Source organism: Mus musculus, chromosome 18, assembly GCF_000001635.26.
Source record: "Mus musculus strain C57BL/6J chromosome 18, GRCm38.p6 C57BL/6J".
Taxonomy (NCBI): Eukaryota; Metazoa; Chordata; class Mammalia; order Rodentia; family Muridae; genus Mus; species Mus musculus.
The window spans coordinates 87,221,484-88,374,916 of NC_000084.6; the positions used below are offsets into that span (position 1 = coordinate 87,221,484).

Here is a 1,153,433-nt window from a genome sequence, read left to right on the forward strand (position 1 = left end):
CTTATGCAAATGGATGGAACTAGAAATTATCACTCTGAGCCCAATCACAAAAGAACATACATGGTATGCACTTACTGATAAGTAGACATTAACCCAAACCTCAGAATACCGAAGAGAAAATTCACAGACCTCATAAAGCTCAAGAAGAAGGAAGATCAAAGGGTGAATGTTTCAGTCCTTCTTAGAAGGGGGAACAAATTATTTATGGGAAGAAAAATGGAGACAAAATGGGGAGTAGAGACTGAATAAATGACCATCCAGGGACTGCCTCACTTGGGGACTGATCACATATACAGTCACCAAATCCAGACACTATTTTGGATGCTAAAAAGTGCTTGATGACAGGAGCCTGATATACCTGTCTCCTGAGATGCCCTGCCAGAGCCTGATAAATACAGAGACAGATGCTCACATCCCACCATTGGAATGAGCACTGGCTCCGTAGTGGAGGAGTTAGAGAAAGGATGGGAAGAGCTGAAGGGTTGCAACCCCATAGGAAGAACAATAATATCAACCAACAAGATACCTAAGAACTCCAAGGAACTAAACCACCTATAAAAGAGCCATCAACTCATGGCTCCAGTCTGCCTATGTAACAGAGGATAGCCTTATTGGGCATCAATGGGAGGAGAGGCTCTTGGTTCTGTGAAGGCTCAATGCCCCAGTGTAGGGTATTGCCAGGACAGGGAGGCAGGACTGTGTGGGTGGGTTGGGTAACACCCTCATAGAAGTAGGGGAAGGGGAGATGGGATAGGGAGGTTTCAGATGGGAAATAAGGAATGAGGATACTATTTGAATTGTAAATTAAAAATTATCAATGTAAGCCTTCCCCAAATAAATGTTGTTTTTATAAGACTTGCCTTGGTCATGGTGTCTGTTCACAGCAGTAAAACCCTAACTAAGACAGAAGTTTGTACCAGGAGTGGGGTATTGATGTGATAGGCCTGACCATGCTTTTATTTAAAAGAATATGGATTTGGGGACTTTGGATATGGAAAGCAGTGGAATGCTTTAAATGGGGCATAATGGGTCATCCTAGTAGGAATTTGAAAGATTTTGTTGCTGGGAGTAATTTGAACTGAGTTGACCTGGCCCAAGATATTCCAAAGGAGAAAAATTTCAGAATGTGGCATACAGACTGTTTTTGTGTTATTTTGGTGAAGAATGTGGCTACTTTTTGCCCTTGTCTGAAAAGTCTGCCTGAGGCTAAGGTGAAGACACTCAGATTAATTGCATTGACAAAGGAAGTTTCAAAAAAGCCCAGCAGAGACTTTGTTCTCTGGTTAAGTCTTATGAAGTTTGAACAAGTGTAGCAAGCTTAGAAAGGAAAAATATAAAATATATGGTTTGAGTATTAAAGGGGTACCAGGAAGTGAAACGGGGCAAAATAGTGTGTTCTAGGAGATAACAGATTAAGGGAGTGGGACCTTGGGGCAATATCCTACCCAGCTAAATTTAGATTCAGGCATGGTGGTACATACCTTTAATCTCAGGAGACAAGCATGCTGATCTCTGTTTTTAAAGTCAATCTACAGAGCATGATCCAGGATAGCCAAGCTTAGGCAGTGAAGGATTTATAAAACAGAAATCCAGTGACAATGTAATAGTACAAGCAGGTGCTCTAGAGTTAAGAATGGAAGGAACTACTGGGAAGATTGATGCTGGTTAGCTGAAGCTAAGAAATTAGCAGTGATTATGAAGATACCAGCATCACTGAGGTGAAATCTTCTGGGAAGTGTTTTCTGGGAGCACAGACTATGCCATACCTTGTGCTGTGACTGGACTTGGTAATGTATAAGAATCATCCACTGTGGTACTGGTTTTGAAGGCATGAAGGTGTCATGAAGAACAGCTGAGGCTTGGCACTGTGAGAGGTCATGGAAGGCCATTGGGGAAGGTATAGCCTCAGCTGTATTTGATGACCCAGGATTGAAGGGGTCATGCAAAGGATTTGAGGCTTGGCACCTAGAAGAGAGCTTATAAGAGGCAATTGGTAAAGCCTAGTTGGAGTGGAACACCCCAGTGTATTGGAGATGTTAGTACCATGGGATGATCACCAAGAACAGCAGCTGTAGTAGAGTGGATCAACCTGAGCTTAGAGTGTTGCAGAGGGCATAGCTGGAGAAATGATGCCAGCCCTTAGGAGGAGTCCAAAAGATCAAGTGGAATCCAAGACAATGAAACAAGAAGCTAAAACATTGAAATTGCCTTGGAGATTCAAAGATGTTAAAGATGCCAGAGCCATGGGATACATGCTTAGGAAAGCTGCTAACAGGGAGTGGAACCAGCCCAGGAGAAAGCAGTTTGTTGCAGTCAACAAAGATGAAAAATGAGTGGAGATCTGAAGACTGCTTTGACATCGGCCATGGAGATGCAGAGTTTGGAGTTTTCCCAGCTGGTTTCCTGTCTTTCTTTGGGGATTACAGTTAAGTGATTGGATGAATCTCAGAAGAGACCTTGAACTGGGATTTCTAACATTGTTAATACTGCTATAGACTATGAGGAATTTAAAAGTTGGACTAAATGTATTTTGCATTATGCTATGGTTTTGATTTTTTTGTTTGTTTGGTTTGGTTTGGTTTGGTTTGGTTTCTTTGTTGTTGTTGTTGTTGTTGTTTTTGTTTTTCAAGACAGGGTTTCTCTTTATAGCTCTTGCTGTCCTGGAACTCACTTTGGAGACCAGGCTGGCCTCGAACTCAGAAATCTGCCTGCCTCTACCTCCCAAGTGCAGGGATTAAAGGCCACCACACCCTGCACATTATGCTATGGTCCCCCATAGACTCATGTGTTTGAATAAGTTTATGGCTAGGGAGTGGAGTGTGATGGTTTATATATTCTTGGGCCAGGGAATCCCACCCTTTGGAGGTGTAGACTTGTTGGAATAGGTGTGACATGGTTGGAATAGGTGTGTCACTGTGGGTTAAGATCCTCACCCTAATTGCCTGGAAGTCAGTCTTCCACTGGCAGCCTTTTGATGAAGATATAGGACTCCCAGCTCTGCCTGAGCCATGGCTGTCTGGATACTGCCATGCTCCCACCTTGATGATAATGGACTGAACCTTTGAACCAGCAAGCCAGCCCTAATTAAATGTTTATATATATAAATTAGTAAGAGTAAAAAGAAAGAAAGAAAAAGAGCTGAGCACTCAATAAACATTATGAGCACCTTTAGTAGACACAAATCTCTAGATTGACCACAGTTTTTGCAATAAAATTTTCTGGGCAGCGTGTAGCATGTATGTATGAGCATGGGAACACATATTTGGAATTCAGTTTGAAACCACATCTTAGTTAAAAACTCAAGACCTCTTTAGTCATGAAGTAATTTTAGTGTACTTCTTCGTGTAATATTTTATTGATTTTTGAAATAATTTAATGCACAGATTATTTTTACTAGGTTTACAAAACTAAGCATGAATCATATAATACTAGGTGCTTCGTTCCAGGCCTGTTGGCGTTATACTGTTAACAATAAACAATATTACGGAGGACTTTCCTCCCTGGCAACCTGTATTCCACCTTCAGTCCTAAGAAAGTTAACCAATTGGGAGGAACTTTCCAGCTCTGCTCTGATTCATATCCCTAAATCTTCTATGGCCTCTTTAGTAGTAGCGTTATTTCGACTGGTTCTTGTGGTCAACCAAGAGGAACAGCAAAAGCTTGTATTACTTTAGGACCCTCTGAGCCGCCATGACAATAATGATTAAGGAAGTATCTCATATCTGACATTGGGATTTTTGCATGAAATCCCATGAACTTAAGATATAGCATTATCTTCTCATTAATATCTCTCATCTAACTATCCAAAAGTATTTTTAATTGACTTAAAATAGTAGATTTCCAAATGGATATTTCTGACCAATTTGAAGTAGAAACTTAAGGGTTCTTTGGAAAGTCAGTTGGATGGTGTTTTGCTGGGTCAATCAAGTGAAGGAAGGTTTCATTAATGTGGACACAGTTGTAAAAGGCTAAGATAGACTTGTAAAGGAACATTTCACTGAAGCAGACACAGGAAAGAGGATATTCCGCTAAAGCAAGCATGTGAAAGGACATGTGATGAAGGATTCTTTGCTATCAACAGGCATGTATTGATCCACCTTACACTGTGTAGTTGAGCTACATTTGTCTAGACTCCATAGAGAGAAATGTATCAAAAAAAAAAAAAAAAACCTTCTGGTTGTGTCCAGCAGTTTGTTGCCACTTCTGAGGACATGGGGTGAGGCAAAACCCATGCTGAGGCAAGGTATGAGGAGGACATGTGATATTTGGGGGGTATAAATAGGACTTCATGGAGTGACAGAGACAGAGCTAGACTTGCTGGTACAGCTACATATGTAAAGCTCGTGGGTCTCAATCTTTGCTGATCTTTGCTTCCTTGAGAGAGGCACAACTACATGCCTCAGGTCTCCCTCAGGGTCCCTCCTGCAGGCTCAAGCTGAGGCCGAGGCTTGGATGTCTCTACTAGGTCATATCACTGCAGTTACTAAGCCAATTCTACCAAACTGGACTGCTAGTTTATCTGTGAAGTGTTTGCAAGTGGATTGAACTGCCTCTGCCTGCTAACCTGTGAACTAAACTTCCAATTTCCAGACAACACAGACAGAAGTTGCTCCAAAGAACTTTTCTAATCACATCAACTTCCCCTATATCCTCTCTTTTCCACTACCTCTGGTGGCCTACAAGGGTGGTTAAATTGTTTAAGAATCATCATTAAAAATAGGGTTTGAAAAAAAAATTAAAGTTACACCACTTTTATTTGGTTTAACGTTCTCCAGTCCAATCATGCTTCCATCCTCTTGTCCATTACTCGAACTATTAGATAGTATCACATATGTTTTACTATCTGCCAGCTCCCTTAAGGTAATATTTGTCTCAATCATTCTGTTCTGATTTCCTAGCTTCTATATGTATGTCTAAGTTAGGGTTTCATTGCTACAAGAGGAGACATTATGACCAAGGTAACTCATACAGGACAATATTTAATTTGGGCTGGCTTTCAGTTTCAGAATTCCAGTCTAGTATCATTATGGTGGGAAGCATGGCAGCAGGCAGGTAGATGTGGTGCTAGAGAAGGAGCTGAGAGTTCTACATCTTAATCTAAAGGCTACATGGGAGGAGACTGTCCTCTGCAGGCAGCCAGGAGAAGGGTCTCTTTTACACTGGGCAGAGTTTGAGGATTAAGAGCCTTCTTACACAGTGACACACTTCCTCCAACAAGGCCACATCAGTTCCAACAAGCCTTACAGCTATTTACCTGCAAATTTTATATTTTCATTTTCTTCACAACTAAATACAAGTCCCCTGTGTTTGTGTATCAAATATTCATTATCCATTCAGTAAATGAGCAAGAAATCCATTTCTATTTTCTAGCTATTGTGTGTAGTACAGCCATGAACATGGATGAACAAGTGCCTCTATTGCAAGAAAAAGAGACTTTGGAAATATGCTCAGGAATTTCACAACTTAGTAAACTTGTACTTCTATTAATGTATTGAGAAACACCACAGCATAGAAGAAGCACCAACTTTTACTCCCACCAATAGTGAACAGGGCTTCTGTTTCCCAAAATTTTCACCAGCATTTATTGCCTTTTAATTTCTTTATAATAGCCATTCTGACCAGCTAGGATGAGATGGAGTCTCAAAATAATTTTAATTTTCATTTCGTTGGTAGCTAAAGATGTCAAATACTTTTCAACATATGGTTTTCTAGCCTCTTGAGAACACTGTTTAGTTCAACATCTAGAAGTCAGGTTGATTTCGTTTTGTTTTGTTTTAAATGTTTGCTTTTTTAAATTCCTTTACAAGTTAGATATTAACCCTCTGCTGCATCTATAGCTGTTAAAAATGTTTTCTCAACTTGTAGCCTGCTTCTTTGTCCAACTGACTATCCTGCATTGTAAAGAAGCTTTCTATTTTCAAACACTACCAATTGTCCATTGGGAACTTATTTCTGAGTAACTTCAACCTGATTTAGCAAGTTTTACCTATGCCTGCATTTTGTATCATACTCCCTACCTTTTCTTGTAAGCTTTAGTTTTGTGCTGGGTAGCTTATACTCTTAGAATTGGTTTTGTGTAGGAATTGTAAGAGACAGAATCTAGTTTTACTGCTTATAAATATCCATTTTCTAGAGTACCTTAGATGAAGATGGTATCTTTTTCAAGTGTGCATTTTCTTAATATAAAAGACAAAATCTGGCTGTACTAACTAGCTTGTCTATACTTGTGTTTTTACTTTATTTGGAAATATTTTTTTTGAAACTGAGTTCAGTCTTGATGAATGAGTATTAGTTCAAGAGCTCTGCACTTAAGCTCTCTATGATACCAAAGCTGGAGAGCTTCAGGGATGCTATTATTACAAGAGAAGCCACTGTAAACAAAACAATAACAGCACTGTGTATAAATATGAGTAAGAGAGAAGCTAAACACGATCAGTCTCACTGCTGCTTCCCCTGCAGTGTGTTGGTAGCAGAGGTCTGGGGTTCCTGCTGCTTTGCAGAAACCTATTCCTTCAGTATGAACTTGCTTTTGCATGAGAAATTCCTAGGGCTTACTTCAAATTTAATTTGTGAGAGTAAGTAAAAAGGCAAAGAAAAAATCCAAATGTTAACAGAACAATAAATGAAAAATGGGCAGTAGTGAAATTATGGGAAGAGGAATAGTGAAAATTGATCAGACACATTCTTATTCACAGGAAATAGAGTAGGGAGCATTTACCACAATATATATTAGATTTAAGACTTAAGCAAAGCTGTATTTGTGGCTTTGATTTATGTTTTGCATATTTTAACATTAATTAAATGAGCCAAACTTTTAAAATCTTTTGATAATTGGTTATGCTTACCTTTAAAAAAATGGCAAATCCTTGATTAAAATAGCTCTGTGGTACCCCCTGTAAAGGTTGAAAGAGGTTAATTATAGATCAACATAACAAAGAATTGAAAGATAGTGACTCAGAATACAATTTCCATTATCTTTCATGATTTGGTGTGGAATTATCAGTTTTTGTTATTGTACTTTAATTACAATATTTCTCCCTTCCCTTTCCTCCATTGAAGTCCTTTCATATATCCATCTCCACTCTCCTTCAAACCCATGATCTCATTCTTCATCCATTATAATTACATGTGTATATGTATTTGTTTGTACATATATAGTGATTTATCTTTTGTGATGTATAATAACAGTCACAGGGTATAAAACAGTGGTTCTCAGCCTCCCTAATGTTGGAACCCTTTAATACAATTCTGTATATTGTACTGACTCTAACCATAAAATTATTTTTGTTGCTTCTCCATAACTGTACTTTTACTGCAGTTATGAATCACCATGTAAATATTTGAGTTTTCAACAGGGTTCAAGTTCTACAGGTTGAGAATGGCTGGTCTAAAACTCTCCTGGGCATATATATATGAATAAATACCTCAGTGTATGTCATGTTCGCTGGTATGTGAGTTTTGAGACTTTTAATATGTGTGTAACAGGTGGTGTAGTTTGATGTGTTCCACAACTCCACATTGCTATATACATGGTATTAGTAAAACATTTATTGAGTGTAATTATTTCTTCACAGTAATAATTTATCTCAAAGTATGAAAGAATTAAACCTAGGTTTAGAAAACAAGAATGGAAAAAACAACAACAACAAAAACCTAAATGGAGTTAGAGGGCTGTGGAAAGGGTAATGCAAGAGAAAAAAATCAGAGGAAAGAAAGTTAAGAAGAAGGAGAATGAGAAGTGGTTAGCATGAAGAACCACGGAGAAACAGGAGAGGAGGCAAGTTCTTTCTGTCCATGGGTTTGTGCTGGAGCAGGAAAGAGAAATGATGAGGACTGACCATCTCACTGAGGCAGGGAAAGCACCACAGACATCTTAGCAACAGCATCCTGTGACTATGAGAAACTCTGGGGAATGGCGAAAACCCAGCAATGATAAGCAATGATACAAGCAATGGTACGCTGGTAGAGATAAAGTCTTGTTTTTCTGTTTCTCTATGAGATGGTTATTCAATAACTGACCAGCAGCAAGGAGATCACCCGGGAGCTTGTTTAAAACATGTAAGTTCATGCCCTATTCCAGACCCACTGAATCAGCATTTGCATTTTAACAAGATCTCATTTGATTTGTATGCACACTGTAGTTTGAGAAATACTGTGCCATCCTTTATGGATCCCTGGGGCAACGTTAGCATTGCTTTACATGCAGATAATGAAGAGCCTGGCACTGAGGGTGCCATAAAAGCTGCACGATGTCTAAGTCAAGTGACTCCCAGGGCAGGTGGTAATTCTTGACAATTCCCTAAGAAACGGGGGTTGGGGGGAGCTTATTTTAGTGAATACACTCATGGGGTTGCATTAGTTGGAAAACTAAATGCTTGTTTTTGGAAATGATAGTGAAAATTTATCATCAGTGGTATGAGTATTTATATATCTTATCTGTACAGTAGTGTTTATGTGATTTTATTAGCTATTTTCATTTTTAATAAAATACCTTTGTTTAGCAAGAATATGATTTGTATAAGGCTTGAAGAGATGTCAGGCTATCAGCTTGGGAATTAGAACAGCACTGCAACCCAGTTAACATTGGTGGTGGAACAGAGTATTTTCTTGTGAACATTTATGATAACTTTCTGTGGTAGTGGGGCTGGAGATTTTCATTACTATGACAACACATATAACAACTGAGTATACAGTTTCTCAAAGTATAGTCATCTTATATTTATGTTATTAAATAAAAGAAATCTCAATTCTACCAAACACTAACTATTCCATATTAAAGAGTAAAATCAAACTCCAAGTTTCTTGATGTCATAATAATTATATATTTAGAATTTAGAATAGGCGAATTATTCTCTTTCATTATCTAGTAATTCCTTATTCAAATGCCATTTTATAATTCATTCGTGCATTATTTTAATTAGACCATTAAGTGATCCAGTAGCATGTGAAGAAACATGACAAATATTCTTCTTCCTTAGAAATACATAGTCAGTATAGTACTAAACCCCACTGTTAGCATTTAACACATCTATTTCTCAAACGTAAAGAAGGCCATATTTTAGGTAATCAACTGAATCAAAATATTCATTATCACTTAGCAGTAAGTGAAGTGAGGATTTTAGATTTAGGTGGGAAAAATAAATTTTATTCTCAAAATATGTTATCATTGCTGACTGTAGCCAGAGCATCATGTGTCACAGGGTACAACTAGACCTGGCAAGCTATGAGGTGACATAGGATTGTTCAGGCATTAATTTATTTTCCTATCATTTTCATTGACTGTGTAGATTAGAAACTTGCTTTTAGAGTCAGCATGATTATTTTCCACCATCCTGCCTTGTTTGGTCATTTCTTACCTAAAACCACCACCTCCATTGGTGTTTTTGCAGTATTTCTAGATGCTAATGCTCATTCATTTTTGTGCATTATTTCATAAGGCTCAGAAATAATAGATTTAACAAAATTACCTCAACAACATATAATGTTTTCATGTCATGTAATTTTTAAGGAAAGACATGACTAATGCCTATTAATATGAAATAAGGAACTTGTGAATTTGGACATTTTGAAGTATAAATAAAATTATGCAGCATAATATGAGCACAAGAACAAACAGAATTCAGTATTAATAACATATAACAAAAGAATCAAGAACATGAGTGATATGTGAAATATATGTGTATACACACACACACACATAATCTTGAAGGAAGCATTGGCATCAGAAGTCTAGATATTATATTAGATTGTGTTTTTTTTATTAGATCCTTAGTTGTCACTTTAGACTGTATTTAGTAAACCCATGTTTCAACAATTAACTTAGAAACCTTCCATATGATCATATGATTGATCTTATCTTGAGTAACATTTGGTGGCTCAGTCCTTGAGGTATGTTGCAGGTTCATACTTTGAAATCATTTGCTTGCTAAATAGTTGCTGAGCTCCTGTATTCTCCCATTGTCCTTTTGCATGCACCTAGGTTCATAGTTTGAATTCCTTCTTTTGCGTCACTAGTAGTGGTACATTTGTAATGTGTTTGAGATGTAATTCAATATTTAGTACTGAAACTAGCCCACAGCAGAGATTTTGTCACCTTAGTTGCAAAGATGTGCTAAAAATGATCTTCACTTTTTCTATTGAAATACAATCTTGGGATATATATTGCTCTGATAAATTTGTCATTTAAACAAATTACCGGCATAAATTAATAACATTAATTTATGGACAATAATATTTTTATGTGTAAAATGGAAGATATCAGAAAAAAAAAGGCAACAGGTCTTACTTGCCTTTATAAGTTATAGTGCATATATTCGCCTGTGGAGATGAGAAGTGCTCACATTAGAGCAGGGCTTTTCATCACTTGTGGTAGTTTTCCTTCTGTTCTTTTGTCAGACTTAAAGATGGAAATGAGAGACCAGTTGCAGGTACCCGAAACCACGTCCAAGATGATGCCCACACCATTTATCCTATTGAAAGAGGTTACTGATAACGTCTAAGGCATCCTTCAGCTCATGAGTGACATCAGAGCCTGCCAAGTGATTGCTGAGAAAGAAAGAATCACCCTGGGGCGCCATGGCATGGAAAAACTTACTGTGGATGGCCCAGGCATAGCAACAAATTCCAATGATGGGGCCACAGTTCTGAAACTCCTTGATGTTGTCCATCTTGCAACAAAGACTTTTGTGGACATTTCTAAATCCCAAGATGCTGAGGTTGGAGATGGCAACACCTCAATGACCCTGCTGGTTGTGGAGTTCCTGAAGCAGGTGGAGGAAGGTTTGCATCCTCAGACCATCATCTGAGTTTTCTGCACAGCCACCCAGTTGACTGTTAACAGAATCAGAGAGATAGCTGTGACCGTGAAGAAGCAAAATAAAATAGGACAAAAGAGGATGCTAGAGAAGTGTGCAATGACAACCCTGAGCTCCAAGCTGATCTCCCGGCAAAAGGCCTTCTTTGCCAAGATGGCATTTGATGCTGTGGCAATGTTTGATGCACTGCTGCAGCCTAAATACCCGGGCGTGGTGGCACAGGCCTTTTAATACCAGCACTCGGGAGGCAGAAACAGGCGGATTTCTGAGTTCAAGGCCAGCCTGGTCTACAGAGCGAGTTCCAGGACAGCCAGAGCTATACAGAGAAACCCTGTCTCGAAAACCAAAAAAAAAAAAAACCAAAAAAAAAAAAAAAAAAAAAAAAAAACCGATTGGCATTAAGAAGGTGCAGGGTGGAGCCCTAGAGGAATCTCAGCTGGTGGTTGGAGTTGTGCTCAAGAAGACTCTCTCCAGTGCTAGGTTTGACATGCAGCCTATAAGAACCCGAGCATTGCCAGCATTGCCCTCTTAAATGTTGAGCTTGAACTGAAACCAGAAAAAGATAATGCTGAAATCAGAGTTCACACAGTGGAAGGTTACCAGGCAATTGATGGTGCCAAATGGAACATTCTCTATTACAAGTTAGAGAAGTTGGCTCCATCCATCTGGAGCCAAAGTTATCTTGTCTAAACTCCTTATTGGGGATGTAGCCATCCAGTACTTTGCTGATAGGAACAAGTTCTGTGCTGTCGGTGTGCCTGAGGAGGATCTGAAGAGGATGATGAAGGCTTGTGGAGGTTCAATTCAGATCATTGTGGATGCTCTGATTCCACAGGTGCTGGGCTGCTGCCTGGTGTTTGAAGAGATCCAAATTGAAGGAGAGAGGTACAATTTCTTCACCACCGGCCCTAAAGACAAAACACGTACCATCATCTTCTGTGGTGGCGCTGAGCAGTTTATGGAGGAGACAAAGAGGTCCATGATGCCATCATGATTGTGAGAAGGGTCATCAAGAATGACTCTGTGGTGGCTGTGGTGGAGCCATAGAAATGGAGCTGTCCAAAGTCCTGCGGGATTACTCAAGGACAATTCCAGGGTAACACCAGCTGTTGATTGGGGCATATGCCAAGGCCCTGGAGATTATTCCACAACAGCAATGTGACAACGCTGGGTTTAATTTCACAAACAACCTCAACAAGCTGCCGGCTCGACATTCACAGGAGACTTGGGTTTGATGCCACAAACTTCAATAAGCTTCTGGCTCAACATGCACAGGGGGCATGTGGTATAGGGTGGACATCAACAATGAGGACATCGCAGGCAACTTCCAGGTATTTGTGAGGGAGCCAGCCATGGTGCATATCAATGCTCTGACAACAGCTTTTGAGGCTGCATGCCTTATTGTGTCCATGGATGAGACTATCTAGAATCCCCTATCCAATATGGATGCTCCAGCTCCAGCAGCTGGCCAGGGAAGAGGCCAGGGCAGTCTGTAAACCTCCTTGTGAGGTGAATGGGGGCAGATGAGAAAATGGCTGTGTTCTCACTGAAAGTTATTTAAATAAAACTTAAGGTTATTTGGTCAGAAAACAAACAAACAAACAAACAAAAATAGGTAGAAATGGAGTGTAAGGTTCATACTGTAGTTAAAATATGAAATATATCCAGAAGGTTAGCGAATATGAAGATTAATTCACATACAGCAGTGCTCATAGTTTGGACTTATAGAAAGTGAACAGATCTAGAGATAATCTGATTCATATATAAAATTTATAGATTTTTGTACTCCCTGGTTTTTCTGCTTGGGCATCCCCACTTACAGAGTTATAGTTTTCCGTGACCTTGCCGGAAAATGCACTGAGCAGAGCTTAAGTCCTCAAAGACAACAAGTACTCCTGTGGAATTTGGGTATGCTCACAAAACTTCAAGCCACTCCAGTATGCTTGTACATTGTCAGCATCTCCATACTTTCCCTGCAAAAGTTACTTTCATGGGATTTAGGAGAGATGGTGAAGAATTTAAGAGGTAGGGTCTTGCTAGAATTATCATCCTGGGATATTTCAGGAACAATTCTCTTTTCTGTGGCCCCTTCTTCCTTTGCTATGCAATCTTCCTGACCACTATGAGGTGAGCAGATTTTATTTTCTATGTTGGGCCTTTTTACCAGGATCTTTCTGCTTTATGATAGATCTCAAGCAATGGAGCTAACTGTGCATGTCTTACTCTATGTTATATTCCTACGAAGAGACACAATGACCACAACAGCTAAGTATTTACTTGAGAAATTGCTACCAGTTCTACATCCAAGAATGATGGCAGTAGGAAGAGAGAGAGCTGCTGGGGCTGGATTGGGTTTCTAAAACTCAAAGTCCACCTGCAGTGATACACTTCCTCCAACAAGGCTCTACCTACCTCAACAAGACCTTACCTCCTGGTTTTCCCAAGTATTGACACTCTCTGATGACTAAGCATCCAGTGCCTATAGCGGCATTCTGATTCAAACCATACTAGTAATATTTAACCAAAAATTGGCTGATGGATTTACTAGTTATTAAAAATAAATATGGTGAAATAATCAACATCCTTAGAGACAATTAAAATACAAATCAAAGCTCTTCATCTAACTCTAGAAATGATGTCTCCTATCAAGAAAATGAATGGCAGATATTGATGGGAATATAGGGGACATAGGTCCATATGAAACCCTAATTGGAATGTAAGTCAGTGCAAGCATTATGGAAGTTAGTATGGGGTGTTTTCAAAGATTAAAGGTACAAATTTAATATGGTGGTGATATACTCTGGAATACATAGATGAAGTCACTTAATTCAGCATGCCTTGGAAATAGTTGGATACACTTGTCTATTGCAGAAATTTTAACAATGAAAATTTACCAGCCTACATGTTTCCCGAGAAATCAAGACATAAAGAGAGTTAGCTACATATGGATAATGAAGTTTTATCTATAAGAACAATGTTATCACTATTATCACTTGTCAAAAAAAATGGATAGAATTTGAATCCTGCTAATCAAAGTGCACTGAAAGTAGAAAGAATATTGTAGATTATAAAGGGTTACAAGGGGGGAGGAGAAACAACTAGGTTAGTTAGTGGGTATGAATAGGATCAAACTTAATGAAAAATAAAAAATTGGTAATGATACCTATCATTATGAATATTGATAAAAAAATTCAAAAAGAGAACACAGGAAACACTGTGTATTAGAAGCACTGCCTCCTTAGTCTGTGTTCCTCACTGGGTCTGTGTTGGAATCTGCTTCATATACAGGGCTGTAAGCCGTCTATGAACTGGCAAGGAAGTGTTTAGAATTGTCCATTAAAATATTTTATACTGAAAAAAAGTTCAAAATAAAGAAAATAAATGTATATTAACAACACTACATATACATGTGGGCCTAAGATATGTTTTAATGTTAAAAATCTTGACATAGTAAACACATAATTGCTAAGAAAATAAAAGCTATATTCACAAGATACAAATGACCAATTTAACACATTTCTTTCAAGGTCAAACAAATCATATTTTTTTTGATAGAGACTCAAAGGCAGATAGAGTGGACAGATCTATAGTAGGTACTATAATATAACTGAGTGTTGAGATTCAAAATCCTGGACATGATAAGTCCTGAAGCAGTTAGATGAGAATATGATCTTCTGTACTGTCTTATTTATGGTTTCTATTGCTGTGAAGAAACACTATTATCACAGCAACTCTTATGAATAAAGAACTTCATTGAGGCTAGCCATCATGGCAGGGTGCATGGCAGCACACAGACAAGGACACAGTTCCTACAAGAACATCCCTACCAACAAGGTGGTATACACCTCCTAATAGTGTAAATCCATATGTGCCTATAGAGACCAATTTTGTACCACCACATTCTATTCCACAAAACTCATAGGTTTGTAGCCTTACCATAATACAGACACACCTTTAGGGTAATTTCAAAAGTCCCCATAGCATAGTCTGTCAGTCTAAAACCTGCTTAAAACTCTATAGTCTCTTTGAAGAGTCATATAATCTCTTAACTGTCACCCCCATAAAATCAAAATAAAACAAGATAAAAAATAATAAATAAATAAATAAATAAATACATACATAAATAAAACAAGATTACATTCTTCCAACATATACATATATATATATGCTCCATATATATATATATGTTTCATATATATATATGATCCGTATATATATATATATATATATATATATGTATATATATATATATATATATATTCAATATATATATATATATATATATATATATATATTCCATATATATATGTATTCCAAAAGGAAGGAAAGGGATGATAGCTAGTAAATACTGGACCGAAGCAAGACTGCCAACCTGTTGGGCTAACTCCAAACTCTCCATCTTCTTGTCTGATATCAAAATCCTCAGATCTCTAAGTCTTTTCAGCCTTGTTCATCAAACATACTTCTTTCTCTCAGGCTGGTTCCACTTTGTGTTGTCAGCATTCCATGACATCCCATGGCTCCAGTATCTCCAACATCTTGGAGCCTCAAAGCCAACCTAGGCTTCACCATCAAAGCATACAGTGGTCTCTCTAGGCTTTCATGTAGGGACACCTCAGACACAATCTTCAACAACTTTCTTTAATCAAGAAAGGAGATTTCTTAACCTCTTTCGAGTATACTTGACTCTATAGTCAGAACCATGTAATCTTTAGCTGTCAAGTTCTGCTGTTTTCTGGCCATGGAAAATGGCCCCCTCAGTCAGTTACATCTCTACTTGCTTATTATTTTCAATGGTTTCCTTCATTGCCTAAGCTTGACTGTACTGGAACTTGTTCCATAGAGTAGGGTGACGTAGTATTCAGAGATTCATCAGTCTCTGCCTTCTGAGTGATGTGTTTGAAGTTGTTCCTTTTTACTGTAGATCTGCATAATCATGACCACGAATAACTACAGGATACAGTCCACATTAAGCTGTTTTGAAATCTTTTCTGCAAGTGTAATTAATCTAAACCTTTTCAATTTAGCCTCAAACAGATTTAGCTTTGGACAAGAGGAGAAAACAGCCACATTTTTCACCAAAATGTCGCAAAGAAAAGTCTTTAGGTCACATATTAAAATTCTTCTCTTCTGAAATCTCCCCCACATTTTAAATCATGCTAATCACTGCTGTCTTCTATGCCTAAAGTGGGCATTTTTAAACTACCACATGTAGTTAGTTTGTTGCTATTGGCTGAGGGTTTGTAGTTTATAGAGCTAGATATTGGCACAAGTTAGAGAAACTGTGTTATTACTTAAATTCTTACATTACTAGAGTGATTGCTGTAGAAATTGGATGTTACTTATCTGTTACTCTATATGGTATACCATTATCCATTTATGTATTCAGTTTAAAGTTTATATATTTTTATATATTATATTCATGACAGTCTTATAGAACTGAAAAAAGTGTGTGCATATACTTGCATATCCCTCTTTCTAACAGCATGAAAGATTTTATTTTATCTTTCTATGTTTCTCTAAGTAATCTTCCATAAAATCTGCATGAAGTTCCTTTGCATTAATATAAATAATGTAAATGACCAGCTTCCAAATTGGGCTTCCCTCTGACTTTTACTATGTAAATGAGTTTGCTCATGTATGCTTTCCTGAGCTACTTATCAAATTGTTATACATCTCCCCACACTTTCTCAGGAATGGATTTTGAGGAAAATATAGCCTTAAAGTTTCATCACTAAATATTAATCAATGCTTATCCTTCAGGATGGTGAGGGACATTTTTGACCATAAAAAAAGAAAATTGAAGAAAATTCTCTTGGAAAGGAAATACTCAAATTGTTATACTTCTTTCAAATATTCATGCCTGTTTTTTAAAGAGTGTACTTATAAAAGTTTAGCATGGGCTATATTTTCAAAAACTCATGTTATGAGCTTAATATGTTTTATTTTGGAGATAATGACTTCTTAAAAAGAAAATTAAAGCCTGTAATGAAATGATTCAAGAGAACCACAATGTATTTTTACAACTTTGACCTTCTAAATGGTACATACCTTAATTTCCTATTTGTACCCATAAACTTGTTCTGTCATCTTAGGTCCCTGTTCACAGATTATTTTGATGTTTCCATTTAAATACTAGAGATGCTTATTCATTCTCACAGGCCCAGAAACTGGCTAAAAAGTGGTCGCTGGACAGTGGCCAATAAATATCTATTAAACAAATGAATAGTTGTATAACTTTGCAAAACCCAAATTGTTATTATTTCTTTAGGAAACCCAGTTTAATTTTTACTCTCAACATACTCTCCCAAAACAGAAGAACATCTGTATTTTTCTATATATCTAATTTACATTGCTCTTGCATTTGTAACAGACAGACATGTGTATATATGTGTGTGATGTGCGTGAATGTAGATATCACAGGGGGGTATTAAGTGTTCTTCTCTATCACTCTTATTGACTTAGGACATTTTCTTTCCTTTTTAATACCTTTCACTGAAGATTATTCTTTTCTCACATAATTTATTCTAATTATGGTTTCCAGTCCTTTACTTCCTTCCCAGTTTTCCCTGATAAACTTCATTTCTGGCTCAACGCCACAATAACAGGCATCAGAAATAGCAATAGACTCAATTCCCTAATAAAAAACCTGAAGCTAACACAATGGATGTGAAAGGATATGATCATTCTGCTGCATAAAAGAAATATACCTGAAGAACAAAGGTAGATATTAACTCAGAGTAAAAGGCTAGCAAAAAAAAAAAAAAAAAAAAAAAATCCAAATAAACAAACTCAAAAAGAAAGCTTGGAAGCTAACCTAATCTAATAAATAGACTGCTTACCAAAAATTGATTAAAAGAGATGAAAAAGGAGACTTCATACTCATCAAAGGAAAAATCCATCAAGATGACATCTTGATTCTGAATATTTTGCCCAAAATGCAAGGGCACCTACATTTTTAAAAGGAACAGTATTACTAAAACTTCAGTCACACACTGGCATCCACATATTAATAATGGAAAATTTCAATACCCACTATCACAAATGGACAGGTCATTGAGATAAAAAAAAAAAAACAGAGAAATAATGAAGCTGAAAGATGTTATGAATCAAATGGACCTAACAAATATCTTCACAACATTTTATTCAAACAAAAAAGCATATAACTTTTTTTCATCACATTTCAGAACATTCTCCAAAATTGACCATATACACCTTCACAAAGGAAGTTGTAAGAGATAAAAATAAAATAAAATAATTTAAAAAATCACAATAGCCCCTTGGATCTTAATAGACCTGTATAGACCCCGAGCTGGAGTTCAACAAAACAAAAACAAGGGAAAGTCTATAAACTCGTGGAACATGAACAGCTCTCTACTCAATGATCACTGAGTCCGGGAAAAAAGAAAGAAAGAAATTAAAGATTTTTTAGAATTCAATGAAAATGAAGACAAAACATATACAAACTTATGGGACACAATGTAAGCTGTGTAAGAGGAAAGTTCATAGCATTAAAGAATTTCTTTCCAAAAGTAATTGGAGAGAAGTCAAAGTAACAATATAAAAGCACACATAAACGCTCTAGAACAAAAAGAAGCAAACACACCAAAAAGGAATAAATGGCAAGAAATAATCAAACTCTGGACAGAAATCAATTAGACACAAAGAGAACAATGTTAAGAATCAATGAAACCAAGAGATAGTTCTTTGACAAAATCAATATTAGAGATAAACTCTTAGCCAAACAAACTAAAAGGCAGAGAGACAATATCCAAATTAACAAAACCAGAAATGAAAAGAGGATGTAACAGACACTGAAAACCCCCCCAAAAAAATCTTAAAAGGCCTGTACTCGACAAAAATGGGAAAATATAAATGAAATGAACGATTTTCTTGATAGATATATTCCACTTTCGAAAGTTAAATCAAACCCAGGTAAATAATTTAAATAATTCTATAACGCCTAAGGAAATAGAAACAGCCATAAAAAGTCTTCCAACAAAAACAATAACCAAGGGCTAGATGATTTTAGTGGAGATTTCTACTGGACTTTCAACGAAGTGGTAATGCCCATACCATTTCAAACTATTACTCAAAATAGGAGCAGAGGGAACATTAGAGCACTCATTATATGAGGCCTCAGTAATTTGCATACCTAAGTCACACAAAGACCCAACAAAGAAAAAAAAATTTCAGATCAACTCCCTTTACAAACTTTCATACAAAAAATACTCAATAAAATACTCGAAAACTAAATTAAAGAACACATCAAAAAAATTACCCACCCTGATCAAGTAGGCTTCATCCCAGGGATAAAGGGGATTTAATATACAAAAATCTATCAACATCATTCACCATATAGACAAACTGAAAGAAAAAGAAACTATATGATCATCTCAGTAGATGCAGAAAAAGCTTTGACAAAATCCAATGACCTTCATGTTAAATTTCTTGGGGAGATTATTGATATAGGGCCCATACATAAAGACAATAAAAGCAATATACCAATAGCCAACATCAAATTAAACGGAGAGAAACTTAAAGTAATTCTACTAAAATCACAGACAAGACAAGGCTGCCGACTCTGTATCTCTTCAATATTGTACTTGAATGCTCTTTCTAGAGCATTAAGATAACTAGAGGAGATCAAGGGGATAAAAACTGTAAAGGAAGAACTAAAAGTATCTCCACTTTCAGATGGTGTGATAGTATCCATAAGTGACCTCAAAAATTCAACCTATGAGCACCTACAGCTGATAAACACATTCAGTAATATGACTGGATACAAAATTACCTTTAAAAGCTCAATAGCTGTCTTTTTTTGTTTGTTTTGTTTTGTTTCTGTTTTGTTTTTCTTTTTTTTTTTTGTTGTTGTTGTTGTTGTTGTTCTTTGAGACAGGGTTTTTCTGTATAACCCTGGCTGTCCTGGAACTCACTTTGTAGACCAGGCTGGCCTCGAACTCAGAAATCTGCCTGACTCTGCCTCCCAAGTGCTGGGATTAAAGGTGTGTGCCACCACACCCGGATTGTCCTTTCTACAAACAAAATAACAGGCTGAGAAAAAAAAATACAGAAAAACACCCTTCATAATAGTCACAAATAATATAAAATAACTCTAACCAAGGAAGAAAATGACATTTATTGTAAGAATTTCAATTCTCTGAAGAAAAAAAATTGAGGAAGATATCAGACAATTCAAAGATCTCCCATAATCATGTAATTATTGGGATTATTACAGAAAAAAATGGCCATCTTACCAAAAGTAATCTACCAGTTCTGTGGAATTCCCATGAAAATTCTAACACAATTCTTTATAGGCTTTGAAATACCAATTTTCAATTTCACATGAAAAAATAATTTAAAAAAAAAAGCCAAACAAAACAAAACAAAACAAAACAAAACAGAATACACCAGTCAGAATGGCTAAGATCAAAAATTAAGGTGACAGCAGATGCTGGCGTGGATGTGGAGAAAGAGGAAAACTCCTCCATTGTTGGTGGGATTGCAAGCTTGTACAACCACTCTGGAAATCAGTCTGGCGGTTCCTTAGAAAATTGGACATAGTACTACCGGAGGATCCAGCAATACCTCTCCTGGGCATATATCCAGAAGATGTCCCAAACGGTAAGAAGGACACACGCTCCACTATGTTCATAGCAGCCTTATTTATAATAGCCAGAAGCTGGAAAGAACCCAGATGCCCCTCAACAGAGGAATGGATACAGAAAATATGGTACATTTACACAATGGAGTACTACTCAGCTTTTAAAAAGAATGAATTTATGACATTCCTAGCCAAATGGATGGACCTGGAGGGCATCATGCTGAGTGAGTTAACACAATCACATAGGAACTCACACAATATGTATTCACTGATAAGTGGATATTAGCCCAAAACTAAGGATACCCAAGATATAAGATACAATTTGCTAAACGCATGAAACTCAAGAAGAATGAAGACCAAAGTGTGCCCCTTCTTAGAATTAGGAACAAAACATCCATGGAAGGAGTTACAGAGACAGAGTTTGGAGCTGTGACAAAAGGATGGACCATCTAGAGACTGCCATATCCAGGGATCCACCCCATAATCAGCTTCCAAACGCTGACACCATTGCATACACTAGCAAGATTTTGCTGAAATGACCCAGATATAGCTGTCTCTTGTGAGACTATACCGGGGCCTAGCAAACACAGAAGTGGATGCTCACAGTCAGCTATTGGATAGATCACAGGGCTCCCAATGGAAGAGCTAGAGAAAGTACCCAAGGAGCTAAAGGGATCTGTAACCCTATAGGTGGAACAACATTGTGAACTAACCAGTACCCCGGAGCTCTTGACTCTAGCTGCATATGTATCAAAAGATGGCCTGGTCAGCCATCACTGGAAAGAGAGACCCATGGACACACAAACTTTATATGCCCCAGTACAGGGGAATTCCAGGGCCAAAAAAATGGGAATGGGTGGGTAGGGAAGTGGGGGGAGGGTATGGGGGGCTTTTGGGATAGCATTGGAAATGTAATTGAGGAAAATACGTAATAAAAAATATTAAAATTAAAAAAAAATAGAAAACAATCCTATAGAATAAAAGAACATCTGGATGCATCACCATCCCTTAGTTATAGAAAAACTGAGTTGTATTGGCATACAAACAGACAGTTTGGCAAATGGAATCAAACTGATGACCATGAAATAAAATGCTACACCTATGAACACTTGATTTTTGACAAAGAAGCCAACGCCATACAATAGAAGGAAAACAAAAACAAAAACAAAACATTTTCAACAAAATGGTGCTGGACTAACTGAATACCTGCATGTAGAATAGTGTAAATAGACTCACATTTATTCACATTGCACAAAACTCAAATCCAAGTGGATCAAAAACCTTTACATGACACCAGATACACTGAATCTAGTAGAAGAGAATTTAGGGAATGACCTTGACTGCCTTGGTATAGGAGACAACTTCCTGAACAGAGCACTGATAGCTCAGGCACTAAGATCAACAATTAATAAATAGGAACTCATGTTATTAAAAATCTTCTGTAAGGCAAAGGATTCTGCCAAAAGAACAAAACTGCAGCCTACAGGATGGGAAAAGTTCTTCACCAACTCTATAGCCACAGCAGGTCTAATATCCAAATATTTAAAAAGCTCAAGATAGTAAATACCAATATACCAGATAATACAGAGGTAGATGCTCATAGCCAACCATTGAACTGAGCATGGGGTCCCCAACGGAAGAGTTACAGAAAGGTCTGAAGGAGCTGAAAAGGTGTGCAAACCCATAGGAAAAACAATATCAAGGAACCAGACTTCCTCCCAGAGCTCCCAGGACTAAGCTGCAAACCAAAGAGTACACATGGAAGGACCCATGGCTCTAGCCTCATATGTTGCAGAGGATGGCCTTGTGGGGCATCAATGGAAGGAGAGGCCTTTGGTCCTGTGAAGGGTTGATGCCCAAGTATAGAGGAATGCCAGGACAAGGTGATAGGAGTGGGTGGGTGGGTGAGGGAACACCCTTATAGAAGTAGGGGGAGGGGGGATGGGATTGGGGGTTTCCAGAGGGGAAACTGGAAAAATGGATAACATTTGGAATGTAAATAAATACAATATCCAATAAAAAATAAATAGAATAGAATAGAATAAAATAAAATAAAATAAAATAAAACAAAATAAAATAAAATAAATGGGGCAAGGAACTAAATAGAGAATTCTCAACAGAGGAATCTCAAATGGCCAAGAAGCATTTAAAATGTTCAATGTCCTTGTTCATCAGGGGAAATGCAAACCAAAGCAACTCAGAGATTCCATCTTATACCTTTTAGAATGGCTAAAACGAAAACCTGAAGTGGCAGCACTTGCTGGTAAGGATGTAGAGCAAGGGAAACACTCTTCCATTGCTGATGATGTACAAACTTATACAACCACTCTGGAAATCTGTCTGGTCATTTCTCAGAAAATTGGGAATAGTTCTACGTCAAGACCCATCTTTACCATTTGTGGGCATATTCTCAAAAAGATGTTCCACCATACCACAAGAATATATGTTCAACTGGGTACATAGCAGCTTTATTCATAATAGCCAGAAATTGGAAACAACCTAGATGTCCAAAGAATATCCAAAGAATGGATACAGAAAATGTGGTACATTTACACAAAGTAATGCTACTCAGCTACTTAAAATGAGGACATCATGAAATTTGCAAGCAAACAGATGGAACTAGTAAATATTCTAAGTGAGGAAACCCAAAGCCAGAAAGACAGGCATGGTTTGTTAAAAGTGAATAGTAAAAAGTGGATATTAGGTATAAAGGACAGATTACCAGGCTACAATCCACTGACCCAAAGAAGCTAAGTAATAAAGAGGGTCCAAGAAAGGATTCCCGAATCTCACACAGAAGGGGAAATGAAATACACATTGCATATAAATGGAAAAAGGGACCTAGGAGTAAGAGGGTGTGAGGATGGGAATTCGGGTGGCGATCAGGTGTGGTGGGTTGCAGTGGTGGGAGGAATGAGAGGTCTGGGAGAGAGAAATCAGTTGGAACATCTCTGGGAAAAGCCTGAGACTGGGATGCGGGAGGCTCCTGGGAGGATGTGGGTGTGAATCTAGCTGAGATTCCTAGCGCTTCCACACAGAAGCTATGCTATAGCTTAAAAAGCTAATGATGTCTACTTTCTGTTTTTGAGCATGATGCTTACTTCTACAGACTCGTACTTCTTGCCCCTTGAAGAGACTGTATGAAGAGTCCTGGAAAGAAAGGGGGCTTATTCCAAGTGTACTAGTGAAACCACTGATCATGTATATGAAGCTGCCCTGAACTCTCCAGATCAGAAACCAGGAAAATGACACTGAGATGATAGCTTGATGCTCTGAGGAGCAGAAAATCTCCCAGCTGAGACCCACCCAAGTTCCTGACACTGAAAAGGTCAGTTTAGGAACTTTGGGAAGGTCGTGATACACCTGCCCCTCTGGAAGGGCTAGGCTAATCAACCTGTGGATGGGAACACATTTCGAAGGATGGACCTTTGCCCACCTTCAGACACTGGAAGTCCTAGTCACCTCATTCCCTAAAGACCAATCAGTTTTAAGGGTGCACTGTTCTGCCAATCATATTGTGTCTTGTTGCTGATGTTCTATTCTGCCCCTGGAAACCATATAAAAACTCGCTGACTGGGTACTGGGCATTGCCTCTCCTTTGGGTCTGGGATGACCCCAGTGCATTGGAACAATAAATTCCTCTTGATTTTTGCACTGATCCCTGCTCCACATGGTTCACTCAGGGGATCACCAGTAAGCTGAGGCTCCCCAGGTTCTTACAACACATGATGCCACGACATGTATCTAACTGCAGCTGTATTTAAGTACTAAAATCTGAGGCAACAATGGATACCTAGAATGGCTCCTCCTCCTTCTTTTTCTTTTTCCGTTTCCTTTTTGCCTACAATACAATTTACATGAAATGAGCAAACTACACACAAGCCTTCGCTTGGATAGCTATTGTTGAGGTTCTGGATAAAACAGTGGTAGAGTACTTGCCTAGCAAGCATTAGGATTTGGACTCAGTCCTGAAGTCTGAGAAATTAAAAAAAAAAAAAACCCACTATTCATAACCTTAACTATGGCCTTGTGGCTTTAGGTAGCACTGCTCCTATCACTAATGACTCCAACACCAAAGCTGCCTTTGCCTCAGGATACCCAGCACTCATCAAAATCTCCCCCAGGTAATGCCAAGAGAGATGCTTCCTTTCAATGCCTTGTGATTTGTGTGCTCCTCTCTGCAGCTGGACAGGTAATCCAGGCACATATAAAGGGTAATTTCAAATTTTACTGTGAGCTAAATCTTTCAGAATATCTAACCACTCTGCTGTAAGACAATGAGGGAGGTCCTGGGAGCACAGGAAACGGAAGAGGCGATTTCTCTCAACTGCCCCTGAGTTGCTGTGGGCAGGTTTCGGATCTTCCTACCTTCAACATTAGGGATTAAACAAAATTTTTATTGGATATTTTATTTATTTGTATTTCAAATGTTATCCTCTTTCCCAGCTTCTCCTCTGGAAACCCCCCCATCACATCACCCCTCCCCCTCCTTTTATGAGGGTACTCTCCCACCCAACTACCCACTTCTGCCTCCCTGACCTGGCATTCCCTGACACTGGGGCATCAAGCCTTCACAGGACCAACAACCTCTCTTTCCTTTTATGTCCAGCAAGGCCATCCTCTGCTACAGGAGACTGGAGCCATGGGTCCCTCCATGTGTACTCCTTAGTTTACAGTTTAGTCCCTGGGAGCTCTAGGGAGTCCGGTTGGTTGATGATGTTCTTCCTGTGGGGTTGCAAACCTCTTCAGCTCCTTCAGTCCTTTCTCTAGCTCCTCCTTTGTGCACCCCATGCTCAGTCCATTGGTTGGTTGCAAGCATCTGCCTCTGTGTTGGTCAGGCTCTGGCAGAGCCTCTCAGGAGAGGGCTATAACAGGCTCCTGTCACCAAGCACTTCTTGGCATTCACAATAGTGTCTATGTTTATATACAAGATGAATCCCCATGTGGGGCAGACTCTGGCTTGCCTTTCCTTCAATCTCTGCTCTGTAATTTGTCTCTATATTTCCTCCAGTGAGTATTTTGTTCCCCCTTCTAAGAAGAATTGAAGCATCCACAATTTTGTCTTCCTTCTTCTTGAGTTTCATATGTTCTGTGAATTGTGTCTTGGATATTCTGAAAATATGGGCTAATGTCCACTTATCAATGAGTGCATACCATGTATGTTCTTTTCTGACTTGGTCACTGTCTTAGTTAGGGTTTTACTGCTGTGAACAGACACCATGTCCAAGGCAAGTCTTAATAAAACAACATTTAATTGGGGCTGGCTTACAGATTCAGAGGTTCAGTCCATTATCATCAAGGTGGAAGCATGGCAGAATCCAGGCAGGCATGGCACAGGTAGAGCTGAGAATTCTATGTCTTCATTCAAAGACTGCTAGTGGAAGACTGACTTCCAGGCAACTAGGGTGAGAATCTTATACCCACACCCACAGTGACACACCCATTCCAACCAGGTCACACCTATTCCAACAAGGCCACACCTTCAGATGGTTCCACTCCCTGGTCCAAGGATATACAAACCATCACATTCCACTCCCTGGTCCCCATAGACTTGATCAAAAACACGAGTCTATGGTGGCCATACTTAAACATAGCATAATGCAAAATGCATTTAGTCCAACTTTCAAAGTCCTCATAGTCTATAGCAGTCGCAACAATGTTCAAAGTCCAAAGTTCAAGGACTCTTCTGAGATTCATTCAACTTAATTAACTGTAATCCCCAAAGTAAGGCAGGAAACCAGCTAGGCAAACTCCAAACTCTGCATCTCCATGGCTGATGTCAAAGCAGTCTTCAGATCTCCACTCATTTTTCATCTTTGTTGACTGCAACAAACTGCTTTCTCCTGGGCTGGTTCCACTCCCTGTTAGCAGCTTTCCTCAGCATGTATCCCATGGCTCTGGCATCTTTAACATCTTTGAGTCTCCAAGGCAATTTCAATGTTACAGCTTCTTGTTTCAGTGTCTGGGATTCCACTTGATCTTTTGGACTCCTCCTAAGGGCTGGCATCACTTCTCCATCTCTGTCCTCTGTAGCACTCTATGTTCAGGTTGATCCAGTCTACTATGGCTGCTGTTCGTGGTGATCATCCCATGGTACTGACATCTCCAATACACTGGGGTGTTCCACTCCAACTAGGCTTCACCAATAGCCTCTCATAGGCTCTCTTCAGGGTGCTAAGCCTCAAATCCTTTGCATGACCCCTTTAGTCCTGGGCCATCAACTACAGCTGAGACTTCACCTTCTCCAATGGCCTTCCCTGGCCTCTCACAGTGCTAAGCCTCAGCTTCTCTCCATCATCCCTTCATTCCTTCACTAGCAGTTCCACCTGAGTGACTCTTACACATTACCAAGTCCAGCCGCAGCATGAGGTACAACCTTGGGTATATCTGGAACACAGCTTCTTTGTGCTCCCAGAAAACACTTTCCAGAAGATTTCACCTCGGTGATGCTGGTCTCTTTTTAATCACTGCTAATTCCTTAGCTCCAGCTAACCAGCATCTATTTTCCCAGTAGTTCCTTCCATTCTTAACTCTAGAACCAGAGCCACATGGCTGAAGCTGCTGAGTTCTGCTGCTTACAGGAACTAGAACATGATCCCCTTGTACTATAACATTATCACTAGCTTTATGTTTTCTAAATCCTTCACTGCCTAAGCTTGGCTATCCTGGTTCTTGCTCTGTAGATTGACCTTAAATGCAGAGATCAGAATGCCTGTCTCATGGGATTAAAGGTGTGTACCACCATGCCTGGTTCTAAATTCAGCTTGGTAGGGTCTTGCCCCAAGGTTCCACTCCCTTAATCTAGAACACAGGATTTTGCTTCATTTCACTTCCTGGTATGCCTTTAATACTTGAACCATATACTTTATATTTTGCCTTTCTAAGCTTGCTATGCTTGTTCAAACTTCTCTTTGTGAGACTTAACCAGAGAACAAAGTCTCTGCTGGGCTTTTTTGAAACTTCCTTTGTCAATGCAGTTAATGCAATTAATCCAAGTCTCTTCACCTTAGCCTCAGGTAGACTTTTCAGACAAGGGCAAAAAGTAGCCACATTCTTCACCAAAATACCACAAAAACAGTCTTTATGCCACATACTGAAATTCTTCTCCTTTGAAATCTCTTGGGCCAGGTCAACACAGTTCAAATTACTCCCAGCAACAAAGTCTTCCATATTCTAACTGGGATGACCCATTAAGCTCCATTTAAAGCATTCCACTGAGTTCCAAATCCAAAGTCCAAAATCCACACTCTTTCAAATAAAAGCATGGTCAGGCCTATCACAGCAATACCCCACTCCCAGTACTAACTTCTGTCTTATGGTTTTACTGCTGTGAACAAACACCATGACCAAGGCAAATTTTTTTTTTTTTTTTTTAGGGTTTCAGTGGTTTTATTGAAATTATCATTTTGATCCATTATCTTGATTTACACAGTCTCAGACAAAATAGAACTCTGTTCTGTCTTACAATGAGTTAATCTTATATAATATTGTTCTATCAAGCTTATTGATAGATGCACTGTCTGCCTTGGAAATTGCTTTGAAGGGGCCGTGTGTCTCTCACCACTATGCTGACAGTCCTCTCTCAAATTTCTTATGATCTATAAAACAACATTTAATTGGGGCTGGCTTACAGATTCAGAGGTTCAGTCCATTATCATCAAGGTGGGAGCATGGCAGAATCTAGGCAGGCATGGCACAGGTAGAGCTGAGAGTTCTATGTCTTCATCCAAAGGCTGCTAGTGGAAGACTGACTTCCAGGCAACTAGGGTGAGAATCTTATACCCACACCCACAGTGACACACCCATTCCAACCAGGTCACACCTATTCCAACAAGGCCATACCTTCAGATGGTTCCACTCCCTGGTCCAAGGATATACAAACTATCACATTCACCTTACTCAGGATTATATTTTCTAGTTCCATCTATTTGCCTAAGATGTCATTGTTTTTAATAGGTGAGTAGTACTCGATTATATAAATGTAACACATTTTCTGTATCCATTCTTCTGTTGAACATCTGCGTTCTTTCCAGCTTCTGGCTATTATTAATAAGGCTACTATGAGCACAGTGGAGCATGTGTCCTTGTTATATATTGGAACATCTTCTGTGTATATGCCTAGGAGAGGTATTGCTGGATCTTCCAGTAGTACAATGTCTAACTTTCTGAGGAACTGTCAGATTGATTTCCAGAATGGTTGTACCAGCTTGCAATCCCACCAGCAATAGAGGAGTGTTCCTCTTTCTCCACATCCTGGCCAGCATCTGCTGTCACATGAGTTTTTGATATTGACCATTTTGACTGGTGTGAGGATCTCATATAGATGTTCCTTGCTCCTTATCTACCAATGTTTTGGGCAGATGTTGCAATGTAAAGAAATATGCTTTCATTTATCTCCAATGTCATATCAGAATTTCTAGTGCATGTATTAGTCAGATTTTTATTACCTAATTATATCTATTTATATCTATACCTCTGTCTATCTATCCATCTATCTATCTATCTATCTATCTATCTATCTATCTATCTATCTATCTATCTATCTATCCATCTATCATCTATCATCTATCTATGTGTGTGTGATTATAAAAAATATATGTATATGATTATATACGATTATGTGTGTGTGTGTAGAAAAATAACAAAATAAAATCAGGTAAAATTAAAAAAAAACAAATAACAATGGATAGAATGAAGCAGCATAAGGAAGCCTAGAAGCCATAATATATACTTGAATGGTCTGATAAAGACCCTTGAAAGCCCTGTGCATTGTGCCTCAATCTTTGTGACTTCATATGAGCTTTTATCATGTTGACTTAGAAGACATTGTTTACTTGGTGTCCTCCAACCCCTCTGACTCTTACATTTTTGTGCCTCCTCTCCCACAGTGTGCCCTGAGCCCTTATGGAGAGATTAGATAGAGACATTGTTTAGGGCTGAGATCTTTTACTCTGGATGATGTCTGGCTGTGGGTCTCTGTACTTGCTTTCATCTGTTGCAAGAGGAAGTTTCTCTGATGATGGCTGAGCAAGCTAAAAATCTCAGTATAATTTATTATCATTGTATCCTTTTATTGCTAACACTAGACTTTGACTTTACCCTAGGTGTCTGGAAATTCTAAGCTCATATTCTAGGTCACACAGGCAATGATAGGTATGGCTTCTATCTTAAAACAGGTTGGCTGGTTACTCTCAGAAACTTTGTGCCACCATTGTACTAGCTTATTTTGTAGGCAGGATATCATTGGAGATTTGTAACTATTTTGGTAGCTTGCAGAGAATCTTTCTCTATCAAAGGCATTAGAACAAAGGCTCATTGTAGGAACCAGCCTGACTTCTCCATGTTCAATGAGTAGTGTAGGTGTTGCCTTCAGCAATGGGGCATTCCTGTCAGATTCTGGAGAGCAATCAATAGTGTTGAGAACAGCTTAGGTTGCTTGGAGATTCACATGGGATCCCTTTGACTAACAACTGAATTTGATGTAACCCAATCCTGATAATAGAAATTTCATTTGGTGCAAGAAATATCCAGTTGGGCTCTGCCATTATTTGGCACCATTATTTGGTGATTCTATTGAGATCACATACATACATGTATGTACTTTGGGAAGCTTGCACTGTACTTGTTTTCCAAACTACCCCTCAAAGGACCCTTAATTTTAGTTGTCATTCCTGACATTCTCTTCTTATCCTTCTTCATACCCCTCCTGACTTGGTCCTCATTTTCCAGTTTCACCCTATCCATCAATATCCATTATTCAATTTCCTTTTCCTCTCTGCCCCTCTCTCAGTCCCTTACTCTATGCCTAACCTCTTTTGTTCTATAGACTGTAACTAGCTTATCATTGACTTAGCATCTAACATTCACATATAAGCAAATGCATACTATATTGGTCTTTCAGGGTCTAAGATAACTCATTCAAGTTGATTTTTGTTGTTGTTATTCATTTACCTTCAAATTTCAGGACTTAATTTTTCAGTAGTTGGGTAATACTTCGTTTTTGTAAATATGGCACATTTTCTTTATCCATTCTTCTATTGGGAGATATATGGCCTGTTCCATTTTCTGGCTATCATGAATAGAGCAGCAATGATATGATTGAGCAAGTGTCCTTTGAATAAATGGCAAGCATCATTTGAATAAATGGCAAGGCATGATATAGCTAGACTATGGAGAAGATCAATTTCTATATTTTTGAGGGACAGCTATACTGCTTTCCATAGCAACTATACAAGTTGGCACTCCCATCAGCAATGAATGAGTGTTCATATCTTGGCCAGCATGCACTCTAACATATTGATTTTAGTCATTTTGACAGGTGTTAGATGGAATTTAATAGTAGTTTTTAGTTGCGTTTCTCGAATGGGTAAAGATGTTGAACATTTGTTTAAGTGTTTCTCAGCCTTTTGAGTTCTTCTCTTGAGAATGCTTTATTTAGACCTGTACCCCATTTTTAGTTGGCTTATTTGTGTATGTCTGATATATCAAATATATATATGTTCTATTTTTATTTTTGAAACTATCCCTCTATCATATGTTCAATTGGTAAATTCCTTTCCAACTTTTTAGACTACTTTTTGCCCAAATGAAAGTGTCCTTTGCTATACAGAGAATTATAAGTTTCATGAGATCTAATTTTGACTTCATTGTTTTTGCTATCATTGTTCAGAAGCATGTTTGTTGGCCAACAAAATTGACCAAACCAGATCAGCCAGTCAATGAATTCTCCAAGGAGGAAATGAGGATTAATAAAAAAAAAAAAAAAAAGACAGACAACACTGGCATGAACCCCCCCAGTTCTGAGACTAAAGCATTTTTTTGTTGTTGTTTGTTTGTTTTTTGTTTTTGTTTTTCCAAATATGTTTGTACACCACTTTAAGAGCATACAAATAATATGACAAGGCAGTAAACACAAATAATCAGGGAACAAGGAAGGCAATAAGCAAAATCCCATAACCATCTTTTCTAGAGGCTAATCATGATGACCAAGACGAAAAGGAATGCCACAAATTCCTCAGCTGAGCCCATTCTGAGCTTAAATTGATTAGCTCAAATGTAAATATTCTTAATCGGAACCTATTTCTTGAGTCCTAGCCTAAAGTCAGATTCCTGCCTTAGCTTATCCTGACCTGATGTCAGATTCCTGCCAAGTTTCTAGAAGTGTCCCCAAAATCTCTCCACATGAAATCAAGATTACTATACACTTCCTCTTCTATCAAGTTCAGTGTATCTACTTTTATGTTAAAATCCATTTTATCTTTAGTATTTGGATTCTGCTACATGCAGGCATCAACTTTACCAGTACCATTTGTTGAAATTGTTGTCTTTTATACAGTGTGTATTTCTGGACTTTTATTGAAAACTAGGTGTCCATGGGTATGTAGATATAATTCTAGGTTTTCAATTTAATTCTATTCATCAACGTGTCTGTTTTGTGCCAATACCATGCTGTTTTTAGTACTACATTCCCATAGTACAGCTTGAAATTTGAAATGGTGAAACGTTCAGCAGCTCTTTTATTGTTCAGGATTGTTTTACCTACCCTAGGTTTTGGGTTTTTGTTTTGTTTTTGGTTTTTTTGTTTTTGTTTTTTCCATATGAATTTGAGAATTGTCCTTTTCCAAATCTGTGAAGAGGTGTGTTGGGGATTTGATGGGAATTGCACTAACTCTGTAGATTGCTTTTGGTAGAATGGCCATTTTTATTGTGATAATGCTACAGATCCATGAGCCTGGGTGATCTTTCCATCTTCTGATATATTTTTGTATTTATTAATTTAGTGTCTTAAAGTTTTTATCACACAACTTTTTCAATTTCTAGGTTAGGGTTACATAAAGATATTTGATAAATAATTCTAAGGCTATTTTCTAAGGTGTTTGCCTGATTTCTTTCTCAGTCTATTTGCCATTCTTTGTTTGTTTGTTTGTTTGTTTTGGGGGTTTTTCAAGACAGGGTTTCTCTGTATAGCCCTGGCTGTCCTGGAACTCACTTTGTAGACCAGGCTGGCCTTGAACTCAGAAATTTGCCTGCCTCTGCCTCCCAAGTGCTGGGATTAAAGGCGTATGCCACCATGCCTGGTTCTATTTGCCATTCTTACATAGGAGGGCTACTGCATTTTATGATTTAATTTTGTACCCAGCTGTCTTGCTGAAAGTGTTTAGCAGTTGTAGGAGTTTCCGTGTATACATTTTCAGATCAGTTACTTACAACATCTGTAAATAAAAATACTTTGACTTATACTTTTCTGGTTTATATCCCTCGCTCTAGATAAGACTTAAGAACTACACTGAATAGTTATAGAGAAGGTGGGCAACCTTGTCTTGTCCCTGATGTGATTGGACTTGTTTTAAGTTTCTTTCAGCTGAAGTTGAGGTTGGCTATTGGCTTGCTGTAGGTTGACTTTCTCATGTTGAGGTATGTTCCTTGTCTACCTTATCTCTCTGGAACTTTTATCAAGAACTGATCTTGGAGTTTTTAAAAGGCCCTTTTTGCATCTAGTGAGATCGTCATGTGGTTTTGTCTTTTACATTTTTATGATGGTAGAATACATTTATATACATACATACATACATACGTACATATATGCATACATATATACGTTTAAAAATCATCCCTCTGCCTCTGGGAAGGACTCTACTTGATCATGACTGATGACATTTTTTATGTGTTATTAGATTCAGTTTAAAAGTATTTTTTGGCAATGTTTGCATTTATGTTCATAATTGATATTTGCCTTTAATTTTTTGCTGAATCTTTATGTTATCTGGGTATAAATAAAACAAATTGGACACTGTTCCCTCTGTTACTATTTTGTGGAATAATTTGAGGATTATTGTCATTAACTCTTATTTGAAAATTTTGTAGTATTCTGGGCTAAAACTATCTTGATCTGAGCTTTTAAATATTATTATTATTATTATTATTATTATTATTATTTAACCAACCTTAATGACTTACTAGGGATTTTGGATCTCTTCAAATTGCTTATCTAAACTTGATTTAACTTTGGTAAATTCTATACATCAAGAAAATATACATTTTGTTTTATATTTTCCAATATGGTAGAGTATAGATTTTTAAATTATGTCCTTATGATTCTCTGTTTTCTTTGTTTCTGTTGTGATGACTTTTTTTTCATCTCTCTCTTTCTCCTCCCCCCCCTGTGTCTCTCTTTTTGTCTTCTTTTAATTTGGATTTTTTTTCTCTGCCTTTTAGTTAATTTGGTTGAAAGTTTTCAATCTTATTGATTTTCTCCAAAAAACCTTACTCTTTGACTGTTTTTTTAATTGCATTTAATTTGATTTAATTTAATTTATTTTAGTTCTGACATAGATTCTTTCCCTGTATTCCTTTTGGGTGTTCTTTCTTTTTTATTTATAGAGCTTTCAGGTGTGCTATTAAATTACCAGTATGAAATATCTCAATTTTTTAAAAGTGGCTACTTATTGCCATCAAATTGCCTATTAGATCTGCCTTCATTTTTTTCATTATAAGTCTAAGTATGTTGTATATTCATTTGCATTCAGTTCTTGAAAGTCTTTAATGTTTTTCTTAATTTCTGTCCTGACAAATATTCTTTCAGTAGTAAGTTCTTTGATGTTCATGTGCTTTTAAGCTTTCTGTTGTTTCTGTTGTTCGTATCCAGTTTTAGTTGAGGAGGACAGATAGGATTTAAGACGTAATTTCAATTATTTTATTCTTTTTTACATAATATGTCCTGATTGTTGTTTCTCTCCCTTCCTTATATTCTCTCTGGATATACTTTCTTCTCAGGAATACAATCAAATCACTAAACTGAATACCATGGTTTATATGCAGAAGACCTGGTGAAAACCAGTGCAGGCATACTGTCAATACTGTGTCAGTCTCTGTGAATTCATGAGTTTTTCTTATGCTAATTTAGAAGGCCTTGTTTTCTTGGCTTCCTAGATCTCCTCTGGCTCTTGGACTCTTTCTGCTCCCTCTTCTACAGGTTTTCCTGAGCTCTTATGAAGGGATTTGATGGAGCCATCTTCCATTTAGGACTGGGTGTTCCAAAGTCTCTAAGTTGCTGCTTAACGCCTACTGTGGGTTTCTGTGTTTGTTCCCATCTGGGGTCCCTGCAGATGTGAATGCATGTTTTGCTACATGCATTATTCACATCTGTATTGGTCAGGCCCTGGTAGAGCCTCTCAGGGGACAGCCATAGCAGAATTCTGTCAGCAAGAGCTTCTTGGCATCAGCAATATTGTCTGGGTTTGATATCTGCTGATGGGATGGTTCCCTAGGTGGGGCAGTCTCTAAATGGCCTTTCCTTCAGTCTCTGATCCACTCTTTGTCCCTAGCATTTTCTTAAACTTGGCTCTTGAAACTTTTTGGCTATGCTGTCTAGCTAGTTATTCCTAGCAATTTTCCCATCTCAGCCTTTTTCCAGGTTCAGTTTACAAGAACATATTGTGTTACAGTGTTTGAGCTGACACACACTGCGATACAGCACCAACGGTTTACGTTTTTTGTTTTTTTTTTCATTTTTTATTAGGTATTTAGCTCATTTACATTTCCAATGCTATACCAAAAGTCCCCCATACCCACCCACCCCCACTCCCCTACCCACCCACTCCCCCTTTTTGGCCCTGGCGTTCGCGTTCCCCTGTACTGGGGCATATAAAGTTTGCAAGTCCAATGGGCCTCTCTTTGCAGTGATGGCCGACTAGGCCATCTTTTGATACATATGCAGCTAGAGACAAGAGCTCCGGGGTACTGCTTAGTTCATATTGTTGTTCCACCTATAGGGTTGCAGTTCCCTTTAGTTCCTTGGGTGCTTTCTCTAGTTCCTCCATTGGGGGCCCTGTGGTCCATTCAATAATGATAGATCTTTAACCCAATTATTCTAAACATTTGATAACACCACGTTGGCCTCCACTCTGGTTCTCTCTCTCCTTAAACCACTCTCTCTGTCTCTTCAATTCTTTGCTCTGCCTCCCGTCTCCTGTCCAATCACAAGCCTCCCACTACCCTAATGTTATTGGACAGGAAAAACCCTGCAACAAATATATTGTTACCCCAACTTGGGGGGTGGGGGGAATGTAAAGCAACCTAACCATTTATAAGAAATATTCATGGGCAAATTACATGTTGTGTGCCTTGTACAGGTAGAATGAACATATGTGATATTTATCTTTTAATCTTTCCTCATTATTCTTTCCTATTTGTGAATAAATATGTTGGAAATTTTAGAAATCAATTCAAAAGTTTTCAACTAAGAACATCTTCAGACTATTGAGAAGTTATTTATGAAACATACAAATAAGGATTTTGTCAACTTAAAAGAAGGGTTCATCAGAATTTACAAGCACAAATATGAATCACAATTTTATAAGTCATTTAAAGGGAGGAGAGTTACTAAGTATAACAATTTTAAAACTATGTTACAAATTTACTGATGAGAAAACATTGATCTAAAAAATTATATAGTTACTACTGCTTCTCTGTTTCTCTGTTTCTCTGTCTTTCTGTTTCTCTCTGTCTCTCCCTACACACACACACACACACACACACAAACACACACACACACACAGAAGTGCACATGCATTTTTCTGACTATTGTCTTGTCTAATAGAATTATAGACATGAGCAAAAGATAAAGCATAAGGAGACAATAAATTTAGAAGCTGTAAAGTACCCACACTTAGATGGCTTCAAAACGTAAACCGTGTTTTTGTTTTTTTTTTTTTTTGTTTGTTTGTTTGTTTTCCGAGACAGGGTTTCTCTGTGTAGCTCTGGATGTCCTGGAACTCACTCTGTATACCAGGCTGGCCTCGAACTCAGAAATCCGCCTGCCTCTGCTTCCCAAGTGCTGGGATTAAAGTCATGCGCCACCACGCCCAGCTAATTAAGCGTTAAGAGTCTTGACTTTACTGGATAGTTAGGTGTTCAGATGGCTAACCAGGGGTATGTGGGTGAGAGGAACTGGGGGCTGGGAATGAGAGATGGCCTGGTGGGAGCCATGGGGCCTCACAGGGCTGGCCAGTTGGTGGACCAAGATACCAAGCAAGTGAGATCACCTGGCCCATGGGGTAGCTCTAGAAAGTTGTTGGCGGTGGCAGGAGTGCGGGAACATGGCCTTGCCCCACTGACAGTTGGCAGGGTCATTTTTCAATATTTCCAGCAATATATATTGACTGAATTTCATTAAAATTCAGAGAATGTCAATCATTCTGTTAGGAATTTGTTAGTTATTGCTATTTCTAAACTTAGTTCTTAGCACTGCATGACAGCCATGAACCTGCATTAATAACATAAAAAATACATTAAAAGTATAAACAAGCCCATTGCAACATTAGTCAATTCAATTGGGGTAAAACCATTTCATTTGTTTTATGTTTTGTTGCCTTAATTTTTACAAAACATTATAAATTGTGTTGTGAGTGGATGTTTCATAATTATATACTTGGAAGAGTTCTCTTGGTGATTTTGGAGGATCTCCTAACTTTTTGTCTTTCTTTCTCTCATCTGCCTACCACTCAATTATCTATGTATCTACTCTTCTGTGTGTATCTATCTATCATCTATCTATCTATCTATCTATCTATCTATCTATCTATCTATCTATCTATCTATCATCTATCATCAATCTGTCAGTCTGTCTGTCTCTATGTCTGCCTATCCTCCAACCCATCCATTCATCTACTCATGCCCACTCTATTGTCTATTCTCATTCCTGTCTGCATATCTGTTGCATTAGTTGTATTTTAAGAAAATATGTTTTAGTGTTTTAGTAATAGGCACCAGAAATAGATCTAACCACAACTTTAAAAAAAAATCAAAAAAAAAAAACACCTAGTATTTTGGGGCTGGGCAAATGGCTAAGGCAGTTAAAAATGCTTGTTGTAGTTAACCTGAATTTGTTTCCCAGCATGAACTTCAAGTGGCTTACAACTTCCAGCTTTAGGGAATATAACACCATTTTTCACACTCTGGGAACACTGACATACATATGGTGTACACAAACACACAAACACATACACACTAAAGTAAGTAAATAAGTAAACAACCACAGTAAGTAAATAAATAACCACAGTAACAAACAAAACATGATATTTTAGTCTTCTGTCCTTCATGGTATTGAAATTTTGACTATCTTTTCTTGTAAACTAGTATTGTTTATTAAGGATCATCTGAAGGAAGAAGAAAGCACAGTGAACTTCTGTAGAACTATTCCATTCTTTGCTCAGCTTTCTATTTTCAATATAAAAATTATTTATTTTTATATGTATGGGAGGTTTCCCTCTCCCATGTCTGGCTTTTGGGGAGACCAGAAAACTGAGTCAGATCCCTGGACCTGGAAGCACAGAAGATTGTGAGCCACAGTGATGTTGAGAGACCAAATCTTTTGGGTTCAGACTCTATCTTGAATAACCTGACCTAACTCAAGCTAACTAACAGGCTGGTACCAAGCACCAGTTTCCAAGCTATCCAGCAAGACCTGAGTCTAACACCAGTTTTCAGGTTACCCCTCAACAAGACTTGCCTCTAGCAAAAGTTTTCAGGTTACTCCCCAAAAATCTCCATGTCCAGGTTACAAGCCTGCCTCTGATACTTTACTTTCTAAAAACCACCAATCAGGAGGATACCAGAAGTTAAGTTTATGGTTTGGCTTCCTGCACCATCAAATTATGTTAAAGGCCATAATGGTACCCCACAGATTTGTACCAGGCTAGGTACCTCCTTCTTGCCTTTATAAATGCTTGTCTGAAAGTGGGCTAGGGACCCCTTTCCATTCTCCTGCATCAGAAATGGTGGTGTGTCCCACAGTCGAGCTTCACAAAGAGACCCTGATGTGAGTGTATCAGATTCAGCTCTTAGGTGGTACGTTGGGGGTTCACAAACATTTCCTGGCACAACAATGTGGGTTCTGGGAACATAATCAGAAGAGAATCTGCTGAGCATTAATGTGCATACTCATTGAGCCATCTCCCCATCTCCTCATTTTTTTTTTCTAAAATAGTTTCTCTTTGCCCTTCCTATAGTGTGATAGAACACAGGCATTTTACCTGTTAGGCATAGATCTACCACTAGCTAAGCTACATATTCCCCAAACACTATTTTGTTTGCATATTTTATCTCAAATTCTGGAGAAAAGAAACAAAACAAACAAGTAACAAACAAACAAACAAACAAACAAACAAAGCTCCAACCTCTCAGGAGGAAGGGAGAGGAGAAAAATGTGACAGATGACATTTTTGTAGTTTTGACAGTGCTGGCATTTACATGGGACAGGTTGTGAACATCTGCAGGCATGTCTATCATTCTGCACTTTTCTAATGATAGTTTGCTCTTTTCTCTAAGGCTAACTTGCAACGATAAGCACATTTTTAAAAGAACTTTGTAGTGAGGGTAAAAGCATTTCACCAAACAATGAATGTACTGACTGGGATGATTCTCCTAGCTGTCATCTGACAGCTGGAACTTTTATATCTGGCACGATCCATACATGCAACACTGATAGCCACATGTCCTCATGGGCAAGTGACAATCTGACAGCATGGAAGCCACATGCTGTCCCTGAGAGCCATACCCAAACCTAAGCCTATGAGGGGATAGCACCACAGTATGGTTGATGGTGACTTGAACAAGCTGACAGGAGCCAGTAGTCACCCTTGCTAAAAGTTTATTAGGGCCTCTCCTGTGCTGCCGTTAACCCATGTATTTAAGGCAGAATAAGAGTTTACGAGACAGAAAAGATGTCTCCATATAAATAACACACAAGATTTTATGATCCATTTTATACCACAAATTAAATATTCACTAAAAGAGGGCCATGCTTCACATTGATGGCAGGAGAATTTGACTTTTTAATTTATCATTTTATTGATTCTCTTCCTACAAAACACACAAAAAATGAAGCCACATTTATATACATGTAATATGAGAAAAAACACTCTTCATTTTGTTTATTCAAAATGAGTGGAAATGAGATATTAAAGAGAAAATTCACCTGAAAATAATTTTGCCTTAGTTAATTGAATTTTCTAGCAGCAAAATATCTGGTCCATATGCATGCTGATAATTCATGAAAGTATGAAAACAAAATGAAAGAAGTTCCATATTTTTCAAGAATGGGTTTGGTGGTATCAGTATGACCATCTATTTATGCTTGTTTTTCAGTGTCCCCAGCTCTCAGTTGGCAGCGTCTCTTGGTAATATTATCTTGTTCTTACATTACTGGCACCCTGAAGTGATAGCTCTACCCATGATTGTTCACCTCTGCTTGTATGACTCTTCAGGTCTGTAGTAGGGCCATATCATCTGCCAGAATGTTGGCCTTCTCTCACTCTTCAGTCTCTCTAGGCATTTCAGACTCTTACCTACTTATAATTTTGTCTAATCCTATTCACTTTTCACATTGATGCTTTTTAATGATATTTTTGCCTCAAGTCTCAGTCTTCAATGAAGCTTACAGAATGAGTACCAGGAAATCACATGAAGGAAGCCAAGAACACCCACCTGGGAACTAATTCTAAGCAATCTGAAATACCCAGATAAGATGTGTAGATGTTCAGTTTAGAATCTAATCAAAGATTATCTTATGAATAAAATAGAATGACTGAATTTCTCAGTGCTTAAAAATGTGGTAGAAGTATAAATATTTCATAGCTGACATATTAAGTTATTGAATTGCTTTCTATTGTGTGAAGATAGGACTGGTATCAAAATGGTTTTGAAAGGTGCAGGTCTGTAACCAGCTCTGAGGATTTTTTCTACAGAAAATCCAGACTGGAGAATCACACACTTAAAACATCACTGAGGCTATCCAGATCTCCAAGGTTTTAACAAACTAATGAAGAAAACATAAGTTTCATAAGATTCATACATGTAATTCAAGCACTTTAGAATCAGATGCCTCCAAATATCCGAGATGTCAGATTCAGTATTATCCTTAGCTACTTATGGAGTTACAGTCTATGAACTATGGATTTCAGTGACACATGAGGGTCTCTATCAACAAATAATAAAAAATAAGTATGGTTATCAAAGTTTTGGCCTTATACAGCAGAGGCTTAAAGCCTTATAATAGTTAAATTATAATATCGAAAATAAACCAGAAAAGTTCATGATACCCAATTTAGAACAGTTCAATAGCACCAACATTTTTACCTTAAAATAAATCAGCTAGCATATAGTTGAAAGATAATTCTTATAAATATTTTTATGAATTGCAAAGTTATTAGCAGAGTAGCTATGATATCTTCTATGTGTAGGCTTATAGTACACAGTTATTTGTAAAACATTTTTTTAAAAAAGTTAATGTCAGGATACATAGTTTCTCAACTCCTACTGCAAGCAGTTAATTGTTTCTATAACCAATTTCTGAGGATTTGGAATGTTACAGATAGCAATATTCTAATGATAATGGAGTTAGTAATTGACAGATGCAAGGGGAAAAATGGTAATGAAAAACATAATGAAAAACTTTAAATTTTCTATTTTAAAATGTAAAGATAAATAGTAAAATAACAAGTGCAGTTTTACTTTTATTTACTTATAGTTAGGCACAGGCACACACACTCAAACCACACACACGGACACACACACACACACACACACACACACACACATATATGTGTGTGTATGGTTTATATATGAATATATATATATGCACATATATATATATATTACACTAATATTTACGTGAAATTTGCAAAACATGTTCATTTGACATACAATTTCATACATGTGAAATAAATAATACATACTAAGCAATGGTTGATAGTTAAGAGTTAATGATAACAAAATTGTTTCATGGATACTTCCTATTGGAAATTCCCTGTATTTCCATATGAAATATTCCCATGTACAATAATAAATGTTATTTGTGTGTGTGTGTATTTGACCAGTGTTCAATCTGCCCAACATCTGGGGACATTTAATATAGATGATAAATTATATTCACGAATGAATTAGTATTCTTAATGCTGAGAGAGAAAAAAATCAAATGTCAAAAACTATGAGGTATAAAATGGTAACTATAAGATAAATGAGCCATTCTTTTTTATTTAATTAAATATATCCATGACAAAAGCCAATACTGCAGTATTGACTGAATAATTTAATCTTATCATCTTATGGAGTAGGTTTCAAAATAATAGATTGTTCAAGCTGAGGAAGTTATTGAATACTTTCAGACTCACGAGAATTGTGGGTTTAGCGCTGCCTCCTTCTACTTCATTCCTCAGTGTTGACAGATATTAGAACATTCATAATAAACCTGCCATTAGGTGAATTCAACTCTTCTTTTTTTATTTCCCTGACAGAAAAAATATCCACTTTTGCCTGAAATATTTTCTTTTTAAAGGCCTAATTTATGAGGACCAAAATAACTCATCCCAAATGGTCTATTCAGACTTTATTTATTGGAAAATATTTTGACATTTGTGATATGTTTAAGATGCTAATAACTAACATAATTATGATGAGTGAGTGCTAACTTAGGATGGATTATAACATTGATTAAAAAGCAAGAGTGCAGTTAAATGACTCAGCAGACACAGGGTAGGGTCTTAAACATAGTTTGTTTAGTTAAACTCATGATCATAACATTAACATGCTTGCATGAGACTTTGAATTCTATGAATGGCCATGCCCTTCAAACAGAGAAAGCACAGTTTGTGCTTCATTTGAAGCAGGGATGGAAAAAAATGATTAATCAAAGGAATAGACGGGAAAGAAGCACCTACTTCTATGGTTTCCAGTACTTTACATTTTTTAATTTCCTGGACTTTCCCAGATATTCTCTGGTGCATCAGGAGCATTTAAGAGCAAATTTCAGCATAGGTAAATGGAGGTCTGGAAGTCTGTACTCTAGCAGTTCCTATATGAGGAACATTGATCCTGGCCACTGTTTTAGTTGTTCCGCACAAAGGTATGACCTGAATGTGTTTCCCTCTGTTCAAGATTAGTTGGTAATCTGTGGTTTAGAGTGCATGGCTAGCAATCAAATATTCTGCTTAATATGACCTGAACAAGCAGTGTATGAATAGCTATGCAAAATGTAATGGGAGAAAGCCCACAAGGCTTCAACCCTCTACAAAGAACTATAGTCAACTAAGGAATCATCCTCCCATGGAAGAGTACAATAACAGGCTATCCCACACTTAAAGGTCAGCCATGAAAACATGCATTCAAGTAACATTGTGTGTGTGTGCACGCATTTCAGGAACATATCAATTATATATATGAAGTGTGTGTGTGTGTGTGTGTGTGTGTGTGTGTGTGTGTGTGTGTGTGTGTTTATGTGTCTGTATAAGAGCAATTAGTGAAAGAGAAGCCATGAGTTTGAGGAAGAACTAAGAGTCTATGGGAGAATGTTGAAGCAGGAGATGGAATGGAGAAGTGATGTAATTATATTACAGTCTCAGAAAGAAAACAACAACAAAATGAACAGCTATCTCATCTATTTCTTGGGATGTATTACTAGTCTAATATTGCTAGTCAAGGAAAAATATTTACTTCAGTGGTATATCCACAAGTAGGGTACATATACTGCTGTCAAAAAATACTCAACTGTGTTCCTATAAGCAACAGAATGAGACATCAGGTCACAAATATACAGATGAAAAGAGAAGGGCAACTGCTTGAGAAGAGGAGGGCATCAACCATGACACGAGGGTACAAAAGAGGCCAACAGGTCCGAACATAATTAGCAATAAATTCTGTAGATGGAAGAAATATCACAATAAAAACATTTTCAGTGCATAATAAATATATAACAAAATATTTAAAATTTGAAAAATAGTGCAAAAAACAAATGTTGGTAAATTGAAATATTAAAGATCTGTCGGGGGAGGACCTTGCTTACTGCCTCATCTTCTGCTCCATTCTGTCTTTCTAATCCAAGCTATGGGTTGTCTTCTGCTTTATGCTGAGTACCTTTTGCTATAGTGAAGCTTTCTTTCTTTTTATTTTATGTAACCCTATCTGCTGATACTTCTACCAGGTTCCTGAGTCACTACAGTTCTGTTCAGAAAGTCCATGCATACTCCAGTGGCTTGAAGAGCATCCACCATGTCTTCCCCTAGCATTTTTTTTTGCATTAACTAAGATCTTTGATCCATTTTTAATTGAGTTTTATACAAGGTAAAAGATACAGGTTGTCTTTGTTATAATTATTATTGCTGTGATAAAATATCATGACCAAAAGCAAGTTTGGGAGGAAAGAGTTTCCAACATCAAAAGCAATGAGGACAGGAAATCACACAGGGCAGGTCCCAGGAAGCAGGAGCAGATGCAGAAGCATGAAGGGGTGAGGCTTACTGGCACCACTGTCTTCTACACTCCTGTTAGCATGGCCCATTAAGTCATACTTGAAACATTCAGCTGCTTTCCTAATATAAAGTCCCAAAAAACATATTCTGTCAAGAAGAAACAGGATCAGTCCTGTCACAGCAATCTCAATATCCCACTCCTGGTCTTAGTTAATGTTTCATTGCTGTGCAGAGATATCATGGCCATGGCAACTCTCATAAAGAAAAACATTTAATTGGTGACTGTCTACAGTTCAGAAGTTTATTCCATTATCAGTATGATGGGAAGCATGGCAGCATGCAGGCAATCATGGTGCTGGAGTAGCTGAGAGTACTACATCTGGATCCATAAGCAGCAAAAGGAAAAAATTGGAAACCAGTGTGTATACTTTGGGTTTCTGAAACCTCAAAAACCACCAATAGTGACATATTTCCCCCAACAAGGCCACATCTCCTAATCCCTCTCAAGGGACTGAGATTGTGTCTTTCCTTAATGACCAACCAGCCTATGCAGGTCATTTTTTTGTCAACCAGCATGAGTATCTAACTTATTCTTCTGTAAGTTTTGTAATCACCATTTTTTGAAATTATAATATCAAATTACTGATGAAAACTCAGAAAGAAAAAATTACAACAGATGTTATCTATCAAATGCTGATACAGGCTCATAATGAATAAATGTAATGTATGTAAGCTAGTGTAAGTGTGGGTATACTATAACTTGTATAAAGGAGACTGAGAAATTAATTCAGATGATGGGGAAGGAAAAAATGATGAAAAGGGCCACATGAATCATTGAAGATGAACTAAGACTATTTTTTTCTAATTTCAACTCTGTTATAATTGTTTCTTTTTAACTTTCTTTTCCATGGTTGGTATGTGACTATATACATAGAATAGGTGATAGTTAAAGTACAAAACTCTAAGAAAAATGTTTATTGATTTATGAGCTAGCTGAGTATAGACAGCAAATGCTAACGCAGTTGTCTTAGTCAGGGTTTCTATTCCTGCACAAACATCATGACCAAGAAGCAGTTGGGGCGGAAAGGGTTTATTCAGCTTACACTTCCATGCTGCTGTTTATAACCAAAGGAAGTCAGGACCGCAATTCAAGCTGGTCAGAAAGCAGGAGCTGATGCAGAGGCCATGGAGGGATGTTCTTTTCTGGCTTACCTCACCTGGCTTGCTAAGCCTGCTCTCTTATAGAACCAAGACTACCAGCCCATAGAGGGTCCCACCCATAAGGGGCCTTTCACCCTTGATCACTATCCTTTCTCTATGATAACTCCAGCTGTGTCAAGTTGACACAAAACTAGTCAGTACAGCAGTCTAGCTGAGTTTGATTCTAGGAACCTTCATGGAGAATAGGGAGAAACACAGACATACACAGACACACACATACACTCACTCACTCTCTCTCTCTCTCTCTCTCTCTCTCTCTCTCTCTCTCTCACACACACACACACACAAACACACAAACACACACACACACACACACACACACACACACAGAGAAGAGAGAAAGTAAATGTAAAAACATATTATTGTTTTCTATATTTTACTAAGCTTCAAACCAGGTATCACTAGCACAGTGCCACAGTGAGTAGCTTCAGAACCTTAGTCATTTTCTGTTTATTCTCATTTCCTTCTGCATTCCCCATAACCATCACTGCTGACTTGTGTTATGAGTACCTAGCTTTCCTTTTTCTTTTTTTTTTCTTTTTCTTTTCACTACGTTACATTTTGTGTCTTTGGGTTCTCTTTTCTTCATTTAGCAATACCGATTATATTATCCTTACACACTGTGAATCAATAAAGCACCGTTAATTCCAGGGAAGGATTTCAGTGGATGATATCACAGTTTATCCATTCACTAACCAAAGCACTTCTGGAATATTACTATGTTTTTTTTTATAATTGATTATAAGTAGAATTACAATGAATGCTTCTTCTTTCTTATTCCTCACGTATTTGTTAAACACATTATTCAAAAATTAGTTTTGATAAATAAATCATTATCTTATTAGAGAGCCCAGACTATGGTTCACAACCTAAGGTTACTGTGGGTGGTTCCATCCTCAGACATGGTGTTCTACGTTCTGTAAGAAAGCAGCTGAGCAAGCATAGAGTGTAACCCAGCAAAGAGTATCCTTTATAGTTTCTGCTTCAGTTCCTATCAACAGGTTTCTGCTTTGAATAACCTGCCCTGAATTCCACTCATAATGGAATATAAGTTGCCATCTGGAAAAAATTCTTTCCTCCACAAAATAATTTTTTCCACAGAATTTTATTACAGCAATAAAATAGCAAATCAAAACTTGTGTGTTTGTCTATATGTATATGCATGTGTGATTGTCTTCCCAGATATGCGCATGGTTTTACTGTGCATTCCTATTAATGTAGTTTTATTTATTATAAAAGATGAATAACAAGTATTAGTAATATATGTGTACTTTAAAATCATCTTCTTGGAAGATGTGTGATGATAAGATGCTAAAACAATGTGAATTAAACAATACAATCATTTTGCTGTGATATTATGTAAAATGTATTTGAATAAAACTGTTGATTGTCGAGTTAGCCGTGGACAAATACATTAACATAGATAGACTATGTAAAGTAGTATCAGCCTTCATGAAATGGTAGATTTTGGTTCAGAAGACATTGCTAGGAAAAAAAATGTTGTTAAAACACAGGGAATGTACCTAAATAGGAGAAGGGGCCTAATAAAATACTGAAGCCAGCCTTTATTTATAATCATTCGATCCTGAAAGGACACAGCTGTTTTTGCTTTCTTTGTGGTATTGTTTTTATATTTTCTGGATGTTCAGTTCATTGTGCATTTCAGGGAATTATCTGGACAATCCAAAAATGACCACCAGTCCATGCATTAGAGCTGATATGAGTAGTGAGCACACACTGTTGGCACTGGGCCAAAGACCCTTTAACATTTAAGGCTGAAAGATACCAGGATGGCACAAAATTTAAGTTTTGCTACTCAAATGTTGCATAACTCAAAACTCATGAAATATTTCTTAAAATTTCCTTTTAGTATTTTCCCAGTAATAGTCAACTATAGTAATGAAAATCACGATAAACAAAACTCCAGAGGAATAGAAACTTTTCTATTACTTCTTTGTCCCTGGGTAGAGAAAAATTATTCCAGACACTTCTCACAAGAACAGTGACTGCATTATGAGGACCCTTTACCCAGATAAACTTCTATAAACTAGATTACCTTCCAAAGGTCCTATCACCAGTGTCATTTCACTGCTGAGTTGAATTTCAATACTGCAAAACACAGACATTCATTCTAAAGTAGATAAATTCTTTTATATACATTTAGTTTGAGCACCTAACGGAGCTGGTGCTCTAATGTTGACTGAAAGAGTAAATCAGCTGTGAGTAGCCGCAGGATGCAGGCAGTGCAAACTCTAATGAGAAAGCTTACATAAGATTAGACTCTTCAAGAGAATCTCGAATGAAATGCATAGCCAACTAATTGCATTTCACCTGTAAATTATTTATATTGAACAAAGAACAAATATAAATTGCTATATTTAAATGGTCTGACAAATGGGCCTCTACACCAATGGTTTTATTATCAATGTGATAAATGTTTTAACTTCATTGCATTTCATAATTCTCTCTGTAACTTTCAGCAATTCACAGGCTCATTTGCATTCAACTTCATTATCATATTCTACATCATGTGGGTAACTAACTTGGCTCTCACCATTTCATCTGAAATTAATAGAACTATTTCGTTTTCTTAAAACATTGTTCTTAATATATTTTAAAAAGCCTATGTGTATGTGGGGGAGTACATTAGAGCATGTGTATTAATGTTTGTGACTGTGTGTACAAATGTATGCATATACATGATCAGTTAAAAATAAATCTAATTACGAGGGGCTGGGTTACAGAATCACCTAAGTATGATTTTTCAGTTATTAAATGAGTGAGATTGGCTTGATACAACATGGACCAATAATTGCCCCAACATTTTACTTCTAAGTAAGGCACAAGGATATCTGTTTTTATACAACCCTGAAAAAATTCTTTTATTGTTATAAAATGTTAAGGGCTCTATGGTTTATATATAAGGGCTATAATCTCATCTGCTAAATATAGATAATCTTTAAGTTTGAGATTTTTTTCAAATATATATTAGTTTCAACACAAAACTTACCCTTAACTCATACACTGCATCCTTTTTAATCATAAGCTCTCAAACCATCATAAAGATCTACTACATTAAAAAAGTTACTCCTGGGGGTTGGAGAGTTGGCTCCGTGGTTTAGAGCATTGACTGATCTTCCAAAGGTCCTGAGTTAAAATCCCAGCAACCACATGGTGGCTCACAACCATCTTTAATAAGATCTGATGCTCTCTTCTGGAGTGTCTTACATATCTACAGTGTACTTACATATAATAAATAAATTAAAAAAAAAAAAAAACATGTACTCCTACCACTTGTACCTCCATGGTAAAATATTTAACTCTGGGATGATAAATTAGTTTTGATAATCCTTGTATTTATTTAAATGGGATGATATACAATGAAGTCTTTTGAGGTACATAATAAGTTTTAGATTCTGTAAGCTTTTAGTTTATGATACACAAATAGTTTAAAATATTTATTCACTACTTAAAAGCTATATAAAATGATAAGACCACAACAAACTGGCAAAAAGTTTCCTTGGAAAAATAGAAACACATATGTACAAACTAGAACAAAACTAAATATTTACCGATTCTTTTTAAAAATTTATTATTATTACCATTTTACAGTCCCTCCACAGCTTACCATCCTCCCTCTTCTCCCACTCCCCCCACCACACCAGTGCTTTGCCCACCCCATCACCTCTTACTCTGTTTCTTTCAGCTGATATCCAGCCTCCCATGGATATCAACCAAACATGGCATACATAGCAAGCTGCAGTAAGACTAAGCATCTCCATTCATATTAAGGCAGGACAAGGTCACCCAGAGTGAGGAAAGAAGTCCCAAAACCTGGTAAAAGAGTCACAGACTGCTCCTGTTCCCACTGTTACGAGTCCCACACATTTGGTAACAGTTCACTTTTGTATATTCCAAAAATGGCAAGACCCACGGCTATTCGTAAAGGTAAGCAGATGAGAATCCTTCTGTAACAAAAAACAGGCAGAATCCTGTAAAGGCCTTTGCATTCTGAATGGCCTTCTTTTGTTGTTGTTTCTTTCTGTTTTCTTTTAATTCTTCTCTCCTAGAATCATCCAGACCACAGTTTCCCCTTCCTCCACTCACCCAGTCCCCCCTGCATCTCTGCTCTCCCTCAGATCTCTGCTAATCCACTTACCCTCAGAAAAGTCCATTAGTTTTCCCATTTTGCTATGAACTTCAAGTTTTTTATGTATTGTGGATATTAGCTCTTGTCGGATAAAGGGTTTACAGAATTTTTGAGGTTGTGTGCTATCTCAGCTCTGTTAATTTTTTGTCTTTAGGTAGTTAAAGGAGAGTTCACAGTATGCTCACTACAAAGGAATGACAACCGTTTAAAATAGTGCATATAATAGTTACCTCAAATTAGTCAATACCTAAGATATAAATACATCAAAACCTCTCATTAGACCTCATAAGTATGAATACATGTTCTGTCAATTAAAATTTATCAAGCTACTTAATGTAGCTTTTGTTTGTATGTCGTCCTGAATTGGATAAAAAAGAAAATATAAAAATTCAAGGACAGACTTGGGTCTATAATTAGTTCAAAATCGTCCCCAAGTACACAGTGAGCCACTGCCTTAAAATTATATCTCACAAAAATAAAATTTTAAAAAACTAGAATGCAAAGCAATAGTGACAGTTTAATACAAAGAAGTTTAGTGTGGTTCAATTGTTAGAACATAACAACATTGATGAATCATTCAATTGCAAGTTCTTAAGTCAGAGAAGCCAGTCATCAAACACACATTTGGTAACAGTTCACTTTTGTATATTCCAAAAATGGCAAGACCAACGGCTATTCGTAAAGGTAAGCAGATGAGAATCCTTCTGGAACAAAAAACAGGCAGAATCCTGTAAAGGCCTTTGCATTCTGAATGGCTGTCTTTTGTTGTTGTTTCTTTTTGTTTTCTTGTTTAAAAAGTGGTGAAAAACTTACTGATATTGACATGGGATTCGTACAGTTATTCCTCTTCTTTCAATATTAGTGAACCCAAGGAAAAAACTGTCAAAGGCACAGATAGAAATTCAAAGGATCTCTATAGGCAACAAAGGTCAGAAATGAAAATGTAGCTATAACCCAAACAAACAAAATAAAATAAAAGGTGCGGATGTTTGGTTTGAACACTGAAAGCCTATATTTTTGATTTAAAGACCCACACAAGTATTGTTTAATTCGGTTATACAGTAAATTTCATAACTACCAGTTAGAACACAGTTTTGTTTCACAATAATTAATCATAGGATGAGAACTATCATAGTCTCTCATCCAATTTCTGAATGCCAAATAAAAAAGAGGCAAGAATACACTTCAGAAGTGAAAAAAAAATGCAAGTGTTTTGTAAAGAGTCAATTGATGGTCGCCCGACACCCGCAAGGGCCCACACAGGACACCCCACGGGATCCTAAGACCTCTGGTGAGTGGAACACAGCACCTGCCCCAATCCAATCGCGCGGAACCTGAGACTGCAGTAAATAGGGAAGCAGACTACCTGGGCCTGACCTGGGGCACAAGTCCCTTCCGCTCCACTTGAGCACCAGAGTACCTTGCAAGCTGAGTCACCTGACACCCGCAAGGGCCCACACAGGATTCCCCACGGGATCCTAAGACCTCTGGTGAGAGAAAGACAGCATCTGCCAGGAGTCCAGTTCGAACACCAGATATCTGGGTACCTTCCCTGCAAGAAGAGATCTTGCCTGCAGAGAAAACTCTGCCCACTGAAACTAAGGAGAGTGCTACCCTCCCAGGTCTGCTTATAGAGGCTAACAGAGTCACCTGAAGAACAAGCTCTTAACAGAGACAACTATAACAGCTAGTTTCAGAGATTACCAGATGGCGAAAGGCAAACGTAAGAATCCTACTAACAGAAATCAAGACCACTCACCATCATCAGAACGCAGTACTCCCACCCCACCTAGTCCTGGGCACCCCAATCTAGACCCAGATTTAAAAACATATCTCATGATGATGATAGAGGACATCAAGAAGGACTTTCATAAGTCACTTAAAGAATTACAGGAGAGCACTGCTAAAGAGTTACAGGCCCTTAAAGAAAAGCAGGAAAACACAACCAAACAGGTAGAAGTCCTTAAAGAAAAACAGGAAAACACATCCAAACAGGTGATGGAAATGAACAAAACCATACTAGAACTAAAAAGGGAGGTAGACACAATAAAGAAAACCCAAAGCGAGGCAACGCTGGAGATAGAAACCCTAGGAAAGAGATCTGGAACCATAGATGCGAGCATCAGCAACAGAATACAAGAAATGGAAGAGAGAATCTCAGGTGCAGAAGATTCCATAGAGAACATTGGCACAACAATCAAAGATAATACAAAATTCAAAAGGATCCTAACTCAAAACATCCAGGAAATCCAGGACACAATGAGAAGATCAAACCTACGGATAATAGGAATTGATGAGAATGAAGATTTTCAACTTAAAGGGCCAGCTAATATCTTCAACAAAATAAGAGAAGAAAACTTCCCAAACATAAAGAAAGAGATGCCCATGATTATACAAGAAGCCTACAGAACTCCAAATAGACTGGACCAGAAAAGAAATTCCTCCCGACACATAATAATCAGAACAACAAATGCACTAAATAAAGATAGAATATTAAAAGCAGTAAGGGAGAAAGGTCAAGTAACATATAAAGGCGGGCCTATCAGAATTGCACCAGACTTTTCAGCAGAGACTATGAAAGCCAGAAGAGCCTGGACAGATAGATGTTATACAGACACTAAGAGAACACAAATACCAGCCCAGGCTACTATACCCGGCCAAACTCTCAATTACCATAGATGGAGAAACCAAAGTATTCCACGACAAAACCAAATTCACACAATATCTTTCCACGAATCCAGCCCTTCAAAGGATAATAACAGAAAAGAAGCAATACAAGGACGGAAATCACGCCCTAGAACAAGCAAGAAAGTAATTCCTCAACAAACCAAAAAGAAGTCAGCCACAAGAACAGAATGCCAACCCTAACAACAAAAATAAAAAGAAGCATCAATTACTTTTCCTTAGTATCTCTTAATATCAATGGACTCAATTCCCCAATAAAAAGACATAGACTAACAGACTGGCTACACAAACACGACCCAACATTCTGCTGCTTACAGGAAACCCATCTCAGGGAAAAAGACAGACACTACCTCAGAGTGAAAAGCTGGAAAACAATTTTCCAAGCAAATGGTCTGAAGAAACAAGCTGGCGTAGCCATTCTAATATCGGATAAAATCAACTTCTAACCCAAAGTTATCAAAAATGCAAGGAAGGACACTTCATACTCATCAAAGGTAAAATCCTCCAAGAGGAACTCTCAATTCTGAATATCTACACTCCAAATGCAAGGGCAGCCACCTTCATTAAAGACACTTTAGTAAAGCTCCAAGCACACATTGCACCTCACACAATAATAGTGGGAGACTTCAACACACCACTTTCATCAATGGACAGATCATGGAAACAGAAACTGAACAGGGACACAGTGAAACTAACAGAAGTTGTGAAACAAATGGACCTGACAGATATCTACAGAACATTTTATCCTAAAACAAAAGGATATACCTTCTTCTCAGCACCTCACAGGACCTTCTCCAAAATTGACCATATAATTGGTCACAAAACAGGCCTCAACAGATACAAAAATATTGAAATTGTCCCATGTATCCTATCAGACCACCATGGCCTAAGACTGATCTTCAATAACAACATAAATAATGGAAAGCCAACATTCACATGGAAACTGAACAACACTCTTCTCAATGATACCTTGGTCAAGAAAGGAATAAAGAAAGAAATTAAGGACTTCTTAGAGTTCAATGAAAATGAAGCCACTTCATACCCAAACTTATGGGACACAATGAATGCATTTCTAAGCGGAAAACTCATAGCTCTGAGTGCCTCCAAAAAGAAACTAGAGAGAGCATACATTAGCAGTTTGACAACACACCTAAAAGCTCTAGAACAAAAGGAAGCAAATTCACCCAAAAGGAGTAGACAGCAGGAAATATTCTAACTCAGGGGTGAAATCAACCAAGTGGAAACAAGAAGAACTATTCAGAGAATCAACCAAAGGAGGAGCTGATTCTTTGAGAAAATCAACAATATAGGCAAACCCTTAGCCAGACTCACTAAAGAGCACAGGGACAAAATCCTAATTAACAAATTCAGAAATGAATAGGGAGACATAACAACAGATCCTGAAGAAATCCAAAACACCATCAGATCCTTCTACAAAAGGCTATACTCAACAAACTGGAAAACCTGGACGAAACGGACAAATTTCTGGACAGATATCAGGTAACAAAGTTGAATCAGGATCAAGTTGACCATCTAAACAGTCCCATATCCCCTAAAGAAATAGAAGCAGTTATTAATAGTCTCCCAGGCAAAAAAAGCCCAGGACCAGACGGGTTTATTGCAGAGTTCTATCAGACCTTCAAAGAAGATCTAATTCCAGTTCTGCACAAACTATTTCACAAAATAGAAGTAGAAGGTACTCTACCCAACTCATTTTATGAAGCCACTATTACTCTGATACCTAAACCACAGAAAGATCCAACAAAGATAGAGAACTTCAGACCAATTTCTCTTATGAATTTCGATGCAAAAATCCTCAATAAAATTCTCGCTAACCGAATCCAAGAACACATTAAAGCAATCATCCATCCTGACCAAGTAGGTTTTATTCCAGGGATGCAGGGATGATTTAATATACGAAAATCCATCAATGTAATACATTATATAAACAAACTCAAAGACAAAAACCACATGATCATCTCGTTAGATGCAGAAAAAGCATTTGACAAGATCCAACACCCATTCATGATAAAAGTTTTGGAAAGATCAGGAATTCAAGGCCCATACCTAAACATGATAAAAGCAATCTACAGCAAACCAGTAGCCAACATCAAAGTAAATGTAGAGAAGCTGGAAGCAATCCCACTAAAATCAGGGATGGACAAGGCTGCCTACTTTCTCCCTACCTTTTCAACATAGTACTTGAAGTATTAGCCAGAGCAATTCGACAACAAAAGGAGATCAAGGGGATACAAATTGGAAAAGAGGAAGTCAAAATATCACTTTTTGCAGATGATATGATAGTATATATCAGTGACCCTAAAAATTCCACCAGAGAACTCCTAAACCTGATAAACAGCTTCGGTGAAGTAGCTGGATATAAAATAAACTCAAACAAGTCAATGGCCTTTCTCTATACAAAGAATAAACAGGCTGAGAAAGAAATTAGGGAAACAACACCATTCTCAATAGTCACAAATAATATAAAATATCTTGGCGTGACTCTAACTAAGGAAGTGAATGATCTGTATGATAAAAACTTCAAGTCCCTGAAGAAAGAAATTAAGAAGATCTCAGAAGATGGAAAGATCTCCCATGCTCATGGATTGGCAGGATCAAAATTGTAAAAGTGGCTATATTGCCAAAAGCAATCTACAGATTCAATGCAATCCCCATCAAAATTCCAACTCAATTCTTCATTGAATTAGAAGGAGCAAATTGCAAATTCATCTGGAATAACAAAAAACCTAGGATAGCAAAAACTCTTCTCAAGGATAAAAGAACCTGTGGTGGAATCACCATGCCTGACCTAAAGCTTTACTACAGAGCAATTGTGATAAAAACTGTGTGGTACTGGTATAGAGACAGACAAGTAGACCAATGGAATAGAATTGAAGACCCAGAAATGAACCCACATATCTATGGCTACTTGATCTTTGACAAGGGAGCTAAAACCATCCAGTGGAAGAAAGACAGCATTTTCAACAATTGGTGCTGTCACAACTGGTTGTTATCATGTAGAAGCATGTGAATCAATCCATACTTATCTCCTTGTACTAAGGTCAAATCTAATTGGATCAAGGTACTTCACATAAAACCAGAGACACTGAAACTTATAGAGGAGAAAGTGGGGAAAAGCCTTGAAGATATGGGCACAGGGAAAAATTCCTGAACAGAACAACAACGGCTTGTGCTTTAAGATCGAGAATTGACAAATGGGACCTAATGAAACTCCCAAGTTTCTGCAAGGCAAAAGACACCGTCAATAAGACAAAAAGACCACCAACAGATTGGGAAAGGATCTTTACCTATCCTAAATCAGATAGGGGACTAATATCCAACATATATAAAGAACTCAAGAAGGTGGACTTCAGAAAATCAAATAACCCCATTAAAAAATGGGGCACAGAACTGAACAAAGAATTCTCACCTGAGGAATACCGAATGGCAGAGAAGCACCTGAAAAAATGTTCAACATCCTTAATCATTAGGGAAATGCAAATCAAAACAACCCTGAGATTCCACCTCACACCAGTCAGAATGGCTAAGATCAAAAATTCAGGTGACAGCAGATGCTGGCGTGGATATGGAGAGAGAGGAACACTCCTCCATTGTTGGTGGGATTGCAGGCTTGTACAACCACTCTGGAAATCAGTCTGGCGGTTCCTCAGAAAATTGGACATAGTACTACCGGAGGATCCAGCAATACCTCTCCTGGGCATATATCCAGAAGATGCCCCAACGGGTAAGAAGGACACATGCTCCACTATGTTCATAGCAGCCTTATTTATAATAGCCAGAAGCTGGAAAGAACCCAGATGCCCCTCAACAGAGGAATGGATACAGAAAATGTGGTACATCTACACAATGGAGTACTACTCAGCTATTAAAAAGAATGAATTTATGAAATTCCTAGCCAAATGGATGGACCTGGAAGGCATCATCCTGAGTGAGGTAACACATTCACAAAGGAACTCACAGAATATGTACTCACTGATAAGTGGATATTAGTCCAAAACCTAGGATACCCAAGATATAAGATACAATTTCCTAAACACATGAAACTCAAGAAAAATGAAGACTGAATTGTGGACAGTATGCCCCTCCTTAGAAGTGGGAACAAAACACCCATGGAAGGTGTTACAGAGACAAAGTTTGGAGCTGAGATGAAAGGATGGACCATGTAGAGACTGCCATATCCAGGGATCCACCCCATAATCAGCATCCAAACGCTGACACCATTGCATACACTAGCAAGATTTTATCGAAAGGACCCAGATGTAGCTGTCTCTTGTGAGACTATGCTGGGGCCTAGCAAACACAGAAGTGGATACTCACAGTCAGCTAATGGATGGATCACGGGGCTCCCAATGGAGGAGCTAGAGAAAGTACCCAAGGAGCTATAGGGATCTGCAACCCTATAAGTGGAACAACATTATGAACTAACCAGTACCCTGGAGCTCTTGACTCTAGCTGCATATGTATCAAAAGATGGCCTAGTCGGCCATCACTGGAAAGAGAGGCCCATTGGACTTGCAAACTTTATATGCCCCAGTACAGGGGAACGCCAGGGCCAAAATTGGGGAGTGGGTGGGTAGGTGAGTGGGGGTGGGTGGGTATGGGGGACTTTTGGTATAGCATTGGAAATGTAAATGAGCTAAATACCTAGTAAAAAATGGAAAAAAATTAGAAAGAACAAAAAAAAAAAATGAAACTAGATTCCTACCTCTTACCCTGTGCAAAACAGCTCAGAATAGATCACAATTTTTATGAATAAATATATTTTATTTACAGCACAAAAAAAAGTGTCAATTGATAATGGTTCCTGTATTAGTAGCAAGTGAGCTGCTGTAAAGTCTACTTCCCAGTGATGTAAGAGTGACATTGTCTGATAAATTACATTGTTATTCGTTATTCTCACAGATAAGAGATCAATGTTCAATGATTTCAGACACTCCAGATGTGATCTTTACTTCAACTATAAACTCAGAGAATACTTGCAATGTCACTCTGTTTGTACATATTTAAAAAAAAAATCTTGCTTCTTCCATGATTTCACTCGAGTGAATGCCAGTTCAATTTCATTTCATCTAAGCCAATGTTCAACTTGTTCTCATTCACCCATACTGGAATGTAGCTTTTGGAATCATGTTCCCCTTTTCATATTCTTCAATGATTCCACCTACATAAGGTTCTCTCTGAGATTCAAGCTGTTTTTCTTACTGCACTGAAGTGGTATGAATTCTCCTAACACACCACACCACACCACACACACACACACACACACACACACACACACACACACACACACACACACATACACACACACAAAACTAGATCAGTATATCTTTAAAGACAAGGGTGTAATTTTTAACAACAGTGAAATTTCAGAAAATATTAAATTGAATGATATGAAGCAGGTACAGAAAGACAAAAAAAAAAATCCATGTGATTTCACTAATAACAGAAACTTAAATCATGCTCATAGGAACACAAGGTAGAAGCGTACTTGTCAATGGCTGGGTATGGGGCAGTGAGGAGATACTATTCAACAGTGAAGTGTAGAGATGAGATTACCCAATTGTGAGTATCAGTCATAGGAATGGAATCAATAATTGCTATTTTGATCTTAATTTTTCTTTACACACATACACATACACACACATACATGCACACACACAGTGAGAATGAAGAAAGCAGGAGGTGCTAGCGTGGTAAAAACTTACATATTGATCACATCATGATGCACATGAATAACATCAAGCTATGCACTTCAATCAACATTTTATTCAATTACAACAGTTTAACTGTTAAAGAAGCCAAATGTCTAAGACCATTTTTAAAAAAACTAAGCAGAAAAAAAAATCATCTCTTGAATATAAGAGAAAGAGAACCTTTTTGCTGCATAATCTGGGAGATTTTAGTATTTGAACACGAACAGATTTTCATGAATTGTGAGATTAGAACTGAAGACTCTTTCCTCCTTTTGGTATTAGCAGGAATAATGTCTCAGATTGAGAAAACACTTCTCCTTTCACTATGTTGAGAAATGGAATAAGCACTACAACTCTTTGAACATTTATCTCAATGTGCTTTTTGTGTCATGTTTATATATGCAATAAAAATAGTTTCATAAAAAAACAGTGAAAAAACACACAGCATTTTTTTTCAGCCAAGCTCTTGTTCATTTTGTGAAAACCTATCAAACTATTACTATCACTGACATTCCACTATTTCTAATAGTTGTCAATAACTGATAATGTTAATACTGTAGCTTATCCTGTAGTTTACATTGTATCAACTCTTGTAAGTGGCCATCCTACTGACTTAGCCACAACTTTCATTCTCTTATTTATTCTGACTTTCATTTGTTTAATTTCTGGTCTGTGGCCATCAGATATTTATTCTAAAGTAATCTAGGATTATTTGTCATAAGATTTAGGACATTAGTTAATAACAAATGGATAGATTGTGACATGTTGTTATAATTGAAATCTCCAATAGGAGATACCAGACTATATTCGGACAACAAAGGTAAGCCAGTTCAATTAGGAAGTGTGAGAAAACATTATGTGTTGACATAAAATTTTCTTCTAAGTGTTTCTTTGTGGCTTGCAATATCATTTTTTCATAAATGTATTTATTTATTCACTTTACATCCTGATCACAGGCCCCCTCTCTCCCTGGTCGCCCCTTAAATAGCCCCTTCCCCATACCCTCTCCCTTTCTCCTCTGAGTAGGTGTAGCCCCACCCCAGGTATGAACCCTCCCTGACATATCAGATGTGGGTTAAGTCAAAGAGATGTTAATTAGCCTTCACTATAAATGTGAATAAAGCAAGAACAAAGCAGGATAGATTTAAAGGATTTATCAGGAGCAATATTAGAAACACCAAATATTAATGAACAGAAAATTCAATAAGAATGCAAGGAGCAAAACTGAGAGTAACAGAATAAATAAGAGATTAATAATAATATTGTATGAACTCAGAGAAATGTGTATCATGGCACCATCAGTAGCAACAATACAGACAAGAAGAAAGGCACCTAGAGTGCTGGACACTTTGGAACTTAAATAGCAATTATGGGCAAGATTTAAGTTAATAGGAAGAACCAGAGAAGAGGTCAGAACTGAGGGAAGTTGTTAGCATATAAAGGGCACAGGCATTGTCAGTTCTTTGTTAAGACCAGAAACAATCCGGAAGGCACACTTTCTACTTCTCACATGTGGGACAGAGTTCATTGATAAAATAGCTGATGTCATATATCAACATTCAGTGGGTGAAATACACAGTAGTGACCACCATCCAGGCTATAAAGTAGCGTGACACCAACCAAAGCTCATGACAATGCTAGATGTATGCCAATTATATCAGATGTTGAAAACATTCTTTTTGGCCCAGTGAAATGAAAACATGGTAGAACAACCCCCTCCCCCCAAAATGCTTTTAGCAACAGTATAGTTTGTGATTTATACAATAGCTAGGTTCAAGGGCTTTTGTTCCAGGTATGTGCATTCCGTCACCAGGGAAAACACAAGGATGAATTTTAAGGCAGTATTTATCCACATATTCCAAATGGCATAATTACTGTTTTTCTAGAAATAACTTGGTAACAAGACCAACCTTAAACCTTTCCACCTCGGCAGCAAATTGTCTCATAGTATCTACAGAGCTTGATGGGAATAGATTCGCAGATCTTGTGAGCACTTAGGACCACACTTTCTCATGACATCACTTTATGTATTACTTGTAATTAATGAAAATTCCAGCTAATTAAAATGCTACCTTCATGTGATTATTGTGAATGTTGGAGAGAAGCTAGTATATTAAAACTCTGTTGGTTATTATGATTTCATTCTATAAGAAGTTTCTACTGTTACTGTTTTACCTTATTAAAATTATCAATTATTTTATTAATAAAAATGTACAATACAAAATCGTTCAAAGAACTATGAACTTTATACTTAAATGTTTCAGTATATCAATTAATAAACACTAATTTGACCTTTATTTTGATGATTTACTTTATTTTAATGATAATTATCTTAGTAGTCCAACTGTTATACTGCTGGTAAATGAAATAGAATGTTTGGCTAATAAGTTTTAATAACAATTAAATAGTTGTCGAGCATGATGAGTGAATTGGTAAACGAAGAGTATAGATTTATAAGTGTCCTGATCTCCGGCATTTGAAACAGCTTATATCACAAGCACCCAGCCCTCTCCAGGGAGTTAACTTGCAAATACTAATAGTTGGCAGAGTTTCACTATTTCAATGGCTCTCAGAAGAATTTAAATTACTGCTTTAAATCAGATCCCAAACATTCATTTCATTGTCCTACTTGAGAAATACATTTCCTTTCAGCAAGTAGTTCTATAAGTTTTTTTTTTTTTGAAATGTTTCACAACTATGGAAATACTGCACTATAACAGAATAAAAAGAGTCAATATATTTAAAATACTGATATCCTCAATGCTTGTAAATGCTGTAAAACTACTCAAAATAAAATCAGTATCTGTGGGATTCATGTTTCTGTTACAATGACTGAGTGGTTCTTCAAAAGAGGCAGATCTCAGATATCCAATCTCTTATATAAGCATTTTAAATGTAATTTTCATTAATGGTCAAAAAAAATCATAGCTAAACATAAAGGACAATTAGCTTACAGCTAAGGACTTTCCATTAGATTAAAAACAAGTCTAATTTTTATCATGATTTGGAAGAATGTACAGTAGATAGAGAGGTCTGCTCTGTAATCAGCTTAACTAACATCTCTAAAGTCAAAGTGTAAGATGACACAATAAGTTCAAAGGAGCTCTGGGGGTACTGGTTAGTTCATATTGATGTTCCTCCTATGGGGCTTCAAACCCCTTCAACTCTTTGGGTACTTTCTCTAGCTCCTTCATTAGGAACCTGTGCTCCGTCTAATGGATGATTGTGAACATCCACTTCTGTATTTGCCAGGCACTGGCAGAGCCTCTCAGGAGACTGCTATAACAGGCTCCTGTCAGCAAGCTCTTGTTGGCATCTGCCATGAAGGTTCTATGCCCCTTCAGTATAGGGGAATGTCAGGACTAGGAATGGGAGTGGGTGGGTTGGGGAGCAAGGGGAGGTGGGAGGGGATAGGGGATTTTCAGAAGGGAAACTAGGAAAGAGAATAACATTTGAAATGTAAATAAAGAAATTTCTAATAAAAATTTTAGAAAAAGATGACACAATTAAAAGTTATATGAGGTGTACATAAAGCATAAACTAGAAATGTGTCACTGTGACTATTAATGCTAGGGACATGACAAGTTACTTGTGATGCAATTACTCAGCTGTACTTGGAACAGGATAGAGTTCATGAGGAGCCATAGAGAGATTGTAATGCAACTTTGTCATTCTCGGATAAGTTTATCCCTTTCATGTAGAAAGTGTGCACACCTTGCACACAGACTGAAGAACAACAGTAAAGCAATAGAATAGAGTACAGCATAGAGGTGGCCAGCTCACTATTTGGGATTCAGGAGAACTAACCACAGACCAGATATCCAGATTACATCCTGATGTGCAAGTACAGCATCCCAATTCAGTAGGTGCTCACAATATATTTAGAGCTTATAGAGGAGTAGACATTATTAAAATACAGAATAACAAATCAAGATGGGTCTTAAACCATGAAAGTTTTTTGATAATCAGTCATTACGATTTCAGAGTACCTACTATCACATAAACAATATAGATTCATGATCCTAGATTCAAGATGATAATTTTCTTTGTCCTGCATATAATCAAAGGTTTTAAATTATTAGATAAGTATGTCATAGGTAAATTGATATTAGAACTTTGGGTATAAAAAAACCCTAAAATTATCTTATCAATAGTTTAATTGTATTCCACCATCATAGATTTTGTTTCCAATGAAGACTTCACAATCAAGACTACTAAACTACTGAATGGTATTCTAATTACCATAAAGAATTATAGTTTAATTTTCATTTTTTAATTAAAAAGTAGATTTTTCTCACATAATTTATCCTGAAAACATTTTTCACTCACTCTAATGCTACCAGTTCTTTACCATCTGACCTCCTATCCAGTTCCACCCACTTTTGGTCTTTCATTAGAAAATGTACTAAATGATTCTAATGTATAAAAGTAATATAAAATAAATTATGATATAACAAAAACAAATGCACCAAAAAAGTCAGAAGTAAATGAGACTAAGAAAAGGCAAGAGAAAAACTATAAGAAACCCACTCATGTTTACACTCAGGAATTCCATAAAAATACTGAAAAAGGAAGGTGTAAACTGTGTATACAAAGGACCTGTAGGGTAAAAAGATAGAAGAATATATGAATTTATGCACAACATAAAATTGAGTAAAATAAGTAATAATAATAATAATAATTGTAAATGAATGTTAGGCATGTTTTGTCAGTTTTTCAGAAAGGTGGACACTATGCTTTTGAAAACATTCCGGCAGTCTGTATCATTTTACTGGAGAAATGAGGCCACAGATTTTAAGAGATATCAATGAATTTTTTTTATTATTGTTATGGTCATGGTAGTAGTCCCTGTGTGTGTGTGTGTGTGTGTGTGTGTGTGTGTGTGTGTGTGTGTGTCTGTGTTCTCTTTTATTTTGATGGTCGGGGATTATTTATTCCTTGTGTTTTCATGGGTGTGGTTAAACATTTTGGTTGGAGCTTGTAACCTCAGGAGGTAGGAGGTTGGAGACCCTCCAGAATGTACCAGAAACCTGGAAGGTGAGAGACTCTCAGGACTCAAAGGGGGGATCTTAGATGAAATGCCCTATAGTGGGCAGAGGGAACTTGTAAAGCCCACATTTAGCCGAAAGACAGGGCATCAAGTGAAGGATGAGGTTGCCATCCCATAGTAAAAACCCTGATCCATAATTGTTTCTGTCTGAAAGAACTACAGGGATTGAAATGGAGAGGAGCCTGAGAAAAAGAAGGTTCAGCAACAAAGTGGGACGCAGCTCGATGGGAGGCCCCAAGACTGACCCTATTACTGAGGCTATGGAGTGCTCACAAAAAGGAACCTATCATGACTGCCCTTTGAAAGACCCAACAAGCAGCTGAAAGAGTCAAAGACAGATATTTGCACCCAACCAATGAACAGAAGCAGCTGACCCCTGTGGTTGAATTAGGAAAAGGCTGAAAGAAGCCGAGGAGAAGGGTAACCCTGTAATAGGACCAGCAGTCTCAATTAACCTGGACCCCCGAGATTTCTCAGACACTGGACCACCAACCAGGCAGCATACACAATCTGATATGAAGCTCCCAATACTTATATAAGCTGAGGACTGCCTTGTCTGGGTTTAGTCACAGAAAATGCACCTAACCCTCAAGAGACTGGAGGCACCAGGGAGTTGAGAGGTCTGGTGGGGCATGCGATATGGAGTGGGGACATCCTCGTGAATACAGGGGGTTGGGGAGGAGGTATGCGATGTGGAGCAGTTGGAGGGTGGACCAGGAGGGAAATAAAATCTGGAGTTTAAAATAAATAAATGAATAAATAATAAAAAATTACAAATATTTATCTGTTTTATTCATTTTTTCCACTGAGTGTTTACGTATGTGGGGAGTTGGAGGCAGGGAGCTGTGTTTAAAACAAATCTTTATTACTGATCTTCAGCATTTACCAAATATAGACCCTTTCTTTCTAAATCTGACATCACTTAGAATGTCATTTCACAAAACTCATGAGGATTTACTAAATTTACATGATTTTGTGGATATTCAATTTTAGAAGGGACAAAGTTGTATGCTAGATTCATAACATGTTTTTAGCATTCTATGTAGATAGCTGGTAGGTAGCAAGTGGAAAGTGATAAACTCATATAACATATTTCAGATACATTTTATGAGTATAATTTCTATGTCATTTCTCAGAAGGCATCAAGGAAGTGTGTATAGCAGATGGCCCTTTAAGATCACAGAACATAGCATGTGCCTACATTTGAGGCTTGAAAAATAATAGCTGAGGCATATTGTCCTTCAGGACAGAGATGATTAATGACACCAGAAACAATAAGACAGTTATCTAAAATAAGATCTTTCAGTCTACCAAAGAGAGAAAAGTGTTACAGAAAACTCTTATAGCCTTCACAAAACTATATACTCAATGGCTACTTGGCCAGAGAAGAAATAAATTAGGAAATTAAAGACTTTCTAGAATTCAATGAAGATGAAGGCATAATATATTCAAACTTACAGGATACAAAGAAAGCAGCTGTAAGAAGAAAGTTCACAGTACAAAGTGCCTTCATAAAGAAATCGGAGAGATCTAACACTAGCAATTTAAAAGCATTTTAAAAAAGCTCTATAACATTAAAATACTCACCAACAAAGTACAAGAACTCATTAAAAACACCTACCACAATCAAATAGGTGTCATCCCAGGGATTCAGGGGTCGTTCAATATATTAAAATTAATCAATATATCTCCCCATAAACAAACTGAAGAAAAAAATCACATAATCATTTCATTAGATGCTGAAAATCCTTTGACAAAATCCAATAACTCTTTATGTTGGAGAGATCAGGAATACTAGGTGCATAAATAACATAAAAAAGGCAATATACAACAAGCCAACACCAAATTAAATGATGAGAAACTTAAAGCAATTCCACTAAAGTTAGGAACAAGGCAAGCCCCACCTCCCCATCATAGTACTTGAAGAGATCAAGGGGTTACAAATTGGAAAAGAAAAAGTGAAATTATTACTATTTGCAGATCACATGATAATGTACATAAACGACCTCAAAAATTCTATCAGAGAACTCCTACAGCTGATAAACAACTTCAGCAAAGTGGCTGGATATAAAAATAACTCAAACAAATCAGTAGCCCTCTTTTATACAAATTATAATTGTCTGAGAAATAAATTAGTAAAACAACACTCTTCACAGTAGCCACAAGTAATATAAAATATCTTGGTGTAACTCTAAACAAGCAAGTGGAAGATCTATATGACAAGAATTTCAAGTCTCTGAAGAATGAAATTGAGAAAGATAACAGAGGATGGAAAGATCTCCCATGTTCATGTATCAGTAGTATTCACATAATAAAAACAGTCATATTACTAAAAGCAATTTACAGGCTCAATACAATTACAATCAAATTTTCAACACAATTCTTTACAGACCGTAAAAGAACAATTTCAACTTCATATGGAAAAACAAAAAGCTCAGGACATCTAAAACAATCCTGTGCAATAAACACTTATGGAGGTATCACCATTCCAGATTTCAAATTATACAACAGAGCAATAGTAATAAAATCCACATGGTATTGATATAGATAATCAGTGGAATCAATTGAAGACACAGAAATACACTCACACACTTTCAGACACTTGATATTTGACAAAGAGTCAAAACCATACAATGGAAAAAAGAAAGCATCCCTAAGAAATTGTATTGGTCTTGAACTCATTGACAAAGGAGACAAATTCTAAAGGACCCTAATAGCTCAGGCATAAAAATCAACCATTAATAAATAGGACTTCATGAAACTGAAAAGCTTTTGCCAGGCTAAGAACAACATTCATAGCACATAATGAGAAAGGATTTTTTACCCACTCTGCATGTAACATAGGACTAGTATCACAATACTAGTGAAGAACTCTAGAAAAACTCAATAAATTAGACACCAAGAAACCAAGTAACACAATTAAAAATATGGTATAGAGCTAAACAGAATTCTCAACAGCGGAATCTCTTAAAGAAATGTTTAACATCCTTAGTCGGCAGGGAAATTAAAATCAAAATAATTCTGAGGTTCCACCTTATGCCATCAGAATGGCTAAGATCAAAACTCAAGTGCCAGCATGTGCTGGAGAGGATGTGGAGCAAGCAGAACACTCCTCCATATCTGGTGGGAGTGAAAAATTCTACAACCACTTTGACAATCAATTTGCCAGTTTCTCAGAAAATTGGTAATAGTTCTATCCCATACCACAAAACTGAGTTATACCACTCCTGGGCATATGTCCTAAAGATACCCCACTGTCACACAAGAGAACTTGGTCAACTATATTCATAGATGCTTTATTCGTAATAACTGGAAATTGGCAACAACCTACATGTCCCTCAATTGAAGAATGGACAAAGAACATGTGGTGCATCTATGCAATGGAATACCACTCAGTTATTAAAAACAAATACAACAGGAACTGTGCAGGCAAATGAATGAAACTAAAAAATATCATCCCGAGGGAGGTAACCCAAACTCAGAAAGATACACATGGTATGTACTCACTCAGAAGAGGAAACGAAATAGTCATGGGAGGTAGATGGAGGGATGGAACTACATGGAAGAGGGGGTGAGGGGGGCAATAAGGATGGAGATCAGGTGTGGGGAGAAGGCTAAGAGTGACAACACCAGTCAATCGGGGAACAGAGCACCTTTGGGTATATCTGGACACCTGGAAATGGTTATGTCTATTGCACTGACTCCTAGCAGTAGGAGATATGGAGACTGAAGTGGCCATCTCCTGTAGCCAGGTGAGACTTCCAATGGAGGTAGGGGGACATCAACCTACCCACAAAACCTTCATCCCAAAATTTTTCCTGCCTACAAAAAGGGCAGAGACAAAGAGGAAGCAAGATTGAGAGATGAGCCAATCAATGACTGACCCAAATTGAAACACATTCCAAGTATGATAGCTCATCCCTGACACTGTTAATGATACTCTGCTATCCTTGCAGACAGTAGCCTAGCATAATTGTCTACAGAGAGGTTTCATCCAGCAGCTGATGGAGACAGATGCAGATACCCATAGCCAAACATCAGGCAGTGCTCAGGGAGTCTTGTGGAACAGTGAGGGTTAGAATTGAGTGAGGTGGAGGGGTCAAGAAGACTACTCAAAGACATACTGAGTCTACTATCCTAGGCCCCTGGTGGCAGCCTGCAACTCAATCATCAACCAAAGAGCATGCAGGTTCTAAATCTATGCCACTGACACATTTGTAGCAGATGTGCAGCCTGATCTTCATGTGAACTTCTAACAGTTGAAGCTGAGGCTGTCTCTGATTTGACTGCCTGCCATTGGATCTCCTTCCTGGACTACCTAGTTGGGCCTCAGTGAGAGAGGATACTTTTAGGCCTACTGCAACTGTATGTTCCAGGGAGAGGTGGTACAGAAGGAGGACAGCCCTTTCTCTGAGAAAAGGAAGGGTTAATGTGGGGAAGGATTTGTAAGGGTGGGACTAGTTGGTGAGGAAGACCTGGGTGGGGGAAGGAAGGTAGTATCAGGATACAAAGTTGTAGGGAATTGCAGGCTGGTCTCCTGTCAAGCTGAGGTCTGAACCCCGATGTTCATAATTCAGCTACATGACATGGTAGGCGTTCCCTCATGCTCCTGGAACTCCGGCCCCTGCCTAAGGTACCACCTCCCACAGCCCCCACAAGAGAAGCATGGTCAGTAGTCACTTAAGCAATGGCCCTAGTTTCTGACCTTTAGGCTAAACTCCTCCCCAGTTACCTAGCAACAGTGAAGACCATAAAAAGGGCTGCTCAGCCTGCACCTATCTCACTTCTCTCTCTCTCTCTCTCTCTCTCTCTCTCTCTCTCTCTCTCTCTCTCTCTCTCTCTCTCTCTCTCTCTCTCTCCCTCTCTCTCTCTCCCTCTCTCTCTCTCTCTCTCTCTCTCTCTCTTTCTCTCTCCATCCTTTCTACCTTCTCTCTTTCCCCTGCGTTTCTATAATAAAGCTCTAAAACCATAGTCTCTGCTCTGTTCCTTCAAGTTCCGCTGTGCACTCTGGTAAGTGTTGGGAACTTCTTCCCTCTTCCCTCTCTCTCACAACCCTGGTGGCTTTAGCAAAGTAGCTCCGGGGGAGGGGGGGGTCCCCAGGCAGGGCTGCCCCTTGACCACCCCCTGAAGAGTGGGATAAAGGAATGCCCACCCAGGGATGAGTGGATAGGGTAGATAGCAGCCCTCCCATGCCTGACTGACCAGAGAATAGGGAAACTCTGGTGGGGTGTGGGCATATTTTTCCTTCAGTTCTTCCCCAGGGCCCCTCAGACCCCCTTTTTTTTTTTATTTTGTTCACAGCATAAAGTGAAAAAAAAAGTTTTCTGAAAAGGAAAGATGTCCTGAACCACAAGTAAGTAAACTTGGTTAATGTGTGATTGCTGCCAAGTGATCTCTGCCAGACTGCCTCAGATTCTGGGATAGGATGGAGAGGGATAATCATTGAGAACTATATTTGGCAGACCCAAGTCTTTAGTGGACCCAGACCACAAAGCTCTTGTAAGCAGTGCCTAGAGATCCTGAACTGCCATAATGAGAAGAGGTCTGCTATGTTCTTTACCTACTAGCCTCTCCAATCATTGACAAAAACATCTCTTCAGGCGCCTTAAAGAATAAAAAGTATGGGATTTGTTTTTAAGTTTCACTTTCCATGACTGTAGCAGTGCTTTCCTTTGCATGTTCTCCCTGTATCTAGGGTATAATTTTTCAGCACATAAAATTGAATTCTCTGCATTAAATTTAATTGACTTAATTTCACAGATACTAAATTCCTTTAGTAATTGCAAAGTGCTTCAGTCCCATTCTGAATTTCTGAGCTCTCCTCCATTTGTTCTCTGGGGTTCAGCAATAAAATGGACTGCTAAGTGGTTTTCACAGAATCTACCTAAACAGGAGATTTTGAAAATTCATGTGCCTCAAAGTGCAGTTGGTGTTCCACTTGTAGAACTCTGAATCATGATTAAAGCCACCATCTGATTGATATCATTAATGTCCTGTTGATTAGGGGATTTGACAATTTAAAGGATATTTGGCCTATGTGATGGCAGTAAGCTGAAATGTTTCACTAACTTAATTCCTATAAAATTGGTCTACTTTTTCTAAACACCATTAACAATGTAAGTTTAGCTGGAATAGTACATATTTCAAGTCCTGAATATGTTCAACTATGAAAAATGTAATATAACCTACATTTTTTTGAAGAAAAGCTGCTAAAATATATCATATGTGTTTGGTATGTGTGAGTGTGTGTCTGTGTCTGTGTGTGTCTGTGTCTCTCTGTGTATCTGTATGTCCGTGTGTGTGTGTGTGTCTGTGTGTTTGCAGTGTGTAATGTGTATAACTGTGCATGTATATGAGTATATACACACATGTCAAGACATATGTATGAAGGTCAAAGGAAAACTTATGACATCATTCTTGATCTTACAGCTTAACTAAGAAAAGATCTTTTTGTTTTTGCTTGTATTCTGTGATGATCTCCCTCCAGGCTAACTTAACCTTGGATGTAAGGAAATTCTCCTGTTTCTGTCTCCTATTTCCTTGTAAGAGTATAAGTATTATATATCTGTACTACGATTCAAGGTTTTATTTGGGTTCTGAGCATCTGAAGTCAGGTCCCAGTGGTTGCACGTCAAATGTTTTAACTTCTGAAACATTTCTTCATTCCTTACTTAGTCTTATGTAATTCCATCACATTTGCTTTAATTCTAGATAGGCAACTTAATATTTCTAAAGCTGGCAATGCTTTAGAATATATCAAGATTAATTTATGAGTATTCTTATTCCTGTTAATTAATTAATACATGTCACAAGAGTCTGTTCTATATTTATTTAAAAAATCATTACTTAAAAAATGAAAAATTTATTAGTAATCATGAATATGTGAATATAACTTCAAAACTCTAGGAAAACTAATATCAAAATAACATTGGCTAGTCTTATATCAACTTGACATAAACTAGAGTCATTTAAGAAAAGAAACACTTAATTGAGAAAAATACCTCTACCAGATTGGCCTTGAATTGAGTGTGTATGATTCACAAAATTATGATCAATGATTGATATAAAAAAAACCCTGCCCAGTGGTGGTATTGTCACACTGGGCCAGGTAGTCCTAAGTTGTATAAAAAAGTAGGCTGATGGAGTAATGGGAATAAGCCAGTAAGCAAAATTCTTCTCTAGTCTCTGCTTACATTTATGCCTCTTAGTTCATGTCCTGAGTTCTTCCCCTGACTTGACTCGGTTTTTGAGAGTAATCTGAGAGTTGAAAGTGAAAGACCCACAACGTGAGGACTTCCCCACGTTCTGACTCAGGAGAGGTGACACCCCAAATCACTCATGAGAAATGGTTTTGATGCAAACTGCAAGAGAACTTTTATTCCAAGAGCTCTCTAGGACTCACAGTCGTACACCACTCAGGGTAGAGGACCCTGTAGCTGGGACAGGGGGTATTTAAAGGAACAAACCGCACAACTCAAGGGGGTGGGGAGAGCGTTGTTAGTAAATACCAAAAATACCAGTTAAGAGTCTCAAGGGATTGGGAGTCAAGACAGTTTCTATGAGTCTCTAACAATAGCACATTTGCATAGCGGGTTCCAGGAGCAGTCAGGGTGCATCAGGGTGACTTTCTTTGAATGAACACTACCTGAACCCAGGAAGCAGGTGGGTGGAGGAATGTTACTATCTGTTTTATGATTAGCATGCCTTGGAGCATTGAGTCACAAAGGTCACTTTCTCAGGCCTGGGCCTATAGGCCTAGAATTTTTAGTTTTTTATGTTTCACTTTTTCAAAAGGAGAAATGAAGCATTTCCTCCTCAAATAGAATTTTATTACAGTAGTATAAGCCATGAGACAATAATCTCATTAAAGAATATATTTTAATATTATAAAAGTATACACAATAAAGAAAATTCTAAATATATGAACAGCAGGGCTCCATGAGAAGACAAGCTGTACTTTCCCACTGTTGCATAGATGTTATATATTAATACAATAATTGAAATATTGACAAGAATTACACCTATATAAACATAGTCATCAGCTCTGGAATTGGTATGCTCTTGGGTTTATTTACCTAAACTTTAGTTTAGATAGAGAGACAAGCATGGAGAAAGAGACTGGGGGACAGTGAAAAGGAAAATAAGAATGATAAAGGAACAAGAGAAGAAGACAGAAACACAGTGTGTGTGACTGACTATAATGTTCCAGAAGACAAAAACACATAACATGTAAATGACACATTTAATAGAAATCAGAAATAAGAATAGTTCACATTAAATATCCATAAATACCGATACAATCATGCTTTAGAAATTATAGCTTGTGTTATGAATTGAAGGTTTTAAGATTTGAAACATTGTTAAAATATAGTAATAATACATAACATAATTTAAAAACTACCAAGGTAAATACATATTAGAGATTTGCTTGTCATTTTTTTTTTTTTTTTGCAAAGATGAATCCAGAGTGTGAGATCATCAATACACAGTAAATTCTGCAACTGTGGTGCTAGACACCAATAAAATCCATTAAGGAACAACTCTTTCTGGTCAAGAGAAGAGAACTCAGTCCAGATTGAAGATCTAATGTTTGGTTTATGTAGATCAATAATCTTACCAGTAGATTGCCTGTTAGGAAGGTCAAACTATCTCTAGGAAGATCCTTGTACCTTAAGCTATCTAAAGCAATAAGTATAACAATTATCCCTTTAATCTGATACTGTATTTTTTTTTCTTGTACCTCTAGTGTGCCCTTCCCCTGGCCCAGAGCAGTCTAATCAGACCTTAATTGTTTGCTACAGTCAGTCTTCTGCCTGTCCTGGGTAGAGTCTTCCTGCCTTGTCCACCCGCTGAGCTGCTTGGCTAGTTTTGCAACAGAATCCAGCTGAAATAAAGCAACAGAACTCAGCTGAAACAAAGGATGGGTTTTTTGGTTTCCTCTATATATGCAGAGCTAAAAATTAAACTTTGAGCCATGATTGGAAATCTTTGTCTTGGCTTCATTCCTCTCTCAACTGCCCTTCCTTCTTCATTCCCAGCCTCCTTTTCAGGTGTACCCAGTTCTCCATGGCTGCTGGACAGCTACATTCTAGCATAATTTTCCCTTTATATTTCCACAAATTGTATGCTTCTATTTGGAAAAATTCCCTCAATTAGGCCCAATTCCATAATCATGTCCCTATGTAGCCAGCACCCGAACAAATAAAAAAATCATGAAAATAAAACAGACAAAAGTAAACAAAAAATGCTTTTAAAGAGAAACACACACACACAAAGTAAAGAAAAGTAAAGGAAAGAAGATGGCAGAACAGACATGGAGTATGTTTTGTTTACAAAACAAAACGTCTACAAAATATGTCTGTGCCTGCTACCACACCCACATTCTCTTTGAGTGAATATGTGTATTAGTTATATAGTGTCTAGAAGACACTGTTTTCTGGTAATTATCCTTCATCTCTGGCTATTATGACCTTTCCAATTCCTCTTCCACATGTATCATCTTGAGAGGAGAGTATGATGAAGACATCCCATCTAGATGTGAGTAGTCCCAAGAGCCTCATTCTCTGGACATTGTCCAGTCCTAGGGCTCTTTGCTAGTTATCATTTACTGAAAAAAATGATACTTCTTTGATGGGTACTGTATGGTTCTCTGCTCAGTGGGTGCAATGAAGTATGATTAGGAGTCATTGAAGTACTCTGTTCCTTTAGCAGAATTATAGTAGTCTTCTTTCCTGAGTACAATAGCAGTCACTTGGCCATTTGAGCAATGTCAGACATGAGTTCCATTTCCTGCAGTAGGCCATCATACCTGAATGGAAATTGTACTACAGAGCTACAGCAGTAAAATCAGTATGCTATTGGTACAAACAGACTCATTGGTGAATGAAGTTGATTTGAAGACCCAGATATAAACTACGAACATAATGGAGAGTTTAAGTTTATTATAAAGAAGCAAAAAAAAAAAAAAAAAAAAAAACACCAGGGAAAAGATAACATCTTCAAAAAATGGTGGTGGTCAAACTAGAAGACTGCATGAAGAGGAATCCCTGTGGATGCACTTATCGCTACACAAAAATGAACTCCAAATGAATCAAAAACATCAAAATAAAGCCAGATACACTAAATCTGATAGAAGAGAATGTGAGGAATATTCTTAAGCTTATTGGCAAGAAGAATAATTTCTGAGCAGAAAACCAATAGCACAGAAAGAACAACAATTAATGAATGTGACTGCATGAAGCCATAAAGCTTCTGTAAGGCAAATGAAATGATGATTCTGACAAAGGTCTAGTCCATAAAATGAGTTTGTTTTTAAATCAATACTGCATCTGATAAAGAGCTAATATCAAAATTTATAAAGACCTGAAATTCTGGATTTAAAAAAAATTAAAAATGGGATACACAACTAAACAGAGAATTCTCAAAACATGAAACACAAATAAATGGCTGAACAAATTAACTAATGTCCACAGACATAGTAATCATGGTTATGTAAATCAAAGCCATTCTGAGATTTCATTTTATACAATAAGAGTGGCCAAAATCAACAAAACAAATGGTGTCTCATTCTAATGAAGATTTGGATAAAGTAAACACTTATCCACTGCAACTGGGAAGGAAATTCACACATCCACTATGGAAGTCAGCGTGACTGTTCCTCAGGAAGCTAAATGTAGGTATATTTTAAGATCCAGCTATACCCTTCTTGGGCATTTACCCAAAGACTCTGTATCCAATTACAGGGTTACTTGTTCTACAATGTTCCTGGATCTTCTGTTCATAATAGCCAGAAAATGGAAACAGTCTATATCACAGTCTACTGAAAAAAAATTAAAAATGTAGTACATTTACTTAGTGAATACTCTACTTATTAATAAATCAGTGTAGCAATAAAGAAGTTATCCTGTGTGAGGTAACCCGGGCCAAAAAAGAAATATGATATGTCTTGACTTATATGTGTAATCTGGTAAATCTGTGATAAGCTGACTGCAATCCATTTAATGCCAGGACCATATAGAAAGCAAGGGACTTGAGAAAGAGAAGGAGCTCCCTAGTATGGTGAAACAGAACACAACAGTTTGGACAGAGGATGATATGACTGAAACCTTTAGGATTACAAGGGGAAGGGGAGGAAGGAGTGACTGGGGAGGGGACTACAGGAGGCATACCTAAAACTAAGGGTCATTTGAGGAGTCATATGGAAACCAAATAGAGTAGAAGCTTAGATGAAAAAAATCTAAATGGAATTACCATATAATGTTGGAGACAAAGTCTCAGCTAGACATCTCTCACCCCCAAATAAAGCCTCAGGTTCCAGGATAGGGTTATACTTAATCTAGTTTTTGGCTAAAAGGGAACATAGAAACCCCAAATAACCCAGGATGTTGCCAACACTATTGGATGCTCTCTACACACTGTTGGAAAAGCCCTAACTCTGGGGAAAACACATAACTCACTGAGCATAGAGAAGCCCAGCAGATGCCTACCTAAAGCCTTCATCCCTCCTAAATCGTATTTATGGTGCTGGAAGATACTCTGCATACCAGGAGAGGAGAATAGTAAACGTCAGCCCAGCTACAAACCCTGATATCTATAGTGGTGACTTGCCTGCAACATATGCCCTGAAGTGTATAGGTACACCAAAAACATCAACTGACCTGGACCTGTGACATTCTCAGAGACTGAACCACCAACCAAAGTGCATACATGGGTTGGAACTAGGCCACTCCACAATTATGTAGCAGATTTGCAGCTTCTTCTTCATGTTCATCCAGAATATATGCAGAGAAGGCTATCTCAAAAGCTGTGCCTTTCCATGAGATATGTTCTAGGTGTGCTGCCTTGTCTGACCTCAATGGCAGTAGATGTGCCTAACCCTGTAGACTTGATGTGTCGGGGGGGGGGGGAATACACAGGGGAGGGATTTGGGGAAGGATTGTGGGAGGGGGTGCCAGCGGTGTGTAAAATGAATGCATTAAGAAAAAATAATAAATAAATAAATGTTGGTGCAGTAGTGGCAGAAACATCATGGGAATAATCAAACACTATCTGGTTGGAATTAAGTCAGACATTGTTAACACCATCTCTAATGTTTATCAAACACTGCAGGAGAGGAGGCAGAAAGAATGTAAGAGAATACAAATAAGGCAAAGGGCTGTGAAATGCCCTCATCTAGACAGGACAGGACCATTGTTGCAATCTTCAGCCAATTGCAACTTTGTTTACTTGCTTTAGGTCTGCACAAGACTGCACAAGAATGCTACTCAATAGTTCCTGCAGAACTATTGGCAGCAGATGACCTCTGGGAGAGTCTATCCTGTTATGTGTTTACTCACAGGTGTACACCAGTATTCAGTGTACACCAGTATTCAGTGACTATTTCCAAATTCATGGTCATATAGATGACCCTGGCTAGTAGATCACAGTCAAACTAAATGATATCAAAGTAGGAATTTTATAGGGAAGAGAGAAGCCTAGTAAGTGTTTAAGGAACATAGAATAGGTTGAGAGGTTAGAGTAATTAGAATGCATTATTATACATATATAAACTTGTCAAAAAATAAAATTTTTGAAATTATTCACATACAGATATTTTAATACATGTAAAACATGTCTTCTATGCATGATGTATAATATTTCATGGACAATCATATTATGTATATAGTATTTAACTACATTATATTAAATGAAGTATCGATTATTGAGATTGCTGTTAACTTAGTGGAGAATTTGATGTACATTAGTTGCTATCTATATTATTACTTTCTTTGCTAGATATCTTGGTTTTAACATTTTGCTCATGGTTGCAGATTACTGAGATGTCTTATAGGCAAATATTACATCCAAGTTTTAGTTTGGAGTCACATATGCTGCAATAGTAAAAAAAAAATACGTGCATTTCTATGAAAACTCTAATCCAACATAAAAACACATAAGTAGGTTATAGTAGCATGTTGTACAGATACAGTTTCCTCACCAGGGTAAACTCCACTTTTGTTGTCATGTTAATATTCTTTTACTGTGTCCTCAAGTAAATGATGGGCCTTTATAAACACTAACATTTTAAAATGATTCATTAGATTTTTATAAAATTTATAAGCCACCTTCTCCTCTGTTACGGTTTATAATCTATGCCCAAACTGAGTCTGGACAACACTGATTTAAAATTCTTTGACTGTTCTTAAGCAGCAGCATACTTAGATTTGGTCATGCAAGTAGCCATGGCAACCGTAGACCTCAAAGGCTGCCTGTGGAAAAGTCCAGCTGTTAGAAGTTCGTGGGCAGTGCACTGCCTGCCTGTCCTGCTTACACCTGCTGTGGAGAGGAGGAGACATCAAACACAACCCCCAGTGAGGAAGAGATTGGAGGCTTTGGCTGTCTTCTTGCAGATACAGGAATCCCCATGCTTTGCTGAGACATAAACCTAGCATATAGTAAATTATGTGAATTGTACAGCAAATAAACAAACCAAACCTAAGCAACATATTTAACAAGATAAAAACAATGGAAATGAGAAATTGATGAGTATAAGAAAGAAAATTAATTGAAAAGAAGTTCAAGTAGTTCTCCTAGATCAAGAAGATCCATTAGATAATTTTCTGAATGATTCCAAGAATGTGGGCAATTATGGAAAGACATTTCCAGTATCTCAACAAGTTTAGATCTAGCATATAATAAAAAGCAATAATTTGGGTAAAACCTGATCTGTTATGATAACTATGAAGGTAAATCCTATAGTGAAGGTAATTATTTTGTTTTGTTTTGTTTGTGACAATGTCTCTCTGTGCAGTCCTGGCTGTCTTGGAACTCTGTATAGACTAGGCTTGCCTCAAGCTCACAGAGACCTGCCTGCCTTTGCCTTCCGATTAAAACCATGCACCACTGTGCCCATCAGTGAAGAGAGCATTTTCTTTCTTATACAGCTGCATCACCCACAGGACCCTTATCTCAGTGCCTCTTAGGTCAATGTTTTAGGCACTGGTGGCTGCTGACCTGATCGCCACATGCCTAGGGTTAGCTTATCTACAATGTCTTTAAATGACAACATTGTTTTTACCTAGTAGATACATTTGAAGTTAATCTGTGTTGCTTCCTGGGTCAGTCCTTCCATGTTTATGCCTCCTACATCTCCTTCAGTTAGGAGCCTTGACTGGTTTGTTAGTGGATACCAAGGTTGTTTCTATTCTGTGGTCATGCATCAAATGTCATATGCCGCTCTGTGAGAGCTACATTTTCAACTTGGGAAATAACATCTGAGGCTTGAACATTCACCACTTCTTTTTCATCATTTGTTCTCTGGGTACATTTGTTCTCTCTTTGACTGGCTGAGGACAATTTCAGTTTAGTGGTTAAGTGGTTAGTGTAATGTGGGTTTTCCTGACGAGCACTGATGCAGAACAACTTTCTGATTGCCTGCACCATCCAAATGATTTCTTCAATAACATAACTTTGTATAGTTTAATGTTATGTTTACAGTTTCTTTAGTTGAAAATACAACTCTTAATAGCTATCTGGTTGCAAATATTTCTCTTAGTATTTTTTTCTCATGAAATTTTTCATTTAAAAGTATAAGGCTTACATGCATATGAACCCCACAGCACATCTTTAGAGGCATACTTCTTATACATAATCAATAAAATTTTGCTTATCCTAGATCATTGGCTACTGGCTATGTATACTGACAAGCCCAATCTGCATACACTAACATTTGGGAAATTTTCCTATTAAAATGATATATTGTACCTTTTAAAACTTTCCAAATGACCCATCTATTTTTGCTGTAATATATTCCAGAGTTGGATTCATGTATTGTGGGTTTTTTTTTAATTATTATATTAAGAAAACAATTTCAGAATGTCATTTGTCGATAACATTTAAGCTGCTTGTGCTGACAGATGTTTTCCAAGTAGAGGAATTCCTTTTATTTGTTGTCAAAGTATGAAGTAAATCTACAGTCTGTGTTGCTGTAATGGCCAAATTATAACCACTTATTCAATGTGAATTTTAAAATGCGTTGTGGTAACAATATCATAAATTTAAAAATATTAGCACTTGGAATGATTAATTAAATACCAAAGTAGCCTAGAACTCTAAAAACCAAGTTACCAATCTAGCAAAACTCTATAATCAACCATCATCTACCATGGTTTAAATTGAATAATGTACTTAAGTGTGACTTTACACACAAAGACCTTGATTTTCTGTCTTAATACCCTTTTCATAATATACTATTTGTAGCTATGAGAATGAAATCTTGGATAATAAATAGAAGATAATTTTTAAACAATTTGTAGCCTGTTTATTTTCAAAGAGAAGGGAAAACGACTGCATCCTTCTGGCTCTTGCTGATCTTTAAACACGGCGAAGTCTCCAGCACAGTTTGGTGCTCCAGATTTAATCTGTACAAAGTACAATGAAAACAATTTGGGAGACATTGGGGGCCACTTACTTTATTTTCTAAATTAATTTTCTCCTAACCAGGGCAGAATAAAAAGAAAACTGAAATGCACAATACAAATAAATCCTATTAAAAATATATCTTCATAAAACCTTAAAGTTGTTCTCTGGGGGCCTTTTCAGGATTACCAAGTATGATATTAAGGCAGGAACCTTCTTTTCATCAAAATTTTAATTTAAAAAGTTCAAGCAACGACCAATAGACAAATAAACAAGTAAGCCCTGAGGGGAACACAGCATAATTACCACTGAGGAGAGCCTGTGAGCAGAGGCTGCACACTGCCTCTGCACTCCCCAGGGGTAGTTTTCACACCTGCTTAGTCAAATAAATGCCCATGATGTGTTATTTTCTCTGGGCTCCTTTGCACTAAATCATAAGCATTCTTCCTGAGAGTGTTTTTCATTTAATAGAGTATTCGTTTTAAACTTAACCTCTTGTCAGCATGGCTAAGAGTAATTGCAAGATACTTAAAAACATTTATAAACATATGTTTCTCAGGATCTTGATTGTTGTAAGTGGCAGTTGCTTTTTAGGTAAATGTGAATATTCCTAAAGCTCGCTGCTCACTCTCTGTCTCTGTCTCTGTCTCTGTCTCTGTCTCTGTCTCTGTCTCTCTCCTTCTCTCACTTTCCTTCATTTGTCTTTTTAAATTTCTGTTTCATAAGTTCATAATCCACCCCATGCAATTTATAGACAAATATAGTTCAAGATGATACTTATATGAATCAGTAATCACAAATAATAATAATTATTATTATTAATAATAATAAAACACAGTAATCTCCCTGGGCTTCTGAAGAACTTCAGTAGCAGCACAGTGTCACTTAAGTTATGGTTAAAGCCAATGTCATTTGAAATGTAAATAAATAAAATACCCAATGAAAAGAAAGAAAAGAAACACACACACACACACACACACACACAAAGAAATGTCAGCAAGTACTTAGTTTTTTGAAGTTTTACAGTTGGAGCCATGTTATGTAGCATGAAGTTTGTTAACCCTGTGCTGAGGAAAAAAAAAAAAAAGTCAACAGTTAACACATATTTTTAGAGGCTAGTTAGATGTTTCAGTCCTCAACAGTGTGCAGGTGGCTCCTAACTGCCAATGTTAACATTCGACTGGATCTGGCATCGTCTTCTGGAGGCCAGGGACATCATTTCACATGTAGGTGCACAGGCACACACACACATCCACCCTAACATAACGAAAATATAAATTAAAAACCATATTCATCTTTGCTTGTAACTGTATTACACTCTGCTTCAATCTGTATTATTTTAACCTCAATTAAGAAAAAAAAAAAAGAAACAAAGAAAATAAATGTTTAAAATGTGATGTTGAGCATAGGAAAATATTATGGTGTTATAAACCAAGATCGAAGAAAAGAAAAGAGGCACAAATTCCAAATTTCAAGGTGTTGTTTAGTAATATGTTCTCGACTTGTCAAAATTGTTTCCATCTACTTCTTAAAATATTATTTTTTGCTTCTAACTAGTAAATGTATCTTTTTATTAAAGTTGTACTTTATTGTGATTTCTTTATTGCTACTGTTTATAAAATAATTTTCAAAGTGAAATTTTCAAATGTTTTATGACTAGATTTTTACATATTACTGAAGAAATATTAAAATGAGCAATTATAGAGTTTCTTTTTCCAATTTCAGCACTAATGTTTAGGATATTAAGGGCTAATGTTTTCCTGTACTAAGATCAAAGTTGGCCACATCTTAGCACCTAAGTTATCAGAGCGTAAGAATGCTAACATGTCTATTAAATTCTTTCTTCTACAATTCCAGGCACCTCTCATTGCTTTACTTTAAAAATGCTCAGACACATTGCATTTTGTCTTCAAATATCTCCATATCATCTTTCTATTATTTCCTTTACTTTTCAGATTATAATAATTACATCATTACCCTGTCTCTTTCTTTAATTCAAACTCTTCCATAATACACATCCTTGCTCCCTTTCAAATTTATGGCCCCAATTTTTATTGATTGAAATAATGTGCTTATATGTACATGGATATACATACATATTCCTAAACCTAATGAATATTATGCTGCTTGATTTCTGTGCATTCTGACATGTTTCTGAATTTGCTTGTCATTTCTAGAAATTTGCTGGTAGAATATTTTAATAGCATTTGTTGATAAGGATAGAATTATTTCTCCTTTTCCAATTTGTATCCTTTTGATATCTTTCCCTTTCTTTATTGCTCCAGTGAGGTTCTTTTTTTTTCTTTTTTTTTCTTTTTAATCACAATAGTGAAGAGGGGCGAGGATAATTACCATGACTGTCTCATTTCTTTCTTTTTTTATTATTATTATTAGGTATTTTCTTCGTTCACATTTCCAATGCTATCCCAAAAGTCCCCCATGACCCTCCCCCCACTTCCCTACCCACCCACTCCCACTTCTTGGCCCTGGCGTTTCCCTGTACTGAGGCATATAAAGTTTGCAAGACCAATGGGCCTCTCTTTCCACTGATGGCTAACTAGGCCATCTTCTGATACATATGCAGCTAGAAACACGAGAAAGAGTGACAGAGACAAAGTTTGAAGCTGAGACGAAAGGATGGACCATCTAGAGACTGCCATACCAGGGGATTCATCCCATAATCAGCTTCCAAACGCTGACACCATGGCATACACTAGCAAGATTTTGCTGAAAGGACTGATATAGCTGTCTCTTGTGAGGCTCTGCCGGGGCCTGGCAAACACAGAAGTGGATGCTCACAGTCAGCTATTGGATGGACTGTCTCATTTCTAACTTCAGTGGTATTGATTCAAACTGTTCTCCGTGTAGGATGATGTTAGCTTCTAGTTTCTCACCACTCCTCATGTGCAACCGATCAGAAAATTGCCAAACACCACCTAGCCTGAGCCAACTTCACTGGCCGCCAATCCGGAGGTACAGAAGCTGCCCCACCACGTAGCTTGATCTAAGTATATATAGTTAATCAGCAAATTTCCTCCAAAATCCCCCAGACCCTTAACCAGTTACAAAGGTTCCCATACCCCTTCAGATAAGCCAACTAATCAAGGAAAACAAAGATAAAAGTCATCTGCTCCTACCCTAACATGCTTTAAATTGATCTTGCAAAATCTATACCTCTGTCTTCCATTCTGATGTATTGTGGACCCCTGCATGTGGGTTCTCTCAGAATAAATGCTCTTTGCTGTTGCATACTATTTGAGTCTGGGGTATCGTTCTTTGTGAATCACAGACCCTTACAATACTATACTGGAATCCTCTATTTAGGACTCTGGCTAGATGGATCCAGAAAGAAGAATGTGTGGCTTGTGGCTGAGTTGAAGGGTTGAATACGCTGTAAAAGAAACGTGTTGTTGGTAGTAGGTAGAATGGGTCTTAAGATGCAGAGGTTCAGGAAGAGTCAACAGGCTCGACCCCAGAAAATAATATGGGAAATCTAATTGGATGGGCAAATTTGATGGTGTTTTGCAGGTTGTACTTGTGGGTAGAGACAGGAAGGATATGCCCTAGTAGGCTAAAGTTTTAATGAGTCACATGCAGAAGATACCAATGCCAGAGCACTGGATATGGGGCCTGGGGTAGATCTAAATGTTTGGGGTCTATGTGGATATGTTGAATGCAGCACAAAAGGGACCAATGTGTAATGGTAGGCCGTTTTAAATAGTATTAAATAAATGTGGATTTTGAGAGCCAATTCTGTAGAGAAAAAAGAATACTGCCTCAGTCAATTATTTTTCACCTTAAGTCAGTGTCAGGGGAGAATAAATCAAAGATTGCGTCATCCGTTTTCCACATAGAAGGAAGTTTGCTGAAGCCACAGGTTTATTAGCTTAACTTGAAAATACTTACACTTATGGTTTTGTCAGTGTTCCCCAATAGATGTAGAACTAACCGCTCTGGAAATCAGTTGGCGGTTCCTCAGAAAATTGGAGATCGTACTACCGGAGAATCCAACAATACCACTCCTGGGCATATACACAAAAGATGCTCTAACATGTAATAAGGACCATGTAATGTGCCACTATGTTCATACCAGCCTTATTTATAATAGCCAGAAGCTGGAAAGAACCCAGATGTCCCTCAACATAGGAATGGATACAGAAAATGTGATACATTTACACAATGGAGTACTACTACATTATTTAAAAAAAACAAACAAAAAAAAAACAAACAAAAAAAAAAGATTTCATAAAATTTTTAGGCAAATGGATAGAACTAGAAAATATCATACTAAGTGAGGTAACCCAGTCACAAAAGAAAACACATGGTATGTACTCACTGATATACCCATGGAAGGAGTTGCAGAGACAAAGTGTGGAACATAGACTGAAGGAGGGACCATCCAGAGACTGCCCCGCCTGGGGATGCATCCTATATACAACCACCAAACCCAGATACTTTTGTGGATGCCAACAAGTGCTTGCTGACAGGAGCCTGATAGAGCTGTCTCCTGTGAGGCTCTGCCAGTGCCTGACAAATACAGAAGTGGATGCTCACAGCCATCTATTGAACAAAGCACAGGGTCCCCAGTGAAGGAGCTAGAGAAAAGACTCAAGGAGCTGAAAGGGTTTGCAACCCCATAGGAGGAACAATATGAACTAACCAGTACTTCCAGAGCTTCCTGGGACTAAACCATCAACCAAAGAAAACACATATTGGGACTCATGGCTTTAGCTGCATATGTAGCAGAGGATGGCCTAGTTGGTCATCAATGGGAGGAGAGGCCTTTGGTCCTGTGAAGGTTCTATGCCCCAGTGTAGGGGAATGTCAGAGCCAGGAAACAGGAGTGGGTGGATGATGAGCAGGGAGAGGGGGAAAACGAAAGGGGGTTTTTGGAGGGAAAAACAGGAAAGGGATAACATTTGAAATGTAAATAAAGGAAATATCTAATAAAGAAAAGAAAAACAAAACAAAAAGAAAAGACACTACAGTCCTGAAATTACAAAGAAAAAGTTAACGCAAAGTATCTAATTTGTAAATATTGATAACTCTATGCCTTTTTTCAAATGTTATTAATATTGTTTTCTTCATCATTAAAATTTTTTATCAATATCTTATTTTGAATATGCAACAAAATAAATACTAATACTATTAATGCACTTCAATTTGTCAGAACTGTTTTAAATAAATGAAAATATTAATAATACTTAGCATTTGGAAGATTTCAGATTGAAGAACTTTGTTGTCTGTTTCTTGTCATGTATCAATCAATAAATAAAATTTCATTTTCAGATTAAATTTTCTGAGTAAATGTCATTTCTATCAGACCAGTGTAATATAAGTTTCAATACTTCCTTTATCATTTCTTCTTAACTTGGTTGGATTATTTTAGTGGTAAAATTTTTTAGAGTTCTTTATGTTTTCTAAAATCTATTATTTCATTATCTTGTTTCAAATATTTTTGTTCAGTGTATAGTTTACTATGTGGCTATGGATGTACAAAAGTCTCAGAAATTTGAAAGTTTTATTTCTATCAGAATCTATGTCATAAATTGTTCAGACATATTTTGATGACTCTTGAATGGACCTATGTATCTAACATCTCTAAAAGTTGATTTGATTTCTTTGGTGATATAAAAACTTTGCTGATTTGAAAACAGATTGATTCCCCCTTTGCATTGAACCATGGTGTTATCATGGTTAATAATGACACTTTAATCATGCAAACAGTCATAATTATAGTGACACACACACACACATACACACACACACACACACACACACACACACACACATATATATATATGAATGATAATGCTTAGGACAGGTTGTTCAGTATTGATCAGGTTGACCTGAAACTCACTGTGCAGGATGGGCTGACTTACCTGATGACAATTTGTCTGCTTCAGTCTTCTGAAGTTCCAGACAACAGTCATGACTTACAGGGCTGGCATACATAGAACAGCTTATAAATACCATAAGCAGTTTTAGGATTCTGTAACAGCTTCTGACATGGGATCTGTATCCTGAAAGTGATAGACTACAATTTAAAGCCCATTTCTATTCTCCCCTTCTTAGGTGTTCAGAATGAATTGCAAATTCAATGAACAGTCATAGAAATGGAATAATGTCTTGGTTGAGGTTTCTATTGTTGTAATGAAACACCATTACTGAAATCAACTCAGGGAGAGGAGAATTAATTTTTTCTCACAGGCTGAAGCCTATCCTCCTAGGAGTGTCAGGTCAGAAGCTCAGTGTCAGAACCTAGAGGCAGGCATTTGTGCACATGTTATGCTTTTACATGTACACATATGCACATGTTATGCTAGCTTTCACAGATCCATACCGCATATCTGTTTGCTTTCCAAGGTTTGCTCTCACCCTCCCTACTAAACATCCTAGGACCCTGTTTCCAGTGGTATTGCCAACCACAATGGTCTGTACTCTACCACATAAATCATCAGTCAAGGAAATGACCTAAATGCTTGCCTACAGGCCAATAATATGGGGAACTTTTTCTCAATAGAGGTCCTCTTTTCCCAAATGACTCTACCTTATGTGTAGTTGATAAAAATGTATAGAAATAAAACCGAATCTGCACAGATAATTTTATGCTTTTACATATGACCTGTAGAATGTAAATGATGTGAACAAACCTCTATGATGATAGAATTTGAAGCATATTCCAGACTGTCTAGCTACATTTAGACGTTTTCCCCAATGAATCTACCTTAATATAAAGTCATAAATAATTTCAGAAAGGTTGCATTAATTGTCTTCTTGAAAATAATCCAGAGAGTTCCAGCCTTTGATTTGTAATTAAACTTGAGCTCTGAAAAGCCATTTCTAGCAGATTTAGAATCTCATTTCTTTTTTCAGTATAATAAACATGTGACAGTGTGCTCTTTGTTCCAATTTTCTGTCACTGTTTCAACCAATACTTCACAATTTACTATCATCCAAATTTGCTGGGCAGGCTTTTTGTAGTCTTTATGAACTTCAAGTGAACCTGTGGCTACCTAAATGCATGAAGCTACGGTTCAATACGTGTACATTGACATATTGATGTACAGAAGGCAGGGGCACTATGGATCCTTTCTGCTTTTATTGTTTAAGTCATATTCACAATTCAAACTAGTTTTCCTGCAAAAGTAATGTGCTCAAGTTGACGCCAGAAAAAAATAAAGAAAAGTGAAAGCCATCATAAATCTTATAATCGTGTGTGAGACTTCTAGCAATGTGAGCTTCCAAATAAAAGGTTTCTGTCCTGTGTTAAAGGCATTGTTTACAGATTGACAAATTGCAGCTGTGCTTGAAACCATTTTTGGATGGTTGTATGCAAAATTAGCATTCAGCAATAAAGTAGATTTCAGTATCACCACAAAACCTCACATAGGAAACAGGAAATAGCACTTTTGCTTGCAGTCTCGGGTCTCTTATAAGCAGATTACACTTTTACCTTGTCCTAAATATTGAAATGATTGCACAGACTCAAACTAGTCAGAGAGATTCAATAAACAAGTGATGAATGAATTGCTACTGTAGTAGTCTTATTTATCAATTGAAAGAATAAATAAAATTTAGTTTCTTGCCTATACATTGAGCTTTGTATATGACATTACTATGAACTTCAAGTTGATCTATGACGTCTAAAAATAATAAATATTGAGTCTTTTTCACAGATCATTGGAAAAACAATATGGCATTAACAAAACATTTAAAAAATTTCCCAAAAGGATGTATGCAGCCATGAACTCAGAGGTGACTTTAAGAGACTGTAGAAAGTACTAGGTCTTGACACAGGAAATATTTGGTGGTGTATTTGATACAAATTTTCTTGTTTATCAAATGGCCAGGATTAGTGGTCAGCATTGACTATTGTGTAGCCCTTAGGCTGAATGGCTTGTGATTCGAAAAGATCAACATAATTTACACGTGTTTAAGGGAACTACAATGAAGAGAAAAAGATACTCTGTGGTCTGTGTTTGTGTGTGTGTGTGGGGGGGGGGGTGTGTTGTATGGTGTGGTATGTGAGGTATAGTGTGGTGTGGTGTGCTGTAGTATGGTGTCCTTTGGTATATGGGGAATGGTGTGGTGTACTGTGGCTCAGCATGTATGGTGTGTTTTGGAGTCGTGTGGTTAGTTTGTGGTGTGGATAAAGCATCCTCTGTGCAGGATGGTTATCAGCAAAGGCATTGACTCGAGCTGGGTTCCTTAGGCAAGGGCAGAGATACAGGTTTTCAAACAAAAGAAAAACATAAATAGCAGTGCTATGCTGACTACTTAACCAGCCAGTAACTGAGGTCAATACTGGCCCAAACATAGCTCAGGTCTGCCATCTACCAAGTACACATGACAGCCCAGAGACTGCCACCTACCAAGTACAGCCCAGAGACATACCAGCCACAGAAACGCAGGGGTGTTCTCCCTAAAATAGAACAATGTTCCTCATGTGCATTCACCTTCCTTCCCATGATGCTCTGAAAAATGTCTATATCTCACCAAAGCTCTGCATCCCTATATACTGACAAGGAATTAGACATAACATTAGTTCTGGTGTAAAGTTTCATCTTACAGAAATGGCATGTACCCTCATCTTAGAAGTGTGTATTAGACCACTCCCTGTTTGCCTGTACTCCAGTAGATGTCATCCCACCTGTGCCCATATGTGCAGTTCTCAGATGACTTAGTGTTTGTCTTTAAAATTAAGTCAAAGAAAGGAGGAGAACGAGGAAAGGCGGGGGAAAGAACAAAGGCTATGACATGAAGTTGGGAGATGGGGATGTAGGGCAGGACTTGGGGGCATTTCAATTGGAAATGGAAGATAGATATGATTATATTTCAATGTATATGTTTATGATTTTTCCCACAGAATTTAAGAAATAATGTTTCTGAACATAAATTCCCATTATAATTTGGAGGGGGAATTATCATGCCTTTAATCCCAGCACTTGGGAGGCAGATGCAGGCAGATTTCTGAATTCGAAGCCAGCCTGGTCTACAAAGTGAGTTCCAGGACTTCCAGGGCTATACAGAGAAACCCTGTCTCAAAAAAAAATATCTTCTATAAGAAAGAAAATATGCATCTTAGTCCTGAGAGAATCCACTTTGGAATGCTTGAATTTTAGTAAGTCCTAATTTTTTTTTTTTATTAGTTTGGGTCTTTGCAGTTATAGACATTTACAAAGACAATTAAATATTATATTTGTAGTCATTTTAAACAACTCAATGCCATTATCTCTGCTCAAGTAGCTGTTTGTGTCCCTACCCTCGCCCTCGCCCTCGCCCCCTTTTTTCTCTCCTCCAAGTCCTGGACTGGTACATTCTGTTTTCATTTAAGGCATTTCATTTAAGGTACATTGCAGCTGCTGTAATTTTGCACAAAGGTATGAATTCTGCCTTAACAACTACCACAGGTTTAGAAAGCCAGCACTTGACATAGTATTTATTCAGTTTTGTACTGTCAGTTGCTGTCACAATATCTAAGGTTTTTAAATGTTATTTAACTAATGAATGAACTAAAAAATAGAAACAGTGAAAGGTTTTACCCTAGATCTCTGGGCTATCTCTCTCTGGTTTTTGATCACCTGAGTTGTGTCAAATACGTGTTCCATCTCATAGAGTGAGCTTTTATTCAAATGAGGCATCAGTTGGTTGCTTCTATAAGGTTTGTACACCATTGCCATAGCACATTTGCAGGTAGGACAGATTGTAGGTCAAAGGTTTTGTGGTTATTTTGGTATTTGCATTTCCCTTTTGATAGCCTGCAGAGAAATTTGTGTTGTTATAGACACTAGATCCTGGGAAAGAAGGTTCTATGTAGGCAACAGTTTGGTCTCTCTATGTTCAATGAGTTGTATGGGTGTTTTCTTTAGCATTAGGTTCTTGTTGTCAGTTTGTGACTCACAATCTATTGTCTTGGCCACCATCCTGGGTTTCACTGGATTTCCAATGAACCCTTTCAGTCTGCAGCTGAATTGGCTGAAACCCAGTTCAAGTTTTAGAAGTTTTGCTTGGTGACATTAATTCGGGATTTCATCTTCCTCACAATTGGAAGACTTCATTAGGATCACTTTTACATATTATAGGAAGTTTCTACTTCCATAGGTTTCCACATGACCCATAAATGTCCTCCAATTCTAGCTCTCTCTCTCCAAACATTTCCTCCCTCAATCCTATATCCCCTACTCCTCTCTATATGATCCTCCCATTCTCCTGCTCCACCCCTGAACACTTCAAAACATCCATTAAAACTATTCTATTTTCACTTCTTAGTAAGATCCATGTTTCCTCCCCTAATCTCTTCCTTTATGACTAATTATGGCAGAAGATTGTAGAATGGATAATTATTAAATGGCTAATAGCCACGTATAAATTAATAGATACTATATATTTTTCTTGGTATGGTCACCTCACTCAGGATAATTTTTTTTTCCTGAGTAAGAAACATGTTTTAGCAAACATCCTTCTTGTGAGATCAAACACCCTTTGGTATACGCCCAAGAGCGGTACAGCTGGATCTTGATGTAGACCAATTCCAATCTTCCTGAGGAATAGCAACATTAATTTCCATATTGGCCATAGAAGTTTGCACTGCCACCAGCAATGGAGGAGTGTTCCCCTTGCTCCACACCATTGCCAGAATGAGCTGCCACATGTGGCTTTGATCTTAGCTGTTCTGATGGATGGAAGATGAGATCTCAGAGTAGTTCTGGTTGGAATTTTCTTGATTGCTAAAGCTGTTAAATATTTCTTTAAATGCTTTCCAGCCACTTGAGTTTCCTCTATTTAGAATTATTTACTGAGAGCTGTAACACATTTTTCTTTTTTTTTCTTTTTTTTTCTTTCTTTTTCTTTTCTTTTCTTTTCTTTTCTTTTTTTTTTTTTTTTTTATCAAGCTTGATTCTTCATACATTTTGGAAATTAGTCCACTAGTAGATGTGGATTTGGTAAAAATACTTTTTCCATTCGTTAGGCTGTTGTTTTGTATGAATGATGATGTCATTTACAATGCAGAAGCCTTTCAGTTTTATAAATTCCTCTTTACTAATTATTGATTTTAGTCCCTGGGTGTGGGGAGCCGCCCTCACATTTGCCATTACAAGATGGCGCTGACAGCTGTGTTCTAAGTGGTAAACATAATCTGCACACGTGCAGGGGCAGTTTTCCCGCCATGTGTTCTGCCTTTCTCGTGATGACAACTGGGCCGATGGGCTGCAGCCAATCAGGGAGTAATACGTCCTAGGCGGAGGATAATTCTCCTTAAAAGGGACAGGGTTTTGCCATTCTTTCTCTTGCTTTCTTGTTCTTTTTCTTGCTTTCTTGCTCTTGCTCTTGCTCTCTGGCTCCTGAAGATGTAAGCAATAAAGCTTTTGCCGCAGAAGATTCCGGTTTGTTGCGTCTTTCCTGGCCGGTCGCGAGAACACGTGTAAGACCTGGGCTGTTGGTGTTGTGGTCAGAAAGTCTTCTCTTGTGCCAATGAGTTGAAGGGTTTTCCCCACTTTCTTTTCTATAAGATTCAATATACCTGTTTTGTTGAGATCTGTGATTTATTATTTATACTTAAGTTTTGTGCATGGTGATAGGTATGGATATATTTGCATTCATTTACATGCAGCAATCCAGTTTGAGCAGCACCATTTATTGAAGATGCTATCTCCCCCAACCCAACCCCCAGTATGTATTTCTGGCTTTGTTACTGGAAGCCAGGTGTCCACGATTTGTGGATTTAGTTCCTGGTTTCCAATTTGATTCCATTGACCAGCATGCCTATTTCAGATGAACCTCAAATCCACACAGTTGCAACAAAAAATGGCTATTTTGACAAAGCCCCACAATTTGACAGTTTCTAGAGAGTGTTAGTAATATTGTATTTCACTTTTCACTCCATTATACTATATGGTAACTTGCCTATTATAGGGAGTTCCATGTTGTAATGTCCCTGGGCTTATATGCTAGCTGACTTTAAATCCTTTCATGTGGACAATGTTGACAATCACATTCTGTTGCAGAAGGGCATGTAAAGGCCAATCTGAGTTATATGAAACCATACCTCAATATCAATAAATAGATAATGAAATTACAGAAAATAAGTAATTATGTGTCAACTAAAACATACTCAGTTTTAAAGCAATAACTACATAAATCACGCTTTTTAAATACTTTTAAATATTGGCACAAATATAATTTTAAAATTTATCATGATAAAAATTTTAGCTACCCTCAAATATGAAACAAGCAAATTAGAATCACATTTCAGCTAATTATTGATCATCGGGTCTAAAGAAAACATTTGTAATATTTATTTTCAATACAGATAATATTAGATATCAAGACTACATTGCTGGCTTAATAAATATCAAACGCTAGAAAACCAAGATTGTCACATAATCTTTGCTTATGAAAAACAATTCTACTGAGTCTTGTGATTTATAATAACAGGAAATATATGATCTTATGTTTTTGGAGAGTAAAAAATCAAGATCACGTTGTCTGTGCTTGATGAGGGTCTAATGGTGGCCACATCCTGTGAGGAAGTAAAAAGGGTAAGATGTGATTACTCCCCAAAGGTCTTGTTGGAAGGCCTGAAGCCCACTAATGAGGATAGATTTCTTGGGTCTTACTCCCTCCTGGAAGATGTTGCCTTCTGATCTGTTACCATGGCAACAGAATTTAAGCATGAGTAAGAGGGGAAAAGCAGAGTGTTGATACAATGGAATGATATCACATGTTTAAACAATTGAGGACAATGAAAATTTAATTACCAGTCATAACTTTTAAATGGCATGAATTTAAAACTGAAAACAAAAAACAAAAAAAATGGAGAGTATCAGATAACCTCAAATATTACTCAGTGTTATACTGTTTTGATCTCAATGCTACATTACTTTTTGTAAAGTACATACTTTATGAACCACAGACCACTATTAGTTCATACAAATGCTGAATGTGTACACATGTGTGCATGTATATTTGCACGTGTGTTTTTATGTAACATACAAAATAATTCTATGGAACTGTTAAGTAACATGCTAAGAGAGGTAAACTTTTTCGATATTTTTGTAGTTATAATTTAGCTTTTGATTGTTGGAAGGTAAATATATCATTTATACAAAATTAAAGTATTAATTATGGATTTGATAAATCCAATAACTTTTTTTTTCTTTTTAGAACAGCAGATTCTATTACAATGAATTTTACACTTTCTTTAGACTATTTTTTATTCCAAAGCAAGTCTTGCCCTGCCTATACAAGTAATTCAAATGCTGCAACAAAAAGTCTACTGCTGTACCAATTATGCACAAATAGTAATTACTGAAACTGACACAAATTATTGATTTGTAGGTGACTGTGTTTCTCTAATGGATCTTGTTAATGGAATTGAATCCTATCTAGGAATGTTATTTAATGTGCAACCACTTTATACTATGCTTAATTACTACCTACCATAAAACAGGAAAAAGCGTCTGTTGAGTCATACATTAATCAAAACTATTCTGTAAACTTTTTGATTTGTGATTTAATATACGTTGAAGAAAATAAAATCTGAAGTAAATGGAGGGCATCTGTGTATTTTGGCAAGCATGTAGACAGATTGCTGTATGCCAGAAATTAAACTGTAAATCTAAAAACATCTTCATCCTAACAAACACTTGAATTAAAACTGAGTAGCTCATACTCTGTGGGTTTGGTTATCTTCTATCTGAAAAGTGTGTTTCCCATTGTAGTTACCGAAGTATAGTAGATTCATACACTTCCATATTTTCTTTCCAATAGATATTTAATTTTTATACTCAAATATATGACTATCCTTTTGAAAACTAAAGGAAATGTGTAAATCTGAAAAACGTCAGCCTGTTATTATTTCAACAATTCATGTAAGGATTGATCTATACTAAAGGGAGCTGTAGAGACAGCACAGTAGTTAGTAGCATCGGCTGTTCTTGCAGAGACCTAGGTTCTATTCACTACACGGTAGCCCATAAACATGTATAGTAGTTGATTTTCTGGCCACCCAGGACATGAAACACACAAGTGATGCATATATGTAGATACAGGCAAATACTTATATGCATAAATTTTAAAAAGCACCAGAGTTTCTATTTATTTTTACTTTTTCAAATTAAAATTTAATTACATTGTATACTCCCTTCATTTTCTCCTTCCAACCATTCCCATGTCTCCCATCAAATTCATGTGCTCTCTCTCAGTTGCTCTTTCTGTTGAGCTCTCTCTCTTTCTCTTTCCTCCCCATCGCTCACACTCACATACATTATATATATGACACACACATATGTGTTTATTAAAATATATAAATATAACCTGCTGACTCCATTTAATGTTGCTTTTATGTACATAATTTTACTGCTGACCACTTACTTGGTAATATATATCAAATTAAGGTCGCAACCCTGGGGAAGACTAGCTCTCACAATTATAGCATTCCTTAATTTCCTGTAGTTCTTTGCTTGAGGTGGAGACACATTAGATTTCCCCTTCCATATTAGCATATCTGTTGGTGTTATTCTATTTCAATCTGGTCTAAGCAGCTTTGCATTGAGGCATCACAGATGATGCTTCCATTTCCTTTCTAGGGGGCAACATATTAGTAGATTTTCTGGACCCCTGATCCTGAAAATCTGTCTGCCTCTCTTCTGTAATGGTCTCTGAGCCTTACTTGCAGAAGTAGTGTTCTGGATGTCCCCACTAGGGATACACACCCAAGGATCACTTGCACTTCACATTTTAACCAGGTTTGGTTTCCATTGTGGTTTCTGTCTCTTGTAATTAGAAATTTCTTTTTTTTTCTTTTTTTTTCCATTTTTTATTAGGTATTTAGCTCATTTACATTTCCAATGCTATACCAAAAAGTCCCCCATACCCACCCACCCCCACTCCCCTACCCACCCACTCCCCCCTTTTGGCCCTGGCGTTCCCCTGTACTGGGGCATACAAAGTTTGCGTGTCCAATGGGACTCTCTTTCCAGTGATGGCCGACTAGGCCATCTTTTGATACATATGCAGCTAGAGTCAAGAGCTCCGGGGTACTGGTTAGTGACAGGATAGAGATACACTTAGTCTACGAGTAAAAGGGTCAATGTTTAGAATATAGTTAGAAATTATAGTGGTTACATAAGCGGCCATAGTAGGTTCTTCTTTATAATCTCTGATCTCATTAGACCAAGGTACTTAGCTAGGTTTCCAGTGTCAGAAACCACAATGGAAACCGAAAACTGGTTAAAATGTGTAATTTTGTTCATGTTGAGCTTGCCTTAAGTACGGTAAGAGTTGTTTGTTATTGTCAAATTTTGAGCACCTCAATTGTACCTTTATGCAGATATTTGGATAGTTTTACACTATAGATATATAAGTAACACTGTTGACCTAATATTAATTATGATGCCAGCTTTGGTTTTGTACTTGCTGTATGCTGCATACATACTCTAGTTATCTATCACATATGTGCTCTAGGTTCTTTAGGTTTTATTGTTCAAAAGTACTAATGTTGTCCTATAAACTCATTGTTTTATATTCACTTACATAGACTTTTAAGAGTTCTTTATATTTTTACCCACAAGATATGCAAATTATTGGTATATTTGCATATCTAGACTCTTTTTTTTCTACTGAATTACCTCATCCAGCCTTAATATGAGGGGAGGTACCTAGTCTTATTGCAACGTGATATGCCATGTTTCGCATCTTTTTTATCCCTGGGATGCCTGCCCTTTTATGAAGGTAAATGAAAGAAGACAGAGGGAGGAGGCACTGGGAGGGGTGCCTGGGCTTTATAAATTTCGGATTATTGTTCATACTCTTTGATAACCTCCACAATGTGACTTTAAGACCCTGTTGCAGAGGATCCTATATATTTGAGTCATAGAACAGAAAGAAATCAAGTTGGTACCGGCATGGAAACTTTATCCTCACTGTGTTTCATAGTGTCAGAAGGTGTTATAATCAGCAATCTTACAATCTTGCGAACAATAATTATTGCGTGATAAAACATGCCCAGCAGTACAATAGTGACACAAATATTATTAGAAACCAACCACTTAGTGATTGAATTTGATGACCACTGTACCATGAACCTGAGACTAGATAGATCATCACACCTATGAAAAAACTTGTTAATATCATTCTGAAAAAAATAAAAACACTGTTAAAATGAGTCCTAATGACTTACTGGTATAGCACTTCTCATCCCAGAAGCTTTTTGTCATAGATACTTATTAACCCAGAGATTATCAAATAAGTGGTTATTGTGCAAGGTGTAGAAGACCATGGAATACACAACTCTAAAAAAGACATCCATATCACATCTCTCACTCAAAGACTTAATGTAGTTTATGGAAGAGTTAGGGAAGTGAAAGACTGTAGGAGCCAGAGATAATGGATGATGACAACAGTATTTTCCAAATACAGCATGGTAGTTGCACATCTGAACTCAGAGAGATTATCGCAGCATACATAAGAATTGCAAAATTTCAACTATTACAAAATTTGAGCATGCAGGTTGGGAGGTGACAATGAAGTCACAACTCTATTGAAGAAATATTGGCATTTGATATTTGTTAAAAAAAAGAGAGAGACAGCTTTCTTTAGGAACATAGTCCCTGGTAGGTTGATTCTAGCACACACCCACACTCAAGGCACAAACTGGACTCAATGGAATTAAAAAAGAAGGATATGAAGAACTTGATTAGGATGGTATGGGTAGGGAGGAGAAAGTAGAATTTGGAAAAGTTAAAGGAAAGATTTAATATGCTCAAAATGCATTGTATAAAAGTCTCTTATAATAATAATACTTTTTAAAGCATTGAATTAATTTTACATGAGTTGTATGACAGAATGTCCAGTAATTTTTGATAGGGATCTAAACATGCTTTTGCCATTTTATACAGATTGTTCTCAACAGTGATTATTACAAAGTCAAAATGTTTATCAACTCAAAAATCTTTAAAGATAGTCTATGTCCCGCATTGTCAAATATTCAGCTATGATTAAATTTTTATGTGAAATTAAACAAGCACAATCATCTATCCAATTAGTATGCAAGGCTTTTTTATCTTTAATAAATGATAAAACTATACAGGTGCATATATCAGTGAATTTTGTTAAATTGCTTTGCAATATATTATGTTAATGGTTTATTCATTCACCTAATTTTATGTACTTACATTCTTGAGCTCATGTAAAACTTTTAAAAGTAAAACGGGTTCACGAATGTGAAAATTTTAAACAGTCTTGCCCTGTATAGAATTGCATATTTTCTAATATGTAGTATTTGAATACTTAATGTTATCTAAATGCTACCATTTTCAAAGATTAAATTATTAAATTTATTTGCTTGTTTTACTTAAAGTAAAATGTATAAGCCAAAATTTGCTTATATTACTAGATGAGAAAAAGGTACCATTTGCAACATTCAGACAGTAATACCTTCTCAGAGAGTGACTGGGCAATTCACTGAACAATGAGATGTACCTCACTTGTGACACTGGGTAATGTTAACTGTATTGTCATAACTACAATTAGCTTCTGTTGTTGGTACCTCCCATAACTACACAAGGTTAGGAACATCTTAAAAGTTATATTTCCTACACGTAATTTATTATCTTAAAGTTCTTCTTTTGAAATAAAATCACTTCAATCAATACTAGCAAGATTGAGATTGACTTTCTGAATTCAACAAAGTCCTTAGCTTCACTAGTTAGAGGAAACATGTGACAAGACATGTATATCTTATTCTACCATCAAGCATGACATAAAAATTACAATGCCTGTTTTTAAAGAGAAAAATAATGTTTAGTTAACATCTTGTTTAGCTTTTATTTCCTTGGTGACATAATTTTCAATTGCGTTCCAACTTGTTGCTTAGTACTAGCTGGTTTTCTGTCAACTTGACACAAGCTGGAGTTATCACAGAGAAAGGAGCTTCAGGTGAGGAAGTGCCTCCAGGAGATCCAGTTGTAAGGCATTTTCTCAAATTCCTCTTGATCACAAGAGGAAAGGGACTATTGTGGGTGGTGCCATCCCTAGGATGGTGGTCTTGGGTTCTATAAGAAAGCAAGCTGAGCAAGCCAGTAAGAAACATCCCTCCATGGCCTCTGCATCATCTCCTGCTTCCTGACCTACTTGTGTTCCTGTCTTGACTTCCTTTGGTGATGAACAGCAGTGTGCAAGTAGAAGCTGAATAAACCTTTTCCTCCACATCTTGCTTCTTGGTCATAATGTTTTCTTCAGGAATAGAAACACTGAGAAAGACATTAAGTAAACCTTTAATCTGATAGTGCACATTGTTGGAAAATTGAAACAAATACTAATAAATACATATATTTTTTTAAATTTTTTATTAGGTATTTAGCTCATTTACATTTCCAATGCTATACCAAAAGTCCCCCATACCCACCCACCCCCACTCCCCTACCCACCCACTCCCCCTTTTTGGCCCTGGCGTTCCCCTGTACTGGGGCATATAAATTTTGCGTGTCCAATGGGCCTCTCTTTCCAGTGATGGCCGACTAGGCCATCTTTTGATACATATGCAGCTAGAGTCAAGAGCTCCGGGGTACTGGTTAGTTCATAATGTTGTTCCACCTATAGGGTTGCAGATCCCTTTAGCTCCTTGGGTACTTTCTCTAGCTCCTCCATTGGGAGCCCTGTGATCCATCCATTAGCTGACTGTGAGCATCCACTTCTGTGTTTGCCAGATGTAGCTGTCTCCTGTGAGACTATATTTTTGAATGATCCAGATTATTATCTATAATAAATGTATTCATGAACTAAAATAAAGATAACTAATGACATCTACATTATATATCTTAATAAAATAATTGTATTTAATGTATCATATAATACATATGTAAACAAGATAGAGAACAGATACTGATGAAAATGTTTATTCAAATTCAGGGCATAATAATTTATAAGTAATTCATTCTCATGAAGGAACATTTCAATTTAATTTAATTCAGTTGTGGTGGTTTGAATATGCTTTGTCCAGGGAGTAACACTATTAGGAAGTATGGCCTTGATGGAAGAAGTGTGTCACTGTGGGGTTGGGTTTTAAGAGAACTTCCTTGTAGTTGCCTGAGGATTTGAGTCTTCTCCTAGTTGCCTTTGGACAAGAGGTAGAAATCTCAGTTCCTCCAGCACCATGCCTGCATGGATGATGTCATGCTTCCCACCATATTGAAAATGGACTGAACATCTGACCTATAAGCCAGCCCCAATTAAATGTTTTCCATTATAAAAGTTGCCTTGGTTGTGGTGTCTCTTCACAGCAATGAAACCGTAACTAAAACATCAACTTTTAATTTATTTTAATACATGTGTGCCTGGGTATATTATGTACACCACATGCCTGAAGGAACCTCAAGAGTTCAGAAGGGTCGTAGAATCAACAAAAACTAGAATTACAGATGGTTGTGACCCACCATTTGTGTACTCAGAGTAAACACAGATCCTCTAAAAGCAGTGAGTGCCCTTAATTACTAAGTGATCTCTCCAGTTGTACACTGTATTTTCATAATATTTGTGGTTAAATGCTCCATATTCAGATAATTATATTCTCATTGATTTTTTAAAAACAGAGTATAAATACTCATACTTTTTGTGTATTATATCTATAAAAATATTACTTATTTATGGATATATTGCTATTATGAAAATATTTATTAGATAACTGTTTTGCTTTCTATATTCTGAATTTTTTAGATTAATGTTTTCTCCTTGAACACAATATAAATAAAATTTTTTGTTTAGTGTTTTTTTCTTTTGTTGTACATGTAATAAAGTGTTATAACTATTTTGAGATAGACACTTAATTGCTTATATTATTGTTTGTACCTGAATAGTCAACCAATAATTTTTCTTCAAGCTTTTGTATAAATTTCTACACTATAAACAGAGTGAGTGAACATCCTTACAAATGAGATGGTAATAGTTGCATTTAAAATGTCCTTGGATATTTTAAAGTTTATTTCTCATGATTATAAAGATTTTCTCATCTCAAAGATACAAACATATTTCAGAGGAAAAAATAATATACATCTGATGTTTCCCTTTTAACTACTTATCTACAGAAATACACAACTCTCTCTTTTCTTTTTATACTCTTTCCACATGTGTATACTACTACTGAAATATATACATCACATAGCCTAATGTCTATATTTTCTTTCTCCTTTTCTTTTTCCTGATTCCCTTTTAATTATGAGTATGAAGCCAATAGTAAGTAAGTAAGGAACTTGGAAGGTATCTTTCCAATCCTATGAGTGTAAAATATCAGGTTTTGCAATTGCATCAGAGGGCAGAATGAGCTCTTTCACTCATGGAAGCACTACTATAATAGTTGCATTAAACACTTTGTCTCTGTATTTCCTCCAATAGGTATTTTGTTCCCCCTTCTAAGAAGGACTGCGGCATCCACACTTTGCTTTTCCATCTTGACCTTCATGTGGTCTATGAATTGTATCTTAGTTATCCCGAACTTTTAGGCTAATATCCACTTATCAGTGAGTGCATACCATGTTTGTTCTTGTGGGACTGGGTTACCTAACTCAGGATGATATTTTATAATTCCGTATATTTGCCTAAGAATTTCATGAAGTCATTGTTTTTAAAAGCTGAGTAGTACTCCATTGTGTAAATGTACCACATTTTCTGTATCCATTCCTCTGTTGAGGGACATCTGGGTTCTTTTCAGCTTCTGGCTATTATTAATAAGGCTGCTATGAACATAGTGGAGCATGTGTCTTTATTACATGTTGGAGCATCTTATGGGTATATGCCCAGGTGTGGTATAGCTGGGTCCTCAGATAGTACTATGTCTAATTTTGTGAAGAACTGCCAGACTGATTTCCAGAGTGGTTGTATATGATTGCAATGCCACCAATAACGGAGGAGTGTCCCTCTTTCTTCAGATTCTCGCCAGCATCTGCTGTCACATGAGGTTTTTAATGACACCCTTCTCAATAGTCACAAATAATATAAAAATACCTTGGTATGACTCTAATAAAACACATGAAAGATCTATATGACAAGAACTTAAAGTCTCTGAAAAAAGAAATCAAAGAAGATCTCAGAAGATGGAAAGATCTCACATGCTCATGGATTGGCAGAATCAATATAGTAAAAATGGTCATCTTGTCAAAAGCAATCTTCAGATTCAATGCAATCACCATCAAAATTCAAACTCATTTTTTCAGAGTTAGAAAGAGCAATTTTGAAATTTGTTTGGAATAACGAAAAACCCAGGAGAGTGAAAACTATTCTCAACAATAAAAGACCTTCTTGAGGAATCAGCATCCCAGACCTCAAGCTGTATTATAGAGCAATAATGATAATAACTGAATGGTATTGGTAGAGAGACAGGCAGGTAGTAGATCAATGGAACAGAATTGAAGACCCAGAAATGAACCCATGCTACTATGGTCACTTGGTCTTTGATAAAGAAGCTAAAACCATCCAGTGGAAAAAAGACAGCATTTTCAACAAATGCTACTGGTTCAACTGGCAGTCAGAATGTAGAAGAATACAAATCAATCTCATTGAACAAAGCTCAAGTCCAAGTGGATCAAGGGCCTCCACATAATACCAGATACACTGAAACTAATAGAAAAGAAAGTGGGGAAGAGCCTCGGACACATAAGCACAGGGGAACTTTTCCTGAACAGAACACTAATGGCTTATGCTGTAAGACCAAAAATCAACAAATGGGACCTCATAAAATTGCAAAGCAATTTTAAATTGTAAAGCAATTGTAAAGCAAAGGACACTGTCAACAGGACAAACTGGCAACCAACAGATTGGGAAAAAGATCTTTACCAATTCTACATCTGATAGAGAGAGGGCTAATATCCAATATATACAAAGAACTTAAGAAGTTAGACTCTAGAGAACCAAATAACCCTATTAGAAATGGGGTACAGAGCTAAACAAACAATTCTCAACTGAAGAATACTAAATTGCTGAGAAGCACCTAAGGAAATATTCAACATCCTTAGTCATCAGGGAAATGCAAATCAAAACAACCCTGAGATTCCCCCTCACACCAGTCAGAATGGCTAAGAACAGCATAGCTTTATATATAACTTTAAGACATATTTTTGCACTTATATTTAAAAGTCTTTATTTCTATAAAAGTCTTTATTTCTACTTGCAATTAGATGGAAAACTTGTGTTCATTTTATTAATAGAGATTGATATTGAAATCTACCTGGGCTGCCATTCTCTTGAGGTGAAGAAGGTTATTTTAATACTTAGATGACCAAGAGAGAGAAATATGGAATATTAAGATCTTTAGCTTCAAAACAGAGAGACACTCGACTCTACAACTCATTCTGTGGGTATCTTTAAGCATAGTCATCTTGTATCTTTCAGACACAATTAATATAAATTAAGCCTTTGTACTCTACTGTACCTTCTTCAAAAAAAGCTGTAAAATATGAATGGTTATATTCCAGTGCAGAAAATAATTTGTTTCATATAACTTCCGCTCTTTGCTGGCAGGTCCAGGTGAGAGGAGAGAACCTGGTACAGCTGGGTCTGTCCTGGGCTGAGCAGATGGCAACTGTTGACTGTGGACAGCCTAAAAGAAACACACACATCTTGTCAAAGTAGGAATGGCATAGGAGGCAGGGAAGAGTGGTGGAGGTTATGGGGTAATTGACAGGGCCAATGAAGTTACTCAACATCAGCGGTAGCTAGACAAAGGCAGGCTTAAGCAGGTCCTGCTGAGTCACTCTAGTATGGAAGTAAGTGAGGCAGGTTCCTGTACTTGGACTCAAGCCAGGCTCAGGACTTTCCATTAGGCTGTAGATTCTTGTCCAATTAGGCCCAATAAAATAATAAATCTTTCCTTTACCATACCAAACCCTGAACTAATGTTTTAAAGTTCAGTGCCAAGATGCTTCAGGTATAATGCACAGTGGTAGCTAAGGATTCTACATTTTTCCTCTGGACTTTACAAAACAGTAAAACCCTGTTTTGAGATGAATTTTATTAAGATTTTAAATGATTTGAAATAGGTATTTTTGATGGATTTTTGTTGCAGGATCATACAAAACCATACGAAAGACATTTAGCTAAATTTGCTGAAACTAAAAATATTAAACAACTGTAGACAAAACTATTTTCAGAAAAAATTATATAATTTGAGAAAATGCTGTAGGCAGGAAATCTTACACTAAATAATTTTGTTTGGTTTTCTCCGGTTGTGAGAATGATAAATATTTTGTCCATTGATGGTTAATAATTGATGTTGAAAGAACACTATGCAAGTATCCTTGTAAGAAATGCCAGGTAAGGATAGGTGTGAGGATGATATCCTATCCCTTATAAGCCAAGTTGAACTACTGAAAAGAAATATTTATTTATTGCTACCTCAGCGGCTCTGTGCTTCCGCCTGTCCCAGAAGCTGTCCGGTTCTCTGGCGCACCCTCTAACCTGTTCAGACTAATTTCCTAAGTTCTGCTGAGTCCCGGAACCAAGATGGCGACCGCTGCTGCTGAGGCTGAGGCTGCCTCCCAAGCCAGGCAGACACCTGTCCTCTGGTCCGGACGGTGGCCAGCTGTCTGCGGCCCGCCAAGGGTGCTGCCTCAGCGGCTCTGTGCTTCCGCCTGTCCCAGAAGCTGTCCGGTTCTCTGGCGCACCCTCTCACCTGTTCAGACTAATTTCCTCTTTTATTAATATATAAATGAAAATGAATCATTATGACATTGGCACAATTCAGTACACAGAGCATTCTATTGAGGTATACAACAAATGGTGCTGACATTTCTAAAATAATTATGAAGACCTAGCATAAAAGAATAAATAAACAAGCATCATTCAAACCATTATACATGTTCTTTAAAAAAATTATATCCTGTTCTTTATATTTTAATGTAATTAAATGCTAACTGATACATAAGCTATAAACTGTGGTTTTTCAATATTCTGTACACATTAATGTCTCAACTAGGCTAACATACACAAAACACTTATTTATGTGTGTATATACAAAAGGGTAGTTTCTCATATCTTTTAGAAGTACCCTGTGTATTATTATTTTTACCTGAAATCCTGATACTGTGCAGTGGTACATCACAGTTCTCTTCTAGTTAGAACTTACTACCTCTTTATAGTGTAATTAGCTAGAGATACATACTTTTATAAGAGTATCTCCCAAGGAAATAGTCCAGTGGGTAAACATTTAACAACATTGGCAGGTGGTAAATATCTAGTTCAGTTTGTGAAATAAGAATATTTCCAGCCGGGCGGTGGTGGTGCACGCCTTTAATCCCAGCACCTGGGAGGCAGAGACAGGCGGATTTCTGAGTTTGAGGCCAGCCTGGTCTACAGAGTGAGTTCCAGGACAGCCAGGGCTACACAGAGAAACCCTGTCTCAAAAAACAAAACAAAACAAAAAACAAAAACAAAAAAAAAAAAAACCCAAAAACCAAAAACCAAACCAAACCAAAACAAAAAAAGAATATTTCCAGCAAACATGAAACATAGGTGCTATTTATAGAGATGAGTGGCTATAAGATTTTTCTTCAATGTATTCAATGAATATATTTGAGGGAAAGATTTTGTATGTTTTTATGTTTCATTAATTATAAGAATGTATGGGGAAATAAAGAACGTCTTGATTATTTTAAAGTTTCTCAGACACTTAACATTAAATTCTCAATTTAGGAACAATGATTTTACAGCTTGAATAGATTTTATAAAATGTATATGATGAAAATTCGATTTTGAAATAATTTACATCTTAGAGTTTTTCAAATAATAAATTAATGAGATTACCAGCAAGGAAGATGCAGATTAGGACCAAGGGTAAGGAGAAGAAGAGAAGGAGAAGGGGTTACAAGGATGAGAACTCAGGCAAGGAAGAGAGGAGAGGGGGAAGGAAGCACAAAGAGTAGAACTCAGGCAAGGGTCCAATGAGAAGGGAAAGGAGGGGGATGGAGCAGAGTGGGTGAACCAGAAAGAAGCAAACAGGGAAGGGAAGGGAGAAGGTGAAAAGGGGAGAAGAAGTGGGGAAAGACAGAGAAGGAGAACAAGATAGGAAATGTATAATTGCACATTAATTTCTGCCCCATTGAGACATAAATCTTCTCCTGCTCTCTCCCCTGATTTCTGCTCTAGGTGGTCTGAGGTGTTTCTTTGTTGTTGTTGTTTCACTTTTGATTTTGTTATGGTTTTGTTTGTTTGTTTTCAGACAATGGAGTCCAGTACTGTGAACAAGAAACCTTTTTTTGAATGGTTGGTCAAGAGTGTAGAAGTCACTCCCTAAATAACTAGAGTATTGATGCATCATTTTTTCTGCATTTCAGTGGTTATGCATGAGCCCCAATTGCTAAAAATACTAGCACTGAGAATACAGGACTCACATAATTTGCTGCTTTATCTAACCTGGAAGTGTGCATCATGCAGTGGAGCCTTCCTGTTGCCAGAAATTAAAAGTCCTACCTCGTTGTAATATCTATGAACCATGATGACACACATATCAAGATATCTGTAAATATACTATAGCTGACATACATATGTCAATAGCAACCAACAGCTCACTAATTAGAATGATGGCCCACATGACGAGAAGGAAATGATGTCTAATACTGGAACTTAGCTTAATGTCACTCTCAGAATTCTGTTGGGATTGAAGACCAATTATAGTCTCATAGTAAACCTAAGCTGTTTAATATTGAAAAAGATGATATAGATTTGAGAGGATGGTTTTCAGATAGTATATCAGCTAAACCAGAACATAACAGGTGAGGAATTTTAAGCCTTTTCAAGTTAGGATAGATGACAGAGTGCTTTATTTAACTGATAAAAATGATGGACTGGGTGTTAGGTGTATCTTAAACTTTAAAAATTACAGAATAGTAATGGTTGTGCTCAATTTACATTTGAGAAGAAAGATCCTTTTAATTGGACAAAAGAAGGAGAATGTGGATTGCTGTCTATATGCAGTTGAGGACAGATGAAAGATAAGGAGAGAACCTGCACAGTTGAAAAGGAAGGCAGATTGAGAGTTTTAGAGACAGGACGAAGAGAGACAGAGAGACAGAGAGAAGACAGGGATGAGAGAAGACAGAGGAAGAAGACTAACTGGATCCACGCAGCTTGAAATAGCCACAGGTAGCTATGACTGCCATATAAGAACACTAGAATAATGGAGAACAATTTGCCAATTTGCCCCATCTAGGAATAGAGCTGCTATGAAACATATTTTCCTGAAAATGGCTGCATAATTAATACTAGAACAATGGTAATCACAATGGAAATGATAATTTGGAAGGGAGAAAATTTCCCTGGATTCTAGACAAAGAACTTAAAGCAACTGACTGATGACATCTAGGAAGAGAATTAGTACCTCTTAGGAATGAGTTCCCTTATTCATTATTAAATAAAAAGCTTCCAAGCCTTAAACTGTATACACACAATCAATGAAAATCGATTCTGAAGGTTGTATTTATATACTTACACACACATATATGTGTATATGTAATATTACTACTAATAATAACAACAATAATAATGATAGTCAAAGAAAAGGAAGTATCAACTTAAACAGGTCAAGGACCTGAGAGAAGCTGGAGACACTTGGAGGGTGTTGAGGGAAGAAATAGATAGGGATGATAATTTAATTTATTTTCAATTAAAGTCTATTTTAAAATTGCAAACATAATTACTTAAAAACAAGCAAATAAATAAAGGACTTGCAAGCCATCCTTGAATTGTACTCATCAGACATAGGAGGCTGAAATCGAGTACCTCATATTGGAGAATGAATTCATAAGAAAAACTATACAGACATAAACACATTGTGACCTAAACACAGTGATTAATTCACTTCATATCTTCTCACATATTTTAAATCATTTTATTTTTGTATTTGGAGACAGAGGCACAAAATATTGTGCCCACAGGTGTTGACCTGAGTGTGCTCCTGCATCCCCTTCCCGAAGGCTGAGACTTCAGTCTTGTACCACCACACCAGCTCTCTAATACCGTTCACTGGATTTCTCAAGAACCCTCCTATTGGGTTCATGCTATCTCCTCTATACTAATAATTTTGGATAAACACTTATATGTGTATATAATATTTCAAGCAATACTTTTCCTGTACTTTATATAAGTCCACACAAGTACATCAGTCATCTCTAACATCAGGCAACATAGCAGGCATGTAATTATGGTTCTTTGAACCAAAAATACTGTAAGAAGCTAATACACATAAACACATGGACTATATGTGTGTGTGTACATACAGTCCATATATACACATAGGCCATATATACATTTATTTGTATATATATATATATATATATATATATATATATATATGTATGTATATATATATATGTGTGTGTGTGTGTGTGTGTGTGTGTGTGTGTATACATATATACATATACATATAGTGCATGTATATGTATTATTATTATTGGATGTAATTTTGTCTTGCGCTGATCACTTGGTATTAGATAATCAATTTGTGTGGTCTTTCCTGGAAAATACTTCCCCACCCTCTCCTTTCTAGGTTAACATGCCTACTACTTGTTCAATTAATATTTAGAAATCCATATTGTACCCATGAATCATCACCAACATGGATGCCTAAACAATTCTGATTTTAGTAACATGTCTGACAAAGCTTAAAAAGCATTATCACTAAAATTTAAAGGAATTACAATCTTGTGAAAATATTACTAGAATATTATTATGACTAATACACATTGCAATACATATTTTCAAATTTATTAATGATGAAATATAAATGAAAAACACATCATTTATGACATTTTTAATTAGAGAAGTGTATAAAATTCAAAGAGAAATAACTTGTAAGTCTGAGGTTGTCTGTCTAGTGGCAGATGAAAATGCTTACAAAGGAGACAAGCAAATTTTTCTTACAAGGATCATTTGACTTTTCAAATTGTTAGTTTATAATAATAACATTAATGATTGTGCTAATAGCTTTCAAAGCTTCTAAGTATAATCTTAGTGTATAAATATTGCAGAATTTATTTCCATAATTTATAAATAGCAAGATTATCTCCTAGATTATTTGCTCAGACAAATAAAACAATTACAAAAATGGTTTATATCTATCAATTTTAAAGGGCTTTTTAAATAGTATGAATTTTTAGGGGCTAGAATGGATGGCACAGCATTAATAAGTACTTGTTGCTCTTGCAAAGGACCCAGGCTACTTTCCAGAATTCACATAGTGGCTCATATCCACCTGTAATTCCAGCTACAGAGGCTCTGACAACATTGTCTGGCCTCCACACAAAGCAGACACACCTATGGTACACATTCATATGTATGATAAAACACTCTTACACATAAAACTAAACTAAGTGTTTAAATACTATATTGTTTTAGAAACACAGCATATTTTTAATTAATAGGCAAACTGCTAAGATAATTTATATTTAAAAAATTAAGATACAGTATCTTCAACTGTAACTAGATTTTAAATGAGCAGCTTAGTATCTATTTTTTCTTTGGGTTTGGTTTCTTAGTGAAAGCTGATATTTCCATCTAATCAGCACATAAAGATCTATTTACATAGACTGTCATATTTATTGAAAATGAAGACAATCATCATTCAAACTCATGTATACTCAGAAAATAAAATTTTACGAATATGTTAAAATATATCTGATAACACATAGAGTTAATTAATATTTTAAAACTATACTGAACTTGATACTTCATTCCTCCTTAGAATGGGGAAAAATACCCATGGAAGGAGTTACAGAGACAAAGTTTGGAGCTGAGATGAAAGGATGGACCATCCAGAAACTGCCCTACCCAGGGATCCATCCATAATCAGCCACAAAATGCAGACACTATTGCATATGCCAGCAATATTTTGATGAAAGGACCCTGATATAGCTGTCTCTTGTGAGGCTATGCCAGTGCCTGGCAAATACAGAAGTTGATGTTCACAGTCATCTATTGGATGGAACACAGGGCCCCCAAAGGAGGAGCTAGAGAAAGTATCGAAGGAGCTGAAGGAGTCTGTAACCCTATAGATGGAACAACAGTATGAACTAACCAGTACCCCCAGAGCTCATGTCTCTAGCTACATATGTAGCAGAAGATGGCCTAGTCGACCATCATTGGGAAGAGAGGCCCCTTGGTCTTGCAAAGTTTATATGCCCCAGTACAGGGGAACTCCAGGGCCAAGAAGTGGGTGTGAGTGGGTAGGAGAGCAGGGCAGGGGGAGGGTATAGGGGACTTTGGGGATAGCATTTGAAATGTAAATGAAGAAAATATCTAATAAAAATTGAAAAAATATGTCTGACATGTCATATTACTTTAGTTTTATGTGTGAGAGTGTTTTATTATACATATGAATGTATATCATATATATGTCTGCTTTGTGTGGAGGCCAGACAATGTTTTGAGAGCCTCTGTAACTGGAATTACAGGTGGATATGAGCCACTATGTGAACACTAAATATCCATAGAGATTGTACATAATAAAAATTAGTAAAAACAGAAAGATAAATATTAGGTTAGTATGTTGTATACATTCCATAACACTTACTTTTAAATATTTGAACTACCCTAGAATTATGTTCTGAGTTTTGATTTGAAAACGTTAGACTAGCTTACGTCAACTCTGATTTTTCTCATGAATTTTCTAAGAAAGTGGAATAAACTGCATTCAAAGTCTCGGGTGCTAGTAGGGCATGTTGTACAACATGCTGGTCATTTAGGTAATATTTGAATGAATCTTGTATCATTTAATTGCAAGGTCTTGATATAAGATAGGGAAACCTGTTCTATAATAGTTCAATCTTAGAGTTTGTTGGGAGCTTAGCACAAAAGACCTTGGGCCTGAAGATCTCCAGAGAAACCAGAAATATTAAGCATGTATGATTGTCTTTGCAATCTGAAAAAACTGTACACAACAACAACAACAAAACAAACAAACAAAACATATTGACATCCACCCAGAAAGCTGTGAACTAAAACTGATCAATAACCAGGTGATTTGTGCTATTTGTTGGGCCAGGCCACTTCAAGCTCCTACAGCCAGGACCAGAGATGGATAGTAATCAAAATGGCCCTTATAGACAGGGCTCCCTAAGTTCCAACAAACAGAACCAAATAGTCTAAATGACCCTCATAGTCAGAGGATCTTCCCACTGCCCAGAACCAGGACCAAGGTCATTAATAGCTCAAATAATCTCTACACTAACTGTGTGATGGATAAGAGACCAGAGCCTTTCCTAGTCCCTTAAGTCTCTAGAATTCACCTTCTTCAATGAAATGACAAGAACCCCAAATCAAGTTTCAATGCAATTACACTACTTAGTGAGACAAGGATGGTATAACATCATAATATTTTTCAAAATGTACTGTGTTTAATTTTGTGGGGGAATGAATTAACTGATATCAGACACTTTACAATTGTTGATACAGGTTGATGAAATCAATCTGAGCAGTGTTTTCTTTTCATCTCTTCACCTTTTGTTTCCCTGCCTGGACACCTGCAGGGTCCCCCTCAAGTGTTAGTCAAGAAGTTTTATTATAATTTAAAATAATAGTTATGTTAAAAATAGCTAGTTCACTATCATCTGGTTCAACGGAGTAACAAGAACAGCAACATGAAGTGAGAGATCATTTATGTGATAGCCACCCAGAAGGCTTGTCCCCAGGCCCTTCTCCTCCCATCTCGATGCTTCCGACAACACACACACAGAGTTCTGTTCCTCCTTTCTGACAGGGGTCAACACAGTAGCAACAGACTTTGATGTAAACTTTTTAATTACCTCCATGAGGAGATACATTCGGTTATTTCTAATATTAATATCTTATGATTATAATAGGAAAATATTTTTTTCTTTTCCTGGATAGTTTCTACTTATTAGAAAGTATCTTTTATATGACAATATGCAATAAGGTATTACATTTTATATGGTAATATATAAGATGCTACAGTTCACTGTTTTCCATGATTTTTTTAAAGGTGATTTCTTTTTTTTTAATTAGGTATTTTCCTCATTTACATTTCCAATACTATCCAAAAAGTCCTCAGTACACTCCCCCCCCACTCCCCTACCCACCCACTCCCACTTTTTGGCCCTGGCGTTCCCCTGTACTGGGACGTATAAAGTTTGCAAGTCCAATGGGCCTCTCTTTGCAGTGATGGCCGACTAGGCCATCTTTTGATATATATGCAGCTAGAGTCAAGAGCTCAGGGGTACTGGTTAGTTCATAATGTTGTTCCACCTATAGGGTTGCAGATGCCTTTAGCTCCTTGGGTGCTTTCTCTAGCTCCTCCATTGGGGGCCCTGTGATCCATCCAATAGCTGACTGTGAGCATCCACTTCTGTGTTTGCTAGGCCCCGGCATTGTCTCACAAGAGACAGCTATATCTGGGTCCTTTCAGCAAAATCTTGCTAGTGTATGCAATGGTGTCAGCGTTTGGAAGCTGATTATGGGATGGATCCCTGGATATAAAGGTGATTTCTATACTGTAATTCTAACTGGTTCTTAGTAGTTTCATGTAGTAAGACAATTTGAGATGTTATTTACTTGACTTTTTATTTATATTTTACTTTGGTACATAATACTTTCTGCTTAATATCAGTGTAATTTTCAGAAATCTACTTTTTAATATTGATATTTGTTATAGATATTAAATATTTAATTTGACACTTATTCTTCTTTATAAATGAGATTCAAGCATTCTTGCTTGTGCTTTCCTACCTGTTTAGATTCTTTGGCTCTGTGGAGTGTAGGAAGAGTTTCCTGTATTATGGCTAATAGCCACTTATAAGTGACTACATGACATACATATCCTTTTGGGACTAGGTTACATCACTCAGACTGATGTTCTCAAGTACCATCTATTTGTCCGCAAATTTCATGATGTCTTTGTTTTTAATAGCTGCATAGTATTCTATTGTGTAGATGTACTTCATTTTCTTTATCCATTCTTCAGTTGAAGGACATCTAGGTTGTTTCTAGTTCCTGGCTACTATGATAAAGCTGCTATAAACATAGTTGAGCAAGTGTTTTTGTGAGATGGTGGAGCAACTTTTACCATATGCCCAGGGGTGGTATAGCTATGTATTGAGGTAGAATTATTTCAGTTTTCTGACAAATTGCCAAATGGATTTATAAAGTTTGTACACATTTGCATACCCACCAGCAATGAAAGAGTATTCCCCCTTACTCCACATCCTCACCAGCATGTAAAAAACTGATGTATTTATCTTAGCTTTTCTGGTGGATGTAAAATGGAACTTCAGAGTTGTTTTGATTTGCATTTTCCTGATGACTAAAGACTTTGAACATTTCTTTAAGTACTTCTTGGCAATTCCAGATTCCTCTGTTAAGAATTCTCTGTTTAGCTCTGTACTCCATTTTTAAATTGTGTTATTTGGATTTTTGGTGTCTAACTTCTTTAGTTTTTTATAAATTTTGGATATTTGTCCTCTATCAGATGTATGGTTGGTAAAGAGCCTTTCCTAGTCTGTAGGCTGTCATTTTGCACTATTGACTGTGTCCCTTACCTTATAGAAGCTAAGAGGCAGATGGAGGGAGGGACCTGTGTGGGAAAGAGGTTTGGGAGTGGAATCAGAGGGGTTAAGGATCAGGTGGTAGGACAGGAGACATGGTAAGATGGTGATGACAATGAATGAAAATCTGCAACTGACAGTGGCGGTTAAGTTGGGAGCATCTCTAGGAAGAGACTGAAACCTGGAATATGGGAAGCCCCCAAGAATCAATTGGGGTGACCTTAGCTGTTATTCACAGCATTGGGGATATGGAACCTGAACAGGCCACCTCCTGAATCCAGGCAGGAACTATAGTGGAGCAATAGGGACACCAACGTACCCACAAAACTTTTAACCCAAAATTTATCATGTCTACAAAAAATTCAAAGACAGGGAATTGTGCAGAAACTAAGGTAATGGCCAACCAACTTGAGACCCATACCATGGGTATTCACCAATCCCTGACACTATTAATGATACTTTGTTATGCTTGAAGACAGGTGTATAGCATCGCTGTCCTCTGACAGGCTCCATCTAGCAGCTGACTCAGATGGACAAAGACATCCACAGCCAAACAGTGGATGGAGCTGGAGAAGTCTTATAGAAGAGTTGGAATAAAGATTGCAGCCCCTAAGGGGAGATGAATTCCATGGAAAGACCAATAGAGTTAACTAACCTGGACAGTCTGGGCCCTCAGAACCTGAACCATCAACCAAAAGGCATACACGGACTGGACCTAGGCCTCCCTGCACACAAGTAGCAGATATGCAGCTTGGCCTTTATGTCGATATTAAACAACTGGAGCTAAGTCTATCCCAAAAACTGTTACTTGTATGTGGGATGTGTTCTTATAGTTGGGCTGCCTTGTCTGACTTCAGTGAAAGAGGATGGGCCTAACCTCATAGAGACTTGATATACCAGGGTGGGGAGATACCCATGAGGTCCCCACCGGCTTCCCTCTTGGAAGAGAAGGGATGGGGGTAGGAAGGATTGTGAAAGATCATGACCAGGATGGGGGTAGTTAGTGGGATATAAAGTTATTAAGTAAATATATATGGCATAAAATATTTTTAAAATAAAATTATATTTAAATACATAATGCAGTTTTCCAAAGTATTCATAACAAAGTATATATATATATATATATATGTATATGTATATGTATATGTATATGTATATGTATATATATACACATATATATATATATATGTATATATGTATATATGTATGTATATTAGATGAAACTTAAAATGTTCCAATAAACCTGGTTTTGCAAGTTTTACTACAATCTCTTGTCTAAGTGTTTACTTTTCTTGCTTCTATCCTTAACAGTCTTCGGTGGCATTTTCTTCTTAACCCACCAGTGAAGCAGCAGTACTGGCCTGTCATGATTCAAACATCATCCACATCTGCCTGGTTTTAAGTGATGCACTGTTGCTATTGTGTTTAGGTAACTGCTTTGGGCTGTTTGAAGAACTATCTAAATTCTGTGCCACAATCTCCAGTTCAGTATTTGATGATTCCTCAATGAATGTATTGTTTTGAGGGTATTAACTTTTTTTTCCATTTTTTATTAGGTATTTAGCTCATTTACATTTCCAATGCTATACCAAAAGTCCCCCATAGCCACCCACCTCCACTCCCCTACCCACCCACTCCCCTTTTTTGGCCCTGGCGTTCCCCTGTACTGGGGCATATAAAGTTTGCGTGTCCAATGGGCCTATCTTTCCAGTGATGGCCGCCTAGCCAATCTTTTGATACATATGCAGCTAGAGTCAAGAGCTCCGGGGTACTGGTTAGTTCATAATGTTGTTCCACCTATAGGGTTGCAGATCCCTTTAGCTTCTTGGGTACTTTCTCTAGCTCCTTCATTGGGGGCCATGTGATCCATCCAATAGCCGACTGTGAGCATCCACTTCTATGTTTGCTAGGCCCAGGCATACTCTGACAAGAGACAGCTATATCAGGGTCCTTTCAGCATAATCTTGCTAGTGTATGCAATGGTGTCAGCATTTGGAAGCTGATTATGGGTTGGATCCCCGGATATGGCAGTCTCTACATGGTCCATCTTTTTCTCTCAGCTCCAAACTTTGTCTCTGTACCTCCTTCCAAGGGTGTTTTGTTCCCACTTCTAAGGAGGGGCATAGTGTCCACACTTCAGTCTTCATTTTTCTTGAGTTTCATGTGTTTAGGAAATTGTATCTTATATCTTGGATATCCTAGGTTTTGGGCTAATATCCACTTATCAGTGAGTACATATTGTGTGAATTCCTTTGTGAATGTGTTACCTCACTCAGGATGATGCCCTCCAGGTCCATCCATTTGGCTAGGAATTTCATAAATTCATTCTTTTTAATAGCTGAGTAGTACTCCATTGTGTAGATGTACTACGTTTTCTGTATCCATTCCTCTGTTGAGGGGCATCTGGGTTCCTTCCAGCTTCTGGCTATTGAAGACCCAGAAATGAACCCACACACCTATGGTCACTTGATCTTCGACAAGGGAGCTAAAACCATCCAGTGGAAGAAAGACAGCATTTTCAACAATTGGTGCTGGCACAACTGGTTGTTATCGTATAGAAGAATGCGAATTGATCCATACTTATCTCCTTGTACTAAGGTCAAATCTAAGTGGATCAAGGAACTTCACATAAAACCAGAGACACTGAAACTTATAGAGGAGAAAGTGGGGAAAAGCCTTGAAGATATGGGCACAGGGGAAAAATTCCTGAACAGAACATCAATGGCTTGTGCTGTAAGATTGAGAATTGACAAATGGGACCTAATGAAACTCCAAAGTTTCTGCGAGGCAAAAGACACCATCAATAAGACAAAAAGACCACCAACAGATTGGGAAAGGATCTTTACCTATCCTAAATCAGATAGGGGACTAATATCCAACATATATAAAGAACTCAAGAAGGTGGACTTCAGAAAATCAAATAACCCCATTAAAAAATGGGGCTCAGAACTGAACAAAGAATTCTCACCTGAGGAATACCGAATGGCAGAGAAACACCTGAAAAAATGTTCAACATCCTTAATCATCAGGGAAATGCAAATCAAAACAACCCTGAGATTCCACCTCACACCAGTCAGAATGGCTAAGATCAAAAATTCAGGTGACAGCAGATGCTGGCGTGGATGTGGAGAAAGAGGAACACTCCTCCATTGTTGGTGGGATTGCAGGCTTGTACAACCACTCTGGAAATCAGTCTGGTGGTTCCTCAGAAAATTGGACATAGTACTACCCGAGGATCCAGCAATACCTCTCCTGGGCATATATCCAGAAGATGCCCCAACTGGTAAGAAGGACACATGCTCTACTATGTTCATAGCAGCCTTATTTATAATAGCCAGAAGCTGGAAGGTATTAACTTTTTGAGAACATACACCTAAGCAATATATAAGAAGATAGGGAAGATTTCTAGCATTATCTTTGAAAGTGACTATGGACCTGGAGCTGGCACGGAGAGAAAGACAGATGTGTTAGAACTGAATTGGCATCTTTGTTAAACTTCTGTCTTACTAAAAAGCAAGTTTAGATCAATGTTATCACGACTCAGAACTAGAATAAATGTATGATTATTGAATTCCTGAAAGTGTACATTAGGAAAATATTTCAACAGAAGCAAGCAGCTAAGCAGGTCACAGTTACTCCTTCTGAGGATGCTAGGCACACAAGTCATTATTCTGAGAGTATAACATTCCATCCATGTATCTCTGACTTGATTGTTTATTTCTACCTAGAGAGCTTTTGATTTTGTGATCCAGGGTAATACTTCTCCCAGAGGTGGAGTTCAGTTGTGCCTTATTATAGTCAGTGATTTTCTAACTCAGCTCTAGACTGGTAATTACCACTGTTTGCTACATAGCATTCATTTAAAGAAAAAAATATCCCATCGTTTTTTCTGAATATAATGCTCTTTAACTGCCCCTATGGGAAAGGAGATACTGGTAGGTTCCCTTCTGTATTCTTTCCTTACAACAGTAAAAAAAAAAAAATCATCAGCTCAAATAGCTTCAACTTGTAGTTTTACAGTATTAAAATTTAGGAATTTGTTCTGTTCTCGAACAAATAGCCCTCTAAATTCATCTGCTTGTTTCTGTTCTAATTTTTAAAAGCCACTAATGTAAATGTAATGTAAATATTTTAAACTCTAGAAATAAATATGATGTGAATTATTTCACTTTAAAAACTGTAGCAAAATAAATATTCACTGGGATAATCATTCATGCCATATCACTTTTAGTAAAGGTTCAGAAAACACCAATATAATTTTGTTCTGTATTGGATTTAGATAAGACAGTGAAAAACTCACTTATTGGATCACAGAGCTTAGAGCACAAAAAAACACATGTGGGCATCAGAAGTCAGACAGAGGACTATTTTAAAGTGCTTGATAACAACAATGAGAACAAATAGAAAGGTTACCAAAAAAAAAAAAAAAAACTATTACAATTTCCAAAATACGTATTAGCTAATGTGGACTATGAAGAGAAAGTCTGGGATTAAATTAAGGAAATTTATTTTTTACAACTACTCCAAACCTACAAATAAATACATTAAGGATTGGCAAAAAAAAATGTAGTTTCCACCACGTGATATCTATGAGGTTATTTAAAAATGGACAAGTTACAGAAGTCTTTTGGAAACATAAACCACAGTACAAAACTACAGCAAGACAGTACTGCTTTTACTGCTTTGATGCTTTGATGACAAAAGTCCTGAGAGTGTCCATCCATAAGAGCTGGTGTGTACCAAGAACTTACCAGGATCTAGGCACAAGGTCACACTTTTTAATACTTTCCATACAGTCCCATCAACAAGAGATCCAATACTATTAATTGTGAAGAAGTGGAAAATAAAAATACATTGTAGTGGTTTGAATAAAAATGCCACCATAGGTTTATTGTTTGAATACTTGACCTCCAACCTTGTTAAAGGAGGAATGTTAAAGGAGGGTAGGCTTTAAGGTTTTACCTGGTCCTTTCTTAGAATGCTTTTCCTTGCCCCTTACTTGTGGATGAAGAGATGAGCTCTCATCTATGACAGCCACAAACCTATGCTCCACTATGCCATTTTTCTACCAACATGGACACTACACTGTGAAATTTTAAGTCCAACTAAATGCTTGTTTTATGTACTGCATTGGGCAGTCTGTTTTGTCACAGCAATAGAAAGACTCAAAGACAGAAATTGGTACCAGGGTTGGTGTATTATTGTGATACTTTATCATGTGTTTTTGCTTTGTTTTGTTTTTTAAGAACATAGAAGACCTTTGTGATTTAGACTAAGAAAGCAGGTAGATAAAGAGGAGCATATCAGCATAATTTAGTAGGTTTTAAAGAACCTGAGTGTTGAGTTATGTGTATCTCTCATGCATTATGATTATTAATATTAAACATAATTTGATGTGGATGTGCAATAATCAAAATTTTTGTGAAGTAGTTGATGGAAATTGAAATTTGTGGATCCTCAGAAGAAGTAAAGTAAAATACCATTCCAACCTGATTGGGTAATTCTAATTCCATGGACGCAAGAAGATTAAGTGAGGAGCCTCAAGGAGACATTTGTATATTTCACTAATAATAGAATTAACTACATGTAGTAATACAGTAATAATATACAGCAAGAAAAACATTTCAAACTAACCAACAACAGAAGAATAGATAAGCTAAGTGAAATCTTAATAGTCCCCAGTACTTCTAGGTGATAGAAATATTTAAGTAAATTGGACATAGAACAACTTGCTAAAGGAAAAATTATTAGAGAGAACCAACACCCTGATGGTTATAAAAAGAAAGTTAAAAATCCAAACAATAAAAATACATGGAATTCTGAATATTCTGTGAAATTGATAAATGTATAGGATGCTATGAAATATGAAACAATATTTTAATTTAAAATATATTCTTATCTCATACATTATATTCTGATTATAATTCTCCTCCCTCCACTATTCCAAGTTCCTCCCCACTGCTACTTCCCTCCAGATCAATTCTCTTTTTGTGTCTCATTAGAAAAGAACAGGCTTCTAAGAGATAACCGCCAAACATGACAAATTAAAACATAATAAGATGAAGTAAGAATTTTTATATTGAAGTTGAACACGGCAATCTGTCAGTAGGAAAGAGTCCTAAGAACATGCACAAGAAGCAAGACCGATTTATTCTCATAGTTAGGAATCCTGTAAATATGCTAAGCTATTAGCTGTAATCTATATGCAAAGGATCTGGTTCAGACCCATGTAGACCCTGTGCTTGCTGCTTATGTCCCTATGAACTCATATGTGCCTGTTCTCCTGATGTCCTTCATCCCCTCTGACTATTAGAATATTCCTGCCTCCTCTTCCACTGGATTCCTTGAGCTATGAGAGTGTGATTTGATGGAGACCTCTAATTTTGACTTTGATGCATAACATCTGGCCATAAGGGTTTCTGCCTCTGTCTTCATCTGCTGCCAGAAGAAGCCTCTTAGTAAGACTCTGATCTATGAGTATAGCAGAATATTATTAGTGGTCATTTGTGTGTGTGTGTGTGTGTGTGTGTGTGTGTGTGTGTGTGTGTATGTGTGGCAATGTGACCTGTCTTCTTTGGTTTTAACCTAGGTCTTTGGGCTATCTATCTTCTAGTTTTTAATTACCCAGAAGTGTCAAGTATGGGTTTCTTCTCATGGAGTGTGCTGTGAGTCAAATCAGACAGCAGTTGGATAATACCACAAGTTCTGAGCCACCATTGACCTAGCTAGCATATTTTTCAAGTAGGACAGATAGTATGTACAAAGTTTTGTGGCTTGCTTAGTGTATAGAGTAAAGAGATGAGAATATAGGAAAGAATGCTCCATATAGGCACCAGCTCCACTTCCCCATTTCAATAAGTTGTATGGATGTTGTGCTCTGCAACAGAATCTAGATTTAAGTTTGCAATAGTGTTGTATTCTGTAATAAAGACAAATGAAAACATAACATTTACTTGAAATTATTGCAATCTGAGTTTATATTAAGTGAAATAAGCCATGCTTTATATCATTTGTTGATCTTATATTTGTATAGATAAGCAAATCAACACACACACACACACACACACACACACACACACACACACACACACATATATATATATATATATATGTATTCAAAAAAAGTCAATTAAATCAAGTTACTGTGTGAGTAAAATATCAACCAGCCAGACCCCACAGAGCTCCCAGGGATCAAAGAATCCACATAGAGGGATCCATGGTTCCAGCCACATATGTAACAGAGGATAACCTTGTCAGGCATCAATGGGAGGAGAGGTGCTTGTCCTTGTGAAGGCTCAATGCCCCAGTGAAGAATGCCAGGACAGGGAGGCAAGAGTGGGTGGGTGGGTGGGGGAACACCCTCATAGAAGCAGGGAGAGGGGAATGGGTTATGGGGTTTCTGGGGGGCGATAACATGTGAAATGAAAAAAAAAAAAAAAACTTGACCAGGACAATTCCAATACAACTTATTTCAAAGAAAACAAAGCAACAAGAGCTACAATAAAATGTGCTGGGACAAGGCTCAGTTTTATGGCATTTGCCTATTATATGCAAGGCCTATAGTTCAGTTCTCAGCACAGTGAATAAAAGTCAGTTGGACTAAAAGTCAAGTTGTCTAGGCATCTGTTTTTGATAGTTGGCAACATTACTAATGAGAAAAGATAGGTTGTTGCAGTTTCATTTTCCATTGTTCAAATTATAAATCTCATGCTTGCACTCACATCTGTAGAAAACTTGTAGGAAACGGTGTGTTCATACAGTTTCTCTACTTGTCCATCCTTATGAGATTTGCTATCGAGGGTAAGTTTTAATGTGTCACCAATAAATTTCATGTAAATTAGTCATTATAAATTGCTACTAATTATTCACTATATAGTAAATTTGTAGTGTTATTTCAGCATCACCAAAACAGTCTATTAATCATGTCTAATAAATGTAGTTTTACAATCAGAAATGCTTTTCCTAACATAAGAGTAATAGAAACGACTATAGCTTTCTACACTTTTACAGTCACTTTCCTTTTGAAAATTTATGTAATGCTGCCAAATTTATTTTACTAATACTTTTATTAAATTCTCTATAAAATATTCTTCCTAGGATATATTTTGATATAGGGTATATTCTGTCCCTTAGGATGCAATTATCTTCTCTATTGTAATACAGGCACGTGGGGACTATTCCAAATAAGCAGTATATTATTGGACAAGATCGCTTTTAAAAAAATTTTTATGTTATTATGGAAATTCCTGAGTGTTGTGTAAAAACATAAAAATAATAAGGACAAGTAAAAATAAAAATTCTGTGATAATTCTTTTTGTTAAGAACAAGAAATTTCCCATTGGAATTAAAAAGATAGCTGAGCACAGATGTGGTAATGTTCTTTTCTGCTCCCTGCCAACAAAGAAATACAAAAGGGGCAAAAATTCTGGTAACTGCTGAGCAGGATGCTACACACCTCTTTTCCTATTTGCAGCAGTGGTAGGTAGAGGTGACTTATTTTACACCACTTACTATGTGGCAGACACTATTCAAAGCAGTTTCTTTCCAGTTCACAAGTAAAATATGTAACATCCACAGGCAGATGGAAATCTTAGATATAGGGAACTTATTTTCTCAAAATTACTAAGTAAATTTATATAGAAGAACAGAGATGGAAATCCACCTTGAAACCCACACATCATCTATACCCTAAGCTTAAAAGAGTGACTTATGTCAGCCTTCAGCCTTTATTTTTTCCTGTTTGACTTACTTAAACATTTTCAAGACTTCATTGAATTTTTCCTCATTTATATTTAAAGCATATGTGGGTATACCTTCAGTAGTTTTTCTACAATTTAGAATATGTGCTGTCTTAGTCAGGGTTTCTATTCCTGCACAAACATCATGACCAAGAAGCAAGATCAGAGGAAAAGGTTTATTCAGCTTACACTTCCACATTGCTGTTCATCCCTAAAGGAAGTCAGGACTGGAACTCAAGCTGGTCAGGAAGCAGGAGCTGATACAGAGGCCATGGAGGGAAGTTTCCTACTGGCGTGCTTCCCCTGGCTTGCACAGCTTGCTTTCTTATACAACCCAAGACGACCAGCCTAGGAATGGTATCACCCACAATGGATTCTGCCCCCTTGATCACTAATTGAGAAAATGCCTATAGCTGGATCTCATGGAGGCATTTTGTCAAGGGAGGCTCCCTTCTCTGTGATGACTCCAGCTTGTGTCAAGTTGGCACACAAAATCAGCTAGTACATGTGCCATGTATGTATACTTCTATTTTACTAATGGCCACATTTCATCTCTTCAAGAGTACTAATTAACATGTTTCTCTCATGTTGTTAAGCTGTGGTGGTTTGAATATGCTTGGTCCATAGAGAGTTGTATTGTTAGGAGGTGTGGCCTTGTTGGAGGAAATGTGTTGCTGTGGGGGTAGGCTTTCGAAGTCTCCTCCTATGCTCAGCTACCCATGGCAGAAGAGAGCTTTCTCCTAGCTTCCCGAGGAAACCACTATTCTGGCTGCCTTCAGATCAAGAAGTAGAATTCTCTGCTCCTCCAGCATCATGTGACATTAATAAGCAATTGAATAAGCAATTGAATTTTTTTTCAGCAATGAAGAGGGTGAAATTTTGCTGTTTGTAGGAAAATAGATGCAACTGGAAACAATCACAAGAAACAAAGACATCTTCGTAATAAATATTCATAATAAAGAGAACAATTTTATGTTTTGTCTCACTTAAAGATTTACACACACACACACACACACACAGAGAGAGAGAGAAATAGAAAGAGAGAGAGAGAGAGAGAGAGAGAGAGAGAGAGAGAGAGAGAGAGAGAGAGAAATGAGTAGAAAAAGATAAATGGTTACAGAAATTTAGGGGGGAATAGCCTCAGCATATGTTACATATTTGTGGGGATATTTTATTCATTTCTTTAAACTCACACTGATCACGTTGGCTTTGTTTAAATGATGAAGAAATTGTTCAACATATTTACATCAATGAATGGATATTTCTTAGGAAGAATCATGTTGCTAAGGCCATGTTTTCTGTCTCAATAGACTCACAAGAGAAATTGTAGGTTTCTTCTTTGTTGATTGTCAAACTTGAGTTTTCCAACATGACTAAACCACATCTCCTGCATCAATATACAATAGGTATGGAAATGTAAAACATGCATATACATGCAGATTGTTAGAATAACAAAGTAGAATTATTACTTTAGGTTTATACAGTAAATAATACTTAATTTTTAAAAATAATAGCCCAGACTTTTATTTTATTTAACTCACATTTCATAAGTAACATTTATATTACAGGGAATGCACTAAATATATTAACATATGAATGGACATGGCCTAAGATAATGATTTAAAGATTAAAGTCATTGCATAGATTTGCTATCTAATAACAATATTTTAAATTAACATTTCTACAATTGACATGCTCTGTAGAGCATGTTTTGAGTTAACCTTTTCCTAAAGATGATGAAGTTTCTACTAAGGAAAAGCTGAGCTAATTGAAAACAACTTTTAATATTTCCATACTGTAAAGTAATAAAACTTTTCTTTAATTTATTTTGATTTTTTTTTACTTATCACCTTCTGGTCACCCCTCACTATTCTTTCCTCTTCTGCTCCTCTTCTCCTCTAGGCCAACCTGGGTATGCGCCCCACCTCCAGTCCAGACCCTGGTACTTCAAGTCTCCTTGAGGCTAGGTGCTTCCTCTTCCACTGAGGCCAGATAAGACAGCCCAGCGAATAGAACATATTCCTTGTGCAAGCAACAGCATTTTGGGATATCCCCACTCCAGTTATTCAGGACCCACATTAAGGTCAAGCTGTACATTTGTCTCTGAGGTTAGACCCAGGAATATATTTCCCATATGGTAGACAGAACACAATCTAACAACTTGGTGAAATTTTAGGCTAAGGCTATGTTCTCAAACTTCATGATAAGTTTACTCTTCTTAGTTTTGTACATAGATCACTTAGGATGAGAACAGTGTTCCACACCCAGATATTGACACAAGCTATGCTATAGCCCTGTTAGCCCCAGTTCTATCTTGGGGGAATGCTGACATTGACTATGTCTTATACTCACCTAGATATTCCATACATAGGAAGAGGTGTGGTGTCTAAAGCCTGATTTGAATAGTATTTCCCAACTTCATGTCAGGAATTATCTTTAAAAAAATTTGCTCCTAAGACATATTAATTTTCACTTAAAACTTAAAATACTTATAACTCAGTACATTATAACACCTCATAAGCCTACATAACCCACCCCTCCCCTTAGGGTGTTTGTTGGTTGGTTGTTTTTTTGTTTGTTTGTTTGTTTGTTTTGTTTTGTTTTGTTTTTGTTTTTGTTTTAAAGCCATTATTTTGAGTCCCAGCTCTCCATTCTCTTCAAATACAAATTACATGTGAGCAATGAATCTTTTGTTTGTTTGTTTGTTTGTTTTTTAGTTGCATTGAGTTTCTGGCCAGCTTAAGGGAAGATTTTCAAGTTTACTTAACACAATCTTCCCTCCTCAACTGTAATGAGAATGAGTGGAAGCTGAGGTTGAAAAATGAATCCATAGGTGAAAGACAGTTACTATAGTCTATGCAATAAAGCATGAAAGGTTGGGAGGTATTATTTGCTACTACCTGGAAGAAACTTCTCCTCCTCCTCCTCCTCCTCCTCCTCCTCCTCCTCCTCCTCCTCCTCCTCCTTCTTCTCCTTCTTCTTCTTCTTCTTCTTCTTCTTCTTCTTCTTCTTCTTCTTCTTCTTCTTCTTCTTCACTTGGCTAAACCTAATGCCCTATTGATAATTTCCACTCACATTAAAGGAAATAAATTTTGCTGTACAATGGCAAAAATTCCACTAAAAGTATTTATTAATACATTTATGCATTTATTTAGTTTTCCATTAATTAATTTATTCATTTTAAATCTTGATTGCTGGTTTCCTCCAAGCCCCTCTCATACAGACTTTCCCTCTACCTTCACTCCTATTCTGATCTGAGAAGTTGGGAGCCTCCCTGGGTATCCCCTGACCCAGATGCATCAATTTTCTGCTGAGTTAGACACATCCTCTCCCACTAAGGCGAGACAAGGAAGCCCAGTTAGGGGAATAGATTCCACAGACAGGCAACAGCTTTATGGACAGCCTCTGCTCCAGTTGTTGGTGGACCCACGTGAAGGCTGAGTTTCACATCTGCTGCATATGTGTTAGAGATCTAGGTCCAGTCTATGTATGCTCTTTGGTTGATGGCTCAGTCAGTGAGAGCTCCCAGGGGTCCAGGTAGTTGACTCTGTTGGTCTTCCTGTGGAGTTCTTATACCCTGAATAGTCTTTTAACTGGCATCTTGTGCTGCCTTAAAATTGCCTATTTTCATAAGTGTTTCCTGAGAAAGTGCAAAACATTTGTAAGAGAAGGAAACAGTTTTCACTTAGCCTTTTCATGAAGGCAGTTTGTTGGACTGTTGGAAAAAGTCAGTAGCATGCCTCTTCAGTTCAGTCTCTTAATGTGTTTGTGGGTGGGTATAAAGAGATGTAAAGAGAAACAAGATGTTAAGGGTTATTTAGTGTGTGTGTGTGTGTGTGTGTGTGTGTGTGTTTGTGCACACACACGTGTGTGGGTGAGTGATGAAGGAAATCATATCAAAAAAGGAAGTCAGATGATAGACTGATGCATAGGCTTTGCAGCAGGACTCCTTTCTAGAGAACTAACAATCCAGCAATTCCCTTACTCATTCTGAGAAAACATTAGAAATAATTTACTCATTTATTTAATGTTGTGACACAAGAAAATGGAAAGCAAATGTGTTCATGTGTTTCCATATAAAAATCTCATTTTATCTTGTAATACAGCCTGGTAAAACTATAACAGGGCATTTCTGTAAGATATGAAACGACTGATCTTTGCATATTTAGAAATGAACAATTGATTTGGGAGAGAAGAGGCATGTTATAAGCACTGTAGACATATTCAATTCTTAAACAGATTACTGAAATCATTTATTATCTTTGAAGAAATTAAAATTCAATTTCTCATTTTTCATTTTTTTGTTTTTAATTTTTTAATTGAAAAAATTGCATTAAATATGTTCTCATAAAACTTAGTTCTCGACTTGAGCCCCGGGCTACCTTGCCAGCAGAGTCTTGCCCAACACCCGCAAGGGTCCACACGGGACTCCCCACGGGACCCTAAGACCTCTGGTGAGTGGATCACAGTGCCTGCCCCAATCCAATCGCACGGAACTTGAGACTGCGGTACATAGGGAAGCAGGCTACCCGGGCCTGATCTGGGGCACAAGTCCCTTCCGCTCGACTCGAGACTCGAGCCCCGGGCTACCTTGCCAGCAGAGTCTTGCCCAACACCCGCAAGGGTCCACACAGGACTCCCCACGGGACCCTAAGACCTCTGGTGAGTGGATCACAGTGCCTGCCCCAATCCAATCGCGCGGAACTCGAGACTGCAGTACATAGGGAAGCAGGCTACCCGGGCTTGATCTGGGGCACAAACCCCTTCCACTCCACTCGAGCCCCGGCTACCTTGCCAGCTGAGTCGCCTGACACCCGCAAGGGCCCACACAGGATTCCACACGTGATCCTAAGACCTCTAGTGAGTGGAACACAACTTCTGCCAGGAGTCTGGTTCGAACACCAGATATCTGGGTACCTGCCTTGCAAGAAGAGAGCTTGCCTGCAGAGAATACTCTGCCCACTAAACTAAGGAGAGTGCTACCCTCCAGGTCTGCTCATAGAGGCTAACAGAGTCACCTGAAGAACAAGCTCTTAACAGTGACAACTAAAACAGCTAGCTTCAGAGATTACCAGATGGCGAAAGGCAAACGTAAGAATCCTACTAACAGAAATCAAGACCACTCACCATCATCAGAACGCAGCACTCCCACCCCACCTAGTCCTGGGCACCCCAACACAACCGAAAATCTAGACCCAGATTTAAAAACATTTCTCATGATGATGATAGAGGACATCAAGAAGGACTTTCATAAGTCACTTAAAGATTTACAGGAGAGCACTGCTAAAGAGTTACAGGCTCTTAAAGAAAAGCAGGAAAACACAGCCAAACAGGTGATGGAAATGAACAAAACCATACTAGAACTAAAAGGGGAAGTAGACACAATAAAGAAAACCCAAAGCGAGGCAACGCTGGAGATAGAAACCCTAGGAAAGAGATCTGGAACCATAGATGCGAGCATCAGCAACAGAATACAAGAAATGGAAGAGAGAATCTCAGGTGCAGAAGATTCCATAGAGAACATCGACACAACAGTCATAGAAAATACAAAATGCAAAAGGATCCTAACTCAAAACATCCAGGTAATCCAGGACACAATGAGAAGACCAAACCTACGGATAATAGGAATTGATGAGAATGAAGATTTTCAACTTAAAGGGCCAGCTAATATCTTCAACAAAATAATAGAAGAAAACTTCCCAAACATAAAAAAAGAGATGCCCATGATCATACAAGAAGCATACAGAACTCCAAATAGACTGGACCAGAAAAGAAATTCCTCCCGACACATAATAATCAGAACAACAAATGCACTAAATAAAGATAGAATATTAAAAGCAGTAAGGGAGAAAGGTCAAGTAACATATAAAGGAAGGCCTATCAGAATTACACCAGACTTTTCACCAGAGACTATGAAAGCCAGAAGAGCCTGGACAGATGTTATACAGACACTAAGAGAACACAAATGCCAGCCCAGGCTACTATACCCGGCCAAACTCTCAATTACTATAGATGGAGAAACCAAAGTATTCCACGACAAAACCAAGTTCACACAATATCTTTCCACGAATCCAGCCCTTCAAAGGATAATAACAGAAAAGAAGCAATACAAGGACGGAAATCACGCCCTAGAACAACCAAGAAAGTAATCATTCAACAAACCAAAAAGAAGACAGCCACAAGAACAGAATGCCAACTCTAACAACAAAAATAAAAGGGAGCAACAATTACTTTTCCTTAATATCTCTTAATATCAATGGACTCAATTCCCCAATAAAAAGACATAGACTAACAGACTGGCTACACAAACAGGACCCAACATTCTGCTGCTTACAGGAAACCCATCTCAGGGAAAAAGACAGACACTACCTCAGAGTGAAAGGCTGGAAAACAATTTTCCAAGCAAATGGACTGAAGAAACAAGCTGGAGTAGCCATTTTAATATCGGATAAAATCAACTTCCAACCCAAAGTTATCAAAAAAGACAAGGAGGGACACTTCATACTCATCAAAGGTAAAATCCTCCAAGAGGAACTCTCAATTCTGAATATCTACGCTCCAAATGCAAGGGCAGCCACATTCATTAGAGACACTTTAGTAAAGCTCAAAGCATACATTGCACCTCACACAATAATAGTGGGAGACTTCAACACACCACTTTCTTCAAGGACAGATCGTGGAAACAGAAACTAAACAGGGACACAGTGAAACTAACAGAAGTTATGAAACAAATGGACCTGATAGATATCTACAGAACATTTTATCCTAAAACAAAAGGATATACCTTCTTCTCAGCACCTCACGGGACCTTCTCCAAAATTGACCATATAATTGGTCACAAAACAGGCCTCAATAGATACAAAAATATTGAAATTGTCCCATGTATCCTATCAGACCACCATGGCCTAAGACTGATCTTCAATAACAACATAAATAATGGAAAGCCAACATTCACGTGGAAACTGAATAACACTCTTCTCAATGATACCTTGGTCAAGGAAGGAATAAAGAAAGAAATTAAAGACTTTTTAGAGTTTAATGAAAATGAAGCCACAACGTACCCAAACCTATGGGACACAATGAAAGCATTTCTAAGAGGGAAACTCATAGCGCTGAGTGCCTCCAAGAAGAAACGGGAGACAGCACATACTAGCAGCTTGACAACACATCTAAAAGCCCTAGAAAAAAAGGAAGCAAATTCACCCAAGAGGAGTAGACGGCAGGAAATAATCAAACTCAGGGGTGAAATCAACCAAGTGGAAACAAGAAGAACTATTCAAAGAATTAACCAAACGAGGAGTTGGTTCTTTGAGAAAATCAACAAGATAGATAAACCCTTAGCTAGACTCACTAAAGGGCACAGGGACAAAATCCTAATTAACAAAATCAGAAATGAAAAGGGAGACATAACAACAGATCCTGAAGAAATCCAAAACACCATCAGATCCTTCTACAAAAGGCTATACTCAACAAAACTGGAAAACCTGGACGAAATGGACAAATTTCTGGACAGATACCAGGTACCAAAGTTGAATCAGGATCAAGTTGACCATCTAAACAGTCCCATATCACCTAAAGAAATAGAAGCAGTTATTAATAGTCTCCCAACCAAAAAAAGCCCAGGACCAGATGGGTTTAGTGCAGAGTTCTATCAGACCTTCAAAGAAGATCTAATTCCAATTCTGCACAAACTATTTCACAAAATAGATGTAGAAGGTACTCTACCCAACTCATTTTATGAAGCCACTATTACTCTGATACCTAAACCACAGAAAGATCCAACAAAGATAGAGAACTTCAGACCAATTTCTCTTATGAATATCGATGCAAAAATCCTCAATAAAATTCTCGCTAACCGAATCCAAGAACACATTAAAGCAATCATCCATCCTGACCAAGTAGGTTTTATTCCAGGGATGCAGGGATGGTTTAATATACGAAAATCCATCAATGTAATCCATTATATAAACAAACTCAAAGACAAAAACCACATGATCATCTCGTTAGATGCAGAAAAAGCATTTGACAAGATCCAACACCCATTCATGATAAAAGTTTTGGAAAGATCAGGAATTCAAGGCCCATACCTAAACATGATAAAAGCAATCTACAGCAAACCAGTAGCCAACATCAAAGTAAATGGAGAGAAGCTGGAAGCAATCCCACTAAAATCAGGGACTAGACAAGGCTGCCCACTTTCTCCCTACCTTTTCAACATAGTACTTGAAGTATTAGCCAGAGCAATTCGACAACAAAAGGAGATCAAGGGGATACAAATTGGAAAGGAGGAAGTCAAAATATCACTTTTTGCAGATGATATGATAGTATATATAAGTGACCCTAAAAATTCTACCAGAGAACTCCTAAACCTGATAAACAGCTTCGGTGAAGTAGCTGGATATAAAATAAACTCAAACAAGTCAATGGCCTTTCTCTATACAAAGAATAAACAGGCTGAGAAAGAAATTAGGGAAACAACACCCTTCTCAATAGTCACAAATAATATAAAATATCTTGGCGTGACTCTAACTAAGGAGGTGAAAGATCTGTATGATAAAAACTTCAAATCTCTGAAGAAAGAAATTAAAGAAGATCTCAGAAGATGGAAAGATCTCCCATGCTCATGGATTGGCAGGATCAACATTGTAAAAATGGCTATCTTGCCAAAAGCAATCTACAGATTCAATGCAATCCCCATCAAAATTCCAACTCAATTCTTCAACGAATTGGAAGGAGCAATTTGCAAATTTGTCTGGAATAACAAAAAACCTAGGATAGCAAAAAGTCTTCTCAAGGATAAAAGAACTTCTGGCGGAATCACCATGCCAGACCTAAAGCTTTACTACAGAGCAATTGTGATAAAAACTGCATGGTACTGGTATAGAGACAGACAAGTAGACCAATGGAATAGAATTGAAGATCCAGAAATGAACCCACACACCTATGGTCACTTGATCTTCGACAAGGGAGCTAAAACCATCCAGTGGAAGAAAGACAGCATTTTTAACAATTGGTGCTGGCACAACTGGTTGTTATCGTGTAGAAGAATGCGAATCGATCCATACTTATCTCCTTGTACTAAGGTCAAATCTAAGTGGATCAAGGAACTTCACATAAAACCAGAGACACTGAAACTTATAGAGGAGAAAGTGGGGAAAAGCCTTGAAGATATGGGCACAGGGGAAAAATTCCTGAACAGAACATCAATGGCTTGTGCTGTAAGATCGAGAATCGACAAATGGGACCTAATGAAACTCCAAAGTTTCTGCAAGGCACAAGACACCGTCAATAAGACAAAAAGACCACCAACAGATTGGGAAAGGATCTTTACCTATCCTAAATCAGATAGGGGACTAATATCCAACATATATAAAGAACTCAAGAAGGTGGACTTCAGAAAATCAAATAACCCCATTAAAAAATGGGGCTCAGAACTGAACAAAGAATTCTCACCTGAGGAATACCGAATGGCAGAGAAGCACTTGAAAAAATGTTCAACATCCTTAATCATCAGGGAAATGCAAATCAAAACAACCCTGAGATTCCACCTCACACCAGCCAGAATGGCTAAGATCAAAAATTCAGGTGACAGCAGATGCTGGCGAGGATGTGGAGAAAGAGGAACACTCCTCCATTGTTGGTGGGATTGCAGGCTTGTACAACCACTCTGGAAATCAGTCTGGCGGTTCCTCAGAAAACTGGACATAGTACTACCGGAGGATCCAGCAATACCTCTCCTGGGCATATATCCAGAAGATGCCCCAACAGGTAAGAAGGACACATGCTCCACTATGTTCATAGCAGCCTTATTTATAATAGCCAGAAGCTGGAAAGAACCTAGATGCCCCTCAACAGAGGAATGGATACAGAAAATGTGGTACATCTACACAATGGAGTACTACTCAGCTATTAAAAAGAATGAATTTATGAAATTCCTAGCCAAATGGTTGGACCTGGAGGGCATCATCCTGAGTGAGGTAACACATTCACAAAGAAACTCACACAATGTGTATTCACTGATAAGTGGATATTAGCCCCAAACCTAGGATACCCAAGATATAAGATATAATTTGCTAAACACATGAAACTCAAGGAGAATGAAGACTGAAGTGTGGACACTATGCCCCTCCTTAGATTTGGGAACAAAACACCCATGGAAGGAGTTACAGAGACGGAGTTTGGAGCTGAGATGAAAGGATGGACCATGTAGAGACTGCCATAGCCAGGGATCCACCCCATAATCAGCATCCAAACGCTGACACCATTGCATACACTAGCAAGATTTTATTGAAAGGACGCAGATGTAGCTGTCTCTTGTGAGACTATGCCGGGGCCCAGCAAACACAGAAGTGGATGCTCACAGTCAGCTAATGGATGTATCATAGGGCTCCCAATGGAGGAGCTAGAGAAAGTAGCCAAGGAGCTAAAGGGATCTGCAACCCTATAGGTGGAACAACATTATGAGCTAACCAGTACCCCGGAGCTCTTGACTCTAGCTGCATATATATCAAAAGATGGCCTAGTCGGCCATCACTGGAAAGAGAGGCCCATTGGACTTGCAAACTTTATATGCCCCAGTACAGGGGAATACCAGGGCCAAAAAGGGGGAGTGGGTGGGCAGGGGAGTGGGGGTGGGTGGATATGGGGGACTTTTGGTATAGCATTGGAAATGTAAATGAGTTAAATACCTAATAAAAAATGGAAAAAAAAAAAAAAAAACTTAGTTCTCTCTCAGCTCCACCAAGGTCCTTCCAAATTCCCCATCAACTAAATTACTTTCTTTCCTTTTTTCTCCCTCTCTCTGCAGAAAACAGACAATTGAACAAACAGGAATCAGAATTATATATATACATATATGTGTGTGTGTGTATGTGTGTGTAATTTTTAGAATTGCATTATACATATTACTAGTAACTCATATTTATTTATTTTTATTTATGTTGATGTAGCTTTCTTTCTAATATTTATTTTTATATTTATGTGCATTGGTTCTTTGCCTGCATTGGGTGTCAGATTCTAGTTGCAGACAGTTGTGATCTCCCATGTTCTGGGAATTGAACCCAGGTCTTCTGGAAGAACAGCCACTGCTCCTAGCTGCTAAGCCATCTCTCCAGCCCCATCATGCAGTTTTTCAAAAATCCAAAAGTGAAAAGAAAAATATGAAAAGGGTGAGTGTTCCTATAATTGATGCTATGCTGTAATTACAGATAGGAGCCTATCGTGGCAACAAACATCTGACTAAGACAGACACAGATACACACAACTATTGGACTGAAGTTGGGGACACCTGTGGTTGAACTAGGGAAAAGCTGGAAGAACTTGAGGAGGAGGGCAACCTCATTGGAAGACCAGCCATCTCAACCAACTGGGCCCCTGAGATCTCTCAGACACTGAGCCACTAATAAGGCAGCTTACACAAGTTGGTCCATGGTCCCTGAAACAAATACATCAGAAGACTGACTGACTGGCCTCAGTGAGAGAAGATGCACCTAACCCTTGAGAGACTTGAGGCCCCAGGGAGTGGGGATGCCTGGCAGGATGTGGGGGATGTGAGGGTATGCAGGAGGTGGGGACATCCTTTTGGGGATGGGTAAGGAGGATTAGAATGCAGAAACTGTCAGAGTTCAGAACAGGAAGAGCCTAACAACTGGACTGTAAAAAAAAAGGATTAAAGATAAAAATTTTTATATGTATTGCTTAAGTTTATTATTTTATTTATTTTTGGATATTTTATTTATTTACATTTCAAATGTTATCCCCTTTCTCGGTTCTCCCTCTAGAACCCCCTATCCCATCCCCTTTAATGCAGCTTCTCATGTTGTGGTGATCCCAACCATAAAATTATTTTCATTGCTACTTCATAACTGTATTTTTGCTACTATATAAATCATAATGAAAAATAGCTGATATAATATCCCCAGTGGGCTCACTACCCACAGACTGAGAACCACTGTTCTACACTATCATATTTTTATCAAATAGACATAATGATAGTGAGCCTAAGCATTTTTGAAACATAGAAAAATAGTAAAAAATATTTTCTTCAATTTATACGGTGGTTATGAAAATATGATTGACTATTTCTTTAACGATGGTTTCTTTATTCTAAGAGCCATGTGATGCTGATAAATCAAGGATTTATTGAGAATGATGGTCAGTCTTTGCATAATATGTTGTTCTCTACGTGGCTCCACATAACAACTTATAATACTATAAGGAGTGAAAAACACACTATAGGAAATATAGTGAGAATACCTTTTGTTTTTTAAAAATGATTGAATGAGACTATGATAATCAATAAAGACAGCGACCAAGGCAAAGAAAATTATCATATTTTATAAAAGAATACTTTTTGTCTTACTCATTTAACTTTGATCTGTGGAAACAACTTTTCTTTGGATAATTACAAAATGTTGTTCCTAATTTAATAAGATAATTTAGATTTCTTAAGGTGGAGCAACAGTATGAACTAACCAGTACCCACCCTGGAGCTCGTGACTCTAACTGCATATGTATCAGAAAATGGCCTAGTTGGCCATCAGTGGAAAGAGAGGCCCATTGGTAATGCAAACTTTATATGTCCCAGTACAGGGGAACGCCAGGGCCAAGAAGTGGGAGTGGGTGGGTAAGGGAATGAGTGGGGGAGGGTGTGGGGGACTTTTGGGATAGCATTAGAAATGTAAATGAAATAAATACCTAATTGAAAAAAAAATTTAAAAAATAAAAAGAAAAAAGTAGAAGTTGACATTCACATACTTCATTTTTCTTTGTTAAATTTATTTATATTTATTTCAATTTTGAGGTAACAATATAGTTAATATCTTATCCCCATTCCCTTTCCTCCTTCCAAACCTGTCCAGATGATCCTCCTTGCACTTCTTCAAATTCTCCGCTGACTTTTTCTTCAGTTACAATTTTAAAGTTAGATAAAATGTTAAAAGAAACATACTCCAATTTATTTTGCATAAAATGAGGTCATATTAAAATTAAAAATAATGTGAAAATATTCTTGATGCATATAAAACTTACTTATAAATGCTTATCTGTACCATATGGTTCTAGTATTCTTGGCGTAATCAGACCTACTGGTTATCATGCACTCAGACAAACTGAACATTTGCCTTTTGAATTTTAAGAAAATAGTTTTGTGTCTGGTTATTGGTTAAAGTGATTGTTCTGCAAGCCCATGGACCTAAGCTTGTATTCCCATACTTATGCAAATGCACATCTTTGTGGTGCAGGTTTGAACTATATGTGCCTAGATTGGCAGCAGAAGTATAAGGACCATGAGACTCACTGACCAGTCCAGCCAATGGTAACCTCCAAGGTCATTGATTGAGGAAAACACTTATTCATTATCCACCTCTCACAGACCACTGCAAGTACATGTTCCCAATCACAAATACACCTACACATACCCATGTACACACACACACACACACACACACACACACTATTTATACCAATTTTAATAAATTGTAGCACATTAGCTATATTTTCATACTTTGTGCTGTTACTAATTTTATATTTGATTATATAATGCAATTATTTTTCTTGTGTTTTTACCCTTATCTATCCCTTATTTAAAGCCAAACCATTTAAATTGTGCTTACTTAATAAAAATGTAGCAAAAATAAAATCATTATGATCATATTACACATTTATAATCATAAGACACTCACTAAGATATGACGTGAAGAGTATGAAGTCTACCATGACACTTCCTCTGCCTTGCTATACATTATATTTTTTCTTTTTAAAAAAGTAATGGATTTAAACATAATCCCACTCACTAGTTAGGATATGGTGCTTCAGTGTTTTAAAAATATGTTCAGAAACAGCCTATTTTACAGTTTCCTTGACTTATGGAATTAAGTGTTTGATCTCTGTGAGGGTTGAATCATGGGTAAGGCATATCAAATCGCATGCAACTTTAAAGACTTTGAAGCAAGCTTCCCATATTCTTCAAACACTCAGTGTTTCAAGAGCAAATCCTCTCATCTATTCAATTCTTCCTTATCATGCATTTATTCAACCTGAACTGTTTAAGAATCCACTGGTCAAAGTGCTCTGCCTAAGGACCAGAGAAGAAAATGATGAAAAATTCAAAGGCTGCCCTCCTACAGACAGCAATCTAGGTGAGATGATTGAAAAATGTACAAAAGTAAGTGTAAGATTGATTGTGATGTGTGACACAGGGAAGCCAAAGTGATAAGAGAATTCAGCAGCATGAACAGCCACCCCTAACTTGCACATTCGTGTTTGGAGCTGCTCTCTGACCATGCTTCTTTCTCTGAAGTATTGATCAGCTATGGCAGGAAGGCACGTAGATCCTGACTGAGGGGGTCTGAGCACAGGCGGCAGGTGTATCTCAGCTCCATCTCTTTCTCTCTTTTATACAGTCATTAGTATTTCAGAGACTCCATTCCGTTTCTACACTCAAACAGCTTATTAACGTTAAACTCATTTGTTGTGCCTTAGGTAATGTTGCTACTAGTCATAGCAGTCGACAATTAATGAAAAAAAGTCCAGAGATTTGAAAAAGAGCAAGTAGCAGTATATACTAGCGTTTGGAAGGAGGTTTGGAGGAAATGATGTAAAATATTGTAATCTAAAAGAAATAACAATAAAAACATTTTCTTTCAAATATCTGGGTTTAGTTTTTACTATCAAATTAAGCTTATCTGTGAAATAACGTCAAATAACAAGGTTATAATTTACTTTAATACACGTAAAGCCATAATAAATATTTTTCAATCCCACGCTTCAGTGTTATAGATGTTAGTGATACTGAGGAGCTCTAGAATATAGAAAACATTGCAGTGAAAGAATAAAAAACATCTAATAGTTACTAATCTCCTACATTTGCTTCCCCTCTGAAATTGTTGTTAAGTATATACTCCCACTATAATAAGGCCTGCTCTCATAGGAAACAAGAGTGTATATAACACCTCAGATGCAAGAATCTCTCTTGCCTGTTACAAAGTCCAAAATTTCTTTGCTAGTTCTTGGATAATCTCTTTCAAGTAGAGTGCCCTAAGATCTATACTTGGTCTATATTAACATTAAAAATGGCAAAGGACTCACAATTTTACTTACATTGTTGTACATCATTTTCAATATCCTAGTACAGTGTTCGGCATCATTTGGGATTTTACAGTAAAACATTAAGCATTATTCACAATTTTTTCTGGAAAAATTTTGTCATATTTCCTTATGATAATTTAAGAATTTTTTCCTTAATGTCAAATAAAGCTATTATGTAAGTGCATCATAGTGGCATGATGGGACATTTGCTATCTTCATGCTCATTCTCATATGTTAATATGTGCAACATTTTACTCATTCATGAAGATTAAAGATGTTTATTAAATTGTTGCCTGGCAAGATACCACATCCTGAAATTCCTGTATTTGTATAACAAGGAAAAGCTGGAATACATAGGAAGACTCTATCAGAGAAATGGGGAGGGAGTCATCTGTGTGTGTGTGTGTGTGTGTGTGTGTGTGTGTGTGTGTGAATGTGTGTGTATATATGTATGCACATACAAGTATATTCAAGTATAACAATGCTATATACACTTATATACACATATATGCATACATTCATATAAGTAATATTTTACTTGTATTTATTTTTTAGAGATAACCATTTGGTATGGACAATCAATCAGTTTATGCTCTTGCTTCACTAAGGCCACCTCTCAGGCTCTCAATATTACCTCAGTTGCCTACAGTTCTTTACAAATTTCGTGATCTTTCCTAATCCAGTTTGGTGTGTCCATTAGTGTAATCTGTGTTTAGCCCATATTTATGTCAGTATTGTTGAGACACCAGAGCTATAATAACTAAGCTCAATGCTATCTTCATGAAGACTAGCTTTCATGGTACTAGGAAGGCATTAACAGAAGAGGGAGGCAATTAATAACGCAACACAGCTATTGACCAGCATGGCACAGTAATACTAAAGATGCAATATTGGCCAAACATTTTGGAGTAACCAACAAATCTCTAATTGGACTTAGGACCTGCTCAACCAGAGGAAAATTATGCCCATTAGTGGAAACCTACTTAACTACTCGGTACTAGTGCAATCATGATGATTGGAAGAGAATCTTGAAAATGTATTTGACTAAACAATCATAACCTTGACAATAACTTATAAATATCTGTCTTTATACTCATAGATAAGAAGAGACATACTTTATAAACAATGATAACCTTAACAACAACTCATAAATATCTGTCTTTATACTCATAGATAAGAACAGACATACTTTATACTCACAGATAAATACTTTACCCCTCATCAAGTAAACATTTCCTAACAGATACAAACTACTACAGAAAACCACCACTAATCAACATGCACAGTTGTATGGCCCAGTTCCACTGGATACAAATACAAAACATTCTTGCAACTATGCATCAGGGAACATTGTGGGAGAGGGTATATAATCTTATTATTATTATAAGTTATTAACCATATATTATTATATTATATAGTATTACTATAATGTTATTATAATTGTAATAAGACTACTTATAATGGTTGGTTGATCACCTTCTCAAATAGCTGAAATTTTGTAATTCTAAATAGAATTCCAACCTTATATAGAAAACAATTTTTCTGTGGATTACATAAAGGAAAAATCAATGCTTTTACACAATTTTAAATATCCTATATTTTTCTTAGGAATTCTATTCCTCAGAATATATCTTCAAAAATGTTGGCATATGTATTTTAAATATCAACCGTTTGACACCAGAATCCTTACTAAACAAAATAAATGAGTTGTTTCAACATTTGTCCTCTACCAAATCATGTTGTCTGAACTTTAATTTTTTGTTTGTTTGTTTGTTTGTTTGTTTTTTTAGCCTTGAACTGCATTTTATTAGGTCATCAACACTGAACAGTATCTGAATTAAAAATCCTCTTCTCAATTGTTTGTGAGCTGTGCTGCTAATTTTAGTCTTTATTTCAAATACAATGTTTCTTTATCCTGCTATATTAGAAATATTCGTGGGTTGAAGATATAACTAACCAGAAAAGAATGATCATTACCACTGGGTGTGGTGGCGCACGCCTTTAATCCCAGCACTTGGGAGGCAGAGGAAGGTGAATTTCTGAGTTCGAGGCCAGCCTGGTCTTCAAAATGAGTTCCAGGGCAGCCAGAGAAACCCTGTCAAAACACACACACACACACACACACACACACACACACACACACAAACAAAACAAAACAAAAAACACAAAACAAAACAAAAAACAAAAAGAAAAGAAAGAATGATCATTACACAGTAATGAAGACCTGAGTCAAATCCCAGGAGCCCATTGCAAACACTGGATGTGGTCTTGTGCTCCTCGTAATCCTTGTTCTCCTGGAGAACACATCTAGCTCCATGTTCACTGAGAACCCCTTTCTCACGAAGTAATCCAGAAAGTTGTAGAACAGAAAATCCAACAACCTCTGTGGGAGTCTGCATATTATGAAGTCACACATTTGCATACACAACACAAAAATGCAGAGAGAAAAGGAAAGAGGGAAATGTTCTTTATTCCATGTTGTGGCTTGCATGGGAAATGTCCACCAATGGCTTAGACATTTGAACACCTGAGACCTGGTTCATGGCACTGTTGGAAAGGTGGAAGGTGGGGTAGGCTTTGAAGTTTGATTGCTCTGCCCTGCTCCCAATTTGTTCGTTAATTGTTTGTGCATGTAGCTGAAATTTTAATCTTATAGTTTATTTTCCTGCTATCTGTTGCCATGCTTTCTCTTTAGTATGGATTCCCCTCCTGTAACTTTAGATTAAAATAAATGAAAGATTTGCTGAAAAACTCTTCTGTCCACACAGTCCAACTCTAACCATCAGACCCATATAATAACCATAGTTTCTCTTGCAACAAGTAAACATTTTTACTCATTTAACTATGTTTCCATAGCCAATTAAATCGGATTTTCTAGACTTTTTATTCCTGTCACCAAATATTTTAATCCACCCACTATTATTCCTAATTGTTTCATGACTGTGATCAGAGAAGAAGACTTTATTTTATAGTTGAGGGGAAAAGAATAAAAATTAAATGAACCAATAATAATAATAATAATAATAATAATAATAATAATAATAATAACTAATTGAACCACACTATGTTGCAAAAATGCTTCATTTTTACATGAGGATGGGCTGACAGGCAGAGAGCTCCAGCCTAAATTCCTTAAAGCAGGAGTGCAGCTTTCCTAAACCTCAGCAGTGATGATTCTCCGAGCTTGCTAATTTTTTTAGGTATGAAATGAAGTCCCTATCTACCACCCATAAAATGCATACCACCAGGTATGATGGACAAGGTGTCTCCTCACATTTCTTCATGTTGTCCGAGAATAAAACCATGCCCAGATAAAAACTACTGGTCTTGAGGAATTGAATAACTGTATATGCCACTGCTTCTTTCTTCACCTGCAAGGTTAACAGTGTAGCTGCCTGATTTTCTTATACTCTTGTAGGTTTAGATCTTATTTTTTTTCTTTTGTAGAATTTTGGTTAATATTAATATACCATGTTGAATTTTTTGACAAAATGTAAAAACATAAAATAGAGAAACAATATATTTCTTTTGTATCATTTCATTTTTATAACAGTTTTGTTGCTATTTTTAAGTAATAAAGTCAAGTAATTATTCCACTTAATCAAAAATGATAGCATTTATCTATTGAACTTGAAAGAATTAATTTATTCATACTAGCAATGTAATTTATTAATGAATTATATGTTGTCATATTATATACTTGCCTTAGTCTGCTTTGAAAAATGAAAATTTAATGACATCACCCCTTACTTTTAAGCTTAAAAAAAATTAGTCAATTAAATTGTGAATGGTGATATTAAAACATAAATTATGAGCACTTTATTGAAGGAAAAGTCCCGTTGGTTATTTAAGTGAATAAATACAGCTTGTTTTGCATTGGTTATGTGGCTTTGTTTGTGACGTTGACAGGGCTGCTTAGAATTTCATATTCCAGAGAAGAAAAGAATACAAGAGTTCTAATTCAGAACATCAATCACTGAAAATGAACATAACCTAATGTCAGTGCTGAGTCAGGCCATCAATTTACTGCTTTGTAAAAGCAATCAGCAAGCTATCAAGCAATAAAGTGCAGGAGATAAGTGCTTCTTTTGAGACAGCGCTGCCATTGACAGTGATATACTGAGGGGGAACAGCAACTATCTGCCAGCACATTGTACCTATTACTTGTTAAAAGCTCTGCACTGTGCAACAGATGTGAAATATGTTTCTTATTATTATGAACCAATCTGGTTTGTTTAATAGCTTTGTGTGCCACTTAGACTCGCTGTCTTACTTAATGAGGTTGTATTTGAACTCCTCTGCTTTCTTGGTGACTTTATGTAGAGAAGTGTAGCTGTGAACTGCTTTTCAGTCAATTTCCCCCCCAGACAGAGAGGGAACTCACTAGCATCTTTTACAGTTCCATATTACAGAAAGAGGAAGGTGTCTGGAGCAAATTGTGGTACTATTAAAATTTTGTCACCTCTGACTAAAAGACAAAATATTTTATATTATCTTAAGCAAATATGATTGGTTGCTCATATCCAGGCAATAGATGATTGCGTGCTGGCTTCTGGAATGTTTGCCTCTGATAAACATGGAAGTGAGGAGGAAACACGGTAGAATAGCATATGGAGTGTGCTCCCCTCTTCCATGTGTGCAGAAGATAGACTTTACTTAATAATGCAATGACCATAGTGACTATCATATATAACTTCCGGTAAATGTTACAGTGATATTTTCAGAGGTCTTTTTCAGAGGTCCAGAGCTACAGAAATCAGAAGTAACAGTAGAATATTGAATAAAGGCTGCTGTTTTAAATGTTAGATTATATCTGTTCTTTGAGAATGTTGTATATGCATAACATATTTGATTCATATTGATACACCACTACCGCTCCCTCCAACTCTTCCCATATTCTAAACTTCCTACTCCAAAAGTGTCATTAGCTGTTCCTGGGAAGGCATCAGTTATACCACAGCACACAGGTGGCATTCATACAAATAACATTTTTTTTAAATCTTCAACAAGGAATATGCTTGCTGACTTTTGAAAATTTAGATTCAATTTTCATAATTTACTTTAATGATGACAAAATAATAGTTTAAAGATACAAAGGATTCTTCCTTATACAGCAAGAATAAAACTAATTCTTGATGACCATGCAATCATTGTGCAGTAGTTGATTTTATTCAACTGAATGGCATTTGTATTTTCTTCTGTATATTAAGCTAGTCATAACTTAAGTTGATATCATTATTGCTTATGTATTGCTATCTTTTTATATTTGACTCAACTCTCTCAAAACTTAATGTAAAATGTCTATAAACACATGTGAATAAATAATAAGATGACAGGTATCTATAGATCAGAAATCATACTTTGAAAACCTTTTGATTAAGGTAAATTTTTTTCTTAATGAGTAGAATACAAGGCTTATACCAAACTTTTATTTTAATCATCATAAAGGATATACATCCTCCACATTTTGCAAAAGTATCTTCCATAAAAGTACTTGTGTGCATCTTATGTGTGTTTGTGTGTGTGTGTGTGTGTGTGTGTGTGTGTGTGTGTGTGTGTGCACAGTACATACAGAGGCCAGAGCTGCTTCCTTGGTCGCTTTTCTGTTGAGTTTCTGAAACGGGTTCTCCTGTTGACCTGGGGCTTACTGACAAAGCCAAGATGGCAGGCCAGCGAACCCCGGGGATCTGGTTATCTTCGTCTCCCCAGTTCTGGGGTTACAATTGTGTGTCACTGTGACTTTTTTGTTTGTAGGATCTGAATATCCTTAAACTGTTTTTATTTAATTGGTGCATTAATAATAATTTAATTATCATTAATTAATCACAATAACCTTTTTTATACTTTCTTGAACCATAGAGTACATAATTATGTAATTATCTATGATAATTTCCTGTGCAATAAATAACATAAGTTAATCCATATTTATTTATTTATTTATTTATTTACATATTTATTTATTTTGTTTCTAATGTGTTGGCACCTATAAAAACTGTAACACATGTGGAAGAGGAAAGGCCAGATTGTGGGAACTGATTCTATTCATCTGTCATGTGAGCACTAGAGATCAGTCTTAGGTATTCACACTTGGCAGCCACCCTCTTCACCTTCGGAGCTACCTCACCAGCCCTGTTTCTCCTTTAAAACTCCACCTAGGTATCTACTGTCTACCTTTACCTCATCTCTTTCTCTGATCCAAGCCTCTCACTTGTCTCTGATAAGATCTCTTTTATAATTGAGTTTTTCTTTTTTTACTTAGAAACATTACTTTAACACTTCATATATTTTATCTTTCTACTAATATTTTAGTTGCTTTATATGATAATATTTAAGATATCCATACACATATACAGTGTACATATATTACAAATATATAGTGACTAAATCAGTGTAGTTCTTGTGTATTTTTCCATTAATTTATTCATTTTACATCCGAAATCTGCTCCCTTCTTCTCCCAGTCCTCCTTCCCTCAATTCCTCTACCTATTCCTCTGGCCCCTCCTCCTTTGACAAGGGAGAGAAACCCTCAGGTACCATTCTACACTGACACACAAAGAGGATGCAGGATGAGGAGCATCCTCTCCCACTGAGGCCAGACAGAACATCCCAGTTAGGGAAACAGGATCCACAGGCAGGCAACAAATTCAGGGGCAGCTCTTGCTGCAGTTGTTGAGGATCTCCAAGAAGACCAAGCTGCATATGTGCAGAAGGCCTACGTCTATCCCATGCCCACTCTTTGGTTGGTGGTTCATTCTCTGGAAGCCCTCAAGGGTCCAGGGGAGTTGACTCTGTTGGTCTTCTTGTGGAGTCTCTGTCCTCTGTTCTCTTAGTCCTTCCCCAAGCTCTTTCACAAGACTCCTTGAGCTCCATCTAATGTTTGGTTTTGGGTCTCTGCATCTGTTCCCACTATCTGGTGGGTGGGACCCATCAGAGGACATTTAGTTTAGGATCATGTCTACAAGCATAACAGAATATTATTAATAGTGTTAGGGTTGGTTTTGGCATGAGATTTGTCTCAATTTGGGCCACTTCTCCTTAAAGGATATTTGATCTCATTCTTCACTTGCTCCTTCAAACATCACATGCCATTTCAGTCCATTTTATCTTCATATAAAATACACATATTATTGGGCACTGTATATTATTGACATGTTTATTTTCCCATTTTAAAAAATTCAGGAATTGCTTATTACTTTTCTGTACCAACCACGACTTATGTTCACAGTGCCAAAACAGCATCTGGCCTTTGACCCTGTGCTAATCATCTTTGCCAAAAGACCAACCTATTCCTTGGATATTTTTTGCTTCAAGAGTGTTCATTTTAAAATCACCTCATTCAAATGGATACATTGCTATCATTTTTATACTTACAATTTATTTTAGTTTTTAAGCAGCCTTTCAATTTGTACAGTATATCTGGATATTTTTCCTTTGCAGACAATATAGATCATGTTTTTAAGCTGACAATAACACATTTATGGTTTTCATTCTGTCATTTGTGCTACACTCTGAATGTTGGATGCCAAAGAGCCACTCTTCGGTTAAGGCTCTGTATAGCCCAGCAATGGGTGATGAGGTAATAGTTTCAGGGCAGTGCCCTTAATTTCTTCATCATTTGTTACAAGCAGTACAATTCTGCTTCAGCAGCCAGCTACTATCAATATCAATTGTGTTTCCAATTTTGGCTTGCACTTCTGTAAGTGATGAGCAAGCGTCAGAAGCAGATGCTGTCCATCCAGCAGCTACACATATAAATGTCTGGAGGTTTCTTTTTATTTTACTGTTGCCTGAATGTCATAGCAGTGGATTGTCTGTGCTAATTTTGTTCTTTCTTTCACTTTCTTTTTCTTTCAATAACTAGATCTCAATAGTAGTTGCAGCTGTATATTGGATTGGATGGGAAAGCACTTGGAAAGAGGGTATGTGTCACATGTCTCCACTTCATCTTCAGATCACCCTGCTAGTGATCAATTAAATTAACTCCACACTCTTTTAGAAGTGAGAATTCAGTACTGCACAATATTATTCAAGGTGTGAATTATATGGCTGAAAGTGTTCAGGTGTGGGGAGCCACCCTCACATTCGCCATTACAAGATGGCGCTGACATCCTGTGTTCTAAGTGGTAAACAAATAATCTGTGCATGTGCCAAGGGTAGTTCTCCACTCTATGTGCTCTGCTTTCCCCTTGACGACAACTCAGCCAATGGGCTGCAGCCAATCAGGGAGCAACACGTCCTAGGTGGAGGATAATTCTCCTTAAAAGGGACGGGGTTTTGCCATTTTCTCTCTTGCTCCTGAAGATGTAAGCAATAAAGCTTTTGCCGCAGAAGATTCAGGTTTGTTGCGTCTTTCCTGGCCGGTCGAGCGTGGGTAATATTCAGGGTAGATATGAGGTACTAATAATAGATAATAGACGTATCCATGTGTGACACCTACTTTGGTAAGGTTCTGTGTGTTATGGAAAATCTGATAATTCTCTCATGTATGTCCACTCAAATAGCTAATAATACTGCTAATTTTATTTATGTTGGAACAATGAACCACATTTTCATATTTGTTTTATCATTTATAACTTTACTAAAACTTTATCATAAAGAAGGTGCAAATAAAACAATGACATGTTAATTTAACTAGATCTATTGTTTATGCATCTCAATGAATTTTGGTCCATTTTGCATAGCCATTCTAAAGCTCAGAGCTTCACATGGATTTCACAATTCACTATCAAATATATTTTTACGATTATTCTACCACCAAAAATCATTTCCAGAGTTAAATCTAGATAAAAACTAACAATATGCCCTCTTTCAATGAGATCAAGTGTCTACTACTTGCATTCAGTCCTTCTTCATCCTCTAATTTTCCCTCATCTTACTATGCTTTCTAGATATTGTACCCACATGAATACGTTTAGTGTATGTGTGTGTATGTGTGTGTGTGTGTGTGTGTGTGTGTGTGTAGAGTTAACTCGAATTAGCATTTAGGGGACAGCATGCTCCTTTCCATTCTTTCTAGGATTGTGTGGCCTTGCATAATTATATATCTAAATTCATCTGTTTTTCTGCAGATTTTATGACTTTATTTATCTGTAAGTTTGAATAATATTCCATGTCATATTTTGTACCAGATTTTCAACTATTTTAAGATACTACTTCATCCCAGTCAGAATAGCAGCCATCAATAATTCTGGCAACAAATGTTGGAGAATATTATTCCCTGTTGGTAAGGGTCCAAACTTATACAATAGTTTGGAGATTCCTCGGACCTTGTGACATAGCTATTTCTCTCCTGAACATGTAGGCACTAAATAACATAGAGATATTTGCACCTCCCCTCCCCCTTTTTGGTGTGTATGCATGGCTATGTATATGCACATGTTTATGTGCATTCAAGTCTAGAAGTGAACATCTGATCTCCTGTATCTGGAATTGCAGGTCGCTTTGAGTAACGTGACATGAGTCTTAAGAACTAAAATCACATCCTCTGCAAGATCAACGGTTACTTATTTCTTGCGCGCGCAGGACTGGCCAGCAGTAACGACGCTGCAACAGGATCCTTCTGCACACGTTTATTGGGAGAGCTTGATTGTAGAGGCGAAGAGACCTGGAGCCCAGAACTGGTGCTGCTTATATAGGCCTAGGAGAGGCGTGTCTCACACCCGGATTGGTTATGCACTACGCCTCATTTGCATGTTCCTCATCTGATTGGCTACTCTCTCTGTGTACCTCACAGAGCCTTATTATCGTACCTCATTTGCATGTCTCACATCTGATTGGTTATACTCTCAAAGCCTCATTATCATGCCCAGGCCAGGCAGTATCTTTGCAAAAAACTTTACTGCATATGTACACATTGGTTGTTTGTCCAAACTTATGCGTGGTGGCCAGCAGTAGTCAGTGCCACTCTGCAATGGCACATGTGGCTTCCCACACTTATTCACCCGAAGGCCATCACTCTAGCTCCCAATTTTTAAATGTCTTCCAATAACTGTACAAGAACTGCTGTTCTTCTTTGGCGTTTGATCATAACTTTACCAAAGTAACATATTTTACTTCACCTACTTCAAAATCTGCTCATTTGCTCATTTTTCACTATTTTAGTAGTGGGTTTTCTCAGCCTAGATAGCGAACAAGAAATATTGACTTCGAGGTGAGAGAAGCAGACAGATGCTTCCACTTCAGAAGTTAGTTTGGAATTGAGGGCTCTAGATATGGCTCAGTGAACAGAAAAGAAGAATAGTGTGATGTGCTTGGCATCAGACCACATGCTTATCATACAATGAAAATGGTGAGTATTGTCAAATGAGAAAAAAAATTGGGAGGAGGGGGGTTGAGACACGGTTTCTCTGTATAGCCCTGGCAGTCCTAGATCTCACTTTTGTAGACCAGACTGGCCTCGAACTCAGAAATCTGCCTGCCTCTGCCTCCCAAGTGCTGGGATTAAAGGCGTGCACCACCACTGCCCGACTTCCTTTACTAGTTCTATGCCCAAAGAGTTTGCATACCCCTGAGATCCTTGGATCTTCTATCTCTCAAATTTCTTGTCTTTTAAAGGATTGCTACTAAATGAATAAGCAAACTCCTCACTAGACTGTAGTAAGGCTGCTCAGGTATTAGAGCAAAGCTTGATTAAATAAGTCTTTGTCTCTCTGTCATTACTGGTAATTAGCTAGGCTAGAGAAAACAGCCTCTTTATTAATATTTGCTGTATTCATTTACAGTAAAAATTACCATTACACTTGTTTTTGTGTGAGAGTGGGAAATAAAATGGTGAGATCTTGATGAACATGTACATTTCACATTGAAATCTCCTTATATAAATATTTTTAATTCTTCTTTTATTTTTGCATTTTGGTAGTGATTTTGGTTAGTGTTGGCCACAGCATATATGCAGAGAAGAGAGTACAACTTACTAAAGTTAGTTCTTTTCTTCTATAATGTAGAACTGTATCTTTGGTCATTAAATTTAGAGAGAAGTGACTTTACCCCCTTAGCTCAATAGGATTTGTCCTTAATTTTAATATAGTATTTCTTAGTAATTATTTATTCATACATTAATAAAGAAGTTGCATTTTACATAGATATCTAAATTTCCTAGAGTTAGTTAGGCATGTGAAAATGGCATTAACATGTTGAGCCATGAAAATGTAATGATCATATAACTAATAAAATCCAACCATAATCTAAAGCTTTCAGTTCTCATATTGCTAATTAGCCAAATAGTTTCTTAAGCATTGTGTTCCACAAATAAATATTAGTAATTTATTTTAGAGGTATTTTCATCCAGCCACATGGCTGTTCTGGCAAGGGATCACATCCAAACATATGATCTGGCTGGAATGCAAACATGCCCTTTAAACCCTAACAATAAAAGTAAGGTTAGTTAGTCGAAGAAAGCAGCCATGATTGAAAGTGACATCTAACTGAGGAGCTGACAAAGTTATGAGTCAGAGAATTATTTGCAGTAATGAGTTAGAGATATGATATGCCCAACTTACATGAGAACAGCAGAGGAAAGGAGGCTACTTATAAGCCTTGAGAAGCAAAAAAGAGCAGGTGTGTGGTATGTGGAGTGACATGACTTTCTCCTTGATTGATTTTTCCCTTTGATGAAGTTTCCTTCCCAATCTTGTTTGACAAATTTTGGTTGAAAATCTGTTTTATTGGATATTAGAATGGCAACTCCTGCTTGTTTTGGGGAGCATTCGCTTGGAAGAATATATTACAGTCTTTTACTCTGAGACAGTGTCTGTCTTTGTCATTGAGGTGTGCTTCTTATATGTTGCAAAATAGATCTTGCTTGCCTATCTAGTCTGTTAGAGTATTTTGGTTTCGTTGGTTTTTTTAAGGAATTGAGTCTGTTGATATTGAGAGATATTAAAGACAGGAGATTGTTAGTTTTTGTTACATTTGTTGTTGGGAGGAAGTAGTAGTTTTGTGTGTGTGTTTGTGTGTGTGTGTATGTGTGTGAGTGAGTGTGTTGTATGATTCTCTCCTTTTGGGGTTATTGTGAGATGATTAATTTCTTGTGTTTCCTTTGATGTAGATGTCCTCTTTGTGTTGGAGTTTTCCTTCTAGAACCCTCAGTAGTGTTGGATTGATAGATTAATATTGTTTAAAGTTGCTTTTATCATAGATTATTTTCTCCATCTATTTTCATAGAATTTCATAGAATTTTACATAGAGTAGTTTCTGCATCTATAATGATTGTGAGTTTTTTTCTGGGTATACTAGCATAGGCTGGCATTTATTGCCTCTTTTGGTGTGTGTGACATTTGTCTTCTGGTTTTTAAAGTCTTTATTGAGAAGTCTTGTTATTCCTGATTAGTCTGCCTTTATATATTACTTGGTCTTTTTCCCTTACAGCTTTTAATATTCTTCCTTTGTTCTGTGTATTTAGTGCTTTGATTATCATATGATGAGAGGATTTTCTTTTCTAGTTCATTTTCCATGATTTTGTGGAAGATGTCTTCTGGTCCCTTGAACTAGGAATCTTCCCTCTACTATTTCTATTAGGATTGTATACTACCACCTACATTAAGAACAAATCTAGGCCAGAGAACCTGAGGGAGCTGTCTTGGTTCCCGGATCCCTCCTAGACTAGTCTGCTCAGATGAGAGTGTGGACAACAGAAGCTAACAGCTTCTGGGACAGGCTGAAGTGACAAAGCTTCTGAGGCAGACCCCATTTCAGGCTCCAGACATCTGGGCACCTTCCCTGCCAGAGGAGAGCCAGCCAATGTCTTCAACAAAATTATAGAAGAAAACTTCCCAAACCTAAAGAAAGAGATGCCCATGAACATACAAGAAGCCTACAGAACTCCAAAGAGACTGGACCAGAAAAGAAATTCCTCCCAACACATAATAATCAGAACAACAAATGCACTAAATAAAGATAGAATATTAAAAGCAGTAAGGGCCAGAGCACCTGGGGGAGCCATCTTGGTTCCCGGACCCACTCAGAGACTAGTCTGCTCAGGTGAGAGTGTGGACTACAGAAGCTAACAGCTTCTGGGACAGGCAGAAGAGACACAGTCTGGGACAGGCCCATTTTCGGGCCTGCATTTTCTGCCAGGAGTCAGGTATGAACAGCAGATGTCTGTGCATCTTCCCTGCAAGAGGAGAGCTTGCCTGCAGAGAGTACTCTGACCACTGAAACTCAGGAGAGACCTAGTTCCCAGGTCTCCTGATAGAGGCTACAGAATCACGGGAGGAACAAGCTCTATCCAGAGACAACTATAACAACTAACTCCAGAGATTACCAGATGGCACAAGGCAAATGTAAAAATCTTACTAACAAAAACCAAGACCACTCACCATCATCAGAACCCAGCACTCCCACCTCATGTCCTCAAGTCCTGGATGCCCCAACACACCCGAAAAGCTAGACCTGAATTTAAAACAAGTAGAAGTTAAAACAAAACAAAACAAAACAAACAAACAAACAGGAAAACACAACCAAACAGGTATGGAATTTAACAAAACCATACTAGACCAAAAAAGGGAAGTAGACACAATAAAGAAAACCCAAATTGAGGCAACACTGGAGATAGAAACCCTAGGAAAGGAATCAGGAACCATAGATGCAAGCATCAGCAATAGAATACAAGAGATTGTAGAGAGGATCTCAGGTGCAGAAGATTCCATAGAGAACATGGGCACAACAATCAAAGAAAATACAAAATGCAAAAAGATCCTGTCAAAACATCCAGGAAATCCAGAACACAATGAGAAGACCACACCTACGGATAATAGGAGTAGATGAGAATGAAGATTTTCAACTCAAAGGACCGGCAAATATCTTCAACAAAATTATAGAAGAAAACTTCCCAAACCTAAAGAAAGAGATGCCCATGAACATACAAGAAGCCTACAGAACTCCAAAGAGACTGGACCAGAAAAGACATTCCTCCCGACACATAATAATCAGAACAACAATGCACTAAATAAAGATAGAATATTAAAAGCAGTAAGGGAAAATGGTCAAGTAACATATAAAGGCAGGCCTACTACAATTACACCAGACTTCTCAACAGAGAGTATGAAAGCAAGAAGATCCTGGACAGAAGTTATACAGACACTAAGAGAAAACAAATGCAAGCCCAGGCTACTATATCCAGGCAAACTTTCAATTACCATAGAGGGAGAAATCAAAGTATTCCATGACAAAATAAAATTCACACAATATCTTTCCATGAATCCAGCCCTTCAAAGGATAATAACAGAAAAAACCAATACAAGGACTGAAACTATGCCCTAGAAAAAGAAAAAAAAATAATCCTTCAACAAACCTAAAAGAAGAGAGCCACAAGAACAGAATGCCAACTCCAACAACAAAAATAATAGGAAGCAACAACTACTTTTCCTTAATATCTCTTAATATCAATGGACTCAATTCCCCAATAAAAAGACATAGACCAACAGACTGGCTACACAAACAGGACCAAACATTCTGCTGCTTACAAGAAATCCATCTCAGGGAAAAAGACAGACACTACCTCAGAGTGAAAGGCTGGAAAACAATTTTTCAAGCAAATGGTCTGAAGAAACAAGCTGGATCAGGCATTCTAATATCGATTAAAATTGACTTCTAACCCAAAATAATCAAAAAAGACAAGGAGGGGCACTTCATACTCATCAAAGTAAAAATCCTCCAAGAGGAACTCTCAATTCTGAATATTTATGCTCCAAATCCAAGGGCAGCCACATTCATTAAAGAAACTTTAGTAAGCTCAAAGCACACATTGTACCTCACACAATAATAGTCGTAGACTTCAACACCCCACTTTCATCAATTGACAGATAGTGGAAACAGAAACTAAACAGGAACACAGTGAAACTAACAGAAGTTATGAAACAAAGGGCTTCAACAGATATCTACAACACATTTTATCCTAAAATGAATGGATATACCTTCTTCACAGCACCTCATGGTACCTTCTCCAAAATTGACCATATAATTGGTCACAAAACAGGCCTCAACAGATACAAAAATATTGAAATTTTCCCATGCATCCTATCAGATCACCATGGACTAAGGATGATCTTCAATGACAACACAAATAATATAAAACCAACATCCAAGTAGAAAATGTACAACACTCTACTCAATGATATCTTGGTCAAGGAAGGAATAAAGAAAGAAATTAAAGACATTTTAGAGTTTAATGAAAATAAAGCCACATATACCAAAACTTATGGGACACAATGAAAGCATTTCTAAGAGGAAAACTTATAGCTCTAAGTGCCTCCAAAAAGAAACTAGAGAAAGCACACACTAGCAGCTTGACAACACACCTAAAATCTCTAGAACAAAAGGAACCAAATACACTCAAGAGGAGTAGACAGCAGCAAAAATTCAAACTCAGGGGCGAAATCAACCAAGTGGAAACAAGAAGAACTATTTAAAGAATCAACCAAAAGAGGAGCTGGTTCTTTGAGAAAATCAACAAGATAGATAAACCCTTAGCCAGACTCACTAGAGGGCACAGGGACAGCATCCTAATTAACAAAATCAGAAAGTAAAAGGGAGACATAACAACAGATCCTGAAGAAATCCAAAACACCATCAGATCCTTCTACAAAAGGCTATACTAAACAAAACTGGAGAACCTGGATGAAATGGACAAATTTCTAGACAGATACCAGGTACCAAAGTTAAATCAGGATCAGGTTAATGATCTAAACAGTCCTATATCCCCTAAAGAAATAGAAGCAGTCATTAATAGTCTCCCAAACAAAAAAGCCCAGGACTATATGGGTTTAGTGCAGAGTTCTATCAGACCTTAAAAGATCTTATTCCAGTTCTTCACAAACCATTCCACAAAATAGAAGCAAAAGGTACTCTAACCAATTCATTCTATGAAGCCACAATTACTCTGATTCCTAAACCACAGAAAGATCCAACAAAGATAGAGAACTTCAGACCAATTTCCCTTTTGAATATCGATGCAAAAAGACTCAATAAAATTCTCGCTAACTGATTCCAAGAACAAATTAAAACAGTCATCCATCCTGACATAGTAGGTTTCATTCCAGGGATGCAGGGAAGATTTAATATCCAGAATTCCATCAACATAATCCACTATATAAACAAACTCAAAGACAAAATCACATGATCATCTCATTAGATGTGGAGAAAGCATTTAACAAAATCCAACACCCATTCATGATAAAAGTCTTGGAAAGAGCACAAATTCAAGGCCCATACCTAACAATGATAAAAGCAATCTACAGCAAACCAGTAGCCAACATCAAAGTAAATGGTGAGAATCTGGAAGCAATCCCACTAAAATCAGGGACTAGACAAGGCTGCTCACTTTCTCCCTACCTATTCAACATTGTACTTGAAGTCCTAGCCAGAGCAATTGGACAACAAAAGGCAATCAAGGGTATAAAATTTGGAAAGGAAGAAGTCAAAATATCACTTTTTGCAGATGATATGATAGTATATATAAGTGACCCTAAAAGTTCCACCAGAGAACTCCTAAACCTGATAAACAGCTACAATGAAGTAGCTGGATATAAAATTAACTCAAGTCAATGGCCTTTCTCAACACAAAGGATATACAGGCTGAGAAAGAAATTAGGGAAACAACACCCATCATAATAGTCACAAATAATATAAAATACCTTGCTGTGACTCTAACTAAGGAAGTGAAAGATCTGTATGATAAAAATTTCAAGCCTCTGAAGAAAAAAATTAAAGAATTTCTGAGGATATGGAAAGATCTCCCATGCTCATGCATTGGCAGGATCAATACAGTAAAAATGGTTATCTTGCCAAAAACATCTACAGATTCAATACAATCCCCATCAAAATTCCAACTGAATTCTTCAAGGAATTAGAAAGAGCCATTTGCATATTCATATGGAATAACAAAAAACCTAGGACAGCAAAAACTCTTCTCAAGGATAAAAGAACCTATGGTGAAATCACCATGCCTGACCTAAAGCTGTACTATAGAGCAATTGTGATAAAAACTGCATGGTACTGGTATAGCGACAGACAAGTAGACCAATGCAATAGAATTGAAGACCCAGAAATGAACCCACACACCTATGGTCACTTGATTTTCGACAAGGGAGCTAAAACCATCCAGTGGAAAAAGGACAGCTTTTTCAACAAATGGTGCTGGCATAACTGGCAGGTAGCTTGTAGAAGAATGTGAATTGATCCATTCCTATCTCCTTGTAGTAAGGTCAAAATTAAGTGGATCAAGGAACTCCACATAAAACCAAAGACAGTGAAACTTATAGAGGAGAAATTGGGGAAAAGCCTCGAAGATATGGGCACAGGGGAAAAATTCCTGAATAGAACAGCAATGGCTTGTGCTGTAAGATCTAAAATCAACAAATGGGACCTCATAAAATTTCAAAACTTCTGTTATTCAAAAGACACCGTCAATAAGACAAAAAGGCCACCAACAGATTGGAAAAGGATCTTTACCAATCCTAAATCAGATAGGGGACTACTATTCAATGTATATAAAGAACTCAAGAAGGTGGGATCCAGAAAATCAAATAACCCCATTTAAAAAATGAGACTCCAAGCTAAATAAAGAATTCTCACTTGAGGAATACAGAATGGCTTAGAAGCACCTGACAAAATGTTCAGCATCCTTAATCATCAAGGAAATGCAAATCAAAACAACCCCGAGATTACACCTCACACCAGTTGGAATGTCTAAGATCAAAAATTCAGGTGACAGCAGATGCTGGCGAGGATGTGGAGAAAGAGGAACACTCCTCCGTTGTTGGTGGGATTGCAAGCTTGTACAACCACTCTGAAAATCAGTCTGGCAGTTCCTCAGAAAATTGGACATAGTACTACTTGAGGATCCAGCAATACCTTTCCTAGGCATATATCCAGAAGATGTTCCAACTGGGAAGAACAACACATACTCCACTATGTTCATATCAGCCTTATTTATAATAGCCAGAAGGTGGAAAGAACCCAGATGCCCCTCAACAGAGGAATGGATACAGAAAATGTGGTATATTTACACAATGGAATACTACTCAGCTATTAAAAAGAATGAATTTATGAAATTCCTAGGCAAATGAATGGACCTGGAGGGTATCATCCTGAGTGAGGTAACCCAATCACAAAAGAACACACATGATATGTACTCAATGATGAGTGGATATTAGCTCAAAAATTTAGAATACCCAAAATACAAGATACAATTTGCAAAACACACAAAACTCAAGAACAAAGACCAAAAAGTGGACACTTTTCACCTTTTTAGAATTGGGAACAAAACATCCATGGAAGGAGTTACAGAGAGAAAATTTGGAGTTGAGACGAAAAGATGGACCATCTAGAGAATGCCATACCCTGGGATCCATCCCATAATCAGCCTCCAAATGTTCACATCATTGCACACACCAGCAAGATTTTCTGAAAGGTCCATGATATAGCTGTCTCTTGTGAGGCTATGAAGGAGCCTAGCAAACACAGAAGTGAATGCTCACAGTCAGCTATTGGATGGATCACAGGGCCCCCAATGGAGAAGCTAGAGAAAGTACCCAAGGAGCTAATAGGTTCTGCAACCCTATAGGTGAAACAACAATATGAACTAACCAGTACCCCCCCCGGAGCTCTTGTCTCAAGCTGCATATGTATTAGAAGATGCACTCTCTCATTGGAAAGAGAGGCCACTTGGTCTTGCAATCTTTATATGCCTCAGTACAGGGGAAAGCCAGGGCCAAGAAGTAATTAGTGGGTGGGTAGGGGAGTGGGGGTGAGAGGGTCTGGGGTACTTTTGGGATAGCATTGAAAATGTAGATGAAGAAAATACCTAATAAATATTTAAAAAAGAACAAATCTAAACCTTCTCAAGTCACTGACTTCTTATTCAGTTGCATTGGCAGACACCCTCACAAATACACTGAAATCTGCATCTAGCCAAAGTGCCATGGCTTCAAATGTTTCTTTATACTTAATTTGACTATGCATAGAAAATTGAAGCTAAAACTTTTTTTCTCTTTTCCATCTTTAAATTTAATTTTTAATAGAAAAATATTCTCCATACAATAAATTCTAATAGTTTCTCCTAATCCAATTGCTCTCAGATCTTCCTTGTTTTCCCACCTACCAAAATCCACCTCTTTTCATTTCCTTCTAATTAGAAAAATAGTAATATAAAACAATATTTATAATTAATAAGCATGAGTAATGATAAATATAACATAAAATAAGCTTAAAGAAGATAAAACACAGAAAAAAGAGAAAAGGAAAAGCACAAGAAACACATGAAAATTATGATACACACACACACACACACACACACACACACACACACACACACACACACTCACATGCTTGCACACATAGAAATCCCATAAAATACAGTACTGTAATAGCATGCAAAGATCTATATAAGGTTAAAAAGTTTCAATATGCCAGGCAGTGGTGGCACACGCCTTTAATCCCAGCACTTGGGAGGCAGAGGCAGGTAGATTTCTGAGCTCAAGGACAGCATGGTCTACAGAGTGAGTTCCAGGACAGTCAGGCTAGACAGAGAAACTATGTCTCAGAAAAAAAAAAATAAGTTTCAATATTTTTTAAGCAAGGCACTATAAGTCAAAAATCCTCAAAAACTACTATTGAGTTCACTTTGTGTTGGCAATCTGCTGGCATTTATGTAACAGTGGCGTTTACTATATGTAGAGTTTAGGACTGGAAAACAAATGTGAGGTAAAAGTAAAAATCTTTCTAGGTTTTGATTCTTTTTTTTTTCAACCTAACAGAAGGTAATCGTTTTAGATGATGAGCAGACAAATAATAGGAAAACTGTCCTCAGCCACTGTTGGCATACGTATGGACTTGGAATTCTTTTCACAAATCTACAGCTTTCTGCAATTATAATTACTCATTAGTAACCCATTTAAAAAAAATAAGTATTAAAGATATTTCCATATTTGTCCTTATAGCTGAATATACAAAAATAAATTTTACAAGAATTCCCTCTAATCCTAGATTGTAAAAATTTGCAGCCCACTCAATGATCATATTTTTAATTTTATAGGCCTCTGTAACATTATCCATACTTCTGTTTTATTTTGTTTTTTTCTGGTGATAAAGCTTTTCAACATTTGTTCTTAAGTGAGCAATTATACAACACAGTTTTAAAAACAAAAATAGATAATATTCCTTCATATTGATTCCTAATTGTTACTACTCAGACTAATGGGTAATATGTGTAGATTTTTACTAAAAACAATGCTAACCATTTAAAGCATTTTTATGTTTTGAAAGGATTACAAAAGAACTTGGAAATTTTTTTCCCTACACTCACTTCTTGCAGGTTTAAAGTAAATTAATTAATAATGAAAGGAGAGGATCCACTACCACCCCCTTCCTGCATTTCACTGTGCTCCGGTGCTGTTAAATGTCCTCCTACACTGGCACAGAGTCTAATCTGAACAGTTAAAATTTTTGAGTCTTAAAAGGTGTCACCACACAGAGATGTGGAGGACTAAGCAATCACTCTTGAGGCAAGTTTAGCTAGGTCATCAGTAGGAGACAGAGATAATACTTTATTTATTGAGGCTGTATCCTTAGATAAAAGGCAAGAGAAACACAAAATCCAATTCATTTTCTCCCTTAATTGCTCTATAGCTAACTCAACAAATTGATTCCATCATATAAGGCAATTTAACTTTTTTTTGATTTTTAATTGATTTTAATATTGCCAACATTTTAGCTCTCTCACAGCTCCCAGTGGCATTACAGAGCTATATCTCAATGAGGACTGTTACTATATTAAATCAGTATATCAATACACCTTGCATTAAGAAGCAAGGGCCTTAGAGAATCTATGAATCAAAGAAGAAAGAAAAACGGTTGTTGAACTAAAGCACTCCTAAAACAAACACATTAATGGGAAAACATCATAAAAGTTTCCTCTGTGCTGAGGGATACATAAAACAAAAGTGCACAGCATGGTAGTCTTCCCCTTCCATATATTGATAGAAAGCACTAAAATGTTTTCTCTTGGGCAGGATATTCAACTGGTTACTTCCAAATAATGCATAAGATATGTGGATTAAAAAAGTGACCTTGTTTATGGCGATCATTTTTTCCAATGTAACTGAAGAAAGTATCTACATTCCCTAGACTAGCTTAGAAGGACAAAGACAGTTCTGATATATGAGCTCAAATAGGAAGATATAAAAATTCACACAGGCTTGGCTGTACAAAATGTTCATGATAAAGTGTGAGATGTATATGGAGAGAATGTGCAGGGAGAGAAAAAGAACAAAGGAGATAGTGGTAGATGGATAAGAACACCAAAAGGAAAGAACAGTAGGCTGTGTGAGGAAGTATTACCAACTCACCCACTGAAACAGTGGTACCAGTAATGCAATATAGTCCAGCTATTTTCAGACACTGTAATTTTCTTTTGTATGTTTCCAAACTCATAGTGTCTGGTTATGTGTGCATTCTTTTTTTCTGTTCACAAGAAACTAAAAGATGAGATAGATAATGTTCTCAGGAATGATGGAATGGTGTCTTTCTATCATTACACTTTATTAATTGGCTTAGCTGTGCAAAGGAGTGATTGACTTACTTCCATAATCTTAATGAAAATGTAGCTTAGAGGGGATTCAGAAGGGTGTTCAGCAGAAAGGTCTGGTTCTAGGATATGCTAGCATACTGCTGATGACTGACATGGGATTTAAAGTGGGAGTGGTCACTCTGAGCATTTTTCTCAACAATTGGTATATAAAGAATGTACTGTCTACATATTTTTTAGCATTGGTAAATTTTTTACTTCATATATAGAAAAGATAAATGCTTATCATTGGGCTCTTAAAACACACACACACACACACACACACACACACACACACACACACATGTATATGTATACATCTTCTAAAATAGTCCAGCAGTTTCCCCAAGCCGGACTACTTTATCCTAGAAAAAGACTCTCATGTCAATATTCAGGAATATGGGAGAAGAATCATTAAAACAACAGCAATACACAACAAGAAATTCAGGAAGTCTCTGAAACTTTCCAGATTTACAAGTCTCTCACGTGTGCCATACACACTTGCATACATACCCAAGGATATATAGGCAATAGGACTGCTGAGGATGAAAGACTCTGAGCATGCGTGTGCCTTACATACTACAACAATTCAGGATTGCAGCTTTTCCTTATTGGCACTCAGACAAAGGAAGGTTTTGTGGTCATGCAACACTAGTTGCACTTGTCCAGGTCCTGTAAGAATCTCCAATAAACTCATTCGAAATGAGTAGGGATTTTGTGGATCCATTTCCTTGCCCTCTTGCCATTATTCTGCCTACTGTAGGCAGAAGTTTGCTTACATAATCCACACCATGCATTTCTTGACTTTTCATGTATGTTTGAAAGTAGTTAATTTCTATTTTTATGTAAACTTGAAATGAATGACCTGACTGTCCTCTGAGAGCCCTTACCATTAGTTGACTGAGACAGATGCAGATACTTAGACCCAACCATTGGACTAAAGTCTGGAACCTGTATGGTTGAATAAGGGGAAGGATTTAAGAAGCTGAAGGAGAGGATGACCCTATAGGAAGACCAGCAGTCTCAACTAACCCAGACCCACAGAGAGCTCCCAGAGACTGAGTCACCAACTTGGAGCATACACAGGCCAGTTCAGGCCCCTGGTCTGGCCTCAATGGGAGAAGATGTGCTTAATCCTGGAGAGACATTGAGGCCCCAGGGAAGGGAAGCCTGGTGGGGGTTGGAGCACCATCGTGGAAGCAAGGGGGAGAAGGAATGGGATGAAGAAATATGGGAGGGGAAACTGGGAGACCAGCAGTGACTGGAATGTAAATAAATAAAATAAGTTTTAAAAATTCAACTCTAAACTTGAAAATACTAATTTTAATATATCTTTTAGTTTTGAAATTATAATATAATTGGACTGTTTCCTTTTCCCTCCTCTATTCAAAAAGAAAAGAACTGAAGTTCACACACACACATGCAGGCACGCACACATCCTTGCTCTTTTCAACTAAATGTGTATGTACCCAAGTCTTAACAAATACATCCACAACGCAACTCACACACCTAAGGCTTAGTGTTTATTTTGGAATTGAGGGTTGAAGGACTGTAAAAGCCAGAGAAACAGGGAGTTTGTTATGAGATTGAGTCTTCTAGGAATGTTGGAAGCTACACTCATAGAGTCTCACCAACAAGGCTCCTTTAGCTGAACAAGGACTAGAGACATAATAAAGGAGGTGGTGGGAAAGACAATATGTGTATGTGTGTGTGTGTGTATATATATATATATATATATATATATATATATATATATATATATATATATATATGACCCTACACTAAAAGCTATATGTATCCAAGGAATGCTGTGAGTGGGAGAAATAGTCTTTCTGAGGGAAGAATACAACAATTGGTTATCCAACATTCAAGTGTTATTCCTGAAAGCATGCATATAAATAATTCTATTTTAATTAGCAATTTCAAAAATTCTTAAAATCGACTCAGAAATGTACTCACATTTATAGACTCCAATTTTAACTGGGAAATGAATGAACTATATATATCACATGATATATGCTTCTTCATTATTAGTAGATCTTGTTTAGTATTTCTCGTTAGTTTTTTTTTACTATATACCCAAAGTCCATGAATTTAAGCCACCTTTTAAAATATAATGTCTTCATATATTTAGATACCTCCATTATTATTTTTTGTTTTATAAAGGTTTTATAAGTTATATATTATTTGAATTGTTTTAATTTTTGAAGTATTAATAGCAGCGTATCTCCCTTTAATTTCTTCTTTCCAAATTACCTCATATGCCATTCCTACTGTCCTCAGTGGCTTCTTTTCCCAGTAATCTGTAACATATAAACACATGTGTGTGTATGTACATATACATACATACCTGGTCTCTTTCCACCATGTATATGTGTATGTATATGTGTATATATGTGTATGTGTGTGTGTGTCTGTACATACATCTTCCTAAATATAACCCATTTACTGAATATAATGGAAAATGTACACATATTTTCAGAGCTGAGTGTCACTAGAGAACCAGTTGATATGTTCTTCCCTGAGGAAGACTGTCTTCTGTTTGCAGGTTCCTTCAGTTGTCTACATTTCTTTGTGCAGCTAAAAGGGTGTAGTTAAGACATATTAATACTCCTCTTTCCACTTTGTCATGTCCAAATGCCATCTCTGTTTACCTCATGTTCGGGCCATCATGTTGTTGAGAGTTTATGGGTGTAGTTTTTGATGTTACTGGGAGGTACAATTTCACATCAAACCCTCACAATCATCAGGTTCTTACAGAATGTTTCCCTTTCTCCCACAATGTTCTCTGAGCCGCCGTGCCTAGCATCCACAACTGCAGTTTGATTGGATGTGACTTTCTGTAATTGTCTGTATATGTTTACTTGTTTTGCTTCAACACATGTGTGTGTGTGCACATCTGTACTTGTCAGAATTAAAGCTCAGACTCTATGTGATGTTGAATATTCTGGGATACAGTTATCAATGAATGAATTAGGGTTCATGATTTTAGGAGATTCCGGAGTTTAGAAAATGTTAAAAATGAATCAAAATTGATTTGTGAATAACCTTGAAAAGTTCCTGAATGAAGTATAGATGAAAGATGACCATAGGGATCTGGGGTTTTCCCTAGGTCTGCTGACACCTGGAGTACTTAAGTCAACAGACTGAATTGATTGCTTTATTGAACACAGCATCAGCTTTTTTTGTGTCAGTGAAGTTGACAAGAATAGCTTTGTCATATTAACTTCTGGAAAAAGCATATAAGGATGTGTGTGTGTGTGTGTGTGTGTGTGTGTGTGTGTGTGTGTGTGTGTGTTTATTATGTCTACTGTTGTTTATTTGGGTCAACACATTAAGCACTCAAAAGGCTACATGTCTGTTTACTGCATTTTCTCAACTAAACACTATTGTCATGAGTGGATTTTGTATAAGTGGAGATAAGAAAAACAATTATCTCTAATTTCTGTCTGTATTTATTTATTCCATTTCCATTTGCTTTTGTGAATTATAAGTTGGACACTGAGAATTTTAGTAAAGGGACATTTCTGTCACCCTTGAAGGAAATTATTATAAGCTAGAAAATAAACAGTGGGTTTTTTGTTTTTGTTTTTGTTTGTTTTGTTTTGTTTAGTTTTGGTCTGGATTCAGAAATTGGAAGTTGGGCATTCTTCTCTGCTTTCACCACAACCTAACATCGTCTCTGTCTTTGTATGTTCAACTAAAAGATGCTTTCATACCTACTAAAGAGAAATAATTTTGAAAAAATTAAAAAGCAACTGTGTAATCTTTAAACATAAAACAATGGTAATTCCACTGTAGGTCAGACCACAGTATAGAAATATTTTCAATAGAAATTTCTGATATTATGTATAATGTCAATAAATGCATTAATGAAATAACAAAATTAACATTTATTTTGGAAGTTACTCAAGACAGTTCACAAATAATACAGAATGGAATTGTGTTTACCAAGATATATTTTAAGGTAACTGAAGTGTTTCTATATACTAAGTCAAGGAGAATGTTAATCAAACAACTTCCTTTCAAATATAACAGTGAAAGACATGGCTTTCCTAATCATCATTGCATGCTAAGTGATATATAAAGAGAATTGTGTACCACGTTTTAGAGCCAAGACAAAAATGGAATAAAGATAAATTATTAGACATCCACACATTGATTTCATTTACACACTTCATTTCTAATGAAAATGGTTGAACATTCCACAAATACTGGTGCGTTCAATATAGGTTCCCTTAATGGCGCTGCCCTAGAGAGAAGTTTTTGGATGAGCTTCCATGGAGGGTTGCAAGCTCATCCGAATGAGGGACTCTGAGGCCTCTATCTCATTTTTTTCTCTCTTTTGCTTTTTCGCTCAGGACATGTAATGTGTAGTATCTTGTGATGCCATTGAAGATTATCTTCTTTAAAAATCCATATTGTCTTGGATTAGAACACCCAGAAGCATCAGATAAAACAAGGTTTTGATTCTTAATTTAATTGGTTTATATATTTCTTTATTATAGTTTTTATAATAGTAATTACATGCTGATTAGGTCAGTACATTATCATATATATGCCTCGTTCTTTCAGATTAAAGATTAATTAACTAAGGCTCACAACTAAAAGCAGAAGACAAAGTCATATCTCCACTGCATGTTCTTTTGCTCTACTGGGAAAATTTTCTCAGTGGCAAAGGAAAAAAATTTGCACAAACTGAAATATATCTTAAGATCTATGCAGTGTTAAAATGAGTGAGTTCTACTCCACAATGCCTCTTCCAATTTGAGCATCAGGTGTTACTTACTGGCACACACATGAGAAAGAGAGAGAGAGAGAGAGGGAGAGAGAGAGAGAGAGAGAGAGAGAGAGAGAGAGAGAGAGAGAGATTCATGCATAACAGGAAAGCATCTCTCTTTGTCAGATTTTCTTGTCAAGGACATCAGGTTTTCCTCTCTGTGAGAGTCTGGCATATACCTTTCACTTTCATATACATGAAAACAACATTGTCTTTTGAGTCCCCAACAAAAACCAAGTAATAAAACAAAACTAAGTTCCTTACTGAAAATAGAATCCATTATGCATTAGTGTAGAGAGGATTCTGTGAACAGAATGCAGGGGTTTGGATAGATGACTTAATGGATAATAGTATTTGCTTTTCTTGAAGAGGAACCAAAGGTTTTGTTCCCATCACTCACACCTGGGAATGCATAGCCACCTGTACGACAGCTCTAAGGGATTATACACCGTGTTCTGCCCTCTATTGTCACCAGTATGCGCAAGATAAACATATATACATACATGAACACAAATATAGACATGAAACAAAATAAATACTTTTATATAAACTATAGATGAGCTGGAGAGATTGTTCCTTGTTTAAGAGTAATTGCTATTATTCAAGAGGACTGGATTTGATGCACAACATCTACAGTGGGTGACACACAAAAGCTGCGATTCCAATAGTAGGGGTACAACCATTGTCCTCATTGGACTTTGGAGACACACTCACACATGTGACACTCAATCACACACACACACACACACACACACACACACACACACACACACATCAGAGAAAAAGAGAAACACACACACACCAGAGAAAGAGAGAAACAGTCGGACAGAGACAGAGACAGAGGCATAGATACAGAGAGAGACAGAGACACAAGCAAGGAGAGAAAGACAGAATGAGACAGACACAGAGGAAGATGTATTCATATTCTTTCAAAAAAATTTATTGCTTTTTATAACTGTTCAATATTGAATTTGATAATGAAATAAGTGATAACCAATAATAAAAATGTAATTGAAAGATTGTTCTTACACCAATATGATTCAAGTTCTCACAGGAAGAAACTTAACACAATATTCTGTGCCTGAGAGGTAGAGTTATTTACATTGATTTTGAAATGAGAGGAGAATGTTACTAAATATAAACAAAGACAAAATAGGCACAAAGGATTAACCTTGAAGAGATGAAAACAAACCAAAAGACCATGATCTAAAGGACATAATAAAACTTAGAAAATTGCAGAGATCATTGTCATGGACCCTCCAAAAAGATAATTCACAACTTCAGTGGTTTTGTATTTGTTTTACTACCAACCACAATTGCTCTATCCACCAAAGTTATCTTTCTAATTGATGAGGAATATAGACCTTCCACAGTAAAAACAAACTAAATCCTTTAATGATCACTAATGAACATTAAGGAATATGTCAAAAGGAACACTCAAAATGGGAACAAAAACAGACAGTTACAAATACAAGATTTCAGAAATAATGTTTGTGAGAAGATTAGATAAAGTAATAAAGAACAAGAAAGAAAAATGAATGCCAAACTTTGTCAGCAAGTAGCTGGGTGGCGCACGCCTTTAATCCCAGCACTTGGGAGGCAGAGGCAGGCAGATTTCTAAGTTAGAGCCCAGCCTGGTCTACAGAGTGAGTTCCAGGACAGCCAGGGCTACACAGAGAAATCCTGTCTCAAAAAACAAAACAAAACAAAACAAAACAAAAATTTGTCAACTAGTAAACTTACAAACTGAGTGAGGGACAGAAAAAGGAAGAATATTTAAATTACTAACAATTATTGCAATCAGCAAATACTTCTCAGTCTTGACCTCAGATTGAAAGATGTTCTCATTAAAAGATGCACACAGCTAGTTGTATTAAAAACATTATCTAGTCTATACTATATGCAAGAAAAATAATTTGTTGACAAAGCACACCAGAAATTGAAAGGATATAAGCATTTACCAAATAGGTAAGAATTTTAGGCAACAGAAGCAGTCATATTTATACCCGATGAAATAGATTACAATCAAAATTTACTCAAAAAAATAGGATAGTACATATCTATTAAAGTAAAAAACATATCAGTAATACATAATTGTTTAGCAACTCATATGCTATATATTTGCATATTTAATTTCATAAACAATTGTTAATGCTCACAAGGAAGGAATGGAGATCAATAATTGCTGAAACCAATACCAAACTATTATTTAGAAATTTGATCACCCAGAAAAAGCATTCAATAAAGAAACTTTGCAGTTAAACTTTTATACAAAACCAAGGAATAACCTGGTATGGAATCAAAAGCTCAGAATTCTAGCACTTAGGCATCTCAAACAGAAAAGCTACCATGGCTTTCTCTATGGTGAGTAGCAGGCCAGTCTAACACCAACAGAAAAAGAATGAATTATCTTAAAAGACAGCTAGAGAATATTCTACCCAACAGATCCAAAGTATGTTTTCCACTCAGATGTCTGTGAACAATTCTATGAAGTAAGTCACATTTTAAACAATGAAGGGGTTAACAAAGTAAACTATCACAATATTTTCATGTATTTTAATGAATCAAAATGATTAGAAATAATGTGTAACAAACTGTAGTAAAATTGTTGAGAACTTCGAATCATCTGGAGATTGAACAAGGACCCATTGACTGTTCAGTGAACTATTGACAAAATCCAGGGGATTCTTTTTTTTTTTAAATCTAGTAGCCACACAAAAAATGAAATACAATTTGCCAAAATCATTGATCTTTGACAAGCACATTTATGAGAAGAACAGTTAGAGCTGTATCTATTTAAATGTATCTGACACAATCCAGTAAAAATTAATAAGGGCACACAGCCTGTCTGCCAAGCCAGCTCCTTCACAGCTTGCACCAGAGGCTAGCTTAGTGAGTCTGCCTGATTCTTTGTTCCATGCACTATCTCTAATCCCCAGGTATAGCACAGATCCCAGTCAGTGCCCAATTCTAGCCTAGCCAAACCTGATCGTGCCACTCACAGTTTCCAGGCATTGACTAGGATTTGCATCCTGCATCACTGTGCAGCCTCAATATGTCCTATCTTTTAGACCTCTCCAGGCCTGTACATCTTTTCCTCTGTTCCAGACTCTTGTGTCTATATAAGACCCAAAATTAACAAAAGAAGTCCACATGACCAAATATCTTAGTTAGGGTTTCCATTGCTGTGAAGAGACGCCATGACCAAGGCAACTCTTATAAAGGACAACATTTAATTGGGGCTGGTTTATGAATTAAGAGAGAGGTTCAGTATGTTATCATCCAGATGTAAAGCATGGTAGGATTCAGGAAGATATGGTGCTAGAGAAGGAGCTAAGAGTTCTACATCTTCATCCAAAAGCAACCAGTAGACTGGGATCCTCAGGCAGCTTTCAGGAAGCTCTTTTCCACAGTGGGCTGGGCAAGAGCCTAGAAGGAGACCTCCAAATCCACCCTAACAGTGACACACTGCAATGGCCACATTTACTAATAATAACATCCTAATGGGCCAAGCATATTCAAACCACCACACTAGGTATAGCAAAAATACAAACAATAAGAAAAATCATCATAATATCCCCCTGCTGTAATGCACTTGTTCTAATGTTCTCCAGTGAGCATATGCTAGATGAACCCCAAGACAAATAATTTAAAATAACAATCTCAATTTATTCAAATAACTCAAAAAATTATACAAGACACAAAGAACAAGCTTAATTAGATTAAAGAAACTGGATTCATAGAGAAAACTGTAGGTGATGTTCAAGAAAACACAAGCACATAACTTAATGAGATTTTTAAAACAATCTAGAATTTGAAAATCAAATTCAATAAAATGATAAACTTATTGAAGAAAATTCAAGCTGAAATGTTAAGGCAAAACATCTGGTGAAGCAACACCCGTGGTGGACATATGATTTCTGGAGGGATTATAAATAGTATAAAATGGACAATGGCAGGGACTTGGCTTGCTTGCATATGTCCACTTTGCTGAGAGAGGTTCTGCACAGATCTTCTGGCATCCCTCCTGGTCCTGGTCACCTCCTGCTGATTTGGCTGAGGCCTGGCTGTTCCTGCTAGGTCATGCCACCGTTGCTGCTATCATGACACTAATGAACTGGACTGCTGGTGTATTCATGAAGTGTTTGTGAGTGAATTGAGCTGCTCCTGCTAACCTATGAACTGAATACTGCTGATTTCCTGAGAATGCAGATAGGATTTGCACCAAAGAACCATATCCAAACAGGTCCAGTTTCCCTGTATCATAATAACTTTTCTTTTTCACTTTCTCCAGTTGGTGGTGGGCTAGAAGGAACATTAAAGCATGTAAGAGCTGTTATTAAATTTTGGGCTGAGAAAAAATTAAGACTACAAAGAACTGATTGTAGTATAGATGCTTAACCCTATACATCTACAACAAATGCAACAACTATATCTAAGGCTGCAAAGGTGTGAATACTGTAAGACCCAAAGGACCAGAAGTCTACTGAGAGAGAGAGAGAGAGAGAGAGAGAGAGAGAGAGAGAGAGAGAGAGAGGAAGAAGGGGAAGGAGAAGAAAGAAGAAGAAGAAAGAGGAGGAGGAGGAGGGGGGCAGGGGGGAGGGGGGAGGAGAAGGGGGAGGGGGGAGGGAGAGGGGGAGGGGGAGAGCTTCTGCTCCAGATGTAACAAGACCAAGATGCACATCTGCTCTGTGTGTGTGTGTATGTATGTGTATGTGTATGTGTGTGTGTGTGTGTGTGTGTGTGTGTGTGTGTGTATGTGTATGTGTGTGTGTGTGTGTGTCTGTGTGTGTCTGTGTGTGTCTGTGTGTGTCTGTGTGTGTCTGTGTGTGTGTTGGGGGTGGGTAGGTTGTGCTTATGCTTTGACTCTTTGGTTAGTGGCCCAGTCTCTGGAAGCCCTTAAGGGTCCAGGTTAGTTGACTCTATTAGTCTTCCTGGCTGCTGGGTGGAACATCTCCATGACAATTAGGCTAGACTCTTGTCTGCAATCAACAGAATATCAGGGATTGGTTCTTGCCCATGGAATGGGTCTCAGGTTGGGCTAATCATTGAATGATTGGCCGTTTCCTCCATCTGTGCTTCATCTTTGTTCCTGCACCTCCTGTAGGCAGGATACGTTTTGTGGGTAGGCTGATATCTTTACCCCTCAAGTGAAAGTCCTATCTGGCTACAGAAATTGGCCACTTCAGACTCAGTATCTCCCAGTGCTAGAAGTCCCAGCTAGAGTCACTGCTATAGACTCCCTGGGTCCTCCTCTTCCCCACAGATCCCTAAAGATGTCCCACCCCACCACTATTCTCAGTACCTCACCCACCCTCCCTACATCTGACCCCTGAACCCCATTCTAATGTCCAATCCCACTCTTGCCCATTTCCCTCCCTCCCTTCCTCCACATCCAGTGTCTATTTTATTTCCTGTATGAGTCAGTATTTTTGAGGTTTCAAAAAATAGTGGACTATCAGGTGAATATTGAAAAGCTAGTAGCTTTTCTGTGGACCAATAACAGACTTTCCAAAAGAAGAAATCCTGTCCATAATAGTCAGAAAATCAAGGACATAGAACAAAACACCTAGGAGATGAAAGATCTCTGAATACCGTGAAGAAAAAAAAATTGAAGTCACATGGCAGACTTCCTGTTTGTAAGGATGTAACACAACTTAAAAAGTTAAAATGTAGATATAACAAATAGTGGCTTCCATATTCAATGCAACAACTAAATTTCAATGACATTATTCGTAATTATGGGGGAAAAATAACTAAAGATGTATACAGAAGTACAAAAACCAAAATAACAAAAACAGCCTCAGTATATAGAGGAAACCTGGAGGAATCCTACAGCCTGATTTCCAGACATCCTCAGGTTAAAATAATAAAACAGTTTGGTTCTGGCCCAGAACAGTCACAGAGACTTATGTCATTGAACATAGTCTCTGAAACAAGCCCCAGCTGGTTTTCTTTTTACATAGTTACCAAAACAAAAAACAAAAAACAAAACAACAACAAAAAAACCAACCAAACAAACAAAAAGACCAAAATAAAACAAACACACAAACAAACAAAAACAGATATTAGACAAAGAGACAGCCTCTTTGAGATAAAAAATAGGGAAAAGTGGTCTGCATATGTAATAATGAAACTACACTACTGTATCTTTTTCTAAACAAACAACAATTTAAAGTAAATAAAAACTTTAATATAAAACGTGTAATGAATCGAATTAGGAAACCATTAATGCTTAAGCACGGGCATGTTACTTTCACAAAATGGCTCTGATATGTTAGGGAATAAAACAAGACTTGTCAAGTGAGTATGCTAAGAAGCTTTTACCCACAGCAAACTACTGAACACTGTATGACATCAATTACAGGAAATAGGAGAATAATCAATACAAGTCAATAGTGAAATAAGTAAAACAGGTGGTTTATGAGGCAGAGAGTTTGGGAAATTAACTAGAATGGACACAAACTTTAACAATATTAATTTCTTCTCTATAATTTGTGTGTCGAAGGTTTAATTTTTACCAATAATGTACCTTTGTATTGGTGATTTTCAATATAATTTATAAACAGTTTTCAATTTGGCAATTATATATATATATATATGTATGTATATATATATATATATATATATATATATATATATATTTCAATTATATATTTTAAATTCAAGATGTTAAATTAGTTTCCTTGAGAGTTTGTATATCCAATAGTATAATACAAAGTGTAAACTAAATATAATAATAAATAAATACATACTGGGATAGACAGATGATTAGCTGTTAAAGGCCCCTTCAGCCCTCAGTTCATACCCAGCACTAAAGTATGAAAGAATACTATAGCCGTTGACTATAGCTACAGGAAACTCAACATCTTTGGACTCTGTGGATACTGGCACTCACTTGTACAAATACATACACAGACACAAACACGCAAAATATTAAAAAATAATATAAATATTAAACAACTATACAAATACACTTTCCTAAATCTAATATTAATGGAAATATAATGCTTTTTAAAATTAGTGTATTTATTTTGTGTGCATGACTGTGCAGGGCACATATATCCATGGTTCATTGTTGACATCATTAGGATAACTTACAGAATAAGGTGTCCCCATTCAGCATGTGGGTTCAGGGATCTAACTCAAACCATCAGGCTTGGTGGCAAGCACCTATACCTACTGAGGCATTTCAGCTGCCAAGGCTGGTTAACTTTAGTATTTTTAATTATACCTATGTCTGTGAGTATGAGTATATGAGTACCCACAAAGGCCATAGGCATTGGAAATCCATGAAGCTGGAGAAACAGGTGCTTGTGAGCAACTAAACAAAGTAGGAATGGAACTCAGGAACAAGCAGTGCACACTGAATTGCTGAATCATCTTTCTGGCCCATTAAGGTTATTTTCAATGTTCAACTTGTGGCTGCTTTTATAGTACTGTAAATGTAAAGTCATCTTATGTTATTTTACTTCTAAAAGAATATTCCTCATAAACAATACTACATAGTATTGGACCCATAAATAATTTAATTTCCAAAATCAAGGTTGGTATCCATATTTGTTCATGCTTGGTTAACATTATATGTTATTTACCATAGGTAATGTATTTTTAAAACTGGATCTCACTGTATAGCCCTGGAGCTTGTTATGCAGATCTATCTAGTTCTGCCACCCCTGTGGCAGAATTTAAGTTTGGTGACCTGGGATTTTTAATGACTGATTTCTGATGACATTTTGTGTACATAGTCCATATTTGCCTTCTGTAAGTATTTTGTTTCTTCTCTGGTTTCTCTTGAGAATCTCCATGTCTTTTGTTTCACTGAGCTGTTTTTGTTGTTGCTGTTGTTTTGGTTGGTTGGTTGGTTTTGTTTTGGTTTGTTTTTGACGTCTATGCGTGGTGTGTGGTATACATGGTAGGCTTATTCTAGCCTATTATTTCTTGTCAGCTCTTACTCTCAAGTTTTCCATCCTGAATTTCTAGTCTTTCAAATACATTTCAGTTACATAAGAGGACTTTCACAGTAGTTTTTCTTGCTCTCTCTGGGTTCTTCTACAGCATATAGCTTCAACTGTCCTCTTTTCAAGATAATTCCTATTTTCTGAGCATATTTGATGAATCCATTGCAGTTTTTCCATTGTATTTGTTATGCTTTTCATTGCATTCCCTTTTATTCTAGTAATTCATCTCATGCTAGCAAAATCACCCATTTCCCTGCTCAGTGTGTCCAGCCTAGACATTAAGATGTTGGTAATAGTTATTTTATATTTTTAATCATCCCGTACTTTTGTTATGGCTCGATCTGATTCTATTGCTTGTTTCATTTTCTTCACAAATGTTTTATGCATGCCTATTTTATAGGCCATTCATATCTTTATTGAAGGTTAAGGATATAGAGAGCAGACTTGACAGAGAATAACCCTTATGCCCAGAAGTCCCTGACCCTTGTTGTGTTTGTTGCCAGTGTGTGCCTATGAGATTTACTGATCCTATATTCTAAGTGTAGTAACACACTTAGACCTTGATAAATCATTGTCTGTTTGAGGTATATTCTTACAAGCTAGATGAGCTACTTAAGATCTCTTCTACCTCCCATGTTTATTAGGAGTTCTTGTTAGAGAGTCTGTCCACATCATTCTCAATGTTTCCGCAGAGCGAAATATTGTTCAACATTACCAGAGATTTTTAGACTGAATTGGGATGGGTCTGCTTATTCTGTGTTTTTCTTCTTATTTTTTCAAATAGTATATCAACTTTCTATGCATTTTCTCAAGTTTTCCATGCAATCTATTTTGAGTGTCATATTTCATGTGGCATTGCTTCTCAGAGTCTCCAGGACTGAGTTTTAGCATTTTCCCTCTTACAAACATGTATTCCTATACTTTGCATATGCCTTTCCCTCCTTCCTTCCTCCTTTCCATCCTTCCATCCTTCTTTTCTCTTTTGCTTCCTTCGTCCTTTCTTTACTCCTTCCTACCTTACCCCTCCCTCTTTCCTTCCATTCTTATTTTCCTATATCAGTCCTCCAGTGAAGTTTTTCCATGTCCCTTTTCTACTATAAACTGCTTGGGGAAAATTGCTTCATTTTTCTTATCACTGTCTCTTAAGGTCTTCCCTCCTCATGGATAAATGTTTGTTTATATTTGTCTATGGGCTTCTATCTTTATACATCTGCTTCATCCTGGTTTCTGAGTGAATTTAGGGAATTGTGCCCCTTTTAATATTTCTTCTCTTTCTGTTTGTTTGTTTGGTTTGAATGTTATGTTTGTTCAGTGGATAACACTCCAAATTTTATGTGGCCTCGTAATTTTCCTATGTTTTTGTATAAGAGCACATCATCTAAATTTATACTTTAAATATAAACACCACATGGTAAAAGAGAGCTCGTGGCTTACCCATGTATCACTGCTGAAATTGTTTACCGAGCTTTAATCTCTTGATGTCTACTGTTTTATTCTCTGACACTGTAACAGGCTTACTTAATGGAATACTCTCAAAGTTATTCAATAGTGCAAATGATAGGATTTCCTTTAGTGAACACATTTTCTTGTCTATAGATAGCATATTTTCAATGTTCTGTCATTCATCAGTGGACAAAATACACACAAAGATCTTGTAGTTAATGTCTCTGTTTCTGTGACCAATATTTTGGTGAACATTCTACCTAACAATTTAGATGATAGATAGATAGATAGATAGATAGATAGATAGATAGATGACATATAGATAGATACATGTACAACCTAAAGTAAATTACACATTAATTCATTAAAAAAATCCCAAATGCCTAAGGAGGCACAAAAGGTGTGGAATAAAGAAAATAGTAATGGTATAATCAAAGAAAGCAAGCATCTCTCACCACACTTGACTTCAAAGCATGCTAAAAAGGATACTTATTAACACATTCTTATATAATATTAATTATACGATTATGATATTAAATATAGGAACATATATGGACATTTATAGATATGGGTATAACACATCTAGTCATAAATATTTTTTGGCTTTTAAAATTTTTTAATTAGGTATTTATTTCATTTACATTTCCAATGCTCTCCCAAAAGTCCCCCACATGCTCCCCCACTCACTCCCCCACCCACCCACTCACACTTCTTGGCCCTGGCGTTCCCCTGTACTGAGGCAGATAAAGTTTGCACGACCAATGGGCCTCTCTTTCCACTGATGGCAGACTAGGCCATTTTCTGATACATATGCAGCTAGAGACACAAGCTCGGGGGGGGGGGGGGTACTGGTTAGTTCATATTGTTGTTCCACCTATAGGGTTGCAGATCCCCCCAGCTCCTTGGGTACTTTCTCTAGCTCCTCCATTGGGGGCCCTGTGATCCATCCAATAGTTGACTGTGAGCATCCACTTCTGTATTTGCTAGGCCCTGGCATAGTCTCACAAGAGACAGCTATATCTGGGTCCTGTCAGCAAAATCTTGCTAGTGTATGCAATGGTGTCAGCGTTGGTCCATCCTTTCGTCTTAATTTAAACTTCCTTTCTCTTCTTTTATTTTGCTACATTCTTATATAATTAAAGTTATATAATAATTTAAAATGTTTATAAGCTGCTTGCAGATACCCTCCGTCTTCCCTTCTTCCATTCCCTGGTACTCCACCAGAATCTTAGTGCTGACTCAGCTTTGCTCCTTCCTGTGGAATCCCTCAGCATTCTTTTCTAGTCCATTTCCATTCCTTTGTGTCAGACCACGATACCTGAGACCCCAGGATCCACACTGAGTTGGAACTCAGGTAGGAGATTTTCACTCTCCTTATTATCTATTATTGTCTTTCCATTCTCACCCTTAGATCTGTTTTAAACTGCTTACAGGAGCCCTTCCTCCTACCTCAACTCTGTTCACTGGAGAGTCCAAATGTCGGTAGAGACCCAAAACCACATAGCTCTTTAATTACTTTCTCTCTATATTATTCTTTGTCTTACTTCAATTTACTTGCTGGAGGCTCTCCCCCAACTACAACTGCAACTCTCTGGTGACCCCATCTCTTGGTATGCATAGGATCCCCTACCATTTTTCCACAAACTGTCAGACATTTTTCCTAATAAATCTCTATTCCTTTTGCTGTCTACATACCTGCAAAATTAGTCTCTACCCAGAAACCCACAACCACTACACTTTGTTGAGATCCAGAGAAGACAACAGAAATCAAGAAGTGAAACACACACAATTAAGATAAGGCAAGTTTAAAACACGGAGAATCACTTCAAACCTAGTCACTCAGATGCCTAGACAACAATATATAACACAAACATTAATAACCAAGAAAATATGCCTACTTCATAACCTGTAACCCTTATAACAGAGATCCTGACAAATGTAACACACCTAAAGTATGAGACAAGAACTTCAAAACAACATGATAATGTTAAAGGCCCTTCAAGAGGAAGGAGCTGATCACATGGCATCCAGTCAGGAAGCTGACAGTGAAGGAAATAGGAAATGGGACCAGACTATAAAGGTGTAATCCTTCTACTTTCTCTCTTTCTCCAGCAAGACTCTACATATTGAAGATTCCAAAAACCTTAAACTGTGTCACAGCTGAGGACTAGTATTCAAACACAGGAGCCTGTAAAGGACAATTTATACTCAAATCAAAACACAGACTGACATAGAAGAACAACACATTTCATAGGTTAGAGAAGTTCTCCTGATTTGTTCTTAATATGTTTGACTCAGACATTGATCTACTGCTCTGGTTAGTTTTATGTCAACTTGACACAAACTAGAGTTTTCTGAAAGGAAATCTATTGAAAAGCTGCCTCCTAACATCAGGCTGTAACACATATTCTTTTTTTTTTCCCTTTAAATTAGATATTTTCGTTATTTACATTTCAAATGTTATCCCCTTTTTTCCCTGTTTCCCCTCTGAAAACCTCCTATCCCATCCCCCCACACTCCTCCCTGCTCACCAACCCACCCACCCCTGCTTCCCTGTCCTGGAATTCCCCTACACTGGGACATCTAGCAGTCACAGGACTAAGGGCCCCACCTCTCATTGATGTCCAACAAGGCCACTCTCTGCTACATATTAGGCTGGAGCCATAGGTCCCTCTGTGTGTACTCTCTGGCTGGTGGTTTAGTTCCTGGAAGCTCTGGATATACTGGTTGGTTCATATTGTGGTCCCTCCTATGGGGCTGCAAACCCCTTCAGCTCTTTGGATCCTTTCTTTAGGTCCTCCATTGGGGACTCTGTGCTCAATCCAATGGTTAGCTGAGAGCATCCACCTCTGTATTTGTCAGGCACTGGCAGAGCCTCTAAAAACACAGCTGTATCAGGCTCTTGTCAGCAAGACACACATTCTTAATTAGGGATTTATGGGTGAGGCCTAGCCCACTGTGTGTTGCAGAGTTCTGGGCTGGAGGTTCTGGGTTGTATAGGAAAGTAGGCTGAACAAGCAATGAGGAACAAGCCAGTCAGCAGCACCCAAGCCAGTCAGCAGCACCCTCCATGACCTCTGCCTCAGCTCCTACCTCTAGGCCTGTATGAGTTCCTGTCCTGACTTCCTTTGATAATGAACAGTGATGTTGAAGTGTGAACCAAGTAAACTGTTTCCTCCCCGACTTACTTTTTGGTCATGGTATTTGACCATAGCAATAGAAACAGTAACTGAGACACTTGGGAAACAAGATCATATTATTTATCTCTATCATACTTAAGAGTAATATAATAATAGTGGTTACTCTGTATTAATATTGAGTTTTATCTAGATGTAAAATTCTCACTCTAGAGAATCTTTCTATCAGGGTTAAAATCTGTTTTGAGATTTAGTATGTTATTTAGAATGCACATAATCATGCAGTTAAAAAAGTACAAACTTACAGAAAACAATAACTACTTGACAGACCCTTGAGAACCTAGCTTTCAAAGCTACATGAAAATTAATTATGATGTTGTGAACTTGAGTACACTTACTCTTTGATTAATTTCAGTGTTAAGTCAGTTATCCTAACAGAAGCCCTCCATAATGTCATCTGAGAGAAACTCCACCCTAGATATTAATTCTCCAAGTGGGCATTTATTATAATGAACTCACTTCATAGTAGTCACTCCTTAAACACTAGAAAAAAATCATTGTATAGAATGAAAAACTTACTGCAATTATGGTGCCTGTGTTCTGTTATGGAAGCAGACAGTTTGGGAACAATTAAAATAATTTATGTAAAATACATTAGTCTATAGTAACAGTTTATGATTCATAAAATGTAAGAAACACACACATAGCAAGAAAAAGAAATCAAAAGAAAAGGAAACTAAGATGTAAGAAGGTGTGGGAACTGGCTGGAAACTATATTTTGTTTATTTGCAATATGTGACTGAATGCAGGTTGTGTGAGCGAGGCTAATGTCATTTACTTCCATTAATTCATCTTTGTGGCAGGCCAGAAATCACAACAGATTTCAATGATGGCTCATCGTCCCTGTATTTGTGTGTGACATATGTCTCTTTCCTTTAAGTCCAGTGTTCTATGAAGACCTCTGAACCAAGTGGGTGACAAGAAACAGTTTGAAGTCACAGGAAACTCCGAAGAATCTGGAGAAAATGAGGGAAAAGCACACGAGAGACTGAGAGTCATACAGACAATTCGTCAACGTAGTAGAGTAGTAATATTAAATTTTGTGGTAAGGCAAAAACAAAATAAATAAAACAATAAAATAAAATAAATGAAGAAACAAGTGAACTGAGGCATACCACAATTTTTTATTGCTATGCTAAATATTCAGTGGATAACTTAGCTCTGTCCTACCAGAAAACATAGACCTCTGTGAAGACTTATATCCAGGAAAAGGGGAAGTATCTGGGTCTTGCACAAAAGATCTTAAAGCAGAAAGCACAGCACAGAACTCAGGAAAAAAAATCACAGAAAATAAAGGAAGCATGAATAGGGGACATGTGCAGGGCAGAGGAATCGGTGCAGCTGGAGGAGGCTTCTCTACACAACATAGGAATCTGACTTTACTGTTAGTGAGGTACAGGAGAGCCTTGCAATTTTCTTTTCAGAATGGGGACAGGAGCAGCAGCTGGCTTCCAGTGGTTAGACCTGTGTGCTCTGTAAATAATCTATAACTGTCAAGTGCCAGCAAAGTAAACAGTCTGGAGCATATAATTTGCAACTGGTACAGAAATTATACCAGACTGGAGTTCAGCCATATCAGAAAAAATGTGACTGGACATGCATTATTATGTGGGTAGGTTATATTAATACAGGAAGGATGGAAAGATATGAAGAAAATTTAGCATTGAAGAGAATAAATTACCCTTTAAGTGAGATTAGACCTAGGAGTAGCAGTGTCAATAAGATTAAAGTTCAGATGAAGAGCTTTATGTAATAAAATATAGAGAAGGATAATACACATATAATGCATATGTGTCTATATTTTGCATACAAATGAATATATTTTATTTTTCAGCAAAATTTTTGTTGAAAAAGATGCAGCCACCGGAACTATAGTGTTCACAATATTCTATAATATATGTTTGTCCTTCAAGAATATATTCAGTTAAACTGAAATCTGTTAAATAATATTCAACAGGAACATTAATACAAAGAGCATTAGTAGTACTCTCAATAGTGGTTTTGTTTATTTAGTTCTTGGGTAAAATGCCATCAGAAAAATAGAGTTCTCAAATTAAAGTGCATACAAAGATTGCTTATTCTGGACCCCAAAATAAGTAACCATGACCAGAAATTCCCAAAAATTTTTGCTTTAACATGAAGACATTTTCATGTTATACAACTAGAACAAAATCATAAATCAAGACACTTCAAATACACAGTTGGAACAGTGACCAGCAGAGAACAAATCTTAGTAATAGGCCTCAGATGCTATGTGGTGGCATCTTCAGTTCTGGGGTTGGTGTAAGATACTTTTCTCCTAAGTTAATACATCGCAAAATGTTTACATCTCTTAGACATAGGATGCAGGATGCAGGATGCAGGGAATGGGTATTTATGGGACTAAAGCTAGCCCAAGAGAGATTATAACTTAACTAATCTCAATATCTACAACATCCCAAAATCTCTATATGACAATAGTTCAAACTACCAGTCACACACACACACACACACACACACACACACACACACACACATATATATATATATAATTGCTTCAGGAATTCTCATTCACAGTGTCAAAAGCTCACACCTAGCTCCTGAAAGTGACTAGGTAGGCACCTAATTTATAAGGGGAAAAATGAAAGTGCAATCACCAGATGCATCTCCCAGGTTGAAAAATCTGAGCATCTAAGTGAAAAAGAAACTTCAGGATAGGAATAATATCAATTGCCAACTCTTATGGACACCAATAGAAGATAACTGTCATGCTCTAAAATAACCCAACTTGTAACTTGTTTGTTACAGCAGTTAGCAGTGCACTATCTACTTGATAAATCTTTTTCCTTAAATATGAGAGAGAGAGAGAGAGAGAGAGAGAGAGAGAGAGAGGAAGGAAGGAAGGAAGGAAGGAAGGAAGGAAGGAAGGAAGAATGAAAAGAAGAAAAGTAAGGACTGGCAAAAATGGATAGAACAAGAGAAGATCTTCATTCTTGCTATTGGTCTCTATGTATTTCTACAGTTTCTATACTAACTTAACAATTATTATGAATGTTCTGAAATGTTAACTGAGAAGTACTTTATTACCCCACACTACCATCACTCAACACACCCCGCATAAACATGAAAACACTCTCATATTTGTCACAGTGTTGGTCATACTGACAGAAATATAAATACAATCTATGAGTGAGTAGAGGCTGCCCCCAACTTGAACAAGGAATCGCTCCTGTCCTTTTGTTTTTTTTTTTTTGTTTGTTTGTTTTTTTTTTGTTTTTTTTTTTTTTTTTTTGGTTTTACACAAGAGAAGGTAGCTGCAACAGGGTAGGTAAAATAAACCAAAAACAGAGAGAAAAATACTGTGCAATGTTTTTGAGCTATGGAGTCTAAAACACATTGTATGCACAGAAACAGAAACTAAAGATTCAAGAGAGGGTCACGATCCAGGTAGGAATTCAAACTTAGGATCAAAAGGACAAAATTGCAGTTTTGTAGGGTAAACAAGAATGAAGAACTGATGGCCAAATGAGGAATATGATTTAAAAAATTAGAATGTGAGAAAAGATCGGAAATTTAAAAATAGGAATATTTCTAAGAGAATATTTTAGATATTTTTACCAAACACACACATGCATGCTTATAGATAAAAATTTTGTACATCTCACCATACACATATCTTACACAAATTCATACTTACACAATACACAAACATATATACTCTCACACATAGATACATACAGTCACACAAATAAACATATATGTGTACATATACTTACAGACACATACATAAACATACACATATATAATCACATACACATACACTCAGAAGCATACATATGTATACCTGCACTCTCACACACAGATATGTAAATATGTACTCTTTCACATACAGGTACATAAACATTTTCATTTGCAAACATAAACAGATTCACATACGTTAAAACTCCCACACAGATATACACACATTCTCAGGCAAAGAAACTGTGAGATGCTCTAATTTTTAGATTGTCTGATATAGTTATATAAACAAGAAACACAAACATAGTATTTTAGATGTATATTATATAACATAATATGTATTACATACACATCACATATTAATGTCATGTATTATGTATAAAATATATATTACAATGTAGAGTATATTTTATGTTTTGTATAGCATAAATATGTTAATATATACAATTAAGATAATAGTGAAGGACTGCATATCTCTATAGTCCTTATCTATATGGCAAAATTGCCTTAAATCTTGAAAAGGGCTTTGCTTTGTTTATTTGACTGTTTGTATATGGAAAACAATGTCACAATTAGCTCATGATGGTCTCTAATTTTTTTCTATCTAATATAAACATTAACACTTGATCATCCTGCCTCTACCATCCAAGTGCTACTATAACACTGTATGTCACCACACACAGCAAAAACAAAAAAGCAGCCCTGCCTTTAAATTAACAGTATCTTTCTAGATATATCTTATAAGCAATAAAACCTGATATAAGATTTAGTACAACATTCTTTATTCATATTTTCATACAAGCCCCTAAGTATTAAAAATACCTAATAATATAAGATTTAAAAACTAGACAAAGGAATAACTGTTTACATTTTATTCTGAAGTATTTTTTATAAAAATATATTTTGCAAATATTGTTGTAATTGTTTAATTTGAATCAACTCTCTTTAGGTAAAAAATTGTCAATTGTTTTTGAGTGTTTTGTTTCATCTATGGAAACCAAAGTTCTTAGACTCACACACACTTAAAATTCAAATATGTCAAAATAGAAAAATTAGAGGTTCATCCAGGAATTATTTACAGGAATGTGTAAAATTTTAAGTTTTCGGCTAGTTGATTGTGCATCCTGTGCTTGTGCCATTAATTATACCCAATTGATTCACTTGTATGTATGTGAGAGTTTTCTAGTGGCTAGCCGATGTTCCTGAAGCACATTGTCGTTGATGCTTGTGTTATTTAACACTAGAAGCGTGCTCTGACATTCTAGACACTGGGCCTCACTCCTGTCATTTCAGGGGGTAAAGTGCAATGATTTTCCATTTCCAGTGAGATCACTCTTCCCTAATTGCCCCCTGAGGAGCCAAGTGTCAGTGAGGATTTCCACCAAATCTTGCATAATGATTAAAAATGGAGAAACCAAGGCATCTAAAGAAAAGGTCACAGTATAATCGCCTCTTACTGAAACAAATAGAAGTAATGGAAGCACTCTATCTTCTTCATGCACTTCAGTGAGTTTCCTCAGTCCAGAAGAAAGCGTTGCACTGAGTTAAACTTTATGATAATGAGCTTTCGTTTTTCAAAGGAAATTAAGTTGAAGCCGTTAATTTTACTTTTTTTCTTCCTTGGAAATACTTTTGTAATGAGATTTCTTTTCGGCTGTCTTTATCAAAAACTTGAGAAATACATATTTTCAAATAAATGGTCTCTCTTTCTTTCTGTGCATGTGTGTGTGTATCTATGTGTGTGTGAAAATTGATTTCAAGAAGGAAGTCTCTATTTTCCTTTGATCTCAAGCCAGAAGTCTCCATTTGTCCTTTTAATATCAATATCTAGGAAATGATTCTCTTGTAAGTAATATAATTAACAATGTATCCTAGATTAGTATAGATTAAGACACCAAGTGTTCTTCATTAAAAAATAATTATTTACATATGAGATTTCATACCATTAACTGATTGCAAATAGTCATTTGCAATGAGAGTTATTGTGGCCAGTACAACATGATTATCAAGCAACCTATTGATGATAGCTATCTTCTTTCCAGTGTGATAAACTCTGTATTTTTTAGAGAATTGTACTGCAACAGCTTTGATGCATGTTTACAAGGAAATTCCTAGTTTAGAAAGAGAACAATAATACTTATCACTGTTAAATATTTTTTTTTCAAATTTCACAGTAGAATGGCAGATACCCAAGAAAATATTTCAGATAACTAAATAAAAACAGAGAAATTGAAAACTATGAAAAAATGTAAAGTATTAGAAAGGGAATATATTGTCCTAATTAAGTAGTCATCTGCGGACATGTTTCATGTGTGTCACTATAAATTTGTATTAAATTGACCTTGTAAAAGGCGCTGCACACTGAAGTAGCAAAGCAAAAGGGAATGGTAATTTTGTCAGTGTATAATATTTTACAAACAGTTCTTTACCTTTAGGCTTATCATGCTTACATTAGAAACAATAAAACTACAGTGTGAATTAGCATGACAAATCTATTTAAATTATTTTCATTCACCAAATTATCAGTGGTTGTTTTTTACAGAAAAAAGTAAGCCCTTATATGGGTTCAGTTAATAATTCCTTGAGGCAGTTTCTTAAGAAAAACATTAATAAATGACCTTGTTAAATGTACATAAAATTTTATTTCCTCAAAGATGTAGAAAGTTTTTTGTACTCAGCAGGCTTCTCTCATGGCCACGGCTGCAAGAGTCCCTGTTTTAAGAGAGGTTCTGGATTGAGAGTGAATTAAACTGGTAGAAAAAAAAAAGGACAAAAAATTGGATGTATTTTAGCTTCTCATATAAATTTTAAATAAAATTAAGTCGATACCTTTCTGAAAAATACATGATCCTTTAGAATATTGTGCCAGTTAAAATTTCAAATGTGTTGCCCAACCCGGTGGGAAAGCCTTTAATCCCAGCACCAGCAAGGTAGAGGCAGGTAGATCTCTGTACAAAACAGGCCAGCTAGGGCTACACAGTGAGATTCTATCTTACAGAACTACAAATCCTGAATGTATAATTCATATAGCAAATTGTATATATGGTGTGTGTGTGTAGACATTACCTACCGTCTTTTAAGATTCAGATATGTTCTTACAACAAGTTTCTAAACATGTATCAAGTATACTATTTTTGCTTCCCATTTAAATTTCTTACATCTTGTTTTGTAATCTTTTAGGAGAGTACACAATATAATAGCTAGAAAATAGGAGTCTCATAGATTCATAGTTGATACTTCTCTCTCACCCTGCCCCACTTACCCTAGTACTTCCTCTCAGTTTTCCAGTCAAAACATTCTGTCTTATTCTCCCTAACCTGCTTAAGATCTTTTCTTTCCTTTCTGTGGTCTTGTTTTTAGGTTTCAAAACTACACAAACCACAGAAAATAAATGAAAATCAAAATATAGATAGATTTCAGACACACACACACACACACACATACACACCTGTTCTATTAAGACTGGCTTGTTTTTCTTAAGATGTTTTCCAGTTGCACTAATTTCCTGAAGATATCATGAGATCATTTTTCTTTGGAGTCAAATAAAATCTGACTGTGTCTACATGGTCACTTTTTCAAAAGTCTATTCACTTGTTTGTGACCTACTGGTTCCTTTTATTAGCTATTATGAGTGTTGCAGCAATAAATATGGATATGCCATTGTGATAGCACTTAGAGTAATTTGGGTATAATCCCAAGGGTGCCATAACTTGGCCATGTATTACTGTTGTGGGTTTTCTTTATTTATTTTACTTTTTATTTGAGAAAATTTCCTATTGATTTTCATAGCATTTGTGGAAGTTTAAGTTCCTATCTGCAGTGAATAAATATTTCTCTCTCCCCCTTAACATTATTGCAGCATTTTAAATTCATTTTAATGTGGGATTTAAGACAGCAATATAATTTCATTCTTCTATATGTAAACATACATGTTTTTTATACATTCATCAAAAACTGGGTGATTTGAAGGCTAGAAAGTTGGCTCAGAGTTTTAAAGCACTTGTTCTAACCGAGGGCCTCAGTTTGACTGCCAGCACCTACATAACGGCTCACAACCACCTGTAACTCCTGTTCTAAGCAATCAGACACCTTCTTCTGGCCTGTACAAGTTCCAAGCATACACAAGGTACACATACCCATTAATGCAAGAAAAACAGTCAAATGTACAACACTAATAAATCTGAAAACATTTTTATATCAGGTAAATTGATATTTTCAGAATTCCAACTCTGCCAATCTATGAATATAGACCCTATTTCTGTCTTACAGTATTTTATTTTTTTTAATTCAGTTTTCTGGGTTATTGATTATAGAGGTTTTTAATGTCCCTGGTTAAGTTTATTACTAGGCATGTTGTTTTCCTATTTTTAAAAGTATTTTATCCATTACTAGATATGCATTATGCATGATGGGGACACTCCACATTGTCATCAGATTGACAACTTTATGGAATATGTAATTAGTTCTTTAGCTCTGCATTTTGATATTTCAGAAGTTGACTCAGGTTATCAGACATTAGGGCCAAGTATAGACAACATTTGGCTTCTTCATTTCCAATTTGCATTCATTTTATTAATTTTTCTTGTTATATTTTTAGAGCTGAAAAATTTGAGACTTATATTTAGCTACAATGGAGAGAATAGTTACCGTTATCTTATTCTAGATTTTAGAGGAAGTTCTATCTATTTCTGTTCAGAATAACACTGTCTATAGATGTGTCATATGTAAACTTTATGTTATCTTCTTTATTTTAGTAGTTTATTCAAAACTAGTAACAAGAAATAATTTTGAGCATTAAAAAATACCTTTTTCTATATGTATGAGGTGTTCATCTGAGGGACTGCCTATATCAGACTGGAATATGGGGAATCATATTGGTTAACTTAATGTAGAAGGGCACAGCTGTTTGTGAGTAGCTGCACCCCTAGACAAATAGTGGTAGAGTATATAATAAAACTAGCTTAGCCTGTGTCTGTAACTCTGTAACTGTTGGCCTTTCCACCTGTGCATAAGTTCCCCAAAATAATAACTCTTAAGACTTAATATATCATAAGGGACCAAGACATGCAGCAGAAGGAGTCTGTTACCACCAAAGGAGAGGTAGACCACCCTGGTCTGGGCTGCCACCCAAGGACATGCTAATGTCTGAGGGATGTACAGAAATAGCCCCAGCCCTTATCTGGTCATCCTGGGAGGTTTGACCCAGGAGATATGAGAACAGGCATGCTGTACTGTCTTAGCAAGCGGCAGTACTAGGAAGAGTGACACACACATTGTGGGAGTTGCAAGTGAGCCAGTCTGAAGATAAAAGTGTATGAGAACTAACCCTAACACTGTCTCCCATGTGGTGGCTTGAATAATGGAGAGACACCCCCTCCTTATTTGTTCCTCACCACCTGAGACAAGAGAGAGACCTGGCCCTGGGATCCTGAGAGCAAAGCAGCTGGTCCTGCTCCCACATGAGCTTCATCACTCAGGAGACTGGGTCCTCCAACTCTTCTGAGCAGCACAGTAGAGCTAAACCTGGTGTCAGGAGTGTGGGTGAGCCAGCCCCAGTGAGCATGGGAGAACCAGCCCTGCCTTTTGTGTGTTAGACGGAGATATCCTATCCCCTCCCTCATCTCTTGATATCTATGGCAGATAGGTAGGACAACTGGCCCAGGGGTCATGAGAGTTGGAGAACTGTCCATGTCCTTCCCCAGCTGCAACAACAATCGGAAGAGTGGGCCCTGCACTTTACCTGGGCAGCAGGATATAGCTATCACTGGTTGCTGGAGATTTCTGGTGAGCCAGCCCAGAGGGCATGAGAGTGGTAGAGCTTGTGGGATGACCAACTCAGATACCTCTCAGTCCCAGATCCAGGACTTGCATTGGTCCACCCTTACACCTACCCCATCAATAAACTGCTGGAGTTATATAGGTTCTACATGATACAGGGCAACCATTGGATATTGGGTATGTGTTCCAATGAGGCTATAGTATTGAAGTCAGAGGCCTCGTATCAGACCAAGTCATTGGAAGGAACATTTGCAAGCAAAGCTGTGTAGACAAAAGTGTATACTGTGGCACACACTATGACACACAACAGCTTCCACAGGGAGATGTTTTTCTTGGTTGGTGGAGAAGGTTGCAATAGTGGAGAACAGATACTGGGGGAGATGAGTAGGACTGGGGTTCATAATGTGAAATTTACAAAAAACCAACAAAGAAGCAAAGAAAAAGAATCAAGTCAATAGAAAACTTTCAGACTAGAGCAAGATAATTGTTCTGCTTAAAATTTACCAAGAATACAACAAAAGCAAGACCTGTCTTATTATTTTTCTCTCTATTTGAGTTTCCTAGTTTAGTAAAACATGTGATTTAGAGAAATGGGGTGACAGAAGAAGGTGATACTCCATCAAAGAAAAAGAGATTTCTCTTCAAGTGCATGTTGCTGGCCTCTCACTAGTAACCAGGGTCATAGTATAGAATTGCCAGCCCCTTCCCAAGTTAGGAGGGCTTATTTATCAAAATTCATGTTTTTCTTGATGTAGTTTCTCCTAGAGAATGATAATTATTGCCTTACATCCTGAGATTGGAGGCTATGTTCCTTCTGCAACAAGGCTATATCTAATTGATTCATTTGTCATCGACACACAAAGTGCAAATATTGCATGGCAGGCACCTTATAAATATTTTGTTGCTGAATAAATAACTACGGCCTTTGCTTTCTTTGTTTATATACTTCAGAAATTCATGAAGACAATCTTTTCTAATGAACCTGCAAACCCATTACTATGATTACTTCTGTAAATAATTCACCTTTCAAGTTCAGGTTCATTGTATACCCATTGAAAATATGTGCTGCTTTAAATCAATTACTTAGAATTGGCTCAGTAATTTAATGTATGGAAGCACATTTTATCACATTTGTTTATACTCATTTATTATCCAACATTCAGCAAATATTTATACACTACATTCTCATCTTGTGGTAAATACCGGCTTATACTTTTATGAAATTATTATACTCTGGCTATCATTTCATTCTATTTTAGATATGAAAGTATCTTTTATCCAAAATATACCTAATACATAACAGTTTTAATATGAGCTTTTTCTGGTGTATTTTCCTTCAGATCTGGAATGCTCAAAAGTGCCCTGTCTTTATGATAAATATATATTTTTATGATCCTGAGGGCCCAAATGGTCTGAAACTTGGACGGGATTCAGTTTTTCATGTTTCATTTCTTTGTTGAGATGGACTAATAATTTCACTCATGATATATAAATATGAGGTAAATTCATAAACAACTTGTTCTGAATCATAGCTGCTGCTAACCACACGTTTCCCACATGTGAATTTGAGGATTTAAGCTGAACGTAAGCCTCTTATGAATGGAGGCAAAGCATACTCTGAACAAAACAGATTCATCTGTGGAATGCTGAGTATTTTCTTTGTAGTCCACCCCAGTGTGGTAACATGACAGGTGAAATACAGCAATAGTAAGCAAGAGAGGGGAATTCACTCATGAAGTGGAAACAAGGTTACCAAGAGTGTACAGAGGCAAGTCAGCAGGATTTGATGAACAATTGACTGGGCATCTCAGCACAGAAAGGGCTCTATGATGTCTTCCAGATTTTATACATTCATTTTACATTTATGCATAGAATTAAATGAATAAATCACATATTACACGATACAATATTATTTGTATCTATTGATGAAACATATCTCTATACTGCAAAGCTATAATGTTAAGTATTGGACATAGATGCACTACACTGTACTAGGAGGGTTAGACATACATTTGATTCAGAGAGCCAATGGGAAGCAGTAGAGGGGTGAGGGGCTCTAGCTTCTTCCAGAGCAAGTCGATCACGTGACAGACACTGACTCAAGATTTACTGGGGACTTCCTACTCTATTTTAGTCCTGAAGATTTGGTGTATAATGCCTACACATAATGGACATTGAGTGGCAGACATATCATATTCCATTTCTAAATTGTGGTCACATAACCTCATCTGTAAACTTAGAAGTCTTGGGAAACACACATATACTTTGAAAGGTCAGATTTTCATTTTCCTCACCTGTGATAAATTAATATGAATATAAATTTAAAATTACACATACACGTTATTATATATCAGTCAGATCAAGGCTGTCTTCACTCATTCTATAATTTCAAACTATCGACTATATGAATGAAAGACAGTGAAACTGAAATGGCAACATGCTAGTATGCAAATCATTGCAAATTCCTCTAAAAGGATGGTAAAACTACTAGATATTTCTAGGAAATACACTGAGAACAACTGTCGTGGAATCTGTTAGATCAGTAAGATTTATTAAGCATCTCTTCCAGCGTATACTTAGGTATTGTGATACTCACATTTTACAAACCTACTGGGTATGCATTCATTGCATATGGTGATATGTTTTATAAATCCATTTCCATAGGAGCATACCCACCCCACACTCTTTTCTGCATACATCAATTATAGGATAAAATTAAATTTATTTAGTAATTTAGGGTTAAAGAAATAAAAATCATCTGACTTAGACAATGTAATCCAGAATATGAAAATGTTTAAAATCATATTAGATATCATCAAAATCTTATTTCCTATTGTGTATTATAATTTTGCCAAATAACAGTGACTCAGTTGCTATTTATAGAGAGATATATTATAACGGTCTTGGGAAAGTGATGCTGACATCATGGACTTTCAAGATTTCATTCATACATTTTTTAAGTGTCTAATGCCAACTGAATTAAAAAATAATAAGTAGATTAATTTTGGTGCTAGCATGCTTTCTCCTTGTACACTTGATTCATTTTATGTTACCAGGCCATGTGATGGTTTTACCAAGCCTTGAGACACATCTTAGCCTAAAAGTCAAAATGGTAAAACATATGAATAGATAGGTAGATTGATATATGATAGATATAGATGATATGTAGATAGATAATAGATATATAATATATAGGTCCATAGATAATAGAGAGATAGATGATAGATTGATGACAGATAGGTAGATAGACAGTCGACAGACAGACAGATAGTAGGAAGATGATAGATTAACATATATGAAGAGTTTGGTTTGTTTATTTGGGTTTTGTATGCTTGTTTGATTGTGTTTTTTAATTTTGTTTTTGAGACACATGGTCCTTTTAGTTCAGGAGGAACTAGAATTCACTATGTATCAGTGGCCAGCCTCAATGATCCTCCTTCTTCTTCTGCCTCCCAATACTTAGATTGTAAAAATGTAACATTATTTCCTTTCAGACATTTTGTAATTGAAATGAAAATTATAAAATTTAATTTAATGGGTTCAACTTGATCTTTAACCTTTTAATAATAGTATCTTAACATTGGAATGCCATTTTCCAGAAGCATATAAATTGTCTTTAAAGCAGCTTTATTTGAAGTGACTTGGCCTACTTTTATTTCCAAAGTATTATTTTATTTTTGCTACAGTTCTTTTTTAAGCAAAATGTTTTAAAATATGTTAAGATTCACATGTGATGGTAACATTCTTTTCACACAAATCCAACCATCTAGGTTTACAATCCAGCTTAGAAGGAGAGTAACTACCCAAGTCCATGTATCGACCTGGATTCAGTGACACTAACAAAATACCAAGGAAATGACCACTTAGATTGAATTGGGTGTCTATGCGATACATGCACTAGTTAAGAACCAAATCTGTATACATTCCACCTGCAGAAACCACCTCCTAGTTAAAGAGACTGACCTTAAGGAAATGATTGAAAAAAAAAAAAAAAAAAGGAAGACTCCTTAGTATTACTGTGGTAATTTGCCCTTAGGCATTGACTCTGAGACTAGAGTCCTATATATCAGTTCTGAGGCTGTGTCTCAGATTTGGCACTTAATCTTGTTTGTCCATATTCACTTTCATTTTGTCCACCTTTCTTTGAAGAATCTGCACTTATATTCTATTGTCTTGGAGCTTTGTCTACCTAGTTATCTAGTTTGCCAAGACATCTATTTGAGATTAAAAGTAGTTAATTGTGGAGTCCTAATATTCATGGTAAGCTGAATAGTATGGATAAAAAATTAGTGATTAAGGAAAACAGGACATTTTATCACAGTTTAGTTTATTGTGTTTTAATAAACAGTTTTTGCTTGTATTTTCCTATTAAAAACTACCATCTGTATGCTATGTTCAAATTTGCATACACACATGGAGGGATTTATATCATATAAATAATGATGTTGTCTTAAAAAATAAAAATTAAACAAAAAATATTTTCAATGATAATGAACCATGAGTAATTAAATGGGACCTTTTGTATATATCTACTAACCTCTCTGTTTAAAACTTATTGAGTTGAAATTTCTTACACGTGGGGAATTTATCATTTTGTGCCCTGGGTTACAATAATAATATTACAAATCACAGCGTATTTTATGTTTAATTAGCTTCACGTGACTTTTTGAATGTTCTATTAACATGGATGCAAAGGCTTTATTATTATGAGAGAAAAAAATGAAGAGAATGCAAACTAGAGGGAGCAATCAATACAAGGAAATAATATGAAGATGAGACATTTTGTGGTGAAGACCAGGAGTTCACCCACAGCAGGGTCATTTAGAGACGATTTCAGAGCATCCATTCCAGATTTCTTTTTCCTGGATATTTTCTTTATTTAAATTTCAAATGTTTTCCCTTTTCCAGGTCTCCCCTTTGGAAGCTCCCATCTTACACCCTTCCCCTGCCTCTATGAGGGTGCTCTCCCTCCCACTCTCTCCTATCCTCCTGTCCTAGCATTCTCCTACACTGGGGCATTGAACACCCTCAAGAAAAAGTATTTACTCATTCATGGGTTCTCATATCACGGGTTGTAACCCTTGTCTTCTCATCTTATCCAACAACAAAATAAAAGACTCAATTCTTGCAAGCAAAATACCAAAAGGAAGAATAGTAACCTGGCAGAAAGTGTGCAGCACACACTGTTACAGCATAAGGGAGGACTTACCAATCATTTTATCAGTCACTGATGGTTGTCATGGAAATGTTGAAGTACACAGAGGTTGTGAAATGTGTACAAGAGATAGGTTTGCTAGAGACCACTTCATTTTACCTTGTAGGGTAAAAGCAAGTTGAATCAAGATAATATGTTCCTTCTGCTGCTTTGTACTTATATGTAAAGAGGGAAAGTATTAACAATCAATGGAAAGATATCTGTACTTTCTGGAGTCCTGCTTTGCTTTACAATTCCCAGCTCAGCTCTTGGTTAGTATAGTATCTCCTGTGTTGGTGCATATACTGGGTTCTTGGTTAAGCTAGAGTGAGACAGATGAAAACTGTTCATCTCATTCTCTGGCATAGCTGTTCAAGGAGCTGTTGTTGACATTTTCAAAATATAAATGGTAATATGTTCATGGAGAAGAGAATGAAAATCATTTGTCCACTTTTAGAAAAATAGTAATTTCTTTTGGTTGTTTCTGAGAGTGAATGGCAGTGTAACTATGCTCTAGCAATCTGACAATGTATGTTCCCCTGAATTTTCTACTTAAACACTAGGACTTAACACATCTATGTTGATTATATATCGAAATTTTCATTATTTTTCTTAAAATTTGAAAAGACTATTATTTTTAAAAGATAATTATTACTGATCTGCCAACGACTTGTGTCAGGAAATTTTACTTTGCATTTATGAAATGAGCATTGTGAGATACACATGTTAAGAGCTAAAAAGCAACAAGAAGGAGAAAAACAGAGATAGATCATTTCCATTTAACATTTTGTTTGTTTATAGCTTTCATGTAAAATGCTTATTCTGCCCATAAAGCTTTCTGCAATGAAACACCTAACGCATCCAATAATTGCAACTCCTTACTGAGGACTCAGCTCAGAGTAAATGCCCGACAATTGAATTAACACTCCCAGTTGAAATAAATACATTTCTCACTATTACAAATACGCATAGATTTAAATGTTTTCTTTAAAAATCTGTTTTGCTACCAGTAAAAATTTCAACTTTTTATTTTCGGTTTATAACATAGTAGGTAGAATTATTTGGTAAATATGCGCTGATTAAAATAATTAACATATAAAACTGAGATACCTTAAGGTCATTATTTAAATTTACTTCATGAAACTAAAAAATAAGGTCAAGTAGTATGTTTAAATAGTTTATGGAGATAAGGATGTAAGGTACTTGCTATGTGTTCTTGCTTTTATTTATTGTATGTTATATACATTAATGATTATAGCAATTATGTGCTTCTTTCCATGTGAATCATGCGTTACTGGAATTCTTTGGGCTCTAAATATAGATGAAATAAAATATTGTCTGATAACATGATATCACAGTTATGTTTTTCAATATTTACATTTCATTTTAGGAAGTATGAAAAGGAATGCCATTTTCAAGTTGACACTCTGCTATGTGAAATTAGATTCGGTGACAGTAATCTCTTTACCGAGTTAGAGACCCACAATTAAACCCCAATATATCTCTAGAGTCTATTAATTATAAACATGATGCTCTAGAGGTCAGTATAGATGGTTGACAAGTGAGCCATACTTGACAACTTGTTTAGGTTGAGGTGACAACATTGAAATTAAAATTTACACTTGAAATGCCATATGACAAAATATCACAGATGTGAGAAACATGTTCTTTAAAATTACCGTAGAGCATCTCTTGCTACACTGGGCAGGAACACTTGCATCATTTCAACAATGTGTTTCTCCAGAGGGAAGAAAATAATATTTCACAGTCCAATTTTTTTATTAATATAATTAGTTTGATTATTGTTCCTCCCTCACAGAGTCTCTTCCCACCACCATCCCCTTTTCCTCTGAGAGGATGCCCTCCCCCATCTCCCCACCCTGGAAAGTCAAGAGATGCTCTGCCTGATTAAGCACACCTCCCACTGAGTCAGAAAAGGCAGCCATGAAGACCAAGCTGCCTGACTGCTACTTACATAATGGTGTCTCTTCCAGCCAGTGTGTGATTCAGAGATTCCTGGGGATCTTGGTTTGTTGACTCTCTTTGTCTTCATGTGGGGTCCCATCTACTCCAGGCCCTTCAATCCTTCTCTCAACTAATCCATAAGTGTCCCTGACCTCTGTCTAATGTTTGGCTGTAAGTATCTGCATCTGTTTCAGTCCTCTGCTGGATAGATCCTCTCAGAGGACAATTGTACTGGACTCCTGTCTGGAAGCATAAAAGAGTATCATTAATAATGTCAGGGATTGGTGGTTATATATAGAATGAGTATCAAGTTGGACTGGTTGTTGGTAGAATTTCTTCCCATCTCTGGTCCATTCCCTCCATTCTTTTGTCTTTTTAAGGATGAAATTTGAAATTCTTTTAGACATTCTTTATGATAAATTTTTGGATCAAAAAATTATATATATATAGGTTGGTGTCCTCATTACTCCACTGGGGGGTCCTCCATAGCTACAGGAGGTAGCCTCTTTAGGTTCCATATCTTCACTGTTAGCTAAAGTCACCTGCCTTAATTTCTGGGAGCCACCCTATCCCAGGTCTCTGAAACTTCTTAGAGATTCTCTCCTACCACTCCTCCTGTAATCTTGTTGAAAATGTTTTCTCTCCCTTTGTACTGGGAATCTTCACCCCTCTATACCTATTATGTTTAGGTTTTAACTTTTCATAGTGTCCGAAATTTCCTGGATATTTTGAGTTAGGAACTTTTTTACATTTGGCATTTTCTACAATCGATGTATCCATTTCATCTATGGTATCTTCTACACCTGAGGTTATCTCTTCTGTCACTTGTATTATGTTGGTGATGCTCATGTCTGTAGTTCCTCTCTTTCTTAGGATTTCTATCTCCAGGATTGCTGCTATTTGTTTTTCCTTTATTTCTTCCATTTCCATTTTTTAAGTCTTAGACTATTTTGTTCATTTCCTTTACCTGTTTGGTTGAATTTTCCTGCATTTCTTTAATGGAATTATTTAAAGACCTCTGTCATCTTTATGCGATGGGATTTAAGGTCAGAGTCTTGCTCTTTAGGTGGGTTAGGATATCCAGGGCTTGCTGTAGTAGGAGGATGTCTTCTGATGGTGTCATATTATATTGGCTTCTGTTGATTATCTTCTTGAGATTGACTTTTGGAATCTAGTTCTTTCTGGTGTTGGTTGGCCTGATGCATTGGAGCAGGCCTCATGGGATACAGTTGGAGCTGTATGACTTCAGTTTGGATAGGCATCCTGTAAGTGTGGAGTTAGAGTTGGCCTCTTAGGATACAGGCAGAGGTGTGGAATGGGGCATGGTGTATGCTGCGCCAGGACCCCTGCTGGTGCAAGCACAGACCAGTAGAAAGTGGATCTCTGACCCTACAGGGCACAGCTAATGGCTCCTATGCTTACTGGGTTTCCTGTTGGCAACTGGGGCAGGTGGTTGGGGATGTCTCACCTGTGCATGTTTGGTTAGAGCCTGCCTCTTGAGAGGCAGTCAGAGCTCTGGGGTGGGGTATTGTGAGCTGCTCCGAGACCACTGATGGTGTAGGTTCAGTTGTAGAGTTATGGTCCAAATTTTATATATATGAAAAGAAAGTGGATGTGTAATTATCAATTAGTCTGATTTGGAGTCTTAAATTAATTATACATTTCTGTACTTTTAAAGGTCATAGAAACTACTTCACAATGATATATTACATAAAATAGTCCATAGAACATAAATATTTTGCTGGGTGAAGTATATCAATGCAGGCAAAGGTTAAGAATTTATAGGCTCACCAATGTCCAGCTCACTATCTCTCTTTCCTAATATTCTAATGAAAAGAGCACAAGGTCCCCAATGAAGAAGCCAGAGAAAGTACCCAGGGAGCTGAAGGGGTCTGATGCCCCATAGGAGGATCATCAATATGAACTAACCAGTACCCCCAGAGCTCCTTGGAACTATACCAGCAATCAAAGAAAACATATGCTGGAATTTGTGGCTCTAGCTACATATGTAGCAGAGGATGGCCTAGTCGTTCATCAATGGGAGAAGAGGCCCTTGGTCCTGTGAAGTCTCTATGCCCCAGTATAGGGGAATGCCAGGGCCAGGAATGGGAGTGGGTGGGTTGGGGAGCAGGGGAAGAGGGAGGGGATAGGGGATTTTCAGAGGGGAAACTAGGAAAGGGGATAACATTTAAAACGTAAATAAAGAAAATATCTTTAAAAAAAAAGTAACCAGCCATTTTTCTGCTCTGACTGCCTTTTACCATGTCTTTTTCACCTTAATCATAGACTCTAGTTATCTGGAACTGTAAGCTAAAATACATTTTCTTCTTTAAGTTAGCTTCCTATAGGCTTAAAATTTTCCAAGCCTACTTTAACAGGGGTTCTTAAATGCTTCAACATCTCTATAATCTCACTGACCAGAGGTAAGTGAGGAAGAGAAGAAGATGGCTCATAGGACAAGGGGAATGTGGAACTGTTTAGAAATAGTTCTTTGCAACCTTTCCAATCTTCATTGTCATCAGTCCAGTCTAGCAAAACACTACAAACAAATCAGCAGCATATATTCAATCCAGAAGTAACTGATGGCACAAGTTTGTGGAATTGGGAAGAAGCAGCCGAAATATCACCAGAAGTTCTTTGGTGTGTTTCTCTCTACACAGTAGCTATGAAGTCATGTCAAGCAAAGATCAGAGAAGAAAGTGTGATGAACCAATGCAAAAGTGTATAGTCTTTGGTGAAGACAACTGTTAGCAAAGCGCAAAGACCAACAAGGTGAACCAAAGACAGAGCATCACCCAGTGTCTGCTGGGTTATACTTATACCCTCTCCAAATATCATGAGCTGTGTCAAGTGTCAAATCCAGCAAAACATCACATGCCCTTTGTACAGGCAGCTTCCAGAAGAACACTGCAGGTCTGTTCTCAGCAAAACATCACCTCACATGTCTGCTTTAGGAAAACATTCTATCATAAGAGAACTTCCAGAAAATCACCACATGACAACCAGAAGTTACCGCTTTAGCTTCTTATCATGGTACTGCACCACATCAACATAAAAGTAACTAATGTAGCCAATTTTTTTTACCAACTATATACATAAGCACTCATACACATGCATGACCCCCAACACATGTACAACCACAAAAAACCACTAAAATATACAGTTTGAGTATAAAACTTAGGTATTTCCCTTTCTGAGTCTCAGATACATTGTTTACTTTTTTATTATTATTTATAAACACATGGTGTTTTATCTGAATATATGCCTGTGTTCAACATGATCAAGAACAGCACCTGGATAGCAAGAAGAGAGTGTCAGCTCCACTGGTACTGGAGGTAGAGTTAGCTTTGAGCAGCCATGAGCCAGGAATTCTACCTAGAGCATCTGGAAGACACTAAGGAGTATAAACTCTGATGCACTAAGCTACTCTCCAGGTATGGCATACTTTAAATACTAATTTCAAGTTCCATCTGTCTTCCTGAAAACATTGTCACATCTTTTTTTTTTTTCCTTATGGCTTTCCACTGTGTAAGGGAAAGCAACAACAACAACAACAAAATGTAACAATAACACACATGAGAGGTGCATATACTTCCTCCCAGAGGAGTACTCAAAGACAGAGAAATTGACAATGGTCATACTAGTGGGATTTTTATCATTTCCCCTCAATTAAATATGAGGAGGCAGGGACATCAATCAGTTTCTGTTATTTCAAATCAGACAGCTTCTGAGGAGAGGAGCCAAACTCACTTACTCCTAACACTACCTTGACAAAGCCCACAGGATTCCTAGTAGACACATATCCATCAACATAGGATGACAACAGAAAAAGTAAACATGTTGGTTAGATTTTTTTTTTTTTGGCCTGAAAAAAGTTCCAAAATTAACCTGTCAATCTTTGTAAGTGTGAGCAATGACCTTGCATTGTCTAGGGAGACACTGGTTTAATTAAAGTGACATACCAACAAGGAAACAGTCCAGTTTTATAATTGATTAATTTGCTGGAGATAAAGATTCACAAAATATTATTGGAACCTACACAACTTGGTAATTATAAGATATTGGGGAAGTAAAAGGCAAAGGTCTCTCAGAGACTAAGAAAATGTTGATTGTTTCATAATAAATTCTGTCATTATTTTTTCAGTCCCTCACCAGTGGGGATTTGTGCATTGATTACAAATAAGGTATTATCAAGACTAGGTTGTACATCTCTTCTTTAAATTAGGAACTTCTCAGAAAAAAAAAAATGTTACCTAAGAGTCATTAGGATCCTAGAGTTGAACAAAGAATACAGAGATTTGTGAGTCAGGCATTTATTTTTCTTGAAAATAAAGGAGGAAGAAGAAGACATTATTTGTTTGTATCTCAACATATAGCATATATCTCTACTGTCCACAGAAATCTTATTTTCTGGGACAGAAGTTAATCTGGTCAATGGCCATGTGACAAAGCTTGGGTAAACAGTAATAACAACAAATAGCAGATATCTTCTGGATACTTCTAGAAACACAATCCTTCCTATGAATAGGCATGATGGGCTAAAAAAATTATACAGATTAAAGCCCACCACATAAATCATTTTAAAAGTCTCTTTTTAATCATTTCTAAATACCTGGAATCAGTTTCTATGCAATGTACTTTCCAGGGAAAGTAGCCCTGTTTGAGAATTTTGACCCCTCATATTTCTTTGGGTATCTTTCTCAAATTATCTAACTACTTCTTTATGATGAAGTCTGCTCTCTGTTTCCTGTTTCAATGGTCTTGAAACTTAGAATGTCTGCCTACATTGCCCATTGTAGTTTGTTCTTTGTAAGGAGAAACCTTTGGATAAGAGAAATATGCAGTGGAGAGCAACTTTCTGAATTTGGTCATCCTGATTAACAATTCTTTCTCTTGTTTGTTTCTTTGATTGATACTGTTTTAATGGGCTAGGATGGAACAGGCCTTGTCCAACATCTTGTCTACAATGTTAAGAGCTCAGGTACTCTAAAGCCAGACATTATATTCTGTCAATTTCTGCCTCCGAATTCCCAGATTCTATTCTACATTATTACTTGATGTACACAGGATGACTGTTATATGACAGCAATGACCACAGCAGGAGAACTATGAGTTTAGTTGGTAATGATGGTGGGCTTGTAGTAATTTGATTAAATGCAAAACAAATCTCTGTACTAGTTTCTATGGAGCCTCTACTGTAGTTGAACCCAATTAATCATAATCAAATCAAACCCAGTGGCGGAGCCACATGTTTCTCTACCTGCCCCAATGTTCTGGGATCCCAAATGAAATACACACAGCCAGCCTTTACACTTTTATATACCTAAATAGCTTAAAGGCTAAGCTACTTCTTAACCTCCACGTGGCTGATGCACCCCTACCCACATATTCCTGAGTTGGTTACTCACTAATCCTATATTCCATCTTTGCTGCCTTAGACCCAAACCTGTGGCCCTCGTTGGCTGCAATCCATGACAGTTACATGACTGCTATTCTGTCTTCTGCAACTCTTAGTTCTCCTGTCTCTTTTCCTTCCTCAGCATAATGGCTCTCCTCCTTCTTGTTCCTTCCTCACTCCCCTGCCTGGGAGTCCTAAAAGTCTCACCTCTGTCTCTCTGACTACCCATTGGCCACAGACATCTTTATTTATCGATCAAAAGCAACTGGCGGCAGGGTTACCTGAGTATCTTATATGCACATTCTCATGCAATTTTGCAGACCGGACTAACATAATACTAGCAGCATTAGCACAAAACCATAGCATTGTACCAGTTAACATCTTATCAGCAGTGAATATCAGTGTATCATCCCAATACATCTTTACTATTAGTTTTTATGATAATAATGTTCACTCTTACCCCAACAGTGGAATTTTAAAGTAATTTTAAGATGCAGTTCTCTGAAGGGCCTCTCTTTCCAGTGATGGCCGACTAGGCCATCTTTTGATACATATGCAGCTAGAGTCAAGAGCTCCGGGGTACTGGTTAGTTCATAATGTTGTTCCACCTATAGGGTTGCAGATCTCTTTAGCTCCTTGGGTACTTTCTCTAGCTCCTCCATTGGGAGCCCTGTGATCCATCCATTAGCTGACTGTGAGCACCCACTTCTGTGTTTGCTAGGCCCCAGCATAGTCTCACAAGAGACAGCTACATCTGGGTCCTTTCGATAAAATCTTGCTAGTATATGCAATGGTGTCAGCGTTTGGATGCTGATTATGGGGTGGATCCCTGGATATGGCAGTCTCTAGATGGTCCATCCTTTTGTCTCAGCTCCAAACTTTGTCTTTGTAACTCCTTCCATGGGTGTTTTGTTCCCAATTCTAAGGAGGGGCATAGTGTCCACACTTCAGTCTTCATTCTTCTTGAGTTTCATGTGTTTAGCAAATTGTATCTTATATCTTGGGTATCCTAGGTTTGGGGCTAATATCCACTTATCAGTGAGTACATATTGTGTGAGTTCCTTTGTGAATGTGTTACCTCACTCAGGATGATGCCCTCCAGGTCCATCCATTTGGCTAGGAATTTCATAAATTCATTCTTTTTAATAGCTGAGTAGTACTCCATTGTGTAGATGTACCACATTTTCTGTATCCATTCCTCTGTTGAGGGGCATCTGGGTTCTTTCCAGCTTCTGGCTATTATAAATAAGGCTGCTATGAACATAGTGGAGCATGTGTCCTTCTTACCAGTTGGGGCATCTTCTGGATATATGCCCAGGAGAGGTATTGCTGGATCCTCCGGTAGTACTATGTTGAATTCTTAATACTCAATCTTTACCTTTCAAGTTCTGAGATTACAGCTGTGTTCTATCATACCAGATTTGTGTCAAATATCTGTTTATTTTTTTATTTCTATTTATATTTAAGTGTCTATTTCATTCATTAGTCGAGTAATTGACTGGAATATTTGTTTTGGTCATTTTTAGGAGAATTGATGTTTTTCAGGTTTCTTTTAAATATATAATCTGGATATTAACCCCTGCATGATATACAATTGCCAAACATTTTTTTTTTCACCATTATAGATGCAGTTTCTTCATTATGGAACTTGTTTTGTTTTGTTTGCTTGTGTTTTTCTGTGCAGATTTTTAATTTCATGTAACTACTTCTGCTAGATTTTAGCATTAAGATAATTTATTGTACCATTGAATTTCTTTTCAGATACCTAGTACTGGCCCACCTTGAAGTGTTTTTCCTAAATTTTCCCTTAGGAATTTCAGCGTTTGAGTCTATACATTAAGATCACTGATCAATTTAAGCTAATCTTTCTGCAGAATGAAAAATGTGGCTCTAATTTCATTCTTTGTATGTGTTCCCAGAATTCCTGTCACTGTTGAAGAAGGTGTCTACATCCCAACAAATGCATTGCTTTCAAACTTGTTTGGCAACATTTAAAATTTATTGTATTGAAGTATTATTTATTCCTTCTCAATAGGTTATTAACTATTAATATCCCAGAGTTCATGATTTTGGTATTTTCCTAAAATCTTGTAATTTGCTTACAAGATGGATGCAGTAATTATGCTGGTTAAAGACTTTGGAATTTGTCATTAGCACTTCGTTTTAATAATAATGAAAAGAAAGAATGATAGGCGTTCAGAGGAAAATGTTGGGATTTGATATAGAAGCAAAGCATACATACTCACAATATTTTACAAACTCCTTAAAAAAAATTTAAGCTTGCCAAAAATTTGCCAAAATATAAAATGAATATTCAGTGCCCATGGTCTAAAGGGGAGGGTAGAGGAATTTCATTTTCTTGAAATTTTCAAGGAATGACTTTATCTGCTTGAGAGAATTACTTCTAAACATGAAGTTGCAAGCAGTTGAGACACTGGTATTTATTCTGATAACTGGGCTTTTAAAAACCAATCTACTTGAAACCTGTGTGAAAAGGAGAAAGCCAGAACTCTTATTTGAATCTGTGATAAGTTCTTTGAGGTATTATTTAGAATCTGATACTCATTTTAGGGAAAATGATCAGAGATAAAACAAAAACAAGCAGGTTTCATATATCAGGCTATTAAGAAAATAAAATACAATGGAGCTGAGTACAGTTGGCCCAAACTGCTGCAGGGCTTCCCATTTGTATTCTACCTCTTTTCTTCAAGGAGTCTTTGTTAGCAGGGGACTGACACAGATTTGCATTTAATTTCATTGGAAGCACAGAAAAGCCTAAACCATCAGTTATGCTAGAGAATAGCGATTGATCAATTAACAATTGAATTCACAGCGACAAGACATAATCTCAGTTCACCGGAATACTTGAGGAAGTGTCACAATATTTTTCCAATTGATTTTTAGAAGTTGTTGCCAGGGATGCACAGTAGGTAGCATAGGGTTTAGGAGGGTTAGCCAGGACTTCATCGGGCAATTGGCTGCATGGACACAACATCTGGAGCAGTAAGTAATCCTCTCCTACCAGAAAATATGAGTGCCCGAAACATATCCACATTAACAAAATAGTTTGATCAGTCAACTAATAATGACAATTGCAAACATAAAATGGTTCAGGAGGATTCGTTACCTACTTTATATGTTAAACTATGGAATATATAACTTAAATAGAATGTGTTTTACAGCTCATGCTTAGCAAGAATATAGAAGTCTCTCATACGCTGGAAATAAGTAGCATATAATTGAAGTACCATAATGTAAATATGTACATTACTGAAAGATATTTGCATTGTGTATCCATTGCTGTTCTTTATGGCCTTTTATGATTTATGTGTTCTCTCAGAGTTTTTGTTTATATTTTCTTTTTCTTTTTTTTTTTTACAGTTTATTTTCTTAATCATTTACTCTCTTAATATTTAAATGTAAGGATTTGGTACTGGTCTGTATAATCACTATTACATTCACAGACTTAGAAACTCTCTCTCTCTCTCTCTCTCTCTCTCTCTCTCTCTCTCTCTCTCTTCTCTCTCTCCTCTCTCTCACTCTCCTAGTACTAAAGTTGGATTTAAACCTTGTGTTTTGATACTTTGACAAAGCAATCACAGTCATGCAATGAGCATCTGATAAGATTTATTCTTCCTGCCAACTTTATTGCAATCTATTCATGGTCATTTTCAAACCCTGTTTAGGAGCATATCATAGGCCTCCATCAAACAAATCGTTCAATAGTAACCATAGTAACCAAAAAATCAAACACAAAGCTTGGCATGTCTTAAAAATGTAATGACCGTTGCGGGGTAGGGGTGGATGTAATCTTAGCAATATTAAGTAGTTGAACTAAAAACATAATATTTCTCAAAAATTTAAATTTTATCTAACTGCCATATATAGTTATTGGAGTCCCAGTATGAAGACTATGTAACACTCTGGAGAGCCTTAGCTTTCTAGGGGACACCATAAGTGAATCACCCAGAGCCAAGAATTGATGCAAAAAGGAAGAGGAATTTATTGTTCCAGTGCATTGGGGTTGGGGTCATCCTACATTTGAAGGAGAGATAGTGACTCCCCATCCCCTTACCCCCTCCCTCCGCCCCCTCCCTCCCTGCAGCCTGTTTGGTCAGTCTTTATACAGTTTTCAGAGCAGCAGCCATTAGGCACAATGTGATTGGCAGAAAAGTGTTACTTTTAAACTGATTGGTCTTTAGCCTGAGGAATGTGCTTATTTGCTCTAGGCCTCTCCTACCTGCAGATGGCAGATGGTCTGTCCATCCTATGAAATGTTAATTAGCCTTCGCCTGCTGGTGGGGAGGGGTGTGGTGGTATTTTTCAAAAGGTCCTGAACTGACCATGGGATACAATATTCCATGGTGTTATGGTGATACTTCATTTGTATTTCTAATAATTTGCATTTAATATATTCTCACAATTTCTGTAGTAAGGAGGCCCAGCCAGGAAGACAGAATTGTAATGCCAGCCTGAGCTACAGAGAGAAAGTTTGTCTCAAAAAAAAATAATTGTTCAAAATAAGAACAAGAAAATACAGTCCATTTTGTGGAATGATTTTGACATCCTGTGATGTCAAGAGAAAACTGTACTCACTAAGTTAGTAGGCCATAAAGACTTGACAGACTAACAACCATGACACCCAAGGTAGGGAAAGTTTAGGCCCTGGTAAGGGTTAAAAGTGGTAGAGCAAGAGGCCTTCAGCTTAGAGAGGTGCAGTGCTATTCTGTTTGCTAATTCCATTTCCCTGTCTGACACTTCTTTTGGCAGGAAAGGAGGTAGGCCCCTTTCTTTTCTGTTGATTCCATTTCAAAGGGGCGGCCTACAGCTCTTACAGAGAGTCTCAGGCTGTAAACCTTAAAAGGTGCTGGGGAAAGATTTACATTTCAAAGATTCAGAGAAAGCTTTCTCAAGTAAGTGCTCTAAGGAAAGCTAAGACCTGGTACTCAAGAGGAAACCCAAATTTAAACAGCAGGGCTCGTGAGGCAACTAAAAAGTTGACTATTCTGGTCGAGGTTTGCAGAGTTCTCATAAAATTCTGCACAAACATCATCTTATTTCATCCCTTTTTGGTCTTTCTTTTCTCTCTTTCCTTCCTTCCTTCCTTCCTTCCTTCCTTCCTTCCTTCCTTCCTTCCCTCCTCCCTCCCTCCCTACCGCCCTCCCTTCCTTCTTTCTCTCATCCTCTCTTCCCTTTTCTATTTTGTTGCATGTCTCCCTATGATGTCCAAGATTCAAGTGGACACTATTGCTTAAATCCAGAATGTGGAGGAAGATTTGGCTAAATTACTATTGCACCAAAGTGATGTTGTTAGTAGTTTTGAACACATGCTTGATTGTGTTTAAAAAAAAAATCCCCCTTTCCTAGAAGTTTTATTTTTACATTCTTTTATTCTTTTAGATTTATTTATTCACTTTTTGTGTATACATCCGTGTTTTGCCTGCAGGTAGGTATGTATAAAACATATGTTCCTCATGTCTGTGACGAGAGAAACCAGGTGTTATATTTACTACTACTGGAGGAAAGGATGATTGCAAGACAACACCATGTAGGTGCTCAAACTGAACACTGGTCCTCTGCAAGAGCAATAAGCACTCTTAATCGCAGAATTATCTCAAATATATTGTTTTGCTAAAATTCACATTTTTCTTTGAAAATTGTCATGAAAATTTAATAATTATACTTGCTGCTTTTGTCCTATTTTTTAAAATAGTAAATTCACATGCATACAAAACAAATATCTGTCTAAACAATGAACACACTTTGTATTGAAAGACCCATAACATGAGGACTTCCTCATGTTCTGACTCAGAATAGGCAACACCCCAAATCACTCAGGAGAAATGGTGGTCCTGCAAACTGCGAGAGGACTTTTATTTCAAGAGTGCTCTCGGGCCCACCTTCATACACCATGCAGAGGTAGAGGACCATGGTGCCCCAAGTAGCTGGGTAAGGGGGTTTAAAGGAAGAAACCACAACTCAAGGAGGTGGGGAGGACTTTGTTGGAAAATACCAAAAATACCAGTTAAGAGTCACAAGGAAGTGGAAAGTCAAGACAGTTTTCTAGGAGAGCCTAACAATAGCACCTTTGCATAGCGGGTTCCAGCAATGGTCAAGGTAGGTCCAGGTGACTTTCTTGGAACAAACACTCCCTGAACCCAGGAAGCAGGGTGCTATGCTCTCTGGTCGAGTCAACTGGACAAGCCGAGAGGCTTAAAAGTCACTCATGAGGCAAAAGAATTTCAAGGAAGCTCTCCTCCTGGAGTCTAGCGTTCCCTACCCATACAGTAATCTTTCATTCCCGCGTTCCATTCCCGCGTTAGTCTAGTGTATGGATCCTCGTGCTCTCTTTCAATATTTTCCTATCATAAGTGCCTTTTAAGATTGAATTCTGACATAGCTAAAGCCGTCCACCAGTGTTCCAACAGTCCTAGTTCGTCCTTAGCAAGACCTTGGGCTTGGAATTCAGTACTGCCCCTGGTATTACACTATCTCTTTGAGTAAAAGTTAGGTCACTGCCCTTCACAGGAATTTACCATCACTAAGGAATAAAGAAGTTTCTGACCGTAGGAGAAACCAGAATAGAATAGAATTATAGCTGAGTTACACCTATATACAGGAATTTACAATGGTTTAGGAAGTAGATCCAGCTGTGGTTTTAGAGTATTGCATTATTCATGAGATGGTTAGCTAGAACGGAACTCCCTAGTTAGAACCATGACTTGGGTGTGAAAGCCCTTGCCCTAGGAGTGAAAAGTTCTCACACCTGGCTTCTAAGACTATAGCTGACCTTAGATAGGGCTGACTCTGTCTCAGTTATTTTATTGCCCAGTTCCTGCCAGTCTTTGCGTTTTCATTTCCTCTGTTCTGTGTAAGAGTCATTAAGCATCCGGTTACCTCATTTGTACCTTGTGGGTATGTCACCCAACTACCTTGTTGTCTTCTGCATAAAAAGTCTGATGTTCAATTTGACAAATTATATTCAGATTCCACACAAACTCTCCTGTGTGTGTGTCTGTCTGTCATTCATCCACACTTTGCCCACCCGCGTCGAGAGACCCCGTTCCACGCAGACACAGGGACCCAGAAGGTCTGCGGCAGCAGGGGGAGTGGGGTGGGTGGGTGGGGGTGGGTGGAGGAATGTCTCTCTGTTTTATGATTAGCACGTCTTGGAGCATTGAGTCACAAAGGTCACATTCTCAAGCATGGGCCTAAAGGCCTAGAATTTTGTTTTTATATTATACCTTTTCAGTATCTTTATGTAGTCTCATCTTTCCATTTCTCACTCACTCTCTCAGCCTTAACATTCTTGTTGATTTGTCTTCTAAGTAGACTTGCTTCCTCTTGGTTCATTGTCATGATAATAACTTGTCTATTCTCAAGCTCAAGTCTAAGCCTCAAATCCAAATTGAGACAATCATTCAATTCTCAAATACTTGTCTACTATTGGGAATCACATGTCTGAATTGTTTATTGATGAATGTATAAAAACAGCAATTTTATATTTCTGTTAACCTTTATATTTATTTAAAACCAGTCAGTACTGTTTTATGTTCAAAGGAGACAAGATGAATCTTAAATTAAATTGATCCTATTGTATATGTTACTTTAATGAGTTAACTTTTCTTCTTTAGTTGAGCCTCCAGTTGTTGGTACTTTGCATAATTAGGAGAAGAGTGCATGTGCACAAAGAGTCAGTAGATGTGTAGTGGAAACTTCAGCATAGTAAAGGAGAAACACAAAGGATGTTGAAATCACAAGGAGGGCATTTTGGTTAAAGAGAGCAGGGTAAAGGATGAGTTTACAAAAAATGTCTCAGGTGTTTTCTGGTATTTTCCCCAGGAAATACCAGATAAGAAAAAATGTCTTTGCTTATCATTTTACACTATATTATTAATATTGACAAACAACATTTTATAAAGAATGAAAACTGATAATTGACACATTACTTTGAAAAGGTCAGCTGGGGAACTTTGGGAAAATCATGGAACACTTGCCCCTCCAGAAGGGAGAGGCTAATTAACATTCCTCAGACCACAGCAGGGGTGGGGGTGGGTGGTGGGTGGGTGGGGACTTTTCCACAGGATGGACCATTGCCCAACTTCAGACAAGGGAAGTCCTTGACACCTCAGTCCCTAAAGACCAATCAGTTAAAAAAAAAAAGTCACACTGTTCTACCAATCATATTGTGTCTGCTACCCTGAAAACTATATAAAAAGCTCACTGAATGAGCTGCTCAGGGTCACTGCTTCTCCTTTGGGTCTTGAACAACCCCAGTGCACTGGGACAATAAATTTCTCTTGCTTTTTGCATCAATTCTGGTTCTGTATAGTTCACTCAGGGGATCCCTGGTAGGCTAAGGTTTACCAGAGTCTTACACTTTCTAATATTAAATTTTAATATTATGGGGGGTCTCTAGATTCAACCGCTGAGACACAGTTTATAGCTAATTGATTGTTTTTATCCCAGCTGCCTGGGACTGCAACACAGGTGTTCAGGACCTAAGTGTAGTCTGATCATTTAGAGCAAGGGTTTTTTTAAAAAAAGTGTCACCCTACAGATTAAGGGAGAGTTTTCGCTCAAGCAGAGAGTTTAATAGAAACTAAGATACATGATTAGTGGGAGGCAAACGTTTGCACAAACAAGTAGTTTAACAGAAGCTGAGTTAAAGAGTTATCTTAAACTTGGATTCCTAGAACAGAGCTGGGTAATTTTCCACAAGATTTTCCATCAAGGAAATCAAATTTTTGTTAACTTGAAATGGTCTCAGCAAACATACAAGATGTAGGAACTATCTTGTCATGTCACATTAAGACAATTTGAAAGGTTCAGTTAGTCATTTGTTTGTCATTTACTTACAAAACATAACTTTTTCGTTTCTGCTATTTATGTCTTTGTTCTAAAAGATATTAAAATTGAATATATAGTGAAATCAAATTATGATTTATTTGTTAGATAGACTCTACTCTAAATTTACAAAGAATTTTATTTATATAGAATTATTACTTCTTTATATAAGGGATTATTCAATTCATAAAAGATGCTAATTCTCCTGGATAGTCTTTTTCAACAAAATCTAACAATGTTAGATGCATGAGAAGCTGTGATTCAGTTTCAAACTTGTCCAGTATGATTAATTACTAGGCAATTAGGCTTACCCAACAGTTCTATTTTTGCAATAACAGATGCATATTATTTTGTTGAATTAGATTGGAACAAAATTGAACTTCAGAGTTTCAACATTCACTTAAGATATGTAAGACACAGGGTAGAGGTATTTTTTCCCGGCATGATCATTTGTTAACATTACAGACATATGGCATCTTGTTCTCATCAGATATTATTTTCTCTATGTGGGATAGTTTTAATCGTGAAAACATTGACTGTAAACTGGAGGTCCTGCATGTGTGAGTGCACCAATGCTTTCAAAGTCTAGGAGTGTATAATAATCATGTGTCTAAGAATTAATTTATACATTGTATTCTTCCATTATAAATGAGCAAGTCTTAACACAGATTTATATAGCTGCATTCTTACTGTTACCCTTTTATTTCTCCTCTTTGCTTTCTTTCAACCTCACTCTGAGTATTTCTCCTCTTTGATTTGCTTTATGGAGAACAGAGAAAAGTTGTTCAAATGACCAGGGAAGTAATGAAAATATTTACTTCATTATGCTCACAAGGTTTCATGTATTATGATTTAGTCCCCACTGGGAGGGGTTAAAATATGAAAAATTAATCCAACTATTATGTTTAAGGAAGGAATCTTTGGAATGGGAGTGGGTCAGGACTTGTGTAACTGAGTTGCAGTGGGTTTGTGTGTTTTGTACTCACACACATAGTATATTCTCTCTCTATTGGTATTTGATGCTCTGTGTTTCTGAATGACTCTTTCAGTTGCATCATCAGTGGATTCATCCTCTTGACATTCAACAGTAAGACTAATGTAGCAAGGAACCCAACATATTTTTGATACATTTATATATTGGATTGTTAAGTGTGTGGATTAGACACATTAGTCACTAACTCAGAGTCATCAATAACTCATAAGTGTCACGTTCAGGAAGAAAGAAAAGCAATTCTCTTTGAAGTCATTTAACCAAGGTCAAGTACAAATTTGAATTCTCTCCTACTTTCTCCTTCTGTCTTTGTTTCACTGTATGTTGTATGAATGTGTACCTTCCTGAAAGCTGTGTTATGATTTTTGTCCCCATAACTTTGTGTGTGACTGTGTCTGTGTCTTTCTGTTGTGTGTCTGTCTCTAACAAAGTGTTCTGTTGACTCTCTTATTGGACAGCATAGAAAAATCTCACGGTGAAGGATTTGGATTCTCTAGAGTGAAATTTAAGTAAAACGTATAAGGAGTAAGTCACTGGCTCTAACAAATTCCTACTGAACAAACTAATAAACATTGTAAACTGATTTCTGTAAATGTTGCTTTCAGCTTTTAAGGATTTTAAAAGGATGGTTCCAACGTCTACTGCTTTCAACAAATGATACATGGTCTTTGTTCTGGGTCAGAGAAGAATAAAGAGTTTATGATTACAGCGATTCAAACTTAGATTGTTGAATTTGATTACATGGAAAACCCAAGGCAACTAAGGTTTATTGTTGCATTGTTCTCTTAAAAGCAGGTTAAATGAACATTCTATATATACAGAACAACAGCAGTCTTAAGTGATCTGAAGGTGTTTTGTTAACTCTAGCTGTTGGGTCTAGCAAAAGTTGCAGTCTCACAGAATGTAAGAGATATTTTAATATTACATCACCACAGTGAAGCAGTTAGATGTTATTAAACCTAGAATTCTGATGAACACCATTTGTATAATCCACGTCTTTAAAATCAAGGATGGGATCTAAATGATGCTCATGCATCCTACAGTGCATTGGAGGTTATTAATAGACAATAAGCTAAGTCTGGTCTATGATGCTTATATCTTACAATATGACAAAAGACAAAACAAACAAACAAACAACAACAACACAACAACAACAACAACAAGCACGGGTAGGTCTTCAACCCCTATTTAAGAGTCAATCCTGGAAGATCTGCAAGTGACCTGGAAAGAAACCACCCTCTCTGTTCTAGAGATCTTACTAAAAGTACAAAACTGCCTAAACTATAGATCTAGCCTAATTCCCTCTCACCTGTCAGGTGGCTTTGCTTTATTATAGTCCTTTTGGCCCTTGTTCCTTCTTAGCACTTGACAGTGTGTTGTTCTCTGCTCTGAAATAATTGCTGCCTGCTCTCAACACATCATTCCCTGTGTCTTGTCTGAATTCTTTTGAATAAATAAAAAAATCATACCAAGATCAATAAATATTAGAGATATGAAGTTGTACTTGTAAATTTGGAGAATTGGTTTAGAGAACAATTGGGAGTTTTATGATATTGAAATGCCATGATAGCCTTCAAACTTCTGAATTAATATAAATAAAATATCAGGTAAAATATCATTCATATTTGGTTACCTTTGGATTACTTTCTATGAAGACATTTTAACTTTAAAACTAGTTTCTGTAAGTAGATATTCATATAACCTGAATAAATATTAGATAAATTGCACAGCAGGGTGATTATTCTCAATAGTAGTATACCATTATATTGTACTAAGGAAATAAATTTTAAATATCTTTTCACTAAGAATGATACGTGATGGTTACACCCATTCATTCAATTTTTATCAGTTAACAATTATCCATATATCACAACATCACAATTCACTCCATTATTGATTACAATTATGAGTTATTAATTAAAATAATGATAATTATGAAAGACAATTATAAGCAGAGAACATATTTGGACTGGAATTGTAGAAAACTCTGTTTCTTTACATTTTTATTTATGTATTCTTTGAGAATTTCATACATGTTTGCAATGCATTGTGATTATATCAGTATCCTGCACTCCCTTGCAATTCTTCAAACCCTGACAAATTCTCCTCTCTAAATAGTATCTCCTCTTTAAGTATTTTTAACTCTCTGAGTTCAAATATTGCCATGTGTACATGAATGTAGGGCCAAGGATTGGATTATGCAAGAGACCACATGCATTAAGGAAAGATTATCCCCCTGCAATCAATAACCAATAGCTTTAAACTCTGTGAGTGTCTCTCTCTCTCTCTCTCTCTGTGTGTGTGTGTGTGTGTGTGTGTGTGTGTGTATGTGTGTGTGTCCTTGTGAGTCTTTCTCTCACCCTTTCCAGCATCTTTTTTTTGTTTGTTTGTTTGTTTGTTTATTTTGTTTTTGTTTTTTGAGACAAGGTTGTATAGCTCTGGTTATCCTGGAACTCACTTTGTAGACCAGGCTGGCCTTGAACTCAGAAATCCTCCTGCCTCTGCCTCCCGAGTGCTGGGATTAAAGGCGTGCACCACCACGCCCGGCTCCTTTCCAGCATCTTGAATGTTTGTTCCTATTTCTAGTTTCCTGTATGCTGAGATTGAAGGCATGCTCAGTGTGTCTGCTGTAAAACATTTTCTCATTTAATAGGTAAGATTGGTTTGTGTAGGGAAGTTTCAGTTATTCCCTCATGTTAGCTGATTCTACTATTTCTTCTTTTATTCTTTCAGTCAATGATCTAGCTTTTAAGAAGGAACTAAGGTATCTCTTTTGCTGGTGATAAATTAAAAGCTGTTTACCTTTGAGAAAAAAAAAGAAGCATTTCATTTCTGTTTGTATGTTTTCAGTTCTGAAATATAGAATGCACAAAGTGTTAGGCAGTTCAAATATCCTCAACACAAAGAGTAGACAGAAAATTGAACCCATTTTTCTTATCTATTTTTTCTATTTTTGTATTTTTTTATCCTTGGTAATTTTATATACAAATTACACATAATCATAACCACCTCCCATTTCCCCCTGCCTACTGCCCTTAATTATTCTCCAACCTGGCCCTCTCACAGTTTACTGTGGCTCTTCTTTATTTCACAACCCATTGCGTCCTATTAGGGCTGCCAGTATGAGTATAAATGGACACGAAGGCATCCATTGGAGCAATAGAACAATTCCAGTGGCCGCGTCCTCATGAACGTAAAGTCTCTCATGGTCAGGAGCTTCTAACTGTCAACAACTCCTCAGTAAGGATGGAGGAGGATGTCCCTGTCCCCATTCATCTGTACCTTACTTTTGGCTTGATTGTGTAGATCTTGTGGAGTGTACCACAACTGGTGTGAGTTTATGGGTGAAATAGCCACATATCTTTCATTCACACTTTGCATTTTATAGTACTCTGTAGTATCACTTGGATCTTAACTTGTTTTTGCTTCCTCCTCTGTGATCTGTCCTGATAGAGGTAGTATTAGTGGTAGTGGTCAGGGGAAGGGAGAGAAACATACAGACATGTTGTAAAAAGAAAAGAGTGTGATTGTTAAAGATAATGTTGATATAAAGGTATAAATGGTATATGTGATCTGCATTCAATATATGGCATCTCAAATCAAGAATGGTTTGACACAACTACATTAAACATCTTGGGTACATCTAGAAACATTTCACTATATTTTAATCATCTTAGAATATTGTTCATATCTGTTGCATAATAAATTGTTGAAATAAGGAGTGGTTTTTATGCGTTGTTTTCATTGTGTATATTTGTATTACTTAGAACTTATGGGTTTTACAGTGATAAGAGATATACGCGTTAATATATTATTTTTCCTTATTTCACTCTTTGTAGGTGATTTGTATCTATTCTTCCTCTCATTAAGTTTATAATATGTTCAGATCAATTTCTGAGGCTTAAGGTATATGTATTCACTCTCTGATTCAAAAACACAAGTCACACCCATGTCCTGTCATATTCCTTGTTTGACACTGATCTGGAGGAAATGTGCACGCAGTTCTCATAGTCTTGAGTCATTTAGTTCTTTATATTTGCATGACGATTGGGCAAGAATAAAAATTCTCTGGAAATCTTCAATAACTCATATAGAAAACCTTTGACGGGGCTACTTTAAATACAATTTAATGAATTTGTTTAATTTTTTTTCTTCAAAAGTTGAGATGCCATTTATTTCCTGTCTTTTCTATTTACATTCATTAGCAGTCAATTTAAAACACATAACTGCTATTGAAAACAGTTCCCATAACTGCTTCCCATAGCATTAACAGTAACTTATTTGTATAATGTACTTAAAATTACTACATTTGACAGTATATTTTTCAATATTTTATTTGATCTTTTCTCTTTAAACATAAGCCATGCGAATATGATTTAGAAAAGTTCTGCTTTGGTACAATATGAATATTTGAATTGCTTTTTTAAAAGTCTGCTAACTCAGCATCTAGAATACAGTGATATTTACACAGAAACAGAGGATATAGTTCATGGATTGTTATTTAAGAAGACAAGAATCATCAACAGCACAGGTACTTCTTGGAAGGCACAGTTTGTAAGTCAGTAGAAATTCAGAGCAAATTAAAGCCAGACATTGAGAGATTATATGTATAATATCTTATTAGAAAAAAATATGTAGAAAAAGAATATTGTTTGCAAAGTTAAATAGATAGAAATCTATTTTGTAATAGCTTGAAGAACCAAAATAAGCAAAGAGTAGGGAATAAAAAGAAGTACATGTGTACAAAATCTTTCTATATATATGCAAAGTCTTCTGATATTTTTCCTATATTAAACAATATTTTTAAGGAACATAGTTGGATGTTTAATATCATTTCCAAGTTACCCATTTTTAGAATATCTAAGAATTATGTGATTATAATTGCAGTCCAAGAGTTTCCTTAGGATTTCATATTAAATAAATGCATTCTTTCTCAGATTTACTAGAGTGGTATTATTATTTCAATGTAATTGATACGATAAGTCCAGCATGGTGTGCACTGTTAATAATTGCTACATTCTTTCCTTTAAATTGAAAAATGTTGAAATCCCAACACTTGGCAAGGTGAACCGTATTTGAAAATAGAGTTTGAGTTAGATGTATTACTTAATTGATTAAAATTAGTTTTAAACCTACTTAACTAGTACCCTAAATGAAAAATGAGACAACACTATACACATGAAGTAAACCTTGAATATAACTATAAACTAGACTTTAAGAGCTGTTTCTACAATCCAACAAATACCGAAGATCATTAGAAAAATTGAAATTAAGAGGCAGACTTGGCACACATTTATTGAGAGGAGTTTCACTAACAAAACAAAACAAAACAAAACAAAACAAAACAAAACGAACAAAAAACATATTGAGGATGACATATTGATTGGCCCAAAATATAATATATACCTAACATTTTAACTAACGAATCAGTAACACTTGGTTATGACAACAATATGAAATTAGAAAAATTTTCATTGACCAACTGCTTATAATTAATATCTAGATATAACTAATATGTTCATAATTAAGGCTTGGTTGAATATTCTCTATCATTCCCTTTTAGTAAACATTATTTTTATAACTTGGCTATATTTTAGTGTCTTGTGTGTTTGAAGATTTTTTAATTTTAGTGCCAAAGATAGACAATTCAGTTGATAATTCTATATAATTAGATAGTATATGTAATTCATTGTCAAAGCTAGTTTTAACATTTTATGTTTATGTGTGATTTGCCTGCATGTACATCTGTTATTAAGGTGCCTTCTTGGTGCCCACAGAGGCCGCAGGAATACACTGGACCCCTCTAGATCTTTAGTTATTGATGGTTATGAGCTCTCATGTAGGGACTTGGAACTGAGCCCAGGTCCTCTAGAAGGGTCATCAGTGCTCTTAACCACTGAGCCATCTTTCCAAGCCAACCTAAAGTATACATAATCTTTTACCCATATCAAATGTTTTAGTAATGAGCTACTCCAATATAATAGTAAATTATTCCTAATGAAATTTTTCTGTAAGTCTTTATCATGTCAACTGTGAGGAAAATATTATTGTACTGAAGTTCTAATTTTATAATCACTATAGAAAGTTAGTTTTATCATATTACAATATTTAATAAAATTTGTTTACAATTAAATAGACTAATTGACATTGGTTATGTTAGTTATAAATAATTAAATACTAATACATGGTTAAACAATAGGAAGTATTTAAACCAACCGCTTCTACAATAGAGAGAAAAATGAATATTGGTATTCAGATACTAGGTTACCCAAACCAACATGAATGTGAGTTGCAAATAGTAAGGTGTCAAATAGGAGCATTTGGGGATGAGAAGACAAAGAAGAGAGATATATGGGAATAGAAATCTTGCATAAGCTAGTGGGTTAGACCAAGCAAGTTGATTAAGATGAACAGCATCTTATATACAAATTTTAGAGGATAAATCTGAGACTGTGAGCAGAAAATTGTCATAAAATGGGACAAAGTGAGTTGGAAGTTAACCATTGGTGTAGATGAGATATCTCGTGTGACTGAGCACATATAGGTCTGATAACTACCACCCCTCAGGGGAGAAGAGTTGGGTTTCCAGGATCCAAAGAGGTAGTTCCCACAAGGCTCTGGCCCCAGCTCATCACTGGCCTTGCCAAGAATACATCATATTTTAGACCAGGGATTAACTTCTTATCCATACATCAATGACATTAGGAAAGCTCTAGAACTGGCTTAATCCTCAACCACAGGAAACTTAAAACAGCTGCTAAATCAATCAAAAGAAAAGATAAATGTCACACCAGATTATATTGGTTATACATATTACTCTTGTGGAAACACCAAATTATGTCAGATAGCTCATTGCCTTCTGTAACCTTAACTCCAGTGAATTTCACATCTCTAACCTCCTTGGCTACCTTACTTCACATTCACAGATGTTTACACATCTACATAATAATAATAATAATAATAATAATAATAGTAATAGTAATAATAATAATAATAAACAAATAAAGAACAAACAAATTAACAAGTAACAATAATAAACCAGAAACTATATAATTTAAATTGAGCTGATTATCTACAATCATGTGAAAACCTTTCCAGGAAGTCTGTTTTCAAGTAAATAGAATGTTATTTATATGTCTACAACTTATGACATAGTACTACACAACGACCCACCTATACCACTCCTGGCCGTATATCCAAAATATGCTCCAAGATACAACAAGGACACATGCTCCACTATGTTCATAGCAGCCTTACTTATAATAGCCAGAAGCTGTAAAGAACCCAGATATCCTTCAAAAGAGAAATGGGTACAGAAAATGTGATACATTTACACAATGGAGTACTACTCAGCTATTAAAACCATTGACTTCATGAAATTCGCAGGCAAATGGATAGAACTTAAAAATATGATCCTCAGTTAGGTAACCCAGTCACAAAAGAACACACATTGTATGTACTCATTGATAAGTGGATATTAGGAAAAGAGCTCTAAATAGCCACGATACAATTTATAGTCCACATGATGTTCAAGAAGAAAGAAGAGCGGATGTTTCAGTCCTACTTAGAAGTGGGAACAAAATAATCACGGGAGGTAGAGGGAGGGAGGACCTTGGGAGGAACAGAGGATGGGGAGAGGGAAAATGGGGACCAGGATTAGGTGTGGGAGGAGACATGGGGGATGTTCAAACAACATGAATAAACAGAGGGTCAAGAACTTGAACAGAGGTGTGTAGTAATGGGGTATGGGGAATTTGGGGTACCCAATAGAAAAATCCCAGACACTAGGAAAGCAAGAGATTCCAAGGACCCAATAGGGATGATATTAGCTGAAATACCCAACAAAGGAGAGAGGATGGGATAGGGGGTTTGTGAAGTAGAAACCAAAAAGGGGGATAACTTTTGAAATATAAACAAAATAATAAATAAAATTAGTTATATACTGTTTAAGGAATAAAGCCCCACTTCAATGTTCTGTTTAAAACTATATAGATGAATTAAATGAGGAAAATACCTAATTAAAAGATATATAAAAACTATATAGACAGAACTAATATCTTATCATGAAACGTAAAATTTTAAGAATAGATTAAAATTGGATGTAATATGAGTGAACAGTCTACAACTTGGTAAATCATTTGAAGGCATTTAAATAAACTAGTAGGTAAAAAATCACAGTATCAGATCAAGTAATCCAAATATGATTTGTACAAATCTCTGTAGTATTAAAAATATATGTATATAAGCAGACAGATTTAACTCTTCTTCTAAAGAGAATAACTTGTGCTTTTGAAATTGCTTGAAGCTTCAGATCTAACAGGAAAATCAGTAATATTCTGACAAAACAAGTCGTCAATATTAGAAGTGGAACAAAGCAGAATGCCTTTCCAGAGGCTGATTGCCACTTTATATAATTTTGTGTCGCACTTTCTACTGAATTCTCTGAAGCAGGAAAACAAAATTTGGCAGAGTCCTTTAACATCCAAGAAGAAAGAGTAATAAAGAACCAAGAAGATTACACTCACTCAGGTGATTGCTATAAGGATTGCACATATTAAAGAATGATAATAGGGAGAATGATAAAAATTACAATTATTAAGAGCAATGCTAATGAAAAAGGGGACAACAAGAGCAACCATAAGGAATACAATGAGAAAATAGCAACTGAAAGTTGTATATTTAATGAATAAATTAAGTTCTATTAAGTGAATTTCAAAAAGTCAGATTACTAATTTAAAATAATTCTAACTTCATAGTGAGCCCAGGGCCATTAGGGGGGAAAAATTCAATTACAAAGTCTCTCTTCGAAGAGCTCCCCCTCTTTAATTAAAATAATTCTCAGAGTTTCAAGAAAGTGTTGGGGATGTTTTTGTTTTTGTTTTTTGTTTTGTTCGTTTGTTTGTTTTTTTGGAGGCCTGTTCTTTTCTGTAGAAAAACTGAAGAGGAGTGGCTCTACAGGTGAGGGTAGATGGGGTTAGGGAGCTGGGACTAGTGGAGGAAGAAACTGTGTCCGGGATGTACACTCTAAAGATCTATTTTTAATGAAAACACACACACACACACACAACAACAACTACAACAATTAAATAAAAAGTGTAAAACTATGTTGAAAGTAGAATATAAGGGAAGAAGAGATGATATGTAATTACCAGTAGACAGAAGAGAAAGATGATCATCATTGGTTAAATATCTATATCAAGGTTAATTTCTAAGTCTTTACAAGCTAATCTCTGGATAGGTTGGAAACAAAGCAAAAGTCCTAAAGCAAAGACTTTACAGAAGCTTATATACCTATAATCTGAACAATCTGAACGAGAATGTCACTACTAAAAAGGCCTGAGTGAAGAAGAGCTTGATATAACATGCAACTGGTAGATCTGAACTGCCTCAGCATCTGTATTTAAATCATTAATAAAGCCAGTCTGAAACTGTAACTATGGAAGTCACACCAACTTTAAATATATATATATATATATATATATATATATATATATATATATATATATATATATATAATTTATTTCATATAGTAGCAAATGTTTCCTAATATGGACATCTGAAATTTAGGAGGCATTCTAAATGTACTTTCCCTAAGAAAGTGCATACAGAATAAGTCCCTTCCTGTCAGCGCCAGCACTAGGTCTACTTGGGCGCTGAGTTGGCAGACACCCCCAAGGTCCCCTAAAGGACTCTCCAGACAATCTTAGGACCACCTGTGAGTGGAACACAACTTCTGTTCCAATACAATCACACAGGACCTGAGATAGCATTAGGAAAGCAGGACATCTGACCTGACCAGGGTCACAAGTCCCATCCAGTTAACACCAGCACCAGGTCACCTTGGGCATGGAGTTGGCAGACATAGAGGACTCTCCACACAATCTTAGGACCACCAGTGAGTGGAAAACAACTTCTGTTCAAATCCAATCACGCGGGATCTGAGACAGCACTAGGAAAGCAGGCAACCTGGCCTGATTAGGGTCACAAGTCCCTTCCAGTCGGTGCCAGGAGTGGGTCACCTGGGCACAGAGTTGGCGGACACCTCCAAGGTTCCACATAGAGGACAGCTTCTGAGACAGACCCCATTTCGGGGGCCAGATGTAAGGGCACCCTCCCTGACAGAGGAGAGGTGTCCGCCCTGCCCGGGAGAGCTTTGCCAGAGCACCTGGGGGAGCCATCTTAGTTCCAGGATCCCTCCGAGACTGGTCTGTTCAGGTGAGAGTGTGGATAACAGAAGCTAACACCTTCTGTGACAGGCCAAAGCAACACAGCTTCTGGGACACATCCTGTTTCAGGCCTTCATCTTTTGCCAGGAGGGAGGTCCAAACTCCGGATATCTCTGCACCTTCCCTGTAAAAGGAGAGCTTACCAGCAGAGAGTGCTCTGACCACTGAAACTCAGAGGAGAGATCTAGTCTCCCAGGCCTGCTGATAGAGGCTAACAGAATCAGGAGAGGAACAATCTCTAACCAGAAACAACTATAACAACTAACTCCAGAGATTACCAGAAGGATGAAAGGCAAACATAAGAATCTTACTAACAGAAACCAAGACCACTCACCATCATCAGAACGCATCACTCCCACCTCGCCCAGTCCTGGGCACCCCAACACACCCGAAAAGCTAGACACAGATTGAAAAGCATATCTCATGATGATGGTAGAAGACATCAAGAAGGACTTTAATAACTCACTTAAAGAAATACAGGAGAACACTGCTAAAGAGGTACAAGTCCTTAAAGAAAAAGAGGAAAACACAACCAAACAGGTGATGGAATTGAACAAAACCATCCAAGACCTAAAAAGGGAAGTAGACACAATAAAGAAAACTCAATGTGAGACAATGCTGGAGATAGAAACCCTAGGAAAGAAATCTGGAAACATAGATGCGAGCATCAGCAACAGAATACAAGAGACAGAAGAGTAAATCTCAGGTGCAGAAGATTCCATAGAGAACATGGGCACAACAATCAAAGAAAATGCAAAATGAAAAAGATCCTAACTAAAAACATCCAGGAAATCCAGGACACAATGAGAAGACCAAACCTACGGATAATAGAAGTAGATAAGAATGAAGAATTTCGACTTAAAGGGCCAGCAAATATCTTCAACAAAATTATAGAAGAAAACTTCCCAAACCTAAAGAAAGAGATGCCCATGAACATACAAGAAGCCTACAGAACTCCAAATAGACTGGACCAGAAAAAAAATTCCTCCCGACACATAATAATCAGAACAACAAATGCACTAAATAAAGATAGAATATTAAAAACAGTAAGGGAAAAAGGTCAAGTAACATATCAAGGCAGGCCTATCAGAATTACACCAGACTTTTCACCAGAGACTATGAAAGCCAGAAGAGCCTGGACAGATGTTATACAGACACTAAGAGAACACAAATGCCAGCCCTGGCTACTATACCAAGCCAAACTTTCAATTACCTTAGATGGAGAAACCAAAGTATTCCATGACAAAACAAAATTCACACAATATCTTTCCACGAATACAGCCCTTCAAAGGATAATAACAGAAAAAGAACCAATACAAGGACAGAAACCATGCCCTAGAAAAAGCAAGAAAGTAATCCTTCAACAAACCTAAAAGAAGACAGCCACAAGAACAGAATGCCAACTCTAACAACAAAAATAATAGGAAGCAACAATTACTTTTCCTTAATATCTCTTAATATCAATGGACTCAGTTCCCCAATAAAAAGACATAGACTAACACACTGGCTGCACTAACAGGACCCAACATTTTGCTGCTTACAGGAAACCCATATTAGGGAAAAAGACAGACGTTACCTCAGACTGAAAGACTGGAAAACAATTTTCCAAGCAAATGGTCTGAAGAAACAAGCTGGAATAGCCATTCTAATATCTAATAAAATCGACTTCCAATCCAAAGTTATCAAAAAAGACAAGGAGGGACACTTCATAATCACCAAAGGTAAAAATCTTCCGAGAGGAAGTCTCAATTCTGAATATCTATGCTCCAAATGCAAGGGCAACCATATTCATTAAAAAACTTTAGTAAAGCTCAAAGCACACATTGCAACTCACACAATAATAGTGGGAGACTTCAACATACCACTTTCACCAATGGACAGATCATGGAAACAGAAACTAAACAGGGACACAGTGAAACTAACAGAAGTTATGAAACAAATGGGCTTAACAGATATCTACAGAACATTTTATCCTAAAACAAAAGGATATACCTTCTCAGCACCTCACGGGACCTTCTCCAAAATTGACCATATAATTGGTCACAAAATAGGCCTCAACAGATACAAAAATATTCAAATTGTCCCATGCATCCTATCAGACCACCATGCGCTAAGGCTGATCTTCAATAACAACATAAATAAGGGAAAGCCAACATTCACGTGGAAACTGAACAACATTCTTCTCAATAATACCTTGGTCAAGGAAGGAATAAAGAAAGAAATTAAAGACTTTTTAGAGTTTAATGAAAATGAAGCCACAACATACTGAAACTTATGGGACACAATGAAAGCATTTCTTGGAGGAAAAAAGAAACTAGAGAGAGCACACACTAGCAGTTTGACAACACACCTAAAAGGTCTAGAACAAAAGGAAGCAAATTCACACAAGAGGAGTAGAGCACAGGGAATAATCAAACTCAGGGGCGAAATCAACCGAATGGAAACAAGAAGAACTATTCAAAGAATCATCGAAAGGAGTAGGTGGTTCTTTGAGAAAATCAACAAGATAGATAAATCCTTAATCAGATTCACGAGAGGGCACAGGGACAGCATCCTAATTAACAAAATCAGAAATGAAAAGGGAGGCATAAAAACAGATCCTGAGGAAATCCAAAACACCATCAGATCCTTCTACAAAAGGCTATACTAAAAAACTGGAGAACCTGGATGAAATGGACAAATTTCTAGACAGATACCAGGTACCAAAGTTAAATCAGGATCAGGTAAATGATCTAAACAGTCCTATATCCTCTAAAGAAATATAAGCAGTCATTCATAGTCTGCCAACCAAAAAAAGCACAGGACCAGATGGGTTTAGTGCAGAGTTCTATCAGACCTTCAAGAAGATCTAATTCCAGTTATTCACAAACTATTCCACAAAATAGAAGCAGAAGGTACTCTACCCAACTCATTCTATGATACCACAATTACTCTGATACCTAAAAGACAGAAAGACCCAACACAGATGGAGAACTTCAGAACAATTTCCTTTATGAATATCGATGTAAAAATACTCAATTAAATTCTTCCTAATCGAATCCAAGAACACATCAAAACATTCATCCATCCTGACCAAGTAGGTTTTATTCCCGGGATGCAGGGATAGTTTAATATAAGGAAATCCATCAATGTAATCCATTATATAAACAAACTCAAAGACAAAAACTACATGATCATCTCGTTAGATGCTGAGAAAGCATTTGAAAAATTCAACACCCATTCATGATAAATGTCTTGGAAAGATCAAGAATTCAAGTCCCATTCCTAAACATGATAAAAGCAATCTACAGCAAACCAGTAGCCAACATCAAAGTAAATGGTGGGAAACTGGAAGCAATCCCACTAATATCAGGGACTAGACAAGGCTGCTCACTTTCTCCCTACCTATTCAACATTGTACTTGAAGTCCTAGCCAGAGCAATTCAACAACAAAAGGAGATGAAGGGGATACAAATTGGAAAGGAAGAAGTCAAAATATCACTTTTTGCAGATGATATGATAATATATATCAGTCACCTTAAAAATTCCATCAGAGAACTCCTAAACCTGATAAACAGGTTCAGTGAAGTAGCTGGATGTAAAATTAAATCAAAAAAGTCAATGACCTTTCTCTACACAAAGGATAAAATGGCTGAGAAAGACAGTAGTGAAACAACAACTTTTGCAATAGTCACAAATAATATAAAATACCTTGGCATGACACTAACAAAAAACTGAAAGATCTATATGATAAGAACTTCAAATCTCCGAAGAAATAAATTAATGAAGATCTCAGAAGACTGAAAGTTCTCCCATGCTCATGGACTGGCAGGAGCAATATAGTAAAAATGGCTATCTTGCCAAAAGCAATCTACAGATTCAATGCAAACCCCATCAAAATTCCAACTCAATTCTTCAACGAATTAGAAAGAGCAATCTGCAATTTCATCTGGAATAACAAAAGACTAGGATAGCAAAAACTATTCTCAAGGAAAAAAGAACCTCTGGTGGAATCACCATGCCTGACCTAAAGCTGTACTACAGAGCAATTGTGATAAAAACTGCATGGTACTGGTATAGCGACAGACAAGTGGACCAATGGAATAGAATTGAAGACCCAGAAATGAACCCACACACCTATGGTCACTTAATCTTTGACAAGGGAGTTAAAACCATCCAGTGGAAAAAAGACAGCATATTCTACAAATGGTGCTGACACAACTGGTGGTTATCATGTAGAAGAATGGGATTTGATCCATTCCTATCTCCTTGTAGTAAGGTCATATCTAAGTGGATCAAGGAGCTCCACATAAAACCAGAGACACTGAAACTTATAGAGGAGAGAGTGGAGAAAAGGCTCGAAGATATGGGTACAGGGGAAAAATTCCTGAATAGAAGAGCAGTGACTTGTGCTTTAAGATCGATAATTGACAAATGGGACCTCATAAAACTGAAAAGCTTCTGTAAGGCAAAAGACACCTTCAATAAGACAAAAAGGCCACCAACAAAATGGGAAAGGATCTTTACCTATGCTAAATCAGATAGGGGACTAATATCCAATATATATAAAGAACTCAATAAGGTGGACTCCAGAATAACAGATAACCCCATTAAAAAATTGGGCTCAGAGCTAAACAAAGAATTCTCAACTGAGGAAAACAGAATGGCTGAGAAGCACCTGAAAAAATGTTCAGCATCCTTAATCATCAGGGAAATGCAAATCAAAACAACCCTGAGATTCCACCTCACACCAGTCAGAATGGCTAAGATCAAAAATTCAGGTGACAGCAGATGCTAGCGAGGATGTGGAGAAAGTAGAGCACTCCTCCACTGCTGGTGGGATTGCAAGCTTGTACAACCACTCTGGAAATCAGTCTGGTGGTTCCTCAGAAAATTGGACATAGTACTACAGGAGGATCCTGCAATACCTCTCCTTCGCAAATATCCAGAAGATGTTCCAACCGGTAAGGACACATGCTCCACTATGTTCATAGCAGCCTCATTTATAATAGCCAGAAGATGGAGAGAACCCAGATTCCCCTCATCAGAGGAATGGATACAGAAAACGTGGTACATTTACAAAATGGAGTACTATTCAGCTATTAAAAAGAATGAATTTATGAATTTCCTAGGCAAATGGATCGTCCTGGAGGGCATCATCCTGAGTGAGGTATCCCTATCACAAAAGAACTCACATGATATGTACTCGCTGATAAGTGGATATTAGCCTAGAAACTTAGAATAACCAAGATATAAGATATAATTTGTGCAACACATGAAACTCAAGAAGAACGAAGACCAAAGTGTGGATACTTTGCCCCTTCTTAGATTTGGGAACAAAATACCCATGGAAGGAGTTACAGAGACAAAGTTTGGAGCTGAGATGAAAGGATGGACCATCTAGAGACTGCCATACCCAGAGATCCATCCCATAATCAGCCTCCAAACCATTGCATACAGTAGCAAGACTTTGCTGAAAGGACCCTGATATAGCTGTCTCTTCTGAGACTATGCTGGGGCCTAGCAAATACCTATGTGGATGCTCATGGTCAGCTATTGGATGGATCACAGGGTCCCCAATGGAGGAGCTAGAGAAAGTACCCAAGGAGCTGGGGGCATTCTGAGTCACAGAAACAAACTGCTTTTTATAGAATTGAATAACACTTTGAAATGAGCCAATAAGTAAAACCTGAGTATATTTTGTGGCTCCAGCTTCATTCATAAAGATTCATGTTACTATTAGCTCCTTGTTTATAGAAGCTGCGTTGTTGCCATGATAGCTAATCTGGAATGACATATTGAGCAGTGGGAAACTCATGGAAAGAGGTGACAGACACCCTTCTGCCTCACTTACTATTGTTACAAATAGACAATCCAAGTATAAACATTGACAGAAACACTGTAACACAGGTCCTGCCTTGTCTATCCAGATGGGTACCAGTGCCCAGCCTGGCACCAGTTCTTTGAGGAAAGGCACCGATGGGGCATAGAGTCAGAGAGAGACCAACAATTTATATCTCTTTGGCAATTCTTCTGTCTATAATTCTGCTATTCTAAGGCCAAAAGCTGTTGGCTTCTGGTAAGAAACGCTTCCTGTTATCATTAGGTTATTAGAAAAAAAAGGAAAGTTTAATTGTTAGTGTTCCCTTCTTTGGCTCAAATTAAGGCTCAGTTCTCTATTATCTGGCTCAAGAACGTCTTGCTGGCTAGCCTTGGTGAACCAGTAAGAAAAAGAAGAAAAGAAAGAAAATCTTTCACATATACAATATGCACAGTCACACATACACTCATTCACACACACATTCTGTTTAGGCCTGACTACCTGTCTCATCAATGCCTCAAGAGTTCATGAATATTTACATTCATACACATATAATTACACATGCATTCATATGCATACATACATAAAGATAAACAGAAATATACATACATGCCAATGAACATGTGCATGTGCAATGAACAATGCAACAGAGCCCCACATACCACGACTTTATTCATTTTCTCTGGCCTTCTTTTACCTTCTTAGATAAATGTTCTTTAGGAAATTACCACATAGATATAATGTTACACAAAAGTGGAGTTAGGAAGTATGTTGATAGTTAAGTTCAAAGTAGTGTTTTACCTTATAAGCTCATTAAAATTTCAAAGCAACAGTGTAACATGGCCTTGCTTTATCATATTATACACCTGTGGCTTCATCCTTGGATCTGACCTAGAATAAATGTTTTTCCATAATCTCAATGTTGTTCCTATCCTATTTTTCATTTTAGTGCAGTTGTGGAAGCTCGTTGTATTCCTTATTATGCAGCTTTTACTTTACTCTGAGGACTGGGTGCATTCTATTCTTGATTCTAATTTTATTTAATCTTTCTGGAGAAACAACTAAACCATCTCCCAAAAACTGTTTTCCTAAAATTATTTGATTCAAAACAGAAATTCAATATAATCTGATTCATCTAAACAGCATTAATTAATGACAGTTCATCTTCATGAAATTTGGTCAATAGGGAGGGTTAAAGCCCAGGAATCATTAGATTATGTAATGGTAACAGGAGAGGTATATCAATAGCAGGAAGAAAACCCGAGATGAAGTCACTTGGGGCCTTGCTAGAATCTCTCCCATCATAGACCATGAAAAACAATGGGTCATCTCTAGGAAACATACTTACATGCCTTTAACCTTTCTTAGATGGTCCCAACAGAGGAGCAATGCATTTCATATGTATCTTTTCCAGTTTCCTTGTTTTGCATCAAAGTAAACACTAAGATATAGTTTTATGATTGAGATATGAACTCTATGACCATTTCTATGATTTTTCTGAACTAGAGAGCTAAAAGTTATTATTTCCCATATCGTTCATTCAAATTATTCGTAAATGAGCTTGAAGATGCAGCAGCTTGCTTGGTACAGTAGAGAAATAAACATGAAGAAAAATCTTGCACAGTTTAATAAATGGGAATTAAAGAGACTCATATGAATAGGTCACAGAATATCTATACCAATGCTTTAACTACTCTTTCTGTTTCATAGACAACTAAAGAAATGCAGCACCTATATATCTGTCTACTTGGCTTCCCATAAGCCTTTCTACTTCTGGTGACTAAACGTGTTTCTTAGTTACCCATAGATTTAGAGAAAAAACCATGAAATATTGATCTCTACTTTGCTATTGGTTTTTTGTATCCTCATCCATGAAAGCAGTGATTGCCTTAGGGAACTTATAAAGCAGAGACAATGAATCTCCATGCTCTTCGATGCTGTTTGCTTGTTTATACCTCAGAACCATTTATTTCCATTAGCTCAGCTTATTAACTTAAGTCTTCTGCCTTTGGTTTGTTCTCTTAATTTAAATCTTATTCTGTTATGACCTAGTGTTCCCTATGAATACCAATCAATATATGACAGAATCTCTCTAGCCCTGAGCTAGTAAACATATCCAATGTTGACTTACCCTAGGTCTGCCTATGTCTTAAGCCTTTCCTGGTATTACATTACTGCATATATCATTTCCTATATAGACCATGGAAAGTAATTTCTTGGTATTCTTCCTACATTTGCTTTTAACTTTAACAAAGATGTATAAAAATGTGCGTGTTTCACAGTATGTGCCATGCCAGACTTCTATAGTGATTTTTCTTTATTTTTTCAAAAATATTTCCATGGTCTGTTCCTGATGATAGCATCTGAATGTTTGTGTCTTCCCAAAATTCTTGTAATAAAGCTTGACTATTAAGATGGTTGGATCAGAAAGGTCTTTGGAAGGTAAACTATAAGAGTAGACCCTCTTTGACCAGAGACTTGGCCCATGAGCCACCATGCTGGATCACCCAAGTTGATGCCCGAATACCTACAACTGTGTAAGAAAGGAACAAATCCCTGCACTTCCTTTTGAGCTCTCCCTGTATAGCATAGTAAATGCCCTTTTCCCACAGAAAATAAAATTGAAAATTTAAACATAAGATAAAAAGGAATGCAGTCTAATATAAATAATACAGATTATTTTTTATTTCTATCTCTTTTTTGAAAATATTTTAGCTATTTTCTTTATTTACATTTTAAATGTTATCCTCTTTCCTACCTTCCCTTCAGAAAGCCCCCTGTCACATCCTCCTCCCCCTGCTTCTATGAGGGTGTTCCCCTACCCATCTACCCACTCCCACCTCTCCATCCTGGCATTCTCCTACACTGGGGCATTGAGTCTTCACAGGATCAAGGGCCTCTTCTCCCATTGATGTCCAACAAGGTCATCCTCTGCTACATATGTGGCTAGAGCCATGAGTCACTCTTTGCTTTCAGAACCTTTATGAAAAAGTGACTAGGAGCTGCCTTGAGCCCTCTACTGTGAGGGGGCACAAAGTGGAGAAACTATCTATGAATCAGAAAAAGAATTCTGACTAAAATATGCATCTTTCAGTGTTTCAATTTTTACATTCTGGGAATAAAAACTGTGAAAGTTAGATTTTTGTTTTCTGTAAGCAGATCAGACTATGTTATTTTGTATAGCAGCATAAATGACCAAAATACTAGGCAACCATTACAACCAGCTTTTATAGGAAATGGGATCAACAAGAACAATCTTAGTGCATTTGTATTTGATGGAAATGGAATAAGGTAGTTTTTATTGTTGTTGTTGTTTTTTTTTTAACAGTATAAATCAGATATTACCATGGTCTTGTTCAGACTCTAAAAATTATCCACAGCCAATTACTCTACTGTTTATCTTACTTGTTTCAAATCAGTTCTTACTGAGTGAAAAGAATGATAATCATTGCTATAGAAATATGAAGCCAAGAATAGATTATCTTGCATTAAACAGAAAACATTTGAGATTATTAATATAATGAAATATTATATCCTATGCTATGATGATAATAATAACAGTTATAGAGTTTTAGACTTTAAAGGATTTAGAAAAGGTATAATATAATTACTTCACATTAGGGATCTAATGTTAATTTTAGGAAGATAGAACTTAGTTTTTAGATTACTGTTATGTATATAGACAACTAAGAAGATGAGCCAAATATTTTCCATGTATCCCATTGATTGATAAGCTCTATGCACACTATAATAAAATACTTGAAGCAGACTATAGGAAAAGTTATATAACTGCTTACTACAGATGTTCAAAATCTGAATCCTGATGGGCTCTGTGAATTTGTCCTCTGTTTATAGTAAAATGATCAATGTATTGTAGCATGTTGGAAAGGGTGATAGAGAAGAAGGCAGAAAGCATAGAAACATATTGTGTTTTGTCATGATTATGGATCTCTGAGCTTGCGTGCAAAGGGTATTCCTGAAGACTTCTAAGATGCCTATTATACAAGACTGGGGAGGTTAGAGAAGCATGGCAACAAACATGCATAGACAAAGCCTTCTTAATAGTTACTCAACATGACTGAGTTGTATCAGTTAATGAGCATTTTCAAACTACATAGATACGCTTTCACTCAATGCCTGGAGATGTTTCAATAGATACTTACTCACTATTTTCCCTTATCACTAGTTTTCTAGCATTTGGACCAAGCTAACCAGCTAGCCAAACCATTTTTCTTGATCATAAATGAAGATAATCTATTTTCTGTTTCTCTCTGTTTTTTTTTTTTTTTTTTTTTCCAGAAGAAAATTGACAGCCTAGGTTCTGGCCATTGGGAGCAATTTTTTTTCCACTGCCTGTCAGAGCCCTGTGAGTTGAACTTCAGAATCAAAAATGTTCACTGTCAGATATTCCCATGTTCTACAATGATATTTCAGATTGAGTTTTATATCTTTCTTGTTTAATAAGCTGCTGTTGGGAACTCTTTTTGAAGAAATTTCATTATATGTGATAAATTTCATTATATATATGATAAAAGAAGATTCCAGAATATTAGTTTCAATTTTTAACTAATTTTATGCTAAAATTTCTGGATATTCAGGATCTCCATTAGCCAAATGTGGTATATGCTATTTTTTAAATAAAATAATAATACATATTATATATTTTTATGTATTACATATATCATTAGATATAATTTAATATATATTATATGATTCATATAATGCTCCTTGACACTACATCACAGTATGCCCTATTTTATTTTGAATACCAAATTTCAGGTAGAATACTACACACTATCATTTGGCTTCCATTCATCAGAGTTCATATAGGTTGTAATAATTTCATTACTCGAAAAGATAAGGTAGAATTTGGTATAAGGACATGCTTGAACACAGGAATTTGAATGAAAAAAGAAGATTTGCATAAGAGAGATCAAACAGGGCACATTCTGTAATAGCAGAGAGGTAAGATGAAGGGAGCTCAAAGCAGCTGCTCGCACTGCAGTTGTATTTGAAAGTTGCTCATCACACTTTCACCTCAGTTCAAGACTCAGCCCAAGAAGTGATGTAACCCACATTTGGGCGACTCTACCAACCATAACTGATCTAACCAGGGAAATTCTTCATAGACATGCCTAGAGTCTTGTTTTCATGTTAATTCTATTTTTTTCAAGTAATATTCAAGATTAGCTTTCAAAACTCTCAAATGATGTATGTAAATCATATGTCTATGAGGCATGTTGTGGTGGAAGTAGATTATCAAGAGTTTCAAAAGCCTTGTCTTGATGACTTTGGTTGCTATCACGTGGGTGAAAACTTCTATCTTCCTGAAGTATGTACTTATATTTAAATATTTACATTTTAATTATCGAGATTATTTAAATACAATAGGAATTATGAATATATCTAAAACTATATAAATATAATTTTCATACTCATTTATAGAATTGGCATATATTCATAGAAAAATGATGTCTGTCATGATGATGTACAACATACACTTAGCTCATGATAAGCTTAATTTATCTTCTTTCACCCTATCCTGCTGATTAATACAACCAGTCTGCCTTCCACTCTAACTTAGGTTCTAAATATGGTAGGCAATGGGCAATATTAAGAAAAACCTGTAGTATAAATACAACACATTTTTGAAAAATCTATTCCTCTATTAATGGACATCTAAGACAGTTTTGTATGTCAGCTATTGTGAGTAGTGCTATAGTATAGGAAATTACCTGCATCATTTTCAAAATTGTATTAGTGATATCAGATGTTTGAAGCTTAAAACTACCAACAATGAATCAAATAGATATAAAGGAAATTTTCTCTTGGTACAAATAAAAGATCAAACCACATAGAAGTGTGGCAAGTAGAAGAGGAAGTAGACAAAAGTTTCCAGCCTTAGACAAGACATGATTCACAATCAATAGCTATTGGGAGTGAAAAATCAGTTTTATTCAATATATTAACCACACTCCAAGGCAAGCCTCATACTCAGGAGCAGTTGGCTAACACAAATTGAATCCCATGCTGTTGCTGTTTAAGTGAGGAAACATAAAGATGGGTACTTAGGGAGATGAAGGGTAAAGAATGTGATTGAATATATTGTGTGAATTTCTAAAAAAATAAAATGATTTTTAAAAACAAATACTTTATATAAAACTATTGTATATGTTCCTGAATAAATTAGTTATAATATTATACTTAAGTTTTTTTATGAAAGTAAATAAAATTTTGTTTCTTGCCTTTTAAGAGAATCGTGCTTATGTGAAAAAAACTCAATTTAGTATCAGTACATTCTTTATGCACTGTGATTATGATTTTTAAAAAGACACATTAAAAATAATCTTGATTGTAAGAATTTAAGAGTTATAGGGAAAGAGCTTAAGAAATAGTATTTGTTTGGTTATTTATAGCCATCCTATTTAAACTTATCTAATCTGACAGTCACAGATTTTAAAAATTATTTCTGATAATTTTTATGAAGTTGTTACTCATTGGTTTATTCTCCTGTGACATGAGAACCTGACTTATGATTTAGCCTCAAGGATGGATGTACACCTAATTGTTCCTAAAGCTACAATTTTCAGTTCCCAAGTGAGAAACTCACTCTCTGTGACCTAGTTACTGGTAAGAAACATGCAATTATTAATGCAGTTGCCAATAGGCATGTTTAAAATATCCCTCTAACATTTACCTTGGGGCTTTTATATGAATGAAAGTATGCAACCAAAACCATGTTTATTTTTATAATCATTTTAATAATTAGAAATAAAATTTCTAATTTTCTAATCTAAATATTAAAAATATAAGATATTATAAAATTTATAATATCTTATATATTATAATTTATTAAAATGTAATTTATATACTTAGAAATAATTTTATGATACTTTTATAAAACGTTAAGGGAATTGTATTTACACTAAGTGTGATTTATAATTATTAGTATAAACATTTAAAAATAAGTATATATATATATGTGTGTGTGTGTGTGTGTGTGTGTGTAGTAAACTTCATTGTAGGATTGGAATTTATAAAATCGTCACTATACTTTATCAGGTTTTACAAATCTCTAGAACATTTCTTTGTAGAGTATCACATTAATTTATTTAACTTTTAAGCTCATTTATAGGATTTGATGCCAAAGATATACTATATAGAACAAACATGTAAAATTTGAAGTCTGGAACATGACCTAGTAGAAATAAATATTCTTAGAAATTTTGCCTTGTCAAATGGAAGTCATAAGGACCTTATTCACTGATAATTATTAATTTCTTTGATGATGAAATAGGGTCCTATTCATAAACACACATGAAAATCCTATCACAGTGTTGCATTTGCATAGAAAATTTCATATCATATACTCCCTTCAATTTCAATCCAAAGAGATGAATATTATAGTCACAATCAATAAGCTATTTGAATAGTCCTTTTATTGAATAGTTTTCCCATTGTTAATAGAAATGTTTCATAAAAAAGCATATTTTCAAAAATTGAAAACCCCTCTACTCAGTTTCTCTATATATTCACAATTTACTTTGGAATGGCTTGCCTAAGTGTTTATTTTTATTTTCACTACATTTAGATATATCATAGTTATTTTAATATCTACATTTTATTTATTATTAAATTAGCATAATACAATATTTAGATATTCATGGAAATATTATTGGTTATTTTTGTATTTTTAAATTGCATGGCTGCAGCAATCCAACTGAATACTTTGATTGACATTCTCCACGAAGAGATTCTGAGAATAATAATTGGATATCTGTACTTTGTTTCTCTAAGAGCAGTTAGCTCTTTTGAATTTTCTCAGCTTGACATTTTGCAAAAGTCCTACTGTCTTCTTGTGCAAGAAGGAACTGAAATTTTTTTGGCACAAGGGCAACTTTTCTGTGAAACCTGCCAATTAAATAAACAACAGAGATCAGAGTGAGCATACTTCATGATATATCATATACTCAGGAGAAACAAGAAACAAGGAGCAATTGTCTCCCAGCTCTAAGAAGGCAACTTATTCTGGGAGACTTAGAATCCCCTTTGTCTAGTCTCTATAGTAAAGTTTGCATTTAATTGTACTTTATATAATAAATTTCTCTATAAGTTTACATATATTGTATGATATTACTGAATTTCAATGACAATAACTGTAATTAGTATAATATAGTTGGTATATGTGCTTAACAAATTGCTATACCAATTTTATGAATATAATTCTGTAATGTATTTCTTTCAGCCTAATATAGCTGTCTCCTGAGAGGCTCTGCCAGTGTCTAGAAAATACAGAATTGGATGCTCACAGCCATCTATTGGACAGAGCACAGGGTTCCCAATGAAGGATCTAGAGAAAGGAATCAAGGAGCTGAAGGGTTTTGCAGCCCCATAGGAGGAACAATATGAACTAAAAACATTACCTCCAGAGCTCCATGGGACTAAACCACCAATCAAAGAAAACACTGGACTCGTGGCTCTAGCTGCATATGTAGCAGAAGATGGCCTAGTCAGTCATCAATGGGAGGAGAGGCCCTTGGTCTTGTCAAGGTTTTATGCCCCAGTATAGGGGAATGCCAGGCCCAGGAAGCAGGTGTTGGTGAGCAGGGCAAGGGGGGAGGGGATAGGGGAGGGGAAACTAGGAAAGGGGATAGCATTTGAAATGTAAATGAAGAAAATATCTAATAAAAAATGTTTTAAAGTGAATGAGCACAAACTGTTTCTGATCATCAATAGGCTAAAAGGGAAAGCATCAAAAGAGTATATCTTCACTAATTTGAAAGGAAATAAACAATTTCTATAGGGAAAAAATAATTTAGCTAAGTATTAGTATCACAGTTCTCTAAGAAAGTTAGTTACTTTGGGAATTATTTAACAGTATTTTATCTCTCTGCCTACAAGACTGATATATATATATATATATATATATATATATATATAAAATAATTCAACATTCCTGAACGTTACCGCCAGCAAAAAACAAAAACAAAAAAAAACAAAAAACAAAAAACAAAAAACAAAAACAAAAAAACATGTTCTTTTGCAAATATTTATGGCTGAAATAAAATACATAATTTAAAACATGTATTGTTTTTCTTATGAATTCATGAGTACTAGTAATTCAATTGCAAAAATATTGAAGGAAATTTTAGATTAAAACAAAGCCAATATATTTGTCATGGCATCAGTGCTGTATCATGATTAAATGTTTACATTTTCTTAGGTCTTATTTAATAATGTCCCTATTTTCACTATAATTATGTCCTCACCGTAACAGAGCATAGATTCTTACCACCTGTTGTGTTTGCTGATTTATTCTTCACATCTGGAAGTGAGAGAATTTGGAAATAGAGGACTATTAGCTTCCATATCACAATCTGTTTTGCTAAGAGATACTACAATTTCCACTGTCTAAATATGTAGGTTTATTTTTATATACCTGATACTCTATGTATCTAAGAATCAAAAGAATTCTCTTCTTTTGTAAATTTCCCTATATCAATTAACTTGGCCTTAAGGAAAACATTTTATAATATATTGATCTATTTCTGTCATAACAAAATACCATAAAGCAAATGATAAATTTTGTATATAAGTCCAATTTTAATACAGCAGGAGGAAAAATGATTTGATGTATGTTTTTATCTTTGAAAAATAAATCTATCTAGTTAAACTGCTCCTTCAAAGAACCATCAAATACCACGTGTAAATGTGGCATTTTGAGTACATATTTGAGATTGCACTGATATCAACCAACTTCTATACACACACATAAGTGAGAATTGAATGTATTTTTCGATGAGTAAACACAATAGATTATTTTTAAACTTAATTTTAACATTCAATGCCCTTGATTAATTTTTAAAATCATTTTTGTTGAGGATGAACTCAAGTCTTGGGTACATGGAAATGTGACTCAGTATCACACAATTCATATTTTTCCTAATATTTTAAAAATTATTTCCACATGAGTTTTTCCTCTACAAATATTTACGAAGTTATTTAAGACCTCATCTGGAGAATTACCTTTACCACTTATGTGGCTAGCTAGGAATTCATTAAATAGTGCTTCTCATTTTATAAATCTGTCTTAATTCAAAGTTAGTATCAACTTTTTATCCTGGCTCAGTCTATGGAGATGCTGACTGACAACACTCTTCGCTGATTGAAGAATCATAGGCAATATCAGAGCACTGATTATTGTGTGTATTGTTTTATTGGATTTGTTAGTGATTTTTTTTCACTTTCTTAACAAAGGCTTCTAGTATCTCGTTGATCTAAGTGAACAAACCCTAGTAGAATATGAGTTTACAGTAAACAATAGAACCATGAGGAGATTCCTAAAGTCTCTGTGTATCCAAGAAGTTCCTCTGTGTTCAAGCTGCCTAATCTGTCAGGAATAAGATCAGAGAGATCATTCTTCATCATGCCAGACATAGAAAAATAGAAAATATAATAAATGAGTGACTCACACCCGCCCCTGAAATATTCCCTTACAATGTGCTGTAAGATTTGACTCTTTTCTCTGCCTGTCTGATCAGTTATCTGAAGTAAAATCTAGGAAGAAAAGATGACATGTCTGTAATTTCTTTTATGGTTTCCTTTATCTAGCATCAAATGCAGTGCTCAGAAACTGTTGTGTGTTGTTAGATGAGCCTTCACATGTATATTACTCTGCTGATTGTGGCCACAGAAAATTATCATGATCCATGTAATTTTGAGAATAATAGAACATAATATGTTTAAGTGTGATGTTTTCTTACACATTGATCGCAATCCTGTTCCAAAAATCTCTCCAGAAATCTCAAATGGCTTCATTTCAGTTGATGATATCACATACATTTTATATCTGAAATAGATTTTGAATTTTCTAATATTTAGAAGGGGTGTGATCAGGTAATTTATCTCATTTTTGCTGACAGATTGTGCAGAACAAAGCATGGATACACTGTCATTTTCTAGAGAATTATTTTAAAATGCTGTGACTTAGAGGCCTTGGGGAAAAAGTATCATTAGTTATGACTTTATGTGTTAATTATCTTCAATGTTCGCTGCATATACTCTTCTCAAAATATATTTAATTTTCTGTCCTTTCTGGTCATTCTTTGTAACAAAGAATGTCTCATGGTGACAAAACTGAAGAGAGTTAAAGCTCAAACTTTGACATTCATGTCTAACTAAGATGAAACTAATTTTGTCATGATTTCTCAATATGGGCATATCTTATGGTTCTCTATTGACTTTCAAGAACTTAATCAGAAGGCCATGGTTTTATAAGTGAAAAAGTTAAAGATTCAGCATTTTGCTGCAGGTTCCTATAAGCAAATTAAGATCCACAACTAAGTACCATGACAGACATAAAAGGAAATTTTACTGTACCTCATAGTGAATTATTTTTAATTCTTCATCATTCTATTAAAAGTAAATTTTTAACTTGGTATGGTAGTTCATGCCTGTAATGCCTGCACTCAAAAGCCTAGACAATATTTCTTATAAGTTTAAGGTCATCTTGGTCCATATAAGGAGTTTTTGGACAGACTAATTTACAAAGAGAAATGCTGTCTCAAAAACAAAAGCAAAAAATGAAAGTGAAGATTTCTATAAGATATATGCTCTCTAAAAGAAAAGCAGCTTTGCCCCTGACTATTCAAGAGTTCACAGTGGAAATGACAGCCCCTCTCATCATTGCTAAATTTCCCTTACAATCACTCAGAATGTCAGTTTGTGCTATTATTTTCTTTTGTTTTCATCTCCTCTACTGAGACAAAGCAAGCAGAAAAATCCAGCATCATTTTCAATCAGAAACTGATGATTCTCTGACAGTTCTTTGGATCTCAGATCACAAAGTGTGCAGTTCCAGGTGTTTTTATTTCACTTCCTGTGGAAGAGAAAATATATTTAAAGTCTAAAAACATTTTCATGTAGCTAAGTCAAAGTTTCATGTCAAAAAATCCCTACCTACTCAGAAGATGTGTGACTCTCAGTTCATCTGGTGTCCTGAGCTGAGAGTTGGACTTTGATCATCTTCTGTGCCTGGGGTTACAGTCAGAATAGGCACAATAAAATTAGAGTTAAATACTCATGGTTTGCTTTAAAACTGAAACAATCTTAATTTTCACTTCAACTCTTGGTTATTTCGTAATAGTCTGATGAAAATGTCCTCAGTCAATAAAACATTATGCAAATTCCTTGTAAAAATTAATATTATTTGAAACACAAATTGTTCAAAAAACATGAAATGTCACTTATGGTTACCACCCAAACATAACATTTGTGGTTATTTTTTTTTTTTTTTTTTTACTATTACTGGGAGATTAGGCACAAATAAAATTCTAGTTGCAGTTCCAGAATATAATTCATCTATGATAGTGAAATTAATTAATTAAAGTCGACAATTCTTTGTTTTATTATTTTAATTGATTATTTTATTCATTTACATTTTAATTTATTTTTATAAGACAATGTTTTAATTTCTACATTGGTAAGAATTGGCCCATTTATTACATATCTGTCATATAGAGAATTTCTTGCCAAAATAAGACCAGAAACTTCACCAACATGTATTTACTTCATGGTTCCCTTTTGTCTGCCATCCACTTCTCAATTTGGGCCTCCACTTTTAGATCAAAGAGATGAACATTTCACCAGTTGAAATCAGTGTGTCAGCAAGCAACCCACCTTTCAGTGTTCCATGCATTGAAGTATGATGTCCAGCCACACTTATATTCCCCTTGCCTGCAGGGATTTCCTCCATGCTCTGTTCATAGAAGGGCAGCTCTAGCTCTGTAATAGTGTGTGGCACCTCTTAGTTGAGGTTTATTTCATTTGAGTTGCAAAATAACTAACATCCCTTCCCCTTTTAAGAGGTGAATTTTTATTTTGCTTTAAAGTGAAATGCCTTATTTACCCATTGAAATTCAATTTGTTCATTTATTTTTGTGTGTACATATGAACAGCCGTGCACAGTAGTAGCCTGAAAGCATATACATGAAAGCATTAAAATAAGCCAGGTACGTGGATGAAAATATTTTTTAAATAATAAGCACAAGGACTAGGAACATGATTGTGATTGTTTATTATATTTGTTCATTTATTTAATTTGATTGTCAAGTATGTATTTCAAAATTTCTGAGTCATATGTATAATTCCAGGGACCTGGTTCTATACAAAGCAATAATTAACATATATGATTCCTTACCTGCAGGATGTTTAGAGTATAATTAGGAGTAGAGGAGAGAAACATATATCATTTGATAAAGCAGCATTTATTAAGTCTGTACAATGTGTCAAAAACTGTTCAGATTTTGTTCATAATTGGCAATTATTAATGCTCAGTAACTTTGTAAAAACACCATCAAGCTGAAGATTTTTATCATGGCCATTATACAAACTAGGAAACTTAGTGACATAAACATTACTGAAGCATCCTAATTTCACACAACTGTGGAGTGTCACAATATCCTTGCCATGTTACTAAGCATAAATGTCATAAGAAATTAAAAACAACTACTCTAAAGGAAGGTATAGAGTTATACTTACATAAGAGGATAACATCTCTCAAGTTCTTGTCTGTACAAATGAACAGTCTTATACAGTAGTAGCATGGAAGTATATACTTGAGCACATGAAAAAAAAGCCATGTATGTGGATCAAGGTATTTTTTCTTAGTAAGTGAAATAACAGTAAAAAGACTGAGAACCATATCCAGGGATCCATCCCATAATTAGCCTCCAAACAATGACACCATTGCATACACTAGCAAGCGTTTGGTGCAAGGACCGTGATATAGCCGTCTCTTGTGAGACTAGGCAGGGTCCTAACAAACACAGAAGTGGATGCTCACAGTCAACTATTGGATGGATCACAGGGCCCCCAATGGAGGAGCTAGAGAAAGTATCCAAGGAGCTAAAGAGATCTGCAACCCTGTAGGTGCAACATTATGAACTAACCAGTACCCTGGAGCTCTTGACTCTAGCTGCATATGTATCAAAAGATGGCCTAGTCGGCCATCACTGGAAAGAGAGGCCCACTGGACAGGCAAACTTTATATGCCTCAGTACAGGGGAACGCCAGGGCCAAAAAATGGGAAAGGGTGGGTAGGGGAGTGGGGGGGTGTACTGGCTAGTTTTGTGTCAACTTGACACAGCTGGAGTTATCATAGAGAAAGGAGCTTCAGTTGAGGAAATGCCTCCATGAGATCCAACTGTAAGGCATTTTCTCAATTAGTGATCGAGGGGGAAGGGCCTCTTGTGGGTGGGACCATCTCTGGGCTGGTAGTCTTGGGTTCTATAAGAGAGCAGGCTGAGCAAGCCAGGTGAGGCAAGCCAGTAAAGAACATCCCTCCATGGCCTCTGCATCAGCTCCTGCTTCCTGACCTGCCTGAGTTCCAGTCCTGACTTCCTTTGGTGATGAACAGCAGCATGGAAGTGTAAGCCGAATAAACCCTTTCCTCCCCAGCTTGCTTCTTGGTCATGATGTTTGTGCAGGAATAGAGACCCTGACTAAGACAAATTGGTACCAGCATAGTGGGGTATTCCTGTGACAACCTGACCATGTTTTGGGGAGGTCTCTGGAAGGACTTTGGAACTTTGGGCTTGAAGATCCATTCGTTGTTAAGAGCTCTGTCAGATGTTTTGTAGGAGCTTGGAAGATAATGTTGAGAACAGTGCAGAAGATGGAGGCCTGGCTTGTGAAATTTCAGAGGGAAAATAAAAGACTCTTTTCAGGGCCATTCCTGTTTTGATTGTGAAGATTCTGTAGTTCTGGTTAGCTGGGGCTGAAGAATCAGCTGTGATTAACAAGATACCAGAACTACTAAAGCAAAAACTTTGCATTACTGGGACTATTGATGCTGGTTAGCTGGAGCTAAGAAATTAGCGGTGATTAAGAAGAGACCAGCATCATTGAGGTGACATCTTCTGGGAAGTGTTTTCTGAGAGCACAGAGGCTGTGTTCCAGAGATAGCCAAGGTTGTACATTGTGCTGTGGCTGGACTTGGTAATGTGTAAGGGTCACCCAAGTGGTACTGGTTTTGAAGGCATGAAGGAGTTGAGCCGAGCAGCTGAGGCTTGGCACTGTGAGAGGCCATGGAAGGCCATTGGTGAAAGTGCAGCCTCAGTTGCAATTGATGGCCCAGGACTGAAGGGGTCATGCAGTGTTTTGGAGATGCCAGTACCATGAGATGACCACCAAGAGCAGCAGCAGCAGTGGAGTACAGGCATCTGGAGCCTAGAGGATGACGTGTGTGCTACAAAGGGCATGGCTGGAGAAGTGACCCAAGCCCTTGGAGGAGCCCAGAAGATCGTGAGTTGGATCCCAGACATTGGACGGTTGGAGATTGACTTTTGCTTTTGATTGTGACTGTGCCCTGATATTTTTCCCTCTTGAAGGAAGAAACTGTTTTAGTGGAGCCCACAGTTAAGAGACTTTTAATTGTAAAAAGACTTTGGATTTTAAAAGAGATGGATATTTTAAAGAGATTGAAAATTTAAGAATATGTAAAGACTGTGGGACTTTTAAAGTTATTTAGATCTTGAGGATGAATAAGATTGTAAGGGTTGAGGCTTACTAGTGATGTTTTTGTGTGTCAAGTTGACAAGGGGTCAATTGTACTGGCTAGTTTTGTGTCAACTTGACACAGCTGGAGTTATCATAGAGAAAGGAGCTTCAGTTGAGGAAATGCCTCCATGAGATCCAACTGTAAGGCATTTTCTCAATTAGTGATCGAGGGGGAAAGGCCTCTTGTGGGTGGGACCATCTCTGGGCTGGTAGTCTTGGGTTCTATAAGAGAGCAGGCTGAGCAAGCCAGGTGAGGCAAGCCAGTAAAGAACATCCCTCCATGGCCTCTGCATCAGCTCCTGCTTCCTGACCTGCCTGAGTTCCAGTCCTGACTTCCTTTGGTGATGAACAGCAGCATGGAAGTGTAAGCCGAATAAACCCTTTCCTCCCCAGCTTGCTTCTTGGTCATGATGTTTGTGCAGGAATAGAGACCCTGACTAAGACAGGGGGTGTGGGGGACTTTTGGGATAGCATTGGAAATGTAATTGAGGAAAATACGTAATAAAAAATATAAAAAAACAAACAAACAAACAAAAAAGACTGAGAAAATGAATCTGATTGTTTATGGTATAAAAGGGTCACAGAGTGGGGGGAAGTAATAGCTGACAATGTGAGAGAGGGAGAGATGTCACCCTGAAGCACCTTGCAATACAAAAATTTAATTTCAGTCTTGTCATCAGACAAGAGTAAGTGTATGTGACTGGACAGATGTTTACTAAGTTTCAAGTGATCATTCTGTAAAAGTAGAACGAACACAATCATGAATAGAATGTTAAAACAGTAGTTAAAGAATTATAGAATGGTAGTTAAAAGATGGTTGCTCTGATCACCAATGTTTTATATCTCAAAATATCTATTCATGTTTTCTTTCAGCTCTCTTCTCATTACTACATTCTCTGAGACATCTGTTTGACTCTACGTTTACCAAAGCACAAATAATAAAGAAATGCTATTGTAATTCGAATATGAATTTTAATCTCTTTGAGCTAATTTTGTAGACACATCTTTTGCATTTGGAAACATAATAGCATTCCATGATAGACAAGGTAGCACAGAGAATGGAAAACCTACACCATAAACCAATAAAATGCAAGTGTGTTTGAGGAAAACAACTCTTTGCTGACTCTACTTTTGAGCCATATTGTGCACAATTAGTTTTGAAGGATTATAGACACATCCCTGGAAGAAAGATCAAGGTCAGATATTCTCATTCAGGATATATAGGGAAAATGTTCCCTAAAGAAAATGTTCTTCTATGCATTAAGCTGTGTTGGTACAACTCTCACTGAGATGTACACACATGATGGTGCTAATGTGGCAGATAAAAGTGATGAGAAAGATAGTTAAAGGTACCTCTAGCTTATAAAATTTGTCTTGCTAGGGTTTGAACAAAGTGACTTTCAGAAGGTATGCAAATATGCTACCAGTGAGATATATCTCAGGTATTAATTTTAGAAATAGCAAATAATACATATAATCATATGTTTATATACACATATATACATGTACATGTACATATATATATACATAACATGTACATATAAATGCATATACACCATATAAATATATGCACATGTATATATGTGTACATTATATACCCATACATACACATGGATGAAATGCTACTTGGGTGGATAATGTTACAACCATAAACTACCTAACAAAAAATTCCAGTGCCAGGAATAGAAAATTTCCCTCCATATTGTTATTCAGGAGGTCTAAATGCCTAACAGAACAATATAAACAGCTGTAATTGCTTTTCATTTTCTCCTAGAATTAGAAGGTAAGATGCTTTTGCTGAAGGCACAATCACCTGACACAGGACTTGGAGGAACTGAAGTAGAACTCATATGACCATTCTTCTTAAGTATTATGATAGTGTTGGAAGTTATTATACAAGCTGCTAAAATGGAGGGAGTAAGTATAGGGTGAAATCACAAGGCTAACCTCTAGATGAAGAGATAAGGTAGTTAATGATTGCTCATTGAGAGAAAATCACCCTGATATTTTATGACATTTCCATGTAATCATATGAGAAATGTTGCTATTAAAACCATCTAAGTGTGCCTCAACATGAGCTGAGAAAGAACAATAACAATAGACAAATCCAACTGGATGATGAAAAGACCATGATCCATCAACAGTACTCAAAGAACTACAGGCAAGTAAGGATTGCTAAGCACAGGAAAAATTGTCTTCCCCAGGGAGGAACATACCAACTCCTCATCCAATGCCAAATGGTCAACCCTGAAAGCATAAACATACAAGTAATGTTAAGCAGAACAAACATGTTGTATTTGGAAATATATGTGCACATGTGCATGCAACAATTAATAAAAGGTAGGCCAATGAGTTTGAAAGAGAGCTAGGTATTTTTGTGCTTTAGTCCTTCTTATAAGGGGGAACAAAATAGTTATGGGAGGCAATATGGATATAAAGTGTGGAGCAGAGACTGAGGAAAACACTACCCAGAGACTGCTCCATCTGGGGATCCATCCCATATAGAGTTACCAAACCCAAACACTACTGTGTATGCCAAGAAGTGCTTGCTGACAGGAGCCTGATATAGCTGTCTCCTGTGAGGCTCTTGCAGAGCCTGACAAACACAGAGGCAGATGATCACAGCCAACCATTGGGTTGAGCATGGGGTACACATTGGAGGAGTTAGAGAAAGGACTGAAGGAGCTGAAGGGATTTCCAACCTCGTAGAAAGAACAATATCAACCAACCAGAATCCCCAACTCCAGAGTTCCCAGAGACAATACCACCAACCAAAGAGTACACATGGCTCCAGCTGCATATGGAGCAGAGGACGGCTTTCTTGGGCATCAATGGAAGGAGAGACCCTTGGTCCTGTGAAGGCTCGATTTCCCAGTGTAGAGGAATGCCAGGATAGGGAGGGAGAGTGGGTGGTTGAGTAGGGGAACAATCTCATAGAAGCAGGGGGAGGGGGCTGTGATAGGGGTTTCGAGGCTAGGAACCTGGGAAGGTGGTAGCATTTGAAACGTAAATAAAAAAAAAAATCCAATAAAAAAGTAAGAGATCTAGGAGGCATATGTGAAAGGATTTGAAGGCAAACAAGTAAAGAGGAAATGGTATGCAATAATTTTATAATCTGGAAGATAAAACAATCAAAAATTTTAAGTGGAATACTTCAAATTTCACTGTAAAGTTGAATAAGTATGGGACCACACTATGAAGGCTGCTTCATACCATTCCCTATCTACATTCAATTCAAATGTAGAAGTCATACTAATAAAGAATATATTTAAGGATGCACCACTTTCAGAGCCATGGATGATGTTGTCAAATTTTTGCAATAGATTTAAAGATGTGAATATTTATATATCCTGTTTGTAGAAAGTGTTTCAATTTTCCATATTTTAAATTTGTACCGGATGTCTTTGTTTTCAGTTTACAAATTATTTTTTTTTCCTTTTCTATTTTGTAATGATTTTCTTTTGGTAATGATTTACTAGATATTACATAAGATATAAAATATTACATTTAAAATTTTCAGATGTCTTAAAACGTATACAAGGGTAAGCCACAAAAACTCATGTATTATAGATACGCATCAGCAAACCATGTTCAGTTGACATCTTTAAATTGTATGAAGGTGTGTGTCTCTGTATTTTTTCCCTTAATTTTTTTATTACATATTTTCCTCAATTACATTTCCAATGCTATCCCAAAAGCCTCCCCCCCCCTCGCCCCCCCCACTCCCCTACCCACCCATTCCCATTTTTTGGTCCTAGCATTCCCCTGTACTGGGACATATAAAGTTTGCCTGTCCAGTGTGCCTCTCTTTCCAGTGATGGCCGACTAGGCCATCTTTTGATACATATGCAGCTAGAGTCAAGAGCTCCGGGGTACTGGTTAGTTCATAATGTTGCACCTACAGGGTTGCAGATCTCTTTAGCTCCTTGGATACTTTCTCTAGCTTCTCCATTGGGGGCCCTGTGATCCATCCAATAGTTGACTGTGAGCATCCACTTCTGTGTTTGTTAGGGCCCTGCCTAGTCTCACAAGAGACGGCTATATCACGGTCCTTGCACCAAACGCTTGCTAGTGTATGCAATGGTGTCATTGTTTGGAGGCTAATTATGGGATGGATCCCTGGATATGGCAGTCTCTTGATGGTCCATCCTTTTGTCTCAGCTCCAAACTTTGTCTCTGTAACTCCTTCCATGGGTGATTGTTTCCAACTCTAAGAAGGGGCAAAGTGTCCACACTTTGGTCTTCGTTCTTCAGTTTCATGTGTTTTGCAAATTGTACCTTATATCTCACTATACTAGTTTCTGGGCTAATATCCACTTATCAGTGAGTACATATTATTTGAGTTCTTTTGTGATTGTGTTACCTCAATCAGGATGATGCCCTCCAGTTCCAACATTTTGCCTAGGAATTTCATAAATTCATTCTTTTTAATAGCTGAGTAGTACTCCATTGTGTAAATGTACCACATTTTTTGTATCCATTCCTCTGTTTAGTGGCATCTGGGTTCTTTCCAGGTTCTGGCTATTATAAATAAGGCTGCTGTGAACATAGTGGAGCATGTGTCCTTCTTACCGGTTGGGACATCTTCTGGATATATGCCCAGGAGAGGTATTGCTGGATCTTCCTGTAGTACTATGTCCAATTTTCTGAGGAACCGCCAGACTGATTTCCAGAGTGGTTGTATAAGCTTGCAATCCCACCAACAATGGAGGAGTGTTCCTCTTTCTCCACATCCTCGCCAGCATCTGCTGTCACCTGAATTTTTGATCTTAGCCATTCTGACTGGTGTGAGGTGGAATCTCAGGGTTGTTTTGATTTGCATTTCCCTGATGATTAAGGTGACAGACAAGTAAACCAATGGAATAGAATTGAAGACCCAGAAATGAACCCACACACCTATGGTCACTTGATCTTGGACAAGGGAGCTAAAACCATCCAGTGGAAGAAAAACAGCATTTTCAACAAATGGTGCTGGCACAACTGGTTGTTATCATGTAGAAGAATTGTGAATTGATCCATTCCTATCTCCTTGTAGTAAGGTCAAATCTAATTGGATCAAGGAACTTCACATAAAACCAGAGACACTGAAATTTATAGAGGAGAAAGTGGGGAAAAGCCTTGAAGATATGGGCACAGGGGAAAAATTCCTGAATAGAACAGCAATGGCTTGTGCTGTAAGATTGAGGATTTACATATGGGACCTCATGAAACTGCAAAGCTTCTGCAAGGCAAAAGACACTGTCAATAAGACAAAAAGACCACCATCAGATTGGGAAAGGATCTTTACCTATCCTAAATCCGATAGAGGACTAATATCCAATATATATAAAGAAGTCAAGAAGGTGGACTCCAGAAAATCAAATAACCCCATTAAAAATGGGGCTCAGAACTGAACAAAGAATTCTCACCTGAGGAATACCGAATGGCAGAGAAGCACCTGAAAAAATGTTCAACATCCTTAATCATCAGGGAAATGCAAGTCTCTGTATTTTCACTTGCTAATTCTGTACCAGAGGAAAACTAAGTGCAGGATTATGATATTGTTATTTCTATGGCCCAGCAATGGGTATTCTACATTGTAAAGGTTTGCCCTTCCACATCTGTCTACAGGCAATCTAAGAGATGCATCAGGTTTTGTCTCACTGCTGATTGGTTTTAATAAATATCTGATAGCCAATAGCTGGGACAAGAAGTATGAGCATGGAACTTCTGAGCAGTTAAGAGTTACTTAGGGAAGGAAAGCAGAAGCTAAGAAATCAAGAGTGGACAGTGAAAGGGACAGACACAGACTAGAGCAGAGAAAGGTATAGAGCTAGTCACAAGTCTATGTTTCTTATTTATACCTCAGGTAGGTCCACAATAATTCCCACAACAAAATGTGATCATCTAATTCTAAATTTGAGATATTTAATCATATCTATCAGGCAATTAGCAAACTTCTACATTTCTTGAGTCTCCTACTTTTTCTATACAGTTTCTTAAAAGATCACAGAAAAATAGGCCTGGCATATATATATAGCAGAATGGCTTGCCATCAGGAGATATAGAACTCAGATTCATGAGGCAGATTCATCTGCCTGCAACACAGCATTTTCAATTCGTTTGAATTACCATGAGCCCTACTAGGACAACTGATATCATTTGTACTTTCTGTTGTTCCACCTTCACATGACTGGACCTCTGCCAGCACCATTGGGAAATACAACAGCAGCTGATCCCTGCTTGTGGAATTCAGTAAGACCATCAGGAGATAAATTAGAGAAACTAATTTAGATTCACTTGGCCTTTTGGAAATGTGCTACTCTAAAAATATAATTATAGGAAATAATAACCGTGCTATATTTAGAAACTATATCACATCTCTGGAGAGGTCTCGAGTCTCTCTACATATTGCAGTAGTGTTCTGAGGTATTTAAACTTAGATCATTCATCTAGTCTCATTTGTAAACCTTATTTAGGATCACTAAAGAAATGAGTTACTGTGTTGAGATGAGACTGAGATGAGAGCAAGGGTTTTGTTTTATACTTCCTAGTGTAGTCAATAAAAATGGTCAAGTTTTGTAATTCTGACCTGCTGTTGCTATTACTGTTGAATCTAAATGTCAAAATATAATGATAAAACTTAAGCAACACTTATTTTTTGTCTCAGAGAGAGTGATTATACCTTCCATGTAGAGCCTCATAAAAAGTTCTCACCGACTCTGAAGGAAAGTTGTTTAAATTTTCGTGGAAAAAAAAAAACAGTGTCAAAGGTTATGCCATTTGCTTGAGGTCTCAGAGATTCAAGACAGTGAGTATTGTCAATTAGTAATGTGAACATATAATCTTTAAGATAGTAAACTTTGCCATTCTTAATAAAGTATTCATTATGTCTCTAACTAGATTTGAGTAAATTTAAAATTCTTTTTGGTACTTTAAATTTCCATGAAATAAAATAATAGCATTTAAATCACTATAACATTTAGAATATCAAAATCATAATTTTGAACTTTTCCAACTATTTCTTATTTAAATAGACAAAATAAGTTATTTTTATTACATTTTTACATATTATAATTGTTATAGTTAATAATCTATGTCAATTTATTTAAGATTTTTAAACAATAGCCTTACTATGAAAATCTGTTTTCTAAGTGCTGTATTAAGGACATGTGCCACTTTAAGAATTTTAAATATAAAATCACTATAAAATATAAATATTGTGATTGTATATTAGTATTACTGGAGGTAAAGTGATGGCTTAGCAGTTATAAGTTCTTGCTGCATTTCTTGGGAACTGAGTTTGCTTCCAGCACACACATCAAGTAGCTGATAATCACCACCTGTAATTCCAGATTCAGGAGATCCATGCCTTCTGGCCTTCATGAATCAGCTTTATTTCTTCATAAAGTAGTCAGCTATTAGAAATAGGGTAATTATGAGATGTGTGTCTCACAATAATAAAGGATAATTTCAGTTAAGGAGAAATTGTCCAAACTAATGAAGAAGCTGTGAATGAATTTACATTCTGAAGTTGTTTGAATTTGGGGTTCAGGAGGGAAAGGCTATCATGAGGGGGGGGTTCGGTTTCAGTTAAGACTATCAGACACAGCCATGCATATTCAATGAAGAATAGACAAAAAGGTGTTTGCCTCTTCACACCAGGACCACACATTCTGGATGAGTATTGATCTTTGCCAATCATAGAGAGCTATGAGTATGAACACTTTCTTCTGAGACTTCTAAGGCACATCTCAGATGTGCTGATGCAGGTTGGCCTCTATAATTGCAGCATATTATTTTACAGTCTTTGGTTTTGTCACCAGGGAAATCAAGGCAGCTTTTTATTTTATTTTATTGGTTATTTTATGTATTTACATTTCAAATGTTATCTATCCCCCTTCCTGGTTTCCCATCCGCAACCACCCTATCCCATTCCTCTTCCCCTGCTTCTATGGGGGTTCTCCCCCACCCTCCAACCTACTTCTGCCTCACCTTCCTAGCATTTCCCTATGCTGGTGCATAGAACCTCCACAGAACCAAGGGCCTCCCCTCCCACTGATGCCAGATAAGGCCATCCTCTGCTACATATGAAGCTGAAACCATGGGTCTCTCCAGGTGTACTGTTTGGTTGGTGGTTTAGTCCCTGACAGCTCTGGAGGAGTCTGGTTGGTTGATTTTGTTCTTCTTCCTATGCAATTGCAAACCCCTTCAGCTTCTTCAGTCCTTCCCCTCCTGCTTCATTGGCGTCCCTGTGCTCAGTCAGATAGCTGGCTGTGAGCATTCACATCTGTATTGTCTAGACATGTTTTAAAAAACTATTTGTTCACCAGTTCTTTTAATTTTCACTAATGTTTATTTATATTTTCACAAACATCTCATCTCTTATATTTTATTAGACATGTGCAGGATTGCATTGCTTTGAAAATTACATGAGGCTGTGTCTTACTTTAGGTAAAGAAACATGAGCAGAAGTAACAGTGTCAAATTCATGAGACCACTAAGAATCCATGTTGATTCACATGTGCTCTTCCCCTTCCTCACACAACCATCAATATGCAAACACATACCAAGTAAGAATCTCTGTGACTCAGATCTCTGACAATCTATAAAGAAAAGAGGTGGGGGTGGGGAAAGAAGAGGAGGAAGAAGAGTGACTGAGAAAAGGAAGCAGGGCAATATGGTCTTCAATATGGTACCACTATTTGTCAGCTTTTGTTTCTGTAGCACAAATAAGTCTAGCCTGATCAAAGTAGCAATACTGTCTATATATATATGGACAGCACACTTACAATATGACTTTACGTCTTTCTCCATGGGCATCAAGAAATAAAAATATTCAAATACCATTTAAACATTAAAATAGATTCAAAATTGTGTATGTATACTTAAAAAAGGTTATTGAGTGAGGATATTTGAAATGGTTTTGAAATAGTTCCCATATAAAATTCATATGTTCTGAATGGCAATATAAGACAACTTACAGACCTGTTTTCTATGTCAAGGGAATATCCCATCAACTTCTAGAGTCTGCTGATGATTACAGAAAACCTAGGCAGACATCAATTTTTGATTTAGTATATGGTACTTTCTGAACAACATTATAGAATGTTTGGCTTTTATGTCAACTTGCCACAAATTATAATCACCTGAGGAAGGAGCCCCTCATGAAGAACTGTCCAAACTGCTTTGATTAATGTGTAAAGACCTTCTGTGTAGGAAACACACACTGGTAGCATTCCAGATATGGAAGAGGAGACTTGTTTACACGTTTTTTCATTTGACTTTCCCCTTGTTTAAGTGGCATTCTCTCTTACTACAGAATTGATTTATGCTGTTGCTAATTCACCTCTTGAGTCCATCAGTGATATCAGAACAAGTATTTCCAGGCTTCCATTTTAACACTAGGTCAACAGCTCTCAAGGAAACTTTAAAGTTCTGAGAACCAGATTGGTACTGTCAAGACATCCATCCTCAAAGACCAAGAAATCACTAGGATGAGTTCTCAACCGATAAGGTATAAGATTAATGTCGTTACAATTTTAATGTATACCTATTTTGTGTGTGCACATGTGCACGCTTGTGTGCACTCAATCTTCGTATTAATTCTATTCTGCTAGATATGCTTGACTAATACAGACTCTTGTGAGTATGCTAAAATAGAGAACTACTTTTGAAATATTTCTCTGTCATATATCACACTAAAGTCATCCATAATTTAATCAAATCACACATGTGATGAATTATAATCCATGTGTAATTCACAATTCTACTATTAACTTTAATTGCTTTTGCTTCAAAACTGATTTAATCTGTATCTTCAAAATATTGTATTTTCTTTTTTAAGTTATTTCCCAAGAAAAGCTAGTACATGAAACTTCAATTACCATTATTTCAGCAAAGCATTTCTCATGGAGCATTGTTGTACAGTACAAGCTCAGAAACCAAGAGAGAAATTTTTTAAGTATCACACGTCAACCAATGTCTATTACTAACTAAATGAAGCATAAAATGAACAGATTCTCTTGAGCCAATTTCCCATATCACCACTTCTAATACAGTAGGCATAATAATGAGCAGTACATGACTGAAATTTAAAACATTAGCCAATAGTGAAAAAGAGAACATGTTTCTTCCAATGATTTATTCACTCAGAGGAACATGAAATCTTAAGAGGACAAATGAAATTTTTTCATATTTTCTGAGATCATTCAAAGACACAAGGGGACATTAATATTGATCCCTTATTTTAAGTTAGAAAATAATTGACATAGTCACTGGTATAAAATAGAAAGGGAACAGAAAGTATTGTCAGTCAATACCTGAATTACTAACTGGGGTGTAGTATTTCTCATTTGATAGCTTCTTTGTTTTAAAAGAACTAGCTGCATATGTATCAGAAGATGGCCTAGTCGGCCATTAGTGGAAAGAGAGGCCCATTGGTCATGCAAACTTTATATACCTCAGTACAGGGGAACAACAGGGCCAAGAAGTGGGAGTGGGTGGGTGGGGGAGTGGGGGAGTGGATTGGTCGGGGAGTGAGTGGGGGAGTGAGTGGGGGAGCGTGTGGGGGACTTTTGTGATAGCATTGGAAATGTAAATGAAATAAATACCTAATAAAAATTTGGGAAAAACTGGAAAAGAAAGAAACAATGTGTAACTTACTCATGCCATAGAAAAATGTCATGGCTTCAGAGTGAATCATTGTCCAAGCTGGGATCCTTTCTGGAAAATGCTTGAGAACTGAGTCATGTACTTTACTACATAGAACATGTATGAAGGCCAAAGGATGTGAGTAGCCAGAAGTAATTGTAAAATATGGAACTAAGAAAAAAAATGTGTAATACATCATTGAACTTAAGAAAGTAAAACAATTAAGGAAATCACTAAACTAGCAACAAATTTCCAAAAAGATCAATGAGTTTAATAATGCCCTACATAATTTCAATAAATATGAAAACAGACAGTCATTAGTAAAGGAAATGAAATTTGGATGGGCCATTTCCAATAACAAGAACATCATAAGATTAATGGTAAATATTGGTGAAATGCTCAAAAATTTTTTGACTGTATATTATTCTTCACACAGTTATCAATATCTGATGTAGGGACATGTGCATATGTATAGCCTTCCAGTTAAGTATATTCATCTAAGTTTCTTTTGTCTATCATCTTTGACACCCATAGCAATGGTACCCAGCAGCAACAATCCAGGATCTTTTGACAAAACAATATGCTACTTGTGTCTAAAACATCTTGTAGTGATAGAGCAAACAAATGCATACAAACACATAAAAGCACATATGTACACACATATATACATGTACATACACAGACACATATATGCAAACACAAGGATACACACAGACTTAACACACACACGCACAATCACAAAGGCATACATACACCACAGATATATATATATATATATATATATATATATATATATATATATATATATATACATGTGCAAACACATAGAATCATATGCATGGATACATACATGCATATAAATATGCACACACATACATGCATACAGAAACAAAGACATAAAAACAAATATATAGACACAAACACAGAGACACAGACACACATAGGCATACACATATAAGCTTGCACATACATATACTTGTATACAGAGAAATAAACAGAGACATAAATGTACACAGTCATATACAGAAACACAGGAGCACATAAAGACACACACACACATACTTGGACACACACATCTGCTATGAGGGCAGTACGTTTAAAAGTGGCATAAAAGACAAGTTGAAGTGTTCTGTTACATTCAATACAATTCAGATAATAAATACAACTATCCTTGCCCTCACTATGGTTTGATGAGATATGCAAAAATTATGACATAAAAGTATGGTAAACTTGAAAACTAGAGTCTGTGAGAACATTTAAGCTAGGTGACCAAGAGCTCTTCCGTGAAGAATAGTGGTTCAAAGTAACATACACAGGGCTTAGTAGATAATGAAAGCAGGTTTCCACTTACTGTAAATTACTTCCCAAAATTACAAGTAAGTATTTTACCGATCTATGGGTTAGAATATATGCCGTGGAGTCTTACTTAGTAGTGGCATTTCCTTGTATCAAGATATCAAAACCCAAGGAAATTATCTTGAGAGAATGGAGAGTGTCCTGGATGGTTGTACCACACAGAAGCATGTTACCACACTCAGCTCACATCTGGATGAAGCAAAAGGACTGAGGGAAAGGTTATTTGGTCCCTTTGGCTGGACTGAGAAAATAAAGCATCAAATACTAAGAAAGAAAGACATTCTTCCAACCATGAGCTTTTGTTCTAACTTGTCCCATAAGAATTGTGGTTATCAGTGACTCACTCTTCCTGTTGCCCTCAGATCAAGATGTAGAACACTCAGCTCCTTTTCCAACACCCTGTCTGACTATGCACGGCCGTGCTTCCCACCATCATGATTATGGACTAAACCTCTGAAACTGTAATCCAGCCCCAATGAAAGGTTTGCCCTTATAAGAGTTGCCTTGGGCCCCCAATGGAGGAGCTAGAGAAAGTACCCAAGGAGCTAAAGGAGTCTGCAACCCTATAGGTGGAACAACATTATGAACTAACCAGTACCTCCCACCACCACCCCCCCCCTCGAGCTCTTGACTCTAGCTGCATATGTAACAAAAGATGGCTTAGTTGGCCATCAATGGAAAGAGAGGCCCATTGGACTTGCAAACTTTATATGCCCCAATACAGGGATACACCAGGGCCAAAAAGTGGGAGTGGGGGAGTAGGGGGTGGGGGTAGGGTATGGGGGACTTTGGGGATAGCATTGGAAATGTAAATGAGGAAAATACCTAATAAAAATATTAAAAAACAGAATTGTGGTTATAGAACCTTTACAAGACCAAGGGCCCTGTGAAGGTTCTATGCCCCAATATAGGAGAATGCCAGGTCCAGGAAATGGGAGTGGGTGGGTTGGTGAGCAGGGGCAGGGGTGAGGGGATATAGGATTTTTGGAGAGGAAACTAGGAAAGGGGATAACATTTGAAATGTAAATAAAGAAAATAGCTAATAAAAAAAGAATTGTGGTTATAAACACCTAGGGCCTAAACTCACTGGATACACAACTCATCTCTTAACAAACTTGAAACTAAAGGGTTTGTAGAAGTGAGCTATTTTCTTTTCCACTACACAATTCAAACTGCCTATGTTAAAACATACATAGAAATACTGCCAAGCATTCCTAATAGTGAAATGTTCTAAGTCCACATATCTTTTTGTATACAATCAGTGTATAACTCCCTTCCCTTCTGAAAAAGTGTTTTTTATCTCATTTAATATTGCATTTGCTTTGCCTAGAAATTTGTCAATAAGAACAAGCTCTCTCTTTCTCTTTCTCTTTCTCTCTCTCTCTCTCTCTCTCTCTCTCTCTCTCTCTCTCTCTCTCCCCTCTCCCTCTTCTCTCTCTTTTTTAATTTTCTCTTTTTTTCAATGTAATCCACACTTTGTAAAATCAGCCTGTCAGTGCCATCAAGAAATTATGAAATTTGTTTATAATATGAAAAGTGTGCATTGCACACAAAACAGACCACACTTAGCCAAGGCAATGAAGAAACAGCATGCTTTCTCAGAAACAGCTGCTAGTGCTCTTATTGCTTATCACACTGGAAAAAAGGACAAACTTGATCTGATGCCAATCAATGTGTTTTGTCTTCTGGTGATGTATGGCATGCATATTATATAGTCTAGCAAGGCCATCCAGTCACAAATATGAAGATGGATAAACACTCCCTTAGCAAGGGTCAAAATTGAGACAGCATGTTGACACTGTAGTACTGACAAGATAATCCTGGGAAGGCACCACCAAAGAAAGTGGGTTGCAGTCATGAACTCAAATCTTACTGTCCTCACAACGCTGCAAAAAGTTGTTTTGAACTAGATGGCCTCAACAACAGAAATTTGTCTTGTCAATGTTGTACAATCTGAAAGCCCAAGATCAAGGTCCTGTCCACACATAGACAGGGTTAGCCCTTTCTTCAGACAGTTCTGGAAAAGCAAGTTTCCTGAGGCATTCATAAGATCTTTCCCTGAGATTTGTAAATGGACCTGAAGTCTGATGAGCAGGCATGTGAGACAGGAAATCTAGCTTTCTGTTCTCCAGACCACCAATCATGCCAGCTTAGATCACTTTTCTGACATGCTGAGCCTCTTTAAAACATGTTTTGCACATGTAGTTACCCTGGGGGAGAGCTAAGTCAATACCTGACTCAAGTATAACAGTTAAGGAAATAAAAGTGTGATGATATTCACCATCTAGATAATATTTATCCAATATTTTCCAAAATGAACACATTAGAAGACTATTCAGTAAAAAACATTACTAAATAACTATTTTAGTTTAGAATTTATAGTAAAAATTGTATTTCTTGTTTTAAATAAAAGTGTCTTCTGCAAGCAATATTAACTAAAAAATACTTATTTTTAAGATTCACTTATTTGTTTTCATAATTTAGGTAAAAATATAATTGCATGACTTCCTTCCTTTGACTATCTTCCTCCACTCTTTCCCAAATCCCCTCCTTCCAACTCCTTACAAGTCTCTCTTCCTCTCAAATTTATGTCCTATTTTATTCAATTTTTATTGGTACATGTATATATACATACACATATGTATAAACAAATAGATACAACTTAACTTTCTGAGTCCATTTTATTTTCTGGTTGTATGTGGCTTCACTGCTGACTTTGTATTGGACAATTAATTAGAAGGCTCACTCTGGGCAAAGCCTAATTCTTCTCTCAGCAGTGATTAAGTTGCCTGCTTACAGTTCTTTGGGCTGGGATTCTATGAGATCACATCAACTTCAGTGTTATCATGTGTAGTGATTTGAGTAAGAATAGTCCTTATATATTTATATATTTGAATTTTAGTCAAAGAAAGTAGCACTATTGTAAAGGATTAGGAAGTGGGGCCTTGTCGGAAGAACTACTACTGGGATTGAGCTTTGAGTTTTCAAAAGTTCATGCAAACCTGGTGTCTGCCTCTCTGCCTACAGATCAAGATATTGCTAAGGTATTGTTCAAAGCCTACATGTTAACATGCTCCCTGCCAAGATGATAATGGACTAAACCTATTAATCTGTGATCAATCCCCAAATTAAATACTTTCTCTTAAGTTAGTTGACTTGGTCATAGTGACTCTTCAGAGCAATAGAACAATGGGTAAACTAGCTCAATAATTAATCTAGCTTTTTTTTTTTCAGATCTTGTTTGTATAAGATCCTGAGATACCGTTTCAGAGTTAACATATTAGTACTCTTCTAGCTCTTAGTATACTATTCTTCCATGGTGTTCCCTGAGCCACAGATGTAAGATTTGTGATGTCAATGTATCCATTGGTGTTTAGCTCTTCAGTAATCTATTTCTATATTGCGGTTTTCCAAGATGGTTTCTACTTTACTGTAAGAGAAGCTTCTTTGATAAATGATGATAGCAACATTTATCTGAGGGTATGAGATATATTTATTTTTATCAGTATGATTCTTTGCCTATATATCATATATGTGTAATAATTATGGAGGCCATAAGAGAGCACTGAATCCATGGAACTGGAGTTAAATAATGATGAGTAATTGTGTGTGTTCTGGGATGTAGTCTTTAATATTCCAGTAGCAGACTCTTTGACCATCTTTAGATGAGCCATCTTTCATGCTCTCATGCAAAACAATAATGATTTTAAACAAAAATTTAAGGAGACATTATTTATTCTGACAATCTTATATTAAAATAAAAAATGTGTAATGCTCATTTGACAAAGGGAAAGCTGTTATCTATTGAAAATTATCAAATTTAGAGTTGGTTATAGAATGAAGTATTTTTTAACAGTTCTTATTTACTTTTTATTCATAATCATAAACTTAACTTTGCAATCCAGCGAGACTTGAAGGGGAATGAGGAAAATATGGAACCCAAAGAACTTCAGTGAGAACAGAGATTACAGGACATTGCGAGCAGATGGGGTAGGGACGCTCTCAGAGCTACAGAAGGAATGGTTTGATGGGTAAAACGCCCGCAAGTCAAAAGAAATTAGAGTTGTCCACAGTCAGAAATGGTGATCTTCTTGCTGGTCTTGCCATTCCTGGACCCAAAACGCTCCATGGCTTCCACAATGTTCATGGCTTCTTTTACCTTCCCAAAGACCACATGCTTGCCATCCAGCCATTCAGTCTTGGCAGTGCAGATAAAAAACTGGGAACCGTTTGTGTTTGGTCCAGCATTTGCCATGGACAAGATGCCAGGATCTGTATGCTTCAGGATGAAGTTCTCATCCTCAGATTTCTCTCCGTAGATGGACCTGCCTCCAGTGCCATTATGGCGAGTAAAGTCACCACCCTGGCACATGAATCCTGGAATAATTCTGTGAAAGGAGGAAATAGCCAAATTCTTTCTCTCCAGTGCTCAGAACTCGAAAGTTTTCTGCGGTCTTTGGAACTTTGTCTGCAAACAGCTCAAAGGAGATGCGGCCCAAGGGCTCGTCATCGGCCGTGATGTCGAAGAACACGGTGGGGTTGACCATGGCTGCAACAAGCGGCGAAAAGCAACAGTGGTGTCTGCATAGCCTAGTATGAAGTATTTTAATTACTGAAACAATATTGTGTATCATTTCAATTAACTGGAACATTTGTGTTATATAAGAGACAGAGGAACATTCGTTTAGGTCATTAAAAAGAATATTAAATATAAACCTAGTGCAAAGAATACCATGAGTCTGACCTATGCACAATCACACAGTGATCACATCACAAGGTCGGTGATGAAAAACTATCAATACCCATTTCCCTATTTCTAGAATGTATTTTTCTGTGTCACAATAATAATCATGTAAAAACTTTGGAGAAATTCCAATTCAGATATGTTCATGAAAGACCTTACTAGAATCAAGACTGTGTCAGCAGAATAACATCTAAGAAGTAACTATCAAAGTGTAAGATGTCTTTTCAAGAATATTGCAGAGCAGGCTGATCCACCCAAAATAGACACTAAGATTTTGTTTGTTTGTTTGTTTGTTTGTTTGTTTTTGTGAAAGTTTTGTTGTGGTATTTTTATCATATTCTTTTTTGTTTGTTTTTGTTTTCTTTTTCTTTATTTTCTTTTAGAGTGAAAAAGAACATCAATTTTGGTGGATAAGGATGTGAGGAAGATCTGGGAGAAATTTTTCTTTCTTTTTTTTTTTTTTTTTTTGTGATTGAAATCCCTTACTGTGTAATTTCTTTTTTTTTTTTAATTAGGTATTTTCCTCGTTTACATTTTCAATGCTATCCCAAAGGTCCCCCATACCCACCCCCCCCCAATCCCCTACCCACCCACTCCCCCTTTTTGGCCCTGGCGTTCCCCTGTACTGGGGCATATAAAGTTTACAAGTCCAATGGGCCTCTCTTTGCAGTGATGGCCGACTAGGCCATCTTTTGATACATATGCAGCTAGAGACAAGAGCTCCGGGGTACTGGTTAGTTCATATTGTTGTTCCACCTATAGGGTTGCAGTTCCCTTTAGCTCCTTGGGTAATTTCTCTAGCTCCTCCATTGGGGGCCGTGTGACCCATCCAATAGCTGACTGTGATCACCCACTTCTGTGTTTGCTAGGCCCCGTATTCTTTATCAAACAATTTCGTGAGAATATGTAAGATTTTCTATGCGAAACATACACTTAAATAAAAAAGAAAATGTATATATTAGAAAAGGGTATCTACATATTTGATTTCAGATAGGTCCTTTAACCCTGAGATGTTGACACTATATGCTGAGTTCTTAGGCCAACTATAAGAAGCAAATTAAAAAGAAATACAGCAACTACCAGGAGATAATCACAGAATTTGGAATACATGGAGCCAGAATGGGGTATTTAGATTCAAAGAGATGTTTAATGCAAACTATTGTACATTTGTTTCCAGATAAAATTCATTTAATGATATTTTGGTTTTCTAATATTTAGCATGTGGTTTTAAGTTACTGAATACTCATATAAAGGGGTTTTCTCGAGGTAGGAGATACTTTAGTATTTCTACTCAATGTTTTATTAAGCTATGGTGTATCACCATGATCCTGATCAAGTGGAAAACCAAATTACATTAGAAGGAGTTGCTTTGATCCACGGAACCATTTACTGAAATATCTGTGAAAAAAAGAAACTGAATAAAGTTTAATAATGGCATTTGAATAACTGTGTTTTAATAGTTTTCAATGATAGAAGTATTCTGAAAGTTCATACTCTCTTAAGTCATTAGTAAAACTCATCAAGAAGTAGATGGAGACTGATAACAATGAAGGGAGTGGGCATCTGCATTAGATGACCCAACACGAACTACAGACAACTCGAAATGCAGAGAGCTGGAGAAATTGTCTTCTTCTGAGAAGAACGTGTCATTTTTGAATAACACGTTATTCAATAAAAAATGGGAAGCCCTGAAGACAAGCATACAAGAAACATTACAGAGACTGAGTAGTTCGTATTTGTGTATTGAGAAGCATATATATAGACATAAAAATATGTTTGCAACATCAATTGATGATAAAAGTAGCTGTGAGATTTAATAGATAACGAGGGATATAAAAATGGCTTTAGAGAGGATATGGTGTAAGAATATTAAAATGTCGGGAAGTAATTTTGAAAATACAATCCCTAAAAAAGAATTTTTCACTTATTCAAAAATCATTATGTGTATACTTCTCAATAGTATGTGCACTAGTTATGGCTAGTCCATTTAAGACTGTTCCAATGTCCATTAGAGTATTAAGGAATGAGTGATGATAGTAGAGACTAATAATTAGGGCATCTCCATCATAGTCTGATGCTCTCTTAGGGAGTTCTAAAAATAAAATTCATATTGGGTACCTACTCAGCATATCATCCAAGATAACAAATGACATTTTATACACAGATACACCGTGGCATATATAATCTCAAAACTTAGGAATACTATTTTTATCTGGAAAAATGGCATTTTCAAAATGATTACTTTAAACAAATAATACTATTTTAAAAATTTTATTTATGTTTATATTTTTCCTTTAAAAGATGCAATTCATATCTAAAACATGATTCTAATTACCAAAGAAAATTCTCACTTATTTTTGGATAGAAAGATTTAAAAATAATATGCCTCATAAACTCTTTTAATCTCTATAGTTTTAGTCATTACACTTTGTGTTTTGTTACCTCTAGTATCTTAATTCCTACAGTTTCAATCATTACATTTAGTGTTGCATTACCACTATCTATACCTGAAAGAAAAATCCAATTCAAGAATATAGTCTTAAAATCTTCCCCAGTATTTTTGCATTTTGACCAGATGTTCAGAAAAAAAAAATGGTCTAAATGAGCATAAAGTGAGACCACAGGGACTTGATTTACCTGCTTTTGCACAAGCCATGTGTCTGATTAAAGAGGAAATGGTTAGAGAGGAAAAAGGAGTTCAAGGAGAAAAGCAGGATATTTCTGTGGTTGCTCCCTACGGCCAGGAAGATGTGAACCCAGGGTCCAAGGAGAAACTTGATCAGTGTCACAGTTGGAAACTCTGAGCTTCAGTTCCATAAACTGTTCATTTTTGTGCAACCTCAGAACAAGCCAATAACACAAATGTGCCCAAAGCGACTATCTCCATAGTGGACACCAGCTGTCTTACTTTGTGATCAGACTTTTCTGAAAGACAAAAATTGAGCTTTATTTTTTAAAATAATAATTTTGGAAATGCCATTTCTTTCTAGATAAAAAGAGAAGTCCTAAGATTTGAGTTTGTAATATGTAATAGTGAAATCGGCGTATAAAATGCCATTTTCTATATTCAAAGAAAGGTATACTGAGTAGGTATCCAATCTGAATTTCATTTTCAGAATTCAATAAAAAAGCATCAGACTATGATGGAGATGCTGGAATATTAGTTTGTACCACCACCACCACCCAGACTGGGTACAATTAGAAGAAATCAAACTCCATCATATCTGTGCTGAGTAAATTTGAAAAAAAATAAAATATTTGAATTTGGAAATAACACAATAGAACATGTATAGCAAGGCCTAATAATTTTATTCATTGCAAATATTAATATGAGTGTCATTTTAAACCACTACAAGATCTATAAAAGAGGAAATCAGTCAAAATTTCATGATAGAAGGGGTTCACCTATAGGTGAGTAGCCATAGGTAGTTGATTGATGCTGGGGTGGGAGAGCAGAATTTCTTAAGAGATGAGATCCTGATAGGTTGACTATGCTCCAGCAGAGGACCCTACACCTTTACACATACCAGCAACAGTGACAGATCTCAGTGAGTTATGAAAAAATTAAAAGTGAAGACAGCATGAGGTTTACCAATGTATGGAGGAAGCAGGGCCAGCTGGATTGTAGTATGAAGGTAGATGTGCTCAAAGTACATTATGCAAGTATGAAATTCAGACAGAATAGATTAAATATATATTTTAATGTCTTTTGGTAACTGTCATACTCAAAGGATTAATAATATCTCCCCATTACTAAATAATATTGTATTTTTGCTTCCATCTTTTCATCAAAATTATTGTCTAAATGTTGACAAATTCTCCCTGTTAGTCCAGGTGAGTAGAAGCAATGAGAATTAGAATTTCTGAGCTTTCCTGGGCAGATGGCCCTGATACTGCCTGTTTCATTCAGCAGAGACATAAAGACAGAAGACAGAATGGGAAGCTGTATGGGGAAGAGAGAGGATAATGTTGATTTGCTCTGCCATTTCATGATGTTTGGGATATATATATATATATATATATATATGTGTGTGTGTGTGTGTGTGTGTGTGTGTGTGTGTGTGTACTGGCTAGTTTTGTGTCAACTTGACACAGCTGGAGTTATCATAGAGAAAGGAGCTTCAGTTGAGGAAATGCCTCCATGAGATCCAACTGTAAGGCATTTTCTCAATTAGTGATCAAGGGGGAAAGGCCCCTTGTGGGTGGGACCATCTCTCGGCTGGTAGTCTTGGGTTCTATAAGAGAGCAGGCTGAGCAAGCCAGGTGAGGTAAGCCAGTAAAGAACATCCCTCCATGGCCTCTGCATCAGCTCCTGCTTCCTGACCTGCTTGAGTTCCAGTCCTGGCTTCCTTGGTGATGAACAGCAGTATGGAAGTGTAAGCCGAATAAACCCTTTCCTCCCAAACTTGTTTCTTGGTCATGATGTTTGTGCAGGAATAGAAACCCTGACTAAGACAATATGTATTTTCTTTTATTACATATTTTCCTCAATTACATTTCCTATGCTATCCCAAAAGACCCCACACCCTCCCCCCCTACTCCCCTGCAGCTAGAGTCAAGAGCTCCGGGGTACTGGTTAATTCATAATGTTGTTGCACTTACAGGGTTGCAGATCTCTTTAGCTCCTTGGATACTTTCTCTAGCTCCTCCATTGGGGGCCCTGTGATCCATCCAATAGCTGACTGTGAGCATCCACTTATGTGTTTGCTAGGCCCCAGCATAATCTCACAAGAGACAGCTATATCACGGACCTTGCAACAAATGCTTGCTAGTGTATGCAATGGTGTCATCATTTGGAGGCTAATTATGGGATGGATCCCTGGATATGGCAGTCTCTAGATGGTCCATCCTTTGGTCTTTGTTCTTCTTCAGTTACATGTGTTTTGCAAATTGTATCTTATATCTTGGGTATACTAAGTTTCTGGGCTAATATCCACTTATCAGTGAGTACATATCATTTGAGTTCTTTTGTGATTGTGTTACCTCACTCAGGATGATGCCCTCCAGGTCCATCCGTTTGCCTAGGAATTTCATAAATTCATTCTTTTTAATAGCTGAGTAGTACTCCATTGTGTAAATGTACCACAATTTTGTATCCATTCCTCTGTTGAGGGGCATCTGGGTTCTTTCCAGCTTCTGGCTATTATAAATAAGGCTGCTATGAACATAGTGGAGCATGTGTCCTTCTTACCGGTTGGGACATCTCTTAGATATATGCCTAGGAGAGGTATTGCGGGATCCTCCGGTAGTATTATGTCCAATTTTCTGAGGAACAGCCAGACAGAGATTCTCTCTTCCATCTCTTGTATTCTGTTGCTGATGCTCACGTCTATGGTTCCAGATTTCTTTCCTAGGGTTTCTATCTCTAGCGTTGCCTCACTTTGGGTTTTCTTTATTGTGTCTACTTCCCTTTTTAGTCTAGTATGGTTTTGTTCATTTCCATCACCTGTTTGGATGTGTTTTCCTGTTTTTCTATAAGGACTTCTACCTGTTTGGTTGTGTTTTCCTGTTTTTCTTTAAGGACTTATAACTCTTTAGCAGTGTTCTCCTGTATTTCTTTAAGTGAGTTATTAAAGTCCTTCTTGATGTCCTCTACCATCATCATGAGATATGCTTTTAAATCTGGGTCTAGATTTTCGGTTGTGTTGGGGTGCCCAGGACTAGGTGGGGTGGGAGTGCTGCGTTCTGATGATGGTGAGTGGTCTTGATTTCTGTTATTAGGATTCTTTCGTTTGCCTTTCGCCATCTGGTATTCTCTGGAGCTAGTTGTTATAGTTGTCTCTGGTTAGAGCTTGTTCCTCAGGTGATTATGTTAGCCTCTATCAGCAGACCTGGGAGACTAGCACTATCCTTAGTTTCAGTGGTCAGAGTACTCTCTGCAGCAAGCTTTCCTCTGGCAGGGAAGGTGCCCAGATATCTGGTGCTTGAACCTGCCTCCTGGCAGAAGTTGTGTTCCACTCACCAGAGGTCTTAGGATCCTGTGGCAGATCCTGTGTGGGTCCTTGCGGGTGTCTGGAGACTCCGCGGGCCAGGGACCCCGGTGCTGCAGTGGGCCGGAAGGGACTTGAGCCCCGGATCAGGCCAGGTTATCTGTGGGATATATTTATTTTTCCTTTACCTTAATCTGTATGTGAAGTGAATGTCCTATAGACAGGACAGAATTGAATCTGGTATTGTATTCAATCAGTCACTATGCATATTTTGATTGGATTATTTTATCCAGTCTGCTTAATGTTATTGTCAGAAGTGAAGGGCTTCTGCTGCCATATTTCCTTTTTTGTTTTTTGTCTAGAGATCATTTTTCCTTTCTCCACCATTTCCCATCTTCCCCCATTGTTCTTACCCATTTTTTTCATTGTTATGGTATGAATTCCAAGGCCCCTGCCTTTGAGTCTGCATAGGTAGGGACATATCTATTATAATGTTTTTGCTTTGTGGTTAACATGATCCTTATAATAAATTACAACTTTGCTAAGACTTATTGCTTTGAAGAGAGAACACACTAAATAATTCCATGGCTTTTCTTTATTCTTTAAATATATGAACCTTAAGAACATATGAAACATGTATATACCTGTCTCAGCTGAATTGCTTTGGTTCAAATAATGATTTGTTTATGCACTTATATTTGAATGATATGTCACCAGGAAGTGGAACTATTTAAAACAATTAGACAAATTCGAAGATGTAACCTTTCTGAGCAAGTGTGTAACTGGGGGTAGGCTTTGAGGCTTCATTAGGCTCCTATGCCAGCCTAATGTCTCTCCCTCTGCTGGCAGATCAGGATGTAGTTCTCTCGACTCTTCCAGTGCTATGCTTGCTACCATGCTCCCTGCCATGGTGATAATAGACTGACCCTCTGAAACTGAAAGCAATCCCTAATTAAAAGTTTTCATTTATAAGAGGTGCCATGTTCATGGTGTCTCTTCAATGCAACAGAACACAGACTCCCATCTTTCCTTTCTCCCACACGGTCCTCAATATTATTTACTCCCAACATCATGTCACCTCTTCCTCCTCCCCCTTCTTCTTCTTCTTCTTCCTCCTCCTCCTCCTCCTCCTCTTTCCCCCACTCCTCCTTCTCATTCTTTAGGGTAATTCACTAAATTCAGTTAAGGCTGTCCACGTTTTCATAGTCTATGACCACTCTCTGTAGCATGGGATCCTACCAGTGAAGAAACTGTCAACTATCAATAGCACTTAAGTAAAGAGTGGGCCATAGCAATCATCTCCCTCTCAATGCTGTGATTTTGGCTGGCTTGATCTTGTGCAGGACTGTCCATTAACCACTGCTTCTATAGTTTATAAGTGTAGTAGATATGTGGTGTTCAGAAAAATATGTTTATAGTGCTATTGCCCATCTTCTGCCTTTTACTTTCTTTCTGCCTTCTTCTTTTGCAACACACTTGAGCCTTGAGCTGGAGTTCATATAGATGTCACACTTTAAACTTAGCAGTTGGTGTCTTAGCACATTAGCAAGGCATACATACCTGCACTAATGACTGACCAATAGAGAAAGAACCCTTTCTGATCCAGTAAGTCCTGTCTATGGGTATACATGTAAATATTTAGATGGCAGTTTGACCATCTGAGTATGTAGCAAATAATTGTAGCCAGTTCTATCTTAGAGACCAGGGCTTTCTTTGTCATGGCATCATCAATAGTAAACTACCAGGTATAAAACTACCTCTGTGAGTTAGGCATCAAATCCAATTAGAAAGAACTTAGTGACCCCATAATAGTCATACTACTATTGCACCATGCCCACTCTCCTCTATTTGGATAGCATTGTAGCATTCAGGGTCTAGTGCTGGGGAAAACCATGGGTGATTGTCCTCCTTGGTAGGTTTCTGTCATTATGGAAGAGAAGCAGTGTGGAAGATCCCTGGTTGGTTTGTGATTTATTTCTCTATGTTCTTCAACCACAGTGTGAGATGTCTTCAGCAGTGCTTTTCCTTATCTTTAATGGAATTTATTAATGATTTACATATTACCATTCCAGTATTGTATTCCACATGTAGCTTGAGATTGTTTTCTTTAGAGTTTCTTATTTTCAGAAAATAGTATCAGTAGTATTCCTTCTTTTTATCCCGAATAACTCTTTAGACACATACACATGTTTGTATGTGATAAACTCTGAAGGATCTTGTTTTCTTTGTTTTTGTTTTCTGTTTGTTTTGTTTTTGAGAAGACTTTATCTCTCCCTTTCTGCATGGGAAATTGTAAGCACATTTCTCTGTTGGCACTTATTTTGCTTTGCTTTTTTGTCACATATTATCCCATTCTCTCCTTGCCTGTAAGATTTCTGATGAAATATCAGTTGCTATGGCTGTGCAATCCTCTTAGAAATTATTGTTCTCTCTCTCGCTAATATCTGAACCTTTTCTTTTCTTTCAAAAACATGACAGTGCTACAAATATTTATCTATAGAATTATTTGATTTTAAAATAATGAGATCATCCACCTTCCTGAACATCTTTGTATTCACATATGTCTACATTTTGCATACATGTAATGTCTTTAGGTTTGATAATTATACTGCTGTTATTTTCTGAAATTTATCTTTTATCCCACTTTTAGCTCCTTGAACTCTGGTAATATGAATGTTGCAGTTAGGACTTTGTCAATAAGTCTTGGACGATTCATTCTTTTTTTCTTTTAATTCACTTGTAGAGCTAGTTTCAAGTCATTTACCTTGAAGATTATAATTTCTTCAAAACAGATATTTCTGCAGATATTTCCAGTTATGGGTTTAATTTTTTCTCACTGTATTTCTTTTTTATTGAGAATAGAATTTTACTCATATAATATACCATAACAATAATTATCCCTTTTCTATTCCTCCCAGTTCCTCAGTACCTCCTCTCCCATTCAGATCTACCACTGTTCTGTCTCTTATCAGAAACGAACAGGTTTCTAAGAGATAATATCAAATAAATATAATACAATAAGATAAAACAAGAATTGAAACATTGGAATTGGTCAAACAAACAGAAGGAAAAGAACCCAAAAGGAGGCAAAAGAAACAGTCATAGACACAGAGTCCCACTGAATCTCATAGCAACACTAAACTGGAAGCCATAATATAATTGATTTAGGACCTATAGGATAAAAACGACAGAAAAATGGTTTGTATATAATTGATATACCATATATGCATATACATATATATAATAAATTAGGATAATATTTTAAGAGTATTTTTTAAAAAGCCTTGCCATGAAAAAGAATCTCGAGAGATGCCCTTGAGTTTGTTTTCTGTTACCTATTTATTGCTGGTCATGCACCCTACCTTTAAGAGTGGTTTCTTTCTCCAGTGAGAATTCCTGGGGAAAAAAAAACTAAATTTTCATTTGTAAGTAGTTTTCAATTAGTGATAGCGTGTGGGTTACTTAAAGGGCCTGAGTCTGCTTCTCCTTCCAGCTCTAAGACTCCATCTGGTCCAGACTCTATCAGGCTCAATGCATGCTGCTTCAGATTCTGTGTGTCATGGTGTATCTAGCAGATTCAGAGGATCTTATTTATTTGATGTCTTCCTTCCACTCTATCTCCTCACTCTCACAAACTCCTCTCCTACAGGGTGCACCGAGACATCTAATTTGGGGCTGTATGTTCTAGGGACTCTCACTCTCTGCTTATTGTCTGGCTGCTGATAACTGTGTTCATTACATCTATTGCAAGAGGATCCTTTTCTATTGATTACTGAGCAAAGCATTCATCTTCCAGGGACTCAGTTCACTAAGAATGATTTTTTAAAGGAATTCATCCATTTCTTTCTTTTGAATTAGCTCATTTTTAATAGCTGAGTAATATCCACCATGTGAATGCAAGTTGGATTTAGAGGAAAGGAGGCAGAGGTCCAATCTGCTGCTTCCCTGGGTGTAGTGGCCTGGAAGTTCCTAGGGAAGTCCTCAAGCAGCTGTAGACTGGATAAAGCAATGAATGGGGAGAAGGAAGGTTTTGGGGGCAGATCTGTGAGATACATTGGAGAAGGGGAAAAGAGGGAATAGGAGGTTTCAGGAGGTGCTCTGTTACAGAGCCAGAGATTAAACCTAGGGGTTTGATTTAGAGAAGAGGAGCAGAAGATGAATATCTGAAGTTGGGTTATATGCTTCCCCAGTTGGAGTAGCCTGAGGGCTCCATAGGGACCCTTGCTGTTTTTGTCAGCTGGGATAAAGAGATGAATTTGAGGAAAGAAGATTGGAAAGGAAGATTTGCTTGATTCACTGGAAATGGGGGTAGTATGTGGGAGGCCAAAGCAGGTGGTCTACTTCATAGCAGGGGTATTGATTTTGGAGAATGGCAGAGAAGATAGGTTAAAGTCTGTAGTTAGCATGGCTGCTACCCTGGCTGACGTGGTAGATGGGCCCCTAGGGTATCATCAGAATTCTTGGTTTCTCTTAACCTGCCTGCAAGATTTCTGATTCTCACAATCCATATTTTCCATGTACTCCCAATTTGTTTCTTCATGTTTTCTATAAGCATGCTAAAACTTTATACATATACATATACATCATATACATCATATACATCATATACATCATATACATCATATACATCATATACATCATATACATCATATACATCATATACATCATATACATCATATACACATACACATACACATATACATATATATACATATATATACATATCTATCTATCTATCTATCATCTATATATCTCTATCATCTCTCTCTCTCTATCTATCTATCTCTACCTCTATCTGTCTATCTATCTATCTGTCTATTTATCTATCTATCTATCTATCTATCTATCTATCTATCTATCTATCTATCTATCTATCTATCTATATCCATGCAATAATTCTGAGAGGAAGATGTGGTGTGGCAGGTCTGCAATCCAACTTAATGTTGAGGCAGAATAATCTCACACAGTTTGTGACACAGTGAGTCAAACAAGATAAAGATAGTATAATTGTAAAGTGATTTGCACACCTTCTTTTCTTTAGTCACTGATGGTTAGCAGTTTACTTTTTTGGGTTGGATAATGTTATGGTTTCTCATTATTCCTGAGTATGCTATATGCCAAGTTAATTTCTATTCAGAGAAATACTTATTCCAGTTTCTAAAGACTGGCTTTATCTGTCATGAACATTAAAAAGTCAGCTTTTGTGGAGATCTGTAGAAGGAAAACATCTGGTGTAGTTCCTACACCAAAGAAATCAGTGGCTCTTGTGACTCCCTGACTCTCTCATTCTGACACTGCAGAAGCTATCACAAAGGTAGGATGGAATCTAGCACCATTGAGTTGGTGATCATCTTGGGGTACACATATCTCACAACTGCTGAAGCCTACCTACTAATATGTCTTGTCCAGACTTAATTCATCTATAGCTGGCTGGCAGCAACATGAACAACAGATTAATTTTACTCAGGGAATCTATTAATTCCTGCCTGGCACCAGGGAGGTTTAGAAACTCAAACTAGTCTTTTCAGGGCTATGTTCTGGTATGACAAGATTTCAGGGTCCCAGATGCACTCCTAATTCATGATTGCTCCAGTCTGAATCTGCCTCTCTGCATGCAGTACTGTCTAATATTCAGGTAATGGTGATATGGATAGCATATATATTGTGTTTCCTGCATTTCTCAAGACATTATAAAGTCCACTGTAGTGGTCTTTTACCTGCTTTCCTTCAACATTGTGAATGCATTTTCATGAGTGGGTAGTGTTCAAATTGATATTACTTTGGAAGGCAATTACTGGAGACTTTCTTTCATATTATTAGTCCATCTTTCATTAAGACATTGTTTCAGCCTCACTATGACTGCCGGTGGAATGCAGGAAGAACCAAATAGGGGGAGCTTTGTGTAGGGTATCATAAATGAAAAGACATTTGTTCTCCTTTGTTCTTTCTGTAGGTGTTTGAAATTTCATTTTATCATTTTAGTTTTGGTTCTCTTAGAAATATACTGAGGCAAAGAGTAAAATACACACACACACACACACACAAAAAAAAACGAGTCAGAAGGTTCTTTAGAGGAGAGCAAAATTGCAGAAAATATTTGCTCTATATAGATATTGGTTTCTCACTGTTATGGGTGAGAGGTAAAGTAGAACCTGTATTGTTTATTAGTCAGTGATTTGACATGATATAAGTTCATGATAGTTAGAGACTCCAGTATTGGGGTTTATGATTATGCACAAGGATAAAGGAAGAAGAATCTATATCTTTCAGCAAGGCCAATATAGCAGCCAGACTTGCAGTTCAAGCTAAATCAAGTTTTATACCACATGCTGAAAAATAACCATGACATTTTGCTATATTGTCTTGGTTTGGCATCTGGATAATAATTACCTCCATTGTCTTAGCCTTAAACTATGTCTCTGGCTCTAGTTAATAAATAATTTTGATGCAAATATTTTGTGTTGTGTTATAGACCCTGGCATATATGAGATCACTACTAAACCACCCCATCAAATGAGATTTTCTAACATAGAAAAGGCAATATGAAACATCCTATACCACCACAGTACTTCTAATACTATCAGACAGTGTAGAAAATTTATGATAAAGTGGTCAAGATCATTACTGACTTAAGCATTTCTATATTACTGTATTAATTCATTTTGTTGCCTGATATATCAAAAAGTCTATTTCTTTTTAATGATTCAAACTCAGCATGCTGGCTAGTTTTATGTCTAATTGACATAAGCTAGAGTCCTAAGAGAGAAGGGAATCTAAATTGAAAAGAATGTTTCCATATCACTGGACAGTAGGAAAGACTAGTGTATTTTATTAATTAGTAATTGATGGGAGAGGGCCCAGCTCGTTGTTGGTGGTGCCATTCTTGGGCTGCTGGACTGCATACTATAAGAAATCAGTCTTGGCAATCTATGGAGAGTAAGCAAGTAAGCAGCACTCCTCATTGACTTCTGTATCAGCTCCTGACTCCATGTTCCTGCCTACTTTGAGTTTCTGACCTGAATACCTTCAAAGATGAAAGCAATGAGGAAGTATAACCCAAATAAACCCTTTCCTTCCCCACGTGTTATTCATCATGGTGTTTCATTATAGCACTATGGACAACCAGCCAATATTTTTGCTGAAATCTTTATAGCTTAATGATTTTTTTCATATTTTTAATTTAAGAATCTCTATAAAATAATTATATATACCTTAGAAATACTTCTCAGTTGCATGTCAAAACTTCTAATATCTGTTCTTTCATCTATGTTATATAAAATTTATTTCAATGTTTATTATATATACATTTTATAATGTTTAACTGTATTATCATGTTTTATAGAATAAGGAAAGTAATTTCTTGTACTTTGATTGACCAAAATAAAAAATAATACTACCTTAGAAGCTTATAATTGATATTTTTAATTAAATTAGCTAATATTTTCATTACAAATAGAAATACTTGAATTATGATAGAGACAAGATAAATATAGAAAAATTGTCAATATAAGAAATATACCAACAGCACATGAGTATAGGAAAAGTACCAGTTAAGATTTTGACTAGTTTACATAATTGGTATATTTTTACATATGGGATACAACCCGAATTGACTCTTTTGCTCCTCTCAAAGATTATTACATTACCAGTTGGATACATTTATTTTGACTTATCACATACAAAACAATTTTATATGTTTTATATTTCATGTAGGCTGTTAACATGAATGTGGAAGGATTAATCAAGAAAACCCTACAATGTAGACAGCCATCTGTGACGCTAGGGTTTTGGCTTCAAAAATAAAACTTTGCTTATAAGTCTTAACTTTTCAAATGAGTTTTTTACTAAGAAGCTTAAAGAAAACTACAGAATAAGGAAAAGACAGTTATTCTAAAGGCAGATATGGATTCTTGGACAAAATTATGAGGATATGAGCTCTTTTGTAGTTTCATATTTATTGTTCATTTCTTATACTGAAAAGCAAATGCTAACTAATTACCAGATTTGTATTTACCTATTGTATTTTTTTTAGAGTTTTAGTGGTACAATATGAAAAGGAAACTGTAATTGTTTTTATTGGGTATTCTCTGAAATCAGTTGTGTTTTTTGGCTTACATTATAAATGTCAGGAGAACAAGGGATGTGTTAATAATTTTCACGCTCTCTGGCACATAGTAGATATTAATAAATATTAGTTTAATGAATCGATTAATCCAGGTGAAGAGAAGGTTTCATCCCTAGGCAAATGTGGCACTTTATATTTTCAAAGTCAATAAATATGCTGCTTAATGTTTCTGACTTGTTTTCTGCTAAAAATTCTTTTTAATCTTGAATATGTAAATGAAACTGTATGTATAATTCAACAAGACAAATCCCATAAGAACAAAGATTTATGTATTTTAAAGAGGTTATGGGGGGAGAAAAACTCATGAATAGTTGTTTAAAAAAACTAATTGTTTTTGTTGAGCAATTCAAAGGGAATCAATCACAAACTGACAGGGAACCATATGTTCATCTTTGTTGAATGTAAGCAGAACATATTATTTTTCTAAACATGAATATGAACAGAAACAAAAATGATAACCCTCCCAACACAGTATTTTCAAAGACCTGCCACAGAAAAGCACACCAGTTAGTAAAATAATTGATTGCAATGAAAAGCCAGAATACTCATTTCTCAAAACATAATGAAAAATACATCTTTTTTTATCTCACACTACATTGTTTGTTTGAAATTGTATGCTTTAAGGAATTACAAAATCTACCAGATATGTACAGTGCTCTCACTGTTAACCTAAGATTGAACAGCATTCAACAACCAAACATTAAAAATAATGTCCTGCATATTAAATCAGACAATTAAATAAAGAAATCTATAGAATCATCTTTTCTTTTCTCTTCTTTTCTTTCTTTCTTTCTTTCTTTCTTTCTTTTCTCTTCTTTTTTTCTTTTTCTCTTTTTTTTTTCTTTTTTTGGTTTTTTGAGTCAGGGTTTCTCTGTGTAGCCTTGGCTGTCCTGGAACTCACTTTGTAGACTAAGTTGCCTGGAACTCAGAAATCCGCTTGTCTCTGCCACCCAAGTGCTGGGATTAAAGGAGTGTGCCACCATGCCTGGCAAAATCATATTTTCTTAATCTCTCCTGAAAAACCTATTCAGAGGATAAGATTCATATTACTTGAAATTTTAGTAAAACTACAAATGAAGATGTTTTCTTTTGTGGTGTGTGTGTGTGTTTGTGTGTGTGTGTGTGTGTGTGTGTGTGTGTGTGTGTGTGCTTGTGCACCTGTATAACTTCTTGTGTGTATCAATGTGTATCAGTGAGAGTAGTTTCACTTTGCAATGTAGTCATCAGTTAAAGTCTACTTATAATATCACTAAACTAAAATGGAAATATGATAACACTAGGAGAGGATTTTTAAAGTATCAATACTACTTTTTAGTTGAAAATAGTTTCTTCTCTCATATAATATATTCTGATCTCAGTTTCCCCTCTCCCTCCACTGCTCCAATCCCCCCACATCCCCTGTCACTCAGATCTACTCTCCCCTCATTTCTCTTTGGAAAATCGTAGGCATACAAGTTACAACAACCATACACAACAAAACAAGGTACAATAAGACAAAGCAAAAACCATCATTGATTGGACTAGGCAACCCAATAGGAGGAAAAGAATGTGTAGCTGCCCAACAATATCAAGTTTGCTTTGCACTACTGCAAAGAAAATAATAAAGAAGACAAGATGGAAGGTTGAGGTGGTAAGGACGAGCAACTTACAGAATAGAGTGCTGCTTCAGAGTGATCCTAGTGAGTGTTCATCTCACTCAGTGTTCCACTCTAACCATTCTCTTAGCTGGGACTCCAGAGCTAGATCTGGTGCCACACACACACAAAGGCACGGCACTTCATCCAGAGGAATAAAATTCAGGTATGGACACAGGTAGCATCCTGAATTAAGACCTAATAGTTGACTGGTATACATTCAATTTGTATAATTACTTTTTATAATCAGTTCTCCACTGTGGAAGATTTGAAACTAGAAGACAGTCAGCATATATAGATGAGGATGAATTTTCAGTAATTATCCATTAACCCCAGTTGTGTATCAAATTCTTATTTGATAAATAGACATTATAAGCAGAATGTTTATATCAGATAACCTACTATACAACTGTGAAATGTATGTTTTCAAGCAGGATTGTCTTTAATGCATAAATATAAAAATAAAAACTATAATATCCATTTAAGTAACAGTTTAAGAATCTATAAATTTTTCTTTTTTAGGGACTTTTTTCATTATTATTCATTAGACAGTGTATCACTCAGACATTGGTTCAGGAGTTTAGGAACTGTCCCCCTGCTTATTTAAAGTAACACATCATTATTGTTTTTACTTATGTGTTATTTTATATGAAGATTTAGAAAACTGTGAAGACAGGATAAAGGATATAACAAGATTTTAAGCAAATATAATATTAATTATACATTTGCATTTATAATTTGTCTCTTAACAAGTCACTTAAAACTTCATAGGTGAAAAGTATCAGGCAAGAGTTTCCCTTATGTTCAGTGCAAAATGGTTACTACTTATCATAAATCATTTTAACTTGTAATGAAGGACCCTTATCTGAAAGTGTGAGAAAACTAATGAGTTTTTATCTTGATTGGTTTTTCTTAATTTTGTCTTCCACAATATCCAGTCTATATGTTGTTTTTATCTTATTTTTGTGTGTCCTTTATTTCTCATTTTTCTATCATCATGTAGATAAATTGGAACCTTCCTGCATCAGTGTCAGAGCCACTAGGATCATGGCGGTTAGTTTGTTCTTCTATTTTCATAGTCCTCAGTGTTATCTGTGAGTCCTCCAGCATTCCACCACCACAAGGAACCTGGGGCAAAAATACTCAATAAATTTTCACTAACCAAATACAAGAACACATCAAAACAATCATCCATCTGACCAAATAGGTTTCAACCTAGAGATGCAGGGATGGTTCAATATACAAAAATCCATCAACGTAAGCCACTATATAAACAAACTCAAAGAGAAAAAACACACAATCATTTCATTAGATGCAGAGAAAGCATTTGACAAAATCCAACACCCATTCATGATAAAAGTCTTGGAAAGATCAGGAATTCAAGGCCCATACCTAAACATGATAAAAGCAATCTACAGCAAACCAGTAGCCAACATCAAAGTAAATGGAGAGAACCTGGAAGCAATCCCACTAAAATCAGGGACTAGACAAGGCTGCCCACTTTCTCCCTACCTATTCAACATTGTACTTGAAGTCCTAGCCAGAGCAATTGGACAACAAAAGGAGATCAAGGGGATACAAATTGGAAAGGAAGAAGTCAAAATATCACTTTTTGCAGATAAGATAGTATATATGAGTGACCCTAAAAATTCCACCAGAGAACGCCTAGGCCTGATAAACAGCTTCAGTGAAGTAGCTGGATATAAAATTAACTCAAACAAGTCAATGGCCTTTCTCTACACAAAGGATACAATGCTTGAGAAAGAAATTAGGAAAACAACACCCTTCTCAATAGTCACAAATAATATAAAATATCTTGGCGTGACTCTAATTAAGGAAGTGAAAGATCTGTATGATAAGAACTTCAAGTCTCTGAAGAAAAAAATTAAAGAAGATCTCAGAAGATGGAAAGATCTCCCATGCTCATGGATTGGCAGGATCAATATAGTAAAAATGGCTATCTTGCCAAAAGCAATCTACAGATTCAATGCAATCCACATCAAAATTCCAACTCAATTCTTCAAGGAATTAGAAAGGGCAATCTGCAAATTCATCTGGAATAACAAAAAACCTAGGATAGCAAAAACTCTTCTCAAGGATAAAAGAACCTCTGGTGGAATCACCATGCCTGATCTAAAGCTGAACTACAGAGCAATTGTGATAAAAACTGCATGGTACTGGTATAGGGACAGACAAGTAGACCAGTGGAATAGAATTGAAGACCCAGAAATGAAGCCACTCACCTATGGTCACTTGATCTTTGACAAGGGAGCAAAAACCATCCAGTGGAAAAAAGACAGCATTTTCAACAAATGGTGCTGGCACAACTGGCAGGTATCATGTAGAAGAATGCGAATTGATCCATTCCTATCTCCTTGTACTAAGGTCAAATCTAAGTGGTTTGAGAAACTCCACATATAACCAGAGACACTGAAACTTATAGAGGAGAAAGTAGGGAAAAGCCTCAAAGATATGGGTACAGGGGAAAAATTCCTGAATAGAACAGCAATGGCTTGTTCTGTAAGATCATGAATGGACAAATGGGACCTCATAAAATTGCAAAGCTTCTGCAAGGCAAAAGACAAAGTCAATAAGACAAAAAGGCCACCAACAGACTGGGAAAGAATCTTTACCTATCCTAAATCAGTTAGGGGACTAATATCCAATATATATAACGAACTCAAGAAGGTGGACCCCAGAAAATCAAAAGGGGCTCAGAGCTAAAACAAGAATTCTCACCTGAGGAATACCAAATGGCTGAGAAGCACCTGAAAACAAGTTCAACATCCTTAATCATCAGGGAAATGCAAACCAAAACAACCCTCAGATTCCACCTCATACCAGTCAGAATGGCTAAGATCAAAAATTCAGGTGACAGCAGATGCTGGCGTGGATGTGGAGAAAGAGGAACACTCCTCCATTTTTGGTGGGATTGCAAGCTTGTACAACCACTCTGGAAATCCCTCTGGCGGTTCCTCAGAAAATTGGAAATAGTACTACTGGAGGATCTCACAATACCTCTCCTGGGCGTATATCCAGATGTTCCAACCGGTAAGAAGGACACATGCTCCACTATGTTCATAGCAGCCTTATTTATAATAGCCAGAAGCCAGAAAGAACCCAGATGCCTCTCAACAGAGGAATGGATACAGAAAATGTGGTATATTTACACAATGGAATACTACTCAGCTATTAAAAAGAATGAATTTATGAAATTCCTAGGCAAATGGATGTACCTGGAGGGTATCATCCTGAGTGAGGTAACCCAATCACAAAAGAACTCACACAATATGTACTCACTGATAAGTGGATATTAGCCCAGAAACTTAGAATACCCAAGATATAACATACAATTTGCTAAACACATGAAACTCAATAAGAACAAAGACTAAAGTGTGGACATTTTGCCCCGTCTTAGAAATGGGAACAAAACACCCAATGTTTTGTTAGGAGTTACAGAGACACAGTTTGTAGCTGAGATGAAAGGATGGACCATCTAGAGACTGCCATATCCGGGGATCCATCCCATAATCATCCCCCAAATGCTGACACCATTGCATGCACTAGCAATATTTTGCTGAAACGACCCAGATATACTTGTCTCTTGTGAGACTATGCTGGGGCCTAGCAAACACAAAAGTGGATGCTCACAGTCAGCTATTGGATGGATCACAGGGCCTCCAATGGAGGAGCTAGAGAAAGTAACCAAGGAGTTATAGGGATCTGCAACCCATAGGTGAAACAACAATAAGAACTACCTAGTACCCCCCAGAGCTCTTGTCTCTAGCTGCATATGTATCAGAAGATGGCCTAGTCGGCCATCAGTGGTAAGAGAGGCCCATTGGTCTTGCAAACTTTATCTGCCTCAGTACAGGGGAATGTCAGGGCCAAGAAGTGGGAGTGGGTGGGTGGGGGAGCAGGTGGGATATTGCTTGGGGAACTTTTGGAATAGCATTGGAAATGTAAATCAAATAAATACCTAATTTAAAAAAAACAAACAAATGTTTGAGTTATTCCTTGTTTTACACATTTTTCAAAAGTGCAAAGTCTCTTTTAAGTATTTCTGTTGAAAGACACTACTATATCCTGCACATGTCACAACCTCAGAATCCTCTTAGTCTAGTGTTCAATGAAATATTAAAACAGTTTTCTTTACTTGGAATTTTCTAGAACATCAAATGTAAGAGAAATTCTGCCACCATCTGCTTCTGCAGGAGCAAGTCTCTATACCAGCCTTCTCTTAGGTTCATTCCATTGCTTCTTTCTTGTATAACTATTCCAATTCAGCAACTTTAAATTGTTCACTAAACATTTACTTTTCTTTTGTTACCATGTCAAAGTATAAAGATTTTTTTTTCATTTGTCTTCTCATTTTACGTGGGATTTTCATTGCAAATAAATGCCTTTAAAAACTCTCTGAAGCTGGGCATGGTGGTACACACCTTTCATCCCAGTACTTGGGAGGCAGAGGCAGGCGAATTTCTGAGTTTGAGGACAGCCAGGACTACCCAGAGAAATACTGTCTAAAACAAACAAACAAACAAAACAAAACAAAACAAAACAAAACAAAACAAAACAAAAAACCCTCTCTGAAATCAGTGTTTCTGGTTAGCATCAAATATTTTTTGTCCAAATAAATGTTGCCTTCACTAATGGCGATTATATATTTAAGCAAATCAATCCTATATATTGGTCTATTAGTGGATCTTACTTATCTCAGGTGTTCTACTGTTTCAAAGCAGGGGATATTTAATTGTTTTACCCAAACGAAATGACAAGGCAATTTTTTTCCATTTTTATTAGGTATTTAGCTCATTTACATTTCCAATGCTATACCAAAAGTCCCCCATACCCCCCCACTCCCCTACCCACCCACTCCCCCTTTTTGGCCCTGGCATTCCCCTGTACTGGGGCATATAAAGTTTGCAAGTCCAATGGGCCTCTCTTTGCAGTGATGGCCAACTAGGCCATCTTTTGATACATATGCAGCTAGAGACAAGAGCTCCGGGGTACTGCTTAGTTTATATTGTTGTTCCACCTATAGGGTTGCAGTTCCCTTTAGTTCCTTGGGTGCTTTCTCTAGTTCCTCCATTGGGGGCCCTATGATCCATCCATTAGCTGACTGTGATCATCCACTTCTGTGTTTGCTAGGCCCTGGCATAGTCTCACAAGAGACAGGTATATCTTGGTCATTTCAGCAAAATCTTGCTAGTGTATGCAATGGTGTCAGCATTTGGAAGCTGATCATGGAATGGATCTCTGGATATGGCAATCACTAGATGGTCCATCCTTTCGTCACACTTCCAAATTTTGTCTCTGTAACTCCTTCCATGGGTGTTTTGTTTCCTATTCTAAGAAGGGGCAAAGTGTCTACACTTTGGTCTTCGTTCTCTTGAGTTTGATGTGTTTAGCATATTGTATCTTATATCTTGGGTATCCTAAGTTTCTAGGCTAATATCTACTAATCAGTGAGTACATATTGTGAGAGTTCCTTTGTGATTGAGTTACCTCACTCAGGATGATGCCCTCCAGGTCCATCCATTTGCCTAGGAATTTCATAAATTCATTCTTTTTAATAGCTGAGTAGTACTCCATTGTGTAAATATACCACATTTTCTGTATCCATTCCTCTGTTGAGGGGCATCTGGGTTCTTTCCAGCTTCTGGCTATTATAAATAGGGCTGCTATGAACATAGTGGAGCATGTGTCCTTCTTACCAGTTGGGGCTTCTTCTGGATATATGCCCAGGAGAGGTATTGCTGGATCCTCCGGTAGTACTATGTCCAATTTTCTGAGGAACCGCCAGACTGATTTCCAGAGTGGTTGTACAAACTTGCAGGCCCACCAACAATGGAGGAGTGTTCCTCTTTCTCCACATCCTCACCAGCATCTGCTGTCACCTGAATTTTTCATCTTAGCCATTCTGACTGGTGTGAGGTGGAATCTCAGGGTTGTTTTGATTTGCATTTCCCTGATGATTAAGGATGTTGAACATTTTTTCAGGTGCTTCTCTGCCATTCGGTATTCCTCGGGTGAGAAATCTTTGTTCAGTTCTGAGCCCCATTTTTTAATGGGGTTACTCCTAAGCCTGATAAACAGCTTCAGTGAAGTAGCTGGATATAAAATTAACTCAAATAAGTCAATGGCCTTTCTCTACACAAAGGACAAACAGGCTGAGAAAGAAATTAGGGAAACAACACCCTTCTCAATAGCCACAAATAATATAAAATACCTAGGAGTGACTCTAAGAAAGTGAAATATCTGTATGACAAGAACTTCATGTCTCTGAAGAAAGAAATTAAAGAAGATCTCAGGAGATGGAAAGATCTCCCATGCTCATGGATCGGCAGGATCAATATAGTAAAAATGGCTATCTTGCCAAAAGCAATCTACAGATTCAATGCAATCCCCATCAAAATTCCAATTCAATTCTTCAACGAATTAGAAAGGGCAACCGGCAGATTCATCTGGAATAACAAAAAACCTAGGATAGCAAAAACTCTTCTCAAGGATAAAAGAACCTCTGGTGGAATCACCATGCCCAACCTAAAGCTGTACTACAGAGCAATTGTTATGAAAACTGCATGGTACTGGTATAGTGACAGACAAGTAGACCAATGGAACAAATTTGAAGACTCAGAGATGAACCCACACACCTATGGTCACTTGATCTTTGACTAGGGAGCTAAAACCATCCAGTGGAAAAAAGACAGCATTTTCAACAAATGGTGCTGGCACAACTGGCTGTTATCATGTAGAAGATTGCGAATTGATCCATTACTATCTCCTTGTACTAAGGTCAAATCTAAGTGGATTAAGGAACTCCACATAAAACCAGAGACACTGAAACTTATAGAGGAGAAAGTAGGGAAAAGCCTTGCAGATATTGGTACAGGGGAAAAATTCCTGAATAGAACAGCAATGGCTTGTGCTGCAAGATCGAGAATCGATAAATGGGACCTCATAAAATTGCAAAGCTTCTGTAAGGCAAAAGACACCATCAATAGACAAAAAGACCACCAACAGATTGTGAAAGGATCTTTACCTCTCCCAAATTGGACAGGGGACTAATATCCAATATATATAAAGAACTCAAGAAGTCAGACAAGGCAATTTTAAATCACATATCTGAAATCATACTCAATGATGTTGATCTCTATTATTCATAGTTGATTTTGCAGCCTGAGATGAAAAGAAATCACACATTCTCAATATATGTGAACATACAAGCAACTATGGTAAAGTTTTCAATTCTCTGTGAAACTTCATGAGATAGGTCTCTATCACTTAAAGCTCACTCAACATTCTTTTCTTCCAAATTCCCACAATATTTGACTTAACTCCAAATACTTATCAGCTTTTATAGCTCTACGTTCTAAACAATCCTCCAGGAAAATAATATGGTTAGGTCCATCACATCTACGTCTACATTTTGTCCTAGTGTTTTTTCTATTACTGAGGCTCAGGGAAAATTCTGAAAGCAGGTGTGGAAAGATTATAAGAACCCAAGGAAATGAGGACAAGAGCAAAGCCATATCTTCTGGGCATAGCAGGATCACTGCACCCATTAGCTTGTCATAGCTGTGGTCGCCTGTACAAGACACACATATGGTGAAGCCACTCAACATTCTAACATGGAGTGGCAAGGGGCTCATGAGCTACAACCATACCTGAGGAACTATGTAACAGTTTGAATATCCTTGGCCTATGGGAAGTGGTACTATTAGGAGGAACAGCCTCATTGGAGTAGATGTGTCCTTGTTGGAGAAGTGTCACTGCGGAGGTAGGGCTTTGTGGTCTCATATATATATACTCAAGTCTGGTCAGTGTGATCCAGACCCCTCCTGCTGGCTGTTACTCCTCATCTAGTAGGCTTCAGATGAAGATTTCTAACTCTTGGCTACTCCAGCACCAAGACTGCTTGCACAGTGCCATGCTTCCAATCATTGTGTTAATAGACTGAACCTCTAAAACTAGAAGCCAACCACAATAAAATGTTTTCCTTTATCAGAGTTACCTTGGTCATGGTGTCTCTTCACAGCAGTGAAACACTAAGACAAGCTACTAGCAGTTGATGTTTTCTGGAGGTTGGAGAATCAGTTTTCTTTAAGGAATGGTAGGTGTACCAACCTTCAGTAGATGGCCCTTCATACTTGAGTGTATGGGATGCAGAAATTGGAGATAATGATTATTAAAAATCAAAAACAAAAATAAAAAACCAAAAATACAAAAGCAAGTTGTGGGGGAATATAGAGGTGTGTTGGATTTGGGAGGAGTTAAGAGGAGGATTTGGAGATGAACATTCGTAAAGAACAATGTATGAGATTCTCCAAATTAATAAAATATTTGACATGGAAGATGTGTCTGCTCTGCCCTGATGTCTTACATCTGCTGCTTTGCTCCTGAGGCTGACTTTATGAGGGAAGTCTGTGAAGAGCAGCATTTTGATCAGGAGTCATCCTTCACTCTGACAAGTTGGAGTTTGGGATGCTCTGCACCACTCTCTGCTGTTTTCTTCTCTGGTGCTCTTCAGGCTCATTTATTTCTGGAGGTCATAAAATTCCTTAAGATTTGTGGTCTGTTCTTGACCTTCTGTCTATGAGCATGTGTGGTGACAAGAAATTTGGTATCTTCAATTTCTTCAAATGTTCCTGAGGTCCACTTGTAACATGAATTTGCCAATTTGCAATTTATCTGTTTGTTAAATATGTCTGTGAATAAAACTGCAATGCCCTAGCAAAAGTATGACCTATAGTTCAAAGTTAAAAGCACAAATCATGAAAAAACTGTCAATTTCATATGTAGTAACTATTTATTAATTTAAATCTCATTATCAACTGTTAGCCTCTTAGAATTACGTTGATTCTCTGGCTATTTAGTTCTAGAACTGTCTTGAAAGAGAACAGTAGGTAGTAGGGTTGAACATGGTGACAAGGTAGGAGATATGTAGATTTTAACATGAAGATTTCAAATTTGAAACCGCGATGCCCTGATGCAGCATTTATCCTTCATTGAGAAGGGAATCAAAAAGTTAATGAGTGGAGAGAAGCAAGGTTTTCAAATTCACTTCATGAATAGCAGATTAGCAGTCAAAACCAAGAGAAAAAGGCTTTAAAAAATACATCTGCTTGCCATTTTATGAGGGAAAGAAAGCCTCTTTTCTAATTATATTTACTTCTTCTGTTACTTAGTTGAATATCACAATAATGAATATTAGTGAACCTCTAGAATAAACATTAAATTTTCCTGACCTAATTTATAATATTAAAAAGCAAAATTATGAAATCCATAGATATACATATATGTGTGCATGTATTCCATTACTGAGCAGCTGAAAATGATAGCACATTTTAAGTTACTTGTAAATACCAAGCAGGTTAACTCATGTGATAGAATAAATTAGAGGTTTCTAAGAAAGAACAAATCAATCAGAAAAATTTTCATCAAAGATAACATTAATCTTTATTTTCATCTTAAAGCATTCCTAGTAGATAAGTTGTATCCATTCAGATTGATTGCTAATTATTTCACAAATAAAATTGTTGTTACAGCCTATGGTCATACTACATAAATTAAGTTATCCATGGCTTTTTTAAAAGTTATTAATGTGTTCTTCTCAGAGTACTTGTTTATTTCCCTCCATTATAAGTGATTTATGTAATTCATTAAATTGTGGTAATTATCATTTAAGACTCATAAGACTTTTGTTTCTATGAGGTTTGGTACTGGTGATGAAGTACACAATGATTCACAAAGCAGGTTTGATAAGCTGCATATATAGGATAATAAAGCCATTCACATTATCTTTAAGCTACAACTAGATGTAATTTATTTTATTACTGGTAAGACCATTCTAAAGAGGAGTTTAAAAGAACAGTTATTACTCAGTGGTTATATTGTGAAGCTAGAAAGAAAAAAAAATCCTGAATATTGGTTCATTTGTCTCCAAGATAAACATATTGCTAGAATAGTTGATTAGTTTGATTTTCTCTCCCTATAACCCACACAAAGGAAGTATATTTTAACTGACATAACCTCTAAGTCTGTGTATAAAATGCTATAGTTAAGGTGTATTTGACTAATAAGACCAGCAAATCAAGAGTTTATGATACATATCATTTGTCGGACTTATGTTATTATTATTATTGAAAATAGTTTTTCCCTAGATAATATTATCCCTAGATATTATTTCCCTAGATAGTAGTATCACTCCTCTCCTTTTACTCTTTCCAGTTTCTCTCCACTTCCTTTCCCATCTATATCCACTCCCTTTCTGTCCCTCATTAGAAAATAAACAGGCTTCTGTTGGATAATAAAAAATACAATATGATATATAAAATAAGAAAAAGACGAAAACTAACAAACAGAAGAATAAAAATGGAAGAGAAGTCACACAAGAATCATAGATTCACTGAGCTAGAAATAGTTAATATATTAAAAGGGACCTGGTGCAGACTCATATGTACCCTGTGCAGGCTGCCTCGGTCTCTGAGCTCATAGGAGCTTTGATCCTGTTAAATAAAAGGCCTTTTGCTGTTGCTGTTGTTGCTGCTGTTGGTGGAGGTGGTGGAGGTGGTTGACCTTTATTCTTTCTGACTTACACTATTTCTGCCTTCTGTGCCTTGGAGTTCTCTGAGCCCTGAGGTGAGGAGTTTGATCCATTTAGGGCTCAGCTCAGTCTTTTAAGGTGTCATGATGACTGGCTTTGAATCTTTGTTTACATCTTTTGCAGGAAAAAAAAAAAACTTTCCTAATGATGGCTGAGCAAGGCACTGATTTAGGAGTATAGCAGATGAGATTAGGAGTAATTTTATTGCTATGGTTTGGTTTTTTAATAAGTGTAGTATTTGGTTTCATATCAGGTCCTTTGACTATCAAGTCTCAGGTCCTTGGTCATGCAGCAATGTTGGAACTATGGGTTCTATCTCATGAAGAGGTCCTTGTACCAAAGCAGATATGTTTTGTGTACTTCCACAAGATTTGGGTCATCATTGCCCTATTATATCTTGCAGGCAGAACACCATTGTAGATCAGAGGTTTTGTAGATAGTTTAGTATTCACATTACTCTTTAGGTTGGGTGCAGAGTAACTTCCTGTATCAAAAATGCAAGAACATAGGAGTGAAGGTTTTATGCTGGCATCTGCTCGCCTTCTCCATGTTCAATGAGCTTTATAACTGTTGTCGTAAGCAATGGGTCCTTGTTTTTAGTTTGTGGGGAATAAACTATAGTCTTGGCAACATCCTGTGTTGTTTGGGGAGTTCCATGGGACTCCTTGGGCCAAAACTCAATTAAGTGTAACCCAATTCCACTATTGGAAGTTTCATTTCCTGAAAAGAGGGCTTTTCCATATTTTGCAACTTGACTTAGATCACCTTCATATATGTACTAATTAGTTCTATGTCCATTTGACACAAGTTTGAGTCATCAGAGAGGAAGGAGATTCAATTAAGAAAATCCCTGCATAGTATTTGGCTGTAGGCAAGCCTGTATGACAATTTCTTAATTAGTGATTAATTGTAGAGGGACAAGCCCATTATTGATGGTGCCATCCCTGGGCTGTTTGTCCTGGGTTTTTATAGGAAAGCAAGCTGAACAAGCCATAATGAGCAGGCCTATAAGCAATATCCCTCCATGGCCTCTGCATCAGCTCTAGTTTCCAGGTTTCTGACATGTTTCAGTTCCTGTCCTGACTTCCTTTGATGAAGAACTGTGATGTGGAAATATAAACTGAACAAACTCTTCCTAAATTTTCTCTGGTCATGATGTTTCATTATAGCAATATTATTAACTTTAAGGAAAGCAATATATGTATATATTTTAGGAATCTTCTACTTTATCTGATTTTGATAGTACCCTTGAAATTGTTCCTAGTTTTAGCTGTCTCTTTCAGAATCCCCTCACTTATGGCCCTCTCTCCTTCTCCCCCTACTGTTCATCATGCCATCCTCAGATCACTATCTACTCTCTTTCCCTTTCCTAATGAGAGATATCTGTGCCTCCAATCATCTTACGTGCATTCGCAACCGGCCAGGAAAGACGCAACAAGCCAGAATCTTCTGCAGCAAAGCTTTATTGCTTACTCAGGAGCAAGAGAGGAAGAGCGCGGCAGAGAGAGGCAGAGAGGAAGAGAGAGAGAGACGCAGAGAGACGCAGAGAGACGCAGAGAGAGAGGCAGAGAGAGAGAGAGAGAGAGGCAGAGAGCAGAGGAAAAGACGAAGAGAAAGAGACGAAGAGACGAAGAAAGGGAGTGCCAGAACCCCGTCCCTTTTAAGGAGAATTATCCTCCGCCTAGGACGTGTCATTCCCTGATTGGCTGCAGCCCATCGGCCCAGTTGTCATCATGAGAAAGGCAGAGCACATGGCGGGAAAACTGCCCCTGCACATGTGCAGATTATTTACTACTTAGAACACAACTGTCAGCGCCATCTTATAATGGCAAATGTGAGTGCGGCTCCCCACACAATCATGTATTCTATAGTTAACCTCTGCGATTCTATGGATTATAGTTTGGTTACTATTGACTTCACTCCTAATATCTACATATAGGTGGATGTGTACCATATCTGAATTTGTGTGTTTGGGATAACTCATTCAGGATGATGTTTTGTAGTTCAATTAATTTATTTGGAAAGTTCATGATTTCTTTTTCTTTTAATAACTGTGTATACTATATTGTGTAAATGCACCCTTCATTTTGTTTACCTATTCTTCAACTGAGGCTCATCTAGGTTGTGTTTCAATTTCTGGCTTCTTTGATAAGAGAAGCAGTTAACATGGTAGAGCAAATGTTTCTGTAACATGAAAAAGTCTAAGAGAGGTATGTGTGCTGGATCTTGGGATAGATTAATTTCCATCTTCATAAAGAAGCATCATCATAATAATAATAAAAAAGAAAATATTTAAAAAAATTGGATGTATATGCAGGATATCATCCTTAGTGAGGTAACCCAATCACAAAAGAAGTCATTAGACATGAACTCACTGATAAGTGAATATTAGCCCAGAAACTTAAAATACCCAATATACAATTTGCAAAACACAAGAAAATCAAGAAGAGGGAAGACCAATGGGTGGATACTTCATTCCTCCCTAGAATAAGGAACAAAATACCCATGAAAGGAGTTACAGAGACCAAGTTTGGAGCTAATATGAAAGGATGGACTATCCAGAGACTACCTCACCAGGGGATCCATCCCATAATCAGCTACCAAACCCAGACACTATTGCATATGCCAGCAAGATTTTGATAAAGGGACACTGATATAGCTGTCTCGTATGAGGCTATGCCAGTTCCTTGGCAAATACAGAAGTGGATGCTCACAGTCATCTATAGGATGGAACACAGGATCCCCAGTGGAGGAGCTAGAGAAATCACCCAAGGAGCTGAAGGGGTCTGCAACCGTATAGTTAGAACAACAATATGAACTAACCAGTACTTCCAGAGCTCGTATCTCTAGCTGCATGTGTAGCAGAAGATGGCCTAGTTGGCCATCACTGGGAAGAGAGGCCCCTTGGTATTGCAAACTTTATATGCCCCAGTACAGGGGAGCCACAGGGCCAAGACGTAGGAGTGGGTGGGTAGGGGAGCAGTGTGAGGGGGAGGGTATAGGGAACTTATGGGATAGCATTTGAAATGCATATAAAGAAAATATATAATAAAAAAGAAAATGTTAAAGAAGCATCATAATGATGTACTAAGATGCTGTGCACATCTGCACTCCCACCAACAATAGATGAGTGTCCTCCTTACTCTCTGTCTTTGCCAACATGAACTGTCATTTGTTTTAATTTATGTTAGCCATTCTGATGGGTAAAAGATGAAACCTCAGAGTAGTTTTTATTTGGATGCCTGATGACTAGAGATGCTAAAGATTTCTAAGTGTTTTTCAGACATTTGCATTTCTTCTTTTGAGAATTCTCTGTTTATATCTGTACCCGATTTTTAATTGTTTTCTCAATATCTATTTGGTGAGCTCTTTATATATTTTGGATATTAACCTTTTGTCATCTTTGCAGTCAGTAAACATTTTCACATTGTGTATACTGTTGTTTTGATTAATGGTATCCTTTGTCATAAAAAAAGCACTTCAATTTCATTAGGTCTCATTTTTTTTCTTTTTCTTTTTTATTAGATATTTCTTTCTTTACATTTCAAATGTTTCACCCTTTCCAGGTCTCCCAATCAGAAACTCTCTATCCCATCTGCCCTCCCCCTGCCTCTATGAGGGTGCTCCCCCACCTACCCACTCACTTCTATCTTCCCTCCCTGGCATTCCCCTAAACTGGTGCATCGAACACCATCAGGCCCAAGGGCCTCTCCTCCCATTGATATCCAACAAGGCCATTCTCTGTACATAAGTGGTCAGAACCATGAGTCTCCATTCATGTGTATCCTTTGGCTAGTGGTCCAGGCCCCAGGAGCTGTTCCCACCATGAGGATGAAAACCCCCTCAGCTCCTTCAGTCCCTTCTCCAACTCCTCCATCAGGGACTGCACACTCAGTCCAATGGCTGGCTGTGAGCATCTGTATCTATATTTGTCAGGCTCAGGCAGAGCCTCTCAGGAGACAGTCATATGAGGCTTCCTTCAGCAAGCACTTCCTGGCATCCACAATAGGGTCTAGGTTTTGTGACTGTATATAGGATGCATCCCAGGTGGGGCAGTCTTGGATGGCCTTTCCTCCACTTTATGGAGCATATTCCATATTTCCTCCTGTGAGTATTTTGTTCACCCTTCTAAGAAGCACTGAAGCATCTACATTTTGGTCTTCCTTCTACCTGGGCTTCATATGGTCTTTGAATTGAATCTTGGGTATTCCAAACTTTTGGGCTAATATCCACTTATTAGTGAATAAATACTGTGTGTGTTCTTTTGTGACTGGGTTACCTCACTCAGGATGATATTTTCCAGTACCATCTGTTTGCCTGTGAATTTCATGAAGTCATTTTATTTATTTATTTATTTATTTATTATTTTTATTATTATTAGTTTTTCAAGACAGGATTTCTCTGTGTAGGCCTGGCTGTCCTGGAACTCATTTTGTAGACCAGGCGGTCCTCGAACTCATAAATCCACTTGCCTCTGCCTCCCAAGTGCTGGGATTAAAAGCATGTGCCACCATGCCTGGCAAAGTCATTGTTTTTAATAGCTGAGTAATATGCCATTGTGTAAATGTACCACATTTTCTATATCCATCCCTCTGTTGACAGACATCTGTGTTGTTTACAGTTTCTGGCTATTATAAACAAAGCTGCTATGAACAAAGTGGAGCATGTGTCCTTATTACATGTTGAAGCATCTTCTGGGTATATGACCAGGAGTGGTATAGTCCAATTTTCTGAGAAACCGCCAGACTGATTTTCAGAGTGGTTGTACCAGCTTGCAATCCCACCAGCAATGGAGGAGTGTTCCTCTTTCTCCACATCCTCCCCAGCATCTGCTCTCACCCGAATTTTTAATCTTAGCCATTATGACTAGGTCCCATTTTTTAATTGATGATTTTAACGATTATGCTATAAGTGTTCTTTTCAGATTTTTTTTTCAATGTTAGTGAGTCCATACCTATTCCCTACTTTCTATTCTATGAGGTTCAGTGTATCTGGCTTTACATTGAGTTTTGTAGAGCATAACTATAGCTCTACTTGAATTTTTCTACATGTAGTCAACCAGTTTGAGCAGCATCATTTGTTGAAGATACTGTATTTTTTCAGTGTGTATTTCTGCTTTTTTAATGAAATATCAGGTTTTCACAAAAGTGTGAATTTATGTCAGTCTTCAGTTTGATTACATTTATCAACATGTGTGTTTTTGTGCCAGTACTAATTTGTTTTTAATACTTTATCTCTCTAGTATAACTTTCAATCAGTGTTTGGGTGTCAATATTTGATTTAATCTGTACTAGTGTTTCTTTTTTTTTTTTTAAACTTGGGTATCCTTATGTCTGCTGTATAAATATTAAGGATTGCAATATCCCCTTCGTGAATTTTTCCTTTGATGAATAGTGTCCTTTTCTAACTCTTCTCATTAGTTTTGTTTTGTTGTCTATTTTTTTTCAGCTATTAAAATTGCTGTATTAGATTGCTTCTTGAGACCACTTCCTTGGAATATCTTTTCCGTACATTCAACTGTGAGATGCTATTTATCCTTGATGGTAAGTCATGTTTCTTAGACGTAGCAAAAGGATAGAGTCTGTTTTCAAATCCATTCTGTTAGTCTGTGTATTTTTATTGAATGTCTTCAGAGCACTGAAGTTGAGAGATATCAAGGAGGAGTGATTGTTGATTTCTGATTTCTGTTTTGTTATTGTTATCATTGATGGTAGTCGTGGTGGTGTATTCATTCTCCCTCTCTCTCTCTCTTTCATTCTCTCTCTCTTTCATTCTCTTTCTCTCTCTCTCCCCTACCCCCTCTGAGTGTGTGTGTGTGTGTGTGTGTGTGTGTGTGTGTGTGCTACCCTTTTGTTGACTTGCTAGTCAGCTCTAGAATTATTTAATACCTATGTGTTCTTGGGTGTATTTAATCTTCTTAGGTTTGAATTTACCATGTAGCCCCTTTTGTAAAGCTTTATTTGACATGGTCCTGGGAAGTTCAAGTCCTTTTAGTGACAATATAACTAAATGCATTGCTTCCTTATTTTCTTCATATTTTATAAGCAGTAAAAACGTATAAAGACAACCTTTTATACCATGAATTGAAATGTTTGGAAACAAAAGCAAACTCTAGAGAAATCATCATCAAAACATATCCCGCTCATATCTAAAAGAAATATACAAAAATATATTTTAAAACCTTTACTTAATGCAAATAGTTATAAAAATTTTAATATATAGACATATATTTGACATGGTCCTGAATTCTTGTTCCTTGATTATTTGCTCTATTCCTTCTTCATAAGATAGTGTTTAATCTGATAGTATAATCTAATAGGAATATTTTCAGTATCTTTTTATATCATAGTATTTGTTTGATTATTGTTATTATCAATAATTGCTTAAAATTATTTTTGGCCTAAAACTATTTGTAACGTCATGTGAAATTTTGGAGACTTTTGTTGTCAAGTACAATAAATTCTGGTCAACTGAAATCAAATTTGGTATATAAATTTATTTTAAAACGTGTCTGCAACATATCATGTAGACTTCAGCTAGGGTATTCAGATATCATCTCTCCTAGTCTTCCTGTCAATTAGCCATGAATAGAGATACAATTTTAAAGCTTGCTGGCAGGTATGAGCCTGTGCCCTATGATGCCACCAACATAAGTAAGAACACTAAGACTAAATAACAATACAGCTACAGAACTACAAACCTATTCCAGTAAATCCAAAGCAAATATATAATCTTTACCTCTTTTAGACACCATCTAAGCGCAGGTGCTTCTACTGACCCAGTCAGAAGAGAATAAACAAGAAACAGAAAAGAAATTCTACATCAAAGATGGTTTTGTTGTTGTTGTTGTTGTTGTAATTGATGATGAGGAAGAGGATGATCTACAAATATACTTGATTTTGTAAAGACCTAATTTAGATTTTTCTGTTGTGACTTTGGATGCAGTCTTAGTAAGGAAGGATTTCCACAGGTTAGTATTTGGTTATAGTTCCTCAACATTTACATTAACATTTTATGGAAATGCTCCCTAGCTAACAAAAGAAAAGTAGATGACATAAGGCTTGGAAAATAATTCTTGTCAACTGGCAGACAGTGCCTGTAACATGTTTATCCAAGGTGATCATGAACTGCATATGCAGAAAATGCTGCAGAGACTCCTTGTTTGAATAAAGTCAGCATTTCTATCATTAGCATATTTGTATATAGAGATCTCTTTCCATGTATCAAGAACACTAGAAAGAAAAGCCAGCTGAATAGATTGTAAAAGCAATCTCCTAATGAATTACTTAGATATTTTTCGAAAATATTTATATTTTATAGAGATTTCAATAAAGTGTTTGGGTGACAATATTTCTATTGTTGAATATGCATAGACATTGCCAATAATAATGATTTTCCTTGCTTGTAAAAAACATAAAACCTGTAAATTACCCCTGATACGTCACTGAATATGATAGGAGAAAATAGATATGCTTCAGTTATATCTTTATGTAACAACTTCTGGTTCATTGCAAGTACAGTAATAATGTACTACTATAAAAATACTAGAAAGAAACATCTGTATAGAAGTTATTAATAGCTAATTTTAATATTTTTATTTATATATATTTTTGGTTTTTCGAGACAGGGTTTTTCTGTATAGCCCTGGCTGTCCTGGAACTCACTCTGTAGACCAGCTGGCCTCGAACTCAGAACTCTGCTTGCCTTTGCCTCCCGAGTGCTGGGATTAAAGGCATGCACCACCACTGCCCGGCTAATTTTAATATTTGAAACTTATATGCCAATAGCATTTATATAAAGAATGACCATAGTTACAAGTTACTTTCTAAAAAATTTCCCCCAGCAAGAGCACAAAGAAAGCTGCAGGTAAATGCTGAAACCAAGTAGTTGTTTAAAACGATTTAGCTCTTTTTACAAGAATTGGCACAACATTAAAAAGTAAAGAGTAGTAGCAATTTAGAGAATATCTTAATGAGATAAGTTTTGTCATGAAAAATAATCAATGTTGATTTTATATATCTTTCACTCTTCCAAAGCGATAATGATGACTTAAAAACAGAAAACAAGATTTTTGGAACACATATGAATTCTGAATTTTCATTTAATCGGTAGTAATTAGATTTATGGTTTAACTGCACTTTCAATAGATTTTACCACAGCATTATATGCCTTACAGTTTCTTGACAAATCTATACAATAGGGATTATTTGACCTCATTTTTGAGAGGCTTGCTACTCCTGTGGAATGTAATTTTCTCCTCTAGAGATATTTTTTATTTCTTCAGTAAATTGTGGAGATAAAAAGGGCATTGTAACTTGAACATCAGTCTTCAGCGAGAATCTTGCTTTTATAATTCAATCTAGTGAGTCCTGTCCTGAACTGACATACTGTCATGTGTAACTGAGAGATAAGGAAGGACATCAAGGATACAGTTTGTGATTCCCTGTATCTAACATGTACTTTGCAGTGCTAACAGACTCTGGTATGTAAATGTTTTTCCAGCCGTGAGTTACAAGATGCCATCAGTCAGAGTCATGCTTCCAATCATTTAAAGCAAGCTGACAATGATTTAGCACCTTTCTGAAGTGCTTATGTCAGAAGATTGTAGAAAACTGAAGAGATGAAGTTACCTGGCATTTATAATGCTGTAAATCTTTCCAAGAAGATCCACATTTATATTACTATATCCCTCTATTCTTTACAGAGTTGTTTCACTTCAGAGTGTCCCTGCTGGGAATCTTCAAACATTGTAAATTTTCAAGTAACTCTGAATATTAAGTGCACATCATATCTTCCTAAATACCCATTGATATCTCTGACAAGCCAATAACCCATCCACATATGACATTGGAACATGAAACAGAAATAAATACCAATGACTAAGTGAGTCTTTCTTTTGGATAATTATTTCAAAAGAAATTAGAGACAAAGCAAAAAGATTGATGGATGAAATTAATGCCAATAAAGCATAACCAGAATTTTATTCCTTCACATATTATTGGAAAAGAGCAAAGTTATTTCATTTTGTAATTCCTGCTGTGAGACAATAAGGTACTCTGGTTATAGTAAGAAGAAATACCAGTAGTCATTACAACAGATTCAGGCTACCATTTGAAATTATCTGGGCCCACAAGATGGCTCATGAAGTAATGAAGATGGTTCCTGATGACCCATGTTCAATGTCCAGGAACCACATAGCAAAAGGAAAGAATTTAGTCTGAAAGCTGTCCTTTGATCTCCACAGGTTAGCAGTGATGCATTACACACACCCCCTTAACAACACACACACACACACACACACACACACACACACACACATAAATGCAATACAATTTTTTTTTGATAGGGGAGGTGTCTGAAGATTTGGCTCTGCAGTGAATACTACAGAATGCTGTTCCAGAGGGTATAGTTACTATTCCTACAACCCACATAGCTGGTCACAACCGTATGTAATTTCATTTCCAGGGGATCCAAAACCATATTCTGGCCTCTGCAGGCAATGCATTCATGTGGTATCCCGACATTCAGAAAAAACACTCTCTCTCTCTCTCTCTCTCTCTCTCCATATATATATATATATATATATGAATACAACTCCACAATAAGCTATCACCTTTTGGCCTCATCAAATCACTACCTAAACATGTTGCTTCAGCTTACACTTCCATTAAGATTAGATGGTAAAATTCGATTTATAAATTTATGAAAACATTTGTAGACTATAACATTTAAAATGGTATAACAGGCTTTTACTTTGCATGTTTCCATGTTAGCTAAAGCATTGTCAATTAGATTATGAACCTGAAATTTGGATTCCATTTGGTATAAGTAGACCATATTTATTTTAGAATCATATTCTAGATCGAACATTATTCAAGAACCCATAAGCAAAACTCATAGGTGGAAAAACTATGCAAATGTCAACTATTAATAATAAAACAATATAAACACTAAGAATCATTTCTAGTTTTCATGTCTGTTTTTTAATAGCTCTTTATCTCAGTGGTGATAGTATCTATTCATACAGAAATGCTTAAACAGCCCAATGTTTTTTAATGGCTGAATAATCCCTGTGACTAAGTTATAAGTAATGGAAGACCACCAGTGTATCATGCAATAACCACTATACAATGGCAATCTAGTGAAGCCACATTTCATTAGTAGTCAGTCTACTATACTATACTATATATATATTGTTAAAGTATCATACATATCAATATATGCTACTCTGTTCAAATCTTGAATTGAATGATTGTAACCTGTGATGTTGGATAATTGATTTACTCCTCTAAATTTTCGAAGCCCTGTTATAACTGAATCTTAATATTGTCATACAAATTAAGAATGCCACTTAGATAATTCTCCACAAATACATGTAGATCTAGAAGGATTTTCAAGTACCCTGAAATTAATCTACATCTTACTGTGTTTTCTTATTAACCGAAAAGCAATTTGATAGTAGTCATGGGATGAATTTTAATGCTAGAATTAAACAACAGCAAATGGCAAAGTAACTATTCATTTTATCAATCTACCCTAATGTTATAGACAGTGTACATTCTATAGAAAATCTCTAAAATGTGCTTTGCCAATTGAATATTTCAGAGTGAACTGGTCATCCAGGGAATTTCTGTTATTCCTGGGAAAATTGGATGAAAATGGACTTTGCATTTCGATTTTCATGAAATGACGATATTAATTTCACGTTATAACTTATGTAGTTTGAATCATTGTTGAGTGTCACCTTAAAAGCTCTTCAAAGTTTGTAGATGACATGGTAATAATCTTCATTGCATTATGTCCACTAGTTTTCCTTAAATAAAATCTATTCAAACTTTTGCATTGAATCAAAAATGTATAATTTTACTTATGTTTGGATATAAGCCAAGGATTCAAATAACTCATGAACTCTTAATTATTTTGAAACATAATTTTATATGAATAGAATGTTAGTGAGAAGAACATCTATGGCATTGCGGGCATTGCAGCCAACCCTTCCTTAACAGCTCTGCATGGCATAGTACTCATGCACGCTATGAGTGGGGCAGAGAAAAAAGAAGATAGGAAATGGTCATGCTGCATATTTCAGGTTTTCTATTCAAGGTGGCTGAACAAAGCCCTGAAGCTACCAGACAATCTGACTCCTCCCTACTAGTAGATAAGGCTAATCCTGCTGTATTCCAAGAAGACCTAGGCCCTTCCAAGGCACTGTTTTCAAGTTGTAAAAGGCAATAGATGAAGACTGTCACAAAATCTCCAACTTGATGCATCTGTGTTTTATTGCAAACAGATGTTTACAGTGAAATCCCAGGTACTGTGAATTGGGTTTAATTTCTGTGAAGCAAGTGAGAAAAAGGGACAGTAGAAATCAAAAATTAAAAGTTCCACCTGTGGGTGGCTACCCTCAGCAACCGATTTACCTGAAACAATGCTGAGAGAATCTTGTGTGCCAGAACTCCAAAACAATGAAGTTTTCATTGATGAAAACTTAGGAGGATGTTATTTTAGTCTCACGTCTGTTGGTAATATGAAAAATCAGAATCTATATAATCGGAAGAATGTAGAATTTACTTAATTTGTGCTTCGGGAGGCTGGGAAGTCCAAGGTCTAAAGACTGTAATTAGTAAGTGATTTCTTGTCTATGTGGATATTCTGTGAAGGCAATGACTCTAAATGGCACAGAGGATCACGTGGAAAATTAGTGAATGAAAGAATGACTGTAACAATCAATTTTATAGTGATATATTATTAACATATTAGGTCAATAATTTTATTTCAAGACAAGCTCCTCAGCATTTAACCGCTAATGGTCAAATATCTTGGGACTTCAAGGTTAAGTTTCATTATTTGGGTAAAGATATTTTCACTATAAAAATCATCCAGAACTTTGTGACATGAATAGCAGCAAGCAAGTCAGAATAGCAGAAAGTATAATGAAGTAAAGCAGTGCAGTAGGCAGAAAGTCAAGGGCTGTCAGAAAAGTGTTGCCAACACTAAATTTTGAAGAGGCAATATTGAATTGTGGGGGATCATGAACTTATGAAGAATGAGGTAAAAATATTTCTGAACCTTCATTCAGGTTAGTTAATAATGAAACTCTCAAAAAATATACACATAGACACAAGCACACACAGACAGAGGCACACACCCACAGAGACAGACACACACACGTGCATACATATACACAGCCCTCAGTTAGTGAATGTCGTAAATATCGTCTATCTTGAATATAATGTTTTACCAGCCAGTGACTTAGTATGGTGTAGATGCAATCCTTATGTAGCCGAAATTTTAATGATATAAAACAAGTAAACAAATTGAGAAAAGTCATTCATACTGTGTAAAAAATAGTCTTTACAGTGGCATTTCAGTCACCTGCCCAGCATATAAAAACAAAGTATTCAAACAACAGTCAAATAGCTGTCACATAAGAAAATTAACCAGTAACCAATTCTCACTGGTTGTATGACAACAACATACATTTTGAAAAAAAAATAAGTGGAAAAATGGCTATGGATGACATATGCACACAGAGAACCATAAGTATGCAGTGGTTTGTAAGCTCGAACAGAAATTAGAAGACACAAACTTTAAAATCAGAACAGTTTGGGACTAGAGAGATGACTCGCTGATGAGGAACATCACTTCACTTACAGAAGACTTGAGTTCACTTCTCTGCACCCACACAGGGCACTGCAAAACTTCCTGAAATTCCACCTTCAGGGCAACTTAGCACATTCTTTGGAATGCATAAGCACCTTCACTCATGTGCACATAACTAAACACAGAAACACACATAGACATATAGTTAAAAATGATAAAAAAATATGTTACTAAGATGCTATGCTTTTAGCCTCTGACATCAATAGACATGTTTAAGTGGACAGGAGAAAGCTCTGTCCAAAGAACTACAGGCAACTGAGAAGTGCCGAGGATCCAAAAAAAAGGTCTTCCCCCAAGAAGAGCACACCAGCTGGTTATTCAATAACAAACGATTAGCCCTGAAAACATATATAAGTATACAAGTAATATTATATAGATTGGGCAAGGGTTACCTTTGTATATACATGTTTGTATGTAATAACAATTAATGAAAAGTAGAGTCAATGAGCTTGAAAGAGAGCAAGAAAGGCCTGAAGAGAAGAATGGGAAGTGGAAAACAGTATAATTATATTCTTTAAAATTTTTGATATAATTTTAAAATAGCAATTTAAAAAAAATAAGCACTGTCAATATATTCTCAAGAATTAAGAAAGTGCTGTATAAATTATTCATCGAAGTCATCAAATAAAGAGTCACCACTGAGACAGAAAAGAACTAAGTGGAAAATCATCATGTCAAGAACTACAGCAATTATAATTCAGCACAGGGAAATGAGCTCACTGTTGTCATGCCATTCAGAAATGGTTTCCCTCTATATGGACCTCCTGTTTGGAAAGATCACATCCACAGTAAACTCTTTATGTGGAAATGCATAGCATCATCACTAATAATTGTTAAAAAGCAGAACTATCTAAATGGTCCTCAGTAAGTAAGTGGGAAAATAATGGAATATTCTTCAATGGGATAGTATTCGGTTTTAAAATCAAGGACTGTCAACAAATTAAAAAAAAAAAACATAGATTTTAATACATGGGGCTGACAAGAAAGAATCAGTGAAAAAAATTAAAAAATTTACCCAAGTCATAGTGTAAAATTTGACATTCTAGAAAAGACAGAGACACACGTGTGTCTCTGTATGATAGGTTCTGAAATACGCTGTGCAGCAGAGGAATAGAACTCGGTGTTAAATGTTAAAGTTAATTGAGGTTGCACTCTGCAGGCTGGACTGGAAGGAGAGTGGATGATTGAAGTGGAGCAAATCAAATAAGAGGCTTTTGCTTAATCCTGGTGAAAGATGATGGTAGATTAGACTGATGTTTGAAGTAAAGCTGCACAGAGTATGAGGTATATGAGAGCGGAAAAACTGTGGAGAAGTGGGGAAGATCTTGTTCACAGGGTATAAACATCAATCAAGGATGACTTACGGCTGCAGCCTGCGTGATTCAGAGCTTTGGAAGTGGTGTCTGGTGAAAAGTAAAATTATTCCACATTAGCACACTGAAGATAGATATTCTTAACCATGTAAAATATTTAAAATGTTGAGCACAAGAGCCAAGTACATCTGACTTTCTGGACATGTTATCTCTTCAAGTGGCTCGTTATTAGATTTAATTTTCCTATAGGCTGTAACATGTTATATGATTTGTTAAATTCCTACTGTTCTATTTTTTGTTTCAGATATTGCTTTTCTGAGTGTTCATTACACAGATTCATATCTCATACCAGCTACAAGCCCTTTATATTTCTAAGAAAAATATTGAATAATATCGTTCTTGGGTGTTAGTATTTTTAGATCACCTAAATTCATTTTATGATTTTGCTAGTTTCACAATATAAATGATGTATTGTTGAGTTTTAAAACGAATAATAAAATTCTACTGATTGTATGTACATACTACTAAGACAATTCAACATATAAATGCTGTATTATTTTCATTTGTCGTTAAAATAGCCATGGGTCACTTGTCTCAATAGTATTTATGAACTAAGCAACTCTATCCTATTTTTTATTTAAATATATATCTAGGATGTTTCTATTTTATGAGAACTTTTAGAGATCTAAGTACATAATATATAATTAACTAAACATATTGAAATTTGTAAAAGCTATAAATTACAGGCAGTGTACAATTCTGTAATTACCACACAGATGTCAAAGGTGAACTTTATATACCATATCTTTATATATAATGATACATATATATGGCATAGTTTGTGTATAGATGTATACAATGTTTACATATATATATATATATATATATATATATATATATATATATATATTTCAAATATCATTTCCTAAACTTTTAACAGATACAAATAGTGACAAAATTGGCGACTGAGTACAGTAGTGCTCACTTGTAATTTCAGTACTCAGAATTCTCAGGCAGAAGTTTGAGATTACAAATTTATCACAGTGAATTTGAGATTAGCCTATGCTACAGAGTGAGGTCCTCTCATGGTACAAAAAACATGACAAAGCTGGAATAATTTTGTAATAAAAGGAATAATATTTGAGGAGCCTGATCATATGCTGATAAGCATAATATTACGTTTTGTTATCTAATCGAAAGTTAGGTAGTTCTAAACTGATATATATATATATATATATATATATATATATATATATATATATATAAAGCAAAGACATGGGTATATTTAAGTTTCTGTAAGGATAAATGAGTTTGAAAATTGAAGTAATGTACGCACATATAATTGAATAGGGCATATGTTTTAATGGAAAAATTGCATATTTTCTGAAGCCACTAAAATTCAATGAATATGAAAGAATTTTGAAACAATCAATTAAAATCATAACAATTCTTCATTTAGAATCTTACAAGGGTGTTCTAATTTCACATTGTTCTCCAATTGAGTCTTTTTCATCCTCTACTTTTCTCTTTTTGGTGTTTGTGCTTGTTGTTGTTTGATTTGTTTTTGTTGTAGTTTCTTTTGTCAAACTGACACAGGCTGGAGCCAATCAGAAAGGGATAAACTCAAATGAAAATGCTGTAAGCATATCAGCGGAGAGTTTCTTGGTTAATGATTGATGTGTGAAAGCCCAGCCCACTGGAATCAAGCCTCCCTGAAGGGTGTTTTGAGTTGTATAAAAGCTGAGTAAACCATGAACAGCAAGTCAGGAAGTAGGATCGCCATGTGACTTCTGCTTCAGCTCCTGACATTCTTACTGCCATGATTGACATTCATGATTAGGCTGTAGTCTATAAAATTAAAAGAACCCCATCCTCCCAAAAGTTGTTCTTGGTAATGCTGTTTATCACATCAACAGAAGGCAAACTAGAACAAAATTTGGTACCAGAATTATAGAACATTGCTGTGACAGACATGGCCATGGTTTTTTGTTTGTTTGTTTGGTTGGTTGGTTTTGTTGTTTTTTTTTTTTTTGTTGTTGTTGTTGTTTTTCATGGGGGGGTGGGAGGAATGATGAACACATTTGAAAAGTCCTGTTATGATCACTGTGTGCACTGAGTTTACTGAGATATTACGGGTGCTTAGAAAATAACAATCTTGAAAGCAAACTTAGGAGCCTAGCTTGTGAAGTTTCAACTGGAAGAGTGAGAGGCCCTGAAGGATTCTTATCAGAGCAGGTCATGCAATATTTCGAATGAAGAACCTGTGTCATTCGGGGCTGAAGAATCAGTTGTGTGTGATTAAGAAGAGACCAGTACCACCAAAGTGAGACATTAGCTTCACTGGAACAATCGATACTGGTTAGCTGAGGCTAAGCAATTAGCTGTAATTAGTAAGAGACAGAATCTGATCTGAAATCGGGGATGTAACTCTTCAGGCAGGGCAAGCAAACAGAAGCAGTGGTATAGAGTTTAAGTGTTAATGCTTTGTCTCAAACTTGAAGGCAAACTTGGTACTGTGTCAGAGTCTCCTATGCAGTGGTAATTTATAGACTTGAAGGGGTCATGAAAAGAATCTTCAGTAGATCAGGGGAGGCCACAGGTGAAAGTACAGCCTCAGTTGCTGGGGAGATTCCAGCATAGTGGAGAAGTCAGGACTATGGAATCACTGGTAGGTATGAACTGGAGTCATCTTACAGTTGTAAGAAAATCTATTTGTTCTGTGGGTTGCAGCAGAGAGGTGAGACTAACCAAGCTCTCTGGAGAACAGGAAACTGTGAGGAGGTCCCAAATGTGAGTAATTGAAAATTTTATATCACTAGATGAAACTACCAGTGTGTTGTGAATGGCAGAGCCTGGGAAGTAGAACTGCCACAAGATCGGAGCATAGAAGGTCAAGATCTGAGTCACAGGCATCAGATGCTGAGCTATGAGAGTTGGTACTACAGCCTGGACTTGGATTTGAGTTTGTTTCATATAGGTCCTCATGCTTACAATTTCATACAAAACTTTCATTTTATCCAGATTTAGTTTTCACTAGAGAGTTTTATGCTTTATGCTTCTTGGACAGATGTATTTCCTATGTACTATAATACAGTGTGAAGGGTTCCTTTGGTGGTTCTGAGTCAGTGTGCATCCCTGAGAAATTAGACAAGCAACATATCTGGTGTAAAAGAGGTTTATTGGGGGAAGGGAGAGGAGTGAGGGCCTGAGTAAGGGGTAGAGGCAGCAAGAGAGGGGTACAGGCAGAGATGTGGGGCAAGAGTGGGAGGGACACCAGAGAAAGAGAGAGAGAGAGAGAGAGAGAGACAGAGACAGAGACAGAGACAGACACAGACACAGACACAGACACAGACACAGACACAGACACAGACACAGACACAGACACAGAGAGACAGGGAGACCTTTTATTGGCTGCACACACCTAGCTCAACTGTCAGCAGTGGCACCAGGTCATAACATAAATAGCTACTAGGTCCCTGAGGGCAAGCCAGTGGAATTGATTGTATACTAACAGTATTTAAAATGTCTTTGTGCCCATCACAGAAAGAACTGTGTATGTTTAAGTTTGTGTGCAAATCTCTCTCTCTCTCTCTCTCTCTCTCTCTCTCTCTGTGTGTGTGTGATAATGTTTAAATGATTGAATAAAGCTCTTATAAAAGTTGGTGCCAGTTTGAGTGTTTTCATTTATTTAATAAAGAAATAATGGTTGGACCTGGAGGGCATCATCCTGAGTGAGGTAACCCAATCACAAAAGAACTCAAATGAAATGTACTCACTGATAAGTGGATATTAACCCAGAAACTTAGTATAGCGAGATATAAGGTACAATATGTAAAACATATGAAACTGAAGAAGAACGAAGACCAAAGTGTGGACACTTTGCTCATTCTTAGAATTGGAAACAATCACCCATGGAAGGAGTTACAGAGACAAAGTTTGGAGCTGAGACAAAAGAATGGTCCATCTAGAGACTGCCATATCCAGGGATCCATCCCATAATTAGCCTCCAAGCGATGACACCATTGCATACACTAACAAGCCTTTGTTGCAAGGACTGTGATATAGCTGTCCCTTGTGAGACTAGGGCAGGGCCTAGCAAACACAGAAGTGGATGCTCACAGTCAACTATTGGATGGATCACAGGGCCCCCAATGGAGGAGCTAGAGAAAGTATCCAAAGAGCTAAAGAGATCCGCAACCCTATCGGAGGAACAACATTATGAACTAACCAGTATCCTAGAGCTCTTGACTCTAGCTGCATATGTATCAAAAGATGACCTAGTCAGCCATCACTGGAAAGAGAGGCCCATTGGTCAGGCAAACGTTATATGCCCCAGTACAGGGGAATGCCAGGGCCAAAAAATGGGAATGGGTGGGTAGGGGAGTGGGGGGGGGGGACTTTTGGGATAGCATTGGAAATGTAATTGAAGAAAATACGTAATAAAAAAAAAAAGAAAAAAAGAAATAAGCTTATCGGTTAGTGCTGCTTACAAACTGGCAAGATTTTTTTTTGCTTAATTTCCAAAAAATGAATATAAAAATAGGAAAATTACACAAATATCACTGCTTCTAAAGCTTTCAAGTACAACAAAGTCTCATTAAGAACACTATCTGCCTTCCAGTTAATTTCTCTTAAGCATGTCATTGATCTGCTACCTTAGTTGAGTGTGACATTTTCTGTCTTACCAGGCCACAGCTCTTGAGTTGACACCACCTCAAAGCACAGAGCGCTATTAGACTGAGTAATACAGCTGCAGGGATCTATCAGAGCTAAGTAATCATTGGTGCACAATAAATATTTTTCTTTCAGTTTGTCACACGCTTCTAGATTGGCACTTGCATTCATCTAGGTTTTATTCTTTCAGTGTCACAAGATCATTAGTAAATAAAACACAAAGCATGCCATTCTCTGGGCAGGGCTAAATGAGGACTGGCTGATATGACTCTTACCATTGTTTCATGATGATGATGTTGCATAAGTCTGAAAATTGGGAATACCTTAAAGCAGATGGCATTGTATAGGGGAAGAGATGGTATGGTGTTTAGAATAAGTAGTCTCTGTTTTTGAGGAAGGAATACATGACCACTGTGAAATATACCTGGTAAGGCAATCTCACCACACCTCCAAACCAGACAGGCAAGAAACAGGACAATGGCCTCTGTCCCTAACACAATGGGGAGCTTTGCTGTTACTCACTGCCTGAGATTCAATATTTTAGTTTATCCAAACTGGCTAATTTAAGGAGCCTTGGGGAAAAGGGCAGTGAGCTGGAGAAGAATGCATAATTAGTTAAATTTAGATGTTTAAGCATTTCAGGAATTCCAGGAAGTTGATTACACTGATCAAACACATTTATCTTATAGAGGACTAACCAAAGGCATTCTTGAGGAAGAAGGTACCAAGAAGGGTAACAGACACATGCCATTAAGCCCACTTTAAAGAAAATAAATGACTGAATTTGTCGTAAGAGGAATACATTTATTCAGATAGATTTGCCAGCAAGCAACCTACATAGTCTGGCTGAAGCACAAATGGCGGCCTTAGCCAAGTCAATGTCCTGTGAGTAGGTTCTAGAAAGGGACCTGAGATAAGCAAAAAGGATCAGTGGGCTCAAATGTATTTCCATTGGGCTTAGAAGCAAGCCCTGGCAATTGACATTAGAGGACTAGGATTGTTGACCAATGAATGACAAAATATAACACACTGCTTAAACACCCGTGCTCTTGAATTTAAGACAGGGCAACTATGAGTAGACAGTAGAAATACTACATTAGTATTTGGCAGCATCAGGGCCAGTATTAATTTTGTACACATACATTTTGAATAAGATCAGTTAGTCAGTAGGTATACTTTCCAGGTGTATTTAGTTGCCTGGAAGTTACCATACATGCATGGAGATTCTTTATCAAAGTGAAGTGAATAAGAGCCAGTATAACGAGTGCTAGACTTCAAAAGCAGTTAAAGAGAAAGAAGGTAGCAAGAGACAGGAGTCCAGCCTCCACCAGATGAATTTATGTTTATTAGTACACGGTGAAAGGCAGCCTCTCTCCAATGGGAAATTGAGGGAACAACCAGGAAAAAGCTCGCGGTGACTCTTTTTTATAGGGGTGGGGTGAGAAGCTTCAGACGGAGGAAAATGTTGCAATCTGAAGGAGCTCTCCTGTTCTTTTTTATTATTATTATTAGATTTTTTTTTCATTTACGTTTCAAATGCTATCCCAAAAGTCTCCTATACACTCCCTTCCTATATACTTCCCTGCTCCCCAACCCACCCACTCCCGGTTCCTTGCTCTGGCATCCCCCTGTACTGGGGCATATGATCTTTGCAATACCAAGGGCCTCTCCTCCCATTGATAGCCGACTAGGCCATCTTATGCTACATATGCAGCTAGAGATATGAGCTCTGGGGGTACTGGTTAGTTCATATTGTCGCTCCACCTGTAGTGTTGCAGACCCCTTCAGCTCCTTGGGTGCTTTCTCTAGCTCCTCCATTGGGGGCCCTGTGTTCCATCCAGTAGATGACTGTGAGCATCCACTTCTGTATTTGCCAGGCACTGGCATAGCCTCATAAGAGACAGCTATATCTGTTTTGTTTTGCTTTGCTTTGCTTTGCTTTGCTTTGCTTTGCTTTGCTTTGTTTTGTTTTGTTTTGTTTTGTTTTGTTTTGTTTTTGTTTTGCCTAGGGGAAACAGGCTGTATTCTCTCTTCAGACATACCTTTTGAGATCAACAAAGAAGCCTCAGGGAGATCATCTATTATCTCATAGGAATTCGGGTATCACAACCGAGGCACTCTGTCAATGAACATATCAACAACTGTGATAGTGCAACTGTCTCAATGGAGTAAATTGTACACATGTAGAATATGTTCCTATATAAGAAATGCATAATATATGGGGAAACTTGTCCTTATTATGATAAGAGAATGACAACAGTATTTCACTGTAATTTGCAAAACTCGGCTAAAGGCAAACTGGCTAATAGCGAGTAGGTTTTTTTTTTGTTTGTTTTTGATATATGTAAACATTTTAATACATTCAATGCATTTTAATACACATTTTAATACATGTAAAACATTATACACTGCATATACAACTTCTCACCCCCTTTATTTTTATTTATTTATTTATTTATTTAATGAAAAATATCCAAATTTAATATACTAGCCACAAAAATAAAACCCTTAACATGATTAGGTTAAAACGTGTAACTATACAATTTGTGAACTTGACACTTTCAACATTAATTATATGGAATATTAATTAACTGCATCCATATTTTCTATTTCAATAGTTGTCTGTATTTTATTTTGCATCTGATTATATTTAGTGAAATAATTAATTTATCTATTCTTTTTACCTAAATTTGCTTTATTACTATGAAAATATTTTACATAAGCTTGCATTCTTAGTATTTTAAATTTAACTGCTATTCTTTGTATATTTATCTATTTATTTATTTATATATTTTTATTAGGTATTTTCCTCATTTACATTTCCAATGCTATCCCAAAAGTCCCCCATACCCTCCCACCCACTCCCCTACCCACCCACTCCCACTTTTTGGCCTTGGCGAGTTGTTTAAGAAATAGTCACTGAAACAATGAAGTATTATTCACATCTGGGGATCTTGATGATGTTTGTTTTACTGCCAGTTAAAGAATTAGAAGTCAGGGAGACAGGTAGCATCTGAGAAGTCTCAGCTGGAGCAAACAGAAGCAGATTGAATCTGAGTTGAAGAAAGATGTTTTTTTTGGGGGGTGCAGATGCAGACATACAACCTGAACATAGAGAGAAAAGGATCCTCTATGATGTGGTTGGGGAAGAGGGTGGACCAGAAACCCAAAAATATCATTTAATTCCTAGAGCTGAGGATTTTAAAGTCTCTGATGAGTCTTCCTTCCCAATAGCATTTTCAATGTGTAGAAAGAACATGTTCCGATTTACTGTGCACCTTGTTGTGTAGTGCCAGGGAAATATTAATGACCCCCCACTCCAAACAGACAGGAGCCAATCTGAGTTAACTCACAGCAGGGTCTTTACTCTATTCTAGCTAGCTAGGGCCCCTCCAAAGCACACTCTCACAGAGGGCAGTTTTGGTGGTGGGGCAAGAATTTATAGTAAGCAGCAAGTGGGGAATAAGTGTGCAAACATCTAATTGGTAGGCTACTGTGGCCTTTAACAAAATTGCCTGGTGCTGGGAATCATTTCATAAACTCAATTTTTGCTCCTCTCTGCATTAATGGTCTTTAGGCAGGTAGTAGGCTTGTAACTTGAGGGTGTGGGTTTGTTGGGGGAGTAACCTGGAGGTGCTGGTTGTTGGAGATTAGCCTAAAGACTGGAACTAGTCTCAGATTTTGTTGGAAGGCAACTTTGAAACTAATGCTATGTACCAGCCTGTTAGTTTACCTGAGTTCAAACTTAGGTTAGGTTCTCTAAAATGGAGTCTTAAACTGAACTTAAAAGGTTTGATTTCTCAGTTGAGCCAGTCCATCAGACAGGAGAAAAAGGATGAAAAGCATGTCAGTTTCAGAGTTCAGATTGTAAATGAATAGTCAATCCCACTAATTGTGTTTTGACAATTAGTGAATTGTGTCATAGAAGACAATTTCTGTGAATTAAATAAATTTTTGTGAACATTTGTTCAGCAATTAATTATTTTTCCTGTTTTTGTGGTATTTGTCTCACTAAGTCCAACCCTTTCCTAATGTCTGCAGTTTGTTTTTTGGACTGAAGACAATTTTAATATGATCATTTATTAATTAAATATTTATAAGTTACAATTAAAGGATGAAGACTCTTCAAGGACTGTTAAAATCTCCAGCTCTTAAGGAGAAACATCTATGTGTTGTGAAGGGTCTTTTTTCTGTGCTAGTTCTATGTGTTTGTTTCCTCACCCCTAATAAAGCCTTTCTTACAGGCTGATTCTATCTGCTCCTGGTGGTTTTATTTGAGAATTTCCCTTCAACTTACAAAGTGATTTTGTCTGAATGCTATGTGTCCCCGTGGTTTTGAAGGGTTAATAACCTAAAAGCCTCAGTTGGGCTGAGAATCTTCAGACATTACTGTTGACTGGACTGATAATGTCTGTGTTCTGTAAGGAGCTGGGAAGGGAGTCCAAAGCCTCATGTGGCCTCTTAAACTGAAGAACCTCTTCTTCCAAGAACAATGCTCCCTAAAGATCAACATATGCTACTCCGTTGGTAATTACCTCTTTGAGACTGCAGGGAAACGTCCCTGAAGGTAGAATCTTCTACCCACAAATTACACTTTTCTTTCCAATAATACCTCAGCAGATGAAAGAGTCGGATGCATATACTTACATCCAACCAATGGACAGAAGCCAGGGGTTGAATTGAGAAAAAGCTGGAGGAAAATGAAAAGGTGGGTGATGCCATAGGAAGACCAGGCCTCTCAACTAACCTGGACCCCCCAAGATCTCTCAGAGGCTGAGCCACCTACCAGGCAGCACACATGAGCTGCTCTGAGCCCCCTGACACATATACAGCAGAGGACTGCCTGGTCTGGTCTCAGTGAAAGATGATGGATGTATTCTTTAAGAGACTTCAGGCCCCAGGGAGTGTAGAGGTCTGGTGGGTTGGGTGTCAGAGTGGGTAAAGAAATCCTTTTGGAGACTGGAAGTGAGGTAGAGGAATGGGATAAGGAACAGTCAGAAAGCAGACCAGGAAGGGGACAATGATGACTGGACTGTAAAAAAAAATAATAGTAATAATAATAATATTAATATTAAATATTAATAAGCCATTCCCATGTGCCACATGCAGCTAGTCTTCACTAACTAGGAAAGACAGGTATCCTCACTTGTTAAAGTCACGTTCTCTTCATGTAGAATTTGGTGTCTCAATTCCTTGATTAAAAAGTCAATTCCATCAGTCATGATTTAACAGGTTCGTATGCATGCCACCATGATGTACATGCACACAGTAGCTACCTTGTCCTAAATTCTCTGCTTTCTACTAATTCATCCCCAAGTATGCCAAATGCTGATCTTTTGAAAGATTGTGCGGTTTTTGTTTTCCATGGTATTTTAGGATTGGAGTAACACTGCATTGATGTCTTTAGTTTGACTTCTTTCATATAGTAACTTGGTTTCTCGATTGAATTGGTTTCTCGTTTGATTTTCCCCAGCCTCATCAGACATTATTTATTGTACTGAAGAACATGCCCTTATGTTGATGAAGTAGAGTACACACATTCATTAGCTAAATGCAAGATATAGAGAGACCCAGAAATCTTGGGAGTAGGTTACAAGACCATAAAATCTGCCATCTGAGGAACAGCCTGGAGATAACTACAGGTTACATGGGTTGGTTTCTGATTGGCTTGTGTCCAGGTGGTAGAGTGGACTTCATTCTTGTGTCATGAATATTAACCACAGGATGAAATACACAAACCATATAAGACTGCCCAGCACAGATTGCTCATCCTGAGATAAGATGAAGTTTTAGAGTGCCTAACCCTAACTAAGCTTCCCTAAGTTCTCTACAAAAAGAATTTTTGCACCTTTGTGTGGGGTCATCTTTGTGATCAATGGCTGACCCCTACATGCTGGCAATTTCTTCAGAATAAATGCTCTTTGCCTTTGGTACTTTTTGAGTCTGGGGTCTTTCTTTCAGAGATTCTTAGGCCCTAACAATATCCTAGATTACTTTTGAATATGTATAAATTTTATGTTGACAGAAGCCACCTGATCCTTTAGATCAATCCCAACATGTATAAATGTATTGGCATTGTAGGTTCATTTTGTTTTGTTCATTTTAGTAGGAAAGTGGGATACTATCTTCTAAAGAGACTGTGCATCTTATACTCCTATCTACCACATCATATTTACTGTCTATTCTTAGTTGGGTCTAAATTTCTAAGTAATTTTAAGTATTCATATTCTAGGCTACTGGGTCCTATAGATTAATATAAATATTTGATTGTAAGTTATGCAATAAAAATGAAGAGATTTGTTTATATGCATCTAAATAAGAACATGCAGAATGTGTTCGGAACTTGAATATCCTTATCTCCATGAAAATGGGAAAAATAAAAATAATTTAAACAAAGTGTTGAGTGGAACATGTGTAGCTGAAACACTTGATTTTCCCTAAAATATCTGAGTAATTACTTGAATTTCCTACTTTATCATTTGTCCATGGACAGCTGGTATCAGGCTATAAAAACAACAATAATTAGAGGCCCAAATAGTTCTTTTAATTACCCTAAAAGTCTGAAATTCACGTTTTTGTTGTCTAGAAGTATTCTAATCATGTTTAACAGCTGATTAGCAATTGGTCCATTTTTATGTTGTAGAAAAGTGAAATGTGAATGGAAAATTGAAGAATAATTCCAAACCAAGGTAAATTATTACTGCTTTTCCCTGCAATTGTTAGTTGAAAGGTGTGATTTGAGATAAGATCATTTACACTTAAAAGTGAATAGAAGAAATATAATAAGAGGGAATAGGCCTGTGAAGTTGTCAAGAATAAATTTTAAAATAAATGCAGCATTTTTTGCATTTATGTCATAGTCTGTTTAAGCAAAAATGGCAATATTTAAGGCTTCATATATGTATATGTATATATCTTATTCTAGAAAGATATGCAAGTATGCTTTTCAAAGATCTTTTGAAAACAAAAAAATATGAACAATTGGATTTTCAAAGTACTTGGAAAGGACAATGGGCATGAATAACCATGGTGTAAGCAATAAATATTGGCTTTCAGTTCCTAACATCACAGAAAACTTCAGGCATACCCACACATGTATATAACTGCAGCATTGTTGAGCAGAGGCCTACGGGTCCAGAAGCCCCATTAGCCAGCCAGCCAGCCAATTTTAAACATGTTTCAAGATTAGTGGGAGACCTTGTCTCAAAAAATAAGATGGAGTACAAGAAAGGAAAAATAGAACTCTCTCTCTCTCTCTCTCTCTCTCTCTCTCTCTCTCTCTCTCTCTCTCAAACACACACACCAGTAATAATATAGTAAAATTAAAATAAAAAGAATTGACAAGCTAGTTTTGCAGTGTGATGACTTTTCAAAGAGCATACTATATATGTATTAAACTAGAAAAAGAACCAATTTTAAAAATTCTGAGTTTGGAAGGTTTTTTTGATCAATGTTTTAAGTAATATGCTAATTTCATTTGCATCCATTTGACTCATCAATGGCTTAAGTCTGGTGTTATATGTCTATGTTTTGCATGTCCAAGTTTCCTTCCAGTTTTGATATACATGTTTCTATTAATTGCATTTTTTATATCTGTGATAAAATACCATGACTATGGTAACTTCGAATAATGAATTCATTTTGACTTATGGTCTTAGAGATTGGAATTCATAACAGAAACACAGCAGGCAACTATTGAGGTGCTTTCAGGGATCCTGCTTGGGATTCAATAATAAGAATGCAAAGCCATATGTTTAGTATAAGGCTGTTATCCTATTTTCTGGAGAAGTTCCTCAGCTACCCTTCTTCTGCTACTCTGCTACTGTGCCTCTGCCCCAGCTCAAGTTGCTTATTTTTTTTTTAAATTTATCAAAGGCTATATTCCTGTCTCATAAAAAAAATAATAATACTAGCATAGTGAGAGATTTTCCACAGCTTGCCCATACTGAGCCAATCAGCAGCAGGGAGGGCAATGTGACCTTCTATGACAACCCCTACTGTGGCTTGCCTTTTAAAAAGAAAATCTCAGAGAATCCTCTTTTGGGGCAGGTGAGGAAGTGACAAACATATACATATCCTTCTATCCAGGGAATGCACAGCTATCAATAATTGGGAATACAGGGACGTATATTTATAGCCAGTTGAGATAATATGTGTGTGGAGGAAGGTCATCCAAAAGGCAGCAGACATGGCAGCAAGGGAAGCTAAGAAGTCACATCTTAAACCAAAAGCCCAAACAAGGCTTTTTACCTGAAAACTTGCTCTCAGTTGTGGTCTTTCTCTAGACCACACCATGGCACAGAAACCTGGAAACCTCCCTAAACAGCACCACCAACTGGGACCCAGTTTTCAAATGCCTGAGACCACTGGTAACATGTATCATTCAAATCACCCCACTGTCTTTGTATTCAGCCAAAGCATATGTTTTTTTTCTTTTTCTTTTTAAATTTGCTACATATGCTCTGTTTTTCAGCATGTGGTACGACTTGGAAGGTGTTTGTTTTCACCTATTAATAAACATTCTACTACTTTTTGGAAAATGCTCAGTCTCTCTTACTTTCATTGTCTAGAGTACTTTGATGGTTTGTATATGCTTGGCCCAGGGAGTGGTGCTTTTAGAAGGTATGGCCTTGTTGGAGTAGGTGTGTCACTGTGGGTGTGAGTTTAAGACCTTCACTCTAGCTGTCTGGAAGTCAGTCTTCCACTAGCAACCTTCATATGAAGATACAGAATTCTCAGCTCCTCCTGCACCATGTCTACCTCGATGTTGCCATGCTCCTTCCTTGATCATGATGGACTGAACCTCTGAACCTGTAAATCAGCCCCAAATATAAGTTGACCTTTATAAGACTTGTATTGGTTATGGTGTTGTTCACAGCACTGAAACCTTAACTAAGACAAGTTTTCTTCAATTTTACTCTTGATTGAATTTTTCTATATATTACAGCCATAACAGTATGCCATTCATTTACTTGTTTGAGTCATATAGACACATAAAACAAAATTAAAATTATTAAGGCATTTTTCCCATTGAAAGCATTGCTTATATATAGTTTATCTCCCAAAGCATTTTATTTATTTGTTTATATAGTCTTCTTTTGTTCAAGGCTCTTTGGGGTCAGTAAGGAAATCATTCTATTCATTTGTTATTCACTCGGGGTGTGTATATATATATATATATATATATATATATATATATACACACACATATATGTATATATATTGCTTTTCATACCAGGCTTACTATAGTATTTAAAGTGTTCATATTACATGTATTCATATTGTTAGTTTCTTTTTTTAAATTTTTCATATTTTTAGTTTATGCTATGATGTTCAGTTGGTTTTCAATAGTATAATGTTCTGTATTCAAAAATATGATATTGTAGTGAACACTGTCACATCTTATGCGTGTTTTCTATAATTCTTGTCTCTAATCTGTCTAAAATTACAGATACTTAATTCTACTTGTAGAAATGTTAGCTTCAAAGAGATCTGCAACCCTGTAGGTGCAACAACATTATGAACTAACCAGTACCCCCGAGCTCTTGACTCTAGCTGCATATCTATTAAAAGATGGCCTAGTTGACCATCACTGGAAAGAGAGGCCCATTGGACATGCAAACTTTATATGCCCCAGTACAGGGGAATGCCAGGGCCAAAAAATGGGAATGGGTGGGTAGGGAACTGGGGGGGGGGGTATGGGGGACTTTTGGGATAGCATTCTAAATGTAATTGAGGAAAATACATAATAATTAAAAATATTTTAAAAAAAGAGAGAGACACTGAAAAAAGAGAAATGTTAGCTTCAGACTATATCACCATTTTAAAAATTATTTCATTTATTGATAAGAACTATAAAGGAACATATGTATTAGTCTAATGTGCAATGGCCTATGTTAAAACGAAAGACAAGGTTGATTTTTTTTTTTTAAAGCAGGCAACAGCCAACTAAAAGCAATGGAAAAATCTAGTAGAAATGAAACACAAGAGTATGAAAATATATGACATCAGGTTTTTGTGTTATTGCCCTGGAATCTGCATGGAAGACATTGAACTGGCAAGCTCTTCCTGTGCCAATGTGTCAAGTCACCTTAGTCTCTGTTCTATTGTGAAGAGGCTTGACGGGAGATTTTCTTCTAAAGAAAATCATGTAACTGGAGACGTGCTTACAAATTCAAAGGGTTAGTTCATGACCGTTATGGTGAGAAGCAGACAGATATAGCACTGGAGTAGTAGCTGAGAGCTTTACCACTACAGGCAGTAAGGAAAGAGAGACCTTTTGAATCCTCAATGCCTACTCTCAATGGTAGACACTCTCCAACAAAGCCATACATACTCTAGCCAGCCATGCCTCCTAATCCTTCCCAAATATTTACACTCCCATGTGAGTAAGCATTCAAATATAGATGCCTTGCATGGTGGGGGTGTGTGGTGTATGTGTGTGTGTGTGTGTGTGTTGGGGGTAGAACGGGGGTAAGATTCTTAGGATTCTTCTGAGAGGAGGGATGTTCAATTAAGGAAGTTCCTCCAGGAAATGGGACTGTAATCAACTCTGTAGGACATTTTCTTATTTGGTCATGGATGGTGAGGAAACAGCTCCTTGTTGGGGGTGATATAGTTAGGCTGGAGACCCTTGGTTCTTTCTATAGGAAGACAGACTGAGCAAGCCATAAGAAGCAGACCAGTATGCAGCACTACTCCATTGGCTCTGCATCAGTTCCTGCCTATAGGTTTTATCCTTGTTTGATTTCTTCTCCTGACTTCCTTTGATGGTGAACAGTGATATCAAAGTGGAAGACTAATAAACATTCTTCTCCCCAGCTTGCTTTTTGTCAGGATTTCATCACAGCAATAGTAACCTCACTAAGATATTTTTGTTTATAATAAATGTATCATTTATTACTCACAAAGTTTAAACCATTATTCCTAATATTAATATTTATTTTCCTTAAACTGTTATCACTTGAAATTTGATTATATTTATGCACATGGTCAAGAGAAAAAAATTCTCCATACTTTTGAATTAATTTCTTAAAAGAAAAGTGTTTTGCAAAATAATGTATAATCTCTTGAAATAGAGGGACATTTTTTCCTTTATCAAATCTTTCATTTTTTATTATTTTTTATTGGATATTTTCTATATTTACATTTCAAATGTTATCCCCTTTCCTGGTCTCCCCTCCAAAAAACACGCTACCCCTATCCCCTCCCCCATTCCCCTGCTCACCAACCCACCCACTCCCACTTTCTGGCCCTGGCATTCCCCTTAATAGTTTTGGTATCACTGTTTCCAAGCTGAGTGCCAAAGACCATCCAAAGGCTGTCCTTGGTGAGTGCTTTCCGTTTTTTGTTTGTTCGTTTTTGTTTTTGTTTTGTTTGTTTGTTTTTAAGGTTGGATTTATTTATTTATTTATTTTTTTTTTTTGAGACAGGGTTTTTCTGTGCAGCCCTGGCTGTCCTGGAATTCACTCTGTAGACCTCAAACTCAGAAATCTGCTTGCCTCTGCCTCCCAAGTGCTGGGATTAAAGGCGTGTGCCACCACTGACCAGCTGGTGAGTGCTTTCTTGAAGCTTGACCTTACTGATCTCTGTGTGGTCTAAACATAGTGTAAAGATGGGATATTTGTATATCATTATTCTATAGTGAAAGGGAGTGTAGGAAGGATGCAAATAAAAGGAGGATCCCAGAATGAGAGAGTTAGATTTCCTTTCCTATGAACAAATAAGAAACAGCCTGACTAATTGTTCAGGGCTGTTTTTATAAAAAGGAAGTAAAAGTGATATGTGTGTCTTTTAAAAAAATCTAAACAAAGAAAAGGAAAAGCCTGCCAGTTTCTTGGCAATAGATACCAATGCTGCTACCAATAATATTGTATATTTCTCATGCCCTAATGAATGAAGCTGTACTTTGTTCATATAATTCCATGAAAAAAATTTATTGAATAAGATTGATAAGTTCCATGAGATATGAATTCAAGTGACTTCTATTTAGCCAGATCAAAATAATATTATTTTTCTCATTCAGCTTTGTTTCCTTTTAAGGATACATTTTAAAATAACATTATTTGAATTTCCGTTTAGTGTATTATTTATGATATCATTATTTTTTTTTTTTTTTTTTTTTTTTTTTTTTTTTAGTGTCAACAAATTTATTTATTTTTTTTTTTTTCATTTTTTTTTTATTAGGTATTTAGCTCATTTACATTTCCAATGCTATACCAAAAGTCCCCCTTACCCACCCACCCCCACTCCCCTACCCACCAACTCCCCCCCTTTGGCCCTGGCGTTCCCCTGTACCGGGGCACACAAAGTCTGCGTGTCCAATGGGCCTCTCTTTCCAGTGATGGCCGACTAGGCCATCTTTTGATACATATGCAGCTAGAGTCAAGAGCTCAGGGGTACTGGTTAGTTCATAATGTTGTTCCACCTATAGGGTTGAAGATCCCTTTAGCTCCTTGGGTACTTTCTCTAGCTCCTCCATTGGGAGCCCTGTGATCCATCCATTAGCTGACTGTGAGCATCCACTTCTGTGTTTGCTAGGCCCCGGCATAGTCTCACAAGAGACAGCTACATCTGGGTCCTTTCAGTAAAATCTTGCTAGTGTATGCAATGGTGTCAGCATTTGGAAGCTGATTATGGGGTGGATCCCTGGATATGGCAGTCTCTACATGGTCCATCCTTTCATCTCAGCTCCATACTTTGTTTCTGTAACTCCTTCCATGGGTGTTTTGTTCCCACTTCTAAGGAGGGGCATAGTGTCCACACTTCAGTCTTCATTTTTCTTGAGTTTCATGTGTTTAGGAAATTGTATCTTATATCGTGGGTATCCTAGGTTTTGGGCTAGTATCCACTTATCAGTGAGTACATATTGTGTGAGTTCCTTTGTGATTGTGTTACCTCACTCAGGATGATGCTCTCCAGGTCCATCCATTTGGCTAGGAATTTCAGAGACACTGAAACTTATAGAGGAGAAAGTGGGGAAAAGCCTTGAAGATATGGGCACAGGGGAAAAATTCCTGAACAGAACAGCAATGGCTTGTGCTGTAAGATCGAGAATTGACAAATGGGACCTAATGAAACTCCAAAGTTTCTGCAAGGCAAAAGACACTGTCTATAAGACAAAAAGACCACCAACAGACTGGGAAAGGATCTTTACCTATCCTAAATCAGATAGGGGACTAATATCCAACATATATAAAGAACTCAAGAAGGTGGACCTCAGAAAATCAAATAACCCCCTTAAAAAATGGGGCTCAGAACTGAACAAAGAATTCTCACCTGAGGAATACCGAATGGCAGAGAAGCACCTGAAAAAATGTTCAACATCCTTAATCATCAGGGAAATGCAAATCAAAACAACCCTGAGATTCCACCTCACACCAGTGAGAATGGCTAAGATCAAAAATTCAGGTGACAGCAGATGCTGGCGAGGATGTGGAGAAAGAGGAACACTCCTCCATTGTTGGTGGGATTGCAGGCTTGTACAACCACTCTGGAAATCAGTCTGGCGGTTCCTCAGAAAATTGGACATAGTACTACCGGAGGATCCAGCAATACCTCTCCTGGGCATATATCCAGAAGAAGCCCCAACTGGTAAGAAGGACACATGCTCCACTATGTTCATAGCAGCCTTATTTATAATAGCCAGAAACTGGAAAGAACCCAGATGCCCCTCAACAGAGGAATGGATACAGAAAATGTGGTACATCTACACAATGGAGTACTACTCAGCTATTAAAAAGAATGAATTTATGAAATTCCTAGCCAAATGATATCATTATTTTAAGTGAATTAATAAGCATTTGATTTGTCTCAGCAATCAACTATGTCTTGGCTCTTAATAATTTTCGCAGGAATCTTTATGGCCTTAAAGGGGGACAAAGGCAGTATGTACTTGAGCTTACTCACCCAGCACTGCTTAGCTTCCAGTATCTTATTTTTATTCTATATTTTTATTAGTTGCTATCTGATAGGACTAAAGGGACTATGCCCTTGTTATTTGTAACCCATGATGTGTCCAAATATTCATTGGCTGCTGCAGAAAGCTTTATACCCTGTACAGTGGACTCCTGACATTACCCATTCCATACACGTGTAGCTTTACATGACTTAAATTTGATCCTTCCTCCTCTCAAAAAACATTCCTATGCTATGATCATATATCAGTTTATAGGACTTCTTTCTCTGAATAGGAGATTGACTCAGGCTGAGAACTGAGTGAAACTCTTCTCAGCATCTGAAGCACGTGTTGTATGTGGTCTTTGCAGGAATCTCATTATCTCCCACAATTTGCTAAAGTTTTTGGTTGATGATGATGAGAAAATTCGGGTGCTTCTCAGCCATTCAGTATTCCTCAGTTGAGAATTCTTTGTTTATCTCTGTATCCCATTTTTAAAGTAGGGTTATTTGATTTTCTGAAGTCCATCTTCTTGAGCTCTCTCTATATATTGGATGTTAGTCCCCTATCTGATTTAAGATTGGTAAAGATCCTTTCCCAATCTGTTGGTGGCCTTTTTGTCTTATTGACAGTGTCTTTTGCATTACAGAAGTTTTGCAATTTAATGAGGTACCATTTATGGATTCTTGATCTTACAGCACAAACCATTGCTGTTCTGTTCAGGAATTTCCCTCCTGTTCCCGTATCTTCGAGGCTTTCCCCCTCTTTCTCCTCTATAAGTTTCAGTGTCTCTGGTTTTATGTGAAGTTCCTTGATCCACTTAGTCTTGACCACATTACAAGGACAAAAGAATGAATCAATTCACATTCTTCTACATGATAACTGCCAGTTGTGTCAGCACCATTTTTTGAAAATGCTGTCTTTTTTCCATTGGATGGTTTTAGCTCCCTGGTCAAAGATCAAGTGACCATCTGATATGAGTTACTCTTTTAAACCTCAATCACTATTCAGTGATTTTTTTCAATATAGTTCTTATTCTCTTAGATATTATTATATTAGCATTTCCCTTCTTCAAGGATATACAGATATACATAAATGAATAAACAAACTGGAAAATTTTTAAAAATCTATATTTTAGTAACAATCTTTCTCAGAGTATAAATTGTGAGATACTTTCTTTAACTTCAAAACAACCATCATTATGTTGGTTGTCTAGATTGTTTATACTTTTAACTGTAATGCATGTAGGATAATAATTCACATATATTAATATAGATTTTTAAAATTTCTACTTCAGGTTGTAACAAAAATGTATAGTTATATGAGTACCAGAAAAATCAAAATGTGGTTGAGTCTGAAATTGTTATATGCTATTTTGGAATCTCAAATTACTACATTTCCAGACCATTAAAATGTTGAACTATTTTCTGACCATAAATTTTTCCCTTTCTCAAAATGTAAATTAAATCCAACAGTAAAATTCTCCGCATGCTCCTAGATTTGCTGTATATTACGTATAAAGTTTATGTGTTTTAACACATAAGTAGCTTGTTATTTTTATGGCTTGCTTATTAGGATTCAGTTATTTTTTTTCCATTCCCAAACTGAAGTATGCTTGATTTGTTTATGATTTAGATGGATTAAACTTGAAGATGTTAATATCATGAAGAACCAATTCTTGTATAAACATTTATCTTAAAATGTCTTCAATATATATCCAAGAGTGCAAATAAGAAATCATGTGGTATATCCATGTTTCAATAATTACAAAACAAAGGATTATTTTCCTGAAGGACATTTTTTAATAAGATATTTATTTATATTTCAAATGTTGTCCCCTTTCCTGGTTTTCCCACTAAAACCCTTCCCCCTTACCCCCTCCCCCTGCCTATCAACCCACCCACTCCCACTTCTTGGCCCTGGCTTTCCCGTATACTGGGGCATAGAGCTTTCACAGGAGGTTGGTGGTTTAGTGCCTGGGAGTTCTGGGGTACTGGTTAATTCATACTGTTGTTCCTCTTTTGGGGCTCCTAACCCCTTCAGCTCCTTGCGTACTTTCTCTAGCTCCTTCATAGGGGACCTTGTGCTCAGTCCAATGGTAGGCTGTGAGGATCCACCTCTGTGTTTGTCAGGCACTGGTGGAGCCTCTCAGGAGACAACTATAACAGACCTCTGTCAGTAAGCAGTTGTTGGCATCCAAGTTTGGTGACTGTATATGGAACACATCCCCAGGTGGGACAGTCTCTGGTTGTTCATTCCTTCAGTCTCTGCTCCACACTTTGTAACTCCATCCATGGGTATTTTGTTCCCCCTTCTAAGAAAGATTGAAGTATCCACAGTTTGATCTTCCCTCTTCTTGAGTTTCATGTGGTTTGTGAATTGTATCTTTGGTATTATGAGCTTCTGTGCTAATATCCACTTATCAGTGAGTGCATATAATGTGTGTTCTTTTGTGATTGGGTTACCTCACTCAGGATGGTATTTTCTTGTTCCACCCAGTTGCCTAAGAATTTCATTAATTCATTGTTTTTAATAGCCGAGTAGTATTCCATTGTGTAAATGCACCACATTTTCTGTATTAATTCCTCTGTTGAGGGACATCTGGGTTCTTTTCAGCTCCTGACTATTATAAATAAGGCTGCTATGAACATAGAGGAGCATTTATCCTTCAGAGCATCTTCTGGGTATATGACCAGGAGTGGTATTGCTGATCCTCAGATAGTATTAAATCCAATTTTCTGAGGAACTGCCAAACTAATTTCTAGAGTGGTTGTACCAGCAATGGATCTAAAGGGCAATTTTAGCCTGTCTTCCTTTGCTTGTACAAAACTTGATAAGAACATTCATTCGTTCCACATTCTAATAAGAATTGTGACGATTAGATTTCCTATTTTTACTGTTTGTGTATATGTATATTGATGCTTACTAATATTTTAATTTAACTTTCTCAATATCTGTTACTGCTTTTAAAAAGAAACCTATCTTTTAAAAATTTTACCTGTGCTAATAATGCTTTTTTTATTATCAAGGTTTAGAAAGAGCTGTGGTAGGTACCTGTTGACATATTTGCAAGAGCTCTGCTCATTAGGAAAATGTCAAACAAAAAGTTCACTATGCATTCCTCAGTTTTAATGGTGAAAATTGTAACTCTTACCTGTAAGAGAAATTTCTAGAGCTTTCTGCTCTTGAATGTAGTTTGCAAAATCATCCATTGCCTTTAAATACTATTTAGTAGCTTTTCATAATGTTACAGATTAATCCCACTAGGTTTGCCCTTTCCCCTCATTAATAAACAAAAGAAGTTATTTTAAAATATTCACCATTATATTATACTATCTAAAACTCAGGACAAGTCAACAGATAGATATTTATTTTATTTTGTCAAATTCATGAAGATGAGAGCAAAATATTCTTTGTCAAGCTATTGGAAGAATATTGGCATGAGTAATAGTTGTATATTCATTTCTGTTAGCTTTAAATACTAAAAGACTCTTTAGGTAGAACAATATTAAACGATCCACATAGATATTATTGTGACTTAGAAGAAGAAAAGTTCTGTATTTAGTAGCTAAATGCAAAGGGGTTTACAATGTCCATCAGCTAAAGTCTCTTGTAGACAAAACTAAAATTAACAATATAGAAGATTGATAGTAAACAGAGAATGAGCCATGGCCATGCATGTATAAAGTTGCTTTACCTATGGATGTATAATCTTTGGAATTAGTGTGAGGATTTTAAAGATAATAAGTAGTGTCAGATTCACTTTAATGTATCCCTTTAATTAAATAGCTATCATGTTCATACCTTTTACAAGTCTATTATATTTTGAAATAAAAATTAGCTTTCTATTTCACTGACATATAAATAATAGAAAACTATTACCACACACTTTAAAGTCTAAAGCAATTTATATGGTAATTTATGACTTCTTAATATCTCAAAGAAAATCATCGTATGGGTTCTATAATAAGATTGCCGTCACTAGTTTACAGGTAATTTAGGTAATCTCAATAGAGCATCCTCCCTTTCTGGAACTGGCTGAGTGAGAAAGAGTGCTTGAGCTTACCTGCATTAAAAAGAAATCTTTTTCACTCACGTACCTTGAGAATTGACAATACAGTCTTTCTAAAACCTGACACTCATGTTTTAACTTACTAGGTATTTTGTTCAAATCTGAAGCTTTTTTTTTCAGACTCTGTTTTTGTATTGTAGCTTTCTTGAATGTCTACCTTGAACTTGATTCTATTCCTTGCTATACCTCAAGTAATTTTTCTCATTTTTTCCCATCCATTTTGGGTACTGCACAATGTTATTTATCTTTATCTATCTGCCTCTGTCTGTCTGTCCGCTGTCTGTATTCTGTCTACAATATAATTAAATGTAACTATATAAAATATGCAAACATCATACACACACATATATGTATATACATATACATATATATATAAATAGGTAATGATAAGAAATCAAAATATATTTTCATTTTTGCTTTGAAAAGTATTCATGAGATCATAGGAAATACTGAGAACAATATCAGCAGATTGCACGTCTCTGAACTTGTCCAATGCAAGGTTAGACAGTGATCTTAGAAGGATGATTGTCAGCAAGGAATGGGAAAGAGAGAAACCGAACACCAGGCATTGTTTTTCTTAGTCATCATGCCTAAAATTACTGTGCATTGATGTTTTTACTCTCTGTGAAAGCTAACCCTTGCTCATAAGTACAGGCACTCAGGAGGCAGTAGTGTGGGGAAAAGATTAATGTCCTCCTCTTTAGATTATCTTAGAAACTTCAAGGAGTACATTTTATTGGATTATTTTGATTTCAAAGTCTATTCATTTGTGTCTGTCAATGTTTAGTTTCCTACTGTACATAATTTTGACAATAAGCCTATATTAGTTGAGTATTCAGAAGGACTGATGGGTATTTATGGCATAGACATCTCCAGCATACTCTTTACTCCCTTTGTACTGTATTTAACAATTTCACAAACTTCAATACTTGTTTTTCAGAGAATACTTTTTTTGAATTATGTCCTTACATATAATATGTACTGTAGTGGTAATTAGTTAAACTGTCTTTTGCTCCCGACAGGTCTTATGTGCACACCCACCCAAGAGCTATCTGAATTTGTGAATGAAACACACACACACAAACACACACACACACACACACACATGCACACGCACACGCACACGCACACGCACACGCACACACACACACACACACCAGTTAATTTTAAATATTCCTGGAATAATTCAACCATTGCACAGTTCTAATCCTCCTCGTTGCTAACACACTTTTACTGCTGTATTTGTGGTTTAAGGCACTCTAATTCTATATTTTATTTTTGTTGCCCTGACTCTTTCTGGAAGGTTCTGTAATCTTTGTAGTCCAAGATACTTCTGAGCAACCCTTCTGGGGGTTGCATTCCTTGTCAACCACATTTCGGGTGCTTTTCATTCTGCAGCTCTAAATTTGGTCCATCTCCCTCTGAATCGTGGCAATTCTCTTCTTCCTCTCTTCCAGTTTCTAGCTCATGCAAATCCCCAAATTCTGCCTAAGTCTACCTGCCCAGCTATTGGTCCTTAGCTCTTTACTGATTGATCAAAAACCAACTTGGGACAAAACCTTCAGTGTTTGGCTATGCAGATTCACCATATTGAGGGCCAGATTAATTCAAAACATTAGAACCATTCCCCAACAATGTACAGTAATTGATGTACATCAAGTCATATTATTGTTTTCTCTGTTAATCATCCCATGAACAATGTTGCTATTTTAGTAAGACTTTTTTTTTTCTACATTGACACACTAGTAGGTTTACTATATTCTATACTGTCCAGAAAGTTTCTGGGTATTGAGGGTGCAGGGATAATCTGTGGATAATCTTCGTGGATGGAGAGGATTAGGGAAGACAGAACACTCTTCTTGGGGAGGGGCTCAGAGGGAGCTGCTGGGCTTTGGGAAAATGGAATAGATAGACTCATTGGTAGCAAGGATTCAGCACTGCCATTTTCAAAAAAAGGATTTAATGGCAAACACAAATACAGAAATAAGTAAAGTAATTTTATCAAGTCTTAGAGTCTTTTTTTGTTTGTTTGTTTTTGTTTTTGTTTTTCAAGACAGGGTTTCTCTGTATAGCCCTGGCTGTCCTGGAACTTACTTTGTAGACCAGGCTGGCCTCGAACTCAAAAATCCACCTGCCTCTGCCTCCCAAGTGCTGGGATTAAAGGCATGTGCCACCAAGCCTGGCTAAGTCTTAGAGTCTTGTTGGTCCACTCAATACTGAATTTTAACTGTCTGAATAAATTCTGAAGCCAGGGGAATTTTAGTAAGTTTAGAAAAGATTCCCAGGCTGGTGTTAATAGACTATAACAGTAAATGCTCAATGTCTTAGAGAAAATAAATTCAGGGTAACATTGTAAAGAACCGTAACATTAAAGGGATAGTTTAGGAATAAGAAGCTACTTAGAAAATATAACAATAATTCAAGAATAAAAATTTAGTAGTTAGTTTTTGACAAGTTAGGGAAAAACAGATGAGACAATTAAACATATAAAGATAAATTAGGTCATTTCTCGGAATTTTTGTGAAGATCAAGGATAATATCTAATTTCTTTCAGCCCAATAAACATATAAAATTCTATCAAAACATTGAATAAATGCTAAGAGGAATTCTAAATAGAAAGGAATTTTTTAATTGTAGTATATTAGTTGAGTATTTTTGCAAAATGAAAGAGAACAATTTTCTTTTTTTTTCCATTTTTTATTAGGTATTTAGCTCATTTACATTTCCAATGCTATACCAAAAGTCCCCCATACTCACTCACCCCGACTTACCTACCCACCCACTCCCCATTTTTGACCCTGGCATTCCCCTGTACTGCGGCATATAAAGTTTGCAAGTCCAATGGGCCTCTCTTTGCAGTGATGGCCAACTAGGCCATCTTTTGATACATATGCAGCTAGAGACAAGAGCTCCGGGGAACTGCTTAGTTCATATTGTTGTTCCACCTATAGGGTTGCAGTTCCCTTTAGTTCCTTGGGTGCTTTCTCTAGTTCCTCCATTGGGGGCCCTGTGGTCCATTCAATAGCTGACTGTGAGCATCCACTTCTGTGTTTGCTAGGCCATGGCATAGTCTCACAAGAGACAGCTATATCTGGGTCCTTTCAGCAAAATCTTGCTAGTGTATGCAATGGTGTCAGTGTATGGAAGCTGATTATGGGATGGATCCCTGGATATGGCAATCACTAGATGGTCTATCCTTTCGTCACACTTCCAAATTTTGTCTCTGTAACTCCTTCCATGGGTGTTTTGTTTCCTATTCTAAGAAGGGGCAAAGTGTCCACACTTTGGTCTTCGTTCTCTTGAGTTTAATGTGTTTAGCAAATTGTATCTTATATCTTGGGTATCCTAAGTTTCTGGGCTAATATCCACTTATCAGTGAGTACATATTGTGAGAGTTCCTTTGTGATTGGGTTACCTCACTCAGGATGATGCCCTCCAGGTCCTTCCATTTGCCTAGGAATTTCATAAATTCATTCTTTTTAATAGCTGAGTAGTACTCCATTTTGTAAATGTACCACATTTTCTGTATCCATTCCTCTGTTGAGGGGCATCTGGGTTCTTTCCAGTTTCTGGAAATAACCAGAATAAATAAGGCTGCTATGAACATAGTGGAGCATGTGTCCTTCTTACTGATTGGGGCATCTTCTGGATATATGCCCAGAAGAGGTATTGCTGGATCTTCCGGTAGTACTATGTCCAATTTTCTGAGGAACCACCAGACTGATTTCCAGAGTGGTTGTACAAGCTTGCAATCCCACCAACAATGGAGGAGCTTTCCTCTTTCTCCACATCCTCGCCAGCATCTGCTGTCACCTGAATTTTTCATCTTAGCCATTCTGACTGGTGTGAGGTGGAATCTCAGGGTTGTTTTGATTTGCATTTTCCTGATGATTAAGGATGTTGAACATTTTTTCAGGTGCTTCTCTGCCATTCGGTATTCCTCGGGTGAGAAATCTTTGTTCAGTTCTGAGCCCCATTTTTTAATGGGGTTATTTGATTTTATGGAGTCTACCTTCTTGAGTTCTTTATATATATTGGATATTATTCCCCTGTCTGATTTGGGATAGGTAAAGATCCTTTCCCAATCTGTTGGTGGTCTTTTTGTCTTATTGACGGTGTCTTTTGCCTTGCAGAATCTTTACAATTTTATGAGGTCCCATTTATTGATTCTCAATCTTACAGCACAAGCCATTGCTGTTCTATTCAGGAATTTTTCCCCTAACCCATATCTTCGAGGCTTTTTCCCTACTTTCTCCTCTATAAGTTTCAGTGTCTCTGGTTTTATGTGGAGTTCCTTAATCCACTTAGATTTGACCTTAGTACAAGGAGATAGTAATGGATCAATTCACAATCTTCTACATGATAACAGCCAGTTGTGCCAGCACCATTTGTTGAAAATGCTCTTTTTCCACTGGATGGTTTTAGCTCCCTTGTCAAAGATCAAGTGACCATAGGTGTGTGGGTTCATCTCTGGGTCTTCAATTCTGTTTCAAAAGCAAAACTAGAAAGACCTTAGGAATAATTCTTGGGACAATTAAAATAGTTATAACATGATAGTTAAGCATTTAGTGAGCACATTTTAGTCAAAATGAATTACAAAATAAAAGTATAATATTAAACTTTATGAGACAAAAATTCCAATATTCAATAAATATGAATGTTTTTTCATGCAAATCAAAGTAATAGCACTAAAGTATAGTAGAAAAGTAACAAGTCAAAAGATAAAATTATTTTTAGACCTGTTCATTTAATACTTACTATCAGACAAATTTATGTCCTTTTGGAGGTTTTTAAGAAATATGTTTATAGTAGCCAAAATATTCCATCTCTCCTCAACTCCAAAAACTTGTTTAAAGCATAATACAAAATATCACAGATATATATTTGAAATATTTTCTTATTATATACTATGGTAAAATAATGTATAACATATATGTAATAATATGAACACACCAAAGAGCTAATAGGTTCCAAAAGTGAATATTTACCTGTTTGTCTCTCTATCTATTTATCGATAATTTATTGTTGATATACCTACCTATATCTCTCTACTTCTAATTAGGTAATTGTTGTTAGTGGATAGATGAACATAACTTTCCTATAGATACATGCATGATCTGAGGGAACATGTCCCCACAAATCATGTAACTATAGTTACATTTTTATAAACAACCTATGTTTCTGATAGTAGAAAATGTAAAAAAAAAAATACAACTTATTTTGTTGTTTTGAGTATTTTAGGTTTTTATTAGTAAATATGATATTTACCAGAAGAAACAAGTTTTGAAGATATTTGCTTATTTTTCTGCATAAGAAACTACTTGCAATTTGGGTTTATTCACACACGAAGGAAAAAAAGTAAGTGTTGTTGTGGAACTTCTATTCAAATATTTTGTCTATAATCACCAGGCCTAAGTTCTATTCAAATCAACTTTTCCATTTTATACCCAGTGAAGACTGTTTGTTGATTTATTGTCATTTGCTGATTTGAATGACTGATGTACTCTTTATTATTACTAAGAATATGTCTTCATTTATAGACACTCAATACAGAAAACTATGTTTAATATATTTTCTACTATATCGTTATTTTTTTCAATAATTTTTAAATCAAACTTTCTTATCCAAATCCTTATACATGCTTAGAAAACTATTCAGACGGTTTAAGATTTTGAAACATTTATGAAGCTTTAATTTATGCATACATATTAAAATATATTTTCACAAAAATAAAAAAAGGTTTGATTAATAAATGAACATATATACTTATATGATCATGTAGCATTTATGTTTATCAAATAAATATTTAATTACTTAGAGTTATTGATATAAATTAAATATTAACATTAAAATACATTTAATAATTATTTGATAACAATGTAATAATTGTTTCATAAATGTTGTTTGATCATATTAATCTTGTAATTGATTAATGCAATGCACCTAATCCTCAAGAGACTGGAGTTTGAAGGTCAGGTGGGGTGGGGAGGAGGTGTGGGATGTCGAGCAGACGGAGGGTAGATGGGGAGGCAGGGAATGGAATATGGAATGTAATTAAAAAAAAAGATGAGGCCATGAATCTGGAAGACAGTGGGAGGGATGCAGGTGAAGTTGCAGAGGCATGAGTGGGCTGGAATAATGCAGATGTAGTTTTTGTATGTAAACTTTTTAAAATAATTAAAAATATACAATAATGAAAGATAAAGCCATATTGAGAATAATTGAAATATAAATTATGTAATTAACTATTTAAATTCTCCTTGTTAGGACCAAAAAGAAAATTAATTAGCAATACAGACACAGACAGAAAATTGCATAGTTAAAAAAAACCCCAAAATTTATGACATGCCTAAGTTTTAAAATGTTCAATTTTTTTACTGATGGATAAATTAAGCAGCTACATCAGTAGTTTCTGTTATCCTTTTGTTGGAGAAACTTAGAAAGCTATGTGCTCTCTATATTTCTGTTGTACCTGGGGAAAAGGGTTTGAATCCACAAGAACCATAATTTGTACATATGGCAATGAACAGAACAATCATGAATAAACATTTAAATGTTAATACTTCTTCATAACAATAATTAACTTTGAGAGATAATAATGGCCATAAAATGCAACAACTTAAACAGAACAGAGGTCTGAGGACCTTGTAGATGTTGACTTGTTCCTGTTCTCATTCAGGCTCTGTTACCACCACCAACATGAACCATGGGACAATGTTCCATTATCAGTTTTAAGTAACTTTTTCTAAGTTGTTAAAATAGTGATTTATCGTTTTTATTTCCATTGGCTAGCATAAAAAATGGATTTCACTCCTAATAGCTTATTGATATACATAGACTAGTGCATCTCTCAGCCTTCATCGGGAAAGCATCTTGTGGTAGAGAACCCTGAACACAGAAACCATAAGTGGCCTACATGCAGAGAACAGGAGTGTGCAAAGTGCTCAGCCCTAAATGGAACATCCGTACCACACTCCCTTTCCTCAAGATTCATAGATGGTTGTGAAAAAGATGACTACAAAAAAACTGTGCTGTACACAGCACAGCAGTGGCATACATGAACACACAACTGTTGTGACACTACACACAAAACCTATACAGGCTCAAATAAGAACATTCCATCATGGGGGGTGGAAATGACATCCTGACCCTGGCTTAGGAAGTATTGGTGATAGTTACTGATGAAGGGAGTCTTCTTTACGGGGATGCCTCAATGGATCAACCAAGATCCACATCAGGCCCCACACCCAAGAATAGTGACAAACTGACCTTGAAGCTGGATGAGTAGGGATGTAAAGGTAGATCAAGAATGAGCTGCAAGAAGGAACAGGATTTTTAAGAATCACATAAAATTTGGAATTAAAAAAAATTGTTGTTTTGGTTTTTTTTTTTAAGAAAACATATTGGAGTAGGAGTTCTACATTCTATTAATAAAGATTCTTTTGTACCTTTGCAAGGTTATTTTTCTTTTTTTTTTCTTTTTTGCTTGAAATTTTCATGCTTGTATTTGTTTTTTTTTGTTTTGTTTTGTTTTGTTTTTTGTTTTGTTTTGTTTTTTTGAGGAAACTTCATGTTGATTCCCACAATGGCTGCAGTTTACAATATAACAGCGATGATAAGGATCCTTCCTCATCCCATCCTTGAGAGTTGGTTGTATTTCCTTGATCACAGTCATTTTGGCTGAAGATAGAAGAGATGTCAAAGCAGAATAGTTTCCTTTGTTATTATTCTTTTGCTCGTTTCTTTCGTCATTGATGGAAGTGTGTCCCCAAGGAACAAGGGGTTAACTTTGACGTTGCATCTCCTAGAAATGCCTTACTCTTAAAAAAAATGATAATGAAAGATAAAATTTTCTAGCCAATATAAATATAATGTATTAACCTCTCCATTGCTAAAGCTTGTGTTGGAGTTTTCAGTACTTACAATACCAAACATGACAAGTAGAGAAGTATAATAGGATTAATTCTAAGATGAATCTAATTTTGGCAATCTGTTGAACATTCCTTCACAATGGCCTCCCATAGACACTTACAAAACCTCATGGAGCGCTTCAGATTTGTGCTTTTGTTTCTTTGAGAGTATTTCTCACATTAAAAGTCAAACTACCTGAACATTCTTACAATATTTTAAAACAAGATAGACCATAGAATTTTTACTTTGGCAAGAATGTAGTTTTAATTAACTTTACATTGAGGGTTCCTTGAAAATTATGTCCAATTAATTGTATAAGATGTGAAAAATATGGAAAACAAATATTTGAGTCAATTTCAATTTTAGCTGGATATGCCCTCTATTAATTCACAATATCTCACTTGTTGATGCTCTGTAGGGCATTGCAAAACATTTTCAAATATAATTTCTCTATAATACTTTAAATTGTATGATATAATCAGTCTACAATTTTAAACTATTAAAACAGTTTAATGATAAGTGATATGCTTTAAACTTTAAATAAGTAACACAGTTTGATATTGTCAGTGTAGGGAAATAACTTAAACAAACATTTTCTAAAGGTACTATGCATAATAATTTTGTAATTGGGACAGAAAACATCATACTTCTTTTAAAGAAAATATTATGACTTGCTTTTGAATGTTTCATTTTCAAAAAAAAATTGAAATATTGCCATCCATGGGAGTTAATACATTTTTTCTAACACCATTAGAGTCAAGTCAAATTCATATGATACATTTAAAAAAGTGCATTATGATAAAACTAGTTTGGGGTCTTCAGGACAAAGGAGCATTCTTAGATCCCTGAACAGTGGAAAAGCTTCCATTGGCTTTCCATATTTGTCCTTTTTTTAGTCTAAGGTGGAATATGATGTAACGTAACAGACTTAGATTATCGCGCACAGCTCAACGACTGAGGCTTTAACGGTCTGGTGTTCTGCTGTGTTACAATATCAATATTTCTAATGAAAGAGATCAAATTTGTCTTGTATTTTGAACAATATATATTATACTATTATAGACTTTAAAATGATTTCATAATGCAATGGATATCAGTTCTAATTTAAAAAACCTGTTCATTAGAGAAATTATTTTTAGTTCCATATGATTCATTAGAGTATGTATTATATAAAAATCCACCTTGATTAACATTCTTATTTTATAAAGTGTAAATATGATAAATACCATTTTGTGTACGTTAGCGTGTGCTTGGATGTGTGGGCACGTGCACACACAGAAGATTTCAGCAGAGAGCATCTTCCTTGACCTCCCAGCTCTAAATGCCTGGCTACACTGACCAGCTAGCTACAGAGGTCATCCTGAAGCTCTCTGACTCCCCAGCCACTAAGATTGCAGACATGTCCCAACAACTGGGTTATTACATAAGTTGTGGAAATCTTAGTTCCTCATACTTCTATAACAAGTACTTTGTGGACTGATTAATTTTTCCAGCACCAGTGTTCTCTTATTTTCTAGGCATTTAGAATTGTGATGTGTAGTCAGAAAACCTTGAACTTCTGGATTGGAAACACACATTGAAGTGAGCTTTGTGGTTGTTATAGAAGTACTTACTGAGGCACTGATGTATAATCCCAAACTGCTTAGATTTAGGGTTTTAAGGATATGATAGTCTCAGTTGTCCTTCATCCTACTCACTGTTTTATCTTTTTAAACCAATAATTGGCAGTCATAAGGAGAGTCTTTTTCATTCAAATAGTAACAAAACAGAGGAGAGAACAATTCCATACTAGATAAAGTGGTATTAGCCAGGGAAGTGAAGACTAAAGTCACTGCCCAAGCCATGCTTAAAATGGCTAACTCCACATAGATACATACTAAGAAGTATGTACCTAAGACTGCTTGAAGGCATGTAGCAGCCCTTGAGCTACCCTTAAGAAGCCAAATCTGTTTAAACAAGGAGATGTGCACAACAGAGTATTTAAAGTACTTACTAGTTATGTAAGGTAGTTTCTCTGCTAGGATTCATTGGGTCCCTGTAGCACTTATTGATGCTATTCTTGTAAGAAAAAACTCATTAGCATTTATTAATTAATTAATAAGTTACTTGGCAAAATTCCTGAAGGTTACCTCCAGGCAGACAAGTGAAGTCACTACTTAAGATAATATAAAGAATGTTAATATACTTACCCATAAGAATTTCAAGGACAAAAAAAAGTTAAAAATGAATAAAAGAAATACCTCATGATGTTTTCATATTAGTTATGCATTGACTACATTAAACCACATTGTACATTATCTACTTGCTTTAAAATGTATTCTAATTATCCTGGAATGTAGTGTCTCTATTATTTTATTTCAAGATATAAAAGGTTGCATTTTAATTCCTAACAGAAAACAAATCTCAGTTCATAGAACAATGAAACATAACTGTATACACACATCCATGCACAAACACACACACACACACACACACACACACACACACACACACACACACACACACACACACAAATACACACACACATACATACATGCATGCATGTGCACAACAAAGAAAAATCTGTTTTATGGTTCTAAAATGATCAAAAAGATACTGATGCTCTGTGATGTTCTGATTGCTCACATAACCAGTTTACTATTGTCCAGATAGGGTTTTTGTTGTTGTTGTTGTTGTTGTTATTTTGTATTCTATTGGAAAATTTGTTTCTCAAATGAAGCATTTGCGTTCCAGGCAAGCCCAATGTTACAAGTAAAAGGAATATTTTAATGTATACAAAGACACATTAAGAGTATCTCAATTTTTTAAAATTTAAAACTAAAATAATTGTGGGTAAATCATTCCTTGTAAGAATATTAATCTAATTGATTTCTCATTAGCATAATTACTTACTTATCATTTTCATGTTTATAAATGTCTATGAGTCATGAATCAGACATGTTGAGTTACAAGCATCTATAATGAAATGTGATATTATTTGTCTTTATCCATTAAAAAAATCACCCCTTAGAAAGTGAGGGTTATATGTAAGATGCACACTTATTACTATTAAATGACCCCAAGAATGTTTAATAATCAATTACAGGTGACATTTTGGAGTTTTCAGTTGAAGAAAGTCTCCAGGAAGTGGCCAAGGAGACAAATAAATTTTAAATGAAAAAGAAGAATCCTTCAAAGGCATTGCATCCAGAGATATTGTTAAATGATGTCTACCACTTCTATGGAAGGTCAGGCACTGGCTTGTGCTGACATTAAAAATAAAAGTGTACTCAATAAGGGATAATTAATCAAAGCAAAATGAATCAAATCAATGGGAAATTTATATCAGAAATTAACATAAAACAATAGAGTAAAATATTAAGTTTATCATCAATTATATTATTTAATGAATAGTCAATAAATCAACATTTATTATAAGATATAAAGAATTTATATGTATTTATATATTTATTTTTATTAGATATTTTCTTTATTTATATTTCAAATGTTATCCCCTTTCCTGGTTTCCCCTCTGAAAATCCCCTATCCCCAACCCCATAGCCCTGCTCACAAACCCACCCACTCCCAATTCCTAAGAATGGAATTCCCCTATAATGGGACATAAAGCCTTCACAGTACCAAGGGCCTCTCCTCCCATTGATGACCAACAAGGCCATCCTCTACTACATATGCACCTGGAACCATGAGTCCCTATATGAGTAATCTTTGGTTGGTGGTTTAGTTCCTGGGAGCTCTGGGGGTACTGATCTGTTCATGTTGTTGTTCCTCCTATGGGACTTCAAACCCCTTCAGATCCTTGGGTAGTTCCTCTACCTCCTCCATTGGGGACGCTGTGCTCAGTCCAATGGTTGGGTGAGAGCATCCACCTCTGTATTTGTAGGTAATGGTATAGCCTTTCAGTAGACAGCTATATCAGGCTTCTGTCAGCAAGCACTTGTTGGCATTCACAAAAGTGTCTGGGTTTGGTGACTGTATATAGGATGGGTCCCCAGATGGGGCAGTCTCTAGTTGGTCATTCCATTAGTCTCTGCTCCACACTTTGTCTCTGTAAATTCTTCCATGGGTATTTTGTTACCCCTTCTAAAAGGGACCAAATTATCTATACTTTGGACTTCTTCTTGAGCTTCATGTGGTCTGTGAATTATATCTTGAGTATTCTGAGCTTCTGTGCTTATATGCACTTACCATTGAGTGCATACCATGTGTGTTCTTTTGTGATTGGGTTACCTCACTCAGGAAGATATTTTCTAGTTCCATCCACTTGCCTAAGAATTTCATGAATTCATTGTTTTTAATGGTTGAGTAATACTCCATTGTGTAAATGTATCACATTTTCTGTATCCATTCCTCTATTGAGGGACATCTGAGTTCTTTCCAGCTTCTGGCTATTATAAATAAGGCTGATATGAACATAGTGTCCTTATTACATGTTGGAGCATCTTCTGGGTATATGCCCAGGAGTGGTATTGCTGGGTACTCCGTAGTACTATGTCCAATTTTCTGAAGAACTGCCAAACTGATTTCTAGAGTGGTTGAACCAGCTTGCAATCCCAGCAGCCATAAAGGAGTGTTCCTCTTTTTCCACATCCTCACCAGCATCTGCTATCACCTGAGTTTTTGATCTTAGCCATTCTGAATGTTGTGAGGTGGAATCTCGGGGTTGTTTTGATTTGCATTTCCCTGATGACTAAGGATGTTGAACATTTCTTTAAGTTATTCTCATCCATGAGCATTCTTAGTTTATCTCTGTACCCCATTTTAATAGGGTTTTAATAGGGTTATATGGTTCTCTGGAAGCTAACTTCTTGAGTTCTTTGTAAATATTGGATATTAGCCCTCTATAGGATGCAGGATTGGTAAAAAATCTTTTCCCAATCTGTTGGTTGCCATTTTGTCCTATTTACAGTGTCCTTTGCCTTACAAAAGCTTTGCAATTTTATGAGGTTTCATTTGTCAATTCTTGATCTTAGAACATAAGATATGGGTGTGTTCTGTTTAGCAAATTTCCCCTGTGTTCATTGTTCAAGGCTCTTTCCTTTTCTTTCTTTTTTCCTTCTCTTCTCTTCTCTTCTCTTCTCTTCTCTTCTCTTCTCTTCTCTTCTCTTCTCTTCTCTTCTCTTCTCTTCTTCTTCTTCTTCTTCTTCTTCTTCTTCTTCTTCTTCTTCTTCTTCTTCTTCTTCTTCTTCCTCGTCTTCCTCTTCCTCTTCCTCTTCCTCTTCCTCTTCCTCTTCCTCTTCCTCTTCCTCTTCCTCTTCCTCTTCCTCTTCCTCTTCCTCTTCTTCTTCTTCTTCTTCTTCTTCTTCTTCTTCTTCTTCTTCTTCTTCTTCTTCTTCTTTTTTAAGACAGGGTTTCTCTGTATCACCCTGGCTGTCCTGGAACTCACTCTGTAGACCAGGCTGGCCTTGAACTCAGAAATCCACCTGCCTCTGCCTCCCATGTTCTAGGATTAAAGGCGTGTGCCACCACACCCAGCTCTTCGAGGCTCCTTTCTTTTAGTTTCAATATATCTAGTTTCAGATATTGAAATCCACTTGGACAAGCTTTTTACAAGAAGATAAAAATGGTCCTTTCTTCTGTCTCAGCTCCAAACTCTGTCTTTGTAACTCCCTCCATGGGTATTTTGTTCCCCATTAAGCAAATGTCTAATTAAAAAGAAGATAAGAAGATAATAATGGTTCAATTTGCATTCTTCTACATGGTAACTACCAGTTGAACCAGCACCATATATTGAAAATGATGTCTTTTTTCTACTGGATGGTTTTAGCTCCTTTGACAAAGATCAAGTGATCATAGGTGTGTGGGTTCATTTCTTGCTCTTCAATTCTATTCCATTGATCTCCCTGCCTGACACTGTAGCAATACCATGCAGTTTCTATCACAATTGCTCTGTAGTAAAGCTTGAAGTCAAGGATGGTGATTGCACCAAAGTTCTTTTATTGTTGTGAATAGTTTTCGCTATCCTAGGTTTTTTGTTATTGCAGATCAATTTGCAAATTGCTCCTTCTAACTCTAGGAAGAATTGAGATGGAATTCTGATGATGATTGGATTGAATCTGTAGATTGTATTCAACAAGATAGCCATTATTACTATATTAATCCTGCTAATCCATCTTCTTAGATCTTCAATTTCTTTCTTTCTTTCTTTCTTTCCTTTCTTCCTTCCTTCCTTCTTTCTTTTCTTCTTTCCTTTCTTCCTTCCTTCCTTCAATCCTTCCTTCCTCCCTCCCTTCCTTCCTCCCTACCTTCCTTCCTCCCTCCCTCCCTTCCTCCCTCCCTTGCTCTCTCTCTCTCTCTTTCTTTCTTACTCTTTCTTTCTCTATTTCTTTCTTTCGTTCTTTCATTCTTATGTTCTTTCTTTTATTCTTTAGTTCTTTCGTTCTTTCTTCTTTCTGGGGGGTATTCAACAATTCAGTGGACTTATTGTTTCTGGGGTGTAGGGTTCAGGAGCTCTTGGTGCAGTAGATCCATTTCCTCTTCACCACGACAGGCTTCTGGCTTCGAAGGATTCTTTCTTAAAAGACTTGAAGTCCCAGTCATACAGATCTTCTACTTGTTTAGAGTCATACCAAGGTGTTTTATATTATTTGTCACTATTGTGAGGATGTTGTTTCCCTAATTTCTTTCTTAGCCTGTGTATCCTTTGAGAAGAGGAAGACAACTGATTTGTTCGAGTTAATTTTATATCCAGCTAGTTTGGTGAAGTTGTTTATCAGGTTGAGTAATTCTCTTGTGGAATTTTGGGGTCACTTAATTATATGATTATATAATCTGATAGTATAAATAGTGATAGTTTAACTTCTTCCTTTTCAATATGTATCCCTTTGACCTACATTTGTTGTCTAATTGCTCTGCCTAGAACTTGGAGTACTTCATTGAATAGGTAGTGAGAGAATGGCCAGCCTAGTCTAGTCCATAATTTTAATATGATATCTTCAAGTTTCTCTCCATTTAGTTTGATGTTGTCTACTGGTTTGCTGTACATTGCTTTTAGTATGTTTAGGTATGGGCCTTGATTTCCTGATTTTTCCAAGACTTTTAACATGAAGGTATGCTGGATTTTGTCAAATGCTTTTTCAGCATCTAATGAGATGATCATCTGTCTTTTTTCTTTGAGTTTCTTTATGTTGTAGATTACATTGATGGATTTCTATATATTTAACCATACTTGCATCCCTGGAATGAAGCCTACTTGATCTTGGTGAATGATCATTTTGATGTGTTCTTAGATTTAGTGGGCAAGAATTTTATTGCATATTTTTGCATCAATGTTCATAAGGGAGACTGATCTGAAATTCTCTTTCTTTGTTTGATCTATGTGTGGTTTAGGTATAAGCATAATTGTGGCTTCATAGAATGAACTGGGTAGTGTTCCTTCTGTTTCTATTTTGTGGAATAGTTTGAATAGTATTGCTATTAGGTCTTCTTTAAAGTTCTGATAGAATTGTCCATTAAACCCATCTTATCCTGGGATTTTTTTTGGGGGGGGAGAATATTAATGACTACTTCCATTTCTTTAGGGGTATGGAACTGTTTAGACTGTTTAGCTAATCCTGTTTTAATTTTGGTACTTAGTATGTGTCTAGAAAATTGTCCATTTCATCCAGTTTTCCCAATTTAGTTGAGTATAAACTTTTGTTGTAGGATCTGATGACTTTTTTTTTATTTCCATGGTTTCTATTGTTATTTTTCCCTTTTCATTTCTGATTTTATTAATTTGGATACTGTCTCTGTGCATTCTTGTTAGTCTGACTAAAGTTTTTTCTATCTTGTTGATTTTCTCGAAGTACCAGCTCCTGGTTTTGTGGTTCAGCCCTGAGTTTGATTATTTCTTGTCTTCTACTCCTCTTGGGTGTATTTGCTTCTTTTTGTTCCAGAGCTTTCAGGTGAGCTGTCAAGCTGCTAATGTAAGCTCTCTCCAGTTTCTTTTGGGCAGCACTCAGAGCTATGAGTTTTCCTCTTATCACTGCTTTCATTGTGTCCCATAGGTTTTGGTATGATGTGTCTTCATTTTCATTAAATTCTAAAAAGTCTTTAATTTCCTTTTTTATTTCGTCCTTGACCAAGTGTTCACTGAATAGAGTGTTGTTGAGCTTCCCGGTGTATGTGGGTTTTCTATTGTTTATGTTGTTATTGAAGACCAGTCAGTCTCTGGTGGTGTGATAAGATGCATGGAATTATTTCAATCTTCTTGTATCTGTTGAGGCCTGTTTTGTGACTGATTATATGGTCGATTTTGGAGAACCTCTCATAAGGTTCTGGGAAGAAGGTATACTCTTTTGTTTTAGGATAAAATGTTCTATAGATATCTGTCAAATCCATTTGGTTCATAACTTCTGTAAGTTTCACTTTGTCTCTGTTACGTTTCTGTTTCCATGATTTGCCCATTGCTGACAATGGGGTGTTGAAGTATCCCACTATTATTGTGTGAGGTACAAAGTGGGCTTTGAGCCGTAGTAAAGTTTCTTTTAAGAATGTGGATTTTGCAAATTGTTTCTTGGGTATTCTGAGCTTCTGGGCTAATATCCACTTATAAGTGAGTGCATATCATGTGTCTTCTTTTGTGATTGGGTTACCTCACTCAAGAAGATATCTTCCAGATCCATCCATTTGTCTAAGAATTTCATAAATTTATTGTTTTCAATAGCTGTGTAGTTCTCTATTGTGTGAATATACCACGTTTTCATGACACTCAAGAAGAAGGAAGACAAAGTGTGGATACTTTAATCCTTCTTAGAAGGGGGGAACCAAATACCCATGGAAGTAGTTACAGAGACAAAGTTCACAGCAGAGATTGAAAGAATAACCATCCAGAGGCTGCCCCACCTGGGGATCCATCCCATAAACGACCACCAAAGCCAGACACTATTGCAGATGCCAACAAAATTTTGCTGACAGCAGCCTGATATAGCTGTCTCCTGAGAGGCTCTGCCAGTGCCTGACAAATAACAAAGTGTATGTTCACAGTCATCCATTGGATGGAGTACAGGGCCCCCAATGAAAGAGATAGAGAAAGTACCCAAGGAGCTGAAGGGGTTTGCAGCTCTATAGGAGGAACAACAATATGATCTAACAGTACCCCCAGCGCTCCCTGGGACTAAACCACCAAAGAAAACACATGGTGGGATTCATGTCTCTGTCTGCATATGTAGCAGAATATAGCCTAGTCAGTCATCAGTGGGAGGAGAGGCCCTTGGTCTTGTTAAGGTTTTATGACCCATTTAAGGGGAATGCCAGTGCCAGGAATCAGGAGTGAGTGGGTTGAGAAGCAGGGGGAGGGAGGAGGGAATAGGGGATTTTTGGAGCAGAAACTAGGAAATGGGATAACATTTGAAATGTAAATAAAGAAAATATTTAATAAAAATTTTTAAAAAATGGGTGCTCTTGCATAGGTAGCATAGATGTTCAGAATTGAGAGTTCATCTTGGTAGATTTTTCCTTTGATGAATATGAAGTGTCATTCCCTATCTCTTTTGATAACTTTAGATTTATTTGATATTAGAATGGCTACTCCAACTTGTTTCTTGGGACCATTTGTTTGGAGAATTGTTTTCCAGCCTTTTACTCTGTGGTAGTGTCTGTCCTTTTCACTGATGTAGGTTTCATATATGCAGCAAAATATTGGGTCCTGTTTATGTATCCAGTCTATTATCCTATGTCTTTTTATTGCGGAAATGAGTCCACTGATATTAAGAGATATTAAGAAAAATGACTGTTGTTTTCTGTTATTTTTGTTGTTAGAGGTAGAATTATGTTTCTGTGGCTATCTTCCTTTTTGTTTGTTTAGAGATTATTTTCTGGATTTTTCTAGGGTGTAGTTTCCCTCCCTGTGTTGGATTTTTCCCTTTATTATCCTTTGAAGGGCTGGATTTGTGGAGGAGTATTGTATAAATTTGTTTTTGTAATGGAATATCTTTATTTCTCCATCTATGGTAATTAAGAGTTTTGCTGGGAATAGTACTCTGGGCAGCATTTGTGTTCTCTTGGGGTCTGTGTGACATCTTCCCAGGATCTTCATAGCCTCTGCTGAGAAGTCTAGTGTAATTCTAATAGTTCTGCCTCTATATGTTACTTGACCTTTGTCCCTTACTTCTTTTAATATTCTTTCTTTGTTTTGTGCATTTCTTGTTCTGATTATCATGTGACAGGAGGAATTTCTTTCCTGGTCCAATCTATTTACTGTTCTTTATGCTTCTTTATGTTCATGGGCATCTCTTTCTTTATGTTAGGGAAGTTTTATTTTTCTATAATTTTGTTGAAGAAATTTACTGGCCCTTTAATTTGGGAATCTGTGCTCTTTTCTATACCTATTATCCTTAGGTTTGATCTTCTCATTGTGTCCTGGATTTCCTGGATGTTTTGGGAACTTTTTGTAATTTGAATTTTTTTGATTGTTGTGTCAATTTTTTTCATGGCATCTTCTGTGCCTAAGATTCTCTCTTCTTCTTTTTGTAGTCTGTTCCTTCACCTGTTTGTTTGTGTTTTCCTGTAATTCTTTAAGGGATTTTTGTGTTTCTTCTTTAAGGCCTTCTACCTGTTTACCTGTGTTTTCCTGTATTTCTTTAAGGGAATTATTTATGTCCTTTTAAAAATCCTCTATCCGCATTATGAGATGTGATTTTAAATGGATATCTTTCTTTTCTGGTTTGTTGGGTTATCCAGGACTTGCTGTGGTGGGAAAACTGGGTTCTGATGATGTTAAGTAGCCTTATTTTCTGTTGGTAAGATTCTTGCATTTGCCTATCTCCATCTGGCTATCTCTGGTGTTAGATGGTCTTGCTGTCTCTGACTGTAGCTTGTCCTTCCTGTGGATCTGTAAGCCTCTGTCAGCACTCTGGGGGGACCAGCTCTCTCCTTGCAGAACTTTTGTAGCGGTCTCTGGAACAGCCCAAGCTCTAGATGCAGATGTTGACTGGAAGGATCCTATCCCAGCCAGTCCACTATTCCTGCACTTTCTGTGCTCCTAGATGCCTCGCTTTAGTCAGCTATTGGAGAGAAAGTGGCTATCTCACCTCCAAGCCTGGGATTGAAATCACTCCAGGGAGAACAGCTCTCTCCTGGTGTGTGGAACATCTTCAGCCCCCTGGTACAGATGGTGGAGTGGAAGGATCCTTTTCCAGCTGCTCCACTGTTCCTGTGTTCCCTTATTATGTATTTTTAACCAGATCTAAAAAGAAAAAGGAATTACCTAATATTCAGACTATCATTTATTTAGTTCTATATTTAACTTATTAATTTGTAGATATTACAGAATTAGATAATTTATATAGCTGTGACTCACATATGTTATCTCAATTTATAATAATAAAACATTATCATAATTAAATTGCAATTAGAACTCCATGTTAATTTCAGGGCAACCTGACAAGGGAGGAAATTTGATAAGTGATAACCCCATTAAATTTGGCTATTCTTTCATTAATAGAAATTTTACTAATATATCATTTATAGATTCAAATACATGAATCTATCTATCTATCTATCTATCTATCTATCTATCTATCTACATATTCTTTGCTGAATAGAATAATGGTTTTGCTTTTCAGATTTAATAAACAATTTAAAGTTTTTTCACCTTATCTGGCCTTAATGGGAGGGGAAGCCCTGGGTCCTGTAGAGACTTGATACCCCAGGGTAGGGGGAAGCTAGGACAGTGAGGCAGGACTGGGTGGGTGAGCCCTCCTGCATAGAGACAAGTGGGAGGAGAATGGGACAGGGAGTTATGGAGGGGAGACTGGGAAGGGAAACATTTGAAATGTAAATAAATAAAATAACCAACAAAAATAAATAAAATATGTGTTTATTTTATTCATATGAATGCTTGCATTATGAATGTAAGGCTACCATATATGGGCCTAATGACCATAATAGTCAGAAGGTAATAATTGCCAGAGCTCCTGGAAGTAGAATTTTGGGTATTGTTAGCCAATATCCTGGTACTAAGAATTGAACCTGAATCCTCTGTAAGAGTAGTAATTGTTCTTTGTCATCCTATTATCTCCCTGGCTCCAGATATTTCTTTAATGTAGTAAACTTATACAATAAAAACTATATTGCTGTGTATACTACTTACTTTGTGCCTTAAATATAAACTCAATGCAACTTCATGGGCAAATAATACCCTGTCTTATAAAAAAAAATTAGCATCCTGAAGAGTTCCAATATTTATTCCAAAGACCTATTTAATTTTATAGGCTAAACAATCTATGATATAAAAGACTATATTGAATTTTATAAGAAAGTCAACTCTGTGTGACTCTGTATATCAAACAGACTTGTTTTTGAGAAAAGAAAATAGAACCAAAATGTTGAAATCAAAGATAAAATATAAAGATCAGTCTAATACTCTTTTATTCCTTTAACATTTAAGAAACACAAACCCAGCTAGCTATGAGAGTAGATTATAGTGCAATGCCATGTTTTATAAAAATATAGCAAGAATAATCATTAGAGTTTGTTGCTTTGCTATGTTGTAGAAAGTATGAACTGAAGAGCAGAGTATCAGGACCCAAGAAACAAAATTTCTTTAATCATTTTATAAAGTGCTTTCTCTGAGTTTGGCTTTCAAAAGAACAGGTCCTTAAATGATCCATAGCTCATCCAAAGTTAAGCCCACAGGTCTATGCACAGTTGAATATGTTAGCCAAAACTAATCTAAAAGGTTACAGAAAATATTCTAAAGTGGTTTTCATCAAGCTGTGATTATCTAACACAATCACTCTTACTAAACCTTAGATGAAATGCCCAACAGCAGGGAGAGGGAACTTGTAGAGCCCACCTTCATCCGGAAGAAAGGGCATCAAGTGAGGGAGGGGGTTGCCATCTCACAGTAAAAACTCTGACCCATAATTGTTCCTGTCTGAAAGAACTGCAGGGATAAAATTGAGAAAAGCCTGAGGAAAAGGAGATAGTGACAGGCCAAAAGTGGGATGCAGCTCAAGGGGAGACCCCAAGGTCTGACACTAATACTGAGACTATGGAGCACTCACAAAAAGGGACCTATCATGACTGCTCTCTGAAAGATCCAACAAGCAGCTGAAAGAGTGAGATGCAGATATTTGCACCCAACCAATGGGCAGAAGCTGCTGACCCCTGTGGTTGAATTAGGGAAAGGATGGAAGAAGTTGAGGAGGACGACGACCATGTAGGAGGACCAGCAGTCTCAATTAACCTGGACCCCCGAGATCTCTCTAACACTGGACCACCAACCAGGTAACATACACCAGATTATTGAGGCCCACAACACATGTGCATAATAGGACTACCAGGTCTTGGAACAGTTAGAGAAGATGCACCTATCCCTCAAGAGACTGGAGGCCCCAGGGATTTTAGAGGTCTGGTTGGGTGAGTGGTGGGTGATGGGGATGTCCCAGTAGAGACAGGGGGATGGGGAGGAGGTACATGATGTGGAACAGTAGAAGGTGAACCAGGGGTGTGCAGAGTAAATCTGGATTTAAAAAAAATGAATAAATAAATAAAAGATTAAAAAATATTAAAAAAGAAACTATAGATGTATCAATTCTGTTTTTTTTGTTCATGTACTTCATCTGATTGACCTCTACTAATATTATATACATAAGGCCTAGATTATTATAATTCAGTAAATTAATATATTGCATATTTATATATGGATCACTGGATATTTAAACATTTCATATTATTTTCTTAGAAAATTTAAAATCCCCTGTTTCACTCCCCAAAAAATTATGGTAGTTTCACTATAATGACCATATTGCACTGTAGAATATTATTGCTATTTCTTTCACACAACTGTATGTTGGTGTTCACTATATATTCTTGACCATATGTGTCCTCTAGTGATTTTTCTACTCTATGCCATTAACATGTTTAACTTAAAACACTTAAAGGTCCTATAAGTGTCTGTTTTGTTTATGATGTATTATTATATACTCAATATTTTACTTTCTAAACATCAGTTCTGTATTATGTATGAAAGAAATGATTTACATGGATTCTCAAATATGTTTTCTATAGTAACTTTATAATTATTATATAAAATGTTGAAGTAGAATTTTACATGGGAATTTAAGTCAATCTTAATGGAGTGTTAGAAATGGGATTTAATTTCAAGTTATTAATTGATCTTTTAATAGTTAGAATGAGAATATAATTACTGTGTGTACAGAATAGGTCTGAGAAGAAGGTTCAGTGTGTAAACTACCTGTGTCACTATTGTGTTTACTCTGGTTTTGAACTTTAGTACCTAGGTAAAAGTAAGGGCATGCATTGTTTTATTTGGTGGTTTTCTTTTGTTTTTGAGGTAAGGCCTCTTTATTATGTAGAATCTAAACATTCCTTCCTGGCTGTCCTTGAATTACTATGTAGACCACGCTAGCCTCCAAATCACAGAAGTCTGCTTACCTCTGCATCCTAATGATAGGATTAAAGGCATGTGCTAACATGCCTAGTTTAGCATTCTCAATAAATGTTGAGTGCTAACTATTGAACAGATTTTACTTATGGAGGAAAATATCATGAATTTAATTTTTATTTTGCATGTAAACATGAGTAAGGAGCAACAAGTGTTTTCAATATCATCCTAAGTTACATACCAGCTACATATTTTGTGAGGATACATAAGAGTATGTATTGTTAACACTGATCTTTTTTTTTTTTTTGGTACTTTTAATGGTGTAGAATAGCAGTTGTGCTGAGTCTCACGTTTTGAGTACTTGGTATCCATCTTGTGGTAAAAATTTGATGGTGGTGAAAGCCTGTAGAAAGGGAACCTTGCCCGTTTCACAGACTACATGAAGCTCAAGAGGAAGGAAGACCAAAGGGTGGATGCTTCAGCCATACTTAGAAGGGGGATCAGATAATCAAGAGAAGTAGAGGGTGGGAGGGACTTGGGAAGAAGAGAAGATGGAAAGAGGAAAATGAGGGGAAGCATCATGTATGGGGGAGATGGAAGAAATGTACATAGGGCCAGGAAATTGAACAGAGTTGTAGAGCAATAGGGGATGGGGAACTGGAGGTAGCAACCAGAACGTCCCAGATGCCAGGAAAGCAAGGGCTTCCCAGGACCCCACAGGAATGACATTTGCTGAAATACCCCACAAAGGGGAGGGAGAACCTACTCCCCATAAAGGGAAGTAGAGACTATATTCAGAAGGATATGGTTGAGGGATGGGGCTATCTACCCATCTCCAAATTTTTAACCCAGAATATCTCCTGTTGAAAGAAAATACAGGGACAAACAGTGGAGCAGAGTCTGAAGGAAAGGCCATTCAGAATCTGCCCCACCTGGGGATCCATCCCACGAGCAGACACCAAACTTAGACACTATTGTGGATGCCAACAAGGGATGACTGACAGGAGCCTAATACAGCTGTCTCCTGAGAGGGTCTGCCAGATCCTGACCAATAGAGTTGCAGAGGCAAGCAGCCAACTATCAGACTGAGTACAAGGACTACAATGGAGGTGTTAGGGGGAGGACTGAAGGGGCCTTACCTAGCATCAATGTGAGGTGAGGCCCTTGGTCCTGTGGAGACTTAATGACCTAATGTAGAAGAATGCTATGGTGGTGAGGCAGGAGTGTGTAGGTGTGTGGGCAAGCACCCTGATAGAAGCAGGGTAAGGGGGACTATAAATGGGAGTTGCAGAGGGAAAATCGGGAAAGGGGATAACATTTGAAGTGTAAATAAATAAAACTTAAAAATAAAATAAAAAGGGAACCTTGCAGTTCACAGAATGCCATTAGGGGTCAGAACTTTCACAGGGATATCCTCACAGGATTCATCCATGTGCTTGCTGCTTCCTGGTGAGCAACCATGTGAAAGCAAGTGACAGGACCTACATCCATGAGCAGTCTCAGTCTTGGTGAACTATAACTCATGAACCTATGAGCCAGATCAACCCACCCTTCCTTAAGTTGTTCTTGCTGGGTATTGTGATCATATCAACAAAGAGATATCTAATTTATTTGTTATTAAACTAGTCTTTTAATGTTTTGAGGTATATACATAATTTTATCTGTTATTAGTTAAAAACGTACAAAAGTGAAGAGTGCTGTTGTATTTTTTGCCTCATGATTAAAAAGAACATATATCTGCTCTCATACTTCTATAATTTAACAAAATCTTAGAGATTTGTGTGCTTATACTTAATGAAGGGTGAGAATGTAATTCAAAGATGCAAAGTAGAGAGACAAGAGTGATGAAGCATAGATAGCTCTTCTAAATGTGTAATTAATGTGGGTGGCTTGTAAATGAGTGAGAATTAAGGCTTTTTGAGTGTTACTGAAACACTGTAGGGTAAGTCCACAATAATGAATAAACTAATAGAGGCTTCATAGAGACACTTTTTATTAATGTCCCAAGAAAACATGTGAAAATAAAGATTCTCAATGTGTTAGTTCAAAAACAGATTTTTAAATGTAATTTATACATGAGCTACTTGACGTTCAACTTTAAAAAAAAATTGAACTTTTACTTCTGAAGTTATTGCTGGGAACATGGAAGTATAGTTTAATTAGGAAAATAAACAAAACAAGAAATAGCCATATGAGCATAGATGTAATTTTCAAGTGTGCTTTTGTGAATTTGTCTTTGTGTGTGTGTGCACAAGTGTGTGTGTGTGTGTGTGTGTGTGTGTGTGTGTGTGTGTGTGTGTGATTTATGCCACCTCATGTGGATACCTGCAGAGGTCAGAAAAGGGCATCTAGTACTTGGATCTGGAGTTATAGGCACTTAATGTTGATGTGGGAGGTGGGAACCCAACTTTATCCCTGTATGAAAACAGCCAAAATTCTTAACTGCTGCATCTCCTATCCAGCCCATATATGAGCTATTACTCCATCTTACCCTGGCAGCGTCTCATAGGGATTATACGGTACTTATTTTACAATAAGAACAGATTTTGTACCAAAATATGATAAGCTAATTTTAGAATCAATTAAAAATTATTCTATAAATATTTTGTTTTCCATTATTTTCATTTTGGACTATTAATAATTTTCATAACTTAGAATACCCAATATATAAGTTACAATTTGCAAAGCACATGAAACTGAAGAAGAACGAAGACCAAAGTGTGGACACTTTGCCCCTTCTTAGAATTGGGAACATATGATTCTATATGATTAGAAACATCCTCTCCCACTGAGGCCAGGTATGTTTTAAATGGCAATAGAATTAAATCACTTTTGCCCCTTCCTTCTCTGCTTGCAGCCACTTCCAATTACCTTCCCTCAAACTTTTCCATGCTCCCCTGGAGTTGATTGCCCTTTTTCTTTGATTACTATTGTTACACACATAGTATGTATGTACAAATGAATATAAACTGTGCATATATGTTTTCTAGGTTCAGCGATCTGCATTGACAAGCTAATATCATAGTTCATCTGTATGACACTCTAATTCTCTTCCTTGCAGTCAACAGTAACCTATAGTTTTCGGTTTGGGGATAAAAACCCACAAAATTTTCTCTCTTCCACAGGAACATCTACATTGAAATTTTCATTGTTTTGGTCTTGTTTTTGTAGCCATTTCTAGAAAATACTGTTTCACAGCAGGTATCCTGGTGTTCTGGCTTTTACAATCTTTCAACCCTCTCTCTCATCTGTGATAGTCACTGATCTAAAGATGGAGAATTGTGATGTAGATGCATTCATTTTGGCTTAGGTGTCACCATCTATTGATCTCTGCATTATGTCCAGTTGTAGTCTTAGATGATTATCTCCATTTGCTAAAAGAAAAGTTTCTTTCATGAGGGCTGGGAGCTACACTTGTATGCAGCTTTAGATGTAGTGAGGAATTATTCTGGGCTAGAATAGTGATGGTAATAGATTTTTTTCCCTAAAGTTCATAATGTCATGTCTTCATTAGGGTTTTACTGCTGTGACTATTCACCATGACCAAGGCAACTCTTATAAAGAACAACATTTAATTGAGGCTGGCTTACAGGTTCAGAGATTCAGTCTATTATTATCAAGGCTGGAACATGGCAGCATCCAGGCTGGTGTGGTGGAGGAGGAGCTGAGAGTTCTATATCTTCATCTGAAGGCTTCTAGAAGAAGACCGACTTCCAGGCAGCTAGGATGAGAGTCTTAAAGCCACACCCACAGTGACACCCTTATTTCAATAGGGCCCCACCTTCTAAAAATGCCACTCCCTAGGCTGAGAATATACAAACCATCACAGGTCACTAACTCCAGGAAGCTTACCAAGCATGATTTCCCATCTGTTGAAAGGCCACAATACCCATTTATACAGCTGTTGGTTGCTATCAGTAAGTGGGTACCATTTATTGCAAAATTGTGAATACATTGTCATACTGGTAATTGTTGTGGTTAATAGGTGTTTCAGCTGTAAAGAAACAGTTAAATACCCCTAAAAAGCTGCATGTATTTTTGCAACACTGACATGTTTCTCCTACAAATTTATCTTTCAGGTATTCTTACACATAAGTGAAATGTCAAAAACAAGAATTATTTGGTGATCCAGTTTATATAATATCATAAGACAATGAAGGGTCAAAAATCTATTATTAGAGAAATACTGCAAACATAGATAAATATTAAATGAGTCATTTTAGTGGATTATAAAAGGAGAAAATAGTGTATGAAACTTTAATAGATATACAGTAAAATAAAGACTTCTGAAACAAATCTAAACATAACAGAACATTTGTAAAGGATTACACACCAGTATAATACTGTTCTTATATAAATATTTGTGGCAAGGCCTGTCAATGCTGCCAGTACACTGTTAAACTACTTTATTTGCAATTAAATATGCATTATACATAGGAATCTAGAGAATTGAGAGCTGAATGTGTTTTTCAGACTTCATCAGTTGCTTAAGCACCCATAGGACAAAGTAGAATTAATCCATTATATTTCTTATTTATGGTTGTTGCTATGCATCTGTCTGGCAAATTTATATCAAGCCAAACTGTAATGGACAGAATTAGATATACATCTCACACCCCCCCCCCCCCCCAAAGTAAAGAAACTTGAGTTCGTTTTACTAGTAAACTGAGCAGTGATGGCTGAGTGTGTTGTTGTCTTCTGGCTTGACCAGTTGTGAGAAAAATATTTTTTCCAGAAAAGCATCAAATGTATTGTGTGATTTTTTTTTCTAAAAACCCCTTTTTGTTTATGATACTTAAAAAAAATCTTAGAGTTTCCCAAGTGGTTGAATTTATTTTTCTCACATGATTTTGACTTGTTCTTATTGTCCAGCAAGGATAATAATTTTTGGCATTCTCATAATGAAAATTACATACTTGAATATTCCTCAACTGAAATGATGTTCATAAATTCATCTTTATGTTGAATATAGGGGAAATTCAGGACAGATACCCAATTCAGTGGGAATTGATAGTGTGAAACAGATGATTATAAAGATGACCAAAGGGCAAGCATGGCACTTTTTCTGAATATAGTCATGGGTAGATGAGCCTATCTCTGTTATCAGTAGATCAAGATTTTGCAGGACAATTTAGTGCCTATGAGAAAGTTAAGGGAGTCTAAACATTCTTCTTTTATCTAGGTCTATAAGCAACTAATGCTCACCAACTATTATACTGTGGGAAGTTTGTAAACAATAAGAAATAACACAACCACCCTTATGGGTGAGCTTAGAAGGCAAGGCATGGAAGACAATGGTGAGTAGATGGAAAGATGCCCTGAAGGTCAGAGAACTTATTGCTCTTGCAGAGAACCAGGGTTCAATTGCTAGCACGCATATGGTGGCTCAGAGTTGCCTGTAACTCCAGCGTTAGGTGTCCTGTGCTCAGTTATAACTCACAGGTACTTCACAAGTACAGCACAAAGACGGTCAAAAATACATATAAAATAAAAATAATCCTATTAATTTGTTTTTTAAAAACTACACTATTTAACATATGTAATATGCACTATACACTTAGAGAACCATTTAAATTTTGTTTTCAATTAAAGATTTGTCATAAAATTCTGATACAGATTCCTAAATAATACAAGGACGGCTTCTTGTTGTTTTGTTTCTCTGTCATAGCACACATTAACAGTGTCATCATTTCTGACAACAGACCTTTTTTTGATCAGTTTTCTCTTAACTACTGCAACAGCGAAAGCATCAATTGGCATCATCAGTGGCATGTGCCTGGCCAGCTGGGTGGATTCAAAGTCCAGCAATGAATGCTTCAGTAGAATGAACCCTTCCCCAAGTGTTATAGCTCAGTAGAAAGACCTACTCTCTGATGATCTTCAGTGAAATGTCTTGTGTGCTTTATCCCATGTGGACAAGGACTATATACAACACTGAGAAGCAGGGTGGAATTTAGAGGTAAGGTGGTTCCTATTGGCTTAGTTTGAGATGTTAGTGATGCTTTATTTGCATGGTGAAGGACTCCAGGAGTTTCCTTACGTGGCTGGCTGGCATGATCATCTCAGTAGGGTGTCATGGTTATGTGTCCCAGAGCAGGTGCAGAAATGAGTAGGGTGGTCCACCTGCTGCACAGATGTGTAGTTTGGATTGATGGAAAGTTTTTGCATATATTTGAAAGCAACATTGGGGAAAATGGTGATGATAAAATCATAAGTTGCCTGGGTACAAGAAAACGTAATAATTCTTTATAACAGTAATTAAAGACACGAGTTGACAGCTGAGAGCGAGAAATCCAGTAAAAATTAGTTATTTGGTAAAAGAAATAATTGAAACATTTTATGATTATATGATAATTCAAAGATATATAAATTGGAAATAGAGAAATAGAAGCTCTGTTTCTTGAACAAGTAGAGGGGTCATTGAGGCATAATAGAAGTGTGGTCCTAAGCTGTATACAAGAAAATTATACTTGAACAAAATGAGGTAAATGGGCTCAGAAGCAGGTATAAGTGGTTACGGTTGTCTTTATATTGCTTCAGACTCTTAATGGAACCAAAGAAACTATTGCTGACTTTCACTAAGATCAGAGAGATATGTAGAAAGTCTAGAGTTATTAAACAATCACCCAGCATTGCATAATCACCTTAATGTCAGGGAATGAGAACCTACGGAAAGTCATTAATCCTGTTTCAAATGTTATTTAGTTGTAGTTGAGAGATGATTTTCTAATTTCTCCTCAATTTCAGTGGGGGGAACATAATATTTGAAAGCTATATTTAAAGGGCCAGTCACTTTTCCAGGAAAACATGGTGAAGTTACAGAGAACAAGAGACTTCAATTTGATTCAAGGCAGAAATTCTCATGAATGCAATGATTCCACTGATGATCCTTATATTTTAAATTTGAGAATTTGGGAGTGCAATGATAAAGAACAATGAAAAGTGTGAAAAATTCATCAGAATTCCTGGTGAAATTGATCATTTGATGAAGGTAAAGCACCAAAAATTTGATGACCTGGGAAAATTAGTAGGTAATGAATAGAGACTATTAGCATTAAAAATTGAAAATAAGATGAAAGAGGAGACCCCGAGTAGTCTGCTATGCTGGAGGAGATAGCAGACTACTCCTGCTGCATTTACTTCACCTCCATCAGACTCATGAGCCATGCAGACAAGAACTTCTTGTCTTCTGAGAGGTTCCAACCAGCAACTTACTCAGACAGGTACAGACACCCACAGCTAAGCAGTGAATGGAGCCTGAAGACTCTTATGGAAGAATAGAAAGAAGGATTGCAGGCCCAAAAGGGGTAAGAAATCCACAGAAAGACCAGCAGTCAACTAACCTGGACCCTTAAGTCTCTCAGAGTCTAAACTACCAGCCAAAGAGAGTACACAGGCTGGATGAGGCCTCCCCACTCATGTGTAGCAGATGGGTAATGTGACCTTCCTGTTGAGTCCTGAACAACTGGAGCAGGGGTAATCCCAAAAGCAGTTGCCTGGATATGGCATATGTACTACTAGCTGAGCTGCTTTGTTTGGCCTCACTGGGAGAGTAAGCCCCTAGCCTAGCAAAGACTTGAAGTGCAGGGGAGGAGAAGAAGGAGATACTCAAGGGAGGGGGGCAGCTGCTCAGAGAAGAGGAGTGGAAAAGGGGAAATGTGAGCAGGTGTGGATAGTGAGTGCGATGTAAAGTAAATGAGTAAAAGAATAAAATTAAATTAAAAAAATAGATGGGTGACACTACTAAAAGCAGTTGAAATCAAAATACTATGAACACTAACATGAACGTGTGAAATGGTATAAAATACAGAAGTAAAGGAGAAACAATACAATGGAAATCTCACTAGGAAAGTTAGGAACTGGAAACAAATGCATGAGCAGAAAGACATTCATCACAGCGCCAAGAACACACCAAGAAACTTAAATTCTGAGTCTATCTATTTGGAATGTTGGTCTAAGTTCAGTTATGCGTCAAAACGTTGCCTCAGCTTGTGTGTGATGATACTCCTCTTTTTTTTTTTTAAACCTAAATCTAACTTTTTTTTTCCATTTTTTATTAGGTTTTTAGCTCATTTACATTTCCAATGCTATACCAAAAGTCCCCCATATCCACCCACCCCCACTCCCTTGCCCACCCACTTCCCCTTTTTGGCCCTGGTGTTCCCCTGTACTGGGGCATATAAAGTTTGCAAGTCCAATGGGCCTCTCTTTCCAGTGATGGCCGACTAGGCCATCTTTTGATATATATGCAGCTAGAGTCAAGAGCTCCGGGGTACTGGTTAGTTCATAATGTTGTTCCACCTATAGGGTTGCAGATCCCTTTAGCTCCTTGGCTACTTTCTCTAGCTCCTCCATTGGGAGCCCTATGATCCATCCATTAGCTGACTGTGAGCATCCACTTCTGTGTTTGCTAGGCCCCGGCATAGTATCACAAGAGACAGCTACATCTGGGTCCTTTCAATAAAATCTTGCTAGTGTATGCAATGGTGTCAGCGTTTGGATGCTGATTATGGGGTGGATCCCTGGATATGGCAGTCTCTACATGGTCCATCCTTTCATCTCAGCTCCAAACTTTGTCTCTGTAACTCCTTCCATGGGTGTTTTGTTCCCAAATCTAAGGAGGGGCATAGTGTCCACACTTCAGTCTTCATTCTTCTTGAGTTTCATGTGTTTAGCAAATTGTATCTTATATCTTGGGTATCCTAGGTTTGGGGCTAATATCCACTTATCAGTGAGTACATATTGTGTGAGTTTCTTTGTGAATGTGTTACCTCACTCAGGATGATGCCCTCCAGGTCCATCCATTTGGCTAGGAATTTCATAAATTCATTCTTTTTAATAGCTGAGTAGTACTCCATTGTGTAGATGTACCACATTTTCTGTATCCATTCCTCTGTTGAGGGGCATCTGTGTTCTTTCCAGCTTCTGGCTATTATAAAAAAAGCTGCTATGAACATAGTGGAGCATGTGTCCTTCTTACCAGTTGGGGCATCTTCTGGATATATGCCCAGGAGAGGTATTGCTGGATCCTCTGGTAGTACTATGTCCAATTTTCTGAGGAACCGCCAGACTGATTTCCAGAGTGGTTGTACAAGCCTGCAATCCCACCAACAATGGAGGAGTGTTCCTCTTTCTCCACATCCACGCCAGTATCTGCTGTCACCTGAATTTTTGATCTTAGCCATTCTGACTGGTGTGAGGTGGAATCTCAGGGTGGTTTTGATTTGCATTTCCCTGATGATTAAGGATGTTGAACATTTTTTCAGGTGCTTCTCTGCCATTCGGTATTCCTCAGGTGAGAATTCTTTGTTCAGTTCTGAGCCCCATTTTTTAATGGGGTTATTTGATTTTCTGAAGTCCACCTTCTTGAGTTCTTTTTATATGTTGGATATTAGTCCCCTATCTGATTTAGGATAGGTAAAGATCCTTTCCCAATCTGTTGGTGGTCTTTTTGTCTTATTGATGGTGTCTTTTGCCTTGCAGAAACTTTGGAGTTTCATTAGGTCCCATTTGTCAATTCTCGATCTTACAGCACAAGCCATTGATGTTCTGTTCAGGAATTTTTCCCCTGTGCCCATATCTTCAAGGCTTTTCCCCACTTTCTCCTCTATAAGTTTCAGTGTCTCTGGTTTTATGTGAAGTTCCTTGATCCACTTAGATTTGACCTTAGTACAAGGAGATAAGTATGGATCGATTCGCATTCTTCTACATGATAACAACCAGTTGTGCCAGCACCAATTGTTTAAAATGCTGTCTTTCTTCCACTGGATGGTTTTAGCTCCCTTGTCGAACATCAAGTGACCATAGGTGTGTGGGTTCATTTCTGGGTCTTCAATTCTATTCCATTGGTCTACTTGTCTGTCTCTATACCAGTACCATGCAGTTTTTATCACAATTGCTCTGTAGTAAAGCTTTAGGTCTGGCATGGTGATTCTGCCAGAAGTTCTTTTATCCTTGAGAAGAGTTTTTGCTATCCTAGTTTTTTTGTTATTCCAGACGAATTTGCAAATTGCTCCTTCCAATTCGTTGAAGAATTGAGTTGGAATTTTGATGGGGATTGCATTGAATCGGTAGATTGCTTTTGGCAAGATAGCCATTTTTACAATGTTGATCCTGCCAATCCATGAGCATGGGAGATCTTTCCATCTTCTGAGATCTTCTTTAATATGTTTCTTCAGAGATTTGAAGTTTTTATCATACAGATCTTTCACTTCCTTAGTTAGAGTCACGCCGAGATATTTTATATTATTTGTGACTATTGAGAAGGGTGTTGTTTCCCTAATTTCTTTCTCAGCCTGTTTATTCTTTGTATAGAGAAAGGCCATTGACTTATTTGAGTTTATTTTATATCCAGCTACTTCACCGAAGCTGTTTTTCAGGCTTAGGAGTTCTCTGGTAGAATTTTTAGGGTCACTTATATATACTATCATATCATCTGCAAAAAGTGATATTTTGACTTCCTCTTTTCCAATTTGTATCCCCTTGATCTCCTTTTGTTGTCGAATTGCTCTGGCTAATACTTCAAGTACTATGTTGAAAACGTAGGGAGATAGTGGGCAGCCTTGTCTAGTCCCTGATTTTAGTGGGATTGCTTCCAGCTTCTCTCCATTTACTTTGATGTTGGCTACTGGTTTGCTGTATATTGCTTTTATCATGTTTAGGTATGGGCCTTGAATTCCTGATCTTTCCAAAACTTTTATCACGAATGGGTGTTGGATCTTGTCAAATGCTTTTTCTGCATCTAACTAGATGATCATGTGGTTTTTGTCTTTGAGTTTGTTTATATAATGGATTACATTGATGGATTTTCGTATATTAAACCATCCCTGCATCCCTGGAATAAAACCTATTTGGTCAGGATGGATGATTGCTTTAATGTGTTCTTGGATTCGGTTAGCGAGAATTTTATTGAGGATTTTTGCATCGATATTCATAAGAGAAATTGGTCTGAAGTTCTCTATCTTTGTTGGGTCTTTCTGTGGTTTAGGTATCAGAGTAATAGTGGCTTCATAAAATGAGTTGGGTAGAGTACATTCTACTTCTATTTTGTGAAATAGTTTGTGCAGAACTGGAATTAGATCTTCTTTGAAGATCTGATAGAACTCTGCACTGAACCCATCTGGTCCTGGGCTTTTTTTGGTTGGGAGATTATTAATAACTGCTTCTATTTCTTTAGGTGATATGGGACTGTTTAGATAGTCAACTTGATCCTGATTCAACTTTGGTACCTGGTATCTGTCCAGAAATTTGTCCATTTCGTCCAGGTTTTCCAGTTTTGTTGAGTATAGCCTTTTGTAGAAGGATCTGATGGAGTTTTGGATTTCTTCAGGATCTGTTGTTATGTCTCCCTTTTCATTTCTGATTTTGTTAATTAGGATTTTGTCCCTGTGCCCTTTAGTGAGTCTAGCTAAGGGTTTATCTATCTTGTTGATTTTCTCAAAGAACCAACTCCTCATTTGCTTAATTCTTTGAATAGTTCTTCTTGTTTCCACTTGGTTGATTTCACCCCTGAGTTTGATTATTTCCTGCCGTCTACTCCTCTTGGGTGAATTTGCTTCCTTTTTTTCTAGGGCTTTTGGATGTGTTGTCAAGCTGCTAGTATGTGCTTTCTCCTGTTTCTTCTTGGAGGCACTCAGAGCTATGAGTTTCCCTCTTAGAAATGCTTTCATTGTGTCCCATAGGTTTGGGTACGTTGTGGCTTCATTTTCATTAAACTCTAAAAAGTCTTTAATTTCTTTCTTTATTCCTTCCTTGACCAAGGTATCATTGAGAAGAGTGTTATTCAGTTTCCACGTGAATGTTGGCTTTCCATTATTTATGTTGTTATTGAAGATCAGTCTTAGGCCATGGTGGTCTGATAGGATACATGGGACAATTTTAATATTTTTGTATCTATTGAGGCCTGTTTTGTGACCAATTATATGGTCAATTTTGGAGAAGGTCCCATGAGGTGCTGAGAAGAAGGTATATCCTTTTGTTTTAGGATAAAATGTTTTGTAGATATCTGTCAGGTCCATTTGTTTCATAACTTCTGTTAGTTTCACTGTGTCCCTGTTTAGTTTCTGTTTCCACGATCTGTCCTTTGAAGAAAGTGGTGTGTTGAAGTCTCCCACTATTATTGTGTGAGGTGCAATGTATGCTTTGAGCTTTACTAAAGTGTCTCTAATGAATGTGGCTGCCCTTGCATTTGGTGCGTAGATATTCAGAATTGAGAGTTCCTCTTGGAGGATTTTACCTTTGATGAGTATGAAGTGTCCCTCCTTGTCTTTTTTGATAACTTTGGGTTGGAAGTCGATTTTATCCGATATTAAAATAGCTACTCCAGCTTGTTTCTTCAGTCCATTTGCTTGGAAAATTGTTTTCCAGCCTTTCACTCTGAGGTAGTGTCTGTCTTTTTCCCTGAGATGGGTTTCCTTTAAGCAGCAGAATGTTGAGTCCTGTTTGTGTAGCCAGTCTGTTAGTGTATGTCTTTTTATTGGGGAATTGAGTCCATTGATATTAAGAGATATTAAGGAAAAGTAATTGTTGCTTCCTTTTATTTTTGTTGTTAGAGTTGGCATTCTGTTCTTGTGGCTGTCTTCTTTTTGGTTTGTTGAATGATTACCTTCTTGGTTGTTCTAGGGCGTGATTTCCGTCCTTGTATTGCTTCTTTTCTGTTATTATCCTTTGAAGGGCTGGATTCGTGGAAAGATATTGTGTGAATTTGGTTTTGTCGTGGAATACTTTGGTTTCTCCATCTATGGTAATTGAGAGTTTGGCCGGGTATAGTAGCCTGGGCTGGCATTTGTGTTCTCTTAGTGTCTGTATAACATCTGTCCAGGCTCTTCTGGCTTTCATAGTCTCTGGTGAAAAGTCTGGTGTAATTCTGATAGGCCTTCCTTTATATGTTACTTGACCTTTCTCCCTTACTGCTTTTAATATTCTATCTTTATTTAGTGCATTTGTTGTTCTGATTATTATGTGTCGGGAGGAATTTCTTTTCTGGTCCAGTCTATTTGGAGTTCTGTAGGCTTCTTGTATGATCATGGGCATCTCTTTTTTTATGTTTGGGAAGTTTTCTTCTATTATTTTGTTGAAGATATTAGCTGGCCCTTTAAGTTGAAAATCTTCATTCTCATCAATTCCTATTATCCGTAGGTTTGGTCTTCTCATTGTGTCCTGGATTACCTGGATGTTTTGAGTTAGGATCCTTTTGCATTTTGTATTTTCTTTGACTGTTGTGTCGATGTTCTCAATGGAATCTTCTGCACCTGAGATTCTCTCTTCCATTTCTTGTATTCTGTTGCTGATGCTCGCATCTATGGTTCCAGATCTCTTTCCTAGGGTTTCTATCTCCAGTGTTGCCTCGCTTTGGGTTTTCTTTATTGTGTCTACTTCCCCTTTTAGTTCTAGTATGGTTTTGTTCATTTCCATCACCTGTTTGGATGTGTTTTCCTGTTTTTCTTTAATGATTTCTACCTGTTTGGCTGTGTTTTCCTGCTTTTCTTTAAGGGCCTGTAACTCTTTAGCAGTGCTCTCCTGTAATTCTTTAAGTGACTTATGAAAGTCCTTCTTGATGTCCTCTATCATCATCATGAGAAATGTTTTTAAATCTGTGTCTAGATTTTTGGTTGTGTTGGGGTGCCCAGGACTAGGTGGGGTGGGAGTGCTGCGTTCTGATGATGGTGAGTGGTCTTGATTTCTGTTAGTAGGATTCTTACGTTTGCCTTTCGCCATCTGGTAATCTCTGAAGCTAGCTGTTTCAGTTGTCACTGTTATGAGCTTGTTCTTCAGGTGACTCTGTTAGCCTCTATAAGCAGACCTGGAGGGTAGCACTCTCCTTAGTTTCAGTGGGCAGAGTATTCTCTGTAGGCAAGCTCTCTTCTTGCAGGGCAGGTACCCAGATATCTGGTGTTCGAAACAGACTCCTGGCAGAAGTTGTGTTCCACTCACTAGAGGTCTTAGGATCCCGTGTGGAATCCTGTGTGGGCCCTTGCGGGTGTCAGGTGACTCCGCTGGCAAGGTAGCCCGGGGCTCGAGTGGAGCGGAAGGGGTTTGTGCCCCAGATCAAGCCCGGGTAGCCTGCTTCCCTATGTACCGCAGTCTCAGGTTCTGAGGGATTGGATTGGGGCAGGCGCTGTGTTCCACTCACCAGAGGTCTTAGGATCCCGTGGGGAGTCCTGTGTGGGCCCTTGCGGGTGTTGGGCAAGACTCTGCTGGCAAGGTAGCCCGGGGCTCGAGTGGAGCGGAAGGGACTTGTGCCCCAGATCAGGCCTGGGTAGCCTGCTTCCCTATGTACTGCAGTCTCAGGTTCCGAGCGATTGGATTGGGGCAGGTGCTGTTTTCCACTCACCAGAGGTCTTAGGATCCCCTGGGGAATCCTGTGTGGGCCCTTGCGGGTGTTGGGCAAGACTCTGGCAGTAATACTCTTATGCTCTATTTCACTTCTATATTTTTACTACCAGCAATCTCTTCTCTGATTAAGAAACACAACAACAGGGTCAAAACAACATATTTTCAATGACAAATACCATACATATTTATATTAAAAATGACACATTTAAAATATTTAAGTAATATCTTGGAAACCATGGTACATTTTTGTTTGCTCCTCTCTCAAAGCCCTACCTCAAAATAGCCAATGAATATCAACTTGTATTAAAACGTACTAAAAAGAAGGTTTTATTTATTTATTTGCCTGTGCATGATGCATGTGTTTTGGCTAATCTTGTTTGGGTTTATTAATTTTAAAATTTTATGCAATACAATTTGTTCATTGGACTAGTGGACTAGCTGTTTTTGTTTTTTGTTTTGTTTTGTTTTTTGATTGTTTGTTTGTTTTTGACACAGGCTAGAGTTATCATAGAGGTAGGAGTCTCTGTTGAGGAAATATATCCTTGAGGCATCTGTAAAGCAATTTCTCCATTAGTGATCAATGCAGGAGAGCCATGCTATTGTGGGTGCTTTTCATCCCTGGGCCAAATTCTATAAGGAGGTAGTAGACCAGCAAGCCAGGATGAGCAAGCCCCACAGCAGCACCCTCCACATGCTCTACATCAACTCCTGCTTCAAGATTCCTGTCCTGCTTGAGTTCCTGTTCTGATTTCCTTTAGTGATGAACAACAATGTGGAAGTGTGAGCTATATAACCCCTTTCTCTTCAATTTGCCTTTGGTTATTTTGTTTCATTCCAGCAATAGAAACACTAAGACAGTTATATATATATATGACTGATAGAATTCATATATATATATATATAATTCATATATATATATGAATTATATAATCATTTTCTTCAGAGGCTTGAATATTTGGAGGTCTGGAGAAAGCAGATATCTCAGTGATTATTTTTGTTTAAAAGAATTTAAATATTTTTGCCAAAGAGAAATGATAAATACTTGAGAAGAATGGCAGGATAGTTATTATGATTTGATAGCTTTATAGTATATGACATTATTAAAGACAATAAAACATATTTCATTAAGCTATATAATTATTCATCTATTTAAACAAGAAATTAAAGTCTCTCCAGAAAAAGAACATGTTTATTGATTAAGCTTACTAGATGAAGCCATTTGATTTTCTTTAATTTGAAACATCTTTTCTGAGAAGTTTTAATTGTCCTGATAGTCAAAGTTGTAGGTTGTAACCTGATTTATTATACAATTGCTAATAAAATGATAAGTTCACCTGCTATGATTACTACAAAACCTGTGGCAATGAATGCAAGTGTTTATTTCATAGAGTGTGATAGACATTAATGCACAAATTCATGAAACTAAATCTGAGAGTAGCTGACATTTGAAGTTTTTATAGATTTGCATATTGTACTCTTCATGATTTTTGTGACTTGCCATTTTTCTTAAAAAATTAACTTGTCAAAATCATTACAAGTCTAAAATGAAACAGTACATATTTTTTGCAATGAATCTCAGATGCATATTAAACAAGTCAGTGTTGCACTTTATGAATAGACACTGATAAAAATATGAGCCAGCCATTTTCAGATACAGTAGTGGGTGTTTTGTGAAATCACAAAAAATATGTGCAAGTATATTTAGATAATTTATTTTTTGTTTTATAAGATTGAAAATGTTTGACTAATATTTCTTAGAAAAATAGCCAACAAATGGCTGAAATAGAATAAGTAGAAGATAATCTTGAATTATTCCCTTTTGTTAGAAAAACTTCTCTCATCATGAACACAAGTTGTATGCAGCCCATGTAGCTTGCTAGGGTAAACAAAAGCTAAGAAGACCTGACTTTAGAGACAGTGTACATAGATGTATCTGAATTTTATGGATAACTTCACCCACTCTATCATCCAAAATATAGAAGACAGCATGCAAGAGGGTAATATGCTTATGATACTGGAGTCAGAAAAAAGAGACTTGCTCGAAATTGCTACTTGGTCCTGCATAGCCATTACTTGGTCCATGGGTTGGGCTCCAAATGTTATAGCATTTGTATTCTGTTTTTAAAAAGATAATAATTAGAATCCTATAAAAATGAGAAGGATATGCTCAATACACTCAAGACCTTGTTGAATGTCGGTCAAGTTTGTCTAAGTATTAGTTTGATAAAGTAAGGAACAGCAGAGCAGTGAGAACCAATTACTTACAGAATGTTGACTACAAAAGGGAGAAAATTTGGAAGGAATACTTGACTTAAAAATTTCTTTGTGACATCCTGAATGCTGTATGAGGCAAAACAGATCAATCAGCACAAAATGCCAGAAAACCTGGTGATGTTTTATTATATAATTATGAAATCATTCTAAAGAATACTTATAGTTTCCACAGGAAGAGAGTTATAACTGTCAATAAAAATGATCAGAAATTATCTTGTTCAGAAAATTTAAATGAGCAAAAGTGGTGGTAAACAGAAGTACATCATGCATAATTAGTGAGATGGCTCAGTCAAAAAAAGTGCATGTTGCCATGTCTCAAGACTTGAGTTTCATCCCCAGGACTCACTTGTTAAAATAAAAGAAAAAACTGTCCCAATCCCCACCCCACATTCATTCAGTCCCTTCCTCTCCATCTAGTCCCCACCCCTGTTTACCATCAAAATCTATTCTATGTCCTTTTCTTGGGGAGATTGCGTAAGTCCTCCCTTGAGACCTCCTTGTTTCTTAGATTCTTTGGATCTGTGGATTTACTTCATGGCTAGTTTCTACTTTTAAGTAAGTATGTACCATGCTTGTCTTTCTGGGCCTGGGTTACCTCACTCAGGAACATATTTTCTAGTCCCATTCATTTGAATACAAATTTCATACTGTCATTGTTTTTAATGGATAATATTCCATTGTTTAAATAGACCTCATTTTATTTATCCATTCTTCAGTTGAGGCACATCTAGGTTATTTTCAGGTTTTGGCCATTATAAATAAAGATTTTATGAAAATAGTTGAGGAACTTTCCTTGTGGCCTATTGGAGCTTCTTTTAGGTATATGCCTAGTAGTGTTTAGCTGGTTTTAAGGTAGATCTAATTCCAATTTTCTTAGAAACCACCAAAGTGATTGTACAAGTTTGCACTCTCACCTGCAATGTCAAGCTCCCTTTGTTCCATATTCTCACCAGCCTGAGCAGTCTTGAGTTTTTGATGTTAGCCATTCTGGCTGGTATAAGATGAACTCTCAGAGTTGTTTTGACTTGCTTTTCCCCTATTACTAAGGATGCTACATATTTCTTCAAGTGCTTCTTGGCCATTAAAGATTCTTACATCAAGACATATTTGTTTAGCCTGGTACCTCATGTATTTAATTGGCTTATTTGGTTAGTTGATGTCTAGTTTCTTGAGTTCTTTATATATTTTGGATATCAGTTCTCTGTCATATGTGTTATGGGTGAAAAACATTTCCCATCTGTATGCTGCCATTTTGTCTGTTTGACAGTGCCCTTTGTCTTACAGAAAATATTCAGTTTAACGAGGTCCCAATTATTCATTATTGATGGGAATGGGAACAAGAGGGATTAGCTTTGGGGAACATTGAGAAAAAGAGTACTGGAATGGACAAATGGAACTTATGCATCTCTGGGATGAGCTAGAAAGCTAGGGTAATGGAAACTCCCAGGAATCTATGAGGTTGACCTTAGCTAAGGCTCTTGGCAATGGATGATGTGGAGCCTGAAACAGATATCTATAACCAGGTAAGATGTTCAAAGGAGGAACTGAGACATCATTCCAGCAATAAGAACCTTTGTCCTACACTCTATCCAGCCTATAATATGTGTAAAAGCAGAGATGGATCAGGAAATGGGGAAATGGCCAATGACTACTCTAAGAACCATACCATTAAAGTGGGCTCACTCTAAGATCAAGAATCAACAAATGGGACCTTATAAAATTGCAAAGCTTCTGTAAGGCAAAGGACACTGTCAATAGGACAAAATGGCAACCAACAGATTGGGAAAAGATCTTTACCAATCCTACATCTGATAGAAAGCTAATATCCAAACTATACAAAGAACTCAAGAATGTAGATTCTAGAGAAACAAATAACCCTATTAAAAATGGGGAACAGAGCTAAACAGAGAATTCTTACCTGAGGAAACTCGAATGGCTAAGAAGTACCTAAAAAAATGTACAACATCCTTAGTCATCAGGGAACTGTAAATCAAAACAACACTAAGAATCCACCTCACATCAGCCAAAATGGCTAAGATAAAAAACTCAGACGGCAGCAGATGCTGGCAAGGATGTGGAGAAAGAGGAACATGCCTCTGGTTGGATTGCAAGCTTGTACAATCACTCTGGAAATCAGTCTGGTGGTTCCTCAGAAAATTGGACATAATACTACCTGAGGAGCTACTAATACTACTCCTGGGCATACACCCCAAAGATGCTCCAACATATAAGGACATATGCTCCACTATGGTCATAGCAAACTTAATAGCCAGAAGCTGAAAAGAACCCAGATGTCCATCAACAGAGGAATGGATACAGAAAATGTGGTACATTTACACAATGAATCAATTAAAAACAATGATTTCATAAAATTCTTAAGCAAATGGATGGAACTAGAAAATATCATCCTGAGTGAGGTAACCCAATCACAAAAGAACACACGTGGTATGCACTCACTGATAAGTGGGTATTAGCCAAAAGCTCAGAATACCCAAAATACAATTCACAGACCACATGAAGCTCAAGAAGGAAGACCAAACTGTGGATTGTGAGGAGAGGCCATTGGTCTTGTGAAGATTAGATGCCCTAGTACAGGGGAATGCCAAGGCCAGGAAGCAGGAGTGGGTGGGTTGGGGAATGGGGGTGGGGGGTGGGGGGGAGGAGGTATAGGGGACTTTTGGGATAGCATTTGAAATGTAAATGAAGAAAATATCTAATAAAAAATAAGAAAATGAAAAGAAATAGAGATTTATCTTACATAGTCATGCCAAAAAAATAAAAATAAAAATAAAATAAAATAAAGAAGAAGGAGCAACAAAATACTCACGGGAAGAAAGATGGAGACCAAGTATGGAGCAGAGATTGATGGAAAGGCTATCCAGAGACTTCCGTACCTTGGTTCCATCCCATATACAGTCACAATACCTAGACCCTATTGTGGATGCCAGGAAGTGCTTGCTGACAGGAGCATGATATAGCTGTCTTCTAAGAGGCTCTTCCAGAGTCTGACAAATACAGAGGCAGATGCTTACAGCCAACCATTGGACTGATCCTAGGGTCCCTGATGGAGGAGTTGGAGGAAGAACTCAAGGACCTCGGGGGTTTGCAGCCTCATGTGGGGAGCAATAATGTCAACGGACAAGACTCCCCTGAGCTCCCAGGGACTGGTCCACCAACCAAAGAGTACACGTAGAGGGACCCATGGTGCTGTCTGCATATGTGGAAGAGGATAGCCTTGCTGGACATCAGTGGAAGGAGAGGCCCTTGGGACTGAGGATGTTTGATGCCCCAGTATAGGAGAATGCCAGGGGAGGAAGACAGGAGGGTGTGGGTGACTGGGAGAGCACCCTCATAGAGGCAGGCTGGGACAGGATAGGGGTTTTCTGAAGGGGAGACCTGGAAAGGGGAAAACATTTGAAATGTAAATAAAGAAAATATCCAAGGAAAAAGGAAAAAGAATTCAAAAAATTATAGAAGAGTTAAATAACTGATCTTTTCCTCTGGCTTACACATGCACCGTGGAATGGGTATCTCTCTTTCTCTCTGTCTCTCTCTTTGTCTTTATCGCTGTCTCTCTCTCTCTGTCTCTCTCTCTCTGTCTCTCTGTCTCTCTGTCTCTCTCACTCTTTCACACATACATACACATTAAATTAAAAAATAAAATAATAGTATGTTATGTGCTTCTAGACAAGATAAAGAAACATTGCTTATGTAAGTAACAGTTGGAATGAACAACCAACTTTAAGATCTAAGAACTTTAAATTATTACTATGACAGTACAAATACTCATCAGAAAGTAATAGGAGTAAGGTTTTGTTTGCCTGATTATCTATTGGTGATAATAATTGATAAATGTTATCATGGTACTATTATTTGATTATATTTTATTTTAATAGTAAACATTCATAAGTTTAGTGGGGCAGAATCATATTTCACACACTGGTCAAGGACTTGTCATATAGCCAGACATCCTATCACCTGACTAATTCCCTAGCATTAGAAATATAGATGTGTGAAGATCATGTGCCCCAGTACATGGGAATGCCAGGGCCAGGAAGCAGGAGTGGGTGGGTTGGGAGCAGGGTGGCGGGAGGGTAGAGGGGACTTTGGGGATAGCATTTGGAATGTAAATGAAGAAAATATCTTATAAAAATGCCTAAAAAAGAAATATAGATGTGCACCATCATACCCAATTTATATGGTGATAGAGATCAAACCCATGCCTTTGTACATGTCAGACAAATAAGGTACTAATGGATTTATATTCACTACCTTTTAAAAATATTTATCTACATACAATTATTTCATTTTATATGAAGTGTTTTTAATGTCAGAAAAATATGATTTTTGGATATCATCATATAATTAAACATTAAGTAATTTTGGACGGTGAGATTATTTTATATTATATGTTAAAATTTCATTTTTTCTTTTATGGATTTCAGCTTTCAGAGTTCCTTACATTTAAAAATATAATTGATGATAATATATGTATATTATTAATGTTTACATAAATTATTTAATTAACCACATGATATATATATATATATATAGCATTTTTTTAATATTTAAGTTTATAGTATGTTACTTTCACATAACTAAACTGAGCAGTATAATAGGAGAACATATTAGGTAATTTGAAAATAAGTCAAGTTTTGGCAGCAAAGAAAAGAAAACTATAAAACTTGTCAGAAATATTTTTGTGAGATTTATAAAAAGTGAAAAGTTTGACATATCCTCTAGAATTTTTGGCAAGGGCATAAAATATTTCTTGAAAGTAAGAATTGCTTTTTGTTCTAGAAGTATAAGTCCTAAAATAGGAGAAGCATTTGAGGCAGGACAAGAATCCTTCTTCCTTTCTCTTTTTTAAAAGTAAATGTCAATTTTCCAAATATCTGTATTGTTGGCAATCTTACCTGTAGGAAATCATCTTATTTTTGTTTCATGTGATTTTGCAGAATGCCCAAATAAACTCCAGGAAATACTATAACATATAAAATACCACAAATTAAAAGTCTTTAACAACCTAAATACCAAGCACGTGGTAACCTTTTAATGAACTAGAGCATTTTATCAAATAATTGTCCTTAAATATTAATCAGCAATAAACTATATTTCACACTTATTCTTTTCTTGCTTTTCCAATCACATTTTCATTCTTTCCTGGGGTAGTGAACTGTCTGAATTAATTTATGGTTTTTAACCTATGAGCGTTTTATCACACTGATTTTAGGCTTTTATTTTTTCTCGTGAATCTTTTAGCCAAGTTCGGGAATTTAAATCATCACTACCTCACCCCCAATACTTAATAGAATTTGATTATGAGAAATATTTACTGATAAATAAATATGTTGTCAAGTCGGTATTATCTTTCACTTGTCATTTTTGATGAAATCTTTTTCTTTTAATTGTTACTGATTGCAGGGGACAGACCTTTGTTTACTCTCTCAGTGGGCTGGCCTGTTAAATGAGTAAGACACAGGTGTTATTTAGTATACATTTTACTAGTGAATCATAGGATACACCTTTTGATCATATCCAGAGCCTATATGTTTCTTTGAAGAGAATTCCATGCAAACATTTTGACTTACAAATAGTGTTTTCTTTCCTCATCCTATGATGTCTGTTTGTCTTAGAGTGCAAGAACATGTCTGAGACAGAAAGTTCTGTGAAAGTCTGAGTATTACTCCAATCTGACACTACGTCTTTCTGTTAATTTATTTGCTTTTATTATTTCATTTTACATTGAACTATATTTTTCCATATTTATGTAAAGGTACCTGGTATGTAATGGTAGTTTAATTCATGCATATAGAGTGTAATGATAAAATGTGGTAACTATTTCCTTTCTCCAATCATTGTTTTTTATACTTCTGTTTACTGTCTTCTGAATATATGTCAATAGTTACTTTAAACAAGAGTCTTTGTATTGCTACTTTTCTGACCCTGACTGAATAATCCATAATGGTCAGCTTAGGAGAAAAAAAGGTTTACTTTGCTTTACAGCACACAAAAAAAGGATGTAACTCATCATGACTGGGAGGCATAGCATTGGAAACAGAACAATAAATGGGACCAGGCTCTCAAATTTCAAGGCCTATATTAGGTGATCATTTGAGCAACACTCCATTTCTTAAGGATTCCACAAATTTATAAAAACACAGAACTAAGTATAGACCAAGTATATCTTCAAACACATGTGGCTGTGGTGTGGAATGCTTTATATTAAAGCCAGGGCAATAATCCTGTATGTTGGTGCAAAACACAAAGACTCCCCAACCCCAACACACACCAGTCTGTGCTACTTTTGGCCTATCATTCTTTCTTCTGTACTGCAGACTCTAATGATCACCATTCTGCTTTTTTTTTTTTTTCTATGTGATTGATGGAAAGTTTTACACTATAAAAAATGAATAAGCACACATGTGTTTTGTGTCTGACTTCTTTCATTTAACATAAATCACGAGTAAGCAAATTTCTAATGTCACTATATATCTAAAGAATACCACTTTGGAGCTAAAGAAATGGCCCAACATTTAATAGCACTAACTGGTCTAGCAGAGGACTATGATTCTTCTCCAGCATGTACATTTTGCCTTATAACCATCTTTGACTCCAGGTCCAGGAATGTAAGGTCCCATTCTGGTCTCTGAGCACACTGTACTCTCATGGTTCACAGATATAACACATTCACATGAAGAATGCCTACACATAAAATAAAATGATAAAACTTTAAAATAACTCATTCAAATATGTTGATGGCATATATTAGCAAGTCATCCTTTATATACCCTTTTCTTCCTAGTTTGTGGGTTTTCGCTATATCTGTAGAATCCTTGTATGTTTAGATTAGTTTTACACGTTGTGTAATCTATCTGAAATTCTTACAAAAGGCCAGTTTGAAGAGTATCCAGTAGGTTTTGGCAATAGCATGAGAAGTGAGAACATATAGATGGTTTTGAGACCTGACCCCATATGCAACTCTACCCTTCCATGCACAGTATCTGGAGGAATCATCTTGTTTCAGTGGCCAAAATTCTGTGTTGTTTATTGAAGAAGTCATTGATGGTATGATACCAAATGTCAGTTATGAATCAGAGAAGGAAGTTTCCTCTTGGATGCTCCCAGGACTGATCTGCACTTCCATGGAGGGTTGTCAGCAACAATTAACAACCCACCACTGAGAAACAAACAAGAGGTACTCTGTTCCCATTGCAACATCTTTTCTCTGTCCTTCAAGCTTAAGACTTACAAAGTCAGGGTTATAATTGGTGCTAGTGCCACTGTTGATATTGCATAACAGAAATGAATGCTCCATTTTAATGATCATTCTCTCATTACTCAAAATAATGTTCTTGAAATTATTTCATAAAGCATTTTCCTTGTTCTGTTACGTTACACTCAGCACTGTGCAAAAATGATCAGCGTCCTACTTCCTGCCAAATATTTTTGTCTCCCTGAGCCTGTCCCCAACTGCGCTACACAATAACACTTCTTTTATAATTAAATATTCTCCTAGAAACATCAGCTAAGAGCATTAATATTTAAACAGTTTGTGTCCTATATTTTGTGTCTTACAGAAGCACTGCATAAGTCCAAGAGATTACTTCTCATTTACAGCAATCTTAAACCAAAGTGCAAAGCTCTCTGATTTTTTTTTTTCTTTTAGCTCAACTAGCCTGTTTTCATTTGCTACAACCTTCTGGATCTTTCAGTATTTTGATCTATGTTAAAATAGTCTTTATTTCACAGATAAAATTTTTAGCAAGTTACATGAAACTGTTTTATTGCTCCCAATTCTCAACCATCTTACCAGTAAACAACTAAACAACTAACTGAACAACTTCTCTTCCTCCCTGTCCCCTACCCCCCAACTCCTTGTCTTCCTAATTTCCTTCCCTTACTGACAAAATCATTCCTTTTCCAGTTGGAACATGGGCTGGTCCTATCTAAATGCACAGCTTACTCTCTCTTTTTTTTTTTTTTTTTTTTTGACTTCTTTTTTTTAAATTAGGTATTTTCCTCATTTACATTTTCAATGCTATCCCAAAGGTCCCCCATACCCACCCACCCCCAATCCCCTACCCACCCACTCCCCCTTTTTGGCCCTGGCGTTCCCCTGTACTGGGGCATATAAAGTTTGCAAGTCCAATGGGCCTCTCTTTGTAGTGATGGCCAACTAGGCCATCTTTTGATACATATGCAGCTAAAGACAAGAGTTCCCGGGTACTGGTTAGTTCATATTGTTGTTCCACCTAATATTCATTTAGCAGCTAAAGAGAATGTTCATGTCTAGGAGGGGAGACTAGTTTCCCTCTTCCTGCAGTATTATCACACTCTAGTGTCCCAGGAAGATGTTCAGAAATGCTGAGTTTATATTTGATAAAACACATAATTACTGGATGGCTACACTGTGCAAAGCATATATCTTTTATATATACTGTATTCATGTGCATACTTGGTATTTGTGGCCTAAGGGGTACACTCAAGTAATTGCATCTAATATATGCAGGCCAGCAAGAGGGATAAGTATGGCTCTGGCATCTAAGAGAATCATTGTTGATTATTACTATAGGTAATTATATTGGATTATAATGTCATGAAGTCTGTACTTCCATCAGTTTAACCTTTTCAGGGAAAGCTAAAAGAAAGGGAAATATACTCACAATATAAGCATATAATTAAAAAACAAAGATTGTTCCCAATATTAGTCAGAAATATCTCATGTTCAGTTTTTATATTTCTGTGTGATTTTCTCTTAATTTTTATAAAATATTGCTCATTTTACAAGGGGGCGAGTTTGAAATGTGCTTTTTGTTAGTACATTCTGCTTACAGTAAAAATAAAATCAGTAACAATAATTATATGGGTTTGTATCCAATTTCTTGGTTCTACACTATTGTGAGTGAGGCAAATTAAAATCTCTAAATTTCTTCAGAGAAAGTCTCCATATTGTTGCCTTTCTGCTTGCTGTGACCAAATACCTTAAAAAAAAAGGGGGGGGGGAATAATCTTCCTAGGGGAAGAACATTCCGGTCATTTTTCCAGTACCCAATCGTAAAGCCCTGAAAACATACAGGTAACGTGTAGGATGTACTGGTTGTATCTACAAATTTAGCAATATATATGCAGAAATATGTAATGACAATTAAAATGAAATGTAGTCATGAATTTGAGAGAGAGCAATAGGGTCTGCATTTGTGGGGTTAGCAAAAGAAAGGGAAGGGGAGAATGATGTAGTTCCTAAAATTAAAACATACACAATTAAAAAAATAAATGGAAGAATTTATTTTGCATTCCAGGTTTAGAAAATATATAATTTGTCATGGCTCAGAAGAAACCTGGCAATAAGAGATACTGGTTAAAGTTCTTTGTAGTCAGAGGCTTGAAGTCAGACAGGAACTATAGCCATCCTATACAATTTTCAGTCCTATCCACATTGACACACTTCTTCTATCAAGGTATTCCTAAAGTTTCCACAGCCTTCCTAAGCAAAGCCTCAAGCTGTGAACCAAGCACTTAAACAGGAACCTATGGAGGAGATGACATATTCGTATCACGGCAGGGCTTTTTAATGTATGTGTATCACTATATTTACACATTTGTAGTGTTACTAAGGGGCTTCTGCTTAGCTTATTTATTTTTAAATAATATGTAGGGACAGATGATTTTCAATAAATTTTATGAAAAAATGTAAATAGAAATTCCAGTTGCTCAAAAACATATATACTTGCAGTTTCTTTTTCCCTTTATGCTACATATTCTGTAGGAAAGTGAAGAAATTCAATTGAGAAAATCAATAAATTTTACATTTAAGCCACTAAAATTAGAGTGTGGTTATATCTATGAAATCAACCCCAAGTAAGAAAATTAAGACCATTTACTTTCAGGCCAACAAGATGGCCCAGCAGATACCAAGCCCTGTTAGTACGACTTGAAATCAATTCTTGGGGCCCATGGTTAGACGAGTGAAGATTGCTTTCTTTCTTTTTTTTTTTTTTTTTTTTTTCTTTTTTATTGGATATTTTTCTTTATTTAGATTTCAAATGGTTTCCCCTTTCCAGGTCTCCCCTTCAGAAATCCCCTACCCCACCCCTCCCCCTGCCTCTATGAAGGTGCTTCCCGACCCAGACCCACCCACCCACTCCCATCTTCCCACCCTGGCATTATTCTACACTGGGGCATTGAACACTCTCAGGCCCAGGGCTGCTCCTCCGACTGATGTCCAACAAGGCCTTCCTCTGCCATATGCAGACAGTGCCATGGGTCCCTCCATGTGTACTCTTTGGTTGGTGGTCCAGTCTCTGGAAGCTCCGGGGGGTTTGGCCTATTGACACTGTTGCTCCCTCCATGGGGCTGCAAACAAATGGATCAAACTTGAAAATATCATCCTCAGTGAGGTAACACAGTCACAAAAGAACACACACAGTATGTACTCACTGATAAGGGTATTAGACCAAAAGTTCGGAATACCCAAGATTCAATTCACAAACCATATAAAGCCTAAGAAAAAGGAAGACCAAAATGTGTATGCTTTAGTGTTTCTTAGAAGTGTGAACAAAATACTCACAGGAGAAAATATGGAGACAAAGTGTGGAGCAGACACTGAAGGAAAGGCCATCCAGAGACTGCCCCACCTGGGGATCCATCCCATATACAGTCACCAAACCTAGACACTATTTTCGATGCTGGGAAGTCTGATATGGCTGCTTCCTGAGAGGCTTTGCCAGAGCCCGACAAATACAGAAGTGGAATGCTCACAGTCAACCATTGGACTGAGTGCAGGGGTCCCTGATGGAGGAGTTGGAGAAAGTTGCTTTCTGATCTCCAGACACATGCAGTGGCATATGTGAACCAGCACTCATGTATCATATGCACACAGACATGAATACATACATACCTTACATAAATTGACTATAGTAGATCCTTTTATTGGGGCCCAGGAGGTTTATGGATTAGCTGTTTTCTCTCCACGACCTCCTTTAAAAACACTCTCGCTTTACCTCTGTGTTGAGCTACTTTGTTTCTGCTTACAGGATACTTGACTATTGAACATAGAAAACATAATTGTTGGCAAAATATAAAAATCCAAATAGATCTCAGACGCTGCTAGGTGCTTCCTGTAGGAATGTCTTTGGATTTGCCTCTAAAATCCTCCATAGGTAAGAATGATAAGAACAGAAAGTTCCTGTCAGTTTTAAGGTAAAGTTGTTTGGGAGAAGTCTTCTGGTCTTTGCTTTAGTACCTGAGGCAAAGTCAGCTGAGTGTCCTTGAGCTGCCCCATGGTAATGGAGAAATTGTTTGGCCCCTACTGACTTGGCTTAGAGCCTCCCTCCCCATCCCCTCCCCCCCCCCCCCCCACACACACACCATGAAGGGGACACGGTTCAGACTGCCAAGGTTGTACTGTAGGAGCTAGACTTCTTTTATATCAGTTGAACTTTTGAGAGCTCTCTTTTGGCTTGGAAGAGCCTTAATGAAGGAGCTCTCAGTAAGAGAAGGGATTTTCTCCTGGCAGAATACAGGTAAAACGGCATTCTGGGAAAAAAGAACTAAGGAGCTCAAGATTTAGTAACAGTTTCTAACATTTTCTCCAGTAAATTATCCATCTTTTGCTTAGTTTACCATATAATTTTATGACTTCCGCTAGGCCTTTTCTGCACATTTTACTAAATGGTGAGTTCTATTCATTTGTGAGCCTTAGCAAAAGCATCATGGAAAGCAATAACGAATTTTTTTAAGGCACAGCAAAAACAAACAAACAAAGAGAACAAAAAACAACAACAACCAAAAATATAAAACAAACAAACAAACAAACAAAAAACCACAACAAAATATAAAAAATACATAAACATTTATTTAGGAATAAATGAGAAAATTCTAAGTCTAATAAAAATACATAACAAGATAAAACGTCAAAGTCAGTGTGATTAACGTTGTTTAAAAAATGAATTAAAGATACTCAGAAATTAAAAGAACAGAAAAAAGCTCATGGAAGCCTCATGATTTTTGTAAGAAATGGGAACAAAAGCAAAAATTCATGCTGTATATCCTTTCAACACAGAACATGGGAGGTGGAGCCAGGAGGGTCTGGAATTCAGAATAACCCTTGGCTGCATAATTTAAAGTCAGCCATGGTTTCCTAAGATATTGTTCAATAAAGGCAACTTAAACATGATTTTTTTTCCTGCTTTATTTCTAGGGACGAGGTGATACATAACCTAAAGTTCCTTTCTTATTCATTTTCAGATTTATTTTGTGTAAAACTTTGGAACTTTAAGATAATAGAGAATATTTTACTAGAAAATTGTCAATGAAAGTTATCTAAAATACAAATTATAGGAAACATTTTAATATGAGAAAATATAACCGGTGAGTAATGAGAAATTCTCATAGTAAGAGAGATTCAATACATACACAACTAAAGTAAGGGACTGAGGGTTGGGCATGATGGGATACACTTACAGTCCCAGAACGAGAGGTGGAAGTAGGGGGTTGCCATGCGATTAAGCTCTCTCTACACTACCAAGTTAGAGACTCTGTCTCAAAGCAGAGGCTTTAACTAAAACAAACAAACAAACAAAAAATAGGCCTGAAAGAGCTCCACAAGCATTTGTGATTGAAGAAAAGCCATGTAAAGAGGCAAAAGCCAGTAACTCTGAGACCTCTACACAATGTTCCTGTCTTCATAGAGAGGTTACTCTGTAAGCCTTATCTCAGCGTGGTCCTGTTAACCATAATCACATTTCACAGAAATTGCTATTTCCAGGGTCCTGATGCATAACGTTACGACTGTATTTTAGCATATTATATTTTACATCCTTTAAAAAGCTTTTATTGTTTATAGAGTACCCCATACTGTACACTGTACATAGTATAGAAATATAATAAATAATTACACATTTAAAAATAGTGAATGTACATTGGCCATATGATCATGAAACTGAGAAAATAATCCTGCACTTGACTGTCAGTAAATTGATGAAAAAAATCATTCAATAAACTTTTAAAATCTATTTATAATCTATGACCTTAATGAATTTAGAATTAGTAATACTTAATTAGAATGTCTATAAATTAAGTATTTTAAAACTAAGAAATAAAATCTATGCAAACATACAATGAAAAAAATTGATTAAAGAATGTCATAGAAGTAGGTAAGGTCACTAGCATAAGAAAGATATATATGTAATTGGTCAGAAGTGTGGTTCCTCGAAAAATTGGACATAGTACTACCGGAAGATGAAGCAATACCTCTCCTGGGCATATACCCAGAAGATGTTCCAACTGGTAATAAGGACACATGCTCCACTACGTTCATAGCAGCCTTATTTATACTAGCCAGGAGCTGGAAAGAGCCCAGATGTCCCTCAACAGAGGAATGGATACAGAAAATGTGGTACATTTACACAATGGAGTACTACTCAACTATTAAAAACAATGAATTTATGAAATTCTTGGGCAAATGGATGGGTCTAGAGGATATCATCCTTAGTGAGGTAACCCAATCACAAAAGAAGTTACTAGATATGCACACAGTGATAAGTGGATATTAGCCCAGAAACTTAGTATACCCACGATACAATTTGCAAAACACATGAAACTCAAGAAGAAGGAAGACCAACGTGTGAATACTTCATTCCTCCTTAGAATAGGGAACAAAATACCCATGGAAGGAGTTACAGAGACAAAGTTTGAAGCTAAGATGAAAGGATGGACCATCCAGAGACTACCCCATCTGGGGGTCCATCCCATAATCAGCCACCAAAGGCAGACACTATTGCATATGCCAGCAAATTTTTGCTGAAAGGACACTGATATAGCTGTGTCATGTGAGGCTATCCTAGTGCCTGGCAAATACAGAAGTGGATGCTAGCAGTCATCTACTGGATGAAACACAGGGCCCCCAATGGAAGAGCTAGACAACGTACCCAAGGAGCTGAAGGAGTCTGCAACCATATAGGTGAAGCAACAATATGAACTAACCAGTACCCCCAGAGCTCGTGTCTCTAGCTGCATATGTAGCAGAAGATGGCCTAGTCATCCATCATTGGAAAGAGAGGCCCCTTGGTCTTGCAAACTTTATATGCCCCAGTACAGGGGAATGCCAGGGCCAAGAAGTGGGAGTAAGTGGGTAGGGTGCAGGGCAGAAGGGAGGGTATAGGGAACTTTTGGGATAGCATTTGAAATATAAGTTAAGAAAATACCTAATAAAGAAAGAAAGATATGTACAAAGGGTAGAAAGCAATGGAGAGGACCTAGCAGAAAGATCAACAAAACAAAGTCCATATAAAATTGTCATAGTTGATCTCATTATTTTGTATGCTTATTTTGGAAACTTGAAAATTAAGATAAAACTCATGACAGACTTACATATCATCTACATTTATGATATATACATTGATGGATAATATAAATGTGTACATAGATGATAAAGACCTAATAAATATCTTAGCCTTTGGGATTCTTATAAAATATTTATATTCTTTTTAAACTATTTTTATATTCAATATAAAAAATTACTTAAAAATCCAAAGTGCAAGAATGTATAAAGATTGTTAGGAGGGTTATGAATTATTAAAACCAAGCACGAAGAGAATACATGAAGCAACATACTAGCTTAAAGATTGATAAAAATCTTTAATCTGTTTAATCTGTGAGGATGCCCAATAGAGATAGTGGTAGATCCCATAGACACACACGAATAATGATGAGAATCTGTCCTGCATGGAACAGAATCAGTGTTTTCTTCTTAATTTTAGCAAGTTATTTTTTTTAACTCATAGTTTTCTTGCCTCAGTATTGAGAATCGGACTGAGCAAAAGCTTTTCTAAGTCCCTGATATAGAATGTAGTTCTTTGTCTAAAACCCAGAATATGCTTGGAGAAATCAGCAATAATCTCAGTCTAGGGCCCTGAGGGAGCTGTGACTTTTAGATTATTTTTTCCATTTTTAAAAAATTATTCCTTAATCTTTTTTTACATTTCAGCTTGTCCCCCTCCCAGTCTACCTTCCGACTATTCCATATCCCACATCTCCAACACCACCACTAAGTCTACAAGAGCATATTCCCACCCGTACCCCACCAGACCTCCCCACTACCTGGGGCCCCAAGTCTCTAGAGGGTTAGGTGCATCTTCTCTGACTGAGTCTAGACCCAGCAGTCCTCTGCTGTATATGTATATGGCCTCATATCAGGTGGTGTATGCTGCCTGGTTGGTGGCTCAGTGTCTGAAAGATCCTGGGGTTCCAGGTTAGTTGAGACTGCTGGTCTTTCTGTAGGGTCACCCTCTCCTTTCAGATCTTAAGACCCCAACTTTTCCCTTGTAATTTTTTAGAATATTCAGTCTGTGAAGCACTTGAGATATCCTGTGTTCCTCCTGTAAAACATCACACACTTAGCATCCTGAATACTTCCTCCTGTGGTATGATGGTTTTTGGATGACTCCATTCCATTTTCTTCTGAAAACTATATATAAGATACAATACTTAATAAATCTGCTTACATTGGCTTGTGTGTAAGCCCCAGGGTTTTATTTGAGCAATACCATATTAAGATGTAATAATCTATTTCAGATAGATTGCTGATATATAATTTTTTGCAAACTTTTTATTGGTTATTTTAATTTTTAAATCTCTGAGTATTTTGTACAATTTATTTGCTCCTGGGCATATTCCTCACCATAATTCTTTTCTGATCCATCTCCACTTCCAAATTTTGCCCTAAACTCAGGTATGGTGACAACTTCCAGTGTATTTACCTACTGGGGCCCATAGCCTTAAAGAAACTTTCTCTCTCTCTCTCCCAATAGCTCCCAATTTACAAGTTTCTTAGCTTATGTGTACTTCATGACCGCCTTACAGCCTCTATGCTGGAACCTTGCTCAGATATTGTGCATATTGTCATAATCGCTGTGAGTTCAGAAGTGCAATGACTCTTCACTCTTCAGCAAACACTGAAGTCATCAGCTATCTCTGGCTATTACAATATCTCCCTTCCTTCTGTTTCAATCCCCAAGCTTTTGACAAAGAAGTGTGATATAGAGGTACAATTCAGGGCTGTGTACTTCACAGCCTCTTATTACTCCTAAAGGAATTACAGGTCTCTACTCCCTACAAATCCCCTCCCCAATGCTAATTACTAATATCTGTACCTGTATGATATTACAAATGAGACACACAGAAGCTATTTAAGAGAAAGTGAGTTGGAGGTTGAGTCAGTTTGGTCAGTCAGTTGGTAGTCAGTGCTCTCAGCATCTGGTGAGAGTTGAGCCTGCCCTATCTCTGATTCATTCTGTCAACTTTTTCTCTGATTCATTGCTTTGCACCTCAATTTGGCACCATTATCTGGGATTGAAGCGTATACTAAGGACATGTGTGCATTTCAGTCAGATCACATAGACCTAGAAGGTCTTTGGATGTGATCTCTTGTCAAAGCAACAACACTGCTGTCTTCCTCTACAGTTTTTGTTATAAATTTATCAGCTGATGGACACTTAAATTTTTATATTTCTGAGGTATTATGGATAGAGCCGCATGAACAAAGATGGACAAGTATCTCAGTGGTTGAAAATAGGGGTTATTACCAATCAAAGAAAACACATGGTGGGACTCGTGGCTCTAGCTGCATAGGGAGCAGAGGATGGCCATCAATGAGTCAGTCATCAATGGTAGGAGAGGCCCTTGATCCTGTGAAGGTGCTATGCCCCATTATAGGGGAATGACAGGGCCAGGAAACTGGAGTGGGTGGGTTGGGAAGCAAGGGGAGGGCAGAGGGGAGTTTCAGAGGGGAAACTAAGAAAGGGGATACCATTTGAAATGTAAGTAAAGAAAATATCTAATAAAAAAGAAAATTAGGGTTGTTGTTATTTATTATTATTATTATTATTATTATTATTACCATTATTATTATTATTACTGACTTATGCCCAACAATGGCATACCTGGAGCATGTGGTTGAGCTACTGTTTGTCAACCTTTACACAGATTCGCATAGGAGTTTCCTTCACAGTTCACTTTCTAAACAGTGAATGAATGTTTTTCTCTTCCCTCACATCCACACAATATATTTTGTCATTTTTGTTTGTTACTTTTGAAATTATCTATTCTCACTAGGATAAGATGAAATATTCAAGTAGTTTTGAATTGTATTTCCCTGAGGACTAATATCTAGAAATTTGTAAAATGTTCTCAACCATTTATATTTTAACTTTTTTGTTTTTGTTTTGTTTTGTTTTGTTTTGTTTTGTTTTGTTTTGTTGTGTTGTGTTGTGTTTTGTTTTGTTTTGTTTTTTGAGACAGGGTTTCTCTGTATATCTCTGGCTCTCCTGGATTTCACTCTGTAGACCAGGCTAGCCTCGAACTCAGAAATACACCTGCCTCTGCCTCCCAAGTGCTGGAATTAAAGGCGTGCACCTCCACTACCCAGTTACATTTTAACTTTTAAAATTTTATCTGTACAAGTCTTTTCCTTAGCTAGATTTAGTCCATTTCATTATAATATAGTTGCAGAATTTTCCAGTCAAATACTTGGAAACTGACTCAAGAACACATGAGTAGGATTAATTTCTGTGATCAAACTGACATCATCCTATCAATGAAGGAATATTACTACATGTAAGAAACAATAAACATAATAAACCACCACATAAATAAACACAAGGAAAGAAACCACATGATCTAGTTGCAGAGAGGGCTATTAAAAATATTTCCATGATAAAAATAAATAAGATTTTATGGATATATTTTCATTTAAAAAAGATTGTATGAAAGAAGTCCATAGATAATATTTTGTTTAAAGCGTAAAAACTCAAACATCTCCAATAAACCTAGGAACAGGACAAGGGAATTTATGTTTTCCATTCCAATTTTCTGTGTTATTATTACTAGATCAATAATACAAGTGGATACAATAGGGATACAAGTAGGTAAGGAAAAAACCAAAGCATCCGTATCTAATCTAATACGTATTTAATCGTAAATAATTTTTTCATAGGAGACCTGAAGGTTCCATCAGATAACTTTACATGATCAACACATTGGGCAAACTAACATAATACAAAATCAATACAAAACACACACACACACACACACACACACACACACACACACACACACACACACACACACACACAAAGCAAGAAAGAAGAGAAATAATTCCCTTCAACTAAATCCTCATAAATTCAGACTCATTTCTTATTTTCATGAATATAGATAAGTTAGATCAGGGTTTCCATACAATGTTTCTTCTCAACATTTGACTTTAGCTTAGTACATTCATCAAAATCAGTCAATCAATAACTATATATTAATATTGAACATAATTGTTCTATATACGGATTTCCTCAGATTTTAGCAGATGTCCTATATATTTCTTTTTCTCCTGAAACCTAATCATTCCTCTTCAGTTTAATTTATTGCAGACCTTGAAAATTTTTAATTATCTCTGTTTTGGTGATTTTTTTGACATTTCTCCATAATAATATCAAGTAATTTTGAGAAATATATTTGGAGAAACATGACATATTTCTCCTGATTAAAATGTAGTTCTTAGGCTTAAAGATGATTATCACTAATGTACAGCATCATTTTGTCTATTGATAATAGAAGACATACAATGGAGATGTCAGTTCAGATTTTATTCTAGCCTTGATAATCTGACAAATTTTGGAAAGATTCTCTCTTATGAGATTCCTCTACCCTCTGTCTCCTGTACCCTTTAGAGAGAAAAACAACTCAGATAGTAGCTTTGAACCCCAGCCTATTGAAGCAAGTCGTAGTACTTGGCATAAAGGATTTAGTCTACACAAGAGGACCAACATAATCAACTAACCTGGACTCTAGGGGCTCTCAGAGAGTAAACAACCAAAAAGCACACACATGCTGGACCGAGGCCCACTGAACATCTGTAGCAGACGTGCAGCTCTTTTTTTTTCATGTGAGTTGAAATGGATGTGTAATATGATGCATTCTTGTGGTGTTTTGCTAAGACAAGACCTGTGAGAGGATATGTGATGTTTACAGATAGTATAAATAAAACTCAAGGACAGCACACATGCACAGTAGCTTTGCAATGCTTTGTTTGTCTCCTGTTTTCATCTTCATTGTTCTTCACTTCTTGAGAGAGAGAGACATAGCAGTGAACTTCTCCCAGCATCCTGGCTGGTACTGCTGGATCCCACTGACTTGTGACAACTCAGCATAAGACTGGAGGTTTCTGTTGGATCATGATACTAAGGCTGATTCATATTTGGTATCCTGACAGTACTGAACCGCACTTCAAGCATCCTGACAAAAAGGCGATTAGAATCGCCCTAAGGAACTACTTATAAGCAGGTCCACATCTCCTTGTCCAACTTTCTGTCTTTTCCCAAAATCTTTGGTGAGCTAGAAGTGGGGGACCAAAACCTTTAGAAACCTTATTTAAAGTAGGTTTTTAAAAAGTTAAGCCTACAGTGGGTCCGGAAAACTAGATCAGGGACTGATTGTAAAACTGGTGCCTCTCTGTGGAATAAATTCCCCTATCTTACATTGTCTGGCCTCAGTAGGAGAAGTACCTAGTCTTACAGAGACTTGAAGTACCAGGGTTGGGGGATACACAGGAGGGTCATCCACTCTCTCAGAGGAGAAGCAGACAGGGAATAGGGAGAAAAACTCAGGGGAGAGGGGGGAGAATGTAAAATGAAGAAGTTAATAAAACAAAACAAAATTAAAATAAAAGAAAACAAACAAACAAACAAAAAACAATGCTGGGTGACCTGGTAACTTTAGGATATGTTATTTGGCATTCTGTTGTTTTTGTAAATGTGAGCACACAAAGAAAGGTTTTTCAGGGCTTTCTCTTTATTCTGTTAGCATTTTTAAAATTAGATATTTACATTATTAGACTTAATTAGATAATTTGCATTTCAAATCCTACCCCAAAAGTTCCCTATACCCTCCTCCTGTCCTGCTCATTTACCCACCCACTCCCACTTCTTGGCCCTGGCTTCCCATATACTGGGGCAAATAAAGTTTGCAAGACCAAGGGGCCTCTCTTCCCAATGATGGATGACTAGGCCATCTTCTGCTACATATGCAGCTAGAAACATGAGCTCTGGGGGGACTAGTTAGTTCATATTGTTGTTCCACCTGTTGGGTTTCAGACCCCTTCAGCTCCTTGGGTAATTTCTCAAGCTCCTCCACTGGAGCCCTGTGTTCTATCCAATAGATGACACTGAGCATCCACTTCTGTATTTGCCAGGCACTGGCATAGCCTCACTCAAGACAGCTATATCAGGGTCCTTTCAGCAAAATCTTGCTGGCATATGCAATGGTGTCTGGGTTTGGTAGCTGATTTTGGGAAGGATCCCCAGGTGGGGTAGTCTCGGGATAGTCCATCCTTTCATCTTAGCTCCAAACTTGGTCTCTGTAACTCCTTCCTTGGGTGTTTTGTTCCCTATTGTAAGGAGGAATGAAATATACACACTTTGGTCTTTGTTCTTCTTGATGTTCTTGTGTTTTGCAAATTGTATCTTGGGTATTCTAACTTTCTGGGCTAATATCCACTTATCAGTGAATGCATATCTAGTGACTTCTTTGTGATTGGATTACCTCACTAAGGATAATATCCTCCAGATCCATCCATTTGCCCAAGAATTTCATAAATTCATTGTTTTTAATAGCTGAATAGTACTCCATTGTGTAAATGTACCACATTTTCTGTATCCATTCCTCTGTTGAGGGACATCTGGGTTCTTTCCAGCTTCTGGCTATTATAAATAAGGCTGCTATGAACATAGTGGAGCATGTGTCCTTATTACCAGTTGGAACATCTTCTGGGTATATGCCCAGGAGAGGTATTACTAGATCTTCCAGTAGTACTGTCTAATTTTCTGAGGAAACACCAGACTGATTTCCAGAGTGGTTGTACAAGCTTGTAATCCCACCAGCAATGGAGGAGTGTTCTTCTTTATCCACACCCTCACAAGCCTCTGCTGTCACCTAATTTTTGATCTTAGCCATTCTGACTAGAGTGAGGTGGAATCTGAAGGTTGTTTTGATTTGCATTTCCCTGATGATTAAGGATGTTGAACATTTTTTTCAGGTGCTTCTCAGCCCTTTGGTGTTCCTCAGTTAATTCTTTGTTTAGCTCTGTACCCCATTTTTTCTTTTTCTTCTTTTTTTTTCTTTTATTTATTTTTTTATGCTCAATATTTTTATTGAAATTGCTTTTAACCTAATGCTCACATATTTTAGTTGTTTTTTAAATTAGGTATTTTCCTCGTTTACATTTCCAGTGCTATCCCAAAAGTCCCCCATACCCACCCCCACAAGCCCCTACCCACCCACTCCCCCTTTCTGGCCCTGGTGTTCCCCTGTACTGGGGCATATAAAGTTTGCAAGTCCAATGGGCCTCTTTTTGCAGTGATGGCCGACTAGGCCATCTTTTGATACATATGCAGCTAGAGACAAGAGCTCCAGGGTACTGGTTAGTTCAAATTGTTTTTCCACCTATAGGGTTGCAGTTCCCTTTAGCTCCTTGGGTACTTTCTCTAGCTCCTCCATTGGGGGCCGTACAACCCATCCAATAGCTGACTGTGATCATCAACTTCTGTGTTTGCTAGGCCCAGCATAGTCTCACAAGAGACAGCTATATCTGGGTTCTTTCAGCAAAATCTTGCTAGTGTATGCAATGGTGTCAGCGTTTGGAAGCTGATTATGGGATGGATCCTTGGATATGGCAATCACCAGATGGTCCATCATTTCGTCACAGCTCCAAATTTTGTCTCTGTAACTCCTTCCATGGGTGTTTTATTCCCATTTCTAAGAAGGGGCAAAGTGTCCACACTTTGGTCTTCGTTCTTGAGTTTCATGCGTTTAGCAATTGTATCTTATATCTTGGGTATCCTAAGTTTTGGGCTAATATCCACTTATCAGTGAGTATATATTGTGTGAGTTCCTTTTTAATGGGGTTATTTGAATTTCTTGAGTTTAGTTTCTTAATTTTTTGTACATATTGGATATTAGTCCCCTATCAGATTTAGGATTGGTAAACATCCTTTCCCAATTTGTTGGTGGCCTTTTTGTCTTATTGACAGTGTCTTTTGCCTTAGAGAAGCTTTGCAATTTCATGAGGTCCCATTTGTCAATTCTTGATCTTGCAGCACAAGGCAATGCTGTTCTGCTTAGGAATTTTTCCCCAGTGCTCATATCTTCAAGGCTTTTCCCCACATTCTCCTCTCTAAATTTCATTGTCTCTGGTTTTAAGTGGAGTTCTTTGATCCACTTAGACTTGAGCTTTATACAAGGAGATAAGAATGGATCAACTTGCACTCTTCTACATGATAACTGCCAGTTGTGCCAGCACCATTTGTTGAAAATGCTGTTGTTTTTTTGTTTTTTTGGTTTTTTTTTTTTTGTTTTTTTGTTTTTTGTTTTCCACTGCATGGTTTTAGCTCCCTTGTCAAAGTTCAAGTGGCCATAGGTATGTAGATTCATTTCTGAGTCTTCAATTCTATTCCATTGATCTACCTGTCTGTCTCTGGACCAGTACCAGGCAGTTTTTAAGCACAATTGCTCTATAGTACAGCTTAATGCCAGGCATGCTGATTCTACCAGAGGTTCTTTTATTGTTGAGAATAGTTTTTCCTATCCTAGGATTTTTATTATTCCACATGAATTTGCAAATTGCCCTTTCTAACCCAGTGAAGAATTGATTCGGGATTTTGATGGGGATTGCATTGAATCTGTAGATTGCTTTCGGCAGGATAGCCATTTTGACTATATTAATCCTGCCAATCCATGAGCATGGGAGATCTTTACATCTTTTGAGATCTTCTTCAATTTCTTTCTTCAGAGACGTGAACAAAAGGATATATCTTCTTCTCAGCACCACATGGTATATCCTCCAAAATTGACCATATAATCGGTCACAAAACAGGCCTCAACAGATACAAAAATATTGAAATTATCACATGCATACTATGAGATCACCACGGACTAAGGCTGATCTTCAATAATAGCATAAATAATAGAAAGCCAACATTCATGTGGAAACTGTTTGCATTTTTTTAATCTGACAAAAAACATATATATTGAATATCATCAAGATTTTTCTTATACTGATTTCTCTGGGCACTTTACAGTTCCTGTTCTTACATTGAATTTTGATTTAATTGTTGTTATGCACTAGGGGTTAGATTATACTTTAAGTTTTGGATACAGGGTATTGATTTTTTCCAATAAATTTGGTGAACAATAAATTAATTCTCCACTGAATTAATTCTTCTTCTTCTTCTTCTTCTTCTTCTTCTTCTTCTTCTTCTTCTTCTTCTTCTTCTTCTTCTTCTTCTTCTTCTTCTTCTTCTTTTTTTGAAAATGTATCAACTGTGCATTCGTGGATCTCATTTGGAGTCTGTATTCCTATAGTGTCCTCCACTTCTTTTATCAATTTAAGATAACCTTTGTTTTTGTGAGGATTGGAGTGAGTTACAAAATTAGATTGCCAGATGTAGATTGACTATTTTATTCATTCTTTTTAAATTATTCTTTTAAATATTTAAATCCACTTCTCAGTTCTGGGGCTTGAATTAGAGCTGCTGTAAGCTTACACGATATACAACCATCTCTGTCTAAACAAGCCTATCTCACATTTATTAGATGTTACTCTGTTCTCTTTAACATTTTGTATTCTTGGCATTCAAGCACTAAAAACAGAAACACTGAGTACATTTCAATTTGTCTTTCATTCTCCTCCCACCAACACATAACCCATGTTATGTGTTAGGTCTGATATCTCTCTTAAGGTGAGCATTCTACCTACCATTGAGCTATACCCATAGTTCCTCACTTAAAGTCATCTAAGCAATTGTACCCAACTATGAAGTCTATAAATTGTGAGGTCGTTTTGAATATTCGTTCCTTGGACTTTCATATTATGAAGTTAATAAATTATTAAAAAAGTGTACCTTGTAAATTTCAAGGACAAGTAGCTCAGATTACATAATGCTTTGAAGAAAAATATACCTAGAGAGGAAACTTACTAATTAAAAAGAAATTATCAACTGTTTACATTTATATTTATATATTAAATATGTTTAAGGCATTAGGCTCAAGTACTAAGGTAGTATGAATGATTGTTATTGATAAGCTGTGTCAACAAATGAATAACAAAAGCAGGTAATTTTAATTTGTAAGGCTGAGTTCTAATTTTAAACATAATGTATTAGTTTTACATCTCTATTTTACTTATAAGCATAGAACAATAAGTGACATAAGCAGTATTTTATATTTTTTTAATATTTGGGGTGTATAAAAATTGCAAATGATACAATTAAAAATACTTCAGTAGGTGATGGTGCGTTTTTGTCTCATATATGTGTCTACACTAATTTTTGCTAACTTTTCACTTAGATTTAGAGTTCACTAGACATTTGATTGAAAACCACTATAAGCCTATAAAATTATAATATAAGTGATAAACTAGAAAGAACATGATAGATATGGACAACTAATAGGTATATTAATGCACTGATGTCTTTTACAAAGCTTGAGGTACTTTGTGGTTAAAAATATATGCAATGGTAATTGGGTTTCTTCCTTTCCACCTATTTTTTTTGTTTTATATAAATAGATCATTTGGGTACTTCCTTTGTTGTCAGTTATACCTTCCAGTTATTTACATTGAGCTTGAATTCCTATTGGTACTGGTTAATACACCCACTAAGTATCCCTCCTTGTTGAAACAGCAAATCTATATATCTTAATTTGCTTGTACTTTGCATATTCATTTTCAGAGCTGTAAATTGCCAATGCCTAAGATGAATAGTGTATCAGATGAAAAAATTATAACAGCTGCGATTCATTGAATATATATCAGAAATTTTCTGAAGGCACTCTTCACTGTGTGAATTATACAAATTAATAAAAAGTCAAATATAATTCAAACCATTCTTTTGTTAACACTAAACTCAGGGAGATGAAGCAACTGCCCAGAAGGTATAGGACTAGCTGCAAACAATGTCTCTCTCTTCAAAGTTCTGCTCCCTCAGCCTGCTGTGCTCATGGTCTAGGCTTCCAGAGGTGAAATTTACATCTTACTAGCAACTACATCCTTGTTGAGAGAGTTGGAATCCGGGAGTGTTCAACTTGAAAAATGATGTTTCCTTTAATGATAATAGACTTTATGAGATTAATTGGTACAAATACAATGCCAGCCATAGTAAAACTAATGGTGGTCAGGACTACGACAAAAAATGCTGCATTTTTGCCCTGATTCTCCTGCTTTTTTATATTCTAATAGATTACACCAATTTTGCTTACTAAGTTTATTCAGTGTGTGTGTGTGTGTATGTGTGTTGTGTGCATGCTCATGCATGTGCGTGTGTGTGTGTGTGTGTGTGTGTGTGTGTGTGTGTGTATGTATGATCATTTGGATCATTCCATTCCTTCTTTCAGATTCTCATTTCTACTTCTTTGGAATAGGTTCATTATTGAAATTAACCATCTTGAAATTAAACCACCCTCAGTTTCTTTCAGTCTAAATTCATCCCTCTGAAGTGTCCGCACATATATTCTATGTATTGAAAGCCTGCTTACAAAGGTGATTTTATTTAAATTTTCACAAAGAGGGATGATGGAGGTATCTTAGAGCACTTCAAAAAAGGACACCTTTTTACTCTTGTTAGCTTTAGATAATTAATAGGCATCTCCCCCTCTTCTGTCTCTTGCTGTCTATCTTAGCCCCTTAGGCCCCATCTCAAGGCTCCCAAACAGAGCACTAAACATCAGAATCTGTTCTCAACATTCATATTAAAAACATGTATCTAGAATTTTTCAGAAAATGTCTTTTCCATCAAAAAAGCTGTGCTTTTATCCCTAAAAAAATAAACCCCATTACAGGATTACATGGCAAAGTAGCTATTCTAACACAGAACATCCGGTAACTTCCCAACAGTTTCCTAGAACTTTCCATGTATTTTCATTTCAGAATAGCTTTATATAAATAGAACTCTTTATAAAGAAAAATATCTAATCAAATTGTCAGCATCATCACCATCATTTTTAGATACTTTCATTAAGCTTTATAAGATTATTAAAAGTCATCACAATTGCTGACTTTAAACAGGAAGTTGATCTTAGCTCTTATCTTATCTTATTTCATTTTATCTTATCTTGTAGTGTTTCACATAGGCAGAATTCCTGGAGTTAGCATACTGTACATTTGAAGATTTTTCCATTGGCCCCTTTGGTATACCTGTATACAACGTAAAAAGGTGACAGAGATCTCACAGTTATTTGATACATTTCTGTAAAAATTTCACTTTAGCTTTAATTATGTGTGGGGTGTGTTCCTATATGTCTATACAGGGTATTGTGAAACATTTGATTATGGGTGCTTGGAACTGAACTTGGGGGCCTCTCCAAGACAAGATTATGTTTTCTTTTGCTGAGCTGTCTCTCTAGCTCTAGAACCTTTCTCAATGAAGGTGACATTCTTTGGGCTATATAAAGCAGGACTAGAATAATTAGAAAGTGTTAATGTTTTCTGGAAGAGCCTCTCATTGAAGAAAAATAAAAGACTGGGTAAATAAAGTGCTGTGGCCTACACCATTTATTAAGCAGAAGTAAACAATGTAGTTCTAACTTTCATTCATTCAGAATTTCACTGGGCAGGGAGGAAGTTGCAATCTCTTTGTCAGAACTTTTGGACACTATTAGATGTACAATTGGGTACAGCTTCCCTAAAAACATTCATTCTTTTAATATTTTTATTTTTATTTCTGTATGGCAATGACATGATAACCAAGTAACATGAGAATTAATGTCAGGTTGACAACTTTCTTTTATTTTATGAAACTACTAAATGTGGCGAGGGCTGTAAGGCTAATACCAAGAGTGACAATGTTTGGTTTAAAATAAAACCGTTTATTGGATGAAAGAAGAATTTAATCTTTGGCCAAGGCCTGTCTATGATGAGACCTGTACAAAGCATAACTCATGTTGATTCTACTATACCACTCTGCAATGGTAGTACATATGCATACCCCTGTAATGAAATTTGTTTATAGGTATCAAACCAGCAAACATTTGTAATTTATTAAGTAGTTTTGTCCTAACTAAAATGTCTCACATGCTTTTTATACCAATTAAAAATTCACCCAGGATGTACACTTCCACCTCTAACGGACCTCTCTATATCATTCAGTCTGCCTCATTTTTCCCATGACAAGGAAAATTGTCTCAAAAGTAAAATGTTCACAGTTCTACCTATTGAATGAGAAATGGTTTTCAAAAAGCACAGCATCAATAGAAAAAGGAACACATTAGTGTGCATTTCAAGGGAGTCTTCTCTTTATGGTAGCACTTAAACTATTGAATTGCAAATGAAATTCTAAGCAAGATGTGATGCCTCCATTTTCATTTAACAAGATTTCTTTAATACTCATGAGAATCATACCAAATCGGATGCTATCTGAACAGCAAGGATTTGTAATAATGGCCCAGGTATTATGAGGATTAGAAGAATCTGAATGAACAATCCCTTAGCTCATAAAGAAAATGATGAAGGATAAAAGGTAGCATTAACTGTTCAGGGATGTGGGATATTCACTGTGTGTATAGCTGTATCAGATTAAAAGTCACTTGCTTGATTAGTCAGCTAAATAAAATATACTTTAACTTATGACTACCAAAATTATTTTTTTAAATCATTAAGATCCTGCTATGTGATCACAGATGAGTAAAGGTTTAAATACAGTCAGGACTATTGCTGATGCCAAGAAGTGCTTTGTGGACAGGAGCCTGGTATAGCTGTCCCCTGAGAAGTTCTGCCAGAGCCTAACCAATACAGATTTGGATGCTTGCAACAAATCACTGCACTGAGCATGAGGGCCTCAATGGAGGAGTTATGGGAAGGACTGAAGGAGCTGAAGGGGTTTGGAACCCAATAACCATATCAATCAACCAGACCCCCCAGAGTTCCCAAGGACTAAAGAACCATAAAAAGAGTATATATCCATCTGCATATGTAGTAGAGGATGGCTTTATCTGTGAGGGGAGGCCTTTGGTCCTGTGAATGCTATGATATGGGGGAATGCTAAGATAATAACGCAGGAGTGGGTAGGTGGGTGAGGAAACACCCTCATAGAAGCAGCAGGGAGGTGGGGTAGGATAGGGGGTTGGTGGAGGTGAAACCAGGAAGGGGGATAACATTTGATATGTAAATAAATAAAATAACTAGAAAGAAAGAAAGAAAGAAAGAGAGAGAGAGAGAGAGAGAGAGAGAGAAAGAAAGAAAGAAAGAAAGAAAGAAAGAAAGAAAGAAAGAAAGAAAGAAAGAAAGAAAAAGAAAGAAAGGAAGGAAGGGAGAGAGAGACAGAGAGAGAGAGAGGAAGGAAGGAAGGAAGGAAGGAAGGAAGGAAGGAAGGAAGGAAGGAAGGAAGGAAGGAAGAAAGGAAGAAAGGAAGAAAGGAAGAAAGGAAGAAAGGAAGAAATGAAGAAAGGAAGGCAGAAAGAGGAATAAAGACTGTCAGGATTTTTACTTAAGACTCAAATGTAATATGGAGTTATTGTTAGCTGATACTTATTGTCGTTAGGAGAGTCATTCTTATGCTAGGACATGGCAAATGGTAGGCTTCCCATACTTTGGTCATACATTTGTTCACACAGTGTGTGTGTGTGTGTGTGTGTGTGTGTGTGTGTGTGTGTGTGTGTGTAACCCAGAGTACTGAAGTTCAAGGCAATTTAGGAATGCTAGAGTATAAGTTATGAGAGCTTCATGGAAATCCACTTCTTTGGCTCCTCACTTTATGATTCCTTCAAGGCCTTTGAAGTCAAATCTTATTCACTCCAGTTTTATTCAGCTAATTGCATTTGCTTTCTGAGTTCAGATTTCTTAGTAATCATAATGCCGTGATTTTAATTTTGATGGCATTTTTTTTTCTACTCCCTTCCACATGGTTGCTTTCAGCCATGATTCAGTTTAATCTCCAATGCCATCTGGCACACACATTCATCATCTTAGTGCTCATGTGCTCCTCATGACCTTACTGCACACAGACTGTTCTGCAATATTTCTGACTCCTTATATCACAGTCAACATAAATCTCCTCCTTACCTTACGTTTCTAACTAGACAGGGAATGAAAAAGACTGCTTTAGTTCTCCTAATTCCCCAAATTTTCCAGAGAATGTAACGTACACTATAGGAATTGAACTGCCAGTGTCTCTGTAGTGGTGGGAAGCTAATTGTATGTAATTATAGTTGCAAAACAGCCTTTTCAAAATCAACTCACTTGTGAACAGTTTTTGTTTTTTCTTCAAGGATCATATGTCTCAAAATAATACCCACACAATAGTCTATTTTGGTTACTTATTGCTACTTTTTAAAACTTTCAATTCCAAACTTTTATTCAACAGAAACTTTGCTATGTTTCTTCTTCTTACAAGAGTGTTTTTCCTTCAATGTGCTTACCTACTTAATTTCATCATTTCTAAACCAAAATAAAATCTCATCCTTTCTGGATGAAAATATGGCTCAGTGGCAGAACACTTGACTTTCATGGACAATATGTTCAGTTTCTACTGTACCGGGATAATAAATTTGATATCCTCTCATTACCTTAAGGAATGGTGTATGAGTCTCTACATTGTGGAATATGACTCCTCTGGTACCTATTGTATTCTATGTTCACTTAACTTTCTTAAGGATAGTTAAATCAGTTCTTGCAACTCAGAAGAAAATATATCTCTAAATCTCTAGCCACTTCTACATGTCTTGCTAATAGTCCCAGCTGTCTTTTTTTTTCCCCAAAACTCTTTTAAAGTTACTTAAACTACCCAATTTAGAGACAGAAATGGAGTCCTCTGTCAATGTAAAGTTCAAGTTTGTCCACAGTCCATGATAATATAGTGTTTACCTATGAGTAAAAGGCAGGGATAATTACTGTCCATAACCACTGCTTGAGGTGCCCTTAGTTCAGGGTTCCTTCTCTCTCTCTCTCTCTCTCTCTCTCTCTCTCTCCCCTCCTCCCTCCCTGCCTCTCTCTCTCTTTCTCTTCTTTCTTTCTTTCTTTCTTTCTTTCTTTCTTTCTTTCTTTCTTTCTTTCTTTCTTTCTTTCTTTCTTTCTTTCTTAAGAATCTGCTGTCACTGAATTTTATATTTTAGCCATTCTGACTGGTGTGAGGTGGAACCTCAAGGTTGTTTTGATTTGCATTTCCCTGATGCCATGCAGGAGAGTGCATAGGCCACAGAAGCAACATAGCTTCTTGGACAAGGTCCCTTTTGGGCCTCTATTTTCAGCCAGGAGGTAGATCTGAGCTCCAGACCTCTGTGCACCTTCCCTGCAAGAGGAGAGCTTGCTTGCAGAGTGCTCTGACCACTGGGACTCAGGAGAGAGTTGGACAGGGTTTCTTTTCTTAAGTATATTCTATTCAATCATGAAATAAACTAGGACCAATACAGAAGGCTTGGAAGACTTGAGACAAAAAGGCATAGTAATAAGTATGCTGTAAGGCTCTTTGCTGTTTCTTGAGTTTAATCTTACAGGTTTGGATCTTTTCAGCAGCTTTTTCATCTCCCATAATCAATGAAAATAGATTTAACTTTTTCACCTTATAAGAAACATAAAATCTTGATGTTCAGTTTTCCTAATTGTTCTTTCCAAATATTGGCTTAGCTGAGAAGTAATACTGCTTAGGTATTTTGGAAGTTTTTCTATTTCCTTGGCCACACAACTGTTGTATATCAGACTTGCCTCCACAAGTGCATGCAATGCTCCAACTAACATGCTTTTGTGTTCTCATTCTTCCTATAGCTACATCACAACTTTTATTTTAAGATTTATGATTTATTGATCATTTATATGTAATGGGAGCATTTTAATGATACATTTCAAATATTACAGTAGGGATTCAGTCTGCTTACTTATACTTGATTTATTAAAGTAGAATTTACACCATTAATATTAATATTTCTTCATTTTTAAATGTGTGCTCACTAAATAACCTGTAATAGCCATTTATTTCTAATCATTGAGGTGTGAGATAAGCATGTGTATAAATATAAAAATGGCAATATTTGTTATTAATCCATGTCTTTTTCCTTGTTTGAGAAAGAGCCTCTCTTTCCCCTGCCATGCATTTTAGGCTAGGGATTCTCTCAGATGTGTGCTTCTATGTCAGGCTTTACAGTATGTTCAAGGACACAAATCAAATCTTCAAACTCATACACATATAGCAAATGTATTTCATACTGAGCCATTTCCCCAGCCATCTTGAACTGGTTTTCCTCCTTTCTTAGCCTGCTGAGTGTTGGGCTTCGCTATCACCAAAGAAGGCACTGTACTCTCTGTGGAAGACCATAGCAACACAAGAATACTTTGAAAATTATAAGAGTGATAGCTTATGCTTAAGCCATTATTTAAAACAAAATACTTCCTTTATTCACATTAATCTTTTTATCCTGCTTTAAAAAAATCTATTTGATACAGGAGAAACTGTAGACACAGTAAGATTAACTATCATTTCACAGTAAGACTACTTCCTTTCTGAGTTGGCTACTGAAGAAAATCTGGAGCTAAGTCTACTGACAGATGGACTCAGCAACCATGCCATGGGATTCAGGATCCAATTCATTCCAAGCATTGCTGAACACAAAGAATGAAAATGAAAATAAATGTCAAAGTTCAGGAGGCAGCTCTGTGAAACGTCTTTTTCATGTGATTTTTTTTTTCTTTTTGGCCTCTGTAGACTTTTTTTAGCTGCAACTATAGATATTAAGCACATATTTGATACATTCCCCAAAGCCAAAAACTGAAAGTTTTTCTAATGGTTATTCAACTTTTGAGATTTCCTACTCATGCATTTCAAATTAGTTGATGTTTAAGCTAACCTCACATTTTAAAAAAAAGTAAATGCACTCTTGGCAGTTAGTCGAAACACTGAGCTTCTGTTTAAACGTCCCTGTTTTTTAGGCAATATAATAAGATATTTTAAAAATCTAATGTTTTCTGAAATGATTTTTAAGTCATGAACCTCAAACCTGCAAAGAAATGGTTCTTAATTTCTTTTCTAAATCATTCCAGTGTAGGTGATAAAGCTATGAACTGGTTTGCTCAGGTATTGGAAGCCAGATAAAGGTGTTGACTGGTAGCACAGAATCCAAATTAAGGTTTGAAGAGGATAATAATTAACTATAAAACCACTTAGGAGAGAATCTTCCCGGCAATAACAAAGTGTTATACAGCAATAGTAGCACATTTGGGGCCAACCTGCAGTCATTAGCATATATTAAAAAGAAGAGTGCTCACTTGCTTTCTTCTTTAATATCAGTTCTCTGTGTAAAACATAAAAGCTAAAAGGTAGGTAAGTGCAGAAAACTTGTACTCTTACAAAATTTCCTGTATTTGTCAGTCTGAAAATAATACGAAGCCTAATGAATCTAGGGATAGAGAAGAAGGAGGTCTACCCCTGTCAGTTTGGGTATGTTGGAAATATCCCCATACTCACCACTACCCCTAGAGCTAATGCACTTGTCTGAGGACCTGCAGGCACAGAGCAGGATAATTCCTTGCTGTCTCACCTTTGCCTTGGCAGTAATATTCAGGCATTCATGGGATAAGCATGCTAGCTTTCAGGACTTTCTATTTACAAAACTTGGTAGATTGTCTCTGAACTATTGCTAGAAAATAACATTTTTAGAATGACATAGCTTTGTTACATGTATTAGAGTGAGAAGAAAGACTCCTGAACTGGTCCCAAGAAGCTTATCCTGTGTTCTGATTTAGAGAAATTCAAGTCTATGTCATTTTTTTCTGAAAAGGGATACAACCTAATCAAAGCAGTGAAAATGTACTAATCCTCCATCCCAAGGTTTTCTGGTTTGTTTTTTTTTAAGTATTTGTTTTAGTGATAATTCAGTCAGAGTTTTAAACAAGCTATGAAAGTTAGTCACATTTTTTCTAATCTGCAGTCTCATAAAAATACATACTGCTCCCAGGGGCCAACTAATCTTAAAACAATCTAGACTTAGCAAGGAGACCATGCATTCAAGAATACAAAGCTAGTAAATACAGAAATGTGGCAATATATTTCTAGGTGCACTGGGCTGTGAAAGATGCACATGTACTTGATCAAAACCAAGTAGCTTTGGCTTTCTACAGTTACCTGGTTGATCCAATCTGTTAAATCCATCTTGTGCAGCAGTTGAGATACAAATCTGAAATCCAATTTGATTTATACTCTGTACTATGAATGTTAATTTCAAACTAAGAGAATTTTCTTTTTACTAGCAGATTAGGTTGTCATTGTTATTGTCCAATATTTCTACTTTGTTGAATAGGAACAAACCTAAATATATCTATGCTTGACAAAACGATAAGAATCATCTCACCTCTTGGTCATAGTTACGATTCTATTTCTATGATAAACTCTATGATCAAAAGCAAGTTGGAGAAGAGAGGGTTTATTTCACCTTATAGTTTATAGTCCATTATGCAGACATATCAGGGTAGGGATTCAAAGCAGGAACTAATGCAGAAGCCATGGAGGAATGCTGTCACTACCTTGCTCATCTCTTACTGAGTCAGCTTTCTTATAGAACTAGAACCACTTTCTCTGAAGTAGAAGTATCTCACATCAATCATCGATCAAGAAAATACCCTGCAGACCTGTCTCCAGACCAACCTGGTGAGGCATTTCCTCAATTCAGATTCTCTCTTCCCACATTACCCAAGCTAGTTTTACATTGTGAAAACATAAACCAGTTCACTCTGCCTTGTGTAATGAGCTTTATTGTAATCTTAAATGTAACATTATATTTTCAGCCTTTGAATTTTCACTCTACTCACAAGTGTTAAATAATACACTTTAATTACTAATCTATATAGCATTATACAGCAGTCAATTAACTTACCTGTCTTTTCTAATCATCCAAGAATAGAGTAATAATCAGTATTTCTTTAATGCCATGATCTAGTAACCGATACTCTTGTTCACACCATTCAATTTGCATTAATATTCAAATGATTGACTCAATAGGTGTATTAATTAGAACTTTAAAGATTTGGACTACTTTTCTTGAAATTTAACTCATTTAAATCAGTTAAACTTTTAGGAAAAAATAATAATCAATGATGTAGAATTTCTAAAACTATGTATAATGTGTTTAGTTTTTAACTTGCAATTATTATGTTAATTTTTAAGAACATACTAGTCAGCAATAAATAATATAAGCAAAACTATGACATGATGTGGTTTAAAACATTTCCCAATAATTGACATAGTAGCTTTAAATTTTAATATTCTAAAAATTAATGTTATATGTAATAAATAAATTGCAATGAAATAAATAGACATTTAATTGGAGTAAAATACAAATTATTAAATATGTAGATTTTAGACAAATAGAAGATGAGATAGTTCAGAGCAGATTCCATTTTATGATAGGAGAAAGTGATCAAAACATCAAGCTTTGCAATAAAGCTCACATTTTTGTAGAAATTTGCAATGAATATTGAAGAAGGAATCATATTAGCCATATTCATTCTATCTTAGCCAATTAGTTGAAGGGAAAATTTTTCTCAGTAGCAAAACTAATATATATTTAATTTGATTATATGCAATTATGAAAATTTAATTTTGAATTAATCTTTCTACTGCTTCACGTTTTAGAAAAACATTTGCATTCATTCATGGTATGTACTTATAGATAAGTAGCAATAAAATCACAAACCACAAAATATCCAACTATTATTGATCTTTCATAATTCAGCTAATAAGAATACAGTACTTTATGTAGAAAAGATTCACAAAGGTAGCACTTAAGTAAACAGTTAATGATTTTAATCAAAATGGATAATTACTATTATTATTATTATTCCTCCCACATTGGTCTATCTTGTTTTCTTTGACTACTCTAAATTTATTTTCTCATTATTTTTCATTTGTTTTTTCCTTTTCTTTTTAATTTTGTGTTTATATGTATGTGTAAGTGAGCTTGGGTACCTTCAGAGACCACAGGAGAGTGCACCATCCTATGAAAATGGAGATACAGGTGATCCTGACCTGTTCAATAAGGATGTTGGTATCTAAGCTTGGATCCTCTGACAAAGCAGCAAATGCTCCCAGTTGAAGAACCATCTTTCCATATCACAGAAATTCCATTTCTTTAAACTTAACAATAGATAGAGATGTTTAATATTTTACAAGTACCTTCAATGTTTATTATTACAAAATCTTCCTGAAGACATCTTAATTTTTGACTCTATCATAGGGGTGGTTTATAAGGGACATGATAGCTTTGTGGTATAGTTTTCATGCTGGACAAGTTGTTTCCATATTCTCTATAGCAACTGGTGGTGACTCATTGTGTAATAAGAGCTGTGAGATGTGAACTTTATAACATGGATATATTTTGGTGCCCAATAATTGAAGTAATAGCTTTTTGCAAAAGTTAGGGAAATGACAAGTCTAGTTACACCTTATATAAACCAGCATTATATGTTTATGACTGACACAGTCCTAGTCTTCACAAAATATTTTGTGTGGATTTTGAGGGCATGCAGTCAAACAAGTATATGCTTAAAATAAGTTTTGTGAGTGGAAAGTAAATGTCTATGCAGCAAGGAGTTTATGTTGGGTATGGGTCTTTCTCCTATTCATACATAGAGCCATCTTCTGTGATTCTCTCAGGGAAATACTTGGTTACCATATTTTTGCCCACCTTTTTTTAGAGGACAATCTGTCCTGCAAGTTGCTATGACCATCTTTACCACCCCCATACACCAATCCATGCTCCAGAAGCCAGGTCACATGGGTGCATACCATTTTTTCCTCCAAATTTTTATTAGGTATTTACTTCATTTACATTTCAAATACTATCCCAAAAGTCCCCTATACCCCCCCCCACTCCCCTCTCCACCCACTCCCAGTTCTTGGCCCTGGTGTTTCCCCTGTACTGGGGCAAATAAAGTTTACAAGACCAAGGGGCCTCTCTTCCCAATGATGGCCAACTAGGCCATCTTCTACTAAAAATGCAGCTAGAGACATGACCTCTCTGGGTACTGGTTAGTTCATATTGTTGTTCCACCTATAGGGTTGTAGACCCCTTCAGCTCCTTGGGTACCTTCTCCAGCTCCTCTATTGGGGGCTTTGTGTTCCATCCAATAGCTGACTGTGAGCATCCACTTCTGTATTTGCCAGGCACTGGCATAGCCTCACAAGAGACAGATATAGGTGGAACAACAATATGAACTAACCAGTACCCTACCAATACAAGGACAGAAACTATGCCCTAGAAAAAGCAAGAAAGTAATCCTTCAACAAACCTAAAAGAAGACAGTCACAAGAACAGAATCCTAACTCTAACGACAAAAATGACAGGAAGCAATAATTACTTTTCCTTAATATCTGTTAATATCAATGGACTCAATTCCCCAATAAACAGACATAGACTAACAGACTGGCTACACAAACAGGGCCCAACATTTGCTGCTTACAGGAAACCCACCTCAGGGAAAAAGACAGACACTACCTCAGAGTGAAAGGCTAGAAAACAAATTTCAAAAAAAAAAAAAAAAAACTCTGAAGAAACAAGCTGGAGTAGCTATTCTAATATCGAATAAAATCAACTTCCAACCCAAAGTTATCAAAAAAGACAAGGAGGTGCACTTCATACTCATCAAAGGAAAAATCTTTCAAGAGGAAGTCTCAATTCTGAATATCTATGCTCCAAATGCAAGGGCAGCCACATTCATTAAAGAAACTTTAGTAAAGCTCAAAGCACACATTGTACCTCCCACAATAATAGTGGGAGAATTCAACACCCCACTCTCATCAATGGACAGATCCTGGAAACAGAAACTAAACAGGGACACAGTGAAACTAACAGAAGTTAAGAAACAAATTGATTTAATAGATATCTACAGAACATTTTATCCTAAAACAAAAGGATATACCTTCTTCTCAGCACCACATGGTACCTTCTCCAAAACTGACCATATAATTGGTCACAAAACAGGCCTCAACAGATACAAAAATATTGAAATTGTCCCATGCATCCTATCAGTTCACCATGGACTAAGGCTGATCTTCAATAACAACATAAATAATACAAAGCCAAAATTCACATGAAAACTGAACAATATTCTCTTCAATGATAACTTGGTCAAGAAGAAATAAAAAAAGAAATTAAACACTTTTTAGAGTTTAATGAAAATGAAGCCACAACAGACCCAAAGTTATGGGACACAATGAAAGCATTCCTGAGAGGAAAACTCATAGCTCTGAGTAGATACCATCTTTATATCTCAAACTTACTGTTTTGCTTCTGAGTTTATTGGTACCTTAGGTTAGACTTGGACACATTCTGATGATGAAAATAACAATGATGGTTGTTACCCTCCATGATGCAGCCATAATATAGAATACAATTTAGGTCCCTCATCAACATGTTCCTTTTCATGTGTATATAATGTGGAAGTTGCAAAACCACATTGTTCAGTATCTTTTTGATGTCCATAGTTTTTTATTTTTCTTTGGATTCTGGAAGAAGCTGATACTAATTGTTTGGGTGTTTTGTTCCTTTTTGTGTTTATCTTGTTTTTGTTTTTTAAGACAGATTTAAAACATACTGTCCAGCCACCATGCACACAAATTAAAAGGCATGCAAACTTTTTAGTGTACAACAAATATCAAGAATATAGTCAGTGTTTAATAAATCACTTAAGAGGCCCAGGATAGTAAAATGGCTCTTGGAATAAAGGCACATGTTGCACATGACCTGGATTTAATTCTTAGAACTCATTGTGGAAGAAGACTGCCAATTGTTGTATGTTGGACTCTTGTTTTAGATGCCTTTCATGACACATGTGCCAAACATTTCCCTCTACCCTTCAGGTAAAAATTCTGAAAGAGGAAATAAACAGTTCTTTGACTGGATTAAATGACTTAACTTAAATCAGGAATTTTTAAACCTGGGTAAATGTTAGGTATAAAAAATAAAATAGAAAATTCTTTTCTAAGTTCTGAAGGAAAATAAATATAGTTAGGAGCAAACAAAGTATCAATAAGAATGTTGTAATTAGTTTGTTTAGACACTAGAACATTTGAGAGAACAATAGAACATGACATTAAGCAATACCACTATAAAAAATATTGTGTCATTAGATTCTAAAAGAATTTGATAGGTAGTATTCTGATTTTAAAAATTAGAAAACTTTAGCCTCAACCAGAAAAGATTCTCGTTACACTGAATGGATGTGATTGCAGAAAACATTGGCTGTTCAAGATGTCAATAAAAATGGAAAGCTTAGTTCTTAGCCATGAATTGGAAATTTATACTATCACATCTAAGGCTCAGGGAATGTCACTAAGGAAGAAAGAGAAGAAAAGATATAAGAGCAGAGAGATAGTGGCAAGGCTGTCCTGGAGTGTATTGAAGATGCTATCTTACAACAAAAGCCCTTTAAAATAAAGTTAGAAATTGTTTAGGTTTAGGAAAGGGAAAATAGAATATTCTTGTCTCAGGACTACAATCTCTCCAGCCACCGCTACTTGTCTAGGTTAAATGTCACAGATGTTTGTTATTCTAAAGATAAATGTATAATTATTGCACTACTGTAGATTATCATGTAGATCCAGTCATTTTTATGGTCTAGAGGTTTAAACACTGAGTAGGACTATGAATTATACCTACTACCCCTTAGCAACTTATACAGCACCATTCTATAAAAATCAGTCCTCTTAGCAATGCTTTCATTGTTTCCCATAGGTCTGGGTATGCTGTGTCTTCCTTTTCTTGAATTGCAGAAAGTCTTTAATTTATTTTTTATTTATTCCCTTGCCAAATTATCATTGAGTAGAGAGTTGTTCATTTTTCATGGCTCTGTGGGTTTTCTGGTATTTTTGTTCTTATTGAAGTATAGTCTTAGTCTGTGGTGATCTGTTAGGATGCATGGGATTATTTCAATCTTCTTGTATCATTTCACATTTGTTTTGTAACTTATTATATGTCAATTTTGGAGAAGGTACCATGAGGTGCTGAGAAAAAGGCATATTCTTTTGTTTTAGGATGAAATGTTCTGCTGATATCTGTTAAACCCATTTGGTTCATAACCTCTATTAGTTTCAGTGTGTCTCTGTTCAGTTTCTGTTTCAATGTCCTGTCCATTAGTAAGAGTGGGATGTTGAAGTCTCCCAATATTATTGTGTGGGATTCAATGTGTGTTTCAAGTTATAGTAAAGTTTCTTTTATGAAAGTTGGTACAGTAATGATGAAAAAGAGCAAAGCACTGGTACAGAGACAGACACTGATCAATGGAATAGAATTGAAGGCCCAGAAATAAAACCACACACTTATAGACACTTGATCTTTGACAAATAAGCCAAAAATATACAATGGAAAAAGAAAGCATCTTCAATAAATGGTGCTGGTATGACAGATGTGTACAAAATATAAATAGATAATATTTGTCGCCTTGCACAAAGCTCAGATCCAAGGGGATCAAGGGCCTCAACATAGAGCCAGATACACTGAATCTGATAGAAGAGAAAGTGGGAAAGAGCCTCAAATTCATTGGCACAGGTGGAAATTTCCTAAATAGAACTCCATTGGCTCAGGCTCTAGGATCAAGAATTGATAAATGGGACCTAATAAAAAATGGAAAGCTTCTGTAAGTCAATAGAACAAACCAATAACCTACAGATTAGGAAAAAAATCTTTACTAAGCCCACATCCAATAAAGGGCTAATATCCAAAATGTATAAAGAACTCAAGAAAGTAACCACCAAAACAAAACAAAACAAAACAAAACAACAACAACAACAAAAACTCAATCATGACTGCCCTCCCCAAAGGCCCAACAAGTAGCTGAATGAATCAGATGAAGATATTTACACCCAATCAATGGACAGAAGCTGCTGACTCCTGTGGTTGAGATAGGGAAAAGCTAGATGAATCTGAGGAGGGGGACAAATTTGTAGGAAGATCAGTAGTTTCAACTAACCTCGATCTCCGAGACCTCTCAAACACTGGATCACCCAACAGACAGCATACACCAGGTGATATGAGGCTCCCAACACACATACAGTAGAGGACTGCCAGGTCTGTGTTCAATCAGAGAAGATGCACATAAACCTCTAAAGACTTACTGTGAAGGTCCGGAGTAGCAACATCCTCTTGGAACCAGGGCCAGTGAGGAGGTGTGGGGTATGGAACACACAGAAGGTGGACTGGGAGGGAGATAAAGACTGGACTCTAAAAAGATCAAATAATAAAAAAATCTGGGATATAGAACTAAACAGAGAATTCACAACAGAGGAATCTTGAAGGGCTGAGAAGCACTCAAAGAAATGTTCAAAGTCCTTATTTATCAGGAATAATTAAAAACAACCCTGAGATTCCACCTTATAGCAGTAATCAGAATGTCTAAAATAAAAACAAAACAAAACAAAAAACCAAAAAACAAAACAAAACAAAACAAACAACAACAACAAAAAAAACTCAGGTGACATCACTTGTTGGAGAAGATGTGGAGTTAGAGGAACACTCCTCCATTGTTGGTGGGATTGCAAACTGGTAAAGCCTCTCTGGAAATTAATCTGGAGATTCCTCAGAAAATTGAAAATAAATCTACCTGAAGACCCAGATACACCACTCAGGTATATATCCAGTAGATGCCCACCATGCCACAGAGGCATGTATTCTACTGTGCTCCTAGTGACCTTTCTTGTGATAGCCAGAAGCTGGAAACAACCCAGATTTCCCATAATGAAAGAATGGATACAGAAAATGTTCTTCATTTAAAACAATGATATATTACTCATCTATTAAAAAGGAGGACATCATGAGTTTTCCAGGCAAGTGAATAGAGCTAGAAAATGTCATCCTAAGTGAGGTAACTCAGACCTAAAATGGTATGCATTGTATGTACTAATTAATAAGTCAGTATTAGCCAAAACCATAGAGAATACACAGGACATAACCCACAGGTCTCAATAAAGTTTCATGTTGAAGGACCCAAGTGAGGATGCCTGTGTCCCACTTGGGAGTGAGATGAAAACAAACACGAGTTGGGGGAGGGAGGGATCTAGGTGGGAGAGAGGACAGAGACATGAAGAGGGAAACATAATCTTGTATTGGTTGTGGGGGAAAGACTGAAGCCCTGAGGGCCAGCAGAATGAATGGAAACAGGCAACCTTGGGAGGTAGCACTACCAGAGACCTGGGAGGTGAGAACCTCTCAGGACTCAAGTGCTCAGAGGACCTTAGGATAAAATGCCCTACAGTGGGGATTGGGCACTTGTAGAGTCCATCTCCAGTGGAAGGATAGAACATCAAGTGGAGGAATGGTTTTTCCACCCCACAGTCAAAACTCTGACCCAGAATTGTTACTGTCTGAAGGAACTGCAGGGACAAAAATTGAGAAGATTATAAGAGAAAGGAGGCCCAGTGACTGACCCAAATTTAGATACACCTCAAGGGGAGGCCTGGGCCCTGAGAATGTTGCTGATACTGTGGTGTGCTTGCAGACAGGAGCCTAGCATGGTTGTATTCTGTGAGGCCCAACAAGCAGCTTAATGAGTCAGATGCAGATACTAGAACCCAACCAATGGACAGAAGCCGGGGACCTGTGTGGTTGAATTGGGGAAAAGCTGAAAGAAGCTGAACAGGAGAGCAGCCCCAATGACAGACCAGCAGTCTCAACTGACCTAGACCCCCAAGATCTCTCAGACACTGAGACACCAACCAGGCAGCATACACCAGCTGAAATGAGGCTATGAACACATATAAAGCAAAGGACTATCTGTTCAGGCCTCGTGAGAGAAGATGCACCTAACCTTAAAGAAATGTAAGGCCCCAGGGATTGGGGAAATATTGTGGGGTGGAGGTGAGGGGTGGGAACATCCTCTTGGAGATGAAGGTGGAGGAGGTTTGGGATGGGGACTGAGGATCCGGGCAGACCAGGAAGTTGGGGTGAAGTCTGGACTGTGTAAAAGAATTTAATAATGATAGTAATAATAATAATAAAATAATAATAATAATAATAATAATAATAATAATAATAATAATAATAATAAAATCAGTCCTAAAAGAGGAAAATTCAGGTCAATTCCAGGTTAATTTTTTCAAGTTGTGTGTCTGAGTATGTGGTACCTTCAGAAGTGTGATTTTCAAGTTCTGGAAGGCTACCAGAGGTAATGACAATAAGTAATTTTGTTTAGGAAATGCCATCTGGGTTTCTTGAGCAATAATTTTGAAGAGAGGTTTCCTATACTGGCACTGGGGTATGTGTTAGATAGGCTATGGCTCTTGAGCAGAGTATTGTTATCCCAAGTAACATAACATCATTTAAATTATTTGCATATGTATATGTATGCCCTTAAATATATTATACATGCATGTTTAAGCAAACATAGAATAATGTTTTCATGTGACTATTTCAGTCACCCTTGGTGTTTATTATCCCTTCTCTCTCCCTTTCCCTTGGTGTTCCTTTCAAATTCCCAAATAAAGGAGCCCCTATCTTGCTTTTGTAACATAATGTGTCCTATTATCCTCCTTTCTGCTTATGCTTCTCTCTCTTCTTATGCGATATCTATTTATTGTACATGTTTGTGAAATTATTCTAAGCTATATATTCACATGTAAAGATCTGTATCTAGGGTCCCAAAATAGGAGAAAACAGGTGCCAAGTGTCTTGTGGGATCTTGGTTACCTCATTTAGTACAATACATTTAACTACATCTATTTACCTGAAATTTTCATGATTTCATATTCTCTACAATAAAATAGAATGTATCCATTGTGGATATGTAAATGTTCACTATATATTCATCAGTTGGAGGATATTTAGGTTGTTTTTATTTTTCCTAGGTATTGTGAAAAGAACAGCAATGATATGACTGAGTAGAATCTATGCTGTAATATGTCACATCTGTCTTGCATATAGCAAGGGATGGTATTGCTGCATCGTAACATAAATGTACTTTTGACTGTGTAAGTTACTTTCAGTATGAAATATTCAGCTGACTGTACCAAGTTACAATTCCACCAATGGTTACTAAGCATCCTCTTTTACCTACATCATTTCTAGCATTGGTTGTTAATTGTTTTGTTAATTTTAGCCATTTTTATTGGGGTAAGTGGAAATCTCAAAGTAGGTTTTATTTATATACGTATATGTGTATACACACACACACACACACACACACACACACACACACACATATATATATATATATATATATATATATATATAATTTTCTTAACTGCTAAGTATGTAGAACATTATATAAACATAAATTATATATATTACATATATATAATATGTATATATTATCTTTCTTCTTTATAATCAGAAGCTATAGAAAATAACATTCTTCACATCCAAAAGAGGCTCAGATCTGAAACAATGGTAAACTGCACTCTATACCCTGTCCTTCATTTCCCTACACATCTCTGCCTGTTTTTCCAGTGGCCTGCCTGCACCAGGGACACCAGAACCCCTCCCCAACCCAAACTTCTGACTTTCAACTAGCCTGAAATCTCACCCAACAAAAATAAATTGTACTCTATACCCTGTGGTACATTGCCCTCCTCACAACTCTGCTGGCTTTCCCAGAAGCTTCTCTACACAGGAATACCAGGTAAGTCCCTCTCCAGAGCCCTTGCCTTCCAACTCCCCTGAAAGTTCACCTGACTGTCATAAACTTCACCCTGAACTCTGTGTTCCATGTACCAACCCACAACTCTGCCTGCTTTAACATAGGTCTGCAGGCATCAGGAACAACAGGTAAAACCTCTTCCAAGCTCTAGGCTGTAAACTCACCTGAAAGCACACCCAGTAATGTTAAAGTGCACTTTATTCCCTGAACTCCATTTTCCAGCCTACAACCCACCTACTTTCTTGATGGCTGTCAGCACCAGGGAACCCAATAAACACTGGTGCTAGGGATCAAGATCAAGATTAGCCACACAAACCCTAGAAGCCTTGCAGGCCACAAAATCCCTAAGGGAGAAAACCTACTGAAACTGAAGATTATATAGTCACCAGAATCTCAGGCCAATCAGGGCAGTAGAAAGAAAGAAACAGAAATCAAGAGAAATATCACCCAAAATAATGCCTATTCAACAAAGACAAACTCAGAAATCAGCATCTAAATTTATAATAACTGCAAATCCAGATGCGTAAAGGTCATAATTTAAAAACACAAAATAACAACAGCCAGGGCAATATGGAACCAACAGAGCTCAACACTCCTACTAGAGAGAGTCATGGACACACTAACATGGCTGAACCACAAGAAAATATACTTAAATTCAAGGACACTGTCAATAGGCTAAAATGGCAGCCTACAGAATGAGAAAAGATCTCTACCAACTCTACATCTGATAGAGGATTAATATTTAAAATATATAAAGAACTCTAGACAGTAGACATCAACAAACCAAATAACCAAATTTAAAAATGGGTAAAGAGCTAAGCAGAGAATTCTTAACAGGGGAATCTCAAATGGAAGAGAAGCACTTAAAGAAATGTTCAACATTTTTAGTCATTTAGTAAATGCAAATCAAAACAACTCTGAGATTCTATCTTACACCAATCAGAATAGCTAAGATTAAAACTCAAGTGACAGCACATGCTGTCAAGTATGTGAAGCAAGGGGAACACTCCTTCCTTTCTAGTGGGAATAAAACCACTTTGGAGATTGGTTTGGCAGTTTCTCAAAAAATTAGGAATAGTTCTATGTCTAGAGCCAGCTATACTACTCTTGGGCAATACACAAAAGATGCTCCACCATACCACAAGAAGACTTGGGAAATCCTGTGGAAGAGGAGGAGAAAGATTGAGGGATTCAGAGAGGTCAAGGACACCTCAAGAAAACCTACAGAATCAACTAACCTGAGCCCTTAGGGGCCTATGGAGACTGAAACACCAGTAGAGAACACACATGGGACAAACATAGGCCCTTGGCACATATGTAACATTTGTGCAGCCCAGTCTTCTTGTGGAAGTCTTAGCAGCAGGAACAGGGCTCTGTTGCTTGAATTTGGATCCCTTTTTCCCAACTGGGCTAACTTGCCTTGCCACAGTAGGAGATGTGCCTAGTCCTACTGCAACTAGATATGCCTAGGTGCCTTGATAACCATGGGATGCTTCCTCTTTTCTGAGGAGAAAGGGGAAATTGGAGGAGGAAGGGGAGGGGAGGGGAGGGGAAGGGAGGGGAGGGAAGGGAAGGACTGAGAGCAATGAGAGAAGATGCAATAGGGATATAAAGGAATATTTAAAATTATTAATTTTGAAAAAAACATAAAAATCAAATAAATATTCTAAGAAAAAACATTCATAAAAGGTCTCAGACTTGTTTAGTCTGTATCCAAACTTGTATAATGTAATCACACAAAATAACCATATTTCTCCTCGTCACAGCATCAAATGTTCTTATTATATTCATTTTTTTCTACTTTCTTTCATTCTTTTCCCTTTTTCATTATTTTTTCTTTCTTTCTTTTTTCTTCTTTCTCCTCCCTTCCTTCTTTTCTTCCTTCCTTCCTTCCTTCCTTCCTTCCTTCCTTCCTTTCTTTCTTTCTTTCTTTCTTTCTTTCTTTCTTTCTTTCTTTCTTTCTTTCTTTTTTTCTCTCTCTCTTTCTTACTTTGCTGGTGTTTCACTATGTATCTCTGGCTGTCCTGGAATTCTCTAAGTGGATGATCCTGACCTTGAACTCATAGAGATCACAGGCATGTACCACCACCATCCAGAAGCTTTCTACTTTCTTATATGTATAATAATTTGATAAATTTTATAACAACTTCATTTTATTGTTGCTTCTTTCTTTTTCAATTTCATATGCTTAAAGTTCTACATAGCTAAGATATTTTTCTATTTTATTCAGTTTTGAAAAGACTGACACAAAGAATTGACTTGGTATAAATACATCAACTGAAAGGTCAATTAACCTGATTTGAATCCTTATGCAGTAGAACAAATTAGTTGACTCACAGCAGTTCCTGTAGGAAAGTCATGACATTTGTTTTTGTACAGCATAGATGTCTATTGAATAGCAATTAAATATAAGTTAGAAAACTATCACTTAAGACTTTCAACAGATCCTTTTTCTTAAATAACTGAACATTTAAGGCATTAACAGTTCTCTGACTAGATTTTTGGATCATTTAAGTAAGCCTTTCATAACTTTTCTAAGGAGCTAATGAAGTCAACTGCCTGAGCTGGTGCTGATATTCTGGAATAGTATGTAATTTAATCTTAATATTTTTCTTCTTTTCGCTTCTTTCCTTTGTTTAATTCCATGAGTTACATTCCCATACAGGTGACTTCCTGTAACTATAGCCTCATAAAATCTATGAACTCACCAACCTCAATTGTCTCCAAAATGTAGTGCTTAAAAACTTGGGCAAATGAGCCTGGCTCTGGGTGTTTTTTATTTGGTTTGTTGTAAAAATCCATGGCAGGAAAAAGAAAAATCTACTGTGCAAAGGAAAACAGAAGAAATAAAAAAGGTGAAATTCTCACTTGTATCATAAGAGATGTACAGTGAGGAGGTAATTCACAACTGAAATATATCCTAAGAGAATTCTATGTACTTTGACATTTAATTGTGAGAGTAACACACTTCTTCCCATTTGGTATCACCTATGTACATCAGTAGATAGAATGCCACAATAGTTCTCTAATAAATCACAACAGTTTAAGATAAAATGGCAACAGTGGTCAGATTTACTCCTGTTTTTCTTTTATGCTTTTATCTCCACATACAATAGCCAAGGTCACCATAAGAAACAAGTCTATTTCAGACGCTGAAATGTGGCCATTTAAGCACCAAATTGCTTGGCAGTGCTAGAGAAAAATGTGGGAACCTAGAGAAAGTGAACCATTCCATAGATAAAGTAGAATGGGCAACTTAAGCAGTGTAGTGTAAAAATAAAGGAGATAACACCATATCCCATAGATATATCACCAAGGAAGCCAGGGAGAACTGCACTTTACAATGTACAGAGTGGGACATTACAAAGAAAGAATTGTTATGAAAGGGAAGAATTATAAGTGAATCAAGATGATGAACATTTTAGAGCATCACTAATTATCAATGAACCCACAACAACTCAAATGATGAACATGAAAAAGTAAAGTGGTGTGTACTTGGAAGGCTGAGACAAAGACCTGTGGATTCAAGTCCCTGTAAAATTCAGGATGAGACCTTTTCAGAGGAAAAGAAAAAAAGGCAGAAGGAAAGAGAAAAACCATGAATGAAGAGGGAGAGAGAGGAGGCAAGGAGAGATAATGAGAGACAGACAGACAAACAGACAGACAGAAAGACAGAGAGACACAGACAGACAGACAGATACACACACACACACACGAGAGAGAGAGAGAGAGAGAGAGAGAGAGAGAGAGAGAGGGAGAGAGGGAGAGAGAGAGAATATCTATGTGATCAGAAGAAAACCAAAACCATACTGGTAAACATAGATAGGTATAATTATTTTTGAAAGCCTATGGATATTTTTAAAACAATTAAAAGTTACATTATTATCATATAATTTATAAAAATTCCAAATAAAAATATCACCATACAAATGTAATTTTGTTTATTGATGGTGGATGGATATAGAGAATATGGTTTATGTAATGTTTGATATAGACAAAATCATTCATAATCCCACTTCTATATGAGTTTAAAACCTGAGGATATAAAAAAAAATGTATTAGAATAGCAGTGACAATAGTCAAAGGGATGAAGGAAAGATGAATCCTGGGTAAAGAGAAAGCTTCATAGTTCAAATGAATGAACTTTTCTTTGAGTTTGTGGAGCTAAAACAATCCACTGGAAAAAAGACAGCATTTTCAACAAATGGTGCTGGCTCAACTGGCAGTTAGCATGTAGAAGAATACAAGTAGATCCATTCTTATCTTCTGTACAAAGCTCCATTACAAGTGAATCAAGGACCTTCACATAAAACCAGAGACACTGAATCTAATAGAGGAGAAATTGGGAAAGAGCCTCAGACATATGGACATAGGGGAAAAAATTCCTAAACAGAACAACAATATCTTGTGCTGTAAGATCAATTATTAACAAATGGGACCTCATAAAATGGCAAAGTGTCTGGAAGGCAAAAGACACTGTCAATAAGATTAAAAATCAACCTACATATTGGGAAAAGATATTTTCCAATCCTACATCTGATAGCGGGCACAAACTCAAAGTAAAAAACAAACAAACAAACAAACAATAAAACACACACACACACACACACACACACACACACACATGATCATCTCATTAGATGCTGAGAAACATTTGACAAAATCCAACACCACTTCATGATAAAAGTCTTGGAAAGATAAAGAATTCAAGGCCCATACCTTGTGGGGACACACACACACACACACACACACACATATATATATATATATATATGTATGTATATATATACACACATAAATACACATATATGCCCAAGTGTATGCACATACACTCACACATTTTTTCTGACTTTCTACTTATTGATTGATTGGTTTACTAATAGATTGATTTGGTTGATGTTTTTAAAATGTATTCTTTCTTCATGTATTACATCCCAACTGCAGTTTCTCCTTCTTTGTCTCCTCCCAGACCATTCCTTCGCAACTTCCTCTCTCCCCGACCACCATGCACTTCTCCATTTCTCTTCAGAAATATGCAGACCTTCTATGAATATCAACGAAACATACCAGACAAATCAAGTTGTTATAAGACTAGGCAACTCACCTCATTAAGGGTGGGCCAGGCAGTATCTAATACATGTTATTTTATCAATATATTAGTTTTATGCATATTGGAGCTAATATCTTAATATAATATATTTTAATACCCTCAAAGAATTTCAAAATGTTCGATACATGAGCAAATTATGCAGTATTTTATTGTGCATTTTAAAAATTAGGTTTATATGTACTTATAGAAAATTGTAAAATCTGAATATTACCAGGCAGTGTTACACTCTAACTGAGCTGTTGTTCTTAATCTCAGGGAGGACGTTTTTATTTGTAATCTTAGTTGACCCACACGATCTTTCTCAATGGCCTTAAGAAAAACAGAGGGCTGGATATTCCCCATGAAATTTAAGATGCCATTTTGCAGCAAATGTTATGGAATTGTATTTCTATCACGAAAAGATCATAGAACCATATCTAATCACTTGATGTTCAGCCTATCATGAGGGTACAGAAAAGCTGGATCATTACTTTTCTAAGGAAAGCTTGCATACCTGATGAGTGAAAAGAATAAATGCTTGGGCATCCCCCTCGGTGGCTCTCTTCTATTAATGCTTGGTCGTCATTTGCCCACAGTGAAGCTTCTTTTTCCCCTGCACAGACTGTATGCTTCTTGAGGGAACCTGTGTATTACAAAGAAGTGATTTTAGCACTGGGTTCAAAGTTCTAAATGTATAAATCCTTGTTGTTTCCTCATTATCACTATTATTTCCTCTACCACAAAGTAAGCTGTTGTAGATCTTTACCAAGTATTAGTCTCTTTCTATTAGCCTAAACATCCTCTTTTAACTACAAGGAAAATCCCATATTAATAAGCAAAACAATAAATTACCTTAATTATACCTTACAAATTATTTTAGAATGAGTTAGAAAGATATCTACAAACTCATTGTCAAAAAAATAAACAAAACCACTTCTATTTTTTTCTACTTTCATACAATTAGTGTATATAGTTCACTATTCACACCTGGGAGCCAGTTTCATGGCTACCTCATTACAAACTACAAATATTGAAATTAGGGAATATGCTGTAATTCAGTGGAATAATGCTTGTTTTGTATGACCAAGAATAGAAAGGGTCACACACAAATACTTAAAAACATGAATGGACATTCACACAACAACATAAAACACACACACACACATTTAAAAATAACAGATAAACAGAAACTCACAGACACACGGAGATCTCAAACACACAGATACACAGAAACACTGACATTCACAGATCACAGACACACAGAGAGACATGCGCATGACACACCCATTCCATATTGTAACTCTTCATTTGGATTTCTTGAAACCAGATTGTCCTTCCTGATAAATTTTGATTTCTTATCTCAAAAATATTTCATTATATCTTTTCACATAAAGCCACAGGCCTCTAGTTTTATCAGTTTTTCCAGCTTTCACTACACTTGTGCTTGCTAGGTTTTCCAACAGAGAACAAATTTTGACAATGAGTCTCTCCTGTTTTATCCCCGGAGCTGGATTTTAATGTCCTACATGGTAAATAGACAAGAACAACAAACAGACCCTGAGAAGATAAATGCATGACCTGCTTTTTTTTCTCCTTGGGTAGAAACATTTCTCCTTATATGAGATTTTGGGTAGGAAATGTCATTAACCCTTAGAGTAAATTATCAAGCTCATGCTTTTGGTGCCTCCGTGGAAATACCTTCAGAATGCTAAAAATAACAAAATCATAATGTTCCCTCATAGATTTCCTTAGAGTCTCAATGGATATTTCTGAGTTTCTTATTACATTTTGGACCATAAAAGATTTACAAGCTGCAAGTAATGTACTTGAAACCTTGCTCGTATTAACTGTGCCATTCAGGATGATCTTGGATGGTTATATGTTGAGAAGTTTATGGTATTGCATTGTATTGTAATGACGACAGACAATAATGCTAATGCAACTTGATGAATGGACACTAAACTTTCCATATTATATTAAGGTTGGGCTAAGACAACATTGATAAGATATGATGGATGAGATCCATATTATTAGAAACATATTTGTGTAAAAGAAAGATTCTGTACATTCATACTAAACTGGATATATTGCATATCAGCACCGTTATCATAATTTACTGTCCATATGCATGACATTTTAATGTTCACTGCATTTATTTATGTATATATATATTCATCTGTATGTATGTATGTATGTATATGTATGTATGCATTTCATAGTGTATGTGTAGAATTCAGAGGATCACTTGCACTAGTTGATTGTCCCCCTTTTGCTGCCCTAATCTCTTGCACTAATTTTTTAGTGCTTTTCTTGTTGCACGAGAAAGGATCTTACTAAATATCTAGGGCCCACCTCAAATTAGATATCATCCTGCTCCAGTCTCCTTAATGCCAGGATTCCAGGCTTATATCTCAATGCCCAACCTACACTAAACTTTGCATGTGTTTTTGCTATAAAGTACTGTGGGATTTTCATGTGGCAGTCTTTATTTACTGACCATGTTGGAAATTAACTTCATGCCCCCCAAATCAGCATCCTGTACTAAACAGTGCCACTGTCTTGATTTTCAAATCTTTTACTTAATTAATAAGTCATAGATTTTTCTTTTTTTTTTGTTGTTTTGTGTGGTATCTCCTATTTTTCAAAACATTTGACATTTAAATGTCTCTCTGTGAGATGCTACTTGTCCTACAAGATTCACTTAACCAACTATTTCCTTCTTTCCTTCATATGTAGGATAAAAATCATATTAGTATTTCTTCTACTTTCTATTGTTTATCTTGGCCTGTTTTATATTCTACATTTTTTTCATAATGGTGCTGATGGTATTTTCAGTCACTAAATTACAAAAATTAATGAATGGATTATATTGAAAACTGGTGTGAATTTCATCTCATAATGAGGTTAAGTATGAGAGTTGCTATGGGATTTTCTTAGTATAAAATTCTATTACTATAGTTATACTAATATCATATATGAAATTTTGTGGATTTTTTGCATACATAATATTTTAGTACAAAGATATTAACGCTTCATGAAGAAGCAGTCTTGAAGAAATGGCTACATATGTCTTCCTCCATTAGTATAACATGTTCTATGAAAAATTGGAGTACTATTATCAACAAAATATTTAGGCTTGTATCCATAATATTTTATGTGTGGACTCTAGTTTTTCTCATCCAGTCGCATATTTATGAAAAATAATACTTCAATATTTCTGTTTATCTCAATAAATATTAGTTAGAGAACTGCAAGATTCTTCATTGTCCCTTGATAAATGTGTCCTTATGGTTCCTTTTGCAATCTAGAAGGCAACTTGTTAAATGTTTATGATGATCCACATATACTTAAGTGTCTGAATTTGTCAACAAAAAAAAGCAAACAAAGCAAGTGAATAGCTTAGTGTGCAAAGATGCTACTGCCCAAGTCTGATGCCTTGGGTATCATCTCCAGAACTTATGATGGAAGAGTAGAACTGACTCCCACAAATCCACTAACCTCCACAAGCTCACATGGAATACATAGACACATATTCACTCAAAAACACAATATTAATCAAATACATTGAAAAGCTCAAAATTATAAAAATAACATCCAAAGCACTATTACAGAAAGGCAAATCTTTTATAAAACCCTGTTTTGAAATCTACTGATAGTGGGAGAATATCCTTTTTCTTATGAATTGTTGGTGAACATACAAAATAATATGACATATCCATCCTAAATTCGGGTTATATCCATTAGAATTCAAAAATTAATGTAATAACACATTATATGTAATCATGAATTCATGTAATAATGCTTCATATAAAGATGCTTACATTTTTAGAAAGCATAAAGATAGTAAGAATGCTACTTATTTATAAAATGTTTACACATTTCCACATAGCACTTGAAAGTAAAATTTCTATTTGTTCATAAATATAGAGTTTAGCTTCCATTTAACAAGCTCCTTCCATTTAACAAATAAATTAGCTATGTATTAGATGTAATATTGTATATTATTATATTTTTAACATAATAGCTATATTTAATAGAAATAGCATTTACTATATTAATGTGTAATATATATTATAAAATATATCTTAACTCTGGGATATGAATTACAGAAGAGTATCAGTTACTGAATTTTATTTTTCAAAGAGTAGCCAACTTAATATTTTCTTTCATGTTCTCTCTTCTCTGATATAATTATTGTAATACCCATGAAGTGTCTTTTGGGCTAAATATCTGAAAACTCTATGGTGTTATCAGTGTTGGAGTATATGCTTTAAAAGAGAATATTTTCTCACTTTTGATCCATGTACTGTAAAGAAAGTGTAAATATTTTAGTGATGCTCCCTCAGTTGAGGTAAAAGCATACTGGTACGAATCTTAAAGGGTAACTAGCCAGCACATCATGTGAATGGGTGAACGGTGAGCTAACACTTTCCTGTTTCTGGTGTTGTTGCTGGTGTTGTTATTCTGCTACTCTTTGAAGCCATTGTCACTTGTGACTTGACTGATGGTTCCAAGAGACAAACACATTAAGGGTGTTATGTGAATTAAGAAAATCAAGGCTCAAAGACAAATTTTACTTTGTCAGAAACAAGAATCATACTCTCACCTTATGGTGGAGTTTTTCAAACCATGAGATAAAATCTTGATTCTTTTATCTTTGGTGAAGATATGAGGTTGGCCATTTTGTCATCTTCTTCCTTCCTTCATTCCTCAGAATGAGTTCTAGGACGATGGCCATGAATTCTAATAAATTGCTATAATCAGCCTCTCTCTGTAAATATCTTTTAAATAACCCTAACAATCTATTCACTGATGTACTGAGTGTGATGGAGTTTTCTTCATTCTCCTAATAGCAGTGTCTCTTATTACAGAACTTTTTTTCATCTATTTTTTAATTAGGTATTTTCTTCATTTACATTTCAAATGCTATCCTCCATTGTTGGTGGGATTGCAAACTTGTACAACCACTCTGGAAATCAGTCTGGAGGTTCCTCAGAAAATTGGGCATAGTACTACTGGAGGATCCCGCAATACCTCTCCTGGGCATATATCCAGAAGATGTTCCAATTGGTAAGGAGGACACATGCTCCACTATGTTCATAGCAGCCTTATTTATAATAGCCAGAACTTTTACTGAATACATTCCCATCAAGAAGAATATTTAATCTTGAACAACTACTCATTTAATTGTGCAGAGAATAAATTGGCAGTGAATGTATTTGAGAAATGACACCTTAAGCTCTTCAGCTACTGTGGGAACAATCCACTAACACACAGTGTCACAGCCAGCCAGTGTGTTTAGATGTGAATGTCAGCATCACTCGATGCTTATACTTCCCAGTGTCACATCTTGGAAGAGAATTGTTCAATTATATTTCCATCAAATATACTAGGCTTTCAAATTAAGCTGCATATTTTGTATATATCTAATTTAAGGATGCAATAGATATAAGCTCATATTCACGTAACAGCTGCCTTATTCTTTCTACTATTTTGTATGTCATTTGTATTCAAATTTGTATTCCTTATATTCAAGCTTTACCTATATGGTTGGGGAATTTTATCATTTAAAAAATCAAAATTTATAAAATATCAAACCAAATAAAATTATGGTTTATATATAAGAACTATTTCTTAAAGATTCAAACCAGTTCCACTCAAATATACCCATAATCCTCCCTCCCGTGAATAAAAAATATTTTAACTCCCCCACCTTTTTCCCCTTAAGGAATGACAAAATTATTTACCATGAAACAACTGTCAAGGGAAATTTTCCCAGAGTTCTAACTGCATAATTTCCATTTCACCCCACTGCAATGAAACACTTGACAGTCAGGTTCAGTTAATTGGCAGTGACACTGTACATATGAATTCATTGTCTCAACTGAGCTCTTTGTCTTCAGCTAAAAAGTCAGATAGAAACATAGTCACAGCTTCTCTCCTTTTTCCTCTTCCTTCTGGTCTTCTGTCCGTCACAGTAGGAGAAGAAGACTGAGGAGAGAAATAACAAAATTGATCCTTCATGAGGATCTGACTCTACATAGAACGAGGCGATATTTTCAAAGGCATTACAAAATAGTAAATAAAAATATATTTCTATTAAGTAAAACATAAGTAAATAGCAATTACTTAAATTATAAACTATAGTTAATTTTAAGTTATTGCTCATTACTTGTCATTTTAGAAAAGCAGACGAGGTCTTTGCAATTAGAAAACAAAACATTCAGTATCCTATGGTTTTTATGTGGAGTAAAAGTAGAAGGGAAGAAGCTCTATTTATCTCCTAGAAGAACAGTGGCCAGCATTTATCTCAGGAAATGCATATGCTTAACTGGAAATTCAGCTTTAACTAGCTCTGGAGCATGATGCAGGCAAGCACTCCAATGAAAAGTTTGTGAGACAGGAGGAAAGCAACTGAGAAGGTAAGAAGTGGAAAGGAAAGGAGATGTCAGCTATCTTCATCCATCCCTTATAGTACTTGATATTTTATAAAAATTCATAACAACAATGAAGATACAGTGGCTTATGTCACAAGTTAATTAAAAAACATTTATGTGTAAAGTGATAATTAATGAAAAAGAGTCCCTGAATTTTAAAGAAAGCATGGAATGGTATATGTGAGATTTTGCAGTGAGAAAAGGGGTGGAATAAATATAATTATAACCTCACAAATAAAAGAAAAACAGAAACAAACAAAAACAAACTGTTTTCTTTTTAAAACAGTAATTCAAAGAACATTTGTCTAGGAAAAAAACATTTTACTTTAAATATGCTTTTCACAATTCACATACCACATGAAGCTCAAGAAGAAGGAAGACCCAAGTATGTATGCTACAGTCCTTCTTTGAAAGGGGAACAAAATACTCAAGGGAGGAAACATGTAGACAAGGTATGAAGAGAATGAAGGAAAGGCCATCCAGAGACTGACCTACCCAGGGATCCATCCCATACACCAAACCCAGACACTATTGCAGTTGCCAAGAAGTGCTTGCTGAAAGGAGCCTGATACATATGTCTACTGAGAGGCTCTACCAGAGCCTGACAAAAACAGGGGCAGATGCTCTCAGCCAACAACTGGACTGAGCACAGGTTCTCCAGTGCAGGAGTTAGAGAAAGGACTGAAGGAGTTGAAGGGGTTTGCAATTCAAAGGAGGAACAATATCAACCAACCAGACCCCTAGAGCTCTGAGGGACTAAATCGCCAACCAAAGAGTACTCATGAAGGAATCCATGGCTCCGGCCTCATATGTAACAGAGGATGGCCTGGTTCCTCCCTTTGAGTCCTGAGAGTCTCTCACCTCAGATCTCTGGTACATTCTGGAGGGTGCTCCCAACTTTCTACCTGCCAAGGTTGCCCATTTCCATTCTTTCTGCTGGCCCTTAGGGATTCAGTCCTTTTCCCCCACCCAATACCAGATCACTTTCCCCACTCTCCCCTTCTCCCAGTCTCCTTTCACTTCCAGGTTCCTCCCCAGTTTGCTTTCTTCTCCCTCCCAAGTGGGACTGAGGCATCCTTCTTGGGCACTTCAGCTTGTTGACATTTTTGAGTTATGTGGACTGTATCTTGGGTGTTCTAGTACTTCCTTCCTTCCTTCCTTCCTTCCTTCCTTCCTTCCTTCCTTCCTTCCTTCCTTCCTTTCTTTCTTTCTTTCTTTCTTTCTTTCTTTCTTTCTTTCTTTCTTTCTTTCTTTCTTTTCTTTCTTTTTTTCCTCCCTCCCCAGTTGTGATTGCTTTCTTCTCCCTCCCAAGTGTGACTGAGGCATCCTTCTTGCGTACTTCAGCTTGTTGACATTTTTGAGTTATGTGGATTGTATCTTGGGTATTCTAGTTCTTTCTTTCTTTCTTTCTTTCTTTCTTTCTTTCTTTCTTTTTCTTTTTCTTTTTCTTTTTTTTTCCCTAATATCCACTTATTAGTGAGTACATTCCATGCATGCCCTTTTGGGTCTGAGTTTCCTCACTCAGGATGATATTTTCTAGTTCCATCTATTTGCCTGCAGAAATCAGGATGTCCTCATTCTTAATAGCTAAGTAGTATTACATTGTGTAAATGAACAGCATTTTCTGTATCCATTCTTCTGCCTTGGGACATCTGGGTTGTTTCCGGCTTCTGGCTATCACAAACAAGGCCACTATGAACATAGTGGAACACGTGCCCCTGTGGCATGGGGGGCATCTTTTGGGTATATTCTCGAGTTATATTGATGGGTCTTCAGGTAGATCTATTTTCAATTTTCTGAGAGGTCTCCAGATTGATTTCCAGAGTTGTTGTACCAGTTTGTACTCTCACCAGCAATGGAGGAGTGTTCTTCTTTCTCCACATCCTCTTCCAACATGTGTTGTTGCCTGAGGTTTTGATCTTAACCATTCTGATTGGTGTAAGATCTCAGGGTCGTTTTGATTTGCTTTTCTCTGATCATTCTGGACTTTGAACATTTCCTTAGGTTCTTCACAGTCATTTGAGATTCCTCAATTTTGAATTCTCGGTTTAGTTCTATTCCCTATTTTTGATTGGGTTGTTTGATTTTTTGGTGTTTGGCTTCTTGAGTCTTTATATATTTTGGATATTAGCTCTCTATCAGATGTGGGGTTAGTGAAGATTGTTTACCCATCTGTAGGTTGCTGTTTTTTCCTATTGACAGTGTATTTTGCCTTACATAAGCTTTCCAGTTTCATGAGATCTCATTTATCAATCTTAGATCATGAATCATTGGAGTTCCGTTTAGGCAATTTCCTCCTGTGCCAATGAGTTTACGGTTTTTACCCCCCACCCCCCTTTCTCTTTTATTAAACTGAATTTATTTGGTTTTATGTTGAGGTCCTTGATCCACTTGGACATAAAAATGTCTTTTTTTATATTATTATTAGTTTTTGTTTGGTTTTCTTAGACCTTAAACTAGCTTTGTCTGCTTACTTCTAGCTTCCATTTGCTTGGGATATCTCTTTTTATTCTTTCTTCTCTAAATTGATGTTTATCATTGTTTTTGATGTTTATATTTTCCTGTAATTGACAAAAAGATCTATCATTCATTCTGATCCAGACTTTTAGTCTGCGTCTCTTCACTGGGGAATTAAAACCATTAACATTTTGTCATAACTGAATATTTCATATTTATTCCCATAATTTTTAGCTATTTTGACCTTTGTGTGTGTTATACAACTTTTTCAATTTAGTATTCTGTTATTATTTGTTCCTTGCATCTCCTTGGGCATGTTTACACTTCTACTCAGTTCTATATATCTTTTCCTCTATCCTCTGCAAATCTGGATTAATGATCATAAATTTTATAACCCTGTTTAAGGCACAGAATGATATGTTTTCCCTTTGAATGACTGAGCATTTTGATGGGTATAATAGTCTGGGATGGCACGTTGGGTCTTACATATCTTGGAGAACATTGGACAAATCCCTTTCAGATTTCATGTTCTCCACTGAAAAATCAGATGTTATTTTGATGCCCTTACTTTTGTATGTGGCTTCACCTTCTTTCTCTCTTACCACTATTAATATTCTTTCTTTATTCTATATATTTACTGTTTCGAATCTCATGTGACATGGGAGTTTCTTTAGGGAACTATCTTTTTGGTTTTATATATGCCTTTTGAAACTTATTAGGTGTGCCTTTCCTTAGAGTTGGAAAGTTTTATTTCATAATTAATTTTTCCTGTGCCTTTGATCTGTCTTTTTATCCTTCTATAATACATAGAATTATATGAGAAGCTATGCAAAGGCAAACTTAGAAAACTTCTCAATTATATGTTAAACAAACATTCATACCCACATATATATGAATAAGTATAAAACATTCAAAAATTGAATAACATTAAAGTCAGAATTTCCATGAACATAATACATTAAGATATTAAATTCTCAAGAGGAGATATTTTGATCCCTATACATTTAAATACAGACAATATATGTAGAAGAGTTTTAAGTCAAAAATGAAAAACAGGAGGTGAAATAAAATGCATAAAAAATAAAAGCTGTTTTAAGCAAGGAAAGTTTATGAATAGCCAATAAGCCTTTAGAAAACATTTCTGGTGAATTAGATACACTAACACAGTTGCTGAAACTATAAAAATTTACAATAACAACTGTTTTTAAAAGTTGAACATGGCTTAGGAGTATGTATACCAGTGGTAAGCCCAAGGGACACAAATCCACAGCACAGAACGCATATCTAGAGCAACTGGAACTCATATATCATTGTCATTTAGTAAATAAAGTCATTTAAAAATTCTTTCATTATCTAATACTTTTAATTCTAAAAAACAGTAATAACTACCAAATCTAATTCACTTAGAGAATATATTAAGAATTCATTATACATTTGCATAAATTATACTACGCAGTTGTAAAACAGCAAGCCATAGATAGGTGCAATAATGGAAATACATGTCCTATTCATTATACTGAGTAAGCATAATGAGATGACATCCTATATATTGTATGACTACATTTGTGTCAGTTTCAAATATAGGAGAATTAAAGTGTCTTTCACACTATGAGTTGTAATCCAGAAGGAAAGCATGAGGCTTTCAGGAACATAATATCTTTATTCCTGTATAGGTTAATTGAACATAAATGGTATTAAAATCATTAATGTAGGGCTAAGACTTAAATGCTAAATTATATATCTAACTTCTGTGAAAGAAAATAAATTTGGAGAATGAATTTTGAAATCGAGAGGGGGAAAGTAGAATTGGCTTTAGGAAACCTAGACTCTATAGATTTGCTCACTTATTTTTTTGGTGTTTTTCAACTGTAGGCATAAACTATTCAATATTTCTAAGACTTCTATGAGGACATGATAAGCATGTGGATAATGATACTTATGAACATGCATATGGATGTGTCATGATCATTAGAACTGACAGTTTCTTCTCAGTTTTTATCAGAGTTTGCCAGGCACAGGTAATATCATGCACTGCATTATAGGTCAGCATCTAATTAAAAACTCAGGGCATTTTCAGAGAAGGCAAAACATTCTCATTATTGTCAGGCTTTAGCTATCCCTAGAAGAGTGGTCACTGGTATTTAAGCCTCAGAGACAATCTCTTCATTGGAGTTGCTTTTGAAAGCCATACTGACAATAATATCTTAACTAAGACACATGCTCCAGTATGTTCACAGCAGCCTTATTTATAATAGCCAGAAGCTGGAAAGAACCTAGATACCCCTCAACAGAGAAATAGATACAGAATATGTGGTACATTTACACAATGGATAGTACTCAGCTATTAAAAACAATGAATTTATGAAATTCTTAGACAAATGGATGGATCTGGAGAATATCATTCTAAGTGAGGTAACAAAATCACAAAAGAACACACATGATATGCACTCACTGATAAGTGGATATTAGTCCAGAAGCTCAGAATACACAAGATACAATTTACAAAACATATGAAACTCAAGAAAAAGGAAGATCAAAGTATGGATACTTCGATTCTTCTTAGAAGGGGGAACAAAATTTCCATGGAATGAGTTAGGGAGACAAAGTGTGAGGCAGAGACAGAAGGAATGACCATTCATAGACTGTACCACCTGAGGATCCATCCCATTAAAAAAACACAAAACCCAGACACTATTGCAGATGCCAACAAGAGCTTGCTGACAGGAGCCTGATATAGCTGTCTCCTGACAGGCTCTGCCAGTGCCTGGCAAATACAGAAATGGATGCTTACAACCATCCAGTGGATGGAGCACAGGATCCCCAATGAAGGTGCTAGAGAAAGGACCCAAGGTGCTGAAGGGGTTTGCAGCCCCATAGGAGGGACAACAATATGAATTAACCAGTACCCCTCCCCAGAGCTCTCTGGGACTAAGCCACTAATCACAGAAAACACATGGTGGGACTCATGGCACTAGCTGCATATGTAGCAGAGGATGGCATAATCAGTCATCAATGGGAGGAGAGGCCCTTGTTCCTGCAAAGGTTCTATGCCCCAGTATAGGAGAATGCCAGGGCCAGGAAGTGGGTGGGTAGGGGAGCAGGAGAAGGAGTGGGGAATAGAAGGAAACGGGATAATATTAGCAATGTAAATAAAGAAAATATCTAATAAAAAGTGAAAAAAAAAAAAAAAAGCCGGGCATGGTGGCCCACGCCTTTAATCCCAGCCACTTGGGAGGCAGAGGCAGGTGAATTTCTGAGTTTGAGGCCAGCCTGATCTACAGAGTGAGTTCCAGGACAGCTAAGGCTACACAGAGAAACCCTGTCTGAAAAACAAAACAAAAACAAAAAACCAACAAACAAACAAACAAAAAACCCAAACCAAAACAAAAAACCCTAAGGGATTAAAACAGCTTGATGTGCTGGTGGGGGAGGTCAGGGTGGGGGTGAAGAAGTAGTGTGTGCTGGGGTGATAAGGGTAGAATGGGGAAAAGATCTTCATGAGGGGCACTGGGAGGAGGGGGGCTGACATAAAAAGAGAATAAATAAATTTAGCACCCTCGTGCAAACAGGGTGAGGGGAGATGGGATGGGGGTTTGAGAAGGGAAAGCGAAAGGGGGATCACGTTTGGAATGTAAATAAATAAAGTACCCAATAAAAGTAATAATAAAAAATTTAAAAGAACGATATAAGGGAGTCATGTACATGATCCTATGTGAACATTCAAATCTAATATCACCAATTTATCAGTGCATCAAAATATAGACAAAGAAAGCCTCAGACAATAGCAGTTTTGATATTTACTGGAAGACATAGGAGAGGAAGATCATCAGATCATGTGATTATTTTATGCCTGATTTTCAAATTAATTTTCAATATGTAACATTGTGCTTTGTGTCTAATCATTTGTAACACTGGACAATAATATTCAGACAAATCAGCTAAAATTACTATTTCTCTTTTACATTCATAGTTTAAAAAAATCAAGAACTTCAGGTGATCAGCACTGAAAATTTTCAGTGACTGTTTTAGACACTCATATGAAGATCTCACTTCCTAGCACTAAGTTCCATTCACAAGGTGAAACGGTTACAACATTTAACAGATGTTTCTAGTTGTTTGTATTCATAAGCGTTTTGTTAATCCACTTCCATAGAATGGCATTATCCCTAATCATATCACTGAGCACCTGAGAGCAAACCAGCAAAATCATCCCCCTCTTGGTAAAAGCAAACAGGGGTCCCTGTGCGACATTCCCTGTTGCAGGCAAGTCAGGTGCACAGCTCTCATTGCTAGATCAGAAAAGTGCAAACAGATGGTTCTTCTTTCTTCTGAAGTGTGCTCCCATGGCTGTCAAAGATCTAGGGAAAGCTTAATTAGATTTCTTTTCAATTTCCTTTTCACTGGAAGAAAAAAGGAAAATGATTAAAAGTCAAAAAATCAAGTTGTTTGTTTTGATGAAAACATAATGATTCCTGAGAACATTTTATTCTTTTCTTTTTTTTCCTGTAGTGTATTACAAAGACGTGAGAGAGGATTAACAACATTCCAGAATGACTTATGTGCATAATTTTCTACATATGAACATTTCTCTATCAAACAAGAAAAATAACGATTGTGCTTTTTTTAATTGATAAAAAGCATCATCAAGGTATATCATAAGTCTTCAGGATTCTTGGAAAGGCATTATTGTATAGAGTGTAGAAATATGCCGCAATGCAGCCCTGACTCAGAGACTCTCATTAATAAAAAGGGAACAGAAGTGAGCACTGTGGCTCACATGAACAAGCAATACTACCATATGAAAAACGAGGCAAGAAAATTATGATAAGTCTCTGGTCAGACTGGGCCACACAGTGAGATTCGTTTTCAAACAAACAAACAAACAAAAACAGAAAAACAAGATAACAAGATAAACTCTTTAAATGTCCACAGGAGAAATGAGTATATAAATGACACTAATTTCTACTAAGAAAAAAATATATAATATGTACATGCAGGAACACATATATATATGTATACTTTTAAATTTAGCAAAAACATTGGAATTATTAAACTTCATTTCATTTATATAATCAATAAGTCAGCTTAATATGTAGTATTTATATTACTATGATTTTGGAACAGAAATTTTAAGTTAGATATGCATTTAACTATTTTTGAGAGACCACTTGATAGTATATAAATAGCAGTAAGAACATGGTGTATGTTTGTGTAGAAAATGTGAATCCCTGGGTATCATCTACATAACCACACACACACACACACACATAAGCATACACACACACACACACACATAAGCATACACACACACACACACACACACACACCCATGCCCACACAAACATAAATAAACACAAAGCACACACAGTTTACAGTGATAAAATTACAACTTCTGGATGCATTTGGTGATTTTAAAAAAAAAAGGATAACAATTAAAACATTGTCATTGTTTCCAAATACTTCTATAAAACTGTTTTAAGGTCAAAAAACATGTAGACAAATTGTAATCATTTAAAGCATGATTACTACCATTGTAATAAAGATACCTTTTACAAAAATTAATAGAGTTTTGAGGTCAATTGTGTAATTTTAACTATATTTAATAAATTTTAATATGATAGTACATTTTAATTTCATTTCTATAACTACATCATTTTAAATATGAGTATCCTGGCTAGTTTGCTGTTGACTTGACACAGAATAGATCCTCTTGAGAAGAATTCACACTTGAGAAAATGCCTCCATAAAATTTTCATGTAAGAAACTCTGAAGTATAGTTCCTTAACTAGTAATTAATGTAAGAGGACCCAGTCCACTGTGCATAGGCAGGTAGTCCTGGCTGTAAAAGAAAGCAGGCTGATCAGGATAAGCCACCAGGGTGCAAGTCATTAATCAGCACTCCCCTATAACCACTGTACTGTTCTTACATCTAGGTTCCTTGCTTACTTGAGTTCCCTCACTGATTTCTATGGATGATGGAAGATTATATAAACCTTTTCCTCTCCAAGTTGCTGTTATTTTCCCCTTCAACAATACAAAACTTGATTTTCTTGTGTTTTGCAAATTGTATCTTGGGTATTCTAGGTTTTGGGGCTAATATCCACTTATCAGTGAGTGCATATCAAGTGATTTCTTTTGTGATTGGGTTACCTCACTCAGGATGATATCCTCCAGATACAACCATTTGCCCAAGAATTTCATAAATTCATTGTTTTTAGGGAACAAAATACACGTGGAAGGAGTTACAGAGACAATGTTTCAAGCTAAGACAAAAGGATGGACCTTCCAGAGACTACCCCACCCCCCACCTGGGGGTCCATCCCATAATCAGCCACCAAACACAGACACTAGTGCATATGCCAGCAAGATTTTGCTGAAGGGACCCTGATAGCTGTCTCTTGTGAGGCTATGCCAGTGCCTGGCAAACACAGAAGTAGATGCTCACATTCAGCTATTGCATGGAACACAGGTCCCACAATGGAGGAGCTAGAAAAAGAACCCAAGGAGCTAAAGGGGTCTGTAACCCTATAGGTGGAACAACAATATGAACTAATCAATACCCCCAAGAGCTTGTGTCTCTAGCTGCATATGTAGCAGAAGATGGCCTAGTCGGCCATCAATGGGAAGAGAGGCCCCCTTGATCTTGCAAACTTTATATGCCCCAGTACAAAGGAATGCTAGAGCCAAGAAGTGGGAGTGAGTGGGTAGGGGAGCAGGGCAGGGGGGGGGGAGGGTGTAGGGGACTTTTGGGATAGCATTTGAAATGAAAATGAAGAAAATATCTAATAAAAATTAAATATATATATATATATATATATATATAAATCTTAACAACACAGAAATTATTTTAATTAACATAGCATTGTGGAGTATTGTGTGACTGACCTGATCATTGGTTTATTGGGAGGATTGTAGAAGGGATGGGTCCTGGGTCCTGGGTCCTGGGTCCTGGGTCCTGGGTCCTGGGTCCTGGGTCCTGGGTCCTGGGTCCTGGGTCCTGGGTCCTGGGCATATACCCAAAGATGCTCTCCCATACCATAAAGACACATGTTTCACTATATTCATAGCAGCCTTATTTGTAGCATTGAGAAGCTGAAAACAACCCAGATGTCCCTCAACTGAATAATGGAAATAGAAAATGTGATTCATTTACACAGTGGAATACAATTCAGCTGTTAAATACAAGGCCATTATGAATTTTGCAGGCAAAATGGTTAGAACAAGAAAATACCATCCTCAGTGAGGTAACCAAGCTCCAAATGAATATGCATGGCATGTACTCACTGATAATTGGATATTAGTCAGTATGTTCAGAATAGCCATGCTACAACTCAGACTGTATGAAGCTTATCAATAAGTAAGGCCCATGTGTGGAAGTTTCAATCCTCTTAGAAAGGGGAACAAAATCATGGGAGGCAGAAGAAGAGAGGGAACTAGTTGGGAGAGGGGAGGGGAAGGGAAAGGAGGATGAGGATCAGGTATGGAGGAAGACAGAGCCCAGAGGGCCAAGAGAATGAAATATGGAAGAATGTAGGTTGAAGGGGAGGGGGAACTTCTAGAAAGTCCCAGAGACCTGGGATGTGAGAGACTTCCAGGACTCAATGGGGAAGACCTTAACCAGTATGCCCATCACTGGGGAGACAGAACCTGAAGAGATCACCTCTAGTAGATAGATATGGTCCCCAAGTAAGTTATGGGGCCTCCCAACCATCTTCGAGATTTTGACCCAGAATTTTTCCTGTCCAAAGAAAATGCAGGGACAAAAGTTGAGAAGAGACTGAAGGAAAGGCCATCCAGTGACCAACCCAGCTTGGGATCCACCCCATGCATAGGGGCCAAATCCTGATAATATTATTGATGCCATGTTATACTTGCAAACAGGAGCCTACCATGGCTGTCCTTTTATCAGCAGCTGACTGAGATAAATGCAGATAATTAAAGCCAACCATTATACTGAGATTGGGGACTCCTATGGAAGAGTTAGGGGGATGACTGAAGAAGCTGAAGTGGGTTGTAATGCCATAGGAAGACCAATAGTATAGGCTAACCTAGACCTCTCAGAGCTCCAAGAGACTAAGCCACCAACAAAAGTGCATACCCAAGTTGGCCTGTGGCCCCAGGCACATATGTAGGAGAAGACTGCCTTGGCTGGCCTCAGTGGGAGAGGTTGTATTTGATGCTCCAGGGAAGGGTGATGTTTGTGAGGGTGAGGTGGAGGTAGGTGGCTGGGTGGGAGAAGCACCATCTCAGAAGCAATGGGGAGGGTGTATGTGAATAACCCAGGGAAAGGGGACCAAGAAAGAGGGCAAATACTACGTCTACTGCTACTACTACTACTACTACTACTACTACTACCCTGTGCACCCCAAAAACAAAGACTATAAAAGCTTTTGTTTTATGTTTTCTGTTAAGAATCTTCAGTGTCAGCAGGTGAAGATTGTGGGGAGGGATAAGTGAGAGGGGGTCAGTGAGTGGGATGTAAAGTAAATATACATTTTTTTAAAACGAATCTACATTGGTGAACAGGAGCTGAAGAGGCCACTGATTAACAGTGAGGATATCACTGAAATCAAACCTTTAGAATTACAATTAATATTGGTTAGCTAGAGCTGAAAAATCCCTGGTAATTAAGAAGCCAGCATCACTGAAATGAAATATTTTTGTTAAGAGCACCTGTGGTTCAGAAGGGCTGAAACTGTACCTAACGCTGGCAGCCAAATTTGTAATATGTAAGCATCTCCCAGGCCATACTGGTTTGGAAGACATAAAGGAGTCATGAAGAACAATTTAGGTTTAGCACCATGAGAATATGGAAGAAGCTATTCAGGAATGTGAAGCCTCAGTTAAAGTAAAATGCTCAAGAAGACAGGATCATGGAGAGGAGTTGCAACTTTGTACCATGATGCAGGGTCAGAGTTTCTGAAAGGGTCCAAGAGAGGCTGTTGGTGAAAGTCCAGCCAGTTTCAGCAGTCAAACACAGCATTTTAGTGATGCCAGTGCCATGATACTACCACTAAGAGCAGCGACTGTAGAGTATAGCCATCCAGAGACTACAGGGTATGGTGTGTGTCCCACATATATCACTCAGAAAATTGAGAACCTCCCTAAGCCCTTTGTCACTCAGATTATGTGTGATCTCACACGTTGGATTGTAAGTTACTTATACTGTGGTCGTTTGGGTTTGCTTTGTTCAGATTGTGAATCCATCTTGATGTTTTCTCTTGTTAGTGAGAAAATATTTAATTTTGATTGTACAAGTTCCTACTTCAAGTTGGAAAGACCTTAGCGTTTTAGAGAGAATGGATAAGTTAAGAGAGATTGAACTTCCAAACTATTTGAATGTTTATTTTATTTTTTATTAGGTATTTTCCTCGTTTACATTTTCAATGCTATCCCAAAGGTCCCCCATATCCACCCCCCCCCAATCCCCTACCCACCCACTCCCAATTTTTGGCCCTGGCGTTCCCCTGTACTGGGGCATATAAAGTTTGCAAGTTCAATGGGCCTCTCTTTGCAGTGATGGCCGACTAGGCCATCTTTTGATATATATGCAGCTAAAGACAAGAGCTTGAATGTTTAGAGACAGAGGGAATTTTAAAGGATATAATCTTGTAAAGGTTTAAAAGTGTTGTTTCTGTGTTAAAGTTAAAAGGGGTCAATTGTAATTGTTATTTTAATGTCAGCTTGACAGAAACTAGAGTCATTTTGGGAGAAGTGAATCTCAAGCTCTGATTGACACATGGTTAAGGCTGTTGTATATTTTCTTGATTGATGATTAATGTAGGGGGAACCATATTACTGTGTAGAGTGCCTCTCCTGAGTGTGGTAGTCATGAGTGCTGTAAGAAAACAGAATGGAAGCCATGATTGAGCAAGAAAGTATGTCTTGCTCTTTCATGGTATCTACTTCAATCCCTGCTTCCAAGTTCCTGCTCTGGCTTAAAGCAGTGATGGACATATAAACTATAAGGCAAAATAAATTGTTTTCTACCAAAGTTGCTTTTGGTCATGGAATTATATAACAATAATAGAAATTGATAAATTTGTATATGTTAAACCTTCCTAAATGTCAAGGATAAAGGCAGCATCAAAGTGGTGAAAGACCTTTGTGATATCTGTCTACATTATCATTCTGGATTATTAAAATACATTTAATAAGCTACAAAATGGACTGAAAGACAAAAATCTCCTGATCATCTCAACACATCCAAACAGCCACCTGGGACAATTCCCACATTACTTCATAATAAACACCCTAGAGAATGTAGGCCTATAGGTAACTATGTTGTTTCGAATAGGTATGCACCACCTCCCACCCATGTATTCATGTGTTTGAATACTTGGCCATAGAGAGTGACACTATTAGGAGATATATCCTTGCTGGCATATATGTGCCCTTTTGGGAGGAAGTGTTATTGTGAAGGCAGCCTTTGAGGTCATATATGCTCAATTCACATTCAGTGTTGCACAGTCTCCTTCTGCTGCCTGCAGATCAAGATATAGAACTCTTAGCTCCTCCAGCACTATGTCTGCCTGAACAGTGCCATGATGCTAATGGACTGAATCTCTGAAATTTTTAGCCGGCCCCATTAAATGTGTTCCTTTATAAGAGTTACCACAATCATTGTTTCTCTTCATAGCTATAAATCCAAACTAATACAGTAACTTACCTCAATATAACAAAAATATATATGATATTCACAAGTAACATTGTCCTAAATGAGAAAAACATGAGTAAATCCTACACCAAGAAAATATTTAGAGGTATCATGGACATACTCCCATTCATAATAACCGCAAAGGAAATAAAATACGTAGGAATAAATTCTAACCAAGGAAATGATGGGCATGTACCACAAAACTATTTGTGAGTAAACTTAACTTCAGCTGACAAATCTTTTACAAAGATGCCAAAAAATAAGCTGGAAGAGAGAAAGAATTTACAAAAAAAAAAAAAAAAAGTTGCTTTTAAACAGGATGACCACATGCAGAAGAATAATGTTAGCCCCTAATCTAATATGCCACACATAAAGTAACTCCAAATGTATCTAAGACCTAATGTGAAGCCTGAAATACTAAAACTAGTTGAAAAAAATCTAGGCAGCTCCCTACATGATATAGGTGTAGGAAAGGATTTTTATGAATAGGATGCTATTTGCCAACAATTGTCAAGTGGAACTTCACAAATCTAAAAAGCTTCAATGCAGCTGAAGCATTATTCACCTTGGTGAGTAGAAACCCACAGAATGGAATAGAAGCTTCTCTGCTATGCATCCGACAGAGGATTAATATCCAGAATATATAAAGTACTCAAATCCAAAGAATCAAAACAACAAAAGACACATTTAAAAATGGGCATTTGAACTAAACAGAGAGCTTTCAAACAAAGAAACATGGATAAGAATGTAGCCTCATGAAAACCTCCAAACTACAGAAGGCTTTTACCAAGGCTTTGATACATTATACAACCTGATGCTAAGTCCCTATGAAGACAACAAATACTTATGCCATTGAACACAGGAAAGTTGATCCAGTGTTTAACTTCGAGTTTCTCCCCCACTGAGTAGTATTCATGGTACTGGGAGGTACTCAGCACGCTGGAGGAAAAACATATGCATCAATTACACCTACCTATAACCATTGTGACCTACAACTGTGACCTACTTTTGGGATATACTAGTGCAATACTGGCACAAATATTATGTGAGTAACCATTTTATTTTGCTAAAGGGATACAAACTTCAAATAGAGTAGTGTTATAACAATATATCAGTGCCTTTCTCAGGCTTCCCCAGAGAAACATCATCTTACAGTAATTGGAAATTATCGGAGACCCAAAACAGGATGAGTGCAGAGAGTGAGAGAGTTTGGCTCAAAACACATTCAAATACATTCCCTCAAAGTTCAGTGATCTATGCAGAAAAGAGTACAGAGCGATTTTAAGAGATAGAGGTGACTGGTGACTGGAAGAAGTCATTGACATCCAGACACAACAAGAATGATGCACATATAAGCTCACAGAGTTTGTGATCAGAGTTTCTAAGACAAACAGATTCAATCCAGATGGGATACCAGCAGAGAGAAGGGGAAATGGACACAGGATCTACCATTAACCAAGAAGCTAAGTGAAGTTGATACTCCCTGGCAAAGGGACAATCAGTTTACCTGAATCTCACTCACTGTGTATATTAACCACATCATAGGGCATACTCCATGCCTAGGAAGAGTTGGCCCATACAAAATGAACACAAAAGTATTTTTCCCATGTTTTTTGTTTAATTTTGTTTTGTATTTTTGCCAGTTTCATTTTCAGTGTTTGTTTTGCTCATTTATTTTATTCTTTGAGGTGCCATATAGACTTCAAACAGAGGGTAGAAACAAACAGTCCTAGTCTGTTTGTGAATCACAATACCACGACATGATAATACTCAGGGTATAGTAGGAGCAAGCATACCCAGCTAGTAATGAACAGCTTTCTAAATGAACTTAGGATTCACTAAACAACCATGCCTGATATTGGGCACCTAACCAACTACCCAGGGCTGGGAAAATCAGGGATATTAGAGAACCTGCAACCACTAATTTACTAACTGCTGCTAGTCCTTGCTACACTTTGTCCTTACATGTTTATCCTTATACACACAGAGATAACTGTACTGCCTGCCCCCTCAGGAAGGAACTTTTCTTAGAAATAGAAGAAAATGATTCCAGAAAACTACAAACAATTAAAATGCAGAGTTATGGATCCTAATTCCAATGAGTACATCTACAAAATAACTCCTATATTTAAGGCTCAGAGGCTATTGCAGAAAGGGGTTCATAAAATTGTAAGAACCAGAGGATTAGGGAGGATATGAAGTTGTGTCTCCTAGTAATGTAATATCAGAAGCTAAACCCCAAATGTCTCACCAACATGGCTGCATAAACATGAGCTGAACAAGGACAATGGGTATGTTAAAGTGGTTGTGAGAAAGTCAATCAGATCAACCCTACACAAGGACCTATAGGCAGCCATAAATAGCTCAGGGTGGGAGAGATAATATTCCTCCTGGAAGAGCACACCAATTGGTTATCCAGTAAAGACTGTTCATCCCTGAAAAGCATACATGTAAGTATCATTACACAGATTGACCAGGTTATATTTAGAAATACATATGTATATACATATGGGTATGTACATAGGGCAATCACTTAAAAAAATTAAGGCCCTTGAATATGGAAGAGAACAAAGAGTGATGATATGGCAGTGTTTTCAAGGAGAAAATAGAAGGTAAAAATGATGTGACTATATCATAATCTCAAAAGCAGAAACGTATATCAATTATTATCTTGCAGAGAGTTCTGATAGTATCTGTCAGTATACTGGTACAACTGTTCACACGATAGAACAAAGGAATAGTAAGAGATTTGACTTCTAACCGTATGGGCTTTTCTGAATATGAATATGGTTTTTCAGGTTTCAGCATCTTGATTCTTCATAACTGAGACAAAAACACTACCAACAGAAGATAGGTCAGCAGAACACTTTTACAATCTAACCTGGGCCCCTTAATCCTTTATCAAGTGTATGTATTGTAGTACATTCTCTAATTAGTAAATCTGGTGTTTGTTGGTTTGCTTGTTTGTTTTTTCTTATTCTTGAGGTCAAAATCAACATGTTTACCTTATGGAAGGAAGGATATGTATATGCACTCAGGAAAAAAAAAACTTCAACAAGAAATACATGGACTTGAGTCTCTGAGCAAGTTGTTTAAAAGTTGTAATTCAAAATTGAAGGGTGTAATGTGAAGGGTGAGATTAAATCTTATGTCAACACTTTCGTGTGATAGTAAAAGGATATATGAACAGGAACTGAAGAGATAAGTGCTTAAAAACAAAAGCTAATATCAGAATGATGACTTATCTATACTTTAACTTTAATTTGGGGCATTTTTATATATTTAAAAATTATATAATTCAGTGTTTCATGAACATGTTAATAAAAAATACAGCAACAACAAAAAAGAAAAACAAACAAATGAACAATAAAACAAAACAAGGCAAAAGGGCTTCCTAAATTCTAGGAATGTAGCAGCCCCTAACAGTCTCAGTGTAATAAGAAAATGAAAAATGTGCAAAGGGTGGACTGCCAGGCAGGTAAGGGCAATGTCTAAAATCAATAAGTACTTGCCACATTCTAACAAGGATACTATATTGATTTTTCAAACTTCACTCTGTTTCCATTTGGAAATTTTCCATATAACATGTATCTGCAAGCATATATTGATGCATACATATGTACATATATATATATAAAATATTAAATTGACCATTTATCAATTAAATGATATAAAAATGTGACAAAACATTCCAAGCCTATGCTCTATAAAGCTGTCTATCTTTTAGATATTTGCTGTTATTTTCATATTACAGTGTATTTTTCATCAGTAATTTTTCAGAATTTTATAACTTGAATATTTTACTTTGAAGGAAAGTTTGTTAATTATTACAAATGATTATACAGTATGTCATTAAATTATTTGCTAGCTTATTTTCTTATTAATAGTTAAATAGGATATTTGACAGGTAGGTTGAGTTAGTAAAGTGCTTACTACACATGCAAAAGAAGCAGCGTTTTTATTTTCATCCACCATGTAGCAGGAGGGCTCAGGTCATGTTCCTGGATCCTCTGCCCAGGAGGAGTTGCATGTAGAGACATGAAGATTCCTCCACCTTCTTGTAAAGTTAGTTTAATTGAATCAATGAGCTTGATCAAACAGGTTAAATAAGAGATCCTTTGGGGAGTGGGTGTGGCAGCAGTCACAAGAATGCGCCCGGGACTGCAGCCAAGTCTTATGACTTGTACCTGACTTCCTCATACACCTGAAAAATAAGCCACGACCATCTTTAGAACTGCGCAGGTGCACCATGATGCCTGATCAGACCATATGATGAGTGATGACTCTGGCCAATTGACTGCTGTTACGTGAACTGGGCTGATGGGGCATGGTTGAGAGGTTATATAAGGGGTTGTGATTGGGGGCAGAGGGATATACACAAGGGACACATACACAAGACTATTCCTAGAGAGAGATTCATGCATGCATGTTGAAAGGTTCCTGAATAAACTGCTTTGAGAAGAACGCTTCCTTTCTGCTGGTCGGAATAGGAGGTGACAGATCCTGTCTCAAGAAAATGTGGATGGCCATTAAATAGGATGACAGGTCACAACTACATGCAAACATATACACAAGTCTGCTGCACACAGAGAATTATAGGTATATTGAACCACTATCTAAACCACTATCTAAAATTATATTCTCTACTTGATTTGGAAGTCAGTTTTACAGAGACAGCTTAAAATTGAGAGATAACCATCTAAAAAGAATTAGGAAGTGAAATATGAGAATAGCATAACAGATTAAACAGAGAAATACTAATAGCCTGATGAAACAATGGACATGTGCCCCTGATAGTGAGGAAATAGGGATCCCCTTTTTCTTTGAGTGGCTCCATTTGACCTTTTCTTTTAGCTCATCTCTAATCCTTTGTGATTCCCTTAACTGCAGAACCCCTGGGATTCAAGTAGCAGAACTTTGTCTTTCTTCCCTTGTCTCCATTCCAGGCTTTTCAAATTTATCCACAGTCAACTTGTAGCCTTCCTGCCCTTGGTCATTACCTAGTAAATTCCATTACTTTGGGACTTGGTCTTAAGGTGAAGGAAGTTTACTCTAGTTCTTTGTCATCACCCATCTAAGCCTTTCCTTCTAGCCTATCTTCATTTCTTTTTGACTCTCTAATCACCTTCAGAACTGTCATCTAACAGGCACTTCACACATAAAGCACTTGGATGGGACCCAGAACTCCTCTTTGCCAGGGACCTCAGTGCTACTATACTTGGCTGGAACTTAGGGACTCTACATCTGCAAAACTTAGTTATGATACAGAGCAGGCAATATCAGACAAAGAAGGCAACACTTTTTTGTTTGTTTGTTTGTTTGTTTGTTTTTGGTTTGTTTGTTTTCTTTTGGAATTTCTTTATTTTATTTTTTTTTAATTAGGTATTTTCCTCGTTTACATTTCCAATGCTATCCCAAAAGTCCCCCACACCCACCCCCAAACCCCTTCCCACCCACTCCCCCTTTTTGGCCCTGGCATTCCCCTGTACTGAGACATATAAAGTTTGCAAGTCCAAAGGGCCTCTCTTTCCAGTGATGGCTGACTAGGCCATCTTTTGATACCTACGCAGCTAGAGACAAGAGCTCCAGGGTACTGGTTAGTTCATATTTTTGTTCCACCTATAGGGTTGCAGATCCCTTTAGCTCCTTGGGTACTTTGTCTAGCTCCTCCATTGGGGGCCGTGTGACCCATCCAATAGCTGACTGTGATCATCCACTTCTGTGTTTGCTAGGCCCCGGCCTAGTCTCACAAGAGACAGCTATATCTGGGTCCTTTCAGCAAAATCTTGCTAGTGTATGCAATGGTGTCAGCGTTTGGAAGCTGATTATGGGGTGGATCCCTGGATATGGCAATCACTAGATGGTCCATCCTTTTGTCACAGCTCCAAATTTTGTCTCTGTAACTCCTTCCATGGGTGTTTTGTTCCCATTTCTAAGAAGGGACAAAGTGTCCAGCAAAACGAAGACCCTACATTTTCACCAAGAAACACAGGACAAAAGTCAAAGTTTCAGATAATATGTCTTCTCCAGAAGCCAGAAATCCTATTTCATTTGGTCCAAGAAAAGGCAATTTATACAAAACACTAGAAAATAACTTCAAATAAGAATAATGAATAGGGTTAAACACCTTATGAATAAATTCCTTAATGAGGACCATGAAAACACAAGTATCAGAATGAAATTTTAAAAACTCAAGGCATGGAGTAGAATATTAAAAAGGAATAAAATAAATAAATAAAACCAAATTAAAATGAATCTTGAAAAGAAAAAAAAATCTCAGAGTATCAACAACAACAACAACAAGAAAACCTCAGAGGTATAAATAACTTTGTAAGAGATTAAAAGTTTGGGAAAATAAACATTGGTATTCCCCAGCTGCAAACATTGTGCCATGCAACATGGACATTACTTTGCAACTTGTCCTGATACAAGACTGCTTCAGGTTTTATGGGTGTAACCAACCACTCTCTGATTGGATTTAAGCATGAGTCCATAAGAAGGAAACCATACATAACACTGCCTACATGTCCAAGATCCTGAGACTCGATAGTTCTTAGGCCTATTAGAAAACCTACTACCATATTCTGCTATAGGAACATGACAATAAAATGTCGCCCAGCGATAAATTGTTATAACCATAAAGTAGATTAACATTTAAGTTGTACCAGACAAGCATTGTGATATATATAATAATTTATAATGAGATGGAAAATGTGCTGAGAATAAAAGACTTTGGACCATTTAGCCATAAATAAGATGTCTTTGTCATAATAATACGTTCAAGGTTCAAGAATCTATGTGGAAGAGGAGGTGGAGAGATTGTAAGAGCCAGAAGAGGTAGATAAAGCCATAAACATTCTTCCATGTACAATGTGAAATCACAGAGACGGTGAAAGCATGCCCATGACAGGATCTAATTGCTGAAGAAAAACAAATGGAAATGATGCTGGCAACAAAAACATGCAGTAAGTCAAAACATAACAGCTTAGTGGAAAGTCACACTAATAGACTTCTTCAGATAAGAAACAGGTGATCTCATTTAGAAGACAAAGAAAAAGAATGGAATCATGAAAAAATTCAATAATACATACATACACATTATATATAATACATATATAATATACACATTAACACACATAGAATGTGTATATATACACATATATAATCACACACACACACACACACACACACACACACACAAACACACACACACACACACACATATATATATATATATATATATATACATATATATATATATATATATATATATATATATAAAATCTACAGACATGTAATGTGTGTGTGTGTGTGTGTGCATGTGTGTGAATGGAATATGACTGAGGTGAGCTCTATGAGTTCATAGTACACAGTAATTTCAAGTCACAGTCATAGAAGAAAATAATTTACCAAATGCAAATAAAATAATTTCAATAAAATAATCATATCTAGAGAAAGTCATACCTATTTGATTTTAATAAACCAACAAAACATCAAATAGACTAGATGAGAAAAGACACTCCACAATATTTTATAGTTAAATACTGAAACCACAGATGAAACAAAGAGTATTGAAAGTTTTCCTCACAACAGTCACAATATTGATCTACTTAAAAATCACAGCATAGATGGGTAGATGATCTCCAGGCCCACTCAATGGCCACTGGTGAATTTACCATGTTCCACAGTATTGGTTTATACCCATACACATGTGGACAGTAATAACTGGATGTAGAATTTACAAAAGAATGTGTTGTGAATAGAAAGTATAACAGGATCATGTTGGGGAGATCTCTGGGACATTGAGGAGGTATATGGGGACATGTTTTGCTGCATACATGTATGATATTCTTGAGAATAAAGAAGAGTTAATATTAAGTATTAAACTTCTTATCAAAATGGAGGAGATAGACTTCTTATCAAAATAGGACAAGAATTTAAATAAAATTTAGCTTTTATATAGATTTGTGATTATGACGTTTTCTCAAAATATATATAGTCTGTTCTGTGGTCCCATACCAAAAACATTGTTTTGTTGATATATCCCACTCATATTTCAGTATGTAACACTACAACTTTAAAGAATCCATCGTCTTTAACAACTAGGTTTTTATAATAGAACAGATATAAATCTCAACATGATTAACCACATTAATTTTATGGTATCATAAAATTAATAAGATTGTATACATTATTATGTATCTCAATATATCTGTGAGTTAGAACATTATTTAATCTATATAAATTGTTATGAGTTAATATAAGTACAAAATTAACATTAAAGAATGTCTGCTGTGTGATAGCATATTCTTCATATAACATGGACGCTGACTATAAAAGATGTTAACAATATGACTACATAAACAAGACATGAAAAATGACACCAGCAATTGACATGCCGTATGGATGTAAAAAATACCACAAGTTCCCACTCTTAGATGAAGTGCTACAGGACCATATTTACTAAAATTAATTTAGCATATTTGTAAATAAAATGAAATTCTTTTTATTGTATTTTGAGTACACATTATTTTTTTTAGAAACAGTTGGTTTTGGCATTTGTCTCCAGAGTTATTGGCAGTAAGACAGAATTACAATGACTTAAAAGATGAATACCACACAGTTTTTCTCCTCATTTATTGATTATCCTTCAGCCTTTAAAGAGCTTGTAAGGTTAAAGCATTTAAAGATTCATCATGAACAGTGATCTAATTTTTGCAACGTTGAAAGAAAGTTAATATAAATCTGGCTCAGGCAAATACAAAGTGGCCACTACTGCTAGAATACTAGATTTTTAGCAATTTCTGGGATTTTTCTTTAGAAACAAGATGTACAGTTTGCAAGCTTGTAACATAGATTTAATGCTTATATTATTATCTAAATTATTGCTTTCTTATCTATGATTGATTCAACTGAAATTAACCATATGACTCAAATATATGGAATAGTACTTTGATTATGGTTAAATTTGTTTAAATAAGTCTAATTCCCTAAATCCCTGGATAGGAAATATTATATGAAGCTATTGAACATAGTATCATCTATCTGGGCCTTTGTCTCTATATTTAATCTCCATCTCCTGTGTTTATGTGTGGTGAATACATAGGTGTTTATTTATGTTAAATATGTGAATACTTCTGTTTTCTTCTATCTTTCCTGAATCACTATTCCAATGTAATTTCTCATTAAACATATATGTATGAATGTCATATCACAATACATAGGAATCTATGCACACATCTACATATACTACATACTGAATTACATGCATATTACAAATATTTTATGCACTAAATCTTATGATTTATGTTACACATATTTTGTAAAATTAACTTAAATATATTTTTCTTGCTTTGCTAGATTGTGATTTTATGTGATGTATAGAGGAAAGCATGGTTAATATCAAATAGTGTCAAGATTGTTAAAACATTATAGTCACAGATTTTGTTTAGAGATAAATTGTTAAGCCAATTATTTTTTATAAATATAGCACCCTTCAATATTCTGAAGGAATACATTATAAATCATCTTCTTCTGGAAATAGTTAAATTAGATGCTTCACAATGAATTAACTGGGTGAAACCTATTAGCTAATTCATTAAGTAGAGTGAAGAAAGGATATATGTACATTTGCAAATTGTATACCAAGTTGAGAACTGTGAGGACATCATGCTAGAAGCATATACCTTCTTAAATCTCTAAGCCTACAAGTACATAAGAGACGTCTTATTTGTGCTTCCCTGTGAATCAAGTATAAGTCGTAATTTAAGCAGCAACCTATCCCTCAACACATATTCATTATAGTCCCTTTCTGTGCCATACATTATCTGTTATTTCTGTATCAGTGTGAACATGACCTGCTGGCATTGACAAACGTTGAAATGTAAACCACAGGCGCATTTGAAATAATATCTTTTGATTGTGAGGGCCTGGAATGCTGTATACAAATAATCTAATTTCAACACAGTATCAAACTGTCTGGAATGTATCAAGTTCTACCCCACATGAGATACTTAACTAAAATTAAAATAGGAGGTCCTATTGTTTTTAAGAGTACATTAAAATGAAAATAGAAATAATTTGCATTAAATAATATAATGGATTTAAGAGTAAATGAGTAAAGTCACACATATATTAGCATATAAACATATATAACATATCAACTTTCTCAGACTGGTTGAATCCACATGCACCTTTGTAACCTCCTTCTACCATGAACATTTTCAAGTTGCATTTTCTTACTCTGCATCATTTTTCAAATTGTCAATAGCAAAGGTCTCTTATGTTTTGATAACTTTTGGATAAATTCTTTTCTGTATCTGTACTGATAAAAGACATCACTGAAGAGAAAAAAAAAAAAAAAAACACTAGGTTGCTGACTAGACTCAGGCAGAGAGAGCTGTAACTATTGGCATATTAGCAGTATAAGCTAGGAACACTAGATACGCTGGAGTTTCTCACCTGTTTTTAAATGATTGCTTGACTGCTATTTCTACTATCCATGATAAAATATAAAAATAGACAGTATAAAATATAAAATAAATTTGTAGGTATGAATATGATATATAAATTTACATATAAAAACCTCAAATTGATCACAATATTTTTTAAAACTTCAAGATATCAAGTACATAGTTTATTTAAAGTAAATATTTTGTAAACTGTTGAATATTAGTTTACGATAGAGTGATCAAATTCTGCTTATGTTAGTATGAATTATTCTTAGGTTACAGGATTAAGATAAAAGTTAACCAAAGTTTGAAAATATCTTTCATAAATTCTTAAACAGTAATTATACAATTTCTGACATCATTTATATTATATATGAATTAGGGTTTATATATATTATAAATATTCAAAATATTAAGGGGTCCATAGTCTGGGAAATCTGATTTTTCTACTCATTCAGGATGCACAGTTGATCATTAGTAATCCTGGCCATTATGTAATAAAATTCTTCTGATATTCATTGAACTCCTTACTCTAAAGCATTAATTACTTTCCTTTAGTGCTCAAATTATTTTATTATACCAAAATCTATTTTATTACATATTAATTTCTAAGGCACTTTAGTATGTGTGTTCACAGTTTTTGATGCTGAGCAATTTTAATCTCATTCCTTAAAAAGATGAGCGTTCCTGCTTTATCACTTACTCAACATAAATCAGTGTCATAAGCTCATATCAATGGAACACAATTTAAAAAGGAAATCAGAAAGTTAATCCATTTATTTTTCCATTAATTAATGTATTTATTTATTCACTTTATGTCTCAGCCCTTTTCTTCCTCGCCTCCCAGTTTCACACTCACAAACCCCTCTCCCCATTACTTCTTCCACTTCTCCAAGTAGAAGGGGAAGTCCCTCATGGGTACTCACCCTCCTTGGCACATCAAATCACAGGAAGACTAAGCATCTTTTCCCACTGAGGCCACACAAGGCATCCCAAATAGGGGAACAGGATCCAAAGGGAGACAAAAGAGCCTGGGTAAGGCCCCACTCTAATTTTCAGGAGATCCACTCATAAACCAAGCTAGACATCCTCTACAAATATGTCGAGGGCCTAAATCCAGCCCATGCATGCTCTTTGGTTGACAGATTAGCATTTGGGAGCTTCCATGGACCCAGGTTAGTTGATTCGTGTGTCTTTGCCTATTATCTCTCTGACTCCTTTAATTCTTTCCCTTCCACAATAATTCCAGAGCTCTGCCTATTGTTTGGCTGTGATTTGCTGCATCTGTTTTTATTTTTTTTTTTATTTTTTTTTAATTTTTTTTTCCATTTTTATTAGGTATTTAACTCATTTACATTTCCAATGCTATACCAAAAGTCCCCCATATCCACCCACCCCCACTCCCCTGCCCACCCACTCCCCCTTTTTGGCCCTGGTATTCCCCTGTATTGGGGCATATAAAGTTTGCAAGTCCAATGGGCCTCTCTTTCCAGTGATGGCCGACTAGGCCATCTTTTGATATATATGCAGCTAGAGTCAAGAGCTCCGGGGTACTGGTTAGCTCATAATGTTGTTCCACCTATAGGGTTGCAGTTTTTATTAGCTGCTCAATGAAGCCTCTTAGAAGGCTATCATGTTAGGTTTTTGACTGCATGCAGAGCAGAGTATCATTAATCTTGTCAGGCATTGGCTCTCTCCCATAGGATGTGTTTCAAGATGAGCCAGTCATTGGTTGGCCATTCCCTCATATTTTTTCACATATTTCCCACATTTTTCCTTGCATATCTTGTAGGGATGACAAATTTTGGGAGGAAGGTTTTGTGGATGGGTTGGTGTCTCCCTCCCACCACTGGAAGTCCCACATGGCTACAAAAGATGGCCACTTCAGGCTCCATATCCCCAGCTGCTAGGAGTCTCAACTGGAATCACCCATAGATTGCAAAGTCAGTACACAAAAAATGTATTATAATTCAAGGGACAATGCATACTTTCTTTTTCAGTGCAGGATACTCTGATGAAAAATATTTCATAAATTAATTAAGAAACAAGGAGTTGTGTTTTATAGTTTCTCCTTTCACTAAATCAGCAACCCCCCTCATAAAATATGAGGATTAAGCACTATTTGTATGCACACAAGTTGTGTGTGTTAACTTGCTTTGCTTTGCAATAAGATTACACAGAAACGTGATCAGTACATCATAGAGAAATTTATTGTTTTCAATATCCATTCAAACATTATTTCCTACACTTCCTGTTTTCTGAAGAATTTCTACTCAAAAAAGGATTGTATTTAAAACAATATGCATTACTTCCATTGGATTTTGGTACCTTCGCAGAAAAGCATTTTAACTATTATTCCCAAGTATTTAATCTATATTTTTGCATTTTCCCTTTGTGCTAAAAAGTCAAAATTAATATTACTTAGAGAGAATTTATGATTTTTTTCTTTTACTTATGATATACATTGAAAAAATTTTTTCTGTGTATGTTGATAACTCTCTCTCTGTCTCTGTCTCTCTGTCTCTGTCTCTCTCTCTCTCTCTCTCTGTGTATGTATTAGAACTCAATTCTGTTATGGGTAGTTATTACTTTCTTCTTTGCTCTTGAGTGATTCTGTAGGTATGTGTTTGTAGGCACATAATGTGTACATAGTGCAGTGTCCAAAGGTCATTGTTGAGTTTTTACACAATTGATCTCGTATAACTTTTGACAGTTTCTTTCCCTAATCCTGCCTCTCACTCATTCTGGTAAGATATATTGTGCCCCGGTACAGGGGAACGCCAGGGCCAAAGGGGGGGAGTGGGTGGGTAGGGGAGTGGGGGTGGGTGGGTAAGGGGGACTTTTGGTATAGCATTGGAAATGTAAATGAGCTAAATACCTAATAAAAAAAAAAGAAAAAAAAAAAAAGAAAAAAACAAACAAACAAACAAAAAAAAAGATATATTGCAAATAAAATCATGAAATCTGCCTATCACTATCTCACTATAGAACTAGGAATTTAGGTGTATGCCACTGAACTGAGTTTTTATATGTGGTACGTGGAAATCCAAACTCACATTCTTAGTCTTACTTTGGAACCATCTCTCCAGTCCCTTGAGGGGTAGATTACTAAAATACATAGTAAGTATTTTCTGTTCATTCAAATATTTCCTACTGCATGGCTTCTTCTTGAGGTAAATGTTAAAATATTCATATGTCAAAGGCTTTATAATCAATGCTTTAGTGTATAATCACTGTGGTATCTAGTTGTATTGTGAAATTGACACAATCTAGAATCCCCTGGGAATAGAGATTCAGTGAGGGATTTTCTAAATCAGGTTAATATGTGGGATGTTTGTGAGGACTAACTTGAATGTATTAACTGAGGAAGGAAAATCTTCCAACTGTGACTGACAACATTCCCTAGGCACAGGTGGCTGAACTAAATGATACTGGAGAAATCTAGCTAAATGAAAACATGTTTTTACTATTCTGTTTCATTATTCTGTATAGGATATCAGCTCTGGACCCTGAAGACCAAATTCTCAGGACAAAGGAGGTTTATTTGAGGAGAGGGACAAAAGTCATGGTATGAGAGAAATATTTAGGAGATAAAAGACAAGAAGGGGAAGAAATTTATGGGGAAAGTAGAGGAGTATTTATTGTGGAGGAGCAACAAAGGAGTGCCTCTGCATAGAGAAGGAACAGAAATGGCACATTGGAAAATGGTGGTTTGCAAAGGTAAAGGGGTAAACCCTGTGTTAGGATGAGTTGTTTAATTTTAATTGGCCATGTTAATAAGGGCATTGAAAGTGGGAATTTTGATTGATAGACTTGAATATTTTGATAAGTGGACCTTGGTAGTTAGCCTCACGAGGAGGAAATGGACAAATATGAGAATAAACCTTACCTTGGTGGATAGCTTTCATGGTTTTTAGCAAAGACAGAGAGAATGAGAGAGAACAGAAAGGCCAGTCAGACACATGTTTTCCATGCTCAAGCTGGCTAGTTTTCCTTCACTTATCTCTTTCTTGACACTTTCTTGACAATATGGCCACCTGTCCCAAATTCTTGCTGCTGGGAATTACCTTCATTGACTTATGTAGCCTGGGATTGAGAGCTAAAACAAATACCTTCTTCCTTGAATTGCTTGTGGAACAGAAATGAAATCAAAGTTAAATAGATAATGTAAGTAGGGACATGGCTGTGGTAGTCCTGAGCATGTGGCCTTTAGAATTTTGTAAATGTTTTGTAGGAGAAAGTGGAAGAGTTTGGAAATTTGCTGTAGGAATGTTATTCAATACTGGAAGCAGAGCTTAGTGCAACAGTTGTAGAGGCCATTCATGTGCTATTTCTGGCAAGAAAAAGGCTTCACTCTTCTTGTGTATTGAAAACTTGAGTGATGTCAAGTTTGAGAGTGATAGACAGGATTGTTTGTCAGAGGAAATTTCAAGGCAAATGGTGTACAAGCTGGGCTGAAGAAACAGCTGTAGTTGATACATAGGTTAGTGATATTGTAGAGAAAACTCCTGTAGTAGGATAATAAAAATTAAACAAGGATCCCTAGGTCAAAATCCTATCCCTCAGGGCAGGCTCAATTCTAGGAAAACCAAAATTTATTTAAAGGAAAAGTGTCTCTGAAGAAGGGTTTCCCGCCCCTCATAAATGTCAATAATAATTGAAACTAGGAACTGTGTGCTACAATAAATACTTCTTCACTGAAGTCGTTTTGTTAGAATTTTTATTATGACAATAGAAATTAAGCTGAGACAATCACCACATTTAAATCTCAGTCACCATAATGAATGGCTATTAGGATGATTTATCAATTCTAATACTAATACTACAGGAAATGACACTTCCTTTGTAATCTCCAAGTGTATAATTCACTACATTCTTTTGCAGAATGTCTAAATATCAAAAGTTATACATACTAGGAACCAAAAAAGATAAAGAGCACCATTATCATTTGCTGTTGCTTCATCACCACATATTAATCCATGGTGCATTGGTCATAAATGTAGGAAAATCTATACTGGAGAAATATGATCCAGCAATATTTGTCGTTAAATGCACTCTTCTATCATAGTCTATACCATGGAAATCAATTTTTTTCTTTCAATGGATTACTCCTCTAGACCATTGTGATTGTGATTGGAGAGAAAAGCTCTGAATAGAGAATTTTAAAGATTTCATTCCTTCTGAGAAACTTCATAATGTTTCAGTTCCATGGATTTAAGCACCATGTTACTTCGCAACAACTTTGGAAAACTAGGCAACTTCTGTATAATGTGTCCTGCCTTAAATGTATATAGCATTCCAAGGCAGGGTGGGTGTTCCTGTGAAGACATGAAGTTCTCTTCTTTTGCCCACATGGTGCAGTGCATTGAAATATATCTGAGTCTGAAAGATTTAGCCATTATCAAGGGCATTTTGTACAATCAACAACAGGAGAAATGTCATGCTGTTTTGTGTATGCCCCACTTCTTAAAAAGCTTCCACCATATTTGAAGATGCATTACATGTTCTTATAAATAATCTGTCCAGTACTTGCATTACAATAAAATTATTTGAAGTGCCACTCAGAAATTTAAGAGTATTAAAACAAAAATTTATTCTGAAAGTAACCCTCCACTCCATTAATCATACTAGTTGCTACGCACTAAAATTCTTTCTCCAAAAAATTTGGAAGAAATACAGGGATGACAACATTATTAGCAACCATTTTAATTTGTTGGTGTAATTGGGACAGGATTTCACTATGTAGCTTAGCCTAATTTGAAACTCACCAGTTTGTCTTCACTACATTTGAAATGTTGTTCTTTCAATGTATCCCTCCCACATCCTCTGAACTTAGTTCTGGGAATCAGTCAAGAAATTGCTCAGAACTGCATGAGTTCTAAGGGGTTTAACTGTGAATACTTACAAGTATGTAGCTTGAAAAGTCAATGAAATGATTTAACAAGATAATGAATGTTATTTTGAGAAGAATAATTTACTCATAGAAAGTATTATGGAATCAAAATGTATATTGAAATCTTTTACATGAGCTGTGGATAAGAAGTAAGGGATGTTCTTTGAAAATCTATGGCAACATAGTGTTTTCTAAATTTCTCAAATATATACACTGAAACAGCTTATAGAAAATACAATTAATTTATTTTTCACTGTTTTTTCATTGTACCACTGATTTTTTTTCCTGGAAATTTGGAGAAAACAAGAATATAAATTTATGTAAAACTACACATTTTAGATTTTTTTTAGAAGTACAACTTTGTTAAAAAATTCTTAATTTTCATTAATACTATTCAGAAGAGACAGATAAACTGCATAATTTATCTTACAGAATTTTTCTCTTTGCTGATCAAGGTTCTAAAGTTGAATGTTTATGCTCTGAAATTCCACAGAGTATCCATTTGCCATGGAATGTAAAAAGAAGCTGTGTTCATTTCCATTGTTATTTTCAAATGAATAACACTGCTTTTTAATGTTAATGTTTTAATAATGTATGACCTTCTGAGACATATTTTATAATGAACATATTATATTTAATAAAACTAATTGTAAGTTATTTACTCTCATTCTTAGTCTATATACTGATGCTAGGCCATTTATGGATGGCTGTCCATGAACACATACTGTTACTGTTTGAGAACTTTGTGTGTGTGTGTGTGTGTGTGTGTGTGTGTGTGTGTGTATGTGCATGTGTGTGTGTGTGTGTGTGTGTGTATGTGTGTGTGTGTGTGTGTGTTTGAGATATGTTGATCCCACACTTGGATATGAAGAGGCTAGGAGAGAACATCAAGTGTCTTGCTATATCACTCTCTGTCTTATTCACTTGAGATAATTTCTTGTGAACCTGAAGCCCATGGACAACAAGCTTTTGTGATCTCTGGCCATTACATTATTGGTAATACCCAGTATTCCTAGTACTTGGAGTGCATGGCCATACCCGGATTCTAGCATAGACGGTAAGTACAAGGATTCAAATTCAGGTCTTGATGCTTGTAGACCAAGTACTCTTACTCATTAAGCAATCTCCCCAAATACCCTTGGATCCTCCATTATCTTGGATCCAGAAAAGAATGTCATGTCTAATGGGAAAAAAATCAGTTTATCCTATAGATCTCAGGATATAGTAACTTGAACCAAACAGACCTTGGATCTGTCTAAAACTAATGTGATTGCTGAACACTGGTGGATAGATAGATACTACAGTCATCTTGTCCCACAGAGAAGTAACTTTGGTCTCAGAATTTCTGTTCTCAGCACTTCTCAAAAATTTCAGGAGGCAATCTGAACATCTATGTTGGTACACTGTTTCACTACATGCTGTTTTTAAATACATAGTTTTTAAATCCCTTCCTTGCCACTGTCAAAAGGTGCCTGCCATGCTACAAAGTTCATTGATATGCTTGGTGCCAATGTTGGGGACATGAAACTAAGACCTATGTGTCTTCTTCATTTCAGCTTCTTTAATTCATTATTCTCCATTGGTATTCTTGTGTGGAGCTACTCCTGGGGAGACAGATACAAGCATCTACTTTTTCTACATTTGGAACTGGCAACAAGACAGTTCCGTACATGTAACCCCGAAGTCCAATTTGGTGAACGAAAGAATTTAATGGGAATTACCAACACAAATGTAGATGAGGGGTTACTTACAGGGAAGAAATGACCCAAAGACATCTATATCACCAAAGTCCACCCCAACATGATTGGCAGCTCATGACAGTTGGAAATTTACAGCTCACTGAAAACCTGCAGAAAGACTACCATCTTGGAAATTGTCCTGTCAGCAAGTTATTGAGTTGGTTACAGCCTGAGTTTAATGAACTTCCCTGCAAACAGAATATTTACGCCCCCTTAGAACATCCTGTTGTTTTACATTAAAACACCTGTCTTAATTAAATCTCTTCTGAAATGGCAGTTTTAGTCTTAGAGGAAACTACTATACACATTTCACAGAACACTTTCTTAGGACACACATGAATTTAGAATTTTATTGCCCTCCTCAATGCATTGAAACTCACAGGATCTTTCTTTCTCCTCTTTTTCTAGTCATAAAAGTGCCTCCAGATACCTGGATATCTTCCATCAAATGATCCCATTCTTACACAGTACAAATATAGGTTGACTTCAGACATACACCTAATGTATTAAATGAGTACCTTGTATGTATATAACACTATCTAAAATATATAACTTACATATATTTTCTGTATCAATAACATACTTGCAATATTATAACAATTACATACACATATGTCTATAGCTATAGGTACATGAAGTATGTATGTGAGTGTCTCTTTCTATATATATTTAAATATATAATCTTACAGTTATGTATATTTACTTTTAGCAACATATCTAACTTATATTAATTTAATTTATCTAGCTCTTCAAAATTGTTTAACTTAATTTAAAACATAACTATGAATTTTTATTTGAATTTATGATTATTAGGGCATATTTACTTCAAAAATTGGAGTAAACAAAACTTACAAAAGTTAAAGGGGTTATTTCATGTAATTTGAAACATTTAATATATATTGATAAAATTTATGAAACTATTCATTATCTGTATATGATTATACTTGACATCAATTTATAAAATAAAATATTATTAGTGTTATTTAATGCACATATTTTCTGTAGAAAACTATATTTAATTTATTTGACAAATAAATATTGCATAAAATAACTCAATAGTTTCATAAAGTATGTGCTTCTTTATAATTTTATAACCTAAGCTGATAAATTAATATATTTAAATCATTTTATCTTTGTTGCCTCAGCTTTAAACATGTGCCCCTTGTTGTTTTTATAGTTTTAGATAGGATCTCATTGTATAGCGCTAGCTGGCCTGGATAATGCTAATAGAACCCAGCAACCAGCCTTTCTGTGCCATATGAGTACTGGGATTACAGGTATGCACCACCAAGAGTGGCAGTATAAGCTTCTTATTACTTGAGTTAAAACAAACAAAACTGTTAATTGTTTTGGCAAAAAATGCAATTTCACCAAAAATGTTAATTTTTTAATATGTTCGGTGGAACATATTAGAATCATTTTGAGGTTTTTCAGTTTTATTTGAGTCTTTTATCCAAGAGTTTTTTAAAATAATTTTTTCAAACAATATAATTTGATGATTGTCTTAGTCAGGGTTTCTATTCCTGCACAAACATCATGAAGAAGAAGCAAGTTGGGGAGGAAAGGGTTTATTCACCTTACATTTCCACATTGCTGTTCATCACTGAAAGAAGTTAGGACTGGAACTCAAGCAGGTCAGGGAGCAGGAACTGATGCAGAGGCCATGGAGGGATATTCTTTACTGGCTTGCTTCTCCTGGATTGCTCAGCCTGCCCTCTTATTGAACCAAGACTACCAGCCCAGAGATGGTCCCACCCACAAGGGGCCTTTCCCCTTGATCACTAATTGAGAAAATGCCTTACAGCTGGATCTCATGGAGGCATTTCCTCAACTGAAGCTCTTTTCTCTGTGGTAACTCCAGCTGTGTCAAGTTGACACAAAACTAGCCAGGACAATGATATTCTTCCCCTTTCTCAATCCCTTCCAGATCTTCCCTGCCTGCCTCCCTACATACTGAACTCTCTCTCTCTCTCTCTCTCTCTCTCTCTCTCTCTCTCTCTCTCTCTCTCTCTCTCTCTCTCTCTCTCTCTCTCTCAAAACCCTACAAATTATACAAAAAATAAAAGGTAACAGCCAATTAAAAAAAGTAGTACTCAGAATCTGTTTTGTTTGCCAATTAGTCCTGAGCATGGGGCCTTCTCTGAAGTGAACTTATCCTTTTACAAGCAAGTATCAAATGCAAATAGCTTCTTCATCAGGGATGGAACTTTGGGTCCCCTCCTCAGGGTTGGGATTTTGTTTGGTCTTCTGAAAAATGGCACAGTCTGTATGAGTTCATACATGTGCAAGTGCTGCTGTGTTTGGAAGACAGTTTCCTTGGGATCACTCACCACATCTGTTATTATACTATCTTTTTACCTTCTCTTCTAAATACATTCTTGAGCCTAGAGAGGAGGGGGTCAACAAATATTTATGGTTGAGCACTCCAAAATCTCATATTCTCTGCACACTTTCTAGTTGTAGCTCTTAGTCACCATCGACTGCACAAAGAAGGTTAAGTAACAATGTCATCTGTGGGCACAGCCATATGTCACTCGTAGTTTTTATTTTCACATTTATTCAGTATATTAGTAATACTAGGCCTTCCTCTGGGCCCATGACCCATCTATTTCAGTTTCCTTGCCATTTTAGCAGTATCAGTGGGTCTAAAATCCAGCGAGAAAGTAGCTGGTTACAACCATATATTTGTACTATTTTTGTCCAAGTATAGATTTCAAGAAAGACTGCAATTGTAGGTCACAGACTTTTGAATCTGTTACTGGTGATCACTTTTCCCCTCTGGTAATATGAAAGTCTCCTTCTGGTGCTATGAGTGCTAGTCAGTGGGAGTGAAGCTTCTGGGACAGTATGAGCTTGGTGTCTCCACATTCACTAAAACAAGTAGATTGTATCTTCAACATGAGGGCTTTAACATCAGGTTATGCAAAGTAATCAATAGCTTTCACAGTTGTACATGATATTTGGGGACAAGTCTATGAGACTCCTTTGACTCATAATAAGTTGTAACTAATTTTGGCATTGAAGGATTTACTTGGTGGTGTAAGGTGTCTACTGGGGTAACCCCTCCCCATTTTATAGTTAACTCCATTTTATTTCCTATCATAAATGCATATATATTTCAGAAAGTTATACATAATTAGGAATCTGTTTGGCTCCTAAAAAGGATTTTAGTGGCATTTTTCTCCCCTTTCTTACCATATCTTCCTCCTTAACATTTTTGTTCTAGTTCCCCTTTTGCTCTTTATAACACTGCATTCTATCTGTTTACTTGGAAGATTCCCAAGGTTTTATTACCTGGATAGAACCCAGATTGTGTAACAACAATCAAAGAAACACACACACATACACAGACACACAATATACAACAATATATTTTATAAGAAAGGAAATATATATACACAACTTTTATTACAGTACATTATTATGCTTTGCTATATTTTACTTTTGGGAATACGTGTGCATGTGTGTGTACGTGTGTGTATGCAAAGGCATTCATTCCCATAGCATGTGTACACGTAGAGATCAGAGGATAACTTCGAGGGTTTGTTCTCTTTCAACTAAGTGAACCTTGAGAATCAAGCAGATATTGTCAGTGCTTGGCAAGTTCCTTTACCCACTGAGCACTCTTCTCTTTTATTTTCTTACTAGATATGGTTATATATGTTTAATATTTTTTCTGTGTCCAGCATCTCTATCTGTGGGATGCCCGACTTGCCAGCAAGTAAGATGCCACAAAAGGATCCTTCTGCAACATGTTTATTGGGAGAGCATGGACTGCGTAGGTGAAAGACCCCGAGCCCCAGAATTGGCACTGCTTATATAGGCCTAGGAGTGACATGTCCATACCTGATTGGTTATGCTACCAGTACCTCATTAATATGCCTCGGGGCAGGCAGTGACTCGGCAAAAAACTCTTATGCACATGCGCACATTGGTTGTTTACCCATATTCATGGGTGTTGGCTTATAGAAACCAGCGCCATCTTGTAATGGTGTTTGCGGCTTCCCACATCTATCCATATGTTGTATGCTAGAAATAAGCAGTTACAAGCAGGCAGCAGCAAGAACTGCTGTGGAAATCACCTGTTTTCTCTACCACTGCCCTCCAGTTACACCTGTGAGAACAGTTTGCATGGTACACACCTAGATTACTTGCTTTATGTGCTGCTAAGGCTTTTCCCACTGCCTGGAATGCTCTGTCACTTAACAAACACAAATCTTGACATTTTGTTTCATTTATAGTCCTGGTCAAATGTCACTCTATTTAATAGACCTCATGGAGTCACTCTATAAATAACTGACATCCAGACTCCCTCGCCTTTCTGTTCTCACTGCTGTCCTCTTGTAACTGTTTTTCTACACTATTTTGCTTTCACCTTGATGTCTGTTTTCCCATCCTAGAAGCAAGTGTAAGAGAGACAAGTGTGCTTTCTGTCAGGTCCCCAGAAGATACTGCAATAGCTAGTGTAAATTATTTATTTACGTGTTTTGAAACAATGGGTTGATGCATTAGTTGATTATTAGTTCTTCCTGGCACCTAAGGATTCTTTAATTATCTGCACATCCTTTGTTGACTGTATAGCATTGTTCCATTTCAGGCTCTTAATAAACCTCCTTCTTCGCCAGAGTATATCATTCAATTGTCTATGCCTTCCTTTTTCTTATGTAATTCTAAACCCTGTTTTCTGTCTTATTAAATAATATTCTCATTTATTATTCTCTCCCTTATTCCCCCTCCCTTTCTCCTTTAAGAGGGTAGAGTCAGCCCCTAACCCTCCAGAGTATCACCCTACCCTGGCACTTCAAGTCTTTGAAGGACTAGGTTCACCCTCAACATCTGAGGACATACAAGGTGGCCCACTTAGTGGAATGGCTTCCACAGATTCTGGTACACCCTCACCTCCATTTGTTAGGAAACTTGCATAACAGAGTTTCAATAATAGTGTTCTGGTTTGGCTCATGCCCATGGGATGCCAATGGGTATCACATTTTGCTAGTCATTGTTGGCCATTCCTTCTATTCTGCTCAATCTTTGTCCCTGCATATCTTGCAACCAGGACACATTTGTTTTGATCATATTCATTCTTCCTTCCCTCAAAGCTGCCACCTCTTGCCAGACTTCCCTACCCAACTTACTTCATATTTTCTCTCTCTCTCTCTCTCTCTCTCTCTCTCTCTCTCTCTCTCTCTCGTTGTGTTTTTCTTCACATGGCAGCTCATCTGTGTTCAAGAGAGAAAGATGATAAAGTGGCAAAATGTAGGTTTTCCAGATGTATATCACAAAGGCCGTGGGGGACTTGATGCACAGGATTGACATGGTAGTTACCCGCCGTTGGGAAACTAGTGAGCTTGATGGATAGAATGTGTAGTTCTGAGTCAGTCTCCATGAGATAAAAACAGGTCTACCATTGCCAGCCAGTGAATGGCTGGCCAGGCCCCTGGGGCCCCTGGGGCACAAGTTGGGGGTGAGGGGGAACAAGCCAGTTTATTTTATTTTATTTTTAAATATTTCATATAACACTGGGTCCTTCTTGAAATTCTATTTGTTCACTCTGTCTAATTTAAGACTATCAGTTCTTTCCTAAATTGTATACTATACCACACATAGCCACACACCACATACCATAAATTTTCTGTCTCTCATCTGATGATTATAAACATGAGTCCAATGTTGTATTAATACTATTGATATTTCCTCATAATTTGTTGTATAATGCCCATTCTAGAATGGAGACCTTTTTCATTTCAAGTCTTAAAAGCTAAATTTATTACCATCACATTTAGTTGTATTAATTGTAGGATGATAGAACTGATACAGTACTTTTAATTATTATAACCATGTTCAGTATTTTAAATATGTAATTTTGCATTATTTTCATCTAAATAATAATGATGTATAACACAGATAAAAGTTTCTCCAAATTGCTCTCATTTTAAGTGCACCCTAACGTTCTTGCAGTTGTAAAATATTTCATTTTAACTTAGTTTTTAAGAATGGAGGCTCAGGTGCTAACACTAAATATTTTATCCCCAGGGGAAAAAAAAAGTACAAAGTATAAGCTTCCCTTGATTCTACAGAAATCATTTTCAGGAAACCTTTTGACATCAATATCCTCTTAGACATCTTTCAGTGTTTAACAGTTTACAATCTTTTGGATCTTGAGATACTAATAGAAAATCAATAATTAAATGACTTCAAAGAAAAACATGATTAATCTATAAGTTAAACAATTAAAGTTTGTCTTATAATACTTTAAGATGTTAAAAACTTTACAATATTATTTCAATTTAGAATAAGAATCAGACTTTTATCTTAAAAATAAATCTTATAATTTTTGTATTATTGATGTTTTATTGTTTACATATGTTTCCATTGAACTTTTTAATAGACAGCTCTTATATTTTAATAATAAGTAGATGAACTGTTTATTTTTATTGTTATATAACTTTAACATAGCTTTCAATCCACAGGAAAAAATAGAATGTCTTTCCATATCTGTCCATAGGTAGGCTAATCTTTAATCCAATAAAATCTTCCACAATATTCTTAAATTCATGTGTGGGATAATATATTTACTTTGACCTAAGTGTATCAAAAAAATTGCAAGTGTAAGAAGCACATATGAGACAAATTGCAATCAATATTGGGATTCTGAGATAACTTTCTTATGCCCTTAGATATTGGTAAATTCTAAATAAAATCCATGGATTTATGTTACTCCTGTGTCTCTTTTAGACTGAATTTATACATACAAAATCAGTAATATTCCTGAATAATGAATATATGTGAGCATATAAGCTCAAAACTGTTAACAGGCTGAGTTTGATACTAGAATTCAACATGAAAAAAACAAGAATAAACTTGTATTTAAGTCTCAGGTTCTCAAATATACCAAGAACTTTCACTGACTGCCATATACTCAATATCTTTCTAAAGCAGAAATACAATCATCCCATATTAATTTTGGACCTCAAAACAACAAAGACCCAAACCACTCAATAGTATCCATCATGCTCCAAATAAAATGTAAAGCTTTGAAACATAAACATTCCAGAGTTCTTTCAGGCAATCCAGTGAAAATGGATCATTACTGCCCATGGACCGAACCTGTTCTTTATCAAATAAAACTGATCAATGAGTGAGTAGGTGGGCAGCAGGATTCTGACATTTTCTAAAGGAAGAAGAGAGAACTACTGTCCCAGATTCACAGAAAGTGTTTCCCTTAGTGTGGTTTTCTTGCTGCGAAGTGCATGAATAATCCATCTTTGTCTTGGGAAATCATGAACTTCTCTTAACCTGGACAAGCTCACCTTTCCTATCTCCACCATTTTGAAAAATTTCCTCCTACATTCAACAATGCAGTTCTTATGTCAGGGCTCATATCTGGATCTTTGTTTAGTCCTAGATACAAACAGCCTCTCTGTGCTCTTCTAATGTCCTTTATAGACTGGACTTAATACATATGTCATAAACATGATACAGTTTATCCTTCACTGTAATAAACGTTAGTTAAGGTTCTTTGAGGGTAGTGAACCTTTGTCTTACTCAGTTTAGGAACCAGTCTCAAAAATAAATTTGCCACTTGAGGGTATGTTTTGATGTGAGAAAAAAAAGGCTATAAGGATTTTAATGTTAAATAAAATTAATTCATTGAATGGGTGAATTTATCATGGTTTTAACTTTCTAGTAATATATATCATTTACTATCACTAAGTCATAAATTTAAGCCTCATATTTACACTCAAATAAAGATGCCCAACATTATTATATTATAAATTATATTATATTATAAATTATATTATAATTTATAAACCTATATATATATAAAACATGCATCATTGACAAGAGAGAAATGCCATCCACTTGAGACCATTACCGTATTTTGTTTGCAAGTTCATAGGAAATAATCACTAAGTTGAGCAATTTTCTGTATCTTCCTCAAACTTCTGGGCCTGGAGTGATTTTTCTTGAGGTGTATTTCTTAGTAGAGTGTATGTTTACGGCCAGATGATCCTATGCAAAACAGAAACATACACTGAAATTCTGATATATAATATTTCTAATTAGGTCAAAATTAAAATATTTAGGTTTTTTTTTTGAGACATAGGTGCATAAACCAAGAGACTGAAAATGTCTTTTAGCGTAAAAAGTAAATTCTCAGTGATCTGAAACTCAAAAATAAAATCCATTCCTGTCTATTTTTTCCAATGTTGAATTTTCCTGGAAAGTGTTACAGGAGTGATTAAATGAAGAATATAGAAGCCCTTTTTAATATATACATGTCAGATACTCTGTCTGCTAACCCCTGCAGAACCATCCAATCTGTTGTTTCCTACAAACCATTTCTATTTCACTGAAATGGCAATAAATACTGAAGGGAAACTATCTTCTCCTCAAGCCATTGTGTGCTTTTCATGATTTATGATCAACCTGAAGCCAACCAAAGAAATGAAGATAATAAAATCCTAGGCCTGTATGATAGGCCTGCCCTGGTAGACTCCATGCAGGGCCAGGGGACTTTTAGACTTGCTTGTTATGATGCCCACTGAGAATTTTCTTCAAGTGTCATGGTTCTCCAAGTGTCTCAAATATTTACAATTATAGAGCCATTTGTTTAAAGTATTTGTCTCCAGTCTGCTTTTATGGGAAGTTCCTGAGATAATTTAAATACTTAGTATGGATCTTTCAAATATCTGGACAATAAAAGAAATTAGTGTTCTGTACCTTATTCTGTCTGCTGCCTGATATTGTAAAGCTACGTTTCTGAGTCTTCCTAATTCAGGTACCTTCATAGACATTCCACATAATGCACATTTTTGATAAAATATGGACAAAACATGTTCTTTAAACATTTTAAAAACATATACTGTTCTTCATGTACAAACTAACAAACATGCATATTTGTAAATTGTTTGCATTGTGCTATAGTCTTCTTACTTGAGACCTTATCCTGACAACATAATTGAAGCAGAGTTACGATTACTATTGAAACTCATTAATTAGGTGTCCATGGCCTGCAGTTAACAAGATGAACATATGAACTGTTTCCCCTTTGTGAATTCTTCCAATTTTCACAGATGCAGATATGCTAGCATACTGTTATACCACAAGCCATCAGTCTCTATTAAGCACAATGGGTGACACTAATACCACACTGATGTTCTAGTAGCTGGGTTTTACAATGTCTCTGCTCACACATAAAACCTTTAAATGCTGCTTTTTGTTTTTACCAGCTCAATTAGTTTTCTTTGTTCCTTAGGGATGGTATTCCCAATAACACAAAAATAGTTTTTACTTCTCACATTCAGTAAAAGAAAGCTTTCTACAGAAGGAATAGAACAGTGCTTTAAGTGATATAGAACAAGCATTTCTTTCTCCATCTAGTTCATGGCATAGAATTTCGCACTGAAAATAACAGTTGCTAAAAATGTTTGGGCATGGAGCCATTAATATGTTTGGTGTGTGTGTGTGTGTGTGTGTGTGTGTGTGTGTGTGTGTGTGTGTGTGTGTTTATCTCTGTGTGTGTCTGTATCTGTAAAGAATAGAGGGATTTTCCATTTTTAAGGCTTATAAGGAGAAAAGTATGCTGTATTCTCAGCTTAGAATATAATAAAACTACTTTTACAACCACTTATCCAAAAACTAAAATCAACATATTTGTTATAGTCTTGAATCTAAAGAAAATTATCATGTTCTTTTGAAAACAAAAAACAAAAAACAAAAAGAAATAAACAAAAACCAAGGAAAGTTACTGGTGTGCTTTCTATTACTGTACTCAGTATCCTAATTCAAAGATGCTTAGGGGATGAAAGAAAGTATTAGGCCTACAGGTTCCTGTCCAACCTGGAGGAAAAAACAAAGCAAGAAACCAATACAGGAGACAGGAGGAAGTGAAGCAGAGACTTTGGAGGAATGCTGCCTACTAGCTTACTTCCCTTGGCTTACTCAACTTACTTTCATACATAATCCAGGACCACCTGACAAAGGTTGACACTTCCCACAGTGTTTATGAGTTAGTCATTAATCAAGAAAACAACAGTGAGATCTACTCACTCACTGACAATCAATGGAGTCAATTCCTCAAATGATGATTTTTCTTTCCAGGTGACTCTAATGTATGTAAAGTTGACAAAAACTAACCAACACAACTGACTGATAAATGCATGATACAAACTCACCACAGGCCACAGTGTAATGAGATCAAAGAAAAAAAAAAAAAAACAAATAGTGCAATGCCTGGAACTAGCTAATAGTATTCTGAGCTCCAAAGAACCTGAGCCACTGGGCCCCACATCTCTGGCCCTGCCCACACTCGACATACTGGTCTTTTTGTACCCACAGGCTGAATGTACTCACTGTTCTGGTATTTCTCAAATCTCCACTGCAACAGAGCATGTGTCTTTACCTATGGCCACCACTGCCCCCTCCTTGGAAACTCTAAAACTTGCTACATGGTATCAAGCCTCAGATTTTCTTCTTGACTCATGTAGTCCTACAGAGTCTATGACACTACTATTACATGAAACTTACCCATTATCAATATCAGCTGTCAGCTTGACATGCAATCACAATCCCTTCTAGACTATGAATTGGGTGTTCTACTCCAAGGAGAAAATATCCTGGAGATTTAACATTATATGTTAAATGATGCTGATATTTGTCAGTCATCCATAAATCTTCATCCCCGTTTGATCTGTATGGAATATCATAATAAAAATGTTTCATTTCACATTTAACAGAGACTACAATTACTTTGAAAGAGATAATTCTTCACTTGAGGGATTGACTCCATCAGATTGGCCCATGGGAATATTTGTGAGACATTTCTTGATTAATGAACAAGGGTGCCATTGCACTGTAGGCAGTGTTAGTCCTGGTCAGGTGATCCTTGTTTGTAGGAGAAAGCAAGCCAGTAAATATCGTTCTTCCTTGTCTATGCTTCATTTCCTGCCTCAATGAAGAACTCTCAATGAAGAACTTTAACTTGTAAGATGAACTAAACTTGTTCCTCTCCAAGTTGATTTTGGTCATGTTGTTTCAGTAACAGGAAATTAAAGAATACACAGCTCTATAGCTCATATCGCATCCTGATTTAATTATAAATAAGAAAACAAAGGGCATCAGAAGTCAATTTGGAACCTTTTAAAATAATCTATTGAAAATAATACATATTTTACAATAAATATCAGGCAAAATATGAGTCTTGTAAATAAATTTGATAAGAGAAACATTACAGTCAAAACCTCATTCTTCAGATATACCACAAAACATATACATAATGTTATTTGTTTTACTAAGGAATCAAATAGCTCTTAATCCTACCCCTGGTACATCAAGATTTGTGTTCAATTTATAAGGCTTAATTTTGTAAGTATTTCTACACTAATATTCCAACATTTTCATTTTGTGATTATGTTTTAGTCTCTTTATGTAAAAATTTCAATATCATTATGTTGTTTGAAAACATTTCCATAGTGATCATCTTAAAATATCTTTGTGTTAGTATTTATGGACATATATGTACAATTGATATTTATTAGACATTCATCATTGTTTTGTGGTTGTTGTGAGATTATTACATGTTTAATGATTTTAATAGCCTTTTGAACTGCTTATCACAGTATTGTTCCTTTCTTATAAATCAGAATAAATTAATACATGAGAATCTGGGCCAGAAACTCCAATAGCAAATGCTATGATGGATCTCAAGTTCAGTAAATTTTATCTCAAACACCCAGACTACTATGATATATTTGCAACACACATCAATACCTACTCCTGAGTTAACCCAATCAATATGAACTGATGAGATATGTATGTCGAATTTCAATATTTATTTAAAATAGGTGGCCTAATACCAAATAGCTTAGTAGCAGCAACATCTCACAATCTGCGTCAATGCAAAGGAATTTTAAATCATCCAAACCAAATCTGCCCCCCTTGACTTTTTACTACATAACACTTAAATGCTCTCAATAATGTCACTACTTATATAAGCTTAGGTTTCTTTGTAAAGGAAAAGTAATTTCTGTGTCACAGGATTATATGAATTAAATGAGCTAATATGCAGTAAAATCTTTGCAAAACTCCACACGTGAAGATAAAAGGAAAGGGTAGTCGATAGTATGGAGAGTTCCCATGCCTCAGTTTCATTTATGGTTAATATTTAATATATAATATAACAAATTTATTATTCATACTATATCTCTGTCAAAATATTGCTATTACAAATAATCTATACTTATTCAAGTTTTCTCGATATATTTTCAAAGCCTACTGTCAATCATCATTTCAGGATCCCAGAGAAGACACCATGCTATACTAAATTGATCTCCGGAGATTGAAACATTTTCTCAAATGTTTCCTGTCTCCTAGTATTTTTCTTTTTTGAGATGCAGTACCAAATAATTCACAGAATTTCTCAATTAGAACGTCTCACATATTTGTATCAGAACTGGATTTAAATTTTGACATTTGAAGATGGCCAGAACACCTCCTCTCCATATTGTGCCCAAAGCATTATTGGGTGTGACAGGACTTGTGCTGTCACAGTGATCTTACATTGAATGGTGCTTGCCTGCCTTTTCTCTCAGATCACATGCCAGCCAAGCTCTAATACCCTACTCTTTGGAAGGAGGTACAACCTATGGAGTGAGATTCAATGACCTCTTGTGTCTCTAAGGGCATTCTCATGCACGTGTCATTCAACCTCACAACCACAAGGACATAAACATAAATATATACACATATATGTGTGTGTGTGTGTGCAGATACAGACTATGACTTATTTCATCAATTAATTTATCATTTACAAGTATTCCTTTTCTCATAATGTGAAAGCTTTTAGTAGCCTCTTTTATCCTTATGACATTCTCCTATTTGAATCAGACTTACATTGGAATAATCTGTTTAATTCAATAAATAAGTAAAGACTGTTGTAACATATTATTGCTGGTATGGACTGTTTTCCTACTGATAACATTCTTAAAGGACTTAATACTTTCTACAAAGCCTTGGGTAAAATGTTTACTTATATTTCTAATTTCATATTTATCTATTCTAGTCAAAATATTGAATAAGAACCAAATTATTATTTTATTTAATGTTGTAAAATTATTCTATACAAAATATCTGAATTATTATGTGAAAGGCAGTGAGCAAAAATTCCAGTACGAATGTGTAATACCTCAGAAAATATTATAGAAAACACAGACAAAATTTATATGCATTATACTACATCTTCCCCTTAATATCATCAACACTTAGTACTTTTTTATAGTAGGCTATTTTAACTGAGGTTAAACTTAATGTTGAGTGAATTTTTCTTAAATTGATAAGAAAGGAAACAGAGAGATGATCCAGGAGTTAAAAGTGATTGTTGCACAAACATGAGAACCTGAGTCTGCACAGAACCTCTACCAGATAAGGAGGCCAGACATAGGACACACTCCTATGGCTGCAGTCCTAGGGTAGGGTCAGGATTACCAGGTCCTCAGTGCTACCTGGCAAGCCATTAATGAGCACCACGTTCAGAAACAAACAGACAAACAAAGAAACAAACAAACAAGCTTTTTCAAAAATTAACAAACAAAAAAGAGGGACTATAGAGAGAGACATTCTGACTTTGCCTTCTGGCTTCCACAGACGTGTGACTGGGCTAGTGAAGCCGGAAAAGCATATGCACGTATGTGTACACATATACACACCACATAGGTGTAAAACCAGAAACAAGTAGGGTAGAAGACAATTGAGAACGATGCTTATTGCCAACCTCTGGCCTCCACACATGTACCTCCAGATTTCCACACGCATCTTGACAGTTTTACCACCACCACCCATGTCCCTGTCCCCATGCACACATGTAGGAAAAAAAAAGATGTAATCATCATGAATTATCAAATATAAAAATAAGCTGAATTCTATATCTATCTGTATATAATGAATATCATAGGCTTATTCTGGTAAAAAGAGAAGACTGATTTTATGAGAATAATTAAGGTTGTTGCACATGCTTCTAACACTTCTTTATAATAAGCATGCTTCCAGAAAGAGAGAGTACTGAAGTGTATGTAAAAACCTTTCCTATTTCATGATACAGAATTTAACAATACAGGCTAGACATAAAGTGCTAATTATAAGTTCAACAACCTCACTTTTGTCATTTTAATTCTTAATTTTCTTTTACATTTTATGTTGTTATTTTAATATTGACCAATTTTGTAAAGTTTGTTTGCATAACCACATATTGATCTGTAAGCAGAGTGAACGTTGTAGCTTGTTGGTGAGTGCTGTTGGTTGATTCACTGTAATTTTGGATTCTGTACACCTCGTGCTGAGCACTGAGGTATTTGGTACACTTATCATACCTGTTGGATGCAGCTTCGTCTATGAGGCTTGATCTTTACAACTGTTAAAAAAAAAAAGGATGCTAATGTCATAATGAATGACACCACAAAAGAGCAAAACTGAAAGTGAAATGTATGACTCTGGAGTTCATATTAAGTTGTGAATTTTATATTCAGTCAACTCTTCACAATGGTCTGATCCATCCCCTGCAATATGTACTATAGAGAAAAATGTATCTTGGTATGGCATTGGAAGTCATTTTTTAAAGAATTTCTGGTACTTATTATTATTTTTTTAAATTCCACTGATTACCTTGTGTTGTTAATTTCTCCCTGTAACCTTTTTTTTTTTTTTTTGTGAATGCCTGCAGATTTTTCCTGGTTTAAATTTAGAATATAGTCATGAAATTATTGTCACGGAAATTAATTATAGTTCCTGGATCTGTGGCTTAAGATTTTTTTTCAAATCATATTTAAGACACCCCATTGTATTTAATGGCTATTCTTGATAGTCCTACTGAAAACTGTCAATCTTGCTTTTATTTCACCTGGAAATACTTGAAACCTACAGACATTATGTAGGAGGTAACTCTTTGGGGACTTGCTGCTTACATTTTTGATGTCATAAGATCATCTTTGAAATTCTCACATCACATGACTTTTTACTGCCTTTTAAGCATGATCCTGCTTTAGATATGATAGTTTATATTATCTTAAAACTATATTAAAGGAACTGGAGTAATGCTTCATTGGTTAACCATGAATGCCGCTCTTCCAAGGAATCTGAAATCAGTTACCAGCACTCATGTTACAAGGGCCCACAACTACCCATAACTGCAATTTCAGGAGATCTGATGCCCTCTTATAGCCTGCAAGGCAGGATATACACTTATTAACACACACACACACACACACACACACACACACACACACACACACACACACATAAAGTAAACATTAAAAATGATACACTAAAGCTATCTTGTTTTTTCTGTTATGCTTTTCTGTTTTAGTAGTCACATATTATATAACACCAATGCATCTTATGACCTGGCTATACATACATTTGTTAAATACATGAGCTTTGTTTTCAGGATTGACCATTTAGAATTGAGTAACCTAAATAGACTAACCTAATTGGCTTGTTCTTTCTTGGGAAAGTCTATTTCTATTGCTCTCAGCATCATTCATGGCTTGTAGATCTATGGGTAGAGTTGAGGCCCATGTCTATTGTTATTGTCTTTTCTCATCTCATATGTAGATAGCCATACATATATGTAACATCATAAAGGCTGAGGAGGTTGTATTAATGTGTTAAGAGATACATAGGCATGCACATACATGTATGTATGCAACAACAATTAATGAACAAAGAGAGCATGAACTTAAAATATATCGAGTATAGGGCTTGTAGGTTGAAAAGGGAAGGAGAAAATGATGCAATTATATTAGTCTTTAAAAAAAATGAGTTTTCCTCTTAACTTTGCACTTTATGTCCTAGAGGTACATATTTTTATTTATTTATTTTATGTATTTACATTCCAAATGTTGCCCCCTTTCCCAGTCTCCCCTCCGAGAGTTCTTTACCCTATCTTCTCTCCACTTTGCCTCTGAGAGTATGGTCCCACACTGACCCACCACCCTGCTTCTGACCCAACCATCCATCCCCCTCAGAAAGAAGATTTGGTTTTTATTTTATGTATTTAAGAAAGCATTCCTATTTTATTTGCCTAGACTTAGTTAAATTTTAGCTTTAAAATCTGCATGTTTCCTTAATATTTGTGTGTGTATGTGTGTGTGCAGTCCACCAGCCTAAGTTCATGAAGCCAGATAAAATAGTATTCAGGAGTTAGAGGATCTTTATTTTTCTACATCGTACTCACAGCTAATATTTATCAGCAATAATGTTAGCTCCAGAAAAATCTTTATAAAGTTCAATAGTTCCTTCTATTCCCAGTCTATTGTCTCCATAAGGAAAGATAGTTTCTTTCTGAAATGAATGGATGCAAGATTACATAAAAAATGTCTACTGTTTGTGATCATATGATTTTTTCAGCTTTATTAACAAGATAGGTTATATTTGTTGATTTTTGAAGGCATGAATGTAAGCTTTGAATACTTTTACTGATTCTTTTTTATGCTGCTAGGCAGCTTTTGCATTTCTATATTGGATTGTTACTGCATTAGAGGAGGGTTTTTTTATCTATTTTATGGGAATTATTAGCCTGCAATTTTCCCTTTTATGATAACTTTAAATTAACTGAAATTAGGGTTATATTGTTTTCCTAGCATGAGGGAGGTCATGTTTCTACAGCTAACAATTACTATAAGAGAAACAGACCTCAGATTATTGGTGTCCTTTCTCCCTGAAGTGTTTGATATAATGTAATAAAGCACGGGCTTCCTGCTGCTTCTCTTCTTGTATCTTTCTTTTCTTCAGTTTGGCTAAATAGAATCACATTCATTTCCTGCATCACTTTACTTCATTTGTGCATACTTTGTACTCTTTATAGAGATGATATTGAGAATATTTCTTTTCTCTTTCTTCTTTCTTTTTTGTTTGTTTCTTTCTTTATCTTTCTTTCTTTCTTTTCTTTTCTTTCTTCTTTTATTGGCTTCTTTTGTTTGTTTGTTTGCTTGCTTGCTTATTTGAAAGTAGACTCTTGTCTCATATAACACATCCCGACCACAATTTTTACTCCCTTCACTCTTCTCAGATCCTCCAACAGCTCTCATCTCCCACAAATCCATCCCTCTGTTCCCTTCAAAAACAAAAACAAAATCATGCCTCCAAGAGACAGCAACCAAACACAACAAAGCAAGACACAATAAGGAAAAGAAAAAAAAGTGCTTATATCTAGGTTGAAAAGACAATCCAATAGGAGGAAAGGAGTCACAAGAGCAGGCAAGAGTCAGAGACACATCTACTCTCACTGTTAGAATTCCCACAAAAACAAGCTATATAACCATAACATATACATAGAGACCCTGGTACACACCCTTGCATGTCCCATCTTTTTCTTTCTCTTTTTTTTTTAATTAGGTATTTTCCTCATTTACATTTCCAGTGCTAGTTGGTATACAAGCTAAAAATTTTCATCATTTTTTTTATACTTATGTCCTGTTATACTTTGTTTTAATTAGTTCTTTTTTCACTGTCCTTTTATAAATTAACTTTTATCTAGTGTAAATTATATAATTTATCTCATTTGTACATATTTTATATTTTAATTCCTTGATAATAGGTAAAATCTATTTTTATCAACTTTATAATTCCCATCTTCTCTGGGTCTTGTCTCTATCTTCTTCCATCTTTTCTTTTAAGTCCCTTTGGTTGCATGCTTTCTGTGTTTCCTAATCTTTAATTGTGTACTCACAACTGAGTTTAAAAACAGTAGGACACTATTGTGTCACACTGTACCTACCTAAGGAATTATTTCTTCCTCTTTTGGGACCTAAGTTTCAGTGAGTATGTCTACAGCCCAGAATCTAGTGAGCCCCTGAGGGCAGCAAGACTCTTCAATGTCCTGTTACACCAGACCTTTGGTATGATTTCATGTTCTTTCATTAAAATCTGACGCGGTTTCTTTTCTTCTGTCACAAAACCCTTCCAGTAATTTTGTATTTTTTTCAAAGCTTTCTGAAGTCTCCTCTCTCATCACAAAGTTCTGGCCCTGTGCTCAGCCGTCATGCATGAAATACATTTGACTGTGGCCTCCTTGTTTTTGTTTGTTTTGTTGTTTGCATCTTTGGTTTTTGTCATTTTATACTAATTTTTAAGCACTAAAACAATCACCAAATCAAAGTTTGGATCAAGATATAAAAAAAAAAAATAAGGTCTGCTTTTTCATCTTCCCTAAACATCATAATTTTGGAAGAAGTTATCAATTGTGATGAGAAGACCTTCCATTTTAAAATCTACCACACATCCCTGCATGATTATCAGGAAGATCACTTTAGATTTTATCCCACAGTGGCAGATATCCACAACAGAATGATTTTTTTTTTTTTTTGGTACCAGAATTCATAAATCATTGTGTTGCAGCACAAGCAACTCTTTCCATTTGCCTAGAGTTCTCTACAATCCTACAATATAATCCTATAATCCTGTTGCAAATATCTTCAATATTCTTTTCAGTTCACTGTGTGTTATAATGATGATACTGACTTCTGCATAACTTTAAAATTCTGATATTTTAATTGTTAATACACTCAGGGCAAATTTTCATTATTTATGAGTATTAGAATTTTACATTTATACTGATTTTATGTCATTGCCTCATTGTTGTGATGGTGATTCTGTTAAAAATAAGAAAAGATCCGATTTTCCCTTTTGTTTTGTTTTGTTTTGTTTGTTTTTGTTTTTGTTTTGTTTTGTTTTGTTTTTTGTTTGTTTGCGTGTTTGTTTTTCCAAGACAGGGTTTCTCTGTGTAGCCCTGGCTGTTCTGGAACTCACTCTGTAGACCAGACTGGCCTCGAACTTAGAATCAATTTCCCTCTTTTGTAATGTGTTTTAACTTAATAAACAAAGAATTATAGAAAGCAATCAATAGCCATAGCCTTGGGGCTGATTTGTTAAATTTCATATATCATCTATGAGTTAACTTTGAATACGTTTTTCTGTTAATATGGTACAATCTCACACATTTACTCAGATTTTACGGGTTACATGTAGAAAATTGAACAAAACTTATTTGTGAAGTTCCCCACCCACCTGCTCTCATTTTCATATCGCTTCTCTGGTCACTGTTGAGACCATCAAGGTCTGACTCTGCAGACTTTGCTAGGCCAACATTGCTTTTGTTCTTTTAATAGCTGTTTGTTAGGCCTTTAATTCTTGCACTGTGTTTTTGTATTTTCCTAACTGCTTTGTGAAATTCTGTCTTGCAGCTGATGTGTTTAGCTTCATGAGAAATGCAGACCATCATTGTCATAAGCATAGCCAACATTCTCAATGAAAGACATTCTTGTTGGATATCCATTGGCTTGACAGAGGTTTGTGATTCCTTTACTTCCAAATTACTTAACAGCTTTTGAAAAGACAACATGAAAGTTCTCATATCTCTGGCTATTTAATTTTTTTTCTTTAACTGGATTTTATCAAATATTTATATCATGTTTAGTTTCTTTATTTCTGATTCATCATTGGGGTAGCTTGAATAATAATAACCCCCACAGACTCATATATTTGAATACTTGATCCCCAGTTGCTCAAACTGTTTGGGAAGGATTAGGAGATATAGCTTTGTTGAAGGAGGTGTATCATGGGGCTGTGAGATTTCCAGAAGCCCAAGCAATTTCCAGTGCATCAATCTTCTCGGTATTGTGTCTCAGGTGTGAGAGCCCAGGTGGTGCACTAGTGCCATGTTTGCTTGTTTGATTCCTACCGTGATGGCCATGGACTCTAAGCTTCTGAACCTGAAAGCCTCAAATAAGTTTTTTTTTTTCTATGAATTACCTAGATCATGGTTTCTTTTTTAAATTTTTATTGCTTTATTTTTTTTTACATTTCAAATGGTATCCCCTTCCTGGTTTCCCCTCTGCAAACCCTCTATCCTACCCCTCCCTAACCCCTGTTTCTAAGAGGGTTCTCCACCACCCAACCAAACACTCCCATCCTATCATTATCCTCAGCTGGGACTTTCACAGGACCAAGGGTCTCCCCTCCCATTGATGCCAGATAAAATTATCCTCTGCCACATATGCAGCTGGAGCTATGGGTCCCGCCATGTGTATTCTTGTGTTGGTGGTTTAGTCCTTGGGAGCTCTGGTTTCTTACAACAGTTATAGGAAATGAACTTTGACAATAAGTTTATTCTAACCCACAGCTTAGCTGTGTGATAATTTGCAAAGGTGTAAAATCTTACATTGCGTTTATTGAATCACCACTGTTTAAGATTAGTACAATTAAAACGTGTGAATTTGTGTTTCTTTTTTTTTTTTTCTTTCCTTCCTCATCTTTTAGTTTAAATTCTGTTTGGAGAACTGGATTAGTGGCTCAATTCCAGATCATAAGAACATAAAACTCATTTCTTTCTATTGGATATTTAAAATAGTGCATTCAATGATATCCAAATTCTCTTTTGTATTTGTTATTTATCAGAGCTGCTACATGATCCAAGAATAGCAGCATGTAACGTTATAAATGACTAAAACTGTGTCTTATATTAGGCCCTCAATAATGAGGCTTTGTATTTGTCTGTCTTTTAACTTCTATAAAAACATGTAATAAAGGCACCTGAAAAATTTTCATAGCCTATAATGGAATTAAATTATGGTGTTTTAACTTCCAGATATATTTTTAAAGAAAATATTTAATAAAATGAGGAATGTGTAGTTTTGTAGAGACAAAATGTGAACCTTATTTGATTAGTACTTAGGCAATGAGGGCATTGAGAGTCCTCGTGGCTCCACCTCAAATTTAAACAATCTGATTACTCTAATTGACTCAAAATTAATATTTTATCATTTAGATTTGGTTAAAATATGTTCTTCTTACTAATGATTGAATTTTAATATGATTAGTAGATAATAATGATCAGGTACATAAACAATTTATCTAAAAACTTATACCTCACTTTCTTTGCATTTCTAATGAACTATTTTCTTTACATATTTGTGAGTTTTTTTCTGTCAAATAATAAATTTACTCTGAGTTTATACATTTCTACAGTTATCATAAATTCAAAATATTCTTTTTCTGTGTTATTATATTTTTATTATTTAAAATCTAAATTTAAGTATATTTTGACTATTCTTTCTGTCTTGTAAGTCCTTCTAGATTTTCTCCCACACTACCCACCCAACTTTAATTTCCTTATCGAAAAACAAACAAATATACAATAAAATAATGAACCCTCAAAAACCAAGAAAATAAAATGAAGCCATTTCCCCCAAAGAAAGGAAACACACACACACATACCCCAAACTGTAAGCAAATAGAAGAACACACAAACTGTGGAGTCCACTATATGTTGTTCAACTATTCCTGAATGAGACATGTTCTGGAGCTGGAGTGGTTGGTATATCCTGTGTCACTCTAGTAGAGAAAATGCAATTTCCCTCTTTCACCGTCTATGATGTTTGCATTTTCTTGTGGTTCTGCATAGGCCAGCAGTGAACATAGTTGAGCAAGTGTCCTTGTAGTAGGATGAAGCATCCTTTGGGTATATGCCGGAGACTTGTATAGCTGGATCTTCTCAAATCTTCTGGAGGAATAGCCAAACTGGTTTTCATAGAGTCTGTACTACTATGAGCAATGCATGAGGTTTTCTCTTACTTGCATCCTTGCCAGTATCAAGTGTCACATTCTGTTGATATTAGCCATTCTGACAGGTGTAAAATGGAACCTTCAAGTAGTTCTCTTTGCATTTCCCTCATGAATAAGGATATTGGACACTTCTGTAGGTGTTTCTCAGCCATTTGAGTTTCCACTATTGATAATTCTGTTTAAACCTGTACCCTATATTTAATAGGGTTATTGGTTTTTTGGATGTCTAATTTATTGAGTTCTTCATATATTTTGAATAATAGCCTTTGATGGGAAATAAAATTAAGCATCACAAAAAGAAGTAGCCTTCCTGTATACAAATGACAAACAGATAAAGAAGATCTGGGAAACATCAAATAATATCAAATATCTGATCAAGCAAGTGAAAGGCTTACATGATAAAAAATTAAAGTCACTGAAGAAAGAATCTGGAGACGATATCAGAAAATGGAAAGGTCTCCCATGCTCATGGATTAGTAGGAGTAACAGTAAAAATAGACATCATACTAAAAGAAATCTACAGATTCCATACAGTCCCCATAAAAATTTCAACATAATTCTTCACAGATATTTTAAGGCCAATTCTCAGCTTCATATGGAAACACAAAAATACACAAGCCAGCTAAAACAACAACAACAACCCAAATAATAAATATCTACTAGAGGTTTCACCATTTCTTTTTATTTATTTATTTATTTATTTATTTATTACGTATTTTCCTCAATTACATTTCCAATGCTATCCCAAAAGTCCCCAATACCCTTGCCCCCCCCCCCACTTCCCTACCCACCCATTCCCAATTTTTTTGGCCCTGGCATTCCCCTGTACTGGGGCATATAAAGTTTGTGTGTCCAACGGGCCTCTCTTTCCAGTGATGGCCGACTAGGCCATCTTTTGATACATATGTAGCTAGAGTCAAGAGCTCCCGGGCACTGGTTAGTTGTTTGGAGCTGTGTCACCATTTCTACCTCAAGTTGTACTACAAAGTTATCGTAATTAAACATGATATTGACCGAAACAAAAACAACAACAAAAACAAAAGTAAACACTGTTGATAACAGAATCAAATTGAAAACCCAGACATAAGGCCACATACTTATGGATGTCTGATATTTTATTTCTATGTTTTTTTTTTCATTTTTAAAAAAAGGATAGGAATACACACTGGAGGACAAAAGACAGCATCTTCAATAAGTGACACTGGTCAGACTGGATGGCTGCATTTAGAAGACTCCAAGCTGATCCAGAGTTATCACCCTGCACAAAAACTGAACTCCAAGTGGATGAAAGACCTTAAAATAAAACCAGATACATGGAACCCAATAGAAGAGAAAATGGTGGATAACCTTGGACTCACTGGCACAGGACAGACTTTCTGAACAGAACACCATTAGCACAGGCACTAAAATCAACAGTTAATAGATGGGATCTTATACAACTAAAAAAGCTTCTACATGGCAAAGAACACCATCATTCAGACAAAGTGGCTGCCTACAGAATGGCAAAATATTTTTACCAATTGAAAAATTCTTATATTTACATTTTATTGATTACTATATGACAAAGAGATACATTTAAGAAAAATGGATATCAGTATAACTGTATTTTATTAAAATATTTATTTAATATGCTTATCAGACATAAATATGTACTGGTCATGTTCAAAACTCAGGCAGAGTTGATAAGAAATTTCAGTACCAACATCTACCCAATTAATACTGTTTTAGTAGAAGTATTCATTTGTCCCCTATTGATACCTATATTCCAGTATTTACATTGGCAGAAGCTGTCATATATAAAGAACTGAAATATAAATTCATTTTCAATGAAAGACATATTGTGATATTGTTATTAAGTAAATTGTTTTCATCATAAGCTATGTTCAAAATTAATACCAATTTTTGTGTTCTCCATGAATTAACAGTCCATCTGTTCTGAGGCACACAAGAGTATTGTAATTTGGCAAATGCCAACAACATAGCTGTTGTTGAGGCTTGGCCTTTTGCTGTGTATTGCAATGCTAAATACTAGCCTCCAAGACCTGTTTGTCGCCCAGAGATGAGAGAATCTGCACATAGACCCAAAAAACTCTATGTAGCCTTGCCCTCCAAGTTATTCCTGCCTGGTCAATAAACATGCCTACAGTCTGTAGCTGGGCAGAAGAGAGATTAGTGGACTTTTTTTCCCCTCAGGATTGGGGTTAGAGGCAGGGACCATGAAGAAAAGGTGAGAAGGTGTAGAGAGGAGAGATGCCATGGGGTAGAGTATATAGGTGAATCATGAAAACATGGCCATGATTGTTGACCAATTGGAGCAGCCCAGATAGAACATGGCAAATTATAACGGGGTTATTGGTAAGGAAGAAGACATAATATCATAGAGGTGGATATCCATCCAGATCTAGTACTGATTAAGGCTTATTATAAATGTAAAAATTGCATGTCCTTTATCTGTGAACTAAACAACCAAAGATGGGACAGTAACCCCAACTGAAATTAAGTATTTACTACAACAAATTGCAATAAGTTTTTGTTTTATTTTATAATACTACAGCTAAAATGAAATTCTTCTGCATGGTATGCAAGTACAGATCACTGATCTCAACCCCCAACACATTCTTTCCTTTTTTTTTTTTTTAAGATCCCAGAGTTGGCCTGGACTTCACTGTGTAGACAAGGTCTTAAATTGGTGATTCTCCTCCCTAAGACACTTGGGTAGCTAGGAATAGAAATATGCATATTGCACTTGGCTTTCAATGCCCTTGTAAATAGTGACATCTTTACTGAAATGTGGGGGTAAGAAAATAATTCAAACTACTTCAGGACAAGCCTGACGCTTGGATAGTAAGCATTTACACTAAATTAAATGAGTGACTGAAATATCCAAGATACATATGGGCTATTTTAAATATACTCTGAAGGCAGTGCACACAGAATTGTTAGTATGCAGGGAAGTGGATGAAATGTCAGGCAGAATGCCAAATGGATATTGCTTTTGTACTTTTTTTTCATGCTCAATAACAGATCAGTTGTATTGTTGGATAGTGAAAGAATGAATACACTAGAAAAAAATATTTGGAATAAAGAACAGGAGATCTTTTGCAAAAGTAACCAAACAGCGCATTTTAATCCCTAAAATGGAGTGAAATGTTTTTGTATTCTTGTTTGCACAGTTTTTAGGACAAATAATATACTGTAGTCCTTAGTAGATGCTACGTATGTGATTGGATGGGTTGTGCACCAAATAGAAGCATGCTCTAACTTTCATTTATCACCAGGGAGTAATTCCTTCATCATTGTGTAAAATAGTCATTTATAGTTAATGCAGTGTTATATCAATTCATTAATCCTTAACAAGATCCTTTTCTACAGAGGTAAAGATTCGTCATCATGAAGTATTAAATTCAATCTCATGATAAAGCATCTCAGTGAAAATGCCCAATGGCAAATGCAATCTGTGAGGACAATACGCAAAAATGTATGACCTGCCAGTGAGGACTGGAGTGATAGTTAGAGTTAATTTTCACAGAGACAAAGGGATACTGAGTTTGATTAACAGCTCCATACTGAGAAGTAGCAAGACCCACTTAGCCAGTACTTTCTGTTCTGTTCGTTTTAAGTCCTCTTGCCAGGCAGTGAAGGAATTCATTTTTTCCTGACTCCTCTCAACTGAGAAACAGGAGAAGAGCTGAGAAATTTTCATGTGACATGAAAACTCAGCCTGTCATTGCATTTTTCAACTCTTCATTATGCCTTCAACGTGGAACATAAGTGCTAATGAAATTCCTGGAGCCTCACTGTAACTGTTGATTGAATTTCTGCACATTGTGAGAATCATTGAATGCACTTAATGTGGGATGCAAGGTTGTATTCCCTATGTAACAGTTTGAATTGAGCACCTACTATGTAATAACTTTCTGAGCTACTTTACTTTACATGCAGTGTTTACACTGCTCATAACATAATTGTATTAACTAAAGGAGCTAGCTAATAATTTATCAAGGCACGAATAGCTGTATAACTAGCAATCCATAAATTTCTCTTTATACAAGATTTATATAAATCTTAATATATATGTATTTATCACATAATTATTTTAAGAATATATGTTGAAATTAATGCAAATTATCTTACATCTCTTATATAGTACATATTATATAATTTCATATGGAATAAAAGATGCAATATACTAGCATAGTGTCTTAGGTAGGGTTTTACTGCTGTGAACAGATACTGTAACCAAAGCATGTCTTATAAAGGACAACATTTGATTGGGGCTGTTTTACAGGTTCAGAGGTTCAGTTCATTATCATCAAAGTGGAAGCATGGTAGCATATAGACAGGCATGGTACAGGCAGAGGTGAGGGTCCTACATCTTCATCTGAAGTCTGCTGGTGGAAGACTGACTTCCAGGCAACTAGGATAAGGGTCTTAAAGCCAACACTCACAGTGACACACCTATTCCAACAAGGCTACACCTACTCCAACAGGGTAACACCTTCTCATAGTGCCACTTCCTGGGCCAAGCATATGCAAACCATTACAGATAGTATTATTATAAAGATTTAAAATTGACAAATATGGAGAGGTACCCCTCTCCCACAGATACGTTGTAGGTTTAATCAAGAGGGTATTGATTCTGAAAGCTGTCTCAGTATTTTAAGCAGTTCATTTTGCACCTATATTGGATCACTAAAAGAGACTTTGCTTATTTATTCATAGCTGTAAATCTGTTATACGTTCATCATCCTATATAGTTTAATTAAAATACCATATAGTATATACAATCTGCATAACTCACTTTAGTTTGGATAAGTGTTCCTCAACAGACAAAATGTTTGTTGTGCAAGGTCTTGATTGTCAAGGCATGCTTGATAACTGAGGCTTTGTAGGGTGTTTTGAGATAACTGTGGATGTGGTTGTAAAGAGAATTATGGGATTCCAACACAGTCTTTGTTTTTAGCCTCCTGGCTGATGAGGTGAATGGTCATGTTGGGTCACACTGCTTTAGTATTGCTATGAGTATGAGCTATGGGGTAAATCAAGCTGGTAATTCACTGGGTGAAACTTATTTTTGAGCCAAAACAGAACCATTCCTCTTTTTAAATTAATCATTCTAGGTATATTTTTATCACCATGCTAAGAACACAACTGATGGTTGTTTATTCCTCTGTCTTCTTACCTTAAAAAATAATATTTCACAATTATGTTGCTTAGATTTTTTTCCATTTTTATTAGGTATTTAGCTCATTTACATTTCCAATGCTATACCAAAAGTCCCCCATACCCACCCACCCCCACTCCACTACCCACCCACTCCCCCTTTTTGGCCCTGGCGTTCCCCTGTACTGGGGCATACAAAGTTTACGTGTCCAATGGGCCTCTCTTTCCAGTGATGGCCGATTAGGCCATCTTTTGATACATATGCAGCTAGAGTCAAGAGCTCCGGGGTACTGGTTAATTCATAATGTTGTTCCACCTATAGGGTTGCAGATCCCTTTAGCTCCTTGGGTTCTTTCTCTAGCTCCTCCATTGGGAGCCCTGTGATCCATCCATTAGCTGACCGTGAGCATCCACTTCTGTGTTTGCTAGGCCCCGGGATAGTCTCACAAGAGATAGCTACATCTGGGTCCTTTCAATAAAATCTTGCTAGGGTATGAAATGGTGTCAGCGTTTGGATGCTGATTATGGGGTGGATCCCTGGATATGGCAGTCTCTACATGGTCTATCCTTTCATCTCAGCTCCAAACTTTGTCTCTGTAACTCCTTCCATGGGTGTTTTGTTCCCAATTCTAAGGAGGGGCATAGTGTCCACACTTCAGTCTTCATTCTTCTTGAGTTTCATGTGTTTAGCAAATTGTACCTTATATCTTGGGAATCCTAGGTTTGGGGCTAATATCCACTTATCAGTGAGTACATACTGTGTGAGTTCCTTTGTGAATGTGTTACCTCACTCAGGATAATGCCCTCCAGGTCCATCCATTTGGCTAGGAATTTCATAAATTCATTCTTTTTAATAGCTGAGTATTACTCCATTGTGTAGATGTACCACATTTTCTGTATCCATTCCTCTGTTGAGGGGCATCTGGGTTCTTTCCAGCTTCTGGCTATTATAAATAAGGCTGCTATGAACATAGTGGAGCATGTGTCCTTCTTACCAGTTGGGGCATCTTCTGGATATATGCCCAGGAGAGGTATTGCTGGATCCTCAGGTAGTACTATATCCAGTTTTCTGAGGAACCGCCAGACTGATTTCCAGAGTGGTTGTACAAGCCTGCAATCCCACCAACAATGGAGGAGTGTTCCTCTTTCTCCACATCCACGCCAGCATCTGCTGTCACCTGAATTTTTGATCTTAGCCATTCTGACTGGTGTGAGGTGGAATCTCAGGGTTGTTTTGATTTGCATTTCCCTGATGATTAAGGATGTTGAACATTTTTTCAGGTGCTTCTCTGCCATTCGGTATTCCTCAGGTGAGAATTCTTTGTTCAGTTCTGAGCCCCATTTTTTAATGGGGTTATTTGATTTTCTGAAGTCCACCTTCTTGAGTTCTTTATATATGTTGGATATTAGTCCCCTATCTGATTTAGGATAGGTAAAGATCCTTTCCCAATCTGTTGGTGGTCTTTTTGTCTTATTGACGGTGTCTTTTGCCTTGCAGAAACTTTGGAGTTTCATTAGGTCCCATTTGTCAATTCTCGATCTTACAGCACAAGCCATTGCTGTTCTGTTCAGGAATTTTTTCCTGTGCCCATATCTTCAAGGCTTTTCCCCACTTTCTCCTCTATAAGTTTCAGTGTCTCTGGTTTTATGTGAAGTTCTTTGATCCACTTAGATTTGACCTTAGTACAAGGAGATAAGTATGGATCGATTCGCATTCTTCTACATGATAACAACCAGTTGTGCCAGCACCAATTGTTGAAAATGCTGTCTTTCTTCCACTGGATGGTTTTAGCTCCCTTGTCGAAGATCAAGTGACCATAGGTGTGTGGGTTCATTTCTGGGTCTTCAATTCTATTCCATTGGTCTACTAGTCTGTTTCTATACCAGTACCATGCAGTTTTTATCACAATTGCTCTGTAGTAAAGCTTTAGGTCAGGCATGGTGATTCCACCAGAGGTTGATTTATCCTTGAGAAGACTTTTTGCTATCCTAGGTTTTTTGTTATTCCAGATGAATTTGCAAATTGCTCCTTCTAATTCGTTGAAGAATTGAGTTGGAATTTTGATGGGGATTGCATTGAATCTGTAGATTGCTTTTGGCAAGATAGCCATTTTTACAATGTTGATCCTGCCAATCCATGAGCATGGGAGATCTTTCCATCTTCTGAGATCTTCTTTAATTTCTTTCTTCAGAGATTTGAAGTTTTTATCATACAGATCTTTCACCTCCTTAGTTAGCGTTACGCCAAGATATTTTATACTATTTGTGACTATTGAGAAGGGTGTTGTCTCCCTAATTTCTTTCTCAGCCTGTTTATTCTTTGTATAGAGAAAGGCCATTGACTTGTTTGAGTTTATTTTATATCCAGCTACTTCACCGAAGCTGCATTATCAGGTTTAGGAGTTCTCTGGTAGAATTTTTAGGGTTACTTATATATACTATCATATCATCTGCAAAAAGTGATATTTTGACTTCCTCTTTTCCAATTTGTATCCCCTTGATCTCCTTTTGTTGTCGAATTGCTCTGGCTAATACTTCAAGTACTATGTTGAAAAGGTAGGGAGAAAGTGGGCAGCCTTGTCTAGTCCCTGATTTTAGTGGGATTGCTTCCAGCTTCTCTCCATTTACTTTGATGTTGGCTACTGGTTTGCTGTAGATTGCTTTTATCATGTTTAGGTATGGGCCTTGAATTCCTGATCTTTCCAAAACTTTTATCATGAATGGGTGTTGAATCTTGTCACATGCTTTTTCTGCATCTAACGAGATGATCATGTGGTTTTTGTCTTTGAGTTTGTTTATATAATGGATTACATTGATGGATTTTCGTATATTAAACCATCCCTGCATTCCTGGAATAAAACCTACTTGGTCAGGATGAATGATTGCTTTAATATGTTCTTGGATTCGGTTAGCAAGAATTTTATTGAGGATTTTTGCATCGATATTCATAAGAGAAATTGGTCTGAAGTTCTCTATCTTTGTTGAATCTTTCTGTGGTTTAGGTATCAGAGTAATAGTGGCTTCATAAATTGAGTTGGGTAGAGTACCTTCTACTTCTATTTTGTGAAATAGTTTGTGCAGGACTGGAATTAGATCTTCTTTGAAGGTCTGATAGAACTCTGCACTAAACCCGTCTGGCCCTGGGCTTTTTTTGGCTGGGAGACTATTAATAACTGCTTCTATTTCTTTAGGTGATATGGGACTGTTTAGATGGTCAACTTGATCATGACTCAACTTTGGTACCTGGTATCTGTCCAGAAATTTGTCCATTTCGTCCAGGTTTTCCAGTTTTGTTGAGTATAACCTTTTGTAGAAGGATCTGATGGTGTTTTGGATTTCTTCAGGATCTGTTGTTATGTCTCCCTTTTCATTTCTGATTTTCTTAATTAGGATTTTGTCCCTGTCCCCTTTAGTAAGTCTAGCTAAGGGTTTATCTATCTTGTTGATTTTCTCAAAGAACCAACTCCTCATTTGGTTAATTCTTTGAATAGTTCTTCTTGTTTCCACTTGGTTGATTTCACCCCTGAGTTTGATTATTTCCTGCCGTCTACTCCTCTTGGGTGAATTTGCTTCCTTTTTTTCTAGAGCTTTTAGATGTGTTGTCAAGCTGCTAGTATGTGCTCTCTCCCGTTTCTTCTTGGAGGCACTCAGAGCTATGAGTTTCCCTCTTAGAAATGCTTTCATTGTGTCCCAAAGGTTTGGGTACGTTGTGGCTTCATTTTCATTAAACTCTAAAAAGTCTTTAATTTCTTTCTTTATTCCTTCCTTGACCAAGGTATCATTTAGAAGAGTGTTGTTCAGTTTCCACGTGAATGTTGGCTTTCCATTATTTATGTTGTTATTGAAGATCAGTCTTAGGCAATGGTGGTCTGATAGGATACATGGGACAATTTCAATATTTTTGTATCTGTTGAGGCCTGTTTTGTGACCAATTATATGGTCAATTTTGGAGAAGGTCCCATGAGGTGCTGAGAAGAAGGTATATTCTTTTGTTTTAGGATAAAATGTTCTGTAGATATCTGTTAGGTCCATTTGTTTCATTACTTCTGTTAGTTTCACTGTGTCCCTGTTTAGTTTCTGTTTCCACGATCTGTCCATTGATGAAAGTGGTGTGTTGAAGTCTCCCACTATTATTGTGTGAGGTGCAATGTGTGCTTTGAGCTTTACTAAAATGTCTTTAATGAATGTGGCTGCCCTTACATTTGGAGCGTAGATATTCAGAATTGAGAGTTCCTCTTGGAGGATTTTACCTTTGATGAGTATGAAGTGTCCTTCCTTGTCTTTTTTGATAACTTTGGGTTGGAAGTCGATTTTATCCGATATTAGAATGGCTACTCCAGCTTGTTTCTTCAGACCATTTGCTTTGAAAATTGTTTTCCAGCCTTTCATTCTGAGGTAGTGTCTGTCTTTTTTTTTCCCTGAGATGGGTTTCCTGTAAGCAGCAGAATGTTGTTTCCTGTTTGTGTAGCCAGTCTGTTAGTCTATGTCTTTTTATTGGGGAATTGAGTCCATTAATATTAAGAGATATTAAGGAAAAGTAATTGTTGCTTCCTTTTATTTTTGTTGTTAGAGTTGGCATTCTGTTCTTGTGGCTGTCTTCTTTTTGGTTTGTTGAGGGATTACTTTCTTGTTTGTTCTAGGGCGTGATTTCCGTCCTTGTATTGCTTCTTTTCTGTTATTATCCTTTGAAGGGCTGGATTCGTGGAAAGATATTGTGTGAATTTGGTTTTGTCGTGGAATACTTTGGTTTCTCCATCTATGGTAATTGAGAGTTTGGCCAGGTATAGTAGCCTGGGCTGGCAATGTGTTCTTTTAGTGTCTGTATAACATCTGTCCAGGCTCTTCTGGCTTTCATAGTCTCTGGTGAAAAGTCTGGTGTAATTCTGATAGGCCTTCCTTTATATGTTACTTGACCTTTCTCCCTTACTGCTTTTAATATTCTATCTTTATTTAGTGCATTTGTTGTTCTGATTATTATGTGTCGGGAGGAATTTCTTTTCTGGTCCAGTCTATTTGGAGTTCTGTAGGCTTCTTGTATGATCATGGGCATCTCTTTCTTTATGTTTGGAAAGTTTTCTTCTATTATTTTGTTGAAGATGTTAGCTGGCCCTTTAAGTTGAAAATCTTCATTCTCAGCAATTCCTATTATCCGTAGGTTTGGTCTTCTCATTGTGTCCTGGATTTCCTGGATGTTTTGAGTTAGGATCCTTTTGCATTTTGTATTTTCTTTGACTGTTGTGTCGATGTTCTCTATGGAATCTTCTGCACTTGAGATTCTCTTTTCCATTTCTTGTATTCTGTTGCTGATGCTCACATCTATGGTTCCAGATCTCTTTCCTAGGGTTTCTATCTCCAGCATTGCCTCGCTTTGGGTTTTCTTTACTGTGTCTACTTCCCTTTTTAGTTCTAGTATGGTTTTGTTCATTTCCATTACCTGTTTGGATGTGTTTTCCTGTTTTTCTTTAAGGACTTCTACCTGTTTGGCTGTGTTTTCCTGCTTTTCTTTAAGGGCCTGTAACTCTTTAGCAGTGCTCTCCTGTAATTCTTTAAGTGACTTATGAAAGTCCTTCTTGATGTCCTCTATCATCACCATGAGAAATGTTTTTAAATCTGGGTCTAGATTTTCGGTTGTGTTGGGGTGCCCAGGACTAGGTGGGGTGGGAGTGCTGCGTTCTGATGGTGGTGAGTGGTCTTGATTTCTGTTAGTAGGATTCTTATGTTTGCCTTTCGCCATCTGGTAATCTCTGAAGCTAGCTGTTATAGTTGTCTCTGTTAAGAGCTTGTACTTCAGGTGACTCTGTTAGCCTCTATAAGCAGACCTGGGAGGGTAGCACTCTCCTTGGTTTCAGTGGGTAGAGTATTCTCTGCAGTAAAGCTCTCTTCTTGCAGGGAAGGTACCCAGATATCTGGTGTTCGAACCGGACTCCTGGCAGAAGTTGTGTTCCACTCACTAGAGGTCTTAGGATCCCGTGGGAAATCCTGTGTGGGCCCTTGCGGGTGTCAGGCGACTCTGCTGGCAAGGAAGCCCGGGGCTCGAGTGGAGAGGAAGGGGCTTTTGCCCTGGGTCAGGCCCGGGTAGTCTGCTTCCCTATGTACCGCAGTCTCCGGTTTCCCGCGATTGGATTGGGGCCGGTGCTGTGTTCCACTCACCAGAGGTCTTAGGATCCCGTGGGGAATCCTGTGTGGGCCCTTGCGGGTGTCAGGCAACTCCGCTGGCAAGGAAGCCCGGGGCTCGAGTGGAGCGGAAGGGGCTTTTGCCCCGGGTCAGGCCCGGGCAGTCTGCTTCCCTCTATGTTGCTTAGATTAATGGAGCACATGTCACTTCATAAGTTATTTCTACTTTATTTTCTACTTGATTTTACAACTTTGCTTTGTTTAGGATTGAAACAATCTTATTATGTATATTACTATTTCTTAATCTTGGTTTACTATGAACAGTTTCCCAATAAAATTTTTCTGCCTAACACACTATACACAAAACCAAATGTTTGTCGAAAAACTTTACAAGCTTTAAAATAATGTATTTAAATGTATTTGAAAGCTCATCCACGAGAGTTATTTTGTGGTCCATTTCGTCCTGTGTAATTGAGGATTCCAGGGTTCCAAATCATAATGTACTTTCTCCAAATCATTTTCACAACATGAACTTCTTTGTTAAATGGAGTACGGCCACCATGTTTATCAGTAGCATAGAACTGACCTGCACATTAATCATAGCCATTCATTTTATTTTTCTGAACTTATAAATATTTGGCATTAGCTTAACAAATTCAGAAATAATTTATGTTTATAACCAGTGATTAGTTTCCTTTTGAAATATGTTTACTTCACAGAATTCAAATCAACCAACTCTGTGATCTTATCCCTTAGCCAAGTAAGGGTCAGTATCCTCTCTATTTGCCCACCCATCTCTGTGGACAGATGTGCCATGAAGAGGAAACTTTATGGAAGATGGAGCTAGTGTTGATTTTTGGACATACTGATAGATAGTATCAGTAAAGCTGCTGTTGTAGCTTTCTACATTAGCGGCAGGAATGGGCGACTGCCAAACGAATGTGACAAAGCAGGGTTTTAAGCTCTATCATGCAGGTTAAATATTTCATGTGCTCTAGAGAGATGACACAAAGTGATGTGAACTGCTTTCATTTGATCGTATGAATGATGAAAGTGTTTCTGGTTTCTCAGAGCCTCTCGGTGAGATCTAAGAATGTTTGCCAAGATGTGCCTGGTAAATAAATCAGTTCATCCTACAACAGAAGTTCCACAGACAGATGGTCATTTAGAATTCAGTGTTTGACTGGGAAAAAGCAAGAATGAAAACAAAGAATAAGATATCATATTAATATGTGTCTTATACCATACTATACTCAAAATGTTAACAGTTATATTTTTTGCATTTATAACTGGAGAATATTTTAATCTATCAAATGCATATGAAATCAATAATTTTGGATAATAGTTGTTTTGATATAATCTTTTACTAGTACTAGAAAAAATTTAATAGTATTAGAAAAGAAACATATACAAATAAACATATACAAATAACTTAAAATACTAATTAAAACAAGTCACTAAAATGTGGCTTTACAAACTAAAGCATAACAATTTATTGGAATTCTTACTGGAAATACTCTATTTTTAAATTATAATAAAATATTTGTTATTTTAATATCCATTTTTCTTTTAGATTTTTCTAAAACAATCATGTGTGTGCATGACTGTCTACGTATCAGTGTTTTCCATGCACATGCACACTCCTGCAGAGGTCAGAAGAAAGCACTGAATACCCTGGAGCTTGAGTTACAGGCAGTTTTGAGCCTCTGATGTGGGTCCTAGAAATTAAATTCAGATTTTCTGTAAAACCAATCTATATTATTCAACAAGGAATGATCCATTCAGCCTGGGTATCTAGCTTTGAAAGAGATTTATTTTTACTGTCTCATAAGTAATTATTTATAAGATTTCATGATCACAAACCTGTGAAAGAGCCATCATTCTATGTGCTTCCTTAGAGAAGGACACTGAGGCTCAATGGTAACCATAAAATCTCATTCCTGAGAAAATGTCCGCCCATTGGAGATAGCACCATCTTTCATACCCAGTTTCTTTTTATTTTTCCACTGATGTGGACATAAGTGGTATAGTCTGCTTAGAAACTTGACCTGGTAAATTCACTTGCTTAGATGCCTTAGATAAATAAGATTATATGTGAAGTATTTTACAATGTAAAGTCAACCGTGACATTGCTGAAACCATGAAAGTTATACTAGGCCCATATGTTATTATAAATTTTATCATTTTGGAGTCCTCTGGAAAGAATTGAAACCAATTACAAAATACAATATAAGGCTAGATGGTATATGATGAATGGATTCTAGCATTTTTTCCCTTTTGCCTTGATGCTGATTTCTCAAAAATTATTTTAGTATAGTCATAGGCGTTGATTTCCACAGCTAAATTGGAAGCTATTTCTTCTATCATTTTAGCCATGTACCTTACACCACATAAATTGAAGCTTAGGCCATGGGACCATAGAGACAGTAATGGTGTAAAGTCACAATAATTTAGTTTTTGTCCAAAACATATGCTTATCTCTCTACACACAGTTCCTATCAAATCTAAAACAGACTTATGTCTTCTGTTGAAATTAAGTTTCTCAAATCATGTTATTGACAATTAAATTTTATATTACTAATTATTACTTTTTCTAGTAGATTTAAGACATAGACTTTTATAGTAGGCATTTTATATGTATTAACACATTTTGTTACATTTGTTTGACCTTGATGAAATGCTCTTCAAAAACTTTGTTCACAATTATTGTTCTTAGCAAGTTATATTATTAGATAATAAACACTTCACTATTTTATCTGAGAGTAAGAAACAATTTGGATAGTCCAAATTGGATGACATTGGATTAACAAAAAAGAGTGAATAAGAGAATATACATTTAGGTCTGTAAGAAAAAAAATAAATTTAGAAAGGATAGAATACTAAAATAATATAGAAATACACAGAAATTGTTTCATTATTTATATCTGAGTCTACTGTTTGTTGAACAAGCACTAAGCACGTCTTTAGTTTTAAAATTTGTTTCAAGGTTCAGTACCTATTTAATTTCAAAGATTGAACATAGGAAATGTAGTGAGTGATTACAAAGATATTTACTCAATCTAAGAAAACTCTATCGTCACGAAATTTACAGAAATAAGATGAATTTCTTATCTCTACCACTTGATTGTCTGCCACATGTGGAGAAGATATTATCTAGACTAAATTGGGCATGAAATACCTATCTGAGACTACTGAGCCTATCTATTCTTCCCTCAATAACTATGACGATCTTGGTAGTGAAAAAAAAATGAAAAGATATTCTAAAGAGAAATATGTATTCATTTCCTTTTGACATTCAAACTGCTGAAGTAACGGACTTCAAAAAATTGGAGAGTTCACAAGAATCTTACACATGGGGAATGGAAAGGATGAAAGTGTGTGCAAACTTTTTTCAGGAATAAATTACATCCTGATAACGTATTGAACAACTTGTAATACATACCAAAATTCAGACAATGTCAGGTCTGTAATGGGTAAGATCATACCTTGACCAGGACTGATTTATACTGCTTTCCCTCAATTTAAATATAAATCTCATAGGCTTGGAGGTAACACAATTATGAGATTTATATTTAATTTAATCAAATATAATTTAGTTTGATTATGTTCCAATATGACCACAATGAATGAAACCAAATCACATGCTTTTGAGAATTCTTTGGTCCTGTAACAGACACATTGAGGATAGATGTGCATGGTTAGCTGGTTAAGGCTGTCAGGGACTACTAGGTATTGACTTGAAAGCTTCAAATAACACTACTGACTTTTTTGTCTCTGAGTTATATGTTGATAAAATTGAAATAGCTTGGTTCATTGAGAATCCTTCATTTCTGAAAATACTTATAAGGCAAACAATATATAAAAGTTTGTATTTCTTTAATTACATATAGGAGGAGGAAACCTATTTTTCACAATGTGTTTTGGCACATTGGTATGCATTTTCATTCTTACCCAAAGCAGTTCATGTTCTAATTATTAGAAGCTGTAAATACATACCTTGTAGCTCATACACATGCTCATATGCAATCAAACACACATGCAAAATATGTACACTCTCACATACACAGACCCATATATACACACAGTATCTCTCTCTCTCTCTCTCTCTCTCTCTATATATATATATATATATATATATACTTATATTTTTATATATATTATATATATAATGTATATAAAATATTACATACACAGAAACTCTCCTACCTATCTCTATCTAATCTCTCTATATCATCTATATATATCTTTATCTCTATAATCTATGTATATAAGTACACAAACACAACACATTCACATATTTTATACACATATTATTTGTTTCTATTGCTATAATACAGGCCATCAATAAAAGTAACTTTATGAGGACAGTTTAGTTCAACATACCCCCCCCCCCCCACACACACACACAGAAAAAGGGTGGGGAGAGAGCTCATGTGCTCACAAATGGAAGTTTAGGCAGGAACAGTGAAGCAAGAACTGAGTAAGAAACTCCAGAGTGGTGATGCTTAGTACTTTGCTTCTCCTGACTTACTCAGTTTGTTTTCTTATGCTCCCTAATGCCATCTCCTCAGGGATGGGACAAACCACAGTGAGCTAGGAATTCCCTCAACAATCATTAACCAAAAATAATGTTCTATAGGAAATATCATGCGGTCAGTTCTTCAAAAGATAACTGTAACTTGTGTTGCAACGACAAAAATTCCAACCAGAAAACTCATACATATTTATATACAGTCACACATATCTATGCACGGTGGTGATCTGACTAAGAATGTCTCCCACAGGCTCATATGTATGTATGCATTTCTTCCACCAAGTATTGGTGAAGGTGTCTCACTGTGGGTGGGCTTTAAGGTCTCAGAAGCTCACACAAAGTCCAGTCTTTCTCTCTCTCTCTCTCTCTCTCTCTCTCTCTGGATCAACATGTAAATCTTGTAGCCATTTCTTCAGATTCATGTATGATACCATGATCCCCACCTTGATGATAATGGACTAATTTCTGAATCTATAAGTCAGCTCAAGATTCAATGGTTTCTTTTATAAGAGTTAACTTGATCATGGTGGCTCTTCACAGAAATTGTCAAAGTTACAGAAACACACATTCATATATATGCAGAAACACATGTACACTCATACAGAGACTCACAGAGCATTATGCAAATCCACAGTACATTCATTTGTACACTGACACACAAATACTGATACACATACATACAGATGCACATATACTCTTTACATGCTTCCTTTTTACAGAAACATTAGAAAACTGATATGCAAAATTGATTAACAATCTAATGAGTAATACGATTCTTTAGTGTAGAGACAGGTAGATAAAAAGCCAAGCCCAGAGATTTTTAATTAAAAACAAATGTCCTTAAAATAAACTTGAAAGGAAAATATGAAGCAAAAGAAATGATGTCAAGGGTGGACAGCCAATAAAAATGCAGGTTGATAAATATTAATCATAAAGAGTTGCAGACACCAAAACAAACTCCAACATTTAAAATGTATATAATTATTTTTACTGTATATAAATAATAGTGGATAGTAAATACATAAAACACTGATGAACGTTTTTAGCCGTTAAAGAAATATACATCAAAACTGCTTTCATATTCTATTTCAGAACAGCTAGAATAGGTACTCACCTAGAAAGAAATGAGTATTAAGTGCTGCATAGATTTGGAAGGAGGGGAAACTTTATTCACTGTTGCTGAAAAGGACAAGGAAGCACTGTCGTGGAGCAGTAGCTAAGAGTTTGCATTTTATCCACAAGATAAAATGGAAAGAAATTATGATTTGAACGTCAACCAGAGTCAGGTTCTGCCCTTGAGGTGTCCAGGATAGACTGGAAAGAATGAAGCTTACCAGAGTAGGTGGGTTAGATTAAAAACTTGGTTGGTGTGAATGAGGAGGAAATAGTCTTCTACAGAGAGGGTCTTCAGTGAAATAACTCTCTTCATTGGGGCGAACAAGGGCAATATATAAGTCTTGGGGAGTGAGTAGGGGCTCTTGGGTGAGTGTACATCATAGGTTGTGGCTGAGGGGCTGTCAATGCTTCATCTACATGAGGAATTCCAAGTGAAACCTGGACATATCCTTATAAGAAGAAAGGAAGTTTAACCTGTAATTTGATCACCAGACTACTAGACATGTGACTACTTCAAGGGTGGCAGAGGTGTGGGTCATAAGGCTTACATGCACTGGAACATTCAGGCCCAGAGCAAGGAGGGAACAGTCTTACTCCTGCTGATCTCACGATGATATTTTCAGGGTTTGGGTGTGTCTCAACCTTACTCTTGTACTGGATTGACTCCCTAAGTCGCACTGCTTTCGGGCCCCACACTAGACCTGTGCTAGACTTTTAAAATCTCAAATGAGGCCTTGGTGCTCTCACCCTAACCCTAAGAGATCCCTTAAACTATTACTGATGCTATAATATGCTTACACACAGGAGCCTATCATGGCTATCCTCTGAGTGGTCCTACCACCAGCTGACTGAGATAGATGTAGATACTTATTCCCAACAATTAATTGGACTGGGGTTGGAGATCCATTTGGAGGAGTTAGGGGAAGAATTGAAGAGTCAAAGTTGACAAGCCTATGGGAAATCCAGAAGCCTCAACTAACTTGGACCCCCTAGGAGATTTAAGAGACTGAACAACCAACCAGTCAGCATACACAGGCTAGTCCAAGGCCCCCTGGCACTTATGCAACAGAATACTGCCTGTTCTGGCCTCAGTGTGATCCCCTTAACCTTGGAGAGACTTGAGGCCTCAAGGAAGGGGGATGCCTGAGGTGGGTGGGTGGGGGCACGCTTTCAGAGGCAAAGAAATGGAATGAGGAACTGTTGGTGGGGGACCAGGAGACCAGGATGTGGTGGTAATGGCTGAAATATAAATAAATAAAATAATTAAAACAACAACAAAAATATCAAATCAGATCCTCAGTGACATACTTCCTCTAACAAGGCAACGCTCCCTAATTCTCCCTAAACTGTATAACAACTTGTAACAAAATATTTAAACATCTGTCCTATGGGAGCCATTTTTATTTAAGCCACTCTTTTCCACAAGTATTTCATTAATTTTCTTTTCACCAAACTGCCAGCTAGAGCCCACCCTGGGATACTGTTCCCAGCAGACTTTCAAGGTATGATATTGTATGTTTTCTTCAGCTTCTCTCCATAAGCCATCTTAAATTTATCTGCAGATTCCTTTTCATAGCTGATTTCCCTGCCTGAGATATAATTCACTACAATAGCTTGAACTTTCAGACATAACAAAATCCCTTCCCTCCTCTAATTAAGCCTGACACAAATTCTCAGCCTCCCATAACATATGTAGGGAACACAAGGCAGTCTGCTAAGAAATCTCAATGCTGAGAGCATTTCCAGCAGGTTAGCATTATTGTTTGAGATAACTTCATTGCAAGTCCAGCCCCTGAGGTTTGTTAAAGGAGCTAGGTCATATTTTTTTAAAAGTGCATTTCAAAGAGACTGAAAATTAGAATTGCCTAAACTCTCGATTCTGGTCCCAGAAAGACACTAACCAACCACCAAAGTATTTGTCATATTAGCAATTGCATCTCATTTTATCTCTACTCAGATTCCTCATGCTACCTTCTCATTAGCTGCCCATTTTCCCAAAGTGTACAAAGTTTGACTTTCACATCCCATTTTTTTTAGCTAGCTATGTCCCTACTATAAGTAGTTGACAATGTAAACTCACCTCTTGTCAACATATTCTTCCTCCATGTTGAAAATCTGCTTTGTGACTGTCTATCCTTGAACTTTCTTGATATATACATTACAAAAAAATCCAAAAAAAAAAAACAAATCCTTAGACACCAAAGATTCCCAGTTGTGTACAATAAATAGTATTGTCAGTGGAAGCTGTAAGAGTGCGAGGAGTTAGTAAAAATAACCAGTACAACATTACCTTCTCTGTACACGGAAGACCTACAGAGCAAGAAGCAACATTTCAAGAAGTTCATCTGGTCCTGAAAATCTGTACATATAGAGTTTTCTTGGTCTACAGTAAGTTAGCTCTTGGGCTACATCTATGTGTTTCACAGTATCAACTCTCTGATACAAAGGAACAAAATCAGCTTCTGGTCTTGCTAAGGACATCACGGAAATTCCCCACTATCAAATGCATCTTACACTTTCTGAACCACGGTTTTTTTGTAGATGCTTCTCACAATCTGCTACTTTTAGACTTCACTACTATAACTGATGTATTATTAATAAGTACCATTTCCATCCTCACTTCAATTTGGCTTGTTTAACCAATTATCTTTTAGCTTGGTTCATACTGACCAAAAATAATAGAGATAAACATAAAAAAATGATAACCGTGCCTTAGAAATACAGTGTTTATCTATACATTAGGTATCTGATAGGCTATAATTGTAAATTTTGCTGTTGAGTTTTCAATAAGAAATGTCTCCTATGGGATCATGTAGTTGAACACTTGCTTCAGAGTTGATGGCATTGTTGGAGAGCTTATGGAACTATTAGGATATAGAGCATAGGGGAGGAAGTATGTCATTGTGCTCAGGCATTGAGGTTTTATAGCCTCACTCAACTTTCTGCTTTCCCTTCTTGTGTATGGATTAAATGTGATCCGCAAACTTACTGCTCCTACTGCTCTGCAATGTCTTTCCCATAATAATGATGAATTCTTTATTCCTCTACAACTGTAAGTGAAAATAAATTGTTTCTCCCTTGAGTTTCTTTTGGTCATGGTATTTTATAACAACCACAAAAAAAAAAAAAAAGACATTTACAATTGTAGAAAATGTCTCCATTTCTTGTATAAATAAGGAAGTAGTTTGGGAGTCTTGTGAAAGAGTTGTGGGTAAGATTAGAGACCTGGAGGAAATAGGAATCCCACAAGAAGATCAACAGAGTCAACTAACCTGGACCCTTGGAGCTATCAGAGAGTGGAGCATACAGGGACTGGATCTAGCCACTACACACATATGTAGCAGATTTAAAGCTTGGGTTTCATGCAGATCTCTTAACAACTGGAGGAGGGGCTGTCCCTGACTGTTGCCTGCCTGTGAATCCTGTGTCCCTTGACTGGACTGCCTTGTCTGGCCTCAATGGAAGAGGATGTATCTAGTCTTGCAGTGACTTGAGGTGCCATGGAGGGTGAGTTCCCAGGGCCTCCTCCCACTTCTCAGAGGATAAGGGGAGGGAAAATGTGAAAGGAGCTATGTAATGGAGACACTGGGAAGGGAAGAGGGATGCAATGGATGTAAAGTGAATAAATAAATTTCAGAAAAAAAAATAAAATAAAAAGGACCAGAGCTTCAAAGATAAGTGTTTTCAAAGCAAAAACATTGCCTTAATTTTGGTTTTATTGCTGTGAAGACATACCATGACCAAGACAACTCTTATAAAGACAAGGATTTAATTGGTGCTGGCTTAAAGGTTCAGTTCATTATCATCACTGTGGGAAGATTGGCATCATGCAGGCTGACTTGATGCTGGAGGAGCCTGGAGTTCTATATCTTTATCAAACTGTAGTCAGCAAGAGGGTTTGTTTTCCACTGGCAGCCAGGAGGAGGCTTTTAAAGCCAACCCACACAATAGCATACTTCTTTCAACAAGGCCACACCTATTCCTACAAGGCCACATCTCTTAAGTATGTCAGTGCTCATGAGCCTCACATATTCAAACCACCACAAACATTAAGGCTTTAGTTCCATTATTCTCTGAGTAGTAATTTTGAGAAGGTGAGTAGCTAAGTTATATTCAGAGCCTTAACAGCATTTATCCTGTGCTCTCTTGCACATACGGACTTATTTCATGCACTGGTGAGTATCCCCCTTGCACTAGTCAATATGTCCCAAGCACTAGTCAGTATGTCCCATGCACTGGTGGGCATGTCTGTTCAATGTTCTTCATTTTATTTTGTATTTTTTCCTTTTCTTTTAATATGTGGTCATTTTTTCAAAATAGTCAACTAAGAATCACAACTGTTGATGATGTGAATGTGCTTTAATATGAATTTAGAGCCAAGAAACAATTATATCTTATATTTCTATCATAAAGAATTGAATTTAAGAAACAAAATAAAATGAGTGAGACTTCATTCAGTTTAAAAGGGAAATGTTCACAAATATCCAAGGAACTGGCAAATTTTAAAATATCTAGCACTCCAGAGTATATTAATAAAATAAGTTCTGTGACCATATTGTAAATTTTTTATTCACATATTATTGAATACATATAGCATATTTATTGAAGACGGAAAAGTTAAACATTTTTCTCACAGAATGTTTTAGTTTTATCTTATTGACTTAAATGTAAAACATATGCAATATTCTCAAATTCCATCTTTTGCCTGAAAATTCCTTGATGTCTTTGTCTTTGTATTTTTTTTCTTTTTTTCCAATTATTTATTAGGCATTTTCTTCATTTATATTTCAAATGCTATCCTGAAAGCCCCCTATACACCCCCCTGTTTCCCTACCCACCCACTCCCACTTCTTGGCCCTGGTGTTCCCCTGTACTGGGGCATATAAAGTTTGCAATACCAAGGGGCCTCTCTTTCCAATGATGGCCAACTAGGCCATCTTCTGCTACATATTCGGCTAGAGACATGAGCTCTGGGGGTACTGGTTAGTTCATAGTGTTGTTACAACTATGGAGTTGCAGACCCATTCAGCTCTTTGGGTACTTTCTCTAGATCTTCCATTGGGAGCCCTGTGTTCCATCCAATAGCTGACTGTGAGCATCCACTTCTGTGTTTGCCAGGCATTGGCATAGCCCCACAAGAGACAGCTATATCAGGTTCCTTTCAGCAAAATCTTGCTGACATATGCAATGGAGTACTACTCAGTAATTAAAAACAATGAACTTATGAAATTCCTAGGCAAATGGTGGATCTGGAGGGTATCATCTTGAGTGAGGTAACCGAGAATCACAAAAGAACTCTCATGATAAGCACTCACTGATAAGTGGATATAAGCCCAGAAACTTAGAATACCCAAGATATAATTTGCAAAACACATGAAACTCAAGAAGAAAGAAGACCAAAGTGTGGACACTTTGCTCCTTCTTAGAATTGGGAACAAAACACCCCTGGAAGGAGTTACAGACACAACGTTTGGAGCTAACAAGAAAGAATGGACCACCCAGAGACTGCCCCACCCATGGATCTATCCCATAATCATCCAAACACAGACACTATTGGTGTCTTTGTCTTTAATAGCAGAATACATATTCCATTGTGTAGATGTATCACATTTTCTTTATCCATTCCTCAGTTGAGGAACATCTAGATTGTTTTCAGTTTCTGACATCTTGGGAGAGGTAATGCATACCCAGAAAGTAATGTATGCTGTGTATTCAGTTATTATTGGACATTAGCCACAATGTTGAGGATAACCCTGCTACAATCCACTGACCCCAAGAAATTGGGTAATAAGGAGGGACCAATATAGGAAGCATGAACCTCTCTCAGAAGGGGAAAAAAGAGTCATCAGAGTTAGATGGAGGGAGGGAACTTGCTAGAGAGGAGGTGAGGTTTGGAGACAGATATTAGGTGTAGGGGTGGGTGGGAGAGAGGTAGCTGGAGACCTGGGATGGGGGAAGATACAGTGAGTTCATTACAGTGATCATACATGAGCTTCCTACTAGAGGAGGATAGAGAGACTGAAGTGGCCACCTCCTGTATCCAGGCAGGACTTCCCATGGAAGGAGGGGAACATCAATCCTCTCACAAAACTTTCAACCCAAAGTTAGCCATGCCTTTAAGATGCACAGGGATAAAGATGGAGCCAAGACTGAGAATGGCCAACCAATGACCAGCCCAACTTGAGACCCATCTCAAAGGTGAGAGCCAATGTCTGAGACTAAAAAATGATACCCTGCTATGCTTGCAGACAGGAAGCTAGCCTGTATTCTGAGTGACTTCATCCACCAGCAGATAGAAACAGATGCAGAGCCTCATAGCCAAACATCATTCAAGGTCTTGTGGAATAGTTGGGGACAGAATTAAGCTAGAAGGAGGGATCAAAGACACCACAAGAAGACCAACAGAGTCAAGCAACTTGGGCCCACGGGGACTCATAGAGATGCAATGACCAACCAAAGGGTATGCAGGGGTTAGACCTAGGTCACCTACACATTTGTAGCAGATGTGCAGCTTGGTCTTCATGTAGGTCCCCTAACAATTGGAGCAAGGGCTGTCTCAGACTGGTGTCTGCCATTGGATCCTCCTCCCCTACCTGCTTGGACCTCAGTGGGAGAGGAGTTCCTTAGTCTTACTGGGACTAGATATCCCATGGTGGGTTGGTACCCAAGGGTGGCTTCCCTTTCTCTGAGGAGAAGGGAAGGAAGTAATATGGGGAAGGATTTATAAGAGCAGGACTGGAAGAACAGGCAGAGGGCTGCAACTGGGATCTAATTGAATAAAAAAATCATTTTAAAAAAGTATAAATGGACTTTAAAAAAAAGTGTAAATGGACTTGATGTAAATGTTCATAAATTGAGTAAAACATACTCTGCTTAGTTTTATATGACTTGGTGGTATTAAAATATCTTCACAACAAGGAAACATAGTCAGAAAACTGAAGTACAACAGCTTTTGTCCTCAAGGTTACCCATTCTCATAGGGACTAACAGGGCTTCAGTCCCATCCATCACCTGTGTACTGAGAAGAAAGACAGTTACTAGTTCAGTCCAAACAACTTTCTTCAGTTCACTGGGGTGCTGTATATAAAAATGCCTCCAAACTTCTTCGATGTATGAGACTTTGAGAAATGCAGTTGTAGTCAAAAGCATTTTTTAGATTCTAACAACCACTTTTTTTTTCATTTCCAAATGTTTAAAGTGAAAGTAAATTATGCTACAAAGTGTTAAAATAACTAAAGTAATCTGGTATGGTATGTCTTCAAACAGTATAAAATGTTAACTCTGTTATAATGTTGAATTTAAAAATAAATTTGTATAAATGTTTTAAATTATGAATCCATTTCTATAAAATTTGTGTTCACTTGTCTTTAGTATAGAAGCCCGGAAGAAAAACATATAGCTTTTCATTTAGTGCTTATCACTTGAGAATTGGGTTTTATATGAATGTCAAAATTTTATTGTTTGAATTTTATGGCAGGTGAATCTTTAAACTTATTATCTAAGAAAAAGGTTTATTTTCCTCTTTTGAAAAATTAACAACTCTTTCTAATCCTTTACACACACAGAACTGAGGCAAATTTTATTACATAAAATATAATTTATTTGACATGGTATTATGACTTTTCCCAATATCATTCTTAAGCTATAAAATCTTAATGATTCATAAAAGTCATTCCTCTCTGAAATCTTAGCCTTACTATTTATTATTATATTGGCTTTTTATAGATTCACAACATATATTTGTAGATGTGTCAATATGTATTTTAGACTTCTTTGTCTTTTTTTTTTTGGTTACTTTATTTATTTACATTTCATATGTAATCTCCCTTCCTAGTTTCACCCTATCCCATTTCCCAACCTCCTGCTTCTATGAGGGTGCTGCCCCCACCATCACCACTCCAACCTCACAGCCCTAACATTCCCCTACACTGGGGCATCGAGCTTTCAGTGAACCAAGGTCTCCCCTCTCATTGATGCCAAATAAGGCCATCTGCTACATATACAGCTGGAGCCATGGGCCCCTCTGTGGATACTCATTAGTTGAGGGTTTAGTCCTTGGGAGCTCTGGGGGGGGGGGTCTGGTTGGTTGATATTGTTTTCCTATGGGGCTGCAAACCCCTTCAGCTCCTTGAGTCCTTTCTCTGACTTCTCCATATTAAGGTCTCCATGTTCATTCAAATGTTTGACTGTGAGCATCCACCACTGTATTTGTTGGGCTCTGGCAAAGTCTCTCAGGAGACAGCTATATCAGGATCCTGTCAGGAAGTACTTCTTGGCATCCACAAGTGTCTGGGTTGAGTGTCTGCAGATGGGATGGATTCCTAGGTGGGGCAGTCTCTGAATGGCCTTTCCTTCAGTTTCTGCTCCATACTTTGTCTCCATATTTCCTTTAGACAGGAGCCATTCTGGGTCAAAAATTTGGAGATGGGTGGGTGGTTCCATCCCCCAACTGGGGGCCTTGCCTAACCTCAGGATATGAATGTGGATGTGGATATGAGTTGTTATAACACTTGGAGACCACAAGACTATCCTTCATAGATAGAACCGTGTAGGTATGTTTGACAGTATTGTTTAACACATTGAATGGAGTCAGTAAGCTAAAATTCAATAATTCCAAAATGACTAAGATGCCATTTTTCTTTATATACATCACACTAACTATGAAAATGTGGAGACAATATGTCATGTTTTTCCCTCATGTAATCAAATGATATTTACAGACCATTGTGATTGATTGACATAATCGTGTCACTTGTAATATTTCATTAGATATTTATGATCAATAGTAGAAAGCAGAAGAAACTGTTGCAGTTTTTCTACTGCCTTGATTCTGCCTGAAACCCCCAAACTGTATACCCCATTGTTTTATTCAAGGCACAGAAGACATACAGACTAACAGGTAAAGGACAAACTACAAATTTTCATGACAGTATGTCCTCAAGGATTTCAGAAAATGTAGAGTTTAAAAGGTTGGAATAAATATTTATAAACATGAACTCAAAAACCGAGTTCACATAATTCTGAAGGAGAAATTTCAGCTAAGTGTTTTCCATCTTTGTGAAGTGAAACTGGTCCTTGATGCTTAGATCTAAGAAAAAAATACATTACTCCAAAATTTCTTGTTCTGTCTGGAAACTGTCATAAGCAACTGACAGAAATCAATAGCATTCTAGACACCTCCAACAAACATACAGAAAAGGAGATAACGGACTCACTCCCATTCACAATACCCTTAAATAAAATAATAAAATAGATGGAATAAACCTACCAAAGGAAGTGAAAACTTTTACAAAGAAAACTCTAAGCTTCTGAAAAACATGATAGAGAAAGACTCTAGAAAATGGAAGAAATACTACAACCGTGAAGTGATAGACTCATTTTACCAAAGTGATTTGCAGATTCCCTGCAATTCAATTCAAAGCCCTATTTCTGTAGAATAGAAAACTAACAAAAAACCTATCTACATATCTTTATTTTTAATTTCATTTAATCTTTTTTATACTCCAGATATTATCCTCCTTCCAGTCTACCCTCTGACTGTTCCCCATCTCATACCTCCTTCCCACACCTCTGTCTCCATGAGGATGTTCCCACCCCACACCCCACCTGACATCTAAACTCCCTAGGGCCTCCAGTCTCTCTCTCTCTTTTTATTGTTTGTTTGTTTGCTTGTTTGTTTGTTTTTTGAGACAGGGTTTCTCTGTGTAGTTCTGGCTGTCCTGGAACTCACCCTGTGGATGAGGCTAGCCTTGAACTTAGAAATCAGCCTGCCTCTGCCTCCTGAGTGCTGGGATTAAAGATGTTTGCTACCACTGCCCAGCAGCCTCCAGTCTCTTGAGGGTTAGATGCCTCTTCTCTGACTGAACTCAGACCCAGAAGTCCTATGCTGTATATATGTGTTGGGGGTGGGGGGGCTCATATCTGCTGATGTATGCAGCCTGGTTGGTGGTCCAGAGTTTGAGGGATCTTGTGGGTAAGGGTAATTGAGACTGCTGGTCCTCCTACCTCAGCTACTTTCAGCTTTTCCCTAATTCAACCACAGCGATCAGCAGCTTCTGTTCATTGGTTGGGTACGAACATCTGCATTTGACTCGTTCAGCTGCTTGTTGGGTCTTTCTGAGGGCAGTCATGATAGGTCCCTTCTTTTGAGCACTTCATGGCCTCTGTAATAGTGTCAGGCCTTGGGGCCTCCCCTTGAGCTGAATCCCAGTTTTGGCTTGTCACTGGACCTCCTTTTCCTTAGGTTCTTCTCCATTTTTTCTCCCTGCAGTTCTTTCCGACAGGAAAAATTCTGGGTCAGAGTTTTGACTGTGGGATAGCAACCCCAACCCTCACTTGATGTCATATCTTTCTGCTGGAGGTGGGTTCTAAAAATTCCCTCTCTCCACTGTAGGGCATTTCATCTACATATCTTTAACAGAAGTGAAACACCATTAAAATTTCCTAACTCAAATTATATCTTTGATTTAGTATTTTTCCAAGGTCTGCACCATCTGCATCCTTCAATTGGGAGTTGTTTAGTACCATAGATACTAACAGTTAAAATTAGTATTGTCTTTCCAAGCTCAATACAATCATGAACCATATTCTACATCCCTGTTTTAGTTTCTTTTCCATTTACTGCAATGAAATATCCTGGCAAAATTAATTTAATGGAGATAATGATTATTTTCAGTTCACAGTTCAATGCACAGTCTATCATGGTGAGCATGGTCAGGATGGCAGAGATCCTCCAGAGATCACATTATGTCAATTTTTAAAAGAAAAGGCAATGCGTTCATGCTGCTATTTATCTTTTCCCAAATGCATGTTATAGAATCCCCTGCTTAGAGAGTAGGATCACCAACCCATCTTATGATTCTTTCCATCTCAGTTAACATAACAAAGATATTATCCTCTAGACCTGCCCAGAAATCCATCTTCAGGTGATGTCAACTTCTGTGAAGTTGACAGTTGATACCAGCCATCACTGTTTCTATGTATTAAGGAAGAAATCACCAAAGCAATGTCTGCTATAGAAACCATAGATAATTGATTTTACACATCAAATATTTATAAATCCAATAATGTTTTATAGTGAATATTCTAGGCAGTTTTGGACTACTAAGAAAAGCATATCAGTAGGATTATAGAATAACACAATGATATTCTTAGGTGACAGACAAGAAAAAACTTTTCTAACATAAGCCAGCCAATATTTTGTAGAGATTTAATTTAGTTCACAGTCTAAACTTGAAATAGAAAGTAAATAGTAAAATAAGGGTAAACATTACAGTTTATCTTGAACAAATGAGGTCACTGAAGAAAAAATAAAATGCTGCTTTTAGTGAGCAATCAGACACTGAAATTAGTTCAAGCAGTTGAAATGCATACACAGAATATCCACAGAGGAAGATATAATGGGAAAAATTAACAGAATGGAAAATAATTAGTAATTTTACACACCAAATCCAGTCATGAAGATTATTTTCAGAGTTAAAATTCACTTTAACAAATAATAACTATCTAAAGAGATATATGTGCAATTACAGAATTCAACATACTATTTTAAATATATATACATATATATAATCACATCTTATACCATAAATATATAATTTTGTTATTTATATATTAAATAAAATAAATATAATAATTCAAATATCTGCATTAAATAAATATCAAATTAATCTTTGATAGAAGATACTTTTTGGTAAAACACAGGCCTTAAGCCTTAACTATCAAAGAAATAGAATAAAAATAAGGATAACTCACACATGTCATCCCAGCACCACAAATTCTGAGACAGGAGGTCAGTGATGTCAAAGTTGACTAAGGCTATTGACTTGATTAAGAAAATTAAAAAAGGAGAAAAAATAAATGAAAGAAGTCAAAATCATGTATAAGGTTTTTAGAAGAATGACATGTGATTATGGACTTAGCCTGGTATCTGCACACACGTTAGATATAGTAAATAGTGATGTAGCAATGTCTAAAATTTCTAAAGTATATTACATAAATTCTTCCATATATACATATATACATATATATGTGTGTATGTATGTATATATATATATATATATATATATATATATATATATATATAAAACCTACAAATAATAAAATTTATGAGTTTGTGGCCAAGAATATTTTTAATGAATAAAATCATGAGTAGTCATATTCTTGACATTCAAAAGGATATGCAAAAATCTCTATAAACATCACGATCGCTACTAGTGGGAACCGGACTGGGTTCAATTTGTTTTTGCAGTATCTGTGATGAAAAGTACAGCAGTTCACTGCCCAGTGTAGTGAGTCTGCACTAAAGTATAAGGAAAAGAAACCAAAGCTACAATAGTAGACAAATATTTTCCAAAATTTCTTAAGGAAAACACACACATACAGACACACACACACACATACACACACACATACATACACACACACACACACACACACAAGAAACCAGTTCCTTTATACTGGGAAGGCATTTGCTCAGTTGCTAGAGAAAATCAATAAGGCCCAGCTAGAAGTATAGTACTCTTTGAAGGGAAGAGTGAAAATACAAAAGACAACCCAGGAGCTTGAGGGATGGCTCAGTGATGAAAAGGGCTTGCTGACTCATGCAGAGAACCAGCATTTGGTTCACGGCATCATAGGATAGTTCACATACACCTAAATTTCCAGTTCCAAGGTATTCAGTGAGCTTTTGTGACCTGTGAAGACACCAGTCTTGCATGTGGTGTCTATGCATACATGCAAGCAAAACACTCATATGCACTAAATAAAATAAATGAATCTTTCAAAAGAAAATACTTAAGAACCCAAATAATTGTAAACATTCTATACTAAAAAGTCAACATATCTCCTTTGATAGAAGACTCATGTCTCAGGCACTGTGTGATCCAATATCAAATCAATCAGAAACATACAGCAATCATAATCATTAAGTAAAATGTTGGATTTAAATGTTATATTTTAAATTCTTTTAAACTTAACCTCATTAACAAGGACTCATATAATCCTGGACTCCTTAAAAATTCCTCAGATCATTCTTGAAGGTGACCTATGAGAAAAGAAAAACAAAAAGAAACCATATGGGTAAGAAGTGGGATTATATTACAACACAGGTGATTTGAAAACAAAATGAGAATAATGAAAGTATTCTCATAGCAGGGAGAGTGTGACCAGAAAGGCCAGGTTAATCAAAACTTAAACTGTATGAACATGTCCTAAGGAACCATGCTATTTTGTAAGGCAATTAAAAGACACTGATCATTCTAAAAGTAAGCTGTCCCAGAGGACAATGGACAAAATCAGAGACAAAATCAAGAGGGTGTGTATCCTTCCATAAGCTGTGTGGAAACAAAACAATAGTAGTATAGTCAGACATCAATGGGAGGAGAGGCCCTTAGTCCTGTGAAGGCTCAATGCCCCAGTATAGGGGAATTCCAGAGTGGGGAAGCAGGAATGGGTGGGTGGATGGGGAAACACCATCATAGAAGCAGGGTGAGGGGAGTTGGGATAGGGGGTTTCTGGAGGGGAAACCAGGAAAGGGTATAAAATTTGAAATGTAAATAAAGAAAATATCTAATAAAAAAAGGGCGGGATTGTCAGCCAAACAAAAAGTACTAAACCCTTTAAAATATAGAAGTTAATTGTATAATTATATTCAAATAAAAGTAAAACTTATAATAAAACTTTAACAAGATATTCAGACTACTTCTCACTTAAAAAAGACTAAGGGGCCAGAGATAATTTCACTGGGTAGCAATACTTACTGCCAAACCTGATGACCTGATTTCTATATATGCAACCTACATGTTAGAGGGAGAGAACCTATAGACTCAAGTTGTCTTCTGACTTTCATGTATGTGTTGTGGTATAAGCCACATTGACAAGTGGGCATACACATACAATAATTAATTAATTAAATGACTTAGAAATCATGGTTGAAGGAGGGGTTCATACATCAGTAATGCATCTACTAAAGAAAAATAGGTTGAAAACAAGTGATGTCAATTTGTGAAAACCTATGAACATTGGGTCTTTTTGTTTCGAAATAATAACAAATAGCACTATCACGATAACTACATTTGTTTGCTTCTCTTTTGCAGTGATACAGTGTCATGTTCAAAACAACGTATGAAAGGCAAAGTTATTTGGGCTTATGGTTCCAGAGGAAAAGTATTCTTGGCACCAGCAGGCAGAATGGCAACCAGAGAAGAAAGCTGAACAATCACAACCCACTTCCACACATAAAACAGAGATAAACTGCAGGTGGGGAGAGACAATGGAATTGCAAAGCTGCCCCACAGTGATGTACTCCCTGTGTTAAGGTCACATGCTTAAAGCTCTCCAAACAGCATCACTGAGTCAGAGCCTCTGTGACAAATTTCTAACCCAAACCACCAAATTCAGTGCCCTGGTCCTGGTCCTCATAGTCATGTCCATATGACAATAACACATTCATTAGGTCTTTCTTATTGTTATTATTATTGTTTATTCCTTAATTTTTTTTTTTACAGTTAAGGGTTTATCCCACTCTCAGTCCACCCTCCAACTGTTGCACATCCCACACCTCCTCCCCTGTCTCCAAGAGGATGTCCCCACGCCCAACTCTACCCCACCAGACGTCCTCACTCCTTGGGGCCCCAAGTCTTTCAAGGGTTAGGTACATCTTCTCTGACTGAGTCCAGGCCCAACAGTCCTATGCACTATATGTGTTGGGGGGCCTCATATCACCTGGTGTATGTTGCTTGGTCTTTCATAATCTTAATCTTGTTTAAAATTCTAGTTGAAAGTGTCTCTTGAGACTCTAGAAAATCATATAACTTCAGCTTTCTATAAAATTAAAAAGCCAATTGCAGACTTCCAACATATAATGCTATATATGTTGCTATATATAACCATTCCAAAATGGATGAATGGGGGAATAGTGAATAAATACTGGATCAAAGCCATACTGAAACTGAGCAGGAAAAACAACAAATCCTGGAGATCTAAATCTGTAAAAAATGAGTTTTCTTCATCCCAAGTAATTGTCATCTCAGAGACTTATTGTTGAGTAAACTCACCCTTCCTAACTCTTTGTGAATTCCAGCTGTTCTAGCTCAAACTTCTCTCCAAGCTGATTGATTCAAACTGGCCTTTCTCTGCTTCTCACTAAGTTGATATACTTGGGCTCAAACTAACTCTGATAATTTGTTCTACTCTTCTGGCTTCTCGTTCTCTGGCTTCAATGCCTCTGCTGAAGTCACGAGTGAACTCAGCACCACTGTACAACACCCACTACACTGATTTCCAACTAACTGAACTAAACTTACTGAATCTCTTTCTCTGCCCTGCTTCTTAATAGCTTTTCTTTCCTAAGGTGTCCTCATGAGAGTTGGGCATATCCTCTCTCTGACTCAACCTGCCAAATCTTTCTTTGATTCATCACTTAATCTTCCCCTCAATTAGATGTCACTTTCAGACATGGGTGCTTCCTTCTGTAAACTAATAATATTTACATTGGTTGGGATTAAAGATCAGTATTAAAGGCATGCCTTTTCCAGCCAGAGTAATCATTGTTGGATTAAAATTCCTCCTCATAAATCCTGCATCTGGGACTGTAGTTTTCATGGTCTTAGATTGATCATTCCCTCCAGCTTTATTGCCTACAACAAACAACTCTCTCTTAAGCTGATTCTACTCCCTGTGAATAGTTCTTGTCAGATGTCTCATCACTTGGTCATTCATAACATGCTTCTGGGGAAATCTAGAGCAACACAGGTTTCAGTTTCACTTTCATGACTACATGCCTTTTGCCCTTTTAGGGACTTCAAACAGGGACCCATTGCTACATGCATGCTGGCTTCAGGGGTTGTCTGAATCAAAAATGGAGAAGGAATCTGTCTTAGTCAGGGATTCTATTCCTGCACAAACATGACCAAGAAGCAGTTGGGGAGGAAAGGGTTTGTTCGGCTTACACTTCCACATGGCTGTTCATCACCAAGGAAGTCAGGACTGGAACTCAAGCAGGTCAAAAAGCAGGAACTGATGCAGAAACCATGAAGGGATGTTCTTTACTGGCTTGCTTTCCCTGGCTTGCTCAGCCTGATCTCTTATAAAACCAAGACTATCCCCGAGATGGTCCCACCCACAAGGAGCCTTTCCGCCTTGATCACTAATTGAGAAAATGCCCTTGGATCTCATGGAGGCATTTCTTCAACTGAAGCTCCTTCCTATGAAATAACCCCAGCTGTGTCACCTTGACACAAAACTAGCCAGTACAGAATCTTTGACTGCTTTATGCTTGTATCCTTTGTGTCTCCAAATTCTGTAGATTAATTCAATCCAGCCACATGCCTGCTCTAGCAATGGATCACATCTAAAGATATGATCTGGCTAGAATGAAGACACACCATAAATCTTTAATCTCTTCGGCTGGTATACAAACATGCCTTTAGTACACATGGCTTGTGTATGCACATGGCTTGGGTATGGCTCTCATCTCTCCCTTCATCTGAGGAAATAAATTTAACATTTACTTTTACAAAAGCCATTACCATGTGAACAACACTGCAAAGTATGGCTGTCATCTTGAGATGAACTCTAGGTCTCTGGTCAGCACGTGCTGTTTTTGTTTTTGTTTTTGTTTTCAGGAGCAAAAAACACCTTAGGTTCTCCTTTACTTGTTAGAATCTTTCCGGGGGGGGGGGGGAGCTTGCCCATACAGCACTTTTTGCTTATTTTCCAATGCAGAGTAGGCATTAATAGCATTAATATTTTTAACAATTAGACTTTTGCCTAGTACAAGCTTTAGCTGTAAAATTAAATGTCTAAGGACTCCTTTTCACTTCCATGTGAACATTTTGAATTTCTGATTTGCTTAATTGTTCTTTTTCACAATAGGCCCACACAGATGTTATTAATAATAACCACAACACTAAACGTTATTCAGTGTAGAAATTTCTTTAACCAAAGGCAAAGTCTTAGAACAAGGAGAGAAAGTGGCTATATTCTTTGCCAAAATATTACAGAATGGCTTATGACCTAGTTGCTAATATCATTCTCCTTTGAAGGTCCTTGAGCTGCATTTCCATGCTCTGCAACGATTTCAGCACCTCTCTATTTCAGGGTGCTACTTGAACGTCCTATTCAACACTGTTAAGGAAGGACATTCAACTGCCTTTCTAGTCCAAAGTTCCAAAGTCTTTGGCATTGCTTCAATGATTATGTTCTTTACATCAATATATCCCTTCTGTTATCAATTTTTGTATCATTTGATTTTCAGTTGCTGTGATAGAACACTACCCTAAGACAACGTGTGGAGTAAACGGTTTGTTTGTATTACATGTTCCAATAACAGTCAAGCATTGAGGAAAGTCAGGGAAAGAATTCAAGCAGGAAGAGAGGAATCAGCTATAGAGAAAGCTGCTTACTGGTTTGTTTTCCATAGTTTTCTCAGTTTGCTTGCTTATGTAGCCCAGTAACACCTGTGCAGGGATGACAACAACCTAAGTTTGCTGCTCCCAACTATAACCATAATTTCTCAAGAAATTGCTCATAGACTGCCCACAGGCCAGTATGATGGAAACAGTTTCTCTATTGTGGTTTTATCCTCCCAAGAGCCTCTAGTTAGAGTCTGGTTGACCAAAATTAAGCACCACAATGGCTCAGTCACTAAAAGCAGTTTTGGCCAAGATAAAAGACCCGAATTTAATGCTCATTACCATGAGGTAGAAGGAGAGGACTAACTTTTGTAGGCTTTCCTTTGATGTCTACTTATGCTGTGTCAAGTATGTACAAATATATATAGAAACACAGATATAGACCCCAGACTCTAAGGAAATCTTTTAAAAAATATAAAATATTTAAAGGAATATATGAGTCCATCAGATGAAAATTCTGGTCACAGAAATTAAAGGTTTAAACCACAGCTTCTACCATCTATCCATGAAATACACAAGCATCAGCCTATCTCAAGCAAGATGTACAGTGCATTTTATTTAAGTGAAGATGTAAAATAAATGAATAGATATATCATGTCTAGGTTACAACTAAGTCGTCCTGGGTAGAAAGAGAACTATTCGTTACAATATAGAGAAGTAAAAACTTAGATGAATTTAAGCTTCGTTATTTCTGGAGTTATTACAAAATGAAACCACTGTTTTATATTCACAGGGTGGGTATTTCAGAATGAGGTCCTTGTGTTCTCAAAACACTATTTTCCAAATCGTCTTTGTGAAACCGCATGTAGGATGGCTATAACATCTGTAACAGTAGGATAAAGATACAATCAATGAAACAAAATTAGATGAGTTTAAACAGCAACATTCAAAATCTGAACATCATTCATTTCTTAGTGAAAACCCTTTATCCTTTTGCATTTCTCTTCTCTAAATAAAGCTATATTTAATAACAGACCTTCTAGTAACCTTTTCATGAATAAAAAGTTGTTGATGAATAACTCTCTTGTTAACTGTTATTTACTCACTGAAAAAAAGTTTTATTGTGAATGCCAGGAAAATCTATAATCCATTCATATGTATGCCATTTTTTTTACTATTGCTTTGTAGCCATGTGGTAACTACTTGTGTGTACATTACTATAGCTGTTATCTCTTGGAGACCTTTACTTTCAGGGTTTATCTTTTTGTTATATTTATATCCTCCCATTTTTACTGTCATATTTATTTACCACAGTGATAGCTGGGAAGCTAAAATTGAAGCACTTACCTTTACAAAATGTAAAAACATATCGAGCATTTTAGATAACTGTACAAATTATTTTTCTCCTCAGTTGTACATTATATTTTTAAAAAGTATTTTAGTTTCAATATATGGCATTGTACATTTTTGTGAATTATGTTTTTCTAAAATCTACTAATAGTATGCTAGTTTCAGAAAGCAACACTGAGCTGTAGATATGTTGATGAATTTTTGAAATTTTTTTCCTTATTAAAATCTTTATTTTTCTATTGGATCACCAAGTAGAAGATAATTTTAAAAAAAATCAAAGAAGAGAAATAACTTGGCAACCCTAAGTACTCAGATCAAAAGATGATAGGGAAAGAAAGCAACCAAGCAAATAGTCTCTAAAACAAATCAAAAACAGATGACAAAGATGCAATGAATCAAAATTATACAATGTATAGTTATAAATACACATGAATTAAATAATGCAAAATCTGTGGTATAATTATAAAACTACCAAAGATAAACCCTCCACAAAAAAGTACATGTGGATTACAAAGACTCAAATTATTTGAATGTAAAGGAATAGAAAATTTACAAATTAGATAAAATTAATTTTAAAAGATGGGTCATTTCCAAATGATAAGCTCACATTTTCCATTGACAAAAAATAAATTAATCAAAATATGCCCAATACTTAAAAGTATATGAAAATAAACATATAGCAAACACTGACAAAACAAATGAATGAAAACTAGGCAAATCCACATCTAACAAAGCATTTTCTCCTAATATGAGTACCTAAATCATAAATATTTCTTTTGCTGCAATGCTCACATTGTAATGCATAATATGTTTAATTTGATACCATGTTGAATACTTTGCAATGCTTTATATTTCTTGCTTAATAAGCTTGTTTAGAAATGATGTGGGATGTTTCCTAATGATTTGAAATTTCAGGGTTTTTTATTGATTTCTAATTCAAATATCTATGTTTTGTATACTCTTAGTTCAATGTTGTCACCATTTGGAGAACTTTGTGGTTAGGAATATGATATGTTATAAAATGCTGCATGAGCATCTGAGAGCCTCATGTAATCTGTATTGTCCCTGTGAATGTTATAACTCTTAATCAGGTTAAATCGATCACTGGTGTCAATCAAGCATCCTGTATACTTTATAATTTTCCACCTCCTGGTTTTGAAATTTTATCTTAGGCAGTCAAACATGTATCTATAACTAACTAACCCTCCCTGACTCCACACTATGTCTTGTCATACCTATCATTCATATCAATCTTAGTGTTGCTATCGTACTTTATTTGGAGTTTACAGAAACCACCAGAGTACTTTGTTTACTCTGTTAAATTGAGCCAGCTTGTGTCTAATTTCTTACCTTACTTCTCCAGTACTCTCCACCCAGCTTGATGACCATATACACACATGTGTACTGTAGTTACACAAAGCTCTATGCACAAAAGACAAAATTTCATTTATCCATCTGTCACTATCTTGGCATAGACACTCATTTCAAAAGAAAAGAAAAGAAAAGAAAAGAAAAGAAAAGAAAAGAAAAGAAAACAAAACAAAACAAAACAAAACAAAACAAGGACTAATAGTTATTTTTTCACAGTTCTGGTCTCACACTTTACTACTCTCTACTGATTAAAGAAGCACACTAATCATACCTTCAATTTGGAGTCACATGTACTCTGTTTTACGTTTTTGGACCCACATGCATACAATGTTCTATTTTTTTTTATATATCAGGCATTATATAATAAAAATGGATGTAAATCTGATATAAAGATATAAATCTAAATCTGAGTAGAATTTTCTGCTTAGCTATTCAGTAGTTCTATAACACATTGCGAGTTTTAATCATTAATTAATACCAAATGCTTTAAGATAATGTCCCAAATGATACTACATGTGGCTTTATTGAGAAAATAACTCTGTGGTATTTCTGCAGTGATTGATAATCTCAAGAACATAATTTAGAGTATGTATATATACACAATTATAATGCCTACTAGAATTAATTGATTCAAATTAAATGTCTACTCAATGGGCTTTGTGTATATGTATGTGAATGTGGTCATGTGTATAATATATGCACACAAATGCATGTCTGTGTGATTTACAGGGAATCCAGAGAGGGCAGAAAAGTGTTTTACTCAATCATGCTTCACTGTAATTTTAGAAATACCATCTTTCAGTGGGCTGAACAGACTAATGAGTGAGTTGATGGGATCCTCCTGTCTCTAGCTCTACAGTGGTGGGATTCCAAATGTATCAAAAGTTAAACATAAAAAAATCCTCTGGGCCTGGTGGTGTCTGGTTAATCCCAGAGGTTATGAGCCAGAAGCAGGTGGATCTTTCTGAGTTTAAGGCTTTCTTGGTCTAAGTAGCAACTTCCAGGAAAACCACAACTACAAGACTATATACTGGGATCCTGTCTCAAACAAGAAAATGCAAACAAACAAAACCCCAAACCAATCAACCAAATAAAGATAAAAACATAGATGCTGCTAGGCGTGGTGGCGCACACCTTTAATCCCAGCACTCAGGAGGCAGAGGCAGGCAGAATTCTGAGTTCTACAGCCTCGTCTACAAAGTGAGTTCCAGGACAGCCAGGGCTACACAGAGAAACCAAAAACATGGATGCTGAGAATCCACACCCAGGTCTCCAAACTATACTGCCTGAATCATCACTGCAGGCTCTCGTCTCAATATTCAAACAAATTTATGTCTTAGAATAACAGTGATAACTGTCAGAATGCTGCTATTGAAGTGCCAGTGTCCAAGCCAGAAATATAAGGTAAAACATTTTACCTCAAGATGGAACAGAATGAGACAAAAATCACAAACGGTCATATGGGACTTATTTGATACTAGTTCAATTCTACTATGAATGAAATTATTTTGACTTCTTAAAGTCCTCAGGCATATAACTATGCTTTGAATACACCAGAGAAAATTAGTTACAAGCTTTCTTAATTTTCTTAGAATACCATTTCACAGTAACACAGCAAATCTTTGATCTGGCCTTCATGTTTCTTTCAGTTAAGGTTCATTTTTTAACAGAATTCAGTACAAACTTTGGATATTATTTAAATTAAGTTGTACAGAATTCCTTTGTGTTAGTTGTTGGAGTAGTAATAAGCAGAACAAAGACAGAAAGTCTACATTATTGTAATGAGATACAGGACCAATGAATAAAGAAGACTGGGAGATATCTACACAGTCATGCACTTAACTTCTATTTTCTTCTTAATTTACCGTGGCTATTGTAAATCATATTGTTAGTGTATCCAATAATGTTACAGGAAATGCATTTTAGAATCTTGTTTTATTAGTGACGAAATTATGTCATTTTTTATTTACATAGTCAAAGATTTATTACATTTAAAGCTTTTGAAAACAGTATTAGCTTAATTTTTGTCATGAATATGTGTATAAAAATGGAAATGACTCAGATGTTTCTTTTATTGTTTTGAGTTTATAAATAATTATAGCATTTTGTTCTTCTCTTTCCTCTCCACAAACAGTCACATATACTCTGCCTGGTTGTCTTCAAATCTATGCTCTTTTTTTTCATTTTATTAATTATTATTTTCTGCATATATGTATAATTAAACACATATATTCCTCAGTAAAATCTGTTTAGTTCATATGTGTCTTAGTTAGGGTTTGTATTCCTGAACAAAACATCATTACTAAGAAGCAAGGGGGAGAAAAGGGTTTATTTAGCTTATAATTCCACATTGCTCTTCATTAATAAATGAAGTCAGAACAGGAACTCAGACAGGTCAGGAACTTCAAAGCAGGAGCTGATGCAGAGGCCATGGAGAGATGTTACTGGTTTGTTTCCCCTGGCTTGCTCAGCTTGCTTTCTTATAAAAACCAGGACTATCATCCCAGGGTGATAGCACAACCCACAATGGACTAGGCCCTCGTCCCTTGATCACTAATTGAGAAAATGACTTACAGCTGGGTCTCATGGAGACATTTTGTCAAGGGAGGTTTCTTTCTCTGTGATAACCCCAGCTTGTGTCAAGTCACACACAAATCCAAACAGTGCAATATGTTATCTATATGTGTTCGTACATGACAGTTTGGCATGGGACAATTTTTGTGCTCTTTCCTAAAGAAGACTACCTTCATAGCTCCCAGTGACCTATAGTTTAGATGGCAGACCCCTAAATCCTCGACACCTTTACAGTGATTTCATCCACTTCCACAGGATGCCTTGAGCCTTAGGCACTGTAGTGACTTGTAGCTGTATCCATTAGGATTGAGCTCCACAACTCCGTATTTTGATTGGATGTGCTTTTCTGTAAGAAATGCATAAAGATGTTTTGTAATGATTACATTGCAACAAAGAAATGAATTGTTACAATGAGTCTATTTTTTTGATAAATTCACCAAAATTAAAGTTATTTTTGAAAACGCTACATGGAAGTTTATTTTTCAACCAATATGATGTATGCATTTAAATGTGTATAAATTTTCAATGTGTTTAAAGAATACACAATCCCCATATGTATGGGTAATCATATTACATCAGTAACTGTGGATAAGACATCATAATGTATACATTTTACTCAATTGCACACATTCTTATAAACTGATAAGTAGCATAATAATATGTAACACTTATGTCTGTATATATGTCATAATGTGACATATAACATTATAATGTATACCATCATTTGTATATGTATATATGTCATATGTATGACATATAGCACATTATTATATATCAACATTTATACAAGCATATATACGCATATACATACATATTGGGAACAATTACAGTATGTAAAAACAATATGCATTTTGAGGATTCAATTCTGTGCCTTGTTATTTTCCAATGTAAGAATAACTGCTGGAGAGAATAGAAGTGACAGCTGGCTATCCATATGTGATACTAGGAAAGAGAAGACTTTGACAGGTGTCATCGATAGAATGTAATGAATAAATTTTAATAATTAAGATGATGAATAAAATGGTTCAAAGTTAGATAAAAATATTCCTGCTGAATAGGAATCTGAGGATTCCAATCTATCCTAAATCTACAATGCATGCGAATGCAAACTAACCGAAGAATTGTTCTATTTGATAAGATGTTGAAAGCACATTAACTCTTTATGATTTTTAAGAATATTTTTATGTTTATTTAAATTTCTACAATACATTTGATTTTTTAGGCATTAAAATTAATAAATTTAGTAGAATTATATGTTGTGATAAATTATTTATGCTTTTCCTTAAGAAATAAGTAAATCATTAATACTATATAAAATGACCATTATGCTTGATCCCTAGTTTTAGAGTGAAGGGAAGACCTGACTTCAGGATGTTGCCCTATGACTTCCCAAAAAAGTCCATAACCCTGTGCTTACCAAAGCATACACACATGAGACCCATTAGTTTTCTTCAACTTGGCACAAATTTGTGTCATATGAGACCTCCATTGTGGATTTGCCTCCATCAGATTGTGCTATGGGAATGTTTGTGATACATTTCTTGATTAATGATTGATGCATGTAGACCCAGTACATTAGGAGGGTGTCAATACTGTGCTAATTGTCCTGAGCTATAGATGAGAACACACTGAGAAAGCCATAAGTAAGTTTCCTCTGTACTCTCTGCTTCACTGTTCCTCCTGGTTCTTTACTTGAGTTCCTGCTGTTATTGACTATAGTCTCCCTTGATTATAACCTGCAATTTGAGAGTCAAACAAATCCATAAACCCTTTCCTTCCACAAGTAGCTTTTGGTTTAGTGTTTTTCATATCAATAGGAAGCAAACCATCAAACACACACATGAGAGAGAGAGAGAGAGAGAGAGAGAGAGAGAGAGAGAGAGAGAGAGGCAGAGGCAAATTAACAGAGAAATAATAACATTTCAAATGGCAAGAAAGACAATCATTGAATATGAGTTGGAAATGAATGGCAAAGATAACCTCATTGTACTACCATGCACCTTAAATTGTTAAGCTGACTATTCTTAGAACTGACTCTCATTTTACTGTATTACTGTAGAACAGTCTTAGTAAGAACAAATGGGAAATTCAAGACATTTCCTTGTATATACATTTATATATATATATATATATATATATATATATATATATATATATATATACACACACACACAACACACACATATTTATAATATATACATAATATATATTATATATAATGTCTGACTATCAGAAGTGTTCTATGTGGTTTAAGTAAGTGAGTACTTGTGTAGTGGCACAAAAGCTTGTGATTTGACACTGAGAGGGTGCCCCTCTGGTCATCTACCTTTTCTAGGACATTAAGTCTCTACAGGACTAGGCACATCTTCTCCCACTGGGAACAGACAAGGCAGTCAACCCTCTACTACACATGTGCCAAGGGCTTCAGATCAGTCTATGTATTCTCTTTGGTTGGTGGCTTTCAGATTAATTATCACTGTTGGTCTTCCTATGGGGTTGAAGAACATTGCAAATGTTATAAAGGCAACAATATTGTGCTCCGGAAAGATTTTTTATAGAGTACTACTTCTTTGGTTCAAAGGGTAATAATTAATTTAAAATAAACATCTTAAATAAAATAACAGTGAGTAAGTACAGCACAGGAAATGAAAATGAATACAGATAACAGCGTTTGGGGATGTAACTTTTTTTTTGGTAGGTTAAAAAATGGTTGGAAACATATTAACTAAATTATAATAGTACAAACAGCAAACTAACATATTTCTCTAAATTTCCCAGATAAACTATAGTTGAAAAGCAAACATCTAAAATATTCACAAGCATGTAATTAAAAAAAATCACAATATGTTTATAGTGACATGTTCTGAAGAAGGAATTTTGACATGTATTCTAATTCAACATTATTTTATCCAGAAGAATAACTCATTTCAGGAAAATATATTTAGGAAAAAAATGTGTTTATCAATACCTTGCAGTAAATTGAGCAGTGGTCATATCCAAATATAAAAGTCAGATGCAGATATCTGCAGCCAACCAATGGACAGAAGCAGCTGACCTCTGTTGTTGAGTTAGGGAAGGCTGAAAGAAGCTGAGGAGAAGGGTGACCCTGTAGGAGGACCTACAGTCTCAATTAATCTGGAACCTCAAGATCTCTCAAACACTGGACCACCAAAGAGACAGCATACACCAGCTAATATGAGGCCCCCAACACACATAGAGTAGAGAACTTTCCAGGTCTGTGTTCATTCAGAGATCATGCACCTAACACTCAAGAGACTGGAGACCCCAGGGAGTTTAAAGTTCAGTTGGGGAGGGGGATGGGGACATCCACATGGAGACAGGGTGGGGTGGGGAGGAGGTATGAGGGGTGGAGGAGCAGTCAGAGGGTGGATGGGTGGCAAGGAATGGAATATGGAGTGTAAAAATTAAATTAAAAATAAGATGAATTTAAAAAGGAGTCAAAAATGTTCCTTTTCATCTACTTTAATAATTATATAATTTAATTGTTTAAATTTACAAAAAATCATTTTATCTGGCAAGTGCTGTTCTGGAACATAGAACATTTAGTTAAATCACTGAATATTCACAATAAAGATGTGAGAGCACAATAAAGACTTAGGGCACATGCTAGCAAAAGGAATTAAATAACAAGTTAAATAAATGAAATAATAAGAAGACTGAAAATATTTTTTCGTTGTTGTCATGGTTGAACAAGTGTGAGTGAAAATCAGAAATGTAGATAAAATACAGTCTGTCATTAATCAGAACATTTGGCACTCCAGGAACAGCAAAATACCTTATATGAAACTGTTTAGAAGAATGGACACAAGGGACCAACTAGGTGCTTAAAGGACATGATACTAGAATTGAAATATCTCTGAAGAAAAACCAGAAGATGCATAGCTAAGGAAGTAGCCTTCAACATTTTTTTTTTTTTTTTGCAATGAAAATCTTGGAGTTGAGGGATTATAGAGTAGCTAAGGCTTGGCACTGTGAGGCATGAATAGAGTCTCTAAAAAAGCATGAGAGGCCATTATTGAAGATGTATCCTCAGTTACTCTGGACCATCCCCACTGGATTCTGGAGAAGATAAAACTATGTGATTAACACCAAAGACCTTGCTGAAGCCCACCATACAGAGTGCATACTGTGTGAGGCAAAGCTAGAGAGACGGGACTACTTTTTTGGTCCAAAATTGTGAGTGAAACCTTGATCTTGATCTTGATCATAGAGCCTTTTACATTGATTATAACTGTATCATGGTAATTTTTTCATTGTTTTGTTTTATTTGGGCTCTTTTGTTTATTTGGTTGGTTGATTTGGTTTGTCTCTTGGAATAAGAATGTTTGTAGTTTACTTTCGTTTTTACAAGAACATGCAGGTAGTAGACTTGGGACATTTAAAGAGAACTTGGACTTTTATTGATATGTTTCAAGCTATCTGGGAACTGAATTTCCAAACTGAGAATAGGAATTCCTAATCTTTTTAAATTAAAGTTTATGATGTATTTCTTTTTAACTTGATAAAATATTAAGATGGGGAAAGGGTTCATAGACCCTAATAGGAGCTTTTAAAAACGAAAGATTTCTGGAGGAGAGTTAGGGATTTCCTTAATGGTAGAGCTCTTGGTAATTGCAATGTGTCAGGAAATAACTCTCATCCATGAGAGCAATCCTAACTGAAACCACTGAGTGAGAAAAAGGGACTAGAAGGGTAAGATTACCTAAATTATATATCTATAAATTTGTCAAATACTAACAAAATGAAAATAAAACATTCCAGCAAGTAGGGAATCATTCCAAGAGGAAAAGGATCTACATCTCTTCAAAGTTTGACCAAGTAGACAGGAGTTTGTTACAAACACTTGTTTTGTTTTTAATTATGTAAATGTATATATAGATGTTTGTGGTGAGGTAATCTGCACATGAGTGTAAGTGTTATCAGGGGTAAAATAGTGCATGGGATTCCTTTGGGCTGAGTTTTAGGTGGTTGTGCCCACACAATAGGAGTATTGGGAACAAAACTCTCATCTGTAGCATTATATATATATATATATATATATATATATATATATATATATATATATATATATGTATATATATATATATGTATATATATATAATCCAAATACCCAGTTCTCCAGCCCACTCTCCAGTATAATTTTTAAAACATACCTACAGCAAATTGTGGGATGAACACTATGGTCAAAAGTTTATAAATCCTTTTTATGCAGAGAACATGGTCATTTAAAAATACAATGATCCAATAGTTAAATACAGCCTGAATTAACAGATACTAATGGAAGATTAGTATAAGTTAGTCATTCTAGATCATGTGTAAATGGCAAAGAATATATAAGAATAGTCCAAAAGAAGTAGACATTTGTATGAATTAAGTTTATAGTACCATATATGGGTTAAACTGGTTTCCTAACAGTCTGCCTTTTAAATTAGAAGTGCATAAGAATGTATGCCTTGCATATTTGGCTGATTTTCAAGATTTTTAACATATATTAAATGTACTCTTGGGTTTTTTTTTAACATGCTTAAGACTTTTCTCCACACATAAGAGAATATTTTATAGAATCCAGCTATCTTTTCACATTAGAAGTGAGTCTTCAACTAATGAACCCACAGTAAGAAAATGACAAAGGAAACATGCTACAGCCCTATAATAATATTGCATAGCTTTAATTAAGGAACTATTCATATCTAATTAATTTCTGTGTTTTGAAAAGGAAACTAATGGAAATTGGTAGATCATATTCTACTTTCTGGACTAGTGTGTTTTCTGATCAGAGATTATCTTGGTTCTACAACATGGTCAACATAGCCAACATAGTCAAGTAATTCTAAACTTACATATTTCTATCTATTTTAAGACTATTAAGAATTTTGTTATTTCTCCTCTTTGTTTGAAGCTGATTGTATCTGTATATTTGATCAGGGCTCTCTTTGCAGTTTGTAAAAATTATAACAGCATTCTTCCCATTCCGCTTGGTAGAGTTTTTGTGCATGGGGATTTTTTGTTTGTTTCTTAGTTTGTTTTTCCATGATTTTCCCATCTGCTCTGTGACCATATGAGGATAACACTGAAGGATTACTGCTTTATCGTTCACAAAGAACAGTAATTCTCACATTGTGATTGCTCTGTTTTCATTCGTTTTTTCTTTTCTTTTCTTTCCTTTTCTTTTTTATAAAAAGGAATTCTGCACTTCTTATAAAATACTATTTTGCTGCTGGTGCTGATCATGCCTAGATCTTAGGAGACACAGGCAGCGAGCAAGTGAGATTGCTTCCAGTAAACACTAGAGTTGTGCTGTAAGGAAAGATGCCAATGTTCTGAATGGGGAGCAGTGTTTGAGCATTCGAGAGATTACTGCCATTTAGAGTTGACCAGAGCACGCCCTGGAAGTGTGTCGCTTCCTATTCTGACCAGCAGAAAAGAGCGACAACACTATGTTCTTCTCAAAGCAGTTTATTCAGGAACCTTTCAACATTATGCATGAATCTCTCTCCAGAAATCAGTCTCTCCATGAAAACAACAACAACAACAACAACAACAACCCACCCCCAACCTTAATCCCTTCTATATCCTCTCAACCACGCCCCATCAGCCCAGTCCACTTATCAGATGTCCATTGGTCAGAATCATCACTTGTCATATGGTCTGATCTTGCATCATGATGCACCTGCGCAGTTCTCATGATGGATGCAGTGTATGAGGAAGTCAGGTGCAAGCCTTAAGACTTGGCTTCAGTCCTGGGTGCCATCTTGGGACTGCAGCCACACCCACTCCTCACAGAAGTGAAATCCCCAGTCTAGTGGAGCTCTGTGAGTACCGCATAATGATCTGTGCAGTGTATTAACCGACAGAAGACTTCCAGGATTTCCTGAGGTTGGCAACGATTCCTGAACAAGTTACCACATCCTTTAAGATGAAAAGTCAGAACCTTAAGAACCAGTTTCATCCTGGGTTTTGTTTTGTTTTGTTTTGTTTTGTTTTGTTTCTCCTGATGGCCATGGGATATCACTTGACTTGAATTGGGAATGTTTTCATCAACATCTATAAATGTATTCATCCTTTTGATTTATGTGAGGTTTTCTTGTACTCAATTCTTTAAGAAATGACAATTTTGATGTTCTACTGTTCAGTGAGAACATTAGGCCTCAGCAACATATCATTATGTAAATAAAAATAAAAATGCTGCAGAATAAACAAACAAACAAACAAACAAACAAGCAAACAAGCAAGTGAGCCATATTGGGTAAGCCCACAATTGCCTGTGACACAGGGGTAGGTCAACTAATAAACCTTATTGGAACCTCTGGACACCTGCAGTAATGTTCTTCCACACAGACATGCACATATTATTTAAAAAATAAAAGAAATATTTTTAAAAATTGGAATAAGTAACAAATAATGAGTAAAATGGAACTAAAAAAATAAACAAAAGCCTCTTCTTCCAAATGTAGATGTACTTTTTAAATAACTAAGATTTGTAACAATCCCAGGATCATAGAATCAGAGGTGAGGAGGACACAATATCTGCCCCAACACCAGAAGTAACTGGACCCAGTGGGACCTGGGCACACAGGAACTCCTCATGACAAGTAGTACAGGTTCCTTCTGGTCTGGGATGATGCCCTGAGCAGACCTTGGTCACTAACTCCACAGCAAGTTGCAAAACACCCAGAAGAAGCTCCACTTCCAAGTGCTCTAACACAACCAAGATCACAGGATCTCAGGATCCCAGGATTCCAGGATCCCAGGAGCTCAGTCACACTAGGATCTCAGGATCCAAGAGGCAGCTTGACTCCCAGGAGCTCTGAAAAATCCAGGATCACAGGATCCCAGAATCACAGGATCACACAGACAGTTGAACTCTGAGGAGCTTTGACATAACCAGGATCATTGAAAGGACAGGTTCTAGTCAGATATAGTGAAGGCAGGTAGCAGTTGAGATAAACCAATGCCGGGAGACAAGCATAAGAACATAGCAGCAGAAAACAATATGCAAGTCTACTTGGCATCAGCAGATCCCAATTCTCCAACTATAGTATGTCCTGGATACACCATCACACTGGAAAAGCAAGATTTGTATCTAAAATCACTTCTTATAATAGAAATAGAGGACCTTAAGAAGGACATAAATAACTCCCTTAAAGAAATACAGGAGAACACAGGAAACAGCTAGAAGCCTTTAAAGAAGAAACACAAAAATTCCTTAAAGAATTATAGAAAAACATAATCAAACAGGTGAAGGAAAAGAACAAAGCCATCCTAGACCTAAAAATGGAAATAGAAACAATGAAGAAATCACAAAGGGAGACAACCTGGAGTTAGAAAACCAGTGAAAGAGAACAGGAGTCATAGATGCAAGCATTGTGAGGAGCGGGTGTGGTGGCAGTCCCAAAGGTGCCAGGGACTGCAGCTAAGTCGTATGACTTGCACCTGACTTCCTCATATAAGCCACAAACATCTTGAGAGCTGCACAGGTGTACCAGGATACTGGTGAAACCATTTTAATGGAGATATGCCCCTGCTGCCCTGATTAGCTGAAGCTGCATGCCTGGTGAGGTGGCGTGGCCTGCTGTGCGTGGATGGGAACTGAGAGTATAAAAGAGTGAGAGGCCCAGGGTTCGGGGGAGATATAAACAAGGAATATATAAACAAGGGAGATATAAACAAGGGAGATATAAACAAGAAGAAACAGGACTGAATAAACATGTGCAGAAGGATCCTGTTGCAGCATCGTTCTTCCTGGCCAGTTGGGCGTGCGCAAGAAGCATCACCAACATAATACAAGTGATAGAAGAGAGAATCTCAGGTGCAGATGATACCATAGAAAACATTGACACATCAGTCAAAGAAAATGCAAAAAGCAAAAATCTCTTAACCCAAAACATCCAGGAAATCCAGGACATAATGAGAAGACCAAACCTAAGGATAATAGATATAGAAGAAAGCAAAGATTCCCAACTTAAAGAGCCAGTAAATATCTTCAACAAAATTATAGAAGAAAACTTCCCTAACCTAAAGAAAGTGATGCCCATGACCATAAAAGAAGCCTACAGAACCCCAAATAGACTGGACCAGAAAAGAAATTCCTCTCATCACATAATAATCAAAACACCAAATGCACTAAACAAAGAATAATAAAAGCTGTGAGGGGAAAAGGTCAAATAACATATTAAGGCAGACCTATCAGAATTACACCAAACTTCTCACCAGAGATGATGAAAGCTAGAACAACATACTGGGCAGATGTCATACAGATCCCAAGAGAACACAAATGCTAGCCCAGGCTCCTATACCCAGCAAAACTCTCAATTACCATAGACGGAGAAACCAAGAGATTCCATGACAAAACCAAATTTACACAATATTGTTCCATAAATCCAGGCCAACAAAGGATAATAGATGGGAAACACCAACACAAGGAGAGAAAGTACACCCTAGGAAAAGCAAGAAAGTGATCTTTTAACAAACCCAAAAGAAGACAGCCGCAGAAACATAATTCCAACTCTAACAACAAAAGTAACAGGAACTAACAATCACTTTTCCTTAACATCTCTTAACATCAGTGGTCTCAATTTCCCCCAAAAGGCATAGACTAACAGACTGGATACATAAACAAGACCCAGCATTTTGCTGCATATAGGAAATGCAGCTCAGTGACAAAGGCAGACACTACCTCAGAGAAAAAGTTTGGAAAACACTCTGGAAATCAGTCTGGCGGTTCTTCAGAAAATTGGACATAGTACTAATGGAGGATCCTGCAATACCTCTCCTGGGCATATATCCAGAAGATGTCCCAACCGGTAAGAAGGACACATGCTCTACTATGTTCATAGCAGCCTTATTTATAATAGCCAGAAGCTGGAAAGAACCCAGATGCCCCTCAACAGAGGAATGGATACAAAAAATGTGGTACATTTACACAATGGAGTACTACTCAGCTATTAAAAAGAATGAATTTATGAAATTCCTAGGCAAATGGTTGGACCTGGAGGGCATCATCCTGAGTGAGGTAACACAATCACAAAAGAACTCAAATGATATGTACTCACTGATAAGTGGATATTAGCCCAGAAACTTAGGATACCCGAGATATAAGAGACAATTTGTAAAACACATGAAACTGAAGAAGATCGAAGACCAAAGTGTGGACACTTTGCCCCTTCTTGTAATTGGAAACAATCACCCATGGAAGGAGTTACAGAGACAAAGTTTGGAGCTGAGAAAAAAGGATGGACCAACTAGAGACTGCCATACCCAGGTGTCCATCCCATAATTAGCCTCCAAATGATGACACCATTTTATACACTAGCAAGCATTAGCTGAAAGGACCCTGATATAGCTGTCTCTTGTGAGACTAGGCCTGGGCCAAGCAAACACATAAGTGGATGCTCACAGTCAGCTATTGGATGGATCCCAGGGCCCCCAATGGAGGAGCTAGAGAAAGTATCCAAGGAGCTAAAGAGATCTGCAACCCTGTAGGTACAACAACATCATGAACTAACCAGTACCCCGGAGCTCTTGACTCTAGCTGCATATGTATCAAAAGATGGCCTAGTCGGCCATCACTGGAAAGAGAGACCCATTGGACATGCAAACTTTATATGCCCCAGTACAGGGGAACACCAGGGTCAAAAAGTGGGAATGGGTGGGTAGGGGAATGGGGGGGAGGGTATGGGGGACTTTTGGGATAGCATTGGAAATGTAATTGAGGAAAATACGTAATAAAAAAAAAAAGAAGAAAGAAAACTCATAACTCAAAGTGCCTCTAAAAAGAAACTGAAGAGAGCTTACAGTAGCAGCTTGACAGCACACCTGAAAGCTCTAGATCAAAAAGAAGCAAATACACCCAGGAGGAGTAGACCACAGGAAATAATCAAACTCATGGCTGAAATCAACCCAGTAGAAACAAAAAGAACTATAAAAAGAATCAACAAAACCAGGAGCTGGTTCAATAAGATAGATTAAACCCTTAGCCAGACTAACCAGAAGGCATAGAGACAGTATCTAAATTAATAAATTCAAATAATGAAAAGGAAGAGATAACAACAAAATATATCTTAAAATAATTATTCTGTTTGTTGAATATTAACAGTTGAAAATATTAAAATCATGTTCTACCAAAAAAATCTAAGATTCTACTCAACACTTTGCAAATTATTAAATTCTTTCAAGTACCAGCAATGAAGACAATATCATCTAAATAACCCAAATTTATTAGTTTTTAGTATTTAGACAGAAAAGTTCAGTTATCATTTAAGCCTAAAATAATAAGTGATAAAGTCACATATGGAAGTCAGTCCATCCCAAGCCTGATTTCCAGCTCAGAGTCAACTCAATTTAGTATTGATCTAGGTATACAAGGAGTCACACAGTTGGATTAAAGATGTGACCTTTGAGGTGAATATGCTTAACACAGCTGTTTTTAGCAACTGCATCTTATCTCTCTAGAAGAGTGGTTCTTTCCACCTGAACATTATACACCACTGATTGTTAGTTCACTAACTAGAAGTTAAAATGCCATGCACAAGTTCTTCTATTCACTGGATTCTGATTTAAAGTTGGTTTAATCCTGTTCTGCCTGGTGTTCTTGACTGTGAAATGGATGCAAGAATGTCACCTATTAAGTGTGCTGAATACCAAACAATCAGGCATAGACACTGAGTCATACATACAGAACACTGAAAGACAATTTTATAACCTCATTAAACATCAGTCTTTCTTTAGTTCACCGAGCAAAAATGCATTTCTACAATAGCTCATTACCTTCCCTCTTTAGTATGCTACTGGGAATTAAGACATGTAGATAAATCAGAGTGTCAATGAACAGAAATATAGAAACTCAGCATGAGACTGGTTACACAGAACATTCATCTTCTGTAACTAGGACATATCTTTCTGTGTGAAATGATCCTTTCCAGTCTTGGGGAGTGCTGGATGTCTCACAGAGCTAGAGCCTAGCTGTTCATTCTACATCCTTAGCGACCACTCACTGAGCTGGGGTGGGAAAGAAGAATACGTCATACTTGCATGTGTATTTGAATATTTGATTTTTGCATCACAGTGGACCTGATAATGTCATATTAAAATATGCACTAAGCTATTCTTTACTTCTAATCGAACTGAAACACTAGAAAGAGGAAAGGATGGTAAGCATCATATCTTAGGAAAGGAATTTGAGTGAACAAAAATAGTTGAGAAGACTAGGAACAGCCAGAAGAGAATGAGAGTATTGTATGAGATCTCATCTCACAGGGGATGAACACCTACCTCATAAGCCAAATACTGCGCAGTTGTGGACTAGCATGAAATATGCATACAACAGTGTAAATTCAAGATAAAAATTTAAACATTTTTCAGTTAACATAATAAACTCGATGGCATGATGGTTTGAAGGGATGTGTATCTACAGAGGGGGTGGCAATAAAGCAGTGAAAGGATTTCAAAGAGGAATGAACTCAAGGTGGTGTTGATGGGAAATATGCAGTAAACAAAACTGAGTCTGTCTGTGTGTAACAAGTTGGACATTACACAACACCGGATGTCAGTAACAGAAGCAAATTCTAGACTGATACTCAAGAGGATAATAAGGGGTAGCTTCTTATGTTGTAAGAAAAATGCCTAAAGAAAATGGAAAGTTTGTTCAGGTATCTTTAACAACAAACTAGATGGCTCAGTGACAAAAATAACCTGCCACCTATACAGATAACCTGAGCTTGATCCCTAGAACTGAAATGGTGGAAAGAGAGAAACAACTCTCCCAAGGTATCTTCTAATAGCCACTCTGAAATTTGGCAGGTATTTCTCCAGCCTTTTTAGTCATGGGTGCACATGTGGGCATGCCCTCATATAGACATACTCGCCAAAAGTACACACACATGCACAGAAAATGTATAAACTTATTGGGGACGTGTTGTTTTGATTTTTATTTTAGTCAATTTATTCAACTCATTAATTTCAGACTTAAGCAGCCTGAGATATCCTTCACCTTTACATTTTCATTGTGGAGAAAAAAGGTTAGAAACATTGGTTCCCCTCCACACCCTTTTCTACCTTATGGCTCTGTGAAAATATGAGTTTCTAAATGTCATGAAAAGCAATGGGGAAATATATGAAAATAAATGAGTAAGTTAAGCTGTTCCTCCTGAGCCAGATAATGAGTTCTTCCATCCTCATCTCCTTCATGACCTATCAAGGATTACATCTGCCTTTTTCAAGGGATGAAGCCCATGTGACATAGCAGGGTTGGTAGTGGAACTGTGAATGTTATGATGATAGACAGAGCAAACATGGTATCTAAATTAGGCTGTAAACTTCCTAAGGACATCATTTCCCTAATTGTACATGAGATCAAAGGGATAGTATACCTCATGGGCATTGAATATCAAACCCAAGAATTTAGTCTACCTCAGAGGACTATAGATTAGTAAATACACCAGATATTGAGTTCTTGCTCAAACAAACTCAGATCATATATTGATGTAGAATAAACCAGTAATATGTCACTACCAAACATTTAATGTAATCAAGATCATTCTAACTTTTTAATCAGAGTCTCACAGCACGTCCTCAAAATATCCATCAGTCCTGACTTCTTGTGTTTCTATAGTAGAGTGTTGAATATGCTGAGAAATTAATGTTCTTTACTCTATTGTACAGTTATTATCTCTACCTCCAGGTTAACTTTTTCTGTATCCCAAACAAATACGCAGATGCATTAAGTGGCTAGGATAAATTTTAGATTAATTTATTTGTGGACATTCTTATATTTTTGGTTGTGAGCCCAGCCTTTAATGGCTGAGACATCGCACCAGGCCCTTCTTGGATATTCTTAAGGGTGGGCCCTCATATTTATATTTAATTGATAGATTCCATTGAGATCATAATTACATTATGGTATAACTTGCTTCACATATATGCTTTTTCCATTATTTATCTCCTTTATCCCATGGTGCTTTCAGCCAGAAGAGGTCCATGTGGAAGTTTATATGATTTCTGGACATTTAAAGAATGTATGGATGTCGAAGTCCATGATGAACAGGACACAAAATCAGATACTAAGATAATTCTTGCTGCTAAACTACAGAAAAGAAATGGGACTTTGAACATGCAGCAGAGAAAATTTTGCCATACACTTTGTCATTTTGTAAAAAATATAAAAACACACCTTGCTTAGAGATAGGAATCATTGTTGGTATCATCAATGTTAGATCTTATGAAAATTACCAAATAAACTTAATCCAGAAATCAAGATCACAAACTGCAAAGTGGATATGCATACTTGTGCATATAAGCAAAACACACTCTCTCTCTCTCTCTCTCTCTCTCTCTCTCTCTCTCTCTCTCTCTCTCTCTCTTGTCTCTGGACTATTTAATCCATGTATATCATTATTAACTGTTTTGTTTTTACTTTTTAGTTTACTGAGAACTATACAGATCTAACCTATGAACTAGGTATGTTACTCCTGAGTGTTTGCTTGAAGTACTACAAGTCTGTTACAGAGGCACGATATTTGTGTGGTGTTATTCATAGTCCTTAAGTTATGAAATCAACCTGTGTGTTTAGTAGAAATAGATCCAGAAAATGTGCATGTGCACAATGGGCCCTTTCCTAGCCATAAAGCCCTAAGATATGACATTCTTAGATCAATTGATGGAGCTAGAGATAGTCACATGAACAGAAGTTGGCAAGCTCAGAGAAATAATGGCTATTCTGTACATTGTGTTTTCCAGATCTTACACACATACATAAAATCATATGTGCTTGTAGGGTAGTACAGTAAACATAAATCCATCTAGAGAAACCAATGGAGTAGGGGATGTAAGGGAATATATTTGGTAAAAATATAACTGTTGCATGTAAAAGTCTTACATAATTCAGTACCATGTCCAATGTGGAGAGCCGTGCAGCGAGCAATCGCCATTATAAGATGGCGCTGGCCTCCACTGTGCCTAACTAGTAAACAAGTCTTGTACGCAGGTGCGAGAGTGAACTCACTCCTAGTCACTCCCATTCTCGGGGTGTAATAGTGGGGTGATGGGCGAGCAGCGAATCAGGAGCTGTCACGCCATATCAGGTGCTGAAACGTCACGCTGCGGGCTATAAAAACAACGCCATTTGCCTGGTTCGGGGTCTTCCTGAAGAAGTAAGCAATAAAGCTTTTGTCATGGAAGATTCCGGTTTGTTGAGTCTTTCTTGCAGGTCGAGTGGGACGCAATAGTCCAAAGAATGTAAACTACGAAAATTTAAAAATTAAAGGTGGACTCTAAGTGACAACAAACTGAAAAGGCATGGCATTTAGAAAATAAAATATTTTAAAAGACTCTTTGACAGTTGCATCTCAATTAGAATACACTCATTATGTATCTTTATATAAAAGGCTAGTTAAAATAAAATGAGAAAATATTTATCAGATTTTATAAAACCCTGCTTCAAAACCAGCTTAATATATTTTATTTATATTAAATACATGGTAATTTAATATGTTTATAAGATCTTGTATGAAGATTAAGCAAATATCTAAATTACAAACTAATCAGATCAAGATAATATATCCATTATCACAAACATTCATTTCTTTGGAAAAATATTCAAACTCCTGTTCTCTAGTCATTATTACCCAAAGCTCACCCTGATTAAATGCCTGACTCACACAGATGCTCAATGATACTGGGCAGAACCACCTACCTCCCTCTTACATTATTCTTCGGCACTGCCGTTCTAGACACACCATGTTGAAAACATCTCCTTTTACAAGTGTAAAACTCATTTTCATTTACTTCAATTACTTCCCTGTATATTTGCCTGCATTTATCTTAAAGCCTTCATTTATTTCTTCTCTTTTACTAAACCACCAGCTGTTATCAACATTAACCTTCCCAATTTGGTCACCTGTCTTTTCTCTATTGCAGCGTCATTTGCTTCTGTCACTCCATCTATATTTATTTACACTGGCATCATAGGTACAGACTCTATACATTCTATTCCTCTAGATGTCCTTTTCCTGGCACTTTGCATTTGCAGCTTCTGCATCTGTGAATTCTATAAACAGTGGATACAAAGTGCTTCCTAAAGAATATGTTGTGTGGAGCCTGCAAGACAACTCTGAGCAAAAGCATTGCTTACACAAACCTGGTGGCCAGATCCCTGGAACCCATTGAAAAAGAAAGGAACTACACTACACTCTACAGAACACTCCTCTTTGACCTTTACAGCTCTTCATTATGTGTGACCACTATCTACCACAACAGCAATAAATAATTTGTTTAAAGGATATGTTTTATATTGAACACTTACAGATCTTTCTTGTCATTATCTACTCAAAATACAGTAAAACCAAGTCTTATTAATTATACATTGATTTGTGTATTCTAAGGAACCTAGATATGATCTAAGTAAATGGAATGGTATGTGTAATTACAAACAATGGCTATGCATTTTACATAAAAGACTGGGATATCTAAGAGTTTTAGTAGGTATAGGAGTGTTCTGAGACTGGGTCCCCTAAGATAACAAGCTACTTTATTGCATCAATATACCCTATAAAATTCTTTTCTGTCTCTAAACCATTTTTATTTAATATGATTGCTGACTATCTTCACAAACTTTTTCCTGAGTGAAAAGTACAACAGATACCCTTGTTTTGACTTCATTTCAGTTAAAACAAAATAATAAGTTTTGAATTCCTGCCTATTGTCATTTCAAGGAGCACATGTGACTCTTCTATTTTTTCAGATTAGAAATTTTTCACAATTTCTGCTGATCCACCAAAGTTTAGCCTAACATAGATTGTTTTACAGATAGTCACCACTTCTGTTATCACCACTATGCATACAGTATTCTGAAAGTATAACCATATTTATATTTATTTCCAAAAATGGACTTGCTCTTCTTTTATTTCCCATTTGCTAAAATGAAACCTCTGAAATGTAAACATATTCTTCTGATCACCTTCACTCAGAGGAAATGCCTGAAAACCCACAGACAAAGATAGTTCTTCCATCTAACTGAACCACATTTTTTCATTCAACAACTATATGATATCCACCAACTATCAAATAATGTTTTCCATATTGTCTGTTTCTGATGCAGGCTGTAGACTTTACCTGAGCAGGTGGGCATAACCTAAACCTGTTTATAGTGTTAGTTGCAACGCAGTGCAAGCAGGCAACAGGCAGTTTCCCATGAGGTAGCTGGAAGGTATGTTAAAGACCTAACTTTAGCTATTTGGACTCTATTCTGCTAAAAGTTTTGATTTTTCTTTGGTTTTAAGAAATTATGATTTAATGTGTAATTTTCTGGAAAATTCTTCCAGAAATAAATAAGAAGAAACAAAGTAATAATAATGGTAGCAGTTAAATATGGGGAATATTAAAAGTTTGATATATATAATATATTCTTATATCACAATTAATTTATATGAAAATTAATTCTACTTATTTATATTATATATACTGTAATATTAGGTGTATTTGAAAAGTGAAGAAATTGAGTTCCCTGTACATTTAAGTAAATGAAGTTTTTAAGTAGAGTGGTATTTTGAGAATAATAATTTCAATCATGGGTTCAGAGAATCAAATTGTTTGAGTGCATTTTATTCTTACCTAATAAGGAAGATGATATGATAACACCTTCCTCAATACTTTTGGAAAATAGCATTTTCAATATGAAGTCATATCAGTTGGCTTATTGTATTCTTATACAAGTCACTCAAAATTCCATGTAGAGAGAAAGTAGGAAAATAAGTTTCTTATTTCAAAATAGTATCAGAATAGCATGAATTAGCCATCTTCATTCCATCAACAACTTTCTAGCATTTTATCAGGAATTATTTCATGTTTTATTTAAATTTTAATGGCCAACATTATAAGGTGAATCATCACACTTACCTGATTTCTATAAAGATGTATTTCATTCTGCTCCTGACTCTGTCACTGAGAGAGATAAGTCAGAATGACAGAGAATTAACTGAAGAATTATCTGCTCTGGAACTGTGTTTGTCACCTAAGATAACCTTAATTAAATGGCTACAGGTGCCTGAAGCATTTATCAGCTAGTATTGGATAAAGACAAGATGTTGTGAATCCAGATGGAAAGGAATTAGCTACTTCAGAGTCTAGAGAAAGGTTTTGAATTTTAGATTTAGTTTGTTTGGATTTCTTCAGTAAAATAATACATACTTTCTCTTCCTCTGATCCCTATGTATGTCAAAGTTTGCTAATCAAACCTGTCTTCTGAACTTCAAGCCAGATGATATAAAAATCCAGGCTGATATACATCTCTGACCTTATTCCTGTCCATAGTTCTCTCTCTCTCTCTCTCTCTCTCTCTCTCTCTCTCTCTCTCTCTCTCTCTCTCTCCTCTCCTCTCTCGTTCTCTCTCTTTCTCTCTCTCTTCTCTCTCTCTTTCTTCTCTCTCTTTTATGTGTTGCTTATCTTGGCTCTGGCCACAAAACACCCATTTGGTTACAGTGAATTGTGCTATAAGCCCCCCATTCATAAATAATCACACCAGAATCGTTAATGCCTCTCCCGTATGTCTAAAATATCTCCCAATAATCACTGATTTAGAACTCTCACTTTCAGAGTTACCTACAGTTAAGCTCAAATTATTTTTTCTAACTTGAAATAAATATAGTAAAAATGAATTATTCTTTCCCTCAACATACTTGTACCTCAAGTAGCCTTTTCTGGGTTCCTATTTTGTTTTCTTTTTCATTTTTTTTATTTTAATGTTATTATGCAAACATAAAATATTCATGAAATCCCTGCAATATTATCTATTAAATATATATGGTATTTTATGGCTGTCTAGTAATTGTAAAACTAACCTGATCCAGCATGTCTTCCCATCTACTTTAGCAAAATTAGCTATTTGTTTTCCCCCTTTTATGATTTTTAAACTGATAGTTACCTTTCACAGAAATAGCTCAGTATAGCTTGCAAAATGGCTCTGTGGTAAGGGCACTTCCCACACAACAATGCAAGCCTTGTGCCCTAACTTTGATCTTGGGAGTCAGTTATAGGTATAGGGAGAAAATAATCCACAAAGATATCTCCTGATATACATGCATGCACCATGGTATATTTGCCCATACACGGACACACAAACAATAATAACTATTAATAAAATTAACAGAAATATCTGATTAATTCTTCAGAATATAGTCCAGAGGTCCCTCCTGAACTCCAAACATGGAATGGCCCATTTAATGTGAATGCAAGAAAACATACCACAGTTTGGAGTGTTATTCACTCTGAACACATATACTACACAATACTTTGTGCATGCTGATCATAGTTGACTACAGGTATTATTCTTCTAAGTGTGGCTTCTCACTACCTGATCTGTCACAACAAGAACCATTTGTGCTTAGAAATACACATGAATCATTCCCTATAATAGTTTATGTCATTGTTTCCTATCTTATAAGTTTTCCAGATGATACACGCATCCAAGAAGTAACTTACTTCTATTTTTTTCCAAAAGTTAATCCCAAATTTTAATTTGTTGATAACTGACCAGTTCATTTATTGAGATTGCTATAATCATATTTTAAAGTCAAAAGTACAATATTTTGTAATAAATTATAAATATGTATCATTTATGAAGGTAGACTGAAAATCCCCAGACATTAGTTTGTAGAACATTCTAACTAGGTTTGAAAAATACACAGTCAGGTCTACACAGAAAACCCTGCCTTGAAAACAAAACAAAACAAAACAAAAACAAAGCAAAAAGAAAGAATGTAACTATTTACTTCAGGGAACATCAAAATAATTCTATATACAAATATATAATAATTCATAATGGCATGATAATGAATGGCTCAGAGAAAGATAACAAATGATATGGAAAGGACATTTCATAAAAATAAAACATCTCACATGAGGAGGATACAAGTCTACCTGTTGTCATACTAATGGAAACTCAGGAGACAATTGCTATGCAAATGATAACAGAATGAGGTATTAGTGTTGAGATAGATGCAACAGCAAGAAGGGATAAAAGTCAGATGTAGCTATGTAGAACAGAAGCATACAGTGATAACAGTAACAAGAGAACATAATAAAAATTGCTTTGTTGTTTATTGGTAAATTCTAAACATATCAGTTGCTTGTAAGCAAGCATCATTGCTCTCTTGCCAGGTTGGTTTTAATGCCTGGAATCACAGCTCCTTTGAACCTAAAGAAGGATGAACATAAAGGTAAGCCTGGGATACACTGTTCCATTCCAGGCCAGAGTCTGTTAAAGTGAAACCCTATTTGCAAAGCAAAACAACAATGAAAATGATCCCTGTCACAGTGTTAACTGCCTATTGACAAAATCTTAGTCACCCAAACCATGTTTAAAGAATTGATTCAGTTAGACTGCCCTGTGGTCTTGCCTGTCAGGCATTTTTTTTTAAATAGCTAATTGAGATAGGGGAGTATAGGAAACTATGGCTTGGGTATGCAAATAGCCTCAGCAGTCTATAATATCTAGGTAATCAAGCCAGTGAGGGTGCAAGCTATTAAGCAACATTTCTCCATGCTTTCTACACTTGTTCCCTTTATTTTCCTTCCTTGACTTCCCTCCATGATACACTGAACATGGAATATAAAGTTAAATAAACCCTTTCCTCCTCAAGTTGCTTTTTGTTTCAGTATTTATTCACAGCAACAGAAAGAAAATCATGGCAATCCTTTTTAAATATACAACCCCAAATTAATAACAATGGACTGGTATCAATGTATTAATTGTTATTTATAACACTTTTGGAAGACGTGAAAGGGGAGAAGGAGAATTAGAGTGAGAGAAAAAGAGGGAGGGAAAGAGGGAGAGAGGAGAGAATAAGTGAATTCAAACATGAGAATAAGAAAGGGAAGATTGATAAAAAAAACTATTCTGTGTATACACACACACACATTTGGTGGATAGAGCAAACCCAAACTAGTTGACTCCAATAATTTTTTTCTCTTAGCCTTTTTCTACACTCTAGGACAATGTTCCCTATGTAAGCAAAAGATTACTTCATAGACACAAGGTACATATTCTCAAAAGCAATCACCAGAAAACACAGATTAAAATCATTACACAAAAGGAAAATACAATATGATTATTGATTATGTATTCTTCTTTTGAAACTCATACCTACCTAAATATGTCCCAACTATCTTTTTTCTCCACAAATTCATCATAACCCCAAAGCAATAATTCTCTTCTCATTGATTAACAAAAGTTAAGCAAGCAGCAAGTTTTCCCTATGCTTAGCTGATAATAATTTGTATTCACTAAGGAACAGGTCATATGACCTGTTACCTGTTATATCTTACATCTTATTTTTGAAGTTGTGTTCAGCTAAACTGGCTAATTATCTATTCTCTATTCTTAAACTTGTAACAGAATTATTTGCTCCTTATTCATAACCCTGTGTTTACATGGTATACACTGAACCCTGTGCCCGTGGATACATCCCTAGATTACAAGTTTCAGACACTCAGAAGCAACCTAGAATAAAATGTTTTCTTTGATCATTCACTTGTGGCAAGCCTATTTTTCTCTTCTAAGTATATTGTGTGCTTGTAATACATGAAATCATACTGTATTCCTTTTCTAACCCACGTAGCCTTTGATTACTATCCTGCTTTACTTATTATCCTAACTTTATTACATGTTTCTAGAAAAACAACTTAAACCATCCCCTTACACTTTCTATCAACTGTTCTAACCTCCTAAAACTATGTAAATCCTGTCAGAAGTTCTGTAAAATCACTAATTTACCTAAACAATATTACCTCAGGAAAGCTCATCTTCATGTTGATCTGAAAGAAAATTGTCCAATGTAGTAGACTATCACCCAGGAGGTAATCACGCCAGGTTATTGGCACTGAGTATCTTCCCCATGCCCAATCACACCATGCCGGATATGAGGAATATAGCAACCACAATCATGAGAAGGCAAATCAGTAGCATGGAGCAATACTGGGGCTGTGCCTCTCTAGGGTATACCTATCTCAGCTATGCAAAATGGTAACCTACTTCCAGGAAGCTCACTTGCCCATTGCAGCTCCTCCAAATTGGAATCCACCAGATAAATGAAGACATTCTATATTTCTTACTTTCACACTCTAAATATACCAGAAAAAAAAAACCATACAGAAATAATATCTAGAATAAAATTGTATGTGAAAAATATAAAGACAATGAATAAAATTATATCCATGACAGTTTTCAAACATGTAATTCACAAGTAATTTGAAATTAAAAAGAAACATAATAAATTCAGTGAATTTAGGAACATCTAAATAAACATAATAACATGTAAGTTATTAAGAGAGGAAATGTGTTCCTGGATCTGTCCTCAGAGCTCCAGCCCCACTGTTGTTAGTTATGAACAGTCTGTGGCACATGGGGTCTCCATGTACCATAATTACAGATTTTTTAATGTAGTTGTTCAGGTGCTGAAGCGTCTAGCTGTGGAAGAGTAAACCATGCCAGAAAATGTGGTAAGGTAGAGTGGGTCTGAGACCCTTGTACCCAGGTACCCACCTGTGAGTGTAGGCACTTCCCTGCTCTCTGCCAGATTTCTAGCCAGGAACATGTGCCACACTTCCCACATAAGGAAACGTGACCTGTGGTCACATAGAACCAGCACAGAATTCTCCATACTAGTATCTCCATGAAGTATCTAGAGACACTGAGGATTTACACAATAACTTTCCTTCTCAGACACTTCTTCCTGCAAAACGTATTTAATCTCTGGTCCATCCTGAGAAGTTGGTATGCATCCATTTTCCACAATGAACACTCAATAGATGGTATGGATAAACATGAACTGTCTCTTCCATCAAAACTGCCCATGGGGAGCATGGAGAAGGCTTTAGCCTACAGAGCTGCAGCACCTGGTTCAGGCCTTAACATGGGCCACGGATCCTTTGTTCCTCATTACTCTTTGCAGCAGCTCAGTGGTGAATGGGTGCCCTGGAGTCAAGGAACTTCAGCTTCGACTTGCCACATCTTAGACTATGTTCTCCCACTCCCTGTGTGGTGTCAAGGTGTTTCCCTAAAGCCAGCCGATCAGAAGCAGATGTACAGGGAGATGCAGTCAAGCACTCACTGAATTCTGCTTGCCCAAGTGGCATGTTCCACACCCCAGGAGAGGGCAGAATGCAGACCCATATCTAGCAACCTGTTTTTTCTTAATAGCAAAGGACTAAAACATAAGACATAAGACATATTCTTTATGTCATCCTGGTTTTACTGACATTCCTTTAGTTTCTCACAGCAGAGTCTGGCAGGTTGCCAGTGACAGAAGTTCCAGAAAAGTCATTCCTGAGACACATTGTCAACTATCAACTCTATGCAGCTTAGAATAACCTGACCAAGAACTGTGACTGAGTAAGTGTCTTTAGTAACTTCTTGATATGTTCTACACCTGTGAAAGATAATCTTGATGGTTAATTGATGTAGAAGACCCCAGCCCACTGTAGGCAATAACATTAGATTGACAGGTAGTGTTGACTATACAAGAATGCTAGCTAAGCATTCTTCTCTATGATTTCTGCTTCAAATTTTACAAAAATTTGTATCAATGATGATTTGTAACCTCAAACTAAAAATAAAACTTTTCCACCATAAGTTGCTTTGTGTACTGGCTGGTTTTGTGTGTCAACTTGACACAAGCTGGAGTTATTACAGAGAAAGGAGCCTCCCTTGAGGAAATGTCTCCATGAAATCTAGCTGTAAGATATTTTCTCAATTAGTGATCAAGGGGGGGAGGGCCCAGCCCATTGTGGGTGTTACCATCTCTGGCCTGGTAGTCCTGGGTTCTATAAGAAATCAAGCTGAGCAAGGCAGGGGAAGCAAACCTGTAAACAGCACCCTCCATGGCCTCTGCTTCAGCTCCTGCCTCCAAGTTCCTGCCCTGTGTAAGTTCCTGTTCTGACTTCCTTTGAACAGTAATGTGGAAGTATAAGCTGAATAAATCCTTTCCGCTCCAACTTGCTTCTTGGTCATGATCTATTGTACAGGAATATAAATCCTGACTAAGACACTTTGTGTCATAGTGTTTTTCACAGCTATAGCAAAAATGCTAAATAAGCAAATAATTACAGACACAAATTATGTATGCAACGACATTTTCAAGATTTTAGTCCTTTAAGAGTCTTTAGTGTGCAGACTTCCAGAGGCAGATCAGAAGTGGCATGGAAATTGTGAGGAGCGGGTGTGGCAGCAGTCCCAAGATGGCACCCGGGACTGCAGCCAAGTCTTATGACCTGCACCTGACTTCCTCATACACCTGAAAATAAGCCGCATCCATCATGAGAACTGCGCAGGTGCACCATGATGCAAGATCGGACCATATGACAAGTGATGATTCTGGCCAATGGACTGCTGTTACATGGACTGGGCTGATGGGGTGTGGTTGAGAGGATATATAAGGGATTGCGATTGGGGGAGAGTTATTGTTGTTTATTTTTCCTGGAGAGATTGACTTCTGGAAAGAGATTCATGCATGATATTGAAAGGTTCCTGAATAAACTGCTTTCAGAAGAACATAGTGTTGTCTCTTTTCTGCTGGTCGGAATAGGAGGTGACAGGAAATAAAGAACTATTACATCATTACACATGAGCTACAATCACAGAAATCTTGCTTAAATATCTCATGACTAAGCCACTGTCAATTAAAGGCTCTGAGAATTTCCTGGGATAGTGTAAGGTCACATTTTCTACAAACAAACAGAGGCAACATTGTTCACCACCTTCAAGCTCATCACAAAAGTAGACATTGCTATCTTACACAGTACAAGACATAATCATAGTTTGCTTAGGTCCATCTCATGGTTTGGTAAACATATTTTTAGCCTGAAACCCAATATTTTCCATGGTCAGGCAAAAGGTGTTGGTCCTTGCCTATGTCTATTTGTGTGTGTGTGTGTGTGTGTGTGTGTGTGTGTGTGTGTGTGTGTGTGTGAGAGAGAGAGAGAGAGAGAGAGAGAGAGAGAGAGAGAGAGAGAGAGCGCTAATCTGCATTTTCAATTTGAAGAGATTTAAAGAATATTTTCTGGGTGCGTTTAATAGAATGTTTCTAGTAAGACTGATTTATCAAGGAAGACCTAACCTAATAGTAAATAGCTCAGTCGCATTGTCTGAGGTCCTGGTTTAAATGAAAGAAAATATCAGTATGAATGTCCCCCTTTTTTTTTTTTTTTTTTTTTTTTTCCTCCTAAGAATGGATACAATGTAACCAACTGCAAAGAAAGAAAGCATCAGTATGCCTGTGATTCCTATCACTGGATACAATGTTAACAAATGCTCCAGCTTTTGGCTACCATGCTTTCCCTTGCCTTGTTGGTCTTCATGCTCAAATTGTAAACCAAGATAAACCCATCTCTCCTTAAGATGAGATTGTTAGACTTTTTGTTTTCTTTTGTTTTGTTTTTGTTTTGTTTTGTTTTGTTTTGCAATGAGAGAAGTATCTAATCCACATACTCAGAAAAACAGGACAGTAAGGTAATTGTGGGCAAATAAGAGATTGTTTCTTGTTATTTCTGAAGGAAGGCTGCATTTTTTCACTCCCACTGTGTCATACATACTTTCCAACACCATGCTTTACTCAAAGTATGTGTATGCTGTTGCAACTAGTGATACTAATATCCTTGTGTGGTGAACACTTAATTACTTACAGTATACGTATTCTCAATAAATACATTACACAAAGAACTGATTACTTACCATAAAATAACCCTGAAAGCCTTAAGTGGGGCTAATCCATTTTCATTGAGCATCTAAAAACACTATTTTTGCTATGTTTACTAAAGCATATTAATTATATTGTCATGACTATTAAATAATGAAATACATATCAAACATTTGTTTCCTAAGCTAAGGCAGACAAAGACCATAGTATAAATCAAGGGAAAAGATTGTCTCTTCTATTTCTCTTCTTCTGTTATGAAAACTTGGCATAGAATATTTGAATATTGAAGATCAAATTCCAAAACTAAGCTGTCACCATTTTATTATGAGCCTTAAGTACAGTGTGAGAATACATTCTACCTACTGCAAAATGACAAAGTATAAAATATCTATGAATTTATATTTTCAGAATATATTTTTTGGTCTAAAGAGACTCCTCCCAATGCAAGTAATGTGTCCTGAGGAGAGTACTGTCCTCCTCTGGGAAAACTGGTCTGGTAAGCTATGAACTTGCACCTAGGGAGTTTATATAAATAAAATATTGACTATTTTAATTTATTAAGCATTGGCACCAAAACAGTATTGTGATTTTTGAAATATCTGAACTGTACATGACTCCAGGAAGAGATTATTCAAGTCTCTGAGTTATTGCGATCTGAGAGGTAATTACTCTAACTCATAAATGAATTTCTCTGCACAATTCAAGGTTTTACATACCATTTGATAGATTAGAAGTTATATAAGGTTTAGCTAATTAAAAGTAACACTTCACATGGAAAAAAAATTTAATAGATGGTAAGGCCAATTGGGTGTTGAGAATAAGAAAGAATGCAGAAACTCTGAATTTATAATTTCAAAATCTCCTTGCTACTAAAACACCATTTAACAAATGATTCTTGCTATTTCTGTACATGCATGTTATCCTAACATCCTTGATCTGATCAACCTTAAAAGCAAAATTACAGTGTATCCAAGAGATTAATATTGTTTTAATAATGAAAAAATCATTTTAATGATAACATGCATTCAACTCTGACTAACAATCATTAATATTTTAAAAGGCTATTTTATTCTTAATGTTGTGATTGTATGTGTGTGTGTGTGTGTGTGTGTGTGTGTATGTGTGTGTGTGAGAGAGAGAGGGTAAGTGAGTGTATGTGTATCCACAACTGTGCAAGAGAATAGGTGCTCACAGAATCCAGAAGAAGACATTGGAGTACATTGAACTTGAATTAAAAGCATTTGTTAGCCATCTGACTTGAGTACTGGGACTTGAACTACAAAAGCAATATGGATTCTTACTTGTGCTGAGGATTCTCTTTAACTCCAGAGGTAAATATTTTAAAATGTTAAACAAAAAGTCAAAGTAACAATACACTATTGTAGTAAGAATTTTGGCTTCTTTAAAAAAACAAAAACAAACAAACAAACAAACCTAGCTGGGTAGTGGTGGTGCACGCCTTTAATCCCAGCATTTGTGAGGCAGAGGTAGGTGGATCTCAGAGTTCGAGACCAGCCTGGTCTACAGAGTGAGTTCCAGGACAGCCAGAGCTACACAGAGAAACCCTCTCTTGAAAACAAACAAACAAACAAACAAAAAACAAAACAACCTAAATCAAACAAACAAACAAAAAACTATTTATGTTATATGATTACGTTTTTGTTTTAATCCTAGGTGGGGGGTATGGGGCTGCTTCAGATTGTCCACAGCTTCTATGATTTGTCTCATGCTCTCAGAGGGGAGTGACATTTGCCAGCTGTGGATAGCTTATGTTTGGAATTCTGGGGACTCTTGAGAGAGCATAAATTCAAGAGCTTTGAGAGGGCTGGTGGAGGCTGTTAATCCTCCTATTACTGCTGCTTCCTGCTGCTATGGTTCATCAAATATCCATGAACAAAGAGACAAGAAGAAGAAACTGGATAGCCTGACAACAAAGATTGGACTTGCTCCAAGGACGAGGGTGCCCCTAATTAGCAGGAAATTGTCTAAAGAGCTCTATGCCCCTGCTCCCTTCTAACTTTCTTTCTCTCCTACCTAATGTTGCAAGGGATTTGGGGTGGAATGATTAGAAAGGTGGTAGATAATAAAGTAATAAAGTAGCCCAAATTGTACACTTACATACTATTTAGTGGTAAATATGACAACTTTATAAGAAGTCATCAAGATCATGAAACCACAAGAGATAAACAGAGATTTCAGTAACAAAAATGTAAATGGCAGGAGTCTAATACATGACATTCATGGTTTTGCTAATATATAAAAGAAACTCCAGGAATAAATTGAAAAATAAACCATTACCTAAAAAACTGGAGACACACTTTTCCAAATGCCCATTGTATTTTTGTCCTATAAGTGAATGATAATTAAAGCAAAATTCCATTAATGAACACAAGTTTATGCCTATCCCTTTTTTTTTAGCTAGAACTGAAATTCAAATAATATTTAAAAAACAATGAGAGTAACATAATTTTCTGAAACTAAACATGGGTATGAGAATTTTTAAATAATTTGTCTACGTGTTCTTGATGTAGTCAAATAAAAAGAACACAAGTCCTGTGCTAATCTTAATTGCCAAAAATTACATACTACTTGTAGTATAATTGACTGTGAAATTCAAATTAACATACCCTATATGAAAGTTATAGTATACATTAAACACACACATATTACGTCTTTAACTTTATGTGGTACCATGTTCGTATGTGGTCCTTGCCATTGCCTTGTTTAAAAGTAACTGCTAATATTGGGCTGAGAGTTCTCTCTTTTATCACTAGAATTATTTGTTATTTTCAAAAAGAAAGTGAAAATTTAAAAGTAGTAACGAGCTTCACAAAATGAGCCATGGATTCTCTTATTTCCAAATAAAAATTAAATGATATGTATAAACTTTCTGAATTTAAATGGCCTGCACCCTATACACATAATCAATACTGAATTATTCTCTTTGATCTAGCAAGGAAAGGACTTCATATTTGGAGATATAAACTAAGCTATTTTATAGTACTTATAACCCAAATGACACTCATTACTGTAGAAATATAATTTACTAAAATATTAATTACATGAAATAATGTATCTTGTAAATGTTGGATAAATAGAATTTTTGTTTCATATGAAGATAAAGTGAATTTCAGAAAAGTATATTAATCTTGATGTTTTTCCTATAGATCATTGACATAGTTCCATAAATCTCAGGGTGGTTATAAATACTCCCTCATTATTATATAGAACTTGGATACTCTAGGAGTTTGTTCCTTCACGAAAATACTTACTAACCAGCCCATGTCCCATCACACAGCAAGGCCATTCTGTCAGAACCTTCTCCATTTACTTTTGCTTTTAGTCTCTGCAGTCTCTGACATCTGTGTTCTCTGCTTTGGAAATTAGTGGGCATGTCTATGTGAAGATACTGGCTTGACATTCATTAGGCAATAAAACAAGAAGGCAAAGGGAAAGAAAACTCACAAAAGTCACACGCCTGACTCTCAAGAATAATATAAGAGACCACAAGGCATTCTGAACATCTCAAAAACTGGATGACAGCCTTCAAGGAGTAGTTTCCAGTAACTTTTTGGAGGAAAAAAAAACCAGCTAAAATGTAAAATACTAGCAAAAGTATGTATGTAAAAGTTTTAAAGTAGAATTTACTAAGCATACTTCATTGTCTTCTATTGTGATTCATATATTTACATGAATTATTACAGAAATATTTCTTCTGAAGTGCAGTTGGAAAGTTCTTCCCCAATTTGAGTATGATAAGTTGATCAGTACCTTTGTTACATGAAGGTAAGTTATGGAGAGACAAACAAAATTCAAATGGAAAAAGAGTAAAATTTTCATGAGAAGGAAGGGTACAGCCAAGCTCCATTTGCATGCAACAGTGGGATAATGCTGCTTTCTGCCACCACTTACAGTTTCTCGAATCACCACTGGAAATTAAGTGGATTGACAGATTATTAACTTCCACAAAGCTTCAGTGGAGAACAGAAGTTTGACTAGCTTAGCACATTTTGGGACAGAGCTCACAAACCCCTGAGTAGCTTAAGGAGGCTTGTTTTATCTGCTTAAGTGCATATGTCTTATTTCCATGCTTTCACCACCATGTTCCAAACTAAGTGAATAGTGAAGTGGTCATGATTTAGTTAAATAGAATAAGAAATTGCCTTCACACATTTAGACTGGGAAAGAAAACATTGCATCTTAAAATGCATTATGGATGCAATATGGTCTTTGAGTTGCATTTTATCAATTCATGTGACTTGGAATGCAGCTATATATAAATGTTCTTAGTCACTAAGCACACAGTAAGCAGGTGCAGTGTGCTTTGCCAGTGGAGAGCTGACACTTTTATGAGATCTCTCAGCTGGAGTGGCAAAGGAGCCTGTGAGGAGAAAGGGAGAAACACCTGTCACCCACTCATTTTATTTTCAATCATAGTATCTTGAAGGGAAAGAAATTGCATTAAAATGAAATATCTCCCACAACTGAGACTGGGGCATTATATTCATGCTGTTTGCATCCATTACTTTCACATTGAGAGAATTTTAAATGCATAGTAATATGTCTTATAAGGATGTATTCAGAGGAGTGTGAATCAAGCAAATGCAAATGCTTTATGTATTGTGTGTGATAAACCAAAACCTAAAATTATGTTTGATAGTTTGTGTAAGAGATTGGGAATATTTTAATTGAAGCTCATTCACTTGCTCAGTATAGCTTTTCACAAGCGTGAGGCATGATACAACAATTTATGATTCCAGGAAAAAGAAAACATTTTGAATACATGACCTGTATCAATACTCTTCTAAATGAATGAATGAACTGATATGTCAAGTCAGGTAAAATAATAAACCATGGAGGAGGGTTTTTCTTAAGACACTGAAACTAGGAGTTGCGCCTAGATTATTAATTGTGAAAATGTATTTTTTATAGATTTCAGAAAGATCAAATGTCTTGGGACTTGAAGGGTCTGGTAAAATTATATTGTCAGATGAAAAGAAAAATATTGCTAATAGGTTGGATTTGAAAGCATGTATAAAAGCATATGCATTACCTGTGCATTGAAAGTGGGACATAGGAGAAAGCCCCTATGGAAATACTAAGGGAAATGTTTGGTAGTTTCACTCATCCAGAACTTTTTAATTGAGATGAATGAACATCAGAACCCACCTTGAAGGGTCCACCTTGAAGGACCCAACTGAACATTACAAACTCCATTTTGCTTTCAGATGCCATTTTATGATTAACTCGCCCTCTGAATGAACTTAGCTCCTGGAAAAAACCCAATTTGTTCCAGAAGCCTTGTCACCCTGGTAACAATCACAATTCCCCAAGCAAATAGCCACTTTACTCCTAGCAATGAACAATCAGTTCTTCATTGGAAAGTACCTTATGTCTAAAGCTAGCAACCGTTATTCATGCCAAGCTGAAATCATCACTAGTCAATCAATCAAATGCCAATCAATCATCTAATTACCAAGTTGCAAAGCCCCACCTCCACCCTCCCATTTTGTGGACTACCATACCATTCACTTGCTGGAGAGGTTGGAGAATCCAAGCTAAACTTTGAATAAAGACTCTTTGCTTTTTCATATGAGGAAAACTCCTGGTGGTATCTGTTGTCCTGTGGGGACCAAGCAATCGGGACATTACAAACTTTATTTCCCATCATCCTCCCAAAGAGACAAACCCAATACTATTAATATTATTGCGTATGTCCCTTTATTTAGTAAGTATAAATAACACTTGGTAATTTAATGCAGTACCTATGGGGAATTAGTGATTTTTGTCAGAGAAACAAAAAAAAAAAATACCACTTTTAAATAAAAGTAACTCCATGAAATTGCAAATAAACATGTTACTTTTAGATAAAATGATGAAACATATTATATTTCTACATGCATTTCTTGTTTCCACATTCCATCTCTTTTGAGTTATGGCTTATGCTTCTCTTCGCCAGAGTATTTCACTTGAAAGTGAAGTGAAAATCCCTAATCTACTGTCCATCCCTGTTGTCTCAGGTGCCTCAGTGGAGACAGAGCAAAAGAACAGCAGAACTGAAAAGAAGGGGAGGGAAATGGAAGGGAGGGAAGGAGAACAGAGGAGAGGAGGGGAGGGGAGGGGAAGGGAGGGAGGGAAGGGGAGGGGAGAGGAGAGGAGGCAATAGTTTCAAGATGAAGAGCTGCATGCTCTGCATTGCTGGGAAGACTTTGGTTGAATAGATATAAATCAGAGATGCAGCTAAACAAGAAATCATCCACCCCCTTTATAAGCCTGGTGTGCTCAGTCAAGTCTTGATAAAAAACAACCGTTTTGAATAAGTATACACTGTTATGAGAAATGGAAAATCCTTTGCTGCTGTCTTATGATCTATAGAAAAATATCGAGACTTTGCTGGGAACAGCTACCCTCCAATCCGCAGCTGTGTTCAGCGCCACTCACTACACCGGAAAGATGGCACCAGTTGCTGGCAAGAAGGCCAAGAAGGGGATCTTAGAACGCTTAAATGCCGGAGAAGTTGTGATTGGAGATGGAGGATTTGTCTTTGCACTGGAAAAGAGGGGCTATGTAAAGGCTGGACCCTGGACCCCAGAAGCTGCCGTGGAGCACCCTGAGGCAGTTCGTCAGCTTCATCGGGAGTTCCTCAGAGCTGGATCGAACGTCATGCAGACCTTCACTTTCTATGCAAGTGAAGACAAGCTGGAAAACAGAGGAAACTATGTGGCAGAGAAGATTTCTGGGCAGAAAGTCAACGAAGCTGCTTGTGACATTGCACGGCAAGTGGCTGATGAAGGAGACGCCTTGGTTGCAGGAGGCGTGAGCCAGACGCCTTCATACCTTAGCTGCAAGAGTGAGGTAGAAGTGAAAAAGATATTTCGCCAACAGCTAGAGGTGTTCATGAAGAAGAACGTGGACTTCCTCATTGCAGAGTATTTTGAACATGTTGAAGAAGCCGTGTGGGCAGTGGAAGCCTTAAAAGCATCTGGTAAGCCCGTAGCAGCTACCATGTGCATCGGGCCCGAGGGAGATCTGCATGGCGTGCCCCCTGGAGAGTGTGCCGTGCGTCTGGTGAAAGCAGGCGCCTCCATTGTCGGCGTGAACTGCCACTTCGACCCCAGCGTCAGCTTACAGACTGTGAAGCTCATGAAGGAGGGTTTGGAGGCTGCGCGGTTGAAAGCTTACCTGATGAGCCAGCCCCTGGCCTACCATACCCCTGACTGTGGCAAACAGGGATTTATTGATCTCCCAGAATTCCCCTTTGGATTGGAACCCCGAGTTGCCACTAGATGGGATATTCAAAAATATGCCAGAGAGGCCTACAACCTGGGGGTTAGGTACATTGGCGGCTGCTGCGGATTTGAGCCCTACCACATCAGGGCGATTGCAGAGGAGTTGGCCCCAGAAAGGGGATTTTTGCCACCGGCTTCAGAAAAACATGGCAGCTGGGGAAGTGGTTTGGACATGCACACCAAACCCTGGATCAGAGCAAGGGCCAGAAAGGAATACTGGCAGAATCTGCGAATAGCTTCCGGCAGGCCGTACAACCCTTCCATGTCCCGGCCAGATGCTTGGGGCGTGACTAAGGGAGCAGCCGAGCTGATGCAGCAGAAGGAGGCCACTACTGAGCAGCAGCTGAGGGAGCTCTTTGAAAAACAAAAATTCAAGTCTGCACAGTAGCCACAGGCAACAGTTTGGGGTAAATCCCTCCATGCCTGGGCCTCAATGTGTGCCCGGAAGGAAAAGATGGCTGAAAGTCAGTGTTTGTGTTAATACCAGCCTACACCTATGATTGGTGCTAGTTAGACAAAATGGAATCACAAGTAATAGCATTTTACAGTTACAAAACTATGTTTTAGAAATTTACTTAGAAGCAAAGAAAGGAAAAGTCCACGGTAAATCCTGAATAAATTTTCTAAGTACCTGCCGTGTAACAAACAGTCATATAGAAGTCACTGCGGCAAAGAGAAAGTCACCCAGGTGTGAGTCCCATTTCAGGCAGGAGTGTAGGACACAAACCACCATAAATGTCATAGTAACTTCAGGGACCATATCATAAAGGACATAGCAACCGACTTTATCTAAGGTGCTGCTGGCAGTGGATCCTAAGATCTTTTGAGCATGACCCTTAGAAACATCGAATGCACCAGCCCTGTAAAACTTAACATATAACCACAAAGAAGAAACAATGGACTGCTATTCTGTCTGCTTCTATTCCATTTCATTAATAAAAATGTGCTGGTTGAAAACCTTCAAAAAAAAAAAAAAGAAAAATATCACATTATATGAATCAGTAATAAAGTCATGCCCGTAAATGATAATTTCCACTCCAATTTAGTACTTTAATATTTTAGAGATAAAATTTTAAATTAAATAATTTAGTCATTAATAAATATGTAATAAAATGCATAGTTATTTTTCAAAGCTCTATTTTAAATTTTTATTAAGAATTGATTTTTCTCTCATGTAATACCTTCACAACAGAGTTTCACCTATTTTTATTCCTCCTAGCTCTCCACCACTCATGCCCCCACACACTTCTCCTCTGTTTCCTCTTCAGAAAAGCAGTCCTCTAAGAGACAACACCCAGATATGACAAAATAAGATACAACAGGACAAGGCAAACCCCTCCTGTCAAGGTTGTACAAAGCAATGTAATAGGAGGAACGTCTAAGAGCAGACTGAAGAGCCAGCAAAATACCTACTTCCACTGTCCTACAAAAACACCTAGCTAAAAGTCATAACATACACAGAAGACCTGGTATAGTTCCAGATAAGTCCAGTGCTAGCCTACTCAGTATCTCTGAATCCACATGAGCCCTGCTTAGGTGATCCAACAGGCCATGTTTTTCTGGTGCCCTCTACCCTTTCTAACTCCTACAATTCACTGCTCTCCCCTAAGACACAATAAAGTTTAAGGAAAGTAGGGAGGAATAAATTGGAAGGCTTGGAAGGAAGAAAGGGAGGGAGGAAATATGGTAAAAGTTGTCTAATTTAAAAACAAAATAGGAATGTGTAGAACAAGTAAAATGAATAAGAAAGCATTGTGCTGGGGAGGTTTCATTAAATAAAATAACGTTTCTCCTAATTTAGTGAATGCATAACAGTATCAAAGGTTGTGTGCTGTGTACATGATTGGTAAGAATTACAATGGAAGAAAGAGAAGAAAGAGAGAGAAAGGGAAGCAAAAGGAAATGTTGCCTGAGAAAGGACTATCAGCTCCATTCTCTGAACACTTGCAAGCTGAGTGTAGGCCCCATGATACATGGCCCTTAAGCTTCGAAGAATCCCATGAGTTTCTTACAACACAACATATGTATTGCTACTAATTGCCAGCCTAATCCAACCTATTTGTTTAAAGGTAAAATTATGTACATTGATACACAATATAATAAATAAATAAATAAATAAATAAATAAATAAAAATAAAACAGACTATCACACTCTCTTTAGTCAATTAAGTAGCATACAACATATTTTGTTGTGTATCTTAATTGCACATTGTATTTGGTTTTATAAGAATAGTTCGTATAAGTTTATATTGTGCTTAGACCACATACTCCCATGATCACCTAGATCCATGTTTCTCCTTCCAATCCATCAGTTCCCTTGCTCTTTTGCATGGTTTCATTTCTACTTCAATCCCATGTGTGAATGAATGACTGTTTTTTGCTCAAATGACAGAAAAAAAGACCAAAAAATTTTTTTCTGGGTCGACTTTAAATCATATGACATGATGACTCTCCTACTGGCACTCATTTTACTAGAGAGGATATTGCTCTTCATGTCTAAATAGAAGAATTTCCACATTTTCATTATCCATTGTTCAGGTGGCTGATGCTTGGGTTGATTCTATGACTCAATTTTTTTAATAAATATCTCTAATAAATGTACATTCAAGCATTTATGCTAATGTGTTATAAATAATCTTAATAAAGTATTTTGCCCATCAGTGGAAAGAGAGGCCCATTGGTCATGCAAACTTCATATGCCTCAGTACAGGGGAACGCCAGGGCCAAGAAGTGGGTGTGGGTGAGTAAGGGGTGAGGTATGGGAGACTTTTGGGATAGCACTGGAAATGTAAATGAAGGAAATACCTAATAAAAATATTTTAAAATGTATTTTGGCTTATTCCAATCTATATATTATTGTTAAGTATTTTACAAGTTTATATAAAACTTGCATTTTATATTATACTATTTTTAGTTAATTATCTTTTAAAGTATGATGTAAATATTTATATTTGCCATTTGCTTTTGATGTCTATTTTGCTTTCATTTCCTACTGCTATGGTTAAATTCTCAAAAGAAACAAAGGAGGGAAAGAGTTTATCTCATAGCTGCTGGACATGGTACATCACTGTGGGGATGTTAATGTGACAGGACCGTAAAGTGGCAAGACAATGAACAGATGCATACTAAGAGTTATTCAGCAAATCTTTTACTGTTTTATACCAGTCAGAACACAAACCTAAGGAATGGTCCAACCCACAGTGAGCAGTCTTCCAGGCTCCATTACTGTAATCAAATTAATCAACTGCAGATATACTCATAGAACACCTGATTTAGAAAATCCCACGTTAGCACTCTCATGTGATCCAAGGTTGTTTCAATAGCAGCCGATCTTAATTGGCAATTAGAACCAATAATCTCAATGTTCTTCATTAAGCCATTTTTGAACCTGGTATGATTTCCCATTTACCTATCACTTCTCATGGAACAGGCTGCTTGTGCTGAAGTTTTTCAGTATATTAGGAAAAGTTTGATAATGTTTACTTTAAAGAAATGTTGTAATAGCTATGTCACTGTGATTTATATTTTCTTTCAATAATTAGAACATATCATTTTATACTTATCTTCTTGTTTGGTTCAAAATATATAACTAGATTATCCATCTTTGCTTCTAAGTTGATATCTCTTTTTCTACACAATTTTGATTTCTCCTCTGTAAGCTTACTTAATCAGCTGGATCATGATATGCCCTGGTATTACTATTTCCAGTGTAAATTATAAATGTACATTTCTCATATTTGAGTTTTATTGAGCTTTGTTAATATTCACATTTATACTTTTATTCTTTGATGAAACTTTTTCCTCTAAATTTTCCTTGATACTCTATTTCTGACATTATAATTTGATATCCTTTAATGTCCTTGTCATTATAGTTTATCGATGCACTAGTCATTTTTCACACCTGTTCTTGGTGTTTCATTTGAAAATATCTATTGCTGTCCAGTGAATTGTCCCTGTCTTTTTTCCCGTCACACATCTAGCATAGTATCAATTTCAACTTCATCCAGTATACTTCCCTTAGCCCTAAGCAATTGTCTGAAAATTCACCTTTTAATATCTCGTGTATCCCTGTTCATATTTTGAATATAAAGAATCTAGTGTAACTTTTGTAACTTTTAATGCACTTGTCCTTGCATGTAACATAGGTCAAACCTAGCTCAGTGTCAAATGATTGATAAGTGTCATCTTTATGGACCATGCTCTATTTCTTTTCTTGCTTGGCAATTTTTGATTGAAGGGCAGGCATTTTAAATATCACCTTGTTGGGCTCTAGAAATTTTTATCACTATAAACATTTGAACCTTGTTCTAGCATGTAGGTAATTAAGAGTCATGTGATTCTGACAAGTGATTTTTAATTTTTTAATGTCATCAGAGTATTAATCATCAGAGGGATAAGATGAAGCAGTTTCCTGTGTATTGAAGCATTCTCCCCTAGAGGGAAGCTCATGAGAGTTAAAAATCAAATACATCTAACAGTTTCAGAATAAGTGAAATTTACAAGACTCAAAAGCTCTGCTATAAGATTATAGAAACAGTAAACACTTGCTTGGGAGAGAAACCTTTTCTACCAGCCCACTTCTGACAAGTCATTCAGATGTCTCCAGGGATACAGTTTACATCACCCATGATGCTGTGGACTTTATGGTGATGTAGTAACCTTTGATGCATCCATGTTTCATAACTACAGTAACCCTACATCCACCTTCTTGTAAGCAGCCCCAATTCACTTGCCAATTCATTAAGTTTGATTTGGTAAGAATCCTTATCTCTGTTATCAGTACCCTATCTGGGATGCATAGATAATTCTTCAAATCTCTCCTTTAAAAAAAAATGTTCTCACTGAGTGATAAAATATAATTCTGTGTTTGTTAGCAAATTCTCTTAATTATTTCAACCTGCCACATTTTTGGTAGTCTAACTAGGCAAATTCTCTTTCCCATGTGTTCTATGGCACATTTTATCATACCACTTGTACTTTTGAAACATATAATCAGTACCTTTCAATTTATTGCTATTCATTAAGTAGCTATTTGCCATGCAGATGGACCTGAGGACACTATGTTCCTCTCTGTATAGCAACCTGCTAAAAGTTATCTGTCCTAAGATCTGAACAATAACTCCCTCTTAGAAACTCAGTTCCATCTTGTAGACAGAATGTCTTGTGAGTTGTATGAATGCATCATCTGTCAATTGAAAAACCGTTGGCCTATGGCTTAGGAAGGAAATAGAGATGGGTCATCTGGGAGGAAAAAGAATTCTGGGAGAAATAAGGCAAGAGGTAAGGCAAGAGGGTCGCTGAAATGAGGTGTTAAGGCAGACAGGCACATGGTGCCTGAGCTTAGGTCATGTGGCAGAATATAGGTTAAAATAACTAGGTTATTTTAGTTATGATCTATTCAGAATAGAGCCTAGCTAATATGGCCAAGATATTTATAAATATATTTTGAGTCTGAGTCTTATTTCAGCAGCCATAGGCCTGGGAGGAAGAACCAGGCTTAACTATAATATCATCTCCTCAATTCAGTGAGACTGGAGGTTCTCAGCATGTCTCTTCTCTGCTTTGATCATGGTAAGAAGCACAGAGAGGTTCCCATTCCCATGCTTTCTCTATAAAGCCATGGATATTCTGTATCATGCAGCCAATAATATCAGTACTGTGGAAGAAAAACTGTTCTCACACAAATAATCTTGTTTATACAGTTATCCTGGGTTTACTGTGTGGGCTAAAGACAAGAGTCCTTAAGGGCAGAAGAAGGGGTTGGAGAAATGGTATGTAAAAGAATGTCACCATTGCATACACTAGCTGAAAGGACCCTGGTATAGCTGTCTCTCGTGAGACTAGGCCAGGGCCTAGCAAACACATAAATGGATGCTCACAGTCAGCTATTGGATGGATCACAGGGCCCCCAATGGAGGAGCTAGAGAAAGTAACCAAGGAACTAAAGAGATCTGCAACCCTGTAGGTGCAACAACATTATGAACTAACCAGTACCCCGGAGCTCTTGACTCTAGCTGCATATGTATCAAAAGATGGCCTGGTAAGCCATCACTGGAAAGAGGCCCATTGGACATGCAAACTTTATATGCCCCAGTACAGGGTAACGCCAGGGCCAAAAAGTGGGAATGGGTGGGTAGGGGAATGGGGGGGAAGGGTATGGGGGACTTTTGGGATATCATTGGAAATGTAATTGAGGAAAAAATAATATATATATATATATAAAGAATGTCTGTGGACTCTTGCTCCTCTCTCGCTCTCTTGATTCTCTCTTGAACTTCCTCTTCCCTTCCTGCTCCTACCCTCTCCCCATTCTCTCCTTCCCTCTCTCTCCATGGCCAGACTCTACTCCTCTACTTCTCTTCTCTTCTCTTCTCTTCTCTTCTCTTCTCTTCTCTTCTCTTCTCTTCTCTTCTCTTCTCTTCTCTTCTCTTCTCTTCTCCTCTCCTCTCCTCTCCTCTCCTCTCCTCTCCTCTCCTCTCCTCTCCTCTCCTCTCCTCTCCTCTCCTCTCCTCTCCTCTCCTCTCCTCTCCTCTCCTCTCCTCTCCTCTCCTCTCCTCTCCTCTCCTCTCCTCTCCTCTCTCTCTCTCTCTCTCTCTCTCTCTCTCTCTCTCTCTCTCGCTCCCTCTCTCTCTGCATTTCTCTGCCTCTACTACCCTCTTAACTTCCCTCTACATGCCCCTTAATAAAATTTATTCTATCCAAAAGGAAAAAAAAAAGGAATGTCTGTGGATACAGTGGCAATATGACAAACACAAGGAATGTGAGCTGCCTCTAGAAAATGAGAATGTCCTGAAATAAGCTTTTCTCTAGGCACCAAGAAGGAAAGAGAACCTGTTGGCATAACTTGACACTAAGGCCCACATTCAGCTTCCAATACTCTGAAGTACTGGGCATTCTGATAACTTGATTACACATGTAAATTATCTGGCAAGATGCATAGAGCCTGTAAAAGGCAAACCCTCCTGTGTGCCTATACCTTAGATGTTCTCAACCTGTCCTCTTTATGGATAATTTCAAAGGATTACTGCATCTAATGTGTCAGGTTGTCAGGATGCACAGTTCTCATTTTGTCTTATTTCAGGCATTAAAGAAATATAATTCCCAGTACTCAGTCTTGCCCAGAAGCATAATTAGCCAATATATTTCTAAATGATAAAAAAATATTAGTGGAATCAAGGCTGTTTTCTTTCCAGTAGAGCAATTAATTTATGAAATTAATCAAGTTAGTTAACCTCATTTCCTTTTAAATACTCTCCAAATAATATTGGCTGCAATATTCTGGTAATTTTAGGAGAATAGCCGATTTAGGCAAAATGTTTGCTCCATAATCAGCACCTGGTAATTGGGTGTTGCAAGAGCTCATGAAGACAGGAAATTGTTCTCTGTGTCCCAGAGCCAGTGATGTCACCTGAGAAGGATCGCCAGAAAGGGATGGCTGCTTCCCAGGAGCACTGCCACCAAGCAATTACCTAAATTTATTTGCTGGGAGCCACAGTCTGGCCTCATTCAGGGTAACTGCAGAACTTGATTCAGTCAGCATCTGCACGGTACCCCTGTTTCATAATGAGTCGCATTAGCCAAAGCACAAGATTGATGTCTAAATTGAAAATGTCTTTCAACTTGTTACAAAGACAAATAGACCTAACAATAAAACAGTTATACTATTTATTCGGAACATTCCCTCCCTGGCATCTCCACACAAAGACAAACTATCAGAGCTTTCTTTAATGATATTAAACATGAAATAGTGTCAGGATGGGCAGGTATACAATTTAAATATTTATTAGCACCACACTAAAACATCCAAATATCTGACTCCAAAAAATGAATGTACATCTACCATGTTATTGGCCTAATTTTTATGTCTCAATGTCTTCCCCCTAGATGCTGCCAATATTTGGGCTGTCAATCATAATTCTTCTTTCAATTTGTTTTTTATTTATTATTTTTTAATTAATTTTTTAAATCCATATTCCACTCCCCACCCCACCCCGATTGACTCTCCATCTGCTCCTCATTCCACACCTCCTCCCCATCCCATCCATTCTCCACGTGGATGGTCCTATCCTGCACCCAACCTGATATCTAAACTTCCTAGGGCCTCCAGTCTCTTGAGGGTTAGGCACATCATCTCTGAATGAACACAGACCCAGCAGTCCTCTATTATATGTATGTTAGGGGCCTCATATCAGCTGGTGTATGCTGTCTGTTTTGTGGTCCAGTGTCTCAGGGATTCAGATTAATTGAGACTGCTGGTCCTCCTACAGAATTTCCCTTCTCCTCAGCTTCTTTCAAACTTCCTTATTCAACAACAGAGGTCAACTGCTTCTGTCCACTGTCTGGGTGCAAATATCTGCATCTGACTCTTTCAGCTGCTTGCTGGATCTTTCAGGATGGCAGTCATGACAGATCCCTTTTTGAGAGTATTCCACAGCCTCAGTAATAGGGTCATGTCTTGGGGCCTCCCCTTGAGCTGGCGCCCACTTTGGGTCTGTCACTGGACCTTCTTTTCCTCAGGATCCTCTCCATTTCTGTCCCTGTAATTCTTTCAGACAGGAACAATTATGGGTCAAAGTTGTGACTGTGAGATGGCAACACCATTCCACTCTTGATGCCCTGTCTTCTTGCTGGAGGTGGGCTCTATAAGGTCCTTCTCCCTACTGTCAGACATTTCATCTAAGGTCCCTCCCTTTGAGTTCTGAGAGTCTCTACTGTCCCAGGTCTCTGGTGCATTCTGAAGGGTCCCCCAAACATCCTATTTCCTGAGGTTGCCTGTTTCCATTCTTTCAGCTGGCCTTCAGTCCTTTTTCCCTCACCCAATACCCAAGCAGGTTCTTCTCTTCCCTCCACTCCTTCCTGACCCCTGTCCACTTTATCTTCCAGGTCCCTCCCTTCCTCCCCACTTGTGATTGCTTTCTTGTCTTTCCCAAGTGAGACTGAGGCATCCTTACTTGGGCACTTCAGCTTGTTGACCTTTTTGTGTTCTGTGAACTCAATGGAATACTACTCGGATATTAAGCACGAGGATATCCTGAGTTTTTCAGGCAAATGAATGGAACTAGAAAATATCATCCTGAGTGAGGTAACTCAGACCCAAAATGATGTACATGGTATGTACTCACTTTTAATTTGTTTTCAAAAATACTTATTTTAAACTCCAGATTTTATTCCCCTCATGGTCCACTCTCCGACTGTTTCACATCCCATACCTCTCCCTGCCCCCTATCTCCACGAGGATGTCCCCAACCCCAACCCCACCACACCACATTTCTAAACTCCTGGGGTCTCTAGACTCCTAAGTCTCTTGCTGTATATGTGTTGGGGTCCTCATATCAGCTGGTGTATGCTGCCTGCTTGGTGTTCCAGTATCTGAGAGATCTCAGGAGTCCAGGTTAATTGAGACTGCTGGTCCTGCTACAGGGTTGCCCTCCTCCTCACCTTCTTCCAACTTTCTCCTAATTAAACCACAAGGGTCAGCAGCTCTGTCCATTGGTTGGAATGATGCTTCAAATAAATTACACTCAAGTTTTCTTGGTTTGTAATATATTATTTTTTTTCATACATTTATTTCCATGGTATAGTAGTTATATTTCTGGATGAATGGTTTCTGTTATATTTGTACCTGGTGTGAATTTAATTATAGCTATTATGGACTGATAATCATTACAAGGCCTCAAAAAGGTGAAGGCTAATTATGAATGATGAAGAAAATAAAATTTATCTGTTATAATGCTGATAAGATTATGTAGAGGAGAGGGAAAGTTCCTACTAGACTCTACAGGCTCACAAATAAAAAGCTTGGTTCTAGGAATGGGTTCCCTTTTTTAGAGTTATTGCTCAGTGATCCTCCATATACTCTTAAACATGGCATTCTATTGCCAAAATTCTTAGTTACTTTCTAGAACTTAATAGTAAGATCCTATGGCTGAAGATTACATTTTCTTGAGTCCTAGACAATTGAGAAATCAAATTGGAAGTTTCCTAGAAATTTTCTCATCCTTTTGTCTAGATTACATATTCTTTGAAGATGCTATTTTTGTTACACAAGGAGAAAAATAACAATAAGCCTTACCTAGCAATAAATCTGTGAGATATAACAATGACTATACTGGCAAGATACACACACTTATACAATAGTGGTACAAATGTTGTTATGGCTATAACAAAAACATTTTATGATTCCTGACATCATTATTGAGCCCAGGAATGTCTAACTAGACAACTTGTAGACCATAAGGCAAATTATAGGATTATTCTGCTAAAGAGTTATAGTAATTAAGCCAACTCCTATAGCTTATGGTTATATCCATAAATTGTTGGCTCTATCAACCTTCTTCAGAGAAGCTTCTTGCAATAGATGGCAATGAATTTTGTGGCTCACTTATCTCACCTCATTTTCACAACACTGTGACATTCTGTTTCAGATCAATACCATTCTCTTTCTTCCACAGAGATTTTCCACAAAATAGCCAATCCTTCTCCTTTCTGCATGTTTGTCTATTCATTATCTATACCATTAAGAACTTTGCTGAAAACAGAAAAGGAAATTAAAATCACACGCATATTTACCACTTAAGTCTCAGTGCCTCACAGTCAATTGCCCACTGTCCCTCTCATGTCCACATTACCCCAGTCCCTGACAAAGCTTCTTAAATTTATATAAGTTGATTTTACTATGTTAACCCACAGACTTTACTTGATAAAGTCTATAAATTCTAAGGTAACACGTTCTGACCAATCTCTGACCAACAGGATTTACAAATGGATAGTTTCTGTCTTAAAGATGTGTCATGTGCTCTCTTTTGACTTCAAGAATCTTTGCTTGTAGTAAGCACCCATGATTTTGAGATTTCTTATTAAAACAAATTTATTTTCTCATTTGTTGAATTGTATTTATACTTCTACTCTACTTTTTCCCCAAGCAATCATTAATAGATAATTATTCTTTGCAGAAATTATAAACTTTACTATTATTTAAATTTAGAATCTGTGTCACAGAAGTGAAAGACATGAAAAATTTGCTCTGCTGTATTGAGTTTTAGGCTCTTTTTTTTTTAACATGGAACAGAAATAACCTAGTACAAAGATTAAAAGTGTGTTTATGCTTTTAAATCCGGACTATATGTATCATGACTATGGCTTCATTTTCTAAATCTGTTGCTTCCCTATTTCAGTGAATGCTAAACCATTAGTGTTTATTCTTCATTGTTGTGTGGTGACACCATCTCTGTTTTCTATCTAAATCCCTGCAATCCTTTTGTATCACCAATAAATGTTTTGGTAATCCACTGTACAGTCATTAATAGATCTCTTCATTTTCAAAGTATATTTCTCATATACCTTTAGCCATTTGGTGATCCACCATGTAGCTTCTAAGGACTGATCTTAGGTCATCAGGCTTGGCAGTACATATCTTTAATAGCTGATGTCTCACCACTCTGTTTTAAGTTCTCTAGCAAACTTTGTCACAGGTATGTAAGACCTCTTGCATAACCAGTTAGTTAAAGTGAAAATAACATCATTAAAGCAGAGAATGTTCTCATTCAGGAACAAATTAACTTTATCAGCCTATTCTTACTTTTAACCTTCAGCAAGTATTTGAAAACACTTATAAAACATCTGTTAGATATTTCATATTTACATAATTAAAACAGTCATCATTGCATTGCTTACTCAGCATAGATGGATATAGACTGCAATGCACTTAGACGAGTAGCCGTTTCATGATCCATAGAAAAATTGATAATTTTATTTTCTCTTAGGGAATAGGCTCTATATAATTAGCTATATTAGAACATTGCTGTTGTCATCAATACTTTTTGATTTTTTCTGATGCTGACAGTCTAGTTATGAACAAGAGAAAATTTGTACATCTGAGTAACATAGATACTAATTCTGGTTTCACTGCATTGACTATTTGGTCATGGAGAAAATGTGCATTTATCACTCCACATCTGAATATTAATATATCACATATATTTTACATATATCTAATATATAAAATATTATATATACATATATATATATATAAATATATATATATATATATAATTAAACAATGTGAAAATGTAAGCCATTGTCAAGAAGTTAGCAATCTCACCTTTAACTTATTCAAAATGATTAAATTTAAAGAAGTTTAATTCAAAAATATCAAAAGTTTGTTCATCAAAACTGACTATTTCAGAATAATAGCTTCCATGAAGCCACGATAACACTTAAATACAGATAAGACTCATAAACAGAGATTTAGTTCACTAGAAGTTTAATTAAGCTTTGAATTTGCTCAAATATAATTACAAAAAAATCTATTTTTTAAAAAGATGTTTTCCACAAAAGTTCAGTCCACTAGTATTGTCAACATTGTGTGAAGTCCTTTAATTTTCTTCTTTTTTTTAACCCCAAATAATAAGCCCATGACATTTTGCAGATGCTCGTATGCTGTGTTATCTCCCAAAGCTCTTTGCACAGAAATCAATATTTGGGAACAAGATATGCTGTTTTATTGTATGCCCTTGGTATTGGAAACTAAAGATCAACATTTAAACATTTTGTTAATAGTGTGCTCCAAAGGGGCGAGGGATGGGGGGGAAGAGATTTACTTGCATACGATTTTTTAAAATTATGTCATTTCATTATTTGCAAAAAAAAAGTCTTAGCCTTTAAGGTTTTCAGTGTAACCTTTTCTGCTCCAGAGATGCAGCTTCTTCTATACCAGGCGTAGCTCTAAGGATGCTTTGATGCCATGTGTCAAATCTCCTCACTGGCTGTGAGGAGTGACATTTCTCTTGAAAGCCTCTAGCTTTGGCAGTGCGAGCATTTGGTGGGCATTTCACACAATACAAATAGCGTTTGCAGCAGCACAGCTCTTTTCAGGTTTCTACAAGGTTGAGCAGAGTCTTCAACATTTTCAGTGTGTCACCTCTGAGAAGGGAGTACCTTCTGTCAAAGAACCTGTGTTGGATTTTCCTTACCCATTATTTTATAATTGCTTTGAAAACCAATTCTGGTCATGTGCTTTTTGAATAACCTTTGCAAGTGTACTTCTTTTTTTTTTTTTTTAAATTGGATATTTTATTTATCTGCATTTCAAATGTTATCCCCTTTCCTGGTTTCCCCTCCACAAACTTGCTATCCCATTCCCCCTGATCCTGCTTCCATGCATATTTCAAATAGGAAAATCTTAAACTTTGTCTTACAAAACAAAGATTTTGTAAGTAACACCTCCTTTCCAATTCCATGCTGCTCTTACAACAATTTTATTTATAATTTCCTTAGGCACTATGGTAATTAAGGGTTAGAATAGTATAAAATTTCATCAACTCAAACCTGTAATGTTCTGGATGATATAGTGAAAATAGTTACAAGAAATTATGTAGAATTAGATCATTAATTTGATTTTGCTAAAGCATACTGAGAGGTAATTTGAAAGTTGAATACTTTTCCATTTTTGTATCGAAACTATATTGGGACTAGAAAGCCGGGGAAGATTTTGAGAATTAAGAGTGCACAAGTCCCCAGGCAAAAACATAATTTTTATATTACCTCAGGACATTTGCTCAGAATAGTAATGGACATATGACTAAGTGTTACTATTTATATACACGATGAAGTTGCTTGCATTGAGAACTTGCTATATAAGATGAGACTCTCTTCTGTCTCTGAATTAATCACCGAATGATTTCTAATTTAACTAAGGCTTTGGGGTGATAAATAATGTGAAAGAGTAATATATAGGTCACATGAAATTTAGTAACATATGTCATACGTCTTCTAAGAAATCTATACAAAGGCAGTTTATTGTTGCTCATTCCAGGTGGTACTTTAAATATTTCTAATATTTTGTTATACAAACTTTAAGAAAATCCTTTAATGAATACTGATATAAATGCCGCAAAACTTCAACAATTTATATATTATTGTTTTATTCATTTCACAAATAATTCTGTACCTACTTAATCATCTATTATTTTTAAATTTTTGTGATAAATGCGTTTAAACTTTATTATGCACATTAACATGCAGTACGAAGTTGTATGTGTGCAGCTAACACTGAATAAATCTGGAGTTCCAGTGGGAAGGTGAAAGTTGCTGCTTCATTATACCAGCATTAACCCACCTTCCTGAAAAATTAACAAACCAATTGTATCAAGAATTAAAGAATGCTACTACTTGCTTTAGATCATTCATCTCTAGCAAGTAATAATAATAGAAAAAGTAAAAGCAAATTATGTTGTCTTTGACTTACATACACAATACAAGAAATGTCAATCATTCTATGTATCTTTGAAAGTGAATTTTCCTCTTCTTCACAAGCCTACCTTTCCCTTCAATCTTATGAAATTCAATCTTATGAAAAACTCAGAGAAATTTCTGAGTTACTCTGTTACTTAACAGCTTTCACATCAGTCCCATTACGTAGTACATTCCATAGCTCCACTGTGGAATAAAAACATTACAATCATAGTTACTTGTACCAAATCACAGCAATGAACCTGTATCCATTTCCTTCTGCTGGGAGATGATCATTTTTCCTGCCACCTTTGTGAAACACATGTGATTACGGTAAACACAGCCTTAAGACTTCTGTGAATATTTCAAGTATGGTCTTGCACTTGCCTTAAAAACTGTAGCAAAAGTCTGACTAAACAGGCCTTTATTTGCATGAATCATATTACTAGTACCTATGCTCTTGATACACCCCTTTTCTGGTTATATCTTAAGTAGGCTGTTAAATTGCATATGCCAGCAAGATTTTGCCAACAGGACCCTGATATAGTTGACTCTTGTGAGGCTATGCCAGTGCCAGGCAAATACAGAAGTGGATGCTCAGAGTCATCTATTGGATGGAACACACGAATGCCAATGGAGGAGCTAGAGAAAATACCCAAGGAGCTGAAGGGGTCTGTAACCCTATAGGAGGAACAACAATATGAATTAACCAGTACCCCCTAAGCTTGTGTCTCTAGCTGTATATGTAGCAGAAGATGGCCTAATCGTCCATCATTGGGAGGAGAGGCCCTTGGTCTTGCAAAGATTATATGCCCCAATACAGGGAATACCAGGGCCAGGAAGTGGGAGTGGGTGGGTTGGAGGGCAGGGTGGGGTGACAGAATAAGGGACTTTTAGGATACCATTTGAATTGTAAATGAAGAAAATATCTAATAAAAAATTGCTTTTTTGAACTAGCCGGGAAGACAATCTCTTAAATTTTCCATTATATTATCATACGATTCTACTAATAATCAATTCAGAATTACCAGTGATGTGAAGCAATAAGAAATCAAGCCAAGTACAGTTGGTCATTGTTCTCTTAAAAGAAGCTGAATCCAGGCAAGAATGTTTCTCATCTATAATGACAATTCTCCTTCTAAGATCAAAGTCCACCAAACAAAACCCATGATAACAGAAATGAGAAGCACTGTTTTGGGTTGTAGGTCAGGGTAGTTCAAGAGCACCCCTCCTCTCCAAAAAAAAAAAAAAAAAAAAAAAAAATACAGACAATTGCTATTGCTCTGTGTTGCCCAAGAAGACACCATAAATTTCAAGCACAGAGCCTTGAGCTAGAGTTGACATGTATGCCTCCTCCCTGGGGATAAGCTTTCATTCTACTAAAAGATTCCATTCATGGTTCCAAAGGATAAAACTGTTTGTTATACAACTATGATACATGAATTATAACAATGACCATATGGATGATAACCCAAAGGGTTTATTAGCGGCACACATATAGAAGTAACAGACTGCCTTCTAATTGGATTTAAGATACACTAACTAAGAGGAAAGTCATGGATGCCACTGGGAACCTAAGCAAGTATCTGATCTAGTGCAACCATGGACCTTAGAGGAGAATAGCTACCACTTTGCTAAACTAACATAATTACCCACTGGTGCTCAAAATATTGGCCCTTACATGTAGAGGTGAGGGTAACTGTAATGCCTTATTAAGGATATTTCTATTGTCAACAGATGAGACCATTTAAGAAGACTGCAAGTCAATGAACTGCAGAAATGTGGAGTCTAGTTCTAATGGATATATCTAAATAAATAAATAAACAAATATAAAAATAAACCTCCTGCATTTAATGTTTGGGGAATATTTCTGAAGAGGGTTTGGAAACATTGAAAAAGCCATAAAATCAGGGCGTTTGCTCTGACATTGGGTCTACTAGCAGTGTCAGAAACTACACCTATATAGTCTTACCAGCATGATGCCCAAACATGAGTTGAACAAAAATGACACGGTAGATGTGACAGAGTAGATGGTGTTGGGGAGAGGATTTGTCCTCAAAACTATGCAAAGAACTGCTGGAAACTCAGGAATTCTGAGAGTGGGAGAAATAGTCCTCTCAGGAAGAACACACCAATTCCAATACCACATGGTCAGCCCTGAAGACATGTGTATAAGTAACATTGTACAGACTGAGCAGGTTATCATTAGAAAACATATGTAAGTACCTCTATGAATGTAATAACAACTAATGAAAAATGAAAGCAATGAATTTGAAAGAAAACAAAGGGGTATATGGATGTGTTTGTGGAAGGAAAATGAAGGGAGAAATGTAAGTTTATTATGATCTGAAAAATAAAAAAAAATGTAGGTTAAGGAAACAAATTGGGTACACAGTAGGATAGCTGTTTAAGTCTTAAGTGAAGTCAATGTATATTATTAACTCTGGCTGTGAGGTCCAGAAAAACACCAGGCTCTTAAAATATAAGAGATATTTTTATCATAATGCATTTCTATAACCTGAAATAATAAGGAACAGTGTTGACAGAAATGATGAAGTTTGTGAAGGGTTGAAGACAAGAAAGTGTAAGTCTATTCAGGGAACTTGCAAAGGACCAGAGGTCTTATGTAATCCAAGACCAGAACATATAACACTGTCTGGAATCCTAACATTCTAGGTACAAACCTATAGCAATTGCCACTGTAGGACTGAGTGTCACAGGACCTCACCTATATGCTATCTATAATAAACAAAGATTCAATCTTCTGCTTACTGTTCTCTGATGATGCCACTCAACCTCCAGCATCAATGGATTACAGCATCTGCCTTAGTCAAGGGCTCTCTGTGGGTTGAGTATATAGTGTCATAGTCTCTACATTCCAAAGCCTAGAACTATATATCCCTAACTGGAGATTTCTACTCATAAAGCCTAAGGACCAAAAACAGCTGCAAAGAAAGTGTTTCTTCTCAGTTTCTCATGATTCCTATCTATTTAGAGCAAAGGGACCCAGGCCAGATGAGTGGAAGTAATTTATCTAATTTTAGGGACTATATGGATGAAAAATATAGAAAGTAACAAGCATGATGTGAGATTATTCCAAATGTCAGTTTCATCAAATGCAAAGTAGATCAAACCTCTGAAACACTTATTTATTAGAAAGCAGTAACCAGTCCTCAAGTACAGGAAGTCCTCTTCCCCTTTTAAATGCATGGAAACACTGGCTCCTCTCTGACCTTTGGGTTATTATCTTCCTCAAGAAAAATTGAAACAACAAAACACAACTTGATAAAACTCATCTTAAAATTAGAAATGTCACATTAAAATGACTCTTGGAACAGTTTTGTGTTGCTTTTGTGATTCTACTCTCAAAATTTTGCTTTATAATTTCTACACCAAAATTTTAGTCACATTAGTATATCTCCAGACTGCTATTTAGAATATTTTTGTATGCTTTATGCTCTTTGGAGGTGATTGCTTGATATTGTAAACAAGAAAGATTTGTTAAAAAAGAAACAGAAACAAAAACAAAAACAAAAACAAAACAAAAACCCTGCATGTAAAAGTAGCAAAAAGAAAACACAACACAAAACAGAAACAGAAACAATCAAATAAACAAACAAACAAAAAACAAGCTGGCTTCCCTGGCAGGGCACAGAACACCTGGCAAGATTTGTGCCGGAGACAGAAGCCAAGGGAAGCAGACAGAATTCCAGTCATCCTGGTCCACACAGTTGAATGAGAAAGCTTATCAATAATTCAGTTTTACCTTCTTCATGAGCAGTATCTTTTAAAAATGCTTTCTTTGTCCTTTTTGAAACATGTTACCAGCATCTTTGAAGTTAGTTGTCTGCATGGCAACCAGATCCCTTATAAAGCAAGCAAACAAGCACAGAGAAATGCCAGATAAAAGCAAATCAGATTTTCATGAAGGTTAAGGTGAAAAAGATATACCTAAAACGCCCTTTTTGCCTTTTAAATTAAATCCCAGATAAAACAAGTAAAAATATACACCTTTGTAGGGAGAGTGAAATACAGAGATTTTAATATGAAAAGCCAGCATAATTTTTACTTATCTTTTATGCATGCTTTAGGCTATAAATTCATATGGCTTTATCTATGATTTAAAAAATTCATGACTCAATTTTGAAGAGACTGAATAGCTAGTATCTATAAAATGATACTCATCACTGTTCAGAGATATTTTTATAACATTTTGATCCCAAATCTAAAGTAAGGGAATCTTACTTCTTAATTCCATAATTTTGTTTGTCTCTGTGATACTTTGATGTTGAGCTTTCTGTCAAAATTTCATAAAAATACTTCTCAATTCTTTTCAGAATAGGATTAGAGTCATAAAATACAAAGCATAGAGAATATGGACTAGCTAACAGCAATAAAGAAATGAAGGAAGAGTGCATAGAATAGATGCAGAGTGACAGTTGATGAATGAGAGAATTATGAAAGGGAGCTACGTCTTCAGTGTCAGTGTTTAGGAGTAGTCAACAAGCCACTTTGCATCTGCTCCCAGCAGCCAACTGTGAGGACTCTTCTGTGGTAGCAAAGGGTTACCAGGCCTCTGTCATGGTTAACTTTTACATTATGAAAATTGAGAAATATTCAGGAGTTTTGAAGTGTAGAATTACCCAGACTGACACACGGGTTAATCTAGGCACTCAACAATCATTAAATGGAATGGAGCTGAATTGGTTTTGAGAAAAATAGCTGTTGCAAGTTCAGCAACTTGTCACACACTGCTATATAGCAAAAATCAATGAGATTCTTCTGTACTGTTTTGAAATTACCAAATAATTGTCCAAGTACCCGATATAATTTTAATTGCAATTTAAAAATCTTGCAAAGAGAAGAATGTTATAAATAAAAATATAAGATGCTAAATACATTTGTAATATATGAAATTATTACTATATGAGATGTTCAAAGAATTTCTAATTTGGAGATAGACATAATGATATTTCAAAATAGATATCTTAATAACCAAATACTAGCAAAATGTAGAAACATGATAAAGTAAGTGAAATGGCTATTTTTTTTAAAGAAATGTTCAGTTGCTCCATAAAATATTTAAAATTAAGCTTCATTTCTTCACAACTACCCCCTTATAAACTTGCATGAAACCCTAAGATCAACAATATCTCCAACTGCTGATAAGTAGTGATTAAAACAAAAGTTTCTTCCAAAGATGTAAATGGTGTAGGTCCAATGGAGGAGGCTAAATATCATATATTTAGCTAGGATTGATACAGACATCTTCACATAATAATCAGTCTGTGAAAGGGCAAAACCACATCAGTTTGGTGACATTGAAGGGAGAGGCAAATAATGAGGAACAAATCACCAGGGTTGAGGGGAAGGGAGTAAATTGAACCTTTAAAATGTTTCCAGTGGCCTGGCGTGGTGGTGCACGCTTTTAATCCCAGCACTTGGGAGGCAGAGGCAGGTAAATTTCTGAGTTCGAGGACAGCCTGGTCTATAGAGTGAGTTCCAGGACAGCCAGGGCTACACAGAGAAACCCTGTCTCAAAAAAAAAAAAAAACAAAAAACAAAAAAAACAAAAAAAATGTTTCCAGTGAAGGAGATGAAGTCGTTTATGTAAGTAAACTAGAAATAACCACAACCCTCTTTTTTTTTTTTTTTTTTTTTTTTTTTTTTTCCATTTTTTATTAGGTATTTAGCTCATTTACATTTCCAATGCTATACCAAAAGTCCCCCTTACCCACCCACCCCCACTCCCCTACCCACCCACTCCCCCCCTTTGGCCCTGGCGTTCCCCTGTACCGGGGCACACAAAGTCTGCGTGTCCAATGGGCCTCTCTTTCCAGTGATGGCCGACTAGGCCATCTTTTGATACATATGCAGCTAGAGTCAAGAGCTCAGGGGTACTGGTTAGTTCATAATGTTGTTCCACCTATAGGGTTGAAGATCCCTTTAGCTCCTTGGGTACTTTCTCTAGCTCCTCCATTGGGAGCCCTGTGATCCATCCATTAGCTGACTGTGAGCATCCACTTCTGTGTTTGCTAGGCCCCGGCATAGTCTCACAAGAGACAGCTACATCTGGGTCCTTTCAGTAAAATCTTGCTAGTGTATGCAATGGTGTCAGCATTTGGAAGCTGATTATGGGGTGGATCCCTGGATATGGCAGTCTCTAGATGGTCCATCCTTTCATCTCAGCTCCATACTTTGTTTCTGTAACTCCTTCCATGGGTGTTTTGTTCCCACTTCTAAGGAGGGGCATAGTGTCCACACTTCAGTCTTCATTTTTCTTGAGTTTCATGTGTTTAGGAAATTGTATCTTATATCGTGGGTATCCTAGGTTTTGGGCTAGTATCCACTTATCAGTGAGTACATATTGTGTGAGTTCCTTTGTGATTGTGTTACCTCACTCAGGATGATGCTCTCCAGGTCCATCCATTTGGCTAGGAATTTCATAAATTCATTCTTTTTAATAGCTGAGTAGTACTCCATTGTGTAGATGTACCACATTTTCTGTATCCATTCCTCTGTTGAGGGGCATCTGGGTTCTTTCCAGTTTCTGGCTATTATAAATAAGGCTGCTATGAACATAGTGGAGCATGTGTCCTTCTTACCAGTTGGGGCTTCTTCTGGATATATGCCCAGGAGAGGTATTGCTGGATCCTCCGGTAGTACTATGTCCAATTTTCTGAGGAACCGCCAGACTGATTTCCAGAGTGGTTGTACAAGCCTGCAATCCCACCAACAATGGAGGAGTGTTCCTCTTTCTCCACATCCTCGCCAGCATCTGCTGTCACCTGAATTTTTGATCTTAGCCATTCTCACTGGTGTGAGGTGGAATCTCAGGGTTGTTTTGATTTGCATTTCCCTGATGATTAAGGATGTTGAACATTTTTTCAGGTGCTTCTCTGCCATTCGGTATTCCTCAGGTGAGAATTCTTTGTTCAGTTCTGAGCCCCATTTTTTAAGGGGGTTATTTGATTTTCTGAGGTCCACCTTCTTGAGTTCTTTATATATGTTGGATATTAGTCCCCTATCTGATTTAGGATAGGTAAAGATCCTTTCCCAGTCTGTTGGTGGTCTTTTTGTCTTATAGACAGTGTCTTTTGCCTTGCAGAAACTTTGGAGTTTCATTAGGTCCCATTTGTCAATTCTCGATCTTACAGCACAAGCCATTGCTGTTCTGTTCAGGAATTTTTCCCCTGTGCCCATATCTTCAAGGCTTTTCCCCACTTTCTCCTCTATAAGTTTCAGTGTCTCTGGTTTTATGTGAAGTTCCTTGATCCACTTAGATTTGACCTTAGTACAAGGAGATAAGTATGGATCGATTCGCATTCTTCTACATGATAACAACCAGTTGTGCCAGCACCAATTGTTGAAAATGCTGTCTTTCTTCCACTGGATGGTTTTGGCTCCCTTGTCGAAGATCAAGTGACCATAGGTGTGTGGGTTCATTTCTGGGTCTTCAATTCTATTCCATTGGTCCACTTGTCTGTCTCTATACCAGTACCATGCAGTTTTTATCACAATTGCTCTGTAGTAAAGCTTTAGGTCAGGCATGGTGATTCCACCAGAGGTTCTTTTATCCTTGAGAAGAGTTTTTGCTATCCTCGGTTTTTTGTTATTCCAGATGAATTTGCAAATTGCTCCTTCTAATTCGTTGAAGAATTGAGTTGGAATTTTAATGGGGATTGCATTGAATCTGTAGATTGCTTTTGGCAAGATAGCCATTTTTACAATGTTGGTCCTGCCAATCCATGAGCATGGGAGATCTTTCCATCTTCTGAGATCTTCTTTAATTTCTTTCTTCAGGGACTTGAAGTTTTTATCATACAGATCTTTCACTTCCTTCGTTAGAGTCACGCCGAGATATTTTATATTATTTGTGGCTATTGAGAAGGGTGTTGTTTCCCTAATTTCTTTCTCAGCCTGTTTATTCTTTGTGTAGAGAAAGGCCATTGACTTGTTTGAGTTAATTTTATATCCAGCTACTTCACCGAAGCTGTTTATCAGGTTTAGGAGTTCTCTGTTGGAATTTTTAGGGTCACTTATATATACTATCATATCATCTGCAAAAAGTGATATTTTGACTTCCTCTTTTCCAATTTGTATCCCCTTGATCTCCTTTTGTTGTCGAATTGCTCTGGCTAATACTTCAAGTACTATGTTGAAAAGGTAGGGAGAAAGTGGGCAGCCTTGTCTAGTCCCTGATTTTAGTGGGATTGCTTCCAGCTTCTCTCCATTTACTTTGATGTTGGCTACTGGTTTGCTGTAGATTGCTTTTATCATGTTTAGGTATTGGCCTTGAATTCCTGATCTTTCCAGAACTTTTATCATGAATGGGTGTTGGATCTTGTCAAATGCTTTTTCTGCATCTAACGAGATGATCATGTGGTTTTTGTCTTTGAGTTTGTTTATATAATGGATTACATTGATGGATTTTCGTATATTAAACCATCCCTGCATCCCTGGAATAAAACCTACTTGGTCAGGATGGATGATTGCTTTAATGTGTTCTTGGATTCGGTTAGCGAGAATTTTATTAAGGATTTTTGCATCGATGTTCATAAGAGAAATTGGTCTGAAGTTCTCTATCTTTGTTGGATCTTTCTGTGGTTTAGGTATCAGAGTAATAGTGGCTTCATAAAATGAGTTGGGTAGAATACCTTCTACTTCTATCTTGTGAAAAAGTTTGTGCAGAACTGGAGTTAGATCTTCTTTGAAGGTCTGATAGAACTCTGCACTAAACCCGTCTGGTCCTGGGCTTTTTTTGGTTGGGAGACTATTAATAACTGCTTCTATTTCTTTAGGGGATATGGGACTGTTTAGAAGGTCAACTTGATCCTGATTCAACTTTGGTACCTGGTATCTGTCCAGAAATTTGTCCATTTCGTCCAGGTTTTCCAGTTTTGTTGAGTATAGCCTTTTGTAGAAGGATCTGATGGTGTTTTGGATTTCTTCAGGATCTGTTGTTATGTCTCCCTTTTCATTTCTGATTTTGTTAATTAGGATTTTGTCCCTGTGCCCTTTAGTGAGTCTAGCTAAGGGTTTATCTATCTTGTTGATTTTCTCAAAGAACCAACTCCTCGTTTGGTTAATTCTTTGAATAGTTCTTCTTGTTTCCACTTGGTTGATTTCACCCCTGAGTTTGATTATTTCCTGCCGTCTACTCCTCTTGGGTGAATTTGCTTCCTTTTTTTCTAGAGCTTTTAGATGTGTTGTCAAGCTGCTAGTATGTGCTCTCTCCCGTTTTTTCTTGAAGGCACTCATAGCTATGAGTTTCCCTCTTAGAAATGCTTTCATTGTGTCCCAAAGGTTTGGGTACGTTGTGGCTTCATTTTCATTAAACTCTAAAAAGTCTTTAATTTCTTTCTTTATTCCTTCCTTGACCAAGGTATCATTGAGAAGAGTGTTGTTCAGTTTCCATGTGAATGTTGGCTTTCTGTTATTTATTTTGTTATTGAAGATCAGCCTTAGTGCATGGTGATCTGATAGGATACATGGGACAATTTCAATATTTTTGAATCTGTTGAGGCCTGATTTGTGACCTATTATGTGGTCAATTTTGGAGAAGGTACCATGAGGTGCTGAGAAGAAGGTATATCCTTTTGTTTTAGGGAAAAATGTTCTGTAGATATCTGTCAGATCCATTTGTTTCATCACTTCTGTTAGTTTCAGTGTGTCCCTGTTTAGTTTCTGTTTCCATGATCTGTCCATTGGTGAAAGTGGTGTGTTGAAGTCTCCCACTATTATTGTGTGAGGCGCAATGTGTGCTTTGAGCTTTACTAAAGTTTCTTTAGTGAATGTGGCTGCTCTTGTATTTGGAGCATAGATATTCAGAATTGAGAGTTCCTCTTGGAGGATTTTACCTTTGATGAGAATGAAGTGTCCCTCCTTGTCTTTTTTGATGACTTTGGGTTGGAAGTCAATCTTATCAGATATTAGGATGGCTACTCCTGCTTGTTTCTTCATACCATTTGCTTGGAAAATTGTTTTCCAGCCTTTCATTCTGAGGTAGTGTCTATCTTTTTCTCTGAGATGAGTTTCCTGTAAGCAGCAAAATGTTGGGTCTTGTTTGTGTAGCCAGTTTGTTAGTCTATGTCTTTTTATTGGCGAGTTGAGACCATTGATGTTAAGAGATATTAAGGAAAAGTAATTGTTGCTTCCTGTTATTTTAGTTGTTAAAGGTGGCATTCTGTTCTTGTGGCTGTCTTCTTTTAGGTTTGTTGAGGGATTACCTTCTTGTTTTTTCTAGGGCGTTGTTCCCGTTCTTGTATTGGTTTTTTTCTGTTATTATCCTTTGAAGGGCTGGATTCGTGGAGAGATAATGCGTGAATTTGGTTTTGTCGTGGAATACTTTGGTTTCTCCCTCTATGATAATTGAGAGTTTGGCTGGGTATAGTAGCCTGGGCTGCAGTTTGTGTTCTCTTAGTGTCTGTATAACATCTGTCCAGGCTCTTCTGGCTTTCATAGTCTCTGGTGAAAAATCTGGTGTAATTCTGATAGGCTTGCCTTTATATGTTACTTGACCTTTTTCCCTTACTGCTTTTAGTATTCTATCTTTATTTAGTGCATTTGATGTTCTGATTATTATGTGTCGGGAGGAATTTCTTTTCTGGTCCAGTCTATTTGGAGTTCTGTAGGCTTCTTGTATGTTCATATGCATCTCATTCTTTAGATTTGGGAAGTTTTCTTCAATAATTTTGTTGAAGATGTTTGCTGGACCTTTGAGTTGAAAATCTTCATTCTCATCCACTCCTATTATCCGTACGTTTGGTCTTCTTATTGTGTCCTGGATTTCCTGGATATTTTGAGTTAGGATCTTTTTGCATTTTCCATTTTCTTTGATTGTTGTGCCGATGTTCTCTATGGAATCTTCTGCACCTGAGATTCTCTCTTCCATCTCTTGTATTCTGTTGCTGATGCTCAAATCTATGGTTCCAGATTTCTTTCCTAGGGTTTCTATCTCTAGTGTTGCCTCGCTTTGAGTTTTCTTTATTGTGTCTACTTCCCTTTTTAGGTCTAGTATGGTTTTGTTCATTTCCATCACCTGTTTGTATGTTTTTTCCTCTTTTTCTGTAAGGACTTCTACCTGTTTGATTGTGTTTTCCTGTTTTTCTTTAAGGACTTGTAACTCTTTAGCAGTGTTCTCCTGTATTTCTTTAAGTGATTTATTAAAGTCCTTCTTGATGTCCTCTACCATCATCATGAGATATGCTTTTAAATCTAGGTCTAGGTTCTCAGGTGTGTTGGGGTTCCCTGGACTGGGCGAAGTGGGTGTGCTGGGTTCTGGTGATGGTGAGTGGTCTTGGTTCCTGTTAGTAAGATTCCTCCGTTTACCTTTCGCCATCTGGTAATCTCTGGAGTTAGTAGTTATAGTTGACTCTGTTTAGAGATTGTTCTTCTGGTGATTCTGTTACCGTCTATCAGCAGACCTGGGAGACAGATTCTCTCCTCTGAGTTTCAGTGCTCAGAGCACTCTCTGCTGGCAAGCTCTCTTACAGGGAAGGTGCGCAGATATCTTGTATTTGGACCTCCTCCTGGCCGAAGAAGAAGGCCCAAAACAGGACCTTTCTCAGACACTGTGTTGCTTTGGCAGTTCCCAGGTGGTACAGACTCTCACCTAAGCAGACTAAATTCCTAAGTTCCTTGGAGTCCCGGGACCAAGATGGCGACCGCTGCTGCTGTGGCTTAGGTCGCCTCCCCAGCCGGGCGGGCACCTGTCCTCTGGTCCGGAAGGTGGCCGGCTGTCCCCGGCCCACACAGGGTGCTGCCTCAGCGCCTCTGTGCTTCTGCCTGTTCCAGAAGCTGTCAGGTTCTCTGGCGCACCCTCTCACCTGTTCAGACTAATTTCCTAAGTTCGGCGGGTCCCGGACCAAGATGGCAACCGCTGCTGCTGTGGCTTAGGCCGCCTCCCCAGCCGCCACAACCCTCTTAAATGTATACAGAATGATAAAATTTCAAGAGTCACTCTTTTCTTTCCACAAATAATTGTTTCAACTATATTTTTATCTAAAAAGTAATATACTTTCAAACTAATTATATTCTTCCTAGAAGTATCAAATTGTCCATGGTAGGCCCTAGGGGAGGACCTATTTTGTGTTTTTTCTGATGGTAATACCATCTCTACCTTGATCTGAGAAATGAAACTTATTATTGTAGAAGACTATGCTTAAGGCAGGGGCACATTTCTGATGCGCAAGCTGATTGTAAGTGACAGTGAGTGTCACTCAGTCACTGATGTGCATCTATGTCCACTGTCAATCTTAACCTAGGTCTCAAAAGCACAGAGAAAAATGGGTAGACAGGAATATAGATTATAGAGGTTGTGAGAAGGTAGTATAAAATGCAGTGGATGTGACATCATTGTTGCTTGTATGATTTTACAGTGGTTCTGGTTATCTATGAAGACATGCATATGATCACTCCAGTTGAAAATTCCAGCATGAGTAGAGGAGTGGTTTCTGGTGAGCTTGTTGCCACTGATGGCTCCTGAGAGATCAAGAATCACTTTTCTTTAGATGTGTAGCAACTGGAAGGTTCACCAAACCCTGTGGAACGTCCTATTCAAATGAGCTTACACACAGAACTAATTAGACTTAGTGTTTAAAAAAAAAAAAAAAACAAACAGAGATGGTTTTGGTGTTTGGGACAGTTTTGTAATATTTCTACTGTAAAAATAGAAGGAGAACTTGAGGGTTAAATAAGATCAAGATGTGGTGTATACATTGTGCAGTTTAGTAAAATTTCAAAGATAAAAAAATAAAAGAAAATAAAAGCAAACACGTTCATGCTTACCATTTAACACTCAATTAACCTTCTCTACATTTATATAGTCCATGGCCTCAAACTAGAAAATTGTGTTGACCACAATGGACTCCATCCTTATACATCAATTAATGAGCAAAACCATCCCAAACAAACATGCCCACAGGCCAATGTTATCCAGACAAGTATTCACCAAGACTTTCTTCCCAAGTCATTTTAGGTTAAATCTGGTTAAATATTAAACCTAAGGAACACACATGTTAAGTCAGAATTTTAGAAAAAGTATTCAATGAATTGGTGTTAGAAAAAAATAAATAAAAGATACATATACCACATGCATGCCTATGGTGCAATGGATCACTTGGACCTATAATTGCAGACAGTTGTGAACTACCATGGGTGCTCAGAGTTGATCCCAAGGTACTCTAGAGGAGTAGCCAGTGCCCTTAAGCATTGAGCCATCTCTTCAGCTGCAGGCAATGGGGACACTCACCTTTAATCCCAGCAGTGAGAAAGCAGAGGTAGGGGTATCTTTGTGATTGATGTCAGCCTGGTCTACAGAGCTAGTTACAGAACCTCCAAGGCAAAACAAAATAAAACAAAAACCACAAAAAACAAAACCAAAAGCCTAAAAAACCACAAGCGAACAAACAACAACTACAACAAACCCAAAACCTAAAACCCAATCACCCAAACAAACGAAAACCACCTATCTGGTGAGGGAGGAAGCAACAACAAGAAGAAAAAAATAAAAGATAAAACTATACAACGATGAAACTACAAAAAAAAATTGTAGCTGAATGAGTATGTGGAAAGATAATAGGATATAAAAATAATCAGTTTGCAAACTTACATTATGTGTGGAGAAGAATGTCTACAGCTACTAAATGGGCCCTGTGAGTATTTTAGTTGTGCTCAGAAACTTCGAAGGGTCTTTTCTGTTTTATTTTGGATTTTGTTTTGAAAAATTTTCTCACTAGGGTGTCCACCTTGGCTTCTGGCTCATTATATAGCCTGGACTTAGACTCTTCCTTCTCAGTATGCTAAGTGCTAATGATGCAATTTAGCTATAAGATATACATAAGCCCAGTTGCTGGCTGCTTGAAGATTACTTCTTGTGTGAAAGACCAAAGTCTTTTCACATGTGTACCTTTATATTATAAGGCAGAGGTTAGGTACAGAAGGTCTTTCTTTACCTTTCACTTTGTCCCACTGTAAAGATTTGCTATGACTCATTGCAATATTCACAAACATTGCAAAAATAAGTGCTTTCCTCCATGATACTGTGCATCTTATAAGAGCATGACTCAGGGACAAGTAAATGGCTCAATGATTATATCATTGTTGTATGCAACTATGAGAAACAGAAATTGAATCCTCAGAACCTAAGAAAAGCCAGGCAGGTGTGATGTCCTAACCAGCAATCCTAGCTCTCTAGTTGTTGAGAGCTGGTTGTATACCTAGACCAGTTGTGTCAAAAAGGTACAGGAAAAGATAGAATTTACAAAATAATAAGGAGTGGTCAAAATGCATCTAGCATTAATTTCCAGTCTTCACAGGCAAGAGCACCTACATACACATGTGCCCACACACATGTGCACCTGTATATATGCAAATATGAATCACATACAAATACACAAATATAAAAGAAATAAAATCACATTAAAAATTTAAGGCCATGCATTTCTTCTCATTAACACAAAAGAAAGGCTTCAAGACACTTTAATCCTCATAGGAGATGGACTGCATACACGTCTACCCTTTGTGTGACCACTGGTAATTCAGTGGAGAAGCCACAGTTTCTCCACGACCTGTGGTAATTGAGTGGTACAGGTTGTAGTTTAGCAACATCAAGGAAAACCACTTTCAACCTAAGCTCCTGATCAAGACCATTTAAAAAGTTTCTCCATAAAATACAACTGATGGCTGTGATTTCCCGTAGCATAAAAATAGTTTGATTTCAGGTTTGAAATGCTACTCAAGTGATTCTCTTGGAGGATTTAATATTGATTTAGCCTGAAGTGGTTGCTATTCTGAACATTGTTTTATTAAAACGGAATGCTTCCCCTGTCAGACTCAATAATTTTAATCAAAACTTTTATTCTTCCTAATCATATATGTGTGTATATGAATGTGTGTGTATATATTTTTGAAAACTAGAAGTTTTAGCACATAAAATAGCAACAGTAATATGTTCAGAAATTCCCTCTACTTAGGAAACTATATTGTTAAGAAAGCAGCATTAAATATTAATGGCAAATTATATAGTCTACTTTTAAAAACACAATTCTTTTCACAAGTGAGGTTTGCGTCAACTTAAATTAGATGATATCACAACACTTTATTTTAGAATCTTCTAGAAACAGTTTCATAGTATTCAGTGATAAGAAAGAGAAACAATTACCTGTCAGGGAAAGTATGACTGTGAAGGTGAGTCTAGCCAATTCACTGACTAGAGCACAGCATATCAAAACAAGAGAAACAATAAAAATTAAATGAAATCTAAATAGCTAATGGTTAAAAAATAAATCAATACATTCATGAATAAAAATATTTGGTATTTGAAGCACATTTCAGAAATACTTTCAAAAATCTTTCTGAAATTAGACTTTTCAAAGAAAATATATTTTGAAGGTATAGATTTTAACTTGGACTTTAACGGCATCAAGTACAATATATTGTATAAAATTGTATAAAAGCATACAATACAAGTAAAACCACTACCTGTATTGTACACTCTAATTTACAGGTAATGACACATGCCTAACAATCAGCACTTGGGACTCCAAGTTCCCAAGATCATTGTTTGAAGATAATTTCATGTGTGTAGTGAGTTTCATGCAAAGCTTAGATTTGTAGATATATACTATCTCAAAAAATGACAAATAAATAGAAAGAGAAAGATGCTATCAATTGTGGAAGGTAGAAGTTGGAGGGACTGGAGAGAGGAAAGCAGAATAATAATATTCAATGTACAACATATTTAAAATAATTAAAAAAATAAGCAATTGAGAATGTCACTTTGACTTCATTTTATCAATTCCTTTTTGGGGTACAATGTTAGCTTAAGATCACAGTCCTAAAACCAAGGATTATTTGGGATTTTTGATTTTGTAACAAAGCAATACCATTTCATAGCTGATAGTTTTCTGTCAGTTGTGTGGGGCTACTTCATAGTAATTCTAACATGTAGGTTATGTTAAGGCTACTTCAGACTTATTGATGCTTAGAAAGTCTAATTACTTCTCCTTAATGGAAAAAAATGCTACAAATGCAAAATGGAAAAGTTCTCTTGACTGCTGACTTCATGTTTCCTTGACCTTAAACTTCAAAAAATATGTGGTGTGTGCATGCTTATATGGGTGGTATATATGTGCATACATGTTCATGTGTATACCTATGTTCATGTGTATACCTATGTATGGGGATGCATGGGAAGCTCAATCAACAATATTGGGTACTTTTCTCAGTTACCTTCCTCATCAATTTTTGAGGCAAAGTCTTTCAGAAATTGAAATTAGAACTTACTTGGCACACATATGGAAGAACATTGTGATTAACTAATATAGGTGGATAGCCCTACCCACTGCTGGTGGTGCAGTTTCCTGGAGTGAATTCTAAGACCATGAAAATGGAGTTGAGGACAAACACCCATCTCTTGCAGCTTCATGACTCCAGGGACAATCGGACAAGATTCAGCAAAATTCCTGCTACCCTGCCTTGCCCACCATCATGAACCTGGCTTCTGAACTTACCTCAGTCAGGATTTTTTCATACTTTTACAGGACAGTACTCATCTTCACTTTCTGTTTCTTTCATTACTTTTCATTTTCTTTATTCAGTTGATTTCTGGTGAGATCAGAGGGCCTGTTCCAGTAGGCATGGGATATATTAGGTTCTCTTAGCTAAAGATGTGGGGAAATGTGGTTGTGGTAATTATCTAGATGGGGAAATTTCAGTGAAATCTGCTCCCCTGTATTACATTCCAGCGACATGTCTCTGTTAATTCTCAGTGGGACATGTGTTCATCAGAAGAGACTTATTAGTAAACAAAATGGTGTGTCGCTATCTTTCTAAAAGCTCTCCCATCTGGGTCTGCATGGAATAAGGGCTTGAAGGAGTGTTCCTGGTTCTGTTTCAGACAAGAAATGCTGATGTCTGTACTATGTAGATGGTCTTTGTGTGTTGGAAATGTATTGGCACTTTTGATTCATTCAACATCAAAGAGCAACCTGCAATAGGCAGAGTCTGAGGCACCTTCAACTGGGCTGCTATTTTGTGTAGAAAAGCATTTTTATCTCTAAAGTATCACACAATGAGTTTTGGCCACAGCATCAAGCCTGGCTCATAGCATTATGTGTCTATTCTCCATATATTCATTGCAAATATCTTCAGCATTCTCTTCTTACTGTACTCATAGAGAAAGAAAAATATCTTTTATATTTAGGGCAAAGGGGGACAAATTCATAATCAGGACACCAGGAGTTTATATCTCTGTCACAATATGGCGGCGTCATGTATTAGACAATTTCTCTACTTGACATAACCATGAAACATTTCAGCCTTTGCAATAAGAGAGATAAGAGAGTCAGCTATGAAAGTCATGGGAGAGCATTAGTGAGGAATATATCCTTCCAGAAAAGCTGATTGGTTGGTAGAATTCCATGTGTCTAGCTTGTTGTGCTGTGGGACAGTCACCATTTCTTCTTCTTCTTGTGATATCAGCTCCTATTATGGTCATCTCCATATCACCATCTAAATGTTCTCACAGTGTGCTTAGAATCTCTTCTGCTACCCTTTGTTCCTTTGTGTGATTTTACCATTACATGAAGGTTTTGTTGTTGTTGTTTTGTTTCTTGCATTACATTTCGCTCTTTGAAAACATTCATAGGAGCTGAATATGTTCCTTGCAGGTAGAGTGCTAATCTCATCTGCCAGAGACCCAGACTCCAATGTCTTACAAGACTATCACAACTACCAACAATAGAAAAGTGTAGTTGTAGATAAGTATAGTGTCTCTAGGCTGTAATCCCAACAACTTGTGAGACTAAGGTAGGTTTACCATGACTTCCATGCTAAGGTGAGCTACATAGTGAGTTCTGAGATAGTCTGCACTACAAAGTGATACTGTCTCTCATTGGATCAAAAGTAAAGTGATTGAGAGAAAATGAAATGAAAAGGAACATAGAAATAATATTCTGAGGTTACTAGACTCCTCAGAATCTTGAACTCTGACTCCAGATAAATATCTGAACATGACAGATACTCATTATCACTTCATCTATTCTCCTATCTGGCTATAAGAATGGGATTTCAGGATTAATTTATATCTTGATTTTTCACTCTAATAACACATCATCCCTACATTTGGATGCATTCATCTGTCTTGTTCTTTGGATGTCTGTTCATTCACTGCGTTCTATTGCTATATTCCAGTGCTTTCCAACTTGTCCACAGTTTTAACATTTTCTACCTTAAAAAAAAAACTTGTGGATGGCCTTTTTTATTATCACCTTGATATGTCATAATTACATATAGATATTCATAATTTACAATGTAGAAAAATAACATTTGGATCAGTATTATGGGCATCTCTTTATGATCGCTCAGTATGATATGCAATACATTTTTTTAAATTTTCAAAAGCTTTGCCATGTGGCTAAAAATTATACTCAGATAAGATATATAAAATATATCATTTATAGATGTAGAACACAAAACGAGTTTCAGTTTCAGAACAACTGCATTTAAATCCCAATTTGAAATTCAGTGAGTAAATGTTTCCAGGACAAAAATCTAAACATTCTTGCCACAGTTGTCTTACTTATTAAATAGATGCTTATAATAATGTCACTCTGGTAGATTATTTTAGGCATTTAATGACATCATCTTTTTGAAAAATGTTTAGAATATTGAACAATATATAGTGAATCCTTGTTTGGTGTTAACAGCAACTAGCATACTGTCTGCACACACACTGTTGATCTGTACTGTTCCCCAGTAGACTGTACAATTGTGCCTAGTGGCTTTGTGTGAGTTTTGAATGTATGCTCATACTGTTAAGTAACAGTTTTGGTTTATAGCCTGGAGCTTTAGCAGGTTTATATGAAGTTGTATATCCATGGCGAGTGAACCCTGGGAGCATATGGCTCCTAATTAGGCTTGATAATGATAAAGGATGACTGTTTAAGAGGTCAGTTTGCACCCCCTGGAGGTTACACTACTTCATAAACACAGAAAAACATAACTGAGACACAGCAGTCAGCTATGGTGCAGTAAAGATGGCCTGTTACTGCTATTAGTATCTAACATGCTGGCGTTGCTCCTAAGCCACAGTTGTAGAACACTCTCAATGATTCCATCACTGACAACACAGTGAAATATTGATACAGTAATTAGTTTTCTGCACCATATGTTGTGAATTTTGCATATAGTTATTATGCAGCCAGGATTCCTGGGCCGATGATTAGGAGAGCAGAAATATCAGCATGATGTGATGATTTTTGCTGAATGAGCTGTAGCCTTCTCTAACATGAACCAAAGAGAGGTTTCCGACAGCACTAGTAGTCATCGTTGATGTAATAGATTGGTTCACAAAAAGATACAAACTTGGCAAAACAAACAAACAAACAAAAAGCAAACAGGACAACCTTTAATCTTTTATATTCTCCCTTTCATTCCCAGTCTTATCTTCAGCTTGCCTGATGGCTGTTTTGTTATGGGTAGTGACCATCAACTACCTACAGTATAGCATGGTTACTCAGTATATATAAAGGATAGCCATAAATCATCCTTGCCACCTGCTTTTCGGACACGATTTTCAATGTTACTACTAGTTGATTGCATACTTGTGTGAAAGATTACAAAATATCATGGATCCCTAGAGTTGATTTTTTTTCTACATCCATGCTTTTTGTTCTGTATCTCTTGGCAATCCCATAGGAAGTCGGGAGCCAAAGAAGTCTCCTAAGCTAGCAGAATCCATGGCATCACTCCCAAAGAGAGAGCAAAGAAGTGAACTGTGTGGGCCAAGTGGACTGTGAAACCTGACAGAAGGATTGGTAAGACTGAGTTTTCCCAAACCCTGTGACTCAGAATTGAGTATGACAGGCATGAGTCCAGCTCCCTGACAATCTCTACCTGCTTTGGAGCAGTAACCAAGACAGCCTACTGAGAAGACCATAACAATAATTCATGTAGCACAAAAACCTAATGTTCTCCATGCTAATGAAGTACCTAGATAGGCCCTGAGTGTTCAGCCAGTGAGTTTCCCTTCTTGGACATTCCTTCCTGCAAAAGGTATTTAACTCCTAGTTTACCATAAATAAGCTGTATACATTCACATGCACCATCAAATAAAGCAGTCTGGACAAGTAAGGACCCTCTCTTCCTCAAGTATAGGGGTGGTGGAGCTTCATCTTAAAGAACCTTGCCTAAATATCCAGAGAGGCCTTGTCTCTCTCAGCCCCTCCTTAGCCTAGGTACTCCCTAGGAACCAAACCAGGTTCACCATGTTCCAGGCTCTGCTTTTCCCTTTCTGCCTAGGTTGACCTGAGGGGAAAGGCTGATTAGGGATTTGTTCCCAACTCCCAGAGGTATAACTGTGATGTCTGGATACCCAGGAGACAGAGCCACACAGTCATTCCAGACCCTGCCATTTTTCACTTGGGGGAAACACAAATTAAAGACTCCCATTAAGGACTGTGTTCTGCTTGCCTTGAAGTGCTGGAAGCAATTCAGACACCTCAGAGGTGAGGCAGGCAGGAAGTTCAGCTGTAGAACACACAAACTTAGGAACTATTTAGCAAAAGAAGAGATGATGTTTAAATAAGTGGGGGAAAGTGCATTTTTTTCTATCTCAAGTATCTCCAGTATTAAAATCTGTTGCACCAATCATTACTGGGGGCTCATTTGCAGTATATTATAATCTAGAAAAAAATGCCAAAATTATGCTGAGGTTGACTTGTCTTTTTTTCTATGTAAGAAATATTAAATGAGACCATATCTCAGAGCTAAAATGTTAATGCTATTTAATTTATTATAGGAAGCATTTCCCTGGCCATCACTGCTTCAAAGAAGGTTCAGTACTCAACATAGGTCTTAAGTTTATGAACTTTGTGTGACCATCCATGGTTTGTTTTTCATAATTTACTAATACTCTCATATAAAGAATTCATAAATAAAAATACTATGCAGAAATTAGCAAACTCCATCCATATCTTTATATTTCTCTGAAATTCTAACATTGGGATATATTTATTCATATCAATATATTATGATACTATTATAGACACCTAAATTCTACTTAGAGGAATGATGGGTGAGGAGAGAAAGCTTTAACAGGTAGTATTCTGGGCTGGAGAGGGTGAAAGACAGAGAAGAGTAAAGTACAAGTGATATTTCTCCAGAGGGACACCTAGGAATTAGGGAGTCTATTTCTGTCATGCTTCATCCTGGAACTTCTGTGGCTGCTTCTCCACAAACACACAATTTGCTTACAATCAGGACTCAGAGAATGTCCTGTCATATTTTTATCCTACATGGAGAGGTTCAGGTTAAAAAGAAGACGTGTTTCTGATTTCAATCATAGAATAATTTGACACACAAATAAAGCGAAAAAAAAAAGCAAACAGATAAACAATAAAAACCAAACAAACAACCAAAAAAGCGAGCTTACAATCATCAAACACTGTTCACTTATTACCTAGTAGTTTCCATGGGTTAGAGAACCTACCACATCTAGTCAGGATTCTCACCTGGTTTTATCTAGGAGGTGGCTGCTGCTGTGAACTGATCTGAGGCTCAACTATAGAAGAACACGTTTCCATCTTTCCTTAGGATGTTAAAAGAAATCATTCCCCTGTGGGAATAATATTCATGTTGACATATTATTTTAAAGTCATTTTAAAATGACATGTTAAAGACATATAAAAGACATATGACATGGCATTTAAAGTCATATTAAAGTCAGGAAGAGAACAGAGAACAGATACAATTTGCAATGGAGAATATTTCACTATGTACTATGAACACAGAAGTGACATCTTATTACTTGTGCCCTAGTTTGGCACCAGGCTTCACACTGAGGGAGTGTTGAGACTACACAGAGCTGCACTGCAAAGTGGACAATGCATAGGCAATTATTCCATGACAGCTTTCTCAGTGATGAAAGAATCTGATAAGAAACATGAGAAGGAATACCTATGAAGTAATAGCAACACATATCATTATGAAAAGTGGATTTGAGATGCAGTGGACAAAGCCACATCTCTTCTCTCTCTGAAAGGAGAAGCATTAAATTATGATCATTACAATTAGAATACCTAAAGAAGATAGATGTACAGCTAAATATATATAAATTGTTTAGTGTGTCTGTTTGTATTTAGGGATATATATATATATATATATATATATATATATATATATATATATATATATACATACATATGTGTAGGCAACAACAATTAATAAAAAGGAAAGCCATGAATTTGAACAAGAGCAAAGAGGTGTACAAAGGTGCGTATGGAGAGAAGAAATGAATGAGTAAGTAATGTAACTATATCATAATATCAAACAAAAAGAAATAATTAAAAATAAAAAAGGATGGATTTAGAAACATGGAAACTAATGTATGTCTGTCCTCATTTTCTGAAAAGTCATACTCACCTCTGATGTGATGGTATTTGGCAGTGGATTCACTGATGTGACAGTGTTCTGCAGTTGATTCTTTAGAAAGGAAATTGAGTCATGATCAGAGGAGAAACAAAGAAAAGCTATTCTACTCTGAACTGTGTAAGGGCACAGCAGGGAGACTGGGTGAAAAGCAGGAGAGAGCTATCTAAAGGTACCAAACTGCTGCACCCATGTTCTGGACTTCACAACCCAATACTCCAAGAAACAAATATCACCAGATTTGTATATTTTTATAGCCTGATATATCTAATACATGGGTTCCTGACCACCAATACAATCAAATTTCGGTTAAAATGTCATTACTGTTTTTGCCTAAACTGCTAAACTGAAGTTTGTCTGTCATTTAATAAAAAGCTCCAGATTAAAACAATTTAGGGAATCATCCTTTCTAAAAGTTTTCTTTCTAATTAAGGAAAACTTATGCTTTATAGAACAATTTGCATTGAATATATTTTCCCTACATGCATCAAAATGTGAAAGTGAATGAGTAGACTTAATTTCCCTCCAGAAGGCTGGATTCGGTATAGTTTTCAAGGAGATATGTATGCTGCATGTAAAGATGTTTCATCTGCACAGCTATGTCAGCTGCAGATTGAAATGACAACATGAGTGCTAAACAAACTATGATGAATTGGCATCAAAGGAAGAGGAACCAGGGCACAGAAGACTGCTCAAGAAGATTTACGGACATGAACAGGAGCAGGGCTCTCTCAGAATCAGCATTTATTTTCAGGATATACAACAATAATTATTTAGGGAAACAACTATCTTTAATGGATGGATTATCTTCTGGATTCTGTCTAAAATGTAAAGTAGCACATGATCTATATCACTGCTGACTAGGCCTCATTGTTGTGTGAATCCATTTACGTAGTTTTCTTACTTGCACTCAATGAATGCTCACTGCCTTCAAGCTGTGTGAAAGAGTTAGGAGTGTGCACAGAAATGAAAATCATCTTGTTTATAATAACCAGACAGTGGGGCTTGTTAAGACATTCATATAAACAAGAATGTTTTGTGCTCACTTTCTTAAATAAAGGAAACAAACCGTTGACAGTAGACATAGAGGCAGTCTGGAAGTTTCTGGTTTAAGTAGACTAATGATGTCTCAATCACATCTGAAGATTTTCATGAGTTTTATTGGGCAAATCAAAATGTTTCTCCTCTTCCTTCTCTTCCTCCTCCTCTTCTTCTCCTTCCCCTTTTCCTTCTCCTTCTTCTCTTCCTCCTCCTACACCTCCTACTACTCTTACTTCTCATCTCATCTCTCCTTCTTCTTTTAGTTAAATATGTGTGAAGTTGAAGGGTGTGCATGCACACCATGTCTTTTCTCAATCACTCTTAACTTCATATCTTGAAACAAGTCCTCTAGCTTAACCTGGACCACAAACTTTAGTGCTGTCCAGAAAGATCTTGTGTTCTTCTGGATTCTGACCATCCCTTTCCAGTTCTGGGTTCACAGGTACATTTCATGCACTGGCTGGAGATCAGAATTCATGCTGTCATGCATTTGCAGCAAGCACTTTACCCATACACCATTTAGTCCTATGTTGGAAAAATAGCTGTCATTAACTGAACACCTTGGCCATTGTGGGAACTAGGAAACGTAGCGAGGATATTTGCATATAGACAAAATATGCATAGTTCATTTCCACACTATACACCTTCATAACAACATACAAACAGGCACTCACAGCACAGGCTCTCATTTCCTTGTAATTCCTGCTCTGGGGAATCCATTCCTATTTGTTATGTATAGCAAAAGTTGGAGATATTTTTAAATATATCTAATCATTACTCTCAAGCAAGCAAAAACAATACATTGAGAAAAAAATGATCTCATCATATCCAACTGTATTAGAGTTTATGGGTGATTTTCAGCAAAATATGGAGAAAATCAGTACTTCTTGTGTAAGATAGCATCCTGCCAGTAACAAACAAAAGGATGGTAATGAGTATCTCTACAATCAGCCACTGCTAAGGATTCAAAGTGAGTGGACAAGACTAGAACACTGGTTACTTTAGGTTGAGGAAACTGCCACCACAAAACCAAAACAGAGAAACCTTTCAAAGCTGTGTGTCCCTGGCTAACAAGTGGCAGCACACATCCACACATTCACCATTGCTCTTGATTCTGGATGCCATGTGAGTGTCAAGCTCCTGCCTACAAGTCTTCATCATGGTGGGCTGTACTCTTGAACTACAAAGCAGATAAGCTCTTGTCTCTCGTAAGTGTTTTTTGCTGGACTGTTTTATTCAGCAAGAGGAAAAGAAACCAAGACAGTAGAAAACCAGCTCCAAACCGGCCATTGATGTTTTCACTTGGTTTACAAATGTTCAGCAAAGACAAACTGTTTGCCAAGCACTGCTAGAAATTCAGTGCTAAGCAAAACCCAGTCAATTTAGAGACCTACAGGACACAACTAAACCACAGTACCAACATCCAAGGATGTTGAAACGAGTCAACCCAGTAACAGCAATACACTTTGAAGCTGGGTTCTGTATACCACACCATCACTCCAGACTCCATCACTCCTCTCCTCTATCTCATCTTCTCTCCACACACAAACACTGACAACAAAACACTCACTTGTTCTCTCATTTTTCTCATACACTTTGAAGCTGGGTTCTGTATGCTGGAACTAAGGACAGTCATGCTGGACAAAATGATTGTGATTGCAAGGTCTGGGGAAGGTCTCCAACTCACAGATGAGTGCTGAAAGATAAAGCAAACTTCCATAAGCCAAGGTAAATAAGAACTTAAGAGGGAAAGAGGAACCTTCCATTAAGAAGAAAAAGTGAGCACGCTGCAGGAATAAATAAAGGGAGTAGACAAATAAATTCAAGAACGCTCATGTGCTGAGGGGCAGGTAGGGGTCCAGATGGCCAGACTTTCTGACAGAGGTAAGAGGCAGGACACTTTAAGAAGAAAAAGAGTGAAAGGAGGTCTACCTTTTATTCTAATTCTTCTGATATTTTAAATTCTTAAGACAGAAACACAGTAAAGATCTCTGTGCAAACTGATCTCAGTCACAGTCACTAGAAAAACTCCAAGCACAGAAAACGGACTATGACACAACACTGCTAACTACTCTGTAGACCTTACCTGGACTTCACCGTGTTTAGTAATTTGTGTGTATATGGGGTGCGTTCTGCTCTGTGAACCTGAACCACATGCACAAGCACACAGTCACCCCCACAGCTGGAACACAGAACCACACCAGCACCCCAGACTCTATCACTGCTCTCCTCTGTCTCATCCCCCCCTCCACACACAAACACTGACAACAAAACACTCACTCGGTCTCTCATTTCTCTCATTTCATAAAGGTGAGATAAATAAAATTAAATCCCAAGTAATACTCTAATATTTGGCTTCCCCCACCACACACACAGCCATATGCCACCAAGATTCATCCACGTCAGTGCAACAACATTTCTACCTACCTGAGAACATGGGGACACCCCAGTTACTGACAATTCCTACCTGTGTTCTGAAGACACTTTTGGGCTGGCGTTGTGACTCAGTGGTAAAACTCTTACCTAACAAATACAACCACCAGCACAGTGGCAGGGGGTGGTGGGGTGTGGATGAAAAAAGGATTCCTTTGGCTGAAGTGTGCACTGAACCACTGGGCAAAGACATCACTTGGGGATACAGAAGAAGTTGAACAGCATCTGCCAACAGTGTATTCTAGAAATAACCATAACCTCATATCCCCCAGGGGTTCCACAACAACTTCTGATTGTCACTAGGGTACTGCTGGTATGTATTAGGTAGCAGCTCAAATTCCCATAATGCACATCCCACAGCCCACAAGAATCATATGTTTCATCTCTAACTCAACAGGATCAGGTTCCTTGAATCACTTAAGCACCTGGGTCTGGAGTTCAGAAACCACGTACCACAAGTGTGGATATCCCGACAGCTTCTGATACCACATTCTGTGGTATCTCTTCTCAGAAGAGTTTACCAAAATAAAGGGACCAATACTTAATGCCAAACCTTCTTCCAGGCATGCAGCCAATTAACCTGCAGAAATACTACCAACATCATGGCAGGGAGAAATGAGGAGACTGTGGTTCTCAGAAGCCAATATTTCAAGGTACTAAATACTGAAGAAAAGCCACTAGGGACGCTGTCAAAATTTCCATGGGTTTGCTAAAGTACAGACAATCTCAGAACTGTTTTCAAAGAAGGGAGACTGAGGAGTAGAAAAGGAGACAAATCTGTACCCCATCAAAGCCTGGTTGTGAAGAGGGGAAACACAAGACACTCAAAGAGTCTAAATATGTCTACTCCCTACCTGAATAAAGACAGATAACCTGAAAGAGAAAGGCCCTTCCACAGACTGCTACATACAAAAAGCTACACAGAAACCCACTATTCTGTGTAATAATTTTATGAAAATTTCTAAAGAGAAGAAAGAAGTTAACAATATGCCCATAAACTTCACATAATATACTAAAGTTAAAAATTATATATGTATATATACACATATATACATATATGTATACATATATGATTGAACTAATTCCATGTTTTAAATATGATAAACTTGAAAATATGTACACACTCAGACCCACATATAGTCACACACACACACACGCACACACACACACACACACACACACACACACTTGCATGGAAACACACACACATTTTTGGTCAGATATCAGATTCTGTATTTAAATTTAGACATATAGTAAAAGTAAAAATTTCTCCAACCAAGTGGATTTTGTTTGATATCTTACTGATCTACTATACCTCCTTGATATGTTTCCAATAAATGCATATTATTTTACTATATAAAGAGTATTTATATATACAAAACTCTAAGCTAAATAAATAGATTCCTAACATTTTCACGGGCATTTTAATAGAAATGATCATCACTACATGATGAATGACATCAACCAATGCCTGAGCCATTTCTGAAATTCTTCCACATCATTATTCCTCATGATTGCCAGACAGCTGTCACAGCTGTGTTAAATGTGACAGGGAGTCTATCCTTTCAGATGTAGAGTTTCTGGTGACTCTCCCAGCTTTATTCCAATGAGCAAGAGCAAACAGGAAAAAAAAATCAGAAGTTTTTAATTCTCTTAAGCCTTAAGCAATGGCGAATTTCCTAGATGCATTAATTTTTAAAGTCACTTTAAGAATGGATTCTTGTTTTACATAAATTCTAATAAATTTCTGTGTTGAAAATTAAAATTGCCTAGTAAAGAAATGAATTTTATTTACCCAACATAAAACAATCGTTAAGATCATTATATCTTAAAATAACGACACCGAGACTTTCTCTCTAATGGGGCAATGCCAATAAAAGAAGATCATATTTCTTCATTAAAGTGTGATCTACAATATGACCTGAAGTAAATTAATTGCATATTTCTAGAATGATCTGATTTCTGAAGAATGAGCCTCTTGGCTTTGAGCCTTCCCATGAGAATGGTAGGCAATACTGGCTGGTTGCATTTTTGTTTGTTAGTAACATAATACTATCAGTTTAGTATTATGTAGCATCAACCCTAACATAAAATACTCCCAAACCCCTTTTTATCCAAATATTGTGATATAGTAGTCCTAGTAGCTAGAAAATAACTAAAGTTACTAGAAAGATTGCTCACTTTATATGATATATCCAAGATGATAAAAGTAGCTAGGAGAAGCCACATGGTTGCCTGGGATGTTGTTTGTATACACGCACACACACACACACACACACACACACACACACACACACATGCACGCACAGTAGGGTTTTTATGAGTGATCTGTGTGTGCCTGTGCACGTTTGTGTGTTGCAGATTTTCTTTTTTGATGATTTAACAGAGGTGTATAATTTACTCTAGCTTTTTTTTTGGGGGGGGGGGGGTTTGAGACAGGGTTTCTCTGTGTAGCCCTGGCTATCCTGGAACTCACGCTGTAGATCAGGTTGGCCTCAAACTCAAAAATCCTCTTACCTCTACCTCCCAAGTGCTGGGATTAAAGGCGTGTGCATGTGTCACCACTGCCTGACCTACTCTAGCTTTTCTTATCCACTACCCTGACATTATCTCTCTCCAATTCCTTTCATCCTGTCCTTGTCTTTGTCTTAGAAGTTCCTTCCTTGCATTCATGTCTTTTAATTTTGACTCGTATGTTATAACCAGGGAATCTGTGTGACTATTGAAAACTATCCATTGGAGTCTTGGAGTCTCTTCATCTGTATGAAAACCAGTAGTCTTTTTTTTTTTTTTTTTTTTAGGTGAGAATTTTACCTTTAATTTATGTTTTGTACATTTTATTTTATTTTATTTTATTTTATTTTATTTTATTGGGTATTTATTTCATTTACATTTCCAATGCTATCCCAAAAGTTCCCCACACGTTCCCCCACCCACTCCCCCACTCAACCACTCCCACTTCTTGGCCCTGTCATTCCCCTGGCAAACACAGAAGTGGATGCTCACAGTCAGCTATTGGATGGATCACAGGGCCCCCAATGGAGGAGCTAGAGAAAGTACCCAAGGAGCTAAAGGGATCTGCAACCCTATAGGTGGAACAACAATATGAACTAACCAGTACCCCCCGGAGCTCTTGTCTCTAGCTGCATATGTATCAGAAGATGGCCTAGTCGGCCATCAGTGGAAAGAGAGGCCCATTGGTCGTGCAAACTTTATATGCCAGTAGTCTTTATATATATCAGAGTAAAAGTTCATCAAGAGAGAAAGAGAAATAGAGCTGTCATATGAATGGAATAGGCTACATCACACATGGACATATGCTAAAATGTTCTATATCTCAATACAGAGAATCTTGATCATTAATTTTCGCTGCTACTCTATTTATAGTCTCTAGGAATTGGGATTAGCCTAGATGCTTATCAGCTAAAGGATAGCTAAGGAATATGGTATGTTACCCAAATGGAGTTTTATTTAGGTGTAAAGAAAAATGAAATTGTAAAATCCATAGATAAACACGTGGAGTTGGAAACATTACACTGATTTATATAACACCTCATATTCTTTCTCATATGTAGACTATCACTTCTAATTTTTAGATTTTTATATTTAACTTGTGGTATTTGTAGAAGTGAGGAAACCAGAAAGAGATTCATGGGTGGACAATTCCTTAATGGAATGTAGATAGCAGAACCTAGGTGATTTGAAGGGAGATAGGGAAAATACTATGAATAAAAAAAGGAAAGATTTAACTAAAACAAAGCATGTCTGTAACTCACATGGGTACCTATTTATTTGTGAGTCTATTAAATATATGTGTGAGGTATAGAAGAAAGAAAGATATCTTGAGTGACAAGATAATGCTGTAATAGGAGATAGAGGCAACTAAACGAACATCCAGGTGACAAATCTGGAACATGAGTTGTTCTGGATAATACTATACACTTTCCACCTAATGCTGGCTCTTATTATTCTTTATTGTTAATCAAAGAATTTTATAAGATCCTATTGCTAAATATACCACATATTTGGTTGCAAGACATAGAGAAATTAAGATGGTACTGCTTCAAAATCTTTCTTCTTGCTAGGTAGCTTTCATAGCATTGAAAAATGATATGCAGGCTGCTGCAAAAGTAAAGACATCAAGAATCAACTGTCCCACAAGATATTTCTGCAAGTGCAACAATGGTATAACTCTTATAGAAGTAAGCAACTATTAACTAATTAGATTGGAGGCCTAATCAACAAAAGGTAATTTGTATCCAGTACTGTCCATCTGGGGAAGAGCCATTACAGGGGAGATCTTAAGCCCTAGGGGAGAAGGGGTGACTCACTATAGTCTCACTATAGTAGTTTAGCTGAAGAGGCATGGGCATGAGATTTTTTCTAAATATTTTTACTTATACATGTGACAGCTGGTATGCTCAGCCTTAAACACAGAAGTTTTCTTTGCAGTGAACTAAATTGATTGCTTATATTCTTAGCTGTTCAATGGGTGGGAGGAAAGTGACAAATGAATGATCAGCTCTAAAGAGCACATAGATCTATTGGTTTGACTTTTGTATTACTCCTCATCTGAACAGCCCCAGTGAATATCCACTAATTGATCATCACGCGGGTACCTGAAGTTGTGAACAGAAGTATGTATTTCATAGTGATGCCTCATCCTTCTTTTGAGTGACAGCATGAGACCTGGAATGCCACTCACCTGCCAGACAGAAAGAAATTGTTCCCAATGTGGTCTTGCTAATGGCTCTCAAGACACAAAACATGCTCTGTGCATATTTCTATAATGCTTTGCAAAACCTCTATATAAGAGAGAGCTCTCTATTCTGAGATGTTATTTAATGCAAAATGAGTTAATTGTCTATGTATGTCCCCTGATCTAAGAACACATGAAAATTTTAAAGTATGTTTTATGATTTTCTCAGGTTTTGCCTAGATAAATGGCTACCTGGATTACTAGTTATATCTATTCTGATTCATAAAAAAAAAAAAATGTTCTTCTATGTTCCATTTTCCCTTGAATTACATGAAATGCATTCCCCCCCCAAAAAATCAGTAGGAAGACTTTTAAAACATGCATTGCTAAAAATTATTGCTTTAAATAACATTTTCCTCTGGTAACAATAGATCTCCAGTAAGAGAACTAAGTTTGTCAACAGTTACTGTATTATTGGATGACATTCCTTTGTAAAATTTGTGTAAGATGGAAGTTTTACTCCCTATATTTATGAATTTTAAAACATGAGTATAATTTGTAGTTAATTCTACAGACTGTTTACCTTACTCTACACAAAGCACATTAAGGTTTTATTCTCCCCAGTGTTTGCATATTTAACAGCAAGATGTTGTTGATCCTCATTTTTTTAAAACCAGAATGAGTGACAGATTTATAGGTTTTCATTCACTACGTGTCATCATTTTTGTACAAAATAGACATTATTTAAAACCACATGTAATTATGAACTTAAAAAAGTATTTTTTCACAAAATGAATACCTTAAAAGCAGCTGAGTATTTGAAAAAAGAAAGAGGGAGGGCTGGAGAGATGGTTCAGGGGTTAAGAGCACTGTTTGCTCTTGCAGAGGTCCTGAGCTCAATTCTCACGACCACATGGTGTCACAGCCATCTATAATGAGAGCTTATACCCTCTTTTGGCACATAGGTATGCATGTGAATATGTAGAAAATAAATAAGTAAAGTCTTTTTTAAAAATAAAAATAAAAAATATATAATTTCTCAATAAACACTTTTGTGTTTGCTTCAACAAACAAACACACAAAAAACAAAAATCTAGAACTATGGGATTCCCCTGTTGGTAAATAAGTTTTTATTTATTTTTCAACTTGTTAATTAATATGCTTTTAATCTTTATCATAACATAGGCATTTGCAATGGAAATATAACCCATCACATAGACATTTGAACTATAAATATATCAAGAAAATTTACAAATGATTAAATTTGTATATTTCTAATTGATCCATTTGATATCCTGGAAAACTTAGAAAATCAATTGTGTTAGTTTAGACAAATTCAATATTATTTTCTGATACTGTCCTTTTATATACTACATCAAAATAAAGAGTAATGTAAATGGAAATCTTGTGGAATTCTCATCAGCTCTCTTGTCGTGAAACCAAATACTAAAGGTACAATGTAGTCTAGAACAAAACAAGTATTTTAGGTATGCATATAAAATATGAATTTCATAGTTCACTGTCCTTATTGTACTTTCTGTAACCTTTCTTTTTCTTTATCATTCCTCATTTTCCCCAAGGGAGAAAGATATAAAAAGATGTGTATACACACACACACACACACACACACACACACACACACTTTCATTCACCAAGTCAAATAAATTAACCAATATAACAAACAAGAAAATAACCCTAGAGATGTCTGTCTACTGTCATTAAATCAGATCATTTTGGAGAGTCAGAAGATATAAAACAGTAGTTTATTCAACCCTGTTCAGTTCTGAAGGCTTAAGGAGCCACTCAAAGTTTGTGCAAAATTGGTATAAAATAGAAGTATGAGGAATATAATACTATATTCTTTCTGTGAGCATCCAACAGATATACACTAGTCACTTCTCACCTGAATGAGCCTTTTCGACTTGGGATGTGATTCATTGTTATCCTTGTTATATGGTGTGTGTACCAACTGTGGGTTCAATACCTTGCAACTATCAAAGCAAAGGATTCATTTATAATAACATCTTTGATTTCATTTTATTTATAAGAATCTTGTAACAAGGCAACAACAGACTTTGTGACCAGATGAACTGGCCTGGATATAAATCTATTTGTCTTCAGTCTTTCAAACCTAACTATAATCCTTAGAAAAATCCATGAGACAGAAAGAGGGACCTGTGAAGAGGGTAAGGAATTCTAATTGTTTAGTGATCCTAGGGCTCGAGAAACACAGCAGTATTGTGGCATCTCCCTTCCCTCACACAAACTCATGAATGAGATACCAGGTTAGTCATTAGAACTTGACACAAGACCTAACACAATGTATCACAGATGTGACATCCTCCATTATAAAAAAATGGAACACTGAAAACTACCTTAAGGGAATATTAGAGAGCTCAGAAATGTATCAAGCAATTTTTTTTTTCCATCCAAAGACCCTTGGAAAGACAGACTTAATGCCAAAGCAGCTGGTATTTAACTTAAAAGACAGACTGAAAATAATTTTGGTTTCTACTCTTGCCAATACCAAGGGCAGAATATGTTAAATAAGCTTTTGAGACACAAATTATGCTAGTCTGTTAAAAACTGAATCTGTAACTACTAATGAAATCCATAAGCGAATTGATCATATATCCTCTGGTTCATTTATACATTTGAACTTTTATTGATGGCAGTTTTATATGTGAAAAAATACCATAATTCAAAATTAATAATTTGTCAATTACAGAAATATAAATTGATAAATAAGGAGATAGATGATAGATAATTGATAGGTAGATGGATAGATAATAGATGATACATGGATACAGAGACATATGATAAATAGATGACACATGTTTGGATACATACATAAAAACACACATACATGAGTATCAACCTAGATAGAAACCGGTAAAATATAAACATCGATAAAAACATACAAAATAAAAAGAGATGCTTTTACAGATGACAGGAAAAACTAGTCACATATGCTCATAAAAATAATCAATTTTAAATTTGGCATTATGTAAATATAACATTTAGAAACTAAACAAAGGGTTGCATATAGAAAAAAATTAAAATAATGTGTGAGAGAAGACAATTTTTAAGGTCAAATTGTCAATACAATATGAAAAAATAAAACTTGAAACCTTAATAATTACTGAGTTATTCAGTAATTCACTTTGGTGTTATCTGAAATTTATAACCCATCTTACTACCTACTGCTGTACTGAAACAGCATAAAAGTGTCTTCCTTTTCTAATTCTTGAAGATGATTATATATAAAACTAATTCTTATTTTATTATTTAAATAATTAATAGTTAGATCTCTATATCTAAAGTTAATGTGTGGTTCTTTCTGATGAGGAGGTATTCTCTTTATTAGATTAGTAACCAAATTGATTAAATTTATGAATACATTGAAATTTTCCATAAGTTGTTTAGATTTACAGTATTTGATTTTAATGATCAGACAAATGTTGACTATATGTGTAACTGGTAGCCATTGGTTATGCATGCCATGTGTTCCTTTCTAAAAGTTTTTATTTATTTTATTTATTTATTTTTATGTCTTGATATTCTTTCTTGGCTTCCCTGTTTTTAAATTGGTCTTTTATATGATTTGATATTGATTAATATTGATTTCACATTTAAAAAATCACTTCTTAGTTTCCTCACTATGCTTATGGGAAATAAGGTATATGGGTACCTGTAAGAAAGAATATTTAATTATTCATGAAAATGACTATCTGTGTACTATTTCCTAGAACCATGTGCTAATTACCCATTGGTACAAAGAATAATACCTTTGCTCTTTCTAAATAAATATTCTGAAAAATATACAAGGCATATATTTGTTCATTTTATTATTTTAAGTGTTAATATATTCCCCCAAATGTAATTATTTTACTTTATTTCTATTGAAGATCAACTTTGGTACCTGGTATCTGTCCAGAAATTTGTCCATTTCGTCCAGGTTTTCCAGTTTTGTTGAGTATAGCCTTTTGTAGAAGGATCTGATGGTGTTTTGGATTTCTTCAGGATCTGTTGTTATGTCTCCCTTTTCATTTCTGATTTTGTTAATTAGGATTTTGTCCCTGTGCCCTTTAGTGAGTCTAGCTAAGGGTTTATCTATCTTGTTGATTTTCTCAAAGAACCAACTCCTCGTTTGGTTAATTCTTTGAATAGTTCTTCTTGTTTCCACTTGGTTGATTTCACCCCTGAGTTTGATTATTTCCTGCCGTCTACTCCTCTTGGGTGAATTTGCTTCCTTTTTTTCTAGAGCTTTTAGATGTGTTGTCAAGCTGCTAGTATGTGCTCTCTCCCGTTTTTTCTTGAAGGCACTCATAGCTATGAGTTTCCCTCTTAGAAATGCTTTCATTGTGTCCCAAAGGTTTGGGTACGTTGTGGCTTCATTTTCATTAAACTCTAAAAAGTCTTTAATTTCTTTCTTTATTCCTTCCTTGACCAAGGTATCATTGAGAAGAGTGTTGTTCAGTTTCCATGTGAATGTTGGCTTTCTGTTATTTATTTTGTTATTGAAGATCAGCCTTAGTGCATGGTGATCTGATAGGATACATGGGACAATTTCAATATTTTTGAATCTGTTGAGGCCTGATTTGTGACCTATTATGTGGTCAATTTTGGAGAAGGTACCATGAGGTGCTGAGAAGAAGGTATATCCTTTTGTTTTAGGGAAAAATGTTCTGTAGATATCTGTCAGATCCATTTGTTTCATCACTTCTGTTAGTTTCAGTGTGTCCCTGTTTAGTTTCTGTTTCCATGATCTGTCCATTGGTGAAAGTGGTGTGTTGAAGTCTCCCACTATTATTGTGTGAGGCGCAATGTGTGCTTTGAGCTTTACTAAAGTTTCTTTAGTGAATGTGGCTGCTCTTGTATTTGGAGCATAGATATTCAGAATTGAGAGTTCCTCTTGGAGGATTTTACCTTTGATGAGAATGAAGTGTCCCTCCTTGTCTTTTTTGATGACTTTGGGTTGGAAGTCAATCTTATCAGATATTAGGATGGCTACTCCTGCTTGTTTCTTCATACCATTTGCTTGGAAAATTGTTTTCCAGCCTTTCATTCTGAGGTAGTGTCTATCTTTTTCTCTGAGATGAGTTTCCTGTAAGCAGCAAAATGTTGGGTCTTGTTTGTGTAGCCAGTTTGTTAGTCTATGTCTTTTTATTGGCGAGTTGAGACCATTGATGTTAAGAGATATTAAGGAAAAGTAATTGTTGCTTCCTGTTATTTTAGTTGTTAAAGGTGGCATTCTGTTCTTGTGGCTGTCTTCTTTTAGGTTTGTTGAGGGATTACCTTCTTGTTTTTTCTAGGGCGTTGTTCCCGTTCTTGTATTGGTTTTTTTCTGTTATTATCCTTTGAAGGGCTGGATTCGTGGAGAGATAATGCGTGAATTTGGTTTTGTCGTGGAATACTTTGGTTTCTCCCTCTATGATAATTGAGAGTTTGGCTGGGTATAGTAGCCTGGGCTGCAGTTTGTGTTCTCTTAGTGTCTGTATAACATCTGTCCAGGCTCTTCTGGCTTTCATAGTCTCTGGTGAAAAATCTGGTGTAATTCTGATAGGCTTGCCTTTATATGTTACTTGACCTTTTTCCCTTACTGCTTTTAGTATTCTATCTTTATTTAGTGCATTTGATGTTCTGATTATTATGTGTCGGGAGGAATTTCTTTTCTGGTCCAGTCTATTTGGAGTTCTGTAGGCTTCTTGTATGTTCATATGCATCTCATTCTTTAGATTTGGGAAGTTTTCTTCAATAATTTTGTTGAAGATGTTTGCTGGACCTTTGAGTTGAAAATCTTCATTCTCATCCACTCCTATTATCCGTACGTTTGGTCTTCTTATTGTGTCCTGGATTTCCTGGATATTTTGAGTTAGGATCTTTTTGCATTTTCCATTTTCTTTGATTGTTGTGCCGATGTTCTCTATGGAATCTTCTGCACCTGAGATTCTCTCTTCCATCTCTTGTATTCTGTTGCTGATGCTCAAATCTATGGTTCCAGATTTCTTTCCTAGGGTTTCTATCTCTAGTGTTGCCTCGCTTTGAGTTTTCTTTATTGTGTCTACTTCCCTTTTTAGGTCTAGTATGGTTTTGTTCATTTCCATCACCTGTTTGTATGTTTTTTCCTCTTTTTCTGTAAGGACTTCTACCTGTTTGATTGTGTTTTCCTGTTTTTCTTTAAGGACTTGTAACTCTTTAGCAGTGTTCTCCTGTATTTCTTTAAGTGATTTATTAAAGTCCTTCTTGATGTCCTCTACCATCATCATGAGATATGCTTTTAAATCTAGGTCTAGGTTCTCAGGTGTGTTGGGGTTCCCTGGACTGGGCGAAGTGGGTGTGCTGGGTTCTGGTGATGGTGAGTGGTCTTGGTTCCTGTTAGTAAGATTCCTCCGTTTACCTTTCGCCATCTGGTAATCTCTGGAGTTAGTAGTTATAGTTGACTCTGTTTAGAGATTGTTCTTCTGGTGATTCTGTTACCGTCTATCAGCAGACCTGGGAGACAGATTCTCTCCTCTGAGTTTCAGTGCTCAGAGCACTCTCTGCTGGCAAGCTCTCTTACAGGGAAGGTGCGCAGATATCTTGTATTTGGACCTCCTCCTGGCCGAAGAAGAAGGCCCAAAACAGGACCTTTCTCAGACACTGTGTTGCTTTGGCAGTTCCCAGGTGGTACAGACTCTCACCTAAGCAGACTAAATTCCTAAGTTCCTTGGAGTCCCGGGACCAAGATGGCGACCGCTGCTGCTGTGGCTTAGGTCGCCTCCCCAGCCGGGCGGGCACCTGTCCTCTGGTCCGGAAGGTGGCCGGCTGTCCCCGGCCCACACAGGGTGCTGCCTCAGCGCCTCTGTGCTTCTGCCTGTTCCAGAAGCTGTCAGGTTCTCTGGCGCACCCTCTCACCTGTTCAGACTAATTTCCTAAGTTCGGCGGGTCCCGGACCAAGATGGCAACCGCTGCTGCTGTGGCTTAGGCCGCCTCCCCAGCCGCCACAACCCTCTTAAATGTATACAGAATGATAAAATTTCAAGAGTCACTCTTTTCTTTCCACAAATAATTGTTTCAACTATATTTTTATCTAAAAAGTAATATACTTTCAAACTAATTATATTCTTCCTAGAAGTATCAAATTGTCCATGGTAGGCCCTAGGGGAGGACCTATTTTGTGTTTTTTCTGATGGTAATACCATCTCTACCTTGATCTGAGAAATGAAACTTATTATTGTAGAAGACTATGCTTAAGGCAGGGGCACATTTCTGATGCGCAAGCTGATTGTAAGTGACAGTGAGTGTCACTCAGTCACTGATGTGCATCTATGTCCACTGTCAATCTTAACCTAGGTCTCAAAAGCACAGAGAAAAATGGGTAGACAGGAATATAGATTATAGAGGTTGTGAGAAGGTAGTATAAAATGCAGTGGATGTGACATCATTGTTGCTTGTATGATTTTACAGTGGTTCTGGTTATCTATGAAGACATGCATATGATCACTCCAGTTGAAAATTCCAGCATGAGTAGAGGAGTGGTTTCTGGTGAGCTTGTTGCCACTGATGGCTCCTGAGAGATCAAGAATCACTTTTCTTTAGATGTGTAGCAACTGGAAGGTTCACCAAACCCTGTGGAACGTCCTATTCAAATGAGCTTACACACAGAACTAATTAGACTTAGTGTTTAAAAAAAAAAAAAAAACAAACAGAGATGGTTTTGGTGTTTGGGACAGTTTTGTAATATTTCTACTGTAAAAATAGAAGGAGAACTTGAGGGTTAAATAAGATCAAGATGTGGTGTATACATTGTGCAGTTTAGTAAAATTTCAAAGATAAAAAAATAAAAGAAAATAAAAGCAAACACGTTCATGCTTACCATTTAACACTCAATTAACCTTCTCTACATTTATATAGTCCATGGCCTCAAACTAGAAAATTGTGTTGACCACAATGGACTCCATCCTTATACATCAATTAATGAGCAAAACCATCCCAAACAAACATGCCCACAGGCCAATGTTATCCAGACAAGTATTCACCAAGACTTTCTTCCCAAGTCATTTTAGGTTAAATCTGGTTAAATATTAAACCTAAGGAACACACATGTTAAGTCAGAATTTTAGAAAAAGTATTCAATGAATTGGTGTTAGAAAAAAATAAATAAAAGATACATATACCACATGCATGCCTATGGTGCAATGGATCACTTGGACCTATAATTGCAGACAGTTGTGAACTACCATGGGTGCTCAGAGTTGATCCCAAGGTACTCTAGAGGAGTAGCCAGTGCCCTTAAGCATTGAGCCATCTCTTCAGCTGCAGGCAATGGGGACACTCACCTTTAATCCCAGCAGTGAGAAAGCAGAGGTAGGGGTATCTTTGTGATTGATGTCAGCCTGGTCTACAGAGCTAGTTACAGAACCTCCAAGGCAAAACAAAATAAAACAAAAACCACAAAAAACAAAACCAAAAGCCTAAAAAACCACAAGCGAACAAACAACAACTACAACAAACCCAAAACCTAAAACCCAATCACCCAAACAAACGAAAACCACCTATCTGGTGAGGGAGGAAGCAACAACAAGAAGAAAAAAATAAAAGATAAAACTATACAACGATGAAACTACAAAAAAAAATTGTAGCTGAATGAGTATGTGGAAAGATAATAGGATATAAAAATAATCAGTTTGCAAACTTACATTATGTGTGGAGAAGAATGTCTACAGCTACTAAATGGGCCCTGTGAGTATTTTAGTTGTGCTCAGAAACTTCGAAGGGTCTTTTCTGTTTTATTTTGGATTTTGTTTTGAAAAATTTTCTCACTAGGGTGTCCACCTTGGCTTCTGGCTCATTATATAGCCTGGACTTAGACTCTTCCTTCTCAGTATGCTAAGTGCTAATGATGCAATTTAGCTATAAGATATACATAAGCCCAGTTGCTGGCTGCTTGAAGATTACTTCTTGTGTGAAAGACCAAAGTCTTTTCACATGTGTACCTTTATATTATAAGGCAGAGGTTAGGTACAGAAGGTCTTTCTTTACCTTTCACTTTGTCCCACTGTAAAGATTTGCTATGACTCATTGCAATATTCACAAACATTGCAAAAATAAGTGCTTTCCTCCATGATACTGTGCATCTTATAAGAGCATGACTCAGGGACAAGTAAATGGCTCAATGATTATATCATTGTTGTATGCAACTATGAGAAACAGAAATTGAATCCTCAGAACCTAAGAAAAGCCAGGCAGGTGTGATGTCCTAACCAGCAATCCTAGCTCTCTAGTTGTTGAGAGCTGGTTGTATACCTAGACCAGTTGTGTCAAAAAGGTACAGGAAAAGATAGAATTTACAAAATAATAAGGAGTGGTCAAAATGCATCTAGCATTAATTTCCAGTCTTCACAGGCAAGAGCACCTACATACACATGTGCCCACACACATGTGCACCTGTATATATGCAAATATGAATCACATACAAATACACAAATATAAAAGAAATAAAATCACATTAAAAATTTAAGGCCATGCATTTCTTCTCATTAACACAAAAGAAAGGCTTCAAGACACTTTAATCCTCATAGGAGATGGACTGCATACACGTCTACCCTTTGTGTGACCACTGGTAATTCAGTGGAGAAGCCACAGTTTCTCCACGACCTGTGGTAATTGAGTGGTACAGGTTGTAGTTTAGCAACATCAAGGAAAACCACTTTCAACCTAAGCTCCTGATCAAGACCATTTAAAAAGTTTCTCCATAAAATACAACTGATGGCTGTGATTTCCCGTAGCATAAAAATAGTTTGATTTCAGGTTTGAAATGCTACTCAAGTGATTCTCTTGGAGGATTTAATATTGATTTAGCCTGAAGTGGTTGCTATTCTGAACATTGTTTTATTAAAACGGAATGCTTCCCCTGTCAGACTCAATAATTTTAATCAAAACTTTTATTCTTCCTAATCATATATGTGTGTATATGAATGTGTGTGTATATATTTTTGAAAACTAGAAGTTTTAGCACATAAAATAGCAACAGTAATATGTTCAGAAATTCCCTCTACTTAGGAAACTATATTGTTAAGAAAGCAGCATTAAATATTAATGGCAAATTATATAGTCTACTTTTAAAAACACAATTCTTTTCACAAGTGAGGTTTGCGTCAACTTAAATTAGATGATATCACAACACTTTATTTTAGAATCTTCTAGAAACAGTTTCATAGTATTCAGTGATAAGAAAGAGAAACAATTACCTGTCAGGGAAAGTATGACTGTGAAGGTGAGTCTAGCCAATTCACTGACTAGAGCACAGCATATCAAAACAAGAGAAACAATAAAAATTAAATGAAATCTAAATAGCTAATGGTTAAAAAATAAATCAATACATTCATGAATAAAAATATTTGGTATTTGAAGCACATTTCAGAAATACTTTCAAAAATCTTTCTGAAATTAGACTTTTCAAAGAAAATATATTTTGAAGGTATAGATTTTAACTTGGACTTTAACGGCATCAAGTACAATATATTGTATAAAATTGTATAAAAGCATACAATACAAGTAAAACCACTACCTGTATTGTACACTCTAATTTACAGGTAATGACACATGCCTAACAATCAGCACTTGGGACTCCAAGTTCCCAAGATCATTGTTTGAAGATAATTTCATGTGTGTAGTGAGTTTCATGCAAAGCTTAGATTTGTAGATATATACTATCTCAAAAAATGACAAATAAATAGAAAGAGAAAGATGCTATCAATTGTGGAAGGTAGAAGTTGGAGGGACTGGAGAGAGGAAAGCAGAATAATAATATTCAATGTACAACATATTTAAAATAATTAAAAAAATAAGCAATTGAGAATGTCACTTTGACTTCATTTTATCAATTCCTTTTTGGGGTACAATGTTAGCTTAAGATCACAGTCCTAAAACCAAGGATTATTTGGGATTTTTGATTTTGTAACAAAGCAATACCATTTCATAGCTGATAGTTTTCTGTCAGTTGTGTGGGGCTACTTCATAGTAATTCTAACATGTAGGTTATGTTAAGGCTACTTCAGACTTATTGATGCTTAGAAAGTCTAATTACTTCTCCTTAATGGAAAAAAATGCTACAAATGCAAAATGGAAAAGTTCTCTTGACTGCTGACTTCATGTTTCCTTGACCTTAAACTTCAAAAAATATGTGGTGTGTGCATGCTTATATGGGTGGTATATATGTGCATACATGTTCATGTGTATACCTATGTTCATGTGTATACCTATGTATGGGGATGCATGGGAAGCTCAATCAACAATATTGGGTACTTTTCTCAGTTACCTTCCTCATCAATTTTTGAGGCAAAGTCTTTCAGAAATTGAAATTAGAACTTACTTGGCACACATATGGAAGAACATTGTGATTAACTAATATAGGTGGATAGCCCTACCCACTGCTGGTGGTGCAGTTTCCTGGAGTGAATTCTAAGACCATGAAAATGGAGTTGAGGACAAACACCCATCTCTTGCAGCTTCATGACTCCAGGGACAATCGGACAAGATTCAGCAAAATTCCTGCTACCCTGCCTTGCCCACCATCATGAACCTGGCTTCTGAACTTACCTCAGTCAGGATTTTTTCATACTTTTACAGGACAGTACTCATCTTCACTTTCTGTTTCTTTCATTACTTTTCATTTTCTTTATTCAGTTGATTTCTGGTGAGATCAGAGGGCCTGTTCCAGTAGGCATGGGATATATTAGGTTCTCTTAGCTAAAGATGTGGGGAAATGTGGTTGTGGTAATTATCTAGATGGGGAAATTTCAGTGAAATCTGCTCCCCTGTATTACATTCCAGCGACATGTCTCTGTTAATTCTCAGTGGGACATGTGTTCATCAGAAGAGACTTATTAGTAAACAAAATGGTGTGTCGCTATCTTTCTAAAAGCTCTCCCATCTGGGTCTGCATGGAATAAGGGCTTGAAGGAGTGTTCCTGGTTCTGTTTCAGACAAGAAATGCTGATGTCTGTACTATGTAGATGGTCTTTGTGTGTTGGAAATGTATTGGCACTTTTGATTCATTCAACATCAAAGAGCAACCTGCAATAGGCAGAGTCTGAGGCACCTTCAACTGGGCTGCTATTTTGTGTAGAAAAGCATTTTTATCTCTAAAGTATCACACAATGAGTTTTGGCCACAGCATCAAGCCTGGCTCATAGCATTATGTGTCTATTCTCCATATATTCATTGCAAATATCTTCAGCATTCTCTTCTTACTGTACTCATAGAGAAAGAAAAATATCTTTTATATTTAGGGCAAAGGGGGACAAATTCATAATCAGGACACCAGGAGTTTATATCTCTGTCACAATATGGCGGCGTCATGTATTAGACAATTTCTCTACTTGACATAACCATGAAACATTTCAGCCTTTGCAATAAGAGAGATAAGAGAGTCAGCTATGAAAGTCATGGGAGAGCATTAGTGAGGAATATATCCTTCCAGAAAAGCTGATTGGTTGGTAGAATTCCATGTGTCTAGCTTGTTGTGCTGTGGGACAGTCACCATTTCTTCTTCTTCTTGTGATATCAGCTCCTATTATGGTCATCTCCATATCACCATCTAAATGTTCTCACAGTGTGCTTAGAATCTCTTCTGCTACCCTTTGTTCCTTTGTGTGATTTTACCATTACATGAAGGTTTTGTTGTTGTTGTTTTGTTTCTTGCATTACATTTCGCTCTTTGAAAACATTCATAGGAGCTGAATATGTTCCTTGCAGGTAGAGTGCTAATCTCATCTGCCAGAGACCCAGACTCCAATGTCTTACAAGACTATCACAACTACCAACAATAGAAAAGTGTAGTTGTAGATAAGTATAGTGTCTCTAGGCTGTAATCCCAACAACTTGTGAGACTAAGGTAGGTTTACCATGACTTCCATGCTAAGGTGAGCTACATAGTGAGTTCTGAGATAGTCTGCACTACAAAGTGATACTGTCTCTCATTGGATCAAAAGTAAAGTGATTGAGAGAAAATGAAATGAAAAGGAACATAGAAATAATATTCTGAGGTTACTAGACTCCTCAGAATCTTGAACTCTGACTCCAGATAAATATCTGAACATGACAGATACTCATTATCACTTCATCTATTCTCCTATCTGGCTATAAGAATGGGATTTCAGGATTAATTTATATCTTGATTTTTCACTCTAATAACACATCATCCCTACATTTGGATGCATTCATCTGTCTTGTTCTTTGGATGTCTGTTCATTCACTGCGTTCTATTGCTATATTCCAGTGCTTTCCAACTTGTCCACAGTTTTAACATTTTCTACCTTAAAAAAAAAACTTGTGGATGGCCTTTTTTATTATCACCTTGATATGTCATAATTACATATAGATATTCATAATTTACAATGTAGAAAAATAACATTTGGATCAGTATTATGGGCATCTCTTTATGATCGCTCAGTATGATATGCAATACATTTTTTTAAATTTTCAAAAGCTTTGCCATGTGGCTAAAAATTATACTCAGATAAGATATATAAAATATATCATTTATAGATGTAGAACACAAAACGAGTTTCAGTTTCAGAACAACTGCATTTAAATCCCAATTTGAAATTCAGTGAGTAAATGTTTCCAGGACAAAAATCTAAACATTCTTGCCACAGTTGTCTTACTTATTAAATAGATGCTTATAATAATGTCACTCTGGTAGATTATTTTAGGCATTTAATGACATCATCTTTTTGAAAAATGTTTAGAATATTGAACAATATATAGTGAATCCTTGTTTGGTGTTAACAGCAACTAGCATACTGTCTGCACACACACTGTTGATCTGTACTGTTCCCCAGTAGACTGTACAATTGTGCCTAGTGGCTTTGTGTGAGTTTTGAATGTATGCTCATACTGTTAAGTAACAGTTTTGGTTTATAGCCTGGAGCTTTAGCAGGTTTATATGAAGTTGTATATCCATGGCGAGTGAACCCTGGGAGCATATGGCTCCTAATTAGGCTTGATAATGATAAAGGATGACTGTTTAAGAGGTCAGTTTGCACCCCCTGGAGGTTACACTACTTCATAAACACAGAAAAACATAACTGAGACACAGCAGTCAGCTATGGTGCAGTAAAGATGGCCTGTTACTGCTATTAGTATCTAACATGCTGGCGTTGCTCCTAAGCCACAGTTGTAGAACACTCTCAATGATTCCATCACTGACAACACAGTGAAATATTGATACAGTAATTAGTTTTCTGCACCATATGTTGTGAATTTTGCATATAGTTATTATGCAGCCAGGATTCCTGGGCCGATGATTAGGAGAGCAGAAATATCAGCATGATGTGATGATTTTTGCTGAATGAGCTGTAGCCTTCTCTAACATGAACCAAAGAGAGGTTTCCGACAGCACTAGTAGTCATCGTTGATGTAATAGATTGGTTCACAAAAAGATACAAACTTGGCAAAACAAACAAACAAACAAAAAGCAAACAGGACAACCTTTAATCTTTTATATTCTCCCTTTCATTCCCAGTCTTATCTTCAGCTTGCCTGATGGCTGTTTTGTTATGGGTAGTGACCATCAACTACCTACAGTATAGCATGGTTACTCAGTATATATAAAGGATAGCCATAAATCATCCTTGCCACCTGCTTTTCGGACACGATTTTCAATGTTACTACTAGTTGATTGCATACTTGTGTGAAAGATTACAAAATATCATGGATCCCTAGAGTTGATTTTTTTTCTACATCCATGCTTTTTGTTCTGTATCTCTTGGCAATCCCATAGGAAGTCGGGAGCCAAAGAAGTCTCCTAAGCTAGCAGAATCCATGGCATCACTCCCAAAGAGAGAGCAAAGAAGTGAACTGTGTGGGCCAAGTGGACTGTGAAACCTGACAGAAGGATTGGTAAGACTGAGTTTTCCCAAACCCTGTGACTCAGAATTGAGTATGACAGGCATGAGTCCAGCTCCCTGACAATCTCTACCTGCTTTGGAGCAGTAACCAAGACAGCCTACTGAGAAGACCATAACAATAATTCATGTAGCACAAAAACCTAATGTTCTCCATGCTAATGAAGTACCTAGATAGGCCCTGAGTGTTCAGCCAGTGAGTTTCCCTTCTTGGACATTCCTTCCTGCAAAAGGTATTTAACTCCTAGTTTACCATAAATAAGCTGTATACATTCACATGCACCATCAAATAAAGCAGTCTGGACAAGTAAGGACCCTCTCTTCCTCAAGTATAGGGGTGGTGGAGCTTCATCTTAAAGAACCTTGCCTAAATATCCAGAGAGGCCTTGTCTCTCTCAGCCCCTCCTTAGCCTAGGTACTCCCTAGGAACCAAACCAGGTTCACCATGTTCCAGGCTCTGCTTTTCCCTTTCTGCCTAGGTTGACCTGAGGGGAAAGGCTGATTAGGGATTTGTTCCCAACTCCCAGAGGTATAACTGTGATGTCTGGATACCCAGGAGACAGAGCCACACAGTCATTCCAGACCCTGCCATTTTTCACTTGGGGGAAACACAAATTAAAGACTCCCATTAAGGACTGTGTTCTGCTTGCCTTGAAGTGCTGGAAGCAATTCAGACACCTCAGAGGTGAGGCAGGCAGGAAGTTCAGCTGTAGAACACACAAACTTAGGAACTATTTAGCAAAAGAAGAGATGATGTTTAAATAAGTGGGGGAAAGTGCATTTTTTTCTATCTCAAGTATCTCCAGTATTAAAATCTGTTGCACCAATCATTACTGGGGGCTCATTTGCAGTATATTATAATCTAGAAAAAAATGCCAAAATTATGCTGAGGTTGACTTGTCTTTTTTTCTATGTAAGAAATATTAAATGAGACCATATCTCAGAGCTAAAATGTTAATGCTATTTAATTTATTATAGGAAGCATTTCCCTGGCCATCACTGCTTCAAAGAAGGTTCAGTACTCAACATAGGTCTTAAGTTTATGAACTTTGTGTGACCATCCATGGTTTGTTTTTCATAATTTACTAATACTCTCATATAAAGAATTCATAAATAAAAATACTATGCAGAAATTAGCAAACTCCATCCATATCTTTATATTTCTCTGAAATTCTAACATTGGGATATATTTATTCATATCAATATATTATGATACTATTATAGACACCTAAATTCTACTTAGAGGAATGATGGGTGAGGAGAGAAAGCTTTAACAGGTAGTATTCTGGGCTGGAGAGGGTGAAAGACAGAGAAGAGTAAAGTACAAGTGATATTTCTCCAGAGGGACACCTAGGAATTAGGGAGTCTATTTCTGTCATGCTTCATCCTGGAACTTCTGTGGCTGCTTCTCCACAAACACACAATTTGCTTACAATCAGGACTCAGAGAATGTCCTGTCATATTTTTATCCTACATGGAGAGGTTCAGGTTAAAAAGAAGACGTGTTTCTGATTTCAATCATAGAATAATTTGACACACAAATAAAGCGAAAAAAAAAAGCAAACAGATAAACAATAAAAACCAAACAAACAACCAAAAAAGCGAGCTTACAATCATCAAACACTGTTCACTTATTACCTAGTAGTTTCCATGGGTTAGAGAACCTACCACATCTAGTCAGGATTCTCACCTGGTTTTATCTAGGAGGTGGCTGCTGCTGTGAACTGATCTGAGGCTCAACTATAGAAGAACACGTTTCCATCTTTCCTTAGGATGTTAAAAGAAATCATTCCCCTGTGGGAATAATATTCATGTTGACATATTATTTTAAAGTCATTTTAAAATGACATGTTAAAGACATATAAAGACATATGACATGGCATTTAAAGTCATATTAAAGTCAGGAAGAGAACAGAGAACAGATACAATTTGCAATGGAGAATATTTCACTATGTACTATGAACACAGAAGTGACATCTTATTACTTGTGCCCTAGTTTGGCACCAGGCTTCACACTGAGGGAGTGTTGAGACTACACAGAGCTGCACTGCAAAGTGGACAATGCATAGGCAATTATTCCATGACAGCTTTCTCAGTGATGAAAGAATCTGATAAGAAACATGAGAAGGAATACCTATGAAGTAATAGCAACACATATCATTATGAAAAGTGGATTTGAGATGCAGTGGACAAAGCCACATCTCTTCTCTCTCTGAAAGGAGAAGCATTAAATTATGATCATTACAATTAGAATACCTAAAGAAGATAGATGTACAGCTAAATATATATAAATTGTTTAGTGTGTCTGTTTGTATTTAGGGATATATATATATATATATATATATATATATATATATATATATATATATATATATATATATATACATACATATGTGTAGGCAACAACAATTAATAAAAAGGAAAGCCATGAATTTGAACAAGAGCAAAGAGGTGTACAAAGGTGCGTATGGAGAGAAGAAATGAATGAGTAAGTAATGTAACTATATCATAATATCAAACAAAAAGAAATAATTAAAAATAAAAAAGGATGGATTTAGAAACATGGAAACTAATGTATGTCTGTCCTCATTTTCTGAAAAGTCATACTCACCTCTGATGTGATGGTATTTGGCAGTGGATTCACTGATGTGACAGTGTTCTGCAGTTGATTCTTTAGAAAGGAAATTGAGTCATGATCAGAGGAGAAACAAAGAAAAGCTATTCTACTCTGAACTGTGTAAGGGCACAGCAGGGAGACTGGGTGAAAAGCAGGAGAGAGCTATCTAAAGGTACCAAACTGCTGCACCCATGTTCTGGACTTCACAACCCAATACTCCAAGAAACAAATATCACCAGATTTGTATATTTTTATAGCCTGATATATCTAATACATGGGTTCCTGACCACCAATACAATCAAATTTCGGTTAAAATGTCATTACTGTTTTTGCCTAAACTGCTAAACTGAAGTTTGTCTGTCATTTAATAAAAAGCTCCAGATTAAAACAATTTAGGGAATCATCCTTTCTAAAAGTTTTCTTTCTAATTAAGGAAAACTTATGCTTTATAGAACAATTTGCATTGAATATATTTTCCCTACATGCATCAAAATGTGAAAGTGAATGAGTAGACTTAATTTCCCTCCAGAAGGCTGGATTCGGTATAGTTTTCAAGGAGATATGTATGCTGCATGTAAAGATGTTTCATCTGCACAGCTATGTCAGCTGCAGATTGAAATGACAACATGAGTGCTAAACAAACTATGATGAATTGGCATCAAAGGAAGAGGAACCAGGGCACAGAAGACTGCTCAAGAAGATTTACGGACATGAACAGGAGCAGGGCTCTCTCAGAATCAGCATTTATTTTCAGGATATACAACAATAATTATTTAGGGAAACAACTATCTTTAATGGATGGATTATCTTCTGGATTCTGTCTAAAATGTAAAGTAGCACATGATCTATATCACTGCTGACTAGGCCTCATTGTTGTGTGAATCCATTTACGTAGTTTTCTTACTTGCACTCAATGAATGCTCACTGCCTTCAAGCTGTGTGAAAGAGTTAGGAGTGTGCACAGAAATGAAAATCATCTTGTTTATAATAACCAGACAGTGGGGCTTGTTAAGACATTCATATAAACAAGAATGTTTTGTGCTCACTTTCTTAAATAAAGGAAACAAACCGTTGACAGTAGACATAGAGGCAGTCTGGAAGTTTCTGGTTTAAGTAGACTAATGATGTCTCAATCACATCTGAAGATTTTCATGAGTTTTATTGGGCAAATCAAAATGTTTCTCCTCTTCCTTCTCTTCCTCCTCCTCTTCTTCTCCTTCCCCTTTTCCTTCTCCTTCTTCTCTTCCTCCTCCTACACCTCCTACTACTCTTACTTCTCATCTCATCTCTCCTTCTTCTTTTAGTTAAATATGTGTGAAGTTGAAGGGTGTGCATGCACACCATGTCTTTTCTCAATCACTCTTAACTTCATATCTTGAAACAAGTCCTCTAGCTTAACCTGGACCACAAACTTTAGTGCTGTCCAGAAAGATCTTGTGTTCTTCTGGATTCTGACCATCCCTTTCCAGTTCTGGGTTCACAGGTACATTTCATGCACTGGCTGGAGATCAGAATTCATGCTGTCATGCATTTGCAGCAAGCACTTTACCCATACACCATTTAGTCCTATGTTGGAAAAATAGCTGTCATTAACTGAACACCTTGGCCATTGTGGGAACTAGGAAACGTAGCGAGGATATTTGCATATAGACAAAATATGCATAGTTCATTTCCACACTATACACCTTCATAACAACATACAAACAGGCACTCACAGCACAGGCTCTCATTTCCTTGTAATTCCTGCTCTGGGGAATCCATTCCTATTTGTTATGTATAGCAAAAGTTGGAGATATTTTTAAATATATCTAATCATTACTCTCAAGCAAGCAAAAACAATACATTGAGAAAAAAATGATCTCATCATATCCAACTGTATTAGAGTTTATGGGTGATTTTCAGCAAAATATGGAGAAAATCAGTACTTCTTGTGTAAGATAGCATCCTGCCAGTAACAAACAAAAGGATGGTAATGAGTATCTCTACAATCAGCCACTGCTAAGGATTCAAAGTGAGTGGACAAGACTAGAACACTGGTTACTTTAGGTTGAGGAAACTGCCACCACAAAACCAAAACAGAGAAACCTTTCAAAGCTGTGTGTCCCTGGCTAACAAGTGGCAGCACACATCCACACATTCACCATTGCTCTTGATTCTGGATGCCATGTGAGTGTCAAGCTCCTGCCTACAAGTCTTCATCATGGTGGGCTGTACTCTTGAACTACAAAGCAGATAAGCTCTTGTCTCTCGTAAGTGTTTTTTGCTGGACTGTTTTATTCAGCAAGAGGAAAAGAAACCAAGACAGTAGAAAACCAGCTCCAAACCGGCCATTGATGTTTTCACTTGGTTTACAAATGTTCAGCAAAGACAAACTGTTTGCCAAGCACTGCTAGAAATTCAGTGCTAAGCAAAACCCAGTCAATTTAGAGACCTACAGGACACAACTAAACCACAGTACCAACATCCAAGGATGTTGAAACGAGTCAACCCAGTAACAGCAATACACTTTGAAGCTGGGTTCTGTATACCACACCATCACTCCAGACTCCATCACTCCTCTCCTCTATCTCATCTTCTCTCCACACACAAACACTGACAACAAAACACTCACTTGTTCTCTCATTTTTCTCATACACTTTGAAGCTGGGTTCTGTATGCTGGAACTAAGGACAGTCATGCTGGACAAAATGATTGTGATTGCAAGGTCTGGGGAAGGTCTCCAACTCACAGATGAGTGCTGAAAGATAAAGCAAACTTCCATAAGCCAAGGTAAATAAGAACTTAAGAGGGAAAGAGGAACCTTCCATTAAGAAGAAAAAGTGAGCACGCTGCAGGAATAAATAAAGGGAGTAGACAAATAAATTCAAGAACGCTCATGTGCTGAGGGGCAGGTAGGGGTCCAGATGGCCAGACTTTCTGACAGAGGTAAGAGGCAGGACACTTTAAGAAGAAAAAGAGTGAAAGGAGGTCTACCTTTTATTCTAATTCTTCTGATATTTTAAATTCTTAAGACAGAAACACAGTAAAGATCTCTGTGCAAACTGATCTCAGTCACAGTCACTAGAAAAACTCCAAGCACAGAAAACGGACTATGACACAACACTGCTAACTACTCTGTAGACCTTACCTGGACTTCACCGTGTTTAGTAATTTGTGTGTATATGGGGTGCGTTCTGCTCTGTGAACCTGAACCACATGCACAAGCACACAGTCACCCCCACAGCTGGAACACAGAACCACACCAGCACCCCAGACTCTATCACTGCTCTCCTCTGTCTCATCCCCCCCTCCACACACAAACACTGACAACAAAACACTCACTCGGTCTCTCATTTCTCTCATTTCATAAAGGTGAGATAAATAAAATTAAATCCCAAGTAATACTCTAATATTTGGCTTCCCCCACCACACACACAGCCATATGCCACCAAGATTCATCCACGTCAGTGCAACAACATTTCTACCTACCTGAGAACATGGGGACACCCCAGTTACTGACAATTCCTACCTGTGTTCTGAAGACACTTTTGGGCTGGCGTTGTGACTCAGTGGTAAAACTCTTACCTAACAAATACAACCACCAGCACAGTGGCAGGGGGTGGTGGGGTGTGGATGAAAAAAGGATTCCTTTGGCTGAAGTGTGCACTGAACCACTGGGCAAAGACATCACTTGGGGATACAGAAGAAGTTGAACAGCATCTGCCAACAGTGTATTCTAGAAATAACCATAACCTCATATCCCCCAGGGGTTCCACAACAACTTCTGATTGTCACTAGGGTACTGCTGGTATGTATTAGGTAGCAGCTCAAATTCCCATAATGCACATCCCACAGCCCACAAGAATCATATGTTTCATCTCTAACTCAACAGGATCAGGTTCCTTGAATCACTTAAGCACCTGGGTCTGGAGTTCAGAAACCACGTACCACAAGTGTGGATATCCCGACAGCTTCTGATACCACATTCTGTGGTATCTCTTCTCAGAAGAGTTTACCAAAATAAAGGGACCAATACTTAATGCCAAACCTTCTTCCAGGCATGCAGCCAATTAACCTGCAGAAATACTACCAACATCATGGCAGGGAGAAATGAGGAGACTGTGGTTCTCAGAAGCCAATATTTCAAGGTACTAAATACTGAAGAAAAGCCACTAGGGACGCTGTCAAAATTTCCATGGGTTTGCTAAAGTACAGACAATCTCAGAACTGTTTTCAAAGAAGGGAGACTGAGGAGTAGAAAAGGAGACAAATCTGTACCCCATCAAAGCCTGGTTGTGAAGAGGGGAAACACAAGACACTCAAAGAGTCTAAATATGTCTACTCCCTACCTGAATAAAGACAGATAACCTGAAAGAGAAAGGCCCTTCCACAGACTGCTACATACAAAAAGCTACACAGAAACCCACTATTCTGTGTAATAATTTTATGAAAATTTCTAAAGAGAAGAAAGAAGTTAACAATATGCCCATAAACTTCACATAATATACTAAAGTTAAAAATTATATATGTATATATACACATATATACATATATGTATACATATATGATTGAACTAATTCCATGTTTTAAATATGATAAACTTGAAAATATGTACACACTCAGACCCACATATAGTCACACACACACACACGCACACACACACACACACACACACACACACACTTGCATGGAAACACACACACATTTTTGGTCAGATATCAGATTCTGTATTTAAATTTAGACATATAGTAAAAGTAAAAATTTCTCCAACCAAGTGGATTTTGTTTGATATCTTACTGATCTACTATACCTCCTTGATATGTTTCCAATAAATGCATATTATTTTACTATATAAAGAGTATTTATATATACAAAACTCTAAGCTAAATAAATAGATTCCTAACATTTTCACGGGCATTTTAATAGAAATGATCATCACTACATGATGAATGACATCAACCAATGCCTGAGCCATTTCTGAAATTCTTCCACATCATTATTCCTCATGATTGCCAGACAGCTGTCACAGCTGTGTTAAATGTGACAGGGAGTCTATCCTTTCAGATGTAGAGTTTCTGGTGACTCTCCCAGCTTTATTCCAATGAGCAAGAGCAAACAGGAAAAAAAAATCAGAAGTTTTTAATTCTCTTAAGCCTTAAGCAATGGCGAATTTCCTAGATGCATTAATTTTTAAAGTCACTTTAAGAATGGATTCTTGTTTTACATAAATTCTAATAAATTTCTGTGTTGAAAATTAAAATTGCCTAGTAAAGAAATGAATTTTATTTACCCAACATAAAACAATCGTTAAGATCATTATATCTTAAAATAACGACACCGAGACTTTCTCTCTAATGGGGCAATGCCAATAAAAGAAGATCATATTTCTTCATTAAAGTGTGATCTACAATATGACCTGAAGTAAATTAATTGCATATTTCTAGAATGATCTGATTTCTGAAGAATGAGCCTCTTGGCTTTGAGCCTTCCCATGAGAATGGTAGGCAATACTGGCTGGTTGCATTTTTGTTTGTTAGTAACATAATACTATCAGTTTAGTATTATGTAGCATCAACCCTAACATAAAATACTCCCAAACCCCTTTTTATCCAAATATTGTGATATAGTAGTCCTAGTAGCTAGAAAATAACTAAAGTTACTAGAAAGATTGCTCACTTTATATGATATATCCAAGATGATAAAAGTAGCTAGGAGAAGCCACATGGTTGCCTGGGATGTTGTTTGTATACACGCACACACACACACACACACACACACACACACACACACACATGCACGCACAGTAGGGTTTTTATGAGTGATCTGTGTGTGCCTGTGCACGTTTGTGTGTTGCAGATTTTCTTTTTTGATGATTTAACAGAGGTGTATAATTTACTCTAGCTTTTTTTTTGGGGGGGGGGGGGTTTGAGACAGGGTTTCTCTGTGTAGCCCTGGCTATCCTGGAACTCACGCTGTAGATCAGGTTGGCCTCAAACTCAAAAATCCTCTTACCTCTACCTCCCAAGTGCTGGGATTAAAGGCGTGTGCATGTGTCACCACTGCCTGACCTACTCTAGCTTTTCTTATCCACTACCCTGACATTATCTCTCTCCAATTCCTTTCATCCTGTCCTTGTCTTTGTCTTAGAAGTTCCTTCCTTGCATTCATGTCTTTTAATTTTGACTCGTATGTTATAACCAGGGAATCTGTGTGACTATTGAAAACTATCCATTGGAGTCTTGGAGTCTCTTCATCTGTATGAAAACCAGTAGTCTTTTTTTTTTTTTTTTTTTTAGGTGAGAATTTTACCTTTAATTTATGTTTTGTACATTTTATTTTATTTTATTTTATTTTATTTTATTTTATTGGGTATTTATTTCATTTACATTTCCAATGCTATCCCAAAAGTTCCCCACACGTTCCCCCACCCACTCCCCCACTCAACCACTCCCACTTCTTGGCCCTGTCATTCCCCTGGCAAACACAGAAGTGGATGCTCACAGTCAGCTATTGGATGGATCACAGGGCCCCCAATGGAGGAGCTAGAGAAAGTACCCAAGGAGCTAAAGGGATCTGCAACCCTATAGGTGGAACAACAATATGAACTAACCAGTACCCCCCGGAGCTCTTGTCTCTAGCTGCATATGTATCAGAAGATGGCCTAGTCGGCCATCAGTGGAAAGAGAGGCCCATTGGTCGTGCAAACTTTATATGCCAGTAGTCTTTATATATATCAGAGTAAAAGTTCATCAAGAGAGAAAGAGAAATAGAGCTGTCATATGAATGGAATAGGCTACATCACACATGGACATATGCTAAAATGTTCTATATCTCAATACAGAGAATCTTGATCATTAATTTTCGCTGCTACTCTATTTATAGTCTCTAGGAATTGGGATTAGCCTAGATGCTTATCAGCTAAAGGATAGCTAAGGAATATGGTATGTTACCCAAATGGAGTTTTATTTAGGTGTAAAGAAAAATGAAATTGTAAAATCCATAGATAAACACGTGGAGTTGGAAACATTACACTGATTTATATAACACCTCATATTCTTTCTCATATGTAGACTATCACTTCTAATTTTTAGATTTTTATATTTAACTTGTGGTATTTGTAGAAGTGAGGAAACCAGAAAGAGATTCATGGGTGGACAATTCCTTAATGGAATGTAGATAGCAGAACCTAGGTGATTTGAAGGGAGATAGGGAAAATACTATGAATAAAAAAAGGAAAGATTTAACTAAAACAAAGCATGTCTGTAACTCACATGGGTACCTATTTATTTGTGAGTCTATTAAATATATGTGTGAGGTATAGAAGAAAGAAAGATATCTTGAGTGACAAGATAATGCTGTAATAGGAGATAGAGGCAACTAAACGAACATCCAGGTGACAAATCTGGAACATGAGTTGTTCTGGATAATACTATACACTTTCCACCTAATGCTGGCTCTTATTATTCTTTATTGTTAATCAAAGAATTTTATAAGATCCTATTGCTAAATATACCACATATTTGGTTGCAAGACATAGAGAAATTAAGATGGTACTGCTTCAAAATCTTTCTTCTTGCTAGGTAGCTTTCATAGCATTGAAAAATGATATGCAGGCTGCTGCAAAAGTAAAGACATCAAGAATCAACTGTCCCACAAGATATTTCTGCAAGTGCAACAATGGTATAACTCTTATAGAAGTAAGCAACTATTAACTAATTAGATTGGAGGCCTAATCAACAAAAGGTAATTTGTATCCAGTACTGTCCATCTGGGGAAGAGCCATTACAGGGGAGATCTTAAGCCCTAGGGGAGAAGGGGTGACTCACTATAGTCTCACTATAGTAGTTTAGCTGAAGAGGCATGGGCATGAGATTTTTTCTAAATATTTTTACTTATACATGTGACAGCTGGTATGCTCAGCCTTAAACACAGAAGTTTTCTTTGCAGTGAACTAAATTGATTGCTTATATTCTTAGCTGTTCAATGGGTGGGAGGAAAGTGACAAATGAATGATCAGCTCTAAAGAGCACATAGATCTATTGGTTTGACTTTTGTATTACTCCTCATCTGAACAGCCCCAGTGAATATCCACTAATTGATCATCACGCGGGTACCTGAAGTTGTGAACAGAAGTATGTATTTCATAGTGATGCCTCATCCTTCTTTTGAGTGACAGCATGAGACCTGGAATGCCACTCACCTGCCAGACAGAAAGAAATTGTTCCCAATGTGGTCTTGCTAATGGCTCTCAAGACACAAAACATGCTCTGTGCATATTTCTATAATGCTTTGCAAAACCTCTATATAAGAGAGAGCTCTCTATTCTGAGATGTTATTTAATGCAAAATGAGTTAATTGTCTATGTATGTCCCCTGATCTAAGAACACATGAAAATTTTAAAGTATGTTTTATGATTTTCTCAGGTTTTGCCTAGATAAATGGCTACCTGGATTACTAGTTATATCTATTCTGATTCATAAAAAAAAAAAAATGTTCTTCTATGTTCCATTTTCCCTTGAATTACATGAAATGCATTCCCCCCCCAAAAAATCAGTAGGAAGACTTTTAAAACATGCATTGCTAAAAATTATTGCTTTAAATAACATTTTCCTCTGGTAACAATAGATCTCCAGTAAGAGAACTAAGTTTGTCAACAGTTACTGTATTATTGGATGACATTCCTTTGTAAAATTTGTGTAAGATGGAAGTTTTACTCCCTATATTTATGAATTTTAAAACATGAGTATAATTTGTAGTTAATTCTACAGACTGTTTACCTTACTCTACACAAAGCACATTAAGGTTTTATTCTCCCCAGTGTTTGCATATTTAACAGCAAGATGTTGTTGATCCTCATTTTTTTAAAACCAGAATGAGTGACAGATTTATAGGTTTTCATTCACTACGTGTCATCATTTTTGTACAAAATAGACATTATTTAAAACCACATGTAATTATGAACTTAAAAAAGTATTTTTTCACAAAATGAATACCTTAAAAGCAGCTGAGTATTTGAAAAAAGAAAGAGGGAGGGCTGGAGAGATGGTTCAGGGGTTAAGAGCACTGTTTGCTCTTGCAGAGGTCCTGAGCTCAATTCTCACGACCACATGGTGTCACAGCCATCTATAATGAGAGCTTATACCCTCTTTTGGCACATAGGTATGCATGTGAATATGTAGAAAATAAATAAGTAAAGTCTTTTTTAAAAATAAAAATAAAAAATATATAATTTCTCAATAAACACTTTTGTGTTTGCTTCAACAAACAAACACACAAAAAACAAAAATCTAGAACTATGGGATTCCCCTGTTGGTAAATAAGTTTTTATTTATTTTTCAACTTGTTAATTAATATGCTTTTAATCTTTATCATAACATAGGCATTTGCAATGGAAATATAACCCATCACATAGACATTTGAACTATAAATATATCAAGAAAATTTACAAATGATTAAATTTGTATATTTCTAATTGATCCATTTGATATCCTGGAAAACTTAGAAAATCAATTGTGTTAGTTTAGACAAATTCAATATTATTTTCTGATACTGTCCTTTTATATACTACATCAAAATAAAGAGTAATGTAAATGGAAATCTTGTGGAATTCTCATCAGCTCTCTTGTCGTGAAACCAAATACTAAAGGTACAATGTAGTCTAGAACAAAACAAGTATTTTAGGTATGCATATAAAATATGAATTTCATAGTTCACTGTCCTTATTGTACTTTCTGTAACCTTTCTTTTTCTTTATCATTCCTCATTTTCCCCAAGGGAGAAAGATATAAAAAGATGTGTATACACACACACACACACACACACACACACACACACACTTTCATTCACCAAGTCAAATAAATTAACCAATATAACAAACAAGAAAATAACCCTAGAGATGTCTGTCTACTGTCATTAAATCAGATCATTTTGGAGAGTCAGAAGATATAAAACAGTAGTTTATTCAACCCTGTTCAGTTCTGAAGGCTTAAGGAGCCACTCAAAGTTTGTGCAAAATTGGTATAAAATAGAAGTATGAGGAATATAATACTATATTCTTTCTGTGAGCATCCAACAGATATACACTAGTCACTTCTCACCTGAATGAGCCTTTTCGACTTGGGATGTGATTCATTGTTATCCTTGTTATATGGTGTGTGTACCAACTGTGGGTTCAATACCTTGCAACTATCAAAGCAAAGGATTCATTTATAATAACATCTTTGATTTCATTTTATTTATAAGAATCTTGTAACAAGGCAACAACAGACTTTGTGACCAGATGAACTGGCCTGGATATAAATCTATTTGTCTTCAGTCTTTCAAACCTAACTATAATCCTTAGAAAAATCCATGAGACAGAAAGAGGGACCTGTGAAGAGGGTAAGGAATTCTAATTGTTTAGTGATCCTAGGGCTCGAGAAACACAGCAGTATTGTGGCATCTCCCTTCCCTCACACAAACTCATGAATGAGATACCAGGTTAGTCATTAGAACTTGACACAAGACCTAACACAATGTATCACAGATGTGACATCCTCCATTATAAAAAAATGGAACACTGAAAACTACCTTAAGGGAATATTAGAGAGCTCAGAAATGTATCAAGCAATTTTTTTTTTCCATCCAAAGACCCTTGGAAAGACAGACTTAATGCCAAAGCAGCTGGTATTTAACTTAAAAGACAGACTGAAAATAATTTTGGTTTCTACTCTTGCCAATACCAAGGGCAGAATATGTTAAATAAGCTTTTGAGACACAAATTATGCTAGTCTGTTAAAAACTGAATCTGTAACTACTAATGAAATCCATAAGCGAATTGATCATATATCCTCTGGTTCATTTATACATTTGAACTTTTATTGATGGCAGTTTTATATGTGAAAAAATACCATAATTCAAAATTAATAATTTGTCAATTACAGAAATATAAATTGATAAATAAGGAGATAGATGATAGATAATTGATAGGTAGATGGATAGATAATAGATGATACATGGATACAGAGACATATGATAAATAGATGACACATGTTTGGATACATACATAAAAACACACATACATGAGTATCAACCTAGATAGAAACCGGTAAAATATAAACATCGATAAAAACATACAAAATAAAAAGAGATGCTTTTACAGATGACAGGAAAAACTAGTCACATATGCTCATAAAAATAATCAATTTTAAATTTGGCATTATGTAAATATAACATTTAGAAACTAAACAAAGGGTTGCATATAGAAAAAAATTAAAATAATGTGTGAGAGAAGACAATTTTTAAGGTCAAATTGTCAATACAATATGAAAAAATAAAACTTGAAACCTTAATAATTACTGAGTTATTCAGTAATTCACTTTGGTGTTATCTGAAATTTATAACCCATCTTACTACCTACTGCTGTACTGAAACAGCATAAAAGTGTCTTCCTTTTCTAATTCTTGAAGATGATTATATATAAAACTAATTCTTATTTTATTATTTAAATAATTAATAGTTAGATCTCTATATCTAAAGTTAATGTGTGGTTCTTTCTGATGAGGAGGTATTCTCTTTATTAGATTAGTAACCAAATTGATTAAATTTATGAATACATTGAAATTTTCCATAAGTTGTTTAGATTTACAGTATTTGATTTTAATGATCAGACAAATGTTGACTATATGTGTAACTGGTAGCCATTGGTTATGCATGCCATGTGTTCCTTTCTAAAAGTTTTTATTTATTTTATTTATTTATTTTTATGTCTTGATATTCTTTCTTGGCTTCCCTGTTTTTAAATTGGTCTTTTATATGATTTGATATTGATTAATATTGATTTCACATTTAAAAAATCACTTCTTAGTTTCCTCACTATGCTTATGGGAAATAAGGTATATGGGTACCTGTAAGAAAGAATATTTAATTATTCATGAAAATGACTATCTGTGTACTATTTCCTAGAACCATGTGCTAATTACCCATTGGTACAAAGAATAATACCTTTGCTCTTTCTAAATAAATATTCTGAAAAATATACAAGGCATATATTTGTTCATTTTATTATTTTAAGTGTTAATATATTCCCCCAAATGTAATTATTTTACTTTATTTCTATTGAAGATCAAACAGAAACTTAATATGCTTAGATGAAGTATCTTTTAATATTGGAAGAAACTGACATTAACAGAACCATGCTTTTAATCCAAGTCTCTAATTATGTAAACTATAATATCAATATACCATTTTCATATATATAATTTCTCTCCATATAGTCATAATTATATTCCAAGTTATCTTAACTACATGGTTAAAATATAGAAATTTGGAAACAAATTAAAATTGATAATAATAGTGATTATCTCATTGTTTTCTACCTACACAATAATCATCTATCCCCAAGGGGAAATATACCATGAAATTTTCAATTATTTCAAAAATTTTATTTCTGTGTGTTCTGCATAGTTTGAAACAAACAAGTGGTAATCACAGATTAGCTTACAGTGAGATTGATTTAAAAAATTTCTAAATTGAAAGTTTTTAAGTTAAAGTACGGTCTAGTTGGTACAAAGGGAACAGCTAGGAAAACCTTCAAGGAAATTTTAGTGGAAGCCATAGAAAGAAACAGATGCCCATCTCAATTTCTTGCTACTTCTGTAATATTATAGCATGCTCAGTTATAAAACTTTTCTTTTAGGAAAATGAAGGTCCCAGCCTAACATTATAAACCTCATTTTGTATTTAGAATGCATCTTATGTTAAGCTTGTCCTTAGTTTGAATTCAGTTATCAGATGTGATGAAAAAATCACATCTTGTCCCAGGAACCAAGACACCCCTAGAAATAGCCACTCTACTTTTAGTAACATCTAATCAGATTCTAAGAGGAAAATACCTAATGTTGCAGATGTTTTGAGATAGAATACTCAAGTTAATGACAATTGCTCATAACAAGTTAAAATCATTACTAGCCAACAGAAATACACCATGTTGCAACTTTCAAATGTTAACCAATCATATAACTGACAAGAGGGAAAGTCCCTTACCTTGCTGAAACTATGATAAAAAGGCAAGGATTTACCAGTTCAGGACTTTCCACAGTCATCTACTTTGTTGGAGAGGTTGAAGAGGTCCCAGCTGAAGCTTAAATAAATACTCTTTAGTTTACATATGAGTTAGATTCATGGTGGTCTTTGGTAGTTTGCGGGGACCCAACAATCTGGGCATAAAAATGTTTCTAACATATTAGACAATTGGAATTACCACCTCATACAATTATTCATAAGTTCAATGAACTCATATATACTGTAAGGTATAAATAACAACTATAATTTAAAAAAAACAATATAGTAAGATGACAGAAATATAGTCTGTATCTGAAAATTAGTTGGTGAACAGTATGGTGAACAGGTCAAAAAAAAACAGTTAAAATCTTAATTACTGAAGAAAAAAAATGAGAGTCAAAATGCTACTACCTGCTGATCTGGTGAGCTGGGCCCTAAGCAAAGGTTTATGTGCCAGAGTCACCAGCAACAATATAAAAAAATCATCAATTACAGCTATCTTAATAATTCTTGGACTGAAGTTATAATAACACCGAGAGTTTACTCATAGACAGATACACATAAAATCTGTAGATATTTCAATGAGAACTATGAATTTATGTCAATTTATTTATATTATTAATGCCTTGGCTTTAAATTTAAAAAATGAAAATATTATACACTGTTATTACAATTCATTACATGGTATGCTGGTGGTTGTGTTGTTGTTTTGAAAATACATTAACTCCTTCCATGGGTGTTTTGTTCCCAATTCTAAGAAGGGGCAAAGTGTCCACACTTTTGTCTTCCTTCTTCAGTTTCATGTGTTTTGTAAATTAAGTTTGGAGCTGAGACAAAAGGATGGACCATCTAGAGACTGCCATATCCAGAAATCCATCCCATAATCAGCCTCCAAAGGATGACACCATTGCATACACTAGCAAGATTTTGCTGAAAGGACCCAGATATAGCTGTCTCTTGTGAGATTATGCCGGGGCCTAGCAAACACATAAGTGGATGCTCACAGTCAGCTATTGCATGAATGACAGGTCCCTCAATGGAGGAGCTAGAGAAACTACCCAAGGAGCTAAAGGGATCTACAACCCTATAGGTGGAATAAAATTATGAACTAACCAGTACCCCGGAGCTCTTGACTCTAGCTGCATATGTATCAAAAGATGGCCTAATCGGCCATCAGTGTAAAGAGAGGCCCATTGGACATGCAAACTTTATATGCCCCAGTACAGGGGAATGCCAGGGCCAAAAAGTGGGAATTGGTGGATAGGGGAGTGTGGGGGGAGGGTATGCGGGGCTTTTGGGATAGCATTGGAAATTTAATTGAGGAAAATACCTAATAAAAATATTTTTAAAAAAAGAAAAAATTTAAAAAACGAAAATACATTAAAAATATGCCTTCTGAACATTTTAAGCAAGAATAGCCTATAAATTTGTCTACTTTCCCTCTACCTCTATCTTCATGCCATCCTGTTTTCATTACTGTGCTTTTTGTCTGTAAAAAGTTCCATAGTGAGACACATGCTTTTGATCTTGTATTTTGAAAGGTATTAAGTTCCTTGGCTCCTACCCTGCTATGTCTTTTTCTCTTCAATGAGTGTGTTCTCTGCCTCTAAGGACCTGGAGGAAAATCAAACTCAGATATAAAAAGGTTCATTTTCAGAGCCATCAAATTGGCAAGCACAAAGTACAATTCAAATGTTAAAAATACAGAGAATTAATTGTATCATGGAATGGAGACACATATATAAATCCATCTATACTAGAGTTATGAACCAGAAAATATATAAACGATGAACAATGCTATTGAATGTTTGTGAGATGGTTTTAATTAGCTTAGATATTAAAATACCTCAGTATGACTTCTGTGATCTGAATTAGGAATGAGTCTTGCCTGCCTCCCTGTGCCTCCTTTATGCACCTGTCTAAGACTTCCCAAGCTGAGCCATGACCATTCATGAAACCCAATTAGGGTATTAACACCAAATTGTTCAAAGACTGAACCCTAAGTCACATAGACTTGTTCAACAGCCTGAGAAATTAGAATATATAGAAACATCCACTTACAAAGGGGAGAGAATATTTTCATACCAAATTATGGTATAACAGGCCTATGACTGGATTTCTAACTCCCACAGCATAGTGAAAAAAATGAATTACCCAAACAACTCTCCATGTAAAATTAGCACTCACAAAGTATTGTGCTCAAAAAGGGAAAGACTTTGATAACATATAAGACAATGAATTCAAAATATTAATAATGAACATGATCAAAGAACTCAAAGGAGATATGAATAAATACCAGAACAAGTATTATGAAAAATGAAGTGATGAAAACATTATAGATTTAAAAACAATTTATTGGAAAGAGAATATATCTTCAAAGAAATTGTACTGGCTAGTTTTGTGTCAACTTGACACAGCTGGAGTTATCACAGAAAAAGGAGCTTCAGTTGAGGAAATGCCTCCATGAGATCGAACTGTAAGGCATTTCCTCAATTAGTGATCAAGGGGAAAAGGCCCCTTGTGGGTGGGACCATCTCTGGGCTGGTAGTCTTGGGTTCTATAAGACAGCAGGCTGAGCAAGCCAGGGGAGGCAAGCCAGTAAAGAACACCCCTCCCTGGCCTCTGCATCAGCTCCTGCTTTCTGACCTGCTCGAGTTCCAGTCCTGACTTCTTTTGGTGATGAACAGCAATACGGAAGTGTAAGCTGAATAAACCCTTTCCTCCCCAACTTGCTTCTTGGTCATGATGTTTGTGCAGAAATAGAAACCCTGACTAAGACAAAAATCAATAGGAATTAAAATGAAAACAAAAGCCTAGTAATTCAAATAATATTCAAATTTCAAATAATCATCAATATATTGGATGAAATCAAAGAATAGTGGGCCTTGAAGACAAGGTACAGTAATTAGACAACTCAATTGAAGAATAATCCAATTCCCAAAAATAATGAAGGGAATATGATAGAACTTTGGGAGAATATTTAAAGGCAATACCTGTGAATAATAGTGAAATAAAGTAAAAGGAGAAGGAGGAAGAAAGGCAGTAGGAGAAAGAGAAAGAGGCGAACAGAGAGGAGAGACAGCTCAGGATCAAAAAATATCTGCAACAAAATTTACAGAAGTAAATATCCCTCACCTAAGGAAAGAAATGTCTATCAAGGTCCAAGATACATAGAGGACAACAAATAGGAAGGGCTAGAAAACAAACTCCCCATGCCAAATAAGTGTAAAAATGCTAATTGCATAGAATAAAGAATATTCAAAGTGATAAGAAAGATCAACTTACACATGAAAGTGGGCCCAGGAGAATAACAGTCATTCTTGTTGTTGTTGTTGTTGTGTTTGCTGCTGCTGCTGCTGCTGGTGATGTTTGTTTGTCTGATTTCCCAAGGATTCTATGAATGCCAGAATTCATTTTTTCAATATTCTGAAAGTTAAAAAGACCACAGATGCCAGCCCCAACTACTATATTCTGTAATATCCAAATACCCCAAATTATTATAATCCATCCTCAATCAATGGATAAAGAAAAGATTCTATTAAAAACAAACAAACAAACAAAAAAACTAGATTCATGTACTTTAGATTCACTAAAGAGCTCCAGAGGAAATACTGGAAGAAATATCCATGTCTGAAGAAACAGGTATGTCTAAGAAGGAACAAGGAAGAAATAAACAATTCCAGAACATTGAATCAATAGTGTCTATTAGAAGATCACAAAACAACAAAACGAGTCCTGGCTTCAAGGAAGATTTTTTTAACACAACTTTTTTGATATAATGTTAGGCAGTGTGAGCTTAAGGCATGCCTGATTTACATAGTAAATTTCAGGACAACTAGGGTTATAAGGAGAGGTCTTACCTCTAAAGAAACAAAAAGAAAAACAAACCAACCAACAGGCAACAAAATGATAGCAATCAAAACACATTGTTCTATACTAACTTGTAGTATAAATTATTTCAGTTTGTGAATAAAATGATACATCATTGAGGTGGATTAGAAAAGAAGAACCATCTTTATGCTGTCTCCAAGAAACATATTTCATAGCAATAGTATGGAAAATGTATTTCAAGAAAATGGAACCAAGAAGCAAGCAGATATATTTATCATAGTATCTGGCAAAATAGGCTTCAAACAAAACCTAATCATAAATAAAGGAGAAACAGTTAGTATGGATTAAAGGAAAAATCTAACAAGTTACTACTACCATAAACATATACACACCAAAAGCAGGAGTGCCTAGAGATGGAGGTGAGTGGATGGGTGGGTGGGGGAACACCCTCTCAGAAGTAAAGGGGAAGGGGAATGAGATGAGGAACTTAGGGAGTGGAGACCAGAAAACAAGGCAAAATTCAGAATGTAAATAAATAAAATCATTTAATAAAAAAACCTAGATATAAAACCACATATTAACACCCGGGATTAGTGGGTGATTTCAATACCTCACTTTTCTAATATATTAAGAAATAACAAAATTGAGAAACACTGTGGTTATATGACATTATAAACCAAATGGACCTTACCTGTATCTACAGAAAATTCTATCTAAACGCAAAGGAATTCACATTTTTCTTAGAAAAGCAAGAAACTTATGTCAAAAAATCAAAACAAACAAACAAACAAACAAACAAACAAAAAACACCATAAGGACACACTTCAAATCTCATCAAATATAGGAAAATGCATTATACTCTGCATTTTATTTGATGATATAGATTAAAGCTTAATATTAACAACAAAAGAAAAGGCATGATATAAACTTATCAAAAATTAGCAACATATTACAGAAACATAATTAGGTGAATGAAGAAATCAAGAAGGAAAATTTAAATTTCTATAATCAAATAAAAAGAAAAAATACAAAATACCAAAAACCTATGGAACACAATGAAAGCACTCAAAAGAGGGAAATTTGTATCATGCAGTGTCCTCATCGAAAAACTGGAGAGATCTGAAGTAATGGCTTCACAATGCATCTGAAAACCAGAGAAAAACAATGGACACCTTCAAAACTTGGTGAAAAGAGATAATCAAAATCAAGGCTAAACTTATTAAAATATAATAATAATAATAATAATTAATAATAATAAATCAGTAAAACAAATAGTTGGCAGGTTGAAAAAAATAACAAATGAAAGTTTTAGCCAAACTACGCAAAAGAAAGGTGATGTGATTAAAATTAGAGATAAGTAGAAAATCATGAGAACATACTTAGAAAACCTATATTTCAGGAAACTTGAAAATCTAAAAGACATGGATATATTTATAGAAATATAAACCCTACTTTCAAGTTAATATTTATAAATAATTTAAGTAGATACATGACATCCAATGAGATAGGAGAAATTAAGTCTCTCATATAACAAAAGTCCAGAGCCAGTTCAATTCAGTGCAGAATTCTGCCAGATCATCAAAAAGAAATAACATTTTTCACAAATTATTCCACAAATTAGAAACAAAAGACTCCATCTTAAAGTCATTCTATGAAGCTGGTATTACCTTGATAACAAAGTCAAAATAACGAACAAAATTATATGCTAATTCCCTGATGAACAAAGATGCAAAAATGTTTAATAAAATGCTTGTAAAAAATTCAAAACACATCCAAAGAAGTATTTACCATGTTCAAATCAACTTAATCCTAGAGATAAAGATAGGAATCTTCCAACATATGAGAATCAACTACATATTCAGCAACTGTAATTTACCTCATTAATAGAGTAAGTATCAGAAACCACATGAGCATCCCAGCAGACGCAGAGAAGGCTTTCCAGTTAATCAAGTTTCCATTCAGGATGGATGTTTTAGAGGTGTTTGAGATAAAAGGGAGCCTACGACAACACAATAAAAGCAATTTGCAACAAGACCACAGACAACAGCATATTAAATAGAGAAAAACTCAAAGAATTTCCATTAAAAGCAGGGATGTTCACTTTCCATATCCATGTTCAATGCAATACTTGAAATTGTAACTACACCCGTAAGACAAATGAAGGAGGTAAAGGGTATACAGATAAAAAAGAAAAGTCAGAGTATCTTTCTTTGCAGATAACATGGTTCTGCATGGAAAAAAATCCCAAAGACACCATCAAAACTCTTGTAGCAGATAAGTATACTTATCAAAGTAGCAAGATACAAAATGAATATAGAAAAAAATAGGTATTGTTTATAAATACTATTTATAGAAACCCCAAGAAAGAAAACAACTTCCTCAAAAATACAATATATTGGAAGTAAAGAAGTACAAGGATTTTACACTGAAGACTTTAAGAAACTGAAAAAGATACAAAAGAAGATATTACAAGATGGAAAAATAACCTCATGCTCATGAATTGGCATGACTAGTATTGCGAAAATGGACCTCTTTCCAAAAACAATCTACATATTCAATGCAAGCTTCATTAAAAGTTTATCACAATTTTTTAGAGAAATTAAATATGGAGCTAAAACATACCTATAATAGGCAAAAATATTCCTGAACAACAACAAAACTGCCAGATTGCAAGTTACAATACAGAGAGATAGCAATTAAAACAGCAGTTTATACTGACATATAATCAACCTCATTGATCAACAAACTAAACTCCTGCAGCCACCTAAAATTTTACAAAGAAGTAAACAATATGCATTGGTGAAGAGTTGGCATTATTAATAAATGATTCTGGCCAAACTGAGCAGCTACAACTAGAAGAATGTAGTTGCCTCATCATCCTTCACCCTGCACAAAACTCAACTCTAAGTGGATCAAAGTCTTCAACATAAGACCTGGTACACTGATTCTGATAAAGAAGGAAATAGAGAATACACAAGGAACGGCTTTCTAGACAGAATACCGAGAGTAAGGCATTAAGAACAACATGTAACAAGTGGGACTTCATGAAACTAAAATATTTACATACAGCAAAGGAAAAAAAATCTCCTGAGTCAAGAGGCAGACTACAGAATGTGGAAAATAATCTCTACCAGACATCCATTCACCAGGGGATATATAGAGTTTATAAATATTCAAAGTTAAACAAGAAAACTAATATCAAAAGGAAAAGTGAGGGATAGAACTAAACAGAATTCACAAAACACAAAATACAAATGGGGACAAACCACTTTTAAAACATGCCACCTCATTTACCATTGGGGAAATTAAAGTTAAGACTTCTTTGATATTTCATCTCATCCTAGTCAGAATGGTTCACCAATGTTTTTTGTTATTCCATTCAAAATAGCTAGAAAATAAAAACAGCCTACATGCCCATCAACTTATGAACATGTAATAAAAATGTAGTATATGTGAGCAATGGGATATCACTCAGCTATTAAGAGAAAGTAAATTATGAGATTTGCAGATGCATTTATGGATATGAGACCAGTCATTATGATCAAAGTAAGCCAGATAGAGAAAGATACAAGTCACATATAAGTGTTTATATGCATGTAAGTATGCATCAATGCATGCAAGTTTGAGCCTTTCAAAAAGTGATTGGATCATGAGGACTGTGCTCTTATCAATGTACAAATTTCATGGTCATTTTAAAATTGTGTGTCATGAGAAGTGTCAAAAACTTTTATTCGTAGGACCCAGTTGGAAGGTGGAGTTTACTGTAGGCATGTTCTTAGGGACCATCTCTTGCACAGAAACATCCCCTTGCTTTATGTCTGCTTTGAGTTTGCTTATCTATACTGTTTCTTTCTACATAATGTTCTGTACCAACACAGGCCATAGACATAGAGTCAAATGACCACAGGGGAAACTAAGAATTTCATGGATTCATTGTTTTTAATTGCTGAGTAGTACACTATTGTGTAAATGTACCACATTTTCTGTATCCATTCCTCTGTTGAGAGACATGTGTGTTCTTTACATAAGCTAGATATCTTTTAAAAAATGACAAAATGAGCCAGGCCTGGTGGAGCACACCTTTAATCCCAGCACTCGGGAGGCAGAGGCAGGCAGATTTCTGAGTTCGAGGCCAGCCTGGTCTACAAAGTGAGTTCCAGGACAGCCAGGGCTACGCAGAGAAACTCTGTCTCAAACCAAAAAAAAAAAAAAAAAAAAAAAAGAAAGAAAGAAAGTAAGAAAGAAAAGAAAAAAGAAAAAGAAAAAGAAAAGGAAAAAGAAAAAGAAAGAGAAAAAGAAAAAGAAAAAGAAAAAGAAAAAGAAAAAGAAAAAGAAAAAATGTAGGGCTGAAGAAAATGTTCACCACATTAGATCATTTGTTGCTAATGTAGAGGAGCAGACTATTGTTCTCAGCAGCCACATTGTGGATAATAACCATTTATAACAGCGATTCTAGGGGATTTAATGCCCTCTTTTGGCCTCTGTTGTGACCAGGAATGCATGTGGTGTATAAACCTACATCTGAGTAAAATACTCATAAACATAAGATAAAAAGTTTCAATATATTTCCACCATCAACATTAATTTGTCTACCAACAATGTTAGCAGTAAATACACTGAGAATATGAGAGGAAAATAGAATTCTATGTAGTAGACAAATTTAAATAAGAAACATCTTATAATCCATCTATTCCATCCAATACTCAGATTCTAAAACCGTATCTAGCACTCAAGTATGTCTTCAATTACTATAAAATATCTTACACTAATATGAATGAGGGGCTTAATGTACTTGCTGAAGAGGTCTGCAACCCTATAGGTAGAACAACAGTATGAACTAACCAGTACCCCAGAACTCGTGTCTCTACCTGAATATGTAGCAGAAGATGGCCTAGTTGGTCTTGCAAACTTTATATGCCCCAGTACAGGAGAACACCAGGGCCAAGAAATAGGAGTGGGTGGGTAGGGGAGCAGGGCGGGGGGGGGGGGTATAGAGGAGTTTCAGGATAGCATTTGAAATGTAAATGAAGAAAATATCTAATAAAAATTGAAACAAAAATTTAAAAACAATGTATACACGTGCAAAGTCATACATCTGGATTTCCTGTAGCCACTAAACTTACGCATTAACAAAGAAAGGTGTTTTCTTTTAAATTGTGGGGGGAAGTATTTACTTGCTCTATCCAACTGTGCATTCCATTTGTACATTGGAGACACTTCCAGCTGTGTTTCTTCTATTAACAGTGTAATTTAAAAAGAAAGAGAACAAAGAATTTAACTTGTAAAATATTTGTGTGCCTGCATTTTTTATTTTTGCCACTTTAACTTATCCTGTGACTAAATATATCAAGAATGGGCTATTCTCTTGAGAAAGACCTCATAGTAGAGGTGCCATGATTACCTGATATTTACATAAATCTTCAGAGGAAAAAGTAAATGGACTTTCTATTGTGCAGAGGGCAGGTCCCTGAATGCACTGACAGAAGAAAACCAATTTCACAATTCTCTTTAATTCACAAATGCTCACATGCATGCTCACATGCACACACAAACAGACACACACACATACACACACATACACACACACACACACACACACACACAGAGAGAGAGAGAGAGAGAGAGAGGGAGGGAGAGAGAGAGAGAGAGGGAGAGAGAAAGAGAGAGGGAGAGAGAGAGAGAGAGAGAGAGAGAGAGAGAGAGAGAGAGAGAGAGAGAGAGTAAATTATACTGCAGTTTGGAATAAAGTAAATCAAACTCTCTGAAGATCTCAGTAAAATTGGCTTCCAGCTGCAGTTAATTTTGGCTTATTAAGACAAAACATGGCCAAAGCAACTTATTAAAGAGAGCATTTACTAGGAGGTTAACATTCTAAAGGGTGAAGTGCCATGACCACCATAGCAGGTAGCATGGCAGGAGGCAGGCTCTGCAGCAGTACCTGAGAGCTTATATCCTTACCGCAAGTAGGAGGCAGAGATTCATTGGGACTGACATGGAATTTGGAAACCTGAAATCCCATCCCCAGTGGCATGCCTCCTTAACATGGTCACACCTCCTAATCCTTTCAAAATGTTTCCATCAACTGGGGGCCGACTATTCAAGCAAATGAGCCTAAAGGCGTTATTTTCATCCAAACCACCACACTTATTTTAACATTATTTCCCAATATGTTATCATAGTAAATCTATGTTATCAGTTACCTTGAGCCACATTCATTGAGGTTTACTGACCAGATTTTGTCCACAGCAAGTTTTCAGTGTTCTTCATTTCACTGCTTGAGAGTTTGTTTTATATTAATAATTAACATAGTACCACAGAGGCAGTTTCATCAATAGCGTATCATAAACCCATTACATTTTACAAATAACTACAAGAATATCACAATGTTTTTGTTGATAATTTTCAGCCAAAATATCAAATTTAAAAAAAGCCGTTGCTGACAATACATAGGGATATAAATGTACTAAATATACATAAGCCTCAGCATTAATGGTAGAATTAGCAATATTTACATATTAAACCATCAACGTGGACTGACTCATAATTCATATTCTTATGGATTATTTCAAAGACTAGAAGATTACAGCTTTAAAATGGAAATACTACGTAATAGAAGGAGTAAGCTTTCTAGTCTATGATTTCCTCTGTTTTGATGAAAGAACTCTAGGTCTGACAATTATTTGTGCAACAACTTTGAGCTGTAGTTTGCCCATTTGTAAGATCATGGTAATTTTTATAATTTTGTGAATATTTTTAAAGAAAGATAGGACGCAAAGATACACAACAACGATACTTATTAAATCACCATATTGTGTTGAGGAACATGGAAAAAGTTATCATTACGAAAGTCTTAGAACAATCCTAATATTCCCTTTATGTGTTTCAATGTGTTCAAACTTTTAAAAAATATGCCTTGCTATATACAAAATATATTAAATTTAAGAGTATTTCAAATAGATGTACAGGAATGATTAATACATTTCTTTTAGATCTAAACCAATCAGAATAAGACTCTGCCATCATGTGTATCCAAAGGAGAGTGGAAGCATAGAGGATAAAAAAAATGTGTGGGTGAATTGTTTTTCACAGACCCACTTTTCATACATGAACACAGATATTTTAAATTGGTTACTGACTTTCACAAATGAAGAAGGAGAGCCCCTGTGGTCTGTTGAAAAATGAAGGACAAATGACTGACTACTTAACCACCCTGTGGATGGGGGGGGGGGGGGGGGGAGGGGCTGAAACATAATCTGTAGTGTTTCTAAACAGACAAAGAATTTGAACCCTGGCACTGGCTACTTTTATATACATGCAACAAAGGAATGAGGATCAAAAATGTGAAATTAAGGCAGTGCAAGAATACAGCAAAAATTTAATATTTTGATCAGCTTTTATGAGTTCTGAGAACTTCAAAGTATGTGTTCATTCTGTCCCAATGTGACAACAATGTCTGACACCTTAAGTCAAAGGCAAATATAAGGAAGTCATGGGTGGTCAGAGTAATACCACTCTGGTGTTTCTACATTCAGGTAAACTCAAATGTGTTGAAAATCAATACCTGACACTCACAATTGTAATACTGTCATCAGGGCAATAGGAATAACCATAGAACTTTTATTTCCATATTTAAGAAATATGTACTCACTGATAAGTGGATATTAGCCCAGAAACTTAGGATACCTAAGATATAAGATACAATTTGCTAAACGCATGAACCTCAGGAAGAACGAAGACCAAAGTGTGGGCATGTTGCCCCTTCTTAGAATTAGGAACAAAACACCCATGAAAGGAGTTACAGAGACAAAATTTGGAGCTGTGACGAAAGGATAGAACATCTACTGATTGCCATATCCAGGGATCCATCCCATAATCAGCTTCCAAACACTGACACCATTGCATACACTAGCAAGATTTTGCTGAAAGGACCCAGATATAGCTGTCTCTTGTGAGACTATGCTGGGGCCTAGCAAACACAGAAGTGGATGCTCACAGTCAGCTATTAGATGGATCACAGGGCCCCCAATGGAGGAGCTAGAGAAAGCACCCAAGGAACTAAAGGGATGTGCAACCCTGTAGGTGGAACAACAATATGAACTAACCAGTACCCCAGAGCGCCTGTCTCTAGCTGCATATGTATCAAAAGATGGCCTAGTCGGCCATCACTGCAAAGAGAGGCCCATTGGACTTGCAAACTTTATATGCCCCAGTACAGGGGAATGCCAGGGCCAAAAAGGGGGAGTGGGTGGGGAGGTGAGTGGGGGTGGGTGGGTATGGGGGACTTTTGGGATAGCATTGGAGATGTAAATGAGGAAAATACCTAATAAAAAAAGAAAAGAAAAAAAAAAAAGAAATGGTGTCAATTTATCAAGGATTAAAAACATTGTGTAAAGTTATCTTTACACAATTAAACAGCACTTTAAATCATTTAATTTACCTTTTTTATTGAAAACGTTGATATACTGTCAAAGTATATCTAAAAAGACAAAGAAATAATAAGACAGAACATACTCCTTGTCTAAGAGAATTTGAAAATACCAGTTAATATTACTCTATAAAATCTGCATGATTCTGTAGAAAAAAAACTAATATTTGAATGATTTTTAGTGTAGAATACAGTTTATTTAGGGTATGTTAAGGGAAGTTGAGGGGTTAGTAGGAACACAAAAACGCAGAGAGAGGAGGGAGGGGAAGGGAGGAGAGGGGAGCTATGAGGAGGTGGAGAGAGAAGGGGGTAAGGGGATGGGGAGAGGGGGCAGAAGATAAGGAAACAAGAGTAAGAGAAGCTTACTTAAAAACATACTTTTAAAAAATTTCATGTAACAATGTAAAAATAATCTACATAGGTCAATACGTTTTTAAAAGAATAAGTAAGGAAGAAATAATCTGCTAATATTCTTTGTATTGTGCTAAAACTAGATAATATGAAATTGAATATCTTTACCAATTTTATGTGCATTAGTGTTAGAACCATCATACAAAGACCAGTATATATACTTCTTAAATGATTTAGATATCACACATGAGCAGAAAGATACAATACTTGTCTATTGATGGCTGGTCAATTCATTTAGCATTGCTTCTTTAAGAAAGTGACAAGATGTAGCAGGATTTTCTTCACTTAAAATCTCAGTATGACCACATCACATTTTCTTCACTTATACCTCAGTTGATGGGCACTAAGGTTGTTTGTATTTCTTGGCTATTGTAAAGTATTCTGTAAGTCATCATTATACACATTGCCTTATCCTGTTTCCATTTAAAATACATAAATTTAGCATTAAGATGGCTGCATCACATGGTGATTCTACTTTTATTAGTCCGAGAAGCAACCCTCTTGTTCTCTAAACAGGAATGTCATTTCGAGCAGCAGTGTACATGAATTTCAATTTTTCTATTATCTGCATTTTTCTCATTTTCTATTATTTACTCTTTTAATCACATACACTCCAGCAGGTATGGCATAATAAATCTTTATACTTTTGATTTGTATGTCTCTGATTGATCAGTATTAATGAGCATGCTCATATATCTTCCTTGCCTTTTATCTTCTTTGGAGAAACGTTTATTCAAGTTGATCCCCATGTTTTGTATGTACATATATCTTATATTGCATTTTTTACTATGTGAGATCTTTATAAAACTCACATTTATAAATATTAACCTGTTACTGGACGTGTTCTATAAATATGTCTTTAATTTTATGTTGCCTTTTTTACTGGTTATTAGTCCTTTTTATGTAAAATGTTTTTCATAAAGTGCAGTTTGTTAGTTTTCTGTTACTTGCAGAGGGCTGTACTGGATATTCACATTGAACAATGTAGAAACTCATGGATGACCAGTTTTCCCCTTTCTGGAAATTTCAAGGCTTTGTTTCTTTTCTCTTCATTTTGCTACCTAGACATCAGGAGGATATTTCCACAATAGCAACAAAACTGTGTTTCAAGACTCATGTCCTCAGGTCTTTTTTTAGCCTAATATTTTCTCTTGGAAAGCACAATCATGTCTGGTTTTCCACATTCATGTAATTTCTGTTCATTGCCCTAGTCTTTAATATTTGTCTCCAAAACAGAAAGTAAGGAAGGTTAAAAAGGTAAGATGTAAGGTTCTAACTGCCTTTTAAATCTCTCTGTGGTAAAATTAGCTAAGGGCCACACATACAAAATAATGGGAGTGGTGAGAATCCAAGAGCTACCCTGTTTCCCTACATGTTCCTGATCAATGCACCTCCTTTATAACTGTAAGGACTGTGCCCAAAACCATCCTAGATCCTGGTGGTTTATTTTTTCAAGTGTGTTGTTCTGAAATGTATGTATGTTTTCCTCCCTTAATGTAGGCAAGATTGAGGGGAGTCACAAGTACCTTAAGAGTTATAGTTCACCACAATTAGATGTGTCATGCATAACAAAGGAAGAGAGTAAGCAAAGCAGCATGATGCTCACCAAAGAATTAACTGATGACTGGTACACAAATGTAGTCTAAAGACTGTGGAAATAGCTCAGTGGATGAAAGAGTTGCCCTATGTGTGTGAACCTCAAGACCCACACAAATGCAGATAGAGAGAATAATCCTGGAACAAGCTTTGCCACCTAAACTGTGTTCAAGTAAAAGTTTCCACTTCAACCTAAAAGAGACTCCCAGTGTCAATGTCAACATTGGTCCTTCACAGATCCATATACGTGTACACACAGTATACCTACACACATACAAACATAAACACACATACAAGCATAAACACATACAACAAAAACTATGTGCTAGATTTATGCCTATATGCAGTTAATTGGTAGTTTAAAGAGGTGACAAGTGAAATTACTATAAAAAAGCACTTTCAAACTATAAGATGTGTTTTTAACATCAAATCAAATAAAACAATGATTTTAGACACAGTTGTTCATATGAAAAGTCTAAAAGTTTAAATATCCTTGAAAAATAGTAAGTTAAAACTATAACGTGAGTGACCAAACTCTTTCTTAATCTGTAGACAAATAGAATCAATAGACATTGAAAGACAATGTTCATTAAGTGTACCTTTATTAACAATAAAATCACAGGCTTTATCAAAGACTGATGAAAGGAAAAGACAGACCACAGTGACGAGAATGTATCCACAGGCAGTCACAACCTCTTTTACAGCTCTTCTCTAGCACAGGAGGATTGTGTAACTTCTATATATTTTAAAATTATTATTGAATGTATCATTTTAATTTACCATAAACATATGACATTTGTTAAATGCTTATCAAGATTTCTTTTAATTTTTAGAGCAGACTCTTTTAATCTTTGCAGAAAGGTACTTTACAGTATGTAATGAGACGAGATGTTTTAGTGTTACTATTGCTGTGATAAAACATCATGACTGAAAACAATGTAGGAACAAAAGGGTTTATTTTACTCAGAGTTCTATATAACAGTTCCTTATTAAAAGCAGCAAGAACCAGGAATTAGAAGGTCAGGTATCTGGGGAAGGAGCTGAAGGAGAGGCCATGAAGGAGAGCTACTTACTGACATTCTACTCATGGCTTGCTCAGCTAGGTTTGTTACAAAACCCAGGACCACTTGTCCAGGAATGGCATAGCCTGGGGCCTCACACACCAACCACTAATTAAGAAAATGCCCGACATGTACACCTACAATTAGATCGTATAGGAGAAATATTCTCAGTTGAGGGTCCCTCAAATCTAGCTTTAATAGGGAAAGGTTTACATAGGTGTTGTGAGCCAACTCTTAGCAGAAAGCGGCTATCATCTCTGCAGCCATCTCGGGCTATTTACTTACAGGTGGTACTTTTCCACCCTGACGAGAGACTTGTTTTCCTAGCATGATGCTTTTGCAAGAAGCCCACCACAGCTGAACACACTCTGATAACATTTGTTTATCTCCTTTATATCCTGGACCTATGGGTTAAGTGTCTCCAGCTGCACACCCCAGCAAGTATATATATAACCATAGTTGTCATTCATTAAACAAGACTTAAGACTCCTCGAGACTTGATTCTTCAGCAGATCGCCTGTGCTGTCTCCATTCTTCTCATCTCTTGCCCCTGCATCCCCACTTTCTCTCTTGCCAACCCTGTTGACTGACCTGTGGACCGGGTCCTGTAGGTGTTCAAAATATAAAATTGTTTCAATTCAAAGGGGGTAAGTTACATGGACAGATAAGTGAAGAAAATGTCAGTCAGAGAAAACAGTCTTCTAACAGATTTGAGCAAGAGCAAAGAGCTTCATGTTTCAGACTCTTGTAAACAAGTAAGCAGGTTACATGCGGCTGTTACTTGATGTCAAGTGTTTATAATTTATTCTAACATAAATCATTTTTAGGATATTTCACAAAAAATATTTAACTTGATGTCCTTTTTAAATTGACTTTGTATGTTTTATTACTATTAGGTTAATTTGGAAAAAAAAATGTGTGAGATCTTGTTTTGTCTTCTCTCAGTAAATACACCTGCAATTAACAGAATCCAAAACAATAGCATGATATCACAGTTGAATAGCATCCTATGTAAAATAACTGACATTATTGATTCATATTTTCCGGCATAATTGTGCTTGTATGTATGACTGTATATATGTGTGTAGCACTATGTAGTATAATCATATGTGTAGGTGTGTGTGCTCACTGCTACAGTCGAGATACAGAAAAGCCTGTCAGCACAGAAGGGTTCTCTCAGTGGGTTCTCCTGATGGACTCACTTAAAGGTCTTGTACCCATGCTGCTCATAACTCCTGGATTCAGCCATCTGCTTCCTATAGAATTATGCCACAGTAATAATTTTACATAGGGGCAAAATCAAGGGTTCAGTGGTTAAGAGCACTTTCTACTCACTGATAAAGCCTGGATTCTGTATGCAGCATGCATATAGTATTTAAAACCATATGTAACTCCAATTACAGGCAATCAAACACCTGCTTTCTCCATCTAAGCATACCTGTATGTGGTATATACACTTGCGTGCAGATATATGCTCATAGACATAATTTTCATTTTTTTAAAAGAGTTGTATAAAAGAATCAGATAACACATCAAATTTTCAGGCTGACTTTTATTTTCACATAACTTTTCTGAGAGATATAGAAGATACTACACATTTCAATAATCCATTCAGGTTCATTTTCAGGAGAGAAAGAAGGTTTTATTCTGTATCCCTGATATACCCAGGAACTCACTGTGTTCTAGTCAGGCATCAAACTCACAACAATTATCCTGAGTCAGACACCTAAGTACGAGGATGATAGGTGTCAGAGTCCACTCCTGGATTCCATTTATTTTTATTGAAAAGTAGGTTAGTCTGGAAATCCTCGGCTTATTTGCATTTGTTCATAGAAGCATACCTGCATGTAACTATTTGTACTTATATCGTTTCCAGTTTGGGTTCTAAATATACAGCTGCTATGAGCATTCATGTACAAATATATGTGCGAACATGAGTTTTCATTTCTCTGAGTAAAGGCCCAAGAAAGCAGTTGCTTGGCCATATGGTTAGCTGTGAAGAACCTGACAAACTGTTACCAGAGTGGCTGAACCATTTTTCATCTGCACTGTAAATACATGAATAAAGCCAGTTCTCCACAGCATTTGGCATTGCTATTTTTATTTTTAGTCATTCTGATGGGTATGCAGCCGTGCATTTTTTTTTAAATAAAATTTTTCTCACAGAAGTTCATTTGAGGTTAGTAATTCTGACATATTTAAGGCAATCATCTCACATAACATCCTTTCACCTACATCTGCCATTTCTATTGTGGTGGTAGAATAATAGTGGCCAGCTGGTACTATCAAAGAGCTCTCGGTGTCCAGGTGCATATACTCTGGCAAATTACTTCTTTGAGAAGCACACCAGCCAGCTGGCATGGCCCGGGGAGAGGATTCACATAACTGTGGAGTAGAGTGATGGCTTGTAGGACTACAGTGTCTCTTTTTTGGTACTGAGAGACAGGATTCTTGGAGAAATGAACTTGGGCAGTCTGCCATGTTGGAGAAAATCCCATGAAGGACCTGTATGGTATTGTTGTAGACTCCCTGTAGACTTATTTTCTCCCAGCCTTGAGCTCCAGATTAGGTTAACTTTCTCTTTTGTCCTTCTAGTTTAAGTTTTCACTGCTTCTTGAGATATTTCTAGGGTCAAAGACTTTGCTAACAGAAAGAATATTCCATATTATCTGGACTACCAACTTACTTTGTAAAATGATTACCAAGACTCCCACTTTGAGATTTACCAATATAGGAATGAAACAATTCAATAAAATTATCATGTAATCAAGCAAATGAGTGGCTTGAAAACTGATGATAGCAATAGGATAGGAGGACAGTGAGCCCATTCTGTATATATTTCAAAACTCGAGCCCAAAACATGACAATCATGATTAGAAATTCCATCTTGGGTAAAACATAGATATCAAGAAATATTGCGAGTTTTATCTCCCTAAGCAAATAAAAATTTCAGTTCCCAATAACTGATGGATGATTATTAGGTCAGAATCAGTGTGAAAGTCTAACTCAGCATCAATATCTGTACATAATATGAACAAAGTGGATGTAAGTCCAAAACTTATGAAAGATTTATCAGTTGGATATGAAGTACAGTAATTATTGACATACTACTTCTGTTTAAGGCAGATGTCAGATAAAAGCAAAGCATTCAAAGGAACCAGGGGAGTGACAAGCTCTCAGTTCCTTTCAAGTCCATCTTCTCTTATCCCCATATTTGTCTTCTCCCTCCATCAAAGAAAATGACAGTCCTCTATAGGAAGGTACACAATTCCCAGTCATAAATATCTTGAGGATTGGTCTTTTGCTGTGTATTATAAAATGGGGATCCATACTGGTCCCCAAGGTCTGGATGCCCTCCCCCCCAGGGATGAGGAAAACCTCATGTGCACCAAGTGGTGCTATGAAATCTTGCATCTTAATTTTAAGCTACTGGTTGAATAGAGATGCCTACAGATTAAAGCTGAATAGAAGAGATGTAAGTGGAGGTTCTGTTCCTAGGCTTGGGTCATAGATAAGACCATGAGAGGGGACGAGAGAGAAGGTGGAGAGAGGAGGAGAATCCATGGGGTTCCTCCACCTTGTCCAGCCAGTTACACAGCTCCTTGTGCGTGGACTGCAGCTGGCCGGCGAGCTGCAGAGCATGTTCTAGGGTCTTCGCTACATCGGCACTCAACTTGGTGATGTCTTTGTACCTGGCTTTAATGGCTTCCAACTTATCTTGAATGATTAAGACTTCATCACCTGTGGTCTGTTTGAGCAGCTCTAAGCCGTTCAGCAGTGCCTGATCTACACTCTGTTTCCGGAGGAGAATGTCTTCTTGTAGAGCCCTGAGTTCAGCCCGCTGTCTCCACAGTGCCTCTGGGCTGTGATCCTGGACTGACAGCTTGCTCAGTTTGCCATGTACTTCATTCAGCCAGTTCATCAGCTCAACTTCATCTTCCCCAAAAATCTTAGCATTGCACAGGGCCTGCTGGAGGAGCTCAGACCTGCTGTGACTTTTCTCTTGAATCTCAAAGTACCACACTTGCAAGGAGTCTAGCTTACTCTGCACCAAATCCTTGTCCTCCCTGGAGCTGAGGACCTTTAAGGACTGGCCAATGCTAACGGCCTGGTGTAACGGTTTGCTGTGATTGGTGATGTCATCTTCTAAGACCTTGTGCTGTGGTCATGAGAGCAGGCTTGAGGCCTGGTCAGAGTAAGAATGGCCCAGGAAGAACATAGCAAGTCATATTTTGGAGCTATTGATAGAGAAGTAGTTACAAATAGCTTAAAGGGTAGGTATCTGCCCAGTAGATATCTAGTGTTAATTAAGGCTTACTATAATTATAAAGGTTTTGTGCCTTTTATCTAGGAACTGAATCACCAGAAGTGGGGCAGAAACCCCTGATTGAGATTATTACAACATAGATATATCAGTATTTCCCTAAAAATATAGTCTTCACCAAAATATATATTCACTAAAACAGTCAGAAGTTACTATACTCTCTTTTAAAAGGTCTTTAATTATATCACATTTGATTTGGTTTTTTAAGCTATAATTATATATATATATCCATTATATATATATATAAATCACTTATTTGCTGATGTCATGCTATGGTGTGCATGACATCTAGATCAGAGAAAAATTTGGGAGAGTTGGTTCTCTTCAGTTACATGGGTCCTAAAGATGGAACTCAAGTTGTCAGGCTCATTAGAAAGCACCTTTCTCACTTAACCCTCTGATCAGCACTTGCATTATCAGAAATAAATTTTCAGTTAGGAATTGAGAATTTGTATTTTGTTTCTTGCAATGAAAACTCCAAGAAAAAAGGGTTGGGCTTTTGTTGTTCTTGTTGTTTACTATTTTGTAATTTTATTTTGTTTTTGTTTTTTGCCCTTTTATAGTAACAGGACAATTAGAACTTAAACAATATTTTCTGGTTAAATGATTGCTTGTTTTGTGTTGCTGCATCTAGAATTTGATTTCCCTTCACTTGGAAAGGATCAGATTTGATGTCAGTTGGTACAGGAAATACCTGCTTGTTCCTAGCTTTATTCTAAGAAAAAAAATCAGAGTTGGAGATTGAAACATGTTAGAGAATAGAAATAGATTATTTTCCTCACATAATATATCCTGATTACCGTTTTTCCTCCCTCTACTCCTCCTAGTTACTTCCCACCTCCCCTCCTATCCATATCAACTCCTTTTATGTCTCTCATGAGAAAAAAGACATATTAGGGATAATAATATAGTAAAATAGCATAACATAAAATAAAAAAGAATGAAATAACACATTAGAATTGGACAAAACAAACAGAAGTAGTTCAAAAGCTAGCACAAGAAACAGAGACCCACTTGTTCACACACCGAGAAATCTCTTAAAAACAATAAACTATTAACTATAATATTTGCACAAAGGACCTCGTGCAGACTCACATAGAAAAGTGATATTTATCCCCAAATTGCATGCTGTTCAATACCAATGCCCACCTTGAAATCCCTTGCCATGGCTACTAGCCTATCACAGAATGGGCTGGATATTAATAAAATGAAAGAGCATCATTACATAATATCACTTTTATGGACAATATCATATGTTTCTTTGGGATTTCAATGAAAACTATTATTGTTATTGGTACAGGTTTTGGAAAATAAAAGGTAAATATGTTTAACATGAAAAATAATTTTAAAAAAACAACAAAAAAAGAAAAATAATTTGAACAAGCTGACTCAATTGAAATGTTTCTTTATTTGGAGCAAGGTATTGACAGACACTCCATCTAGAAAATATGAGAATAGCTCCCTTTCTAAAATATAAAACTTGATTGTATAAAACTTGGATTGGGCTTCTTTAATCAGCTTAAATGAGCATAAGTATATGTAAACATATTAGATACCATTTCAAATATATGTGATATATTTGTGTAATATATGCATGTCTGTCAAATTCCATTCCTAAATAAAAACCTTAACCAAATTTAGATATTCTAGCTATCATTTCAGTAAGAGAATTCAATGGTTTACATACCAGAGACACATTTAAAATATTTCCTCTCATATTTTTATATCATTACTTAACAAAAATAGCTTGAATATATTCCTGACATATTTACCTGTAAAACAAATCTATATTTAGAATTTTATTTTCTACACCACTGAATTTATTTTGTTTAAATAGTACCTAATTAGTGAGCAAAACTTGAAAATGCCTTTAAAAGCACCCTGATATAACAGGTTCACAGGCATTTACTGGATCTTTATAATTCATAACTCTAGGATTTTGATCAAAATAAATGACATCTATGCAATAACACATACTAGTTGCATAAACATGCTAATAATTCTGTATCTAAAATATAAATTAATCTACCGAGGGCCCTATCTAACTTTGATGTTGCTATAGGTTATAGTGTAATATATGTAATGGTGAATTTTAAAAACTTTTCATTTAAAGAAACAGTTACCCATTTTTAACTTGAAAATAATATTTGCCATTAAGTGATTGCTATGAAATTATCTGTTATATTTAAATACATATAAAACATTCCGGAAAAAAACAAAAAATTCATATGTCTGTCTTGTAAAGTAATTAAACTTGTGATATCAGGTCTTGTAAAACCCTGAGCTCACTCTTTAAGGCTGAATTCTTGCACAGCTGCACACGTACTTTAGGTGAAGACACCAAACAGAGCCTCATGGCAGACTGGATAGGTGACTACCTGAGCCAGAGTAGGTAATTCACTTTATTTTAACAATTCTTTATTTTCAAAACCAAAAGTCTTTATTGCTGTCTCACAACAAGAATTTGTTTAAAATAATTATATCCTCTTTATGTGAAAAAACTGTAAAGCAAAGCAATGAAAAAAATTAAATACATGACGTTAAAACAGGGTAATACACGGGGTTGTTTCAGAGAAAAGTTTAATATCTACCTTAGTGAGATATACACTCACTATTTTTGTTTATCAACTAGGTTTAATTTTTGTTTAATTTATGTTTATCAACTAGGATTAATTAAGTAAACATTACAACTCTGTGATATTTGAGTGGCATGCCCATCAACTACATAAAATTATGCTAAAGGGAACAAACTATGTAAATTCAGGATTTTAAATTCTGTTCTGAAATTTTCATATGCATTTTTCTAACTTCCCTTTCTAATTAAAATGTGTTTTAAATTGCAACATTCATACTGTCTCCTGACAAGATCTTTGCAACCTGCTTATTCTGTTATGTGATAACGTTCTCCTCCAATTAAAAGTTTCTGCATCTATTCTACATTATATGTTTTCAGTTGTCTTCTGAGCAATTGATTTTAAAAAGCAGGTGATAGAAGAGTGGGTAATATCGCTAACTTACTCTTCCCTTTATCTTCTATCACTTTAGCACTCTTTCTATTTCCAGGATGCCACACTGGATTTGTAATGTTCTGTGCACATATACCTTATTTATTTATTTATTTATTTATTTGATTTTTTTTTCTTAGAATTTTTATGATATGAGATTCTTTTCAAGGTGACAGCCAAGTATTCTGAAAATGTATTTGCCAATTATGCATAAAACAGTTTTCATTATTTGTGTAATTACAAAGGATTAGCACTTTGCTCTTTAACCCAATCAAAAAAGAACTCACATGATATGTACTCACTGATAAGTGGATATTAGCCCAGAAACTTAGAATACCCAAGATATAAGAGACAATTTGCAAAATACATGAAACTCAAGAATAATGAGGACCAAAGTGTGGTCACTTTGCCCCTTCTTGGAATTGGGAACAAAACACCCATGGAAGGAGTTACAGAGACAAAATTTGGAGCTGAGACAAAAGGATGGACCATCTAGAGACTGCCATATCCAGAGATCTATCCCATAATCAGCCTCCAAACGCTGACACCATTGCATACACTAGCAAGATTTTGCTGAAAGGACCCTGATATAGCTGTCTCTTGTGAGGCTATGCCAGGGCCTAGCAAACACAGAAATATATGCTCACAGTCAGCTATTGGATGGATCACAGAGCCCCCAATGGAGGAGCTAGAGAAAGTACCCAAGGAGCTAAAGGGATCTGCAATCCTATAGGTAGAATAACAATATGAACTAACCAGTACCCCCCCCCCCCCAGAGCTCATGTCTCTAGCTGCATGTGTATCAGAAGATGGCTTGGTAGGCCATTGGTGGAGGGAGAGGCCCATTAGTCTTGCAAACTTTATATGCCTCAGTACAGGGGAAAGCCAGGGCCAAGAATTGGGAGTGGGTGGGTAGGGGAGGGGTGGGGAGGGCACGGGGGACTTTTGGGATAGCATTGGAAATGTAAATGAAGAAAATACCTAATTAAAAATGAAAAAAAAAGAGTCAAGACTAATATTTGTATTTTTAGTCAACTTTAGTTACAGGTTCTCTGTATATGATATGACAGATGAACCTAATTTTATTCTTCCACATGTGTTTTTCCAATACTATTTAATAAAGCTATTCTCCACCATGCAACCTTGGCATTTTTGGCTGAAGGTCAATCAGATGGGTTTCTTTCTCACCTCTATATTCTCATGAATCTTTTTTTTTTTTTAAGTATTCCTTAATCTTTTCGTAAAGTCCATTTTTTATCCTCCTTCCTGGTCTGTCCTCTGACTCTTCTACATCCCACTCACATCTCCTCCAACCCGTGCCCCTGTGTCCAAGAGGATGTCCCCCCCACCCACCCCTACCCACCAGGCCTCCCCACTTTCTGGGGCATCATGTCTCTGGAGAGTTAGGTGCATCTTCTCTCATTGAGGCCAGATCAGGCAGTCCTCATGTGTATGTGTCAGGGTCCTAAGACCAACTCATGTATGCTGCCTGGTTGGTGGCTCAGTATCTGAGAGTTCTTGGGTTCCAGGTTAGTTGAGAAGGCTGGTCTTCCTATGCGGTCTCTCTAGTCCTCAGCTTCTTCCAGCTTTCCCCTAATCAATCCAGGGGGTCTCCTTCTTCTGTCCATTGTTTGAATGTAAGCATCTGCATCTGACTCTTTCAGCTGCATGTTGGACCTCTGTGAGGGCAGCCATGCTAGGCTCCTTTTGGGTGGCTATCTTCTTGAGTTCTTTATATATTTTGGATATTAGCCATCTATCAGATGTGGGGTTAGTGAAGATATTTCCCCAATCTGTATGTTACTGATTTGTCCTATTGACTATGTCCTTTGCCTTACAGAAGCTTTCCAGTTTCATGAGGTTCCATTTATCAATTCTTGATCTTTGAGCCTGAGCCAATGGAGTTCTGTTTAGGAAATTTCCTCCAATGCCAATAAGTTCGAGATTCTTTCCCACTTTCTCTTCTATTAGATTTGGTGTATTTGGTTTTATGTTGAGGTCCTTAATCCACTTGGACTTGAGCTTTGTGCAAGGTGACAAATATGTATGTATTTTCCTTTTTTCTTTTCTTTTTCTTTTGTTTTTTGTTTGCTTGTTTGTTTGTTTGTTTGTTTTCAAGACAGGCTTTCTCTGTATAGCCCTGACTGTCCTGGAACTCACTTTGTAGACCAGGCTGGCCTCGAACTCAGTATTTACCTTTTTCTACATGCAGACTGCCAGTTAGGCCAGCACCATTTACTGAAGACTCTTTCATTTTTCCATTGTATATTGTTGGCTTTTTTTTTTTTTGGGTCAATTATCAAGTGTCAGTAAGTGTGTGGTTTTATTTCTGGGTCTTCAATTCTATTCCATTGATTATCCTGTCTCTCTTTGTACTGATACCATCCAGTTTTTATCCCTATTGCTCTGCAGCAAAATCTGAGTTCAGGGATGGTGATTTCCCTCAGAAGTTCTTTTATTGTTAAGAATTCTTTCACTATACTGGATTTTTTGTTTTTCCAGCTGGAATTGAAAATTGCTCTTTCCATGTCTTTCAAGAATTGTGTTGGGATTTTGATAGAGATTGTGTTGAATTTGTAGATTGCTTTTGGTAGGATGGCCATTTTTTTGTTAATATATTTTTTTCTCACTACTTGACAAAATATCAAGTTACATATTTCTAGTCACAAGTGTATACATATAGGACCATTAAATTTATAAGATTAAAGTTTTGCTTTTGTCTTAATCAGTGTTTATTCATTTTTTTCAGAGTACCATAATTGTTTTAATTAATCTAAATTTTTCTAGACTAAGGTTCCATATCCAGTCTATTGTTTGTCACCCGTTTCTCTTATAGCAACTACTTGCTACTATATACAAATTACAAGCCACCAGGCATATTAAATGAACAGGGTGTTATGTAATTATTGTAAGTTTTGGTCATTCCAGTTGACTTATTTTGGAGTGCCTAGGATTTGGGTGTTGATTCAGTGTTTACTTGCAGTATGAATGCAGCAAGCGTGTTCCTACCGTATACCCAAAATCATATGGGACACCTTTAAATAAAATTACTTATTGTGATAGTGTGAACAGGAGCAACCAAAACAAGGATAGTGGAATAAAAAAATGGATTTTTGTAGTACTTAAAGACAGGTAGACCATTAAAGACATAAAAGCAATGCATGGCATAACCTAGAAACTTACTGTAAAAGGTGAGGTTGGTTTTGGTCTACTGTGTGTTAAGATGCAAATGCTAGATCAGGTTTGTAAGCTAATGCAACTGACTCCAGGAAGGGGACACATTGATTATGCAGGTGGTAGCACATACAAATCAAAATGGGACTCTACCTTGACTGCAAAACCTGAATCCTTGGTTTCAGGAAGAAGGCTGAAAATGTAAATTTGGAACATTGTGTTTAAAATCCTGTGTAGCTTCACCTGTGTCTGTTTTACATTTTAATTACAATAATTAATTGTGAATAAATATATTTGAAAGCTTTATTAACAAATTAAGTAAATCTTGCCTCAATTCCTCATTACTGGAGAATAGTTATCCCCTGTTTTTTTCTACAGGTGGTACTTCTCTGATGTTAACAATTTATCTCTTAAACAACTCTTCCAAGATAACCCAGACCCACTGAAAAATGGATATGAGTCAATAGGAAATCTATCAGGAAACAAACCTACATTAGTTTGGCAAAATGAACACATGCATAGGAATTTTTGAAATGTAATCCTTCAAGGAGAAAAACCCAAGATCATATATCAGCATCATGACCATGCTCATCATGGTCATTAGTGTCAGAGGAAGGAGGAGAAGATAGAAAATTCAGGTAATGGAGGGGGGAAAGGGATGGAAAATGCTGGATTATTGTAGTCACTGGTCTTCTGCAAGAAACATAGCCACTGCTGACATGACTTTCAAAGTTTTCTTACATCATTATGGAAAACAAGTACAGGATAGTTAATTAATTATCATCACTTATCACTAGGATTGCATTCCATATAACACAACCACAGTCTGTCCCTAAAGATAATTTATAGAGAGGAAACCTTGAAAAAAAATGTAACTCTTGCCTTCTTGCTCTTGCTCTGTCCTCTTGAACTTTACTCCTCCCTCTTCCTCTCCCTTTCCATGTGCTCATTACCTGCATCTACTCTTCTAATCCTCTACTCTTTTTTCTCTGCCTTTCTCTGTCTCTATTCCCCTTCACAAGCCCTGAATATACTCTTTTCTATACTACATTTAAAAAAAAAAAGTAACTGCAAAATGAGGATTTTTTGAGTTCAAAATTTTTTAAAACTTCATAAGACTCCAGAAAGATAAGATAAACGGCTGGTGGTTAATTCTTCTATTTTACCGTTTTTCTTGTGACCAAGACTTGCTTTTAATACATATGCATGACTAAACATTTACACAAATAACAGTAAGGATAACCAGCAACACTTAGACAAAGTGTTAATTGTGTTTATTAAAATGTATTTACCTGGTGAGATTTTTCTAAGGTTGAGAAAAAATAAAAACAGCTTAGAACTTTTAACAGATGACAATGAAAATAAAATTGACTCTGAAGAAAAACTACTGATGAAAATTTACGGTAATATCATTCCTGAGAGCAAATATTTTCATTACAATTTTATTTATTATTTATCTTCTCTGGAGTGGGTATCCTACTAAGACTAAGTATGAAAATTCTAAGGACAAGAATTAAATGATATCAATAACATGCTTGGCAGAAAATAAAGTATTCTGATATTATATTAAAATGTGTTATTAAGATATTTTTGTATCTAGTGCTTTATCTCAAACATAGAACAAGAAGTATACATTGAAGGAGTTACAGAGACAAAGTTTGGAGCTGCGACAAAAGGATGGACCATCTAGAGACTGCCTTATCTAGGGATCCACCCCATAATCAACTTCCAAACGCTGACACCACTGCATACACTAGCAAGATTTTGCTGAAAGGACCCAGATATAGCTGTCTCTTGTGAGACTATGCTGGGGCCTAGCAAACACAGAAGTGGATGCTCACAGTCAGCTATTGAATGGATCACAGGGCCCCAAATGGAGGAGCTAGAGAAAGTATCCAAGGAGCTAAAGAGATCTGCAACCCTATAGGTGGACAACAATATGAACTAACCAGTACCCCGGAGCTCTTGACTCTAGCTGCATATGTATCAAAAGATGGCCTAGTCGGCCATCACTAAAAAGAGAGGCCCATCGGACACACAAACTTTATATGCCCCAGTACAGGGGAACGCCAGGGCCAAAAAAATGAGAATGGGTGGGTAGGGAAGTGGGGGGGAGGGTATGGGGGACTTTTGGGATAGCATTGGAAATGTCATTGAGGAAAATACGTAATAAATAAAAAAAAGAAGTATACATTGAATATGGAAATCAACATCCTTACTCCTAATAAATATATAATGCACATATCATAATGTTTATTCTATGAAGTCAATTTTCTAGTCCCCTAAAAGGTTTCACCAAATACAAAATAACACTAAAATGGTATACCTCAGAGCACATTGTCAAAAATATACTGAAATTTTGAGGTAGCTCATACTTACTGTTGTTATACCTTGTGAATTTATATCACTTAATTACTTGTAAAAGCATGGAATTTTTTCTGGATGATGGAAATAATTTACTTTCTATTACTTAATAATTCATTGTCTAATGATGATGTTCCATCACAAATAGGTAAGTACATCAAAATTTAAAAGAAAGCTGTGATCAAAGTTGAGATAATATCATTCCTTAACATTAATAAAAATATTTCTAATCATAATAACATTTTAAAATATTATTTTGGGATAATATAGTTAAGTCACCCCTCTTCCCTTTTCTTTCTCCAAGCTGTCCCATATACTTCTCCTCGATCTCTTTGAAACTTATGCCCTCATTTTCCTTAATTGTTCACACACACACACACACACACACATATATATATATATATATTTATATATACATACATACATATTCTTACACACAAAATCCTAATACATAAATACAATAAATAAAACCTGCTCAATCTATTCAATGTTACTTAGTTTTTTATTATTTTATTTATTTACATTTCAACCCCTGCCCTCCCCCGTACAAGCCCCCTATCACATCTCCCTTCTGTTTGCCCTAAGAAGGTGCTCCCACACCCACCCACCTAACCCCTCTAGCATCCCCCTTCCCTGGGGCATCAAGCTTCCACAGCAGGCTAAGGGTAGTCCTTTGCTACATATGCATCAGGAGGGCCAAAGGATCAGCCCATGTATAATCCCTGGGGGCTCTGAGGGCTTTGGTTAGTTAATACTGTTGTTCTTCCTATGGGGTTGCAATGCCCTTCAGCTCCTTCAGTTCTTCCCCTAGCTCTTCTATAAGAGTCCCTGAGCTCAGTCCAATAGTTGGTTGTAAGTATCTGCATCTGCCTCAGTCAGGTGTTGGTAAAGCCTCTCAGAGAACAGCCATTCCAGGCTCCTATCTACAAGCATATCTTGGCACCAGCAGTAGTGTCAGAGTTTTGTGTCTGCTCATGGGGTTGATCCCAAGGTGGGACAGTATCTGAATGGCCTTTTCTTCAATCTCTGTTCCATTTTTTGACCTTGAATTTCCTTTAGACAGGAACAATTCTGAGTCAAAATTTTTGAGATTGGTGAGTGGCCCCATCTCTCAATTGGGATCAAGTCTATGTCTGGAGGTCATCCCTTCAGGTTCCATCTCCCCACTGTTGGAGCTTTCAGCTAATATCATCCCCATTGCGTCCTGGGAGCCTCTCACATCCCTGGTGTCTGAGATTTTCTAGTGGTTCCCCACTCCCCAACACACACACACACACACACACACACACCACTACACTGCTCCATATTTCTATTCATTCTCCTGGTCCTCTGGGCTTCTCTCCTCTCTCCCCCATACCTGTTCCTGACCCTCTTTCCCCGCTCTGCTTCTCTCCAAACCTACTTAATTATAAGGTAACCTCTAACAGAAAAAAATAAAGCTCTATTTCCTCTTAACCTTGAATTTCTTATAAGATCCTGAACTATGGCACATGTTGCATGCCCTGTCCTATAACCGTGCTGCAGCAGGTGATGCTGTCTCCTGTCATAAACGTTTATATCAGGAGTGGACTCAGAACTCGGAACTAGCTAAGAATACAGAGGCTACAGTCATAACTTTGATTAGCTAAGGTTGAATATAAAGTCACAAGGACTTTGGGCCATTGCTTATGAATTTTATTTCAATATATTTTGTCTACAGCATGCAGCAAGCCTAAGCACATGAATCTGCAGAGAGGCATTAAAAAATAAACCAAAGGACTGTGGCACAAAACCTAAGTGAAGAGAACACCATTGAGATTAGCTGCATCAATAGATGGATCCGGACCCCTCTCCCACCACCACCAACTTCAGATCCAGGTATTCAGGATAGTTCTTTATTATTTCAGAGAACGTTTTATAACCACAAAATTGCTTTCTAAAACAAACAAACAAACAAAAAAAAAAAAAAACAAAAAATTAAGAATGTCAATCAATGTTCATGAGGTACTTGACTACAAAATACTCAAAAAGAGATTCAGATATAAAATCCTCTGAAATTAAAAACATATATAATTTTAAAGCTTCCAGTAATAGAGTAATGCCATGACTACAAACAGTAAAAATATGCATTGTTTCTAAGAGCAGGCTAGTTAATTAAGTCTGTTTTATGATTTATGGAAGAATGGTAAATACATTTGCATCTATGCAATAGAAAAATAAGTGATTATTACAAATCAACCCAAAAAAGAAATGTGAAGGAGATGAATTAATACAGGTACAGAATAATATGAATCTAATAAGTATTCATGTTATTTATCCAAATGTTACTCTTGTCATTATCAAAATAACTTTAAAATATATACTGTCAATAAAGTATTTAACTTTTTTAAAAAATTAATACATAGTTTCATTATGCAGTTTTGGTGGCCTGAAGTGTTCTATAAAGACAAGATTATCCTAAAACTCACAGAGATTCACTTGCCTCTGTCTCCTTGTTTTTTGGAATTAAGTGCTTATGCCAGCATATCTGGGCATGTGTAATTTTTTTACAATCATTCATAAACTGTTTTATAAAACAAACTTCAACAATTTCAAGGGACTAAAGTTATTTAAGGTATGCCCTTTGCCTCATTTTTAAAAAGATGAATCAGCAAAAGAAAAAAAAAAGAAAAGAAAGAAAGCACCAATAGTTTAGTGAGGAAGCAACTCATTTCAAAATAACTAATAAGACCAAGTGAAAAATTGATCACAGTTGACAGTAGAAGAGATTTTGACTTGACTGAGAAGAAAAATGTGAAATATTGAAACCCATTAAACCCAACAGAAAACTCGATAGAAATAGTGATGTAATCTTAAAGGAAACCCTAAGACAAAATGCACCTTTTAACTTCCAAGTTAATAAGCAAAATTGTAAAATAAATAAGCAAAATCACGTTATTACCACAGCACAGATATAGCAGTTAGCAAAGTAGTTGTTTCAGAGAAAATCTCCAGTGTGCTAAGGTAAAGGAAAAACTAGCTAAAACATAACTTAACTAATATAGTTAACTTCACCAAGTTAACTAGCACTAATGACAAATGATATAGACATTTTCCCCAAGACATTGTTTCAAACAAATACCTATAGATGAATGAATTTATGACAGTAGACCAGCAATCTTTGTTTGCTTGGAAACACAAATTAAAACCCAAAGATGATTCCATCAACTGTCCTCTTTGGATCATTAAAAACTGAAGGTTAATCATTAAGTTTTCATCAATGGATATATGGAAAGGCACCAGCTGCTGCTTCATGTATAAAGGCTCCTGCGTTATCATCGAGGTGGGACTACTCTTTTATTAAGTGGATGTATCTCAGTATTCCTGTCCAGTGGTATAGATGAAACAGAGAAGATGATTAATAGTGTGATACTAAACAGCATTCTTTATAAAATAAGGGTCATAATCATTACATATTTTGACTGTACAACTCTGTGTTGATTACTATTTTCATTTTTTTTCGGCAATTGCCAGATAAGAATATATTAAAAAAAAAAAAAAAAAAGGAGTGCAGGGGAATAAGCCTGTTTTTTTTGTTTTTTTTTGTTTTTGTTTTTTTTTTTTGTTTTTTTTTGTTTTGTTTTGTTTTGTTTGTTTTGTTTTTGTTTTTGTTTTTTATCATTGATAGAAAAGTGAAAATGTGCAAGTGGACTGTTAACTTTTTAACAATAATGAACTATGTTTTAAAATTTACGTTTGTGTGTGCACCATATGCGTGTGTGCACATTCATGTTTGTGAACACGGTCATACATATGTGTGTGGAGGTCAGATGGCAACCCTGGTTGTTAGTCCTGACTTGTATTACTTGACACAGAATCTCTTTATTGTTCATCATTACATATGTTAGGCTACCTGACTGACATGCATACTTGACAGATTCTTCAGCCTCCATCCCCCACCCCCAACCCCCACTCCCCTGTAAGGACTCTGGGATTAAAACCACTTCAGCTACATTTCACAACTTTTACGTGGGTTCCTGGGACTCGACCCTTGTTCCTTATACCCGTGTGTCAAGCATTTTTAGCTTTATGATCCCTCTCTCCATTCTGAAGCAAGTATTACTATGCTGAGAGGTTACTGCCCCTGTGATTTTCAGAAACTGAGTGAATAAGGACAGGCATTATGTGATTCCATATACAGACGTTAAAATTGTGAAAACCTACCTACAATGTTGATGTAGACAATGTCAGAGGAAGACAGTGTTTCACTTACAAATTAGGAGAAAGGATCATGTAAGTAGGGGGGGTTCATGATGTTTTTTTCTCTCTGCTAAGCAGCTAGTTGTTATTGGTTATATTAATTTTGTAAAAAAATGATTAATATTGTTATCTCTGTCACATTTCAACATCAAACTTAATTAAAATTAAATAAAAAGTTAGTGTAATTACTTATATTTCATAATATTTTCACGCCCCCAAGCAAAACCTAATACATTGATTGCTTGTTTAACCTTACATATTGTTTCACCACTTAAATGCTATTATCAACTCTTGATGTAGGGTGGTCAGAAAGAACATATGCTCTTGTTTCTTAATAATGCATGATTAGTTTTTTTTTCTGCACATGTAGTTAGTTGTGTATGGTCTTCATGTACATGCACATGTGTTTGAATGAATGTGAGTACACATGTGTGTATGCATGAATATAAAGACCCCATTTTTAATCTAGAATTACTCCCTCAAGTGTTTTCCTCTTTATTCATTGAAGAAGTGTCTCTTGCCAAACGTAAAGCTTTCTTACTCTTACTAATCAAGCTAGTTATCTTGCCCCTGAGACTTCTTGTCTCTGCTTTCTTAGTCTTGGAATTTCATGAAGTGGCTAGGCCAAATTGGCTTTCAGTGTGCTCTGAGGATCTGAATTCTAGCTCCCACACTCAGGTGGCAAGTGTTTTATGTGCCTAGGCATCTCCCCATCCTTTGTTTTAGTATATACTGAGCTGTAAATTATCTCAAAATACAAAGCATTACTTTGTTGAATAAACTCAATCTTTATCTTTTATTTTATCAAGTATATTTTTGTTATTAATTTTATTAATAAGAAACATATACATCTGAATATGTGAGAAGATAATTTCATTACTTGAAACATAAAATAACTGTAACCTGAAATACCTTTGAACACTTATGTTTCTTTTAAGACAAGATCTTCTTTAATTGTAATATTTTGACATTATGCATAAAACTTAAATGTATTTATTAATATTTATCCCGAAGTGTTTTTAGTGAAAAATATAACCAGTGGAGTCTTTCACTCTGTTCTTAGTAAAAGTTCTTATCAGAAAGCTATAGCCCTTGAATAGAGTATTGTTATCACTATCTATTCTTTCTCCATGCTATACAGATTAGGTACACTCAACTGGGTCAAGTCATAATGCCCAACTTATCAGGGAGTAAGAGGCATTATCACTGATCCTAGAAGCCCACAGTATATCATCAGAAGGATGTTAAATCATCCCAGTTTCATAGGACTATTGTTTGTTTCATTTAGAATATTGAATGTCTCCTTCGGGTACCATGAGAGCTAGTCCTTGGAGGGGAATCTTTAAAGACAGTGGCAGGTCAGCCGCCTCTGGGCCATGAGTCTAAAGTGCATGGTGTCAGGCAATAGGGATTTATTTGCTACAACTATGGAGAAAATCAAGGGCAGTAGCAATAGCCTATAAACTTTTGTGAATGTCCTTGTAAACCCTGACTAACAATAATAAAAGAGGCTTTTTTTTTTTGTCTGATGTTGGGGTTTTGTTAGATGATATTTGGGTCTTGAAGGTAGAAAGTGAATAGTATAATTCTTTATGACTTTTTCAGAGTTTTTCCTGTCATTTTACCGTCTTTCCTCCCAGTTTTATCACATTCTTTCAAATTAGATCCTTCTCTATTTTTATAATTTTTCCCAAGTCCCACAAAGCTCTACACATAGAACATAACCAAGGAATGCTGAGAAGGAGAAATTTTCTTCCCCAGAATAAAATTGTAATTTATAGAAACATACATATATACATACAAGTAGTTTTATACAGACTGAGTAGTATCTATTTAAGTATTTAGGAGTTTGTGTGTGTGTGAGTGAGTGTGTGTGTGTGTGTGTGTGTGTGTGTGTGTGTGTGTGTGAGTATGTGAAACAGTCAAGAAAATGAAGGCCATAGGCTTGCCCTTCTGTACTGAGGAGCCTTCCGGGACTCCCCAAAGCATCCCGATTTCCCTCTGGATGCCTACAGGGGTCCTCAGAAAGAAATAACTTGGATTCTTTCTCCACCAAGTCCTCACCATTCAGGTCCTCCTGAAGCACAGCTAACAGAGCTCTCCCTACCTTCCTGAAGAATCCTGCTGGCATCAGAATCATGATGCCAACACCACGGAGAACCAGATGGCTAAGGAACAGCATAAGACTACAATCAACAAGAACCAAGGTAATATGGCACCACCAGTGCCCAACTATCCTCTTAGAATAAGCCCAGGAAATCACAACATAGTCAAAGCACAAAAGGATTACTTTAAATCCAATGAGATAATAGAAGCCTTTTAAAAGGAAATGAATAAATTAATTAAAGAATGCCATATAAAAAGCTTACCAAACACCCAAGAATAGATTGCACCAGAAAGAACAATCCTCCCAAGATATAATAATCAAAACAGTAAATGTACAGATAAAAAAGAATTGTAAAAGCAGAGGGAAAAAGGCCAATTAACATATAAAGATAGACTTATTAGAATTACACCTGACCTCAACAGAGTCCTTCAAAAGAAGAAGGGCCAGGAAAGATGTCTCCCAGACCTCAAGAGACCATACATATAAACCTATATTACTGTTACCATAAAAAATTCAGTCACCATAGATGGACAAAACAAGATATTCCATGACAAAACTAAATTTAAACAATGTCTTTGCACTAATCCAGCCCTATAGTGGATACTAGAAGGAAATCTCCAACTCTATGAGAGTACACCCAAGAAATATAAAATATAAATAATTTCACACCAGTAAAACCATAAAGAAGAGAAACAAACACATACACTACTATCATCATCAACAACATCAAAATAACAGGAATTAATAATCATTTGTCACTAACAGAATGCATATGTAAACAGAGTCCATCATTCTGCCAAAATGATATAAAATATCATTGATATAACACTAACAAACCAAGCAAAAGATCTGTATGGCAAGAACTTTTAGTTTCTGAAGAAAGAAATTAATAAAAATATCTAAAGATGGAAAAAATCTCCCATGTTAATGGATCAGTACGATTATCATAGTGAAAATGGTCATCTTACCAAAAGCAATCTACAGACTCAATGCAGTTCCCATCAAAATTACAACACAACTTTTCACAAACCTTGAAAGAACAATTCTCAACTCCATATGGAAGAATTAAAACACCCAGAATAACTGTACAATCCTGTATAATAAAAGGACTTCAAGAAGTATCACATTTACTGATCTCAATCTGTACTACAGAGCAAAAGTAATAATAGTAAAAGCAACTGCATGTTATTGATATAGAAAAAGAATCAATGGGATAGAATCAAAGACCTGAAACAAACCCACACACCTGTGGACACTTGATTTTTAATAAAGAAGCCAAAACCTTATAATGGGGGAAAAGTTTCTTCAACAAATGGAGCTGGTGTACCTGTATATCAGCATATAGAAGAATGCAAATAATCCATATTTATCACCCAGCACAAAACTCAAGTCCAAGCACATCAAAGATCTCAACCTGAAACCAGGTACAATAAATTTGACAAAAGAGAATATGAGGAATAGCATAGGTACAGGAGGCAACTTCCTGAACAGAACAGCAATGGTTCACAAATTGATAAATGGGACCTGATGCAACTGAAAAACTTCTGTAAGGCAAAGGACACCATCCATAGGACAAAATGGCAGCCTATATATTGCAAAAAGACCTTGACCAACCCTACATCAGATTGAGGGTATATATCCAAAATATATATATAAAGAACTTAAGATGTTATACATACCAGCAAAATAAATAATTCAATTACAAAAATGAAGTACAGAGCTGAATGTAGTTTTATCAACAGAGGATTCTCTAATATCCTAGAGGGACTTCCACAAATTTTCAATGGCCTCATACATTAGGGAAATGCAAATAAAAATGACTCTGAGATTCTACCTTGCACCTATGTGAATGGTTAAGATAAAAACCTCAAAGGACGGGACATGCTGGCAAGGATGTGGAGAAGGGGTAACACTCCTTCAATGCTGGTAGGAATACAAACTTGTACAACCACTCTGGAAATCAAATTGGAGATTTCACAGAAAATTCTGAATAGCTCTAGTTCAAGACCCAGCAATACCTCTCCTAGACTTATACCAAAAATGTGCTCCATCATACCACAAGGACACTTGTTCCACTATGTTCATATCAGCTTTATTTGTAATATCCAGAAATTGGAAACAACCCAGATGTTCCTCTACCTAAGAATGGTTAAAGAAATTGTTTTTCATTTACAGAATGGAGTGCTTCTGTATTACTTAGAGTTTTAAGGCTGTGAACAGACACCATGACCAACACAACTCTTATAAAGGACTTTAACTGGGGCTGGTTTAAAGGTTCAGAGGTTTAGTCAAGTATCATCAAGGTAGAAGCATGGTAGCAGCTAGGCAGACATAGTCAGGCAGAGCTGAGAGTTCTACATCTTCATCTGAAGGCTGCTAGCAGAATACTGGCTTCCAGGAAGCTAAGATGAGGTTATTATAGACCACACCCACAGTGACACACCTACTCCAACAGGGTCACACCTTCTAATAGTGCCACTCTGTTGGCTAAGAATATACAAACCATAACAACTACTCAGCTATTAAAATCAAGGACATCATGAAATTTGCATGCAAATGGATAGAACTATAATATGTCATCCTGAATTAGCTCACGCAGGCCCCAAAGACATACAAGGTATGTCATCACATATAAATGGATATGAGACATAAAGACAGGATATGTATGTCAAAATCTGTAGATCAAAAGAAGCTAAATATTAAGAGGGCCTGAGATAGCTCTCAGCCTACCCACTGCAAGTAGGAAATAAAATTGTTTTTGCAGCTGGATGGAAGGAAATTGGTGGAAGAAGGAATGGAAAGTGGAAGGAAAAAATGAGGAGAGAGGGTGAGTAGAGTGAATGGAAATTGACAGGGGGCAGCATGTCTAATATTACAAGGGACCTGGTATCGGGGAGGTTCCAGGAAATCTATGAGGGTGACTCTAGCGAAGTCTCCTAGCAGTATGGGATATGGAATCTTAAGTGACCACCTCCTATAAGCAGGCAGGACTTATCCCAGTGCAGAAATTAGCACACCAATTCACCCTTAAAACCTTCAACCAAAACATTTGTCCTGTGTACAAAAAGTGCAGGTACAAGATGTAATAGACACTGAGGGAATGGCCAACCAATAACTGGCACAACTTGAGAACCACCTCATGTGCCAGAAACAATCCCTGACACTATTAATGATACTCCTTTATGCTTGTAGATTGGAGCCCAACTGTCTTCTGAGAGGCTCCACCAAGCAGCTGATAGAAACTGATGCAGAGACCCACAGCCAAACATTAGATGGAACTTGGCTTGGCCTGTGGAAGAGCTGGTGGAAGGATTGAGGAACCTGGAGGGAATAGGGGCTCTACAGGTAGACCAACAGTCAACTAACCTCAACCCTTGGGGCTGCCAGAGACTGAACCACCAACCAAAGAGCATACAAGATCTAGACTTAGCATCCTTCACACAAATGCAACAGACATGCAGCTTGGTCTTCATGCAGAGCCTCCAACAACTGGAACAGGAAATAACCCTGCCTCAATTTCCTGCCTGTGAATCCTGTCCCTCTAATTGAACTCTTGTCTAGCCTCAGTGTGAGAGAATGTACATGTATATAGATAGTCCTGGAGTGATACACCACATGCACATATTCACACACCACACCAAAAGATAAAGACAATACAGACACGTATATACACAATTACTCTCACATAAATTCTTCCATTTTGAATTTTGTTAACTGACTAGAAAATTTAATGATGAACTTCAGGGTTTTGTTTTTATTTGTTTTGTTTTGTTTTGTTTTCTTCTTCTAGTTAAGTAGTAGGCAGCATTCTTAGATGTCTATTGTCTGGTTTCAGCAAACTTTGGAATGGAAGTATAATTGTTGACTTGCCATTTCTATAACAAAATACTTGAAAAATTAATCCCCTGTCAGTAACACAGTCACCATGCCTCTTTGAGCTGCCTTTCTGCATGAGTTGCTGGACAGAAGTATTACAAAGAGAAGCAGGCAGGGATAGAAGCAGACACCTCTCCCATGTCTATGAAAGCAGAAGTGACCCTGTTTTCCACACATTGGAGCTGCTTTTCCCACAGTGCCTTACAACTCAAATCTCTAACAGGTTAATAGTCTGTGTAGGCTGCAGGATTCAATTCCGTAGCAAAATGTCATGATCATAGATAACTCTCTGCCAGTTCTTCCAGCTCTCCTATAATGAACTCTTATAGGAGATTTCTTTAGAGTAGACATATCTCTAATTTTTCTTTTTCCTTGATTTTACTGGTACTTCATTTGACATAAGAATTATAAATGAAAAAGAAATGGATTCAAATTTATTAATTTTGCATCAGGAAAGCAGAAAGTAGATTAAGATAAAATGAATGTTTCCTGTGTGATATGAGGTATTATGACCATTATTAGCTACTGTCTTTGTCATTTGGCTATAGAAAAAAGCTCAAGTTAATCTCTTCTAAATGCATATAAAGTGTCTTAATATGTGTTGCTTATTACCATTATTATTCATAACTAATATTAGACTCTTTATTCTTCCCAAATTAGCTGCCCCCTGATAGAGACAATACACTTATTCCTATAGAAGCTACAATTCACCAGAGCATTGCAAAAATTAAATCTTAGATTTGACTGTCTCATTTAAATTTTTATAAAATGAACAAGGAAGCCTATATGTTATTTAAAGAGTTAATTTCCTTATATGTTTATAAGGGCAATTCAAAGATTCTTGGGATTTGGTATTAACAAATTTATGCATTAAATACTTGGTCTAAAACAAAAAAAAAATGAGCAACTATGCTACTTCTTTCAAAACATTTTCTTTTTCTCTAAAAATGTTTACATTTTCAGAATTTTCTCCCCATATCACCTACGTTAAGGTGAATAGATTTTCCTCTGTTTATGGTGTGCGGGTGGAGGTGGGTGGAGGTAGTTTGCTATTATATGTGTGGGCACATTTGTGTAGGGATCAGAAGAAAGGTTGAGGCAGGTGTATTCCTCAATCTCTGTCTACCTTATATATTGTGATAGACCTTCCTTACAAGGTTTGGTAAGTTGCCAATTCTAACCAGCCAACTTGCACTTGGGAACCCTTGCCTCTCATGCACTGTGAATAGACTTTTGCTGCCCAACATTTTTGTGAGTGCGATCCAGATTCCACCACTCAGTCTTGTATGCCAAATGCTTTAATCACTTGAGTCCCTTTCTCACACTGTGATTTGAATAGTTGCATTCTAAATACTTTCTAAATATACAGTTGAAATGTTTATATAGATTAGGGTAATCATTTCACTTTGAGATAATTTAAGTAAATACATTTACAGATGGTATTTTACTCAAAATAGTAAAAAAAGAAAATTTATCAAAAAGCAAACAGCAAAAGACACACCAAAGAGAGCATTATTGTTCATAAAGTAAGTAAATCGCATAGCCAATAAACTCATGGCATCACAAAAATCAAGGAAACCTCTTTTCTATCACAGTCATACTAAAAAAACTTTAAGAAAGGTTTGAAGATCATATTTACCTTTGAAATCTAAATTGTCACAGTGAATATAGCCGAATTTTATTACATATATTCCTTGTCAATTGCATAGGATGTAGACTACAGGAAGATGCATTTGGTACATAATATTTTCAGGAATAGATATTAATGGGAATGTTCAGACATCTACTGAAGAGAGATAAACATGCTATTTCAGATGGCAGGTTATTGGGAATATTTGTTCCTATTATAAAATACTGCTGACCACCAGGCTGAAAAGCCAATAAAAATGGCCATATGAACCTTTATAAACCAAAGCATAATTATTTCTCTAACAAGGTTTCTAGGGTAAGACTACCATAAATGAAACTCACTAAAACCTAAGGTGCTAATACTAGACCACATTCAGGATGACATCTGTATAACATGGAGAAGTCTTTCCACATCTCTAAGTGTTTCATATGTCTATATGAACACTTTGCTTGTGAGGATTACCAAATGTGGACATTTTTACCGCAGAGGTATCAAATGAACTTTAAAATGCATTTAGAGTAACTTGTTTAGTTCTCAAACCTGGTGTCCTCAAAAGAAGAAAAAGAAGAAAAAAGAAAAAAAAAGTGGGGGGAGTAGAAAAAATGAAAATCTAAAAATTAACTAATGCTGTTTTATCCTTGATGGCAGAAAGTGAAGTTTATCAAGGGTGAAATAAGAGTTATTAAATTATGCAGCTCAACTGCTTTTGCCATCTAAATGAAATGCAAAAGAGCTTGATAGACCTATTTCCAATTTTCTGAGGAACCTCCAGATTGATTTCCAGAGTGTTTGTACCAGTTTGCAACTCGACCAGCAATGGAGGAGCATTCATCTTTCTCCACATCCTCTTTCAACATGTGTTATCACCTGAGGTTTTGATCTTAGTCATTCTGATTGTTGTTAGGTGGAATTCCTGGGTCCTTTAGATATCCATTTCTCTGATTACTAAGGACTTTGAACATTTCTTTAGGCTCTTCTCAGTCATTTGAGATTCCTCAGTTGTGAATTCTCTGTTTATTTTTATACCCCATTTCTTTTTTTGATTGGGTTGTTTGATTTTTTTGGTGATTAACTTCTTGAGTTCTTTATATATTTTGGATATTGGCCCTCTATCAGATGTGGGGTTAATGAAGTTTTTTTCCCTAATCTTTAGGTTGCCGACTTGTCTTATCAACTATGTCCTTTGCCTTATAGAAGCTTTCCAGTTTCATGAGTTCCCATATATCAATTATTAATCTTAAAGCATGAGCCATTGGAGTTCTGTTTAGGAAATTTCCCCCTCTGCCAAATAGTTCAAGACTCTTTCCCACATTTTCTTCTATTAGATTCAGTTTATCTGGTTTTATGTTGAGGTCCTTGATCCACTTGAACTTGAGCTTTGTACAAGGTGACAAATAAGGGTCTATTTTCATTCTTCTACATACAGGCAGCCAGTTAGACCAGCATCACTGATTTAAGATGCTTTCTTTTTCCATTGTATACTTTTGGCTTATTTGCCAAAGATCAAGTGATGTGGTTTAATTTCTGGCTTATTTGTCAAAGATCAAGTGTGTGGTTTAATTTCTGGGTCTTTGATTCTATTCCATTGATCAACATGACTGTCTTTGTACTGATACAATCCAATTTTTGTCCCTATTGAGATCATGGATGGTGATTCCCCCAGCTGTTCTTTTATTGTTAAGAATTGTTTTCCCTATTCTGGTTTTTTTGCCTTTCCAAATGAATTTGAGAGTTGCTCTTTCCATATCTTTGAAGAATTTTGTTGGGATTTTGATGGGGATTGCATTGAATCTATAGATTGCCTTTGGTAGGATGGCCATTTTTACTATGTTAATTCTGCCAATCCAGACCCAGCTATACAACTCTTGGAAATATACACAAAAGATGCCCCACCGCCACATGGACACATGTTCCACTATGTTCATAGTGACCTTATTTGCAGATATTTGCATCCAACAAATGGACAGAAGTAGCTGACCTGTTGAATTAGGGAAGGCTGAAAGAAGCTGAGGAGATGGGTGATTCTGTAGGAAGACAAGCAGCCTTAATTAATTTGGACCCCTGAGACATTGGGCCACCAAACTGACAGCATACACAAGCTGATATAAGGCCCCCAACAGCCATACAGTAGAGGACTTCTGGGTCTTTGTTCATTCAGAGATGATGCACCTAAGGGTTCTCTTAGATACTGGAGGCCCTAGGGAGTTTACAGGTCAGGTGGGGTAGGAAGTGGGAACATCCATGTGGAGACAAGGTGGGGTGTGGAGGAAGTATGGGATGTGGAACAGATGGAAGGTCGATGGGGAGTAGGGAATGGAATATGGAGTGTAAAAATAAATTAAAATATTTTTTAAAAGAGCTTGATGGAAAATTCAAGAGTGTTTTTTGTTATTGTTTTAAGAAAAATGTAATTAGGCTATAAACAAGTTTCAAAATTTCAAAAAATATAATTTAATATATACTCACAACCTTTAATATACTTAAATAAAATAAGTTACATCTTGTAGGAAAGAAGATTTAATAATAAGATTAAATCCTTGTACATAGATTAATAATACTTGTTAAAACTTATGCTATCTGAGACCTTGCTGCCAGTAAACACTGTGTATTTGCATGATTGTTAAGAGAAGTCCTCTATTGACTATGTGAAAATTTGTTTCTTATATTCTAAATAATAATCTGCCTTAACATACAAATAAGTAGAAAGCTTAATACAACAAACTAAGCTATTTTAAAATAATAATTTTATTTTAGTATGTACATCCATAATTTATGCATTAATATTAGTACTTTCACTCACTAGCCCCAAGATTTTATCAGCTTTACCCAAGTATTTTTATCAAGATGGAAGTTACATTTTCACAAGTACATTCTTTTTAAAGAGAATACGAAATCATCGTGATTTTATCCTTCATATCATGTGAATAAAAGCAGTAAATGTGTAATTCTTTTATTTAATTTGTTATTCTATCTTAATCAGCTGGAGAACTATAACAGATAATTATAGATTGAGTGACATTAGGCAACATTTAATATTTGTTCTGATAGATTGCTGGGATGTCCTAAGTCAAGGACAGTTTCATTACCCAGTGAGAACCCGATACTTTGTTTATGAGAAAAAAAAAAAAAAAAAACTTAATGTTTTACCCCACATGATGGGAAGAAAAGCAAACTCCCAGGGAATTTTCAATGAGCACACAAATTTGCTTCATAAAATTCCACCCTCTGATGCATAGACTTCAGACACATTATTTCTAATAATATTACCTTGGTGTTAAGACTTCAACATGAGTATCTATCTCAGTGATGCAGACATTCAGATCACAGAGCAAACCATATTGTATATTTGTTGCAGAAGTGTAATATTCTTTACTCATAGCTATCCTAAAAATTGGTCTTGAGTTTTGTTTTAATTTGTATGTAATCAGTGAGCTGAGCCACATGATTCATTACATCAATGAGTTGTTTAAAACAGAAGATGGTAAATAATAAAAGATTGTAAATTGTATAAAACAAAGGATAGAAAGTTTTACCATTTATGTGAATCTGTTTCAAGGTCTTTGTCTTGTGTATCAGATATGTCTTAATTGTTTGACTCTATGTAGTAGGGTTTCTGAGCTCCACTGGAGACTTAGTGTCCTGGCTGCTATTGATTGTGGTTTTGTACTTCATCTAATCATCTGGGTTTGGGAAGATCGTAACTCTAAGTGTCTATAGTTGGTCTTGCCTTTGTTGGGTGAATGTTTTGTTCTTTGGTTTCTGTTGTTTTCACGTGTTTTTAAGAGGGTATAGAGGCTGTATGTTGCTTGGGAAGGAATTATTCTTGGACCTTGATACATGTGACAACTCAAGATTCCAGGTAAAATAATTTTCTAGATAATGAATACTGCAATTAAAAATTTAGATGGGATTAGGAATGAGAGAAGATCCACAGGCGGGAACATGGTATTCTATCAGGATCTGCTTAGACCACTGAAATTAGGGGTAGAGAGTGAGCAAAGGCAGGAGTAGCTGGTCTGCTACAGAGCTGGGGATGAAACAGGGGAGAAAGATTTGGAAGAGGTGGAGATCAGCAATTAGCATTCCTGCTTCCCTGGCCTGAGTCCAGACTGTTATTTTTAGTAAGAACTAGTTCAGGATTAACTCATTTAATTGGACCACTGGAAGAGTTTTGAGTTATCATTACTACACAGGCCAAAGTAACTCATTACCTGTTATTAAGTTCTTCAGTAAGCACCACAGCTAATGCATATTAAATGTGTATGCTAATATGCCTCCCATTATTATTTCAGTCTAAATTGAAGGAACACATTTGTCTGTTCACTTTATGTGGAGAGGAAAAGATTTGACTCTGATCAAATATATTTGAGCAGCACTATTTATACAAATGCTTAAGTCCAATCATCCACCTTAAATCAACCCACTGTGTTCATTCCATCTATGTAAATATTTAAGGGCACTTATTATTGCTGTATCTACAATATTTCATATGCTCTCAGATGTATCAAATATAATCAATAATTTATATGCTTCCAAACCTGATATAGGAATCACAACACATCCAAACAAGGCCTAAGGACCTTTGGTCTCCCTGATCCATCTTCAGTAAGGCATCTGCTGAGGAGGAAGAAGGTTCAGAAGTGGGAGACTCTTGGAACATTTACTTATAGATATAGCTACAGTGTCAGTTTCCCTTCCCATTCTTGTGATACTTTTCATCAGAAACTGATCAAAACTTTATTTTATACTTCCAGGGTCCATTTTTGTCTTCTGCTCAAGGAAGCCATCCTTTCTCCTGTTCACTTTCCTAAGGCCCCTTGCTTCAAGCTCTCACAGCCCTTGGCACTTGACCTCAGCGCTGTCTTATTTTCTTTTCCTTTTTTGGAATTTATTATTATTCTTTAATCACTTTTTTACAGTCCAGTCGTTATCCGTCTCCCAGTCTGCTCTCTGTTCCTCATCCCATTCCTCCTCCTCCTTTCTCGAAGAGGATGTCCCCACCCCAAACCCACCACCCTACAAGAACTCCCCATTCCATGGGGCTTCAAGTCTCTGAAGGGTTAGGTGCATCTTCTCTCACTAGGGCCAGACCAGGCAGTCCTTTGCTGTATATGTGTCTGGGACTTCAGACCAGCTCATGTATGCTGTCCTGTTGGTGGCTCAGGGTCTGAGAGATCTTAGAGGTTCAGGTTAGTTGAGACAGCTGGTCTTCCTATGGGACCACCCTCCTCAGCTTCATCCAGCCTTTCCCTAATTCACCACAGGGGTCCCTGCTTCTGTTCATTGGTTGAGTGTAAGTATCTGCATCTGACTCTTTCAGCTGCTTGTTGGGCCTCTTAGAAGGCAATTATACTAGGTTCCTATCTGTAAGCACACCATAGCATAAGTATTAGTGTCAGGCCTTGGAGCTTTCCCTTGAGCTGGATCCCAAATTGGGCTGGTCATTCAACTCCTTTTCTCTCAGGCCTTCCTCCATTTTTGTCCATGCAGTACTTTTAGACAGGAACAGTTCTGGGTCAGAGTTGACTGTGGGATGGGAACCCCATCCCTCCACTTGATGCTCTGTCTTTCTACTCGAGGTAGAATATACAAGTTCCCTCTTCTCACTGCTAGGCATTTCATCTAAGGTTCCTCCCTTTGAGTCCTGAGAGTATCTAACCTCCCAAGTTTCTGGTACATTCTAGAAGTTTCCCCTACCTCCTACCTCTTGAGGTTGCCTATTTCTATTGGTTTTGCTGGTCCACAGGGCTGTACTACTGTCCTTCCCTCCCCTCAACACCTAATCATATTCCACTTTTCCCCTCCCTGTCCCCTCTCACACCCAAGTCCTTCTCTCCCTCTGCCCACCCCCCATGTTTCTTCTCCCTCCCAAATGGGACTGAAGCATCCTCACTTGGGCCCTTCGGCTTGCTAAATTTCCTGAGTTCTGTGGATTTTTTCTTAGGTATTCTGTACATGTTTACATAATATCCACTTATGAGAGAGTACATATCATGCATGTCCTTTTGGATCTGAGTTACCTCACACTCATGATGATATTTTCTAGTTCCATCCATTTGCCTGCAAAACTTATGATGTCCTCATTTTTAGTAGCTGAGTAGTATTCCATTGTGTAAATGAACCACATTTTCTGTATCCATTCTTCTGTTGTGGGGCATCTGTGTTGTTTCCAGTTCACAAATATAACCTGTGCCCCTGTGGCATGGTGGGGATTCTTTTGGGTATATGCCTAAGAGTGGTGTGTAATTTACTCAGTAGTGTTGAGTGTGAGTAGGACATACTGATGCCTCTGCACATCAGGATGAATGGCTTGTAGTAGAAATAAAGGAGAGAACTCACAGTACAAGGTCCTAGGCAAGAAAAAGACATGTAAAAGTGTTTTAATGTAGTTATAAAATAACACTTGAAAAGAATAGGGGAAAAGGAGTCTCAAATGGTTGGCCCTCTAGTGGTCCAGACCTCTAATGGTAGGACTAGATTGCACTTAATTGAATTGTTCACCAAAAAGATCACATAGAAATTTCCAAACACTGCACTAAACCCGTCTGGTCCTGGGCTTTTTTTGGCTGGGAGACTATTAATGACTGCTTCTATTTCTTTAGGGGATATAGGACTGTTGAGATCATTAACATGATCTTGATTTAGCTTTGGTACCTGGTATCTGTCTAGAAACTTGTCCATTTCATCCAGGTTTTCCAGTTTTATTGAGTATAGTCTTTTTTTTTTCTTTTTTTTTCTTTTTTTCCCATTTTTTATTAGGTATTTAGCTCATTTACATTTCCAATGCTATACCAAAAGTCCCCCATGGCCACCCACCCCCAGTCCCCTACCCACCCACTCCCCTTTTTTGGCCCTGGCGTTCCCCTGTACTGGGGCATATAAAGTTTGCATGTCCAATGGGCCTCTCTTTCCAGTGATGGCCGCCTAGGCCATCTTTTGATACATATGCAGCTAGAGTCAAGAGCTCCGGGGTACTGGTTAGTTCATAATGTTGTTCCACCTATAGGGTTCCAGATCCCTTTAGCTTCTTGGGTACTTTCTCTAGCTCCTTCATTGGGGGCCATGTGATCCATCCAATAGCTGACTGTGAGCATCCACTTCTATGTTTGCTAGGCCCAGGCATACTCTGACAAGAGACAGCTATATCAGGGTCCTTTCAGCATAATCTTGCTAGTGTATGCAATGGTGTCAGCATTTGGAAGCTGATTATGGGATGGATCCACGGATATGGCAGTCTCTACATGGTCCATCTTTTTATCTCAGCTCCAAACTTTGTCTCTGTACCTCCTTCCAAGGGTGTTTTGTTCCCACTTCTAAGGAGGGGCATAGTGTCCACACTTCAGTCTTCATTTTTCTTGAGTTTCATGTGTTTAGGAAATTGTATCTTATATCTTGGATATCCTAGGTTTTGGGCTAATATCCACTTATCAGTGAGTACATATTGTGTGAGTTACTTTGTGAATGTGTTACCTCACTCAGGATGATGCCCTCCAGGTCCATCCATTTGGCTAGGAATTTCATAAATTCATTCTTTTTAATAGCTGAGTCGTACTCCATTGTGTAATTGTACCACATTTTCTGTATCCATTCCTCTGTTGAGGGGCATCTGGGTTCTTTCCAGCTTCTGGCTATTATAAATAAGGCTGCTATGAACATAGTGGAGCATGTGTCCTTCTTACCAGTTGGGGCATCTTCTGGATATATGCCCAGGAGAGGTATTGCTAGATCCTCCGGTAGTACTATATCCAGTTTTCTGAGGAACCGCCAAACTGATTTCGAGAGTGGTTGTACAAGCCTGCAATCCCACCAACAATGGAGTAGTGTTCCTCTTTCTCCACATCCACACCAGCATCTGCTGTCACCTGAATTTTTGATCTTAGCCATTCTGACTGGTGTGAGTTGGAATCTCAGGGTTGTTTTGATTTGCATTTCCCTGATGATTAAGGATGTTGAACATTTTTTCAGGTGCTTCTCTGCCATTCGGTATTCCTCAGGTGAGAATTCTTTGTTCAGTTCTGAGCCCCATTTTTTAATGGGGTTATTTGATTTTCTGAAGTCCACCTTCTTGAGTTCTTTATATATGTTGGATATTAGTCCCCTATCTGATTTAGGATAGGTAAAGATCCTTTCCCAATCTGTTGGTGGTCTTTTTGTCTTATTGACGGTGTCTTTTGCCTTGCAGAAACTTTGGAGTTTCATTAGGTCCCATTTGTCAATTCTCGATCTTACAAGCCATTGCTGTTCTGTTCAGGAATTTTTCCCCTGTGCCCATATCTTCAAGGCTTTTCCCCACTTTCTCCTCTATAAGTTTCAGTGTCTCTGGTTTTATGTGAAGTTCCTTAATCCACTTAGATTTGACCTTAGTACAAGGAGATAAGTATGGATCAATTCGCATTCTTCTACACGATAACAACCAGTTGTGCCAGCACCAATTGTTGAAAATGCTGTCTTTCTTCCACTGGATGGTTTTAGCTCCCTTGTCGAAGATCAAGTGACCATAGGTGTGTGGGTTCATTTCTGGGTCTTCAATTCTATTCCATTGGTCTACTTTTCTGTCTCTATACCAGTACCATGCAGTTTTTATCACAATTGCTCTGTAGTAAAGCTTTAGGTCAGGCATGGTGATTCCACCAGAGGTTCTTTTATCCTTGAGAAGAGTTTTTGCTATCCTAGGTTTTTTGTTATTCCAGACGAATTTGCAAGTTGCTCCTTCTAATTCGTTGAAGAATTGTGTTGGAATTTTGATGGGGATTGCATTGAATCTGTAGATTGCTTTTGGCAAGATAGCCATTTTTACAATGTTGATCCTGCCAATCCATGAGCATGGGAGATCTTTCCATCTTCTGAGATCTTCTTTAATTTCTTTCTTCAGAGACTTGAAGTTTTTATCATACAGATCTTTCACTTCCTTAGTTAGAGTCACACCGAGATATTTTATGTTATTTGTGACTATTGAAAAGGGTGTTGTTTCCCTAATTTCTTTCTCAGCCTGTTTATTCTTTGTGTAGAGAAAGGCCATTGATTTGTTTGAGTTAATTTTATATGCAGCTACTTCACCGAAGCTGTTTATCAGGTTTAGGAGTTCTCTGGTGGAATTTTTAGGGTCACTTATATATACTATCATATCATCTGCAAAAAGTGATATTTTGACTTCCTCTTTTCCAATTTGTATCTCCTTGATCTCCTTTTGTTGTCAAATTGCTCTGGCTAATACTTCAAGTACTATGTTGAAAAGGTAGGGAGAAAGTGGGCAGCCTTGTCTAGTCCCTGATCTTAGTGGGATTGCTTCCAGCTTCTCTCCATTTACTTTGATGTTGGCTACTGGTTTGCTGTTTATTGCTTTTATCATGTTTAGGTATGGGCCTTGAATTCCTGATCTTTCCAAAACTTTTATCATGAATGGGTGTTGGATCTTGTCAAATGCTTTTTCTGCATCTAACAAGATGATCATGTGGTTTTTGTCTTTGAGTTTGTTTATATAATGGATTACATTGATGGATTTTCGTATATTAAACCATCCCTGCATCCCTGGAATAAAACCTACTTGGTCAGGATGAATGATTGCTTTAATGTGTTCTTGGATTCGGTTAGCGAGAATTTTATTAAGGATTTTTGCATTGATATTCATAAGAGAAATTGGTCTGAAGTTCTCTATCTTTGTTGGATCTTTCTGTGGTTTAGGTATCAGAGTAATAGTGGCTTCATAAAATGAGTTGGGTAGAGTACCTTCTACTTCTATCTTGTGAAATAGTTTGTGCAGAACTGGAATTAGATCTTCTTTGAAGGTCTGATAGAACTCTGCACTAAACCCGTCTGGTCCTGGGCTTTTTTTGGCTGGGAGACTATTAATAACTGCTTCTATTTCTTTAGGGGATATGGGACTGTTTAGAAGGTCAACTTGAACCTGATTCAACTTTGTTACCTGGTATCTGTCCAGAAATTTGTCCATTTCGTCCAGGTTTTCCAGTTTTGTTGAGTATAGCCTTTTGTAGAAGGATCTGATGGTGTTTTGGATTTCTTCATGATCTGTTGTTATGTCTCCCTTTTCATTTCTGATTTTGTTGATTAGGATTTTGTCCCTTTGCCCTTTAGTGAGTCTAGCTAAGGGTTTATCTATCTTGTTGATTTTCTCAAAGAACCAACTCCTCGTTTGGTTAATTCTTTGAATAGTTCTTCTTGTTTCCACTTGGTTAATTTCACCCCTGAGTTTGATTATTTCCTGCCGTCTACTCCTCTTGGGTGAATTTGCTTCCTTTTTTTCTAGAGCTTTTAGATGTGTTGTCAAGCTGCTAGTATGTGCTCTCTCCCGTTTCTTTTTGGAGGTACTCAGAGCTATGAGTTTCCCTCTTAGAAATGCTTTCATTGTGTCCCAAAGGTTTGGTACGTTGTGGCTTCATTTTTATTAAACTCTAAAAAGTCTTTAATTTCTTTCTTTATTCCTTCCTTGACCAAGGTATCATTGAGAAGAGTGTTGTTCAGTTTCCACGTGAATGTTGGCTTTCTATTATTTATGTTGTTATTGAAGATCAGTCTTAGGCCATGGTGGTCTGATAGGATACATGGGACAATTTCAATATTTTTGTATCTGTTGAGGCCTATTTTGTGACTAATTATATGGTCAATTTTGGAGAAGGTCCCCTGAGGTGCTGAAAAGAAGGTATATCCTTTTGTTTTAGGATAAAATATTCTGTAGATATCTGTCAGGTCCATTTGTTTCATAACTTCTGTTAGTTTCACTGTGTCCCTGTTTAGTTTCTGTTTCCACGATCTGTCCATTGATGAAAGTGGTGTGTTGAAGTCTCCCACTATTATTGTGTGAGGTGCAATGTATGCTTTGAGCTTTACTAAAGTGTCTTTAATTAATGTGGCTGCCCTTGCATTTGGAACGTAGATATTCAGAATTGAGAGTTCCTCTTGGAGGATTTTACCTTTGATGAGTATGAAGTGTCCCTCCTTGTCTTTTTTGATAACTTTGGGTTGGAAGTCGATTTTATCCGATATTAGAATGGCTACTCCAGCCTGTTTCTTCAGACCATTTGCTTGGAAAATTGTTTTCCAGCCTTTCACTCTAAGGTAGTGTCTGTCTTTTTCCCTGAGATGGGTTTCCTGTAAGCAGCAGAATGTTGGGTCTTGTTTGTGTAGCCAGTCTGTTAGTCTATGTCTTTTTATTGGGGAATTGAGTCCATTGATATTAAGAGATATTAAGGAAAGGTAATTGTTGCTTCCTGTTATTTTTGTTGTTAAAGTTGGCATTCTGTTCTTGTGGCTGTCTTCTTTTAGGTTTGTTGAGGGATTATCTTCTTGTTTTTTCTAGGGCGTGGTTCGCGTCCTTGTATTGGTGTTTTTCTGTTATTATCCTTTGAAGGGCTGGATTCGTGGAGAGATAATGGGTGAATTTAGTTTTGTCGTGGAATACTTTGGTTTCTCCATCTATGGTAATTGAGAGTTTGGCTGGGTATAGTAGCCTGGGCTGGCATTTGTCTTCTCTTAGTGTCTGTATAACATCTGTCCAGGCTCTTCTGGCTTTCATAGTCTCTGGTGAAAAATCTGGTGTAATTCTGATAGGCTTGCCTTTATATGTTACTTGACCTTTTTCCCTTACTGCTTTTAGTATTCTATCTTTATTTAGTGCATTTGATGTTCTGATTATTATGTGTCGGGAGGAATTTCTTTTCTGGTCCAGTCTATTTGGAGTTCTGTAGGCTTCTTGTATGTTCATGGGCATCTCTTTCTTTAGATTTGGGAAGTTTTCTTCAATAATTTTGTTGAAGATGTTTGCTGGTCCTTTGAGTTGAAAATCTTCATTCTCATCCACTCCTATTATCCGTAGGTTTGGTCTTCTCATTGTGTCCTGAATTTCCTGGATGTTTTTAGTTAGGATCTTTTTGCATTTTCCATTTTCTTTGTTTGTTGTGCCGATGTTCTCTATGGAGTCTTCTGCACCTGAGATTCTCTCTTCCATCTCTTGTATTCTGTTGCTGATGCTGGCATCTATGGTTCCAGATTTCTTTCCTAGGGTTTCTATCTCCAGCGTTGCCTCACTTTGGGTTTTCTTTATTGTGTCTACTTCCCTTTTTAGGTCTAGTATGGTTTTGTTCATTTCCATCACCTGTTTGGATGTGTTTTCCTGTTTTTCTATAAGGACTTCTACCTGTTTGGTTGTGTTTTCCTGTTTTTCTTTAAGGACTTGTAACTCTTTAGCACTGTTTTCCTGTTTTTCTTTAAGGACTTGTAACTCTTTAGCAGTGTTCTCCTGTATCTCTTTAAGTGAGTTATTGAATTCCTTCTTTATGTCCTCTACCATCATCATGAGATATGCTTTTAAATCCAGGTCTACCTTTTCAGGTGTGTTAGGGTTTCCTGGACTGGGCGAAGTGGGCATTCTGGGTTCTGATGATGGTGAGTGGTCCTGGTTTCTGTTAGTAGGATTCTTACGTTTATCTTTCGCCATCTGGCAATCTCTGGAGTTAGTTGTTATAGTTGTCTTTGTTAAGAGATTGTTCCTCTGTTGATTTTGTTACCCTCAATCAGCAGGCGTGGGAGACAAGCTCTCTCCTCTGAGTTTCAGTGGTCAGAGCAGTCTCTGCAGGCAAGCTCTCCTCTTTCGGGGAAGGTGTACAGTTATCTGGTGTTTGGACCTCCTCCTGGCTGAAGGTGAAGGCCCAAAACAGGATCTTTCCCAGAAGCTGTGTTGCTTTGGACAGGAAGGTGGCCGGGGTCTGGAGTCGAAGATGTCGCTGCCTCAGAAGCTCTGTGGCTCTTGCCAGGAAGGTGGCTGGTTGTCTGGAGCCGAAGATGGCGCAGCCCCAGAAGCTCTGCGACTCTCGCCCATCCCAGAAACAGCTGGCCTCTGTATTCCACACGGTCTCCCGTGCAGCCTGCCCTACGCGGAGTCCCGGAGCCAAGAAGGCTCCCGCTGGCACCTGTGACACAAACCTCTCAGGCCGGGCAGACCCCCGTGCTCTCACCAGGAAGGTGGCTGGCTGTCTCAAGTATAGTCTTTTGTAGTAGGATCTGATGGTGTTTTGGATTTCTTCAGGATCTGTTGTTATGTCTCCCTTTTCATTTCTGATTTTGTTAATTAGGATACTTTCCCTATGCCCTCTAGTGAGTCTGGCTAAGGGTTTATCAATCTTGTTGATTTTCTCAAAGAACCAGCTCCTTGATTGGTTGATTCTTTGAATAGTTCTTCTTGTTTCCACTTGGTTGATTTCACCCCTGAGTTTGATTATTTCCTGCCTTCTACTCCTCTTGGGTGAATTTGCTTCCTTTTGTTCTAGAGCTTTTAGGTGTGTTGTCAAGCTGCTAATGTGTGCTCTCTCTAGTTTCTTTTTGGAGGCACTCAGAGCTATGAGTTTTCCTCTTAGGAATGCTTTCATTGTGTCCCATAAGTTTGGGTATGTTGTGGCTTCATTTTCATTAAACTCCAAAAAGTCCTTAATTTCTTTCTTTATTCTTTCCTTGACCAAGTTATCATCGAGAAGAGTATTGTTCAGTTTCCACGTGAATGTTGGCTTTCTATTATTTATTTTGTTATTGAAGATTAGCCTTAGTCCATGGTGATCTGATAGGATGCATGGGACAATTTCAATATTTTTGTATTTGTTGAGGCTTGTTTTGTGACCAATTATGTGGTCAGTTTCAACTATTCCACAAAATAGAAACGGAAGGTACTCTACCCAACTCATTCTATGAAGCCACAATTACTCTGATACCTAAACCACAAAAAGACCCAACAAATAGAGAGAACTTCAGACCAATTTCCCTTATGAATATCAATGCAAAAATCCTCAATAAAGTTCTTGCTAACTGAATCCAAGACCACATCAAAACAATCATCCATCCTGACCAATTAGGTTTTATCCCAGGGATGTAGGGATGGTTCAATATACAGAAATCAATCAATGTAATCCAGTATATAAACAAACTCAAAGACAAAAACCACATGATCATCTCGTTAGATGCAGAAAAAGCATTTGACAAAATCCAACACCCATTCATGATAAAAGTCTTGGAAAGATCAGGAATTCAAGGCCCATACCTAAACATGATAAAAGCAATCTACAGCAAAACAATAGCCAACATCAAAGTAAATGGTGAGAAGCTGGAAGCAATCCCACTAAAATCAGGGACTAGACAAGGCTGTCCACTCTCACCCTACCTATTCAACATTGTACTTGAAGTCCTAGCCAGAGCAATTAGACAACAAAAGGAGATCAAGGGGATACAAATTGGAAAAGAAGAAGTCAAAATATCACTTTTTGCAGATGATATGATAGTATATATAAGTAACCCTAAAAATTCCACCAGAGAACTCCTAAGCCTGATAAACAGCTTCAATGAAGTAGCTGGATATAAAATTAACTCAAACAAGTCAATGGCCTTTCTGTACACAAAGGATAAACAGGCTGAGAAAGAAATTAGGGAAACAACACCCTTCTCAATAGTCACAAATAATATAAAATACCTTGGCGTGACTCTAACTAAGGAAGTGAAAGATCTGTATGATAGGAACTTCAAGTCTCTAAAGAAAGAAATTAAAGAAGATCTCAGAAGATGGAAAGATCTCCCATGCTCATGGATTGGTAGGATCAACATTGTAAAAATGGCTATCTTGCCAAAAGCAATCTACAGATTCAATGCAATCCCCATCAAAATTCCAACACAATTCTTCAACAAATTAGAAAGGGCAATCGGCAGATTCATCTGGAATAACAAAAAACCGAGGATGGCAAAAACTCTTCTCAAGGATAAAAGAACCTCTGGTGGAATCACCATGCAGGACCTAAAACTGTACTACAGAGCAATTGTGATAAAAAAGGCATGGTACTGGTATAGTGACAGACAAGTAGACCAATGGAACAGAATTGAAGACCCAGAGATGAACCCACACATCTATGGTCACTTGATCTTTGACAAGGGAGCTAAAACCATCCAGTGGAAAAAAAGACAGCATTTTCAACAAATGGTGCTGGCACAACTGGCGGTTATCATGTAGAAGAATGCGAATTGATCCATTTCTATCTCCTTGTACAAAGGTCAAATCTAAGTGGATTAAGGAACTCCACATAAAACCAGTGACACTGAAACTTATAGAGAAGAAAGTAGGGAAAAGCCTCGCAGATATGGTTACAGGGGAAAAATTCCTGAATAGAACAGCAATGGCTTGTGCTGTAAGATCAAGAATCGATAAATGGGACCTTGTAAAATTGCAAAGCTTCTGCAAAGCAAAAGACACCATCAATAAGACAAAAAGGCCACCAACAGATTGGGCAAGGATCTTTACCTATCCCAAATCGGATAGGGGACTAATATCCAATATATATAAAGAACTCAAGAAGGTGGACTCCAGAAAATCAAATAACCCCATTAAAAAATGGGGCTCAGAGCTGAACAAAGAATTCTCACCTGAGGAATACCGAATGGCAGAGAAACACCTGAAAAAATGTTCAACATCCTTAATCATCAGGGAAATGCAAATCAAAACAACCCTGAGATTCCACTTCACTCCAGTCAGAATGGCAAAGATCAAAAACTCAGGTGACAGCAGATGCTGGCGAGGATGTGGAGAAAGGGGAACACTCCTCCATTGTTGGTGGGATTGCAAGCTTGTACAACCACTCTGGAAATCAGTCTGGCGGTTCCTCAGAAAATTGGGCATAGTACAACTGGAGGATCCCGCAATACCTCTCCTGGGCATATATCCAGAAGATGTCCCAACCGGTAAGAAGGACACATGCTCTACTATGTTCATAGCAGCCTTGTTTATAATAGCCAGAAGCTGGAAAGAACCCAGATGCACCTCAACTGAGGAATGGATACAGAAAATGTGGTACATTTACACAATGGAATACTACTCAGCTATTAAAAAAATGAATTTATGAAATTTCTAGGCAAATGGATGGACCTGGAGGGTATCATCCTGAGTGAGGTAACCCAATCACAAAGGAACTCTCACAATATGTACTCACTGATAAGTGGATATTAGCCCAGAAACTTAGGATACTCAAGATATAAGATACAACTTGCCAAACGCATGAAATTCAAGAAGAACGAAGACCATAGTGTGGACACTTTACCCTTTTTAAAAATGGGAACAAAACACCCATGGAAGGAGTTACAGAGACAAAATTTGGAGCTGTGATGAAAGGATGGACCCTCTAGTGATTGCCATATGCAGGGATCCATCCCATAATCAGCTTCCAAATGCGGACACCATTGCATACACTAGCAAGATTTTGCTGAAAGGACCCAGATATACCTCTCTCTTGTGAGACTATGCCGGGGCCTAGCAAACACACAAGTGGATGATCACAGTCAGCTATTGGATGGGTCACACGGCCCCCAATGAAGGAGCTAGAGAAATTACCCAAGGAGCTAAAGGGAACTGCAACCCTATAGGTGGAACAACAATATGAACTAACCAGTATCTGGGAGCTCTTGTCTTTAGCTGCATATGTATCAAAAGTTGGCCTAGTTGGCCATCACTGCAAAGAGAGGCCCATTGGACTTGCAAACTTTATATGCCCCAGTACAGGGGAATGCCAGGGCCAAAAAGGGGGAGTGGGTGGGTAGGGGATTGGGGGTGTGTGTATGGGGGACCTTTGGGATAGCATTGAAAATGTAAACAAGGAAAATACCTAATTAAAAAAAAATGAGAATAAAAAGAAATTTCCAAACAACTCATCCTATTGCTAATATAATAAGTTTCTCTCAACAAAAATAGAATGGAACCCCATGGCCAAGACAATACCTATACAACTCATTAAACATGAGAAGTGGAGCTAGTGCCTGTATGGACTCCTCACCCCTATATTCTGATGTCTTTGGTGCAAAAATGTACTCTGTGGGTTACCAAAAGAAAAGTATACATCAACACAACCACAAAGTCTTTGACCTACAATCTACCCTGCCTTCAGTTTATGCTAGGACAATGGAAATAGTTGACCTACGTTCTACTCCATGAGAAGAAAACCATATCAAGCACTGCTTGGGCAACCTTCTACCAAGAGTCTAAATAGCTCCAAGACATAGAGTAAAACCAAATACTACTGGTCTGTAAAAAAAAAAAAAAAAAAAAAAAAAAAAGCATCAACAGTATGACTCCTAATTATACTTTTGCTATAGGCATAGATCAGTGACTTATTAAGTCATCATCAGAGAAGCTTTCTCTGGCAGTAAATGGGAGTAGATGCAGAAGCTCAAAGCCAGATGTTACAAAGAGAGAGAGAGTATAAAAGGGGTGTCTCCATCAAATCTCTCCCACTGAAGCTCAATACATCAAAAGAGGAAGCAGAGAAATTGTCAGAGCCAGAGGGGATGAAGGATACCAGCAGAAAAAGGCCCTTTGAATCAAATAAGCAAGGTATATATAATCTCACATAGCCTGAAGTAGCAAGAAGAGGCTCTGCAAGGGTCTGCACCAGGTCCTCTTCATATATATTTTAACAGTTAGCTTAGTATTTTAATGGGACTCCTGAGTGCAAGAACAATTAGGTTCTTGATTCTTGTGTCTTCTCTTTGGTCTCTTTTCCTTCTGTTGGATTGTTTTGTACAACATCATTATGACAGTTTTTGCTTTATCTTATCATTTTTATTTTGCCTGTTCTTTTTAAATGAGAGTCAGAAAGAGAGCAGATCTAGACGGGAGAGAAGGAGGAACAGGGAGGCATAGAGAGAGGGGAAACTGTAATCGGGACATAGTGTATGAGAAGAGAATCTATTTTGAAAAAGAGAAAAAGGAAAAGTATCAAAACATGGAACAGTAAAGACTCATGAGAACTTAATTAAAAATTTGATAATAAGAAGATGCTTAATTAAGCTAAAATGATAAAAGAAAACCTGAAATATAAAATTAAGAAAATCTTCCAGTAGGCAATATTAAAAATCAAGAACATAGAAATTAATAGTAATGATCGGTTTATGATGCTTGATATTTTAAATAAAAATCACTGTGAATGAAAAAATAAAAGGAAAGAAAATCAATTAAAAATAAACCTCTCAGAGCTCATACAGAGCTGGAATCCACAGAATTCAAAATCCTATTTGGTGTAATTAAAAAAAAAAAAACTCTTTACAAGATTTCTGCATATCAGAAAATATAAAATATGCAAATAGGACTCCTGCCACAAAGAAAAACATTGATATTGGTATGAACTTACCAGTAACAGTTCAGAGAATATAAATAATAAAAATGTATGTTTAAACCAGGAGATTATCACATCAATCAAATAATAAATCTAATGAAATTATAAAAATATATCCAAGAATCCAGAAACTTTCTCATGTGCTCTTCAGAAAAGGTCATATGAGAATTTAAATAAAGATTTCAAACTACAGCAAAATATTGTGGCAAATAAGGAATATACTTAAGTCACAAAGAAGGAAGAGAATTAGCTGATAGTCTCAAAATTAGGCTATTCCAATGAAGCCATTAAGAAATTTCAACAGTGTATGCATCTATATCATAATTTATATGTTTTTCTTCCTCAAAATCAAGTTATAAATCTACTATAAGACTATTAGAAGTTGAAGAACTACCCATGAGAGTTCTGCATCTGTAGCTTCAGAAAACAAGGAGAGAGAGAGACAGAGACAGAGAGAGACAGACACACACACACACACACACACACACACAGAGAGAGAGAGAGAGAGAGAGAGAGAGAGAGAGAGAGAGATGAATGGGCCTGGCTTGAGAGTCTAAAAATTCAAAGCCCACCCCTAGTGACATACTGGCTCAAAAAACACCATCCCTTCCCTACACATGGCCACACCTCCTATTAATGCCACTCCCTAGTGACTAAGCATTCAAATCTCTGAGTCTATGGGGGTGGACATTTTATTCAAACCACCACAGCTATATAATGTTGAAACTGAGGGATAGTTATTATTGATTTCCCTTATGAAGGTTTATAATGAAAATGAGCAAATGAAATAGAAACAATAAATGTATAGTATGGAGATAGAATAACACTAGAAAATGTAATATTGCAGTCAAATCTTGTGCTGAAACGAAAATATAATCTTGAAGATTAAGATAGTTGAGGTAATATCTCCCTCTCTGTACTGAGTCAGTAAGAAGGTTGTCCTCATAACTACACCAATCAGACTCTAACATCAGAAGAAAAGCCCAAAGAGTTCCCAAAGTTTTCATCAAACTGCTGCTAGTGTTGTTGAAAGGAAGTGAGGATCCTTGCCAAGCTGACATTCAAATGTAGCAATGTCTACATGGTACTGGATTATAGACATGATATATAATTTAATAATGAGTGGTTGTGGGTTTTACCTCTGCAATTTCAGAGTGCTGTTGAGAGCCAGACAAACTGTGGTGGTGCTTGGGGCTTTTATGAGAAGGCCCTGAGAGGCTAGGAGGCTGTAAAGACCATTGTATAAAGCTATGGAAGTGAAGCTTATGTTTCACTGGTGGCTCCAATTTTCGGGAAATGCCAGAACTATGAGATATCTTTCAGGAAAAACTGGAGGAAATGGAGCTAGACCATGGGAGCCATGTGTGTTACAGGCAGCTGGAGGGGCACAGCTGTCTAAGTGAATGTGAAACGTGTTGCTACAGGATTTGGAATTCATCCAGCTGGGATTTCATCCTGCTTTGCCTTCCTCACTATGTTCCATTTCTCCCTTTTGGGATGTTAATGTCTTCTCTGTGCCATTGTGTGTTGTATATATGATCTGCTTTATAAAATTATTTTGCCGGATATCACAGTCAAGAGATGACCTTGTTAGGGGTGATGTTTAATTTGTAATCATGGTGTCCCTGTTGTCGCTGACTTCTGTCATAAAGCTTTCACAGTCAATAATAAAGTACTTTGCTAATGTTCATGTTCTTTCTGTATACAAATTTAGACGCCTTCAAACTATGCTAAAATATTAAATTTGAGATATCAGTGATCTAACTGAATTAGTGATTACAATAACTGTAGACATAACAATCCGTAAAATCTACTTTTTGCTTTATACACATATTTTTGTGCTAAGATAAAGCTCACAGTTTTTTAATCTTTAGTATTACAAAAGGAAAAGTTGAATACAAATTTTCTTCTGAATTTTGGACTTTCCAGTCTCACATACTTTAAAATTATATATCTGATACCTCACGTTGTGACATCTCAAAATTCAAACATGTATTTTATACTCAAGCAGGAAGATTCTGGCAATGCAGCCAGGGTTCTTTTACAAGGACTTATTATTTATACTTTGTTTGACTGATAATGATGGTGTACTGGTGCAATCTGAAGACAGCATAGCCAACAGTAAGTCTTTGATTCAGAAAAAAAAATATAATTACATGGTTTGTATTCCAAGAAAACTAGATATTTTTAAACATAAGTAGAAAAATTAGCTTAAATAATTATAAGCCAGGATGTTTCACTTTGTAAAAATTTTTCTCTTGCTTCAAATTTCTTGGCCACTATATGACACGGTTTATTTTAAAATGTGAAATGCAGTAATTCAAGTTGTTGAATTATTCTTCTTTAGACACCTGGCCTCTTTGATAGCCTCTTTCTTTGATGGCCTCTTTGATGGCCAACACTACTGTGGAATGAAAAATGGATGACATGTACTGTATGTGTCAAGAAATGCTGAACAATGGGAAAGAGAAAACATACATAAAATTAGGTATTCTCATCTTATCCTAGCTTCTGGGGAATCATGTGATGAGGCAGGGCCTGTAGGTGAAATTTTTGAAGAAGAATTATAGTATCAGTTAAGTTTCAAAGTAAGATTTAGGTCAATTGAAATACAAGATACTGGAATCTTATCAAAGAGGCTCTATAGGACATGCTGAGGATTTTTTTTTTTTTTGAGACAGGGTTTCTCTGTGTAGCCCTGGCTGTCCTGGAACTCACTCTGTTGACAATACTGGCCTCAAACTCAGAAAGAGATGCCCATGAACATACAAGAAGCCTACAGAACTCCAAATAGACTGGACCAGAAAAGAAATTCCTCCCGACACATAATAATCAGAACACCAAATGCACTAAATAAAGATAGAATACTAAAAGCAGTAAGGGAAAAAGGTCAAGTAACATATAAAGGCAAGCCTATCAGAATTACACCAGATTTTTCACCAGAGACTATGAAAGCCAGAAGAGCCTGGACAGATGTTATACAGACACTAAGAGAACACAAATGCCAGCCCAGGCTACTATACCCAGCCAAACTCTCAATTACCATAGATGGAGAAACCAAAGTATTCCACGACAAAACTAAATTCACCCATTATCTCTCCACGAATCCAGCCCTTCAAAGGATAATAACAGAAAAAAACCAATACAAGGACGGGAACCACGCCCTAGAAAAAACAAGAAGATAATCCCTCAACAAACCTAAAAGAAGACAACCACAAGAACAGAATGCCAACTTTAACAACAAAAATAACAGGAAGCAACAATTACCTTTCCTTAATATCTCTTAATATCAATGGACTCAATTCCCCAATAAAAAGACATAGACTAACAGACTGGCTACACAAACAGGACCCAACATTCTGCTGCTTACAGGAAACCCATCTCAGGGAAAAAGACAGACACTACCTCAGAGTGAAAGGCTGGAAAACAATTTTCCAAGCAAATGGTCTGAAGAAACAGGCTGGAGTAGCCATTCTAATATCGGATAAAATCGACTTCCAACCCAAAGTTATCAAAAAAGACAAGGAGGGACACTTCATACTCATCAAAGGTAAAATCCTCCAAGAGGAACTCTCAATTCTGAATATCTACGCTCCAAATGCAAGGGCAGCCACATTCATTAAAGACACTTTAGTAAAGCTCAAAGCACACATTGCACCTCACACAATAATAGTGGGAGACCTCAACACACCACTTTCATCAATGGACAGATCGTGGAAACAGAAACTAAACAGGGACACAGTGAAACTAACAGAAGTTATGAAACAAATGGACCTGACAGATATCTACAGAATATTTAATCCTAAAACAAAAGGATATACCTTCTTCTCAGCACCTCACGGGACCTGCTCCAAAATTGACCATATAATTGGTCACAAAATAAGCCTCAACAGATACAAAAATATTGAAATTGTCCCATGTATCCTATCAGACCACCATGGCCTAAGACTGATCTTCAATAACAACATTAAGAATGGAAAGCCAACATTCACGTGGAAACTGAACAACACTCTTCTCAATGATACCTTGGTCAAGGAAGGAATAAAGAAAGAAATTAAAGACTTTTTAGAGTTTAATGAAAATGAAGCCACAACGTACCCAAACCTTTGGGACACAATGAAAGCATTTCTAAGAGGGAAACTCATAGCTCTGAGTACCTCCAAGAAGAAACGGGAGAGAGCACATACTAGCAGCTTGACAACACATCTAAAAGCTCTAGAAAAAAAGGAAGCAAATTCACCCAAGAGGAGTAGACGGCAGGAAATAATCAAACTCAGGGGTGAAATTAACCAAGTGGAAACAAGAAGAACTATTCAAAGAATTAACCAAACGAGGAGTTGGTTCTTTGAGAAAATCAACAAGATAGATAAACCCTTAGCTAGACTCACTAGAGGGCAAAGGGACAAAATCCTAATCAACAAAATCAGAAATGAAAAGGGAGACATAACAACAGATCCTGAAGAAATCCAAAACACCATCAGATCCTTCTACAAAAGCTTATACTCAACAAAACTGGAAAACCTGGACGAAATGGACAAATTTCTGGACAGATACCAGGTACCAAAGTTGAATCAGGATCAAGTTGACCTTCTAAACAGTCCCATATCCCCTAAAGAAATAGAAGCAGTTATTAATAGTCTCCCAACCAAAAAAAGCCCAGGACCAGATGGGTTTAGTGCAGAGTTCTATCAGACCTTCAAAGAAGATCTAATTCCAGTTCTGCACAAACTATTTCACAAGATAGAAGTAGAAGGTACTCTACCCAACTCATTTTATGAAGCCACTATTACTCTGATACCTAAACCACAGAAAGATCCAACAAAGATAGAGAACTTCAGACCAATTTCTCTTATGAATATCGATGCAAAAATCCTTAATAAAATTCTCGCTAACCGAATCCAAGAACACATTAAAGAAATCATCCATCCTGACCAAGTAGGTTTTATTCCAGGGATGCAGGGATGGTTTAATATACGAAAATCCATCAATGTAATCCATTATATAAACAAACTCAAAGACAAAAACCACATGATCATCTCGTTAGATGCAGAGAAAGCATTTGACAAGATCCAACACCCATTCATGATAAAAGTTTTGGAAAGATCAGGAATTCAAGGCCCATACCTAAACATAATAAAAGCAATCTACAGCAAACCAGTAGCCAACATCAAAGTAAATGGAGAGAAGCTGGAAGCAATCCCACTAAAATCAGGGACTAGACAAGGCTGCCCACTTTCTCCCTACCTTTTCAACATAGTACTTGAAGTATTAGCCAGAGCAATTCGACAACAAAAGGAGATCAAGGGGATACAAATTGGAAAAGAGGAAGTCAAAATATCACTTTTTGCAGATGATATGATAGTATATATAAGTGACCCTAAAAATTCCACCAGAGAACTCCTAAACCTGATAAACAGCTTTGGTGAAGTAGCTGGATATAAAATTAACTCAAACAAGTCAATGGCCTTTCTCTACACAAAGAATAAACAGGCTGAGAAAGAAATTAGGGAAACAACACCCTTCTCAATAGTCACAAATAATATAAAATATCTCGGCGTGACTCTAACTAAGGAAGTAAAAGATCTGTATGATAAAAACTTCAAGTCTCTGAAGAAAGAAATTAAAGAAGATCTCAGAAGATGGAAAGATCTCCCATGCTCATGGATTGGCAGGATCAACATTGTAAAAATGGCTATCTTGCCAAAAGCAATCTACAGATTCAATGCAATCCCCATCAAAATTCCAACTCAATTCTTCAACGAATTAGAAGGAGCAATTTGCAAATTCATCTGGAATAACAAAAAACCTAGGATAGCAAAAACTCTTCTCAAGGATAAAAGAACCTCTGGTGGAATCACCATGCCTGACCTAAAGCTTTACTACAGGGCAATTGTGATAAAAACTGCATGGTACTGGTATAGAGACAGACAAGTAGACCAATGGAATAGAATTGAAGACCCAGAAATGAACCCACACACCTATGGTCACTTGATCTTCGACAAGGGAGCTAAAACCATCCAGTGGAAGAAAGACAGCATTTTCAACAATTGGTGCTGGCACAACTGGTTGTTATCATGTAGAAGAATGCGAATCGATCCATACTTATCTCCTTGTACTAAGGTCAAATCTAAGTGGATCAAGGAACTTCACATAAAACCAGAGACACTGAAACTTATAGAGGAGAAAGTGGGGAAAAGCCTTGAAGATATGGGTACAGGGGAAAGATTCCTGAACAGAACAGCAATGGCTTGCTCTGTAAGATCGAGAATTGACAAATGGGACCTAATGAAACTCCAAAGTTTCTGCAAGGCAAAAGACACCGTCAATAGGACAAAAAGACCACCAACAGATTGGGAAAGGATCTTTACCTATCCTAAATCAGATAGGGGACTAATATCCAACATATATAAAGAACTCAAGAAGGTGGACTTCAGAAAATCAAATAACCCCATTAAAAAATGGGGCTCAGAACTGAACAAAGAATTCTCACCTGAGGAATACCGAATGGCAGAGAAGCACCTGAAAAAATGCTCAACATCCTTAATCATCAGGGAAATGCAAATCAAAACAACCCTGAGATTCCACCTCACACCAGTCAGAATGGCTAAGATCAAAAATTCAGGTGACAGCAGATGCTGGCGTGGATGTGGAGAAAGAGGAACACTCCTCCATTGTTGGTGGGATTGCAGGCTTGTACAACCACTCTGGAGATCAGTCTGGCGGTTCCTCAGAAAACTGGATATAGTACTACCGGAGGATCCAGCAATACCTCTCCTGGGCATATATCCAGAAGATGCCCCAACTGGTAAGAAGGACACATGCTCCACTATGTTCATAGCAGCCTTATTTATAATAGCCAGAAGCTGGAAGGAACCCAGATGCCCCTCAACAGAGGAATGGATACAGAAGATGTGGTACATCTACACAATGGAGTACTACTCAGCTATTAAAAAGAATGAATTTATGAAATTCCTGGCCAATGGATGGACCTGGAGGGCATCATCCTGAGTGAGGTAACCACATTCACAAAGGAACTCACACAATATGTACTCACTGATAAGTGGATATTAGCCCAAAACCTAAGATACCCAAGATATAAGATACAATTTCCTAAACACATGAAACTCAAGAAAAATGAAGACTGAAGTGTGAACACTATGCCCCTCCTTAGAAGTGGGAGCAAAACACCCTTGGAAGGAGTTACAGAGACAAAGTTTGGAGCTGAGATAAAAGGATGGACCATGTAGACACTACCATATCCGGGATCCATCCCATAATCAGCTTCCAAATGCTGACACCATTGCATACACTAGCAAGATTATGCTGAAAGGACCCTGATATAGCTGTCTCTTGTCAGAGTATGCCTGGGCCTAGCAAGCATAGAAGTGGATGCTCACAGTCGGCTATTGGATGGATCACATGGCCCCCAATGAAGGAGCTAGAGAAAGTACCAAAGAAGCTAAAGGGATCTGCAACACTATAGGTGGAACAACATTATGAACTAACCAGTACCCCGGAGCTCTTGACTCTAGCTGCATATGCATCAAAAGATGGCCTAGTCGGCCATCACTGGAAAGAGAGGCCCATTGGACACGCAAACTTTATATGCCCCAGTACAGGGGAACGCCAGGGCCATAAAAGGGGAGTGGGTGGGTAGGGGAGAGGGGGTGGGTGGCTATGGGGGACTTTTGGTATAGCATTGCAAATGTAAATGAGCGAAATACCTAATAAAAAATGGAAAAAAAAAAAAAAATAAAAAAAAATAAATGTGAAATATTCACACTAAATGGTGTGTGAAGAGATATGTGTGTGTGTGTGTCTAGTTTTCACTGCTTCTTTTGAGAATGTAGTATTTGTGTGAAGCCTGCAAGAAGAAGTGGAATCAATTATGGAATACAGTGTGGGAAACTCTTCAGAAAGTCTACTTTGTATGACAGCAGAGTGAGGAAGAATGACAATTTCCCAAGACTCCCAGAGACTCCATGGTTAGGAATTATAGGCCAAAATACTGAAGTATAAATGAGATAAAGATGCAGTATTCCAACAAATCATTTCAATGTATAATTTTTTTAATTTATAAACTTTTCTATTACAAATATTAGTGCTGTATTTATGACACATATCAGTTAAAACCATTATATCAAGGGATGCAAGAATGCAATTTCACACTCAAATGTAGGACTCATCTTTCCTTTAATTTTCATGATATCGTATCATATGGTAATTAACAACATTTATGACTAAAGAAAAATATTATTTTATACTTTCTGCTATATTTGGTTCATATAAAGTTGATAATCTTTGAAACAATTACAACAAAAATATAAGACCCAAATACATTTACAAAATAAAATTGAAATTTACCAGCAATGATTGTTTTGGGATTATAATATAATTTGCAACATTTCTTTTTTCTCTTTCCTCTCTTCAACCACTTCCATAATTCCTCTTGCTCTTTTTCATGACATGATTTTAGAGTGCATTTCTAATAGAGTGTAGACTTCCTTGACTTTGAAATTTTAAGAATAATATATATATATATATATATATATATATATGTGTGTGTGTGTGTGAAATCCAGTTTCCTGATACCAACATCTTGTGCTTTCATATTTTATCAGATATTTGAATTAGATACAAATAGTGTACACATAAAATTTATTTATTTATTTATTTATTTATTTATTTTTATTTATTTGGTTTTTTGAGACAGGGTTTCTCTGTAGCCCTGGCTGTCCTGGAACTCACTCTGTAGACCAGGCTGGCCTCAAACTCAGAAATCTGCCTGCCTCTGCCTCCCGGGGGCTGGGATTAAAGGTGTGCACCACCACGCCCAGCCAGGCCCCATTTTTAAAAGAGAAAAGTGTTCACTGCAAGTGTGTTGTCTTTTTTTTTTTTTTAAATGAGAGATTCTTCCAAGCACCAGGATCAAATAAAGCAATCATGTGTGCCAGCACACAATTATGTGTATTTTTTTTTACTATTCTTTCTGTGTTGCTTGCAGTTTCTCCAATGACATCTATTACTTATATGTTGAAAGCTCTCATATCTGCATATAATTAATTCTCTTTCATTTCTAGACCTTAGCATCTGAGTGTCTCAGAAAACATGTGCACTGGGATTTACAGACTCTTTAATTAAAAGAGTTAATTCCTCAGCAGCACCCAGAATTTCCTCTCCGTCTTTAATTTCATACCTCATGTTCACATCTGTTTATTGTATATGCAGTAAACAGAGTCAATCTATGTTTATAGGCTTTCTTTCTTATATTCAATCACCTTTCAGAACTCCCTTATTCCATTTCCTTTATCTTATTTTACCTTTATATCATCATTATATGTTCATATAAGGCAGCCCCTTGTTTATGGTAGTTTCATCTCCTGGTTCAGTTTCATAGTGATGAGTCTTACCTTACTTATAGCTATTTGCCTTCCTTTGAAAATAAAAAAAAAAAAAAAAAAAGTGAGCTGAAACTCAGTTCCATATTTTCAACCACATTCTTCCTATTATGTCCTGGGCATGTTGATTTGCATGAAAGAAAATGTAGAATTATCTAATTTAATAATATTAAATAAGATAAAATTATGAAGATAAGCTACTAAAATATGACTTTTTTTTTCTATAAGAAAACTTTGTTTTCCCTCACAGAAGGGTCAGAAAAGGACAATGTTCTATGGCACCTTACCTTTGACCACATGACTAGTTTAATAAAGTGCAAGAATTACTGCAATATTTGAGTTACTCATCAAACAAGATGCATTCTCCAACACTGTCTTTCACATAGCCATTGTTTTGCCTTTATCTACAGTCTCACTAATTATTCTATTTGGTTTGATGGGAAGGAATGCAAATGTATGCAGTTGTGCACTACACTGGCATTTAAGTCACCTGTATTTGAGACTAAGGGGATTTCTCAGTGGCTGAAGTGACTGCCATGCAAGGATGAGAATTCAAGTTTTACAAATACATCTACTTAGGCAGATATTTGTGTCTGTAACTACAGCAGAAGTTTGTGTATATAAATACAGCACTTCTATGTTGGGACAAGAGGTAAAGGAAAGAGAATTTAAAAAGAACAAAGACCAGTGTGTATGGCATGAGCATCAGGAAACAACAGAAACTACTGTTCAAATAAGAGGGGAAAAACCAAGGTTGACCCTTGACCTCTGCATTAATAACATGTGAACACCCAAATACATGTAACCAATAGAATAAGCAAACACACACACACACACACACAAACACACACACACACACACACACACACACACACACAACACACTGAGAGAGAGGGTGTGTGTCACCCAAATACATGTAACCAATAGAATAAGCAAACACACACACACACTGAGAGAGAGGGTGTGTGTGTGGGAGGGTATACCTGCCTATTAGTAGCTGATGTTTTCAAGCATTGAATGTAAATAAGCACTTTTTCTTGAATTTCTATGAGTTTTCCTGAACACTATCTAAATTTGCAGAATTCTCTTATTTCCCATTGCATTTTCTATAGCTCAAACTAGCGTAGAGTACCTCACTCCAATGGGTCTCATAAAGAATAAGATATCATTTGGTAATTAATACTCATCCTTCAGAATACAGAAGGAATGTTTGATGGTTTGTCACATTTTCCGGGCACATTCTTAACTTCCAGGGAAGGGCATGACCTACTGGGGTGAAAAATGAGAACATGTATATTATAATTACTTCACTTACTGGGAAAAAAATCTTCAGAGTTATAAAAAACCTCTAAAATGGGCTAAACTGTTCTACTCTTGAATAAATTTCTGAAATTTAAAATACCTTGTTTGTGACAGATTTTTGAGCCTGAAAGCAGCAGAGATAAAGCATGAAAGAGACTGGTTCAGTCAACCGCAATACAGTCTCTTCAGCTGTACCTCGATGGGTTTGACTTTCCTTTTGCCATTAGAATGATTGAGTGTGATGTAATTAAATCTCTCTATGCTTCTCTCACTTCTCAATCACATGAAATTTACAATTCTTAAATCTAGGGCATGAATCATTGACTGAGCTGCATTTATTAGCACCACAGAAGTGCAAAAATCAAAATGATCTGAGATCAGTGATCTCAGAGGAATTGAAAATATTGCATAATGAAGTTTTGCCTCTGAACCATGTGAATGCTTTCTCATTTTAGTAAATTCTGCTAGACAGGGGAAAAAAAAGAAGAGAGAAGAGCTTAATATGATCTATTTAAAATGTCAAAATAATGTGTGTTTTAGTGTGATTGAATTTCTATAGCCTTGCTGTGCTTTCACTGGTCTGTTTTTATGCATGAACCTCTTATTTCTATTTCAATGACAGATATGAGTCCAGATAATAGATTGAACATATCTTTTTTTTATCAGAGCATTTTTTTATCACAAGTAAAATTGAGCTGGTTCTTTCTCAAACCAACCGTGTCTGTGAAACAATGTTTACTCATGCATTAAATGAAGGTTTCAAATCACATTATGCTTGGGATTTGTTACATGTTAAACACCAATAGTTTTCTTTCAATGCGGTTATTGGCATAACACTTATGCAATAATAAAATGCAATAAAATTTTATAATGGTTGATTTGTATCAGTAGCTCCCACAGCACAGCAGCTCTTCAAATGGCAGGCGTAACACTAATGAAAACAATGACTTTGGAAGCAGCCTTACACATACACAGAGTGCAGGGCTGGGAATATCATGCTTTGAGGGGTACTGAACTTCATTCCATTGGGTGAAATACGGCACCAGTGAATTCCATGAAGTTTTAAAAAGATGTATTTTCTATGATTTGGCAATAGTTATACTCACGGTGATACTGTAAAGTAGAAGACATAAATAACACAAACAAATATTCTAGTTGTCCTTTTAGGTGGACCAAATAGAAATTATTTCAATGTAAGTAATTGAGAACTCTTGTGTACAAATTGATACTCCTGGAGAAATGTAGTCAATAATAAATTTCTTCTAACTGAGAATCCTTGAGAACTCCAATTTTCCTAAATGCTTCTCTTAATAGTTGAAATAATAGCTAACTAACTTTTGATGGCCTGAAAGCAAGGCCATTCTAGAATAGTACATATAGAACATATTTTAGTGAGTAATTAATAGAAATATCAGGAAAGAATGAGATGAAAATCAAACAACCCACAGGTGAATATAATGAATATAAATGTCATTATTGTACCTGGATTTATAGAGTTACATAGGTAACATCTATACCTATAGCTTTTACATACCACAATACATTTTGAGAATTATGTGTATAAAACATCTACCATGGATTACTACACACATGCACACACACACAGATACACATAGGCATGCAGACATAGACAGACAGACAGACACACACATACACACACACACACACACACACACACACACACACACACACACACACACAGAGGTGGGGGGGATTGCAACTCATTTTTAAATAATTAACTGGACCTAGGGAATTGTATCCAGTTATATATTATATACTGTTGGTACATTATAGCACCACACATGTTCTGAGGATGTTCTATGTTGGTAACAGTAAGTAGTTCTTAGGAAATGAGTGACACAAAGCCTGGGATTTTTAGTTGCTAAGAAGAAATTTCAATAACACTATGTAAGGATATGATATTTACCTAATTCCAGGAGCATTTAAACACTCATATTTGGGGTTTATATTTCTTATTGATAGACTTGTTTAAGGACTGTATATCTGGCAGAAATTTAGTTGAAAAGAATACTATAACAATAAATATCATGAAACATCCCAGTTCCTACAAAGTCCACCATGAAAACAGAAAGATAAAAATAATTTACTAAACCAAGACTGATTTACTAGTCAATTAAAGAGCATTTCTGTGCAATACAAGGGGATTTCAGACACCGATGAGCTGCTTGCTTTAATTGCATTGCACAGAACAGGGAAATATCACCTTCACATAAAGAGATTTATAATCTTTAATTTTCTACAGTGTGAGCTTTTATCTTAATACTCTTCCACAGACAATCCCTGATCTACTTTTTATGTATGCCACACAGAATTTGAAACTAAGAATAATATATTCCCACATAAAAAAATCGATAGTCTTGCAAAATCTATACTGTTGTCATTTTGTACAACACTTACTAGGTACCCTATTTAAAATTAAATATTATTTGAATACTTGAATTTAGCATGGATTTAATGTATTTATAATCATAGCTATTACATTGAGGGACTTTTCACAGTATGCCAAAGACATGTCAGCTTTGACACTCTCCTAGTAGAAAGTGACTAACCATGGTTTATAAAAACATTTGATTGGCACGGAAATATGCCTAGAGAAATCCCTCATGTTGAGATTTAAGTTCACAAGTGTGATGTATGAGAATTTGGAGGGAAAACATCCTTTCAAATATGTGTAAATATGCATCAGGACACATTAGTGTTCAATCCTGGAAGTAATAATAAGAATTTTTTATGCTACCATACATTAAAAAAAGGGATTAAAATTAGCCTTTAGAAAAATTTAATATTTTCCTCAACATGGAAATTATTAGAAGGTAGGTATGCAGCACAGTGATTGTTGCTCTTGCTGAAGAGATTTGAGGGCCTGAGTTTGATTCACCATGTAAAAAGCCAGCTGCAGTGACGGTTTACACTTGCAATCTCAATATTAGATGTAAATAAGGTGGAAATAAGAAGATCCCCCAAGTTTCAGGTGTCAGAGATCACAGAATGGGCAAGTTTGTCTCCGATAGCAATGTGTCTGGGTCCAAATGAGCACCACCAAAGATTGGGCTCTGGTCTCTTTCTGCAGAATTCTGCAAACATACACAATTGCTATACAAACATATGTTTCTGTATCCTTAAGCATACATACATAAATGAAATGGAAAGAAAAAAATCTGACACACAATTTTGCTGGATGGTTTTATATCAACTTGGCACCACCTAACGTCATAAGAGAGGAGGGAATCTAAGTTAAGAAAATGCCTGTGGGCTGCACTTAGGGCATGTTCTTATTTAGGGATTGCAGTAGGAGAACCCAACCTATTGTGGATGGTACCATACCTGGCCTGGTGGCTCTAGGTTTTACAAGAAAGCATGAGTAAGCCACAAGGAACAACCCATTACGCAGCACTCCTCCATTGCCTCTGCATCAGCTCAAATTCAGGTTTCAGACATTCCTGAGTTCCTGTCCTGACTTCCACCACTGTGGAAGAATAAGCCAAACAAACCTTTTTTGCTTTTTTTTTCTATAACTTCATTTTTGTCATGATGTTTCATCATAACAATAGTAACTTTCACTAAGACAACCACACTGTTTAATTTCAAAACTTTGAAAGTAGATTCAAAAACTAACCGATAGATATTAAAGAAGGAAATACATTCAAAATTGAAGAGAAAGACTTTTTTAAAAAATAATTTGGTAGGTCAGGTAAGTAAGAACAATAATTAATAAAGGGGGGGTCGTGAAACTTTAAAAACCAACAACAAATATTTCTGTGTAGCAAAACACCATTAATGGGGCAAAGAATCAGCCTAAAAAAAAGAGAGAAAAAAAATCTATCAGTTATACATCTCCTTAGTATTTAGATGATACTAAGACTCCAAACACTAAATGTCAAGAAACACTACTGGTGGAGATGCAAAGTGGTCTAGACACTATAGGAATCAGTGTGCATGTTCCTCAAAAAATACAAATAGACCTACCACATCATCCACATCATCTAACTAGACCACACTAGGGCAACATAGTATTACTATTCAACGTTTAAGAAAATTAAATTGTGAAATTCACAGGTAGGTGGATAGAGCTAGAAACAAACATTTTGCGTAAAGAAATGCATATCCAGAAAGACCAGGGTCAAATGTTTTCTCTCATTTTGAATGTTAGTTTCAATTATTCAATACACCTTTTCCTTTTGGAATAATTATAATTGTTAATAATGAGTAAGGTGGTCACTGAAAAGTGGCATTTCAAGTGCTATAAGATCAATCACAGTGTTTTTTTGGTTTTTTTTTTTTTCTGAGAAAAATTCTTTAACTTTATTATGAAGGTGTTTTTTTTTAATTGGGTAATTTCTTCATTTACATTTCCAATGCTATCCCAAAAGTCCCCCATGCCCTGCCCCCTCCCCCCCAACTCCTACTTTTTGGCCCTGGCGTTCCCCTGTACTTAATGTGCACAATGTTATTTGAGAAACCAACTACTTCCTAATTGGGCTTAAGTCTCATACAACAACTTGAAAAACACACTGCTGTTTTATCAGGGCCAAAAACCTCTAGCTAGACTGACCATAGGTTCTAGAAAACAGCCTATTAGTATTACTTTTCTTAATGGTAATATAAAGCTAATTCCTAGTGACATATTGTTATAACCACAGTGCCTCTCTGAATCCTCACTGGAGAAGCTTCTTTTTGCATTATTATATAACACAGAGACCCAAACTGGGGAAAGTATAGGGAATAAGTGACTGCATAATGTTCAAATCTAAGTGGGATGTCTATACCATACCACTCCTCCCAAGGCTCTGGTATCAAACCAAAAGAGGTAGCACAAATACCCATAACTGGTGGATGACTATAGTGAAACTGTTTCCTGGGCACAACAAGGCATTGGTAAATGTAAATTGGTACATATAAAATATTTGAAACAGCCTGGACAAGATCAGCTTAAGTCTGAATTCATGAATGGAGAGGAAGGTAAACAAAGAGTCATACAAGTAGCTAAGGAACTATCTGCAGTTGATAGCTGCTGGGAGAGAAGCAGCTAATTTTCATTAACTGGGTAGCTCCTGATATATAGTTCACATTCTGGTTAAGGCTACACATCAATTAGTATACTGTCAGTTCGAATTGTAGTTTATAGTTGCTTCATTTTCTTTAAGAGGACATAAAATTGAGTTTAAAAAAGGGTGGCTCTGAGAGGAGTAGAGAAATGAGATGAATAGGATCAAAACTCATTCTCTGGAATTCTTGAAGAACTAATAAAAAGAGGAAACAAAGATGTGATAAAATTCAGCAATGAATAAGAAAAAAATAAGAAAGTTGATTCCAAGACAAAACATTCCAGTATCAGGTAGAGTAAAATATTAGTAATGACCTTAAGAATGTTCTCTTTTATTCCCTGACCTGTTCACTCTGGGTTTTAATGGTATCATGACATTGTTGTTTTTTTATGCCTCTAGGCTATAAAATGTCATTCTATACTAAAGCCTTGTGAGATCTGCTCAAGCATCACTCTTATATCAAGGTCTAAACTTATTCAACTATGGGCCTTTCAGGATGACACCTAACATCTAACTTCCCATCACCTGGTGCACTGTCTTAACAACCTTTTCCCCTGAACCTATGTTATATAATAATTTCCTCCCAGACTGAAACATCCTACTGTGCATGTAAGTTTCTTAAGAAACAGACCAGCAACTCAAAATAGGTTAAAAATTTCCCCCAAACTAACCAGATTGATTAGGCCACTCCCTGCCAGAGTAAGCAATAAAAGCAGAGACGTTCTGAGAAGCTTCAAAAGAGACTCTCAGACTCTGAGACCAGACTAAGAGAAGCAGTGATCATCCAAGCTGCCTAGAAGAGGTTTAGACATGATGCAGTAAATCCCTCTATCCTAAATGTGCCCCAGCAATGAAAACATAACTCAATTAATATGAATACATGTTGTGCACTTAGATTGGGCAGATCTACCACTACACTACCATCTTCTACTTCTATGAGACCCCTGATAACTTGCGGTTCTCCAGGCCATGTGCTTCTGCTCCACTTTTCTTCTTCTTCCCCCTCCTCTTCGCCCATTTTCTCCTTCTTCTCTCTCCCCACCTTCTGCTCCACCTTCCCTTTTATCTGCCCAATCATCAGCTCTCCTTTATTTTACAAACTAAGGTGGGAAGCAGGTTTACTGGAAATCACCTGAGTGCTAACTCATTCCTTCTTTGAAGCCACTCACAGGAGAACGGAATTAACATCAAATATAATTAATCCCAGGGCTATCCTCAGCATAGACCAGATTTACTTGCCAAGGATTCTCTCCAACCAATTGAGCCAGGGTATGCTCTAGGTCTCAGCTATGGTGAGCTGTCACGAGTTCTCAGTGGACCTTGGCAATAATGCGGCTAGCTGTCTCAGTCTTTTCTGTTCCTTTAAGTAACCCCTGTAAAACTCATTGGTTCACCTATGTAGTCTTTGGTGGTTTCCATAATTTGATCTATCATGGAATCCCTATAAGGGGTAATTAGAAATGTGTTTTGCATCTCTCCAGGGAACAAAGCAGATTATAGCATCCTCCGCATTTTGCTTTCATTTTTGTATCTTCCGTTTTCTTCAAAGGTAAGGTCTCAGTTCCATGGGACCTACTATCTGTTTTATACTGATTCTCTCTCCATTCTCTGTACCAGAAATTATTCACAGCATTCAATTTTTAACAAACAAAATACTTTGTTCAAAGATCAAAACAAAAATATAACTAGATATATCATGCTGACCCTATATTAATCTTCTAGATATGATTTAAATCCCAATATGATCTCATGCCAATTGAAAATTCATGTTTCCTATAACCACCTCCCTCTTCCTTGGAAGATCACAAATCTTCCCTGACTCATGACAGATATCATGCAGGAATTGCTGCGGTAGGCCAGTGAGCTTTATGGAGATGGCCTATCACTTTGCTAGGCTGTGATGGGTATACCCTGGGAGGCATGTTCTCAGGGGCTTTGTCCCGGGTTGCTTTTTGCTACTTATGTGCCTTTTCATGTTTGTAATTGCTATTTTCATCATATACCTAATGTGCTGTGATTAGACATGGGAAGACACTCACTGCCAATAGCCTAGTGGGATTGCGTCCTGGGTGATAGCCACTCTGTTGAGTAAGATTCCTGTAGGTCAACATGAAGGTGAATATTCTTGAGATAATTTTGCTTAGATGAATTAATGATTTCATAGAATTCCTGATTTGATTTAAGTAGTTTTAGGATGTTTACTGATTTAAATAATTTGGGGAAGCTAGGGTATTTGATAGAAAGTTTAAAGTTAGAATCAAGACCAGAATGTGTCCCTTTCTCATAGAGTATCAAGAACTGCGTCAGTGTGAAAAGGAATACAGTGATCTCTCATGTGTTATAAGAATGTAATTATAGTAGCAAGAAAAATAGGCTTGATGATCATAGACAACATTCATTATAGGTTGGGCCTGAGTTCCTTGATTTTGTAATCTAGAAATATGAACACAGGCACAGGTTTAGGTGTGGATCATGAAAAGACAAGGTTATAAATAAACTTGTGGAGAGAAAGATAGATGAGAAGTGTATAGTTAGGTATAAGTTTCAGAAGAAGAATATGTAATCAGTAATCCTGTTGTAATTCCCATTTCCTGTAATGACTTTAATCAGTTTCCTGAAAAATATGTTTTTGTGATGATTGTTTTTAGAGAATATGTAACTTGTGGCTACGAAGTAATCTTTTCTTACATAGAAAATTCTTTCTTAGATGGTATAAAAAGGATAAGAGAAAAAATAAAATTGTTGGAGCCAGCTTGTTGTCATACTTGTATATGATTACACAGGAAACAGCCCAACATATGTTACGATTAAAATACCACGAAATACAACATACTTATTTTCATACTTATAATTGAGAAAATATATTTTTTGTTAATTACATTTTGATCATGGATTCTTTTCTGACTTTTTCCAAGTACCTTGTCCCACTCACACAGTCTCATGCCCTTTCATTCTCTTTCTGAAGAATACAATCAGTCAAACAAATCTAAGTCTCTATACATTGTCTGTTGCTGAGTCATTATGTAAACAGTCTTCTACTATAAGAGGAAGTTTCTCTGATGATGGTTAAATAATACACTGGTTGGTGGATATAGCAGAATGATGTTAGTAGTCATTTAATAACTATGATTTTTAGCAGAACAATATTTAGCTCTGCCCTAGGATCAAAGCATATCTAAGGTAAAGTTCATGACCACACAAATATTGTCAGGCATGGGTCCCATCTCTAACTCCTCTCTAAATGGACATATTTCTGCCCTTTGTGGAGTTTTTCTAATATGAGAAAAGCTCTACAAAATCTCCATTTCAGGATACACACACATATAGTGATAAAAGGACAAAATTATAAATTTATCTGACAAAGATCTACCATAAGTACTCATCAATACAGCATGAATTTTTTGACACACACCTAAACTACATTTTAAGAAACTGTGATTTTCTTTTCTATATTTTCAAAGTTACATGCTATGTGACTTAAAAACTACAATTTCTGCATGCGAGTAAGTTTCCCAATCTATGAAATTATGTGGAAAGGACTATGCTGCTAAGTGGTAAAGTTCTTGCTTGGGATGAGAGGGATTGTGGATTTAGTTTCCATGAATGAAACAAAAAAAGGAAAGAAAAATAAACAGAAGTGAGTGGATGAGTGGGAAGGAAGGTTAAGTGGAGGGAAGAAGAGAAAGGAAGAGAGAAAAGGAGGAAGTGAAGGGGAAGGAAATGAAGGGAAGCATAATGGAAGGAAGGAAAAGGGAGCTTGCTCATAGGTAGTAGGTGATAAAGAAATGCAATTCTGTATAGCAGGCCTTGTTCTTAATTTCAAATTTGTTTACTTAGATATCCTGGGTATGAGAATAAAACACCTCACCAATACACATTTCTTCTTCAAATTGAAAGTCCCTTTTAGAAAGGAGGATCATTCCAGATGTAGATGAGAGAAACGTTATTTAAGGTGTTTGCTCTTCTTTAAGATGAAGCCAGGAGTACCAATGACCATTTTGCCCATTCCAAGAACTCTTCGTTCATAGTTTAGAAATCCACAGTACTGCAAAAATTTTAATATCTAGGAACACTGTTCATAGTAGAATCATACTCTATCAAAGCTTCAGTGTGAGCAGCAAACGACTCACTGTTTTTCTGGGTACCTGAAGGGCATTTCTATAGTTACAAAAGTGAACATGAGCATTATCATACTTAGTAAGTACAATATACAGAGTTCATTCATGCTGGACTCAGAAAGGTTATGACGAAGTAAAAGAAATTCATTGCATTTAAATTACCATAATATAAAGTAACTTTTATTCTTCTGAAGTAATTGTCATCGTGGATGCTTACTGCCTCCATTTGCTAACCCAGGTCTAGTCCTGGAAACATCTAGTCTCCACATCACCTTATACAGTCCTAGAATGTTTTCAGACTCTGAAAGGTACTGCTGAATAAGTTTACCCTTTCTAGCTCTTTCTGAATTCTGGCTAGCTGGTCAACTCAGTTGTTCTGGCTTAAAATTCCTCTCCATATTGACTGATTGAAACTGGCTTCTTTATGCTCCTGACTGATTACTTTGCTTGGCCACATACTAACTTTGGCAATATGTACTATCTCTTTGGCTCCGTCTCCCTGTATGGCTCGTTCTGTCTTCACCTGTGTCTAGCTTGTTCTCTCTCTGCCACGTTTCTGTACAACTTTCCCAATAAAATTGCCTCTCATCTCTCTCTGTACTGCTCTCTCTAAATAGCTTCTTTTTTATATGTTCTCATGAGAGTTGGGCATATCCTATTCTGTCACATGTGTCTCTGATCTGTCCCTTTGCTACTTAATTCAAGATATCTTTCAAACATGAGTGTTTCCTTATACAAATTAATTTTACCTTCATGATGGGATTAAAGGTGTATACTAAGAGTGTGTATTCTGGCCAGAGTAACCATTTTGCTGGATTAAAAATCCTCTACACTATAAGGTTATTTTGTTTTTTTTTTGTTGTTGTTGTTGTTTGTTTGTTGGAAACTCATATAGTCATATTCCATCTGGGAAATATAAGAACTTACAGTACATTTAACTTATAAAGTTTGGAGTGAGGTGGGGTGGCTTATCACTGTGTGATAACCTGGGTCAAGTATGAAAAAATAACTGTGAAAAGCATGGTTTTAATGAAGGTTTTGTTTGAATAAGTTAGCTTTCCCGAAGGCCAAGAAAAATCACTTAAAATATAAATGTGTTGACATTGTTTTGGCTGAAACACGAAACTACCAGTCTCTGTGAGGCAAACACATTTGCCCACAAATTTCAGAATATACAAAGAAGACACTAATTGCAGTAACCACCATTTAAACAATCATGTAGAAATATTTCAGTGGAGAAGCTGTCAAAGAAATTCCTTTTTAGAGTTTCATGAAAACAAAACAGAGTAAAAAGAAGCTCTTCTTGGAAGCTAAATCTCCAGACTCTGCCTAATTATTTCCAGTACGCCTGCATGTGGTGAGTGATAATAAGTGTTTATGGAAAGATCAGGTTCTATTGGAGCTACTGAAATATTCTAATTTATCCTTTGTGTTTTTATTGCAATAACTGTCTCTCACACTCACAGATGCATACACATATGCATACACACACATACACATATTCTCTCTCTCTCTCTGACACACACACACACACACACACACACACACACACACACACAGGCATCTGGAGCTGAGTTGGTAGCTCAGTCAATAAAGTATCTGCACAGCTTGCATGAAGCCCTGGGCTCAGTCTCTAGAACTGCATAAACCAGGCACTACAGTACACATTGATAATCTCAACATTCAAGAAGCAGAGGTGAGAGGATTGTAGCTGCATAGGAAATTTGAAAGGAGCCTTGAAGACCTTGTTTTGATTTGGGGTGTTGGGGTACTGAAGAGATTGCACATGCTACCAATCTTAATGACCCATGTTAAAAGCCTAAGTCCCACATGTTGAAAGGAGAGAAGTGATGTCATATTGTCTTCTTTCTTCTACCAGGGTGATATAATATGTGCACATAAGCCCATATAAACACAAACAAATAAAAATGTAACTAAATATTTAATTTAATTTAATTTAATTTAATTTAATTTAATTTAAGGAGAGGTTGCTTTAAATTTAATTGCCATTGAAGACTCATGACACTGCAGCAAACACCAACAGCTATCTTGATTCATACATTGCATAGACCATTTTTATCTGGCTTCACAAACCTGTTGAGAGGTAAGGGTCATACATAATCACATTAAATTGGAAATTAGTAATCATACTTTTGCCTGCATGTGATTGCTGTGTAAAATAAAAATGAATAAATTAGCCATTCAATTGATTATAGATATTTAATAATGGCAACAGAGGTACAAAGAGCAAACATGTTGATAATTTTCTAAAATTAGAAAAAACATGGATGAACTATAATCATATAACTTACTTACCTTCTTATTAGGGAGTTGAAGTTATAGAAAAACCTTGTGTGATGATTTCAGGAAGTGTCTAGGCATTGCTCAGACCAAAGAACATAATTACTCCTTTATTAGCAATTACCATAGTAGTAAGCCAGGGTCAAGGCCATCATAGCCCATCCTCATTAAACCTTCAAAGTCAGGTATATTTTGTCATGAGAAATGGGAATCCAGAGGATCCTAGTAAAGAAGCTCATTTATATCACACATACTTGCTAAGGAGATCCAGCCCAAAGCTTGATGCTTCAAGATATTCCTTCCATGCTACAGTATACTCTGAGACCATATCTATGTGCATGGCCTATTCTCACAAAACAGCACATCTATGATTCATAGGTATAGGGAAGGTTGAAAGGTAACACCAACTTCTAGATAGTTGGAGAGCAATGTAGAATGTATTTGTGCATATACTGTGTGTGAGCCAGGGTTTCTGTGCTCCTTGTCTGTTTCTTCCTCTCCTTCCTTTCTTCTTTCCTTCTTTCCTTCCTTCCTTCTTTCCTTCTTTCCTTCCTTCCTTCCTTCCTTCCTTCCTTCCTTCCTTCCTTCTTTCCTTCTTTCCTTCTTTCCTTCATTCCTTCCTTCCTTCTTTCCTTTCTTTCTTCCCTTCCTTCCTTCCTTCTTTCCTTCCTTCCTTCCTTCCTTCCTTCCTTCCTTCCTTCCTTCCTTCCTTCCTCCCTCCCTCCCTCCCTCCCTCCCTCTCTCTCTCTCTCTCTCTCTTTCTTTCTCATGTGTGTGTGTGTGTGTTGGTGTGTGTGTGTGTGTGTGTGTGTGTGTGTGTGTGTTTGTGTTTGTGTGGTGTCTGTGTGTGGTGGTGTGGATGTGTCTCTGTGTAAAACATTTAGTGACCGCTATCATTTTAAGGTTCTTCTTTCTGCAAAAGTGGTCATATATCCAAGCAAGCCAGGCTTGTCAGCCTGAGCTCAGAAAGTCTCAGCTATCCTAGGTATCTTAACAATATTGTCAGCAGTTATTATTCTCAGGTACACCTTGCTGTAGAATTTTAGACAGTTTATTGCTACCTCACATCCCTGGTGTCTTAAATTGATTATCTTTTAATTTTATCTCAAATACAAGAGGTACTCAGGGAGATCTGATGCCTGTCACAAGCTCTTATTCACTATCTGAAGGAGAATCTCCATGGATCTTTACCAAGTCCACTGACAACAATGTCAAAGACTTTATTTATTTATGATACTATGTATACTGATATTAACATTGAGAAGAAATCATTAAATAAATAAAAACCATTCCAGGAAATTTTACTATGAGGACAAAGTTAAGAAGTGTTTGTTCATTATCTATGATCTTAGACATATTAATGGGTCTTATTCTTTCCAGAATTGAAGGTTAAGTGAAAATATGATTTAAAGAAAGCTCAAAGCTAGATAAGATGGTAAATGTTAAATGGGCAGAAATACAGATAGCTAAAAGATCATGAGAGATAATAGGAAGATAAACAGATAATAGATACATAGAGATTTGGAGATGATAAATAGGATAGATCTATACAGATAGATGATCAACAGATAAAGGTGATAGAAAGATGATAGATAGATAGATAGATAGATAGATAAATAGATAGATAGATAGACAGACAGATAGCTGGTAATAGGTAAACAGATTATAGTCACTCAAGAATATGAAGGAAAGATGTAAAAGTATATTTAGAAAAACAGAACAGAAAATAAGATACAGAAAATATTAAAACATATTAAGATAGGACATTTAAGTATGAAATTTCATCATCAAGGTCCAGAGATTCCTCATATTTCACAGACTTGGATCCTCAGTGCAGTGAATATTTCATAAAAAATTTAAAAACCATGGATAAGACAGAAGACAATAAACACATACTCAAAATCTTTCATTTTCTGGTATTTTGAAAGCACAAACTTATTTTCTATGTTATATAGTGTAATCTCACTTTAACTGAGTAAAATATACTATTCAAACAATTCTGTATTGTAGTCACACTCTTGCTTCTATTTCAGATGATAGAATTTTTCATATTTTGTTCACCTCATTGTAATGGCTAGTTTAACCTTGGTCATCATAATCATGAACAAATCTAAAACATCAAAGTGATTTTCCCATCTTACTCCTGATAACTGCCCTCTTCATATGAGCTATAACCATTTAGAAATGTTAAGCATCATCTGAAAACTAAGAAATGCAAAAGTCTCTGGGCCCAGGCATGGCAAGGAAACATATCAAAACAAAAGGATTATTAGGTTTTTTATTATAAAATATTCTCTCCATTGTAACAAAGTTACAAATTAATACATCACACAGCAAGATCCAGAAATCCACTTGATCTGAAAGTCTGTTCATTTCAGCTAAGTTCTCTTCTAATAGACTTGCAATTCTGAAACCATGGAAATTCACTTAAGGTTTTACACTATCACTGTCATGTACATTTTATGCACTTATCTACCACAAAAAGAGATAAAGAGAGACAGAGACAGAGAAAGATTGAGAGAGAATCTTGTTTCCACATATATGTATAATTATAGCATACTTCTGCATAGGAAGGAAAATAAGCTTTTTTCTTTCTATGTTTGGATATATTTATTTACACATTTTAGATTTCATTAGGCTGAAAAGTTTTCTACTTTGTATATGTACAATTTTAAGTAGGAAGTGAGGTAAAAGTGAATGTTGATCAAATAATTTGTCAGCATTTTATTATGACATTAGGTAGTCTTAAAATATTAGATGTCAGTATATATTTTAATTTAAAAATATACAAAAAGTTTACATAAAGTGCAACTATCTTAATTATATTATTGCTTCATAACAGTAAGACTGCAGCTAATAAGCAATACCTTAGTAAAATCAAATATTACTAGAAAATACGGGTTTTCTCAATTAGATACAACCAATCACTACACTACACTGTCTAGTCTTTCCAAATATTATTGATATCTTTGCTTCTGACACTACAGATGAACATCCTTTCATATGTCATAACATTGTAAATATTTTACTGTAACATTTCTTTAAGACGGAAATCAACATTTATATTTATCCACATAAATATCCAAAGTACCAAGCTTTGTGCTTATGTACACACATCACTCCTGGCTGTTCAGTGGAAGTGGAAGACAGAGCAATTCTGCTTATTCTGCATGTAGAGATGTTAACACAACGTATTTCACATTACCCTTGGAAGTCCTGAAAGGACGAAGCTCATAAAGCCTACTGTAGAAAGCCTCGAGGAACAGTGAACACAAGGAGAACACCGCTAATGCCTTGGCTACCTGTGCAAAGCATGGTCAGGGCAAGAAAAGTCACAGATCAAGTCTCTTTCTGTGCAAACATTATAAATACAAAATGATATTTTAATGAAAATTATAATAAAACTTGAAAAAAATCAAATTTTAAATTGTGCATTTACATCTCATTTCATGGTCACATATATTTATAGTTGCACCATTTTGCTATGTACATCATTATTTAAAGCTGTTAATCCATTCAATATTATATTTTCTTGTGAGAAAACAATTGGTGTATCATTTTGGTAGAGTCTACGCCATGTGCCTTGCTCATTCAAAGTCTAAGGATAAATACTGAAAAGAGATACATATGGCAACTAAATCTGGCACTCATTAGTCAATGATTAAACAATCTTACAATTAGGTCATTTTGGGGAATAACAGATTACATAAATAAACTAATTTTGTAATTAAATTACACATTTTGGAGCCTAAAATGTGCTCTAAATTAAGAAATACACTAATAATGATTAATTTTAATTTGAGGTTAGATATTCTGAATATTCTTCGTTTCAGCTATGTGTACTATAAAATATGTGCAGATAATTTTGTGCAATATGTGTGCCAATGTCTTTGTTTATTCCCACCTTCTCATGCCTGTCTTTGTTTTATTTGGAGTTGTTCTTGTAAATGATTCTTCTTGAGCACTAAAAATGAGAACAGCAATACATTACTTAATTCTTGTAAACAAAGCTTAGAATTAATATTTAGTGATTGCCTGTTGGGATGAAACAGTTATTTAGATAATCTTGGCATAGCTATTTAAAAGAACCAATGCTATACCTGTGAATTCATGTTTAGACTATATCTGCTTTGATATACAGCTGTCACTATATATTTCAGTGTGGAGAAAGAACACAAAATAAAAGACTAAGTAGTCAAAAAGTAATAGACATCGAAGTGTACTGTGTTCATTTAATAGCATCCATTATAATCTCTGCCAGACTATACACATCATAGCATCCAGTACAAGTCACAGTCACTATCCTGGCTAGACCACATATATCTCAGCATTCCTTACAACTCAGTCATTGTTCCTGCCAAACGATGCACATCATTGTATTCTTTATGTTTCATTTCCTTTTAATGCTTATACTAGTCCTGGTATGTTGCTTCATTAAAATAATAAATTCACTTCTATTTGTGTAAATTTTTCTTTTAAAAATGTAGACTTCTTTATTTCTCTGTTGGCTAAATTAGATGTGTAATAGTCGGAAATTAATTAGACTTGTTTTCACAGTACTCATATCACAATCCACAGTAAGAGAAGCCAAAGCAGGACCAGGAGAAAAAGAGAACCATCTTAATTTGGGCTGTTGATCTGAGGGGCAGTGTAATGATTAAAATAGACCTTTGGAAAAGCAAAGACACACTGGGTTCTAATTGCTATAACCTTTGGGAATCATCATATAATAGTTCTTCAGAAAGGTTAGAAGAGGCTTTAGGAAGGAGTTACTGAATAGAATGTGACTAAGGCAATCCAATAAATGGATGAAAAAAAACATAAAAATCAGATTGTGTAGGTTTTTCCCAATAAAGAAAAGGTAGGTAAGTAAAGAAAAAATATAATTAAGCTAGAGCAAATTTGTGAGCATCTTTAAATATTTATTTTGTTACTCTTAAGTTTACATACTCCAATTACTAGAAACAGTACCATATAAGATCATGTTTTACCTAGGTAATATTGGCAATAGTGCAGCAGATATTTATAACCAACTTAACTACAGAATCATTTTAGTTTAATTTTTATACAAATATCATATTCAATATATTTATATGTTTTAGATTTTAAGACATTAAAATCCTTTAAATGATAAAATTAAGATGTTCTGTCTAAAGAAAATTCAGGAACAAAGTACAGGGCAGAGACTGAAGGAAAGGCCACCCAGAGACTGCACCACCTAGGCATCCATCCCATCAAACCCAGACACTATTGCTGATGCCAGGAAGTGCTTGCTGACATGAGCCTGATATAGCTGTCCTCTGAGAGGCTTTGCCAGAGCCAATACAGATGCAGATGCATACAGCCAACAATCAGACTGAACATGGAAACCCTATGGAGAAGTTAGGGGAAGGACTGACGAAGCTGAAGGGGTTTGGACCCCATATGAAGAACAACAATATCAACCAATCAGAACCCACCCCCAGAGCTCCCAGGACTAAACCACCAACCAAAGAATACACATGGAGGGACCCATGGCTCCAGATGCATATGTAGCAGAAGATGGCCTTGTGGGACATCAATGGGCCTTGGTCCTGTAGAAGCTTGATGCTCCATAGGAGCAGAAGTCTAGGGCAGTGAGGTGGGAGTGGGTGAATGGATAGGTGAGGGAGCACCCTCATAGAATCAAGGGTGATGGGATTGGGGCATGTCACAGGGAACACTAGGAAGGGGGAATAACATTTAAAATGTAAATAAATAAAGTAACCAACAAAAATATGCTTCAAACATTGCTCTTCTCAGTATTTTAAGACTGTTGCTATAATGACACGAGCTTGTAAAGAGATTGGATGGAGTTAAACAAGTGGGCAAGTCCTCACACAAAATTGCTGATGCAGGAGGTAACAGAGTGAGGGCAACAGCATCTAGACAAAAGACAGAGGATACTCAAGCACTGAGTAAGCCAATGAAAACACTCTGTGATGGACCAGAGGGAAGAGGAAGATAGTCAATGAGACAGAACACCTGTGTTTGATAATTGATGGTAACTAGCTAGCTAGTATCTGCTTTTAACAAAGTAAGATGAGAGAACTGCCTTCCTTTAGGAATGTCTAGGACATTGATTCCAGGGATGTGAGGAGGAAGTCGTTAGGTTGTAAATTTAAGAGAAATCCGGGATATGATTTATATTTCAAAGAGCATGAAAGTCACATTTGATATTTTCTGAAACAAATGACTCTAACTTTGCCATTTGAATCAGGTGTAGTTATTTTCTGTAAGAATTTACCTGTTGTAAATAAATAAGGCACTGTGACAAAATACATAACAGAAAAAAAAATTAAAGGGATTGAATTGTTGTTGTCTTGTGGTTTAGGGGGATTATAGTCCATCCCATTAAGAAAGGCAGAGTGATTGCCTCAATACAGTCAATATCAAGATGGTCCCCGAAGCAGTGGGACCAGAACCAAGGGCTGTCAAAGGGCTCAACAATCTCTGACCTACTTCTACCAGCAAGACCATACCTGCTAAAGTTCCCATGTATTTTTTTAAACTGTACCATAAGCTGGGGACCATGCCTTCAAAATATGTATGAAGGAGCATATTTCATATTCAAACCATGCCACATGATTTTTGAACTGTACTGGAAATTGATACCACACGCAGAATACATTAGTACAACATGGTTTTCTATCTTTCCAAAAGCCAAGGCTAGAGGGTATCAGGACTATTTAAGAGAAATACAGTCTGTGATCACTAAGGTTAGATTCACACATGAGAAAGGAGATAGATATCTTTACTAACATTCATCTTTGGGGTCATACACTTAGCAGAGTACTACAGAGAAGTAAAAACAAACAAAAAGAAAACACTCATGTAGACAGAGAAAATGTGAGCTTTCCAGGATTCAGTAACAGTTGTTCTATTTTCTTTTCTTTTGCCTAAACTTTGGAATTGGCTGAGCTGAGAAAGAGGGTCTCAAGTTGAAACAAACAAAACAAAACAAAACAAAACAAAACAAAACAAAACAGACACAATAACCCAAATTACAAAATGATTTAAACAAGATTTTGATTTATAGTTCATTTTCTTAAGGGTTTTTCCAATATGCTAAACTATAATGGGATATTTTGAATATGAAGTGATTTTTCTAAAGTGGTTTTTCTTTAGACTGTATTTTTCACCATTTTGCATATTTTCAGGCCAGCTTTATGTAGAATAAATCACTGTTTCTGATACTGGCAAGTGTTTCTACGGTTCATTCCATAATGAGTTGTTGAGTTTCCATGAGTTTGTAAGCTTTCTGTTGTTTCTGTTGTTGTTTTATTCAGCTTTAGTCTGTGGTGTTCAGATACAATGCAGAGTGTTATTTCAATTTCCCTCTACTTGCTGAGACTTGTTTTATCCTCCCAAATATCTGGTCCATTTTAGGGAAAGTTTTATTTGGTGTTGAGGACAATATATATTCTTGTATTTGGGTGAAATATTCTGTAAATATTTGTTAGTTCCATTTGGCTTATAATTTCATTTAGCTCCAGCATTTCTCTATATAGTTCTTTTGTCTTGATGATCTGTTATTTGGTAAGAGTTGAAATCTCCCACTACCAGTATACACTGGTATATGTGACTGGTATCAGCATGACTATGTGATTTTAGCTGTTACACTGTTTCTTTTATGAACTTGGGTGCCCTGAACTTGGTGTATAGATGTTTAGTATTTGCTATATCCTCTTGGTGACTTTTTCCTTTGATGAGTGTGTGTGTTCTTCCCAATCTCTTCTGATTAGTTTTGATTTGATTTATTTTGCCAGATACTAAAAGACCTATCCATACTTTGTTTCTTGGGCCCATCTCCTTACAATATCCCTTTCCATCCTTTTATCCCGAGGAAATGTCTATCTTTGATATAAAGGCATGATTCTTGATTGGAGCAGAAGGATGGATACTCTATTTAAATATAATCTATTACTTTGTGCCATTTTATTGGGGAACTGAGATCATTAGTGTTGAGAGTAAACAATGAATGCACAGCATTGATTGATTCTCATTATTTCACAAGAGTTATATAATACTAATGTACTTTAAAGCAGTAGAATAACAAACAAATATTTTGGAGAACATTTTACCTTCAAATATTAAAACAAATATGCAAAATGAATGTGTATAGAATCATCAAAACCAGTTAATTCCAATATATAATTAAAGCCTGTGGTCATCTGCAGTATTTTGAGCCATGTTGTCTCTTGTGGTCATTCTACCAGAACTGGTTTTTATTTTTTATCAGTCCCTCAACACAGAGAGATGTATGTCCTGAGAGAAGCTACTTAGCCAATCATATGAATTGTCACAGCAATGCGATGAACAAGCGTTGGTTGTTAGTCACCCATCTATCAAATCATACAAAGCATGTATACCATTGAAAAGTTCTTATGACTAATGCTAAAGCTTTTGATCACTGACCAGCCCTGCACTTTCTCTGATGATTTCAATCATGATGAATTTTATGGCTAAATAAAAATCTCCAATTTTAAATGGAAAAAAATTATCTAAACTTCATGTACAAATAAAATGTGAACAAAAAACTAAATTAAACACCAAGTATGTTGCACATATCTGAAAGCTCACTTAAAAATGAATTTCAGCCATAGCTAAATGGTTTTCTATAAATTGACAGGCAAACGCAAATCAGTTTCAATAGTTAAAAAAAAGTGAAACCAGATACATTGTAATGGGAACTTTTTAGCATTTGAAATCATTAAAGCATGAAAGTGTCTGAAAATAAGATAAATTAAAAGGTCGGGTCCACTTTAACAACTAGAAATCTATAATTTATTAGTGTGTTTTAAGCAGAGAGTGGGTTATTAAGTGTCTATTAAGGGTGCATGTGTTAGGAAATAATGCATACACTCTATAAGAACTCCTAAATGCCACATTGTGTTCTTGCAGAGTGTGGGGCAGGTTTTTAATAGTTCAATGGTGGCACTGCCTATGCATCTAAGGACAATGCACACACAGAAGAAGCTAATTAACATGGAGCACTAATTAGTCCCTCAGTATTTAGCAATGAAGTATCAGCAGCTGTCTTGGATGCCATATGCTAATTAGCATTAATAAACTTCAGAAATAATTGTCTCCATTGTTCTGTGTCATAATACTCCCTCTAATTGTACTTTGGAGAGCATTGCCTATAAATGGTAGCAAGTATTACATAGCATGGCTTGAAGTTTAATGAGCAATTTTCTGTGACTTGTGGCATTAGAAGAGAATATATACAGAAAAGAGGAAAGATTAATGCCAATTTTTAAAGTCCATAATTAAGTTGTTGGCTAGTACCTGTGTCTCTAGCTATTCAAATATTTAGATGAGATTGCTTCTTTGGCTCCAGATTTTTTTGAGACACTAAAATGTGAAGTATAACCAGCATTCTCAGAGCCGCAGCCTCAGTTAGTTCCCACTTATTTCAGAGAATGGCTTCCTCCTAGGACACCATCTGTATCAGCACATGGAGAGACAGGAAGTTCAGGTGGAAGAAACAAGCCCTTACATTTCCTAATGTTGGCTAAACCAGTCAGAATGCTTTTTAAATTAAATTTATTTTCAAATGACGTATAAACACGAGTTAGTCATGTTTGTGAGCAAATTATAGTGCTTTACTTCACTGACACAGTGAATCAGGGAGGGGCCACATTTATCTCTTCAAACATATATATTTTATCCTTGTGGTGAAAACATTAAACATTCTCTCTTTTTAACATTTTAAAATGCATAGCATGTTACTGTTACATATCTTCACCTTATTAGGTAGCTGCACATAAGAACTTCCTGCTCCTCTCTGTAAATTAGAACTAAGAGTACAATATATTTCTGATAAAAATATTCAATATTTGTAAATACATAATGTGTATTTATGTGTAATATGTGTAAATACATAATGTGGCCATTAACTCTCTTGAGAAATATTTAAATTAAATAGTGGTACTTCTCAGTCCATGAACTGGATCATCAAAAGAAAGAATTCTGAAAAATGATTCAACATACTAGTCCCAGTGATTTAAGACATCAAAATTCTGAAATTGAACATTTAAAAACTATGTGATCATAATTACCCAGAAAATAGGAAATACTGTATAAATCATGAGAACTATTATTAAATGAAACATTACAGGTAATATACCAACACAGGGGATTGCTCATGGATAGAACCACAAGGCAGCTGTCCCATTTCCAATAAGCTTTTGCAATTTTAGATACAAAAGCATAAATTATTTACAGACAAATTCTTTAGATATTTCCTGATTTAAGCAAACTGTCATATATCATGATTAGTTAGAAAGTATATATATTATAGCATTTCCATATTTTGAAAAGAAGAAATTTTGATAATTAGCATAGTATGGGGTTTTTATATTTCTTTAAATAAAAGCTTTTTCTTTTTTCAGAATATTATGATTTTTTATTTGATATTTTCTTCATTTACATTTCAAATGCTATCCCGAAAGTTCTCTATACCGCCAACCCCCCCTCCCCCCTGCCGCCCTGCTCCCAGACTAACCCACTCCCACTTCCTGGCCCTGGCATTCCCCTGTACTGGGGCTTATAATCTTTGCAAGACCAAGGGCCTCTCGAACTTTTCCATTGGTTCTCTGTGAATTTCACATCATGAATCTCAATCTCTCCTCCACTCTTACCCACCTTCCACCCATGCAGTCTATCCAACAGAATTAAACAATCTGTGGACACCGTAGTGTGTCACAGTGTGTCTCTCATAGCATTCCTTTTCGTTCACACTTCTTTGCTTGCGAATGTTCATCACAATAATTGTTTTAGTCTTGTCTAGGGCCTCAGGTTTCTGCTACTCCATGAATACTAGAACATCACTGCGACTTTTCTCAGATATCATGTAACAATAGTCCTATGGCCTCAAGATCCTGTAGTTTGGGATCTGTAGGACTGGCTCCTTCATGTACTCTAGCAGTTCATAGATGGAACAGATGTTGGGGTGGGCCAACTCAAAGCACTGGTTCTGAGCTGGTCACACTGCTGCTTTTCTTGCTCTCATGATCTAGGGTCCAGCTTACCAGCAACCCCCAGTACCAGGGCCAGCAAATTGCTGGGCCTCCTCTCTAGATTTTTACAGCCAGTGAGTGACCTGGGCAGTTCTCTCACTCTCATGAAGCCAGGACCAGCTCCTCTGCCATGGATGGCAAAGGACAAGGGAGAGGAGGAGGGCTTCTCTCCCTTGTATGTGTCACCACCCAGAAGACAAGAGGAAGTGTTGTCCCTCCCACTCTCATGCCCACATGGCCTGCTCACCCAGACTCTCCTCCATACTCAAGGCAGCTCTACTGAGTGCTGCAGCTGGTGAAAGGCAGGCATAGCTTTTCCTCTCTGATGACCTCAGGAACCAGCTCTCTTGCCTGCTGTGGGTGGCAGAAGGTGGGGGTGAGGTGGGAATAGTCTCTCACTCATTCATGTCATCACAGGGCAGACAAAAGTTGAGCCGGCTATCCCATGCTCACCCACTCGGGCCGGCTCACTTCTGCACTGCCATCAGGGTAAGCTCTACTGTACTGCCCAGGAGAGGTCAAGGACCCACTCTCCCGAATGCTGCAGTTGGTGAAGGGCACAGACAGCTCTGCTTTCATTACATCAGTGTTAAGTCTCCCATCTACTGCAGGTGGCAAGAGGGAGGAGGTTAGGGCAAAGTCTCCCACATTCATATACTTGGGGACCTCACCTGCAGACAATGTGCTGACTGCTCTCCAGAGTATTTGTGCTGGCTAGGGCTAAGGTCAGCTCTTCTGCTCTTCTGCCCCAGGGCTAGCTTTCCAAAGATGTCTAGGTGACGGGTGGAGCTGCTTTTGCACAGCCCTCAGACATCAATATGTCCTTGGCAGCCCACATCAGGGATGCCCTCCAGGCATTTGGTGGTAACAGACTCCTGCTATTGCTTGGCCATGGACTCAGATGTGGCCCAAGATGGTAGCACAGGCCAGGATACTTCCATGGTCCCAAGTGACATCATGAGCTACTCACATCAGGCAGTTCCTTAATACTCTCACATCTCCTCTTTTCTGACTCTTTTCATTGTACTCACATCCTTCTGTTTATTTTTCTCTTCCATTTCTCTACCACTTACTTCTTCCTTTTAGTGATATCTAAGTATCAGGGATCATTTCAGAAGTAGTCTCAGGAGTGCTATGCTCATGCACCATTCAGGGGTCCTCTCAGGCAATGTATGCCACGCCTCCAGGCTTGAGCAGTAGCCAACTGAATAGCTCCCTGTCCAGGCCCCATGACACTGGTCTGACAGTCATCTTGGTTTGTGCTTCACCAGGCCAGCTCCAGTGACTCCATGCAAGGGTTATCTGTCTCAGGTTCACTCCTACCTGAGATTCTCAGTACAAGGCAGGGCTCTGCTAGTTTCTGGCTTGCTCCTAGTCCTGGGACCTGGCAGCAGACTGGTTATAGTCTCAGGCTAGCTCCCTGTTGGAACTCCCTGGCACCAACTGATGATTGTCTCAGGCTTTCTTTTTTTTTTTCAGAGAATGTCAGACTGCCAATCATTCAGATGTTCATAGTTCATAAAACTAAGCTTAGACATAGCCTCTCTTCTCTCTGCAACCTATTGGCACACATGTAACACAGCAGCCACACACCTGCAACACTTCTAGGACCAGGGCTATATGTGTTAAGTAGAGGTTCAGGGTTTTCTACCCATGCCCAGTTTCCAAAATAACAACTCAAAGATTTAGTGATTTATAAATAAATGCCGAGTCCATAAGCTTTGGGTGGTTCCAAACTAGCTTGAAACTCATATAACTCATATATTCTACTCTATGTCTGCTATATGATTGGCTATCTCTCCTTGGTTTGATGTGACTATCTTTCTTAGTCTGGGGAGAATCCTCTAGCCTCTGACACTCTCCCAGAGTTTCAGGCAATTGGATCCCCCACCTATTACTTTCTTCCTTTTGCTAAAAGGCCATCAGGTTTTTATTGACAGGAGATATTTCTATAAAATGCACAAAAGATTCTCTCTACAGTCAACTAAGTAAATACTTCTACATAAAACTTTTCTGATAAATTATCAAAACCGTTTAAAATTTTTCATTTATCCTAATAATTATCAGTCTATACCCAGAATAGTTTATCTTATATATCCACATAAACATAAAAATCAAATTCTTTACTGTTTTATATCTCAGAGAACAGCAAATAAACTAAATTATTCAATTATGTGTATTCTTACAAATTAACAAAAACGAGTATAAATAGGTTACTAAAGAATTCCAAGCGTGCCATATTGGTTAATGGACATCTGAAAAGGTCAAATGTTCCAAAGCCATTGAAAAGAAGTGTAACACAATAAAAGTAAGTGTAAGATTGTATAGGAAGCATGTTCAATATGATTACAGACTTAAGAGAAGTATGTGTCATGTAATACATTTAAAAGATAAATAGGAGACCCCGTTTTGGGCTTCAGATATCTGGGCAACTTCCCTGCCAGAGGAGAGGTGTCTGCCCTGCCAGGGAGGGCTTTGCCAGAGCACCTGGGTAGCCATCTTGGTTCTCAGATCCAGCTTAGACTAGTATGCACAGGTGAGACTGGACTACAGAAGCTAACAGCTTCTGAGACAGGCCTTATTTCAGGCCTTCATCTTCTGCAGGAGGCAGGTCCAAAGGCCAGATATCTGTGCACCTTCCCTACAAGAGGAGAACTTGCCTGTAGAGAGTGCTCTAACCACTGAAACTCAGGAAAGATCTAGTCTCCCAGGCCTGCTGATAGAGGCTAACAAAATCAGGAGAGGAACAAGCTCTAACCAGAGGCAACTATAACAACTAACTCCAGAGATTACCAGATGGCAAAAGGCAAATATAAGAATCTTACTAACAAAAACCAAGACCACTCACCATCATCAGAACCCAGCATTCCCACCTCAGACAGTCCTGGACACCCCAACACACTCGAAAAGCTAGACCCGGATTTAAAAGCATATCTCATGATGATGGTAGAGGACATCAAGAAGGACTTTAATAACTCGCTTAAAGAAATACAGGAGAACACTGCTAAAGAGTTGCAAGTCCTTAAATAAAAACAGGAAAACACAACCAAACAGGTGATGAAAATGAACAAAACCATACTAGACCGAAAAAGGGAAGTAGACACAATAAAGAAAACCCAAAGTGAAGCAACGCTGGAGATAGAAACACTAGGAAAGAAATCTGGAACCATAGATGAGAGCATCAGCAATAAAATACAAGAGTTGGAAGAGAGAATCTCAGGTGCAGAAGATTCCATAGAGAACATTGGCACAAAAATCAAAGAAAATGCAAAATGCAAAAAGATCCTAACTCAAAACATCAAGGAAATCCAGGACACAATGAGGAGACCAAACCTGCGGATCATAGGAGTAGATGAGAATGAAGATATTCAACTTAAAGGGCCAGCAAATATCTTCAACAAAATTATAGAAGAAAACTTCCCAAACATAAAGAAGGAGATGCCCATGATCATACAAGAAGCCTACAGAACTCCAAATAGACTGGACCAGAAAAGAAATTCCTCCAGACACATAATAATCAGAACAACAAATGCACTAAATAAAGAGAGAATATTAAAAGCAGTAAGGGAGAAAGGTCAAGTAACATATAAAGGCAGGCCTATCAGAATTACACCAGACTTTTCACCAGAGACTATGAAAGCCAGAAGATCCTGGACAGATGTTATATAGACATTAAGAGAACACAAATGCCAGCCCAGGCTACTATACCCGGCCAAACTCTCAATTAACATAGATAGAGAAACCAAAGTATTCTAAGACAAAACCAAATTCACACATTATCTTTCCACGAATCCAGCCCTTCAAAGGATAATAACCAAAAAAAAAAAAAAAAAAAAAAAAAAAAAAAAAAAAAAATTACAAGGATGGAAATCACACCCTAGGGAAAGCAAGAAAGTAATCCCTCAACAAACCAAAAAGAAGACAGCCACAAGAACAGAATGCCAACTCTAACAAAAAAAATAAAAGAAAGCAACAATTACTTTCCCTTAATATCTCTTAATATCAATGGACTCAATTCCCCAATAAAAAGACATAGACTAACAGATTGGCTACACAAACAGGACCCAACATTCTTCTACTTACGGGAAACCCATCTCAGGTGAAAGGACAGACACTACCTCAGAGTGAAAGGTTGGAAAACAATTTTCCAAGCAAATAATCTGAAGAAACAAGCTGGGGTAGCCATTCTATTATCTAATAAAATTGACTTCCAACCCAAAGTTGTCAAAAAACACAAGGAGGGATACTTCATACTCATCACAGGTAAAATCTTCCAAGAGAAACTCTCAATTCTGAATATCTATGCTCCAAAGGCAAGGGCAGCCACATTCATTAAAGACCCTTTAGTAAAGCTCAAAGCACACATTGCAATTCACACAATAATAGTGGGAGACGTCAACACACCACATTCATCAATGGACAGATCGTGGAAACAGAAACTAAACAGGGACACAGTGAAACTAACAGAAGTGATGAAACAAATGGACTTAACAGATATCTACAGAACATTTTATCCTAAAACAAAAGGATATACATTCTTCTCAGAACCTCATGGGACCTTGTCCAAAATTGACCATTTAATTGGTCACAAAACAGGCCTCAACAAATACAAAAATTTTGAAATTGTCCCATTCATCCTATCAGACCACCATGGACTAAGGCTGAACTTCAATAACAACATAAATAGTGGAAAGCCAACATTCACATAGAAACTGAACAACACTCTTCTCAATGATATCTTGGTCAAGGAAGAATTAAAAAAGAAATTAAAGACTTTTTAGCGTTTAATGAAAATGAAGCCACAACATACCCAAACCTATGGGACACAATGAAAGCATTTCTAAGAGGGAAACTCATAGCTCTGAGTGCCTCTAAAAAAGAAACTAGAGAGAGAGCACACACAAGCAGCTTGACAACACATCTAAATGCTATAAAAAAAAAGGAAGAAAATTCACCCAAGAGGAGTAGATGGCAGGAAATAATCAAACTCAGGGGCAAAATCAACCAAGTGGAAACAAGAAGAACTATTCAAAGAATTAACCAAACTAGGAGTTGGTTCTTTGAGAAAATCAACAAGATAGATAAACCCTTAGCTAGACTCACAAGAGGGCACAGGGACAAAATCCTAATTAACAAAATAAGAAATGAAAAGGGAGACATAACAACAGATCCTGAAGAAATCCAAAATACCATCAGATCCTTCTACAAAAGGCTATATTCAACAAAACTGGAAAATCTGGACTAAATGGACAAATTTCTAGACAGATACCAGGTAACAAAGTTAAATCAGGATCAAGTTAAAGATCTAATCAGTCCCATATCCCCTAAAGAAATAGAAGCAGTCATTAATAGTCTACCAGCCAAAAACAGCACAGGACCAGATGGGTTTGGTACAGAGTTCTATCAGACCATCAAAGAAGATCTAATTCCAGTTCTGCACAAACTATTCCACAAAATAGAAGTAGAAGGTACTCTACCAAACTCATTCTATGAAGCCACAATTACTCTGATACCTAAACCACAGAAATATCCAACAAAGATAGAGAACTTCAGACCAAATTCCCTTATGAATATCAATGCAAAAATACTCAATAAAATTCTCACTAACTGAATCCAAGAACACATTAAAGCAATCATCCATTCTGACTAAGTAGGTTTTATTCCAGGCATGCAGGGATGGTTTAATATATGGAAATCCACCAACGTAATCCATTATATAAACAAACTCAAAGACAAAAACCACATGACCATCTTGTTAGATGAGGAGAAAGCATTTGACAAGATTCAACACCTATTCATGATAAAAGTCTTGGAAATATCAGGAATTCCAGGCCCATACCTAAACATGAATAAAGCTATCTACAGCAAACCAATAGCCAACACCAAAGTAAATGGTGAGAAGCTGGAAGAAATCCCACTAAAATCAGGGACTAGATAAGGCTGTCCACTTTCTCCCTACCTCTTCGACATAGTACTTCAAATCCTAGCCAGAGCAATTAGACAACAAAAGGAGATCAAGGGGATACAAATTGGAAAAGATGAAGTCAAAACATCACTTTTTGCAGATGATATGATAGTATATATAAGTGACCCTAAAAATTCCACCAGAGAACTCCTAAACCTGATAGACAGCTTCGGTGAAGTAGCTGGATGTAATATTAACTCAAACAAATCAGTGGCATTTCTCTACACAAAGGATAAACAGGCTGAGAAAGAAATTAGGGAAACAACACCCTTCTCAATAGTTACAAATAATATAAAATATCTTGGTGTGACTCTAATTAAGGAAGTGAAAGATCAGTATGATAAGAACTTCAAGTCTCTGAAGAAAGAAATTAAAGAAGATCTCAGAAGTGGAAAGATCTCCCATGTTCATGGATTGGCAGGATAAACATTGTAAAAATGGCTATCTTGCCAAAAGCAATCTACAAATTCAGTGCAATCCCCATCAAAATTCCAACTCAATTCTTCAAGGAATTAGAACGAGCAATCTGCAAATTCATCTGGATTAACAAAAAAACCTAGGATAGCAAAAACTCTTCTGCATGGTACTGGTATAGTGACAGAGGATTAGACCAATTGAATAGAATTGAAGACACAGAAATGAACCCACACACCTATGGTCACTTGATCTTCAACAAGGGAGCTAAAACCATCCTGTGGAAGAAAGACAGCATTTTCAACAAATGGTGCTGGCACAACTGGTGGTTATCATGTAGAAGAATGTGAATTGATCCATTTCTATCTCCTTGTACTAAAGTCAAATCTAAGTGGATTAAGGAACTCCACATAAAACCAGAGACACTAAAATTTATTGAGGGGAAAGTTAGGCAAAGCCTTGAAGATATGGGCACAGGGGAAAAAATTCCTGAATAGAACAGCAATGGCTTGTGCTGTAAGATCAAGAATTGACAAATGGGACCTCATGAAACTGCAAAGCTTCTGCAAGGGAAAAGACACAGTCAATAAGACAAAAAGGCCAGCAACATATTGGGAAAAGGATCTTTACCTATCCTAAATCAGATAGGGGACTAATATCCAATATATATAAAGAACTCAAGAAGGTGGACTCCAGAAAATCAAATAACCTCATTAAAAAATGGAGCTCAGAGCTAAATAAAAAATTCTCATCTGAGGAATACCGAATGGCTGAGAAGCACCTGAAAAGATGCTCAGCATCCTTAATCATCAGAGAAATGCAAATCAAAACATCCCTGAGATTCTATCTCACACCAGTCAGAATGGCTAAGATCAAAATTTCAGGTGACAGCAGATGCTGGCGAGGATGTGGAGAAAGAGGAACACTCCTTCATTGTTGGTGGGATTGCAAGCTTGTACAACCACTATGGAAATCAGTCTGGTGGTTCCTCAGAAAATTGGACATAGTACTAATGGAGGATCCTGCAATACCTCTCCTGGGCATATATCCAGAAGATGTCCCAACTGGTAAGGAGGACACATGCTCCACTATGTTCATAGCAGCCTTATTTATAATAGCCAGAAGCTGGAGAGAACTCACATGCACCTCAACAGAGGAATGGATACAAAAAATGTGGTACGTTTACACAATGGAGTACTACTCAGCCATTAAAAAGAATGAATTTATGAAATTCCTAGGCAAATGGTTGGACCTGGAGGGCATCATCCTGAGTGAGTTAACCCAATCACAAAAGAACTCAAATGATATGTACTCACTGATAAGTGGATATTAGCCCATAAACTTAGTATACCCGAGATATAAGAGACAATTTGTAAAACACATGAAACTGAAGAAGATCGAAGACCAAAGTGTGGACACTTTGCCCCTTCTTATAATTGGAAACAATCACCCATGGAAGGAGTTACAGAGACAAAGTTTGGAGCTGAGACAAAAGAATGGAGACATCTAGAGACTGTCATATCCAGGGATCCATCCCATAATTAGCCTCCAAATGATGACACCATTGCATACACTAGTAAGCGTTTGCTGAAAGGACCCTGATATAGCTTTCTCTTGTGTGACTAGGCTGGGGCCTAGCAAACACATAAGTGGATGCTCACAGTCAGCTATTGGATGGATCACAGGGCCCCCAATGGAGGAGCTAGAGAAAGTATCCAAGGAGCTAAAGAGATCTGCAACCCTGTAGGTGCAACAACATTATGAACTAACCAGTACCCCGGAGCTCTTGACTCTAGCTGCATATGTATCAAAAGATGGCCTAGTAGCCATCACTGGAAAGAGAGGCCCATTGGAATTGCAAACTTTATATGCCCCAGTACAGGGGAACGCCAGGGCCAAAAAGTGGGAATATGTGGGTAGGGAAGTGGGGGACAGGGTATGGGGGACTTTTGGGATAGCATTGGAAATGTAATTGAGGAAAATTTGTTTAAAAAAAAAAAAGTCAAAAGCCAAGAATGTTCTGCAGTATCTCACAGACTTTCCCACTTCTGAATGTACTAGTAGATATCCACATGGGAAAAACCCTGCACAGCATACACAAGAGGCCTCTGTTGCACAGTGGATAGCTCATTGGACTTTTACAATGTTCAGAAAGAACCAAAGGCTAAGTCCCACTTGAACCCAACACAAGGAGCCAGTTTTTCCAGGAGCAACACTTCCTCTGCATTGAGAGCTTACACTTGGTTTAATTTAGAACTCTTTGGGGAAATTGCTTGCCATTCTGGAAAATCTTATTTCTCATGGAAACACTAGAAGTGAACCACCAATAAAACATCCCTGTATCTATTGAAGAAAAAAAAAAAAAGAATATTAAAAGCAGTAAGGGAAAAAGTTCAAGTAATGTAAGATCCCCTTTCGAGGACCTACACTCTAGTCTTGGGAGAGAGAGAGCACACCCAAAGAAACATGAGAATCCTTCTTGCTGTAAACACATGAGTCAGTTTAATGGTGGAGCTCCAGGTCGAAATGTATCTCATGCAGGAGACAGTGGATTCGACCCCAAGGCTCAAAAGTTAGGGGGTTTTATGGGGTAAAGGGCTTAGGGGTGTGGAATTCAGCATAGTGACACACTATTGGCTTATTTGTTGTGTCCGGCCAGCAGACCACAACCTGGGTTCTAGCCTGGAAAGGCATTTTGGAAACCTGGAAGAGAAGAGGGGCTAGGTGGCGAGAGAAAAGAATGTAGCCAAGACAGTTACTCTGATCAAGGCTCAAATTTTATTGTTGCGACACTAGTTATGAAGGAAAGGGGAGGGGACCCGATTCCCGCCGAATAATCTCTGGTCCAGTAGAAAGGTGCACGTGTGTGGCTCCGCAGGTTCCAGCAGTGGGCGTGGCAGAACGAATGAGCAGGAAGCTCCACCCCTGAGCAAGCAGGTTTCAGGCTGGGGGAGGGGAGACTACATCTCCTCCCTTTTATTAACAAAATTTAGAAAAAGCTGGCCTGAGGGGAAAAATTATCTATGCTCAATAGTTCTGCCTGGAATCTAGGGCTAAAGAAAAAACTTGCTTTCATGGGATTCCTTAACTTTTCTTATGGTAAACTGTATAAGGCTAAGACTGTCCTTTCTTATCTTAGTAAACAACTAACTGAAAAAGCCTGGAGCTGTAGGTTCTGACTTTATAATGCTAATTAGTACTTGGTAGGTAACTTTCTAGTTGAATTTTAAGTAGGGCGTTGGAACTCTGGCTAAGTTTGACTGAACAAATGTGAAATACACTATAATAAGAATAACACTAAGTTGATATTCCTCCGAATTTTTGGATGATAGGTGGGAAACAGGGAGAAGGAGTTCGACCGGCTCTTGTAGTACAAGGCCAATTGGCTTTTTTATTTGGGTGGGAGGCAGTGAAGGGCTTGCCCTTTCAATAGTATGTCTCCAATCTCTCTCCCCCCTATTAATTAAGTTAAATAAGGCAACGCTTAACTGAGGTGATCAAATGATTTTCTCATCCGTAGATGAGTGGGCTTTTAACCTTGGCTTGGGTGGACATGGACCCGATTCCTCCCGTGGGTACTGATAAGACCCACACCTGTGGCTCTCGGTAACTTTTGGGGAGGTGAGGCAGAGCCGAAAAATATTTTTCATTTTTAGCCAAAATTTGGTACCAACCTCTTTCAAACCGGGTTTATCTCACAGGAAACTCAGAAATGGTCAAGCTGGACCTTCCCCTGCAGTGCCTCTGCACCAAGCGATGCCCATACTGAATTTGTATGATCACAAACCAGTATGCACAGTTCTGAGTGCTGTGCAGCTCCTAAAGGAGAATTATCAACCTCAGATTTAGCAAGACCTAGGCAAGAATTATGTCATTAGTAACACCACGACTTGTGGCTAAAATAGGAGCTGGAAGTCGTTCCTCCTCGTCCCTGTTTTTTCCACAGCCTAAGGACACCTTGCAGTAACAGCAAGGGTGAAAAGGCAGAGGTCAGCTAAGGGACTAAGCCTGTCTATCAAAATAAAAACCAATCTTTATTAATATAGAAATATCTACTTTTCTAGCCCTCTTGATAAACCTAATTTTTAACTCAGACTGAAAGCCACGTGCTGGAAATGTCCTTGGAAAGGAGATAACAGCAGCCACCTGTGTGCTCTAGGGGGCGGGGATGCACATCTGCTGGTCCGCCTCGAGAATGTTGATTTACCTGCTTGAAAGACAAAATCTCGACAGTGAGAAAGTAGGAAAGCAGAACTTATTTTGGGGAAGTCCAGGTACTTTATTCAAATGCAAATTGTAAAGCTGAGGCTAGTCTCCGGCCTCCTGTCGGGAGCTGGCTCAGAGAGTAGCTTTTTTCGGAGCCTGAGTCCTCAAGCCTACTTTTAAGCAAAAGAGGAATTTTAGTCCTCAAGGTGATACTTTAGAAGATTTAGAATCTGTGTTCATCTAACAAATTAATTTTTCTGGCAGCCACTGCGCTCCATCTTCATCTCATGAAAAAACACAAACTGAGTCCCTACCCCAAATTAGAACTGGATCTGGACCCTTCCATTTGTTAGTCAGGGGGTCCTTCTATTTTACCAATGTATTAAGTGACCAATTGCTCTTTAATAGCTTTTTTTTTTTACTAGCTGTAAGGCCAGCAATCCTTCTGAGGTTAGGGATCTAGGGGAAGTGGGGGATGTGCTCTGAATTAACTTGCTAGGTAATTTAGAATATAGGAATCTCTAACATTGGACTGAATATTAGACCAGTCTGAGATTGAGTTAGAATGGCTGGTCACACTAAAGAAAAGAGAAAAATCATTATGACTCTATTAAATGACTAATTTTACTAAGTCTGAATATACAGTCTCTGATGTACTATTGCCATAAAGTTAAAAGGCTAGAAGCTAGTCTAAACTGGAAAAAAATGACAAGTAAGGATGGATCTAAAACATGAATTTAATTTAGTTTTTTAGTCAATTCAATCAGGACATGAGTCAACTTACCTACCAGCTCGTCACACGAATTTACTAATATGCTTCTGCAGCGTTCTGTGGAGAAAACCTGTTTTTCCCTTTTCTAATAAGGTAGCTGTTTTAGGATTAATCTATAAGCCAATAAGTAGATCCCTTTAAGATACTATAAAGCATTTATTAAACTCTTTGACATTAAAATATTAAATTTTGAAAATAAAGGTAAGACTTCAATAGTGTGCATGGGAATGCACTAAATAGTATGCACGGGGATACAATTTCTCTCTTTTTTGTCTTTTAAGAAGTTAAAGTTTTAAAATTTTACAATACCTAAACTTTTGAATTAATAACTAGTTGACAAAAAATTTTAAATACATGGCTGTAAAGGGGCAGTGACTAATTGCACTTTCAATCAATTTTCTTAAGGAGCAGTTGTAACTAGAAGGCTTGCAAAGTTATTAAGAGTCACATGTGCATAATTTATTTATTTATTAACTAGAAATATGCATAAGCAATTGTAAATTTGAGAATTAATAGTATCTGAGGGATGAACAATTTAAGCAATTGCGAGCTCAGAGATATGGCATTGACTATTAATATACAAATTAAGGTTTGATTGTTCAGCATTTTAAAACAACATCTACAGCACACAACTAGATCATCTGTGCTGAAACAGGGGAAACTGTGTCTTAAGACTTTGTCCCACAGAAGCTAGTTGGGCCCACGTGGGCCAACGATTGGCTGGGAGGATGAGAAAAATGACTTTACAATAATGTTTTCTTTTTGGCCAAAGAATTGTTTTGGGCACAACCAATTTTTAATTACCAATTAATAACAATTATAAAAGCTTTATTTTTTGTAGAAACTTTTGTAGTAAACTAAAACCCTAAGTAATAAAAGGATATTGTCTCTGAATCTTTTGGGTGAGAGCAAGGATTTAAGGTAAACTTTAAGAAGCATTAGTTAATAAAATACTTTTCACTTAGGAAACAATATACACTGAAAGATTAAAACTCTTGGCTTCTTGTATAGAAGCAGAAACAATAAAATTTTTCTTACATAATGTAAAGTTACATTAGCCATACCTAGAGGCAGAATTTTCTAGTGGTTACAGTTCTCTAGAAGCAAAACTCTTTGAATTTAAGCATTATTTTAAACATCTGAATAGATCTGTAACACTGTTAAAAAGAAATTCTCTTGAACACAGGGAAAAAACTTTCTCAGGCACTGTTTGCAAAACAAAAGAAAGGCCACAAGCTGCTCTGCTCTGGGGCTGCCCAGAGCCCTGCATTGACTCAAACGTAAAATACTTTTTAATCTGAGCATCTTGGCCCTCCTGTAATAAGGACCGATTCTAGAGAAACAATATAACTGTCTACACCTCTAAATTTTGATACTCTTTCTTAAGATGACTTACAGTTAAAACGTTCTTCACAACTTTAGTGTTGTGAAAAAATTGCCCGTACTGCAGTTTCCTGCCAGGCAGCAACTATAACCAAACTGTTTGTCTAATCTATTTACAAAGACAAACATAACTAGATAACTTTGTCACAGTTTTGTATGAAGTGAGCTGTATGAGCGCTCTCATAAGATGATTACTCTTGTAATTATCTTAATTACAGTATACAGGTGAATTAAAGATCTTAAATTTGAAATCAAACTGCAAGCTGCAGTCAATGGAACAATAGCAGTTTTAACCATAATTTTTAAGTTTTTTGTGTAAGGTTAGGATAATACCTATAACCTTGGGAAAGCAAAACCCAAGTTTAAAACAATTTATTATCTTTAAAATCAATATTAGAAGCATTACTATCATATTACGAAGTTTGGATGTCAATTAATACCTATGAATACCTATTAAAGCAAGCTTTAATGCTTTAATAAAAAGACATTGCTTTAAATCTTATTTTAAATTTTACTATTTAGGATACGAACCACATTAATTTTTACCTAAACTAGAAATATCTTTAGAGACCCAGCCTCTTGGGCTGCCTTATGCCATGTGTCGGAAGGACTCTAAACTTGAGTTATCAAATTTAACACTAACCATCTGTATCAATGTAACAATTATTAATCTTAACCAACAACTTATGAGCTGATTGTGAAAACACTCAGAGCACATTACCAATAAAAAAGAACCAAATGAAGCAGTTACATTTAGACCAATCAGAGAATAATAATTTTTGTAGCTACAATCATAGAATAAAAAACACTTTACCATTGTCCAACACATTAATCATGAACCATTTATTAGCTTTTTTACTCTGAAACTTAGAGGCTGTGCACTCGCCTTTATTTCCTAAAACGAACAGTTTTTCCAGCAGGGGCCCTCCCGCCACGTGTCTGATTCCTGGATGAAACACATGGCAGCTCTCGGCTTTGCAGATAAAGTTTTTTATACCATCTTTATTATCCAACACAAAACATAGAACATTCATTCATACAGACTGGACACGAACATACATGAATTGAACACGAGAACAGATTGGTGCACCGGACATTAGACAAGACACAAAAGGGAACAGAGTACTCCTGCTATAAGGCCCAGAGAGATATTTCTCTCTGCTTTTTGGGACATTTTCCTCCCTTATGATGCATTTTTTATTAACTGGGGCAATCCGCCTATTCCTTTTAATAAACCCTTTCTTTTCTCACACCTCATGTAGCTTCGGAGAGCTACGGCCTACCGCTTGATACCCAGCTCCTCACTGCTGAACCTAAGTGAACCAGCGCTCGGGTTTAACGCTGTCTCAGCTTAGCCCATACCTTCTCCTGTATGAATTTCCTTTATCTTTTATTTTATGGAGCTCAGAACCAGCAGCGTCTCTTCCAAAAATCCTTTGCCGTTTCTCAGTCCCGCGTTGGTTCGCCAATTGTTGTGTCCGGCCAGCAGACCACAACCTGGGTTCTAGCCTGGAAAGGCATTTTGGAAACCTGGAAGAGAAGAGGGGCTAGGTGGCAAGAGAAAAGAATGTAGCCAAGACAGTTACTCTGATCAAGGCTCAAATTTTATTGTTGCAACACTAGTTATGAAGGAAAGGGGAGGGAACCCGATTCCCGCCGAATAATCTCTGGTCCAGTAGAAAGGTGCACATGTGTGGCTCCGCAGGTTCCAGCAGTGGGCGTGGCAGAATGAATGAGCAGGAAGCTCCACCCCTGAGCAAGCAGGTTTCAGGCTGGGGGAGGGGAGACTACATTATTCAAACATCAGCAGAAAGATTACATTTCAGCAAAAAGAATAAGAGCAGATCAGGGTGTCAGGATTCTGTGAGTTGTTGACTCAGTTCAGATAGGCCTGTTATTTCCTCATATTCTTCTTTATCTTTATGGTTGAGCTGTTCCCAGGAATGTTTTAACTATGGGGCATGCCCGGTTTTGTTTTTCTTTGTTCTCAGCCCCAGGCAGCCTCTAGGCTCACAAAAAAAAAACTAGCAATTTCTGAGTACTTTACATGACTTACAGGTCTTAAAATTTCGTCTTTCTTTCAGTAACATATAAAGGCAGGCTTATCAAAATTACACCAGACTTTCCACCAGAGACTATGAAGATCCTGGACAGATGTTGTACAGACACTAAGAGAACACAAAGCTACTATACCCAGCCAAATTTTCAATTACCATAGATGGAGAAACCAAAGTATTTCATGACAAAACCAAATTCGCACATTATCTTTCCACAAATCCAGTCCTTCAAAGGATAATAACAGAAAAAAAAAAAAAATACAAGGATGGAAACTATGCCCTAGAAAAAGCAAGAAAGTAATCTGTCAACAATCCTAAAAGAAGACAAGCCACAAGACCAGAAGGCCAACTTACTTTCCCTTAATATCTCTTAATATCAATGGACTCAATTCCCCAATAAAAAGACATAGACTAACAGACTGGCTAAACAAACAGGACCCAACATTTTGCTGCTTACAGGAAACCCATCTCAGGGAAAAAGACAGACACTACCTCAGAATGATAAGCTGGAAAACAATTGTCCAAGCAAATGGTCTGAAGAAACAAGCTGGAGTAGCCATTCTAATAGCTAATAAAATTGACTTCCAAACGAAAGTTATCAAAAAAGACAAGAGGGGCACTTCATACTCATCAAAGGTAAAATCTTCCAAGAGGAACTCTCAATTCTGAATATCTATGCTCCAAATGCAGGGGCAGCCACATTCATTAAAGAAATTTTAGTAAAGCTCAAAGCACACATTGCAACTAACACAATAATATTGGGAGACTTTAACACACTACTTTCATCAATGGACTAATTGTGAAAACAGAAACTAAACAGGGACACAGTGAAACTAACAAAAGTTATGAAGCAAATGGATTTAACTGATATCTACAGAACATTTTATCCTAAAACAAAAGGATGTACCTTCTTCTCAGCACCTCATGGTACCTTCTCTAAAATTGACCATATAAGTGGTCACAAAACAGGCCTCAACAAATAAAAAAATATTGAAATTGTCCCATGCATCCTATAAGATCACCATAGAGTAAGGTTTATCTTCAAAACAACATAAATAAGAGAAAGCCAACATTCACATGGAAACTGAACAACACTTTTCTCAATGATACCTTGGTCAAGGAAGGAGTGAAGAAAGAAATTAAAGACTTCTTGGAGTTTAATGAAAGTGAAGCCACAACATACCCAAACTTATGGGACACAATGAAAGCATTTCTAAGAGGAAAACTCATAGCTCTGAGTGCTTCCAAAAAGAAACTAGAGAGAGCACACACTAGCAGCTTGACAACACACCTAAAAGCTTTAGAACAAAAGGAAGCAAATTCACCCAAGAGAAGTAGACTGCAGGAAATAATCAAAATCAGAGGAGAAATCAACCAAGTGGAAAAAAGAAGAACTATTCAAAGAAACAACCAAATGAGGAGCTGGTTCTTTGAGAAAATCAACAAGATATATAAACGCTTAGCCAGACTCACTAGAGGTCACAATGGACAGCATCCTAATTAAGAAAATCAGAAATGAAAAGGGAGATATAACAACAAATCCTGAAGAAATCCAAAACACCATCAGATCATTCTACAAAAAGCTATACTCAACAAAACTGGAAAACCTGGATGAAATGAACAAGTTTCTAGACAGATACCAGGTACCAAAGTTAAATGAGGATCAGTCCTATATCCCCTAAAGAAATAGAAGGAAGACCAAAGTGTGGACACTTTACCCTTTCTTAGAAATGGGAACAAAACACCCATGGAAGGAGTTACAGAGACAAAATTTGGAGCTGTGACGAAAGGATGGACCATCTAGTGACTGCCATATGCAGGGATCCATCCCATAATCAGCTTCCAAATGCTGACACCATTGCATACACTAGCAAGATTTCGCTGAAAGGACCCAGTTATAGCTCTCTCTTGTGAGACTATGCCGGGGCCTAGCAAACTCACAAGTGGATGATCACAGTCAGCTATTGGATGGGTCACACGGCCCCTAATGGAGGAGCTAGCGAAATTAACCAAGGAGCTATAGGGAACTGCAACCCTATAGGTGGAACAACAATATGAACTAACCAGTACCCAGGAGCTCTTGTCTTTAGCTGCATATGTATCAAAAGATGGCCTAGTCGGCCATCACTGCAAAGAGAGGCCCATTGGACTTGCAAACTTTATATGCCCAAGTACATGGGAATGCCAGGGCCAAAAAGGGGGAGTGGGTGGGTAGGGGATTGGGGGGGTGGGTATGGGGGACCTTTGGGATAGCATTGAAAATGTAAATGAGGAAAATACCTAATTAAAAAAAAAGAAATAGAAGCAGTCATTATAGTCTCCCAACCAAAAAAAAAAAAAAAAAAAAAAAACCAGGACCAGATGGGTTTAGTGCAGAATTCTATCAGACCTTCAAAGAAGATCTAATTCCAGGTGTGCACAAACTATTCCACAAAATAGAAGCAGAAGGTACTCTACCCAATTCATTCTATGAAGCCACAATTACTCTGATACTAAACCACAAAGATAGAGAACTTCAGACCAAATTCCCTTATGAATATCAATGCAAAAATACTCAATAAAATTCTCCCTAACCTAATCCAAGAGCACATTAAAACAATCATCCATCCTGACCAAGTAGGTTTCATTCCAGGGATGCAGGGATGGTTTAATATACGGAAATCCATCAAAATAATCTCCTATATAAACAAACTCAGAGACAAAAACCACATGATCATCTGGTTAGATGTGGATAAAACATTTGACAAAATCCAACACCCATTCATGTTAAAAGTCTTGGAAATATCAGGAATTCAAGGCCCATACCTAACCATGATAAAAGCAATCTACAACAAACCAGTAGCCAACATCAAAGTAAATGGTGAGAAGCTGTAAGAAATCCCACTAAAATCAGGGACTAGAAAACGTTTCCCAATTTATCCCTACCTCTTCAACATAGTACTTCAAGTCCTAGACAGAGCAATTCGACAACAAATGGAGATCAAGGGGTTACAAATTGGAAATGAAGAAATCAAAATATCACTTTTTGCAGGTGATATGATAGTATATATATCATATGTGTGTGACCCTAAAAATTCTACCAGAGAACTCTTAAACATGATAAACATGATAAACAGCTTCAATGAAGTAGCTGGATATAAAATTATCTCAAATAAGTCAATGGATAGAAGATCTCAGAAGATGGAAAGATCTCCCATGCTCATAGATTGGCAGGATCAATATAGTAAAAATGGCTATCTTACCAAAAGCAATCTACAGATTCAATACAATCCCCATCAAAATTCCAAGTCAATTCTTCAACTATTTAGAAAGGACAATTTGCAAATTCATCTGGAAATAATAGAAAACCTAGGATAGCAAAAACTCTTCTCAAGGATAAAAGAACCTCTGGTGGAATCACCATGCCTGACCTAAAGTTGTACTACAAAGCAATTGTGATAAAAAAAACACACAAAAACAAAAACAAACAAACAAACAAACAAAACTGCATGGTACTGGTATAGCAACAGACAAGTAAACCAATGGAATAGAATTGAAGACCCAGAAATGAACCCACACACCTATGGTCACTTGATCTTTGACAAGGGAGCTAAAACCATCCAGTGGAAAAAAGACAGCATTTTCAACAAATGGTGCTGGCACAACTGGTGGTTATCATGTAGAAGAATGTGAATTGATCCATTTCTATCTCCTTGGGACCTCATAAAATTGCAAAGCTTCTGTAAGGCAAAAGACACCATCAGTAGACAAAAAGGCCACCAACAGTTTGGGAAATTATCTTTGCTTATCCTAAATCAGATAAGGGACTAATATCCAATATATATAAAGAAGTCAAGAAGGTGGACTCCAGAAAATCAAATAACCCCATTAAAAAATGGGGCTCAGAGCTAAACAAAGAATTCTCACCTGAGGATTACTGAATGGCTGAGAAGCACCTGAAAAAATGTTTAGCATCCTTAATCATCAGGGAAATGCCAATCAAAACAACCCTGGGATAACACCTCACACCAGTCAGCATGGCTAAGATCAAAATCTCAGGTGACAGCAGATGCTGGCGAGGATGTGGAAAAAGAGGAACACTCCTACATTGTTGGTGGGATTGCATGCTTGTACAACCGCTCTGGAAATCAGTCTGGCAGTTACTCAGAAAATGGCACATAGTACTACCGGAGGATCCCACAATACTTCTCCTGGGTATATATCCAGAAGATGTTCCAACTGGTAAGAAGGACACATGCACCACCATGTTTATAGCAGCCTTATTTATAATAGCCAGAAGCTGGAAAGAACCCAGGGCCCCTCAATAGAAGAATGGATACAGAAAATGTGGTACAATTACACAATGGAGTACTACTCATCTATTAAAAAGAATGAATTTATGAAATTCCTAGGCAAATGGATGGATCTGGAGGGCATCATCCTGAGTTAGGTAACCCAATAACAAAGGACTCACATGATATGTAATCACTGGTAAGTGGATATTAGCCCAGAAACTTAGAATACCCAAGATATACAATTTGCAAAACACATGAAACTGAAGAAGATCGAAGACCAAAGTGTGGACACTTTGCCCCTTCTTAGAATTGGGAACAAAACACCCATTGAAGGAGTTCCAAAGTTCCGAGCTGAGACAAAAGGATGGACCATCCAGAGACTGCCCCATCTGGGGATCCATCCTATAATCAGCCACTGTACACAGACCCTATTGCATAAGACAGCATGATTTTGCTGAAAGGATCCTGATATATCTTTCTCTTGTGAGCCTATGCCAATATCTGGCAAATACAGAAGTGCATGCTCACTGTCGTCTATTGGATGGATCTCAGGACCCCCAATGGAGGAGCTAGAGAAAGTACCCACGGAGCTGAAGGGGTCTGCAACCCTATATGTGGAACAACAATATGAACTAACCAGTACCCCCAGAACTCATGTCTCTAGCTGCATATGTAGCAGAAGATGGCCTACTTGGCCATCATTGGGAAAAGAGCCCCCTTGGTCTTGCAAACTTTATATGCCCCAGTACAGGAGAATGCCAGGGCCAAGAAGTGGGAGTGGGTTTGTAGGGAGCAAGGCAGAGGAGGGCATAGGGATAGCTTTTGAAATGTAAATGATGAAAACATCTAATAAAAAAATTGAAAAAAAAAAGTTAAATAGATCTACTCTGGTGCTGAATATCAAATCCAAATGCTAAGCACTTAACATATATATTTTTATAGAGAAAGGTTTGAGAGGATCCATCACATGGTTCTAGAAGGGAAAAAAGGATGAAAAAGTACACACACCAAAAAATACAGTCCTAAGGAGAACATTCTTATGGATCATACCTGTTTTTTTTTTTTTTTTTAAAGATAGGAGACATAGGAAGAACAATGATATCAGCCAACCATAAACCCCAGAGCTCTCAGAGATTAAACCACCAACCAAAGAGTACACATGGAGAAACCCAAGGATCCAGCTGTATATGTAGCAAAGGATTGACTTATCTGGCACCAATGGGAGGGGAGGCCCTTAGTCCTGTGGATGCTCAATGCCCCAGTGTAGTGGAATTCCAGGGCAGTGAAGTGGGAGCAGATAGGTGGGAAGGAGCACCTTCATAGAAGCATGGGGTAGGTCGATAGGATTGGGGTTTTCCAGAGGGGAAACAGGAAAGGGAGACAACATTTGAAATGCAAATAAATAAAATAACCAATAATAAAAGGTAAGAAAAGAGGAAAAGGAAGGAATGAGGCTGCAGAAAGAGATGATGGTGTTAAGGGAAGGAAGAAAGAGAATCAAGGGAGACAGAGAAAAAGACAGACAGAGACAGAGACAGAGGGGGATATATTTGTTGTGTTGCTGATTAAATAAGGAGATACTTCAAAGAATATTCATTCTGATACTATTACATAGGATCAGGACAAGGACCAAGAGGCTCTACAGGTTCCTGCAAGGTCTTTATTTTTTTTTTTTAATTTATAATTTGTCATTCAGGAAAATGCCTCATAATTATAGTATGTCCTTAAGAATGAAATATTAGCAAATTCTGGTTTGTATTATCATTTTAGAACAATTCCTCATTGGTTTAAGAAGTTTGACAATGCTCAAACTGTAAAGGCATTCCTATTTTTGTTGTTTCTATTTATTGACTGAGTTTCAGTGAACCACCTTCATCTTCTTGGGAGGTCCTCAAATAATCAGTTTTATAATCATTGTTAATAACAAATATTATAAATTTCTTGAAATAGTCCTCTGAGATGGACAATATTATAAGCATTTTTATTGATCACTTAGATCAATAGTTAGTTAGAGCCACCACATATGGTAGCTATGATTATCATTGCCTTGTACTAATTGATAATGTTTTAGATGCAAGAAAATGAAGAATTTGCTTATTGTTCTCAAACCTTGGACTTAGAGCAAGCTCATGAGATGGCTTAATAACTTATACTTTCCAGACCAAGTCTATATAAGCACTCTAGTTGCTAATATATTATTACTCTAATATATTACTACCATTATATATCAGTCTGTCAGAAGTTAGGGAACCCTATACATAAAGGAAACTCCCCTGTGCCGTAGGCTAATATATTACTTATAGTGCTATATTTAAATGTAAAACATAAAGCCTATAAATTCTATGATATCTACATTAGTAATAAGTTCCTTGTGCCGGTATATGAGAAAAAATAAATTCAAGTGTTAAAAAAAAATTGAACCTCTTAAGCCTTAAATAGCATTCTCTGTACATAAAAGACTCAGGGCTCACATTACCAAAGGATTACACAGAAATCTAGAACTTAACTTTTATTCAACTTGGCAGTGGCATTAGTTTAATTGTTAAAACCTGAGACTATTGCATTATACTAAGTATATGACTGATCATGCTGCAAATGAGAAGAGAGATATCCCAAAAAAAGTTCTAATATATTAACCTTTCTTCTAATAGGCATGTTTTTTTTCTTTTCTAAATGATTCAGTAGAGATAACAGCAGCCAAACTAGTAAATTTAACAGAGGTCAAACTTAATTTGGAACAACTTAACATGTATGAGGCTGAGTGTCTTATAAGTTATTCTGTGTAAATGTACATTTTGAAAGATAATGGATAAAAATTAAAAACAATTAAAATTTAGGAATAAATATGAACTCAAATATCAATGCATTTTCTAAGCATTATAGATGAAAAGACATCCATGTAGTTTGTTTGTATACAAGATGAGGCACTTTATCTGTAAATAACTAGTGGTGATTGTCATGAGACTCTTAATCATTACTATGGGAGGCTTCATTTAACTAGAGGCAAGCCCAATTAAGCAATATCTTAATGACCTTGCAGAAATTAAATATTCATGACTGCATGTATTACAAGAAAATATTTATTTTTAAAGTTCAGTCTGTCAGTCGTTTTGTCACCTATTTAATTTATTTTTCTATTACCTTAAAGTATGTGTCTGCTGGCAGAAGTGAATGGTAGCTTTTAATTTTTCTATTTATTTATACTAAAAACTGAATGTTTATAACATTTTCTGAGAAAATATATATGTGTGTGTATATATATATCAGACTTGATCAGTAGCTTATCTGAATGGTTAGCAATTGCTATTATAAAGTCATTATTACGACTACTGACTATTTTATGCAATTAGTCATAGGTTCATCTAATGTAAACATATACATGAATTAATCAACATAGTAATGATAAATGACTCTCCTTGCGAGTCAATAATCAGTATAATCAAATATAAATACTTTCATAATATATCAAATAAAATTAGCTGTTCATGAAATGAGGCTGATTGACAGCAAATCTGTAAGTATGTGAGGAATGTTTGCATCTAACCTCTCATAAATTTGAAACAGATGGCTTAAAAATGTAGATCAGTTTCCCAATACTGTTTCACATATATAACTTTGAATTTGTACATATTTAAAAATCAGCACATGATAATTTTGAGTACACATCATATAATAAATATACTTAAACATATATTTTGCCTCAAATGTTCATCATCTTTTCATCCTGAAAACTTTCAAACTCTTTTCCTATAGGTGTTGTTGAGTCTATAAAAAGATACCGCTGGGCAGTGGTGGCACATGCCTTTAATCCCAGCACTTGGGAGGCAGAGGCAGGTGGATTTCTGAGTTGGAGGGAAGCCTGGTCTACAGAGTGAGTTCCAGGACAGCCAGGGCTACACAGAGAAATTCTGTCTCAAAAAAAAAAAAAAAATACAAGAAGGAATATGTGTGGTGGATGTGTAGTCATGTGTGGGGGAAGGGAGTGTCTCCAAGGGCCCTTCCCTCTGAGGGACCAGCGTCAGGACAATATAGTATAGAAGATAGCTAATTCAGGTCATGGGGAATTGAGAGGGTAGTAGAGACAAAGAAAGGGAGAAAGAGAGAGCGATCGAGAGAGCGAGCAAGAGAGAGAGAGAGAGAGAGAGAGAGAGAGAGAGAGAGAGAGAGAGAGAGAGAGAAAAGAAGAAGAAGAAGAAGAAGAAGAAGAAGAAGAAGAAGAAGAAGAAGAAGAAGAAGAAGAAGAAGAAGAAGAAGAAGTTTTCTTTAGTTTGCCTAAGTTTTCTTTACCCATTCAATTGATGAGCACATAGCTTGTTTCTGACTTTTGCCTTTAGTGAATACTGCTTCAATAAAGATATGATTACAGGAATATCTTCAATATATTTGTTCCATTTCCTTATTGACATGCCCAAGAGAGGTATCTTCAAATACTAGAAGAAACCCCATATTTATTTTCTTTAATGTTTGTACCAATTTACATTCCCACAAATGATGTAAAAGTCTTCCCTCTTTCACACATTCTCATTAGCACTTGTTTGAGAATAGATAGTGTCAATTGTCCCTATGCAGCTTATTTTATTTTTGTTTAATCAAATAAACAGAGGGTTTTCCCATGAGGTGGAGGAGGGGGAATAGATAGTGTCAAAATGTAAAACAAGTGATTGCTTGTGATTTGAATTTTCATCTCCTTGATGATCAATGAAGTTAGATAATTTTTCTTATACATGTTAGCCATTCACATATCTTCTGGCTGATTTCTATTTAAGTATAGTACATATTTGTAATGAGGCCTCTTGTTTTTTTGCTTTTGAGTTTTGCATCTTCTGTTCAGTGCCTTAACATTAGCATTTCTTAGATGGAGAGTTTGCAAGTGCTTTTTCCACCATATTGGTTGTCTATTTATCAGATTTTTTGTTTCCCTTAACACCTGCAAGCCTTTTGGTTAGAGATAATCCTTGATTTCCTCTGTGTTCTGGTAAAACATCAAAAGAGCTTGTGGGGAAAGAGACTGTTCAATGATTAAGAATATTTGCTACTCCTATAGAAGACCCAGGATGACTTTTACCTGTCCTGTCCTTAACTCCAATTGAGGGGATTAGGCACACTTTTCTCCTTCCTGGGTCTTACTCGCGTTCTCACGCCCGGCCAGGAAAGACGCAACAAACCAGAATCTTCTGCGGCAAAACTTTATTGCTTACATCTTCAGGAGCCAGGAGCGCAAACCCCCAGCCCCAAAAGCGAAAGCCACCCCAATAACCAAACCGAAACCCCTTCCCTATTTAGGAGAGTTATATTTCGCCTAGGACGCATCACTCCCTGATTGGCTGCAGCCCATGGCCGAGCTGACGTTCACGGGAAAGGCAGAGTACAAGTAGTCGTAAAATACCCTTGGCACATGCGCAGATTATTTGTTTACCACTTAGAACACAGGATGTCAGCGCCATCTTGTGACGGCGAATGTGGGGGCGGCTCCCAACATCTCCCCCTTTTCTTTTAATAAGAGCAAATAGGCCACCCATATTAATGAGAGTGGAGATAGAGGTCAAATCCCCAGTGTGTAGGTAAAGGAGCCGTACACATAACCTCCTCCCAGGCTCATCACCCAGAGGGGTCCTGGTCTGGTCCCGTGTTGTTTTTCCTGGGGGAAGGACACTTGAACACTCAACCTTCTTGAAAGATGACATGTCTCCCTAGAATAGGCTCATTTTATGCCGCAGAGCCCTTCTATTGCAGTGCTTAGCCGTGCAACTCTCTCGGGCTGCTGAAGCACACTCACTCTATCCCGTGTAATGAGACTAGCCTCATGGGATATAAGAGCTGAGTGGCCAGCGACCTATTGCCTAAGCATAGATATATCAGGGGAAGCTCCATGTTCTAGTCCTGCAAGCGCCTGGGCAATAACCACCTTGTCTCTCCTAGTTTGGGCCTTAAGCTTACAGACCAATCAAAGAAGCAACACTAATCCACAGCAAAGTGTATCTCCAAATAATATCAATCCCACCCATTCTTTAAAGAAGGGAAATGCTGAGGAGATCCAATTGGGTAATCCTTTGGTCAGGGACAGGTCCAAGCGCGTGGAGTTGACCTGAAGTCTCAATTCCCGAAGGATCTGTTCAAATTCAGCCGTCCAATTCTGTAACATATACTGAAAAAGACTTTTTGACAAATTAGCTGCCCTAGTAAATTTCTCATACTGAATGGAAGTAACACACAATCCCGGAAACTTTTGTTTACACCCCAGCTGAGCTATTTGCCATAATACATCTAGTTGTATCTGGACAAGATCTATGAGTTAAAAGACAACTTGAGGACAAGAACAGAGAACCTGAAGTTCCCCTTTATAATCCTGATCTACAACTCCAGGGTGGACAATAAGACCTTGTAGGCTGCAAGAGCCTGCCTCTGTCATTATTGTCCAGTGGCTTCACCTGCTCGGGAGAGCGCCTTCCAGGCCCTAATAGCCTTTTCATCTGATTCAGAACTATTAAAAACTGGCTCCTTGAACTCATCTAGTGATGAGTATAGGCTCCTTCTCCTAGAAGCCTCCGCTGATTGATCTTTTTTCTTTTCTTTTTCCTTCTCCTTTTTTCTAATCTCTCCCCAGGTATTCTTACCTGACCTAAACTTTTCCTCAGGTTCAAGACCCGTGGAAAGGCCTGTATACTTATTTTGTGTACCATATTTTCTCTTTGCTCCTACTCTCTCTCCCCGCTTTACTTCTGATAGATTGTCCTGAATTTCATCTAGAATCCGCCCTGCCTTAACCACTTGATAACATGTGAAAAGGAACAAAAGGGCTCCTAACACTAGAAAAAATTTAAGGCCAAACATACCTTGTAAAGCCATTTCCCACTTTACTTCTGATAGACTGTCTTGATTTTCCTTAGAAAGTTCAAGACCAGACTTACCTTGTAAAGCTATTTTCCACTTTACTTCTGATAGACTGTCTTGAATTTCGTTAGAAAGTTTAAGGCCAGACCTACCTTGTAAAGCTATTTTCCACTTTACTTCTGATAGACTGTCTTGAATCTCGTTAGAAAGTTCAAGGCCAGACTTACCTTGTAAAGCTATACTTACGGTTTACCGCCGTTCCCCAGCTGAAAAGTTCTGAATTCATGCAGTTGAATCCTTCTCAACAGTCTGCTTTACGGGAACCTTTATTACCGTGACCCGCAGTTCTGGTTCTGGAATGAGGGATCTTCCTTGCGCCGGTGAAACTCCCGTCCCGAGTTTTTCTTCCCGGGTTTCCTCTTCCTAGATTTTCTCGTCCCGGAATTTCTCGTCCCGGAATTCGGCACCAATTGTTATTCGCGTTCTCACGCCCGGCCAGGAAAGACGCAACAAACCAGAATCTACTGCGGCAAAACTTTATTGCTTACATCTTCAGGAGCCAGGAGTGCAAACCCCCAGCCCCAAAAGCGAAAGCCACCCCAATAACCAAACCGAAACCCCTTCCCTATTTAGGAGAGTTATATTTCGCCTAGGACGCATCACTCCCTGATTGGCTGCAGCCCATGGCCGAGCTGACGTTCACGGGAAAGGCAGAGTACAAGTAGTCGTAAAATACCCTTGGCACATGCGCAGATTATTTGTTTACCACTTAGAACACAGGATGTCAGCGCCATCTTGTGACGGCGAATGTGGGGGCGGCTCCCAACACCTGGGGGCAATGTATGCATATGATGCACTTGCATACATAAAGGCAAATGTTTATACAAACTAAAAATAAACTTTAAAAAAGAAACAGCTCATCCATTCCAATGTCCTGAACCATCTATTCTGTGTTCCTACAGTACTTTCAGAGATCCAGCCCTTATATTTAAGGTTTTATGATCTTTAAGTTGATTCCTGTGACTTATGTGAGATAGTTATATAGCATTTCTGGATAACATAATTGATATGATAATCATATTAATAGTATGCATTAGTTTATCTCTTATTCCCACTAACATGAATTCACCACAATCGAATCCCTTCGATTCGGAACTGGTGGCATTGCTCAGTTTTGCAATGGAAAGCCTTAGCAGCATTATCACAGGTGGGTCACAATGTAATCATGTTTCCCTGAACTTACAAATACCAAAGAGTAGGAGTTATGTCAGGGCTATTAACTTGTAAAATGTGTTTGCTTCCTTCAGAGAATAGATTGGAATTCCTCAACATAAAGAAACAAATGGAAGAAATACCAAGGCCAGCAGGAAGTCTCCTGGGAGAAATAACTCCTGAACTGAGAAATATTTAATCTCATGTAAATAATGGAGGTACTTTGAGCTTTATATGTATGCTATCAAACAAATTTCAAGCTAGAATTTACCTGTTTCCTTAGAATTAATATTTTAAAATAACATAAAAGTAAAACTGTTAAAAGATTTTTTATTAGAAAGAGAAATATATATATATATATATTACTCATACACACATAAAAAACTAAGATTATATTAGACATTACAAGAAAATCAAACATAAATTGTTTTTGTTCATAAATGAATTATTCTGTTTAAAATAACTTATTATTTAGGGTTTACCTAAGAACGTGCATTTTCAAGGCTATTTATACAGCTATAATTTATTTTCTAGAAATAACAAACAGAAATTTCTAGTTATTCTTGCATGGTCTTCTAAGTTCATGAATTAAAATGGGAGAGAGTGAAACTTACTGGTCATGGTCAGTGAGGAACAGCTGTGGCCCCATCCTTAGATAACCTACAAGATGTACAATGGACATGAAATAGGAAGTACAATTTCTAAAGGTATTGCCTATTCCTGAATTTTGGAGTTCTTTTTAATTACATAATGTAATTCCTGATAGCTGCATTATTTGTCAGCACTAAGTAAATTGTTTAATTTTTTCCATTTATTTAATATACTTTATTTTTTTCACTATCAGAGCATATAATAGGAAAATACTTATTGAAAATAGACTATGAACTAAAGTTTAAAGAAAAGGAACACATTGCTGATTGAATAGAAATGCATTCTAGCCAGGCATGATGGCACATGCCTTTAATTCCAGCACTCAGGAGGCAGAGGCAGGCGGATTTCTGAGTTCAAGGCCAGCCTGGTCTACAGAGTGAGTTCCAGGACAACCAGGGCTATAAAGAGAAACCCTGTCTCGAAAAACCAAAAAAAAAAAAAAAAAAAAGCATTCTATGTCATGGAATTGTATATCACAGACCATCAACACTCAAAAATTCATAAAATATATCTCACAAGTAAAATCATTTCATAATGCACACACTGTGCTTCATCAAGTGTAGAACTAAAAAAAATTACAAAGGGAAATCCCACTTAATTAAAATGATAAAAATATGTGTCATAACATTAGAACACACATTTCTGAAAAATTATTAGTGGTTGGGTGTGTGTGTGTGTGTGTGTGTCTTTTCCCTTTTGTTTATGTATAACCAAGGAAGGTATTTACATACAGCTCATTATAGAGTATTTATTTTTCTCTATGGAATGTCTCTTCCTCTTACATACTCTTCACATAACTATCATGTGAGGATTCCTGATAACTATATTGAAAATATTTTTATTCAAACATCTATTTTTAAGATCAAATATGTTTACAATATCTAACAAACCTGAAAATACATTTGGAAGGTTTTCTTATATAATTTTAATGATCAGTTTAGCTAACACCATTCTAAGAACAAAAGCAGCATATGGTAAATATACAATCATTTTGCTATTGTCATAATAGATAATAAAACAGGTAAGGTAAACAGCATTCTACTGATTAGGCTTAGAAATCAACCAGGAATAACTAGTTGGCCAGATCGCACTTCTTTAATATTTTTCTCATGCTGCAATTCCAAACTCCAGTATTTACCTTCAAATTCTCTGATTCTGCTGGTACATTAATGCCTTCATATATGTTATGAAGATTATGGAATTATTTCAATTTGTAAGAAGTGTGATGTTTTAACTATGTACTCAGCAGATAGCTCTCCATTCTTATTCTATCAAGCCAATTAAACAAAGCCAGAGCTCAGATTAATTAATAGTTAAGTTTATTGAGCATTTAGCTGTTATGTAGTGCTTATTTTTATTCTTCTGCGAAAGTTGGATGTTATGTTATTATTTTCTATAATAAATATGTATAGTGTAACCACAACAAATTTATGGTAGTGTATAAGAAAGAATTAAGTTCCAAGATATTTAAATAATACTAGTGTAGTGCTGAATTAGTTAAACCACTTTAGCTTCTGGTCGGTCTCTTAATTGCTGCACCTGCTCAAGAGCTTTCTGCATTCGTGAATGAAAGACACACTCGCTCCTCCTCCGTTTCCCTTCAGAAAAGAGCAGGCCTCCCAGAGACATCAATGGAACATGGCATAAACAGGATGCAATAAGACTAGGCACGCCTTCCGCTCGGCTCGAGCCCCGGGCTACCTTGCCAGCAGAGTCTTGCCCAACAACCGCAAGGGCCCACACGGGACTCCCCACGGGATCCTAAGACCTCTGGTGAGTGGAACACAGCGCCTGCCCCAATCCAATCACGTGGAACCTGAGACTGCGGTACATAGGGAAGCAGGCTACCCGGGCTTGATCTGGGGCACAAACCCCTTCCACTCCACTCGAGCCCCGGGCTACCTTGCCAGGAGAGTCTTGCCCAACACCCGCAAGGGCCCACACAGGATTCCACACAAGATCCTAAGACCTCTAGTGAGTGGAACACAACTTCTGCCAGGAGTCTGGTTCGAACACCAGATATCTGGGTACCTGCCCTGCAAGAAGAGAGCTTGCCTGCAGAAAATACTCTGCCCACTGAAACTAAGGAGAGTGCTACCCTCCAGGTCTGCTTATAGACGCTAACAGAGACACCTGAAGAACAAGCTCTTAACAGTGACAACTAAAACAGCTAGCTTCAGAGATTACCAGATGGCGAAAGGCAAACGTAAGAATCCTACTAACAGAAATCAAGACCACTCACCATCATCAGAACGCAGCACTCCCACCCCACCTAGTCCTGGGCACCCCAACACAACCGAAAATCTAGACCCAGATTTTAAAACATTTCTCATGATGATGATAGAGGACATCAAGAAGGACTTTCATAAGTCACTTAAAGAATTACAGGAGAGCACTGCTAAAGAGTTACAGGCCCTTACAGAAAAGCAGGAAAACACAGCCAAACAGGTAGAAATCATTAAAGAAAAACAGGAAAACACATCCAAACAGGTGATGGAAATGAACAAAACCATATTAGAACTAAAAGGGGAAGTAGACACAATAAAGAAAACCCAAAGCGAGGCAACGCTGGAGATAGAAACCCTAGGAAAGAGATCTGGAACCATAGATGCGAGCATCAGCAACAGAATACAAGAAATGGAAGAGAGAATCTCAGGTGCAGAAGATTCCATAGAGAACATCGACACAACAGTCAAAGAAAATACAAAATGCAAAAGGATCCTAACTCAAAACATCCAGGTAATGCAGGACACAATGAGAAGACCAAACCTACAGATAATAGGAATTGATGAGAATGAAGATTTTCAACTTAAAGGGCCAGCTAATATCTTCAACAAAATAATAGAAGAAAACTTCCCAAACATAAAAAAAGAGATGCCCATGATCATACAAGAAGCCTACAGAACTCCAAATAGACTGGACCAGAAAAGAAATTCCTCCTGACACATAATAATCAGAACAACAAATGCACTAAATAAAGATAGAATATTAAAAGCAGTAAGGGAGAAAGGTCAAGTAACATATAAAGGAAGGCCTATCAGAATTACACCAGACTTTTCACCAGAGACTATGAAAGCCAGAAGAGCCTGGACAGATGTTATACAGACACTAAGAGAACACAAATGCCAGCCCAGGCTACTATACCCGGCCAAACTCTCAATTACCATAGATGGAGAAACCAAAGTATTCCACGACAAAACCAAATTCACACAATATCTTTCCACGAACCAGCCCTTCAAAGGATAATAACAGAAAAGAAGCAATACAAGGACGGAAATCACGCCCTAGAACAACCAAGAAAGTAATCCTTCAACAAACCAAAAAGAAGACAGCCACAAGAACAAAATGCCAACTCTAACAACAAAAATAAAAGGGAGCAACAATTACTTTTCCTTATATCTCCTAATATCAATGGACTCAGATTCCCCAATAAAAAGACATAGACTAACAGACTGGCTACACAAACAGGACCCAACATTCTGCTGCTTACAGGAAACCCATCTCAGGGAAAAAGACAGACACTACCTCAGAGTGAAAGGCTGGAAAACAATTTTCCAAGCAAATGGACTGAAGAAACAAGCTGGAGTAGCCATTTTAATATCGGATAAAATCGACTTCCAACCCAAAGTTATCAAAAAACACAAGGAGGGACACTTCATACTCATCAAAGGTAAAATCCTCCAAGAGGAACTCTCAATTCTGAATATCTACGCACCAAATGCAAGGGCAGCCACATTCGTTAGAGACACTTTAGTAAAGCTCAAAGCATACATTGCACCTCACACAATAATAGTGGGAGACTTCAACACACCACTTTCTTCAAAGGACAGATCGTGGAAACAGAAACTAAACAGGGACACAGTGAAACTAACAGAAGTTATGAAACAAATGGACCTGACAGATATCTACAGAACATTTTATCCTAAAACAAAAGGATATACCTTCTTCTCAGCACCTCACAGGACCTTCTCCAAAATTGACCATATAATTGGTCACAAAACAGGCCTCAATAGATACAAAAATATAGAAATTGTCCCATGTATCCTGTCAGACCACCATGGCCTAAGACTGATCTTCAATAACAACATAAATAATGGAAAGCCAACATTCACGTGGAAACTGAATAACACTCTTCTCAATGATACCTTGGTCAAGGAAGGAATAAAGAAAGAAATTAAAGACTTTTTAGAGTTTAATGAAAATGAAGCCACAACGTACCCAAACCTATGGGACACAATGAAAGCATTTCTAAGAGGGAAACTCATAGCTCTGAGTGCCTCCAAGAAGAATCGGGAGACAGCACATACTAGCAGCTTGACAACAAATCTAAAAGCCCTAGAAAAAAAGGAAGCAAATTCACCCAAGAGGAGTAGACGGCAGGAAATAATCAAACTCAGGGGTGAAATCAACCAAGTAGAAACAAGAAGAACTATTCAAAGAATTAACCAAACGAGGAGTTGGTTCTTTGAGAAAATCAACAAGATAGATAAACCCTTAGCTAGACTCACTAAAGGGCACAGGGACAAAATCCTAATTAACAAAATCAGAAATGAAAAAGGAGACATAACAACAGATCCTCAAGAAATCCAAAACACCATCAGATCCTTCTACAAAAGGCTATACTCAACAAAACTGGAAAACCTGGACGAAATGGACAAATTTCTGGACAGATACCAGGTACCAAAGTTGAATCAGGATCAAGTTGATCATCTAAACAGTCCCATATCACCTAAAGAAATAGAAGCAGTTATTAATAGTCTCCCAACCAAAAAAAGCCCAGGACCAGATGGGTTTAGTGCAGAGTTCTATCAGACCTTCAAAGAAGATCTAATTCCAGTTCTGCACAAACTATTTCACAAAATAGAAGTAGAAGGTACTCTACCCAACTCATTTTGTGAAGCCACTATTACTCTGATACCTAAACCACGGAAAGACCCAACAAAAATAGGGAACTTCAGAACAATTTCTCTTATGAATATCGATGCAAAAATCCTCAATAAAATTCTCGCTAACCGAATCCAAAAACACATTAAAGCAATCATCCATCCTGACCAAGTAGGTTTTATTCCAGGGATGCAGGGATGGTTTAATATACGAAAATCCATCAATGTAATCCATTATATAAACAAACTCAAAGACAAAAACCACATGATCATCTCGTTAGATGCAGAAAAAGCATTTGACAAGATCCAACACCCATTCATGATAAAAGTTTTGGAAAGATCAGGAATTCAAGGCCCATACCTAAACATGATAAAAGCAATCTACAGCAAACCAGTAGCCAACATCAAAGTAAATGGAGAGAAGCTGGAAGCAATCCCACTAAAATCAAGGACTAGACAAGGCTGCCCACTTTCTCCCTACCTTTTCAACATAGTACTTGAAGTATTAGCCAGAGCAATTCGACAACAAAAGGAGATCAAGGGGATACAAATTGGAAAAGAGGAAGTCAAAATATCACTTTTTGCAGATGATATGATAGTATATATAAGTGACCCTAAAAATTCTACCAGAGAACTCCTAAACCTGATAAACAGCTTCGGTGAAGTAGCTGGATATAAAATAAACTCAAACAAGTCAATGGCCTTTCTCTATACAAAGAATAAACAGGCTGAGAAAGAAATTAGGGAAACAACACCCTTCTCAATAGTCACAAATAATATAAAATATCTTGGCGTGACTCTAACTAAGGAAGTGAAAGATCTGTATGATAAAAACTTCAAATCACTGAAGAAAGAAATTAAGGAAGATCTCAGAAGATGGAAAGATCTCCCATGCTCATGGATTGGCAGGATCAATATTGTAAAAATGGCTATCTTGCTAAAAGCAATCTACATATTCAATGCAATCCCCATCAAAATTCCAACTCAATTCTTCAACGAGCAATTGTGGTAAAAACTGCATGGTACTGGTATAGAGACAGACAAGTAGACCAATGGAATAGAATTGAAGACCCAGAAATGAACCCACACACCTATGGTCACTTGATCTTCGACAAGGGAGCTAAAACCATCCAGTGGAAGAAAGACAGCATTTTCAACAATTGGTGCTGGTACAACTGGTTGTTATCGTGTAGAAGAATGCGAATTGATCCATACTTATCTCCTTGTACTAAGGTCAAATCTAAGTGGATCAAGGAACGTCACATAAAACCAGAGACACTGAAACTTATAGAGGAGAAAGTGGGGAAAAGCCTTGAAGATATGGGCACAGGGGAAAAATTCCTGAACAGAACAGCAATGGCTTGTGCTGTAAGATCGAGAATTGACAAATGGGACCTAATGAAACTCCAAAGTTTCTGCAAGGCAAAAGACACCGTCAATAAGACAAAAAGACCACCAACAGATTGGGAAAGGATCTTTACCTATCCTAAATCAGATAGGGGACTAATATCCAACATATATAAAGAACTCAAGAAGGTGGACTTCAGAAAATCAAATAACCCCATTAAAAAATGGGGCTCAGAACTGAACAAAGAATTCTCACCTGAGGAATACCGAATGGCAGAGAAGCACCTGAAAAAATGTTCAACATCCTTAATCATCATGGAAATGCAAATCAAAACAACCCTGAGATTCCACCTCACACCAGTCAGAATGGCTAAGATCAAAAATTCAGGTGACAGCAGATGCTGGCGTGGATGTGGAGAAAGAGGAACACTCCTCCATTGTTGGTGGGAGTGCAGGCTTGTACAACCACTCTGGAAATCAGTCTGGCAGTTCCTGAGAAAACTGGACATAGTACTAATGGAGGATCCAGCAATACCTCTCCTGGGCATATATCCAGAAGATGCCCCAACTGGTAAGAAGGACACATGCTCCACTATGTTCATAGCAGCCTTATTTATAATAGCCAGAAGCTGGAAAGAACCTAGATGCCCCTCAACAGAGGAATGGATACAGAAAATGTGGTACATCTACACAATGGAGTACTACTCAGCTATTAAAAAGAATGAATTTATGAAATTCCTAGCCAAATGGATGGACCTGGAGGGCATCATCCTGAGTGAGGTAACACATTCACAAAGAAACTCACACAATATGTACTCACTGATAAGTGGATATTAGCCCCAAACCTAGGATACCCAAGATATAAGACATAATTTGCTAAACACATGAAACTCAAGAAGAATGAAGACTGAAGTGTGGACACTATGCCCCTCCTTAGATTTGGGAACAAAACACCCATGGAAGGAGTTACAGAGACAAAATTTGGAGCTGAGATGAAAGGATGGACCATGTAGAGACTGCCATATCCAGAGATCCACCCCATAATCAGCATCCAAACGCTGACACCATTGCATACACTAGCAAGATTTTATTGAAAGGACCCAGATGTAGCTGTCTCTTGTGAGACTATGCCGGGGCCTAGCAAACACAGAAGTGGATGCTCACAGTCAGCTAATGGATGGATCATAGGGCTCCCAATGGAGGAGCTAGAGAAAGTAGCCAAGGAGCTAAAGGGATCTGCAACCCTATAGGTGGAACAACATTATGAACTAACCAGTACCCCGGAGCTCTTGACTCTAGCTGCATATATATCAAAAGATGGCCTAGTCGGCCATCACTGGAAAGAGAGGCCCATTGGACTTGCAAACTTTATATGCCCCAGTACAGGGGAACACCAGGGCCAAAAAGGGGGAGTGGGTGGGCAGGGGAGTGGGGGTGGGTGGATATGGGGGACTTTTGGTATAGCATTGGAAATGTAAATGAGCTAAATACCTAATTTAAAAAAAAAAAAGACTAGGCACACACGCTCATATAAAGGCTGGACAAGGCAACCCAGTAGAAGAAAAAAGGTCTGTGGAGCAGCTGAAAGAGACAGAGACACCCTCCCACTCCCACTGTTAGGAGTCCTGCAAGAAGACCAAGCTACACAACTGTTAACATATATGCAGGCGACCTAGCTCAGATGCAAGCAGGCTCCCTGCTTGTTGGTTCAATGTCTGTGAGTCCCTAAAAGCCCTGCTTAGTTGATTATGTGGGCTGGGTTCTTGTGGTGTCTTTGACCCCTCTGCCTCCTACAAACCTTCTGACCCCTCTTCTGTGGGGTTCTCTGAGTTTGGCCTAATGGTTCTCTACCTCTGCTCCCAAGCTATGCTTTTGTTATTATTGTTTTGTTTTGTTTTTGTTTTGATTTGTTTTTTTAAAGGAGGGTTGTGCAAAGAGTTTGGAAAAGCCATTGAGCGCTCAGAGCTCAGCAAGCTGTTCTTGGGAGCCTGAGAGATGACAATGTTGCAAGTGATAAAGACACTGGAGGCCTGGCTTGTGAAGTTCCAGAAGGAAGTTTGAGAGTACAGTAGGCATAACGTTATTGTGCACCATGTAAAAATTATCCTTGCATTTTTCAAATGCTGATTTCTGGACCCCCCATATCTGATTGCAGTCCTTATTCTAAGTATCTCTGGCCTCAACGTTGTGTAGGCATTGCTCCTCATCTGTTCTCTGATTGGTCAATGAAAAGGATGATCAGTCAATGACTGAGCAGGGGAGAGAATAGGGTTGGACTTCTTCCCAGCATGGGGAAGAGGGAAGGAAAGAGAGAAAGTGGGGATTCCGCAAGGGGAGAGTCAAGGAGACACCATGAGAAAACATGAAGAGCCCAGATCGCCAGATCGGTGCTAAAATGCAAGCATCACTGGGATTCTGACTGGGAGGTAGCCAGATTAGCTGAGAGGATTAAAATAGAGTGATATTGCCTGGCTGGTGTGCCCTTAAAGCTTTTTAAAGAAATAGAATAGTGCAGTCTCAATTATTTGGGAGCTAGCTGGGCTAAGAGGAAAACCGCAACAAAAAATTACAAGTTGCCACTAACAGAGTACCTTAAAAACTTTATTGGGATCATTCAATACTTTGGTTTAAGAATCTGGACAGCTGGGGTTGAAGAATCAGCCTGATAGAAGGGACCAGAGCCCCTGAAGTAAGACCTTTGCTTTACCTGGGCAATCAATACTGGTTAGCTAGAGCTGAGATTTTACCAGCGATTTAGAGACCAGCAATACTGAGGTAAATTTTACTGGGAATATGTCCTCAGAGTCAGCGCACAGAAGCTGTGGTCCAGAGAAAGCCAAGGCTGCATCTCATGCTGGTGGACAAACTTGGTAATGTATAGAGTCACCCAGATGGTACTGGTTTTGAAGGCATGAAGGTGTCAGGGTGAACAGCTGAGCCTTGTGCAGTAGAAGCACAAGGACTGAAGTGTTCTTGGGGACAAGTTGGGTGAGGTCTGGCAGGACGCGGTTGCTGCAGCAGGATCTTGGAGAGAGCGGTACTAAGGGGTAACCACCAAGGAACAGCAGCAGCTATGGGGTGAACTGGCCCGAGACGGGCTTCGTGTGGTGTGCTACTTATAACTACAGTTTTGCTACTGTTATGAATCATAACATACATGTGTTTTCTGATTGTTTTAAGTGACCTCTGAGAAAGGGTTATTCTACTCCAAAAAGGTCTCGACCCACAGGTTGAGAAGCACTGGACTAGAGTTTCTTAGTGGGCAGGAAGACACTATTCTCTAACTGGATAGTGATAACTGCGCAAATATGCCCCAATCCCCTGTCAAAGGGTCGATTTTATGATTTGTGAATTATATCCCAATTAAAAAGAATATATACAAACAAAAATGGATATATACTAAGAACACATTTACAGATTTAACCATTTATTATTAGTTGTTATCCCTGCCAGGAATCTCACCAATAACTCAAATAATAGAGAAGTAACTGTTAACCCCAACTACGAAAAGTACAGTACATATCTCTTACACTTTGCCAGGTAGAGATACCTAGGTAACAATACAAGAAAATTCAAAGTTAACTACATCTATTTGTCTTTAGTTGTTGTAATTATACATTTTTATGATGAAGTAGAAAAGTTTAAAGATGACCAAACATGCATCTGACATCTTTGGTGCCCAACAACCAGGTCATAATAAAAAGAAATTCAAGACTTCAGTTTGGTTTTGTGATAGCTCAAGGTCCAGACAAGAGGCGTCCTGCGTCCCTCTGTAATTCTGTATCTAGGTAGAAGGCAGCTGTAACCCAGCAGAGCTCCACCTTGGCTGGCTAAGAATGGGAATTCTCAACACTTTCAACGTCCCTAGTGACAGAACTGTATGGCTTCCACTTCTAAAAATGTCCTCTCTAAGTTTTGAACTCTAAGGGGATCTACCTTCTCTGCAGGGGGCAGACAAAAACTGAGGTTTTCCAAAGACTTCCAGTGACTTTGGAAATATTTACTGGCACAAAATAAACTGTTTATAGTTGTGGAGTGAAAAAAAAAAAAAGAAAGACACACTCACCAGCTAATTTTGATACTCCTTGACTACTAGCTCAATGAATAAATAAATATCCCTTCTAAATTGGGCACTTCTAAATTTCCCAATAGAAAACACTCCCCTCTGGTATTTCTGTGTTAACATTATTTTAAAATCTATATTTCATCTCTGCTACCCCAGACCCAATCAGGAAAATGTTTTCTCTAGGGCTTCTTTCCTGGATCCTGACATGCAGGTGAGTCATGCCTCTTTCATCCTGCCCAGTCATTGGCCATTGGTAACTTTATTTCCCAATCAGAGCCAACTGGGAAGAGTCTTCCGTTGGGAACTTAAAAAAAAAAAAAAAGAGGGGGGGCTGGGGAAGAGGGAGGGAAGACCCACGCACTGCCAGAGTTTTACCTACTCTCTGGTCTGTCAGGCATAGGAGAGTGGCCATATACTTTCCACTCAGCCCTGGGTGGGCATTAAAGCCTCTGACCCACTCTTCACAGGGTGGCCAAGGGGCAGCCCTACCTGGGGAACCTGGAGCTACTTTGCTAAAGCCGCCAGGGTTATAGGAGAGAGGGATGAGGGACGAGGTTCCCAACACCTGTGAGAGTGAGTGCAGTGGATTTTGATGGAGCAGAGACTCTCTGTGATTTTAGAGCTTTTTTATAGAAATGCAGGGGGAAAGAGAGAAGGGAGTAGAGGAGAGGGAGAGGGAGAGAGGGAGAGAGGGAGAGAGGGAGAGAGGGAGAGAGGGAGAGAGGGAGAGAGGAAGAGAGGGAGAGGGGAGAGGGAAGAGGGGAGAGGGGAGAAGGGAGAGTGGAGAGGGGAGAGGGGGGAGGGGAGGGAGACAGAAAAAGGAGAGGAGAAAGGAGAGGAAGACAGAGAAAAAGGAGAGGAGAAGAGAGGAAGACAGAGAAAAAGGAGAGGAGAAGAGAAGACAAAGAGGGGGAGAGAGAGGGGGAGAGTGAGGGGTAAGAAGTTAAAGAGAGACAAATAAGAGGTAAGTGAGCAAGGTGGGGCTGAACAGCCCATTTTATGGTCTTTACTGTTGCTAGGTAACTGGGAAGGAGTTTAGCCTGAAGGTCAGAGGCTTGGGCAATTGTCTATGTGACTTTTAGCCATGTTTTTCTTGTGGGAGCTATGGGGGGCTGTAACTTAGGCAGGGCGCAGAGTTCCAGGAGCATGAGGGAATGCCTACCATATCATGAAGGTGGATTATCACCATTTCTGGGGTTCAGACCTCAGCTTGACTGAAGACCAGTCTGCAGTTCCCCACAATCTTCCTTTAATGTCTGAATGCACAGTTTCCCATGTTTCATGAGAGTTGAATTAAGAAAAAGCATTAGAACCAAACCCCTACATCTCACCTTTTCTGTCCAATTAAAAAAAAAAAAAAAGCTGTTCTCATGGTACACATTGAGTGTAACATAACAATTACATAAATTACAAGGCAATATATAACATTTAGTCTATGATATTTGTAAATTTGATAAAGTACTCTACCATCTATTATAACGTGGAGTCATCAGTAATTCCTTAAGCTGTTCTGGAAGCAAGTCTCTGGACCCCATCACGAATCAGGGGGCTGAAACCACAGGTCATTTCAGCCTCCCCATGATGCATTTTGTCACAGCTGGAAATTCTTCAATATATGAATCTTACAACCAAATTTTAGTACTAAAGATATTCATATGTATTTCAAAGGTGCACAGTTAGATCTGTTCTTTGAGCAGTTGAAAGACAATTATCTTTTTATGAGTTAATTTGATCAATAACCAATTGTGACAAATCTTCATTCATGCTATATGAAGGATAGCTCAGTGAATCTTATTCCATAACCAACAAGATATATTGTATAATTTTAGCTGAAGTTTTGACTAGAGACATTTTTATGTCTAAGCTAGTTATTGAGATGTTCCCATGTGGAGGAATCAGCAGATCAAGTTACATGTCCTGTTTGATGGTCTTGAATTTCTCTTTTCTGTAGCCAAGATCTTCAGGGGGTCTTACCCTGTCATATCTAATTCAAATCATTCTGGAAGGGTTCCTAAGCCTTTTCTTCTTTCCTGTCAACACAAATGCATAGCCTCTCTCCTTGGTCAAGTAGTTGGAAACCACTAAAGGTATAGCTTGTCCTATACCTCCCAGAAGAATTTTAATATAACCACCAAACTCATAACCACATGCATTTTGATTTAAAAAATGCAAAGCAATTATAACAATCTAAACAAGTGTTATAATCTGTTGAGATAGTGTTTCCTCACCATCTCCTGTTTTATTCTTATATCATTATTTTTTAATAATGATATCAAGGCTTAAGTTTCTTCTGAATGAGATAGGTTAGTCTCCCTACTCCCTGCTTTTACCTACAATTTAAGATCATTATTTATACATCTATGTATACATAAATACTGCTTTCTATGGCTATTAATATCTCTGTGGGTACATATCTCCTCTTTCTTTTTATACAGTCACCAAGGCCTAAGTTTCTACTGTCTGGGATATGTTAGGCTACCTATCCCCTGCTTATGACCTACAATTTAAGATAAAAGCCTCGATTATTTATATATCTCTGTGTTTAAATTTAATTAAATTCCCTTCTAGTTACTGTATAGGCCTATTTCTAGGCTCTATTTTTGTCATACCAGGTTAAGCAATCCCAGAAATTCCATGTAGATTTGAGATCAAAGGCTTGGATACTTTTATTTAATGTAAATGTAAAAACATGTAAACAGTTATCATTATACTCCCTTCTATCTGTAAAAACAATTAATCAAATTTTATGTATCTCTATCCTTTATTTATCTGGTTGTAGGAGGCAGGCAACTTCTATTATCTGCCATCCTCTGAGCAGCCATCCTTTTTCTTTGTACAGCAGGGCCTCTCAGCGTCTGTGAGCCAAAAATCTTTGTAATAGTAAACTATGGGAAGAAATCTCCATGTGACTCAGGCATAGCTTGTTAAGAAGCCAAATCCTTCCTCCTCCTAATCTTATATTTCCAAAATACTAGAGAGAAAGTTGATGGAGTTAATAATTTTGAGCATAAGTTTCCACTTATTCTGTTGTTTAACCTACATACACATCCTTCGTTAAGTACCTTATTTTGTCTTAACATGAAAATAAAGCCACCAGAGCCTTCTAAACTGCTGTGCAAAAATCACTACTATTTACTCAACTTATACTTTGTCACGTATGCACTCAACAGTTACATGTATTACATTCTTATAAAGAGCTGGGGAAATACAAACACATGAGTGATATCTCTAATATCATATTTGAAAATAAATGTCATGCTTATTCATTGTCCCCAAGTTCACATTTCATAAACTCACCTTAAAAAGCATACCAAGTTTGCTTTATCAAATACTCTAGCCTTTATTTTAATGTACAAATGTTTAAATTAACCACTGCCTAACATCCTAAGCATTACAAACACCTGTTCTCATTCTCCAATAAACTAAAGACTACACTGTTGGGAGCCGCCCTCACATTTGCCATTATAAGATGGCGCTGACAGCTGTGTTCTAAGTGGTAAACATAATCTGCACACGTGCAGGGGCAGTTTTCCCGCCATGTGTTCTGCCTTTCTCGTGATGACAACTGGGCCGATGGGCTGCAGCCAATCAGGGAGTAATACGTCCTAAGCGGAGGATAATTCTCCTTAAAAGGGACGGGGTTTTGCTGTTCTTTTTCTCTCTCTTGCTTTCCTGTTCTTTTTCTCTCTCTTGCTTTCCTGTTCTTTTTCTCTCTCTTGCTCTCTGTCTCCTGAAGATGTAAGCAATAAAGCTTTTGCCGCAGAAGATTCCGGTTTGTTGCGTTCTTCCTGGCCGGTTGGGAGAACGCGTGTAAGAGTTGGTGCTGAGACCCGGGACGGGACGAGAAGACCTGGGACGAGAAGACCTGGGACGAGAAGACCCGGGACGAGAAGACCTGGGACGAGAAATCCCGGGACGAGAAAACCTGGGACGGTTACCATCACCGGCGCAAGGAAGATCCCTCATTCCGGAACCAGAACTGCGGGTCATGTTAATGAAGTGTTCCCGTAAAACAGACTGTTGAGAAGGATTCAACTGCGTGAATTCAGAACTCTTCAGCTGGGGAACGGTAGTAATGAAGTGTTCCCGCAACACAGACTGTTGAGAAGGATTCAACTGCGTGAATTCAGAACTCTTCAGCTGGGGAACAGGGTACCCGTAAGTATAGCTTTACAAGGTAAGTCTGGTCTTGAATTTTCTAACGAAATTCAAGACAGTCTATCAGAAGTAAAGTGGGAAATAGCTTTACAAGGTAAGTCTGGTCTTGAACTTTCTAATGAAATTCAAGACAATCTATCAGAAGTAAAGTGGGAAATAGCTTTACAAGGTATGTTTGGCCTTGAACTTTTTCTAGTGTTAGGAGCCTTTTTGTTCCTTTTCACATGTTATCAAGTGGTTAAGGCAGGGCTGAAAATTCTGGACGAAATTCAGGGCAATCTATCAGAAGTAAAGCGGGGAGAGAGAGTAGGAGCAAAGAGGAAATATGGTGCACAGAATAAGTATACAGGCCTTTCCATGGGTCTTGAACCTGAGGAAAAGTTTAGGTCAGGTAAGAATACCTGGGGAGAGATTAGAAGGAAGGAAAAGAAAAAAGAAAAGAAAAAAGATCAATCAGCGGAGGTTTCTAGGAGAAGGAGCCTATACTCATCACTAGGTGAGCTCAAGGAGCCAGTGCTTAATAGTTCTGAATCAGATGAAAAGGCTATTAGGGCCTGGAAGGCGCTCTCCAGAGCAGGTGAAGCCACTGGACAACAAACAAAGATCGTCCAGGGACCTCAGGAATCATTCTCAGATTTTGTGGCCAGAATGACAGAGGCAGCAGAGCGTATTTTTGGAGATTCAGAGCAAGCCGCACCTCTGGTAGAATAGCTTATTTATGAGCAAGCCACGCAGGAATGCAGAGCGGCCATAGCCCCAAGAAAGAACAAAGGTTTACAAGACTGGCTCAGGGTTTGTCAGGAGCTTGGGGGACCCCTCATTATGCGTTACTTCCATTCAGTATGAGAATTTTACTAGGGTAGCTAATTTGTCAAAAAGTCTTTCTCAGTATATGTTACAGAATTGGACGGCTGAATTTGAACAGACCCTTCGGGAATTGAGACTTGCCATCATTCAGGTCAACTCCACGCGCTTGGACCTGTCCCTGATCAAAGGATTACCCAATTGGATCTCCTCAGCATTTTCCTTCGTTAAAGAATGGGTGGGATTGATATTATTTGGAGATACACTTTGCTGTGGATTAGTGTTGCTTCTTTGGTTGGTCTGTAAGCTTAAGGCCCAAACTAGGAGAGACAAGGTGGTTATTGCCCAGGCACTTGCAGCTCTAGAACATGGTGCTTCCCCTGATATATGGTTATCTATGCTTAAGCAATAGGTCGCTGGCCATTCAGCTCTTGCACCCCACGAGGCTAGTCTCATTGCACGGGATAGAGTGAGTGTGCTTCAGCAGCCCAAGAGAGTTGCACGGCTAAGCACTGCAGTAGAAGGGCTCTGCGGCATATATGAGCCTATTCTAGGGAGACATGTCATCTTTCATGAAGGTTCAGTGTCCTAGTTCCCTTCCCCCAGGAAAAACGACACGGGAGCAGGTCAGGGTTGCTCTGGGTAAAAGCCTGTGAGCCTAAGAGCTAATCCTGTACATGGCTCCTTTACCTGCACACTGGGGATTTGACCTCTATCTCCACTCTCATTAATATGGGTGGCCTATTGCTCTTATTTTCTTATTAAAAGAAAAGGGGGAGATGTTGGGAGCCGCCCTCACATTTGCCATTATAAGATGGCGCTGACAGCTGTGTTCTAAGTGGTAAACATAATCTGCACACGTGCAGGGGCAGTTTTCCCGCCATGTGTTCTGCCTTTCTCGTGATGACAACTGGGCCGATGGGCTGCAGCCAATCAGGGAGTAATACGTCCTAGGCGGAGGATAATTCTCCTTAAAAGGGACGGGGTTTTGCCATTCTTTTTCTTTCTCTTGTTCTTGCTTTTTCTCTCTCTTGCTCTTGCTTTCTTGTTCTTCTTGCTTTCTTGTTCTTGTTCTTTTTCTCTCTCTTGCTTTCTTGTTCTTTTTCTCTCTCTTGTTCTTGCTCTTGCGCTCTTGCTCTCTGGCTCCTGAAGATGTAAGCAATAAAGCTTTTGCCGCAGAAGATTCCGGTTTGCTGCGTTCTTCCTGGCCGGTCGCGTGAACGCGTGTAAGACTACACAAATGCATGCAAGGTTTTTTGAGTGTTTTAAACAACCCATTGGACTCTGACATAAATATAACTTTATTTTTAACATTTATTTATGTTTTAAAGGTGTATTTTCTTTTCTGGGTTCACATTTATGCAATTAAAAACAGGTTTTCAAAATTGTATAAATAATACTTACTCAGTCTGAGATCCAAACCGTATTATTATAATAAAATTTCATGCAATAAGACAACCAACATTTTCTGATTGGGAATGGTATTTTTCAAATTTACAGTACAGTAAATCCACCACTTTTGTACCAAGCAGTGTCTAAATAAGACACTCTGTATAAAAGCTGAGATGTGCTCAAGTGATAAGATACAACTTGCCAAACGCATGAAATTCAAGAAGAACGAAGACCAAAGTGTGGACACTTTACCCTTTCTTAGAAATGGGAACAAAACACCCTTAGAAGGAGTTACAGAGACAAAATTTGGAGCTGTGACGAAAGGATGGACCATCTAGTGATTGCCATATGCAGGGATCCATCCCATAATCAGCTTCCAAATGCTGACACCATTGCATACACTAGCAAGATTTTGCTGAAAGGACCCAGATATAGCTCTCTCTTGTGAGACTACACTGGGGCCTAGCAAACACAGAAGTGGATGATCACAGTCAGCTATTGGATGGGTCACACGGCCCCTAATGCAGGAGCTAGAGAAATTACCCAAGGAGCTAAAGGGAACTGCAACCCTATAGGTGGAACAACAATACGAACTAACCAGTACCCGGGAGCTCTTGTCTTTAGCTGCATATGTATCAAAAGATGGCCTAGTCGGTCATCACTGCAAAGAGAGGCCCATTGGACTTGCAAACTTTATATGCCCCAGTACATGGGAATGCCAGGGCCAAAAAGGGGCAGTGGGTGGGTAGGGGTGGGTGGGATAGCATTGAAAATGTAAATGAGGAAAATACCTAATAAAAAAAATTCGTAAAAGAGAGAGAGAGAGAGAGAGAGAGAGAGAGAGAGAGAGAGAGAGAGAGAGAGAGAAAACAGCCTAAAAGCATTAGGCAGTCAGTGCACATATTGAACTGAATATGAGCTGAAACGTCCCATTTCTTTGGTCTTCTGTTATAATGAATTTTTAAAATTGTGGTATATCTACATTCTTTCCTCCACCTCCCTTTCCTCTCCAAACCCCACCCATGAATCCCATTTGCAATTCTTGTAACTGGTGGCTTCTTTTTATTGTTGTTTTACATTTTATTACAATTATTAAGAGGCTAAGTAACTGACTCTAAGCCTTCTGTGATGTCTTTAATATTGACAGTTCTCTGGTGAACAATATCAAGTGTCAGGGCTAACACTGGAATTAATATTTTATGTTGCTTTCTGATTTCTTATAAAATGTATAAATGAAAATAATGGGTTTGGATGACTGTGAAATACTTTATCAGACATGTCTCAGTAAGTACTATGAGTACATCATCAGTATTTTATTATAGTTTTCAGAACTACCATGTCAGAAATAAAGAGGAAAACATAACTGTTCAAGTTCTCAGGTATAGAGTTTCCTACTAAATATTTCTGTCATACCTTAAAATATTCCATTCATATTAAAGGGACCTAGATCCAATTTGTCATTTGAAATGATTGCTGTGCCCAGCTTTTATCAACAAAACTTCCCACTGCAGCCAGGCATGGTTTATAAAGAAAGCCACAACTAGACCCTAGAGTTGAGAATAGCTAATAGTAGAATGTACAGATCCAAGAAAGTCAGTTAGAGTTTCCCTTCCAATCTTAAGGGATGTAAGTGGAAGATGAGACTAAAAGAATGAAAGATCCAGAGGATGAGAAGTTGTATAGCAAGAAGCTGTCTTTTAACCACTGTGATATAAAGAAGTCACTCATGAACTCATAGCAGTTGTGGTTATCTGTTTAACCCTTTATGAGATGAAACTTGTCAAGTTTCCATAATGGATGGGGAGGTACCAGTGAAGCACCACTCACCCCTGAGGGACTACTGGCGATGAATACTTTTAAACAGAAGGATGGTAAACCATTTTATTTGGTGGTATTGCCAGTAATAAGTTGCATTTGCTCTAGCAAATAAACCAAAATCGAAACCCAGCAATAAATTCTAATTAAACTCAGCTTGCTACTGGGCAAAAGAAATCAGGAAATTAGGAGGGAGACTTGCTGAGAAGTACTTCAGTGGGAGAAGGAGAAGGCTTGAAAAGAGGAAAGAGGTATGCTAAACAGTTTTAAACAAACAATAAACAAACAAACAAACAAACAAACAACCCCATTACCCAAGCTTACAAAACAATAACTAAAACGTTTTTAAAAATTAAGGTGAACAAGAGTGCACTTTTAGTTTTTATTGAAAAACAACTTAATTGAGTGAATGTATGCTCTTATGTTATCAAAAGTTAAAGTAAGCATCCGAGTTTGAGCCTCTGTACTAACTTAAGTGGTGCAATGATTATACTCCATGAGAAAACCATTCTTCATATTAGATCCATGGCTATACATCTATTTCATCCTCAACATCATTATTTTCTATTTTTTTAAAATTCATCCTGTCCAAAGCTGAAGCAAAAATGTGATCCTAAGGACTAAAGCTAAGATACTTTAAGCAATACATAAGTAATTATTGCATAATATTAAAGTTTAAAGAATAAGTGTTCATAAGTCTATATTGTTATAAATAATTAACAACTAAAAAAGAGAAAGGACATGGGTATAGTGTCCAGGGAATATATCTAAATCATAAATATAAAAATAGTGAATTATCACTATACTTCAGATATAATTGCTTCAAGCAATTTCCATGGGTTAGCAGGTACACCTAATTTAATGGGCCAAAGTTTCATGATAATGCAGGAAAATTTGCATAGCTTCAAGGTATTTTCTTCAGGAAAATAATGTTAATTATTAATTATTACAGTCTTCAAGTTCCTTGTAATTTTCCTCTACCTGGTATGTAATCTTGGTTTCCTCTAGTTAAACAAATAGCGTATGGGAAATGGAATATTGTAGAAAGTACTTTCATCAAATTATCATAATTGTCATACCAGGAAAAAGATATATATATATTAAGTGATGCATATAGAATAATTGTATATAGCATTATGGATCCAACATATTAGCCAAACAACAAGAAATAACAAGAAAATGTGCCCAAGTATATTCTATGAAATACTAAATAAATATTCATTACCAAACATAAAACAGAAGCAATGGGAAATCCAGAACTTCTCTTACCACTTGCTTTGGTTGGTTCTCTAGAGGAACAGAATCAAGTGGTTCAATATATAGAATATAAAAATTTGTTGTGTCTTTCAAATAGTAACAATAGAGCAGCTTGTTTGCTTTTCCTGAGGTTAAATGTCTCAGAGGTTAGAACAGGTTCACAGAGACTCTCTTACTGGAGGACTAAAACCAGAAGTTACTCAGTCCACACGAAGGTCTCTGCCTCAGTAGTCTCACAGTCCATGGCCAGAAGACCCGAAGGTTCTTTATGAGCTATTGGTTCTTTCCAGGATGAAGCTTGGACACACTGGTTCTACTAAGAGTGAAAGAACAGTGGCAGCAACAAAGGGTAAATAACAACTCTGCAGAAAAAGGCAAAATGATCTTCCTTCTGGGCACTGCCAAAAGGTGCTGCTCACAGTGGTTTCCCACACCAATTAAGGCAAGCCAGAGAGTTTCAAAGATGAAAATCCTACTGGAGTCATCCTAACTCTTAGTAATTCCATTCAATCAACCATAATACCATAACAATCAGGTCGTTTTCCACATTAATTAAGGCAATGAGGGGAGTTCTGTGCAAATGCCTGCATTTGTCCTTTTTTTTTTTTTTTTGGTTATTTTATTTTATTTATTTACATTTCAAATGTTATCCCATTATCCCCCTTGCTGGTTTCCCCTTCCCCCCCTACCCCTGCATCTATGAGGGTGCTCCCCCACCCACCCATCCACTCCTTTTTCACAGCCTTAGCAAAGCCTTCATAGGACCAAGGGCCTCCCCTCCCATTGATGGCAGATAAGGCCATCCTCTGCTACATATGCACCTGGAGCCATGGGTCCCTCCATGTGTATAGTTTGGTTGGTAGTTTAGACCCTGGAAAATTGGGGACAAGGCCTGTTTCGGGCCTTCATCTTTTACCAGGAGGCAGGTCTGATCTCCAGATATCTGTGCACCTTCTCTGCAAGAGGAGAGCTGCCTGCAGAGAGTGCTCTAACCACTGAAACTCAGGAGAGAGCTAGTCTTGCAGGTCTGCTAATAGAGGCTAACAGAATCAGGAGAGGAACAAGCTCTAACCAGAGACAACTATAACAACTAACTCCAGAGATTACCCGATGGCGAAAGGCAAATGTAAGAATCTTACTAACAGAAACCAAGACCACTCACCATCATCAGAACCCAGCACTCCCACCTCAGCCATTCCTGGGCACCCCACACACCCAAAAAGCTAGACCTGGATTTAAATAAAAGCATATCTCATGATGATGATAGAGGACATCAAGAAGGACTTTAATAACTCACTCATTTCCAAATATACTCTGGACAATACCCCCTCTCCTATTTCTCTTGCTTAATTGTTAATTACATATTTTCTCCATCCACATCAGCATGTCAACTAGTGATATCATTGTGAAAGGCTTGTTTAGGTGACCATCCCAAAGCTCTTAAAATCTTCCTTTCCTTTATCTCCATTTTTAAAATTTTCTCTTTATTCTTGCAGTCACAGGGATCAAATCTAGAGTCTCATACCCAATAGACAAGCTTCCTACAACTGAGCTATATATCATCTCCTATTTGCCAAGTCCATTGTTTTGAAGATTTTTATTTATGAGTGTGAGCCAGTTTCATGAATGTCTGTAGAAACAGAAAGGGATTTCAGATCCCATGAGCTAGTGTTACAGGAAGTTATTAGCTGCCCATGAATGTCACTGTACACAAACTCAGGTCTGCTGAAAGAGCAGTGTATAATGTTAATCACTGAGCCATCTTGTCATCTCTTAATATATTGATAAAAATTTGTAACTATGTGTGTTGATCTTATTTCATTGTCCCTCAGAGAATATTTCAGAGTAAAGAAATTTAGACAGTGATTCATGGACATTACAAGCTTTCTACATTTTGGTGTTTATGTGGTAGAACTAGGGTAGCTAAGAATTTTCATTAGGAAAATCTATATTCTATTAATTAGGTCTCCAATCAATTTTTATTATTTTAAGATACTTTGATGGATCCTTAAAAATATCATTATAGCTTTATTTTATAGTAATGTAACATTTTTCTTTTTGTAAGACTTTATATAAGATATTCTTCCCCCCTTTACTTTTTAAGCCATGTTTCTGTATAATTAACACTTTACCATCAATCACTAGTAGCAAGTTTACAATATTGGTTTATCTTTTACTTATGCAGGTTCTTCCTAGTGTAAATGGACACAAAATGAGACAGTTGGATGAGTCAGACACCCAACCACTTTGACACATGTTCTGGAGGAGCTACCAGGGTTAGAATGAGGCTACAGTTCCTGCCATGTGATCATATGGATGATGCATTTTCAAGGGCTTTTGTGTCTGTGATCTGATCAGGGTGAAACATATCAAACTCTTAAGAACATAATTACGTCACCACAACTTTACCAGTCTAAGTCCTACCCGAGAATGTTATTGTATTTAGAGATAAAGAATCATGGGACCTGACAAGCTACCTCCTGAAGGTCTTGTCATGACTTATCATCAATAATGGACTATACCCTGTACCCTGAAAGAGTGAGTCAAAACAAGTTCTCCTTATTTTATTGTTTTATGTTCTTATTTTTTAACATTTAAATTTATGTATTTATTTTATGTACATTGGTGTTTTGCCTACATATAAGTCTGTGTGAGGGGGTATGATCCTGGAGTTCCAGACAGCTGTGAGCTGCCTTGTAGGTGGTGGGAATTGAACCCAGAATTAATTGCAAAGTCAGCCAGTGCACATAAATGCTGAGCCATCTTTCCAGGCCCCCTTTTTATATTATAAGTACATTGGATAAATACACTTATCCAAACTAAGTATCTCATTGTGGATACATTTATTTGTCTGGGATCTGATCAGCCCAAAACATTAGTATTTCAAATTCATTAATATTTAAAATATTAAGAGCATAATTATTTCACTGAAACTTTACCAGCCCAAGTCCTACCTAAAAATATTACTTTATTTTGAGATAAAGTTAAACCAGGTCCAGGTTCAATATAGATGACTCTGATAGTAGACATTAATTGCTACCTTCACATGATGTATAGTTATTATAAAAAATAGTCTTTGGGCTTGTCAGTGAAGGTTTATCTAGATTTGGTCAGTTAATGTGGAAAATGCCACTCTAAATGTGGGTGTAAACTTCCATTGGCAGGGATCCAAGATTGGATAAAAAGGAGAAAGCTTCTAGCTTCCATCTCTATCTGCTGCATGACTACAGATTGGATCTGAAAAATCACCTCCTCAAGCTCCTGTCATGATTTTGTCTCAATAATAGGCTACACACTGCAACTGTAATCCAAAATAAGCCTCTTATTTTTTAAGTTGCCTTCATTGGGTATTTGATCACAGCAATTAGACATGTAAACAATACATGAGAATACCCTACAAAGAGAAGAAGCCAGTACCCACACAGACTCAGAGGCATGAATGAAAGAAGATGCTATCTATGAATGCTAAGATAATGCTATCTATCTATGAATGCTAAGATGACAGATCTCAAAAGAAAAAGACCATGAAAATGCATCTATCTCAGTGTCTAGGCCCTGAATTGTTGGAAAATGAAATTCTGTTGTGGAATCCTTTTAACAGTGGTGTTTTCATGTAAAGGCTTAGCAGGCCCACCCGTGGGAGTATATTGCTTAATATCAATCTTATTGCAAATTCTGTCAGAAAACCCTTGAATGGCGATTGAAAGTGCTTCAACCATCCAATCACATGTGAGAACTGTAGCCTCATTCCAAGCCCTGTGACTCCTCCAGAGCATGTGACAAAGTGTCTGACTCACCTGACTATCTCATGTTGTGTTCATTTACACCAGGAGGAGCCTGCAGAGGTAAAAGAGTACACTGTGAATCTTCACAGCAGCCACAACCCCTTCCTTCAGAGGCTGATCTGATTCACTACTGTAATATATTCACATATATTTTTCATTACTAATTAAAACTCAGAATTTCAGAGGCATCAGAAAGGTTTCTAGACCTCAATAGGATCTCAGGTGCCAATGCTTCCTGAAGCTAAACATGCAGCTTAGTTTCAAACACAGAATCAGAAAGCACGCAACTTTGCTGGTTTGCCTGGCAATAAAGGGAAAACAGTAAGACATCCATAATCTGACACCGAAGATTATTTATTCTTTCCAAACATCCTTGAAGGTTATTATTATTTATATTCATAATTAAAGGCTTTTTCCAGAAAGATTCTAATTCTCTTGAGAAATGCAGTGGTATTTTTCTTTATTAAAAAAAAAAAAAAAAGTCAACAGAGCACTTAACTTGCTCGACACATGAAGAACAGCCTCGTGTGTGTCCTGGCCGTGTCTCCGTGGGGTTAGGTACATAGGATTTTTGCCTCAGCTACACCCAGGACCCTCAATACCCATGGGCTCTCCCTGATTTTGCTGCAACAACTGTCCTCTCCAACTGTTAGAAATTAATAACTCCTTAGTATAAATGATGAATCCAGCTGTGTGTCTTTTCCATCAATGGCTGAATTTCCTCCTTGGAAATGATTTCCCAGTAAAAAGACTTACACAGCTAGAATAGCAGTAATGAGCAGAGTGTTATTTTACTGCCTTATAAGAAAATACAGTTTCTTCAAAGGATTTGGAGTTTTAACTGCTTTTGTACATAGAAAACATGGCCATGGATATCACAGGCATTCAGTTATAGATCTAAAAAAACATAGATTTTTTTTTTATTTAGTGGTGACTTTGAAATTTCTGTCCACTAACATATATGTATGCTGACATTGCTACCAACCTGAAGAAAACACTAGGCACATAATTGCATGCTCAGTGTCTCAATCAAAAGTAGTAAGTTGTAAAGTACTGTGTACTTCTCTTTAAATTTATTTTTGTGTTATTATTGATGGCAACCTTATTATCAGAATTATGCAAAGCAAAAGCTTTGTGAAAATATAGCTTTTCCTTACAGTGCTTCTCTTGCACTTCTTTGATTACAATTTTAAAGTGTATTTGAGTTTTAGTTTTAAATAAGTTTATTAAGGTTCATTAAATCTTAGTGTATATTTGAGTTTAAAATGTATTTTACTTTAATATAAGGTAAGCTTTGTAAGACAACACATATTTTATGAGAACATGTTTTTGTGGTTGATGGCAGGAACTAAATACAGTATGCATTTTACTTGACACACTATTCTGATCATCTTTCAGAAACAAATAATTCAGAATACGAGTGCCTCTGTGGTTGTGTCTTATATCTCAAATGTACTGGTTGCTGTACTAATTTATTTAACTCACAAATCTTGTAATGATGAGTGTGCCTGCCCATAATCTCATGAGAAAAAAATTACATTTTTAAATTGACACAATTTATATGTATAGTTAGAATATTTTATTATAACACAGAAAATATTTGGGAAGATAAATGACCCCAGCCATGGTTTCAGATTTAATTCCTTAATAGGGGTTAAATATTCTCCACACCCTTGTGTAAAGACATGTCTTGTTCTCAAACAATATGCATTACATGGAATTGTTACCATTCTATACATAGTTGTGAAACATGTATATTTATTCAATACCAGATAACCTTCTGTATATTTGGAGGCGTGTATACTTGCATATATAAATTAAAACTAAAGCTGTTTTTTAACTCAAGATTTATAATTCAATTAATGCCTATTTGGGTGGAGGATTCTGGATTTGTGAGAGTTTGTGGGTGATTTTTTTTTATGTTTTTCTTATGAAATCTCTCCACAGGTTTATACTTCCAATGGTGAAATTTAGCAGCAATGAGAAAGAGGCTACTAGCTTAATAAGCAGCCCGCTGGAAAATTCCGTTGCTAATGAAGAGCTTGCTGTGACCCAAGTTCTATAAACTAGAGACCTACTTGCTTGGTATGCAAGTCCCTGACCTCCCTGTCTGTGCTCTGTCTTTTAATTATAACAAGCTTCACCATCCTTCTCAGGAAATAAAACAAATTAAAGTAAAAGAAGTGTTAGGCAAATAGAACCCTGCTAATGTGTAATCACTGATGTTTATTATTTTCTTTGTTTAAAAATGTTCATATTTATATTTTATCAAGTTTTCAGTTAAATATGTAATTTGGCTAAACTTCCACTCATATTGGAAAGATTTTATCATCTTCTTCATATGTCTGTCTGTATATTATTATAGATGTTGATATCAACATGGCTAGAAAAAAAAATTCCTCAATGTTTGTTTCTTACAAAAGAATAATGTGGTAACTGAAGACTATCAGTCAGAACTCTCATGGGTTTAATTTGTAATCATAGGGAAATGAAAGTATATCAAGGATGGACAAGGTGACTCCAGTAGGAAGGGTGCCATGACCAAGCAAAAGTGTCAGAGAGATGCCCCACCTCCAGTCTTAGGAATTTCACAAGGACATTAAGCTACATAAGCATAACATATATGCAGAGGACCTAGCCCTGACCCATACAGGCTCCATGACAGCCACTTCAGTCTCTATGAGCCCTATGAGCCCTGCTCAATTGATTCTGTGGGTAGTGTTCATGTGGTGTCCTTAACCCCTGTGGCTCTGACAATCCTTCCTCCCCCTCTTCCCTGGGGTTCCCCTGTGTTTGCCTAGTATTTGACTGTCAGTCTCTGTTATCTGTTTCCATTAGCCACTGGGATGACACCTCTCTGATGACAACTGGGCTAGCACCAACTTATAAGTACGGTAGAATATCTTTAAATATTAGTTCAGATTCTGAAGATGTAACTCAGAGGTTAAGTGCACTGTCTGCTCTACAGAGGTCCTGAATTCAATTCCCAGCAACCTTGTGGTGGCTCACAACCATCTATAATCTGTAATATAATCATAGAACACTGTATACATAATAAATAAGTGAATAAATAAATAAATAAATAAATATTATTTTATTTATGGTTTTTGTGTTTGTTTTTGTTTGTTTCTTTTGCCAGACTTGTTTGGTTCTATGTTAGGTCTCTGGGTTATCCAGCCTCTGGTTCCTGGCCATCCAGGCAATGTCAGGCATCTATGGCAAGTCTTACTATAACTTGTTATATTGTGTTCAGTAGAAGTGCACCTGGGGTTGCTGGAGTTGGGCCTGCCTGAGAGAGGTGGAGGGAGGGGGAACAACATTTGCGATATAATGTATAACTGAAGTGATAGGTTATTTTTCCACCACTGGTGTGGTCTCAGGTTTCTGCACCATCTGATCAATTACTTCTCTGCCACTAGTGAAATGAGCCAATTTAAACCAGGTTAGATTATTCTAAAGGCAGGTGAGCTGCTCTCAGGTAGGAGAGTACACTGGCCTCAAGGACCAAGACTAGGGAAGTCCCCATGGGGAAAGGGGGAGAGGTGCTTAGGGGAGGATGAAAGAAATAGAGAAAAGGGGCACTTGTCCACAGAGACCGAGGAGAAAGACAGGGAGAGAAAGAGAGGGAGAAGAAGGAGGAGGAGAAGGGAGAGGGGGAGACCAAAGTGTATGGGCTATATTAAAAAGAGTCTCTTGGGGGAAGGGCAGCCCAACACCTGGACTGAAAAGTTCAGGGTTGGGTTAAGGGTATGCCAGGTAGAAACTGATGGTAGGAGAACCTGGAGGCCAGGTCTGCTTTGCAAAATATGCAAATATGCATCTCCATCCCTTATCTGGAAACTAAACAAGATTTTAAAAAGAAAAGAAACTCTATGAAGGAGTACAGAGGGAAACATTGAGGGTTGTATCATCAAGATTTATGTATTCACCTGGCTACTAAATTTTTCTGCCATAAATACCTCACTGACTTACCAGTTGTAATAATGATGATTACTTAGTCATGGAATGTTTAACATATCAGGCTGATTTATTTACTAAGTATTTAAACTTACAGTAAAGCACAATTATCCCGACTGGAATCTTTTCTCTAGACAAATTGATCTACTGTTAAAGTATTTCACAATTGATTTTATGTAAAATATTATTTTCAAGGTTTTCTTCATTAAATGCCTAGTAGATATGCTGTTCCATTATAAATTTCCCTTAGAAAGATTATTTAATACAAATACATTTATGAGCTCAGATGCAAACAAATTAGCCTATAGTTTTCCGACAAGGTCTAGAATGTTTTAATTAAAAATTTTATAATGTTAAGCAAGGAATGTATTTGCTTATGTAATTTTTACATCTATCTTAAACCCTAGTTCATTATTGCCTAGTGGAATTAAATTATTTTGTGGGCTAACAGATGGAGAGATAAGGTGAAGTATATGCTGTTTTAGGTGGTAGATTTCTAAGTCTTAGAATCTGTTTAAACTGAAAACCAGTGCATTAAAGTTAATATTTCTTTAATCTTTCAAAATGAATTATTTATTGATTAATTACCTAACTGAGACCTGCAGTTTCAAATTCAAACAGGGTGAGTCACTTAAAATGTTCTTCACTGCATTAGGGTCAAGATCAGTAGCTTCCCACTTATTACTTATTAAGCTGATCAAACAAAAGAAATCCCCCAATCCAGGTCATTATCAGGAAGAAAAAGTAGAGTAACACTTCCAAAGTTAGGTCAAACAGACTAATTTTCAAAAGCTCTATCAGAGAAATATTTTAATAATTTAGTTTTTTACTATGTTTGAAACTAGTTTTATTAAATTTATAACAGCTAGATAACTTGTAGGTTGCTACATTAAGATATCAATATCTTGGGTAGAAGTGGAGAGTGAATTTTCTACTAGAACAAAGGATACTAATCTGCTTTATTTTCTTGATGAGATAATGTGTTCTTGTGATTTAATATTCACAGGAAATCTTATTACCTTGATGCAGATTGGCAGATAGTTGAGGTTCTCTCTCTCTCTCTCTTTCTCTCTCTCTCTCTCTCTCTCTGTGTGTGTGTGTGTGTGTGTGTGTGTTTTATCTGTGGATTGAAGGGTCTCAGGTGGGAGCTTGTAGCACTACACCTGCCTGAGCATAGACAGGCAGACCCTCAGAACAAAGGTGGGCAGAAAGAGAAGCCAGGTTAGATCCAGTAGCGACCACTCCCAGAGCTAAGCCAGGTGGAACAAAGGGGAAGCCTGAGGGGTTCAGGATGTGGTAAGATTCCAGGAAAAGGTGATAGCGATTTTTAAAATTACATAAAACATATTTATACATTTAAAATTTGTATAATTTTTCTCTTTACATTTTCAATTAAACACTTACATTTTCAATTAAAATATAACTAGGCTAAGATCTTATAGTAGTCTTGATGACCATGATGCAAATGCGAGGGAAGAATCCCAAGTCATATGGTTTTTGTTTCTTGCTAACATTCCTTACCTATTACACAAAACTCTCTTTTGATTCTTTAGCCATGCAATTCTATCACGTTTATTTGATTGTTGGCCAACAGAAAATTACAGGATAAATGCAGATGGAGACAATTACCCTGGAACAGGTTGGCCACCTAAACTGTGTTCAATTAAAATTTCCACTTCAACTTATAAGGAGAAAAGCATTCAAGAGACTCCCAATGTCAGTGTCAATATCTGTTCTCCACAAATGCATATACATATACATACAAGTGTACCTGCACACATACAAACATGACCACACACATATAAGCATACACACATATACTTTATGTTATACTTAATGCCGATTAAAGTTAACTGGTTGTTTACTGAGGTCACAAACGTACATACTTTAAAAAAACACTTTTCAAGCTATAATACAAGTTTTAAACATCAAATAAAATCTACTACTAATTTTATATATGGTCATATGAAAAGTACGCTATCCTTGAAAAAATATTAAATTAAAACTATAATCTTGACTGATCAAACTATGTCTTAAGTTGTAGACAAATAGAATCAATAACATTAGAAGATAGAGTGTTAGCTAAGTATACTTTTGTTAACAATAAAATCACAGGCTTATCAAAGATTTATGAAATGAAAAGACAGACCACAGAGATGAGAATGTATCTCCAGGTAGTCACAACCAGTTTTACAGCCCTTCTCTAGTGTATGGGGATTGGGTAACTGCTTTGACCTACCTCATCAAACATAATAATGTATTTTAAAATTGTTGAATGTATTATTTTAATTTTCATAAACACATGATTTTTGTTAATGCTTATCAAGTGCTTTTTAATTTTTAGAGTGGAATATTTAAAGCTTTACAGGAAGGTACTTTACAATATATAATGTCATATACAACCTATTTTTCCTTACTATTTAGAGTAACATATGCGTGAGGGAAAGAAATTATATGCACATAATTTCCTTCCTATTTTGTTATACTCATAAGACAACTTATAATGATAGATTAGATAAATAGATATATGCATACATACATCCATAATAGAAAGATAGAGATGCAGATATGTTGCGGTAAATATGCTCCAAAATATGCTCCGGCAATGAAAGCATGACACAGTTAATATGAATACATGCTGTGCACCTAGATTGGGCAGATCTACCGCAACACTACCATCTTACCCAGCTTATGAGACCCCTTAGAACTTGCTGTTTCTCAAGGCCATGTGCTTCTGCACTGCTTTTTTCTTCTTCATCTTCCTCCTCCTCTGCTTCCTCTCCCTCTTCCATTTTCTCCTTCCTCTCTCTCCCACCTTCTGCTCCACCTTCCCTTTTATCTGTCCAATCATCAGTTCTCCTTAATTTGACAAATTAAGGTGGGAAGCAGGTTTATAGGAAATCACCTGAGTGCCGACTCATTCCTTGTTCACAACCACTCACAGGAGAACAGAATTAATATCAAATATAATCAGTGCCAGGGCTATCCACAACACAGATAGATGCTAGAGACAGATGATAGATAGATAGATAGATAGATAGATAGATAGATAGATAGATAGATAGATAGATAGATAGATAGATAGGGCAGATAGACAAATGATAGTTAGATGATATATAAAGGATTTTGAATCAGTTTTCCTCAGATTCCTGACATCAAGGATTTGTTAACACCATGCTCTACTGAAGCATGAAAAAAACCAACCAACCAAACAAAAACAAAACAAAACAAAAAAAAAACTTCCTTTTTTAAATTTTTTTTTTCCTAGCTTGGTCTTTCTTGGCCACACTTTAAATGTAATATATAAAGGAGACCAGTATCTCTTCTTAATCACAGCTGATTTTCAGCCCCATCTTTTGTGTCATTTTCTCTGTAGTAGTTTTCTTGTTTCTGTGGGATCACTAGTCATTATTGGATTAAACCTCCACCTTAGCTAAGTGTTGCACTACCTTAATGAACATCTACACCTACTGTATGCTTTTAGAAAAGGTTTCTTTGTGAAGTTCAGAGAGTTAGGACTTCAACACACCTTTGGGAAAACACAATTTGACCTGTAGAAGATACTTCAATAATTAATAATTATATAAATAATGCAACAGCATATAAGGGTTTGTTTAAAATATTTAGTATGTCACGCAAATAAGGTGTTCCACTTTTAATGACTGGGAGGCAAGCCTTGTCTGTTCTTTATGCCAGTAAGAATGGAGCCTTTATAAATAAAGACACTACAATAACAGCACAGTAGGAAGTACTGGGTTTAAAAGTCAAGAGCTGGGAATGTTTTGTTCCTAGACTTCTGCTCTTTGGATGATATTTTTGTGATAATATTCTTGGCCTCAAAGTCTGTGTAAGCCATCAATGATCCATGTGCAGCATCCAATATGAGACTCCTTGCTGCTCTGAGTTCAGCCAGTGCTGGTATCACATTCCCTCCTTGCTACTAAGTGAGCCGCAATTATATTATGTGCAGAGGCAGATTTACTGTGAAGCTAATGAAGATTAAGCTTCAGGGCCTTCCAATTGCATGGACTCCTTCCAGGGACTTGTACCTAATTTAGTTTTAGTGACGTTATATGCATTTTTAAAAGATTATTGCCCAGATTATAGATGCTTCAGGCCCTCACAAAACCTGGATGTATGTTTGAACAAATTTTAAGGATGAACAATTAATTATCTTACATTTTGATTGGCAGGATTTTCATCCTCCAGAAATGGTAAAGTGAAAATAACACATTGTGCATTTTCATTGCCATAATCAGAGGTGCTGCCCCAGCACAACACTGGCCTTTCGTGATTTTACTGAGCTGGAATGGCAGTGACTGCTGGTTCTGGAGACTGGAGATTGGATAACACTTCACCACTTCTGTGGTGTGACAAGATGTGGCTTTCAGTGAATGCAAAATAAGAAATGTGACCTTGAAATATTGAAAAACATAGATCAGGTCAAGTATGGAAACCAATGCTAGGAGCAACTTTACAAAACCAGAGTAGAACATGCAAGCTGATGAAGAATTATTACTCTGAGAGCTAATGTGGCACCGAGAGAGAAATGTCACACAAATAATTTAGATGACAAAGTAGTTAACTAGTTAACTATAGAAAAAAACAAAAGAAACAAGAAACAGGCACCACACAAACACACACACACACACACACACACACACACACACACACACACACCATAAAAACCCCAAATTGAAAATCCTAACATACAAGCAAATGACTAGCATGAAAAATATACAACCAAAGCAATATGAAACAAAACATCCACAAAACTATCACTGAGTTCATCTTATGCACACCTAACTGTAATTGATATCCAGCATGACTTCATTGGAGAAAATTAATTTTTCTTTAGTAAGTAGGTGTTAGTTGAAGACACTGCCTTACTTAAGGATGAGAACCCATGTCCACTTAAACCTCTCAGCACTGGGACTCTATTGCAAACCTGTATAGGCCTTACTCATCCTGCCATAGTCTGTCAGTTTATTTACATCAGTCCTATTGTATATAGAAGAGTGTCTTTGAAGTCATCCAACATCTCTGGCTCTTACTACCTTTCTATCTCCTTTTCTTCGTAGGTCCCTTAGCACTGAGAGGAGAGGCTTAAGGAAGACATCCCATGTAGGACAGAGTATTCCAAAAATATCTCAGTCTCTGCACACTGCTCAGTTGTGTTATGCCCTTCTACTTCTAGAGGAAGCTCCTCTGCTAGTTTTTATGTCTAAAGTGCTCTTTGTGGTTTTTTGACTATCTTACTCCTGGTGGAGTTTGCATTCCCTAATATATTTCCAATTTATTGGAGGACATTTGATTAACTAAGCCTTTTTTAGAATTGAAATAGCAAATATATAAGGATAGAATTTAGTATGAAGAGAAAGCATTTCTTAGAGGAGATCACAATGACTGTCTTAGATCATAGCGCAATGATCTAAGAATGCCACAATGTTTGCTTAAGGAAATTGCTCAGTTTGTTCCCACTAATGACTCATCTCTACTGTTATCCACATTTTCTGACTTCTTTCTTTTCCATAGTGTCACCATCCTTGCTTGACTCCTGAACATGGCATTATATATCAAGAGTGTTGTTTCAAACACTGCTGGTCATCATTTGTAGCCTTCAACTATATTGTGGTTCATTCCCAGTTTTAGCTAAGGGTACTCTAATTGTCTATTACAGCAAATTGTCCCTTACATGCACCCCCAAACTCTCTTTCCCATGTTTGTTGTGTTTTAGCCAATCTCCAATCCCTGCTGAGGTGCAAAGAGATTGCATCATTTACTTAGAAGATGTGTAAAAGTGATGCAGAATTGAAAACCAGCTTAATGATCTGCCTTATTTCTCTTCAAATTTTAGTGTTATGTGGAATACATTATATGACTAATGATTTCCTTTCTCCTTATAAGATAGTTATTTGATGCAAGAGCCAGAATATAACTACTTATTCTGAAAGAGACCAATATTCACAGTGCTGCTTTCTTTGGCTTCTAACAGACATATGAATATATGTGCATATATATATACATATATATATGCAAAGTGCTTATTAGTTTTTATATGAATTGAACTGCATAACCAGCATCAACATTATTATCTAAATAGAAACAGACTTTCATTCTCAGTTCTTTATAGATAATACCAGATAAATGTATCCCTTAATTTTCACTACTCCATTAAATATATTTTTGGATTTTTTGTAAGTCTCATTTAAATTTTTTGGTTATTCATATACTATATCACCAAATAAGAAAGTTTTATAACACAAATTGCTACTTTGAAGTTTAACAGTTCCAAAATATAATTATAGCTGAAATGCTTCCACAAACTGTGCTTTTAATTTTAAAGTCACATTTTAATGAAATACTCAATATTCAGTTTTTATATTTCTGTTTGTACTATTCCTCAAGCTCTTCCTTGATATTAGATATCATTTCAGTTTGTCTTTTATTAATCCTAGTTACAGGTCCCAATCAAATACATTATTATATTTTTATTTTTCATGGGAAATGTTCAAAATTGTGAGTGATGTCTACAATTTCGCTCAAAATTCTAAGCAGTTTCTGTGAGTTTAAGTTCTACATATTCATGAGTAAAGGAAATGTTGTATATTTTACAGTTTTAACCTATACCTCAGTAAAATTCCTGGCTCACAGTTGCTACGTAATAAACTTCCTGGATTATTAAAAATCAAAGTTATACCAGAACAGTTAGTACTACAAATGTTTTCAGACAAGTTAATTTCAACTCTACTCCTGACAATTTTGGGTTTCTACTCAGAGCAATGTCAATGAAGGAGGCATATACCAATAGTTTTAACCTGGGTGGATTTTTTACAGATCATGAGTAAATGGTTGTCACAAGCAAAGTCTTTAAAGTGTTCTAAGAGAAGAGATTAATGACATCTATTCAGTTGAATACTCATTAGACTCTACTCCATGAGTGTTTGTTTACATGCACTACCAGTCATCAGACATTTTCACTGGCTTCTATAGGAGATGGGAACTCTGAGGGACCTTACTGAAATCTCACCCTAAGTCTCTCTCTCTCTCTCTCTCTCTCTCTCTCTCTCTCTCTCTCTCTCTCTCTCTCTCTCTTCTCTCTCTCTCCCTCTCTCTGTCTCTCTTTCTCTCAAAATATAAAAAAAACTTCTGAAGTAATGGATTGTTGTGCACTAGTCAATTAATTTCCTTTAATATAAAGACATGGATACTGACAATACTCTTGTTTTGATAATTGCTACAGAGATTCTCAAGATTTCACTACAAATAAATGACAAATAGTGAGATGTCCACTTATCCTAATTTCAACATTGCACAGTGTGTATGTTTATAAAAGAATCAAATTCTTCTTGTTAAGTATATATATATATATATATATATATATATATATATATTAATATGTTAATTAAAATTAAATATAAAAGGATGGCTAAGAAATACTCTTGTAATTGACAAAAAAGTACCATACAGCAGATTGCAACTACATCATGTCTGGCACAACAGCACTCATAACAGTAGAATTAATTATGGATTTCATTTCAAGTAAGATCCATGACTTGATGTGCCAGGGTGGACCAGTAACTAGAGAGAGTCTCCTCATTCCCAGAGAAGGGGATGAGGTATAGGGAAAGGGGCTGTTATTAAAAAGTAAAGTGAATGCATAAATAAATTAATATTAAAAGAAATATCTGCTCCTATTAAAGAAAATACATTTAGACAAAATTCAAACCTGCTCATTTAAAAAACTTTCCTGTTTAGCTTTTATATATTGGTGGCATTAAGCCTAAGTGTTACAGTAAACCTGAAGCCCAGTGTTCTTTGCTTTGAAACTAATAAGTAGGAGAAGAAATTCAATACAGCTCAGGTAAACTCACACTTATGTTCAGATTATGTTCAGATTATGGCATAGAGCTAAAAAAGTTCTCTAAGACAGGGATATTGATGATTGAAGACATTGTGTTAGCCAGAGAGGAAGACAAATCTACCTGGGAATACCTCCCACTCAGCATAATATTTCAGTAGTAAAGTAGAGACTTTTTCCTTCAAATTCTCCACCCCTGTGGAACTATGGAAATGGTAAAAAGAAGTGAAATACCACTGAGAAAAAGGAGTGTTAGAGTTTGTTTACAAAATCCTGAGGTGGTGTCACACTTAAATAATAATCTGCTGTGAGTTGATACCCTAATAGATATATACATTCTCAATGAACATCAGACAGTGATTGTTCAGTTTCTGAAGGAACAAACACCACACCTTGCAAACAAGAAGCAGAAGGAATTCCTTTCTCTTGTCCATAGAGGGAGCATAGTTTCTATGGTCAGAGAATGCTAAGCCAGATTTTTAAAGTAGGCAAAAACACATATACAAGTACATTATCTCAAATTAAAGCACACACATATATACTTTTTAAATTGCAACCAAAATATTTTAATTCCATTATTCATAAGGATACATTTTTCCTGAGAATATTTCCAGCATTAAATTTAAGAAAAATGTTTATAAAACACAAAATCTGAACCTGTCAAATTAATAAAATAGAAAATTTAAAGACATTCCAAATCTGAAAATAGAGATGTGTTGACTTCCTGATTTTTTTAATTCAAAAACTCTTTATTAAACAATATTGTATGCATTGCTGGTTTACAAAAATTTTGATATTAATAATGGTAAGATGTGGATGGTCTAAGAAAGTCTTAACATGTCCCTTTTTTTATTTTAAATTGGATATTTTCTTTATTTACATTTCTAATATTATCCCCTTTCCTCATTTCCTTCCCTCCTGGGAACACCCTATCACAACACCCTCCCCCTGCTTCTATGAGGGTGTTCCTCCACCCACCCACCCACTAGCACCTCCCTGCCCTCCATTCCACTACACTGGGGCATCTATCAAGCCTTCATAGGACCAAGGACCTCTCCTCTCATTGATGCATGACAAGACCATCCTCTGCTGCATATGCAGCTGGAAACATGTGTATTCTTTTGTTGATGGCTTAGTCCCTGGGAGTTCTCCAGGGTCTGGGGTCTGGCTGGTTGATATTGTTGTTCTTCCTATGGGGTTGCCAACCTCTTCAACTCCTTCAGTTCTTTCTGTAACTCCTCTACTAGGGATCCTGTGCTCAGTACAATGATTGGCTGTGAACATCTACCTCTGTATTTGTAAGGCTCTGGCAGGGTCTCTCAGGAGACAGCCATATTAGGCTCCTTTCAGCATACACTTATTGGCATCCACAATAGTGTCTGGGTTTGGTGACTGTATATGGGATGAATCCCCAGGTGGGACAGTCTCTGTATTGCCTTTCTTTCAGTCTCTGCTCAACACATTATCTCCATATTTGCTCCTATGAGTATTACTCCATTGCTGGTGGGATTGCAAGCTGGTAAAACCACTCTGGAAATTAGTTTGGCATTTCCTCAGAAAATTGGACATAGTACTACTTGAGGACCCAGATATACCACTCCTGGGCATATACCCAGAAGATGCTCCAACATGTAATAAGGACACATGCTCCCCTATGTTCATAGCAGCCTTATTTATAACTAGGAGCTAGAAAAAAAAAAACAACTAGATTTCCTTCAACAGAGGAATAGATACAGAAAATGTGGTACATTTACACAATGGAGTACTACTTGGCTATTAAAAATGATGACTTCATGAAATTCTTAGGCAAATGGATAGAACTAGAAAATTTCAACCTGAATGAGGTAACCTAATCTCAAAAGAGCACACATGGTATGCACTCACTGATAAGTGGATATTAGCGCAAAAGCTCCAAATAACCAGGATACAATTCACAGACCACATAACGTTCAATAAGAAGGAAGACCAAAGTGTGAGTCCTTCAGTCCTTCTTAGAAGGGGAACAAGAGACTTCCTATTTTCTACTGCAATATCCACTTCATCTTCAGTTGCCTCATTGTATTAGCTAAGACTTCAAGTACTCTATTAAATAGATAGGAGTAATTTTTCTTTGAAATTCTAGTAGAAATCTTCTCTGAAACCATCTGGCCCTGATCAATTTCTGGTCACAAGACTTTTATTGACTTTTTCCATTTGTCTAGGGATTACAGGTCTCTTTAAATTGATTAGCTGATCTTGTTTTAACTTTGGTAAGTGGTATGCATAAAAAAAATTCTTTTACATTTTCCAATTTGTTTGAGTACAGGTTTTTAAAGTATGTCCTTATGATTCTCTGGATTTCCTCAGTGTCTTTTTGTTTTGTTTTGTTTTGTTTTTTTTGTTTTTTTGAGACAGGGTTTCTCTGTGCAGCCCTGGCTGTCCTGGAACTCACTCTGTAGACCAGGCTGGCCTCGAACTCAGAAATTCACCTGCCTCTGCCTCCCAAGTGCTGGGATTAAAGGCGTGTGCCACCACGCCCGGCTCAGTGTCTTTTTTTTTATGTGCCATTTATTAAAATTTCTAATTGTTTGTTCGTCCTTTAAATAGTCTTTATAAGAGTTTGTCAATCTTATTGATTTCTAAAAGAAACTTTGTTTCGCTGGTTATTTGAAATGTTTCTTTGTTTGTATTTATTTATTTAAGCCCTGGGTCGAATTATTTTCTTCCTATCTATTTCTTTTGGTTATGATTTCTTCTTTTGCTTCTAGAGGTTTTAGGTAGGCTATTACGTTACTATTATGAGATTATGAGTTTTGCATATCTGCACAATAGTACTGTTGTCATGTGCTGTGTGTTCATTTCCATTGAATTCTAGAAAGTGTAAGAATAATCTCTTATGCACTATGTAGAAGCATCTACTGACAATACAAAGCTAAAGCCCAATGAGCTGAGGCAAGAGAGAAAGGAACTGAGTATAAAAATTATAGGATGAAATATTTATTTTGAAAATAAGAAAGCAAAGCCCATAAGGATAAAATTCAAGACTTTAAATAAAGATAATTTCTGTATTAAGGAAAAATGGAAAACTCCATGACACATTGTATCTGGATTCCAAATGATTTGTTTTGCTTGTTATTGCGCAAAAATTTTTCAGTAACGATTACAATTTCATATACACTCCTCAAGAGAGATTAGAATAAAGTATACTTAGAGAAGGAATGGACTGAAAATTTAAATGCCAGAGTAAAGGAAATAAACAAAGGATGGGAGGGCTGGAGAGATGGCTCAGAAGTTAAGAGCACTGGCTGATCTTTCAGAGGTTCTGATTTCAATTCCCAGCAATCACATGGTGGCTCACAACCATCTATACTGAGATCTGGTGTCATCTTCTCGTCTGCAGACATACATGTAAGCAGAACACTGTATAGATAAACGAACAAACAAACAAACAAATAAAGAGAAAATCCTCTGATTTAGAATAAAGAATCTTTAGAGGAATATAATCTAAAACCTACTCATGACATCACTTTATGATGAGATTACTAAATGGGAGCCTATTAAATTCTTAAATAAGGAGGCATGATGATTTAAGAATCCAGATTCTGCTTAGAGTAATGCCATACAATAGCCTATGTGTTTCATTTTGTAGACTTTGGAGAATTAAGATATGTACATATGTTAATAAGTTAGGCAATTGATATTTACTCAAGATGTTAATATGTTTCTGCCTTGAGTTTGGAAAGGGTTCATTTTGAGATTGTGTGTTTATTAGAAATGTTGGCTATCCTGAGGATGCCTTTACAGACTGAAGCTGATGACGCTTCAACATGTGTATCCATTAGAATATTACAAATTTTTAGACATTATGGCATACAAAAAGTTACAGGCATATTTAATAATCCTATAGGTCAAACAATTTTGGAAAGATATATCAGGGTTTTAAAGAACAAAGAGAAATAGCATAGATTCCCAGAGATAGATTATATTATGCTTTATCAACTTTAAATTTTTAAATGTTAGTGAAAACAAAACAGCAGCTGATGAAAGACATTGGATTAAGGGGGAAAACTCATTAATTCAATCTGTTTATTTATACGAAGTATGTCATAACCTCAGAATAGAAGAAAGAAAACATGCTATGTTGGGGAAGAGGTTTCTTCTTCATTTCAAGAGGAGAATAAAATTTATGGTTTCTATCCAAACTAATAAAGATCAGATTTGACTGTGGGAGAATACCTGAAGATCTTGGCTGCAGCGAAAAAGAAAGTAATCAAGAAGACAAACAAAACAGGTAACGTGATTAGCTGATCCCTCTACATTGAGATAGCTCTGAGACTGGCTGAAGTATAAAAAGATATCCCCAGCAAGAACATTAGCTCAGCCAAGTTGGGAAATCTCCCTGGCTACAGAATCCTCAGGATTTCTCATTTTCATCCTTTCAAATGACATGGATAAAAAATTATACTGTAGTTTAGTTATACAATTCAAACTAACTTACAAAAGAAAGATGCCTTACCTGTTTGAACAAAAAGCAAAGAACCATTTTTAGCTAAATTATGCACACTGTAATTCTGTAATATATTAATAAAGAAATGTACATTACCTATAAAAATTTAAATAGTCACAGGAAAAAAAACCCTGATACCAATAATGTTAAAGTGGTCCTGAGAAAATTCACCTTGAGGATGCTAAAAGAGTGCTGATGTGCTGAGACATTTATTCTGCTATCCTACTTCATCCTATCTCAGGCTATTCCAATACTGTTTCCTTAAAAATCTGAATCCAGAACAACTCCCTTCACAGCTAGCAAAATCTTCCATCATCACTGAATGTTCCATCTAGGACTTTCCCAGCACACAGAGACTGGACAACAAATGTTAGAGTTAGCTTTCTTAAGATTGGTCAATATCCCAATTTTCTCTGTAAGCTAATGAGAAAATGACATCCATAGACAGCCAGAAGCAATTATAAGAGAATGATATCCCATTTCCAAAAATCAGGAAGGGTAGTTTTGAGTTTTAGGTGGGTGAGTAGCTGTAAACATTCTTGGTCAGTGAGGATACAAAGTAAAGGAGGTGAGATTCAGGGATATCATTCTTTTTCTTTCCTCCATCCTTTCTCTCATATCTGGTGGGGGGAGAAGGGATAAAAGAAGGATATAGGGATGATGAGATAAAAGGCTAGATTGTTAAATCTGCTTCTATACTAAAGAACATAAAGAAGCCAAGTACTTTACATTGGGTATCAGCTTCATATATTAACACAGATTTAGAAATAAAGTATACCATACATACAGATATACATATATATATATATATGTGTGTGTATATATGCTTATATACGGTATGTATGTATACATATGTATACACATGTATATAATATGTATGTGTATACATATGTGTATATATAATAATAAGAGTTGAAACACATGTCAATTCTTCTTTAAATTCTTGTAGTTATGTAATTCTTAAAAATGAAATATTGAGTTCAATGCCATTTGCAAACCGCTATTACAAACTGTCTAGGATAAATAAGAAATACAAGTTAATAGTCAATCAAACTTATGGCTATGTTAGATACTAGTTTAGTAATTATAGAAATATGTTTCTGAGTTTGGAAAGTTTGTAATTCTAGGTGCTCATACCTTGCCTTGTCTTTGTTGGGTGAATGTTTATTTCTTGCTTTCTATTGCCCTTTCTGGTTCGTAGGAGGAGGTGATGGCTCTCCTTTGCCTGGTAGGGAATTCTGGGTTCCTAATATGTGTGTCCCTGGGGTTTCCAGGAAAAATGTATTTGAGGTATCACAAGCGAAAAGTAGAAACTGGGGATGGGATAGAAGGGCAAGGATTACGGGGTCCACAGGAAAGAAGAAAGCAGGGTACTCTACCAGAACCTTCTTAGTTCAGTGAATATGGTGACACAGAGTGAAGAACGGTCACAGCAGAAAGTCTTCTATAGAACTGGGGATAAACATGGGGGATTAGACTTGAAGAAACAGAGGGAGATGTATATATCTACAATAAGCCTACCTGCTTTGCTGGCCAAAGTTGCCTGTAAGTTCCTGAGGAATACCTATTGGATTTGGGGGATGGGATAAAGCAATAAGCTGGATGAAGAATATTAGAGGGGCAAATCTGTAGTATCCACTGGAGAAGGGGAATAAAGGAAGAAGAGGCTGTAACAATTGGTCTGCTCCAGACCTGGACATGAAACTGAGGTACTGAATTTTAGGCCATTCAGGGAGACATGGAGGTCTGCAGTTTAGTCTACTTATTTCCCTGCGAAGCTTGGCCTTTAGGTTCCCTGGAAATGTCTGTTGGTGTCAGAATAGTGGGAGGACAGGTTGGAGGGGAAGATTTGTATGATCCACAGAAGATAGGGTCACAGAAGAATGGGATAATGTAGCAAGTGGTCGGCTAAGACCTGGGAAGGAGATTTAGGGATGGACTTGGAGTAATAGAGTAGATAATGAAGATCTTCGGTTAGCTTACCTGTTTCCCTGTCCTGAGTGGATTGTGGGTTCCCAGAAGATGAAACTTTACATATTGACTCAACCAAAGCAATTTTCTGAAGAAGATCGGGATAAGTTAGCAGAATAGTACTCAAGTTATATTTTTTTCTCCTCTCATATACATTTTCCACAATTGCAAAGACTCTAGTCATCTTGATGAATAAATGAGTTTTCATGCACTTGACATGCTAAGAGTGAGGCACCAGACTTTATGTTCCCTTGGAAAGTGAATGACAGTAAAATTCACAGACCACTGTCTGTATTTAATAGGGAGATACCTGGGAATCAGGAGTGGGGAGCCTTATAAGACATGCTTGTTAAATGTGGAATTACCATTTCATAATTAAGCAATCAGAGAAATGATATTACTTTACAACACTTTTATTATGTCTGAACTTTTTATTACCATACTTTAATGGAGAAAAATCAAAGTTACTCACTATTGCTTTATTAAAATACTGCATATTGGTTTTGTATTACTGAAAGAATTTCTGTTGGAATACTAATTGCAGCCCAACAAAACATGTCTATAGTAGTGGCCACTTCTTAAGAGTGGTATCAACCTATGAAGATATTTTCTCCATGTACAGTAATGCCATAATTTTTTTGTTTTGTTTTTTTCTAGATAGGGTTTCTATGTATAGCTTTGGCTGTCCTAGAATTCACTCTGTAGACCAGGTTGGCCTAGAACTCAGAAATATGCCTCCAAAGTGCTGGGAATAACGGCATGAGCCACCACTGCCCAGAGATGCCATATATTTTTTCCACAAACTAATTCCACAAATTAACTAGATGTATTTTTATTAACTTCATGTACCAGATGAAAGTCCATAGCAAGTGCTATATGTAGAATGAGATGTGTGTAAATCTATTCCCTGCAGTGATGATATTTTGGAAATAAAAGAACTTATTCATTTACCAAAATATTTATCTGTGAAACTAATATATAGTGTTTCACAGTGATGAAATAATGATTTTGATGATTGCTAATTCTGTTTTCCCAATTTTACAATCTTGTAAATAGAATGTTAATAAATACCAAATATAATTAGAGTAATAGAAGAGCATTTATCATAGACAGTTTATAAGGAATAGAATTTTGTTTTTTATCTTCACGGTGTCACAAATATTTCCTGAAATAATTTATGACTTAAATAATTTTGGGGGAATAAAATGTATTATCTTTAGATTACATTGAAAATGTGTTTTAGGTGAAAAGGAAGAGATAGTAGAGTGTAAATTAAGACCTTTAACAGCAGCATTCTCAATTCAAGAAATGCACAGCATATGCAGTTAAAAGGCAGAGTGAATTGTCTTTAAAATTCACTTAGTTGAGTGTGTTGGTAACAGAAACAAAATCTTAAATGTTATGGAACACACTGATTAACAGATCGCCCCCCACCCCCACTGGACAAGTACAATACAAATTCACTGTAGCAAGCAACTCCATGCTCAACCTATTCTACTAGAAACACTGTAATAGGAAACTTGTAAGTGATGTGAGTGTTCCAATGTAATTGTATTTATAAAAGTTAACAGGGAGATGAACTCAAGTATCAGGTTATATTTTGTTAAACACCTAATTAATAGCATTAATCAAGGAATTGAAATAATCATGTTTGCAGATATTTCTCTTTTAATAATTTGTCATTTACGCCTTATATGAGTAGGGAGATATCAAAATGAGTTAGCCAAATCACTTTCATATTAATGTACTTATAGATTTGATGTATCAAGGATTTGAAATAATAAGAAACTGAAAACAATGGGTTTGGCAGTATTTGGAAGAGATGATTGGTATTATTTTAGCTTATTTGATACAGAAGGTATTTAGTGTGCTAAATCCATGGAACCTACAAAAAAGTACACTATAATGGAAGTCCATTTTGTGATGATGGTGAAATGGTAAATTTCTGATTAGACCAGAGTTTCTTTACCAAATGAGTAATATAGTACATTTTCTTTTGATCTTACCCAATGTATCATTGAGATATAAACACATCTAAATGGTGATAAGGTTAAACAACAACCTATAAAATTGGGAAGCCAGTAGAGTACTCTCAGTCACTGCTCATTTTTTCTACACTATTACTGAATAAACATGTATTCACTATCTAAAACTCTTTGCCTCAGCACACTAGGTATAACATCTCCTTACTGAAATCAGATGGATTCTCCTTTTCCAGAGAGGAAGTCTACTTATTTAAACAGTATTTCATGGTTGTGATAGGAGATTCTGTTCTTTTCATCAGTGAAGTTGACTTGTACCCAATGATTTGTATATAAGGAGCTTTCCTACCCAAACTACCAACTGCCAAACCCTAACTTATGCTAGTCATCTTCCTTCATCCATTAGTAGTGTCTTCTGGGTAGAAATTTGAACTGTTGGAGTCAATATGCTGATTAACACTTAGCCTGGGCTTCAGCAGCCCAGTGAGTCTTCAGACAAATTAGTATTTAAGAAACTCTCAGGTTACCTCTTTTCCTGCAATGAAGCCAATTTACAGAGGAATAGAATGTAATTGTCCAGAAAAGAGCATGCTGGATTTTGGTCTCAGAGTAAAGCCCAGAATCCCACATGAGTATATTATCTGTGCCAATGAATACTCTATTTACACAAGTGTGTTGAAATTTCACTTTGAACTAAAAGGACATCTATCTGAAAGAAAGTCATGAAGAGGTAAGTTACTTGAGCATTAAAAAAGAATAAAAGTGGAATCAGAATACTAGGAAGGGGATGGAGAGAAGCAGAGATGAGCAATAATGGAAGAAAAAAAATGAAGTAGTTTTACAAAAATTTGCATAGTTTTTAGAAGTGTTTTTAAGGTCATTGGTAACATTTGCTACAGAATAATGAGACCCACTGAACGATTTGGCAACAGAGAAATCATTGTCAATGCCTGCCAACTTAATTTCAGGTGCAGGAGGCAGATGGAAACTTTACAACACTTGCTTTCTGGGACCAACCACTTAGGAACTTCCTGTGATCAAGATATAATTTGAATATTTAGTGGATAACAAGCTAGAGTGGATGTATAAAACCAATATTTAAAAATTTCTTCCTGGTACAATTGCATACATCTGAGGTGAAATCAGTTGCATTAGCCTTTTCCATCCAGGAAGTATACTTGGTTTAAGCAAGTATTTCTTAAGTATGATGGGAATTCTGTTTCTGTTCATCAGTGATATTAACTGTCCACAGATTTGTATATAAAGAATTGTCCTACCCAAACTACCCATTACCAAACTGAAATGTATACAGTTTTCTAAAATGGTTATCGAATCATGTCTCTAGAGAACTATGTAGCTTCTAGGCTAAAATCAGCTAAATTATGGTTCATGATTATGATGCTTATTCATTAGCAGATTAATAAGCTTTGAGTCAGTGTCAGCTCAGGGATAGACATCATCAGAGTCCTATACCAGGACTGCATGAATTTCTTTTGCCATCTTCAAACTCACTATCCTCTACTGATACACCAGTTATGTTCCCAATAACTATGTACCCTGCTGATCAAATCCTGTTGTTATTTTCCTTTAATGGATAAATTATGACATACTCTGATGTCATAAAGGGAGTTAAGATGAAGGATGTGATAAAAATAGAAAATTTCCTTGGGAGGCTGGGTAAGTTCTGTACTTGTTGCAAAGCATTGGTTATAAAACACTAGGGGAGATATAAAAGATAAAGAAAATAGGATGGAAAGGATTTGACATCAAGTGATAAGAAATGTGTTCCCCAGAGGTTGGTTGGTGGGTAAACCATGGGTTTTCTAGGGCAAAGAACAAGTTTTTGCTTAGGTACCCATTCCTAAAGCTGTGGTTTGGGAGTAAGGAAGTAACCACAGGAGACATCAACTAATAACCATTGTGAAAGTCAGATGGGCAATTTGCTAGCAAAAGTTGCTTGATTCTTCATACTAAGCAAATGTGAACTAGGTCAAACCCACACAAAATCAGAAACTTTGTAATAGCTGGGATGAAGATTGCTGGATTCTTGTACTAACTGGGGAGTTAATGATTAATTATGTTAATTACATTTATTAATATAATCCTGGGTTGTCTTCAAAGTTACCTTCTTGGGAAATAAATACCTGGAGAAAGTCAGAGAATTACTAGCTACATAACTTTGAAATGAAGTATTAAGTGAAGATTTGCATTGTTTCATATATTTAAACTAAAACAAAACCCAAATTGGTTCTCAATAAAAAACAATTGTAGTTACTATCATCCTGTAAATATTGTTTATATAAAAACAGTACATTTCATTTCCACTATTAAATTTGAAATAAACTTTCAAAAGCAAACTTTTAAAAAGTAACTTTAAAAATAAATTTTTATTGCAATTGGCCTCAGAATCAAGGAGAAGCTATATTATGTGTTATGGTTGATAGATATATAAGTTTATAAATTCCCCAGGCATTTGTGAGAGAAGGATAACTTCTAATACACTTATTACTTTCAAAATTGAACAACACAAAACCACTTGCCTATTTTCGTATTGTCCTATTTTTACTGGGTTCTCAACTCATCATGTAAATGAAACATTACATTTCATGTATAAGTAAAATTCCATACTAAGATACTAATACTGAATTGTGGGATGCATTTCTATCAAGTCCCCTAGAAACTAACCTGCTTACTTCCATTCTCTATTTACATCCTAAAGAAATACACTACCCTTATATCCTTTCTCCTTAGAAAAAAAAATTTTGTGACATAATCTATTGTCTATATTTCCACAGTCTCCTTTAGAACTATACACACATAAACACATGTGATCAAGTCGCATTTGATCAAAGTTTCTTAATGAAACACACCCCATCAAAATAAAGTCTGTGGATAAGGATTAAAGGGGATTTTTAATCCTTTCCTATTGCTACATATCCAGAAATTCACTGTATTGTTGTATTCCCAGAATTTATATATCTCAATATCTAAAAAATATATCTCCTAAAATCTAGGGAAATTTCATTATAAAGATATATTGTCTGAGTTCCACTTTTGTTGATCAGTATGTTAATTAATCTTGACCATGAACTTGATGATATCTATAATCAACTAGCAGATATTTATCTACCTCAATCTGTGAGGGGTTAAAGAAAAGATAAAGGGAGAGGATAAAACCCTGCCTTGGAGTGTGCAGTTACATTCAATAGGTAGCTCAGATATAAAACAGGCTATGAGTAAAAGGCAATGCTGCCTGTCTGTAGTGCTGCCTATCTGCCTGCCTTCAGTTCTTGGTGCTATTGTCCTTACTGCTGCTTTCATTATTCACTGATTTCTCACTCCATTTTCTTTTGCCTTCCACCATGGACTGAAGAACAGTAACTCTCCAGTAGTATTCTAAACTTTCAGTACCAACTTGGGATTGCTGAAGAATTCAACCTTCTAGACTGTGTTGGTCCTGGCTTTTCAGCCTCTCTAGCGAACAGATTGATGTTCTTGGAATACCCAGCCCTTATATCATGAGCCATTTTAGTGAATCCCCTCTTTTTCTCTGAAATCTGAATACTGAGTCTTGTGTGCAATGTCTGCTTTATTGGTTTGAAACCTGTAAGTGACAATCTCTCAAGGAAGCTGTTGAGCCTCTTACTCTGCCTGAGGTTTACATACAGGAAACTTGTCTGGGACACTCAGATTACACAGCTCTTTTCCATACTCCTTGGATGAATTGAGGAAGTCATGGCATTTTAATGATAAATCAACTATACAAGTCAAACTACCCATGTCTTGTTAATTCACTGGATACAGATCTCTAGGATGGATGCAGTTGAACTGATATACCAATATTTAGAAAGTTGCCAATACAATATGTATAAAGATCACCACACCCCAAACCTGCTTCTTCTGGTTATTGAGCCTTTGAAAATCAATTTTCTTCATCATGAAGTTGTTTGCATGGTACAACACCTAGCTTAAAGGCTATGGATTTACTTCTATCTTATAGATATCATTAATACTCACACCTCTCTTTAAGTTATATTCAACAATATTTAAAATTTTAAAATGAACATATTTTCAGGGTCTGGCAATTCGATGTTCTCACTGGTGCAGAAGTCTACTGGAGCTCATCATGTCACCATCATAGTTATTTGCCTCCCTTGTTCAGCTTCAGCCTTTCCCTGAATTGGGAAGACATTGGTAGTTTGACCTGTACAGTTGTCTCAGCCTTGACTTCCCCAATATATTCAAGGATTATAAAAAGGGGTTGTGGGATCGATCTGAATGCCATTGCAACGGTATGAAGTGTAGATGAGTGTCCCAGACAAGTTTACTGTAGCCCGAGATAGAGTAAGAAGCCCAATGGGTTGCCTCAAGACCTTGTCACTTGCAGGCATCAAATTAATAAAGCAGACATTACACACAGGACTCAGTATTCAGATTTCAGAGAAGACATTTTCAGGCTATTATAACTTTTAATGCCAGGCTCAAACACTGATAGAAAAGGTTCTGATGGCAAAACCCAGATTGCAGAGAGAATCCACAATTCCTTACTTCTGTTGAACAGCCTGAGCTTTTCTATGATGTATTTTTGGATGAGGCAGCCAGTATCATTGACTACTCTATACCTGTTATATAACTTGTCTAGAGGGTCAGCCAGACAAATGATGTCATAGTATGTACATGTAAAGGATATGAAGAATGGAATAACAGGCAAATATGATTATTTCTCTGTGGAAAATTCATGTGATATTTTCATACACACACACACACACACACACACACACACACACACACACACACACAAAAGATCCTATAGTTACTACTAAAGAGAAAAAGGTCAATAATTTAAACATCCCTCTCTCTGACCCCATCTATATATGTGCATATTCCCCCAGTTTGGGGAAGTAAAATATAAAGGTATGCAGAGAGACCATGGTGTTGAGATTTTCTTTTGAAATATTTCCATCATACTGAAAAAAAAATCAGACATAGAGCACATAATAGTCTATCTTAGAGGCCTCTCACATCTATCTTACCATTTCCCCCTCAGATGTTTTGAAAAATGGTAAGACCAGTTTTAAAAGGGGGGGAGTTTGAGTGCATTTTGAGCTTGATGTGCTTAGATAAAAAATAATGAATTTTATATTAATCCAAAGGTACTTTATACTGAATGAATAAAACATTTGATCTCTATAGTCATGGTAAAAAAAATGAATTCTTCCATGAAGAGTAATAAATTATTATTATCTCTGGCTGTTACACATAGCTACAATAATTATAGTTATCTTTTGCAGAATTACTGTCTCTCTCTTCACAAAATGCTCTGTTCAAAATCTTTATAAGCAGTCTTTTAGACACAGTTCATTTTCTGTCTGGTATAGCTGCTAGCCACTTTTGTTAAAAATGGCAGAGCAGATGTCAACATAAAAATTCAATTATGAATAAAAATTTATCTTCTTTATCTTATAACTTCTATTTGTTCAAGAAACTTGGCCAGTGTACTAATATGGTTATAAACTTTGCAAATTATACATCTTAAAGTGTTGATTAAGTGGCTACTACATGAAAGAATTTTGTAATTTGTTGTATAACCAAGCTCATTTTTCTAATTAAAAAAAATAAGTAAAATGGCAAAGCTTCCTGAATACTTTATTGATGAAGTTTTCTATCAGTCATATCACTAAATTAGTTACAAATTAAAGAGTCCCATAAAATTTTCATTCTTTATAAATAACATTATTTTATAACTTAGTTTTCAATATTATAAATCATATCAAACATAGCAGAAACATATATGTATGAATTGTATAGGAAGCTAAATCTTAAGCAAGAAAAATTATGTTATTTTATGGAGTTGCTTTTCCCATGACAATCTTACATGATATGTTTGATTTGGTGTTCTTTAATTGCAATTTCTTTCCTTATAGCACCAAGTATAAAATACCTTTATCACATCAAAGCTCAATGGAAAGAAATAAATCACAAATTTTGAGATGAAAATTTACTTTGAAAACAACATTCACCAAGTTGAAAACTCATGAGACTACTGTGCACAAAACATTTATTGCGAATTTCATGTGAATAGGCATCTCTACAAAGGAGACATAACATGCGGAGAAATTATATAAGTTCCCTAAGGCTTTAATTTCCTTACCATCCAAGACTAAAATATTAAACACGGGCCATAGCTATGTAAGTTGAAGAATTTTCTAGGACAACTTATTTATTAAAATAGTAACCAAATGGGAGAAAAGTGTTCTGGAATACAGTTTTCTGACAGTCACTAACACTATTAACAAAGTTAATTACTAGTGACCCAAATCTGAGCAACACAAGAATCAGTAATAGTTGGGGGAAGACAATGTGCTGCATCTGAATGCACATACATTAATTTCTCACACGTGTCTCTGGGCAAGGAAGAGCCTCATTAGTGTACAGCCTATGCTCTCTTAAACACAGTAGTGATGAACTTCCTGGAGATAACTCCACAGTATCTGCTTGCTGAGAGTCTTTACTGACAAAACACCATTAACTGAAGGTTCCTGGGATCTTACATTAAAACACAAACCAAATCATTTATTGAGAATTTCAAATCAGAATCACTGTAATTTTTGTGAATATATCAAGAAAAATCAACTAATCAATTTATGTAAGTACAAGTATGTCACAGTTCCTGATAAAATATTGCCTCAAGTGAGATAACTGAATATATTATTTAAACATTTTATATAAATGAAAACATGTATATTAAATGTTGATCAAAGCTGCAAAGCAAGATATAAAGGAACTAAAAAACATGTAAAAATCTGATATTTCACCTCACGATTACAGTTTCCCATAAACTTGCAAGTCTGAGTTGGCCAATCATATTTTATTTTATCTCCAATACCTTCTTAGAATAAAATTTTATATAAATTTCTGAGTGATCATACTCATTGTTCCAAGTCATTGTCTAAAACTATGTTGATGCTTTTAGACATAGAATTCTATAAAATGGATTTAATAGTTAATAGGTCAATGGTGATATTTTAAAGATCTAATTGCAACGTAATTAAAATAATGCAAATAGAACTACAAGCACAAATTCATGTGAAACATTGGAGGATGTATTCTTCCACCAAGACACAGGCAATCTTGCCCTCTGCACCCATGTCTACAAACCACAGGGACCCAGCCTCTGATATCTTACTCCTCCACTGAAACTTGAATCTCATAACCTTGAAATTCTTCAGGGAATTGCTATGTTTATATCATTGTCTAACGGACTCTTACTATCTGAGAATTTATGATAACTTGAGAAGGGAATGCCATCACTGTGTCTGACAAAAGCATAGATGGCTTCAGCACTTCATGCAGGCTAGTAACTCCTTAGTCCGTATGCATTCAAAAGCAAAATGGGAAACAAAATAAAATGTGTAAACAAAATAAAATGTGGAAATCAGTGACATTTTAAAAGAACGCAAGGATTTTGCATTTTTTTTTTTATAGATCCCAGGACTGTCTGCCCATAGAAGGCATTGCCCACACCAATCTGGGATCTCCCACAGTAATAATTACTTAAAAAAAATAACCCACACACATGCCCACATACAGGCCAAACCTTTGGTTATAAGTTTTTAATTTTAGTCATTCTAAAGTTTAGGCTTGGAATGAGACTGGCTGGGTTTAAGTTAAACTCACTGTTCTTCCATGATCTTCTTACACCTACTCTCCTATTAAGTCGAGGTAAGGTAACTCAGTAAGACAGATGCAGTCAACAGTCATAGACAGCAGTGGCATCTGTCTATGCACAGAAGTACCTATTTGAAACAGGAACAAAAATCTCACCCATATTGAGACTCTATGTTGAGAAATCTAGATGAAAGAAAGCAGGATTAGGGAACAAGTAAGGAAGTAAAAAATTCCACAAAAAAACCCCAAAACTATACTGTTCCCAACTCATTGATGCTGTCAGGAGATTAAGGAAAGCTCCAGGCTCTGATGGACAATTATTAGCATTCACTGTATCTGGTAACAATAAGAAGTTATGTGCAAATGGAGCAGATTAAGCATAAACTCTGCTAGTGCTGTCCACAAGCTTTCCAGAGACTCTTTATTGTATTTTACACATACAGCTGCTATACATATAGAACTGTCAAAAGTGAAGCCACTTTCATTTGTTTTTGGGGAGGTAAGTAAGTAAATAAAACAGAATGTACATAAGGTCAGAGACAATCCTTACATGTTTGGTTTCATACCTCCAGCTTTGACCAACCCAAAGCTTTTAATAAAATGTTGAACCAGTAAACAATATTCTAGAGTCATAAAATGCAAATTTTATGTATTATTTTACCATTATTTGGGGGAGATAATTGTAGACTCATAGGAATCTGGAAAACATAGGACAGAATGAACCTAAGAACATTTACCTCAGTTAAATCAATGGCTACATTTTGCATAGGAATTTTCACAAGTGAAATAATGCCATTAACGCGGGCCAGGAAAGAAGCCTTTTTTTTTTTTTTTTTTTTTTAATCATAATGAAAATCCTGATGCTCTCCTTTAAACAGCACCCCCAACCTCTATTCTGTTCCATGACACTAACTCTGATGAGATGCTAATCTCTGATATCACTCCAAGAATGTTGCATTAATGGAACAACATAGTATTCAAGTACTTCTTTTATTCAGAATAGCTCCCTAGATATGTATTCAAGTTGTTCCTTCTGAGTAGAAGTCTGGGGTTTAGATATGGAACAGTTTGTGAAAACATTCTCCATTAGAAGGAAACATAGGCTTTTTCTAGTTGTACCTATGATGAATAAAGCTATGTTAATGTCATTGACATTTTTATACAAAGATACATTGTTTTTCTTATCAAGGAGTAGCTAATATGTTGTGTTCACTAAGTCTTATGAAAACACAGTAAGTTCTCTTCCAACATGATTGTATGATTTATTTACTATTTTCTGATCAAGTAGGAAGTTGGTATTGTGTTTTTGTCATGGTTCTATATCCTGTGATAAGTATTCTCACTAAAGTAGTGTTTTTTTTTAATTCTATTCATGTTTTTTTTTAAAGTTACACAGTAAAGAAGTTAGAGAGACACAGAATTATGAAAATATATGTGGATTATCGCTTAATACAGGTTGATAGTAAACTCAGGAAATGTTATAAAGTGCAAATCTTAGCATCTCAGCCTTTCTCTAGTACTCTTCAGAGAATGTCTTTATGTGGTTTAGGTATCAGGGTAATTGTGGCTTCATAGAATGAATTGAGTAGAGTCCCTTCTGTTTCTATTTTGTGGAACAGTTTGAGGAGAATTGGAATTAGGTCTTCTTTGAAGGTCTGATAGAACTCTGCACTAAACCCATCTGATTCTTAGGCAAATGGATGCAACTGGAGGATATCATTCTAAGTAAGGTAACCCAGTCACAAAAGAACACAAATGATATGCACTCACTGATAAGTAGATATTAGTCCAGAAGCTCGGAATACTCAAGATACAATTTGCAAAACACATGAAACTCAAGAAGGAGGAAAACCAAAGTTTGGATACTTCGCTCCTTCTTAGAATGGGGAACAAATTACTCATGGAAGGAATTACAGAGACAAAGTTCAGAGCTGGGCCAGAAGGAATGACCATGCAGAGACTGTCCTACTAGGGGATCCATCCTATATACAACCACCAAGTCCAGAGACTATTACATATGCCAGAAAGATTTTGCTGACAGGACCCTGGCATAACTCTCTCTTGTGAGGCTATGCCAGAGAATGTAAAACTTATATAAAACTTATGGTATTTGACTCTCAAACACTCTCAGAACCTCATCCTGTAGTCTGTCTTTCCTTCCTCCAGCCCCTCCCCTCAACACAATTCCAAGTAACTAAGATTCTGTAACTCTTTCACATGTATACAGATAAATTTGAGGATAGAATAATTTTCAATAAACCATTCAGTTTTATCCAAGTAGTTTTTAAAGCATTTTTTAAAGAATTAACTGATAAGTGGATATTAGCCAAAAAAAAAAAAAAAAAAAAAAAGCTCAGAATACCCACAATACAACTCACAGCCTATATAAAATCCAACAAGAAGGAAGACCAAAAGATGTTTTAATCCTACTCAGAAGGGTGAAGAAAATAATCATGGGAGGTAGAGGGAGAGAGGGATCTAGGAGGGAAAGAGGAGGGGGAGGGAAAAGCGGGGCAAGATCAGATGCCTGAGGAGACTGGGGGGCAGGGTAGAAGTAAAAGGGGTCAGGAATTTGAATAGAGCAATATAGCAGTGGGGAATGGGGAACTAAGGGTAGCCACTAGGAAGTCCCAGGTGACAGGGACCCAAGAGGGTCCCAGGACCTAACATGGATGACATTGGCTGAAATGCCTAACAAAGGGAAGATAGAACCTGTAGAGACTGTATCCAGTGGCTACAGCCCCTGGTTGAGGGATGGGGCCACCCACCCATGTCAAAAATATTAATCCAGTATTGCTCCTGTCCAAAGAAAATGCAGGGACAAAGAGTGTAGCAGAGACTGAAGGAAAGGCCATCAAGAGACTGCCCCACATAGGGATCCACCTCATCTGCAGACACTAAACTCAGACACTATTGCTCATGCCAAGAAACACTTGCTGAAAGGAACTTGGTATAGTTGTCCCCTGAGAGGCTCTGCCATAGCCAAACCAATAGAGATATGGATGCATACAACCAATCATCAGACTGAGTATGGTAATCCCAATGGAGGAGGAGTTAGGGGAAGTACTGAAGGAGATGAAGGGGTTTGAACCCCATAGGAAGAACAACAATATCAACCAACCAGAACCCCCAAAGCTCCTAGGAACTAAACCATCAACCACAGAGTACACAGGAGTGACCCATGGCTGTATATGCAGCAGAGGATTGCCTTATGTGGCATTAATGGGAGGGGAATCTTTAGGTCCTGCAGAGGATCAATGACCCGGGGTAGGGGAAAGCTAGGGCTCTGTGGCAGGAGTGGGTAGGTAGGTGGGGGAGCACTTAATAGAAGCAGGGGGGAGGAGTGATGGAATAGGAGGTCTGTGGAGAGAAAACTGGGAATGTGGGTAACATTTGAAACGTGAATAAATAAAATAACCAATAAAAATGAAAAAAAGGAAAGTCTATATAGTTTAAAATTTTATAAGAGGAAAGTATTTCTGTGTTACATAACATGCAATCTAGACACATTTTTGTCTGTATTTCCCATAAGAAATATATTTTTGACTTACTTAACTATCCAAACCAGAAAATACAAGAGATCATATTCTATTACTGAGATAAGAGAACTCATAAAAAGAAAATGAAGTGGGAAAGAGATGAAAGAAACTAATAGAATGAGGACAAACAACCAGATTCTTTTGTCTGTCACCCAAGGTCCCTATTTGCAAGCATTCATGGATATCTATGATTTATCTACACTTTCGCTAAAAGTAAAATGTCATGCTTATGCTGTATTTGATTGTACAAAAATGAGGAATACAAAATTACTTTTACTATATTCAACTTCTTACATTTTCTTGAGAGGAAATAAAAATGCTTGAAGTTTTAAGTGTAGTTGTCCCTCATCTTACATGTCTGTCTATCTACAAATCTGCTTTATGGCTTTCAAATTTAAAGTGACTGTTTCACTATGTATAATATGTGGTAAGCTTCCTACTCCCATGGAATCTTAAAAGTAATATGTGCTTTTCTTTAGAAGTCACTTTTCAATACTGAATACTTCTTTATAGGTGGTGATATTAATACTGAGAAGATGAAAATCCTAAAACTAAACTACAATCTTAGAATTGAAGGTAGATGATCAGTTACTCTAAGACCTCTCATTTGCCTGATAAAACAAACGATACTCAGGGATTAATCACAGTTTTGTTGTAGTATTACAGATCCTGAGATCAATATATACTGAATATTATTCTAAGTCATCACAACAGCATCATATCAGCAGTCACATGAGCACCTACAGTACCTACATGCTTTAGAAAAGGCTTGAAAATGACAATACGTATATGCTCATAACTTCGACTATTATCCAATATATGGCAAAGTGCGGTCTCCCACCAGATCACTCCCTTGAATTGTAAATATAGAATTGAAATATTCTTTTGGAAATGACAGCAGCATGGGGCGGAGAGATAAGCAGCGATCAATTAAAATATACTTGGCAATCAAATATGTTTCATAACTTATTTTCATTAGAGAGCTCAGAATTATTCCAAGGTTTCTTATACAGGAGGATGTATTGGGAATTAACAAAGGATTCCATTTTCATTTATTCACATATGAAAACGAATCAAAAGATGATAGGAATAATATTTAAAATTGTAGGAAAATATTCTGTATTCTGACAAACTTAGCAAGTTTTTATTTGCTTGCTATAAGTTGTAAGTTTGGCTCTAAGCTTCTATATCAGTATATAATATCTCATTTCTGAATGATGGAAAAAAGCATGATTTGAGTTTATGTCTATGAACAAATACATGGAAGTAACATTTTCATACTGAGCAAGTAGGTAGAAATCCTAGTAGTGACAGTAGTATACGATCGTGATTTGTTAATATCCTCAGTATTTTTAAATATTATACACAAATTATAATTTAAAAATCCTCTTTCTCATTCAAAATGGATTAGTACATTACAAAACAATGTAGATATGTGTGTGTACCTACAGTTTAAAGCTGCATATACATTTTCTTTCAATAAGAAGAAATTATCCTTCCTTAAAATGAATGCATAGATTTAAGAACACTAGGTACAAAGCTAAGAGCTGCAGCTCAGTGGGAGAGTATTTGCCATGCATGCACAAACTCTGGCATTGATCTCCACCACAATTAAAATGTAAATACACATTCTATTGTGTATGCGATTAGAATGTCTTAAAATTTCTTCAGAATGGATTTCACATACTTACATGAGTTTCTATATTCAGTAGAGTTGTTAAAATAAGATAAAGAATAACCTGTGACTGCCAGCATATCTTTGAGACAATGGGGTACATGTCTACCTTGCCAGCTTTCTCCCATCTGCACAGCATATAAGGCTAGGAATAGGAATATATACCGCACTTATTTCAGAAAAGTATTTTTTGCTACTGGAAGTGTAGTCAAAAAAATTGAAACTCTGCTCATTATAGGAAGAAAGCTTAACAAGCATGCATGAAATATTGTGTCTCCTCTAACAAGCTCCTCTTTCTGGATTTACAGAGTTAATGACTCATTTAACAAAACCACCTAACTATCAGGGCATAGAAAAGTCAGTTTCATCCATCACTTGAAGTCTCTTGACCACAGGGATGAGGCAGGACTTTCTTACAAATGGGAGTGAACTTGAGCTTTTCTTGCAAGCTGAGCCTCCTATGGTCCAAGGCTTGTTACAAGTTACATAACAGATTTGCTACTTATCTGAGGATTTTTCTAAACATCCTGTTCTTCAGTCTTGTTAACCCAGAATTTTTTTTGTGTGTGTGTGTGTGATAAATATTAAACCACAAGTTACAAGGTTACTAAGTATTTGCTAGACTGGGAAAGGTGACTCTCACCTAAGCACCTCACAACCAAAAGAAGTTAATAGAAAAATGAATACACAGTGAGCACTATTGTGGGGAGTGGTACTGGTGGTGGTAGATTGAAAATAAGGGTTTACACAGATTTGCAAAATGAGAAGATACTTTATTAAGATTAAAGAGAAAATATAGCATGTAGAAGAGTCCACTGTTAAGACTGATAATGCACCACATAACTAAGGGTATGCAGTGGCACCAGGTAACAGCATTGGAGTCTCTTTTGATGGAACCTAAAAGAATAGGCTTGCTACTAAATAGAAGAAATTGGGAGGTTCTCCATTTTATAATAATTCTCATTGCCTATAATGTCTGTCCTTTTTCGTGATATACCTGATTTTTAACAGTCATTCCAAATTATCTATAGATACAAGGTAGTAAATAGAGGATTCTCTACTAAAGTTCATTTGAAATATACATTTTACTTCATGGTATATAAAACCCATATTAGAAGTTCAGGCTCTATTGGCCTTTCTGGTCTTTCTACAGGATAAATTTGGGTTATATGTGAACACAAAATCTTTAAATTTGATTACTGTTAGGCAAAAAATCAAAAACAACAAAACAAACAAACAAACAAACAAAAACAAATTGTGTTATTATTTAAAGAGATGGCTGGATGCAGTTGGGTCTTGAAAGGGTTTCAAAAGTTATTGGATACACTTAGCAACAGAGAGAAGTGTGTGTGTGTGTGTGTGTGTGTGTGTGTGTGTGTGTGTGTGTGTGTGTTGAATATAACATAAAAACATTTGTGTGAAGAAACTAGTTTGACAAGTGAATTGTTTATTAGCAGGCAAATTTATTAGGTGTGTATGACAAAAAAATTAGAAAGAGTCCCAATTTACGAAACTATTTTTTGAGTGTGGCTGCTTTTCGGGATAGCATTTGGTTATCTAATTAGGATATCTAACTTAAAAAAGGAGTATCTGTTAAAATTATGAACACTTAAGTGATTTAAGACTCCAATTTCTTTGGTCTCTTGTAGAGATCTGGCAGTAATACTGGTAAATGTAACTTTCACCAGCACCTTTTCATGATGGGAGCAACTTCAATATGGTATCCTTGAAATCCTTTGTGTGGAAGGACAGAGAGTTATCTACCCTTAAACACTATTTTATAGACATAATTTTAATGGGCTTTATTAGCCTGGGAGGAGCTGGAAGATTTTTAATGGGGCTTATGGAGATCACTAGACATATCTCAGACTTTCCATGACAGATGCTTGTCACACAAAATAAAAATCAGGACAGAGCACAACTGGCCGTTTTCTCATTGGTGAAGGCCTCTAAATATTTTGAGTTGTAACCTGATTTCCTTCCATAGATGTCTAGGAAACCTAGGAAAAATCAGGGAACATCTCTGGGCTTTAGCTCTTTTGTAACTAAAACCGACATATTCATTTTGACATGTGAAGGGTTGTTTAAAAATGAAATTCAATTTTATTTTTGAAATTGACTTGAAAACAGCTAAGTGTTATACAAATCTGAGTCATCAAACTTAAGCAATGAGTAGACAGCTGAATGCAGTAGAGATGAGTATTAAATTTTTATTGGAATATTTTTGAGATTTCCAAAGCTAGAAGTAAAAATGATAATTATGGCAAAACATTCTCACAAGGAAATCACTACAACTATTGTAAGTATATTTCTTCTTGACATTGACTGTGGAACTTATTTAGTTTTCAGTGAATGGCTCACTTTAGTGCCACATAAGAATATCTAGCTATAAAGAAAACAAAAGGGACATAGCATAGTCAGTCTACAGATTACTAGTTTAGATATTAAGTATCTGTGCCATCCTTATAATGGAATGTTATGATCTGTTCATCACTTACTGGTGCATGGAACATGGAGGGCTTCCGGTCTCTAAGAATCTTTCACCATTTTCTCAACATGAAGACAGATATTATTGAAGACAGAAAAAAAAAAAAAAAGAAAGGAAGGAAGAAAGACAAGAGGAAAAACTATGGGAAATATCATTATTTTAGAACAGAAATTTAGACATTAGTGGAAATAATAAAAATCAGAGCTCCGAATTTTCAAGAAATACCATGACAAAAACAATACAACCCAGGGAGAAAAAGATGCACTGGCCATTGATTGTCCATTCGAACATGAAGATAGACACCAGTGCTCTTTCCTTCTGCCCATCTCACTTCCCTCCCTCTCTCTTCCTTCCTCTCCCCACCTCTCCCCTTTTCCCTTCCATCTTCTGCTCTTATTACTCTCTTTCTTAATTTATTTTTCTTTTATGTGTATTTCTCTTCAATTATCTTCCTCTTCCCTTCGCATTTTATCTTTCCTTAATTTTAGTTCTCTTCCATCCTTGTATGTCTAGCTCTCTGTAATTTCTCAGTCCTAATTTCTGCCTTCTTTGATGTTTTTATTAAATTATTTTATTTATTTACATTTCAAATGTCGCCCCCTTCCCACTCCCTCCAAGTTCTTCACCTCATCTGCCTTCCCCTTTGTTTCTGAGGGGTGCTCCCCTACCTACTGATCAACTTCCAAGACACCCCTACCACCTACTCTTTTCCCTTCTTTGTTCTTTCCAGTGTTTTGTTGGTTTTGGTTTTTTGTTTTGTTGGCAACTATTGACCAATGTGTATTAAAATTGCTTTGGTTTATGATTCTCTTTGTTCTGCTACTCTAAGCCCTTTTCGCATTAGAACATAGAAACTGGGGTAACTCTATGCTTTGTATTAAGGTTGTAACTTTGAGACATCATAGTTTATTTGTTTATAGGATATATTGGCCCTATAGCATGAAAAACATTTACAGTAATATATAACTTCTATCAACAAATAAAAATGAAGACTTGCAACCGGCTTGTTTTACCTTCTTGTTTTCTAGCAATAACACTAAGGATGAAGTAGTGTCAGTGTCTTAGTCAGGGTTTCTATTCCTGTACAAACATCATGACCAAGAAGCAAATTTTGGAGGAAAGAGTTTATTCAGCTTATACTTCCACATTGCTGTTCATCATCAAAGGAAGCCATGACTGGAACTCAAGCAGGTCAGGAAGCAGGAACTGATGCACACACCATGGAGGGATGCCTCTTACTGGCTTGCTTTCCCTGGCTTGCTCAGCTTGCTTTCTTATAGAACTCAAGACTACCAGCCCAGGGATGGCACCACCCACAATAGGCCCTTCCCCCTTGATCACTAATTGAGAACATGCCTTACAGCTGGATCTGATGGAGGCATTTCCTAAAGGGAAGATTCTTAATGTGATAACTCCAGCTGTGTCAAGTTGACACACAAAACCAGCCAGTATACTCAACTATATCGTCCTTGTAACTAATAGTTCTCTAATTAGATTTAAAACCTGAAACTCTTCCCTAATTGGACAGAACAAGAGGGAAACCATGCCCAGTACTGATATTTCAGCATCACACAGAGTGCTGACTCCATGTTAGATGTCATAACTGTCAACACAGACTATACAATGCTTACCTCAAAGTAAATAAGATAGAGAGAGTTATGAGTAAACACAGCACAGAGTGACAAGGTTAGGTTAACTTAGGTTCTATGTTCTTATGTGGAAGCAGCTATAGAGTATCATAACAAAGAGAATCATAAACCAAGAAAATTTAAAAATACATTGGTCAACCCATTCAAGCCATTCAAACAAGATCTTCTTATATATTGTATTTGGGCTTCTACTTGGTAGTCTTTGGCTCATGAAGGAAACACCATCATCCCAGATTAGATCAGTTTATTTAAATTACAAATACACATACATACCTGGAATTATTTATAATGATAGACAGATAGATAGTTGATAGTAGATAGATATAGATTGGTAGATAGATAGATGATAAATAAATATAGATACAGAGTAAATAGTTAATATTTGGACTCATTGTAGCCTCTTCAGACACCCTTATTGTTAATTTATTTACCTTCCACTCCTTAAACAGTCTTCCCCATTAGACTTTTGCCCTCACTAAAGTAGAAGATAAGTTTATATTGCTAAAATTACCATGTATATCAGAAACAGGGCCTGGAAATTCCTGACCTGGGATTGATCCTATCCTTAGAAAAGTGTCCCTCTCCTTAGAAAAAAAAAAAATCATGTGACCAGAGGCATCATACAAGACTTTGAGAAGGGAGGCAGACAATGTTCCTGCTATCCACTTATTATGCCAATGACCATTCTTATCCATGTACCATACCGTAACATAACAGTGACCAACATGACACAACAACACTAAGGATTACATAACAGTGACCAACATGACACAAGAACACTAAGGATTAAGTAGCGGCTCCAATATCTAGCTTGTCACCAACTATTCTATACTTGGATGTAAGATCTGGGACTCATCCTAAATAGGATGCAACCAGATGGAAATAATGTCTAGTACTGGAAATATAGCCAACTAGTCAATGCTAGCAAAGTCATGGTTATTGGAAGAGAATCTACAACCACTATATTATTATCCAGCATAATCTGTAATAACAATCTATAAACACTTGGGCTAATATCCACAGACAAATATAGTCTTAACCCATAATTTAGGAAACTTCTCTTTGTGACAGATGGAGACCACTACAGAAAACTATAACAAATCAAAATGCAAAGAGTGGAGCCATGCTCAGTGGATACATCTACAAAACACTCCTGAATCTGAGTCTCTTGCAACATTGTGGAAGAGGAGATGGAAGGATTGTAAGAGAGAGATGGAGTATTAGAGAAATTGCTATGATTGTGTTTTTAATCAATAGCAGAAGTTACACACGTAAAATCACACTGACATAACTGCCAAAAAGTGAACTGAATAATGGCGATACAATGTACATGCAAAAATGAGTGGAGAAAAGCCCACAACTATCAGCTTACACAAAATACTATAAGCAACTAAGGAAATCTGGGAGTCAGAGAGATTGTATTTCCAAGAGAAGGGCACCAGAATTGGATTCCAGGGCCCTTTGACAAGTTAATTATATGATTCTATAAATAATCACTATCAATCAACATCTTAAGTATTTTTCACATGTCTGGAAAGCAAAGCATTAAATAAGCTGACTATTTTGTATTGAAATGTAAACACCAACTCAGCCACAAAATTTTTTATTTAAAAATTTGTTCTGCCTGCAAAATTCTCTAGGGCAATGGTTGCTCAAAGTTTGTTACAGTAACCAATCAATGTTTATTTGAACTTGAGGCCCACTTTGTGAGATGAAACCCATACCTCACACTCTGATTGCGAGCAAAAACTGGAGACTAGATAGCCTAGAGACCTAGTAGTAAACTACAGAAAAGAGAAACAAACAAATATGACAATAAAATGACCCCTAATGATATTCTGCCATATCCATAGATTGATCTCTTAAACAACCTTCATCAGAGAGAGGTATCTTTCTACAGCAGATGTGAACAAATATACAGACCCATATGCAGATTTTATGGAGAGAGAGAGAGAGAGATAGATATATATAGAGAGATTGATTGAACCTACAGCATTAAATGAGACATATCTATCAAATATACCAGAAGAGGAGGCAGAAAGAGAAGAGTGTGGGAGAAAGACACTAGAAGAAGAGCAAGGCCCTCTAAATCAACTGATAAAAACTCATATGAGCTCACAGAGACTGAAGCAGCAAGCATAGGACCTACACTGTGCTGCACCAGGTCATCTGCATATATGCTGTTGCTTTAAGTTTTCTACTTGTGGGGACTCCTAAATATGGGAATGAATTGGGTCTCTGATTCTTTTTTGTTTGTTTTTGCTTTTTTTTTTTTTTTCAAGACAGGGTTTCTCTGTGTAGCCCTGGCTGTCCTGGAACTCACTCTGTAGACCAGGCTGGCCTCGAACTCAGAAATCTGCCTGCCTCTGCCTCCCGAGTGCTGGGATTAAAGGCTGCGCCACCACTGCCTGGCTGGGTCTCTGATTCTTATACTTTCTCTTGGAACTGATTTTCTCCTTCTGGTTTGGCTAGTCCAACTTGAGTGTGATGGATTTTGTTTAATTTGTTTTGTTTAATTTTGTTTATATTATATTTAGTTATATTTTGTTATAAGTAAAAAACTAAAACCCTAGAAAAATGTAAGAAGAGAAAAAGAAGTCTAATGAGTTATTCTTTGTTAGCATGTGATGGCAGGCATATAAGTAAAATTTTAAAAGTTTGGAATTGACGAGGAAAAAGAAAGTAAAATCAAATATGGAGGCATAATCAACAGAAGTACATACCTCTGAAAGTCTGAGTTGTGGAAGAAAATAAATTGAATCAACAAGATTTTAACAGTTCACTCATCTCACATAATCTTAGGGAACACAATCCTTACTCTTTATTTGGTAGTTTCCAGAACAATGGTTCTCTCACTGAACTTTATGGTTCACCTGCTCAGATTTTGTTTTGTTTTTTATTTTCATGGAACATCTCATTCAAAATTTGCTGTGATTACTGTTGTATTGAAAAATGCAATAAGAGCTGGGAGGTGGTGGCACACGTCTTTTATCCCAGCACTTGGGAGGCAGAGGCAGGAGGATTTCTGAGTTCGAGGCCAGCCTAGTCTACAAAGTGAGTTCCAGGACAGCCAGGGCTATACAGAGAAACCCTGTCTCAAAAAAAAAAAAAAAAAAAAAAAAAAAAAAAAAAAAAAAAAAAAAAAAAAAGAAAAGAAAAGAAAAGAAAAGAAAAGAAAAGAAAGAAGAAAAGCAAAATACAAAACATTTAAAAATATTAATAAAAAACAGCAAAATATACATTAGGCACTAAAATCTAGAATTATCTTCATTGTTCATAGGAAAGGTTTGACACATAGGCTTTGAATTTTATTTGAATTGTTTTGTTGTATCTACCGTAATGGTAGATGAAGTTAATTTGTGTCAGTAATTGAATTTTCTGAGAGTTGAAATAATGGCTTAATTTTTAACTACATTGTAAAAGCCAACAAAAGTTCGAACTGATTAACTTGAAATGACAACCCTGTAAATAAGCTTTGGAAATGTGACAGAATGTAGCTGATATACAGATGGAGGATGGGAGGATCTGGAAGTCTCACCTCAGTTCAATGTATAGAGCATGGTGGTGACAATTTGTCATGTGTGAATTCTGAGGGCAGAAGGAGTGTTTTAACTCTGCTCTCCATGTAGAAAATTTCAAAAACACTAGTAAAGGACACACAATGGGGAATGAGTCATAACCTCTATGATAGTGAAAAACCTGGTTTACTGTCTAGAGTCTCATCAAAGACGTTCTGTGCATTATCACAGGTGTCCACCGCCTGTGAGCTCAAAAGTGATGGAGAGAGACAAATAGGACGTGACATGAGAAGTGGCTCATTGAGGCTAGAGCACAAAGAGTGACAAATCAAATCAAGGCTTCTCATTGTATTCATTATGTCTTTAAAAACTCAGAAAGCTCTGACAAAACTTCAAAATTGAACAACTCTCTCAGAAACTGTGCCCTGAGCAATGAACATCCAATAGTAAAGTATGCTAAGGCTTTGTAGTGTTAAATTCATGTGCTTATTGGGTTTTGATGCCTAGTTGGATTTGGTACAAAACACACACACACACACACACACACACACACACACACACACACACATTAACAAAAAAGAGTGGTACATTCAAGTAAGAGGTTTTATTGTTATAGTTATAACAAAATATCTGCAATATGAGAAATGGCATTTGTTAAGTGTGTTGAAGAAGATGGGAATTACTTGAAAAGTTAATCCTAAGGTAAAATCCTAAGGTAAAAAATAATTTATAGAAATGTGGTTCTGACATCATTTATGCCAAAGTTAAAAATACCTTATTTAAATAAAGCCATTTCATTTTAAAACTTTCATGATGATAATAATTTTCAGAAAATAAAGATGTAAAAAAAAGCATGTTACAATCCTTGAAATTCAGATAAAATGTCTGATTCTGCTATTTTCCCTAGTGAGCATAGCAAAGTTAATTCCTTTCCAAAGATCTAACACATGAAATATCTTGCTGAAAAATCACTGCAACTGAAATCATCAGAAAAATTTACTTTGAAAATCTATAGCATATAAAAAGAGTAATAAAATTATTCTTTGGTATATTTTAATACTATTTTCTACTTTTACTACAAATGCTGTTGTTAGGCAGGCTCACTTTGAGGGACACACCAGTGCTATAGAGTCTAAAAACAAATGTGACTATTGACTGGAAAAGCAGAATTATACCACCATGTATGACGTTATAGATGAATTACATATAGAAGAAATAAAATAGCATTTTTACATTGAGGGGAGTCCTGATAAAATATGACAACCATTAATTTTAGAATTCTTAGCAACAAAATTAATCGTTTTATTTGCTCCTATATACACTTGTATATGTTCATATATATGTTTTCAGTCTAATAATATCAAGACATGTCATAACATAGATATATGGATTTAGCCATTACTTTTAAAAGGTTTTATAATTTGCATATTTTCACACTAATCTTTATTGACTTTGTGATGTCAAAACAACCTTAAAATCATGGAACCATACATAACAATGCTTATGAAAAATATATGTTGACCTGAGAATTTAACTTCTTGCTATACCTTGACCTGCCAAATTTAGATAACTGTGATAAATTTTGTCTCAAATATTAATTTTCCTAAAATCATATATATATTTTTCTAATTTTATATGTACAAAATGTATGTACATATAAATATAAATTATATCTATTTAATGAAAAGGAATTTTTAATAATATTTATTATTTAATTAACGTGGTGCTAAGAATTTAACTCTGGGGCTACACATTTACTCTCCCTTGAGCAATAAACTCAGACATTGAGTCATTTAATTAAAAATGTTCAATACTGTATCAGTCTCTACATCAAGATCTAGGAGTTTAAATATCATAGAAATAGTTAAACTCCTTCAAATGAAATTTATAAAAGTTGTTATTCTACTATTGAATTATGTGCCCTCAGGGTAATAATATTTCATAGATAAAATTTAGAAATTGTTTAGAATACTAAAATTGACTCATTAAAAGATAATAATTTATTACTTATATTTATGATCTGCAAGACTACAAAACACCTGAAGTTTTTATTAATCCTCCAGCTATACAATTTAGAAATAGAAGTTTAGGTGCCAGATGAAATAGGAGATTCCTCTTGTTTCCAGGGTACACAAACAGCTCATGAAATCACTAGCTATGCTTATCATAAACTCACAATAACACAGAGACATCAGACATTCCCCTACTGTCTGGTAGTTTACAACTATTTGACATGTAAACTACAAATTGAGGGAGGATGCATGGCTTAAAATAGTAAAAAGGAAAAACCATAGAAAAACTATGCTCTAGAGACATTTCAGAAAGTTCTGCAGTTGTAGAGAATAAGGAACTAAACCAATATATTTGATTCTAAGATTATTTGAGGAATCATCAAAAAGTTGACTGAACAACATACTGTGCTTGTTCAGAACAAATCTGAGCAATTGGCTGTTGGCACCATAGGGAAGAAGTGAAGAATTCTTTTCTTACACATACTACAGCAAGCAAAATATCTCACTAGTTTCTCTGAGTGGTCAAAGAGAATCATAATACAAGAGGCTGAAGAAAAAATATGTTTCAGATATTAGAACTGTAGTTGCTACATTAAATAAAGTTGGAAAAATTGCTGGAACATGGGGATAATGACATGGCTCAGAAATTCAGAAGACTTATTACTCATGCAGATGGCCAGGTTCAGTTTCTAGTACTCACATGGTGCCTAACAATCACCTGTAACTTCAGTTTCCTGGGATTTCTTCTTCTGAGGAACTATATTTTTATGATACACATAATATATATATAGGCAAAAACCTCATTAAACATTAAATAATTATAAAATAATACAAAAGGTGTGGTAAAATTAAAATATGATCTCTAAGTAAATAATTACATATAATAATGGTATATCTAAGATTGTGACACATTCTTAAATTGAAAATAGTAATAAAGGGGGAACATAATGATGGAAATTATTTACTTTGACCATGTGATCAAATACCAGATACAAATCAACCTGAGGTAGAATGTTTATTTTGACTTACAGTTTAGGGAATACTGCTTATCAGGATTGTTGAAAGGCAAGACAGCAGGAGCTTGAATGGCTGGCCACATATCATCCACACTGAGGAAACATCAAGAACAGACAGGAAGTAAGGCTGTTCTGTCAAACCCCAATGCCAAACCCAAATGACTCACTCACCTCCTAATGGTTCTAGTACCTGCCAAAGTAATGCTACCTACCACCTGGTAAGCAAACAGTCAAACATATGAACCTTGGAGGACATTTTATACACAAACCACAACAATAGAGAAAGCTAAAATCAATAAATCTGTGGTGAAATAAATATAATTACAGATTAGTAGGTACATGTGCAATACATTATTTGGTAAACATTTGAAGGCCGAATTCGAAGTGCAGATTAAGAAAAAGAAGACTTATGACATTGACATATGAGCATAAATGGGAAAGTATATGGAACAAAACAATTACACCAGAATCATTAATACAAGACCAAATTAAAACAGTGGAAAAAATAACAACAGTGAGAGAAAAATATTTGAGGGAGATTTTTTTTCCCCACAAAATCCACAAATGAGAAAAATGTGTTTCCACAGCAAAATAACTCCATGCAAGCAGTGAGGCAGTGGTATATTATTTGTTTTCCAGACGAGAGACTACTTCCTTTAACTCACATTTTCTTCTCTGATTCAATATCCTGGAACATCTAAAGACTTGTTTAATATTCAGCAGACATCCACTATTAATTTTCAGCCACAAAACCTTTGCCAAATATCTTTGTCCATCATTATGAAAATGTTTTCTAAGCCAAGTACTAGCTTCAAAGTCACTATCAATATATTGTTATTGAAGGGCATATCGTCTGCTAGAAATATTTCCTAATATAGGCATCTTTAAACTTTAATATTGTAAATCACCAATCCTATAAAAGAAATCTGTTATGAAAGACAGGGACAAAAAAAACTGCAACAGAGACTGCAGGAAAGGCCATCCAGAGATTGCCCCACCTAGAGATTCATCCAATCTTCAGACATCAAACCTCCACACTATTGCAAATGGCAAGAAGTACTTGCTGATAGGAGCTTGATATGGCTGTTCCCTGAGAGATTCTAATAGCACCTGACCAAAACAGATACAGATACTTACAGCCAACTATTGCACTGAGCCTGGGGACCCAAATAGAAGAGCTAGTGGAAGGAGTGAAGAACCTGAAGGGGATTGCAACCACATAAGAAAAACAAGATCAACTAACTGGACCGCCCAGAGGTCCCAGGGACTACACTACCAACCCAAGAGTATTCATAAAGAGAAACAGGACTCCAGACACATATTTCAGAGGATGCCCTTATCTGGCATCAATGGGAGTGGAGGGAGGCTTGATAGCCCAGCATAGGGAATTCTAGAAAGGTGAGGCTGGAGTGGATGAATGGGTGGAGAAGTACCCTCAAAGAGGTAAAGGGGAGGAGGAAGGAGGAAAAAGAAGGGGAGTTGATGGAGGGGTAACCTTGAAGGGGGATATAATTTGAGATGTAAACAAATAAAATGATTAATTAAAAAATGGACTTCCTAAAAAAAGAAAAGAAAATGTAATCTAAAATGGCATATGAAATAACATGCATATTTAGCATGATTTTGTGAAATTTTGTAATACTAATTTATAAAACAAATACTAGGTAAAAGTAAAGATCATGCTTAAAGAACAAACAATTCCTGGATTTAATGTACAGATGGTTAAAATATATTGGGATCATGGGCAGGTTGAGAGATACTTGGATATATAGACAAAAGGATAGATGAAAGGTGGTTGAATCAATAACCAGGTGAATGGATGAACCAATAACTAGGTAAATCAATATCTAGGTGAATGGATGGACAGACATAAATAATAGCTTATATCATAATAATATCATATAGCTATTTGTTTGTGAGTATCCTTGAAATCCAGTCTGAAGAGAGAAAAATCTAGCATAATATATTGTTTTGTTCTAAAAACTGCCCTGAGTTACCTCCTGCTCATTCTCCCTCTTCTATGAAGGAGTTGAAATAGTTTAGGACATTGTCAAAAGACCCCTGAGGTACCTGGTAGAATCTCATTCAGAAATGTTCTTTGTAAGTTAATCCCAGAGCCCTGGTGGATATCATCACAAACATCTCTGTGACTAAGAACTTGTCATGACTGACCTAGTTAATTCAGTGAAACTGTGCTTTAAAAAAAAAAAAAAAACTAATTAGTTCATTTACATTTCAAATGCTAACCCAAAAGTCCCCCGGACTTCCGCCCCCACTCCCCTACCCACCCACTCCCACTTCTTGGCCCTGGCCTTCCCCCATACTGAGGCATATAAAGTTTGCAAGACTAATGGGCCTCTCCCTCCACTGATGGCCTGCCAGGCCATCTTCTGATACACATGCAGCTAGAGACACAAGCTCCGGGGGGTACTGGTTAGTTCATATTGTTGTTCCACCTATAGGGTTGCAGACCCATTTAGCTCCTTGGGTACTTTCTCTAGCTCTTCCATTGGGGACCCTGTGATGCATCCAATAGCTGACTGCCAGCGTCCATTTCTGTGTTTGCCAGGCCCTGGTTTAGCCTCACAAGAGAAGGCTATATCAGGGTTCTTTCAGCAAAATCTTGTTGGTGTATGCAATGGTGTCAGTGTTTGGAGGCTGATTATGGAATGGATCCCTGGGTATGACAGTCTGTAGATGGTCCATCCTTTCGTCTCACCTCCAAACTTTGTCTCTGTAACTCCTTGGATTGCAAGCATGTACAACCACTCTGGAAATAAGTCTGGCAGTTCCTCAGAAAATTGGACATAGGACTTCCGGAGGATCCCGCAATACCTCACCTGGGCATATATCCAGAAGATGTTCCAACTGGTAAGAAGGACACATTATCCACTATGTTCATAGTAGCCTTATAATAGCCAGAAGCTGGAAAGAACCCAGATGTCCCTCAACAGAAGAATGTATACAGAAAATGTGGTACATTTACACAATAGAGTACTACTCAGCTATTAAAAAGAATGAATTTATGAAATTCCTAGGCAAATAGGAGGATCTGGAGGGCATTATCCTGAGTGAGGAACCCAATTACAAAAGAACTCACATGATATGTACTCACTGATAAGTGGATATTAGCCCAGAAACTTAGAACACCCAAGATATAAGATACAATTTGCAAAACACATGAAACTCAAGAAGAAAGAAGATCACTTTGCCACTTCTTAGAATTGGGAACCTATGCTTTATTTTTTAAGTAGCTTTAGCATTGAGAACATAGATGAGAACAATCTTCTTGATGAGAAATACACCTTCCCTTCAAATTAAGGCTGACAGCAAACAACAGAAAGACAGAGACGTTCTGTATACCCCATAATGACCTATTCCTACAAAGTACAAAGACTTCCAAGAAAGGTTCTCATATCAGTATGTCCTACTCACAATTTACTTTCCTGCAGATATAATAAAAGTATAGAAAAATATTTCAGACATAAGAAGAGATAAAGGGGCCGGGCGTGGTGGCACACGCCTTTAATCCCAGCACTGGGGAGGCAGAGGCAGGCAGATTTCTGTGTTCGAGGCCAGCCTCGTCTACAAAGTGAGTTCCAGGACAGCCAGGGCTACATAGAGAAACCCTGTCTCGAAAAAACAAAAAACAACAAAAAAACAAAACAAAACAAAAAACAAAAAACAAAAAAAAAAAAAACAAAAGAGAGAGAGAGAGAGATATAAAGGTATATATGTACAAGAGTATGAGTAAAAACTGAATAAAAAGAAAAATATTCTCAAAGTTCCAATAATTCATGAAGCTGAAGTAATATAAGTGGAAATTTATCCCAACATTCTCACCTTCACAATCTAGTGTCATAATTATGTGAATAATTAAAACTGGTTTTAAAATATCTGACCAATTCAGAGGTAGTTTATTGTAGAGAGTTAAAATGTTGTAGATCCATTGCTGAATGTTCTATTAACAGCCACTCTTTCTCATATTTGTGTTTGACCTAGCATGATACCTATATATCTCATACACACACACACACACACACACACACACACACACACACATATATATATACTAAGTATATATGTATATATATGATATGTAGATGTGTATATGTTGCATATGTATATGCTATATATATAATATATGTATTTACATTTGTATGTATAATGTGAATAGGTATATGTTGTATATGTATATAATATGATGTATATATGTATGTGTACATGATACATATGTATGCATATATATTTCATTTATTTATTTATTCACTCTATATCCCAGTTGCAGTCTCCATGTACTTCCAGTCCTCCCCATAAGGTTTCTGCCCCCTACCCCTTTCTTTCATCTCTGAGAATGTGATAGTCCCTCTGACTACCAATCCACCCTAATGCCTCCAGTTATTGTAGTTCTGGGCACATCCTCTCTCACTGAGGCCACAAGGTAACCTAGTTAGGGGAATAGGATCCATAAGCAGGCAACGAAGTCAGGGTACGTCCCCACTCCAAGATGACAATTGTTGCTTAGACATAGTCAATAATTTAGAAAAAAACATTGTGAAGATCTAAATAACCCTTGCTTCTACAGTTCCTGTCAAGTAATTGTCACTGTGTGAATACACAAGAAGAAAAGGGCTTCCTGTACTTTTAAGGGATATTAACAGACTACTAGCTCCCCAATGGACAAAAGAATGTTATCAACTTACAATTGTCCAAACTTGTCTGTAAATTGGCTGATATCACCATTAATGTGTGTAAAATACATTTTGATTCATAACATTATTTTATGCTCTAAGTAAAACTCTCTCAAGAAACATTGAAATACGATGGTTGGATTAACTGTATTCCATGTTTCCAAGCCATTCCACTTATTTAGAAGAAATCCTCTTGTAATACATTTGAGATGAGAGCTGTGATATATGTGGGCACTGTGTACTTTCTACAGGTGGTTTTAAGCTAATGACATATAGCTTGAAGTCTTCTGCTATATATGTGTTAAGGGCCTCGGATTTGCCTGTGTATGCTGCCTGATTGGTAGCTCAGTCTTTGGGAGATTCCTGGGGTCTGGGTTAGTTGAGACTGCTGGTCTTCCATTGTGGTCACCTTCCCCTTCAGTCTCTTCACTCCTTCCTCTAATGCAACCATAGGGTTCTCCAACTTAAGCCCAACAGTTTTGTGTGTCTACATCTGTCTCAGTCAGCCGCTGGTAGGGCCTCTCAGAAGACAACCATGCTAGGATCCTGTCTGTAAGCATATCATAGCGTCAGTAATACTGTGAGGCCTTGGTGCCCCCACCACTCACTTTTTCTAGCACAACTTCACTGGAAGAGCACTATTAGGCACTCATGCTTAATGATTCCTGAACCCACTCTAGCTTCTCCTCCCATAGCTGACTACAGGATTGATTGATTGATTGACTGTGACACTGAAGATTGAATTCAGGGCCTTGTACATAATACACAAGAACTTTAACTTGATCTACAACACTCACTGAACTTTCCTTAACTGATTCTTTCTTGTATTCAACAGTATCCATGTACATAATGTCTGCTCTGGAACTGGTGAGTTGTGCTATTGAATTTCTGAAATGGGGTGTTCTCCAGGTGGGGAATGTTCCAAGGGAGACTTCTTTGGGGTTCCTGAGCTTTGCATAGTTTAAGATCTCAACTACTTGAGAAAAACGTGACAACTTACTTCCATTCATGGTAAGCCACTAAGACACCAGAAAGCGTGAAAAGTGTGACCTCAGTATTGGAAGAACTGAAATATCACATTGACATTAATTTTGTATATAAAACCTGGAAGGAAATCCATAATATTCTCAATGCCTTTAATCATTTTGATCTGTCCAAGAATGAATGTAATTCTTGCTGGACTGTTATATAATTTTCTATAGTAAATTAATAAAAAAACGTAGGAGTCATATGCTAATTTTAAAGACCATTAGCTTCATGAGCATCAGTTTCTTCCTTCTTATACAAACCAATGATATAATAAAATAATTAAGCTTTTTAGTGATATTTTCTGGCAAGGAGTCTTTATTTCCTTTTTTATGTTTAATGTATGTTGTCATTAAGCAAAAAATATAATTAACTTTTGGGTTTATTTTTGAAATTTATGGTGGCACACATTCTCAAGACACATATTGTGTCAGAATATAAAATTTTAATCAACCGGTCTTCAAAACTTCCCAAGAGAGGGGTAAAAGGTGGGAGAAAGAAAAAAGCAAAGGAAACAGGAGAATCCAGTGAGAAGTGGTTGCAGAGAAGTCTTAAATGTTCATTGGGGAAATAAGTGAACATTTAATACAGCAATAACAGAAAGATTTGATGCAGACACAACTCCATCTCCACAAGGAATCACTCACACAGATGCACGCATGGGCGAGCTCCCGCGTGAGCGCGCGCGCACACACACACACACACACACACACACACACACACACACACACACAAACATTCCACATCCACACAAAGATTTTTCTGAGTGCACGCAAATCAGGTCACCTCCATCACTTTCATGGGTATCCTCTTTTAGATAGAAAACACATTCTCCTTTCCAGGGCTTCTGTTTATTCTTCTGAGTGAACAACAATATTTATATAGAGAATTGACAATTCATCAGAGCAGTCATTGCTCTTGTTGAGATTCTTCCTATATTGAATATTTTGTAGTAACACACATAGTAAGTAGTAAGCAAGCCTGCAGCAGTGCTAGTCTGTTCAGTAAGCAGCAGTGGAGATCCTTCAGTGCTGTGGTTAGCCAACAAGCTGTGTATTGTTGCCTCATATGAAAAGCCCCTGCCAGTGATGATCTTGGTGGCAATAAATATATAACTTTGTAGAGTCACAGCACAGGCTCTTCTCTGAAGGCCCAGTGGACAAAATGGCAAAGTTGCTTCTGTGTTTGTCTGATTGAGGTATCTCAGTCCAGTCACCAGGGAATCTGGCTTTGCTCACTATCAAGGAAAAACAATAACCAAAGCCATTCACTTGAATGAAATAAGCCCCTGTGTGACCTGCAGAGATCAAGATGCTGCTATGGGATAGGAGTAACTTACAAGACTTGTTGCACAAACTGTGAGAGAACTGTGTTTTGAACCCTTGGAAGGTGCAGGGATCTGCATTTTAGTCAAAGTTTGAAATCCATGTCTGATAGTGTTAAGGTATTATCAAACACAATTAAATTAAAAAAAACCAAGGGGCTGGCAATATAGTTAAGATCTCTCTCTCTTTCTCTCTCTCTCTCTCTCTCTCTCTCTCTCTCTCTCTCTGTGTGTGTGTGTGTGTGTGTGTGTATTTCATCTATAAGTATCTTTCAAAAAAGATATCCTCAGAAGGACTCTTGGTTTTCCACTTCAGAATATAACCTACAGATTTCTTTATCTCAGTTCATGGGAATTCAATACTTCAAAAGCATGTTTCAGTTTCCAAGTATGATCTATTTCTCCTGTGTGCGTTGCTCTTGAGAATCTAATACATGGGCAAGTTTAGTGAGTGTGTTAGGTTTTTATTTTATTTTTTTACAGTTTCAACACTGTTTGTCGATAATCCTTCTTCTTTCTTTTTTACCATTCTCCACTTTCTAACTATGCCTGTAGCTTCTCTTATTCTTATACAACTTTCTATGCTTCCTAACATGCAAGGCTAAAAATTTAATTTGCATACAGAAGCCAGAGAAGCCTTGTTAAATGTGTGTTAGATTAGAACCTTGCTGTGTTTAAAATTCTCTGGTGGTTTTCCATTTCATGAACAGTTAATTAAGCCAAACACCTGTATCTGTTCCTCTAAAGTAGTACACTATGTCACTCTTGCATACTCATTTTTCTGGCCTCTGTACTTACTGAATCACGTTGCACTCATTTGGATCAGCATATTATCCCTTGCACGGGAAAAATCCATTTATACTCTGCGCTTGTGTTCTGAAAAAGCCATATAAGGCATGCCATGAATGAAAAACTCAAAAACACCTAAAATCTGAGGCTGTATGCAATATTTTCCAGGTACTTCCTGATTCTATAATCTTTAATTTTTCCATGCAGTGCTTTGCATAATAACTCCATGGCTAAATGGGAGATGTACCTAATCCTAAGGGAAAGGGGAAGTCTGTTCAGTGAAGGGGAGCACCCTCTCAGAGGCAAGGGGAGGAGGAATAAGGACCTCTGGGAGAGAATAATAAGAGGAGTGGCAATGACTAGAATGTAAATAAGTAAAATAATTTAAAAAGAAAGAAAGATAGGCAGGAGGGAAGGAAGGAAGGACAGAAGGAAGGAAGGAAGGAAGGAAGGAAGGAAGGAAGGAAGGAAGGAAGGAAGGAAGGAAAGGTAAGTGCAATATACAGATTATTGAGCACCAGAAATGTTTATCTTGTTTTGCAGATATAGCTAATGAACCACAGAATAAAGCATAGTCTCCAACAGCCTTACCAAAAGCTTGTCTGATCTGAGACTATGTGGCCAAAGCGTTTACCCTGGATACACACACACACACACACACACACACACATACTGTCATAGTCCATGTCCTGAGATATTTTTTTTCAAATCAGGAGGGTATTGTATAGATTTCTGGGACATTTTACAAAAGTCATGGGCAAAACCAAAAAACTCTCTATTTTAACAATGCTCATTCTTTATACACTAATATTTGTATGAAGGTCATAAATTTTAATCAAGTTGTTTAAGTATTTATTGCAATCAATCATTACACTATAGTTATTATGGGCAATATGCTCAATTCAAGTATATATTCTGATCATTAATTGAATTTTAGAGAAGATATGTTTAAATTGAATAATTTATAGAGTATTTGGCTTCCTGGACATTTTCAAAATCAGTAAAAAAGCCATAATATTTGATCAATAAAACCAGTTTTAATATGCTTTTATTTAAAACAAATTATAATGTAAAAAGAAAGAGTTTTGCAAGATTTTATAATTTTAATAAATTCATTGTATATATTTAAGAGATTCAGCAGGATGTTACCTGTATATATAATAAAATTATTTTTATAGCTAAATTAATTAACATATCAATAATAACAATATCAGAACATATCAAACATAACAAAGTTATCCATTCCCCAAAACATGAGAAGAGAACAGAGATGTTTATTAGACAAAAAGCTTAAATCCTCAGTAATAAAAATTAGCAATTACAACATTCATTCTAAATGTTATAATTTTGACCTTTTCATTCTATATACTAGATAGTCTGCATCCTCAGATATAAGATTTGTTATTATATGACCTGATCAATGATAGGAATTCTGCCACAATGTGGATGAATCAGTGTGTCACTATTATAAATTTATTGCATATACTGGAAGAATAATTTTGTATGATTTCTCCTCTATATATGTAGAGTGAAAAATCTATAAGAGTTAAATGCACAGAAATGAAAATAGTTGCTACAATTATAAAAATTATTCCATTTTTACATATAGCCATGCAAACATTATATATGCATATGTGTGTGTTGTGTTAATGGATATAAATACACATATTTATAGATATATACATGCCAGATGTATGAAGCATGTATATCATATGTTATACATTATGTACAATATAATATGTACTTCTTATGTTTTAATTTATTGAGATGAGGAATGTGATATAATATATGCATTAATATGTTAAATGTGCTCACAAAGTTAATTATATCTAATGATAAATTTAAAAATTTATGATCAACTCTAGTTATATGTTCTCTAAATGTAATATTGTATGTATGAATGTAAATTATGTTTAAAATTATAAATATTTTTAAGATAAAATTATTAGAATGGAACCATAACAAATATAAAAAAGTTCAGAAAAAACTACTTCTTATGCAAATTTTGGATTAATTATTGTTACATTCAAACAAGAAAATTGTAAAAGTATTTTACTCTAAAATATTACAAAATAACATTCAGAGTAAATAAAGGTTTTGCCTATAAATTATCATGTTTTATCCTAAGGCAAAAATGTTTCTCTTTTCTGAGGTTAAGTTCTGATTAATTAATATTCTAGTTTTTCTGTATCATTTTCTTAACAGTTTTCAGTTATAGCACATATATATCACTGTATTCTTTGAATTTGTTTTCCAAAAACAGACTTGATCTTTTTCCATTCACGGTATTTTGGATGATTACTATATAGTCAACTCCCAATAAGTTTAAAGGAGCTAAGGTTTTACCTACTCTTCCTAAGCTACTGAATAGTTTAATGTCTTGAATAACATTACAACTGCTCACAATTACATGTGCACTAAACACCAACACCAATGGTTTGTGGTCAGTCTGATGGGTAAGAAAGGCTGAGGACAAATATGGATCAGGATCCAACACACTTAGCAGATACCTCGCACACATCAGACACTAATTTTCTGTGGCCAGATATTGCCTAAGAGGAGCAGTACACCTAAGACTCAAATTATTTCTGGATTGATCTTACACTCACTAAAAGGTTACAAAGTCTAGGAAAGGGCTAAAGAGTTACCTGAAAGAGTTTCAAATGTATTGAGTTGGCTGAAAGCTGTGAAGTTCAGACAAGGTTTCTATCTTTTTGTGAACTGTGAGCTTTTTACCCATGCCAAATGGGACTTTTCATAATGCAATATTCTTTGAGCCGTTTTTTCCCTGGAGACAACCCCAATGAAACTCATTGATTCAACAAGTTGAATATTGGTAGTATGCTTAATTTGATTGCTCTTAACTTCCCTGTCTGGGATGAATAGATGTTTGTTGGCATCTTCCAAGGAATGATGCCATGGAACACCATCTCAGTGTATTTTTTTGGGGAGCAGTGTAATGTGCCTGCATTCCCAATTGTTGGGAGATGGGTGAATAAAAACTTGAAAAGCAATCAAACAAAACTTCACACACACAAAATAAGCACTTGTACTTAGACATATACTTAATTTACTTTGAATAGTTCTTATGATTGATAGGTATCACAAAGCCTTTGTACTTAAAGAAAATCTGTACTGATAATGTGGAGACTATTGCTGATCATAGTGAATCTCTCTGATCATGCTGAGCCAATGAACATGTTAGAAGGTTAGATCATCAGGGTGACCCTTTAGGAGGACCAGCAGTCTCAATAACCTGGACCCCCAAGGTCTCTCAAACACTGGACCACCAAACAGGCAGAATATACCAGCTGATATGAGGCCCCCAACAAATATCCAGCAGAGGACTTCCGGGTCTGTGTTAAGTCAGAGAAGATGCACCTAACCCTCAAGAGACTGGAGGCTCCAGGGAGTTTAGAGATCTGGTTGGATAGGGGGTGGGGAGTGGGGACATCCTCATGGAGACAGGGGGTGGGGAGGAGGTATGGGATATGGAACAGTCGAAGAGTGGATGGAGGGGAATAAAATCTGGTGTGTAAAAATAAATAATAAAAGATTTTAAAAAAGAAAATTATATCGTCAGGACCTGTCTCAATGTTTAAAATTACAGAGGAAAAAAATTTAACTGAAACAATATACAGAATTCAGATAAATGGCGCACTTTCTCCTGCAAATCAAATTAAGCAAATTTACAACATGTCATGAATTTGTGTTTCGCATAACACAGTAAAAGTACTGAAGTATTAAACAGTAGCAACACAGAGTGAGAAGGGCCACAGTAAAACCAGAATCTGAAAAAAAAAAAAAAAAGACAGATCATTTCAACAGACAGGAAGTAGAAATAGCTCAGGCTAAATGCCAAGCGATATCTTCACACTGACAACTTACTCTTCATGTTTGAGTAAGTGATGCGACTCATGTCATAATATAAAGAATTCTGTGTGCAATCAGAAACTTAACAACATTTACAAAGAATAAATAAATCTGACTGAGACTAAAAAGAATAAGTTATCTTTTAGGGAAAAAAAGCCAAATGAAATTAGAGCCACCTACGGCAGAGATATTATTTTTTATTCACTTAAAAGCTGATCTAAGGTATAAAGGGCAAATAAAAAGCTCGCTTAAGTATAACCACCCCATTAATGTCACTGTGTAGCCTTTCCCTCCAACATTAACTCTATAGGAGTAATTAGGAACTTGAAATATGATCTTTAAGGCAAAGATTATATCATACTTCTTTGCAATATTAAAGTTGTGTCAGTGGCCAAGTCCCTTAATAACATCTCATTATTCTTTCTAAAATGTCAATAAGAATCAAAACTATGAAGTGAAGCCAAGGATAGAAATGTTTTCCACCATTTAGTTACCCAGTGCTTATCCAGATTATAACTCACCTGTGGTATAAAAACCCAAAGCTACACTTAATTGAACGACATTCAATAGGAGTATTAGATGTTCCCAAAATGACATATAACATTTCACATTAAAAGGCTATATACACAACTAAGGGATGACGGGAAAACAGTAATTTTCAATAGAAGAGTTGATTAAAATATGACTTGCCATATATTTGCCTAATTTGGTGATTAGAACATATCCAAATTATTTTAAGTTACTGTAGAAAAAATATTTAATTTTTAATGATTTAAATGTTTTGTCAATATAGGATTGAAAACAATAAACTGCATATTATACATTGAAAATAATAAATTATATGTGTACATATGTGAATATATAAACAGAATATATAAACTGTATTAAATATATGTAAATATATATATATGGTTTATATATAAATCTTTAAATTATATCCATAATCAGACAAAATCAAGACAAGGAAAATATTAATAATTTGCAGAAGTTTTCTTTTCTACTCTTTAATTCCCCAACCTATTTATTTGCATAGCTAATTAAAGCTGAAAATAAATTTAACTTACTGTCTTACAAAGACCCTTCAGGCTGGTCTTTAGTTTAAATGAATTATAAAGTGAAACTACTAATTTTACACTCATAACATTGTTTTACCTTTATTTATCTTCTGCTTTCCACAGTCAACTTCATTTTCATGCATGGATATTTAATTATGTCACACCAAATAAAGTTGTAGTAGAGTCATGGATCCTTGGTGAGATGATACAGCATTTGAACACTGTAAGTGTTACAATAACCGAAAAACCTAGCCCCGAGTAAAGAGTTTTCCCTTCAATAAACTCTTCATTGATCTTGGAAGGTAACTGTCAAAAGGTGGCAGCTGAAGGTAAAATATTAGGCGACAACAATACAGGTAGTATATTAATCATTATGGAGCTAAGTCTCTGAAAGAATAAAAACAAAATGTTGGCAAGTTATGGCTTGAGGTCAATAAAGTAGAATGCATGTAAGGTTGGTGTAATACTCTCCATATTATTACAATTATTACAATTGGAGTTATCTTATTCAATTTAAAGTCATGATGCAGCAAGCTCCAATCTAGAATAAGTATATATCAGCACTGTGTGTATTGGTCATTAACTTGAATATTTACTGCAGTATCCTATAAGCCTGCAAGAGCGGCACATTCTCTCTTGCAGAGAATACGACTGGCAGCAAATAACCTGAGGGATGCTGGTAGCAGTAAAGGTCTAAAAATACTCACTTCCTAGTTAGAGTTGTACTAAAGTTGATTATAAAATACAACATGTATTCAAGACTTATTTATTTTAATTCCTTATGTATATAGTTGTAAATGAGGATGTATTCATATATGAATGCAAATGTTTGCAGAATACAATGAGAACATCAAATTCCCTGGAGCTGCAATTTTTTGAGGTTATGAGCATCTCCACGTGATTGGTTGAAGCTGATGAACCCAGGTGCTCTGTTAGAACAGTTCACACTTTTAACCATGATCTATCTCTCTAGCCCCCCTATCAAAAAACAAAACAAGTACTTTTTCATTGTGAAGTAGGTTGTTTGCTTTTATGCTGGAAAAATTGGCTGAACCTTCCTTCCCCTTTTCACAAAATATATGAGCGTTGATATCAGTTAGAAGAGTCTTGCTGAGAAGAAGTTTAAAATGCAGGTAAAAATGGACAACAGACATGAATAATGAACACGATGATAAAGAGGGATGATGAAAGCAAAGGCATCTAGATATTTGAATTCCAAGCATGTTGGGCTTTTTTTTTTCATAAAACAGGAAAACATGGACCAAATTTTGTACTAAAAGCAAAATGCAACCTTAATAAACATCACCCAATGTAGTTTCATCTGAAAAGTGATTATATCTTTACACATTAAATAGACTTTTTTTTTCTGGTTTTTGGAGACAGGGTTTCTCTGTAGCCCTGGCTGTCCTGGAACTCACTCTGTAGTCCAGGCTGGCCTCGAACTCAGAAATCTGCCTGCCTCTGCCTCCCAAGTGCTGGGATTAAAGGAGTGTGCCACCATGCCTGGCAAATAGACAATTTAAACAATCTCTTCAGGGCAAATAATGACTTGTGTGGTTTTTTAAATGATAATAAATGGTACAAAAAAGATATGGAAATCAATGGAACAAAATACTAGACCCAAACAAAAATGAATATAACTACAATCATCTAATATTAGACTACCTTACCGAAAAATACCAATGGGAGAAAAGACAGAATATTTAACAAATCTTGATGAGGAAACTGGGAGTTCACATTTAGAAGAATGAAATTTCATTTATATCTATCACCCTCCAAATAATGAACTTCAAATAAAAAAAAAAACCTCAATGTAAATATCTCAAAGAATGAAACTGTTACATGTAAACATACACAGTATTCAACAAGACATAAATTTAAGAAAGAACATTGTAAATAGGACTCAACATGTCAAGGTATTGAGGCCAACAATTCACAAATGGCATTTCATTAAACTACACAAGCTTCTGTATATCATAGAAAACAATCTATCAAATGAAGAGGAAGCACACAGCACAGGACAAAAATCGTTGACAGCTGTATATCTGTTGGGGGATTTTATCCAAATATGTATAGAAGTCAATAAACAAAGACTCAAGAAAACAACTTATTCAATTATTGTTTAAAAGGCAGGGAAGCCTATGCCCCTGAACAGAGAAATCTTAAAAAATAAAATTGGCTAATAAATATTTGAAGAAAGTGTTCATTATCCTTAACCAATGCTGAAGTCAAATAAAAAGTATGTTGAGATTTCATGTTCCACCAGTCCTGGTGGCTAAGATCAATATAACAACCAATAATGAATAGTGACTAAGATGTGATGAAAGGAGAATCTTCATCTAGCAATAGTGTGACTTTCAACTGTACAGCCATGCTGGACATCAATGTGCAGAATTCTCAAAAAAAAAAAAAAAAAAAAACTAAGAATAGATCTTGCATATGACCCAGCAATAGCACCCCTTGGTATAATCCACCAGGACTTGATGTCCTACTCCACAAACACTTAGTCACATTCATTGTCATCCTATCCACAAAAAGCTAGAAATAAAACAACCCAAATATCTGTAAATTAATGAATAATGAAAATGTGCTACATAAACACAATAGAATTCTGAGTGTATAACCAGGAACACACAAGAAACACCAAGGCAGAAACAGAAACCACCAAGGCCGTAAAGAGGAGTCAATGGAACGGGAAGAAAGAGCTTTAGAGAATGGATGATAAGGCATGGGTTCTATCAAAAACTGGAAATTACAATTGTAAGGTAAGTGTGACTTTAACTAAGAAGGGAGAAATAGGAAGGAAAGTAAATAAAAGTACCACTTTTTAAAACAGTTACAGGAAATCATAATTTTGTGTTTATTTAAAATTACATTGTGTGTGTGTGGGGGTGTTGAATGAAATGATGTTTCCTGAAGTGACAATGTTCACCCAAAAACCATGAACTATCTTGCTAAATTCCCAATGCCAGGTTGAAAAACCTCCCTGGAGTCATCCTTCCCAAACATAGGCTATTATAATTGCCTGTTTCCCTTCAAGAAATAGAAGCTCCACCTTTATTGCTGAAGACATCATACACTTTAGACACAGGACTCGGAGGAATGGACCTGGATCTGACATCAAAGCCTTCTCTTTGAGGACTGGTGTAATGAGGTATTGTTATAAACACTGTCAACGATTAAAAGTAATCAATACTATTCCCTGTATGATGCCTACAAGCCAGAACATTAACTAGCACACTGCTATATCTCCAAAGGAATAACAGTGACAATTATATCTTATGGGTAACCACTCTAATTTTGGACTTCTGGCTTCCTAGCTTAGTTACAGTTTCTATTGCTGCAACAAAATACGATGACCAAAAATAATATGGGGAGGAATGAGTTTATTTGAGTTACACTTCCACATTGTAGTCCTTCATTGAAGAAAGTCAGGGTAGAAACTCAAGGAAGGCAGCAACCTTGGGGCAGGAGCTGACACAGGTGTCATGTGAGTGCTGCCTACTGGCTTGACTTTTATGGCTTGCAATGTCTACTTTCCTATAGAACTTAGGAACATCAGTGCAAGGATGGCACTTCCTTCACTAATTAAGACAATGCCTTACAGCTGAATTATATGAAGGTATTTTCTCTATTAAGATTCCTTTCAGAGAAATCTAGCCTGTGTCAAGTAGATATAACTAGCAAGCGCATTCGATCCACTGTAAACCTGAAATATAGCACACCATTGTTAAGGCATAAACTTTCCTTTCCCGTTCTTCCCCAATATTAATATCAAAAAGACAATATATATACTTTAATTTTTAAAATGTAAGCACTTTCAAAATTAACACACTTAAAAAAATCAATCTTCTTAAAATGTAAATTCTTTTTAAAATTGAAGACCTCTCAACTGTGGACATCTGCATAATAAAATATAAGATAAATATTTTAAGAAGGAAGAACCTAGACACAGTTATGGTTTGGATAAAGCAAAACCATACTCCAGTGGCAAACAAACAAACAAAAAACCTCAATGCTCAATGTCTGGGATCCATTCACTATGATCTGGGCTATCCTAAAGGCCTGGCATGGCATCTCTGCCTCGCTCTGTGAAACGCACACAGATTGTCTTCTAAGCTCCTTCAGGCTCCACTCCTCTGCTGCTGCTGTTATTGGTGTTCATCCCACTGGCTTCTCCAAATTGCTGATGTCTTTGCTGAAGCTGGGTTGCACTTTCACCATTAGACTATCCTGCACTCTCCTCAGGAACTCTATCTCTGCTCATAAGTGGCAAGTCTCTCTCCATGAAGCCTTCACACTTTTCAAACCAGTAGTACCTTGTGGGAGACTCTTATACTACCAGGTTCAGATGCCAGTACTAAGGTCGACTGTAACTACCTGTGGAACACAACTTCTGTATGCTGATCCTGAAGAACTATTTGCCAGATTATTTCTCTTCAGTGATACTTCTAATTTCTAATTTCTTAGCTCCAGTTAACCAGCATGAACTGGGCCACTAAAGTAAAGGTTTCATTTCAGAGGTACTGTCCTCTTGTTAATTATGGCTGACACTTCAGATCCTGCTGACAGACCACAGATTCTTCACACAAAGGTCTGGTAGAATCTTTGCTTCCCTCTGAAACTTCACAATTCAGGCCTTCATCCTCTACACTGATCTCAACATTCTTATCTTCCAAGCTCTTAAAGAATAGCTTTTCCATCACAAAGTTCCAAATACTTCCACAACCCTCCCTGAAAACAGCATGGCCAGGTGTGTCAAAGCAATACTCCCCTATCCTAGTAATAAGTTGTCTTACTAGGGTTTTTATGGCTGCAATGAAACACGATAACAATAAAAATAAAAGCAAATAAGCAAGTTGGAGCAGAGAAGATTTACTGGGCAAGATTTTAAACAAGGTAGCAATCTAGAGGCAAAAGCATATTTCAGAAGAAAGCCACATATGGGTACTGCCTACTGGTTTGCTTTCCATAGTTTTCTTAGCTTGGGTTCTTATAGATTGAGGACCACCAGTCTAGGTATGACTTCACCCACATGGACAATCACTAATGAAGAAAATGCCATACAGCCAAATACTACTGAGGCATTTTCTGAGCTGAGTTTCCCTCCATTTAAGTAAGTCTTGTCAAGTTAGCCAGCACATGTCCTCAGCAGGATACAGTTCATTCCTGGTGCAGTAAGCCTAGCTAACTATCTGTGACTAGCGAGGCTATGGAACCTACAGTAAATCCTACGACTGTCAACTTCTAAAAGTAGTATAATTTCCAGCTGCACTTTAAATACTTATCCTTATACCCATAGATAAGTATAGTCCCTGCCTCTTATCAGTAGATGATCTTTTTGCAGATAGCAACAATTTCAGAAATTTCCAACTTGTGAAATGTGGTAGTGAAAACTTGAGCATGTTGTGTTTGGTCCCAGTGGAAGAGTCTATCATAAAACCCGAACAATTTAGGGGTTTACTCTTGCTATAAAATCAAATATCCCCTTTTCACTTAAAAACAATTTTTCAATATTTGGGGCTATAAATTTTATGTTCAATCCTAATTGACTAAGAACTGTGTTATAGGTAATTATAAACACAATAGCTACATGTTTATCGAATAATACTTGTAATTTTCAAATGATGAATAGCTATCCATTTCCTCTACATAATTTGTTTCATTTCTGTTAAAATGTTTACACATACCTTCTAGGCAATGTCATGTAAAATACATTAAGAATCTTTTACAATTGAACTTATTAAAAGCCAACAACCACAATAAGCATGCTGTAATACTTTCTCTATTTCAGGGCATAGATGCTGAGTTTAAGGGTGTGAATGCCCAAGGGCAAATGACTAGTGGCAGATCTGGAACCTGACATAAGTGCTCTGATTCTGACTAGGGAACTATAACTCTGTTGGTTTTCCTCACTATAACAATATGTAGGAGGTAACTATTTTAGATACTCAACTGCAATTAGGCCTCAGATGAGGGTGTCAGATGGTCCAGGGGTGGCATACATGGCCTGAAAGCCAAAGAAAATGGTAGTCAGTTTCCAATATAATCCTTAGTGCTACTCACTCAGTCACTGATGGCTCCTCACTCAGCCCCATCTACTTCTTACAGCTCTCTGTACCTTTACCCGTGTGAACACACCTGAAACAGTGAGACTTTAGGGCCCTTCAAATCTATTCAAACCATAAAAGTTCTTGTTTCTTAGACCACTGAGTGAGACATGATTTTACTAAAAGACTAAGTTTAACATTTAATATTATAAAAATATTCTCATAAAATTTTTGGAGAAAACTCAAAAGAATAACGTTCATAATTTTGAAGCTCATTTCACTGAAAGCTATAAAAAAGTGTTCATGTTTGAAAAATCTATCACATATGCTTTTAAATAAAATATTTTAAAGCATTATTAAATATTCATTATTAAATATTCATATATTTGAATGTTTTAACAATTAAAATTGAGAGTAAGCACCATTTATCTAACCATCATTTAAATTTTATTAGTAAAGTATTTTAACAACTGTGGGACATAGTCAATTATTAAATAAAAATTAAATTGTTAGTGCATTTTTACCCATATAGTTTATGAACATTTGTTTGTTGAAGCATCCCATTAAGTTGTAAATTCCAATCATTTGATGTATATTTTTTTCAACTCAAGCAAGACTTTCATTGATTTATCTCAATGGTTGTAAAGAAGATATTTGCTATTTTCCGACCTTAATTCAGAAATTGGTAATATTTTTAAAAAGACATTAATATCAAAGAAGCAGAAAATATTTTGGTAGGCAGTAAATTATCTACAGCATTAGTCATGTATTTGGTTGCAGAATATAATCTCAAAATTCCACAAGTAGAAGCAGAAGTATCCTTATCCTGAATTTGTTTTTCTGCCACATAGTAGGTTTGGAACCAGTCTGGTCTGCAGGAGACCCTCTCTCTCTCTCTCTCTCTCTCTCTCTCTCTCTCTCTCTCACACACACACACACACACACAGAGAGAGAGAGAGAGAGAGAGAGAGAGAGAGAGAGATATGAAATCCTAATATATAAAGCAGTTTAGCAACTTTCATGCAGATCTTCAGTTGCATAAACCTTGATAAATATTATTTTTGGATATGTTTTTTCAGTGTCCCATACACCAACTTAAAATGTCAAAGACCAGCCCACAAAGCCTCCTGAAGATAATGATTCTATTGATAATTGTTCAAATTTGACAACCGTCATTTAAATTTGTTTATCCAAGTCTTACAGAAACCACAGGCTGATTTATTTTAAAAATGCAGCCGACTATACTACATAGCAGCCTCACTCTCTAGAAAGCAGAGCATTAATTCTTGAATGTTAAGTATCCATGATTTACAAAACTCAAACTTTCCACTTAATAACTACTGAAACAAATTAACTATGTAAATATGTTTCTTGTTATATTTTACTTACCTACAAGTAAAGTATTTAAGATCATTCAATATTTAACTACTAGATTTTTTTTAGCTGAAGTTTCAAAGGGAAAACCTAATATGAGTCAGAGCATCTAATTATATCCAAGCTCTTTCAATAACTTCACATGCCAATGAAAAGAGAGCTTAATTCCCCTAGGCCTGAACTTACACACATATAATAGGGCAGATTTTAGTGTGTTCTTCAATTAAAGCTCTTTTACTCTAATTTGGAAAGATGGCTGAGCAGCTAAAGGCATCAACTGTTCCTGCAGAGAACCTAAGTTTGATTCACAGCACAAATGTCAGAAGATCATAGGTAAATTTAACTCTAGCCCCAGGGCATCTTGTGCCTTTTCAGGATGCCACCAGCACCTGTATTCACATATGGAATACCATCTCTCACACAAATAATAAAATCTAAATAAACATTTAAAATATTGTTAGACTTTATAGAATAGAACTAAGTTATAATACAGTTTCAGGAAGTCATCCTAGAACCTATGCACTAGTATCAAGGAAAGTTAATGGTAAACATGTAACCATATGTAAAGCAAGTGTTGAGAAAGTTGGTAGGATAAATTTTTCAAGGAAATAAAAATAGTAAGTGGTATAAATGGACAGGCTAAAGGAAGACACAGTGATAGATGCACTATACCTGGCTGAGATTAAAAAATGTGTATAGTCCTTGTGTTGTGGTTGGATATATTTATTTTATCTGCTTTTGTCCCAATTGTCTATTCTATCAAATAGGTATTGTTTCTCCCATAAAGTAGGTTTAAAAATATAAGAAATTATGTAAACTACTACCCTGACTCTGAACCACATATCTTTATCACTTTCAAATCAATCAATTCCCTTTCTACCCTTTAGAATTCTTTCTTAAATCCAAATTAATGAATAAATTGTCACTTAAGGAAAATATTTAAAAGCTAATTAATGTTCATTGCAATATATTTCTGAGCAACCAATTAAACGCTGCATAAAAATCAAGCAGAGAGTGCTGAGCTCTTGGAACTCAGCATCCTCTCCCCTGGACAGCAGCCACAGCTGGTATCCGCAGTGAAATCCCTGGTTCCTGGGCAATTAGATTACATAAATTATCTATGCACGTGCCAGAGACTCTGTAAAATGTGTGTTTTAATGAGGCATATCAGGCATGTGACTCTCATAGTGAGTATTAGCAGGGTAATTCATATTTAAACACTGTGCTTTTGATTTTTTAATCAGGAAAGCTCTTGTCTTTAGCTTCACGCAGTCATTTTTCTGCACATCTCTGCTCGCTGAGAATGCTCATGAGCTCTTCCATGAGCTGTAAAAGTAAAACCTCATTTCATTGAGGCTGGCATGAGTCGGCGCGTAGTCTCATCACCACACGCATCGCAATGATTCAGGGCTCTTGTCGATAAATGCCAGTTTGTCTGAGTCTCAAGGAGACACTGGTGATACTCTCGGGGAGGTGAACATCCAGAAAACAGAGATTTTTAAAATAAACACCTGATGTGTGTCACATGAAAAAATCACCTCAACACATTTTCAGTGTGCTCGAGTGAGAGAAACAATAAGCCAAGAATTCACAAGTCTGCACCCAGTGACTGTTAAATATGAGTGGGGTGAACACATGTGGCCTAGCAGCACTCCCTGAATATGGAACGTTTAGCTTCCACAGTGATAACTAGAAACCATACGTGTGTGACTGACAGTTTGAGGGTATTTTTCATTTAGGAGTAGGCCTAGGTGAACTGGAAGGTTATTTTACATAGAAGTATTTAATTGTCCCAGCAGGTGAGAATATCCTATATGAATCTTTGTGGCTATTCCAAACTAATGAAAGATGCGGAAGTCACCAGGAAGCATTTATCCTCAAACCATACACTGGATGTTCTAGCCACCTCCTCCTGAGTAATCCACACACCCATCTGTGGCAAGAAGGGAAACCCATCTTTTAAAATCACCATCACACAATACAGAATGGGAGAAATGGAGGAAGGAAATAAGGCATTTTTAGAAACTGAATGGACTCCGCTTTAAAGCACCATCGTTTTTGGTGCTGACTATTTGATGCTGGACAATCAATTGGTGTGGACATCCACAGGCGAGATTTTTCTTGTCCTCATCATTCTTTAGTTACCTATAGTTCTTTGTGAAGGGTTAAGGGATGTAGTCGATATCGTATGCACCATAAGATCCTTGGGCATATTGTAAATTTAAAATTGCCTTATACGTATATATAAGTTATATGTATATATAGCTCAGGGTTTAATTTTATTAAGAGCTAGTTATTTTCTCTTGGATCCTTATAGGTGCAAGCTCCCTAGCTCTGTTTCTCTGTCCTTTTACACACACACACACACACACACACACACACACACACACACACACTCACGCACACACACATTGTACTTTAAAACAATATAATTCGTGCTTTCATAAGTGCTGACTCAGATGCCCTTGAGCCCAGCAATAGTGATTAATTCCTAGGAAGAGCGTATGTATGATGTAGCCTAGTAGACCCTGAGAGGGCTCACAAAAGTGGGTGCTCATACTGGCAATGCTTTCTAGCTATTCTTTTGTACAATGTATAGTAGAGGTCGAGAATCTCAGCACTACTTCTTGGCCATTTAGAGACTAGCATGAATTAAGAAGTCAACGCCAATCTATCTGAAGGAGAAGACAAAGGGAACATATGTGGGTGACGAACTCTGGGCTCAGGATTACCAGGGGAGAATAATAAGAAATCTCAGTAGGACATTTTAAATTTACAATATCCCTAAGGATTTCATGGAGCATATATTTAACAATTACCTTTGTAACTCTATTTAAATCTGAAAAAATTACATCAGTGGCATTTGCTTATTATTTTGAACTAGAAAACCACTTCTGTAGGTTCCTACCTTCTTTATAATAACTATGTAAAAAGATAATTTACTAATGTATAAACTGATTTCAAGTTTGAGACAATACTGTGAGCCATATGCCTCTCCTCACTCTAATTTGCACATAATAAAATGCATCAAAAATAAAAGTTTATTTATCGAGAATCTGTAAGAAAAATTACTTATACTTGTAAAAACACACATTGTGCATCCACTACATTTCCATTAGTGAGTAAATGTGAGAGTTGTAGCTCAAACTTTAATGATTCTCAAACCAGCAGATTCCTTCTTATTGCCCACGCATTAATCCTTGTAATAGATTATATCAGAAGAGACTGTTACCAGGCCTATCTCTAAGTGTAGAAATGCAGAGAGAATGCTTAGGTTAGGTTTGTGCTGAAGAAAGAAAGTGAGAATAAAGACTTTGGCCACTGATGTCTAAGAGCAGAACCTATAAAATAATTTCAGCTATAGTAGAGCTACAGCTTATAAGTTGGAGTAATATTTATTGAATCAGCATAGAGGGCATCCGAATAATCAGTTGATTCTTATAACTCATAATAAAACCTCCAGCACTCTACTAAATACCCAATGTATACATGTTGCTTCTAGCATACACAATGACAACACCTATATTCAAATCACTTCAAGACTAAATTGTAAAGTTAGTGTTCGAAGTATAACATCTGTAAAATCTTTAATAGCTATTCTGCCAAGTCTCTGCATCCACTTTGTTTGTTTGGCTTCCTTTGAGGACTGAAGATAAAACGTAGAAAGTGCTAGTACTAAGTTATATTCCAAATATAGTACTTAATTTTTTTATTTTTGTGTAAGTATAATTTAAAATATATTAGTCATGATATAACAAAATACAAAATTGTAACAAACAAAACATGATCAAAGGTTAACAAATTATGAGGACAGACACTTATTTTTCACAATATAAATTGATGTTTCTTCAGGTAAAAGCTGGGAATTCAAATGTAGTTAGCAGATCATAATTTTCTACCATCATAACATTTCTACTTACTCATTGTAACAGGGAATGAGTGTTAATTGAATACACATTATTTTCTTTCACAAGTTCCTGGCTTGAACTAGAACTATGATCCTGTGTATATATGAACGACTTAGATAGTTATATGCTTTAAAACTGAAACTGGGCAAAATGTTTACAGAAGATATTGTGCAGGCTGCAGGGAAAGAAAAGCTTTCAATGATTGCATCCAGCTATTGAGCCCACAAACTGAAATAATGACCTATATGGAAGATAAACCCACTGGTGCAAAGGTGGCATTTGTATTCAAAGAGCAACCCACTGCTTTCTGTCCAGACTTGAGGGAACATAATCATCTCTTTGCTGGAGACATCATAAACCTGAAAGAGTTAATTCTAGTGCTATATTATTAAATGCACTGTCTTAGTTTGCTTTCTCTTACTGTGATTAAAAAAGTGACCAAAGGAACCTTCAGAGGAAATGTTTTATTTAAGCTTACAGTTTATAGTTTATCATAAAGAAAACTCAAGGCAGGGAATCAAGGCAGGAACTGAAACAGAGGCTAGGGAGAAATGATGCTTACAGCTTTGCTAACCTTACTTTTTAATACATTTCAAAACAGCCTTCTCAAGAATGCCACTGCCCACACATCACAAGGCCCTTCCTCCTCAATTATTAATCAAGAAAATTCTCCATAAATTTGTTCCTAGGCCAAAACAATAGAGTCATTTTTTTCCCAATTATATTCCTTCGTCGAAGGTAGCTGTAGTGTCTGTTGGGTGTCAAAAACTAATCAGCTTAGTTTCCTATGTTCCAGTAAATAACTTATGTTCATGTATACAAACATAATTAAATTCTGGCTTACACACACACATATATACACACAACACACACATACACACAAAGACACACACACACACACACACACACACACACACACACACACAGAGAGAGAGAGAGAGAGAGAGAGAGAGAGAGAGAGAGAATGGGGCTTGTTTGATTGCTAGGGTGATATATGTTATCAGGAATAGAAGGTGAGTTGGGTATATGAAGCATTGAAAATAATCTACATGCATGAAATCATAATAACCATAATTATTATAAATGTGATGAAAGGAGAGAAAAAGAAGGAAGGAGAGGAAAGAAGGAAATTAAGAAAGAAAGACAGACAGACAGACAGACAGACAGAAAGAAAGAAAGAAAGAAAGAAAGAAAGAAAGAAAGAAAGAAAGAGAAAGAAAGAGAGAAAGGTAGATAGATATAAAGAAAGTTAGAAAGAGAAGAAAAAACCTTAAAGCTATGGTGTTGACCTGAGAAGAAGAACATAAGGATGTCAATGGTAACTTATCTTCTCTTCAAAATGTGTTTGACTTCTTTATAATTGTTCTCATATAGCAGATGCAATAAGACACTATTATTCTGTGAAATACCTAAGTACTTAATATAATTTTGTTACCAAACCACTACTTATCACTGTTTACACTAGTTGTTTCCCCTGGCTAGTGTAGAACATATGGTATTGATAAGCTTTTGTTAATCAAATATTAATTGAGAGCCTTGACAGGAAAACTTTGAGTACTTCTTTCAGAACTGGCATTCTTTGGAAATGACAGGCAGGAGTTTGACTTTCCATTATGTCATGTTGAAATCATCAAAAAGAGTATGGCAGCCCCTCATGTTTTTTGCAATTCTTTGAAGTTGATAAGTGTTAGTATTCAGTATGTTTTGAATACACTGCAGTATTTGTTTTCTTCAGCAAATTTATTTTGTTGCAGATTTTATTTCTTGAATCTGACCTATCTTCTAGCTTTCAGCTAGATAAAAAGTGACACTGGTCTTTCGGGACAAACTGCATGGCATTTTGCTTTAATACTATTCTACATAATGTTGGATTTAAAATCTGTGAATGTGTCTGAAAATACAAAGTTAAAGGCAAACTTTCCTACAATGTAGGCATTATCTTGAGAAATGAAAGTGGACTCTTCAAAAAATAATGTGAAAATATTTAAAAAGAAACTATTGTAGCAGAAACTTATATGTGACACAATGAAGAATTTAAACCCAATAAAGGGATATCTGATATGATCATCAATTCTCCCTTACCATGTCATTGAGGCCAGCTGCTTACCATGAATTCTCTCATTCCTTCTCTACATAACATACCAAATCTCTGAGATCTGGGAAAAATACATCAAATCTCATCGGAGAATGACTGACCTCAGACATCCAGTACATGAGAATATTAAATACTGACCTGGTATGTCATTATTACACTAGGATGTTGCATGAATCAATTGCACATGACACCTATAACTACTACAAACATTATGTAGAAACTGTATATAGCATTTACCAATTAAGAAAATATAGAGTTTTGTTTAAAGAAGGTATGGAGTACTAAGTGACATATAAAACCATAAAATGAGAGTTAAACCCATATCCTCACTGCTGGTGATGCTCCACACAGTGTTAAATAAACTATTAATTAGCAGAGACATCTGTTGACAATGGTTCTGATCATTCTCTATTTAGGCAAGATGACACTGCCATGATCTACCTACCATACTTGTGTGCAGTGGCAATTCAGTAATGGGTAAAATGGGGATTGACTTAAAATCTTCTGTTTCAAAAGCTCAAGGTAAGAGAATGAAAGTTAAAGAGATCTGCAACCCTGTATGTGCAACAACATTATGAACTAACCAGTACCCCGGAGCTCTTGACTCTAGCTGCATATGTATCAAAAGATTGCCTAGTCGGCCATCACTGGAAAGAGAGGCCCATTGGACACGCAAACTTTATATGCCCCAGTACAGGGGAACACCAGGGCCAAAAAGTGGGAATGGGTAGGTAGGGGAGTGGGGGGGAGGGTATGGGGGACTTTTGGGATAGCACTGGAAATGTAATTGAGGAAAATACGTAATAAAAAAAAGGAGAGAATGGAAGTGTGTCTTCTTCTACTAAATTGAAATAGGATTTTGTCTCTGTGCTCTTCATAAACACTTAGCAAAGAGAAAACCAAGTGAGAGAGAAGCAGGGTTAGTGTTAGGATTAGGATTAGGATTAGGATTAGGATTAGGGTTAGGGTTAGGGTTAGGGGTTAGGGATTAGGGGTTAGGGGCTAGGGGTTAGGGGTTAGGGGTTAGGGGTTAAGGGTTAGGGTTATATCATATGTGCTCCTTGTTATACACATAAAATTAAAAATATAAAATATTGCTTTCTCACAAATTTCTAATGAGCAAATTTTTTACCCTCCAATTTCCTGATTTAAAATTCTCTTGAGATTTTCTCTCATTTGTATGATATGCTATATTTTCTATGTTGTTCAATATAGAGAGCTAAAGTCTATGTTAAGGACACAAGGACAGACCAGCACAGAACACACAAGCACAACTAACATCAAACACACACAAACTTCACACAAACATAGACTACAAGCAATGCAGAGACCAACAATAGGCAGACTGAAGACATGGAGACAGAAGTAGAGAATTCAGACAGGATGGTTGCTCTTGATCAAACTACTCTATGAGCAAGTGCTTTGCTTCATTCCTTAGTTCCACACAAACACATTTTGATGCCCTCTGAGTTACCTTTAATGTATTGACAGACAAACTTCTTAGGTAGTGCCTCATGGTTTTCTTTTCCTGTTTTTAGATTACTACTATTATTTGGCAAACAAAGATTTTCTTGCAGACAACACAAACTTTAGAGAGAATGAGAATTGCTTTCACTTTCCTATAAGGAAGAACGTTGAGTGGATATATTATTTTTGAGAATTTTCTTCAGGTATAAAGCTGAAGCATCACAAAATTACGCAAAATATGGATGAATGTTTAAACTTTGGGGAAGGTCTCAATGAAGTATTTATGGGGAAGGAAATGAAGAGACTACCCATCTGTTTGGCTTTTTTCCTTCTTAGAGATCTCCTATTGGTGTGAAATGAGACACAAAAACTCAGGAGGAATGAACCTTTTACCCTGTGGCACTCACTGTGCCTGGGCCAGTGCGACAACAAATGCCATAAGCAAGGGCTCCTGAATGGCCATGTACACTACTACACCTAGTAGCTGTGTCTCTGTCTATAATAAGGAAGCAAGCGGTTATTCAGAGAGGGATATGTTCATTTCAGAGACAAGGAACACAGAATGTGCAAGCTTGAGAAAACAGAGAGAGTGATCTGTGGATATGCTGAGTCAGGAACTTTAGCAAAGGAGGAATCATACATACTGGTATGCTTTGAACATATCTCTTAAGATGTCACACGTTTTTTGACCAAAAATTAATGGGACATAGTGGACATTTTAATGAGAATCATTGTGACTGGCAGAGACAAGTGAGAGAGAGTGAGAGAGAGGTAATGGCTGCCCATAAGAAAAACCAGCAATTTGAGCAATAGACAAGAGAAGTTAGGTTAGTTTTGCTTTATATAAATTAATATTTAATATTCTACATAAATATTTAATAGAGTTCTAACCATAATGCTTGAATTATTTAAAAAAGAAGTGAAATAAATGTGAGAAGTTACACATTTCAGAAAAGGCAACATAAGCCGGTGAAATGCCAGGCAATCATGGATGAAAAGAGCTGCAATCGCAGAGAATCATGGAGAAGAAGAGGGCTAAGAAAGGGAAGTAATTATTAATGGCTAACTTGCACAATAAGCTTGCATTCATGCCCACACAGGATTTATGAATAATTTGCAAACTAAAGAAGAAACCAATGAGAATGAGTATTGTGATATTTCTAGGACAATTCAGAGAAATGTTTCAAATTATTTTTATTAGTTGCTGTCTCACTGGTTTTTTAATGCATACCATAAAGAAAACAATGGCAAGATTATATTCACTATTTTTGTTTATGTCTCCTGGTAATATTACTTGGGAATCTTTGATTAAAACCAGTAATCAAGGCACCACTAATGGAAGATCTGGTTAGATCTTTGTGGGTTTATCATAATAGGGCTATATTTTTAAACTAGTAAAATTGTATACATGAATTCCTCCTAAGATGCATACAGAAATAATACACTGAACATTTTAGCATATTATAAGGGATCTTAAATAAATAAATGTTAAATGCAATACACTAAAATGGTAATTAAGATGCAATTTAGAAAAAGCATTTTTATTTTAACTATTTTAAGTTATCTGAGATAATTTTAACACTAAAATATTTGAATATACAACAATTTTGGTCAATAATGGTACTTTAGAATGAGACTTGATTATTGAAGGAACTCAACTTAGCAATTTATACAGCGGCTTCAGATCTATAGTACACTAAGTGACATTCCTCTTCTTTATCTCTAAGTCACACTAATTTCAATTATGAATAAAGACTTTAATAAGAAACTATTTCTCACACAAAGATCCTATGCTATAAGAAAATATGTTCTGTTTCAAGGAATCTTTATACAATATTAATCTGTTATTTAGTTTCAATAGCTTCCTCTCAGCAACATGATAAAGGATGAGGCTTTCTTCGTTATGATAAAATAGACTGAAATTATTGATTATTGGGAGCAGAATAGAAGCTAGTTATTAATAACTGGTTTCCAAAGTCAGGCCTGCCTGTTTCCCTCACAAAGAATTTATGAATAACTTGTTTCACTCATGAGCAATTTGAAAAAGGAAATTGCTGCAATTGTTTAACAACTATTGCTCAAACGTTTAAGACATGAGGAGTCCAATGGTAGATTATGTTATTGCTCCATGGTTGACTTTTTATTTATGTTTGTTTTTATTTTAAGGCTTTGTTTAATTAATTAACCAATTAATCAATTAATTAGAATAATTTTATTAACTTTCTTCATTGTAATAAAATTTCTGAGAGGACAATCACCATGTGCAGCAGGGGGTTTTACTCTGATCTACTGTTTCATTGGTTCTTTTTTTATGGATGGTAAAACAAAGCTGATTGCCATACAGCTAGGAAGAGGAGATCAAAGATCAGGAGAATAGCCCAACCCACCCAAGCAAAGAGTCTGATTCTTCCAAGTAGGTCATACTTCCTAGATTTGCATAGCCATCAAATTACAAATGGCTAACCCTAACAGTCATGGAGGCAGAAGTTTTGGAAATAATCTTATAAACACTCAGATTTACCACTGACACTTGGGTCTGTGTTCTATACAGTCTGACCTCACTCTCTGCAGGACTGAGTCCTCATTTAGGGTCCTCACTCATTGAATGAGGAATGTAGGAAGGAGTATATGTTTTGTGATTTTATATCATGTCAATGACTCCAGTATGCAAGTATTCCAGTCACATATTAACTCAATTGTTTAGCAAACAGCCAGCTATCACCTAGTGAATCTAAGTCCAAGAATTTGACTCCCAAAATAAAACTAATCTTGTTCTCCCAGCCCAAGCCCAATGCACACAATTTAAGACATGCACCATATTTGACTATTTCAATATTCTGGAAACATCCATTGACATATATATATATATATATATATATACATATATATATATATATATATATATATATATATATATATATATATATAAAAGAGTGCTTCTGTTACTATTGTTGTTTTTTATATTGGAGTGAATGTGTAATGGAGATAGGTGCTCATAGAGTTGACATGTATCCACAAGATTTCTACCACAAAATTCAGATTAGCCCAGGATTGAACATGCAATAAGTGTATTATTGAATATATTGAGCAAATGGAGAGACCCAAAGAACGTTGCATATGTGAACTGGCCTGATATTTAGGACTGGAATATTAAGAAAGGAAAGTTTGCTTATAGCTTCTTTTATGATTTATCTGGGATCATTTTAGCAAAATGGTTTCAAATTTATGGAAATTCTTATATGCACATTTACATATTTTTTATATTCCACAAAGATACTGAAAATCCTGTCAAGAAAATATTCACCCAGTATGTGAAACTCCACCAATCTGATTCAGGTGAATTGATGAGTTTCTTTATAACCACCCACACCCCACACCCACTTACACATACACATCTATTGAAAGACAAAAGAAAAAAATCACAAAATTAATGACATTCTCTTGGGTAGCATACTTTTCTTTAGAACCATGACATTATGTACATTCAACCACAGTTTCAAATAAGAATAAACAGAGACAATAATATCATTTGGTCAAAAGCAGATGTATAATTTTAACAAAATTTTTATTTTTAATTTTATTATTTAAGTGTTATATATACAGGTGTTTTTGGCTGCATCTATACATGTGGAGCACATTGTGTATGCCTTGCATCCATGGAGGACAAAATAGAGTGTGAGGTCTCTTGGAACTGGAGTAAGAGTTGTGAGTCACAATGTGGGTGCTTAGAATTGAATATTCTGAAAGAATATTCTGAAACAGAAGCCAGTGTTCTTAAAGTCTGAATCATCTCTCTATCTCTTTTCAGGAAAGCTTTTGTAAGGATTAACCTTAAATTATTGATGATTTTATATTCATTTACACTTTCCCAAACATCATTATCTTATTGCTTTACTGTTATGAAGACACATCATAGCCAAGCAACTCTCATACAAAACAAACAAACAAAACATATTGAGCTGAGTGTGCTGATAAATTTTGAGGGTTACTCAATGGTTATCATGGCACAGAACAGACAGACATGGTGCGGGAGCAGTAGCTGAGACATTTTCATGCTAATCCTAAGGCAGCAGGCAGAGTCACTAGGTCTAGTGTGGGCTTTCAAAACCGCAGTGCTAACCCACAGTAATATGTTTCCTCTAACAAGGCCACACCTGTTCCAATAAGACCACAAGTACTCTTTTCTTAACAATGCCCAGTAACTGGTGACTAAGCCTTCAAACATGTGAGCCTAAGGTTTAATCCTTACTCAAAGTACAACAGTAACATAATAGTGTGAATTCAAAATGAATTTACCTATATATTACATTTCTGGTAACATATCCATATATTGACTTGTGTTGGTTTATATTTAATAACCAGACATGGTGGTTTATGCTTGTAATCTCCTCACCTGAGAAATGTGGTCAGGAGACTGACAAGTTTACAGTTATTGTTAAATACATAGCAAGTTTGAAGCTAGCCTGAGCTACATAAACTTCCTGACTCATAATAATAATTATGATAAAAATAACATATTTTTAAAAAACCAAACTCAATGTAGTTAATAATTTGTTTCAGGTTGTAGTATATTAATTAGTATAGCTATATTTTTATAAAATTTAACTTTCACGATTTATTATTTTATAGGCTCTATTTTAGCAATACATAATATATAAAATTTAGAGAATGATAGAAAAATAATTGAATTTAATTGACAATTTTACTCATCACCTGATGATGTTTTTGTTGCTCCATTCTAACCCTGCAGAAAGTTATTTTCTATGTGTAAGCTGGAACATCTGTGTGATTCTCCCTCTGTTGTATCATCTTATATAGTTGAAGACAATCCTTTGCTCTCTTACTCCTTATCTCTCAATTAGCACTCTGTAAAGTGAGTGGATTCAGTACTCTCCAAGAAATTATGTCACATTTTCTTTGAATATCAAAATGTGACCAAATTTCATTGGAAATACTCTTTCCAGAAATGATATAGTTAGTAATGAGATCATTAGCATGAACTAACACAAGATAACAGATGTTTTAGACAATTTGGAAAATTTAAACACAGACAACACAAATACACACACACACACACACACACAGAGAGAGAGAGAGAGAGAGAGAGAGAGAGAGAGAGAGAGAGAGAGAGAGAGAGGCTAGAAAGTGGGGCTTGAGAGTTAAGATGTACCTAAGATGTTCCACCTGTTGTTCCCACCAACATATTTAAAAGCTGTATTGATTATGACCTCATCTGTTCAGTTGTTATAGAAACTCCAGAAAATTGATGCGGTATTGGATCACAGCACTGAGGGGCATGGTCTCATATTTAGCTGTGAGAATAAACTATCTCCTGTCCCTGGGAACTGAGTGCTGTGTTTCTGTATTGAGAACACAAAGGGAAAACATCTCCATTTTTCCATCTCTCATTTTTTTTTAATTTATATTGCCAGTCTATATTTTTTCCTGGTTACATTAACTAAATGTTGATCAAGTTAATCTACATTTTTGAAAAGAACAATTTGTGTCTTTTTGTTTCATCCAATATATTTGCATGGGCAGCATTCCCTGTGGATCTCAAGGCTGACTTGAATGCTGGATCCTCTTGCTTAGCTTCCTGCCTATTGTGATTCTCACAGCAACAAAAATTTTTAAGTTTTGGCTTATCACTTGCTTTTTTCTCATTTTTACTTATATCTATTATGATTTTTATTATTTCTTTCCTTCTAATTTTGGGGTTAATTTCCTCTTTTCCATGCTTAAATTGCCTTTATTTTTATTCTGATACATCCATTTAATTTTGATATATACTTTATTTTATATTTGGATGATATTTAAGTTTCTTTTCCTCATTAGCTACTATTCTTCTCTTTCCTAATTTCTAATTAACAGTTTCATACAATCATACAAAGAACTTCAGGGTTTAGTTTCTTTTTTCATTTCCTGTTTCCTTAAAGAGCAGTTAGAATATTAATAGATATGATATTTTTGTTTCTATTTCAAATATCCCAATAATACAATTATTTCACTATTATATAAAACAATTTTAGTCTGAATTACACTTACAAATATGTATTATAATTTCTACAAATACTGTTATTGCAGTGGAAGTTGTTCAGAACATCAACGATAATGGTTAATTTTATTTGCGGACTTGTCTCAGTTAAGGCACCAGGTAACATGGTATTTCCAAATGTGACTTTGAGGATACTTCTGGAAGAGATAAGCATTTGAATCAATACTCTAATTAAAAAAAGAGTATATTTAGTGCAAGTAATCACCTCTCAACTCAACTGGTATCTGAATGGGAAAAGAGGAAGATGGACTTCTTTTTGTCTTCTAGCTCTGGATGGACTACCTATGCCCTTATGTCTCACATATCGACCATTGTGTTTCTGAGGCTTGTGAACTTAAGAGTGAATTACACCAGTAACTTCTATCTTCTTCTAGTCCCTATAATAAATTCTCCTACAAGTGTTTATGGATGTGCTCTGGATTCTGTTTTTCCAGAGAATCTTGACTCAGATCTTGTCCTCATTAAGTTTTCCAATATGTCTGTAAGAAAAAATTCTGTGTTAAGATAGATGAATACATCTAGATTTGATAGACCTCCTTAACGTTTCTTTTAATTTATTTTTCCCTAAACTTTTTTTGATGGTAACTTTTTTGTAAATGCTTTTATAATTTTATGAATCAATTTTCTAACTTATGTAACTATAAAACCTTTAGTAAAACTAAAGTCTCTGCAATGACAGTGAAAGAAAAGAGTGATTTGGAAGCATCACTTCCAATACTGATCATGGATAGTATTATTGTGTAACAATAGGCATATTACCTAATATCCAAATATTAAATATGCACGTGGTATGTTGAATTTGAAAAAATATGACAATAATTTTAAAATAATATCTTACATTTACAAAAATGTTTCTGTACTAAGACAACAAATAATACAAACTATCAAAATTAGAAGCACAGATAAGAAACCTAGTTGCAGAGAGACAACTGTGCTGGAGAGAACACAGATGCTTTATAAATGTATCATTTATGGGTATATAGTTGCATATATATATAATGTCAAATGATGCTATACATGTATATTGTGGAATAAAGAGTGATACATCTATCAAATATCAGTGAAATATAGCTTTTCATACAGTGTGAGTATCTGTGTTTGATCTCTTGGAATCTAGAAAAAAAGCTATGACCAGTTGCTGGCAATTACATTGCTTAGGCAATAGGGGCCAGAAGTTCACAGATTCTACTGGGCTCCACCCAGGAGGCTAGCAACAGCTTACAGCTTATATCATCACCTGCCACAGACAACAGGTGGTCCAGATGTGGGACCTATGAAAGGACTGCTGCTAGTGCCTGCAGGATTCTTGCTTTCTGTTCCCAAATTCTCTCTCTCTCTCTCTCTCTCTCTCTCTCTCTCTCTCTCTCTCTCTCTCTCTCTGTCTTTCTCTCTCTCTCCCTCTCTCTCTGTCTTTCTCTCTCTCTCCACTTCTTTCTCTCTGCACTGCTCTCATAACTCATTTCTCTTTCCTTTACTGTTCTTGTGTGAATTGGGCATATCCTACTTCTGACTAATTCTGTCAAATCTATACTGATTCATTGCTTTGTCTACCCCTAAATTAGACATCACTTTCAAATACGACTGCTTCCTTCTACAAAAGAACCTTAACTTCATCGATAAGCATATACTAAGTGCATGTCCAGCCAGATAGGTGTGCCTTACCAGCTGTATCACCAACTCAGAAGGTCTTTGGATGTGAGTCCTTGCCAGAGCAGCCATGTTGCTGGATTAAAATTCCTGTATATTTTGAGTTTGTGATAATAGATAACTTATCAGTCATGGATGAACCCTGCAAGGTGTTCTTGGTTTAAGGCTCCTCTTAATAATTTTTGTGGGGTTCTAAACATCAACTTAACTATTCACATTCATTTGCCATCTCTAATAGCTACATGGAAACACTGGCTGTATGGTATGGTATGGTATACTGAATTATTTCCTTTGACATACCTTCTTCACCTCAGTGGCTGGTGCTTTAAAACTAAGCTGTTTGTTTTCTCTACTAAAGTTATATAGACTCGGAGAGGTTTAGAGGTCTGAGACTTCATGATTTATTCATTTTCAGTTATTTATTTCATAATATTATCTGTCTTTCACTTCATTGGATTTCTAACAATTTTTAAATTTAGGTTCAGTGTTGGAAAAGCAATTAGTATCATGGTTTGTTGAACATTACTCTTTTAGAAATTTAAATGCAATACGATCACTTAGGTTATCAGAGAGTCAATCATGAAACTGAAGTTGTTCTTATATTTGAAGTACAGAATGACTTGAGAGTGAATTGAAAAGAAGAGGAATTTGTTGTAAGAACAAGAGATAATAGAAAGATAAAACAGGGGGCTTAAGTCAAAGATTATTATGTGTGTGTTTGAAGTTATAAAATAGTAAATTGGCTGATTAATTTGACGAGCTAGACAACACAGGACTGTATTTTGCTAGTTTCTACTCTGTAACTAGATTTTCTACCTTGAGTCTCCTCCTGACCAGAGCTGAGCATTTAGCAGGGGATGGCATAATCCACTGCTTTATTGCTCATTACAGAGCATCAGCTGCATCCTTGCTGAGAAGGAAGGAACTTTAACATCCCTCAGGGAAGCGATTATTTTCCTGCTTATCACTTTCAATTTGCTGTTTTCTGGTTCTGACTTCATATCAGTATTTTCAGTAATAGACACCAAATTCAAATATAGATAAGCCAAAACATTTAAATGTGGACTTACTGATCCTTGAAGTTGAAAGATGCTGGTTATTCAGCAATTATTCAGATAATATAATCAACACTTTTAGCTTACACTTCCCATCCCTCTTTGAGGTGGAACAATATAATCAAATGTAACTAAACACTTAAATAGGTAAAATCAAGCTTAGCTTATACTTGTAAGTGACCCCTTTCAATTCTAATGAAGGGTTCTGATAAACTCTTCACCCAATGCCTATTATGGGAATCATTGACTTACATAAGGAAAGAAGTACTGTGTTCAAATGAGTACAGGTTCACAGGTGCCTTCCTAACAGTGGAAAGCAGTAGATTGTAGGATTGTGACTGATCAGACTGAGAAGGTCACACATAATGTATTGCCAGTTTTTAAGTGATGCTGAACAGAATAAAGTAAAAGACATCATCTTCACTCACTATTCACTACATATACAACTATACATAAATGCATCTAAACTGCAACCCCATCTCTTAAATAAATAATTTAGAAAATAGTAAGAATGTGACTAAGACAAAACACATAGGTATCTGATGAAAGTGAAGTGAAGTCAAAGGAGCAGTAAATCTTTTCATGAATGAAATATCTTAGTTCAATATTGAAGAACATGTAATTTTTAGTTGAAAACTTTTTCTCAAATACAGGTCTGTCACCAGGAAATTAATACTAGATCATATATTGGTAAGAATACTCAATGAAATGACATTTGTGTTTATAAAAATATGTTGTATTTGATATTTCAAAATAAATATAAATATTTCAATAGATATTTATGCATAAATAAATGTGTACATGAATTTAACTTATATGTAAACCTATCTATAAAAATGCTCATGTGGGCCAGTATGGTATATGTATTTTATACTTCTAACCCGAGAGTGAAAAGGTAATGACCCTTTAGTAACAATCATCCTACCAGATCAGATCTCAATCTCTGATTACAGTTGATGACAAAGACCCAGTATTATTTTCTCATGCCAAAGTTTGACTGAAAAGAGTATAACTTTACCTAAAAGAGTCCTGAGGACAAGCCAGAACAGTTTCATAAACATTTTGAATAAAATGTTCATTGTAACTTTGATAATGAAGTAAAGACTCATGTCCTAATGCTGATACCAAACAAATCTGCTTTGTAACTCCCTGAACCTCTTGGCATGGACTGAAAACTCCCACTGAGGGAAAGACATCAAGATCCCAATATGCTACATTGGAACCACCTCCACCAATAATCTCATATTATGTCTGATTACATTAAGGGGCACCATCATTTCAAAAGTTTAGTAGCTAACAATGTGGGTCAACTTGTACTGCAGAACAAAGTACCTCATAGCCATACATACTGATTTTCCATTTAATTCATAATCACAATAAGTCATAAGGTCATCACTGAACAATGCTTCCTTGTTTGCGTATTTCACTGTCATGACCAGATTTCTAAAACGTCTTAAAGGTTCTATATTTCTGGAATTTTCCTAGAATAACTTACCAGGAAGGCTATACATGGATTCCAAATCACACTGTATATTAAAATTAATTCACATATTTTGTTATTTAAAATACTTCCATATAATTATATATAAAGAGAGACTGGAAAAATGTTGAACAGCAGCAGACTTAATTGGAAAAGAGATGTATGTTGAAGATCTCATTTGACAAAAACGTGACACCCTCTTTCCAGAAACTTTTGTTGGGATCCACTCTTTGTTTCAGAGGAAGTGATACTATTTTAATTGTGAAACCAGCAGCACTCTATGTAGAACAAGTGGGATAATATCAAATATGTATTGCTTAAACCATGATTTTAATTCTCTGTGATCATTTTATTTAAACTATAAATCAATCAACTTAAATGGAGTATGAAATTGCATGGTGTGCTAACTAACCATTTATTTGATTCTATTAGAAGCTTGAGCAAAGCCAGGAAATTATGTGCTAAAATACTCTTTCCAAATTTTTTTTGATTATGTAAAATATGATATATGGAACTTTCCTAGAACAAAACCCCCAGTCCTGAGAGGACAACTCTGTGTAGTTTCATCAGACATTCTGATGATTTTTATGACTGAAACTATAACTTACACAAAGTCTGAAATGATAGTTTCCATATGGTGTCTGCCACTTCTCTTTGAAAAGAAGTAGAATAAAAACATTCCCAGTTGTTGAATATTGGTAATATAAAGTAGAGAAGACACTTTATACTTTCTCTTCAGCCTTTTCTCTCACCCCATCAACGAACTCCTTGCAATTTTCTTTGAGTCAAGTTGTCGAGAAAACCAATTAGTATTGATATATAAGGAAACATGGGAATTGGCTTATGGGACTTTGGGAAACTCCAGTGGCTTAATAAAGCGTGAGTCTGAATATCTATAGCATTAAAGATCTGCTCTGCAAGCCTGAAGATGGCTGTTCTACTTACACAAAGCACAATTTCCCTTACTCTACCTTTATATTCTATTGAGATACACAGAAAGATTAAGAATATCTTCTCTCACAGGTGAGATAAATATTTTCAAATTACTCTGTTTATCAAAAGACTAATATCTCTAATAACTTTCCATGAATATAAAAATAATGTTTTATATATTTTATGGTAATGCCTTCAGTTAGTCAAATTAACATATTACATGCTAATTAAATCGAAACACTAGTTCATTTAGAGGAGAGGAAATGCCTAGAGAAAATACCTGGATTTCTGGCAATTAGTTTTTTGTAAAAATATTCACAAAATATGAATGGTATTTGCTCTTCTGACTGTCTACAATTTGATTGGACACTTCTTATTCATATTTATGCCATAATATTTTTTACAATGACTAGAAGACGTATAGCCACCTGGATAACTGTGATATATAATGGCGTTGGAAACATTCAGAGGCATAAGTCAAAACACTGGGATAGTTATTTATTCAATGCTTGGAACTTCAAACCAAACCAAACCAAAAATGTCATTTCTGATTGTGTTGCACTAGAAAGGGGAAGTCATCTGGTCAAGCCAAAAATCTGTCTAGAAGAGTAACAAAAGGTACCATTTATTGCAATTGCCTGTGATTACCCCACAGAGGTGGAAGAGTAAAGTCCCTTGTTGAAGAGGTCACACACTTCAAAAACAGGGCATAGAGATCCATGTTTGGAACTGACCTGGATATGGACCTGGAACTCCCTGAGGCCTAGCTTTTATGGTACCAAAAGACTTCATTCAGACATTCAAAGGAGAGAGACAACCAGCAATCCCAGCCAGTGATGAAGCCTATGAACCACATCAATACCAGCATGCCATGACAACCAAATAGGTATAGTATTGATATGTATAACTTGGAGCTAACTAACAGCTCCAATTTAAGACCCACTCAGAAAGAAGACTATTCCTGGTACTGAGAACCTAGTCAACTACTCAGTACTAATAAAATCATAGTTATTGGAGGAGAGCCTACAATGTATAGCTTATTAAACCAGCATAATCCCTAAAAAAGAATCTATAAACATTTGTCTTTAGATAGATAGATAGATAGATAGATAGATAGATAGATAGATAGATAGATAGATGATAGATAGATAGGGAGATGATAGATAGATAGATAGATAGATAGATAGATAGATAGATAGATAGATGTAGATGTAGATGTAGATGTAGATATAGAAATAGATAAGTATAGCTTTCACACCTCATGAGAAAATTTCTCTTTGCAACATAACAAGATCTTTACAGAAAGCCAACCAAAATGCAGAGCAGTTGAGCTCAGTCATAAGGGATACATCTACAAAATACAATTCTACCTAAAGCCTAGGAAACATTTCATAAAATGGGGAAGAAAGATTATATGACAAACAAATCAGGAAGCTTTCTGTGAGTTTGTGTCTCCTAGTAACATTAGAAGCTACACCTGTAAAATCTCAACAATGTGACCAACCAAAAGTATGCTGAGCAAGGATGATACCAATGAACATGCTAAAGTAGATAGGAAAAAAAAAACCTACATGGCCTCCACCCTATACAATGAACTATACATATATCCATACAAAAACATCAATTAGTGAAAATGGAGGTCATGAATTTTAAGGAGAGTAGGGAGTGACTTATGGGAAAGTTTGATGGAAGGTAAGAGAAAGTAGAAACTTTATGAATAAATTATAATCTCAAAAAAATGAGCATTTGTTCAGTGGGAATGTGACAGTAGGAATGAGAGTGAGCATCTTCTGTAAGGGCCTACTAGACTCAGTAACAGTGCTCAGGATGGGGTCTCTCATAGATGGATATTTGATCTACTTTAGTATGCTTACTGTTTAACTTGTTTCAGCAAAAGATTTCTACAGTCTAGTGTTTTAAAATTCTAAAAAGTAAACAGGTTTGCTGCAGAGTCAAATATAGCTCTGTCACTAATTTAGAGTCTGGTCACATTGCCCAAGAGTTCCATGCTTATTTATCTGTCTCCTTCATGGCCCATGATCCCTGGGATGTCTTGTCTCATTAGTATCTTTACCCTTCGGTAGTGGGCTTGGCACCTGGGAAGTAAGCACTAAATGCTTGTTGAATAAAGAATAAAGAAACATCAGTGAAGAAGGAAAAGAAGACAGAGGGAGATCAAAGCAGAGCTAAGGCAAAACCAAGCCAGCTGCTTATATGCCAGGAGACTCCCTTCCCTCACAAAGCTCATAATTGGGGCTCCTGCATTGCCTAGAATATTTGTTCTTTTCTTTGATGTTATAGTATTAAAAAGACTTTTGGTTTAACCACATTTAATAATTTGTTGCAAGATAAATGTCTAAATTTGCTTTAGCTTGCTAATTTATGTCATATAAAACTTTTAAAATGCAAAGTGACCCAGATTAATTCATGTTTGATGACCCTAGAAACACAAAATAAATAATAATAAAATATTTATGGTTCAGTGAGCATTTAGACATAATATAATTCTGATAAGTGAAGAAGGATACTGAAGGCAAACTGAAAATAATATCTGATATTCAACAGTAACTTTCTATAATCAAGCATCTATGAAGGTGTGGTATCAGAAAAATAGCTGGTGTTTGGTTTTGGTATTCTTTGCAATTCTCTATGCCTCCTAGATATTTACAATTAATCTTGCATAAAATTTTTCAGTATTAATATATTCATAACAAGTTTAATTTTATATATGAATTTTTGACCACGTCATTGGATTTATAAAAAGTCTTAAGAAAGCTAGTGGATAAATTTTCTAAGCTTAAGGTCAAGACTATGACTATGCAAAATTCAGATGCTCTTCAACTTGAATAATGCATTGGAACATCCTGATTTTCCCATCAAAATTTGGTAAGATTGTAAGTTAAAATGGCCCACATTCCAAATATAACTTAGAACACAGGATGCTACAGAGCTCACATGGTTATCCCTGTAGTCACCTGGCTGCCTGGGAGTTGCAGTTCTCTGCTTCTCCTCTACATTGCCAGAATACATGCCATTACCTGCATAGATAGAGTCCCTGCCACTGCCTACCATTGCTTTCGAGTGGAGTAATGCATATCATTGACTAGGGAACAAATCAAAACTAAAAGTATTTCTTCTTAACAGGAATTACTTATAATCATGTTAGAGTCAATTGGAAATAGGTCTACCTGAAGACCCATATATATATATAATGATGCCCTTCCATGCCACAGGAAAATGGGATCTTCTATGTACATAGTAGCCTTATCTGTGATAGCCAGAAGCTGAAGACAATTCCAGTGACCTACAATGGAAGAATGGATACATAAAATTTGGTTCATTTACACAATGGAATACTATTCAACTATTACGAAGGAGGACATCATGAGTTTTGCAGGCAAGTGGATAGAATCTGAAAATATCATCTTGAGTGAAGTATCTCAGATGCAAAAGGACATACATGGGATGTACTCACTAATAAGTGGATATTATCCAAAAAAAAAGTATAGAATACCTAGGATACAATCTACAGAACTCAAGGTTAACAAGCAGAAGGGTCCAAGTGAGGATGCTTCAATCCCACTTGAGAGGTAGGAGAAAATAATCATGGAAGGCAGAGAGAGTCAAAGTCTTCTCAAACAACCCTATGCCAAGGACTGTCTACAGAGATTGGTATAAGAAAATAGGAATGAGTGCTTCATAAGAGGATGAGGAGAGGGAGAGGTGAGAAGGCCATGGAATGACTGAAGGGAAGGCACCTTTGCTGTTTCTCTGTGTGGCATTCATTAGGGACATAGTAGGTGAAAAGATTGTTTTATCTTCTGTTGACAGGTAGTAAGCAGGGTGAGAAAACTACTCAGCCACAGATACTTCAGAGGGTGGAACTGAAGATCTATAAGAATGCTTTTGGTCTTGAATTCTAGCTAAGATAGCTTCAGTAATTATACTACTGGATAGGAAAATTTGTGCAGAGCAGGGACTTGTCATTTGCCATCATGATGAGAAGCTATGATGCTCTGCCTGTTGGAGGAAGACAAGTCTTGCATTTAGTTTCAGGGATCACACTAAGCAATTTATCCACTGTGATTTAGAGTAGTCAAGTGGTCATATTTTGAATTTTGAATTTTTTTTGAAGGAAGTGAAAACATTGATGTCAGAAAGTTATAGTAACTGGTCATGATCATAAAGAAACAACAGTCTGATGACTTCTAAGTTGCTCGGAATACCCAAAGCTTGGTGAGCCCGTCACATACAATCCAATAGGAACAACTATGAAATCACTCTAACGATTCAGAAGTATCTGGCAAATTCCAACACACAAACACTCCAACACACACACACACACACACACACACACACACACACACACATGTATGCATAGGTAAGATTTTTAGTTAATCTAAATAATGATATTACGTTGAGTTAAATTAAATCTTGGGAAATCCTTTATAACAAGAGAGTTTTGAAACAGTGGAATCTTCTGAAAAACTCAAGTTATTATGTCAGTGAGTTGCATATGGGGAATAGCAAGGTATCTTGGGTGAGCAGTGCTCTCCATTCCTTAAACCTCAACCTTTGGAGAGTGCCTGAAACCACATTTAAAACCATTGGCCCTGATAAAACTGCTGCTTCTGCTTTCTCAGGGACTGAGCAAAGAGCACAGATATCTTGCAAAGATGTTTTAACAATCTGTCAGTGTGGAGATATGAAATGTCACATGCATACCTTGACTACAATTATGAGATGGTAACCACGAAACAGTCCAGCAACTGATGCATTCATATAAAACACAGTTATAATGCAGTTAAGAAAAACTCAGAAATAAAAGAGTAATGAAATACACGTAGTACTTGCTAAAATTTTGATTTAGAATGAAAAGTGAAAAAATCTCTATAGCCCCTAAACCTCAAAAATTTTTTCTCTATATTATGTCCAGAATAGGACAAAGTCTAGAATCATAAGCAAGAGTACTAGCCTGAATCTCTGAAAGGGACTGTAGAAATGAAAGAAGAGTACCTAAGCAGTTTAAAGGTTTTTTGTTTTTTTTTTTTTTTTTTTTTTCATGAAATGAGGAAGATACTCTACAATTGTGGCAATGGCTGCACAGTGCTGTAAAAAAAAAATAGAAAAACTACAGCAAAAGAATACAAAACACTAAACTCTTCAATCTGAGTAAAATACATGTAAAGAAATTTCTTTTATAATATTAAAATTCCAGTATGTATAAAGTAATTTCATTAAAGTTGTGAAGCAATCTACATAGACAATGCTTAACCTGGAGCTAGATATTCAGCTCTTCAATTTCACTTGGCTTTTGTTTCCTTTCTTAATTTAATACTGGAAGATGTTTTTAGCCTCTAGAATCTGGAAGTCTTTCATGTATCTGGGTACCACATACATCTCGAGCATAATGGTTCTCCATCTTCCTAATGTCGCAACTCTTTATTACAAAACATTTCCTCATGTTGTATGACTCCCAACCATAAAATTATTTTCTTTGCTATTCCATAAATGTAATTTTGCTACTGTTATGAATCATAATGTAAGTATCTCTACAGGTTGTCTGATACCTGATGCAAAAGGGATCTTTCTTTCTCTACAGCCATGAACTAAAGTTTCTATTGCTAATTCTAATCAATCCCCTACATCTCATGAAGGATTACTCTAGAACAGTCTAATTGTTATTTGATTAAAATAAGAAACAAATGGAAAAGTGTGGGTGGAACGAGGTGTCAGAATGAGTTTTGAGCCTAAAGAGGAAAAGTACAAGTTGGAGACAGGTTTGAAACATTGTAAGGACAGAAAGGAAGCAACTGAAGAAGGCACACTGGTGGCTTTACTTTTTTCTTAAATATTAGAGCCACTTTGTTATGAGAGGTAAGAGGTGTTAGGAGCAAAGACTGAGCATACATGATGGATCTAGTCCTCAGCTAAAGGAGAGAAGGCTGACTGTATACACACAGACTCTACATGCATAGCTGTTGCCGCCCTCTAGGCCCTCTCCTAGATCTCTGCTCTTATCTATCTGTTGCAGTTTGAGAGTATAGAACAACTGCTTTCCAGGGCTTCTTAACAACCATCTCTGTTTCTCGGTGCCCGGAGCATCATAGAGCCAGGTCTGTTTGGTGGTATACAAATCAGAAACTAAGCATTTACTTTCCTAATTGTCTTCTATTCATTGTGTTCAATATTTAAAAGCCATAAACACATAATCGCTGGCTTGTATTTTCCTTTGTTCTTCCTTACTTTTTTTTTTTAAATTTTGAGACAAGACTACCACACTTTGTATCTAAGCCTGGTCTAGAACTCACAAAAAGCCCACTGAGCTATAACTCAGGACAATCCACCTTCCTCAGGCTCCTCAGTGCTAGTGTTAACGACATATACTATTATACTAGCTTCTTTGTCTTTTTAATATATCAAAATCAGAATTTATTTTAAGGATTTAGTTGTGATTGTTACAAAAACAACAAGAAATACTACTACAGACTTTAAAAATATAAATTAAATGCACTTCATTTGACATACAAAACAAAACTGGTACATATGATTGTAGTGATGCTTTGACACATGCATACAATATATAATACATAAACCAGGGTAAACACACACACACACATTCAAATATTTATCATTTCTTCATAGTATAAACTTTCAGAATTTCTAATCTTTGAAATATCAAAAACACATCACTTAGGCATGAGAAGTAGGCCAGTGTTTCCTGTTTTTCCTGTTCCTGTGTTTTTCTATTCTCTGATAACTCTTCATTCTACTGTAAGCTTCTATAAAATAAATATTTTCACATTTTTAAATATAAGTGAACATTAGTACAAAGAGCCTATTTAATTAATTATTCTGTGAAAACTGAATACGTGTTGGGGAGTGAAACTAGACACTCATGAATCAGCTTGCAGAAAAAGAAAAAAAGAAAAAAGAAAAAAAGAAAAATCAACAAAAACAAACCAAAAAAAAAAACCAACTCAAAATTAACCAGACATCATAAAGTAAGAAACATTGAATCAGTTAAAGGAAAATGGGAAGTATCTCAAAATATAGGCATAGGGCTCCTTTTCTTCAGGCTTCCTTCCATTTCTGTCCCTGAACTTTTTTCAGTCAGGAACAGTTATGGATCAGAGTTTTGACTGTGGGATGGCAACCCTCTCCCTCACTTGATGTCTTTCGACTTGAATTTGCCTCTATAGGATCACTCTCCCTACTTTTGGGCATTTCATCTAAGGTCCTTCCCTTTGAGTCCTGAGAGTGTCTCACTTCCCAGGTCTCTGGTACATTCTTGAGGGTCCCCCTAACCTCCTACCTCTAAAGGTTGCCTGTTTCCATTCTTTCTGGTGGGCCTCAGGTCTTCAGTCTTTTTCCCTCACAAAATACCAGATCTGGTTTCCCTTTTCCCCTCCCCTGTCTACTTCCCCTCTCAGGTCCCTCACTCACCCCTTGTGATTGCTTTCTTCTCCCTCCCAAGTGGGATTGGGGCTTCCTCACTTGGGCCCTTCAGCTTGTCGACCTTTTTGCGTTCTGTGGACTATATCTTGGGTATTCTGTACTTTGTTTTTTTTTTGTTTTTTTTTCTGGCTAATACCCACTTATTAGTGAGTACATATCATGCATGTTCTTTAGGGTTTGAGTTACCTCACTCAGGATATTTTCTAGAAAAGAAAGTAAAGTGACAGGCCCAAAGAGTGATCCAGCTCAACGGGAGGTCCCAAAGCGTGACACTATTACTGAGGCTCACAAAAAGGGCTCTATCATGACCACACTCCAAAAGACCCACCAAGCAGCTGAAAGAGTCAGATGCAGATATTTGCACCCTACCAATGGTCAAAGCAGCTGACCCATGTTGTTGAATTAGGAAAAAAGCTGGAAGAAGCTAAGGAGGAGGGCAACTCAGTAAGAGGACCCAATTAACCTGGACTCCTGAGATCTCTCAGACACTGGACCACCAACCAGTCAGCATTCACCAGCTGATATGAGTCCTCCAACACATACACAGCAGAGGACTGCCAGGTCTGGGTTCAGTCAGAGAAGATGCACCTAACACTCAAGAGACTGGAGACCCCAAGGAGTTTAGAGGTCTGGTAGGGTAGGTGGTCGGTGGTGGGAATATCCTTGTGGAGGCAGGGGCAGGGAGGAGGTGTAGGATGTGGAACAGTCAGAAGGTGGGCTAGGAGTGTAATAAAATCTGGAGTGCAAAACAAACAAACAAATAAAATATTTAAAACAAAACAAAACAAAAAACAAAATATAGGCATAGGCAAGGTCTTTTTGATATCTCTAATAAGTAATAGAGAAAAAAATCCCCAAAATGTGTATATGGGATTACATAAAAATGAAAAGGTTTGGCATTTTCTTTATATATTGACCTCCTCTTTAGGCAGTCTTCAAAGAATTTTCAGCATTGAATTTCCTCCCCTGGCCCCACATTTATACCTCTGTACATTCTGTATTTTTTTTTCTGTGTTCCACTGGATGGCTTACAGCAATGTTAGACATGAATCTGCGTTCATTCTTCAGGACACATTTAACATTAGGAAACAATTTCTAAAAAAGTAAGGGAGTTAGAGCAGGATGAAGGTTAAGGTTGGAAATCAGGATTTTTGCAACTAAGTCCCTTCTGCCAACAGTGTTGATGGACACCCCACACCTTTTTCTCTCTGCTGGGCCATTTAACTCCAACCAATAGTCAAGTACTGTTAATCAAAGGAGAACAGCAGACAAGATAACATATTAACTGCAAAAAAAAAAAAGAAGAAGAAAGAAAAATGAAAAAAGAAAGAAAAGTCACTTTTGAACCATGTGGTACTGAGAAAAGAACAAGAAGATGGTGGGGAGAGACCTTCAACTCAGTTTGATAAACAGGCTAGAGGTAGGTTCATCAGCTAAGGTTTTCAATGAAGATGCTTTGTAGCAGCACACAAGCCTCCATGGAATTCAGAGGGAGACTCTGCATCATTGTTGGCTGAAGCTCATTCATCATTTGAGGTTTTAGAGATTGCCTGAGTTGGTTGGGCTTAGATTGGAAATTCTGCTTCAGGAGATGTGTTCAGCACCTACAAGTGCATTCCATTCTACTCCTGTTGTTTATTTCAGAGTCATGATTATCAGAGAGAAGCTTTCCATTATATGGAGCAACCATAGAATAGCATGCCCTGGCTTGGGTATGTCAAACCTTAACTTATGTCTGCTAACCATCCTGCTGCCTATAAACACAGCAGCAGTGGGACAGGGGGAAATATGCTTCCTGGGTAGACTGAGCAAAGAGGAAAACCAATCGATTAGCATGCTAGATCAGTTACTGTTTTTTGCCATAAGCTGTATCTCACCGTGCAACTTAAGTAAGAATTTATTTTGGTTCATAGTTGGAAATATAGTCTAGCATTATGGTAGCCTTCCTGGTGAATATGGCAGCTCTAGCTTTGAAAGCAGGGATGTAAAGAAAGTGGTCAAAGGGTGTGCATAGCATCAAGCAGAGAGGGATGGATATTGATTTCCTTCTGTTTACCTCTTGTCCAGTCAAGTTTTGAACTCCAATAAATGTATAGCATCACACACATTCAAGGACAGTCACCATTCCTCAGTTAAGTCTTTCTGGAAACACCCCTTGAGAAATCCCTAGAAGTATGTCTTCAAGGTGATTCCAACTGTGGTCAAGCTAACAGTGAAGATAAGCAAATTATCATTGTCGAATCTACAAAACAGGAAATTTTAAACTACATTATTTCCGATTATAATCCAAGCAGGAAACGCATAGAAAAGAGATGTCTCCATTCTATGACATGTCTCTAGCTAGAAGAAATGTTACCTACAGTGCATTCATCTCCAAATTGAATGCTCACTCAAAAGTTTTAGCAACAAAGATGGAGTCTGGAAGCGTATGGTGAGAATTGACAGATATTTATAGAACAATTCAGGCCAGTGAGCCATAAAGCTTAGGTTTAAGAAGAACCCACTAATTTATGGGCAGCTACCCCTGCTTGATTTTACTTAAGAAAATGACTAATGTGTCACCTGTCAAATGTTTCAAGTTGAATCAGTACATGCAAGTATCTAAGAACAAATATTACCCAAGCACACAGGTCATTCCTTTGGTAAGTGGATAAATATCTGTTGCTATGATAAGTGTATTGAGTAGATATACCATAGGTCTTTGTTTGTTAATGAGACTAGACAGGGAGATAGGAAGTAAGTGACTCAAATATAACTTTTTAATAGCTTAATTTACACATAAATGTGACTTTTAGCATTTAAATACTTCTGAAAAAAACTAATGAATAAACTTTATTCGATAGAAATAAGAGGTAAACTTTCAATAAGATATTTCCAATACAAAATAGTTTCCATTTGTTAAAAAGGTAATCTTCATATTGTGTCCTACAAAGTTTTAATGAAAAGTTGATAAACATTGTCAAACTACTAACATACTCCTACCTATAACTTGTTCTATATCTAGAAAATATTTAGTCTATTTACTGTGTAATTTTTAATGTTATTCATATTTGGCAGCTGTTTGATGAAACTGCCTTCCTCATTATGGAAACTCTACTTGTGAAAAGAATTCAACTGCAGCAAATGGGCTTATTGAATTATCCAGCTCACCAATTATATAGTATAAAATTATTCATCCCCATATAATTTGATCGGGAAGAATCATTTATCTCTTGCAAGTATGTAACATTTGATATTATGCTGCAGATGAGCTGCAATTTTAAAGAGACTGTAGTTAAACTTTTAAAATGCATTTGAACGCTGAATTATTGCATATTTTTGCATACCACTGTGTTATAATGGAAAAGGTTAGACTCTAAGTAATTGCTCCTCCGAGTCCACTTCTCTCAACACTTAAAAAGCATCATTTAGGTTGTTGAACTGTAAAGTGTCTAACAGTTACTACTCTTGGCTATGCAAATTCTGTAATCTCATCCTTATCATAGCTCAATGTTTATAAATTAATGGCTTCAGAATGATTTCCTAATAAAATCAGCATAATTGGAATCTCTACAGATTATCATTGCCATACTTATACGTCAGAGGCAATGTGACAGAGGATTTGTAAGAATGGGGCTGACACAGCTTGTTATTCACCGTGCTTCGCACAGCATTATTACTCTCCAGTCTATTTATAGCTCTTTGTATCTTTCCATATTTAAATACTCTGCTTTATGTAGTCAAAAATTGCTTTTCTGTTAGAGTTAACCAAGTGATTCTAAATAGGCTCATCAACAAAATTGAATACCCTAATAAAAGTGAGAATTTGGCTACAATAGTCAGACAAGAGATTAATTTTTGTTATTTGGTCATTCTGTCTAGATCTCTTCCAAGTAATGCTATTAGTCAGATAAGAGGTGTGAATAATGGTAGGCACTCCACAAAATTTACCTATCTACCATTTTCTATCAGTCAAACAATGTACCCAAATTATTTAAGTTTAGGTCTCCCTAAGAGACTCAATCTATTTACTCCTTTTTAATAGATTTTTTTCTTTTAATCCTAGCCACCAAGAAACTCAGATGTATAACTAAAAATTATTTAATTTGCTATATTCTATCCTCTAGAGCAGTGGTTCTTAACCTTCCTAATGCTGTGGTCCTTTAATACAGTTACTCCATGCTGTGGTGACCCCATCAACCATAAAAAATATTTTATTTCTATTACATAATTGTTATTTTGCTACTGTTATGAATTGTTTTGTAAATTTCTGTGTTTTCCGATGATCTTAGCTGACCTCTGTGGAAAGTACATTCAACCTCAAAAATGTGTAGAACCATGGCACATAATATACAACTTTATATGTGCATATATTTCTATTCCTAGTATTTTTGATAATATCTTACTGTAGTTCATTTGCAATTTTACACATGTATATAATGAGTTCTTATTTCTGTCTTTGCATAGTGACAGTAAAACTGTCTGAAAATATTGGCAAAAAGAGAAAGGGAGGGCACAAGACCTCAATGGGCTTTTAAGAATTAGATAAACCCAGAAATTATAATCTTATGTGAAACACATACATTTCCAATACTGGCATCTAAAAATAACATTGGTAGGAAAATAAATGAACTAGAAATACATTACATGGATTTTTTTTTAAATTTATAAAACTTAAAGAGAGACTCAACTTACTCTAAGAATTTTAAAATGGTATATCACAAATTCATTTTATTTATGCAATGAATACAATGTTTGTTTAATAAAAGAAAGCTGACTTATCTAACTCATCAAGATAAGAGATTTAACAAACTATTGGGCAATAGAATGCCTATGGAGTAAAACTGAATTTTCATTTATAATTTTAAGTAAAGATTTCTAGTGAGTATTACTAGGATTTAGCAAACAGATTCTGAAACAGCTAAGGTAGAGAATGTGGCCAGGAACCATTGAGAGCATCTCCAAGAACAGTGTGCTGGGGTGAGAAACAGGCCTTCAAACCCCCCTTGTAGCAAGCTACTCCTTGCTCTATGTTCTTTATTGCATGAAATCTTTATTAGTTAAAATAGAAATAAGAATGTAGAGATAATTTTAATCTGCAAATATTGCTTATTTCTTGGGATAAAGAGACTTGAGTCTCAGTATCAGCCTTCTAGTGACAGAGTCAGTCTTGTCTATTACTGCTGCCATTGTCAAGAGAAAAGACCAAGTTTTCCTTCATGCTGTCACCAACAATGTCATGGCATAATCTCCAACTCTTCATGAGGCTAAGTGCTTATATGTCTGCCTTACTCCATGCCCATACTTGACTCACTTCAGGAGTCTCAGTTTGAGTTATGGTGTAAGATGCACATGTGTGCCACGATGAGTAAGGCAGACATGGGAAAGATGGTTTTATTGGGTAGTCTAGCCCTGCAATATGGGTTTTAGAATTCAAGGAGCAGAAATGTAAAGATGTTGCATGGCTTCTTTCATCCCTGGAATAAGAAGCTGATTACTATTTTGTCTTTAAGGATCTGAACTAGGAATTAGGGCAGAAAAATAGGGCAACGGAAAGAAAGAGGAAGACTAATGTCAGTGATACATAACCAATAATAAGGAACATAAGGTGTCTACACTTATAAAGAAATATCAGTTTAGGGAAGGAATTCCTCCGAAAGATGCAAGCACAGAAATGCAGAAGTAGGCAACGCTAGGCAGGAGCATCATAAAAGAAAAGGGTCTACAAATGTAGATAATAAGTCAAGTCTCACAGTGGAAGAACTGTTTCTAGCACATGCCACTGTCAATGAGCCCATGGTGAAAACATACTTCAATATTTTCTATACATCTGTAGAACTTATTAATTCAGAAAACAAAACCATAAGTAAAATGGCAAGGTACAAAAGAAAAATTTTAGTGTCCATTAAAAGTACATATATAACACACATATTCACATATGACTGCATTTTTCTACTCTCTTCCTGTTTGGCAGGAATTTAAATGTTCAGCTTAATTTGACATTATCAGGATCTAGGAAGATGAAAATATTCAGACATTATGGGAGAAGATTTGATGCTGTGCTACTTGCCAACATCCTTTAAATTTGGGAGAGAAATGCCCTTTGGAATATTTTTCCACACATATGTGGGTATATATAATGCATTTATATCAAATGTGTACATAATTGTAAGAGCAAATGTTGAAAAATCTTAAAACATTAAAAGGTGGTGAAATGTCCATAGGTAAATGTATGAATTTTTAACGAATCTAGTTATAATTATTAACATGAATAAACAGATAAACCATGGGTTTGAATAAAATAAAATTTCACTTCTGAGTGATTCAATGGAAATTATATTAATGTACTAAGGCATATAAAATGCTATGTTTTCTAAACACCTAGATTTGTCATTACACTACAAAACTTTATGAAGATTAAAATAACAGCTAATATAGCATAAATTTTTACATATATTTGGGAGCACATTGAGTTCCCAGAGGTATAGAAAGCATTTTAACTACTTTAATGTTTTATTTTTTAGCTGTGTGAAATAATAAGTATTGATAACTAATGTCATACATTTGTTTTCTAAATTAGTAAATGTAGCATTAAAAAAAAAAAGTGCTCGCTGTGTATGATGTTGCCTGTGAAACTATGAAAGGTTTAAATGTCAGCAAGTAGCCCACAATAATTTTCAGAATCAAGAGACAAATTAATTTTGTCAGTCTTTCAATATCTTACCTTAAATTGATAATATTTTGAAAAAAACTGTAAGATACAGATTACCCTACATTCAACTTTGCCCCTGTTGCTTCTAGTTGTTAAAAATAAAACAGCATCTCAGAAGGGGATTAGGTTGGAACTGTATCTTTTGAGTAGTTCTGCACCAGGATAGAATTGACACATGCCGTGGCTAGATGTTTATTTTACAGATTCAAATATCTGCATGCTATTCTATGCAAAGTCAAGGGCGATCTTGTGAGTGACAAAACCCAATGGTCTTAGATAAAAGCAACAACAACAACAACAAAAACTGAAAACCAAAAAACAAACAAACAAATTAAAAAAAATGATGCTGTTTAATTTAGTGCTTAGTTATCTGACAATGAAACATACTATGTGAAGAAAGATTCTGTGATGGCAACAAATATGTAACCATTATCTCTGAAGGACAAGACATGCTGGGAGTGAAATTAGGCATTGAACATGCTGTGCAATGCTATACTCATGAGCTAGCAATCTGTCTCTAACACTTAATTCTTACAGGGATATTATCATTCTCTATACAAAAATTAGCAAGATGGGCTTCAATTTTAATCTGAAATAGAAGTTGTTATTGTGCCCACTTTACGGTATCAGTTTCTGTAATGTTTATACTGTGTCAGAAACATATACTAACATTTTTTTACATTTCCCCAATGACAAAATTCATTAAATATCAAAAATCTACAAGGTAAAATGGACTTACTTATATCAGTTTACCAGAAACTACTATTTTCTTTTATATCTGTGGCTATATTACATACAGTTTCTTTTGTTCCAGTCTTTAATTATTTGTAATTCTACCTCACATAATACACTTCACCTCACATAATACATTTCACAGTATAAATATGTCTATCATCTATTTGTCTCTCTGCCATCATCAGTAACAGAATAACTTCAAAGGTCTAAGAGGTAAAGAATATCAAGGAGTTCAAAGAGGCCTGAGACGCCAAGGTGAGAAATGAATAAGAGTATAAGGATTTGTGTGTTGATAACAAACCAAACTGAGTTAGAGTTTTGATGGAGAATGTGCTGCGAGTGGTAGAGAATGTGAGCTGAAGAACCAGGTTTCAGGCCCAGAGTTGATATTCAGAGTCAAATTCACTTGGAAAGAAGAAATGGCAAGGCTTTGTCCAGAGGATAGATGGATTACACATCCAGACTAGTAACTAAAACGAATGAAAGGTATATGACAATTTGAGAAGGAATAGTGAGGGAGCAAGTCATATTGAAGTGTCTAGGACAGTTAGGGGTTTTCTATGTTCCTTGATATATACACTGGATAAGCAGATGGTACTGTGATGGATATTCTTGGTTGTCACCTTGACTACCTCTGGAATTAGCTAAAATTCTGAGAGTGACAAATTTGTGAGGGATTTTTGTTTAATTTAAAGTTGGAAAATATATATCTAATTTGGATCTTTCAGGTGGGAAGACACTTTTAGTCCAGATGTTTTGAACTGGGAAAATCCACCACTGGGCCATGCTTTCTTCTAGTAGCCTATACAGACATGGAAGAAGAAATATTTGCTCTTTTCCTGCTTGCTCTCAACTCACTAGCAACTCTATCCCCTCTCTGGCATTAGAGCCTACTTATGAATTCTGGCATATACTGAAGGCCAGGTGAGACATCCACTCTCATGGACTGAACAACTTTTGGATTACTGGACCTTCCATTCACTGGCAGCTATTGTTAGATTAACCATAGCCTGTAATTCATTCTAATAAATCCTATTTCTATTTTTATAGAAAGATTCATTCTATAAGTTTTGTTACTCTAGAGAATCCTGACTAATAGAAGCAGATTGGTAGAAGCTCTCACCATTGCAATATAGATGTCTATATCTTTCCTACTCAAGATTAGGGACTATATCCTTAGCCTGCTGTATCCAGTAAGTTCTTAGGCTTTATTTTTTATATAACATTTTAATAGCTTATGTACATCCATACTCTCAATTTGCCTGGGTACAGTTTTGGCTGGAGTCCTTTCTACTTATATTACTCTGCAATGGTGGTAATTCCATGCAGATCCACTCAAGTAGAGAGTCAAGCTCCCTACTCAAAATGGACTCAAAAGCTACTTGAAAAATATTGTCTGTCAGGGCCAGGCATAGCCTGGAAAAGCACCATTTTTATGTTATATGTTTTGACTTAGGACAAAATACAGCTTGATCTCAGTAATATATGTTTTCTATATCTATAAACATATTATAATAGTTATTATAGCATTATATGGGTTAAGGCATAAGATAGCTAGATTATGATTTATACTTTCCTTGATGCATGCTAGTAATTGCAAGTTTTACCAACATGGTTAAATGAACAGGAGTTTCATTCACAAAATTCCTCTTTGTTTAACTTCTATATAAAATTGTAATTATTTTTATACATATATTCTAAAGATCTCTTTCTCTAAAATAATGTTATATCTTACTATGTGAAATCATTAATTAATATAACCAGATACTTCAAATGGCATTATATACTAATATCCACAATTACATCTCATCCAATATTTAACCATTTTTATAAAAGCCAGTTACAGCAATCATTATTCAGATGTTTCTTCTTACCATTGACTGATAGAACTAATATTATTTGCTTTCTGTAAACATAAAGTGACTATAATTAACTCTATTTAGGTGATAGTGAACTGCAAAATAAACACTCTGTAGTAGTCAGTTATGATAACAATATGTGACACTATTTTTTGGCATCCATTCAATTTCACTCTGTAAATGGCATTTTTCTCCTAACATCACTTAGTGAACAGATATCTGGCTACTGTGGCATTTGACATTTGGCCAACATTGAATGTTAAGACATTTCTGCTAAGTACAAGCAGTTCAACATAAATTAATTATCTGGAGACAGAAAGCACCACAGGACTCAAGGTTGGCCATCAGGAGCCAGCGATGGGATTGATTTCTTAGGAATTAATTTTCATAGAGGATTGCAGTAAGGACCAGTTATGCCTCATGCTACCTACCAATTTATGTGACAGTCTTGTTAGGTTCCATTCCAAAATCCCATAACCATTTCTAGAGATGGAAAAATAAGAAAAATGGCTTAGACTAATTTCACATAGAATCAGAATGATCAGTGGATGACTGAGTGGACCTTAATACTCTCAGTTCAATGGTGGGGGTCAGATATCTGCAATCGTCTAACATCAAGATAGACTATCCTAGATGTAATTTGGTGGTCTTTATCTTGTAAGCTGACATGTGAAACCTGAGATTTAGAAATGTTCCAATGAGAATAAAGAAAGAATACATAGATAAATAGAGTCTATTAATTTCTCTTGTGTACCTCATGTGTCTATGCTTTTAGGCATGGCTTCCTACATCAATGGGAGGAGAGGCCCTTGGCTCTGGGAAGGCTTTATGCCCCAGTGTAGGGGAATGCTAGAGCAGGGAGGGGGAAGTGGGTGGGAGAAGCAGGGGGAGGGAGGATGGAATAGGGGCACCTGGAAAAAGAGATAACATTTGAAATGTAAATAAATAAAATATCCAATAAAATAAAAGAAAGGAAAAAAGAAATAATAATAATAATAGAAAAGATAAAGGTTGCATGATTTTGAAGGAAGCAGAGAAGGGGTCACATGGAAGGGTTGGGAGGGAGGAAAGTGGGAAAGATGTAAGTACAATACTCATGAAAATTTAAAAATTAACATATATATTAATATATTTCAAAAATAACAATAGACAATGCTTTAAAACTTGTGCTCCCTGCACTCAGAAATACATAAAAATCAACATTATCAGAGAAGATAATCTAGTTGTGGGGAAAGAAATTTAACATCCTAGATTATTTCAAGAGTTCTGAGTATGCAAAAATTAAGAAAATGTAGAGTTATGTAAATGGATCTTATAATCATTACATTATTTAAATATTATATTGCATATGTATTAAGCATAGACCAGTATTTAAATAAACTCAATATGAATTTTGCTAGAAACTAAGAGGAACATAGCAGTATATTCTTACAGTCTCTGAAATTGAAGCAGTAGGTTTCACAAATTTCAAGTCCTACCTGGAATACATAGAGAATTTAAGATCAATTTAAATGATATGATGTGACTTTATATCAAAAATCACAGAAATAAAATAGCTGCTAGTGTCTGGGGCTAATTTAGTTTTTCTCTGTTTTTGATATTATTTATTAAGCTATACAATTGTAGAACAGTTTCTGATGGAATCAATTCAGACCAAAGTTCATTTTCTATCTATCTTTTCTTGAATTCCCTAACAACTTTTAATCTTACTTTTTGTCAAATGTCTTCTGAATGAAGCATACTACAGACCCTAAGACATTCACTAAGAAATACAACAAAAGGCAACAAGCCCAAAACTACAGTTTTTCTCTAGGGGTCTTCAACTTTAGAAAACTGATAAAAGTAATCACTTTTTCCATGTCTATACAACTTCATAGTCTCTCCTAAAATTCACTTCTTCCATTTAATTTTTAAATTGTTAAGTTGTTAAGGCATAGGAAATTTATCTTGATATTTATTAGAAATTAATTTTCTAATATTTTATTATGTTATTATTATTCTAATATTTTATTATTTTGATCATATATTTATTTTTTGTTTTTATTACTAAATTATCTTGATTATCATGTTTTAGTTATATCCTTCTTTACTCTGGTATTATAAACAAAATATTCAAGTCTCTATGGGAGTCTCCACATTAAAGTATAACTGACTATGTTTAATATTAATAAATTAGGGAAGGAGCTTGGTTCAGTGATTTAATCCTTTAAACCCAGCTCCTTGGGAAGCTGGGGCCAAGAACAGGCAAACAAATTTAGCCTGAATAAAATAGAGAGACTTTGTCTCAAAACAAACCAAGAACAACAACAACAAAACAAAATACAAACAAACAAACAAACAATATTGAGTAAACCAATGGATATAATTGGAGAAAGAGTGAATATTTTCTTTTTAAATTAATTTATTTTCTCATATATTACATCCTGACTGCAGTTTCTCTTCTCTACCTCTGCCCTGGACCGCCTCCATCTCCCTCACCTACTTCCTCCAAATTCACTTCTCCATTTCTCTTCAGAAAAGGGCAGAACCTCCCAGGGATATCATCCAAACATTGCACATCAAGTTGCAATAAGATTAGCCTCATATTATGGTTGGCAACAAAGTAGGAGGACAAGGGTCCCAAAGGCAGACAAAAGTGCCAACTCTATTTTCCTCTGTTAGGAGCCTGACACAAACATATTCTATACAACTATAACTTAGTATAGAGCTTAGGTTAGACCTATGCAAGGTTCCTGTCAGTCTTAGTGAGCTCCTCCGTGAGTCCACTTTGTTTATTCTGTGGGTTTTCTTAGGCTTTTTTCCCCTTCATTTGTAATATCCAGGAACTCAAAACAACCTAGATGTCCCTCAACTGAAGAATGGAGAGAGAAAATGTGGTACACTTATATAATGGACTATTATCCAGCTGTTAAAAACAATGACATCATAAATTGGCAGGTAAAAGGAAGGAATTGAAAAAAAAAATCACAGAGTTAGGTAACACAGACCCAGAGAGACAAACATGGTATATACTCATTTATAACTGGATATGAACTACAAAGTACAGGATAATCATGCTAGAATCCACAGACCCAGAGATGCTAGATAACAAGGAGGGATTAAGGGTTGGGGTATACTTGGATCTCCCTATGTTGGGGAAACAGGAGGGATCATGTGGGAAGAAGGGAGACAGAGAGAGTACTGGGGAAGACAACTGTAATTGGAGGGCAATTTTGGGGCAAAGTGGAAGCCTAGTACAATGGACACTCCCAGGAATCTATTATGGATACTCTAGTTAGGACTCCTAGTAATGGGCATGAAACAGCCATTTCCTATACAATCAGGCAAGATTTCCAGTGGAGAGCTTGGGACAGCAACACAGCTTCAAAAGCTTCAATCTACAATTTGTCCTGCCAACATGATGTTCTGGGATAAGGTGGCATAGAAATTGTGGGAGGGATTGGCTAAACAATGAGTGGTCCTGCTTGAGACCACACTACAAGACAGAAGCAAAAGCAACAGGTAAAAAATAAAAGTTAATGAAATGAATCCCAATGATATTTCTGCTATATTTGTAGATTGGTGCCTAAACCAATTGTCACCAAAAAAGCTTCATCCAGCACCTGATGGGAACAGACGCAGAAATCCACACCAAACATTAAGTGGAGTTTTGGGAAACCTGATGAAGTAGGGGAGGAAGGGCTGTAGGGTTCATATTTCCTAAGCATTTGATTAGCATTTGTATTTTCTTTAGTATAGAAAAATAACAGATACTAAACAAAAAAGCAAGAACCTTTTCTCTGACAGTTTCATATTATTTCATACTTCAATACCTTTTCTTATGTTTACTTATTTTTTATTGGATATTTTCTTTATTTACATTTCAAATACTATCCCCTTTCCAGGTTTCCCCCACCTCCTGAAAATCCCCTATCCCATCCTTCCTCCCCAAGCTTCTATGAGGGTGTTCCTCCACTCACCCACATACTCCCATCTCCCTGTCTTCAATTCCCCTGCACTGGGGCCCCTACCTAACCTTCATAGGACCAAGGACCTCTCCTCCAGTTGATGCCGGACAAGACCATCTGCTACATATGCAGCTGAAGCCACGCCTATTCCTTGGTTGATGGCTTAGTCCCTGTCTTTGCCTTTCTTTCCTCTAACTACTGGTGTGTGTGTGTGTGTGTGTGTGTGTGTGTGTGTGTGTGTGTGTGTACTCTTTGACTGAAGGCATCACTTACTATGGATGCAGGGTATAAAGAAATGAAATCTAATTATTGAATCTTTTCTCTTTCATAAAGTTCTCTGAGGCAGGGATTGTCGATAGTTAATATATATAACTCATCCAATGAGTACTCAGAGCAATTTATACTCAGCAATTTTTTAAATTTATTTTTTATTTTATATATATATATTTTTATTTTTATTATATATATTTTATATTATATATATTTATATTTTATATATATTATATATAATACATATTATATAATATATTATATTATATATATTTATTTATTTATTTATTTATTTTTTATTTATCTCCAGCATATTACTATTGTACCTGTGGGACCATCTTTCCTCCAAGTCAGTGTTGTAGAATGCAGGGTCCAGGCATTGTATAAGACCACTGCTATCTGTTATTCCTTAGTAGTATGTGCTGCCTAATGAGAAGAGGGTTTCTTAGTCAGTTATAGATAAATGTATGTCCTTCACCTAGAGTGGGTAATGTGTTGAAGAATAGAGTTTTATCATTGCATTATGGTGAACAAGAACAATGGTAATAGTCTAACTGCAGACTTTTTACATGAATACTTGTGATTCAAATTCAAGACCCTATGCTCTCATGGTGGCACTTCTCTGCCAATCCATTTTAGTCTTTACCTTGTTCCAGCTTTTGATGGTTATTCTTTCCCCAATTTCCTGACCTAATTAAAATAAATCACCTCTGCTTTTTTACCCAATTTTGAATTATGAAACACATCACAAGAAAAAAAATGTTTATTGTGGCTATAGATGTGTTTTGCATAACTATGGGTCAATGTACCAGAGGAGAAAGAAGCAGGTCTGGAAAAGATGGCTTTAATATATATCAAGTCCAGCGGTATCATTAGGAGTATACTATAAGAGAAAGGTTCACTTCCTTTAGAGGTCTGTCTTAGTCAGGGTTTCTATTCCTGCACAAACATCATGACCAAGAAACAAGTTGGGGAGGAAAAGGTTTATTTGGCTTTCACTTCCATACTGCTTTTTATCACCAAGGAAGTCAGGACTGGAACTTAAGCAAGTCAGGAAGCAGGAGCTGATGCAGGGGCCGTGAAAGCATGTTCCTTACTGGCTTGCTTCCCCTGGCTTGCTCTACCAGCCCAGAGATGACCCCACCCACAAGGAGCCTTTCCCCCTTGATCACTAATTGGGAAAATGCCTTACAGTTCGATCTCATGGAGGCATTTCCTCAACTGAAGCTCCTTTCTCTGTGATAACTTCAGCTGTGTCAAGTTGACACACAACTAGCTAGTACAAGATCTAATACAAAACAATCCATAGGATATAAGACAAAAACATCATTTGACAATACTAGATAGGAATTTATTAATATAAATTATGATTGACAAAATATCTGTGATTCTTCAACAACTAGTGATCATGCTTTCCAGACATGGTCACCAGACATTTTTACATACTGTGAAATACCACCTTCTGTGGCATGTAAGAGGAGAGAAGAGTTCAACAATTTCCATATATGTATGAAACTTATACTAGGGAAAAGGGAGAGGTTGCCCTTCAGTAAAAAAGGCTGCCTTGCTCCTCTTAGGTTCAAAACCCATGAGCCCATGTCCTGTGGCTTCAGCCTGAGGCATTTTTGCTCCAGTCTTAGTGACCTCCATAAATATTTGCTGAATTTGTAAGACATGTGACCTTTAAGCTCTGACCAGTATGCTTACCCTATAACCCCTTCTTAGGAAGATTTTCTTCCATGAAAAAAAAAAATGTTTCATCTCTTGGATTGCCTGAGGGTGCCTGCTGGCAGCTTTTAGTTGGGCACTTTAGTCAAGAACGTCTATTTAGCCTGTAGTGAAGCACTTTATTTTTCACTATTATTGTTCCCATATAGTTTTATTATGTTTTATCCATGTTAATTTCTTTTTGTCCTTTATTTTAATACAAATGAAAAATTATCTCACTGATGATCCCAAATCATAAAGAAATGGACATTAGTAACATTTTGTGTGCTTAGATCTAAATAGCAGCATAATTCTCAAATAGATTTCATGCTTAAGCTCACAGGTTCTTTTGGATTCAAAGGACAGTATTCCCATTGTCACCCATCTCTGAAATATGTCTACATGTAGATGAATTACATTATTTTAAAAGCTAGTTTCTTTCTCACTTTTATTCATGTCCTGAAACTTTTCTTTCCACTCTCATTTTATTGGTAAAGTCTAAAACCACGCCTTCTGAAAACTGTCATGGCAACTTTCTAATTTCTGAGCCATCAAGTGCCATCCTGTTCAAAGCCAAAAGGGATAGGCAGCATATACAACCTCAGGACTCTTTGCCTCTTTTTAATCAAGTGTATATAGTCTATTTTCCCCAAATAACTTCGAGAAATGTTCTCAAATCACATTTTCACAACCTTTCAATGCCATTGCATTAAATTTGGAGGGTATGTCAAGGGAACCAGGATATTCTAGTATAGGTAAAACAAAAGTAGAGAGGTAGAATACTGGAAGAAGCAAGGCTTACTAAATGAGAGACATAGGCATACTAGAAAAATTTGGTGGTGGAAGGATAACTACTTCCCATACAGAAGCTTCATATCTAACAATCTTTTTTTAAAAACATGTAGGGATAGAAGAACATAGATAAAATGAAATTTTAGTGCTAGGGAAGTGAGGTGATCCCTCCCCCCCAAGAAAGTAGACAGGAGCCGATTGGATATAACTCTCACTGGGTCTTTATTTTATTTGAACTAGCTTCAGGGGACCCATCCTATCCACCACAGTCACACAGGATAGTTTTGGTGGTAGAGGAGCCTCAAATATCTACTAGGGCAAGACTTTATTGTAAGCAGCAAGCAGGGGTGTGAAAGCATCTAATTGGAAAGCTATTGTCGCCTTTAACATAATTGGCTGATGCTGGGAGTCATATCATAAACTTAATTTCTGCTCCCCTCTGCATTGGCAGTCCTTAGGCATGGAGTGGGCTCATAACTTGAGAGGACAGGTTTGTTGGCAGAATAACCTGGAGATGCTGGTCTTGTTGGAGATTAGCCTAGAGAGTGGAGCTCAGATCCGGTTTTGTTGGGGAGCAACTTGGAAACTAATGTTTTCTACCACCCTGTTAGTTTAACCTGAGTTTAAACTTATGTCGGGTTCTCTAAAATGAAGTCTGAACTTAAAAATACTTGGCCTCTCAAAAGGAAAGGAGAAAATACTGGGGACTAAAAAATTAAACAGAGAGTAGTATAGACATGATTTAAAGAGAATGAGATAGTTAGTAAGATAAGTAAAGTTAATGACTAGAGACAAGCAGAAACCTGTTAGTTAATGAACTAATCTCCAAATGTAGCTATTTTTTAAAAAGAGTTCTAATGAAAATATCCTGTATTAGTGGATAATGTAAGTCTCAGAAAACACGACTTATTTCATGAAAATCTTAGTGCAAAGCATGAGATTCCTCCCTACAAATAATTGCTCAGGAAGGTCAAGAAGTCTCCAGAATAATATGAAGTATTATCATTACCATTGATTACTGTTTGTAACTACATGGTAAGACTCTATTGCTAAAGACACCATTCAAATGCAGGGAATAGAGACATCCATAGTAAACCTACAGGGAACCTTCTCCTTGACAGCTAACTTAGTTATATCAGAAGTGTTCTGCAGGCTTCTGGAGACAAAAGACCTCAATGGTCCTACCCAGTTTTGGCCTTGCATAATGCAATACTCACATGCCAGACAAGGTATGTCTACTAGTGCAATAATGGCATGATTGAAAGACAGTAACTAAATGGGTTTTGGTTGGATTTAAAGATTGCTCCACAGAAGAGAATTTCATATCTGTAACTGTAATCTTAGTCAACATTCCATTTTTAGGGAGATAATAGGCCTAAGATAGAACATGCTGTTTTCATTTTGCTAAATTGTCATGTTATCTAAGTGCCTTCTAAATATGTACATCTATAGCTATAACAAGAGTTCCTCTCATCCATAGTCAGAAGTTTTAGAGATGGATTTCTGTATTACTTCCTGCCCAAGGCATGGGGCACACTGAAGAGGAGAAAACAATAAAAACTAGAGGATGGGAAGACTTGCTATGATATGCTAACCCTAGACATTACATATGTATTCCACAATGAAAGGTACAGTATCGAGTGTATTTGCATAAAACCAAGTCAGTGAAAATCCAACATAGATTAGCTTCATGATCTCCAGACTCCACCACTTATTAAAGAGCTGTTGGCAGCTGATAGCTGCTTGTGAGGCAAGACAATGTTTTGGGTTTTCAGGGTGCAGCCTCTGATAAGTGGAAAGTCCCATGCACATATGGGCACCACTAACTGAATTTAATGGGTTATTAAAAAGAAAAAGACATGAGGGGAGATATAGTTGGAGATGGGAGGAAAAATGTGGGGTAAATATGATCACATTTCATTGAATCCATGTATGAAATTCTCAGTAACAAAGAAAAGATGTTTTAAAGAGAATAAATGAAGGTTGTATCTTTTAAAATATTCTCCAGAATTCATCTCAAACTCACTTCTTACCTCATATTTCCTTTCTCCCTATATTGCATGCCCTGATGGAGACATACAGCTTTTATTTTCATAACATAGCTTTCTTTTTTTATTAGATATTTTCTTTATTTACATTTCAAATATTATCCCCTTTCCTAGTTTCCCCTTGGAAAGCCCCCTGTCCCTTCCCTCCTCCCCGCTGCTCACCAACCCACCCACTCTTGCTTCCTGGCCTTGGCATTCCCCTACATTGGGTGATAGGACTAAGGGCCTCTCCTCCCATTGATGATCAACTAGACCATCCTTTGCTACATATGCAGCTAGATCCATGAGTTCCATCATGTGTTTTCTATGGTTAGTGGATTAGTCCCTGAGAGCTCTGGAGGTACTGGCCAGTTCATATTGTTGTTCCTCCTATGGGGCAGCAAACCCCTTCAGCTCTTTGGGTTCTTTCTCTAGCTCCTTCATTGGGGACCCTGTGTTCTGTCCAATGGATGACTGTGAGTATCCACTTCTATATTTGTCAGGAACTGGCAGAACCTCTCAGGAGACTGCTATATCAGGCTCCTGTCAGCAAGCTCTTATTGGCCTCCACAGTACAGAAAATCTGGTACATTTACACAGTGGAGAACTATGTAGCTATTAAAAACAATAAGTCTATGAAATTCTTAGACAAGTGGATTGGATGTATCTTGAAGATACCATCCTGAGTGAGATAACCCAATCACAAAAGAACACACATGATATGCACTCATTGATAAGTGGATATTAGCCCAGATACTCAGAATACCCAAGATACAATTCACAAAACACATGAAACTCAAGAAGAAGGAAGACCAAAGTGTAGATACGTCTGTCCTTCTTAGAAGGGGAAACAAAATGCCCATGGAAGGAGTTACAGAGACAAAGTGTGAGGCAGAGACTGAAAGAATGCCCATCTAGAGACTGCCTCACCTGGGGATCCATCCCATAAACAACCAAAAAACCCAGACACTATTGTGGGTGCCAACAAGAGCTTGCTGACAAGAGCCTGATATAGCTGTCTCCTGAGAGGCCCTGCCAGTGACTGACAAATAACATAACTTTCAAGGATTATCCTGACTTAGGATCTTAGAATTCACTGTTTATTCAGCAAAAAGTACTATAGTACATGAAGGTCTGAGCTCAAAATCTTGATGCATTTGAATATTTACCTGATTAATCAATCTAAACAATGTGATACATCCAACATGTGGTATCATTCAGAAAATCAACTTCCTGGCTTTGGTCTTAAAAGTTCATGGTAGCACAGAGCTGGGTAGTTTTATGTCAACTTGATACACATTAAATTTATCTGAAAGGAGGAAACATCAATTAAGAAAATGCATCCAGTTCCCAGATCCTGCCAAGTCTAGTCTGAACAGGTGAGAGTGTGAACTACAGAAGCTAACAGCTTCTGGGTCAGGCAGGAGCCATAGAGCTTCTAAGGCAGGCACCTTTTCGGGCTCCAGATATCCGGGCACCTTCCCTGCCAGAGAAGAAGTGTTCAACGCACCTGGGAGGGCTTTGCCAGAGCATCTGTGGGAGCCATCTTCATTCCGGGATCCCTCCAAGACTAGTCTGCACAGGTGAGAGTGTGGATGACAGAAGCTGACAGCTTCTGGGACAGGCCCTGTTTCAAGCCTTCATCTTCTGCCAAGAGGCAAGTCCGAACAACAGATATCTGTGCACCTTCTCTGCAAGAGGAGAGCTTGCCTGCAGAGAGTGCTCTAACCACTGAAACTCAGAAGAGAGCTAGTCTCCCAAGTCTGCTGGTAGAGGCTAACAGAATCACAAAAGGAACAAGCTGTAACAGGAGACAACTATAACAACTGACATGAGATTACCAGATGGCAAAAGGCAGACTTAAGAATCTTACTAACAGAAACCAAGACCACTCACCATTACCAGAACCCAGCACTCTCACCTCAGCCAGTCCTGGGTACCCCAAGACAGACAAAAAGCTAGACCCGGATTTAAAAGCATATCTCATGATGATGGTAGAGGACATCAAGAAGGAGTTTAATAACTCACTTAAAGAAATACAGGAGAACACTGCTAAAGAGTTACAAGTCCTTAAAGAAAAACAGGAAAACACATACAAACAGGTGATGGAAATGAACAAAACCATACTAGACCTAAAAAGGGAAGTGGACACAATAAAGAAAACCCAAAGTGAGGCACCACTGGAGATAGAAACCCTAGGAAAGAAATTTGGAACCATAGGTGTGAGTATCAGCAACAGAATACAAGAGACGGAAGAGAGAATCTCAGGTGCAGAAGATTCCATAGATAACATCGGCACAACAATCAAAGAAAATGGAAAATGCAAAAAGATCCTAACACAAAATATCCAGGAAACCCAGGACACAATGAGAAGACCAAACCTAAGGATAATAGGAGTAGATGAGAATGAAGATTTTCAACTTAAAGAACCAGCAATTATCTTCAACAAAATTATAGAAGAAAACTTCCCAAAGAGATGCCCATGAACATACAAGAAGCCTACAGAACTCAAAATAGACTGGACCAGAAAAGAAATTCCTACCAACACATAATAATCAGAACAAAAAAATGCATTAAATAAAGATAGAATATTAAAAGTAGTAAGGGAATAACGTCAAGTAACATGTAAAAGAAGGCCTATCAGAATTACACTAGATTTTTCAACAGAGACTATGAAAGCCAGAAGATCCTGGACAGATATTATACAGACACTAAGAAAACACAAATACCAGCCCAGGCTACTATACCCAGGCAAACTCTCAATTACCATAGATGGAGAAACCAAAGTATTCCACGACTAAAGCAAATTCACACATTATCTTTCCAGGAATCCAGCCCTTCAAAGGATAATAACAGGAAAAAAAAATAGGACGGAAACCACATCCTAGAAAAAGCAAGAAAGTAATCCTTCAAAAAACATAAAAAAAGATAGCCACAAGAACAGAACACCAACTGTAACAACAAAAAAAAAGTAGGAAGCAACAATTACTTTTCCTTAATATCTCTTAATATCGATGGACTCAACTCCCCATTAAAAGGACATAGACTAACAAACTGGCTACACAAACAGGACTGGACATTCTGCTGCTAACAGGAAACCCATCTCAGGGAAAAAGACAGACACTACCTCAGAGTGAAAGGCTGGAAAACAATTTTCCAAGCAAATGGTCTGAAGAAACAAGCTGGAGTAGCCATTCTAATATCTAATAAAAACAACTTCCAACCCAAAGTCATCAAAAAAGACAAGCAGGGGCACTTCATACTAATCAAAGTTTAAATCTTCCTAGAGGAACTCTCAATTCTGAATATCTATGCTCCAAATACAAGGGCAGCCATGTTCATTAAAGAAACTTTCCTAAAGATCAAAGCACATATTGCACCTCACACAACAATAGATGGAAATTTCAACACACCACTTTCATCAATGGACAGATCATGGAAACAGAAACTAAACGGGGACACAGTGAAACTAACAGAAGTTATGAAACAAATGGATCTAACAGATATCTACAGAATATTTTATCCTAAAACAAAAGGAAATACCTTTTTCTCAATACCTCATGGTTCCTTCTCCAAAATTGACCATATAATTGGTCACAAAACAGGCTACAACAGATACAAAAATATTGAAATTGTCCCATGCATCCTATCAGACCACCATGGACTAAGGCTGATCTTCAATAACAACATACATAATAGAAGGCCTACATTCACGTGGAAACTGAACAACACTCTTCTCAATGACACCTTGATCAAGGAAGGAATAAAGAAAGATATTAAAGACTTTTTAGAATTTAATAAAAATGAAGCCACAACATACCCAAGTTATGGGGCACAATGAAAGAATTTCTAAGAGGAACACTTATAGCTCTGAGAGCCTCTAAAAAGAGACTAGAGAGAGCATACACTGACAGCTTGACAACACACCTAAAAGCTCTAGAACAAAAGGAAGCAAATTCAAACAAGAGGAGTAGACAGCAGGAAATAATCAAACTCAGGGGCAAAACCAACCAAGTGGAAACAAGAAGAACTATTCAAAGAATCAACCAGACCAGGAGCTGGTTCTTTGAGGAAACCAACAAGTTAGATAAACCTACTTAGCCAGACTCACTAGAGGGCACAGGGAAAGCATCCTAATTAACAAAATCAGTAATGAAAAGGGAGACATGACAACAGATCCTGAAGAAATCCAAAACACCATCAGATCCATCTACAAAAGGCTATATTCAACAAAACTGGAGAACCTGGATGAAATGGACAAATTTCTAGACAGATACCAGGTACCAAAGTTAAATCAGGATCATGTTAATGAGCTATACAGTCCTATATCCCCTAAAGAAATAGAAGCAGTCATTAATAGTCTCCCAAACAAACAAACAAACAAACAAACAAAAAGACCAGTACCAGATGGGTTTAGTGCAGAGTTCTCTCAGACCTTCAAAGAAGAACTAATTCCAGTACTTCACAAACTATTCCACAAAATAGAAGCAAAATGTACTCTACCCAACTCAATCTATTAAACCACAATTACCCTGATACCTAAACCACAGATAGACCCAACAAAGATAGAGAACTTCAGACCAATTTCCTTTATGAATATCGATGCAAAAATACTCAATAAAATTCTTGCTAACTGAATCCAAGAATACATCAAAACAATCATCCATCCTGACCAATTAGGTTTCATTCCAGGGATGCAGCCGTGGTTTAATATATGGAAATCCATCAACGTAATCCATTATATAAACAAACTCAAAGACAAAAACCACTTGATCATCTCTTTAGATGCTGAGAAAGCATTTGACAAAACCCAACACCCATTCATGATAAAAGTCTTGTAAAGATCAGGAATTCAAGGCCCATACCTAAACATGATAAAAGCAATCTACAGCAAACCAGCAGCCAACATCAAAGTAAATGGTGAGAAGCTGGAAGCAATCCAACTAAAATCAGGGACTAGACAAGGCTGCCCAATTTCTCCATACATATTCAACATTGTACTTGAAGTCCTAGCCAGTGTAATTCCACAACAAAAGGACATCAAGGGGATACAAATTGGGAAGGAAGAGGTCAAAATATCACTTTTTGCAGATGATTTAATAGTATATATAAGTGACTCTAAAAATTCAACCAGAGAACTACTAAACCTGATAAACAGGTTCAATGAAGTATCTGGATATAAAATTAACTCAAATAAGTCAATGGCCTTTCTCTACACAATGGATAAAGAGGCTGAGAAAGAAATTAGGGATACAACATCCTTCTCAATAGTCACACATAATAGAAAATACCTAGGCGCAAATCTAACTAAGGAAGTGAAAGATCTGTATGATAAGAACTTCCTATCTCTGAAGAAAGAAATTAAAGAAGATCTCAGAAGATGGAAAGATCTCCCATGCTCATGGATTGGCAGGATCAATATAGTAAAAATGGCTATCTTGCCAAAAGCCATCTACAGATTTAATGCAATCCCCATCAAAATTCCAACTCAATTCTTCAAGACTTAGAAAGGGCAATCTCCAAATTCATCTGGAATAACAAAAAACCTATGATTGCAAAAACTCTTCTCAAGGATAAAAGAACCTCTGGTGGAATCACCATGCCTGACCTAAAGCTGTACTACAGAGCAATTGTGATAAAAACTGCATGGTACTTGTATAGCAACAGACAAGTAGACCAATGGAATAGAATTGAAGACCCAGAAATGAACCCATACACCTATGGTGACTTGATTTTTGAAAAGGAAGCTAAAACCATCCAGTGGGAAAAAAAAAGCATTTTCAACAAATGGTGCTGGCACAACTGGAAGTTATCATGCAGAAGAATGCGAATTGATCCATTCCTATCTCCTTGTACTAAGGTCAAATCTAAGTGGATTAAGGAACTCCACATAAAATCAGAGACACTGAAACTTATAGAGCAGAAAGTGGGGGAAAGCCTCGAAGATATGGGCATAGGGAAAAAATTCCTGAATAGAACAGCAATGGCTTGTGCTGTAACATCGAGAATTGACAAATGGGACCTTATAAAATTGCAAAGCTTCTGTAAGGCAAAATACACTGTCAATAAGACAAAAAGGCCACCAACAGATTGGGAAAGGATCTTTACCTATCCTAAATCAGATAGGGGACCAATATTTAATATATATAAAAAAAACTCAAGAAGGTAGACTCTAGAAAATCAAATAACCCCATTAAAAATGGGGCTCAGAACTAAACAAAGAATTCTCACCTGAGGAATACGAATGGCTGAGAAACACCTGAAAAAATGTTCAACATCCTTAATCATTAGGGAAATGCAAATCAAAACAACCCTGAGATTCCACCTCACACCAGTCTGAATGGCTAAGATCAAAAATTCAGGTGACAGCAGATGCTGGCGAGGATGTGGAGAAAGAGGAACACTCCTCCATTGTTGGTAGGATTGCAAGCTTATACAACCACTCTGGAATTCAGTCTGGCAGTTCCTCAAAAATTGGACATAGTACTACAGGAGTATCCTGCAATACCTCTCCTGGGCGTATATCCAGAAGATGTTCCAACTGGTAAGAAGGACACATGCTCCACTATGTTCATAGCAGCCTTATTTATAATAGCCAGAAGCTGGAAAGAACCGAGATGCCCCTCAACAGAAGAATGGATACAGAAAACGTGGCGCATTTACACAATGGAGTGCTAGTCAGCTATTAAAATGAATGAATTTATGAATTTCCTAGGTAAATGGATGGACCTGGAGGCCATCATCCTGAGTGAGGAATTTCAATCACAAAAGAACTCACATGATATTTACTCACTGATAAGTGGATATTAGCCCAGAAACTTAGAATACCCAAGATATAAAGTACAATTTGCGAAACACATGGAGCTCGGGAAGAAGGAAGACCAAGGTGTGAATACTTTGCCCCTTCTTGGAACTGGGAGCAAGGCACCCATGGAAGGAGCTACAGAGACAGAGTTTGGAGCTGAGACAAACGGATGGACTATCTAGAGACTGCCATACCCGGGGATCTATCCCATAATCAGCCTCCAAACTCTGACACTATTGCATACACTAGCAAGTGTTTGCTGAAAGGACCCTGATATAGCTGTCTCTTGTGAGACTATGCCCGGGCCTAGCAAACACAGAAGTGGATGCTCACAGTCAGATACTGGATGGATCACAGGGTCCCCAATGGAGGAGCTGGAGGAAGTACCCAGGGAGCTGGGGGTATCTGCAACCCTATAGGTGGAACAACAATATGAACTAAACAGACCCCCCCCCCCCCAGAGCTTGTTTCTCTAGCTGCATATGTATCAGAAGATGGCCTAGTCAGCCATCAGTGAAAAGAGTCCCATTGCTCATGCAGACCTTATATGCCTCAGTGCAGGGGAAAGCCAAGTCCAGGAGGTGGGAGTGGGTGTGTGGGGGAATTGGTGTCGGAGGGTGTGGGGGACTTTTGGTATAGCATTGGAAATGTAAATAATAATAATAATAATAATAATAATAATAATAATAATAAATAAATAATAATAATAATAATAAAAGAAAAAAGAAAATGCATCCATGTGAGTAATGTGAAAACAAGCCCTTAAGATATTTCCTTAATTAGAGAAGAGCCCAGGGCATTGTGAATAAAGCCATGCTTTGGCTATTAGTCTATAAGAAAGCAGGCTGAGCAGGTCATAGGAAACAAGCCAATAAAGAACACTCCTCTATGGTCTTTACATCAGCTCGAGGCTGGATGTTCCTTCTCTGTCTCAGTTCTTGTCATGACCTCCTTCAGAACCACAAGGTGGAATTGTAAGCCAAGTAAACTTTTCCTCCCCAAGTTGCTTTGATTATGGCTTCTTCGTCATAGCAATAGAAACTCTAACCAAAACAAATTTTTGATAGCATGATACAGATGTAAATTTTCAATGATTCTCCAAAATAAGTCTACGGTTAGAGTATTTTTTTTCATAAAATTTTTTCAACTATATTTTGATTTGAATGAGCATAACCTCAATGGGTTGTTATGTTTGAATGCTTGCACCAGAGTTAGGATAACAGTTTGGAAGTGTTAGTAAGCAAGCAACTGACTAATGGTCTATTTATAAAATGCTTTGGTCATTTCTTTTTGTTTGTTTTTTGTTTTGTTTTGTTTTGTTTTGTTTTGTTTTGTCACAGCAAATTAACTATAACTAACACAAACTATAGCAGAAGAGCAACAGAAATACACAAAAATTCAGTTTGTCATTAAAACCAAAGAGAGGATAGTAGATTCCAAGGGCTTTCAAAGATTATCAGAGACTATATGTTCTAAAACACCATAGACTTTTCCTTTGTGGTTCTGAACATTATAAGACAGAATGTAAGCATTGGGAGGTCTCAACTCCCTCCAGTGTCTCTAGGATGACAATCCTGTCCTAGGTTCTATGATTGTTGACAACCTGGGGGTCCCTTTCCCTGTAAGCCATCCTTTCAAAATCTTCCCATCAACACACCATTTTCTTCCTGTATGTGCCATTCAGCTTTGTTATAAATACATGATCTCATTTTTACTTGATAAGAGCTTATAAGAACCTATTTTCAAAACTGGCTCATTGAAATCCATGGAATGTAGAAGAGTAACCCTAGCAAGAATTCCTAGTAATGGGGAACACAGAGCCTGAACAGGTCACCTTCTGTAACCAAGCAGGGGTTCAAGTGGAATAATTGATATACAAACACAACTACAAAACATTTGACCTACAGTATGCCCTCTCTACAGAATCTTCTGGGACTGAAGCCTAGCAGAATCAGCATTAAAGAAACTAGAGAGACTTCATCTAGCAACTGATGGAAGCAGATACAGAGTACCACAACCAAATATTGGGTGGAGCTCAGAAAGCTTTGTGGAAAAGATGGAATGGGAATTCATAGAACTGGAACTCACAGAATCCATTGATAGGAACGCATGGGAACTCTTAGAGATCAGGGAGTCTGTCGAGGTATTACCTAGGTCTTCTGCATAAATGTTATGCCTAAGTAGCTTGATGTTCTTGTAGGAATCCTAACAATGGGAGCAGAGCTGTGTATGACTCTTTTGCCTACTTGTGGACCATTATCCTCCTATGGAGATGCCTCCCACAACCTTGATGTAATGGTTTGTGCCTGGTCTTATTGTACATTGTTGTGCTGTGTTTGGTTGATGTTCTTGGGAGGGCTGCTCTTGTCTAAGACAAAGCAGAGGGAGGTGTAGAGACAGGAGGGGAGAGGAAACTGCAGTTGGGATGTAATATATGATAGTAAAATTTGAGAGAGAGAGAGAGAGAGAGAGAGAGAGAGAGAGAGAGAGAGAGAGAGAGAGAGAGAGAGCTTTAAATGGCCTCATTTTAGATATTTAGGACCTGAACATTCTTTGTTCAGGATTAGATTCTATCCACTGACCAGATGTCGCTAGAAATAGCACCATTTGTGGTTGAACACAATGGAGATGAATATAGTCCTGGAATCCTGAGTACAAAACACCGGCAGGTTATATAAATCCTTCTACTATGACTGACTCCCTACAGTTTTACATGTAGGGAAATTGTGATTGTGAGACTTGTTTTCATCTTTAATCTCAGGATGGAAGGGGATATTTTGTATATTATAAAATAAAACAAATAATCTTGTATATGATACGGATCTATTTTTATCCCTTCGATAAAAGTGTAATGTGCGTGCTTGTTAAAATTGTTCTGTTGATTTTACAAAAGTCTTTTTTTTTTTAAGTTGATCCACTGCCAGTGACACACTTATTAAAATAACTAGCAATTTGTAAGGGAGACACTAGGATTCTTTTCCATTGGAGTTTTTTTTTTTGTTGTTTTGTTTTGTTTTGTTTTGTTTTTTAATATTCTCATCCCAAAAGCATGGATGATAAAAGAGAAGACATCTGAAATGACTTTACTGTGCTAAGATGTGGTTGTGTGTACTTTAAGATTTTGCTGAAAGGACCCTGATATAGCTGTCTCTTGTGAGGCTAAGCAGGGGCCTAGCAAACATAGAAGTGGATGCTCACAGTCAGCTATTGGATGGATCACAGGGCCCCCAATGGAGGAGCTAGAGAAAGTCCCCAAGGAGCTAAAGGGATCTGTAACCCTATAAGTGGAACAACAATATGAACTAACCAGTACCCCCAGAGCTTGTGTCTCTAGCTACATATGTAGCAGAAGATGGCCTAGTGGGCCATCATTGGAAAGAGAGGCCCATTGGTCTTGCAAACTTTATATGCCTCAGTACGGGGGAACACCAGGGCCAAGAAGTGGGAGTGGATGGTTAGGGGAGTGGGGGAGGAGGGTATGGGGGACTTTTGGGACAGCATTGGAAATGTAAATGAAGAAAATACCTAATAAAGAAAATAAACCACATGTAGACAGCCTGAGTAGATGGACTGTGAATAGTTATAGACACCTGCTTAAAAAAAAAAAAAGAATAGGAAATTGCATTCAGGAGACAGAGGCAGGCGGATTTCTGAGTTCGAGGCCAGCCTGGTCTACAGAGTGAGTTCCAGGACAGCCAGGACTATACAGAGAAACCCTGTCTTGAAATAAACAAACAAAAAAAGGAAATGGAATGGAAATTAATTAATTTAACAAAAGAACAAAAATGGGTCTGTTTATTCTGAGGATGTAAATGCATTTTTAAAAACTATGTTTAGGTTTAGAAAAAATAGCTGCATTATATTTTTGAAAAATCCATTTACTTCTACTTGCTGTTCTAGGGAGTTTCCTAGTGCGTTTCCTGGAGATGGATAAGGGATTGAGTTATCGAGGTGGACATTGGATTGCTAGAGTTGAACAAAACCTTTCACCACTTGTTGTGGCTTAAATAACATTTTACAGTTTTACAGGTTATGTTGTGAGTGTCTTTGACTTTTTCACGATCTGGTATCTCTTTTCTCTTGCTCATACACTGAACATTCCCAATGCTACCTATAAATGCATGTCAACAATCTAGCATATATCATCTGAAAGTTTTTATAGCTTATTATATTGTCTATTATTCACATAAACACAGAGACATATTTTATTATGATTTATGGGCCAGGCTTGGTGGGGCGTGCCTCAGGAGTCAGCACTTAGGAGGCAGAGGCAGGTAGATTTCTGAGTTCGAGGCCAGCCTGGTCTACAAAGTGAGTTCCAGGACAGCCATAGCTATACAGAGAAACTCTGTCTCGAAAATAAATAAATAAATAAAAATAAATAAAATGTATTCATCTATAGTTGCGAATTTCCCTTTTCTTAATTATTCATATACATTGTACGGTCTATAAAATGGATTTCTACTACATTACTGAACAGCAAAAAGAAATATACAGCTGCTGAGTTAACTGTACAGCCTTCATTTTTCCTCTTCCTCCTCCTTTTCCTTCTTTTGTCTCTTCCTTCTCTAACTAAATCTGTTGAAACTAAGTTTCTAAATTTTGTGAAAGATTATTTCTGGTTCACTTGTTTCTATTAAGAAGTAATGATGCATGTGCTAAAGCAATGACTCAGTGTTTAAGAGCACAGGCTGCTCTACCAGAGGAACCAGGATCAATTCTCAACAAAAATCATGACTTATCACAACCATCTGTAACTCAGTCTCAGGAAATCCAATTAGTTCTTTTCACCAAGATAGGTACCATGCAGGTACTAAATGCATAAATAAGCATGCAAGCAAACACTCATATATATAAAATTAATAAAAATACAATTAAAAAACATTTTAAGTACTTATTTTTAAATCCAGTCACTTAAATATCACACACACGCACACACACACACACACACACACACACACACTAATCCACAAAACATCCTTCTTTTCTTCTGAAAGTTTTACAATTTATGGTTATCATTAATCATTCCTTTATTATTGAACATAAATGTCTCCTTGAAAACAAACAGTTCTGAGACCATTCGTCCATTACTGGTTCAGACAGGAGTACAATGTTTTGGAGATAGAATCACTTAGTCTTCTAAGCTTCTTGAGACAAAGTTGCTGGCCTCACCAGCTCCAGCAGTCTTCCTGTTTATGGTTTAAATACATCTACAGTGTCTCTTTGTCTATTAACCATGACTGAGTGACCAAATCAGTAATCAGGGCCATCTTCCTCCTTCTTACAAGAGCTGTGCTCAGTCTTCCTTTTAGGATCAGCAGGTTTACAAGGTACACAAGCTTTGCAACAGCGAAGAAGCAGACTCAGCACTAACTGATATAAAGAGTTGAGCAAATTCCCAGTTGACAATGTCAGCTGCTTCCATTAGGAGGACACTTTTGCCTTCACCAAAAATGATGCCAGCCAGGTAGAATATCTTTTCAGATACATATTTTATGCTGAATCTCACATTGTACCAGAAAGACCTGTACTCAAAGCCTCATAGTACATGTCAATAGACTTTTCTCCTGTTTTGACACTGACTGGACCAAAGAGAACAGTTATGACAGATTATAGAATGTGAGTCTCTACTATGCTCAGGAGTCCATACAAATACCCTCAACTTCACAATGACCCAGAAGGTTACCTACAAAAGTTTGTTGGACAAAGTACAGGACACAATCCAGAGCTTCCAGCATTATGATTTTACTGGCACCACTATCTTCGTTGGTTTCTTTCCATTTCTTGAATTTGGCTCCAGCATGTTGTCATCATTCCAACCAGACATTTCCATGAATGTTAGTACATCAATTTTGTAGCTAATTTCCTTAATATAGGTGCTGATAATTTTAAAAATTCTCTCATATATTTTCTGGCTGAATGGATATTTGGGAGAATCCATTTTGTTGACACTAAAATTTAGTTATCAAACACCAAACATGTGAGGTAGAAGGGTTTGATCACAATCTTCTCATTTTTGGAGATGTTTCCAGGTCACCAACACCGACAGCAACAACAAGGACAGCCAGACAGCCTAAGACATGCCTGTAATCATGTTTGTGAAAGTGTATCTGTCTTGAAGCATCAATGACAGTCATGCAGTATTTTCTTGATTCAAATTCCCACAGAGTGATGTCAATAGTGATACTATGCTGACATTTGCCTTTTGGTTTATCAAGACCCAGGCATACATACAGGAACATTGTCCCACCTCTGCAGCCTCCTTTCCAAAGTTTCTCAACGGCCCCTTTGTTGATTCCACCACATTATATTTCAGGTATCCAGTAGTGATGGACTTAAGCAAATCTTCATGTCAAATGGCTACAGTGTTGATATTGAGTCTTTTCCTTTCTAATTCTGTCTTTTAATCAATGCTGGTTATTACAACACCTGCATTCAGAAGGCAGATTCCCTGTGAACAACTCATATATAGCAGCCATATATATGTGGTAGTTCCTTTTTTCTCTAGTTTCACATTAGCTCATAGTAATATATATCAAGAAAATGTTTTTTTTAAATGTCTCAATTCTCACTAGTTATAGTATATAGTTAATTATCTTAACTTATCACTAGTTATGGTTATTAATATCTTACTATATTTAACTGATAAAATCACCCAGGCTGGAACAGTAGAAATTGATGCTCTGGCAGTTAAAGAGTTTATTTCTTTGCCAGAGAGAATCCAATTCAATACTCAGCACCCATGCTATATGATTTACAATTGCCTGTAGCTCCACATCCAAGGTATCTATAACCATTACTTGCATACACACATATATATAAATTCAAGTGATTTAAAAATAAGAAACCCCTTGTATGAGTATTTTTCTATATAAAAATTGAGAGTATATAATATATAATTTATAGTAGTGTATAATTTCTCCTATCTTCTGCAGTGCTTTGAGGTATAATGATAAAGGGGGGCATTGTATGAAGCTGAATATCCAGAGAAAGTATGTGTACCTGCTCTGTGACAATCTGATTTCCTGAGATATGGCATATAAAGATTATGGGGAATAAGGAAGCAGCATGAGCTAGAACATTTTACTTTAGTCATAGCAGCCAATATTCTTTTACTTTTTTAGAAATACTACATGCCAAGTGTTCAACTCAGCCAAAATGCTCACAAGCTAAAAAACAGTGACTAGGTTATCTGTAATTTAATAAAATGACTCAGAAGCTACTCAACAGCAATATTCCATAATTCAGTCATGGGACATCAGTCTTTCAAATGTTAACTCTTGAGAAGTTTCGTAGCTAAAAGATATGAATTCATTGCAGTCTACTACATGCAAAGCCAAGAAAATATTATTTGTTCAAAAGCCAAGACAATATTAATTGTTTGAAAAGTATATATATATATGTATATGTATGTATATATTCCCCATCATGGATAGATAGGCATTCTGAAACATGTATATATTCATGTATATTATTCATATTTATAAAAATTCATCACACATTTGTTGCAAGGTAGTACAGAGCAAACGTAACTGTAGCTTTTAAACCAATTGTGAACTGTCTGAACTTGGTGTTGGCTCACAGTCTCATATGCTGATATCAATAACCCATATACACATGACAATTAATATAGCCAAATCATTTTAAGAATATGAATATTAAAAATAACTTGATGTTTACTAGTTTCTTTCTTAAGACATTGAAGATTTAAGTAAATCAATAGATAGATTGACCTCTCCATATGAACAGAGTTTAAAGCACTGCTACAGTCTGTGCCAATAATAAAATTAAAATAATATTATTCCCAGAATTTATAATAATGATTTAACCGTATGATTGTGAAAGCAAGCATTCTTTTTAAGATCACAATTTTATTTTTAACTTCTTCAAGTTTGCACAGAAAGGACTGAGAGCCATTGAAATGGGACAAGTCTGCTCACTCTCAGGCTCTCAGATGGGAGATTCATTGATCTATTTTGGCAATGAGACATATAATGAGGTAGGGAAAACTCACAAGACTCGGAGCTTTGAAGCATATGCAGCTGCATATTAATGATCGCATCTGTTATGCTTTGCCTAGAGTTCTTTCTGTCTGTGGAAAGTTGCATAACCACTGTCAAGAGATTTAAAAGGCTTCCATTAATTTGCAATGGCAGCAATTAGCAAGAATGGTGCTAAGGCAGACTGGATCTCAAGCTGTCATTTCTGTCTATTTTTTTATTTATAGTTTTATTAGCTTGTACTGTCATTTGCTTAAAAGCATTAATTAAAACACACACACACATGTGAACAATTTGGGGGAATACTTTTCTAAAATGTAAGAATATTTTAAATGTCGTTTTAAACCCCCCCAAATTGGTCCCAAGTGAAATATACATGACCTCATAAAAACAGGAATGAAATGTCAAATCACATATTAGAAGACTGTAAATGTGTTATAGATAAAAATTGCTGAGGTCATTGAATGAGCAAACCCCTGGGATAAAAGACAGATGCTGTGAACTCATGATATGAAGGGAACATGGAGGCCTGTAGTCAAGACATCAGACCTAAAGCACTTGGCTTCTAGCAAATGAGTAATGATAAGAAATGCAGTTATAAGGATTCCATTTGAGAAATCATAGGAGGTTGATAGTTTCACATATGCCTATCTTTATCCTCAATAATAATGATATGCATATGTCCATCTGAAAATCTGTTTCCTAGACTCTTGCAAGGCCTGAACGAACTCCTAGAACACTTTCATTCTAATATTTTTACATCACTAACTGATAAATCTTTATTTTAGAAATAACACACACACACACACACACACACCTTGTCATGTTGTCCTCCTACATCATTCTTTAAGGCTGAGAAATCAGTCCTGATTTCCTGCTGAGGAAGTGGCAGAAACAGCTGCATTAATAGGAACTCAAACTTAAAGTAAGACAACTTGCTTTATCTGTCTCATATACTCAGAAGGCAAGAGGTGGCTTGCTTCTAGCCTTGATGGGTCATATATTAAATAATGTTAGGGCCCAAGGCAGAGCTCAGACTTTTGCAAGTCTCCGCTGATGCATCAAGAAATAAAAACAAGTTAAAAAAATAATAATAAAGATAGGTCCGAACAGAGAGCTTGCTGCTAAAATCCAGACCTGTCAATGACCCATGTGTAGCTAGTAGCATTCCTTGATTCTGTAGTAGAACTGGGGAAATATGAAGAAGTTGAAACTTGATGATAGTTTCTTACGATTTTCATATTCAAGGATACATATGACTGGAGGTAAAAGATAAACACAATTGATTTGATGTGCAGTGTTGCTAACTATTTTGGAAAGTATTATTTCATGTCTTTGTTATAAATCCACATTGAACAATTTTACTTATGGAAATAATTTATAAATCCTGACAGTGGGTTCACTACCCACTGCAATGTGCTAGGTCCCTGAATGAAAGACACACACACAGCCTTTATATTTTAACATGCCTTAAACAGCACAATAGCTGGGCTAGTCCTTAACCTTCATTCATTTAATCCTGTGTTATTACTCACTAATTCTATATTCTGTCTTCACTGCTCTGGACCCAGTTGGGCATTCCTCTGGTCTGCTCTCTTCAGGTCATTCACATGGTAGCTATGTCTCTCTGTCCTCCACTCTTCTCAAGCATGAGTCTCTCCTCTCCTCCACACTCTCCTAGTTTGGTGGATCTCATTTTTTCTTCTCCTAAAGGTCCTTTAGCTTGGAAACCTTAAAGTCCCACATGTCTATCCTTTGTTTACCAATCAGAACCAACTGGAGACAGGTTCCCAGAAGCTACTTGCAGATACAGTTTTTTTTGGGAGGAAGATATTTAGCATTTGTAATGTAAGCAGCTAAACTTACTAGACAATATAAAATCTTTCTTAGCAATGAAAAATTCAATCCTCCAAGTTCATTTATTTCATTAAGGAAATAAACAAAATAGAATAAAAATTTATAAGTTTAGTGGTTAGGATTATTGTCTTTTATTTCAAAATTATAAAACTTCAATATGGCAAATATGTTATCTGTCATCTGTAGTTCAGAAAATTCACTTTTGTCAAGTATGGGATGTTTAATAAAGAATTATTTATTGAATAAAAAAAGTCTTCATAACTTTTACCCCGTATGTGCATCCTTTTAAACTTCATGGGGTAGATAAGGAAGTAGTTGTTCTTTTGACTTCTATAGTTAAGGCCTTTTGAATTCTACCTTTAGATCATAGTTCTAGGCACCTCAGGGCTATGATAGCAATGTACATCTACTCAAAATGATAAGGACACCAAAAAATCCATGACCTTTTCTTCTCACTACTTCTCTGAGACATCCATGAGTCTGCATATCGAAGACATTAATACATTAGAATCTGCAGTTAAAACTGGAAGGCATAAGGTGGAAAGGATTGCATAGACTGTTTCAGAATCTCTGTCTCAGGGCTTCCTTGAGAAAATAAGACAGCTTGTCCATTAGCAGAACCTCATTAGTTTCACTGCATGATGAGGACCAATGATTCAGGTGAGATGTCTGAACTACTAATTAATTATATGATTCTGTTTATTTTATCTCTTTAGAAGGGCTTGCAAAACTATAATTTGGTCTATTAAAAGTTTTTTATCAAGTGCAATTACTTAAAAGTACTTTTTGAAATAAGGCCAAGATAGGTCCAACATTTTGTTATATATAATTATATATATATATATATATATATATATATATATATATATATATATATATATATATATCCACCTGCATGCATTAACTTATCGCTCTTTTACACTGCTGATTAATTCATGGACTAAATATAAAACTTAGATTGATGATTCTGCATGTTACAAATTGCCCACGTAGAGTTACCAGAAATTATACTCTTTACAATATAAATTTGGTTGATAGCTTAATAGAAAATAGGGAGGTATAAAAAGTATTTGTTCAGTTGGTTTCCCATATGGATGATATTAATTATGCGGCACTTGGACATAGAAATAAGTCTTCACAGAAGTAGTAATAAAGAGTGGATTTCATCTGTTAGGGTTGCATATAGCATCTGTGACTCAGGAGTTAAAGGAATGCTTCCAGGTAGTACAGATGGAAAACCAAGTCCTTTAAAATCTGCATCATTTTAATGAAGTGTACTTATTATGGCATGGACCTTTCTAAACATAATAAAAAGATTTAGACTAGTTCAACTTTTTAAAATGAAAACTCATTCACTCTAGATATTTTTATTTACCCAGACAATATTTTTTAATTGAAAGACATTTCTTTTCATACAATAGATTCTGATCTTGATTTCCCCTACCCCAACTGCCCTTAGTTCATTTACCCTACACCCACCTAACTCCTTTCTCTCTGTGTATTTTTAGACACAAACAGGCAAGCAAACAACAAGAAAAGATAACGAAATAAAAACAAAAGTAAGACACACACACACACAGAGAGAGAGAGAGAGAGAGAGAGAGAGAGAGAGAGAGAGAGAGAGAGAGAGAGAGAGAGAGATGCATGAAGGCATACAAAAAACTTGAAATAAAATATTTAAAAGGCAAAAGAAAGATTTTACTGCTCCTGGATATGGTGGAGGAGAAGTTTTATTGTAGGTAAAAGGGAGAGCACAACCAGAGGTAGGGACATAAGGTAGAGTCCGGAGTGAACACGAGGGAGGAGGGACAACCAGATCAAGAGGCCAGGAGGGTAAAGTATAGATTTACAAAGAGAAAGAGACCTGCATAGCAAAACACCTGGATTGTGTAGGGGAATATATAGTGTAGAACAGCTGGCAGATGTGCCCAGTCCAGGCCAGAGAAATTCTGTATCAGGGGCAGATTGTGCCAGGCCAACCCTATAAAAGTAAGGGACTGAGGGATATTGTGAGAACCTTGTAGCTAGGTCCACTTTCATATGTTAAATTTACACCTCAGTTAGTCACTTGTATTTGGTTTGAGACATAAGAAAACTTACGTAAATACAAAATAGTAAACCATAATATACAAAAGGAATATTACAACTTTTAATTTCAGTAAACTGTAACTTATGGTAGCTAAAATCATAGCCCAAAATCATCAAATATGTATGTTACCTTAAACACATCATAAAAATGTCAGAGCAGATGAGTAAGGAGGAGGACATGAGGATAGGCAGATAAGAAGGGATCTCTATTGAGGAAATTGCTTCATTATTTCTGGAAGTTCATCTCTCCTATGATAAAATGTCTACAAATTGACACCAAAGGAAGTTGACTGGTTGGCTCAATCCCAAGTCCAGCAATAAAGTCCAGAACCAGAAAAGTGTGTGGAATGAAACTTGGCTACATACTAAGGGCCTAGGGTATGGGAGAGCTGTTGATATAAAAGACAGGGTACAAAATCCATGAGGTTCTCTTGTCAGAGAGCAATAGAATCGAGCCCTAACACCACAGCAATCACTTTTCTTCTCTTATTTTTGTTCAGCCTGTGACCTCTGGCTGTGGATGGTGTCCAGTCAACTTGTATGAGAACACGACTTTCTTAATTTTCCCACTGGATCAATATAAATATTTTATACAGACAATTAAATTGATACTTTGAGAAATGGTGAGTTATCTGCTACCAGGGTATCCAATTATTTATTAAGGTGGCACCTAAAATTTACTATTATAACTTCCTATGATTTTTTGTTGTGTTTTCTATTTTTACTAAATGAAAGTTTTATTCTTCCTTTCCTCCTATTTAAAACCTAAGAAAATGTTCTATCTATAACTACAACTATATCATTTCAAACTTATCTAGTCAACCTTTGGTCTCCTTGCCATTCTATTAAATAATTATTGTATAATTTTAGGAAAAAATGGCATAAATAATATTTTTACTATTTTAAAATACTTCCACCCTTAAGTTGAAAGTATATCTCTATGTCAGAGTGCTTGTTTATCATGCATAAAGCTGAGATTCATAACTAAATCCATATAAATAAAGGATTCAGGCACTGGCTTGTAAATCCAGAAGTCCAGAGGTAGAGGGGCAATGTTCTTAAGCAAAATGTCATCCTGAGACACATAGATAATTCAAGGCCAGCCTGAAGTAGAACAGGTATTTGCACAGAAAATAACCCCCATCTTTTAACTCACATCAAACTAAAATTATTTTAATTAACTTATACATGTTTGGAATCATCACAAGTTTTCTGTGTTTGTTTTTGTTTTCTTTTTTTGGTTTGTTTTTGGGTTTTTTTTGTTTTTTGTTTTTTTTGTTTTTTGTTTTTTTTGGCTGGACTTCGTTGATGTAAGAAGAAAAGAATGTTATTCTCCCACCCAGTATTAGTTCACAGTATACGGAAGAAGCCTCAAGGTAGATTACATGTGTTGCATCTGAACTATCCCATGTCACCCAGAAGATGACAATAGAAAGATAAACAATTCACTCAATTCGCATAGTCACTCAGAATTTGTGTATATGTATGTGTGTAACTGTATGAACATATGTATGTATGCATGCATGCATGTAAGTGTTTTACATGTTATGTGTGTAGTACATATAAAAACACAAAATTATATATGGAATTAATACTGGTCTCAGGAAGCTTAACATCCTGCATAAATCATCAGCCATATACCATGTCGAAAGCTCTTCCATTAACATGTTAGATTGATATAATTACTTCATTGAAAATAACAGTAAATTTAGGTTACACAACTCAAGTATATAAACATATTGCCAGGTAAAAGCTATGAAGCATTTTGTAACATTTTATTTATTTATTTTTAGTTTCTTTATTTTTATTTAAACAAGTTTTAATTTTTTATTAGATATTTTCTTTATTTACATTTCAAATGTTATCCCCTTTCCTAGTTTCCCCTCCAAAAATCCCCTATCCCCTCACCACTCTCCCTACTCTCCAACCCACCCACTCCTATTCCTGGTCCTGGCATTCCCCTCTACTGGGGCATAGAGCCTTCACAGGACGAAGGGCCTCTTCTCCCATTGATGACCAACTAGTCCTTCCTCCACTTCTGTATTTGCCAGGCACTGGCAGAGCCTCATAGGAGACAGAAATATCAGGCTCCTGTCAGCAGGCTCTTGTTGGCATCTGCCTAGTGTCTGGGTTTGGTGGTTGTTTATGGGGTGGATCCCCAATTGGGGCAGTCTCTGGATGGCCATTCCTTCAGGCTATGCTCCAAATTTTGTCTCTGTAACTCCTTCCATGGGTATTTTGTTCCCCATTCTGAGAAGGAACTAAGTATCCACTCTATGGTCTTCCTTCTTCTTGAGTTTTATACATTTTGCAAATTGTATCATGGGTATTTTAAATGTCTGGGCTAAGAGCCACTTACTTATCAGTGAGTGCATATCATCTGTGTTCTTTTGTGACTGGGTTACTTCACTCAAGATGATAGCCTCCAGATCCATCCATTTGCTTAAGAAATTTATAAATTCATTTTTAATAGCTGAGTAGTACTCCATAATGTAAATGTACCATATTTTCTGTATCCATTCTTCTGTTGAGGGACATTTGGGTTCTTTCCAGCTTCTGGCTATTATAAATAAGGCTGCTATGAACATAGTGGAACATGTGTCCTTATTACAAATTAGAGCATCTTCTGGGTATATGCCCAAGAGAGGTATTGCTGGATCGTCCCGTAGTACTATGTACAATTTTCTGAGGAACCACCAGACTGATTTCCAGAGTGGTTGTACAAGCTTGCCACCAACATTGGAGGAGTGTTCCTCTTTCTCCACATCCTTGCCAGCATCTGCTGTCACCACTTAGCCATTCTGACTGATATGAGGTAGAATCTCAGGTTGTTTTGATATGCATTTCCCTGATGATTAAGGATGTCGAACATTTTTTCAAGTGTTTCTCAGCCACTCGGTATTCCTCATTTGAGAATTCTTGTTTAGCTCTGTACCCCATTTTTAATGAGGTTATTTGGTATTCTGGAGTCCAGCTTCTTGAGTTCTTTGTATATATTGGATATTAGTCCCCTATCAGAATTAGGATTGGTAAATATCCTTTCCTAATCTGTTGGTGGCCTTTTTTTGCCTTACTGACAGTGTCTTTTGCCTTACAAAGTTTTGCAATTTTATGAGGTCCCATTTGTGGATTCTCGATCTTTCAGTACAAGCGATTGTTGTTCTGTTCAGGAATTTTTCCCCTATGCCCATATCTTCAAGGCTTTCCCCTACTTTCTCCTCTATAAGTTTCAGAGTCTCTGGTTTTATGTGGAGGTCCTTGATCCACTTAGACTTGAGCTTTGTACAAGGAGATAAGAATGGATCAATTCGCATTCTTCTACATGATAACCACCAGTTGTGCCAGCACCATTTGTTAAAAATGCTGTCTTTTTTCCATTGGATGGTTTTATATCCCATGTCAAAAATCAAGTTACCATAAATGTTGGGTTCGTTTCTGGGTCTTCAATTCTATTCCACTGATCTACCTGTCTGTTGCTGTACCAGTACCATGAAGTTTTTTATCACAATTGCTCTGTAGTACAGCTTGAAGTCAGGCATGGTGATTAACCCAGAGGTTCTTTTATTGTTGAGAAGAGTTTTTGCTATCCTAGGGTTTTTGTTATTTCAGATGAATTTGGAAATTGCCCTTTCTAACTCAGTGAAGAATTGAGTTGGAATTTTGATGGGGATTGCATTGAATCTGTAGATTGCTTTTGGCAAGATAGCCATTTTTACTATATTAATCCTGCCAATCCATGAGAATGGGAGAACTTTCTATCTTCTGAGATCTTCTTTGATTCCTTTCTTAAGAGACCTGAAGTTCTTATTATACAGATCTTTCACTTCCTTAGTTAGAGTCACACCAAGGTATTTTATATTATTTGTGACTATTGTGAAGGGTGTTGTTGATTGTTTTGATGTATTCTTGGATTCAGTTAGCGAGAATTTTATTGAGTATTTTTGTGTCGATATTCATAAGGGAAATTGGTCTGAAGTTCTCTTTCTTTTGTTGGGTCTTTGTGTGGTTTATGTATCAGAGTAATTGTTGCTTCATATAATGAAGTGGGTAGAGTACTTTCTGTTTCTATTTGGAGGAATAGTTGAGAAGAACTGGAATTAGGAATTAGGTCTTCTTTGAAGATATGATAGAACTCTGCACTAAACCCATCTGGTCCTGTGCTTTTTTTTTTTTTTTTTTTTTTTTTTTTTTTTTTTTTTTTTGGTTGGGAGACTATTAATGACTGCTTCTATTTATTTAGGGGATATGCGACTGTTTAGATCATTAATCTGGTCCTGATTTAATTTGGTACCTGGTATCTATCTAGAAAATTGTCCATTCCATCCAGGTTTTCCAGTTTTGTTGAGTATAGCTTTTTGTAGTAGGATCTGATGATGTTTTGGATTTCTTCAGGATCTGTTGTTATGTCTCCCTTTTCATTTCTGATTTGGTTAATTAGGATACTGTCCCTGTGCCCTATAGTGAGTCTGGCTAAGTAGGTTTATCTATCTTGTTGATTTTCTCAAAGGAGCAGCTCCTGGTTTGGTTGATTCTTTGTATAGTTTTGTTTGTTTGTTTGTTTTGTTTTGTTTTGTTTCCACTTGGTTGATTTCAGCCCGAAGTTTGATTATTTCCTGCCTTCTACTCCTCTTGGGTGAATTTGCTTCCTTTTGTTCTAGAGCTTTTAGGTATGCTGTCAAGCTGCTAGTGTGTGCTCTCTCTAGTTTCTTTGTGGAGGCACTCAGAGCTATGAGTTTTCCTCTTAGAAATGCTTTCATTGTGTCCCATAAGTTTGGGTATGTTGTGGCTTCATTTTCATTGAACTCTAAAAAGTCTTTAATTTCTTTATTTCTTCCTTGACTTAGTTATCATTGAGTAGAGTGTTGTTCAGCTTCCTCGTCAACATTGGCTTTCTAATATTTATGTTGTTATTGAAGATCAGCCTTAATCTGTGATGATCTCATAGGATGTATGGGATAATTTCAATTTTCTTGTATCTGCTGAGGCCAATATTATTGTCAGTATTGGAGAAGGTACCATGAGGTGCCGAGAAGAAGGTATATCCTTTTCTTTTAGGGTAAAATGTTCTGAAGATATCTGTTAAATATATTTGTTTCATACCTTCTGTTAGTTTCTCTGTGTCTTTGTTTAGTTTCTGTTTCCAGGATCTGTCCATTGAAGGGAATGGGGTGTTAAAGTCTCCCACTATTACTGTGTGTAGTGCAATGTGTGCTTTGAGCTTACTAACGTTTCTTTAATGAATGTGGATGCCCTTGCATTTGGAGCATAGATATTCAGAATTGAGAGTTCACCTTGGAAGATTTTACCTTTGATGGATATGAAGTTCCTCTCCTTGTTTTTAATTTTAATTTAAATATAACACTATTTGCTTTAAAAATAAAACTGCTTCATAATGAGGTTCTTTTTTCTCTAACTTTCTTTGTTTCTGTGAATAGCATTCCTTTCAGGATTCAGGTTAACAGTCTTGACTGGAGGTGAATGCCAGTCTTTATGGAATATCTTCACTTGGCATACTCTCTAACATTTTTTTAAATAATTGAAATACAATTATACCTTGTTCTTACTCTTTTTCTCTATTCAGGCCCTCTAGATACCTTCCCTCAAACCTCTCCCATTCTCCCCACTCCAAATGATAGCTTATTTTTATTTGAATATATGTGTTAGAAACATATATTTATGTATTTGAATATAGGAACGTGCATGAATACAACTGCTGAGTCTATTTTATTGTTTGTGTGTATATGGTTTTAAGACCTACCACTTTGCACTAAACAAGCAATAAAGATACTTATCCTTTGGGAGAGGTTAATGCTCCTTCTACATGAAATTATTAATGTCCTGAACTTCTTTGTTAATGGGTAAGGTACCATGAAATTTTCCCCATTCTGCGCTAACATGTTTATTGATATTACTATTATTCAGGTCATATTTATGCAGCCACTTCTAGGAGAGACTTTTTCACAAGACAGTCTAGAATTTTGATATTTCTTCCCTCTCTTCCACAATGTTCCCTGAGCTCCCTACAGGAGCTATGATATAGATGTTAACACAGGGACTGAGGGCCTCATAATCTGTTAATCTCTGCACGGAGTCCAGTTGTGCTTTTATGTGTTGGTTTCTACTGGTTGTAAAGAGAAGATTCTTTAATGAGGGATGGTAGCTACATTTACTTGTATGTATAAGGATAAGACTCAAACTGTAATAAGGAATATTGCTGGTCTAGCAAAGTATCAGTAATAGATTATTTTATTATTTTTTCTCTCATATATTGTATCCTGACTGAAGTTTCCCTTCACTCCTTCTTCTCTGCACCTTTTCATCCCTGCCCCCACCTCCCCATCCATTCCTTCTCCATTCCCCTTCAGAAAATGGTGGACCTCCCAGGGAAGTCAACCAAATATGGTATATCAAATTGCAATAAAGTCAGGCAGCTCTCTCATATTGAGGCTGGACAAAGCAACCCAATAGGAGAACAAGAGTACACAAAGGGGCAAGTTTCAGAAATACCCCTGATCCTTCTATTAGGAGTCCCGCAAAAAACACCAAGCTACTCAACTATAACATATATATGGAGGGCCTAGGTTAGACACTTGCAGGCTCTCTGATTGTCTGTTCAGTCTCATTGAGTCTCTATGAGTCCAGGGTTGTTGATTCTTTGGATTTTCATGTGATGTCCTTTACCCCTTTATAATCCTATAATCCTTCCTCCTTTTTTACAGGTGGATTCCTAAGCTCCACCTAATGTTTGGCCTTGGGCCTCTGCATCTGTTTACTTCAGCTGCTTAATGAAGCCTCTTTTATGACAAGTGGGTTAAGGACCAATCTATAAGAACTGCAGAATATCATTAGAAAACATTTCGTTCCTCTTCCCCCCAGTTGTGTTTGGTTCTTTCCTAGGTCTCTAGGTCATCAGGTCTCTGTTTTCTGGTCCTGCAGGTCGGGTCATGGGTGTACTCCCTTTAAAAGCATAGGTCTCAATTTGGGCTTGTCATTAATAAGTCACTGCCACAGTTTCTATGCGGTATTTACCCCAGCAAATCCTGCTGGACAATCCAGGACAAATTGTAAATCGAAGCTTTGGTGGCTGGGTTGGTATCCACTTGAACTCCTGCCTGATTACAGGTGATGGCTAGTTCAGGGTCTGTATCTCCCATTATTAGGAGTCTTAGCTGGTGTGATCCTAATAGATTCCTGGGGATTTACATTGTACGAGTTTTCTACTTTCCCCCAAAATTGCCCCCTAGTTCCAGTTGCCTTTCCTACTACTCTCTCCCGACATCCTCTCCCCAACTATTCCTCCTGTTCCCATCCCCTGTCCACCATTGAAATATGTTCTATTTTTTTCACCTTCCCAGGGAGGTCCCTTCTTTTTATTTAGCCTTCTTGAAATTGTGAATTATATGATTGTCTTTTACTTTGCAGTTACTATCCATTTTTCAGTGAGTACATAGCTTGTTGGTCTTCTGGGTCTGGGTAACCTCACTCAGAATGATTTTTTTCTCTAGTTCCATCTATTTGCCTACAAATTTCATGTTGTTACTGGTTTTAAAAGCTGAGTAATATTCCATTGTGTAAATGTACCACATTTTCTCTATTCATTCTTCAGTTGAGAAACATCTAGGTTGTTTTCATTTTCTGCCTATTATAAATAAACCTGCTATCAATGTTTTTGAGCAAATGGCTACATGTTAGGATGAAGGGTGTTTTAGGTGTGTGCCCTGGAGTGGTGTAGCTGGGTCTTGAGATTGATCAGTTCCTGTTTTTCTGAGAAATCACCATATTGATTTCCACAATGGTTGTAAATGTTTACAACCAAATCAGTGGAAGGGCGTTCTTTTTGATAGGTAGGTTTCTAGTTTTAAGAACGATTTACCTCCTGAGTGGGCCTCAACTCCAATCAAACACTTAACTGGGTGCCATTGACATGTAAGAGCTACTTTCTGTTCTTTTATGCCAATCTTGCTATGCTGGTCTTTTTTTTTTTTTTTTTTTTGGTTCATATATGTAAAACTGGATATGACTGTTTTCTAGCCTCTTAGAACTTGCATAGTATTTTCTGAAACCATGGAAGCTAGACTGCAAAAAAAGACAATGTTCAAGTCAAATCCAACTCAAGTCATACAAGTCTTATATTCTAAGTGTGTGGTGTCTTCAGTAATACTAGCCCACTTTCAACTCTTGGGAGGTCATGAAAGGCTTCAAAGATAATCTATAATGTTTGGGAAATTACCCTGACTAAAAGTAGTTTTTTCCATGACTAGCATGAGATTGGGGAGGGGTTACTTAATGGGTCTTTTGGGAATCATTGTTAATGCAAATAGCTTAAATTTCTTTTAATATATGTATATGTGTTTATATTTATATGATGTATATGATGTTTACCAAATAACCTTAGTTTTATTTATTTACCCCTCCTCTCATTCTGTATTAAGTCACTCCCCCTCTCCAGTTAGAGTCCCTTCACCATCATTCTATTTCCCACTCCATATATTTCACTTGCAACCTGTTAATTTTCTTCTAATCCCCCCTTTTATGATCTCTTTATAATTCTTTGTGCCCAGGTTGTATTTACTATATGGGACAACTTGCTCAAGTTAACCACTCATATCTGAAGAATTGGATCTTATAACCAGAGATGTGGTATTGGTCTTTCTAGTCTAGGTTATTTTACTCAATGTAATCTTTTCTAGGTCCATACACTTACCTACAAATGTGATAGTTTAATTTCTCCTTATAACTGAATAGTGGCTATGGGGGACTTTTGGTATAGCATTGGAAATGTAAATGAGCTAAATACCTAATAAAAAATGGAAAAGAAAAAACAATAACTGAATAGTATTCCATTATGCATATGCACCATATTTTCATCATCTATTCACAAATGGAATGACATTTGGTTGTTTTTTTTTCATTTCCATTTAATTTTGAATAGGGTAACAATGAACACTTCTAAACAATAACCTGTGAAGTCAGATGCCAAGTGTTTTGAGCATATGTCAAGGAGTGGTATAGCTGGGTCATATGTTTTCACTTAGTATAAAAAGGAGGAAAAAATCCTCTCTGTCATTTATTTTTTGTTTCTCATCTAATCAGATAAGATAATCAATTAATGAAAATATATACAGGACATAGAGGATACACAAATCTATATTATCACTCCATGGTATGAGTGGAATCACAAAACCTTTATTAAAACATTAACATTGTCATTTATTAACATTGAAAATATATTTGAGTTCATTGAGTCCAAATATTCAGGTTTATATAAATCTAGTAGAAATGACTGAATGAGCATTACAATTTCAAAACACATAAAACATTATCTTGAGTGTATCTTCCATACAGGAAATGAATACTCATTTATTTAAATGTCAGTTTATATTTTCTCTGTGAATTCCAGTTCCTAAAGCTTTAAAAGATGTGTGAATCCTTGGTACTTTGAAACTAGAAGATATTTGATGGAAAGAGTCAGTGCATCTACATAATCACCCTTTATAGTATATTTCTCCTCTTGTCTTCATTAAGCCGCACAGATAGACTGTTCAGATGGCACAGTGCAGGTGAAGCTGCATAACTGACTTGCCATGCAAGAAAAGACAATTTCTATGATTTAGCAGTAGAAATAAAAACATAAAAATGATGCTTTAAATTGATTACTGCTTGTATTTTATTGCTTTTAATTTTAACTGAAAAAATGCAACTAATCATATGTGAATTTTCCAAGAACTTCAGCAGATCTAAAATAATAAAATAAAATGTGGTGTCAGCATGGCTTGTGCCCTGACAGACTACTTTTCCTAAAATTCTCAATTAAGTTTCCTCTGGGGTGAGCAGCTCAGAAGTACAATATTGCAGTTTGCCCTTGCTGTCTTTACTGAAGATATTTCTTAAGTTAACTATCGCTTTTTGCTTTGTAGCACTGTGTTGGAATACAGAAGGGCCAAAATCTTGAGATGTGTCAAATTACTTTTGGAAATAATGACTTGTTGCCATGGTAACCTTGAACCTAACGAATCTATCTCAAGATCTCAGTTCAGGTATAAAATGAACTGCACGGGAAATTTTAAAATAGTGACTCAGTTGCCTGACTCAAGACGTGTTTCATAGTCTTCTTCTTTTTTTTTTTTTTCCTCCTTTAAATACCAGGTGACAGAATGTTATTTAGAAAATGAACCCATGAATAACAGAAGTATTTTTACAATGGAGAAATAATTTTAATATTGGGTATTTGTAGTATTGTCTGGGTAAGTTTTAAATAGATATTTCACAATTATTTTTATTTATGTGTCTGTGTGAGTATATTCCATGTTTGTGTGTATCCTCTGAGGCCAGAAAAAGATACTGGAGCCCCTGGAACTGGGGTTGCAACAGAATTGAAATCTTATGGAAGAGCAGCAAGTGCTCCTAATTGCTGAATTAATTATCCACCCCCTTTAAGCATAACTTCTTTTAAATTATTTTTGCCAGTGTCTTAATAACTATAGGGACTTCCCTTAAAACATGTGTATGAGTTTCATATATATATATATATATATATATATATATATATATATATATATATATATATATGTAAAATGTTTAGAGTTTTGAATCATGAATGATTGAGAATTAAATTAAAGGGGAAATTGAAAATGTACCATCTCTTAATATCTGCAGATTGGTGCTCAAATCTGGCTCATGAATTGGTAAAGTGGTTGACTATAATGTCTTCTGTCTAAAGCAGTACAACCAGGGTATTGGTGGTGCATGTTCAAGAAAACAACAAAAATCATTAAAAAACAAACCAATGTGAAACAACCAAAACAGCAACATAAATCTCCCTAGATCCTGGGTTCTCCAGGTTGAGTCCATGTGCTATTTCTCTTAATAGCAAGAATTACTCTTAGTGAAGTGATCTGCAAGTATTTTGAAATGTCATGAAATTAGTAATTAAAAACTATTTATGATATGTAATTCCAAACAAGAATATAAATATTCCTATTGGCAAAAGAATAAAGCTAAGTAGAATATTAAATGTAAAATATTTGTTAAAATAAAGTGTATAAAAATCACTCTACCCTGAAAATTCTGGCAAATGTCTTTCTTGTGTAGCCAATAGCAAATAAACACCATCCCTATCTCCCAGGAGACAGTAGACAGGATGTGCCAGCCACCAGCAACTCAACATAATTAGTCCAGATAGCTGAGGCAAGGTCTCATGGGTCAGGATGAGGCATGTGGGAATACAGACATCTACTTTTCTATAGAAAAAAAAAAGATACAATTAACTTGCATTGCCCAAATGTAACATCCCTGTGTGGTTCAATGTTTGCAATATAAAAGTTCAATTGGAAAAGGTCCTAACTAAAACCGTTATGTGAAATTTTTGTCCCCAGGCATAGTAAGGTTCAAACTCCTGAACTGAAATTCTTCAATTTATTTTAATTTTTAAAATATAATTAGTATGAGAAACCTTTAATTTTTACATAATAATGGGGTTTTATTTATATTTTCATGAATGGATACACTGAGAGAAGTGTGAATTGGTTAAATGGGTTCCTTTTCTGTCCTAGCTAGGATTTTCATTGCTCTGAAGAGAAACCATGACCAAGGCACCTCATAAAGGACAAGATTTAATTGGAGATGGCTTACAGTTTCAGAGGTTTAAGTTGTGAAGCATGGTATCATCCAGGCAGAAATGGTGCTGGAAAAGTAACTAAGAGTATTACATCTTGATCATCAGATAACTAGCAGAAGATTAGGTGTTTTTCATTCTGGACTTAGCTTGAGTATTTAAGACCTGAAACCGCTGCCTCCATGGTGACACAGTTTCTCTAAAAAAGGCTACACATCCTAAAAGAGTCACTCTCTATGGTCAAGCGTTCCAACACAAGAATCTGTGGGAGGCCTTTTCAAGCCACCACATTATGCTCCCTAATCTCCTTAGGCTTATGCATAGCCATAACATAATGCAAAATGCATTTAGTCCAACTTCAAGGGTCCCCATAGTCTATCACAATTTCAACAATGTTTAAAAGTCCAAAATTCCAAGTATCTTCTGAGAGTCATCTAATCTCTTAAAAAAAGCAGATCACATACTTCCAACATAACATGGACCAGGATATATTTACCATTAAGTAGGAAAAGGAGCATATTTAAGGTATACTGGACCAAAGCGAGACTGAAAATCAGCCGTGAGAACTCAAACGCTCCATCTACATGTCTGATGTCAAATCACTCTTCTGATTTCCAGCTCCATTCAGCTTTATTGACTGCAACACAGTTGTTTTCTTGGGCTGGTTCCATTCCCTACTAGAAATTTTCCTTAGAGCTCTACCATTTCCCTGGCATCTCTAATATCCCGAGATCTCCAAGGAGATTCAGGCTTCCCCTTCACAGATTCTGGCACAAAGCTCCTGCTGTTGCTGTTCTTGGTGGTCATCCCATGATACTGGCATCTCCAAAATGATAGAGTCTTCTGCTTCATCTTGCCTGCACTTTCACCAGTAGCCTTTTCTTGGTGCCAAGACTCACCTTCTTTGCATGACCCCTTCAGTCCTGGGCCTTCAACTGATCATGAGACTGTACCTTCACCAATAGCCTCTTGCTGAGTCCAGTTTGGCCATGTAAGGGACGGTATGACATGGTTTCCTGCCCCTGGAGCAGAACCAGCAGGGCATGGTCCTCTACAAGTGTTGATGGTTAGTGTGGGCATAAAGGTTGTTGGACACAAGTATACATATTTTCATTTTCCTTCTTTCTGAAAATGTCCTCTCTGCCAAGAAACAGAGGTGAGGGTGTCGCTAATGTCTCTCTAAAATGGTAGAATTATGTACATTTCAGCCCATAGCTTAAGGCTGTGGGAAAAACGTGAGTTCAAATATATATCATTTTACAAGTGTGCAAAATGTAAAGATGGAATATTAGTTCTATGAGCATCTTCACAGATCTAAAGGAACAGAGACAGATGCACTGTCACCTAGCTTGTCAGAAAGATGCTAAGGAAGGAGATAGATATTTTGGAAGTGGTAATCACAAGGCAAGATCCTTCCCAGCTATATTTATTTTGTTTGTCTGTTTATGATTGTAAACGAGGTAGAGTCCTCAATTCAATGTCAGCCTGATACAGAGAGAGTTAGGTGGGAATGATAATTTCGGGGTGAGGTCCTACCTAGCTATTTCACTATCTGACCTTGTGTTTGCTCTCTCTCTATAAGAACCTAGAGGCTAGAATCATGGGATACAGATTCATGGAATAATTAAAGATAACAAGAGTTAATAACTGAATTGATATGTAAATAAAATCTGTACTTTTAATCTATAATATATGAGCTGTCCAGAGAAATTTTAAAATGGCAAGAGGAAGCAGTCTCCAACAGAAAAGAACACAGAGATCAGTCTGAAAAGCTGTCTCAAGAATTAACACACACAGACACACACACAGACACAGACACACACACACACACACACACACACACACAGAGAGAGAGAGAGAGAGAGAGAGAGAGAGAGAGAGAGAGATCTGGAAAGCTGTCTTGAGCAGAACATAGGCCATCAGCTTGGACCCACAATTTGACATTGAGTCATTTGTTTCACCATTCCCAGACAACCCTTCTCTCAGAAACCACTCTCCAAGCTTAGGCTAGTCCTGGAGCAACTTCTCCTGGCCTCTCACAGTAGCAGGGCTCAACTCTTCTCCATGACCCCTTCATGCCTTCAAAACCAGTACCACAAGAGTTACCTTTACAAAGACTGCCTCCAAATTCAAGGTCCTCGATTCTAAATTCATAACCATGTGGCCAAAACTGCCAAGTACTGCTGCTTGGTAGGACTGGAACATGGCCACTGAGTTCATTACATCCCGTGTCAGTAACAACTTCTGTCTTAATTATGGTTTCCATTTTTGTGAGTAGACACCATGACAAAGGCAACTCTTAGATAAGAAAAACACTTAACTGGGGCTGGCTTACATTTTCAGAGGTTTAGTCTGGGAAGCATGGCAATGTCCAGGAAGACAGGGTGCTGGAGAAGGAGCTAAGAGTTCTATATCTTGATCAGTAATCAGCAGGAAGAAACTGGATGTGTTTCACACTGGACACAGCTTGAACATTTAAGACATCAAAATGCCACCTCCACAGTGGCACTCTTCCTCTAACAAGGCTGCACCTATTCCAATAAGGGCATTCCTCCTAATAGTGCAATACCCTATGGACAAGCATTCAAATATATGAATCTTGGGGTCCATACCTATTCAAACTCATACACCTTCTCAAATTCAGCATTTCAATTTAAATCTTAAATACTGGAATATGAACTATACAATGTATTATTGTTTATTCCATGATAACAGTTCCCTATAGCATACTACAGTTATCTCCGGCAAAAATGTAGCTATGCATAAACCACTAATTATATTCTATCATAATTGCACAAGAACATTTAAATTATAACTTCAAAATTGTACCCCAAATTAAAACAAAACTTTTCAGGGTTTTTTGATAGAATATTTGTCTTCTTTGATAGAAGACATGCCTAATATGATGAGGTCCTGGGCTTAATTATCAGCACTGCACACATCCAGGATGCCGGTGCACTCCTGTAAAGCTAGCATTTTGGAAAAGAAGGTACATGAATCTGAAGGTCAAGTTTATTGCCAGCTCTGTAGAAAGTTCAAAGACTGTTGGGGCTATTAATACCCTTTATCAAATAAATGAATTTTAAAAATAAATAGGAAGAAATAAAAAAATAAAGAGAGAAATGAGAAATTAAAAATGTAAATGTACACTAACAAGATACATGTAGATTTTGCATTCTTAAATATAAAACATTAGTGATGAAATTAAAAGCTAAGTATTAGACAGTTAGACTACAAGCACTAAAACAACTGTCAGTAAAAACATTTACACAAAAATTTTTAAATTCGTTATTTATACTTTTAATCAAATCAAATTTAATCTAAAGAATAGAACAAACTTAGTATGTAAATGGTCATATTTTTAACTAAATAAATTTATTCACCAATGAAAATAATATACATACACATAGAAAATAAGTAGCTAAACTCTTTATCAGCATTGGTTGTCAGTAAAACAAAGAAAAATTATAGTGAAATATGGCTATACACTGTTAAAATTGGGGCAGTGCAAAGCCCTGCTAGGATTTGGAATAATACACTGTCCTTTTACATTGTAGATGGGCATTCAAAATGGAATAGACTATTTGGGACACAGATTTGTAACTTTAATACAGTTAAACAGACATTATATAAATAAACAATTAAAACTATTAAGTTTTGATTGAAGAAAGATTTCAATACATATTTCCTATGTTGGCAAATATGAATACTAACCTACACTTTGCTCATATTTGATAAAATGTGTAATGAAGCAAAATGTCTTTTCAAATGGAAGCAGAAAATGATTTTAGAGAATGAGGTAATGATTCATCCTACCTGGAAAAGCATTTTATGAAATACTACATCAATTGGAAAATGGTTTGCAGTTCCTTATCAGCTGAAACATACACCCATATGTCCTTGACACTGAGCTGTTAGCTGTCTACCCTGTGAATAACATCACAGGTCTTCCAGTAATTACACATAACAGCTTTTCTTGGGATAGTAAATGCTTGTACAGGGTTGAATGGCAAACAAATAGCAAATGTTCTTACCATTGAGTCATCTCACCACACCTGGAAGGGCAAGTTTCTATGTCCAATAGATGATAATACAACCACACCTGAACTTTGATGTGCCTCCAGTTGTGATTTCTTATCAGTCCACAAGTCGTCTGTTGATATCCACTTCAATAAGTTTGAGCCACTAAGTTTTATTGGGGTCATCCTGGTTTATAAGTGTTCTCTGGGTTTCATGGTCTTACAGGTAGATAACTTGTGGGTTCTTTCTTATTTCACTTCTCTTCCTTAAAGAATTGTATGACTTCAGTTTCCCCCATATTCTGTTCCTTCTTGCTTCACAGTATAGATAATTACAATAAATGCCTGGCCATCAGTAGGCAATTTTGTATAATCTGCTTCATATAGTCTATGAATTTTTGTTTGTTTGTTTGTTTTGTTTTGGCTGTCTTGACTTATGGATAGTCTCTTTCTGTTGCTGGTGAACACCGAGTTCTCATCACTCCAATGCTTGGTCCTGTGCTCTGGGTTTAGTCTGTTATTTTCTTTATTAATCTAGCATTTCATATTAGCAGATTTATTCTCTCACATTCTGATAACCATGACCCCTACATTGCATTTACACATACCTTACATATTTTGGAATTATAAGTCACATTTTCTTTTATCAGATTCATGTGAACATAAGAAAAACATTGGTTATCCATATCCTGTCATCTTCAATACTCTAGACCATGTTATGGAATGTTAAAATCATCTCAGTTAAAAACAATTGACTGAGATAACATGAGCAGTACAACTGTGACAAATTAACCAAATATGAATGCACACATTCACCAAAACTGACCTGAAACACATGGGGGGGGGGCAAAATCAAATGCACCATGGGGAGAGGGGCTTCTGACAGGGAATCTTAAGAGCAGTAGTTTAAAGATATATGCAGCAGCACCATGCACTCTTTTTTTTTTCTTTTCCATTTTTTATTAGGTATTTAGCTCATTTACATTTCCAATGCTATACCAAAAGTCCCCCATAGCCACCCACCCCCACTCCCCTACCCACCCACTCCCCCTTTTTGGCCCTGGCGTTACCCTGTACTGGGGCATATAAAGTTTGCAAGTCCAATGGGCCTCTCTTTCCAGTGATGGCCGACTAGGCCATCTTTTGATACATATGCAGCTAGAGTCAAGAGCTCCGGGGTACTGGTTAGTTCATAATGTTGTTCCACCTATAGGGTTGCAGATCCCTTTAGCTCCTTGGGTACTTTCTCTAGCTCCTCCATTGGGAGCCCTGTGATCCATCCATTAGCTGACTGTGAGCATCCACTTCTGTGTTTGCTAGGCCCCGGCATAGTCTCACAAGAGACAGCTACATCTGGGTCCTTTCGATAAAATCTTGCTAGTGTATGCAATGGTGTCAGCGTTTGGATGCTGATTATGGGGTGGATCCCTGGATATGGCAGTCTCTACATGGTCCATCCTTTCATCTCAGCTCCAAACTTTGTCTCTGTAACTCCTTCCAAGGGTGTTTTGTTCCCACTTCTAAGGAGGGGCATAATGTCCACACTTCAGTCTTCATTTTTCTTGAGTTTCATGTGTTTAGGAAATTGTATCTTATATCTTGGGTATCCTAGGATTTGGGCTAATATCCACTTATCAGTGTGTACATATTGTGTGAGTTCCTTTGTGAATGTGTTACCTCACTCAGGATGATGCCCTCCAGGTCCATCCATTTGGCTAGGAATTTCATAAATACATTCTTTTTAATAGCTGAGTAGTACTCCATTGTGTAGATGTACCACATTTTCTGTATCCATTCCTCTGTTGAGGGGCATCTGGGTTCTTTCCAGCTTCTGGCTATTATAAATAAGGCTGCTATGAAAATTTCCCTTATGGGAACATAGACTAAAACTTCTGAAATGGCAATGTTAGTGTGCTGAAGTTAAATTTAAAAAGGGAATGGATGCTAGAAATGTATACCAGATATCTCAGCATAAAATCACAATAAACAAGATGGGAGGACCGGGCAAATCCACTATGGGGCCATATCATGGGGGTTGGAGGCTCAAAGGTCACTTTTCTCCTGTTTGCCTCACTATCCAGTACAGCATAATTATAATTATAATTATAATTATAATAATTATAATTATGTGTGTGTATGTGTGAGTGTGAGTGTGTGTGTGTGTGTGTGTTTGTGTGTGTGTGTGTGTGTGTGTGTGTGTGTGTGTGTCTGTGTGTCTGTGTGTGTGTGTGTGTGTGTGTGTGTGTGTGTGTGTGTGTGTGAAAATCCCTCACATTTCATCTTGGTCTGTTTAGCAGTACAAATAATCTGTATTTTCTGTCTAGTTCACTTGCTTTAACATTGTATATTTCAGTAGTATGTTTTATTTTAAAATAACTGAATTATTAATTAACTGAAACGTACATGCCAGCATTTGACTTTGGAAAGTTACTTTCTATACCCTGTGTTGTTTCTAGTGGGAAGAAGTTGGTGAACAACACCTAATTCATCATATTCTTTTAAAGGGATGGGATTAAAGTTCATTCCATTGATGGTGATGTTTTTCAGTTTCGTCAGGGAAATATTCTGAAAGGCAAAAAGGACTGTATATTACAGAAGCAGCTGCAATGTGAAACTAAGGCCTCCTATGCTGGAACTTGCCTTTTGATGCTTTATCATCAAGTACAACTCAGTCCAAGAAATGAATCTCTACAGACTCCCACTTAGACAGTAAACACTGTTGAAAGCAAGGTTGTCTCAGTCTGTAGCAAGTCTGTTGCCTTACTTAAAGGACCCACTACCTGTTTAGGGAATATAAAAACAGAAAAAATGTTTTTTATATTCTACACAGAGCCCTAGAGAATAATGCCTTGTGTTTTTCTCTCTCTATCACCTAGCCATGAGTAAGAAAACTATTTTTTAGCTCACAAATACTCAGAGAAGAAATAGTCAATTTTTACTTATTCCACAGTTTCCTTTGGAGCAAGTATGTTCATGACACTGAGGACACTTTGAAAACCACTATACTTGGGATAGGAGCAATCATGTAGATACATGAGATGGTGTGTTAGTACCATGGAAATCATGGTGGCAATGGTGCAGCTAACTGTGATCCTGAGTTACTCTCTAACATGCATTCTTCACCACTACTATTATTATTATTATTCTTTATTCTTATTATTATTATTATTATTATTATCATTGTGTATTTTCTTTATTTACATTTCAAATTTTATCCCTCTTCCCCTTTTCCTCTTAACCCCACCCACTTCATCTCCCTTCCCCTTGCTCACTAACCCACCCACTCCCGATTCCCTGTCTTGGGATTCCCCTACACTGGGGCATCAATCATTCACAATACCAAGGGCCTCTCCTCTCATTGATGTCCCACAAGGCCATCCTCTGCTATATATGCAGCTCAAGCCTGGAGTCACTACTTGTGTACTCTTTGGTTGGTGGTTTAGTCCCTTGTAGCTTTGGTGGTACTGGTTGGCTCATACTGTTGTACCTTCTATGGGGCTGCAAACCCCTTCAGCTCCTTGGGTCCTTTCACTAGATCCTTCATTGGGGACCCTGTGCGCTGTTCAATAGATGGCTGTGAGCATCCACTTCTATATTTGTCAAGCACTGGCAGAGCCTCTCAGGAGACAGCTATGTCAGGCTCCTGTCAGCAAGCACATGTTGGCATCCACAATAGTGTCTGGGTTTGGTGGTTGTATATAGGATGGATCCCTAGGTGGGACAGTCACTGGATGGCCTTTCCTTCAGTTTCTGCTCCACACTTTGTCTTTGTATATCCTCCCGTGAGTATTTTGATCCCCACTTCTAAGAAGGACCAAAGTATCTACACTGTGGTCTTCCTTCTTCTTGAGCTTCATGAGGTCTGTGAATTGTATCTTAAGGATTCCAAACTTCTGGACTATCCACTTATCAGAGTGCGTACCATGTGTATTCTTTTATGATTGGGTTACCTCACTCAGGATGATATTTGGGACCAGGCAGGAGCACACAGGCCTCGGGAGCAGTGGAGCAGATTGGACAGGGTCCTTCCTGCCTCCATCTGTACCCAGGAGCTGGGAGCTGTTCTGCATCCCTGTATGCACATGTCCTGCTAGGGGAGAGATGGTCTCCAGGGAGTGTTTGGAAGTGAGAATGTCATTTTCTTTTCATGACTCATCTTGACCTTAACACCTCTGCTGGTCATGCAGCTAAGTCCCTGCCTAATTCTCTAGTCTTCTCTGACACGTTCAATAAACACAGGTAATCTTCACTAGATTATTTTGAATGGATTTTGGAACAGGTTCTCACTGTGTGGCCTGGCTGTTCTTGAACTTGCCATGAAGTCCAAGCTTCCAACTCGCAGTACATCCCCCTTCTCAGGTGCTGGGATTACAGACTAGATTTGCTACTTCTGGATGCTCACTATTTCATTCACTAGCTGGTAACAGTTCTCCTGCTTGAAAAGCCTCTTTGTGTCACTTTTAAATTCACTGTTTAGCAGCCTAACCCAGAAATATCCCCCAATTAGTGTCAGAAAAACACAGATTAAAAGGAAAATAAAATGTTTAGAGATTCAGAGTGAATAAGTTGGAAAAAACACCTCACAATTCTAGTCTCTTGGCTGACACATTGCTGATCTATGCACATTACTTCTAGGTGTGGGGTCCAGACGATGGCTTCATGCATGGGAACACCATATTGCCTGTGTCATGAACTTTGTGACCAGGAGACTCTACAAAAATATCTATAATATACGACATGTACGTTAATGCCAAGATTTTAATGTGTCTTCTTCCCAAGCATCCTGCCCCTAAAACTCTGCAAGTGGCCGGAATGTGTGAAGAATTTTGTAAGTGGGTCAGAATCAGTCAGTGATGATCATTTTAAAATGCTTGTTATCGCATGAACCATCTGGCACTAAGCAATTTCAACGAAAAGTAAGCCTCACATTTCCTGTTTTCTGTTCAGTTTAGCTGCAGCACATTTGTTCTGTTTTCAGTGACAGTGAAGCAGCTATATTCACTAAAAAAACAAAACAAAACAGTAAGTCAAAGGATTATGGAAAGAGGGAAAACAAAGCAAAATAGGGTGAAAATATAGTCATTAAATTGAATGATCCCTCCTAAATAGCTAGAGCTTATCATTTGAGTTATGATATGGGATCTTTCTAAAGAAACCTTATCATTTTAAAAATTAGCTTAATATGTGCTTTTACTACAATTAAAGTAGGTAAAATCATGGGCCTATTATTTAGTTGACATTCTGATATGTGATCCAGATATTTTTCCATATTAATAACCTTTCTGAATATATTAAAAATCATCTGTGATGGCTATCCTGGATTATCAACTTGACTATATCTAGAATTAACTAAAACTCAACTGGCTGGGTCCACGTTGGTGGTGATTGTTTGTTTGCTTGTTGTTTGCTGTTTTGCTTTGTTGTTCTTAATTAAATCATTTAAAATTTGAAGACCCACTTGAAGTCTGGACCCTTTGAAGTGCGAGTACCTACCTTTAGTTTGGTCAATGCTTTCTCCTGTCTGCTTATATAAAGGGCATGGAAAGAGAAAACTTGCTATCTTTACCTGCTTGCTCTGCCTCTTGTTGACAAAACCACAAAAACTACTTCTTCAGGATTCAGGTATATGCTGAAAACCAGCAGAAAGATCTATCCCTGTGGACTGAACAACTACTGCATTCTTGAACTTCTCTATGGCCGCTATTGGACTAGGTGGACCACAGCCTGTAGGCCATTCTAATAAATCCCCTTTATAGATTCTAAAAAGGTCCTTATAAAGATTCATGCTGTAAGTTCTATTCCTCTAGAGAACCTTGAGTAATACATCATCCATTTCCAAAAGCAACTTTTGTTTTCTCACTTGGAAAACTGTCACACCATCCTGACTTTGTAAGAACAGGATTCATTGTCTCCTCTGACAATATGGTAAGGACATAAATGAATCATTGGGAGCTTGCTTCCGTGCAGCTTCTGTTTCGATTGCAGTCTCATCTACAGGTTGTAAAAAAAAAGGTTCCTGCGCTACTTTTGCTTTTACTAGAGCAGGAAAACTGAGGGATTAATCCCCATCCTGTAGAGAGGAAACTACATTCAGCTCTTAGAAATACACACAATGGGTATTGCTCTGCACTCTTTGACTGGCATGCCTTCTTGTGCCCATGTTCTTTCCTCAGGTGAATGTGAATCCTCTTTCAAATCCTGGTTTAGGAGTAGGATAGTAATTGATAGTAAGTGGATTTCAAAGTTTCCTAGTGATCTAGAGAAAGGAGAAAATTAGGCTGTTTGCCTTATATGAGCCCAAAACAACCTGAATTTTTTTCTCTCTCCTATATTTACAGCTTTAAAAAACTCAAATCTTATTAAAAAGTCATAGATGCTTCAAAGTGTCAAAATCCACCATAAGAAGCCACCGCAGGAAATAGTTCCATAAGTTTGTTTCTGATGTTTCCAAGTTTATAAGGATGTTCAAATATTTCCTCCTGTTTTTCTGTCCTTTCTTTATAATCCTTAGTTCTAATAGTCCTTCATGGCTGAAATTTTAATTACTATGGTATATATTTTAAGTATCTGTTCTTCGATCCAGTTTTATTCTGTATTGTCAGCAACATCCTATTTTTAGCCATATACTTTAGAGTAACAAGAAACACAATAAGCATTTTCTGTTAAAGAATTATAAAAGACTATGATTGCTAACTTTTTATACTTTCCATAAACCTTTCTGTAGAAGAGTGGTTCTAAATTTTCACAAAAGATTTTGAATGCCATCAACTGATAAATTTAAATTAACATTTTATATGAAACAGGCTAGTGTTGGTAACTATAATTTTGTAAATGTAAATAAAAATTTAAAAACAGTTTTTTCATATCTAACAAAATATTTTCACGGGATTATGGTTACAATATTTTTTTCTTTAACTTACAATTATTTTAAACTGCAGTTTAAATAACCCAGGGTGTAGTAAAGAACTAGAGATTTTTAATTTTATTTTATATTTAGGCTGTATTTCCTCCCTTTTACTATAAATGTTTTATTTTTCTTTAACATGAAAGCCAAAACATCAAAAACTGGAAACATATGGCTTGTGGTGTGATAGTATGAATTACAGTTTTACATTTTAACAAATAAAGACACTTTGTAGATGGATCTGGGAGACTGCATTCTGAAATAAATCAGTCACGGTTCTCTTAGCAGATAAAACAGATGGAGCACCTGCATACATCTATATTTATTCATTTGATTTTACAATAGTCTAATAAGTGGGTAATGTAGTTGACATTTGCTGAGAGTTTGCAACTGAGAACCATCCAGCAGCCAATACCAGCCAATATACAGTGTTCTAAGTAAGGAGGTTTTAAGGATTGGAAACTTAAAGCAACTCATTTAGCAAAAGAAATGCCCTCGTCCTATTTGCTTTCTGGGAGATTGACAGTAATGAGACTTTTAATCTCAGGGTTATGGGTTCGAGCCTCATGTTAGGTGCCACATGACCAAGCCTGTTCAGTCAGTGACCATCTCAAGAGAGGGAGTGAGGATTAAAAAAAAAAAAAGACAACTAGTGTTACAACTAGTGTGACTCCAGCAAGTGCCGAAGCAGGTTTATTTTTATATAGATATATCATTCTAGGTACATACAAGGAATAAGGTCAGTTCTACGACATAAACAAAGTAGTCAAGCAACAAGGCATAAACAAAGGTCCCATGGTCACTGTATTCACAGATTTATCAAGATGACCAAGCTACAAGGAATACATTCCTCGACTCTATTTTTCTTGAGCTTACTTCCTTGTCTTACCCTAATGTCAAATGTTTATGCCAATTTCCTTGAAGAAGCACCACAGAAGATCAAGTTCTAGAGTAAGTCTTTTTTTTTTTTTCTCTGTATATATAAAGAGAGACATTAATGTCAGGAATGCACGGCAAGTGGATAGCTCCTTGGCTATCTCATTGTCTAAACATATCAATGAAAGGAAGTGCATGGGGCCAAGGATACAACAAGATGATGTTCTCAGGACAAAGGAGATTTATTTGTTCCAGAGGGACAAAGGGCAGGGAATGGTAGACAAAGATAGGAAGGAACTGAAAAGAAGAGGAAGAGAACAGGGACAAGGGAGAGCAGGAAGGGATATTTCCCTGGAGACAAAGTACTTCCTCTACAGAGGTAAGACAGACGTAGGTGACTCAAGGCAAATCACAGTTTATAAAGGGAAAGGGAAAACACTATGTGAGGGTGACTTGGCTTCTTTTGACTGGGCATGTTAATTTTGGGTAGTCAAAAGGGGGCTTTTGATTGCTGGACTTTAATACTTTGATAGCTACATCTTGGTGGCCAGCCTGATAAGTAAGTGACCAAATAGGAAAGACAACTTGGTAGCTGACTTTAGGAATGTAATCTAGGGTCTGCAACCCTATAGGTGGAACAACAATATGAGCTAACCAGTACCCCCAGAGCTCATTGTCTCTAGCTGCATATGTAGCAGAAGATGGCCTAGTCGGCCATCATTGGGAAGAGAGGCCCCTTGGTCTTGTAGACTTTATATACCCCAGTACAGGGGAACTCCAGGGCCAAGAAGTGGGAGTGAGTGGGTAGGGGAGCAGGGCGTGGGGGTGGGTATAGGGGACCTTTGGGATAGCATTTGAAATGTAAATGAAGAAAATACAGAGAAACCCTGTCTCAAACCCCCCCCAAAAGAAAAAAAGAAATTATCTAATAAAATAATAATAATAATAAGGAATGTAATCTAACAGTTTAGCAAGGTAGAGGGAACAGGGGGTGGGGGTGCGTGGGAAGATTGATAAAAGAAAAAAAAAAATGCCAGTGGCATATTTGCCTTGCTTTGGCCTGCTAGAACTCTTCAACCAATGTTAAAAACATTAATTAAGATACATAAAAATATCACAAGCAAAAATTTTGTCTCCTTTCTCTGCATCCTTTTTCTCATGGCTTTTGGTGTCACTGTGGGCCTCAGATAGCAATGGCATATGTTGATATGTAAACCATGTCATTATTTTCAAAATAACCATGTGATTACTTTGTTTAAATATCATGTAGTCATTATTAGTTCATGATAAGAGGAAGTCAGGCTACTAATGTATGTTTTCTGGTAGTAAAGAAATCAAATTTGCTTTAAATTGGACAAAATAATTTTAAAAGCCTTTCCCTAAGAACATAAATATTTCTAATAGATAAATGCAAATAGAATCCCTGTGGGGGAAATATATATATTTGTTCATGTATTAGAAACTTCAGCCATTTGGAGAAATGCTGTACTTTCTCATAAACAATTTATCCTATACCAATTTTAAAAAATACATACAAAACTTTACTCATTGTAATATTATCCCAAACTTAAACAAAACATTGTGAGATTGATAAATGTAATTAAAATACTATAGTATTAATAATCTTATTTTGATCTATCAAACTGCAATTCCTCATATGGAAAACCATAATTTCATTTCTTCTTCTTTTTACAGTCTTTCCCTGGTGAAATATACCACACACACACACACACACACACACACACACACACACACACACACACACACAAATACACACACAAACAAACACACAGAGAGAGAGAGAAAGAGAGAGAGAGAGAGAGAGAGAGAGAGAGAGAGAGAGCGCGCTTTAGTTAAAATGATTTTAATTAAACATAAAATTTAACATAATTGACAGTCCAGGACAATCCTGTCATGAATTCTGTCATTGGTGCACTCCAGACAGAAAGAATCCTGCTTATGTTTGTTAGTTTGTTGTTAGTTTGTTGTTCTCAAACTACAGTGATTCTGACCTAAAAGGACCTTAAACTGAAATGCAAAAGAGGCAAAGGGGTGTGTGTATGTGTGTGAGTGTGTGTGTGTGTGTGTGTGTGTGTGTGTGTGTGTGTGTGAGTGTGTGTGTGTGTGTGTATGTTTGTGTGTGTGTGCATGCACAAGTGAGTGTGTCTGTGTGTGTCTGTGTGTGTATATCTGTGTGTGTTTACATCTGTCATTTTTTATCCTTTGTTTTATTATTTATCTTTGTTATTTTTCTCTAGTGAATTAGAAGATATATATGTGTGTGTTGAAATACCCTTGACAGCTAATTTCAAGTCTATAAACATTATATTTTAGCATGAATTATTCTAATTATGAACAGCAGGAATGAAGCATTGCTTCTCATTTTCCACTCGTACGGAATAAATTATTCAGATCCATTTACTTTATCTTCTAGAATCACTATTTTATGAATGATGGTTTTTTTTTGTTTTAACAACAGATAATTTTTATTTTATTTTATTTTTTTCCTTTTCCATTTTTTATTAGGTATTTAGCTCATTTACATTTCCAATGCTATACCAAAAGTCCCCCATACCCACCCACCCCCACTCCCCTACCCACCCACTCCCCCTTTTTGGCCCTGGCGTTCCCCTGTACTGGGGCATATAAAGTTTGCATGTCCAATGGACCTCTCTTTCCAGTGATGGCCAACTAGGCCATCTTTTGATACATATGCAGCTAGAGTCAAGAGCTCCAGGGTACTGGTTAGTTCATAATGTTGTTTCACCTATAGGGTTGCAGATCCCTTTAGCTCCTTGGGTACTTTCTCTAGCTCCTCCATTGGGAGCCCTGTGATCCATCCATTAGCTGACTGTGAGCATCCACTTCTGTGTTTGCTAGGCCCCGGCATAGTCTGATGTTTTTGATAATAAAGAAAAAAATGATCCTTACTGCAATTATCAAATCTTTGAGCTTTTTTACTTTTTATTAGTTTATTTTAAAATAATCCAGTGATGTTTTATTATACTTTTCTAAAATTAATATATAATATAAATCTCATTAATAGTTCACTCTACCTGTTATTTCTAATGATTTCTATTAAAACTGTGGAATTTTTAAATTCTGATTCCAATATTGAGAACGTTTACTTTAATCTTGCCAAATGATATCAAATTTAGATTCAATGTTGGTTTTTAGATAAATATGTCAGTTTGTTTCATTTATAGAAATCAAAGCCATCAGATTTTAATGTCATATTTTATTATGAAATACATTGGGATTTATATTACATTGTTCAATGAACACAAGTGAATTTTAGGCAAATATATGGATAGTAGTTGGGCAATATTAAATCAGTATAAGCACAATTGTTGAATGGGTACTTATTAAATGGATAAAGACACTACTCCGTATGAGGACTGTGTCCTAATAAAGTCTAGACAACGTATTTGAAAATGGCCATTTAATAAAAAGTTAGCATTAGTATGCTTATGATACCTTTTTTCTCTTAAAGCAGCAGTGTGACATTCATGTATTTCAAGATATCATTTTGTAATTTAGTAAGAAGAAAAATTAATAAAAAATATGAAAAACTAGACTGGTCAATTACACATGTGATCTAAATATCACTAGGGAAATTTCTTAGAACAGAAAATATAAGACATAATTAAACGGTCATGTAATTAGAATAATTATGATAATTATGATATTAAGAACATTCTTGAGTGTCACATCAAATTGATTTCTTAAATACAATGAATACCATTCACCTACACATGAGCACTGCTAATGTGTACATGCAGGTCATTCACCTACACATGAGCATGGCTAATGTGTACAGAAACATTCACCTACACATGAGCACGGCTCATGTGTATACACACAACAGTCACCTACACATGAGCACTGCCAATGTGTACAGGAACATCATTCACCTATATGTGAGCTCATGTGTACATATACACCATTCACCTACACATGAAAACTGCTATTGTATACAGAAATACTTTTCACCTACACATGTGCATGGTTAATGTGTATACACACACCTACACATAAACCCAGCTCATTGCATTTGTCATCGTCTGGTTTCTCTAATAAAATTCCTGATGAAAGGAACTTAAATAGGATAGGGTTAATTTTGGCTTACAAGAGATAGTTTCCATTACAGCAGAATAGGTGTTAGAACTAGGAGATACCTGGTTATATTATGCCCTTAGACTAAAAGCATAGTGATGAATGAATGTGTTTTGCTTGCCTTCTCTTTTCTACTCAGTTTATTGCTGCACCCTATGGAATGGTATCACCTTTATGGTGAGTCATCCATCAAAATTAACTTAGTCACTCTATTTCCTTTCAGACATGCCCAGAAGATTGTTTCCATGGTCATTCTAAATGCTGTTAAGTTGGCAATAAAGATTTACTATCATGACACAGAATCATAATTTTGAGAAGCTGTAAAAACAGGACACACATGTAACATTACCTAATATGACTCATAATAAAAAAATTTTCCTCATGATGACTTACTGCAGGTCATAAAATAATATCATCCAAAAATAACATGTTACATTTACTGTATGTTCTAGAATATTTGATTATTCAATGTTTATTATTTGATTATTTGATGATCATGAAGTTGTTATATAGGACTTATTCTTCCAAGAAAATCTATGTATGTATGTATGTATGTATGTATGTATGTATGTATCTATCTTAAAAAAAAAAAAAAACCTCTTAGAGAAATATATTGGAATGTCCATCACAAGAGAAGAGAAATAATAGAATAGTTGATACTATTTTGTAATACTGATTATATATGCTTCGTTCTTAAAATTAAAAAAAGCAATGCAATGCAATATAAATGCAATATAATTATGTCATATGACTTGTGTTGCAAATATGTAAACACTCAGTTTCTTATCTCATATATAAAAAATGATGTCAAAGAAATGATTCCAACCAAATGTAAGTTAAGGAACCAGAAAAGTCATTGTGGGTTCTTTGGTAAAACGTTAGGAAGAATGGAGTTAAAAGCAGTTAGTTGCATCATCAAAGACTGTGACACAGGTGTTCCCCACAAACTTGTTAAGAACTAAGTAGATGAGAAATTCTCTCTTCATCACTGATGAGAAGCTTGTGAGTTTCAAGAGCTTCTGAGAGACTTGTAAGCATTGCTTACTTCCTGGGATTTGTAAATTTCTTTTTTACATTCAGAATTTTGATGTGCCTCCCAATGTGAGGAAATTTGGAGGGAGTAGCTACACGACAAAGTGTTGTATTGCCAACAAGACTAATACCTGGACTGATATGAATACTTTGAGTGCTGAAGTCTTATTCCTGGATATCATAGTACTGTCTACTGAAAGGGTACATTGCTTTGAGCACACAAATGATCTTTTAACTCATTCTGCATGTTTACATAATTGCTTCAAATATGATTCTGCATCTATCCAGGAATATTAGAAGATTAACAGGTTTTTTTGTTTATTGTTATTGTTTGACTGTTCCCTAGTATGAGAAAATGTTAGGCAAAATTATGTGCTTTATAACCATACTGCTTAATTAATACGATGAGGATATAGCATATGCAATATTTTGAAACAGAAAAAAAAATACAAATCAAAATTAAACTCCAACAAAAGTACTGACACAATAATTATTCTGGTGAGACCAACATTTTTTTTTTGGAGAGATATTTAGAAAGATTTATCTTTATGCTGTGGTTGTTACATTGACTCTGCGATGGCTTGAATAGGAATGACAACATAGGGTCATATATTTAAATGCTTAGTCATTACAGATGGATTAGAAGGTGTGGCCTACTTGGAAGAAGTATGTCATTAAGGGTGAGGAGGAAGGTTTGAGGTTTTTAAAAGCCCAAGCCAGGCCCTGGTTTTCTCTCTGCCTGCAGATCAGAATACAAAAGTTTCAGATACTGCCCCAATGCCTGTCTGTGTGTTGTCACCATCCCTGCCATGATGATAATGGATTACTCTAAGCTGTGACCATGCCTCCAATTATATGCCTCTTTTTACAAGAGTTGCCTTGGTTGTTATGGCTCTTCACAATAATAGAATAGTGCCTAAAGGCAGGATTTATACCATTTTTAAACATGGTTGCCCTCTGTTTTCTAACCCTTTACTGTCTAGCCTGTCATGTTCTGAGCAAACTTTCTTCCAATGTACACTGCCAAAGCTACTCCTACAGGTTTATTCTTTTCCCTGTCTCTTGTATTTGTCAGCATGTGATTCCTCCTTTAGAAAACCTATGGAGTGTACAAAGCAGTCTCTTCTCTTTGATTTGATTTCTATTTAAGATTAATTGTACTATGGTCTTCAAGCAGTCACTGCTGAGTAAAAATAAATAAATAAACTTTAACATGACAGGCATTACTCCAAAAGTGCTTGTGGTAGATATTTCTACAACCTCTCAAAGGTTTTCAGCTTCGACATTTTCTGATTCCCATTTTGCTGTGTTCAGAACTTCTGTAGACTTGGGTGTTTTATTGTTCCTCCTGACTCTTGTGTGTTATTCCTGGAGAAATTATTGATTCAAGGGTTTTGAGTAGGCACTCACTCCCTTTATCCTTTGCTATGAGACATCTTGATCTATTTTCTGAAACATCGTTGGTACTGAGACTTCAGTGTTTTCTGTTCTTTAGATTTTCTGTACGTTTGGTTCTATTGTTTGATATTCTTTGCAGCTTTGAACCCAGGGATTCCCTCATTTCAAGTGCTAAGATACTTGATTGAAGGATTCTTCTTCTCTAAAGCAGGTGCAGTAGATGAGAACTTTGATCTCCTTAGAGAAGAAGACAGGATGAAGTTTTTGTGTTTTGAATGGCACCCTGTACTTTTGTCTAGCACTTAAGGAGGATTATGACTCTTCAGAAATCGCCATGGAGACCACAAGATGCATAGATCTCTGCACCTAGGGGTGAAGGAAGCTTCTTTGATCTGCAGACTCTAATACTGATCTTAAATTTCCCACTTTGGTAGTCCTTAATCCTTAAGGAAAGTCCCAGTTAGAAATAATCTGTGTGCTTGAGGTTGCTCAAAACTGGTTGTTGTTGTTGTTGTTGTTGTTGTTGTTGTTGTTTTAATTTTCACGAGACTCTCAGAGCTTAGAGACCTTCTTCTGGAAAACAAGTCAGTGTACGCAGTCTCTTTCTGGACTCAGAGTAACACTCTGTTGAGTCTTGATGCTGTCAACTCACAGAGAAAAATGCTGTCTCTTGTTTTGTTTTTTTAAATTTATTTTTTTGCCAGTACCCTCATGATGTTTGAGTGAAGCTCACATCCCATGTACCAGGATCAAATTTATGTCTATCTAGTTTTCATCTCTGGAGGCTTTAAAACTGTAACTCCATAATTTTTATATATTCCTGAAATTTTCTAACAAAAATATGATCTCATTGCAGAATTGTTTATTGTTCTCAGAATAAGCCATTTGACTAATCAACTATTTATGTGGTTTTTCAATCACTATTTAAAGGTTTAACGGTTAAAACAAACAATTACCAAAAATATAAAATGCCGGAGAATATTCTAACAAAAATGTTATATAAGATCAATAGAAATAAAAAGTAAATTTATATTCAAAACTTAAAACTAAGTAAATAAGTATGAAAGTTACCATCTGTTCATGAATAGGAAAATCAATTACCAAGATATGATTTCAATTTTAAAATTTATAAGTACATGAAATAAAATTTTAATTAAATTCATAAAAAATAATGTGAATAGAAAGCATTAAAGATAGCCTTAGAGGCACCAAAATGCATCAGTGTCAAATTAAGGAAAGAAAACCAAGCACTTCCCCTTGGATTAATTTGACCAGGAGTAAAGTAAGTTCTCTGCTTCTTTGTTGTATATCTATTATGATATCTATGAATCTATCTTGTCTCTAGCCAAGGCTTTGTTCTGTAGTTACTGAACAGCACAGAAAGCATCAAATGGGGAAAAGAGTGAGGGGTATTTTGAAAAAAAATTAATAGTTTTATAGAAGGTTGAGTTATTTACTCGAATTTACCCAAAGCATTTAGTACTGCAAACATAGTATTTATAAAATAGGTTCTGTATGCTATTTCGAGCATTTATGTTTTTCTTTTCTTCTTCTTCTTCTTTTTTTTTTTTTTTTTTTTTTTTTTTTTTTTTTTTTTTTTTTTAGTAAATGACTATCCTATCACATATATATGTACATCTCATCTCATTCATCTCTGGTTCAGGAGAAAGTTCAAATACATACTCTAGACTAAAGCTATGCTATACCTTGTGTTGTAGAAGTTGAATATATGTGAAATCCATGACAATAAGGCTGTCATTTTCTTGATCTCTTGAAGGTAAATTAAACAGACAGCATGAGTACATAGAAAGATTTCAGACTGTCCTAAACAATACAATGTGTATTATTAACTCAACTGAGAGGTCTAGCAAAAATTCCAGTCTCTCTGGATTTTGGAGATATGCAATTATCACCACAAAAGTTTATATTGGTTATTAACAACTTGGTATTGTTAAATACATTGATGGATGTCATTGACCTAAGATCCTATGCTAGATAACAGTCAAATTAAAATATTATAACTCAGGATAAAGTTACGCTTCAAACACGACAATGTAAGATTTTATTCAACTTTCCAAGAATTAGGAGAAATTATAGCAATATTTCCAAAAATGCTAATTATGTGATAAGGTGAGTTGATATCTGAGGTTTTATTTCTGTGAAGAGAGAAGGTTACACCTACTCCAACAAGGCCATACCTCCTAATAGTGCCATTCCCTGTGGGCCACACATAACTCGTAGCTCATAACTCATAAACATGAGTCTATTGGGGCCGTACACATTCAAACCACCACAGGAGATGTAAATGGATTCACATGTGTGTGTGTGTGTGTGTGTGTGTGTGTGTGTGTGTGTGTGTGATGATTAGTCTACTTTCCTGATCAAGCTGTCTGTAATGATCCATATAAATGTTTCTAAATCTTTAGATGACTGATGGATACTGCCCAAATCATGAGTTAATAACACAACAAAGTTAGGTCCTTAAACGAATTCCATTCTAGTTACTTTTTAATAATGTATGACTCATGGTTAGATTAAAAAGAACAACAATAGCAGTAGTATGAGGAAGACAAGGAAAATAAGAAAGTAGAAAATGATATCTGTGATTCCATATGTGGAAGGCACTGTGAGTTATACATATGTAAAAGTAAGAACTGAAAAAGCATTTTCCAGTAAAACAGGACATATTTACTGTCAAATGCAAATAATATCAATTATGCATCCATGTAATGAGCTAATAGAGAACAATCTAAAAGTTAATTACAAAACAACTCTTTGTTGTTGATGTTTGTTTGTGTTTTGTTTTGTTTTGTCTTGTTCGAGACAATGTTTCTCTGTATATCCCTCTGTCCTGAAACTCAGTCTATAGACCAGGATGACCTCAAACTCACAGATAACCATCTGCCTCTGCCTCTTAAGTGCTGAGATTAAAGGAATGTGTCACCACACCCAGCACAACTCTATTTCTAATAATAACATAAATTTAATTTGCTTTGAAATTGGCTAATGCCAAAAACTTAAAGACCTGCCAATAGAATGCACTCAATGGCATGGAAAGAAATTAAAGACATCATCATTACTGACAATATAGCATATGTTGATAGACATAGTGGAAAATTTAATACTTTTAATACATCATTTCTATCCAACATAAGAAAAATAAAATCCTATCATAATTCCCATGATTTTTGCAGAAACAGCAGTCATTCTAAAATTCATAAGAAATCACCAAAGACCACAAATACCTGATGTGACCTCGAAATAAAACATGATGACTTACATCTTGATTTCAATATTTATTGCTAACTATAACAGCCCTATTAAGGTGGTAGAGGCATGTAGACAGAAGAATAGATAAAATTAATAATAGAGCCTTTCCCCCTTAAAAAAAAAAAACTCACACTCTGTGAAACAAGATTCTCTAGATAAACAGAAACAGTAGAAAGAATATATACTCATTAAAAACGAGTGTTCATTAGATAGGTTCACATAATAGGAGCAGGATGCCTGCCAACTGCAGACCCTAAGAAGCTGAGAGCTAGCTGTTCAGTCCAGGAGGCTATTGAGTTCATGTTGGAAGGTTAAAATGCTGGGTCAGATCTTAGAGAAAGGATAAAGTAACAAGAACTTAATAGAAATGTAAATAAGGAAGGAAAAAGAAAGGAAAGCTGCACTATTTATCCCATATCCGTTTTATATCTGAGCCACAACTAGGTGATGTTATTCACTCTATGGGAAGTTTTTCCCCCTGTGTACTAGAAATGGCCTCACAGACTCTGTCATACCATGTCTCAATTTCTCTGACAATCACCATTACACACACACACACACACACACACACACACACACACACACACACAGTGGATAAAAGATATTTGAAGAGTGTACTAAAGCCACACAGTCATGAAATCGCAGTTCTTTCAACTGTGGTCATAGAAAAACTGGCACACAAAAACTAAAATGGTGAGGGATGGGGTGAAGACTCAATAGGTAAACACTCAAAGCCCAAACAAGACAATTTAAGTAAAAATCTCCAGGAACCTCATAAATCCAGATACCAGATATTCAGTCTTTCCACAATCCCAGGCTTCCTATAATGACAGGAATTATCTAGACTGGCACATGCATCAAAGAATAACAAATGAGACTGCATCAATCAAGGTTCAAGGTAAAGATCAACACCCGAGGTTGTCCCCTTACCTCTATCCAGGTTCCATATATATCCATCCTTACTCTCTCTCTCTCTCCTCTCACACATACACACACATACAAATACAGGACACACATCAATTTGTACACAAACCACTATTTTCAAAAATAAAGATGAATCCATACATAATACTATTTATTGATTAACTCAACATGAATCCAAATCAAAAATTGTAAATCTCTCAGAGGAAAACCCAGAAAACATCCTCACATAATTGGATTTGGCATATATCTCTTATATGTAAAATGAAAGGCATAGATGGATGAAGAAGAACTGATGAATTGGACACTATGAAAGCTATGCAAAATGTCAGCACAAAATCAATAAAAGACAGTTTAAACCATAAGAATATTTATAAGTGTGCTACATTTAAGATTTCTAATGTTCAGTGACAAAAATAAACAACTGATTAAAAAATAGAAGAGAGCAATTCAGAAGAGAGTAAAGGAGAAGAACGCCAGTATTACTAACTGCCCATGGCAGGGAAGAGGCACTGTCACCCTTTAGTCCCACTTCAATATCAGAACGCTGAAGCCGCAGGTCCCTAGGATGGGAAAAGGGATCAGAAAAACTCCAGTTTGAATTTCTTTAATGGCATTTTGCTGCCAGCAATGGGCAGTAAGTTTCCATTTCTTTGTGGCTTTTGTCTGTCTAGCAGTTTCCATTTTTCAGAAATGTGGCTCATTTTCCCTGACATACAGTGTACTATTGTATCACAAAGAACAAAGGAAGTCGGGGCGCCTACCCTTATCACATCCAATCAAAATTCAGCTATTTCTGTCCACATGGACAAAAACTGAGATCCAGTCCCTACCACAGAAGGAGCAAAGAGACACCTTTAGAAACAAAGAAAAGGGAGGGGAAGAAAATCAATAGTAATTCAACCTAGTCAACACACAAACCCTAACTCCTCAGAGCCTGGGAAGCCTTTTCCCTATAAGTAAATACAATAAAGGTGAGCTTTAGATTAATTTCTCAGTGACTGCTTTATCATATTTTAATTTTTTAACAAGCAGAGAGAAAGAATCCACTGGCCTGATAGTGTGGAAAGCCTAGCCATAGTAGAAGACAAGCTGATCAGTCCTAAGAACCAAATGAAATATCATGTCGATTCTGCTTCTGGGCATGTGCCTAAAGTATTTGACAATGGGACCTGGAAGATGTGACAATACATTCATGTCATAGCTGCAATATTCATAATGATAAAATTGTAAAGTATCTGGATATAGAATATGTGGTATATTTACACAATGGAGTACTACTCAGCTATTAAATACAATGAACTTATGAAATTCTTGGGCAAATGGATGTATCTGGAGGATATCATCCTGAGTGAGGTAACCCAATCACAAAAGAAGTCACTTGATATGCACTCACTGATAAGTGGATATTAGCCCAGAAACTTAGAATACCCAAGATAGAATTTGCAAAACACAAGAAAATCAAGAAGAAGGAACAACATCGTGTGGATACTTCATTCCTCCTTAGAATAGGGAACAAAATGCCTATGGAAGGAGGTATAGAGACGAAGGTTGGAGCTAAAACAAAAGGATGGACCATCCAGAGACTAACCCACCCAGGGTTCCATCCCATAATCAGCCACCAAACTCAGACACTTGCATATGCCAGCAAAATTTTGCTGAAAGGACCCTGATATAGCTGTCTTGTGTGAGGCTATGCCAGTGCCTGGAAAATACAGAAGTGGATGCTCACAGTCATCTATAGTATGGAACACAGGGCCCCCAATGTAGGAGCTAGAGGAAGTACCCAAGGAGATGAAGGGGTCTGCAACCCTATAGGTGAACCATCAATATGAACTAACCAGTACCCCCAAGAGCTTGTGTCTCTAGCTACATAAGTAACAGAAGATGGCTAGTCGGCCATCATTGGGAAGAGAGGCCCACTGGTCTTGCAAACTTTATATGCTCCAGTACAGGGGAACACCAGGGCCAAGAAGTGGGAGTGGGTGGTTAGGGAGCAGGGCAGGAGGAGAGTATAGGGCACTTTTGGGATAGCATTTGAAATGTAAATGAAGAAAATATCTAATAAAAATAGAAATAAAAATTGTAAAGTATCTATATGTATACATATGTAGACTTGTCTCTAGCAGAGAAATGGATGAGCAAAACTTGGAATGTAGGGGCATTAGAATGCTATTTCTTTTTAAAAGGAACAAAATTATAACATTTGCTCCAGTGTGGAGAGACATTGTGGGCACTGTTACAAGAGGATTCAACTAGTGATAAAAAAGTCAAACAACTGCATGATTCCACTTGTATCTTCTACAGGTTTTGAGATTTGGGTCTTGTATTTTGGATTGGTATTCATATTGAGTTTATTATCACTACATGGTATTAGACACAGATTCAACTTAACTATTCCTTTAATGAAACCTCATGTGTGTGTGAGTGTGTAAATGTATGTGTGTGTGTGTGTGTGTCTGTGTGTATGTGTGTGTGTCTTTGTGTGTCTGTGTGGTGTATTAATGTGTGAATGTAGACACAGGTGGAACATACTTGTACTGGTAAGAACATGTGTACTGGTAACAGAATAAGCTCAGGTGTTGCTCTTGCCTCTCACCTTGTTTGAAGTCTGTCAAGTAGCATCAATTCTAGCAACTAAAACTAGAAAGGGGGTGATGGGTACAGTGATTTGGTCTTATAAATTGAAATGAGGTATGAGGTTAGCTGACACTGTAGCTCCATATTTTAAATGTATTTAGTACTGGTGAAATACATATCAACTTTGAACAAGAAGATCAGGTATAGTGTTGTTTGCCTGTAGCTAAGCATCTGAGGCAGGAGTACCTTTAGTTTCAGGCCAGTCTAGACTCTAGTGAGACCTAGTCTCCCTCAGGAAGGTCAAATGAAACTCAAGTTTAAGTCTATCCTGCTACATAGTAAATCCTTATCTGGGAAAAAATCAAAAGCAAAAATAACAAACATGATGCTTCATATAGTAAACGTTATGCTATGTGTGAATGCTTACAGTCAATAGAAATCTACCAGTATAGTGGAAAAGTCTTTTAACATTTATACATAAATTGTTGCCAAAGCAAGAAATACTAATGTCTCTTAAATTTAAATGACTTATTGCTATCCACTTTATATGTCATAAAAAATGACTGTAAAGTATTCAAATGTTAAGGTTTAAAATATCGACTTTTGCATGCTGTGTCAGGAAAATGGAGAGAAATGGACTATCTACACAGTAGAAAATGGGAATAATGGTATCAAATAAATATTTTTTCTTTTCAACCAAAATTATGTACTTAGCAACTTATCTATAGCAACATAAGTTAATGGTATTCATTGTTGTTATAATTAATGCCATTTAAAAGTTTTGTTATAGTTCAAGATTTAAAAAATATCAAGCGTCTATCAATTAAGACTCCGATGTAAACCTTAGTAATTAATGAATAAAGCACCCATCAAAATGAACAAAACATCTCTATATAAAGCAGTAAGGAAAGTGGCATGGTAAACAAGTGGATTTTTTAGATTTATTTGCAATCTGTCCATCAATATCATTAAACTTCTTTATATAAACCAGTAGGGGTACACAAATAGGTGAATACATTATACTTATTTTCACACATTTAAATATGAATGCAACACATGTCATATTTACACATGTAAGTCTGTCATGAACCAGATATAGAATGGAAGGATTTGAGGGACATTTACTCTTGTTTTTAAAAACTTAATAGATTAAGTATCCAAATTCTTATAAGCATTTGAAACATTTATTTCTTAATTAAATATTTGAATGGGAGGCAATTTAAAATGGTATTTTCTTCATGTTACTTTTTTATAGTTTGTTGTCTTTTCTGTGTTTAAATTTTTCTGTTTTATTTTACAACCATAAGACTCAGGGAGCAGTCTTTTATAATTGTTCTGTTTGTTATCCCTTGCAATAGATAATTTGAATTTTTATATCTATTGTAATTGTTGTTTTAATCAACTGCTCTATAATTTTTCATGAGTTTCATAATTACTAAATTGCTTATTAGAAATATTTAGACTTAATATTTTATTTATTTCCATTTTACTTACAATTTGGTTATGGTTAGTAATTATAGAATAGAATAATCGAGATAGTATATTAAAATCACTTCGGTAGCTTATGTTTTAGTTCATGCTTAGGGGATTGCCGTTTTTATTTCACTTCTCCTGTCATTTCTCTGCTCTCAAACTCTGAGTTCAGGTTCCAGGATGCAGAGACATGAAAGTGAGAGACAAAATGGACCTGAAATTTCTCCTGAGTGAACAGTGTACAACCTACCATCACAAGAACAGTGTATGTCCTGCAATTGCCAGAACAGCGTCTGACCGTCCATAGCAAGAACAATGTCTAACAACATCTTCACTTCTCCATATCTCCATCTAAATTCTTTGTTGGAGTTCCTTGTCACATGCATGATTGATATGTCTTGAGTTGTGGTTTCTGAAACAAAAATTTAAGTTTCCATAAAGTAATTTTCGTAAATTTAAAATAATTTATGGTAACTCAGAAGTGAAAAGTTACTTTCAGGATCCATATGTACTTGTGTACCATGTAATCTAGATCACTAAAAGAAAAAAAGAAATAAAAATGCTTTGAAAAATTTGTATGTGCACTTTCAAAGATTCATTAAATTAATTATCTACCACCTTAAAATTAACAGTTTAACATATATTTTCTCCTATTTTAAACGTTTTACTTATGATTTTAACTCATTGTATTCGAATTTCAAGACAAGTAAAAGATTAATTTCCTTGTTAAAATCAGAGACTATCTTTGGCCCATTTTTCCTAGGTCATTCACTTTATAAAACTTAATGAAATGTACATTGCCTGTTTTTTTTTTTTTTTTTTTTTTTGAAATGGAGGTAAACCTTTTAAAACATTAAATACATCTTTTATGTCAGCTTTAAGACCCAGGAATGTCTTTCTCAAATACATAAGAACCATCCTATTAAAATGTAGTCATAGAGACAAATAAAGGCAGTCTTTGGGGCTGTTGAAAGAGGGAGTGCTAACCTAACCTGTGGTTTTAATCCAGGTAGAATAGCCTTCCATGAAGAGGTTTACAGAAGCCAATGTGTTATGGATGTAAATTAAATTGCAAGCCATGGGACTATGGGCATAGGATTTCACATTGCTCCTTCATGTTAAAATGACAACTGCCTATAAATTTGAATAATTAGTATTGATCAAGCACTTTCAAAATAGTTTTCAAATATTATTCAGAGCATAACGTTCAATTTAATATGTACATCATCATACATAAATAGCAACAAGAGCAATTACAGACGACTTTGATTTGTTTATGAGTTTACACTAATAAACATAACAGAAATATGTGAATCCTTAAAATCAATATATTAGGAACAACAGTAAAGACAGGCTCAGAACTGGAAGTAGAATTTACACAAATTTGTGCATCACAAACATGTAGCTATTATTAAGGAAGCTAAAAAACATAAAAAAAAATGCTTCAGGACCCCAAAGTTTCTTGGATCCTTCACAATATATCATATTTACATTATTTTTGGTACAAGAATGGGAGAGTTATCCAAATAAAATACACCACAGATAAAATAATGAGTACAAAATTAACTTTACGCTTTTAACAAAATCTCACTAAATTAGCAAAATACATTGAAGTAAGTATTGATCTGTCTAAACCCAAAGGATAATTTTCAGCTATTCTTTCTATTGATGAGCTTTTCTCAGTAATGAAACTAAATGTACTAAAACTACATAAACTAATCAATACCTATTGAGATTGATGGAGAAAGGAGGAGACTATGCTACTTTATTGATCACATTGATACCTTATAGATCACATTGATACACACACACACATACACAAACACAAATCAAAAATAAAATCCAAGAATAGTACTATATGTACAGGTATGATTGGTGAACCAGTCTGGATGTTATGAAATACATCAAATTTTAAATTAATATCTAAAAGGTATAGTTATTCATTTAAGCTTCTCAAGAGAGAATTTTCTCATGTTGAAAATATTTGTCCCGTGAAGATTCTAATTACATTAATAAAATGTTCTTAGGAGGAGAAAATATTGTAGTTTAAATAAAGAAACTACTGATAATAACTCGTTAAAGAACCAAGCACTACTGTTTTTAATTTGTGTTTAATGGAAAAAATAGTGATTAAGTAACTGCAAAACTGTTTCATTCATGGTACTGTTTTATTTAATTTTATGTTACCTTTGAACTTTAAACAAAAAGTAATTTTCTTGTCACATTTATTTTAATATGTATCTTAGTTTCATGATTATTGAATTTGAATACCCCATGTTTACAAGACTGACTGGCTCTCCATATTTCCACAGAGGCTGACTTTTCTTCACATTGTAATTGTCAATGCATCAAATCCTATGAGATACATTTAAACAGCAGTCTCCTTTATTTTAATTATTGGCTATCAACATAATTTGCATAATATTTAATCAGTGAATATAATAAAAAGAGTTATGTTTCTCAGCAAAGACTACTTCAGTTAGGCTTGAGTTTAATTACCACAGGAAGGCTAATAAAAGTTGAAGCACATTACTTTATTTGTTTTTTGTTTTCTATGGTTCAAGGCTAATAAAAAAAAAATCTGTGCACATTTTTTTTCATCCACTTCCAGCATGAACCAGTGGTTAATGGAGAGTCAATAACCTTATTATGAAAATTGATCAAAATCAATACTATGCAGACATTGGTTGATGATGCTAGACACCTTCCACAAAGCGTTCGCTGATAGCATCATGCTCCTCTGGTCAGGCATTATTGGGAACACAACTTGAAAAGCACAGTAAGGCACAATGAATGCATGCAGATGCCTGGTGCTTGAGACTAAATTTAATCACCTCCTGCTTGTGACCACTTGGCAGCTTTGGGAACGTTCTCCCTGAACTAGCTCTCTGAAGCCAAGCTATTAAAGTGCTAATTAAAGAAGGTACACAGAAGACATGAACACTAGGAGTCTGGGGTAATTGGCTACAAAAAAGACAAGACTGGAACACGTCACTTTGTCTGCTCCTCCTGATTAGTCTCTAATTCGAATACCAATATTTCACTGCACGCCACAGTGCTCTGGGAGAGGTATCTGCCTCTCTCCATTGATGGATGGCTCTTGTGTGAAAAGGGAAAAATAGCAATTTTGTTTTATAGTTAATCCTCTGACACCCCTAGGAACAACAGGGAAGTCCACATCACCTTTCCTGTTCATCCTAATATGTCTTATTAAATATGACAAAAGCAGAGGGAGGGAAAAATCTTCTAATGAAACAAATAAGTAACTCTGTGTGATGGAAGTCACCCACCAAGCCCACCATGAAGCAAAGGTAATTATATTAGAAGTGCTTATATGCATTGATAAAGCAAATCAAAACACTGTGTCTATTTCCCATCTACTTTTTCCATGTTTCATAAATGAAACATGCAAGAATAGGACAAAAGATGGAAAAAGAGAAGACATAGAGGGCGTGGAAGTGTTTTCAAAAGCTTTGAAGAATCTTTTGTATGCTAGATACCCAACTTCTGCCATTCTGTTTAATACAGCCAGTGGCTCAAAGAAATTAGACAGTGTTTTCTTTTCATTAGCAAATGACATTAGGAAAGCTAAATTACCAATATATGTGTGTTATATGATAAAATACTCAGTGAATTTATGATTTTTTTTAAAGATGAGGTGCATGCATCCCTGGCTGGCCTTTAACTATCTATGCAGCCAATGATCACACTTCATTCTTCTGTCTGGAATACTGATGGGTCTGTGCTCAGTTGTTCCTGGGCTTTGTGCACACAGGACAGGCATTCTACTAACTGAATCATTGTCCCTAGGTATTGTGAAATTTCTGTTTTTATGTATAAGAAAACTGAAGGGCAGGGCAGAAGGGGATGTTCTAAGTATTCCACAGCCAATTCTAGTCTTAAAATTTAATGCTAACTTCTGTGACTAACAACTTTATATAATTTAGTATATATGAAAGATGACTGTTAATATTCATGAAGACAATGGCTCTTACTGGAAATTTATTATCAATATTTTATTTCACTAACTTCATAATTAAAGTGAATATGATACTATTGAATAACTTAAATTTAAAATTCTATAAATTCTTACTTGTTTCCCTATCATATTTTATTCACTTCAAAATAAGATAAACCTTACACTCTATGAGTGCTAAGATAGTGACATCTTCTTCCTGGATAAATGGTATTAGCACATGTCATATTACATCAATAAGGTCAATTCCACAACCTTGCAAAGGCATAGGTATCCATACATCATATTTTATAATAAAAATAACTTCAAATAAATATCCTGGAACTCACTCTATAGACCAGGCTGACCTTGAACTCAGAAATCTGCTGCCTCTGCCTCCTGAGTACTGGGATTAAAGGTGTGCACCACCACTCCAGGCTTTCTTAATTGAAAAAGAAATGGGACTTCTGCAAAGTTCATCCTTCATTAGCATAGAAATTCCAAGAAAAGAGGTGCCCCATTCAACAAACACATTTTAAAAATTACTCCACAGCAATGTCCTGGGGGAAGGATATACAGTCATTGAATCTAAGTTTTTCAAGGAAATGCTTTCAGAAACTCGGTGACAGAAAAATGAAACATGGGCAAAAAAAAAAAAAAATAGAATTTGTAACTTACTCTCTTTTCTCTAATCCTTGAATAGCCTCTCTTTAAATATTTCAACAAAACCATATAGGGTTTTTTTTTATGTATGAGAGCAAATAACTTTTAGTAAATTGATAGAGTGGTAGAGAAAGACTGTGTGGGAATGGAAGCCAGAGACAGGTTTCAATATAATGGTAGTCTCTGACATTTCACAGAAGTATGGTACAAAGAGATGAATGAAATTTTTAGTTGGTTAATGACATAAAATTAGATGTTGACACAGTGCAAGGATTAGTTAGGGATCAGAACCAATACCTGAGTTTTATTCCTAAAAAAATAAGTCATATGAATAAAAAGAATGTTAGATAATTATGGGTCCAGTGTTAATAGGAGATATCCCTTACCATCTTAAGTTGAGTACACTCCAGGTGCTTACAGAAGGCCTCTTCTAACCATGGAAGACTGAGATTTCTGGTACTTCTGCTTGATTGCTCAATTAATATTGAATAAAACTACTGTAGCTATTCTCTCTCTCTCTTTTTGTTTTTAATGGATATTTTAATTATTTACATTTCAAATGTTATCCCTTTTCTCTCGATTTCTCCTCTGGAAACCCTCTATCCCAAGACCCCTCACCCTGCTTCTATGAGGGTGCTTCCCCACTCACTCACCCACCCACCTATTCCTGCCTCCCAGTCCTGGCATTCCCCTACACAGGGACATTGAGCCTTCATAGGACCAAGGGTCTGTCTTCCCATTAATGCCTGACAGGGCCATCCTCTGCTACATATGCAGCTGAAGCCATGGGTCCCTCCATATATACTCTTTGGTTGGTGGTTTAGTCCCTGGGAGCCCTGGGGAGTCTGGTTGGTTGATATTGTTGTTCTTCCTATGGGGTTGCAACACTCTTCAGCTTCTTCAGTCCTTTCTCTAACTCCTCCATTGGAGATCCTGTGCTCAGTCCAATGGTTGGCTGCAAGCATCTGCTTCTATATTTGTTAGGCTCTAGTAGATCCTCTCAGGAGATAACTATATCAGGCTCCTGTCAGCAAGCACTTCTTGGTATCCACAATAGTGTCTGGGTTTGGTGTCTGTATATGGAATGGATCCCCAGGTGGGACAGTCTCTGGATGCCATTTCCTTCAGCCTCTGCTCTACACTTTGTCTCCATATTTGCTCCCATGAGTATTTTGTTCCCCCTTCTAAGAAGGACCGAGGCATCCACACTTTGGTTTTTCTTCTTGTTGAGCTTCATGAAAATGTCATTTCAAAGTGTCCTTTTGGACAAACTCAGTCTCTGCCTGTACTGTAAATTTACAGTTCTGCAAATTTTAATTCAAACCTTCCCAGAGTCTGAGGCAGATTCTAGCCCACATTGAACCCTATGCATGCCTCCTTCATAGAATTTATATATTTATTCAGAGATTATTCAAACTGAAGCCAGATGGAAACACTGTGTAGGATATAGTAGAAGACACCCAGTACTATGCACAAAAAATAAAATGTTTCTGTATTGTTCTCTCTGAAAATTGTAACAGAAGGTCTAGAAAGATGGCTTTGTGGAAAAACCACCCATTTAGCATGATGGTTTGGGTTTGTATCTCTAGAATCCATAAAATTTCTGTAAATGTTTGATAACCTGACTGTAATCCCAGTACATGGGTGTCAGATATAGGGATCTCTGGGGCAAGCTGGCTAAGTAGACCAGATTATTATGCAAGCTTTGGTTTCAGTGAGAAACTCTTATCTTAGTAAATAAAGTAGAACATGATTTAAAGGACACCTAACATCAATCGCTGGCCTTCACAGGTGTTTGAATATCCATGCTCTCACACACATGAGCATACATCCACACAGGCATCATATCACATAAACAACATATGTAAAATGTAGGAGAAATGGTGACAGAGAAATAGGATCCAATCTTAATGGCCAGTAGTTAAATCATAAGCAAAACATGTAACTCCCCTTCCCCACATATAACATACTGTAAATGTCGAGAAAGTAGAGACACATATTTATTTGGGTGTCTTTATTGGGAAATAATTGTTTCATGTACTTGTTTTAGGTGTCTAAGTAAATCAACTTACCAATGAATAAGCAAAATAAATCTCCAACAGATTATATTGGAATATGAAGGATGTCAAATTTTTGAACTTCTAAAACCAGAAAGGGCATGTATACATTGAACAGAACGGTCTTTTCCAAAATGTATATATATAAAATTTATGGTCAGTGTTATTAGCATATAAGAATAAAATTGTAATGGAGAAAAGCTGAGGAATTTGGAGAGATTCTCTGCAATTTGCATATTCATTGCTGTCAATTGAAAATGAGAAAAGTGTACACTATATTGAAAATGATTAAGGATAATAATTGATAAGTTTAAGTACAGGGTTAACAAAAACAAAATGTATGACATTGTAGAATTTATTAGGCCTGTAAGCCAAGTAAAAATTGGTCCATTCTTTATTATCCTTGGACAGACAAGTCCATTTACTCTCTTGAAACTATGGCTAGGTATATTGAGTTTCACTATTAAACACAGACATAGTCTGCTTGCTAAAAGCCAGGCTAAGCAGGATGTAGTTCAAATCCTTGTGTACTTAAGAGCACTATAGGACTATCACTGCTTCTGAACAAGCACTGACCCAGAGGTGTCTACAAAGCCTTCATTAACAAGATTGTGATCATTAGCCCAGAATGCTACTGATCAGCAATGGGAAGGTTACAAGAGTGTTAAAATTACTTCTCTGTATTTGTGTAAATTGAATTCCTTCATTTCTTGCAATATTTGCATTGATTCACTTGTTTCACTTAGGTAAGACTATTTGACCTCCACCACTTCAATTAGCTACACTCAATTAGCTACAACATTATACCGGACTAAAGGCAGGTATCCACTTACTATGGGCCAGTGAGTAAATTGTTGGCGTTTTTTGAACAAGCGTTTTCTTTTGATTTGGTCTTCTGGTGTGTAAAATTATTCATGGCAGGTATATAGTCTTTGCTTTTATATTCCAAACATGAAAGAAACAATTCACACTTGATAATGTCATTCTGTTCTATGCCTTCTACATAAGATAATGGAACTTAATGTCTTCCTAGGGTAATTAATGAAAGTAAAGCGATCTGCTTTTATTTAGTCTATTAACATTATTTGCTCAAAGATTTACTTTATGTTTTTATAAAACTTTTGTGACTTCACATAACTTTAAAAGATATACTTAGGTCTTTGGACGTCTGAGACAGAGACTGTCTCACCCAGCAGAAGACTAGCCTCAAACTAAGTATGTGGCTGAGTTTGAACCTTAAACTTTTGATCCTTATATCTCCACCTACCAAGTTTATATACATATAGATATACATATACATATGTATATATTACAATGATTGACTAAATATTGTTAGTATAAAGTTTAAAAGTCATTCTAGACGATGAACTGTTATAAGCTTTATACTATATATTAATTTAATTTTCTTTCCTCTTAATGTGCATTTAAAATTTTGGAACTTCTTAGAACACACATCCTGTCTCTCCACTGTGCTTTATTTCTGGACTCCTGCTTTTAAGGGTCTGAAGGTTGTTCTTTCATGACCCCGTCCTAATTTTTAGCAATATCTGGCCTAAATGCTTTGACCTTCAGAATGGCATTTGCTTTCTTCCTTGCTAAAACTGATCCACCATCTCTGGAACCACTTTCTCTCACTTCCTCTCTAGTTCTCTGATCTCAACCCTCCTGCGTGAGCTTTCCTTCCAAGTTCTCATTACTGACATTTTCCCCCAGTTTGCACATCATTTCTCTTTATTCAAACTCTAACCATTTCACCTTTCTCGCCAAGTTATCTTGTTCTCCAAGATACTCTTCGGGCCTGAACATTTTGCTTGTGACAAAAAGCTGCCACTTTAGCAGTGTTGTTTCCTAAGTGGCAATACTTTAAGGCACACTAGTTATTTTGGGTGTGGGTATAGCCATTATTCAGTAACATATTTCTAAAAGAGCTTTACATCATAGCCACTAAGAGCTGCACTGAATAGGTTTGGTTGAGGGCATCTACATGCATTTAAAATTTTTGATTGTACTAAATTTTTATTGTATCTTTTCATTTATTCAAAGAATTTTACTCTGCATTTAGCATAAGGGTAGGAACATGTGTGTGTGTGTGTGTGTGTGTGTGTGTGTGTGTGTGTGTGTGTGTGTGTTTTAAGAAACTGCTAGCTTGCTTTCATTAATTCAGTGGGTAGATTGTAGACATCTCAAGAATTTAAGGACGCTCGACTCGAGACTCGAGCCCCGGGCTACCTTGCCAGCAGAGTCTTGCCCAACACCCGCAAGGGCCCACACGGGACTCCCCACGGGACTCTGAGACCTCTGGTGAGTGGAACACAGCGCCTGCCCCAATCCAATCGCGCGGAACTTGAGACTGCAGTACATAGGGAAGCAGGCTACCCGGGCTTGATCTGGGGCACAAACCCCTTCCACTCCACTCGAGCCCCGGGCTACCTTGCCAGCTGAGTCGCCTGACACCCGCAAGGGCCCACACAGGATTCCACACGTGATCCTAAGACCTCTAGTGAGTGGAACACAACTTCTGCCAGGAGTCTGGTTCGAACACCAGATATCTGGGTACCTGCCTTGCAAGAAGAGAGCTTGCCTGCAGAGAATACTCTGCCCACTGAAACTAAGGAGAGTGCTACCCTCCAGGTCTGCTCATAGAGGCTAACAGAGTCACCTGAAGAACAAGCTCTTAACAGTGACAACTAAAACAGCTAGCTTCAGAAATTACCAGATGGCGAAAGGCAAACGTAAGAATCCTACTAACAGAAATCAAGACCACTCACCATCATCAGAACGCAGCACTCCCACCCCACCTAGTCCTGGGCACCCCAACACAACCGAAAATCTAGACCCAGATTTAAAAACATTTCTCATGATGATGATGGAGGACATCAAGAAGGACTTTCATAAGTCACTTAAAGAATTACAGGAGAGCACTGCTAAAGAGTTACAGGCCCTTAAAGAAAAGCAGGAAAACACAGCCAAACAGGTAGAAATCATTAAAGAAAAACAGGAAAACACATCCAAACAGGTGATGGAAATGAACAAAACCATACTAGAACTAAAAGGGGAAGTAGACACAATAAAGAAAACCCAAAGCGAGGCAACGCTGGAGATAGAAACCCTAGGAAAGAGATCTGGAACCATAGATGCGAGCATCAGCAACAGAATACAAGAAATGGAAGAGAGAATCTCAGGTGCAGAAGATTCCATAGAGAACATCGACACAACAGTCAAAGAAAATACAAAATGCAAAAGGATCCTAACTCAAAACATCCAGGTAATCCAGGACACAATGAGAAGACCAAACCTACGGATAATAGGAATTGATGAGAATGAAGATTTTCAACTTAAAGGGCCAGCTAATATCTTCAACAAAATAATAGAAGAAAACTTCCCAAACATAAAAAAAGAGATGCCCATGATCAAACAAGAAGCCTACAGAACTCCAAATAGACTGGACCAGAAAAGAAATTCCTCCCGACACATAATAATCAGAACAACAAATGCACTAAATAAAGATAGAATATTAAAAGCAGTAAGGGAGAAAGGTCAAGTAACATATAAAGGAAGGCCTATCAGAATTACACCAGACTTTTCACCAGAGACTATGAAAGCCAGAAGAGCCTGGACAGATGTTATACAGACACTAAGAAAACACAAATGCCAGCCCAGGCTACTATACCCGGCCAAACTCTCAATTACCATAGATGGAGAAACCAAAGTATTCCACGACAAAACCAAATTCACACAATATCTTTCCACGAATCCAGCCCTTCAAAGGATAATAACAGAAAAGAAGCAATACAAGGACGGAAATCACGCCCTAGAACAACTAAGAAAGTAATCATTCAACAAACCAAAAAGAAGACAGCCACAAGAACAGAATGCCAACTCTAACAACAAAAATAAAAGGAAGCAACAATTACTTTACCTTAATTTCTCTTAATATCAATGGACTCAATTCCCCAATAAAAAGACATAGACTAACAGACTGGCTACACAAACAGGACCCAACATTCTGCTGCTTACAGGAAACCCATCTCAGGGAAAAAGACAAACACTACCTCAGAGTGAAAGGCTGGAAAACAATTTTCCAAGCAAATGGACTGAAGAAACAAGCTGGAGTAGCCATTTTAATATCGGATAAAATCGACTTCCAACCCAAAGTTATCAAAAAAGACAAGGAGGGACACTTCATACTCATCAAAGGTAAAATCCTCCAAGAGGAACTCTCAATTCTGAATATCTACGCACCAAATGCAAGGGCAGCCACATTCATTAGAGACACTTTAGTAAAGCTCAAAGCATACATTGCACCTCACACAATAATAGTGGGAGACTTCAACACACCACTTTCTTCAAAGGACAGATCGTGGAAACAGAAACTAAACAGGGACACAGTGAAACTAACAGAAGTTATGAAACAAATGGACCTGACAGATATCTACAGAACATTTTATCATAAAACAAAAGGATATACCTTCTTCTCAGCACCTCACGGGACCTTCTCCAAAATTGACCATATAATTGGTCACAAAACAGGCCTCAATAGATACAAAAATATTGAAATTGTCCCATGTATCCTATCAGACCACCATGGCCTAAGACTGATCTTCAATAACAACATAAATAATGGAAAGCCAACATTCACGTGGAAACTGAATAACACTCTTCTCAATGATACCTTGGTCAAGGAAGGAATAAAGAAAGAAATTAAAGACTTTTTAGAGTTTAATGAAAATGAAGCCACAACGTACCCAAACCTATGGGACACAATGAAAGCATTTCTAAGAGGGAAACTCATAGCTCTGAGTGCCTCCAAGAAGAAACGGGAGACAGCACATACTAGCAGCTTGACAACACATCTAAAAGCCCTAGAAAAAAAGGAAGCAAATTCACCCAAGAGGAGTAGACGGCAGGAAATAATCAAACTCAGGGGTGAAATCAACCAAGTGGAAACAAGAAGAACTATTCAAAGAATTAACCAAACGAGGAGTTGGTTCTTTGAGAAAATCAACAAGATAGATAAACCCTTAGCTAGACTCACTAAAGGACACAGGGACAAAATCCTAATTAACAAAATCAGAAATGAAAAGGGAGACATAACAACAGATCCTGAAGAAATCCAAAACACCATCAGATCCTTCTACAAAAGGCTATACTCAACAAAACTGGAAAACCTGGATGAAATGGACAAATTTCTGGACAGATACCAGGTACCAAAGTTGAATCAGGATCAAGTTGACCATCTAAACAGTCCCATATCACCTAAAGAAATAGAAGCAGTTATTAATAGTCTCCCAACCAAAAAAATCCCAGGACCAGATGGGTTTAGTGCAGAGTTCTATCAGACCTTCAAAGAATATCTAATTCCAATTCTGCACAAACTATTTCACAAAATAGAAGTAGAAGGTACTCTACCCAACTCATTTTATGAAGCCACTATTACTCTGATACCTAAACCACAGAAAGATCCAACAAAGATAGAGAACTTCAGACCAATTTCTCTTATGAATATCGATGCAAAAATCCTCAATAAAATTCTCGCTAACCGAATCCAAGAACACATTAAAGCAATCACCCATCCTGACCAAGTAGGTTTTATTCCAGGGATGCAGGGATGGTTTAATATACGAAAATCCATCAATGTAATCCATTATATAAACAAACTCAAAGACAAAAACCACATGATCATCTCGTTAGATGCAGAAAAAGCATTTGACAAGATCCAACACCCATTCATGATAAAAGTTTTGGAAAGATCAGGAATTCAAGGCCCATACCTAAACATGATAAAAGCAATCTACAGCAAACCAGTAGCCAACATCAAAGTAAATGGAGAGAAGCTGGAAGCAATCCCACTAAAATCAGGGACTAGACAAGGCTGCCCACTTTCTCCCTACCTTTTCAACATAGTACTTGAAGTATTAGCCAGAGCAATTCGACAACAAAAGGAGATCAAGGGGATACAAATTGGAAAAGAGGAAGTCAAAATATCACTTTTTGCAGATGATATGATAGTATACATAAGTGACCCTAAAAATTCTACCAGAGAACTCCTAAACCTGATAAACAGCTTCGGTGAAGTAGCTGGATACAAAATAAACTCAAACAAGTCAATGGCCTTTCTCTATACAAAGAATAAACAGGCTGAGAAAGAAATTAGGGAAACAACACCCTTCTCAATAGTCACAAATAATATAAAATATCTTGGCGTGACTCTAACTAAGGAAGTGAAAGATCTGTATGATAAAAACTTCAAATCTCTGAAGAAAGAAATTAAGGAAGATCTCAGAAGATGGAAAGATCTCCCATGCTCATGGATTGGCAGGATCAACATTGTAAAAATGGCTATCTTGCCAAAAGCAATCTACAGATTCAATGCAATCCCCATCAAAATTCCAACTCAATTCTTCAACGAATTGGAAGGAGCAATTTGCAAATTTGTCTGGAATAACAAAAAACCTAGGATAGCAAAAAGTCTTCTCAAGGATAAAAGAACTTCTGGCGGAATCACTGTGCCAGACCTAAAGCTTTACTACAGAGCAATTGTGATAAAAACTGCATGGTACTGGTATAGAGACAGACAAGTAGACCAATGGAATAGAATTGAAGACCCAGAAATGAACCCACACACCTATGGTCACTTGATCTTCGACAAGGGAGCTAAAACCATCCAGTGGAAGAAAGACAGCATTTTCAACAATTGGTGCTGGCACAACTGGTTGTTATCGTGTAGAAGAATGCGAATCGATCCATACTTATCTCCTTGTACTAAGGTCAAATCTAAGTGGATCAAGGAACTTCACATAAAACCAGAGACACTGAAACTTATAGAGGAGAAAGTGGGGAAAAGCCTTGAAGATATGGGCACAGGGGAAAAATTCCTGAACAGAACAGCAATGGCTTGTGCTGTAAGATCGAGAATTGACAAATGGGACCTAATGAAACTCCAAAGTTTCTGCAAGACAAAAGACACCGTCAATAAGACAAAAAGACCACCAACAGATTGGGAAAGGATCTTTACCTATCCTAAATCAGATAGGGGACTAATATCCAACATATATAAAGAACTCAAGAAGGTGGACTTCAGAAAATCAAATAACCCCATTAAAAAATGGGGCTCAGAACTGAACAAAGAATTCTCACCTGAGGAATACCGAATGGCAGAGAAGCACTTGAAAAAATGTTCAACATCCTTAATCATCAGGGAAATGCAAATCAAAACAACCCTGAGATTCCACCTCACACCAGTCAGAATGGCTAAGATCAAAAATTCAGGTGACAGCAGATGCTGGCGTGGATGTGGAGAAAGAGGAACACTCCTCCATTGTTGGTGGGAGTGCAGGCTTGTACAACCACTCTGGAAATAAGTCTGGCGGTTCCTCAGAAAACTGGACATAGTACTACCGGAGGATCCAGCAATACCTCTCCTGGGCATATATCCAGAAGATGCCCCAACAGGTAAGAAGGACACATGCTCCACTATGTTCATAGCAGCCTTATTTATAATAGCCAGAAGCTGGAAAGAACCCAGATGCCCCTCAACAGAGGAATGGATACAGAAAATGTGGTACATCTACACTATGGAGTACTACTCAGCTATTAAAAAGAATGAATTTATGATGTTCCTAGCCAAATGGATGGACCTGGAGGGCATCATCCTGAGTGAGGTAACACATTCACAAAGAAACTCACACAATATGTATTCACTGATAAGTGGATATTAGCCCCAAACCTAGGATACCCAAGATATAAGATATAATTTGTTAAACACATGAAACTCAAGAAGAATGAAGACTGAAGTGTGGACACTATGCCCCTCCTTAGATTTGGGAACAAAACACCCATGGAAGGAGTTACAGAGCCAAAGTTTGGAGCTGAGATGAAAGGATGGACCATGTAGAGACTGCCATATCCAGGGATCCACCCCATAATCAGCATCCAAACGCTGACACCATTGCATACACTAGCAAGATTTTATTGAAAGGACCCAGATGTAGCTGTCTCTTGTGAGACTATGCCGGGGCCTAGCAAACACAGAAGTGATGCTCACAGTCAGCTAATGGATGGATCATAGGGCTCCCAATGGAGGAGCTAGAGAAAGTAGCCAAGGAGCTAAAGGGATCTGCATCCCTATAGGTGGAACAACATTATGAACTAACCAGTACCCCAGAGCTCTTGACTCTAGCTGCATATATATCAAAAGATGGCCTAGTCGGCCATCACTGGAAAGAGAGGCCCATTGGACTTGCAAACTTTATATGCCCCAGTACAGGGGAACACCAGGGCCAAAAAGGGGGAGTGGGTGGGCAGGGGAGTGGGGGTGGGTGGATATGGGGGACTTTTGGTATAGCATTGGAAATGTAAATGAGTTAAATACCTAATAAAAAATGAAAAAAAAAAGAATTTAAGGGTGTTTCTGGTCTTCCCAATTGATGTCATCTTAAAAATGACAGTTATGTGAACTCTTAATGCCTTTCTGTGATATTCATAGTAGTTGATATGATATTATTGGTCTCTTTCTTGTCACTGCTTGAAAATTAATCAATATTGTTCTGGAAAAGTAAATTCCACTATTTTACCTCACTTTAAATTAAGATCCTTGCTTCCTGTTTTATAATATGTATATTGAGATTATAGAATAACTTGATGTTTCCCTCCCCCTTACTCTTATCTAACCTCTTCCACACATTCCCTTATGTGTGTGTCTGTGTGTATATAAATATGTGAGATATATTATATATATAAATATATTTACTTATATATGCATTTGTATACATATAAAATCTATTCAGCCAGAGGCGGGCGTGGTGGCGCACACCTTTAATCCCAGCTCTCGGGAGGCAGAGGCAGGCAAATTTCTGAGTTAGAGGCCAGCCTGGTCTACAGAGCGAGTTCCAGGACAGCCAGGGCTATAAAGAGAAACCCTGTCTCAAAAAAACCAAAACCAAACCAAACCAAACCAAACCAAAACACCCAAACCTATGCAGCCTATGTGATATTCTAGTTTATCTATCTATCTATCTATCTATCTATCTATCTATCCATCTATCTATCTATTTTCTATCTATCTCTCTATCTCTCTATTTCTCTATCTGTCTATCTATCTATCTATCTATCTATCTATCTATCTATCTATCTATCTATCGTCTATCATATCAGCAATGACAAGTTGGTGCTTTTTCTCAAGGAAGATCATTTCTTCTGCTTTCAATATTTCTCAGTCACCATACTTTTTTGTTTTGGGGTGAAGACTTGAAATTTCCTCCTACTATTCTAGCATTTTCATTGGTGTCTTTATTGTTTAGCTCTTGTTTAGGCAGCCATATTTATGAGACTTTATGGGTGCAGCTTTTCTAACATTTCCAGAGACACCATTTCATAATTAACTTCATGTTCCTTTGAATCTTAAATTCTTTCCCTCCCTTCTCCTGCTATAATTCTTGAGGTAGAGTATATTTTACTAGTTGGGACAGAACACCAAATAATCTCTTGTTCTTTGTATTATGATGCATTGTAGTCTTTCTTCCTTCCTTTCTTCCTTTCTTCCTTTCTTCCTCCCTCTCTCCCTCTCTTTCTTTCTTCTGCTCCTCCTTTTGTTTCTCTCTTTGTTTCTGTCTTTCTCTATCTATCTATCTATCTATCTATCTATCTATCTATCTATCTATCTCTCCTTCCTTTTTGGTTTTTCTCTGTATGGCCCTAGCTGCCTCGGTACTCATTCTGTAGACCAGGCTGGTCTAGAGCTCAGAGATATCTGCCTGCCACTACATCCTAAGTTCTCAGATACAAGGCCTGTGCCACTACCACCTGGCTCCATTGTGGTTTTCTGTAATAGTCTTTGTTACAAGAGAAATTTTTTTTGATGAGGAATAAGATCTAACTTATCTAACTTTATGTGAAGTTAAAGGGATAAATATTTAGAACAAAGCTAGTAATTACTCTGCTTTATTAAAATCATAGGCAGTCATAAGTTCTCATCCAAAATCCAGTGCTTTATGAACCCCAACTTTTTGGCTAGGTTTTCAGTATCAAGTGTGATTTTCTGCTTGTTGAGTATAAGTTACATCCAATTAGAGAGCTATCGAGTGATACTATACTCTTCTTGGTGTTATCGTGACATGCTGACAATTGTGATTTGGTTGTTTTCCCTTTTGAACCTTGCATTGTGACTTCTGGTGTCATGAATGTTTCAAGAAGGAGAATTTCTGATCTGGTAGAACTCAGGTCTTTTGGGTCCTGTGTCTGAAGTGTATGGTTTCATCAGCAACAAGGACTTACCTTTCACCTCTGGTAAGTACCTAGGGATAATAACAATAGTCTCAAGAGACTCCTAAAATGTCTTTGAAAATAGCAACAATGGCTTCATAATAAAACGTTATAAAGAATATGGCTAGAGACAACATACTTTAAGATAATAAAAAGTTAGATATGAAAAAAAAACAGCCAACATTATCTATCCTAAATGGGAAAAATTTGAAGCAATTTCACTAAAACCAGTAATGAGACAGGGTCATCCAATATCCTTATTAATTTTTTAATATTGTGCTGGAAGTAGTAGCTGGAAGCATAAAGCAAGAGAAGAAAATTAAAGTACACAAAGAAGAAAAGAAGGGATAAAAATATCCCTATTGGTAAATAATATAATATTACATATAAAGGATACAAAAATTCTGCCAGAAAATTTATAAAAGTGATTAATTTTTAAAATAGAACATGAAGAAGTATAAATTTGCTCAAATCAATAGCTTTCCCATGCATCAGTGACTGACAAAGGTGCCTTTTGTGATTACCTTTTGTGATAAATCCTAAAAAGTTAAGGTGTCTTGTTTAGGAGAAAATGCCAACACAATGGTTATTTAGATTCACTAAGGATGGATTCATTGGGTATCCATCCAGGATATGATCTCTTTTCCATAAAAGTCTTCTTAATACACACTTATACTTGCTTTGCATCATTTCAGACAGTAACAGAAAATTATAGAGAAGGAAAAAAAGATATTTTCCTCCATTATGACATCGGCTAAATTTACTAACATATTATTTAAACATCATGTGTATATTACATTGTAGCAAGTGACATTTGGTTCAATAAAGTTATTTTTAAGTTAAAGATTTAATTTTATTGCAAAACTATGACATTAAATTTTACCTATGTATTTTTATCCATGAATATCAAGGTTCAGAACAGTAAGTTAGCGATATTATTGAACTTCAACAAGCTTTTTATATATTTTTAAAGATTTATTTATTACATATAAATACACCGTAACTATCTTCAGACACACCAGAAAAGGGCAACAGATCTCATTACAGATGGTTGTGAGCCACCATGTGGTTGCTGGGAATTGAACTCAGGACCTTTGGAAGATCAGTCTGTGCTCTTAACCGCTGAGCCATCCCTCGAGCCTGCTTTTCAAATTCTTAATACTCTTCTACATACACTTACCATGAAAGAAACAGGAGATATATGTGAATGTGATGTCACTGAAGTTAATGACTTATTAAAAAATACCAAAAATGAGTACTATATGATTTATTATATATTAAGAGTTAGAAGCTGTAATTAGTGAGATTTATGTTAAATTTGAGAAAATTTGATGATACAAAATATTTTTTAGTTATGGTTATTCACATCTCAGAAGATTTGTGTTAAATTATTTTATTTATTTATATTCCAAATGTTGTCTCCATTTCTGGCCTCTTTTCTCAGAGCTCTTCACCCAAAGAATATCCTAGAAGATTTTAATATTGAAGTGCTTAAGACAATCTGACTGAAAACAAAGAAACAAAAAAATTATACCTGAGGTAAAAAATCAAATTGCATTTTGTTTTTCTTAATCTATTAGAGTAGCTTCCTACCCAAAAGAATGCTGAACTCTTTATTGAGAGTGTGTCTGACAAGGAGATGAATTGTCAACACTGCCTAGGTCTTTGAAGAAATATCATTTCTGTTCAAAGTAGGTTCACTCCACACTGCACATGAATTTTTTTTAACATTATAATCTTCAATATTAGTTAATATGGTCACTTTATTGCTTTTTTGTTATTGTGTGTGTTTTAGTAAACCCTCAACCTTAGCAGTTTAAACTGATAGATCATGTTTTTTATATATCAAGAAAAAGAACAAAACGAATAGAATTTATTATTTTAAAATTTCCAAGTTCTCACTCTGGGAGAATGAATGCACACAAATGGCAATACAAAGTTACTATTTGAATTTGCATTTTAAGTGTTTTCGTATACTAAAACCATAAAGCTAGCCAATCAAATAATATTTATGTTGAAACAATGAAAGAATTTGCATTTGTAATCTTTTATGTGTATGGTTGCCCAAATGACTTTTAGGTTTTAATTAAAAGTCCTTTTGTGGAGATCTATGATAGTGTTCTAATTTAGTTCATGGTTGCAATTTAGAGAAGAAAGAAATATCATTAGTAATTAATTTTAAAACTATTTCTTTCAGGGTATTTATTTATAACCCTTCTAACTCTTAATTCACAGATTACCTTTGCTGAGTTAGTGTAAAATGGGTAAAGAATAAGCCTTTTGTCCCGAATAAAAAGTATTTTTCACTGTCTAAAGTGTGTGTTTTATTTGAAAAGTACAAGTGCCATCCAAATTCACTTAATTTAATAATTGAGATATATGAATATCCATCCATCTTTAAAAGTTAAATTAAATGTTATAAAAATTGAAAGTCTATATAAACATCAGTGACATCTTGGAAATTAAATGAATGCATGAAGAAAAATCTTGGTTTAATGTAGACATAGAAGTAGGATTATTATAAGGTTTACCTGGAGGAACAGAACTAATAGAGTGAATATATGTCATTAAAGTGTACTTATTGGATTGGTTTTCAGGATAAGATCTGTAGAGGTCAAAAATCATTGTCATCTTGCTGCAGTAGCAGAGGACTGATAGCTGTTTAGTTTACAAAGTTCTCTCAGCAGTCTCTATCTGATGCTGATGGACTTGTAGATTCCTAGAAGTATGGAAGGCTGAAAGAGCCCTGTTCTGCTGCCAGTAAACAATGGAAGCAGTAGCATAAGATTTACCAACAGGGCAGCTGAACTATTCAGTTAGAAGAAACAACAAGTAGGCAAAGTACAAAAGCTTTTCCCTTAGACTTGCCACATCCAGGATTCTACAGGAAAGTGTCACCCACTCTGGGAGAAAGTCATCCTCACTCAGTTAATTCTTCCAGGAAAAGCTTTCTAGACCTAACCCAAGGCTCATGTGTTAGCTGATTTCAGATCTAATCAGGCCATCAACAAGGACTAACCAGAACATAGGGCAATTCATTCTATGCAAATAAGGGAGTCTCCCAAAGATATTACGGAGAATATAAAAAATCACATCACATTCACTGCTAAACAGTAAAATATATATATAAAGATTGTGGAATACTGTTGCCTTGAACACATTGTCAAAGGACTAAAAACAAATGCTAGAAGCTAGAATGATGATAAGCAGAGACACATGATGGGCAAATCCCTAAAAACAAAAACCAAAACCCTCCAAATTAAAATAAAATAAAATAAAGACTTTCCTTATGTCATCACTAAGCTTCAAATAAACTCTTCAAGACATATAACTAAATCTCTTTGATAATAATTTTTAGATATAATCCCATGGGCCATAATTTCATGATCCCCAATACCATTTGTGAAAGGAAAATGTGTTCTATTATTATACTTTAATTACAAAATAAAAGTAAAGTGTTGCAAACCACACAATAGTGGTGTGATACTTTTACCTCATATGAATATCAGGTTATTTTGGAGGATAGCATTTATTTGACAATACCTATTTATATATAATGTATAGCTAATCGCTTTTAGTAATTTAGAATTCTTTAGTGACATAGGAATATTCCAGAGGTAACTTATATCATATTCATTTCCATAGTTGCTATATGGACAATTTTATCTCAAATACAAATATTTTTATTATTATAATTTTATAAGTGTTATTAAAATGCAGTTCAACATTATCAATTATTCATAATGATTTTCTTCATTTATTTACATAGCTTCTGGGAAGGGTTGTTGATTGCTTATTTGGATTGGCATAGTTAAGGGATAGTAGGTGAGTATTCCCTCACTGGTAGGGCATGGTGACCTGGGAACACAAATCTCCATTCCAGTTTTTCTTATTCTCTGTTCAATTTTCAGAAGGACTGGGATAACTTCTTTAATGCTCAAGTGGCCCACTGAGGCTTGATAGCTAGGCTTCTTTTTCTTTCCATTTTAAAAATAGAATTAAGAAGTTTCAGGGAACAGGATGGCAAATGATGGTCCAGAGCATTGAAATGAGATCAAATGGTACTCTGGGATATCAACTGCACAGGAAGAAGGTTTTCCAATTCCAGATCAGTGATTTTTATACCTCCTGGTATGCATGAGCCCTGTATTGAGAGGGACAGGCCTCAGACAGGAGATAGGCAGTGTTCCATACTCTTCTCTTATACTGCTTTCATTGTGTGAAGAAGCATAGACAGCAGAGACAGATGGACAGTAACTATTCCTAACCATTTCTAAGACACTGACAGAATAATTGTTGAGATCAGCGACAGCAGCTGCAACCGTTACAGAACATGAAGAGAGGCTGCCCTTCCAAAGTCTGTTGTTAAATCACCAGAGTTTATTGACTTGGGCAACAGGAGTCCTTCTATCTCTCAGGCAGTAGAGCCACTGTGGTCAAAGTAATAGAGAGGCAGCAGCCCCTCCGATGCAGCTTGGACCATAGGAAGTGGCAGATGGATTTTCATCAACATATCCTTGACTTGATGGACATAAAAGGATGCTGGTAGCTGTGTATGCTGTTCAACCAGTGAGAGGAAAGCACCTGCACATGTCCCTAGGCTGTGCTAGGACCCAGCCTGCTGTGCCCAGTGTTCAGGAGTTTAGGAAATTGTGTGGGTCCATAATTGGAGTCTACTTGTTTTATAAGCTTCTGCTAAATCCTAAAACTGAACAAGGAGGATCCGTTATTCGCATGAGAAGTTCTCTGTGACTTCTTGCACCTAAACAAAGGTTTGTGTATCAAGAACAATGACTTCGTCCTAGTTATGTTTAGATTACCACTTCTTCAGGCTTTTCCCACATTGGTCTAATCCGATCTCAAGAGTATGGGGTATGGACAAGGGTGGGAGTGGGAGCCATGAACCAAGGACAATTTTTGATTAAACTTAAGAAATTGAGAGACTCAGAAGAGGAGTGGTTCCTCTGAATTTACCTCGTGTTTATTTTTAATCACTCAAGAAACTGTTTAGGATTTTAGAGGTTTTATTTCTGTTAGATATAAAAACAGAAAAAACACTTTTACTACATTTTCTAAGATGTGAATGTTAGAAGAGAATTGATTGGGGGTTTAGAGCAGATAAAAGTCATATTGTATATATGTGTTAAATCGTCAAATAATAAGTAAATGTTATCCTAAAAATATCCTCCAAACACAAACACATGCATGTAGTTTTCAAGCAAATTAAAGGATTCAATCTCCTGAGTCTAAATTATGAAGAAAGATTGAAAGTAAAACAATGGAAGAATTGTAATTTTTGAGCACTAATAAAATGAAAGGTGTAGGTTTATATTAGCATGGGACCAAACTGACTTGTAGGAAAAACATGAGAGACAATGTACAGTGACCATTTATAAAAATGAATGGATAGATGTAACAGGCCTCAACACCTTAGCTCAACTGATGTCATGACAGAAGCCCATTCAGGCCTTGGAATGCATCATGTGCACAGTATACCTCCCAAAACAAAACAAAAGCTAAGTCAATAGTCCCAGGATGGGGCACGGAAGGAGCATAAGTGTACTAGCTTTGTTTTAGTTCTGCAGTACTGCTTCTCACTGAGTGCTCTTGTTAACTGAAGTGTGTCAAAAAAGGACATGGGTTTTGTGCTTAAAATGACTAAGAATAGAAAAGCTCGGGGTTGCTTGATATGGCCAAGTTTCTTATATAGCCACTTGCTTGGAATACAAACTTTCTATTTGGCTTTAAGAGTGCCTGTGCATCTTCCCTTTGGACGTTACTGCACAACATGGATACCTTAGATACATACAGCAATTCTAGTGTGTGGTTCACTGAGTACTAATGCTCAGAACCTGTGGAACAAAAATTGATGCAGAAAAATTTCTCATCAAAATCAAGCAGCTTTTTTGTGACATTTAAAACTATCTATAGGAATTTAAAATATTTTCATTGGTTCAAATAAATAGAATGAAAATAATATACATATGTACCTCTATGTTTGTAGACATTTAATAAACTGTCTAGTGACAGTTTGTGCAGTGATTATTTTATAATTTTAAACATAGTATTCAGGAAAATTGGTGCACCGTAGCCCAAATAACAAAATAACAAAATAAAATTATCTTTTAATAAAAATTATTTGAAATAAACCTCACAATACCATTGATTTGTGGTGTTTTTCTGTCGTTACTTTGATTTATTTATTCTTTTTCACATGTTTGTGTGTTTGTCTTGCTAAAGGCTGTCATGAAGCACTAACTGCTCTAGCTAACCAAATAGCTCTGACCTCCTGATTCTCCTGCCTACAAATCCACAGTGTTAGATTAAAGAACATAGCATTGAGCTCAGACTTACATCATTTGTTTGTTTTTGTTGTATATCATAAAGTGAACAATAATTAATATAAGGTGAAAGCAATTTTGTTGGCAGAAAGAATCCTAATTTTAGGAAGAATTATTTTTACTCTTGCGGGTTGACCAGGTTTACTTAAACCCTTCCCATTTGTTTTTACTTTATAAAGAAAGGAAAGTTTCTCAAAAAGGAACTTTACAAAAGCACAATCATGTACATTTTAAAATATTCATTCACAGAGAAAAAGGAAAAGAAGTAAGGAAGAAGAGATAAGTATAAGGTTTCCTTACATTCCCTCTTCCAACCAAGTAATGAATATAATGTACTGGGTTAAAGAACTTGGTGAGGGGTGACCAGGAAAGGGGGCATCATTTGGGACATGAACAAATAAAATAATTTAATAAAAAAATAAAGTTTTCTAGGGCACTCTACTCTTTTTCTTTCCACCTGTCTTGTTCAGAAAAACAAACAGCATCCTTTGTGACTGGATTCTGGCCAGACCAACAATCCCCTTCCTAATTACTTGAAGTAATTCAGCAAGAATGAATTCTAGAGGAAACATTACTTCACATGCCTTCAGTTAGCACAAAAGTAAATATGACTGAGTTTTCAAATAATGTAAAAAGAAAAAGCACATGAACCCCAACTTGAGCTTCAATGAACCCCAACTTGAACTTCAATATTCTACAAATAAAGCTTGAAGACTGACTTGACTACACCATACTACATAAATGAGTGCAAGCCATGCGCTAAATCATGGCAGTCTTTGCAATCTTAAGATGTAACAAACCTAGGGGCTGAAGAAGTGTAAGATATTTACTAGTTTTAGACAGCTTCTTTCTCTTCAATGGAAAACAGATTTCATTACTCTTATCCAAAGTTATATTTTCCACTCAATCTTTCTGTCAAGACTTTAAGTCTTAGCTACCAATTTCTGCCAGATAATTGGCCTTGCTTGGCAATAAGTAACCACATACCTTACTTTTGAACACACTTTGTTACATATTTCTGGCTCCAGCCACCAATATGCTAACTGTGGTCTACTTTAATCCATGCTACACATTCGGCAGGCCCTTCTTTCTAAGAAAGGGACTGGAAAGAATTCACCACCAACAATATTTCTATAATGATGCATCAAACCAAAGCAACAGAACTGTGTTCTGCCTCGTGAACACAGTTTATTTAGTTAGTTCTATGGTCACAAGGAGGAGAAGCTGAACTTGTAAGCTTTTACAGTAATTTGACTCGTATGCTTCTTTTTATAACATAAAGGGCAAAATTCTTTAATTTTCTTATCTAACATTGTACAGTACCTACAACTTACAGAAACACTGTATTTTCTAAGAAACAACTAAATTAATTACAGAAATTACTAAAAATCTCTGTTGGGTATGTTAAGTCATAAATCATCCATGATAAACACAGACACCAGCTGTCTTGTGCTTGACTGCTCTTTTAAAAATTTATGTATTTACTTACCGTGTGCGTATACATAAAGTTCTGAGAATTCAGTTCTGTCTATCACTAAATGTCCCATGGATAAATCTCAGATCATAGAGCTTAGCAGCAAATTTATTTACCCACTGATCCACATCTTGGGTCTTGATGTTTGAGTGTTCTATATGGATATGCCACACTCTTATTTGTTCTGACATTTTGAATATTAAGAAAATGATAAGGCAATTGTAATTATTTGAACTTTTGGGTTTTTAGAGATAAGAAAATGTTACTTTTCCATTGCATTTTATTAAGGTTTGTAGAGGTATTGTATTTCCTTAAAATTATCCTTTTTTATTAGATATTTTCTTTATTTACATCAAATGTTATCCCCTTTCCTAGTTTCCCCTCTGAAAATCCCCTATTCCCTCCCCTCTTTCCCTGCTCCCCAACACATCCACTCCCATTCCCAGTCCTGGCATTCCCCTACACTGGGGCATAGAACCTTCACAGGACCTTGGGCCTCTTCTCCCATTGAAGACCGACTAGACCATCCTCAACTACATATACAGCTAGATCCACATGTCCCACTTTGTGCTTTCTTTAACTAGTGTTTTAGTTCCAAGGAGCTCTAGGGGTACTGGTTAGTTCATATTGATGCTCTTCCTCTGGGGCTTCAGACCTCTTCAGGTCCTTGGGTTCTCTAGCTCCTTCATTGGGGACTTTGTGCTCCGTTCAATGGATGATTGTGAGCATCCAGTTCTGTATTTGCCAGGCACTGGCAAAGGCTCTCAGAAGACAGCTATATCAGGCTCCTGTTAGCAGGCTCTTATTGGCATCTGCCATAGTATCAGGTTTAGTGGTTGTTTATGGGATGGATCCGCAAGTGGAGCAGTCTCTGGATGATTGTTCCTTCAGTCTCTGCTCTGAACTTTGTCTCTGTAACTCCTTCCATGGGTATTTTGTTCCCCCTTCTAAGAAGGATTCTGAGCTTCTGGGCTAATATCCACTTCATAATATCAGTGAGTGCATAACTAGTCAGAATGGCTAGGATAAAAAACTCAGGAGACAGCAGATTCTGGCAAGAATGTGGAGAAAGAGGAATCTCTCTTCCATTGCTGGTGGGACTGCAAGCTGTTACAACCATTCTGGAAATCAGTTTGGCAATCCCTCAAAAAATTGGGCATAGTTCTACCAGAAATCCAGCAATACCACTCCTGGGCATATACCCAGAAGATGCTCCAACATGTAATAAGGACACATGCTCCACTATGTTCATATCAGCCTTATTTATAATGGCCAGAAGCTGGAAAGGACCCAGATGTCCCTCAACAGAGAAATGGATACAGAAAATGTGGTATATTTACACAAGTGAGTACTACTGAGCTATTAAAAACAATGAGTTCATGAAATTCTTAGACAAATGGATGGATCTGGAGGATATCATCTTGAGTGAGGTAACCCAATCAAAAAACTATCCTTTTACACGGAGTCTTAGGGTTTTATTGGTGTGAAGAGACACCATGACAAAGTAATTCTTATAAGGGCAAACATTTAACTGGGGGTGGCTTACACTTTCAGAGGTTGAGTTCACTTTCATTATGGCAGGAAGCACAGCAGCCTGTAGGCAGACATGGTGCTAGAGGATCATAGAGTTCTACATCATGATCAAAAGGCAGCCAGAAGGAGGCTTTCTTCCACATTGGGCAGAGCCTGAGCATAGGGATTTGCAAAGCCCACATGCACAGTGACATACTTCCTCCTAGGCTATACCTCCTAATAGTGCCACTTCCTATTGTCAAGCATTCAACCATATGAAACCATTGAGTCCATACCTATTCAAAAGACCAAATATTAACCATGTGGAAAGCCTTACTCTATTCTCAGAACTATATGTGAGCAGTTAGAGGCTAGAGACATGGTTAAGAGTACTAACTGCTCTTGTACAGGATGAGAGTTCAATTCTTAAAACCAAGATGACACCTCATAACTACCTATAACCCCAGTTCTGAGAAATCTAACATCTTTTTTTCTGTTCTTTCTGGGCTCCTGCATGCATGTGGCATACAGAAATTCATTCAGGCACACAGATATATTTTTAAAGGAGTAAAAAGTTAAATTCATCTTTTAATGAAAGTTTTATCATTCCAAAATTAATGTCATCCAATTTAAAATGAATTTTCAAAAATTATAAAGCCATCTTGGTAACAAGCCATTGATATTATCTATTACATATTACACTGTCTTAGAAGATCTTATACAATGGTGTTCTGTGAGTTACTAAAATCATAATATTTTTTATCATAAATTTAAGTTACCTCTCTATGAAATTTTGCACAGAATAATTATTAAAATATTTCAACAATATCTTGGGTCAAAATATTCAAAGCAGAGTGGGTAATTAGAACCTACATTTTGTGTGTGTATTTTCTTTCAAGGTCAGGCTCTGTCATGTAAAGCGATGTTATATCAATTATCTTGAAGGTCAAAACTAGGACAGAAGATTCCATAGGAAAACAAGTTTTGGGCTTTAGAAGAAGAGTGACCAATGGCAGGTACATTCATGGCGCATAAAGAATAGCAATGATTGCTACAGGGTTGCTACTCAGCTAATAAAATAAATAATTAGTGAAATAGAATGCATAGTGAGGTTCTTTTACTGAACCAGGTAAACATAAGTAAATATGCATCTAAATACCGAGTGGACAATGTTTTAACACAGTTAATGAAGAGATATCATTCCAAAGGTTTATAAAAATGTGCTACTGGTCAAGAAAATTTAGAAGATTGTTTTCTAAGCTATCCATTTCAGAACTGAAAACCATTTGAGTCTGTGATAGTGTGATAGTAAATCTCTTTCCTATGTGTTCCAGTTAACTAGAAACATAGTCATTAAAAAAAAATCAACTCTAAGTTTTTTAAGCATCGTTCTTTCTACATTGTTAATACATTTTAGAAAGTTCATTTTAAGGAAAAATTTAAAATCAAAACAAGTATAAAAAACTTTACAAACAGGAGCTTTGAGGTAAGGTCCTTAGTGGAATCCAGAGGGGAGAAAATCATTAGCTTGAGTTAGGAAAGTTGGCCTTTCTCTTCCTGCTAACATTTTTTTCACATTCTGCTTTTGATCATCGCTAACAGAGTTCATTTGTGCTGTTTCCTTTAATGTGCCTTTGCCTCATCCCATCTATTCCTCTAACTAAGGAAGATTTCAGGTTTTCAAATAAAGCCTTGAGAGAGCAAGGGCCAAGCAGATTGATAACTAAGCGGGATGCCTTATTAGCAGAGGCAGAAAACATTGGTGAAGCCAAAACATCCCTGCAAAGATTGTAGTGTTCATTTCTTTTTCCTTACAAAGTTACTTGTACTTTGTTGGTTAAATTGCTCTCTTGCTGGCTGAAGAATCTCCTCATTAGCATGAAGCTATAAAATATTAACAGAAGAATTACTCTTTCTTTGGAACAAGATACCTTGAATAATTTGCTCAATATATTTAGAAATTTATATTTGCCCAGTTCATTGGAGAAACCGCTCATCATTCCAAATGGGAACCCATGTATAATCAAATATAACAACATAAAACAGCCAACATCCCACTACAGAATAGCCTGTATTCCACCCCAGCAGACATTTTATTGATACCTTTGACCATAAAGTTACATGCACATCATTACTCACAAAACAGGTACAAGACTTGCTGCATGTTTACGAGGCTCACACAATATTAAACTCTTGACCAACATTCATTTTTTTCCTCTGAGTTGCTGAAATATATATTTGCATGAATAATTGTCTTCATTGTTAAGGATAATATCATAAGATATGTCATTGTTGGGGTGAGATATTTTATCTACAAAACAAGATGCTAAAAGATAACTCTGCAAATTATTTTTTATGTTTTATTTTGTACCACAACATAACACATGTGCCATAGCACAAAAGTAGAGGGCAGAGGACAACCTGTAGGAATTGATTCTGGGGATTGAACTCCCATCATCAGGCTTGACAGAAAGTGTTTTTTACCTGCTGAGAAATCTCACTGGCCCCATAAATTACTGTCTTAATGAAAAATCGTTCAGACATGAAGTAAAGAGTAAATTAAACACTGCATGGCCTTCCCTGCACACTGTACAGGGGAGAAGTGCAATCAAAGACTCAAAGTCTAGCCAGAAAACTCATATTAGAAGTGCCTATTTATCACAAACTTTCTTTCCATTCATTGACTGAAATTTTCAAAACATTTAAAATTATTTCTAAGAGATAGCTGTCAATAATCACTTTGTATGTAATAAACTAAGTGAAATGAAATAACGGCAATTATTCTTACAAAATGTATTGAAGTTATCTTATAATATCCTTATCAAAACAACCTTTGTAAGTTACTTAGTCTAGGAGAAGAAATTGCTCTTTTAAACGTCATATTTATGGATTAAAAAAAACAATCCTAAAATACAAAATTTTAAAGGAAGTAAATTTCATTGTATATTGCTATCTTGAGTGAGCAGACAGCTACTTCCTAAAAGACTGAAATCAAAGGATTAAAATATAATTTTGTAGAATATGTGGCTGTATGGTGTGAGTCTTCAGTTAGGGTCATTTCTTATAAGCCATCATATAGGAAGGAAAGGGTAGTGCCAATTGCCATGGTCATCTAGTAGGATGTACAAAAGTGATGTGGAGGGAGTAACAGTATATTTAAAGCTCCAGGTACATGATGCATGCAAGAAACAATATTAGCCCAGTGCTCACCAGTTTGAAGAGATGAACACCTTGATACAATGAGTTGGACAGGTTAATATTTCATCACCATTTAACTCCAGCACAGATCATCATAAAATAAATCAAAATACTAAACAGACCCATGATGATCATCAACCTAGAAGTGTTCTTATTAATCCAGAAGATAGGTTGGGTTCACAGATAAACTGTTAGTACCAAGTGTGGCCACGAAGTAACTGTAATATGAATATGTAATATGTAGTATGAAGCTGATAACGGAGTATGTTTTAGTCTAGCTATCACTAAAGAGTTCTGATTCAGTGACCTCGAATCAAAAGAGCATATATCCTTACAAACTGAGATTTCAAACATGTTTTACTCTCATCTCTTTCTTCCTCCTGAACTCCTCTATTCTAGAATATACAGACTGTACATTACATTGTCCTAATCAAGATTCTGTAGCTCTGCATGTGCTCGATAAACAAGGGATTCCACATGGCCATGTTTATCTTCTCAATCTGGTAGGCATGTTGATACCAGTTTCATGGGTTATACGAAGTCCCTTTATTAAAGCTGAAGCATTTATTGTCTTGGTAACTTTCTGAATGTGGACAGCGAAGATGCAGAAGGTCATGCATGCAGAACTTCCCTGACATACCCCATAAGCCACACAGCAGAGACTGTAACAATAACTCCGATTACTTCTTTCATCTATAATTAGCATTTCTATGAGCTAGGGTATAAAAAAATTCCTAATATGTAAAGTGTATGTATATTTTTAACATTAAGTACTTTGGTAGGAAACAACTAAGATATCATTAGAAGATAGGCTGATAAATGAATGATGCTCACTTTGCTTCAGTTTATATGCTTGGGTAAACAACTTAGCTATGGAGAAAAAGGCCAAGGCCAAGGCCAAGAAGTCAGCCAGACCTGTCTCCCTCCCCACCAGAAATCATATAAATGACTTCCTTTACTTAAACTCTGTACATTTTCTAAAACAAGGTCCAGAGTGTTTACCTCAAAGATTTTTCTTGTGCAGTTTAATTGCAAATTGTCTACACAAAGAAGATTGCAGTTTTTCACAATAAACAAGTTGCTAACAATAAATAACATTACAGAAATAGCAACTAGAAGACAACACAATATTGCTGAACTTCATGCAAATTATTCAAATGTCTATAACCTAGATAAAACATCAAGAATATGCAAATGTAAATAATTACTTCGGGGCCATTAAGTGTCCAAATAAAAATGTCAGAAGCCCTGTAGTTGTCCTGTAAATGTGATCCTTATGTGCATCTTGCGTCACTGTAACTGGAACGTAGCCTCACTAGCTTTATTTCGTATTAGCAGAGATACAATACATACACAAACCTAAATCCACATTTTAAAGACACAGAAAAAAAACAAAAACGAAACACTTAAAAATTCAGATAACCTAAACTGAATCATTTGCTCCAATTGGTTAATAAAATTATAAGATCTTTTAAAACAGATGACTTGCTTTAAGATAGGTTTAAAGTCTGAGTGAAGACTTTAGGGTGAATATTACAGGAGTGTGTGTACACAGTGTATCAGGAAAGATTATCTCCCACTGTGATTCTGGAGATGAGTGTTATTATATTCCTTTTAGGCATTCTTTTTTGTATTTATTAATACTTAATAAAATATTAATCACAAGAGAAAAAAAGGAATATTTTGTCTGAAGTAGTTTTTCATGCACCATGCAGGGCAGTCTGGACTAATAATGTAAACAATTTGACACCACATTAATGAAGGCGCTGCTGGCTGAGTCCTTGTTGCAGTGAACTAAGCGGAGGCTGAGTTCCAAAGAGATTTGACTCTGGCAAGCCTCTTTAAGCTTTGTGAAATGTGTTCCCATTAAAGTCAGCAACATCTTTCAGCGGGCACACTATGGCCAATTATACTTACCCTTGTTTTTTAAGGATAGAATTTTCAAGACAGTCTAAGAGCATTATTTCTTCATAACTATTAAGATGGCTCAGAAAGTTGACATGAGGTGATTTTTTTTTGAATACTTCAATAAAACTTTGTGAAGTTTGGACAATTGAAAGACTGGATTTCATGGTTTTATTTTTACTCTTGAGTTAGCATGGTGGGTTAAGCTGCAGGCACAAGGGCAGGCTACCCTAATCCAAAGCCTGACCTTCCATCTTAGGCAATTTTGCATCAATTTTCTTTTTTTCTTTTTTTCTTAGATATTTTCTTTATTTACATTTCAAATGTTATCTGCTTTCCTGGTTTCCCCTCCAAAAACCCCCTATCTTCTCCCCACTCCTCTGCTTATCAACCTACCCACTCCTGCTTCCTGGCCCTGGCATTCCCTACACTGGGGCATAGGGCTGTCACAGAACCAAGGGCCTCTCCTTTCCATTGATGACTGACTAGGTCATCCTCTGCTACATATGCAGCTGAAGCCATGAGTCCCACCATGTGTACTCTTTGGTAGTCTGAAGAGATCATGGCAACAGAGAGAATCTGATTGGCTGATAAAAAACAATGACTTCGTGAAATTCTTAGGCAAGTGGATGGAACTAGAAAATATCCTGAGTGAGGTAACCCAGTCACAAAAGAACACACAAGGTATGCGCTCACTGATAAGTAGATATTAGCCCAAAAGTTAGGAATATCCAAGACATAATTCACAGACCACATGAAGCTCAAGAAGAAGGAAGACCAAAGTGTGGATAATTCGGGCCTTCTTAGAACAAAATATCCACAGGAAGAAATGCAGAGACAAAGTGTGGAACAGAGACTGAAGGAGAGGCCATCCAGAGACTGCCCCACCTGGGGATCCATCCCATATACAGTTACCAAACCCAGACACTGTTGTGGATGCTAAGAAGTGCTTGCTGACAGAAGCCTAGTATAGCTGTCTCCTGAGAGGCTCTGTCAGAGCCTGACAAGTACAGACGTGGATTCTGTCAGTCAACCATTGAACTGAGTACAAGTCCACAATGGAGGAGTTAGAGAAAGGACTGAAGGAGCTGAAGGGGTTTGCAACCCCATAGGAGGAACAACAATATCAACTGACCAGACATCCAGAGCTCCTAGAGAATAAACTACCAACCAAAGAATACATATGGAGGGGCCCATGGCTCCAGCCTCATATGTAGTAGAGGATGGCCTTGTCAGACATCGATGGGAGGAGAGTCCCTAGGTCCTGTGAAGGCTCAATGCCCCAGTGTAGGGGAATGCCAGGGCGGAGAGGCAGGAGTGGGTAGGTGGGTGTGAACATCCTCATAGAAGCATGGGGAGGGCGTATGGGATAGGGTGTTTCTAGAGGGGAAACCAGGAAAGGGGATAACATTTGAAATGTAAATAAAGAAAATACCTAATAATAATAATAAAAAACAATTAAAAGAAAAAGAAGAAGAAAAAGAAGAGGAGAAAAGAAAAGGAAAGGAAAAGAAAGAAAAGAATTTCATTACAGTGGACAGATTGGAATGTTGCAGGTCCAAACACAAGTCACCTTATCTTGGGCTATTTCTAGTTATCTGGATCAGCCACTCCTTGCCCATCTATGTGTCTGAACTAACATTATGTAGCTAGTAGATTAAAACAAAATACACTTTGGACTCTATTAATTTTGCAGACCACACACTTTTACCTACCCAAAAGTTCAGATAGCATCCTGAGTCTATAGCAAAATGTCACCCATCTTGTTGTAGCCACCTCTGTGATGTACCCACCAATTTATTTTAAACTTGTTTTTATTGATGACTTTCTCTTTGTTCTGTAAACCTATGACAAAAACTTTACAAACTGATTCAACATTGTAAGTTAGAATTAGCAATCATATAAACCTTTGTTACCAGGCCATAGTCACTGAAAATGGCTCCAAAATAGAAACTCTTATTCCATTTAAAATGAGAGATGTGCTTATTATTTTGGCATCTGTGAAATGTGTTTAAAAGTAAACTATGATGTAAGTAAGATAATTCTATTTGGGGTCTGAGTAAATACTAAGTATAAATACTAGGACCTGTGTAACAGCAGCATAGAAGTACTGCTTAAGATAAAGATTAATATACAGAAATATTTATGGAGGAGTTTATTTGTGTTAGAAGTCATTTGTAAATTCAATAGAGAATTAGACAAAAATAAACAGAAATTAGTTTCATCTAAGATTTGTAGTTTTAAAAGGTAAATGGATAGCAAATATAAAGGATAATTGAATACACACACACACACACACACACACTGAGAAGGTCAAAGCACTAAAATAAAGTCTGCAATGAAAGAGATGCTGAAGGTGCTGAGGGTTACAGACCTTTCAAGTGTTGGTTAGTTGGTTAGTTGCTGGAACTTACCAGAGGAAGTAAATAGACTTTCTATTGACTTCTGAGTTAGTCCCCTGAAGGCACATACTCCAGAGAGAAGACTATAGAATGAACAGAAGGCATGAAGAGCTTTCTATCTCCGTCTACTGGTTGTAAACTTCGTAACTCTGTGGTATCTCCACATCCAAACTTAATCCCCTTAGAGCACCCATTAGAAGCAATGAGCACAGTTTTTATTTTATTTTTCCAAAAGTCGCAAAATAAGTCTTGTAATTTTCTGATGTCCCTAGATAAGTACTTTCATCTTGCCTGATGAGTCCTCCACAAATGTGCTCCCAAACAAGGTGACACATCTCTGTTACTCAGGCTGACACCACTACCTGAATTTGGGTCTTTTATCTCTGCAACCAGAAGACCTAAGTGGCTCAGTCTCCAGCTTTGAACATCAATAACCCAATTCTTTTCCTTTTAGTTCAGCACTAGAAGTAGTAGACATTTCTTTCAGTTTCTTGCTCTTTAAAACCTTAGTTTTATTTTGCTTTTTAAATTGAACTCCCCCTGCCCTGTATTTTCTTTTACATTTGAAGTTATAATATAATTACATTATTTCTACCTTCCTTTTTTCCTTCTAAAAACTTAAATATATAACCCTCCTTGCTCTCTTTAAAATTCATGGTCTCTTTTTTTATTAATTATTGTTACATGTATATATATATATATATATATATATATATATATATATATATATATATATACATAAGAATTTTGAACACAATCCAAGGGGCAAAGGAAATTTCTCTGAGTAAACACCTAAAAGAAAACAGAAAGAAGAATATACTGCACTAAGTTTTTATGCAAAAGCCCTGCAGTGTGTCTGGGTCTAACGTGTACAAGAAAAGAGACTGCAATTCTAGAGAACTGGTAAGAGTGGACCAGGGGGGTGAACTGAGACCTGAGAGCTGTAAGGTGGCCCAGTGAATGGTCACCTAGACACAGTGACCAAAGGTGTTGTTTGAAGAGGATTCTTTAAGAGTACAAAAAAAAGCAAGTATTACTCTCAGAAAGGGGACAGCCCTTGAGAGTGTTCTGGGAAGGCAGTCTTCTGTACAACTCACTGTAAGATGTACGTTCAGACTTGTGCTGGGTTATGAAGAATGCAAGGCTGTTGTATGAAGAGATGAACAGCCCCAGCTACTCTTTTAACTACTCCCATGAGGAAAATAGATATGTACTTGCTAGAAAATATAATGTTTCTTAACTCACTATGAATTATTTAGCAACACTGCATAATGAATACGGTAAAGCATTCATAAGTTTTAGCAGTCAATTTAATAGAATTGAAAACACAGAGCCACCACAATGTATTAATCTCAAATTGCTGCTAATATCATTAATTTAGGCAAAATTTTGCTTTCTCTTCACCTTAAGGAAGATAATTAGGACATTATAATTACAACAAATTAAAAATCCATAGTCTTTGATACTAAAGAATTGTATTGCTATTTATTCTATATGTCTTAATAGAAGGATAATCATCGAAACAGGTAAATCAGGATGAGACTGACAGACATAAACAATTGCTAACCGAGTCCAGGCCAGCCTTCAAAGCTGCTACAAAGCTACTATTATTATGCCTGCAATGATGTTCTTTTCGTCAAATTTATAGCCTCTTAACTTCATTTAGAACATTAAATGTAAAACAAGTAAAGGTATAAACAATATCAGTTTGTCGTTTTGGGGAAAATTGAAACATTTAAAATGAGAAAAATACTTCTTTTAAAGGTAGAAGTAATACTTACAGGGGAACGCCAGGGCCAAAAAGCAGGAGTGGGTGGGTAGGGGAGTCGGGGTGGGTGGGTCTGGGGGACTTTTGGTATAGCATTGGAAATGTAAATGAGCTAAATACCTAATAAAAATGGAAAAAAAAGATTTGCTGACATTTGGTTTACATTCTTCTAAAATCTGGAAGTAGAGTAAAATTTGACTATTAAAACTTCAAGGAAACTATCAGAACATAGATAATATTTTAGTGAAAACTAATCATAACTGCTATTTCTTAGTCATCTTTTATGTTTGGAACCTGGGAAAATTTAACAGACATTCCTTTCCATGTCAGAAAATCCCAATTATGAGTCTATTCATTAGTGCTGACTATTTGGGAACAAATCGATCATGTAGTTCCCTGTTACTAATTTTTTTAAACAAACAAACAAACAATCAAATAATAAGAAATTATATCGTGCTAAATGTATATGCAGACTGATTAAATTCATCTTTTCTTTTTGGGTGATGGTCAGTTATTTAAAAATCATTTGTTTATTTTTTAAAGATTTATTTATTATTATAAATAAGTACACTGTAGCTGTCTTCAGACACACCAGAAGAGGGCGTTATATCTCATTACAGGTGGTTGTGAGCCACCTTGTGGTTGCTGGGATTTGAACTCAGAACCTTTGGAAGAGCAGTCAGTGCTCTTACCCTGCTGAGCCATCTCACCAGCCCCCAAAACATTTGTCTGTTTTTGTTTTTGTTTTGTTTTTTGAGACAGGGTTTCTCTGTACAGCCCTGGCTGTCCTGGAAACTCACTCTGTAGACCAGGCTGGCCTCAAACTCAGAAATCTGCCTGCCTCTGCCTCCCAAGTGCTGGGATTAAAGGCGTGTGCCACCACTGCCCAGCCTGTTTGTTTTTATTTTATGTGCATTGATGCTTTGCCTACATGTATGTCTATGTGAATGTGTCAGATCTCCTGGGACTAGAATAACAGACAGTTGTGAGCTACCCTGTGGGTACTGGGAATTTAACCCAGGTCCTCTGGAAGTCAGTGGTATTAACTGCTGAGCCATCTCCAGTTCAGAGCAATACAGGTTTTGAAAAGGTGATAATATCTTTTTTTTCTTGGATATTTTCTTTATTTACATTTCAAATGTTTTCCCCTTTCCAGGTCTCTTCTTCGGAAGCCCCCTATCCCATCCCCCCTCCCACAACTTTATGAGGGTGCTCCCCCACCTACCCACTCCCATCCTCCTGCCCTGGCATTGCCCTACACTGGGGCATCGAACACCCTCTGGCTCAAGGGCCTCTCCTTCCACTACTGTCCAACAAGTCTATCCTCTGAAACATATTTGGCCAGCGCCATGGGTCGCTCCATGTGCATTCTTTCTTTGGTGGTCCAGTAACTAGGAGCACTGGGAGGTCTGGTCTGTTGACACTGTTGCTCCCTCTATGGACTGCAAACCCCCTCAGCTTCTTCTGTCCCTTCTCTATCTCCTCATCAGGGACCCGTGAGCTCAGAGCTTCCTCCTTTTTATTTGCCCTGCTCTGGCAGAGCCTCTCAGGCGACAGCCATATAAGGTGTCTATTAGCAAACCCTTCCCAGCATCCACAATAACATTCAGATTTGGTGGCTGTATGTGGAATGGATCCCCAGGTGGGGGCAGTCTCTGGATGACCTTTGCTTCAGTCTCTGTTCCACAGTTTGTCTCCATATTTCCTCCTCTGATTATTTTGTTCACACTTCTAAAATGTACTGAAGCATCCATATTTTGGTCTTCCTTCTTAGACTTAATATGGTCTGTGAAGTGACTCTTGGGTACTCTAGACTTTTAGTCTAATATCCACTTATCAGTGAGTGCATACCTTATTTTTTCCTTTGTTACTGACTTACCTCATGCAGGACAATATTCTGAAGTTACATCGATTTGCCTGAGAATTTCATGATGCCATTGTTTTTAAGGACTGAATAGAATTCCACTTTGTAAATATACCACATTCTCTGTATCCATTCCTCTGTTGAGGGACATATGGGTTGCTTCCATTTTCTGACTGTTATAAATATGACTGCTATAAACACAGTGCAGAATGTGCTCTTATTATTTGTTGGAGCATCTTCTGTGTATATGCTCAGGAGTTGTATAGCTGGGTCCTCAGGTAGTACAATGTCCAATTTTCTAAGGAACCACCAGACTGATTTCCAGAGTGGTTGTACCATCTTGTAATTCCACCAGCAATGGAGGAGTGTTCCTCCTTCTCCACATCCTCACCATCATCTACTGTCACCTGAGTTGTTCATCTTAGCCACTCTGACTAATGTGAGGTGGAATCTCAGGGTCGTTTTGTTTTGCGTTTCCCTGATGACTAAAGATGTTGAACATTTCTTTAGGTGTTTCTGAGTCCTTTGAGTTTCCTCAGTTGAGAATTCTCTGTTTAGCTCTGCTCCCTGTTTTAAAATAGGGTTATTTGGTTCTCTAGAATCTACCTTCTTGTATTCTTTGTATATATTGGATATTAGTCCTCTATCTGATGTAGGATCGGTAAAGATGTTTTCCAAATCTGTTGGTAGCCATTTTGTTCTATTGACGGTGTCCTTTGCCTAATAGAAGCTTTGCAATTTTATGAGGTTCCATTTGTTGATTCTTGATGTTAAAGCATAAGCCATTACTGTTCTATTCAGGAACTTTACCCCTGTGCTCATGTGTTTGAGACTTTCCCCACTTTCTCTTCTATTAGATTCAATGTATCTGCCATTATATGAAAGTCCTCTATCCACTTTGACTTGAGCTTTGTACAGGGAGATAAGAATGGATCAATTTGTATTTGGACCACCAGTTAAACCAGCACCATTTGTTGAAATGCTGTCTTTTTTCCACTGGATGGTTTTAGCTCCTCTGTCAAAGATCAAGTGGTCATAGGTGTGTGGGGTCATATCTGTGTCTTCAATTCTATGCCATTGATCTACCTGTCTGTCACTGTACCCATACCGTGCAGTTTTTATCACCAGCTTGAGTTCTGGGGTGCTGATTTCCCCAGTAGTTCTTTTATTGTTGAAAATAGTTATCGCTATCCTGGGTTTTTTTTGTTTTGTTTTTTGTTTGCTTGTTTTTGTTTTTTGTTATTCCAGATGAATTTGAGAATTACTATTTCTAATTCTATGAAGAATTTAATAGTGATTTTGATGGGGATAGCATTGGATCTGTAGATTGCTTTCAGCATGATGGCCACTTTGTTCTATATTAATTGTGACAATCCAAGAACATGAGAGATCTTTCCATCTTCTGAGGTTTTCTTCAATTTCTTCCTTCAGAGACCTGAAGCTGTTATCACACAGATCTTTCACTTGTTTGGATAGAGTCATACCAAGATATATTACATTGTGTGTGACTATTGTGAAGGGTGTCATTTCCCTAATATTTTTTACTTATTTATTTTTTATTAGATATTTATTTCATTTACATTTCCAATGCTATCCCAAAAGTCCCCCACATGCTCCCCCACCCATCCACTCCCACTTCTTGGCCCTGGCTTTCCCCTGTACAGAGGCATATAAAGTTTGCATGAACAATGGGCCTCTCTTTCCACTGATGGCCGACTAGGCAATCTTCTGATATATATGCAGCTAGAGACACAAGCTCCAGAGGGTACTGGTTAGTTCATATTGTTGCTCCACCTATAGGTTTGCAGAACCCTTTAGCTCCTTGGTTATTTTCTCTAGCTCCTCCATTGGGGGCGCTGTGATCCATCCAATAGCTGACTGAGCATCCACTAACGTGTTTGCTAGGCCCCAGCATAGTCTCACAAGGGACAGCTATATCAGGGTCCTTTCAGGAAAATCTTGCTAGTGTATGCAATGGTGTCAGCGTTTGGAAGCTGATTATGGGATGGATCCCCAGATATGGCAGTTTCTAGATGGTCCATCCTTTTGTCTCAACTACAAACTTTGTCTTTGTAACTCCCGTCATGGGTGTTTTGTTCCCATTTCTAAGAAGGGGCAAAGTGTCCACACTTTGGTCTTTGTTTTTCTTGAGTTTCATTTGTTTTGCAAATTGCATCTTATATCTTGGGTATTCTAAATTTCTGGACTAATATCCACTTATCAGTGAGTACATATTGTGTGAGTTCTTTTGTGATTAGGTTACCTCACTCAGGATGATGCCCTCCAGGTCCATCAATTTGCCTATGTTTTCATAAATTCATTCTTTTAAAGCTGAGTAGTACTCCATTGTGTAAATGTACCACATTTTCTGTATCAATTTCTCTGTTGAGGGGCATCTGCGTTATTTCCAGCTTCTGGCTATTATAAATAAGGCTGCTATGAACATAGTGGAGCATGTGTCCTTCTTACCAGTTGGAATATCTTCTGGATATATGCCCAGGAGAGGTATTGTGGGATCCACTGGTAGTACTATGTCAAATTTTTTGAGGAACAGCGAGACTGATTTCCAGAGTGGTTGTACAAGCTTGCAATCCCACCAACAATGGAAGAGTGTTCTTCGTTCTCCACATCCTTGCCAGCATCTGCTGTCACCTGAATTTTTTGATCTTAGCCATTCTGAGTGGTATGAGGTAGAATCTCAGGGTTGTTTTGATTTGCATTTCCCTTATGATTAAGGATGTTGAACATTTTTTTCAGGTGCTTCTCAGCCATTCAGGATTCCTCAGGTGAGAATTCTTTGTTTAGCTCTGAGCCTCATTTTTTTAATGGCGTTATTTGATTTTCTGGAGTTCACCTTCTCTTGAGTTCTTTATATATATTGCATATTAGTCCCCTATCTGATTTAGGATAGGTAAGGATCCTTTCCCAATCTGTTGGTGGCCTTTTTGTTTTATTGATGGTGTCTTTTGCCTTGCAGAAGCTTTGCGATTTTATGAGGTTCCATTTGTGGATTCATGATCATATAAAAACAAGCTATTGCTGTTCTATTCAGGAATTTTTCCCCTTTACCCATATCTTCGAGGCTTTTCCCTACTTTCTCCTCTATAAGTTTCAGTGTCTCTGGTTTTATGTGAAGTTCCTTAATCCACTTACATTTGACCTTAGTACAAGGAGATGGATCAATTTGCATTCTCCTACATGATAACTGCCAGTTGTGCCAGCACCATTTGTTGAAAATGCTTTCTTTTTTCCAGTGGATGGTTTGAGCTCCCTTGTCAAAGATCAAGTGACCATAGGTGTGTGGGTTCATTTCTGGGTCTTCAATTTTATTCCATTGGTCTACTTGTCTGTTGCTATACCAGTACCATGCAGTTTTTATCACAACTGCTCTGTAGTACAGCATTAGGTCAGGCATGGTGATACAACAGGAGGTATTTTTATCCTTGAGCAGAGTTTTTGCCATCCTAGGTTTTTTGTTATTCCAGATGAATTTGCAGATTACCCTTTCTAATTCGTTGAAGAATTGAGTTGGAATTTCCCCTATTTTTTTTCTAAGCCTGTTTATCTTTTGTGTATAGGAAGGCTCCTGATTTCTTTGAGTTAATTTTATATCTGGACCCATTGATGAAGTTGTTTATTAGCTTTAGGAGTTCTCTGGTGGAGTTTTTGGGGTGTTTAAGTATACTATCACTTCATCTGCCAATAGTGATATTTTGACTTCTTCCTTTCCAATTTGTATCCCTTTGATCTCCTTTTGTTTTCTAATTTCTCTAGCTTGAACTTCATGTACTATACTTAATAGTACTTGATTTCCTGATTTTAGTGGGATTGCTTCAAGTTTCTCTCCATTTAATTTGATGTTGGCTACTGGTTTGCTATATATAGCTTTTACTATGTTAATTATAGGCCTTGAATTACAGATATTTCAAGACTTTTAACATGAAACAATGTTGAATCTTGTCAAATCCTTTTTAAGCATCTAATGAAGTGATCATGTTTTTTTTTCCCCTTTGAGTTTGTTTATGTAGGGGATTATATTGATGGATTTACATATATTGAACCCTCCCTGAATCCCTGGGATGAAGTCTACTTGATCATGGTAAATAATCATTTTGATGTGTTTTTGGATTTAGTTGGCAAGAACATATTTTGAGGATTTTTGCATCTATATTCATAAAGGAAATTGGTCTGAGGTTCTCTTTCTTTTTTGGGTCTTTGTGTTGTTTTGCTATCAGCGTAATTGTGGCTTTATAGAACAAATTGGGTAAAGTTCCCTCTGTTTCTATTTTGTGGAACAGTTTGAAGAGTATTGGTGTTGGGTCTTCTTTAAAGGTCAGATAGAATTCTGGACAAAACACACCTAGTCCTGGGCTTTTTTTGGTTGGAAGACTTTTGATGACAACTTCTATTTCTTTAGGGGTTATGGAACTGTTTAGATGGTTTATCTGATTCTGGTTTAACTTTGGTATTTGGTATCTCTAGAAAATTGTCCATTCCATCCAGGTTTTCCAGTTGTGTTGAGTATAGACTTGTGTAGTAGGATATGATGATTTTCTTAATTTCCTCATTTTCTCTTGCTATATGTCCCTTTTCATTTCTGATTTTGTTGATTGGGATACTGTCTCTGTGCCCTCTGGTCAGGCTGGCTAAGGGTTTATCTATCATGTTTGTTTTCTCAAAGAACCAGCTCTGGTTTTGTTGATTCTTTGTATAGTTCTTTTTGTTTCTACTTGGTTGATTTCAGCAATGAGTTTGATTATTTCCTGCCATCTACTCCTCTTGTAAGTATATGCTTCTTTTTGTTCTAGAGCTTTCAGTTGTGCTGTTCAGCTGCTTTTGTATGCTTTCTCCAGTTTCTTTTGGGAGACACTCAGAGCTGTGAGTTTTTCTCTTAGCACTGCTTTCCTTGTATCCCATATGTTTGGGTATGTTGTACCTTCATTTACATTAAATTTTAAAAAGTCTTTAATTTCTTTCTTTATTTCTTCTTTGACCAAGTTATCACTGAGTAAAATGTTGTTCAGCTCCCATATGTATATGGACTTTCTGGTTTGTTGTTGTTGTTGTTACTTTTGAAGACTAGCCTTAATCCATAGTGATCTGATAGGAATGATATTATTTTAATCTTCTTATATTTGTTGACGTTTCTTTTTTGACCAATTATATGGTCAATTTTGGAGAAGGTACCATGAGGTGCTAAGAATAAGGTATATTCTTTTGATTTAGAATGAAATGTTCTATAGATATCTGTTAAATCCATTTGGTTCATCACTTCTGTTAGTTTCACTGTGTCTCTGTTTAGTTTCTGTTTCCATGATCTGACCACTGATGAGAGTGGAGTGTTGATGTCTCCCACTATTGTTGTGTGAGGTACAATGTGTACTTTGAGCTTTAGTAAAGTTTCTTTTATGAATGTGGGTGCCCTTGCATTTGGTGCATAGATATTCAGAAATAAGAGTTCATCTTGGAAGATGTCACCATTCTTCTCAAGATCAGTAAACAAATCCCTCGTTACACATGGCATAAGTTCTATACATTAGGAAATATTCATCATTAGCTGGATAACCTTGTGACCAAAGGCCATAAAGCATCTACATTCTGATATGTTTTCTGCATGCATATTGGGAAAAAATAGTGTTAAGCTATTTTGAGTAATGGAACAGATATTCTAATCCATTTTGTTTTGATCTTAGGGACAGTAAGATATAACCCTTAATAAGAGTAAAACTTGGCATGATGCTTCAGGCTATTGTGCCATAACCTTGGGTTTCTTCCAAGGAATAAAATTGTTGAGCACAAAAAGAAAAATTAATGAACTAGGAAAGATAATGAAATCTGGAAACAAATAAAAAAAACAGCACCAATAAAAAAATATCAGCAGGTATTTTCTTCTTTATAATCCATTTTACCAAGAGACAAATTTTTAAGTTCACCATTGTTGCTGAATTCCAAGTTTAACATTCTTTTTTTTTTTAATTAGGTATCTTCCTCATTTACATTTCCAATGCTATCCCAAAAGTCCCCCATACCCACCCACCCCCAATTTGAAGCTTTTTTTGTTGCATTTTGGCAATATGAAAGCTAGTTTTGAAAATACTTACATTTTTAGAAATGTGGGTATGTATATAAATATACATATGTGAATGCAACAACAATTAGTGAAAAAAATCATGAATTTGAAAGAGAACAAGGAGGGATATATGTAAGAATGTGAAGAGAGGAAAAGGAAATGTTGAACTATATAATTACATATGTCGAATTAGAATCTCAAAAAGGAATCATTAAATCACTGATTTATTAGAAGACATATATTATACATATAAGAAAACAGCATCCATACTAACTGAAAGAATAAATTAGTTAGGTAAATTAATTGGATTTTGAGGATAGGGAAGTAGAACTACTTAGATATAAATTATTGGTAATTTTTCTTTTAAATGTGTGTACATGCACAGTTGTGAGTGTGAGTTCAGGGACATATGCTTCCCACAGCTCACATATGGACATCAAGTGCAACTTTGGATCCTAGTCTCTGTCTTCCACTTTGCTTGAAACAGTTATCATTGTCTCTACATGTCCCAAGCCACCTGCTCCATAATTTCCTGAGGATTTCTTGTCTATGCTTCATATCTTATGTTACACATTCTGGAATTACAGATTGAATACTACCTGGTAGGTCTGTCTTTCCATGGGCCTGATGGTGTCCAAATTCAGATCCCCACACTTGCACAGCAAGTGATTTATATACTAAAATAATCTAAGCTTCATTTTTTTCTCTCTCTGAAGAGAAAGACAATTTTTTAAAAATTAGAAAGAAATGACAAAAATATTTATAGAAGATTAAATTGAGAGATGGCAATTTTTTAATCTGGACCTAACAGAGCAATTTTCAAATGTTTAATTCCCTTATCTATGCTCACGGGGAGATAGCTTTAGGAATGAGGGCAATAAAAGGCATTGTTCTATTCAAGAGGGAAAACTTAAGAAAATGTATTACCAGCAAACAGTTTCAAGAGATGAGTAAGAAACATTCTGTGAATAAATAGGAGCTAGTGCACAGGAGAAGCTGAGACTCACAGAAAGGAAACCACATAGTAGAATTAGGGCAGTTAAAAATGAAGCAATAAAGTACTCTTTCCCTCTTAAGATTTTAAATTCAAGTAACACCATGGATATTAGTACTTTTAAATTTAGAATACTTGTGTTTCTCCTTTATCAGAAAATACTAGACTTTTCAAATCTTTCTGTTAATCTTAAATTTTAATTGTTGTGTTCTCTTTAACCACATAATTCATACAGTCTAGTCATTTTATGCCCTGTCTAGACACAGACATTATAAGTCTTTCAATGTCACTACTCCACATAGTATCATAAATGGGGTGAGTGGGAACATTTACCAGGAATAGAATATGTATGCCATGTGGGGTTAGCATACTCTGAATATTTTAAGTATCCAAGTAACATTTTCAGTATGTGTTGTTGGTACCAATGAATAAAACCATGATAGATGTTTCAACTTCTCAGGTACACAGTACAGTACTGGCATTGAATAATTCTCTTTGTTTTCTAATCTAATAAATACAAAGTTATTTATTGTGCTTATTTAATTAAATATTTCAACATTGTCAGTAATTTAACCATAATTTCTTAAACATATTTTAACAACACTATCTGCATGTGGTGCACACTTTTATATCTGTGCATATATATTTGTGTTTCAGTCTTTGTGCATATGTGTGTAGGTGCACACATATATTTGTGTACTTAAGCATGTGGAGACTGGATTTTTGCATTGGCTGTCTTCCTTAGTCATTCTCTGCCTTACTTTTTAAAACAGAGTCTCTCATAGAACCTGTTCACAGATGGCCTATACTGACTGGCCAATGAGCAACAGGGTTTTTGCCTCTCTAGTTAAAAAAAAAATATGTAGCTTCTATAAATTTCAATAGAAATTATCTGAGACCTAGCCACATGTTTCTCAATGTGAAGACTCCTCAGTAAAGAGAAAAGAAAACAAGTGATCATATATACAACTTCTTTGTATGGTATCTATGTAAATTGATTGATGGTATTTCTTGAAAGTACATATTTATACTGTTTTAAGATGTTCTGTGGGATACTAGCTCAGGGTTATTTATAGAGACAGAAAATGTGAATTTCAGAAGTCCGAACTTTGGACAAGTCGACAGAAGCTGCTTGTCTGTCTATAGATAGGTTATGAACACTATTTACTTTTTGTGGAAACCCAGGAATTCACACATGCAAAGTTCACCTACCACCTTGAGCTTCCATTGATGCTGTGCAAATGGCTAAGAAGTTACCTGGGAAGCGACCAGGAGCTGCCTCATCTGTGCTCTAAAACGTCTACTCATTTGGAATTATTAGGTAAATTTGAAGTAGTGTATGACCTTGAAGCCTGAATTGTCAACCTGATAGTATCAGCTCGGGAAGTTATGTCCTCATATTTGTTCTGCTACTATCAAATCATGAAATATCACATTTGTATTTATAACTTATTATGAATCATTTCTATCATTCTTTGCACTAATATATCTATATTTGACCTACTACTCTAAGATATTATATCAAATTTTTGACTTAACATAGCTAATAGACAAACAGAATTGATAAATAAATACACATGAGTTTTCAATTTTTGGCTGTACTGGATTATTTATATAATATCTGGAAAATACAGAATATTTTTAAAATATTTTTATTACATATTTTTCTCAATTACATTTCCAATGCTATCCAAAAAGTCCCCCATACCCTCCCCCCCCCACTCCCCTACCCACCCATTTCTACTTTTTGGACCTGGCATTCCCCTGTACTGGAGCATATAAAGTCTGTGTGTTCAATGGGCATCTCTTTCCAGTGATGGCTGACTAGGCCATCTTTTGATACATATGTAGCTAGAGTCAAGAACTATGGGGTACTGGTTAGTTCATAATGTTGTTGCACCTACAGGGTTGCAGATCTCTTTAGCTCCTTGGATATTTTCTCTAGCTCCTCCATTGGAGGCCCTGTGATCCACCCAATAGGTGACTGTGAGCATCCACTTATGTGTTTGCTAGGCCCCGAGATAGTCTCACAAGAGACAGCAATATCAGGGTCCTTTCAGCAAACGCTTGCTAGTGTATGCAATGGTATCATCATTTGGAGGCTAATTATGGGATGGAACCCTGGATATGGCAGTCTCTAGATGGTCCATCCTTTTGTCTCAGCTCCAAACTTTGTCTCTGTAACTCCTTCCATGGGTGATTGTTTCCAATTCTAAGAAGGGACAAAGTGTCCACACTTTGGTCTTCGTTCTTCTTCAATTTCATGTGTTTTGCAAATTGTATCTTATATCTCGGGTATACTAAGTTTCTGGGCTCATATCCACTTATCAGTGAGTACATATCATTTGAGTTCTTTTGTGATTGTGTTACCTCACTCAGGATGATGCCCTCCAGGACCAAACATTTGCCTAGGAATTTCATAAATTCATTCCTTTTAATAGCTGAGAAGTACTCTATTGTGTAAATGTACCACATTTTTTGTATCCATTCCTCTGTTGAGGGGCATCTGGGTTCTTTCCAGCTTCTGGCTATTATAAATAAGGCTGCTATGAACATAGTGGAGCATGTGTCCTTCTTACTGGTTGGGACATCTTCTGGATATATGCCTTTAGATTCATCACAAACATAATAGGATGTGGTTGTTGTTGTTGTTATATATTTCATTATTAATTTACTTGACTGATTTTGAAAACTTGTTTTCAAATAAATTAAGTTATTTAACAATTCACTTGAATTTTTTTCTCTTGGGGCTTCTCCATAGATTGCATTCATGACTTTAGTTCAGTTTCTAATATCTGATTAGTCTTATGAATCAAATAATTCTAAATATTTTTATAATGTTGTGATGGTTACTTTTTTGTCAACTTGACAAAGATAGAGTCATTTGGGAGAAAGAAAAATTCTTCCATCAGACTAACCTATAGACAAGACTCTAGGGCATTTTCTTAATTAAAGCTTACTGTGACAGAGTCCAACTCACTGCAAGTGGTTTCCCTCCTGGACAGCTTGGCCTGGTTTCTACACACAGCAGGTTGAGGAGTCATCTACTAAGTAATCTTCCCTCTTGGTCTCGAATTCAGTTTCTTTTGCCTTGCTTTTCTGACCTGATGCCTTTCATGATGTACTGTCATCAGGACATGCACAATGAAATAAAGATTTTCTTTCTGATGGTATTTTATCACAGCAGTAGAACGTAAATAAGACAAATGCCACACTGATAAACAATTTTATGCTTTTTCAGTAACTCTTTTTTTTTCCATTTTTTATTAGGTATTTAGCTCATTTACATTTCCAATGCTATACCAAAAGTACCCCATACCCACCCACCCCCACTCCCCTACCCACCCACTCCCCCTTTTTGGCCCTGGCGTTCCCCTGTTCTGGGGCATATAAAGTTTGCGTGTCCAATGGGCCTCTCGTTCCAGTGATGGCTGACTAGACCATTTTTGATACATATGCAGCTAGAGTCAAGAGCTCCGGGGTACTGGTTAGTTCATAATGTTGTTGCACCTATAGGGTTGCAGATCCCTTTAGCTCCTTGGGTACTTTCTCTAGCTCCTCCATTGGGAGACCTGTGATCCATCCATTAGCTGACTGTGAGCATCCACTTCTGTGTTTGCTAGGCCCCGGCATAGTCTTACAAGAGACAGCTACATCTGGGTCCTTTCGATAAAATCTTGCTAGTGTATGCAATGGTGTCAGCGTTTGGATGCTGATTATGGGGTGGATCCCTGGATATGGCAGTCTTTACATGGTCCATCCTTTCATCTCAGCTCCAAACTTTGTCTCTGTAACTCCTTCCATGGGTGTTTTGTTCCCACTTCTAAGGAGGGGCATAGTGTCCACACTTCAGTCTTCATTTTTCTTGAGTTTCATGTGTTTAGGAAATTGTATCTTATATCTTGGGTATACTAGGTTTTCGGCTAATATCCACTTATCAGTGAGTACATATTGTGTGAGTTCCTTTGTGAATGTGTTACCTCACTCAGGATGATGCCCTCGAGGTCCATCCACTTGGCTAGAAATTTCATAAATTCATTCTTTTAAATAGCTGAGTAGTACTCCATTGTGTAGATGTACCACATTTTCTGTATCCATTCCTCTGTTGAGGGGCATCTGGGTTCTTTCCAGCTTCTGGCTATTATAAATAAGGCTGCTATGAACATAGTGGAGCATGTGTCCTTCTTACCAGTTGGGGCATCTTCTGGATATATGCCCAGGAGAGGTATTGCTGGATCCTCCGGTATTACTATGTCCAATTTTCTGAGGAACTGCCAGACTGATTTCCAGAGTGGTTGTACAAGCCTGCAATCCCACCAACAATGGAGGAGTGTTCATCTTTCTCCACATCCTTGCCAGCATCTGCTGTCACCTGAATTTTTGATCTTAGCCATTCTGACTGGTGTGAGGTGGAATCTCAGGGTTGTTTTGATTTGCATTTCCCTGATGATTAAGGATGTTGAACATTTTTTCAGGTGCTTCTCTGCCATTCAGTATTCCTCAGGTGAGAATTCTTTGTTCAACTCTGAGCCCCATTTTTAATAGGGTTATTTGATTTTCTGAAGTCCACCATCTTGAGTTCTTTATATATGTTGGATATTAGTCCCCTATCTGATTTAGGATAGGTAAGGATCCTTTCCCAAAGAGTCGGTGGTCTTTTTGTCTTATTGACGGTGTCTTTTGCTTTGCAGAAGCTTTGCAATTTTATGAGATCCCTTTTATCACCTATTTTTTTTATCTTATTCTAGGTGATGTTTTCCAAAATGGATAGCCTTTCTGTTTCGATTCCTGTTCTTCTTATTTAATAGTTTTTTTTTTTGGCCACATATCATTAACAATAGCTTCAATATAATGTTGAAATATCATTGACAACCCATCTTCATTTAGTCCTTTTGTACACTATGTGTGAAATATATGTGTACATTCATGTAGGCATGTGCTCTTTTGTATATGTGAAGACTGGATTTTGATGTTTCATATTTTTCTCAATTACATTTCTCTTTTTTAAAAAATGTTTATTTGTAGTTGATTTATTTTATATTTTATTTTGTGCATGTGTGTTCTGCCTGCATGTCTATACACCATGTGTGTGCCTTGTAACCACCGAAGCCAGAAGGTTTCAGAGTTCCTAGGCCATATAACATTGTTATCTGCATTGTAAGGGCTTGAAATTGAATGGAGTCCTCTAGAAGAACTGTTGAAGCATCCTTTCACCCACCTCACCTTACTTTTGAGGCAGTATCTTTCACTGAACTGGAGATCTCTTTCTGGATGCCCACTGTACACCATCTTACCTGGCTTATACATGGGAACTATGGATCTGAACTCAAGTATTCATGTTTTCACAGTGGGCAGTCTATTGACTGAACTGTTTCCCCAGCCTCTTCACCTAGTACTTGATCTAGCAAGTCCTTAGATGTGTCCTAAGATAATCATGCTTTCTCCTTTAATTTGTACTTATAGTGAGTGATATCATTTGGCTTCTCATGTTGAACTATATTTTTATTCTTAAATAACTCTTCCTATTATTATGATATATTATTATTATCAGTAGAATTGAAATTACTGGCATAAGCTCTATTTAAGAGGCTTTTTTTGAACACAGTCTTGCATAGTCTTGGCAAGAGTATGATCAATTAATAAACAAAACTAAAATATAAATGATAAGAATCATGTTTCACTGATATACATTGCGCTATAGCCCTGGCAGGTCTCCATAATAATATCTTCTGATTGAGCATGATCTATTTCAATATTGTTCTCAGAACATTTTCATTTGTCAAAAAATACTGTGTTAAACTATATTTTGTTTAGTTTTCTCCTTTTCCTTTTGTTAAATCTCATCAAAGGCCATTTCTATAAGATTTGAATCTGCCTTACACACAAACAATTGAAAACATTTCAGGGACAATCAGATGGCCAGTGGGCAACCTCACCACTGCCAAGCTCTAACAACTTGAATTTGGTCATCAAAAACTAATGTCCAAACATTGTTCACTAACCTCCACATAAGAAACATGGCTTCGAAATCCCTTCACACTAGTCTCAAATCTTAAAAATTATGACCTTACAGATGATCAAGTCTCTTACTTACAGAAACTTCAGAAATGTGATGGCTAGTCTTGTTTTCAACTAGATAAGATATAAACTCACCTAGGAGATATGTGTAAGAGGGAGTTTCCAGGCAGGTTTAATTACTTAGAAAAAAAATCTGCCCTAAATGAGCTAGCTGGACCTCTGCACTGAACAAGAAATGAAGAAGCAAGTTGAGGACCAGTCTTTACCTCTGTCTAGTTCATGAATATAAAAATGTTACAAGACACCTTACACTATTGTTCCACTCCTTCTCCAGCATGAGGCATTGCATCCTCCAAATTTTGGGTTAAAACAAACTCTTCTTCCCTCAATTGCTTCTCTCAAATATTATGTCACAATTGGAAACGTATTTAATATAGAAGAGAGCACATATTGACACTTCTTAAAAGATCATAAAGCTAGTCACATGCTTAGTAATAAATTCAATAAAAAATTTACAGAGCTTCTGAGAAAACTTATTTAGTTAGGGTTTCTATTGCTGCAACATAAACACCATGAGCAAAAAGCAAGTTGGGGAGGAAAGGGCTTATTCAGCTTATACTTCAAGATCACAGTCCATCATTGGAGAAAGTCAGAACTAGAATCCAAGCAGAGTTAGAACCTGGAGGCAGAAACTGATGCAGATGCCATGGAAGAGTGTTACCTCAATATAGCTAGTAGTCTTCTTTCTTATAGAACCCAGGATTTTCAGACTAGGGATAGCCTCACCCGCAATGGACTGGGCTCTTCCCCATTGGTCACTAATTGAGAAAATGCCTTATAGTTGGATCTAATTGATCAGCTTAAGGCTCCTTTCTTTCTGATGAGTCTAACTTGTATCAAGTTGACACATAAAACCAGTCAGTACAAAAATCAAAGAAAATCATATTAAGAAATAAAGAAGCAGGAATAAACTATCAATTACTAATAATTAAGATGTCAACTCTTCTTAAAATGGTGATAGGGCAATTAAAGTCTTTTGTGCTTTTGAAAAGTTTTTTTTCTAATTAATTTTAAATTGCAAAGAAATATAAGTGCAAAATTAACTTGAAAAAGAAGTTTAAGACCTTGCATCATTATGTGTTATTAAAGCATCTATAAAGCTTGTATTATTACTGTCACATAGTAAAATATGGTTTGGCAAATCAATCAATAAAGAGAAATAGTATTGAAAATGCAGATCAACATACAAATTGTTTATTTATTTTTCAAAATAATCTCCAACATAATTGAATAAGAGAAAAATGTTTCTGAGTGAATAGTGAAAGGAAAACTAGGTGCCAAGTAGAAAAAGAATTAAAACTAATATTATTTCACATAAACAAGAACTAATTTGAAATAAATTATATGCTTAAGCATAACAAATAAAACTCCACATTATCTGGAAGACAATATGAGATTAATTTTGAAATAATAATATATTTCTTGGATCAAGAGAGAAAACTACAGTAAATTAATGAATAAACTAAATTTAAGCAAATGAATAGTGTTTATTTACCACCAATGGTATGGACAGAAGAAAATGCAGAGCATCTGGCTTTGGGCTCCATGCTGAAAAGGTATGGGTGTCTCCAGTCAAAGGCAGAAAACAAATTAAGTTTTAGTGATTACAATATTTTTAAAATTTTACTTTCATTTTGTGCATATGGGTGTTTTGCCTATTTGTGTGACTGTGCACCGCATGCATGCCTGGCACCTGTAGAAGGAAGGAGAAGGCATCAGATCTCCTGGGCCTGGAGTCACGTGTGGTTGTGATCCAGGTGCTGGGGTTGAATCCGAATCCTCTGGAAGAGAAACAGTACCTTTTTCCACTTGGAATTTCTCTGAAGTCACAATAAAATAATTGGTGCTTAGAAAATTATACTACTGTTGATAGATAAATTTATATCTGTCATTCATAAATGCATATAACACTACTGAAAAGCATTAATCACCGGAAAATAGAAAATTGTGGAAACATGCAGTCATGTCTGGGGACAGTGTGAATAGCTCCACTCAATGGTAGAACACTTGCCTAGTGTAAACAAGGTCTTGAATTCAATACCCAGCACCATACACACACGCTATGAGAAAAAAGGACATAAAACACATTGTGCATTCTCTGTATTATCTGCATTTTAAGACTGTTAATAACAAATTATGGGACAACTGTGACACCACTGGGCTCTCTCACTGTGATAAGGATTTGCAAAGGTATAATTATATTGAAAGTCTCTCTGAAATATCCTTATAAAATTTAGGAGCTCTTGACTCTAGCTGCATATGTATCAAAAGATGGCCTAGTCAGCCATCACTGGAAAGAGAGGCCCATTGGACACACAAAATTTATATGCCCCAGTACAGGGGAACGCCAGGGCCAAAAAGGGGGAGTGGGTGGGTAGGGGAGTGGGGGTGGGTGGGTATGGGGGACTTTTGGTATAGCATTGGAAATTTAAATGAGCTAAATACCTAATAAAAAATTAAAAAAAAAATTAGCACACTCTTACCTGTACTGTTACCTAGAAATTCTCCCTCATCAAGAAAGCCTCTACTCAGAAAATATGTCAAAATAGCTGTTGCAGGAAATATTAAAAAATAAACCTGCCAACTCTCCACGGTGCTGGACCATGCTTCCCCACTACTCCTGGCCCACCAATTCTCCACGGCTAGCTCCAGCAGCATCTGGCTCACTCATCTAGCAGGCTGCTAGTTCTTGCTTTCATGAAATGCCCTGTGCATCCCTGGTTAGCCATCTCGACACCTAATTACCTGGTAGAATCAAGACTCTTAAAGGCTCTGAGTTTATTGTTAGGGTATGTTCAAGATTTTAATTAGAAATAGCTGAGAATAGTTAACAGACATCAGTCCAGGATACTTTACATAGTATTGGTTTTCAAACCAATTTATTTATTTATTGATGATTATTTATTGGTGATTATTCATAGTATCCCCATTGTGACACAAGTCAAATGTTCATCAAGACAAGAAAAAAAAAACTGAGGGTTATTTTGATGATGTAGCATGATTCAGCAATAAAAGGAATAAACTTTGACACATCAGACAGTATGAATAAATCTCATATACGTAACAAGTAGAGGAACTAGGACAGAAGGAAATACAATGTATATTTCTTTGTGGCTGAAGTTCAAGAAAAAGCTAGTACATGAGATAGAAACAGAGTGATGGTCTCATGGTTTTATTGTAAGAAAGTCTTGAGTATCAGAGATATTCCCAGATGGTAGAAAATCCTTACCCTTAACAGACGTGAAAGTTACAGGTGCATGTGTGTGTGTGTGTGTGTGTGTGTGTGTGTGTGTGTGTGCATGTGTATGTGTGTATGTGTGTGTTTGTATGTATATGTGTATGTGTGTGTGTGTCCCAAATATTCAAACTGCAAAAAAGTTACAGGTGTGTTTATATGTGCATATGTATGTGTGTATACGTGTGTCCCAAATTGTCAAGCGGCTACATAATTTATAGGTGTGTGTGCGTGTGTGTGTGTGTGTGTGTGTGTGTGTGTGCATATGTGTGTTGATAACAAAAACAAATGACCATGACTGTACAGTAAATAACACAGCATTAAATACTCACTGGTGTTGTCAGGTTAGTTTGCCTTCTTCACATTCCAGTTACAGACAAATCTTTCATTTCTCTAGAAAGCTTTCACACTACTGTGGTTATTTACTCATATAAGAATTTCACCATAACTTCTGTTGTTCCTCCAGCATTAATTTTGGGATATCATTCTATCCTAAGAAAAGTCACACATATTAGATATTATTCGTCACAACCAACATAGAATTCAACTGTACTTGCAAGTCTAGATTTGTCCGGGAGTTCACAGTTTGTAAGCATTTAAATCTCAAACTCTCAGTACAGATGCTTTCAATTCCATATTGTGATAAAAATACAGAGTATGTCGTTAATTTTATGGCAAACATTCATTACCAATCACAGTCCCAGAGACAGAGATAGGCATTACACATAGTAATGTTCAGAGGCCTAGATTTAGCCTCATAATATTACAGATCTGTGAAATTAAATCCCCGAGTCTGTTCATTGAGAGGCCTGGCCACAATTATGCATGTGTAAAAGTAATATCAGGAGAGATGTTCCCACTGCCTTTATTATTTGAAGTAACAGAGCATTCATTCTTAAGAAATTGAAACTATATAAAAATGTAAATTAGACTGAAATTTTTGAGGAGATCAAGACATGACAGCATAAAAGCAAATCTTTCAAGATTGAACCTGATGTGGTTCTTAAAGACTGGAGAAAATTCACATTCAAGGAGTGTCTGTTCCTTCTTTGTGGTCCTAGACATACAGTTGTTCTTCAATAAATTTTCCCTTAAATTTCTTAGCAGAAACGATTTAATCAAGATCCTAGCAGCAGGAAGATGTGAGAATAAACAAAAATGTACAAAGATAATGTATATTTTAAAATTCCACATTACATTTCATGTTTTCTTAAATTTCCTGAAGTTAGTTTTCCTAAATTGAGGCCTCTAGAGTGTGCCTTTCAGAATGTCCACATTCTACTAGTAAGGTTATTCTTAGACTTCTTAACTCATAACAAATCTTGGTATTTGGAGGTTGCTTAGAGCATTGGCAGATAAAATGTTCCCTGAGTAGGTTGACAGAACTTAATAAAAAAAAAAAAAAAAAAAAAAACAGAGGACTGGGGAAGGTAAACTACTGCCTGCAAAACCTGTCACCTCCAAAAAAGTCAATGGTCACCTAAAACCATTCAAACCACCTTCCATTCAAACTGATAGCTGGAGAGTAGGAAATTAGAAACAGAAAGTTTAGGTGCTTCTCAGCCATTCATTATTCCTCAGTTGAGAGTTCTTTGTTTAGCTCTGTACCCCATTTTAATAGGGTTATTTGTTTCTCTAAAGCCTAACTTCTTGAGTTCTTTGTATATATTGGATATTAGCCTTCTATCGGGTATGGGATTGGTAAAGAACTTTTCCCAATCTGTTGGTTGCCTTTTTGTCTTATTGACAGTGTTGTTTGCCTTACAGAAACCCTTGCAATTTTATGAGGTTCCATATGTTGATTCTTCATCTTATACCACAAACCATTGGTGTTCCGTTCAGGAGTTTCCCCTGTGCCCATATCCTCCAGGTTCTTCCCCCACTTTCTTCATTATAAGTTTCAGTGTCTCTGGATTTATGTGGAGTTCTTTGATCCACTGGGACTTGAACTTTGTACAGAGAGATAATAATGGATCAATTTGCATTCTTCTACATGCTAACTGCCAGTTGAGCCAGCACCATTTGTGGAAAATGCTCTTTTGTTTTTTAATTATTCCACTGGATGGTTTTAGATCCTTTGTCAAAGATCAAGTGACCACAGATCACTTGAGTTCATTTCTGGTTCTTCCGTTCTATTCCATTGGGAAATGCAAATCTAAACAATCCTAACATTACACCTCATACCAGCCAGAATGGCTAAGATAAAAAACTCAGGTGACAGCAGATGCTGGCAAGGATGTGGAGAAAGAAGAACACTCCTCCATTGTTGGTAGGATTACAAGCTGGCACAACCACTCTAGAAATCACTTTGGTGGTTCCTCAAAAGACTGGACATAGTACTACCAGAGGACCCAGCAATAACACTCCTGGGCATATACACAGAAGATGCTCCAACAGTTAATAAGGACACATGCTCCACTATGTTCATAGCAGCCTTATTTATAATAGCCAGAAGCTAGAAAGAATCCAGATGTCCCTCAACAGAGGAATGGATACAGAAAGTGTGGTACATTCACACAATGAAGTACTACTCAGCTATTAAAAACAATGAATTTATAAAATTGTTAGGCAAATGGATTGATCTGGAGGATATCACCCTGAGTGAGGTAACCCAATCACACACACACACACACACACACACACACACACACACACACACACAAAACAAAACAACAAAAAAACAAACAAACAAACAAAAAAACATGATATGCACTCACTGATAAGTGAATATTAGCCCAGAAGCTAGGAACTTCCAAGATACAATTCACAAAACACATGAAACTCAATGCCAAAGACTAAAGTGTGGATTCTTTGCTCCTTCTTAGAAGGGGGAAGCAAATACCCATAGAAGGAGTTACAGAGACAAAGTGTGGAGAAGAGACTGGAGGAAAGACCATCCAAAGACTGCCCTACCTGGGGATCCATCCCATTATACAGACACCAAACCTAGACACTATCGTGGAGGCCAACAAGTGCTGGCTGACAGGAGCCTGATAAAGCTGTCTCCTGAGAGGCTCTGCCAGTCCCTGACAAATACAAAAGGAGATGCTCACAGCCATCCATTGGACTAAGTACAGGGTCCCCAATGAAGGAGCTGGAGAAAGGACCCAAAGATTTGAAGGGTTTTAGAGCTCCATAGGAAGAACAACAATATGAACTAACCAGTACACTTAGAGCTTCCAGGGACTAAACCACCAACCAAATAATACATATGGTGGAACTCATGGTTCCAGATACATATACAACACAGGATGGCCTAGTTTGACATCAATGGGAGGAGAGGCCCTTGGTCCTGTGAAGGCTTTATGCCCCAGTGTAGGGGAATGCCAGGGCCAGGAAGCAGGAGTGGTAAGCAGGGGCAGTGGGAAGTGAGTAAGGGGAGAGAGATTTTGGAGGGAGACCAGGAAAGGGGATAACATTTGAAATGTAAATAAAGAAAATATATAATAAAAGAAAAAACAAAAAAAAAAGAAATAGAAAGTTTTAGTAGAGATGGCATCTATGTATCAGATTCAAAGGGAATGAATTCAATCTTTAGAGTCCACATGGTGGAAAGAGCTGAAACATTTGATACAAGTTGCCTTCTGATGTCTATACAGGTACTGTGGTAAGTATGTACACACACACACACACACAAATATTACACACAGAGAGACTGGCAGTAATATTTTTTAAAGAAAGTAAAAATTTTGTACCTAAATGAATAAACTGACAATCTTAAATCATGATATTTTGAATCAATGATGCTTTATTAAACAAATTAAAGTAGTAAAAAGGAAAAGAAAACTTATTTTAAAAAAACCTTCTAATTACCTGAATCATAGATAGTTTAGATATTTATTATCATTTAGCCATTTATATCTTTGTCTTTTTCTGTAATTAACAATTTTGTTTGTACAAAATCATTAGATATGTAGACAAACAGGAAAAGCAACCAGAGTTCCTGTACACCCCTCTACCAGATAAAGCTACTCCTAATGTTGCAATAGTACATTGCATTTGTACAATATGCAGTTCAAGCAACAAATAACAACTGAGTTCATCATTGCTTTTGAATCCAAGGCAGAAGAAAAGTACACAGCAAATTCACTCCCTCTTGCGAAAAATCTTTCAAGTTTGTTCTAGTAACCTCAATCCAACTTCTCATGCAACTTTTGTTGAAGTTTATTAACTAAGACTGGTATTCCCTTGAGATGGAATGGAAGACAAATATCTGCTTACCATAGGCAGTCTAGCCTTACCTTGTCAATGGGACAGGGTACCTGTTCAATTCATGCTAGTGCTAATGTCTCTTTCTGATTCATTCACAGATAAGACCAGACAGTGGTTCACAGAAACTTCAGCAGGACACAGCCAGGTATGACTAGAACAACAAAGTGATGAACATGGGTGTCTTAGTCAGGGTTTCTATTCCTGCACAAACATCATGTCAATGGAGGGGAGGAAAGGGTTTGTTCAGCTTACACTTCCACATTGCTGTTAGTCACCAAAGGAAATTAGAACTGGAACTCAAGACAGTCAGGAAGCAGGAGCTGATGCAGAGGCCATGGCGGGATGTTACTTACTGGCTTGCTTCTGCTGGCTGGCACAGCTTGCTCTCTTATAGAACCCAAGATTACCAGCTCATGGATGGCACCACCCTCAATGGACCCTCCACTGATCACTAATTGAGAAAATGCTTTACAGCTGTATCTCATGGAGGCATTTCCTCAACTGAAGCTCCTTCCTCTGTGATAACTCCAGCCTGTGTCAAGTTGACACACAAAACCAACCAGGACAATGGGCATCTATCATGTGTTTGAGTTACTTAAAGATTTCTCCTACAACTACTCAAACTAGGTACAGATATCTGTCTCTTGGCTCTTTTGCCTTGAGCACTGTTCAACAACAACCTAACCTTATCAATAATATGTCTGATAATAGTTAGCTCATATCAGTATATTGTAATCAAATAGACTTTGCCCCTGTCTCATTGTTGGTGTTCAAACACTACTCATGACCTAGTAGCACACCGAGAGTTGTCTATCCAATGTAAAAAGGCAGAATTCTGTAGATGGCAGAGCTCCAAATTCTGCAGGTATTTTGCAATATTACACCACTCATGTTTCCTGAACCACCACATTTCTTGATCAAACTATCTTTTCTCAGATTTCTTTGAGTCACAGTTTGAAATGCATTCCATCTCTTACTCTAGGACCCATGTAAACTTGAGGGCCTCTGTTAATCCAATATAAGTACCACAGGAGTAATTTTTAAGAATGTAAGAGACTGTGACAAGCAATGTGTTGCATGTGAATTGATCCCGTGAGTGTCCTACCCCAAGCAAACTGTCAGTGAATAAATCATCAGAATAAGATTTATTGTTGTACACAAGTGTAGAAATAGGATTACCCTGCACTTGAAATAGAAGACTGGAAATTGTTTTACAACAAAATTAAATAAAAGCACTACCTATTTTTATGTTTTAAGAAAAAGTACCAGTTCTTACACAGTCAAACATCAAGTAATCAAACAATTTATGTTCAATTGTCTTCAAAACACTTAAGTGTTTAAATGTTCATTCATTGTGTCCACTAGATCTTTTGGTTTTCAAAACTTAATTAAAGTTAGTATTTCATAATTTCTCATTATGGTGTGCCACTATTTTATGATTTTTCTCTAAGCATTCTTTTTAATATCTTTAACATTACATTAAAACATTTATCTAACATTTACTACTTTATAAGTGTGAAGACTCAATATGTTATTTTAGAATTTAACCCTGAATGAAGAATAAAGAAAGTGAACATGAAGTAGATCCAATTTCAAATTAAAACATTCTTCTCTACTTTCATAGTTCTACTTTAGTCAATAATGATGCTTAGCTAATTACCTGAGTAATTCGCTGACTAAAAAACAAGGCAAACATTTCTATAGACACTCTTCTGTGAACAGTAAATGTTCTAAGTTACACTTCAAATTAGATAAAGCAAATTTAAAAGGTAGCTTAATGCATTTTTTGCTCCCCTACCAATACATGAGAGAAATGATTAGAGATTCATAGTAAGTGCTGACCTATTAACATGGTGCACACTTCCAGTACAAAATTGTCATAATTGCCCCATGAATTACTGTTCTTCCTGCTCATGAGGTAAACAATCTGAACAGAAGTACCCATCACACCATGGTGCAGCCCAGTATGCAGTGAGTGGATCCACATGATATTTTCATCCAGTTGACACTCTGGTATATTCAAAGTTGGAACCTTTAAACTAAGGAGCTTGAACTAATAGACCAAATCTACTTTGCAACTTGAATGCTGTCTTCCACACTGAACTGGCCAGCATGGTGCTCAGTAAATCAACCAGATCATTAAAATGAGGTCTCTGTAGTTGAGGAGGTAGATTCAAACACCTGTATAAACCCTTGAAACATAGTATTCTTCCCAAAATAAAATCTTGTTAAGTAACAATTTTACTGTAGATTTCTAGAATTACCAAATTAAGATTTCTGTGGATACTGGCTGATAATGGCTCTTCTCACAGGAGCCCTAGCTTCTTGGTGGAACTCTGCTCTAACCTGTGTTGTCTCACAGACTCGTCCCGTCCCACTAGTTCCTCTCTTGATGTACTTGCAAAGGCTTCCTATCCTTGAGAAAGATGAAGAACTTGAAGAATTCTGGCTTGAGGTGCTATAGTAAGCAAAATTTCATTACTTTTACAACTCATTGCTCCCTCGTTGATGTTATGGAAATGTTTGTTGAATGACAATGTCACAGAGAGAAATGGCTTCACTTTTCATGTGCATCTGCTTGCCACTACCATTATGTTTTATCTTTAGCTGATATCAACTATGGTTTCCAGTATTTACTTTCTTGGACCTTCCATTGATAACAATTCTTTGTCTCATGTGTTATGAATAAAATCAGCAATATAACATTTGTTCTATGTTGAATGAAGGGTAACTGTATTCCTCATACTTAAGCAATTTTTAGACTAGGGTAAGTTGCAGTTCTTTAGCAGAGGAATTACTATACACTGTAACCATTTCTGACATGTAACAGTGTGAGATTATTCCTATTAAATACTTTTAGCATTAGGAGAAATAAAACTCTGTATGTTTGTGGGGCAGCGAGGGGTAGATATTTAACCAATGGGAGCATGATAAGTGTACAACAAAGATATGTTCTTAAGAAAATCCCCCTATCCCTAAATCTTGATTGGTGGAATAACTTGGCACACATGTTTGTGGATTTCAGGCTTAATTAAAAACACTGTAGAATCTTAACTCAGTGTCATGGTTCAGTTCCAAAATATGAACCTGTCATATTGTGCTATGTATTTATGTGCTTTGTAAGGTGTTTCCTGAACCCCAGCACTTCCCTCTTCATAATAGCTTACTCTACATCTGTCCCACACGTATATTTCTAGTTCTCTTCAACTAGAATATCTAAATCTGTAATCCTGTGCTCTGCGGAGATTAAAGGTCTCTGCTTTGAGATTTTACATACAGTGAAAGTGAGTAAATTCCATATAATCTTGGTAAACAGTGCTTAGTCATCACATTCGTATACCGAGTAAAGGCACACTGTGCTAAGAATGTATGAACACATATATGTGAATTTGTGAATATATATGAAATCATTATGCATACCTTCCACTAATATATGTCAGTATTATGTATCAAGACCACATTTCCTCTATTTATAAAGCTAACTATGAAAAACTTTCACTGAAGACATTTACACTCTCTTTCCTGTAATTTCAAAAGAAAGTGCTTTTTTTTGGGGGGGGTATTATTTCATTTACATTTCCAATGCTATCCCAAAAGTCCCCCACATGCTCCTCCACCTACTACCACTTCTTGTCCCTGGCATTCACTGTACTGAGGCATATAAAGTTTGCATAAACAATGGACCTCTCTTTCCACTGATGGCTGAATAGGCCATCTTGTGATACATATGCAGCTAGAGACATGAGCTCCGGGCGGGTATTGGTTAGTTCATATTGTTGTTCTACATATAAGATTGCAGATCCCCTCAGCTCCTTGGGCACTTTTTCTAGCTCCTCCATTGGGGGCCCTGTGATCCATCCAATAGGTGACTGTGAGCATCCACTTCTGTGTTTGCCAGGCCCCGGAATAGTCTCACAAGAAACAGCCATATCTGGGTCCTTTCAGAAAAATCTTGCTAGTGTATACAATGGTGTCAGCATTTGGAAGCTGATTATGGGATGGATCCCTAGATATGGCAGTCTATAGTGGTCCATTCTTTCGTCTCAGCTCCAAACATTGTCTCTGTAACTCCTTCCATGGGTATTTTGTTCCCAATTCTAAGAAGGGGCAAAGTGTCCACACTTTGCTCTTCATTTGTCTTGAGTTTCACGTGTTTAGCAAATTTTATCTTATATCTTGGGTATTCTAAATTTCTGGGCTAATATCCACTTATCAGTGAGAACATATTGTGTGAGTTCTTTTGTGATTGGGTTACCTCCCTCAAGATGTTGCCCTCCAGGTCCATCCATTTGCCTAGGAATTAAATAAATTCATTCTTTTTAATAGCTGAGTAGTATTCCATTGTGTAAATGTACCACATTTTCTGTATCCATTCCTCTGTTGAGGGGCATCTGGGTTCTTTCCAGCTTCTGGCTATTATAACTAAGGCTTCTATGAACATAGTGGAGCATGTGTACTTCTTACCCATTGGAACATCTTCTGGATATATGCCCAGGAGAGGTATTGCGGGATCCTCCCATAGTACTGTGTCCCATTTTCTGAGGAAAAACCAGACTGATTTCCAGAGTGGTTGTACAAGCTTGCAATCCCACCAACAATGGAGGAGTGTTCCTCTTTCTCCACCTCCTCGCCAGCATCTGCTGTCACCTGAGTTTTTGATCTTAGCCATTCTGACTGGTGTGAGGTGGAATCACAGGGTTGTTTTGATTTGCATTTCCCTGATGATGAAGGATGTTGAACATATTTTCAGGTGCTTCTCAGCCATTTGGTATTCCTCAGGTGAGAATTATTTGTTTAGCTCTGAGCCCCATTTTTAATGGGGCTATTTGATTTTCTGGAGTCCACCTTTTTGAGTTCTTTATATATATTGGATATTATTCCCCTATCTGATTTAGGATAGGTAAAGATCCTTTCCCAAACTGTTGGTGGCCTTTTTGTCTTATTGACGGTGTATTTTGCCTTGCAGAAGCTTTGGAGTTTCATGAGGTCTCATTTGTTGATTCTCAATCTTCCAGCACAAGCCATTGTTGTTCTATTCAGGAATGTTTCCCCTATGCCCATATTTTCGAGGCTTTTCCCTTCTTTCTCCTCTATAAGTTTCAGTGTCTCTGGTTTTATGTGGAGTTCCTTAATATACTTTGATTTGACCTTAGTACAAGGAGATAGAAATGGATCAATTCGCATTCTTCTACATGACAACCACCAGTTGTGCCAGCACCATGGACTAAGGCTGATCTTCATGATCTTAATGATATTACACAACCCCTGCATCATTGGAATGAAAACTACTTGATCAGGATGGATGATTGTTTTGATGTGTTCTTGGATTCGGTTAGCGAGAATTTTATTGAGTATTTTGGCATCGATACTCATAAGGGAAATTGGTCTGAATTGGTCTCTATCTTTGCTGGGTTTTTCTGTGGTTTAGGTATCAGAATAATTGTGACTTCATAGAATGAGTTGGTTAGAGTACCTTCTACTTCTATTTTGTGGAATAGTTTGTGAAGAACTGAGATTAGATCTTCTTTGAAGGTCTAATAGAACTCTGCACTAAACCCATCTGGTCCTGGGCTATTTTTGGTTGGGAGACTATTAATGACTGCTTCTATTTCTTTAGGGGATATAGGACTGTTTATATCATTAACCTGATCCTCATTCAACTTTGTTACCTGGTATCTGTTTATAAACTTGTCCATTTCATCCAGGTTCTCCAGTTTTGTTGAGTATAGCCTTTTGTAGAAGGATCTGATGGTTTTCTGGATTTCTTCAGGATCTGTTGCTATGTCTCCCTTTTTCATTTCTGATTTTGTTAATTAGGATGCTGTCCCTGTGCCCTCTAGTGAGTCTGGCTAAGCGTTTATCTATCTTGTTGATTTTCTCAAAGAACCAGCTCCTCATCTGGTTGATTCTTTGACTAGTTCTTCTTGTTTCCACTTGGTTGATTTTGCCCCTGAGTTTGACTATTTCCTGCTGTCTTCTCCTCTTGGGTGAATTTTCTTCCTTTTGTTCTAGAGCTTTTAGGTGTGTTGTCAAGATGTTAGTGTGTGCTCTCTATAGTTTCTTTTTGGAGGCACTCAGAGCTATGGGTTTTCCTCTTAGAAATGATTTCATTGTGTCTCATGAGTTTGGGTATGTTGTGACTTCATTTTCATTAAACTCTTAAAAGTCCTTAATTTCTTTCTTTATTCCTTCCTTGACCAAGGTATTATTGAGAAGAGTGTTGTTCAGTTTCCACGTGAATGTTGGCTCTCTATCATTTATTTTGTTATTGAAGATCAGCCTTAGTCCATGGTGATCTGATAGGATACATGTGACAATTTTAGTATATCTGTATCTGTTGATGCTTGTTTTGTGACCAATTATATGCTCAATTTTGGAGACGGTACCATGAGGTGCTGAGAAGAAGGTATATCCTTTTCTTTCAGGATAAAACATTCTGTAGATATCTGTTAGATCCATTTGTTTCTGTTAGTTTCACTGTGTCCCTGTTTAATTTTTGTTTCCATGATCTGTCCATTGATGAATGTGGTGTGTTGAAGTCTCCCACTATTATTGTGTGAGGTGCAATGTGTGCTTTCAGCTTTACTGAAGTTTCTTTAATGAATTTGGCTGCCCTTGTATTTGGAGCATAGATATTCAGAATTGAGAGTTCCTCTTGGAAGATTTTACCTTTGATGAGTGTGAAGTACCTTCCTTGTCTTTTTTTATGACTTTGGGTTGGAAGTCAATTTTAATAGATATTAGAATGGCTACTCCAGCTTGTTTCTTCTGACCATTTGCTTGGAAATTTTTTTTCCAGGCTTTCATTCTGAGGTAGTGTCTGTCTTTTTCCCTGAGATGGGTTTCCTGTAAGCAACAAAATGCTGGATCCTGTTTGTGTAGCCAGTCTGTTAGTCTATGTCTTTTTATTGAGGCATTGAGCCCATTGATATTGAGAGATATTAAGGAAAAGTAATTGTTGCTTCCTATTATTTTTGTTGTTAAAGTTGGCATTATGTTCTTGTGGCTGTCTTCTTTTAGGTTTGTTGAAGGATTACTTTCTTGATTTTGCTAGGACATGGTTTCTGTCCTTGTATCAGTTTTTTTCTGTTATTATCCTTTGAAGGGCTGAATTGCTGGAAAGATAATGTGTGAATTTGGTTTTGTCATGGAATACTTTGTTTTCTCCATCTAAGTTAATTGAAAGTTTGACTGGGTATCGTATCCTGGGCTGGCATTTGTGTTCTCTTAGTGTCTGTATAACATCCTTCCAGGATCTTCTGGCTTTCATAGTCTCTGGTGAAAAATCTGGTATAATTCTGATAGAATTATATGTTACTTGACCTTTTTCCCTTACTGCTTTTAATATTCTATCTTTATTTAATGCATTTGTTGTTCTGATAATTATGTGTCAGGAGAAATTTCTTTTTCTGGTCCAGTCTATTTGGAGTTCTCTAGGCTTCTTGCATGTTCATGGGCATCTCTTTCTTTAGGTTTGAGAAGTTTTCTTCTATAATTTTGTTGAAGATATTTGCTGGCCCTTTAAGTTGAAAATATTCATTCTCATCTACTCCTATTATCAGTAGGTTGGTCCTCTCATTGTGTCCTGGATTTCCTGGATGTTTTGAGTTAGGATCTTTTTGCATTTTGCAATTTCTTTGATTGTTGTGCTGATGTTCTCTATGTAATCTTCTGTACCTGAGATTCTCTCTTCCATTTCTTGTATTCTGTTGCTGATGCTCACATCTATGATTCCAGATTTCTTTCCTAGGGTTTCTATCTCCAGTGTTGCTTCACTTTCTGTTTTCTTTATTGTGTCTACTTCCCTCTTTAGATCTAGTATGGTTTTGTTCATTTTCATCACCTAGTTGGATGTGTTTTCTTCTCTTCCTTTAAGGACTTGCAACTCTTTAGCAGTGTTCTCCTGTATTTCTTTAAGTGAGTTATTAAAGTCCTTCTTGATTTATTCTACCATAATCATGAGATATGCCTTTAAATCCGGGTCTAGTTTTTCAGGTGTGTTGAAGTGCCCAGGACTGGCTGAGGTTGGAGTGCTGTTTTCTGATGATGGTGAGTGGTCTTGTTTTCTTTTAGCAATAATCTCAAGTCTGCCTTTTGCCATGTGGTAATCTCTGGAGTCAGTTGTTATAGTTGTCTCTGGTTAGAGCTTGTTTCTTTCATGATTCTGTTATTCTCTATCAGCAGAGTTGGGAGACTAGCTCTCCCCTGAGATTCAGTGGTCAGAGCACTCTCTGCAGGCAGGTTCTCCTCTTCCAGGGAAGGTGCACAGATACCTGGTGTTCGGACTTGCCTCCTGGCAGAAGATGAAGGCCCCAAACAGGACCTGTCCCAGAAGCTGTTAGCTTCTGTAATCCACACTCTCACCTATGCAGACTTGTCTCAGTGGGATCCAGGGACCAAGGTGGCTCCCTCAGGTACTCAGGCAAAGCCCACCCAGGTAGGGTTGACACCTCTCCTCTGGCAGGGAAGGTGCCTGAATGTCAGGAGCTCGAAACAGGGTCTGCCTCAGAAGCTCTGTGGCTCCTGCCTGTCCTCGAAGCTGTTAGCTTTTGTAGTCCACACTCTCACCTGTGCAGACTAGTCTTGGTGTAATCCAGGAACCAAGATTTCTCCCCCAGATGCTCTGGCAACTCCCATTACTATGGCATTGCTGGATGATTTCTCTCCTGCTGCTCTTAAACCTGATCTCTCTGCTTCTGTGTCATGGCGATTCTCGAGAAAGTGCTTTTTTTGTTACATTGGTCAGAGACTCTGAATTTCCAATACATTTTACATTACTTAACTTCCCTGGATTTATACATCTGATATAAACTGATAATACAATTTCAATTCTATTGTTCTGTTTTCATGTAGTAATTCTTGCTTCCTGTAATTGATATAAACATTTGTACTAATATATCCAAATTAAAAGCACATTAAAAGCAAATGTAAGACATGCTTTGAACTTTTCTCTTGTTTTAACACTAAAACATTTTCATTTTATTTTTATGAGTATTTGGTCTATATACACACATACACACACACACACACACACACACACACACACACATCACATCACAATCTGTTTTAAATATTAATGGGAAATTTACTAATTTACAGGAATTTATAGGTTGCATCTTCCATAAACACTGATGCATCTATCTTAAATAGAATATTAATTAAACTGATAGCTAATTAACCAATGTAATCCATGTGCAAAGTTTATGCATTCTGTGTCTATCTCTTCAACTCTAGCTTCAGTTATTGGTAGATAATATCTAAAACACAATTGCTAAAAAATATAAGCAAGTGTTTTAACAGTTCAAAAAAGCATAAAGTTCAGACAATTAAACTCATAAAAGTATGATCAATATTATTAGGCAATGGGTAAATTTAAATCAAAACCACGTGAAATGTTTCTATAGGTAATAACACAGACACACACAAGGGGGAGGGGTGCCTTAGCATTAGAAAACTGTAACCTGGATTAAGAACTACTATAACTCTAATGCATTGTTGGTACAGTTTGAAAGAGATACAGCCACTTTGAAAGCCAACTTGGCAGCCTTTTATATACTTTACCATCCTCATGTGATTTAGCAGTAATGGCAACAAATATTCACTAAAGGACAACAGAATCTTCAATGGTCACAGAGTCATAAGCATAGATTTTTACAATATTGTTAATATATAATAATTCCAAACTTTAAATAACTAAAATGGTCTTTAGCTGTCAATTAGATTAACATAAATCCATGCAGTAAAAATCCCCATGCAATACAAAAGAATGAACTGAAACTTGAATATATCTCAGAATACTTGTGCTATTTAAAGATTTCCAAAGACAACATACTGCATGATTTTATTTATTTTTTACTTGAGGAAAGCCAACACATATAGACAGTTGATGCAAGTGCAGGGAGGATGTGGGGGAGAGAACCAAGGATTCAAGAAAGGTGTTGGGGAAGATGGGGACACTATATTTTACTATCTTAGTATAATAGTAATTAATGCATTTGTAAAATCCCTTAAGCTGCACAAAAAGAATGGTGAATTTTACTGCATGTGAATCACGTATCTCAGCCTTAAGCAAGAGCAATAAAAGACTGCTTAGAAGGAATCACAAAATAAAGTAATAGATATAAGTCTTAATATACTTGTCCTAATGCAGAAATATGTAACTTAACCTTTGAAAAGGCAAAGATTCTTGGTTCAAGCCAGGTGAGGTGGCTCAGCTGGTTTTTCTCCTTAGGAATGAAGATGGATGGAATGCTCCTCTCATTAAATTTGCCCTCTGACCCACACAAGTATGCAGCATAGACATACACATACACACACACACACACACACACACACACACACACATATTTATATGTATACATATATGTGTGTGTGCGTGTGTATCATGAAAATAAAGTTTCAGAATTTAGAAGATTCCCAGAGTAGTGTCAAAAACCAAATTATACAAAATTTAAAGCTCTAATTGCCTTTTATTTGCAATCCATGTGTGTGTGTGTGTTTCTGAAGAACACACCCAATGCTTCACTCAAGTTCACCAAGTGCTTTATCACTGAGCCTTATTCCAGCAGAACTGTGCAACATCTTATGTCATAATATAAAAATTAATGATTTTTTGTGACCTTAGCACAGAATTTTGAGCTTTAAGAGCAAAAATGGTGAAGATAGCAAAGAGGGGGACTGCAAATGATTGCCAGTTTCAGAGTTTCCATCTTTATATATTTCAAGCACAGATGTCTTCAGCACACGGTCAGGTAGACTGAAAGTGCCTGTGTGTCTGAAATTGGGTCAGTTTTATTCCTGACCATAACATCAAGAACTGCTTTGGTCTAGTGTACTAGGCATAGAATACTAGGCTAGTAAAAAAGAAGAATCTTCCCAAAAGGTTGATAAGATCTGATAAACTTGTAAATTTTACTATGTGTTCTCATCCAGAAACATTCCTGGAAGGTATGATACATTAAGCTTGAGAGAAATTCTTAGAAATGAGGTACCATGGAAGTGATTACCAAGGAAAAGTTGGCTTTAATAATACCAATACCTGGGTAAATAAATTTTGATGGAAAGATAGTAATCAAATGGAAATGTCTCATATATCTTCATAGGCAGCTTTCAAATATTTATTTTTTTTTCAATAACATGTATTTATGTTGAGTGTGTGTGTGTGTGTGTGTGTGTGTGTGTGTGTGAGAGAGAGAGAGAGAGAGAGAGAGAGAGAGAGAGAGAGAGAGAGATGCTGCTGTTTGTTCAGATGCCACAGCACACTTGTGAAAATCAGAAGACAATTTGCAAGAGTAAGTTTTCTACTTCTACCACGTGGGCCTCAAGGATCAAACTTGTTTCATCAGGTTTAACACTGAGCAACCTTACACACTGAATCATCTGGCTGGCCAAAATATTTCTAAAATAAAGGTCAAACAAAGATTATTTTTAAAAGGGGAAGTTAGCGTTTGTTACACCTGTTTATATTGTCACATGGTAATATTATTATTTCTAAATGGTTTCAGCTTAAATGTAAATATAGCTAAAAAGAAAAAATGCAAAAATATAACACAGAAAAACTCCAGAGATACAAACTTCTGGAAAATTTATGTGTGTTCTTTAATGTCTATGCTACCAATCTCCATGATTTTATTTGAGCATCTTATTCATAGCCCTGGGGATTCGTTTGCATGCATATACTAATATGTAGACATACCTCAGTGTTTCAATTATTATGCACAATAATCAAGATTTTATTTATAAAACTAATGAATATTAGTACTGAGAAAATGTCTTCTCTGGCAACTACACTAGGATGTCTCTGAGAAAATTGATACATCAAATGACAAGTACAACCTTTTAACAATAAATATAAATTATATTGGGACAATGGGTGATCATAAGATACAGGAAAATCAAGGAACGATAAAATCTGTACCAGGAAACAGTGAGCCTAAGTAAGGTGTGGTTATTTAAAGGTTACTGTTACCAAAGATTTACATTAATATGTGTGAATTTTTGATTAGCAGGTAAATAGCGATATGTCAAATGAAATTCATTTTATTTCTTGATATCTGAGCATACACCAGTCATTTTTCACCTTGTGACTGTTCACTAATGAAGGTAGGAGAAATAGCATAGGTCCATATTCTATCCTTTCTTATGGGAAATAAAGAATAAATAGAAAGAAATAATCGATGTGAAAGTGATCCCAAAGAGTAGATATTTAGGAAGTATGAGTAGAGCAAAGACACTAAGATGATAGACAGGATTCCCAAACTATTTCTTGAAAAGGCATCTTGAAGGCAGAGATGCTATTCTACCTTCTGCTGCATAACCAGCATCTCTTCCAGAGAACACACACAACTCAACTCTCCAGCTCATTGCTTTCTAGTTCAACTTAATGGTTACACTCAGGAATCAACAGTAAGACTTTTACAAAACTAAAGATCAATAGAGGCAAATTGATTCAGTTCAATGCTCCCATGAGCCCGGGTGTTTCTTTAAACAGACCCCACTGTTAAGGAATATCAGTAAACAGTACAAAAGAATGGTGGCATATGAATACATCTCTGATTTATTAGAGCTGAGTACAGAAAGATTCAGGAACACAAGGTCTTTGGATAGAGAGGCAGAGCTGAGATACTATGTGGTCCAATAAAGAATGTGATGGTACAACATTTGAGTATTTTTATCCCATTTGTTAAATTACTTAAATGGAATTTAGGATGAGGAATCTCCAGTGCCCTGGTTTCCCATACAAACAAACCAAACCCCTTCTCTTTGCAAAAACTCAAAACAAAACCAGCTTAACAAGCAAGAAACTTCAAACTAACCTTTAAGTGGGCCAAGGCTTTCCCATGGGGTGGCCTGAATAAGCCTACTGTTCTAATTTAGCCACTCAGAAGTTTTTAATTGTTTTACTTTTTTGTGTAATTTGTGTGTGTGTGTGTGTGTGTGTGTGTGTGTGTGTGTGTGTGTGTACATGCTCACTTGCACACACATGTGGAATTTAAAAAAATGTGATATGGGATCTGGAGAAGGAGGAGAGCTGGCTTTGATTGCAATTTTTTTGAGCAGTGATAAGACTAAGAGGACAGTACTATGAGCAATTTAAAAAGTCAGTAGCAGCTATATTTAAAACTATAAAGCACAAAACCAAGGAGTAAGTATAAACTTGAAAAGTGAAAGAAATAATCCTTTTTATATTGACTTCAAGATATATTTCATCTTCCAACTAAATAGTTTGAATAAAACAGGACCCATGACAGGAAGTAGCAGAAAATTCCCAGCACAGAACCATTTGGTCCCAGTTCAAAATTGTTGAATACTCAGCCAGATTTTGCCACTCTCCTCTGATTAACACCCATTTATCTGAATTAGCCTGATTGCGTTTGTGCTCCTTTCAACCAACACTCTTTATGAAAGATCCTAACAACAACAACAACAAAGAAAAAGAAAAAGAAAGAAAGAAAGAAAGAAAGAAAGAAAGAAAGAAAGAAAGAAAGAAAGAAAGAAAGAAAAAAAGAAAGAAAGAAGGAAGGAAGGAAAGAAGGAAAGAATAGAAAAAAAGTCTTTGGCAAATGCACTTCTTTGGTCCCTTCCAAAATTCTTTGTATCCCTCAGGCACAATTGGAATGAAATACAGTGAGTGAGCTAGGATTCTAAAACCAGGATTGCGGTAATTTGATTTTAATCTTCTTAAAAAGATTAAGGTAATAAGACAATAAATCATGAATTAAAAATAAATTGTATACCAAGTAATGAAGTACATAATAATATCTGCTTTCAGTCTCTATTGAAGTACATCTAGACTGAGAGTAATGTCCGCCACACTTCTCATAACTCTCTGTGCTGACAGACTAACGCATGCTCTCTTGAGACACTTTGTCAAGGAGATGAAAGACACCACACTTAGAAACTGTGGCTTGAAGGAACAGAGGGCTTCTGCTGTATTTTCCAGGCACTTTGTACAACCAGAGAACTGTCTTTGTCAATCCATATGTTTCTTTCCTTCATTTATAATACTAAGCTCTCCTTTATTTATGCTTTACAGTGCTCCTTTCTTATTGAAATACTTAAAGATTCCCCTGCCCCCACCCAAAAAGTCTTTAAAAAGAATGCTAGGATAATCAAGGAAAAAAACAATAAAAATCTGCAAAACTACAGGTAAATATGAATCTATACAGTCTATCAGCTTGCCACTATAGTGTATTATGCTAGAGAGTTATAAATAACCCAATGGAGGAAAAATAGGACTGAAACTATGTCCTAGATAAGCTCAAACCTAATGTTCATGAAACCACTGGATAATATTTAAGTGTTATGGCTGCATAACCCTGAGAATGTAGAGAGGGAGAGCCATGTGGCCAAAGAACTCATGGAGAGTGTGTAGAAAGAAACTGATTCAGCTCTACATATTCGGGGCTTATGAGGACAGTACCATTAGGATATATAATATTAGGGAATATTACATTAGGATAACATTAGGATATATTACATTTTGCTACCTGTCACTAGCATACTGTCTAACAGACATTTGTTGAGTACGGTACAGAAGGCCTTTTCCAAAGTCACAAGTGACTTCATAGATGTGAAACGACTATTGTTTTTATTCTTGGAGATGGAAAACACTCTGGAATTGGAAATAAGCTGTTCCTACAACAAATAAGATTTATTTAACCACAGTAAATGAGTTCTGGTGTTTCCTTTGAGTTATATGCTAAGGCTTGGGCTTCTTAATTGGGCTATTTTTTTCTTTTTTTATTAATTAATTTACTTTTTTGCACTCTATATTTTATCCCCCACCCCTGTCTAACCCCTGACTGTTCTACATCCTATACCTCTTCCCCTCCCCCCTGTCTCCATGTGGATGTCCCCATCCCCTACCCAACCTGACCTCTAAACTCTCTGGTGCCTCCAGTCTCTTGAGGGTTAGTGCACCATTTCTCCATGATCCTCTATTGTATGTGTGTTGGGGGCTTAATATCAGCTGGTTTATGCTGCCTGTTTGGTGGTCCAATATTTGAGAGATCTCAGGGGTCCAGATTAATTGAGACTGCTGGTCTTCCTCAGTCCTTCCTCAGTTGGGTTGCTGTTCTCCTCAACTTCTTTCAGAATGTTTCCTTTAAACTTTCGCTTGCTGAAACTAAGAATGAAAATCACATATTTGATAATAAAGCCAATATGAAAGGTCAACTTTTAGCTTAAAAAATAAGGAGGCTAAAACAGGAGAAAATTTAAATCAAATTGTAATGCACACACATAAAGGAATATCATACTGTTTAATTTCTGTGTGCCTAGTGTATAATATCACAATGATTTTTACAAACCTATCAATGCAAACCCTCCTCAGTGGGGTCAGTAGATCAGACACCAGCATTTCCCCTGTGCACTGAGACTACTTACTGATATTATGTACAAAGAAGTTCCTCTTAAATTCTTTAGTAGAACGGTCAACAATATGCTTTTAGATTGACGCCAACTTCCTACACTAGAGACCCCACATATCATCAGGGCTCCAAGGAATCTAAGATAGCTTATAGTAGAAACACAGAATGAAGAATCCTGTATCTCTCTATCCTTACATCAAGTCTTTATACCCAAGGGTCAAAACATTTTAGCATGGGCCTATATGTAAAGATTGCTTGAATCTTTGTGCAAGGAATAAATAATTACATGCACCTCATATTCTTTTTTTTTCATAATGAAAAATCCAAGGCTAATCATGAGATACAACAAGTAGATTCTGATACTAGGGCATACTATAAGTTTTAACTCAAAATGGCCAAGGCAATTAAAAAGAATTACGTCAAATAAAAAGAGACAAAGCAGACCTGGCTAATGCACAGTGTGTCCAGAATTTATGCCTGGAAGAGAAACAAAAAAAAGTATTAGGTAAAACCAAGAGCATACATAAGCTGATCTATGCCCCCAAAACAAATGTAGCAGAGGACTACCTTGTCTGGCCTCAACCAGAGATGATGCATCTAATCCTGTAGACACTTGATGCCCCAGGGAAGGGGGGAGCTGAAGGAGGTGTGAGGTAGCGTGATGGAGGGATCCCTCAGAGGTCTGTTTCTAATGATTAAAATAAAAGATGAATACCCTCAATAAAGCAAATCTGTGACTCAAACAATTATGTTTAACAGAGAAATGCTAGAAAGAAGTATGGCTCTTTATAAGTATATGACCAATCTAGATAAGATAAAATTAAGTGCAAAAATGTTATATATTTTACTATGTGCTATATGTTTGTGAAAAAGAAATTAAGAAATGTATGTGATATTTGACCTATGCTGACATGTGTTTTGAAAGACTCCGAGAGGAGCCCCACACTCAGGCCTCAGGACAATAGCGGACACCCAAGAACTCACGACAGACCAAGCTTGTTGCAAACCACATGAGGCTTTATTCGGGGAAAGCCAGAGCTCTGGGGACTACTCATATCCCACGCAGGGGTAGAGGAGTCATCCTCGAGGGGAAAGAGTTCCCAGTTTTTATAGGTCCTCAGGGGGGAAAGGAGAAGGGGGAGATTAGGGAATTTCCAGACCTAAACAATGTCTATTCTCAAGAAATGGATATGGGAGGGGTACAAGGAAAGAGTCTAATGAAGGTGCAGCAATGGGCACACACCTGGTCAGAACATTGGCAGACACACAGGTTTAAGGAGTGGCCAGAGCATTGTGCACCTCTATTTTTCTAAATCAGTGAAGCTAGTTCTGCTAACACTGACGTCTATCTTGCCAATTTCAGGGCTTCTGTGTCCTTTTACATTCTGCCAGGATCTTTCATTCCCCACTTCTTCTAGTTACTAGTTCTAATCTTAGAACTAAACTGCAACCTCTTTTTCAAGGTTCTGCAGAGACTGGTATTGTTGTCTTAATACTAACAGCTGGACAGCACCAATCCTCTCTCTAACAAAGGTCATTAGATTATTAAGAATTAGTGGGCCACATGTCAGCAGTAAGAGCAAAATTATTAGAGGGTCTATCAGAGTAGAAATGAGAGTGGTCAACCAAGGGGGTTTATTTTTCAGGAGCTCGCTTTACGTGAAAGGCATGAATAGATGCCTTCTTCTTTGACAGCAGTGGGGGTGGTCAGTAGCACGATGCAAGGGCCTTTTTAACAAGGTTTCAGATTCTCAGCTCGATGTCGTCAGACGAGAACTGGTGTGGTATCATCAAGTCTCCTGGTTCGTAGGCCTCTTTGAGCTGCTCTCAGGCAGTGTTTCTGACCACTTCTAGGGCTTTTATGCATGTAAACAATGAAGGACCAGGGTTAAATTTTAAAGGATCTAACACTCTCTTTACTTCAGTGAGCGGGGGAGCCCCCCATACAGGATTTCATATGGAGTAAGCTTAAATTTTCCTGGTGTGTTCCTAACACGGAACAAAGCAAAGGGAAGGAGGGCTGTCCAGTCATTCCCGCTGGTCTCTAAAATTAATTTAGTCAAGTTTTTTTTTTCCTTTCTACCTAGCCTGAACTCTGGGGTCTAAAAACACAATGTAATTTCTAATCAATCCCCAGTTGGATGGCCAGTCCCTGACTTACCTGGGCAACAAAGGTGGGTTCATTGTCAGACCCTATTACCTTAGGTATTCCAAACCGAGGAAAATTTTCTTCTAGGATTTTCTTAACCACAACATTGGCAGTTTCTTTTTTGTTGGGTAGGCCTCCACCCACCCTGAAAAGCTATCTACAAAAACTTCCACTAGGAAACTGCTTCCGTCTGTGTACCAGTTTGGAACACCTGGCCACGGCTGGTCACGTAGATCACTTTGCAGGCAGTGTTGAGAATAGCAGGAGGAGCAAACATGACCTGTTCAGTCAGCAGCAGCCTCTGGTAGTGAGTCATCCAGGCATTTGTCATCCATCGGTCTGGGGGCTGACGAATAATGCTTTCAAGAGAGTGGGGGGCTACCACAGTTATTTGATGTCCCAGAGTTAATTTGTCAGCATCCTTAACGAGTAGGGCTACTGTAGCAATGGCCTTTAAACATGTGGGCCATCCGCTGGCCACTGGGTCCAGCTTCTTAGACAAATATGCCACCGGCCTCTCCCACAGCCCTAGAGCCTGAGTAAGAACTCCTCTGGCCAACCCCGCCCTCTCATCAACATAGAGGATGAAGGGCTTGGTTAGATCTGGCAGTGCCAAGGCTGGCGCAGTCGGCAGGGCCTCCTTAATATTTTCAAAGGCTTTCTGATGTTCTGATGTCCATCTAAATTCTCTACTTTCCTTGGTCAGGGGGTACAGGGGGCGGCCAGTGTTGCAAACCCAAGTATCCAAAGTCTGCAGAACCCAGCGGTGCCCAAGAATTCTCTCACCTGTCTTGGAGTAGCCGGAGTTGGTATTTGAGTCACAGTCCTTTTTCTAGCCTCTGTCAGCCACCGTTTTCCATCCCGGAGGGTATATCTCAAATAGACCACTTCCATCTGACATAGCTGGGCTTTTTTAGCAGAGGCCCGGTAACCCAACTCACCCAGTTCTGCTAGCAATCTCTTGGTCCCCTGCCAGTATTCTCCTCCGTGGTTGCAACAAGGAGCAACATATTGAAGCAGAGTTACCTGGGAGTTTTCAGCTCGGAAGGAGGCTAAATCTCGATGTAGAGCCTCATCAAAAAGGGTGGGGGAGTTTTTGAACTCCTGGGGTAACCACATCCAGGTCAATTGTCCTGTTTGTCCAGTGTCAGGATCTCTCCACTCAAAGACGAATATGGGCTGGCTGGAGGGATGTAACTTCAGGCAAAAGAAAGCATCTTTTAAATCAAGTACTGTATACCATTTTCGCTCCAGAGGGAGTAAGCTGAGGAGGTTATAGGGATTAGGAACAGTTGGGTGAATATCTTGTACCCTCTTATTGACCTCTCTCAGGTCTTGGACTGGTCGGTAGTCACTCGTGCCAGGTTTCTTTACCAACAGTAAAGGAGTATTCCAGGGTGACTGGCAAGGTACCAAAATACCTAATTGTAATAGTCTCTGAATATGTGGCCTGATTTCATCTCTTGCTTTACGGCTCATTGGGTATTGGCGCACTCCTATAGGGGTTGCATCCGTCCCACAACCACAGGGGGAACTCTGACAGCCATTCCCATGCCTCCAGTCTCTGCCCATGCTCTAGGGAAAGCAGTCAACCAGTCTTTTAGGTCTGGCACCTCTGTTTGCTTTATGCCTTCCTCAAGCTCCAGGGCTAAGACTACGGAGGTGGGAGATTCCCAAGTTACTCTCGGCCCTTCTTAGGTAAATCTGATCTGGGCCTTTAATTTAGTCAGAAGATCTCTTCCTAGAAGTGGTGTGGGACACTCAGGAATGACCAAGAAGGAATGACTCACTTGGCCTTTCCCCAGATCTACAGTGTATGCAGTGGTCCAGGGGTATTGTTTCTGACCAGTGGCTCCAATCACTATGGTTCTTTTATTTTTTAATTTTCTCAGTGGATGTTTCAACACAGAATGTTCTGCCCCTGTGTCAATTAAAAAGTCCATGGGAGTCTCTTTCACCATCAGGGTTACCCTAGGCTCGGGGAGGGGGCCTGAGCTCCGTCTCCCCTATTTATCATCTTTCAGAGTCAGGACCTTAGGGGCCCTTCCCTTTTTCTTTGGGCATTCTCGTGCCCAATGTCCTTTTTCCTTGCAATAGGCACATTGGTCCTTCTCTAAAATCTTCTGGACAGATCTTCTTTCAGATTTGGGTTCCTTGTTGCCCAGGTACCCTGTCTATCTATTCTCTGGCCTGTTCCTTTCTTTACGTTCCCCTACTACTGAGGCCAAAATCCTGCTTAAATTCCTCTCCTGTCTTCTTTCCCTCTTATTCTCCCTTGGGATACACCTTCTCTGCCTCCTTAACTAAATCTTGTAAAGCCACGGCATGTAATATTTAAAAGTCATAGCAACCGAGGCTTGTTAACCCTCAGAGGTCGGGTTAAAAGTAGTATAGTATCTATAAGCTTCTATCAATCTTTCTAGAAAAACAGATGGGGGCTCTGTAAGGCCCTGCATCACTTCTCTTACCTTAGCCAAATTGGTGGGGCATCTCATCGCTCCCTTTAGATTAGAGCCCGGCCAGTAAACTGTCAACCTCTCCTTACCTTGCGCCGTGTTGTAGTTCTAATCTGGCCAGTCCAGAGGGAACCCAGTGTTCCAATTATACAGATCAGCTGATGAAAAAGGCGAATATTGAAGGGTCTGCAGAGACTGCCTGTCTGTGGGCGGGTTACCCACAGCTCACAAAGGAAAAGGCAGAAGTGGTGTCAGGAGCTTCATCTGCTAGGGGACTCTGGGCTTGTCGGCTCTGGGTCCCAGCTGTAGGTCCTCCGTCCTCAGACTGTGCCTTTAGCAATCTCAGAGCCAGGTGCAGGGACTGCTTCTTAGGGCAGAAAGCGAGAGGGCACTGTGCTGACCCACTCGAGTGCATGGGAGCAGCCGGGGGAGTGCTCTGAGAGGCATGGGGGAACCCATGGTTTGATTTATGGTGGTGAATTCTGAATGAGGTAAGGCTGTTGATCCAGGTGGGACCCAGGTCCACTCTGAAAAACAATGGCTTTAACATCAAAGATAAGAGTAAACCAAAAGTCCCTTCCACTGTCGATTTTACATTAAAAGTCGGCCACTCAGAGGAGCAGAAAGTCTGCCAAGGTCCCTTCTTAATTTCTACTGAAAGATTATGGGCCCTTGATCTAACTTCAGTCCAATGGTCTAAAGTCAAACTTAGGGGGGTCGTTACAGTCCGTCCAATACCACGGAAAACACAAAGCAAACACAGAAAACACACATACACACACTGACAAATACCTGAAAACAGACACAAAAAACAAATACACACTGACAAATGCCTGAAAACAGACACAAAAAACAAACACACACTGACAGATGCCTGTTTTCTATCAAACAGACAAAACCAACTCAGAAATGCAGACGGTCAAGGGAGTACACTCCCTGCCTCAGACGGACTCCTAGAGTCCTTCCCTTCGCTCAGGGCTTCAGAAATACAGATGGTCAAGGGAGTACACTCCCCACCTCAGACGGACTCCTAGAGTCCTTCCCCTCGCTCAGGGCGTCCCCCAGAGCGAGCAGCAACCAGTGATTCCAGCACGTCTGCTGTTCACACTCAGTGCCTCATCCGGAGGCAAAGGTCTCCGTTTCTCACGAAATGTCACGGCTGCAAATTTCAGCACAGAACCTAGCCGGCTTACAGAAATATTTTTGGACAAAAATTTCACCTCCAAGTGGGTCTTCGGAGACGTGGGTGGTCACACCAATCCCGGGACGAGCCCCCAAATGAAAGACTCCGAGAGGAGCCCCTCACTCAGGCCTCAGGACAATAGCGGACACCCAAGAACTCACGACAGAACAAGCTTGTTGCAAACCACATGAGGCTTTATTCGGGGAAAGCCAGAGCTCTGGGGACTACTCATATCCCACGCAGGGGTAGAGGAGTCATCCTCGAGGGGAAAGAGTTCCCAGTTTTTATAGGTCCTCAGGGGGGAAAGGAGAAGGGGGAGATTAGGGAATTTCCAGACCTAAACAATGTCTATTCTCAAGAAATGGGTATGGGAGGGGTACAAGGAAAGAGTCTAATGAAGGTGCAGCAATGGGCACACACCTGGTCAGAACATTGGCAGACACACAGGTTTAAGGAGTGGCCAGAGCATTGTGCAACTCTATTTTTCTAAATCAGTGAAGCTAGTTCTGCTAACACTGACGTCTATCTTGCCAATTTCAGGGCTTCTGTGTCCTTTTACATTCTGCCAGGATCTTTCAGTTTCTAATATATATTCAAAGATTTAGAATGTCCCACTAGGTTTCTCAACTTTTTTGTTATATATTCTACCAGTGAAAAGCATAGGGCTCATATAGTCTATCCTTAGCTTCCATTTTGTGGATTTCTTAAGAGTTAAATCTGGTGGGTGTGTTTCCTTATACTTATCTCCCAATATAGAAAGCAAATGCCTGATTTGAAAGTATTTATAATGCTTATTTCAAAGCTGGGAATCAAAACATGATTGAACCCTTAATTTTCAGATGGATAACTTGTCTTTTGGAACAGCTAACAAAAGATAGTTAATCATCAAAGATTGAGATAGAATGGGTGCTATTTAAACATAAATAGTGCTTCCCAAACAGGAAATCAGGGGAAAGGATAGATGATTGAGCAAATTTCTGTTCCCTTCCTTACTAAAATTATGAATTCTAATTAGTTGAAAAAAGGGAAAGAAACCAATCTGCTGGGTTACTTAGATAGATAAGGTTATGGCACAGGTAAATACTTTCAACACAATGAACATCCACCAGGATAGTTTACAGGTAGGAAATAAACTCTGAGACCCTGTTTGCAAACATAAGAACAACCGTTTTTTATTGTGGAAGCATAAACTGAACTGTCTTCATCCAGGAGAATCTAGACAAGAACTGAAGACACTGGTTGATGTGAAAGGTTAGATCAATGCCTGGTATTGCCATGTAAGAAATCAAGTGGGTTTTTTTTTTGGGGGGGGGGGAGGTTGGTTTGGTTTGTATTTTTTTCCCCCCGGTGATTAGTTGACACCAAACACTTGGGAAAAAACAATCACACTTTGGAAGCATATGGCAAGGGAATTTCTTCACATATATTTGACTAGAAGACAAAACAAGTCAGAAACAGGATACCTATAGTTACCCCTAAGAACTCACTGCTCTCAGTGACCTACTTTTTCCAATTAGACATTCATTTCAGCAATTCACAACATAGTGAAACCATCTGGAGTCCTAGAATCTAACAGGTGTTCCCAGTGGGGATATTTTCTATTCAAACTATAGGGTAAGCAATTGTATTTTGTTTTATATTACTTTGAATAAATTAGACATTTAATCACTGAATTGTGTAATATAGATATTTAAAACAATAGGTAAATGATTAATTTATTTAAATTTGCATTTTAAAAATTTTGTTAGATGTGGTCTTCCTGCCTAAGTGTTCTTTTTGCTGAAGAAAGTCTGTCTTATAGGCATAGCAAACACATGTAGTGTGATTATACAGAAGACTCCTTGTTGGTTCTGAGAATTTGCTTTATTTGCCTCTCTGTTCCTCAAAATCAACTCATGGGTAGAAAATAAAAATAAATCAAATATAGGCATAGATATAACATGTAACAAGCAAATGGCAGTGATGACAGTAATTATATCCAGTAAATTTCTATCCTAATTTGCTAAAGGCCTAAATAATAACCTCAGGTACCCAAAGGTAATATATAGAAAAGGCTACATTAAACAGTTCCTGTTGACTACCCATCAGGGGAAATGCGATTCAGATACATTAGAAAATGCAAAAATACATAAAAATTAGATGCAAAGTATTTTTATTTTGTTCTTTTCCTACACTTTTAACTTTTTCTGACAGGAAGCCTAATCGCTCAACAATAACTATTTGGAATGCTTTTCTCCTCCACAATAAATGCTAGTAGAGATAGATATATCAATAATATCTGTATTCTACTGCATTGAGGAGCAATTTCCTTCTCTATGACAGCAAACATTGACCATTTTAAGATTATGACTCCACATTTTAAATTTATGTTTGCATTACTGACTACTTTAAGATGTGATTCCTGCTTTTAGCAGCAGATCCTTTGATGGATATAAATGGAGGCTAACAGAATTTGATTCACAAGGAAGGATTGGCAGCCCACTTAAGTCATGATTCACAGGATACTTCACTCTTCTTATATAGCTCAAAGAAAACAAATGCTAAAGATGATAGTAAGAATAAGTCACCATTTCTATTTGGATAAAAATAGTGTGAGAGTACTTTAAATGGCTCCACTGCACTCAGGGTTTCATGTAACCTCTCTTCTTATTGGTAGGCACTGACAAGAATTGGAAATCCATCTGAAGTGGGTTTTAAACCTTAGTTAGTGGGGAAAAAGAGATTTCAGAAGAATTAGGGCTGCTTCAAAAATACTGCCATGGCATATCCAGATTTTACTCAAAATCACTCAATTTTAAAACAACAGACATCAGCCTTAAATATTTTAAACAAACTGCATGAGGATTATTGCCATATAAGTATTCAAGATGCTTTGAGTCTCTCTCTCTCTCTCTCTCTCTCTCTCTCTCTCTCTCTCTCTCTCTGTCTCCTCTCTTGTCTCTCTCTTTCTGTGTCTCAATAGGAAATATAATTATATAATATAAATATAAATAACAAGAACACTTGTATTGACACTATTTCCCTTTACTAGCCCCTATGTGTCCTCTCCTCTTTCTCTCAATTTCATTGATTCTTTAATTATTATCAATACAGGCACCAATTCACACATACACACACACACACATACAATCTCTTATGCATGTGTGTGAGACAGATAGTCAGACAGACAGACAGACAGACAGACAGAGATGAGAGAGATCCTGTTCAGTCTATTTAGTACAGGAGTTTGAGAAGGAAAATTTGGGATTAGATAAGTTATCAGGAGACTTAACCCCGGGGAATGTTGACTGATTCTCCCTCTTTCAGCCTTTAATTGCTTGTGGTGTTTCATCTAGAGGCAAGGTCTGGTGGGACCTGCTCTATGTATATTGGCATGTCAGCCAGTGATATTACCATGCCAGTCTTTGACAGATCACGATATTGTTGAAATTTTGTGGGAACAGCATTGCTGTCATTTGTTGAGGGTTCTGTCTAACAGTAGTCATCCTGGTCATCTGGCAGATCTTATGATTCTTCTGTACCATCTTGTGTAGTTGTCCATAGGACCTAGGTGTATGTGTGACTTTGTAGGTTTAACCAACTCAAAGTGGCAGCTCAGAGTCATTTATTTTCTTTATTTTGTCCAGGTGTGGGTATTTTTAGAATTATTTATCTGTTGCATAAAGTCACCCGACTGTAAAGTAGTAAGAGCTACAGTTATCTGTGGGTTACAAGTGTGTATAATATACTTAGCAATTATACTATTTAGGAAAATGACAGTAGTAGATTTTCTTCCAGGGTCCATAACCTGACAGGATAGATTTACGGTATGAGACATAAATTTGATTCAATTGTGTGGGTCTTAATTTCAATTAGAAAAGATGCTTGTATGCCGGAGCCTAGCAAACACAGAAGTGGATGATCACAGTCAGCTATTGGATGGGTCACACGGCCCCTAATGGAGGAGCTAGAGAAATTACCCAAGGAGCTAAAGGGAACTGCAACCCTATAGGTGGAAGAACAATATGAACTAACCAGTACCCGGGAGCTCTTGTCTTTAGCTGCGTATGTATCAAAAGATGGCCTAGTTGGCCATCACTGCAAAGAGAGGCCCATTGGACTTGCAAACTTTATATGCCCCAGTACAGGGGAACACCAGGGCCAAAAAGGGGGAGTGGGTGGGTAGGGGATTGGGGGGGTGGGTATGGGGGACCTTTGGGATAGCATTGAAAATGTAAACGAGGAAATTACCCAATTTTTAAAAAAAAAGAAAGAAAAGATGCTTGTTATCTCCAAGTTATTAATGCTATCATTACACCCTAGGGGGCATCTTGCCAGTGGTTACAGTAGTGGTCTCTAGGCTGTACTTAAATGTAGGAATACTGACTTTTCTACCTTGACAGCTGACATGGTAATTTTCTGCTCCTCTGAGAAATTTCTCAAGGAGGATACATGCAGATAAGTTCCAGATTATTTTCTACATCATGTTTCCAAAGTGTGTATAAACTTCAGCAAGAGAGTCTGTCAAGCTCTTGGAGGCAACTAAGTGCAGTAGCAACAACCTATAGTTTTTTTGGGAATTTCTAATATTTCTGATCCTTCTGACCAGCAATCCAAAGGGAGATTCCTCATGCTTGATACTGGGGGTTTTGTTAGGTAATCTATGAATTTTGGGGAAAATATTATTACACAAAGTGAGACAACTTCATTGAAAACATATCTCAGATGTCTTCCAAGTCCCTCCTCATAGCATCGGTGCCCTACCATCTCACTCTCTAAGGCTGATTTTTGGAAGTTGACTTTTATGATTCCACTTTCTTCAAAATGTTGATAATTTTAAGTTTCCTTGTACAATTTTAGGGATTTTATGTGTAATATATTATCTACAACAGGAACAATTTGACTAATGTTCATATTTATGGCTATTTAAATTTTCTCCTCTTGTCTTACAATGCTAGCTAGTGCTTCAAGCACTGTATTGAAAAGGAGTGTTGAGAGCAAATAGCTCTGTATTTTTCTTTATTTTAATACAATATTCATCATTTTTCTTCATTTAGATACTATTTACTAAGGTTGGTCATCTATAGTATTAATTATGATGAGGTATGTTCCCTTCAACCCTACTCTCTCTAGGAGTTTTATCATAAAAATCATAAAAATTAGTTGAATTTTTGTCAAAGACTTCCATACCTATTGAGATAATCATATAGTTTTTATTTTTAAATCCACTTATATAACTTATTACATTTAGTGGCTGATGGATACTGAATCTTCAGGAGAAGGCAAAACTTGGTCATGTTGAGTAATCCTTTTAAATCCATTGATACATTTGTTTTTCAAATAATCTATTGTGACTTTTTTCTGTTTTCAGTGGAAAGGCAGCCTGTAGCTTTGTTGTATTTTATTTACCTAGATGCTTGTTAGAGTAACTCCTGAATTTTTAAAAAGAATCATGATTTCTTTTCTGACCCATCATCCATATTCAGTAAAATATAGTTTAATCTCCATAATATTTTGAAATCACTAGATATTTATTGATTTGAAGTTTTATTGACTTGTGATCATATGGGATACATGGGTGTTTGAGTATAGTATTCTATTAGCTCCATTTTATTAGAGTGTCATTTATTTTTGATGTTTCTCTGTTTAATATTCATCTAGATTACCTATAATTGAAAAATGGATCATTGAAATTTACTACTGTTACTGAGTTGGAGCTAAAAATCTGTGTCTTTAAGCCCAGTGAAATACTTTTTATGAAATTGAGTGTATCACTATTTGGTGATTTATGATATTCTTGGGTAATTGTTCACTTGATTAGAATTTTGCCTTTCTTTATCACATGTGATTAGTTTTCATTTGAGCTCTGTTTTGTCAAGTATAGCTCTCTCTTGTGAGGCTATGCCAATGCCTGGCAAATACAGAAGTAGATGCTCACAGTCATCTATTGGATTGAACACAGGGCCCTCAATGGAGGAGCTAGAGAAAGCACCCAAGGATTTATTTCCTATGGATAAAAGCAAGCCAAGGTCAACCTTCCCTTCTTCTCTTAATTCTAGTGTTGCTATTCAGGCAGGAAAGCATATCATATTTCTGTAGGCTATTATGACTTGTTGGCTTGTGTTTAACTGATATATTTTGTTTAAGATTTATGTAAAGTAAAAATAATTGTACTTTAATGTTTGCTATGCTGATAAAATTAATCACTAATTAGTTTAGAAAATGCTAGCATATGTTGATTATTGTCAGAAAGTGTAAAAGGGATACCTTTACCACTGTTCTTCTCAATTTCTGGATCTGCTGATCATCTACATAGACGCAAAGACCCTGGGTCTGAACACTTCCCACTGGAGCTACTTCTTACAACAGATATTCAGATATTCCTCATCGTCCCCAGGAACATTTAGAGCTCTTGATGGAAGAATCATTGATAGGAATCTGGTTTACCTTTGAGTGCTCTCTGATTATACCAGAGAGTCATCAATGCTTTCCTAGATGTTTCCTTTGGTGATGCATGGTGTTAGAAAACCTCATATTAAACCAGGCAAGTTTTCTAGATTCAAATGTCATAAAATTAGTTTTAGAATAATTTCTGAATTGTTTTTATCTGTTTCATGTTTTTAGTTTTCAGCGTTATTCCATTCAGTGGGAACCAGGTTACTTTTTCTTAGCATAAATTAGTTCATTAATCATTTCACTATGGAATGTCTTGACAGCAATTCAGTCATTAATCCATGTACCTCATAGCACCTGAGATAAATGGCTAACTTGGCTGTCAACAACCTTGATTTCTAACACATCAAAGGAAGAGCCCTTATAATAGCACTTTTGCTTAGAAATCATGGTGAGACTTTTTTGTGTCTAGCTTATAAATTGTGTGTGTGTGTGTGTGTGTGTGTGTGTGTGTGTGTGTGTGTTTGTGAGCGCGCGTGCGTGCATATTTGTATGTGTCTGCGTGACATATTTTGCGTTCGTGAAGCAGCAGATCTCAGATATATTTTGGTCTGCTCCAAAATGTTCCTTTAAATTTTGATTCTTCTGAAGAATAGTGCAATAGTGATTTTTCTTCAATTACTTACATTTTGTGGGTTCACATCTGTGTAGTCAGAATCACCAGCTCAGGTTGTATGTGTGTTAAAAGAAAGGTATGTCCAACTTTGGAGAATGTTAGGTATCTCCCCACTAATGGTAGAACCCTGGACCTTCACAGACCCTGGCTTCATGCTTGTGCATTTTTAGAAGACTATAGAACCTTGAATTCCTATTTCCTGGTTGTTGAGGCCTACAGTTACAATGTCAGTATATCATTAGACTCAAGCTATTTATCAAAACATTTTATATTAAATATCTAACACCAGTTATAATAAAGCAGATTCACATTTTTAAAAGTTACTGTATGATTCAGAGAAATATATTAGAAATAAAATTTAAACATTCATCTTAAGACTGCTATTAACACCTATCTTCCTTCTGCACTGCTATGGTGGATGGTGAATTAGTTAGGCTTCCATTCCTGTTGTACTTACATACTGTTATACTTAGCATAACCAAGGGAACTATTAAGAGTATATGTTTAATTGGTTTTCTAGTTTCAGCAGGTTAGATTTTATGAGAGTGGAACAAAGTCATGACACCAAGAACAGCTGAAAGCCCATATCTCAAAATTGCAAGCTGGAGGCAGAGATAGAAACAATGGGATTGTTAAGAGTTTTTTGACACTGAAAGCCTGATTTGACTGACACAAATCATCAATAAAGTGATACCTCTAATCATTGTCAAGAAGTTCCACCAACTAAAGACCAAGTACTCAAGCATATGATTCTATAGGGGACATTCTCATTCTTTCCAATACATCCCACTGCCTGGTCCACATGGGGATGTGGTAACATCATAACACATAATACATTTGGCCCAGTTTCAAAAGTCTCAATATTTGTTCAGTCTCAACCTGGTTTTCAAGTCCAAAGTCTCTCCTGAAACCTATGACAATCTTTTAACTATAAACTCATGTAAAATCTGAAAGCAAATTCCATACTTCCAACATGCAATGGCCTAGAATATGCATTACCATTTCTAAAGGGAGGAAATGGGATATATTCAGGAAATATTGGACTAAAGAAAGACTAAAACCTAGCAGGGAAATCTCCCAATTTTGTAGCTTTATGCCCACTGCCAAAGTGATTAGAAAGCTCTACCCTTCCAGCTTTGCTAGCTTCAATATATAGTCAAATTCCACTCCATGTGTCCAAATCTTGTTTGATATCCCATGGCTCTAAAATCATGGGTCTCTAAGCAACCCAGGCATCCCTTTGCAGCTTCATGACAATGCCTTTCAGAGCCTCTAGTTATTTCAGGTCCTTTATGCATGGATTGTTCTGCCACACATAGGTTATATTTTTTGACTCTCCTAAATTGCAGAGAAAATTTCCACAACACTATTGCCTTAGTTAGGGTTTTATTTCTATGAAGAGGTAACATGACCATGGCAATTCTTATTTTAAAAAAAATTTAAATTGTGGCTTCCTTACACTTTCAAAGGTTTAGTCCATTATCATCATGGTAGGAAGCATGACAGCTTGCAGGCAGACAAGGTGCTGGAGGAGCTCAGAGTTTTCTACATTTTGATTTGCAGGCAGTAAAAGAGAACTGTATTCCACACTGTGCCTGAAAGCTTGCCTTTGGTGAACTCATGTGACATAATTCCTCCTCAAGGCTGTTTCTACTCTCAAAATGCCACAACTCTTCTTAATAGTGTCAATCCCTAAAAGGCAAGAATTTACAAACATGAGTCTATGCGGGGGGTGGGGGGGTGGGAGGGCATACCTATTAAAACCACCACACCGATTATTTCTGTATCCTTCATGACACTAAAGCCAGAATAACCAACATTTGGACAACACTGCCAAGTTTGGCTTTCTTCTGGAAATCTGGTCTCCTCAAATCATATCTGTGGAAGATTTGTTTGGTGTATCTTTTAGGATCATAAAATTGCTTAAGCATTATTTATTATTATTATTATCATTTATTATTATTATTGTTATTTTAGAAGTTGAAAACTTAACTAGGTGAGATTTTTACCTCAGTGTAGGTCAGGCCTCACCTTGATCTAGTTACCTCTTTGAGAACAAACTTTAGCTGCAGTGCTATTTGTCTTAAAACTATACTTATTGAATTTCTCTCTTTGGCTCACTTGCTCTTTTTGTAGACCTGTATAAGAGTGAATACTAATAATATGCCACAAAGTCAATACTAAACTGTCTTGAAATCTTCCCCACCAAAGATATTGGTATATCAATTTTTAATTTTTCCTTAGAAAAATTTTTAGGAAGTGGGCATAAGGCAGTCTCTACATTTTTGTAATGGAGCTCTCAGATTGTGTTGAGATAGAAACATCCACTAAATGTAGTCAGTCATTACATGAACTGAAAATTCAGGCTGAATAAAAAGGAGAAAGCAAGTTAAGTACCAGGATCCATTTCTTTTTGCTTCCACAGTACAGTTGTGCTACCACCAATTGCCTCAAGTTTCTACTGCCTGATTTCTAACCGTGATGAAGTATGCAGTCAAACTGTGAGCCATGATAAATTTTCTCCCTCAAACTGATTTTATTAGGTACTTTGTGACAGCAAGAAGAAAAGTACATTATATGGACTACAAGAGAATATTGACATTCTTCAACCAACAGAAGACCAACAAGACAAAAACTGTTGATGTGAGTGGAGATTAAGATAGGTGGCACTTTTAATCAAACCATTTAGACATACTTTTAAATCTCAGTCTCTAAAGAGGTACTTCATGGTCTTTTAGAGGACCCAAGTTTAATTCTTAGCCTTCAGGACCTCCTGTAACTCTTCTGGCTCCTACATATATGAGAAAAAATATGAACACACATAGATATATTCATACCTGTAAATAAAACTAAGATATATTTTTAAAATGAAGATAAATATTCAGCCAATTGAATTAGCAACTTTATGTATAACATAACCTTCGCTCATTCATTCTTTGTACCCTAAACTAAACTTAAATGTCCAGTCTTAACATACTCGGACTCAAGTACTCTGAAGATTTAGACTAAGGTTGCTCTTTGCAGTATTTTCTGTTAGTTTTATATAATGGTTCTCTTTTCTGGAATAGAAAATGTAAGCTAATTTGTGTAATAAATAAGAAGCTTTCAAAACAAATGCCTTTACACATATTACTAACTGATAATGTCTAGCTAATATGAAGTCTTAAATTTATTTCATCAAGAGATTAAGATCTTTAAGACAACATGTCTTTCTCTACACCAATACCCTGCAGTTTTTATCACTATTGTTCTGTAGTACAGTTTGAGGTCCAACTGGAGGCCCCAGGAAGTTTAGAGATCTGGTGAGGTGGGGGGTAGAGGGTGGGGACATCCTCTTGGAGACAAGGTGGTGGGGAGGAGATATGGGATGGGAAAGAGTCAGAGGGTAGACCAGAAGGGGGATAAAATCTGGAGTGAAAAAAAGAAAAAGATTAAATGAAGTTTAAAAAAATCTTTAAGATCTCCACTAATCATAAAATAATAAAGGCTAGTCTTATGATTATACTCTAGTCAATAAACTCAAGTCTAGATTTAGGAAGTGTGGTAAAAAAAAGTGGCTTTTGGCTCAGGTTAAATTTACCCAACTCACATCTGTATATCACCACCCACATAAGACAACGATATTTCTGACCAATATGTGTAGAAAGCTACTCTATTGTCAAATCATCTGTCAAATAAAAACTCATAAACAGAGCATATGTACTAGAAATCAAGAGCTTAGAACATCAGGGATTCCCTGTTTGATTCTGACAGAACAATATGCTTGAATCTTTCAGGGACTATCTAACACCCTTGATCAGTGGCATTTTCATACAATAGTGCCTCATTCTGTAGATGCTAATTGTATGTTAGATATGTTTGATCAGTATAAAAGAAGTTAATTGTAACCTATTTACAGTAATGTGATGGGTATTATTCTACTTCCTTACTGCTCTACATCTATAGCTTTGTGGAGTCTAATAATTTGATGAATGTTCTCATCTGTCTTTTATAAACAAAGCACAAACATATTAAATAACATAGAAGGAAACTGAGATCATAGTAATAAAGGGAGTAGTTTTGAAATGCCAGTATCCCTGCGTTTAACATGGATATTAGCATAACAAAGCAGACTACTTGGGAAGGTCAAACTTAACTCTTATAAGGAACACGTTTGGACTGAGAGGTAGAAGTTCACCAAAGGTAAATTTTATATGAAATCAGAAATCCCAAATTCTTCAGAAGAGGACTTAAAAGTTTTTATTCCAGGGATAAAATGTCACTGAAACCCTTTGTAATTGATCTGATACTAATAAGCAAGAACTGATGGCTGATAACAAATGTGTTTGGCATTGTAAAAGTCTCAAAGAGATGAGAGGCTGTGCATCTCAAGGTCTTGCTTGTTCTTATGAATGGATCAGACTTATGAAATGAATGACTCATGGTTAACGAAGTACAATGACTCCAGGACTTCAAGCAGCAGAGCATAGTCCTGCAGTAAAATGACAGTTTGTGGTTGTTGTTTTGTTTTGTTTTTGTTTGTTTTCCCTCACTGTATGTCTGTATAGACACCCAATATATTCTTTTACCTTGAATGGAACCTGTTCAAGTGACAGCTGTCCTGTGTGTTGTAAATCCCTACAAAACATATATTGAAATTTAACACTAAGGACAATACTATTCAGATGTATTATGAGTCGGAATTATCCTGCCATCAAGGTTAGAAATTAGTTGTGAGGAGTTCCCTCTCCTGCTGCTCTGTCTTCTGCAGTATGAGACAACATTTCTTTCTGAAGAAAGCAGCTGCAAGCCCAAGCTTCAGACCTCATCATGCTGCAGCCTTTAGTTCAGACTTTCCCTGTCATCATGATTTCGAGGACAAGATGAATATTATTATATAATTTTATTAAATATGTTAAATATTAATTACTCATTGATTCTATTTTGTTAGAGCAACACCAATGGACTGAAACAATGACTATCTTTCATTGCCTTTAAAACTGAGACAACATTGTGAGAACTTCAGTGAGAGAGGAAGATCAGTTGACTCTCAGCAAGGATCACTTCCTTAACTTTGAGGTTGTGATGAAACTGTAGCAAGTGAGAGCTAACTCACTTTCATTCATCTTGATGGACTCTCTTAACTTCCAGAGCTCAGTGGCTCCAAAGAAAATGTTGGAAGACAGGGAGTTCTTTAGAAAACATTCTTGACCCGTCCCCAGTCCAGTATGTCATAGCAGAATTAGTCCTTGAATTACACTTAAATGGTGATCTTTGAGAACTTATATTATAAAACATTATATTCCTCTTAAATTGGTAGATCCATTGACTGATGTGATCTCAGCCAAGCAAGCATTTACAGGGACCTCAGAAAATCTCAGAGGGGACTAAATGCAGTCTACTTTTTTTCCTCCTGTGTAGCATTGACTCAGTCTCACCTGATTATTAGTATCTCTCATTCAGGAGATAGAGTGATATTCTTCTCTGCTGTTGGGTCAGTTTTGTGAAGAGATCAAAATAGCTCAGAAGTAGTTTCAACTTTTAATTCAGAAAAGCTATGATTATATTCTTTGTTAAAAAAAAAATAAATCTTTAAACAACAGAACCTCCAAGTGACTTCATGAAACAAGGAGCAAAATTTTCTCAAATTATAGAGAAGACCGCATCTGTTTCCACTATATTTGCCAGGCCTGAACATCATGAATATGGGAAAGAAATAACACAATACTATGTATTTTAGTTTTCAAGTACATAAGGTTCTGGGGAGCCAGGACCTCAACAGCTCTCTCATTCTAATAATGAATCACATTCTATGAAATCAGTAACCATTGACTGCTGAAATCTGAGTAGAGCAGGAAGTCAAAAGATATATGTGAACCAACTCAAAAGACAGCCTGTTAGAAGCAAACTTTGCAGAGTTATGAACGAGACATATAGTCCACACATAGATGCTCACAGGAGTACTGAGGGTTGAAGTGCAATTCCTCACACAGCTTGTGTATATTCTAGTAATAAAATAGAGGTATCAGTTATCCACCATTGTATAAGAAATTAGTCCAACACTGCACTGGGTGGGTTTTATTAACTTGACACACATACCTCGACATATCTGAGAAGAGAGAATCTAAATTATTCATCTGAATCTTCAGATGTGAGTTACAACATCAGGTAACTACAAAAATTACAGCTCCCCTCCAAAGAGACTTCTCTTACAGCAATGAAGACCATCACAGAAAATCAAAACTGGACATAATGCAAAATTTAAGAGATCATAGGAGGTCAGTCCCAATGGATACATCTACATCACAGCTCCTGTATTTCTGGTTCAGGAAACATTAAGGAAGTGGGGACAGAAAAATATTAAGAACCAGAATACCAGAAACTCTTTTATGAAATTGTCTCTTCTAGAACTGACTCTACATAAATATCTGAACAATGGAATTATCGATAGACCCAATAATGTAGAAGACTGTAGGTAACAAATGACTTCTGAGAGGGAAGAATTGACCTCTTGCAGAAATGAACCCTTCTAACCAAACCAAATGGTCAGCCCCCATACGATATACACTTAAACAACAACAACAAAAATAGATTCAGCATTTGTTCATTTGAATACACACACACATACACACACACACACACACACACACACACACACACACACACCAGTAATCAAACGGAAGGAGTCAATTCATTTGAGATTGTGGTGGACATCAAAATGTTGGAAGAAAAAGATGGGAGGGTGGGGGATGAAAGAAAACAGGGAGAAGTGAGGTCATTGTATTTTAATTAAAATATATTGTGTAAAGGAAAGAAAATTACTCATAAAGAATGATAAAAGTAGAATGGATTCAAAATTCTACGTAGAAACAAACTAATGACCTTGGACATAAGTTACAAAATAGGTAACATGAAATGGGCTTATACATAACAACTAATAAGAATTTTCATAAAAGCACTTGAATGAAACCTTGAGTTGACCAAAACGACAATGCAGCCACTCTCAGAAAAACATCCATAAGTTTGAAATATAAAGCCAGGATATAAATGATCTAACACAGGGGGGGAAAAGATACAGGAAAAAAGAACCTCTGTAAGATTTGCTGTTAGGCCAGTAGGACATTTTACTAATGACTAATGTCGAAAGGCACTATCCTCTATGGGTGCTGTCCATAGTAGCAATGGTTGTATAAGGAAGCAGAATGAGTAACCCATTATGAACAATCTAGTAAGCAGCCTTCCTCTGTGACCTCTGTTTTAGTTTCTAATTTCAGTTTCTTCCCTTGAGTTCCTAATGTGACTTCCCTTTGTGTTGGATTACAACTGTAATCTAAAATAGACTCTTTCTACCCTATGTTGATTTTGGTCATGTTTTATCACAGCTATAGAAACTCTAAGACAAACATTAAGCCACTTGTGTATCTCTTATCTCAACAGTTTCAGCATGTCATATCTACACTTAAGCTTCTCATAAAAATTATAATCTAATGTCAGACTGGGTTCCTTTTGGATAGACACTCCCGAACTGTGATAGCTTGGTGTCTTACTTAGGGTTTCTATTGCCGTAATAAAACACCATGACCAAAAGCAATTTTGTGAGGAAGAGGTTTATTTCACTCATAGTTCCATTCAACATTTCATCACCAAAATAAACAAGGACCGGAGAAAAACAAAGAAGGAGCCTAGAGGCAGGAGCTGATGCACAGGCCATGTAGGAGTGCGGCTTACTGGGGTGCTCATTAAGACTTGCTCAAAATGCTTTCTTATTGATGCTAGGACCACCAGCCAAGGGTGGTGGCACCACCCATAACACATCAATTACTAATCCTACAAGCTTGCCTATAGGCTGATCTTATGGAGGCATTCTCTTTCCTTTTCTTTTTTTTTGTTTTTGTTTTGTTTTGGTTTTGGTTTTGGTTTTGGTTTTGGTTTTGGTTTTGGTTTTGGTTTTGGTTTTGGTTGTTGTTGTTGTTGTTTTGTTTGTTTGTTTGTTTTTCGAGACAGGGTTTCTCTGTATAGCCCTGGCTGTTCTGGAACTCACTTTGTAGACCAGGCTGGCCTTGAACTCAGAAATCTGTCTGCCTCTGCCTCCTGAGCGCTGGGATTAAAGTCGTGTGCCACCACCGCCCGGCTGGCATTTTCTTTTCTTTAAATTTAGTTTTATTATTGTTATTTACTTATTCATTTTACATCCAGCTCACTGCTCCCCTCCCTCTTACCCCATCCCATAACCCTTTTCCCACCTCCCATCCACTTCTCTTTTGAGCAGGTGGGAATCCCTCTGGGTATTCCCCTAACCCTGGCATTTCAAGTCTCTGTGAGACCAGACAAGGCAGCTCAGCTAGTAGAACATATCTCACATCAGGGCAACAACTTTTGGATAGTCCCTGTTCTACTTGTTCAGCACTCACATGAAGGTCAAGCTGCCAATCTGCTACACATGAGCGAGGAAGCCTAGGTCCAGCCCATGTGTTCTTTGGTTAGTGGTTCCGACTCTGAGAGCCCCAAAAGTCCACGTTAGTTGATTCTGTTGGTCTTTCTGTAGAGTTCCTAGGCCCTTCGGGCCCACAATCTTTCCTCTTTTTCTTCCATAAGAGTCCCAATACTCCATCCACTGTTTGGCTGTGGGTGTCTGTATCTGTCAGAGGCAAATGCTAAGCGGAATCTCTCAGAGAACAATATGCTCCTGTCTACAAGCATAACAGAGTATGATTAATAGTGTTAGGGATTGGTGCTTGCCCAGGGGATGGGTTATTTGTCAACCATTCTCTGTCTCTGCTCCCTCCCTCATGCCTGCATTAGTTGTAGACAGAATAAATTTTGGGTTGAAAGTTTTGTGGATTGGTTGGTGTCTTTATCGCTCCGCTCAGGTTCCTGTCTCACTACAGGTTCCATATCCCCAAAGTAGTGAGTTTCCACTAAGGTCATCCCATTGATATATTTTTTTCATTTTCTTTTTTTATTAGATATTTTCTTAATTTATGTTTCAAATGCTATTCCAAAAGTCCGCTATACACTCCCCCTGCCCTGCTCCCCAACCCACCCACTCCCACTTCCTAGCCCTGACATTCCCCTGTACTGGCACATAAAATCTTCTCAAAACCAAGGGCCTCTCTTCCCATTGATGGCCTACTAGGCCATCCTCTGCTACATATGCAACTAGAGACACAAGCTCTGGGGGTACTAGTTAGCTCATATTGTTGTTCTTCCTATAGGGTCTCCCATATCTAAGAGGCATTTTCTTAAGTGAGGTTCCCACTTCTCAGAGAACTTCAGCTTGAGATTGGTTGACATAAAAGTAACCAGAACACTTAGATTTTTATTTTCTAACTTTGTAATGGCACATTAAGCATTCCTTTAATGTGTGTTTAATACTGTGCACAATGCTACAATACCACAGAGGTTCTCATCTGTCACCTGATCATAAATATAAACAATGGTCCATAGGTTTCTAAGCTATAATACTTGATAATTGGATGTATTAAAGGTACTTTAAATGGTGATATTTTTCCATTTATAACAAGTTCATTGAAATATACATTTGTTAATCATGGGCATCCATATTAAGTTATCTGCATGGTAGTTCCAGATCTCTATTAGTTAGCCAGTACACTATGGCAAAGTTTTAAGACTTTAAATTGTATTTATTATCTTATACTTTCTGTGGTAAGAACTTAAGCTATGTATTAGCTGGGTGACTTCTAACTCTTACATTGAAATTGAAGTATTATTTGGGGTTGAATTCATGTTAATGTCAATGTTTACGTCTGTTAGGAAGATTCTGGTTCTCTCTGGATAGTAATAGGAGACACCTAATCATTGTAGTGGGATCACTGCAGGTGACTACTCATTCGCAGTGTAGCAGATTCTACATCCATCAAATAATGGGTAAATGCATAAGAGAAAAGAAGGAGGGAAAGAAGAAAGAAAGAATACATTATGTCACACAAACTTACCACCATACAAACTAACCTAGAAAATACATTAGCTAAATACACTGTCACTGTTCAACTCTCCTAATATTATACCTGCTTTGCTTTCCAGGGGATTTATTAGAAGCTATGTGTTTGAGATAGCTTCTACATGAATGAACGAAGATTAGAATCTTTCTAGAATGTTTCCCACTGGTGGATAGACACAGCATGAGTACTCAAATGGATCCATTTCTGCCCACTGCTGAACAGTAATCAAAATTTGTTCCCTGAGTTTCTCAACATCCCAGGAATAACTCTCAATGCAGCACTTCCAGTTGACTCCTCCAATGCTCCAGCCTCCCCATTTTCATTCTATTTCAAATGTGACACACACTGCCTGCTTTATCTCCTTGGTTGCTATAATACTCCCTTGCTCTGCCTTTTATTACTATTTCTTTTACAATGTCTACATTTTAAGTATTGTTCTAGCATCTCTTGCTCAGAGGTACTGCCTTATATAAGCAACAGTTGCATAGAGCCTGTTTATTTGCTATTCAAACTCTACTAGCACTCAAAATTAATCACAAAGACACCATTCAAACAGAAATGGGGCATTGCTCTACTCTGAAACTCTGAAGATATGTCTCTGATAACTTTCTCCCCTAATAGGCATCATCAGTACATTTTAGTTTGAGGTATCCCATGGAACAAGAGTCAAAACTGCCTTTCTGGTACAGCAACCCTTCCAATTTAGCCTCTAGAGTCAATTGGTAAATAGATACAGAGGTTATTTGTCTATTGTCCTAGAGAGATAAACTGATAAATCCAAAGACAGTGGGACCCTATAAATGTTACCAAATTCATGGTGTGTTGTGGGATTTATCTTGCCTTCTTGGCCTGTGTCTTTTAAAGGCATCTGCTGTGCATGCTATTTCCTGCTAACTAGGAAAAAATAGTGCCATGCTATTACTTCAATTGTTTTAACATTCAGTTGTGTATCAAGCAACTCATGACATTTCTGGACTTTATTAAACATATAATCTGAAGGTTCTAAAACTGTTCTTCTAAAGGCATCTAATTCCCCCCTTGCAGAAGCACAGTGGATCTTCTGCTTTTAAAAATAGGAAAAGCATTGTCAAGATGAACAGCTGAACCACGGGTGCCAGAGGCTATGTGGATGTGGTAGCATACAGATAAACTTCCAGAAACTGAGCTACAATTAATAATGCCATCTGATTAAGTTTGCAATAATTTCCTGTCATTCGCACGGATTCATCTGGCTTTTGCCGCGACCAAACAAGTGATTTAAAATAGGGATGTGGTAGGAAGCACAGCCCTGCATCTTTGAAGTCTTTGAAAATAACGTTAATCTCTTCCTTTCCCTGATGGACCTGGTATTGCTTTTGGCTCCTTGCCTTGATGAACGTCTTATACCCAAGGACTTCTTGTCCTTTTCCACCATAATAGAATATGTCCCAGAGGCAAGGGAATTAAGAGGAGGTAGTCAGTAGCTACATATTTGCACAATGGACACTGAAGAATCAAGAGTCCTCAATTCATATTAGCAATATTCTTTCTTGTTACACACATTCCTTCTTAGATCATTCCTTTGTAACTGCCTGTGATTCCTTCAAAAAGATATATTTTAGCTATGGGGATTGGAGGCATGGCTTATTGGATAGGAGTGTTTGTTGCTCTTGCAGACGATTGTTGAAGGCTTTTTCCCACCATCCATACCAGGTGTTTCACAACTGCCTATAAGTACAGTAGCGGCAATAAGAAAGATATTTGGATCGGGCTGGAAATGTGGTTCAATGGGTAAAGGGCTTGTCTAGAAAGCATGTGAACCTTCACTTGATCTTTAGAATACTTCCCTATCACTTACACACTTTCACAGTGGCACATGCCCTTAATTCCATTACTGAAGGTTACCTGAAGACAAAATGGATACCTAGGCTTAGCCTGCTGACCAGCTAATTTAGCCAGATTGATAAACTCCAGGTTTCCTGAGAAGCTTTATCTCAAGAACCAAAGTAGAGCATGATTGATGAAGACACTCAACATCAACCTATGACTTCCACAACTATCTGCACACATGTACTCACTGACACAAACACACACCACTCACAGAGAGACACGTGGAGTTCCTTATAAAACATCTACCACTTACAGCTGGGGGCAGAAATTATGCAGGATAGAGTTGCTTTCCAAACTAGGGTTTTGAAGCATATACCTGTTATTCATAGGGTGTGAAGAGCCTCAATTGTGGCTCCTTTTGTACATGTATTATTGTCCTCTAACCACCAGTGTTATCTTCAATGATGTAATGGTCATTTTAAGTCTTCCCTCCTTATACTCAGGGCCTTTACTTAGTTCCCATGTATGTCTTAACAAAAAAAGGAGGTTTAGGATTGTTTCAAAGGTCTTTGTTCCTTGAGTGTTATAGAAATGAGGTAATAATGCAATTTCCTCTTCACACTATCACCACACTGTGTAAGTGCCACAGCAATTGGCTATCTCCGTACCTGGTCTCCCAGCTGCACCTGCCTATTTTGCTCCCTGTGCCAGCAAAGGTGATCTTCAATTTGCATGTGGATCTCCTTGTATATTTCACTGAGGATGCTTGTTTTTTTGTTTGTTTATTATTGTAGTGGTCCACAGAGCCTGTATAATAAATGTACATTTGTATATTTACAAATAAAGCACGTGGAAGAAGGTTGTGTTTCTCACTTGCAGCCCTTCTGGCTGTATTTCTCAATTTCTAGGAGATAGATATAACCCAGCTATCAAGGAGAGTAAGCTAAAAAATGGGAAAGGTTACAAATGAAATTTATCAGGGAAAATGCTTCTGCAGATGCAAGGTGACAGGTGATATAATATTGGTTCAAAGATTTGTACTCAGAAAAGCCTACATTCAAACGTAACTCCAGAGACTGCTAATTGTATAATATTGAGACAGTGTTGCAACTTATTATCATCTTGGTATCTTTTTTTCTAAATGAGGATAAAATAGAACCCACCCTGCCTTGTTCTGATAGAGATTAGAAGAGTTGCTACAACCTTAGGTCCACAGTGTATAAAACAATTTAAATTGTTATTATTATCAGAATTCTTCAAAAAGTTTTTGTGTTGCTCTGTGCAGGCTTGTACTGGACAGCTTTGACTGTCCACTTGACACCAGATAAAATTACCTGGGGAAAGAGTCTTAATGAGGAATTGTCTAAATTAGGTTGACCTGTAAGTACCTCTGTGGTGGATTGTCTTGATTGTGAAATGAGGTGAAAATCCTCATCTAGAATGTGAGCACCATCACTTCCTGGGCAGGTCTTTAGTTGGGTAAATATGAAGAAAGTTTGCTACTCTTAAGTAGCAAGCAATGATTCCTGCATTTATTCTTTCTTTTATCTTGACTTTGCCTTTACTTCCTCTAAAATAATGAGCATTTTAATTTTTAATCAATCGCAGCAGTAGAAAGTTATGGGCTGTAATAAAATATTACTTTAGACCAGCTTTAAACATGAATTTGTTCCCACAATACTTTAAGCTTTGAAGTCTCAAATGACAGCATGTACTGACTCTTCCTATCAATCTAGCCTATTGATTTGCAGGTAACCATCTTCTGACAGTGTTTTGACCAGAGTGTGGTGTGAAAGAATCAAAGATCATGATGTGTCTTTCTTCAAGTAAATTAATCCTATCCTGAGGCTCCACCCTAATAATCTTATCTAATCCAAAGAAGGATTGCACCTCAAACTTCTAGCGCTGACTTTACTGTAGGAATTTTAAAGAATTTCAAATCATCCCATTCCACTAATTATTAATTTATACTCTAAAATTTTATGTGTATCCTATGAATTAATCTGCAAATTATTCATGCATTATTTCATGTTAATATTTCTGTTTTGTGCATTTAGAAATCTCAGGCTGGGATACCCTGAATGGTTGGGCTCTAATCTCTGTTTCCCCCACACTACTATAGCACCATGATGCAATGCACTTCAGAATAAAAATTACTGCCATACTTTTACATTATTATATGGCTGTGTAGCTATCTATCCCCTCTAATGGAAGGTATTCTTCTGGAAGCAGGAGGGAACTTTCATAAAATTCATGAAGCTAAGGAAATTTACAAGGCTTGAGGGGTTTAGGAAGTTGCAAAGTCACAGGACCCCTCTGTAGAATTATGTGAACATTAAACATTTGCTGAAGGAGAGGAGATATGTATAAGTATGAAGATCCAAACTTTCTGGACTATCCTGTATTACTTCTTTTCCTTATGATTTTATCATATGCAGAAGACAAGAACCACTATTGAAGTTGCAATTCTTAATTATTACTTTATATGCATTTGTGCAGGCTAGGTTTTATTCTCATGATACCTGCCAGAGTCACCTGGGAAGAGAGAACAGCATGTGAAAAATGTCTTCCATCAGACTGGCCAATGCTGATGTCTGCAGGGCATATTCTTGATTAATGATTGATGTAAGAAGGTCCAGCCCACATGGCCCATGGTATCCCTGAACATCCCTGGGCTGTATTATAAATCAAACTGGGCAAGCCATGAAAAGCAAGTCAGTAAACCGTTTCCCGACATGATCCCTCTTGGAGCTTCTATTCCTCCTTGACTTCCTGCTCTGACTTCTCTCAGTGATTGATAGGAATAGATCTTGTAAACTAGTTGCTTTGAATCAACCCTTTCCACTTCAAGATGCTTTTGGTCATGGTGTTTATCTCAGCCACAGAAAGCAAAGGAGAACTGTGTTTAACAGGTAACAATAATTCTCTGGGTTTGTGTTATTAGTAGAATAATAGCTGCTAACTTGTTTCAGTTGTTATGAGAGTGGAATAAAATATAAAGTCCTTAGTCTAGTCATGGACATGGAGATGTTGTGCAGTTGTTGCACTCTTATTCTGATGTTTATTTCTGATATTTTCTGGTTATTTTCTATCAGTCAGTTAATTTTATTTATCTACTTCTTTAAGTTTAATAATTAACATGATGAAGTTATATCTTCTGCCTCAGTTGATAACTATTTGAAAAACAAGGGAAAAAAATCTAAAGTTTGATTAATTTTGATGCTAATTTAAAAAGAAACACTATATAGGTGTAATTTTAAGTTGAAATTTTGAAGTTTTTTAAGATAATAATTACTATAAATAAAAATTCAATTATTGCTTTGGTCATAGGAATGCTACCCATGAGTAATCATTTAATTTTAAATGAAGTAAAGCAAGGAAACATATTATCTAAGTGTTATATCTACATATATTGAAAGTATTTACTATCTAGCTATCATAACTACCTACATATGTCAGTTTCCTTATTCTAAATGTGCAATTTTTTTTGGAGTTGGATACTTTAAAGTTCATTTTTGAGATAATTGAATTGTCATTAGTTTAATAACTGCTATAATTAAATGTTCAATTTTAATTTAGTATTTATTGAATTCTCTAACTTAATCACATATATCATAATAAAACATTGATAGCAGTACACATGCATGTGCATGCAATATATCCTAAGTATGCTATCATAAAAAAGCACAAGTTTTAGATAATTAAGATGCAAAATAGCTCAGCCTCGTGATCTTACAAAAATCACAAGAGCTACGGAGCCTGAGGGTTCATCTCTATGTCATGTGTCTCCCATATGACAATGAGGTTCCAACTGGGTTGTTTTTGTGATACCTATAGTTCTTTGTGTGAAAACTGATGGTGTGATATTTGGAAAAGTGTATGACTACTGGTTAATCATCAAGCCCACAAGCAAATTCCATCTCCATGTCTAGCTGGTGCCATCTATAACATAGCCACTTCCTCATCTCTGTAGATTCTTCATTTGCATTACTTATTATACCTGAGGTACAATATTTCATCTTTCAAAGCACATTTGGAAGCATGAACAATGATGAAATTTAAAGTATTATCTCTGTATTTATGGTCTTCTGTAGAATTTATGTAATTTGTACACCTCATTTGTGTACTTGTTAAGTGTGCCATGTTTTAACTGAGTGAACATTATGGCAACCCTAAATTCTGCCAGCCTTTATGTTTGCAAGTACAGATGTTATTGCCAACAAAAACAGGTGCAATCTGTGCTGACTGAAAATATTTACTTCTATCTCCTCTAACCAAGAAATGGCACCAATTGTCAAGTCCTCCTTTAATGTCTTTTACTTATCATATCATTTAAAGTGTAGATGGTATATTTCAAGAATAGAACTCTAAAGAAATAATCAAGTGAATTTTATAGAATTTATGTTGTGCATCATATCAGATTTGCATCCACTATTAATTTTAGCGTTGATTATTCTGCAGACCAGGAGAAAATGAATAAAATAGCGCTCCGTGCATACATGCACAATATTCTAGTAAGGCAGCTTTAAACCTTTAAAAATAAACAACATAGATTGTTGTCAGTTCTCTAGTGTTATCATCATTAAAATGTCCATGAGAAACATAAGCATGACATTTCTTAGATTTGCGAAGAAACAAGATCTGTATATCTGCATCAAATGATCAAACTGTGTCCCATAAGTATGCACAAATAACATGTCAATTAAATATAGCTCCCTACAGTCATTTGTTATTATATACTTCTTATCAGAGAACAGAAGTAATATGATATAAAGACTGTGATTTTGTTTCAGGTACTCAAAAAGTAACACAAGCAATAAAATATAACAGTATAAAATGTGAATTTTCAAATTTTATTTTATTTCCCCTTAGAAGTATCTATAGTGGATTTGATGCTTCTTGCTACCAGGACTGCAATATTATTTTTAAAACATCTTATTACATATGTAGATGATTACAAATATTTTACATATGTTTATATAAAATTTTACAGTATTAAATCCCTTTGCACATTGTTTTATGAATGAATAATATAATTTTGAGAGTTAACTCTCATGATGTATGTAGTTATATTTTGTCTAATTTCAGCAGTGGATAGAATTTCCATATATGAATTCAATATAATTTTAACAAGATTCTTCATTGCTATGTACCATAATAGTTGTTTTTTAATATCAATGTAATTATGTTGATATATATCTGAATTGCTTATCTACATCTTTTAACACACCTATTCATTATTAATCAAGAAAATCTCACAATTCTTTAGATATTGTTAATTATTCGTGCAGAGATTGGCATCATCTCACCATTTGTGGATAAGAGCAGAGTTTGACTTTTTAATCATTACACTAATTATGGTATTTAAGCATAAATATCAGGTTGTTGACTTCATTACATAAACAGAGAGAGAGAGAGAGAGAGAGAGACAGACAGACAGAGAGCAAGAAGAGAGAGAGAGAGCTTCCTCTGCAGCCAATTATAAGCTCATAACTTTAGATTAGTCTTCACAGGTGTTAGCTTTTTCCTGATTTATAGAAATCAAGTATATTTAATCTAGTGTGTGTGTGTGTGTGTGTGTGTGTGCATGTATACACGTGTATGTGTACGATACATGTATATGTAACCTCTATTTTCATGTTACTTAAGGAAATCCTTTTCAATATAAAATTGATAATTTTTAATATTCTGTGGTTACTTTTCTACAAGAAACAAAGATGTGTATTTTTTTTCATTTGGGGTGTAGTGTATGTGTGTGTATATGCAGTAGTCTGTAAGTCTACATTTTCAGAAGACTTCATGCTTTCTTCAGCATTTCCTCAGAACTTATGCTGCATACGGACCAATTTTTCTATGCATTTCTCAACTTATCTCACACATTCTTAACTGTTACCTTTATTTAGCTAGTATCTGGTAGGAACAAAATTATTATATTGTTATTCAATGTTGTAAATCTTCTTACATACAATTAAATATAAATATTTATATATGCATACAGATTTTATATCTTTTTCAGCCAAAATTTAAAATCATGTATAAGAAAAATATATGATTTAACAGCATGTAACATAGCTTCTGATGTTAAAAAGCTATCTTGTTTTTAAATATAATATTTTAGAATTAATACATAAATACTATATTTACACCATTTCAACCTCTCTACATTTCCCAAACTGTCCCTGATAACTGTCTTCCTTCTCAGTGCTGTGATAATGTATTAATATCACTAATGTTTTTAAAGGAAAAACATTAGTGATATTAATAATTTTAATAATTAATAATTTTGTTCAGGCTTCTATTATATCTTATTTATTTTATTTGTTCATTATTTTATCTTTCGTCTAAGGTTGAATGTTCAGTCATAAAAGAATAAATAAATGAACTCCAAAGTTGAATTTATCTGAGGATAAGTACTTGTCGAAATTTACATTCAAAACTTGGAATCAAAACATGGATAATCAACCAGCTCTATTACTTATAGTGCCAGCAAACAAAAAAATAAAGCACATTGCCTAAGTTTATTAACAGAAATTCATACATCAAAGGGCCATTTAATTAAGCTTTATTACTTGAAACAAATGTTCGGGTTTTACCAAAATTTATCAAAAAAATTAGAACCAAGCCAGGAGTGGGGGAAACAAAGCATTCTAAAGGAAATAATAAAACTAAACCAGAACCAAATCAGATGATACAATGTATCGAAATTATCACACAGGCACTGATAAAGGAGTCATGTGTAAAAGGATGGAATAAAAAGTTATTCAAGAAGGATATATAGATATATTCCATACATAAAGAGATGAGATCTTTATAGAAGAATCAGTGATCAATAGTAACCCAACTATGGTGCAACATCGAACCATAACACTCAGAAAATGGACGTGGGAAGACCAGAAATTCAGAGTTATCTTTGCTGAATCTATTAAGTTGAATCCAATTAAAGATACATGAGAATCTTCCAAAAAAAGATAAATACTAGAAACTAAGTACTAAGACAAAACTTAGGAGTGTCCTGATAGGTGTGTGGATTCACTAGAACTGAAAAGAAACTTGTAAATGACACAATCAAAGTTAGAGAGCCACTGTGAACATAAAACAAAAAATGTACTGTATATGAAGCATCATAGCTAAAGATGGACTTGTATTTGCTTTTTTAAAAGTTTATTGAAATACCTAAGGCACCTTATTAAATGTTACTGGTATATAAAATAGAGTTTAAAAATATGATAATCTAATTAGTTAAATGAAACTGTACAAAGGACGAAAGAAGATTTAGAACACCATGAAGCAAAGAGCATGTAAGCAAATAGAAAACTATTTGATAAATGGCAAATTTAGTATAGCAGTAATTAAATGCAAATAGCCAAAATACATCAATTAAAAGTCAGCAATTCAAAGTGAAGAATAGCTAAGGGATGTGGCAGGGTCACTGAAGAGCCTTGCTCATGGAGAACTTTCAGTAAATAGCATGTTTCTCTCCAAGGCAAGAGAGAGATCCATTTACACTCTGTCAAGAAAAGCCAGAAAAAATTAGTTGTTGGAGAACTAAAAATATATATTAAGAGTAAAGATGCCAGAGAGATAAGAGGACAATAAGGATGCTGTGTTCTCATTCTCACAAAATTTTGTCAAAGCCATGCTTATTAGTCAAAGCAAAATATTCTTGCTTTTAATGAAAGTCAGAATGGATACACACACATGCAGATGCCCATGCTCATATGCATGCACATGTATGGATACACACACACACACACACACACACACACACACACACACACACATTCACACATATATTCAATGAAGAAAAAAACCATGTTTTTAAAAATAAGTAAAAACCTTGAATCTTGGTAGTACTTTCATTTCATATAAAATGGGAAGTTAAATCCTCATATATAAAGACATGTTGACCTGAAAACAAAGGAGTGATGAAGATACTTATGAAAGGGTGTGGTGAGGTAGAAAGAGGATCCGTGTAAAACAAACAAGGAAACAGGCAAACAAAGACTAAACCAATCAGTATTCTGTAGGGAGTTAGGATGACATTTTACTGTAAAATGGTGGAGAATTAGTAGATGATGTCATGGGTCATGGGAGATAGGAAAGTGACATCTTTGAGCAAAGTATGCATGAATGCTCTTACTTTGTGAAAAAAAAAAAAAGAAACCTATGACACAAGAAAAAGAGGTAAAATCCTGATGAAACAGTTAGAATATGGATGGTGGCAGGTGGACCAAAATAAGAACTGAGGCTAACATACTAAGGCTAATATACATAGAAATTTGCTATCACATATGTGTGTGTGTGTGTGTGTGTGTGTGTGTGTGTGTGTGTGTGCATGCTAAAAATGCAATCATCTAAAGTAGAATAGGCATCAACTTATGCCCACATCAGGGCCATGAACTGTAGCATACATTGAAAAGGGAGAGGAGAATTGAAATGAGGATGGACAGGTCAGGAAATGGTTGATGCTATAATCATTCAAAATTTATTGGGAATTGCTCTAAAACAAACACATAACAATAATATAGTTAAAGTTGTATAAAGTGTGTGGCTTTCAATAGGATGCAGTAATTCTAATTCCTAACTTCTTTATCATAAAACACTTTCTATTGAAATTACAAGCTTTTTAACCCACCGCCCATCGTGAATCTCTCTATTCATTATATCATTATTTATAATTGCCATCTTAGTTGTTTTGGAGAATGGACTTTGCTAATGAGCTCCTTTTGAACACTCCGAGCCTCTCTGCATCATGCTTCCTTTTCATCCTGGGCTTGGTATAAACTTGCTTTTTATTTGTACTGCCCTTTGACACTTCAATTTTCTGTTTGCTTTCTAAATCCTAGCTAATTAAAGCATTTCACATTCTTCATGATAAAGAAGTTCTTGCACAGGGCATGTAATTAGAATATCTGATGACAAGAGCTGGTATTTTTAACACTCCAGGGTTGAAAGGTCATACCTCAGAGCAACATCTCCCCTCAGGATGTTTTGCATTTGAGCAATTAACCTCCTGTTCTGGACACGGCCCACTATTCATCTCCTAACATCCCTTAGCTAGGATTATTTCAAAGTCTGCTCTTTTATCGCCTTTTATCAAACATAGTGAACCCTTAGGTCAAAGTAAAAAGGCCCAGAGCGAAAGCCTCATCATCGTGCAGAAATGATCATAGCGCCTTTTATTAGAAATGTATCATTGAAAGCCTCCAAATTGCCTTTTGCCCTACATAAAATTGCTACACTCATGTTTCATTATAGTATTGAAGTTACTTCTTCAGTAAATTATATGTGTGTATATAAACACTTGTGCATGCAACCACAAATAGTTGCACAAGCTCACCCCAGACACACATCCCCCTACCTAGTGAGTCTCAGAAATTGTAAAGAGAATTAGGGTCTTCATAAATGCTGATCCAGAACAGAAATGAATAACTAGAGGCTTCTGTCTCCACACAATATTGTCATCTCATTCTTTCTTCAAGGATTTCACTTAGTGTCTATGTAACACATATTCATTTCATAAGCATTGCAATTTGTGTATTTTGAGTGCAGTCATGGAAAACAGTAAAACATAAAGTGGCCAGAGTGGCATGCACCTGTCCTTGCTGCTACTCAGGAAGCTGAAACAAGAAAACTGTGTGAGCCCAGGAGTTGGAAACTACCCTTGAAAATATATCAAGGGACCATCTCAAAGACACAAGCAAACAAATGAACAAAATATGAGGATACAGCCACTGGTTGGATTCCTGTGTTCTAGTGAATAGCCCTATAACTATTGATGTAAGGGCCGAACTAACTAAAATTGGTGGGCTATTGTGAAATAGAAAGATGTAGATGTAGAGTTAGGAAGAGGATGTACTGGAGGAATGTAAGTGTGAATTGAAGGGAGAAAAGAAGAGTATAGATTAGCCTATTTTATGCTATACATACGTGAAATTCTTTGAAATAAATAACAAATATTAAAAAGACAATATCTAGGCATCAGAAGAGATAAAGGCCTTGAGCATTGTCACCAATTCAAGCAGGGTTCCAGAAGAAGAACACAGACTGCATCTGGACACAGATGCAACATTCACATATTCCCACAGGCACAGGAGAGACTTCAAAGAATTTGAAATAAGCACCATCTCAGGTATTGACAGGTAAACAGAAGGCCATTGAGCAGGCATAACTGGGAGAGCAGCAGTGCTAAGAGGGTATTTTAATACATGGTGTTGCAGAGTCAGGTAAAAGTATATTTCTAATCCAGTTTAATTCTATAAGATCAGTCTGAGGATGCAAGTGAAATATAACAAAATCTGGACATCTAGACAATCAAGAAAGCAAGAAAATATGCCTCCTGGTATTAGACAGTGCTCGCACCAAGGCCAGAGATACGTGAAATTTTTCTCTGTATATAGCCTTTATAAACAACATCCATAGTATCCCCCAAAATGGCTCTATAAATTTACACTCCACACAAATCCCTGTATAGACTTCTCTATTCTTTACATTTTGGCAACCCTTGCTGTCTTCCAAGTTTTGACTAATATCCAACTTAATCAGTAGTGAGGTGATATCTCATTATGGATTTTTGTTTGTATTTCTCTGGTGGTTGTAGATTCTTAGAAGGTTTCAATCTATGGACAGATAGATTTACAGTATGTGATATTTATTATATAATGTGTATTATTCAGCCATAAAAATAAATATTTTATTTGGCATTAACAAGTTTGAACCCAAAAGACAGTATAGTAAGTGAAATATGCCAAGTATATATAGAAAACACATTACAATTACACAGGTAAAGAAAAAATTGAACTCATAGTCAAGGTATCAACAGAGTGTCTACAAATTCCAACTGATAATGTTTCCTTGTCTCAGCCTTCTGAGATAATCATCAGGTATTCACCACTATACCCCAATATCATTTTTATATGACACAGATAGGTTAATTCTGTCAGTCTTGCTAACCAGATTAATACAGAGGAAATTGAGCCAAAGATTAACAGCAAATCAGTGTCAAAGTTGTTCCTTCTAGCTATTAGGTGCCATAAGTCTTGAGGAGCAATCACTTCACAATGAATCATTATCCCATAAGTTGAACATGAAAAAAACCCAGCCATCATTTCTCTTAGGATTGCATACAGAGGCAGGTATTTGTAATCTCCAAGAATTTTGATTCAGTAATTTCAATTTCAAAAGTCCTATTGGTAATATATCTGATAAAGCCAGTTTAGAGCCAGAGTTTGTACCACTGCCAAAGTCAGTGTTCAATGTACTTTTGAACAAACTTGGGTTATAACGGCAAAACCTAGTTCCTTACTTCTCACATCTTTTCTTCCTGTTCATTATCTGTGCCTCTGTAGTTGAGTCCACCTCTCTGAAGCCTAAGGGGCATCTCTGCTTTTATTACTCCTCAGCTGGATGCCAAGAGGCAGCTGGAACACCCCACGGTACCATAATCCGAAGGTTTTATCACCTCTTCCATCATCAAAATTTATCTTTCACATCCAGACTCTGGTGGTTCATCTTATTAATTAATTTAGTCAAACCCTTCATGGTTTATTTAGGCTTAATTTGTTATCACTGCCAGTAATGTTCTCACTCACTGGGGATTTATTGGTTGAGCCCAGAGACTGAGCCGTGTGAGTCTTTCACAGACCTATAGAAAGAGAGCTACAAGAAAAGATGCGCAGCGGGAGAGGGTATGGAAGTGAAGTTTGTTTTCTTAAATTTACACTGGAATTATGGCTGTGTAGTCCATGGACGTTTATGTAGAAAACATCTGGGGTGTTTTCTCCGAGAGAAGAACCCCTGCAGGTGGAATCATGAGTTTGTGGTATATGTCTTCCACTTGAACTTAGCAATTTCAGAAAGAATGGATTCAAAAACCCATCAAACCCTCGATGGGAATCATTGACAAGTTATAGACATTTTAACACTGGGCAAGTGCCCAGAGAAGGTAATTGAAATGTAAATTATAAGTACAAATGGTCATATAAAAAAGCGAGTTTATTTTAAATTTCATAACAGTCCAATGTGCAGTTATAAATTTGTGAGTTAAATCAGAAAGTTCCCCTTACCTGCTGTTCCTGGTTGGGGGACCAAGCATAGCTGATGGCTTCATTAGCTCTCTCCTGAGAATTTGCCAGATGTTAGCGATAGTTCAGTACAAAGTGCCCTCTTGGATTGTTGCCTCTGAATTAAGAGAAAGCCACAATAAATGAGCTACCAAGACACGGTTTCACAGTTACCCAGAACTGTAAAGTTTAGAATTTCATCTGCTGCTTCTGGTGTAATTCCCCCTATAAATCTATCAGGTTTTTAAATATTTCATATCTAAACTACAAAATATATTTTCCTTGATCTGATAATCTCATTAAATATTTTATGGATAAGATTCTGTGATTCATTTACATAGTTTGCTATATTAAAATTATTATCAAGGCTAGTGAATAATTTCTGTAAAGACCAAGATAGCAAATTCTTAGTTTGTGGGTCAACTAATTAATTCCATCATTAGAGCAAAAGAGATAAGAGGTAGATATGGATATGGTTTTGCTCCAATGACATTTTATTTACAAATAATAACAACAGGCAAAATTTAGCCATAGGTCCATACCTGATGATGTTTCCTCTGTGTAGTGATTTTATGAAAATGTCCAATAACATTTTATTTATAAATAATAACAAATGGGGTAAATTTAGCCATAGGTCCGTTCTTGATGATGATCTCTGTATTCAGTGATTTTAGGGAATTTCCGACTCATTATATTCTATGTTGTTTTGTTCATGTTTGGTGCTTAAGACTGGTTGTGATTTGACTGACTCAGTGAAAGATTTTGAGAGTAAGATCTAACTCAGTAATAAGTGGCAATAAATTTAGAATAGTCTTATGGAAAATAAATAGCTTGAAGACTACGTTTTTTTCTTTTATATGAACAAATATCAAAGTTCTCTTTTTGAGATATTATTTATATTATTATTATTATTATTATCATTATTATATCTTTTTTACAGTCCAGTTGTTATCCCCCCCAGGGGTCTGCATTCTGACTATTCCTCATCCCATTCTATCTCCCCCATCTCCAAGAGGATGCCCCCCCCCCAACCAGACTACCTCACTTCCTGTGGCCTCAAGTCTCTCAGGATTAGGTGCATCTTTTCTCACTGAGGCCAGACAATCAATCCTCTACTGAATATGTGTAGGGGCCTCAGGCCAGCTCATGGATGCTGCCTGTTTGGTGGCTCAGTATCTAAGAGATCTCGTGTGTGTGTTGGGGGTGAGGGTGACCAGGTCAGTTGAGACTTCTGGTTTTCCTATGAGGTTGCCCTCCTCCTCAGTTTCTTCCAATCTTTCCCTAATTCAACCACAGGAGTCCCCTACTTCAGACCATTGGTTGGGTGCATCTGCATTGGCCTCTGTCAACGGCATGTAAGGCCTCTCAGAGGGCAGCCATGCTAAGCATCACTAATAACATCAGGCCTGGAAGTCTCCTGTTGAGCTGGATCCCAATTTGGACTGGCCACTGAACCTTCTTTCCCTCAGTCTCTTTCTATTTTTGTCTCAGATGTTCTTTTAGATAGAAAGAATTCTGGGTCAGAGTTTTTGATTGTTGTTTGTATATGGGTTTCCAGAACCATTTAAAAAAGATTATTTACAGGAATAAATGTCTTGCACAGATATTATTGCTGTTCCCTTTATATGGAAATTAAAGTCACACAAAAGTAGTTAAAAAATTTCAAAAGCATCATTATATTGACAAAATCCTTATAGAGTTAAAACTCAAGTATTTATTGCAAATAATTCATTATGAATAATGAGATTTATAGTAACCATGCAAATGTTTTAAAAGAACGTAGAATTAAGTTTATTGTTTTTACTTGGTGTTATTGGTGAAAATTAGCTCTCATTTTAAAACTTATTCAATTCTGCTATTTGCTTGCAGACCTTGGCTCATTAGGCATGTTAAAGATACTGCGTAATACATTTTTAAACATTGTATTAACCTGCAAAGATTTAAGTATCTTGCTCTCTTGACTCAATAAATCGCATACCACAAAATGAGGGGCAAATGACAGCTCTTGAAAATATGTTCTTAAATTTAAATAAAATTACATCATTCTGCCCTCTCTCATTCTTCCTTCCAGCTCCTCCCAGGTACCTTACAGCCAACTTCTCTCATGTCCTCCCTCACTCAAATTTGTAGATTTTTTGTCTTTGATTATTATACACACACACACACACACACACACACACACACACACACACACACATTAAATACAACATGCTGAATATGGTTTCAGGGCTAAACACTCTGTATTGGATAACCAATAGAGGCTCATCCCTAGAAGACAAGAATTCACCCTCTCCCAGCAGTCATTAGGTGATTGTAGTATATGTCTTGGGGTGGAATCTGTGAAATATTCCATCTTCCACATTAACATGTCTATGGATATTACCATTCTCTGGTTTTGTTTAAATTTGCCACAGACTTCCTTATATTCTGGCTCTTATAATCCTCTGGCCACTCTCCACTGATGTCCTCTAAGCCATAAATGTAGGATCTGTGAAGCAAATATATCCACTGGGGCTGGGATCTCCCAAGTCTGTCGATCTCTGCCTTGTGTCTAGTTATGTGTTTTCTGTGATGGTAATGGATTTTTTTTTTATAATGAGAGGCTTCTTCAATGAGGGGTGATTGCTATACTAATCACTAATGTATGTACACATGGAGAAGATTCAGGTAACACTTTGAAAGAAATAAGATTTGAAAAATAAGATAGTTCTGTTTTCAGACTGTTTCTTTTGTTAGATTAGACTCTGAGGCGTCCATGGAAATCAAATGTAGTTCTCAACTAGATAACATAGAGCTGTTAAAAGGATGCTCTTGGCCTGCCTAGCATGCTGGAATATCTCCAGGCAGATTTTACTGGATATTCCCAGAGCTACATGCACTTAAGGGTTCTCTCCAGGTTAAGTGTTGATGAAATTGTCTGCTGCTTTGAGTTTTCTTTGATTCTTTTCTCAGATACTATGGAAACATTCTCAAATCTTAAAAACCTATTCTTTAGGTTAAATTTCTTCTGCCTTTCAGGAAAAAAAAAAGAGGAAGAAGAAGAAGAAGAAGAAAACTATAAGCTTGGGTAACAAGCCTTTACCAAAGCTTGATATTTCAATAACAAAAATTAAAAATAATTGTCAATATTATTTAGAAAGTAATTCACTTTGTTTTTTCTCATTTACTTTTTACTTTAAAGGAAAGACAGTTTACATTAAAGGAAAGACAGTTTACTTTAAAGGGAAAAAGGTCAGTTATGTTTGCTTATTGAATTAGTGATTTCCAATACTGGCTGTGATGATCGGAAAGAACACTAAAAATTTCCTAATGTAACTTCCCAAGAAGAACCTTCTTCACATGTTCTAGCTAAACCTCGTGCAGTGGTTTGATCTCTTGCTCACTACACCATATGGTAGTGGTTGCAGTAGAGAAGAATCTTTTCTTTATGAGTAAAACTTTATTTTTCTTTAAAGTTGCCTATAATGTTTAGTAACTCAAAGCAATGAAAATCAGTACAAATATGAACTTAGCTACCAAATATCAAGTCTCCCTTTTTCCAGGTTTTTTTTTAATTGCTTAAATATTCTGCGGTGCCTTTCTCCTAGTAGTCTTCTTGATTCATTTTTCCAGTCATTTTAGAATCCAGCAAAAGTGCTCTGCATTAAAAGTTTATTTCTAGCTGGGCAGAGGTGGCGCACACTTTTAATCCCAGAACTTGGGAGGCAGAGGCAGGCGGATTTCTGAGATCAAGGCTGGCCTGGTCTACAGAGTGAGTTCCAGGACAGCCAGGGCTACACAGAGAAACCCTGTTTCAAAAAAAAAAAAAAGTTAATTTCTTTATTTAATGTGGAGATATTAGGTGTGGTCATGCATGTGGAAGTCAGAGGACTATGGGAGTTGTTCTTTGCTTCTACCAAGCGGCTTCTGGAGATAGAACTCATTTTGTTAGGCTTGAAAACAAGTGCCTTTGCCGATTCTGGGCTATCTCTCTTGCCTAGATGTACTCTGTTGTTTAAATATCAATTTTAAAAGATTCAGACCTTTGATATTACACAATATATAGTACGATGACTGACCTCAGCAATTACATTTGACTTAAAAGAATAGCCAACTTGCATGTTTATTAAACAAAAATTCCATAATCAATTGTTTTGAAAATATGTGATTACACAAATTAATGAATGACATGTTTAAAAATATGTAAATGATTAAGTGTTTGTGAACTTTCCTTGTCATTTGTTTCCAGATATGTAATATAAATATATATATTATATACACAGTAATGGAAAATTGGTATCTTATTATTATTAAGACTTCTCAAAATATAGTAAATATTATTGATTTTCATATGAAAATAATTTGCATTTTACTGCATAATTAAAAACCAAAAACTTTTTAACTACGAAAAGCATAAAGCTTAAATTCAAAACAGGCTGGAATTGAGACAATAAACTGCCTGCTCTGCAAGTGTAAAGATATGAGTTCAAACCCCAATAACCACATCAAAAGCCAAGCATGGTAGTACACATGTGTAATCCTAGAGCTGGGTAGTTAGAAAGAAGAGAATCCCTTGGGGCTCAATCACCAACCTGACTACTCTATTTTACAAGCCTCAGGTTATAATAAGAAGTTATATCTCAAAAATTAAAGTCATTGTCTCAGACCCCTACACACACACGCGCGCATACACAGTTATGCACATTAAAAGCTCTTGTTTTAAATAATAAGTAAAGGGATGTAGTGAGAGGCTCTTTGTTATTTTCTTTTCAAGTTTAAGAAATTTGGGGACAGAGCACAGTAATACCTATGGAATCTAAAAAATTGATTAAAATGTGAAGCTTGTGAATTTTAGGAATTATGAGACAAATGACTGAAGAAAATGATTTATCCAGAATCTTATATTAGTTCTGTGTTTTTCTTTTAGACAACATTTTAAAAACTATTATTGATCATACATACAAAGTAACTAGACATGAGGTTCACAACCAGTAAATTATCCACTCAGTAAGAATGCATTTCTGCTTCACTGCAGTTCCTTAGCCCACTGTCCATATGGAGCAGAAAAATCAGTTTCATACATTTACCTTGGGGAACAGCAGAGCAAGAAGGGAAGAATATGCCTCCTTCAGTAATTTCATGATGCAGAGACATAAGCCAGTCTGCACAGCTCAGCTTCATACTGTTACCTTGCCAAACTGTTACTCCTTTTGGCCAAGCTGTGGCAATGTTGACTTTACCTTTCCAGGATCACCAAGTCTCGAAAGTTAACTTCCATCACTGTTGTTCCTAGGGATAAAAATGTTCAGTCTGATATCATTGTTGTTGTTGATGATGATGAGAGGGCTTTTAAATTTAATCTAGTTGCTGATGGTTTATCTCCTCTTCCAGATTTTGCTACCTGTATACTTCTGGAAATGCAGAAAGCAAGAACATTTTAAGGAAACTACTCTTTCTCTCTTCCATTGCACAGGGGCACACACCAAACTTGATGTATGTGCTTTGAGTATAAATTTATAGCACATTTTTCAAGGCATTCACTGTCAATTCAGCTACATTGCTATTTTCGACTGTTTTATGATGTCCATTTTTCTCAGTCTGACACTCTAGTGAATTCTAACACACACACATTCATTGGGGAAGTCCAAACACTAAAGAAATACTGTACTATCAATCAAGTAACAAACACTTACTGAGTTCCTACTTGGGAGCATTACTCTGGTGTGTGAGAATGATACAGAGAAATATAAAACATGGCTCCTGACATAAAAGAAAGAGTATGAGATTTTCTGAAGGCACAAAGACATGAAAACATAGACACACACACAAAAACACATACATACACACACATGCACAAACATGTTAACAAACATAGAAATATATACTTTTTTAGAAACACACATATATACATGACAACACATACACATGCATGCATACAAGTACATGTGCCCATAAACACACAAGTGCACATGTATAATATTGCTAGAAAGCAAATAATAAGTTCTACTATGTTCAGAAGAATTATTGAATAGTAGCATTTTAATGTAAAACTAATGCAAAATTTGTAGATCCTTAATTATACTGCTAACTCCAGATACATTCCAGTGTACTGTATTTGTGACCCTATTTCAGACAGCTGTACATTGTTCCTTAAATATACCCTTAATTTGTCTCATCTGTTCACAATGTATTGCTATCTATAAGAGCTAAAATAAAATTAAAAAAATAAAAAAATCAAACAATTTTCCTTTATTTTTTTTTTATTGGCTATTAGTCAGTCTATGGCACAGCCTCTCATAGGGCATCTATACTAGCCCCTGTCAGCAAGTGCTTTTGGGCGTCAGCAATAGAGTCTGACTCACATATGATTTTCCAGGAAATTCAAAGTATGAAAGAATGAGGAAGAAATGGTAGCCTGTTGACTGTCCTTCTTGGGACATGTCTCATCATACTGAACTAAAATTGACTGCTCAGAGTTTACTTATTTGTCTGGAACAGCCTTAGAGTTGACCAGCAAAATTGACTTGTGTCAGAATTGGAATAAAAAAAGAAGGAGCCATTATTTCCTGGAGGAGTTAAAGGCAGGTGTGTGGACACTGACTGTGTCCCAATGGGATCCTGCAGGACTCTTTACTGTTGCAGGCTGAGATAGTTACCAAGGATGCTAGGAAATTATTTCAGATAATCACCACTTTTTGAGAACACATTTACCCATCAGGTCCCACTTTCTGTACTTGAGGTCGATTCCTTTGACTTTAACTCTTCTTAGCCTGTCACTTTAATGTAATTCGGTTTCCTTGTCTACTCCTGTCCTTGTATGATTCCATATTCTATTGTCCTGGCTGAATGAAAATGGCCGCACATGAGAATCTTCATGTAAGCAATAAGATGATTTTAAAAGGCTCGTCCTCTCCCAGGCAACCATCTTCTTTTGAAAACAGAAACCAATGCATATCTGCACCTAATTTCAAAAGCAAGACTTAAAAAAAAAAAAAAAAAGAGGATTGATAACAGTTGCTGAATTTTTGGACCTTACCAAAAGTCAAAGATTCAGGATAGAATTTCTCAGAAAACAAAGCCTAAGAGAATGAAAACATACAACACCAACCAAACCCAGCTACAAATAAAACAAGCATATCAAGGAAGAAATTGAAGTAATTAACTAAGAAAATAAAACAGAAGATAGGAAAGTCACTATTACAGAGGAAATTAGAATATTTTGTAGAAACCAGACTAGCAGTAAATTAGTTAGAAACCGTCACAGTTATTTTGAAAGGATTGGGAAAATCAGTATATGTGGAGAATTTGAATATCTTTCTATTCACATTCCCCATCGTAAAGAGCTTTTGGTTCTGTGGTTCAGAACTGCCAGAGGTGTCAAAGTTTCAAGTTTTCATTTTAGATATCCTTGTTCCTTTCGTATTCTCTCCATTAAATATCCTTTTAACTATCAAAACCCAAGTTGTATTGTCATGCACTTCATCTAAGAATTACCATTAGCAGGAATTTAAACTGTCTCTGTCTAAGAGAGGAGCTAGAAGCAGTTACAGTACCTGCCGAGCTGCTGTAACTTCCATACCAGCCTCATGGGATTCTGCTGCTTTCAAAACACATTGAACCAAACACTCAAGGTGTGACCAATTTTATAAAACTTATATGGGAGACTATTTTACAAACCCTATGATTTGTTCTCTGAATTTTATTAAATTAAATAGAGGAAATCTATAAAATTGGAAAAAATATTTTCCATCCATAGAAATAATTATTTTTTAAACAAAGGACAACATTTAATTGGCGCTGGCTTACAGGTTCAGAGGTTCAGTCCATTATCCTTAAGGCAGGAACATGGCAGCATCCAGGCAGGTATGGTGCAGGCAGAGCTGAGAGTTCTCTGTCTGGATCTGAAGGTTGCTAGTTGAAGACTCACTTCCAGGCAGATAGGATAGGTTCTTTTTTTTTTTCCATTTTTTATTAGGTATTTAGCTCATTTACATTTCCAATGCTATACCAAAAGTCCCCCATAGCCACCCACCCCCACTCCCCTACCCACCCACTCCCCTTTTTTGGCCCTGGCGTTCCCCTGTACTGGGGCATATAAAGTTTGCGTGTCCAATGGTCCAATGGGCCTCTCTTTCCAGTGATGGCCGCCTAGGCCATCTTTTGATTACACTAGCAAGATTATGCTGAAAGGACCCTGATATAGCTGTCTCTTGTCAGAGTATGCCTGGGCCTAGCAAACATAGAAGTGGATGCTCACAGTCAGCTATTGGATGGATCACATGGCCCCCAATGAAGGAGCTAGAGAAAGTACCCAAGAAGCTAAAGGGATCTGCAACCCTATAGGATAGGTTCTTAAAGCCCACACCTACTCCAGCAAGGCCACACCTCTAAATAAGTCCACTCTCTTGGCCAAGCATATTCAAACCATGACACCATCCAAGCCAAGAAGGCATGATTTTTCAAATGTTTACTAGCTGAAATATGTTATTTTTCTTTTTACTTCCTATCTAGTTTGCATTGACAGACATTCATACTTGGGTTGGGATTATGGGTCATTTGGTTTTTGAACATCATGTTTCCTTTCTGGAGCTCTCTGGGCTCTAAGCTTATGTCTGGAAAAATAATTATTTTTATTCATAAGAAGGAAATCCCATAACTTAACAGAAACAACAGGTCAATTTAAAATCATTAAAGTCTTGAATAGCCTCTTGTTCAAGTATGAACATATAAATGGCATAAATATATGAATAGATGATCAGATTTACTAACCGTGAGATAACTTAAAAGATTTATTGAACTATCATCATGCAGTAAGAAGGATGGCTGCTATCACAGAAAGTGAAAATAACATGTGAGGGTATGGACCTTAGAAAATTTATGCACTCTGGATGGGATCAGCAAATGAGAAAACCATTGTAGATGGTAGTATTAAGAGATAGCAAGAAGTGACAGGAACCAATGCTTCTATTGATTAATGAATGGTTCGATGAAAGTGTGGTATGTTCAATTGAATTGTTTAACCTTAAAATATAAGTCTACTATTCTAGACACTCTCTAAAAGGCATCTATACACATATATTAAAAAGTTTTAAATGGATTGACCATATGGCAGGCAGACAATGCTCCTCTCAGACACAACAGGTTAACAAATAAAAAGACCCAGTACTAGTAACATGTTACTTGTTTTGAAGTTGTGCCAGTGAGGTCCCATATATCACCTCTCCCACCAAATGTTACAGACTATGGTCAATGTTCTTGGTTACCCTTCAGGATTTGACAGGGGTCTGAAAAGATCTCAAAAGAATTGAGGAAGGTAGTGGATGTAATCAAAATACATAGACTTTGATGGACTATAAAGCTATAAGCTAAAAAAAAATTCTTCTGCAAAAAAAAATCTCAAAGAACTAATAAAGGTTTTGTTGTTGTTTTTTTTTTAGAGGGATATTTTGAGATGTTGGACATAACTGGCAATTAGGAAAGCATAACAATCTAGACTAAGTATGAAGACTTTAAGCCAAAGACAAAAATTTAGTGGCAAGAATGTAAATGTTGCATTATTTTACTCGTCTAGGAAATCAAGTACTCAAATTAGAGTAATGAGAAAGTTTAATACTGATTATGAGAAGGAGCAGATGAGGGAAGAAAGGGCTGTTATTGTTTTTTAGTGTTTAGAAGGTAAAAATATCTAGAGATTGGTTCCACAGCACTGTAATAAATGCTTAACCAAAATTAAAGAAGAAAAGGTGTTTTAGGGAGCTGAAAAATTTGGAGTTTCAACTTGACATTGTATATAGTGTTCACATTCAAGATAAAGGAAAAAAAACATCGTCCACTGAAGAATGATGCCAGTTGATTTTTATGTCGAAATTGACATAAACTAGTGTTCTATTCTGTGATGAGACACCATGACCGTGGCAACTCTTATAAAAGAAAGCACCTAGTTGGTACTTTCTTGCAATTTAAGAATTTTACTTAAATATTGTCACAGTGGGAAGCATGGCAGCATATGGAAATATATGGTGCTGAAGGAGAGGATGACAATTCTACACCCAGATCCTCAAAAAGCAAGAAGAGAGCAATTGGCAGTGCTTGGGCTTTTGAAACCTCACAACCAACTCCCAGGGGCACACTTCCTCAAAAAAAAAAAAAAATTACACCTGCTCCAGCAAGTTTACCCCTCCTAATACTTCTCAAGTAGTGCCACTTCCTGTTTGGTAAGTATTCTAATATATTAATTTATATAGACAATTCCTTTTTTAAAAATTTTTCTTAATTAGGTATTTTTCTCATTTGAATTTCCAATGCTATCCCAAAAGTCCCGCATAACCTATCCCTAACTCCCCTACCCTGCAACTCCCACTTTTTGGCCCTGGCGTTCCCCTGTAGTGGGGCATATAGAGTTTGCAAGTCCAATGGGCCTCTGTTTCCAGTGATGGCCGACTAGGCCATCTTTTGATACATATGCAGCTAGAGTCAAGAGCTCCGGGGTGCTAGTTAGTCCATAATGTTGTTCCACCTATAGGGTTTCAGATCCCTTTAGCTCCTTGGGTAATTTCTCTAGCTCCTCCATTGTGGGCCCTGTGATCCATCCAATAGGTGACTTTGAACATCCACTTCTGTGTTTGCTAGGCCCCGGCATAGTCTCACAAGAGACAGCTATATCAGGGTCCTTTCAGCAAAATCTTGTTAGTGTATGCAATGGTGTCAGCGTTTGGAGGCTGATTATGGGTTGGATCCTTGGATATGTCAGTCTCTAGATGTTCCATCCTTTCCTCTCAGCTCCAAACTTTGTCTCTGTAACTCCTTCCATGGGTGTTCTGTTCACAATTCTAAGAAGGGGCAAAGTGTCCACACTTTGGTCTTCGTTCTTCTTCAGTTTCATGTGTTTTGCAAATTGTATCTTATATCTTGGGTATTCTAAGTTTCTGGGCTAATATCCACGAATCAGTGAGTACATATCATTTGAGTTCTTTTGTTACCTCACTCAGGAAAATGCCCTCCAGGTCCAAACATTTGCCTAGGAATTTCATAAATTCATTTTTTAATAGCTGAGTAGTACTCCATTGTGTAAAAGTACCACATTTTTTGTATCCATTCCTCTGTAGAGGGGCATCTTTGTTCCTTCCAGCTACTGGCTATTAAAAATAAGGCTGCTATGAACATAGTGGAGCATGTTTCTTTTAATTTAAACCATACACACCTGAGAGGAGGAAATCTCTCAATGGAGAGAATTCCTCTGTGGATCTGACGCCAAGACTGTAGGATATTTTCTTTTTTTTTTTAATTGGGTATTTATTTCATTTACATTTCCAATGTTATCCCAAAAATCCCCACACACGCTACCGCACCCACTCCCCTACCACACCCACTCCCACTTCTTGGCCCCTTGCGTTCCCCTGTACTGAGACATATAAAGTTTGCACGACCAAAGGGCCTCTCTTTCCACTGATGGCCGACTAGGCCATCTTCTGATTCATATGCAGCTAGAGACACGAGCTCTGTGGGGGTATTTGTTAGTTCATATTGTTGTTCCACCTATAGGATTGCAGATCCCTTCAGCTCCTTGGGAACTTTCTCAAGCTCCTCCATTAGGGGCTCTGTGATCCATCCAATAGCTGACTGTGAGCATCCTTTTCAGTGTTTGTCAGAACCTGGCATAGTCTCACAAGACACAGCCGTATCTGGGTCCTTTCAGCAAAATCTTGTTAGTGTATGCAATGGTGTCAGCGTTTGGAAGCTGATTATGGGATGGATCCTTGGATATGGCAGTCTCTAGATGTTCCATCCTTTCCTCTCAGCTCCAAACTTTTTCTCTGTAGCTCATTCCATGGGTGTTCTGTTCCCAGTTCTAAGAAGGGGCAAAGTGTCCACACTTTGGTCTTCGTTCTCCTTGAGTTTCATGGTTTAGCAAATTGTATCTTATATCTTGGGTATTCTAAGTTTCTGGGCTAATATCCACTTATCAGTGAGTACATATTCTGTGAGTTCCTTTGTGAATGTGTTACCTCACTCAGGATGATGCCCTCCAGGTCCATCCATTTGCCTAGGAATTTCATAAATTCATTCTTTTTAATAGCTGTGTAGTACTCCATAGTGTAAATGAACCACATTTTCTGTATCCATTCCTCTGTTGAGGGGCATCTGGGTTCTTTCCAACTTCTGACTATTATAAATAAAGCTGCTATGAACATAGTGGAGCATGTGTCCTTCTTACCGGTTGGAACATCTTCTGTATATATGCTGGATCCTCTGGTAGTACTATGTCCAATTTTCTGAGGAACCGCTAGACTGATTTCCAGAGTGGTTGTACAAGCTTGCAATCCCACCAACAATGGAGGAGTGTTCCTCTTTCTTCACATACTTGCCAGCATCTGCTGTCACCTGAATCTTTGATCTTTGCCATTCTGACTGGTGTGAGGTGGAATCTCAGGGTTGTTTTGATTTGCATTTCCCTGATGATTAAGGATGTTGAACATATTTTCAGGTGCTTCTCAGCCATTTTGCATTCCTCAGGTGAGAATTCTTTGTTTAGCTCTGAGCCCATTTTTTAATGGAGTTATTTGATTTTCTGGAATCCACCTTCTTGAGTTTTTATATATATATATATATTGGATATTAGTTCCCTATCTGACTTAGGATAGGTAAAGATCTTTTACCAATCTGTTGGTAGCTTTTTTTGTCTTTTTTTTAACACATTTTCCTCAATTACATTTCCAATGCTATCCCAAAAGTCCCCAATACCCTCCCCCCCCCAACTCCCCTACCCACACATTCCCACTTTTTGTCCCTGTAGTTCCCCTGTACTGGGGAATATAAAGTATGCTTGTCCAATGGGCCTCTCTGTCCAGTGATGGCCGACTAGGCTGTCTTTTGATACATATGCAGCTAGAGTTAAGAGCTACAGGGTACTGGTTAGTTCATAATGTTGTTGCACCTACAGGGAAGCAGATCTCTTTAGCTCCTTGGATACTTTCTCTAGCTCCTCCATTGTGGGCCCTGTGATCCATCCAATAGCTGACTATGAGCATCCACTTATGTGTTTTCTAGGCTCCTGCATAGTCTCACAAGAGACAGCAATATCAGGATCCTTTCAGCAAAGGCCTGCTAGTGTATGCATTGTTGTCATTTGGAGGCTGATTATGGGGTGGATCCCTGCATATGACAGTCTCTAGATGGTCCATCCTTTCATCTCCGCTCCAAACTTTGTCTCTGTAACTCCTTCCATGGGTGTTCTGTTCCCAATTCTAAGAAGGGGCAAAGTTTCCACACTTTGGTCTTAGTTCTTCTTCAGTTTCATGTGTTTTACAAATTGTATCTTATATTTCGGGTATACTAAGTTTCTGGGCTAATATCCACTTATCAGTGAGTACATATCATATGAGGTCTTTTGTGATTGTGTTACCTCACTCAGGATGATGCCCTCAATGTCCATCCATTTGCCTAGGAATTTCATAAATTCATTTCTTTTAATAGCTGAGTAGTACTCCATTGTGTAAATGAACCACATTTTCTGTATCCATTCCTCTGTTGAGGGGCATCTGGGTTCTTTCCAGCTTCTGGCTATTATAAATAAGTCTGCTATGAACATAGGGGAGCATGTGCCCTTCTTACCTGTTGGGACATCTTCTGAATATATCCCCAGGAGAGGTATTGTGGGATCCTCCTGTAGTACTATGTCCAATTTTCTGAGGATCTGCCAGAATGATTTCCAGAGTGGTTGTTCAAGCTTGCAATCCCACTAACAATGGAGGAGTGTTCCTCTTTCTCCACATCGTCACCAGCATCTGCTGTCACCTGAATTTTTGATCTCAGCAATTCTGACTGGTGTGAGATGGAATCTCAGGGTTGATTTGATTTGTATTTCTCTGATGATTAAGGATGCTGAACATTTTTTCAGGTGCTTCTCAGCCATTTGGTATTCCTCAGGTGAGAATTCTTTGTTTAGCTCTGAGCACCATTGTTAATGGGGTTATTTGATTTTCTGGAGTCCATCTTCTTGAGTTCTTTATATATATTGGATATTAGTCCCCTATCTGATTTAGGATAGGTAAAGATACTTTCCCAATCTTTTGATGGACTTTTTGTCTTATTAATGGTGTTTTTTGCCTTGCAGAAGCTTTGCAGTTTCATGAGGTCCCATTTGTCAATTCTTGAACTTACAGCACACACCATTGCCGTTTTATTCAGGAATTTTTCCCCTGTGCCCATATTTTCCAGGCTTTTCCCCACTTTTTCCTCTATAAGTTTCAGTGTCTCTGGTTTTATGTGGAGTTCCTTGATCCACTTAGATTTGACATTAGTACAAGGAGATAGGAATGGATCGATTCCCATTCTTCTACATGATAACCACCACTTGTGCCAGCACCATTTGTTAAAAATGCTCTCTTTCTTCCACTGAATGGTTTTGGCTCCCTTGTCAAAGATCAAGTGAACATAGGTGTGGGGGTTCATTTCTGGATCTTCAATTCTATTCCATTGTTCTACTTGTCTGTCACTATACCAGTACCATGCAGTTTTTATCACAATTGCTCTGTAGTAAAGCTTTATGTCAGGCATTGTGATTCCACCAGAGGTTCTTTTATCCTTGAGAAGAGTTTTTGCTATCCTAGGTTTTTTGTTATTCCAGATGAATTTGCAGATTGCTCTTTCTAATTAGTTAAAGAAATGATTTGGGATTTTGATGGGGATTGCATTGAATCTGTAGATTGCTTTTGGCAAGATAGCCATTTTTACAATGTTGATCCTGCCAATCCATGAGCATGCAAGATCTTTCCATCTTCTGAGATCTTCTATAATTTCTTTCTTCATAGACTTGAAGTTCTTATCATACGGATCTTTCACTTCCTTAATTAGAGTCATGCCAAGATATTTTATATTTTTTATATCTATTGAGAATGGTGTTGTTTCCCTAATTACTTTCTCAGCCTGTTTATTCTTTGTGTAGAGAAAGGCCATTGACTTGTTTGAGTTAATTTTATATCCAGCTACTTCACTGAAGCTGTTTATCAGGTTAAGGAGTTCTCTGGTGGAATTTTTAGGGTCACTTATATATACTATCATATCATCTACAAAAAGTGATATTTTGACTTCTTTTCCAATTTGTATCCCCTTGATCTCCTTTTGTTGTCAAATTGCTCTGGCTAGGACTTTAAGTACTATGTTGAATAGGTAGGGAGAAAGTATCTAGTCCCTTGTCTAGTCCCTGATTTTAGTGGGATTGATTCCAGCTTCTCACCATTTACTATGATGTTGGTTACTGGTTTGCTGTAGATTGCTTTTATCATATTTAGGTATGGGCCTTGAATTCCTTATCTTTCCAAGTCTTTTATCATGAATGGGTGTTGGATCTTGTCGAATGCTTTTTCCACATCTAAGGAGATGATCATGTGGTTTTTGTCTTTGTGTTTCTTTGTATAACAGATTACGTTGATGGATTTCAGTATATTAAACCATCCCTACATCCCTGGAATGAAACCTACTTGGTCAGGATGGATGATTTTTTTGATGTGTTCTTGGATTCGGTTAGTGAGAATTTTATTGAGAATTTTTGCATCGATATTCATAAGGGAAATTGGTCTGAAGTTCTCTATCTTTATTGGATCTTTCTGTGGTTTAGGTATCATAGTAATTGTAGCTTCATAGAATGAGTTGGGTAGAGTACCTTCTACTTCTATTTTGTGGAATAGTTTGTACAGAATCAGAATTAGATCTTCTTTGAAGGTCTGATAGAACTCTGCACTAAACCCATCCTGGGCTTTTATTGGCTGGGAGACTATTAATGGCTGCTTCTATTTCTTTAGGGGATATGGGACTCTTTAGATTGTTAACTTGATCTTGATTTAACTTTGGTACCTGGTATCTGTCTAGAAATTTGTCCATTTCAAGCAGGTTTTCCAGTTTTGTTGAGTGTGGCCTTTTGTAGAAGGATCTGATGGTGTTTTGGATTTCTTCAGGATCTGTTGTTGTGTCTCCCCTTTCATTTCTGATTTTGTTAATTAGGCTGCTGTTTCTATGCCCTCTAGTGAGTCTAGCTAAGGGTTTATCTATCTTGTTGATTTTCTCAAAGTACCAGCAACTCGTTTGGTTGATTCTTTGAATAGTTCTTGTTTCCACTTGGTTGATTTCGCTCCTGCGTTTGATTATTTCCTGCTGCCTACTCCTCTTGGGTGAAATTTCTTCCTTTTGTTCTAGAGCTTTTAGGTGTGTTGTCAAGCTGCTAGTGTTTGCTCTCTCTAGTTTCTTTTTGGAGGCACTCAGAGCTATGAGTTTCCCTCTTAGAAATGCTTTCATTGTGTCCCATAGGTTTGGGTATGTTGTGGCTTCATTTTCATTAAACTCTAAAAAGTCTTTAATTTCTTTCTTTATTTCTTCCTTGACCAAGGTATCATTAAGAAGAGTGTTGTTCATTTTCCACATGAATGTTGGCTTTCCATTATTTATGATCACAGCCTTAGTCCATGGTGGTCTGATAGGACATATGGGACAATTTCAATATTTTTTTTATCTGTTGAGGCATGTTTTGTGACCAATTATATGTTCAATTTTGGAGAAGGTCCTGTGAGGTGCTGAGAAGAAGGTATATCCTTTTGTTTTAGGATAAAATGTTTTGTAGATATCTGTTAAGTCCATCTGTTTCATCACTTCTGTTAGTTTCACTGAGTCCCTGTTTAGTTTCTGTTTCCATGATCTGTCCATTGATGAAAGTGGTGTGTTGAAGTCTCCTACCATTATTGTGTGAGGTGCAATGTGTGCTTTGAGCTTTACTAAAGTGTCTTTAATGAATGTGGCTGCCCTTGCATTTGGAGCATAGATATTCAGAATTGAGTGTTCCTCTTGGAGGATTTTACCTTTGATGAGTATGAAGTGTCCCTCCTTGTATTTTTTGATAACTTTGGGTTGGAAGTTGATTTTATTAGATTTAGAATGGCTACTCCAGCATGTTTTTTCAGACCATTTGCTTGGAAAATTGTTTTCCAGCCTTTCATTCTGAGGTAGTATCTGTCTTTTTCCCTGAGATGGGTTTCCTGTAAGCAGCAGAATTTGGGTCCTGTTTGTGTAGCCAGTCTGTTAGTCTATGTCTTTTTATTGGGGAATTGAGTCCATTGATATTAAGAGAAATTTTAAAAAGTAATTGTTGCTTCCTTTTATTTCTGTTTTTAGAGTGGGCATTCTGTTCTTGTGGCTTTCTTCTTTTTGGTTTGTTGAGGGATTACTTTCTTGCTTTTTCTAGGGTGTGATTTCTGTCCTTGTATTGGATTTTTTCTGTTATTATCCTTTGAAGGGCTGGATTCATGGAAAGATAATGTGTGAATTTCGTTTTGTCATGGAATACTTTGGTTTCTCCATCTATGGTAATTGAGAGTTTGGCTGGGTATAGTAGCCTGGGCTGGAGTTTGTGTTCTCTTAGTGTCTGTATAACATCTGTCCAGGCTCTTCTGGCTTTCATAATCCCTGGTGAAAAGTCTGGTGTAATTCTGATAGGCCTGCCTTTATATGTTACTTGACCTTTCTCTCTTACTGCTTTTAATATTCTCTCTTTATTTAGCGCATTTGTTGTTCTGATTATTATGTGTCCGGAGGAAGTTCTTTTCTGGTCCAGTCTATTTGTAGTTCCGTAGGCTTCTTGTATGTTCATGGGCATGTCATTCTTTAGGTTTGGGAAGTTTTCTTCTATAATTTTGTTGAAGATATTTGCTGGCCCTTTAAGTTGAAAATCTTCATTCTTATCTACTCCTATTATCTGTAGGTTTGGTCTTCTCATTGTGTCCTGGATTTTCTGGATGTTTTGAGTTAGGAACTTTTTGCATTTTTTATTTTCTTTGATTGTTGTGCCAGTGTTCTCTATGGAATCTTCTGCACCTGAGATTCTCTCTTCCATCTCTTGTATTCTGTTGCTGATACTTGAATCTATGGTTCCAGATTTCTTTCCTATGGTTTCTATCTCCAGCGTTGCCTCTCTTTGGGTTTTCTTTATTGTGTCTACTTCCCTTTTTAGGTCTTGGATGGTTTTATTCAATTCCATCACCTGTTTGGTCATGTTTTCCTGCAATTCTTTAAGGGATTTTTTGTTTCCTCTTTAAGGTCTTCTACTTGTTTAGCTGTGTTCTCCTGTATTTCTTTAAGTGAGTTATTAAAGTCTTTCTTGATGTCCTCTACCATTATCATGAGATATGCTTTTAAATCCGGGTCTAGCTTTTCGGTTGTGTTGGGGTGCCCTGGACTAGGTAGGGTGGGAGTGCTGCATCCTGATGATGGTGAGTGGTCTTGATTTCTGTTAGTAGGACTCTCACATTTTCCTTTCACCATCTGGTAATCTCTGGAGCTAGTTGTTATACTTGTCTCTGGTTAGAGCTTGTTTCTCAGGTGATTATGTTAGCCTCTATCACCAGACCTGGGAGACTAGCTCTCTCCTTAGTTTCAGTGGCCAGAGTACTCTCTGCAGGCAAGCTCTCCTATTGCAGGGAAGGTGCCCAGATATCTGGTGTTCGAACCTGCCTCCTGACAGAAGTTGTGTTCCACTCACCAGAGGTCTTAAGATCCCGTGGAGGGTCCTGTGTGGACCTTGGGGATGTCCAGAAACTCCACGCACAAGGAACCCTGGTGCTGCCGTGGACTGGCAGGGACTTGTAACCCTGATCAGGCCGGGTTATCTGCTTCCCTAATTAATGCAGTCTCAGGTCCCATGCGATTGGATTGTAGCAGATGCTGTGTTCCACTCACCAGATGTCTTAAGATCCCATGGGGGATCCTGTGGGGGTCCTTCCGGGTGTCCGGAGACTCCAAGGGCAAGGCACCTCGGTGCTGGAGTGGACCGGAAGGGGCCTTTTTGTCTTATTGACGGTGTCTTTTGCCTTGCAGAAGCTTTGCAATTTTGAGGTCCCATTTGTTGATTCTTGATCTTATAGCACAAGCCATTGCTGTTCTATGGAATCTAGGTATGGCCATCAGACACCTCAAAACTTTTGTTATAGGCATACTCTTTTGTGCGTCACTTGATTGGGGACACTGAGGCATAAACTCAGATCTTTTAACAGAGAAGTAAAAGCCAAGCCACCTCTTCTTGGTAAATTTTATTCTATGATTGTCCTTTATGGGTAAGCAGTAAAATTGTTTTGAAAGTTACCTTTTTGAGCATCTTGTGTTTTATAGTTTGAATGTAAAATGTTTCTTCTTTTAGTTACTTCTGTATTGGTGTCATAAGACAGCTTTAAAACGAAAGCATTTTGGTCCCAGGGGGTTAGAGCCTGTGACCATCATGTTTGGGAGCTTGTGAGCAGGCAGGAATAACAACAGAACAGAAGCTAATAGATTTCACATTGCTTTACAAGCATGCGGCAGAGAGAACTAACTGAAAATTGTACAGGATTTTGAAACCGGAAAGACCATTCTGAGTGACATACCTCATAATCCCTTCCAAACAGTTCCACCAACTGGGAAACAAACATAGGAGCCTATGAATCCATTCTCATGCAAACTATCAGATTTCCCTATACGCTAGGGTGTTTGAAAACTGGTCCCAGACTGATTGTCCTATCAACCCTTTAAGACATAAGAGGAAAGGAAGCCATATTCTGCTGGTAGGTCTTGAAGTTTTATAGCTCAACCCATTTTCTAGTCTCTCTGATTTCATATCAGCCTAGATGTGACCAAAGAGCCTTATGTCTCTGCCATCATGTTCATTTATTTTACTATACATACCTCCTACTGAGAGTAAAGAGCAAACACTTCTGGTTTCCATAAAATCGTATTTCATAGGCAACTGCTTTCTGCTTATACATGTAAGTTCTCCTTATGTTCTTACAAACTGCCTCTCAAAGACACACATCATAGACAGTACAACAGTAACTGGAAAATAGAGTACTAACAATGAAGAACTGATACTATGGGAATTCCCAAGGGATATTGTCAGAGAACTATGCCACACTAAACACCTGAAACATGGGTAGATAGGTGGGAGGGTACATAGCCTGATAGATAAAAATGGATAAATGTGATTTTATCATGCTACTTGTAAGTGAAGATAAAATAAAGACTCCACACACAGTGTAATTTCAACTGCTTAACGACTATATTAATATTGTATTTATTATCAGATGAATAGGTGAATTACTATTCCTTTGCTAATATGCACAGATAAGAAAATTTCTCTGAATGTTTAACAAGACAAAGGAGCATTTCCCTGAGCAACACCAGAAAACAAAACTACAGAGTGCATTAGGTTAGGGATGTTCTCAGCTTCATTTCTTCAAATGGAGTGTGTTCATTTTAGATTTTCTCATCAGAAGGCAAAAGCTCTTCTGTTTTCAACCTAAGATTCCATTAAAGAACTGAGAGGAGAAGCTGAGGGCTGAAGCTAGACACTGAAGTATGTTTGCATTAAATATGTGCTTAGCAGGAATTATTGCAGCAGGTGCATAAGCCAAACACTGAGATAGACGGTATACCTTTAGATATGAGAAGATCAAGGAAGGGTTATGTCTCAAATACAATGGCTTCGGGATGACTTAGAAACAATTTCCTAATGTAATAAAAGTGTGAAAGCAAATGCTCTGTTATAATCCTGGAAGTGGTAATGGCTATTCTGAAGAAGAAGAAGAGAAATATGAACACAGTCCTAAACTTCTTCCAAAGAAGTTAAATCAAAGATATGGCACATGGAATAAAAAGCTAGCTGTGTAGTTCTAAGGATCTGAGTTTGAATAACCAAATTCATGTGAAACCAATTGTATTAGTGTCTCTAATTCAGAGTTTCTAAGGTAACAATTGAGGCTGAAAGTGGAGAATCAAACTTTGGAAGCTCATTGGCCAGCTAGCCAGGTATAGGCAGTGACCAACAACAAAGAAACCTTCTTTCTAACGAGGTGGAGGGAAAAGACTCAGGTCTGGCATTGTCTTCTAAATTCCATACACATGCTGCAACAAACACACACATTAATCTAAAGCAGTTCAAAGTTAAAAACAAATGACAAAATTAACAAGGTGACTTCCTGATTATATTGCATGACCTCATGCAATTTGAATCAATTAATAGCTAAAGTGGAAATGAAAGTCTTTGTGGCCAGCAGGGAAACATGGGAAAAGGTCTCATTGATCCAGTGGATGCTTCCCTTGCAGGTGGAATTGATGAGGCTTCACAGTGAGGGGATCAGTGTGCTGTACTGTTTGGTTTCTGTCTATGTCCCATTTGATAACACTGAGAGGTGGCTGGCTGCATAAGTTGTGTGCCTTCCCATTTGACCCTTGTCTACAATAAGAATTTAAGGGATAATTAAAATGAGGATTGTGACAATAAAAATGTGTGTAACTAACCTGACCATGCTACACACAAACTCTTCCTTCCATGAACGGCTACTTTGGTGATTCTTTTCCAATGATCAATGATCCAATGATAGGTGAATTACTATTCCTTCACTAATATGCACAGATAAGAAAATTTCTCTGAATGTTTAACAAGACAAAGGAGCATTTCCCTGAGCAACAACAGAAAAAAAAAAAACAACAAAAAAACAAAAAAACTACAGAGTGCATTAGGGTAGGAAGGTTCTCAGCTTCATTTCTTGTTCATTTTAGATTTTCTCATCAGAAGGCAAAAGCCTTAAAGATCATCGTAAAGAAGTTACAGATGTCTTTTTTTCTCCAAAAAATAAAAGTTTCTTTAGAAAGCAAAAAATAGAAAGAACAATAAGAAAGAAAGGAAGGAAGCTAGGGAGGGAGGAAGGAAGGAAGGAAGGAAGATCTACACAGAGTTGTCAAACAGTCATAAAGTCTATTGTAGATCACATAAGGACAGAATAGCTTCCTTTCACTGCCATTCCACTTGAAGAAAATCTGTTCTGCAATAATGATGTGCTTGTTAGACTTAGAACTTTTGTGCTGAAGAATTCCAAACCCTCCATCTACCAGCCATCAAGCTATAGATCCTATTTAATACAGCTTCCATAAAGGCTAGAAATTCCCAAGTTTCCTAGTCAAATGGCATCACACCTAATATAAGAAATAGTTTTCTAAAGTGAAAGTCAAGTAGCACCATACAAAAATTGATTTCTACCCATCACAAAACCATGCAAAACAATCTTGACTCTGTACACAGATATTTTCTAATATGTCTTACATATAAATGCCATTTTAATTAATTTTAGCCTTATCAAATTTGTTTCGTCATTTGTTTGGTACATAAAGAATAACAATCATCAATTGTATACACCTAAGGATTTCTCTTAAATTATTTCTAAACAATTTGATATCCCATATAAATAAGCGCAAATCAGGAAGGAGTCATTCTTTAACAGAATAAAAAAGGACATGTTTCTACCACATCATTTAGTTTTAAAAGAAAGGCAAACCAAGATATAATATGTACAAATAAAGTAGATAATTTATAATAATTTTAATTTCTATTCGTAAATGTAGAAAAGAGTCTATTTGGGAAGAGGAAGGGAATTAGATGGAGGTGAGGGGGACAGGAAAGGAGAGTAATGAGAGGAGGGAACGTAATCAGAAATTATTACCTATTTATAAAAAAAAAGATAGGACGCTAATTTTATGTATTAAAAACACATGTTAATAAAAAATGGATATGTATAGGTATTTCCCTAAAATGAATCTTTTAAAATGGCTAATTTCTTTGGATGATTTTTCCTAATCACTGATTTACTACCAAAATAGGTAACAAGTCCCTACTTGGAACATAGCTTTGTGTTTTGTCTTCTATAAAAGCATGTTTTACAATGGATAGATTTAAATTGTAAAGGTATTGACATGAAAATTCAAATATGTGATCCTCACTCATAGAAAGACATGACTGGAATAAGCATTTGAACTCAGTACCAAATGCTATGTATGTATAGTTTTCTCCAGGGACCTATTCCTTTATAGATTATTTTATGCCCAAAGGTCAGCTCTAAGTAAGATATGTACATACAAAGAGACTAAATGTATTTGGTATGCAAGGTGTGTGTGTGTGTGTGTGTGTGTGTGTGTGTGTGTGTGTGTAACAATATTAATTAAAGAATGTTATGAAATTAAGAGGGACTTGGGTGACATGGGAGGAGTTAAAATGGGGAAAAGAGAGGAAGGAATAATATACATACAGAATTCATATATGAAAAATTTAAATATAAAAAGTTGAAATTTTGAATATTTTGGGATGAATGTTGGAATTTTTATCAATACATACATAATGCATATACATATTTGATACTCACATTACTTGACATACTGTTTAAATATAAAGTAAGTTATACAGATGAACACCAGCAAGGTAATGACAGTAAGTCATACTGAGATTCTCTCAAGTAAGATGCTGCATAATCCTAACTGAATTTATTAGATCAAAAAAACCCCACATAAATAGTAATCAGCTCTCTATGTTTAACTAGGTGCCAAACGAGTATTTGTAGGCTAAAATGAAATGTACATACTGCGATTGAGGTATGTAACTCTCTTTTATATAAACAAAAGAAAACAGAGCTTAGGTTTTCTTGGTTCCCCCTCCCCCATAGATATAATGTCGTTTTGAAAGCATTGTGTTTCTCAGGGGCCATGGATAACAGCACTACATCCATCTTTGTCAATTTCATAGAGGAGTCATTAGTGAAATGTCACCTTCTTAGGCTTTCACACCTTGAGTACAGAAAGTTTCTAGTTTCAAAAAAATAGCAACAATAAAAAACGGTGTCTAATTGCAGCAGGCATTGAAACTTTGCCATGGACACATTTTGTCATTGTAAAAAATATTGAGCATGTCAATACTGTTGCTGTAACTGTTGCTGCTATTATTACATCACTGGAAATTTACCTCATCGACCTTCCTTTCTTAGTATTTAAAAGTGTCTGTAAAATACTGTACTGTTGCAAATGCAAATCCATAAACTGTCACCTGAGTGACCTAGCACTGCACTACTTTCCCAATTAATCTTGTTTGGGAATTGTTGCCTTTTGAAGGCCAAGGTTTGAATTCCAAAGAGATGTTATTCCCCAGTATTCCACACAAATTCAAAATAAGGATCAAAATCAGGAGGTGAATAACTCATACATCCTTAGCAAGCTTCAGATATCCATGTTTACAAACTTTTGGTCAGCTAAATCAACCCTAAATATGGGATTCCAAGATGACAGCCATTGTAGAGAGTATCTGAATTTAATTCTCAGAGAGCAATTTCCTCTTTCGAACTAGTTTCAATAATTTTACCTAATTTCAAATAATTTAAAAGGCCTAAAATGGGAAAGAAGGCCTATACATCTGACCACAATCCTTCTGTGTTTATTTTTGTTGAATGTCTGCTTTCTAAGGACTTTGTCAATTATTCACTGGGGCTAGAGTTGTGTGACAGCCACATACAACAGCCACTGATATCATGTCTTGACAAGTTTTGAAACACATAGTAGCTGCCTATTTACTGAGCTCATTTGGCAAGTCCAGTTGTCAGCTCAACATATCATGAGCATGAAGAGAAGCAACGAGGCAGAGGCTCTCGGCCTGAGACTATTGCAACTTCATTGCAGGGAAGAAGCGTGAAAATCCTATGATTGGTGCTGAGTGGGCGGAAACAGAGTGTGTACTCTGGTTGTGTGACCCAGCCTTCTTTTGACATTCTGTCATTTTTCTTTACTTTGCTGTAATAATTCATCACAAAGTTCTTGGCTTTCATAAGCTTCTGGTCCACAAATCATTTTCACCATTGTAAAATAGATCTGTAATTAAGGTTGTTCCTTTCTGGATCTTCCAGCAATAGAATATTTCTATATCTGTTGATCTTCTGTAGAACATTTATAATTTGTAGTCATAGATCAACCTTTCATCTTGAAAGCCAGATCTGCTGCAGATTTCACCTTCTCTGGCACCTGGTCCATTTTAATATATCTTTGAATCTGATACTTCTATAATCCTTTTATAAGGACCAATTAGATGACACTGAGCCAACCCAGATTTTTCATTTGTAATTACTTATTTTGAGTTCCTTTGTTGCACTTGTAAAGATTATTTATTCATATAAATAACATCCTTGGATATTATACTTTAAGATAGTCTTTGGAAGGGGCAATAGAGATGGCATAGCATAGATACATTATGAATAATTTTTTGCATACCTTGAAAATTTTGAAGTTGGTAGTAATCCTTGGGATTTTCTTCAAGTCATCTATTTTTCTGTCAGACCTCTGCATCTTCTGTAATCTTGAGAATTTTTAAATCAAATATCAATGGATAACTTGTGTAAAATGAAACTACAATATAAATGGTTCATATTGTTGATAACAAATATTTAAGTTTAAATGTTCCATATTAGTTCTCCAAAATACACTTACATACTTATTTTAGTATTAAACAACACTTGCAAATAATTTGAATACTATTACCATTTTTAGAAAAAATATGCATATATTAACATACCCTAGACATCAAAGATACCTTGTGGTAAAAGAAGTCCCTCCCCTCCACCCCATACACACACAGAGATATCTACATCTGTGCTCAAGTCAAAATGTTTAGTTTAACTAGTTTGCAACAACACACAGTTTTTGATTGATGAGACTTGGGGTTCTGTGCTTACCATGGCTTGCAGTTTATGTAATTCCTTTATTATTGAGGTTGAGCACAGCAATCCTCTTGATAGTATAAATTAATGAAATGCTGCAGAATTCTAATTGATGGCTTTCTCAGATGTCTTCAGAACCATTATTATTCTGTCTGCAGAGGCCGATAATCTCTGGAAATTTCATGACATCTTCACATCTTGAGACAGATGTTCTGAAATAATTTTCAATTATGTGTCAGCTTTTGGCAGTGTGAGGTAGATGGGGAAGAGACAACAGAAAACAGGTTCCAATATGCTGTTTTATTTCTATTGGGTCTGTCACTTGGAAAGGGCTCTGGAATCTTGGGGGCAGTTCCTATGGTAGACCCTCTCCCACTAGATATCAGCATTCATCACATGGGCATGTTTTTTTTTTTGTTTTTTTTTTTTTATCAGAAAAATTAGTTTGTCTAGTATGGAGCAATAAACCAGTTATTTTGCATGCTTATTTCCCACTTTGACAATCATTTTTTGAATTTGTATGTGAGAATTATATGTGAGTAGATAAGTTACAGGTTAAAAAACTTTCCTGAGAGAAGTCCAGGTCTAGTGAGAAAGAAGCCATGGCTATATTACAGCATGATTAGTGTTGTGATTCCTGGAGAAGGTTGTGTTAAATGTGGATCAAAAAAAAAAGATCATCTAAATTCAATTTTTAATGAGGGAATTTCTTCTGTACAAATTGAGTTTTGAAGGATTAACAGGAAAATGCATCCTAGGAAGGACAAGCACAGGTATAACAGCTGATAGGAGCTGTGACATGCGATGGCAGCTTGGGTTATCAAGGACTATAGCACATTGCTCTGCGAATGGGATAGGGAAGGATAGGGATTTGGCAGCTGCAGCTACACAAAAGAGACCTTGACGACTGTTTTGTTGTTGCTTTGGTTTTTGTTTGTTTATTTGTTTTTTTTTAAGTAAGTCAGCTTGATATCCTGGAGTACTCAAAACAGGGACTTATAAAGGTTCAGGTTATACATTAGAAGGTCACTTCTGGTTCCTAGGTGAGGAGTGGGGTATGTGTCATTTAACCAACTAGTGTTCCCACCTTCTCTAGACTGGGATATATCCTAGAAGAGTGAATGAGATGGAACTTTACATCAGAGTTGTTGGACTCTGCTGTATTGTGGGTCTACAACTGTGAATTCTCCATAGAAGGAGAAAGGAGCAAACTAAAGGTCTGCCAAGCTTCTTTCTGGCTTCCTAACTGCTTGTCCAGAGTTTTGTTATCTCTTGCCCAAGTTAGGACACCTGTTGGCTTGCTTTAGGAAATACTGCCTTGCTCTTTGCTGCCAGACTAACACTGTCCATGTTTTCGCCTGCCAAGAGCTGTTTAAATGGTTCCTTAAATTCTGCTGTAATTCAGCAATGTAAATGTACCACTTTATAGTCTGCCAATGTGGTTACAGAAAACATTTTTACCCTCATAACACAATGGGTATCTTTACATACCTCTTAAAGATCAAGAGGCCTTAATTTTAACTTACATAATTTACTAAAGACTCAGTAACTGGGATAGAGAGAAATATAGTATGTCTCCCTTCTCATTACCTCCCTACTGGTGAACTTAATTAATTACTTCTAGTAGTCACCTGGGTGGAAATATCTGCCTGAACATCACACTGGGTCCTCAAACATTACCAGTTCTCCATGATAACAGTGTATTTGAACAACATCTGGTGTGGTTTTTCCAATAAAACCATGAAGTTAGTTATGACCTGTTTAGTACCACAATTAATTAATAAGCAAGGGTCCCTTGGCAATCACTCTAATTAACAAGACCCAGTTATATAGACATTTTTACATTAAAATACATTAGTATATTTTTAAAATACAGTGTGTATATTTCACCTTTAAAAGTCTTTCAGACAGAGAGATGTTAAGCCTATTGGAGGAAATGTTGAAACCTTATTATTTGTATTCAATATGAAGTACGATACACAATTCATTTCTAAGGGAAGTAGTTCAAAAATGATAAAATATAAATAAAAACCAAGATACATAAAAGATTGTTCTTTCATTCTAAGAAGATTTAGTATTATATTTCCAATTAGCCACAAATTTAAAAATCATTTAACTTGCATACATAGCAGTTTTATTTTCATGATTTATCCCAGTGTGGATGCTATATTGCATGTAAAATGCCAATCAATTACTCCCGTAATTGCTAATACACCAATTGGCCATTTTCTAATATCTCTTTCTTTTATTTTCATAGCTCTTACCTCAGCTGCTAGTTATCTTCTCATCAGAACTCTTGATAAGATTTTCAAAACATATGTGAAACTCACAGGCCTGCAAAACACCTAAAAAACAGATACAATGACACCTAGTGGTCTTGTAAAAAGTGCTTTTTTTCTTTTTCTTTTGCTAGAAGCTAAATAGATTCAATGAATATACAGAGGAAATAACTGTGAAAATTGAGGGATTTCAAGCTTAAAATTTGAGGCTGATGTTTTCTGCTCTCTAAGTATGTATGTCCTCCACTTATTTAACTTTACATCCCACAGGGGACAAGTTGAACTGATTCCAGGATGATTTGTCTTCTTGCAAAGCTTTTGTATGCTGAAAGAATACATTTAAACTTGCAATATAAAGGAAAAGCAGAGGAAGAATTCCACAAACACTAATCTAAATTTGAATTAATCAATAAGATATGACGTTACAAGTCCCTCTGACTGTTGGTGTTTAAAGCACAGAAAATTTCAGACTCTTCAAAATTCCTTCTTCCTTTGAAATTCGTGACTATTACAGAACACTAAATGAGTATTTCAGAACCTTTTGCTGCAATATTTACTAATAAGGATATAGCCATCTTCCATGCTCCTCTAAAAATTTAATGAATTTGAAAAGCCAGATTCTTCAGGACAGTAATTTAGGTGGTAAGGGTTATTCAAACGATGACAGATTGCTCATAGGAAGGATGACATAATCTTACACACCATAGTAAAATGTCAACTTCTATTAAAATAGCTGCCAAGTTGATTTTACTTTCTCTTTGGAGGTGCCTGCAATATCCTTCTTTCAGCATTCTAAAGGGAGAATATACACATGGTACTAATTGTTAGTTCAAACACATAATCCTCACATCAAATGGGGACGATGCCTGGCGTTTTGCTGTCATATATCACTGGAAGAAAAAAAAAAAACACAGCTTAGCTTGGAATAAAATCTCACAAGGCACACGGGAAAATTCTACTGTGAAGTTTGAGATCTGAGTTTTGTGGGATTGGATGTCAAGCACTGCCTCTCTACTTGTGTTCCTCCAGTGGCTGCCTGAACACAAGATTCCTCAGATACCTTCCCAGCTGTAGCTCAGGAGCCTGAACTATACTGATGGTCTCCATTGTTCTGTCATAACATGATGCTGACACTGTCAAGCTTAGATGTAACATGCATTGTTTATCTTATTTTCTTTTAATTTTACTGAGCTATATTTCCTAATTTTATTAATATTACAATTATAAATTATTATCAATTCAGCAAATGTGAGATTTAAAGTTTCCAGGAAAAAGAGTTTCTTATTAAAACTCATTTTTTGCAGCACAGTAACTTTAATCACAATTGCTATATCTCACTGTGTATGTTTTCTTTTTTTCTGTCTTTTTAATCTTTTATTCACAGTCCACCCTTTATTCCCCCTACCAGTTCACCCTCTGATTGTTCCACATCCCATACCTCTTCCCTCCATCTCCAAGAGGATATCTCCATTCCCTCACCCCAACCCCCACTCCACCAAACCTCCCCACTTCATGAGGCCTCAAGTTTCTGAGGATTAGGGGCATCTTCTCTCACAAAGTTAAGTCCTGGATGTCCTCTGCTGTATGGAAGGGGAAGAGGGGAATCATGTTCAGGTATTGGGGTGGGGAAAACAGTAAAGCATATTTCATTATATAAATATGAGACTTAAAGCCTACCATACAGGAAAGGAACTTATCATCCATGTCTAAAGATTATTATCTTATATGAAATCATATTACCATTAACTACATAAAGGCGGTTTCATTGATTACAGAGACATATTTAGAGGGATGTGGGCAAAACTTCACTATGTTTGAAGACATGTAATAGTGAATTGGGGACCCCACTAGAGACAGTTACAAAGTTAGATAAATAATATACTTCTTCTTTTTTTTCTTGTTTTTTTTTTTTTTTTTTTTTTTTTTTTTTTTTTTTTTTTTTTTTTTGAGACAGGGTTTCTCTGTGTAGCTCTGGCTGTCCTGAAACTCTCTTTGTACTGGAACTGAACTGGCCTTGAACTCAGAAATCCACCTGCCTCTGCCTCCCAAGTGTTGGGATTAAAGGCGTGCACCACCACTCCCGGCTAATAGTATACTTCTTTTAAGCTTCTAGCTTCTCATGGAAAGTGCATATGAAACAGGACAAAAGATCTAATACCAACATCTCAGTATCTTCATCTTAGAAAAGTAAAAACTAGTTTTACATTCCTATAGGCTTCCAGGAGAAAGGAGGCTTAGGCACATTTTTAGGAAGGGAAACCAGTTCTCCAAGCATTTGATAAATACAGAAAGGCCTCCTTGAATTTATCCTATTATAGCTGTCCATCAACAGCAGTCACCAAACCTGGACTAAACCATGTGTCCTCCTCATTGTAGGTCAGAAAGACCTTGGAGAAAATCGCAGGGAGCTGCATATCTACTCATAAAATGATCTCTCTAGTCAAAAGTCAGTCTAGTTTTCCAGGCTCTTGCATCAATCCTAGCAACTTTCCATACTCCATTATCACTCGAACATAAGTATTAGGAAAAATGAAATTGGGTTATTTTCACAACTGTGGTTGAGAAAATTTGCAGATTCCAAATACTAAATCCTGGAAGGAAAGATCACATACAACCACCCTTTTAAACCAGGCATATTCAGTTTTAATTTAGTAAGCACTCAGGTCTGCTTAAAGTGGGCACATAAAACATATAAATATGGGGCTGGAGAGATGGCTCAGTGGGTAAGAGTACTGACTGCTCTTCCAGAGGTCCTGAGTTCAATTCCAGCAACCACATGGTGGCTCACAACCATCTGTAATGAGATCTGATGCCCTTTTCTGATGTGTCTGATGATAGCTACAGTGTGCTTATGTATAATAAATAAAATCTTTTAAAAAATACAAATATGTATAGATCCAGATACAGGTAACTAAAATGTTCCATTGCATAGTTTCGTTAAAGGTAATATAATACAGTGAATCCTCCCATAGGATGTTATTCTTTCAAAACAAATTTCAAATATATATTTCCAGTAGGTTAAGATGGGACTTAGCTTGTTGTCTGTAATAAAGCCACTGGTGACCTGATGACTTTTCAGGTCTTATTGACCAGTAACACTGTAAGTCACATCATTCAATTTGGTATTTTGCTTTGGCTCTTCCTGGATTCTTCAAATAATTCTTGTGTGTTTGTTTTCTTGTTGTTTTAAATTTCATTTGAAATAAATATCTGCCCCAAGTACCAATTTGTCCATTTTATAGAGGAATTCAGTAATTGATCATCACTCTTTCATTAATCAGAAAAAAGACATTTCTTTCTGAGAATAATCATATACTTATATTTTGTTTATCCAAATAGCCGTGATTTGTGATCCAAATTGTATTGATTCAGTATATTTCATTAATTTGTATTCAATATAAACTTACTTGTTTGAATCCACATGTAAAATATATCTTATCTATGTTAAGCAATTTGTGCTCATTGACTAAGGTCTATTAAATAGGAATTATTATGAGAAAAAGGTGAAGAGTGAGTAACAAATTATACTATTTCAGGTTGCAATTTGTAAATAGCTGTATGCAGCTACTTAAAGAAACATCTCCTTTCATAAAAACTAATTAATTACTCATTTTTTCACACAACTATGGCAAGGTCATGAGTTGCTTTGCTATTTACAGAAATGTGTTATAAAAAGCACTGTGACTTTATCTTCTAATAATGACTTTTAAAAAGCTCAACTGTAAGCTTTAGCAGTTCTCTAACAAAAATATTGTATGTATAAATATCCTCTACTTTGTTGCTAGTTTGAAAGGTTATTGCCTTGAAGGGGTCATGAAAAGGATTTGGGGCTTGGTATTATGTAGAAAGCCTATGAGCGGCTATTGGTGAACCCTAGTTGCAGCAGAAGACCTCAGTATATTGGAGATGCCAATACCACGGGATGATTACCAAAAACAGCAGCAGTAGTGGAGTGGATCAACCTGAGCTTAGAGTGCTACAGAGAGCATCGCTGGAGAGGTGAAGCCAGCACTTTCAAGGAACCCATAAGATCATGTGTGGATCTCAGACATTGAAACAAGAAGCTGTACCACTGAAGTATACATGGAGACCCCAAGATGTTTGAGATGCCAGATCCTTGGGCTATCTGCTGAGGAAAGCTGATAAGAGGGAGTGCAAAAACCCCAGGAGAAAAAAAAAACGTTGCAGTCAATAAAGATTAAAAAGGAGTTGGAGATATGAAGCCTGCTTTGACATTAGACATGGAGATGCAGAGTTGAAGTTTACCCTGCTGGTTTCCTGTCTTGCTTTGGGGATTACAGTTAAGTGATTGGATGAATCTCAGAAGAAATCTTGAACTTTGGATTTTTAACATTGTTGACACTGCTATAGACTATGGGAACTCTGGGCGTTTGACTAAATGTGTTTTATATTATGCTATGTTTAGGTTTGGCCTCCATAGACTCCTATGTTTGAACAAGCCTATGGGGGCCAGGAAGTGATATGCCATGGTTTGTATATGCTCGATCCAATGAGTAGCACTATTAGATATTGTGGTCCAGATGGAGCAGGTATGGCCTTTTTGGAAGAAGTGTATGTGGGTATGGGCTTTAGGAGCACCGTCCTAGCTACCTGAAGGTCAGTATTCTGCTAGCAGCCTTTAGATGAAAATGTAGATCTCTCAGCTCCACCTGTACCATGTCTGTCTGGATGCTGCCATACTCCCACCTTGATGATAATGCACTGAACCTCTGAACCTGGAAGCCAGTCCCAATTAAATGTTGGAGAGAGAGAGAGAGAGAGAGAGAGAGAGAGAGAGAGAGAGAGAGAGAGGAAGGAAGGAAGGAAGGAAGAAAGAAAGAAAGAAAGAAAGAAAGAAAGAAAGAAAGAAAGAAAGAAAGAAAGAAAGAAAGAAAGAGAGAGAGAGTTATTACCTGATAGAACCACTCTAGAGCACCACTGTGTTCTTCCCCCTGATCTCTTCTGGGACAACACTCCTCCTCAAGAAAGCTTTACCTATAGAAGGAGAACATAACCACACAAAATTATTTTTAAACTTACTGGTGATTAATTTGTTGCTATAAATCATCATTTTGCTATTCAATATCCTTCCTGGGGAATGCAGCCACAGGCAATTAACTCCCCCTCTTGAAACATGCTAACATAAAGCCTAAAGGATTATGATCATAGTATTTTTTCAGTTTTATTCCTTCCAATCACTGATAATGACTAGTTGCTTCACAGGTCTCAAAAATGATAAACATCGAAAAACGCCCCGTGTTCTTTAAGGAAAGGTTTCCTGAAACCTAAGATTGTCTGTCAAATTTGTGTGGGATGATTTTTCACTTCACTTACATATTAGTAACTAACTTTGTCAAAATGAAAATGGCACCCTTGTATAAAAGTTTGCAGGAGTGTCTTTTATTATTTATTACTTCATTTTAGTATCCTATTTAATATTTGAGATTATAATGAAATTACATTATTTCCCCTTTTCCTTTTTTCCCTTCAACTGCTCCCATGGAATCCCCCTTGCTCTCATTCAAATTCATAGACTTTTCTCTTTAACTGTGGTTATTTTCTGATGTCTACATCTGTGCTGCATGCTTCCTGACTTAATTAAAACCTAGTGTTGGTGAAAATACTAAGGAGCAGGATGCTGTGAAAATCTTGGTTGGATTATATGGTCTATAACTCGCAAGGCTTAGATGAAGTCAGTTAGTAACTAATAAAAATTACAATCTAAGTATTTTTGTTCTTCATTAGCAGTATCCACTAACATTTTCTAATATGAATTTTTCTCTAAGTGAATGTGAAATAGAAAGGTTCCAATAAGGAAAACATACAATCTTCCACAGTCTCTTCCCCCTCATTCCCAGCCCAAAAGACATTGCTTTATCAGTCAGTTAAAGGAGGGACAGGGTTCTATTACAACAATAACAAGGTGGATTGTAACTCCAGTTTCAGGGAATCCAACATGTTCTGGCTTCCAAAAGCATGAGGCATGCAAATTGTGTTCAGAAATAAATAGAAGGAAAACATCCATGCACACAAAAATGCAAATAAAAATTAATAGAACACTTGTCACTTGACTCTAATAGAAGTAAAACTACGTAAAATTATGTTTCCTTAATGTATGTATTTGTATGTATGTATCTGTATGTATTTGTATGTATGTATCTGTATGTATTTGTATGTATAATGTATGTATCTATATGCATTTGTATGTATAATGTATGTATTTGTATGTATAATGTATGTATCTGTATGTATTTGTATGTATAATGTATGTATAATGTATGTATCTGTATGTATAATGTATGTATCTGTATGTATTTGTATGTATAATGTATGTATCTGTATGTATTTGTAGCACAGATATTGCATGTGGTGCATTTAGCTTTACAACACATCATATTATTCATTTGGAGATGGGGTCCTTTGAGTGCTCTGGGACTAAGAATAAAATATGAGAGGAGAGACTGAAAGGGCACAGGCCAGGTTCTCTGGGTTTAAAATTCTGTCACAGAGAAGATTTCTGTATGCTAAAAGCAGACTTGAAGAACAAGACAGTTTGAATAAAGGCAATCCCGTTTATAATATTTTCAAGAAAATATAGAATTTGCAAGAAAATTGTAAAGATGGTTCCTTTTGTTTTGAAACGTGTGGTTTTATTACCCTCATGTCAAACTTGGAAAAAGAGAGAATTTGCTGATGCTCTACTCTTGTCATAGTGTGTCATAGCCTGATTCTGTGTCATACACAGACTCTGATCTCACCACTCACTTCCATGCACTGCTGCAAACAGGCTATCTCATAAATGGATTCTCAGAAATCTCAAAATTGGAAGAAAGTTCCACCCTTCCTTAAGATTGCCTTTTTCTTTAGCAATTCATGCATTTATTTCAAGATTCTAACCCTGCAGATTGCATTTCAGGAATAGTATTGGCATAAGAGTTAATGTCAAGGAAGTATTGTGTAGCTTGATTAAATATCAATATCTCAAAAATGTGAAAGGTTAAGGCCTTGGTATTTACTAAGGGAAGGGAGCCAAAGAAATGAAAAGCAAAATTTGTATATATGAATTGAGAGCTCAAGAAACAACATTAGCATCTATAGTAAGAAAAATACTGAGGGGCTCAATCTTGAGTAACCCATACATACATGTTAAATAGCTATAAATACTCTACATGCCATGTATCTATCTATCTTTATCTATCTATCTATCTATCTATCTATCTATCTATCTATCTATCTATCTATCTATCTGTGAGCAATATGCACCTGCTCCTGCCTCAAGCTTTCAAAGCTACAAGGCTTTGGTCTCAACACCCAGTCAAGCTCCCCACTCTCAGGCCAGCAAGACTGGCAGAGTTCACAGATGACTTGTGGTGAAACTACTATGTCACCAAAATGCAGTGAGTGATCAGAGTGAAAAAAAAGTCTGAAGTAAAAAGCTAGCATACTTTTGCACCATGAATAAAAGTACTAGATTCAACATATGCTTGCTACTGACTTATTTACAAATACTGGGGTATTTGTTTTAAGCATTCACTCTTCTAAACATTTATATTAAATGCTATCATGCAGAAATCCATCTACCTTTCTAGTTTATTTTGGTTTGGTTTTGTGGGGTGTTTTGTTGTTGATTTTGTTTTTTTTGTTTTTTTCTTTTTAGAATGTAGATTCTGACAGTAAATAATTTAACATTTTTAAAAAAGAAACCATTAATTTGGAGGTATTGAGTGTTCAATAGGAAATCATTTAGTTTTTCTGATATCCAAAACAGATTTGCCAGGTCAAAGCAGAACTTTGCAAACATAATAAGTATGGTAAACTGTTGATTTAGTGGCAGTAAAAAGAATAATCAGAGGATTATTTGCACAATAAGAATATTCATGCAGCTTATCTACATTGTATTGACAAGCATTTAATGAATATGAATCCACAGGAAAAACCTAAAATTGCTTCCTTGTTTACAAATGCCTTTGTCTACACAGGATTGAAAACACTTTCCAGGCCTGGGGCCTACTCTACATATTTTATGTACTCTTAAACCTCTCACTCTAAATTTCAAAAGCTGAAATAAGTAGAATTTTCAACTTTATATCAGTTATTGAACTTTGAAACAAAGATTATAAATCCTACATATTCTTTGTTGTATATGTATTCAAAGGAGATATAAGTAGCTATTGTTACCCAGGCACAACATAAATAACTGTACAGATAGCTTTTAAAGTTTGAAATCATTTCATCACTCACCTTTTTTTCATAAACAGTTTCTATTACTTATTCCTGAGAATATTATCTACAAAGCACAATTTAAGAAAAATAAAAATAAAATATAAACTTAAGAAACTGTGTCTAACATTTAGCAGGTAAATATCTATGAGAAGATGTGGGGATCTTTTTTGTATGTGTAACATACTTTTCATGCATAAAATTGTTTTTGATTGCATAATAACTATGCTAAATATGTACTTTTGGAAAAGCTATTACTAAAGATTCAAAGCTTTCTAAAACTTTCATTTTTGAGTTGATAATTTTCCTTTTATATGTAAGTTTAAAAAATCTATCTTTCTATCTATCATCTATCTATCTATCTATCTATCTATCTATCATCTATCTATCTATCTATCTATCTATCTATCCTTCTTTCTTACAATACATCTCAGTCTCAGCTTCCCCTCCTTCCACTCCTCCCACTGTCTCTCCCACTACGCCCAGATCTACTGCTTCTCTCTCTGTTTCTCTTCAGAAAAGGGCAGGCCTCCCAGGTATATTAACCAAACACTGCACAAGCATAACAAGATTCAATACAACTAGGCACAACCTGCATAAAATGGATGGGCAAGGCAACCAAGTAGAAGAAAAAAAAAAGGTCTCAAGAGCAGGCCAAAGACTCAGGAAAACCCCCATTCCCATTGTTATGAGTCCCACAAAACCACCAAGCTAACAACCATTACTTATACGCAGAGGACCTAGTGAAATCCCATGCAGGCTCCATAATGGCCACTGTAGTCTCTGTGAGCTTCCATGAACCTTGGTTAGTTGATTCTGTGGGCTGGGTTCTGCTGGTGGCCTTTGACCCCTCTGGCTTCTACAGTTCTTCCTACCTCTCTTCTGTCGGCTTCCCAGAAGTCTGCCTAATGTTTGGCTGTGGGTTTCTGCATTTGTTCCCATCAGCTGCTGGAGAAAACCTCTCTGATGATGATAGGGCTAGACAGACTATCATTAGAAATCATTTCATTTACCTTTTGGTTGTTTAATTATTATTCATTTATTTGGCCATTGTTGTGTTTGGCTCTACCCAAGGTCTCTGGTGCATCCAGTTTTCATGTTCTAGCTATCCAGGCAGTGTCAGGCATTGACTCTTTCTCATGATGTAGGCCTCAACTTAGACCACTCATTGGCTGGAACCTCACACAAGATCTCAGCTATCATTGCCGAAGGGCATATTTCTGGCAGAACAGGCTTTAAATAAAAGGTTATGTGACTGGCTCAGTGTCCAAATCCCACCACTGGAAGCCTTGCCTAGTTAGGGAAGATGGACATTTCAGGTTCTATATGGCTAGTTTCTCAAACTTTTGATCACAGACACATTTGATTGATTTTTTTTCTCATACCTTTGTTTATAGGCATAAGCATTTCAAAGAAAGGCCATGCCTGAATAAATTAAAAACTAAACTTTTATTATAAGAAAAGTATGCAATAAGTTCAATTCTATCCAGGTTGTATGCTAAAGAAAAAGAGCAATTCATGACAATTCGTGACAAATAACTTTCTATTAAGATACATGCACCAGGATCCATTCCAGTCGGGGCCACCCCCACCATCTTCCTTCTGAACCCAGCAGAGGACCCTTAGCACACCCAGGACATCCTTATCACCTGAGAGCACGTGGGCAATAGAAGAGACAGAGCTTCTTGGTCAGGGTCCCCTCAGGCCTTCATCCTCAGCCAGGAGGCTGAGCTGAGACCCAGACCCCTGGGCACATTCCTTTCCAGAGGAGAGTCGGCCTACAGGGAGGGTTCTGACTCCAGAACTCAGAAGGTGAATCAGAGTTCCAGACTGCTGGACACCTGCCCTACAAGAGGAGAGCTTGCCTGCAGAGAATGCTCTCACCACTGGAACTCAGGTGAGAGTTGGAGTCCCAGGAATGCTGACAGGAGCTAAATAATCACAGGAGGATCAAGCTCCAATCAGAGACAGCTTGAACATTAACATGAGAGATTTCCAGATGGCAAAAGGCAAACATAAGAATATGACTCAGGACAGGGGAATGCCAGGGCCAAGAAGTGGGAGTGGGTAGGTGGGGGAGCGTGTGGGGGACTTTTGGGATAGCATTGGAAATGTAAATGAAATAAATGCTAAATAAATAAATAAATAAACAAAAAAGAAATAAATTCATCAAAAAAAAATCTTACTAATGGAAACCGAGAACACTGGGCATCCTCAGAACTCAGTACACCCACCACAACGAGTCCTGGATACCCCCAACACACCTGTACAGGAAGACATGGATTTAAAATCATATCTCATGATGGTGGTAGAAGATTTTAAGAAGGGCATTAGTAATTCACTTAAAGAAATACAGGAGAACACTGCTAAAAAGGTAGAAGCCCTTAAAGAGGAAGCACAAAATTCCCTCAAGGAATTACATGAGAACACTGCTAAACAGGTAGAAGAAACACAAAAATCCCTTAAAGAATTACAGAAAAACACAATCAAACAGGTGATGGATTTGAGCAAAACCATCCAAGATCTAAAAATGAAAGTAGAAACATTGAAGAAATCCCAAAGGGAGACAACTCTGGAGATAGAAACCCTATGAAAGAAATCAGGAACCATAGATATGAGCATCAGCAACAGAATATAATACAGATTGAAGAGAGAATCTCAGGTGCAGAAGATTCCATAGGGAACATGGACACAACAATCAAAGAAAATGCAAAATGCAAACAGATCCTAACTCAAAACACCCAGGAAATCCAGGACACAATGAAAAGACCAAACTTACGGATAATAGGAGAAGATGAGAATGAAGATTTTCAACTTAAAGGGCCAGGAAATATCTTCAACAAAATTGTAGAAGAAAACTTCCCATACCTAAAGAAAGAGATGCCCATGAACATACAAAAAGCCTACAGAACTCCAAATAAACTGGACCAGAAAAGAAATTCCTCCCGGCACATAATAATCAGAACAACAAATGCACTAAATAAAGACAAAATATTAAAAGCAGTAAGGGCAAAATGTCAACTAACATATAAAGACGACCCTTTTAGAATTATTCCAGAGTTCTCACCAGAGACTATGAAAGCCAGAATATCCTGGACAGATGTTATACAGACACTAAGAGAACACAAATGTCAGCCCAGGATACTATACCCAGCAAACCTCTCAATTACCATAGATGGAGAAACCAAAGTATTCCATGACAAAACCAAATTCACACAATATCTTTCCACGAATCCAGCCTTTCAAATGATACTAAAGGGGAAACACCAACACAAAGATGGAAACTACAGCCTAGAAAAAGCAAGAAAGTCACCCTTTAACAAAACTAAAAGAAGAAAGCCACAAGAACAGTTTCCCAAATCTAACAATAAAAATGACAAGCAAGCAACAATTATTTTTTTTGATCTTTCTTCACATCAATGGACTCAATTCCCCAATAAAAAGACATAGACTAACAGACTGGCTACACAAACAGGACCCAACATTTTGCTGCTTACAGGAAACCCACCTCATGGATAAAGACAGACACTACCTCAGAGTCAAAGGCTGAAAAACAATTTTCCAAGCAAATGGTCCAAAGAAACAAGCTGAAGTAGCCATTCTAATATGGAATAAAATTGACTTCCAACCCAAAGTTATTGAAAAAGACAAGGAGGGGCACTTCATACTCATCAAAATTAAAATGTACCAAAATGAACTCTCAATTCTAAATATCTATGCTCCAAATGCAAGCACAACCACATTCCTTAAAGAAACTTTAGTAATGCTCAAAGCACACATTGCACCTCACACAATAATAGTGGGAGACTTCAACACCCCACTCTCGCCAATGGACAGATTATGGAAACAGAAACAAAACAGAGACATATGGACACTAACAGAATTTATGAAACAAATGGATTTAACATATATGTACAGAAAATTTTATCTTAAACCAAAAGGATATACCTTCTTCTCAGCACCTCATGGTACCTCCTCCAAAATTGACCATATAATTGGCCACAAAACAGGCCTCAACAGATACAAAGATATTGAAATTATCCCATGCATCTTATCAGATCACCACAGACTAAGGCTGATCTTCAATAACAGCATAAATAATAGAAAGCCAACATTCACAAGGAAACTGAACAACACTCTACTCAATGATACCTTGGTCAAGGAAGAAATAAAGAAATTAAAGACATTTTAGAGTTTAATGAAAATGAAGTCACAACATACCCAAACTTATGGGAAACAATGAAAGCAGTCATAGGCCTGTGTTCCTCCAAAAAGAAACTAGAAAGAGCATACACTAACAGTCTGATAGCACACCTAGAAGCTCTAGAACAAAAGGAAGCAAAGAGTAGGCTGCAAGAAATAATCAAACTTAGGGCAGAAACCAATCAAGTGGAAACAAACAAACAAAAAACTGTACAAAGAATCAACCAAACCAGGAGCTGCTTCTTTGAGAAAGTCAACAAGATAGATAAACCCTTATCCAGGCTCACTAGAGGGCACAGGGACAACATCCTAATTAACAAAATCAGAAATTAAAAGGGAGACATAAGAACAGATCCTGAGGAAATCCAAAACATCATCAGATCCTACAAAAAAGGCTATACTCAACAAAACTAGAAAACCTGGAGGAAATAGACAACTTCCTAGACGGATACCAGGTACCAAAGTTAAATCAGGATCAGATCAATGATCTAAAGAGTCCAATTTCCCCTAAAGAAATAAAAGCAGTCATTAATAGTCTCCCAACCAAAAAAAGCCTAGAACCAGATGGGTTTAGTGCAGAGTTCTATCAGACCTTCAAAGAATACCTAATTCCAACTCTCCTCAAACTATTCCACAAAATAGAAACAGAAGGTACTCTACACAATTCATTCTATGAAGCCACAATTACTCTGATACCTATTCCACACTAAGATCCAACAAAGAAAGAGAACTTCAGACCAATTTCCCTTATGAATATCGATGCAAAAATACTCAATAAAATCCTTGCAAACCGAGTCCAAGAAAACATCAAAACGATCATCCATCATGACCAAGTAAGCTTCATCCCAGGGATGCAGGGATGGTTTAATATACTGAAATCAATCAGCATAATCCACTATATAAACAAACTCAAGGACAAAAATCACATGATCATCTCCTTAGATGCGGAGAAAGCATTTGACAAAATCCAACACCCCTTCATGATAAAAGTCATGGAAAGATCAGGAATTCAAGTCCCATACCTAAACACAATAAAAGCAATATAGAGCAAACCAGTAGCCAACATCAAAGTAAATGGTGAGAAGCTGGAAGCAATCCCACTAAAATCAGGGACTGGACAAGGCTGCCCACTTTCTCCCTACCTATTCAATATAGTACTTGAAGTCCTAACCAGAGCAATTCGACAACAAAAGGAGATCAAGGAGATACAAATTGGAAAGGAAGAAGTCAAAATATCACTTTTTGCAGATGATACGATAGTATATATAAGTGACCCTAAAAATTCTACCAGAGAACTCCTAAACCTGATAAACAGCTTCAAGGAAGTAGCTGGATATAAAGTTAACTCAAACAAGTCAATGGCCTTTCTCTACACAAAGGATAAATGGGATGAGAAAGAAATTAGGGAAACAACACCCTTCTCAATAGACACAAATAATATAAAATACCTTCGCGTGACTCTAACTAAGGAAGTGAATATCTGTATGACAAGAACTTCAAGTCTCAGAAGAAAGAAATTAAAGAAGATCTCAAAAGATGGAAAGATCTCCCATGCTCATGTATTGGTAGGATTAATATAGTAAAAATGGCTATCCTGCAGAAAGCAATCTACAGATTAAATGCAATCCCCATCAAAATTCCAACTCAATTCTTCACTGAGTTAGAAAGAGCAATTTGCAAATCCATCTGGAATAACAAAAACCCTAGGATAGCAAAAACTATTCTCAACAATAAAAGAATCTCTGAGGGAATCACTGTGCCTGGCCTCAAACTGTACTACAGAGCAATTATGATAAAAACTGCATGGTACTGGTACAGTGACAGACAGATAGATCAAGGGAATAGAATTGAAGAGCCAGAAATGAACCCACACACCTACGGTCACCTGATCTTTGACCAGGGAGCTAAAAGCATCCAGTGGAAAAAAGACAGCATTTTCAACAAATGGTGCTGCCACAACTGGCAGTTATCTTGTAGAATATGTGAATTGATCCATTCTTATCTCCTTGTACAAAGCTCAAGTCTAAGTGGATCAAAGAACTCCACATAAAACCAGAGAAACTGAAATTTATAGAGGAGAAAGAGGGGAAAACTATTGAAGATATGGGCACAGGGGAAAAATTCCTAAACAGAATAGCAATGGCATGTGCTGTAAGATCAAGAATCGACAAATGGTACCTCATAAAATTGCAGAGCTTCTGTAGGGCAAAAGATACTATCAATAAGACAAAAAGTCCACCAACAGATTGGGAAGGAATTTTTACCAATTCTAAATCTGTTAGGGGACTAATGTCCAATATATACAAAGAGCCCAAGAAGCTGAACTCCAGAAATTCAAATAACCCCATTAAAAATGGGGTTCAGAGCTAAGTAAAGAGTTCTCAACTGAGGAATACCTAAGGGCTGAGAAGCCCTTGAAAAATGTTCAACATCCTTAATCATCAGAGAAATTCAAATCAAAACAACCCTGAGATTCCACCTCACACCTGTCAGAATGGCAAAGATCAAAGATTCAGGTGACAGCAGATGCTGGTGAGGATGAGGAGAAAGAGGAACACTCCTCCATTGTTGGTGGGATTGCGAGCTTTTCAAACACTCTGGAAATCAATCTGGCGGTTCCTCAGAAAACTGGACATAGTACTACCAAAAGATCAAACAATACCCCTCATGGGAATATACCCAGAAGATGTTCCAACTGGTAATAAGGACACATGATCCTCTCTGTTCATAGCAGCCCTATTTATAATAGCCAGAAGCTGGAAAGAACCCAGATGTCCCTCAACAGAGAAATAGATACAGAAAATGTGATACATTTACACAGTGGAGTACTACTAAGATATTAAAACAATGAATTTATGAAATTCTTGGGAAAATGGATATATCTGGAGGATATCACCCTGAGTGAGGTAATCCAATCACAAAAGAAGTCACTTGATATGCACCCACTGATAAGTGGGTATTAGCCCAGAAACCTAAAATACCCAAGATGCAACTTCCAAAACACAAGATAATCAAGAAGGAAGATCAACTCTTGAATACTTCATTCCTACCTAGAATAGGAAATAAAATATCCAGGGAAGGAGTTGTAGAGACAAAGTTTGGCTCTAAGACGAAAAAATGGATTATCCAGAGACTGCCCCACCCAGTGGTCCATCCCATAATCATCCCCCAAACACAGACACTATTGCATATGCAAGCAAGATTTTGCTGAAAAGACCCTGATATAGCTGTCTCCTGTGAGGGTTTTCCAGTGTCTGGCCAATACAGAAGAGGATGCTCAAAGTCGTCTATGGGATGGAACACAGGGTCCCCAATGGAGGAGCTAGAGAAAGTAGCCAAGATCTGAAGGGGCCTGCAGCCCTATAGGTGGAACAGCAATATGAACTAATCAGTACCCCCAGAACTCGTGTCTCTAGCTGCATATGTAGCAGAAGATGCTCTAGTCGTCCATCATTGGGAAGAGAGGCCCCTTGGTCTAGCAAACTTTATATGCCCCAGTACAGGGGAATGCCAGGGCCAAGAAGTGGGATTGAGTGAATACAAGAGCAGGGCAGGTGAGGGTGTCAGGGTCTTTTGGGATAGCATTTGAAATGTAAATGAAAAAAATATCTAATAAAAAATATACATGCACCAGGTCTTCTGGGCATGTGTTGTTTGTGTGGGACTCCTAACAGTGGGAGTGTGTCTTTGACTTCTTTGCCTGTCCCCAGGGACCCTTTCCTCCTGTTGTACTGCCTTATCCAGCTTCAATGTGAGGGCTTTACCTTGTCCTACTATGTTTTATTTTCTTCTCTCTCTTGGAGGCTTGCTCTTTTCTGAAGGGAGAGGAAGTTGGAATGGATTGTGTGAGAGAGGAATCTATTTTCAATAACAAAATATATGTTTTCAGAGAGCTTGTTAAAAATTCAAAATATTTTAAATAGTGGGAGGGACCGGGTGGAAAGGAAGGAAGGGAAACTGCAATTAGGATGTAAAGTAAAAAGATTAAAATGAAAATAATTTCTTAATGGGGGCAACATAATAATTTAATGCATAACTATCACACTCACCCTTAATATCAAGAATGACCATTTCTTTAGATGAAGGAAACATGGCAATCTTCCTATTGTGGGAGAGGCAAAATTACAAAACATGAGTGAAAAATTATTATCAATGCTGTCCTTTAATCAAAGGGTTCAGTTATAGGAAGGTTGTTTAAAAGAATATAAACATGAAGTCAGAGTTCTGAATTCCAGTGAGTTGTAAGCCTCCATATGTATTTCATGATATCAGTAACACAGGTCATCAGACCACTAATTTGCATCCTGCTCTAACTAATCACATAAAACCAGCCCATAGTAATTAGTTAATATGCTTAAATGCCACAGGAAAAATGGGTATGTATTATGCCATTTAAGATGTGGTTGTGCTAGTTACATTGCTTGTTGCATGATGAAATACTCAAAGCAATTTTATAAAGGTCTTGCCCCTATTCAGGGTTCATCTTCCTATCTCAATTAACTATGTTTGAATAAATTCCCATACATGCACGCCCAGCAGCTTGTTTCCTAGGTGATTCTATACCCTCTCAAATTACTGACCAGTGTTGCCCATCGCAGTGGTGGTCTTTAAAGTGGCAGTTTTTATTTAACATATTTTTATTGAATTTGGAAATGTCATGATATACTCCATTCTTACTCAGTCTTTGGTGCTTCCATATCTACTTCTTGCCATCATCACCCTCCTCTCACCTAAAAAAATAAATCCTCCATTTTCACTGGAGCATGGCAAAATTCTCAGTGTGTGTATCTTAAATAGAACAAAGTTCTTCCTCTTCTGTATGCCCACCTGAAGCCACTAGTTGTGGAGCGCTACTCTTCAACATTTCCATCACAGATTTTAAGAGTTCTTTTTTATTTAAGCATTGCTTTGTGGGAGGGAGAGAGGGACATGGGTTATCTCAGAAGCCTTCCATATCCCTCTTTCTAAACTATGCATCTGCAATAATTGATACCACTGCCAAAGTAGCTTCCTTGCTCTTTACAGTTGGGGGAGCTTGGATGGTGAGGTTTGACATAGTTTTTGGTGACAGGACATACCACAACCACTACCTGGCTGCAACAGAGGCAGAGACTCAGACAAGGCCCTCTGAGGCAGACTAGATCATAGATATCACCATGACTTCATGTGGCAGTACAGGCCACTCCCCTAGGCTCAAGATTGACCATGGATATTGAATGGCATTATGTGGTAACATGGACATCAGACATCAACCCTGTCAGGCTCATCAGGACCACTGACCCACACATGGCACCCAGTGGCATCATGTACCATGGTGATTCTTCAAACAGGTCCAAACCAGGAAGTGAACCATTCTTCATCTCCAGCCTCCATCATTGCCCATAGCCAGGTCAATCTCAGGGCCAGATGGCATGTTCAGGGGCTGACTTTGCATCTGCTCCAGGCTGCTGGACACCACCTTGAAAACCCAACTTGGGCAAAGACATGTTCTACCATCAACCACAACCATCTGTAAAATCTTTCATTGCCACCCTGTCTCCAGTTCTTGCAACATAAGCACTGTCCTCCTCGTCCATTTTTCCTACCTCTCCACCCATTAGTTTTCCATAGTGGTGTGGGAAGGTCTTGTTGCAAACATGGGGCAGGTCACCTTGGGCATTTTTATGTCATGAGATAAAATCAAATATACACATTATATTTCTATATAAAAATCAAATGTCTTACAAATTCTACTACTCAGTTTTCAAGTGTTTTTGCCTAATATGTGCAAATATATTTACATTTTTTTGGAACTAAAGCAAACAAATTGTAGAGCAGGCATCTTTCTTTACACATGTTAAGAAATACAGAGAGAATTAGAAGTAATTAGGTTCTATGTCATAGCTGGACTTGCAGACTTGATGAAATTTAAAATCACAATGAACCTCTGAACCTGTTCTTAATGCACTTAGAAAATAAACTGTAAGGGAAAAGACACCTTCAAAGTGGTGACACTTTCTAAGCAGCCTTGCAGATAGATATACAGACAGGAAAAAAACCTTCTTGGCTTCTTATATTTCTTGTGCAAGTTGTTCTGGTGGCTAAAGTTGTCTTTCTCTGTTGGCATTATAGTACAGCATCTTTGGCTTTCTCTCTCTCTCTCTCTTTACCTACCTCCCTCCCTCTCTCTCTTTCTTTCTTTCTTACTTACTTATTTTAAATACCCAAGTGTTTTGTAATCGACTTACAACTAGCAGCATTAACTTGTTTGAAATACGTATAAGAGACTTCCTTTTTAAAAGAATGATTAGGATCTTTTTAATGGCAATTGAAAAAATTAAGGCTGTCTATTGAAAGAGGAAAGAAGAAAATAGCATCCTCCTTTTCAAAGAGAAAAATTATTTTCTGCTTTCAACTTTTACTCGATAGCCTTAATATTAATGATGCCTGCTTTTCTTCCCAAATTCAGACCTATGAGCTTAGTATAAATGTAGAACAAAGTAAAGATTGAGGAATTGTATTCTAAACTTCATCTATTAGGATGACTAAATAAAATGATATCCCAAGATATCTGAATTTCTAAAATTCTTAAGAGTAGTGTGTATAGATAAGTAGGTTCAGTGTGGCAAAGTAGAGCCAATAATTTCTTGCTATGGGAGATGATTTATTTATTAATTTATTTATTTGCCCATCTTATATGATCAGTAATGGTAAGATTCACAACCAAAACAAGGGTTCTTTGACTTTTTTTTTTTTCCATTTTTTATTAGGTATTTAACTCATTTACATTTCCAATGCTATACCAAAAGTCCCCCATATCCACCCACCCCCACTCCCCTGCCCACCCACTCCCCCTTTTTGGCCCTGGTATTCCCCTGTACTGGGGCATATAAAGTTTGCAAGTCCTATGGGCCTCTCTTTCCAGTGATGGCCGACTAGGCCATCTTTTGATATATATGCAGCTAGAGTCAAGAGCTCCGGGGTACTGGTTAGCTCATAATGTTGTTCCACCTATAGGGTTGCAGATCCCTTTAGCTCCTTGGCTACTTTCTCTAGCTCCTCCATTGGGAGCCCTATGATCCATCCATTAGCTGACTGTGAGCATCCACTTCTGTGTTTGCTGGGCCCCGGCATAGTCTCACAAGAGACAGCTACATCTGTGTCCTTTCAATAAAATCTTGCTAGTGTATGCAATGGTGTCAGCGTTTGGATGCTGATTATGGGGTGGATCCCTGGCTATGGCAGTCTCTACATGGTCCATCCTTTCATCTCAGCTCCAAACTCTGTCTCTGTAACTCCTTCCATGGGTGTTTTGTTCCCAAATCTAAGGAGGGGCATAGTGTCCACACTTCAGTCTTCATTCTCCTTGAGTTTCATGTGTTTAGCAAATTATATCTTATATCTTGGGTATCCTAGGTTTGGGGCTAATATCCACTTATCAGTGAATACATATTGTGTGAGTTTCTCTGTGAATGTGTTACCTCACTCAGGATGATGCCCTCCAGGTCCATCCATTTGGCTAGGAATTTCATAAATTCATTCTTTTTAATAGCTGAGTAGTACTCCATTGTGTAGATGTACCACATTTTCTGTATCCATTCCTCTGTTGAGGGGCATCTAGGTTCTTTCCAGCTTCTGGCTATTATAAATAAGGCTGCTATGAACATAGTGGAGCATGTGTCCTTCTTACCTGTTGGGGCATCTTCTGGATATATGCCCAGGAGAGGTATTGCTGGATCCTCCGGTAGTACTATGTCCAGTTTTCTGAGGAACCACCAGACTGATTTCCAGAGTGGTTGTACAAGCCTGCACTCCCACCAACAATGGAGGAGTGTTCCTCTTTCTCCACATCCTCGCCAGCATCTGCTGTCACCTGAATTTTTGATCTTAGCCATTCTGACTGGTGTGAGGTGGAATCTCAGGGTTGTTTTGATTTGCATTTCCCTGATGATTAAGGATGTTGAACATTTTTTCAAGTGCTTCTCTGCCATTCGGTATTCCTCAGGTGAGAATTCTTTGTTCAGTTCTGAGCCCCATTTTTTAATGGGGTTATTTGATTTTCTGAAGTCCACCTTCTTGAGTTCTTTATATATGTTGGATATTAGTCCCCTATCTGATTTAGGATAGGTAAAGATCCTTTCCCAATCTGTTGGTGGTCTTTTTGTCTTATTGACGGTGTCTTTTGCCTTGCAGAAACTTTGGAGTTTCATTAGGTCCCATTTGTCGATTCTCGATCTTACAGCACAAGCCATTGCTGTTCTGTTCAGGAATTTTTCCCCTGTGCCCATATCTTCAAGGCTTTTCCCCACTTTCTCCTCTATAAGTTTCAGTGTCTCTGGTTTTATGTGAAGTTCCTTGATCCACTTAGATTTGACCTTAGTACAAGGAGATAAGTATGGATCGATTCGCATTCTTCTACACGATAACAACCAGTTGTGCCAGCACCAATTGTTGAAAATGCTGTCTTTCTTCCACTGGATGGTTTTAGCTCCCTTGTCGAAGATCAAGTGACCATAGGTGTGTGGGTTCATTTCTGGATCTTCAATTGTATTCCATTGGTCTACTTGTCTGTCTCTATACCAGTACCATGCAGTTTTTATTACAATTGCTCTGTAGTAAAGCTTTAGGTCTGGCATGGTGATTCCGCCAGAAGTTCTTTTATCCTTGAGAAGACTTTTTGCTATCCTAGGTTTTTTGTTATTCCAGACAAATTTGCAAATTGCTCCTTCCAATTCGTTGAAGAATTGAGTTGGAATTTTGATGGGGATTGCATTGAATCTGTAGATTGCTTTTGGCAAGATAGCCATTTTTACAATGTTGATCCTGCCAATCCATGAGCATGGGAGATCTTTCCATCTTCTGAGATCTTCTTTAATTTCTTTCTTCAGAGATTTGAAGTTTTTATCATACAGATCTTTCACCTCCTTAGTTAGAGTCACGCCAAGATATTTTATATTATTTGTGACTATTGAGAAGGGTGTTGTTTCCCTAATTTCTTTCTCAGCCTGTTTATTCTTTGTATAGAGAAAGGCCATTGACTTGTTTGAGTTTATTTTATATCCAGCTACTTCATCGAAGCTGTTTATCAGGTTTAGGAGTTCTCTGGTAGAATTTTTAGGGTCACTTATATATACTATCATATCATCTGCAAAAAGTGATATTTTGACTTCCTCTTTTCCAATTTGTATCCCCTTGATCTCCTTTTGTTGTCGAATTGCTCTGGCTAATACTTCAAGTACTATGTTGAAAAGGTAGGGAGAAAGTGGGCAGCCTTGTCTAGTCCCTGATTTTAGTGGGATTGCTTCCAGCTTCTCTCCATTTACTTTGATGTTGGCTACTGGTTTGCTGTAGATTGCTTTTATCATGTTTAGGTATGGGCCTTGAATTCCTGATCTTTCCAAAACTTTTATCATGAATGGGTGTTGGATCTTGTCAAATGCTTTTTCTGCATCTAACGAGATGATCATGTGGTTTTTGTCTTTGAGTTTGTTTATATAATGGATTACATTGATGGATTTTCGTATATTAAACCATCCCTGCATCCCTGGAATAAAACCTACTTGGTCAGGATGGATGATTGCTTTAATGTGTTCTTGGATTCGGTTAGCGAGAATTTTATTGAGGATTTTTGCATCGATATTCATAAGAGAAATTGGTCTGAAGTTCTCTATCTTTGTTGGATCTTTCTGTGGTTTAGGTATCAGAGTAATAGTGGCTTCATAAAATGAGTTGGGTAGAGTACCTTCTACTTCTATTTTGTGAAATAGTTTGTGCAGAATTGGAATTAGATCTTCTTTGAAGGTCTGATAGAACTCTGCACTAAACCCATCTGGTCCTGGGCTTTTTTTGGTTGGGAGACTATTAATAACTGCTTCTATTTCTTTAGGTGATATGGGACTGTTTAGATGGTCAACTTGATCCTGATTCAACTTTGGTACCTGGTATCTGTCCAGAAATTTGTCCATTTCGTCCAGGTTTTCCAGTTTTGTTGAGTATAGCCTTTTGTAGAAGGATCTGATGGTGTTTTGGATTTCTTCAGGATCTGTTGTTATGTCTCCCTTTTCATTTCTGATTTTGTTAATTAGGATTTTGTCCCTGTGCCCTTTAGTGAGTCTAGCTAAGGGTTTATCTATCTTGTTGATTTTCTCAAAGAACCAACTCCTCATTTGGTTAATTCTTTGAATAGTTCTTCTTGTTTCCACTTGGTTGATTTCACCCCTGAGTTTGATTATTTCCTGCCGTCTACTCCTCTTGGGTGAATTTGCTTCCTTTTTTTCTAGGGCTTTTAGATGTGTTGTCAAGCTGCTAGTATGTGCTGTCTCCCATTTCTTCTTGGAGGCACTCAGCGCTATGAGTTTCCCTCTTAGAAATGCTTTCATTGTGTCCCATAGGTTTGGGTACGTTGTGGCTTCATTTTCATTAAACTCTAAAAAGTCTTTAATTTCTTTCTTTATTCCTTCCTTGACCAAGGTATCATTGAGAAGAGTGTTATTCAGTTTCCACGTGAATGTTGGCTTTCCATTATTTATGTTGTTATTGAAGATCAGTCTTAGGCCATGGTGGTCTGATAGGATACATGGGACAATTTCAATATTTTTGTATCTATTGAGGCCTGTTTTGTGACCAATTATATGGTCAATTTTGGAGAAGGTCCCGTGAGGTGCTGAGAAGAAGGTATATCCTTTTGTTTTAGGATAAAATGTTCTGTAGATATCTGTCAGGTCCATTTGTTTCATAACTTCTGTTAGTTTCACTGTGTCCCTGTTTAGTTTCTGTTTCCACGATCTGTCCTTTGAAGAAAGTGGTGTGTTGAAGTCTCCCACTATTATTGTGTGAGGTGCAATGTATGCTTTGAGCTTTACTAAAGTGTCTCTAATGAATGTGGCTGCCCTTGCATTTGGTGCGTAGATATTCAGAATTGAGAGTTCCTCTTGGAGGATTTTACCTTTGATGAGTATGAAGTGTCCCTCCTTGTCTTTTTTGATAACTTTGGGTTGGAAGTCGATTTTATCCGATATTAAAATGGCTACTCCAGCTTGTTTCTTCAGTCCATTTGCTTGGAAAATTGTTTTCCAGCCTTTCACTCTGAGGTAGTGTCTGTCTTTTTCCCTGAGATGGGTTTCCTGTAAGCAGCAGAATGTTGGGTCCTGTTTGTGTAGCCAGTCTGTTAGTCTATGTCTTTTTATTGGGGAATTGAGTCCATTGATATTAAGAGATATTAAGGAAAAGTAATTGTTGCTCCCTTTTATTTTTGTTGTTAGAGTTGGCATTCTGTTCTTGTGGCTGTCTTCTTTTTGGTTTGTTGAATGATTACTTTCTTGGTTGTTCTAGGGCGTGATTTCCGTCCTTGTATTGCTTCTTTTCTGTTATTATCCTTTGAAGGGCTGGATTCGTGGAAAGATATTGTGTGAACTTGGTTTTGTCGTGGAATACTTTGGTTTCTCCATCTATGGTAATTGAGAGTTTGGCCGGGTATAGTAGCCTGGGCTGGCATTTGTGTTCTCTTAGTGTCTGTATAACATCTGTCCAGGCTCTTCTGGCTTTCATAGTCTCTGGTGAAAAGTCTGGTGTAATTCTGATAGGCCTTCCTTTATATGTTACTTGACCTTTCTCCCTTACTGCTTTTAATATTCTATCTTTATTTAGTGCATTTGTTGTTCTGATTATTATGTGTCGGGAGGAATTTCTTTTCTGGTCCAGTCTATTTGGAGTTCTGTATGCTTCTTGTATGATCATGGGCATCTCTTTTTTTATGTTTGGGAAGTTTTCTTCTATTATTTTGTTGAAGATATTAGCTGGCCCTTTAAGTTGAAAATCTTCATTCTCATCAATTCCTATTATCCGTAGGTTTGGTCTTCTCATTGTGTCCTGGATTACCTGGATGTTTTGAGTTAGGATCCTTTTGCATTTTGTATTTTCTTTGACTGTTGTGTCGATGTTCTCTATGGAATCTTCTGCACCTGAGATTCTCTCTTTCATTTCTTGTATTCTGTTGCTGATGCTCGCATCTATGGTTCCAGATCTCTTTCCTAGGGTTTCTATCTCCAGCGTTGCCTCGCTTTGGGTTTTCTTTATTGTGTCTACTTCCCCTTTTAGTTCTAGTATGGTTTTGTTCATTTCCATCACCTGTTTGGCTGTGTTTTCCTGCTTTTCTTTAAGAGCCTGTAACTCTTTAGCAGTGCTCTCCTGTAAATCTTTAAGTGACTTATGAAAGTCCTTCTTGATGTCCTCTATCATCATCATGAGAAATGTTTTTAAATCTGGGTCTAGATTTTCGGTTGTGTTGGGGTGCCCAGGACTAGGTGGGGTGGGAGTGCTGCGTTCTGATGATGGTGAGTGGTCTTGATTTCTGTTAGTAGGATTCTTACGTTTGCCTTTCGCCATCTGGTAATCTCTGAAGCTAGCTGTTTTAGTTGTCACTGTTAAGAGCTTGTTCTTCAGGTGACTCTGTTAGCCTCTATGAGCAGACCTGGAGGGTAGCACTCTCCTTAGTTTCAGTGGGCAGAGTATTCTCTGCAGGCAAGCTCTCTTCTTGCAAGGCAGGTACCCAGATATCTGGTGTTCGAACCAGACTCCTGGCAGAAGTTGTGTTCCACTCACTAGAGGTCTTAGGATCACGTGTGGAATCCTGTGTGGGCCCTTGCGGGTGTCAGGCGACTCAGCTGGCAAGGTAGCCGGGGCTCGAGTGGAGTGGAAGGGGTTTGTGCCCCAGATCAAGCCCGGGTAGCCTGCTTCCCTATGTACCGCAGTCTCAAGTTCCACGCGATTGGATTGGGGTAGGCGCTGTGTTCCACTCACCAGAGGTCTTAGGGTCCCGTGGGGAGTCCCGTGTGGGCCCTTGCGGGTGTTGGGCAAGACTCTGCTGTCAAGGTAGCCCGGGGCTCGAGTCTCGAGTCGAGCGGAAGGGACTTGTGCCCCAGATCAGGCCCGGGTAGCCTGCTTCCCTATGTACCGCAGTCTCAAGTTCCACGCGATTGGATTGGGGCAGGCACTGTGGTCCACTCACCAGAGGTCTTAGGGTCCCGTGGGGAGTCCCGTGTGGGCCCTTGCGGGTGTTGGGCAAGACTCTGCTGTCAAGGTAGCCCGGGGCTCGAGTCTCGAGTCGAGCGGAAGGGACTTGTGCCCCAGATCAGGCCCGGGTAGCCTGCTTCCCTATGTACCGCAGTCTCGAGTTCCGCGCGATTGGATTGGGGCAGGCACTGTGGTCCACTCACCAGAGGTCTTAGGGTCCCGTGGGGAGTCCCCTTCTTTGACTTTTTAATGAAGAACAAAATTCGACCCCTATCTAGAGATTTCCCGGCCCTCAGCATTTGTTTGAGTCTCCTTTTTGCACTGAGACGCTTATAGGATCTCAAAGTAGAAGACCGTTGTTGGACTTTCCCCATTGTATAAGCCAAACTAATAAATGCATCATTATATATTGATAGAGATAGAGATAGATAGATATAGATAAAGATATAGATATAGATAGATAGAGATAGAGATATGTAGCTATATATAGATTCTCTTTCTCCAGAGAGCTTTGTCTATTAAGGTGTTTCAGGAAAGTCTAGTCTTCTGGAGAAGTGTATGAGCCAATAGGAATCAAAAAAAAAAAATTTAGATTCTTATTTTGCTCACTATCTCAGTTCATCACTCACAATAACCATGATTCTTAGGACCTACCCATAAGGAGCCACTTATTTCTTGTACAGCAGGAGTTTGGGATCTGTACATAGACATCTATGATGAAGAAGCATAAGCCTTATTAACATCTCTGTAAAAAAAATCTCTGAACCAGAAACTTGAAATTGTAGAGTTATAGGACTCTTTTAGAAACGATGTAAGTTGAGAATATACATTTTATGCAAGACTTTTGTTTTCATGCAGATCAGTGATCACAGACATGGACATCTTTTACCTAAGCCCTATAGGATGGGCGTTAGAAAAAAATAGCTTCTTAGATCACAATATAAAGTTGTTGTTTCTGTCTACTAAACAACTCTACTCTACTGGTTTAATATTTACATCACTGTAAACACTTAAAATAAGATAAACTAGAGTAAATCTCCTTAAGTAGTTATTTCTTGCCTTCATTCATATCTTCTTGTTATGAATATCAATACTGACCAGTGAGTAAATAGGTAAAAACAAAACCAAGCAATTCTTTGGTAGCTTTTTATTCCTTTGAACATATCCAATTTCTTCTTACCCTAGTTTTTAGAGTTTGTTTCTTGCTTGTCAAACAGTATAACAGGTGATATTCCACTGAATGGGAAGCAAAATCAAATACAGGGATAGAAAGGAGGAAGGAAAGAAAAGGGGGTAGAAAGGGATGGAGGAGAGAAAAGGAGAAAGCAAAGAAGGGAGAGGTGATGACAGAGAAATAAAGAAGAGAATAACGATTAATGGGGGAGGCTGCCATAAATTTGAAGGAAAGCCTGAAGGGGTGGAGTTTAGAGGGAGAAGGGGGAGAATGATCCTAATTGAATTTTTTCATTATTTTTTTAATTAGGTATTTTCTTCATTTACATTTCCAATGCTACCCGAAAAGTCCCCACAAACCCTCCTCCCCACTACCTCCCCCACTCCCACTTCTTGGCCCTAGCATTCCCCTGTACTAAGGTATATAAAGTTTGCAAGACCAATGGGACTCTCTTTCCACTGATGGCCTACTAGGTCATCTTCTGATATATATGCAGCTAGAGAAAAAAATCTCTGGGGGGTACTGGTTAGATCATATTGTTGTTCCACCTATAGGGTTGCAGACACATTTAGCTCCTTGGGTACTTTCTCTAGCTCCTCCATTGGGGGACCTGTGATCCATCCAATAGCTGACTGTGAGCATCCACTTCTGTATTTGCTAGGCCCCGGCATAGTCTCACAAGAGACAGCTATATCAGGGTCCTTTCAGCAAAATTTTGCTACTGTGTGCAATGGTGTCAGCGTTTGGAGGCAGATTATGGGATGGATCCCCGGGTATGGCAGTCTCTAGATTGTCCATCCTTTTGTCTCAGCTCCAATCTTTGTCTCTGTAACACCTTCAATGAGTGTTTTGTTCCCAATTCTAAGAAGGAGCAAAGTGTCCACACTTTTGTCTTCTTTCTTGAGTTTCATGTGATTTGCAAATTGTATCTTGTATCTTGGGTATTCTAAGTTCCTGGGCTAATATGCACTTATAAGTGAGTACATGTCATGTGAGTTCTTTGTGACTGGGTTACCTCACTCAGGATGATGCCCTCCAGGTCCATCCATTTGCCTAGGAATTTCATAATTTCATTCTTTTTAATAGCTGAGTAGTGTTCCATTGTGTAAATGTACCACATTTTCTGTATCCATTCCTCTGTTGAGGGGCATCTGGGTTCCTTCCAGCTTCTGGATATAACAAATAAGGCTGCTATGAAAATAGTGGAGCATGTGTCCTGCTTACTGGATGGAACCTCTTCGGGATATATGCCCAGGAGAGTCATTGCGGGATCCTCTGGTAGTACTATGTCCAATTTTCTGAGGAACCGCCAGACTGATTTCCAGAGTGGTTGTACAAGCTTGCAATTCTACAAACAATGGAGGAGTGTTCCTCTTTTTCCACATCCTCACCAGCATCTTCTGTCACCTGAATTTTTGATCTTAGCCATTCTGGCTAGTGTGAGATGGAATCTCAGGGTTGTTTTGATTTTCGTTTCCCTGATAATTAAGGATGCTGAACATTTATTCAGGTACTTCTCAGCCATTCGGTAGTCCTCAGGTGAGAATTTTTTGTTTAGCTCTGAGCCCCATTTTTTAATGGGGTTATTTGATTTTCTGGAGTTCACCTTCTTGAGTTTTTTATATATATTGGATATTAGTCGCCAATTTGATTTAGGATAAGTAAAGATCCTTTCCCAATCTGTTGGTGGCCTTTTTGTCTTATTGATGGTATCTTTTGCTTTACAGAAGCTTTGCAATTTTATGAGCTCCCATTTGTTGATTCTCGATCTTATAGCACAAGCCATTGCTATTCTATTCAGGAATTTTTCCCCTGTGCCCATATCTTCGAGGCTTTTCCCCACTTTCTCCTCTATAAGTTTCACTGTTTCTGGTTTTATGAGGAGTACCTTGATCCACTTAGATTTCAACTTAGTACAAGGAGATAGGAATGGATCAATTCGCAGTCTTCTACATGATAACTGCCAGTTGTGGCAGCACCATTTGTGGAAATGCTTTCTTTTTTCTATTGGATGGTTTTAGCACCCTTGTTAAAGATAAAGTGACCATAGGTGTGTGGGTTCATTTCTGGGTCTTTAATTCTGTTCCATTGGTCTACTTGTCTGTCGCTATACCAGTACCGTGCAGTTTTTATTACAATTGCTCTGTAGTACATCTTTAGGTCAGGCATGGTGATTCCACCAGAGGTTCTTTCATCCTTGAAGAGAGTTTTTTGCTATCCTAGGTTTTTTGTTATTCCAGATGAATTTGCAAATTGCCCTTTCTAATTTGTTGATGAATTGAGTTAGAATTTTGATGGGGATTGCATTGAATCTGTAGATAGCTTTTGACAAGATAAACATTTTTACTATATTGATCCTGACAATCTATGAGCATGGGAGATCTTTCCATCTTCTGAGATCTTCTATAATTTCTTTCTTCAGAGACTTGATGTTTTTATCACACAGATATTTCACTTAGTTAGAGTTAGGCCAAGGTATTGTATATTATTTGTGACTATTGAGAAGGGTGTTGTTTCCCTAATTTCTCCCTCAGCCTGTTTATTTTTTGTGTAGAGAAAGGCCATGGACTTGTTTGAGTGAATTTTATATACAGCTACTTCACTGAAGCTGTTTATCAGGTTTAGGAGTTCTCTGGTGGAATTTTTAGGGTCATTTATATAAACTATCATATCATCTGCAAAAAGTGATATTTTGACTTCTTCTTTTCCAATTTGTATCTCCTTGATCTCCTTTTGTTGTCGAATTGCTCTGGTTAGGACTTCAAGTACAATGTTGAATAGGTAGGGAGAAAGTAGACAGCCTTGTCTGTCCCTGATTTTAGTAGGATTGCTTCCAGCCTCTCACCATTTACTATGATGTTGGCTACTGCTTTGCTGCAGATTGCTTTTATCATGTTTAGGTATGAGCCTTGAATTCCTGATCTTTTTAAGACTTTTTTTTATCATGAATGGGTGTTGGATTTTGTCAAATGCTTTCTCTACATCTAAGGAGTTGATCATGTGGTTTTGTCTTTGTGTTTGTTTATATAATGGATTACGTTGATGGATTTTTGTATATTAAACCATCCCTGCATCACTGGAATGAAACCTACTTGGTCAGGATGGATGATTGTTTTGATGTGTTCTTGGATTCAGTTAGCGAGAATTTTATTGAGAATTTTTGCATTGATATTCATAAGGGAAATTAATCTGAAGTTCTCAGTCTCTGTTGGGTTATTCTATGGTTTAGGAATCAGAGTAATTGTGCCTTCATAGAAAGAATTGGGTAGAGTACTTTCTGCTTCTATTTTGTGGAATAATTTGTAAAAAACTGGAATTAGATCTTCTTTGAAGGTCTGATAGAACTCTTCATTAAACCCATCTAGTCTTGGGCTGTTTTTGTTTGGGAGAATATTAATGACTGCTTCTATTTCTTTGGGGTATATAGGACTGTTTAGATCATTAATCTGATCCTGATTTAACATTGGTACCTGGTATCTGTCTAGAAATTTGTCCATGTCATCCAGGTTCTCCAGTTTTGTTGAGGATAGCCTTTTGTAGAAGGATCTCATGGTATTTTGGATTTCTTCAGGATCTGTTGTTATGTCTCCCTTTTCATTCCTAGGATTTTTCCTGATTTTGTTAATTAGGGTGCTGAACTTGTCCCCTCTAATGAGTCTGGCTAAGGGTTTATCTATATTGTTGATTTCCTCAAAGAACCAACTCCGCATCTGATTGATTCTTCGAATAGTTGTTCTTGTTTCCACTTGGTTGATATCGCCCCTGAGTTTGATTATTTCCCGCCGTCTACTCCTCTTGGGTGAATTTGCTTCCTTTTGTTCTAGTGCTTTTAGGTGTATTGTCAAGCTGTTAGTTTGCTCTCTCTAGTTTCTTTTTGGAGGCACTCGGAGCTATGAGTTTTCCTCTTAGAAATGCTTTCATTGTGTCCCAAAAGTTTGGGTATGTTGTGGCTTCATTTTCATTAAACTCTAAAAAGTTTAATTTCTTTCTTTCTTTCTTTCTTTCTTTCTTTCTTTCTTTCTTTCTCTCTCTCTCTCTCTCTCTCTCTCTCTTTCTTTCTTTCTTTCTTTCTTTCTTTCTTTCTCTCTTGACCAAGATATCATTGAGAAGAGTGTTGACTTTCTATTATCTATGTTTTTATTGAAGATCAGCCTTAATCCATGGTAGTCTGACAGGATACATGGGAAAATGTCAATATTTTTCTATCTGTTGAGGCCTGTTTTTAGACCAATTATATGGTCAATTTTGGAGAAGGTACCATAAGGTGCTGAGAAGAAGGTATATCCTTTTGTTTTAGGATAAAATGTTCTGTAGATATCTGATAAATCCATTTGTTTAATAACTTATATTAGTTTCACTGTGTCCCTGTTTATTTTCTGTTTCCATGATTTGTCCATTGATGAGAGTGGTGTGTTGAAGTCTCCCACTATTATTGTGTGAGGTGCAATGTGTGCTTTGAGCTTTACTAAAGTTTCTTTAATGAATGTGGCTGCCCTGGCATTTGGAGCATAGATATTCAGAATTGAGAGTTCCTCTTGGAGGATTTTACCTTTGATGAGTATGAAGTGTCCCTCCTTGTCTTTTTTGATGACTTTGAATTGGAGGTCAATTTTATTCGATCTTAGAATGGCTACTCCAGCTTGTTTCTTCAGACCATTTGCTTGGAAAATTGTTTTCCAGCATTTCATTCTAAGGTAGTATCTCTCTTTTTCCCTGAGATAGGTTTCCTGTAAGGAGCAAAATTTTGGGTCCTGTTTGTGTAGCCAGTCTGTTAGTCTATGTCTTTTTATTGGGGAATTGACTCCATTAATATTAAGAAATATTAAGGAAAAGTAATTGTTGCTTCCTATTATTTTTATTGTTAGTGTTGGCATTCTGTTCTTGTGACTGTCTTCTTTTAGGTTTGTTGAAGGATAACTCTCTTGCTTTTTCTAGGATGTGGTTTCTGTCCTTGTATTGGTTTTATTCTGCTATTATCCTTTGAAGGGCTGGATTTGTGGAAAGATAATATGTGAATTTGGTTTTCTCGTGGAATACTTTGGTTTCTCCATGTATGGTAATTGAAAGTTTGGCTGGGTGTAGTGGTGTTTGTGTTCTCTTAGTGTCTGTATAACATCTGTCCAGGGTCTTCTGGCTTTCATAGTCTCTGGTGAAAAATCTGGTGTAATTCTGATAGGCCTGCCTTTATATATTACTTGACATTTATCCCTTACTGCTTTTAATATTCTCTCTTTATTTAGTGCATTTGTTGTTCTGATTATTATGTGTCCGGAGGAAGTTCTTTTCTAGTCCAGTCTATTTGGAGTTCTCTATGCTTCTTGTATGTTCATGGGCATCTCTTTCTTTAGGTTTGGGAAGTTTTCTTCTATAATTTTGTTGAAGATATTTGCTGGCCCTTTAAGTTGAAAATCTTCATTCTCATCCACTCCTATTATCCGGAGGTTTGGTCTTCTCATTGTCTTTTGGATTTCCTCGATGTTTTGAGTTAGGATCTTTTTGCATTTTGCATTTTCTTTGATTGTTGTACCTATGTTCTCTATAAGATCTTCTGCACCTGAGATTATCTCTTCCATCTCTTGTATTCTATTGCTGATGTTCACATCTATGGTTCCAGATTTCTTTTCTAGGGTTTCTATCTCCAGTGTTGCCTCACTTTGGGTTTTCTTTATTGTGTCTACTTCCCTTTTTTAGGTCTAGTATCATTTTGTTCATTTCCATCACCTGTTTGGATGTGTTTTCCTGTTTTTCTTTAAGGACTTCCACCTCTTTGGTTGTGTTCCTGTTTTTCTTTAAGGACTTGTAACTCTTTAGCAGTGTTCTCCTGTATTTCTTTAAGTGAGTTATTAAAGTCCTTCTTGATGTCCTCTACCATCATCATGAGATATGCTTTTAAGTCCAGGTCTAGCTTTTCGGGTGCATTGGGGTACCCAGGTCTGGCTGAGATGGGAGTGCTGGTTTCTGATGGTGGTGAGTGGTGTGTGGTGTTGGTTTCTGTTACTAAGATTCTTTTTTTTAAAGATTTATTTATTATGTGTAAGTACACTGTAGCTGTCTTCAGACACCCCAGAAGAGGGTGTCAGATCCCATTACAGATGGTTGTGAGCCACCATGTGGTTGCTGGGATTTGAACTCAGAACCTTTGGAAGAACAGTCAGTACTCTTAACCACTGAGCCATCTCTCCAGCCCTGTTACTAAGATTCTTAAGTTTGCCTTTGCCATCTGGTAATCTCTGAAGTTAGTTGTTATAGTTGTCTCTGGTTAGAGCTTGTTCCTCTTGTGATTCTGTTAGCCTCTATCAGCAGACCTTGAAGACTAGATATCTCCTGAGTTTCAGTGGTTAGAGCACTCTCTGTAGGCAAGCTCTCCTCTTGCAGGGAAGGTGGACAGCTATCTGGCTTTTGGACCTGCCTCCTGGCAGAAGATGAAGGCTGGAAACAGGGCTTGTCCCAGAATCTGTGTAGCTTCTGTAGTTCACACTCTCACCTGAGCAGAGTAGTCTCAGCAGTATCTGGGAAAAAAGATGTCTCCCCCAGATGCTGTGGCAAAGCCCTCCCGTGCAGGGCGGGCACCTCTCCTCTGGAGCCTGAAACAAGGTCTGCCCCAGAAGCTCTGTTGGTTCTGCCTGTCCCAGAAGCTGTTAGCCTCTGCAGTCCACACTCTCATCTGCACAGACCAGTCTTAGCAGAAACCGGGAATCCAAGATCCCTAATTGAATTATGATCTTAAAAACAACCCATCAGGTAAAAAAAATTGATGTTGAGCAGTTAACACTACTATAAACAGTTTCAAATACAACCACATTACACTGGTATCTAGAGGGTAAGATCTTAACAAAATATTAGATACACCAGCTTAGGTTGACAAACATCATAATGAGAAATAAGATTAGTAGGGATTACACAAATGTCTTTGTTAAATAATACTGGAATCATATGAAGTTTTTAATCTTTAAATTAAACAATACTGAGAAGAAGTCAAATTAGGTTAACTGCTCATTCTAAGTAATACTCCTCAAAAATATTTTATCCATCAAATGAACTGGTTTGTTAACATTTAGTGTATTCATGTGTTTTTGATGTAAAATCTAGGTAGAGGCATTCTATGTTAAACTCTATCCCATATCAACATTCTCTTTTCTTTGTTGGCTGTCTTTAAAATCAGAATCTGTAACTATGAAACTTCACAATTCTTCATGGTCCTAGTGAGGTAGGGTCATCTTCATGCATTAAATCCAACATATGTGTCTTTACTTGACTGCTTTTATGATGACGTTTTGAAGTTGAAGAATTGTCACTGTATAATGACTCTATACAATATTTTAAAATTATGTATAAAATATACTTTATATCTATAATGTAATTATACTATGAGCAGGTACTATTTCTGTCCCCAGTAATATTTTGAATTTTTTTGATTTTTTAAAAGTTTTTATTAGATATTTCCTTTATTTACATTTCAAATATTATCCCCTTTCCTAGTTTCCTGTCCAAAATTCCCTATCCCCTCTCTCCTCCCCCTGCTCCCCAATCCATCCACTCCCATTCCTGGTCCTGGCATTCCCCTATACTGGGGCATAGAACCTTCACAGGACCTAGGGCCTCTCTTCCCATTGATAACCAACTAGGCCTTCCTATGCTACATATACAGCTAGAGCCACAAATCCCACCATGTGTTTTCTTTGATTGGTTGTTTAGTTCCCAGGAGCTCTGGGAGTACTGGTTAGTTCATATTGATATTCTCCCTATAGAGCTTCAAACTCCTTCAGCTCCTTGGGTACATTTTGAATTCTATTGTCAGGAACCTGATCTATTTTTACTTTTCATGTTCTCATCACTTAGAATCGATAATAAAATAATTAATATGTTAATGAATCTTAATGATATTTACACTAATTAAATCCTCACTGTTTACACCATGTGTATCTAAATAAGTATTTACAAGGAAATATATGTATGCATGTAATACAGTCTTTAATATTGTAACCATTGCACATATTTATGAACTGTAATACTGAACTATATTTTTTGTGTTTGTGAATATAAGAAACCATATACATTTCCTATATGGATACATATATATAAATTTAACACTAACTATATTTAACATGATAGCATATATTTTTCAACTAGAACGTTTTCTGAATCTAGACATAATATACAAAATAATCATTTAAATTTTAAAAAATGAAAAAGTAGGCTACTATCCTTCCTAATTATAAAAAACATCATTTTAACACTAAACCTAAATGAAACAAAGCTTGCTATATATAATATGGGAACATAGCAAAATCACAATTTGTCTTTTAGTCAAAAATTTCATATATATTAACCATTGGGAATCAAACTGCTAGTAAAATTTAAAATTCACCAGATTAAATACTTTTAAAATTATCTTTCTAATATAATCATTTTTTTCATGTATACCTCATTCTCAAAGCCATAAATCATTATCTTCCTGAAAAATTTCCCAATGGTCTGTTCTTCAAGACTTGTGAGAGACAACACTGCCTTAGGCTGGGCTTCTATTGCTCTGCACCTGTAAGTTTCAAGCCAGTTAACTTTTAGCCCAGAAGAAATAAAATATTCGACTTAATAAATTTGCAAAAAATGCATGGAAACCACAAGAAATTCCTATGATAGTTCTAAATCTTCTTGGAGCATATTTCATAGTCCCTGAGCTGTGAGCATGTTTGAAGATAAAGCAGCCCGTTGGAGGCGGGATGAAACCTTTATTCACATCTGCCAGCTAATAGAAGGATAAAACGCTACAGCTGCCAGTGTAAGTATTAATCACTCGAAAAGGGGAAATTGTATTAATCTCTTGTGCATGCTTTGTTTATATATGAGTACTATTTATGCGTTGTATGCCATGTTTTTGCTAAAATAACCCTGCCCTTGATAAGCCATGGGGAAATTGTGCCTGGAAATAACTCATACATTACGTAAGTTTAAGTGTCAGCACACATTAGTGATAGAGAAATGGCAGTTGTGTTCCTAAATGCAATGAATCAGAAGAGTAATTTAAATCTAAACTCTGTTTTTCCTTAAAGAATACAGTAAATAAGGAGATTTTAAGTTTCTCAAATATAGCTACATGCTACATTTTCAACAATAGCAATACAAAGGTAGTTTTATCGCATTGAACTATATTATTAGGAATATAGCTTAATTAATTTTAATCTCAGTCTCAAATAATGCTTTTTTTCAAACCAAAATTACCAAACCCTATAAATGTGTAGATGTTTCTCTGACCCCGCAGGAGAGAAACTTGGTTCTACGATTGACATCTTAGATAGCCCCTGCAAGTTCTTCAGGAAGGCCATGTCCTGACTCAGTGTATTGAGGGTCAGAATGTTTTTGTTATGTGTCTGAGACTAGCAAGCTTCAGGGGAACAGTATGATTAATGACTGCTGAATCTGTCTCTCAGCAGTTATAATTCTTATTGAGAATTTCACATCATTTTACTCTTCCTCCTCACTCCAATTAACACAACATACACACGAGAGAGAGAGAGAGAGAGAGAGAGAGAGAGAGAGAGTTTCTGAATTTTTGATCAGTTGTGATTTGTTTAGTAGTGTCTGTCTACTGCACAAAAGGACGTCTTGTCAATATGGGATTAAAGGTACACTTTTTTTTTTAGGTTAAAAAAAATTCAGAATGCAGTTAGAAATTCTGTTTGTTTCCTACTACTATGGTGGTAGTAGGTTCTACTCTTGGGAACCAATGTAGAAGAGTTAGAGGAACTGAAGGGCTGGTTCAATGCCGTGGGCACATGTGCATTAGAGGACTACTTTGTATAGCCTCAGTTGGAGAGGAATAGCTTAATCCTATGGAAACTTAATGCCCAGGGAAGTGGGATGTAGGTGGGGTGAGGCAGGGGCAGGGGGCAGGCAGGTAGGGGAGCACCCTCTCAGAAGCAGGAGGAGGAGATGGGGTGAAGAACTTGAAGAAGGGGGACTGGTAATGGTGTGACTTTTGGAAATGTAAATAAATAAAATAATTTAATAAAAAAGTTTTAAAAAATGAATGGATAAACAAAGTATGTTACTTTTACACGAGGTATATTACTCAGTTATTAAAAACAATTATATCATGACATTTGCAGGCAAATAGACAAAACTAGAAAAGGTCATCCCGAGTGAGGTAACCCAGAGAGAAAATCTTGGTATATACTCACTTATAAGTGGATATTGGCCATATAGTAAAGAGTAACAATACTACAATCCAATGACCCAAAGAATCTAAGTAACAAGGAGAGCCCAAAGGAGAATGCTTGAATCTCACTGAGAAGGGGAAATAAAATAGATATTGGAGGTAGATTGGAGGACAGAATTGGTTGAGAGAGCAGAGGGTACGGAAAGAGGAAGAATCAAAATGTGGAGAGGAAAAATGTGGCGTGAGAACAAGAATCGATGGTGGTCGGTATCTCTGGGACGAGGTAGATATCTAGGACAATGGAAACTCGCAAGAATCTATGAGGGTGACCTTAGCTGATACTCCAAGAAATGGGGGATATGGAACCGGAAAAGGGCCACTTCTGTAGCCAGGCAAGACTTCCAATGGAGAAACTGAGATACCAACCCAGCCACAAACCATCAATCTATAATTTCCGCTGCCTAGAAGATGTGCAGTGATAAAGATGGAGCAAAAATTAAGGGATTGGCCAAACAGTGACTGTCCCAACTTGAGACCCATGTCATTAGAAAGAGCCCATACCTGACACTATTTATGATATTCTGCTATACTTGCTGACAGTACCTTAGCATAACTGTCATATTCGAGGCTTTTCCCAGCCGCAGATGGAAACAGATGTAGAGATACAAAACCAAACATTAGACAGAGCTCAGTAATCTTGTGGAAGATGGAGAGGAAGGATTGAAGGAGCCAGAGAGATCACAGATACCACAGGCAAACATACAGAATCAACTAACATGGGTCTGTAGGTGCTCATTGAGACTGAACCACCAGCAAGAGAGCATGCATGGAACAGACTAACACCTCATTACAGGTCTAACAGATAATCAAATTGATCTTCATGTGAGACCCCTGAACAAGAGGAAAAGCAGCTGTCTCTGACTTTGTTGTCTGCTTTGAATCTCTTTCCCCTAACTGGGCTGCCTTTTCTAGCCTCAATAGAAGAAGATGCATCTAGTCCTACTGCAACTTGATATGCCACAGCTGATTTATATCCACGGGAAATCTGTTCTATAAGCAGAAAAGGAGGGATGATGAGGGAAGAAATGAGAGGGGAACGGAAGCAAGTGGTTGGAAAGGAGGGATGGCGTGTACAGTAAATAAATGAAAAACAAAAAGAATGTTGGGGAAAGAAAATAATGATTAAAATACTTGCAATATTTTTCAGATTGGCAGCTGTATATATGCCTGATCCCATAAGATACTGAAATCTCATCTTTCCATGAACTGCCTTCTTAAATTCTGAAGTGTGCTCCAATCTCAAATATAATATAGAAAAACATCAGAATCAAAGTTCATTAAAAATAAAAAATCACAGTTTTACAAAAATAAAAAACAAACAAAAACAAACTTTATCTTAGTTTCAAAGATATGTGACACCTTAAAATGAGAGGACAAAAGATGACAAATAGTATCGCAAACAAATGAGATCAGGAAGCAAGCAGGAGCTGCTATCCTAATAATTGACAACGTACACTTCAAAGTAAGAGCAATCAGACAGGACAGAGAATGGCGCAAAGACCTAATCAAATGATCAATTAATCAACAAATATTACATGCTAAATATTTTTAGCACCAACTCTGGGGCACTCACTTAGTTTCATAAAAATTATCCTTATGGTATTAAGGACACTGGTTACCTTGATAAGAGTAGGTGATTTGTAAATCATCTGGAAAAATAATGAACAGAGATACAACCCAAAATGAAATGGTATCTTAAATCCAGTGTCAAAGAGTACACAAACTACCAACAGCCCAGAAAAGCTTCCCTACAACAGATCATATGCTGGGACACAAAGCAAGCCAGGACACAAAATAAGCCATAGCAAATTCAAACATTTGAAATAATCCAACAGATTCTACCCAAACATTATGCAACGAAACTGAAAATTGACATGAATAAAACTCTAGTAAATATATGAATTCATGAAATTAAACAATTAATTTCTTAATGATTTAAAGGTCAAAGAAGACATAAGCAGAGAAATAAAAGTATTCCTGAATCCCACAATACCTCTCCTGGGCATATATCCAGAAGATGTCCCAACCGGTAAGAAGGACACATGCTCCACTATGTTCATAGCAGCCTTATTTATAATAGCCAGAAGCTGGAAAGAACCCAGATGCCCCTCAACAGAGGAATGGATACAGAAAATGTGGTACATTTACACAATGGAGTACTACTTAGCTATTAAAAAGAATGAATTTATGAAATTCCTAGGCAAATAGATGGACCTGGAGGGCATCATCCTAAGTGAGGTAACCCAATCACAAAGGAACTCGCACAATATGTACTCACTGATAAGTGGATATTAGCCCAGAAGCTTAGGATACCCAAAATATAAGATACAACTTGCTAAACGCATGAAACTCAAGAAGAACGAAGACCAAAGTGTGGACACTTTGCCCCTTCTTAGAAATGGGAACAAAACACCCATGGAAGGAGTTACAGAGACAAAGTTTGGAGCTGTGACAAAAGGATGGACCATCTAGTGATTGGCATATCCAGGGATCCATCCCATAATCAGCTTCCAAACCCTGACACCATTGCATACACTAGCAAGATTTTGCTGAAAGGACCCAGATATAGCTGTCTCTTGTGAGACTATGACGGGGCCTAGCAAACACAGAAGTGGCTGCTCACAGTCAGCTATTGGATGGGTCACACGGCCCCCAATGGAGGAGCTAGAGAAAGTACCCAAAGAGCTAAAGGGAACTGCAACCCAATAGGTGGAACAACAATATGTACTATCCAGTACCCCTGAGCTCTTGTCTCTAGCTTCATATGTATCAAAAGATGGCCTAGTCAGCCATCATTGGAAAGAGAGGCCCTTTGGACTTGCAAACTTTATATGCCCCAGTACAGGGAATGCCAGGGCCAAAAAGGGGGAGTGGGCGGGTAGGGTATTGGGGGGGGGGTGGGTATGGGGGACTTTTGGGATTGCATTGGAAATGTAAACGAGGAAAATACTTAATAAAAAAAAAGAGAGAAAAAAAGTATTCCTGAAACTAAATGAATATAAAAACAGTGCAGTAGAATATCTGAGACACATTTAAAACACTTCTAAGAGAGAAGTACATAGTCTTAAGTGACTATAGATGTTTTTAAAAGAATCTGATAAAGTACAAATAAATGGTTTATTGATGCAACTCAAAAATTTATAAAAAAAAAACAGAAAGGAACGAAATGCATACATAGAATACAAGAAGAAATAATAAAACAAAGCAGAAATTAATGAAATAGAAACAAAGGAAATAATAAAATAAAAAGAGTCATTGGATCTAATAGCTGATACTTTGAGAAGAAAAACAAGATCAACAGAACCTGGCACAAAATAGCCAAAAGAAAGTAAGAGATGATACAAATTAGCACACTCAGAAATGAACATTAAAATCAGTGTAATAGATACCAAAGATATACACAATATTATAAGGAGATTTTTTTTTTTTTGGTTTTTTGAGACAGGGTTTCTCTGTGTAGCCCTGGCTGTCCTGGAACTCACTTTGTAGACCAGGCTGGCCTCGAACTCAGAAATCCACCTGCCTCCCAAGTGCTGGGATTAAAAGCATGTGCCACCATGCCTGGCGAGACTTTTTAAAAAATCCTATACTCCATTAATCTTGAAAGTCTAACAGAAATAGACGAATTTCTCAATTCAACAAAACTAAAGTTAAAAAAATACCCTAAACATATATACAGTATATGGACTGAGCAGATCATGTTTAAAAATAGGCATGTATACATGCACACATATATATGCAATAACATAATGAAAATAAAAAGGGCATGAATTTGAAGTGAGAGGGTAGAGGTATCTAGGATAGCTTAGAGAGAGAAAATGAGAGCAAGAAATTTTAACAAATTAGAACTTGAAGAATAAAACCAATTAACAAAACAGTTGTTCAGACATCACCATTAGGAAAAGGGAAGGAAGAAGAAGAGGGGGAAGAAGAAGAGGAGGAGGAGGAGGAAAAAGAAGAAGGAGAAGAGAAAGAAGAAGAAGAAGAAGAAGAAGAAGAAGAAGAAGAAGAAGAAGAAGAAGAAGAAGAAGAAGAAGAAAGGAGGAGGAGGAAAAAGAAAAATAGTGAGAAGGAGGAGAAGAGGTTGAAGAAGAGGAGAAGAAACAGAAGAAGAGGAGGAAGAAGAGGAGGAGAAGAGAAAGAGAAGAAGAGGAGTAGGAAGAGTAGGTAAAGGAGAAGTAGAAAGAATAAGAAGGAGAAGATGAAGAAGGAGGACAGGAAGGAGGAAAAAATAGGAGGAAAAACAGGAAGAGAAGATGAGGAAGAAGAGGAGAAGAAATAGAAAGAATAAGGAGAAGGAGAGGGAGGTGGAAGAGAGGGAGGAGGAGGAGAGTGAAAAGGAGAAGAAGAGCAAAAACAGGAGAAGGAGAAGGAGGAAGAGGAGGGGAAGGAGGAGAAGGAGCAAGAAGAAAGAAGAAAGAAGAAAGAAGAAAGAAGAAGAAGAAGAAGAAGAAGAAGAAGAAGAAGAAGAAGAAGAAGAAGAAGAAGGAATTCAAAGATATAAATAAGCCACAACAAAGAGATTGAAATATTACTAAAAAGCTATCCAACTAAAAAATGTCCAGGACCAGCTGGTTTTCTAGCAGAATTCTATGATGCATTGATACAATTAAGACAGAGCTAGAGGCAGTACTTCTTAAAATACTCAAAAGATAAATAAAAGTAGAAAAATCTTCTCTGAGATCACTTATAAAGCCTATATCACTCAGATAGCCAAACTATGCAAATTCACAACAAAAACAAAACTATAGACCAATATTTCTGATGAACATAAATGCAAAAATCTTCAATAAAATACTAAAAAGTAGAAATTGGCATAGATCAAGAAACTCATGCACCATGCTGAAGTTGGCTTTATCCCAGAAATTCAGATGTAGTTCAACATGTGTAACTCAGTTAATATAATAATCCGTCATATAAATGGACTTAAGGACAAAAATCACATGGTCATTGATTAGATGCAGAAAAACCCTTTGACAAATTCAACATGCTTTCATGTAAAACTCTTAGAAAAAATAGGACTAGTGGGAACATACATTAACATATTAAAGGTCATATATGACAAACCCACAGCCAATACTGTCATAAGTAGAGAAAAACTTAAAATAATCCCATTAGATTCAGGAATGACATAAACTGTCTGTCTACTGTTCCCACTTCTGTTTATTATAATCCTGGAAGCACTGGATGTAGCAATAAAGCAAGAGCAAAAATGAAGGGGAATACTTAGAGAAATAAGTCAAATTATTTCTATTTGTAGATACAACATTTTTTACATAATAGATGCGAATAATTTCACCTGAAAACATCTAAAATCAGTCCAAAATTTCAGCAAAGGGGCATGGCACAAAATCAGCTCACAAAAGCTCGTAATTATTCCATACACCAACAACAAATAAGCAGAAAAAAGCTCATGAATAATTCTCACTTAGAACAGCATCAAAACAATAAATATCTTGAAATAAACCCAAGAATATGAAAGACTTCTACAATAAACTTCAAATCTCTGAAGAGAGAGATTGAGAAAAACATTAAAAAATGGAATCACATCCTGTGTTTATGGGTTGGAACTATTAATGTGGGAAAAAAAGACCATTCCATCAAAAGAAACTCACAAGTTTACTGTAATCAAAATAGCCACAGCATAACTCACAGAAATAGAGGGAGAAACAATCTGAAATTCACATAGAACCAGAAAATACTCTGGAAACCCAATAAATCCTGAACACAAAGAAGATTACTAAAGGCATTGCTATACAAGATTCAAGATAAATAATATTGTACTGAAATAAAAATATACATGTAGACCCGTGTAAAAAAACAGCATATTGAAATATTAGTATTTGTAATTTCGGCTATCTGATATTTGACAGGAAAAGTAAGACATACATACTACAGAATACACAGAGAGCATAAAATCAAAGAAGCACGAAAACAAGTTATCCAATTAAAAATATGAGCTAGGAATCTAAACAGAGTTCTCAATAGAAGAAATAAGGTCTGGATGGGGATAGGGGAGTGTGGGTGTGGGGACATCCTCTTGGAGACAGGGGAGGAGGAATGGGATGAGGAACTATTGGAGGGCAAAACTGGATGGGGATAGCAACTGGACTATAAAAAAAGATTAAAGATAATGATAATAAAACTATCAAAAATGTTCATTTTCCATAGAAGTTACTGAAACACTAATTAAAATTTGAGATTTTATCTCACTCCATTCAGAAAGGCTAAGATCAACAAAAAAACAGAAAACACCTGTTGATGAAGCAATGTAGAAGAAGGAATTTTCATTCAGTGTTCATATATCCACTATGGAAATCAGTGGAAAGAATCCTCAAAAACTAAATTAAATCTACCAAATAACTAAACTATACCATTCCATGTCATATATTCACAGGGCTTGACATCCTATTTTACAGATAATTTTCAGCAATATTTATTTCTGCCTTTCATAATTGGAAACAACTTAACATCAATAGATGGATAGATATTTAAATGCAGTGCGTATACATAATGGGATACTATCCAGCTATTAAGAAAAATGAAATAAGCTGGGCAGTGGTGGCACACACCTTTAATTCCAGCACTTGGGAGGCAGAGGCAGGCAGATTTTTGAGTTCGAGGCCAGCCTGGTCTACAGCCAGGGCTACACAGAGAAACCCTGTCTCGACAAAAAAAAAAAAAAAAAAAAAAAAAGAATCAAAGAAAGAAAAAAAAAGAAAGAGAAAGAAAGGAAGGAAGGAAGAAAGCAAGGAAGGAAGAAAGGAAGGAAGAAGAAAAAAATTAAATTTTCAGGCAAACAAATGGATCTAGAAAAGAGAATATTGAATGAGGTAACCCATAACCAGAAAGACAGATGTTACATGTTCTCTTTAGTCTAAAGTTCTTACTTCAAAATCTTCAGAGGTGAGTATGCAACACAGATAGTATAGAAACCAGGAGAACAAAAACGTACAAGGGGATGGGAGCCTTGAGAGGAAACTGACTAGAGAAGGGAACAATAATATGGGAAACTAAATAAAAGAGAGGAGGATTCATCTGGACAGAAGAGACATCAATATTGAAGGAAAGGGGAGGAGAAGAGAAAAATAACATCAAGGTTGTATATTATAAAGACTTGAGAAACCTCATTATTTTTTCTTAAAATTATATATGTAAGCGTGTGAGTGTGTAATTATGCGTGTGTGTGTGTGTGTGTGTGTGTGTGTGTGTGTGTGTGTGTGTGTGTACCAGGCACAAGAAACCCTCCAAATTGTTGGTCAAGGTAATCCAAGTAACTCAAACAATAGAGACAATTGATGTGTTTGTTTGCTTAAGAGGTTAAAATTAAGCTCGTATTGCTGATAACATAACACACTTAGGACACAGGATTCATATGATTCAAGGTGTATCTAACAGGAAAACTTCCTACCTGATATGTAAATTCTATGATACCTGAAAGTACTATACAAGCTGCTAAGAGAGGGAAGCCATTAATATTCTTACCCAGCAGCAACACCTTTGAAACACTGACACCGGAGACAAGATTTCCACATCCATGGAGATGTAATAAGTGACACTCCAATGTTAACAAACAGCTGCCTAATTGGACTTAAGACCCATTCAACAGGAGACAAATCTTACCTAGTCTAGAATCTAGACAATTTCCGGGAGCTAGAGAGGCCATGGGTTTTAGAATCTACTAATGCCAATTTTGCTCAATCAGAATAATTCCTATGTATGCCCTAAATATGCCTTGCTAGTGAGGCCAGGCAGAATGGGGAAACAGAGGGGATTCCGTGGAATTCCACTTGTAGAGAAAGAACTAGATACAATTAATGATTGCCAGGAGATGGAGAATTGGCCTTTCCCAGATGTGAGTCTTTTAATTGGCAATCCTTAAACTTACAGATGAATGTAGAAATCACCACACATCAAAGAAGCTTCTCTTTATCCCAAATGGAGAGCATCTCAGAAAACTGCAACTAGACACAATGCAGAGATTAGTGGACTATGAGAATATCTCTGCCCCAGTAAAACATATCTGCATTACAGTCCCTGCATCATTTACTGCTTATTACCCAGGGAAGAAGATGCAGAAAAATTTTGAGAACAAAAAGAAGGAAAAGAGGAGGAGAATGAGGAGGAGGAGGAGGAGGAAGAGGAGGAGGAGGAGGAGGAGGAGATAAAAAGTAAATGAAAGAAATCTGCTGTAAAACATCTAGCTTAGGAATCACTACACAAACAAGGCCTAAACAATGACAATATAGACATCTAGACATGCTGTTATGGAAGCAGAAGGGATTTCATGTAATTCCACCTCTAGAGAAAGAACTATGTACAATTAATAATTGCCAAGAGACAGAGAATTAGCATTTCCTGGACATTATTAGTCTAATTAGTTATCAAATACATAGTAGTCAGCTCTGAATCAATGTACACACAAACAGAAAAGAGCAGAAAGAGCAGGTCATTTTTCATTGTGATAATTATAGAAACTTATACATAACTACATACATGCATATATAAATAGCTAGGTACATACATATTTATATATGCAACAATATTCATTAAAGAAAAAAATTAGCAATGTGAGAGTGGGGACATGGAGGTCTTGGAAGAAAAATTCTTGGGGGGGGCATGGGAAAGATAAAAGAAAATGCAAAATGTGATATAATTATATTTTAATTAAAATATATTTAAACAATAAAATTATTCCAAGGTATATGATCTAAAGGCCAAATGCGAAATACAGAGTTTAAAGAAAGTACATAAACAGTCAAACCAAAATCTTCAATTCAACTCATAAACATTAAAATGTTGATAGCGAATGAGAAAAAGATAGAGGAGCTTCATATAAAAATTTGAACAAAATTTCTTGATAGTTTGAGTATAAAAGACTACAGAATATAAAATATCATCATGAATCCAAATAAATGATAAAATGTAATAGAATGAACAAGATAGCCTTAGGAAATGTATTAATAAGGTGACTTCAGTTGCCCTCAACCTGAATGTTGTTTAGAAGGCTTCCTGTTGACCTCATTTTTCATAAAGGATATTTTAATTTAAATTTTTTCGCACAATTTATTTCATCATGCTTTCTGCAACTTCTCTCAGATTTTTCCCACATCTCTCTCTACCCACTCAAATTTATGTTCCCTACCTCCTAACCTTTTCTTTTCCTCTGTCAAAAGACCATCAAAAAGCACTTTGTTAGAAAATTTACAGCTATACAGTGTTTTCTTTGTTTTGCTGAAATGTTAACCTTCTCCGGATTCCTTCTAGTAAAATATCCAAGGACTCTTGCACAAGGATTTAAGATGGTTGGAGAACAGTTGATTTTGTTTGACTCTTGCACAAGGATTTAAGATGGTTGGAGAACAGTTGATTTTGTTTGGGGTGGTATAGTTTAGCTGTACTGAACAGCCAAATACAAAACTGAAATATCCAAAAGAGAGCGAGAAAAGTGATAAAAAAAATCTCTGAATTTTTACATTGTGATGTTTTCGCTTTTGTTTAATTTTAAAGTAATACTTTTTAATTCTTTGAGAATTTCATATGTGAATACATTGTATTTTGATCATATTCCCATTGATTTGTCCCAAATCTTCTCTGATCTCACACTCAACTGAAAAACTTGGTATGTTCTCTCTCTCTCTCTCTCTCTCTCTCTCTCTCTCTCTCTCTCTCTCTCTCTCTCATACACACACACACACACACACACACACACACACACACATATCACCCACCTTGGCTAACCTTTCATGTCCATATTCTCATTTTTTTACAAGGTAACTACTGGAAATCCAGCTATCACATACTTATTCCACAAAACTAGTTGAAGAAAGGTGGACCTTCTCTATTTTGAAGCTATTAGAAAACTCACTTGGTACTCCAAATATAATTTATTGGCTCATATATATCTATGTAGTCATTGCATATTAGAAGTGCAGCTAGAAGATTTTGTTTTTCTCCTGCGTATCATCATGCTAATTTTAGGATTTGAATATTAGAGTCATATTAAAATTACATTAAAGCAAATAATGTCTGTCATATGACTATATTCAAAACTTTAGAGAAGCAAATGACTAAAGTACAGTAGCAACTAGAATACTATATAAAAAAGATAAGATATAAAATTCAGACTATATACTTGTTTAATTTTTTACACAAACTATTTTAATCATATTCTTCCTTCTCTCCAAACTCCTCACAGATCCTCACCACCTCATCCATCCTGGTTATCTTCTTTCACTGTCTTAAAAATAAAACAACACAAATAAAACCAAATTGAAAATAAAAACCAAAAGCGACAATAAAAACACAGAGTCCACTTTGTTTTGACTAATTGCTCCTCAGAAGCAAGCAGGTCCTGGAGAGTGGTTGTTATAACCATGGTGACTATGTTAAAGAAAAATTATTTCCAGTCTCCCACATTTATCAATTGTAAATAAGTTCTTGGTTAGAGAGGGCTGACTTCCCTTCCCTTCTCTTTGCCAGGTTTTGTCTGACAAACTTCTTAGAGTCTCACCCACACTGTCACAGTCTCTGTGAGTTCACATATACATCAACCCTATTGTGTCTGGAAAATAATCTTCCGTTATAGGCATCCACCATCTCTGGCTCTTATAATCTTTCTGCTTCCTCCCTGTGGAGATCCCTGAGCTTTAAAGAAAGGTATTTGACAAAGACATCGCACTTAGAAACGAGTTCTCTAAGAATCTAACTCTCTTCACATCATCAAGTCAAGGATCTCTGTGGTAATTTCATCAATTCCAAAAAAAAAAAAAAAAAAAATTCTCTGATAGAGTCTGAATAGCATAGTGGATATAGCAACATGTTATTAACAGTTGGTTTAGATCTATATTCATTCAGCAGAATAGTTAGGTTTTCCCTTAGTGACCGAGAACTATCTCATATCAGTGCCAGATATGGGATCAAGCTCATGTAATGGGCTTTAAAACCAATTACAAAGTGATTAAATATTTTTGTGTCATTGTTTAAGCATTAGATGTATCTGTATCATGTTTCTATTATAGATCAATAATACATGCTATTTATTAGTTATTTTACTTATTTACATTTCAAATGTTATCCCTCTTCCCAGTTTCCTCTTGATAAACCCCCATCCCATCCACCCTGATTCTATAAGGGTGTTTCCCCACCCATCTACTCACTCCTGCCTCGTTGCTCTAGCATGCCCCTACACTGGGTCGTCGAGCCTTCACAGGACCAAGGGGCTCACCTCCCGTTGGTGCCAGATAAGGCTATCCTCTGTGACACATGCAGCTGGACCCATGAGTCCCTCTATGTGTACTCATGAGGCCAACCATCAGACTGAGTGATGGGATACCAGTAATATGTTTTTACATCTGACTTTTAAAAATTATTTACAACTTTAGAATATTAAAAAGTTTATTTCACTTTCTAGAGTTATTTCAGATTCTTTCCCCAAAAATTTAGTTTAAAAATCTAACTAAAGTATGGTAGTTTGAATATTCTTGTTTCAGGGAGTGTCATTATTAGGAGCTATGGCCTTGTTGGAGTAGGTGTGACCTTATTGCAGGAAGTATGTCACTTAGAGGGGGCTGGAGGGTGTGCAATAAGACTCTCCTCCTAACTGCATGGGAGCCAGGCTTCTCCTAACAGATGCCTTTAGATGAAGATGTAGAACTTTCAGCTCCTCCTGCACCGTGTCTACCTAGACACTACCATGCCTGCCTAAATACTGCCATGCTTTCACCTTGACAATAATAGACTGAACCTCTAAACCAATAAGCAAGCCCCAATTTAAAGTTGTCCTTATTAGAGTTGCCTTGGTCATGGTGTCTGTTCACAGCAGTAAAACACTAAGACTGAAGTTAATGGATTAATATCTTAGAATTAATGGAGAAATTAAAGGTATATTTACAGTTATAATCAACTATTACATACAAGGATATTTTTAAGGTGAACTTTAGCAAAGTTTCTAGCTATATTGATAAACAGTAAAAAAGAGAAGACCAGAAGACTAAATATACAAATGAAAATGATATCAGCATTCTATTGTCAGTGCAAATGAAAGCAAGAATAACATCAATAGTCACTGACATGCTAGTTATATGACCACCAAGTGGTCATGTAATTTGAAAAATATTTAGATTTAGGAAAGAAACTGTCCCAAACCTTTCTCAGATTCTGATGTCACCCACTGTCCTTAGGTTTCTTCATATTGTAGACAAATCATCTCTGTAATGATTCACTTTATTTGTCAGCTTGACACAAACCAGAATCACTAGGGAATAAGGTCTTAAGAGATTAAATTGTTGTGGGAAGACCAAATCTAGTTTGCTATGCCATCCATTAGTCAGGGGATCCTGAAATGTGTAAGAACAGACAAATTGACTTGATAATAAGCTATCAGACCAGATAGCATGCATGCAATTATTTTGTTCTGCTACTTACTTGGATATGATATGACTACATGATTTTTTTAATTGGGATATTTCATCATAGTAATAGAAATGAGACTGAGAAAACCCTTGATCTTAGCATTTGCATTTGAACTAATATATACCCTTTTTTTCCAAGGTAGCAGGCAATAAGCTGCTATATTACTCTAATATGGCTACATTTTAAACTGTGACCTACTTGTATTAAAATAATTTCAAACACACAGGTACTGGTGATTAAGACATCTGCTCTTGGGAGATTACAATGCAGCCCAAACTAGAGATCCTGTCTTCTACTGCTTTGGGTACACCCTTGAAAAAAAACAGACACTCGAATTTTGAATCAGTAAGGAAATCAGTTTATAGGTTTAATATTCCGAGAAACCCAAATATACACAATCAGAACTGAGAAACCTGAAAACCTTCAAAGTCACAAAGAGTACCTCAAAGGATATTATCTGTCATTCCTCTGCATTTTATAAGAAAAATGTGCCTCTCAAAAATATTGCTTCTTCAGGAAAATATATTGAAATTGAAACATAAAAATAAGGAAGAACTCATATGAGATATTATTGCAGGAAATTTGAAATCTGCCTCCCACATAAATATCTGAGGAAACAATTGAGTTTCTTTAACAAAAGTATAAATCCTGTGAAGTTTGTATCATATAATCTTAGAGAATGTTCTGTAGCCCCTGAGCAGGAAATACGTTGTGACTAAAGCGAGTACACCAGGGATTTTCAGATTTATATATACATGATTTCATGAGCCCCTATGAGCTAGTGCCATACGAGTCTTAATTCTAATACTTACTATAATATAATACAATGATAAGTAGTTAAATAAATCCATTTCCTTGTTTTCAAAACTAGATTGATATCTAATTTATGCATATTCCAGAACTACTTCTTCACTCAATAAAAAAAGAGAAAAAAAATAGTTGACTATAAGGTTTCTACTTATCCTATTGAAGTTAGTCACATTCTATTGTAGGAAGAAAGGCTTAACTGCTGTCTGTCTTTAATGTCTTTAGTGTTGGGTAGCATGTGTTATGCTAGCCACATAACAATGAGACAGGACTGCATCTCCACCAATACAGTAAAGGTGATCCAATTAAGCATGCCCACAGAGACTGGGAATATTTCTTAATTGATAAAATGCTTGCCATCACAGCATAAAACAGGAATGCTGGTGCAAACCTAGAATCCCAGCACTTGAAGTTGAAGGTAGAAGGATCAAAAATTCAGGGTTATCCTTGGCTACCTAGCAAGTTTGAGACCAGGCCAGGATACACAAAACCAAAAAAAAAAAATACATACCCTTTGTAAAATGACTGTAAGGAGTATTTTTAGAGTCCTCTGGCACTTGACAAACCAGAATGACAGATCTCCAGGAGTACAAATGAAAAGTAGTTGCCAGTGAAGAATCACACTCTTGTAGGCTCTCATTATAACAACATGAGTTGTTAGGCATAGAAGAAGCAGATGGGCCGCCTGCATATAACCACTTTAAAACAAAGAGTATTCTCTTTAAGGGGTGTGGGCCTGTGTACCAGAGGCTTTCCACAGAGATCTCTGGCCCGTCCTGGTGTGAGAGTTCGGGCAAAGGGAAGCAAGTATCAGTGGCGAGGGGAAGTCACTTCTGCTTCTGCTGCTGCAGTTGGCTCCACCTCTGTCTCTGCCATGCCTTCCAGGTTACTTGGTTACTCCATGCAGCTCTATACTGAGTAGGATCAGGCTGGGACAACTAGAGAGGAGTGCAACTGAGCTTCAGGCAAGTCCCAAGTGTTATAACTCTTAGGACAGAAGGCTTGGACAATGGAGTACTTCTCACACACATTTAATCCTCCCAGATAGGATTCTTATATACAGTTTTGGGGTTGGGTAAGGGTATGACAACAGGTACTTCTTATTGGTTTGATCTGAGAGCTTTGGGGAAACCTTATTTGCATGTGGGAGAGCTTGGTGCTGCTCCTAGGTAACTGAAGGCCACATACCTCTCTGCAGGGGGAAAAGGGTGGGGGCTCTGTGGCAGTCTGTAGCTATGTGACTGGAGACAGGGACCCGGGAGGCGTGGCCAAACACCTTCCCTCCCATGCAGAAGGAAATCACCAGCCACCTGGTCACCGGGGTTCCAGACCTTTGCTGGACCAGGACTAGGCTTTTTGTGCACAGCCCACCACCCTACAAAGGGGATGGGATTGATTAAGCTATGAGCTAAAACTTAATAACTATGAAATAAAGAGACATGTTTACTTAAGCCAAAGTAGTCATATTTATGTGTCCACAAACAATGAAATTTTTAAAAATTAACACTTTGCAGCATCAATTTTCATTTTAGCAAAATAGATCTATATTCACCATCTACAACTTTGCAATGCATTATCAAATAGCACCTTAGTCACCAGGTGAAATTCTAACACATCCAAACCTTCCTTCTCAGATTTCACTACTGTTTTTCCATTCTCAGAGATCATAAAGTATTATAAAGTCACTGTAGAAACTACCAAGTCCTGCATCACAATCCCATTGTATGCTCACAGTTCTTATTATTCAGTGTCTATTGTGTGTATACATGCTCATATATGCAGGTCTCTGTCTCTGTCTCTCTGATTGTGTGTGGGTGTTCCTGTACATATGTGTATGTTTGTGTGTGTGTGTGTGTGTGTGTGTGTGTGTGTGTGTGTGTGTGTGTGTTTACAATCTGGGTTTTTATTGTTTTGGAGACAAGTTCTCTGGCTTGTCTGAAACTCACCACTTAAACTAGGTGAGCTGGCTGGCTGTTAAATCCCAAGAATTTATTTGTCTTTGCTCCTACAATGCTGGAATAATGTGTATACTTTATTGACACCATATTAGGCATTTTAAAAGTGTGGGTTCTGGGAACTAAATGCAGGTCCTTATGTTTACTTCACTAATAGAGCCTTCTCATCAGCTCAGATTTTCCTTTTGAGGCAAAGACAAAAGATGGTTCACATTTATAGCCATGTGACAAGGTATTGAGTAGAGAGCATGAAATTAAGTATACATAAGAAAAGAGATGAATAACAAGGCCATGATGGAGAGAAGGTTGGAAGTGAGATTAAGATTCATGAATAGCAAGGAAGACATTGTTCTGGTTGTGATAATGAAACTAAGATATGGTCTGATAAAAAAAAATTGCATAAAGTGCTATAGTGAATGGAAAAGAAACAAGATAATTCTTGAAGTTCCTAATATTTTTACCAAATCAGGAAAGGTATCAACTACCAAGATGTTTTCAAACCTGAGATACCAAAGATATCACTACAGAAGGTCATAATTTAAAAAGCATCTCAAGTAGAATAATAAGGTATAGATACTACAAAAGTCAAATTATATGAGATTAAAGAGAAAAATAATAATCACAAATGAGTAATGAATATAGTATATCATCCCTTACCTGATCTGTGATCATTTGAAGAATACAAGGAGATTGGATGAGTGGTATGACTAAAACAGCCTCTAAAAATGAAAGCTCATCAAGGAGGACTCCAGAGGTATGCTTCTTTTACCAGGAAATTCAGAGTTAAAACAGAAAAAAGGGGGAGGAGAGAGAGCTTTGAGTGAATAAGAATGATTAAAACTTCGAGAAATGGACCAGGTGAAAGCTTGGTTTTCTGGAAGCCAAGAAAGCTTCAAGTAAAGTTGGAAAAAGAATGTAAAAACTCACTCAACATGGAAATGTCTGAACTAAAATTCCACAATTATTAGTGTCATCAGACAATGGCACATTTCAAAATTTAAGATATGGCCTTTGGCTTTAGGACTGTTTGTTATAGAATTTCATAAATAAATAATAGAACTTATCTGATATTTAGTACCAGATACATAAGGGCACACTCATCAGCTACATATGCCCACTGAACATCGAAATACGGTCACAATGACTCAGGAACTGAGATTAAATAACATTTATTATAATTCATCCAAAGAAATTTAAAAACCAGGAGCCACATGTGTCAACCTTTTCATTAAACAGCACAAATTGCAAAATTTTATAGTAACTACTGAAGCTATATAGGGAAGGATCATGAGTATGTCTATTACAGAAGGGATCAGTTACAGACAAGTGATACACCTGAGCTCTGGAATGGGATGTGATAAAATGATTCTTCCAATGGGTCAGACTTGTCTGCAGATATTGGTGTAAATGTCACACCAAAATGCTTCACTCAGTTATGCATATGGGTTCAAGAACATAAAAATCAAGAAATGATTCTGAAACATAAGGAGGCATTCCATCTCTTTGACAAAACTTGCTCAAAGTGGCTCCTGACTTTCTTTCTCTCTTTCTTCAATAGAAAGTAGATCAAGTTAAGAAAGGGCATAGGTATAAAATGACCCATTACTTTAAAATACAGTACATAGATGTACTGGCTAGTTTTATGTCAACTTGACACAGGCTAGAGTTATCACGAGAAAGGAGCTTCAGTTGGGGAAATGCCTCCATGAGATCCAGCTGTAAGGCATTTTCTCAATTAGTGATCAAGGGGGGAGGTCCCCTTGTGGGTGGTGCCATCTTTGGGCTGGTAGTCTTGGTTCTATAAGAGAACAGGCTGAGCAAGCCAGTAAAGAACATCCCTCCATGACTTCTACATCAGCTTCTGCTTTCTGACCTGCTTGAGTTCCAGTCCTGACATCCTTGGTGATCAACAGTAATGTGGAAAGTGTAAGCTGAATAAACCCTTTCCTCCCCAAGTGCTTCTTGGTCATGATGTTTGTGCAGGAATAGAAACCTTGACTAAGACAATAGACATGAATGTTTATTTTGCTAAATTAATTTGCTTTCCACAGTGTCTGTTTTAAATCAGAATTTAGGGGATAGTTTCTAAGAGGGTTGTAAGTTCAGCAAAATAGAAAAAAATTAAAAAGTCAGTTGTACAAAGCACAGTCACAGAGAGGCCATTATACCCTACCTACAAGATTAGGAGCTGATGTTCTTCTTAAAAGAATATACAGACAATTATGTTGAAATGAAATGTATTAAATGGCTTCTATCAATAACAGTCCTAAATTTAAGCAAAGAAATGGGAAACAGAGCTGAGTACTTAACTCCATTGTTTAGTAGAGTTTCATGCAATAAGAAGAAATTCACTGACTAACTCATTTCTCCAGTTGCCTTCAAGGATAGTAAGGTTTAAGAAGCTATGCTGGAATAGATGGGGGGAAATATGTAAGAAACCAAAATTAATTAGGCAAATATTTGTATTTGTAGTATAGGCTTTTTTTGTTTTGTTTTTGTACTTTAAAGACAATTGTACAGTCTCTGTTCAATTGTGTTCCCAGGAGCATACAACTTGTTCTCAGAGCTGTTGTCAAAACCGAATACAAGGGACAACCTGATATTTGCTCATTGTGCACTGTGTCTAATTATAGGAAAATCATTGTTATAGTCATGTTGGGCAATGAGCATTATCTATTATGTCTCAGCTAATATGGCTTAGCTGTCTTCACAAAATTATGTAGCCTCCTTTCACAGTTAATCTATAGCTCTCTGTGGCATGCATTTCAACAATTTTAAAGCACAATATTTTATGAATTATTTGAGAATATATTATAATATACCTTCAGCACAGTAACCCATTTAGCTTCCAGTTCTCCTCACAACTCCTTGTAAAACTAATTCTCCTCTAGACCCTTGCCTACTGTATTAGTTTTGTTTTTAAGAAGACACTATCTCATTATGAATTCCTAGTCTTCTGGCTATTATTCTCTTTCCATCTTCCATATTTTCTAAGATTCAGATGTAGGGGTTTATAATAAATGTACTAACTGGAAATGGCTACCCATTGCCAATTGTTCTCTGCATTTGTACCACTTGTGACCTTTTGCAATAACCTCTTATAAAAAGGAGCTTATTTTATAATCGGGTGAGAGCCACACTTATCTGAGGATATAGTATTTTCTTTGGTATTCCAAACTTTTGGGCTATTATCCACTCATCAGTGAGTACATACCTTGTGTGTTCTTTTGTGACTGAACTACCTCACTAGGGTTGATATGTTCAAGTTCCATCTATTTAGCTGGGAATTTTATAAAGTCATTGTTTTAGTAGCTGAGTACTATTCCGTTGTGTAAATGTACCACATTTTCTGTATCTATTCCTCTGCTGAAGGACATCTGGGTTCTTTCCAGCTTCTGGCTATTATAAATAAGGCTGCTATGAACATAGTGGAGCATGTGTCCTTACTACATGGTGGAGCATCTTCTGGATATATTCCAATTTTTATGTCCAATTTTTTGAGGAACTGCCAGACAAATTTCCAGAGTGGTTGTACCAGCTTACAATCCACAGACCATATGAAGCTCAAGAAGAAGGAAGACCAAAATGTGGATGCTTCAGTGCTTCTTAGAAAGGTGAACCAAATAGTCACTGGAGGAAATATGGAGACAAAGTGTGGATCAGAGACTGAAAGAAAGGCCATCCAGAGACTGCCCCACCTGGAGATCCATCCCATATACAGTCACCAAACCCAGTTGCTATTGTGGATGCCAGGAAGTGTTTGCTGACAGGAGTCTGATATGGATGTCTCCTGAGAGGCTCTGCCAGAGCCTGACAAACACAGAGGCAGATGCTCGAAGCCAACCATTGGACTGAGGAGGAGTTCCCTGATGGAGGAGTTGGAGAAGGGACTGAAGAAGCTAAGGGGATTTGAAGCCTCATGAAGGGAGCAAGAGTGTCAACTAGCCAGAACCCCTGGAGCTCTAGGGGACTGGAAAACCAACCAAAGAATACACATGGAGCCACCCATGGCTCAGGCTGCATCTGTGGCAGAGGATGGCCTTGTTGGACATCAGTGGAAGGAGAGGCCCTTGGACCTGAGGATATTCGATGGCCCACTGTAGGGGAATGCCAGGGTTGGAAGGTGGGGCCTGGGTGGTTAGATGGGGGAGAACCCTCAATAGAGGCAGGGGGAGGGGAGATGGGATAGGGGTTTTCTGAAGGGGAGACCTGAAAAGGGGAAACATTTGCAATGTAAATAAAGAAAATATCCAATAAAAAAATCTCCAGGGGAAAAATAAGTATTTTCAATGCAGTTAGAGATTACTTGGTTTAGGAAAGTAGGAAAAGCACCATCTCTTCTTGGTTCCATGGCCTCACCAGTTATGAAGAGTTGCCTAAGTTTACAGAGCCAGACATATATTTTCTTTTATTGAGGAAGTTAAGCAGGTGTTGTTTATTCACATGATATAAGTGCCACGAGTGCACCATTGTAAATATCTTGTCATATTGGCTTTTGTCAATGGATTTTGGCTAGCTAGAATTATTGGTTATTTTTTCTATGTTGGCAGCTTGCTATGATCTCTCTGATCCTATCACATTTATTCTTTAATGAAAGGCTTCCATGTCCAGTAGTGATTGATTTTTTCAATTCCAATTGTCACTGTTGCAGTTTTCATTGTTTCTATCAGTTGTACAGTTTTCTATTCAATAATTTACACCCATGGATGCCACAGCAATGATCATCACATTACAATTCTGGACTTAGTGGCTGGAATAGTGCTTAGATAATATTTCCATTTCATATTAACTGAATGGGCACATTAAAGTGGCTAGTTAGGCGTGATTCTTCAGATGTCTCCAAGTTTCGTGCATTATTGAAGAATATTCACTTAGCAGGAAACATGTTTTTAATAGTTTACTGTGTTTTACATAGTATAGAAGATACAAGAGAGCAATAGCTTCTCCTACTAAAAAGATGTTATTTGAAGAAGGTAGTCACAAAAGTGTAATTTCATGAGATGGGAAAACAAAAAATTATATCATTGATAATGTTTTGATAATCTTTCTCAGAAAAAGTGACTGATAAGTTAGAGGCGATATTATTTGAAACAGTGAATGCTACCCCTTTTCTTGAACAGGCATTGTAAACAAGAAAAGTATGGTGTGAAGATATGGATAGAAACAGCAGTGTACATTCATATGTAAATAGACACTTCAACATTGTAAGACTGCACAGCAGTAGATGTGGAGAGGAAAGTGTGAAGAAGTGATGAAAATATATAGCCAAAGTCGAAGCATGAGCTTATAAAATATGTTCAGAAGTGTCAATTGTATAAAATGGGCAAACATGTACCAGCGATTTTATCTAAACTATGATAGGCTAGAATCAAGATGCTGTAGTAGTCAAATAACTTATTTAAATTCCCCATGAATTCTTTAAATTCAACATATGGCTAGATAGTCAGTCATCAAGCCTGTGAAATTGCTGATCAAAATTAGATAGAGAATTTTAACTTTGTGTGTCTGTGAATTTCAAAATAACAGTTTTATTATGAAACAAGTCCACATGCTAAAGTTTACATATACATCTTCATTAGCTGTCCACATGATACAGGAGAATCCCTGCAAGAAGCATTTCGCACAAAGCAAACTACTGTTATCATCTAAAATTTTAGAATATTAATTTTGAAACTAGAAAGTTAAAACCCAAATAGACTTTGTAGCTTGAGAAGACCATTATAATGCCAATATAGAAATTAAAAAGTTTAAATTCAGGTAGTAAAAATAAGAAAATAGAAATGAAAATATATTTGGGACATACTTAAGAAAAAAAACGTGTGTATCTCTTATGAGGGCTATATACATAGCAAAGAATGTGTTTCCCACTTTTTTGCATTGTTTAGGTCCATATTGATAGTATCAATGGGAAGAAAATTGAACACTGTTAAAAATAAAATAGGCGAACCTTTATGCATATTAACTTAAAGTTACTACAGATTTTTATTGAAATTATGCAATATATTGTTGACATGTATTTGTTTCAATCATACCACTTTTAGTATGATTGATCTTATGTATGTTTGCATATTCTGCTGTTTAATTTTGACTCACATTAAATTGTATCTTATAGACAACAAAAAGTTTGGAATATATGTTTCCTCTTCAGAGAACAGATAGTCTCTCATATACAATTTAAGCATAGTATGGAATTTGTTTTGGTTATATATCTTCTTTTTCCTTTTTCCTGAAACTTGGCTGGAAAAATTATGTCAAGCAAGCATTAGAAACACAATATCTACATTATACACTTCCCTCCTTGCATGTAAAAATAGGAGCCAGCAAGTCAAAATGTTTGTTTAAAAGAGAAAATAAGTAAAAATATCTTTCCATCACTTCTCATCTATTTTCTCTTGACCAAATATCTCCTTCTCTTAGGTGCAATCTAAGAAATGGCTCCAGAACGCTGACAATGTTGAGTCTCAAAGAAAGAATATCTCTGACTCTTGTCTGAGCTGTGAGAGACAGAGACCCAAATCTCCAGTTCTCTGCATTTCCTGGGTGGAATTTACTATGCTGAGAAAGATAACAATGTTTTAGAGTAGAGCAACAGGAATTCTGTAGATCTCCTTGCCCTTCTTTCAAGAAACTGGGTAGTGTCTACTTTTTTTCCCCACATTTTTTATTAGATATTTTCTTCATCTACATTTCAAATGCTATCCCAAAACTCTCCTATAACCTCCCCTTGCCCTGCTTCCCCACCCACTCACTCCCGCTTCTTGGATCTGGCATTCCCCTGTACTGGGGTATATAAAGTTTTCTAGACCAAGGGGCCTCTCTTCCCAATGATGGCTGACTAGGCCATCTTCTGCTATATATGCAGCTAGAGACACAAGCTCTGGGGGTACTGGTTAGTTCATATTGTTGTTCCACCTATAGGGTTGCAGGCCCATTCAGCTCTTGGGTACATTCTCTAGCTCCTATATTGGATTCTTTAAAGAATATATAGAAAAGCAAGTGGTGAATGTGCCAGTCAAGCACAGAATCCTAGCAGGAGCCACAAATAATGTATGCCAGTAGTAAGATGTGAGCAGATTCCTGACAGAGTCTTGGATTGAATCTTTCATATTCTAAACATTTCCAACAGAAAAAAAATTAGACCGTTTCATATATTGCATATACAGAAGCAAATATTTGGAAATAAAAATCCCATCAGAAAATTAGCAGATCTATGTAAATTTAAAATGGCTATCTGGTAACTCATTAATACAAATAAATTATACATTTAATGTATCTTAAGGAAATATTTTTACATTAATTTTGAAGAAAATATAGTGGATTCTAGGACAAAGGGCCATCATTTTCAAAAAACTCCTTTCTGAGAATAATTAAACTATTTTCTCTATGAGTGGGAGCAGCCACATAGTAGGAGAGGGAGGAGGCATAGGGGGCTTGCAGAGGGGAGGCTGGGAAAAGGGATAACATTTGAAATGTAAATAAATAAAATATTCAATAAAAAATAATGATTTAAATAACTTACATATGATACTCATAAAATACGTTTGTTCTGATATTAAGAGAATACATGCCTATATGGCTTAACGACAATGTTGCTGTGTTCTGAATTTGTCTGTGTAGTACATTCACTAGTGAATTTTATAGCCTTCTGATATTTATTTCTTGATCATTAACATCTCTTTCGATCTAAGAACTCCCTGTATCATTTCTAGTAGAGATACATTTTCTCATCCCTGATTTCTCTCTGAATGTCTTTTTCTCTCCTCTGTGTCTAAGGTATAGGTTTTCAGGGCAGAATATTCATGGTTGACAAGGTTCTCTTTCAGTACACAAACTCTCGCGGCGTCTTTCCCTAGCTTTTTGCTAACATGTGAATTGGAAAACTATCATACATACATTACTATGTTTTTCATGGCCCCAAGAATCATTTCCTGTGCTGGTTAGTTTTTGACAACAAAAGTCAAGTCACCTGGGAAGAAGAAACCTCAACCAAAATATTGCCTCCATCAGATTGGCCTACAAGCTTCCTTGTAGCAAAGTTTATTCATTGCTAATTGATAGAGAAGGGCATAACCCACTGGGAATGGTGTCATGGATGGGCAGATGTCCCTGGGTTAGATAAAAATCTTGGCTGAAAATGATTCTGGAAAGCAAACCAGTAAGCAGATTTCTTCCACAGGGTTTGTTTCATTTCCTGCTTCCTGGTTCTTACTTGAGTTCTTCCCTGACTTACTATCATGATTGGCTATATATTGTGAAATAAAACAAACCCTTTCAAGTTGCTTTTGGCCATAATGTTTATCACAGCAAAGACAAAACAAACAAAAAACCTAAACTAATAAATATTCTTAACTTAGACTTTTGAAGGTGTGTTTATCATATGTCGTGAAATGACCTTTACCTTTCTGTCCATAAATAGCTATATTTTTGTGTTCCTCGAGTTTTCTTTTTACATCTTGAAGAAGGGTTCTTCCTTTCTAGAACTTAAGTAATAACTCATAGCTGCTTCTTTAATACTCTTCTAAAGTAACTGTAGACACATCCAATTCCTCTTTGATCTTTCACCACTATTTCTCCTGAAAATATGTACTTTCAAGCCTCCTAACTTTTGAAATCACCCATTGCTTCCTCTGCTTTAATTTCTCACTGTTGGTTTCTTCTATCACCTTTTATATTTCACTGAGTCCTTGAAGATAGAGGATTTGTTTGATTGTTAGATTCTAGTTTTATTAATTCATTAAGAATTTCTTTCAGTGTATTATTAGGTCCTTCCCCCTCAGTTCGCCCAGATTCACCTTCATCAAATATTTGCTCCCCTTTGACTGCTTTTTTCTCTATGTTGTTTCTAAGTAAAACTGTTGAATTATTTCCGTGTGCTTTCATAAAGCCCATTGACTTTCCTCAGAATGACTACATTAAATTTTCTAATCAAGAGTTCTTTTGGTTATTGTGATGGATTGATTGTCAATTTGACTGCATCTGGATTTAAAAAGTAAAGCAGGTGGGCACTCCTCTGAGCAAATTTCATTGACTGAATTACTTCAGGTTGGAAAATCTACCCTAAATCTGAGGCACATTTACTCATTGAAGCCTATATAAAGAACATGGAGGAAAACATCTTTTGCTTTTCTCTGCCTGCCCTCATTCTCACTGGAAAGTGTATATGCCCTGTTGCTGCTGATGTATTAATTCACTGATATTAGAACCTACTTCTTTGGGACTTTGATGTATACTAAAGACCAGCTGAAATGTACAGCCTTATGCACTGAACAACTAGACTTTTTATCAGCAGACAGACACAATTGAATTAGCTGGACCAACGCCTATGAGCTCTCCCAGAATTGAAGTTACAAATGGTTATTAGCTGTCATGTGGATGCTGGGAACAAAAGAAAGATCTATAAAAGCAACACATTCTCTTAACTACAGAGTCATCTCTCTAACCCTAAATGTCCATGTATATTTTTACTGTTTGTTGAGATAATGGGCTTTTGAAAGCTGTAATTACTTGTTGCTCTCAGGCATCATTTGGACATAGAGACATTATTCATTTATTCTAGTTTTCATGATCTTGCTTTGTTCAAGCCTGACTTAGCAGAAATTCTAAAATGGGCATTTATTTTCAGTAAGATAGGAGTCACTTCCAGTATTTCAGCATCATATGGAGTTCTAAGACCAAGACAGGTAAGCATCAAGTATTGGAGTGTTTTAATTGTTTTAATGCTACAGAGCAATCAAAGTCCAGGTTTGTTTAAAATTCCCATAGTATATCTACCCAGGGTTCCCTATTTCTTGAACCCTTTTCATGTGGCAATGACAGGTCTAGGTACCTTGTCCATAGTTACTGGTCTGCAGCCAGGCACTGTCTGTGCCGATGATAGATCTAGGATCTCAATGCTATGACTATACTTACTGGTTTCCAATTGAGCACTACAAGATATTTCTCTCTGAAGTCATCCTTGAGCAACTGATCTAGTTTCACAGTCCACATCTTTAGCTACACTACTGCAAAGCAGCATCCTAAGACTATAGTCTATACTAATAGGGAAATGGTAGAATATTTAAAAGAAAGTAATATTAAGTGTGAACAGATAGAGTAAACTACTGCAACTAGTCACAGATAACACTAGAATAGATATAGGAAAAACAGGAATTTCTCACATTTTGGAATCAAGATTTTTCTAGAGGCTTCATCTTAAATGGGTGTTGGGAACAGGAGCTTTTAGGTTTTGGTCAGCAACTTGGCACTAAATTCCAGAGAAACATTCTTAGCTTACTACTTATTACTACTCCCAGGCAAATGAGGTCTTGCTTCAGTATGTTTCCTGAGTTGGATCATTGACGATGAAGGCAGTCCCTTGGCCACCTAGACCAGTAATAAACTGGAAGATACCTGAATCTCGGACTTTTAAGGGTACGTAGCTGCAAGAACCATTTCAAGGGTGCACTGTGGCCCGGTCTTACCTGCAGTGATGGATACATGTTAAAACAGCAATCTATGGAACCAGGATATTTGGTTGATACCAATGAAAGTCTGGATTTCCATTTGTAAGTAATAGACCAACAATAACTTTGCTTCCTAGATTGAAGCATGGATGATACAAATATTATTTTGACCACCAAGGCTGATCCTAAGCTAAAGCAGGCCTGAATTTGCACATCTTAGATAAGGAGAATGAGGGTAATAGACATTTCCTAAATCTCTCCAAATCTAGCAATGACTAAAACACCCAAACTCCGGCATGCTGGACTCTGCCTGATTCCAGTGCCAGTCTAGCGCTCCATTTTTGAGTTCTTGTTTAAGAGTGGAACATTTATATTTCATCTGTTACTGGGTGTCACTAGAGCAAACATAGCATTGATATTTAAAACATGGCCCTGTTTTAGCTTTTATTTCTGCTCCACATCAAGAGAAATCTGGCCCCATACCCACTGATAAAGAAAGAAAATAAGCTACTTGGCTGAGACAGTTTCATTTAATTTATGTTTGAGTTTTAGCTTGTGTTGAGGGCTTATTGGAGTTTATCTGACACCTAATTTCAATGTTCAGCCTCGGTAATTGGTTTCAGGTTTAAAACTGGATCTAGTTTCCTCTCTCCACACAAGAGGGGAACATCTCCAGCATAGCTGCTTGACTTGAGGATAGGATGTTGCAGACCTCTTGCTTTCGTTCCTCAATAAATCTGTTCTTTATAAGAGAAACAGAACATGTAGACTCTCCCCCTGACTTCCATAGCTCTGGTGAAGTAGTTTTGTATGAAAGCAGGTGATCACTCTGTGTCTCTTTGGAGAAAATCACGGGAAGAACTTCCTTAGTTGCTGTTGTGTGTAATATGTTGTTTTGGTTTTTGTTGCTTGAGCAACATGTTGCTTTGACAATGGCCATGCTAACTTACATTTCCCTCAACAGTGCACAATCTATCTTTTATTCTAATATATTAATTTATATAGACAATTCCTTTTTTAAAAATTTTTCTTAATTAGGTATTTTTCTCATTTAAATTTCCAATGCTATCCCAAAAGTCCCGCATAACCTATCCCTAACTCCCCTACCCCTGCAACTCCCACTTTTTGGCCCTGGCGTTCCCCTGTAGTGGGGCATATAGAGTTTGCAAGTCCAATGGGCCTCTGTTTCCAGTGATGGCCGACTAGGCCATCTTTTGATACATATGCAGCTAGAGTCAAGAGCTCCGGGGTACTGGTTAGTTCATATTGTTGTTGCACCTACAGGGTTGCAGATCTCTTTAGCACCTTGGATACTTCTCTAGCTCCTCCATTGGGGGTCCTGTGATCCATCCAATAGCTGACTGTGAGCATCCACTTATGTGTTTGCTAGGCCCCGGCCTAGTCTCACAAGAGACAGCTATATCAGGGTCCTTTCAGCAAACGCTTGCTAGTGTATGCAATTGTGTCATCATTTGGAGGCTAATTATGGGATGGATCCCTGAATATGGCAGTCTCTAGATGGTCCATCCTTTTGTCTCTGTAACTCCTTCCATGGGTGATTGTTTCCAATTCTAAGAAGGGGCAAAGTGTCCACACTTTGTTCTTCGTTCTTCTTCAATTTCATGTGTTTTGTAAATTGTATCTTATATCTTGGGTATCCTAAGTTTCTGGGCTAATATCCACTTATCAGTGAGTACATATCATTTGAGCTCTTTTGTGATTGTGTTACCTCACTCAGGATGATGCCCTACAGGTCCAACCATTTGCTTAGGAATTTCATAAATTCATTCCTTTTAATAGCTGAGTAGTACTCCATTGTGTAAATGTACCACATTTTTTTTTTTATCCATTCCTCTGTTGAGGGGCATCTGGGTTCTTTCCAGCTTCTGGCTATTATAAATAAGGCTGCTATGAAAATAGTAGAGCATGTGTCCTTCTACCAGTTGGGACATTTTCTGGATATATGCCCAGGAGAGGTATTGCGGGATCCTATGGTAGTACTATGTCCAATTTTCTGAGGAACCGCCAGACTGATTTCCAGAGTGGTTGTACAAACTTGAAATCCCACCAACAATGGAGGAGTGTTCCTCTTTCTCCACATCCTTGCGAGCATCTGCTGTCACCTGAATTTTTGATCTTAGCCATTCTGACTGGTGTGAGATGGAATCTCAGGGTTGTTTTGATTTGCATTTCTCTGATGATTAAGGATGCTGAACATTTTTTCAGGTGCTTCTCTGCCATTCTGTATTCCTCAGGTGAGAATTCTTTGTTTAGCTCTGAGCCCCATTTTTTAATGGGGTAATTTGATTTTCTGGAGTCCACATTCTTGAGTTCTTTATATATATTGGATATTAGTCCTCTATCTTATTTAGGATAGGTAAAGATCCTTTCCCAATCTGTTGGTGGCCTGGTGGCCTTTTTTTTTTATTGACAGTGTCTTTTGCCTTGCAGAAGCTTTGCAGTTTCATGAGGTCCCATTTGTCAACTCTAGATCTTACAGCACAACCATTGCTGTTCTATTGAGGAATTTTTCCCCTGTGCCCATATCTTCACGGCTTTTCCCCACTTACTCCTCTATAAGTTTCAGTGTCACTGGTTTTATGTGGAGTTCCTTGATCCACTTAGAATTGACCTTAGTAGAGGATGTGGAGAAACAAGTATAATCCTCCATTGGTGGTGGGATTGCAAGCTTGTACAACCACTCTGGAAATCAGACTGGCGGTTCATCAGAAAATTGGACATAGTACTACCAGAGGATCCAGCAATACCTCTTCTGGGCATATATCCAGAAGATGTCCCAACCAGTAAGAAGGACACATGCTCCACTATGTTAATAGCAGCCTTATTTATAATAGCCAGAAGCTGGAAAGAACCCAGATGCCCCTCAACAGAGGAATGGATACAGAAAATGTGGCACATTTACACAATAGAGTACTACTCAGCTATTAAAAAGATTGAATTTATGAAATTCCTAGCCAAATGGATGGACCTGGAGGGCATCATCCTGAGTGAGGTAACCCAATCACAAAGGAACTCGCACAATATGTACTCACTGATAAGTGGATATTAGCCCAGAAATTTAGGATACCCAAGATATAAGATACAATTTTATTAAACGCATGAAACTCAAGAAGAATGAAGACCAAAGTGTGGAAACTTTGCCCCTTCTTAGAAATGGGAACAAAACACCCATGGAAGGAGTTACAGTGACAAATTTTGGAGCTGTGACGAAAGGATGGACCATCTAGTGATTGCCATATCCAGGGATCTATCCCATAATCAGCTTCCAAACACTGACACCATTGCATACACTAGCAAGATTTTGCTAAAATGACCCAGATATAGCTATCTCTTGTGAGACTATGCCAGGGCCTAGCAAACACAGAAGTGGATGACCACAGTCAGCTACTGGATGGATCACAGTGCCCACAATGAAGGAGCTAGAGAAAATAACCAAGGAGCTAAAGGGAACTGCAACCCTATAGATGGAACAACAATATGAACTAACCAGTACCCTGGAGCTCTTGTCTCTAGATGCATATGTATCAAAAGATGGCCTAGTTGGCCATCACTGCAAAGAGAGGCCCATTGGACTTGCAAACTTTACATTCCCCAGTACAGGGGAACACCAGGGTCAAAAATGGGGAGTGGGTGGGTAGGGGATTGTGGGGGTGGGTATGGGGGACTTTAGGGATAGCATTGAAAATGTAAACAAGGAAAATACCTAAATATATATATATATATATATATATATATATATATATATATATATATATATATATATATATATATATATAATTTACCTTAGTACAAGGAGATAGGAATGGATCGATTCACATTCTTCTACATGATAACAACCATTTGTGCCAGCACCATTTGTTGAAAATTCTGTCTTTCTTCCACTGGATGGTTTTAGCTCACTTGTAGAAGATCAAGTAACCATAGGTGTGTGGGTTCATTTCTGGGTCTTCAATTCTATTCCATTGGTCTACTTGTCTGTCGCTATACCAGTACCATGCTGTTTTTATCACAATTGCTGTGTAGTAAAGCTTTAGGTCAGGCATGGTGATTCCACCAGAGGTTCTTTTATCTTTGAGAAGAGTTTTTGCTATCCTGGGTTTTTTGTCATTCCAGATAAATTTCCAGATTGCTCTTTCTAATTCCTTGAAGAATTGAGTTGGAATTTTGATGGGGATTACATTGAATCTGTAGAGTGCTCTTGGCAAAATAGTCATTTTTACAATGTTGATCCTGCCAATCAATGAGCATGGGAGATCTTTCCATCTTCTGAGATCTTCTTTAATTTCATTCTTCAGAGACTTGATGTTCTTATCATACAGATCTTTTACTTCCTTAGAGTCACGCCAAAATATTTTATATTATTTGTGACTATTGAGAAGGGTGTTGTTTCCCTAATTTCTTTCTCAGCCTGTTTATTCTTTGTGTAGAGAAAGGCCTCTGACTTGATTGAGTTAATTTTATATCCAGCTACTTCACTGAAGCTGTTTATCAGGTTTAGGAGTTCTCTGGTGGAATTTCTAGGGTCACTTATATATACTATCATATCATCTGCAAAAAGTGATATTTTGACTTCATCTTTTCCATTTTGTATCCCCTTGATCTCCTTTTGTTGTCTAATTGCTCTGGCTAGGACTTCAAGTACTATGTTGAATAAGTAGGGAGAAAGTGGGCAGCCTTGTCTAGTCCCTGATTTTAGTGGGATTACTTCCAGCCTCTCACCATTTACTTTGATGTTGGTTACTGGTTTGCTGTAGATTGCTTTTATCATGTTTAGGTCTGGGCCTTGAATTCCTGATCTTTCCAAGACTTTTAACATGAATGGGTGTTGGATTTTGTCAAATGTTTTATCCAGATCTAACCAGATGATCATGTGGTTTTTGTCTTTGAGTTTGTTTATATAATGGATTACATTGATGGATTTCTGTATATTAAACCATCCCTGCAACCCTGGAATAAAACCTACTTGGTCAGGATGGATGATTGCTTTAATGTGTTCTTGGATTCAGTTAGCAAGAATTTTATTGAGTATTGTTGCATCGATATTCATAAGGGAAATTGGTCTGAAGTTCTCTATCTTTATTGGATCTTTCTGTGGTTTAGGTATCAGAGTAATTGTGGCTTCATAGAATGAGTTGGGTAGAGTACCTTCTACTTGTATTTTATGGAATAGTTTGTACAGAACTGGAATTAGATCTTCTTTGAAGGTCTGATAGAACTCTGCAGTAAACCCGTCTTGTCCTGGGCTTTATTTGGCTGGAAGACTATTAATGACTGCTTCTATTTCTTTAGGGGATATGGGACTGTTTAGATCATTAACTTGATCCTGATTTAACTTTGGTACCTGGTATCTGTCTAGAAATTTGTCCATTTCATCCAGGTTTTCCAGTTTTGTTGAGTATAGGCTTTTGTAGAAGGATCTGATGGTGTTTTGGATTTCTTCAGGATCTGTTGTTATGTCTCCCTTTTCATTTCTGATTTTGTTAATTAGGATGCTGTCCCTGTGCCCTATAGTGAGTCTAGCTAAGGGTTTATTTATCTTGTTGATTTTCTCAAAGCACCAACTCCTCATTTGGTTAATTCTTTGAATAGTTCTTCTTGTTTCCACTTGGTTCATTTTGCCCCTGAGTTTGATTATTTCCTGCCATCTACTCCTCTTGCGTGAATTTGTTTCCTTTTGTTCTAGAGCCTTTAGATGTGTTGTCAAGCTGCTAGTGTGTGTTCTGTCTAGTTTCTTTTTGGAGGCACTTGGAGCTATGAGTTTCCCTCTTAGAAATGCTTTCATTGTGTCCCATAGGATTAGTATGTTGTGGCTTTATTTTCATTAAACTTTAAAAAGTCTTTAATTTCTTTCTTTATTCCTTCCTTGACCAAGGTATCATTGAGAAGAGTGTTGTTCTGTTTCCATGTGAATGTTGGCTTTCCATTATTTATGTTGTTATTGAAGATCAGCCTTATTCCATGGTGGTCTGATAGGATGCATGGGACAATTTCAGTATTTTTGTATCTGTTGAGGCTTGTTTTGTGACCAATTATATGTTCAATTTTAGAGAAGGTCCCGTGAGGTACTGAGAAGAAGATATATCCTTTTGTTTTAGGATAAAATGTTTTATAGATATCTGTTAAGTCCTTTGTTTCATAACCTCTGTTAGTTTCACTGTGTCCCTGTTTAGTTTCTGTTTCCATGATCTGTCCATTGATGAAAGTGGTGTGTTGAAGTCTCCCACTATTATTGTGTAGGTGCAATGTGTGCTTTGAGCTTTACTAAAGTGTCTTTAATGAATGTGGCTGCCCTTGCATTTGGAGCATATATATTCAGAATTGAGAGTTCCTCTTGGAGGATTTTACCTTTGATGAGTGTGAGGTGTCCCTCCTTGTCTTTTTTGATAACTTTGGGTTGGAAGTCGATTTTATTCGATATTAGAATGGCTACTCCAGCTTGTTTCTTCAGACCGTTTGCTTGGAAAATTGTTTTCCAGCCTTTCACTCTGAGGTAGTGTCTGTCTTTTTTCCTGAGATGGGTTTCCTGTAAGCAGTAGAATGTTGGGTCCTGTTTGTGTAGCCAGTCTGTTAGTCTATGTCTTTTTATTGGGGAATTGAGTCCATTGATATTAAGAGATATTAAGGAAAAGTAATTGTTTCCTTTTATTTTTGTTGGTAGAGTTGGAATTCTGTTCCTGTGTCTGTCTTCTTTTTGTTTTGTTGAGGAATTACTTTCATGCTTTTTCTAGGGCGTGATTTCTGTCCTTGGTTTTTTTTTGTTTTGTTTTGTTTTGTTTTGTTTTTTTGTTTGTTTGTTTGTTTTTCCGTTATTATCCTTTGAAATGTTAGATTCATGGAAAGATAATGTGTGAATTTGGTTTTTTCGTGGAATACTTTGGTTTCTCCACCTATGGTAATTGAGACTTTGGCCGGGTATAGTAGCCTGGGCTGGCATTTGTGTTCTCTTGGAAGATAGATATTTAGAATTGAGAGTTCCTCTTGGAGGATTTTACCTTTGATGGGTATGAAGTGTCCCTCCTTGTCTTTTTTGATAACTTTGGGTTGGAAGTCAATTTTATTCTATATTAGAATTGCTGTGTCTATATATTCTATATATATCCTATATATATATATATATATATATATATATATTCTATATATATTCTAATTACATATTAGAATTAGTGTCTGTATAACATCTGTCCAGGATCTTCTGGCTTTCATAGTCTCCGGTGAAAAGTCTGGTGTAATTCTGATAGGCCTGCCTTTATATGTTACTTGAACTTTCTCCCTTACTGCTTTTAAATTTTATTTAGTGCATTTGTTGTTCTTATTATTATGTGTCTGGAGGAATTTCTTTTTTTGGTCCAGTCTATTTGGAGTTCTGTAGGCTTCTTGTATGTTCATAGGCATGTCATTCTTTAGGTTTGGGAAGTTTTCTTCTATAATTTTGTTGAAGATATTTGCTGGCCCTTTAAGTTGAAAATCTTCATTCTTATCAACTCCTATTATCCGTAGGCCTTCTCATTGTGTCCTGGATTTCCTGGATGTTTTGAGTTAGGATCTTTTTGCGTTTTGTATTTTCTTTGATTGTTGTGCCCATGTTCTCTATGGAATCTTCTGCACCTGAGATTCTCTCTTCCATCTCTTGTATTCTGTTGCTGATGCTTGCATCTATAGTTCCAGATTTCTTTCCTAGGTTTTCTCTCTCCAGCGTTGCCTCACTTTGGGTTTTCTTTATTGTGTCTACTTCCCTTTTTAGGTCTTGGATGGTTTTATTCAATTCCATCGCCTGTTTGGTCATGTTTTCCTGCAATTCTTTTAGGGATTTTTGTGTTTCCTCTTTAAGGTCTTCTACCTGTTTAGCTGTTTTCTCCTGTATTTCTTTAAGTGAGTTATTAAAGTCCTTCTTGATATCCTCTACCATCATCATGAGATATGCTTTTAAATCAGGATCTAGCTTTTTGGGTGTGTTGGGGTGCCCAGGACTAGGTGGGGTGGGAGTGCTGCATTCTGATGATGGTGAGCAGTCTTGATTTCTGTTAGTAGGATTCTTACGTTTGCCTTTGGCTATCTGGTAATCTCTGGAGCTAGTTGTTGTAGTTGTCTCTGGTTAGAGCTTGTTCCTCAGGTGATTATGTTAGCCTCTATCAGCAGACCTGGGAGACTAGATCTCTCCTTAGTTTCAGTGGTCAGATTACTCTCTGCAGGCAAGCTCTCCTCTTGCAGGGAAGGTGCCCAGATATCTGTTGTTCTAACCTGCCTCCTGGCCATAGTTGTGTTCCACTCACCATAGGTCTTAAGATCCGTGGGGGATCCTTTGTGGGTCCTTGCGGTTGTCCAGAGACTCAGGGGGCAAGGCACCCCGGTGCTGGAATGGACTGGAAGGTACTTGTGCCCCTGATCAGGCCGGGTTATCTCTTGTAGTAGATTCTTAAACATGGCAATTGAATACTTCCACCTTTGTTTATTCGACTCAGGGTTGTCTTAACAATTTGAGATCTGTGAGTCGTTGTGAATTGTAGAATAGGTTTTTTTTTTTTTTATTTTTTAGAAAACATTATTAGAATTTGAGGGATTGCCCTCAATCTTTGGATCATACTGGGCAGTATAAACATTTGAGAAATCAAAACTTTCCAATCCATAAACAAAGGAAATTGGCCAATTTCTTTGCTTGTGTCAATTTCCTTTATAAAAAGTTTATAGGTTTCAGTGTATACCTTTTCATTTTTTTGGTTAAAATTTTGTAGTGTTATTTGTTATAAATTATATTTTTACATCTAAGATATGAAAGAAATTCACCTCAATACAATGAAAATCATATGTAATAAGTGTACAATTAATATTTTACTGAATGAAATTACAAAATACTTTCTCTAAGAAAGTGAATAATATAGAGATGACTACACTGACTAATTCCATTGAATATAGTTCCAGAATCCTAGCCACAACAATCAGATGAGACCAATATGAAAGAAAAAAAGAAGAAACCAGGTTAGGAAGGTAGAAATAAAACATTCTTTGCTTACCTTTAACAGGACATACATGTAATGTAAGGCACAAACATACACATACCTTCTAGTATACACGTATCAATACATAATCAGTTCATTAAAGTTCCAGTATATAGTGTCAATATATAAAGGATAACGGGCCTTTCAAAAATTCTTACTCTTTGTTTAGAACTTTATGATATTTTATGAAGGAATGCTAGTTAATTTTCTTGTAGAAATATCTTATGAATTAACTCTATCTACCCTAACTTCTCCCTTTTCTTTCCGACCAGTTAACTAAAGGTCTGAGTAAATTTCACAGTCATGGATATAGAAGTTGTCAAGCACAACACACAAGCTCAAAAAAATCCACAAAGATAAAGCATTTGGGCAACAATGAGATATTCCTCACAAATTTGGGGATAACATTGGCAGTGTGTTTTATTAAATAATTTAATCAATATAATATTTTCACTTACAATGAACTAAACATATTAAATGGAGAATAAATTTCAAACACTGTTTCTGGTTAGCATATAAACTTCAAGGAAATTATGAGGATCAAAAAGAATTAACAACTTAATTGGCTACTTTCTCTAGTTCCTCCATTGGGGACCCTGTGCTCAGTCCAATGGATTGCTGTGAGCCTCCACTTCTGTATTTGTCAGGCACTGGCCGAGCCTCTTAGAAGATAGCTACATCAGGCTCCTGTCAGCAAGTTTGTTGGCATCCATAATTGTGTCTGGGTTTGATAACTGTATATAGGATGGATCCCAGGTGGGACAGCATCATTAACCCTTGAATGAAATATTAAATAATATTCTACCCATTGCCACTGTTAGTGGGCATTTTTCTGTAAACTCCATCCATATAATCAGAGAATTAAAAATGGGGTCTTAAATGAAAAGAAAAACAAAAGCATATAAATATTTGTAGAAGATATTATATCATACAAATATTATAAATGAAATTATAAACTTTAACTTCCAATATCCAACAAACATCTTTTTTATTTTTTTATTTTTTATTAAATATTTTTAATTTACATTTCAAATTTTATTCCCTCTCCTCATTTTCCCTCTGAAAACGCCCCTATTACATCCCTCATCCCCCTACTCACTAACCCACCCACTCTTGCTTCCCTGTCCTGGCATTCCCCTACAGAGGAACATCGAGCTTTCACAAGGCCAAGGGCCTCTCCTCTCATTGATGTCCAACAAGGCCATTCTCTGAGACATATATGGCTGAAGCCTTGAGTCCCTCCATGTGTACTCTTTGGTTAGTGGTTTAATCCCTGGAAGCTCTGGGGGATACTGGTTGGTTTACATTGTTGCTCCTCCTATGGGGCTGCAAACTCCTTAAGCTCCTTGGCTACTTTCTCTAGCTCCTCCATTGGGGACCCTGTGCTCAGTCCAATGGATGGTTGTGAGCCTCCACTTCTGTATTTGTCAGGCACCGGCAGAGCCTCTTAGAAGATAGGTACATCAGGCTCCTGTCAGCAAGTTTGTTGGCATCCACAATAGTGTCTGGGTTTGGTAACTGTATATGGGATGGATCCCAGGTGGGATAGTCACTGGATGACCTTTCCTTAAATTTCTACTCCAAACTTTGTCTCTGTATCTCCTCCCATGGGTATTTTGGTCCCACTTCTAAGAAGGACCAAAATATCCATACTGTGGTCTTCCTTCTTCTTCCTTCTTCCTGTGCTTCTTTTTTGTTTGGTTGTTTGGTGGGTTGGTTGCTTTTTGTTTTTGTTTTTGTTTTTGTTTTTGTTTTGTTTTGTTTTGTTTTAGCTTCTTTTGCTCTGTGAATTGTTAATTATAGAGTTAGAAAAAAACGTTCTTATAGAAAAAAAAAAAACGTTTTCTTAGGAAAATCCATTTGCAAATTCATTTGGAATAACAAAGGACCTAGGATAGGAAAACTATTCTTAACAATAAAAGAACTTCTGTAGGAATCACCATCCCTGATCTCAAGCTGTACTACATAGCAATTGTGATTTTAAAAAAAGAAAGAAACAAATCTGCATGATATCGATATAGTGAAAGGCAGGTAGATCAATTGGAATAGAACTGAAGACCCAGAAATGAACCCACATACCTATGGTCACTTGATCTTTGACAAAGGAGCTAAAACTATCCAGTGGGAAAAAGACAGCATTTTCAACAAATAGTACTGACTAAACTGGCAGTTAGTATGTAGAAGAAGCAAATCCATCAATTCTTATCTCCTTATACAAAGCACAAGTCCAAGTGGATCAAGGACCTCCACATTAAACCAGATACACTGAAACTAATAGAAAAGTAAGTGGGGAAGAGTCTCAGGGACATGGGCTCAGGGGAAAATTTCCTGAACAGAACACCAATACCTTATGCTCTAAGATCAAGAATTGAGAAATGGGACCTCATAAAATTGCAAAGCCTCTGTAAGGCAAAAAAAAAAAAAGTCAATAGGACAAAACTGCAAGAGATTGGGAAAATATCTTTACCAATCCTACATCCAATAGAGGGCTAATATCCAATATATACAAAGAACTCAAGAAGGTAGACTCCAGAGAACCAAATAACTCTACTAAAAAATGGGACACAGAGCTAAACAAATAATTCTCAACTGAGGAATACCAAATGGCTCAGAAGCACCTAAAGAAATGTTCAACATCCATAGTCATCAGGGAAATGCAAATCAAAACAACCCTGAGATTCCACTTCACACCACTCAGAATGGCTAAGATTGCTTACATACTGTGTAGCTAAGCATCGAGGTGATTGCAGATGCTGACAACGATGCGGAGAAAGAGGACCGCTCCTCCATTGCTGGTAGGATGGCAAGCTGGTGCAACCACTCTGGAAATCAGTTTGGTGGTTCCTCAGAAAATTGGACATAGTACCACCTGACGACACAGCAATAATACTCCTGGGCATATAACCAGAAGATGCTCCAACATATAATAAGGACACATGCTCCACTATGTTCATAGCAGCCTTATTTATAATAGCCAGAATCAGGAAAGAACCCAGATGTCCTTCAACAGAGGAATGGATACAGAAAATGTGCTGCATTTACACAATGGAGTACTACTCAGCTATTAAAAATGATGAATTCATCAAGTTCTTAGGCAAATGGATGGAACAAAACTCAATTATAAAAAATAAATAAACTTCAAGGAGAGGAGAGCTTTTCTTATGACATTGTAGGCTGCATTTGAGGTTCTTTATTTTATAGATGAGACATTGAGGGATGCAATTTGAGGTAGCAAAACATTTGTTATTTTATGAGGAAATTTATTTCTGTGGAATAACAGCTTAAGGATTGCTTACATACTGTGTAGCTAAGCATCCATTAATTTGAAGACTATAACCTAGTAGTGCATCTGATTCTTACTGAAAGAAGCAGAGGCTCGTAATCATAAGCAACTGAATCTATGGCTTTTTACTGCCTAAAGAAGTATTCCCCTGACCAAAAAGTGTATGATAAAATTGCCTATAAAATAGTATTCATCAAGTTTAACACATGCTATTTCTTACACTTTATAAGAAGTGTTCTTAAATTATAATATTAATTCATCATGTTACACTAGAAAGGGGACTAGGTTTTAGATTGTTATTTGTTGCCTTGATAGCTGTACATTCCTAAGCCTTTTTCCTCAACTCTGAAATGGTAGTAATAAAGTCAGCTAATGAAAGATCCTGAGAGAGAGTGAAAAATTATCTAAGCCCCTAGACCTGTGTCCAAAATAGACCTCACTAATGGCAGGGAGTAGAACTTGCACCATTGTTCCAGGAAAATTTTGTAACCCTTCCTTAACTATAGCCTAATGCCAGGTGTTTGCGGTTTTTGCCTTTATAAACCTCTTACCCCTTGAGCTTGTAGTCCACTCCTCTACCCCTGCATGGGATATGATTCATACCCAGTGCACTAGTCTTTCCCGATAAAACCTCTTGCAGTTTGCATCAAGACTGTTTCTCGTGAGTGATTTGGGGTGTCGCCTCTCCTGAGTCAGAACGTGGGGGAGTTTTGTGGTTCTTTCACTACTATTTAAGCTCATGCATAATAGGCAGGAATGACTCTGAACTACACTATGCAACACATTAAAAAAGATCAAGGGACCACCAAACGCAGACACTATTGCAGATGCCAACAAGAGCTTGCTGACAGGAGCCTGATATATAGCTGTCTCCTGAGAGGCTCTTTCAGTGCCTGACAAATATAGAAGTGGATGCTCACAGTCATCCATTGGATGGAGTACAGGGTCCCCAATGAAGGAGCTAGAGAAAGTACCCAAGGCACTGCAGAGGTTTGTAGCCCCATAGGAGGAACAACAATATGAACTAACCAGTACCCGCAGAGCTCCCTGGGACTAAACCACCAATGGAAAAAACAAAACAAGACAAAACAAAGCCACCACCACCACCACCAACAACAACAACAACAACAACAAAACCCACATGGTGGACTCATGGCTCTAGCTGCAGAGAATATAGCAAAGGATGGCCTAGTCGGTCATCAATGGGAGGAGAGGCCCTTGGTCCTGTGAAGGTTCCATGCCCCAGTACAGGGGAATGTCAGGGCCAAGAAGCAGGAGTGAGTGGGTTGGTGAGCAGGGGGAGGGGGGAGGAGATAGGGCATTTTCAGAGGGGAAACTAGGAAAGGGGATAACATTTGAAATGTAAATAAAGAAAATATCTAATAAAAAAAAAGAAAAAACAAAACAAAAGATCCCATACATGTTGGATGTGATGTACAACATGAATGTGAGTTCTACTCTATAATGGTATTATTTAGAGTTTTTATAAAACACAAGAAAGCAACTTCAATGTACTTATTATGAGGTGAACACTTAGAATTTGGGACATCAGTAAATCACAGCATACTTGAAAGTCATGTGGATCAGTGATATATTGGAAAATGTATTTAAAAATCTCAAATGATCACATAATACATGAAAAATGAAAAAATATATTGTTTTATAAAGTCAGTAGCATTTTGCTATGATTCTAGTCATAGATTGTATATGAATTGAATGTATGATAATGTAATGTAATTTTTATATTATAATATTTTAATATGTTAATTTATATTATAATTATAATAACAGGAACCAAACGATCTGTATGTGTTAGAGTTTTGCATATATTCCTTTGTATACTATTACACTCCCATTTACACTTGTGCTCATATCATATACTTGTTTGTGTGTATGTATGTGTATTCATGTACAAATATCCATTTACTAATAAATATACATGTGTATGCATGAGCATATGGAAACCAGAAGCAGACATCAAGTTTTATCCTCAATTATGTCTACCTTGTTTCTGAGACATGGTCTCTCACTGAAATTGGAGCTCTTGGTTTCAGCTGGGCTTCTTTGCCAGTGAAATCAAAGTGTCCATTCATCTTTACCAGCCCCAATGGTAGGATTAAAGACATGTACAAGTACCCTTGGTACTTTATGTGCATGTGAAAGATCCAAACTCAAATACTCTGCCTTGTGTGGCCTGGTCTTTACCAACTGGGCCATCCATCTAGTCTCAAGAACATATACTTACAGCCACTATTGAATTAGGAAGGCATGGGATTCTGAGACTAATAAAAGCTATTAGGTTTACTTGCCATTTTAATTCAGCTATATTATAAAGTTTAAGAAATGTAGTTATTTTTGAAATAACATCATACACTTTTGGATATTTTTTTATGGAGTTCTTAGAAATGTCCGAGGAATTTTGTTTTAATTGAGTGTATATAACCTTTTGTTTATGGTGTTGGTTTCTTAATGTTGGTGAACAATTTGCCAATTTTTTTTTCATCATAATATCAATTTACAAGTTCATACTTTGACAAGCAGAGTCATGTGTGCATTTATATGTGTACACATACAGCAGTCATCCTTATTTTTTGTTAAAATATGGTATTGTATTGGCCTGAAATTTATTTTTTCTTCTAGGGTGATTACCTAGCAAGCTTGAGAAATTCACTTTGCCTCCTCTTTCCTCCTCTTTCCTGACTGAGTTCTCTGCTGAGAGTTTTACAAGGGGAAACTAAAGCACTGGATGCACCAAGATCTAAATTTAGACCCTAATGAAATATCTGCATCAAAGCCTTATAGTTTTTCTTTCCTGAAACACTAACAGAACTCAAATTCATTCTTTAAAATCATGAAAAATTATTTTGTTATATTTTAAGGTTTGTTTTTGAGAATATATATATATATATATATATATATGAATACATATATACACTTATATAGAATATATATTCTATAGGAGCAGGTTTCATATGGCTTAATCATATATATTTGGTGTGAGTTACAACTCCCCATATTTCCTCCTCTAACATTCTCCCATTCTCCATGCCATTTAATCATTCCTGGTCTGTTATTTTGTTCCCTGTTTTTATGCCTTTTGCATTCTATCTTCCATCACTTGAAACGTTCTTCCAATGGCTCCTTTCTATGAGTTGACTTCTCTAAAAATTCCACACTAAACACGAATATCTAAATATTCAATATATGAAAGGGTATATTTAACCACTTTCTTTCTGGGTCTGTGTTATGCCACTCAGAACAATTATGTCAGGTTCCACCCATTTATCTGCAATGTTCTTAATTTCACATTCTACATCTGAACAAGATTGGGCTATATATGTATACTAATTTTTTTTATTATCCATTCATCAGCTTATTGAAGCTTAGGCTGTTTGCTTCATCTGCTGTTGTGAATAGAGCAGCAATGAACATAGATGAGCACATATCTACATTATAGAATTCTTTATGTGTATGTGCACACTTAGGCAGCTGGATTATGTGGTCGATCTATTTATAGCTTTTTGAGGAGCCTCCACATTGCTGTTCATAATGCTTGCACCAGTTTGTACCCCTGTGAATCAACTGTGAATAAGTGTTCCTAGCTCCCCACATTTGCTATCTTTTATCTGAGCCATTGTGACTGGAGTAAAATGAAATCTTGAAATATTTTGAATTTGCAGCTCAGTGATGGCTAAGAATGGCTAAACATTTTAAAACAGTATTTCTCAACAATTTGTATTTTTTATTTGGAGAATGCTTTGATTAGTTCTGTGCTTCCATGTTTATTTGGATTGCTTTTGTAGTGTTTAGTTTCTTTGTTTTGTTTTCTTTTGTTTTGTTTTTGGTTTTTGGTTTTTGGTTCTTTGTGTATTCTAGGCACTAACCCTTTGTTAGAGATGAATATAGTTCAAAGCCTTTGTTTTTTGCCTGTATGAAAAACTCAAACCATCTTAGCCATGACTTAGATCCCTGTTTGCTGAATTCCAGTTGTTAGCCACTTTCAGCTAGTGGACCACATTTCCTGCCGTATGTCCTTCACCTATAACCAGTGACAGTTATCCAAACCTTCCGCTTTTAGCTTTCTAATGTCCTTTTTGTAAACAACCAAGATCAAGCTTTAAACTCTTCCCATTTCAAGATGCCAGAACTTTGCTTTAATTACATCATCAAAATCTCTTCACAACAACCCCCTAGAGACTCATGTGGCTGGGTAACTGAAATATGCAATTCTGTCTAAAATGTTAAGAATACCTTAGAGCTTTGCCCACCAACAACATACAAACCCCATTTAAGTAAATGTCTGTCTACACAAAGGACTATATCATAAGAGAATCCATTCTGTATGGTTTTGAGAAGCATCTCTGGATACCTGTACAGCATTAGGATTAAACCCAAATATTGAAATATCTAAGAGAGAATAGGGACTGGATTTTACAGCTCAAAGCCAACACAGAGACCATCAAGTCCCAAACTATATTTGTTTAACTTTTCAATGCATATGGATCCTAAGATATTTTGGGTAATATTCATGGCATACCACACAGGAAAATCTAGGTTGAAAATTTTCTAATTTTGGGGTATGTGTGTGCATTTATGTTCATGTGTGAATATGTCTGTGCATATTGTGCATATGTGGTCATAGGAGATTCATGTGCATGCAGCATATACATATGTGTCTTTATCCTCATGTGTGCATTTATGTGTGTACACATACAGCAGCCATCCTTATTTTTTGTTAAAATATGGTATTGTATTGGCCTGAAATTTATTTTTTCTTCTAGGGTGATTACCTAGCAAGCCTGAGAAATTCGCTTTGCCTCCTCTTTCCCTGTACTAAGATGAAAAACACATACTACTGCAATTGGATGTTTTAAGTGTGATATCTATGGGTCAAATTCAGGCTTGTGTGCTTTCATATTAAATCTGTTACAATATGAGCAATCTTCCTAGGCAATAAATACTTATTTTTATCATATAGTTTTAAAATACCTGTTTTTCAGGATAGTAATTGTTTATATTGCAGATAACATATTTACAAAATGAGTGATGCTCCTCAACTCCCAGATTTATGTAATTGCAGCAAAAGTATTTAGAGGAAGCAGGCATAAAACATGGATTTAAAAAATCCACATGAAAATTTAAGAGCCTGATGTTTGATATTTACATGTATTAACATTTAGCAACATCCCACTGCTTTGTAATTAGAGTTGACTCCCAAGAGGTACACCATAATTGCTCATTTTGTAGATGTGGCACTTCTAGATCAAGAAGTGATTAAAATATTTATATTGCACAGCTTGTTCAATTCACTTATATTATCAGATTAATTTATTTTAATTCTCTGTGCATCCATATTTTCCCCCTTTCCTCTCCAAAATAGTACTTGAAAGAAAATAACTTTTCACTCTAGTCGTAATAACAGCTGGTTATTTGAAATAAATAAAATGAAGATAAATTAATATTGAGTACTTGATACACTATTATATTGTGAATGTAGTTTTTTTTCTCTGAGACATAAGAGACAAAAGAGTCAGTAAAGTCATTTAGAGTATGATTTCCCTGAGGAATAAGCTTTGAATTAAAAATTTGCTAGGTGTCAGATGTCAGATGTCTTCCTTGACAAAGAGTTAATTTTTATGTTTGAAATATTCCTGATTATGAAAATAAATAATGTATGCTATGATGAATATATTTTGTCTTGATTTTTTTATATTTAATTACTTGCTCTCTTAACAGTTGCACTCAGCAAAGATCTGTATTAGTAATTTGGTCCGCAAATGGTTTCATCTGTGATTATTTGTGTTATGGCGCTCAAAGCTAGCAAAAAAACTGTCTGGGGTTGGGGACACACAGTTGTGGGATCATCCACAGCCAAGAAAATTAGCTTTGGGCACTTCAATTTTGAGCAAAATAAAGATGAAACCTATATAAGGCTTAATTAAGTGACCAAGACTGAAATTACCTTTTAGTCATGTCATTGGGAGTGTGTTACTGGAAATAGAGGCTAACTGCTTCTATCATTTTTGAAGTATGTCAAAGAAATGCAGATTTCATCTACCCTCTGATTCATTGGAGGCTGTGTTTCCATCTCCAAGCCCTGCTGCCTTAAGGAAACACACAAAAATCAGAGGAACTGGCGAGACGTTTGCTCCCATTGCTGTTAACATTCACTGCCTGCAGTTGCTGTCAACATGAAAAGAAAGGAAACAGAAACTTGTCTAGTTAGACTCTAATATCTTCTGGATGACAGTGTTGTAATCCCTTAAGCAAAACATAAAATGGGAATTAAGTTAGGAAAAGGGACCTGCCAGGATATGAATGCACAAAATCTCTCCAGCCAGTAAAAGACCTTTATGGGTAACACTATTGATTTCACCTGGAGGCAAAACTTTGTTGTAGCAAAGTAACTTAAAGAATAATTTTCAAAGAGATAGAAAAGAGCTTGTAAGAGATGGGAAGGGAGGGGTGCATATGAAATGGACTAGGTAAACAGAGATAGGACACAGCTAAATTTTGAAAATCAAGTAAAGTACTTGAGTGTAGATAATCTAAGCTGAATTTCTTCTCACTTTTCATATGCAAACTCCAAATAATAATGAATAAAAGAAGTGGCATTGAAGGATATTACACTTCTACTAGACTTACTCACCTAACCCAAGGACTTAGGGTACTGATGACAGATATGTGTCTGAGGACAATCAATATGTTCCATAGGTTTGTCCCCATGCCCAGTAGACAATGTTCAAAGAAGTAAATGATAAAATGCAGGTGACTGCCCTGACCTAAGACTTAGTATTTTCTGTCTCTTTGTTGCTACTTGGAAATCTACTGAGTGTTAGTCCCTCAAATCACTGCCCCCATCATGATTGACTACAGCTAGTTATCTCCACCTGATGCACTGCCTTTTCCTTGCCTTGTGTCTAGTTTAGCATCTTCTTTCATACTGTTAAAGTAACTTTGTGAAAGACTGAGAAATGTAGCCTAAGGTACAAGGTAAATAAGCTCTCTGTAAAAAGGATTTCTTGTCTGTGTCATGTGCTTGTTTTGATGATGTAAATATCCCATCCATGGTGAAAGGCAGGCTGTGAATCTAAAGTCAAAGAAAACAGGGAAACAAAGAAAGCAGAAGCATAAACTGGAAATGGGAAGAAATGTGCCAGGCTGCTTTTCAGGGGCCAGGGCAAGTTTGCTGCTACAGTCTTCTAAATGTGAGTCTCTGTATGATGAGGGTGCTTCTTAAATGAATGATCAAAAGTCAAGTGTCACAAATGCCTAACAGAGCCCCTATCCAGTCCTTTCCTTCCTCTCAGTATCCCTGGAGTAGCAAATGAGGCTCTTAAATAGTCATTTGAGAAGCAAACTTCTTCAAACTCTGTGATGTATCTATATTGTTTGTTTTTGGAATACATATACTCTAAGATTTTTTTTTTTTGTTTTTCTCAACTCTTCACAAATTTCTCTGCAGACATCACTCTAGATCTCCATTTCTTTACTAGAGAGACTGGTATATAAAAGTGCAGAAGGAACTGGCCTTTATGAATGGCATTGTTGAAAGTCTGTAGGCTAAACATTATATCGTGATTTTTTTTTTTATTCATCATGGATACAGCCATTTTCTTAATAAACATTTCAATACATATTTAAACACAGAGCTAATTTTACTTCCCCTCTAAAATCTTCTCAATTTACCATTGCAAAGTGATTAGTCTCATCTTTTATATTTCTCCCGCTGAATTACAACTTTCAGCATATTAAAATAACTTGAGAAGAAGAATCTATGAATTGTAAGAGAAGGTACAGCTGTAACAGAACTATCCAAGTTGCATCATGTGCACTACCTGTGCACACGAGGAGCTCACTGAACCTCACTAAAGAAGGCCAATGAACTGTGGACTCCAACCTGTCTAGAAAATCAAGAAATCTGAGAGTCACATCCAGTACTGCTGTTAACTAGATATGTTTTAATCAGTCATTGCCTTAGATGAGTCAAGTTCCTATGACAGAATACTATAGATTTACATGATTATTTAAAACAACACAGAAATTTTTTCACATAGTTCTGAAGGCTGTTTAGGATCAGACATAAGCAGATGTAGTGAATAGGGGTAGCTTCCTCCTGTTTCTCCAGGTTTTTATTTTGTAGAAAGAAAAATTACACCTCTTTAAAAGGTATGGATACTATTCATCAGTTCTCCAACTTATCCCCTAATCAAGTCCTAATCTTAATTCTATTCTTTGTAGGCTAGAATTTCAACATATGATCAAGAGGCAATCCTATTTATACCTTGCAAATTGTAGGGAACTATTTATAAAATGAAATATAATTGGGTACTTTTAAAAAGTACTTTCACTATTAAACACTTCCAAATTCAGCTGCTACTCATACCAGGGATAACGTGAAAAACTAATAAAAATGGCAATTAAACTCTCCATAAAATATATTTATTGTCCCTGCCAGGGGAACTAAGTCCTTTCATTTTCAAAAATTTGACTTCAGTACTGTGGAGTCTAATATTAAGCATCTATGGTGGATATAAAGGAGATGATACTATATAAAGTTCATGAACAAGGCCACATTTATTCATTAGCTGGTAGTTGCTGTTTTTTAAATAGCTGCCAACAATTTATCAACATCAAAACAAACAAACAAAAACAAACAAACAAACAAAAACCCCAAATACCCAAACTGAGGAAATTTTAGCAACTCCTCAGTTATTTTTTTTTCTCAAATTAAGGAAAAGCATTAGTAAGAACCAGGCATTAGTCTTGGGCTTTGTACTTGGTAAGTGTAGTCTACCACTGAGCAAGGGATCCAGCTGAATTGTCAATTTTTAACAACATATAACATAAATAATTGCTGTTCCATTTTACATAAACATAAATGCATGCAAATATATTTGTGCTTACATTTATTAAAATTTCAGTCAGTATCAGTGCTGAAGGAAGTAGTAATGGTGTACTTATGAACCCACCTTAAAAGAAAAATAAATTTTTCTAATTGTAGCATTTCTGATTACTGTGTCAAACACTACACCAGTGCCTCTTCACATGTACTAACAGCTTAATAACTGGCCTGCAAATTCCTGACATTTTAACAAGTGGCTCTTGGAGGATGGGAAAAGGCTTCACACAATCTTCACAAAGTTACACATCCTTGCTCTGCACCTCTGCTCTGCAATCCTTCCATTCAAGTCTAGTGAGTAAGCTGATAGCAGAGGCAAAATCTAGAACGCGTGTTGGCAGCAGCCCCTGCCCTGTTGTCTTTTTTGTAAATAAAGTTTTATTGGAACTTATATACAAATTTATTCCTTATTATATGGTACATACATATTCATTGTCAATGAAAGTTTGTAATATGAATGAAGTGCTTTCACACTTCAGGAGAAGAGAGCACTGAGAAAGAGAAAGAAAAAATAAGGCCTAAAACATTAACTAAACCTCATATGTCTTTTCTCTGTCAGTTCAGTATATTCAGTGTTGCCCTTCGAGTTCAGCCCATGTTGGAACAGTTACATTGGTGATACTTTAGGTGTAGGTAGCATCTGATGTTACTAGGAGGCACAATCTCACAGCAAACTCCCTCCCTCCCTGATCTGGCTCTGAAAATCTTTTTCCCTCTTCTTACAATGTCTTCTGGGACTGAGGTGTAAACCTTGTGTTGTATGTGTCCATTGGGCTCCACAACTCTGCATTTTGATAGGTTGTAGATTTTGATAGTGATTTCCATCTATAACAAAGAGAAGTTTCCTTGTTAGGGGGTAAAGACTAGACTTATCTGTGAATATATATATATATATATATATATGTATATATATATATATATATACACACACACATATATATACACACATATATATATGCATACATTAACAATTGATGGAAAAAGAATTTGAAGGATGAAGGAGCAGAGAAAGGTATATGGGTACATTTGGAGGAAAGAAAAGAAAGAGAGAAAGGTAATTAAAATTCAGCCTCAAAAATAAAAAATAAAAATATTTACTAAGTTTCTTTACAGATCAGCTTATTGATTTGCAATTCTGGAGACTTGGAAATGTAGGTATTAAGTCCTTACATCAGACATACTAAATAAGCTGAGTCAGAATTTTGCGAGACCCTCAAGTGGACCTTTGTAAATTAAGTACTGAGTACATACTGACTACTGGTCCTGATCAGGCTTATATGCTAGGAGCACTCCTAAAACTTTAAAATTCCAAAGACCTACAACCTGTGACCGAACATTCTCACCCAAGAATTCTGAACGTGGAAGGAAATATATAGAGAGATAGGCATTGAAAGTATTGGCCTGTAAGATTCTGGGTGCTCCAAGACTGTGGGAGAGAGCAAGCAGGCTGAGACTCCAGCTCCATCAACCGATTTATAATTATTATTATTATTATTATTATTATTATTATTATTATTATTATTTAGCTATGAGACTCTTGAGTCCCACTCTTAAATCTTTGAAGTGATTGAACTATAGTTTGGAACTCTCACTGAATCTATAAAGTAAATGTTTGTGAACTTAGGCCACCATTTCACTGAATAATCAGAGACTATTGCCTGGCCAAGCTGACTGGACTGGACATCCTGGTGTAGGGAGAGTTTGTATCTTGAGAGTTTGGTAGGGGGAGCTGTATGCATTGGATGCACAGAAGAACAGTATACCAGGATAATTAATCATCATCTGACTTTATTATCTTAGAAAGGTAGATATGACTCACTGCTCTAAAATAATAAACACTATTTTCATCACTCATTTTGATAGCAAAAAAAAAATGATTTCCAGGTTTGGCCATTCCATATGTTCTAATAAGCTTTTTACAAGGAAATCTTGTTAAAGTAAGCAAATGGTAATTCTTTTCCTCAGGAGCAATGTCCTCCTACTATTTTGAAGGTCCAAAATTTTTTGCTTTTTTTTAATACAAAGAATGATAGCAATGTTTTTCACCACACAGAACTAAACTACAGAATATAATTTATTCAAAGAAGACACTGGTGATTGTATAGCTCTGGAGGATAATCCTTAAAACCACCCCTCCCCTCTCTCTCTTACACACACACACACACACACACACACACACACACACACACACACACAAGTAAACTTCTAAAGACAAAAAAAAAAATAATCATACAAATTAACCCAAAACATTTTCCATGAGTTCAAAGATAAAGGTTTCCACTCGTAATGAGATCCTAGTTGAAACAACTCTTTAGATTTCTCCTGGGGTATGTACTTGCCAAAGACAGACATAATATTTTCTCATTATTAGCCCTTCAGCAGAAGAGAAACTGGGTATCATGTTCTTTTCCATCTCGACGAGGAAAGGACATTTGAACCGGTAATTTAGAACATGGAAATGAAGGAGAAGTGGCTAGGGGACTCACAGTGATGCATAATTATTTCTCTGAAGGAGACGGGCTGTGAATACTTGTGTTGATTCTGCTTTGAGAGGCACTCTCCTGAGGAATCTGATTTAGGAAGAGGTGAAATCATTGGAACAGCTCCACATGAGCTCAGACACCTCATTTATTTATTGTGTTTCATGGTGCTCTGAGAATCTAATATGACCACCAAAAGAGATGCCAAATGACACAGCATGTATTTAGACATTAGTTGCCATGGTGTGTGTATGTGTGTGTCTGTGTTCATCTCTGTGGTATTTTATGTCAATATACACATTCAAATGGTTTAAAAGAAGCCAATTTTTTTGAATTAAAGTTGGGCTTCTAATCCCCTCTATACTCATCTCAAGAAATAAAGTTAGTCTGGACCCATGTGCCATTGTCTATAGAAGAAGCAGAAGTGATGAGAGATGGACCTGCCAGCTGTGACTCATGATAGAACCTTCAGGGACACTTTACAAAAAAGTAATGCCTTCATATCACCAGTGTGCATTCCAAGCACTAGCCTGGAAAAAACAAAAATAAAAAACTGCAGATCACTCACTTTTTAACTTGTAGAGCCTTCTTTTCACAGGAAGTATTTGAGATTCTGGCTGTATACCCATTGAGCATTAAAAGTAAAATCTGAAAGAAAATAAAGCCAACCTTGTGTGTGTGTGTGTGTGTGTGTGTGTGTGTGTGTGTGTGTGTGTGTGTGTGTGTGTGTGTGACAGAGAGAGAGACAGAGACAGAGACAGAGAGGCAGAGAGAGAGACAAAGAGAGAGAGGCAGAGAGAGAGAGAGAGAAGTGCATGGGCAACATTGAAACAAGTAATGTAGTTATATTTTAATTAAACATTATTGAAATAAAACATCACATGGCACTCGGAATAGAAGCTGCACCACCAGTAGTATCCTGAGAAGCAGCCCAGGCTTTGCTTGGTCACCTGTGTCCCATTTCTGTTTTTCCTCTGCTTCTGTGCTTCTTTGCATCTTTCCCAGATCCATACCCACTCATGTATCAGTGGACTTTTCTACAGTTGGACTTCAATGCCATCTTTTAACTCTAAATTTTGCTATGTCTCTTTACTATTCTTGGAGAAACACCAAATGTTGTAAAGGACTTACACTTGTTATGGTATATTTTGAACAATTTAATACTATACATAATGTACTGTGATTACATTGACACCCCAACCCCCATTATACTCTTACCAAAACCTCTCTGAATCCTTTTATGTTTTCAACCAACTGGCCTTCTATTTTCATGATCCGATGAGTTTAGTTAGGGTTTACATACATTTGCCTAAGCATTTGTAGGGAGCTATTTGCAGGAACATGGGGAATTCTCCAGTTGTTCCACAACTGAAGAAAATGTCACCCATTAATTGCCAATAGTTCCTCTGGAAACTTTTTCTGGTTTATCTTCAGGATCTATCTACAGAAATTTCAAAGTAGTTCCTTGCTATGGTCAACTTTTGGACATTTTCTCTCACAGTATTGAATTTCAGGTATTAATTCTGCTTTCTTGAGGGGGAGGAGGAATTATATTTATTTCTTTCAGTGGGGTTCCTGCCAGATTCTTACTACAGTTGTTTTTTTCTTCCTTCCTTCCTTCCTTCCTTCCTTGCTTCCTTCCTTCCTTCCTTTCCTTCCTTCCTTCCTTCCTTCCTTCCTTCCTTCCTTCCTTTCTTTCTTCCTTCCTTCCTCTCTCTCTCTCTCTCTCTCTCTCTCTCTCTCTCTCTCTCTCTTTCTTTCTTTCTTTCTTTTTCTTTCATTTATTTATTTATTTACAATCCAGATTTTATTTCCCCCCAACTGTTCCATATCCCAAACCTCCTCCCCACCACCATGTCTCCATGAGGATATTGCCACCCCTCTACTCCCAATCCCATACATAACCAGACCTCTAAACTCCCTGGAGCCTCCAGTATCTTGAGGGTTAGATGAATCTTCTCTGACTGAACCCAGACACCAGAGTCGTATGCTGTATATATGTTGGGGGTCTCATATCAGGTGGAGTATGCTGCCTGTTTGGTGGTCCAGTGTTTGAGAAATCTCAGGGGTCCAGGTTGAGACTGTTGGACGTCCTACAGGGTCACCCTCCTCCTCAGCTTCTTTCACTCTTTCCCTAATTCAACAACAGAGGTCAGCTGCTTCTGTCTTTCAGCTGCCTGTTGGGTCTTCCCTAAATGCCTTCATGCTAGGTTCCCTTTTGTGAGTGCTCCGTAGCCTCAGTAATAGTGTCAGGCCTTGGGATCTCCCCTTTATCTGGGTCTCACTTTGATAATGTCTCTCGACCTTCTTTTTCTTTAGGCTCCTCTCCATTTCCATCCATTCAGTTCTTTCAGACAGGAACAATTATAGGTCAGAGTTTTGACTGTGGGATTGCAACCCCCTCTCTTATTTGATGCCCTGTCCTCCTGGTGGAGGTAGGCTCTATAAGATCACTCTCCCTACTATCAGGCATTTCATCTAAGGTCCCTCCCTTTGAGCTCTGAGAATCATCTCTCAGGTCTCTGGTACATTCCAGAGGGTCCCCCCAACCTCCTACCTCCCAAAGTTGCCTGTTTCCATTCTTTCTGCTGGTCCTCAGGGCTTCAGTCCTTTTCCCTCACCCAATACCAAATCAGGTTCCCCTCCTACCCCTACTTTCTCTCCCAGTCCCCTCCCTCCCTCCCCACTTATGATTGCTTTCCTCTCCCTCCAAAAAAGTGACTCTGCAGTCCCACGTGGGCCCTTCAGCTTGTTGATCCTTTTGAGTTCTGTGGACTGTAGCTTGGGTATTCTGTACTTTTCTTTATTTTTCTTTTTTCATTTTTTGTTCTTTTTATTTGGCTAATAGTCACTTATTAGTGAGTATATACTGTATGTTCTTTTAGGTCCGAGTTAAGTCACTCGGGATGATTATTTCTTTTTTCTTTCTTTCTTTCTTTTTTATTAGATATTTTCTTTATCTACATTCTAAATTTCCTCATTTCCTCTCCAAAAACACCCTATCCTATACCCCCTCACCAGGATAATATTTTCAAGTTACATCCATTTGCATGTAAAACTCAAGATGTCCTTGTTCTTAAGAGCTGAATAGTATTTCATTGTGTAAATTAACCACATTTTCTGTGTCAATTATTGTGTCGTGGGACATCTGGGTTGTTTCCAGCTTCTAGCTATCACAAATAAGGCCTCTATGAACATAGTGGAACATGTGACCCTGTGGCATAACTGGCTGTCTGTATATAGAAAAATGAAAATAGATCCATATTTGTCAGCTTGCACAAAGCTCAAGTCCAAGTTGAACAAGGACCTTGTCTTAGTCAGGGTTTCTTTTCCTGCACAAACATCATGACCAAGAAGCAAGTTAGAGAAGAAGAGGGTTTATTCAACTTACACTTCCATTCTGCTGTTCATCACCAAAGGAAGTCAGGTTGAAACTCAAGCAGGTCAGAAAGCAAGAGCTGATGCAGAGGCCATTGAGGAATCTTACTTACTGGCTTGCTTCCCCTGGCTTTCTCAGCTTGCTTTCTTATAGAACCCAAGACTACCAGCCCAGAGATGGTACTACCCACAAGGGGCCCACCCCTTGATCACTAATTGAGAAACTGCCTCACAGCTGGATCTCATGGAGGCACTTCCCCAACTGAAGCTCCTTTCTGTGTGATAAATCCAGCCTGTGTCAGTTGACAACACAAAACCAGCCAGTACAATGGACCCCTTGTCAATTTGACACACAAACACATCACTATTAAGCCTTGACCCTTACTTTCTTATGTATCCTCAAGATCTAAATAACTTTAAAAGTACCCACAGTCTTTACAAATTCTTAAAATTTCAATCCCTTTAAAATATCCAATCTTGTGCTCTGTCCAATGGATGATTGTGAGCATCCACTGAAGGAGCTAGAGAAAGTACCCAAGGAGCTGAAGGGGTCTGATGCCCAATAGGAGGAACATCAGTATGAACAACTAACCAGTACCCCTAGAGCTCCTTGGAACTAAACCACCAATCAAAGAAAACACATGCTGGAACTTGTGGTTCTGGCTGTATATGTAGCAGAGGATGGCCTAGTCAGTCATCAATGGGAGGAGAGGTCCTGTGAAGTTTCTATGCCCCAGTATAGGGGAATGCCAGGATTGGGAATGGGTGTAGTTGGGTTGGGGAGCAAGGGGAGGGGATTGGGGATAGGGGATTTTCAGAGGGGAAACTAGGAAAGGGGATAACATTTGAAATGTAAATAAAGAATGTATCTAATAAAAAATAATTAAAAATAAAATAAAATGTGGTTTAAAATTCAAAGTCTTTTTACAATTCAAAGACTCTTTACTGTGGACTCCACTAAAATACTTTCTTCCTTCAAGAGGGAAAAATATCAGGGTACAGTCACAACCAAAAGCAAAATCAAATTTCAACTATCCAGTGTCTGGGATGCACTCATGATATTCTGGATTCCTCAAAGGGCTTGGTCACTTCTTCAACCCTGCCCTTTGTAGCACACCTTGTCTTCTTGGCTCCAGGTACCCATACTCCACTGTTCTTGGTGGTCATCTCATGGTACCGACATCTCCAAAACACTGCTGTCTTCCACTGTAACTGGGCTTTACCAATAACCTCTCATAGGTTCTCTTCATGGTGCCAATCCTTAACTCTCTTGCATGACCCCTACAGTCCTGAGCCATCAATGACAACTGGGGCTGTACCTTCACCAACAGCCTTCCATGGCCTCTCACAGTGCCAGGCCTCAGATGCTCTGTACTACAGCTTGAGGTCAGGCATGGTTATTCCACCAGAGGTTCTTTTATTGTTGAGAATAGTTTTTGCTATCCTAGGTTTTTTTGTTATTCCAGATGAATTTGCAAATTGCCCTTTCTAACTCAGTGAAGAATTGAGTTGGAATTTTGATGGGGATTGCATTGAATCTGCTGATTGCTTTTGCCAGGTTAGCCACTAAGATCTTTTATACTTCAATAATGATGGGGTTGATTGTAGTCTTCTAAGATACTTTTCTTCACTGTGAAAGTAAAATGTGTGAAGTAGCACTAGCATTCTAAAATTTGTATTAACTTTAAACACACTTTTCTATTTGTCAAGTAACTATTTCTATTATCAAATTTAACATAAAATATATGAAACATTTACACAAGTTACAAATTTTTAATTATCCTGAAAAATTCTAATATGAGAGGTTATGTGTTTTGCCATACAAAGTGCCAAGGGAACTGAGAATCAGTAGGAGAAATGGGGAACACAGATGCAGAATACATGCAGCAATGAATGATTTGGTTCCCGTTTCATAAACACCTCAACCCATGACACTTTTGTTCACACACTAAAGTCTCCAAACATCATTACCTAAAAACAGTGAGGAATAATGTCCTACTGAAACTGAGAAGCAAACTTCCAAACAACTAACTGGCCTATGAGCAAAGATGTGTAAGATTTGTGGACTATTTTGAGAGATCGATGATAACATCCATTGGTTTGATATGTACAAATTATTAACTGACCTATTTTAAATCTCTATGTCCTAAAACTGGAATGCAGATGGAGAATGTGTACCACTTTCGTAGGTGTCTAAGAAGCCTCTTCAAAGTTAGAATCCTTGTCATAAGTAAAAGCAATATCTTTTGTTACACCTGTGGCAATGTAACAAAAACTGATAGTGATGATATAAAGTAGTTTTAAGTCAGTGTGTGAGTGAAGAATGTGTTCTTCATTCTTCATAATATCCATACACCTAAATGAGTAATTAGCAGAATCCTAAATAAGAATATACATTCAATATTGAAACATGAAGATGAAAACTTACCCACTAGACTTAAACCATTCTCAAGTTAAGATTAGAAGAAGTAAATTCAAAGAATAAAAATCAATGCTGTTCTTCACTTAAAAACCTGAACAACCCAACATTACATGATTTCAATGGCAAATTTATAAAATTAACTAATGTAAACTAGGTATGTATTGAGCAAGTTTGTATTTCTCTGGAAAAAAACAGACTTGATTTCAATTCTAGCCTCTCCCTATCTTACCTATATTGTCATAAAAATATCTAATACTTCAAGAATCCATTTCTGCCCTGTATATGAGAGGTAATAGTAATTATATTTGTCAGTTCATAGATATTTTTAAAAACTTGAGTGAGATAATTCTTTTATTTATAAAGGAATTTACATCAGAAACTTTATAATAATTGAATTTATTTACTGTTCATAAATATATTGATGTAATGTATTCCAAATCTCCAAATTACAATAGTCAATTAATGACTAGAACCATCGAGGTAAGAAAAGTTAGCAGGGTATTTACTAAGCTTTATTCTCAATCAAAATGAGACCCTAATATGTTAATGTTTTGATATTAAGATTTCATAACAATGTTTTCAGTTACATTTTTATTGAACATGTCAATAATGCATGATATTTTATACTAATAATCATCCAATGCACTTGAATTGCCCTTGACATGCAGCAATTTATCCACAAATGATGGATCCTTGAGGTGACACAAAATGATAGTGACAATGACAGTATCAGTGGTGAGAGATAGAGAAAAGAAACAAGATGACAAGATAAATAATATAAAAGACTATTTATCAGTCGCTATGCACATCATGGTTCCATGGTTGATGGGAAATGTGGGGGCTGTAATTATTATAGAAATACAAACTGGTGAGAGATTTCAGTCCCAGGAGACAGTTTCAAGGGTAAATATTTTCTTTTTGAAATATTTTGTTAACAAATGAAAACTTTCATTGTGAACTGAGACTTTGTCAAAGTTCCTTCTAGTATTGAAATCCTTTCAATAGTTTCTTTAGCCTGACAGTTTCATTCAGAATTCCTGGTGTCCTTCTAAGAACAAAAGCCAGCAATGATCTTTGTTTTAAAACCAGCTATTAGCTAGTTAGAAAATCTCATATAAATGCACAAAGTTTACAGAAATAATTATCCTTCCTCCCAGAGAAATAAATATGCTTCCTGATATATGATGAAAACTACAATGTCCATCCTATATAGCTGAAGCATATAATTCCATCAGCTCATACTACTTTAAACAGAGGACAAGATGGTTGCATAAAAGATCTCAAATGGCACATGTTCCAAGTGTAAAATTGATTTCAGTTTGGAATATGTACGAATATCACTAATGTTTGTTGTAGCAGAACCATGAGATTTGGGCTATTAAGTGTGAATTAGCCTTCTGTTTTCCTTCTTTATTACTGTATTCTAAAATCTCTAAATTGCATGTATTATACATTAAGATGATAATTGGCCCAAACTGAGGCATGCTGAGTCTATATTTTGCAAAAGGATCAAAAATAAAATAACCATTTCAAACTTAGCAAGATAAAATTAGAGAGTTTCTCAAGTAGAGAAAAAAAATTAAAACAAAACAAAACAAAACAAAACATGCTCAATGTAGCTATGACAATTGCAGTGCAAAGTCACCACCACATCCTGCATTTCCCAGGGTACTAACTCACAAGGAGCATCACTCATTAGCTTAGCCAGAGGTTTCTAGAACAAAAGGACTGAAAGAATTAATTTAGAAATAGTTATTTCGCAGATGATACCCAAGCTTCTGCAGTCATGGAGGATGAGACTTGTATCTATGGCAAATGAACACATTGGTGTGTCTGGTGAGAGTGGGGGCTGCTTCAAAGAAGTGACCCTTGTCTGGTTTTACTTTATGAAGATCATTATAACTCTGCACTGAGAATAAAAGAATAGACAAGAAGTAAAAGAGAAAAGTTATTAAAAGAATACACATTAAATTATTAAAAATGTAAGAGGATGAAAAACTAATACTGAATAAAGTTTAAGAGCTATCCAGTGTAATTTATTGATAGACCTGATTACATGATTTTCAAAGAATGAAGATGAGTGTTTGCATCCAATATTTTCTTGTAACCTTGATGATGGAATTCACCACTTACCAGTGATTAACAGTAAAGGATGATTAAAGAGAAAGTCTTGTAGACTTTAGACTGTAACCAAAGATGGGTTATCAGGTTATCACTAGTACTTAGGGTCACAAGATGAGAAGAGTCCAGTAAAGAATAATGAGAAGGATCCTCTGGAGCACTTAGAGGAAAGAAAAATGTGATCTCTTCTCTTGCAAGCCTTTTTCATTAAATCTGTGAGCACAACAGAGATGGAGTTAATGAATGGAAAGTACATGGTAAAGCACTTGGACTGTCAACAGGGGTGCAATAAGAGGCAGTACTAAGCAGTGATCGACTCCTTAGGGCCCCCAACAGAAAGCCAATCATAGTACCCTGTGATTTCAGCAGAAAGCTAATCATAGGACCCTGTGATTTCAAGGTTAGCATCCAATTCTCTTGTAGGTTGAAAATATTTGCTCTTTCAGATTTATACCAAGGAGAGAGAGAGAGGGAGGGAGGGAGAGAGAGAAGAGAGAGAGAGAGAGAGAGAGAGAGAGAGAGAGAGAGAGAGAGAGAGAGAGAGAACAGAGACAGAAAGAGACAGAGTAGGTAAAGGTGGCAAATGGCATACTATGTCAGTAAAAAGTTTAATTTCCAATGCTTCCTGTTATAAAATTTAGAGTATTTCTACTTTCATATAAACTAATGACAGTCTGTCTATCAGTCTTTATGGCACCTGTTTAATGACCTTACTTTTAGAATATATGTGTAGCCCAGGGGGGTAGTATACAAAGGCTTATATTTCCCTTTAGGAGGCCAGAAAATAAATGCATGGCTTTGATTTTGATACCATCTCAAGTCCTCAACTTATCATTGTTAACTTCCCCATACAAAGACAATGCTTACCCAACATGAACCCATGTTTCTATCACTGTTTGACTATAGATAAAGAAGATGGGTTTATTCCTGTCCACCAGCCATGGCCTTGGCTTTGAATTTCTCTGTAATCTAGATGACACATAAATCACAGGAAAGAGCCAGACACTGATGTCAATAAACTGATGTTTAGTAAAAATACATTTTATCTACTATTCAGAAGGTGAAAATCTTTGAGGGTATTAGTTGTTGTAGGAGACACATACTAAAACTCTACAGGTTTAAAGCCTTTTAACATTCATTACATGGCTAATAATTTATATTTCATCATTCAGTGAAAATAAAGCTAAAAGTAAAGACTGAATCTGTTAACTATTATTCTCATAAATCAAGAAAATTTTGTATACCTTTTTACAGAAGAAAATGTTTTATTATAACAAAAATTGTATAACTCTTGGAAAGTTATTCCAGGCAAACATTTTCAAAACTTCATGCTAGTTTACCATTCAAATTTACTTTGAAAGTACATCTATTCATTCATTAAATTATGCTAGGTATTCGTTTAAGCACTAGTGATAAAGCGAAGTAACACAGAAAAGTGTTCTTTCCCATCTAAACTATATCTTAATGGAGAGAGCAAAGTGCCCAGGAGTCTGTCTGCAATGAGGTAATATCTGTCTAAATGGTTTGAATTCACTTCAAACAATCATCTATGCCTAAAAATTTATGAAGATGTGATAATAGTGTGCTCTCTTCTTGATCGCCACAGTCCTAGAGAGGAACAGAAGAGTAAGACAACATACTTTGTCCCTCTAATGTTATAGTGCTAAGCACCCTTGGTCTCTACAGACAACTGCAAACCTGAGACTACCACCAGCAAATATTTTTTAAAGAGCAGCACAAAGAGAGGGTTAGAGAGAGAGAGATAGGAGGTGAGAACCAAGAGTAGCATGCTGTGTAAGGATGGTGAAATAAAAGGCAGACAATAGAGCTGTGAAGGAAGGGATACTCTCACAAGGTATCAACAGTTTAACATGAAGTGACCTCCAATGGAGGTTGTGCTCTGTATATTAAAGCAATATAGGAAATATTCAGTATCTCTGCTTCCCATAAAAATTCTACAAAGAAAGTGTCTTTCAAATATTACGAGAAAGTCAAGAGGTTTAAAATTGATAAGAGAAGGCATTGAGCAAACCATGAGATGTTACACCAAAAAGGAGGATGGTAATCTTTTGTAGAAGTTAATATTAATACTAAATAACTATTCCTAGACTGGAACACACACACAAGCACACACACACACACACACACACACACACACACACATACACACACACAGAGAGAGAGAGAAAGAGAGAGAGAGAGAGAGAGAGAGAGAGAGAGAGAGAGAGAGTTAGCATGCCTAAAACATTTTGAAACTAAATGAACTAAAATATCAAGGCAAAAACTTAGCACTGGGGACACAGAAGCAAGGAAAATGTAAAAGCCTGTCTGGGTTTCCACAGTGTAGGGAACAGAAGTAAGAGGACTTGAAATCGCCATTCTGCACTAAGGTGAAAGAAAAAAAGTGATATTGTGCTGTTGTTCTTTCCTCATAATAAAGAAATACATATATGGTTATGTAGTGGGAGAAGGAAGGAAATGAGTATAAATATGTAGAATATGCACACAATCTATGTTTGGAGCAGACATCTTTTAGTATGGAAGGCAATGATTACTGAAGGATTGTTTATAGGAGATAATCTGGGCGAACTGCTAATCACATGAAAGAGTATGAAAGTTCAGAAAAATAAATTAAACACTATTGTGGTTTACATAGCTAAAATGGAAAATAAATATAAAACATATTGTACCCCGAAGTAGCAAAATCAATAAGACTAAAGCAAGAATGGAGGTATGAAATAAAGCACACTGGGTCATCCAATGCTATGCACAGAAAAATTTCTACTCAAGA

The 1,153,433-nt window shown here is 36.7% G+C and overlaps 1 long non-coding RNA gene, 1 other non-coding gene and 3 pseudogenes across 2 annotated transcripts; 2 read left to right on the forward strand and 3 right to left on the reverse strand.

Moving 5' to 3' along the window:
* On the forward strand, nt 10,515–12,238 carry Gm5234 (predicted gene 5234; annotated as a pseudogene).
* Nucleotides 252,499–253,237, reverse strand: Gm5826 (predicted gene 5826; annotated as a pseudogene).
* On the forward strand, nt 534,804–536,671 carry Gm5096 (predicted gene 5096; annotated as a pseudogene).
* Nucleotides 703,948–704,081, reverse strand: Gm24987. The gene has a single exon (XR_003952688.1). It is a non-coding gene; the product is annotated as a small nucleolar RNA SNORA17 (small nucleolar RNA).
* A 287,753-nt stretch (nt 704,082–991,834) lies between these two features.
* Nucleotides 991,835–998,049, reverse strand: Gm32437. The gene is made up of 4 exons (XR_386430.2): nt 998,006–998,049; nt 992,748–992,868; nt 992,625–992,657; nt 991,835–991,936 (listed from the first exon to the last, which is right to left on the reverse strand). It is a non-coding gene; the product is annotated as a predicted gene, 32437 (long non-coding RNA).
* Between the last annotated feature and the right edge of the window lie 155,384 nt (nt 998,050–1,153,433).